Consider the following 1,119,998-nt stretch of genomic DNA (forward strand, 5'->3'; position numbering starts at 1 on the left):
GGTGGCGCTGTGGTCTAAACCACTGAGCCTCGGGCTTGCCAGTCAGAAGGTCGGCGGTTCGAATCCCCGCGATGGAGTGAGCTCCCGTTGCTCGGTCTCTGCTCCTGCCAACCTTGCAGTTCAGAAGCACGTCAAAGTGCAAGTAGATAAATAGGTACCGTTCTGGTGGGAAGGTAAACGGCGTTTCCGTGCGCTGTTCCGGTTTCACCAGAAGCAGTTTAGTCATGCTGGCCACATGACCCGGAAAAACTGTCTGCGGAAAAACGTCAGCTCCCTCGGCCAGTAAAGCGAGATGAGCGCCACAACCCCAGAGTCGTTTGTGACTGGACTTAACTATCAGGGGTCCTTTACCTTTTTAAAATTAAAACAGATGAATAAAAATATAGAGCATTCGAATAAAGCCAGAGAAAAATGCAGATATAAGGATGTACTTATTACACTTTCAGATGCCACACACAAATGATACAAAGTGGTGAAAATTTGGGGGTCTCGGCCATCTGCTGCAAAATGCCCTTTAGAGAGACACTGACTATTATCTCCACTAACCCTGACCTGCCACTATAGATAAACACAGGGCTTCCAAGGATCAGACAACAGATTACTGAACAGCTGTAAAGTGGTGGGCAGTTTACAGACACTCTAACCTTTGAATAGATGACCCAACTGGATCAAAGTGTATCTTCCACTATGCTACTCAAAAGTACTTTTCTGTGTGGTGCGCTTTTCCAAATCTCATTAATCAAATCCAGATTTAAAGAAGAACAGCTATTTTCTAGTGTTTGTCATATTCCTTAAATGTCATTCCAGTTATTGCACCATTTCCAGATGAGAAGACCTTGGGCAACACTTTCACATATATTCGGTTTAAGGGCTTGTCTACATGAAAAGGCAAAGAGATACCCTTTTCTCTCCTTATAGACAAGCCTTGCAACAGAATACATGTGTCGCAAGGACTTCTTAATTTTAACCATTAATATCATAATGAGAGAGCTTAACATTTTTAAATAGAGGCTCAGGAGTCGTCTTGGCTGTGCATATACAAGTCACCCTTTTGTAGAGAATGTGAAAATGACACCTATGGGAGTTGTTTTGTTAGGGTACCATTTTCATTTTTTGTGTGTTAACTTATAATTAACTTTTATGGACAATCAGGTTTTGGGGACGGTTTGGATTTGCTTCACTTCTTAAGCTAGAATATAACTTTGATTTCTCCCTCCCCCCCTTACTATCTGTAGCACTTTGCTCAACCTTCCTATGCATGTTTTTTCAAGTTCCAGCTTCTGATTTTTATTAGGTAAACAGTATATTCTCAACTTGGTCAACAGGCTAGACTAGTTCAGAAAAACGTATTAAATGGAGGGGCAAGAAAGGGAGAAAAAGGCAGGGAAAGTGATACCTCTCTTACACATTTGTTGTCAATGTATTTTGACCATGGAAAGCATTCCTTAGAAACTCTCTATGGTGTCCTTCCTCTGCAATTTCAGTAGATTCACCTGTGGGTTAAACTGGCCGTTCAGTTTTGCTGTGAAACAGTCCTTGGTTTTAAATTTACCTTTTCTGTTACTGCAGAAAATCTTACAATATGCAGCCCAATATGCAGCATATGAGAGAACACAGCAAATACAGGAATTATTTTCTTAGGTAATAACTATGATGACATAACTTTGTTCTGTTTCTGCTGGGTGAAAATAATAGTGCACTTACACAGACTTATGGAAAGTCAGCATCACTTTAAACTGGAATGAAGTTATGTCAGCTATGCTATAACAGTGCCAGAGTCTGATTCCTCTGCCTGAGGGCCAAACTAGACATGATATTTGCCTTAACCCTCCTCCCCAGTTTGACCAGTGCTTTGAATAAACTAGTTTGGTTTAATGACGTTCACCGAATTAGTTCAAAAAGCTATGAAGGAACTCAAGAGTTCACATCCTTAACTCTGTAGTTCCTAGAAGTGCGGAAAGAAGGGGAATTTTCCTTTCTGTTGCCACAGTGTGACTGAAGTCATCTGTCTGCAGCTGCTTGCAAGGAAAGGGACAGTTAAACACTAATCTCACATCCACTGAGCAAAGCGCTCACTGTCCTGGTTCTCACTGGTGGAAACTGTACTGGACCCTTGTCTCTGTTTTTGTCAAAGGCTTGGAAGCATAGATAACTTCAGTACATAAGTCAGGGTACAAGGTTCATTAATCAACAGGTGCAGCAGAGGTTAAGGTACATGGCCAAACACAAGCTAAGATGATGTCTCAACATTTGACATGGCCCACATCTCTCCTTTCAAAGAGCAGAAGGCCACAGTCATTTACCTGTTTGTTGTCCAGAGCCACAGGACTAGACAAGCACATATACAATAGTAGGAAGAACTGCAGCAGAAATATGTGTATTATAAGATATTCTCACCAAAAAAATCCAGAGGAATTTTTATTTAATTGCAAACTGATATGGAAATATTGAGAACTCAAGAATGGAAAAATGAATTAATTAAGCTTTTTGGAAATAAGTACTGTTCTATACATTCATTGTGTCTGTAATATTGCCATATTATTACTCTCGATGTTGTAATCTACCTTGAAAACTTGATGTTCTGTAATAATAAAGTTTCCTTAAAAATTAAAAAAGATTGGAAAAACGATAAACTCAGAGACACCAAAATGGGCATATTCTACCATTCCTACTCTCCAACCATTTTCTGTCTCTGTCTACTAAGAGTCTTGTAATTATCAAACCATCAGAAAAACTGACTAGCCCTGAGGGGGGCAGGGTGGGGCGAGTCGGTACTTCTTAGTTTGTTGTTTCTGTTTTAACTACAAAAGCCATTTGTCTCATCTTTCCATGTTCTTTGGTTTGAAGAGCGCTTGTTATCTGCGTAAACATGTTGAAACATACAACAAGTTCAGCTCTGTGAGGTGGATTACTGTGTTTCCAATTCCTGGACCTTGCAATTTCCTAAGGCAAGCACAAGAAGAGGACGCTCAAGGTGGGCATCAATAAAACACAGAGTGAGTTTGGCTTTACTAGGCTTGCTCAAAATTACATGCATTGTGGGTGGGTGTGAGCTCAAACCAAGGAGCTGTAAACAAAATGCTTTGAAATCTGTGCACGTAACCTCACACATAAAAAGGTTACAGAAATGCAAACAAAGACCACAAAAGGGCTTGCTCCCATTTGAAGAAACCCCATGCCAACTCTGTGGCCAAATGCCACTAACTTGATCCCATAACATTTTAGGGATTTAAAGGTCACCATGAGAGCATTATATTGGATCTGAAAACAAATTAGCAACTGATCATAAGAAACATGGTTTTGCTGTGGAAAAAACTAAGTTGGAAACGGAGTTGTTGGACTCTAAAGTTAAGAATCTGTCTAAAATGTATAATTTATTGTTGGAATGGCATACAAAGGATGAACAAGTTAAATCTGTGATGATAGATTGGAGATGTGGGACACAACATAATGCTTGAAGACTGGGAAAGGTTGTGGAGTGTCAAGTTCACTACATGTATGGTGTTAAAGGAAAATATTATGAAAATGATGTATAGATGGTACTTAACCCCTGTAAAATTAGCAAAGATATATCATAATAGTGATAATCTATGCTGGAAATGTAAAGAAAAAGAGGGTACCTTTTATCATATGTGGTGGACCTGCCCCAAGCTGAAATACTTCTGGGAGAAGATTTATAATGAATTGGGAAAAATGTTGAAATATACATTTATTAAGAAACCAGAGGCATTTCTTCTGGGAATAACAGGTTTGGAATTGCCCAAGAAAGATGTTAGATTGTTTTTGTATGCCACAACTGCAGCTAGAATTTTGTTAGCTAAGAATTGGAAAACACAAGAAGTCCCAACAGTGGAGGAATGGCAGATGAAGATGATGGGACTTTTCGGAGCTAGCCGACCTGACTGGAAGAGTCCGCGACCAGAAGGAGGAGGAGTACCAGGATGATTGGATGAAATTCAAAGACTATTTAGTTAAATATGCTAAGATAACTTAATTGGAAAAACTTGCAAATACCAGATAGGCTTAGGATTTAAATATGTGACATTAGAGAATAAAATGTTTAAAGTTAAAATGAAAAGGAAGAAAGATGTTAAGTGACTAAGTTAATTTTATGAGAAAATTGGTTTTGGAATACTGTTACAATAATATCCAATGAAACTCAGCCAGGGGGATTTGAGGAAGTCATTTAACAATGTTACTAAGATTGGATTAAGTACAGTTAATATCTTTGTTTGTTTGTTTGTTTAAAATTTTGGGAAATCAATATTTTTTTTTTGAAAAAACAACAACAAATTGGCAACTGATCTCCCTGCAACCTCTGCAAACCCTTAAAATCTGCTCCAGTAAGCCCCCCCCCCCGCAACCATCCAGTAAGCCCCCCAACAACCATCTGGAGCAAATGGGGCAGAAGGCATGGTAAGAATACACCAAATGTTGGTGCTGTATGGCTTTTGTTTACTAACTTGCACTAAATAGAAACTGTGATTTACTGAAATGAACGAAGGCTGCCAAGAATAGTGGTGTGATACACTGCATCCGTTATTTCCTTTTCTTCCTATATACATAAAAAAAGGAAGGCTGCCCTTATGCATCCCACATTGGAAGATTTGTACTGCCTCACCACAATCCTGGGTTTGCAGAGAGGAGCAAAAGAGAAGGCAGGCTGCACAACTGCCATGACCATGGCATGGGAGTGAGAAGGGGAAAGTACACAAAGGGGGGGGGTGATAGTTGGTTTTAAACAACAGCAGTTTGTGTAAAGCAGGGATGGGGTGGGGGCCACAGAGTAAAAACATTTTTTTAAACAGCAGCAGTTTTACCACCCTCGCAGACACATTTGGTAAAGACACAAGAGAGGGCTTTCTAGGTAGCTGCTCCCAGACTGTGGAGCTCCTCTCTGCAGGAGGCTAGACTCCCTCTCTGCTTTCCTTGTTGCCCCCTTGTTTCCTTGTTGCATAGGGGGGTTTTTGTTTTGCAGCAGGGTCTTTTAATAGTGGGTGTTGTTGTATATTTTCTTGTGCTTTTAAGTGGTTTTAAATTGCATGGATTCAGTGCTGTTTTTAATATAGCAATTTACTTGTTTCTTTAAAAATACAACTGATTGGTGTGTTTTTAACCTGCACCTGTTGTTAATGCATGTTGTGACCTGGGGTACTGTGCTGGGAGAAAGCTAGGACATTAAATAAACAAACTTCCTTTGCAATAGGTGCGTGCCTGGTAGCTGCCAAGTAACCTTTGGTACTCCGAATGCTCCGGGTGGTGACAGCGGCGGCTCCACTTTTGTTTTGATACAGCGCACCAATAACACACCAACATTAGGGACGCGTTGCAGAACCACTAATAAATCGGAATGATGTGCGGATGGTCCAGCACAGATCTGCCAGTAATTCGCCGGTCTTGAGGGACTATCAGGTGGGGCCAGAGCAGCCAACTCCTAGGGGCTGAGGTCCCTTCGGCCAGCCCCCTAAAATATTCGTGGGGGCTCGTTCCCCCCCAAAAAGCTGATGAGCATTGCCATTCAAATGATGTGCGCGTGCTGCGTCTTGTGATCGATTTTGAGGGGCGGGGCTTACCTGCCCCCCCCAATATTTTATTCAAGTTGGCACTCCTGGGTGGGGCCATTCGTAGCCTTTTCTGGAGGCGAAGGAGACTGAACCTGGGCGCTACACCCCTTCGCACACTCTCCTTTTCAATCTAAAGAGCGGGAGCCGTGCAAATTTCTCCCGAGGCGGTGCGGTGCCTTCTCTCCTTCCCGCGGGGAAGCAGCCTTCCACCCCCAGCGCGCAACTCTTGCAGCCGCCCAGGCTGCCCTCCTGCTGCTGCTGCTGCCACCCCCGCGTTTTCGCCTCGCTTTGCCGAAGGCCGGAAGTGACGTCAGGGCCTGGCGAATGAGCACACCTTGAGTCACCTGGGGAAAGGAGACGGCGCCGCCAGATGGGAGGGCGCTCAGTCGGCGAAGGGAGGCCGTGCAGTTCAGGTGTGTCTCGCGCGGGGGGGCGAGTCGTCCGGCTGTCACACTGGGGGAAGAATCCGGGGGCCGCATGGAGAAGGAGGGCCGCTCGGCGTGGCCCATGGGGCTGCTGAAAACCTTCGACGCCAGCGAGTTCGGCAGTTGGGAGAAGATCGGCTCGGGAGGCTTCGGGCAGGTTTACAAAGTCCGCCACGTCCACTGGAAAACCTGGCTCGCCATCAAGTGCTCGCCCAGCCTGCATGTGGATGAGAAGTAAGGGCCCGTCGGAGCGCCGGGCTGGGCGTCGGGGAGGAGGAGGGAGCGCCGGGCGCCTGGTTGGACTTCCCCGACCGAGGCTCGCTTGGCAGCGGAGCAGCCGGAACCCCTGAGCTGGGCTCCGGCTGCTCGCGGGTGGGGGTGTCTTGTCAACTAGAAGTGGCGCGATTTTATTTTTGGGCGTTGTTTTGCAAGTGCAGTCCAGAATACGCGCGACGGGCGCCGCGGCGAAGCCTTCGAAGGGCTGCCCGGGCTGCGTTGTGACCTTTGGAGCGGTTCCCTTGGTTTCCAGAGCTGGACGGTCCCGTTGCCCTCGAGACTGCCGCGCGGAGTCGTGCAGGTGTCGAGCCGCCAGGGACCGAGAGAGCCCGATCTGCTGGGCTTACTTCGGAGGAGGCACGCTCAGGGTGGCGCTGCGAGTTGCAGACGGCAAACCTGCTTGCACAGGCACCCCGCCCCTTGGTAACTTCCCACGCTGAGCCCAGCTGCAGTTCTGGGCTGCTGCTAGCTAGGAAGGGATTCCCCGTTTGGTCAAAAGCACGTTTTAGACAGGGCTGCTGCTGGGTTTGAAAACCTAATATACAGTGGTGTTTTGTTTTGAAAATCCGCTTTGGTTGAGATGTTCGCATTTTCATTTCCTGTTGCATAGTTCGGGGTCGGGGGCAGCGCGGTGCGGTGCGCGCGCTTAAGAATATGCTTGTAATTTGCAGTTTCAAAGACGGCGCTGCTTTCCTACGCGAGGCTTATGCAAGGAATTTGTCCTGATTGTGTCATCGACTTCTTAAGGAAGTCTGGTAGTTAAACGCCTATCTCTTGTGCTGCTTGGATGGCATAGAGAGGAAGCTAGGACGAAAAAAACCGCCCGTTTTATTTCCATCCTTCGGCTGGTTTGCTTTGCACAGCCTAGGAAAGGTGCAGAGTTGATTTCAGTTTGCTGAGCCGCCTGGAGGAAGGAAAGGGATAGAAAAGAGAGATTAAGGAAAAGATTGGTTTCACTAAAAATCCCATGTGTGCTTTCCAACTAAGTCCTACTCCGAGTAGACCCATTGAAGTCAGTGGTTCTACTCGGAGGGCGATTTGCAGGCTGCCACGCCATCGTTCCACTTGAAGGGCCTTTTGGCGAAACACTTCGGCTCCATGAAAGCGAAGCAGAAACACTTTGAAAGGGGCACCGTCCGCTTCCCACGGTCCTGTCCCGACCCAACATCTGCAGCTCCGGTTCGCTCGCTGCCTCCGGTTGTTTGCTCCTCGCTTGTGAAACGATTATTTTCATTATACGCCGCCGCGCATGCAATACGTTTGCTTACAAAGGGCGCTTTTGCACCGCGAGGCCAATTTGCCTGCAGATTTGCGGTAATGGACCCTTTGTAATGCACTCGCTTAATGAAAGGGAGGCTGCATTTATAAGCAAAACGCGTTGGCAACAGTACGGGACGCTGGGAGCGATCGGCTTGTCGCTGCCTGCAAAGGTGTGTTTCGTTCGGTGGAAGGGACTGGCTGTTCCGCAAGGAGGGTGGCGTGCAACGGAAGCGGTGGAGGAGAAGGGAGAGGTTTTCTGGGCCTTGGTTGTGGCTTGGCATTGTGTCGGTGGGCTTGAGAAAGGCTGATCTTGAAGGAATGGTTAGCAACTGGTTGGACCCAGACTAAAAACTTTTGTTGCACTTGGACCCCACAGAAATGAGTGTGAAAGTTACTCATGGTGACTAGTAACTTCCCATTAATTTCAGTGGAACTAATTTACGGTGTTGCAAGGTCAGTGCTCCTCATGCGTGCAAGTTTTTTGACATTGTTGGCAGAAAAATTGCCTTTTTAAAAAATAGAGAGATTTACCATTTCTGGGTGAAATTGGATACTTATTTATTAAATTTATTTCTCACCCTTCTTCAAAAAGGATTAAAAAAAATCTTGTTGCCAGTTGACTGCTTGCAAGATCTAAACAACCCATTTGCAAATTAAGTCTTAATCCAGCCTAAATTTCTTGCTGAAGGGGTCACTTGCTGCTTCACACATGAGACTAGGTTGCAAAATGCAGCATGCTTTGGTCCTAAATGTCTTCAAAAGCAAATCCTATTGGGGTTTGTTCTGCTTCCATGTAATGTTGGGCTGCCAGACAGCCTTCTGCTGCTTTATCCCAGAAATCACCAGCAAAAGTCCTGAGCTGCCATTTAGAAATTGTCAATTCTGGAAATTAAAAGTATAGCTTTATTCATATCTCCTCAGAAGCAAGTTGTCATTGTGCTTGGTGGACTTCCTCAGTGGTAACCATAGTTCTGTGGGACAGCACACTTGTTTTGCATAGAGAAGGTCCCAGGTTGTTTCAGTCCCTGGCACCTTAGGATCAGGTAGCAAGGTGATGGGAAGATGTGGGAAGAACCCTGGAGACCTGATGATAGTTAGAGCCAGGTGGACAAATAATCTGACCTGGTATAAGGCTGCAGTGTAATACCCTGAGCTGCTTTTAGTAACAGATCACAAATATTTGGCTTCTGATCTGAGAACCTATGAAGTTTTCTTTTTAATTTTGGGATTCTACCCCCCAAGCATAGCTCATTCTCTTGGGGCAACTTTGTAGGCATCAAAAATATGAAACTGATCGCTATCTTCACATTTATTTGCAGTACTAAAGTCTGCAGAACAAAGCTTTAACAAACCTGTAAAAGCCATCCCTCATTTGATGTATAGTTGATGGATGTATATATTGCTTTTGCTCTGCATAAACTCTAAATCACACTGCAGGTTCCCCGCAGTTTGCAACATCTCATAGGTGGATGAATGATCAGAGTGATATGTATAGAGTGCTCTAAATGTGTTATACAGTAGTCATATTTTTATATTTATCCTAATTTTCAGAGCTTGTGTAGTTCATGGAAAAACAAACATCAGAGAGAAATAGTAAACACTCTAGAGTGCATACAGCATTGAAATTGTATTGCAGGACCAACTTGTCTGCAAACGCTGGTTTCAAAAATCTCTCACCGCTTTTGAAAACTTGGGCTTATATATGTGAATATGTCAATTTAGCTACATCACTCAGACATCACTTTAAACTGCTACAATGGAATTTGATTGCTAAGTTGTCAGTGCTTATTGCAAAATGTTCCACGCACTTGGTACTCACTATTCAGTCATGATTTTTGAGCAATATCTAAACTAAAGTATTTGACCCACTGCTACTGGAGGTCAGGGAAAAGCACTTTTGGTATAAGACCTAGCCAGTGTACATTTAAATACTTTTCATAGGTTAAAAATATTGATTCTGACACAACACTGCTAACAGCAAAGTATTGAAAAAGGAACCACTGGGGCGATCTAGCCCAATTCTCTGTCTGCCCATCTACTCACCTGTCCCCACAGGTCAAGCTGTAGAACCCATAACATAGCGTACAACAAGATGAAAGACCATAGCTTCAAATGCCAAGCCCTTTATTTTAGGGAAGGGCACATTCTCCCATCCTGATTTAGAGAAAAATGCATTTGATCTCAAGTGCAATGATCTCTGTTGGCAGAAACCATATCCTGGCCTAAGACAGGTAGCTCCACAGAATCATGGGGTTCCTTGAGGGTATCCATAAGACATATTGCCCCAAATCCAGTTGCCCACTATTATTGATAATTCATTGCAATGTATTGCCAGGCTGTAAATAACAGATCTTGCTGTTGCTCGGCTTTTCCTTGGAGTGTTCCTTTTTTTAAAAAAAATAATTTTTATTATTTTATTAAGATTTTCCAAATTAAAACAAATTAAATCCAATTTAAATTCCAATGACCAGGACTTCCCCCTCCCCCCTCTTGTGTTCCAAATCTTCTAAATAAACAATTAGATTCAACAAGTTCTTATCCCCAAATTACACTCATCGTCAATAACCCAATTTTTTCAAATTCCCATCCCCTAAGATCTATCTATTCCCTTCCACGAGTTCCCCCCTTTCAGATATAGTGCAGATGAAAAGAAGATACAAAAAGAAAGAAAAAATAATTTTACAGCCTTTGGATTCCAAATTTCCCTCCCCTCTTTCCCTGTTGCGTTCCTTATATCCCTCCAATTCTAATATCTTCCTGGTGTTCCCACATTTCACTAAACCCATATCTCTCTGATTCTTTACCAGTCATTTTTAATCACAAGTGTCCAATCTTAGAAGGAGTCTATCTCAAAAAGGGGCCCATTTCTTCTATCCAGATTTTTGTATCCAGGAGTAAAAACTCCAATTTTATTTCCATAAGCTTGTCAAATCTGGATATCCCAAATGTCCCCACTTCCAGTTCTGTCCAGTTCTTGTTGTTTCCTTATTCTTGTCGGTCGCTCTCCTCCTTTTTGTTTCCCTGTTCTCCCGCAGAAAGGTTCTTTTTCCAAAAGCTTCTAATTCCTCTGCAGAGGCTTGTTATTCAGGAGCAAAACATTACGTCATGTCCCTTTCATTTTCCAACAGATAAATCCATTGTTTCTTGTAGTATGTAGACCTCTGTAGACAAAATAATGTTCCATTTCTGCAGTTTCCCAGGAGGTTGAAAGTTCTGTTCAACTGTTCAAGTTTCCTAGCAAAAACACATGCAATATCCCTCAGCTCCTCTAGATGGATTACAGTAACTGAGTTCCCTTCCAGATCACATCCACCAGTCCAAATAGCTTGTTAATCCTTATTTGAAACAATTTGTATCCAATTTATATCCAAATGTAACTGGCAAAGTCCTCAATACAGCGTCTCTATTTTGTTCTTCCGTTTTGACAGCTCTTTGACAGCTGTCAAAACCTCCATTACTCTTCTCCAGGTATTCTCGCAGATCACTCCAGGGATTCCGGGGGGGGGGGGGTTGCTTTTTAATGCAAATTCTCCTTTTCTCCTCCAGCTCAAACTTATAATTTTCCCTCGCGAAGTTGTTAGTTCCTCAAGATAGGGTTACACTCGATCTTAGTTGTCAAGTCCTTTGTTTTGTCTTTTCTACAATAAAGGGGGGGCTGACTTCCTTTTTCCACCTCCCCCGTTCGCACCAAATTTTAAAAATTTATCCCTCTTTTTAGTCCATAGTCCAATTACTCACGGGTTTTTCTTTTGGATCCAAATTTTCAATAGAAGAAGCTAGCGCTCTCCACCGAATGGCATGCGGCTTCGCTCGGCAGGGGAAGCGGCGGACTCAAAGCACCACCCCCCCCAGGCGCCCGTTCCTTAGCCTTTAAAAAGGCTCTTTCGCGGGCCGGGGAGGGGCGCAAAGGTGCCAGCCGAGTCACCATGTCCATGGGGCTCCGTGCCCATGGCTTTTGAGGGTCCCCGCGTCGCCGGCGCGGTAGAACCCAACCCCTGCCGAGCCGGCTCCCTCCGGAGCACGGAGGGAGCCCGCCATTCGGCGATGGCGCCAACCCGGAAGTCGTCCTTGGAGTGTTCCTAAAAGCACATCCCTGATTCTCTGCCGTTTCGCAAGAGGCCCACAGCAGGTAGATGAATGTGGAAAGTTTGAACACTGCTGTGTAAGTCACTCACACTGGGTATACGAGTTCACAGGAAAAGGAAGGCCATGACAAAAAATAATTTGAGAGCTCTGTGTGTGTAGACAGACAGGGAAGCTTTCTTGATCCTTCTGTGCCCCAACTGGTGATCTGGAATACAAAGCCGTTTGTCAACTCATTCATCACTACTCGGAATCGAGTAGATTCCAACAACTCTTCCATGAGACTACTGCAAAAAGTCATGCTTTTAAAAGGAGAAATGTCTGTAAGCAAAAACCATCTCGTGGAATCCGACCCATAAGCGTGAGCACTTTCTAGCCATTGAAGAGCTGTGCTATTCACTGGTGTATGTAATAAGCGTCTGTTAATAATGGGGGCTGTACGAGTGGAATAGTCTCCCTCAGTAGATGGTTGACTCTCCTTCCTTGGAGGCTTTTAAGCAGAGGGTGCGTGGCCATCTGTCATGGATGCTTTAGTTAAGATTCCTGCATTGCAGGGGGTTGGATTAGATGACCCTTGTGGACCCTTCCAACTCTATGATTCACTTCTAGTGGGAGGTAAAACCAGGAGTGTTCTACCAGTGTTAGTTTTGTTGAAGACTTAGCTTGGCTGCTTCTATTTTGATGGAGGCAAGAATGTTTAAAAATACCATTCCTGAAATATATCTGGGAAAAGTGCAAGCCCTAAGTGGCCATAGAGATATAAAATGGGCTCCTTTTTGTGACGCAAGAAATGTGCATGCTCTCAAATAGCACGTAGCTCTCCACCATCATTTTTAATTTTTTCCTCTTCCTGAATCTCTTCTGAATATTTCTGTACATATTTCTGGACTTGCAATGTTCTTCTCTGAGGAAGAAATCATCTGGCCCTTAACTTTGTGTGTGTGTGTGTGTGCGCGCCAGTGGCGGAGATTGCTAGCTGAAGGATTTGAGAGTCCTGTTCCTAGTTATTTGGAGATGGTCCATATTGGGAACCTCTGGCCAAGGGACCAAATGTCAAGCCCTAGGCCACACCCTCTTGTCAGGACCAACCCTTCACTGACCTTGTTCTGCACCCTTCTTGTGTGTTTCTGTCTGTTCAAGGAATGTGTTCTTGAACTGTGATAATGTTTCTTGCTTGCCTGGATGAAGAAATTGTGATGGTGTGTGTATGTGTATATATACTGTTGGCAGCCTGGAATGTAGCCTACTATACAAAGGTGAGTGCCACATCCTTTAGCTTGGCCACTTCTGCCCCAGCCACACCAAGTACTGGCATGTGGCCCCTAGAAAATTCATCAGAAAGGACTGTGGTCCTCAAGCTAAGAAGGTTTCCCCTTCCTGTCTATAGTGAAAAATCACATTATGTTTTCTCATTATGTAAAAAAAAAAAGCATTAGACAGTAATGTGAAGGAAAGTTCTGGCTAACTTGTCCTTTTGAATCATGACTCCTGTTGCAATAGTGCCTGTACCTGTTTGCTCGTACAGCTTAGAGGGACAATGAATATTTTTGTTTCTAAAAAATGCCTCGCTGCAGGAAGTAAGCTGATCTCAGATTTGGAAAGAACAGTGTGTGATTCAGTAATGAATAAACCATGATGCTAAAAACTTTATCTAGGTAAGTGAAGGATTAGAGGATTCTTCCCCACCCCCCTGCCTAGCTGGGCAGGACTGCAATACTTTGCAAAAAGAATTAGAAGCTGGTTACCTTACTGCCTCAAGAGCTGCTTGTTAAAGGCTACTTTGAAGTGGGGTCTTGGATGGCTCTGGCCAGGATCACCTTGCGCCTTCATAACTGTATGCAGTGATGGTGACTAAATATAGTTGCTAAACCTGTTGTGTATAACTAATGACCTTTGCCATACTTCAAGCAGAAAGAAGCGAAGGACACCTCCAACCGGGTGTCTGCGGTGCTTCTTGCCTACAGTGTACTGGGTGGGCCTACTGTAGTGTTGATGATGGTAATGATGGGGTTTAACCACTTTGGGCAGGCTACTGGTAAGAACTTCATGCTCACCGAGTTAAACGCCATGCACTCTTGGCTGGGAGCAGTTCCCAGCACATTATAGGCCCTACCTCAATCAGGGCATGTGTTGGCTTGTGCTGCTAAGCTTTGCCCGTTGCAGCTCCAGAGGTCAAAGTAGGCAGCAGGCACCAAAGCAGGAAGTGCTTTGGGTGCTTTCTTTTGAAGTGCAAACAGATGAAATGGCATGCAAGCAGGATCTTCTCTTTAGGCCCATTGTGATATTAGAAAAACACAAAGGCCTATGCCTGGGGAGGGGAGCGGAGAAAGGCTGGGTTATAATGGAGGGATAGTTTCCTGATGGCCTATCTGTGTCATGGTATCAAACCCTTTGTATTGAGGTATAACCATGTTGCAACTAGATTAATTTGTATGGTTGATAATTCTTCTCTAAGTGAGTCTTTGGATACTGTTCTGTTCTTTTCTTTTCTTTGTGCAACTTGTCATAGATTTACAACTGGGGGTTCCACTTAATGTGATTTGATTTCCATGGATGTTGTTTGTGTGCCAGTGTCTACAGGTTCTCATCCTTTCTTTGTGTGGGTCTTCTTTTCATCTCTCCGAAGGTCACTGCCTAAGAATGGAGGAGAGAGACATAATTGTTGACTTTTGTTTGTGTGTGTGTGTTATGAACTAGAGATTGATTCTCTCTAGTAGAGAGAGTTTTTCATACAGTAAACGCCACACAGCATGACTAATGATGAATGGCATCTCAGACAGATGAGTGTTGAGGCGGACAGGGTGTAGAGCCGAGCTGTATCTGAAATCCTCTTTGAGCCCAGAAGGCAGCTTGCTAGTTCAGAACAAAACAAGATCAGACCAAAGCCTCATCTAGTCCACCATCTTGTTCTCATGGTGACCAACCAAGTGAGCTTCCTTGGAGGGAGGAGATGTAGCCCAGTAGTGGGTAAGATCACAGTATGTGCATGTTGTGGCTACCGTTCTAACTTCCTAAGTGTTCAGAAGTATCTCTGTATTTGTGTTTGACCTATGCTGAAATTTACCATGACTTTCTCACCAAGGTCACTATTGGAATATTGTTGCCATCCCCAAACTATTTAGGCTGTGAGAGTTGTAGGCTGGAACTGGGAGCAAGACTACTTTTGGGGCAGTCTGTTTGGGGGGCGGGTCAGAAAGAAAGCTAAAGCTATTATGCTTGAAATAAGGGCTTCGATTTTAATTCTCCCTGGGTGCAATTATTTTTAAATAAGGAATTTCCCCTCTTAAAAATAGATTCCTCAGAATTCTTAACATTAGAGGATGACTCCCATCCACAGAGTCCAAGACAATAAGATCACAGCATATAAACATCTGTGTGCTGTGTTTTTTTATATCATATGAGCCAGGTTGCCATGGGCAACTAAGGCACAACTTTATTGCTTTTTAAAGCTAGATAATATCTAGGCAATTACAGTTCTGCATGGGACCTTTGAGAATTGGACACTGCACAGCAAAGTTGCTGCCTGCTCCTTTCCACCAGCTGCTGTGCGTTATTATGTCACACCAGCTAGGTCCACTCAGAGCACTGCACTGGGGAGGGTGGTAAAATAGCAGCAGCAGCAGCAGCATTGGGAAAGGGAGAGCTAAGATTTATCAAGGATTTCCCCTTGACATCATGTTGTAAAATTTAACTTTGTTAGTATCAGGAATGTGGCTTGTTGCAGATTTGGGTAGGAGCTGGGGATCTTTGGAAACAGCTCTTCTTTGGGAACAGACTGATGATGATGGTCAATCAGCTGCAAAGCATTTAGCCCTGCAAGCCTTCACAATGTAACAGGAAGCCACTTGGCTCCTTGAAAAAAGAAAAGCAAAAGCAAAATTAAGCCCTAAAAGCTTTTACGGTGGGTTTTCTTTTTTAATGGCAGTAAATAGATTGACACCTTTTCATTATGTGGCAAAATGCCTCAGTTAAATGCAAGTTGGCAGAGATGTTATTTTTTAAAATTTCTCATTTCTCCTTGTGCTTCTTTGTTCAATAAGTTAATCTCTATTCTCTGTCTTCGGTAAGATTGCTTCTCTGGAGCCCTTTTACCAATCCCCTTGCTGTCAGGTATAGGAAGCCTGTGGCCTTGCAGATATTGTGAACTCCCATCAGCCCCAGCCAGCATGGCCAGGCGTCAGGGATGATGGGAGCTGCTGTCCCACAATATCTGATGGCTGCCCAGCTCCTCATCCCATGTATGCATGTATATATGGTAGTATTTTTCTCCCTTTCCCCTTTGATCCAATTGCCTTTTGAGTCATAGTCACGGCAGAGTACAATCCACAAACTCAAATCTATTTTTGCTTTTATGCTTAATCATGACTTAGATATCACTATGACGGTCATGCAGTATGTAAATAAAGTCTTTCACTTTCCATTTGCTGTGATGACTGAGTCTCAAATATTGAATGGGGTACTTTGTTTTTCTTCTTTTGAATTAAAAAAGAAACCAGGTTGTATCACTATTTGTTGCAAGTCATCTTCTGTAACTTGAAGAAACAGATCCAAATAGATTTTCATATAAATATCCAGATCTTATAAGATTGTGCCTTGTCACCTATGGCCTTGCTGCTGGAACTGATACTGAACCAATACACAAGTATTTTTTATTGAAATGCTATCCTTAAGTAGAGGAATATCCATAATCACGGTTGTACACCTTGGTAGGATAAGACTGAAGGCTGAATCAGTACTCATATCTGGCATTGCAGTTGCAAAGCCAAGAGGAGCTCAGCTTGGAGCCCACTTGAAGAAGAGGCGGAGAGTTATCTTTATGCCACAGTTCTCTTCTCCAAAGAGACACACTAATGTTAGAAAGATAATGCAAACAGAAAAAAGTATTATAAGCAGGAAACTGAAATGTGTTTCATGTGCCTAAAAGTGAATGAGACACGAAGAGGAACAAACACCAAAGTATTTTACTTGAGAGGCAAATAAGGAAGGGAATACATCTGAACGACAGACACTTTTCATTCAGTTATACCTAATAGAGAAAAGCATATTGTCTCCTCCTGTTCAAAATGTGTTTTCAAAACAATGAAATTAGGGAAGCCTTTGGGCAGTTTTTAGTACTTTAGAACTTGTGCCTCTCAGCACTTCAGGATATGCACAGGAGTTGTGTAAAAACCCCTCAAAACTAGTAGCAATTGCTAGGAGACAAGCAGAGTTGCTTGTACCAAATGCAGATAGCATATTCTTGCAGGTTGGGCTTGGGTCCTGTATTGGAATGTGCACAGGTATATAGATAAAGTTAATCTTTCTTTTTTGCTGGAAAATTAAATAAGAGGAATAATTATTATTGATAGAGATCTCCAGGTTGAGTATTTTAATGTCCTGATCATTTCCATATATATGCAGTATATATTTTACTGACTACTGTGGGATCATTATCTCCTCTCTTTGGAGTAATAATGAAGCATTTAACTGGCTTCTCTCAGGAAGTACATGCTAGAAACGTGTACTTTTAAAGCAGTGTTGCTTGCCTAGCAAGTTTTTATAATTGCAATTTTTAGAGTACAATCCTTTGGGTGTTATAATAAAGGAGATACATATTTGAACAATGCAAAGGGAACAATAAAACTTTCTAAGAGGGAATGGGAGGGATGCAGAAGAAGTGAGTGGCGTACCTTAGGGGTTCCTTTAAAAGCTCTTCTGATTGATTATTACACATATTTGATGGATCACCTGATCTGCTGCCATGGATTTTGTCCAACAGGTAGGCTGTGCATGTACTGAACCTTTAAAGCACGTTCAAAATACATCCTTTCCCACAAATAATTCTGGGGTAGTTTACCCCTCACAGAGTTAGTTCCCAACAACCCTTAACAATCTACAGTGCCGAATTCTTTGAGGGAGAGAATGTGTTTTGAACATGCTTTAAAGCTGAAGTGTGTGCACAGCTGTAGTCTTGCTGCTGTTTGGGGGAAATCAAGTGAAAAAAATATTCTCTCTCCACCATACAAAGTATGCGCAGGCTGATTTGGAGTGTGACTGTTTACAGATACTTATGCATTAGAAAATTAGATCCATATGGAAGACTTCTTTCTTTTTCAATGGTAAGAGTTTTAAATTTGGAAAATAAATAACATTATGTGTGAATATTGGCCCTCATGGAATTTGCTAGTCATTCAGCATTCTGGATAGTGAGAAAAATGTTAATTCAGGAGAAATACTTTTAGCCGCATCTGCTGCTCCGTTAACTGCTTAATGTTAGTCTGAAAGACTAAGGGGAAATTAGAATTATGGAATTGGAAAGAAGCCATTTCACATTTTCAAAACTACCTTCACTCAATGTGCAGAGAGTGGGATTGTGCATGCTGACCTCCTCAGATTCAGTGGGACATCTGAAAATGGTTTTATCACATTGACAGCTATATGCACATGGATCTTCCATGTGCTCAGTATCTTGCAGATATAGTTGGATGAGTGCAAAGGTCCCTTCCAGATGTTTTGCTGAATGTGCAGAGGTGGCAGGGGGACATTATAAGGGCATCTGAAGAGAGCTGGATGTCTGTGATTCTCTAAACATTATGTCCTTGGGTGATAGGTTAAAGGAAAAGGGACCTCTGACCATTAGGTCTAGTTGCAGACGACTCTGGGGTTGCAGCGCTCATCTCGCTTTATTGGCTGAGGGAGCTGGCGTACAGCTTCCGGGTCATGTGGCCAGCATGACTAAACCGCTTCTGGCGAACCAGAGCAGCGCACGGAAACGCCGCTTACCTTCCCTCTGGAGCAGTACCTATTTATCTACTTGCACTTTGATGTGCTTTTGAACTGCTAGGTTGGCAGGAGCAGGGACCGAGCAACGGGAGCTCACCCCGTCGTGGGGATTTGAACCACGGACCTTCTGATTGGCAAGCCCTAGGCTCTGTGGTTTAACCAACGGCGCCACCCGCGTCCATTTTGGGTGATAGGTTAGGATTAGATATATTTCAGAATTTTAAACCCATTAATTTTTAGTGTGCCTAGTCCTACACTTCGTTAGATACCTCCATTGTGTTAAGACTGCGATGAAAAGGTACAAAAGTGAGATGAACATGTTTGTCCTTTATTATATTTAATCAAGGAGAATAGATACATATCGCTGGGGATAATGGAACAGGACCTTGCCAATAAAAGCTTTTGACAAGCTGTGTCCTGTGCTTAGAACTTGAGCAATGTCAACCAAGTGAGTGCAGGTATCTTTCATCGTTGTTCAATTATGCACATGTGGTGTCCTCTGACAGTTTAGTAGTCCTCAGTGAGATGAAAAAATTGAGAATATTTGATAGCTAATATTCTGAAGCCCTCTTCATGCATTCGGTGTGAATATGTGTGGTATAAAATTTGGAATGGAGGAAAAGTGTGCACACAGGTCCTGTCACCAAGATCCCTGTGCATGCTGGTTCCTCTTTCAGACTTTCCTGCATTGAGATTGAACATCTAAAGTGGAGCAGAAGTGTGTTCTCATGAATCCCCATAGATTCCTCTTTGTGACCGGGACCCCTGTTAAGCAGGATTCCTGATCACAAGGATAATTCTAAGCAAGTTCAGCTTAATGTGCTTAGGACCTCCCTTCAGACCTTTCCCTCTCAATGCAATAAAATACAAAATGAGGATATTTCAGGAGGGGCTTGGGTGAATTGCCTCCCCCCTTTTATTTGCCCACACACATTCAGGTGAACTCTTGAATAGGGCTACTGTACCTATCCAATTTAGAATGCTAGTTCATTCCCCATTCTGTTTACTTGGCAAACAAGGCATAAAGCAGGGAAGAAACTTTCTGAAACAAACCTCTGTTCATACAGAAGTTGGAGGCCACTGGCTTTCTCTTGTCCACAGCAAAAATCTCCCTTTTCAAGTTCCTCTCCCACACAGAGCTTCCAAGATTTTTAGCAATGCAGTCCTCAAGGTGAATGTCATTTTATATGGAAATTATTGGTAAACTTTCCCTTTCTTAGTTTCTAACAAGTTCCTTCTCGCTTCTTTCCCCACCACTGGACTCAGAACTTCAGTTCCTGGGCTTTCCCCACCCAAAAAAGCATCAGTGGCTGGAGATGAGCATGTAGTATTCACCACATGTCCTTTCCATGCTCACAGTTGAATCCCAGGGTCAGTCCATGGGATCTTCTGCCCCTGCTGCCATTCCCCTTTGCTGTAGCTACCTGCTTACTCCCTCATTTGGAGATGGCAAGTAAAGAAGCAGCTTGAGAACCAAGGATCAGGAATGTCCATATGCCTTCTGTCTCTCAGAGGTGGTCCAGATTGGGCTCAGAGGGGGAGTGTCAAGTAGATGGGCAACAGTAAGTAGCAGGAGAACTGCGGGTGGGGGCTTGAGAGCCTCTTTCCCAAGGGCTCCCTAAAATCAGGAACCAGCTTTCATTTAACATTGTGTGTAAATTTGCCTTTGACTTGGTGGTGGCTTTTATTTTGCCTGTTTGGTCTACAACCGCCCACCCACTTTCACAAATTCCACCTCAGTATTCGGAGATCTGCTGCTGTTTGTATCCCACGCTAGCTGGAGCTTGAGTTATGTATGCTTAGGGGCAAGAGTTGGCTGTGCTGCTCACTCCTGACACTCCCTTCCTCCCTGTCATGTCAAAGCACCCTAGTGTTTCTCTTCAAAAGTAATTATCTTAAAAGATAGGTGCCTCAGGGCAGTAATAGCAGCCACACCAGATGCTGGAAAGAGACCCCACCATCTGTTCCCACACCCAGTCTGTAGTATTGAGGTGGGGAGGAGAACTTAAGAAGGGCCTCCAAGTCTCCTCTCCAAGGAGACTCCAACGCAACTCTCTAGTTTGAACCTTCTTGATGTGACTCATTGGTCCTGAAAGGCAACATTACTGCACCAGATTCTTACTTCTAGATATGGACTTGCTAGCTAATGACTGTATATTTAATTTGACTGGCTACCTAGCACTAATTTCACTTATTTTTCACCATTCTCAAATGAAACTCTTTTCTAGGGCATCAGTATAAGTATCCCCTTCTGTCCCTATTTTAGTTAGGACTAGCACTTTCCTCTTGTTATTATATGTATTGATGCCTTCACCAATTGGGTGCCTTCCGGCTGATGGGAGTTGTAGCCAAAAGCAGCTGGAGGGCACCCATTTGTTGAAGTCTGATGTACTGAATTCTTGAACAATACTGGATTGTTTCTGCCACATACAGTCATTTTGGCTGACACAATGGCATCTGATGAATTAGGAGGACTTGGCCTCATGACATCTTTGGGGGCATTTAGCAAATAATATAGAAAACTTGAAAATACTAGGAGTCTTATGGACGCTTTTGTATTTAGGTCACACATGAGTCTATTTTTATGTTGCTTTCAAGTAAGGTAAATGCAGTGACTTGAACAGACTTCTCATCTTGCTATGTGTAGCCATGTTCAAATTACATCAGCTTCATTGTGTTTTCCATCAACAAAGACCATGATTGGATTCTGTTTATCATAGTGTTCTTAATCCTGGGCTGGATTCAATTTAGCTGCTGTTTGGGTGGGAAGCAACATCTCATACAACTGAGCTCTTCCCTCCCTCCCTCCTCTGCATGCCCCACCTCTTGAGGGTTGGGGAAAGCCCTAGAACATGTCTGAGAGCACATGGTGGGAGGAGAAAGTCCTGTTGTGTGAGTGGACCTCATTTCTTGCATACACACATCCTGTACTTTGTGCTACATTGAATTCTACTCTCTCCCTTAGTAGAAAGCCTGGTCCTAAACTGTGGAATAAAATGTCTTAAAATGGGAGCACTAGCAGGCAATAGAAAGAGCTTGTCTCTAACAGGGCCTGCAAACACCACCATTTTTTTGTTGCAGTCCTTTACAAACTGTAAATTACAGCTTTGCTTGAGTTTTTTCCCCTGTTGCTCCTTCCTATGCAGTCATGAGGTCTCTAAATAATTTCAAAACTATGGAATAGGGAGATTTGTATTGCTAGTCTAAAGTTTTGGGGCTGTTAGCTAGGCATCTGAATCTGAGAGTTTGCTCAGCGTAACTCTGTTTAGCCATGAAAACTACTAGATGACTTTGGGACAATTTATGCATACTGTCTTCTGCTAACCTACCCCATAGTTTACAGTGAGAATAAAATAGAATAACCTCCGTGTATGCCATCCTGTGCTTCTTGGAAAAGGTTGGAATGAAAATGTGGATAATACGTCTTAGATACTTGAGAGACCAAGAAGAATCTTTCTAGAGCAGACCAAAGAGACATCCTGTTCTCACAGTGCTTCATCACATGCCAATCTAAAATCTAGGGAGTAGAAGCCTAGGAGAGTTCACTTCAGATCTGTGTTCTACCTTTTTCATCATAGTGCAGATAAAATTCAATACCATGATGAATATTTTAAGTGCTTCACAAAGGTTGTAATAAGAGAAGTTTTATGATACTCTTATCTATATAACCTTTTTGTGCTGCCTGGACAAAAGGATGATTATTTATGAGCCAAAATTATGTGCATATTCTAGTTCTCCGTAACTACCTAAATGAGATTAGTAACTGTAAGACCATCCTGCAGCTTTCATGTGAAACCCATTTACAAATGATTTTGACTTGATAAAATGTACACAAATTAGAAATTCCAGGGAAGTTAAATTTCAGCTCTGTAAAACACAGCAGCTGAGTTGCATATCATGGTTAGCTATGCATAATGGTGTGCCGTGAACAGGAGAATCACTCCTCCTTTGCTCTACGCCACTAGTCAGTGGGAGGAACAAACCACAATTCTTGGCTTAACATTATAACCAAACCCATACATCACAACTGGTAAGCAAGAACAAACCTTGGCTTCAGATCATGATTTGTTTGGACAACAACAAACCATGATCTCCAATTCAGACATAATGCTATGCCAAATATTGTGAATACATTAATGGATACATAAAAATGTATGCACTAAATATCAGTAAAATGGAAGAATTTCCCATACAAAATTTGAAGCTAATAAATGGTTGAAATGCTATTGATAAATATAAACTAAAGTCCTGTACTTTACCCTTTTTACATAGGGAGCGTATGGAACTGTTGGAAGAAGCCAAGAAGATGGAAATGGCAAAATTTCGCTACATCCTTCCAGTGTATGGCATCTGTAAAGAGCCTGTGGGCTTGGTCATGGAGTACATGGAGACAGGATCACTGGAGAAGCTCCTGGCTGCAGAACCGCTGCCTTGGGACCTGCGCTTCCGAATCATCCATGAAACAGCTGTGGGCATGAACTTCCTTCATTGCATGTCCCCACCTCTGCTTCACCTGGATCTTAAACCAGCAAACATACTGCTTGATGGCCATTATCATGTCAAGGTATGTCCTAGGCCATTGCTATTTGACCCACATTTTTTTTTGCCATCATCATCACAATGAGACTGAAGGAGAGGTTTGTCTCTGGGCCTTTCAATGCAAATTCTTCTTTGATGTGCATGATGTGAAACTTGGTTGTGAGTTCAGTGTCACATGTTATCCTTGCTTTATAGCAGGAGTGGGGAACCTGTGGCTTTCTAGATGTTGTTGGACTATAACTCCCATCCGTACAAGCCAGCGTGGCTGGAGGTGATGCAAATTGTTGTTCACCAATATCTGAAGGGCCAAAGGTTACCCACCCCTGCTTTAAAAGTTTGTCACTGTTTGCTAAACACAGTTACAGCTTTTCCGTTGTTTTTTTTAAAAAAGAGTACCAGGGAAGGAAAAAAGCAAGACATTGCAAAGGTGTTTATTTATTTTTTAATCAACTTTCAGAAAATGCTATTGTGGTAGTGAGTAAATAGTGATCGTACAGACCAATCTTACAACTGTAAGCAATCTTATGTTTATAATTGAAAGCTCTTTGTGTAAGAGGTTGTATGATAGTGAGGGGAAATAAACAGGAAAACATGTTGGGTTGATACCCATGTTTTTCTCTGCATAGATGGATAGTTGCAGTGTGGTATTACAAACCAACATCTTTCCCATATATAAAATACTTTATGGAATATTTTAATGCAGGCGTGCAGAATTAATCTTGAATTGTGGCGTATAACAAACATCCTGTAGCTTATAACCAAGAGAGGTTAATTTGCCAAATGAGCTGCCCTGTTTAACTAACCATCGCTGTAAACAAGGAGTCTTGGTTCACATGTAAAACTAAGCCAATGTTCTTAGAAATAGAAAGGAAATTCTGCAGAAACCCTTCTCCTTGCTATAAGAGCCTGATTACTTGCTCAGACTTGCTGAGGCACATCTGCAGTCCACTAAAACAAGAATTACTATTAGAGCTGAAAATGGATATCACTGTTTCTTTTTCAACTAATTAATTGTGAAAATTCTGTTCCTGTGTAATGTGCTTAGTATCTTGCTACTTGTGGTGTGAATGAGAACAGACAGATCTTTGTAAAAATAGCCTATGTTTGGTTTTGGAACATATGGATAGGGTTCAGGAGGGAGTTGGTGTGTTCAGTGCTTGAAACAGCTCATTCATGTAGTGGGGAGCCATGGTTTCCCATTAATATCTGAACTGCACCCTAGATTTTTAGATAGTTGCACAGCATTAAAGTTATAGTGGTGCCTGGATTTCTTGGGGGCTGAGGAGTTTAGAGCTTGTTTCTGTTCCCAGTTCAAAACTCCTTAATTTTCTAAAAACTCATCTTCTCAACCTTTCATGCTCCCCCCAAAACATAATGGTATGCTACACTGCCAGAATACAGGAAATTGCTTTGGTTACAGATATTATATATAAACATTATATTCAGTTATATTTATATATAAATATTCAATTATAACTGCATACTTATAATTGCTGGTCTCATGCAATAGATGTTTTAAGTCCTATGCATTTTTATGAAAGTAGCAGAATACTTTTCTTTACTTAGATGTAAAAACAACAGAGTATCTTTTGGCACCTTAAGGACTAATAAATTAAGGTGCCACAAGGCTCTGTTGCACAAAGCAAAACAAAAACCCACCAGACTACCCCCCTGGAAATGGACTTAAATGTGTTTCTGATTTTATCAGGTTTGTGTTTAGAAGTTCTCATCCCAAAAACTGATTCCGGAGGGTTGGAGGAAACTCCATAGCATTTGGGGAATTTTTTTTAGAAGGGAACATAAATAATGCCCTTCTCCAAAAGAAAGTGCTCACAAGCAGAAGTGCCTTTGGAATCCAAGTTCAAAGCTCTCTAGTCGCATACTTATATCTGACAACTAAACACACAGAAGTTGTAGCAGCAGGGCTTACTTTTTAATCCAGCTTTATTACTCGATAGGCTATCCTTGGCTTAGAGTGCGGTGCAATAAAACTCCTTACCAATGACTTTTCTGTTCATTCCCCACTTGGCATCTTCCATAGTTGTTCTCTATAACCTTTGAAGCTGCTCTAGTTCCAGCCTTATGGTTAGATTGCAATCCAAGTTGTTGGAGTACTTTTAGTTGTGTGTTTGTTTGTTTAGCTTCTTTTTATAGTGCCTTTTATGTGCATGGCACTATATAAAGAACAGGTGTCATCAGTCCCTGCTCCAAAATGGGCCTTTCAGTCTAATGTAGAATCAGGCAAGCAGCTGAGGAAGGGGGGAAATGGAGGCACGGGAAGAATAGTTTATTATTCCAGTGGTGCATCCTTTAATTTAGTTACATTGAGGTATAGTGACCATGGGGACGAGGGAGTGGCAAGTACAGAGGCAGGAGGTGAAAGGAAGCAGGAGGCAGTGAGTAGGACTGAGATTCGGAGACATGGAGGGGGCAGGTGCCATAATGTTCAAGGGTGTCTCTAGGGGTCTAAATACTCAGGGCACACACAGGACTCTTCAGAGCTTCTGGTAGTTGCTGGAGTGTTGGGGGTGGAAGGAGCCATAGAGCAACCACCTAGGTCCACCCTAGCAATCCTGATTCGCTTTTCTGAAAACAGTTATTGTAAGGGGTTATAACAAAATAGAGCTCCAGCCAAGACTATTTAACAGGCAAGAGCAGCTGAACGAGGAGTTCAGGTTAGCTGAAAATAGGTGTCCAAGCTGTGTTTTGCATGGAAATATGAGTGAGGAGACATAGCTTGCTGTAACCAAAGTTGCTTTTGTCTCTCTTCCATGGGGTTCAAAGAATGTGTGTTGCAAGTTAATCACTCCCTGTAGCTGTTCACACATATCTCTGCAATAATTTTAATAGCCTGAGATCACATTATTTGTAAAAGGGATTTGATACTTGGTTTCATTTCTCCCTTTGCCAAATGTTATTACCAGGTTGTGTGGGAGGCTATTGCAGAATTCCCATAGAACTTTGATGTTTGCACCCAAAGTTGTACAAAGGGCGAAAGCAAGGCCCTCAAAATTCGGCTAATCTGTGCATGCCTATCCAAACTGGTATCCAGATTACTGGATGGAATACAAAATTCTAAGTACTACATTGCTACATTGGCTGTACTGTCTGCCACCCATAGGCATGTCAGAAGGTGTCTTGAATCTAATTAAAAGCCCTTCTTTTATGACTGTATTTTTGTGTGTGCTGCATGGTTCCCACTGATGTTAATAGGAGTTGTATGACTAAACCTCATGCTCAGTGTTAGAAACTTACTTCAAAGCATCTAATTTTAAACCCACAAGACTCCTTCCAGAACGCAGCTCTCTTGCCAAGGCTTTGAGAGTCCTTGAAGGCACAACTCAGTTTGATTTAGTTGTCAGAACATTCTGATATGCTCAAAGCTGCAGCTCTACTTCTGGTTGTGTTCTGATTATAATGATAACAATTTGCTTAAAACAGAGACTTGTAAGATGGGTTTGCGTGATTCATAATGCCAAAATTAGTCACTTTTGCACCTGGGTCCTCCAAAAATTTGTGTGCCATTGCATTTTTTTTTTTCCAAAATTTTTATTAGGTTTTTTTAATAAAAGAGATACAAAATTAAAAAACAGCATTGTTTGTGTCTTTACAAAATTTCATAACATCTTTGGACTTCCTCACGTCATCCGCTCGCACTTACATTGTTCATAAAATTTTTCAAGCAAATTACCATCTTATTTGTAATCTTATAACCAATCATTACAATATAGTCTAATAATGCTCATCTAATTTAGTGATGGCCAATTGTTTATAATCAAGCATCCTTCTTAGCATTCCATCAAATTACAATAATTTTGTAAATAAATCTTAAATTTCTTCCAGTCTTCTTCAATCCTTTCTTCTCCCAGGTCTCGAATTCTGCCAGTCATTTCCGCCAGCTGCATATAGTCCATCAGCTGCATCTGCCATTCTTCCAGCGTGGGTAGATCTTGAGTTTTCCAGTTCTTTGCGATGAGTATCCTTGCTGCCGTTGTTGCATACATAAAGAAAGTTCTGTCCTTCTTTGACACCTTCTGGCCGACAATACCCAGAAGGAAGGCCTCTGGTTTCTTAGTGAAAGTATACTTAAATACCTTTTTCAGTTCATTATATATCATTTCCCAGAAGGCCTTCACTTTAGGGCAAGTCCACCAGAGGTGAAAGAATGTTCCTTCATTTTCTTTACATTTCCAACATTTATTGTCAGACGAGTGGTATATTTTGGCAAGCTTAACTGGGGTCATGTACCATCTGTATATCATTTTCATTATATTTTCTTTCAAAGCATTACATGCAGTAAAGTTTAGCCCAGTGGTCCACAACCTTTCCCATTCCTCAAACATAATGTTATGCCCAATGTCCTGTGCCCACTTTATCATAGCCGATTTAACCATTTCGTCTTGTGTGTTCCATTTCAACAGCAAGTTATACATTCTTGAAAGTACCTTAGTCTTAGGTTCTAACAGTTCAGTTTCCAGCTTCGATTTCTCCACCTGGAACCCTAGCTTTTTGTCATTTTTAAAAACTTCTTTAATCTGAGCGTAATGTAACCAGTCTCGCACTTTATCCTTCATTTTTTCCATACTCTGCAATTTCCAGTTATTTCCATCTTTTTCTAATATTTCCCAATATTTTGGCCAATTGGCTTCCATATTGGGTCTTTTTCGGGCCTTAGCTTCCAGAGGTGAAAGCCACCTTGGGGTTTTATTTTCCAATAAGTCTTTATATTTTGTCCAGACATTAAACACTGCTTTTCTGACAATATGGTTCTTAAAGGCCTTATTGATCTTAACTTTGTCATACCATAAGTATGCATGCCAACCAAAATTATTATTAAACCCTTCCAGATCCAACACATCAGTGTCTTCGAGAAGTAGCCAGTCTTTTAGCCAGCAGAAAGCTGCGGCTTCGTAATACAACCTTAAGTCTGGCAGGGCAAAGCCCCCTCTTTCCTTTGCGTCAGTCAATATCTTAAACTTAATTCTGGGCTTTTTGCCCTGCCAGACAAAAATTTGTGTGCCATTGCATCTGGACAGAAGATTTTTCCTCTGTAGCAGAAATCAAGTTATACAAAAGTTTAGACAATAAGCTCTTTTGTCACTCAGTGCGGGAGACATTGGCGGGGAGTGGGGAAAATCTAAAACATGAGCCTTTGGTAGTTTACCTTGCCCCGCTCCCCTTGGCTTGGCTGAAGTTTGAGCTGGGACTTCAGGAATCACTATAAAATCTCTTGCTTCAAAAATATGTGAACTCAGGGTGTGTCTGAATATTTACATTCAGAGACAAATACATTGAATCTTTCCCCACTTCCTTCTCCACCCTGTGCATCTAACTGCTTTGGAAACGTCTTTGCTGTTGTTTCCCATTAGATTATCTCCCCCCCCCCCCAACCCATACTGTCATTTCTCCTATCAGGCCAACTAACTTAACAACAACAATAATGTAAGTGCTTTGCAGTGGTGTGTACTTATTAAACATTACTTGCCCTGAGCTTCAGGGTTAGCAAATTACAAATGAAAATAAAGTAATCTTTAACCAGAAGCAGTTGGTAACCTTCAATTCCTTTCTCTTTCTTTCGTCTCCTGTTCTTCCCTCTGTTGCACATCATTTTGTTCCAAGTACATAACTACAAAGATAAATCTCTCTTAAAGTGATCCTCATTGGTGCAACAGTCACCTAACTTATAAAGTCACTCCTTCTAAGTATTTCCCTAGGTTTGCAATGTCTTGCACTACATTCCTAAATATCTAGAAAAAAAACCAAGTGTCTCAGGAGGTAGAATAATAAGGCCTCTGCTTAGCCTTGTGCAGAAAGGCTGCAAATGTGTGGAACATTAACAGTTCTGTTTATGAGGCTGTTGAGTTTTGTGTCTCCTGCCAGCTCCCTCCCTTTGAATGTCCTAAGCAAAATCCTGGAAGAAAATCTATGGATTTATTTTGTTTTGACACTTAAACATAATCGGGTGTGTGTAAACTCTTAAGAAGTGCTTGCTGTTACTTTCTTATTCTTTCCATAGCCATCTGCCTGATGCTCACCAGTTGTCTGGGTATGCAGAGTTGCTGCAATTTCTACAGGCAAACTGTATCTCTTTCATAAAATTATTTCCTCGCATAACATTTAGCAGACATCAGCAAGTTTTCCTGCTTGGGAGGGACAAACAGTACTGATTTGTGAAGCTCAGAGTAAGCACTTAAGCCCAACTGTCTCCAATGCTCTAAGCCACTGTGTTTGTGCAACCACACATGCAGAAATGATTTTGCAGACTACTCTAACTGGAACTCTTTTTTTTTTTTAACTTTATCAGATTTCAGACTTTGGATTAGCCAAGTGCAATGGCCTTTCACATTCACACGATCTCAGCATGGATGGGCTTTGTGGCACTATAGCATACCTGCCCCCAGAACGCATTAAAGAGAAGACCCGGTACTTTGATACTAAACATGATGTCTACAGGTTTGTACTTTTCTTCCTCAGTGCATCTGTTTCTCTCCAGTATTTGCTACTTAACTCTGGTAGAATTAAACTCTCAGGAAATCCTTAGAATTGATATTTTGTTTAACCATTTTGTTACAATGGAATATCAACAAAACAGGACACAAAGGCCAAGTCTTCAAAACTCGGGAGATACCTAAGGGAGTCATTGTAGCTTTAATGCAATGCACTTGTCTCATGCCAACCAAAATTTTGATAAATCAACCTGTGTTTGAATTCCTTCTTGAATTGGCAAAACCAAGGTCACATCTGCAGATATTTCTTGATTCTTTAGGAAGCAGGTGTTGGAACCCAGTTGATCATTTTCCAGACCTCCTAATTTTCTTTGGTGCCATCTAGGTCAATCTGATCTGGGTTATACCTCAACATGCCAAGACACTTGAGAAGCATTAAAAGCAAGGTTCATACACTGTGTAACGAGTGCTGTTTCAGTGATCATGTTTCATTAATGCCCAGCCCAAAGGTGACATTGTCAACAGGCTGTGGAGACGCAGTGTGCAAGCACAATGTGTGTGTAACATCTCTTTCTGTGCTCCAAAAGTGAAGTTGATCAGCTGTAGATTCAGGACAAGGAATAGAAAGTAATTTTTGTACACAAGGCATAATTAGAACAGGGTTTTCCAGAAGTTGTTGGACTACAACTCCTATCATCCATGACTACTGACCAAGCAGGCTAGGACTAATAGGACTTATAGTCCAATAAATATCTGGATGGCACCAGGATAGACCTTGGTCTGGTCTACAAAGACAATTCTTACGTTCTTTTGAGACCCATTCTCAATTCTAGCATACCTCATTTGTATTTGATGGCCTGAGATGATTAGCACTAGAAAGCCTAACAGTAATCAAGAAAGAGAGAGAGCATCCTATGATTTTTATAAAGTTAACATTAACTGATGTTTCTATTTGCAGCTTTTCCATTGTTATCTGGGGAGTTCTCACACAGAAAAAGCCCTTTTCAGGTAAGAAAATAAATATTTGTTTAATGGATCCTATTTTAGATGAGCACATCAAACAAAAGTCCTCTTCAAGTGTGTGTATGCCCACCCTGATGAGACTAGCCTCAGAATGCCCAAGCTTCATTACTGCCAATTATATATCTGTTCTAGCTGCTTAACAACCACACCTTTCATGCATAGCTTTGAGGAAACCTCAGCTATTATTTCTGCACTGAAAGCCAGACTGGAGACCATAGTGTGTCAGGCTTGATAAGGAACAAAAGGATAATTGCATCTACCCTCATATGAATAGATGGGGACATGATGCATCCACCAGTGTCCTCTTAACAGTTAGCCATGCTGTTCAGACCTCAACGTCATGTAAGTAAAGAGCAGGCAGTCTTTACTTTAACCTGAAACAATGTATGTAGGGAGCTAGGCAACATACCTTCTGCCATTACTAGCTGATCCAGAGACCCTAACCTATGAGACCTTTGAGTCAGTTGAAATGCGTACCTCTCTCTTCTAGAAAGAGAACCCTAACAGGAAAGAGGACTCTGATTAAGGTGATCTGTGCTATTGGTCAGAGGCTGCTTCAGTTCTCAGAATAATCTTGATTTGTGCCTTTTCCTTTGCAGAAGAGAATAATATTCTACATATTATGGTGAAAGTAGTGAATGGCCACCGCCCAGAGTTGCCAGCTGTCTCCAGATCCAGACCTCATGCGTGTAACAGCTTGATCAAACTGATGCAAAAGTGCTGGCAAGATGATCCTAGCAAAAGGCCAACATTTCAAGGTAAACTTTTTACCGACTAGTTGGCAAACCCAGTGAGTCATTTCAGTGTTCGGGACTATACTAATCCCTGGTAGAGCTCCACCAAAATCTTGTAAAAATGATGAATGCAAAGTATACCCAACCCACTTTTTTGCGCAGGCAGCAGTATGGGGCACTTCCTCACTACAGGGAAGGGATTATACAAGAACTTGTCTGATCATGAAAGTGTTGATTTAGATGTCAAATGATCTGGCTAGCTCCCCAAGTTGCTGCCTAGGTTTAACTCTTTGATCCTTAAAATCCCAGGTAAAATGTTAGATGTCTGTTTTTTCTTACTGTGTATTCCGTAGCATGAAAGAGGTGTCATGAAGAGTAAGTTAAGGTCATGTTTGATTAGCCTTAAAAAGCAGGTTGAAGTATCAGCATAGTCTGAAATGCTACAGCAGATGATTGAATGTGGTTTTACTGCCATATTGCAGTTTGTGCAGCTTCCTTATGTTACAGTTAACTTTGCGGATAAGAGCCTTCTGCAATTTCTGTTATAGGAAGAGCCTTGCTGGATCTGGTTCAGCATTCTGTTTTCTTGAAGCTGTGTGTGTGTTTGCACAAAAGCATGCTGGGGTGGGGGTGCAAATCCTTCACTTGGCACAACAACTAATCTTCTCTCCTGGTGACGGATTTGAACATGGCTCCATAACCTGCTATGTTGTGCAACTGGCATACTCTATTCCATCTCAGTAGGTTTTGTGGTGACATAATACAGTCTTTACAGGGCAGAAATTCTCCGCAGAGTTAATTGCTTACACAGAGGAAGTAAGGCACATTTGGGAAATATGTTGCTGTAGCAGTGGGAGTTTGGATCAACAACACCTTGATTCAAAAATTATGATAATGTTATATAGAGTGGTTGACCAAACTTCCAAGTAGGAAGCGGTATCCTCTAGCAGCTGGATAGTTTAGTTTCGCTTATCTAAATTGGCCAGTTGTTGAGAAAGAGATTGTGGCATATGGGAAATATACACAGTTGCTGTAAATGATGCACATATTATTTGACCCATCTTCTGCTAGTATAAATCTAATCGTTGGCTTTTGTTTTTGTTTTTAAGAAATTACTTCTGAAACAGAAGACCTTTGTGAAAAGCCAGAGACTGAAAACAAGGAATTGATAGTTCAGGAGGACAACAAGGATACTCGGACTTACCCCAAGGTATGTACTGTATGTGAAAAATAGAGATAACTTGATATTGGTGCCTTCTTCCCCTACTGGGTAACATTTGACAAGCACTTTCAACTTATAATTTCCTCCCTCTTCCACCCACCCCCCTTTGTTCCAGGAGCTGCCCGGACTATCCCAGCTAAAGCAAGGGTCTGAACCCTCCTCATCTAAGGATTACAGCCTTTCAGAGTTGTTGTCCCAACTTGACTCGGGAATTTCACAAACAGAAGAGCCTGAAGAACTCAGCCGTAGCGCTTCTGAATCTAGGCTTGCTTCCAGCGACAAGAGGCTTTCAGGAGTGTCCTCAGTAGACTCTGCCTTTTCTTCACGTGGTTCCCTATCACTGTCATTTGAGAGAGAGAATTCTGAAAGTGGTAAGGGTTTTATAGTTTTAGCAAACAATAACTTGGAAAAACGAATTTGGGGTGTGTGTTGGGACTGGGTGGCTGTGGGAGTTAGTGGTTTCTCGTGTCCTATATTGAAGGCAGCTTTGCCATGAGATGATAATTTGTGGGAGGATGTGGTACAGCCAGCACAAAGTCCGCTCCCTCATTTTTCCATGGCAATCAGCTGGCTATGTGTTTTAAGATGTTGCATATCAATCATTGCTCCCCCTCATTTTCATAGGCTTCCAAAGAAGTTGTGAGCAATGATCATGATGTCTCTTGGGGTGATACCCAACTAAGTCATATTCAGAGTAAGCCCTAGACTTAGGCTTTCTGATGTGAAGTTAGCCTCCACCTCAAAAGGGTTGCTTGATCTTTATCTTGTTTGTTTGATAGCAAACCAATTGCACACCACAATTCTGCCAAGACCTTAAAACTGGGCTGGGGAACCTTTAGCCCTTCAGGCGTTGTTGGACTCCATCAGTACCAGCCAACATGGCCATTGCTTAGGGATGATGGAAGTTATAGTCCAGCAACATCTGGAGGGTCAGAGTTTCTCCAGTTCTGCCTTCTCCAGTTCGGCATTTGAGGGGCAAAGGCTTCTTTCCATGAAAAGTGTCCTGAGTGTTCCTAGGAAGGTGATAGTATGAAGAATGCATTGTGCAACCTGAGCTAATGAATCTGCATAGGGAACACAGACAGCCGTCAGGCTAGTGGTCCATCTAGCCCAGTATTATCTACTCTGGCACTGGCTCTCCAGGGTCTTTAGCAGGGCCATTCCTATTACCTGGTCCTCCTTTAATTGGAGATGCCAGCAATTGAGCATATTTATCTCCCACTGAACTTTGGTGATAATTTTCATAATCGTGGCAGGAATATTTTCAGCTACAGGAATATTGTCTGGATAGCTGAGTTTATATTTGTGGCACATCAAATCATATTGCAGTCAGATAGTTGAGGCACAACACAAAGATGAATGCTTGACCATGAGCTGGCCTTAAATGTTTCATTGTTCTGAGGATTAGGAGCCTTATCTGCATACGAGGATTGGAGAGTGTGTTTTGTAAAGTCTATTTCATGACGCTGGACTTCACTAAATTGCCAGAAGCATAATAGTCCTAGCTGCGTGTGCGCATGTGCAGCAGACACCAAGTGCATGGGATCTTAGCAAGCTGCATGAGTAATATGCCCCAAAAGCTGATAACCCTCCTACCCACAGCATGCGTAGTACAATCCAGGTGGAAGATGGACATGTTGGCACCTGCCCATTGTGCAAAAATATGGGAGCGGGGGAAGAGGAGGTGCTTCCTACGCTTTGGCTTCATTGGTAGCATGAAGAGTGGAGCTGCCATTTATTTATTTCTCTTGTGCCTTGAATGTATGGTTGTCATGGAAGTCTAATGTTGCTCTTTGCTTCTCCAGATCTTGGTTCCACGGACATCCAGAAGAGAAAGCTGGCCGAGGCGATTGCATCTGGAGACACCGGCAAACTGATGAAGATTCTCCAGCCGCAGGATGTTGACCTGGTTTTGGATGGGAACTATAGCCTCCTGCATTTGGCTGTTGAGTCGGGCCAAGAAGAGTGTGTCAAGTGGCTCCTCCTTTACAATGCCAACCCCAACCTGACCAACAAGAGAGGCTCCACACCCCTCCACATGGCCATAGAGAAGAAGAATAAAAGCATTGTGGAGCTGCTCCTGGCGAGGAAAATCAACGTGAACGCTAAGGATGAGGACCAGTGGACAGCACTTCACTTTGCTGCGCTGAACGGGGATGAGCTGAGCACCAGGCTTCTTCTGGAGAAGAACGCCTCGCTGAACGAAGTAGACTTTGAAGGAAGAGCTCCCATCCATGTGGCCTGCCAGTATGGCCAAGAGAACATTGTGCGCATCTTCCTGAGAAGAGGGGTTAATGCAGATATCAAAGGGAAGGAAGGCTGGGTGCCTTTGCATTATGCAGCCTGGCAAGGTCACCTGTCCATCGTGAAGCTTCTTGCCAAGCAGTCCGGGGTGAATGTGAATGCACAGACAGTGGATGGGAGAACCCCTTTGCACCTGGCAGCCCAGAGAGGGCATTACAGAGTAGCTCGTACACTTGTGGACCTGAAGTCGGATGTCAACATCAGAAACGCCTCGCTCCACACCGCTCTCCATGTTGCTGCTGAAACCGGACACACGGGCACTTCGAGGATGCTCCTCAACCGGGGCGCAGACGTAGAAGCGACGACGGCCGAAGGCTGCACTGCACTCCACCTGGCAGCCTGCAGGGGCCACTTATCGACCACCAAGTTGCTGGTTGAAGAAGGTGCCAATGTCCTGGCCAAGGGGCCCTCCAAGAGGACGGCACTGCACTTTGCCGCTGGAAATGGACATTGGGAAGTAGTAGAGGAGCTTGTCAGCCCAGAGAATGTAAACGACCCCGATGAGGAAGGCTTCACGGCTCTACATCTGGCAGCGAAAGGCGGACATCCACGCACCCTCGAGGTTCTGTTAAAGCATGGCGCCCTCACATTTCAGACCCCTCTGCAGACGACTAAACAAAATGGATTCAGTGCTGTTACTATGCTACTCGGTGAGAGCTAAGTGAACAGACTGCTTGTTTATGTCTTTTGACTTTCCATGGAGACTCTGGGAGCCTGACGATCAGGGTTTTCCCTCTGACTGCTCCTGTGTCATGTGTATGAGTCTGCTTAAATTTGCAGGTGAGTCTGGGTTCTATCCTGGCAGAAGCAGCATTGTTGATGTAGCAATGCGTTCTAATGAACCAAGGGAGCGTGGGAGCAGGAGCCATGAAATCCTGAGCACGGAGCCTGACACTTTCCTGTGATGTGCTGTTGAGCAAGCCATATGTAAAGACTCTATGTTCTTTCCCTGGGGCTTCAGCAGTGCGGGGAGTTGATCTGCCCTGAAGATGGTATGAGGAGTAATTTGCATTGCATTGCTTTAAGCAGACACTTGTTGCGTTCCGGACAGAGTCAGTATCTTAATATTTCAATCTTTCTCTTGTTTTTACATTCAGACAAATGATGGGGAAGGTGTCTTCGAACATCATGCTAGAATGTTTTTGAAATTGATTTTCCCACCCCCACCCCGTTGCGTACAAAAAGTACTCTAGCAATCAAAATCTGTTTCACAGTGCGCAAGAGTTTGTTGAAAAAGAATGTAAGAAGTGCCTATTTCAAAGCCACACATTTCTGTGTCCTCAAATTGTTGAGCTTTCCTTTTACCCTAGTCAGCAAGTCTTTGCAATTAGAACTGTTAGCATTCAGAAGTTAACTGAAGGCAGTATTGCATAGAAATTGGTGATGTAGAATACACTGGTACGTGCGTGTGTGTGTGTGTGCGCGCACACACACACACACACACACAGAGTGGGCCCACAACTTAGTGATTGCAAACTTAAAATGGGCTGGAAGTGGAGGGGCAAATAAATAAATGAAGAGTGGGGGAAGTGCACTATTCCCCACTCTCCAGTTATTTATTTCCACCCCCACTTGTGCACCCAGTGGGTTTTCCTGCCAGAAAAAAAAGCTCCCAGGGCCCTCCTGAAACCTTCCAAGAACCCAGTTAGCAGCCATGTGCCCCACAGGGCAGGAGGGGCATTCATGGGGTTCCTGACTTTACACGATGCTGCCTTTGCATGTGGACCCCCGGAACCAAACCCTTGCGTAGGTGGCGGGCCCACTGTATAGGCACACACAAGGTGTGTTTAAATTTCTTAAAATGATTTTGAATGGTTGTAGTTTTTAAATGGTGTAGATTATGAACCACGTGTACAGTACTGCTGGCCTTCTGAATTTTGCTGTGTTCGGTAGCCTAATTTAAAGATATACTGTGTATATATAGTATTTCAGTTCGTTGTGCCTCTTTTTCTACTGCAGAAAGTTGTGTCTCTTCAGACATGGGTATGTTTTAATACGCCTTTTGTAATGTTCATAATTTTTTCAAGTGTTCAAATAAAGTCTGGTTCATCCGTTTAAAAAAAGCTGTGGTTTGCCTTTAAAATGGTGTTTGAGATAAACTGAATTGTGGATGTACTGTGTTCAAAGGGCAAAAGCATTTCACAATCTTGATCTTGTTTCTCCTCTCTCCCTCTCTCTGTGACACACACACCCCACTGCCACTACCTATATTGCACCCAATATGCATTTTAGCAGGAAGCACAGCTGTGGGCCAGGGCTTTTCAATGAACCTTGGTCCTCAATGGAACACAATCTCTCAGCTTTGTTTTTAAAAACAGTTCATTGCTTGCTTTAGGTTTTCTTTAATAGCGGCTTAGAAATACTATAAATGCCACCTCTGCTAAAACACATTTTATTTCCCATCAATAAGGCAGTTGGCAGGCAATAAATTTGTTTCCATTTCTTACTGACTAATCAAGAACCCGGGCTGAAGATGGCAGCTGACTACGCTGAGCCTGCTCATTGTGAATTTTGACTTTCAAACGCTCTCTCAAATGAAAAGGGTATTTGGTAATTCCAAAAATAAAATTACAGGTTGCCTTTATCTTTTCCCTGCTGTAGCTTTCTGTTCGTTTAAAATGTAAATCAGAGTTTAAGCAGTGGTGCCACACTGGTAATAGTGGAGTATTTAATTTCCTATTAATATATATATCTAGGCAGTCTTTCACAATATCAGGCACATGCTCCACATAGCTAAGCATTTCCATACAAAAATCGTGTAACATCAGCAAGCATTTTCTAATTTCCCAGCTCTCCCTTGAGTGCTGCTGCCGACTGCGTCTCTTCTTTAATTCCCAAGACAGGTGAAATTCCTCAGTGCTCTGCCTTGTCCATCTGGTTGGTGCGATGTCACCAGCTGCCTAAACAGGTTTTATGAGGGTGTTGCTAGTTAAATTTGTGCCAGCGTGTCTTCATGTGAAATAAACTGGCAAACATTGATATTAAAAGTCCAATGACTAACTGGGAGAGAAAGATCCAGTGTGGAACCATCTTGTGGAGCGTTCTTCCTTATCAGTTGGATGGTGGGAATGGCTTGTGCTCAGATTGATATCAAATGCAGATATAATACAAAAGAATAAGAGCAGGTGCAGGCAGAAGGTTGATCAGGGTCTACAGGGCCATTTGGAGTAGCAGTGGCTAGGTTTTTGGATTCCTAGTCCTTTAACAAAAACAATGAAAAGCTCCTCTCCACACTTATCAGGCTACTGATATGAAGAAGGCCTAGGATTAAACCAGGAATTGGTTTTCACATGAAAATTCCGGTTCTGAAAACAAGCTCCTGGGCTATGCATGCACTTAGAGATGCCTTGTTCCCCATGCCCCTGTTTTGCTCCTGGCTCTAGGTGATGGACCTTGGGCATTCTAGGAAACAAAAATACAATTGTACAAGCTTTGATGCCTGCCCACTTCTGGTTTAGACCGATTATATATTAGTACGCCAAAGATAAATAGAAAAGTGTTGCCCATAGCAAAAGCACTTGTGATTGTTGCAAGTTTGCTGTGTGCCAAGGAAGGAATAATTAGGGGAGGATGGATGGATATATGCTTCATAAAGTACTTTGGAAGAGAACGCTGAATTTTGTTAGGGAGTTGGGTGTTCACGGAAGTCATGGGCCAGTTTAAAGAGAACAGCTTTCCGTCTGGCCTTCCCTGGATGGGAGAAGACAGTCTTAGAAACACCCAGGTCCCCAGCAAGCAGCCCCCATTCAGCGCAGGTTGTCTCTTTGCTCTCCCCTGTTGTGGGGGGAAACCTGGAGCTTACACCGGCTTGACTCCACAGACCACACAATAAGGGTATCCTGGTTTTTAAAACAAGCCTGCGTGTATCTTGTTTTTCCGGTAAGCCTGTCCTGCGAAGAAGTCAGGATTGTGTAACTGAGGAGTTATGAATGAAAGGGCTGAGACTTGCCTGCAGGGTTGTTAGCAATAAAACAGCATTCTTTCCTGTTGCCACAGAGAATCCTGAGCATGTTCAAATGGCAGGTCTGTTCATGCATTGTGGGGCCTGTAGGGACAAAGCTTAAGATCTGTCCATTAGCACGGCATTTTAATAAAGCTGTCAGTTGAGAAGAGTGTTGTGAAGGCTAATAATATACCAAGGACCCACTTTTTACCTTAGGGCAAATGTCCTCTTGCAGAAGGTGCAGGGTCGTGGGAACGCACCTTTTCCTGGGAGCTGGTGATCAGCTTGGGACCCCTTTTCCCTTACTTTGTGCTTGGCCAGGCAGTTAACGCTTCCTGCTACAGATCTGAGTCTACACTGGGTTACTCAGAATGTTCATATGTCCTAGGTACTCACATGATTACCATCATGTGAGAAGGAGGCAGGCTCGTGCTTGCTGTCCCTGCCCCATCATGTTCCTCCTTGGCTCCATTATCCCTGGGTGGCCTTGAGATGATGTTGGACTCCCAGCTCTTATCAGCCAATGTTCAGGGATGATGGGAGCTGTAGCCTAACAACACTGAGGATGGGGCTGCTGGTTCCCCCATCCCTGAATAAAATATATCCCAAAAGGGGTGTAGGAGAGCTCTGTTTTATTCATCTCAAAAGCCAGACAATTTAAATTTGGCTGTGCCTGCCCTCCAGAGTCATCCATTAAGACCCCTAATATTATAGAGGGGAAGGAGCCTTCCTGAACTTAGGACAATGCATTTTTACAAAGTTTAGTCTTAAGCTGAGATATATGAGAGTCCATACCCAAGCCACACCCAGTTGGATCCTAGTTTCAAACAGGAATCAGAAAAACTTGTGGATATGTTTCTTGTTCATGGCTCACCACCAGAACATGTTTCTTGGTCCAAATTCGTCTCTTAAAATATCAACCTGCTAAGCTAGAATGTTTCATTCTGGTAAACCTAAATAAAAACTTAATGAGATCCCTGGATTTTACATTCCAAAAATGTTTTTAGCTTAAAAAATGAAGCTTTCTTTAAAAAACAAGAATCGGCAAGCTGTTAATTATTTTTTAAAAACTGTTCTCTAGGACAAACGTATAGCTAGTATGCCAAGCCTGAGCTTATTAATGGAGTTGGAGAACCAACAAAGACTCCTATAAACAGAACAAATATAGTATGGAATAAATTTCTATGGACTAGAGTTCAAGCCTATGTCTCAATAAATGTGCTAGCATTTAAGGTGCTACAGCATTAATTGCTTTTGTTGTGATATACTAGAAGTGATGCAAGCTTAGGATCTCCCATGTTTTTATTTGGAGGAAGAAAAGTTACAGAAGATGAGAGGGAAATTGGATCAGGATTGCAGCATGGATGGGGGGGGGGGTAACCTTCTTACAATTTTCATGAAGTTTGCTCCATGGAGAAAACCTACAAGTAGTCATGGGGCAAAAATAGTTTTGGGAGATTACTTTTAATGGGTGAAATGGGGGTGGGGAGGTTAACATCTCCCCAGTTCTATAGTCCCACTGTTGCACTAAAGTATAAAATAGTACAAGAAGTTTGGCCATAAGTCACTTTTAAAGCACAAAAATACTGCTCCTCTGTTTCACTGGACTCTTATACAAACCTATACACTCTTGCCTATTGATTATAACCAATCTTCGGTTTGACATTTCCAACAATTTTTGGAGGGGATTTTGGGTACTTAAAGGATCTAACTTTCATTATTGGACTGCTGTCCAGTGGGTTGCATGAGAATAAAAAGCTGTGATTAGAAAAGAGCTCATAGTTAAATTACTGCTAAGAGTTTAGTTAATAGTCACTAATGGAAGATGTAATGATGGCTGCCAACACTGCCCAGCTGAACGTAAAGCAGTTAAAAATTCTGAAATAAAATGCCCTAACAACATAAAACTTGGACAGCTTTAAAAGCGGATTATATAAATTCATGGAGGACAAATCTAATGGCGTCTAATCCCCCCCCCCCCCCGAGAAATAGATGCTGGTACTCATCATGAAGTTGTTACAGTAATTGCCACACTTTTTAACAAGAAAGACATGCCAGCACCACATACCCTCAAGTACCCTTTGAGAAACAAAACACTGCTGCTAATCACAATGGTTTTATGCCTGTGAGTATCAGTTTCTGGCTATCAGAGTTGGGAAGGTGCTGTTGTACTCATGCCCTGCTTGTACTTCACTGTGGGAAAGTAGGACAGTGGTACCTCGGGTTAAGAACTTAATTTGTTCTGGAGATCCGTTCTTAACCTGAAACTGTTCTTAACCTGAGGTACCACTTTAGCCAATGGGGCCTCCTGCTGCCGCTGCCGCGCGATTTCGTTCTCATCCTGAAGCAAAGTTCTTAACCCGAGGTACTATTTCTGGGTTAGCGGAGTCTGTAACCTGAAGCGTCTGTAACCGGAGGTACCACTGTACTCCAGACTAGATAGGCATCCAGCAGAGTTCTTTTTACATTCTCACAAGCAGGAACTATGTATGTAGCCTTGAGCGCTTTGAAGAAAAAGGTGGGACGTTCTTTTTGTTTTTCAAAAAATTATTTAGTTTTTCAGTTTGAAGTTTTACAATCAATTATCCAACAACCAACATCAAAACAAGATTCCAAAGAATCTCCCTCCTCCCTTTTGTGGGTCCTTTTGTAAACCATTTCCTCCTGCATCTTTTACAATAATCCAAATCTTTTATATCTCCATTATATCCAAAACCACAAGTGTGAAAAAGGTGGGACTTTCAATGTAATAAATAAATAATATGTACAGCTCATTGTTTTAGATTTCCAATTAGTTAACTTCAGGCTGACCCAGAAAACAATGAAAAGAGATCTTATGAAGCAGATACTGCAATCCTGTTCGTGTTTTGATATTAGGATCTCCGCATACATGGAGGGCAGTGATCTGTGTAGCCCCATTTTTCAGAGGACAAAGCAACCAGTAGTAACTACCACATTGCTCTGGGTATATGAAGTGTCCTCATTCGTCTATCAACTGTCCTAGCTTTGTGGACTTAAGCTTTAATGTAACTATGCAGAACTGAGGGAAAGACACACACCACTAATATAATAATAAGCCTATAATAACATAGAAAGCTGCTTGGGCAGATAATGGAACACAGAACAGTTCCAGACTTGCTGTTTCATGGCAGCAATTCAACTATGTGGCATAATTTGTTGCCTCTGACTAAGTGAAGCTAAAGCTTGAAATAACAGGCATGTTGCTGGGCAGAATTGGGGAAGGCAGAGGAAAAATGGGGCACTGCTATTCCGTGCTTGCATTGCAGAAGCAGAAGAGTTGGGTTGTACACCATTTGTTGTCCTGGCAACTTCTAGGGAGGTTTTTTTTGGGAGGACAGTGTAATACTCACAAAGTTTAGTGTGGAGTTTTCCAAAGTAGTTGATACTGACGCCACTAGGGTGGGTGGGACTGTGTAGCAGGTGAATATAGACCCAGGAGTCGGAAAGAGCCTAGGCATGGAAAAGAAGGAAACAAGGTATAGCACACAAAAAATAATTGGGAACGATGAGCCTGATAAATAAAGTGGAAGAGTACCTTGCCAATGAGGAAGATCTGGATTTAATAAGATGATTCTGCAATGCAGCATTTTTTATTGACTTTATTTCATGTACATTCCTAAGAATGGCCAATGATAACTTTATAAGATTGTCAAAGGGTCAATGAACTCAAAAGTTTGGGAAACCTTGGTTTAACACATACACTAAAAGTGTCAAATGTGACAAATTAGTGGACTTATCTGAGTGACTGAGACACACATTCAAAGGAAACTCTGCTTCCAGAAATCTCCTTCTACTGCAGTTTTTTTAAAAAAAACATCATCATTTCAATCTTATCTGCAAAGTCATTGCACACAATCGCAGGAAAATAAAAATCTAAAAGTAAAAAGAAGTTTCCTGGATGATATAACCTGGCCATCAACTTCCCTAAACAGTTGGGAAAGTCTTTTGTTATGGAGAAGTATATTTCCACTTGGTTCTGATTAGTGCCATGTTCCCCTCCCTTACGCTTCAGCTATAAAGGCTTGATGGATATGGTACTTTGACACCCCTTGAGTCTGAGCAGATCCCATCCCATCCAAAGTGCCTGACATCTAGATTGTCACATTCATATAGCTTTTTACATGATGCGCAGAGAGAGGTGCATGCACCAGCTGCCTATTAGCTACAGAGCCACATTCCTGGTCTAGTTGCTGACATACAAGGCCTTGTACAACTTGGGATCTGGTTATCTACCATTTTCAGACTGTTATTTTTTTAATATTTTATAGTCTGAGTATTCATTTTGTTTTGTTCAATTTGCTAGCTTTGTATATTGTTTGCATAGGTAATGTAGTGAGGATCCCTAGGCCCTAAGACCAACCGCAGTTCTTCCTCTCTAGTTGGCTACTGGGACTCTCCCTGGCCAAACCATTTCTCAGCAGGGCACACCTCTCGCAGCATTGCTCACCCTTGAGTGTTTTTGTCTGGCTGGAATGTGTCCTTGAGCTCTGATAATGACTCCTGTTTGCCTTGATGGAGGAGAGAGAGGTACATGGGTGTATCTAGAAACTAGCCTACTGTACAAAGTTCACCTGCTTTGCCCCTTTCTGTCTCTGGCCCTGCCCTCTGCTGGCATATGGCCCCCAGAAGGTTGCATAGAAGGCCATGTGCTCCCCAGTCCAGAATATGGGTATCAAGCTGTATGTTATAGAGTGCTTGACACTTTGTTTAGTTTCTGGAGTCTTTGGGGGTGTTCACATTTGCATCTGCAAATGCAACCAGATCATTCTCCCTCTCCAAGCGGTGCTTCAAGTCATGTGATACAGGAAGCGCCACCTTTCCCTGTCCTGCTGCCACTAACTGCAGCTGCTACTTTTCTGCCCACCCTGCTGCTTCTGGGATTTCGGGTGAGATTTCACTGAAATCACAAGAGATCTTGCATGATTTTGGACATGGTTTCGGCCTAAATCAGCCCCAATACAAGCACTGTTTCTGTGCCAGTGGTGGAGGCAGTGAAGCACTGAGGGTCGTCTGAGGAGATGCTACCTTGGGAGCTTCTGGTGCCTGAGGCTGCAGCCTCAGCTTGCCTAATAGTGGAGCCAGCTCTGGGGGGGGGGGGGTAATGCTTTCACGCAAGACTCATGGTTTTTTTGGTTTTTCCCACTGCAAAACCATACACACACACCAGAACTCCTACTAATAAAGCTGTCATATGCGTATGCGCAACAGCCTCCTCAAATGTGCACATTACTATTACTCCACATCCAGTTTCAAGTCAGATTGAAGCTGGTTTGAGAGAAAAAACACATCAAACAGAAATATTTGTCCAGAAACTACAGGATTGATATGGAGTGTGGCTAATGTCGTATGAATGCAGCTTCTAAACAAGCAGTGGGAGAGCACAGGATGCAGAGTTAAATGCTAATGTGAACATACCCCTTAACTCCATACTAAAAACTTCTCTGAGATGTTTTAAGGATAAGCAGTCTATAAATTGACTGCTCTATGCTCAAAGCCCAAGGATGGCTTTGAAATGGGGTTTCCTACATTGATGACAAACATCCTGACCATTACATAACACTGGTTTGTGTAAGGATGTTTGTGTAAGAATGTGTCCTGACTCTAAAAGCTCTCCCTCTCCTGCTTATTGCCCATTAGTTCTCCACCCATACTTGTGCTCTCTGTCATGCTATTCCTTATGTTTGGGGAAAGCTCCTCTGTTTTCACTAAAGGTAAAGGTACCCCTGACCGTTAGGTCCAGTCATGGACGACTCTGGATTGGAAGCTCATCTCGCTCTATAGGCCGAGGGAGCCAGCATTTGTCCGCAGACAGCTTCCGGGTCATGTGGTCAGCATGACTAAGCCGTTTCTGGCGAACCACAGCAGCGCATGGAAACACTGTTTACCTTCCCGCCAGAGCGGTACCTATTTATCCACTTGCACTTGATGTGCTTTTGAACTGCTAGGTGGGCAGGAGCAGGGACCGAACAAAGGGAGCTCACCCCGGTTGCAGGGATTCAAACCTTCCAATCGGCAAGCCCTAGGCTCTGTGGGTTACAACACAGCGCCACTCGCATCCTACTGCTTTCAGTAGGCTGACCCAATACATTTTGCTACCTGAGGTAAAGGACAAGATGGCGCCCAACATTCCATGCTCAGAAGTTGACTGGAGAGACAACTGAATCTTACTTCAGCAATGGTGATGAGACATTTTTCTCTGTGAGGCCAATGGACTAGCTTAGAGGGTGAAGAGCAATCCATGCAGCACACATGTTGCAAACTTGTGAGTTGAGGCTCGGGAGGGTGCTGCTGTCTGAGGTAGGGCCAGCTCTGTTTACTCTTTTTATCAAGCTGCCCTCCTCCTCCTTCTCCCTCCTCCAGATCACTTCTCCACGCTCCATTCCTTTAACAGAGAAGCCTGTGCCCAAGTCCTGTATCTACACTTCCTATCTACACCTAGTCAGATGGGTGAGGTACAAATGATAAAATTATCATTACTACTTCTACTACTATCTTTAACACTTCCACCCACACTCTTCCACATCCACATCATGCATTTAAAGCATATTTATACCACTTTAATAGTAATAGCTTTCCCCAAAGAATCATGGGGTCCCCAACACTTCACAAACTACAGTTTTTCCATGGGGGAAACTGCATGCTTTAAATGCACTTTTCGGTAGATGCGGTTTTGTCCATTTAACAAAGACTGCCATTTCTTTGTTCTATGAAGACCTTGCAAAACCACTGGCCTAAACAGTAGTTTAGGTAGGCTGGGCTGGGCATTGCTTTTTAAGTTTTCCTTTCTTCTTCTTTTGGCTGTGGGTAACACACTGCCTGAACAGATGCCCTGCTTACAGTCGGGTAGCAGTTTTAAAAACAGGCAGATGGGCAGCAGAAACTCTACAAACCAACTCCTGTACATATTTGCACTGGGCTGTACTGCACTCGAGTCATACCCAAATTATAGTGTGCAAGATGCACAATGCAGGAGCACCCAAAGTGCGCCAACCCAGGAGCCTTCTTCAGTGGCAGGGAGTTAATTTGGTGTTCTTCCCAGAAGGCCTCACCAAAGGAGCCACACCTTGGAAGACAAACGTCGAAGCATTGTTTAGAAGGCAGGGACACGTTGACATTTCATTGCTGGACTGGGGTGGTGTTCATGTCAATTAGAGGCACGGTTCTGCCAGGTCCTACTTATCCCTTTAATGCTTCCACTTGCTCTTAAGTGTTGCTGGATCACATGAGACACTGTTTGCTTTTCTAGTATGCTGTGTCCTTTGCCTTAAATAAATCCCTCTTAAAAAGTCCCATGCATGCGCCATTTCAATCCCAAAACAACAACAAACCACTGGTTGTGTGAAAAATATTCAATAAATACACGACGTAACTGGCTGTACGTTTGAAAAAATAAGGTATATTATTCATTGTATTAAATTGTAGATTTTAACGGAAGTAGTTCATAAAGTTCAGCGAAATCCCAGCCACGAGCCAAAGCCTCCAATTAATGCAGGCATCCTTTTATTATGGGTTGTGTATACATCATATATTTAAAGCACATTACTTCCCCCAAAGAAGCCTGGGAAATTTAAATTACCCCTCAGAGCTATCATTCCCAGAACCCTTAGCGAACTACAGTTCCCAGAATTTTTTTAGGGAAGTCTTGTGCTTTATATTACACAGTCATGGTCTTAACACTGCATTATAATTCTTTTCCTTCAATTTAGAAATGTATATATGCTTTTCTTCCCAGCATGGTGTATACAGTGGTACCTCCATTTATAAACTTAATTCATTCTGGAAGTCCGTTCTTACACCAAAAGCGTTCTTAAACCGAGGCGCGCTTTCCCTAATGAGGCTTCCCACCTCTGGTGCCCTTCCATGTTCGTCTTCCGGGGCAAAGTTCGCTAGCTGGAGCACCTACTTCTGATTTTGCGGAGTGTGTTGCCCGATTCGTTCATTAACAGGACTGTTCTGAGACTGAGGTGCCACTGTATATCTATCAGGACACAAGAGAAGAGTCTAGAAAACTCACTTTGGGCAGGTCTATGTATCTACTTCTTTGTGATAAATAAAAAGGGCCCCAAAGTCAAGAAATGTAGCACTCCCTAGTTTTTTGTTTTTAAAAAGATGTGGCAAAGCCTGTGTACACACTCTCATTGACTCTGCAACCAGTGTGCTCCCACTGCTAGTTTGTGGAGCAGCGTGTTCAACTGGTGTTTGCCACAGTCCATATCCGTCCTGTCTTTACTTATGAAATGCTGCATTCTGATGTGTTTGCCTCTGAACCAGCTTCCATCTGAATTGTGAAACAGAATGACCTAGCTGTGTTTTTAAGCCGGTAATGTGTACACAGCCAAAGCTGGCCGTAAGCTATTGTTAATGTTGCCAGAGGAAAGAAAGGGCAATTTTGTAGTTGAAACAAACAATGGTGGAAAATGCTAGTGTTCTCCATGTATATTGTTTACCTTGTGGCGTAGCCAGCAGCACTGCTGGAGCACACTTGATCCCTGAGAGTACAATATAACATTCTCTGCCCTTTTCCTCTGGAAAACAAGCAAGCAAGCAGTGAAGCTTTGCAAGGTAGCATAAACCTCGGTTATGTTACTCTGAATATTTCCTATTAGGCTGCTGGAGTATTTTAATATTTCAGGTGGGACCCACAACAAAACATTGCAGTATGTAGTGCTTCTGTCCAGGACTCCAGTCACTCCATTCCATGCTCCTTCTTCCCGGTTTCCTGTCCTCCTCACAACAGTCTGTCCACTTCTGCTTCTAGCTTACAGGTGAAGTACCTGCATCCAGCTGTGCACCTGCATTGCAATGAGCATTCAGAATAATGGATTCTACTCATTTGTCTCTTACTGAAAGTCAAACAGAACCTCTGCAGCAAAGCAGGGAGGTGACAAGCTAAGGTTGTGGAGATTTAGCCATGATTAACACAAAGGGGATTGCGTTCTCTATTGCACTTGCAGGCTTCCCAAAGGAATTTGGCTAATGATACTTATGTTGCTTGCTGGTTCCCCAGTCCTTATTCATTGCTACATATTGGCATGGGGACGCCATCTTTGACATTGTCCCGCACCCCAAGGAAGCTTTGAGCCAGATGCAATTCAAAGCCATCTCCTAGAGGACACTTTTCTGAACATTTTGATGTACGATTTGGAATGGCCTAAAGCATACAGACTTCATATTTTGTTATTGACACCTGAGGCCATCATGTATTTGCAACACAACTATTTTGATTGGCAAAAATTATTGCAGAACTTGAAAGTGGTTGGTTCACCAGTCATGGTAATATATGATAGTGGGGTAGCCCAAAACTTACCTTGAGGTTCAGGGGCATATTCATTTTAATTATTTAAGTTTTCCAGTGGAGCTGTGTTTCAAACTTATTTGCAAATGGTGTGTGTGTGTGTGTGTGTGTGTGTGTGTGTGTGTGTGTACAAACAAGCAACAAACTTCAGCACTGTATCTGGCAGAACCCAACAAGAGAACACTTTTTTGACCCATCTGTCTTCAGAATGAGAAAGTGATTTAAAAGCAACAACAACCCAAAGGCACACACATTCTCTTTCAGGCTTCTGAGCCACAACAGAATAAAGCTGTGGCTGTACTGGATGCAACATGCCCAAGACAGATCACAGGCAACAAGCTGCTGTAGCCAAGGCAAGTTCAGAGTCATATGGATCCTGAGCGTTCACCACAAAGCCATTCTTCCTTTCATGAATGAAGCGCAGTGACTCACTTCGCATCTCTCTTTTTGCAAACCCTTTGACTTTGGGTGGCAAGCTAATGCTGGTAATTCACCCAGCCTGTCCTGACATGATTCTGAGTAAGAGGCAACAATCCTCCCTTTTCAAAAGAGTAGGGTCAGCATTTTAGATTTTCTTCCGTTCTTGTGGCATTTCAAATTGACATTGGGAGGTTGATTTTGCCGCTGCTGCTGCCTGTGTCTCCACTGTCATCTGCCATTAGCTTTTTTCCCTCCCCTAGCTAAGAAGAGATGTCAGGCTTAATCAGATAACCTGCGTACTGTTCAGTCATCTGCTGACCCTTTAATGAGATGGTTTTATCAGTAAAGGAGTGGGAAAGATAAGGAGGCATGCCTCCTTGAAAAGCCAGAACAAGTCACTCTCCACCCATCCTTTTGGGTAGGAGAACAGCATGCAATGTTGGGGTGATTCCAAAAGCTATGCCCATGATGGAGAACAAAACATGAGAAGCACATGCAAGCCCATCTGCAAACCAATCAGGCACCCACTCAGAATCCTATCTGTGCCTAGAGATACATTTGCCTTCCAATGCAAGAGATTTGCCCGTGCTCAGGTGAGGACACCAGAATGTGGGCCTTGTGTGAAAGCAGAGGCAGCCACTCTAGCTCTATTTGTTCTAATAACACAATCCTAGGCATGTTTACTTGGAAGTAAGCCCCATGGTCTTCGATGGAACTTAATCCTAGGCAAGTGTGCATGGAATAGCACAGATGGTACGATGAGTGTCATCTCTTTTGGTGATGTCATTTTAGGGTATAATGTAAGATGGTATGATTAGCATCATTCTTTTATTATTTTCCTTACTTCAGAGAAGCATCTAAGTGTATTACAAGAGTCAAAAAGGCACAACATGAAAGCAAAATAGTGTATTCTACTAAAACCACTTCAATATCTCCCAAATAAACCCACCAAAGAACAACTGGGAGGAAAGAGATAAGTTTTAGTCTCTCAGCGGAAAGATGTCCATGAGGAGGCCAGGAGGCCCTCACTTGGGGGAACATTTCACAGACAGGGAGTCACAACAGAAAAGGCCCTTGCCAACCTCTGAACCTCACTTAGAGGTTGCAACAGGAGAAGGGCCTATGATGGAAGGTCAAAGTACCCAGGTAGGGCGAAACTCTGAAAGATACTGGGATCCTGAACTGTAAAGGGCTTTATTGGTTAAAAGCAGTTGGACTTTTATTTTTTTCTTACAGTTCTTTTGGCTGTTGTATTTTTGTGTTGTTGTTGTTAGCCTCCTTGGATATATTTTATGGGGTGCAAATATTTTAATTCTTAACAACAACAACAACAAAAAAACATGTTTGGGAATAAGCCAGTTATTTGCTTAGCTACCATTTATCCTTCCTGTGACTGTTTTGTGACCTTCAACCTAAGCATGGGTAAGCATCATCTCTTGGGCAGACACACACTACTGGCCTGGAACCCTTTCCTTGAACTGGTTGCGAAAGCAACCTTGCTTCACCCTCTTTGTTCAGTAGAACTGCCTGTTGGAGTGTGTGCGTGCCATTGCTTACTTCCACGTGAGCTTCTTTCAAATTATCTCACAGCATCCTCTGAGGAAGAACCCTGGTCTTCTACTAGTTATTTACCAGCTTTCTCTCTCCAGTTTTGATATATAACACAATGCCAGAACTTTTTCAGATGTAAAATAATAATAATACAGTAATAATAATAATAATAATAATAATAATAATAATAATAATAAAAAAAAAATTAAAAAAAATGGAACTATTTAATTCATACACATAGTTTTTCAAATGTTCCTTGTAGGAGTCAGTTGTAATAGTTAGCCTTGCCCACCTATGCTCATTTGCTTTGAGAGTAAGTAATGTGAACCGGCTGCGACTTATTCGTGAGTAAAGATGTGTAGGATTTTGAATATTGATTTGTTTTCTTATTTCTTGAATATCTTGTTTGGGCTTTCCCTTAACTTGTTTATCCAGGGTGGGTGAGTGGGTGAGTAATTATTGATGTCTCTAGACTCTTGTGGCTAACTACAGGTTCCTGTATGGAAATCTTGCATTTTTAATTAATATATTCTCGGGAATGCCCTCTGATTAATTGGTTATTATCTACTTTTGTGTAACCACACGTGCACCAATCCACAGATCCGTAGGTGCAACAATGGGCTGCATGTGCAAAAATAGGATAATCGCTTAGCTACAATGATCCCAGGCCACCTGCTATAACCTGGTGACATAATTCATGCCAGGGATGTGTGTTGGTTTAACATTTCTTTAGGATGCATAGCCAACACTACCCCAAAGGTTCAGAGAATGGAACCATGGCCCTGTTCCAGGTATAATCATGTGCATCACAGCTTTCTCAGCCCAGGAGTGTTGCTGTAGATGTACATCTCCATCTCTGTTGAAATTTGGATGACCATGCTTGTTGGGTAATGCAAATACAGCTGCACTGGCTGCTTTATGTTCAAATGCATGTTCCCATGCACACTATGGGGGCACGCAACAACTAGCAAGGGAATCCATGTGTGGAAATGGTTTCCGTGTATGTATCTTCATTGCTGGAGTCATATCATATATTTGTTTTACAGAATCACAGGGTTTTAGGGGGTCTTGTAGGCTATCTAGTCCAATCCTCTGCTTGATGCAGGAAATCTAGAGCTAAAATATCCTCAACAGTCTGCCTGAAGACCTCTGAGAGGGAGAGCCTACTATTTGCCTATGGTTCCACAGCCAACTCCTAGCGACTGAGGTCCCTCAGCCCTCCCAATAAAATATTTGATGGGTCTGGGGGCCACCAAAGTTAATGGGCATTGCCATTCAAATGGTGTGAGTGAACTTCATCTTGTGATCAATTATGTGGGGAGGGGCTTACCTGCCCCCCCCAATATTTTATACAAGTTGGCCCCCTTGCCCCTTGTCAAACTGCTCTTACCATTAAGAAATTTCTAAACTCTAAGCCCTGTGGATAGCTCAGTTGGTAGAATATGAGACTGGTAATCTTAGGGTTGTGGGTTTGAGCTCCACATTGGGCAAAAGATTCCTGCATTGCAGGGGGTTGGACTAGATGACCATCGTGGTCCCTTCCAACTCTACAATTCTATGATTTTACCATCTTTACTGAAGCCCATTAGATCCAGTCCTGCCTCAGAGATAGCAAAAAACAAGTCTTTTGCCGCCTTCTTTGTGAAAGCCTTCCAGGGTATTTGAAGAGTGCCTCTGGTTCTCTCCTGACTAAAAATACCAAATTATTTCCTCAGAGGATGGGTCTTCCATGCCTTAGACCATTTTTGCTGCCTTTCTCTGCACCTGGTCTAATTTGTCTAAGGCCACATCCACACTATGCATTTAAAGCACTATGAGACCACTTTAACCATCACAGCTTTCCCCAAAGAATCCTGGCCACTGTAGTTTGTTGAGGATGCTGAGAGCTGTTAGGAGATTCCCTGTTCCCATCACAGAAATAAAATTCCCTGAGTTTTGTAGGAAAAGGGATTGATTATTAAACTACCCTGGGATTAAATATATAGCGCAGATTTGCCCAGTGTGTGGTAGAGTGGGCAGAGTGCTCAGCTAGGACCTGGGATTAAAATCCCCACTCAGTCATGAAACTCACTAGATGAGTTTGGAACAGTCATTGCCTCTCAGCCTAACCCACCTGGGGAGAGCCACTTATGCGACCTTGAGCTTATTTAAGGAAAGGTGGGATCTAAATGTAATGCTAAATAATACAACAAATATTTCTTAAAGTATAGCACCTAGACATGGGTACAGTCAATGGTGCGCCTACATTTTTGGTGTCATGAACTGGCAGGACAACAGAGAGGAGGAAGAGGGTCCTGGCAAGGGGTGTAGCCAGGACTAGGATATACTAGGGCAAGCAGGGGGTGGGGGAATGAAGTACTCACAGGGTGCAGGAGGATGGCAAGGGGGTGGAGGTCAGTGCACAGGAGCCAAAGGAGCAGGGCCCATCAGCAGAGCCAGAGGGGCCCCAGTCCCCGCGAACACACTGGGCTCTGAGGCATGAGGTGCACTCTAGGAAGCTGAGGCAGGCAAGGACCCACAGCTCCCTAGCTGACCAGGTGGGGCTCGTTAGCTCTGGGAGGAGGGGTGTGATTCCTCAGCTGGGGTAGACTCAGAACAGGTGAGGGTCACATGCCTCATCAAGCCCAGATGCGGCAATCAAGACTCAAGGGATGAAAGAGAAGCAAAGCTGAGGTGCTGTGTCTGCTCAACTGCTTATGTTGATGGACCTTGATTTAGATTCTCCTGGACCTCTACAGGACTGTGCTTTGGGTTTGACTCTGGACTGTTTCCTGACTATGGGACTTCAGACTTGGCTACCTGAATTGATTCTGGACTGCGTTTCCTGGCCTTTGGACTTGGTATACTGACTTTTGCTGCCAGGTAGGCCAGGGGTTCAGGACATTGGGGGCCCTGAAGCTTGAACTGTGATAGGGCCCCCCTCACAACCAGCAATGAGTTCTGGTTAACTACTGTCATCTTCTTCAGTGGGGTTTTTCCACGACAGATCAGCACAATTTGTCCATGAATTTGCATTTTTGGTATCCACTTAAGTATATTTTTGAACTCATTGTTAGTCCTCTAGGGTCTTGACTTCTGATAAAAGGGCTGGATGTGTGTGTTGCATTAGCGACAGCCGAACAGCCAACTTACTACAACACTCTCCTTCACAATATCTGTGCTCTCAAACTTCAGGTTTCTCAAAATATATTCCAAAGAAAAAAATCAATTTGAGTTGTGCAACTCAATTTGGGTCTACTAGACTCACATTTTTTAAGCAATGTGGCTGCTTAAAACTTTGTTCAACCTGAGTCTTGACTTCCCCCCCTCCCACTCCCTGGCTTTCATAAATATTCACTTACAACTTAGCATTTCTGTATCAACCTATTTAAGTTCTTTCTTTACTTATAAAATTTATCTTAATGTTTGTAAAGTAGTTCCAAGAATTAACATTACAAAATATTTTAACTCAAACCTGCAAACATTTTCAAATGTTTACAATGTTCTCCCATATATTGTATAAATTTACTCTTGTCCTTTTCAAACAGCTTGTTGTGCTGGTTTCGGATCTTCTCCGTCAGCTTTGCCAGTTCTGCATATTCCATCGTTTTAGTTTGCCATTCTTCCAATGTTGGAAGTTCCTGCTGCTTCCATTTCTGAGCTAAAAGCATCTTCATGGCTGTGGTCGCATACATAAATATATTTGTGTCTACCAAAAGCCAATCTAAATGATCATATCATATTAAAATATATCCCAACATTACTGGAAGGCATTCCAGCTCAGCATGCTTTGGAGCATCTCAAGAAGAAGGAAACTCCTCAGCTTAAGCTGTCGCCACTGAGACTGCTTCCCTATTGTCCTACGGTGGTGCAATGCTGGCAGACTTGGACGAATGCTCTGTCCAGAGACTTTGGGTTGAAGAAAAATTCTGACCAACAGTCATTGACCTCAGTGGAGCAATTTTGTGTATAATTCTGAAAGCTGCTTCTAGGAAACCTCTGAACATTCTCTAAGTTCCTTTGAACTGCAGAGCTATCAATCTTTCCAGATGATCCTGTATCTACCACCACCCTATCTCTAATGTCGTCTGTTGGGGGAAGACAGATGATCAGTGGGGTATGAACAGCACCATGCATGGTCTGCTGGAGGTACTGGTGTCCAAAGTGCATGGAATGCATACCTTATTCCTTGTCAGTCTCAAGACACGTGAACTCTTTTATCATAATAAATGAGCAGCCTAACCTTCTAATATTCATTCACACCCAACGCCTGGATAATGTACTTATCACCTAACTGGATCCATGGCACAAGATCACCTGCCAGTCCCTAAAGACCAGCTGCAGGCAGTGCTGGGTGCAGCTCTGTGTTCATGCCACGTGCTGGGTGTTTGAGGCAAGCCTTGGCATAGGGAGTGCCCGACCAGCCATCTCCGCTCCCAGTCCAGCACACAGGGCAAGCCTTGGCTTGTGCCTGTGCATGTGCCAGGGAACAATGGCTTCCTAGGCTGTCTCTTCAGTAGTAACCCTTTCATACAACCCAGTCTGTGTGATGCAGGCACACAGCTAGAAACAGCAAGTGGTGGTAGGCTTAAAGTATATCTAAGCTTTTATCACAAAATTGGTTTCCTGACTCTTCATGAGTGTGCTGTGCTCTTTGATGTATTTGAGCATCGTACAGCAAAGTTACTCGGCTTGTTTTGTGAGGCAAGTCAGGGCATGCTGCACAGCCGATGAGCGCTGATGTCTTGCAAAAAGTTGTTGCCCTTTTCTTCCACCTCTCCATATCGCCCTGTTGTGTTCCTTAAGGGAGGAACTAATGTTTTCTTCTCTGCAATGGGGAACAATGCTAACCGCAAGGCAGGTGCTGCCACAAGGTATCTTCATAATAGAGCTGCCCTCAACACTTGCTTTCTAGAGATGTCCCTTTTTGACTGATGGTAGGTTCTTAAACACATTTGACCCAGTTTAGCAAGACACATCTGCATACAATGTAACGTTCCATACATGCACAAACTGAATGCAAATGCAGAAACACATTGATAATGCATCCACATGTACACGCCTCTGGATGAGATTTGGATGCACAACACCATTAAATCCCCTTGTACATATGTGCTGTGCAGTTGGTAGAGTATCCCTGGAAATGAACTGGGAATGGGGTTCAAATTCCCACTCATTGGCAAAGCTAGCTAGGTGCCCTTGGGTCTGTTGCTATTTCTCCGTCTAAGCTACCTCACAGGGTGGTTGTGTGGGGATAAAATGCGAAAAGAGAGAATCATCTGTGCCAACTTGAGTTCCTTGGAGGAAAAGCATTATAAAAATCCAGCAAATAAATAATTGTTGGAGGAACCTGTACCTATACACACCCTCATTGCTACCAGTCACGTGCCACTCCTCCTTATGTGTGACTAAAGCTGGGTTGAGGACATGGAGCGAAAGTTGCTCTTGCTGAAAACAACATGATTTATGTCCACAAAAGCTGTGAAGACAGGCATATAATTGGTGGTTCTTACTTTTTGTAAAAGAGGCCATGTTGAAGACTGCCCAGATAGGTCTTGCATCAAGAATTTAAACAACAACTTTACTGTAAAGCTTAGAACTGAACCATTCATTGCTCAAGCAATCCCTACAGAAAACAGGCTGCCACCCAACAGCTGATAGGCAGGGACCTCAAGCCTGCTCATTAGTGACTCTTCAAAGCCCTGCTTGGTACTTTGAAGTCCCAATGATTGTCACTTGATGCCATTGTGATGTTGGGTGATTGACAGGTGGACAGCCCTGCCCACCTGTCAAATTTGCCCCACAAGAGGTAGGATCTGACCTGCCAGCAAGATCAGGTTTCTCACCCCTACTCCCAGCGGCTGCTTCTCCAGTGCTTGCAGCTCTAAACAAGAAATGCAGTGCGTTTCTAAAAGTACCTCTAGCAAGAGGCTCCATCTAGTGCAAGGGAGTTTGGTGCTGTCAGTGCTTGTGTAATCACTTTGGTTCATCTACACTGATCCTGCTCTTTGGCCTGGCATCAGCAATGCGCCAATTGTCACAGTCTCCTTGTGGATTAAGGATGAGAGGCACACTGAATTGAGCATGTGTTACTCTAACCAGCTGAGCTATCTGGGTTTTGCAAACCCTTTCTGTTTGGAAACACTCCAAGAGGAAAGGCAGAAGAAAACAAATGTCATCAAATTGGCTTGATCTGAGAAATAAGAAGATGCTCTGGTGCTTAGCAGTGCTCTGAAGTTAAAGAATTTAACATTGCTTTGGACACTAGCTTCAGCTTAAACCTGGTCAGAATGATGCTGTGGGAACCGACTTTCCTTCCTCCTTTGTCAACATATTTTTCTTATATTGGTTGAGAGAGTGGGGGCCTGTACAGTGGTACCTCTGGTTACACACTTAATTTGTTCCGGAGGTCAGTTCTTAACCTGAAACTGTTCTTAACCTGAAGCATCACTTTAGCTAATGGGGCCTCCTGCTGCTGCCGTGCTGCCGCTGCACAATTTCTGTCCTCATCCTGAAGCAAAATTCTTAACCCGAGGTACTATTTCTGGGTTAGCAGAGTCTGTAACCTGAAGTGTATGTAACCTGAAGTGTATGTAACCCGAGGTACCACTGTATAATCAAGTGTGCTTTGCAGTGTGGATGAGTATGTTTTTTATTTGTGTTATTTATTTAGAGAAATGGAGACAGAGGAGAATGTGTCCCTGGCAGGAATGGCTTTATGTGTTGATGTCCATATGCCAGAGGTCCGAGGTGGGCTAAACCCCAGTTATTGGTAGCACCCCTGCATGCTGATTTGGAGGGTGTGATAACAGTGACTTCATAATGAATATCCTGTGTCTAAGGCCCAAAGCAATTTAATACTGTACCAGCCTTGATAAATGAGCACATTTGATAGAATGTGTGCTGTTCCAGTTACTGCTACCAACCACTTGGGATCTCCATTCCCTTGGACAAGCACAAGCGAGGTCTGTTCAATGGAATGCAACATTCCTGTGTGAAATGCTGTTTCTTTTAATAATTGAATGTTACAATCATCATGTGCATTGTTGCCATCTGTTGGGGATTCTTTAGCTGTGATTCCTGCATTACAGGGGGTTGGACTAGATGACCGTTGGCGTCCCCTCCAACTCTACAGTTCTATGAAATACATAACAATTGCACTGGGCAGTTATAATTGGTTGCCGGTGTGCAGCTAGTGCCCATGTAATAAACAAAAACCCATATGGGCAGTCCTCTCACTCTGTACAAGGATTGTTTCAATGTGAGTTTCTACATGGAAGGGCATGAAACACAACTGTTGGGTTTGAGTCATGCATACACCCAGTTTGTATGTGAACTCACAGCTTAAACAGTACTGGGTATTGTTGGGGCTTAGGCCTTCTGTATTTTGCACTGGGTATTAGATTTCCTTCCTCTCCCCTTTAAAATAAATTGTTACTTACAAGGTGGCTGGGTTCACTGCTGGTGAGACTCCTGCCACCCACCATCTTCACTTCCCAAGGGGCGTCTATGCATATAAATGAGCGTGTCATGATTTTATGCAAATTGGTTCCACGGACCTGTGGTTCAGGTCCTTTAAGTATCTACCAACACCCCTGTCACACTGTGGCATGCCAACTGCAGTAACTAACTAGCAGTTTAAACTATATTGTCAGTCTCTGTGTGAACTTTATGCATAGATGGTGGTTCCCTATCCTCATAAATTCATGAAAAGTGTCCTGTGCTGGAACCTCCATCAACTTCTTGGTACCTGCGAAGGCCTCTTGCCCATCCCAGTTGGGTTTTGTAGTTTTTGGCTTTAGTTGATTTTTAGGTGGAAGTGCCTGTTTTGTCTGGGTTTTATTTGTTTTGGGGTGTTTGTGTAGCTGTTTTGCCTGAATTGTTTTTCCTGTCAAATGGGATTATTATTATTATTATTTCAGTGAAACCTTGGTTGTTGAACACTTCGGAAGTGGAACGTTTTGGCTTTCAAATGCTGACAACCTGGAAGTGAATGCTTGAGTTTTTGAACACTCCTCAGAAGTTGAATGGCTTCTGAGGCACCTTTCTCCATTTTTTCAATGGATTTTGCCAACCAGCAATTGTGCCTCGGTTGTCAAACATTTCAGAAGTCGAACAGTATTCTGGAATGGATTACATTCAACAACCGAGGTTCCACTGTATTATTATCCCATTTGACAGAAAAACAATTACACCAATTTAAAAATACAATATTAAAACCAGTTAAAACAAATTACAGTGGTGGCCACAGCAGTTTTTTTATATTGCCAAATATTCCCTCAGCCCTGATATGGTGACTCTCTATGCAGCCTATTTTTGCAGAGACAAAACCAAGAGCTACCTTCCCAGCACTGGGCATTTTTCCTGATGCCCTCCTGCTTGCCTGAGCAAAAGACATCAGATGATGAGAGCTGGGTGTAAGTCAGATGGGCAAGAGCTCCACCCACTGACCTGATTCTGGGGGGCAGGAGTCTGCACAGAGATTCCCTCCCACACACCATACCACATATCTTAATGGTTTAGTAGATATGCTGGTTTATGATATGAATCACATTGTTTCGAGTCACTTTCCCTTAGGTATCAGGTGCTGCTGTTTTAAACTGGTTCTGCATTGGCTAGAAATAATTTGAACTATTTTTTTTTTTTTTTTTTAGTTATTGTGCTGGTTTTTCTTCTTATTGATCATTGCACTGTAGCTTGACTCTACTGTTCTATGGTGTTTTGGACGTCTTATGGTATTTAAACTGGTTCTTATTTTAACAATGTTTTGTGTTTTAGATATTGGAAGCTGCTTTGCAAAGACTTGGCCCCAAAAGACAGTGTGGAAATCTCTTCAATATATCCTTTGTCCATTTCACATATGCCAGCCTCCACCATCTTGGTGCCCTTCAGATATGTTGGACTACAAATCCCTGTGCTAGCTGGGGCTGGTGGGAGATGTAGCCCAACATATATAGAGGCTACCAGATTGAGGAAGGCTAGCATATATGCACACACAGTGAGCTTTTTTGAAATTGCTTTGAGTGGACTCATTAACTAATTTCTCCCAACTTGACTTGGACAGGTAGGGTTCCATGCAATGTTATTCTGCAATGGTTCAGGTGAAATCTTTAGCACTAAGGGTCTGACAGATGACCTACCATAAGCTATAGGGTCAACTTGCATTAACCCAGCATGAACTCTGTTAATCTAATGCACACACAAATACAATGGTGCAAAGCCACACATGATGGATGTATTTGTATGTGATGACATTCTTCTTTTGGAAATCTTAATCCTGAATATTAAAACAGACTCTGACCACTCAACAAGTGATGAAATAGGCATTGCCTCAACCCAGCTACTGTAACTGAGGGCCTGAAGCCTAGACCTATTTAGGTTGCTCAAAAGCAAGTCCCATTGAATTGATTGGTGTCAAACTTCAGAGGGCAAAAATGCAAGTCTTGTTGAAAGTAATGGGACAATGTTAGCCACAACTAACTTGGCTGCAGTGGTTTCAGCTGGGGAGGCAGCCTAATACTAAGGGTGTTTACTCAGAAAGGAGTCCCATCGTAGTTAATGAGGGTTACTCCTAAGTAAATCACAGCTAGTTTTAGCTGGGTTGGGGCCTTTGATCTTATTACTACTGCTTTCTGGGCCTTCAGTGTGTAAAGAAAGGCTAGCGTAAAATTTAAAATCTTGCTCTATTAAGTTTAGAAACCACAGACAGCTCCTGCAGACAGGTTCAGGTAAAAGCAAGCACAATGGATTATGTAGTCGAATGGATGTTGGATAGAATACCAAAGCAGTGGCTGGAGATGCGATAGGCACTGACCTGAACCCTTTTCAGCCTCAAAGTATATTACCCCAACACACCCCACTACTATCACTTTGCAGATTGAACAAAATTAAAAGCCACGCTTGGGGTCACATGTAGCATTACTACACTCTACAGGCTCAGCCATTTCCCAGCCTACAGATTCTTTTCCCATGTCTTCTCTTGCTGTAAATTTTAATGAATTACTTGCACAGTTTAATGGAAAGCCCGGTGAGGAGTACAAAGGCATTAGAAGGTCCAAGCTGGCTTCCTGGAGACCAAAGGGTAAATGTATGAGAACGAGAGGAGGTGCAACCAGTGCTTACACAACTAACAGGTTTATTGATCTCTGCTTCCAGTCCCAGCCAACACATATGACCTTGTCTCATAAGAACAGAATAACGCAGAACAGAACTATTCCTTACACAACAAATCATAAGTCGACAAGTAGCCTTCTTCAGGCATTAGTTCAGAGGGCCTAGCAGAGGTGAAACCTGTTGCTACTGCTCTTCTTCCTTGCCTGCATGGGAAACTGCTGCCGCTGGCTACTTTGGCTCAGCCAGCTTAGGTTTATAGCAGCTCCCTCATTATCCCCCCACCCCTTGCTAGCCTATGATGGGGATGGCACAGAATGAGAGAACTTGGATGGCAAAAGCGCTGCTGCAGAGAAGATATGGGTGGGCTGGAGGAGCTGTAGCAGCATTCTCCAGGCAGCGGTCGCCTGGGTTCCTTGCCTCTCTGTGACACGCCTGGCAGGTGCCCAAGTATGCTGACCACTGATGCTCAGAGGGAGTTCAGTGGTGAGCTGGTGCCTGTAGAAGAAGAAGAGTTTGGATTTGATATCCCGCTTTATCACTACCCGAAGGAGTCTCAAAGCAGCTAACATTCTCCTTTCCATTCCCCCCCCCCCCACAACAAACACTCTGTGAGGTGAGTGGGGCTGAGAGACTTCAGAGAAGTGTGACTAGCCCAAGATCACCCAGCAGCTGCATGTGGAGGAGCGGAGATGCGAACCCGGTTCACCAGATTATGAGTCTACTGCTCTTAACCACTACACCACACTGGCTCTCACATGTGTGGCAGCAGAGGCCTTCTCTGGAGCTTGCAGGATCCCTTCCCCTGCTGTAATCAGGCTTGAAAAAAGCATTCTCTTGTAGCCAGTAGAAGAGTTTGTGGCCTATGCTGTGTGAGCCAATGGGTCTCCAAAGGTTGGATATACCACTCAACCAGAATGTAGGATAGGCTTCTCCAACCAGTGCCCTCCAGATTTTCTGGGCTACAAGTCCTATCAGGCCCAGCCAGCATGGCTTGATGGAATTTGTAGTTCAAAGCATCTAGAGCAGAGCTTTCCCAACTGTGTGTCATGACACATTAGTGTGTTGGCTGCAGTGTGTGGGTGTGTCACACAAATGCTCCCCATGCTCCTTCCTGGGGCTGGAAAGGGGTTGGTTTAATCCAAACTCCTCTTCTGCTAGTAAAACTGAATTACTGTGTCATGAAATGATGCATGTCTAAAAAGTTTGTCATCAACATGAAAAGTTTGGAAGGCTGTGATCTAGAGGGCCCCTGAAGGCTGGTGTAGGACTTACACTCTCCAGAAGCTGAGGCACATTTTCACACTGGTCCTTTCTTTTACCTGGGCTTGTCATGTGAATGTGAAGCCTGCTTTTGCCAGCCAGTTCTCAAAGTTGTCTTCTCCACTTTCTCTTTCACAGGAGCAACAGTCTAGGCACTAGTATAAATAGTGGAAGGTAAGATTTGGCGTTTTAAGCCATCTGTGTGGGTGTATATTTGCCTCTGTTCAGTTCAAAGTCTACCTTGCTCAGGGTCACTAAGCCTCACACTTCAATACACTCTTTGTAAAACAGAAGCAATCTAACCTCACCTTGTTCTCAGGATGAGTGAAAGAAAGATGGTTTAAAGGTGCTCTAGAAAATGTTTAATACTAAAATAAATACATCTTTTATATTCTATATAGAATATATTTCTATATTCTATACTCCCCTCATAGCTGAGCAAGTAGCCCCCTTTACTTACTTGAAATGGAGATTGCTTAACAGGGACATAATTTTAAATTAGCATTTGTTTCAAGTGCAGTTGAAAGGAAAAGCAGCTCTTTTAAAATGAAAGTAACTTTAACTTGTTTTTAAAGGACACTTTATACAATATGTTGAAATCTGCAGTGGCAAGTTGTTGTTTTTTTTAAAAAAAAATCTTGCTAGTGAAAAATGACTGTATATTTCAACATATTACATTAAGCATTTTTAAATATTAAATTAAGCAAACCCTTTTGGAAGACAGTCTGTCTCCTCCACTCCCTATCTTATCATAACCTTAGAATATCCTAATTCAGCTCCTCAGTATCTCAGCTCATCTCTTGCCTTGTTAAAGGATTTAAAATAAAATAAAAATCAGTAACCATTTGAAAGAAAGGAATGTCTCTTGTGATGCAAAGGTATTTAATTGCCTTCTTTGCGATTAAGAAAACCTGCATAGCTGGATGTGGGCTGGTTGCCATAGACAAATGTTATAATTCCAATTGGCATGTACAAGGGATATAATGCAACTGAGAGTTCAGCAAAAAAGGAAAGAGCCGGGGGGGGATGTTGCTAGGTATTATAAGGGAAAAAACCTGCTCCTTTTCCCTTATGGGGTATTCAAGAGCACATATAGAGTCCTTAAGTGGGTTCACTATTGGTAGGAGAAAATAACAGAAGCCAACCAGAGTATATTGAGAAGCAAAGCAGCTAGTAAGCATGATCTTTATTAAACTGTTGCAACAGGGTCCTCACTCACCACACACATTGAGGGAGGAAAGAACCCTGAACAATGGTGCGCAAGCCCTTATATAGACTTTTGAAATTGCCTACCCTGTAGCCCAAGACCCCCCCAAAAAACTTCATGCATACATCACAGAAGGAGGTGGTCTACAGCAGAAATCCTACCTGAAACAGAATCCTGTCTGCCAAGATACCTAATAATGGTCACTGATTGCATTACCTGGGCAGTCTGGACATTCTTTTGTGATGGTTAATACTTTAGTTCCTGAATCCAGGTCACTGGCTCACCCTATTCATACACAAATGCACCCTTAAAGACAGGATTTGCAAGCAAAAAGACAATGGGAAGGCTTTCCCCATTTTCTTCCCTTACAGCAGAGGAATATTTGAGGTCATTGGGAGAGTCAAAATGGCTTCAAGATTGCTCTACTGTACTATTTCAGACATGTGGTTTATATACTTATGTTTGTGTTTGCCTTGTACATTTATGAACATTTAAATTACATTTGAGACCTTAGAATTCTTATAACACTAGGGAAATAAAATAGGTGCAAGAGCAGGAACTGTTTGATGTGTTACATATTTATCTTTGTTTCCCAAAGCAGGAACCACCAACACCTGGTGACACAGGGCTGCTGGACTCCAACACCCATAAGTCCAAGCCAGTACAGCCAATGGTCAAGGATGATGGGAGTTGTAATACAACAATACCTGGAAGGCTCCAGCTTTCCCATCCCTCTGGTAATAGTCATAGTGTCCCATTGCACCAGAAGCTGTTTAGTCATGCTGACCACATGACCCGGAAAACTGTCTGTGGACGAAATGCTGGCTCTCTTGGCCTGAAAGTGAGATGAGTGCTGCGCCCCATAGTTGCTTTTGACTGGACTTAACTGTCCAGGGGTCCTCTACCTTCTTACCTAGAACATGGTCAACCTAGACTTGACACTAAATGCATTGTTGAAAGTTATATCGGGGTATTTTTAAAAAATGTAATATGTACAAGTTGTCAGTAGGCAATTGTCGTCATCACCACTCAGAGGAATGGTGGGAAAGGAGAGATTGTTACAGGGATTGTGGCTGGAGAAATAAGTGTTACAGCCTTCCCGCCCACATGCTGTGGTAATTTAAAAAATAAAGGAAACGAAAACCTGATGTTGGCGGTGAAGGCACAATATTTGTGATATGTGATATGTTCCTGGTTTTTCATTTCTGTGGGCTGATATTTTGAAATCTCTTCTTGTGACTTGGAACAGAAGTTGGGTACTGGCAGATGTTTATGGATGATGTTTTGCTGTTGCAAGGTGCTGTAAGTGAATGTTACACATGTTATGGGTGCAATACAGAGAGTTATACTAATCCAAGACACACAAAACACCTTATGCATGTGCCAGCCAAAGATGTTATTGATACAGGAGATCCGCATTTGCAATTCAGAATAAATTAATCCCCCCTCCTTTTTTTAAACCCGGATGAGCTATAGTGTCTGCTGTTCAGACACTAGTCCTTGCTTAGAGGGCTTAAACCTGAACACATTTATGAAAGTTACATTGAACTGAGTGGAATTAGCTTCTGCATAAACATACTTAAAGGTGGGAAGAGAGAACAAAACTGTATAAAAAACAGTGATAATGCCTAATAATGAACCTATGGAGTTAGCTCCCACAAGATGTCGTGATGGCCAACAACCTGGATTAAAAGAAGTTTAGACACTATCATGAAGGATAAGGCTATAAATGACTACTGGCCATGATGGTAATATTTTGAGGGCTTGTCCACATCTAAGCATTATTTAGCTATTAATCCAGGTTTTACCCATTTGAATTAAGCCACAGTAGTCCACATCCACAAATGTTTGCATTTTATAAGTGCAGCGACTTTGGTCTTCCCCATTCATACAAGTAGGTCTTCCCATTTGCGTTTGCCCTGCCTTCTAATTTGCTGGTTCTGTTTATGCTGATTAACTAGTGACAGGGCATGCATGCAGAGGGCTGCATGTGCACTTTTAAAATGTACATACATACCTACATACCATCGAGGAAGTGTGCAAAAGCGCCAAGTCAGGCAGTTGTAAATTTTTGGCACACAATGTTTTAATGCTGGTAGCTTGTGCAGTTTTCTGGTTTTGTGCAAATCTGAGGGATCAAAAGGAAAATATGTATATAATGCTAAGCTCTTCCATTGCAGAGCACAGCAAATAAATGAAAACAATTGTAAATTTCAAATGCACACTTTTCAGATTAAGGTTGCTACGCAGCATCTGGTGTGGATATTTTTTATGTGGTTTGCTTATGCATTTTTCTGGTTTTGTGCAAATCTGAGGGGGTGTGTCTGTCTGTCTGTCTATCAATCAACATACATACTGTTCAGGTGCACACCTAGTAAGTATAAAAGGGGAAGTAGCTGACAGTGAGAGTTGATCCATCCACTCAAAAACACTCAAAGAAATAGCCTGTGACTTCAAGTGGAATGTTTCAGAGCCCACCCCATCCCAATTTATCTGACTATCCCTATATCGGGTAAATCAGAATTTACAAGGGGAAAGTGTGTTTACGAGGGGAGAGTGCTGTTTCACTCAGGTTCTGCATATGTGGGTTCCCCATAGGCATCTAGTTGACCACAGGGAGAACAAAATGCTGAGCTAGAAGGACCTTGGGCCTGATCCAGCGGTGCTCTTAAGTTCTTAATGCTATGTGAGCTTGGTTTGGTAGGTGTAGACACAGAAAAGGTGAAACATTGGAAACTTTCCCCTCTATGGCAGAGATCTGAGACTTCTTATAAAAAAATGTCCATTAAGCACTTGTTGCATTATAAGGCTAGTGAACTATGTTTCAACTAAACTAAGATAAATTGCAGCTAATTAGATCACAACCTGGTAGGTTTTTAATCCTGGTGTATCCCATAACACTTACTGTATTGCTCCATCTCGACAACAGACAGTGAGATGGCAGTCAGTTTACCTTTGCTCTCCTGTAGTCCTTTGATCAAGTAGGCTCATGTGCTTGATATAGTGAATTTTGAATGAGTGTGGGGTGATGTAATTGTGGTTTTGTAATGTTTGGTATTATATTAATGTTCATCATGCCGTGATGCATTCTTAAGAACGATATCAGATGCCAGTTGGGTGGAGTGACGAGACACTGAACTTCTTCCACATATACCTTTTTAATAACTGCATTTCAACTAATAGGCAGCTTTTCCGAGACTGAAATTTCCCAATAAGAGCCTGACATAAATATGCAAATATTACTGGAGACTTATTGTTATTCCAAAAGGCAGGCAAATAACTAGCTGGTTTATGCGCTGTAAGTCTATAATCCTGGGAACATACAGCAACAACACTGGTGTTCAAAGGGAAGCTTAGCAAAGCTCTTTGGTCTCTAACACCTGATGAAAATCAACAGAACAGGGCTTCCCGGGTCCAGGGACCATGTGTGGCCCTTCAGAGCTCCCTGTCAGGCCCTCAGAAACCTCCCCACGTTATGCCCCTAGTAAGCCTACTTCAAACCCTCCTTGAGTACTTTTGCTGACTGGAAGGTGTCCTTGTATTTTAATCTTATTTTTAAGTTGTATTTAAATCAATTGTTTTTATACTTGGTGTTAGCTGCCCTGAGCCCGGTCTTGGCTGGGGAGGGCGGGGTATAAATAAAATTTATTATTATTATTATTATTGAACAGTGTTCATGTCTCATGCTTGTGTAGGTGGAGGATGGAGATGTGTGGGTTGGTGTAAAATCTTCCAAAGCATCCATTGTCCTGCCCACTTCTGGGATATGTCCCCAAAGGAATGTGGCCCTCAGGCAGAAAAATGTTCCCCACCCTATTTCTAAGCTGCTTCCACACTAGAAGTTTAGTGTAGAATTGCCATGCTTCATTCACTCACTTTTCACAAGGCATCCACATGGCACAGTCATTGCCACGTTGTATTTTCCTTCTTGTTCTTTCCTTTCCTTCTTTCCAGGAAGACTGGCTTCCACCATAAACACCCAGAAGAATGTAGGAGTAGCACTAGTCCTCTGGGTTTCTAAAAGGGCAGGATTTTGATGTGGGCAGTGATGTCTTAGGCAGGTGAACCTATTCAATTTAAACCTAGGCTTAAATTTATGAGCCCATTTCTTCTTCTTCTTTTTAAACCCAGTCTTAGCACTAAAACACTTTTCTAGCCATCATTTATTTAATATTAAAATATTAGCTGCATACCACAACGCTATAGTGTTATAGTGCTATTAAAAATATGTATTAAGGAACCTTGCCAGTCATTGTCATTGACCACCTCGCTTACATGGCAGTGACCAGAAATGCTGATATATATCTACACACACACACACACACACAGAGAGAGAGAGAGAGAGAGAGAGAGAGAGAAATAAGAAATTTCCCTTCCCGCAGCAGCTATGTCGTGCCCACTGCTATGAACAGAAAATTGTGGGCTATATAATTGCAATTCCATTAGTAGCTCAACAGCGGATAGGAGCCACCAGTCTGAAAGTCACCTGTCTGGAAGCACCTTTTATTTAAATGTGTGGTGTTCTGCTCTACAGTGATGCAAAATTATTTTGACCAGTGTATTTTGATTTCTGATTTGGATCAGGGCAGCGGTGTTGGAGGAACAGAAAGTCTAACCTTCTCGAATTGATATTTCCATTCCTGTGCAGCATGCTGAGCCCACATGAATCCATAGACTCTGTGCTCACAAAAATGGCAGCATGTGCTGATTGAATGTGTTGTGTGTGTGATGCCATGCACACACTGGGCCCCCTTCAAACAAATATCAAGAGAACTGGTGTGCCTGCAATTCTATGAGGTAGGTTAGTGTCTAGCCAAAGTCACTTAATAAGCTTTGTGACTGAGCGGAGATTTCAAACTTCACCCACCTTGTCTCAGTCCAGCAGTTACACCTGTATTACAGGTAGGGATGGTGGCTGACTTTGATTCAATTTGTATTTAAAGCTAAATCCGTCAAATCCACACTTTCTGAAACAGTATGAGAACTAAAACACAGCCATTCTTCAAAATTCAAAATTCACAGTTGGCTGAATTGTGTGATACAGTTCTCCAAACCAAACATTGTTTACAAACCATGGCTTAGCCAACCTGGATAGTGCAGAGGAAGATCACTACAGCCACCACCTTCTCTCTGGGAACCAGGCATTTTCTCATTCAGGCTAAGCCATGGTTTGATTTAGCATTGCGTGTGAACAAGGCGAGCCCCAACATCCCTCTGCTGTGTACTGATATATAATTGCCATGTGCTAACTGATAGCTTCACTGCTGACCCCTTGTTTTGCCAATGAAGGTAGAGACTTGCCCCCGAGGCTTCCAGAGAATCCACAACTTTCTTGAATCTGAGGTTGTAATAAAAACAGTCTGACTTCAGCACCCCAGCTGTTAATATTTCAGGGAATTTATTTAAAATATATTCCATTAGATGTAATTACACTGGAGCTCTGTGAGGAAGGTTCACATATGACATTATCGTTACTCAGCAAAGTACTGGCCCCGACTCACATTTACAGTCACAAACAATTATCCGACACAAAGCCTGATAAAACAATATTATTGCATCACACCTCGGAAAGCTTTAGTCAAGGTTTTACACAAGAAAGAGCTTCCATGAACGTTAAAGGGAATTCTGTCTGAATAAGAGCTGAGTAATGACTTTAAAAATCTGCCTCCGTCTGTATTATACATTAGGCTATGTGTGTGTTTTTAAGGAGTTGTCTCGCTGTTTAATTTGCATTGGCCCCTGCCACATATTGATGAAACAGGTAACAAGGGTATTATCTTTCTCTTTTGCATCATTTTACTTCTATTATAATTTAACTACTTTTAAGCTCATTTATATGTTTTTAGCTATCTGTGTTTTATCTGTGTTTAAGTCTTGTGAGCCGCCTTGAGTCCCAGTTCTGTGGAAAAGGTGGGATATAAATAAATAAATCATAATGTTAACACTCTATTTATTATTCCCATTTCTTTTACTGTTGCCTTAACAGTTTGCTTGGAGGGCTGAGTAGGAGGAAATTACAGCTGTAAATTATGAGTTTCTTTTAAAACCATAGTTTTTAATTTTTTTACTTTTTTTTTGATATCCCGCTTTATCACTCCCCTTCAGGAGTCTCAAAGCGGCTAACATTCTCCTTTCCCTTCCTCCCCCACAACAAACACCCTGTGAGGTGAGTGAGGCTGAGAGACTTCAGAGAAGTGTGACTAGCCCAAGGTCACCCAGCAGCTGCATGTGGAGGAGCGGAGACGCGAACCCGGTTCACCAGATTATGAGTCTACCGCTCTTAACCACCACACCACACTGGCTCTTGTAGTTGCCTTGTTTCATACAAACCATGGTTAGCATTAATGATAGTGGCCTGGTTTGGATGGCACACTAAGCCAAACCTTGGCTTAGAACGGCAGGTAGCTTTTTGCTTAGCATTCCATGCAAACAGACCAGTTCATCTGTTCAAGTAAAACAACAAGCTGTTGCTAAGGAAAAATGGATAGTTCTCCTTGCAGATAACAGAGGAGTCTGAGGACCCCTTCATATGTCATTTTTATTGTGCATTTATGATCATTTGTGCTCATGATTCTATTGGGACAGTTACATTCCTTAAATACTGTTTGCCTCTGCAACAGTTTTGGAGGCAGTCATTCTGCTTCCTTTCCACTCAGCGCATATCCTGCTGAAATCCAATAACTCTTTATACCACCAATATTATGTTTTATTTCTGACACACTTTTGCTGTGCTGTATCCCCTTCCAGACAATGGGGAAGATTCACAGAATAAACTAAAGCAGAATAAATGCACCACTAATGCATCATTTTTGCATTGGGAACATGTTGCAAAATACCACTGCAATAAAACAGCAGTCTGGAACAGCGCTGAGGTTGATTGTTGCTCATTATTGTCTCACTAAAAATGGGTCACTACAGTAAATGTGAATCCATAAATAATGGATGGTGATATTTATCAAATTACTTTACAATGAAGGCCTTAAACAATAAATAAACAATTCATTCATGATAATCATACAGTAGTCACTTGGGTGTATACATCTGCTCCGTGGGTGTTTCAAGCTGAGGCCATGCTATTTTAGACACAATATATATGTATCTTGTAGTTCAGGCATAGGCAAACTTGGCCTCCAGATGTTTTGGGACTACAACTCCCATCATCCCTAGCTAACAGGACCAGTGGTCAGGGATGATGGGAGTTGTAGTCCCAAAACATCTGGAGGGCTGAGTTTGCCTATGCCTGTTGTAGTTTCTTGAGAAATACCACTGATTGATGCACTTTCCCTCAAACCAGCTTTCAGTCAATTAAAAAATGTAAGCCACAGTTAAGCTGAGGTGTGTACATTTGGACATTCATTGCACATGTGCAGATGACTGCATGTGCAGGTGATGACTTTATTGAATAGGAGTGGACAGGGTCACAGACACTGGGAAATCAATCAGGTAATGGTGAACAAGGATCAAGGCAGGCATTGTTTTCTAGGGAGTTGGAAGGTGCACAGCTAGATGGCAGATTTATGCATAGGCATAACTAAAGCTCTCAAATCCAAGGTCTAGACAGGGAGATATTTAGTTCTCTCAGGGACGCTAAACAGGCTCTGAGTGGACTTGTCAGGAATGGAGTCTTTCACAGATAGCTGTAATGACTATCAAGCAATGGCTGCTTTCACTCAGTTCATATTGGCAAAAATAAGCTGATCATAGTTGATGCCCCATTATACAGTGCCCCAAAGGCTATTTCCACATATTTAAGAAGCAATGCAGGAGTCTACTGTGGCAAAGAAAGCACTCACATCTCTAAAATGGTAATGGTAATGATAGGTAAATGGCCTGTAAAAGAATTATGCATGCGATAAAAGGTAATTTTAGCATGCCTAGGTTGACATGCATGAAACAGGTAGGGCTGGAAGGGACTAAAACCTTGAGGAGCCACCGTCAGGCACTGTAGACAGTGCTCCTACGTTCCACTGCACACAGTAACATCTTGATCAAACCAGTTTCTTGGGTAAAAGGTCAACATGAAATCACACACTACCTGTAGATAATTTTACCAGCCTTCAAACATGAATATTCAGTATTTTAAATCAGTAGGTGGCTACTCCCTAGAGCAGTGGTTCCTAATAGATGGCCCCAATTAGGGGATCCATGTAATCCACCTAGGGGGTCTGTGGCACCATTCTCATAGCAAAAAGTACCATAGAGATACCAATATATTCAAATGTAGGGGACCATGGGTTGGCTTTCAAAAAAACAGGGGGTCCGCAGTACTTAGCTAACTGGAGGAACAGGAATGCAATGGGAAGGGCAGAAAAACCAGCTTTCTCAGGAGTGGTCATGTGCAGGTTTGATTATTTGTATGGTTCGTTTGTGACAATTGGGCAAAGGGTTCCTGTCTTCAGCTCATGCCCACTGTGCAGGGAATCATGGATAAAATTGCTTTTCTATCCCATTTAAGTTTGTGGAAGCCCAAGACATGGATGGTGGCATAAAGCCACCATTGCACCCATGGCATGGCCCTCCAGGCTCTGTCAAGAGGAAAGGCAGGACTGAAGGTTTTGATGTCAATCACAAGCGGGGAACCTTTTTGACTCCACAGGGCAGACCCATATCAGGATCCAACCTCACAGGCCAAAGTTGACTGACAGATGGGTCCACCCATCTGTCACATGATATTACACCTGACCTGTCACATGGTTGACAGGTGTGTTGTCCCACCCACCTGTCAAAATCACTTTCTTCACAAATCCTATCTATTTCTTCATTGAAGGCATGAGTTTCCATTTCCACACCGGGTTTCCATTTCTTCTCTTCCTACAACTGAAACTTGTCCTGGACCTTTTATTTCCTTGGGCTGGGCTCTTCTCCAACCTGGTGGTTTCTTGCAAACATGTCATTGACACAATAATAGTGCATTAGTGGTGCATTTATACTGGACAGTTGACATAGATTTCTGCTTTATACTCCACAATGTACACAACCCCAACATTAGTCTGCTAGTGTGTTGGGGGGCATTCTTGCATTATAGCATAACAAAAGTAGGGCGCTACCTCCCTCCAAAAAAACAACAACATTTGTAGTATGAAAAGTTTCAGGAACTACAGGTAATGGACTGACTGGAAATGAAGCAGTATATCTCTGCTGAAAGTTTTTGAAGCGCAAGGAGTATTGAAAGAGGGACAGCATATAAACAGCCTGATGCCATCATGAGCACAAATCATCATGGATGCAGAGAGGGCTGCTGTGTTCTTAACAGGAGCAAATAAAGGAAGACTAACTAGGATGGGCTATCTCAGCAAGTGTGGTTTGCATATTGCACATCCAATGGCTGCAGACCTCTCCAGTGGTTATGCAAAGCAAGGGAGAAGTTTAGAGGACCTCTTCCTGGAGGTCAAAAGGAAAGGGGTCCAACTCTCCCTCTGGCAAAACCTTGTGCCTCACACAACACTCCACAGACACGATTGCAGCATGTTTAGGATAACAAAAACAGCCCCCCTTTCATCACCAATATCTTTATTGATTTTCCGAGCAGATTTGCGATAAACAGCAATAAAGGGCTCTCATAACTGCATAGAAAGACAGAAAACATGTAGATTGCTCTCCTAGTAAAAGATCTCAAAGGGAATCTGCAGAACTGCAGAAGGTCAAGTCTTCATTGACTTACATAGCTCACAGTACAATCCTGATGTATCTAATCAGAAGTGAGTTTTTAGACTGTAAACCACCCTGGGCCCTTGGGTAAAAAGCAGTATAGATTTAATAAAATAAAATAGACTGTAACATTGTCATTCTGTTCCTGTGACTCCTGTTCTCTAGGTCTTGTCACTATGTGTTCCTAGTCCCTGTTCATTTTTTGTTCCTGTTGGCAGGTTGGCAGGTTATCCAAAATTAGAAAATATATGCAGATTTTCTAAATGTACATCCTTTATTCTGGTAAGAAGACTTTATTTATTTATTGCCTGGAGTTGCTTTACATTTGAGGTTGTCCCTGATGCAGTGACCTCTGATCTTGTCTTTGGTTCTGCAGTCTTGTTGGGCCTATTCTGTACATTAACCTTGATCACATGGAGGAAGCGAGAAGTTCTTCCTGCATAATTCTTCTTGCCTGTGAAAGGAAAGACGGCAGTAGCAAAAATGTCAGAATGAGGAAAAAGAGAAAGAGGCAAGCCTCAGTATATTCCTGAAAAAAATGTGTGGAACTTTAACAAAATAGTTACATACTCTACTGGAATGATCCAACAAGTTGACTTTCTGTGCCTCTGATAAAGGTTTTCCCCAAAATGTGGTGGGCAATTCACTGAGTTCCCTACATTTTTCAGGACAGTTTTGGGGCTTGACTCTTTTTTCTTTCCATTTTTTTGCTGTTCATGTGGTCAATATGACGTACTGCGGCACGTTCTTCTCCATTTCTGGTGGCAACTGGTGTTGGTATCTAAATGTCACCCCAACTTCTTAGTCAGCCCATTGTTTCATCCAGTTCAATACTGAGTGGCAGTGGCTCTCTAGGGATTCAAGCAGCAGACCCTCTCAGTCATACCAGGAGATGGCAGGGATTGGAACTGGGCCAATCTCTATCACATATCCATGGCCACTTCCCCATAATAAGCAACCCTGATGAATGAACTTACCTGACTGGGTGTAGGCCTGGTGGAGATGCAGAGGGAACAAGGAACAGAAGTGCTTCACATTCCTTGTCTCTATAGTGTCCAAGGCAGAGATTCTACTTCTTTCTCACACTCAGATGTATAACCTCTCGGTGTGGGATGGGCTTGCAGATCTCACCATCCAGAGTTGGGTGGGGGATATGCAAAAGCTTGAATTCACTATGATACTATCATTATGAATTGACACCACAACAAATAGAAGAAATGAACCCCTTTAGCTAAAACAAGTGCCAACCTGAGCAGTATTTCTCCCCAAACTAGAAAGAAAGCTGCATAGAGATTTTTCCCCCTAAGGTCTGTTTTGCTAACTTGGGGATTTTGTTGTTCTTTCAGTTGCCTGTATCTCTAAAGGGTGGAGGAATGGAAGATATTAATCCGCACCAGAAGCAGGATTCACCACATGTATCTTGATAAGAAGCCGACCTTACAAGGATTCCAGCTGTGATCTGCAGATCATGGGGATCTGTATCATTTGGAAAATATGTGGATAAACGACTGAAGGCTTGGTTGCTTCCAAAAGTGAACCAGCTAGTACTCTAACTAGTACAGCAAACCTAACATCAGAAGTAAATTGCAGCTAAGTGGGGGTCAAAATGGCTGCCTAAACCACAAATATCCTTCCAAAAATCCAGATTGATTTGTCTTTATATAAAATGAATATAAACATAATCTTGAACAGGGATAGACTTTTATAGAATAAAAGCAAAACTTCTGAGTTTGTAGCAAACATTTCCTCCCCTTTTTTTACTGAACTTATTATAGGTGGAATCTACACACATATAAAAAAAGTTCTGAAAAATGTATTTTATAAAAAATACATTGAATTTTCCATAAGGCTTACCATCGCCATCTAATGTCACATTGTATATTTCACTTAAAACATTTTATTTGCAACTGCATGGCTGAGTCATAGTTCCAATGAAATGTCACTAGAGTTCAAGGGAAATTTCTAGCCCATTTTCCTCACTGTGTAAAACCTGGAGCAACTTCAATGCAAACATTCAGGTTGATGTCCTTCAGAACTCTTTCCGTATCCCACTTTTGTTGAATACAGTGGTACCTCGGGTTAAGAACTTAATTCGTTCTGGAGGTCCGTTCTTAACCTGAAACTGTTCTTAATCTGAGGTACCACTTTAGCTAATGGGGCCTCCCGCTGCTGCCGCACAATTTCTGTTCTCATCATGAAGCAAAGTTCTTAACCCAAAGTACTATTTCTAGGTTAGCGGAGTCTGTAACCTCATGTGTCTGTAACCTGAAGCGTCTGTAACTCGAGGTACCATTGTATGTGAAAACGTTGTTAATTAAGAGACCATACTTCATGCTATGATTCTATAGAATTGTGGGTTTGCAGAAAAATATGAGGCAGAGGTCGCTGAGTTTCTGTCCCAGAGAGGCTGTAAAATCCTATGAAGAAGGAATTGACAAATCTGTCAATTTCATTTTCACTCAGTTTGTATTTTTTCCGAAATGAAGTTCAGTTTGCCATATTTCTGCATAAGGTTGTGAATGGCTGTGTGTGTGAGAGAGTGTGTGTGTGATAACAAAGAATCCTCACCCAAAAAATTGTCAGTATTTTAATGTGTGTATTTGCATGTGATTTTACCAAATTTGCATATTTTTACAAGCCATTTAACATCGTAGAATAATATGACACATTTGTGTATTTTCATGAATATATGCTATTTTATGCACATTTCTCCCCAACATTAACAAATTTAGAGGTTTTTGTTGCAGAATTGCACTACAAAATTCCAAGAAGTGTGAATTTTGAAGAATAGCTGCACTTTGGTTTGAAGTCGCTGTGAAGTCAATAAGTTGGGCCATCTAAGGTTTGGGAAAATGGCATCTGAGTCAGGGCCTGCCCACAAATGAGGCAAGGTGAGGCAACAGCCTTGGGTTGCAAGATCCACAGGAGCAGCAGATCCAACCTCCAAGGAATGTGTTGCCCACTGCTGCTGCTGGCGCAGTGGCAGCGATAGCTGTGCCACACTCATTGAAGACTGGATCTGTTGCCTCTTTGGTAGTCCTACCCCATGCTGCCTCTATAGCAGCCTCTCTGTGAATAGGAGGTGCTGCTAGCTTCCTCTCACCCCCTAGGGAGAAAATGATGGCAGCTGCCCTTTGGGGTCTCCTGGGCTCTGTTCCCACCTGGCATGATTCAGAGTGGGTCCCTTTCTACCCATGGCCTTTGATTGCCACTTCAACTGTTGGGTAAGGTTGATTTGACCCCACCCCACCCCATTCCCAATGTAGATCTTTATTCCACCCTTGTTCCTGATGTAGATCTTCAATCACCCCTTCTTCCTTGGCAGGGAGCAACGGCGCCATTTTGTGGTTTGCCTCAGGTTCCAAATGTCTTGGGCCAGTCCTGATCTGAATAAATAACTAGTTTAAATCACAACAAATTTCTTCAGCTGCAACTGATTTGGATAGTGTGTTTTCCCCCCCTTTCCCGAAAGAAAGTAGGTGACCTGGGGCTTGAGAAGCCCTAGTAAAGGTGCTTCCTGAAGGAAGGATCCGGAATGTAAAGGTAAATTGCCATTAAAAGGAAGAGGTGGAATTCAAGACAGGGTGAGTGCCTCCCTGCTCTTGTCCATTGCATTTAACTCATATGTGAGGTGTTTGTTATCAGATGAGGTAGATTTACAAGTTGGATATGGTTGTTATATTATACAATATTTTTGGAGGTATCAGACATTAAGAGATCTGCATTGGTCAGGCTCATCATTCCCTTTGTACAGTATCCTAGAGGCTTGCATTTCACACTAGCAAAATATGATGGTATAGTTTGTTGTTGGCTGCCATGATTGACTTTAACTGTAATCCTGCCTTAACCCCAAACCAGTCAGTCCCGAGCAACACCCTGTCAGAAACCAGACCAACAGCAGCATCACATTCGCTATGACAAGACAACTCTGCAGGACAAGAATGGTTAACAGAGGACACCTAGTGGTGTTACAGATAGGTAGCCGTGTTGGTCTGCCATAGTCAAAACAAATTTTTTTTTTCTTCCAGTAGCATCTTAAAGACCAACTAGTTAGTTCTTGGTATGAGCTTTCATGTGCATGCACACTTCTGTGTATCTGAAGAAGTGTGCATGCACACGAAAGCTCATACCAAGAACTAACTAGTTGGTCTTTAAGGTGCTACTGGAAGAAAAAAAAAATTGTTTTGACCTAGTGGTGTGTTAGTCCCATGGAGTAAAGTTCCACAATTGAACCATAATCACATTTCATGCAGTTTTCTATTCATTTTGACCATTGTTGATCTCCTGATTTTTTTAAGGGTAGCTTGTCTGCAATTGTGCAATTATAATTCAACAAATAGGTTTGCTTTGCCAGGGGAAGACAACGAGGGGTCCTCTGGGTGCTGTTGAACTACAGTTCCCATCATCCCTGGCCATTTGCTACACTGGCTTTTCCAACATTGGCTGCCTTTGCTCTTTATCCTTAGAGACAATCTGTTGTTGTTTTTTGCTTCCAGTTTTTAGAGTTACTGTTAATAAACTGGTTTTCTCTTTAATAATATTTTTTAAGTCTTAACACTGACCCACAATACTACCACCACCGATATGACCATGACTATACTAGCTGGGTATAAGAGAAGACGATGCGCTGCATGTCACTTGCATGAATATATTGATGCAAACTCATTTTGTTGAATGTAAAATGGATGGGTGTGTGTGTTTCCAGATGAGCATAGACCATGGGATTGGGCTCTTCTCTGGCATGCAAGCTTTTTGCAATATCCACGTGCTGTAACTTGTGTTAAAATACCTGCATGTATTTCCTGCCCCCCATTTAATCTAGAATGACCCTTACCACAGATAATCTATTGGTCAGGCACCCCCAAACTCGGCCCTCCAAATGTTTTGGGACTACAATTCCCATCATCCCTGACCACTGGTCCTGTTAGTAGGGATGATGGGAGTTGTAGTCCCAAAACATCTGGAGGGCCGAGTTTGAGGATGCCTGTAATAGATAAACAACAACAACAAAAATAGACTCTGAAGACCACTGGCAAATTTTACTCCATGCATGGGTAGGGACAGAAGGAGTGGAGGTGAAAGAGGAGCATCCACTCATTGTGCCATAAGGAAAGTGTTTGTTCTTTTTCCCATTCAGGAGCCCAAAAAAGGATTGGCTCAAAAGGGGAACAAATTTCAATTCGGGTTTTTTTGCTTGTTCTGCTACAGCAGCAAAAAGCAGTTTTTCATGTTTCTGCATTGTGATATAAATGGAAAGCTTTCAGACCAGTGCTACTGATCTGATGCAAAATCTAAGAAAATGTGGGACAAACAGAAGTGAAAAGCCCTCAGTCTGAAAACCTCAAGTTTGTTTTCCCATCAGTAACACATCATTTTCAGAATGTAGGTGGTGGTGGTTAATGATATAAGCACTAATCTCAAATAATTTGAAGGTGTTCCACATATCTAAACTGTGTGTCTGTTGTGAATAGCAATTACATTTTTATTTTTATTTTTTATAAATATTTATTAAGAATTTTTATAAGAAAAAAGCATAAATAACAAACAACATTGCTTATGTCATACACAAAATTTCATAACTCGTTTGGACTTCCTCACGTCTCCTGCTCCCACTTACATTGTTAAAAAAATTTTTCAAGCAAATTATCATCTTGTTTACAATCTTATATCCACTCGTTTAAATATAATCTGATAGTTCTCCCAAAGGGTTTGTCTTTTCCTTTATCTCGCTTATTGTCTAATTTCAATCTAGTTTAGTGGTGGCCAATTATTTATGATCAAGCATCCTTCTTAACATTCAATCATAGCAATTACATTTTTAATCCAGTTGATATCTGATTCTGTGGCTATAAGATGCCTCGTACATCTTCATATATACATCTAGGAATGAATGAATGAATGAATGAATGAATGAATGAATGAATGAATAATGTGAATCGCAGCTTTGCTCATATGTTTCACAGTCTGTGAAAAATGGGAAAACCCACAGCCAAGACCAGAGCAGATATCATTTAAAAGTATATACAGTATCTTAAACTTAGTGGGAAGTATGATTTCATAAGGAAAAGTGATGCACTGCCAAGATAGACCTGACAGGGAACATAGGTTGAGAGAAAAAGGATGCTCAGTTAAGCTGCTAAGAACTAGCACCCACCTCCTGACCTACTGCCTAGCACTACTCCCCTGTTCTTTGTTCCTGATGCTTCCATTTAATTTCATTCCCAAAACCCTCTTTTGCTGTTTGCAATACTGTATGAGAGTGCATGATAGCAAGTAGAGATTCAGTGACAAATGACACATTCTGGATTAAGACATCCATGAGTAGCATGCCATTACCTCAAGCCTCTGCTCAGGGACCCAGATAATAAGTAGCATTGTGTGTGGCAGGCACCAGGAATAAATTTCTGTGGCTCTTATTTGATGCAGGAGTAAGATGGGCGCCCAGATTGCCTCTGACTCACCCAGGCCTTGCGCCGCCAGACTGCACCCTTCCCTCCTATGTGCCTAACACTGCCTTATCCATGTTGTTATGTAAATATACATCTTGTAAGAGTGGGGTGAGGTGTGTCTGACACCTACGTCATACGGCTTTCATCATATGCTGGAGATGCACCTGTTTACCCTTGGCACATGAAAGATATGTTCTTAGGACCCATACTCTTAATTTCACTGAAAATTGTCTGAACTGATTTTAATCTTCTGTTTTTATATTGTAACCTGCTCAGGGACATTATGGAGAAAGGCAACTCTCATCAGTACTTTGTACTCTTACTAGATTATGCATCTTGTCTGAATGGTTTCTTTTGTCTAGCTGTTTCCCTACCATAACCCTTCCAGATTATGGATTCTCACTTGCCCTCCAGAGTCTGTTATACTGATCTTTTAATACAAAACTTTCATTTGTATAAATATTGTGTACACTAATAGCAAATTCAGGTGCTGAGTTTGTGATGGGCTATGTAGCCAAAACAAGGCCATTGATCCATAAGACAGCAGCCTCCTTGGCATGCTCAGGGGACACCTGGAGAGACAGGGGGAAGGGCTCAGGGTCAAAGCATCTGCTCTGCATGCAGAACATCCCAGGTTCAATCCCTGCCATCTACAGGAAGGGCTGGGAATGTCACCTGTCTATAGCCCTGAGGAGATACTGCCAGCCAGTGTAGACAGCAGGGAGCTAGATGAATCAATGGGCTGACTCAGAATAAGGCAGCTTCCCACATTCTGGGTTCTTAGTTCCAAGGTTTACAAAAGTAGGGGAGGGGAAGATGGGGAGAGGAAACCAAAACAGCCCAGTTAGGACTGAACTTGTTCAGTGGCTGAGGGTCTGTCTGGGAGAAAGGCATGGGAAAATGAAGAGGGGAGAGAATGGAGCACCCTGGAAGAAGAAGATGTGGCTGGATGGCTGGGTTGAACACTGAACAGGAGCTCTCCCCACTTAAAAATACTGTTGCAGGTTCCACTTATCTATTTTAACTTGGCAACACAGCACTCCTAAGTAATGGAGATCCCCATGTTTTCAACAAGGTTCTTCATGAATTAAAAACAAAATCCAATTAGATAAATGATTTGAACACTATTTTCTAGTGTGGGTAATAAAGTCTCCATGTTAAGTCTTTGGCTGTGTACATACTCCTGTTTAGGGAAGCTTTTAATGTTTGATGGAGTACTGTATTTTAATATTTTGTTGGAAGCTGCCCAGAGTGGCTGGGGAAGCCCAGCCAGATGGGTGGGGTATAAATAAATTATTATTATTATTATTATTATTATTATTATTATTATTGATCCAGGGCACTCCCAGTGCTGCAGTCCATATCTATCCTGTATCTATCCTGACTTGTGCACAGCCTTGAATTCATTACATGCAATCAAAACAAGCCTTTGGAGCCAGCAGGATCCTTTAAAGATTAAGGCGCACTCTGGATTCTCGTCTGAATATCATACTTTAGCCTGACACCTGCTTTATGATACATTTATTGTTTTGTGCATTTGTGAAGCGACAGTATTAAGATGAGGATCGCAGCTGAAAACAAACAAAAGGGGGAACAAATTCTGAATTAAAAAACATTAATACGATAATTCTATTGACCAAAGCAGAGTCTGGCAACATTAGATTGTTTAGCTTCAGGTGCCCTCCAGTGTGCATGTGAAAAATGCTAATATGGGTGTTAGGAAGTGCTTTTTTTCTGGGGGGGACACAGGGGTATGCATACCCCTAAACATTTTGTGAATCGAAGTTTGGCTTTGTTGAGGGGCAGTATTTCAATATGAGTAGGAAAATGAGAGTACCCCTAAACATTTTTTTAAGAAAAAAAAGCACTGGTGTTAGAAATTAGGGAACCTAGTAAGGTTCCCATGAAATTGTAGGATTCTGAATGGAAATGTCGCTATTAAGGTGGATGATAGCTGAGTAGACTGGTAATCCTTAGCTTGTAGTATACTAATGTTTTTAGTACTGAAAAGCATCGGAATAGGTTGTCATTCTGTATTCAGCCCTGGAAGCTTCAAAATACAGCCATGTGAGCATCTGCTTACCAAATGGTTGTTGAACAGCATTAGAATGGATCAAAATTCTGCAGACCACAAATATCAAAATAAGAAACGTTTGTTTATTGAATAGCATCCATAAGCTGCTCAGTGACGCCTTTTCCAAATAGCTGTAGGAATGCACTGAGATTGTTTGCATTCCGCGAAATACCCAGCCCAGTCACTCAATTTGTTTTGGGACCCTTGGCTTGCCTGTCTCTCCACTAGGCTTGTACAATATCAGAGCTCACTGCCTTCAGCAAGTCATTCTCTAGGCACCACGCATAGCTGTCAACTTACAGATTTGAAAATAAGGGACCAGCAGCCAAAATAAGGGATTTTAGTCAACCAGCTGAAATACAGAGTTAAAAGGGACCAGATAATTTGGGAGAGCAGCGCCGGATTTTGGCCCTTTGTTTCCAGAGGTTGCTGCTCAAGACACCAGCCGATGAAACACTGCAATTAAATAACTACAAGCAGCAACCACTTTTCGCGCAAAACGAAGTCCAAGCTACGAAGATGCTGCTGCAGTTCTGTATCTTTTCTCTCGTGCTCCATCTGCAGCTCTCAATCCTATCAGGTGGGGTGGGAGGAGGGGGGGGGAATAGCGCACGACGTAAACCCGCAGATCAGACCATCTATGCTGGTCTACCACTACAAATCTATGGGAGAAGTGCTTGCGGTCCTTCCCTTGTAGCCCTTATAACACCTGCCTGCGCCTCCGCCTCCGCCGCCTCCTCTTCCTCCTCCTCTCTCCGAACTGCTTTCTCTGTGGTTGCCCTCTCAAGGCTCCTCAGCAATTCATAGGCTATGCCAGGCTGCCAGGCACAGCCGCAGTATGACCTAGCGGGAGGGGCGGTGATGGGCAGAGGGGAGGCCCCAGGCAGAGACGCTCAGTTTGGCGGCTGCAAGGAGGATGGAGACGGAAGGGCCCGAGGCTCCCACCAGTCCCGGTGGGGAGGGGCTCCCAGGGGCTGAGGCTGGTGAGAGGAGGCGGAGGGGGGAGGGCCGGGCAGCCAAGCAATACAGTTGGAGCCTCCCTCCTCCCTGGCCGGCAAGGAGGGAGGGAGAGGAGCTGCTTCCTTTGAAACCCAGGAAATTTAAGGGACAACCATCAATAAGGGACAGCAGCGGGACATGGCACTGGGATAAGGGACTGTCCCTCCAAATAAGGGACGCTTGACAGCTATGGCACCACGCCTCAGCTATATTGCCATCTCCACATCTGCCAATCATTATCCAGTAATCTGCAAAAGGGGAATGCCTCTTCCTGTTTCTGTAAGGAAGTGTCACTTCCTGTGTAAGTCACCTTCAGACTTTTAAGTATAAGATGAGGCATATATAAAGTAGTAGTAGTAGTAGTAGTAGTAGTAGTAGTAGTAGTCATAGACTGGACTTGATCTATCAGTACTGATGGACATGCAATAGTTAATGCATTTGAATTTGCAATTCTAATATTATTTACTTGGGAGTAAGTCCCCTTAGGGACACAGGTGGCGCTGTGGGTAAAACCTCAGCGCCTAGGGCTTGCCGATTGCATGGTCGGCGGTTCGAATCCCTGCAGTGGGGTGAGCTCCGGTCGTTCGGTCCCAGCTCCTGCCCACCTAGCAGTAAGTGAGATGGGCGCACAACCCTAGAGTCAGACACGACTGGCCCGTACGGGCAGGGGTACCTTTACCTTAAGTCCCTTAGAACATCATGTGCAGGCATAGGCAAACTCTGGCCCTCCAGATGTTTTGGAACTACAATCCCATCATCCCTAACTAACAGGACTAGCGGTCAGGGATGCTGGGAATTGTAGTCTCAAAACATCTGGAGGGCCAGAGTTTGCCTATGCCTGATCATGTGGATTCACTTCCTAATGGACACAGAGGGTTATGCTGCAGTTATTGTTGTTGTTGTTGTTGTTGTTGTTGTTGTTGTTGTTATCATCATCATCATCATCATCCCTGATGGGACACAAGGCAGTTTACAGATTATTAGCAAGTATAATCTCTGCAAATTTATTTATTCCTAGGCCACCATTCATCCAATGGATTCTAGGACTGCATACAATAAAGACAAGAATTTATAAACAGTCAAGCTATGCACACACCATCCATTTAAAGCACATGATTTCCTCTAAAGAATCCTAGGAACTGTAGTTTGTTATGGGTGCTGGGAACTGTAGTTTTATGGGAGATAAACTACAGTTCCCAGGATTCTTTGAGGGAGGCCATGTGCTTTAAATGGATGGTGAGTACACAGTCATTGTAAGTATATAATAGTGGAAAATGATACTGAGAACCTCAGATAGCTTCTCTCATATTGATTATCCTTACTCACCCTCACTGTGGACTCAGCTAGATTGGTAAAGAAAAAAAGACTTACATGTGTTGCATATGCAGTATAACATTGTGCCACCAGATGGCACTGTGGACTCTCTACCTGTTTTCCCTGTTTCAGTTTATCATGCATTTCTTTGCTGTGTTTAGATCCAGCCTGTGTGTTTCTAATAGATGCCCCAGATCTTTCCAAGGTCATAATAGCCACACAACTCGCCAAGTATGGAAGATAACCTAAGGGCATAATAGTTAACTTGCTGCTACTAAGTGACACAATGATAGAACGTCAATACTTTTCCTATTGCTCTGCTGTCAGTCAACGGACACAGTGATTTCATTTTGTGGTTAATTGTCTTTTGTTCCTTTTGAAAGGCTGTGAGCCTCAAGTTACACAACACTTTAACATAACACCTTTCAGTGTTAAAGTCAGTTTGCATTGGTTCATCCCGTGGCCTGCTGCTATGGACAGCAAGATAGGCCACAATCCACAAATTGGAATTGCCCTATCAGGAACAAGTTGGGGGGGTGGAGCTTGGGCAAAGGCCAGACCAAAGTGGGGAAGTTTTCACTCTGGTCCACCACCTGGAAATAAAAGGCTTCACCTGAGCACAGTACCACAGTCTGCTGAAGAGCAGCCCACCCACCTTTCCTCTGTGCTGTTGTTTAACTTGATTGCTAACCTTGTTTGCTTCCTTGATCCCAGTGTAAATTGTGCTATAGTTTAACAATAGCTGCCGTATTTGGATCCTGGAAGGAATATGCCTGCAGACACATTTAGAGGTTTTGCCTTCCTCATAGCAAAAGTCACAACTTTTGGTGGATAAGGCATTAGGGTAGAATCCTTAGTTCAATCACCCACCCCCCAGCACCAAGTAGTGCATCACCCACCCCCCAGCATCAAGCAGAAGGGATCTCATTGGAAGGGTCTCAGTGGAAATCTCTGTCCAGAAGCCAAACTTGGGGCAGAGAGGCTGTAGAGCTTCTAATAGCAGCCACCTCAGTAGATCCGGTCTGGAGGAGGCCTCAGTCCCAGGTACGACCCTGCTTAAGCTTCAGCCCTTGGCTGATCATGGGCAGTGGCGGAGAAAGCCTCTCTGGCACCTGGGGCGGGGCACCGAGGGGTGGGGCGAACTGCCCAGCGGCACCCGTATGGACTGCACATGCGTGGCACCCATACGGATGGCGATCGAGCGGCAGTCCGTACCCTCGGCTGCTCTACAGCTGGGGGGAGGAGGCAGCAGGCTATCTTGTCACCCCTCCAGGGTGGCACCCAGGGCAGACCACCCCCTGTCCCCTCCTTCGTATGCCCCTGATCATGGGTATACATGCAGTGCCTGAGCCAAAGCCTCCCCATTTTAAATCCCATAACACCTTGTCTTGTTTATTTACACCTATTGTGCCTTTGCCTTTGCCCACTAAGATGAGAGGCGCTGTGAGTGGATCCGCAACAACATTTGGAACAACATTTTTAGTCTGGGGAAAAAGACAAGGAAGGAGTCTGTTTTCCTAATTACTCCAGACTTTGCCGTCCTGGGATATTTTGGACCCCATCAGCTCCAGCCAGTGGGGCCAATATGGATGTAATACTGTGTTTATTTTATCACACAATGACTGTGCAATCTTACTTCTTCCGTAAAGGTTAACATGTTGCTTAACATAAGCATGTGACCTGTCGCTTACTGTTAAGGTTTACTTGTTAGGTGAGTAGTCACTGCAGAATATTAAAAGTTAAAATATGCAGCAGGCTAGCAGTCGTATGACCAAAAGGAAATAGTATTACTCAGAGTTTGGCTTCCTTTCTCCTTTCAGGTTCAATCAAGAAGGTCAACCTTCCATTTTCACATAAGATAAAAAATCTAGTCTCTGTAAACTTTAATCAAATTTGCTTTTCACCATTCCTTGAAGTAACCAAGAAAGCTTCCTTGTTTACATGCCACTGTGAAACTAAATCCCTTTAAATCAGCTATAAATCAGAATAGAATGAAGTCTGCTTGCAGAAGATCTGTGTGTGGCACAAATTTTCTATTCCCCTGTGCAACGCATTTCTCAAGGTGGAACAGCGTGTGATCTTTGCCCTTGGTTCTCTGCCAAAATAGCAGGCAGGTGAGTTGGGGAAAGGTGGTACAAGGAAGTGAGAAGTGCTTACTTAATTCGTTCTGTGCCTGCCAATTCTCCCCTTCCTAGCTCTTCCACACACACACTGCAGCCAGCCTTTTATAGCTGTGTAAACTTTTGGTAGAGAAATAGGGAGTCTTTTAGGCCACATCTGCACTGTGCAGTTACAAGTTACCCCATGAGTGGTGCAAGATTCCAGGGGTTTCAGGCAAGTGGTTGTGTTTCCATTGGCAGTATTGAGGCACAGCAGAGGTTTAAGAAATATGGGGGGGGGGTTGTTGTTTAGCCATTTAGTCATGTTGGACTCTTCGTGACCCCATGGACCAGAGCACGCCAGGCACTCCTGTCTCCCACTGCTTCCTGCAGCTTGGTCAAACATATGTTCTTAGCTTCGAGAACACTGTCCAACCATCTCGTCCTCTGTCGTCCCCTTCTCCCTGTGCCCTCAATCTTTCTTCAGCAAGCTTGGGGCCAAAGTAGCAGTCAGTCATGGCTCCTGGTCTAAACCACTGAGCCTCTTGGGCTTGCCAATTGGAAGGTCAGCGGTTCAAATCCCCACAACGGGGTGAGCTCTGGTTACTCTGTCCCAGCTCCTGCCAACCTAGCAGTTTGAAAGCACGTCAGTGCAAGTAGATAAATAAGTACCATTGCAGCGAGAAGGTAAACAGCATTTCTGTGCGCTCTGGTTTCTGTCACGATGTTCCATTGTGCCAGAAGCGGTTTAGTCATGCTGGCCACATGACCCGGAAAGCTGACTATGGACAAATGTGGGCTCTTGGCCTGAAAGTGAGATGAGCATCATGCCCCATAGCCACCTTTGACTGAACGTAATCGTCCAGGGCTCCTTTACCTTTTTTTAACCTGTAGCCTCCTCCAGCCAGGGCCACATGGAGTTCTGTCCCACTCAGCAACTCATGGAGGTGTGGCCTTTGCTCTCCTTCTTCCTCCCAGCATACCCTTAGATTTTTAAAAAGGACAAAAGTCCCTCAGACACCACATTCCCACCATCGCCTTGGCTACCTGTCAATTCTTCTGTCTCTGTCCACTGGGTGTGTGTGTGTGGAGAGGACAGTTCCTTTGCATTGCCAGTGGCCCTTAATGGTACTCCATTGTTTCATAATGGCTCTGCGCTTAGCTAGCCATCTGGTTAGCATAGGCTAATGGAGGAATTCCTCTGCAACTTGTATTTTCTCTTCAAGATCCCAATATTATCTAGATTCTGTCAGTCATTAATTTCATGGGTTGGGGGGGTATCTTCCCTCCTCACATTCAAAGCTGTGCATTTAAAAGTACATTATGATACCACTTTAACAGACATGGCTTTCCCCCCCCAAATAATCTGGGAAACTGTAGTCTGTTGAGGGTGGTGGCAGTTGTGAGAATCCCCTAATTGTTAAACAAATCCTCAAATTGTAGCTCTCTTAAAGTGGCATCACAGTATAGAAGTGGCCTCAGCTGGGGGGGCCACTAGGGGGGCATCAGAAGATGGCTGACAATAACATCTCTCCGACTCACACAAGGTAATTTGGAGGCTGTGATGGGAGTAAATAGCCTCCCTACCCCCCCAGGATTGGGGGGGGCTGCTCTTGCCTGCTGTGCCCTATACCACCCCCAAATTTGTGGGGATGGGGGCACTAGGCAGAATGCCCTCCTGTGGGATCTCGGCGCTCCTGGACGCTGTCTATGATCCGCGCCACTAGGTGCAAGAACTTCAAAAGAAACAATTAGGAGGAAGCGAATGCACATGTTTCAAGGAAGGAGGGGGAGTAAAGACTGCTAACAGAAGAGATCTCTGATAAATAAGACGAGTCGGAGCAACAAGAATTAACCAGATGAAGATACACCAAGACTCGGTATGGCAAAAGGACTGGATGGGGGAGGGGGGAAAAACTTTCCTTTCTTTCCTCTATGTGATTAAACAAGAATCCCCCCCCTCACAAGTCAGAAATGTCATTTGAAGGACTTAAGCTGTGGATTTATGTCTGTGTGGAGATAAACTTTCTAACCAAAGCATGCTTTAAAAAGAACGTGGAATGTATAAGGGCTTTGGAATGACGCAGTTAAAAATACTGTCGCCATATTGGGAAGTTCTGTCGGAGGACTTAAGTCTGGGAGGAGAAATAGAGAAATAGAGCTGTTTTTATATTGTGGGTGAAACTTCTCAGAGGGACTTAAGAACGACAGTTCTGTGATTAATGATGGAAAGAGCAATGTTATCTATGAATGCGATGATATATGGAAACCATCTCGATTTGAGGATTGGACGAACGGAAAAATTCACACAGGATTATTATTGGTGTTTATCGGCTTAAGGAGATTATCAGAAGAGATCATAAAGAAAAAAGAGAAAATATACGAACAAGATGAGATGTGGAAACAGCAGGATAAGACTGGATATAATTATGAACTTTGTTTGGACTGATTTGGACATTAACGCAGTAGCAAGAAGATGATCAGAATCCCCCTTCGGATCTTGAAATATGGGTCCCCTCAACAAAATCTAAAATTCAGCTTTGTAATTCGGAATTTATGTGATGTGATTTGATTTGATTGGTCGGTTAATAAAAATTATTAAAAAAAGAAGAAGAAGTGGCCTCAGCTTTCTGGAGTGAATAGACTGTTAGAATGGAGCACATTTCAGTAGCATGGGTTCATGTTGATTTAAGGAACATGTAATGCATCTTTAAAACTGAATCCTAATACAGTGGTACCTCTGATTAAGTACTTAATTTGTTCTGGAGGTCTGTACTTAACCTGAAACTGTTCTTAACCTGAAGCACCACTTTAGCTAATGGGGCCTCCTGCTGCTGCCGTGCCGCCGGAGCACAATTTCTGTTCTCATCCTGAAGCAAAGTTCTTAACCTGAAGCACTATTTCTGGGTTAGCAGAGTCTGTAACCTGAAGCGTATGTAACCTGAAGCGTACGTAACCCGAGGTACCACTGTACCGTGACCTGCCTGGTACTTGATAACTCCTCTGCCCCCAGGTTTGGCAGTCACAGGCAGACAGCACAATTACGTAGGATCACACCCTTCTATATGGGCAGCCATAGATGGTTGGTATGATGCATTCAACTCAGTGGGTCACAAGTTGTGCAGGATGACTTTCAAATCTCTACTGAATCCAGAGATGAGGCAGCTGCAGTTTCTCCTGCCTGCTGTGTCCCTCCTCCCTCTGCTATAGTGAGCAGGACACCAGGTGTGCCACACTGAAGGTGGGGGAGAAATACAGGCAAGAAAACTCATCTCCTCACTCAATTCAGTGTGGAATTTAAAGGTTTGCAGGTAGCAATCCTAAACAAACCCTGGTTTGATGATGTATAAATTACTCAGTTTTGTGGAGAGCACTGCAAAATGCAGCAAAATAACTGCTAAACCTTGGCCCCAGTTTGGAAAGGACCCCAAATTTCAGGGTTTTGTAGTTCAGCAGGATGGAGACAGTGTTGTGCAATTGTACTCTCCTTTCCACGCATTATGTGAAAAAACCTCAAGGTAGCCAGAGAAGGAGAGTGAATGGCTTGACCTCTCCAGAAGAGTCACCCGCCAGCAAGTCTGTCCATGCTGTGCAGCTTTGAAACCGTATACTGGGCAACTGGGTTGAGAGCAAACCTCTAGCAGGCCATAAATTAAGACAGGAAGTGCCACAGCTTGCCCGTGGCTCATACAGGCATGAAACGTGAATCCCTTGTGGTGATCCATGGCAACCTCGTGAATCAGGTTCTCCGTAAGACGCCTGGGTATGCAGCATTCCCTGCCACTCTACTTCCCTTTCAGCTCTGGTCTTGCTCAATTGTTTTTTAGCATAACTGCCTCTTTTTTCTCACATGAATCCTTTGATTTATCTCTGCAGGGCCTGGAGTGAAGGGAATGCTATCTTGTTAGCTCTGTTGGCACTGTAAACAACACGAGTAAGAGCGTGTTACCAGTTTCTAGCAGCTCTAGCTTGAAAGGTATGCCTTGAAATACAAACAAAGCAATTGTGACATTGTTGCAGGCTTAGATGCGGTTACATCCTCCCTGCTTCCTCAAGTGGTGTGAAGTTGGGGAGGCAATGCTCACCTGGGCTGGCTTCCTCTAAGTCACTAGAGACTTGTGGTGTTCTTTGTGATATTTGGGTTTAAGCATAGGTAGAGACGGACGGCTAGGCACATTCACAAGCAGCAAATTCCACACCAGATCTCTAGAGAGGGGCATCTCTTCTCATACCCCATACCTTCAGCCTTTTAGTTCAAAGCTCTCTTTGATTCTCTTCCAGCCTGTTGCACTGCAGTTTTTCAGTCTCATTCTGAAACCCGCTTCTTCTGTCCCATTGGCTTACAGATTTCAAGGCTTATCCTAAGATATTTGTTGGGGAGGAGAGAATCATAGAATTGTAGATGGGATGGACCACGAGGGTCATCTAGTCCCTGAGATTAAGAGTCTCATGTTCAACCAACTGGAAGGGTGTGTCACTTCCCCCAAAATGACACTCATGTTTCAGGCATACCTGGTAGATATTAGTGCCTAACGTGTCGATCAGTATGCTTGAGCCATAAAGGAACATCAACCATTCATTGTGTGTCCCCCCCAAAAACTTATTTTTCTTCTAACTACACCCACAGCCAAAGTTACACACACATATGCACACAGTGTGTAGCATAATGACAATGAAGCACTGCTTCACTGAGCCACATTAAAGCAGTCACACATAAAAAAATATAAGCTCTCAACATGCCAAAGATTATTATTTTTTCATCTCCAAGATAGCACTGCCTGGACCTCTGTGTTTAGCACTGCAGATGTTACAGAAGTGTACCGACGAATCTGTGCTAAGTACAGGAAAACACTCTTTGTGGAACATATGCCTACTGTGAAGCACTGTTAAACTGAAAGATTTAGATTCATCTGTAGGCAGTATAGGGGAAAGGCATGTTTCACATATTTTCTCCTCATCCACAAAAATGATGCTGATATATGTGTGTGTGTGACTGGGTTTTCTGTTTTGTTTTTAAATTGGTTTTATACATACAATTTTATATTGCACTGTACAAGTTTATATTGTTTTTGTAAATAGTTTTGACAGTAATGATCAGGGATGATAGGAGTTGTAGTTTGACAACAAGTGGCAGGCCACTGGTACCCTACTCTAAAATTGAAATCAGTGGAGAAGTCCAGTATGCAGATTGAAATTAAAGGACAGAGGACTCAGCTAGACTGGTAGAGAAAAAGCTATTTACCGTATTTTTCACTCTATAAGACACACTTTTTCCCTCCTAAAAAGTAAGGGAAAATGTGTGTGCGTCTTATGGAGCAGATGCAGGCTGCGCGGCTAAGCCAGAAGCCAGAACAGGGAGAGGAAGCACTGCACAGCGCTCCGTCTCGCTGTTCTAGCTTTTGGACTTGTCTCTGCAGGGCTGCAGAGGCTTCACAGGCTGCCCCAGAAGCCAGAACAGTGAGACGGAGTGCTGAAATTGATGTGTGCCTAGTTCTTTGCTCTCCGCATGTAGCTATGCTTGTCGCTTGACATTTCCTAGTGCAAGCACTGCTTTGGTCTATTTTTCCTGGCCTAGATCAACAAATACTCTGCAAATGCACTTTCCTCTTGGGTGCTCTCCAACCTTTTGGCTGACTCCAGGATTCTGACCTATCTACTGGGTGTGGGGGAAGAAAAGGAATTGTAGGCAAGTACTGGGTAAAGCATATACTGTACATCTCCTAGGATACTGTAACTGAGCCATACAAAGTTGCTGTTGACATAATGAGCCTGGAGAGAAAAGAATGATTGTGGGTAATAGACAACCAAACACGTAAGCCAAGATGACCGTAGCAGTCAAACAGGAAAATAATTGTCAACAATATATGTTGGCAAAATAGGAAGCAGCAGTCCTGGAAGTTGCATGGGTGAAAATCAAGCTCATAGCCAGATGGTCCCAGTGGGTGCTCTGCCCCACCTGAAGCATTGATTTGCAAATGATTCCCCCCCCCCTTTTTTTTTTTAAGAACAGGTTTTTTTTTTCCTAGGCAGGGCCGGACATCAATGAGAGCTTTTACCCCTATAGAAGAAGTTGTACTATTGCCTTAAGGTGGATTGTATAAGATTACTATCATGATAATGAAATGTAAGTGATCTTGGAAAACAAAACCCTTCTATGTTGGTGACTGGGGACTAGGAGTGACTGAAGGAAGTTGTTATTTATCTGAGAAAGTATTAGTTATGACAGGAACAAGATATTGCATTTTATTTTTTTTAAAGTAAAAAATGAACAAGCCTAAAGCACAATCAATAAAATGCAGTGCTGTGTCTTCAGGGCAGGACCTGGGGGCAGACATCCAGGGTTCCACTTAGCTGTATGACCAGGAGGGCCCGCAAAGCACCAGGTCTGGCTTACCACATTTTGGAGTGAGTGACGTAATAGATTTTTCCACCTAAAGAGGACAAACACCCCTAAGGACATGAAGTCCAGAGTCTAATATTACCCAACTACAGGACTGAATAAACAAGCAGAGGTAATGGGAGAAAAACAAAGAGACCACACTAGACCAACATTTTCTTTTGAATTGTTTCAGCTGCAGTGCAAATCCAAACACATCTACTAAGGAGGAAACACAACCACAACTGAGTTCAATGGTACTTATTCCCATCCAAGGATCTATTGGGTTTCACTTTTGTTCACTCTCTTTCCCCCCTCTTTTTTTTAAATATACAAACAGGTAAACACAAATATTTCACATACGCTACTGTTATGAGAAAAAACTGCTCCTTTTCCCTTATGGGGTACCCAAGAGCCCATATAGAGTCCTTTTGTAGGTTCTCTATTGGTAGGAGAAAATAACAGAGACCAACCAGGGAATATTGAGAAGCAAAGCAGCTAGTAAGCATGATCTTTATTAAACAGTTGCAACAGGGTGCTCCCCCACCTACATAGGAAGAAAGAGGAACCCAGAACAAAGGTGTGCCCACCCTTATATAGACTTTTAAAATTGCCCACCACCTTCAAACTCCAGACCACCCCCAGAAACATCATACATACATCATAGAAGGGAGCGGGCTACAACAGAAATCTGAGTGCATTGTTTTTTCCTCTTGTCTGCTAGGTTGCTTGATTGGATTACCTGGGCATCCTGGCCACTCTTTTGTTACTCAATTCCTGAATCCAGGTCACAGGTCACCCAATTCATATCTTAAATGTGCTCTTAAGACAGGATTTGTGAAAGAGACAATGGAGAGATTTCCCATTTCTTTCCACCTTGCAGAGAAATATTTGACGTCATTTTGGGAGAGAGAAAATGGTTTCAGGACTTTTCTGTGGGTTTCAGACATGTGGTTTACATATTTGTATGTGTTTGCTTGATACATTTATGAACATCTATTTTATATATATAAGACCTTAAAATTCTTATAACACTACTAACACCAATTACATACATTAAAACACCCTTGTGACTTCCCTCCACCAACATTTGCCTTCTTTTGTACAGTATTATTGTATTTCACATTGCAATTTATATCTTTATTTCTTAACTTTCTTAACTTACTATTATTTATTCTTACTCGGCTTTACAAGCATTAATCCAAACATATAAGCATATTATTTTTTGAGCAGAGTGTGGACATATAATCTTCAAACCATTTCCACTGTAGTCTTAATTTCTGATTTGATTGGTACCTTATTACTGCAGTTAGTTTTACCAATTCTATAAACTTAGCTAATTTGTGTATCCATACCTCCTTTGTGGGTACCGGTAAATACTTTCCTTTCCAATTTTTCGCGAGAAGTAACCTTGTTGCGGCGGTCACATATAAAAATAATGGGTTCCTATCTTGAGGTATTTCTTTACCTATTATACTCAGTAGATATACCTCTGGTTTTTTCTCTAAAGTAAATCTGAGCATCTTTTTTTATTTCCTCATGTATTATACCCCCCCCCCTTTTCTTTTACTTTTCCACAGCCCCACCATAGATGTATCAATGTGCCCTCTGCCTCCTCAGATTTCCAGCATAAATTGGAGTTTGATTTGTATATTTTGGCAAGTTTTACTGGGGTCATATACCATCTGTAAAACATTTTCATTATGTTTCCTTTTGTAGTATAGCATGCAGTAAATTTATATCATTCTTTAACAGCCTTTCCCACTGCTCCAGTTGTACTACATACCCAGTAGTGTCCTGTGCCCATTTAATCTGTACTTCTTTTACTTGTTCATCCTTTAAACTCCATTCCAGTAATAAATCATAAACTTTTGGTGATTTTTATTACTTCCTAATAAAACTTTTCTGTAATAACAAATCTTCTTTCCCAAATCCTCGTTTTTTATCTGAGTAAAAGATGTTACTTAATTGATGATATTGGATCCAGTCTGTGATATAATACTTTATTTCCACAAATGGTTTTCAACTTTGGTTGTCTCTTGTCCTCCCTTAATAATTGACTATATGTTCCCCAATTTCCTGTCATATTTAGTTTTTTAACTGAAAAGGCCTCTAGTGGTGATAGCCATTGTGGTGTGTACTCTCAATACTCTCTCTTTTCATTTATCTTTATTTGGGGAAAGGAACATTTTCCAAACCTTTTGGGCAACCTTCAAGGGACCACTTATCTACAGAGGGTGGGAGCAGAGGCAAAAGTGGGTGGAGCCAAAAATTCAAATAGCAGCCTCTGGGGAGGGAGCTGATAATTGTCAGGGTTGCAGTGGGGGGGGGAGTGTTAACCCTCTCTTTTTCTCTTGTGGTCCCCAGAATATTGCTCCTCTGAAACTGGCTTTTGAATTGGGGGATCTAAACTGGAGGAAGATGCAAAAAATGTGGTATAGGAGCAGCCTAGACTTTTCTGGACCTTTTTGAATATGGGGGCATATACAAATTTTGTGTTGATATTATTGCCTGATGATTTTCATAGTGGTTTGTTCCAGCAACTGTAGGAGAAGCAATATACAGAGTTGCCTTCAGGGAATGGCAAGCTGAGGCATTTGTTGGATACCCAAGGACCCGCTGCACCCAAAGTACAATCATTATTTGTTTTCATTGAGCAACCAAAAAAACCCCTTATAGACTACATGAGCACATTTTGGGTTTGCAGAGCTTGTTTCTTCCCTGTTAACAGGGTCAGCTGAGGCTATCTTATCTAAGAGTCCCCAAATCCACAATAGCATAGCATAGGCTACAGTGCTACGCATGCTTAAAGGTAAAGGTAAAGGGACCCCTGACCATTAGGTCCAGTTGTGGACAACTCTGGGGTTGCACCGCTCATCTCGCTTTATTGGCCGAGGGAGCCGGCGTACAGCTTCCGGGTCATGTGGCCAGCATGACTTAGCCGCTTCTGGTGAACCAGAGCAGCACACGGAGTGCATGCTTACTTCGGAGTAAAGCCCTTTGAACACAATGGGACTTACTTCTAAGTAAACATGGATAGGTTAGAGTTGCAGGTCATTATTATCCCCATTTAAAGGTGTGTGTGTTTTTAATCATGAGCAACAGTATGATGCCATGGGGTGAGCTGTAATAATAATCTAGTTCTCCTAATTCACAGTCGGCACACTCACTTGATTACATCAATCTCTCAAACTTGATGATTTTTTGAGGGGGAAAGCGGGTCATGTTGTTTCCCCTGCCACTGTAACATCCCTACTATCGGTGAACTTGTCCCTAGAAAAAGATGTTATATTAACTCAACTTTGTTCAAGTAATGCATAACTTGCCTGGGGTGGGTCCCACTGAAAGGAGGTAACTGGATGCACACAGTCTTTTATTATATTTGCGTTTATTTACAAATATACAAGCTGAACATAGGTGCAGGTTTACAGCTTTGAACACTTCAAGAGATAACCAGAGGCCAGTGCTTGTATATCCGATCTCCAGAGAAGCAGCTGCTCCAACCCCAATTCTCATAGTTGTCAACGTTTCCCTTTTTTTAAGGGAAATTCCCATATTCCGAATATGATTCCTCGCAAGAAAAGGGAAAAGTTGACAGCTATGCCAATTCTGTAACTTACAAACTCTGTCCTCTCTGTGTCTTGATGTAAAAATTGGGGTTTGGCTTTTGCTGCCCAGCTCCCCATGGGGCTCTGAGTCCCCAAAGTCCATGATTGGTCAGAGAAAAAATAGATGGAGACTGGATCCAGTGGAAAGCAAGGCAGATATTCATTTTTCTGTTGCAACAGAGTTCCCAGAGGGAGAGACCTTGAACAAAATAGTGCAGGAACTTTTAAAGACTTTTGACATTGTCCAACCCCCTTAGCCAAAGTACACCACAAAATCATTATACATCTACAGCAGAAATCCTGTCTCCTAGGATACATGATAATGGTCACTGATTGCATTACCTGGGCAGCCTGGCTAGTCTTTTGTGATGGTTAATACTCCAAGCTGGAATTAAGATTGCCGGAAGAAATATCAACAACCTCAGATATGCAGATGACACAACCTTGATGGCAGAAAGTGAGGCTCCATGATCACTGCAGATGGTGACAGCAGTCACAAAATTAAAAGACATCTGCTTCTTGGAAGAAAAGCAATGACAAACCTAGACAGCATCTTAAAAAACAGAGACATCACCTTGCCAACAAAGGTCCAGATAGTTAAAGCTATGGTTTTCCCAGTAGTGATGTATGGAAGTGAGAGCTGGACCATTAAAAAGCTGATCTTCGAAGAATGGATGCTTTTAATTATGGTGCTGGAGGAGACTCTTGAGAGTTCCATGGACTGCAAGAAGATCAGACCTATCGATTCTTAAGGAAATCAGCCCTGAGTGCTCACTGGAAGGACAGATCCTGAAGCTGAGGCTCCAATACTTTGGCCACCTCATGAGAAGAGAAGACTCCCTGGAAAAGACTCTGATGTTGGGAAAGATGGAGGGCACAAGGAGAAGGGGAGGACAGAGGACGAGATGGTTGGACAGTGTTCTCGAAGCTACCAGCATGAGTTTGACCAAACTGCAGGAGGCAGTGGAAGGCAGGAGTGCCCGGCCTGATCTGGTCCATGGGGTCACGAAGAGTCGGACACGACTAAACAACTAAACAACAATACTTTAGTTCCTGAATCCAGGTCACAGGCTCACCCTATTCATACACAAATGTGGCCTTAAGACAGGATTTGGAAGTGAAAAGAAAAAGAAGGCTTTCCCTTGCAGAGGAATATTGTGGGCCATTTGCCTACAATTTCTCTAACAAAAGAGCTACTTGACACCTTTGCCAGGATACTTGAGGCAGTCTGCAACAGGACTTCAGTCTCCATTAACCCTCTTCTAGGATGCCCACTTATGCATGGGGTGGGGAGAGTAAATGCATCCTTCCCCAAAAGAGGGCAAAAGTTGCATTTCCTAATTTATATGTATAGATGCATATTTAGAAATAATTACCAGAATTTAAATATAATGCATCTCACCATAATGGGGAAGGCTATGACCATATAAGGGACGCAGGTGGCGCTGTGGGTAAAAGCCTCAGCGCCTAGGACTTGCCGATCGAAAGGTTGGCGGTTCGAATCCCTGCGGCGGGGTGCGCTCCCGTCGTTCGGTCCCAGCGCCTGCCAACCTAGCAGTTCGAAAGCACCCCCGGGTGCAAGTAGATAAATAGGGACCGCTTACTAGCGGGAAGGTAAACGGCGTTTCCGTGTGCGGCTCTGGCTCTGGCTCTGGCCAGAGCAGCGATGTCACGCTGGCCACGTGACCCGGAAGTGTCTCCGGACAGCGCTGGCCCCTGGCCTCTTGAGTGAGATGGGCGCACAACCCCAGAGTCTGGCAAGACTGGCCCGTACGGGCAGGGGTACCTTTACCTTTACCTTTATGACCATATAATCAGGTACTAACTGCTGATGGGCGGCTTTAATGCCTTTGCGCTCCCTTGTTTATCTTTTTACTGGAAATGGACTGGGCAACCCTTCAAGTAGACAGCTTCAACCAGAGAACTGCATGCAAAGCAGATTTTGTGCCACTGAGCTAACCTAAAGCCTTTCCTTTCCAGTAACTCAAGCTGTAGACAAATTTAAATGTTTGTATAAGGTGAATTGCCAACAGCAAACATTCTATTATTTATCAAAAGCTGCTGCTGTGGGTACAAATGCCATTAAATGACCAGTTGAACTGGATTTACAGCTCATTGTACTCAATGTGAAGCAAACCTGGTAGACCATATCAAAGAAAATTCCAATGAAACAGGGTTAGGTGAGAATTTATATGCTCTTGGGCTACCTTTGTCCAACACTGCTTTTGTCTTACCATCAGTAGTTGGTACTGTTTGTTTTGTTTTGTTGGTGAGATCATTAATCAGAAATAGACTTGCTTTTGAGTGAAAGGGATTTACTTGAGATGGATAAGTTTCTAAAGCAAGACTGTGTAACTGATGCACTGTAACTAAGCAAAGCATTGTTAATCATTTGAATATGAAAGGCACAAGGAAAGGAACTATAAATATCACAGTGATGCTTCCTGTAACAGAGCTTTCATTAATCGCAAAATGGGATGATTTCATTCTGCAGTCCAAAACTTGAGAGGCCTCCTGTAACTTTGAATGTTGCACAGGATATCTTCAATGAAGTGAAAGTGCTGGGGTGGGGGTGGGGAAGAGAGGCCACAGTTGATAAATAAAGAATTATTTTCTCTGAAACTCATCATAATATTGTTTGAGATAGCAGTAAAACATCCAACAGGAAACGTTATTAAGGCAGCAGAATAGGAGAGCTTGAGCAAAAGGTTACTAATTAAAAAAGCAATGCAGGACTTCAACAATGCTGTAATTGAAATTGTGAACATGACGGGAATGAGCCCTGCTAGATCCCAGGAGAAGCAGCATCCTGGAAACTCTGCAGAGATTTTCATGCCTGTTAAAACAAGTCCCTTATTGGCTATTTAATTAGAGCCAAACAGCAGGTGACATTAATTGTGCGACTGCTACCTTATTAGCATATGTATATGCTATATAATGTAAATAGAAACCATGTCTCAACTGATTAAAACATAAATATCCAATTTTCATTTAATTAAAATTATATTGCATACTAAGCATTTTCTAGCACTGCCTATAATCTCTGTGGTGCTTTTGATCACAAGGGTGCTCTTTATTTCCTTCATCTTCACACAAATACAGTGAAACTTTTAAAGGGCAAGAGCTCTCTCAGACTGGGTGATCCTAGAAGCCATGAACAAGCCATGAAAAATGCCACAGCATGTGTAATATTCACCTTTCTATGAAACTCTTAAGTAAAGAAGCCATATACTTGGCACTCCCAGTGGCCTTGATTCTCTGTCTGTAAAATGGTAAGAATATTGTGGTTTATCATGTGACATACCATTTTGCTGGTCAAAAGTGCTATATGAATAACTTACAATGGGTAGTAGGTAGTGGTTGGTGGTGGCGGTGATTTTAAAAAAGAAAAGAAATGAGATGCTCAAGTTTTAAAAACCAGACTGAATGTACACCTAAAACTAGGTGCTACTAGCTTTCCATTCCTGTATGTGTATTACATGTATTTTACCCACTGCCATAGTGACCTGTCTTTTACAGTCAATATATGATCATCCAGATAAACTACTGTGTTTAAGGATGACTACTGTGCAGACTCATATTTCCAGGACATTCCTATATTTGTCAACTCAGAGGTAAGCCTCATGGAGTTCAATAAGATAAGTGAATATGCTAGAAGAAAGCCCAAACAATGACAGCAAAAGCTCTTAAGGGTGTGGGGAAAAAGTAACCTGAGGGAAAAGAATATTAAAACATTCATTAGAACGTTAATTGCTTTTTACCTCTAGGATTAATCCTGTGTTTTTAAACAGGTGTTTATATGTCTTTAAACACATATAAAGTCTTTTGAATAAAAGCGGGTTTAAGACTGCAGTCCTGAGTGGGAATACGTATCTTTACTTCTAGCTGTATTTGATGGTATTCACTTCCTATTTAATGTTGCAGTTCTAACCTTACTTACCTGGGAGTAAGCCCCACTGAATTCATTAGGATTTATTTGTGGATTGCACCATTGTGTGTTTAGGGGGATTGCAGCCTAACTGAAACATAGAAGAAATATTTAGAGCAGCTAGCAGCTATTCCATTTTAAAGCCTTACATTATTCAAGGATCAAAATTGATATGATATATTGACCAATTTCAATGTAGGTTGCTGGCTCAGGTTAAGCTCAAATATTTATGATCATTTTAATATATACCAATAATTGTTGGTATTAATCAAGGCTGGCTTCCAACTTGTTACTTCCCTGAGAAAAAAAATCTAAAACATTTGAGAGTTTTTAGTTCAGTACAGTGAACAAGGCAGGACTCGCTTCTAATCAAGGCAGGAAAAAAGCATTTTGCTATCTTAGTAGATGGTATCCCCTCCCCACACCCCAAGTCAAAATGCCCATTATCTAAGTCTCGCCAACTTATGATGGCATCTGTAACAGAAAACCTTCCAAGTGCACCTCCTTCTCCCAGACAATACAAATACAGCAATATTTACTAACCATGGGCTGCCTTGTTATGGCATTTGACATTAGCTGGCTGATGTAGCCAAAGCACTTTGCCCAACAGTAGGGCTAGCCCTATTTTTGAATCAACAAGTTTAGGAGTCACTGTAGGTCAGTGGTGGGCATCTGGAATCTCCCTCTCACCCAGTGGTCCAAATGTGACAGGTGGGCCATGATGTAAGTTCACATCAGTTCTGGTACTGAAAACAAATCCCTAGGCTCAGGGGCAACCTGTACTTTAATTCTAACGAAATGAATGAATGAATGAATGAATGAATGAATGAATGAATGTTCTGTGGCACCTTAGAGACCAACTAAGTTTGTTCTGGATATAAGCTTTCGTGTGCATGCACACTTCTTCAGAACCTTAAGGGTCTGGGGACTTCTGTTTCAGTGTATTTGTAGAAGTGGGCATGCACACGAAAGCTTATACCCAGAACAAACTGCACACTTCTACAGATACACTGAAACAGAAGTCACCAGACCCTTTAAGCTTTCGTGTGCATGCACATGAAAGCTTATACCCAGAACAAATTTGGTTGGTCTCTAAGGTGCTACTGGACAATTTTTTAATTTTTATTTATTTATTTCGACTGCGTCAGACCAACACGGCTACCTACCTGAATCTTTAATTCTAACGAATGCCTTTTGCGCCCTGTCCTAGTTGGTAGGTTTTGAGGTTCTAGTAAAAATCAAGAGTGGTCCAAAAGGTCTAAAAACTGCTCTCCTCTGGCATAACCTCCCCCACCCCCACCCAAAACGAAGTTCCACTGAAACGAATGGGCACCCTATGGATAAAAGATGAATAGATCTGGGGTGTTAGTTTCTATGTTTACTTCATTGCACCTACATAGTCATGGGTGTTTTGTGAATGACACCAAAGGCAAGTTTCCTCTCTGCACGTTTTTGCTTGTCTTACTTGTATTTTTTAAGGTGATCTCATTATTTCCTCCCATTCCTGTTTGGAAATAAGAACATGAGGCTATCATACCCTTACATACCACACCCAGCCATGTGAGAGGAAATATAAGTTTGCTCCTAGTTTAAACTATGTCACTTTGATGTCCCCAATGTGATTTACATCTTTCCAGCCACTGCCAACGCATAGCTGTTGAACAACACAAGAGGAGGCCTGCGGAAAGTAAAAAAGGGATTTGCGGATGTTGCTATCTTCTTACTCTTTAATGGACTAGAAATAATCCTTATTATTCATTGTGCCTATAACTCCCAACCTATTTATTCTAGGCATGAAGCAGCCCAGTCCTACTGAGTCAAATGGGACAAACTTTGCAAGCTCAACAATATTTACTCAAAAGTAAGTCTTGTTGAATTCAGTGGAGCTTGCTGCTTCCAGGTACTGGTAAGTGAGGTTTGGATTGCAGCTTTACTCCCCAAGGAAACATTCATAGGATCCATGAAGCACAGTGTGAGCCCTTTGTGAAAAGTGTCTATGACAAATAATACCCATATATACATCTACCAGTTTTTTAAAAAATATTTTTAAAAAGTATTGTAATTATGCATGCATATATATGTATGTCATCCAGATGTTGCTAGACTCCACCTTAGATCATCCCTGACCATTGACCATGTTGGGTGGGGCCAATGTGAGATGGAGCACAACATTTGGAAACCCACAGGCTCCATCTCTGATGTAAGCACTAATATAATTCGGAAAATATGATGATGTTGCCAATTATATTAGACTACAGGGCCAACCCAAGACATTTTGCTGCCTGTGGCAAAGGACACAGTGGCACTCCCACCCCCATTACGTGCACACAAGCCGGCTGAACAGTTGGATCTTACTTAAATAATGGCAGCAGGATAGGGTTACCAGACATCCCCGGTTCCCGGGGACAGTCCCCAGATTTGCAAATCTATCCCTGGACAAATTCTGTCCCCAGATTTGCAAATCTGTCCCTGGGAAATGTTGCAGTGGCAGCCTCAGCAGCCCGGAGCCAGCCTGGTAGCACAGTTGGCTCTGGTTGACTTCAGGAGTTGCTCGCTGCTGTGGCACCTGCCATTTTTTGTCACCGGAAGTCCCCATATGATGTGTCTTGTGCAATCTCCTGCCCCCTTCCCCCTTTGTTTTGACTGATCAGGGGTGACTCGGGAGTCGCCCAGTTTTTAAAAAACTCTGTGCATTTATGTTTCACAGGGTGTGAAAGAAGAGCTTTGCACCTTTATACAATATGCATGTGTCCTTGGGCCCAGGGTGTTTTGCCTCACCATCTGCACTACTGACTCCTTGTTGCTACTCAGCTTTTTTTTTTAAAGTGTCCCTGGATTCACTGAAAAAAATATGGCAACCATACAATAGGATAGGGTCCTTCAGTGCACCTGAGGCCAACAGGCTAGTTTAGGGAGTATTGGGTCAGGATTGCCCGCTTGGCCCGATGACTGTGGGTGCCGGGGCCATCGGTGCCATGCAGCATGCATGGCCCTGGCGCTGAAATATGTGGGTTTCTGGCCCCTTCATGGAGACTTTTGTGGGTGCTCAGGCGCCCAGGGCATTGGCACCTCTGTACCTGGCAGAACTGTGGCACACATAGGTGTAATGGCCAAGAGAGAGAAATGGCAGGGCAGCTTGTGAAGAATGGGGAGGGCTGCTGCTGCTGCTGCTGCCCTCCACCATCTGCCACCCAAGGACATTGCCTCACCTGCCTATTGGTAGGGCTAGCCCTGCAAGACTATCAACATTGGTTCATTAATTCACTGCCAACTCGAGAACTAAAAACTAATAATTCTTTCTTTTCTTTGCAAACATCTTCTTTGAAAGGAGCCAGTATGCTTTAACCTGTTGATTGTCTGCCTCCTGTCACGCAGCTGGCAAAGCCGCTGGAATTCTCCCTCCCCGGAGACGCCTCGCGCAACCCCGCTTACTCGGAAGTAAGCCTCCCGGAGTTCAGTGGGGCTCGCTTCTTGGCGTGTGGATCGAGACTTCGCGGCTGACGAGCCTCCCAGGTATGCGGAGGGAGCCGACGTCTTCGGGGGTTTCCTCTCCGGCGACGGGGCAGAGGGTTGCCGCCTAAGCCCCACCCCCCTCCGGCAAGGCAGGCATGGCCACAGAGAGTGACACCTCCGGCGGCGGCGGCGCTCGTCGCCCCACTGCCCGCCCCGCTCCCTCCCTCCGCGCCTGCAGGTGGATAATAGCCCGTCAAGCCCGCCTCTGAGGATGAGGTGATAAAGCGAGAGAGCAGCGAGCCCACAGGAAACGCCAGGCCGCTCTCCCGTAGCGGCGGAACGAAGGTCTCCCTCGCCAAGTCCGCGCAGCTCTCCCTCTCTCCCTCTCGGCGCGCGGGGACTTTTGCTGTTCTTTTACCTCCGGGGAGAAGAGCGCGCGGCGGGAGTGGCGCGGAGAAAGGGAGGAAGGCGAGAAAAGCGTGTCCCTGGGCGAAGGAAAAAGCCGCCCTGCTGCGCCTGGGCTGAAGCTGAGCATCCAGAAGCCCGGAGAAGGCGCAGCCAGTCGCCTCAGGTGAGCGCGAGAGTTTTAATTCTCTGGGCGAGGGAGACGCGGGCTGGAGGCGGAGGGATCGATTCGCGAGGACGGCGTCCTCGCATTTGCGGCCGAGCCCGCCTCTTTTTTGTTTTGAGTACGCGGAAGTGCCCCCCTCTTTTATAGAAGCATATGCTTATTAAACTATAAGCTGTTAATTGGAAGAGTGTTTCGTTGGCTTCCATTCGTTGCAGTTTCTGTGGCGAGAAAACGAACAGAAACCCCGCTGGGAGAGGCGGTCGTGCCCTTTACGGACAAATCCGGATTCTTTTCGAACCAAAATCGTGGTAGGGGGGCTTTAAAAAAGGTGGAGGGGGAAGCGGGGTAGTAGGAGACATAGGCGGGGAAGCTTGGGCATAGCACCAGTTTATTTTAAAAGTCAGGACGTGTTGGTGGTGTTTCCTGTATGTTTGATCTGAATGACCTTGGGACCATACCTCTGCCGAAACACCTGCTGTTTCCTTCTTGTTAATACGTCGGTTTGGACTACAGAGATTTCGGTCGTGTGGATGATATTCTATATTCTAAAAATGACTTGCGCTGTATCCAGCCTCACCGGGATGTTTCCCATCATAGAATGGATAAAAGTGATCTGCAGAGGCTGTTAAAGATGTGCATCGATAGGATCTCTTTCTAAGCAGGCTTGGGTGGCCTCAATACTTGCAGGATCCGTCTGGGACCCACTACCTAGAATCAGGTACAAAAGTGTACAAGTTAAAGAATTCCGAGGCCCAGGAATAGATCTGAGTTCATTTATTCCACACACAGATGTTACTTCCATCCCTGCTTACCCCCCCCCCCCATACTTCATTTCAGCAGAAGAATTGTGGGGGGTAACTTTGCTGGCACCTTTGTTAAACAAGAAGTATGAAATCTTCACCAAATCCTCCAAGCTCCCTGGAGCAGATCCTGCTCCATCTTCTGTCCAGCACTTTTCCATAGGATCTGACAACTTATTATACAACAGAATTTCATATATTTTTGTTGTTGATAATTCCCTTTTTATTAGATCCTTTCCTCAAGGAGCCGAGGCCACCATATTTGGTTAGCACTCTATCCATTTTACCCTCACAACATCCACCTAAGTTAGGTTAGGCTGAGATATGGGGACTGCCCAAGGTCACCCAGAGAGCTTAAAGGCTAAGTGGGAGTTTGGGGCTCCCTGGCCCCAGTCTCACATTCTTGATTACAACACTGCATTTTTAGCTCAATCATCCACTGAAAAGATCAGAACTGCTTATACATGTGGTTCCTATATGGCTTTTAAGTGGAATGTAGCTGCAGATTTGGGACGCGGGTGGCGCTGTGGGTAAAAGCCTCAGCGCCTAGGGCTTGCCAATCGAAAGGTCGGCGGTTCGAATCCCTGCGGCGGGGTGCGCTCCCGTTGCTCGGTCCCAGCGCCTGCCAACCTAGCAGTTCGAAAGCACCCTCGGGTGCAAGTAGATAAATAGGGACTGCTTTCTAGCGGGAAGGTAAACGGCGTTTCCGTGTGCGGCTCTGGCTCGCCAGAGCAGCGATGTCACACTGGCCACGTGACCCGGAAGTGTCTTCGGACAGCGCTGGCCCCTGGCCTCTTGAGTGAGATGGGCGCACAACCCCAGAGTCTGGCAAGACTGGCCCGTACGGGCAGGGGTACCTTTACCTTTTAGCTGCAGATTTGAGCTTGATTAATGGGCCCATGACACTTCTTTTTTTGTGTGCAGTAGCACCTTGCTCACATTAGGCACTAAATATGGAGTAACCCAGCAGCTGTAGTGTCTTCATAGTGGTGGTAAATATGAGAGAAGTTCGCTTGCTCTGTGGAAGCAGTGATTTTGAAAAGCAACATTATGCAACCATATCTACATATGAGACTTTGTGCTGATTTGAGGAGAAAAGCTTACAAACTGAAGGTGTGTGTCATTACTTCAGGGTAGCTGGGTATGTGAAATGAAATGCCCATTAATCTGAGTTCTCTTAACTGCTGCTTTTTAAAGTATCTGTTTGGTAGTTACTGGCTACGCAAAACTATCACATGGTCCAAATCTATAATTTGTGTGCTCCTTCCTTGTAGATTAGAGATCACATTTGGGCAGTTTTTATGGGCCTCATTTCCAGTAAGGGATTCAGGTTACATTTCTGCAAACTACCCAAACCAGCACATATTTGCATCTAAATGGGTTGAGTTACACTGACCTTAGTGGAACAAAGGTTACTGTCCTCAGCTTAAAATGCTTTCTTTAAACTGTTCTGCTGGCAGTGAAGGAAATAAAATGAAAATTATGTTCTTGACTTATACTGCACTCTCACAGGCAGATTGAGAAACTAAGCTGCAGTAATTACACTTGAGTTCAGGGTTCTGCATGTCTAAAGTGGTTTGAAGCATCATCCTAAATTGTTTGAGGATTGGGCTGTTCATTCTATTGTGGGATGTGGTGGTGGTCAGGAGCTTCAGTTTTTAAAGGCCATTTTCGCTGAGGCTTTGAATGATGTACTTCAGCTATTTGAGCAGGAACAGAAATTCACGTGCAGAATTGTCTTATTGGTCCTTTTTTCGTTTTCTCATATTGTGCTGTTTCTAAGGGCTATGGGATTGTTCCTTTGTTTTAGGTACTAAGGAAAAAAGGACATGTGATAAAGGGAAGGGATGTACTGTAGTTTAGGTTTCCCTGGAAGCAAATTTCTTGGGTGAGATGGGGTTTTCCTCTGCCTTCAAAGGCTGAAAGCACTTTATGCATAAGCAGTTCCTTCTGCCTGATAGGGTTACCAGCTTTGTCTGGCAGGGTTGTTTTCCTACCAGCAACTATGTGATAAGCAAAATTGCTTCAGGTGGAACTTTTTTCCTATCTGAATTTTCAGCCTGGGAAGAATTTCAGCCTTTAAACATCTGCTCACCATGGCAGCACTTAAAGACACAGAAGCCTTAATAATAACTTTGTATTCTATGGTCCTGTTCCAGGAACTTCATTATTGAAACGGTTTCTCTTTTTCTGTAGAATACATTCCATTTCTAAGCTCATTTTAATCTCTCTTGTTTCTGCAGTTGAACCACTATAGTGCTATAGGCTAAGGATGGAGAGGTGGGGAATTGCCATTCACAAATGCACGAAGGCTTACCTGCAGAGTAAGCCCCATTGAATTCATTCAGACTTACTTTTGAGTAGACATGGTTAGGATTGCTCTAGGTCAGTGTTTCCCAACCTTGTGCCTCCAGATGTTTTTGGCCTACAACTCCCATCATCCCTAGCTAGCAAGACCAGTGGTCAGGGATGATGGGAGTTGTAGGCCAAAAACATCTGGAGGCACAAGGTTGGGAAACACTGCTCTAGGTTACCTTATTAAAACTCTGTGCAGACTCCAGCTCAGCTCCTCATCCACAGTATTAGGATGAGACTGTGACCTACCAGGGAGGCAGGTTTACAGCAAATGCCTATTGACCATAAGGCATATGAAGCACATTGAATACTTATAATCCTTGTATGTTAATAGCACTCCTTCACTACAGTTGCCTGTACAGGGTTTTTTAAAAACAGTATTTGGAACAACCATATGCTGAACTGGTGTTAACTGAGTGATCTTCAGCTGCTGATACAATGCAAGTTCAAAAATATTTTGCTATGTACTTTGAAGATGACAGTTGAGTGGGGTGTCAGCATTGTTGACCCAAAGTGACATCAGAAAAGTTTAAAAGTGTCCCCCGGGTATCTTTAACTGTTTCCTCTGTATAATAACAAGGGCAGGAAAACCAAGTTATATACGCAGTTAATGTACACATAACACAGATATGCTGTCCTCATGGTTTTGTATCTTTCTGAAGTGTGATATGTGTAAGAGAACCTAAATCTCAAGTTTTCCAGTACTAAGAAGCAGATGGAAACTATGGAGCAGACTTTATGACATCCTATCTACCAGTAGCACATGTAACAAAATATTTTATTTTATTGTCTTTCTGCTACTGTGTGACACCTGGTGCTTTATAAATTATGCTTCAAGGGAAACGGGTGCCCCACATATTATTAATTAAGGTACAGTTACAAATGAGAATGCAGTGCCATGCATGCTTACCTGGGAGTAAGTTCCATTGGACTTGGAGAAACGTGGTTAGACTGCATAGTGGAAATTCTATAGAGGGGAATTGACTTCTCTCTCAAGCCAAAAAAGAGAGGTTGAAAAAAGCTGTTTCTTTGCTTGGTTAAAATAAACCTAAGTAGCTTCATGTATGTATACATATACATGTATCATCTCTATTTGTAGCATAATGTGTCAACAGCAAAAAATAAAATAAAGGATTCTAATTATAATTATTTGTCCAATGCAGGAACATGTCATTCATTCAATGCTTAAGAGTTTTTAAAATTACTAAGTGGTTTATAAACACTTTAAAATAAAATATTCATATAATAATGAAAGGTTCCTCAGATTCTAATATTAGCTATTTTTTTCAACCCCAGACATTTATTAACTACTGATATTCCAAATGTTAGACTAGTTTTTCCTTAATGTTCCAATTATACATTCAAAATAAGTTTGACATTCTGTTAATTATCATATGTAGTGTAACACAGTAAATTAAATGTAACATTGCATCTACTGTATTGTGTTATGAATTTTCCAAGCATTCAGGTGCAACTGGTTTGATGTTAAAACTTCTCATGCAAACAAACATAAAATTGCAGGTCTTTGGGTTTCAAAGGTACAAATGAATTTCCATATTACATCAGTCCATGTAAATTTCACCATAGAACTTTAAACAAATGGATTCAAGATAATGTATAATTTTGAAAACTTTCCCTTTCTGCAGCAACCTAATAAAGTTGCTAATTTTCATATATGAATTGGAGATCTAGTTGTGTTAAATATTTGTCCTGACTTTTTAGTAATGACGCTCAGTGTTGAACTTTCTCAGTGCAAAATAAGCAAGCAGCACATTCTTCATATGCATACCTTGCATACTGTGATGTATATCTATGAAGAACAAATCAGGTGATAGATGCTGTTTCTATTCTGCATGAAAGCTTTCCTGTTATACCAATTCTTCCATGATGAGTTCCCTTTAATTTAATTCCCGAGCTTTCTACTGACCACCAGAAAACTGCCTTAAAAGTCCTTTTATAAGTTAGCACTATTTGGAACACTTCCACATACCTGTTCTGGTACTTGATGTTAAAAGCCCTGCCCCTGCCTGAATGGCATGTTATAGCCACACAGCCTCATATCTAAATAGAATATTGCTTCAAAAAGCACTTTTGGAAAGCATGAAGGCGAGTGTGCTAAACAATACCTTAAATGAAAAAAAGAGATATCTGTGCTATTAACTACAGCAGGTTAATGGCTATCTGATTCAATTAGCTCCCCCCCCCCTTGAAAATGATGTACAAACTGTTGGGATACATGCTCTGTCTAAGCTGTAAGTACTTGATGGGAACAATCTAGTTCTTCTGAGAAGGGTGCTAAAGAAAGTGGTTTTCTTCTGGTTGAAATAAGTTCAGGCCTTATGACCTGCCACACCATGTTATCTGCTACTAAAAATGGTTGGTGCACCAACTGGGGAGGCATGATAAGCTAAGTGACCACTGAGTTCATAACATTTCTGGTCCAGGGTAACCTAGCCTTGAACTGAGACATCTTTTGGGTGTTTGATTTCAACGTAATTGATACCACTTGGTCAGATGAGCCAGAAATGTACAATTGCCAGCAAATAGAATTGTGTTTTTTGTTAAATAAATACAGAATATTTTACCTTTGTCTTGCTACCTAGTAATGGGAGTACATGGTGGTATGGCGTGGAATTCTTGATATTGTAGTCAGTGTGTTGAGAATACTTAGGTGCTTCATCAGAGTTTCAGGAAATCCAGCTGTGTGATGTTTGAGAACCAGCTTGGGATGTGATATTTTTAAAAAGTTATTGGAAGTTACCAGCATCAGCTTTGCATATATTCCTTATTTCTGTGAATTAATTGTTTTAACTGTTTTTAATATTGAGGTTTAAATTATCGTAACTCATTTTGGGACCTGATGGTGAAGGACGTGTAATAAATTGAAATATATAACAATAAATACTATAATAATTCTAGTGATGGACACCCACCTGCTGTTTCAGTTGCTTCAACAAACTCTCCTTTCAATGCTTTTCCTGCTCCTTTTAACTTCCACAGGGACAGGTACCGTACTTTATTTAACTCTAGACTAACAAAGCTATTGCCTGCCAAGAGTGCCTGCTCCGTTGCTCAATGTATGCCTTCTTCCTCATAGAAGCCATAAGAAGCCATTTGGTAGCAGCTCTCCAAGGTTTCAGGCAGGATAGAAGCCTTTCCAGACTTACATGGGTTTACCAGGGATTATATCTGCAACCCTTTTTTTAATGCATAGTATGTGGTTTACCACTGAGTTGTGGAATATTTTCAGTTAAAACAATAGAGAAACAATTTTTTTATAGTCACTACTTTTAGCGCTAGAGGAATTTGCACAAGTGGGTTTTTTTAACTTTGTAAAGTTTATTAGGATAGGTTTTGGGTAGCATGTGACACTTCATTAAAGGCTGTTCCAATAAAACAAATTACGGTACATGAAACATTTTGGTTCTCCTCTGTGAACCTGGAACAATCTTTCTACAGCTTGAAAATGCTCTGTGGTGGCTTTGAGAGTTGTATGTAGTCCAAGTCTTTGGTGGAATAGTTGTAGTACAGTATTGGAATTTCCCTGGTGTGTTCACTATATGAATTTAAAAGCTGCATGACTGGAAAAGGATCATTACTGAGTAATTTAAAGGTGGTACTAGTGTTATTTTGATTTTTACTTCCAGGCATGTAATCTTGTGCCACGTAATCATTTCACTGGTTTGGCTTTAATTTATACTTCCTTGTATGTTCTTTTGTAAATTGAAGCTATATAGTTAGAACTATAAATTACTGACCTGAATACATGTTGCTGACTCAAAAGGGAAGTATCTAGAAAGATCTCAACAAACAAACTTGGTGATGAATGTATCCGTGATAAATAATAAGCTTGTGTACACTGTAAGTTGAGAAGTTTTCCCAGCTTGTTTATTGGTTTTTGTAGGAAACAGAAAGTTTGCATCACATTACTTTTTCTCTCCTTTAGTGCAACATAGTTGACATGAGAAGAATACATGGAGTTAAATTCAAACTAGCAATGCAGAAGTAGGTAGGATTTAAGCCTAAAATCAGTGGGACTAAAATTTTGATTGATATGCTGTGATTCTATACACTAATGGTGGGGAATCTTTTTTCTATATATGGGGGGGGGAGGAAATCAGCTGGAGGCTAGGGCTGATGGTAGGCTGGCTGCAGTGGAAGGAAAAGAAATTGAAAACTGCTGGGGAAAAGATGGGATGGAGGATCCTGGAAAATGGCATGATTGGTTAGGGAACCTGAACAGAAGAACTTCACAGCACAGCATTTTGTGACAGATCCTCCTTGCAATTTAATAAAAATAATTAAGGCTGGAAACACTGATATCTTTGAATTGTAGGCTCCGCCACACAAAACGGTATGTGTGCTTCTCGGTAGCATGCACATGGGTCTGTTAAAAGGGATCAGTCCAGTAGCATACTTAAACCAGTAATGCACTTGGAGGGGAGATGTTTGGTTCCTTTGGGCTAAAGTCTGTCCTGTCATAGTATATCATGCATGCTCAAGGTACGAGTAAATTTGTTGTTACATTTGAATGGCTGTCAGAAAAAAGCACAAGCATAGAGAAAGAGCAGGAACACATACATAGATGACTAACCAACTGGTGTTCCGGTCAAATAAATTATGGCTATGTTCTTAAACAATTTATGAAAAGATTTGTTCAAGGCGTTGGAATTTCACCCATTTAACAAAAGGAATGGTGTGAGTTTTGCCTTTTAGGCTGTATAATTTATAATTCCTGAATCAGCAAGGATTCAGTTGTTGAACTAGCCAGACCACCTTCTTCGTAATGGCCCCCTAAATATGAGTTGCTAAGGTAACAGAGGAAGTGGCTCTGTGCCAAAGAGCAGATGGGTAGGGGCCGGCTATAAATGCCTGTTAGAAGGACAAAAGCCAGAGCTGAGGTGTGTAAGAGCTGGAAGCTAGAAGCAGGTTGCTGGCAGAAATAATAATAATGATCACAACAACAACAACAAATATAATTAATAATTCATACCCCACTCAACCACTTTAGTGGCTTCCAGCAAATATAAAAACATAATGATGGACAATTAATGGACATTTGAAAGAGGCTGTCTCAATACTTTATTATTACAGTATAACAAAGTTGGATTGATGGGTAAAGTGTGAGTGTCCTCTGCAGGAGTGAATTGTAAGGCATTGCAGTGCAATCCTGTAATGTCTACTCAGATGTAAGCCTTATTGAGTTCAGTAGGACTTACTCCCAGGCAGAGTGTCTGTGTCTGTTGATTGTAACCACAGTTACTTGCTTCAAAACTTTAGTGCATCTTATAATTGAGAAAGTAATTTTCTCTGTTTATAGGTTTGTCTGAAACTTGTAAAAGACGAACTGCTGAGAATCAAGATGGAGTCTGATTCAGTAAGTGAATATCTTTCAAATATAGCATGCCATTTGTTGTGATTTGTAAAAGTGTTTTCAGAAAAAAGAGATGGCAAATCTTATTATAAATGAACCTTAATTTATGTTTATTGAAAATAACGTCTCCACATCACACCTTTGTCTTAAATCTAGGATCTGATCTTTTTTTTAAAACGATATTATAGCAATTGGAAAACCAACAGGAAAGTATCTGCCAAAAAGCATTTTGAACTTTTATGGTGCAAACAGTTGCTGGTGCTTGCTCATCTAAAGTTCATCTCAATTCTTCTAGCAAGTGGGGACGGGTCCATAATTTTGGCCTGGTTTTGCTAGCCAAATAAAAATCTGTTTTTGATGGGGCCTTGTTTAGCTCAGCACAGCAGTGACCCATGAGCCTGCCTGTGAAAAGCCTGTCAGAACCCTTGTTGGGACATTGTGGACCTCCACCCTTCCTCCCCCAACTAGGACCTGGGAATATGGTGGGTAACACTGTGCAGCTGTTGACATGATAGCTCCACCCTGCTCCACCCTGTCCCACCCCTGCCATAGCTGTGCTTTCACGCTTGCCAGACAGCAACAGCACACAACCCATGGTGAATCTAGTGAGTAAATTGTGGAAGCCTAAGAAGCGGGCTGGATTTGTAACAGAGTGGCGCTGTGGGTAAAACCTCAGCGCCTAGGACTTGCCGATCACATGGTCGGCGGTTCGAATCCCCACGGCGGGGTGCGCTCCCGTTGCTCGGTCCCAGCGCCTGCCAACCTAGCAGTTCGAAAGCACCCCCGGGTGCAAGTAGATAAATAGGGACCGCTTATTAGTGGGAAGGTAAACGGCGTTTCCATGTGCGGCTCTGGCTCGCCAGAGCAGCTTCGTCACGCTGGCCACGTGACCCGGAAGTGTCTGCGGACAGCGCTGGCTCCTGGCCTATAGAGTGAGATGAGCGCACAACCCCAGAGTCTGGCAAGACTGGCCCATACGGGCAGGGGTACCTTTACCTTTGTTCTACTATAGTGCCAAAATGCATATAGAATTCTATAAGCATTGGGACCTTATCAATGCAGCACAATAGAAAACATCATCTGTGGGTAGCCACTACATTAGGCAGCCCTTAGAAAAAAAATTGCTTCTGAAATCATTAACATTGGGTTTGTCAATTGACAGTGAATATAGTAGCCAGGGCAGACTCGGCACTTCTTATGGCAGTCATGGGGGCCATCACATGTTTTCTCTGCTGCTAGCACTCATTTAGCAGCAGGCAGCACCCCTCAGCATATTCCACCAGGCCTTCAGACATGCTCCATGGGTGAACAGTGGGAGCAGCCAAGCTCAGCTTTCATACATAGTGGCTGTTTGCCATTTTAAGTTATCTATAATGCAAGGTCTTGGTTTATAGATATATGAAATTTACTGATGATTCGTGATTGTTTTACTGATGCTTTGTTAATTATTCTGTATGGTTTATGTTTTATTTGTGATGTTCTATTATATTGTTGTTTTTCATTGTTTGTGAGCCACTTTGTGTTTAATGTGAGTGAAAAGCAGCATAGAAATATAATAAATGATAAGAAATTAAGTTGTTTTAAACTGGCTTTTCAAAATAATTAAAGACTTTCTTGAGTTTTAAGAACTGTTTTTAATGTTTTGTTTAAAATTGGTGCAACCTGCCCTGTGATGTTAGGGAGAAGGACCAGCGATAAAGTAATTTGATGACAAATGACAACAACTATTGAAACAAATAAATAGACACTTGAGTGAACTATTGCAAAGTGAGAGTTGTTGGTATTCCAGTGCTTTCTAAACCATATTTGTTCACTCATGTGCTGATTTTGTTTCACCTGATTATTTCTGATTTTTAGAGGCCACCTCCGTATTATGAAAATTTTGCCTATCAGCCAGAAAATGCAGCTTCTCATAGGTACTTCAGTGGCTATAACATGTATCCACAATACCCACCTCCGTATTATCCTCCATCAGTGCCACATTACGTCCCCAGAATTTCTACTCATGAGTCAACTCCAGTGCCAACAATAGCACAACCAAAGTCTACAAAAATCTGCACGCCAAGTAAGCTTTTTTCTTTTCTTTTTTTTTAAAAGCAAGATTTTCTGTAATTAGACCTGTTGTATAGGTTTCCAAAAAAGCCTCTTTGTATTTGTTCATATGTTTAAACATTGTTCACATGGTTGTATAGTGGTACCTTGGGTTAAGTACTTAATTCGTTCCAGAGGTCCATTCTTAACCTGAAACTGTTCTTAACCTGAAGCAACACTTTAGCTAATGGGGCCTCCTGCTGCCACTGTGCCGCTGCTGCTCGATTTCTGTTCTTGTCCTGAAGCAAAGTTCTCAACCCGAGGTACTATTTCTGGGTTAGTGGAGTCTGTAACATGAAGCGTCTGTAACCTGAAGCATATGTAACTCGAGGTACCACTGTACTTCCATTGTTGTACCTTGTGGGGGGCAAGGGTAGCAGGGAGAATAGAATGGTGGGCAGTTCATTGAATTAATGATGTTACGGATTTTTTTGGGGGGTGGGTGGGCTGCTTTTCTTTAAACTGGTATGTACCTGTAGGTTAGGAATAGACTGTCTAGTCTTACAACTTATGAAAGTTATTTCTCTATATATTTTCAGGACTCAGGAAAATATTGTTACTCATTCTAGCCATTGCAATACTGCTAATAGGGGCTGCAATTGCATGTGTTCTCATCTGGTTTTTCGGTAAGGATCTGTTTGTGTTTATAGAAGATTAAAATGTCTTGCAACACGTTTGCCTGTGAAGTAGGTTAGATAGGCTGAGAGACAGTGACTGGCCCAAGGTCACACAGTGAGCATCATGACTGAGTGGGGATTTGAGCTCAGGTTTCCCAGATCCTACATTCTTAACCACTACCCCACACTGGCTCTCTTAACAACCACATAATGATTAAATTATGGACCATACATGTATGGTCATGGCCACAAACATCTGATAGCATTAGTCTATCCTGCTTCCTTTTCTCCCCACCCATATTTGAAATGGTTTTGCTTATGAAGCATGGCACTCTTTTTGTTGCCAGTGAAGTAGATTCCTAAATCTGATTTGTTTCTTTACAGTGACAGACAGTTGTTATGGCTCCAAGATACGGTGTGGCACTCAGGGAGTTTGTGTGTCACCATCTCAGTGGTGCAATGGAGTAAACGATTGTCCTGATGGTGAAGATGAAAATCGTTGTGGTAAGTGCATTCAGTGAATTATTATTCTTTTTTAAAAAATTGAAAGCCCCTCCTCTATAGTCAGCCTATAGTCAATGGTAGCTAATATTATCTACGGCTAGATTCTGTGTAGCAGTTGTTGGAGACAGGCAATATTTCTCGCACAGGACACTGGCAGTCATTGCTTCAATTACGGTGACCTGCAGTCATTGCTTCAATTATGGTGAGGTTTCCCCTGTGCTGAAATTCTCCTGACACAGTAAGCACAGAAGTACAGTAAGGGAAATATTAGGGCCATGGCTGGCCTGCTGCTTGTGATCTTAGAACAACAAACTTATTTTGTCGTCTCCCAAGTAAAGTAATCACCCACAAGTTGGAAATAACCTCTGCCTTGGGGATGGGGAGCCTGTGGCTGTCCACTGTTCTTGGATTCCCATTTCCCACTGTCCCTGACCATTGACCATAGTGGCTGATACTGAAAGAACTTGGGAATTCAATAACATTTGAAGGACCACAGCTTCCCCATCCCCGTTCTTTAAAAATATATATTAAAGATTTTCTTTGATTAAAACCCTCCCTCTTCTACAAGTTTGGATAATTACTACAGACATCCACACAGAGGCCCCTCCCAGTGTTTGTAATCTTATCAGCAATGCCCACCTACCCTTTAGCAACACCTGGCTTCTTTTTGCAGAAAGGGAATATCAAAGTTGCAGCAACTGCTATAAATGTGTCAGCCAGGTAATCTCCTTATTGAAATTTGATGGTTCTGAGACTTTTATATCATCAGAAAAATTATTTTTGTTTTAGTTAGGCTTTATGGACCAGATTTTCTCCTGGAAGTTTATTCATCTAAAAGCAAAAAATGGTACGGTGTTTGCTATGATGATTGGAATAATGAACATGGAAAGACTGCCTGTGAGGATTTGGGATATAACTCGTAAGTATAGTGATATTTTAATTATAGCAAATATAGACTGAAATAATTTGACTGCAATAATTTCCATATAATGAGGGGAAGGACTAGACCATGTGAAAAATGAACATAATATTTTAGCTGCAGTTCATCCCTTTTCAGCTTTTTTTTGTTATTAAAAAGTGTGCCTAAACATTCTGGTGTTTTGCCTATAACTTAGGTTTAAGGTGCCATTTAGCTCCTAGCTTTCACTTCTCTGTTTCTAACACTGCTGCATGTATCTTGATTACTGATATTTGCAGTAATACTTTTATTATAGCAGTGAGTGTAGTAATGGTGATAGGAGGAACAAAATTTGAATTCCGCATTGTGCCAGATCTTTCAACAAGCTTTACAGTGTTTCATGTAAGTGCTGGGAAAATAGATATGGCTCCCAAAATCATTATAATGCAGAACTCTCTAATGCAGCAGATACTATTGGGTAGTGCTCAAAGCTGGTGAAGAGGGAGTTCATATCTAGTGGCATTTTAAAAAATATTATTAATGCTTAAGCTGATTGTGTTGTGTGTATGCATGCTGAAATAGTTAAGCGCACATGTTTGAATGTTCACTCCTATCTTTGACAGGAACACATATCTCAGGAGCAATCCATTACCACTCAACACTTACTCTAGGAGCTTTATGAGGTTGAATAAAAGTGCTGTGGACACAGACTTGCATAAAAAACTTTATAACAGGTGATACGTCTATAATTTTTGACTACTTTTAAGGGTTTGACTCCCAGAACCATTATAATGCACAACTGTTGTCATAGGGGAGAACTTAATGATTGTTGGCATAAACAATTCTTAATAGAAATTGAAGACATTAAGCATATTTAATAGAATTTGAACTCATCAAACATATTTTACCAAGTTCTGTTCTGTGCATATAGAAGACAAATGTTTGCAGTTCAGGAATACTGCCCCTGAGTTGTCCAGATTAACAGTTGAAATGTGGAGGCTGCTTTAAATTGTGGGACATGTAACGAAGCAGATCTTTAATATGCCAACCTGGAAATTTTCTCCCCTCCACTGCAAACTTTTTAAAGCTGTGCTCAGTACCCAGTAGCTTGCAGCAATAGTTGTGCCAGTCTCTCTCCTTCAGTGTGAGAATATGCCTTGGAATTCCACCATTAAGAGCTGGGCAATACTTTAAGCACTGGTTATTCTGCTGTGAATGGTGGTGGTGGTGGGGTAATGGGGGGGGGAGCTGTTAGGAGCACCCTACAATGCCCGAGTAGGAGGACCATACATTTGTGTAAATTAATGATTGATACCCTCTTTTACCCTTGTGGAGTCTATTAGTGTAGAAGCCACTTCAATATGTTTTGAACTTGTGGTGTACGTGTGGAGCTGATTGTCTAGATTCTCCCTGCCCAGTTGGTACCCTGCCAGAAGGGAGGCTCCTGATTTACATGAGAAAATGTGTGCAGATCTGGTGGCATGATTACCCCCACACTGTTGTATAGGATTGTGTCATCTTGAAGTGGCTCTCACCCTGCTAAGCAGGTTCATGTGAAGTTGAAGCCGCCTCCTTCATACATAGTACAAATACATATATACTATTTGTGTTACAGCGATCAGTGTCCATCGCTACAGATGGTATCTCTGAGATGTATAGGTAAGTGTTGCAATGCTGCTTAGTTTTTAGTTACCTTTATCTGTTCTTATTTGAATTAACCTTTTCTGTCTTGTGCCTGACTTGTAAGAATCCTAGTAAGTAAGGAAGGAAGTAAGGAAGTAAATGAATGAATTTATGTTGATATGGCTGGGGTATGATTAAATTGGCCATATACATTTACCTTATTTCATTTGGAGATTGTGGGTTCTATTGTTATAAAGCCACCGTTATCATGAATAAGAATTAATATAAAATAGAGATCCTGATTTCTAAGGAACTGATATTAAGTGACTGTAAATCTGACTGTAGGCGACATGGCTATGGTAACTCCTAAAAGGAAGGGCAGGATACTGTACATATATTGTTGTCATGAGAGAGTCATAAATGGAGGCAGGAAACATCCTGTGACTTAGGTTATGAATAGTTTACTTATGAATGTTTTACTTATGTTTCCTCTATTTTTTACAAAGCGTGTGGCAATTCCAGTAAAGTTTGGAATCCTCGAAGCAGAATTGTGGGCGGAACTGCTGCCTCCCCTGGTGAGTGGCCATGGCAAGTCAGCCTTCATATACAGAAGATTCATCTATGTGGAGGGTCCATTATCACTCCTGAATGGATAGTAACTGCAGCTCACTGTGTAGATGGGTAAGTCTCAAACAATTTATCCCAAATTATGTGTCCCATGAGATTTTGTCTTTTGTATGTATAATGGCTCTGGTTTCTAAAACTTGTGAAAAATTATTAGGAACCATTTTTGTCTTTCAGTTTTTAAACAGAAGAGATGTAGGATCTGGCACTTATTTTTAGCCATGTTGAAATAATTTTCAAGGAATGCCTAGACAGCATTGTGTCTGTTTGGTGTGCTACGGAGAACTCGTCTCCTTTTGGTCAAATGTTCTCGAGGCTTTTTGAGGGGGGTTTTGCTCCTTTCTCCTCCTCTTTGCTAGGTCCTAACAAATGCAGACGCACTGACAGAAAAGATCCCTATGGTGTCTACACATGGCTTTTTGCTATCAATATAGGGTTGTAACCAGGAATGTTACTTTCTTGACAGTAGACCTTAGCATTAGGTGTTGATGCTGCAGCAACATGAATCATGCTTGAGAATAAATCATAATTGTTAGCCTTCATTTTGTTTCCTAGGGCATATTCTCATCCATTTGACTGGACAGTTTATCCTGGGATCATGACACAGCAAGAAATGCGTCCTCATAGGGGCTACAGAGTCGCCAAAATAATTTCTCATCCAAACTATGATTCAACTACTAAAAATAATGATGTTGCCCTTATGAAGTTACAGCATCCTCTACCTTTAGATGGTACCTATCTATTTACCTGTGTATATACATGTATATTTTATCTTTCTATTACCTGCTCAGTGCAGCTAACAAAATCAACATTGCATCAAGCTAATTGCACCAGATCAGTACAAAACAACAGAGGCTGATTTAGGGGAGCACGACCAGTTCAGTTGCACTGGGTGCAGTGCCTCAGGAGTTCTGCAACTATTATGTAGAATGGAAGACAGAGGAGGCAGGGAGTGCTAAATTTCAGTGTTTGCACAAGGCACTGCTGAAATTTGAGACCCCAAGACCTGCCACTGAAAATGATTAAAATGAAAGATGTGATTCTATGATGATAACCTAATAGAAAATTGGAGAACCTGTTTATCTTTCTACAGGTAAAGTTTAACTGTACAGTTCTACAGTTAAAGTTTAACTTCTACACTTAAAGCAGTACAGTGGTACCTCTGGTTACGTACTTAATTCGTTCTGGAGGTCCATTCTTAACCTGAAACTGTTCTTAACCTGAAGACCACTTTAGCTAATGGGGCCTCCTGCTGCCGCAGCGGCGCAGTTTCTGTTCTCATCCTGAAGCAAAGTTCTTAACCCGAAGTACTATTTCTGGGTTAGCGGAGTCTGTAACCTGAAGTGTATGTAACCTGAAGCATATGTAACCCGAGGTACCACTGTAATAGCAAAAAGTTTATATTTCAAAATGTAGCAACAAGCCAGTCTAATCCACTATACCGAAGCACCAAATGTAAGTTTGCAAGATCTTTGCCTCTTCAGAAGCAAGTATTGCATCATGCACGCAGCTCTGCCTTCATCCACCACTGCTGTGGTGACTGGGCCAGGGCCTCCGCCTTTGCCGCAAGGCCTCTGTGGTCATGGCATCAGCAGGGTGGGAGAGGCGGAGCGTGTGCAGCTGGGCGTCCACCCACTACCACTCTCCACCACCGCTGGCTCTCTGGTGCTGCAACAGCCTCCATTGAGGCCTGCTGCAGACACACCCCATAAGCAAGCCTGTGGCCACAGTGAGCTGCAACAGAGGCCCCATGGTGAAGGGTCTCTGGAGGCCACCAGAGAGCCAGCGAGGTAAAGCTGTGGTGGGTGGAGACTGAGCAGCGCACATGTGTGCAACATGACTGCCAGGCACCCACAATAGAAATTTTGTGGGTGCCCATACACCCAGCTCTGCCCCCCCGATGGCCCCATTGTCCTCCACATGTCAGGGTGCAAATCTTTACACCACGGAGCTTCCTGTGCTTGTGTTGACTCCCCCTGCATTCTATGCCAAATACTGTAGAAAATGCACAGTGCCCCAAATAATGTAAACACCTGCAGTGTCAGTTTTTATTTCCTTTCTCTTCCATCCCCAAACCTCCATGTTTGTGGGATGGTGGGGAAAATATAGTTTTTTTATTTTATTTCATTTTTAAAATTATTTTCAATTTTTTACATTTCAGTAATTTTGCAGTCATGTTAACATTTTGAAACTCAACTCCCCCCCTTTCTGCGGTTCCTTACATTTATTTTCAGCATATTCCAATTAACTAAACTTAATCATTTATTCATCTATTGAAAAATGTAGTATTAAGTAAGGCGAGTTGCTGCTTTTATTACTCTTAACTTGTCTCCAACCTTAGTCACATCTAGGCTTCTGCCAAAAGTGTGTTTCTGGTGGGCAAAGGTTTCTTGCCTTGGTAGCTCCCATACAGTGAACAAAAATGCTCATTTCCTCAAGGAAATTAGAGTGCTAGTAGAAATCGGGTACTATGAAAGCCCCCAACCTTCCATGTTAGAAGGGCTGAGAGTGCTGTTCTGGCAACTCTCTATCAAATTCTTATTCCTGCACAGTTACTGATTAGCAATATGTTCTTGCCTCATAGAGTTTATAAGTCCAGTTTGTTTGCCCAACCCTGGAATGATGTTTCAGCCTGAGCAACAATGTTGGATATCTGGATGGGGCGCGAAATTCCAGCGAGGTAAAATCGCTTTCTATCAAAGTCTGGCCTTTCCTTTAATTATATGTTGTGGCACTTTGGAATTGCTGCTATAAAAATATGAAAATAACTGGCTTGGTTGCAACAAATTAAAGTGACCCAGTTAAAAGTCACTCTTTATGTTGGAACTAGATTGTTAGTGCAATATCACCTTATATATGTCCTATACATGTTTGTTGTTGCTATGAATCTTTTTGTCACCCTGAGCCATTACTGATTTGTTTATGTTTTGTTCTAAATGGAAAAAGCCACCAGATATTTTGAGGAAAGTGACACACAGTTGTTGCTTTACTACATAGCGTGTTCTCCTTCATAGAGAGCACGTGTTGCGGTGGGGTCTGCTGAGCCACCCCTCTGTTACCAGGCAGGGTCTCTAAAGATGGCCTGGGGCAGTGATTGGTTCACTGGGTTGCTGGGGTAAAGTTATGTTGCAATTTCAGTGGGAGGGGTAAAATGTTTAAATACTCTGCACGCAGCCTGGAGCTTTCTCTTTGCTGCGTGCAACGGATCACCCGCCCACCCGCCCTTGAGTAAGGGGTTGTTGCATTGACCTTGCTATGCCTGTCATGGGGTCGTCTCCCGTTGGGGCAGGGGCCTGGTAGGAATTTTGTCCATCTGGCTGATTGGTTGGGCCATTTGGTTTGTGCCTACTGCGTAGCAAATCGTCACAACTTGTAAGGTTGCGGTTAGGCATTGGTTATAAATTGGTGGAGGAGGGGTTAGGATAGGCTGGGCCTGCCCCTCCATGGTTGCTGCAGAAAGGGAATTCCGTTAAAGGAATCCTGGGGCTTGCCATCTTTTCATCCAATCCCTGGAATGGGACTAGGACCGGCAAGCCTTCAGGGAGCATGCGGATGAGAATTGAGGGTCTGTGGCCCAGCTCCATTTCTCCCCGACTTGCTTTCCCCCGAACTGTCTTTTGGTGGTGCCCGCAAATCAGTTCTGTCCCCAGGCGGGGGGACAGATAGTCTTAACCAATGCCTAAACAACAACTCATGGTTTTGTATTTAAATAAAGTTGTGGCCAAAATTATGCCAAAAACCTTAAACAAAAATTAAGTGTGCGTTGTGAGTTATTTGGGGGGTGGCTTGGGGACCTCGACATGCAAATAGCCTACATCCTCACTGACTCTTAGCTATTCTGGCTGGAGAAGGTGAAAGTTACACTTCAGCAACATCTCAGGTGCCAAATTTTGGGGAAAGCAACAAAGGTTGCAGTCTGAGACTCGGAAGGAGAGTCAGAGTTAGCTGAAAACTTGAAGGCATCGCAAGATCCTGAAGAGTTTGTATCAGGATCTGTTTTCAGCAGTGCTGCTGCTACAGTCATACCTTGGAAGCTGGATGCCTTGTGAGTCGAAGCTGCAAACCCAGAAGTTAGTGTGCAGGAAGCTCCTGCAGTCAATCGGAAGCCGCGCCTTGGTTACCGAACGTTTTGGAAGTCAAATGGACTTCCAGAACGGATTCTGTTCAGCTTCCAAGGTACGACTGTATTTGTAAATCTAAATATTATAATGCTGCATAAGTCTCCAATGAGTACTCCCTCCAAAGGAAGTAAAATGCAGTTATGCACTTCCCCTAGGGTTTCTCACTGCTCAGGAATGTGGGGAACAGATAATTGTTTTATGTATATGAAATGTCTTGTTTAATGCAGCTTTGAAAAAGACATTTGGAGACAAGTTGCAGTGCTTTGTCAATCCATTGAACTGCATTTTTACTGCAGAGTCCATTGCCTATATGTCAACATTCTGCAGCTGAAAGTTTTAGTAGCTTGTATTTGAGTGGCTCCTAATATGTTGTTTTTGCACCTATTTTTCAACCTTAGGTAACACTTCAAAAGAACTGAATGCAGCAATGGTACCTCTGATAGACTCAGCCATATGTAATGATAGGTATATCTATAATGGACTCATTTTGCCTACCATGTTCTGTGCTGGATATATAGAAGGAAAGGTGGATTCTTGTCAGGTAATGTCTCTCTATTTTAAGTGATAAAGCAGCGCTTAGATTCTAGCATGAGCTCTTGTGGTCAATTAAGACACAGTGCTAGTTTAGCCATATGAAGCCCTAAATGGCTTAGGAGCAGGTTACCTGAGAGATTGCCTTTTCCCACATATGCCTCACCACACCTTTAGAGCACCTTCACAGGTTCTGCTTTGGCTGCCTTCAACAAGTGAAGTGAGGTGGGTGTCTACCAGGGCCTTTTGGTTGTTTCATCTTGGCAGAGAGAGACTCACCATGGAACTTTTCATTAGTGTCTTCCCAGTGCTTTACCCAGGCTTTTAAAGTGTTTTACATCTGGCCCGTAAGACCACCCTGAGACCTGTGGGTATAGGGCGATTTACACATTTTAATAATACTAATAATAATGGCTGAGTTTATGGAAAGGAGGTAGTTTTTCTGTCTTCCATTGTGTTTATTGATGTGACCATAGAAATGTTAATACAAATAAATAATGGTGATTAGTTCATTGGAAAAACATGTTTGACTGATTTAAAAGCATCTCTCATTTCCTTGGTGAACTTCTTTTACAGACGGAGGGTGACCCCTCTCAACCCCCTCCAGTTTTCCTATTCCTACATGTTTTCCCCATCTAAAAGCTAAACAGAACTTCTGAAAACCATTCAATAACTATTAAAGGGCTGCTTACTTTCAGAAAAGTTAGTATTAGCCAGACGTTGTAGGCGTAGGGCTCCCTGCCAGACGACATTGGTGCCACCACTGAGGAGACTATTATAGCAGATGATGATTCTAGGTAGCATACAGTGGTTAAGTAAATTGCACAGGTCCTGCCCTTAGGCTTACAAGCTCAAAAACAAAATATGAAATGGAAGAGGGATAGGAAGGAGAAAGCGATAAGTAGAAGTAAATTCAGGTACCAAAATTTCTTAGCTACGTAATGGGCAATTGAGAAAGTTGTGGGAGAAGAGAAGCCAGAAAGGAGTTGGTCCCAGTGACTTCCTCAAGTGGAGTTATGTAAAATGAATGGAATTTTAAGCAGGGCTCCTCACCTGGCTTCTAGTGTTTGAGCAAACACAAGGAGATAAATTAGGTATACAGGGTCTAGACAGTCAGAGCCTTTTCAGGTCAAAACAAGTAGCTCATATATGGCACATTGCCAATGCAAATGCTATAAAACCCATCTAATATAGTCACAATGGATCTCTTCATTAGTAGGCAAGAAATTTCATTCTGCAGTAGTTGAACAAAGGGTTTAAAAGCAGCAGTAACTTTACCGTGGGTTGCAATAAAAATGATTACAATTTTCCTATAGAAAACTCTGCATGTGACTTATAGGGTATAACTGTAGAATGTGTTTCCTCTCTTGTTTTAGGGTGACAGTGGTGGTCCATTGGTAACTCAGAAGAATGCTTTGTGGTGGTTAGTGGGTGACACAAGTTGGGGAACGGGCTGTGCTAGTAGATACAGACCTGGAGTTTATGGTAACATGACAGTGTTTGCAGACTGGATTTACAGAAATATGCAGGTAACCTTCTCTGAAATATTTTGATAGCACTTTCCGAGGTGGGTTTTAGTGGTTGTCAGATACATTGCAGTAATGATGAAATGGCCACGGGGCTGAATGACAAGAGGCGGGGTGGGGAGTGGTAGCCTTCCCTGACCTTTTCTGCCAGCCAAGCTGCTGCTTGGTAACAAGAGGAGCAAAGCAGGGATTGCAGGTCCAGGTTGCCACAAGTGGACAGGGGCCTGGCTCATTTGTAAGGGCAGAGAATTCTGTCTGTGTTGACAAAGGTGTTCAGTGTGTGTGTATCAAATTTGCTTCAATCATGCTGCAGCACGGCCAAGAGATGGAAGTCAGGGAACTGGCTCTATATAGACAAATTTGTTTAAACATTTTCTTAAAAGGGAAATGAAAACTTGGTCTTCCTCTACATCATGTGGGGCTGGAATGACATAACTTTTGCTCCAATCAATTATCTCTAGCCTGCTCCACCCAATATGATTGGGGAAAGCTAGGTGACTCCATGTGCTCTGCAGAGTTGCCTGGTTTTTACCCAGTAGCTCCAACCTTGCCCTGCTATCTATCTTAAGTATTTATACATTAGGCCGGGTTTCCAAGTCTACAGCTGTTTTTAGACTACAGCTCCCATCATCCCTAGCTAGCAGGACCCAATGGTCATGGATGATGGGAATTGTACTCCAAAACCAGCTAGTTACCCAAGTTTGGGAAACCCTACATTAGAGAAAGTGTCTTTGATGTGTCTAGATCCAGCCTAGAACAGGGGTTGAAAACCTGTCGCTCTGCTGACTATTAACTTCCACCAGGTACAGTAAACATGGCTTTTAGTCTGGGATGGTGGGAGCTGCCCATTCCTTAGACCCTCTGTTATTAAGAGAGCTCCTCCCTACCAAAGTTCAGGTGATAGCAGTCCCAAAGAGGGCATTTTGTGACAGCCCCTAAGCTGTGGAATTTACTCCCTCTAGAGGTGTATATGGCACCTTCATTACAGTTTCCCATATGCTGAAGATGTAGCTCACTCCTGGCCTTTCATACTGGAAAGCTATTTTAGGAGCCCCCCTATTCTTCTGCATGCAAATTGTTTTAACTGATATAATTTTTAATTGTTGCAATCTTTCCCAGGACCTCATGTAAGAAATTGCATAAGAGGCTAAAATGTACCTCTCCTTAGTTTTTGTGAGAGAAATAATTGATAGTGGTGACAGCAGTGGCACAGGGACCAAAGGGGAAGGCGGGAGAGAGCAGATCTGTAGTGTGTGCACAGGCATGTCCACTCTGGAATGCCATTTGGCCACTTCTGTTGCACTTGGCTCTCAAGGCACAATATGGTTCCAAATGTGTTATCTCCCATCAAGGAAACTTTTTTTTTTGGGGGGGGGTGTTTAGTCAGTCAAGACACAGATACAGTTCTCCTGCAACTGTCTTTTGTCTCTGTGGTAGGAATTACAAGGTGTGTACAGGCACACCCTTTGGCTGCCACCTTCAGTCATTTGCAGGTTGCCACGACCTGAAAATTTATAGTTCCATAGAAAGACTTGCCAGCCCTGCTATGGTTTACTCATGATCCTGCATGCAGGGATGAAGAGAATGTGAGTCAAGATCCCTGATCTTGTGGGAGCAGGGGGCAGTCAAGAATTCAGTGGCACCACTTGCTTCTTACCTTGAACAACTGATTGTGTTAAAAGTTCACGTAAACATTAATAAATTCAATACTTTGGTTTGAGGTTGCTGAAACTTGTGTTTTTCCTAACAGGCAAACAGATGATGATATTCAGCCACACACCCCTGCCCTCCATGGAATGAATGGTGCCCCTGATGTATCTGATTGCTTCCAATGGCTTTCTTGGTCTTCATCATTCCTGTACTAAGCGACTCTTAGGACCTAAACACTTGATAATTCTGAATGCTTGCAAAGTATTCGGGGCCATTTGCACTGGGAATGTCTTAATATCAAGCGGTGTAGGTTGAACAAGATTCTCTTTACTTCAGTGTAGGTGCCCCTGGTCAGTATCACTTCCTTATCAAGTTGCTAAACTTTTCTTCATTTTGGAGGATTCCCAGCCAGTTTTTTTTTTAAGTTTCATTATAAATCCTATTTATAAATTGCTGTTACTGCTGTCTTTGGAATAGCACAGCATCTTGTTTATTTTCTTGGTTTTATTTTAACTTTTAATATATTATTATCTGTGAATATCTGGGCTGCTGGCTAGCCCCGTTTTTCAAAATTGAGGGTAAATGTCTTACTGTAACATATGAAGAGACCTTCTCCAATACTCCAGTACTACTGAGAGATGAATAATACTTTTCCATTATCTCTTGGGTCAGGTACCTTTACTTCCTTGTGCTCTGTCTAGGTATTATATTGATTCTGAAATCAAGTCTATGTTCAGGTTTATACTGAATTCCTCCCCTCCTTCCAATATCAAAATTAGAGTTTGGTTCAGAAAATGGGAAAACCTTGAATTTTATTTTGTTAGAATATTCCCAGGTCATATCTGATGCAGAAAGGATAAAACTACTACTGAGCCTCAGTAAACAACCAACTGAATGTTATTTACTTATGTGCTTACTCATGTTTAGAGCCTGCAGAAAGTAGCTAGGGAACAATTGAACAGTTTTCCCCAATCTCTTTCCTGAGCAAAGACTAAATATGCTCTTGTGAATATTTATTACATGCGGTTGGCTGGTGTTAACCCACATGTTACTGGAAAAGTAACCACTTAATCTTACAGCTACCTCATTTTGTAAGAGAGCGGCAACATTTATCTATTAAGCAGGGATTTTTTACAATTAAAATTTACAATTTTAATAATGAATTCAGAAAAAAACTTAAATATGGAATGTGTAACAGCAATAAAATCTGGCAAACTGTGGATTTCTTGTGATTCCCACGGACTGAAATTACTAAACTGCTGCTATTGAATTGCACTTTTTTTTAAAAAAAAAAAAATGTGCCGGTTACTGCAGCAACTTTCATTTCAGGGTTTGCCGATAAAGTTGGGTAGTAATGAGCCACTCAAATCATTATTTAAAGGAGACATACTGATAAATACTATGAATATAAATCTTGCTGAATTGTTAAATAGTTGTGCCACTATTTTAAGTAGCAAATATTTCTTTACTTCAAAATTGAAATACACCATGTATCTTATGTACAAATAAATAATTTTTTTACTCTCTTAACCCTTTGGCTAATTAATATTTCTTGTGTTTCTTGTGATAGTAGGACCATTAGCAAAAATGGGCACCTACAACTGGAGAATATTTGGGCTTCAAACATTCTTTTCACACTGTCCTTGCTGGATGAGGATAATGGGAATGATACAGCATGTGTATGGCCACTTTCCCTGAAAATGTAAATTAAGGAAGATTAACTGCAGAACAGACTTTCCCCCACAACATTAACAATGTTTTCCATTACTCAAAAATGTTGTCTATTGAAGATACTACAGTCGTACCTTGGAAATCGAACGGAATCCGTTCTGGAGCTCCATTTGATTTTCAAAACGTTTGGAAACCAAAGCACAGCTTCAGATTGGCTGCAGGAGCTTCCCAGAAGCCAATCGGAAGCCCCATTGAACATTCAGCTTTTGAAAACTGAAACACTCACTTTTGGGAGCCAATTTGTTTGGGATCCAAGGGTATGACTGTATTCATATTTGGAAACTTGTTTTAGATCTTTACCATGACATGAATTAGGATGGTACATTCTGGCCAAGCAATCTGTGACCCCCTTAACATATTTCCCATCAGCCACAGAGCATGGCTAATGGTGATTATAGGAGCAGTAGTCGTAAACATCTGGAGGGGCAGAGGCTGCCTAACAGGGTAGAATGGTAAAAACCTTTCCTGCATAATTATTTTTAAAACACAAGCTTAAAACAGGAACCTCCATCATCAGCGCAAGCTGGGTGGAAATACAGCAGAAGATACCTTAGGAGGTTGAACAGCGACCACCACTATAAAGGAGCCTGTAGCAGAAGGAAAGATTAAAATGCTTTTTTTTTTTTAAAGCATTTTAAACATGGCACTTATTTTGAAGCCCGTGTGAAAAAAATCGAAGATGGTGGTGCTTGAGAATTATGACAGAACCAGACAAGAAGCATAAAATATAGTTTCTCCCCCTTTTATTGTACAATAAAAAATACAACAGAACCAACGGGAGACACTACTGCCCTACACATGAACACCAAATTCCGCTACCATTTAAGAAGCACTGGTAAAATAAAAGTTTGTGCCTGCTGCCAGAAAGGCAAGAGTGGTTCACAAAGGATCATTACTGATGATCTGACTTAGGACCTGAACAACTGGTGTGTGCAAGAGTTCGATGTCACCCAAATTCCTACGTGGCTTCATACAGACATTGCACGGAGAACAAACTCCAACCCACAAGCATCACCCACTTCCAGTACTTTCTATGCAGAAGCCCCAGAAACCTAGTGCATCTGAAGTAATCTTCCCTGCCCCATATTTTTTGGCCCCCAAGGCACATTTAGAAATAAACAAGATGCAGTCCCCATAAAATACTCATGAGAAGGACAAAAACACCTACACCTAAACAGTAAAAAAGCAGAAAAGGACACATAATTAGCAGATGAACAAGCAGCTTCAAGGCTGCATCCCATTCCAAGTACTTTGGCCACAACAGATTTCAATAAAACTGCATGATATCCCCTATTCAGAAATTAATGCACCCATCTCCAACACACAAGAGTAGATATGTGATTTTGCATGAAGAGCATGGCAATCTTGTAAAAATAATAGGTTAAAATGTGACTTGCCCGCCCCCCCTTCCCAAAGGCTTCTGGGAAGGAGGCAGGAGGACTCCACAACCCTGCCAGCCTCACGCTGCCTCCCCAGCTCTTACTGGCTTTGGGAAGGCACCCCCTTGGTCTTTGCACGGGGAACTGGTTGAGCTAATCTAAATCTGCCTCTGATGGAGCTTAACAGCATAAACACCTTTTGGGTGACAGTACTCAGCCACACAGCACTGTTTTTTGCTGCCCATTACAACCATTTTGTGCTGCCACTTTTATCAATTTATGAGTACCCACACTCCTTTAAAAAAAACAAAAAAACACTGCGTATATTGCTCCCTCCTTCCATTATCCTGAACAATTCAAACTGATGGAATCTAAGTCAAAGTGGCTGTGAGGCAGTTTGTCCTTGAGAAGTTTAATGCATAAGACACAGCAGGGCACTAAGGGTTGTTTGCGAGTAAGCAAAGTTCTTCCAGATTCACGAACTGCAAGTAACAGAGATATAATCTACCAAAAAGCTGTCTAGCGCACTAGCCTTCCGGAAGCAGCAGCAGAAGCACACGTTTTTAGCCAAGTAATCTTGCTAAGTGGTCCCGAGCTTGAACCAGACGATCAATGCGGTCAGACAAGAACTGCCTCTGTTCAGCAGCATCTGTGCGCTCCTGGATCAGAAGGCTCAAATTCTCCCTTTGACTCAGGAGCAGCATCATTTCATTCTTCAGCCTGTATTCATATTTATTGAGGATGAAGTATTGGATAATGAGGGGAATTTGGGAGGAGAGACGTTTGATTACAGTCTGAAATGAAAAAAGATGCATGCACTGCAATTAGTAACTTCCACATATTGGTAATTCTGTTTCTGAATGAGCAGTGGTAAAGAATGATAGACTTGGGTAGTGACCCAGCACTGTCTTGCTTGAGGGGGAAAATAATTGTGGAATAATGGCAGCGGAGAAAAATTGTGACTGAGCAAAATATACCCACTGCTGGAGATAAAACATTGGGTGGCCACAATGGCATCTGAGCCTCATGGGGGCCAGGCAAGGAAGGCTAGCATTATAACCTCACAGCACTGAAGATGCCATGTGTTCCCCACGCCTTGTGGGAGCCTTTGACTTAATAGCATATTTATAAATGAGGCTCATGATAAACCAGGAGTATCTTGGAATGAATGTGATCATGAACTCTCAGTTCAATCTAATTTGCTATGCAATATTGTTAGCAATTATAATCAGAGTCAAATGGGTACAAATGATATTGGTGACTTGAGGCTGCAATTCTGGGAGTAAGCCCCATCAAATTCAACAGGACTTACTTCTGAGTAAAGTTCAGGAATGCCATGTAACTCACCTTGAAGTATGCCTCCAAATGAAAAGCTGTTTCAGCGATTGCAGTGCCTTCCTCAGCTATCGCTGTGGTTTCCCCCCCTCTTGCAGCTTCCTTTACAGCTCTTAAGCATGACTGGTAGTGATTGTCCTGACAGAATAAGGTCTTCTCCATTGCAAACTGGATATTGACTATAGCTTCAGCTTCCTTTGCTTGTTTCTCTAGAATACTTTCAATTCTATTCTGTGAAAGGCAAAAATAACAGACATTCCCAGTGATGTAGCATAGAAGAAATCACATCTGACTATTCCATATAGAGACACTGGATATAACACTCCCACACGTACTCCCCATGAGCTTTAATCTCAAACTGCCTTCCTTTACCACATATTGCACACAAGCTCCCTAAATCCACTTATTCTGCAAGCTCTCCTCCAGTGTAAAAGACTACAGTGGTACCTCAAGTTACAGACGCTTCAGGTTACAGACACTTCAGGGTACAGACTCCGCTAACCCAGAAATAGTACCTCGGGTTAAGAACTTTACTTCAGGATGAGAACAGAAGCGCGGCAGCGGGAGGCCCCATTAGCTAAAGTGGTACCTCAGGTTAAGAACAGTCCTCCAGAACGAATTATGTTCTTAACCTGAGGTACCACTGTACAACAAAGTGTCTATGTGCCTAACATTTGAACATTTCAGGGGGAGTAGGGCACCAAGAGAAACCCGGTTCTGTGAACTGAATTTATTTCATACTCTGAAATACTCTGCTTCACTGCATACAAGTTCTGTTGCTTTTGATAGCTGCTTGCGAAAAACTAAACTTCAACCCCTCCTCCAGCTTGTGAATTTTTTTTCAGCACTGCCCATCCAGTTTCTACAAACAGCAGAGCTAGATTAAAAGGAAAATGATGCAGAAGAAGAAATGCAAACATGTGGTATATGCACAATTTTGACACACACCAAGGACCAAAGGAGCAACACAGACTAGACCAGTGTGTGGATAATAATTAGGGCACAACTTTTTTCATTACAGCAGCAAGCAATTCATGATCAGGAGAGAGAGGGGGGAACCTAGTCCCATCCCAACCTGGTCAGTTGAATAGCACAGGCCCAGAGGCCCAGAAGATGGCACATGTTAGATGGCACAATCCAAGATAGAGTGAGATAAATGAGATGAAATAAACAAGTCAGAAAATAGCAGACTTATTCTAACCTCTGAACAATGGTTAAACAGATCACAAGAAGCAGCAAGCTGATATCAAGTTACACAGAAATTAGGGCCCATATCCAACAAAGCATTACTGGGCACTAGCTGGTATCAATAATGGGTAAAGCAAGTTATTAGCACAGGGAAAGAAGGGATGGCTGAAAAATGAAATACTATGAACTCATCCTCCCAGCTGCTCAAAAGGAGCAGAGGGAAAGAGGGGGAGCCCACCAGCCGAGGAGGTAGTGAGGATCATTCATGTCTCACTGAACTGCAGTTTAGCATGATGCTGGAATACAATAGGTGTGATCCGGGGAAAAAAGGGGGAAAAAGAAACTAACTGCAACAAATAACAGAAAGAAAACAAATGGGGATTGTCCCACTATGACAGTACCTGGGGCCAACTGAATGTTACATTATCATAACTTTTTAAAATCTGCCCATGTTTATTTTGAAGAAAAATAAGCAATCATGGGTGAGCAACCCAGAACTGCTCTTCCACTGGGTGAGGGATGCACTCTATCCTCTATACTGTTTACTGCTAAGGAGGGGACTAATTTTCAGCAGGAAACTGGTGATAAGTCCCAGTGAGCATCTTTCAGGTGTGGGCCCCACAGCTGCTTTTTCTTTAGAAAAGGGACAAATCCCAAGAATTTTTCCCAAAATAAAACCATAGTTTAGCCCATCATTACATGTAATCACGGCTGGCTAACAGCAGATAGTAGGATGGTTTCAGGCAGGGACACTCCTTTCTGATGATCATGTTTAGATTATGAATGGGGGAGCTCAGGAAGCATTGTCTCCCTGCCAGCAGCTCCACACATCCAAGAGAGTTTGAATCTGCACCATGTTGTTCTTACCTTGGCTTCCGAATGAAGATTATGAAATCCTTCAAAATGGCTTTTAGCAATCGCCATAAAACCTTGACGCACTATTTCTGAAAGGGGGGGGGAGAGAATACACCAAATGATCAGAATCTGTGTAGAAAAATAATTTATTGTTTTCTCACACGTATTTTGGTAAAAATGTTGCATACACCCAAACCATTAACAATTCCATTCATTTTTTCCTACAGCCCTTTTACGAAAATATAAATGTTGGAGGTTTCACAGCTCAAGCAAAATCACTTACTTTTATTATATATAGATAGTATTTGAAAACCCCTTTCATATTTTTATGTTATGTATAATCAATCCCCTTTATTACCCACCTTTCACCCTAAAGTCCTATGGCGGGTACAACTGCAACATTTAAAATGATTTAAAACAACTTACACTGTCCCAGTAGCCAGAAAACTGAATTTAATAAATGGACTTACCTGTAACTCTAGTTAGAATATCAACAGCTGGAATTTCTAGATTGGTGATATATTTCCCTATAATCATCTCAAACGTCTTGTAATTGAGAAATCCAGGAAGCTCTCTGCCACGATACTGATTTTCAAATTTCCACTTCTCAGGGAGTAGGGATTCTTGAACTGCAGGAAGAACATTTTTTTAAAACCCCTAAAACCTGTCACGGATTTACGAAAGCTCAGTAAATCACCCTGGGAAGCAGTTATTTGAAATCAGGATAGGTTTAGGTTTGTTTAATTTACACCATCATTTTTCATTACAGAAGTCCCCAAATTAGCACAGGGGTCCCAGCTCCTGCCAACCTAGCAGTTCAAAAGCATGTCAAAGTGCAAGTAGATAAATAGGTACCTCTCCAGCGGGAAGGTAAACGGCATTTCCATGCGCTGCTCTGGTTTTGCCAGAAGTGGCTTAGTCATGATGGCCACATGACCCAGAAAAACTGTCTGCGGACAAATGTCAGCTCCCTCGGCCAGTAAAGCAAGATGAGTGCCGCAACCCCAGAGTTGTTTGTGACTGGACTTAACTGTCAGGGGTCCCTACTAACACAGTGCTCTCCACTGTTAATTTTCAGCTAGCATGGTCAATAGTCAGAGGTGAAGGGATTTGTGATCCAGCAACAAAATTCAGCATCAGTAGCGTATTTTATTAAGGTGTTCCAAATAGAGGTTGAAATGTTTCTTCCTATTCTATGTGTTTCTAATAGAACTAGGAGCCTTGCAGTTGGTTTAAAAGCAACCAAAGATCCTCCACTGCTTTTCCCAGGTGCCTGATAACACAAAATCTTAGGATGCATCCTGCTTAAAACTAATCATGTCTGTTACTCCATCGTCCCTTCTATTTAAGGTTGATAAAATCTCCAGACAAGGATAAGCTGGACTTAACATCTTACCTCAAAACAAAGTTCTTTGTACAGCATTTATTTTAAATGCACACACCTTTTTATTTTAAGGTAGCCATTTCTAATCCTGGAGACTCAGTTTAGAAGGGACATGTGATGCTATTAAAACAGGAGCTGCTCTAGACACAGAGTAGTCCGTACTTACTTTTGAAGCCACTACTAGCAACTCCTTCGCCCCATTTCTGAAATTCTTTACGAACTTTGGTAAACAGTCTGGCTTCATTTTCAGGCACACTTTCTTCTCCTTGTACTGTGCTTCCAACATCTGCAATAAAGTGCTCGATTTTCTGTGAAAGCAAACAATTTAAAGAGATGCAGTGAGGTTTGTTGATTATAAAGACAATTTGATTTGTGCATGTTTCAAATCTGAACAAAGTGTTTTTTCAGCAATGATAATGAGTGGTTATTTTTGTTGCAATGTTAGCAATATTTAGAAAGTCCTGCTCTGATGAGTTTTAATTTATTTTAGTCTATTCTATTGTGGCTTTAATTTGTTGTATGTTTTTAATTATGGTGTACTTTTTTAAAGAGATTTGTTTTTATCTTTTTGTAAACCAATTTGAGTTTCCCCCCTACAATCAAGCAGTATATAAATTTTCTGAAATACATAAATAATTATGTTGCAAACATCAATTCAACTCAGACAGCAAGTCCATAATGTTAAAATGATCAAGCAAATTGACAGGCAATGTGTCCAAGCAGACAAACACACATTCATCCATTTTTTTAAAAAAAAGCATCCAAAATTTGTTCCAGAACTTGCCTCCATAAAGCTATGTGCAATGTAATCATTTTGGAACTGAATGGCTCACATTAGAAAGAATGCATATGTCATAGTTGACTCCAGATTGTCAGTATTTTGTGGGAGAGAGTAAACAGAATACTGGAAATTTAGGTTTGTGCAATGAAAGTGAATTAAAGCACTCTGGCACAATCCACTTTGGATAGTGATGGGAAAATGCCCCAAAAGTGCGGGATAAACAACCAATAAATCTGAATGACCGCTCAGCGAAGACTAGACAATATCTAACCACCATGTAAGCTTTGTGCAAGCAAATCAGGATGACTATTTAATAAACAGGAGGCCTAAGATTAGTTGAACATAATCACTGGAAGTATTCATCCCAGAAAATAATTGAGAATATGTAAGAGACAAAGTATGTAAGAATTCAAATGGGTATCCATTATGAAGGAAGTACCACTGAGTTCAATCAGGCTTCTTCCCAGGTAAGTGGGAATAGAGTTACAAACTAACTTCAGTTTTTGTTGGTGTATAACTATACTAAGTTTTCTCCGCCTTATGAACTCAATACATAGCTTTCCAGTAGGCAGAACAGAAAAGTAGCTGAATGGGTTGTACACAGAGTGAGGTAGGCCAGAAACTCAAATGACAAAAAGCATCTTCGATTTACAGCAAAGACAGATTCATGACTTATCTTACGTTGGCTGCTGGTCCTGGATGCCTCCAAGGCTCACATACTCTTACACTGACATATGTTGTCTGCATAACACTATTAAGACTAGAAAAGTTTAGCACGAGTCCTCATCAGTGTACTTACCTCTGCTAAAAAATATTGTTTCTCGCCATCGGTTTTTGGCACGGCTTTGCCGTATCTCTGCATTTCAGTATATGTCTTTTGGAGTTGAAATCTTATTTGCTCTTCTAAAGTGGGCAAAGATTTCTAAAAAGAAAAAAGAAAAGAAAAGATGTATATGGTGCTGGGGGGAAAACTTGTAATGAGTAAAGAAACAAACGTTGGGGTTGATGTTTCATTGTTGTTGTTTTTAAAGTGTCATTTTGCTAACTTACGGAAATGTGTTCCACAAGCTCGCTTGTCAGTTTCTCGGCTAGTAAGGGGACTGTGGCTTTTTTTTCCTGTAGAAGGATACTGTATGGGAACAAAGAAAATGTTTACTAGAAAATCTGATGCTAACAATTGCAGTTAAATTCACTGATGTTTTTAGTGTTGCATTACGTTTTACACAATATTACTTTGCTTCCTGTGAAAAGTGTGGTTTATAAATATTTAAAAATAATAATAACAATAATAATAATAAAAATGATAATAATTTATACCCTGCTCATCTGGCTGAGTTTCTCCAGCCACTCTGGGTGGCTCCCAATCAAGTATTAAAAACAATACAGCATTAAATATTAAAAGCTTCCCTAAACAGGGCTGCCTTCAGATGTCTTTTAAAAATAGGATAGTTGCTTATTTCCTTGACATCTGATGGGAGGGCATTCCACAGAGCAGTCGCCACTACTGAGATGGCCCTTTGTCTGGTTCCCTGTAACCTCACTACTCGCAATAAGGGAACCGCCAGAAGGCCCTCAGCACTGGACCTCAGTGTCCAGGCTGAACGATGGAGGTGGAGATGCTCCTTCAGGTATATAGGACCGAGGCCATTTAAGTAACTGTAATTATACTATTATCTTAAAAATCACTCTCTAGTCTATGAGTACCTAAAGCATTTATGTTTCTCGAAAAATGCTCTCTCTTCCTGGAGTGCAGAGGCCAAGGTCACGTTGGACTGGATATCTTGCTGCCCACGACATTTCACAATCATATATCCCTTTTTCAAGGGAATGACTTGGTTTCTCACTATGTTCACAACTGTCCCCTCAGTTCCTCTGTCCATCAGGTCAGGCTTTGTCACGATCCCTTGGGATGAAATACGGAAAGACATTAGGAAAAAAACCAACATAATACAAAATGGCAAAGGTGACGCACAATTGAAGGACTGTTCACACTTGTATAGAAATCATCTTGTCTGCATTGGCAAAATCAGGGGCTCAAAAACCATCATGCAGGCCAAAGAGTTCTACTTTCTTGCAGTAGAATTAAGCAAAATATTATGTCTTTGAACCAGGGCCAACTGAAACATTATGGAGAAACCACCACTTCCCCTGAATTCCCTAAGCTAACTTTCAGGTACGATGAAGTATGTTGTCCCATTGCCAGTGCTGAATAAAGTCCACTCCAGCAAAACTCCCTATATAGAACTGGGGACCTTTGGCTTGTCTTCATGATGAGGAAAAAAGGAAAGACATGTTTTCATGTGGGTTAGTGAGATAAATAAAGAATACCTAAGGAACTAAACAAATAGTGACCATGAACCATTTAAAGCAACAACAACCTACAAATACTGACATTCCGGGATCTGAAAAGCACGTTCTCATTTCAACAGTGCAAGATTATCAAAGTTAAGGAGAATTATTTTGCCTCCTTACCAAGCGTTCTCTCTCCATTTGGATCCACCTCCTGGGCCATTTTCAGTGCCTCTGTTGTGGCAATATCAACATTACTTGGAACCACCACTAAATTTATTGTCTCTTGTTTATCAATAAATGTTTTAATCAGCTTTTTGATCTGCAATGAAGACAAACAGAACTGCTGTTAGAGCTACTGTATAGTTGTTTCACTGTTTGATAGAAAGTTGCCTAGGCCAAGTTGAAGCTAGTACAGGAATCAAGGCAGGATCATATACTGGGCAAGATGCAAGGCTGAAAGAGGACTGGGGTTGCCAGTTTAGGGGGCAGGCAGAAAGCACCAGGACTGGGAGCTTGCAAGAGGCAGCAGGAAAGGAGCAGAAACCTAGTAAGGAATGCAGTACACTTATGGAGAAAGCTCTCTTGGGCAAGATATTTAGTGTTTTACCTGATCTCCAATATTTACCGGCTGATTACCCACAGCCACTCTTGCAATCCCTGGCAGATCAATCAGAGTCAAGTCTGGAACTTCAGGAGATCTAATTTCAAGGGTAATTAGTTTATCACTAATGCCCACTCCATCACCAGCTATTATGTTCTGAGCTGGAATAAAGAAAGCAAGAAAAACTTTAAGATCAACATTTCAGATACTCATGTCATAGGACTGGCAGCCTCTTCTGGCTACCATTTGTTATACAACACAGGTGCCAAACTTGGCAGGAAGGAAAACTCTTTAGAAAATCAGTACAGTGGTACCTCAGGATGCGAACGGGATCCGTTCCGGAGCCCCGTTTGCATCCTGAAGCGAATGCAACCCGCGGCTGTGCGTGCCGCGATTCGCCCCTTCTGCGCATGCGTGTGTCATCATTTTGACTGTCTGCGCACTCGCGAGCGGCGAAACCCAGAAGTAACGCGTTATGTTACTTCCGGGTTGCCATGAAACGCAACCCGAAAGTGCTCAACCTCAAGCAATTTCAACCCGAGGTATGACTGTATCTTCTTATAATTCTGAGACTGGAAAGGTTAATATGGCTATGTTTATCAAACAGTGTTAACGGAACTGTTATAAATTTTCATGTAAAAGTTAATTCTGGTTTCCAATGGTGCAGTTTTATTTTTAAGGGCTGTTGTTTTTTGCATACAGAAAGACCCATGGTTCAATCTCTGAACCATCTCCAGGGAGAGAAGAGCTGGGGGGAACATCTCTGCCTGAATCTTCTAAACAGCAGCTGCCAATCATTGCAGACCTGGGACCCCTTCATGGGGCATCTGTGACACCACAATGCCCACAAGACTCTCCCCCCCCCACCTAAGAAAAAAACCTGCTGAAGGACAGCAATTGGGAAAGCTGGGGAAGGTTAAAAGAATACTATAGAAGCCATGTAAGAGCCATCATTTGATTTCAGCAATGCATTTGCTTCCACATCTCCCAAACTTTAGCCATTGAAGATATTTGGCCAGCAATGTGGAATGGAAAAAAATCCAGTGCGCTTTCTATAAGTTCGTAAGTTCATTTGTGACAATCAATGTCAAATACAATGTGAGAAGCTTCATTGTTCTCAAGTGTTAAGCTTTGTTTGCTAAATACAAGTACAGTGGTGCCCCGCAAGACGAATGCCTCGCTAAACGATAAACCCGCAAGACGAAAGGGTTTTCCGATTTTTTAGCGGCTTCGCAAGACGAATTTCCCTATGGGCTTGCTTCGCAAGACGAAAGCCCATAGGGAAATCTCCGGGGACAGTGGGAAAGCGCAGCGCGCCTTCTCCTCTGTTCCCGGACCTGTCCTAAGGCTTGCGGTGGGAGGTCCGGGAACAGAGGGGAAGGCGCGAAGGGCTTCTCCTCTGTTCCCGGGGCTTGCGGTGGGAGGAGGGTTTTTCCTCCCCACCGCCAACATTCAGAACAGCATTCTGAATGTTGGCGGTGGGGAGGAAAGCCCTCCTCCCACCGCAAGCCTTCAGGACAGGTCCGGGAACAGAGGGGAAGGTGCGCAGCCTGCTGCCCCGCGTGAGGGGCGCTCTTAAGCAGAGCGCCCCTCGCCGCTTGGAGAGCCCTGCGGGGAAGTCCTGCAGGGTTCCCCAAGCTGCGAATGTCTGCGCCGCGCGAGGGGCGCTCTGCTTAAGAGCGCCCCTCGCGCGGGGCAGCAGTTTGCTATCCGCAGCTTGGAGAGCCCTCTGGACCTCTTCTGAAGGCGGGTGGGGGGCAAACGTCTTTGTCCCCCCTGCCTGCCTTCCGGGGGGATTTTAAAATGCTGGCGGGTGGCAGCGCTGCCGCCCGCCAGCATTTTAAGATCGCCCCGGACAGCGGAGAAGTCCTCCGCTGTCCCGGGGTTTTTTAAATACTGGCGTGCTGCCCGCCAGCATTTTAAAATCGCCCCAGGACAGCGGAGAAGTCTCCGCTGTCCCGGGAAGGGGGGGGGAAGCAAAGACTTTCGCCCCCCCCGTCGGCCTTCAGAAGAGGTCGGGGGACAGACTGTCCCCAAACCTGGTCTGAAGGCGGTTTCCATAGGAACGCATTGATTGATTTTCAATGCATTCCTATGGGAAACCGTGCTTCGCAAGACGAAAAACTCGCAAGACGAAAAGACTTGCGGAACGAATTAATTTCGTCTTGCGAGGCACCACTGTAAAATAAATACACTAAATTGGGTAAGATTTTCTAAGAAACCTTATTTTAATTTTAAAAAAAATCCAGTGCAAAATTACCCTAAATTTTCTGGTCTGGTAAACCTCATCACTGGTTTTGGGACTATACATAGAATATAGTTGAAGAAGTATTCTCATTTATACCATAAGGAAATTAAGAAAGAAAATAATGATCTGTTATTGAATACAATGGAAACCACAACACTCACCTTTTCTTATTTCTATTTCTACCATTAAAGGATTTGCAAGTTCCATATATTTTCCCAGGTAGCTGATTTTCCCATTCCATTTTTCACCAGGCTGCAGCTTTTTTAGCCTGAGTTCTAAGGGACATCTGGTGACAATGCCTGTTCATGAAGAGAATCCAATTCATTAAAAGTATAGGTTATTCAGATTCACAGAAACTTCCTAAAGATTGCTAAAAACAGGCAGAATCCCATGGATTATGATGAAACGACACCTAGTTCTAGGGCAAAATCAGCTCCTAAAATGGACCTCCATAAATAATCTGAGCTATACTGCAGATGTAGACAGCTATCTTAAAATCTTTGCACTTAACCTTATAGGTGAACAGTGCCATTCCCCACCCCCCGATAATATTACACCAAGCTTTCTAAAAATCAATTTAGTTTCTCAGAAATGAGAGACTTCTAACTGGGAACATTGCTTTCTTTGAAGTGTATCCAACCCTCCGAGATGTTAAAATAATGCAGGCAGACACCAAAGAGAAGGTAACTTTAGAAAATAAAGATGCCTTCTATAAAGTAGGAACACTGAAGTTAAAAAATCTCTGAACTTGCACATCCTCAAAGCTTCCCAGAAGGAAAAGCCGGCGGGAATTCTCACCACTGCCCCGTGGAAGAGCGACTCCAGAAAGAGCTTCCAGAACTGAGCTTTTCCCTGAGCTCTGATCGCCAATCACTGCAATTGCTGGCAATGCCAAGTCCTTCTCCACTCCGAGGGCTCTCAGAGTATCAATGAGGTCAATACAAGGGCGGATCTTCTCTTCGTATTGGTTGAATAAGGAGTTTTCTGGTTTCTGGTTAAAAACACACACATACACAGTTCACTTCCATTTTAGTATGTGGCTCTATTCATACATCATCTGAGCCGTGATTAATGGTTTGCTTTGAATAGGGAAATTCCCTCCCTTAGTGCAAATGGGACCACAAAACACAATCTCTGAAGTTATGTCTAAAGTGGGGGCTTGTTTCATTCGAACAAATTACAATGAAGAAACAAAAGAACCGCCCTTGGGTCAGATGTAAAGCTAAGCCAGAATTGTATTTCAAACACTGAGTGACACTCATAGGAGCAGCTTGGATCAAAAAGATCACTGAACACCCACAAAAAGTAGCATTGGTTCTAGACCAGGCTAGGCACTTCATTTTAGTGCATGAGCATCTTACTCTTGGGTTTTCATTTCTTTCTGCAGAAGAGTTCCTTTTTACAGAAAGGTTTTTCTGCATCTTTTACTTCTTTATAGCATCAGAAGCATTCCAGTTATCTCTTAGTGAAATTCCCACTACAGGAATAAACATAATCTGGTCCTGTTTCTCAGAGTACTGTATTTTTCCCTCTATAACACACAGATTTTTTCTCCTAAAAAGTAAGGGGAAATGTCTGTGCGTGTTATAGAGCGAATGTGTGGTCCCTGGAGCCGTTTGTCCTAAGTGCATGGCAAAAATCAGGCAAAAATCATATTGCGCCGTCACGGGGGAGAGGAGGCTGCTGCTTTCCTGCATTCTGCCTCAGGGTCTTACTGCCCACCCTGTTCTGTTTCGGTTGCTGTTTGCTCAGACGGAACAAAGAGGCAACCCCTCCCCTCCAGGCAAGTAGAGAGGAAAGCAGAGCGTCCGTGCTCCGGTGCTGCTGCTGCTGCGTCTGGGGACTCGGCAGGCAGCAGAAAACATGCAGATGAGAGAGAGAGAGAGAGAGAGAGAGAGGGAGGGAGGGAGGGCTGGCTTGAGTGGGTGGGTGGACTTTTGCCTTCCTTCCCCCCCCCCCTTTAAACCCCTCTCCTGCATTCTTAGCCAGCTGCTTCTCCGCACACCCCTCTCGTGCTCCTTGTCCCTTCTATATTTTTCCTTCCCTCCCCACTTAAAACGTGGTTACAAAGCACGGATCCACATGGATCCTCAGGATCTTTGCATTGGGTCACCTCAAATTCACCATCAGAGCACATAGCATGTCCATGGCTACAGCCTGCCCCCCAAAACTCACGCACCCACTGTTGCCTGGGGCTGCAATGGTGCAAAAACGTGGTTACAAAGCATGGATCCACATGGATCCTCAGGATCTTTGCATTGGGTCAGCCCAAATTCACCATCAGAGCACATAGCATGTCCATGGCTACAGCCTGCCCCCCCAAAATCACGCACCCACTGTTGCCTGGGACTGCAATGGTGCAAAAACGTGGTTACAAAGCATGGATCCACATGGATCCTCAGGATCTTTGCATTGGGTCAGCCCAAATTCACCATTAGAGCACATAGCATGTCCATGGCTACAGCCTGCCCCCCAAAAATCACACACCCACTGTTGCCTGGGGCTGCAATGGTGCAAAAACGTGGTTACAAAGCATGGATCCACAGGGATTCTCAGGATTTTTGCATTGGGTCACCCCAAATTCACCATCAGATCACATGTCTGTGGCCACAGCATGAAGCACAAAAATGATACATCCACTGTTTCATTCAGAATGTTTTTTCCCTTGTTTTCCTCCTCTAAAAACGATGTGCGTGTTATGGTCAGGTGTGTGTTATAGAGCGAAAAATACAGTATATGTTATTTACAAAACTTTACACTGGTCATTAATGAACAAAGCAAATAAAGCAACATCATATTTTTCTCTTTTTAGCCATCTGGCCAGAAACCTAATGCTGACTCATTCACATACAATTGCACATTGGTTTTTGAACCACTTAGTTCTTGGATGTTTTGGCTCCCGAACGCCACAAACTTGGAAGTGAGTGTTCCGGTTTGCGAACTATTTTTGGAAGTTGAACATCCGACAGGGTTTCCGCAGCTTCTGATTGGCTGCAGGAGTTTCCTGTAGCCAATTAGAAGCCACACTTTGGTTTCAGAACATTTTGGAAGTCAAACAGACTTCCAGAACGGATTCCTTTCGACTTCTGAGGTATGACTGTAGTCATTTACACTGACCCAGACTTCCTTGATCACATGCCCTGATAAGGACACCTGTTGCTGGAGAAATTTTCCATTGCCTAGCAACTAGAATATCCCAACAGGACCATGAGCAGAATTTGTGTTCACTATCATTCTCAAATGTCACTAATGTAGTTGATTCATAGCCAGTCTCCTTCCAGAAAGAGACAACACACCAGGCAGGTTAGTTCCCATGCAAAAGACTCCCTCTCACTCAAGACAACTGGCTCTCTAGAGAGGCAGACAGTGGCCTCCCTTGTGGTTTCCCCTCTCCATCCATCCTTCCTTCCCCTACTAGTCTTGTAATGGGTCCTGTTCCAACACCTGCTCCCTGAACCCTCACACAGGCTCTTATGGCTAGGAGCCTATACTCTTGAGAGTGTGGGGGCAACACCTGTTAAACTCTCCAAAGCCAGAGGGGTGGCTGAGTAAGATATCCAGTACATTCGTACCTCGGAAGTCGAACAGGATCCGTTCCGGAAGTCCATTCGACTTCCAAAACATTCGGAAACCAAGGGAGCTCCTGCAGCTAATTGGAGGCCGCACAGGATGATTGGGTTCCAAAGAACGTTCGCAAACCGGAACACTCACCGGGTTTGCAGCGTTCGGGAGCCAAAATGCTCGACTTGCAAGGCGTTCTGCTTCCAAGGTATGGCAAGGGCTCAAGGGAGAAGCAGCAGGATAAATTTCAGAAAATAAGAGTAATTATGCAGACCCACATAATTTACATATTTCAGATTTTCTTGGCCAGTAATCTGGATTTCTGAGGCATACAATCCTAGATTTGTTTAGTGTCAAGAATGCACAACCTTGAGTAAAAGGTTGGCTCTAAATTGCAGGATTTCATTGCTAACAAGGTGCATATTAACTCAAAAGACTTACTTTATTAGGTTGGTTTTGTTTTCCCAGTTGATCCACATCCTCTTTTTTTATGGGACTGAACACAAAGCCTGGAACACATACATTTGGTGTAGCAAAGTATGGTATAGGTTTAGCTTCTTCTCGTAACAGTGATGAGATGGTGTCTATAGTCCCATTTCGTTGCAGATTCCATAGGTTATCCATCTCCTTATCTGAAGAGTGTCTGTTCAGAATTTTCCGAGTGCGCCGGTCAGATGGAGACTCACGCCACGAAGAGGACTTGAACATTTAGTTATCTGGGACTTTCCTTTATTGATTCCTGAAATGATATTAGACATTTTGCCAACAATAAGAAAAGCTCAAAGCTTTTCTTAAGCTTAAGTGATGGGGGCTGGATTGGAACTGTGGATGTGGGTAGGTGAAAATGGGGCAGGCACATATTTATGGAGATCTGGAAGCAGGAGATACATTAGAATGTTTGTCTCCACTATTCTCAACTATTTAAATAAGCAGAAGGAAAGGATAACATCTGCATAGCATTTTACATTCCATCTTAATGCAAGATAGCTGTCAATCTGCATAATATCTTTATCCAACAATGGTTCAATATTTAATACACTTCCAGTGCAATCCTATGTGGTTTACTTGGAAGCAAGTCCCACTGTAAACCATAGGGTTTACTTCCAGGTAAGGTCAGAATGCTATACAAGCTGAATTAAAAAACTCTAAGGCTAGAACTATAAAACTCTGCTCTCTCAGATCCAGACAAAAGGGAAAGCTCAAAAGGAAGAGTCCTGTGCAAACAAGTTCTGCTTTTGCAAGCTTGCATATCCTTTCATTTAAATAAATTGGATTTTTAAAAAATGTCACTGTGTGTATTTTCCCCCCTCACCATGTGCCTGTCTGCAATAATGTATTTTCCCTTTTCTTGAGGGCTAGGCATGTTAAGTCTTTTGCAGCAAAAACAAGAGTTCCTGTTGCACCATAAATACAAATGAATAAGTGTATTATGGCATAAGCTTCACAGACTGCAGTCAACAGCAGGTGCGTGAAGTGCTATCCGTCCTCCTAGTCAAGACAGCACTTTGTGTAACTGATACAGAGGACTGCAGTCCTTGAAAGCTTATGCCACAATAAATGCATTAAGTCTTTAAGGCATCAGAAGAAGAAGAAGAAAGGAGTAGAGATGCAAATGAAGGATTTCCAGGTTTCGGCTCTTAACCCACAAGCATAAAGTATAAATATAAACGGAAATTCAAAGTCAGCTGTGTTCACTACCACCACTACCACTATTCTGAAGTAGCAGAAGATAGCAAAGAACTCCTGTCTTCACTCACTGCTACTCTTGTCAGCTGGCCAGTGCCCATAGGATTTCAGATTGTGACGAAGCACCTGCTCCAAGGCTGAGGGTATCAACCAGGTTGTCACTGTCGCATTAGCACTGGAGGAAAAAACTTAAACACGTACAGCAGAGTTTCCAAAAAACAGACCAGAGGCAATTGTACTTCATCCACCAGAGCTTTACTGGTACTGAAGGCAAATGAGCACAAATGGTCACAAATCCAAAACAATTGGGATTGGCACAGTCCATAAAAATCCAGTTGCAGCACTTAAAATAAAACTTACAAACTTAGTAAGACTAAACCTTAACACTACAGCATACAGAAACAGAACACTAGAACAAAGACAGAAGTGAAAGTGAGTGAGACCCAGGCTCCTCCTGGCCTTACTATATTAGTCAGTATGACCTTGACAGAATGAACAACAAAACCTGTTGAAACCAGCTGTACTCAGCTTCCCAGAGAAATAACCCAAACATCCAAAACCTTCTTCCTGTTTCTTTCACATAGAAATAAACCTTCGATCACAACAAGAAGAAACCTTCTAGAACCCTCTTTGTACAAACCACACACATTGTGTGCCCTGCAGAAAAGGCAGGGAACCCACTTGTGTATAGAGCTCCTGGCATTTGAAAAAGCAAAAGTAAACATGTTGGCCCATAAGAAAAAAAATCCTAAATCCACTTTAGGGGAATATCCAATACCTGGTAGGCTTAGTAAAGGTACAGTGGTATCATGGTTCTTGAATTCAATCCATTTTGGAAGTCCGCTCAACTTGCAAAATGTTCGAAAACCAAGACGCAGCTTCTGATTGGCTGATTGGCCCAAGAAGCAATGCCGACAGCTGAAATGGATGTTCAGCTTCCAAAAAACATTCGCAAACCGGAACACTTAGTTCCAGGTTTGTGGCGTTCGGGAGCCGATTTGTTCGCCCACTATGCCGTTCGAGAACTAAGGTACCACTGTATTGTCCTACTGTAGATTTTGTGTACGATTTTAAAAGCAATGTCAATAATTCCGTATTTGTCCACTAGGTGGCAGGTTCCTACCTTCTTCCCTGTTGTCGTTTCTCAATACATAATTTTCACTGTTTCCTAGTTCCTAGTTTGCCAGTTCTCTCAAGAATTTGCTAATTGCTAAGTGATGATGTCCTCCCACACTTTAAAAAAATGTTAACGAAATCAATGAGGCCTAGACTTCTAGATAATTGACAGCTGACTGTGTGTGAAATAAAGGACGGAAGTGTTTGATTCATATTCTGCTCTAACCACAAGAACAGAGTTGTGCAAAAATGCTCTAATATGTGTAATGGCAGACTTCCATGTAATGCAAAGAAAGCTGCTAGACAAGCTGATATTTAAAAGGCAACCCTATTTTAGTAACTTGCCAAAATCCTCTTCCAACTTTTGTCATTTTCCAGTGTGTTTGAGGAATAAACTCGTGCGCCTGGGTTTTTTTTGTCAGCTACTGTATAAATATTTTGCTCTTTGTATCATGTTCATAATGTCTATGACACAAAGGTGCAAGCTGACTCTCCTGACATACGTATCAGAAAAATGAAAGATGTCCTGGCATGTGTTTCAAATGATTATCTTATGGTCTGATTACTGCAACATTTAATTCAAAGTTGAAAAACAAAACAAAAACACAGCATGATTATCCATAACACATATGACGTAACTGTAGTAACATAAGATAAGCAGCTGAATAGTATAATATATTTTGCTGTTCCTGGTGATTGTATAAAATTCGATTTGTATCCCATTTATCTGTTGTCTGCGATGCATCCTTCCATTTACAGTAAGCGAAATCTGATAAAATGGCAATGTCCCCAGGTTTTCTTGTGCCATTCTTACACTAAGGAAGTTCTCCCATGTTTTAGAAAACAAATGTTTAGACAGAAAACCAGTCGTGTGTGTAGGAGGGAGAGGGGAATCAGATCAAGATCATGACACAGGTGGAGGGGCTTTAATTCCCCTTTCCCCTGCCCCTTTCTCCAACTTTACATACACGGCTGCTGTCTGCCCTACAGGGGTAAACACGGCAGCTTTGCTGGAAGGGGGATTTTAACTGAGAGAACTGTGGGGAAGTATACCTTACCCCCTTCCCAAAGCTGCAGTTTTTAATCTGATTGTTTTCATTACAGCAGCTGATGGAGCAAACAAACATGGGAGGTCCTGAATGCAAATCTCCTGCTTTATATTTAGTTTGTGGTCCTATACACAACTATGAGCAGGATTGCTCAGATTATTACTTTCTCTTAAAACATGGTTAGAGAACCTTTAAAAGCCTGGGGGCCACCTGAAAGTGAACCCCCCTGAGATCTTTTGATGAAGGGTGGTATATAAACCTAACAATAGAAATGAATAACAACAGCAGCAATGATAATAATAATAATAATATATTCTGGAGCGTTCACCCACACCTGACACTTCCATCCTCAGCTCTTCCCCACACCAAGGGGGTATCAAGCTCTGCATCTGCCTGGAACAGGAACCTTTCAGCGCGGCTCCAAACAAGAACCAGCCAACGCCCAAAACTACAAGGAGCGTTCCTATCAGGTGCCAAAAGGGGCTTCAGCGCTATTCGCGTCTGCCACAAGGGGCGCCATCAGTCTTCCCTCACAAAACACCGCCTCTCTGAACCGGACAGCCTGACTAGCCCGGAGCGGAGCATCACTTCTGGGCTGGGCTACAGGACCGGGAAAGAACGACAACCCGACTGCGTCCCCCAGGCTGTTTTGTGGAGCTCCGCGTGCCTGCCTGAGGGAACTGAGCCCCCTTCCCTGGCGTAGCCAAGGGGGCAGTTCCCCCCCATCAATAAAAAGCAATACGAATCTGAGGGTCTGCGCCCCCTAACCAAAATCCCACGCCCCCTTTCTTAATCCCAATTTCGGTTCCCCGAGAGTAACCCTCCCACCCCCGTATCCAACAGGACTTCGGGCGGTACGCTGCCCACCTGCTGCGTCCTGGGGCGCGAAGGTAGAGCGCAATGGGGCCAATTAACGCCGCCCTTCCTCCCCAAGCCAGGGGCCCGAGAACATGGCCCCTCTCTCCCTCCCTCCCCACGAAGCCTTTATTCGCCCCATTAAATGGAAAGGCTGAAGCGCCTCCAAGGACCGAGCGAAGCCTTTCGGCTCTTCCAGGAGGGAAGGCGGAGCCGCAGCCAGCGTCGCTCGCCCTCTTGCGGCATAAAATGAAATCTCTCCTGTAAGGTTGTTTGCCTATCACTCGGTTAACAGCAAGGCGTGGGAAGGGTCGAGGGGAAACGTCACCTTTACGGAGCGGAGATCTTGGGTGGCGATCTGTCCCGCTGCCGGATCTCTGGCTGTTGCGTCCACCGAAGCGACTCCGAGCCAGTCTCCTCTGGATCTCCGGGCCGGCAATTTAGCATCATGCCTCGCCCCGCCTCTTCCCCGGGACAAAATCTGGGGAAACGAAACTTTAAAGTAAAATCTGGGCAGAAAGGAAAGCGGGGAGGGGAGAGGATGGTGCCCGGCGTAGCAACTAAGTTCCCTGGATCGCCAGCGGGGAGAGCGCAGCTGTGGTCGGATCCTGCTGGCGAGCTTCCCAGAAGGCACCTTGGGGCCGGATGCCGGACGAAGCGGGCCTTACGCCTGATCCCTGCATCTTTACCTTCTTATTCCCCCCCCCCCCCGCCTTCTTTGTAGGTTTGGGGTGCAGGAAAGCTGGCCCCGCCCAACGTAAGTGCAGTAGGCTCTGGATCAGGAAATATCTTGCGCGCTTGAGCTGGAAGAGCCTCAGATGGAAGAAAAACCCACAAACACTGCAGAGATGCTTCCTCACCCCACCCGAGTGGGGCCGACTATAAGAGCAGGGGCAGCCTCGGATAGCCTGCTAAATAGTGATACAGTTCAATCCAAGCATCATATAGTTCATATTTAACAAATCCATATTTTTAAAATAAATCAGTTACAGAGATGCAATGGGGGTTCGATGCACGGAGGTGGCTGCAGGCCCAACTTCACTGCACTTCATTCCCACAGAAATCCGTGGGATTTAAGACATGACAATATTTCCCATTGATTCCAATGGTACCTAAATTCAGTTTCCTTAAAACTGCAATCCTAACACCACACAGCTGAGAAGAAGCCCCACTGAATTCAATAGGACTTGCTTGAGTAGGTATGGTTGGGGTTGTGCTGGCTGACTGGGCCGAACCCACCTGCTTGTATGGTATGTTTGTCTCTGTCATTATTAACTTTCAGGAGGAAGTTGAAAACATTCCTGTTCAGCCAGGCATTTGGTGGCTGGAGAATACTACTGTGCCTGCCAACCCCATCATTGGATGGAAGACCATTTTTATAACTCTTTAATTGTAATTATTCTTAGACTGTTCAGTTTTAAAACTTTTTTACTGTGTTTTTGCTTTTAAATGTTGTATCTGTGTGCTGCCCTGGATCTTATGGCTTCTTCAGATCTTAAAACATTTACAGACATTCCAATTAAAGAGTTTCAATGGTAAGTCACTATAAAAAAGTCACTAAGCTAACATCAAGCTTGCGAAATCAGATCTCCACTGATTTAGGGAAGTCGATTTCACACACCCCTACGTCATTGTTCACTCTCTTGCAACATCCCTTAATAGTCTGTTTCTCTGCCTCGCACTCTTACACACACTTCATATACCACTTTCTCATCCCCACACAGGGCTGTCCTTTTGACTGTTCCATTCGGTCTTTGCTCCACTTCCTACTGTTAACCACCACATTGTCCTTGAATGTTGTTTTTTGGATTATTATTATACTTTTTAAAAGGTTCTGAGGAGTCTTAATGTACATAAATCATTCCATTTCAGCCAAGGAGCCAAGCAAGGGCTAAATTAAACCAACTGAAACTATTAACTCTCATATCTAATAGCCAGCAACATTTAAAACAATGCAGCCTGCAGTTATCTCAAGGTAGGGTGAGGGGTATTTTGGGCCATTTTTTGGGGGTGGGAAGGCAAATTGGCAGACCACAAGCTATCTGTTTTCTGTGTGAATCCTGTTGTCGCTGGTTGACCACAGCCACTCCCTAGCAGAACAGACAAAGCTGGTTTTTGACTTAGCCAGAGACAAGCTCAGAAAACAGGTAGCAAGTAGCCTGTGCTGGTTCAGTTGAGAGATGAAAACTCAGTACAAAACTAAGTTGTATAATAGCTTTATTAGAACCAGCTAATAAATTCTCTGGGGAACTCCATAGCTCCAAACCAATCACTGATTGGTTTTGCAGGAGAGTAAATAGAAGTTTGGGACGCGGGTGGCGCTGTGGGTAAAAGCCTCAGCGCCTAGGGCTTGCCGATCGAAAGGTCAGCGGTTCGAATCCCCGCGGCGGGGTGCGCTCCCGTTACTCGGTCCCAGCGCCTGCCAACCTAGCAGTTTGAAAGCACCCTCGGGTGCAAGTAGATAAATAGGGACCGCTTTCTAGCGGGAAGGTAAACGGCGTTTCCGTGTGCAGCTCTGGCTTGCCAGAGCAGCGATGTCACACTGGCCATGTGACCCGGAAGTGTCTTCGGACAGCGCTGGCCCCTTGAGTGAGATGGGCGCACAACCCCAGAGTCTGGCAAGACTTGCCCGTACGGGCAGGGGTACCTTTACCTTTACCTTTAAATAGAAGTTTGGATTTGATATCCTGCCTTTCACTCCCTTTAAGGAGTCTCAAAGCGGCTAACATTCTCCTTTCCCTTCCTCCCCCACAACACACACTCTGTGGGGTGAGTGGGGCTGAGAGACTTCAAAGAAGTGTGACTGGCCCAAGGTCACCCTGCAGCTGAGACAGCTGTGGGCTATGTATTTCGAACTAGCCAATCTAGCAACAAGCCAATGAATAAGATATCATGTTCTTCAGAACTCTTCTAGTGCAATGTCTACACCAGGGGTCAGCAAACTTTTTCAGGAGGGGGCTGGTCCACTGTCCCTCAGACCTTGGGGGCCGGACCCACCCTCTGCCAAAAGCACCCCCTCTCCCGAAAGGAGCCCCCCCCCAGTCACGCCACAGCCACTGACGCCGCATTTTCTGCAGTGGTAACGCCCTCTGCCTCGACCAGGGGTCCACGGGGCGCAGAGCCCATTCCAACAGCCTGGGCTGTGGACGCAGCCTCCCCGCCACCACCATTTCCTCCTGCTTGGCTTTTGACCATACGCGGCTGCCTCAGCGGGAAGGGGTGTTGCCCAGAGGTGTCCGCGGCTTCGGATTGGCTGCAGGAGCTTCCTGCAGCCAATCTGAAGCCTCATCAGTGTTGCGGAAGTTAGTCCCCACGTGGTGAGCCTCTGTGCCGCGTTGGTTTAGCATGGGGTGGCAGGGTCAGCAAGGTTCGCAGGCCGCATTAATGAGCCCGGTGGGCTGTACCTGGCCCCCAGGCCTTAGTTTGCTGACCCCTGATCTACGCAGAAATAAGTCCCATTGACTTAATTGGGTTTACTCCTAAGTTGGTGTGTATAAGATTACAGCCTTTATCAGTTATCAAGAAAAATAGAGTGTGAGAGAAAATGTTGGCATAGTGTTGAAGCCGCAAAGTCAGAAATTCCATTGCAAGTTCCCATTGTCCATGATACATCTAGACCCGTGGTTCCCAATGTGGGGCACACGAGCCACAGGGGGGCAATTTGAGAATGAATTATTAACAGTTAATGGCCTTTTAGGCTTCCTCCACGTGAAAAGAAGTTCACTTTTTGAATGATAAGAATTGTATGTCATGGGGGGGGGGGGACCAGGATTTTAGAGATGCTTAGGTGGGGCATGGCCAAAAAACAGGTTGGGATCCACTGATCTAGACAATGCATGCTTCTGATCTGATTGCACATTCCTAGGTTTAGGTGGACTCTCATTTTCAAGGTGGAAAGTATTCATCCATGTTTTAATTGCAAGGATTGTGTAGACCATGAAATCACTCCAAATAACCAGTAATAATTCACCTGGAGAAAAAAACAGCATTAAAATCTCAAACAAAGAATACGAGGGAAAGCAATAATTTGAGACCAGTTCAGCAACAAATACTTTATTTTAAAAGGAGAACAAGGTTTTCCACCATAAGTCTAGAATTTAGCATTTTTAAAATCAGTTATTATTAGGATGGTGGTGGTGGTATGAAAGCTTAAGTTGTTTATACAGTGGTACCTTGATTTTCAAACTTAATCTGTTCCGGAAGTCCGTTCCAAAACTAAAGCGTTCCAAAAGCAAGGTGTGCTTTCCCATAGAAAATAATGCAAAATGGATTAATCTGTTTTAGACTTTTAAAAACAACCCCTAAAACAGCAATTTAACATGAATTTTACTATTTAATGAGACCATTGATCCCCAAAATGAAAGCAATAAACAATATACTGCAGTCAATCAATCAATCAATCAATCAGTCAGTAGCGGAACTGGGTTCCACACAGTCACACACAAAAAAGAGCCACAAAAATGCAAAATCAATAGCAAAAACAGACAGACCTCAGCGTAACACTTAAAACGGAAGTGTGGCACTCAATTCATCAGCGTAACTCAAAACAGCAGTGTGGTTGTGGCGTTCATACAGAGCTCCCGGTCTTTTCACGGACTACAGTGGTACCTTGGGGTTACATACGCTTCAGGTTACAAATGCTTCAGGTTACAGACTCTGCTAATCCAAAAATAGTAAGAACTTTGCGGCGGCAGCGGGAGGCCCCATTAGCTAAAGTGGTGCTTCAGGTTAAGAACAGTTTCAGGTTAAGAACGGACCTGCAGGATGAATTAAGTTCTTAACCTGAGATACCCCTGTATTGACCTGTACACCAGTGCTTTATTCTTCCGCTGCCACTAAGCAGGTTTCTTCTGGTGAAATACTGAGTCTCAGTCAGGTTGTAAAGTCAACAACGAAGATTAAAGTTTATTGAAGAACAAGTTTTAAATATATTCAGAACGGTTTCTGAAATGCGCACCCTTAACTAGATGTGGCACTATCTCACACTGTCACACTCTTCTCAGTTCTATCCCTGTCTCTCACTCTAGCTGTCACAACCTCTGTGTTCGTCTTTTACTGGCTCTGTCTGACTCCTCTATCTCCCAATGGTAAAACCCCTGGGCTGAGCCTCAAAGCCAGGAAGGCTCCACCTCTGAGCTTTCTCACTGGTCTATCTACATTAACCATTTCCATCCCCCTGTACAAACAAAATCACAAGGAATGAGCAAAGGCCACATCGGCACTCAAATCGGAAGTGTAACACTCATGTCGGAAGTGTAACACTCAAAACGGAAGTGTAGCACTCAAATAGTCTGCCTAACACTCAAAATGGAGCATGTTTGGCTTCCGAAGAAAGTTCGCAAACCGGAACACTTACTTCCGGGTTTGCAGTATTTGGGTTCCAAGTTGTTTGAGTACCAAAGCGTTTGAGAACCAAGGTACCACTGTATACACAAGCAATGAATAGGATCCCTTCCTTCTGCAACTGGAAGAGGGAATTAACACAGAGACACCTCTTGATTACATGGGGAATTTTGCTAAATGCTGTCGTGCTTTGGTGAGACGCTTGATCTTCTCCTTCAGAGTGTTCCTCACATTGGAAGTATCATACCTCTCCTGAAGGAGAATGTCAAACTGATCTTTGTTTTGCAAGAGTTGCAGCATTGCATTTTGTAATTTGTCAGCATAATCTTGGAGAACATATGTCCGAATAATCATGGGAATTTGGGTTCCAAGACGGGTTCCTGCGCTCTGCAAACAGAATAAGAGTTTGGGTTTTTAGACTGATTAACGGACAGACAAAACCAGGAAGGTAGCATTATCAAAAGACTATCATTACAACAGGTCATCCACTTAAACATAGGTCACTGGAAGAAGGCTTAAATCACTCCCACTAACAATCCAAAGAGGAGGGATAATGGGGGCCTTATTTATTTCACAAATTGGTTTGGTTCTCTTGCTTCTGGGCCCAGACAATAGAGCAAATAATTTCTCTCATCATATCCATGCCCCACCCCCCTTTTTTTTTACAATGAGAGCTCTAAGAAATAACCTGATGTATGTGCATGTGAAAGTACTTCTTTATTTAGGTTATTATGTGACATTTATGTTAAGAGCAAGCTCCTCCAAAGCAACAGCTTAAAAACTTAAAAACAGAGTTCAGCTATCCTAAGAGAGGAGCAGGAAGGTGGTGGAAGGGTATATCAGCCAAGGAGAAAAACTATTAAGATCAAAGTTTTGGATACTCTGTTTCTTTATTTTACTACTAGAATTGTTCCATGTTGTAATGGGAGATTGAGGTGTTAAAAAAAGAGGTTGAAACTCACTTTGAAGTAAGCGTTCAAGTGGTAAGTCATTTCCTCAATGGAGCATAGCTTTGCTGGAACTAGAACTGATTTTGTAAATGCATTTCCAACAGCTTTCGTTCTAATACCACTTAAATCTTCACTATAAATACTGTCCTGGGAGTACACTATTTGTTCCATTTTAAACTGAGTATTGATCATGGATACCGCAGCCGCTTCTTGCTTCAGTTTTATATCTTCAATATTGATCTGCATGACAAAAGATATTATCTTTTGTTGTTGTTGTTGTTCCACAGTAATTCATTATGAGAACCCCTACACTCAGTGTTCCCAAGTATAATCAGTAAGGCTCAGAAATTAACACTTAAAACTGCTTTACCAATATAGGTCATTAGTCCATTTCACCCACCACCCTGAATGACAGTTCCAGTGTCTCAGGCAAAGGTGTTATCAGAGAATTTTAAAAACTGGACCCTTCCGCAAGCCTTGATGGGTAGTGTTGTGTAGATAAATAAGGTAAGGTGTTACAAAGAACTTCCATGGGAGCTGGGAAAGGTACAAATATTTGAAATGCATGAACTCCACAATTGATGGTAGAAGAACAGTTACATTTTGAGAGAACCACAGAATAACATCTTGCACAGAAATATCAGTGGATAATATTTCCACTTAAAAAATATAAAGCTACCATTGTGTCAAGAGCGAGCTAGCAGTAAATCACACTGTGCAAGTTAGAGTTAAGTCTTTAGCAGCAAACACACTATCTGCAAAGAAGCGTCGGGCCTAAGGAGCGCAACTCATCTCTGGTAGGTCTTGCCCCCATAAAGCAGTTGCTGAGACTGAAGGACCCCACCTCCCCACAGCTAAGTCCCCCCCTTCTCCAGGGTTTTTTTTTTCCAAGCAAGAGACTGCATCTGCACCTCACGAATCTCTCCTTGGCTCTTTTCATACTTCTTCTGGTTCTGGGAGACAAGTAGGGAAGGGAGTTTGTCACAGCAGGAAGGAGAGACAACTTCTCCAGCCAGACTCATCTCTGCCTCTTGGCCTCCTCCCCTGCTTCAGCGTCTGCCTCTGATTCTGGACTTCCCTCTGCCACAGACTCTCCCAGCTCACTATGCCCTGTTCCCTCTTCAGTTTCTGACACCTCAGTCTTCTCCCTCTGACGGCTCATCCTTGTCCCACCACCCTGGCCTCTGAGCAAGCAGTCCATGACGCATGGGCTCTCTTCAGCAGAGTAGCCCCTTCCCTGCATCATATCATCTCCTTCATATATATTAGGTGGGACAAGGAAGTAGTTAAAATTAAGTCAAACTATTTATTTTTAAAATCTAGGATCATACTTGGGGGCAGAGCTCACATAAAACACTCATCAGGGGGAGACCTTTTCAGACTGATGGGCCAGGTCTAAATTTTCCCACCCCTAGCTGCCCACCTGTCAATCACCTGAATTCATAGTGATATCAGGTGAAGCTGTGCTTTAAAGCCCTGATTGTCAGCAAGCACACTAGAGCCATCCTGGTTTTATGGATTCATTACAGGGTTCCACGTCTGCCTTTTGTCTAACACATCACTAAATACATCACTTCTTACCTGAGCAGCTCTCAGAAGATTGTAGAAAGCACCAAAGTGTCGGTAGGCAGTTTGAATAAAATTTTCCCGCACAAGTTCTAGAAAACAGGGAGAACCATTTAAAGGCACAAAACCTTAAGAGAAAAATTGTGGCTAAAATTCCTAAGCAACTGGCCAAAGTAAATAATATACTGTCCTGTGTATTGTTGGAAAAAACGGGGGCCCTGGGCTTGTGTCTTTACACACCTTCACCTCTATCAACACACACACACTGGGGTGCCAACACTATTTCTGGGCAGGAGGCTGAGCCCCCCCAATAGTGAGGGGGCTGCCATCCCCCACCACTGCTGGGCAAGACTGGCCTGCTGCCCCCCACCCCGCATGTGGGGAGCAAGTCGGCGCCCCTGAACACATATGTGTTCACATCAGTTAAATTGTGCAACATGTCAGAAAAGAATGACCACTCTTGCTATTGTGTCTACCATTAACCCAACCTTCTACTCAGAGGCATGCATGCAGATTAGAGTGTTTGTGTGTGTACAATATGCTGCGAAAGACAGAGAGACTGGGAAAATCAAGTAAACAATATTAATGGGAATTGCTTCCTAGGAAGTATTTTGTTAGGATTAGGATCAGAATGATCAACTGACAGAAGACATGTAAGATTGTGGCATAATACAGTGGTGCCCCGCAAGACGAACGCCTCGCAACACGAAAAACCCGCTAGACGAAAGGGTTTTCCGTTTTTGGAGGCGCTTCACTAAACGAATTTCTCTATGGGGTTGCTTCGCAAGACGAAAAAATCTTGCGAGTTCCCGCGTTTTTTTCTGCTTTTTTCCGCCCTTTCCCTAAGCGCTAAGCCGCTTCTCAGCTGTTCCGCTGATAAGCCGCTTCTCAGCTGATCGCTAAAAGCCGCTAGACCGCTAATAGCGCTAATCCGCTAAGCTGTCAATGGGCTTGCTTCGCAAGACGAAAAAACCGCTAGACGAAGAAAATCACGGAACGGATTAATTTCGTCTTGCGAGGCACCACTGTAATCATATATATATATATATATATATATATATATATATATATATATGTTCTTTCCTTTCAAGGCCAATATATGCTAAGCACTATGCAGATATAAAAAAGGACACAAGTCATGAAGATCATTGGGTTAAATTGTGTATGCAAATAAATTATGAGCTGTTACTGACTTTCACAAAGCCAATAAAACATTTAGGCTGCAATTCTATACCTAATTGCCTGGTATAAAATTTAGTGACATTTACTTTTGAGTGGACATGTATAAGATTGCACTATAGAAGGTAGTGCTCTTAACAGAGAATAATTTGTTTTTCTGCAAGTGACATTTAAAGTGTTTTGATTACCCTGCATTTGTCAATCAAAATATTCACAATACTTATGTGTATTAAAATTAAAAAAACTATTCTGTTTTAAAACTGCTATTTCTATATTAACAGTACATCAACAACATTCAGAAATGATATATTCCAGACTAAATTATATTCCTAAAATCACACATGAAATCCTTTACATAAACCAGATATTAGAACCAGAAACCATGTTGCTACTGTAAAACGTACCCGCTACATCCGTCAACATTTCAACAGCTGGCGATTTCAGCATCATAATTTGTCGTCTGACAATGGTCTCAAAGGTCTTGTAATTAATAAACCCTGGGAGTTCTTTACCACGATATTTATTTTCATAGCTGTGAACTTCATCTTTCATAGTATCTCTTACTGCAACATTGAAAAAATTGCATTAAGTAACCACCCTCAGCTTTCGAGGCTCCAGTACTGATGAAGTTAATAATCATGGCTACTCCATGAATTATAGAACGCACATTTTTTAAACCTGCTCTTTTCTGCAAGTTTGATATTGGAAGACGTCTATCTCAAAAGCAAAAAAAAATAAATAAAAATGGGCTGCGTGCACAGGTAAACAAATATCTGTGACAATGCCCAAAATGAACCACAGGTTTCTGGAATTTAGAGATGATAGGGACAACAGCACATAATGTGCATATATCCCATCAAGTACCACACCCACCCACAAGTGTGGCTAGGAAATACTGAGATCAGAGTTCAACTGAAAATGCTCATGTGTGAACAAACATGCACAAAAGTGCATCTGGGAAAAATGGGTCTGTGCAAACTACATGCACGCTATCACGCTGATGTGTACACAGCCTGCATGAGAATTCAGGTTAAAACTGGGTGTTCACTTGCAGGGAAAAAAATAAGAAATTTGAAACAGTTTACCATTTAGTGCATTGCTGTTGATCTCCTCTTGCCATTGATTAAAGATATTTCGCACTTTTGTGAACAATCTTGTTTCTTTCAAATCCGTTAAATCCTCTCCTTGTACTTTATTTAAGATGTCTTGATTAAAAAGCTTGATTTTCTGTAAAAAGAATATATATATTATTTATATATAAATTCAGTCTGTCCAGCTACAATGTACATCTTTTGAAAAAGAATTGATTATCCAGAAAGCATCAAGACTCGCCACCAAACATTACGTGCAAATGAAGTTTTACATAGGATAGGAGATGAGGTGAGGATAATTTCTCTCTGAAATGAGAATAGATAGTGGAAAGAATGAAGAAACCAAAATGCTGGAGGCATGTCAAGCCATTCAAAGGATCGGGGTGGGGGATGAAGGGACAGCAGATGACACAGACAGCCAACCCGTTAGGCTTTGAACTCGATGGCTTAAGCTTTATGGCTTATACGAATGAGCAGAGTACAATAATAAAAGAGAAGTGCATCATGTTCAGGATAAACACCACCATTCATATTCCATAGTACCATTCCTAAACCAGCACAAAGAGAATGCTCCCCAAATCACATACAAATAAGATTTACAGTCTTAAAGTGGTTCCCTGATGTTACTTTTCAACAAGTAGCCAATCCTCATCTTAAGTAAAGTATATCCTTCAAATAGATGATATAGGGTGAAGGAGACATAATATTTAAAGAGAAGCCACAGCTGAGTCATTACATGCTGTGCAAGCGTGACTTTCTACCTGTTTTGCAATGTACATAACTTTCAACTCTCCTAACTAGTGTCTGCCTAGACTTAGATTCACTAAGGTAATAAAAGAGATAATTGATGGGAAAGGATATCTGATGACGATAGGACCTTCGGGTATAGGGCGGTATAGAAAATTAATTAATTAATTATACAGTGGTACCTCGGGTTACGAACTTAATTCGTTCCAGAGGTCTGTTCTTAACCTGAAGTACCACTTTAGCTAATGGGGCCTCCCACTGCCGCTGCGCTGCCAGCACATGATTTCCGTTCTCATCCTCGGGCAAAGTTCGCAACCCGAGGTACTACCTCCGGGTTAGCAGAGTAACCTGAAGTGTTTGCAACCCAAAGCATTTGTAACCCGAGGTACCACTGTGACGATGATAATGATGATGATGATGATGATGATGATAATCATCATCATCATCATCATCATCATCATCATCATCATCCTTGGAACTTAGTATTGTACCAATGCTTTTGGTCCAATTGAAGCATATGGTTGTCCAATCTTTTAATGCAAAACCACCTCCCATCACCCTTGACCATTAGTCAGGAGTCCAGCAACATCTGGAGAGGGACATGTTCCCCACCCTCTGTTTTTCACCGGACGGTTGTTGTTTATTTGGTCTTTCATTATCAACATTATTTTTAAATGTACAGTATTGCATTGAAGCTCGGAAATGTCTGCCAGAGTTCAAGGCCTAAACCTCTTCTACCAAAATTACATACTGATATTTAGGTACTTAGTTTTCAGTTTCCTGAGAAACACACATATTAAAAATTTCAGGCATTCCAGAAATAAAATTGGAAACCCCACATTTATTTACCTGTATGAGGAAAGGCATTTTCTCTTCCGTGCTTCCAGGCACATCTTGACCACATTTTTGCAGCTCTGCATTTGTTACCTCTAGCTTTTCCTTAATTTGTTTTTGCAAAGTTGGCAATGTTTTCTGAAAGACAGACATGCACCAAGAAGAAAAGTATTCAGTCTCAGAATGTTTCAACACCTCTTCAGAGTGAATTCACAGAATCATTCACAGAATCTGACACTTGACTGAGATAAATACCATTGCAGCTGCTTAACACAGGAAGAGAAGACTCCCTGGAAAAGACCCTGATGTTGGGAAAGAGGGAGGGCACAAGGAGAAGGGGACGACAGAGGACGAGATGGTTGGACAGTGTTCTAGAAGCTAAGAACATGAGTCTGACCAAACTGCGGGAGGTAGTGGAAGACAGGAGTGCCTGGCGTGCTCTGGTCCATGGGGTCACGAAGAGTTGGACACGACTAAACGACTAAACAACAACAAAAAACACTGGTAGTGAAACATAGAAGCCACCAACTTCTTTTTATTTGGAACATACCAAAGCATGCCAGAAAGTCTTATTCACAACCCTATGATCAGAATGTATTTAGACAACCAAGATGTGTGTGTGTGTGTGTGTGTGTGTGTGTGTGTGTGTGTGTGTAATACACATATAGTGGTACCTCGGGTTAAGTACTTAATTCGCTCCGGAGGTCCATACTTAACCTGAAACTGTTCTTAACCTGAAGCACCACTTTAGCTAATGGGGCCTCCCGCTGCTGCTGCGCCGCCGGAGCACAATTTCTGTTCTCATCCTGAAGCAAAGTTCTTAACCCGAGGTACTATTTCTGGGTTAGTGGCGTCTGTAACCTGAAGCATATGTAACCTGAGGTACCACTGTATAGTTTTTCTTTAGAGAAATGAAGATCATTGGACTGCTGATAAATGCATTTGCATACAACATACAGTTATGCCCCGGGACTAAAAATGACATGTCACATGTCCAATGACATGTAGTTTTCCTCTGCTGGTATTTTTTTTACAGTATAAATCTTGAATAGAAAACTTTCCACTCCAGCCATTTCCCCACTCTTTTTTTAAAGCAAAAAATTGTCAATAGAAGTCAAAGATTGAAAACAATTTTTCTTTTTCTAAAAATTGAAGTATAAATAAAATCAATCATTAAAAATATACATTATGTACTAAAATTACAGATTAAAATACATATTAACTTACATGTTTAGATAGGCTTTCCTAAACATGTAAGTTTTTTGTGAACATTAAAAAAGGATACAGAGCAAATGCTTCCCAGCAAAGACAAGGTCAATACTATTATTTCAAAGCACTAACAAATTTAGTTATTCAAATGAATCAGTATTCTCTTACGCTAATGTGCTCTATCAGCTCCTGGGTAAGCCTTTCTGCCAAAAGTGGGATGGTAGCTCTGCCTTCCTCCAAAAGAGATCTAGCAGGAAACAAGAGTGAGTAATTAAATTTAAAAGTATGACACAAGTATAACCCAGATAAACAGGCAGGCAGGCAGTTCCCAATATTCATTCAAATGGGGCTCGTTTAAACAATCTTTGGAGTGATCAGACCCAGTGTGTGGAGTACTGCAGGCTGAAGTGTCAAACAGATGCTTGCATTGATTGCATACTTTCACTTAATTTGGCATTATATTTCAACCAACAAAGACCACAATGAACGGATTTCTTTCTTTCTTTTTAAAAATAAGGCTACCTGAAAAAATCGTGTTCTTCGAAAAATTCTCTCTCTTTCTCAATTGCATCTCCCAAAGTCACTTTGTCGTTGATGTCACTTTGCCCACGACACTTAACGATCATATATCCTTTTCTCAGGGGGACTCTTTGATTCCGGATTATGTCCACCACTTCTGCCTCTGTTCCCTTGTCGACCAAGTCAGGCTTGGTCAGGATGCCTGTGAAATAATAGATGCATAGGAAGAAAAGTATTTTATTTTAGGTGGTTTATTTTGAGAAAAGGTAGTACATATTCTGAATCAAGTCACCTTTGAACCCATGGGACCTGTATGGGAAGTGTCTCTGAACTTCCTCACCACTGTGAAATTATGGTGACTGTCCACATTTTTGGGATTAGGAAACAGAGGACTTCAAAGTGAAAGCATGTGTGTTTGAGGCCTGCCTACCAAAGATGACTTAAGAGGACAGACCATTTTCTTCTCCCATATCTCAAGTATTTATTGCGGGGGGGGGGGGGGGCGGCGAGTTTCTTTCTTACAAAACAGTTTTAGAATGTTCACATGGAACACTCAAACAAGAAGATTGCAGAACAGCTTCACTAGCCTGTTGCCATTCAGATGTTTTAGACTTCCAAGTCCTACCATCTCTGACTATTGGGCAACCTTGACTGGAGGGCAATGAATGTTGTAGTCCAGTACATCTGGAAGACACCAGGTTGGCAAAAGCTGTTTCAGAGAATATATCTATGATGGGAAATATGAGATGTTCTTATGAACAGAAAAGCCTGCTGGATCAGGCCAATGGTCTACCTAGTCTAGCATCCAGTCCTCATGGTAGCCCAACCACATGACTATGGGAAACATGCAGATCTAACACCATACATGTAAAGCACAAGGGTTCCCCGAAATAATCTGGGAAACTGCAGTTTTCCCTTCACAGAGCTACAATTCCCAGCACTCTTAAACTACAGTTTCCAGGATTTAAATGTACAGTGAGGATCTGTTCTCCATTTGGAAGTAAAGTATTGCATAAGGGTGCGGTGGGGAGGGAAAAAGACAGCCAGGACTCAGCCTGGGGAATCCAGCAGCAGCAGGACCTGGAAGCAGTGGCAGATCTTCATGGCCCGGTGTGTCCTGGGGGCAGGGGTGTGGCACCCAGCACGGGTGTGGGGACAGCCGCAATGGCACCCTATTGGGATTGTGCTGCCAGGGGTGGTGCGCTCCCCCTGCACTCCTCTTCCTCCGCCAGTGCCTGGAAGTATTTTCTTTTGTGCCACTGGAACAGCTTGCAGTTGGAAGAAATGGCTGGCTATCTGATAGCAGCTGAAAGAGACTGCAGCTTGCCAGACAAGCTGTATCAGATGAGCTGTGGAACCAATAGGAAGCCAGCTGGCCCAATACAAGTACTATATTGGGTTTGGCTCCCCAGTGTGAGCAATCTGTCACTGTCTGATATGCAGATTTCTGTTGCCTTACCATGCCTGATGTCTGTAGTCTGACCTATGGTCTTGGACCACGTTACCAGCCTCTGCTCCTTTGGACCCACTATTGCTGCCCTTGACCCACACAGATTCTGGACCACACTGCTTGCTGCTGAGTCCATCCTTCCCCCAATATTCTTCTATTTCTTTGTACAGATGTGCAATTCACAACAGCAAAGAGCCGCAACAGAATCAGCCAGAAGAATTCAGCCTGCTATGTGAAGTGTGCAGGTCTAGAATATTCACAGAATATACAGCTGATAAGTCACCATTTCAGTAAATACAGCAGAAAGAGGGTTGATTTGAGGGCTAACACAAAATCATGGTAAAAACTGATTAGATGCTTGGCAAAATGATGTTTGGCAAAATGTTAAGAAGTGAATAGGCTATGGTAAGACCTCTAAATAAAATTCTGAATGACACAAATGAAACAGGGTGGTAGGATTCCTGCCTTGTCCTCCCTGTAGTTAAAAACAGCACCATCACTTTTTAAAGTGTTTATTTAACTTACCAAGTGTTCTCTCCCCTGTGGGATCTACTTCTTGAGCCATTTTCAGTGCCTCCGTTGTTGCAATGTCTACATTACTTGGCACCACTACCAAATTGATGGTTTCTTGTTTGTTAATATACTTCTTAATTAACTTTATTATCTGTAACAAAATTCAGACAATAAGAGCTGTGTTATATGGCACCTTATAAAATGAGTAAATACAGCCAACTAAAATTTTGTACAAAATTGGAACAATACAAGAATCTGTTGTGCCAAAGCAGTGGATTTATTAACATAACTGCTGTATTGAACTAATCAAGGAATTGGAGGTGATCAGCATTGTTGTACTTTAACACCCATCAGCCCCAACCAGCATGGGATGATGGGAGTCTGAGTCCAACAACATCAGGTTTCCTACTGCTGTGTTACAATGTTATTTATATTCTAATGTCTACCAAGGATTTCAATGCAATTTACAAACAATTACAAAAATTAAAACAACAGATAAAGCAAACAAAGCAAGCAGCAAATAAAAAACTGCTAATTTTTTTTAATGTGGTAGAAAATGTTTAAAAATATATCAATGGTGGTACGAGGCATACCTTCCAGCCAGTGTTCACCCAACCTCCTGACAACTGTGTCACTGATGCTTACCTGGATGGAGAGGTGTGGTGCAAGTGCACCAGCAGAAGTGCCAGATTGGTTTTGCTAGTGTGTTTCAACCTTCCTGACCTCCCCACCACCTCACCTCTCTCTTTCCTGTAAGCAGCTCTCAGGAGGTCAGAGGACCACCAGTGCTCCACCATGCCACCCACTTCTGCCCCTAGGATTCCATAACTGGAGCACCACCAATAAAATCCCTTCTGCCTTGTAGATGCAAGCCTTACCTCCAATGGGTGGCACTTAGTGAAAGGCATCATACCTTTAGTATGTGGGCACTCCCATACCTTGCTGTATCCATCCAATTCATTTTCAGGATCCTACCAGTTCTGAAAACAATCTTCTTTTTACCTGCTGTCCAATGTCTTTTGGCTGATCACCCACAGCCACTCTTGCAATTCCTGGCAGGTCAATCAGAGTCAGGTCCGGAACATCCGAGGAACTGATTTCCAGGCTAATTAATTCTGAGCTAATGCCTGATCCTGAGCCAGCCATTGCATTCTGGGCTGTATTATAGGAGGAAAAACAAAGTACAGTGGTACCTCAGGTTACAGATGCTTCAGGTTACAGAAGCTTCAGGTTACAGACTCCGCTAACCCGGAAGCAGTACCTCGGGTTAAGAACTTTGCTTCAGGATGAGAACAGAAATCGTGCGGCGGCAGCACAGCAGCAATGGGAAGCCCCATAAGCTAAAGTGGTATCTCAGGTTAAGAACAGTTTCAGGTTAAGAACGGACCTCCAGAACGAATTAAATTCTTAACCCAAGGTACCACTGTAACAGTACAGGAATATTGTGGGAAAATCTCTTCCTACAGACCAAAAAGTGAACACTTCAGCAGAAATGTGTTCTTCTATAATAGACTAGGCAGAAAAGGAAACTAATTACAAAGATAAGCATTTGGAATTTCTGCTTGGTGCAAAGGAAGACACTAAAAACCATCACAGAAAAACTCTTTATGTATATCCCAACCCTAGTAACAATTTAATATCGGTTTGGCTGCCCACTAGAGGATATACAAAAAAGTAATTCAGATAGCAATTCTATGTGCATCAGTGTGCAAACTAGCTCTCCTGAACATTGAGACGTGCTTCTGTGTTAACATCTATAGGATTGCACTGTCAGCGACAGTTACCTCTAATGATTTGTTCTTCCACTTGTCTCGAGCTATTCATTTCTTTCACTGTGTTCAGATATGAAATTTTCCCTTTCCATTCCTTCGTGTTGTGTGTTTTCTTCAGCTTGAGCTCTAAGGGGCATCTTGTAACAATACCTGTAAAGTGAAAAAGCAAGCATGAAGGAATGGAAGATGACAGGAAAGGGCAAAGGGAGCCAAAACATGGGAACCAAAACAAAGGGAACCAAAACATGGGTGGGCCAAGGAAAGCCTGGTCATATCAGCAGGTAGAACACTAAGAATGCAAGAGCCCTGTTGGATGAGGCCAAAGGCCCATCTAATCCAGTATACACTGCTCACAGTGGCCTACCAGAAGCCCATGGGAAGACTGTAAGCAGAACCTGCGTGTAACAGCCCTCTCCCACTTGTGATTCTCAGTAACCGCTATTCAGAGGCATACTGCCTCCGACAGCAGACATAGCCCATAACATTACAACACTACTGAAGTCTTTAGACACAAAGAAAGTGCCATGATCAGTATAGTTGGGTCTTTGCATCCTTCAAATGGCAGGCAGGCAGGCAGGCAGGCAGGCAGAAAGAAAGAAAGAAAGAAAGAAAGAAAGAAAGAAAGAAAGAAAGAAAGTAAGAAAGTAAGAAAGAGAAAGAAAGCTGTTTAGTCATAGGGAGAGTAATATCCCATGCATTACAAAATATTTCCCAAGACACCTATAACAGATAGCAACCCAAAGGGGAGGATAGATACCAAGCAATCTAAAACTATTAACTGATGAAAAAGACTAATAAAAAGTATTAAACCAATTTCATGGGGAATGAAAGTTACTTAAAGGGCTCAGAAAAAATAAAAAGTCCTCCCAAAGTAGCAAAAGAGTTGCCAGGCGAATCTCCCCAAGGAAAAGCATGTCATAAACTGGGTGCCACCACCAAGAAAGCCCTCTCTTTAAAAAAATAAATATTTTTTTAAAAAATATTTCTTAAGTTTACAAAAATACATGCATTGTCTCTTTTTTCAGGTTGCGTTTAGAACCACCTCTCTTTACACCAGATGGTGGGATAGACTCTGAAGACAGTCTTAATATAGAGGTTGATGATTGCATCACATTGACTCATGGAGAAAAAAGAAGAAAAGCGGGGGGTGGGGGATTCTCACCACTGCCCCTTGGAAGAGCGACTCCAGAAAGAGCTTCCAGAACTGAGCTTTTCCCTGAGCTTTGATCGCCAATCACTGCAATTGCTGGCAATGCCAAGTCCTTCTCCACTCCGAGGGCTCTCAGAGAATCAATAAGGTCAATACAAGGGCGGACTTTCTCTTCATACTGGGTGCTCAGGACACTTGTGCTCTGAAGGAAAAACAAAACAAAAGGGCACCTGTGACCAGAACTAGAATTAGTTATCAAGTCCAATAAACCATTTCCACCAATAAATATTAGTGATGTGGAGCAGCAACTGTTTTCTTAAGTGTAAGCTTCCCAGGTCCCTTCCACCTGCTCATATTTGCACAGACCTGCAATAATATATGGGTACTTCCTACACATCCTTATCATGGGCATCACTATAAGAAGAGGCAAGGTGGAGCAAGCCAAAGGCTCAGCTAGTTCAGCATCTTGTTCTCATAGTGGCCAACCAGTTGCCTATAGGAAACTCGCAAGCATAACTTGAGGGCAACTGTGCTCTCTCTGCTTGCAATTCCCAGAATCTGGAATACAGAGACATACTGCGTCTGACAGTGGAGATGGAACTTAGCCATCAAGATAGCCTGTTCCTCCAAAATTATGTCTAATCCTCTTTCAAATCCATTCAAGTTGGTGACCTATCACCACATCTTGTGGGAGTGAACTCCAAAGTTTAACTAAGTGTTGTTTGAAGAAATACTACCTTTGGTCTGCCCTGAATCTTCCAAAATTCAGCTTTATTGGATAACCTTCCCACCCCATGCCCCAGGCTCTAGCATTATAAGAGGAATGATTCAAACCTTAAATATGAATGGTTTCCTTGCACCCAGAACCCTTACTGGGGTATCTAGGTCTGCATCATGGTATTTAAGAGGTATCCCACGAAATTAAAAAATAATTTGCCCTTGCAGATTTTGATTCATAGCTGTGCATTTCTGATAGTACCTCTATAAGTTTAGTCTTCAGTGGAGAGGAGTCATTTATTGTTTTCCTCTTCAGTGGACTGGAGTCTTTTTCCTTTTCACATTTGACCGACATGTTGCTCCCTCGGAATTAAAATATTTTCGTAGACTGGAAAATCAGTTTGCCTGGTCTTAGTAAGAAAAAATATTTTGATTTTATTCTGATGTGCAGGCTGCTTCTGAGAGAAATTCTAAGGCCAGTATCTTTGGTGGAAGTAAATTTCTCTTGAACTATTAAAGCCTGAGCCACCTCTTCTCCCACAGCAGAGTCAGTGGTTTGTATTTTCCGTTGGAAAACGATCCATGACAGCAAAGTTAAAACAGAATACAGTGGTACCTCGGGTTAAGTACTTAATTCGTTCTGGAGGTCTGTACTTAATCTGAAACTGTTCTTAACCTGAAGCACCACTTTAGCTAATGGGGCCTCCTGCTGCTGCCACGCCACCGGAGCACGATTTCTGTTCTCATCCTAAAGCAAAGTTCTTAACCTGAAGCACTATTTCTGGGTTAACGGAGTCTGTAACCTGAAGCGTATGTAACCTGAAGCGTATGTAACCCGAGGTACCACTGTATATATAAGCTTGTTACATATCTCTTGGGGTTTTGGGGGGATATATTTTAAAGTACCATGAAGACTGGTAGTAAGTTTACTGGCCTCCCATTCAAAATAATGAGTCAGACACTTTACAGTGAGTTCAGCGATCCATACAGAAAAGTTAAAGGGTGCCACTGAACTGCATGATGCCCTAGGTATTTGCAAAGCAAATCCCTAGCCATTGACTCTACATTGGTGTCAATCCCTATCCCCCTCCCCATCCAAGGCTCCTAGCATTAGCCATACCTCTCTGATCTACGCAGTCAGAATTGGGCTACACCATTCCGGAAAACCAAAATACCGTACTATTGCATGCACCCCAATACCTGAGCAGCAAGAGAGTCTGCATGTACCTGCAGTATCCCAGGGTTTGGCTTCCTTAGAATGAAGTTCTGTAGAGCCTGTGCTGTCATTAGTCTATATGGTTTTCTTTACAACCTAAGATGCTTTTCTACACACAACCTAAGAAGGGACTGGAGCAGCATTAGCCCTCAACAAGTTCTTGCTTCCCCATTAGGTTTCCAGGGAAGCCTCAAGCTACAACGCAGAGATCAGCATAGAGCAAGACAGCATCTCCAGCTTCCAGGTCACTCACACACAGCCCCCCTGCACCCTCTGGCTGACTGTTCCTCTTCCTAGGATGAGGTGGGGAAAAGCTCACCCATTCATCTCTATGGCAACAGTGCTCACTCTTTAAGATGCAGATGATGGGTATTGGGCTAGGCCATTACCTTGACAAAGGAAGTAGTTTGACTGGTTCAGCAAGTTTCCTCTTATAGATGTTAAAGGTAAAGGGACCTCTGACCATTAGGTCCAGCCATGGCCGACTCTGGGGTTGCGGCGCTCATCTCGCTTTACTGGCCGAGGGAGCCGGTGTACTGCTTCTGGGTCATGTGTCCAGCATGACTAAGCCGCTTCTGGTGAACCAGAACAGTGCACGGAAATGCCGTTTACCTTCCTGCCAGAGCAGTACCTATTTATCTACTTGCACTTTGACATGCTTTCGAACTGCTGGGTTTGCAGGAGCAGGGACTGAGCAACGGGAGCTCACCCTGTCGCGGGATTCAAACCACCAAACTTCTGATTGGCAAGTCCTAGGCTCTGTGGTTTAACCCACAGCACCACCCACATCCCCTTATAGATGTTACCTTCTGATAAACTGGACTGCAGCTTTCGAAGAGATCCCTGGGTATCATCCATACTGACCCCCCAAATATTTAGCAATATATAATTCAATGCCACATAAGAATCTCTTATTTGTAAATTAAGAATGCATTTAGCTTTGACATGCCAAAACAAGTTTCCCAAACCACTGAATTCAATTTGGCATGGAAATTGTAACCCAACAACTTTTGGAGGACACCACGCTAGCTACCCTTGAATGGGGCAGTGAACAACATTCCCTGTTCCCCCTAAAACCCAGTGAGACTCCTCTGCTTGCAGACATTTAATCCACCCTGTGAGGTCATTACTTTCCAGGCTCTCTCTTCCCGTTCCCCAAATGGAAATCCTGCCTGCAGGCTGATTATTCTATGCAAGGATTCTTACCTCTTGCTCTGGGAGAAAATGCTGCTTTCCTGATGCTCTTGTTTCTATTGTGTCAGCATCAGCTCCGCCTTTCCTGTTCAGGGAAATCGAAACTTAAAAAGGCATTATCCAATGGCATTATCCCACACCAAAAGCATTATCCCAAGGGTCCCAACAGTGTGTCAGTTTTCCTCGCTGCAGAACACAGAAAGGAAACCGAAAATGATGCTGTCTCATCATGAGGAAATGAAACTTAATTCAGTTCCTTGAACTGGTTGCATCTGAAACCGATCAGCATCACACCAGAATGAGCAGCCATCTGCTCCTTTTGCATTTTATAAGGCACTAGCGCTGTAATTATTACACATTTGTTTAACTCTTTGTTCTGATTTCCCAATAGTCCGCTCCCATTAAAAACAAAACAAAATTAACACGAACAGCTGAAATCTAGGAAACAAGTTGCAGTATAAATAAAATGCTAACAACAGGATTCTGACTTTATTGAGAGTTTTCATAGTGCATTACTTAAGTGATCCTTTCAACAATGTTGCAGATTCCAAAGTAACAGGAGTCCAGCACACTGGTGACATAAAATTAGTGGTAGGGGCGAGTGGGTAACAGGGGAAGCCATGGGCAGAATAAGAGTTTGTCCTTTATAATGCAAATCATGCCTCTCTGAGGGACTTTATGAAGGGACGGGGCTTTGTTACACTTGTGACATGAAGTATTTTGCCAGCAGACGTCCATCAATAATGGCACAGCCAAGATTGAACCAAGAACTGCCTTGGAAACAACTCAGTTACTGTGCTACTCTGGCTATCAGTAAGAAGTATACTTAAAAGCTCACTAGAACCAGAAAAGCTGTTCACTGACATCTAATAGCCTGCAAGCTCAGGATATGTGGAACCTTGAGCAGACAGCATGTTCTATATTTGGAGCAAACACGGAAAAAGCCCTGTATGTACTGCAACAGGTCCAAATCCGTTGTCAAGCCATCTCTTGATAATTATAAAGGATAATTGGATTCATATGTATAGACGCAGTCCCTAAAATATGCTTAATTCCAACCCGTTCAGGGTTTTGATGCAGCATTTTGAATTGGGTCCAGAAGCGAATTGGAGTTAGTAGAGTCTGCAGATAATAAGATGACTATGCTCTTATCTTTCCACTCCTGACAGGAGATGGAATAGTAGAGTTGCAAGGGACCACAAGAGTCATCTAGTCCAATTCCCTGCAATGTACAAATCTTTTGCCCGATGTGGGGATCAAACCCATGACCTGGTGTGTGTGTATGTGTGGCATGTCCACTCAGCCAGTGATCAGATAATAGCCCACACTGCAATCAGCATGAACACTCTATTCTCATACCAGCAGGCGGATACCTCACAAGACAATGTGATGCAGGCAAAAAACATCTGTACAGACACAAACACACTTGCTGGCTGGGAGAGCAGACCAGGTATCAGCCAGGATGCTACAAATCAGCTCTTCCCTGTTTAGTGCTTTCTGTAGGTCTTCTGCAAGAATAGCCAGCACGGTGACTTCCAGTTGTTGCTGGACTACAACTCCCATCAATCCCACTCCTAACCAGCATGGACAATGGTTATGGATGATTGAAACTGTAACCCAACAACTTCTGGAGGACACCACGCTAGCTACCCTTGAATGGGGCAGTGAACAACATTCCCTGTTCCCCCTAAAACCCAGTGAGACTCCTCTGCTTGCAGACATTTAATCCAGTCATTACTTTCCAGGCTCTCCCTTCCCGCTCCCCAAATGGAAATCCACCCTGCAGGCTGATTATACTGTGGACGCTCAGGTTGCGAACATGATCCATACGGGATGCACGTTGGCAACCCGCAGCGGCACGTCTGTGCACGCACGGGTAGTGATTCTGTGCATGTGTGAACCCCCAAACCCGGAAGTAACCCATTTCAGTACTTCCGGATTTCGGCAGGTCCGTAACCTGAAAAAACGCAACCTGAAGCGTCCTGTGGAAGGATTCTGATCTCTTGCTCTGGGAGAAAATGCTACTTTCCTGATGCTCTTGTTTCTATTGTGTCAGCATCAGCTCCGCCTTTCCTGTTCAGGGAAATCGAAACTTTAAAAGGCATCTAACCAATGGCATTATCCCACACCAAAAGCAATATCGCAAGGGTCCCAAACACTGTATCAGTTTCCCTCGCTGCAGAACACAGAAAGGAAACCGAAAATGATGCTGTCTCATCATGAGGAAACGAAACTTAATTCAGTTCCTTGAACTGGTTGCATCTGAAACCGATCAGCATCACACCAGAATGAGCAGCCATCTGCTCCTTTTGCATTTTATAAGGCACTAGTGCTGTAATGATTACACATTTGTTACCTCTTTGTTCTGATTTCCCAATAGTCCGCTCCCATTAAAAACAAAACAAAATTAACACCAACAGCTGAAATCTAGGAAACAAGTTGCAGTATAAATAAAATGCTAACAACAGGATTCTGACTTTATTGAGAGTTTTCATAGTGCATTACTTAAGTGATCCTTTCAACAATGTTGCAGATTCCAAAGTAACAGGAGTCCAGCACACTGGTGACATAAAATTAGTGGTAGGGGCGAGTGGGTAACAGGGGAAGCCATGGGCAGAATAAGAGTTTGTCCTTTATAATGCAAATCATGCCTCTGTGAGGGACTTTATGAAGGGACGGGGCTTTGTTACACTTGTGACATGAAGTATTTTGCCAGCAGACGTCCATAGACCACAAGAGTCATCTAGTCCAATCCCCTGCAATGTGGGGATCAAACCCACAACCCTGAAATTAAGCATCTCATGCTCTACCGACTGAGCTATATTCACTGGCAAAGGAAAAGACACAGATAATTTAAATCCACATAGTTCCTCTTCACAGAAGTTACAAGAGTGGGGCCAAAAAAGACAGAAGTGGTCATCTAGTGGCAGCCCATTTAGATCAGAAAAGGTTACTTCTAGGGTGGGTGAGGAGAGGGAACAAAGGAGTCGCAGTAGGTAGGTGGATCTTAAATCTTTTCCTAGACACCATTTGCCCACTCCAAATCCCACAGCAGTTTTCCTCACTTCCCAATCTTCAGGTTATTAAATGTACATATAATCATCTAAGTGTTGCTATAGAATGAGACCTCTTCTGTCACACACATTGACCCCATTTTGGGATTCTAAGATATAAATGGACACAAGCATTCCATTTTGCTGACAGAGGAAGTGATTTTATTTGGGCAAGTAAAGCTAGTTTTGATCATATTTAACTTCAGACTTCATTACTGCCTCTTATAATTCAACAAGCTCTCTGAGATATGATTTCACCATTCCTGTCTCTGTTAAGGGTGGTCTACAAAACATGAAACAGACTATAAATTCCATCTCAAGCAATTTACTGAATTCATGATGTTTCTGTCACATTATATATATAAAATACTGCACTGCTAATTTTGAAAATTAAATCCTTTTATTTATTCCAGAGTAATAGATGCATATACAGTGGTGCCCCGCAAGACGAACGCCTCGCAAGACGGAAAACCCGCTAGACGAAAGGGTTTTCCGTTTTGGAGGCGCTTCGCAAAACGAATTTCCCTATGGGCTTGCTTCACAAGACGAAATGTCTTGCGAGTTCCTGCGGGTTCCCCCCCCTTTTCCTAAGCCGCTAAGCCGCTTATCAGCTGATCCGATGATAAGCCGCTTAACAGCTGATCCGCTAAAAGCCGCTAAACCGCTAATAGCGCTAATCCGCTAAGCTGTCAATGGGCTTGCTTCACAAGATGAAAAAACCGCTATACGAAGAGCCTCACGGAACAGATTAATTTCGTCTTGTGAGGCACCACTGTACATTCAAGTATAAAACCGTGAAGCCATGAAACTACCAGCGTCATGATGACTAGATTTGGCTTTAAGATGTTTCAATGAAAGTAATGTGGTGATAATGTGAACAATTGAGACAATCACCGCACATGCAAAGATGACAGCTTAATGAATAGGCGATTGGTGCAGAGGTGGCAGTTCCAGCAGTAGAGAAACATAAAAGATCAAGTGTGTCTGGTGAAGAATCAAAAGGAGGCAGCATGGCGCATGGCGCCGCGCTGCTCCTGAGGGCGGCCAGTGTTGCTTGTGCTGCCTGGCCGGCTTCCAAGTCGCTGGGACCGCTGCCACCACCACCGCTGTCGTGTGGGTGCCGGGGGCACCCGCATCTGGACCTCCTGGGCTGGAGGGGCCCAGGAGTGAGCACGGAGGGGGAAAGGAGAAGCCCTCACTCTGCTGGCCCGCCATTGCGCTGCCGCCGCCAAGGGAAAGGAGGAGAGGTAAGAGGGCAGACGGAGGCCGTGAGGAAACATGCGGCTGAACCCAGGCCCAGCCTGAGCCCACTTCCCCAACAGCTAGCGCGCTGCATTTTAAGCCACTAATGTGAACATACCCAAAGTGTGAATGTGTGAGCTGAGCTCCCAGAGAGAAGATTGTGCTCCTGCTCTGCTGCAGTGGTTTGCAAAGTCAGTGTGTTGCCCACACCCGGCCTCACGGTTTGTCCTGCTCCAGACAAACCACGTTATATCCAAGGTTTTTCTTGGGTTTATATCTCTGACAAACCATGAGCCCGGGTGTGTGTGATGCGCTTAACTCACAGCAGCAGATGAACAGGAGAACTGGGGAATGAACTAAGCAGCCACAATCCCCTTTGTACTCAGCTCATAGTATTGTGGAAAAGTATGGGCAATTTCATGGCCAAAGACATTCCTAAGTATGGCAAACAAATCATTCTGAGATCATGTGGTAAAAATGCAGTGCACTCCTTTGTTGATACATCTTAACTGGAGAATCCAGACTGTTAGTTTTTTGGAATACAGCCTTCTATCTGGACTTCAGCTGGCCAGCCATTATATCGATTCTTTTTCGCATCAGAGTGGTTGATCTGTTTAAAAGAGACGTATAAATAGCAATTCAGTTACTGGCTTCAAAATAATTTAATTGTGAAAATCTATCTATTATTGCCTTAACAAGAGAAAATAGTGTGGCTTCCAATCAGCCACAAGTGGGGGGGGGCACTTTGGAATGGGGAAGAGCTGCAGCTCATGTTCCTTGCATTCCGAAGGTCCCAGATTCAATTCCTGGCATCTCCAGGTAAGGCTGGGAATAACTTTTGTCTGGAACTGTAAATAGCAACTACCAGTCAGTGTGGACAATACTGAGCTAGATGGACCAATGATCTCAGTCAGCATAGGGCAGCTTCCTACATTCCAAAGTACACAATGGAAACAACCCACTCCTTTTATCACTAAGCTTATGGAGAAGAGAAAACGCTAAAGCTGATTTATCTAGATCAGTTCATGTGAACGACATAGTTTTTGGCTCCATCAAAAGGGCTTGGGAGTGTGCTGCAAAGTGGGGTAGCTTTGGCAAACTGGGGACCCACAATTGAGATCATGTTTGACAACAACCACTTTCCACTTCTGACCGAGAATATTCAGGCAAAAAACTAGGTATTATATGTTTGGGTATCGTCAGAAAGGACAGCCCCATGTCCAGTTCATAGCATTCCTCTATAATGTCTACTACAATGTATCTGTATTTTGACATTACAGTCGTATTGTACCTTGGAAGTCGAACGGAATCCGTTCCGGAAGTCCGTTCAACTTCCGAAATGTTCGGAAACCAAGGCACGGTTTCCGATTGGTTTCTGATTGCACAGGTGTGCTGGAAACAATAGCGGAAGCCATGCTGGACATTCAGCATCCAAAAAAAGACCAGAACGCTCACTTCCAGTTTTCGATCAGGAGCCAGAACGTTCGACCCCCAAGGTGTTCAGGAGCCAAGGTACGACTGTACATTCAAAAAATGGAGAGAGACCAGGAAGGAAAGAAAAGTCAATGGGCAGCCTGGATCCCCCTAGCTACCTTATATTATCCTGGGGCAAATATCTAAACAGGAGCACTCCTGCTGAGGGGTATGCCATATATTGTGGCATCTTTAATATAAGCATCTGATTGACAGGAGCCAGGATTGAAAACACTTCCAGCTTCCTCTCCCTTTAAAATTAAGGAGCCTCTGGAGTAGAGCAGAGAGTAGCTGACACGAGAGTAAACTTTTTTGAGCATGTGATACATTTGGGGGGTGTATAGGCCATGATACCTAGCCAGTTTTTTAAGGACATGCAGGATGGAGATAGTGAAGCAACTGAAATGAATTTAGAAAGTGAATCGATAAACTTTCTCAGGATGTTTTTTTTTAATAAAAAAACTAAAGCAAATATTGACTGTAATTGCCTATTAATTCAAAGAACCACCTCCTAATAAGGGAATAATTAATCTTGGACTTTAAGAGTTAATGCTTTGGTAGGTTTCTTTTCTTTTTTTTTTTTGCAACATCTTAATTCTATTTTGTTTCTGCAGCTAGACATACTAAGTAGCAGAAAGAAATTACGACAATTAAGTGGTATATGGTAAAGATGCGAAACTAATAAGGTCCTGTTCTGATTTTAAAGCAAACTGTTACAAAAGTGGATGATAATATATTGTATGAAAGAGGCTGGATGTCCATTTAGCTGAATTAATTTAACTCCAATTTAATGAGAATAGGCTTCAGCAATAGCACAAATGGTTCTTTGCTCCAATGATCTGGTTCACTTTCATCAGCACCCCAGGGTCAGGGTGCCACAGAGTAGGGGGAGGAACATGCACAAATATATTCACAGAACAGTTTCTAATTTTTACAACAAAAGTACTTGATTTAAAAAGAACAAAAGAAAAAATGGAAGTGCTTTCAATTTAAGACATACAGTGGAACTTCTACCCATGACCACAATCTGTTCTAGAGGCCCGTCCTTATGGCGAAACGGGTTGCTGGTAGAAGCGCCCTTGTGCGCAGGCGCATTTGGCGGCAGCCGCTTCTGAGCATACGCGAATCACAGCAAACCTGGCATTTACTTCCAGGTTTGCTGCAGTCGCGACTTGGAACGGGCCTAAGAAGAGTGGGACATAAGTAGAGGTTCTACTGTAAAGGACAAGAAAGTATGAAGACATGGTATATCCAAGTATCAGGAATATTGAAGCAATGCAGTCTTATTCAAAGTATTTAAAGTGTCCAAAATAATATAACGATCGAGAGTAATATCTTGAAATATATTACATGAATACACAGTGAAGTGGGTTTTCTGGGGGGGAAAAACCTGAACTGGTAATTTTCAGTTTGCCCTGGAAAAGTTTCTGATGCACTAGAGAGTACAGTGGTACCTTGCAAGACGAATGCCTCGTAAGACGAAAAACGCGCAAGACGAACGGGTTTTTTGTTTTTTGAGTTGCTTCGCAAGACGATTTTCCCTATGGGCTTGCTTCGCCCATACGTCTTGCGTATGTTTGTTTCCTTTTTCTTACAACCGTTAATACCCAGGGAATCTGCGCTCCGCAAGACGAAAAAATCGCAAGACAAAACAACTCGTGGAACGAATTAATTTTGTCTTGCGAGGCACCACTGTAATCCAATTTTGCACTCTTATTTTATTTATATTTGATGAATAAAGCAAAAAGCTTTGTTACTGCCAAGCTTGCCTAATTATTATTTGCACTCATTCTTAGTAAAGAACTTATGAGGCAGAAAGATTTCCACAGGAAAATAAAGCACTGGAAGTATTTTCAACTCACATCACTGCAAAACCAAGAACAAATAAACTAAAAGATTAGTGATAAACAAATCATTCTGTTGCCTTCCTTCACTTACTCTCATAATATTAGTTAAGTTACTGTGTGCAGAGGAGGGTGACCCTATGATAAAGTGTCTGGAAACTAAGCCTTATGCGGAACGGTTGAGGGAGTTGGGCCTGTTTAGCCTGATAAAAAGAAGAGACTGAGAGGGGATATGGTAAGCTATTTTCAAATACCTTAAGGGCTGTCACATGGAAGATGAAGCAAGGTTGTTTTCTCCTGCTCCAGAGAGGACGACTCGACCAATGTATTTGAGTTACAAGAAAGGAGATACCAGCTAAACACCAGGAAGAACTTTCTGACAGTAAAAGCTGTTTGACAGGAGAACAGAATCTCTCAAAAGCTGGTGGACTCTCCTTCATTGGAGATTTTTAAGCAGAGGTTGGAGGGGCCATCTTTCAGGGATGCTTTGGTTGAGATTACCGCATTGGAGGGGGTTGTACTAGATCAACTCTATATTTCTATGGTTCCATTACTGTAAGTTAGTCAATGTGGATAGCTTTTATTTCATTTGTTTGGATGTCCATCATAGAACATAGCTAGACTACATGAAACACATCAGTATTTAAAGTTCTGCGGTTCCAGGAAGTGTTATCTACATCCATATACATTTTTGAGTCTTACCATTTCCCTTTGTGTGTTGGCTGGCAGTTCAAAACCTTTTGCTGCTATAAAGGCCCAGCTTGACCTGAATTTCAAATTCCTTATTTCTTTACTTCCTAGATCTGCTATTGCCTTTTTCGCATCCTCCATTAACCTATGTGAGAGAGAAAGGATTAATCTGAATTTTGTACCTTTGACAACTCATGTTTGCTAAATGCTAAAGTCTGAATAGGATAGGATAGATTTCTTCTGATATTCTTATTCAGATTTCATTTCTTCCTCAAATGCTTTCCTTTAGCACATAGAAATAAAGAGCACAATCCTAAGCATGTCTACTCAGAAAAAGATCCCACTGAATCCAATAGATTCATTTCCAAGTATATATGCATCACCTTATCACTTGCTTGCAACACTACCAGTCTTATTTATTCTCTTAAAGCCACCCTTAAAATACATAATAACATGAACAAGTTGTTAGCAATCCCTTAGGAACAAAGGATCCAAAAAAGCCAGCATCAGGTATCAAGTTTCTGCATCAGAGAAATATTGTGTTCCTGTTGTAAAATTAACGGATAAAGCTAATGATTGCACAAATATATTTAGTGCTTTTTTCCTGGGGGAAAAGGAGGGTACTCAACACGAAGTAAGTTTGTTTGTTAATTTAGGGCCCAGTTGCACTGCCACACTCACACACACACCAGGCAGTGGCTAAATGTAAGATGTGATTAATAAACTCAAGCAGACAATGATCTAGATTACAAATGGCCACAACTTTAGTGATTAGAGATATAGGTGGATTTTTGGCTCAGGCATTGAGTCTATATCATTCCAGCCCCAACCCCTGGACAAAAATAATAATTATTTAATTCAAAAAAGATAAAGGAACTCAGTTCCCCTTTGTTGCTGCCCCACCTCACCCCACCCCGAATATATATCAGTCATATCAGTCATGATGCTACCAGGTGACACTCTAGAAGTCTAAGTGAAGTTTAAAAGTTAATTACAGTCGTATCTTGGCTCCCAAATGCCGTGGGAATCGGATGTACCAGCTCCCGAACGATCGAAAACCAGAAGTGATTGTTCTGGTTTTCTAATGTTCTTTTGGAAGCCAAATGTCTGACAGGGCTTCCACACTTCCCAGTTGGCTGCAGGAGCTTCCTGCAGCCAATCAGAAGCCATGCATTTGAAGTTGAACGTTTCGGAAGTTGAACGGACTTCCGGAATGGATTCTGTTTGACTTCTGAGGTAAGACTGTATCTGGATCATATAGAAATCTCAGAGTTCTTATGTTACAATGCCCCAAGATACCCTCTGTCTCAGTGTATTTTATAACCTGTTGTTTGTTGTGGTGCTATATAATTAAAAATAAAAGAAAAAGAAATATTAAAAAATAAATTTAGAATTTTAAACCACTGTTTGAGGAAATGAGTTTTGAAGCCAATATTTAATACATTCCTCAAAATATGACAAGAACACCAGACTGTGGCCTCCAAGGGGTCCATGTATGTATACTGGATAGGAAAATTCAAGTGTATTTAGTAAGATGGGAGGTAAAATTTATCATACCACCACATATTTTGCTACCTTATTTCTCAAAGTCTGAAAAGTGAAACTACTAGTTATGTTAAAAACAAGGCCATAAATCTGTTTGCTTACCTTGAGCTTCCATCATCATAGGTCACCATCAGGAGCAGAGATTTCTGGGGTGCTTTTTGGACAAAATCAGCCAGTGGTCTGGAGAATGCTGTTAATGGCAGTGGGGAGAGAAACCTACATAAATGTGCTATTTCCCCCTCAAACATTCTATTCTTGCTCTTTTCGGGAAAGGCAGGACCCAAGAAAACTTTGAGTAAAGTTTCACTCGTGGCTAGAACAGGGTGGTCTCAGTTCCAGCAAACTTCTCCCTTCCCCTGACATCCTTTTCCCCCAAAACTCTTGCCTTCCAACTCAATGTCTCTCTTCCACTGAAGGAAAAGGAGCAATATAGAGAAAGTGCTTGGGATGGGAGCCTCAGTAAAGGCTGAGTCGTATGTCCATGATCCAAACAATCTGCTGTAGACATGCTGTACTCTCTGATATTGCATAAGTGTCATAACTGCTATTTACATGCATGAGGGTTTTTGGCAGACGCTTTTATAACAATATTGAACATAGACATGCCTCTTACCTCCTTGCCACATGTCAAAAGATTTTGCATCAACAAGCTTCCCAGTGTTATCTGTGAGAAAGGGAATGCATTACAAAAAATGAAAGAAAAGAAGACAGAAAAAAATGTTTCCAAAATCTCCCAAACAAAAGTATTTAGTTTAAAATGAAGAGGGCAATAAGCACACATCATGCACCATGTATGCAGGTCTGTGCATCTATGTGTAGGCAGTGTGGGCACCTCTGGCCTTTGAGTCAATCCAGGCTCACCAGTGGGTCCAATTTGGCCCATGAGGCCTTTCTCCCCAAACCAATCAGATGGCGCCACTGATGATGTTCAGCTGATGTGTGGGACCTTCTTGGAAAGCCCACCCTGCGTTGATCCCTCCAACCTCCCCAAAGGATCAGCATGAGGAAGGCTTTACAAAACAAACGGTCTGTTTACTTTTATTGGAGCTTTGTTCTCTTCACTGCTGCAAGACAGCACTGTCCTCGACGCTTGAGCTTATGTCTACTTTAGACATCAGCTCTGACAAAAACTGCTCTGTCACACAGCACTGAGGAAACAGGCACTTGTGTTGTTGCTCAGCTCCATTCTCCAGTGCACAGGTGTGATATAGCGGGGACTGACTTAAAGCACACACCCTTTGCAGCAGTCGTCCATCCCCGTTCCTCCCACATAAAATGTTTTTATTGAAAGATTTCCATAGATAAGAAAGGTACACACAGCGTCTTTGTTTTCAGTTTATAGAGTCTTTTCTACAGGTCAGTTACATTTTGTGTGAGGCACTGCTATCATACACATTGTGATCTTGGGAGAGAGAGAGAGATTGTTCCAGCTGTGATCTTTAAAAGGGTGGAAGAAAGTGCTGCAAAGAGTGCTCAGTCCCTGCTCTCCCATGCTGAAACGGGATCATGGAGAATACAAGGGATTTCTACAGGTATGGGGGGGGGAGGGGGAGACAATCCACCTGACAATCATGTGACATCTAAGTGACATGAGACTGACAAATGGATTGTCCCACCCACCTGCTAAGGTTGGTTGTTGGGGTGAGACCAGATAAAGATCCCAAAGCCAAAAATAAATAAATCCCTGCTCCTGGTATAGGTAAAGGTACCCTGACCATTAGGTCCAGTCGTGACCGGCTCTGGGGTTGCGGCACTGATCTTGATTTATTGGCTGAGGGAGCCGGCGTACAGCTTCTGGGTCATGTGGCCAGCATGACTAAGCCGCTTCTGGTGAACCATAGCAGCACATGGAAATGCCATTTACCTTCCCACCAGAGCAGTACCTATTTATCTCCTTGCACTTTGACGTGCTTTTGAACTGCTAGGTTGGCAGGAGCAGGGACTGAGCAACAGGAGCTCACCCCGTCGCAGGGATTCGAATCGCCGGCCTTCTGATCGGCAAGTTCTAGGTTCTGTGGTTTAACCCACAGTGCCATCTGCATCCCGCTCCTGGTATAGACCACTGCAAAAGTTGGCGGGGAAGATACCAAAAATAAACAAATTTCAGTTACACTGCTAAGTTTCTATCTAAGGAAACACCTAATCTATAATGATATAAATCCTAAGATCCAAACAAAAAGTTAAAGTCCAGTTGGTAAAGCATGAGACTCTTTATCTCAGGGTAGTGGGTTTGAGGCCGATGTTGGAGAAAAGATTCCTGCATCACAGGGGGTTGGACACAAGATGATCTCTGTGGTCCACTCCAACTCTACAATTCTATGATTCTGTGAATCCATGGCTCCTTATAAAACTCACTGAATTACAAGTTGTGTTGTGTGCAAAAGGAAGAGCACAGAGGAAAATCTATGATAACCATTCTAAATGAGACAAAGCAGGTGAGCTATCACTGTTGTAAATTATACATTTTATAATGGCCACTTTTAATGAGTGCTCAAACACTTTCAAGACAGTAGCTCAGCAATCCATATGGCAATCATGGCAGACAGGTCAAGGCAAGGCCACCAGAGTGAGTTAATGGCAGAGACGAGATTCCCAGTGTTGCTTTCTTGGTTCACAGTCTCATAGCCACTTTGACATAGCATTTTTATTTCTTTAAAAAAGCACATACAGGATTGTGTCTTTTTACTCACAGTCCACAATGGCAACATTTATTCCTCTTCCAACATTTTTACTTTCTTTGCTCATAAGTCTGAAATGGAAACACAAAGTGTTTATCTGGGAAATATGGCAGACAGGAGGTGCTTTCCTGTGGTATTTAATAATGAGATAACAGTAGAGGGTGATGTTAAACTCTGTCCCCACTCTGTCAGGACTTTGAAGCACAGTGTGGGGCTTTTTGAAAGCCCTTTTGCAAACAGCCCCACACTGCTCTTTAAATCAGCCCACTCACTGTCCTTTGTTTGCAATAAGGGTTTCTAACAGTTCCATGCTGCTTTTTGAAACTTCTGTTGAAACACTGCTAAAATGGATACCCTACCCCGCCTCATTTTAACAGTGGTTTCAATGGAAACTGCTTTCTTCTGCTGAAACAAGGTGTACAGTACTTGCAATACCCATGATGGACATTGGGCGTGCACTTAGCTTCAGCAAAGGAGCCATTAAAAGCTCACTTTAAGCTCCCAGTGGTTTCCTTGAAATTACTGCCCTCACCTTCTGCCACGTTTCACATCAGGTGTAGGGTGGGTAGTCTATTTAGAAGCAAATCTCACCTTTTTCAATAGAACTTACTCCTACCTTAAGCGTTTTTAGGATTGTAGCATCAATGCACTAATGGAAAACAACAACCCACTTTTGTGACAAAACAACACCATTAGTCATTTAATCAGTGGAACACTTGAATAAGTTGAGTAAGCCAACTTTAAACCAATTTCACTCTCATTGCATCCTTTTCTATGGGAACTGTAGCTTTATTCCTAGCTGGATAAATGGGTACAGTATTTGCAAGCGTCCATTTGCTAGAATTTTAGTCTGTTTCTCAAAAGTTTTTTTTTAACTGTTTATAAATATCTTGTGTGTAAATTGCCTTGAGATGTTGGTTTTGAAGACAATTAAAAAAATGTAATAAAAATAGTGCGACGGTTCCGAAAATTATGTCCACAGGAAGCTGCCTTGTACAGAATGAGACCACTGCCCCATGTAGTCCATGACTGTCTATATATTAATTCCCCAAAGGCCCAAGTCAAGGTGGTTGGGGAGTTTGGTACAGTTTCCCCAAAAGGGCCCTCTTTCCCCCCAAAAGGAATGCCTTGAAATGAAATTTAAGTAAGCAATGCCTTGAATTAAAAATACACTGTGTCTATACTTGTACACTGAAGCACCTACAGATGGAGAGGAAAGGCATGCAGCAGTTGGAGTGATTGTCTATGGCCCCTCCCTAGTTTTAATAGTGTTCAAACTTCCTACCTTCTCATACCACTACAACTACCACTGGAGGTCCAATGGACTCTGTTATAAATAAATGGCAAAGCTGGCCTTAAGTGTTGTTCAGTACTCACAGCTGATCTTCAAAACAGATCTTGGCGATGGACTTCTGACCACCACCACTGAGTATGCGATAAGCATAGCTCCCAGGCGAACATGGAGACCAGTGGTCACATTTCAGTCTTTTCGGGAGTGGTGCTGAAAAGTACATTAGATAGGAAGGCCTTTGAACACTGGGCAACCATCATTCATAGTTGAAGCCCAACACACAACTAAGCATTCTAATGTCCACTAAAATTACCGGTAATTGGTCTGACCATGTTTAACTCCACTTTGGATTGCGGCCAACATTTATTTTGTCATGTTGTAAATTATAACTGTTAAGTATAGCAGGTTTTTCTTCTTCATGTGACAAGTCATCTTAACCAGTGCTGATGTCAAACAATATAGTTTCCTCAAACCTGTGGCTGCTGCCAACCCAGATATTTTATCTGATCACCCTCAATGTTTTGCAGTCAGTGAACTGGAACATAGGTGAGGAAAGACTGAGGTAAATGTTAAGGTCAGGTGATTTCTTTAATAATCAAGGAGATGTAGAGAGCAGATGTGGTGAAACAATGATTGCATATTTCAGGTAGAGGCGAAGAACTATTCTTACAGTCTGAAGGGGTGGGATTTACTCTACTAAATAATCAGACCATTTTTACTTGGGTAGCACATGTGACAGAAGTCATGATTTTTTTTAACAAAACTTCTAATTAAATAACCATGTGCCTTAGAATATTAAAATACATCCAGGAGAATGTGATCACATACCTTTAAGTTTTGGTTTCTCAGCAATGTTCTGAAGATCATCAAAAGCTGATGCTAAGGAGTCTTCAGGTATAATAGATGCCAATAGGGATCCAAAGTACCAGGCACAGACGGTTGCAAAGATAAACCCTCCTAACTTCATAAAATCTGAAAAAATTAACAAACATTATCATGACAGTCAAGACAATCTATGTACATTCAGAAGGAAAAGTGGCAACTGCCAAGCTCACTGAGCCACAAAATATTGTTGCACGCCATCCCAATCGCCAGGCAGTGCGAGATTCCATGAGTTCCATGCACTTCACCAGAGTTTGTGTTTCCTTTGGAAATGAGGCACAGCGGAGGCTGTGACATATGGTTTATTCACACAAATATAAAACCTGAGTTCACATCATTAACGCCCCCAAAAGGTACTGTTTCTCCCATAGCCCCAGCTATGTTGATGATGGTTGCTGCAAGTGATTCCCAAACAGAGAAGATGCAAGTGTCTGAAACATGTCTAGCAAAACTGTCGCATTGGGATAATCCTCTGGCCTCCCTGCTCCTTTATAGCAAACCTTCTGCTACCCAAAACAGTTCTTCTGTTTACATTTCTTAGTGCAGAAAGTATTGATCTGATGTGTAGAGAACTTTCCTATTCCACTTAATTCAAGAGGGTTCTGGAAGCTTCTCTGCGTGAAAGAAGCAAGTAGAAGGTTCATGATGTTTGTGTTATTCCTTCAGAGAAGCTGAGTACAGTTGGCTTAAACTGGTTCTCTTATCTCTTTCTGTCAAGGTCATGCTGACTATAAAAGTAAGGCCAGAAGGAGCCTGGGTTTCACTTTCTCTTTCGATCTCTTTTCCTTCTGGTGTGGTGTTCTGTACATAATATGCTTAGTGTTAAGGTTTAGACTTATTATAAGTTATTGCAAGTTTAAATTAGATCTGTTGCAACTGGATTTCTTATGTACAGTGCCAATCCTGAATGTATTGAATTTGTGACCATTATGCTCATTTGCCTTCAGTAGCAGTAAAGCTCTACTGGATGAAATACAATTGCCTCTGCTCTAATCCCATAAACCCATAAACAGTCATGATTTTACCCTGAAATGTAAGAGACAAAACTTTTCACCCAGTGAACCAGGAAGTCCTATATACTGCATAGAATAAAAAACCTGAAGTGTTGGAAGGGACCCGAAGGATCATCTAGTCCAACACCCTGCAATCCCAAAATATGCACCTATATGGGGATCAAACCCATGGCATTGGTATTATCAGCACTGTGCTCTTACCAGCTGAGCTAAAATACCGTGTGGTGTCCACCTAAAGACAGTTATGTTGGTTGAATAATGTCTGTTTGGAATTTGTTGTTGTTTAGTCGCTTAGACTGCCTCCAGCAGTTTGGTCAAACTCATGCTGGTAGCTTCGAGAACACTATCCAACCATCTCGTCCTCTGTCGTCCCCTTCTCCTTGTGCCCTCCATCTTTCCCAACATCAGGATCTTTTCCAGGGAGTCTTCTCTTCTCATGAGGTGGCCAAAGTATCGGAGCCTCAGCTTCAGGATCGGTCCTTCCAGTGAGCACTCAGGGCTGATTTCCTTCAGAATGGATAGGTTTGATCTTCTTGCAGTCCATGGGACTCTCAAGAGTCTCCTCCAGCACCATAATTCAAAAGCATCAATTCTTCGGCGATCAGCCTTCTTATGGTCTAGCTGTTTGAATACTTGCTGTTTTTTCTTCTTCATTACCTTGATTTCCCAGGATAGGGATGGGAACCTCAGATGCCAATCTAGGCCTCTTTTGTCTGGCCCTCCTCCCCAGGTCACACACCCTTTCCACAGTCATGCTGTGCACTCTGCTGAAGTGTACTTGCCTTTCTCAAATGGGTCTTTGAATTCTAATCATGTGCCTAGCTTGCCTAAATAGAGGATAGAGGGAGTTGTGGGGGCATATGTAGAAACCAGCCTATTATACAAAGGTAAAATGTACCATATATTCACTGCCCTGACCAGTTTTGCTCTGGCCCTACCCACCACTGGCATGTGGATTCCTCCTGGAAGAGGGCCCAGAAAGTAATGTGGCCCTCGGGCTAAAAAAAGTCCTCCACCCTTCCTATAGGACATAGTACATAGTCATTATGAATTTAGGCATTATGAATTTATATAGATATCAAACTCCAGCCACAAATCATTATGGAAATATTTATTGCATATCTACAGCCTTCAAGCATTCCACACATTTTCTTAAATCGATTGTACAACACGCTACTCACGAAGTTACACAAGGAATTTCAGCCTTGCCAGCAAATGTATTTGCCAGCCTAACTTTTCTTCATATTCACTTCTTTGGAGCACACACGCTATCGCTATCACTGTCAGCTTAACACTCCAGCTTCTACAGAGTAAATGTTAGCTCTCCACAAACCTAATTACAGTGGTACCTCAGGTTAAGAACTTAATTCGTTCTGGAGGTCTGTTCTTAACCTGAGGTACCACTTTAGCTAATGGGCCCTGTCGCTGCCTCAGTGCCCCTGGAGCACGATTTCTGTTCTCATCCTGAAGCAAAGTTCTTAACCTGAGGTACCATTTCTGGGTTAGTGGAGTCTGTAACCTGAAGCGTATGTAACCCGAGGTACCACTGTACATGCTAGGCATTTACTCATTATGGAGGGTTAAAAAGAGCTCACTCATCACTTTCTTCTGCCTTGTAATATACACAACTATGAGACCCTCAAGGCACTACCAAAAAGCTAGCCAGCCAGATTCTGCCCCCCACTTGCAGCAATACACCTTTGCAATGTAACTTACAAATATAAACAAGTCAATCGAAGAGTATTGTAAACATACATTTTCAGAAGTGCAAGTTGTCAAAACTTGAAACTGTAGAAATTTTCCAAGTCACTTACATCAAATAAAACCTTCTTGGCAGTCAATACGGTTTTGGGTTTTAAAAAAGTAGCCCATAACTTTCTCACTGCTAGAGCACATAAAGCTACCTTATGGTGGCCAACTTTTCTACAATGGCCAGAAACCATCTAGTTCTGAAAACATATCATTGCCCTTCTAGGGAGTTCTGAAATGAAGAGAGGAATCTATCCCTAGATGAATTATAGAAATGCCAATGCAGGATATAGCGCACAATATCGTTCATCCATCCTGATTCATATATACAAAGAAAGTGATTTGTTTGCTACATAGGGGATAAACATCCACCTACCACTAGTGGGGCTTTATGGAGCAGTACGGCCACATACACAGAACAGATGCTCCCAGAAAAGGCAGTGGGAGTGGGTGGGCTGGACGATCCAATGTCAAAGCACAACAGGTTAGACTGGCTCATAATCCAGCAGATTTCAGGCCAGCTCAGCCTCTAAAAACAACAACCCAGAACTCTTCAGACAAGGTTCTTGATCAGGTGTCTTAAACCTTTTCAGACCCAATACCCCTTTAGAAACCCAAATATGCATTTGGGGACCATTTTTTAATATAAGAAAGAACTAGAGTCAAACCCCTGCTCCTGCCCTCATAAGGGATTATTAATAAAGCGAATTCCTTTAATATCCCCACAAAAGCTCTTGGGCCTATTTGTCTGCGATATTGCAAGCTTAATAGCTTCCGGGGAAGCTCCTGTGCCTTCAAATTCTATCCACTTTGAAGGCAGGGGAACACAAAGCTTTGTTATACAGTCGTACCTCTGGTTATGTACTTAATTCATTCCGGAGGTCTGTTCTTAACCTGAAACTGTTCTTAACCTGAAGTATCACTTTAGCTAATGGGGCCTCCCGCTGCCGTCACACAATTTCTGTTCTCATCCTGAAGCAAAGTTCTTAACCCGAGGTACTTTTTCTGGGTTAGTGGAGTCTGTAACCTGAAGCATATGTAATCTGAAGTGTATGTAACCCAAGGTACCACTGTATATAGAAAGGTTCAGGAGACAGACTGAAGCAGAGAGCACACAATTACTCAGAAACAAACAAAAAAAATTATTTAAAAGTGCTCAGAAACAATATTGCAGCTTGGGCACACCCCATGAAGGAAATAATAAATATTATTGCTTACAGGATGTTTTGTTCTGTAGTGCATGGATAGCTGAAGGATTTAGGAGAGCTGACAACTCCCAAGTTGCACACAAAATGTTGCCAAGAATAATTCAGGAAATAGAGCAATATAATGCACCCATACAATCTTTGTTCTGCAACATAGAAGGGAATTGCTACGGAATCATTAGCTAGACATTTGGCTCGCAAATTGCAACACAGGCCACCCCTCCAAGTTGATGGGCATTGCCATTCAAATAGTGTCTGCCACATCTTGCGATTGATTATCTGGGGTGAGGCTTAACTGGGCCCCACAATATCTTATTCAAGTTGGCACCCCTGATGCACAATGTCCCTTAGGTTAAAACAGAGGTTCTCAACCTTTTAGCACATTAAGCCTCTGCTTGAATAAACCTCTATTTTAACCTAAGGGATATCATGCTAGTTCAAATAGAGCCCATGAGGGTATGTATAGGGAGTAGGTGGGGCCTCCCACATAACTGTCAAGTTCCTGACACCCACTTGCAGACTGGGTGGGAAATCCTTCTGTGTTATGGAAGTTAAACGTGACGGGGACAGGGCTTCTTCCCCCTCATATCCCGCCCTGATGAGCCGCGACCGCTCAGCAGCGAGGAGAAAGCACTCTGTGCGTGCTCAGAGGCGCGCTTTTTAAACACCCTAGCGCTGCAAAAAAGTTTGGGCTCCCGGGAGCAGATGGGTCGAGTCTCGTCATCAAGAAAGCGCTGCAGCAACCGCGGAAGTTTGCGCAGCCTCTGACAAGCAAACAGCTCGATTAGAAATAACGAAAAGGCCAGAAAAGGTCGGGGTGGGGGTGGGGGTGGGGGGAGAAACTTTTGAGCTACTCACTGTTGCAGGCCGCCCGCACCATCATCTCCCCTTCTTGCTGTCCCAGGTGGCGGACGAGGAAACCGCGGCGCTCCTCGCCCTCTTGCCCTCAGCGCCGGGCGCTTCCCGGTTCACGCCCCAGCCAGCCCGCTCGGCTGCAGCCGCCGCCGCCGCCCTCCTCCGCCCGGGAGGCTTCTCTCGCGGGGAAGGAGCCGTCGGAAACCGGTGCCACCAGCCGAGTGCGGGCTCGTCAAGCGGCTGACGGTTGCGCCGCCGCCACCTCTACCCTCGCCTGCAAAGCGGGCTTTTGGAATAAACTTCGCGAGCGCGTTACGAGGAAGGGAGTTCCGCTGTGCTCGGCGGGCTCCCATTGCCCAGCCAGGCTCGTCTACTCGGGCGAGCTGGGTTGGAACTTGCTGCCTCCGCCGCGAAGGGTGTTTGGAGGAGCTTGACGCAGAAGGCTTCGCCCAGCGGCTTGCAAAATGCAGAGAGCATACGCGAGCCAAACAAATTAAAGGGGGGGGGGACTGAATGTACATTTCCAAAATATAAGATAAAAAACAAATAAAGTAAAACCTACATACAGCAACAGTGTTTTGTGTTGTGTAGGCTCCTATTTGTTATGTGCAAATGGCTTTCGACACCTATTAGGTCCATAAATCACCACATAACACATTCAGCACAAGAAAGAAGCGACTATTTGTTGTTGACAAAGGACAGCTGGACATAAAAAAGGCTCCATTACCTTCAGTAGCTTAGGGCTTCATCAAACTTAAATCCGGTCCTGTACGTGGCATAAGCAAAGTTAGTAAAAGTACAAAATATTAAAACGGAAATCCACATGATGACATATATTAAGCAGCAGCGAGGATATAGCATACCACCAACAGGCAGCAAAATTGCCTCCACCCATCAAATGGCGGGGAGAGGAAATAACATCCTTCAGGTGCCTCACAGGGCAGCGGGGGCCACGGCTGAAAAGGCCCTCTAGCTTATCCCCACCCTCCATAGCTCCCTCTCAGGGGCAGCAGGAAGAGGTGAAGGTCTAAGGATATCAAGAGAGATGCTATAAAATATATTAACCCCCACCCCTAAACAAACAAAAGTTATGAATTGTGGGGGGTGCACACTTCCCATAATACACTTCTGTATGCGATGGAGCAGGCTCAGGTCCGCAAAAGGGCACACTTAGCCACAGTAAGCCATGCTCTGGTTGTGTCCAGACAAGTCTTCAGTGATGTACCCCACATGCCTCTACAGACAGCATGAAAACGTTCAAAATGCAGCTGCCAGAGTCCTGATGAGTGGTCAGCTTCTAAAACAGAGTTTTCCAAACTGTGTGTCACTACACATTAGTGTGTCAGCTGCTGTGTGTCCTCACACTCCTCCTGGGGCTGGAAAGGGGTTTGTTTCATCTCCGGATTGCTAGTAAAACTGAATCACCGTGTCGAGAAATGCGTGTCTAAATGTGTCCAATTTATTCTTTTAGTTGCACCAGACATGTATGGCAGTGTGTCATTTTAGGCAGTTTAAACTTGCAACGGGGACTTCCAATTCATTTGGAAGATTGTATAAGAGTGCCACCTTGTGAATGATACAGTGCATTTTACTTTTAGATCAACTGAACTAATACAGACATTTTTAAATTTAACAACTAGTGTGCTACCCAACTTGCAGCTGTTATGTGTGTGGGTGTTCCATATATTTCATGAATTAAATGGTTTTGTATGAATATCTTATTAGATTGTATGTTTTTAAATATGCTGTAAGTCACTGCAGTACTTCTGTATAACATAAATAAGAAACATTCAAAGATATTTTTTTTAAAAAAATATGCTGCTTAAGACCAGAATTAAGGCTCTCTTGAATTTGTTCACGCACCACAAAGCTTTTGTAAATTATACTTTCTTATAGCTTTTTTATATTCCTATGGTTTTCCTTGGTCTTTCAGGCACATATCTAGATGGATCTCACATCATATTGGTCCTATATTGCCTTATGAGCATCTGAGTCTTACTGCATGACTAGAGTAAATTTTCCAGCAGGTTGATCAGTATCTGTTGCTTACATCAGTAGCTGGCAGAATGGGTTTAAACAGCAGAAATGAGTTTATTCCCCTTTTGATTTTTAATTGTACAAAAGAAAGGAAATAGCTTCCATGTTTATGATGCATAACATCTCCCCATTCTTTTCTTCCCCTGTATGTGAAATCAAATTATAGCTAGTATTTCTTGCTGCATTTTTCAGTCCAGCTTGCTGTATTCTTGAGCTATATAAATATTTATATTTTGCCCTTGGGTCAAATTTGCCTTCATTTATACTTAACAAAGTGCTGTAGAAAGGAATTAAATTAAGTGTCATAGACTTCAGCAAGGCTAGGGTTTCACCCAGTGACCTATTCTATGCTTACTTTATAACTACAATTTGTTTTCAAACTGGTACCAGTTCCAGAAGCTTCAGAATTCTTTCACTCATTATTCTCTTTGCATCACTGCCTGTGACCTGTGCTCCTCCAACGCCTATCACCCTGTGTGAAGGAAGAGCTTCTCATTCCAAAGACACTGCCTATTTCCATGTTCTTCCCTCCGTTTCCTCACTATGCTGTTACCTGCCTATGCTGCCTATGTAATGGCATTATGAACACTGATGACATGGCATAAACATAAAGAGCATTAAGCGTACAAACACACACACACACAAGAGGTTAAATTAGTTTATTAATTTAAATCAGCATGGAATATTTCCACATACGGTACATCTGTGAACAGAAAAGCTTGGAAGTACAAAAATTATGAACAGGTAAAAAAATCTAGTAGTGACTGACAAGTTTTCTAGCATCTCATATTAAAAAAGTGTTAGTAATGCAAGATTTTGGCCCGCTGTAGTTTATTATCAAGCTACAGTGCCTAAAAGTGTTTTAAGCACTGTTTTAAGAGATGGAAGGATGAGACAACTCCTGCCTTCAGGCTCACAATCTAATAGACATGATACAAAAGGAACGGAGGAGGGAATGGGGAAGCCAGCAAGTTTCAAGCAGCAGTTCTTAAAATGACATCATCTCAGCAGGACCATCTGATCTGGACAGGTGGGGTTCCCTGTATTTGGCATGCATGCACAACCCGGTAGCCCTTAGCTAGTCTCCTGGTGGACAGCAGAGGCCAGATTGTGCTTTCCTTCAACTATGTATCCTCAGAGCAACAGATTTTGATTGGTCTGAAAGTTAGAGGTGTATCAGGATTTTTTTAAAAAAAGATACAGTGATACCTCAGTTTAAGAACAGTCCTGTTTACAAATGATTCAGTTTGCAAAGTCCACAAAACCAGAAGTAGTGTTCCAGTTTACAAACTTTACCTCGGTCTACAAACGGAAACCGAACAGTGGAAGGGCACCAGCGGTGGGAGGCCTCATTAGGGAAAGCGCACCTCGGTTTAAGAACGGATTCAGTTTAAGAACGGACTTCAGGAACGGATTAAGTTTGTAAACCAAGGTACCACTGTATTCAGTAAGCCAAGCAACTGTACCAACTTACAGAGTTTTAGAAGCTCAGCTTGTATTACCAAAATATACAGTTCACACATTGTTGGCTAATCCTCTTTCCTAACATCTTAATGATTTGCTTGGTGCCTTTCAGTGGGGTCGCCTTCCTTTGCAATACTTTAGGAAGATTATTACTACAAATCCATTGGTTTAACCCTCCATTAACAACAACAAAAAAGGCAAAACATACAGTGCAGTTCTCACCAGCAAAACAACACATTGCAGGATTATTGTGGTTTCAACAATTACTACTTGGGGGTTATCAGATTATGAACAAGATGGCTCCTTTCCCTGATCTCATATCTTTAGGTGTTTCAGTTTAACGCAATCCTGCATTTTCCCCCATTAACCCAAACTGAGCAAAAGTTTAGTGGAATAATTTGTGGCTCAGCAGGAAGCCTGTATAGACGTAGGCCATCAGGCTGACATGACACACCTATTTCGGTTGAGCTCTCTCTTTTCTAGCTAATCTGATGGCCACTTTGCCAAAAATGAGGAAATGCACCTCCCAAAATAAAAAGGCAAGAGATCTGAATAAAATTTGCACATGCTAACATATGTACAGATGCATATTTAGAAATAATTAATGTAATAGAAATAAAACACATTTCACCACTGTGGGGAAGACTCTGTCCAAAGTGTTCTGTGTTCCTGCCTGCTCAGTCTGATACTGTCCAGGTGCAGTCAACTAAACAGCCCTTCACATAGAGGACAGTCCTCTATAAAGAAGGACACCCTGGTATCAAAACAAATCAGACACCACCTTACCGTTTCAAAACTCTCAAGCCGTGGCAGACTATGTTAGGACTCCTGTCCTGACATGCTACATTTTTATGCTCAGGGGGCTGCACAAACACACAAAGTCCAGCATGTCAGGATTAGTTTTCTTTTTAATTTCAATCATTCAACACTCCCACCCTGAATTGTTAGCAAAAGATTGATATTAATGCAAAGTACTCAGCTTGCAAGGAAGATTTGCCCATGGATAGAAGTCCATGGAAGACAGAAATAGTAACCAATTGCTTAAAGCATTTCCCCTATAACACACTACTCAGGGCCAACATTTTCTTATTGGCAAAAGATATTAAGGCTGCTTACTAGGTTATGAACACCTGTAGTGTGCCTATCTGAGGGTCTAACGCAGTGAGTGAGGCTTGCTTCTCTGAAACGTACTTCAAATTGTACGTAATCATAAGAACGCAATAACAGTACAATATTTAGACAAGTTTAAATCAGTTAATAGAATTGCAAATTCTATGGTTCCAATTTCATTCTTCTATAGGGAAGATGTACTTCAATACAACAATCCATTAATAACATATTTTACTAAAGATGAATGCAATAAGCACTTAAAAGAATATTTGAAAGCTGTGATGATTCTCCATTTTGAAGATACTATTTTTTCATTGGAAAGCTTTAGTACAACAGCATGGCTCCTGAATGGCTCCATGAGACTCAAATACAATGTGGCATAATAGAAACTGAGATAATAATCCTTAACAAGAATAAGTATATAAACATTTAAAGTTGCTAGTAACAAGAAGTTAATATTTTGTCTTGTGTGTGTGTGTGTGTGTGTGTACGTACACACACACAATATATATATCTATATATAGATATATATACAATTAAAAATAAACAAATCAAGCCATTTAGAGCAGCTTTCCCCAAACACCAAATGTTTTGGACTACAACCCCAAATGTCTCTGACCCACTGGCCATGCTGGTTGGAGTGGATGAGAGCTGCAGTCAAAAACATACAGAGTGCTCCAGATTAGGGAAGGCTGATTTCAATTTTAGAATCATTATGCACATATTCTATATTCCACCCCAATTTTAGTAGGCAGATTACCTCCTGTAATCTTACATGGGTGGAATCCAGTGTTGAGTGAGTGGACTTCTGCATAGCCAAATTTATTAATTAGTATTTGTATATTTATATTAAACCACTGTGTCAATGAGGTTGGTTGAATTTCCCAGACTTCAGTTTAATTTAAGTCTGACAATGTTGATGCACATTCACAATAATACCTCGCCACAGAAAACAGCACACTTCACTTTTATTTTCAAATCTGGAGAATTCTCATAGAATATGGCTGAAAATAAATGCAAATGCTTTACACATCCCCTGACAATGTGCTAACACTGTGATTTCGAGGAAAAATATAGTCAGACTCATTAAAATTCACTTTTCAAAGTAACCAAGAGCTTTTTATGTTGTAGTTGTGTACAATGGTTTCTGTGAAATGTAAAACATCCCCTTCAGAAGATGAAATTAATCCACCCATTCCTAAATATGAAGAAGGAGGGAAAGCCTATCCGGAAAAAAGGTTGTGGAACAGAACCAGCCCAAGTTGAATTTCAAGTAGGTCCCAGAGAGGTAGGAGACTCTAGATAACATTATAAGCAGTCTTGACAGTTCCTTGACAGACATCAAGGAACAAACTTTTTAAAAATAAATAACTATGTAAAAATGATTAAGCCTCTGGGTATAGCTCAACACAGCAGAATATCATAGATGCTTTACATTATCTAAAATTACCAACATCGCAACCTCTTTCTAGAGTACAGTTACCACATTAAATAGGGAGGTTAAACCTCTTGGCTGTCAGGAACTGCTGGAATCTCAGGTGGTAAATCACTGAACTGCAGCTAGCAGCCTTCTCAGTGAAGAAACTTCTGGACTGACTCCACTCACCAAGGCTGGTCAGTGGATCCAGAGTATAAAAGGTGGGCCCTTCCTTGAACTACAAGGCATTTCTAAGCCATGGTGCAGGCCTGTCCTCTGGCCCCAGCTTGTTCATCAGTTGCTACGCCTAGCTTGTTCCTCAATACTGCCTTGCTTATCAGTTCTGACAACTGGTCCGTCTCATGGGTCTTGATTCTTGGCTCCCAAATAATCTCAAGAGTGCTGTCAGTTGCCCAGCACCAACTTTGACATATATTACATATATTTTACTTCCACCTCTTCTACTTGGGCACAAGCTTCCCATTCTAATACTACCAGAATGCAACATGCAAAATTCTAACATTATGGAAGTGATCTTTCAAGATAATGCCTTGTCAAACCTTTAATATGTGAACAATCCAAACAATGTACATGGGCAATTAATAGAGCAGCAGAAAAATGATCTAGCTTACAATACATGCAGGTTCCAATATGCCTTCATTCTAGTAAGAAACATCATCTTGAGATGCAACAGGATTACTTCAACCAAGACAGATAAACTGCTGTCCAAGTTAGCATTTTATTATTTATTTTTTTGTAAAGGAGAAAGAGACAGGAATTGGAATATTTTTGTGGTGATCAATCAGAAGGCCAAATGGCAAGAATGTTATTTTTCTTTTCTTTTCTTTTTAAAAAGCAATCCCTATTAACTGCTATTAACACATATTGCAGAAGTATAGTAACAAAATGTTTTGCACTGAGGTTCAGTTCACTGAGCACTGTATATTATAGAAAACACATGCTTATTTTTACTGCATTCTATCTATTCTCTTTGCCAGTAAAGCCATTAAGGTGATCCAAGAAGTCAAACAGAGAGTTTCTTCCAACAGCATTCTCAGCAGTCTCACAAGATACAGCTGTTGCTGAACAAAAACATTGCAGAATGGAGGTGGCAGAAAACGGATATTTGAACACAGCAAACCACTTGCATTTTTTTTTTTTACAATGCACTTGCCCAGAAGTAGGTTCTAATCTTGCCTAATATGCTAATGCTGAAACTGTAATAAGTGTTTTTTTAAGCAACCAAACCAAACCAAACCAAACCAAACCAAACCAAAGCAAACCAAAGCAAAGCAAAGCAAAGCAAAGCAAAGCAAAGCAAAGCAAAGCAAAGCAAAGCAAAGCAAAGCAAAGCAAAGCAAAGCAAACCAAACCAAACCAAACCACATGAGCACATATTTTTGCTGCCCCTTAGAGATACTGGCCAGCTGCAGATATTTCACGTGAGTATGCTGATCATGCACACTGTCTCAGAGAACAGATACAACCTTGTGCTTCAGTCTGAATCCTGTATTTCTACTAATAAATCTTTATTTTAAAAGTCAGGGAACAAAATTAAATTTCACAGCAAATTGGGAGTAATGTTTACAGCAGGATGTAGCAGCTGAAGGTCAAGAACAGCAGTTTCTGGTGGAAAGCATATTTCCCATTTTTAAAACAATTTATATTATTGGGCAATCCCCCCCATCCTAATCACTCCTCTTATTTTAAAAGTTTTCAATTTAGTTACAAGTTTCTTTAAAGAATTTTGACAACAGAAAAATGTAAGGGGGGGGGGCGCATGCAAAGCTGAGAGGTGCAACGTATTTCACAGTGCATTTTCTTAATGTGTTTCAGGTTAAAAATTCAACCTTGTCAGTGCTGCCATGGTTGCCTGAGCAACAGAACAATAAACTACTATAATATCTGCCACTGGACATCTCAGTTTAGAAAGATGGATGAAAGTTGTGCTATAAGCAAATGTCAGACAGCACCATCTTCATTAGCCATATTTGTGTGGCAAGGGATCCCACTATATATCACGGGTTTGTTTCTTATATTTTATTATTGCTTATGGGTTTTTTTCAAGTATTTATATTTACAGTGTCCTAACCACCAATTCAAAATGAAATCATGAGTATTTAATAGGCACTGAAGTGAAATACTGCTGAGTGAAAATCTCCAGAAAATTTTTTCATTAAAAAGAAAACTTATAATGATGCTCAGATAATCTGCCAGCATGTTCCCCTGCTTCAGTATCAGCAAAGGGCTTATATATATGCTTCAAGGATTTTAGGTATTCTTCACATAGACAATAGCTGACAACTTACCATGTGATGAAGAGATGCTATACACATGTGCGCACACACAACTAGTGTGTGTGTGAGTGTGACTTTAAAGAAAAAAGGGCTTGCTTTTGAATGTTACTTATAAACCAGAAAAATCAAATCGGAAGCAGGGGAGCAGAATAACAAGTTTTCTCTGACACGTGCCTTTCTGGTTTAAGAATAAAAGGCAAAACTGTACGATGGATTGGGTTTCAGAATGGCTTAACAGCTGTGTGTGATCAACATTTTGAGCCATAATTTCCCCCACTTTGTAGAAAACTCCCACCGCACATGATATCCAGATCCATCATAGGAAAAACTATGGAAGGTAAAGAGTCTCATCCAAATGTATTTAGGGAACAGTATGGACATGAAATGGAAACCTTTGCAAAGCAAAGTTTCTGATTTGGCATCACTGGTGGGACAGCTTTAGTACCTGTGCACTAAAGCACTGTAAGCTTGTATGTAAAGCATCCTTGAGGGGATTGAAATGTGATGTGCAATGGAACCAGAAGAGGAAAATGTGAAGAGGAAAGCATACAGGCCACCAGTCTATAGGACAAAAGCTGCTATTTCCACATCCTTGCTTGGACATCAAAAATCCCATGTGAGTGATCAACCAAGCACATTGAAGATTTTAATAAGAGTGTGGTAATCACTGGGATGAGGGGGAAGAGATTGTGCTGTCTTTATCAGAATTAAAGCGTTTCCTAGCTTCTGTAGTACTGGATCATTAAGTACAGAGGAAATTGAAAATCAAATAGTAGAAACACTTTACTAATTTAATAAATCTCAAGTTTGACTCTCAACTAGAAACCTATGCAAAACCTATGAGTTTTGTTTTCAGTGCTTTTGGACAGATTCCTCCCTCTCTCTACAAGTCAAAAGACTTGAGAATGGACACAGCCTATTAATACAAGTATTTCAGCCTGCAGAAACCTTTGGGAAGGGGAAAGACTGTCCTAAATGGGTTGTAGGAATGCTGCTGCCACATACTGATTTCAACGCAGGCTGTCCTTAAGCTTGCCAGTACAAAGATACATGGGCATAAGTTGGCATGGCCGTAGATCTTTCTGCACAGGTCCTAGAGCCTTACTCTTGCCACAGAGATATTAAAATGTTCATATTCATCACCTGGCCCACTTCCTAGCTCACTGTCCATTCATGAAAAAAACACCCCTTTGCCTTTCACAGCTGTGGCCACAGCCAAATGGACCACTTATCAACTGAAGATTCACCTTACATTGCATTGTTTTCATTTCAATTGCTAGGCATTAGAGACATACCCAAAAGGTGTAAAGAGAGGCACTTGCCCCTACAGCCCATCTGCTTTGCAGGATGCAAGTACAAAGGCTTGAAGAACCCATTCAAAAATTAGCTATGCATGGATTCAGAACACAGGATGCTAATATGGGTGGCAAAGTCAAATATTTTCAAATGCCATTAAGTGGAAAAAATCTCGAAAGGACAGCTGAAAGGAAACTGAATAGTGCTGTATTCCCATGGAATGAATCTTTTTCTATTTCAAGAACTTCTATATTCGGAGGTAGTCTTGTTTTATACTAAGGCTGCACAATAGGTTTTGGTTTCAATGTTTTTCCCTACTTCATTTCTCCTGAGAGTTACAAAGAGAGATCCATTGAAAGTGCAAGATACTCTCCTTGGTCTGAAGGGGTGAGGGGATTATATTTAGTCTGTATTGCTAACCTCCTTTTCCACTGCCCACTGATGAAGGTTCACAATCAACCTACTGATTTGTAAAAAAAAAATTTAGAATGGGGATAATAAGAAAAACAAACATAAATAAAGCTTTTGGTTCATCATTATGATTTGGCATACAAAGTTTGAATAACGGCTTACCAAACACATGCAAACATTTTTTGTTTTGTTTTTCATAGAGTGGGGTGGGATAGGAATAGAGAAGCCAATCTTTTTGGAACTATGGAATAAGTATTTAGTATTTTTAAAAAATGTACTTATTGGCTGAGCTGCATGATTGTCAACTAGAAAAGCAGAGTAGCACTTGGAGTGATTATACAGTATATGTATTTGGTTCAAAAAATTGTTAGAAAAAAAGCTTAGAAATTATGAGGCAGCAGAATTGGAGAACATCTTCTGGTGAAACATGTGCTTAAGTTTGCAAGGAGTGAAGCCTGGACTTCTACCTTTGGTTGGAACAGTCTGTCCATAGTACTGCTAAGCAAAGTGCAAGTATTCCTTGAGCTTGGACTGAATTCTTCATTTCCATCGATGCCGTACTAAGGACGATTCATCATTTACAATGTCATTGTCAGAATAATGACGACGACAGCGAGCAGGCAGGAGCAGTAAGACAATGAGCACCAGAAGGACAAGTCCGCAGAAGCTCATCAGTGCATAGGACACAATCCACAACAACGGTTCATGGAAGGATATTGTGGACACACAGGTGCTTGCTACATCCGTAGTTTCAAAAGGACCTTCAATCCCAGATACTGGAGAACCTCCAATTTCTAAAAGAGCACAAAGGAATGAGAGAGAGACAAATATTTAAAAGGTTTACAGCATTTAACTGTTATATGCATATAAATATTTAGGGCTGGGTAACAAAACCATAGTTTGGAACTGCAAGAGTGAGTCCAGACAATTCTCAGGCTTGCAAATTCTGAAGCATTCACTTCCATTTTTAGATTAAACACAGCTTGCTGCATTTTCTGTTCACTGAAATAAGTGAACTTCAAACCATGGCTATGATTGGATGGTCATCTGTCTGCTTAATGAGCAAAGATGTGAAAAAGCTGTGTTACTCTACAAGCAGCCACTCACCCCTTCCTTTGTGAGGTGCAGCCATGAAGCCTCAGTTTGCTATTGTTTTTCTGTTAGTTTCTTGGTTCATATGTATCAATATTAAGCCAATTTAAAACCATTTAAGATCCTGGATGGTTTGGGATAAACCAAAAACCATCAGTTCAGGAAACCACAATTCAGACTTCATGGGTTGTTTTCTGGATCATGGGATGTAGCTGAGTATAGGTGCATGAAGCTCGTTCACATCTCATTTTATTATGCCAAGCTATTGCTGTTTTGAGACAATCACAGTTTCCAGTTTGGCTTGTTTCAACAAACCATAGTTAAGATTAAACACAGTTTAATGTTCAAATGCACTGCTAGAATTTAGTTAATCTAAAGTGGAATTTGAAGCTTCTGATCTCCTTGTGGTTGTGCCAGAGGCAGTTGGAGGCAGGACTGCATAACCCCAACACTATCTGCAGCTAATCTTCGTAACACTAAACCATGGTTTAATATGGAGAGAGCAATCCAAACCTGCCCTTGTACTGGGCTGCAGGCTTGTTTTTAATTGACCAGAGGTGTTCCTCCACTTAGCTCGCCCAGTTGAGCCAGCCTCCCAGCAACCACTCACAAGTGGGAGGCCTGTTGATGGTACTCCTGTCAGCAGAAAGCCCCATGATTGGACATTCCAAGGATGGGCAAGGTGTGGGAAAAAGCCAACCTGGGATCCGCTGGACCCAATCGCTGTGCCATTCTGAACTGAGCCAGATCAATGTGCCAGCCTCGAGCTGATGAAGGGAACAGACCCACCCAATTACGTCCCCCGCCCCCGATCTTCCACAGCTGCTGTTATGAGCAGGCAATCTGTGGACTCTTCTGTTGCCCCACAAAGCCCCGTGAGTGGGTAGGTTTAGGACTACATATGGTGATAACACTTAAAGTTCTCCATTAAATCCAAGCTGAAGGAAGTGTGCATATTGAAGAACAACCAGATAAATATATAAACAAAATCCAGCTACACATTAAATTAAGCCTTTTACTGTACTTTATTTCCCATTTGGTCATACTACTCCCACATGAAAGTCACACGGAATACAAAATTTCATCTTAAAATAAAGTCAAAGTTAACATTCTGTTCTCCTTCTAGCAAAATGAATGATTTCAGGTCCCTGTTACCTCTCCTGTTCTTGTACATCAAAAGGTTTATATTCTTTCTATTGGTTTCCTACTCACCCAACCTCTCCCCTGTCTAGTAATTTATCTGAAATGGGAAGACATTACAGACAGTTTAAGACTATCAAGTAATCTTATTAGAGCTGCAATAAGAGTATTAATAAAACTCTATATTCAAGTACTTCCAAAATACATTTGGGCTTTTCATTCCCAAAAAGCATCTTATTTCAAAAGGGCAATCACATTGATTCATATTTGCTTTACTGAGAAATGTAACAGCATATTTGCTTTATTCAGAAATGTAAAAATTGCTTTTCATTCTATATGTCAAAAATTAATATTCCTTTCCAGAACAAGCCTGTACTAATCTGAGACCATCATGCACATGTGTGTGATCCAGGTTCAGGTATAACCAAGAGGCCTAAGCTGGAATTCAAATAATTATTTTGGGGCTGAAGCCCAACAGGATTCCCACCCCCTTCTGAACAAGAAAGCTCCCTGCACAATGCTAATTTGCATTTGACAATTCCCTCAGTTTCCAAAGTAATTTGTAACAGGGAATAGGAATTGAAGAAAGGCGAGTCCATAGTTCCCTTGGGCACATGGAACTAGTTGCGTGGTTCTTCGGATACCAGCCCAGCTCACTTCTGAAGCTCCTCGGTGGCTTTTGGCAAATAATCTGAATGCCTACCCTACTTTACAAGATTGTCGTGAAGATTAAAACTGCAACCCACACAACAGCGCTAAAAAATAATTTGCAGATTTGCAAACAATGTTCAAAGCATTCGGACAAGGTTTTTTATGCAATTTTTTAAAAGCAGATTGTTAAGCTTATATTGTGAACCACCTGAGATCTTTTGAGGAAGGGTGGTACATAAATCCAATAAATGAAAAAATAAAAATAAAAGATTTCAGGTGCTACCTTAAATTGTTAAGTATATGCTATTCAGAAGTGGTCTCTTACCCGCACAAGTACTTAATGCAAAGCCCACTCTCTTCTGAGCTCTATCAAAGATGACATAGAATCCTTCCATCACTGTCGCGCCAATGACCAGGGCATTGGGAGAAGAGGAGATGCCAAAACGATAACAGCGTAAATTCTGACTAGTCTCAAAAGCAGGCTGAATATAAAGCTGTTTATTTGGAAAGAAAAAAGGACAATTAAGGAGCAGCAATATACCTAAATTTAGAAGATTAGCAGATAAGATCTGAACACACAACAGCAGCCAAATTACAAAGGATGGGATAATGACTCCATTAAACTATAGAAATGCTGGGTTTTAAGTTGCAGCTTGTCCAGAGCTCAAAGTGAATAAACCCTATTTACTTTTCACACAGAAATCTGTATACTTCTTTCCACCATTCCTCACCATCCACAATTGACTTCAGCTGGGGGGTGTGTGTGTGTGTGTGCTCATGACAGCCTCTTGTGCCCTCCTTCCTTCTGCAACTGCTACACAACAGCCCTGAAGTATTGCCAGTTAGGTATTACTATTCAGTGGCTGCCACTGCCACCACCACTACCACCATCTTTTGGTAATCTACAGCCCCACAAACAGGAGTGAAAACTGGAAATATCAAATTAATGTTTAAATCCTGGACCAGCACATCTCACTTCTCCAGCCAATTCCTTGCAAATTTGCTCAGAGTGTAAAGCCAGCTCCCCCCAGTCCTCTGCTTCTCCCTCAGAGTAGGGCAAGTTCCTGGCTTTACCAACTCTGGTCTTAAGACTTCCAATAGTGTGAATTCCAAAGTGATCTAGGCAAGTGGAGATTCCCAAATTCTGAGGGTGGCCATCACACACTTGACTCCACTAGTCCAAATTGTGAAACTTTGTTAAAAATATATAAGGAAGAGGGCAATAAGGTTCAACAGAAATATTAAAAGCAAAAAAGAGCCCATTAACTCCAAAAGCGGACTATGTCAGTCCTAATTACTAACAGCACAATTATCTCAGTCTACCTACAAGTGGACAGGAAGGGTGGTCAACCTCCTGGTGGTGTGGAAGATCTGGCCTGGATCCCTGATGGTTAGAGGGATCAAAATGCCAAGAGCAGCTCAACTTTTAAAAGATCTGTCCCCTCACCTTGGAGGGAGTGACCTTCTGATCAATAAGAGCCAGAGTCAATTTTTCTGAAGTATGTCATATGTCCCAGGTAGGCGTTTTAAGCACCCTTTTGCATTTGGGATATACATGACACCTGGCTTAGAGAAATGGTGGAACCAGGAGAACAGGGTCCTGTGTGACAAGCTTGCATCACACAAATCAACGGCAACAAAGTTGCTGAAATAAGAAAAACAACTGCAATTTTGTGTAGAATATACTCCAAATTAAAAATGATCCGGACTCTACCTATCAATGTGCATGTGCTTTCCTAAAATAGTGTTAACAATATAGGGAAATAAGTTAGACTTCAGAATGCACAATGCCATCAAGGCAAAACCAGGTCCCTATGTTACTTGGCTGCTCATTAAAAGTTTAAGCCTGGAATTACAACTGAAGGCCATTTCAAAGTCACATTTGCTTCATTAAAGCTGCTTGAAAGTACGGGCAAGGAAACACTTAAGCTTACAGAAATATTTCAAGATAATCAGATTTACATGAATAATTTCTGGACTCTCGTCAATCGGCTTCACAATCTTTGCATACTCAGATGATAAAGATCATAATAGCTTCATAAAATATCACTTCATTAATGATCTTGTGGGGGGGAAAGGAATTTTAGTGCTACCTCCCCCCGTGCAAAGAATTAACTAGTTAGTCTAAAAGCAGATTTTCTTATAAATTGGCTAAGACTAGTTGGACTGCATTGTGTTATTCCCACAAACCAAGGTGCTAGTTCAAACATCATGACCCCACCCCACCCCCATGTAGACACTCCAGTAGTGTAAATGTCTGCTGTCAGGATCCTAGCCAGATTGAATTTATTCAGGGGTGCTCCACCTGAGCAATGACTGAAAAGACTTCTACAATGTCTCCATTGTACTGTGGAGAGTGTATTAATTTATGGTCTGTGTGTGTGCTTTGGGAGCTGCACGGCCAGGGAAAAACAATGCTGTCCAGGGTTGTAAAGACTGCAGAGAGAATAATTGGGTGCACTCTTCCCACCTTAGATCAAATCTATGCTGTCAGGTGCCATAAGAAAGCTGCAGAGATAGCGCAGGATAGTACGCACCCTGGAAATGATCTCTTTCAGCTTCTGCCTTCTGGAAGAAGGTATAGGGTTATAAAGACCAGGACTAGCCGCCTGAGAAACAGTTTCTACGCAAATGCAATTCTGGTTCTAAATGCAGCATAAGGAGTCTCTATAGTATATTGTATTTTAAAATGGGGTTTCAAAGTTTTTAGAGGATTTTATGTAGATTTCCAATTTCATTGTTCTGTATGGGACAATGACAATAAAGATATCGTATATATAATGGTCTGTAACACCAGCATGGTGCAAAAAGACTGTCCATGAAAGTCTACTGGCAGTGAGTCTGGCAAGAGACTTGCACATTTCTAAAGAATTATCATGCGTGAACCAGCCACCATTTTTCTGAAAATGTAGAATCACAAAATTCCTTGTGTCATTGTCCCATACAGACCTATTGATTACAATCCAGATTAACAAAAGGTCCCCATTCTTGGATTTTAAACATTTTGATATGTAATGGATGTGCATGGTTCACTATATTGTCATAGCTGATTAAAGGACTCACATGCTCCTTTCGTCTTCTATGTTCTGGACTCCATGGCAGAGTCAGCAAATGTACAGAATGGGAGGGGGTTGTGAATATTCAGTACAATATCTGTATGGAATTTATGCTTCCTTGTACTGTACCCTTGTAGGACCATATCTGGGCAATTGCAAACTCTGGTTTTCCATGTCGACGGTGAACTGACTGCATATGGATTGGGGGCGTGGCATACTGACATAATCCTGTCCTCCCATTCCAACTGGCTGGATATGCTAGCTTACTATTTTAGTGAGTAATAACTATGTCATGTGAACAGAGTTATTGTGTTGCCGCTGAAAAGATCTCTACAAAACGATAAGCAAGCACTGAACTATTAGTGATGAGGAGACCAGCAAGATTCCACCAAAGGGCAGCCAAACTTCTGAGTTAGTGTGGGAAAGAACAGCAGCACTATAAATCCTGTTTTTAAAAAGGCAGTATATACAAATGCCAAAATCTTCAATGAAGTACTCATTAAGTGCTGTACGATCAATGAAATTATTGCTTCTCTTGACGAACACTACAATAAAGGGCTTGTTCAGACCTGTGGAAAGACAGTGATCCTGAATGATCTGCTGGAATTTTCATCTCTCAGATAGATAGATATCTCTGGAAAGAAGGTCCAAGGCTGTTCAGTTTTAGCCCAGCAAGCAAGCTGTACACCATTCCAAAATCCAGGTGAGAATTCTTGAATCTATACAGAAAATGGAGGGGGTGGGGACGTTAGGCTTAATTAATGAGATCCTGTTTTTTTGTCACCTATGAACAGGCACAGTCTTGAGTAGAAGCATTAGCAAAATTCCTGAAAAAGAAGCAGCTGGGAGCATGTGATCCTGGTTTCAAAGGGCAGTGGCAAATCACACTGGAAGTGGGAAAAGTATGCAAGTGATACAAGAACTAGGAAGAGTCCATCGTATCATGACCCCTGAACAATAACTAGCCTTGATTCTGTTCGCTACCTTGCTGATTAAAATCTCAAGCTTTTGAAGATCAAAATGTCTTATTTTATTGGACTGATAATTAACCCTGTCAGCCCTTTCTTTCATTTCACCTCTACTGAATTAGCATCAGATTGAACTTTGGAGTTCCTTACACACTTACTTGGGAGAAAGCTTTCAAAAGAACTGAGTAGACATGTGTTAGCATGAACCATTTATTTCATGTGCAATAAGAACATATTCAAGAAAATAAATATGCAAGAACATAAATCTATATAACAACCCATGCAAGTCAGGCTAACTTTCTTTCCCACATTTACAGTTTTTGAGAGGCACATAATACACCAATGCAAATATACAAATGCAGGATAGGGCAAATACACTTCCTTAAGCAGAGTCTTTGTGCTCAGTGTTTGCTTTCTGAGGCAGCTGAAGCTCTTATCACCTTGTCATTAGCAAACATTCCCACCAAAACAAATATGGTTTGAGTGAAGAAGAAAAGGTCAACTCCACAGTCCTATTGTTGAGCGTGTACATTGATACTGAGCACTTTATTAACAAGCTGTCAGACATTTCAGACAAAAAAAGGATATGCTTGCACAAAACCACCACCCTATTCTCATACAAGGGATGTCTTCAGCTGCTCCCTTCCCAAAACACATTTGCTAAGCTGCTACCATCAGCTGCTTCAACTCTATTCATTGACTCTGCAACAGACTGTAATGCACAATCTCCAAAGACACTGTCCTCTCTGGTGTGTGTGTGTGTGTGTGTGTGTGTGTGCATGCATGCGCGTGGATGTGTTAAAGATATGCAAAAACAAGAGAGAGCCTGTCCTTGTTTACATTTTGTAAACAATAAAGTGAGCCTCACCAGCACATGGCATGTCAGGATGTGTCCTATATGACAGCTTAGTGTTCATGAATTTATATGCCAACAGGACAACTCCCAAATATTTAAATTCTAGAGACCCTGGGGAATGCAAGACATAGCACAGGAGAATGACAACTCCAGCAACTGACGCTGAAAAGGCAGCAGCAGGGACAGTGATTGACAAGAGAAACATATCTGAAAATGAGGACTCTCTCTGGTAAACAGGGACAGAAGAACATTACTATTTCAAAAAGAAAAAACAGGAGAGAGAAGCTACTGCCCCTGAAATGAAGTCTCCCTAAATAACCTGGAGCCAATATTAATGTCATTTCAGGAATAGATGAACTTTCCTTTTCTCCTAGGCTTTTAGAAGGACTTTTTTTTTTTTAAAAAAAGTAGTGTAATAGCCAACGTTAGTCATATTTACAGTAATGATTACAGTAGATCCACTGAAATCAACAAGCTTAGGTATGACTAACACTCAATATCACACAAAAAAGGTTTAAAAAAATCCTGCGCCCTGTAAAGTGATGCTTGGTTCTTATGTTTATTTTGTTTTATTATTACATTGGATGTTTTCATATCATATTATTTAACACCTAGAAGTGACAGGATATGATGATTAACAAATTGAAATAGCAGTCCTAAGTCATTGTATAATGTTACCCCTAGTTTCTACTACATTTCCCCCAAATTGCATTAGAGCCCCCCCCCCTCCGATAATATATCAGTAGTGGAGCAATTTTGCAAATATTATTATCCATATCCATCATTGGATCCAGATCTAGCCATCCTTACTGCAGATGCACAAAAATCATGTAAAAATCTGCCAGTTTCCTACTTTCGTTATTTGTTAAGTGAGAAAAAGCCAAATTGGTGAATAGGTTTACCTGGAGTCATACGGCTAGTTTCACACTGAGCAATTCAACCTACAAGTGGTGCTGAAATGTTCTGTCAGAGATTAGAAGAATTTAGATAGGCTCTTCTGACATAAGATCAAAGCACAGCCTCCATTCATTATTTCTGGGCTCAGTTCCTTCCTTCTCTTTCTTTTCATTTAAGAAAACAGCCAGTGGGGGAGTCTAGTCTCAAGGGAGGCAGACAGCTTTTCACTTCCTAGTGCACGTGCTACTGCTCCTTTTCCGTGTAGGACTAAAAGATATTGCCCCATGCATTCAGTGCCAAGATGGCATTCAAGTGCAGAGGGCAGCCCTTCCCAGTGACAATGTCTCCTCCCTCCCATCACTCATCTCTCTGCCTTCACAGCTACTGGACATTTCCCTGCTTTATGCTTTTACGAAGAAAAGAAGCTCTGATCCATAGAATATGAAACCTGTAGTTTATCCGTCCTGATTCTGGTTTACTTTCTTGCTATTGATCAGAGAGGAGAAGGAGAAAATATGTTTCCACCTTCCTCCCCTCTATTTATTTAATGTGCAGTTTAATTCCTTCCTAATATATAACAGGGAATGAGAAACCTATGGCTCTTTAGATGTGGTTGGAATACAACTCCCATAATTCCCAACTGTTGGCCATGTTGGCTGTGGCTGATGCAAGATGGAGTCTAACAACATGTGGATGACCTCAGCTTCCACACCTCTGAAATACAGAATACACACTATATTTTGACAAACTACTTAGCTTCTGCCGTAGCACAATGTGCACCGTGTGTATCAATTGGGGGGGGGGGGAGAGGGGCTCACATGTGAGTGGACTTTCCTTGTGGCAGAGGTTTAGAGCCAGAGCCTGGGTCATAATTTTGGATTCTGACAAATACACCAATATAACAAACACACACACTTTTTTGGGTAGATACAATCCACACACTGGGCCTTAAGCCACACATAGATAAAAACCCATTAGAGCAAACAAGATTGTTCACTGTCACAGTGTCTCTTTTTAAGAGAACAATAGCCTGTGTTGCAAGGCAAAAGAGCACTTATTTTGGGAATGGCTGCCAACAAAGCCATTAGGTTTTAGCCCAAACACCACAAAGTTTGGAGAAGGACAGAATGCTTCTACTCTGTAAATACATTAGAGTCAAACAAAATCATGCCATTTTTAAAATGGTGATTAAAAATTAGTTACACTTCCTCCGCTAAGAAGTCTCCTCCACCTGTGATGGAAAAAGGTGGCTTAGTGGCATCCCCCATTGAGAAATACTGTCCTAAGACAGCTATTTAAAACAGTTCCTTTAAGGAACAATGTGTCTCATGAGCTGGAACTTACCAAGGATTTCTGTATAATTGCTCCCACAACAGCACTGAAGACTTTTTCTGGCAGGCGCAGGAGTGTGGTGCCGCTGTCTACAATGGCTTTATCCGAGTTGTACTAAACAGGGGAAAGGGGAACGAAGACATCAACATGCTGTAGCAGCAAACTGCAATGGAAAGTCAATAAAAGCCGCTCCTTCTGGTGGTGCGATGGCAGAGCATAGGGCCCTCTGTGATGTCAGCTCCTCTCTGCACGCCTCCTCCAAATCCCCATTACAGAGGCAGTGACATTTCTCAGCTGCCTTGAGCCCACGCAGGATTCCCCCAGCATAGCCTAAGCAGAAGTTTAATGGGAAAGCCAGCTCTGACCCCAGGCTCAATTGGTCCTGTGAGATGTATTGTCTGTTGGACAGGATTACACACACCATACGTCACAGAAGAGTCTCAGCTGACAACCTGAATTTGAACAAGAGGGAACTATTTCCATGTCTAAACTGGATAACTTTGTAGCAGGTTTGGACAGATTTCAAAGTTGCAGGAGCTTACCTGCCTTGGAACCCCAAGTTCCAACTCTGGAACTGGGCAAAAAAATAGCTCTGGTGTGTGGGCGTGGGTGTGTAGCCTGTTGGATGATTTCCATACATATCTGAATTATGATACATTAGGGGTTGTAGCACTAAATTCTAAAAATTGGAGAAGAACTGCACAAGGTCAGAGGGACGCAGAGGCAGAAAGACGAGCAGTTAGCACAAGGAGCCAGCCACTTAATCCATGGAAGATAAATATACACATATATAATAAAACATGTCACCAGGGCCATCTTAAGCATATCCGGCGCCGTGGTGCAAAGATTCCTCCGGCACCCCATCCCACCCCATTCCCCAACGCTGTCAACCTTTTCCCAAGCCTCTACAGGGAATCGTTTTCCTCCGCCCTGCTGCAACGCGTCAGTAAACCCAATGGGAAAGATGGCTCTGCATGTCACATTTGTAAGACAGTAAGACTAACAGCCCAGTCTCATGCCGGTTTACTCAGAAACAAGTCTTAATCAACTTCAGTGGGGCTCCCCCCCCCCAGTATCTATGTATATATGATTAATTATATTTCTAATCCATGTTGCTATTGTTGCTATGATTGCTTTTAGTACCCACTCTTCAGTTGGGCAGGTTACAGCAATGTAAAACATGATAGAAACATGATAGAAAATGATTTCAACCTTAGACGTTAAAAAACAACCACAGTTACTAAGAAGCTGAGTCTCACCATCTAGGAGCACAAAGATTATTTTGCAAAAAAAAATAGGGTTCTTTACAATATGAGGGAAAGGGGGTAAATCTTTACTTTTCTATCTTTAGTTAGCAATAAAAATTGGCCAGACTGGTCAGTTTGAGGGAGAACTGCATGTAGCAGATAAACCTGCACACCCTCCAACATTTCACAGGCAAGACTAGGGATGCCAGAGTACATGACAACTCATGAAAGGATCATGGGAAAAGTCCAGTAGAAAAGAGATCTGGGGAAGAGAAACTGAGGCTAGCAGATGCTTGCAAATGAAAAAAAAGGCTGGCATCTGCAACAGTGTTTTTCCTCCCATCTACACACTCTAACTTAAATTTGTATGCTCTGAAATAAATTCCTTTTCAACACAACTGAAGTATATTTAGGATTCAACACTAATCCAATTGTTCTCCACATTTGCTGATTAGCATCTTACACTAGATTTTTGGAATGCGGAGGGTGGTTACCCTCTATACATTAATGGACCACAACTCCCACCCTCCCTAACTATTGGCCATGATGGTTGCGATTGGTGGGAGCTGGAGTCTAAGAACATTTCAAGGGCTCTTGCACTCACCAACCCAGAGCTTCTCTCTCCCTTGCTGACACTCTGCTCCCAGTTTCAGCAAGGGGAAGCCATCACAGCTATGAGGGTAGGGAAGTGGCAGCACCGCCACGACATGCAGTCTGACTAACACCATATTGGCCACCCCTGAATGAAGAAAGATTAAATTGTGCTTCCTTGCTATAAATACCTCTTTACAGTCCAAGTTAAGGTTCTCGCCTCCAACTTCCAATTTGAGTATTTCAACCTGATAATACCACTCTTTCTCAACAGGTGTGTACCAGATTTCCCCCTTGTATAGGCTTGGTTCAATTCCACCCAGGACCTGAAAAGGAAACGGTGGTTGCCGCACAATCAAACACACGACAGTAAAGATATAGAGCATGCATGTCCCCCTGTCAGATGGTGCTCAGGGGACTTATGTTGTATTTACACGCATTTTAAACCCACTTGTTTAACATATGCATCTAACATATGCATTGCAGACCCAGTCAGGTTTTTTTTTAGTAAAACTAAATTAAAGCAGTTAAAAAAAATATTTTAATCAGAACATGGCTAGTCTTCTGCTCAGACGTAAGACTGTGTCTTAAGATACATGGGAGAATAGAATTATAGAAGGCATAATTTCAGGTATTACCGGTTATGAGTAATAAACCCAGGGAGGTCAGACATTCTCTATGTCACAAATGCTATTAAAATGACTGAGATGCTTTATGTTTGTTTACCTCTCTCTCTCTTTCTAAAGAGCAAGTCACAGACAGTTTTTAAATAACAGGGAAACGTTGAAATAAAAAAATTGCCTAGTAGCACCTTAGTGACAAACTAAGTATAAGCTTTCGTGTGCACGCACACTTCTTCAGAAAAGTTCTCATCTTTGTACATTGACTAAGCTTTTAACAATATTTCATTGTTAAGCTATTTGGAATAAAGGCTGGCAACAGGAAATAAAAAAAAAAAAGACAGGAGGAGAAACACAATGCAAGAATTAGGGCAACTATGATGCAGTTTTATCACATCTCCCCCTTGTTAAGGTCAGGTAGCAATTATGGGGGAGGAGGCTGGGCATGGGCATAGAGCAAGTGCAGATTAGCATGTGTACATTTGTGACCTCCCCTCTCAAATGGTTTTGCCCCATGGTTTAAAATATTGACCCAAACAGTATATCCATACACTAGGCATTTTCATTTAGGAAAACTAGTGGCCCAAGTAACTCTGAGCAGAGCAGAGACTGCTTGTTAAACTTGAACTTTATGGGAAGAAAAACCATGAACAGCTGAGATATCACAAAATATATGGGGGGGGGGGAGAAGGCCTCACTGATTTTAATGGCTGGGTCACGTTTTCTTACAGAGCTATCCAATGTACACTTACTTGGGGGTGGGCCCCACTGAATGCACCAGGACCCATCTGGGTAAGCATGTATAGAATGGCACTTTTTGTGCTTCTCTTACAAAACAAATTCTATATAGAATGCTGAATGTCAACTGTGAGGGGCAGGAATGGACAAAAATAAAGCATGCAAAGACAAACAAGCACTTCTTAATCCACTTTAGCTAGAAGAAAAAGAGGGGCAACACAGTTTCTTTTAGGATACACAGAATGAATGTGTGTGTGTGTGTGTGTGTGTGTGTGTGTGTGTGTGTATATATATATATATGACACCAGAAATGTATACCCGTTGATATGGACGTTACAATGAAACCAACAGAACTTTGCTTACATGTTGCTTGGATCATAAAATCTATGTTCACACATAATACAAAAATAGGAAACTCCCAACATGAGTGAAGGGTGTAAAGGTGCACAGTCTTTTCTGTGGGGCTCTGATCATTCTGGGTTGAATGGGAAAGTCTATTACTACACATTCAGGTGAATGTTCTTAGAAGGTTTATGTGGGGGATTCCAAGCACTGCTTGGAATCCCCCACACTTAGAAGCACCCTTCAGACATTCCCACTCAGTGTGAGAAGGTAAGGGCTGGGGCTAGAGTGCATGGTCAGGGTGCATAGCCTTTCTTCTCCCTATAACACCTGAATAAGGCTGCACCATCCAAAGTTCTGGATGCTGATTTTACTTATCATACTGTTAGGACAATAGAGCAGATCTTCAAATCCCCACAGGCAGATTTTTTTATTCACTATTGGAAAAATCAGTAAAATAAACTTAATGTGGATAAGTATGAGAAATTTATGCATGCTTCTCTAATTTTAATAGTCTAAATGGAAAATTGAGTAAGCCACTCTAAATCTGTTTTGCCTTCTAATGGATATGGTAATTAAAAGCATAATGCAATGAAAAGGGCTGAATTCCAAGTAAACAGGTTTAAATTCACCGCATTACAAAAGTGGTAAAAAGTCACCAATATTTTCTGTTTCAGGTTGGCAGATACCCACAAGACTACCTCCATTGGTACCAGTTCCAGTAACTGGCAATCCAGCTCCACACATCTGTAAGGAAAATATATTGGGGATCTTTGCTTGATTCACAAGGGAATCAAAAAATGTCTCCACAGAACTTGAGGGCTGCAGCAAAAACAAAACAAAGTGTTAACTATGTATAAATCAGGTGTCTGTTCACACGTATACCCCCCCTCAGAAAGCATTTTTCTCTCCAATGCCTTCCATATGGAACCCATGTGAATCATTTTGCTGGTTAAAATGGTTAAATCGTTTACATGTAAATTAATCATGCTGACAGAGATGTTATAATAAACCAATCTTTAATCTAATGATCCATCTGTAGATGTCTGTCAGATGTTACACCAGATCTAAATCTCTCTACATGTGATGGGATTAAGAGTGTGCCTTACACCTCCTCACTTAACATGCCTGCCTCACCTCCAACACCACCAGGACAGTGTTTCTCTCATATATATATTCCAATGCATGCATGCTTATTTTACATGTTAAATTTCCTAGCTAATATCTAGAAATTGCCCATGAATTCTGAACCAGTATTACTATTTTGCAAGTAAGAGCATATGGTTGGGTATAGGAATGAGACTGGCTTCAGTGTCCTTCACATAGTCTTGGACAGAATTATTGCAGTATACAGCCGTACCTTGGACTCCAAACGCCTTGCGAGTCAAACGTTTTGGCTCCTGAATGCCGCAAACTCGGAAGGGAGTGTTCCGGTTTGCAAACGTTCTTTGGAACCCAAATGTCCGACTTGACTTCTGTGGCTTCCGATTGGCTGCAGGAGCTTCCTGCAGCCAATCGGAAGCTGTGCCTTGGTTTCTGAATGTTTCGGAAGTCATATGGACTTCCAGAATGGATTCCATTCAATTTCCTGATGGTTATGTACTCCCTCCAGTGTCCAGAGGCAGTTGCTGGGATTCACAGGTGGGCAGTGCTGCTGCTGCAACCATGCCCTGCTTACAGGCTTCCCCCAGGTACCTGGCCGGCCATTGTGAGAACGGGATGGTAGCCTAGCAGGATCACCATATGCTCTTAATGTACGAGTCGGTAGGTAAGCACTCAAATTACCTTAGCCAAGGCATCATAGGCAAGTCCAAGGATCCCATGCCATTGAACACCTTTCAAAAAGAAATTCTCTGACTCAGAGATGGTTACAATGTTGATGGTAAAAGTGCCGTTGATTCCTTTAGGGATGGTAACAACATCTGTGCCGAGAGTCCCTATCCAGCTTCCTTGGGTATATTTAACAGAGACCACAGTGCCCAGTAACTTATATGTGCTTGATCTAAGAAAGGAAGAAAGGGGCACTGAAAACTTACAAAGCAATGCTGTATTGTGCTACATGCTATAAATTATCATCTTACGTGAAATATTTATATGATTTGAAGAGAAACCATGGGCTTCATCCAAATTCTGCAACAGGGAAAAGTGAATGATGTATAAATCATGAAAACTCAAAAAAATTGCACCTTTCCCTCCACATATTCCAAAATGTCACATCAACCAGAGCAATTCCTCCCCATTTCAACTTTCCACTTAAATGTAGTGTACGTTTTTGTGTTTACAGTATAAAACCACCCTGTGATCTTCAGATGAAGGGCAGTTTATAAATTGAATGAATGAATGAATGAATGAATAATATTTTGATCTACTAAAAAGACAAAAGAGACTAATGGTTGATTTCAATTATGAGCTTATGACAAAATGTAAACTATATTCATTTTCTTCTAAAATATCTCTTTGCAGAAAATGTCATATATGGCCTCCATTTCCTACATATAATTATGGAATCAAATGTCTATTAGATATACCATAACAATATAAGGATGACCAATTGCTAGATGGTCTGAGAAGTCTATTAGACACTAGTCTAAAAACAGAAGAAGGCAGCCGACACTCCATCTATGGGATAATTTTTTTCTCAATACTATTTGCGTTAGTGCAGAACATGGCAGCACCACAATTTTAACTGGTTTTGCTGTATTTTTGCTCTAATGTATTTCAGGATTTCCTTTGACAAAAATTAGATCTTTATCTAATTATTTACTATAATTTCAATTATACCACCAATAGCTCCCTTGAGCTTCGATAATCAATGCAAAAATAACAGTTGCTCTGGGACTTTTCAACCAGCTATAATCCATTGAAATATTCATTCATTGTTGTAATAGCAATTTCATACTGCAATTTTACAACTTGTCTGTATCTTTCTTTAAGTTTATTAAATACATACATGTGTCTAGTAAATAGCATGTATAAACTACAGAACAACTATTGGCACACTATTATTTTATATCTGTGTGTGTGTGTGTGAAAAATAAAGATACAGTACATGGCTGTATTCAACAAAATCATTGCACTAGCAGAAGCCTGTGTAATTATTCACCCCAAGTAATTATTCACCCCCATCTTCCCCTTCACATCCACTCCAAATGGGCTCTTGAGGGGCAGGAGAACCTCCAGAACAGTGCATGCGGGAAAGTGGGAGATTGTTCCATTGGACGAGCAGAAAAGTTTGCACTGACAGAGCAGTCTCCTTAGTGCTATGTTGAATAAAACTCCAGGTCTTTAATTCTGCCACATCAACAGACCCTGCTTAATGGAAACCCGACTGGCTCAATGCAGCAACAGTTATGGCACTAAGCAGCTCAGTGATAAAACTGACATGAACTCCATTGCACTCTTATCATCTGATTTCAAAAGGCTGATCAATACATTATTGTGATATTCCAATAACATTTGGCAGCACGGACACACTTGTTGCTCAGTCAGTGACATAGTTCCTTTAGATGCAAATATCTTTTTGCCAAAAGGGAAGGGCAATGTTGGACATGTGAGCCACTTATGAGGTTCTGACACACATAATACATCATTAGGGCGTGTGTGTGTGAAACCGCACAAGGATACAGCTCTGCAAATATGGAGATGCAGCCCTCCACATTAACTATGGTAAAACAAGGAAAACATTTTATCTGTGTTCCTACCTGAGAACTAATCACGTAATTCAAAACTATGTTTTTTTCCAGTGTTATTTTTGGAGTACTTTTTTGTCAATAGAAATATTGTCAAGACGGAGAGCAATACACTTACACTTTTGTGTTGAAGTAGGAGGTCAGATCTGCATTTGGTACTCCTGCAACAGCAAAATTGCTACTTCCAGTGTCAACCAAAATATTTAGCTGCATAAAAGAAAAATAATTATTCATGTCAATTACAATATATAGAAAAACTTGGACATAATTTTAGCCTGCTTTCCTACTCAAGCTCTAACTATGTAAATCAAAACCATGATTATTATTTTTTCAACATTATGTTTTGATAACTTTTTTTGTGTGGTGAAAGTATTCTCAGATCTTTAAAAACTGATAGTGTTAAGACTTTTAAAGCATGATTCTGTAATGTCAGTCCCCTCAGATCTATAAACAGATGCCTAGGATCCCACCATGACACATCTTTTCTCATGTATCTATTTTAGTTTTATACATATATCCATTTGCAGTTTATTTATAAAAACAGGAATGAAGTGGCCATGAGCTGGTATTGAGAAAACTAATCTTTTCTGAAGTAGCAACATGAGAGATTTGAGGCTGAAGTACAGGTTAGAGAAAGGAAGTGTAGGGAAATAAGCAGGAAGTTGAAGGAAGCAGGAGAAGTGGAGCAATGATTTTCATTTAATCTGAAAATTAGAAATATTTTTTAAGAGGATCGTAATCTTTGCCAATAGCTTGCTGCTGTTTTCAAGACATTTGCTGGCAACTTTTAAAAGAGTCATCATGCTAGCTTTTCAATGAGTAGGTACCTGAAAAAGACATGTACAGTGTATCACCTTTCCTTTCCTTGTTAGAATGATACCTGCAGGACCATTTTTGGACCAAAGAAGATGATGCAGCTCAGGAGTGAAGAACCTGAAACCCTGCAGATGTTGTTGGATTCCAGTTTCCATTACCCACGGGACACACCTCCAGGCATAATGTAAGTGATTATGCTTTCTAACTTTGATCATTGTTCTTCATATTTCCCTGTAGAAGCCAGTTTTAATTTTAATTCATCCCCTTTAGTTCATGGATGGTGAATCTGTGGCCCTCCAGATGTTGCAGCTCCCATCATCCCTGACCACTAGGCCAGGTTGCTGGGGCTGAAAGGACCTGGAATACAACAACATCAGGAGGACCAGTTTCCCCCATTCCAGCTTGAACTGTCAGTAATCAAAACATGTTATGGGTATAGGAATGGAACTAAGAACTCAATGAGATTAGGAAGAATGTATTTTACTAGTGTTAAGGCTAAAAAAACGCAATCACAGAGAAAATACTTGGCTATTATGGAGTACCCCAACCTTTGAGAGAGACAGAGGCATTTTAAGAAACAAAATGAAAGCTACAGGGATTCTCACTTCCTAACTACAAATAGTTCTACAAAAACCAGGGTTAGTAAATTACCAGAACTGTAAAGAATGTTTTTGAACTACCACCCTACAGAATTCAAAGATACTTCTTTTAAAGAGAATTTGACAGCCCATCTTAGTGTGCAGTACAGTATTAATCGTGTCTACTTCTTCAAAGAAAGTTCTCCACATAACACAAACATCATACTGTAGAATATTAAAGATGCAGCCCACTCTAGTATGACTAAAATTCACATGACTAATTGCCATTCATTCTAACATTCCATATCTTTAAGAATCTGGGATAACTAGTTATAGGCAGCTGAGGCAAACACTGACCTATTGTAGTCCATACAATGACGCTAGTTAAGCTCATGGCCTATGGCAATTCTTCCTGGTTTGCAGAGAAAGGTTTGTCGCTTTTTCTTTTTTCTTTTAAAGAGGATATATTACTAACATTGCCTACCAGCCTTGATTACGTAGGATCTGGGGAAATAATTGCAGTAGGTGTATGTGTGTGCATCTAAGTGTGAGACTGAATTCATAACCTTTCAAGAAGCCAGACACTGCATGAATGTTATATAAAAATACAGAGATCAACACTCTAGATATTGTATACATTTTGAAGAGGCCGCAAAGAAAAGAAAAATATTCACATGGCGTTGGGAGGCACAATTCTGGCCTGCTTTGGATAAGTGATGCTACAAGTTCTTCAAGATGTCAACCATGTCGTAGCAACATCATGGGAGGGGTTTTTCTAGGACAAAGATCAAATTGTGACGCTCCCTTTTTATTTTTCTTATTTCGCATGTTGTTTAAGTAATACTGTTATATTTATAGTATTGGAATGTGGGTTTTTGTATGTTGTTATATTTGCTATTGTTTTGCTGTGTTACTATGAAATTGTTTCTGTATTGTTTGTTTGAAATGCATCCCTGCTTCTTTGTTGTAAGCCACTTTGAGCATGGTGTGTGTGTGTGTGTGTGTGTGTGTGTGTGTGTAAAAGCAGCATAGAAATAAAATGAATAAATGAACAGTCCAGAGTCCAAATTCACTGTTGCTAGCACATCAGAACCCTATTTAGGCAGTCAAAACTTCACAACAATAATTGCCGGGGCATGAGATGGGCGACAGTGCAGGGCAAACACACACATTCCTGCTCCCACCATCCCACCAGTTCATGGGAACATTGTATGTGCATTCAAGCAGGCTTCCTTGATGTTGAAATGATTCAGTTTGTAGACAGCTTTGGATAGGGATTGGCACAAAGCACAATAACAGGCTAAATAAGCATGATCACACTCCCCTCTCTTGTTTTTGAATGCCCAAATAGCACTTACACTGAGAAAAGATAAGAACTATATTCTTAAATCTTGCTGTTAAAGTTTTATAAATATAAAATCTAACAAGCAGTAATGACGTTTCAATACAACTCAGAAGAATCCAGCTGTACTTTAATAGTAGAAACTGATAATTCAACATATTAAAATAAATGCAATGGTTTTAACATATACTTCTTAAAATTTCAAACTAGGTGAGGTAGATTAATATCTGATTTTTCCATGCACCCGTCTTAGTCAAATACAGTAAGTTATTGCTGTGCTAACACACACACCTACACAGTTACCTTCCTTAAAAAGGGAAAGCCGAGTGTTGGACTAAGGCTGGCTGGGTTATCTTTGCATAATGATGTTTTCTTAAAGAGTGGGTAGATATCTACCCAAACAAAAACTTGTTATCAAGAAGCATTGTCAATTAGTCAATGCCTCATTTAACCAAGGATAATAACCATCCTTACCACGTGAAACCATCAGCCAGCTTCCTCCAGCAATGCCTCACTAAATTGTACTTTTCCATAGTCACCTCAAGTAGCCAGATAACATGTTCAACTTGATTTAAATAAAATAAAATAAATTTGGAATATCTATCCCTTATCATTAGGGTTTGTATTAGTCTTATTAAAGACAGAAACAAGAAAATAACACATGACCATACACGCTTTCACCCAGAGAGAAAAAGCATTTTTAAAATTGTGCATTAAAAGAAAATCACTTAAAATGCACGCTTTTACCATAAAACAAAATTCATAAAATACAGCCATACAAATTCCTTCGCTATCTATGACAAGAAAAACACAACAAAAAGCAAATCCCGTTGTTACAGATTTATAGAAGAACTATCTCTTCTGCAAGGTCAGTTTTTACAGTCCCATTGTTAGCCTTGCCACGAAGGGAGACATGGTGAGAGCAACTGAAGGACTGTCTTACAACAGAGTCCAGGTGCATTTTCAGCAGTAAAAGGGCAACCCCCTCAGCCTGGAAACAGCAGTTGTGTGACTAAGGCTACATACATATTAGCGGTTTAAAATGCAGCAAAGTTGATTCCCTCACTTTATTTCAAGTCACATTTCCTCAGTGTTGTACACACCAGAGACAGGGCAGGGATGTCCTCACCTGATACACACGACCCTTTTGATCCCCCCCCACAATTGTGCCTCCCCCCAACACATTTCTACTCATGTGTTGTCTCCACATGCCAGGTGACAGTTTATAAAGTGAATGTGGCTAAGTTTTTCCTTTTGGAATGAGAGTTTGGTTTGAGAGGAAGCACATTAAACAGCAGTACAGTGGTACCACTGGTTGTGAATGGGATCCGTTCCGGAGGCCCATTCGCAACATGAAAAGCCCGCAACCTGAAGCGCCGTACCTGCGCAGATGCATGAAGCATGATTTAGCGTTACTGCGCATGCGTGAGCAGTGAAATCCGGAAGTAACCCTTTCCGGTACTTCCGACTCGCTGCGGGATGTAACCTGAAAAAAACGTAACATGAAGCAAACGTAACATGCGGTATGACTATTTCTGAAGAAACTATAGGGCAGCTCTGTCTAATGTCCACAAAACTTCATACACCACTGGAAACAGAGCAAATAGTAATGTTTGCACAGCCCAAGGCCATAGTCCTAGAAATAAAGAGCTAGAGGTGGCCTTGTAGGCAATCCCATCAAACCCCCCCCATGTGATACAGGAAACCCAAGCTGGAAATCCAGTCCTGCCTCCACTTGAAGTCCTACAATTAAATGGTTTCATCCAAAAGCTGCTCACTTACCTGTAAGTTAGGTCTCACTAAGCATAGTAGGATTAATTTTGAGTAAACATACATGGGATTGCACTGAAAGTTGGGGCAATCAAAAATTATTTACTGGTGCACCAAGAATTCCAGAAAACAGGTTACTCATCCTGTATTGCAGGGATTTGCACTAGATGACCCTTGAGGTCCCTTTCAACTCTACAGTTCTATGATTGTATGGTAAATGTTCGATCTACAATATGAAAGTGTTAATTTTTGTTTAACGTAGAAGGTAATGAATCATACTGTTTCTGCTTACGTTCCCAGGAGTTCCTGGTACATCTAATCACTACTGCACCCTTAGTCAACCCAAGATGTCATCAACCCAAGATGACTCAAGGCTGAAATCCTAACCATGTCTACTCAGATATAAATCCTACTGAATTCAATGAGATATGCTCCCAAGTACATGGGGTTAGGGCTGCAGTCTTACCCAAGTTCTAGAAACATCATTCTATTTTCCATTCCAACTTTTTACAATCCTTTCTCTGTCCAAACCTTGTGTGTCAGGATAACACTTCATGCATCTGATAAGACCTTGGCTTATGAAAGCTCATTCCATAATAAGCTGTAGGCTAATGCATACAGCAGACTTCAACACAAGAGGTCTTAGCCAATGGATGTCATATAAGTAATAGCTGTCGTTTAGGCCTTTCTTCCTCAACCTCCTCCTAAAGATCTAAGCCAGTGGTCATCACCCATTTTCTGGCGAAGAATTCCATAAATTAACTAAGCAGTAAAAGGTACTTTTGTCTCTCTAACATAAGGAAATGTCAGCCAGACTGACACACAGTATGTCTTCCTGAATGCTTATTTTCTGGTGATAGAACAGAGGGTTCTTAAGATTCTGTAGTTAATGAGCAGCCACCAGAAGTCATTCTAATGCAGTGATTTCTGCAAAGGGAAAAAAGCTGGTTAATAGGTGGGAAAATTAGCAGCCAATTTAAAAACACTGGCTCATTTAACACAACATTCTCTAATTACATTATCAACCCATCTGGAAGAACTGCTTGCAACCATAACAGAGGACTGCTAAAGCACTCTAACTGCTATAATGTGTCTCGTTTCCCCAAAGTTACTGCATGTTATTACTGGCATAGAGTTCATAGATGCGAGTCTTTCACTTCATAGTAATCATATTGGCTTTCGGGGAAACACAGAATTAGTGAGCATAATTTTGTTTATTATGTGAGATCAGAGTATAAGAAGCACTGGCAGCCTCATTTTAATGAAATCAGAATATAGCTTTTGATCTTCCAGTTTCTTTCAAGTTAACTAAAGTGTGGGAAGAACCTGTTCTTGAAAGTCCAGTGTGGGCTAAATGAAAAATTGCACACAAGGAGAGTATTTGTTGGTATGATTAATATTCCACCAACCCTTTACAAGGAAGCCCACAAAATAAAATATTAAACTTGGTCCAATTATTATGCTATCTGCATGGTGCAGTTGTAATTTTTGCAAAAGCTCTTTCTCTGGTCACCCCTTTATCTCTGATGGTGGTGGGAAGAATGCCCTCAGTAAAAGATATCAAGATCTGAGTAGACTGATTACATAAAAATGAATTTTTAAAAATATATTCAGAGTAATGTCAGAGCCAAAGTCCATTTTCTTCTTTTAAATGTATCCACTGAGGCAGGGCTGCTAACTTGAGCAGAGAAGTGGTGTGGGGGTTAGGCACATTTAACTCTTTACTCCCACATCACTTTCCTGACTGAAACATCGCCGGATTTGTTGTTTGCTCTATGTTTGGGGATATATATCAGTAAAATAGCATGGGGAAAGGTGCCACATCCTATATTGCTTCCCAGTCAAATTAGCTCCCCCCCCCCCAGCACAATGGAATTCCTGGTGCATTCTGGCTCTCAGGCTCCAGCAGGCTTCTTTAAACAAAGCAGGCCACAATTAAGCCACTATTCTTAAACTGGTCATTTCCACTCATAAAGGAAATCCGTATCAGGAATGTATCCATCACATTTCAATAAGTGGAGTATTTCAGGGGAGAAATGTGTATCCTGGGGTATACTGCACACAGGTGGAACAGGTAATTCACCAGCACCTTCTACTGTCCCTTAAAATGTACCAGCAGCTACTGGAGCTTACCATGCTGCTCTACACCTGTTCGTTCTGGTGACTTTTATTCTGAACACATTGTCTTTTTGTACTCAAAATGGCAGGTAGTAAATTAACTTGCACCTTTCCTGCCAGCTACATGGGAGTGGGTGGCAGAAAGTCAGAACATTTCTGGTAGACTGCCCTGTGCTTTATTTTAAAGAATTTTAGAGTACAAGCCTAGACATGTACTCTCAGAAGCAAGTCCCATCAACTGAAATGGGACATAGTTCCAGCCTCAGCTTTATCTGCAAAGTTGTTTCACTGCACTTCAGATATCCCATTAAGCAGCAAAACACATTTATGCACCCTGATTCGAGAAGAAGCAAAAGCAAAATCCAGGTACCAAGAAATCTCTACTAATGCTGTCTTGATTGGGCACATTATGGCTTTACCTGCTAGCTGCTTCCCTCTCCCTCTAATGCACCCAGAGATATTTCCAAGTACAAGAATTTGTTCAGTTAACCTTTACGAAACCATCATGGGCACTTCAATCCATTAGAGGTTCTTCTCAGAGCCGCAATGGATCAGTAGGCATTGAAGGAACATAACAACATGATTGTTTTTCCACTTAAAGGACCAGATGAGAGTCTGACTGTGGAGTAAGACTGGCTCATCTCACAATGATTTCTTGTGCTCGGAAATTTCTACCCACATTTACTTGCAAGGAATACTTACATTACTTTTAAGAGCTGCATTTAACAAACTGCATTACTCATCTGAATTTGAAAGAGACAGGAGTTAATAATAGGTTATTTCCTAATTGGACTGACATTTATCTAACAATGTTTACCTCTAAGTAATCATCACTAGTTTTCAATGGATTTATTTCCAGGAAAGTAAGTTTAGGACTGGAGTCCCAAGGCCTAACCAATAAGATGCAGGCAATCTGTGACTGAATCTCCTGATGAGTTCACTTTAACCAAAAAGCAGCTGAGGGCCACTGTGAAACTAATCAGAGCTGCAAGGCTGGAAGAGGGCGTTCAATCACCTCATGCTACTTCCCACCTCTAAATTGCAACCCCAAAGCTATTAGCCCTCCAGAAGTGTGCCCATATTGTTTTCTGCTACAGGGTTAATGGCACAGGGTGGGGGGATTTAGAACAATGAACCATTAGGGCAGAAGGCTAAGACCCCCACCCTCTCCTAGTGCTACTGATCTGATCTAATGTGGATCAGCTGCTTTTAAGTAAAAGGGAGAATACTGGGAGCAGAGGTCCACAGCGGGTCTTGGTAGTAAAAAAACAACCTACAATCACCAGAACCCTGCCCTTTTCTTTGTCTCTAACCTTGTGCTGTGTGTCTCCATGGAAATTCAAAACAGTGCCTTGGCTCCCTTCTCCAGCTCTGAACTGGAGAGGGTGGCAGGGGCTTATAAGTTTGGTTCCATGCTGTTGAGGCAGTGCATATAGCTGGGGTTGGCAACCTAAGGCCCATGGGCCAGAAGCAGCCTATGGAGGCTGTTTAATCAGTCCACGAACCGCCTGCTCGGCGAGTCCCCATGTGCTGTTCTAAACCGGTGCAGCACGGTGCGGGGACTCTCTTCCGTTGCTCTGGAAATCGCTTCTGGGCATGCACAGAAGTGATTTCTGGCACCGCGGAATGTGCAGATGTGATTTCCGGCATTGTGCTGTACCGGTCCGGCCCACGGAGGATCTCCATGGGAGTGATCCGGCCCATGCCCGGTAAGCCTTGTCGACCCCTGGTATATAGCATGGTTGGCAATGTAGTGGCCAAACCAGTCCCCAGCTGGAACTGGGGAAGTGGTGGGGATTGCCACACAACTTCAGGCACGATCCCTGCCTCATCTCCAGTTCAAGAGTTACAGTCTGGGATGATCCACGTTCACCAGAGGGTTGTGGCATTTTCACCAAAGTGAGCATAAATTATGGAAACTTGGTTGGGAGGTTTAATTGCAAATCATATTCATATGTTTCTTCAGTGCCTACTGCACCACTGTGGCTCAGGAAAGCAAATCCAATAGCGTAAAATACCCATGATGGATTCATAAAAGTAGACTTTCCAAACCAATTTCCTGCTTCTATTCATTAGCAGAAACTGCTAATTAATCTAACGGCAGTTTTTTTGTTTTTTGTTTGACAAAAGCAAACCAGAAGAAAGGGATCCCATGAGAGGCAACCCAACCTGTATTTGGAACATTTTACAAAGACACACTCCAAATATTTATTGAAAAAGCTACATGTATCAACAACGTGCTAAAAGACAGGAAACCTGATACAGCTTTTTAAGTGTCAACATTAAAGGGGCAAGAACTGGAAATCCTCCTGGGTCTGAACTGACCAACTGCTGCTTTTTAAAGCACACATTAACTAATGACTAGGAAAGTGGAGTCATGCATGCAGAATGTTTATTTAATATCACACAAATTGTTCAAAACAGTGCTGAAACTGCAAGCAAAATTTGATAAGACAGGCACAGAGTAATCCATGGTGGGGGTGGGGGCAGATTGTACCAGTTACACTTGTACAATGTTAGGTTACACAAATATCCACCATCCATTGCTCACCTTATTGCCCTTTCCACACCTGAATCTTATAATTAACATGCCCCTGTGGCTACCAACTTTGACATATGCAAGTAGATGCTTTTCCTGTTATATTTGCAATGTAAACATTTTATTTAAGGAAGGAAAACATAAATGGGATCTGAAACAAAACTTTACACTTCACCGCCACAGATGACAAGTAGGAAGGGGACGGGATTTCATTCAGTTCTCATTTAAAGAGAAACCTACCAAATTCATACATTCCTAATCAATTTACGTGAACCAAAACATAGCCATCCTTTGACATTCACACTTTTCTGTGTTGTGCAATGCAGTTCACCAGCCAAGCACCACACACAAAAATGCATATATTAGATACACATATTGGTGGAAAACTCAGCTTCTTTCAAGATGAATGAAGTCCATGCTATGAATCAAGCCACTTTCAATCCACTTTCTTCTGTGCCAACAGACTCCAGCAGTATTACAGACTGTTAAAAAGTTGGCCTTTCAAGCACATTAGATCCTGATGGATTCAAATTACCTTGTAGAACAGGTTTAACAATATCCGCCCTCCCTTCCCCACAGGTGGGCGGGGTTTGCGGCACCAAGCGAGGCTCACCTGGGCGGGTGCCACCCATCTGCCTGAGCTGGCCTTTGACCCGCCCCCGCCAGGAAGGACAATGGACAGCCGGCCGGGGGTGGGCCTAAGGCCAAAGGAAAAGAGGCTGACTCCTGGGCTCAAGCCTCTTTTGCTGCTCTTCCTTCTGGGATCACCCACCCACCCTCCCTCAATTAATATTTCTTGCCTTTTAATTTCAGCTTAGGTCAGCGATCTTCAATTTAACAATTTCTTCTTTACAGGCTAATATTTTGCATTCCAGGTCAGCGGGCGCTGCTGTGGTCATAAGATGGTTGCTGTATTCAGAACCGGGAAGGAATTTTCCTTGCATTGGCAGGTTTCGCCTTCCCTGTAGAAATTTCGTCAAAGTTCGTCAGTCCTTTGCATTTGTTTGGCACATCAGAATCTGAAGTACAACAGACTCTTTACAGCTGGTGTTAAAGAGTCAAACTTCTATTCCTTCTATTATGTCAGAATGATGAACAGCAGCCTACCACAAATCAGAACAAAGATTTTCACCAGTAAGTGATCGTTCAAAGAGCTGAAAATGCGCTCTTGTAACCTGTCAACACTCTAAACCTTATAAAAAAGGGGCAGGAAAACAGTATCAAAGCGTATCCAACCCACATTAGTAAACAATGAGTATGTGTCAAATGTAAGTTAAATACAACCATGTGAAAAGTTTTGCATAAAAGGATGCTTGCATCATGCCATGTTTGTAATCACTTGGCAAATGCAGACACACCACTATGGCCAAAGCTAATATTTATTCCATCCCCAAACTACTACAACTAACTAATAGCACTGATTCAATACGACGGTAGAATGAAGTATACTAATGAAACCAAAATATCATAAATTCAAAACTACACATTATATTTGATGCACTTTATATGCTATGTAAGAAGTCTATGCTCAATGTAATTCTAAAAGCACACCCCCTTTTGGCAATATTCAATACTTGTTTTATATATAGCGCTTTTTTAGTTTCTGCTGCTGCTATATAATTTTGCTGTGTATCGCCAACAAGCTATTTCACTTGTCAAAGTCTTTGTGAACAAACAAAAGGCCAAGATATAATTCTTTGAAATGCTGATCTTTCTTTACTGAATTTAAATGCCACCCCTCATCCCAGGGGAAACCAAATGTTTGAAATCACAAAGATAACCCATTATTTTTAAACCATCATCTTGACAAAGCCATTTTAATACAAGGATCTTTTGATTATTTCACTCTTATTTTGTTTGACAGTAACTTAGTGAATAATTGAAATTTCATCTTTTTTAAAAAAAGAAAAAAGAAAAGAAAAGGCTAACATGTGGGAATATCTTAGTACTAAAGGTAGAATTTGTGAGTGAGGTAGAGGTTGATGGAGGATAAGAAAAAAAGGGTGTGTTGGGAACACATGGACCAGTTCTTTCTATTTTATTTTCCAACATTAAAGAGCCAAAGCCAGTGTTCAAGTTTACACTCATGAAAGTTCCTGGAATGGAAGAAAGAACAAAATCTGCTATTACTTCATGCCAACATTTGTGCTCTGAATGCATGAAGATTGATGTGGGAAGAATGTTATAGACATGATGACTGCTGGGCGGATTCTCTAACTATTTGGAAGCATTCAAAGTAGATCACCACCTCAATCTTTTAACATACCATAAGATTCAGCGCATGGCTTCAGAATACTAAACTATGGGAGCAAAAGGAAGGAGAATTCCCTGCCCGCTCTACCCCCTTAAATAAAGTCTGAAAATTGGGGCAGGGTGCTGCTCTGGAAGAAAGTTATTTGGGGGGAAATCACATGGAGGCAGCTTGCACAAAAGGTGCACAGATTGCAGACTGAAATAACAGTAGCCCTAAGCATCAATTCGAGGGATGCGGGTGGCGCTGTGGTCTAAACCACAGAGCCTAGGGCTTACCAATCAGAAGGTCAGTGGTTCGAATCCCCGCGACGGGGTGAGCTCCTGTTATTCTGCCCCTGCTCCTGCCAACCTAGCAGTTCGAAAGCATGTCAAAATGCAAGTAGATAAATAGGTACCACTCCGGCAGGAAGGTAAACAGCGTTTCTGTGCGCTGCTCTGGTTTGCCAGAAAGGGCTTAGTCATGCTGGCCACATGACCCGGAAGCTGTACGCCAGCTCCCTCGGCCAATAAAGCAAGATGAACGCCACAACCCCAGAGTCATCCCCAACTGGACCTAACGGTCAGGGGTCCCTTTACCTTTAAGCATCAATTCAGTACCACCAATGCTAAGCAAAGTTAATCCTATTTCCCATGAATGCAAATATTTTGTTGCCAATACTGGAGGACTGTGGTGCTGTAACAATAATTAGTAAGGAATGTACATTAAGGGTAAAAAAACCAAACTCTTGAGAGTCCCATGGACCACAAGAAGAACAAACCTATCCATTCTGAAGAAAATCAGCCCTGAGTGCTCACTGAAAGGACAGATCCTGAAGCTCCAATACTTTGGCCACCTCATGAGAAGAGAAGACTCCCTGGAAAAGACCCTGATGTTGGGGAAGATTGAGGGCACAAGGAGAAGGGGATGACAGAGGACGAGATGGTTGGACAGTGTTCTCGAAGCCACAAACATGAGTCTGACCAAACTGCGGGAGGCAGTGGAAGACAAGAGTGCCTGGCGTGCTCTGGTCTATGGGGTCACGAAGAGTAGGATATGACTAAACAACAGACAAGTTGAGCTTCTTTATCCTCCCCCTGGTCACCCCCCCCCCTGCAGTTTATATAGGTACCATCCTACAGTTAGGAACTGCATATTGCAAGGGACTATTAGAGTTCTTTGTAAAATAAAAGGCTTTCAAGAAAAAAATAAAAAGCTCCATTCCACAAAAGGCTTCTTCAGTACAAACTCCCATTTATTCCAACAGCCTTCAGAATCCTGGAGGACATTTGGGATTACACAGTTTAGCCTTATCATCTGACTAGTCATCCTGCCCAATAATGCATCCCTTAATCACATGAGATCCCATGACACTGTTGAAAACTTTTCTCAGCAATGAACTCATGTGCACTTGCAGAGAAAACTCACTGCTTTAAAGGACTGATATTTGAAGTTTGGATTGTGTTTAACATCAAGTTACATTTTTGATAAAACTTCCCTTTATGTGGAATGATGATCAAGTATTTAACCCACCAAGAAAGCTGGGTGCATTTGAGAAAGGAGGCAAGTTGCCCCGTTTCTTACCAGTCAGCAAAAACAGTATTTTTAGAGCTATGCAAGTAAAGATCAGAGCTTTATTTTATAGGTTATGGTCCAAATAGCTACTCAGAAGTTAACCACATTGGAGATTATCCCCAGTCAAGTGTGTATCTAGGAAGCTTTATTCAAGTCCTGTCTTTCAGCCTCAGCTTCACATCTGCATTATGAGCATATTGGTGCCGATCTACTTCACAGTGTTGTTGTAAGGATTACTGAAACAATGTGAAACATTTCGAACACTTAAAGGTACGGGCCAGTCGTGTCCGACTCTAGGGTTGTGCGCCCCTCTCACTTAAGAGGCTGTGGGCCAGCGCTGTCCGGAGACACTTCCGGGTCACATGGCCAGCATGACGAAGCTGCTCTGGCGAGCCGGCACCAGCGCAGCACACGGAAACACCGTTTACCTTCCCGCTAGAAAGCGGTACCTATTTATCTACTTGCACTTAGGGGTGCTTTCGAACTGCTAGGTGGGCAGGAGCTGGGACCGAAAGACGGGAGCTCACCCCGCCATGGGGATTCGAACCGCCAACCATGCGATCGGCAAGCCCTAGGCGCTGAGGTTTTACCCACGGCGCCACTCGCGTCCCCGGTTTGAACACTTAGGAAGCACTAAATAAATTATACGTCTTATGAATGTCCTCTAGGGAAAAAGAAGTGAAAGCCATATACAGTGGTACCTCGGGTTACAGACACTTCAGGTTACAGACTCCGCTAACCCAGAAATAGTACCTCAGATTAAGAACTTTGCTTCAGGATGAGAACAGAAATCGCGCAGCAGCAGCGGGAGGCCCCATTAGCTAAAGTGGTGCTTCAGGTTAAGAACAGTTTCAGGTTAAGAACAGACCTCCAGAACAAATTAAGTTCTTAACCCAAGATACCACTGTACAAGTACTTGGCAGTGTTAAGGGAAGTTACAACAAATGAATAGAGGACAATCCTGATCAGAGACTGCAAGCCTCTATATTCCAGGTTGTGGAGAACCACAGCATGCCCTGCTAGTGAGATTCTCAGAGGCATCTCTGGTTGGCCACTGCTGGAAACAACTGCAGGACTAGACAGGCCTTTGGTCTGATGCAACAGCACTCTTCATATATACTGTAATATATTACAGTTTCATACCATTCTTCTGTGCTTTTTTTCTAAGAATATTGCCTGGACCCATAAACACGGAATAATTTAAAAATAATGCATTGATCTCAGCATTCATAACAGTAAAGCAAGAGTTAATTCACGTTCTTGCTTATTTTCTTCTTTGCCTGCCTTTTGCCAGAATAGCCAAATGTGCAGGAAATGAAAGCAGTAATGTGGAAAGTGAACTTTGTTTCCTTTCTAAACTGTTTTTTTTGTTAGTCCTACATTTACACAGTATCAACACACACCCTGATACGGCAGCAATGTATTTGCAAAAAGAAATATGACTTCACACAAGGAAGTGTAAGTTAGTTCACCACAGGATGGAATTAAGTTACAGTTCTCAGGCCTGAATTTGGTTGCAGCATTTTCCCCAACCTTGAATACTTAGGTAGAACAGCTAGATCTGAATGAAAAAGGCATAGAAATTGAAACCAGCTCAAAGAATGTACACCTTTAGGCGCCAGGCAAAAGCGTTCCTTTTTAACTTTGGTTGATTTGATCGACATCCTATGCCCTTTTAAAATGTGGTGGGTTTTTTTTGGGGGGGGGGGGGGGAGGTGTTATTGGTTTTTTAAAATTTTGATTATGCATTTTGTGGAGTTATATTTTGATTTTATTCTGTGAACCGCCCTGAGACCTCTGGTATAGGGCAGGGTGTGTGTGTGTGTGTGTGTGTGTGTGTGTGTGTGTGTGTACACACAACTAAATAAATAAATAGTTCTCTAGCAACTGTAAAAAAAGAAAAAGAAAGAAAGTACAAAAGAGCTCTAAGAAACAATACTTACAATCTTCCTAGAACTCCCCAGGCTCTTTGAAAGAAAAAATATCAGAGAACAAGCAAAAATTTTACTTTCTGGTGTAGACATGAAAACTAGAATATCAGAGAGCCACAGAATATGGGACTTATGCATTTCCAAACAGCAGTTTAAAGTTGAAGCCTAAACTGCGACGTCAAACACCACCCCCATGTTATTTTTGATGTGGCACAATGAATCTGTTATTGGTTCCCCAAATTTCTTCCCTTTAAAGCCGGGGGGGCAGCGGGGGGGGGGGAGAGAAATGGGTAGTTAGGCTTTATCAGAGCAGCACACTGTAAGGGGTGATTTAACCCTTCCCCAGTTACACCCCCTCCAGCTGCTATTAGCACCAAAAAGATGGAGACTATAGGTAGTGGTATCATACATGCACTTTCCTGCTACTGGGAACAATAGCTGTTTTAGGAGGGGTCAATTTTTTCAGGAAAATGGCACACAGAAAAGGTTAAAAACCTCACCCATTAATGTTGCTGCCCCAATCCAATATAAGGGCTCCCGAGGCTATTTTAAAATATTAGGAGATCTTTTTCCACCCTTAATAGCGCAATGGATTAGGCTGAGATCCATCAGATTTTGTTGGTGGGAAACCATGGTGGTGTTCCCCAAGGAATCTGACAATTCTGCCAAATTTCCTGCAATTGTGGCATTTTAAGTGCTGAAGGCACAATGTTTGTTCATGTTCAAACTGTGTATGCCTCTTCCCCCCACCCCTTGCAGTCGTGTCAGTTCCTCATACAGTGATATGAGTGGCACCAGAAGGCACAGAGAAAAGCAACATATGGCATGCTCAGAGGAGTCCTTCCTGTCTGGGCAAGATTCTCACAAGCCCATACTCATATTTGGATGAATTATAACTTAACTGTTGTTGTCAAACACACATTTCGGCTCAAAGCTGTCAGTTCCTTACTATTTCTGATCTGTTTTCATAGGTAGGCAGCAAACCAGGTTTCTTCTGACTGTGGCCACACAACCATTTCCAAGTCTCGCCACCTTTCACACCATTAACCCTTTGGCATATAGATGCTTGCAACAAAACAATGCTTCAGTGATCAGGGAAACCATTTTAAAATGGCATCGTGTTCCAACAGCTACTTTGAGAATCTGCTTCGACTGATGCTTCCACATTATATATTAATCCTATATAGTAAATAGTGAGCACATTCTCCAAATATGGATCCTTGAATTACATAAGGATTATGCAGTATCCACACACAATGGGGAGGTAAAATCAGCAGGCTTGGCAACAAACACATGCAAACAAAAATCATATAGGAAAAACCCTAAGGGGGGAAACCACAAAACAGCTCAGTGATTACAGAATGCTGACTATTGGAGCAGGATGAGAAAGAGGGAGTGCTGAAATGGAACAGAATATCCTGAAACAGGGCATGGCTGGCTGGCTGGCATCCTGAACTTTACACTGCAGTATTTTGTTGCTTCTCAGTGCTTATACACTGTCAAAGCAGAACATGCACTGAACCTAGTATATTACATTGATGTGTCACACAGGTTTGTGGGGTTTGGGGAAAGGGGTAAAGATGTTAAGAGACATTTTGCATAAAGCAGATGCCACAGATATCTTACTCCATGAGTCCTACACCAAGGAGTCCTGGACTCTAGGCATGGCAAGCTTCTCAAAGTCAAGAAAGAAAGATTTAACTGCACTTGCCAATATAGGAGAAATGCTTTGTGCCCCTTGTGTTCAGAATGAGTCTAGGTCAATAAATGGAAATAAGGTGGCAAGGAAAGCACTGCATGGAAGAAAATGCCCTGCAAAATGCAACAATACTCAGTGTTTATATGGCAGTGCACATATATTATGTCAGTAATATGGTTACCACCATCATGTAAAGTGAGGATTTTGCCCCATTGGCCTAGACTCAAGGCACAAGGATTTTGTTAGCAGCCTTCAAATCCGTGCAGAGTTCTACTCACTGAAATGGGCCTCAAAAAAACCTTCCAAGTCAGCCTACCTGCATGGGATATGACTTGGCCATATTCTGCCTACAGGCAGGATTAAGATGTGTAAAATGCTTAGGGGGTGGGGAGGAGAGAGAAAGAATGTCAGGGACAGACAAACACACACTGTCAACAGGGAGGCCCTCCTCATACTTCAAGAGTCCAAGTCGTAAAACTCTAGCTTTCCTCCCCAATGGAGGTAACTAAGACAACATAATATAACAAGAAGTCTGGCCACAGTAATGAGCTACAGAAAGATACTTTTGATCAACATTTAGGCAACAGCATACGATACAGTTTTATTGCATTAACAGCCAAGTCTCCTTTCACAACACAGCATGGCATTCAACTCAAGTCCTACTGGCTCAGCGTTGAAGTTAAAGGACATGACCGACAGGCTCACTAATTTTAATGTGTCTACTCTGAGTAGCACTTGGGTAAAATTACACAAAGGAACACTCAGTTCTTCTGCTGGGCTTATTCTGAAATACTCAAGAGTGCTTCCAAACCAAGAAGCCAACTCTCAAAGCAGACACTCATGCATGGAGGGATACAAAGTATATTGAAGGAAAAATAAAGTGTAAAACATACCCCAACATACTGACAACACAGTATGGGCAACATGGACAACACAGAACCCCGAGGCACCCTTCTTGGCACCAATCAAGACAATCTTTACCATTTCATTCTTTTAGTTGAATGTTCTTTGCACTTTGGGGGGTTGTTTTGTTGTGGGTTTGGGCTGCTTTTCTGGCCTGTGTTTGATTTGTTTGCCTGTTTTTGGAGGGAGGGCTGGGTTCTGTGCATTATCAGCTTCTGCTTCTTCTGTGAAATGGGAATTTTGTGGTACCCACAATTTCTTAGCTTTCCAAATGTTTTCCAAAGCCCAAAAGTGTTATTAACCCAGAGTGTAATTGCTTATACATATGCATCTTAAAAGGGACTCTTAAAAATAGTCCTTGAGGCAGGGGTGAGTCAGCTTAGTCCTCTTTTTAGTTACAGAACAATCTTACTCTGTCACTTATCTACATACAGGTTTTTCTTGGCTTTATGCCATTCATAAAAGTCAGGTACTTGTTAGTTATGAATGCTAATTGAAGCATGGTATTCCACAAGAGAAATTTAGACATTTCGATTCAATTTTTCTCCAAACTACAGTTAAGGTATACAGTCCAGATATTTTAACACTTCCCTGCAACCTTTATAATACAAGAAAATACATATGGCTTTCAAGGCATGCTTTGGGTGAATGGAAGGGCTTAGGCAAATGGGATACCCTGAAAACTAAGGAAAAGGTCTGCATTTATTTGCACAGTATTGAAATGCCTTTATCAAGAATAAGGAATGTGTGGTCCCCCAGACACTGTTGGACTCCAGTTCCCATCAGCCCCAACCAGCGTGGCTAATAGTCAGGGATGGTGGGAATTGCAGTCCAAGAACATCCACAGGTTCTCCTTTCATAAATCTATGGTGCTGTTGCATTTGGAGGATGGCGCTCCGTTCCAATAACCAAATCTCAAGCACAATTTCTGAGAGCAGGAAAAGTTGCAGGCGGAAAAGGAAATCAACATATTGAGGAGTACAAAGCAGTTTCTTTCCCTGCAAGCAAAGATGAAAGCATCTAAGATTTGTTTGTTGGGGAAAAGAAAAAGGACATGGGGGGGGGGGGGAGGCAGCGCTTGATAGAAGTTGTATGAAGTTATGCATAACCTGTTCAAAAATCCCTCTCTTCTTCCATAGCAGGAGAACGGGGTCAGCCAATATAAGAGAATGGTGGTGGAACAGACAGAAGTTCATTCTTCAAACCCTCCAACTCCCACCCGCCTTAGCTAGCATAGCCAATGTTCAGGTATGGGCGCTGGAGTTCAAAAATATCTGGAGGGCAGATCCCTGGACTAAGGGGGGGGGGAGAGACTTTGGTCTAATCCAAAGAGGCTCTTTTAATGTTCGTCTGCAGCTCCCAAAACTCCAACAGCCTATGGTATTGTTGCGCAATTCGTCGTAAGGTATCTAGACTCAAACGCCGCCAGCTACTTTGGGAATCGGAATCCCCGACAGAGACAAGAGGAGGGGAGAGGGAATCCCGCTCCTAGATGATGCAGCGAGCTCCTTGACAGGCATTCAATCCCTACCTGCTTCTTCCTCGAGGGGCACCCGACATACCCGCCCCCCCAACCGGGTGGCGCCCACGCGGCCTCCGCCTTCTACCCGCCCGCGCCCCCCTCCAGGCACCCGCGTCCCCCCGTACCTTCTGCGGCGGAGTGCCGAGCAGCAGCTCGAGGTAGTAGCCGCGTCCCGAGTCCCCCTGCAGGTTGTCCACCATGGCCATAAAGTTGACGGCGCCGCTGGGGTCGGAAGCCAAGGCCAAGCCCTCCGCCTCTTGCTCGCGCTCCGCGCTGCCGCCGGTCCCGTTGCCGCCCCGCGGCTTCAGCGCCACAGGCACCGGGACGAGCGAGCCGTCGGGGGCGCTCGGCGGAGACACGCGCAGCGGGAAGCTGAAGGCAGCCCGGCCTCGCCCGGCGGCCGCGGCCACCAGGAGCAGGAGACACCCGGCCGCCAGCGCCCTGCCCATCCCGGCGCCCGGCGACGACTACGGGGGAGAGAGCGGCCGGCTACCGCGAAGAGGCGAGGGGATGTCGGTGCCTCGACGCCCCAGCGTCATCTCGCCCTCCCGGGGTGGGCTTCGCTCCTTCCTCGCATGCCTCCCTCCCTCGACGAACCTCGACAACCCCCGGGCTCGTCAGGAAAGTTTCTTCTGGCCAAGGCGGCGCTTCAGAAAGTCTCCCGCCGCCGCCGCCGCCGCCAAGGCGCGCCTCCTCCTCCTCTTTTTCTTTTCTTTTTTCTATCCTGCAAACAATTGCCAAGTAACTTCCCAAACCTCGCCGAGCAGCGGATGTGACGGGATTGGAAATTGCTCGCAGGAAAAGTCCCCCGAAGGGCGGCCAGCTCCGCAAACAACCCTCCCCGCCGACGGCGCTGCTCCGTCCGCGCCTCCTCCACGCGGCCAATCAACGCGTTGCAGAGGGAAACGCGGGTCTCCCGCCGAACGGCGCTGCGGGGCGAGGGGGGGGTTGTTCAAGTGGGGTGGGGAGAAGAGGGAGAGACCAGAACATCTTTCGGGGTGGGGTGGGGGGCAGCCTGCCTTTCTTCAGCAGGGCCGGCTCGACCATTAATTCGAGTGAGTGGGTCGCCTCGGCCCGCTCACTTTGGGTGTCAGGGACCGGCAGCAGGTGAACAATTAAATAATTAACAAAGTGGTTGCAATTTTCTTGCCAGGGCAGCGAAGAGGCGCTTGTGGGAGGTTTCTGCCTCCAGGACCCAAATTAGACTGGGCTTGGCAATTTGCTGCTCCACCTCGGATGGTAAAATGCTTTGTAATTGAACAAGCGTTTGTGTAAGAGTATTTAAGGCTTCCAGTTACGCACAGGATTTCTCATAAGGTGCTGGAAACACCGCAGTTGTGGTGTTTTTCTTCAGACATTTACTACTCTTGCGTGAAGACAAGTGGCTCCAGGAACTCTCCTTAATCTTTCTCAGAGCTTAGTTTGCACCTTCGTTTACAGCCCTGGGAAGGGTGGAGGTCGCTCTGATCACAACCAGGGAGGGCGAAGATACGGATTAACCCAGGAATGGAGAGGCCCTCCAGATGTCTCTAGACTCCAACTCCCATAATTCTAGCTGTGCTAGCTGGGGCTGATGGGAGTTGGAGTCCAACTACATCTGAAGGGCCACAGGTTCCCCACTCCTGGAGTAACTACAGTGGTACCTCGGGTTAAGAACTTAACTCGTACTGGAGGTCCGTTCTTAACCTGAAACTGTTCTTAACCTGAAGCACCACTTTAGCTAATGGGGCCTGCCGCTGCACAATTTCTGTTCTCATCCTGAAGCAAAGTTCTTAACCTGAGGTAATATTTCTGGGTTAGCAGAGTCTGTAACCTGAAGCGTCTGTAACCCAAGGTACCACTGTACTGATAGTCACCACCACAAATAGGGGATTAGTGAGAATTGGGAAGGGATTATTGGTTAATTATAAAACAGTATTTCCAGATAAACTAGAACTCCAACACTTCTTTTTCTAACATTAAGAGCCAGCTTTGCCTACCCACAGTTCTCAATTCTGGAATCTACAATCACTACCATATGTATAAGTTTCATTTATACTGTGTTTTTTGCAGGAGATAAAGTATCTCCATGTGGAACACAAAATGCAGGAAACATGGAGGACTGGGATATGCTCTTTACCTCCGTAGAAGCAGTTTTGTTCATGTTTGTTCCACCTCCAGGAGAAGTCAAGCCACTTTGCCTTGTGAACTATTGGATGCATGAAAGAGAGAGGGGGAAAGAGAAAGGCTTGTTTCACAACACCAAATGATTGAGGTTGTGTGCCTGCATATAATTTACCATTTGTTTTTCATTGTACAAGAGTCAGGCATGATAATCACTTCTTCCTACTGCACATTAAAATCCATCCCTGTATACCTCCATTTCCGTAGAGTGTTCACCTCACCAAACAGGCAGTCCTGAAAACACTTCACTTAATGCAGTTTTTATGAATAGCTAAGGCCTCCCATCCTGTTAATTACAGGGGGAGATCAAATGAGTACAACCAGACACTGCCATGAAAACAGGGACTGCTTCCCTTTCTGTTTACTTAGGAAATGTAACATATTGTGAAGCCTAACTGACCAGAGGCTGTCAGCTCCAAAGCACTTATTGTAGAGAATTCCTAGTGCATTAGGATTGCCATTTCTAAATCAAAATAGCCATTATTTTATTTAGAGGTTAGGAAAGGGGTTATGTGGTAGAAATGTTTTGTCTGGTATAAACGGCAAGTTTGTTGAATGATAAAGCTGTGATCTGTACAGATATCAGGAATGGGAAACTGACCCTCCAGTTGTTATTGGACTAAAACTCTCATAATCTCTGGCCATGGTAGCTGGAGCTGGTGGGACTTGGAGTCCAACAATGCCTGAAGGGCCACAGGTTCCTCATCCCGAAGATGAACAAAATGGAGTTTGGGAATCAATCCTATGCCAGGAGGGGCAGTATCTCCTGGCATATCAGGTGGGGGGACACTACTTTTTCCTTCTGGATAGTTCATTTACCATTGGTCCACTCCTGCACTCAGCTCTCACCTGTGGCTCCTAGAAGCTGTCAACATGCAACAGCGGCCACACTCCTGGAATGGCTTCACCTGGCTGGTTAAACAGGTGAGGATCTCAAACCCTCTGTAAGTTAGGAACATGCCCTGCATGCGAAGACAGGCTCTGGTGGACTGAGTGGATGAGACCAACAGTGGGTTCAGCAGTAAAGAGGACAGTTTCTACATATGATGTAGAGCATAGGAGCCATCTCCTTTTTTGCTGCTGGACTCTATGAATAAGAGAATAAAGTATTAGCACAGTAAAACATTCTGACAAATAACATGATTTAAAAAGATATTCTCAATAGAAAAGATCTTTTTATAATTCAGCCTTTTTAAAAGACGTGAAATCTTACACCTTCGCTAGCCCCTGGGACATTTGTCTTTGCATCTCTAAGGTAGCGCAAAAGGAAATGTCAGACAGTTTTAGTGATCTGAAGAGTGAAGCTCTTGAAACACAATAGCTAGCAAGCCCAGTCGGTGCCATAGTATTATCCCTGTGCTAGACAAAATGAAAAAATGTTCCATTCCATAATATGCACATATTTCTAGAAATACCTTACTAGTGTGCACACCTAGGCAATTACCTTCTTAATTCATTTCTAACTAGGTCAGAGCTAAATGGTTTAGTAAACACAGCACTTCTCCCACAGAGAATAGAGAACAGCAGTCTTCCTTTAACAGCCACAAATGCTTTTCTGGCCTATTGTGGGGGCAGGATCCAAAAGCAGCAGTAGGGTCATAACTTTCATTAGGATCAATTCAAATGTGACAAAGTAATGAGCAAGGCTTTGACCTCTCTGGAACTCTTCTTCAGGCTTGATGTTAGAAAGAAGAAGTACTCAGCATGAAGTTGAAGCCCCAAAGTCTGCCACTTGTAGCAGTTTTTAAGGTGAATTGCAGGAGTTGCTAGGCAGACTTTATGAGATTAGTCTTTGCTAGGTGCAAAACTCAGCTGTCTCCAGCACTGATGGAAACACAGAGTACGGTGTGAAGCAAAACAACACCCAAGTAAAGCCAAAGATTAATTTTAGGTTGCAAATGAAAGCCAAATTGGGTACTATGCTTACTGAGATACCCAAAAGTTAAGTCATTCTCTTGGCTGGATCATGCAAACATTAATCAAGCCCCAAAATATTACATATTGGTTAAATATTTCCATTTCCATTTTAACAGTAAGGATGCAGAGATACTGGAATTTTTCAGGAAAGGCATATGGTTTTGAAAGCTGAGCACAAAGGATGGCTTTTCAGAAACTTGGAGACTGTACTAGAGACCTGTCATTGTTTGTGGTACACTCAATCTTCTCCCCAGACCCTCCTTCTTCATCGCCATGTAACTTCATAACCATGTGAATGCCCATTGGGAAAGAAAGCCTGTTTTACGACTCCATAATTAGTCTACAATCCTCTGCACACTTACTGGAGAGTAAGCTGCATTAAACTCAGTGGATCTCACTTCTGAATAAACTCTTAGGTTGCAATCCTAGACACACTTTTTTTTTAAAAAAGTATGGTTTAGCCAATTTTTTTAAATAACCACACAAACGAGCAAAGTCAGATGTAGAACTGGGGAAGAGGGGGAGTTAGGGAAAGGGGGTTACTCTGCACACTTAAGTGGGAATAAGTGAATTGAAGTGAGACTTTCTTCTGACAGGCATAGGAGAGAGTGTCCTTCTGTGTTAACAAAAGTGTGATGGACAACTGCCTAGAAGCATTTCTGTCTGCCCTCCTGTGTCCCCTTAGGGAAGCTCACCCTAATTTCAGAACTTGCACCAATTTTTATAAGCTCTCAGTAATTAGGGTTTCCCAAAGAGTTTCTTTGATTATCTTGATTATCCAAATGTACCATTTGCTCACCCTCATTGTTGTATATCAAATGTAGTTATTATAATTCATTAGATCTATTCAGGAGTTGTTTTCCACACAGTCAGAATCACATGGACGAAGAGAATGGGGCACCAGCCATTGACCCCAGCACGCCCCATCGCATCTCTGCCATCCACATGTTGGGGGCAAGATCTCAGAGGGGAGCTTGCATGTTCAGGGTTCTACATCATGGAGGAAGTCTACAAATACAGATCAGATCAGGCATTGTTTTTCGCACTAGGGCCTGCTCCCCAAAATGTAGCTGGTGTTGTTCAGTGGAAGCAGGGCTGCCCCACTCTCTTCCTCCGCATGATTATGATTGCATGGAGGAAAACACCTGAAAGGGAGCCATGGTGCAGCTGCTTTCATGTGGTTCCAGCCACAGAGGACAAATGCCGCATCAGTTCTGTTTCAATACCTAAAGCCTTTCAAGTGTGCTTCATCATGGTGGTCATTACCATCACCACAGCTTGGTAATGGTTTTCCTTGCATAAATTCTGTGCCACACTCTTCTTCTTAGGACCAGACTAGAGAACATGTTATATGAATGCAATTATTTAGTGCTTTTTTCTGGGGGTACTCAAGGATCTGCAGTACTGACACCTTTCTCTCCCCCCCCATCATGTGTGGCACATACTTTAACAACTTCTTGGTGAGTACCAGCACCATTCTTTCCCCTAAAAACACCCCACTGCATTTACAGTAGAACAACTTCAGTGAATGCATTGAATGTCTCTTCTTGTTGTTTTTAAACCCACAAACCTTTCAATCAATTATTCCCATGTCCACCAGATGTCAGTATAATATAATTCTAAACAGAAAGTGAGTGTCTCCTAAGAAATGCTCAGAAACTAGGACTGTATTTAAATGCTATTACTTTTCACTCTTAAAGTGAAGGAAAATTGCATGGCCACATACTTTTTACATAACTCCACTGAACCAAGTGAAGAATTTGATCTCAAAAATTAATCACGCAGTGCTTGTGTGTGTGTCTTTCTTTCTTGGCATGTGGCTTTTAAATACCTTGCTCTCTATCCATTTCTCTTGATTTCCCCTCGTACTGAGAGGGGAATGCTGACAGGAGTAGCTGATGCTGCAGAAGACACAACAAGTTCAAGATAAATCTCAGGGACAATGTATGTGTCATGTCCCCAGAAGGGATTACGCATCATCTTGTCCCTTTGCTCTTAGGGGCAGTTGTGAACTCATTTTGAATATGTCCATGGTGATTGCAGTGAAAGGCAGGATGCTAAAAATCCTAGATGCTGATAACAGCTATGGTACTACCTGGGGAAAAAAGACAGGGCCCCCTCAAAATATTGTAAGTTATGTACAGTGGTACCTTGGTTCTCGGGACGCAGGTGGCGCTGTGGGTTAAAGCCTCAGCGCCTAGGATTTGCCGATTGAAAGGTCGGCGGTTCGAATCCCTGCGGCGGGGTGCGCTCCCGCTGCTCGGTCCCAGCGCCTGCCAACCTAGCAGTTCGAAAGCACCTCCGGGTGCAAGTAGATAAATAGGGACCGCTTACCAGCGGGAAGGTAAACGGCGTTTCCGTGTGCGGCTCTGGCTCGCCAGAGCAGCGATGTCACGCTGGCCACGTGACCCGGAAGTGTCTCTGGACAGCGCTGGCCCCTGGCCTCTTGAGTGAGATGGGCGCACAACCCCAGAGTCTGTCAAGACTGGCCCGTACGGGCAGGGGTACCTTTACCTTTACCTTTTACCTTGGTTCTCAAATGCCTTGGATCCCAAACACCGAAAACCCGGAAGTAAGTGTTCCAGTTTTCAAATGTTTTTCGGAAGCTGAACGTCCAGTGTGGTTGTCGGCTATTGTTTCTGGGGCACCTGCACCAATCAGAAGCTGTGCCTTGGTTTTCAAACATTTTGGAAGTCAAATGGACTTCCGGAATGGATTAAGTTTGGTGCTTTTGTTCTTGCTATTTATTTTGTGTTTGTTTGTGCTATTTATTTTGTGTTTTGAGGCTTTTTTGGTTAATTTGTTTTTGTGACTGTGGGGAACCCAGTTCAGCTACTGATTAATTGATTGTGTGACTGTGGAAATGGATAAAAGCCCCCCATCCGAACAATGACTATCATCAGTGCAGGTAAGAAAAAAAAATAATTTTAATTTTTATCATCCACAATACTGTCTTATTTATTTTATACTACAGTACATTGATTATTGCTTTCATTTTATGGATCAATGGTCTCGTTAGATAGTAAAATTCTTGTTAAATTGCTGTTTTAGGGTTGTTTTTTTAAAAGTCTGGAATGGATTGATCCATTTTGCATTACAGTGGTACCGCTGGTTATGAACGCTTCTGGTTACGAATGCTTTCGGTTATGAACTCTGCTAATCCGGAAGCAGCTGCTCCTGGTTGCAAACTTTGCCCCAGGGTGCAAATGGAAATCGCGCACCAGAGGGAGGCCCCGTTAGCGAAAGCACGCCTCAGGATAAGAATGGTTTCAGCTTAAGAACTGACCTCTGGAATGAATTAAGTTTGTAACCAGAGGTATCACTGTACTTTCTATGGGAAAGTGCACCTTGGTTTTGGAATGCTTTGGTTTTGGAATGGACTTCTGGAATGGATTAAGTTTGAGTGCCAAGGTACCACTGTATTGAAAAATAATGAATTGGAGAAGAGCCTTAGCTCAGTGGAACAGCATCTGCTTTTCATACAGAAAGTGCTAGGTTCCGTCCCCTGCATCTCGAGGTATGGCTGGGAGAGGACCTTGCCTGAAACACTGCAGAGCTACTGCAAGCCATTGTGGGCAATACTGAGCTGAATGGATTAATGATTAATGAGGCAAATTTGCATGTTCTTATAATTTTTTACAGGGTTTTTTTTTTTAATGCAGAAACTGAATGAAACAGCCTTTAGAACGGCCATGTGAAAGTTAGACAGATAGGAAATAGGATGATCTTATAAGAATATGAGTATGCAAACAGGGCGCTCAATTTTATGACCTGTCAGTGACAAATAGGGCCACTATGAGTAGGCAGTGGGCAGGGTTCCTAGCTCTGCCAGGGGGTATCCTACAAATATTTCTCACCATTTCTATTTCTGTTATTTCACTGAATTCCCACGACAAAGGTAAGAAATACATCCTATGCTTGTGTTTCTGCTTATTTTTTGAAAGTAATACGCCACCATATCCAAATGCAATTCTTTATTCCCAGGGCACTTAATTTTTTTTTTTTAAAAAAATGAGGAAATGAACAGAAAACACTGAAGAAACAGTATGAATGACGGGGTGAAATTTCTCTCTGGTGTAATTCTTTTGACTTCATTCACGCTGAGTTTGCCCCGCTGTGCTACAGCCTTGCATCTTGAAACTGAGCCACAAATTGGCTAATGGAAGGATGCTTGTCATTCTCCAGAGAGCTATCGTGTTAGGTATATATGCCGTATATAAAAGCAAATAAATAAATATACTTGCTTCATAAGTGGGTTTTCTTCTTCTTCTTCTGTGGTGCAGCATGTTTATGTCAGAAGGAAAAGGGAAATATGGTGATCTTCTCCCCCCCTTTCTTCCCCCCTCCGCAACTCACCCCTCACGTAGGTTAGGGAGGATTGGATTTCTCCAGCCAATATTTTCTGTCAGGTTATTTATTTATTATTAAAGAAGCCAAGGTGCATTTGCTGACACAGGCAGAAAGCCTTTCATCTCCTTAAATAACCGCAGTAACAGCCAAACAAATGCTAAAGCAACAGCGATAAAACCACGGTGCTTAACACTTGGTATCTATTGATATTTCAGGCCAAACACAGATTAATTGACAGAATACTTCTCATATTTAAATACCACAGAAACAGTCATATAGTCAGCATTAGGGCAGGCTGTTTTGCTACCTGAAGCAGAACTCAGATGTCCAAATGCCTGTGACACTCCAGATGTTGTTCGTTTCCAACTCCCAGCAGCTCTAGCCACAATGGCCAATGATCAGCTAAAAAAAATTCCAAAATCTTGCAGTACCACTCAGACTCCAATTCCAGCTTTCACATATTCCCTCTTTCATGGTGACCCAGGAAGCAAGTGGCTTAACTGCTGCCCTGTTGGAGGTGAGCAAACCAGTCAATTTCTGCTTCTTTCATTTACCAGCCTCAAATTCAGTTCATCCCAATTCTGCACAAGTTTGCCATTTGAAAAGAAAACAGTTCACTCAAAAATTCATACACATGTCCATGTTCATTTTCTCTAATATATACATTTTCAGGAAAGCCATGTGCAAAAAGAGCTTTTATGCTCCCTGCCTTGTGAAATCTTGCAGGAGCCTCCCAGAACCTGTGAGAGAACATCCCAGATCCCAGTAAGGAAGGTGGGGACCTTAAAAGCCCTCTCCCTTTCTTGGGAGCGTTTGAACTCCTGAAGGTAAAGATGGTTGCACGGGGGCAGTGCCAAGGGAGTGGCTTAACTGTACACGTTTTTGCATATATGTGCTATCCCTGGAACACAACCCTGCACAAATCAATTGGATTTTATGTACAGTGCAACCTATTTGGCATGTAATATAATTAGGCTGTATATGTTTTGCCTTTCCATGTAAAATCTGGTTGGCTGGTATTGTGTGTGTGTGTGTGTGTGTGTGTGTGTTTGCAGGTGGTCATTACTTAAGATGTACACCAAAGTCAATGCCCCATATAATACATAAGAAGTCATTTTCTCTCTGCTATTTATGATTGTGTATATAGGATTCACCAGTTCGAAGTGAACATTCACAGCAGAATTACCACAAAAGTCTCTTTGGTATAGCAATGGACAGAGTTCATGCCCTAAGCACAAGCTATATTGAGAATGAGTGCCAGCAAAATATTCCTTAGACCAGAATACTGATGTTCTGAACTGGTTGACCAGGAAGTCTTATATAATACTAAGCAATATGTAATACCTAGCAACACAGGTAAAGGTAAAGGTCCAGTCGTGGCCGACTCTGGGGTTGCGGTGCTCATCTCACTTTATTGGCAGAGGGAGCTGGCGTACAGTTTCCGGGTCATGTGGCCAGCATGACTCAGCCGCTTCTGGCGAAACCAGAGCAGCGCATGTGAACGCCGTTTACCTTCCTGCTGGAGTGGTACATATTTATCTACTTGCACTTTGATGTGCTTTTGAACTGCTAGGTTGGCAGGAGCAGGGACCGAGCAACGGGAGCTCACCCCGTCGCAGGGATTCGAACCGCCGACCTTCTGATCGGCAAGTCCTAGGCTCTGTGGTTTAACCCACAGCGCCACCCGCGTCCCACCTAGCAACATAGGCTCTTGCTAAAGCTCAGAGCATGTCATAATGTCTTTCAGAAGTAGGTGCAGTAAAAAGGCAGCCTCACAGATAACTCTTATCATAACTAATATTGATCATGAAACCAGTTTTAGCCTAGATGTAAGGCTTAAGTGCATGTCTACACTTTCTAACTAAACCACTTTCAATTGGTTTAACTTAGTGATGGGAACCCTGTGGTTTTCCTGATGTCACTGGACTTGTTCAACTCCCATCATTCTCAGCCAGCATGACCAATTCCCAGGGGTAGGAATAATTCATAGAAATAATTCACAGAATTATTCCAATTCACAGAGTTGGAAGTGACCCTGAGGATCATCTAGTCCAGCTCCCTGCAATGTAGGAACGTGCAGCTGTCCTGTAGGGGGATTGAAACTGTGACCTTGTTGTTATCAGCACCATGTTCTAAGCAACTGAGCCATGATGGGAGTTGTAGTCCAACAATAGTTTCCCAACACTTTTTCATCCTATGTGTGCTTCCATATACATTTGCGCACGCACACCCACACCCCACCCACACCCATAGCTGTCAACCTTTCCCTTTTCTTGCGAGAAATCCTATTCGGTATAAGGGAATTTCTCTTAAAAAGGGGAAATGTTGACAGCTATGGTACACACACACACACACACACACACACACACACACACACACACAATTCATGCTGGAGGTGATAACATAGGCACCAGCTTCTGAAATCTTCTGTTGACAATACCTAGGTGCTAGCAAATGGAAGCACTCCTTCCATTCACAGGCAAGACCAAGATTTAGTGGAGGATTCCATCATCATAAGGGATATATTTTTTTGCCAAATTGCCCTTTACCTGTAGCCTCTTGCACTGTCTCTCATTTTAATCCAGAGGGACCCCAACTCTGCAGAGCAGATTTTCAGAGGGTAGAAGGGGCTGCAGGTGAGTATTGTCTCCCTTCTGCTGTTGTTTATTCATTACTCTTTAATTTATGTACCGGGGCTTCTATTCCTGGTTCCCTAGACTCATCCCCCCCCCGACTGCTTTTATTTTGTTAGGTTTTGGTAATTGTTTTAATGCTGTGATTATTGCTGTTATTCCTGTCTTTATTTTTATACTTTGTTAGCCACTTTGAATGATTCCTCTGGAGTGGAAAAGCTGGATTTTTATGGTCTAAAATAAATAAGTAAATAAAACCACTGTGTATATTTTCCTTTGGCACTTTGGCGTTAGAGACAGATTCTGTGTGTCCTTTACATTACTCTTTTGGTGGTGAACCCAGCATTGCAGACAGCCAAATGCACACACAAATTGCCTGACACAACAGAGTGCATCATGGGACACAAGTGTTTTGCCAAGTCTGATTACCACATTTTAATGTGTTGGTCTACTGTTCACGAAATGTTAGAAGCTTACACCATCATCCATGAAGCCACTTCTGCCACGCATTAAGTTTAAGCACGTTAAAGTTACTTTGTTCATCTGTCTTTAAGCTTAACATTTGTAGCTGAGCACATAACGAGGCAGTATTAAAAGTTCTGGAGGAAGTGGGATATAAAAGGACATGATTTAGGTAGCACTCAGCAGAATGCTGGTTTTAGTTCATTGGTAACTTGCTTTCCGTTGTTTTAATGCACATCTCTCAATAGGTCTGTATCTTGCTTTCTGTTGTATGTCATAAAATGAAGAAAATGATTTCTAGGGCTGCTTCCAGATTGTCACTGTCTTGTGGAAATGATTCAATCATATATACCAGCAAAGTGTAAGCTGTGTGATGAATGTGGATTTGGTGCTCTTGTGCAACCAATTCTCTTCCAGAAACTAAACAAAATCTGCTATTTTGTGGTAAGAAGACTGATGGGCAACTGCAGTGGTGAAGCTGGGATAACAGCAACACCACGCAATGTCATATAACCTCTATGCAAATTTTGAAACAATTCAGAATCGAGACACTATACTTTTGTTGATGCATCCTAGAAAAGCATTCACTTTTTTGCTGCTGTATCAGACTGTTTACTTATATGCATTAAGCTTGGGGTTTATTAAGACCCCCAGATCCATTTCAAATATACTACAGTACTGGCAAACCAGGTATCCCCATCTTATATTTGTGCAGCTGGTTCTTCCTGCCTAAGTGTAGAACCTGACATTTGTTCCTACTGAAATTAAAGTTGCTAGTATTTGCCTGGTACTCCAATTTGTTAAAGTCATCTTGAATCCTGATTCTGTCTAATTTGGCATTAGCTATGCCTCCCAGTTTGGATCTGTCTTGGAATAATTTAAAATATGTTTTTATTGTTTTATGGTTTGTTGTTTTCCACCCTGGGCTCCTTTGGGAAGAAAGACGGTATATAAATTTAATGATAATGATGGATGATGATAGGAATGTTGTATCCTGCCTCTTTGCCATGGCCTTCCATGCTCAACAGAAAGCTGTAGTATCCCAAAGCATCCATTGCACCAAGGTCCATTCTCTAAAACCTTTTTCATTACCATTTTGTAGTCTTCCTCCACGACGTTTTCTCAACTGACTTGTGCAGGGATAACACTTGTCAATGTCAAATGCACTGAACAATTCTTTGATTGACATCCCACCCAACTTGCTGCAATGACTACAATGCTTTCTCAAGCACTGAACTCTGTTGGCTAGAGCAACGAGGCTCTGTAGTAATCAGGTGTGTGTGTGTGTGTGGCCTGGATGGTATTTATGTTCACCCACACAGTGTCTGATAACAAAGATGTGTGTCTCATATCCTGCAGATGTGTCAGTTGCAGCATGATTAAACCACTGGCTTTCTTATCTTGTGTGTTGATGCAATTAAAAAAAAAAGCCAACCATAAAAAAAATCAGATGAATTCAAAGCAGGCTAGAGGAGCTCTGTGTTGCACAGTAGAAACATACAAAGCTTCAGAGCACCATGTACTATGTTTTGGACATTGAAGCACTGCACAAATCCCATCATGTTGTTAAGGTTTGACAGTTAAGTTGCCATTTGCTTGTTTCACAGGTTCTCTAGTTAATGCGGTTTTCCCCTACCAGTACGGCTTTAGTTTCCTTTGGAAGGATTTAAATTACTGGAGGTGGCAGATGGAAGAGTGGGAAGGAGAATTAGGCAGTATTATACTTTCATTGTCAAAGGGAGTTGAATTCATCACATACTGCTTTGCCCTCCTAAATAAGTGATATGCAGTATCTCATTCCACAAGCCCTATCCATAGTCTTCACTTGCATAAATACACATGTGTCATGGCGCCAGACCAAGAGTTTTCAGGTGGTGGGTCCTTGTACAACAGGAGCCCTCAGAAGAAGATGGACTCGGTCCCTAGTCCTTCCCATGTGAATTCAGCAGCACTGGAGCCTGCATCTCATCCCTTGAATGCTGAGGAGACACCTCTGCCACTGGATCCTGATGACAACTGAACCACAGACTCCTTGAAGAATTGGGAGAGCCTTGAGGAGCTTTCTCCATAGCATCCTACACAGCTTGAAGTCCCACTGCCTAATGAAAGCAAATGCCTGCAGAAAAAGGCCAGACACATCATTCAGGATGTGGAGCTTCCATCTTATTTCCTTCCTTATTTAAGGCATTTCTAAGATAATCTTGACTACTTAGCCCAGACAATAAAGTTCTGTAGGCGGTGCCAAGGCGCTGCTTGCATTTTCTGCTTCAGCTGCAGAACCACTAACCAGGGTCCTGAAACAGCAGCTTGGTCCTTATCCAAGGTCCTGATTTGCCTTGCCATCTGTCCCAAAACTACTGATATGAACCTTGCTTGGACCATTGCCTTCTTTTTGTGATGAGCATTGGCATGGACCAGGACATTAACCACACCCAACCCACACAAGAAATATCCAACATTACAAAGCTTTCCTCTTCAAGTTAATCCAAATCTCACAAATACACATCAACCCTCATTTGGTCAGTAGTTTTTCACAAGCTTCATCCAGCTGTCCTGAACTGCCTGGGTGTCGCCCTAGAATCATATCTGGGCTGTGAAACTGACTTAGTGCAGGTCAGACTAGAATATTGTTACAGACAGGCCATGCATTGGTTTAGGTTTTGCAGGAAGAAATGGCAAGCCCACTACATGTTGCTTTGCCAACACAGGAAGCTACTTTATACCAGGCCAAACCATTGGTGCATCTAGTCCTCTGCTATCCCAGCTCTCCAAGGCCTGAGGCAGTGTCCCTTCCTATCACCTGACTCTTTTAACAATCCTTTTAACTGGAAACACCAGAACCGAAACTCGACACTTTCTACATAGTATGAAGTATGTGCTCTACCACTGAGCTATGATCTTTTCCTGATGCCTTCTGTAATGCTGAACACCTCTTTTTGGAGGACAGTATTGCACACTCAGTCTCTTGAACATTAGCAGCTTTCTTACACCTACTTCCCTACTCATTTGTTCTGATTTATTCGTGCAAAAAACAACAACAAGGATTTTATGCACCTAAACTCTGAGAATGCAGGATTGTCATGATCCTCCATACCACCCATTTCTTTGTTACTGAGCCTCACCACTTCATCTGCTTTTGACACACTATTCCTGAGCCAAGTTGCTTCTGCTTTCCCCACATCAGACCCTCATCAGAACTTGACCACATTATAAACTTTTTAAAAAATCCTCAGCAGACAGCCACACACTCATGCACACTCAACATGTACTTGACAGAGTCACTTAGGCGGCTAACAACACACACACACACCTTGATAATAACAACAACAACCCTTCAGCACAACAGAATGGTTATTAGCAGATAAAAGGTGAGCAGTTCAGGCAGTCACAGTGAAGGATGTGAAGCTACTAGTTGAGGAATTAGCATTTAGTTAAATGCGACAAGGCCTGAAAGATGAAAACAAGACACTTCTCGTGTGTGACTCACTAATCACTGTCTAGTGTAGTCTGGAGTATAAATTCCCTTTTGTCATGAAAATGTTTGCTCCTTTGATCCTCACAACATTTGCTAAACACTTTTCCAGGAGAAGTAAATCTTTTGGCAGACCAAACTGCAAAATAATTACTTCAGCATTCAGATCCAGTGGGAGAATTTGTGATGCTGAATACATTTTCGGCAGTGCATGCTGTGCATTGCTTTGCATAAGGGCTGAGATCTCCATGCAGACACACTTTTCATTTAATGACGAATTGGCTAAAGAGGCTTTTTCAGTTCTTTATGTAGACGGGGGTGAGGCAGTCATTGCAACTGAAAAGATAATTTTCCAGCAGCTACCGCATCTAAGCCCCTGAGCTCTCTTCATTAGTCTCCTTGCATCTGCTAGATGAGACACCACTTGTGAGGACTCCGCTGGCGTAAGGTGGGGGAATCATTTTCAGCCTGATGGTTGCTTTCTCTTCTAAATCACATTGAGTCATAGAATCTTAGAGTTGGAATGGACCCCAAGGGTCATCTAGTCCAACCCCCTGCAATGCAGGAATCTCAGCTAAAGCATCCATGACAGATGGCCATCCAACCTCTGCTTAAAAACTTCCAGGGAAGGAGAGTCCACCACCTCTCGTGGGAGTCTGTTCCATTGCTGAACAGCTCTTACTGTCAGAAAGTTTTTCCAAATGTTTAGTTGGAATCTCCTTTCTTGCAACTTGAAGCCATTGGTTCGAGTCTTACCCTCCAGAGCAAGAGAAAACAAGCATGTTTCTTCCTCTATGTTATAGCCCTTAAGATATTTGAAGATGGCTATCATATCTCCTCTCAGTCTCCTCTTTTCCAGGCTAAACATACCCAGCTCCTTCAAGCACTCCTCATAAGGCTTAGTTTCCAGACCTTTGATCATCTTGGTTGCCCTCCTCTGCACACCTTCCAGCTTGTCAACATCCATCTTAAATTGTGGTGCCCAGAATTGGACACAGTATTCCAAGTGTGGTCTGACTAAGGCAGAATACAGTGGTACTATTACTTATCTTGATCTGGACACTATACTTCTGTTGATGCAGCCTAGAATAGCGTTAGCTTTTTTTTTTTGCTGCTGCATCACACTATTGACTCATGCTAAGCTTGTGGTCCATCAAGACCTCTAGATCCTTTTCACATGTATACTGCTAGTAAGCCAGATGTCTCCCATCCTATATTTGTGCATCTGGATCTTCCTGTCTAAGTGCCAAACCTTACATTTTGTTAGATTGCATCCAGTTCTCCAATCTGATAAGGTCATTTTGAATTCTGATTCTGTCTTCTGTGACATTAGCTACCCCTTCCAGTTTGGTGTCATCTGCAAATTTGATGAGCACCCCTTCAATTCCTTCATCCAAGTAATTTACAAAGAGGTTAAACAATAACGGGCCCAGGAGAGAACCCAGTGGCACTCCACTTGCCTCTTTTTTCCAGGTTAATGAGGAACCATTAATGAGTACTTGGGTTCAGTCAGTCAACCAGCTACAAATCCACCTAACAGTTACCTTGTTCAACCCACATTTTACCAGCTTTCTTGCGATAATATCTTGGGGGACTTTGTCAAAAACCTTACTGAAATCAAGATATGATATACTATGTCCACAGCATTTCCCTGATCCACCAAGTTTGTAATTCCATCAAAAAAAGAAAACAGATTGGTCTGGCATGACTTATTTTTGAGAAACCCATACTTGGTCTTAGTAATCACAACACCCTTTTCTAAATGCTCACAGACCAACTGTTGAATTATCTGTTCTAGGACCTTTCCTGGTATCGATGTCAAGCTCACCAGTGAGTAGTTACCTGAGTCTTCCTTTCCCCCCTTTCTGAAGATGGGGACAACATTTGCCCGCCTCCAGTCTGTTGGGACCTCACCTGTTCTCCAAGAATTCTAAAAGAAAATAGACAAAGGCTCTGGAATCACACCTGTAAGCTCCTTTAGTACTCTTGGATGCACCACTACTTGGTAGTGGTAAGCAAGGCCAGGGTCAAGTGTGGGAGGAGCAAATAATGTAAATGTTGCCTTTGTGCAGTAGATTACTTTCTATACATAAACACTATCCTCCATCCAAGGAAGAAAGGGACATTATCAGAATTCAGAGATACATTCTATCCAAGAAAAAACATTTAGGGCATGAAGAAGGGCCGGTGGGGGATTGTGCCCTGGAGACAGGTCCAAGGGTCAGATAGAAAGACTTGCAGGGCCATGTTCAACCCCCTAGTCCTGAGGTTGCCCACCCATATCATAGTCCCTGAATATAGTCTTGGAGGCTGTGAAGAAGCTGGAAAGAGAGGGAAGGAGAAGAGGGAAAGTGAAGGAACAGAAGTCCAAAACATAGCAGGCAATGTTCTGGTGTGGAGACAGACAGAATGCCAGGCTCCTAGATTGGATATCATGCCTGGCCTACCTACCATCCTGCCTGCCTCTCTTGGCACTGACATGGCACACTCTAGCTGGCCAACTTCTATGTATAGCAGGATTCTGCTGCTGCTCATATGTGATCTGTCCTGTGTTGATTTCTTTCATGTTTGCCCTTATAGGAAGCACAGAAGGACAGGAGGCCACTGCCTTATACTGAATCTAGCTCAGTAATTCTTCAATGACTGGCAGTGGCTCTCCAGAGTTCAGGCAGCAAGGAGTCTTCCCCAGCCCTTCCTGGAGATGGCAGGTACTGAACCTGGGGCCTTCTGTATGCAAAGCAGATGTTCTACTACTGAACTACAGCCTTTCCCTGCTAAGCAATATCATGCTTAACCCTTTGTTTGAGTACTCTAACATGTGAGGCTTTGTATATCTGAGGCAAGATCCTGGACCAGGGAGGGGCATTTTTTTGAGGTGGGGGGAGGGAGAGGAGGAATTATCGCAGTAGTATTGTCTGAACTCCTGGCTCACATATCACTCTGCTCATATAAGCAGGCCTTTTCCATGCAAGGAAAATGGAAGAGATTAGTAGTATAGAATAGAATCATAGAATCATAGAGTTCACAAGGGCCGTCGAGTCCAACCCCCTGCCAAGCAGGAAACACCATCAGAGCACTCCTGACATATGGTTGTCAAGCCTCTGCTTAAAGACCTCCAAAGGAGACTCCACCACACTCCTTGGCAGCAAATTCCACTGTCGAACAGCTCTTACTGTTAGGAAGTTCTTCCTAATGTTTAGGTGGAATCTTCTTTCTTGTAGTTTGGATCCATTGCTCCGTGTCCGCTTCTCTGGAGCAGCGGAAAACAACCTTTCTCCCTCCACTATATGACATCCTTTTATATATTTGAACATGGCTATCATATCACCCCTTAACCTCCTCTTCTCCAGGCTAAACATGCCCAGCTCCCTTAGCCGTTCCTCATAAGGCATAGTTTCCAGGCCTTTGAGCATTTTGGTTGCCCTCCTCTGGACACATTCCAGTTTGTCAGTGTCCTTCTTGAACTGTGGTGCCCAGAACTGGACACAGTACTCCAGGTGAGGTCTGACCAGAGCAGAATACAGTGGCACTATTACTTCCCTTGATCTAGATGCTATACTCCTATTGATGCAGCCCAGAATTGCATTGGCTTTTTTAGCTGCCGCGTCACACTGTTGGCTCATGTCAAGTTTGTGGTCAACCAAGACTCCTAGATCCTTTTCACATGTACTGCTCTCAAGCCAGGTGTCACCCATCTTGTATTTGTGCCTCTCATTTTTTTTGCCCAAGTGCAATACTTTACATTTCTCCCTGTTAAAATTCATCTTGTTTTGGCCCAGTTCTCTAATCTGTCAAGGTCGTTTTGAAGTGTGATCCTGTCCTCTGGGGTGTTAGCCACCCCTCCCAGTTTGGTGTCATCTGCAAATTTGATCAGGATGCCCTTGAGTCCATCATCCAAGTCGTTGATAAAGATGTTGAATAAGACCGGGCCCAAGACAGAACCCTGTGGCACCCCACTAGTCACTCTTCTCCAGGATGAAGAAGAACCATTAATAATAATAATAATAAATTTTATTTATATCCCGCCCTCCCCAGCCGAAGCTGGGCTCAGGGCGGCTAACAACAGTCAAAATAGTTCAACATTCTAAAAACATTCATTATAAAATTAATTAAAATCAAATTAATGGCAGCCATTAAGCAAAATTCTGTGTAGGTTGCCAGAGGAGGGGGTCAGGCTGCGCCCTGACCAAAGGCCTGGTGGAACAGTTCTGTCTTGCAGGCCCTGCGGAAAGATGACAGGTCCCGCAGAGCCCTAGTCTCTTGTGACAGAGCGTTCCACCAGATTGGAGCCGCGGCCGAGAAAGCCCTGACTCTAGTTGAGGCCAGCCTAACCTCTCTGTGGCCTGGGATCTTTAGGATGTTTTTATTTGCAGACCATAAATTTCTCTGTGGGGCATACCAGGAGAGGCGGTCCCGTAGGTACGAGGGTCCTAGGCCGTATAGGGCTTTAAAGGTTAAAACCAGCACCTTGAACCTGATCCTGTACTCCACCAGGAGCCAGTGCAGCTTGTATAGTACTGGATGAATATGATCTCGCAGCGAAGACCCCATAAGGAGTCTCGCCGCGGCATTTTGCACCCGCTGGAGTTTCTGGGTCAGTCTCAAGGGCAGCCCCACGTAGAGTGAGTTACAATAATCCAGTCTGGAGGTGACCGTCGCGTGGATCACAGTGGCTAGGTCAGGGCGAGAGAGATAAGGAGCCAACTGCTTAGCTTGGCGGAGATGAAAAAATGCCGCCTTTGTTATAGCTGTAATCTGCGCCTCCATAGAGAGGGAGGTATCGAAGATTACACCCAAACTCTTAACGGACGATGCTGGCACTAATTGCACCCCCGCAAGAGATGGGAGTTGCCCCCTCAATCCCATATCGCTCCGTCCCAGCCAGAGGACCTCTGTCTTCGAAGGATTTAACTTCAACCGGCTCCCACGTAACTATCCAGCCACAGCTTCCAGACATCTGGTCAGTGTATCTGGGTCCGAGTCAGGATGGTCGTCCATCAACAGATAGAGCTGGGTGTCATCGGCATACTGATGGCAACCCAGCCCAAAACTCCGGACAAGCTGGGCGAGGGGGCGCATAAAGATGTTAAAAAGCATCGGGGAGAGAATCGCACCCTGAGGCACTCCACACACCAAGGAGTGGCACGATGACAATTCCCCCACAAGCGGCACCCTCTGTCCCCGACCAGAGAGAAACGAGCGCAGCCATTGAAGGACTGTGCCCTGGATCCCCACGTCAGCAAGGCGGCGGTCTAGGAGTTCGTGATCGACCATGTCGAAGGCTGCTGACAGGTCTAGAAGAATCAGCAGCCCCGACCCGCCTCGATCCAGCTGCCTGCGGAGATCATCTGTTAGGGCGACCAGAGCCGTCTCGGTCCCATGACCAGCCCGGAAGCCGGACTGGAATGGATCGAGAGCCGATGTTTCATCCAGAAACCTACCAAGCTGTTCAGCAACCGCTCTCTCAATCACCTTACCCAGGAATGGAAGATTCGAAACCGGGCGGTAATTGGATAGATCTAAAGGATCTAATGATGTTTTCTTTAAGAGCGGCCGCACCACTGCCTCCTTCAGTTCCCCTGGGAATATCCCAGTGCCAAGGGACAAATTGATGATATCACCCATTGATGAGCACCCTTTGGGTTCAGTCAGTCAGCCAGTTACAAATCCACTGAGTGGTAGCATAGTCAAGTCCGCATTTTACCAACTTCTTTACAAGAATATCATGGGGCACCTTGTCAAATGCCTTGCTGAAATCAAGGTAGGCTACATCCACTGGTAGTAGTAGTAGTAGTAGTAGTACACACACACACACACACACACACACACACACACACACACAGAAACTCAAACAAAATGTGTAAATACCGGCCCTTCTGCAACAGGGATCTTGAATCCTACCTGGGCTTGTGCTTTGGCGCTTTCTAGGCATGCTGAGTTGTGGATGATTGAGACAATGGGCTCTCCTCAGCATGTGCTTTCATGTCAGGATAATATTTGCCCAGTAACCAAACCACTCTGCTTGGCTGCAGGGGACATATAATTGCAAGGAGGAAAATTACATGCAAGCACTATCACCACAGACCCAAAGCAGGTAAAGCAACACATGACCCTGAGGAAATGCTATGATGGTGTGTGTACAATGAGAATAAGCCTATAGCGAATTGTGCATACAGGCCTACTTTAAGCCAACACTCTCCCCAAAGTAACATTGCATTTACTAACTTTTATAAAGCTTCAAGTAAATACTGTACACCAACAGCTCCATAGAAGAGGAATGCTATGAAGCAGTCCCACTTGCAGCTGTGTGGTTACTTTAAAATGTATCATCAATGCTCCCTTGCCAAACGCAGCTCTCTGCAAAGCCTTTAACATAACATCTGGCAAGAAGCAATTCTTTTCTGCTTTCACATTCGTAATGGCACAATAAAAGTTAAAAGCCCACATAGCAAAATGCTTATTTAAGAAGTTCCTTATAATATTTAATGGGAAAGTTCCCAGATACTGGAAGAGCTCTGGGTTAATGCCCCTGATATGCAAAGCCAGCTTGATGGCACCACAAGGAAACTCATGGGCACTTAACTTTCAGCTAAGATGGCTTCCTTCTGCGCCTGTTGTGACTTGTTTCTAGAATTGGATGAGCACTTCCACATACCATTTAGCAATATATCTCTAAATTTGGAATACTAGCTGCGAAGAAAAGGGAAAGGGAAAAATAAACATGGGATTGTTTTTCCAATCTTCAGTTCAGTTTTCCACATTACTTCATTATTATTATTTTTAAAAGAGTCCTCATGAAAATTATTCAGCATTTTCTCTTAATACACATATTTTTGCAAAGCAATTTTCCCTAATATAGCGCATCTTTGTATATTATTTTCATTGATATGTACATTCATATGCATATTTTACCCTATAATATATGCATTTTTGTACACACTATGTGACTGGAGAACTGCATTGTAAAATTTGTTTTTGTTTTGAATTTGTGTTTGTGTTTTGGTTCATACATTATTGTTTAAGAAAGGGCGAGTCAGGTACGTTTGGCTTCAAATGGGAATTGAATTGAATTTCTCGCCAAGCCTGACCTGGTAAACACAAGCAAGGAGAGCGCAGCTGGACTCAGGGCCTCCTTTCAATAGACATCTGCTTGGTCACTACAAGAATAGGATGCTGATCTAGATGGGCCTCTGGTCTGATCCAGCAGGCCCATCTTGTTATGCTTATATATGATATTAACTCATTAAACAGTAGGTTTAGTACCTGCCTTTCCCCAGAGCCAGTGTGGTGTAGTGGTTAGGAGCTGTAGACTCGTAATCTGGTGAAGCGGGTTCGCATCCCCGCTCCTCCACATGCAGCTGCTGGGTGACCTTGGGCTAGTCACACTTCTCTGAAGTCTCTCAGCCCCACCCACCTCACAGGGTATCTGTTGTGGGGGAGGAAGGGAAAGGAGATTGTTAGCCGCTTTGAGACTCCTTGGGGTAGTGATAAAGCAGGATATCAAATCCAAACTCTTCTTCTTCTTCTTCTTCTTCTTCTTCTTCTTCTTCTTCTTCTTCTTCTTCTTCTTTTCTTCTTCCTTCTTTCAGAGTTCAGCCTAGCCAGTTTCCAAACCATAGTTCCATGTTGGAGCACCCTCATACTCTCCCATCAACACTGTTGTCTCTCTCAAGAGTGCTTTGGCCAGCAGTGGGGAATCTATGGTCCTCCTCATGTTCTCAGACTACAACTCCCACCATCCCTGATCACTGGCCATACCAGCTGTGGCTGGGTTCCTTTAAGGTTTTCCACCACTAGGTTAGGTTCTAACTCTTCCTGAATTTCTCTCTGTGCTTTCTCCTTTGCCTGGCACAAACACACACACTTCCAGCTCTGCCAGAATGTTCTCATTTTCTCTGGGTGCAACACCTGTATAGTACCAACCTCTGCAACACATATGGGATGAGAAATCATGTTGGTTGGTCTAATAAGAATGTTTTGGAGTTTTTGATGCAGCAGAAAGAGTATTGGACCTAGTTCTCTATAACTAGGGATGACCTAGACTAATATAGATGACATTGGGTTGTTGTTGTTGGTTTTTTAAAAATGATCTGGCACTGACCCACTTTTTTAGGCTGAGCTTTATCTCTAATCTAAATATCCCTGTCTTTAAGACCAAGAGAAGGAACAGAATCATAGTGAGGAAAAGAAAATCCCTTAAGAAACAGCAATCTTCTGACCAAGCCAAGAAACATCATCTGTCGGGATAGGGCTGAGTGTTATCCATTCATTTCCCCCCCTCCTCTAATTAGCCAGGCCAAAGGGTGTGCAATGAAACATGAAAAGATGCAATTTGAAAGGGTATTTAAAAGACCACTCAGAAAGGTAAACTACTCTGAAAAGGAGGGTTTTTTTTTGAAAAAAATAAGCAGGCAAATTATCTTATTTAAGCACAGTGCAATTACCATACAGACTGTGCCATTCTCTGTTCATTAACGGTTAGCAATTAAGATTACACTCATATTCAGCTCCAGCTCACAAATGCTTTCATTTTGCCATCCAACATAAATGTAAACTTCTGCTCTCCCAATCAGTGTGTTGAATCACTGGGATATTGACTAAGTATATAATTCTTAGCTTAGACACTGAACATCTGTTGCCATTTCTGTCTGACAATCTGTAATTACAGTAGGGGGAGCTGGACAATCGGAGATTAAAGGGATGCTGCTTAATCTTCCAACACATGCTTCCACTTAAAAATAAAACAACACACCAGAGAAATCTCATTGAGACACATTGTATATCTGACCCCTTCTGTTTGTTAGTTAGAGATCAGTAAAATATCCATAAAGCTCATGTTGAAGTCTGGAAGACTACAGGCAGTTTGTAACTTTCTAAATCTCACCAGGCCAAAGGGCTCTTTCCCCCTTCATTTAAATTGTCCTTTTCCTTCCTTCTCTAATGCATGCCTTTTAGTCAGCATCTCAGAGCCTGAAATGTTCTGTTAGACACCTCCTCCTGCTGGTTAGATGTGTTTAACAGATCTGGGCAAAATATAGAGGGGATCTTCTTTATAGCCTCCCCTTGATATAACTGCATCTCCCAGTCTCTACCTTCCTTATGATTCAGGTCAGCATTTGCCCTTAAAACCGAAATAATGTCAGTTCCTACGTACTTCTTAAAATACCCATGGCATTGGTATTATCAGCACTGTGCTCTTACCAGCTGAGCTAAAATACCCTGCGGTGTCTACCTCAAGGCAGTTATGTTGGCTTAGTAACATCTGTTTGGAATACTTGCTCTTTTTTTCATCTTTGTTACCTTGATTCCATTGGACAGGGGTGCCAACTTGACTAAAATATGGGGTGGCGCTCAGGTAAGCCCCACATGACCTGGCACATGCACACCATATGAATGGCAATGTCCATCAACTTGGGGGGTCTGGCCCCTCAAATAATTTATGAGGGGACAGACAAAATGACCTCAGCCCCTAGGAGTTGGCTCCTATGGTATACACAGAAGTTTTACTTCTGTCAATGTTTCATTGCACTTTAATTATTGTTTCCCCCCTCAATGTTTTTAGCTTTATTATTTTTATCTGCAAGCTGTCTTGAGTCTGTGTCAGGGGAAAAGGTGGAATATAAATTTAAAAAAATATATTTTTTTTATTATTATTTTTATTATTATAAAAACCAATAAAAATACATAAAACAAAAAATAATTCGCACAAGTATTATGTTTAACTTACTCTTCATAGGACTTGAAGTTTGGATTGTGTTTGTGAAACAGTTCTCAGGTTGCACAGCTCCATATACAGGGAGGAGTGATTCAAAAGAACATACCATTTTGGTGCCTGTTAATGGATTTGTCCTTTGAACAGATATATGTTCCTGTTCTGATGGAAGGCTGGTTCTCCCCCACCTCCAAAATGGGTTTTCTGACATTTCTTTGACCTCTCAGAAGAAGAATTAGGTGCACCACTTACCAAGCTACAGCAAGACACATTGAAAGGGCTTTAATTGTGAAAAAACCGCATCCACATTCAAAAAAGCTTCACATCTTAGGAACTCCGGCCCCCCATACAAGAATTTATTTCCCTTTCATTACCAGTATGTTGTTAAGCTATAATAATAATGGACATTTTCATTGTAGATCCGCTTTATATACAGTAGACTCCTGCCAAATGTAGAACTTAGACATCTCATGTTTACCTGGTATACAGTATAGGCATTGACTCACTTACGCCCCATCTGCACTATACATGTGAAGCAGTATGACGCCACTTTAAACAGTTGTGCTTCCCCCAAAGAACCCTGGGAACTACAGTTTGTTAAGGGTGCTGGGAATTGTTAAGGGGCCACCATTTCCCTCACAGATTTTTATTTGTTTGTTGACTGACGGCACCTTTTTCTCTAAGGAACTCAAGGTGGGATTCACATGGCTCCCCCCTTCTCATTTAGTCCTCACAACAACCCTATGAGGTAGGTTAGGCTGCGAGAGGCAGTCATTGGCCCAAGACTGGCTGAGAGAGGCAAGCATTGGCTTACTGAGCTTCATGCCCAAGTGGGGATTTGAACTCTGCTCTCCCAGGTCCTAGTCCAACACTCTAACCACTACACCACACTGGTGGAGTTACAATGGCCAGAGTTCCAGGGGAAGAGGGGTTGACTGTTAAACCACACTGGCCATCTAGCTTAAAACTGTCTACATTGACAGGCAGTGGCTTTCCATAGATTCGGTAAGGAACACAATACTGAAAATTACACTCTCAAATAACAACAAAACCAAAGGAACCCCAATGTGTCTCCTGACCTCTTTGTTGCTAACACACTTTAACTGGGGAGGGGGGAACCCTCAGAAGGATTTGTTAAATCTACAATACAACTTCACTTTCTATTAAAATGGTGTGGGGAACAAAATTCATTGTATGATTAGCTCTGATTTATTTTTTCACAGTGGTGAACATTATAGTGCATAACAGAATGTTAACAATCTGCTGTGAATTTTCTGTAATGATATTCCAGCTTTCCACAGTCAGTAAACTCTCTGGAAACTGCTTCAGTTTAAATTGGATTCCCCCCTCCTTTCCTGGTACTATGCCACCATCAGAATACAAGAGTGATATGTTGTACTGCAAGATGAATAGAATCACCATGTGGCTTTCAATACACCACTGTGGTTGCATCCTTAATCCTTTTCAGCCTCCTTTGGGACATACCATGCAGCCAGTGCCCATCTACAAAAACAGAACCACTCCTTCTAAGAACCTCATCCTCGTGCTTAGGAAATAATAAAAGCGAGAGTACAGTCCTAAACATACTTACCTGTGAGTACCTGTTCAGTATAGGGGGAAAAATACTTGCCAAAAAGGTGGGGAAGAGAGAAAAGAACAAAATGCAAATAGGCAGTCAGGACAGGTTAGGGATTTTGCTAGTGTACCAGCCACCCCGTTGCCTAGCAGCCACTCTACCTGGGCTGTCAAAGGTGTTCTCGGATATGCTATTGAGGAGAATCCCCAGTCTAGTGGTTTGCAAGGACCTAAATAGCCATTCTGGAGCTGCCTTGTCTGAGGCAGCTCAGAACTTCATGGCTGCCATGTCATTTGCAGCCTGAAATGGAACAGTCCTGACAGAGGTGTATTATAAAGATTCCAAATGTGCAGGTTTGTTTCGAGCCGTGGTCTAAACCACTGAGCCTTGGGCTTGCCGATTGGAAGGTCGGCGATTCGAATCCCCGCGACATGGTGAGCTCCTGTTGCTCAGTCCCAGCTTCTGCCCACCTCGCAGTTCGAAAGCATGTCAAAGTGCAAGTAGATAAATAGGTACCGCTCCGGCGGGAAGGTAAACGGTGTTTCCGTGTGCTGCTCTAGTTTTGCCAGAAGCGGCTTAGTCATGCTAGCCACATGACCTGGAAAAACTGTCTGCAGACAAATGTCGGCTCCCTTGGCCAGTAAAGTGAAATGAGTGCTGCAACCTCAGAGACGTTCATGACTGGACTTAACTGTCAGGGGTCCTTTACCTTTACCTTATGTGAAATAAGGTCTTCCAAAGGTATAGCCAGGCACAATAATGCTATGTTCCTTCAGTACTTTTTGTAAAGACAAATATCTTAAAACACTACACACATGCCACTTTCTTGATGTCATATCCTTCAACATACATTTTCTGTTAGGGTAAAATAAGCTGAGCAAAATGGCTGAGCACTGGGTCTTATGTTGCCAACTGCTTAGCTTAAGAAGTACAGAACTAAAGCAGGTTTTGTTCTTTTCCATCAGGTTTCGGTGTCTGTCAGGGCTGCCCTAAGATGTTTTGTTGACAAGATAGCCTGTCCTCCAGTTCCACACAGAAATGGGAATGGGCTGGCAGTTGTCCACCATGGTGTTGGGATAGCATTCCCCACCTCACTTGAGGACAGCATAGCATAGCATAGGGGACAGGCTGCGTGGCGCGCGCACTCACAGCTCTATCATCCAAGAGAGGTGAGTGGTTGGAGGACTTGGGAAGGCTGGTTGGGGAGCTCCCCCACTCCCTGGCCCCAAGGCGTTCGTCTCACTTTGGCTAATGGCTGGGCCACCTCTAACACCACTATAACTTCAACAGAATATTATAGCCAGATGATTTCAAAAGAAAAGCCGGTAAACATCATTCCTCTAAAAATAAAATAATGTCCAATCATTTGCTCCAGTATGAGTGTTACACAAAGCAATGTCTAGTAAAATAAAATAAAAATTGTAGTGCACTTGTCATCCTTAATTTCCTTCCAGCCAGATGTGAACATAAAGTCTCCCTGAAATAAACAACTGCAGTACATAATTTCCAATTCGTCTCTTTTTAATTGGCTTTTATTGTTGCCTTCTCTAATGGAGAGAATAAATGAATAAATAGCTTTTATGTAGAACATGCTTTCATTATGCAGATATGCTCAAATCATAGCACAGCCTATTTTTAGATCTTCTATTACAATATAAATGTTTCTTTTATTCCAAGAAATGCAGGCAGCAAAACTTTTCCAGCTACCAATTAATATTTCAAGGATGCTTCCTCGTGGAAACTTTCTTTAATTTAGTGACGTAAAAGGTTGAACATGAGGAAGAATCAATAACTTGTTCCTAGGGCTGTTCACATATGAAACATTATTGTATTCAGGATAAATTCTGAGAGATGATAAGATGGGTTTGTGTCACAAATGGTTGGTGTGTGTGGAATCAGTATCACATTTTTCTAGCAGTATGATATTGTGGGTGCTGGGAAACTCTGAGGGTCCCTCAAGCATTCCTCAGCCGTGAGGTTCACATGATCTTCTCCCCATATTAAAAGGAGGCGTTGATGGGCCCTGCTCTCTGCCACCATTCTCCAGACACCTATGCACTCAAACTATGTCAGAAGGAGATCTACCCACATGCAGTAGACACACAAAGAACTGCTCCATGTATAAAAGCATCATGGCTCAATCAGTGATGCATCTTTGAGTGTTTACAAACATCTTCAACAATTTAGGATCACAGTTCATGCATCTGATGAAGTAGAATCTAGCCCACAAAAACCTATGGTATAATAATAAATTTGCAAGCCTTTGAGGTACCACAAAACTTTAAAAAATTGTTTTCTGTTGCAACAGCTACCCCTCTTGGAATTGCAGATTTACTACTGAAGAAAAGAATATTCTAGAAGTAACCTGTCACTGATATTGTATTATTCATTATAGTCATCTTTGATGTTGCTTGGTTTCATAAGCTTCCTATCCATCCCTGCCCCTAAGACTACTTACTTATCTCAGGCTCTATCTGCACTATAGATTGAAAGCAGAACCATTCCACTTACATTGAAAGCAGAATCACTTCCTACGCCTCAAAGCCCACTATGTTCTTGGGGACAGGAGCCCCTCTGGCTCTGGTAATGGGTCCTGCTCCTCTGGTTCCTGTGTGCTGACCCCCATTCCCTCTTCATCCTCTGTCACCCTGTGAGTACTTCCTACACCAACCTCCCCTTCCCCACCCTCAGCTTGCCTTGGTGTGTCCTAGTCTCAGCTACATCCCAACTACATCCTTCTTCCTCCTTTTCCACCTGCCTGTTGTCCTGCCAGTTCCTGGCACATACGTTTGGGAGCATTCATTCCTTCCCATGTCCATCCTCAGTAGTACAGGGAAAGCAGTGCTCTGTGACCCTGATTCACAAAAATTGAGAATGGTGAGGATAACGATTTGCACCTTCTTGGTGGTGGCACCTTCATTTTGTAATGTGCTCCCACTGAAAGCATATTTGGCGACCTTGCTGACAGTGTGCAGCTGACTGGCAAAAAAGAAATGCATTTGTAGCTGGCTGAGGGTAATTGTTCCTAAAATTATCTTTCTACTCATATTCAGAATGCTTATTACAGCTGAAGCTTTAATGGGTTTCTAGAAATAGAATTGGTGCTTTCAATTTATTTAATTGGTGTGAGAGAGTTGGGACACTATGCTGTATCATCTATGGCTACTGCATATGTGGCAAAGAATGGAGTATAAAAATGCTAATAATATACAGGTAAAATATTAACATTGGTAATTTAATAACCACTTGTCCTATCCAAATGCTCTAATCTGACAGTATCCATCATGTTGCGGGTGGTGAAGCCAATACAAATTATAATTTTTGAAGCAAATTATTAAACCCTTATTAAACCCTGCTAACAATCTAGGCAAAACATGAAGCATTATTCCAATCTTAAAACTTCCTTAGGATATTCTAGTTCTTCAGTGAAACTCAAAAAGCCAGCAAAAGACTGAACTATTTTATTCAGAAATATTGTGACCACCCATAATCCTAAAACAGTTCCTGCCATTTCACTCTGCACTTTGTACAAAGAAATATTCTTTTACTTATGGGGAAGCATCTTTTGGCCTAGAAAAAAAGGAGGCCTGCTTTTAAATGTGTTAGCAGGGGGTGCATTAGCATGAAAATAATGCATATTTGAAGGTGATTGAGGGAGATTCATGGACTAAACTCTGTAGGTAGACCTATTGCTCAGCCCAAACCCGAGTCTGACTTGGAAATCTTTATTGCCTTTCTAGCCTAGGGGGAACCAACGAGCTCCCATGGTGGGCAGTCTCATTCTGGAACTTTTTACAACCCTGCTGGAACGACACAGGGCCTTCAGTATACAAATTCAAGAGCTTCTCATTCTAAAGCCACAGGTGCCGAAAACTTATGCTCTGTGTGCATCTCTAGGGATTGTCAAGGGAGAGGCAGTGAAAAAAATCACTTTAGTTGTAGCATGAGTCTGTAGTTCTCCCAGATCTAGCCTTTAGGCTTAACATCCTTCTCATCCTGTGAGGTATGAAAGGTTGTCATTGTAGGTGTGATTGATGATGCATGTCCTATCAGCCATCTTGGGCCCAATGGTTTATTGGAGGGGGTGGGTGTATCTTGGTGACAGTCAGTGCTCCCCCCCCCCGAAAAAAACCAGTGTTTAGGGATACTCTCATTTTGACTCAAGGAAATCACCATTTTATAGTTCAAATCATATAAATAAAATAAATACAGTAAATGGACAAAAGTACAAAGATTCACAAAATGTTTAGGGGTCTGCATACCCCTGCGTACCCCCAGAAAAAAAGCACTGGTGACAAGTCATTTGTGGAATGTCCTCTCTGGCATAGGAGACAACTCCTAGGGGCCGAATAAAATATTTGATGGGGCAGGCCCCTCCAAAGTTATTGCTATTCAAATGGTGTGCATGTGCCACATCATGTGATTGATTATGTGGGATGGGGCTTATCTGGGAACCCCTGCTCCCTAGTGACCTTATTGGTCACCGTCTTTATTAATGTTCAAGGGAATTTAAAAGTATTACTGTTTACCAAGGCAACTGGTGACTGAAAGACAATGCTCATGGAAACCTTGCCATTATTAGCTGTGAGAGCATGTGATTTTTTAAAATATGTATTTATTTTTAATTGTATTGTTTGTGTGTGTTTGCTGCCTGCCCCGAGCATCTCTAGGAGGAAGGATAGGACGTAAATTATAATTACAAATAAATAGAACTTGCCTTCATGGCCCTGAATCTGCAGTGGGGGTGGGGAGAAGAAAATCTGCACAACCCGGGAAGGTATTGACATGGTAGAGTTTCCAATAGGGAAAAGAAAGAAAGAAATGGTGCAGTTTCTAGATATCAGGCAGGTCTAAATCGACACCTTTATGTTTGGATAGATCTCAGGGAAAAATACTTTCTGATCATCACTAATCTCAGAGATTAGTGGGAGAGTCAGAGCAATGGCAAAGTCAATTCATAAGCCTTAACAGGCCATTTCTGCTATAATCAAAAATGGGTTTGAGGGAAGATATTGATTTTTCCTAGGTTTTCATTCTCATCCCCCACACCCACTGCATATCTAAATTAAGCAGCAACTGAAAATGAAAATGAATAGGTAGCTAGAGCCCTGAAAACTACAGCCACCATTATGAAATGCAATTTGACTGAAAAGAAAATGTTGCAGAATTTAAAGTGTTAGGATTTGAATGAATAATAAATGATAGAGATTTATAAAAATCCCCCTTATCTCCACAATTGCACTAAACCTGAGCACAGCTGAATTATTTAGCAGACTGCAAGGAATGAAATGACTTAAAGATGATCAAAGGTTTTCCATAATTTAATGGTTTATGGGGGGTGGGAATGGTGATTTCTTACCTAGTGATTAGAAGAAAACTAGTTGTTTCATAAACATTTTCTCAGTAAGGACATCATGGCATCCCCCCCCTTCAACACTCACATTAGATGTTACGAACTACTCTGATTCCAAACAACACATTCTAGTATAGACAATATTCTGAGATGTAAGGCTTTGATGAAAATTGATGCAATACATTGTTCATACAGTACTGCATCTGCATCAGCCACAGAATCCACTGCTACAGGTGAAAATCGGAAAATTAGAATATCGTGGAAAAGTTCATTTATTTCAGTAATTCAACTTAAAAGGTGAAACTAATATATGAGATAGACTCATGACATGCAAAGCGAAATATGTCAAGCCTTTATTTGTTATAATTGTGATGATCATGGCGTACAGCTGATGAAAACCCCAAATTAACAATCTCAGAAAATTACAATATTAAATGAAATAAGCAAAACAAGGACTGCAAATAGAGCAATACTGGACCTCTGAGAAGTAGAAGCATGCATATGTACTCAGTACTTGGTTTGGGCCCCTTTTGCATCAATTACTGCCTCAATGCAGCGTGGCATGGATGCCTGTGGCACTGCTGAGGTATCATGGAAGACCAGGAAGCTTCAATAGCAGCCTTCAGCTCTTCTGCATTGCTCGGTCTCATGTCTCTCATCGTTCTCTTGGCAATACCCCATAGATTCTCTATGGGGTTCAGGTCAACCGAGTTTGCTGGCCAATCAAGCACAGTAATCCCATGGGCACTGAACCAGGTTTTGGTACTTTTGGCAGTGTGGGCAGGTGCCAAAGTCCTGCTGGAAAATGAAGTCAGCATCCCCATAAAGCTCGTCTGCGGAACGAAGCATGAAGTGCTCCAAAATCTCCTGTTAGATGGCTGAATTGACCCTGGACTTGATGAAGCACAGTGGAACAACACCAGCTGATAATATGGCTCCCCAAATCAACACAGACTGTGGAAACTTCACACTGGACTTCAAGCATCTGGCTTTGTGTGCCTCCCCATTCTTCCTCCAGTCTCTGGGTCCTTGGTTTCCAAATGAGATGCAAAAGCTGCTTTCATCAGAAAAGAGATTTGGAGAGCCATGTCATCAGCTGATTTATATTGTTTTATAAGTGGACAGACATGAACCAGAATTAGTTTCTTTCTGGACATGCTGAACTATGCTACTGTATGTGCGAAAGTTGTTCTGCTTACACAGTGACGTAATTGGACACAACCATATATTCACATGCTTAATGTCATATAAATGAATTTGGAGAGCAAACACTATAACCCATTCTAAAGGAGGCACTATGAACCCAATAAATCTCTGCTTACAAAGCCTAAATTCTCCCATACTTAAATTCTGTGTCTCCGTACTTGCTCTTGTGCCTTTGCATTAGTGCTTGAGATAACAAATTCATATTGATCCATGTCAGATCACATATTTCACATACTACAGATCCCAGTAAGCAAATCCCTTATGATTCAGCATTGTTTGCTGTGCCAGGACTTTTTATAGACATCCTCCAGTATTTGCAGATTATCTTTCTTTCTTTCTAATCCTATTATACATAAATATGCAGGATGGATATACAAATGCAGAATCTGCAATCAAAAAATAAAATAAAAAATCTCAGTCTTTCACTCAGTCTTTCACTCTTTCCCAAGAGGGGAGAGTGCTGTTATGCTCAGGCCCTGCTTGCAACTTTGTATGGGCATCTTGTTGGCCAGTGTGAGAACAGGGTGCTGGACTAGGTGGGCCCTTGGCCTGATCCATAAGTGGCTTCTGGAGTTTCTTGGAGATGAGAGTCAAGAAGAACTGTGGAAGAAAGGGGGTGTGTCAAAATCCCTTTTGTGCTCCTGCTCAAGCTGCTTCAATTCCCACCAACCTTTATTTGTGCCAACCAACATTTAATTAATTAATTAACCACCACAAGCTTCTTTGTGAAATATTGGATAGGGGAAGAGAAGAAATCAGTTTGATGATTATTTATCATAGAGACCTGATCTTGTCATCACGAAAAGGCACTCTGTGACTCAAAAATCGGGGGGGGGGGGGGCGGAGGGTGTGTGTGTATGTACAGTCTGCCAAAATTTACAGTTCAAATTCCTCCCTCCCTCATCTCCCCAATGAAGAAGGTGGAGAACGTCAGGATGGGAAGAGCAGAAATCCACCTTCATTTTCATTGCACACACATTTTCAACTTTAAACCCTTTCTGCTTAAATCTTTATAAGATGGTGTAGTATTTTTATTTCTAATAATGAAACAGCTGCATATGAAAAAAAGAAGAAAGCCAGCACTAGACAGAATACCTATGAGCAAAAACTGTCACGAGCGTTTGATCATTTACTGTGGAAAAACATTGGGATGCAGCCTGCCTCCCTTGTAATAATCACAGGCCCATCTCTCATTCTGTCAGCCTAAAGATTCACATGGAAGGCATGCTTTCTTACAGCCTGACACACAGTGCTGCTGCAGAGGAGGCTGAACTGCAGTTGCAGATACCCCTTTCTGTACCCTGCAATGCCTTATATCATGCCGAAAGAGCACATCATATTTAATTGGAAAACAGCATAATGATATTTCAGAGACAGAAAGATGGCAGCACTGAGCCATCTAATCTGTTTCACTATCATTTTCACAGCGTTTATTGGGGGAAAGTGTGACAGGTAGGGTATATATTCTGAGAGGAAAATGTACTGGGACCAACATTCGGTCCTATTATTTACTCCCCAGAAGCAAAGCAGCAAAATGTGAGTATTTAATTTTCTAAAACAACAATATATCATTATAGGTGCCACAACACACTGGACCACAATAAACACCTCCAATGTAAAGACTGACCAGTTGCCCTCTATCGCTCACCAATGTTTTGAGGCATTGTTTTCATATAACATCTGCCCCTCACTTCCATCTGCAGCATGCACAGAAACTGCTTTTTTGACTGTTGGACCCGCTGTTGGTTTTGTCCACTCAATTCTCCAGAGCCTGTCTTTGCATGCAGGGAAAATCCCTACCTAACCAAGGGTTTGAGACCCATTGGCTACCTTCACCTTGTTTAGCTGGCCAGTCAAAGCCATTCCTGGGGTCTGGCTACTGTTGCATTCTGACAGCCTCTAGGAGCCACAGGTGAGAACTGTGTGCAGGGTGGGGACTTCCCCAGAAGGAACACAACATGTCCCCCACCAGAGGTACTAAGGTAAAGGTAAAGGTACCCCTGCCCGTACGGGCCAGTCTTGACAGACTCTGGGGTTGTGCGCCCATCTCACTTAAGAGGCCAGGGGCCAGCGCTGTCCAGAGACACTTCCAGGTCACGTGGCCAGCGTGACAAAGCTGCATCTGGCGAGCCAGCGCAGCACACGGAACGCCGTTTACCTTCCCGCTGGTAAGCGGTCCCTATTTATCTACTTGCACCCGAGGGTGCTTTCGAACTGCTAGGTTGGCAGGCGCTGGGACCGAACGACGGGAGCGCACCCCACCGCGGGGATTCAAACCGCCGACCTTTCGATCGGCAAGTCCTAGGCGCTGAGGCTTTAACCCACAGCACCACCCGTGTCCCACCCCAGAGGTACTACCCATCACCTAAAACCCCATACACCCCATTCAGTACAGTAGGGCTTTTAAATGAACAGAGGCTATGCTGAATGGAACTGAATAGAGCCTGGGAAAGGTGCCTGCACTGAAGCAATGCATGTGACCTCATAGAATTTACATTAACAAGGTAAGTAGCCTAGATTGCAATGAAGACCATGTTTATGGTCTTCTTTTCTTTTTCACTCCTAGCTGCTTACCTGGCAAACCTAGGGCATTCCCCCCCCCCCCAGGGAAAACAGAAAAGGGCACTCTAAAAGCTGTGACTTGGCATAAAGGAAAATAAAAACCATGTTCATATTGTTTTATAATATAAGCACTGAGATAATGTCAACTGTAATAAATGGGTTACAAATATAGCCAAAGGGTTTGCAGAATCACAATGTGTTGCTTGTGGCTGCTTAGTACCAAAGGCAATTGTATAAACAGTGTGGGCTTTTCAGCTTATGCTGAAGTTGCTCTTTCTTCCGTAAAGCTTTTGGCTCAACCTACTCTCCAGCCATGATGAAGGCTTAGTATCTGCATCTGTCCACATCTGCCTCTTGTTATTGTACCTTCTCTCGCATCTTTTCCACCAGGAGTGCCAACTTGAATAAAATATTATGGGGGTGGGAGGGGGGAGTTAAGCCCTGCCCACATAATCAATCACGGTGCAGGCACACCATTTGAATGTCAATGCAGATCAACTTTGGGGAAGCTGCCCCCTCAAATATTTTACTGGGCAAGGGTGAAGGGACCTCGACCCCTAGGAGCTGGCTCCTATGCTTCCCACCCATTCCTTTATTGTCTCCTTTGCATGGCTGTCGCTCCTTGGCAGAGTTCCTGCTTTGCATCCCATGTGCTAACTTCATCTAGAAAAACCCCTGCCTGCAACCCTGGCCATGGAGCTGCCTGGTTTTGCTGCCTGTCTGCCTCTGCAGGAAGATTTTCCTCTTGAGGGTCTGCCATGTCTCCACATTTCATGCAGCTATGTAAAAAACTGAAAAGGTTAAGGCCATGTTGGATTCTCAGTGCAAGTGAATGGGAGTGCTGAAGAATCAGATCAGATCAAGTCAGATCCAGAGTCTGAACTGGCCTGGAATGGGTTCAAATCGATTACAACTGACCTCGCTCCTATGGATTTCCACCCTACTGCAGATCATAGCAGCAGCAGCAATAACAGCACCTATTCACCACACAAAAAAGCCACTCCTGAAGGTCAGGTGACCCCAGGAACAGTCATGTGGTGGGCGTTGGCCAGTGCTGTGCAGGTGCCATCCTAACAACTGTGTTGCAGGTCAGGGTGGCAATGAGGTTGGGTTGTGCAGGCAGGTGCACCAGCAGAAGCCCCAGTTTGGCTCTGTTGGTGCATGTGGCAGCTTTCCTGTGTGTCCAAGTAAGTGGCAATGATGCAACTGTTGAAGAGTGGCTCTGTGGATCTGCCTCACCACACTGGCCACTCCCATGTCACCCTATTGAGCAACATTTGAAATAGCACATGAAGCTGAGATTGGATGGGAAACAGTCCCTCTCCCTGCACATAAACACATGAGGGTTTTCCTTTGGCCTGGGTGTGGGTGGGAAGAGCAATGTTATTTGCAACTGTTTATTTATCATGATGACATTTACATAATGATATTTAAATGTCATCTTTTGGTATACACCCTTAATATTAATCAATATTCCGCTTTCACATTAGTGAGACACTTGATGTTCAGGAAGGGAAAGGACATTTAAAAGATCCTTCCTCTTGTCACTTCACTATTCATCTAGCCATATTTTCTAGAGTTTAGAAGCTTTTAATGTATGCACGCTAATGTTAATCCTGATACAGAGCAATCCTGTACTCAATTTATATTGGCGGCCAAGGGGCCAACAATATTTTAGTGCAAATTTCTCCTAATAAACACATTTAAATGCAGTTTTGACGAATACAGTAGCAAATGTCCTTAGTGTAATGCATCTATGGATGTTTTCACTAATACAGGCATTTTCTGCAGACTTTCCCCTAGTATATACCTTTTTTTGTACTAGTCCTAAGGTGATTCATAAATGCACACTTTGTTGTCTACAAAGACACTGAGCCAGTGTGAAAATGCACTGATAATGTTTCTGAACATCTAAATATTGAAGCAATTCCAATCTAATTATGGAGCGTGTGGTTTAGGAATAGCCGAGCTAAAGTTTCTTCCATTCACAAAATCAATGCTACCAAACAACTAGGGGAAAGCACATAATAATATGCTAAAAATTCATTAGCACATCTTCCAAAACCTAGCAGGTTGATTCCATTTTAGCTACTATATATTATCAGGTGAAGTCATCCTGACTGTTTGATTTATGAACCAGAAGCAAAACAATATAAAGTAGAATGAATGGGGAACATTTGCAAATATACATCCACATTCTTTCAAATGAAAAGCACTTATAACACATCCAAAACACTTTGAGCTGTATCCAGTGTCTGGCTTTGCAATGTGGAGGAGTTGCAGGAGTTATAATCTGCACATTTTATGAATTGAAAAAGGTATTTAAATATACCTTCCTGAAGAAACCAGAGGCCTTTCTCCTGGGCATGGTCGGCCAATTGGTGCTAAAAAAGGATAGAACTTTCTTTATGTACGCTACAACAGCAGCAAAAATACTCATCGCAAAGTATTGGAAGACACAAGATTTGCCCACCTTGGAAGAATGGCAGATGAAAGTGATGGACTCTATGGAACTGGCAGAAATGACTGGCAGAATCCGAGACCAGGGAGAAGAGTTGGTGGAAGAAGATTGGAAGAAATTTAAAAACTATTTGCAGAAATATTGTAAAATTAATGAATGTTAAAATGATGTTGGATTGAAATGAAATGGCTTTAGTACAAAGCTAAAAAGAATATGTAAAAATGGATTGATAATCAGATGAAGATACGAAGTTTTAACATGTTAAGACATAGAATTAAGATAAAAACAAAGAGGGAAAGGATTTGCTGAATTAACTATGTGAACTGGAATACAAAAAAGGGAGGTGTGAGGAGGTCAGGAAACAAGTAAATGAAATATAAGACACGAAAAGATTGATTTGTTTTAAACTGTTTTTTATTTTTCATGTATTTTGTATCTTTCTTTGTATTTTTTTCTTTTTCTTTTTCTTTTTCTTATTCTGTAACTTTCTTTTGTCTGTAAAACCTTAATAAATATCAATTAAAAATATATATATAATCTGCACATTTTGCCTTGTATTTCTCAAGATCAACAAGGGACAGCAACTTACTTTGTATTCAACAAAAGCTGGGAATCCAGACCAGCTAATGGGCCAATGGGCACTAGGTGGCATGATTAGAATTTGGGGAAACCCAGATTACTAGGTCATATAGCAACCTTAGCACAGATCTAGAATTCATAAAGCTCAGATCAGGAGCTTTATAATGGGGGAGGGCCAGAAAGAAAGCTTCATATATCTCAATGCACTGGGAATACCATCCAACATTTTCAGATAAAAAACTGGGCCAGTTATGTGACCTGTGCTGCAATCTCACCCCGAAAAAGTGCTTACTTTAGGGTGTGATCTTGTGCAGCACCCAAAAATGCACTTGTTGGGGCACCACACAAGATCACGGCCCTGATAAAGTGCTTTTTTCAATATGAGAGTGTGCAAGATCATGGCACCCAAAATGGCTGCCGCGATCTCATGGGAAAAAACAGGATGTCCCTCTTTTTCCCAGGACACTTGGCAGGTATGCACTGGGACAACCACAAACAATATAAATCAAGGCTTGGAGTTTTAAACCAGGGGTGGGGAACCTATATTTGTCAATACGTTTCTGGAGCCCAACAGTCCCAGCTAGCATGGCCAATGGTGGAGTTTAAACAGAGATCAGCAATTTTATTGAATGTGGATGCATATGGAAATGTAGCTAAAATGAAACATCCTGCAGCTAGGATATTCTGGAATCTTTCCTAGGATCAAGGATTGGATCTACCATAAACATTACATGTGATGTGTTTCATTAAATTTAGGATACTTGAAAAATTATATTATGATGTCACCCAAAGACTTGTTGTTTTACAATATGAGTACACATGAGCTACTATTTCTTCCTGTGTTGAATGAAACCAAGCAGCAGTGTTCACAGAGAAAATAAAGTGAATAAAAATTTGGTCAGAAATAGGGCTTAGCAAACTGAAAGCAAAGCATTGCTGCCTGGTACTCTCACAAATTACATTTTTAAAAAAGAAAGAAAATTGCAGAACAATACTTTCCCAAGGAACCAGGAGTACAATTATCTGAGCTAAAACAGCCTAGGCCCCACAGCCCCCTTCCGAAGTCCACCAACACCATGTGCTTTATCTATGAAGAAATAATCTAAATAAGCCTTTGGCAGGCCTATCTAGTGAGTGCATTTGGCATGAGGAATATTGAGTTAGCTTTCCTGATTATAACGCTAGCATGTCAGTCTCGTTTTCTAATGTTCCTTTCTCACTGCAGTACCTTTTGTGGAATGGAAAGACCAATATACTGGTCTTTCATGTTAAATTTCATCCACACGAGTGGCTGTGGTGTACCACAACACTGAGCGTCATTGGACAATGCTCTCCACCTTTCCTGCACATGTGTGCTTTTGTTCCCCAATGACTCACCCATGAAAATGGCAGGAAAGAGCTGTCTGCTGCTATACCACCCCAAATCTCACCACTTTATTCCTGCCATTTTCTGGGTTAACAAGGTTGCAAATGGATTATTTCTGGAACCAATTAACATGGAAATGAGTGCTAAACTTCCACTATGTTCTGCTAGATGTCCAGAAATGACTTTTAGGTTGCATGAAAGCCGAAACACAACACAGGAATTAACAGTAAGAGAAATGAAGTAAACTGACACATGAATGCAGACCTAGTAAGGACATTTACCAAGACTGGGACCTGGAGGAATGCCTACAAGGGTAAGTGCTATGCACATGGCTCGTGTTACAAAATGGGACCCCAATGTTCTGAGTATTACACAGAATAAGGCAGCTTGGCATGTTTCTATGAACTAATTACCTTTAAGATTTCACAGGCAGCATGAGGTATATGTAATAGATTTTATAGCCATAGTATTCATTTCAATACATAATTATGTAACTAGACCAAAACAGGTGGCTATGGGATTTTATTCATCACCATCAATTAAACATACTGTCTCAAAAAATAAGCACGGTGCATGTTCTGTTTGCATGCCTGCTTTCTTTAAAGTCCTGTTTTGCTATTATGACCCATAAAGTAGACAAATTCTCATCTTTAAATAAGAGGGGGTGGAATTAAGGAGAGAGCTTCTTGATTCATGCAAAATTATGCTTCCACCTAAAATTTAAATTGTCCTGCTTGATTATCAGTCCTCACCAAGAGGATTACAGAGCAATCATTAAATCTTATTACAAAGCAACGTGCAGAAAGTAATTGCACATATTTGTAAGTAGCTTAGGACTGATTAAAAATACATAAAGAAAAACTGCAAAAAATTTCCTTCAGGCTCAAGACTCCAAGTCCCTTTAGGTAAACATTACATCAGTTCATTCCTCCAGCAACTTTTGCTGTTTTCTACTGACGTGGGGGAAAACAAGCCTTTTCCCTCTCTTAAGGACAATGAGACTAGTGTGTCTGATCCATGTGAATTGCTATCAGCTGCTCAAGATATGGAAAGCTTGGAATGATATTGAAGTTAGGAAGCTTTAGGAGATGCTCACCAAGTGTAATTTAAGCTGTTCCTCAGGCTAAGCCTTTTCTACCTCCCCCCTTTCCATTCCACAGAAAGCTGTATTTTTCAGAGTGGTGTATGTAGAATTAAAATGTTCCAGTTCTGTTGTCAATCAGATTTTTTCAAGTCCTCCCCCCCTGCAGAAACACACACACACACACACTCGTTTCTATGTGAGATGCAAAGAATGAAGGAGAAGGATAGCAATGATGGTGGATAAGCCTACCCATGGCTACCAGCCACAACAGAAGCTCTGCTTCTGTGGTTAGGGACAGCATGCTTCAGAATGCCAGTTCCTTGAAACCATAAGAGGAGAGAGTGCTCTTGTGCTCAGATCCTGCTTGTGAGTTTCCCACATGCATCTGATTGTTCCTTGTGAGAACAGGATGCTTGGGTAGAACGGACATTGACCTGATCCAATGTGCTTATGCAAAGCATTGGGGGGGGGGGTGCTATGCTACATTTCACAATTTGTCCACCTCAAACTTGAGGAGGGACAGATTCAATTGAAGAATATAGTTGATAGTCAATAGTTCACAGTATCATAGACTTGGAAGCCTAGCCCCTGCCAGTGCAGAAACCTAGTAGCACAATACCTTTGACAGGTGGCCATGGTGCTGCTTAAAGATTTCCATTGAAGGAGAATCAAGTTCATCACCTTCTGAGGCAATCTCTTCTGCTTTTGAGGAGATTGTACCATCCGGAAGCTCTTCCTAAAGTTTAGTCTAAATATTTTTTCCTTGTAATTTAAACTTATTGGTTTGGGTCTTGCCCTCTGGAGCACAGAAAGGCACATTTGTGCCATCATCTATGCCAGGAGAGGAGGAACACCTCAGGCCCGCAGGCCAACTTTGGCCTACCACAAGTCCCAGTTTGCCCTGCCAGTGGCCTACTCATGACAAACCACACCCGCCGGCCCCATACTTGGCACCATATGTGATGTCATGTATGGGGCAGGTACCAATATGGCTTCAAAGGAACTATTGGGAGCTCTCTCCTGGATGGGAGATGGGAGATGATGCAACAACCTTGGCTGGCGAAAGGTGCTTCATGTCACAGGTGTCAAGATCTAATAGCACCTCCAGATGGTGAACTTGATCCTTTCAGGCGACTGGGCAAATTGAAACAGAGTTGGCTACCCATACAAATAATAAATAAAAGGCATGGGTCAATGAGAAATAAAATGTTTATGAGTTAAGCCCAGTATTGAGGGATGATCCTTCTTATAGGGATCCAGATAATAGATTAATGGTGTTTGATTCTTTTTTTTTGTAAACACCAAAGCATAATTGTGTCCAGATGCTGTATCTAGCATCAACCTTATGCAATTTTATTGGGATTATACTAAAAATGGATTTCACCCGCTGCTTTGTTTTTCAGGTGAAATCTGTGAATGGCTGCTGCTGAATCATTTTTTCAGAGCTATCAGGCTTCTTGGCTGCACGGTAATAACCTTGCTTTAGGCACCAGAAAGTAATGTCTGTAACCTTTTCCAGCCCAGGGATGAGCGGGAGTAGTCCAGAACTAGTCAATATTAATGTAAGTGGAGAAGTAATAAGAGCTTCAGCAGAAGACAAAGGTTTCCCTAGCAACTGGAATTCTGCGAAAGGCCACAGAATAGCATTCAGTTCAAATGTGTCATGTGCAGCTTGCATGGTGTATAAACTGGTGATGTTTCCACCCAGTTCCAAAGAACCCTCAGGAATGTAGTCTATGTGTATTCATATTAATAAAAATCAAATCGAGGTTTAAAGGATCTGGGTTAGATGTCAAGCTATTCATAGATTCTCCCCCCACTTTGAAGTTCTGTAGATTGGGATGTTTTAGAATGACAGTACATGATACATGTTCACCAATCATCCCCCCCCCAGGTAGCTTTGCAAATCTATTAATGATGAGAGTTTGTATCATTTCCAGCATATTGTTCTTCACACAACCCATGCTTAATGGATTTTGTAGGTAAGGTAGCCAGTGTGCCTTAAAATGCCCTTAATATGGCCACAAAAACCTGAACGCCCCAGTTGGAAACGAAGAAGCCTGTGACTATCAAAGCCTCTTAGTCATGGTAGGTATCTGTTTGCGGAAGAAATCCTCCAGACAACATTCTGAAATAAATTCATGAAATAATCTAGGCTAGGCCAGCGCCCTGGGAGTAGTATCATATATTAGAGGGAGGTATATTAGAGGTAGCTAATACCAAAGGACAATTTAAACAAGCTTCAAGTTTTGCCATTAGACTATTGCTTGGCTTATACATGAATGAGGTTGTTAGAGTACTGAGGTGGTAGAAGAATGAGTTATTTCAGGCTACAGGTTTGAAAATTTCCCCTTTTAAAATAAAAAAATGAAGAAAAAGAAAAACAGCAGGTAGGGAGAGGGCTTGGCTAAAACCCTTTCCTGTGGTGTACTTGTTTCCTTGTGGTAGGGAGGGTTTTTCCCTCCCTCTTAAATTGAGCAACATTCAACAATGTGATTTTTCATCCACAGTTTCATTTACTACAGCCCATTCTATTGCCTCAAGACTCAGATCGCCGTATTCTGCCCGAGGTGTAGACCAGGCCTTAGTAATGCGTATGTGTATAATCTCATACCGCTCTTCCTCCTCAGCTCCCAGAAGAGAGCTGCAGCGGTATGTGTAGACTCCATACAGATAGCAGGAAAATAATAATACCAGCATAGGTGCTAACAATGGCTGACTGTGCCAGCTTTTAAAGGGTTGCTGTGAACTGTTCTATTTTCTGCAAGCACCACGCTGTCTTGTGGTCAGTTTGCTGCAATTTGGCTTCAAGCTGGTGGTGAACCAGGCTGATTACATTTAGCATAAAAGGAAGCCATTTTTAAAAATCTGTTTCTGTTCTTTTCCATTCTGAAATCCTAGTCTAAAATAATCTCCTGGGTCTTTCCCCCCGTCTGCTTGCTCCATCCTCATCTTGGCTAAAACATGTCATAATGATGGAATACCAGACAACAGCTACCCTGAGGGGGAAAGGGGGGATTTGCTGAGTGGGCATAAGATGCACTCCTTAGAGAATTCTGATACCTGATGACAAATCCATGAAACTGGACAGCAGGCTTTCCTTGCAATGAAATGAGCCATTGATGGAAATAGCATTTGTCACAGAGAAGCGAGGCTGGGGGAAGCTAAGAAGCAGAAGCTTCTCCGGGCCATTATATTTTTGTCTCTGTTTTGGCAGAAAGTGTATAAGACACTGTGAATTGGTGGCTTCACCCATATATGATGCAGGTGTTCATATAATGGGAATCACAGTCCAGTGATTTCCTAACTGGAAGCCTGTGGTGTTCAGTAGAATTTGCCTCAAAGGCTAAATTGTTCTTTTACCAGTGGAGATGGGGCTTCAGATCTTGACGACAATATTCCCCCGCCTCAAATCAGCACCAAAAGGCTTCATCTCACACCATGCTCTGTTATTATTAAGATGCAGGAACAGAACTTTGTAACACAGTGTGGTGTGTATTCCATGACACACCGGAACATAAGTTTAGCTGAATTTCAATGACAGCAGTAAAACTGGCTCCTTCCACAGAAGCCTGATAATTCCAGCATTTTTGTACACATTACTCGGCTGGAGAACTGCATTGCAAAATTCAGAGAAGTAATTTTGAAGGACAGCTGGGTTTTGGTCCGCATATTGTTCTGGAATTGTGAAACAGGTGGGCTTACCTTTAAATACAGATTGGCTGGACTTCTACCCATTCTATCTCCAGGCCATCATCTCATGGGTCTGGGTCTCCGTTAGTGGCAGAGGTTTGCAGTCAGGTGACAGAAGTGACTACATGCAGGTCCCACTTACAAACACAATGTGTTCCCTGGAAATCATTCTGTTAGATGAGTGTTCACATAACGAGTCCACAATTTCCATTGTTTCCTATGGGAAAATTTCTAACATGGCATTTGACCACTCTCTCCCTCCTCCATGGTTTCTTCCTGAAATGGCTGCTGCCAAACGAAAAAAGCTGATTACCTCTAGCTTACCTGCTCTCAGATTTGTCTGCTCTCTGATTCGTCCAGTCATATTCCCCCCCCCCTGTGATTTCAGCTCAAAAATGGCTGCTGCTGACCAGCAAAGCACAAACCAAACAAGGAAAATGGCTGTTCAGATAAGTGAATCTGCAGAGCTATAGTGAAGTTTGGGAATAATTCTTTAAGTGTGGATAAGTGAATTTTTGAATAGTGAGCATGCAGATAGCAGGACCTGCATGTATATGAACAGAAATGCCCACATGGATGCTGTAAGACACATGACTTTGATTTCTGCCATGGTGATAGTACATTAAAGTTCCCCTTCCATGCACAGCCTCATCTTCCCATTCACACAGGACAGGCCTTTCAGAGCATGTATATGTAAGGAGTAATAAGGCTCCAAGTGGCTTAAGCCTCCCTATCCTGCTGTACACTAGCTGTTTGCTAAGTCCTTCCTGCCATATAATACTGACCACGCTCTTAAGTCTCTTTCCTCCCCCTGCTTCTGCCCAAGCAGGGTTGCTATAGTAACTTGTTGTCTTGACCATGCAGTCTTTCACAGTTCGTGGTTGCTTCTGTCAGCATGCTTTCAGGCTTAACTGAGCTGTGGTGTCAGAAAGCTTTTCTTTTAATGTTCTTTTCTCTAAGAAATAATAATCTTCTTTTTCCGTGTGTATATATAAAACCAGCTTGAGGTTGTGTCATGCAGGAGAGAGAACTCTGCCCAATGAATCTGCACTACCTCAATAGTCATTTTCTTCCCCCCAGAGAACCCTGGGAATTGTAGTTTTGCCAAGGATTTCTAACAGTGAGCTGTTGGTACCCCTCACCAAATGACAATTCTCAGGATCTTTTTGGGGTGAGCTATGATAGTCAAAACTCTCGTGGTGTATATCAGATGAATTTGCTTAGTGAGACTGAAAGGATGTCCTGTTCTGGTTGGGATTGCATTCCCTCTACAGGGCCAGGTTTGCGGTTTGGGGATGCTCCTGGAGCCAGCATTGCTGCTGTGTGTCCAGGAAATGGCTGTGGCTAAAAGGGCCTTTGCTATCAAAGTACAAGCCAGCAGTAAATCACACCATTCACAGTTGGAAAATCACAGCCTTCACAGCCTTGGCTCAGTGTTAGGCCTAATGAGTACAGCAGCACCCCACCCCCACTCGGTCTTACCCCATGGATAGCTTGCCAAGGCTGAAAGGCCACAACCTTCTAAGTCCCCTCCTCTCCAAGCAATTTGAGACTGTGGCTGCGTGCAGCCTGCCACTGCTCCACCCCTTTTAGCCCTCTCCTAGTTCTGGGAGACAAATGGGGAGGGGAGCTGACCACGGCAGGAGGAGGAGACACCTGTGACTCTTTATCAGGCTGTCTCATCTCTTGGCCTCCCTTCTTCTACTCACATGCTTCAACTTCTGTCTTTGATTCTGGACTTCTCTCTGCCACCAACTCTCCCAGCTCACTAAGTCCCAGTCTTCTCCTTGTCATTATCCCACCACCACACCCTGGGCTCTGAGCCTTCTTCCCTTGGTGGTTCTCCAGCTGCTCTCATCATTCCTCTGTGTCCAATTAGACCATGACATCTGCCTAGTTTTGGCTGATCATAGAATTGTAGAGTTGGAAGGGACCATGAGGGTCATCTAGTCCAACCCCTGCAAGGCAGGAATCTTTTGGCCGGTATGGGGCTTAAACCAACAACCCAAAGATTAAGAGTCTCATGCTCTACCAATCTTAAAATCCAATCCGAGGAAAATTTACTCGGAAGTAATCTGCACTGAGTTCAGTTAGACTTATTCATATGTGAGTGCACATGCTGAACCACCCTCTTGGCCCCTGTTTTTACCTAGTGCTACAAATCTTAAAAGCTCTTCTTGAAAACAAAATGGAAAGACACTTTCTAAGGTATTGGTTTCACACGTTGTCTCATGTCCCTATGACACTGCAGAATGCAGATCTTTTATGGATGTTCTTTTGTTACTCTGTGAGGAGGCTGCCTGGAGCTAGGAACTGACCTTTATAAGAGCAGGTTTGAACAACTTTGGTGAGAAGGATCAGCAATTGCCTCAGAGGGATAGGAAATGAGAGAGCACTGTAGAGACTGTGTGCTGAAGTCCACTGAAAATGGATTTTGACAAGGCCAGAGCCCAAATCAGAAGAGGTGAAATTTCCAGGAAAGGCATTCACAGGCATTCACACAGTTCTAAGCAAGCTGTGTCTAAAATGCATATTTAATATCCTTCTGGAGAAACTTCTCCCATGCGCAAAGGAGTAAAATCGGCTTAATCCGTTTAATCTTTTTAACACATAAATGAACTTAGCATTTCAGCAACTCTTCGTTTTAAATGACAGTCATTTTTCATGTTCTGTCACTTTAATTTTCAGGAGGCAAGTGGCTATTTGTACAGATTAAAATGTGAAAAGAAAGACTGGTTTTCTGGGGGAGGGGAGGAGGGAAAAATCAGCCTTTTTGGGTCACTTTTCTGAAATGTTAATCCAGAGCGGACTCTGGGTCCAACTCATGGAAAATATCACAGTCAAATGCCCAAAGTTTTCATGATGAGAACTCTGCTTATGGGAGAGAAAGGAAGAGAATGGCATTTTTGTCAGATCCTCAGGGCCTTCGTTTGCTCGGCAAGTTTGCTGAGGACTGGTAGGTGTGGTTTTGGAGATACCTGTTTCATGCGACTTCCCTCTGACCAGTGCAAGCTCTGCGTTTGGAGGAGTGATATGGCAGAGAGAGATGAGGGTCAAAGTACTTCCTAGGGCAACAATCATTAGCTGCATGAAAAATGTTATCACAATAACCAGGTTCACCAGCGCTCAGGCAGACACGTTTCCTCTTTTAATTTCCTATACTCCCGCAAGATTGTTGTTGTTGTTTAGTCGTTTAGTCGTGTCCGACTCTTCGGTCCCCATGGACCAGAGCACGCCAGGCACTCCTGTCTTCTACTGCCTCCCGCAGTTTCGTCAGGCTCATGTTTGTAACTTCGAGAACACTGTCCAACCATCCGCAAGATTAGAATTCCGGAATACTGGACATTGAGCACATACACAAAAAGCTGCAAAGGGTCTACCCCCCCCCCCCGCTCCATGTTCACAACATCAATGTTTATTCGCTGGAAGATTGCATTGATAGGTAAGGGGAGCGAGTACAGCCATTGGATACAACCGAACATTAGTCTGGAGAGGAAAACCCCACACTCGCTCTCCAATAACAGCTGCATGTGACCAAAGGTGCATACAACTGGTGGCATATTCACTCTAAAGAATATTGGATCAACAGCAACTATACCACTATAAATGGTAAGTGTGAAAGGGCCCTTAAAAAAGGATAGCCTTGGTGATTATGCACAGCTTTTAGGCAGAGCTCAGTCTCACATTCGTCTAAGAGCTCATTATGCACCAGATGGTAGAATAAAGTAGTTGCTTAAATAGAATGTAACTTGCTGTAACCCGGTATAGCACATTATTATAATATGTTGCGTGTATTCTTGCACATTTTAGAACTAAAAATATAACACTTTATACTGTATTTGTTGATCTCAAGAGATCTATAGAAGTTGCAGCTACAATCAAAGCAGAGAAAATGGATTGGATTTATTATTTACATTAAAGGTAATAAAGACCAAAAAATAATAGATGTAGAACCAACAATTTGTTTATAGTTTTGTTCTAAATATATGGAGTTTTACTGAACAGATGGAAGGAGCAGCAAGAGCACAAAAAAATTAAATTAGAGAAGGAACACACACCAAAAGGATGTATAGTATATTATTCTGTTGACTTAGATTTGATACAGTGCATTTGAGAGCACGGTGGTGCTGCCAGTTAAATGGAGGAGTACATCAAGGTGGGCCAGTCCATCAACTGCACTGAGGGCCGTCATCACTCAGAAGGCCCTGACTACCCATTCAAAGCATTCATTTATTCATTCATGCCATCCTACATACATATATCAATACAGAACTTCATTTAGTTGGTTGTTTGTTTGCTTATTAAAACTTGCATTCCTTCATTCACTCACACCTGCATTCATTCATACCTTCATTTAGTGGTTTGTTTATTCATACCTCCATTCATACATATTGCAGAATGGTCAATAGTGGATGTGTACTGGCAACATTTGGTCTGAGCAGTCCTTCTCATATTCAGGGGAAGAGATTGACTTGGAGGAAGCAGCATTCCTCCTAGGGGACAGTCCTAATGACCATCTCCTCCAGTTCCATGAAGACCAAAGTATATGGCAGGATTATTGTAATTATCATCTTCCTACTGTCCTTATCACCTCAAGCCGCTCCTTTATTTCTTCATTCAGTTTCCTATTTTCTTCTCTTTGCTTCTAATTTTCATCGCATCACACTCTTCTGTCATCCCTTCGTTGTTTACCCTGTCATGTTCAACGGAAGGTTTTTGTGTGTGTCCCCTTATCATATTTGCCTTCTTTATATAGAATGAATGGTTCTTTACATTCTTTGGGACCTTTTCAGTTTCCAAATGAACAAATGAAACTCCCTAGAACACCATTCCCCAACCTTCACCCTCCAGATATTGTTGGACTACAATGCCCATCAACCTCAACCCACATGGCAATGGTCATATATGATGGGAGCTGTAGTCCAATACATTTCAAGGGCATGAGGTTGGGGAAGGTTACAGGAGCTCATCATGGTCTCAGGCACAGGTCTTTAGCAACTCCTGATATCCTTAAAACACATACACAACTGAGAGGCAATGGATGGAATCTTGAACCTTCTACCCAGAAAGCATGCCCATCACCTCTGAGCTATGTTCTCTTTGATTCAACTCCACCACGATCTCTTGCACTTACCTGTGATCCTTCTTCATCTTTGATTTATCACAGATTTGTTAAATTTATTTATTAAAAAAATATGATTTGCCCAGAGAAGAGGTAAGTAAACTTCAAAATCAAACTTAAACCATAAAAATCGAAAGAGAATAAACAACCAAAATCCAAAATAACAATTAAAAGGCTAGCAGCAAAGCACAAACATCCCAATGCATCTCATCTGTCTCAAAGGCCTGCAGAAAGAGGTCCACCTGCACCTGTTCTTATAGCATCAACTTACCATGACTTGGGAAGTTGTGCACTTTCCATCTATGTACCCCATCCTACCTGTTTCCCCCATGCAGTGGCCCAAAGGATGATTTTTATTTTTATTTTTTTGCTATAATTGATATTCAGCTCCTTTGCCAATGATTTGAGCGCCTTTTCCCAAAGAGAATGTCCTTCCCTGGAAAAAGAAAAAGATTTCATCAAAATAAGACTGAAGAAAACACCTATTCTTTCCAGGAAGGGGGGGTGGACCAACAATCCCTACCTAAAGTTCTTACCACAATGTTTCGTTTCATTTTTAAGCAACAGTTCAAAATACGAGACTTTCATTTCCATGAAACCTTTTTGAAGGGGCTTAATTTCTGAAACATTATGATAATTTAATGTCAAAATATTGATTTAAAACCGTGCCTTTTGTTTGATCTCAGCAGAAATAAATATTGCATGCTTCAACATTCCTGAAACGAAGTTGAAATATATTGAGTTCGCTAGGCTTTACTTTGTTTCATATTAAAACACTCACATACGCACAACGGAAGGCAACATCTTTGATGCTGGTTCGTGCTTGGCTACAGCATGTAGATTTCATACGCAGTGGATTATGGGAATAACTCTCAAATTTGCATCTGTCCACCTTATTGGAAGAAGATAGCTTATGTCCACAGATCAATGCCTATAGCTTTGGTCTGCTTGATTTTGTCCATAAAGCAGGGGGAGGGAACTGTAAACCCAGGGGACAAATGTGGCCCACCAGCCCTCTCTATCTGGCTCTTGGGACTCTTCCTTAGACATGCTGTCTTTCTCCCTAGCAACATCCACTTTCCGTAAGTGTCACAGCCACCTCTAGTGTTTGTACCTGGCTGGAATGTGCCCTTGAACTCTGATGGTGACAGTCGCTTGTCTGGATGAATGGTAGAGATGGGTGTGTGAGCATGTGTAGGAGCCAGCCCACCATACAAAAGTGGAGTTTGCATTCATTGCTTTGCCCACTTTTGCCTCTAGCTCCTTCCACCATGTGGCATGTGACCCCCCCCCCAAAAAAATCCCCTTTGGGCTGAAAATGGTTCCCCACCCACTTTCTTACAGTCTGCTCTAGCAGAACTCTAGCTGTCCCCACTCATCACAGGGCTATACCACCAGTTGCCCTGGGGGAAAGGATCCTGATGACCTTGTATATGTGACTTTTAAAATGTATTTTGATGTTTGATTTTGAGTACTTATAACAGGCATAGGCAAACTCGGCCCTCCAGATTGTTTGAGACTACAATTCCCATCATCCCTGACCACTGGTCCTGTTAGCTAGGGATGATGGGCGTTGTAGTCCCAAAACATATGGAAGGCCAAGTTTGCCTATGCCTGACTTATAAGCTGCCTTGGAAGAATTTGTATCCATTGATGATGATGATGCAACTAGCTAAAAATAATATTGTGCCACATTCCAAACCAAGATTAAAAAGTTGATTATGGCTGCAATCTTATGCACACTTACATGGAAGTAGTTCTCATTAAAATCAACGGTGCTTCTGTGCAGATCTGTATAGGGCTGTACTGTAGTGTGCATGCACATTAGAACTCAGGATAGCTTAATAGGTAGAGCATGAGACTCTTCATCTCACGGTCGTAGGTTCAAGCCCCAAGTTGGGCAAAAGATTCCTGCATTGCAGGGGATTGGACTAGATGACCCTTGTTGGCCTTTCCAATTCTACGATTCTATCGTCACATGGATAGAAAAGTTACTTTCCTCTAAGGAGTCAATAATACACTAGATTTGCATTGTGCTTACTTATGCAGCACTAAGTCTTGAGGTACTTTAACTAACAAATGTAGTGTATATTTCACTGGTGTCTGCTCTCTGATGCATTGATGACAATATATAACTCCCAACACTTTTACTATTTAATACAGTACCTATAATCTGCAGAAAGGCCTAAGAGGATCAATATGCTCTAATTGCTACTACTGAGCTCTATGTGGTAATGGAGGCCAAAGCCCACAGACAATGAATTTGTATCATGCCCAGGCTTAAAGTGAAACTGATTTGAGTCCTGGAAGTTGATTGTGTCTAAATATGCTTCACATTCCAGTAGATGATGTACTATCAAGGTGTATTTAGAGATTAAACTATCATGCTTCAAAGTGATGTGCCAGGATTGATTTTCAAAAGTGTTTCTTTTATTTAGAACAGCCTCCTCCAACCTGATGACTTCCAGATGTTTTGGACCAACTCACATCAGCCCCAGCCAGCATGGCAAATGGTCTGGGATGGTGGGAGTTGGAGCCCCAAACATCTTGAGAGGGCACCTGGTTTAGAAAGGCCATGCAAAGGGCACAGAGGACCCATAAAGGGATGAAAGATGCCCACAGAAACCTGGCCTCATTAACCTTTGGAGTTTTTGGTTTGGCCGGTTTCTCACTTTTGCTTATGACTATGTGTTTCTTATTAAATCAGTGCATATAATTAGTATCTAACTTTAAAGTCTACCAAGTGATGGCTTGGTACTTACTCTTTATGCAATTTGCCTAAATCCTCTTTGAACTAGTTTAATACTTTCTCTTTTTTCTCCTGGTGCTTTAGTTGGCAGATCTAGTCACTGTGTGTGACAGACATTCTGCCTCAAATCTTGGATGGATTAGTCTCTTTCCCTAGCTACAGTCTGAGACCTCTTGTTCTTGACCTAGTTATCTCTCAGATAACTAGTTGGCAGTCATTCACTGTTTTCTTAAAAACTGGCTGCACAATCCTAACCTCATCTACTAAGAAGTAAGTCCTACTAAATTCAATGGGGCTTACTCCCAAGCAAGGTGTGTGGGGTATGTGTATTAATATTATAGCTTTAATCACTTGAAGACCCAATGAAGCCCAGTACCTACCAGTCTCCACCTTATTGCCAAAATGAATGTGACCACGTTAGAAGCCATCTGGCTTCTTGAGGCTCAGACAGATGGGAATAGCAAAAGTTTTTGGAATAAGAAACATGTTATGGTGGTACATCACATGATCCTATTTTAAAACTCAGTTGCTGGACCATGAGCGCTAATGGTCAGCTGCTGTTTCTAGAGCTCACTGAAAATGAAATTAATGAACTTCCTAGAGCAATAGCATCATTATGAAAGCATTAGAAGAATACAGTGTGGTGGATTAAATGCAGAAATAACTAATCATTTTGCAAACCTTTCAAATGATCGAACTAGAAACAGATCAGTAACACATTGAAAGAATAGTGCATGATATTGAATGAATAATGAATGATATTGGTTTAGATAATCAAATACTTTTGAAGATTGAACTCAAAAGGTCATCTAGACATCCCACATCACTAATCACTATTAATTAGACACAGTATATCCCAGAATGGTGTGTCCCTCATTTTTAACTATACTTTAAAAAAAAATCAATAAGAATATGTATATGCTTAAGCATCACAAAGGAAAATAACAATGCCCAGTGACTGCATGTGTGCTAAAATGAAAGAACGTACAACTGAGAAAACAAAGAATCATGTTTGCAATTTCATTACTGAATAAATAATGGTTGGTTTTCAAGAAATCCAATCTGCCTGCTGTTGTCATTCTTGCTCTAATTTCCCTCCATGCATATTAAAGATTTTGAAAAATCTGAACCATTCTCTTTCTCTTTCTTTCATAACCCTTATGTTTAAGCAAAATTTTCAAGGGGCTACTGTACTAATCAAGAAATAAACAGACAGCACTAAGGTATCCTCAGCTGTGTGACAAAAGCTGAAATCTGTAACCTGTACTAATGTTGCAGATTAGGCACATTGGCATAGACTTGCTTATTTTGCATAATGTACTGTACGTCTGATAGCTGGGAGCAAGGCAAAAAGCTATACAAGCACTGATGCTTTGTCTGCAACTAGCAGGAAACCTCACTTGAAAACTCTGATAATTCAGCAGCATTGCTCACACACTTTCACAGCCTTGAGATCTAGAAATTTGTATTTTTTTTTAAAAAGAAAGAAAGTGTATTTATTTTGAGAAAACATAATATACAAAAGATAGCCTAGCAAGTGCTGTCCCCAGCAACAGGAAAAGGTGGGATACAGATTAATAGTAAGAAACTGATATTGGCAAGATGAAGACCTCTCAACATCACATTGTTTATTTAATTTCTATACCTCTTTCTATTTTTAATAAAAACCTCAAAGCGGTGTACAGCATATTAAATCCATAAAACAATAGCCAGGCAATGTTCCTCTGGCCTCATGAGGAGCCTCTTCAGTGGGGCTGGTGAGTGTGGGGCCCGCCCCCTAGGTCTGGTGGGATATAACCTGTTTTCAGAAACCTAAGAGTGTGGAGCACGATCACACAAATGACTGTGCTTCACAGTCTATGCATGTTCAGCTGAAAGTCAGAGGCTTTGCTGTTGTATGTTCATAGGAACTCCCTCCTTGCAAACCCTAAAATTCAAGCAGAGGAAACACAGAGCTCCAAAAATGTGATATATATAAAAGAAATACAAATACTGTATGCTTTATAATAAGGGGAGGGAGGAAAAGAAGATGATTTGAACTCAAACCAGGAAAAGAAGTTGTAACTGGCTCCACCAGCAGCTCATGCATCCAGAATGCTGCTTTAGTAGATTTCACTTGTTTTAGCTTCTTGCCAGCATTATGTGAAATAAGGCTCCATCAGAAATAATTTAATTTTAGTAAGAAGATATCAACTTTAAAGAGGCTTGTCAGTACTAGCGCAGAAAAAGATAAACAGCCTCCAGACAAACCAACCCCACCAAGTCTTCAGCTTGCAGAAGGTTAGAAGAATAAAGGAATAGATTTAAAGCAAAATGATAGCTCCATTACAAAGCCCTGGCTCGATTCCACTGGGAACCAGGAGCCTAATGTTTGCAAGAGCATTGCATCTCAAGAGGATGCCTAAGAAACAGGCATGAGCACCAGTCTTGGAGAGGAGGAAATGGTGAGCCTCCCCCCTGCTCCCTTCCCCCAAAGGCAGCACAGGTTCAGAGAGAAAAGAGGCATAAGCCAGCCTTTAATGCAAACTATTATGGTATAACAAATGCAAACTCATTTGCTGGTTCAGCTTTTGCATTTCCATCCATGGGCAGTCTCTAGCGCTGTCCATGGTACTTTCCCAAGACTTTACCCTGCAGGAGGGGGTCAATTTTCAGCAGAGAACTTCCCTATCTGTACTCCTCCTTCCACAGCTATAACTTGGTAGTGCAGATGTAATGTATGTAAATAGTACCAAATTCAGACATACAGTAACCAATATTAGCAACAACAAAAACCAAAATAAAATGCGCCACCAGCTTTCACTGGGACTGGTGGGCTGTTTCCCAGGTTTGCTTTCTGAGTCCTGTATGTAGAATGTTGTGGACAGTTCAGCAAGTCCAGGGATGGGGAAATGGTAGCTCTCCAGATGTTGCCAGACTACATCTCCCATCATTCCTGATCACTGGCTAAGCTGGCTGGCACTGATGGGAATTGTAGTCAAACAACATATGGCTGACTACAGGTTCCTCATCTCTAATCTAGTCTGATCCCTTAGTTCTCCTCCTGCCATCTCATCAGGATCTATTTCTAATCCTTCCTCCCATTGCTTAGATACAAATTTATATCAATTTAACAATCCTTTTCCAAATGGAAATAAAGTCACTAATAATTTTATAGAAATCAATGGTCAGTTGAAACATTTGAAATGGATTTTGGAAGATGGGTAGCATTATTAAATATGAATGATTATAGAAAGCAAATGTCCAAAACAGGGAAAATAACTTTGACTTTTTTCCCCTTAAGAGCACCAGGAATAAAAAGAAAAACAGGTTGGTTTTTAGTCTGTGCTCTTGTTTGCCTGGTCCTGGTAGGTTTCTTCTATTCGGTTCGCAGACAACATATCTCATTGTTCACAAACACCGCACTTTGATTCAGTGATAACTAAACTAGTTCCAAATGAGACAGTGTTTTGGCATGTCTTGCTGGATAGAATTTTTGAGAAGTGCTAAGTTTGCATATTCCAAGAAGGAAAGAAAGAGGTGAGGCCTCCAAATGGTCCTGATTTTTAAAAATCAAACTTTATTTTAATTTAAATATTTGTTACTTATTATTTGCAAAAGCAATTACAGAGAAGGCTGCCGTTAAAATTCAAACTTAACAACGGATATTACAACCATAATAAGCAGAAGAAATACACAGGTAATGCCATAAAGAAATAAGTTCATGTGGAAATAGTCATCAAAAGCCTGAGTGAACAGGCCTTTCTTCAGCCTTCACTTAAAATGCACCAAGGTTGCTGCTGCCAGATCTAAGAGGGAAGGGAATCCCTTAGCCAGGCCACCATCATTGAGAAACCCCTTCTCAAATGATACAGTCCATAACAAATTCTGAAAAGTCCAATGTGTTTTGAAGACCCCCTTTTTCCAGAGGATGAGAGATACTGCCATGACTGCAATACCTTAGCAGCGGAACCTAATTGCTCCCAGAGAAGGCCACCATCAACCAAAATGTGTTCAGCCCTTCAGTGTTTGATAAGAACTGTATCATTTGATAAAATACAGCTTTTAAAGCACCATTTTGAGGCCTCACCTCTTTCTTTACTTCTCTTGCCTGTTCCCATTTAGGTTTGCATACCCAGTGTTGTAGGATTGTAAAATAAGAAGTGGAACTGAAACACCCCCCCCCCAGCCCTAATGGGGAACTTTCAAGCGTTTTAGTGGTCCCTGCTGCATTTTGGTTCTAATGCAAAATGGCAGCTAGCAATGAACACAGTTAAGTCCCTTAAATAATACATATTTTACATGAAAGCAAAACAATTTGTAATAGCTCTCTGGCCTCTCCAGTAGCTACAGCTATCATGGGGTAATCACTCCCTTAGGGAATTCAAAGTACTCATCTGTTCTTCATTTTCTGCTTTACCCCAAGGAAGTGATTATCCTGTGCCGATGGTCATATTCTTTGTCATGCCTTATTGGTTAATTGCAGCATGCTTTTTTTAAAAAAGGAAATCAGGTGAGGTTGTTGAAATCCCTTTAAGATAGTTTAATGCCTTCTGAGCTGGTAGCGACATGGACTAATTAACCATCCTTGAAGAAAATCCAGAGAGCCTCTTCCAAGAGGCAACATTTTCTCTCTTTCCCTGTACACAGACTGTGGTGAAGTCACGCTCCTGGTATCTCATGCACACCCCCAGGCTCTTCATGTCAAAATACACCAGCTGAGCATGTAGGATAAGAACAGCCACAGGCTTTCCTCTGCTCCTAGAGACATTTCAAATCTATACGTTCCCCTGATTAGTATAATGTGCTGCATCTTTCAAAGGCGTCATCTGCCCCCCTCTACTTCCCACTGTCAAGAATGGGCCGCTTTTTGAGAGGGCAGCACCCAAAAAATCACCACGCAACAGAAGAGAAAACACACACACAGGAATGCACAAACACAGGAAAAGGCTATATGTGTATATTTAATGTTTACATCCAGAAAAAGCATCAAAACAATTCCTTAGCATTTCTAACTGAACATCTATTTGAAATAATTGAAACTGAAACGTTAACAGAAATTAAATTTCGCTAATCCATTTACAATGGTATAAATTGCTCCGCATAGCCAACTGCCAGGCTGACTGCTCTAGTTAATAACTTTAATGCTAAAGTCCCTTCAGGCAAGGAGGCAGACACACCGCTGACTGCGGATGGTTTTGCTGCGGCCCTTTGGCTATTGTCCAGCCTCTATAGGAAAGCTAAGCTCACAGGTTTAGTTGCTTTCCTTATCTCTTACTAACGTTGCAGCTGTTTAGCATAACAATGCAAGCTAATCCAGGAGGCAACAGAGAGGATCTAAAACTAGGATGAGGAACCTCGGGTCCAAGGGTTGAGGATGGCCCTCAAGGTATTCCCATCCTGCTTTTGAGACTCTCTCCCAGGCTGCACCCCTCACTGACCCTGCTCCATATCCTCAAGAGCTTCTGCCTGGCTGGAATTACTGTCCTTGAACAGTAATAATAACTTGCTTGCCTGGGTGGAAAGATGGGTGTGAGTGTGCTGAAACTTCCAACTTTTGCATGGTTGGAAGGTAGCCTGTTGTACAATGGTAGGCATCACACCCATTGCTCTACCCACTTTTGCCTCTGACCACACCCATTTCCATCCAGCCACACCCACAATTGACATTTGCCCCCTGGGAGCTTTCCCTTGACTGAGAGAATGTGGCCTTCAGGCTGATAAAAGTCCCCTACTCCTGATTTTTTTATTTTTTAAAAAAATATCTACTTGGAATGCCCTCCCATCAGATGTCAAGGAAATAAACAACTATCTGACTTTTGGAAGACATTTGAAGGTAGCCCTGTTTAGGAAAGTTCTTAATGTTTGATGTTGTATTCTGTTTTTAATGTTCTGTTGAAAGCTACCCAGAGTGGCTGGGGAAGCCCAGCAAGATGGGCGGGGCACAAATTATTTACTTACTTACTTACTTACTTACCATGAATCTTTTTTATTTAATTTTTCAGTAACAGCTGTGACTTTTTATTTTATTTTAAGATGCCTTTGACCTTATCCACCAGTTATTTTTATTTAGAAAAACCATACACTATACGTAATAGCAGTGACAATAAAGTGAACTATGTAACAAGTGTGCAAATGAGGTGCACCTCTATGTTCCTTGAAACTTTAGGATAAGGTAGGCTTAAATCTAAATGAATAACAACAATCCGTTAAATATCTTTTTCGACAAGCGACCTTATAGTAATATGCTTTAAAAAAATTCTGCTGTGGTTGCTGAATTGATGATTTGATTTACTGGTGTTTTAATATAATTTGTAAACTGCCCTGGAATTTGATAATGAAGGTAGGTGTATAAATATTTCAAATAACCAACAATAGTAACAATAGCATTTTTTAATTTAGCTAGTCAAATCCTATGAAAAAGGCTTCACTTGTATTAAGAATTGTGTCATCAAAAACCAAGAAGGGTGCTCGCCGTTATTGCTGTTAGGTTATGTATACCATCTGAAGCAGATATTTCCAGGCAACACAAAGCAAATCATCAACTATATATAATTGCATTGTCAGCTATAACAATGAAATAGTGGAAGCCATAAAATAATGCCAAGGTTTGTCACCAATAACACATGTATCACACTATGCCTTATCTGACTTGAAGGGACTGATGAGTGGATAGCGAAAGGTCATTATCTTCCAGCCATTATGAAATTAATTTCAGCTGCAGTAAAGAAGAAACAGTGGGAAAAGTATGAAAATAAATTGGGAGTTAATCAACGGATGTTCCACAGATAAACCCGAACTGGATCTTCAAGCACCCTTTGTGCTCAGTGAAGGCTAGATGAACAGATTGGAGCATAAATCCACTTGATGAGAATGGAAAGCTCCTCTGTTATTAAACATAATTACTAAATGCCATAAAATAAAATGCTTTGGCCAGTTCAACAATGTGACTAGATGTCAGTTTTCTGAACACGTTCCATTAATCTATTATATTTATTATTTGTACCCATGCAGAAGGTCAATAAAATGAGGTTCATTGAAGTTCATGTAGCTGTCTGTACTAAGAGGGATAGAGATGTTTCCATTTCTCCCATTTTTCTTTTACATCTTTGTGCCTCACCTCCAACTCTGAGTTAGTCACATGCAGTGTCGCTATCCATGATTCTGACCTGAGATAAAGAACTGAAGCTTTTATACAGTGAAAAGTGGGTGGGGGCACAATGTGGATATTCATGTGGATATTAACACCTTCCCGACACATTTGGGGTGGAGGAAAGCGGCTATATAATTCTTTTAGATACCAGCGCTCTGGAAGCAGAATTGCTGTTCCATTTGAAGCTTAAAGCAGAATAGCTAAATACAGTGGTACCTCAGGCTAAGTACTTAATTCGTTCCAGAGGTCCATTCTTAACCTGAAACTGTTCTTAACCTGAAGCACCACTTTAACTAATAGGGCCTCCTGCTGCTGCCGCACTGCCGGAGCCCAATTTCTGTTCTTATCCTGAAGCAAAGTTATTAACCTGAAGCACTATATCTGGTTACAGATAGGTAGCCGTGTTGGTCTGCCATAGTCAAAACAAAAAAAAATCCTTCCACTGGAAGGAATTTTTTTTGTTTTCACTATATCTGGGTTAGCAGAGTCTGTAACCTGAAGTGTATGTAACCTGAAGCATATGTAACCTGAGGTACCACTGTAATCTATGTTTGGAAGCACCCCTGTCTGATATTGAAATGGGGAGTCAGATTGAAGTATTTTTCTTTTTTTCTTTTAGATCATAAAATGCTTTTTCTTAGAGTTAAGGAATTCAAGTGAACCTATGGGATCTATGATTTTTAAAGGTCTTTAGTTTTTCTGCTAAATCACTTATACCCAGTCCCCAGATCTTGAGGGGCAATTAGTTCTACAAGCTCCTTTGAAATGAATGAGAGAGACCTGTTGTTCCACTATGGCTCATCTCTGTAGAGCAGGGGTCAGCAAACTTTTTCAGCAGGGAGCTAGTCCACTGTCCCTCAGACCTTGTGGGGGGATGGACTATATTTTGGTGGGTGGGGTGGAAAATGAATGAATTCCTATGCCCCACAAATAACCCAGAGATGCATTTTAAATAAAAGGACACATTCTACTCATGTAAAAACATGCTGATTCCTGCACTTTCCGTGGGCCGGATTGAGAAGGAGATTGGGCTGGATCCGGGCCTTAGTTTGCCTATCCATGTTGTAGAGCATCGTCTGGCACACTTCCCCCATGTTTGTGCCCAAAGCCCAGCTTTCTCCTCCTGAAGACTCATCTTTATCTTACAGCTGATTAGTTAGTTAACAGTTTGCAGAGCATTTGCTAGTCAAAAATAAATACAGCTCAAGCTGTAAATGTTTTAATTAATAAGGTACAAAAACAGTACAGCCTTTTCATGATTCATTGCTATGGAGAGTTTTAGAGTACAAGATGGTTTGGGAGAGCTCTAAAGATGTAACATATGATAACATTTGACAGATGGGGATTCTCAAAAATGGAATGTACTGAGTTGTTATAATAATATCAGGCACATGATGTTCACATGTGCTTCCCCTTGCCCTGAAATAGCTAGAATACAAGCAATATTATCACTTCAGTAGTCTTGGGCTGCCATCCAAAGCAAATTTACTTGGAAGATGTATGTCCCATTAAAATCAAATAAATGTATTTAGGATTGAGGTGGACAGTTCAACTGTAGCCTTACAGAGGCAACATAAATTTCACTGTCCTGCAACTATATGACATTCCTAAAAACATTAATTTCATGCACACATTACACAACAGAGGATGTAATCTAAAGCACTTAGCACTGATTTATTAATTTTTCCCCAGTTTGCAGATGTTGTTGCTGCCATGTAAATCACAGTTGCTTAATAGCTTTGTCTGGGATAAGGCACATTGACTGGCAGTGTGAGCTATTAATTTTATGACTTTTTATTTTTAAAAAAGGTCTATTTTCTTCTGCATGTCTAGTTACTTTCAGATGCTGATGTGCTCTGATAGATCCGACATATAGGAATCCTACTAGTTGCACTTTATAGTAAAAACCATTAAGAAATCAATGGCTACCACAAATTTCTAATCCAATGTTGAACTGCACACAGAGACTATGTAAGTCACTCATTGGAAGTCAATGGAGCTCTAAAAAGGGGACATTTGGTTTATGAAAAGGTCACTGAACTAATTGATGTTCCTAATTGCAGGGATGGGGGGATGCTTTGTTGCCTGACAGTGTGGTCTACTTATTATTGTACATGGCAACAGAGTAATCATTGCTACCTCCTAAACTCACAAAATTATTCTGTAAACCAAGCAGATCCATTAACCTCCAGGGACAACACTATCCATACTAGTCTCCCACTTTGGCAGGGAGGTACAGTATGGTTCACATATGTCTAAATGACCTGATCATGACAATGGCTTAGTATTCAAACCAGATCATCAGAATCCTACCCTTGATTACGATGAAGGCCATCTGAACTGGTATAGATAGTGAAGTCTCTAAGCAACACAGAGCACAGTAGACTCCAGCACCAGGCTCAAGACCAGCTCTGACAGTTCACTTAGGGTACCCACTGGGCAATTAGGGGGATAGTATACCAGGACAATTCCTAGCCTGTCCCTGGAACCCAACACCTAGAATGCAGCCAGTGTCTGTCCAGGAAACCTGTGTAAGGAGAATGACTTATGGAGAACTCTAGCTACCTCAGGGCAACCAACAATGGTTGTGATGTTTGGGCTTGTTCACCCACATTCGTCCTGAACAGAATGGATCTGGCATTTCCCACTCCCAGATAAGGGGGAAGAAAGCAGAAATTTCATAACATTTGAAAGACCAGGTGGTCCATTGGCTGTCCCTCAACTTGCAAAAGCCATTCCATCAGGCTGCAGCAAGGGAGAATCGGGAAGCAGGGCAATCCATAAGCTCTGCTGAAATGTCAACTCCACCAGGCTTCTTCCTCCATCAAATGTTACCTTGCAGTGGCAGTTATTCCATCAAAGTGCAGCAAAGAGAGTGAAGGGAAGCAGGGTCACTCAGTTGGCTCTGCTTTAAGACCTTCTTCGTAACTAAGAATTAGTACCTGGTTTTTGCTTTTCCCCTCCTCCCTCCCGATAGCTTTTCCTTCTCTGTCATAGCGTATAAATCAGTGGACAGGAAAAATGGTGCTACTCGATCTTAATTTGTCTTATGAATTGTAAAAGGGTTTTACAAAATAAAAGCTGAAATTGTTTATTAAACAGGTTGAAGAAGGAGTCATCTAGAAGTAACCCCGGCTTATTCAAAAGTGAAATAATTGCACTGAAGAAGAAAAAACTTGAAGTACAAGAAGGCCGTAACCCTGTACCCACTTATCTGGAGGTAAATTCCACTGAATTCCTGCTGAGTAGACATGTATAGGATTGCACCGTAAAAGACAAATTCAAATCTGTAGTAAAGAGATAGAATGATCTGTGCTGTTATATGATATGCAATCTTTTTTGCTTTTTGAAGCTAATTTTTAAAAATATTAAAACCAGGCACTTTAAAAAAGACATTAGATTACCTTAATCTATCTATGTGGAAGCTTACACCAGCAGTTAATGACTGGTTTTCCTTAATGACCCATTAAGACTCCAGCAGAATAGCCACTAACTCTGCTATTTTGCAGAATCTGTTTCAAAGGGACTATTAATAATAAAGCCTGACCTTGATTTATAAACCAATACATTTTTAAGGCTCCCATCTTCTACACACTTACCTGTCAGTCAGTTCATTTGAACTACGGTAAATGAGACTTACTCCTAAGTAGACATGTGGAGGCTTGTGTAATATCTTCTTACTTGGAGTAAGGCCTCAACTGGAAATATTATGAAATCGATAATGACTTGAGAGTTAATCCTCAGGTTTTTTAAGCTAGTCAGGAGACTTGGGGAAACTCTTGAAATGATAAATAATTTAAATTCTCAATTCTGTTGCTGAAGCAAATTTTACTGAGCAATTATGAGTGCGGAGAGAACCTGGGGAGCAGAACCTTGCAGATGCAGCATATCTGAGACCAAAATGTGTAACTTACATGTGTAACCTGACCAGTTTTCTTTTTTTAAGACCTTGCCTTTGCTGTTTGCAGAACAAGGTAGGGAGGCAAACTGAACAAAAGAATATAAACAAAGGAGACACTTTGCCTGCTGCCACGAATCCCCAGCAGCAGAGGTTATTAAGCAGCATTCTGCATGCCAGTCAAACACGAACATTTCCTTTATATTTTGAACAGTCATGAAAATTCTCAAGGTCAGTCCCCGACATTCTGCTGCCTGAAGCAGAGAAGCAAATTACACCCCTCTCTGCATAGCCCTACCCAAGTTGCACAACAATGTGTTTTCCCTTGCACAACAATGTTCTGCCAGCGTAACAAGAATCACACTTAAGTGACTTATCATAATAAATTAAATAGCTAACAATTTCCTGCCCTTTCATGACCCCCAGCATCAACTGCCTGAGGCAACCATCTCCCTCTGCTCAACAGTAGGGTCTTCCCCGAACATTATTGATGTTTGTACCGACCAACTCCCTGAAATTCTAGCAAGCTGGACAACAGGGATGATCCACCATATGTGGATCATCTCCACCTTCCATCAGCCCCTCTGACCATTGGAGGTGGAGTTCCACATCCTCTGCAGGGCCACAGGCTTCCTGCTCCTCAGCCTCATGAACACCCAGCTTCACCGAACAATTCCTTTTCCCCATCAATATTCAACAGAACTTCCTTACTACATGTTTAGGCTAGCCAGTAACAAAAAGTTACCTGGGAGACTTTCAATAAAAACTTGAAACCATTACATATACAAAAAACAAACAAACCCCAAAAACAAACAACAACATCTAACACATCCTAAAACTATCAACATAGAGTAAAATCAATACGGTTAACTCATGGCAGTGCTGGAAACTGAAGAGGAAAAATGTAAAATCTTGGGTAAATTAAAAAGGTCTTTAGTAGGTGCTGAAGAGACTGCAGTGTAGATATCAGGTGAGCCCCTCAGAGAAGGACATCCCATAATGGGGGTACCACCACTGAACAGGCCTGCTCTCCTGTCATCATTCACCTGGAGAAGAGCCTCACATAACTATATATATAACACTATGTAGATATAGGAGAGAGGAGATGATCATGTAGTCTTCCTCCAAGACATGCAGATCTAAAGCAAGGAAGAATTTCCCAGCTACAAATGGCATAACACATTTCAGCAGCTTAGAAATTTCCCATGATTTTATACATCTGCAGGGTAGCAGAGTACCTGTCACCGTCCTCCACACAGAATGAAATATAGTTAGAAATCTTCTGCAACACCCTTGATAACCCGACTCTCTGAAAATATCAGCATAACAATGAACACTCAGAGAGCAGAAAAGTGTAATGACTGACATTTTCAATTACCTAGACATTTTTTGGAGCAAGAAAGTGGCATGAGGTTGATAAAGGGGTTTCAGAGCAAGTGAATTTATAAATTACTAACATCTAAGATTTTTCAAGTGGAATTCACATCTGAAATAAAATATGCTGCTTCGTTCATGTATGCAGGCACGGCCTAGTCATTCTAGTAACCAGATGTATCCACTGTCCACACATAAAGATGATGGTTCTCAGAAGCGGCATTTCCATGGAATTGCTGTGGTGGCAAATCCACCTGAACACTCCCAAGATGCTGATGGTGAGCTGCTAGTGTGAACCTGCCTACTGGTTCACACTAGGCACGTTGACTGAACTGTTCTTTAATGGCATCCAGCTGAACTAGGGCAAAAAAGGTGATACTAGCCACATCCTTAGTTTTCCCATGATAATCTGTCTTTAATATTTTGGAATATTTTGCTCCTCTTGTTTCTTCGAGGTGGAGAATGCAGAGGAGGAGGAGGAGGAGGAGGAGGAGGAGGAGGAGGAGGAGGAGTTTGGATTTGATATCCCACTTTATCACTACCTGAAGGAGTCTCAAAGCGGATAACATTCTCCTTTCCCTTTCTCCCCCACAACAAACACTCTGTGAGGTAAGTGGGGCTGAGAGACTTCAAAGAAGTGTGACTAGCCCAAGGTCACCCAGCAGCTGCATGTGGAGGAGCGGAGACGCGAACTCGGTTCACCAGATTACGAGTCCACTGCTCTTAACCACTATACCACACTGGCTCTATGTATGCAAGGTGGGGAGAACTGCATGGGCGTAGACAGGATTTTTGTTAGGGGGGCAGAACCAGCAGTGGATTATATGCCTGTGCTGCCCAGGGTGGGTGCGCTCCCGAGGGGGGGGCATAGGGTGCCCTCCCAGTCGCAGGATAGCCACTCAAATGCATGGAGCGGCATGCGCACCCTGCAGCTGGGGGTGGAGCGAGCCGCCGATGGCGGACATTAGGCACACTGCCCATCCACAACTCCCAGGCCTCCCCCGAGCTGTCAAAATGATGGAGGAAGGGGGGAATGCTGCCGACAAAGTGGCGCAGCTCCCCCCTTCCCCCGACGGCTTGGGGTAGGCTTGGGAGTCATGGGCAGTGCACCAAATGTCACCCTCTCAGTGAAGACACCTGGGGTGGTCCGCACCCACCGCATCCCCCTTCCTTTGCCCCTGATTGTCACTGTGAGAATTATATGCGAGACTAGATGGGCCACTGGCCTGATCCAGCAGGTCTGTCATGTTCTGCTGGAGTGCCATTGCCTACCAGAGCAAATGATGATGGTCAAACTATCTGTCATGATTTAAAACAGCTATCCTGTAAGCCAGGGATGGGGAAACTATGGTCCTCCACATATAGCTGGAACATAACTCCCATCATCTCTGACTATTGGCCATCCCGGCTGGGACCGATGGGAGTGGGGAGTCCAACAACATCTGGAAGGACACAGGTCCATAACCTCTGCTGTCAACCTGCTGTCCCCCTGGCTTGGCTGAGTATGTTCTGGGCCCTATCTAGATAGTCATGGCTTGAAGAAAATCGAGCAAAGCCCCTTTGGGGAGGGTACTTACAGGGTGAAACCTACTCAGGTGTAATCTCCAGATAAATGTGCAGAGAACTGCAACTTAAATTACCGTATTTTTCGCTCTATAACACGCACCAGACCATAACACGCACGTAGTTTTTAGAGGAGGAAAACAAGAAAAAAAATATGCTAAACGAAATAGTGGATATATGATTTTTGTGGTTCATGCTGAGGCCACAGACATGTGATCTGACAGTGAGTTTGGAGTAGCCCAATGCAAAAATCCTGAGGATTCATGTGGATCCATGCTTTGTAACCACGGAGGAGGGAAGGAAGGCGAACCATGGATCCTCTGCTCACGACTGCAGCAGATCCCCCCCCCCGCCACCCGTAGGCATTCCCTCCATAACACGCACAGACATTTCCCCTTACTTTCTAGGAGGAAAAAAGTGAGTGTTGTGGTGCAAAAAATACGGTGCATACATCCTCTGACAGTTGGTTCATGTTCTTAATGAAAAATACATCAAGGCTGTTTGATTGTTTGGTGGTAGATGGCCATCTAATCTTGAATAAGCAAGAACGAAAATAATTTGATCTTTTTTTGTTGTTTTTTGTTTTAAACTTGTTAATTTTTATGTCCAAACCTGAAATGACTTGCCAAGATCTGGAAATTTTTGTTTTGGCTGAGTGAAAACAATTCACACTCAGGGTTGCATCCTATTAGGATTGGAAGTCTCATAGCCCAGGCATGTCCAACAGGTAGATCGTGATCTACTGGTAGATCATGGGTTGTTTCTGGTAGATCCTGGTGGATCTTTGGCCCCTCAGTGATCACCTCTCCCCCCCCTAAAAAAAATAAAAGAAAGCTCAACAACTTTGTCTTCCTAAAAAAAAAGCTCAGCAACTCTGGCTCCCCCCAAAAAAGCTCCACAACTTTGGCTTTCCCAAAAAAGCTCAACAACTGTGTTCCATCCAATGACAATGGGTAGATCACTGCCAGTTTTTTATACTGTGAGTAGATCGCAGTCTATTGGGAGTTGGATGTCCCTGCCATAGCCTATGAAGATTTTGCCCCTTCCCTTCCTACCCAACCTTTGCACTGTGATGAGGCAACCATTTCCCAGTCTATTTAACTCTTAAAGGAACAGGCACTCTCTTGTAGTCTGGACCTGGCCATGTGCTCATATTAAAAGGGTGTTGCGACAAAATATTTCATTCACACATTTCTGTTCAGTGCTATTTCTTGTGAAGCATCCAAACTCTTTATATTCCTCATATACGAAATATCTGAGATAAGAAGACTCCAAATCCTGGGTATGCCACATTTCCCCATGGGTGTAGGGGGGGTGCAGAGGTGCAGCTGCGCCCCCCCGCAAAGAAGTATATAAATAAAAATACTTAACTAACTGGCCAATTGCGTCACAGATAACTGGGTTCTGCCTCCCCGCCCCGTAATATAAAGCCTGCCCCACCCCCCATAAAAGTCCAGGTTATACTGATGCATTTCCCTATCATTTAAATTTCTATCCTTGTTCTATCACGACACACATGGGACCACATTATAGTTCCTTTTCCCGATCCGCTCGTCATATCTTCTCTTACGCGCACCTCCAAGAGCTGCTATTTCTACTTTAAATCCCGCTACTTTCCCAAACGCCAGGAAACCCAGGTTTCCAAAGTAGGGACGCGATCCGTGGCTCTCTCGCCGTTCCTGCCCCCCCTCCTTGGCTGCGTCTCGGCTGCCCTGGGGCCGCCGCTTTAAGAGCAGCCCAGCGAGGGCTGCGGCGGAGGGAGGCGGCCGGCTGGCTGGCTGGCTGGCGAGAGGCTTAACCCTTTCGTGCGCTCCGCTCGGAGGCAGCCAAGGTTAGGCGAGGGATCAGTGCGATTGCAGCGGGAGGAGAGCGAAGATGCGCCTGCCTGCCTGCTCGCTGCCTGGCTGTGGCAGCGGTGGCTGAAGCGGGGCGCGCGTCGGGAGCCTGCCTGCCTTCGTCCTGCGGAGCCCGGGCCGGATATGACCGGGCAGGGTGGGCTGCTGCTGTCCTTGCGCTGCTGCTGCTGCTGCTGCCGGGCTGCGTCGTGCTCCTTCTTCCACCTGTGGACCTGCTGGGGCGAAGCTGCTGCTGCGGCGGCGGGCGCGTGGCAGGGCTGCGCCGGGCGCACCTGAGCTGGCGGCCGGTGGGAGCCGCGGGGCGAGGCGCTGAAGGAGAGCAGCGGGCAGCGGCGGCGGCGCCTCTTGGCCGCCCTCGCCCTCCTTCCTCCTGGGAGCGGCCCCCGGAGCTGGACGGAGCTGCTGCTTGGCCCGCTGGCCGCGGGAGAGGCGGCCGAGAGAGAGGCGAGCGAGCCCGTCGCGGCCAGGCTGGCGAGGAGCAGGGGCATGTGGATGCTGGCCGCCGTCTTGCTCCAGAGCGTCCTGAATGGTGAGCGGCGGGCAGGCGGGCGAGAAGGGCGGCGGGGGGAGCCCGGAGGAAGGCAGGGCTGGGGGGCTGCAGCAGCCGCCGGGGGTGCCTCGCCCCAGCATCCTGCAGCAGGTGGGGCGCGGCGGGCAGCACATCGCCCCCGAATGGCTGCCAAGCAGCTCACCTAGGCAAGAGAAAGCCCTCGACTTGCAAGCGGGGAGCGGCTGCAGTTTCTCCGAAGGCGAGGGAACTGCTCGGAATACACAGCTGACGTTGATTTCTGTGCAGCGTTTCTCCCGAAGAGAAGACAATGCACGTTGGGATTTTATTTCTGTTGGGTCACGGTCACAAGTTTGCACGTGTCCTGTGGAGTTATAATGCCATTTACTGCAGCAACAAGAGATGACTGCTAAAATAGTAAAATGTAGATCTAGAAGTGGGGTGGGGCTTGGTTTGATTTTTTTTTTCTTCTCTAAAGAGAGAAATATACCTCAAGTCTAAAGCATTCCTATTGGGTCACATTTTCAAAAACGTTCATATAGGCTTGCCGAGAAGTTAATGTTAAGTGATCTGTCAATATTCAGGCTTTAATTTCATTTTCATTTTATGTAGGCAATTTGTACACTGTTTAACCTTTTAAGAGAAAAAACTCTTAAACAGTTTACAAGTATTACTTGATGCAAAAAAATGGGATGGATGAGTTACTTTTAAAAAGCCATTTACTCACATTCTGTATATTTTAGTTCCATTGCATAAAATGGGTGAATATAGCACAAGCTAATTCAAAGAAATAGCACGACTTCAGGTGGCTGTAGACAATTCTGACATATTTAATCTTATTTCCCCACAAAACTGTTCTATTACACTTCAGTCTTGTGCTAGAAAAGCTGTAGATAGTGGCCTGAACCAGTACTGAATAAATGGTCCTGTTTGTGTGTCAGGGCTAATTCAAATGTTGAAGATAGTATGTACCTCACACGTGACTGCCCTCTTCTGAATGCCACAACCTGCATCAAAGCTCACCTCCTCAGAGAGTATGTCAGATTCTATACGTTGACTACTTGGTCATGTGGGAGCTCTTTCAATTATCATTTCTTTACATCGAAACTGAATAAGGTACTCTTATGTTTGAGGACTGTGCCACCTTGGCACATAATCATTTGAGTTCCTTCTTAGCATTGACATTGTTCTCTTGGGGCTGAGAAAAAACCCTGAGTGATTTTGAGTGTACCAAACCATAAACTAAAGGTCAGTCCTGCAAGCACCTGATTTTTGTGGAAATACATAAAGTACCATATCCATCAGTATCTAAACATTAATTTTTTTACCAATAATATAAAATACAATATCAACAATTATATCGAACAAATACAAAACATAATGATTTTTAAGTGCTACACATAAGACTAAAACTAGCCTCTGATCAGGATTCTGATTTTAAATTTAATTATTATTTAGAGAGGTAGGGAGGAGAGAATGGTCAAAGTTATGGATGGGAAGAGAAAAAGCAGGATATATACATATATATGTTAAGAAATTCTAAAATAAGGAAAAGAGAAAGAGACCAACATTATGGGGGATTATTTGATTTTAATTTTGAAATGTGTAAGTTTATCTTTCAGTCCAATGGAAGCCTCATCAGCCTCTCTATACGTATGTGCAAGTAAATCCAATTGAGGACTACTGAGTAGACATGAACAGGATTGTGCTGCAAGGCTCATCAAACATTTGAGCCTGCATCTACAGTGCTTTTTGTGCTTCATAGGTTCTAATGGAAAACAAACTATAGTCCTTGTTATGGGAATGCTATCTTCCTAGTGGTGGCCTACCTGTGTGTGACACTGCTGTTGGTGGAAGAAAAATCCCTGTTTGTGCTGTTCATTGGCTCATTAGACTTTCTCGCCTTCTGAATATAATGGTGGTATTTATTATTTCTGTGTTGCTATAGACTGGGGGGAAGTGGTTTAGATGCCAGCTGTGGGTTTCATTTGAATCCTGTGATTTTATATCTGTGGGATTTTATATCTGTGGGATATGTGTCTGAAAAAAAAAAGACTACTTCAGCATTCAGTCCAGTCTCCTTGTTTGAAAGTAATCACTCTAGTCATGTCTGTTAAGTATCTCTTTTGTTATTTTAAGCTTGGATCAAAGCGTTCCATAGAAACTACTAGGTGAAGAATACGACCTGATTGCAGTGGCAGGTTGGGTCAAGGCAGTAGTGGTGGAGTTAGCTGCATAGGCGCCCAGAGCGGCGGCTATGCCTGTTAGGAGCATCCTACTCTGGTGTAGGACCCTGGCAGATACACATGCTCGGCTGACATGTTCTCTCCTTCCTGGTCAATCGTTTGGGAGCTTCAAAAGCATTCTTCTGCCTGAACATCGCAGCGACTGATGCCAAAAGGCATTAGCACACTTAGGGATCTGCAGAGTATTCGCAGTTTGCGTAATAGAACCAAAAACACAGCATTTTGGCTAATCTACTTTATTTACATATAATATACTTGGAGCATTCTGACTTGGCTCCTCCCTCTTTCTCATCAGACAGCAAAAAGAGAGAAAAAAACAAAGGACAATAGTCCCACTTCACGGAACACAGTAACATAAAACATCCTGTGGTATGAAAACATACACCGTCATGTGATAGACAATCCCATGACTGCAATCACAGAGCAGGAATCCTTAACAATGCCATTCACCTGGGGGGGGGGGTGATCCGCCATGCGGAGGGCAGAGCAATTCTCTGCGCATGACTGCAGCGGTGGTAGGGTGATTCTGTGCATGTGGCTGCCACAGCAGTGGCAGCACGATCCTGTGCGGTGGTGCAGCAATCCTCTCATGCGGTGGTGGCTTGCGCTGCTGAGCTCAGGGGTGGCGGGGTGAGCCCCCTGCATTGTGCCTTTTTGTCACTCCCCTCAGAGACCACCCCCTCTTCCCACGCCCCTGCAAGGCAGGCCTTCCCTCCTTTCCTTGCTGGAGCTGATATCCTCAAGGTGTGGGTCTGTGTATGGGTCTGTTCCAAGACAGTTATTGTCATGGAAAGTGTAAGGCTCATGTCTTGCAAAGACACCAGAGGCCACCAGTGACCTTCATTCCCAGGAAACCATTCTCAACATATCCACTGAGATCCGCAAGAGCTCTTACTGCTTGAAGATTGAGGTGTGTGCCACATTATTTATACTGGCTGCCTGCTAATAATTCTCTGGGTCCTCACAAAGTTAAACTGCAATATGAAAAATATGATGCAAGCAATTGTAGCATTAAAAATGTCCATGTCATCAGTGGAATGAATAAATAAAATCAGATTTTAACATTTTAAATAAGATTTTAAATGCCTAGGAAAATTGAAAGCTCTTCACCTGGCACCAAACATACTATAAGAAAAGTGCCAGGCAAGCCTCTCTGGGGACAGGAGTAGCAGTTGGAAGCTCACTCCCCGAAACCACCCCCTCTATGCTGATCTACATTAAATATATTTTCTTTATCTGCTATTGAGGTTGAAACTCAGTGTGACAATGGGCAGTTTCCAACTAAATCAGTGGTTCCCAATTAGCTAATTACTGAGGACCCCCTATTTTTCAAAAGCCAAGCTACAGACCCCCTACTTTTGAAAATTTTGATAACTCTATCATAGTTGAAATATATATAAAAATAAAATAGAATTTTTAATTTTGTAAATTTTTTAAAATATATTTCTACTGCGCCAGACCAACACTGCTACCTACCTGAATCTATCATAGTTATCTCTGCAAAGCAATTTTTGGAATAAAATGTGGTGTAGCCCTTAATAAACAAAGGATTTTAGATCTACCAAAGAAAACAAACAACAGACTAGGGCTGAGCAATATCTGGTTTTCAACATTGTGATGTTTCAGTAGCTAAACATGATATTAGAAATGCAAAAATGACACGCAAAAATGACAAAATATACATTTGGGAGGAGGCATTGGATAGGACAGTGGACTCCCTGTATTCCGCGGATCCCCAGGGGTCCTCAGGCGCCTAACTGGGAAGAACTGAACTCAATAATTGCACAAGTGGAACAACTTCTGCTTGTGCAATGGAACTCTCTCCCACCTCCACATGCTCATACCACCCCCAAATGTGCTCCAGAGAGTTGGTGGAACCCCCACAACAGATTTAGGGGTGCATGGAGGATGAGAGGGGGTTCCAATGTGTAAGTGGGCATCATCCCACTTACCGCCCTGTGGAACACCCTCCCATCAGATGTCAAGGAAATAAGCAACCATCTGACTTTTAGAAGACATCTGAAGGCAGCCCTGTACAGGGAAGTTTTTAATGTTTGATGTTTTATTGTATTTTTAATATTTTGTTGGAAACCGCCCAGAGTGGCTGAGGAAGCCATATGGGTGGAGTAATAAATATATTATTATTATCCTGCTCGCTTGAAGAGTTGCTTAGTGTTACTTTCGATAGCAACTCCCTGCATTGTTGTTTTCCTTAAAAAAAATAAAGGGACCAATGGCATGGTGGGTAACTCATGACTAAAATCTCTGCTCTCTCGTAACCAGGCATCATACCACCGGTGTGCATGGCTCTGTATGTAGGCCAAATAATGAGTTGAATCAGGTTGATCTGCAGCTTCCCCCTCCTGAGTTGAAGTGTGATGTAGAGAACACTTCCAGGTTGGATCAGGTCCTCCACATAGCATCATTTTGCTTTGTTTTGGTGCTTTTCTGTGCCATATACACCTCTATATTTTTCTGTATAGGATCTGTTTTTCTAGATTTTTGGGCTTTCCAAGAAATGAGACTGTCTAAAATCTTGCCTGTGGAGTGCTGAAGAGCTCTGGATGTTCTTTTGTCAAAGCACAGTTGTGGTTGAGTTTTTAAAAATATTAGAATCTTCATTTAAAAACAAACCCAGAGCTCTTCAGAACTCTGCAAGTAGTATTCTAGAAAGACTTACATTGTAAGGTTCTTTGGAAGTCTGTAAAGGACTGTTGGATGGCACAAACAATCACTTGAAAGAGGCTGGCACAAAGCTGCTATTATTATTATTATTATTATTATTATTATTATTATATTATTATTATTATTATTATTATTATTATTATTATTATTATTATTATTATTATTATTAAAAATGTGCAATCACGAATATACACCACTCAACAAAGTCACAGAGGAACTCAGAAACAGCTTTGATAGGTTTTTTTCCAGAATGCCTGGATACAAGGCCCATTTTAGGGCTTGTATACATCCCTTGTACATGCTGTACATGTTGTCCCCATGGGGAAAATTATGGTCTTCGGATGGGTTTCAGTCATGAAGGCAACATAGAGGGAAAGGTTAACAATCCCCTCCTCCAGCGCTGCATCTAAAATAAGTTGTCTACATGGCAGGTGCTTTTATTTTTCAAGCCACAACGAAATATGGCAAATTCTGTTCACAAATCTGTTGTGTTGCATCAAATCTAACATTTTAAAACATAATTTGCTTCGGATGTTTTAAACACTGATGTTAAAGTGTAAATGCAACTAATCATACACAGGAAGAAACCGTGGTTGTTTGCAACCCCCGTGGAATGTGCATTCCCTGGCAAACTTGGGTTTACCTCTGTATAATGTGTGAAAATGTCCGCAGCCTCATCCACTCCCCTCTATCCCACCCATATAATTTTGTTGTACTTAATGAAGTCCTGGTTGTTGAGATTCCCACCCTTTTTGCCTGACCTTATAAGGAGTTGAGGCTTGAATATTCCAGGAAATTATATAATAAGAGTGTTTCTCTTTCAAGATATGCAAGATTACAAACTTTCTTTGTTGGCCACAAATCCACTTAGAGAAATTTGCAAGTAGGGAACCATAGTAGTCAACCATGTTCTACAGTAAGGTAGGCTGGGGAATTAAGGGGAAGCAAGGCTGTGCCATTGCCCCTCTGTCCCCCAATCCACCAACATCCACACTCAATGTCTCTATTTAACCTCTTGTCTCCTGTCAGGGCTGTCTTAAGCATATGCGGTGCCAGGGTGCAAAGATCCGCCTGGAGCCCCCTCCCCCAGGTTGCCCAGTCCCAGGCGCACAGGAGGGCGGAGCTGGCCCCCTCATTATCTTGCTGGCTCGCTCGCCCCCAAAATTGCAGCACACAGCAAAAGAGTCTGCCATGGCGTTCCAACCCACGGGCGGGCTCTTCCCCAGACTCAGCTCTCTGGCCCCAGACTCTCCTCGCGCCCTTGAGAGCCTGTCGCCTGGGTGCCCCACACCCCTAGCACCTATGGGTAAGACGGCCCTGTTTTTTGTTTTGTTTTTTGCCATAATGGTAGACATGTTTTTGTGTATGTGTCAGTAGGTATCATATCCCTTTCTTCACTGTTGAATGGCGGATGCTGCTGACAGCTGGTCCCTTCCCTTGATATTTTTACTTTGTGCATCTGGAATGGGGAATTCATCTGAAAAAATCTCTCTCCTGCAATTAGTCTGTCAGATGGGACCACAGATAGCTTATGCAGAATGGATTTGAGGAGTCCTTGTGAAGGAATGTAGCGTTGAGATGTTCAGGTTTATTAGGGCCATTCACGTGAAAATAAGCCATCTGTTAATCAAATTCCCTCTCTCCCCACACCTATAAACAAAGCACGACCAATGGTTGTTGTGCCCACTGAGTTATGTACAGGTTGTGCATCTAGACAAAGATGCTTGATTCTCTTTTCTCACTGGCGGGGATGTAAAATATTTGCTAACTCCACATCATGAGCTTTGCTTCTGAGGGAAAGGGTCTTTTATCCCCGACAACCCAACCAAATCCATATAGTCTTCAGTCTGTGTCATGTGCAGCATGCATTAGTATGGAACAGGACTACTTGGCTGATCTTGCTTCCAGCATTGCACCCATGAGCCAATTCTACCAGGGCACCTCCAAAGGACCCCCCCTCCCCCTTTTGAGCAGCTTTGCATGTAGTGAATCTGCACAGTTGGGATGGCTGGCCAACTGGCTATTCCAGTTTCACAGAGTCCCTACACACAAGCTGTGGCCCATGCATAGGAACTCCATTGAAAATGTCTGCACTCAGCACATGGATGTTGGAGTGTGAAGCTAACTCTTAGGGGCTCCATGTTGGGAGCAGGTCTAGAGATGCTCCTGCATTTCCTCGCAAATGCTCTTCCTGCAAGTAATCTGTAATCGTGACTTGAGTACTGCGTAATGGCTAAGACATGTGTTTGTGGGCAGGTTTGTACTATCTGTGTATGGGTGCTCTGAAATTTAAATCCACATAATAGGGTCCTGTCTGTGATGTCCTCCCACGGACAACATTTCTGTGCCTCTGCTGTTTTGAAAACATGCTGCATGTGAATACCTATTTGAAGTTGACAAAATGGCAGCCATATAGAAACCAAGATGGCTTTTCATAGTAGTGGTGCCACCTGATGGTTTACACATAGTGGTGTTGCATTCTGGAAGATTCCTACAGCAATGCGAGAGACAAAGCATCTGAAGGCCTACAGTTATAGGGCTTTTTTGTTGAGCTAATTGGATCAAGAATGATACAAAATGGTATACCAGAGAGAAAAGCGGGGATAAATTCTGCAAAGGTAGCCCTATCAGGTGAGAAGGAGAGAAGGCAATTTGGGGGAAGGCTTGGGCAACCAGGCTACAAGAGTACAACAATCTTGAAACACTGTCAGTGTGGAAATCTTTGTATTAAAAACTCAAAATTTGTTGTTGTTGGGATGTGTGTGTGTGTGTGTGTGTGTGTGAGAGAGAGAGAGAGAGAGAGAGAGAGAGAGAGAGAGAGAGGACCCTCACTTCAGCCTTGGCTTTCTCCTGCATTGTTACCTCCTTTTCCCACAGTAGTAGGTTAAGTACGCTGGAATAAGTTCTGTGAGACTTTTTTTTTTTAATGGACATGTATAGAATTGCACTGATAGCTACAAAAAATTGCCTGACAGTCTGCTGCTGCTACAAAGGAGGAGCTATGTGACAGAAGACCTCCTTGCATAGAAAACCCAGTCTTCAAGGCAACACAGTGCGATAAAGCTGAGGGAAAGGGAAAACCTCTCTAAAAAGCCATCCAGACTACTTCATTCCCTCGTACCTTGCTTGAGAAGTCACTGCCCACTTTAGGTGCTAGGGCTTATGATTTCAAAACCACCTGGCGGTTGATGTACTTAGGGTTGTCATATTTTAAAAAGTGAAAATCCGAACACAAAAGTTGTTGAGCTACTTTTAAGGAAGGTCGCCAATTTAAGCACTGCTTTCAACTATCAAATCCTGACAATGTCTGTGAAATTCTATATGTGTGGCCACCCTAGTATACTGAATGTATGTTTATGTGGCCTGTAATGGATCAGTCCCGTTTCCCCCTGTGGTACTTAACTGGAGTGGTTTAGTCTGGTTTGTTCCATCTATCTTAGTATATGTTAGAGCAAGTAGTATATTGCATGGGCTGCTCTGCTTTTCTAAGAGAGAGCTTGTGTTTTTGTGTTGTTCGTAATAAAAGGAAAATGTTTATCAGCCTATTTGTAACCCATGGAGGCATGCTGTCCTAAGTACTCTATCCATGGGACCCTGGGACAAAGATGCAATGCTATATGGCCAGGGGAGGGCTGGAAGAATTCAAGTGGCTAGGGGGCTGGAGCCTGATGTGCCTTCTTGTTTCTTAGGCTGGGGGTGGAACTTGGTGAGTCAAGGAGAAGATGTACAAGTGCCCCTGGTAGCTCAGGCTTTGGAGTCAAAAGGAAAATGTTTAAAAACCACTAGTTAAAAATATTTGGCTTATTAAACAAAATACTTGAGGCTGAAACCCAGCCCAACACTACTACCTAGGTGGGTAAGATGACCTGACTGCTACAACCTGCTACTGTGCTGCCCAGCACTAAGCCACTTATGGATTTTTGCCTGTTTGCACTTGGGAGCTCTGTAATTTTCTAAAAAAGATGCAATGGTTCAGGAAGTAAGGTTCCAATAGAGCTCCTGGTTTCAAAGTCAGTTCTGTGGCTGACTCTGATAACAGCTGTATACTCCAGAGCTAAATGTGCCAGAACAGAGCAATGGAGAGTAGATAGTCCATCTGAAGTGTGTGTTGAAGGAGGGAAAAGACTGGTTGACTTAGTGGGATGGCTGGCTGCCATTTCAGTTGCAAAATCAGGAGGGAACTGGGCTCACTGTGTAGCTGAAGAGAGTCACTTCTGTACAAAGAGATTGCAAAGATTCACTTCTGTACAAAGCAATACCAAAAGAGCTGTCTCCATAATGGTGTTGTGTCACATGCATTCAGATTAATAGAACGTGCCCATTCTGAGCTGGCAGTGACTAGCTAGGAAAGGATCTTCAGCCTGTGATACACTCAAGTCTGCCTGGGAAAAGGCTCTACATGTGCCTTTTCTTCATTCACATAGGGATCCATATGAGGAGTGATCCTGAATGAGCCAGGATCTCTCCCTCACATAGTGTACATTGATTCTCCCCAATCCTTGGGGGGAATTTGCAAGGATAATTACCCTCAATCATCCTTGTTTTTCCTTCACCAACGATCTCCTGCTGTCATGGGAGCTGGCTCCATTAAGGCAGAGTGGAACCAGAAGCTTGAATGCCAGTTGTATGTGTGTGTGAGGGGGTCGTGGCCATTAGCTGTGGGGGCACCAGGAGTGGGGCTAGCTTAAGCAATCCTGTAAGTCCTCCCTCCTGTGTTCCTTGAACAGTTGGGAGTTCATCTGACCCCCCCCCCCATGATCCACGGGAAGGTGGAGTTAGAAAAGGGCTGTCAGTTGTAATCAGTTGGTTTATTAAACAAAGCTATAGTTGAGTAACTGTGGTGAAAGTTACAGATAAGGCTTTGAAATCTTTTTAAAGGGTTTTTGGTTCCAGTATGTCAGATGTTGTTGGACTACAACTCCCATCATACTCGAGCTTTGGGATCTGCTGGGAGTTAGAGTCCAGCAGTATCTGCAGGGGCACAAGCCCCCCCCCCATCCCTGTAATATGGTTTATTGTTATTATTTTAATAAGACTGTAGTCCCCAAGCACACCTACTAGTCAGCAAACCCCAGTGAAAACAGTGGATCTTCCAAGTTGGTATCCATAGGATTGAACTGCATAGATGGCTTTTTCCCCATCCTATCAGTGAGTGGTAACTTTCATCTTAATAAAGAAGAGCTATCTCTCTGAAGTGAATTCAAACAGGCAGTTATACATAGACTTTAGTAATATTAAAATTTATTCATTGTGATTAATTAGTTAAAAAGGCAAATGAATAACCAGCTAAAATCCTTAATTGCTTAGCACACTATTCATGCGCTATTGTTGTGCATGAGATATATATATCAAAGGTTTGCTTTCCTTGAATAAGTTTCTAATTGTATATCTTATTCTGCATGTCTGCACCGTGATCCACCAGTTTTTTTCAGAGGCTCTGGTCACAGCCACACCATACATTTAAAGCAAATGTGTAAAGCACCCCAAATATTTCTCGGAACTGTAGTTTAAGTGTGCTGAGAATCGTAGCTCTTTAAAGGATAAACTGTGGTTCCCAGTACTCTTTGGTGGAAGCCATGACTGTTAAAATTGCTACAAATGTGCTTTACATGTATGCTGCAGGTGTGACTATGGAACAGAAGCTATAGTGATCACACAGATCATCCATGCCCTGTTCCCTGTGGGAATGTTCAGGGATGCAGGAGAGGATATATTGTGAGATTATATCCTTATCCAACTTGTGCTAACAAGTTCCCAAAATATCAGCAGAGTAAGACATTCCCCTTTTAAGTTCGCAATGGTAACGTGTGCTCAGGTTCGCTAGAACCTCTATAATAATTACTCTGGTAATTTCCCCTTTATTCCCTCTTAAAATACAAGACACGACACAGTCTTTCATAAAAGTATAAAAGAGTTTACTCAGGTTCTGTTCACAATAGGATCCCAGAAGGCAGACAGGCTTGAAAGGTAAAATACATTTAGAATCTATCTTATAGGAAGATAGTTCCTTTCTCCTCTCTTGGCTGGGAGCCAAGAGGGCATCTTCAGCAGATGTTGCTTCTTCGTAGGAAGATGGCAGAGAGAGAGAGAGATGGCTGCCCCTGCCATGTGCTTTTATCATTACCTGCACAGGTGAAGCCACACCCACCTCTGGTCACATGCAGAGGAAGTCTGTCCCAGGAATTTTACCTGCTGGCTGCACAGACATCCCTCCCCATGTCTAAACATGTACACTCTAGGAATGTTGTAATTGACTGCTCCTGTGTTTTACACCCCACATTCCCTTCATTAGAGAAGCTCTATATAAATCATTTCTTCGCTAGAGTTGCCAAGTTTCCCTGCACTTTAGGAGGTGGCTAATCTACCAAAATGTAGGGGTGGGTGGGTGGGCACCAGTACAGTTTCTTGCCGAGGGCGCAAGGTAGCTTAGGTATGCCTCTGCACTGAAGTGATATTGAGGAGGGCTGAATGCTTCTGCTGATATGCTAGTCAATGTGTCCAAAGGTGTCTTCTCCACCTATTATGAAATACATTTATGCAAACTTTGTCTGCACTGATTTCAACAGAACTTATAGATGCAAACTGTTCTGGACAGCAGCCTAAAGTAGCTGGATGATTCAGCTTAATATTCAGCTTAATAAAGGGACAATCTAACTGAAGCTGTTAATCAAATAGTTCTGGCACCACTTCCAGTACTATTAAGCATTTTAGCAAAACTGTCATACTTTTAGTGTGGGGCCTCCCAGGTAGGAATGGATTTGTCCATGCATTGCATATGATCAATCTTTACCACTTGGCCTTTCAAAAGCCGCAGATAATACATGTATGTAGCTTGCAGTACCTTGAGGGATAATATGGTAAATGAATGAATGAATGAATGAATGAATGAATAAATAAATAAATAAATAAATAAATAAATAAATAAATGCCACTGTTTGGCGAGGCCTTGTGGAAAATAACAAGTGAAGGGAAACCGGTAGACCCTTTCCAGTGAGAAATTCTTATGGAGATCTCAGGAATGGGTATAAACTTCATTCCTTCCACAAGACACTTGTGTTCCAGGAAATAAAAACCCGTTCCTCTCCCCACGTGGGATAATAATTGGAACTGTCTGATATCTGATACTGTTGATTAAGAAATCACTCTAGATTCATAGGGTTGGAACCTATTGGCTTTATTGAGAGCAGACCCATTAAAATTAATGAAACTAAATTAGCCATGTCTATTAATTTCAATGGTTCTACTCTGAGTAGAGCTAACACTGAATATAATCCGCAGAGTTGGAAATTGTCTTCATGGTCAATCTAATCCAACTTGGAAAGTTGGTCAATCTAATCCAACTGCAGGAAAATCACTATTACACCATGCCTGATATGTGGACATCTAGGGTCTAATAACAAATGTCTACTCAGGGAGAGTCTTCCACCTTCTGAGGGCAGTCTGTGCCCCTGCCAAACAGCTTGTTACCAACAGGAAATCCTTCCTAATGTTCAGTCAGAATCATTTCCCTTGTACTGTCTGGGTGCTATTCTCTGGACCAACAGAAAACAAAGCTCTTTCAACTCTGTGAAGCAGCCTGCCAAATGTTTGAAGATGGCTTTCACCTTGACTTGGTTTGCATGTCACAGGAAGCCGAACTATGGCTTATTGGGCTGTGTGAACATAATGGCTCCTGGAGAGGAGCTTGTACCTGCTTTGTTCCTCTGCACTCCTCCTAGCACAGCATGGCAGCTAAGCCAGCGTTTGGCTTAGCATGTCATCCAAACCTTGGACTGGAAGGTCACTCTACCTCAACCACAATCTGTAGCTGAATACTGTCCTATGGTTACAGGTTGTGGTTAAGGAGGAGACATCTTAACCATTATCCTGGGTTTGTACAGCACACTATGCCAAAGTTTGGCTTAGTTGCTACACTGAGTTAAAAGGACTAGGTAAAGGTAAAGGTACCCCTGCCCGTACAGGCCAGTCTTGACAGACTCTGGGGTTGTGCGCCCATCTCACTCAAGAGGCCAGGGGCCAGCGCTGTCCGGAGACACTTCCGGGTCACATGGCCAGCGTGACATCGCTGCTCTGGCGAGCCAGAGCCGCACACAGAAACGCCGTTTACCTTCCCGCTGGTAAGCGGTCCCTATTTATCTACTTGCACCCGGAGGTGCTTTCGAACTGCTAGGTTGGCAGGCGCTGGGACCGAGCAGCGGGAGCGCACCCTGCCGCAGGGATTCGAACCGCCGACCTTTCAATCGGCAAGTCCTAGGCGCTGAGGCTTTAACCCACAGCGCCACCTGCGTCCCTAAGAGTTAAAAGGACTGCAGAGGAGCAAAGTAAGGGTGAGCATTTGCACTGTCCCAGTAAGCCCTGGTTTAGTTAAACATGTTACTTCCCATATAAGAGAAAACACACTCTATGCATGGTCTGAGTCACTGTGGCATTAGGTGACTGTAGTACAATTCACAAAGCCCTACACAACTTGGGACTAAAGCACCTTAAGGACTGTCTGATTTCTTATGCACCATCTCAATCATTGAGTTGCTGCTGGGGCACTTCTGGTGGTTCTCCATGTCCCCAGTGTTCAGTTGGCCTTTATTAGAGACCTAGCCTATAGCGTGGCAGATCCTGCCCTGTGGAACCCGCTGCCAGTAGGTTTGGCAGGAATCATCCCTGCCTGAAAAGTTGTTCAGACAGGGCTTTGAAACATGAATTTCTTTTTACCAACCGATATGTCCTGATGCTTTTTTAAAACTGTAATGTTGTCTTTACATTGTATACTGCCTTGCTGTGTTTTTAGGTGCACACAGTCTGTAAATATTTAAAATAAATAAATAAACAGCAGCCATTTTCCTTCATAAAGGAGAAGAGCAGGGTGATAGATTTCCGAAAACTAAACTAACACTTTTGCTAGCCTGTCAGCACATGCAAACATATGAAGTTTTCAAACCTTTAGCAAATTGACAGTGGAGAAACTAGTTGGTTTTGGTTAATGTGTACTCAATATAAAATGTGCTTTTGTTCTGGTCAGTTGAAATTAACCCAAAACAAGTTGCAAAGAGGGGGCTCAGTTTTTAGTCTTGGTTGTCTGCTGGCCAGATTAATTGTCCGAAGATCTGCATATGATATGAAGGCCTGAGCATTTGTTCCCAAAGATTGGATTGAAATGCTGACTTCAACCACTCTTTAATTCTCGGTCCTGAGCTGCTACCTTTGTTGAGGCATTCCAGTCTCTACCTAAGCACTGCAGAAGCCTATGTGCGACGTTTTCCTTTAATATTTCAAAGAACCGCAGTAGAGGTCAGAGGAGAGGCCTGTAAAATCCCCTTGCCTTCAGTTTTCACTTTAATAGGCCAGTCTGGATGTTGTCATGGTAGCCATCTTGAAAATGAAGCCGAGAGTCTGTACTTGTGCGTTTGTGTCACTCTGGGCACGTGTGTGGTTTTCTCCCTTCTTCTTCATTTTTTTTTTTTTTTTTGCAGCCCTGTAGAATCTCATTCATGCAGACGCCATTGGGAGGATAAAAAAAAACAACTACGCAGAAATATAAAACTAATGTTTCAATCTAAATTCAGAGTGGGCCTGCCCTTTGCATCAGAAAACAGGAGTCTTCATTCCCCCTCCCATGCTTATTAATAGAGAACAGGGCCAAAAAACCTCTGCAGCTCCCATAGTTGGAAGTAAATTGCCTTTCTTTTCTTTTCTTTTCTTTTCTTTCACTGAGATGCAAGGGTTAGAAACACAACTCGATCTGCCTTGTGAAAAACGTCGTATGGGCTTGCGGAGCCGCCACCCCCTTGTCAATCCGTTAGTTGCGCTTAAGAAAGCAGGTACTGCTGGGGGAGGCATGGGCAAAGTCGAGAGCGGCCATCGACGGTTCTAGCACCTTCTCCCTCCCTGGCTGCGTCTCGGCTGCCCTGGGGCCGCCGCTTTAAGAGCAGCCCAGCGAGGGCTGCGGCGGAGGGAGGCGGCCGGCTGGCTGGCTGGCTGGCGAGAGGCTTAACCCTTTCGTGCGCTCCGCTCGGAGGCAGCCAAGGTTAGGCGAGGGATCAGTGCGATTGCAGCGGGAGGAGAGCGAAGATGCGCCTGCCTGCCTGCTCGCTGCCTGGCTGTGGCAGCGGTGGCTGAAGCGGGGCGCGCGTCGGGAGCCTGCCTGCCTTCGTCCTGCGGTGCCCGGGCCGGATATGACCGGGCAGGGTGGGCTGCTGCTGTCCTTGCGCTGCTGCTGCTGCTGCTGCCGGGCTGCGTCGTGCTCCTTCTTCCACCTGTGGACCTGCTGGGGCGAAGCTGCAGCGGCGGCGGCGGGCGCGTGGCAGGGCTGCGCCGGGCGCACCTGAGCTGGCGGCCGGTGGGAGCCGCGGGGCGAGGCGCTGAAGGAGAGCAGCGGGCAGCGGCGGCGGCGCCTCTTGGCCGCCCTCGCCCTCCTTCCTCCTGGGAGCGGCCCCCGGAGCTGGACGGAGCTGCTGCTTGGCCCGCTGGCCGCGGGAGAGGCGGCCGAGAGAGAGGCGAGCGAGCCCGTCGCGGCCAGGCTGGCGAGGAGCAGGGGCATGTGGATGCTGGCCGCCGTCTTGCTCCAGAGCGTCCTGAATGGTGAGCGGCGGGCAGGCGGGCGAGAAGGGCGGCGGGGGGAGCCCGGAGGAAGGCAGGGCTGGGGGGCTGCAGCAGCCGCCGGGGGTGCCTCGCCCCAGCATCCTGCAGCAGGTGGGGCGCGGCGGGCAGCACATCGCCCCCGAATGGCTGCCAAGCAGCTCACCTAGGCAAGTGATCCTGAGCGCTATATATCTGCCTCGTTCAGTATCGAGCCATGGCTGATGAAACGAAGAAAACTGCGCCCTTTCCGCCGTGTTAACGGATGCAGGATTGTACCCTACAGGGCATTTATCCGTAGGAAGAGCATGCACCGCAAGCTTCTGGAAGGCTCAGTGTGGGGAAAGCTTTCCCCTTCTTTTCTGTTAATTCTGAGAAGCCGCATCACTTTCTGTGCTTCCATTATACCTTTTGAACTAGTATTTCAACGTTCCGCTGCCTCATCAGACGTTGGGAATGGGGTTTGCTGTGAACTCATCACCCTCATTTATGTAAAAATATGCACTGATAAGCATTACGTCACCTAAAAAAAAAGGCTAGGGAGTCTTTCAATCAATTTCAAAGTTATAGAAGTGAAGTAACAGTGGAAAGGCAAAAGAATGAGCTTTATGTTTCTGCAAAGCTGCTGTTTCTTCATAATGTTTTTCCTGTGCATTTGATCAGAAGTCATGCATTTTTTTTAGAGCCTAGACAAAGTGCTTCTGTGGATGCACAGGTTTCCTTATCCTACTATCGCATTACTTTTAAAGAAAAAACAAACAAACACAGTCAATACCAAAAACCTTAAGTGACGTTAAGGCTTCGAAGGAGGTGAAATAGAAATAATGCCATGCAGAGTGCTGCTGCTGCTGGATGCTCCTGTTCTATGGCATGCCCATTTTTCAAGTTTGAGAACGCAGCTCTTCTTAAAACACATTAATATGCTGACAGTTAAAATGGAAAGATTAAGCACACGATTTCCAAAATAGGCAAAGCAGACAGAATAGAAAAATGTTGCGAGTGAGAATGAATGAGGGAGAGAATTGTAAAGGGGGAAAGTGAGAGATTTTCCTGGAAGATACAAATAATTGAAGCTCCAAGCAGAGGCTGAGGACTGAATGTTGGATGAGGGTGCCTTCAGGTCTTTTCAGCTATAGCATGGATGGAAAAATACACTGGCAGGCAAGGTGTCCTTTAGAATGTGGACAGGCAGACTGAACTTGAAATTAAGCCATGAAGGAATGCAACATAAAATATGAGTAATGAGATGACTGGACTGGTCCTAAATATTTTGACATTTTGGCAGCCTTTGCAATATAAAATGATTAGGACAAAACTCTGGAAATTGTCTTAGCATTAATGGTGATTGCAACAAGTTCTGTCATTAAGATTTCTCTCCTACCCTTGTTTAGAAATATAAAATAGTCTTAGCTTTAGTGACTTTTATAGGAGGAGACCTTTCAGAATACTCATTTAGAGAGGAAATAACAATGAAAGTCTATTTTTAACCAAGATTCTGTGAGCCTACGATAACATTGTAAGAGAACTCACATCAATGGGGTTTAAATTGCATTGTATGACCAAGTTTATTTGGGGGGGCTAGATATGTTAATGTCTTAATGCATTGCACCCATAGCCACATAATAAATATGTTTTTGTAGATAATGTAATAGCAACCCACAAAGGTTAGAGGGTAAAAGTGGATGAGTGTCCTTTTCAATCCATACACCTGTATAATTATTAGAGATTGTATCATAATTTTGTTCTGCAATTAAAAAAGAAAACAGATTGGAGATTTACCTTTTAAAATTCCTTAATTTATGAGGTGCATGAATTGTACCAAAGTATTAGTATACCAAAGTACGTGTGCACATACAAATATAAATAAGTGGAACAAGAACTGTGCATAAAATACAAATTACATCCCTTATGCACAATTCTATATCTTAAAGTAGTAGAAATGTCTAAGACATTTAAGTTAATTTTCTTTAAACATTGATTGAAATTCATGGCTTTTTTCATCTGAATATGCAGGAATGAATACATAAACCAGTAATCAGAATACTTATATTTCTATAAAGCTTCTTTAAAGGTAATATGTTGCAGTACATGAAATAAACTTGTATTATGAGGGAGCTGTTAGGAATGTGTCTAAAAAGAGTGCAATATTATTGAGACCTCACACTTCCCTGATAATAAATGTTGGATCATTCACTCTGATTGAAGTTTTAAATTAATCGAGTAGTTTATTCTTGCTATGATCATACACATCACTGAAAGAAGAATTTAATTTTTTAAACCAATTTGCATGGGCTTGTCTCAGAATTGATTATTTTGTGGCAGTGTTCTTGGCTGTGTGATGGAAAGTCACTCATTTGACTTTTAACACATTGTTAATAATTTTCTTCATTTAGAACTTCTCCAGAAACAATAATGCTATGAACCTTAAAGCAGCTGCAGGCATTGAAGGTTATAGAATTTGTGTCCATGTTTCAGTTCACACTAGAGTAAAATAAGTGTGACATGGAAGGCTAGTGACAGTATTAGTTATGATTTATATTTTACCTAAAATTGTACATTTTTAAAAAAATTGCTGGTCCCAAATCTGCATTTTGCTACCCTAAAATATATGTGTAGGCTTAGGCCTACCATGTTACAATACCAAAATTGCTGTCCATTGTACTAAATAGTAGGTGGATTGGCTACATTCAAAAGGAAGCTCCATAATTAACATTGCTATATTGCAATGGAGAAATGAATAGTTCTTCTTGAGCAAAGTCTTGCTCATTTATTATTTCTAGTTCAGCTCTTAATTTGATTTCTTAAAACACAGACAAAATGTGCTGTTAATCTTGGATGCACATTTTCAGAGCAGTTGTGTCAATCCCCATGACGCTAATAAGAGTCATGCATCTACAGCCTTCTCAAAGCAGCCTTTACAACTTCAACTGCTATGCCAAGGTGTTCTAGAAATGACTATTTATCAAGTGAAGAAAATGTGGGTTTTTTTTTGCAGTTAACGTTGGGCCTTTGTAGATGAAAAATGCTTATTTTAAAATTGACCTTGAAGTACTTGCATGTTTTAAATTTGGAAATTTACCGTAATTTTAGAAACTCTGGAGCTTTTTATGATTGGTAAAACCTGCTAATATTTCTCTGTACAATGCATGCTAATCTAACCTGCTGCCTTTTTTTGCCACATGCATGTGACTAAGGTCCATTGATGCTTGGTTTTTTTAAATAAAAAATCAATGGAAAAAAACTAGGATGTAACCGATAAAGTAGAGGTACTGCTAAAAATAGATTTCCGTTAAAAGAAAATAGACCACTAGGTATCTATAATGCATGAGTCTGTATCTGCACCTGTCTATCTTTTACTGACTGGTTGTGTTCAAAAAAATGTTGCCATATTAGAATATTGCAATCATGGGGGAGGAGCCAAAGTAGAGGAGGAAAAGATGGCACAATAAATTAAATGAGGGCACCAGTGACACAATCCAGAGGAGCATCCATGGAGCTGCAGGGACTGAATGGAGCTTATTCAAAAAATATTAAGATTTCTGCTGATCAGCTGTTTGATGGACAAGCAGGAGGGTGGGGAGAAGAGCCTGAATTCAGCCAGCCCTTGCTCCTCTTCCCAAACAACTGGTGGACGTCACTTGGATATTTGTGCCAAGCTTTTTTGTGCAAAGGCTGCACGCAGGCTGTTGAATATCGAGGGGAGCACCACACCCAAGCCTTGTACGTGCTCATAGTTCCCCTGCAGTGAGAGCTGTTCTGTGGGAAAGGTTGTTTCTAGGCATGCAGTAGCAAATAGAAAAGGGGCATTTTGAGATACCCAAGCCTCTCCAAATATCATTGAAATAATTGGCACACAAATACAGATACTGATACGAGTAGCTGCTTCATAAGGCGTAGATAGTAGGAGGATTATGTGGTCAGTGCTATCAGTGTGGGGAAACCAGTTCCTCTGATCCACACTGACCTGCCATAATAAAAACACATTCCTTCCTAGCAGTGGCTGACCACAGCTGACAGGCATGACATTTCCATTAATTAGGAAGCCAGATGCATTTCAAAGAAGCTATTCTTCTACGTATTGAGTGGTGGTCCAATCACAAGGCACTTTAATGTGCCCCCAGACCTTTTTTGATGGGTTTCGCCAGAGACATAATGAGGCAGTGTGCCATTACGCTGCCTGTGAGGCTGTGCTGTAGGACACTAGTGGGCAGCAAACCACACAAGACTGGGAACACGTCGCCCGAGCAGCAGGCAGAATGGAGAGCAGCTCCTCCGTGGAGGGGAATACACAATCACCTTTTCAGATCCCATCTCTACTTTGCCATTTGGTGTGTCGCTTAATAGAGCGTATGGTTCTGCTTTCTTTGCACTTCCCTTCACCCAGTCAGTGCTTGAATGCTGCTTTTAATGAGGAAGGGAAAGGCAAGAGAGAAGACTTTTGTGTCAAACATGTAAATGTGCATTGCTCTAAGTCGCAGTGAAGGCCAATCAAAAGGAAGGACAGAGGAACTGGTGAGAGGGAAGGCTTGGGAAGCATAGATCCCCCCCCCCCTGCCTTCATGGCTTGTCCTTCAGGCTCTCGGAAGCAGGGCGTTCCACTAATGATATCTGTGTTAGAGAGGAGGATAAGGATGGAATCCAGAGGTTTCAACCCATGAAATGCTATATACGGTAGATAACCAGCCTGAAACAGCAACTGGCAAAGCAGCGTTAAGGAAAGGGGGGTGGCAAGCAATGCAACTCTATTCGAGGTACATTACGTATATTATTTTTGGCAGTGTGGTTTAATTTTGGGCAATATGGTGAAACATTCATCACACTGGATATAAATCTAAACTGGAAGCAATGTATGTTATAGGAACCGTGTTTCTTTTCCTGAAGTACCCAGTATTTTATTTTTTTACATTTACACACCCTGCGTTTCCTTAGTCTAGGTGCTACGCATGGTTCTTTTTGTCTTATCCGCACAACTACTCTGCAAGGCTGACTTGAAATAATAAGTCATCAAGTTCGGGAATGTGAACACTGGTCTCTGGCACGCCAGTCATAACAGCACACTGTTTCTCTTATAAAGGAACGGAGTTATACGAAGCAGTGCTGCATCCTTCATGGTGGTTATTGGTGTAGCAGTTTCAGTGGCATTGACAGTCTTCTGTGCAGTGGCGTAGCGTGGGGGGTGTGGGGGGGGGCGGCTGCACCGGGCGCAACATCTGGGGGTTAGGGTTAGGGGGCGCAAATCCACGGGTTAGGGGGCGCAAATCCACGGGTTAGGAGGCGCAAATCCACGGGTTAGGGGGCGCAAATTACTTGCCTTGCCCCGGGTGCTGACAACCCACGCTACGCCACTGCTTCTGTGTGTTCTGTGTTAGGGCCCACAGGAAGCCTGCCTGTATTTGTATGTATCAATCATTTATTGTATTTGACTAAAATCCATTACAAATCCCTCACTGTATTTACAATATTTGGGTTGCCCACCTGCAAAGTTAGTGAATGAAGGCAAGGATTCTTGCATTGGTATCCTTTATAAGGCTTTGTGTGCATTAGTGTTTCCTCTGCTGCGTTTCAAGTTGGATTTGCATTTTGCTGTACACCAGAGATGGGGCAGAATGTATTCACTTGATGCACGTGACTTGTTTGGTTTCTCCGTGCTTTCAACCCCACACTCCACTCCTAATCTGCACATGCACGATGGCTGTCTCAAATGTACACACCTCAGTTTAACTGTGAAATGAAAGTGGCTTACGTTTTCAAGTCTGATGTAAGCCAGTTTGGGGGAAAACACATCAAGCAGCAGGATCTCTCAAGAACCTACTGGATAGATCTGGATTGTGGCTATTGTCATGTATGCATGGCTTCAGACACCTGTAGTGGGAGAACACTGGAGCCAGAATTAAACAGTAATGTGTACACAGTCTTAAGTGTAACATGTTTCATTGGATTAAATTTGAGTTCTATGTAAATTTTATTTATTTATTTCATTTATATCCCACCTTCACTCTAAAGATCTCATGGTGGCATACATAGTCCCTCTCCCTTTTTTCCTTGCAACAACCCTGTGAGGTAGGTTGGGCTGAGAGACTGTGATTGGCTCAAGGTGACCCAGTGAGCTTCATGGCCAAGTGGGACTAGAACCCTAGTCTCCCAGGTCCTAATCTCTGATTTGAACCACTACACCACACTGGCTCTCACATCCTTAATGCATTTAGGATTCAGATGAAGGAAGTTAATTAAAAAACTGCAGCTAAATATTTTGGAAGGGCATCAAATTATTGATCATCTTTTCTTATTAGTGTAGTGTTAAGAGCATGAGCTACTTAGACATTTCCACTTTCGTCTTTCAGCTCAGTCATGGCCATACTGCATATAATACTGATTCGGATTAGAAATATTGTAGGAATTAGTCCCGTAAGTATGTAAAGCACTTGGGAAAGGTTCTATATACAGTGGTACCTCGGGTTACATACGCTTCGGGTTACATATGCTTCGGGTTACAGACTCTGCTAACCCAGAAATAGTACCTCGGGTTAAGAACTTTGCTTCAGGATGAGAACAGAAATTGTGCTCCGGTGGCACAGCAGCAGTGGGAGGCCCCATTAGCTAAAGTGGTGCTTCAGGTTAAGAACAGTTTCAGCTTAAGAACGGACCTCTGGAACGAATGAAGTACGTAACCAGAGATACCACTGTAATGCTAGTTATCTGTTCAGGTCTGCATCTGTGTTTTAAGACTAAATGATAAATAATGTGAATCATGGTCAAAAGGTGTGCCAAAGGAGGAAAAGCAAGAACAAAAAGGAACACCAACTCTGGCAAGAGAAATGCAAGTAGGCAAGAAGTGTGGCCAAAGCCCTGTCTTCTGCTGGGAATCAAAGTACCGGTAGTATTCAGACCCTGAGTTACCAGCGTTGCCAGAGTTTGTAAGTGTGTTGTGTGCTCACTGGTGTGGCAGTGATGGCAGGAAGCAAGGGCTGGATAGGTTTCTGTGTGGCCCTTGCATGCCCCCACTTCCCACTTTTAGCCAACCTTTGACAACCTGTGTTACTATCTGCCCACTAGGCTTTTTGGCCTGACAGTTCCCCTCCACTGGTTATTGACCTAGGAGTGAGTCACAAAGACGTATGCTGGCAAGACATTGCCTTGAGAAGCTGTTGGAAGGACAGGGTAGAAATTCCCATAATAAATAAATACCAGACATTAATAAATACCAGACATTTATTAGTTTGAAGAAGTCTATAGGAATTGTGTTTCTGCCATTTCCTCTGTTTATCCAGCTGGGGTACCTGGAGTGTAGAATTGCACCCAAAGGAGATAAACGCACCCTAAGAGTCTGTGTGAATATCCTGATAACATGTAGTTAAGCATGTCACAGATGAGCCATAGCAAACCCTGGGTTAACATGATGTCCCCCACCCGCCTTCATTCCTCCAATGGGACGACTTCTGTTGTCTGAACTGACAAACTGGTTCATGTCACATGATTCGCTTGAAATAAGACAACTTGAGGTTGTGCTCAGACAGAATGACCAAAGACTTGGGTCTATAGATCCTATACTGCATGCAGAGGCACATTACAGCTTTTGAAATAGTCACCATCTTTTTCTGAGTAGCATATGTAGGAGTAAATTAAATTCTAGCTAAAGAGGGTGTTCTGTAACTGAACACAGTTTCATGCAAGCTAATTGTGCACATAACTTGTGTAAGGACTGTGTATTCAGGCACCGAATTGCACTAGTGTGTCCCCCTTATGCTTTTGGCTCTTTGGATCGTGGCCAAAGAGATTAATGAGTCTTGCCTGTCTCTCTATTTAAGCTATTTTTACTCAGAAGGCAGTGAGGAAGACTGAGCCAGCAGTCCTATTTATAGAAAGTCCTTTTTAAATACGCTGGCTTTGAGGAGAGTCACCTCCATACTAAATGCCTGCTGTCCTAGGGCTTGTCTATAATTTGAGAAGAAGAGATTAAATTAGGAATTGGATTAGCAGCAGAATATTTTGGGCCTGAATGCTAATGATGCCCACAATGCATTGTTTTAAGATTTCAGAAACAAAGCCAGATGAAAACAAATGGGCATCAGGCTAGGTTGATGAAATACCACTCCAGGCATCTGAACCATGTACTGCATCATTCTAAAATGAAGACTGAGCACATGGTTGTTAATCTAATGATGTTGACAGTAGAAGCAGCAACAGAATTACCTTCACTGCATGTGATCTTTTCAAGGCTACTTATTGCACAGGGAAGATGCTCCTGTCTGGCGCCAGTGTCCAAATTCTAAGTTCTACCGAACTGTAATATTATTTACTACACTGCTTTGGGGTGTAGGCTGCTGCTTGCATGTCTACAGTGTTCATGGTTCATGTGGTATGGTTTCTTATTGATGTTCCATCAAGCAAATATTTTAAAATTAACAGAATATTGCCATGATCTTGGAAATGGGCTACTGAAGCCATTGTGGGAGTAAGTTTTAATACAATAGCAAATCTCTCTTCCTGGAAAATGTGAATGCTATGTAAAATAGGAACAATATTATTTGTTAGCAATTTATTCTGTAGTAGCTTCATTACAGTCTGAAATTACTATGAGTTCAGTGAACTTTTTTGGTATTTGTGAGTTCTGATTTAGTGTTTGATCAAGAATGGAAACTGGGGATAAATCTTGTCTTGCACACCTGACTACAAATTTGTTGGAAAATTAACCCAGTTTGTGGAAGATCTGTGTACTCTGTGACTATACTAAAGATATATGCTTCATTAATGTAATTGCCATTTTCTGAAAAAAATTCATGCTGAGCTGGAAGAAACAGTGCAAACTGTTTTCAGTGCTGTTCATAATCAATATATAACAGATTTTAATCCAGTAATTTAATATAGCTCTTAATCTTGTGTGTGTGTGTGTTTTAAAAAAGATTTTAAGTGTCAAGATTTGGGGGAAAAACAAAATTCAAAATGTTTGTGTTGAAGACAAGTTTTTTTTTAAAAAAATAATCTACAGATTTAATTGATTGTCTTCATACTAATTTTAATTGTTTTGTTTTTGTGAATCACTCTCAAAGCTGTTTGGTTGAAGGGCAACATATAAACGTATAAAGTAGATCAAAATAAATAAACAATATTCAGCCATTTGTCTCCTGAATAGGGATGGGGAGAAATTCAATTCAGTTCACATTTAAAGGCTAACCTAGCTAATACACACTTTCCAAAACAATGTGTGCATTGAAACACAGGCATTCTTTGAAATCCATACTGCTCACAATTTTGCAGTGCAGTTCTCCGACCAAGTAATGTGTACAAAAAAGCACATAAAAAGGATGCATAAAAATGCATATATTAGTGCAAATAGTGTACAAATGAATTATATTAGGGGGCATTGCTCGCGGAAATGTGTGTATTAGTCAAAACTGCATATACAAATGTCTGTAATATGAAAAGTTTACACTAAAATGCTGATTTTTTAAATTAAAAAAATGCAAATTGCTACAGAACTGAATTTAAGACTGGAGAACCCAAATTGGCAGATTTGTCCATCTTTACTCCTGAGTAATGCAAGTTAAGTTATGGTGTGGGTGTAGGTCGGTTATTCACTTAATGACTTCATTGGTACTGGGAAAACAAATATGGCACTTTGTGTATTGTTTCAAAGGGTTTGCCACACAAGTGACAGCTCTCATTTGTCAAAACGCCCACCAGGGAATTGAGAAGTGAATGCTGGATCTTGTCAAGGAAGACTTCTCTGATTGCACAATCCTCAGCCTGCTTACTTTGAAGTAAGTCTCAAGTTCAGTAAGACTTGCTCTCTAATGAGCTTGTTTAGGATCACAGCTTTAAGTTGTTAGAATTGTACCTGTTTACCTGGAATTAAGTCACAGTTTACCTCTGAGTAAAGATGCATAACATCAGACTGCAAGAGCATCTATGTGCTTGCGAGCAAATAGAGCACATTTTTGTATGTGTAGGCATCCTGCTTGACCTTGCAGGAAAAGGACTCAGATAATAATTTTTAGATATTTCCCCACAGCTTTATGCATGCTCCCCATGCCTCCCCATGCCTCCCGGCTGTATAGCTATAGAAATATATCACTAATATAAAATGTGACATGCATATTTGTTTAGTATTTTTTAAAGGAAACCCTTTCTTCAAGAATGGAAAAATACAAGCAAAACCAGGCAGCATATACGTGAAGGCTTTCCCTTTTTGGGCCACGCCAACCAGAACCCTGTTTTTCTTTTAATGCTGGATAGTAATTTTGGCTGCCAAAATTCGTCCCACTTGTTCCAGATAATGCTGGCAACTTTTACAAATCTCTAGAAAGCACATACTGTATACTTCTTTTTTTATGGCAGTGGCTTGTTGGTTTTTAAATCAATGTGACTGTTCTCTTGCTGCTGTACACATCCAAAGGTGAAATTATTTGCAGGAATTATGTGTTCAAAATGCCATTTGTTCAGAGTTTAGTGCTAAACCTTGCATTTTTCAATGGTGGTGTATAAGTTGTATTTTGTTGGAAGTGTTATTTGTTTTAATTCTCAGTGAATTTGGTTCGTGGCTGCCTATAAATGGTATACAATAAATAAATTATAAAGCTAGTTTAGCTTTCAGCCAAGTGCTGTGGGTTTTTTCTCAGGAGCAGATCTCCACAGTTCAGTGATACTTACTTGTGAGTAAGAGTGCATATGTTTTGATACGTTGCCTGCTTTTTATTTCAAATGTAATGTTTATTTTGAAACTTCAGTCAGATTATTGCATGACATTCTTAGCTAATTTAAATAGACATTATCCCTACTGACCGTCTTATCCCTGATGATCAGGAAATGCTAAATGTGTGTAGTATCTAATTATAGCCAAAGCACTGGCATTGAGGTTTGGCATCCTTGGGCACCTGCCAGGGCCCACAGCCTTTAGTTAAACATTTTTCAGGGTGGTTTACAATTTTCCATAAAATACAATAAATAAGCAATAATCTGGGAATAGACCAATCTGTCTGTTTTGGTTTCCTCTCAGTTTTTGATTTTTTCCAACAGAGTAATTTTTATTTACACACACACACACACACACACACACACACACACACCACATGAAAATTCATGAGCATTTTAGTGCAAATTTCTCCACATGAACACATTTTTGAATGTTGTTTTGGCTAACAAACACATTTTTGCATGGACTTTCCTTAATAGAATGCATTTTGCATATGATTGAATTGAATTATTTTCACTAATAAGTTCATTTCTGTGCACACTTCCCTCTAATAAATGCACCTTTGTACACATTGATTGGCTGAAGAACTCTACTGCAAGATCTGGGGAAGTGTAAATTTCAAAGGGTAGGTGACTTTCAGTACATATGTTGGTTTGAGAAGTGGGAGTTGGATGGTCTGTCATTGAAATGCAAAACAAAATTGAAGTTCTCTCCCTGCTAAAGATAGTGGTTTAAAAGGTTGCAAGTGGATGCCTGATGCCTAAAAGACATTGACATTCAGAATGCCTCTCTTCCACATGTATTAGTGGCAGAAAGTTGCATGCAGAAAGTTGTAGGCTCCATCGCCAGTATCTCCAGATAGAGCTGGGGAAGACTTCAGTTTGAGGAGTCTGGAGGAAAACCACTGCTGGTCACTGTAGACCAGGCATGGCCAAACTTGGCCCTCCAGCTGTTTTGGGACTACAATTCCCACCATCCCTGACCACTGGTCCTGTTAGCTAGGGATGATGGGAGTTGTAGTCCCAAAACAGCTGGAGGGCCAAGTTTGGCCATGCCAGCTGTAGACAATACAGTGTTGAGGTAGATGTGCCGATGTCTGTCTGTCTGTCTATCTATATATCATCTATCTATATCTATCATCTATCTATCTATCATCTATCTATCTATCTATCTATCTATCTATCTATCATCTATCTATCATCTATCTATCTATCTATCTATCTATCTATCTATCTATATCTATCTATCTATCTATCTATCTATCTATCTATCATCTATCTATCTATCATCTATCTATCTATCTGTCTGTCTATCTATCTATCTATCTATCTATCATCTATCATCTATCTATCTGTCTATCTATCTGTCTATCTATCTATCTATCTATCTATCTATCTATCTCTATCATCTATCTATCTATCTATCTATCTATCTATCATCTATCATCTATCTATCTATCTATCTATCTATCTATCTATCTATCTATATCTATCTATCTATCTAATCTATCTATCTATATCTATCTATCTATCTATCTATCTATCTATCTATCATCTATCTATCTCTATCTATCTATCATCTATCTATCTATCTATCTATCTATCTATCATCTATCATCTATCTATCTATCATCTATCTATCATCTATCATCTATCTATCATCTTCTATCATCTATCATCTATCATCTATCATCTATCTGTCTCAGGCAGCCTCATTTGTTGCTGTGCATTAAGGACAATTGTAGGTACACATAAATGGCAGAAGAGAGGCTTCTTATAAGCAATCAAGTTTAAATTTGCCAATACTATTGCTGAGGATAGTTGCATATTGCAGGGAATAGCAAAGCTCGAACTTGTGCATTCTGCTCCTTAAATCTTCCTTAATGGAAAGCAGATTGTTAATGTTCTCTTAATTATAAAAATAGCGATAGCTAATCAGGCAACATCACTACTGTTAAAGAACAGTTTGCGGTGCTGATGACAGACTTCTGTTGATGCCAGTCTCCACTACGGAACTCTGCTCCCTCCTTTCTTTTGAACAGGGAGCGAAGTGTGTGTGTGTGTGTGTGTGTGGATATGGTTAGAGAGAGAAAAGAGGGAAATAAAGCAGTAACTGTGGATTATCATGTGGCACTAACATTCTGGGTACCCCAAGGTGTTCCTTCGTCTTTTCTCTAGCAGCTTTCCCCCTCAAGTCATTATGCTAATTAGTGTTTGATCAGATGATTAAATTATAATTCGATTAATCCTATGCGCTAAATGCTCTGAATGAATGCATTTTCCATCGCTTGAATGCCTTGCGTTTAAGAGCTCCTGTTGCAGCCTGATGCAGAAGTCTCTCCCCCTCCCCCTCTCCCTTCCTCCCATCATTTCCTCTAGTTATTGCTTTTTATGTTAAAGGCACTGTAGCTTCTCTCATGACATGTTTGTAGGCCTTTTGTTTCTGCCATGATTGTTCTTTTCTTCTTCTCTCCAGCTCCTAGCTGAAAGGGGTCCTGGATACTTCGTACCTTTACAGAGTTCTCTGCTCATTCTATCCTGAAGAACTAAACTAGCTATATTTCCTTGCTACATTTCTCAGCCTGAATTTTTCTTAAATCACTAGGAAATGTTCTGTTTTATGAATGGGTACATTTTCTTAATAGTGAAATAGCTATCTTTGGTTGGAGCCACCAAATGTGTCTGTTTGTTTTATGGGTATCTTCTCAATCTGGGTTTTACTGTTTGCCTAGGACAGCCATTCTTCAAACCGCAGCAACACATTTGCAGCTGTGCTGGTGGATCAGGCCAATGGCCCTCCTAGCTCAGCACTCTGTCCTCACAGAGGCCAATCCAATGCCTATGGGAAGTCCGCAAGCAGGAACCTGAGAGCAGCAGAATTCTCCTCTCCTGCGACTACCAGCAATTGGTATTCAAAAGCATACTGCCTCCAACAGTGGAGCTAGTCTTACACAGAAATGTCAGATTGTGTGGAATGTAATTTACTCCCATGTAAGTGCCCATAATGGGACGTGGGTGGCGCTGTGGTGTAAACCACAGAGCCTAGGGCTTGCCGATCAGAAGGTTGGTGGTTCGAATCCCCGCGACGGGGTGAGCTTCCGTTGCTCGGTCCCTGCTCCTGCCAACCTAGCAGTTCAAAAGCACGTCAAAGTGCAAGTAGATAAATAGGTACCACTCCGGCGGGAAGGTAAACGGAGTTTCTGTGCACTGCTCTGGTTGGCCAGAAGTGGCTTAGTCATGCTGGCTACATGACCTGGAAGCTGTCTGCGGACAAACACCAGACCCCTTGACCTATAGAGTGAGATGAGCACGCAACTCCAGAATCGTCCGTGACTGGACCTCAGGGGTACCTTTAAGTGCCCATAGGAGTGCAGCCTAGGGGTTGGATGCAACTGAGTTCAAATCGGAACAAACCCATTGGAACTTCAGTGAGTCTACTCTGAGTATGTCTAGCATTCGATACAACCCTAAAGCTTTTACAGCCTTATGTGTGTATACAACATTAGTCAATAAATTACTTTATCTGGGTCTGTTATATGTAAAAGAATTATAATCCTGTGTACAGTTATGCAGAGTGGAGTTTACTTCTAAGTAGACCTGCACGGTTTAGGGAATTCTCATCTGAGCTGACCATGATGAACATTTAAACGGTGTAGTCTTTGTTCTGGTACTACACTGGTAGTTATGGCTCTGCCATGCGAGCCACAACTCTTCTTTTTTAGGGGGAGGCAATCTATCAGTTGGTAGTGGGCAGATCCATAAAGAAAGAAAACAAAATTGTCAACCCCTGGTTAGAGGATTAAGCCAATGATGTACTTGGAATTCAGGATTTACATTAACACTACCATTTCTTGTTTTAAATATCCAAGACTAAAGACTGACTGTTCCGGTGCTTAACTTTTTAAGTTAGTGCTGTACTACAGGAATGTTTCACAATGATCATTGGGCCCCTTGGTATGATATGATATCGGACAGTTGGAGGCTGCTTGAAGTGTTAGTTGGTTATTAAGGATGATGATGTTTCTGCTGTACTTTACAGTTTAAATAGATGTGTTGCTTTTTGCACTTTTTCCTTGCAAACTTCTGTAAGTTTTGAGCCTCTGAAGGAAAAAACAAGTAGCAGATTGAATAAAGAGATGGCCAAGGTTGCTTTTGATTCCCTGCACCCGAACGTCAGCAAGATGAGCAAGGCAAAATGGACACTAATGTTTCCCTTCCTCTCTTCCCCCACCAAATGTCATTTGTTGGGAATGTTTCTAGGTTTCACCCTCTAGTTCTGTTTTTTTAAAGGAAACTTTTCTGAATGATAGCATATGCTTTACCATGTATCACAGTACATACATGGAAAAAAGATGGCGTGAGGTTGTGGGGGGAGAGTATATACACTGTGCTTGTGCTCCTAAACAGCATTTTTATGTTTTCTGAGGGTGCTTTCAGTCTGTTGCTATTTCCGCGTAGGATTCATTCGCATCCCAGAAAATACAGGCCACACAATTGTAGTTTCCCCAAAAGATCACACTTTTTTTAGTCATCAGGATGGGGAAATGCAGTTGAAAATGTGGGATCACATGTCCTTTGATGCAACATCTTCTAAGCTTTCCACGAACAAATCAAAACAAATGCTCATTAAATAGCCTTTGGGGCTGGAAAGATAGCCCTGCCCTGCTTTAGATAGGATGAAATGTGCTAGAAAATGTTGGTTGTACTGGAGGTTGTAGTGGAAGTTGAAACCTATTGCTTTTGTTGCTTTACTATCACACCTTTAAACCCCATCTTCATTAAACATAAGAGAGCAGAACTGTTCTGTTTGTAGAATGTTGGCAGGTGTGTGGTCATTTCATACTGAAGAGCCCAGACCACAGTTTATCACCCTTTTTTGCAAACTGTCAATATTGTGCCCACTTTGCTCTGCCCTTTCATTTCCCCTTTGAGGATGACACTCCAAACTGCAACACTGGGGTAGGGAAGTGTGAGAGGTATGTGGCAACTGATAATTCTAATTATATAACATAGTTTAGTTCTGAACCTACTGATTTGCTGTTGGAAGACTTTCTCTATCTTTATCTCAGAATTTGGGTTAAGGGAATGACTGAAAATGTAGCTTCCTTCCTTTCTTCACTTCCTCATTTTCAGGGGTGAGTGGGGAACTAAAGCTTTTCCAAATATGTCTTTGTTTCTCTGCACAGTAACTGTGTAACATATTAGGAATACATTGCCTGGAAAATGATGGCAACCTATTTGAGGCACAGACCTATTCTGTTTTGAGTAGAGATGGGGGAGAAAATGAATTTAGTTTGTATTTAAAAGTGAACTTGCACTTTGTGAAACAATACAGGAACCGAAATATAGTCATCCTCCAAGAACCGTATTTGTCCAAATTTCTCAGTGCCGTTCTCCAGCCAAGTAATGTGTACAAAAATGCATATAACTGTGGTAAAGTGTGCACAAAAATGTATTTATTCAGGAAAATAACGTGCAGAATTGCATTATATTAGGGGAAATTGCTTTGCCAAAATGTGTACATTAGGCAGAAAGGTGGCTGCTGGGAGAAATTTGCACTAAAATGCTCAATAACTTTCATGAGAATTTTTAAAAAAAGAAATAATTGCTGCAGAAATGTGGAAAAAGGAATATAAGATTGGAAGAATAAGGTACTGAGGGAATCAAAATCAGCAGATTTTCCATTCCTAAGCTTAAGTCTTTCCATGAGGTAGCAGAGATGGATTTTTGAATCCTGTTTTGTTTGCAGAGGGCATGACTTACTTAAGGCATTATCCTCTGAATTCTGGGTTTCCTTCTCTTTCTCTTTCTCTTGTAGGTCTCTGCACATAAATAACATGGCAAATGTTTGGCCTTCTGAGGTGAATGCTAAAGCAATGCCATCAAAGACATTTGCAAATTAGCCATGTTGGAATTGATGGCTGTAATTTTTGAAAGGAGTTCTGGATCAGAGCCAGAATCCTTTTGTCACTTCTGTGGTGTTCTGAAATCACAACAAACAGCTGGTAGATCTGGCAGATCCCTCCAAGTGGATGTTTTGTTTTGCTATTCTCACTTTTCTCTTTGGGGAAAAATTATTGTGTCATCATTTACATAACACTTTTAAATGTGCAAAGCCCATTGCAGTTTTCGTTGTCCTCGCAAGAAGTTCAACCCAGTGAGGTGGTCCGTTGAATTTCTCATTTTTGGAGAAAGGTGCTTTCAGCTTGTATAAGAATAGGGAATTGCATCTCCTGTAGGCAATTCAATTTAAATAGTCGCTGTTCTGTGGGTTCTCCGTCAAAGTACATACGGCAGGTTCCAGTGTTACATGGTGTTTTAACCATTTTTACAAGTCTTATAAAAGAAGAACGGAAGCAGCATACAAAAGGGGATTCATTCGCTTCTGTCCCACGTGATGCACTGCTGTTTTAGTACACAAGAACTCGGGATGCAGTTTCTCAAGGAGGAGAGCCTTGCTAACATGACAGTAATTATTTATTGATCACACTTTCTTCCTGAACAGCCTCCAAGAAATTCCAAACAGTACTTAAAGGGTTATTTCATTTTATCCTCACTACTCTGCAAATGTCTTCCTGAAGCTTACTTGGCAAACTTCATGGCTGAATAGAGATTTGAACTGGTGTCTTCCCCATCTCTGCCCAGCACTCTGTTTAATCATAGAGTTGGGAAGATAAAATGTAGTTGGATTACAGACGCTGCCGGACTACAGCTCCCATCATCCCTGAATATGGGCCATGCTAGCTGGGGCTGATGGGAGATGGAGCCTAGCACCATCTCAATGGATGGGGAATTTGTGGCTCTGCAGATGAAAATGTGGAATTCAATGTTGGGAAGAGAGGCAAGATAGTTTGAGTAGTACAAGTACACACACGCGCACACACACACACGCACACGCTCTTTCTGGCTGTAGCTCATTGATTTTTTAAAAATAAGGTTATCACTTGTGTGAACTGTGGCTGATTCACATGTGAACAGCCATCATTTGATGATGCGTTGGTCCAATGTGTCTTTACTCAGCTTGCAGCTGAATGGGTGAACTGTTTCCATGGAAACATACCGTGGTTGAGGTGATGATGTGAAAGCTTTAGGGGTGCTACTTGACAAGTGGTGGCTGTTGCACATGTATTTATTTATAAAAATGCTTGTATCCTGCAATTTCATAAAAAACAAAAATCAAAGTGGTGTTCGACAAGTATATTTGCCGCAGACCTCAAGTGTTAATATATGTATGCATGAACTATCACCCGAGAGTTCCCTGGCTTGCCTTCTACTCATCATCCTTAAGCTTTTGTTTCTTGAAAACCTGGAGAATTTTCCTCCTATCATTGTACTATGAATCTTAATTTGGTTGGAATTTGACTCATCTGTATTGCCTACGTGAGACTGCTGATAAAGCAGTTTCTAAGATTTTTTTCCTTGAAATGGGGAGAAGAGTTCAAATTGCTGTATATTTCCCACCACGTTTAAGAAATGCAGAATGTTCGTCCAAACATGTAATTTTTAGTAGTACTTTTTAAAGCTTCTTTTCTATCTGGATAGTCTCTGGTAGATGCTATCCAAAAGTCACTTAAGATGTTGCAATTTGTGTATCTGTGAATATGTATCTTATGTATCTCAAGAGGAAACAATATTTGGAAGAGCTGGGAAGATTACTTACCTAGCCACAATGTTGCCACTGTCATATTTTACTGAATAAGAGCGTTCCCTGATAGTTCCAGTCTCCCCTTCCCTGTGCCAGTCATGGGAAGTGACTCCCCACAACTGAAGGTGCACCATCATTAACTCCACCCATAGACCACATGGTTCTACAGCTGCCCCAACTCCCACTGACCATGCATTGAGCATGGGCAATTGAGAAGGGGGAGCCGGTGCACATGGACCTCTGTGCTAGAGCAATATCTCCATTATGTATTTATTGCATTTGTTTCCCACCATTCCTCCAAGGAACTCAAGGTGACATTTATGGTTCTCCTTCCCCCGTTTTTCCCTCACAACATCCCTGTGAGGTAGGTTAGCCTGAGAGACAGTCACTAGCCCAAAGTCACCCAGTGAACTTTTTGCCTGGGGGAGAAGTAGAACCCCAGTCTCCCAGCTCTCAGCCCAGTCACTCTTACCATTGCACCACACTGGTAGACTCTGCATGATGTGGGAGTTGTGGGTGAGGACACAGTGGCCAATGGAGCCTACAGATGTAGAGCTCTACTTCATGTCAGTGAGTGGGGCTGGGAGCTGCATGGCCTGCATGGCAAAGTTAGTGGTGGTGGGGCTCTCCTGCCCCTGCAACTACACAGACCTGTTCAAGTGGCTAATGTGTGCAGAGATCTCCTTATGTTGCTCTTTCCTTTAAACAGTTCATCTCATGCTTGCCATAACGTGAAAACATATTTGTATGAGCCAAGAGCTGAATTTAACAATCCTGGCTGCATGAGTAGTAGCAGCCGCAAAAGAGCTCTTGTGCAGCCATGAGCGATACGGTCTTGCTTTAGCAGCCAATTATTTGTGCAGTATTTCCATAGAAACCCAACTGACTGTGGCAGTGACTCAACACATTTGGAGCTAAAGAGCACCAGGCAGCTTTGTCAGGAACCCGCTGTTTGATAGCGTAAACCACAATGCACTTGCGGCATAATATTAACCACGTTTACTCAGAAGTAAGTCCTATTGAATTAACTGTGGCTTTCCCCCAGGTAAGTGGGATTACAGTTGTTGCCTTAGCGTAACAGAATCATAAAGCTGGACAGGACCTCCAGTTCACCAGTGCTTGAGACAATTTATTAAAAATCATAGTTGGAAGGTACCTCAAAAGTCATCTAGTCCTCCCCCTACCGATGCAGGGGGCCTCAAGGCATCCTTGATGGCTGGCCATCCAGCATCTGCTTAAAGACCTCCAGTGAAGCAGAGTCTGATCCACCATCTTCGAAGGCAGTCTGTGCCACTGTTATTCTGCTGTTGTATTATCAGGAAGTTCTTCCTAATGTATAGCTGAAATCTCATTTCTTGGCACTGAAGCCCAGGATTGGTCATCACTGCTCCCCGCCGGTTTCCCCCTAAAGACATGGTACAGTCGTACCTTGGAAGTTAAACGGAATCCTTTCTCGAAGTCTGTTCGACTTCCAAAACATTCGAAAACCAAAGTGCGGCTTTTGATTGGCTTCAGGAAGCTCCTGCAGCTAATTGGAAGCCGTGGAAGCCCTGTCGGACATTTGGCTTCCAAATTTTCAAACTTGAACAGTCACTTCCGGGTTTGCAACGTTCAGGAGCCAAAACTTGAGGAGCTAAGCTGTTTGACCTTCCAAGGTACGACTGTACTTGTAAAAAACTGGGGGGATCCTCCAAGTCTGTTGATAATTTCCACATGTAAGGATCCACATTTGGAAAATGGGATCTGTTTGTAGTTTGTAGATAAAGGATACTGTTTTTTTAAATTATAATTTGGGGAAATGAAATGATTCCCAAAGGGGAATTGTGTTGATTAATATTCCAAAGGCAAAGAACCCTGACTGGTATCCACAGTTCAGAATGCCTGTTATTGTACTGTTTTTATGGACTTGGTCCCACCTGAAATGGCAGGTTAATAACTTTTCTGACTGCCAGACATAGGTTATTTTAGTCAAAAGGCGATTCATGAAATGCATTGTGTGGTCTTTTGTTCTTCCTTGTTTTTAAACCTCCTTACTGTTAATATAAATGCTGACAAATTGCATGGCTGTAGCTTTGAAACTCCCTAAATGGTGTGTTTGTCAAAGCCTTTACAATGAAATGCTTACTGGGAGAAACTCTGCAGTGGAGCTGGGGGAAGGGTTCTAATTATTATGCATCATGACACAATATATTAATGCATCATGGTTGCTTTTCAGCTTTTTAAACACTTGTTATGGATGATGAGGCTAATAGAAATGGGCAGACAATGAAAGCTGCTGCAAAGCATTCTTTTATGATGTCATATACTGTTCCTAAGGAATTTCTCTGCAGCCATTCTTAGCAACAGAATAGTGTCCCTTCCTTGAAAAGGGCACATTAACCTGATTTTAGGTGATGTCAAAGGCAAAAGTACTTGAATATGTAACAAGCCACTAGTTTGGGAATAGGAGCATTTTCATTGTGCTTGTTATTTTTCCACACATCTAAGGTGACAGCAAAATAATGACTTAATTTTACAAGTTTTGATTTTATACAATTAAGATAAAGCTGAAAAACCTGTCCTCCTTTTTCCTTGCCAGTAGCCTGGGGAGGAAAGCTTATCATTGATGACAGCAGGCCTGCTAACTGATGACAGTGGATCTGATAAAAGCAGACCAGAGGGAGCAGTGGGAGAGATTTTCACTGGGGCTCTCCTGGAAGAAGAAAGGGTTAAATATCTCCTCCCTATACACAGTGATCCTGATGAAAATTGGGGCCCTCATCATCTGCTGTTCACTGTTTTTTCAAGTGATGTGTTATCACTGGTGATGTATAAATGGTCACACCTAGTTTGGTCCTGAACAAATTCTAAAATCTCAGTCTCTTCTCCTCCACCCCCAGCCTGCAATATTGGGAATAATAATGACTAACCTTACAGAGCTGCTGCAGGGATTACAAGACAATGTATGGAAAGTGCTGGGGACACTTTCAAGGGCTTACATAAATGTATGTGCATTTTCAGTGGAATATGTGATAAACTCATGTTGAGTGAGAGCTGCATACTAATATTTTCTCTTAACAAATTTTGATAATATCACAACTTGAAAAGAAAAGGGTTTTGTATTTCTTTTCCCACACAAGGCCCTTGCTGTTATTTCATAAGGCAGGCTTAATACTAATAAAAAAACACGGGAGGGAGAATATTCTTTTTGAGCCCTAATGGTTTGGGATTCAGAGGTCCCTGGATCAATTTCTTGCTGGAATGGAGTTCTTGCAAATAAGGATAATCCTTCATTTGTTGTTTACTCACTTGGAAATGTTTCCGTATTTTGCATTGTCTGCCTTTGCCTTTGCAGCTTCCCCCGCTGTTACTAACAAAAAGAATTTCTCTCTTTTTACTTCTTTTTTTTTTACTTGTGGTTGAGAGGGTGATTTTTCTTCTTAGACGAGTTTGTTAGTGGCATACAAAAATTTGATTATACTTGTACATATTTGTTTTTGCCAGAAAACATTTTCATTTTCTAAAATGGTTAAAGGGGTGAGGATTGTTGGGTCCATCGGTCAAATGTGACCCTCCATCCAGGCCTCTGTCAGGTTCTGGGACAGGCATAGGCAAACTTGGCCCTCCAGATGTTTTGGGACAACAACTCCCATTGTCCCTAGCTAACAGGACCAGTGGTCAGGGATGATGAGAGTTGTAGTCCCAAAACATCTGGTGGGCTGAGTTTGCCTATGCCTGGTCTGGGAACTCATCCAAGGCCACACCCCTTCCTAAGCCTCACCAGCTCTGCCCTACTCCCTCCAAGAGAATTTTTGCCTGGCTGCAATGTGTCCTTGAGGTGAGAGGCGATATCTCTTTCTTGTCTATACGGAGAGAGCTGTGTGTGCATGGCTTGAATATAGGCCCTTGTACAAACATAGGCATCACACCTATTGCCCTACCTACTCTTCCCCATTGGCTATGCTCACCCCTGGTATGCGGGCTCCAGAAGATTGCTGACCAGGAAATGTGGCCCTTGGGCTGAAAAAAGTTTCCCCGCTGTTGCTTTAATGTTTTGAAGGGGCTTTCTAAAAACTAAATTAATTTCCAGCCCTTGAAGGTGGTGCACAGGGAAAAATAAATAAAACATCAATGAAATAAACTCAAAACCAAAAAGAACTTCCATTGAGAACAAACACAACTTGCCAATTCCTGTTCTCACTAGTATTGCAGAGTATTAATCTTAAAAAACAACAGGCTTTGGCTAGCTGATTTTGCACATACCAAGGTTGCCCTTTCTTTTTGTTGTGCCTTATTATAGACTTCTACTGTTCATTTAATCACCAACTGCTAGAGAGCTATGACACTGTCTCAAGCTAAAAAGATCCTTGGCAGTAACCTAGCAACACTACACTTTAGAGACTGCATTATTGGTTTGCAGATAAATATTTGTGTGGTGTCTTTTTTATGGAAGGCATTCTGTGTTCTTTCAGGGTTATATGACATTTATAAGGTGGTGCCTTAAGCTAAGTGTTCATTCTGTTTGACCTAGACAGTACCCAGAAAACAAAGGGCGGAATTCACCTTCTGCTTGCACAATTTTCTCCCTCTTTCTCCTTTGCCTCCCAGAGTTGGTACTGTGTGGGTTGGGAGAAGCCCCCAAAACAGCATGCAGCAGAGGCAAGTTGATAATTTGGCAAGAGAATATTCAACATAGTGCTGCATTGAATTCTATCCACTCTTTTATGCTAAAGTTTGTTGGTCATGATTGAGCTGCCCCAGTGCATGCAGGGAAATCCTGGTTGGTGCATTTCTCTTCCTAATCAAGAGCAGGAAAATCTCTATGTAAAGGACTTTAGGTCACATCTGTTATGCATTTTCAGGAAATATGGTCATTCTTATCTAGAAAATAACTTCTTGAGAAATTTTAAATCAGCTGTGAAATTGTATATCATTTCCATACTTTATATATAATGTTTTTAAATTTGCAGGCATGTATGTTGCTCAAACCATGATGTAATTCAATCGAACTTTTGTTTTGTTCTATCTTGAGAAGCTGAGATACTAGGCTATGCTACTTCAAAATGGAAGTGTGTGAATATTAGGAAATACAAAGCTGCATCATACCAAGTCAGTTCATTGATACGTCTAGATCAGTATTGTCTATGCTACACCAATTGGCTGTGTGGTTCTCCAGTATTTGAGACAGGGCTCCTTCCCAACCTACAAGATGATGCTGTGGTTTGAAACTGGGACCATCTGCATGTAAAACATGTGTTTCCCTACTGAGCTGCAGCCTTTCCCCAGTTGATTCAAACCAAACTCTATAGAATGTGTAGGGAATTTCAAAAGGAGCACTCATGATAGCAAGTTGACTCTTTTCAGAATTGGGTGAGTTTGCAGATATGTATTATTTACAGCATTGGAGAATATATTGCACTGAAAACAGAAGGTGAAGTTTTAGAGGCTGCACTAAAAGGGATTGGTTTGCTTTATAACTCTTCTTATTTTGCGTTGACTTCTTTGATTGTTAAAATGCTTTATGTTTTGCTTTTCATCCATAGAAGTCTTGTACAGTGGTACATCGGGTTACATACACTTCAGGTTACAGACTCCGCTAACCCAGAAATAGTACCTCGGGTTAAGAACTTTGCTTCAGGATGAGAACAGAAATCGTGCTCCGGTGGCATGGCAGCAGCAGGAGGCCCCATTAGCTAAAGTGGTGCTTCAGGTTAAGAACAGTTTCAGGTTAAGAACGGACCTCCAGAATGAATTAAGTATGTAACCAGAGGTACCACTGTATCTGGTTCACCATTTTCCAAGTGTGCTGTTCTTGAAACCATTGAGTTACCCAACACTCTAGGTTTTTTCCTCCTTTAAAAATAAACTGGAGTAGGTGAAGTGATCAAACCCATTTTGGATTGCCCCTTTCCCTGCTCCCTAATATGGACCATTTTCCTATTATTTAACATTTTTGTAGTATCAGTCTTAGAGTTAATTGAGACCAACCACACCCCAAGCTGTGTGTTCAAGAATGGCTATCCTTCTAGCAACTTTTTTATTTTTTCTTTCTGTTGGGATGGAGAGTGACTAAAGCTTCTCCACTGGCCATGTGTCAGGGTAGGATATCCACATTTTCTGAAGATAAGTGTGAGGTTGGTTTAGTTTTTTCAAATTTTGGGACTCCCATTTCTTAATTCGTGCCTTAATTCAAAGGAATGCCTTACATTTAGCTGTGATTTGATCTGGGATTCTCAGAGTCTCCAGAGAAAAGTAAAACAAAAGTGACAAGGGAAAAGCCATCATCCATTGTTGCCTGATGATAGAGGTTTTAAAAATCAAGCACTCTGGTATAGCCTGGCTGTGTACAGAGTAAAATCTAATTAATTTTAAATGAGCTGAATAAATAATTTAACTGCATCGCTTACATCGCCTCTTATAGTTTAACTCCATGAAAAATCATTTCAATTAGAAACTGCTACTCAGCCTGATATGCAAAGAGGCTTCAGGATGGATGCAAAGTCTTTAGATTACTTTTAAGTGCGAAAAGTCTTTTTACAGCAGGGATGATATTAAAAATATAATGATGACTACTAAAGGAGAAGAGGAGAGAACATCCACTTATCTTTCCTCTGATAGGGTAAGTGAGTTACTTCAAAATGTATGAATTAATAAGTGTCTGACAGAGGGAGCCCAATTTGTCAGAAATGCTTTGGCTTCATGTGTCTTCATGTTATATACAGGACATCGGTACAGCTTCCACATTAATCATACAATTGCAAGGGACCTCATGGACCATCTAGTCTAGACTCCTGTTCAATGCAGGAAGTTCAGAGCAAGGACATGCCAATGGAGGACTGTCTAACCCTGTTTGAAGACCTCCAGTGAAGGAGATTTCCCCCTATCCCCCATAGTAATTGCAAGGCTGCATTCAGATGTGGGGTTTAATTACACTAGTTTTACTAGTTATAATGCTAGAGCTTCTGTTCTAATTTCTAACATTTATTTTATACTGAAGTACCTGTTGAGTTTATGGAACTGTGGCTCTGTGATTGCATGGTGTTCCATTCTGGATCCCCACACGTGTTGTTGGAGCACGTGTAAGGCCACTCTGCCCTGCCCCTTTTATCACATCTTTATGAAGTTTTGGGGCTACAGTTTGGTGCCATGCACAAGTGTGCAATTGTGCATCATTCGGATGTTCCTAAATTGGGAGTTGCCTTTGCCACCATGTTGCACTAAATTCCAGCGGTACCTGTGTGCCCATAACAATAGATGTCATCGGACCCTTCACCCCTCCTCCTTCCTTTTCTGGGCTTGTGTGTGTCTGTTCCCGCATGATTCACTCCACAGTATGCCATCTAGAATTTTGTTCTGTGAGCAAAACTCCCATGATATTATGGGTTTCCAGTATTGCAAATGGATTCTCTCTCCCCCCCCCCCCCCCGAAAACAACTAACATGGACCTGAGCACTATGGTTCTGCTAGATTTCCAGAAGTGGATTTAAAAAATGAGCCACAAGGACTGGATTAGAAGAAACAAACTTTACTTAGCTGTGTGCTACTGCAAAACTATATACAAAAACTGAAACTAGTCAGATACCCCTTATCTTCCTTTCCCAGGGCAACTGGCAGGTGGATTGGAGCCTGGCAGGGATGGTAGAAGCAAACTCCTTGGAACTATTCATTTTCTTGAGCAGTGATTGGGGCCAGGCTGGTGTTTGCCTTGCCATGATGTTATTTCTGGGAGGCAGTCTCCAAGGGCCCATCATCTGCTGACCACTAGTGGAGGCCTGAATATGCTTCCTTCTGTTCGGCAGTCCCAGGACAAGAAGCTGTGTTTGGAGATGAAATATTCTGCTTAGAGAAGGTCTTTTCCTCTCTACTTTAGTTTCAAGTAGAGGGGACTTTGTCAAGTTTCTCTTATGCTGCGACATGAGGATTTCATTGTGCTGTGGACCTCGTAGCCTATCTATCTTTAATGATGGGATAAGTGGCTTCCCGCCTTATGCGCTCCCTGCTGGAAAAGATGAAGCTACATTTCTCATGAAACATGTGGTGAGCAAGTGCTGTGAAAATGCTGTCTTGCACAAAGTACATTTTTGTGTAGTTCTTAAGAAGTGCATTTCTGAAGTTATCCATAGGAGACATTAGAGTTTGACTGATAAAGCTGAAGGGCGTAACCTGTGGGACGAGTCTTTGCATGATCAAAGAATGGCCTGATTAGCACATAATGCTAAACCATAGTTACATGTTACAAGAATGAGCCACAGTGAACCCTGTCTTGCATCCTTCTCTCCTGCTCTGTTTGTCCAGTGTATGTCCACAAGGAGATTGGAAGCTTCCACAGATTCTAGATTACCCACAGTTTGGGTGTTGTTTCAGTCTTAAAATGTGGTTAATCTTAACTGAATAGTTAAAACACATCAGCTTTATAAGCCTCTGAACTTCTCACAGTCACACCATCCCATGGCTCACCTAGGGCTGCCATTAGTCCAAGGTATTCCTATGTCCTTAAGAGAACGAATATCATGTACAGTGGTACAGTCGTTCTGGTGATCCATTCTTAATCTGAAACTGTTCTTAATCTGAGGTACCACTTTAGCTAATGGGGCCTCCCACTGCTGCTGTGCCGCCGCACGATTTCTGGTCTCATCCTGAAGCAAGGTTTTTAACCTGAGGTACTATTTCTGGGTTAGTGGAGTCTGTAACCTGAAGTGTCTGTAACACGAAGCGTCTGTAACCCGAGGTACCACTGTAGTGGATAGAGTGCTGCTGGATTTTGATCGAGACCTGCTTTCAAATCCATGCTTTCCTTGGAATCTCCCAGGCTTGTCTTCAGTTAGTCTCAATCAAATCTTAACATGCAGGGCTGTTGTAGGGATAAAAAGGAGGAATGAACACTGCCCTGCAGGGAAGGTGGATTACTGTATACATGTATTAATTTTTATTTAGAAAACATTATAAACCACTTAAAAAACTCTCTGAGTGATTCACAAATAAAGTAGAAGATTAAAAACACTGCCAGCACCCACAAAACAGTTAATTAAAAAAACCAAATACACGTAAAGTAGTTACTGCGAAAATGCAACTAAAATCAGTAAAAAATGTAAAACAAAATTAAATGACTATATATAGAAGATATAATCACACCTTTGAACGCAAGGGCTTATGTTCTTCCTTTGTAAATCTGCGATTTTAATGCTTAGGAAAGTGTATAATATATTTTCATCAATAGGCATTTAGAGCTAATGAATCTCAGCAGCAACATCCATTCGACTCACATTCAGTTTTTAATGTCACCAAGGCCGCTTTGGACTCTCCTGTACTCCTCAGTCCAAAAATCAGCCAAGCATGCTTTACCTCCGTAGTTGATTGCAACTTGGTCAGCATTAGCACAAAGAGACTTTGTTTCTTGAAGTGCTAAAATGCCAGCAGCACCTGACAACATTAATACTCCCTCAGACTCCTGACATTATATGCCAACTAGCTGAATTGAGGGTGTCAACAGGCCTTAAAAAAAATATAAACTCAACAAGAAGTCATATTTTTTAAAAATGGATTTGAGAATGGGAGCAAAGTCACATGCAGATGCATATATCACAAACCCAAAGGCACATGAAGAAATGAGAAATCATTTCCAGAAAAAGGAGCAAGGCCAGAGAAGAAGCTGGGGGAGAGAGTGCTTAACCCTGTCCCCACTTGCTGTTGCCTTCACAAGGTTGGAATTTGAATTTATATATCTTTCAAGCAGTTCACATTTGGTAGTATCCCCTACCCCAATGGATATCTGAGGATACATGGTATTTTCTCTTTAGTTGCTGTTTATAATAGAAGGGATTTTTCACCCCAAATTTTCAAGGCAGCTTCCTAGAAACATTCGTAAACAATCCTTAAAGCCAATCCCAGGAATATTTTCATTTTCCTCTTACTATTTGTTGCAAAAATGCACAAACTTTTCATGATTTGTGCTTTCCCCCCAACAAAATCCAGAATTTCAGAAAATTATGGCGACTTCTCTTTGGGGAGTGGTTTCCTCAGGCTATAATTTCAACTCTTACTTTCATAGGTGAACTTTATGACCCATAGTATGTTAGGATTTTCCTTTAGCCTATACATTGAAAGAGATTGCATATTGCTCACACAATATAATTTGAAATGATTATAATTAGTGTCTTTTATTAATTCCCAGTTGATTTGCTAAGGAGAAATGCTGGTGGAAACATTTGGCAAAACTACTTGTTCTTCCTGTGCACCCATTGTACTCTGCATTTCAGTACGGAAAATCATTTTCCCTTTGCATTTCTAATACTAATTCCTCTCAAGGATTAAATAGTACAGAAGTGAATCCATTTTATGCATATATGTATGGCTCGTCTAAAAGATTCCTGTCCATGCCATTATAGCCGTTTCAACATTATTTGGTTCCAGGCCTCACCTTTTTTTACTTTAAGAATGAATGTCTAACCTTAGGAAATAGAGCAGAAAATCAATCTACATCACGGTATCTTGTATGACATTTTGATTACATAAATAGTTCATCAGTGCATAATGATTCAGGGTGCTGAATTTTACCCTAAACATTCACCCAGCTTAAGCAGCTGCTTGAATAGCTGCTGATAGCTGCAGATCCCAACACTGTGTATATGCACAGCCTCTGACATCGCCGCTTGCAGATACTTTCATGCCTTTGAGGCTTTCCAAGTACTGATTTCTTACAAACTTGGAGCCATGTGTTGATGGCTTTAAATGCATCTGTGTGTCTAGTGACTCACTACCTACCACCTTCTTGCAAGGTGCTTTGTGGTGGCATGGTGAATTGAAAGTCAGAGAAGCAAATAGCTGCCCTCGGAAGTGCTTGCCATAATTATGTGGGTTTATTTGGGGAGGGGGGCCGGGTTGCTATAGTTGCTACACTTGGGGAAGGCTCAAACAGTTACTGGTTTTGTGATATAGGAAGGCTCCAAGGTAGCTGCTCTCCTATAATACAGTTTTCAACCCTTTATCATCATAAGGCCTATGGCTGATCAAGCCTCCCTTTGTGATCACCATTTAGCAACCATTTTGGCCATTGTGCGACTGATGCTTAGCACATCTTTTGAGCTTATTGCTTTAAGCAAATGCTTAAATGTGCAAAGTGGAGCCTATGAAAACACAATACTGTTAAAAGGTTCTATATTTGCATGACATTTTTTACCTAATGAGACTACTATTTGACAGATCTGTTTGCTTGTGAGACTGAAACACCTTCCTGTTTTCTGTAGCATTTCATCTTTCTATTACTAATTAACGATTATTTCCCCTGCCCTACAACAGACCAGAAGCAAAACCTCCATTGTGTTGTCTGAACAGCAGTTTTATCAAGGGTTGGTATAAGAAGTGCTGCAAGGGGTGGGGTTTTTTGGAGGGCGGCGGGTTTCCTTTTAGCTGCTTTTTTGAAGCCACATTCACAGCAACTCACCCCTAGCAAATGGGACCAGCCTAGGAGGCTAGGCATCATACCTTGCAAGGCTATTAGAAAGAGCCACATTGAACATTCTTTAACAATCCTCCAGTTTCAGAAACGTCTGCATAGATTTGGCATTCTGCTCTACAGGTCTGCCCAGCAGAGTGGGTACATAAGTCCCATTTTAATTTTATGCTGACTATAGATTCAAAACCCCCAAATTCTATAAGTGCCTCTGGGTAGCATCTTGAAGGACCAGACTGTAAGGGAATGCCTACCTGATAGCAGAAGTACACTGTATGTCTCTTTAATGCATATATTCTTACTTACACTGTTATTAGAACTGGATGGTTCTGATTATGTAATACTGTGGTTTTTTTAATCCTCTGTATGTGTACTACTGGATATAATAAACTATAGGATTAAATGATCATGTTTTAGGGGATTAGCAAAAAACTAATACAGGTGATTTTTTGTGTGACCTTGTCCAATGACGGAGTTGTTCAAGTCCCTGTTTGAGTTGACTTTGAATACTGCAATTCTCTAGTGAGAATTACTCAAGAAACTGGTAGAGAGTGATAGTGGCATTCAGAAATGAAGGTATAAGTAGCCAATTAAGCAAGTGGCAAAGGAAGCATTTCGAGGCTTTACAAAATCTTTATAGCATTTGGGAGCACGTGATAGTTGTTTAACCCACCAGTAATATTTTGACATTGGTGTTGTATGAAAGCGCGCACCTGAAAGCTGACTCTAGTTCAGTCAGCCCTGGACAAGGAAGTTGGAAGAGTCCTTGCTGAGCTGTTCCTTTTATTCCCTCTTATCTCTCACCCAATCATTTTTCTGAACTTCTGAGTGCAGCTGAGCAGTTTGCTCAGGTGGGGCTGGCTGGTTTCTCCACTTGGAGAACTTTTATATAGCTAAAAGAGATGAAAGGAACTGGTGGCAAGGTTTTCTAGCCGGGCATGGGAGGCGGTTGTGCTCCCCATCTCTGCCTTTCAAAGAGATCCACTTGTACAGTAAATTGATTTTAAGGACCCCCTGCAGAGCTGAAAAATGCAAGGTTTTTGTACCCTTGGCACAATTTGAAATCACGGATTTCTCTCAGCCTATCTGAGAAGTCCGGCTTGTCGTAGGGGAGAATTGGATCATGTGACTACTTGAGCTTGGGAATACATCTTCTGGATGTCCCCTCTTGACATTGCAGGCTCGAGGCTTGTTTCATGATAGTGGATGCTGCAGGCCAAAAGATCAGCTTTGCTTCCTTTAGGTGCGCAAGTTAATTAAAAGATGGGGAAAGTCGGGCCATAAGTAGGTCATTGTCATTTGTCACTGCTATTTGGCAGAAGCAGCACTGAGGCTGATAATACTATGCGGTTCATCCAAACATTTCCCCCTTCCTTAATCATCTGTTTCTTAATCGTAAATCAAACACACGAGGGCATCAATTTCTACACATTCCTGTATCCTTAAAAAAAAATAATGTATCCCTATTAGAAAAGTATAGCTATTGTTACTGAATGCTGGTGGAATTATGGAATTATTTATTCCAGAACTTGTTTTTGATGCCAGGGCTCAACCTTGGGAAAACTGAAGAAGAAAGCCAGTGGAGGGTTTGTGAGTCTGAGTCTGTGTACACCATTACCCTTTTATGTTATAACTAGTAGCTACACATATGCACACACACACACACACACACACCTCAATACTTGGTTTTAATGTGGCATTACTCCTTTGTGGGTTAATTTCATAATGACACTTTCATAGATAATACCCACAGTTTCGACTCCATTGCCAACACATGTTCTTGTCATCCTGGCTATACAACTACCTTTTTAAAATCTGGAAAGTTGCTTTCTTTTGCTTTCTGGCTGGTTTAATAAAAATAAATATGCCTGATCAGTTATTTTGCATCCTTGACTCTATGTTAGGGTGGATAGGGCTCTTGCATCTCCAATAACTGTATAGGAAAGGGGATTTCAACAGGCATATAACGCATGAGAAAGCTATACCTGTTGAGATTCCCTACATAATAAACCGCACCTCTTTTTCACCTGCCCCTCCCCCTCAATTCTTGTTGATCAGCAGAGTCTCTGCAAGATACCTGTCTGTTGGATATGATGGGAATCTCAGTAAGTAAATACTATAAAGGGCAGTCTATAAATATATAAAACAAAGCAAACAAATAAATGACATTTGAACTCCTCTACCCTGTGCACAGCCCAGTCAGATGCAACATTAATGCATCACATGCATGGTTAATACATCAGCTTCCCCCTGGGATGTGATGGTGGCAGTTAGTTAATGCTGCACAGGACTGGACTTTCACACAGCAGAGAGGAGTTCAAACCCTGCCTTTGGATCTCCATTGTACAGGCAGTGGCCTTCAAGCTGCTGTTCTGCGCTTGCAGAACTCAGTGGAGATTACTTCTGACTACACATGCATATGATTGCAGGTCAGGACATTTGAGCCAATCCTGAGATTGTACTAGACATTACTATAAACACGGCTGGTGTCATTTTGTGATGGTGCCATATCATGTACAACTTGATGAAGTCAGGGCACAGGTGGGTTTGACAACACATTGCAGAAGGAGAAGAGTGAACGTGATATATGGCTGCTATTTTTAACAGTGGCTCAGTGTCCACTGCAAACTTTTATTTATTAGCTGGATTTATATTCTGCCTTTCTACATACTGCCTAAGTCAGAGAATGATAAAAGCAAAAATAAGAGAAGAATTGCATTTTAAAAACATCAGAGTACAAACAAAATAAGAGCAAATAAGCCTTGGGAAGAAAAGAAAAAAAACCCAGTCATTTTGGAGAAAGAGCAGCCATACAAAATTATATTAAATCACAGGCTGAAGTCCTAGTTGTTACCTGTTGGTGGAAGACCATCAGGAAGTGGTGAGCCAGGCCTTCTTTGGAGTCAGGAGAGGGGTTCCATAGCTTGGTACCACCCACGAAAAGTTCCAGAACCAGAGCATCTGATATTGGTGAGACAGAGAGCAGAGGGTCTCCCTAAGATCTTTGGCTGTTATGTGAATAAGCAGTCTTGGAAACAAACCAGTAGCAAACCCCAGGGCTGGATTAACCATTAAGCAAAATAAGCATGTGCTTGGGGCATCAAGGAAAAGGGGGCATTTCCATTGCTGGATGTTTAACATTAATGGTCACAAATTGCTCAGCTGAGTTCTCATTTTTTCAGTTGAAGTATATTAACAAAACAACTATGAAACAAGGCAGGATTAATGCCTTATCTCTACCAAGTATAGAAGCTGATGTGTTACTTAATATTAGTTCTAAGGATCTGATCAAAGACTTTGCAGTTAGAAAAAGTAGGAGAATTTTTTTCAAATATAAAATGGAAGTATACAAAAATGAAGAATATTTTCCATTTTACTGTAGGTTTTGTTTCATTTTGAAAAAATGAAACTGTAGGTTTTGTTTCATTTTGAAAAAATAAAATTTTATTTTATGGTTTATATTTCGAATTAGATATATATGGTGGCACCAAAATGTTTTCAAGTGCTTAGGGCCTCTGAAGATGTTAATCTCATCCTAGCATGCCACCCCTCAATATCATACGCGGCAGTTATCCAAGCAAGATCAAATTCTGCCATGAACTGTAAAAATGATATTGTGCACATGACAGTACATATTATACTAGAGGAATTTTGAATCTGTCTATTCAGACCCTTGAAATTAAGGATCAATATAAAGTGTGGTGTATTTCAGCTTCCATTAAAGTTTTTAAGAACATAAACACGATGGGATAGAAGAATCTGTTTTGGTTTTTTCACTCCTGTTTTGTTTGTTTGGTGGGAGAGGACAGCTCCCAACTTCCTTTGGAGTTGCAACATCATTGCTACTTATTAAAAATAATGAACTATCTTACCAGTCATACACTATGTGTCTCCCCTTCCCCCTCTGTAGATTTAATTAGCGTTTTTTTACCCCTTTTGCTAGGCTGGCAGAGCTGAGAGGAGGAAAACTGCATCAATTTGAAACCTTGTTAGAAATTTATGAAGTGCTAAAATGTTTTATTCCCAGAGGCTGGTTTGCCAGCTGTCACTGGTAAGCCATTCGCTGCCTGCCTGTGAGTTTGTCTGCGGTAGCAAAGGGAGGCAGTGGGCCACAGTCAACAAGAGCCTGTACATCATTTGGCAGATTATACACTCAATAATTAGCAGGAAGTGGAGTGCAACTAATTACTTTTTCCACAATTGGCCAATGACATTTTAGAGGAGGCCAATATGGTGTTTGACAAGGAAAGTGCAGAATGGAGAAGATGTTTTGGTCTTTATAGATTTAGAGCGATGGAACAGACTCCTCCCCATGTCATTGAAACCAACGCCTTGGCTCTGAGGCAGGGCGTGTTACAGTCAAAGCATTCCTGATCAATTTTATTTATTTAATATACTTGCTTTTTAAGTGGCACAACAGTGGCTTCCAGGTACAAATGAAAAACTATGTGGTAACTACATGGGCTATAAAAATAAAACAACGAACTCCAGAAATAATCAACAGTACAAAGCTAACATAAGACATTCATCGGGGGGGGGGAAACCCTATATAAACATGTGATAAATTAATTGGGGAAGGCTTGGAATGAATGAGAGGTCCTGAGAAAAATCTCTAGGAGGGAGTTCCATATATGTTGGGTGCCAACCTGATCTTTCCTGGGGGATAAGAGACCAGAGAGTCTGACACCAACCCTAAAGCTCAGGCACATTAAAAGGGTGTTGGCGGTCCTTCAAATAATTGTTATGGGCTGCAAAGGAGAATGCAATCACTTTAAATTGTGCCTGGAAGCAATTTGATAGCCAGAGTGAGTGATGGGAGAATCCTCCTGAGCAGTAATTGATGTGGTACATTGGCAGGGGGTAGAGGGGGTGATGGTAACAATTCCATGCCCTACTTTGCTTGAACAAAAGTGCATTCTGTTCCTGCAAAGCCGCCATTCATCCCCCCCCCCAAAAAAATCTGGTCAAGAATACAGTGGTACCTTGGGTTACAGACGCTTCAGGTTACAGACTCCGCTAACCCAGAAATAGTACCTTGGGTTAAGAACTTTGCTTCAGGATGAGAACAGAAATCGTGCTCTGGCGGCGTGGCAGCAGCTGGAGGCCCCATTAGCTAAAGTGGTGCTTCAGGTTAAGAACAGACCTCCAGAACAAATTAAGTTCTTAATCCGAGGTACCACTGTACACACCTCCTTATGTGGATAAAATTGCATTGTGGTGTAGTGGTTAAGAGCGATAGACTCGTAATCTGGGGAACCGGGTTCGCATCTCTGCTCCTCCACCTGCAGCTGCTGGGTCACCTTGGGCTAGTCACACTTCTTTGAAGTCTCTCAGCCCCACTCACCTCACAGAGTGTTTGCTGTGGGGGAGGAAGGGAAAGGAGAATGTTAGCTGCTTTGACACTCCTTTGGCAAAAAGCGGGATATCAAATCCAAACTCCTCTTCTTCATTTTGGAACGAATTCACCTGAACTTAACCTTCTAATTGATGGTTTCCAAACATTGGTTGCTTTCTTCTCTGAGCACGTGTCACCATTTTTGTTCAGACACATTCTTCTTTATCTCTGTAGCTCTGTAATACCATTTAACAATGGAAAGAGATATTCAGATTAAGAGGATATGAATCCAGCTGAGGTTCCTGGATGAAAATGAACTCCCCCCCCTACAATTGTTATGAAAGAAAATGCTTTGAGTTCTTACATACCAAGTAATACTGTTTTAAAAGCTTTTAAACTGACATCAGAGTTCAAGGATGGTAAGATTCTGTATGGTCAATAAGTAATTTCCTGTTATGCATTGCTGATTTAGAACCAGATTCTGGTATGAACTTGATAAAAGCAGTGATGTAATAGGCGGCAAGAAATCTAAATTGATAAAGGTAGGTACTAGGTAAGCACTGGTGTCTATGTTCAGATAAACAAAAGTTTCACTGCACTGTTGGGGGATTGGTGCCACCATATGAGCATCTCACTATTAAACAAAAAAATTGTTTAACGGATTTCACATTTATGTTGCATATCAATTATTTCTACAGTTCAATGTGAGAGTTAAAATAACCACCTTAAATTCTTTAAGCAGAAGAGAAATGCATTTTTGACAGTCAAACAGGATGGTAAAATCATGCAAAGCCAGGGAGCAGGGCCACTAATTGTGCGAGGAACGCATAAAATGCTTTGCTGTGTGCTAAATTATGCTTCAGGCCTTCTCCATTCTGCAGAGCTGAAGGTGTTCAAAACTGAAATGCTTCCATGATCTGCTAATTGACTTTGCGAGCTACATGATCAACCACTATACCCCAAAGCAGATGTACTGCAAGTTGCTTTTGACTGACAAAATGAGGGTGCAGAAATTCTGCTTGCAAACAGAAGCACGCTTGGGTAACCTTATCTTAGAATAGAAACTAGTCCCAGTCCTGGTGCTTTGGTGTGTGTAATGGAGCAAAATGTGTTAAGATGAGCACTGGTGCTTTGTTTTTATTTGAGGCTGCTTGTGAAAAAACACAGCCTACCTTTTGTTTTAGAATAAGCTCAATCTCATTTGCACATGTGCTAATATTATATATATATATGTACACACAACAGAATTGCACCTTGCCTACATATGAATGAAGATAGCTTCTTGGAAGCCAACTTTCTCCTCTATGAGTTTGACCTTTAAAGTTCATTTCTCAGTGTACATTTCTGAAGAGTTAAAAAGAAAACCCCACAAGGTCACTTCAAAGAACTTATTAGCAAAGTGGAAACACTTAAATATTTCACATAGAAGTGGAGGAACCATTAGGAAATAGTTAATAGGGAATATAGAAAAACTAAACTAAACCTTTGTCTCTCTCATCTTTCAATTAAAGGAGTTATATTATCTTTTGGTCCTAGAAGATAAAATTAGAAATGTGTTCCTGAGTTGTCTACTCTACACCTTGCAAGACACATTTTCTCTATACTATTTTGTTTGTTTGTTTGTTTTTGTTTACAATGTTTTAACTCCCCTTCATCAAAAAAAGATCTCTCCAGTTAAAACACATCTCTCCAGTTTACACATCTCTCCAGTTAAAACAACAAGCTACACAATAAAATAGTAAAATTTAAACTAAAAATTAAAAAGTAACAAGTCGTGCTTTTAAAAAATCAAAATCCTAAAACAAAACAAACAGAAATCCTAACAAAAAAACAACAACCAAGCAGCATCACTCTGGCTTAAAAAGGTGTGTTTTCAGGCCATGTCTGCAATTGCGTGAGGAAGGAGCCAACTGTGCCCCTAGGGACTGACAGTTCCATAGGTCCTCCCTGCATTACTATCCCATGAGCTGCAATCATCAGTGAGCTCAGGACAAGGGTCCCCTCTGCAGATCTTAAAGCACAGACCAGCAGATAATGGAAGAAGAATTGCTGCAAGTATGGTATGTGAGACTTGCTAGAATGTTTCTCTGACTCATTGAGAGCAAAGTTCAACAACTGGGTTTGTTATTTGTTGCGATGGGAATGAGAGTAAAAGCATTGCATGCTCCTTGGGGGGCTTTGTATGTAAGGGGAGGAAGTTTTGTATGGCTTATAACAGGTCACAGTTTCCTGCTTCTTCTGAATATGAGAAACTGTAGTTTCTGCAGTTTAACGTGTGTGTTTGATCATTCTCTTAATGGCTTTAATGTATGTGCTCCTTTCCCAGGCAGATAACTTCTTTGCCGTTTGTGTGTGTGTGTGTGTGTGTGTAAGAGAGAGAGAGAGAGAGATAGAAATGTGTGTGGTACAGTATTGCTGGTGTTGTGTATCTTGGTATTGTTGGTGTGTGTGTGTGTTCTCATTTTTGCTAAGGCACTTTTATTATGCCAACTCAAACACAGAACTTGGATGTCCCACCTGAGTTGGCCTATGTGAGTTGCGCTTGCAGTCACAAGACCTTGCACACTTGGAGGTTAGAGCACTGAATCTCTCAAAGTAAAGATTATGGGGTTACACATTTGGATACAAATCATTCCCTTATTCATTTTTAAATGCAAAATGTTTACTGAATAGTTGTAATTGTGATTAATGCTCATCATTTGAATGATGCCTTTACTGAATTTCAATTCTTACAAAGACCCTGAGAGGATTGTTAGCATCTGCTTCTTCAGTATTCATCTTGTCAGTATTTAGCCACACGACAACATCTTCAGTAGTGTGTATATGCAAACTCTCTCAGATATGCACATCATGCCTTCCACACCACAACATCCCAGTTAGGAATGGTATTGGTGAACATTATTATGTTGTTTGCATATATCTCATAAGCAGCAACGATGAGCGTACTATAGCAAGAAAGCATTTTGTATATATGGGGGAGTGCTTTGCATTGGGGCAGGAACCACCACTCCCATGAAATAGTCTGCTGCCTTGGAGCTTTTATGAAAAAGCAACCAGTGTAGTGCCCTCTGGGTACTGTGGATGACAACTCCTGTGAATCCCAGCCACCATGGCCAGTGACCAAAGATGAATTATGGTCTGCAACATCTGGAGGGACCACATCAACACCTGTTGTCTCTGTGCTAGTGATACCACCATAGGCTAGGGGTGAGGTAGAAATTCAGTTCAGTTTTTAATGTGAACCTACCTAATTTGCACTTTCCAAAACATCCCTATCTTTAGAAATGTTCACTTCTTCAAATTTTGTTGTGCAGTTCTCCAACTAAAAAACGAGCATGAAAATTAATTTAGTAGGAGAAGATGTACACAAAAATACACGTGTTAATGAAATGACATATAAAATGCATTATGTTAGGTGAAAACTCCTATGTGTACATAGGAGAAATTTGCACTAAAGTGCTGATGAATTTTCATGCGTAATTTTTTGTTTTTTAATTGCAAACTGATGCAGAAATGTGGAGAACTCAACTTAAAGCTGGAAAAAAATAGAAAACCAGAGAAACAGCAACTTACAGATTCATGAGGTCCATGGAGTGCCTTCGGTCTAGGACAAGGGTAGCTAATGTGGTGCCCTTCAGAAATTCTTAAAACTAAAAATCCCTTCCTCCCTGACTATTGGCCATGTTGGCAGGGGCTGATGGGAGTTGTAGTCCAAGAGCTTTTCAAGGGCTCCACATCAGGTAACCCTCTTGTTTAGGAGGTTTCCTGTGGATGCTGCTGTGAAGGTTTTAATCTCACAGTGAAACTGTACCTGTCATGAATTCAGGCAGCATTAGGTTGCTGTGACACCCGGCCTCTGAATCCCACTGGAATAATGCTATGCTGTTTGTCCCCATCTCATATTATGTAAATCTGTTGCAAGGTCACACGTTAATGTTTGACAGTTGGGCAAGTATTGGTTGTGTTCTTGTTTAGGTGAAAGGAAACTTCTTAAATGGATGTATTAGTTGTAACATGGCTACTTCTTTGTGTTACCAGACTTAAATGTTCTAGGTTATCCATTTACTTAGCTTGTACCTGTGAAAGATACAAGCAGCATTTTAGCAAATGACAAAATAGAAAGAGGATATTAGATACCGTCATTCTACCTCATAGCCCTGTTCTGCAACATAATGCCATTAAATTGTGATAATGATTACACATAATGATTGCTTCTTTGATTTCATTCAAAAGATCTCTTTTATCTCATCATTATTTATATGTTAAATCAGGCTTCATAACCTACATGACTGCTGATTATATGACACAGGTATTTAATTAGCACCTGCTGCAAGTAGAAGATTAAATTATTTTGCCAAATAGACTGCTCTTTATTTATATTTAACTGCTACTTGCAGTGTAATCCTATTCATTTTTACTCAGAAATGAGACTCATTGTTTTCAATGGAGCTTGCTCCCTAGTGTGTTTAGAGTTGGGAATTCAAGCTGACAAGTCTTGAGCACCCTTGTTATGGAGCAAACCCAAGTGTACACAATGGGTCTGACATCTGGATAAGCATGTATAGCAATGCACTGTCAAGGCATCTTTTGGTCCAGGAAAGGACTAAAGGTTGATGCAAATGGTGAAATCCAATTGGGACTCTACTGTTCCCGAAAGGCATTTGATCCAGTGGGCAGCTCTGCTAATGGAAGGAGGGGATTTTTTGTTGACCCCTTCCTCAATCCATAGTGCTCCCCAAAAATCTCCTCCAAAGAGTTGAGCTTTTCACCCCTGAGCAAGGATGAATATGGAGGGGAGTCACACTTACAGGGAGAAGGGGAAATATGTATACACCCATTAAGGGGTAACATGAGCAGAAAGGGGCTGTGCCTTTAACCCCATCCCTACTGGCTTGTTTCTCATGCTGGCTTTCCTGTATCTCACGAAGGCTCCCCTTGAAATTTAAGAACTCTGGAAGCACAGAGTTTGTCATTTGCATGCTTAGTATGAAAAGTATTCTAAGGCACTTGACTGCCTTAATTTTAGACGTTGCTTTATTGTCTAAACTGACCAAAATATATTATGTGTTCCTTTAATTATGGCACAGGTTAGGTCATTGTCCTGTATTTTGGGAGCTGTGATTTGTGTTTTGCTTTATATTTAGGGCACTACTGTGCTTCAGCTGACCTAGCCTCCTGTGATGGGCAAACTGTCAAATGTAATGAAATCAATGTGGAATCCTTATTCCTAGTGGGAAAAATCAAGTACAGTTGAGAATTAACATTAGTAAATATCCTGGGGGGACATTTCAGTCTATGGCAGATTAAGGGGTGGGGGATACATCATAATTTTAAATCCAGTGTATAATGTCGTACTGTAGATCATCACCATATTTCCCAGCTTTAAAAAGGTGGTCCTACAACATAAAGGAATGAGTGATTATATTTATATCTCACCTTTCCTCCAAGTTGTTAATGGTAGCATATATGATTCACACCCTGGTTTATCCTCACAACAACCCTGTGAGGTAGGTTAGGCTGAGAGACTGTGGCTGGCCAAAGGTCACTCAGTGAGCTTTGTAGCTGAGCAGGGATTTTAACTTTGGTCTCCTGGTCCATCACTCTAGCACTACACCACACTGGTTCTCCCTTCCCTGTCTGGGGATAAAAAGTATGCATTATCTGGCCCTTACCATGCTGCTTTCCATCTTCAGATGGGAACTAAATTTCTACTCTCATCAGTTGTTTCTTCCAGAGCCCTCATGCTCCTCCCTTCATAGTGGGAGCAAACCAAATAGGAAGTTATCTGTTAAGTATAGTTTCCCATTCCTCTGAACCAGGAAATGAAAGTTAACAGTTTTAGAACCAGGATATTAAACCATGGTTTGAAAGTGGCTTGTTCCAGGATTCCCTGTTGACCCTTTTCCTGCTTAGGACAAAATGGGAAGTTAATGAAAGATTCCCTGATCTCCCATTGCGAAGGATGGAGCAGAATGACCAACAGGCTCAGTAATATCTCTGCTTGTTAAATAACTTCAAAAGTCTCAATCCTATAAGCCAATCCTATTTTGGAAATGAAACTGGAAATGAAACCAGAGGTTATTACCCTTTCTTTGCATGCAATGCCTTAGGACATCCTATATGTTTAGTTTTTGCCTCTCCCCCTGTTTTAAACACCAAACCGTTGCCTTTATGTTGTTTGCCAATATTTTCCATCTCCCTAAGCAAATATTCTAAAGGCATATGTTTTATAACTTATTTCTTAAACAACTCCCCCACTCAATCACAAAACACTCAAGTGCTGATTTACAGCCCACATCCACCCTGCTTCCCCCCCTTTTCCTTTCATTGTAATCATTATCTGCTACAACATTAGAGAAGGCGTGCAGATCAGAAATAAATGGTATCTTTCTAGCTGATTAGAGACTTGCATCTAGGATTCTTGCCATTCATTATCTGCAAGTGCGTGCTCCCCGTGTGACTGAAAAGACAAGGCAAAAATGCTTATTATGCTTTCAGCAATTCCACTCATTCTGCTTCCTTTTATGGTTTGACCTAGGGACATTTGACTTTTTTAAAAAAAAAATGGAGGCAGCTTCCTTTGATTTAATAGTAAGTTCTGACCTGCAAAACTGAATGGGAATGTAAAATCTTCCATTTTGCAAAGAGTCACCCCCCCCTTTTTGCTGGCCTTTTTTGTAGTTGAAAACAATTACATGCTTAATTATGCTTATTAGAGGATTTGATTATGAGATTGCTTTAGAGGAATGTGTTGGTGGAATGAAAAGTTGAATGTCTTGTTGAATTATGAATAGTAATTTGAGAAAGGTGCAATTTTGTTTTTGTTCATTTTCGACATGCTATAATTTTGTATTGTTTAGCCCTAAAATACTAATAACTTGGCATCCATTAAATGTGCATGACATGGATAGTAATTCTATAGTTTTAAAAGAATATATCAGTGGGAGCTCTTTTTCACTTTCAACAGGATTTACGCACATCTTTACCCAATATGTGGTAATGTGACATCAGATTCCACATCCTGCCTGATTTCCACCCGCTATTTCACAGAATAAACCTTGAAGGTGGTGGTGGTGGTGGGGAAGCTTTTGCATGTCTTTGCATGCTGAATTGTACTTTTATCTTATTATACACTGTGTTTTTGTAATGGGTATTTACAGCACAGTTTCTGCAGAGCTGAATAACTAGATTTTGTGTGTGTAATAAATATACATGAAAACAGGTATGGTACATTAACTTGACATAATGCCAGTTCTCTGCCAGAGCTTTAAAACAGTAACTTCAAATTTTTGTACTGAAGTTGACATAAAACAAGTTTAATATCTTTCCTACAGTTGCTGTGCATGGGAATATGTGGTAACTGAGGATAGGAGTGGGCCGACATCACTCGATAGGCTGTTAGAAATCTTGTCTTGTCTGTAGCTGTTGTTGCTTGTTTATGATTAAAAAAAACAACCTCTGACTTCCCGCTTATTGATATTGTAGGTCTTTGTGGTAGGAATGTCTTTATTTAGTGCAATGATTGAAAACCAGAAAGTAAATATATATATATAAATATGCAGCTTGCTGTGGAGGACACATTTTTGTGTGTATGTGGCCAGTTGCACACCATGTCAGATACTTGGGGTGTGCATTGGCTATGTGTGTGCCCTGAATGGCAACACAAATCAGGGTGATTTGCGATAGTTTTCACATCACTGAGTTCAATTGTGGTGTTAACAAGTTGTGTTAAAGTGGGTCAGGGAGTGCCCAGCCTTCTAAATATCATTGTTGCTTTAGTTTTTCCATAGGACTGTGCCCAGCCTTCTAAATATCATTGTTGTTTTAGTTTTTCCATAGGACTAAGCATACAGCCAGCCCCACAGTGAAAAAGAGCCTAGGGAAACACCCAGAGCATGGAAGAGGGGAAAGAAGGCACAGAGGAGGAGGTTGTGGGTAGATAGGTGGGGGATGTTTTGTATTGGTGAACAGATCTAACTTTTAATGATTATAGTGAATTCTGCCCTCCCCTGCAGTGTACTCCATTCACAGTGTTATGGGGGAGGAATAAACAGAGTTGCTTTTCACATGGGTTGTCATTTTACTCTGTTTTTCCTAACAATTAAAAAACGCAGTTCACTCTCTCTCCTTTTCTTCACAAAGGGTACTTCCAGGAAGCAGAGCGAGACAGTGAGAAACTTTCCAAATGACTAACACTTAGTGTGGATTTATCACCTTCTTATTTATTTCCATTATTCAGGGAGCCCACCCCCTTTTGAAATATGTACTGCCATGCACTGTCATTCTGTGTGCAAAAGGGATGGGGGTGGCGGAGGCTCCGGAAGAGCAGAAAGAGATGAACCTGGAGATTCCGTTATCCAGTGGCAGAAACGGGAAAAAGAGGGGGCATAGAAGGGGTAAATATATTTCTAGGTAGACGAGTTGGGTCCCACATGTTAAGATCTCTGAAAAACAACCACAGTATATGCTATTTATAGAGTGCAGCAATTGTGGAAGGGAGGGAGGAGAGCTACTGCTTTGGGGGTGTTTGCTCTCTGTCCCCCTCCCTGGTACCACTCATGCTGTTTTTGCCTCCCAGTGATCAAAGCGTTTGCTTGAAGTAATGGAAGGAAGGTGTAAAAGGATTTTACAGCCCCATTCAATGCACTGGGGTCTATGTGTTGTTTCAACACACTTTGACTAGTGCTGCAGTCTACTGACTAGTGCTGTAGCTCAGGGGCAGAGCATCGCCAGATAGAGCAGGCAACTGTTGGTTTCTGCTTCCTTCACTGAGCAGCGAAATGCTTGTAACAAGACAATGTTTACATTCCACAGTCAAATGCTGTTGGGTTTTCTCACGGGAAAGGAGACTGGATGTGACGTACACTGGTTTCCTGTTTTTCACTGTTCTTTGCAGTTCAGTGGTGTGTTTCTCTCCGTGCTTTAGAGGAGAGAGGATGCCTTTCTCTGCTCCGGCAGAGGGAAAATGTTTTTCTGTAAATTACCAGCTTTGAAGTGTAAATAAAGTAATATAGAGCATGTTGGCACGTACTTTTCATCATTCCGCTGTGCACTGGACACTGCTTATCTCCAATATTTGGTTCCGGGCCCAGAAAAACGCAGTGTTTTGAGAATGGACTCCAGAAGTCGGGCTCCTGGCAAAGGAACAAAGGAGCAAAGAATTGGAGTGCCGGCAAAGGATCGGAATGCAGAGGGCCGGATCGGACGATATCTCTGCGCGTCAAGATGATTTGATGAGGTATGTGCTACAGCTCCGGGCAGCCTGCCAGCTTCTAATTAATGGCTTTATGGCTGGACTTTGAACTTTTATAGCCGGTTTTGCCGTGGCACAGGCAAAAGGCTAGAAGGATAAATTTTTCCTATGCTGGGGGAAATCGAAAGTAAAGCAGCTGCAGCAGTGTCGCAGCATGAATTTAAGACAGCAGAGAGAACTTTCACTTTTGAACTTGCCTTTGGAATGAGGTTTTGCAGCAGCTGCAGATAAGCAGAGTGGCACAGGCTCACAGGCAGAGGCTGGAAATCGAAAGTACTTTTGAATTTGCTTTTGGATTGAAGCAGCTGTACACAGACGCAGCTTGTATAAAGCAGCTTGATTTAAAGCAGCAGAGATGACGCAGAAGGCTAATGCCATAGTCATGATGGCTAGCTGCAGAAGGCTGGATGAGGCAAGTGGGGAATTTGATGCCAATCAGCCAAATGCTCAACTCAGAGTAGCCTGTGATACTGCCATGATTCAGAATGAAGCAGACCGCCAGGGTGATAGCTGCATGGGCAAGGGGGAGTCTTCACAGACGTCATCCCATAGTGCAGTGGAACCACCAGATGGCGCCAAAGCTTTGAAGGCAGTGAAATGCTACTCGTGTGGACGTCTAGGCCATATGAAGAGGGAATGCAGATATCCCAGGGCCAAGACAGAGCAGCGCAGCGAAAGCTCATCGCGTGGAAAAGGCCGAGGCAAAGGCAAAGGTCCGGTGTCCAGGACAACGCAGCACAAGGCAATGGTCTCACGCTTCACTCCAAAGGTTGCAGAGGTCCAGAAGACATCTAGATCTTTCTTCGTTGTTGATTCGGCTGCAACGCATCACATGTGCAACGATAAGCGACTGTTCGTGTCTTTTACACCGCAGGAAGGTGCGATTCACCAGGCGGATGACCACACAATTCCCAGTAAAGGCTACGGAACTGTTGTTCTTCACAGTTTGGACTTATCAATACAGGATGTGCTTTATGTGCCAGATGCCAAGCATAATCTGCTCAGCGTTGGACAGCTGAATGAGCGGAAAATTGACGTTTCCTTTAAGAACAAAAGGTGCATCATCACAAAGAAAAATGATTATGTATTGCATGCTGAATATGTTGATCGTTTGTATGTTTTGTATTTTGATGATGTTGTGCAGGATGACACTTGTTGCATTGCAGGTTCTAACAAAAGTTTGCATGCAGAATGTATTCACGATTTTCATCAAAAATTTGGTCATTTGCATTTTGAGGCAGTATCTAAAATGCCTGCCTTGGTTGAAGGTATGACTATTAAACCCTGCAGGTACCACATGAAGTGCAAGGCATGCGCAGCAAACAAGGTAAAAATGGCTGCGAAAGGTAAGGTGTCTAGTAGGCAAGCTACAGAACCATACCAGGTTGTTCATGCTGATTTGGTTGGACCACTAGCGCCCTCTTTGGGTGGAAACAGGTACTTCATGGTTCTCATTGATGCATTTTCCAGGTATATTTATGTGTACAATCTCAAGCAGAAATCAGAGGCTTTTCCTAGGTTTAAGGAATTCTGTGCTTGGTTGAAAAATGTGCATGGTAAGAAGATAAAAATTCTTTTCACTGATCGCGGGGGAGAATTCACTTCTCAGCAGTTTGAAGCTTTTCTGACTGAGAAAGGAATTCAACACGATTTGTCTAGTCCTCGCTCGCCATGGCAGAATGGACTTGCGGAACGAGCAAATCAGACATTGCTTCAAGGGTTAAAAACCTTGCTGCATGATGCCAATCTTCCAGAGAGTTATTGGGCCGAAGCTCTCTCATGTTTCACTTACAGTTATAATCGCAGGTTATCTTCAGCGATTGGTTGTACCCCCTATGAGAAGATGTTTGGCAAGAAGCCATACATCAAACACATGAAAATTTTTGGTTCTGACATGTGGGTTCACTCACCACAAAACTCCAAGTTAGACAAGCGTGGATTGCATGGTATCTTTCTAGGTTATCAGAAAGGGTCTTACAGAATAATGATGACTGACTCTAAGACAATTAAGCTCACAAGAAGTGTTGAGTACAATGCCAAGTGGGGGGAGAATGTGGGAATTTTCCAATGTTATCCTGATGACAGTGATGAGACTGAGGATAGTCAAAAGCAACCGCAACAACCCACACCCACTGATGAAGGTTCTGATTCTGAGTCTGAAACTGAATCGGGTGATTCAGAGGATTTTAAGAGTGCGAAAACCTCTATGCGACCCTCTGAAAGCTCTGATCAAGAATTGGAGGAACCATTGTTCACAATAGGTCACTTTTCTCCTAAGAAGGAAGAGGAGAGTGTTGAAGACTTAAGGCTAATTCGCAGGTCACAGAGAGCAACAAAAGGCAGACCTCCAAAGAGATTTGCTGATGAGTTTGCTAAGATAGCAGTAACAGCTGTTAAAAGCTCCAAGAAGGTGTTTGAACCTTCAAGTTTCCAAGAAATCCAGGATTTGGATTCAAAGGAAGCTGAGCCATGGTTAAATGCCATGAAGGCTGAGCTTGATTCCTTGGAAAGGAACAAAACATGGGACCTTGTTCCAGTAGTTCCAGGAATGAAACTGCTTGGAAGCAAATGGGTCTTCAAAGCGAAGACAGATCAAAATGGCAAGATAGTCAGACACAAAGCCAGATTGGTAGCCAGAGGTTTTGCACAGGTACCAGGTGAAGACTATCACGAGACCTACTCACCCACCGTGAGGTATGAGAGCATTAGGCTTATGCTCAAGCTAGCTGCAGAAGAGAATCTACACATTAGTCACCATGATGTGAATACAGCTTTTCTGTACGGATCTCTAGATGAATCACTTTATATGCTTCCACCTGATGGCGTACAGGTAAAACAGGGATTTGTTTGTGCTCTGAAGAAGTCCCTTTATGGTCTCAAACAAAGTGCACGGTGTTGGCACACAAAACTCACTGAAGTATTGTTTTCTCTAGGTTTTAAGCAAGGGAAAGCTGATCCATGTGTATTTGTCAAAGAGGAGGGGCAAAAGAAACTGTATTGTTTGTTTTATGTTGATGATCTTTTATTCTTTTGGAAGGATGTCACAGTGTACAATAATGCCCTAGCTCAATTGAAAGAGCACTTTGACATGAAAGATCTTGGTGAGATAAACAACTACCTATCTCTGGAAATAGAGAGAGATCAAGATGGTAACATTCTAGTACACCAGTCACGTAAAATTGCTGATGTGTTAAGCAAACTAAACCTGATGGATGCTAACCCTGTAGACACACCGATGACAACAGGTTATCAGGTAGATGACACTGGAGAAGCATTTTCTGATACTACACTGTACAGAAGTGTGCTAGGCAAGCTAAACTTCATTGCCAGATGTTCAAGACCTGACATTGCTGTTAGCTGTAATTTGCTAAGCAGACAAGTCAACAATCCTACTGTTAAGGATTGGAAAGCTCTGAAACGCATAGCGCGGTATTTGAAAGGCACTATGCATTACAGACTGAGATTTAACAATCAGAAGTCTGGTGGTCTTGAGATATTTGCAGATGCAAGTTTTGGAAGTGACACTACAGACAGGAAAAGTACGTCTGGAGTTTGCTATAAGTACAATCAGGGTCTATTTGATTGGTCATGCAAGAAGCAAACAACAGTTAGCTTAAGTACTTGTGAAGCTGAACTGAATGCACTGTCTTATTCACTTAAGGATTGTGAATGGTTGTTACAATTGTGCAAAGACATGAAAATTCCTGTCAAATGTCCAATCCAGGTTTACCAGGACAACAAAGCATGTTTGGCTTTGCTGAATTCTGAAGGTTGTAAGCAAAGCACGAAGCACTTGCAATTAAAGTTGCAACATGCTAGGGAACGTATTCAAAAGGGACTCGTAACGGTGTCCTATATGCCAGGTAATGAAATTCCTGCTGATGTATTGTCCAAGATTGTATCAAGGGATCAACACTGTACCTATGTGCAGAAGTTGGGTTTGTACTGATATTGTACGAACACGCTGCCCAGTGATGTTCACAGAAAGGGGGAGGATGTTGGTTTCTGCTTCCTTCACTGAGCAGCGAAATGCTTGTAACAAGACAATGTTTACATTCCACAGTCAAATGCTGTTGGGTTTTCTCACGGGAAAGGAGACTGGATGTGACGTACACTGGTTTCCTGTTTTTCACTGTTCTTTGCAGTTCAGTGGTGTGTTTCTCTCCGTGCTTTAGAGGAGAGAGGATGCCTTTCTCTGCTCCGGCAGAGGGAAAATGTTTTTCTGTAAATTACCAGCTTTGAAGTGTAAATAAAGTAATATAGAGCATGTTGGCACGTACTTTTCATCATTCCGCTGTGCACTGGACACTGCTTATCTCCAACAGCAACATGTCCCAGCATCAATCCCCAGCATCTCCAGGTAGAGCTTGGAGAAATTCCTGTCCTGAAATCCTGGAGAGCTGATGTCAGTCCATGTAGACAGTTCCAGGCAAGATGGACCCATGACTCTGATTCAGTATTAGGCAGTTTCCTATGTTCCTAACACCACAATCTTATAGTTGATATACATTTATTTATTTGCACTTTTGTCAGGTTTGAGAGTTTTGGAACTAGATGAGATACATTTATTTTTGCCTAAAAGTCCCTTCTGTTGCATTATTGTTCCCCTCCAAATGCAGCCTTGAAATGCTAACCCTTGAACTTCCAGCATGTTCAGATCCCTAATAAATTCTTCTAAGATGAGAAGCTTGAGCAATTCATTTAATGGAAGCGAGTCTATTCTCCAGGTAGATTTGGTCATAACCAAGCCATTGTCCCTTCCATACTTGTTACACAGAGGGCCAAAACTGTTAAAGGGACGGTTGAAATAGAAGCTAGCATGCCCTTCCTTTTTACAGAAGCCGTGACGCAGATGTCCTTGTATAGCAACACTGCTCAAGTAATCATAGCAGATTTGCAATTACTTTCAGCCCTGCCATTTCCCCCCTCTCTCGTTTATGTCTTCTGCCATCTGTTCCATGGTGTTTCCTCTTTAAAATTATGCAACTCTCATTCATAGTTACATGTTAGCTCCCATTTTGAACTGTGTTATGGTTATGCTCAATACTGCAGCAGATAAATGAACTGATTTATTATGACCAGCTTTGACCTCAGATGAGAACATTTCACTCCCATTAAATCCATGGCTCGGTGCTTTTAACGTCCCAATGACTGAGACTGTTTTTGGCAATGAATAATTTGAGTTTTAGTTGGATGTTGCAGGAAAAGATTGGAGAGACACATGTTATAGTTTACCCATGTCTTTCATAAATGTATCCTCCATTATTATAAACAACAACAACAAATTAGTTACAGCTGTTCCTACTGAGAATAATGATTGCAACCATGAGGATGGGCTATGGGTGCTTTGCATGCAGAAGATTCCAGGTTCTGTCCCTGTTCAGCTCAAGCTGGGGATGACTCCTATCTGAATCCCCAGAAACCTGCTGCAAGTCCCTGTATGCAGTATTGAGTTAGATGGATCAGTGGTCTGACTCTGACACAACATGCTCTTATGCACTTAGAAATACTACAGCCCTTTTTATGTAGGGTTGTGCAGAATTGTCATTGAGTTTATTTTTCACAGCAAAAGGTGGCATTTTGCAGGGGGGACAGAACTTTCCCAGGGGAAGATAATAATCACCTTTTGCTCTGAAACTGCAATCCCTTCCCATTTCTTGGAAATCCCCCCCCCCCCCGGGGAATAAATCACAATAGCATTGCATTGTAGAATGTCTTCTTTTAAAGGGGCTGCAACAGCTACTTTTGAAATAAGGGATCTGTTTCCCCTTTTCTTGCTGAGAGAGGGACAGCACCTAGCTACACTATCAACTTTCTTAAAATAAAGAAGCGACCATTGGTGCACAACTGTGCACAAGTCCATCAACATGGAACGAAAATGGAACGAAAATGGGGCAGAGTGGGGGGTAATGGGTTGAGGTGGACTTTGCACAGTTCACTGACCTGTGTGGGGGCCAGGAATGGAACCCCTGCACAAATGGGAGTTGCCTGTAGTTAAAGTTTCGGGTCCTGTTCATGCGCTACTTGAAAAATTGCTGAGACAGGGAACGAAATCATGTACGGAGGAAAAAGTCCTATTGAACTTACAGGTTCATAATGTATGGTGTAACATTAACCTTAAGGGAGCCAGTGTAGTGGTTCATGACACGTCTGTACATATCTTATGACAAATCAATAAAAAATAGTTAAAAGAAGTAAGACTAGGACAGGAGAGATCCAAGTTTGAATATTCACTCAGCCATGAAGCTGTCTGGGGAGTCCTGGGCTAATCACTAGGTCTCAGCTTAACCTACATCACACTGTTGGTATAAAATGGGGTGGGGATCATGAAACTAGGGGTGTGGGAGACACTGATTCACACCCCCTTAAATATTTCAAACCAATGTGGACAGGAAGAGAAGTGAACTTAAGACTGGCGAAATGAGAGGAACGAGTCCTTGGAGGAAATGTAGGTTTTAAATGCAAGTAACAAACCTACTTACCGACTTCTTCTGTTCAATGATAGTTAACAATAGTGGGTAACAAGAAAGTGCCAGAATCCTAGCTTGCCTGGTAGAAGCAGGTTTTCTGCTGCTTTGCATTTAAAATTCTTGCTAGTGTTGTTTATGGGGAATACTGAATCGTCCCGGTTGCCTATATTTGAATTTGGCTGAGCCAAATGTCTCAGAAACTATTAGCCTTTAGTGTTTTATAATGTTCTAATAATGTTTTTCCTTTCTCCTGTGGAAACCTGTGAGTCTCTTTGGCTGCCCTTAATGAGTCTGATAAGCTTTTAAAATCTGCTTTGCCCGCTGTATGCTGCAATCACACTGATGTATTTTGGCCTCCAAAATTGTTCATAGTGATGAATGTCACCTGAAAATGAGTGCTTATTAATGTTCATTATGTGGTTAATTCTCTCTTCCTGACATGCATGTGAATACTATTAACATTAATGAGAGCTACACAGTGGCACCAGTGAGAAATAGGCACATTGATACCAACACCGTGAAGTGCCTACAGTTTCTCTAAAAGGAAACAGCACATTTTATTGTTGTAGTTTCTGTTTGAATCCTCAGTCTAATATCTTCTGTTTAGAAATTTCCACATGCAAGTTTGAGGAAACGATGAAGAGTCCATATTGTCAACTGTAGCAGCCTCCTCTTTTTATCAGCTGTGGGGAACCTTTGGCACTCCTGATATTGCTGAACCATTGGCCAAGCTTGTTGAGACAGATGGGAATTGGAGTTCGGCAGCAACTGGAGGGCTCATGGTTCCCCATACCTGTTCTTTGTCCCCCACCCCATTATATGTGGGCAGCCTTCTTCCATGCAAACCTCCATACCAGGCTCTTCTGGTTCCCTCAAGCTTTGGTGTGGGAAGGAGTGTTCCCTGGCAAAAGGCTTCTTCAGTAACTGCATCTAAGCTGTGGAAATCCTCCATCTCCTTAATATGGACTCCTGGCACCTTCTTTATTTTTCTGTTGACTCCTGGCAAAACAGACCACCCTGTCCACTCATGCTTTTAATGTCTATATATATTCAATTCACATCTTTTAAGACTGTAAAATACATTCTCCCCAGGGTGTAGGTTCCACTGAACTTTGTGAGGCTTACTTGTGAGTAGGCTTGTGTAGAATTGCACTGTTAGTTGCCTTTTAATTGTTTGTATGGACTGGTTGTAGAGTTTCTTACTGCTGTTCTGTTTGAGATTATGTCGTTTAATTTCTACTACATGTTTTTGAAGGAATATTTATTGTTCAATAATGATGATAATCTTAATCATGTACTCTGTCTTTTCTCTCATGAGAGTCTAAGGAGGTTAACAATAAAGTGTACACAGATATACGCACCACACAAATTACACATTGCCAGTGGGACTCATAAACAATATAAGAAATATTGCTGTTATAGATGGAAATAGCAATGTTCTAAATAGTGACAATAATGTATCAAAACATGTGGTGAAATGAATTACAACAATGACCCATAAAAATAGATGCAATAGAGAATTGTATAGAAGCTGAGAAACCGCTGGGTGAACTGAGAATACAAAATTCCTCTTTGTGGAATGTTTCTGTATTCTCGCTCATTAAAAAGAAGGGTGAAACGGGAGTCCTTTGCACACCTATCTAGGAGAATGATACAGACTTATTTCTGAGTTTACTTGTGCAGAATTGCACTTTGAGTTGCTTAATTCAATCATTCATTTTTTATATATAATTAATTTTTATTCAATTTCCAATATGCATTCCATCCATGTTTAACATCCACTTCTAACATATACATCTTTTAGACTTCCCTCAGCCTGTCTGACAATTTTCCATATTATCACAATTACTCCCATTTCTTAAATTTATATTGCGCTTTAACAATCTTAATCTCATAATATCTTTTAAGCAACATTTCTATCAATCATTTTCACAGAGCTTCTTGAAAGCCAACAAGCGTTAATTGCTCCTCACATACATTTTTGATATACTCTGTAAATTTATTCCAGTCCTCGGTGAATCTCTGATCGCGTTGGTTCCGAATTTCCCCCGTTAATTTATCCATTTCTGCGTATTCCATCAATTTCATTCTCCATTCTTCCCTCGTCTGCATTTCTTCCTGTTTCCATTTCTGGGCAATAAAAATTCTAGCTGCTGTCACTGGATACCTAAATAACCTCATTTTAATTTCATTCCCTAATATTCCTAATAAGAATGCTTCTGGTTTCTTAACAAAAAGTATATTTCAACATTTTCTTCATCTCATTATAAATCATTTCCCAGAAACCTTTTACTTTTTTACACTCCCACCACATGTGATAAAATGTTCCTTCTTTTTCCTGACATTTCCAACATTTATTACTGACTTTATACATCTTACTAAGTTTCACTGGTGTTACATACCATCTATACATCATTTTCATAACATTTTCTTTTATTGTAGTGCATGCAGTGAATTTCATTCCTTCTTTCCACAATTTTATCCACTCATCAAATTGTATATTATAACCAAAATCTTTGGCCAACTGAATCATAACTGATTTTACTTCTTTGTCCTTTGTATGCCACTCAAGTAATAATTTATACATTTTTGATAAAATTTTAACATCACTATTCAAAATTTCTTGATGAAACCTAGATTTCTTTTCCTGAAAACCACTTTCTGACATCTTTATTTTGAACATTGCATTCAACTGAAAATAGTGCAACCAATCATTTACATTTTCTTTAATTTCTTCATATGGTTTCAATTTCCATTTATTAACTTCTTTGATTATCAAATTCTCATATGTAATCCATCTTCCTGTCATATTGATCTTTTTCACACTCATTATCTCCAATGGTGATAGCCAATATGGAGTTTTAAACTCTAATAAATTTTTATACCTATTCCAGACTTCGATCAACGATCCTCTAAAGATGTGGTTTTCAAAACCTTTATGCACTCTATTCTTTTCACACCATAAATATGTGTGCCAACCAAATCTATTATCATAACCTTCTAAATCCAACAATTCTGTGTTTTCTAACTTTATCCATTCTTTCACCCAGCAAAGACACAAAGCTTCATAATATAACTTTAAATCTGGCAGGGCAAAGCCTCCTCTATCTTTTGCATCTGTTAATATCTTAAATTTTATTCTTGGCTTCTTGCCCTGCCAGATATATCTTGACGTTATTCTTTGCCATTCTTTAAATATTGTCACACCTTTAATTATTGCAATTGTTTGAAACAGAAACAACATTTTCAGTAGCACGCTCATCTTTATCATTGCAATTCTTCCCCATAATGATAGTTTCATTCTTCCCCACACCTCTAGGTCACGTTTAATTTTATTCCATATTGGTACATAATTGTTTTGAAACAGGTCAATACTCCTGGGAGTTAACGTAATCCCTAAATACTTAACTTTCTTAACCACATTCATCTCTGTTTGTTGCTGTATTCTTTCTATTGTCTCTTGATCCATATTCTTAGCAATTATTTTATTTTCCCCCCTGTTTAACTTAAACCCGGACACCTGACCAAAATGTTCTATCTCTTCTAACACCTCTTTGACACTCTGCATAGGATCTTCTATAGTTATAACCAAGTCATCGGCAAAGGCTTTAACCTTGTATTCATTACAACCAACTGTCACACCTTTTATTTTTTCATTATTTCAGAAGACTTCTAGGACCGAAATGAATAATAACGGAGATAAAGGACACCCTTGTCTTGTACCCTTAGTTATGGCAATATTTTCTCTTATAACATTGTTAACAATTAATTTTGCTCTCTGCTCCGAATATATTGCCTTTATACCACTCAGAAAAGATTGACCCATATCCATATATTCCAAATTCAATCATTCATGTTCTCTACTTCAATTTTATTCATACTATTTTTTTTAAAAAAAGCTTTTATGCCCTGCTTACACTGAACGTGTCTTTGATTTTTGTCTCTTTATGTCTAAATAAATATTTGAAGGCAGTTTGGATTCATCAAAGGCAAAAATGCTAAGATATTTTTCTTTGCTCTTTGGTTGCTACAATTCTGGATTAGATTCTATCCTCTGATAAGTGTGTGCCCAGATGATATTTTGCCTCTAATATGTAACAGATAAAGGCAATTTTAAATTAGAATGTTGATTTATTATGAATAGGTAATGGGGATTCTTTTATATTTACTTATTCAATGAGTCTAAGATGGAAATCAATAGCCTTGAACACGGGATGCAAAGATTGCAGATTATATTTTGTCTTTTTGCATGTAGTTGCATTAAAATATATCCAGCTGAACACCCTAGGAGTGGTTTCACAAGTGATATGATGAGTTTTTAAAAATCTAATATTTTTAGAAACTTGTTGATGTGTACATGCCACAATGACATTTTTATGATATCCCACAGAAATGCACTTCATTTGCCATGAAAAGGCACTAATGTTAGCTGTCAGTCGCTCCTTTTTTCCCTCCACAGAGAAATGCAACCACACCTATTTATCTCTGAAGAGTGTGGTTGCTTGTTAGGGTTGCCACTTTTTCCTCTGGCTTTGCTCCTGTGCTTTTTAACAGTGGCCTCTCAGAGAAATGTAAAAGCAGAAGCTTTTCTAATCATTTATCTCCACTTGTTTAATTTCTGTGTGTCAGGCTGCTGTTAAATGCACAAAAGCAGGGCCAGAGGGGAGGGGTGGAATGCCACCAGCGGCTGGCGTAAGTGGCATTATTTTGTTGCCAGCATCCAATTAACTATTAATTTAATTCCTTGCATTTTGAGGTAACCCACTTACAAAACATATTTCTTTGACTCTTAGCAAGCAACCCTGCTTAGTCCTTGGTTCATATTTTTGACAAAATTGTTTTATGCCAAGCCAGGAAACGTCCTATTAATATCTGCACTGCTGTTGGTATTCAGCACAGCACATGGCCCCGCATTAGTTTGTATTCAAATCTTCTGCCTCTTGTGTATTCAAGTCACATCTGTTTTCTTTGACTAACAAAGTGAAGTTTCTATTGCAGCTGATGCAACCCTGCAGGGTTACTTTGAATCAGCATGTGCTGCTTTTTGCAGCCATTAGCTATGAGAACCTGGACTGCCAGTTATCACTTTGTATCAGTGTCTCACAGTTTTGCCCAGGGGTACTTTGAGAGTCTTCTTTCTCCAGCTTTTAAAAAATAAAAATCATGTCAATTACCAATCTCTCTGTTCTTGCAGTTTGGGTCATAATGTCGAATGGTTAGACCTGGGTTGGGGCCAAGAAAGGTGAACATCTTGATGCTGGAAGGGTAGCGGATGTGGCGGCATGAATGTGGCGAAGGAAGAGGGCAAGGAGGGACTAAGCAGAAACATAGATGGACTTTTTGGGACTGGTTCTCCCTCCTGAGATAGGCATGAGAGAGAAGCTGTTTGTTTTCCCATAAGAGAACCTGAGAGGAAAAGCTGCTAGGTTGTTATTACAGTTGCATAGGAAACCTGCTGTCCAGGGTGCTGAACCTTCTCCTTCAAGAACAAGTTCTCTTTTTTCCTGAGAGATTAGTTTAATCATCAGAATATTGACTGTTACAAAAGCATAAAATGTAAAGAGAACTAAAATGAAGAATAAGAAAGGTATCATTTACAAAAATCAATGTAAAAAGTTTTTTGTGAAAGAGGACAATGCTACTGGCATCTTAATGAAAGTATGATGATCACGCTTCCTATTTTATTTAAAATAAAAAATGCTGACAAAGTTTGAAAGTAATTTCATTTGCTTTATCCAAAACAGTAACACCATTCCTGCTTGTTATCATATTCTTTGCCCTCTGATCTGAAGTCCATGACTTCTTAGTTAATTAAATTGGTTACAGTTTTCTGCCATGACACCTGAGCAAGGAAATTGCCATCTTCCACGTGAATCCAGTTTCTCTAGCAACCTTTGTTTCATTGCAGTTTGCAAACCAAAAGATAATGCCCTATAATATGGAACAATGTCCAGCTACTGCAAAATCCCAATTAACAGTACCATGTCATCCTTAATGAACAGATAAGAGGAAAACTGACTTTAATACCCCTACCCCTTGCTAACTATGTACATTTCTGTTTCTGTTTTGCAGTTTTCGGTGAAGATCTACATACCAGCTTATATTTTGTCAATGCATCTTTGCAAGAGGTAGTGTTTGCTAGCACCACAGGGACTCTGGTGCCCTGTCCTGCAGCAGGGATCCCTCCTGTGACGCTCAGATGGTACCTAGCAACGGGCGAGGAGATCTACGATGTTCCAGGGATCCGCCACGTCCACCCTAATGGCACTCTCCAAATTTTCCCTTTCCCTCCTTCAAGCTTTAATAACTTAATCCATGATAACACTTACTATTGCACAGCTGAAAATCCTTCAGGGAAAATCAGAAGTCAGGATGTTCACATTAAGGCCGGTGAGTACAGTCAAATATTGCTCTGCTTAGTGTGCTGGATGGTGGTTTAGCATAGAAAAGTGGCTTGGTTCATGTCCAGTGCCTTACTGGCCAGGCAGAAACATGAGAAATGTAATGTTTACAGGAATCAAAATAGGAGAACATCTACACAAGATGTTGCAACTAGGGTGGCAAGATGCAAAAGAGAACAAGGTCTTGCACCATTAGTAGTTGTGTGACAAGCTGCACAGCATTTTGCAACACAAGGTGCAGGAACCCTGTTTTATTTTGCATCTGACCCATCCCTAGTTGCAACCTTCCAGATACTGTGATATTTCAGAATACTGGTAGGGGATTGCTTTCAGGAAAAACTATCCTAATCAGACTATGTAGATGGAAAATTAATAGGCTAGGCTGGACCCTTGACACAATAGTTTCTTTCTTTGTTTGTTTGTTTAAAAAAGCAAATGGCCTGTTGTGTGTTAAAAGACGGAAAGTAATTTCTTGCTTTATTTTCAGATATATCGTCATCAATGAAAACAAATGCAACTGAATCCACTTGATGTTAAATTCTGCATGTTACCAAATTGCTACTATAGAAAATTTGATTTAATATAGAGTATGAAATTAAATATAAAGCAAGTTGGTTTTATGTGTTGTGAAAGAATTCACAAAGTCCCATTGTGCCAGTAATATGCTTACGCTAGAGCCAAGGATGATTTCCCACAAAAATAATAATCACATTTTCATCTTTGTTAACAGCTTTCTCTTTCGCTTCATCTGTTTCCACTCACTAAAACAAATCTTTGGGGACATCTGTGTTACAGACTCATATGCATTTAACTGCCATAGCTTTCCTTTATAAACGCAGGGTGGGCCATTTTTCAAAGGGTTCTTCTCTGTTGTTTCGTTTACCAACACTCTCTATTATGGGGAACTTGAACCTCATTGCATAGCCTGTGACAGGACCTAATCAACAGGCAAAATCTAGTGAGTCTTTCCAGGTCTCCTTAGTCAGGGTCCCATATAGCACCAGAACCCTAATGTTATTCAAGACTGAGTAGAATATCTTAACCCTCCTTGGTTCTTCCAATAAAGTTGTTGATATACTTTTGGTCTCTAGGCATTGTTCTACTTATAAATACCTGATATGTGGGTGGTGCTGTGGTCTAAACCACTGAGCCTCTTGGGCTTGCCGATCAGAAGGTTGGCGGTTTGAATCTGCACAACTGGGTGAGCTCCTGTTGCTCTGTCCTAGCTTCTGTCAATCTAGCAGCTCAAAAGCATACCGGTGCAATTAGATAAATAGGTACCACTGTGTCAGAAAGGTAAAAGGCATTTCTGTGTGCTCTGGCTTCTGTCAGGGTGTTCTGTTGCACCAGAAGTGGTTTGGTCATGCTGGCCACATGTCCCAGAAAGCTGTCTGTGGACAAATGCTGACTCCCTCAGCCTGAAGCGAGATGAGCGCCACACCCCATAGTCACCTTTGACTGGGCTTAACTCTCCAGGGGTCCTTTACCTTTTACCTTTACTATAAAAGGATTCAAAAGAACACATGGAAGGCATTTTCTTCCTGGTATCAGAAGCAGTCAAAGCTGCCTATATGGGCTGCTCAGAAGTCTCAGACTTCATACAAGTAGATCTTTTGCTAGCCAATACACTTTGACATCAGTTATCATCCCTCTTCAGCATAAGTCAGGCAGCAGTTCTTTGGGGTCACATCCTCGCATCAAAAGAGTCCATCAAGCAGTCGCTCTATCCTTTTCTGAATCTCAGCAGAGTCTCAATATAAGGGCTTTAATGAAACATCCTCCTTCCTTCTGGGACATCTTTGGGAGATGAAAAGACTAAGGAGTACGCTTTACACAAATCTGAAGTGGAGTCCCAAAGATGGTTGAATGGCATCTTGTACGTCTCCTTCCAGCAACTCCTGCAGCCAAGCTGGTGCCAAATGTACTGCTCTGCTTTCCTTTGGACCACATCAGCAAGGCGGGGGGTTGGGGGTTGGGTCTTGTTGTCTGGGTAGCCCAGAACCTCCATACACAAAGCCCAGGCTTGTACCTTGGAGAGGACACTTTAGTGCTGCTAACACAGCAGAAACAACACGGGGGGCAGCAGTTACAAGTTACCAGTCTCTGCAGCCACTGTGATTCTCCAGTGGTTTGACTTTGGCCCTGGAGGCACACACCATTGTTTCTCTCGACAGATGGATGCCAAGAATAACAAATAATATATGGTGTCCTCTGCTTTCCCCTGTTCAGTCCCCAAATAGCTTCATCTATAAAACAGTTATCAGACTATTAGAACTGTTGTTCACAAGTTTCATGAGGCTGGAGTAAACGACTGATATATTAATATACAATGCTACAACATTAGTAGAAAGAACTAACATGTCATTGGATGGTGGGGCCCAACATTTTTCAAGCTTCTGGACAAAACTGCCAGATAGTAAGAAATGAGTAAACAATGGAAGAAAAACAGCACTGTTCCCATTTCCCTAGAATGCATTTTAACTCATCTGTCAAATGTTCTTCATCCTGAGTGAATACAATTTTTCAAGGTCCATTTCAAGACAACTATAGCAGAATTTGATTCTGTTGTAGGTTTTTGATTTGGGCAAATTTGGCCAGAGGGCTCCTGAAAGCTAAAGGACTCATAGGCCTCAATATATTTTGCCTGCGTTTCTGCAGGAGAATGCATTTTTCTGCATTCTTTCACTACCTGATGTCTCCTTATTTTGCTGTGTTTTAGTTTTACGGGAACCATATACAGTCCGTGTGGAGGACCAGAAAGCCATGAGAGGCAATGTAGCGGTCTTCAAGTGCATTATCCCCTCCTCTGTGGAGGCATACATCACTGTTGTCTCATGGGAGAAAGACACAGTCTCACTCGTCTCAGGTAGGCCTTGACTTCATGGTCCCATACCACCTCCAGCATCTACTTTTTCTGCTATGTTTGATGTTTCCTTTGAGTTGAAGGTAGCTGGCACCAGTATTCTGGAATGCCTTCCCTACTGAAATAGGAAAGGCCCCTTAATAATGGCATACTTCTGGCTCCTGAAAACATGCCTATTTAGGCAAGTGTTCCCCTAAACTGAACTTCTGTTCTTACTGTGTTAATTGTTTTTAGCTGTTTTAATTGCCATGCTTTTTAACTGTTTTTTAAATCATATATTAAATGAAGGTTGTTTTAGTGTCCCAATGGAATGGTCATGGTGGTTTTTTTTAGTTATCTACGATTTTTATAATTGATTTTATAGTTGTAAACTGCTTAGAAACCACTTTAGCATGTAAGTGGTAAACAACTTAATTATAGATGTGCATGTGTGTGACAGCAGATATATATAATCTTGTCAATGGATGAGGATGAATTTATCAACACATCAGATGGTGTTGCATGGTATAGGGTGAGATGAAACAGTCCTCTTCCCCTGGGCTTAATTTTAAATAGGCTTGGTATATCGCTATCATAATATTTGCTGGGTTGCAATTGCTGAAGTTTGGTTACTTATACTTAATTTAGCCCCAATAAAGCCTGCAACTAGTTTCCATACTTGGTATTGCATACTGACTATAATAAGTAATATTTACAGTTTTTCACAAGCATGCTATTCAAATGTTATTTAATAAATTACATGTTTCAAATAATGTCTGCTATGTAAGATATATGTATTTATTTGTATTATTGGCATATTGTAAAAGGAGTTTCATTGCTTTGTCAGGTGAAAAATGTAGACTGATAGCTGAAAAGTATGCCATATTCATAATAAAACTTACTTTCATTAGCTTTTATTTAAATGTGTTGACTTCAGTACAGTATACAAAAAGTCTAAATTAAGAAAATATAGTTTCCTACAAATGGTTAAAAAAACCCCTAAGTGATTTATGTCCATGCTATTAATAGAGATCTTTGGAATACGTTTAAATCCAAATGCTTGGATTTAGACTTTTCTTGCACCAGTGGGATCATCCTTTAAGCAGAATTCTATTCAGAAACACACCCACTGGTAGAAAAAGGGGGCCAAAACTTTTGCTGATTTCCCATTTCCCTTGCAGTTCTTTGTGCCCTACAGAGAACCCTCTGGCACAGGATGGGAAGTGGTACTGGGGGCAGAATGGGGAATTGGCAGAAGTTACATTATGTGTAAGTTATTAACAACACATTTTTATACACACAAGAGGTGTAGCTGCTGTTTTTATGTACAGTATATGGACAGACAGATACTGACTACTGAAGTATGAAAACAGTAAAAAAAAGTTGACTGCTGTAGTAGGACGTATAGTCCCTTGTAAGCGAACCTCCCTATGTGCAAGGGTAGAAATTAAATTGAATATGTGCGCTAGTTAATGAAGCTTGCATTTGAGAAGCATAGATGTATGTTGAACCCTGATGTTCTATCTGTCTCATAATAGCTTTGCTTGCTCTGTGCTGTAGAATGCCATCTTCAGAGGTAAACTCCATGCCCTGCTCTTTACAAAGAGATTCCATTTTCAGACTTACTTAGTTCTCAGTGGCCCTTGAATTTTGTGCCAAATTTCAACTTTTTGTTTTGGGTGGTTTGGAACTACTATGATCATTTTGAGAAAAAGCAGAACACATGTCATGTTTTCAGCTTTGTTTGTTTTTTGTATTTGGGGTGTCCTGGACTATGTGGCTACCAAACTACATAGCTGTAGCCCTAACAATTACAATGTCCCAGTGCCTTCCTACTTGGCTGTTTTGGTGCATGGCTTGGCTTGGCATGGAAGGTTATCCATGGCTTGGTTGCATCTCAAATTTCTACTGGTTGGGCTTTCTCCAAAGAGCTAGCCATAAGATATAGCCCAGATTTGGCCCATGGTTTATAAGCTCATAGTTTGTCCAGGAGAGCTGAAAGCCTGGGTTTGGATGACATATTAAGCACAACTATTTTGGAAGGCTGTGAACCAAATTACGAGACACAAAAGTAGAATTCTGCAATGAAAATAGAAGCAGATTACTGAAATGAAAGAACAATACGAACGGGTTGCAGTAATATGATATTCTCGGTGTTTTGTGGGAAGTGAAAGTACAAAGTAGTGTTGAGATTTTCTTGGCAGATGCTTGATACTCCTTTAGTTGACTGCAGTACAAACAGAAGTGAACTTTACCCCGCTGATTTATATTGAGTGCTCTGTTCAGACAAATAAAGCTTTGAGAACCCCCAACACAACCAATGCCCTTATGTCACAAAGACAGAGCCTATGACTTTGGTCTAGGGTTGCAAGAAATATGGACTCACATGCAGTTAATTAAAAAGAACAACACTATAGGCAGTAGTAATTCACTAGTCATCACCTTCAGAGACATAAGGCTTTTCATGGTCTGGGTCCATGTTGAGCTCATATGTTTGGTTTCTTTCGTTCTTTTCTTCTCAGCAATTTGGCACAAATTAAAATATAGCAGTAAAGCACAGCATGCAAATTATGGTTTAACTCTACATTTCAAATGGTAATACTAGCTCAGTTTACTTATCTGCTTCTGAGGGGGACAGGAAAGACAGGATTCATTTATTGCAATGAGTATTTCAGAGAGATGATGAAAATTTAAATACTGGGGGGGGGGGTGAGGAGAAGAACGAAGTTTGTTACTCTGCAGGGAAACCTCTTGGAACAATGTGATTTATAATTATGGTATATATGAGCTACTCCTGCTGACTAAGGGGCTTGATGGCTTACTGCTTCGCACTAGTTTCCTCTGCCCTCAGCCACTAATCACTGATAGCTGGTTCTGTATTTCACTCTTATTTGTCTTAACAAGGCTGCTTGCAATACACAGATGGGGGTGGTCTTTAAAAAAAAAAAAGAGAAACAAAAAAAGTGTTCATTGATTCCTCGCTCATTACAGAATGAATAATTAACAAACAACTCATGTTCCTTTAAGTGGCTATCACTCCTTAGGGTGAGATGGGGAGGGGGCAGAGAAATGACTGCAAAGGACAAACAGAGGAAATAAGTGGGGAAATGCTGAGTGTATGGAAATGAATGGAGAAAATATGAAGAGGTCAAGTGAGGAAAAGAATAGGAAAGAAGCAAAGAAAGGGCTTCTTTGTGTATCAGGAGATGGGGGTTCCAGGTAAGCACTTTAGATTTTTCCCAAATGGTGTCACCAGACTTCCCAAAGCTGCACTACCATTTTATTTTCCCTCCCCTCACACCACCATTCTCTTTGCTATGTATGGGGTCATCAGGAATTTTTGGGCACTTGGACACCCAGTGTCAACTAATAACAACAGAGGTTTTCAACCTTTCTGGGTTCTTTACCAACTACATTCTTTCTGTGGCACCCCTGTGGGGCTCAGGAGCCCAGTTATGCCACTCCTTGCCTGCAGAACCAGCACCCTCTCAAACTTTTTCGAACACCCTCCCTTGTGGGGTGTTCCCTCAGCCTCCTCTCTTCTCCCCTCTTCTTGGGAGTCCTCTGGGCAGTTGCAGCCACAGCCCTGGTTTCTGAGCTGCCCCCCTGCCCCAAAGAGAGTTGCCTTGTCACACTGCCCCACAGGGACCTGGAAAGCACCCCCTGACTGGCCCCAGAGGCACCATTTGCCTGTGGAGCTTGTAGCCAGGGTTGCTGCAACAAAACAGCTATGCAAGCCTTTGGGAGGCAGATACACGAGAGCGCATTAAAGGAGAGAGGGAAGGAAAGAGGGACAGAGGCCAGTGTTGCCCGTGGCACCCCTGACCATCCTTCAAGGCACCCCAGGGTGCCACAGCACACTGGTTGAAAACCACTGAATAACACAAACCATCCAATTCTCTTTATAGTTCAGTGGCCTAAAGCCAACACAGAAGTCTCATTTAGGGACTTGTTGAAGTTGTTGTGGCAGGAAGTGGTACTTAGGGACTTTCCCACATAATCAGTTGAAAGATTCATCATGATGCCCACCAAGGTCCATGGAGAGGGAGGGGAAGCTGAGTACACTTGCCCCAGGCCTCAGAGGACTAAGCTGGCCAGGGGGCCCTCCAAGGATCGGCTGCTTTTTTTGTTTGAGTTTATAACTTTATTCTAATAAGACTCTCACCCTATGCCTCAGACTTGGGGCCGCACCCACCTCCCCAAATGTCAGTAGTAATGCTGTTGTCAATAAGTATTCAAACTGGTGTCCTCCTGTTACACAACTCTGCTAATAGTTGACCTCTGTGAGAACAGGATGCTGAACTAGATGGGCCATTAGCCTGATTCAGGCCAGACTCTTTTGGCTTCCCTTTGGTCTTCCTGGGTTGATGAGCTGCAGTACTTTTCTCTGTGCATTATCCGCCTGACACTGCAGCACACCAAAGCCAATAGCTCTCTCAACCTTGGAACTCTCCCAGTGGTATAAGGAGCAAGGTGCTTGTGCTTTGTTGACAGAATTCCCACTTTGACACCATACAGAACAGGGGTGGAGAGGCAGCCAGATTCTGTCAGGCATCTGTCTCTTCCAGACCTCAAACCTGATGTCTCCTCAGAGGAGGGTCAGGGGTCTAGAACCCCACAATGGCTGTGATCCTGAAGAATGTGCCCTAGAACTGGAGGCTCCCATGCCAGCTGCCTGGGTTTTTGGCCAGTTCTCAGATTCCCCACCTCTCCCTTGTCTTCCCCAGGGCCACAGAAAGAGAGGAGATGGTGAACCAGACAGGAGTTTCAGAACCATCACTGAAGGGTCCAGCAAGCTGCAGATGAGGCTTCTTAGGAGACAATATAGCAGTGTCCCTTGAGAGGAAAACAGTATTGATGCTTCCCCAGTGCTCTCAGAGAGATCAGTAAGGCCATATTTCTATCCCTACAAATGTCTCTTGAAGCAATGGAGAATTATCAAGTTCTGCCTCTCCCAGGGAGCACTGCCACATTCCGTTGGCATCAGGAGCTCTACATGCTAGCTAGCATCTCATCCAGGCATCTGGAATTACAAATTAAAACAAACCAGGATGCAGAGAGGCAGCCCCTGGACTGCTTATAATGCAAATATTGAAATTCGGTAATGTGTAGATTCCAAAGCAGGCCCCTGAACTGATCTTCACATTTGGATCAGAGTGAGTTTGCTTTGCAAACCCACCCCTTCCTTCCCTGGCCCAGATCTATTTCATGTGGCTCACTGGTAGAATTTGGTTTGTCACCATTGAGTGAGGGCAATTGGATGCAGCAGGATTCTAGCCACCTTTGCTTTCCATATTTCTGCACTTCTTTCAGGACTATTTATTATGGTCTTGACCAACTCAAGGCAATGAGTGGCTTGATCATGGCAGTGTAGCTGGAGAGTACCAAAAGCAGTATTCCCTGTTCTTAATTTTCCTCAGAGGCTGCATCTGACCAAGGAAGCTCCCTGTAAAGTGCTGACAGACTTGATGTGAAGAATAAAACTGATGTAGGAGCTCATTCATTTTAATGAAAGTATGCTTTACTGCTCAAAAGCCATTATGTGATAAAGCTTTTGTCTATGCATGTGGTTTAGCTGAGGATTTTCAAGTGGCTCAGAGTAGAAAACCTCTACTGTGAATGATGACTAACCTGTGTTTTATTTTGATACGAAGAGAAGTTGACATTTTGGATTAAGCTGGAAATGGTGTTGCCCTATGAAGCTGATTGAAAAGTTTAATGAGTTAAAACAAGAACCACATTATTAGAGACACTGACACACCATTGACGTGGGCGCAATATTGCAGAGACTGGATAATCTTCCCAAAGTCAACTAATTGCTAATATTATACCCATTCATATAAAATACAGCATGGGACCAAAATTTGTTTTGAAATGATATTTCATTGAGGTTCTTTTGTTTTTACTTAAACATGAGTGTTTACAGAAAAGACAAAACAAAAAGCAAAACCCTGAACAGTTTCTCTCAGTGATTTTGCTCTTGTTTGCTACTATACAGAAAACCACAAACTAGCAGTTCTTGTTGACATGGTGAAAAGTGGTCCTTTGAAATTATATTTGACAAAGGCATTTTATATGCTTATATGTGACAGGGTATTCTGGAAGCTAGAAGGCACCTGTAATTTTATATATGTAACCAGAATCCAACAGCAGCTTTCCATTTTGCCAGTAATAATTTACCTGATTTTTCACTTTCTAAATGTGCTCAGCATTTGAATCAAGCTGTAACTTTATTCATAATTTACATGGAAAATAATCTAGAATTTAACAATATTTTAGATCAAGATTATAGCTAAAAATATAGCTAAAAAACCTGAGGTCATGTAAAATAATAATTCACAAAGGGCTATGTTTTTGTTTTAAACCCCTGAAACATGGTTGTAAAAAATAATTATATTTGCTAGAGTAATATTTAATCTGTTATATATCTAGGTGCTTAAAATTTAATTTGGAGCTTTCTTGTGAAGCCATTGACGGGGCCCTTTTACAGCGGCCAGTCATTTACCAGTATGGCGCCCCTAGTATATAACTGACCCCCCCCCCCAGCAGACTACTTGGTTATTTGAGTATAACAAGCATGTGTGTGTAAATAATATCCCAATTGCTCATCATTCAATAATTCCACTAATACAGGTTTTTAGGATATCCGTTATTTTTGAAGCAGAAGTGTATGTTTTTATCAGGCACTCAAATGCTATTAATGTTGAACCAGTAGAAATGTTTACCGCAGGCCACAGAGACCAACATGATGCCAGGATTTCAGCTGACAGAGGAGTGTGATCCATACAGACCTGTCAACAAAAGCAGGTCAGCAGGATTGAGCAAGGGGGAAAAATCAATAATTCTTTGAATTAATCATGTGGCTGCCAGGGAGAATTATGGGTGCATGAAATGAAGTACGTAGGTATACATACAGCTATAGCACCTATTGCTTATTCTTTTTCTTTGGGGGGGGGGAACCCCTGTTAGGTTTCTCTGATTCTTTTTGATCTTGTTTCATTCTCCCATATTTTAGTGGGGTCAAGCTTGTCCTGTTTATCTGCCTAAAATTCAGAGTCTTGACATCAGGCAAGTCGCTGAATGCTTGCCAGAGAGCAGGGGAGAACATATTGTCATCCTTGAGGCTGATTTCCCCCCTTGTATCTGAATTTTTTGCATTAACAGCTATGAATTAATAGAAGAGGGCTGGGTTCATTGTGCCTGAGCCTCGATAGATAATGGTGCATCCTGTGCAGTGAATTGGACTCTAAACCAATTAATGCTTCATTGCACAAGAGTTAAAAAAAATCATTGCTCTGCTGTTGATGTCTCAGGTGAGCTACTGTCCTGGCATCTAACTGAGCACTTCTGCTGTATGAGCTTTGACCTTTCTGAATAATAATAACAAATCTACACTTCTGTATTTGTGTTGACCTAGCTTCTCTGTCTGACTCTCTTTCTCTCAGCTGTACCTCACAGGTAGCCATGCTCCATTCTCTTCTTACTGAATATGAAGAACTGGAATGTCAGCCCTATAGATGCTCTTTAGATCTCTGCTTTTTTAATGCTTCCTTATTGTTATTTATTTTATTAGAATTGTGACCTAAAAAAAATATTTTGGTTTTTTTTTAATGTAGCTTAGGGAGAACTGCTTTTGTTGGGTTGCTAATAAGCTGAATAAATAAATGAATATAAATAAAAGTGTATGGCAATCAGAAACAGCAAGCATATAAAAACCTACGAGGGAGCCAGGAAAAATGATGCTACAAGTTAACTTTACAAATGGTAAGAACCAGTGCTTTTTTTCTCATTGGACATTCGGCTTCCGAAAAACACTTACTTCCGGGTTTTAAGACGTTTGAGAACCAAAGCATATGAGAACTAAGGTACCCCTGTACTTGCCAGTGTTGTATGCGGTTTCCTAAGTGCTTCTATTGATATACTTTCTCTGGAGCGATGGGAGCAGCACGTCCCTGCCCCTGCCCCCAGTACTACACTAGACCCAGTCCTGCACCTGTAACTTATAAAATGTGCATATATAATGAAAGGTGAAGGAGGAGCTTGCCTTGCTGCTGTTGGGGTGGAGTGGACCACGAAGGAGAATATGTGTGCATTTGCTCCTTTAGAGGAAGAAAAAAGCCAAGAGAATTTGTTGTTGACGTGGTAAGTCATTGCTGCAAGGAAGTATGCAGGCTTGCACAATCCCCCACGTTTTTGACACCCCACCTTGAAACAGCTGCATGAGAACTCATGCAGCATAGTGAATAAGCACCTGCTCTCTGCTGCACCAAATCACACTTGAAGGCTACTGAACGTTACATGGAAAACACTCATGAGAAGCTGCTATGTGGCTGTACCCTAAACAGTAGCTTCTATGCCCTTTTCTTTAATGCGTGAAGGATTTATCTTCTGTAAAACAGCAATAGCTGGGGGGGGGGGAGAGAAGATACATACGTACATAAAATGGTGGCAAAAACCTAGAGCTTTGCCTCTGCTTTGTTGTGAATTTGGTTACAGACAGCCAAGAAGATTAATGTTCCTGTGTCTGATCTTACAGGCCACCTACTGTAAGAGAGAGTGAGAGCTGCATTCTCCCCTCCCCCTAAACAAATGCACATTCTATATTTTTCAGATGTCAAAAATTGTCATGTACAACTAGAAGAAGGTCACTTTTAGCTCTTCACCTAGGGATAAAATCTGACTGAATTCCATTTGGGGAATGGCCTAGTACTTGATGTCTGCTTTCACTGTGAATTCCAATTTATTTTCCCCTTTTATCTATGGGCTTTTAGAAACAAATGGATTGTGATGTGCTACTTCTGGAAGGTCAGGGCTACCCAGTTCAGGGATTCTGTGATTCAGCAGAGAAAACAGAGTAGACCTGCATCATTTTTCTTTCAGATAATGCTGCAAATGACTTGCATGTTTGCTTCTCTAATCTGTTTTCCAAAATGTGGCCCCAGAATTGCTGAGAAGGTTTGGAAAAGGCATTTGGATTCAGGGAACATGTTTGAATGTTGGTTTCGGAATTACAAAGCTGTGGGCTTTGATCTCCTCAGAGCAGCCACCTCCCTGTAGCCTTCCAAATGTATACCATGGGCAAAGGTAAAAGTAAAAAGGTAAAGGGACCGCTGACCATTAGGTCCAGTCGCGGAAAACTCTGGGGTTGCGACGCTCATCTCACTTTATTGGCCAAGAGAGCTGCTGGAAAGCTTCCAGGTCATGTGGCCAGCATGACTAAGCCGCTTCTGGCGAACCAGAGCAGCGCATGGAAATGCCGTTTACCTTCCCGCCTCTACTTGCACTTTGACGTGCTTTCAAACTGCTAGGTTGGCAGGTAAAAGTAGCTGTGTTAATTAAGCCAAACTCACAAAGAAAAAGTCAGTTTTACAGATCAAGTGTAATGATTCCCCCCAAAAGAGTTTCTGGGCAGGCTTCTGACAAAAAGAGAAGGAAGATAATTGAGCCCTGCTCTGCTACTCACATGCTGGTCATTGGCTTGCAGAATCAATTTCTAGGGCTCCATGTGATTCTTTGGAGACATTTTGGATATGTAATGACATTAAACATCTTTTGCTCACACGCTAATGATAATTTTCGATGTGCATTTGATTACAATTTAATGAAGGTCATTAAAACTGGAAGAAGAAGGACCCAAATTAACTCGTTTTATCTGCATTGGTGCAGCTTCTCAGAATAATAACTGGACCAATTTGGAACGAGCTATTGTCCTTCTACTAATAAAAAAAAACTCTTTGCCCTCAAAGTCATGTTGTTTAAAAGAACACCATGTCTGAAGGGCCAGCTAAGGGACAATAAGAGTGTGGAACATTCCACAAGGTCACAACCCCTTAGAATGTTCTCAGCCCTCTCTTATATCAGAGAGCAGGGCTTGAGGACACCCCCAAGTCTCTGCTTGTGGACCCATCATATGGGGTGGGCTACGCTCTTGCAGGCCAACTGCCATTCTTGGAGTTTTCCTTCTTTTCTGGAGGAATGGCTGTTGAATATCCTCCCTTACAATCTGTCTCTGTCCTGTAACTTTCTCTGCTGAGGCATCTTATGCACTTGCCCCCTCAAGGTGACCAATTCTTATGTATTTAACTAAAATGGGAACTTTCCTGATTTAACTAAAAAGGGAACTTTCCTGATGAAACAAAATAAGTCAGTAGGTGAGATGTAATGCTAGTCATATGCAGACTAGACCCATGGAGATCAATGGACTTAATTCTAGTTTTTGTATAACTTGGTTTGATATAATGAAGTATGTTTTGAAAGAGCAAAATATTCAGGGGAATCTATCCCGACTTTGATGGCACCAATCTTAAATGCAAGCCAAACCAAAGGCATTGCCCAGCAGACTTTGCAGCCTGGCTGTATGCTTCAGAATTCCTCATTAAAGCATTGGCCTGAGGCAAGTACCCATCCACTCATCAGAAACTGGGGTATCTTATGCTCCTGCCTGCTCAAGGTGAAAAATGCCTGTGTATTTAATTAAATAGGCTCCCATTAAGGATGCAAAAATAGCATTGATTTTATTTAAGAGGAACAGCCTGAATAAATGGTGCAGTTAAACTGCTACATACAAATCATCTAAGCTTCAACAGTTTTAATTCAGAGGAAATAAGATATTCTGCAGTAATGTTCTGTAGGAGGAAGTTAACAGATACAAAACACATGAGATGCTCACTTAATTGAACCTATAGAGGCCTTCCTTTCCCCCCTCAAACAAACACACTGACAAGAAATGCAATATCATCTGCAATAGATTCTAGTTTAAGCCACTTAACATGCGCTGATGCTTCAGATGAGGCATAAACTAGAAGATTAAGATGCAGCTTGAAATCAGCCACAACATATGCCATTTCTAAAAAGACATAACTCCAAAATATCAATAGAGAAAACCATGTAAAAGAAGAGGGCCAGGACCTTTGCAATTCCAAAGGCTTTAATTGAATTTGCATGCGCTGATGAATACCTTCATTACCTTTTAAATGTTCAGTCTTGCTGCTTCCTTGCAGTAAATGCTTAAATAATAGCATAGTTAACAAGAAGATGATGCCATATAAGCCAGGGTGACTTTGGATAGTGAACAGATGGGGAAGCACCGCTTTTTGTATTTCCAGTAGAAATATTGACAAGGGAGCTTTCACAGCTGCAGGATGAGATGTGTGATGTTACATCCACATATTGTGCATACAAGTGCTGGAGAAATGTTTGCTGGAAAGAAACACACTCACATATACCACACTGGGCCACCTGGAAAAGATGAGGCAAGTTCAAAACCCTGCACCCAAAGCAATTCAAATGTGTCCTGAGAATGAGGCAGCAAAGAAGAAGGTCTTCTGGGGGAAACTTTAGAGAAACTGGAGGACAGATTTTGTCACAGGAAAAGTGCACATGAAAGGTAGATGCGGACTGCTTATTTGCCCACAAGACAAAGTATTCTTGAGTGGTGGGCTTTATGTTTTTGTCAGCAGTCTACGAAGGCTGTGCACTCATGCGGACTAGTTTTAGGGGTAGATGGAGTATTTAGCTGAAATTTACCTTTCGCCTTTCCTTAGGTCAGGTTTCCTCAAACTTGGACCTCCAGATGTTTTTGGCCTACAACTCCCATGATCCCTAGCTAGCAGGACCAGTGGTCAGGGATGGTGGGAATTGTACTCAAACATCTGGAGGGCTGAGTTTGAGGAAGCCTGCCTTAGGTGGTGCTGGTCCTCTGCATCTTGATGCAGAATGCTGCAGGGAAGAACATTGATCCTTGGTCTTTTATTTGTGATTTGGAACAGCCCATGTTGCAGATTGAGGGAGTTCATATTGGACTAGCCAAGAGCTAGACAATATGGCACCGTCCAGATGCTGTTAAAGTACAGCTCCCATCACCCCCAGTCTTTGGCCATGTTGGCTGGTGCTGGAGCCCAGCCATATCTGGAGGGCACTGCATGGGCTACCCTACTACCTGAATTTACAAGAAGACAAAATGCTTAGTGTAGAGATGGGCAAGTAGCCATGTTTTGGCCCCCCAGATGAATGGAGCTCTTTTAGCATTTCATTCAAACTCTTGAAAAACCTTCAGGGAGACTTTTCAAGTGCTTAAAAGAATGCACAAAAGTGATTTAGTTTCCTCTCTTGTCTTCCACACCTCACTCTCGAAGGTGAGGAGACACAGTTTTGGAATCAAGAGGGCACAACGGATGACAGAGGTGGTTCCTTCTCTGCATACTGTCAGGAGGAGTTGGTGGTGGTGGTATTTGAAGATACTCAGCTGCTGTTTGAAGAAACTCAAAACAGTATTTTTGGATGTGTTTTTGAGAGCAGTTTTTCAGAGAGAAAAAGTCATTGCATTGGAAAGCGAAAGTAGGAGTATGAAGCAAGTTTGATAATTGAAGAAAGAAATTGGGAAACAACATAGCTGCAACTGGTAGTGGCATTTTGTTTTTCCGTAAAACTTTCATGCTCCCAAAGGATTTTAAAGTGCCTGGCAAGTAAATAGTCAGCCTTTTTAGGAAAACCTGAAGACTGACCTTTGTATGGGTAGGTGCAAGGAACAAATACTTTGAAACTGTTTCACAATCCCATTTTGTTTCCTACTGAGATTTTGACTACTCATGGCTGCTTTTTCATTTTTTAATGGTTATATATTTCACTGAATGAGTGATCCTAAGGGAGTACTCAATTCACTTATTTTCAGATCAATTCCCAAATGTGTGCTTCCTCCTTCCTAAGTAAACATTTTTACAAAACACTTTGGGCCACCCTCTGTACCTGCCATGGAGATTCTAAACTGGAGAGAGGATTTAACTAAATTGCAGCAGATATTACACACACACACACGACCAAATATGTATCTGTTCTGAAAGTAGTGCATTATGATGCAGGGAAAAAATATTGGGGAAAAATACTCATGTAACAAATACCCACAGTGTTGTGATGCTCTGCCTTCTGTGCTCTTTGTTCACTGGCACACTCATTGAGTCATTCTAGGGCTTCCACAGGTGTAGGGCAGCCCTGACCTTATCCAATCCCCACACTATCTAGGTAAGTGATAGCAGTGCCGCTGTCAGGAGGATGGCACCAGGCCAGCCACTCCTGCTCAGACTGCTGACTTCCCTTCTTTGCTGTCTCTCAGCTCTTGACCTCATTTGTCCACTTTGCTGTTGAATCTGTTTGGCTGTGATTTTAGCTGCCTTTGACACATTTCCCACTTGATACGTTGAGGAAAGGGAGCCAGGATACTGACCCGGTGTTGGGCACACTACTGGTCCTGCTCACTAGTTATCCGCATATTGGTGCAAAGTCTGCAGGGAGGAAGCCTGTATGTGAGCAGCTTGCCATGCATAGCCTTGCACATGATTGGGGGCCTCAAATGTTGTGTTTTGAGTTGCCCAAAGTTCCCTCCCACTTACAAAGAGAAAGGTGTGTGAGTTGTTTGGTGAGGTTGATTAGTACAGCAGGAAAAGCAAAGGAAAACAGGAGACTTGTTTTTAAGGCATGTTGACAGCATTGCCTTGGCCATAGCCTGTGGCTCCAAGGAACTCTAATGCCAAATGACAATAGTGCTTCATGTCATGTAATTTTCAGCTTCTGGTTATCCATGGTGGGGATATCCTAGGTTCAAGGATGAATGAGGTGATGCACTGAGCCAGAAACCCATGTTTCTACTACATCTCAGGCTATAGCTGTATTCCTGTGCAAAAAGAGGAACTTTCATCCCAAAATCCCTAGAACCAAGGCCTGCATATTTCCCTGCCCCTATATGCATATATCCCATAGCTAGCATTAACAGGGTATGGAATTGTAAGAAGAACTAATGAACTCCACGAACAACACAGTGCACTATCTATGCTTGATTAGTTTCTTAAAAGGAGAATTTTACAAGGCACTCAGGGCACATTCCCATTGTCTGTTGCTGGCACTAAAATGCATGCCTCATATTTCTGGTGCCATGCAATGCTGCTGTTTTACAAGTCTTTCTTCCTATAATATTGCCAACCAAATATTCCCTACAGGCCTGGTTCACCCCACCCCGTTTCCCCAAGGAGAACCCACCATGCTTCTCCTCCCCAAATTGACTTTCTTTCTACAACTGCTATCCTCCCTTATTAGGATAAACGTGGCATCTGTGGATTTGGGACCTCTCCCCCGCTCTGCTTTTGTGCCTCTCTACACATCCTTGCAGAGCATCTCCTGGGAGCCATATTCTCTTTGTTCATGTTTTAGTCTTGAAATCAGTGCTTGAATGTAGCTGTACTTTACAGATTGGCAATTTCAGTATAATTAAGCTTCATGAATATGAAGGTTCCTTTAGAATTCCCACAATGCCCTGTGGTTAGATTTAGCAGTAAGATTCTGTCTCTTCTCATTTGTGACCTATTAGGGTGTCACTTTTGCTCAGCAGCTACATGATGTTGATTCTCAAGAACTACAAACTGCATATTTGTTAATTTTTAATCCTTGGCAGATTGACTCTGAAAGGTGCTTAACCAGAATAAGAACAGTTGCGTCAACAGATACCGTAATAGCCTTGTTTCTGATAGGAAAACACTGGAGCCCTGAATGGCGACACTAAACACCTGAGGGGCCAGTGTAGCTGAGTGTGCTAGCTCTTCTCCCTCCCTCCCTCTCTGGTTTTTCTCATCCTTCAAAATGCTCCCTTAACATTTTAGAACCTTAATTATGCAGAGTTCTAAAATGTGCAGGGAGACTTCATAGAAGCAAAAGAGCTCCTTGGTTGAGATTATTGCCTTCCATGAGTTGGAAGGCAATAGAAATGGCAGTGTGCGTGCAGCTAGCCTATTGATTCCCACTGCCTCCCCCACCAGAACATAGGGAGCTACCTTGGTTCATCAAGCTCAGTATTATCTGTAGCAGCTCTCCAGGATTTCAAGTAGGGGACGCTCTGAGCCCTAACTGAGCTTGGAACCTTATGCATGCATGGCAGATGTTCTACTTCAACTGCTTGGAGAACCCACACAAGATATTGAGCCAGAAACAGAAATTGCCCCCTGCCCCCAGTATAATGATTATTTGGTTTACTTTTTACAACATTTGTGACGAGTTGAAATAATGTGATGCTGGGGTTTTTTACACTGCTTTTTATAAATGCATAGAACAAATAAGACTTTGATAACTTAATTGAGAATATGAAAAACCAACACAAAGACTGCCTGACAAGGTGACAAAGATGTGACCTTTCATTTTAGATAAACCTTTGGGAGAATTTGATGAATCCTACTGGGAAGGATTGTTTGAATAATATTGATTGATTTGAATAATAAAGAACTGGGAGGACCTTTCTTTGTTGTTGCAGTAGATGAATAGTTTGAAGAAAAGTCAGGCAGGAAGAAGGTGCTATGGAGTTGGCTAATATTGAAATGCATTGATAGAACAGCTCATGAAGAACACAATTTAAATAACTGATTAAAAGAGTTGTAATTTGAAATGGATTAGGATACTATGGGATTGATCAATGAATTACATATTAACTGTTAATGAAATTGGGAATGAATGCTTTGATATGCTTCTCCATGAAAAAATGAACAGGTAAAAATGGCTTGATTAACTGACATCAATGCTATTGTGAGAAAAGGATGTGAAAACTTTGGACAGGTGGTTGAAGACCAACGTCTATGAGGAAAGGTCTGCAGATAGTCATGTTTTTGATGGAGACCTAACACATTTTAACTTCCAGTATTGACCATTGCAATGTCCTCAAGAGAAGGTTGCCCCTTAAGGAGACTTGGAAGCTGCAGCTGATGCCATCTAGTGTGCTCTTTCTACTGACTACCGTGGTGGAGGTGTGAACATGTTTAACCAGTGTCATGGCAACTGCGCTGGCTACCTGTTGGCATCCAGGAATAATTCAGTGTGTGGATACCATTGATGGCTCAAGGCATTTTGCTGCCTGAAAAGCAGCACGTGTCCCCTCTCACTAAGGCAGACACTTTAAAAAGCCTTGCTACATCAGTCAGGCAACAATTCTTGCCTTTATCTTTCTCTCCACATCCTGTTTCACTCTGCTGTGTGGCAAGACTCACCCTGACTGATGTTGACCTGCTGGCTCAGGGACCAATACCCACTGGGGAACTGTTTCAGAGGTATTTCAGGAAGCACATTTTGCAGTACTGTGTGTGTGTGATATTATATATCATTTATAGATAATATAAATATATAAAGTTCCCTTTGTTCTTAAAATAGCTTAACATCCGCATAAGGCATGGGCTCTGCTTCAGTATTTTGGTGTCTTCTTTGGCTTGGGGCAATGCTGTCGTTATGAGGTAGAATGCTTGGGAACAAAGTATTGTGACACCTGATCTAATTCACACTTGATTTTGTTTTGCCTTTTAAACCATCCCATCCCTTCTCAGCCTAGGATGTTCATAATAATATCCAAGAGTCTAGCGAAGGTCATGCTGTGTGCATGTGTCATCCCTAATTGTAATTGAACACGTCATTCCTGAATTTCCTTACCCGCCCCAGGACAGGGAGTCAGAAAGACTGTATTTAACATCCCAATTAGCTTCCCTGAGGCTCAGAATGACATGGTTAGTGATAGTGCAAGAAAAAATAAAATAAAATAAAAAAGAAGGCCCTGTTCTCCAAGAAAAAGAAAATAGGGAATTGTATCAAGAGGGAGAGATGGGTCATCTTTTCACTCTTAAGCGCAGAATAAATGCAATTTAGTTCAATCATGTCCACTTGAGAAAGTATTAAAATAATGCACATGTAACCTGCTTGACAGCTTGGCCACTAATGGAGTTAAGTGATAAAATGCCTTTTGCCCAGTGCACACTAGATAAGCCCCTGAAACTTTGTAGATACAGGTAAGAATCTGGAGGCATTAAGATTCCCAGAGGAGCGGAAGCACCAGTGGCATGTCAGTAATACAGAAATGTCTAGGGAAGATACAGATGAATAAGGAAATGGAAGGAGATGGAAATGAGTGGTAACGATCCAAAACACTTGAGTTCTATTTTAAGTCTCGGAGTTGATGTTATCATTTAAAAAATATAATAAAAACAAGACAACATTCCCAGTTAGAATTTAGTTGCACACAAAGAGAGCTAAAGTAATTAAAACAGCTGATAATTTATTAGTGCAACTCAAAATCTCATTTAGAATATGTGTCTGCCTTGACCTTAGGTTTAGTAATGAATGCTGGTTAAATGTTTTGCTGACACTTCACAATATTTTCCCTTGTAATATTTACCTTCCTGTTGTTAATTTTTTATACCATTTCAGTGAATGCATTTTGTTTAAAGGGATAGGAACCCTGAGACCAAATCACATGTATATGATATTATAATATGGTTTAGGATAAGGCTTCAATTAGATTAGGTGGTTTAATATAACAATAATTGTTTAGTTCACTTGAGCTACTAATAATTCAGACACCCAGATTTGCCATTATGATATACCCTTTTGTACATGTGTTAGGAGGTTTTATTATTGAAAAAATGTTGATCACAAACTGGAAGAAAAATAGATATTATGGTAAATGTCTTCTTGTGTGATTGAGTTTTGATGGATTGCAGTTTGAATTTGGCCTACAGGGCATGTGGCTTAGCTTTCATTGTTTTAGCTTTGCCAGATATACCGAATTCTATATGCAAATGTGAAAAGCATGTATTGAATTCCCTTATGAGATTTGATGTGTGTCCATGACAGAGTTGTCACTGCAGGTAGCTAAATTATGTCGTTCTCTTTCTTTCTTGGAAAAGAAGGGGCAAAGTTGGTTCTCATAGACCCAAATACATCCATCAAGCAGAACAAAAGAGGCATAGGGAATGAACAGGCTTGGTACAGAGCACGAACAACCTGTCTGTTCTTAAAATAAGGTCTTGGCTTTCTTACTTTCTCTAGTACCAAACGGAACGTATGCACACCCTGAATTTTTTAAATGTATGCATTAATTGTACATGTGTGCTATAATCAAAGAAGTGGTGTTTTTAATGTGTGCCACAATCGAAATGACCCCTTTATATGGGGAACATCTGACCCTTCAGATGCCATTGGACTATAACTCCAATCATCCCTGACTATTATTGTTGTTGTTGCTTATTGAATTTATATACTGTCCTATACCCGGAGGTCTCAGGGCAGTTTACAGAATAAAATCAAAATATAAAACCACAAAATACATAATCAAAATAACAACAGAAACCACTTATGGCATCTGCTTTTAGAGCACCAAGAGGCACGTTCCTTGGTTTGTTTTTTCAAGGTCTTCCCATAAGATTATTTTCAAATTTTCTGCTTTGGGGAGGTGAACTTGGCTGCTGAGGAATCCCTGAGCCTTGTTAAGGATTCTGAGGTATATTTTCATGGATGCAATAGTTTACAATACAAAGAGAGAGAGGGTGGCAGGAGTTTAGAGGAGGCACAGCTGCTCAGATGACAGAATGCTTCAGATGGAAGCGCCAGGTGGGTAGCAGCCAGACTCGTTTTAGCCACACTAGTGTCCTTAGCATGAGTTGGATGGCTGCAGAGCTTCCCTTCCCTGAAGGCACTTATCTATATAAAGCCCAGCAGGGTGAGTGATAGACTTAAAATGGATGGCAAGGTCATGCAGTAGGAAGCCCAGGGATGAGGTAAGTTCTCTTCCCACCTTACAGAATGATAGCATCCCTGTGACACAGACAGCGTCTGGCCATTGGACTGTAAATAAATTCTTGGAGACAGAACATCCCAATGGGTTTATACTTTCCAAGGCCACAATTGTGAAGATCTCTTGATAAACTTAAAAGGACGTTTTCTGGAACACAGTCTGAAAATCTTGCACTGGATAACGTTGCTACTTGCTATATTAGATTACCATGCTAGAGGTGACTTGAGTGTTTGGGTCAGTTTCTCAGACAATGCAGGGGGGGGAGCTACTCTACAAATTAATGTACCTACTAGGGAGCACCACACTGTATGCAGAGCTTGCTGCATGGTCTTCCAGAGTGGGGTAATTATGTCTGATATTACATTGCAAGTTTTTTCCCCATTAGTAAATTGAAAATGGAAAAGATTATGTGTTCTCTGCCAAGCTTTTAGTATACGCCGCTGGGTTTCTGCTTATAGCAGGATCAAGTCTTTAAACAGTGTAACTTACTTGCTATTAGGGATGCTGAATCATTAATTGAAAGTGTGAGTACTTGGTGCCAACAGAGAGTTACCCTTAAGCAAAGAAGAACTTTTTGTTTTATTTATGCAAGATGTGCTCTCTGAGTAGATTACCAAGCCTTTCCTCATAATTTTCAACCATGAGAGAATCATTTAAAATTGGGGTGGGCTGTTTAAATGTTTTGTCTGGGAGCCTCTTGAAAATAAACAGCCAAACTCTGTCATTTTCTTGGTGTACTCACCACCCTAATCACAAATACATGGATGTAAGTTACTTTGAGTTTAATTGATCTTATTTCAGAGTAGGCATGCTTATATTTGTAGCAACAACAACAACAAAAAATCCTTCCAGTAGCACCTTAAAGACCAACTAAGTCAGTTCTTGGTATGAGCTTTCGTGTGCATGCACACGAAACTCATACCAAGAACTGACTTAGTTGGTCTTTAAGGTGCTACTGGAAGGATTATTTTTTTTTGTTTTGACTATGGCAGACCAACACAGCTACCTATCTATATTTGTAGCATTCAGAGAACTTTGGAAGGACTTGATTAAGTCAATTTGGCCTTTTTCTAATACCAAAATCTGTGCTTTGGGCATGCTTGCACCACACTTGAATCAACGTTCTTACATTTGATTAGGTTAGAGTACAATTTTTAATGGTAAATTAGTGCAACAGAGCATGGGTAAGGCAAATCCCCCCCCCTAGTCTGAGGGCCATAGCCAGAACTGACCCATGGCCCATACACCAGTTTTGAGAGGTGGCTGGTGTCACCTGCACACCAGTTACTTGATGTTGTATGCTGTCAGGTCATTCAAAATTCAACCCCCAAATCCCTGGTTTGTTTCCTACAGGAATCAGGTTGCAGAGGCTTTTCTGGTGATGAAAGAACAAGCACTTGCTCTATTCTTCCATGGTGTGTATTCTATAAAATCTAATGCAAGGGCTTTACACACATGACCACAATTTCCCCGAAAATAATTATCTAAGCTTTAAAAGAAAAAAACCCAACCCAAGCTTTTCTTGAACTGTTGTAGAATTTCAATCCTCCCCTGGAAAAATATTTGGCCTCCCCAATTTTGCCATCCACGGATTTTGGGTGCGACTGCGGCTCCAGTTTTAATATTGCTTAATATTATTGGTTTTATATTGTTGAAAGCGGTGAACTTGGCTGCTACTCCTTCTAGCTCTCCTTTCCCTTGGCCAATTGCTTCCTTGATCCACCAACAGGAACCTACAACAGAATTTCATTCCACATTAGGCAAGTTGAAATTTCTCATAAAAATCTTGACCCAACCGCCTCCCCCTCCCCCACTCCAATTTCACTGCCCACAAATAATGTGGAAAATTTTAGGATACCCATTTTAGCTTAGACCTCATTGTATAACACTGCTCGCTGGGTGGAGTGGAGCTGCTGTCGCTTCCTGGAGGGAGAGGCAAGGTTAGCCCAGTGGAAGTGCATTAGTGAAGCCCATCTGGTGCTGCTGCCAGTGTGTTTGCACCTTGCCCTTCCCACTTCCAGAAGGAACAGTGACCCACCTGCTAGGAAGCTAGCTTAATGTCACTGCTTTGTGTGCAAGCACCTTCATTGCATTCTATGGAAGATGACTAGGGGACAGAAAGGTTGTGAATCCACCTCTTGCAGGAAGGGATTTAGCAGCATGGAATAGTAAAGTGGGCTTCTGTCTAGTGGTTTCTGCGTAACAATATTTTTTAAAATGTAGAGTATGAGATAAACCTTCAAAATATTCTTATTTGGACTGAAAGGCATCTTCTCTGAGGAGATGTCAAATTAGCACTTTGAAACAAAAGGAATCTTATTCCCTTGCAACTCCTTCCTTGCAAGAAAATGCCTTGTCTGTCACTCAGGTTTTGCTATCGACCTCTATTGACTTAAAAAAAAAGTTTTGGGGGAAATGGGTATAATATAAGTGAATTATGGAACACCAATTATCTCCCCCAAAGGCAGAGGCTAGAATTCAGTGAATGATTCAGTGCATTGTTGGTGTGTGTGAGTGTCAAGCTGAAATCTGATGGACACTTGCACCCACAGTTTTGTAATGAGTAGGGGCTGACTTATGAGGATTGTACTTTCTGTGAATGGTTGAAGAGGAGTAGTGTGTGTGTGTGTGTGTGTGTGCGTGCGTGCGTGCGCACACACACGTGAGATAAAGATGTGCACAATCATCAAGTAAAACAGTTCTTTTGCTTCATACCGAATTGCTGGTGTTATCTAACTGATGGAAAACCTGTTGTCTGAGAACCCCATGGTGCTGAAGGAGAATGAATATGAAAGACTAAGGCATGGGACCATTTGGCTCTGTGGCTTGGCTCCTTAACAGTGGTGCCATTGGGGGATTTTAGACTGGGGTGAATGGTTTTATCCACTTCAACTTTTAGATGGTATGTGTTTTAACTCAGTGATGTCAAAATGTGCCAAGTCAACCCTGCCATGCTTGGGGGTCCCTTCTGCTTATTCTGCTGCATGTCTCCCCTAAAGTCCCACTCTGTCAGCACAACTGTTCCTTTTAATTTCTCCCCTTCACATTTCCACAAATGGGCACTCCAGTGCCTTTTCCGCTGAGGTTCTCCACTGCGCTTTCTCTTCTGCGGCTCTCAAGAGCCCTTCCAAGTGATCCACATGACAGATTTATTTATAGCAACATACTCATTATAGTTCTTTTGTAATAACCCACCCCTTTCCTGTAGGGGACAAACTGTGCCCACTACTCTCTGTCTGTCTCTTAAATTGGGCAGGGCACACATACTGTGCTGGCTTTGCGCAGTGGGGAAGTGCACAGCCAGAAAAGAAATTCAAAATATAGTGAAGGTTCCTGAAATGGCTAGGCAGTGGGTGGGTGAGGGAGGCGCTGGGTAGCCTTGTTGTTTTTGACCTTCTAGAAATAAACGATTTTATTAACACTCTTGAGCTACAGTAGCACAGTGGGGATCAAGCAGCCACTAAGGACATAAACAAAATGTCCCTAAATCCTCTTTTTTTAAAAAAAAAGTTCACAAAGTGATGTAGGCAAGAGATGGAGAAAATTGTTTTCCTCAACATTTTTGATGCAAAAATTCCTGTGGTCTGCCATGACACCATAATCAATGCTTAGAAATGCAATGCATGCTCTGACTGGGCCAATAATTGCATTTTTCCTGTGAGGATGAGCGACAAAGGGGAGGTTTGGTTTTATAGGTGTGTGGGTTTAGTCTGGATCATAAAATTGTAGAGTTGGAAGGGGCTGAAATGGTCATCTGGTCCAACCCATTGCCATGCAGGAATCACAATATCATCCTTAGGATATCTTCCAAGCATCTTGTTTTAATCTGTAAAATGGGGTTCTGTAGGGGGAAAGGAAACTACTCTCAAGTATTCCAAAAGGTCTCTTGGTTAAATTAATGCAGGCAACCCCAAACTCTGTCCTCCAGCTGTTTTGGGACTACAATTCCCATCATCCCTGACCACTGGTCCTGTTAGCTAGGGATAATGGGAGTTGTAGTCCCAAAACAGCTGGAGGGCCGAGTTTGGGGATGCCTGAGTTAATGGCTCTATTCAAATCTGTTAAGTATTTCTTTGCATGAGTAAAGAGTACAGGTGGCTGGTTACTGCTGCAACTACTAGATGCAAATGCTTCCAGAAAGAGGACAGGCCTTTCCCCACTTCCCTGACCGGAGGTGATGTCATTGGTGAGTTTAAGAGGGCAAGCGACCTGTGGCCAGTCTAATCTTGAACTGCACTGGAGTGGGGCACACGGCTTGACTCCAAAGCTATGGCTTTGAGGGTCCCCTGGAAATCTAATTTGGGAACAAGAGGGTTAATGCTGTGAGCCCTTCCATCTTATCCTCAGCCTGTAAAAGAAAACATCTATCACAAAGGCACCACAGTCGCCAATAACCTTCCTTCTGAGGAAACCAGACCTGAGGTCTGTGTTGACACTCCTGAAGTCTCCCCCCCCCCTCAGAGATTGGGGTGTGTGTAGTAATAATAATAGGTATGCAACATACACACTTCCTTAAGAGGAGATGTCTGGATTCTGTGCAGCAATTAAGTACCAATTGCAGTCTCCACCCATCTCTTTTTTTCCTTTTTGCATACAATAGTGATAGCCTGGAAAAGACTAAAGCTCAATAGGCTGCAGCTGCTTATCTGTTTGTGCCTTAGTCCTTGCCATGACTTTCCTGGGTCCTACTGCGACCCTAGCCCTGGAGACATGGATAAATTCACTGAAATTCTAGTGCTAGTTTGTTTCAACTCCTTAGCTACAAAAGACCAGTTGCAATGCACAGATTCCAACTGAGTCTTGTTCTCTAGTGTGGTGACACTTGTGGCCTGAATAACCTCTCCAAATGTGAAAAGCCAACACAAAATTATTAAAGTACTCATGATTCTACTTTCATCTGAGGCAGATGAGAAGATGATGTGCACTCTTCCATTTAAGAGTCCTTCCTTCCTTCCTTCCTTCCTTCCTTCCTTCCTTCCTTCCTTCCTTCCTTCCTTCCCTCCCTCCCTCCTTTCTTCCTTCCTTCCTTCCTGCCTTCCTTTTAAAAAAGTCCATTATTTCCTACAGAATTTTCATAACCTGCATTTATTCTTAATCAAACTACAACAAATACGGAACACTAAAATGAAATAAATACAGTGACAGGTTTGAGAAGAATAAGCAGAAAATGTTCTGTTTAGGGGGAGTGAAATGTATGCAGTTAATGTTATCCCCACCCCTTCTAATTACTGAGTTATGGCACAATCCTAACCATTTTGACTCAGGAGTAAGTCCTATTGAGCACAATGGGGCATCCCACAATTTGAGCATCCCATAAATGTGGGAGAAGACACCACCAAGAAAGCCTGTTCTCATTGTCATCTCCCTCAGAGGAGACCACAATCATAGGGTCTAGGTAGCTTCCTATGGGAAGAGACTGTCTTTGAGTTTTTGGGGTCCCAAGGCTTGATAGGTCTAAACCAGCCCTTGGAATTGGGTCCAGAAACCACCAGGCTTCTTCTGGTGCAGATAGGTCAGAATTGATGTTGCTTGGATTTCTTGGTCCCAGTTAATAATCTGGCTGCTGAAGTCTGTGCTAGCTGCAGTTTCTGAACCAAAATTAGATGCAGCCCCATGTATAATTGCCCATGATAGCACAAGGCAAAGGTTAGGTTAAGCATTTGGTTGATTAATATCCTTAAATGTGTTTGTGGGAGTGGGTGCAGGGAGGATGGCTTATTGGTTTGTGGGGGGTTTTCTTGTTTTTATTATGTATTTTGTGTTTGTATCTTGTATTTTTATGTCGAGAAATGCCCTGAGATCTATGGATGAAGGGTGGTATACAAATTTAATAAATAAAAATAATAATTACTGCATCATGCTCTGTGTTAGGCTGCATTTGAAAGCTCACCATAAGCTTTATTTGTGAAAAATGCTTTGCTTTTGACAGGAGCTTGTTCCTGTGATTATACAATTCTTTGACAGGAGCTTGTTCCTGTGATTATACAACGTCTAAATTGTGCCAACTCTGTTGGCTCCCAATACATGTCTGGGGCCAATAGAAAGTGCTGGTTTTAGTCTTCTAATGCAATTTTGGGACTTGGATGCTGCCTCTGCCTGTAAATTTTCTTCTTAGAGGAGGCCTTGCTGCATGTCCTGCCTCCAGATGCAATTGGCTAGTATGAGGAACAGAGCCTCCTTTGTAGTGGTTCTCAAGTTACAGAACACATTTCCTTTGGAAAGTTGTGTTGGCCTGTTAGTTTTAGGGCTTCTTTATTCAGGCACACTTTCTACCATTAACCCTTTTAAATCTTATTTTTGCTGTTAATACCAGCTGGCGGCCATAATGATCTTGTTTCATGGTGCTGATTTTCTGTTTTTATGTCACTGATCACCCTGGAAGCTCCATTGAGAACATAAAGAAATGAAGAATACAGTGCTACCTCGGGTTACAAACACTTTGGGTTACAGATTCTGCTAACTTGGAAGTAGTACCTCAGGTTAAGAACTTTACCTCAGGATGAGAAAAAGAAATTGCACTCCTGCAGTTTCAGGTTAAGAACGGACCTCCGGAACAAATTAAATTCGTAACCAGAGGTACCACTGTACTGTGCAAGTGTATCGTGGACATTCATACACAACGTGCAATACCCCTCCTGACCTTTAGGTGGCAGTAAGGCACAGGAAGTACCAAGGGTGTCGCCATCTTCTACAGAGGTAGTTGAAAATATCAGGACAATGTTTTGAAACATCTCTCAGAAAAGAACTGTGATGCTGAATTGGATTAAGATCTCAAATATGTATTAATGGAATGGCTGCTGTACCTTTCCATGTACACTTTATTACATTTGCAATAGAATAACTAGAATATTATTCAGCATTATTTCATCATATATTGGGTTGTTGGTATTCTTCATGAATGCTTTTCACATACAAAAGAGTGTGCCAGTGGGAGCTTAAAATGAGGAATGTTTTGTTTGTTTCTTAAACACAGAATTGGTCTGGAGAAGGGATGCTGAAATTTGGAAACTATAATTTTTCTTATTTAAGGCTGATGAAGCAGGGGTGGGTATTTTGAATTTCAGTAGCACTATACCCTGGAAAGGTTTCTCTCATGGACATTCAGTTGGAAACTGCCCATGAGCACTAAGATCCAAGAACATGCCAAAAATCAGTTTTACAGTGCAGTCTTATGTATATCTACTTAAAAGTGAGTTCCAGTGACTTTAGTGAGGCATACTCACAAGCGAGTGTGTCTAGGATTATAGCCTTAAACACTTTTACTGTAACCAATGCATGCTAATTTGTTTTGATGTGCCTCTTCTGTAACTACCAGTTATACAAGAGACAGTTGTGTGCATCGACAGGAGCCATGAGAGAGTCTGTAGCTTAGCCTACATTTTGATGTGGGGGGAGGGGTAGGAAGAGGAGCAGAAGGTATTTTTAATTTTTCATATGTATTTTTAATTGGCTTTTTTGTGACACTTAACCTCTTCATGAAGATAGGAGGAAAGGAATGATGAAAATTTATTTAAGAATCTCTGCTCTATCCCTGGAGGACTATAGCATTTCTTCTTTTCAGCTCTGAATAAATGTATTTGCTTCATGGGCTCACATGCATATTATGCATAATCCTTTAGATACAGTTGCCAGCTGTCTGGTAGAGATAGTGGAAGGATGGGGCTCGGAGCTTTAAAAATGGTGTGAATCCTTCACCAAAAAGTAGTGGAAGAGAAATAATTATTTGCATAATCTTTCTAGAGTTACCTAGATTTCTTGAAAGCGGCTTAACATATTTGGAATAATCTATTTGGGACATAGTAGGGGGAGCAGGCTTCTTTTTTCCTGTGCTCTTGATCATATGCAAATGAATTGCGGTTTTCTCTTTAGTTTGACCAATTCCTGCAGGGTTTATTCATTCTAATAATATTTATTGTTGGACAAAGAGCTTTCTATTTTTTAAAAAACTTATTCTGCTCTCTGTTCACACCAGCAGACCTGTGAAGCTCAAAGCTTGCATTTTAGCGTGGATCATTTCCTGTCTTTAATTGTACACATTCAAGATGCAAAGCTAAACCAAAAGCAATTCTTCAGACTGCACATAAGCCCTGGGTCCCCCACCTAAATGCTGTGTGTGTGTGTGTGTGTGTGTGTGTGTGCGCGCGCGCGCACGCATGTGCGTATGTGTGTGTAAAGTGAGCCTGATCAGAGTGGAAGCATAGTGGGTGGCTCACAAGTAGTGATACAACCAAGGAAAGCACCTCAGAAGTGGTGTACTTTCATTATAAAAGTCACATAACCAGTATAGATCTTTTGCTCTCTATCCGGCCACATCAAATTGTCTGTTGTGAAGCGTGGAAAGTGAAGGGTGTCAGTGGGGAAAGGAAGCATGGTTTGTGTGAATCTGCTTTTAATTTTTAAGCCGGTTCTAAAACAGAGGCGTATGCAGAGGTTGGAATTCCCTCAATTAGTTCTGGTTTCAATTGGATCCATTGTTTTAAGGTATTGTCTAAAATAAAAAATAATGACATATTTTATTTGGTTAGCAATAAAAGATAGCTCCAGGTTTGGGGTGTCCACATCTCCCATCCATAATGGGGAAGTACAGGAGTTTGACATTATCCTGGGTCTTTTGCAGGAAAATAATTAATGAATGCCACCTTCGTAATTTTGATAGGATCATTATTTTTACCATTGCCATCAGTCTGGAAGGGGAAAATAGGGTTTGCCCCATTTTTTCCAAGTTTTGAAGGATTATCCACCATACAGGGGGATAGTTTAGTGAATAGAGTCTGTTAAGATTTTGGTTTTTTGGTTTTGTTATAATTATTCCTAAATAAGCTTTGTGTGGCAGAGTCTAATGCCTGTGACTTTGGTGAATGCTTTTGGGGTCTTCGGTGGTATGTTGAAGCATAAAGCTTCACATTTTGAGACGTTAACCCACAGGCCTGATAGTGTTGCAGAATTGTTATGAATGAAAAGTATTGCTGCTCCCGGGTTTAGCGGTCTTTGCTGTAGCTCAGCTGGTAGAGCATGAGACTCTTAATCTCACTCAGGGTTGTAGGTTTGAGCCCCACATTGAGCAAAAGATTCCTGCCTTGCAGGGGGGTGGACTAGATGGCCCCTAGGATCCCTTCCAACTCTACAAATCTGTGATTTTATGAAACACAGCCATACTTCAAAATTTGCACTTTTCCAAATTTTGCAGTGCAGTTCTGCAGCCAAATCTTCACAGAACTCCGTATATTTGGGTAACATGTGCATGCAATGCATATATTAGTGGAAATAATATATAAAGATGCATTCTTTATATGTTATGGCAGCTGAGACCCTACCTGCCTGTGCATTGTTTCATCAGAGCGGTACATGCTCTGGTTATCTACCTTTTTGATTATTGCAATGCGCTCTACGTGGGGCAACCTTTGAAGGTTTCCCTCATTGCAAGAAGTGAAGTTACAGGGAACCAGGCACAGGGCCTTCTCGGTAGTGGCGCCTACCCTGTGGAACACCCTCACATCAGATGTCAAGGAGATAAATAACTATACAACTCTTAGATGACATGTATAGGGAGCCCTGTATAGGGAAGTTTTGAATGTTTGGTGTTTTATTATGTTTTTATATCTGTTGGAAGCTGCCCAGGCTGTCAGGGGCTACCCAGTCAGATAGGCGGGGTACAAATGATAAACATATTATTATTATTATTATTATTATTATTATTATTATTATTATTATTATATTAAGGAAATTTGATTTCCAAACATGTGTATAAAATGTCCACATATAAGGAGAAATTAGCACTGAAATGGTTATAAATTTTCATGAAGACTTTTTTTTAAAAAAAAGTTATAAAAATGTTGAGTACTGAATTTCAGATTGTATAAATGAGAAACTAAGAGAAACCAAAACTGATACCCCTAGTACGGACGTGCTTGTAACATGCTATAATACCCTCCGTCAAGGACTAAGCACTAAGGGACTGTTTCAGATGTGGAATTTTTGTTTTTAAAAAGTTATACAAGATTAATCTTTTCTTCATCCAGTGCGAGACCCATTAAGGCGCCCCAGTTTCAGATTTTGCAGCTGCGACAGGGATATAAACACGATATGCAGAACACCATTTGTGAAGTGCAGTAAGAAAGGGAAGGGGGGTTCGCCGGGGGTGACCATGGGTTGTTATCCGTTTCTGTAAGTAGTGTCCATGCTTGCTCAGTTCAGAAGAATTGGGGAAAACCCATAAGGATATAACCATTATTTCTCAGGTTATAAAATGGCATTGCAAACTGTACAGAATTTAAAAGAGCAATAAAGGCTATAAACTGTGGCTTTGTGCCCTCATAAAACTTTACAATAAATAAATAAGTTTGCAGAACGGGTGGCAGCCTTTGCAATAAAATGTGTTATCACTTCTGTTGATTTTAAATATAACATATGTGAGGACTTTTGTGAAATTCCCTAGTTGCCAGGCACTTGTAAGTCTTAAATAGCCTCTGGGTATCAAATACATAGCCTTAGGCTCTTGTTTGTAATTTAATAAGAATAATTTATTGCGAAGAGAGAAGAAATGTGAATTGCCCAGTGGCTATGAAGGCACATTTGCATTATAATGGCTGGGTCTTTAGCAAGCAGAAACAAATAAAATGAACACTTACTTGGGTAGCAACTGAAAGAGGGTGGTCTGGTGAGACCTAATTGAAAATGACAGTAAAAGGAATATTATAGGAAATAATTTGGTCTTGCTTGGGAGTCTTGATTGGTTGAATGGTTTTTGTTTGCTCTTTCAGGTGTACAAAGAACAACCAGTTCACACATTACTTTCTTCTCCGCATGGATTGTCAGTGTAGCACAATGTAATATAGGAAATGGAAGAGCATGAATTTGCCAGCCAAAGCAGTTCTCAAGATCTGCTTCCAAATGTATATCATGTGCTGTAAGATCTTTCTATTCATACATTGTTCACATGAACTTGAGGGAGAAGCAGGTTGTGCTTGAGGTTGTGAACCAGGACACCTCTTAGAGTCTGCTTCGCCTTCTATGTGGACAGCCTCATAGTTAGCCAAGTTGGGAAAGAACTTCACTTCTGTCTTCACAAAAATGGATAGCAGGCAGAAATATGAATCCTGCCACTTACCTTCAGAGGCCAAGACTTGCTTTTTTTTGTTTGTTTGTTAAGGAAAGATGTTCCAGTCCATCCATCCCTCAAAGTCCTCATAATAAAGCTTGAAAATCAGGAGATTTAAAAGAACTCACCATTTTCAAATTCCCCAGGAACTGCCAGATTCTGGATGAAATGTTGTGCCTCAAGGTGAAGAACCTTTTGGCCCTGCAGATGTTGCTGAACTGCAATTCCCTTCATCCCTGGCCATTGGCTGTGCTTGCTGTAGTTCATCAACATCTGGAAGGGTGAAAGATGCCCCACACCTCCCTTACATCATGCATGTGACCATTCCTGGTGCTTTTTTCTTTTACTTGGTTTCTGAGTCTGTATTTTTTTTGTAAGTTGCCCTGGGAGTGTCATTGGTATTGAAGGGCAAGATGTTGCAATAAGGCAACAGCTTTGACTCAGCTGGGAGCCAAATGATATGAGCACTGCAGATACACAGTGTTCTATCACTAAACAGAATACTGTGTGGGAAGGTTGTTTTTTTTAATCTACCTAATAACAGAACACATTATTTTATTGTTTGGAGTGGGATACTGTTTACATGTGACCTGTTGTGAAAACTGGCTGTTTGATTTGGAAATTCTCAATAGCTAATGTGGTGTTTTTTTCTCAACCCTGAACATAAAAGGATACTGTTTGCTTCTTAGCATTGTATAAAATGAAATACTTCTCTCTTGTTCTTCTCATGAATTTGTTGCCATGCATCGATGACCCAGAAAAAAGAACCTTCAGTAAGGCTGTGAAATTGGTCCTTGCCACATGGCTGTGGATGATATCATTCCAAATGACCTGACATGGCAGTGAAGATTGCACATACAATTAGCCTAATGTAGCTAAAAGGACAAGGAATAGGGTTGAATGATATGTGATTGTCCCCCCCCCCACTGGGAATAACATTGGATGCTAGTAAAATGTTTTTTTCTTTTTTGCCATGTCAAACTGTGCAAATAATTTGCAAACAGTAAAACAGCTGCTGATATTAGAATTATTGTTAGATGTATATAAAACACGGACACGAGTGGCACTGTGGTCTAAACCACTGAGCCCCTTGGTCTTGCCAGTCGGAAAGTTGGCGGTTCGAATCCATGCAATGGGGTAAGCTCCCGTTGCTCTTTCCCAGCTTCTGTCAACCTAGCAGTTTGAAAGCATGCCAATGCAAGTAGATAAATAGGTACCACTGTGGTGGGAAGGCCATGAACTTTCCACCATTCCAGATGGGGGGGGGGACAAAGAGGAGAAAAGGGAACAGGGGTAGATCCCACAGTAACTGTTGGAGAGAAACATGAGGGGGAAAGAACAAGAGCTCTGATTTCACCATGCCTGGACCAATAGCTGCCAAGGGAATTCATGGGCTCACACAGAGCAGAGCTATGAGTAAATGGCCTTTGTTGGGTTGGGTTGGGTTGGGTGGGGTTGGGGGGCGGGGTGGATGGGTTGTTATATGACTATAAATGTTTTGGAATATTTGTGGAGATTTAATAAAAATGATTTTAAAAAATGAGTAACTGGCATCTACAATGTGATGGTAGCACTGGGATGTAAAGGTTTAAGTCACCTAGGCCTCCACTGTTCTCTACTTTTGCTGTAATTGCCAGTCCCAGCCTGAGAGAGCTTGTTCGTGTCCAAGCTGCACAAATATCTTATAGCAACACCGTGTTTAAAGAAGATAGGTGTATAAACAGTCTCCCTAAATTGAAGGTAAATCAACAAAATGGTTCCAATAGGGATTCTTGGACCTGGGTGACAAAGCTGCCTTGTATAATCAGCTTTTGAGGCAGCTAAGGAAACTAATATATCTGTTCCAAGATGACAGTGTTGTTTCCCTCCCTCTGTATATCAGTTGCCTTGCTACAATGCTGCAGACTAAATGCAGAACGCTTTCCAATTCCACAATATTTCCAGATGTAGCGTTATATAGACAGCAGAATATTAAATAAATTATTGAGTTTGATAAGTCATTGTAGCAAAGGTGGAAGATTGTGTGCTCACCACTTTCTTGGACAGACTGTTGGTTCGTTTATATCATGTTTTATCTCTTTACTGCTGCTGAGATCCCAATTAAATACATTCAGTTATATTGGTCTGGTTTGTCAGAGCTAACCATTCCTGCAGGCATTCATATATCATTCTTAGGAGCTGTCATCCCGGTGCAATTAATGGTATGAATCCCTTAGAGTTACAGCCTTGTCTGTTTTGTGCGCCAGGGGCAACCAGCTGTACTCAGCACTCCAACTGACTATCAGGAAAATGGCAATTTCTGCCCCCGCCCCATCATTTCATCTACAACTGTCATGCCATGAAATATTTAGACACGATATACTATCCTTCCACCACCATCCCTACAGTGCTGATTTCAAAACAAAAGTTTCAAGTGGTTTTATTTAATTTTAAAATGATGTGTTTTTTCTGAAAACCCAGCACTGGAGATCTAAAATGGGCGAAAAGCTAGCAGGTTGTGCAACATTGTGTAAAAATCTTTGTTGAGATTGTTGAAGAATATAGTGGCTTAAGTGTACCCTCAAGTAATTTATTGGGAGGTTTGTGATTATCCTAGCCTGTTGGTGATCTGTATCCCAGAGATGATACAGAATCCATTTACCGATTACATGGAAGAAATAGCCATGCTAGTCTGTTGCAGTAAAACAGTACAGCATCTTGTGGCACATCCTGTTACTCATTTGCATGAATGTAGAAATGGACCGTGTGTGTGTGTGTGTGTGTGTGTGTGTGCAATTGGCGCTTGTTGCAGACATGTTTATATTGTGTTTGCTCCCTCTTTTTTCTACTTTGCTGTCTATTCCTGTTAGCTATGTTTGATGTACCTAATTTTGTTACGGATGTATTGGACCTGGAAACAAAATCACATGGGTTGCCATAGCCAGTTGGATTCAATACCAGTATTGACAAAAGAAGACCAGGACTAGGACTGCAAAGGAGAAGGGAAATGACCCTGGAAAGCAGCAGCAGCAAGGAGAATAAACTCTATCAGCATTGAAGCAATAAAAATGTTCAGTAAATGTTTTGGGGTGGGTTTTTTTTGGCCTTTTTGAATCTGCCCCCTGTCCCTGCTGTTCCAGATAAAGGTTTGGGGAATGATTCACCCCAATATTAGGCTTTCTAAGCACCAAACTACATGATATGTTAAATGTACCATCACATTTTGCATCTTTGAGGATTTCATTTTGTATTATGTAGGAAATCTAGTGGAGCCTGATCAAAGTCAGGGCTGCAGCAGACAGGGAAAGGGGATATAACCATTATCTCTCTACTATGATCTTGATGGGAACTGCAGAAACACAAGCCACACCCCAAAGCTGCTCTTTGCTGTGGGAGGAAAATGGCTTTTTGGTGCCAAACCAAGCACACACCAGCTTCAACAGGTGTTGCCAACTTTTCTGGGCAGTTTTGCAATTTGGAGAAATTGTCATGGGTACAACCCTCCCCCCCATACACCACAACCTATTTCATTGGTTAGGATAGGATTGGTCTTTGACACCTTGTTTTAACAGGAGGTGAGGACCCTGTGAGCACCAGGGAAGACCTCTGGAGGCAGATGTGCCTCTGCGGGAATTATGTTGGTGGTCCCCAAAACAAGGTTTTGTGCAAATAGCTGATTAAATGGAGCAACAGTGAACCAACCAACTCACCACATAGTAAGGCATGGATGTGCTCGGCATTGAATAAATGGAATAAATTGGGATTAGATTTCGCCCGCCTCCCCCTGGCCCCAGATTATAATGTGGAGAGAATGAGGGTCTTATCTTCACTCAGTAGTGGACCTTGGAGTCTCAAATTACAGTGGTGCCTGGTGTGTCACCAAAATATGGCACCCCACCTCTAAATCATAGTAGCGGCATCCCCTGAAGCACCCCCTGAGGCTCTGTGCCCAGGCCTCCTTACATTAACCACGTGGTGACTTGGCCATGAGACAGATTCTAGAGTATGGAGACTTCAGCTCAAGCGCACATCTGCAGGAGTCTGCAAGAAAGTCTGATGTTCGGGGTACACCTTTATGCATGCATGTTCCATATGTTCATATGGATGAACATATGACAGGGTGTGCAAATCTACACAAAACAGAGAATACCATTTTCCTTCCCGGCCTCCTTTGCTTAGAATAAATGTTGTATATGCCGAGTGCTTTGGGTAAGGAGAGAGGGCACACGTCAACAGAAATGCTTTATTAAAAATACATTAAAAACAAAACAGAAATGCCACCTGTTTAAGTCATTGTAGGAACCTGTTCAGAATGGTAGTATGGTGATGGTCACTTCTGCTTTTAAGTTAATGAGCAGCTGATCAGTGAGAGAAGAGCAAATACCCTTAACATCTGCAATGATGGAAGCCTTTGTGTTCTGTTTACTTTGCAATTAGTGGGTTTTGTCAGTGACAAATGGACCCAGTAAGATGAGACCTAGATAAATAAATAGGGCTTGGAGAAAAAGGTTAATTTACACTGCATATCCACCTTGTAACACCTGATGAAGAACGGCATCAAAAGATTAGAGTTGAACAAATTGTTCTAAGTGACTAAGAGTTATTTTGCATGTGATTTAAACTGGAATTAACTTGGTGTAGGGGTTGTACTCACAGAGTGACCATCATTATAGACAATTAAATGTGCTGATGCACTGGGAGTGCAAGCCAAAGGGACAAATTCCTTTGCTTAGAAAGAAAGGTGGTTGTGTGTCTTGTGTGGATAATATTGCAGAAATCATGGAGGAGTATGAAAAAGTCAGCATGGTGGTGGCTATTATTAAAATCCTTTGATAGTTTTCTTAATTTAAATAAATATTGTGCCCTTATTTTAAAATTTTAAATTATATTTTAAAAATTATTGCTTGATGATCTGATAGACATTTAATAAACTATATCTATGAATACCCAATCAAACCATCACAATGTGCCAATTAAGCTAAAATCATAGTACACATTTCCCAGGTATCTTAATTGCCTTGAGCATGCTTTACCTACATATTTCAACTAGATTAAATAAATTAAATATAAAAAACGGGGCCCCATATCTTATTCCCAAGAATGGACCTGTGAATCTTGCTCTCATTTCCATTGCATTTGCTCACATCCAATTCTATTGTACATTTATTTATGACATCTGTATGTACAGTAATTGCAAAAGTATAATCCTTGCATTTCTTCCGTTCCCTTTTTTACCAGACCTTAGAATCTAAAGTTTAATCTGTAAGCTCCTTGGGATGTGGACCTCTCTCTTTTGCTTATGCTGTAAAGGCCTGCATTTTAAAATATTAATTTTATGCAAAATTAGCCCCATCTTTCAACCCCAATAAGGCTCCTAAGGTGGCTCACACCACTGAAATAACTAAAACTAAAACAAAAAACACAACCCACCAATTTACAATTTATTTTAAAATCATTAATAGAACTGTAAAGGATCTTATCAAATACTTGGCCGAATAAAATGTTTTTACTGTGTATCCAAACAAAGCTGTAGTGGGAAGAGCCACATGGGCCCCTCCTGTGATTTTAAAATAATTTCCAAAGAGCATTAAGAACATTTTAAAAACTGAATCAATTGTGCAACAAGGATAACATTTTCCTTTACCCCACTATTACCTCAAATGTCTAAAATAGATGGATTATTTTAAAATAGTTCTAAATAGTCGGAAGATATAAGTGCTGGTGCTTTCATTCTTTTAATATGAAAATACAGTTAACTTTTTGATTTTTGCATTTTATTGGCGTATACTTCACTAAGCAATTGGCTGGCATTGGTCTACACTAGATACTATATCTGCAAAGTATGGCTCATTTGCTAGTATTTGGTATTAATTTTTTTAAAGTATGCCAGGCCTCTTGATATTTTGAAAATCTCTATGTATGTTATACTGGAGTGAATAGATCCAGGTGACTTGTCTGCAATATGGAGCAAATCATCAATTAGAATTTTAAGTTGTTTTGTTTTAATGTTATTGTGTTTTTCACTATTAATGATTTTTAAAAAATTGTATCCCACCCTGTGACCTTAGGGTGAAGGGCAGTATTAAGTACTAATACTAATAATTATATAACTTAGGCATTAATAACTCCGGAATGTTAGGTGATGCCTGATCCACAGTGCTCAGCAAAACTATAAAATGAATAGCTTATAGATGATTAATCCTAAATATGTTACTAATCAAAATAATCAACTAGTAATAAGCATTTCTTTGATGTGGCTATATAAAGCATAAATTGGGTGGCTGGTCTGTTTGCGGCATATGCTGTAGTTTCAAAGCATGTTTAATTGCCTATTCAATTCCATTAATTTTTTTGGCCTTCAGATATTTGAAGTGATAACAGATGGGATAATCCAGTGGTTACCAGAGAGGACCCACCTGTTTTGTAGTAAATGCTGTATTAAACTACAAGCCTGCCCCTGTCAGTGTCAGTGAGAATATCAGCAGAATCCTCCACATGTCTAACCCAAAAGTAAGTTCCACTGAGATTAGTGAAGTTTACTCCTAGGGAAGTGTGTATAAGATTGCAATCTCAGAAGCTTAGATCAGGGGTCAGCAAACTTTTTCAGCAGGGGGCCGGTCCACTGTCCCTCAGACCTTGTGGGGGGCTGGACTATTTTTTTTTGGGGGGGGGGGAAATGAACGGATTCCTATGCCCCACAAATAACCCAGAGATGCATTTTAAATAAAAGTACACATTCTACTCCTGTAAAAACACCAGGAAGGCCCCACAAATAACCCAGAGATGCATTTTAAATAAAGGGACTCATGTAAAAACACGTTGATTCCCGGACCGTCCGCGGGCCGGGTTTAGAAGGCTATTGGGCCGGATCCAGCCCCTGGACCTTAGTTTGCCTAGCCATGGGTTAGATGCTATAATTGACGCCACCTAGATTTTGCTAAATGGTGTTGCGAGTGCCTGAATGGATCCTGTGAGGGCTCACTGCTCACTGGGTCCTCCAAACACCCATCTCCCAGTAAGGGACAACATCTTTTGCTAAAAAGTAACAGGTGCTATTCTAAGTGTACTCACAGACCACTCTCTCAGCTCCCAACTTGAAGGAACAGACATCCTATCCAAGGCCACTTCGTCTTAAATTCAACAAAAGCTGTCTTTGTGAGCAAAGAGCGACAGAGCTCAAAATGACTAATTAATAATCCAAAGGCTAACTACTTAAACATACCTCTTGCCGTTTTTTAATGACGTCAAAATGAAAGATGGTGGGTTGTGAAAATGTCGTTCTTGCTCTCTTGGGGGGAAATGGTAAGGGTCCGAATGTTTTTGGCTCACCTCCCAGCTCCTGGGCTGATGTGCAGGCTGGCTCTGACTATCTTAGCACCCTACAGATAAACAGCCCTTGATCTAATGTCTAAATGTGAGAAATTCACCTCCAGCCAGGGAAAGTGCTCTGCCAACAGGACTAGATAAGAATCCTTCAAGGCCTGCATTCTAAAGCCCTTCCTTTGAAGTTGCCAGTTTGCTATTCCCTAGCTGTTCTATTGCAATTGAAGCCAGGATGTCTGTGTTTCGTGCCATGCAACATTCAATTGAGACAAGGGGTTCAGGGGAGACAAAGGAGAATATTTCTCAGGGTCCACAAGGCTTATGCCAGGCCCCAGTCTTCTGAGATGAACCAAGGTTCCGATTCCATGGCCCAGCCTGACAATGGGCATGTACACAGTAGAACACACACATGGCTATGTATAGATCACAACATGTATATGTATATGTGGCCTTCCCTTTCCATAAGAGGTAATGCTGATGGCTTGTTTGGTCCTGTGCATACAGTGAATCACACAACCATTAAGCATTTATAAAGTTGTTCAACTGCTTTTTTTTGCCTACAGAAAATGTTATATTGATTCCTTTTGAGGGGAACTCTGTTATTCCCCTGACCTTGTAAGTCTCTCTGTCTTATCGCCTCCCCCTCCCACCTGTTAGATCAGTTCTGCCAAATGAAATCAGCAGATGGATGCTCAGGTGTTTCACGGAACTGTATCTGAATTATTTCTCCCTTTCTTCAACACCATAATCTATGAACATGTAGTTCCCTAAGGTGAACAGTTGATAAGATTCTAGATAGTTGTGTTCACAACTTATAACATCAGCACCCTGCAAGCACATTTTGATGAACTATAGCTAATTTTTGCCCCAAGTGCAGATCAGTATCTTTTTTCCTATCACCAGTGCTTCCATACTTAAAATACTCTTTGAACATAAAAGGAAAAGGAATTAGAAAGGCTAGGAATGTTACAGGCCCAACACAGATGTAATGCTGTTTGTCTACCTCTCCATCGTTAGGAAATGGTACCCCACCATCACTGCCAATACTGGACAAAGAGTTGCACATATTCAATCTGGGCATTGCTTTTTATGTGGCATTTACTTCTTATTGTGTGTCTGTTTTCAATTATCCTCCCTAAAACATGAAATTTGAATTGTAGAGCTAGAAGGGACCTTGGAGGTCAGCTAGTCCAACCCGCTGCTCAATATAATTGTAAGAATTCAGTGCCACACACACACACACACATGAATGAGTCTGCATATGGTAAAACACAAATTTTGCAATAGAAAAGTGCCATTAGCAGAATGATGAAATATGTACTCTTTGCGATATGATGACGATATGTGCCAAGATAGTCCATCTTAAACAGATCATTCATTTCCCTTTGCCTAAATGACTTGTCAGTAGTGACATTTGTGTCCCAGCAGTTCCTTTGCACTTTGTACTCGTGACTTAAGCCTTCTTTCTACCACATTCGTATCAAGAAACTGGAACTGGAGCCTCTTGTAAATTAGGGCTGGATCTTTCTGCCGCTCTCCTCATGATGAATGTTCATTCTTTTAATCTCTCTAGCAGACAATGTAATGAATTAAACATTAGTAGAATTGATGAGTAAAATACTTAAATCTCCTTCTTTTCCTTGAGAAATGAGATATTTCACCTAGCAGATCCCCAAACGGCAACTCAGGATTAAACCTGAATGCTAGGCCTGCAGTGTTTAATCAGCAACGTGTAGATTGTCCTTTGCAGATTTTATTTGCAGATGGCAAGCATTTCCTCAGGTTTTTCCTTGGGTGCTTGAGAGAAGGGGAATGTTTCCTTTAGGACCTCTTCTCTTTTACAAGTTTTACCCCTTTAAAGCCCTATTTTCATTACTCTGAGTAGTTGCTTGGACCATGACTCCAACCCAGCTGAAGAGAGCCGGGCAGCAGCCCAGGCAGTAGAGACTGGCTACTACTGATCATGGCTGAAGTGTAGGCTCTTTATAGATGCTCCTGCAGTATTAACATTCCCGGCAGCCTCTATGAGGGAGACTGGAAGTAAAGAAAGCCAGAAATTAGAGAGCAAGGCATGAGATTAAGATGAGAAGAAATATTATAGGAACAAAGAGGTTGAAACAACTCCCTGGCTAAAGAGATTTCATTGTTACATAAACTTTACAGGGACACAATGAAGGTTTCTATTCATGATGGCTATATACTGTGTTCCTTGCGTTATTTTATAAGCTCATAAGGAAGGACAATTGATAGACTTAGGAGATATTGAAGGTTGTCTAGTACATCCTACTGTTCAAAGGCAAAACCATCAAAGATGCACTGTGGTTTTCCGCCAGCCATGCGTTTCTGAGCTTCATTGCATTGCAGCGTTTTGTTGGAGTCAATCTAAAATATTGTATGTAATAATTGTATTGGGAACCATATGCATTCCATTTTGTGTTCCTTGGTGGAAGAAAGGTGGGATCCCAATGAAATAGCATAAATATAGGTAGATTTGATACATTTGCTTTTTTTGTTTGTATTTCCTTCTATTTACTGCAAGAAATGCTGCTTGTTACTGTTAGTTTCCATACAGTGCTGTTTTGTCTTGCTGTGGAATCCTGACTCCTGGTCCATGTTGCTGGAGAGTGCTAGGATAAAGCAGTAGTGACCTGGCTTGGCTGTTCTCCACTGGGGAAGGGGACTCCACTGCTGTAGAGACCACTGCTGTCCCCAGTGGAGCAGGAAGCTGTCCCTGGCAAGTCTCCTGCCAGCGATCGCCTGTGGATAAGTTATAAAACCTGTCCCAGTTCAGAGATTTTGGGGAGAGGCCCTTCTCTCGGTCCTGCCACCCTCATAGGCACACTTGGTAGGGATGCAGGAGAGGGCCTCCTTGGTGGCTCTTCCCAGGCTTTGGAACTTCCTCCCTAGTGAGGTCAGACTGGCTCCCTCCTTGTTGTCCTTCTGCCGGCAGGTGAAGACTTTATTGTTCCAACAGACTTTGGGAAACAGACTGCTTTTAATGAAAAGGCTGGTGCTGTGCTGTTTTTGTTGCAATTATCTGTATAATTTTAAAAGATTACACACACACACAGAGAGAGAGAGAGAGAGAGAGAGAGAGAGAGAGAGAGAGAGAGGAGTTTTAATCCTATCAATGCTTGTTTTTTAATGAGCCCATCTATGTTTTTAGGTACAGATAGGTAGCCGTGTTGGTCTGCCATAGTCAAAACAAAAAAATTCCTTCCAGTAGCACCTTAAAGACCAACTAAGTCAGTTCTTGGTATGAGCTTTCGTGTGCATGCACACGAAAGCTCATACCAAGAACTGACTTAGTTGGTCTTTAAGGTCTACTGGAAGGAATTTTTTTGTTTTGACTATGTTTTTAGGCTGTTCTTTTTCTCTGTAAGCCGCCTTGAGTCCTTCAGCTATGCATAAAACCGTTTACACATTAAAAATAAATAAATCAAAACCTGACCTCAGGACGCAATATGAGTTCTCCACAAGGGTCAACAACAATTTGATCATGTGCATTTGCAAAGGGAAGGCAGGTTCATTTGTTGTTAAAACACCTCAGTTGCTTCCTCAAATTCTTTTCTGGCAGATGGCATTTGTTTGTTTGTGCTCTTTCCTGCCCTTCAACACAAAGTCCTGGGGTGGATTACCACAATAAAATATGCTGTAATAAGACCACATAAAACCATTGCAATTGTTAAACTGTTTCAAATGGAACAGAAGTAAATTTTCTGTGACAGTAACAGGATATTGAATTATCTAAAGCGCTTGCACAAATATAACAGTTGATCAGATTGAAAATAAGGGGTTGGGAGAATGTATTTAAGCCTTTTGGGTAAAGGACATGGAGTATAAATTCAAATGAGGTGACCACTCTTATATAGGGCTTCATGCATGTAAAAAAAAGCCCCAGAGCCTGTCGTGGACATAAAAAAGCCTTACATCTGTAGTGAGACTGATGCTGGGTCACAGAGAGGCATCAATTGCAAACCTGGAGGGCATTTTCTGTCTCCCAACTGCAGTAAGCCAAGCATTCACTGTAGGGATGCTTTTGATGACCAGGATGTGGGGGAAGAATGGCAATAAGTTTCTCTGTTTTGTAATATGTCTGTGTTTGTGTATCTAAAGAGGGAAGCAAAATAGAGCTAAATTTTTGATAATTTAGCCTTTTCATACTTTTCTTATTGAAAAGGATGAAATAAGATACATGCTGGCAAAGCTTTAGTTCTGTGTTAGCTTAAATTTCCTCCTCACAGTATTTTTTTTATTTTAAAAAACACGTTTTATTTTATCATCTGCAGAGATTAATTTGTCTCTGCAATATAAAAGGCTGATGACATTCTGCCTTTCCCCCCTCTTAGCCCCAGTGTCTTGCATCTCAAAAAGATGGTAGCACTGGGAACCAAAAAATGTTTGTTTTGCTGCAGCTCTGCTATTGATGAATGTTCTGTCTTTTCATCTGGCTTCAAGAAGAAAACATGAATTAAACATTAATTGAACTGTATTGAGTGCCAAGTGTAGAAATCTTATTGTAGATGCTGGAGAGTGCACACAGCTGCAGGGTAGAGTGCTGTTTTTTCATTGATTATTTCGGTCATAAAAGTCACTTGTTGACAGAGTGCTGTCCTGATGTGAATAATATTTACTCATTTAAAATGGCAAGAATGTGTTGAGTGCCACACTGCCCTATGTGGGGTTATCTTTTGTCAAGGGAGATGGCAAACACACCCATTCCTGTTCTGACATGCAGATAGAATTTTACTGCTGCCTAAATTCACCCCACCCCCCGTGCTCTTAAGAACTACAGTTCATTTAACTATTTGTAGATGAGACATACAGTCCTGCAGGATGGCAGCAAAGGTCTGTCTACTTCAGCACTGTCCATCCACCCACCCCAAATTATGATCATCTTGTTTCCCCTAGGAAGCTTACAAGCAAGGGTGTGAAGGTATGTTGTCTTGTTCCCTTGAACCTCCTGCTCTGAGATAGCCTGTTTCCATTTGTTTCATTTTATTTAAGGAAATTATGCCCTGCTGTTTGTAAGTGGTGTAAAATAAGGTTACAAAAGAGATACAATAAATATAAAAATCAGTTAAAATTAACCAGCAGGGTGGGGCCTTGTCTGGTCTCAGTTTTGCAGAACTGGACCTAAAACACTGAATGCATGGGGCCTGATAAACACAAGCCATGCATCAGAGGTATGGGGGACCACTGACTCTGTGGAAGACCTCAATGATCAGGCAGGTATGTAAATAATCAGGTGGTAAGGACCTGGACCGAATAACCTTGAACTTGTCTTCATAGCATATGAGCAGCTAGTGCAATTACCAGCAATATGTGCTAGCAATAGTAGTCTGTTCCCGCCAGCTGGAGCTTCCGAAGTGGACCATGTAAAACCCCACATAGAGTACATTGCAGTACATTAATTACAATGTAGTATGCATTGTTGTGCACTCTTGTGGCTACCAGCCATTGATGGAAATTCTGTCATTCATTATTCTATCCCATTCTTCTGTTTTAAAGCCTCCTTGGCTAGTGTTCATTGCCATATCTCCTTAACTTAGAAATGATAGTGTCCCCGCTACCCCCAAACTTGGAGAGCTTGGATAATTTTCCAAGCCAATGCAAAGACTCTCACTCTCCCCATCAGCTCCACTTTCCCAGACGCCTCTTCCCTTACTTTCTAATGAGGTAGCAGCCGCAGGAGCAGCAGTGGTGGCACATGGAGAGAAGGAAGGCTTTCTTCTTCCTCCCTCTCTCACCATGGGAAAGAGTTCCCCTGCATACTACTGCCTCATCCCTGTCTCTTGAGTGATGTGAACATTTTCCAGTTTCATGGGGTAAGCTGAGTGGTGTTGAAACAGGGAGATAAATTTATCTCAGTTCATTTTAGAGCATAGTCTATTGCTATAAATTAGAGGCAGATGATTTTTTGTTTTGTTTTAAAAAATCAGCTCTGGGGCATTTGGGAAAATGTGATACTGAAGAAACTCCTAGCATTCTAAGTTGATGCATTGTGATTTACAACAACCTTCCCCTGCTGGGGCTGATGACAACTGTAGTTGAAAACATATGGTGGGCACCAGGTTGGCAAAGGCTGATTTACTGCATTGTAAGGGAAAGAGACCTTGCCATAGGCAAAGCCCCTCCAAACTCTGTTTCTGCCTATATCTTCTCTTCTCCGGTGCCCCAACCAACCTTTTTCTTCCTGTGGTTTTCCTTTGTGTGCAGTAATGAGGCCTTTCAATGTGTGTAAGATTCATATTGAATGTGGTTGACAAAGAACTGCAAAGCTAATGTTCTTGACCTAGATGACTGTACTAGTATTTAAAGCAAACCTACAGAGAGCCACCATAGAGCACTTAATTGGAATAGAAGGCCTTTTTAAAAACATGCAAAATCTCTTAGGTTGTTACATCGACTGAAATGATTGGTAATTGTTTTGGCTTATAGAACTGAACTTGGTGCAGCCACCTCCTACAAACAGCTTGGAGACAAACAGTACTCGGAAACCCATTGAGCAGCAACTGAAGATGAGCTGGGGGGGATACTCTGTCATGTCTGCTCTGTACCTGCTTTGTATTCCATTTGCACAAAAAGGTCTACCTGGTAGATAAACTGGCTTTTCTTACCTTGTGGTTAGTGCTTGAATCAAGGACACAAAAAACAATAGAGGCTGCACAGAATTGTCACTGCTTTCAAGTAGATTTTTGTAGCAATATGCTTCATGTTATAAGGATCTAATTTATATATGCTGTGGTCTGTACATCTTCATGAAGGAAGAGAGTTCATGAAGTCCCTGGGATTTCAAGTGAAAGATTTCAAGTGGTAGGGCTCATCGGAGCCGACCATTAAAGGCTAGATAGGCAAGTCTTCTGAGTCTCTAGTATACAATAGCTTTTTATAACCTTAAAGGTTTGAATAGAAAAACACAGTGTGGAAGAAACGTTGCTTCAGTTATCGCCTTGCAATCTAGAAACATAGGATAGAATTCAGCATTGTGCTGTGATGAACAATTCATCTGTGTGAGTGTTTCACATCACTAGGCAGAATGATGCCCCTTCTCCTCTTGCGTGCTGTTCTGCAGTTTCTGCCACCCACCCTCAGCCAGCCAATTTTGGCAGGCACATGGCAGCAGGAGAGCAAGTAAAGCCCGCTTTCATAGGGCTTCTACTGCAGGGAATCATTGGTTGAATCCCACCCATAACTAGGAATGTGTTCCAGATTTTGCATGGCGCTAAACCTGGTGGAAGAGAGAAAGGGAGGAGAAGCCACCTCTGTGCTTTGTCCCCGCTCCACCCTCTGCTGTTGTTGCTATGTTCTCTTTGCAGCAGAGCTGCTTATTGTTCTCTCTGACAGCAGCTGCTCTCAAGATGGCTGCTGGAGCATGTGATAAATAACTTCTTTTCCAAGGGCATAGGAAAGGGCGTAGTGATGGCTTCTTTGTCTTCCTTGTGCAGAGTGCAAGGCAGGTGGTGGTGGTGGGGTTTTCACCATTCTGGGCACAGCTACACAAAAGTGGTTGAATTAAGTGGAATTAACTTCTGAGTAAACAAAGGTATTACTGGCTTGGGCCCAACAGGCAGGAGGCACAGCAGGAAAGATTTGGGAAGAGAAAAACATGAGTTCCACACAAACTGCGTACAGTGGTACCTTGCAAGACGAAATTAATTCGTTCTGCGAGGTTCTTCGTCTTGCGGATTTTTCATCTTGCGAAGCACGGATGCACCCTGGTATTAATGGTTTTAAGAAAAAGGAAACAAACTCGCAAGACTTTTCATCTTGCGAAGCAAGCCCATAGGGAAAATCGTCTTGCGAAGCAACTCAAAAAACATAAAACTCTTTCGTCTTGCAAGTTTTTCATCTTCCGAGGCATTCGTCTTGCGAGGTACCACTGTACTTTGGACATTGTGTAATCTCTGGGTCTGTGTTTCATAAAATTAATTAAAATAGAAGTTTGTGCCAAAAATTCACAGAACATGGCAGATAACGCATGCCATCTACATCTTGGATTCTGTCCTACTGGAGTAGAAGGATAATAAGGATTTACAGGTGCATGAAGGGAAGAATAGACAAGCCATCTCCAAATTAGCTGGACAAGAGATAGGGGTGACATTAGGACATCAAACAGCGCATATTCTTCAGATGTATTCTTGCAGACATTCTGTCTTCATTCTCAGCACTCTTACATCATGCTTTTACGAAGGTTACCTCATTAACCTGGATTAATTTCAGGGCTACTTTTCTGCTCAAAGTTTGAGAGATCAAATTACAATTCCATTGGGTGGAATTGAATGCCATGCTCTTCCAATCAGTGAGTCTGTGCAAACATTTCAGCATGCCAGATGAAAAGTTCCTCTCTCTCTTCCCTGCGTGTGCTGTTCCAGGGGCTTTCCTGATGCTCCCCCCCCCCACAACAAGCCTATCTAGTGGGAACATAGGAGGAGAAGAGGTAAAGACCCATTCCACAAGTGGAAGTCCTTGTGCAGGGCCTCCCCTCAAGTCTAACTTTCATTTTCATTTTCTTCATGAGTGAAGTGACAGCTCAGCCATCATTTTTAAACTTTATTTTATAAAGCATTAAGAGCTATTTCTAATAACAATTTTATTTAATTCATATGGATAATCTCAACCTGATAATTTTCTCAACACTCTTCTGTTTCTTCCATTTCATTTCTTCTTATCTCTCTCTCCCCCCGCCCTGCCCCCTTTAGATGTCTTTTAGATTGGGAGATAATCTTCCTTTTGTTCCATGCCACAAACCACCCATTTTTCAACAGTAGCTAAAAAACCCTGAATGTAGCTCAGATAGAAAATATGGGTAGCAAGTGAAACATAAGTAAACCACTTAGTAGGGGGACCGTGTGTGTAATATGAATTCATCTTTCCCAGTGTGGAATTTGTGTTGTGCAGCTGACCTAGAAATTTTGTTCACAGCTATCTTTAAAAAAACACACCCAGGAACTTAGTACTCATTCAAATACACTGAGGTATAGCCTTCTGTGTTTGTGTGTGTGTTTGTACAGTTGCCATTGATAGAGGGAACAGCAAATCCTTTCATGCAAACACAGCTGGAGTTCAGAACACTGTTGACAGCATTTCACTGAAGTGCTAATATATAATACAAGCTTGTAACAAATTACAGCTTATCATTTGGGTTGAGAGAGAAATAAGCTACAGTGGTAATAATAATATTTTGGTGAAATGAAAAATGTTCTATATTTTGATGGGCGGAACCCGCCCCCCCATCTGATTCAAAATGGGGTCATTGAATTTAGAATAATTTGCAAGACATCCACAGGATGCCCTAAATTAATCAGATTTAAAACTGGCCCATTTGGACTTGGCAAATTCTGTGAAGCCAGTAACCCTTCAGGTGATGGCGCCATTGGGGGCATGACAGGGCCTAGAGCTGGGGGGTCTAATCTACTACGCTATTCTGATGTTGCTAGTCTACAACTCCCATCATTCTAACCACTGACCATGCTGATTGGGGCTGATGGAAGTTGGGAGACCAGCAGCCTTTGGAGGGCCACAGGTTAGCCACTCCTATATTAGAGCTTTCCTCCATTGTCAGTCTTCACCATCAACTCCTTCCCAAATGTACCAAAGGGAACAGCTTGTAGAGACTATTGGCCCCAGGTTGAGTTCTAGATGATTTTTAATCATGTACAGGGGCATCCAAGTGAGCCAGGAAGCATGGGGGCTACATTTCCAATGCTCTCTGACACACTTGGATGCTGCTATGGACTCTCACATCTGGCTTACAGCAGCAACCTGAGACCCATTGTTTTCTGCTAGCTCTTCCTATAGGCCCCTTGCCTTGCCTTCTTTAAAGTTGGACTAGAATGGAACAGCCCAAACTATATTTAATATCAGTACAACCTCTAGAGAGGAAGGTCTGGATTTGAATGAATGGGAGACTCCTTCCCATCACGATTCAGGGGTGGGGCAGGGTCTTATCTGGAGCTATCTTGCAACCCTTTATGAAGATTTTCCCTCCAGATTCATCAATCTGCTATTCCAGATGTTTTAGAAAGTTTTGCATAAGTATCTTCTTTTAGAAAACAGAGACCTGGGTAGGCAGTAAGCAAGTAAAATAGACCAATTTAAGGTGTTACATATGGAAAGGAAGTATAAGAGACGCAGCAGCATAATTTGGAATTTAGGGTAGGTAACATAATGTATGTGATTCAGCTATGTGGCAATGTTGTACAAAACCCTAATGCAACTTTGGTTGTGTTAACAGCAGTGTAGTTCCCAAATTTCAGGAATATATGATACTGCATGGCTCAGGAGTAGTAAGACATAAATTTGGAGCATTTTGGCAGTGGTGCTACATCTTACAAAGGATGCATACATATTGGAAAAGAAAATTTTTAAGATAATACATTATCTAGGAGGTAATTGTCTTGAGAAAAGGCCAAAGGATGTGTATATGTTTAGCTGCCCTAGAGATAACAGGTTCAGGATGGTAGGAAATATATTGACAGTTTTTGGATACTTAATAGGATGTCCCCAAGGGGGTAATTGTTCACCCCATTCTCTGAGAACTGGTAGTGGGGGCATTGAGGGGAGGGCATAAAATAGGAATGTAGGCTCAGCAGTATAAGAGCAATTTGGCAATACAATAAACTACTTTAGGGATTTTGTGAGAGCTGTTACCTTGATTTAGGAATGATGGGACAGCTATCGGACAATTTTGATTTAGGCCAAAAGTTCTGCATGGGGTTAAACCTTTTTCATAACTACCAAGGAACCTTGTGGTTTGAAACAATAGGTCAGCATTCAGTTTTGATAAACCACTTAAAGTGGCTAGCATCCTCACAATGGGATCATATGTTAGAAATTATTCTTTATTACAGCAATTAAACTCCATAACAATATTTAGTTTATTACACTAATCACAGTTTTGGATCTTATTCTGTTTAAGCAGTGAAAAATAAAAGCGTAGGGAACTGTTTTGTCATTCTAATATTTAAAGAAGCACTTTCAAAATAAAATTGTCAGCACTCTGGATTATCACCTTCTTGATTGTTTCAGCATTTTACTATGTACCACATATACAGTGGTACCTCGGGTTACATATGCTTCAGGTTACAGACTCCGCTAACCCAGAAATAGTACCTCGGGTTAAGAACTTTGCTTCAGGATGAGAACAGAAATCATGCGGCGGTGGTGCAACAGCAGCGGGAGGCCCCATTAGCTAAAGTGGTGCTTCAGGTTAAGAACAGACCTCCAGAACAAAGTAAGTACAGTACGTAACCAGAGGTACCACTGTATATTCTTCAAGGCAAACCTATACGATCCAACAGTTTCTGTTAGTGCCTTCATCTATCTTCAGCTAACAAAGGTGATCTAAAACCTGTAAATTTCTTAACCAGCTCAGTGGGTTCCATTGTTCCATGGAATCAAGAGAATTAGAAGTAGAGTTCTGTTTTACATTTTTTGCATTTCAGCCCTCACATGTGAGTAAGGGTCTCTCTTTATGCTTCACCAACAGCATGCCATAGACTCTGGTTCCAAAAATTTTGAACACAGGAAGTTTCTTTCTACCAGGTCAGATTATTTTCCCCATCAAAGTCAGTATAATCTACTGGATTGACCAGTAGAATCTCGGGGAGAGATCTTTCACATCAACCACTGCCTGATCCTTTTTTCCTTTTTCTTGGAGATGCCTGTTAATTGATGCCAGGAATGGGACCTTTTGATTGATTGAGTTTGCTTATATGGCACTTTCCCACAGTGAGCTGTGCCCAAAAGTGACTTACAGCAAACTCTCAGAATATCAAAATACTGAGCATGGAGGTGGGGATGGGGGAGAGAAGTCAACTTTACAAAACATTTCAGTAAATTAAAAAATGGCAAAACTAAATAATTTAGCAAGCACAGAATAAATTCAGTATTAGAAAGGAAACTATCTGGTTGGCATCTCTCTGTCTCAGGAAGCAAGGGAGAAGTGCAACTATGGGGGTGAGGTCAAGCTGTTGGAAGGTTGCATCACCTGCTGTGGCTGTTGAGACCGATGCAGGAGAGACAGGTTTTGTTGCAGCTGGGGCAGATGAAGGCGTCCAGTTGTGTTGCTGCAGATGCACCAATCTAAGCTTAAATATATAAATACAAAGCAAAACAGACAATAAAGTTTCTTGAGCTGGTCTTGCACTTCAGCAGCCTAACTTAAATACAGGGGAAGGGCCCTTTCAGCAGGATGGCTCCCACATCTCTCATCCAGAGGAGGATGAGAGCAGCAAAAGGCAAATGTTGAGGAGGACAATATGGTAAATCTCTTACCCAGCCTCCTGGAAGTGCCAACTGCTGGTGCAAATCCTATTGCACTTACTGCAGCCTTGAACCTTCTGTATGCAGGACATGTGCTCTGCAGGTGAGCTATGACCCTTTCCCTATCCATCTTTTAAAACTGATTTTTTTATATATATACATGTTTAACATTCATCAACATTTGCATCTGGTGTCCCCCCATCCCCCCGGGAAGCATGCCACAGTTTAGGAAAGCCGTTTCTCGTTGTCCTTTGGCACTTTCCCATTTTCATTGGCAAATAACATTCAAACTGTGGCATGCTCCCCGGGGGGATGGGGGGACACCAGATGCAAATGTTGATGAATGTTAAACAGGATAGGAATGTTAGAGCTGTAAAAGAGATATGGATATGACCGGATATGACCAGAAACTCAATCCCTCCATTCACAACCCTGGGGATTTTCTGGTGGTCCTCTAATGCTTTTTCAGGCTTTTCTCCTCAATCTGCATTGTTGAGTACTGGCACAGAACGAAATGCAGATCGGACGACATGTTTGTCTACGTGCTACCTTAGCCTCCCTGGGAGGTTGCTTCCCAGCGGTGACTCTCCAGGCCTTGATTGTAAGATCTAGCACAGCTTGCCATCTCAGTCTTCCAATTGCATGGAGAGCTTCCCCAGCAGATGTTCATGGAGACATCTGTTGCAGAAACTCGCCATATGGTTGGGAGAGGGGGGAATCTGCATGGCCAGCTGCATCACACATTGCAGCTAAAGTATGGAGACTTACTGACAACAGAAAGCCTCCTACAGGAATTAGGTAGCATGTAGGCAATTAGGTAGCCTTGGAACAGGATGTGGAGAAACCATTGTGGTATATTGGCTACCAGTTTTGTGCAGAGTAAGCTAGCTCTTTCCCTCTCTGATTTCAGACCACTCTTTCTGCTTATCCTGCCATACCCTCCAACATTTATCCGCTGAAAATAGGGGCGTCCCATTCCATAATGATACTTTTACTATTTATACCCCACACATCTTACTGGGTTGCCCCAGCCATTCTTGGCAGCTATCAGCATATATAATAACATAATAAAACATTAAACGTTAAAAAAAAACACCTCATCTATACAGGATTGCTTTCAGATGGCCCAGGGTCAGATAACTCCATAGCCATTTCTCCACTGAAAATAGGGACATTCTAAGGAAAAGTGGGGCATTCCAGGATCAAATCAGAAACTGGGATGGCTTCTCTAAATCAGGGAATTCCCTGGAAAATAGGGACACAGAAGGTCTGCCCTTCTCCCTCTGCAGATTTACCCATTGAGTCTGCTGCTCTCCTGAATTCCTGCTCCTTGCACCTGTGCACAATAATGTCTTCCTGTAGTACGCACAGCTTGGTGCCTTATTTTATTTATTCAGACTCCCATATTTCAGGCTCATACAGGGCCCTGCAAGCAGCTTATTGATACCCCAATCTCTTTTCTAACAACATTAAGATGAATGTGGACCTCCTCTCTCCATATTAACCTACCCAGACCCTGAGATCACCATCTGAGGCCCTTTGTCATGTGCCTCCTCCATGAGAGGTCTGGAGGGTAGCAACACAAGAATGACCCTTTTCTGCAGTGGCTCCCCACTTGTGGAATGCTCTTCCTAGGCAAGATGGACTGGCACATTCATTATATACCTTTAGGCGCCAGGCAAAAATGTTCCTCTTCAACCAGGTCTTTAGCTAATTACTTCTGATACCCTTTTAAATGTCTTATGGGAGGGGGTTGGGGGGAGAGGGGGTATTGGTTTGTTTTTATTATGTATTTTTCACCTTGTATTTTATGCTGTGAACTTCAATGTGATCTATGGATGAAGGTTGGTATATAAATGCTAATACTGTTGATGTAAGGGCTTCTTCACACATTACTTTCCCTCCTTGCAGACACAATTCCCTTCACATAGGTAATCATCTGCATTGTTTCATATAACCCTTGGGCAGCTTACAGGCTGGGTTTCTAAATTGTGAGAGACTTTTCTTAATGGCCTAAGCCAGACAACCTGGGAACCAATTTGGTATGGATGGTTTGCCACACAAAACATACATCAAAAAGTATAATATCAACCAAATATTTACTTCAGTTCATTGAGCAAACAATGTTGGAATCATCCCATATTCCCAATATGTTTAGGTTTGGGGATGGGTGGCGGCAGCGGGCGGGGGGGGCAGTGTAAGCTGGGGCATTGTATTTCTTCTGTTCACCCACTGTTGCTGAGCATCATGTTCCCTTTTTTACCCACATTATGGTAGAGTGAAAGTAGAAGAAACGTTTCCCTCAATCCAATTCTAATCTGTGTTTTAAATTTTGCATACTGAATGGGTGAAGTTCAACTAATTCAGGCCATCAGTGCAAGGACTTTTGGCTGCACAATGAAACTTTCCTCCCCCTCTCATGTCCCCTAAATCTGTTCTGGGGGCTCCCCCAACCCCCTGGAGCAGATTCAGAGAGATTCAGAGAGGCTGCACATGGGGATGCAGGGGGAAGTTCCAATGTGAGAGTGGCAATTTTTAGACAAATGGAATGAGTGCTTTTGAGTATTATCCTATATTTAAATTTTGTAAGCTGCTTTGAGACCCAGATATGGTAAAAAAAATGGGTTTAGTTATTTTAAATAAATAGTAGGCTTCAGAGTCATCACTAAACAAAACCATAATTTTATTTGTATGCCTCCGTTCTATAGTTAAAACCATGCTTGAGATGGCTTTAAAACATGACAAGGTTTATGTAATTACAAACATATCAAAAGTCATAAACAATAAATAAAAAAGTACACAAAGGAATTCAATCATTTTCCACATAAATCATAGTAAGATTTAAAGATAAGGATACAAAAATTAATATCAATAGGTAAAAAAAGGTAAAGGACCCCTGGATGGTTAAGTCCAGTCAAAGGCGACTAAGGGGTTGCGGGGCTCATCTCGCTTACAGGCCGAGGGAGCCAGCATTTGTCCACAGACGGTTTTCCAGGTCATGTGGCCAGCGTGACTAAACCGCTTCTGGTGCACGGAGGACCATGATGAGTACCAGAGGGCACGGAAACACCGTTTTCCTTCCCGCTGCAGTGATACCTATTTATCTACTTGCACCGGCATGCTTTCAAACTGCTAGGTTGGCAGGAGCTGGGACAGAGCAACAGGAACTCACCCCGCCATGGGGATTTGAACCACCAACCTTCTGATCAGCAAGCCCAGGAGGCTCAGTGGAATAGACTCCAACAAAACACTCTAAACAATACCACAAGCCAATAGTCTGTTCAGCAGCTTTTGTAGCTGGAGTAAGAGAGTCCGTCTGTCTGCCTCACTTTCTGGGTCCTGCACCCCCAGGCCAGATGGCAAAAGGCCAGCAAATCAGGGAGCAGGTCTTCCAGGACTCACAGCCAAGATGGTCTGTGGCCTCTTCAGCAGCCTCGGCTTTTGTAGCTGGAGTCAGTAAGGGCCCTTCCCCTCCCCTTTAGGGCAAGTGGGAAAAAGTCAGCAAGGCAGGGAAGAAGGTCTTCAGGGCTCACATTGGCTGTAGTGTGTCACCATGAAGACAAATCTGAGTGAGTTCAGTATTTCCAGCATTCACTCTGGCTTCTTGTGATTTTATATATATATATATATATATATGGTGGTGGGGACAGCTCCCAGTAGTCTTAAGTACCAAATTGCCATCACTACTAAAAGTAAGAGAACTCTTTCCCTGAGGCAGGACAGAGATTTCCTGAAACCTTTCACCTTCCTTGAAGCCAAAAAGTTTGCTAGCAGACTTTTGCCTCATCCCCAGATGTCAAGCAAGCAGCATTCTTCCAGATATTTCCTTTTAACATCAGGCTTTGGTTTGATACTGAATCAGAAAGAAACCGACTGCTTTGCTGAATCAACAATATCCATAGTAGCACTTTAGTTCACATCATTTTGATCCTCTATCGAAAGCAGCTGAAAAGCAAATTCCTACAAATTAGATAACCTTGCCTAGTATGCTTGAGGTAATTTGGAAAATAAAGCTTTACTTTAATCCCAACACCATTTTATGTACATATTAAAAATGATTTCTGTCCACTGGACAGATTTGTTCATTGGTTCATCAATTCTTCTCCACATGTTGGAGCTCTGATCAAGGATGTGCTAATATATAAAGTCAAGTTCAACCAGCAGTTAGGTGATTTACATTATGGATTAATAAACAGACAAATATATGTGTGGGGCGGGGGGGGGGGAGAGAATGGAAGTCCAGTTTGCATGCCACTGTGGTAAGAAAAGAGGGAGAGGAAAGCTAACTTGAAAAATTGACCTCCTTCCATAAACATTGCCTTACTAATTAAACTGGAAATGTAATGCTTATGAAGTTTTATTATTATCACCATTGCAATCAAATAAAATTGTTTCAGCAATTTTGTTTGCCTGTCATCCATTACTAAGTGGAAAAAGAGAGCCATGGGATGGTATCTGATGATAATCCTTTTGCAGTCAATGATAAACCAAGTTTATGGCAGCAGGAAACAATTTTTGAGGAGCACTTTCTTAAGACCAGCTTTTAATTACTATTCTGCATAGTATATGGGCCCAGATTTTATAACCTTGCATGGCTATGCCTTAGAGAACACTGTATTTCTAGGAATGTTGTGATGACACTTTGTTTTAGTTTTGTGTTCTTCTGCTTGATTTGTGGCCCAGTTGTGCCTCATAACAGGTTTCATATCTTATTGCTCCTCAAAGCAGCACCATAGTTTCTCAGTATTCTCTGGGTGGCTTCTCTTTTAGGGTGGTTTTATATATATACATTGAACATAGGACTCACTATACTACTCAAAGCTCACCTCTGGCACATTATTGGGTGAACCTTTCATGACTAACTCTAGAATTTGGGAACCATCCAATGAAGTTTGGCAGTAAGTTCAGACAAAGAAAAGAATACCTGGTAGGGCTGGGGGGAGAGAGACTTTCATCAGGCAATGGCTTCTCCGCCTGCCTTGCCCCACCCTCCAGCCCAGGGAGCCTTTCGCAGACCATGATGACTTTGAGAACAGGAGAAGCAGCTGGGAAGAGAGGAGTTCAGGGTTAGTTTTTAAAAATAATTTTATAAGTTGTGTGTCCTTGATTCTCAATTTGATTCTTTTACATGGTTTTGTAAGTTTTGTGGTATTTTATGCATTGTGATTTGCTGTTATTTTATTGATTAGAGATTAGTAATTCTTTATTGTAATTGATAAGTGTAAACAGATAAATTATTATTTGCTGATGTTTAATTTTACTGTTTACTATTGGATTCTAATGGATTATTGAATATTGCTTTATTTGATATAAGTTGTTTATATTTAAGTTATTGTGACTTTTTATATAGGATTTGATTGTCACTATTAACATTTGATGTTTTATTGTTATTTTTATGTGTTTTGGAAGCTACCCAGAGTGGCCGGAGCAACCCAGTCAGATGGGCAGGGTATAAATAAAAAAATATTATTTTTATTATTATCCAACAGATGAGAAACTTTTATGGGACAGGAATGACAAGGGGTGTGCCGGCATATCACCATTATTGTGACATTATGCTGTTGTCCTGAGCTGCAGCTGGCTTCTGCAGCTGTGCTGATAGCATGTATCTGCTCCGTCACTACCACCAAGTGTATTCCCCCTTTCTGACTTTTGCAGGCATGCGGAATGTCAGTCCATTAAGGCCCATGGCTGCTAGCCAGGCTTGCCCCTTTATTCATGCTCAGAGTAGGACCATTTAAGTCTATGAGACTTGGGTTATCCGTGAGTAACTTAGTCCCACTGATTGCAGGGGTCAGCTGCAAGCATGGCATAGTCGGGATCCAACCAATAGATTTGTTATTTTCTGAGACGGTATTTTAATTGTTATTTTGGGGAAGGGATGTGGCTTAGTGGTAGGTACATGGTTTGCATTCAGAAGGTCCCAATTTTACTCCCTAGCATCTCCAAGTGTGATGAAGAGAGATACGTGCCTGAAAACATGGAGGGCCAATGCCAGTCAGTGTAGATGATGATGACAATGATAATTTATTGAATTTATATACCACCTTATACCCGGAGGTCTTAGGGCGGTTTACAGAAAATATCACAGTAAAATCAGTCCTAATGTAAAATTTTAAGTGTAGATTCTTTAGACAACAAACCTCTCTATTTCTCACATGTAAGAAGAACTCCTCTCACAGATCCTAAGCCAACTTCCCTTCTTTTGACCTAGTTTCTTCTGTGAGAGAGTGAGCAGACTGCTTGGGGTTAGCAGTTAGTCTCTTTGACCTGCGGGGATTTTAAGGGCAAAGGCTAGGTAGTTCATAGTCTGCAAGACGGTATCCCCATCAGATCTTAAAAGAGAATGCTCATTCTCACAACAAATTATGAAGATGTCTTACATTTATTTTCCCTGTGTTAAGAAAATCAACTGGGCAGAGGACAGATTGAAAAAAGGAGTTCCTAAAGGAGCACCATGTTTTCTGGCTTCTTTAAATTTCACTAATATAACATGTTCATAAGAGGCTTTGTACTATAATCCACCCTGATTGTTAGACAATTTGTTGTCTTACAATTAAGTGCAGATGGCTTGGAGCTGTAATGCAGATAAGCAAGAATGTTGACGACTGTTTCAATTTCCGGGTTGGATTTCAACCATAATCCAGGACTAAAACATAAGAAATCTGTTTTTATCTTATCTTTAATGCTCTTTTGCTGTAATCACTGAAATATGTTGACTTTTTATATAAAATAATACCCATTATAATATTTAGGGAATAACTAAATCTTATAAGAATATAGGCAGCTAGAACATCCCAATTTATTATGACATAAAGCATGGAGTGGTAGGCAGTTCAAGCATCTGAAGTAAGTCTTAAATTAAATCAATGAAATAAAAGCAGGCAGGATTTACTGTTAACAAAGAGATGTTTCATGGCAGTACATTCAATTTAAGTGTATATTAAAACTATTTTTTCCATGTTTGAGAGTTCAGAAACCTTGTCTTTTGTTCTACACTAAAACAAGTAATTTCTGATACCATAGAATTATTTCAAAGTATCTTTAAAAAAACAAAATAAGTGAATAGGTATTTGTAATTATTTTCTGCTTATTGGGTAGTAGACTTTTGGTCCAGTTCTATAAACTGGCAAAAGATGTAAACTGACAGTTCTATAAATTGGGAAAGCTGTGGGATAATTAGCTTCATTTAACCAGCATACTTAACTCTAATAAATGCATGAAGAGGATATTACTGTAGAGTAAGCTGTCCTTCCAGGATCAGCCTAGGTCACTTCTCCTCACCTTGGGAGGAAATAGGTAATCAAGCCTATTTCACAGTCTATCTGAGAAGCTCAGCATGTCAAGAGGTTTGAGCTGGTTGCTCCAGGTCAACCACATGGCTCTCACCAGACATATTTATACTGGAAAATTAATTGGGTCACTCCCATTCCCCATGGGATCCTGGGTACTGTAGATATGTGACGGTAGGCTAGGATCTCTAACAAAAGTTTTCCCCATCCCAACAGCCATGTACAGTGGTACCTTGGTTTTAGAACAGCTTAGTTTATGAACAACTTGGAAATAGAACGCTGCAAACCCAGAAGTAGGCGTTTTGGTTTATGAACTTTGCCTTGGAAGCAGAACTTGTTCCACTTCCTGTTGAGTGTGTTCCATTTGTAAATTGCGTCCTCCACTGCTAATCAGAAGCTTCCTGTTGAGTCCGTTGGCTGTTGAGTCCCAAGCACCGATGCAACACAGAGGTGATATTTGGAGCTTTTGTTTTTGTAAAAAATAATAATTGTGTTTTTGCTTGTGCGGCTTTTTCAATTTTTTGACTTTGACTTGTTCTTCGTTTTATGGGACTGACTTGTAACTGTGGCTTGTGACTTCATTTTTGTAACTTGTTTTTGTGACACTGTGGAACCCCTGTGGAACCCAGCTACTGATTGATTGACTGATTGATTGATTGATTGATTGTGTGACTGCAGAAATGGATAAAAGCCCCCCATACAAACAATGACTATCATCAGTGCATGTAAGAACTTTTTTTTAAAAAAAGTATTGTCTACAATACTGTCTTATTGATTTTATAGTACAGTACATTGGTTATTGCTTTCATTTTATGGATTAGTGGTCTTGTTAGATAGTATAATTCATGTTAAATTGCTGTTTTAGGGGTTTGTTTTTAAAAGTCTGGAACGGATTAATCCATTTTGCATTACTGTCTTCTTATTTTTCAGTTTGGCAGTTCTTTTTTTAAAAAAAAAATTAACAATTTCAAAATTACAAATTATCAAAACAAATCATCTTCATTATTTCCCCTCCCCCTCCCCAAAGAACCCTCCCTCCCCCCCCAACTTCCCTCAGCTCCTCTCTCTGATTTCTCAACTCATGTTGTTCTCTGCTTACTGTAAAATTGTATATATACTTTTATTATCTATCTACTATATTAACCCTCAGTAAATTTGTGTATGTTTGTTCAAAACCTGCCAAGGAGTTCAGTTCATTTTGTTGTCTTTTTAAGTAATTTGTAAAAAGTTCCCATTCTTCTTTGAAGTCACAGTTGTCCTTATCTCACGACTTGTATGTCAGTTTCGCCAGTTCTGCATAGTTCATCAACTTCTCTTGCCACTGTTCTTTTGTCGGGGTTTCCTCCTTCTTCCATCCTTGTGCTTCCTCTTGCTGTTCTCTTCAGTCTTGTCCCTTTTCCAGACAGTGGTGGCAAATAAAAATTAGTCCAACTTTATATATAATCTACATTATGCGTCCAAACTAAATAACTATTTCCAAGTCCAAATCCCTGTAAGATATTCTGTAGTATTTTATAATCCAAGTTTTCCAACTTTCTGGCTTAATGCATGAGTCCCAAATGTGCTGGAGTATTTCTTGGCAGGTAATTGCCTAGATCCCCTGGTCTTCAGTAGACACTAATATTAATTCCAAAGCTATTCCAGGCTCTCCTTCCTTCTTTAGGAATTTCTTCCTCAATATGGTAGAGAGTTCTCCTGCTTAGCCCGACTTTTGTGCCTCCAAGTTCCAGGGTCTGGGGTTAATGCTTATATTTCCAAAGCCTCTCCCCCCCCCTTTTTTTTTTTTGCTTTTTACTCTGCCAAAATTATCAGTCTGTCAGATTCTCTCCAGCTGTCAATTTGTATCCTTTTTTTTAATTCCAAAAGGCAACTTGACACAATTGTTTCTAATATATATCCAAAAGAAGGAAACAGTTTCAAAAGTCCAGATCAAATTGTTTCTAAATCTCCATGGCTATAAGTGCCTCTTTATCTCCCATTCACAAAAACGTCCCTGGCAGAACCTGTCCACAGAAATCGGAAGCTGACTTCCTTTTTGGCTTCCATTTCAGTCAACTTAAGCCTAATTTCTCTCTTTAAAAACTTTATTTGGCCTTTACCTCTAATTGGAAGATCCACTGCTTCTGGTGACTGTGTGTGGCTTTGGCAATAGAGGGTTCTGGAGCCAGGAGCGGACTCAAGCCCCTTCCCTCCCCCCCCGCGTGCACATTTTGCATTATTTTCTTTGGGAAAGCATGCCTTGGTTTTAGAACGCTTTGGTTTTGGAACAGACTTCTGGAATGGATTAAGCTTAGGAACCATGGTACCACTATGTCTGCAAACGTGGGATTCTAATCCATGGAAGTTTGTGCGTAATAAATTTGTTAGTCTTTAAAGGCACCACACGACTCCCCCCCCCACTGCGAGTCATAGAATTGTAGCGTTGACCTGGGGATCACCAAGTCCAGCCTCCTGCAATGCAGGAATCTCAACTAAAGCACCCATGACAGATGGCAACCAACCTCTGCTTACAAGTCTCCAAGGAAGGAGAGTCCACCACTTCCTGAGGGAGACAGTTCCACTGCTGTGAACAGAAAGTTCTTCTGGATGTTTAGTTGGAATCTCCTTTCTTGAAACTTGAATCCAATTTCTTTAACACTTTAAAACAGTTACTCCTCTGGAGAGAATTATTAGTGTCTCATCAGCTGTAGGCTTTGGATTTTTTGAGGGAAAGCAGTGGTGAAATCACTGCAGTGTGTGCAGTATAGGTAGACCACCCTCTGTTTCATCCCCAGTGCCCACTCCCATGTGGAATATGGAGGCAATCAGACCCTGGCCTACTTTACAAGGTTGATCCAAGGGTGGAGCAACAGATGTGAAATGCCTGAACGCTCTATAAAATGCAATAGAAATGCTGGCGTTGTGCCATTCTGTGGACAAGTCTCCCTGCATGGATCAAATTCAGTTGTTAGAACCCTCCATGCCTTACTTTTGTAGTAATGAGATGGATAGGCACCATACCAGGGTGTTTCACACAACATTCTGTTGTTGCTGTGTCAGGTCAAGTTGTTGTGGGTGCCACAGAGGCAATTCCTATTGATAGGATCAGGGCTAGATCCTATAAACCTGAAATTGAGCCATCTTGCATCATATATGAATTATTTCTTATTTCTCCATTATAACTGTCCATGGAAAAGACATCATTTCAGATATGCATATTATTCTATGCAATAGAAACCATTTCCTTTGGAGGGCTAAGAAATGTGTTCCTGCAACTGACACAATATGCACCATCTTGGCAGGGAGAAAGAGGACATGCTACCAGTAGCAGACAAACTTTACCTTTTGCATGTGTTTTGATGACTGGATGTGGCACAGCCAATTTGCTTGATACAGGAAGCAAATACAAATTCATCTGAATACGTCTGAAGGATGTGACTTGGAAGGGGAAGCTTGTTCAATGAGCATAAACCTGTCAGAAGAGGCCTAGATGTGGCAGAACGTATTGCTTTCAGGATCCCCATGTTAGCAGAGAAATAAATTGGTATGAAAGACAAAACCACATCTAAGCTATGCATATAGAAAGCACATATTCTGGTCCTAAGAGCAGAATGCTTGATCTGCAGTGCAGGTTCTGTATTGAGCAGGGGGGTTTCTTGATTCTGTGGTTGTGTACTGAACTTCAGAAATATCTAGATTTGTGCACCACAATGGTCTTCCAACTCCATGCTCTTAATTTCTGCATCCTCATATGCGTGTTGGGTAAATCAGATGGAACTCATGGGGCTCAATGTTCCTCACAGGGCTTTCATTCTGCATTTCTAATTATGAATGCCACTAGGCTTAAGAAGAATGGGGGTGTGGGGTCGAGGTGCAAATATATTGAATTTTGTAATGCCTACCTACTGTATGTTTAAATGTGTATACAGTGGTACCTTGGGTTACATACGCTTCTGGTTACAGACTCCACTAACCCAGAAATAGTGCTTCAGGTTAAGAACTTTGCTTCAGGATGAACACAGAAATCGTGCTCCTGCGGCGCAGCAGCAGCAGGAGGCCCCATTAGCTAAAGTGGTGCTTCAGGTTAAGAACAGTTTCAGGTTAAGAAAGGACCTCCGGAATGAATTAAATACTTAACCCGAGGTACCACTGTAGCTGGTTCTTCCCTATTCCATGCTGGTAGTTCTTCTTCTTATATTTATTGTGAGAGAGTAATTAGTTCAAGAATGTTACCGTTCTGCTATTGATCTTTTCCAGTAGCAAGAACAAGATGCTACCCAAGATCCTTCTGCTAATTCCGGTAACTATAATTAGAACTGAGTAGAACGCTTTTGAAACAAGAAAGTATTGCTGTTCCACATAGCTTAAACCAGAGATGGGAAACATGTGAGCATCTAGACTTTTGTTGGAATCCCATCAGCCCTCAATAGTGGATGGGGGTAGTGGATGGGAGTTGCAGGCTGGGAACATCTGGAGGGCAGCAGTTCAAATGGATTCCCTATAACTAATGGCATATGGAAATTGAGCTTAGGAAACAGTAAAGGAAAGGGATTTGCTTTTTCATTCCTTCACATATAATTCAAAGCAGTGTGTTGCAAATACGAGATCTGTAATGGGGAGTACTAAATTCAACATGGCGTGCTGCCAGTTCAGAGGCAGTATGTGGCCAAGCTTCCAGAGGCTTCAAAGCCTGACAGAAAACATGATACTGCATCTTTAAGAAGTGCTTATTTGGCATTTACTTATTTATTTAAAGATCATCACCAAGCAGAACTCCCTCAGGAAGCGTAGATAGCTTATTGGGCCCCATGGGGAGGGCGGTAATTAAACTCTGAAGGCAAGCACTGATGTTAAGCTAAAAGCTTGTCTTTAAATAGTAATACACTTGCAAAGTAAAGTGGTAGGCCCTCGGGTGCCTGTTGACACAGCGTTAGGAGCTGGCAATTCACATATATATACATATTCTGAATTGAAGAAACTGTTATAAGCTCATCTACATAAAGCAATATGATTCTGCCTGAGGGCGTGGACAACAGGGAGTGATTAGCAAAACGTCTTTTTCCTTGCTATGCATTGCTTTGCTAACATGCCACTTGTCACTGAGAAATTTGAGACACCATATGCCAACCTGCATCTACAGAGACCCCCTTGCTGATTGCTCATTGAAGATTTCATCTCTGGCGCATGAGGTGCTGTCAAGAGGAATTTTTGAGGGCAAAGGAAATACGCCGGAAAGAAAAGGCTCATCTTGCCTTGCCTTTTTGTAACCGCTGCATCTGTTTGTTTCCAAGTGATATTTTTGTACAGCAGTGCATACTACACGAACAGCCAAACTATATGAGACACCATTGGTGCAACTAGCAATTGTATGAATGGCATTTTTTGCAGATAGCAGGTGCAGGGAAGCTGATCCAAGCTGGGACTGTGGTATATGTGGGGTAGGGGACTTGAATGTTTTGCCCTTCTTGCTGAAGTCTCAGTTTGTATTGGGACCACTGTACCTGCTGTTTGCATTAGAAGAAAGGCTCCCATTGGTGTGAAAGGGAGCTCTCCCCCCCCCCCAATGCAAATGGCAGATGCATGGAGGGAGAGGAATGCTGATCTGGATATGCACTACAGCAGGAGAAAAGGGTTAAACCCCTACCTACCAACCTACTGGCCAACCTACCTGACAAGGTTCCAATCTGGCTTGGAGGCCCCATACCTGCTGTTTACAAGCGAAAGTGCTAGTTATGTCTTTTCAAGTCCTAGAAAGTTTGGATACATAAAAGAATTGCTTTCTGCAAAATGAACCCAGATTCCCCTTGAGATTGTCACCAGAGGCTCTGCTCTCTGCCTCACGCCACCATCAGAGACAGTATTGGTGGTTCCAGAGAGAGGCCCTTCCTCATATAAATGCATAGTCTTTGGAACAACCTCCCCAACAAGGTCCAACACCACCTTCACTTCACAGGCATCGTGATGCTTCATTGAAAAGAGTGTTTTGTTTTGTCAGGTCTTTGAACTGGATGAATTCTTCTGATTTTTTTAGTTTAAAAAATGCTACATCTTCTTCTGCTAGTGTTGTCGTTTCATTACTGCATTTTATTTATAGCCTACATTAACTTTTATTGTTGATGAATTATTTTATGTTCAAGGTTTTATTTTCAATGCTGCTTCAAAGGACTTTTTGGTGGGAAAGTGGCCTAAATTGTTGTTTTACTAAATGACCCATAATTAATTAGAAAGTTAATTATGGCAATGGGGAGCTGACGGCAGGTGAAAAGCCCTGTATGTTCTATTTTCTAATTTTCACGGCTCCCCCTATTCCCTATAAGGTGATAGCATGGTGAAATTGATTGAAGTGGATGGAAAGCAGCTGCCAGTCTAGTCAATTTCACTTCAAAAGAAGGACACATGGCACAGTTGAATTCTGGAGCATTCCTGGGAGGGTACAGGAACCTTCCATTTGTTTTCTTCTTTTTGAAAGACATGGCTTCCTTTCACATAATTAAAACAGCAACCATTTGAAAACCACTTTTAAAACCAGATCCAGATATGGACTGGGGAAGAGAGCACTAGCTGCTCCTAACAATCACACTGAAACATGTACCTGTACTTATGTCCTATAGCAGTGTTGGTCGTGCTTAGTAAAGACTGTTTTTGAAGTGCTAAGAAATTCTGCATAACCAAGGTATCTTCAAAATACACAAAAAGGAACATGTCAACACTTGGCAGTAGTGACTATTTTCAAGTTTCATATAGCCTAAGAGAGGGTACATTTTGAGCTGGATATCATATAGCTATAGCTGCATTCAAGGCCTGAACTAGAGATCTAGTATTATGTAGTGGTAAAGGTGTCAGACTGGAACCCGGGTGACCAGGGTTCAAATCTTCACTCAGCTCTGAAGTTCACTGGGTGTCCTTGGACCAGCCACTGCCTCTCAGCCCTACCTACATTACAGTACCTGAAGAAGTATGTATGCACACGCAAGCTTATACCCAGAACAAACTTAGTTGTTCTCTTAAGGTGCTACTGGACTACCTTACAGGGTTGTTGTGGGGATTAAATGCATAAGGAGTAAGAACCATGTATGGCATTTTGAGCTCTTTGAAATAGGTTGGATAGAAGTGCAATAGATACATAAATGAAATAAATTGCTTGGGATTGCAACCTCAGTAGCATAACTGTTTCATAATACTTCCCATGCATTTAGCTCCCATGCATTAGAAATAATCCACACTAATTTCCTACATACATACCTGCCTAGCCTACAAATGCAGCAAGAAAAGGAGTATATGTGTCTCTCTGTGCGTGTTATAGAAAGAGTGACACACACAGAGAGAGTCTTCTATTTTTCCATTTATCCCCCTCTCCTCGTTCATGCACTCTGCTCTTGTCATTGATGTCATACTGCTCTAATTTTCTCTGGTTGTCAAAGTAACTGTATCATTTTGGCCCATCCAGTCATATTAAATAAGGATGTCAAACTGTAGGCAAACTAGACAGAGAAGTTGGGTGGTGGAGAAAGCTGTGGCGGGGGGAGGAGGGGTCAGAGAGAAAGCTGGGGAAGGGAATAAGTCAAATTATTCATAACTGGAATTGAGCAACATAAACTCTGACAATTAATTTTCTCATTGTTGGGCTTTGCACTTGGATGCTCTGAGTCTCATTTTTAGAGATTGTCAAATGGGTTTTCTCTGGTATTTAATTTACCTTGCTTCCATTCTCAGTATTTTAACAAGCAGTAAATCAATCTCCATGGCCAGGAAGATTTGACCCCCACCCCAAGCTTTTTCTGATGTAATTTTAGCACCACTGCTAGGGCATTGTGTTTAGTGGGAAACAAAATACAACTAGGATTTCAGGAAATAAAAACTTACACCCATAATTCTCCCAAATGGGTCTGATAGATGTTATGCCACAGATTAGATATGTGTTAAGATCTGTAAAATAAATAAATAAATCAAAACTAAAATGGGTAATGATTTAAAAGGATGAATATATTTTAGCCTTAAAAAACGAAACAAAACTGAGCAAAGCTGAATGCAGAGAAAGATGGATTAACATTCAATACATTTCCCTGTATAATTCTCTTCTGGTCACTGTGATTAACAAATGTTAGGTTTGATACATTTCTTGATTATTTCCCACCAATATAATGCTGTGACAGAAAAGGCCAATAGCATTTTAGCTGTCTTAACAAGGATCATATCCAAGATGGTGGCAATACAGACGTGTGTGTGTGTGTGCGCGCCCGTGTGTGCGTGCGCGCGTGCCGCAAGCCATGGTATATACTTTTCTAAGGAACTGATATTCATATAGAAAAGTTGGACTTGCTGATCAAAAGGTCAGCGGTTTGAAGCCCTGCGACAGGGTGAGCTCCCGTTGCTCAGTCCCTGCTCCTGCCAACCTAGACGTTCGAAAGCACGCCAGAAAGTGCAAGTAGATAAATAAGTACCACTCTGGCAGGAAGGCAAACGGCATTTCCGTTTGCTGCTCTGGTTTTGGTGTTCCATTGCACCAGAAGTGTCTTAGTCATGCTGGCCACATGACCCAGAAAAACTGTCTGCGAAGTGGACACATGCTGGCTCCCTCAGCCTGTAAAGCAAGATGAATGCTGCAACCCCAGAGTCGTTTGTGACTGGACTTAACTGTCAGGGGTCCCTTTTACCTTTACCTTTACCTGAATATCCTGTTGATGGAGCAGCTAGTAGCCAGCATGACTATATTTCAACATCTCTGGAGGGCATCAGGTTGAGGAAGATGGAACTAGATTATAGAAACTAAAATCCTAGTGGTTCAGGGCCAGAGGACAGATTCTTGGTTGTAATAGTGCTGATAATTCATTAATCTGATTTCTATGGAAAAGTAAACCTGTAAGGCATACACTGGGTGGTTGGGGGTGACAGAAAATTTGGGGGAAAACACACACAAGGAGTCTTCAGTGGAAAATGAAAAGAGTTCAAGTTGTGAAGAAACCTATACATGGGTACCAACTGTGTTTGCTACCACTACCTACAACTGATGATGATGATGATGATGATGATGATGATCTTTTATAATTGTTGTCTGTTGTTCTAAGTCTTCCAAACTGAACTCTACTGTGACAATGGTAAAATAGTGTGATCCTCCAATATCTAAAAAGCACTCAGCATTATGCACTTCCAAGTGATCAATTATTCAGCAATTCACTCTCTACCAAATGTTGGGGCTCAGCAGTTCTCACAATTTTATTTGCTTAAAGTGTTCTGTTCGCAGAATATCTGTCAGCAATAAAGATCGGGGAAAGCTTCCAACATATTCTGAAGGTTTACAGAAATTTTAAAAGGTCAATTTTTTTTTTTTAGTTTCCACAATTTTTGCCATCTTGAACGATTCTATGCAGAATTAAAGCTGTCTGGGGCAAATAGAACTATCCCTGGTTCTTTTATTTCAATCCGTTGTTTATTGAATCTAAAAAGCCGATGAAATCAAAGTTTGTGGGTTTGTGGGTCTTACGTTGGGCAAAATTCCAAACACTGTTTTCTCCAAGATTCTAAGGGCATATTCAAGCAGTTCTCCACATTCTCTGTTGCATTTATTACATGATTATTATTATATTTAATTTCTGTACTGACCTTCATCCAAGGATTGTTTCCAACATAAAAACACAAAAATGCATAACATAGCAACAAATAAAACACACACATCCCCAATTTTTTTAAAGGCCATAGATTGTTTAATTAGCCAAATACCTGGGAGAAGAATGTTTCCACCTGGCACCTAAAAATATTAACCAAAGTGACAGGTGAGCCTCTCTGGGAAGAGCATTCCCCAAGCTGGGAGCCACCACAGAAAAGGCCTATTCTTATGTTGCTGCCCTCCGTATCGCTCACAAAGGAGGCACATGAAGAAGGCCTCAGATGATCGCAGGGTTCAGGTCCAGGTTAGTTCATATGGGGAGAGGCTTGGTAGTCCGCTGAAAGTAGGAATAGCCAATGTAGAGCCCTTCAGGGTTGAGGAGTACAATTCTCATCAGCCCTAACTAGCACAGAAAATGTTCAAGAATGATAGGACTCACAGTTCAAAACATCTGGAGCGCACCAGGTTGGCAATCCCTTCCCTAAAGGAGCAGATTTATAGTCTGTGAGTGGTCTTGCATCCAGCATTGTTGCTGGTGATGTATACGGCTTAAAGCACCCTTTAACAATTTCAGTTGATATAACTACAATTCTGCCTGGACAGAGATATCCATGCTCCCATGGTAACATCTTCTTTAGATGGTTCCACTGTGTTATACGTCGGGTTGCCTTTGAGCATGGTTCAGAATTATCATTTGGTCCACTATTGTCCATGCTGGCCAGATGGGGAGGCTGGAGGTAGAGGATTTCAGCCCAGATGGACCTTATATTGAGTACAGTTTAAAGCATTTGCAAATGCTTACTTTAAATGCAGGGACGGGGGTGGCGCTGTGGGTTAAACCACAGGGCCTAGGACCTGCCAATCAGAAGGTCAGTGGTTCGAAACCCCGCGATGGGGTGAACTCCCGTTGCTCGGTCCCTGCTCCTGCCAACCTAGCAGTTCGAAAGCACGTCAAAGTGCAAGTAGATAAATAGGTACCTGTCCGGCAGGAAGGTAAATGGCGTTTCTGTGTGCTGCTCTGGTTTGCCAGAAGTGGCTTAGTCATGCTGGCCACATGACCTGGAAGCTGTACGCCGGCTCCCTCAGCCAGTAAAGTGAGATGAGCACCGCAACCCCAGAGTCAGCCACGACTGGGCATAATGGTCAGGGGTCCCTTTACCTTTTACTTTAAATGCTATGATTTAGATACCACTTTTTACCTATACGAAAACACCAAAGTGGGTTGCAAAATATTGAAACAATATAAAATCTTTTTTTCAACATAAGTGGAGATTCTTTTATCAGTTTTGTATATGAAGTGGTTTTAACTGTTTTTAAATATGAAATTGTTTTATATAAGCTTTTGTTGATGATGTTTTTATGTTAAATTGCTCTGAGGTATCTTATAGGAAACAATTCATAAGTAGAATAAATAAAATAAATTATAAGGGATGAATAAAGCAGCCAAAACAGCAACAACAAAGCAGCCATGATGTCAGGGAATTGCCTGGGTGAACAGCTACGTTTTGACTTGCTTTCAGAAAACCCCCACTAATGGAGCTTGCCTAATCTCAGCAGTGAGATTCTTCCAAGTGGTGGGTGCCAAAAAAGGGGAGCCCCGGTGTCAGTGCACCACTTTGTTTCTCTCATCTCTTCAGTCTCTGTAACCTGCTCTTGAGTCTTCTCTTGAGGGAGTGCAAAGTTCACACCAAGCAAAGATTTTTCATATCGGAAAGCCAAGCAACTATACTGTTATACCTCATTGTAAATCTAAAATGTACAATAATCTACAGTGAAGAATGAGCTCAATCTGCCACATTGCCTTTAGTTCAGGTGCTTATCTACAGCCCAAGTCTTTAGTTAAAGCAGCAAGTAAACAGAGAGTGCTTCTGGGTTTGTTGTTAAATTATTAAAGTCAATATTGCTACATGACAAAAGTGAAGCAGATGTGAAGATACTGATATATTTCAACGAAACATAATGTGAAGAAAGCCTGAAGAACAAGATACAGGAAATGCTACAAGTCGATTGAATGAACGGTCAATATGCAATGCATACTACCTGGTTGCATCAAGGAGAGAGGTGAATCCATGAGCACCCCCCCCCCCCCGGAAGTTGAATGGACCAACTGCCATTTGATTCATCATCTCCTACTGCCATTGCTTTCTGAGGAAAAAATGGCAGACGGCAGCCCTTTCTTTTTCTCTGAGAGAGTATGTGTGCACTATCTGCTGTTGCTGTCACAAGCTAGGAAGAAATAGAAGCCTGCATTTCCCCCCCTCAGAAGATGATAGCAGTGGCTCTTCAATTTAGGGGGGAAGGAGACAAGGAAAGAAGCATTGGACACCAATGTTATCAATTCCCCATATACTTGAAAAATAGCCAAAATAGCCCAAAGACCAATGTTTACTATATCTACAAACTACATTGAATGCAATGAAAGAGAGGTGATATATTTTGGGGGGCATCTGTCTGTCCTGAGAGGGCAAGTCTGAGGGTAAAGGCAAACCATTGTGTTAGCAACACTGAAGTGACCTCCCCAACATACCAATAAATACTTCTTTTCATCTTACACGTGTGGTGTTATTTCCTTGTACTGTCAAGGAGTTTCAGAGACAGACTAAAGTAGAAAGCTCTAGCCACATTGTTTTAGTTGGAAGAACCCACTAAAAGGTGATATTCCCTGCTCCTTTTGTGATGCTTGAACTCTTAAGCCATCTTCAGAAGAATCCCTCAGACGTTTTAAAAACACAAGGGGAACATGGGGCTGAACCAAAAGAACCATAGAGTGAATGTTTGAGGGAAGGGAGCCTTAGCCTTTGCATGTGCAGCTGTATGCGTGAAGTCTTCTACTTGATCTGGAACCCCGATCGTACAGGGCTCCAGATCATGTGGCAGCCTTTGCTGGTGCAGCTGTATGCGTGAAAGCTCCCTCCCTGCAGACATTCACACTGTATGCCTAGATGCCAGGGGACAGAACTAATTGGTGGAGTCCTTCTCCCCCCTCCTCATGTACTGAAAAAACACATTAGGCATTCTTCTGAATAGGGCTTCTGTTGAATACTGAAAGTAGATTTAATTAACCATGTTGATAGCAGTTTCTTGTTTTAAGATCCTTCCTTCGAGAATATAATTTGTGACACTTTTAGTGACTTCATACTTAATTGATTGTAAGAGGGTCAAGGTTAACACACACTCTGATAAAATGATGATAGGTTTATTGCCGTGTGAGAATATACATCTGACTTTTCAGAAGGGGAAAAACACACACAGAGAGAGATGATGGAATAGTGAAACGGCTTGGATCTGTTTAATTTTTAATCTCATGCCAGTTACCCACTTTAAGACTGCAGCTTGTGTCAAGTTGGAGTACCCACCGAAATATCTTTGCTTGCTCTGAGGTCCCCATTACAATGTCAGTGCTTGCTATTCCAGACTTCTTTTTCGTCTGTAAGTGCTTTTTTCAGGTGGCTTGTGCCATTATGCCACACTACCACCTCTTTTCCCACCACCATCATCTTGCTTTTGTGTAAAAAGGCTGCACGCCCCTTTTATGATCACCAGGCAGCTTCCTGGAAGGTGCTCTGTCAATCATAAGGGTCGTGCCAAAGCACTTCTGGGAGGCCATGCCTGCAGCCATAGGAAGTCATGGCGGCGGCGGCAGAGGAAGTGGCAAAGGTGTGGGTCAGTGGTGGGGGCATGGTGTGTACCTGCACCTATTTTTCTGGGGGGAAAGCCCATTGTGTGTGTGTGTGTGTGTGTGTATATATATATATATATATATATGTATGTATTTGCACACACAATTTTTGAACAAACCAAGAATGAAAGCTAGTTTAATCTTCCTGACATGGGAATGATTTTATGAAGGCCTTTCATGGTTAATACAAAGAAACAAATGGAAATCTATCCCTGCCTAGTAGTAGTACTCCCTAGGGTGTCCAGATGCAAAAGCGAAGAAGGTTCTTACATCCTTAATAGTTGTGCGGAAAAGAGAATTCAGCAGCATTCGCTTGCTTAGGGATTAGTCGTGTATACCAGGGGATGCGGGCATTTCACATAGTATATGTTTGCAGTTTATTGATCAATTCAGAACACATAGGAAGCCCAAGCAACGTGTGAGATGCTCCTCTTTCTGTTTATTCCTCTCTGTTCTCCCACCCCCCGCAGCTACTGGTGCGTGCGTGCGTTTTTTCCCCTCTGAAGTGACCCCAGCACAAGATCAGTTCCAGTAATTCTATGACAGAACAAAAAAGAATTATTCCATCTCCATGGCAACGTCAAATTCACATTCTGCAGGTACAGCAGCTGCCAGTTAGGCCACTGACTAAATGAAGGCTCCTGAAGGCGCTTTGTGCTGCAGTGCTTGGCCAAAAATAACTTGGCCTGCCACAGTTTCCCACAAACCCACAGAGAGAGGAGGATTAAACTGACTGGCAAGCAGACTGTCAACTCGTTTAGCATCTTCAAGCTGAGATGAAGGAAACAGTCACTGTAAACATGTGAGGTGGGGGGAGTGTGTGGAAATGGTTCCGGTTAGCACATTATTTTCATGGCCTAAACAGTAAAATATTTATGCCCTTGAAAATAATCTTGAAATGTTCCATCAACTTTACCCCAAGGACATAAAACTTAATTTGTTTTCCTGCAGAACTATTATGATTGCATGCATACAGAGTTGGAATTAATTACCATGTTTTGCAAGTGACAAAAGATAAAAAGTAATCTGTTACTTAAAATTAATTTTGATGGAAGTAAATGAGATTTTTTATTTTAAAAAACCTGCTTTGAGGTTTAGTGATTTTTAAAAATAAAAAGAGGTCATAATAGCTTCCATTATGGAATAGAAGATCGGTCTGTAAATATAAGATTTTTATGCCAGTGTTTTCCTCCCTCAGATAGCAGATAATATCTAGTATAATGCTGTGTTTTGTATGAACTCAGTCACAGGGTGTATAATTACATAGACATTGTGAATGCTTGAGGAAATGATTTTTTCTGGGGGAAACTAAGATTTTTGGGAAACATATTTTCAGTAGATACAAAACTGAAATTTTATTTTTCTTTAAGAATAGTACTTATTTAATAGGATTTCTCACCTGTCCTTCACTGTAAGCTTTCACATCTGGTTACATTATAAAAGTACAATATAAAAAATTGGTTTAAAACAATTTACATAATAAGAATAATGTGGTCCCTGAAATCTCTGTCTAACATAATGGATATGTTAATCATAATTTACAAAAACATAACAGCCAATACCCCTTACACCAGGCTGTGAGAGTTTGGATGGAGTGGAGCTGTCACCAGCCACCACTGACAGAATGACGCAAATTTCGCTCTGTTGGCATCTGACCACCTGCTTTTCTGCCTGCGGAATAGGCAGGTGGGTGGGAGGCCAGCTGGCAATGTCCCTGCCAATAGAAAGCCCTGAAATTCTGGCATCCCCCACCCCCCGCAGTTCATCACTTAGGAGCAAAAGGGTACTTTCATTCAAATTGCCAGTCCCTTTTGCCTAGCAAAGGTTCTGTCAACCCCCACCTGGCCTCAAGTTCCTCTCTGCTTTGTACAGTTCCCAGCTCTGGGCTTCCAATACCTAAAGCAATTGCATTTCTGATTTTAATTGTGCAGAGAGCCATGTGCATTGATGGCACTACAGAAATAAATGTCTAGAATTATAGATTTGTTAGAGTTGGAAGGGACCGTGAGGGTCATCTAGTCCAACTCCCCGCAGTATTGGAATCTTTTTGCCCAATGTGGGGCTTGGATCCATGACTCTGAGATAGTTTATTCTCTACCGACTGAGCTGCCTCTCAGTATTGGTATTCCACTTCCACCATATAAACACTAATATCTCTGACTGACTTTGTCACAGCTTTAATATCTTGGCCAAATATGTGTTGTAGTTTAAACGAACAAATCTTTATTATTATAGTAACAGCAGAATATGGCAAGTTCTGATGCGGTTTGTTTTCAGTAGCAATGCTTGCATACTTTGGGTTTCATAACTCTATTCTTAGTGCAAATCCTAATCTGATTCTATTCCCCACAGCTCAGCACCCACACCAGCCACCCTTCTCCTTCTGCCTCAGGTATGCCTGTTCTAACTCTCTCCCTCCATCTTCGGCCAATGAGCACATGGCACAAACAAACATTACATCCCTCTCTCACTCCCCTTCCCTCGCACTCACACTTAACCTTGCAAATATCTCACTACATAACATTTTACCACATATTTACAAGCCTGCGCAAGGCAGGCACAGTTACAAACAGCAAAGGGCATTCCAAAGGTGGGGAGGGGTCAGGGCTAAGCCAGCCAGGATCTGCTGGATCCCCAGCTGATTTCACCCCCATCACCTGATAGCATTGGGCCCAATAGGGACTTCATTGCTGGAACAGTCACAGGGACCAGACCCAGTTGTCCTCTGCATCCCCATACTTTCTGCTCCACACAGCCCTGCCAATGTGGGTGGGACTTGCGATGGTGCCCTAAGGATGCAATCCCATTGAATCTAATATTGAATCTTCTGAGTGGACATGGTTAGCAATGCACTGCTGGCCATCTTGCAAGATGATGAGTATGTATTTCATTATTCAAATTATATTGAAATGGCGAACCTACCTGTCCCTAAGAATCTTGGAAAGAGATGGCAGTAATTTCTGTCTGGAGAAAGTATGCTGGGTAGAGGTATCCTTCATTCTCTTGAAAGCACTGGCAGAGCTTGGGCTCCATCATTCCTCACCGTTTTGTGTTGGTTCTTCAGATTAATTTTCGAGGAAGTAAACCAGATTTTTCTAGTCTTCATTTCCACTGTTGAAAAACAACACAATTGCACACAATATTTAGCAACAATTAAAAACACCTGGGAAACATTAAACATAAGGAAAACTGTCACATAGCCTCACATCTAAGATTTTAAGGTTACCAGGAACAGTACCTTTCAGCCTTCAAATGCCTGGGTGGACCTGGGATGTTTTTTAAGTTCTTCTGAAAGCTGATAATGAGGGAGACAGACACACCCTCATTTGGTGCTGTGTGAACCTATCCTTGACTGCTATTGCTCACACAAGGTCAATGCTCCCAGCTCTTCCATTAACATTACATTATTAGAGCTCACACAGTGTGTTTGTGGTTATAGCAACAAATTAGCATGCATTTTTATTTAGGAAGTGCAGTAAGCCCACAACTTATATGGGGGTTACATTCTGGATGTATCAAGGCTTTTTTTCAGCTGGAACTCACCAGAACTCAGTTCCGGCACCTCTCAGGTGGGCTCCATTGCCATTATAAGAGAACAAGGGAGGTGTTCAGGGGGAGTTCCAACACCTCTTTGTATAGAAAAATAGCACTGGATATAGTAAAATCACATTGGGTTCAATGACGGGCAAGACTGCCAAAGCCCTTTTCTCCCTGGATGCCCACCCCCTATTTTTATTTATTTTTGCCAAGCATATAAAGCTGAATACACACAAGTTAAATGTGTTTAAGTTGTGGGCTTACTGTGTCTTAATAATGGAGGATGATATCCAACTGAATCGTACTCTGAGAAGACACACTGAACTCAAATGGACTGGATTTATTTAAGTCTATATTTCAGTGGGTCTTTGCAGAATATGGTCTCACACTGGATATCACCAAGAAATATTTAATTTTTACAGTAGCCTTTTTTCCCTTCATGAAAGATAACAAATCTCTTTATATGAAAACTATTATTTGCTGTTTGTGGAATTAATAGCCATGGCAAATGCTTGTTTGAAATTTCTGATAGACTATGTTTTAAATATATATATTTTTGTGGAGGAAAAAACCTCAGGTTTTTTTAAAAAATTGGGCAAAGATATTTAAGATCCATGCAAGTATTTGCAAATTACACCTAAATAACAACTGATTTCTAGTTACAAAGCATATTTAAGAATTAGGTTGGTTACAAATATTTGAATTTTTTGAAGTATTAGAAGTTTATAAGAATATCTATCTAGCTTAGTATGCTTTATTTTTCCAGAGTTATGTTCCTATATTATTAGAGTGCCAAACTATATCTTAAACAAAGGCCTTCTCGTATGACACCTAGTGGGCAGTCTGAAGACACTGTTTTTTCTTTTTGAAGTCTCATCCACATTAGGAAAGGTGATTAGATTTGTGTGATCAGCCTTGCAGATGCAATACAAGCTTTCCCTGAGGAGTGATCCGGCTATGTTGACATATTAATTTGGTCTGCTGATTTGTGATGTATTTTGTAGTTGTGTTATGAACACAGTTTAATTGTTGATCATATGCTGTTCATCACCATGATATTTTTTTCTTAATGGTGGCAGTATAGAAATGTTGGCAAATAACAATAATACAGTGGTACCTCGGGTTACATACACTTCAGGTTACAGATGCTTCAGGTTACAGGCTCTGCTAACCCAGAAATAGTACCTCGGGTTAAGAACTTTGCTTCAGGATGAGAACAGAAATTGTGCTCCGGCGGCACAGAGGCAGCGACAGGCCCCATTAGCTAAAGTGGTGCTTCAGGTTAAGAACAGTTTCAGCTTAAGAACGGACCTCCGGAACGAATTAAGTACTTAACCCGAGGTAGCACCGTACATGCAAAGCAGTGCATGACAAATACAGAAAGGAAACTCCTCTGAGAGATTTCTATTGATAGTTTTATGCTTTATCTCCTTGGTTTGTAATGCGAAATCACTGTGCCATTTAAGGTAGCATCAAATATTTTTCATCTTCTGCACACTTTGATATTATTGTAAGACACTGAAATATTCATTGGTACAACCTGGCTGGGTTTGGGGATAAATGCAAACACAATAGTTGTATCGGGGCTCATCTGCTCTTAACTTTTGCCCTGTACTTTCTAGACACCAGTCTGTGCTTTAAAGCGCAGTATCCAAGCACTTCTGTTTTTGTCGTGGTGGTTTCTTTGCAAAACCCCTCTTTAATGCTGAATTGGAACAAATGGCAATTTGGGTTTTCCATGGATTGTCATTTGCTCTGATTCAGCATTAAAGAGTGAGTTTTTGTAGGGAAAGTGCCAGGGCAAAAAAGAAAGAAAGAAAAAAGTGCTGGGACACAGTGCTTTAAAGAGCAGAACTGTGCCTAGAAATGTGGCACAAAAGAAAATCTGGGTGAGCCCTTAGTTTGATACATGGAGAAGAAACAGTGATAGAAAAGCATGCACCTGTTCCTTCCTTGCAGTTGATGGAGAAATGGTACGTAAGGCTTCAGAGCTGCAGTTTGTAAGCACACTTGATTGTATTCCTTGATAACAGCAAAGCCCAGATGGGTGGGAATATTTTACCAGGCCCTGAATCTCCAGGTGGTCAAGCCCAGTCTGCAGCCACTTTACCATGATGGGTGGAGAAACCCTGACGCCAAGCTGTATGCCATGCTTGAGGATATTATGGAAACTTATTTCTCTGAATCTATTTCCCTATTGTTCAGATAGTTGCTGGGGCCAATCAGAAGCAGTGTCTGAGCAGAGCAAGCAACTTTCTGAATATTGAATTGCTGGCCCAGGCCTTTCTTTTTTTAAAAAAATGAAAGTATGTCTAGGTGGTTGTTAAATTAGACTCAGAGAGTGCTTCCCTATGCAGTATGCTTGTGTGCAGGCAGGAGAAGAGAACAAAACACCATAATCGGAGAGGTTGATCCCAGGGAGAATGGGAGCCAGTACTGGTAGATGGATAGAAAACCCAGGATGATGAGGGGTCCTAGGCATTCTGTCAAGAGTATTCCAATTTTAGCAACCTCTGCAAAGGCACTGCATACTTTTGAGACCAGAATAAAAGAATGGGGTGCCTACAGCAAATTCGGAGCCAATATTATTAGTAATACAATGGTAGGGGCTCTGCAGCTCTGCCAGGGGTCATGACACTGTTGTGCTGACAAGTAATAAGAAGACAGACTTTGCCCCCAGGATACTTGGAAATGTCAATCAAATTGCACCAGGTGGAAAAAATAAATAGGGACTTGGGAGTGTGAATTAAATTAAATGATCAAGAAAAGAAATGGGACTGCCAACACACCCTGCTGCCCACCAGGCCCTGCATCTTTTTGCCGTTGTTTTACCATAAGTTTTAAGAAAACCCGAAAAGATGCCAGTCATGAAACCAGTAAGTTTGATCAGCCCTTCTCCATATTGAAAAATGCCTAAGGGTCAAAACCAATATGACATGCTTGCTGGATCATGTCTTTTTTATTTGAGTAACGTTGCAGCCCTATGGTGGTGGTGGGGAGTTGCTTTGAAGTAGCTGTAGTATTCTGGAAGAGAATAGTTACTCTTTCATTCTCTGATCTTGTCTATGGGCAAGGCCACTGAGAAATGAATGGGAATGGATCATGAGGAGGAAATGGCAGAGAACCAGATTTGGGAGTCACAGGGTAAAGGCAATAGCGTGAATCAAGACAATGTATGAAATTTCCCAGGGCAGAAATGAGAAACTTAATATATCAAGGGTTGATCTCTCATTTCTCCTTTCCTCTGCCTGTCCAGTTAAATCATATTAAGTGAATAAGTTTCCAACAGATTTCCCCCCATCATATATTCATTAATTCTCACCACCTCTCCATAGTATTGTCTCATGTGTTTAGTACCTATATTCAGCATCAGTTTCAAAGAAATTGAAATCCCCTATAATTATGGTCTGCCCATTTATGTTTATCTTTATTAATGAGATCCTTGTCCAATTAAAATAGTCTGCCTTACAAACTTTATGTTCTCAAAGCCACTGGGTAAGAGGACCCCACCACAGAGTCTAATTAATTCCGTTTTCTGTTTTGGGAGACAAACGTCTATTTATATTTGAGCAGGTCTAAAGAACACAGAAGTTTGCAAATATTTTAAATATTTTAAAGCATGTTTTAAATAATATATGACAATTTATTTATGTATTTAAATTATAAAATAAAGCCTGATTCCATGAATGAACTTAATGGGATGAGCTTAGTCAATAGCTGTCTTGTGAGACTCATAGCCAAAGTGTGGTCCTTATTATTGTTTACCTCTTCTTTTTTGAAGAAAGGGGGAAAATTGATTCCATTTATGAACCAGTTCATATAAAACTTCTCAAAGTGATTACACAGTAAAAACACCAACAATTAAAACAATTATGCACACACAATTGAAAATAATTTTATAAACAACTATTTCAAACAGGATGCGAACACAGAATAGGATAAAGATTCTCACCCAGAAAACCTATGGGTTTTGTGCAACACCAGCACATTGTGGAATCATTTGCAGATATATAGAAATGTTATCATAGTGCTTTGAATATATGATGTATGTGGCCTATTACACTATCCCAAAGGTAGGGAGCTCTGATACATATTGTTTCCAGGACAGTTGACACACATGCTGCAAACCCAGATACTCTGGAAAACTGTAATTCCCAGGTTCCCTGACATTTTAGTGGTCAAAGAACAGATGGAAATGGTTAGGAATATCCAAATTTGAGAAGACTTTTAAGGGGAAATCAAACTTGCTTTTTTAAGGTGGGGCATTCTGATCTGAACACTCATTTCCTGGACCAAATAGTTACATACTTCAGCGACATTAACTAAATGTGAGATATTGAATTGTAATTATTATCATTGTTAAGAATTTATTTGTTGACCTTAAGACACCACAGTTTGTATTTTGTGTTTTCTTTCCAGTTCTGCATTAAAACATGTTCTGGAAAGCAAGTTGTAGAAATGTCATGTCCCCTCCAAAACAATCAAGAATGCAATTCAATGTTGACATAATAACAAATCCAGGTGGAAATATAGCAATGAAAATGGCTATGCAACTTTTCATCTCATAAGATATTGCTTCTGGTTGTGTTAAAACAGGAACTGTCTGGGCTCAGATTGTATTGATTTAATGCTACTTCTTCATTTAATATTTTCTCCAGGCCTGGTATTTTTCTTACATTGTGAAATAAGCTGACCCCGTTTGTTACTTTTCATACTGCAGTATAAAGTGCCACAAATATTTATGGCTGAGATAAATATGGATATACCCAAATAAGAAATATGATAGTATTAATAGATCTAAATGGCAAAATTTTGCTAAAGATGAAACTTGCTTGGAAACCCATACTTTCTGACCAGGGAATCTACATCTGAATCCTAAATTTGTGGGACTTATTGCTTAATGCTGGAGTACATCTGCCTTTATTTCATATGTTCCAGAACTAAGATCTGATGATGAACAAAAGTTCCAGGATAGCCCTTGGTATATGGATATATAGTTTAATGTCTATATAGTTTGAGACACTAGGAGATGATACAGAATTTAGATCTGTGTGGGTGGAGTCAGAAGTTTCCTTCTGTTGTTCTCTTTTTTGGGAAGAGAAAATAAAGTTCTTGTTTAACTTCTGGACTGGTGTGTTCTCTATGGTTTCCATGGTACCTGTTTAGCACTAGCCCAATCTGGATTTTGCTTTGTTTACTCGATTTCACATCATGTGCTGTGACCAGATTCAAAATTGCATTCTGTAGTTGATATATACCTCTATGTGAACATAATCCATTCCTGAAAAACAGTTCATAAGATGAGTGTTTGCATAGCGAGGCGAAGCTTTCCATTATTTCCTATGGATACAATCCTAATGTGTTCCTGACCAAGAAAAGTTAATCCCAAAATGTTTTTTAAAAATGAACATTATTAGAATGATTAACATCACAAACACCACTACCATTGAACTATGTACCTGTACTAACCCAACAAACAAGCAATGAAACACAAGGCAAACACGGTTTTGCAACACAAAGAGTTGACTGGGAAGAGGAGGGGAGGGCAAGTTTGTGGTGAATACAATTGTCTTTCTGTCTGTAAATCTGACTCTGTATATCTGAATTGTCCACTATCATTCGGCTATCTGAGTCAGGCTTTGTTTAGTGACATTAAGGTACAAAACCTTCATGTGCAGATAACTGAAGGTTCATATAATGAGTATTTACATAGAGGGACCTGCAAATGCTTGCAGTCTCTCATAGGGAGGGCTCAGTTCCCAAACAGCTGAAAGTACAGTTCAAGCTTCAGTTATCAGTGTTAATGGTGATGACTAGAGGATGAGTAACTCAGCCAATCTAGGAAGTACAAATAGCATAGGTGACATATAATTAAACCCTGAGCATTCCAGTTAGGCATAGCAGGGTGGGATGCACTATATAACTTTTAATAAATGGACACTTAAGAATAGAGAAAGAAGCGAAAGCAATGCATACTCACCTACTCACAAGCATTTTAGTGAGCCTTGTTAATCTGCAAACAGGATAATCATTGCACAGTTAATTAGAAATTGACTGTGTGCTCCTCTGGGTTCCAGCTGCTGTTATTTTTCATGAAGTTTAATCTAGGTTATTCAGTACCAAATGTGTGTCAAATCAAGCATGCTTCAGCAATGATGATTCAGGTCCCATCTGCACTATACATTTATATAGTATCATACCACTTTCAAGAATCATGTCTTCCTCCAAAGAATCATAGGAACTGTAGTTTCCTAAGGGTGCTGAGAGTTGTTAGGAGACCTGTATTCCATTCTGCATGCAGCTGCAGTTCCCAGAATGGGTTAACAATCCCTCTTCCCAAGGAACTCTGCAAATTGTAGCTCTGTGAGGGGGATAGAGGTTTCCTAACAACTCGCATCACAGGGACGCAGGTGGCGCTGTGGGTTAAAGCCTCAGCGCCTAGGACTTGCCGATTGAAAGGTCGGCGGTTCGAATCCCTGCGGCGGGGTGCGCTCCCGCTGCTCGGTCCCAGCGCCTGCCAACCTAGCAGTTCGAAAGCACCTCCGGGTGCAAGTAGATAAATAGGGACCGCTTACCAGCGGGAAGGTAAACGGCGTTTCCGTGTGCGGCTCTCGCTCGCCAGAGCAGCGATGTCACGCTGGCCACGTGACCCGGAAGTGTCTCCAGACAGCGCTGGCCCCTGGCCTCTTGAGTGAGATGGGCGCACAACCCCAGAGTCTGTCAAGACTGGCCCGTACGGGCAGGGGTACCTTTACCTTTACCTTTAACAACTCGCATCTCCCTTAAGAAACTGAAGTTCAGATGATTCTTTTGAAGAAGCCATAACAGTCTACAGTGGCTTGATAATGCTTTAAATGTGCAGATGGGGCCTCTATTATCAATAGATTGTCTTGTGAAAACTAGAGATATCATTTTAGCCTTCAGTTTTAGAATGAATTTGGGCTTTAATTAGACAGCTTGGGGTCATATGCAGTTTGCAAAGCAAGCTATAACCCAAATAATACTTTTAACACTTAAGAGCTGTGATGTTATATATTTGTTCCTACTGTTTTAAGGATACAGAGGGTTGTAGGCAATGCTCATCCTACTCAGAGTAGACTCATGAAATAGATGAACATGACTAATTTAGATTCATTGATTTACTCTGAGTAGAACCTACTCAGAACCCATAGATTTCAAGAAAGTTGGTTTTTGTAGAAAACATAAAAAGTGCTCATTGGATCTCTTAGAATTTATTAAATTATGCCACACATTTAAATCTGCCCATACCACAGTAATGTATGAGTTAGCAGACCAAGTGTGATTACGGTAGATGCATAACTTTAAGCAAAACCTATTCACAATCCTCCTTTTGTGAGGTTATATCGATTGAGGCTTGAATTATTTCTGGAATCACCACTATAAGGCTAGAAGGGCCTTTAAGTTTTCTGCTCTAAAATAGGATTCCTCCCATCTGGCATCTGACAACTGATTAGCTATTTCATTCTGATTATAGTAGCTGCAAGCTGTAATCGGTAGATTAATCTACTAAAGGTTTAGTTGGTTAATCAGTGGAGGCCAATTTTAATCAGTAAGGCTGAGGGCAAATTTTAATTGCTGTGTGGGCTGAGAGTGCAGGGCACACTTGGTTGTGTTTTTTAAGGCTATGTTGGCTTTCTTGGGTTGGCTGTCCTAGGAAATGAATAAAGAAAGCGTTAAAGATGACCTTCCCTTCTGGCAATGAATGGTGGTAGCTTTTGCCTACAAAAATTGCGTGCTATCATACAATTGCTTTAATAATTCATAAGATTTTGAGCAAAATACAAATGTATTTCAATAAAAAACAACCCATTTTATCCAACTTTTAAAGTGAAGACAGTTGGATATAATAGGTAAAGGTAAAGGTACCCCTGCCCGTACGGGCCAGTCTTGACAGACTCTGGGGTTGTGCGCCCATCTCACTTAAGAGGCCAGGGGCCAGCGCTGTCCGGAGACACTTCCGGGTCACCTGGCCAGCGTGACATCACTGCTCTGGCGAGCCAGAGCCGCACACGGAAACGCCGTTTACCTTCCCGCTGGTAAGCGGTCCCTATTTATCTACTTGCACCCGGAGGTGCTTTCGAACTGCTAGGTTGGCAGGCGCTGGGACCGAGCAGCGGGAGCGCACCCCGCCGCAGGGATTCGAACAGCCGACCTTTCGATCGGCAAGTCCTAGGCGCTGAGGCTTTAACCCACAGCGCCACCTGCGTCCCGTTGGATATAATAGGAAATCACAACTGGAGAAACAAAAAAATAATAACAGAACAATGCATATATGGACACTGTACCCTGGAATATTATGGAAAACTAATAGTGCCTTGCTAATGATGTTTCATAGTAAATTCATCCATTGTGGTCACAGGTGGGGAACCTCCAGCCCAGAGGCCAACTGTGACCCTCCAGGCCAGGCCTTTTTGGCCCTTGCAGCTACACCCCTTGCCAGTACTGCTGTGCATCCCCTTCAAATGTTTTTGCTTGGCTGGAATGTGTCCTTGAACTCTATTAATACCTCCTGCTTGTCTGAATGGAGAAGAGAAGAGTGTGTAAAATCCAATTGCACAAAGGTAGTATTTGCATTCATCACTCCACCCACTTTTACCTCTTGCCCCAACTATGAATGGCATGTGGTGCTCAGAAGGTTGTGCCGAAGAGAATGTCCCCTCACACTGAAAAACTTAATCTACCCATGGGCTAGAGTAATGTCTTATATATTCATCCATGTATTTTCTAGGCGAACATCAAGATAATATTCCCTGGATTTTTTGACCCATAAATGGATCAGATCCCAGCAAATCAGACAAGTCCTCTGCATTGAATATTTCAGTTTGTTGGAATATTCATTTTTTGACTTGTCTCAGATGCAGTGTGTATTACTGTTGTCCCAGTGCATCAGTCCTGGTGGTGGAGATAAGTCTGTAACAAAGCTCTGACAGTAGTCATTAGTCTTCATGATTAAGCAAGCAGTTTTATACATTGGTTGCGTATTAATGGAACAGGAGTGTGGCGCATTGCAATAATTTTTTCCAGTAGGCAGTAAAGATGCTTAATAGCAGTACCAGTCACCTTAGCAACACTGCTCCAATTTATAATGGGCACAGCATTCAACACTCCTTTCTGGAAGGGATATCTTATGCAATCGCAAACGTTTTCTGCAATGACAGAAGCAGCCAACTATGTGTGAGGGTCTGCACATTTTTAACAGAACAGCATTTTAAACTGTTGTTTGGCAAAATGTTAAATGTCACGAAGTACGCCTTTTATCATGATCCACAGAGGGGCTGCAAACAGGAAATAGTTCTGGGATTTTTAATTAGGACCATTGTATTTCACTCTCATTGAATAGGTCCCAAGTGACCTTTATGTTATGAGTTTAAATCACAGGAGAAGAGTTTAATTGGAGGACTAGAAGCTGGAGGGTTGTCTCTGATTGCCACCCACACCTTAGCAACCACTTGATCCCTTACCAATATGTGGAACCATCAATGTAAACACATACGAGAAATCAGAAAAACAAGTCTGTGCAACAAGTGAAAGGGTTTTGGATGCCTCTTCTACCAAACCCTAACAGGAGGGGGTGTTTTTTCTTCTTCTTCTTCATAGATTTGACAAGCCCTGGGTTCCCATAAAGACTCCCTGTGCCTTTGATGCTAACAGAAAAGCATAGATAGTAGCACTGTGTTTTGACAAGAGAAGCTAAATTTGCCAAATGGTTTCACGCCATAGACCAACCAAAGGGCATAATGGCACATCAACTCACAGCCAGGTATTGGCAACCTTCCTTGCATGTTAGGTTTTCTGTCTTTCAGAAGTATTTGCAAAGGGTAGGTCCTATTACAATAAATGGAAGTTGTCCATATGTAACTGTAATAGTGGAATGTTAGGCTCAAAATGTGGTACATGTAGGATAATGTAAGACTAGCATTTTGGAAATCATTTTATCTCTTGAATAAGAATCTTCTAAAAGGAGTAAAAGGAGTAAAGGAATACTGTTCAGGCTTAATTACGATGAATGTAATACAGGTGGCTTACGAAGGTATTACAAAAGCCTGTAGCCTACTTTAACATTTAGGTATCTAGCAAAATGGCTTCTGAGAACAACTTTTGGTCTTCTTGCTATTAGTTCCAAGTGCCACATTTGAGTTTTATGTTTGATAGCTTTGGATCTGTGTGCCTTAAGGACTGCTTGCTCCTGCCTAAGCCTTCTTCAACCCTGGGATCACCAGAAGACATTTTTAGGGGGGTTTCCACCACTATATGAGTTAAGGGGCATGGTGACCCAAATAGAGTGCCTCTTACATGGTAGTACAGTGGTAACTCGGGTTAAGAACTTAATTCGTCTGGAGGTCCATTGTTAACCTGAAACTGTTCTTAACCTGAGATACCACTTTAGCTAATGGGGCTTCCCGCTGCCGCCACACCACCGCCGCGTGATTTCTGTTCTCATCCTGAAGCAAAGTTCTTAACCTGAGGTACTATTTCTGGGTTAGCAGAGTCTGTAACCTGAAGCATCTGTAACCTGAGTACCACTGTATCCCATTTCCTGTACTCCTTCTCCAGAGAGGTTTTCCTGGCTCTAGTTATCTTTCCAGTACCAGATGAAGACCTTTTTATTTGCTTAGGCCTTTTAGATGAGTTGATATATGCGCTGTCTTAGTGGTATATGGATTTAATTGGCTTTAATATATGTTAACTGTGGCTAAAGTTCTGCTGTGTCCTTTTTCTAATGTGATTAGCTATTTTTCATTTTTTTAAACTTTAAAATGTTAGTCATTCTGAACCCCTTTTTTAGAAATTGAAAAATGAGCTATAAATACCTGTATGGGTGCAGTATATAGTATGGATTGTGCTGTTCCTCCCACAACCTAATAACACAACTTCAGAATGAATAAATACCATGCCACACACTGCATAGCAATAGTAGCTGATAGCAGGAACCAACATTGTTTATGAACAATGATGTGAAGAAAAGCAGTTCTGGTGAGCTTCAATAAAATAACAGAAACCTAGAGCAGCAGCCATTTTAGAGGAGAGCTGTTCAACTTAGGGAGAAGGTTTTGTGCTGCCTGCTTCATTTGCAAAGTCTCTAGCAGCAGATATTACATCCTGGAGTTGGAACATACAGTGGGCAGAGGCAGTCAGGAAAGGGGTCTCTAAGAACTGCTTTGGATTCTTCAAGGAACTTCACCTTCGTCTGCAAGAACCATGGTGTGTGTCTGTGTGTGTGTGTCTGTGTAAGTGTTTAAACATATTGAAGATATTTTGCATATCCATACTTGCTAAGATGGTTTTGCAAATATGTTCTCACAGCAAAAATATATTTGTCGGCTTTTATTGAGCAAATATAGGGGATCATGTCAAAAACGGTTACGTTGCCACTTACGTATATTCATACCAAGATAGTAAGTATGTTTTAATGCATATGGATGAAAAGAATAAAAGCAGGTATTACTTATAAGAAAGAAATGGTTTGCTACCAAGGGATCTGTATTCTCACTTTGTTTGTTAAAAGGTTTACCTTATTCTAAAAAGAAGGATCTTGGATTGATGATAGCACCCAGGCGATACCATCTCCTTTCTATTTATCTTAACTGACAACATATTACTTCTGAAATCATCCTGGGTTATAGATCTGACCCCATATTTTTCTTCTTCTTTTCCTTTTTACTGTCATGTCAAAATGAAGTTTGTTTGCTGCTACACCAAAACTCTCTTGTAGGGTTTACTTGATGTTCTGCATTTTCTGCATGAAAACAACATAAAGCAATAGATAGGGAGGAGACCTTCAGTTTCCAGTATACTCACATGAATCCCAATCTCTCTTTTGGTGTACCTTGGACTAATGTCAGAGATAAGATTGTTAACTGTACTTTACATTTTGGATTGCATGGGATTGAAAAACCCCAGAATTTACACCATGCCATGTCAATACTGTGTGTGCTGATGGACAGAAAAGTGTCATTATCTTTACAAAACTCTTACTCCCTCTATCTCAAACATATCAACAAAATTAAGTGTTCCAAAAAGATTCACAACCATTAATTAGCCAAATAATCTCACATTACTACAATGCTTGAAGCCCTTTATGGGAGCGAGTCAGGTGGGGTTTTTTTTAAGGGAGGAAAAGGAAAAGTGCTGCACTTTTTATAGGCAAACACAGGCAGGCACAGAGCTGAATTCTCAATCGGTGCTGAAGTGATGAGAGCAATCCCTAAAGAACGTTTCCTCCAGACCAGGTCTTGAATATTTAATACTGGTGAATTACCAGAGCCCTTCAACCATAATGAAGGAATAAGCAGGCAATTAGAGCAAACTCCAAATCCCTAGTTCCCCCAAAGCCTTCAGCTTTCTAAGTGCAAATTTCTTTCTCTTATGGTTCTTTCTTTCACCACATATTCCCATTCCATGGGCGAGTTTTCTTTTCCAAGTTTTTTTTTTAAAAAAGGAGAGAGAGAGAGTTATTATCATTTATATAAATTGCAATTGTATCTTTAAGATCATAACTGTGTTATTACAGCCAGTTCTTGAGTTGCTGTGCCACAAGCACAGGCAGTTGAATCTAACCAACTCATTGTGCTTGTGGAACAACTGATGCTCATGGTAGAAAACCTCCCCTCCCAAAAACACGCACAATACTGCCTTGGTTTGCCTTTTAAAAATCCCTATAATGACTAGAGATGTTTGTGAAGTTGTTCTGATTCTAGCTTGGAAATGCACTTTTGGCTCTCAGGTGCCGATAATGCCAAGGTTGCAGGGACAGCTGCATATTCCTGCATCGCAGGGGGTTGGACTAGATTATCCTCCCTTCTAACTCAACAGTTCTGTGATTTTGTGAGAAAACATTCACAGACGAGATGCAAGCTTTTAAAGCCCCAAAATTATTTTGTCTTGGATCAAAATCTGAGCTGAAGAAGAATACTCAGCTTCCCCCACCTATCTATGCTGCCCATGACTGGCCATCAGAGAGGGGTGTTCATGCTCACTTGGCCTCCCAGGAGCAGCATTGGACGGAGAGGGGTGCAGTGGCATCAGCACTTTGCAGGTGTACTGGAGGGAGCACAAAATTGACTCCACCCACTCACTGGCAACGTCTCTGTTGCCTCCCCCTCCTGGTAAGTTGCAGTGATGCCAGTGGCGTAGCGTGGGGGGTGCAGGGGGGGCCGGCCGCACCGGGCGCAACATCTGGGAGTTAGGGTTAGGGGCGCAAATCCACGGGTTAGGGGGCGCAAATCCACGGGTTAGGGGGTGCAAATTACTTGCCTTGCCCCTGGTGCTGACAACCCATGCTATGCCACTGAGTGATGCCACTACTAGGAAGCCGGGTGCTCAGTGACACCCCACCTCACTTACCCACTGCTGCTGTTCCCACCAGTCCTCAACCTCCAAAACACACTTCCCCTTTCTTTTCTTTAATTGGCATGGTGGTTGGAGCAGAGCAAAGGCACAAGAGTGGAAAGAAGTTTCCATTCTCCCTTACTTCTCTGCACAGTTGAAAATATGTGAGGTAAGAGCAAGCCTGGGCAGAGGAGACCATGAGAGACATAGGAGCCAACTCCTATGCTGAGAGCCAGTATGGTGTAGTGGTTAAGAGCGGTAGACTCGTAATCTGGGGAACCGGGTTCACGTCTCCGCTCCTCCACATGCAGCTGCTGGGTGACCTTGGGCCAGTCACACTTCTTTGAAGTCTCTCAGCCCCACTCACCTCACAGAGTGTTTGTTGTGGGGGAGGAAGGGAAAGGAGATTGTTAGCCGCTTTGAGACTCCTGAAGGGGAGTGAAAGGCAGGATATCAAATCCAAACTCTTCTTCTTCTTCTTCTAGGGGCTGTGGGGTTTTCAGCCCCCACAATAAAATATTTGAGGGGTGCGCCCCCCACAAAGTTGATGGGCATTCCTATTCAAATGGTGTGCACGCACTGCATCATGTGATTGATTATGTGAGGCAGGGCTTACCTGCCCCCCCCAATATTTTATTCAAGTTGGCACCCCTGATGGGAGATGTAGTTTTCCTCAGCTTTCTTCTCTTGTGTTGCTCTGCACAGGAGCCATCACACACACATGTTTGCTTAAGAAACAGACAAAATAATTCCTTGCCTATCTGGTTGTGCCTGACATGCAAGAGGAACAGATCCTGAGCTCATTGCTGTGACTGCATTTTCTTCAACAGGTTTAGGAGCTCTGATGAGGATGGACACAAAATTTCTCCCCAGACACAGGCATCATTTTTAGATGCCCATATCTGCTGCCTCTGATGAAATGACTGATTCAGCCCCTGCATGCCAGATACATGTGTGCGCACCACTGGGACACTTAGGGTGAACTGAAGCAGGCTTTCATTTGCTGAATTGCTCAATTCTGGAAGCATAGCATTTTAGTGAACTAGGAATGGGTGCTTAAACAGGAAGGTCTGTAACCCAGCAAACATTACTGATAGTTTTTGATCTTGTGCTCCACTCTGGCTGATGAAGTTTATACAGTAGTACCTCTGGATGTAAACAGGATCCATTCCGGAGCCCCGTTCGCATCCTGAGTAGAACATAACATGCTTCTGCGCGTGCACGGGTCGCGTTTCACCGCTTCCGCACATGCGCGTGACGTCATTTTGAGCGTCTGCACATGCATGAGCAGCAAAACCCATTACTTCCGGGTCACCGTGGAGCATAACCTGAAAACGCTCAACCTGAATCATATTTAATTTGAGGTATGACTGTACTAGAATCCACTTGAGTTCAGGCAAAGCATAACCTATGTTATCCTATGTGCAGAAACTAGGCTCCCGTTGACCTTACTTGACCTTAATAGCTTTCTTGGGCCCTTTATGCCAGCCCAGATGCCAGAAGCACGCTGGATAGTTTCACATAAATGTTAACAGCTGCTCTGTCCTACATAATAATAAATGTTTAAACTTCCTATTCCCCATATGAATCTTTTTGTCTGCCTACTAACTAATTTCAATACAGTAATTGTTCTCTATAGTAGTTGCATTCATGGTGGCTTTGTGTTTGTGTAAAGATGGTGACGCTGCAGTTCTCCGGGTGTGGTTGGACTCCAATCCCCATCAGCCCCAGCTAGCATGCCCAATGGCCGGGGGTGATGGGAGTTGTCGTCCCATAACATCTGGAGGGCCACAGGTTCTCCATCTTTGCACTAACAGCGAAATCCTTTATCTTCTCATAAGTAAGTCCCATTGAACTCAACTGGATTTATTGCCAGGTGTAGGATTGCTTCCCTACTGTATTGCGTATTTTTTTTAATCTTATGTTGTTGCACAGATTGGCAGCTCTTGGAAGAGCAAACGGTTGCCTTTAGTGGACATTATCATTTTCTTTTCCCAAACGGAAGAAAACCAAAATGGTTCCAAAGTAATTATTTCAGCTGGGCTTTCTATTTTATATCACATTATTGTGTGTTCACCCAACCTGATTTTGCAGCAACTTTTTGCCAGAAAATGATGATTGATCTCCAACAGGTTTGTTCAGAGCTTCAATCTCTGCAATAATGGAATGGCACTTTGGCTCTGTAACACAATCCACTAAACCCAAAGACTCATTTCACTTGTAAATGGTGTCAGCTCCCTTGCAGCAGGCTAACATGTTTTGCATGTTTTATTCTCCTTACCCTTTGCTGCTAGAGATTAACATTCTGCCAACATTTCTTCTTTCTTCTTTCCCTTTTCATTCCTTTGAAGTGGAGGGCAGAAACAAAACAGAACCGGGCAGAAATCTTGGTGACAGCGCTTGGCTTTTGTTGACATTAATTCTGGTATCAAATGCAAAATTTATAAAAGAACAAATCTTGTAAATGTGTAGAATGAGCAGAGAAAAACCCTCAATTTGTGTATCATTACTCCATATATTACTGTTTCTGTTAGAGACCCATGGGAACCATGAATTATATGTGGGTGGCAGACTTCTAGGAGGGTGGTGAGCTTTCACAGAAATAAGTAATGCTACAGGCGCGTTTTCCTTCTTGCAAAGCAGCTGAAGGGTGTGTTGTCTTTTGGAGAATGTGCTCTGTGGAGGCTTAAAAGGACCTTGCCTCCCTAACATTTACTTGCGGGATCACCTTACCTCATATATGCCCACTCTCAGCCATTTCAGTCAGTGGAACTGGCACGGCTATAGGTGCCACACAGCACCCATTCCTCACTTGTGCCAAACCCATCTTTTAGTCTGGTAGGATCTACAGTTCGGAACTCCCTGCCTATTTGCATCAACCTGGTGCCTTCACTGTACTTTCTGGTGATTTATCCCTTCTTAACTATTGTTGATTTTTATCCACTTTTTTAATTCCTTTACTTACTTGCTCTTAACGCTCTTTTTTAAACCAAGAATCTTAAAGTTTTATATTAGATTTTTGTTAGTAAAAAGGTGAAAGATTTATACGATCTGCCCAGATGACAAGACTTGCTGATGTAACAGCAACAGCAGCAACAACAACAATCTATTATTTGTACCCCACCCACCTGACTGGGTTGCCCCAGCCACTCTGTAGTCCAAAGGAAAGCAGAGCTTGGCAGCAGCTCAGCTACAGGAAGGAGTACAAGGCACCATCCAACTGTTTCCAGGACTCCACTATGGATTTAGGGTTTATTCCTTAGCCTTTTCTTCTCCCAAAGATATTCTGCAAGACAGAGGAAGTTTGAATTCAGAGTTTTCCTTCCTCTAGATGGCTACCTTCCCAGGTTGACGAGCCCCACCTGCCCCTCACTTCCTTCTACCAATAAGTAAACGGTATTGTATTACACTGAATTAAAACACTGTCCTTCATTGAGGGGCAGCCCACATGGTTCCTTCCAGATGTTGTTGGACTGCAACTCCCTTCATTCCTGGACTGTTGGTCATGCTGGGACGGATTGAAGTTGTCGTCCAACATTTTGGCTGCCCCTAACCCCATTGCTGAATATGTTGACTTTCAGCTGCTATGCATGATGTTAAACAGATTCCATTTCTGTTCATGCCACCTAATGCCAGGTATTGAGTGTGTTGTCTTCTGTGTGCAAGGTACTGCTGAGCTATTGAAATAACTGCTTGCCCTATTTTCCCTCTCACCTTTGGCCCATATCATGAACAGCAAAGCATTAATTCCTTTTGGCTAAGCTGCCTGTCAACTCTTTAGATTCCGGTCTGGCTACATCCTCAGCAAATTGTTTTGTCTGGTGATAAGTAGCTATTTATAGAAGGGCACATGTATGGAAGGACAAACGATGCACTGTACTTTAAGAACAGGAAGCTCTATTAAAAATATTATAAACAAATAGCACTGCAAATCACTTTAGCTGCAGCTTAATCAATATTTCACATGCCGTGGAGGGAATTCCCTGAAGTAATACTTGACATTTCCAAGATTAGTTTCCCCATACCCCACCCTGTGCCTTTATATTACTGTAGTAGGTACAACACTCCAGAGCCTGATTGCTTGCATGATAACTCTAGTCAATGCAGAGGCCCAAGATTTTTTGCTTATTAGCTTCAAAATTGTTGGTACTGTTAGTATGCTTTCAGTGTTTGTGATGCTCTGCAGTGTAAAATAAGTGAATCAGATCCTGCCCAGAGTTGCTTGTGCACTCTAAATTTTGACTACAGGAATGGTGCTGGCTGGGGAAGCAAAGGAACAGGTAAGAGTAATAAAGAATGGAAGGAAGTAAATTCAGTTATGTTTTCTCAAGACTCCTCCCTCCCATGCTCCCCCATTTAGGAATGAGATGTGGACTCAGGGAGTTATTTTTTGGGGGGTGGTAGTCATTGAGGATGTATTGAGACATAACTCAGTGGGAGAGCACCTGCTTTGCATGCAGAAGGCCCTATATTGACAGAGCTGGAGTCAGGCATAGGTCAGCAACAAAAGCAATACATCGCCCAAGGTCAGTGCAGTTAAATTTTTATTCAAGAAAACAAGCCACAGCTCTGGTCCAGTGGCCTCAGCAACTCTTTCTAGGAGGTCTTGCTCTGATAAAGCAGTTGCAAGGACTTCAGGTCCCTGCCTTTCCAGTGCCCACTTGGACGACTCTTCTCCAGGTTTTTTCCCATGCAGCCTCAGGCTGCATCTGCGCACAACTACCCTAGTCTCTGCTTGTTTCATTTCTCTGCAAATTATAGGAGACAAGGGGGGAGGGGAGCCAGTCACAGCAGGAGGGGAGATGCCCTGGATTCTTTAGCAGCCTGTCTCCACTCTGCTTCTTGGCTGCCCTCCCCTCCAGCCTCCACTTCAGCCTCAGAGTCTGAACTGCTCTCTGCCATCGCTTCTTCCTGCTCACTAAACCCTATCACCTCTCCTGTTGCTGACACCTCCTCCTCCCACTCTGCTCCTTCTCCCTTTGACCACTCATCATCACCATCCCACCACCAGTTCCCTGTCTTGGAGCCTTTCCCTTCTGGGGGTTCCCTGGCTGGTGCCTCCACCAGTCCTCTGCATCCAACCAGTCCATGACACAGATTATTTCCCAGGCATCTCCAGGTAGGGCTAGGAGAGAGCCCTGCCTGAAACCCTGGAGAGCTACTGTCAGTAAATATGGAGAATAATGGCATAGATGCAGACAGTACTGAGTTGGATGGACTAGTCTGACTCAGTATTCCCATGTTTTTTGGTGGGAAGATGTAGCTCAGTGGTTGAGCATCTGCTTTGCATGCAGAAGGTCCTTGGTTCAATCCTTGGCATCTCCAGGTAGGAAATGTCCCCTGACTGAAGACTCAGAGAGCTGCTTCCTGGGAGTGTCAATAATTCTGAGCTAGATGGACCTTTGGTCTGATCTGGCATAAGACAGCTTTCTGTGTTCTCATAAAAGAAGGCTAAACAGGCATAAGGAGCAGAAAGAAAAAATGGCTGTTGTTTATCAGAGCCCAGTACTCTTAGGGTGACTGAGGACTGTACAGTAGGAAGAGTGATGGTTTGCAGTTAGATCATTAATGGGAAATAAGGAGAAGAAGATAGGGTAGGTCAAAGCTATAGAAATCTTTAAATGGTCACATATGGAATGAGCCAAGCTTCTGATAGGAGCTTGAAGATAGTAGTCATGTCTCATTGAATCTCCAGTCCTACACCACCTGTATCCATCCAAATTGCAACCTCCCTAGTTCCCACAGTGAAGTACTCCCCCATCAGAGCAACCATCTTTGGTTCCCTGAATGCCTCCCAGCTCAAAAGGCAGAAATCCACCTCAACCATAACACAGAACGTTAGAGTGGGGGAAATGGCAGATGGGTCTTCTGATAGTGAAGAACTGTTGAGTGCCTTTCTTTGATCTGAGCCGTAGCAGCAGCTAAGAAAAACTCAGACAATGCAAGACAAGACAAATGAATAAAAATCATAGCAGTGTGATCTGAAATAACAGGAATTAAGGCCTCAATTGCAAACCTAACCATGGGAGTTACCACTGTGAAACAATGGATGCTGGATGCCAAGGATGCAGAGATTGCTTTGGGTAATAAGCTGCAAGGTCTTAAGGCAGAACTTCAGAAAAGGACTAGGATGCACATCTGGAAATCAACTCACATAGAAATAACCTCAGCATGGAAGTAGGAAAGGGCTGTGAAGGAAGGATATCCACTGACTTTGTCCAACAATTGAAAGTTTTACCAGAAATCCCAGGGCATATTCCTGCTAAAGTAGAGCAGGCACACTACTGTGTAGCGGCAAGGGCACACCCTAGTGCCTGCCCAAGGCATCTTGTTAAAGTTTCTCAGCTATACAGCCAAAGATGAGGCCATTAAGCTGTCAAATCCATAAAGGGTCTGCTGCAATGGTCAGATATACATTTTGAACCAAAATAGCCTGAAGGCTTGCACTAGGAAAAACACCTAGATGTCTTTGTATGATACTTTGCAGCGTTCTACATTTGCTAGGACAATTGTATGAAATCCTTTATAGATCCACAGAAGTGGAGCATTATATTAACCAGTGCTTGGGATGAACTAGTTCATTTTAATGAAGTTCACTGAATTAGTTCAAAAATATCTGAACTATAATTACCAGGCGAACTGAGTATGAGTTAAGTTCATTTTTAGATAGAACTTTTAAATGATTTTTGTTCACATTAATGTTCAAGCTTAAAGATCACAAGGGCTGGGAATGTAAATTAAAGAATTCACATTCAGCTGTGTTTGTGTGTGTTTCGATGTCTTCTTAGTCTCCAGTATAGTTTATCCATCAGCCGATTGTATCATTCTGAATGCTGGGTTGTTGTTTTTCCTGAAGATCATCTGGATGATCTTGAATTGATCTGTGAACTGAACAGTTTCTTTTATAAAGGGACAAATCTGAACTCGAATTAGTTCCTTTTTAACATAAGTAGAGCCTCATGGATCAGGTCAATGGCCCATCTAGTGCATCATCCTGTTCTCACAGCGGCCAACCATAGCTCTTGCCTATCTCTGCAGTTCCAAGATTGGGAGGAAGTCTGAGCCTCAGCACACCCACCAGCGGGTATACTCAACATGTTACTATAGAGTTATATGTCTTCATCCTTATTTAACCTGCCTAACCTCTGAATTGTAACAAATCTTGGTTGGGCAGCCAGCAAGGCCAATGCTGTGGTTAACACAGTGCCCCACATTCTCAAATATGACATTTGGTGCCTGTCATGGGCCAGGAGTCAGCTTCACCTGCTGAACAGTAGCCTGAAGGGAAAGAAGGCAGAGTGACTCCATGTGCAGCTGATCAGCTTTCAAGGACACAGAGGAGAAGGCACTGGTGAGAACCAGTTGGCTTCAGCCTTCTTAAGCAGAGCTCTCAGCTGCGGTCAGATGCTGGTAACAACACTTGTACTTCCTGGCCCTACTTTGCTGCTTCCTGCTTGCCTTGACCCTTAACCCCATGGTCATCAGATTCCCTGACCCCTGGACCATCTGACCACACAGATTGCTGTTCTCCTGGCCCTAACTTGGAATGCTGGCTCTACCTCCAGGCAAGTTCACCTCAGATATATTCCACTGAGCTCTGCATGTTGTTGCTCAGCAGTGAGACTACGATATGAGTGGCTATACTTCATTAGTAAGGGTTGAGAAGCTACAGTTCTTGGGGTAATGTCTGCTTCCCTGGTTACAGGGTGGGTAGCTGTTGTGGCCCATTGCCATGGGCTCCTATCCCCAGGGAGCAATGCTGGGACCCTTGGAGAATTCCCAGGCCAGATGCTTGGGATTGGCGGGCTTTCCCACCATCTACTTATTTGAATTCTGGCCAGTCCTACCGGGCGGAATGGGTGGGGCTATACTCCATTAGTAAATGGCAAGAACCTACATTTGTTGGGGTAACAGCTCTGAAGGGGGATGTGTAGCAACTGAGTACACTGCTGAAGTGCTTTGATACTGAATAATATGATTTAATATTCAGTTTTAAGCACCTGTATGGCTTGGTGTGTGATAGCTGTTAAACCACCCTGATACGTATTTTTTAAAAGAAATAAGAGTATATAAATATTTCCATAAACAAGTAAACAAAGATAGAAAACTGCCTCACACCCGGTTGGATCAATGGTTTTGTTCACTCTGCAGTGGCTGTCTAGGTTTTCAGGCATGAATCCTTGCCAGCTCTACCTGAAGATGCCTGGGAGCAGGGATTGAACCTGGCGCACTCTGTAGGCCAACAAAGGCTATGCTCTTATTACCAAGCTACCACCCTTTCCCAAAGTCATAATCCCCCAAACACAGTTATTGTCTTTGAATGTCTCACTTTATCTTCTGTATCTTAGTACACATATGGGATAATATATACTTAAAAAATTACAGTCGGATTCTAACAATAAAATAACACTGATGCAAGTGGTTGTAATTCTGTGCACAGAGGCTGGTATAGATAGAAGGTGTGTGTGTGTGTGTGTGTGTGTGTGTGTGTGTGTGTGTGTGTGTGTTGTGAGAAGCTTCACTTACAATGTGCTATTTTTCTACGTGATGCCAGCTGCACTTTGAAAGCTCTGTCAGTATTCCAATTGCACACACACACAAACATGTTCTTTGTCCACATTAGATGCACTCACTGTTCAGCAAATGTAGCTCCCCATATATCCAAGCTTAATCTGCCATTTATCTGCAAACAAACTAGGTGAAAAATCTGTGCTTAGTAATGGCTCATGACTATTCATAATGTTGCACCACAGGCTTGGAGTGGAAGAAAAAGCAAAGCATTTGTGGTTCCGGGGAGAGAGAAAAAGCCCACTGCTTTGCAGAGAGCATTGGTTTAATGAGTTGAATCTAACATGGCCCAATTAAGCCATATATAGCATTTGCCAAGGTTTGGGGAATCCATCAGTTTAATAGGAAATTAAGGCTGAATTTTTGCCATTGGTTAGCCACATGGCAAAGATCCCAAGTGACTTTGAGCCCTGAAGAGGTAATTGAGAGCTGTGAGTAAATGCAGGGATTTCTTCCCTCCATTGAATTTTATGCGCACACACTAACCACTCTGCTTATACAAGATCCCTCTGGGAGTATCTCAGTGAAGCAAAGTGCTTTGCCAAGTTGGATGGTGCATGATGGAGACCTAGCAGCAAGACTTCTGGGTAGATGAGAAGATGTATATTGGATATATTGCACAAATATGTTGGACACATGCACACCACCAAAAATTGAAGCAAGTGCATCATCAAAAAGAAGGCACAGATTGCACACAGTCTGCACAAGTTGATCTATATGCATAAGTACAATTTTAAATAATACAATACATCTCACCACAGTGGGAAAGACTCTGACCAAATATTCAATGTAGCTGTTCAGTTTGTTGTCTAGGTGGTAACTTCCGATGAGCAGCTTCAAGGCCCCTGTTCTCAATATAGGAATGAAGATGCCTTGTCACAAGTCACCATTGATCTACCTAGTTCAGTATTCTCCGTATTGACTGGCAGCAGCTTCCTGGGATTTCAGGCAAGAAACATTCCTAGCACTACTTCGAAATGCTGAGGGTTGAATCTAGGTGTTTCTGTATGTAAAGCAGATGCTGTACCAGTGAGCCATGTTCCTTTCCCAATGTGTCAATAATATGTCCCTTCTTATGGTTCTCTTAACTTTAAAATGGCTAAGTTAAAACTCTCTTTTGTGAATATGGTGTACAAGTGTCCTACTTCACAAAGGTTAAAGGTTTCAAAGGTTTAAACAGAGGACTTTGTGAAGTAGGACACTTGTACACCATATTCACAAAAGAGAGTTTTAACTTAGCCTGTTTCTTCCATCACCACCTTCAAACTGAAATAAAACTGTAGAGTAGGCTTAGTATCTCATCCTCTTCCAGAAATGCCCATTTTGCCCTTTTGTTTTGTTTTGTTTTGTTTTGTTTATTTTATTTTATTTATTTTATTTTATTAGATACAGCCTAAGGGAGAATTCTGTGTGCAACTCAAAAGCCCATATCCTACATTGTGAACCTTTGTTGATCCGAATAAAGGATTTTATTTACTTTTGTCATCTGGCCTGTTGTTATGCTCAACTCTGCTATAAAGCCTATGAGCTCATCTTTTTAGAACATTGGGCAAGAATATAAAAATATTCCACTGTGTGATCTACAGCAAGTCGTTTTCCAGCCTGTGTTTCTGAGTTCTGTGAAGAAAGATGAGTTTTCTTCAGATATATTTTCTAAAAAACTGCAGAGACTAAAACATATGCCGTATTTTTTGCACCATAACACTCACTTTTTTCCTCCTAGAAAGTAAGGGGAAATGTCTGTGCGTGTTATGGAGGGAATGCCTACGGGTGGCAGGGGGGATCTGCTGCAGTCGTGAGCAGAGGATCCATGGTTCCCCTTCCTTCCCTCCTCCGTGGCTCGCTTTGAAACAGCAAAGTGGGAGAAGAGCCGCTGAGTGGGGAGGCGAGAGGGACAGAGAGCCTGCTTCTTTAAAGGAGCAAAGTGGGAGAGGAGAGGAGCCGCTTACATGAGTGTAAGCAGCTCCTGTCCAGTTGGTTCCTTTAAAGCAAGCAGGCTCTCTGTCCCTCTCTCCTCCCCACTCAGCTCGCTAAATAGCAAAGTTTTTCAGCTCGCTAAGCCAGGGATGAGCGGGGAGGAGGGAGAAAAGCAGAGCCTGCTTGCTTTAAAGGAGCAAAGTGGGAGAGGAGAGGAGCCTTCTCCCGTTATACCCCTCTTCTTCATTATTAGCAGTATCCTTCTCCACCCACCCCACGCATGCTGCTTGTCCCTTGAGTGCTTTTCCTTCCCTCCCCACTTAAAACGTGGTTACAAAGCACGGATCCACATGGATCCTAAGGATTTTTGCATTGGGCTACTCCAAACTCACTGTCAGATCACATGTCTGTGGCCACAGCATGAACCACAAAAATCATACATCCACTGTTTCATTTAGAATTTTTTCTTCTTCTTTTCCTCCTCTAAAAACTACGTGCGTGTTATGGTCGGGTGCGTGTTATAGAGCGAAAAATACGGGTATATGAAGTTAACTGGCCTACTCTTCTAATGCCGAAAACAACAGAGCCAGGTATATATTTTAAATAATCATGCCCAGCACAGCAGCTATAATTAAATCTTCATTATTATTACGGAGGCATGTTACTGAGTGTCATTAATTTCCTTCATACTGCTTTACCCATTACCACCTTTTATTCAAGCACATAAGTCAAAGGAAAGCCACTTCTCCCTCCCTTCACGTATTACTGACTTGCTCATAAAAGCCTCCAGGCAGTTAGGTTAACAATTATGATTTGCCTTGGCAAAATTTCCAGGAATGAGGAAAAATACATCGTGTGTTAGATTTAATAAATAAATGCGTCTAGAAATGCATTCACAGCTAGAAATGCATTCAAGGGATGTGGGCAGAAGCATATAAGAATAAACCCATAGCAACAGGCCAGTGGACTAACCAGAAGTCTATGGGAAGCCCACAGCCAGGACCTAAGTGCAACAGTGGTCTCATCCTCCTGTGGTTTCCAGAAGCTGATATTCAGAAGCTGATATACCCCGCAACTGTCCTGTTTTAAGCGAGAAATCCCAGAACCACAGATGCCAATCCCTGCTTCTGTTTGCATCCCAGAATGTCCCCATTTTTTTGGTACGGCACTCCAGACCCAAAGATGCTCACTCTGGCTTGAGTCAGCAGGGTCACACCAGAGCTCTGGCACACCCTGCTGATGAGTGCCAGAGCATCTTCCGTTCCAGCACTCTGGCGGTCATCATCTGGGTCATGCCGAAGCACCAGAGCTCTGGACTGGAAGGTGTGCCCCTCCTCACATCCCAATTTTGGGGATGAAAATGTTGAAGGTTATGCTCCTACCATTGAAGTAGAATATAACCATCAGGGTTAGTAGTCCCTGGTGGCCTCATCCTCTATGAAGTTGTCCAATCTTTTAAAATCATCTGCAGTGGTACCTCTGGTTAAGAAATTAATTCGTTCTGGAGGTCCGTTCTTAACCTGAAACTATTCTTAACCTGTGCTACCACTTTAGCTAATGGGGCCTCCCCATGCTGCTGCGCCGCCAAAGCACGATTTCTGTTCTCATCCTGAAGCAAAGTTCTTAACCCCAGGTACTACTTCTGGGTTAGCGGAGTCTGTAACCTGAAGCGTCTGTAACCCGAGGTACCCCTGTAATATGGTGGCCAACACTACCTCTTATGGGAGAAAATTCCATAGTAAACTATATGCTGTGAGAAGAGGGAACACATTTTTACCACCACTACCAACCCCTCTGCCCAATCTATATTTTATTGTGTTTCAGGACAGAGCTCACATGTAACATCAAACTATGGTTTTGCCATTCATGCCTGAGCAATCTCTCCCTTGCAGTCATTCTCTCTCTTTCTTTTTTTTAATAATTACCTCGTGTGGGGCGGAGAGATGTTATTGTCGGCCATCTTCCAATGCGCCCCCTGGTGGGCCCCCCTTTGCAGTCATTCTCATCTGCCATGGTGTGCTCCTGATCCCCTCCCCTGTTCACTTGTTTGTGCAAACCCAAATGAGAAAACACATATAAACCTTGTATGCAGCCTTTATATGCATGTCCACTCAGCAAGGATTCAGATAAATTCATGGAAGTTGGGGCTAGGACAGGCTGGTACAACCCCACTCCCCCTCTACTTCAAATATCCTGATGTCGTTGGCTGAGCAGGGTTTGGAATTTCAAGCTGTGCATTAGGTTGTTGTGGTTGTCTTTCTTGTATTCATTTAACACTTTTAGAAAGCCTTTTGTACTAGGGGCCATCAAAACATCCTATGACAGTGAGATTCATAGGTTGGTGATGAGTATGAAGCATTATATGAAATGTCTTAAACATTAAACCAATCAGTCTGATCTCAGGTTTTGACTATTTTGTCTTTCTGTTTTCTCTACTTTCTAACACTCCAGGCACACAAATTTCATATTCTTTCAAATTTGAGAATTTATTGGACTGGCACCTGAAATATGTTTACTTGGTTGAATCTTTTTAGTTTTATTTTAGTTAGGGCTGTTGTTGTTTAACTGCAATGAGAAAATTCAATAATTTTGCTTCTTTTTCTTAAACACACACATGTACGTGCATGCACCCACACACACCCACACACACCCACACACACCCACACCCCAGGGCCTTTACAATAGAACACACCAACTCCGCAAAACAGCCCATGTTCATCATGTGAATTGCAATAAAAAACAACCGATTGTAGAGCTTTGAGAACAATAGCTTGCATTGAAATAAACTGACATACATTTATTCTACTGACCCTACCAGGTGCCACTATAATAATTGCAAGGCAGCCAAAGTGCGAGCATGAACAAATTGCAAGGCAAACAAAGTGCAAGCAGAATCTTTTAAAATGTGTCACAATATCACTTAGCAACAGGAACATGAAAGGGAAAATGTCCCAGTAAAGCAAACTGAAGGCTGAGCCTGGTTTTGTTAGTTCCAAGCACAGCGTTTGTTATGTAGCTAGCCATGCTGTAGCCCCAAAGAGCTGCAAGTCATCCATTCTCTCCCTCCTTCTCTCTTTTGTTTAAAATGCCAATGTTTTGAAATATTAAGATGGCATCCCAGTGGCAGTAGGATGTTGGTGTTGACGCACGTCAGGGGTTTCATTAGTGGAAGCAAACCGGAGCTTCCAAGTTAATATGCAGAAATGGCAGCAATGTGAAAGGGAAAATTTGGAGCAACTTTGTTGTTTGGTGTTCTGTTTTTTTTACTGATGCCTCATAACCCCATTTTAATTGGTCTCTTAATGATCTGATCTACACACACATACATGTATATTTACTTCTGGTGCCTTATTTTAGTTTTTATAACTGATTTTTTTCGTTATCATTTTCATTCTGCTTTTAATTCGTATGCCACCTGCCTCTCTCTCCCCCCCCCCACCTCAAATTGTTGGAACTGAAAGAACGCAGTCAAACACAGAAATAAATGAACAACATTTTCATGTACTTCCATGCTCCCCCTCCCCCCCCCATTCTCATACTAAAAGAAATTTGTATGTTTCACTCTTTTTAAAATAGGTAGGAGTGAATTAGAGTCCTCTGGTAAATAAAAATAAAATAAAGATGAGAAAATACCAGACAATAGGCAGAGGATTTGGAAGCGGATACACTGGAAAAGTGGGTTGTTATTTAAAATGCACTGAAGGAAATTCATTTCTATTCATTTCCTGCTGGTGGTGAAAAATACGCTGGCATTGCAGTAGTCAGATTGTCAGTGTGACCTTTTTTAATGCCACACGTCACAGGATTTCATGTAACACTAAGACAACATGACAGGACAGAGCCATGCTTTCCTAATGCTCCCCTCCCTTCACATTTTCAATCGTGTTTGCATTCTAAAGGAGAAGGATACCATTTCTTCAACGTCACTGAAAATGTCACGATGCAAAACTTGCCTGATTTTAATTAGAAGTATTTGTCAATAATATCCTATGAAAATTTGTTGTACAGTTTAAAGATGGGCTGTCATATGGTTAGGTGCCAAGACAAAATTTGAAATGGCATGACTGGTTTAAAATGTCAGGCAAATTATTTATGCTTTGTATCGAACATAATGAGAGATAAACGGAAACTTGCTGCCATCAAATGCACCAGGAGTTGGATGTTGGTGTGGACACAGACACAAAGGCAAAGCCCACATTAAAAACATCATACAAATCACCTACAATTCAATTTATATCTATAATTGCTTCAATTATCTGCTTGATACATTGAAGTTTATATTGTACATCCCTTTTCTGGATGAACAGCAGGTAAAAACTGAGTTTTGATCAAGAAATGGCTAGCTTCAGATAAAAGATAAATCATAATGGAAGTTATCATGATTGGCCAGAAACAAATCTGAATTGTATCTGAATACACTGATGTCAATAATTTCATATCTCCATCATTTCTTGACTTTTGCTATTCTGCTCCTGCCCCCTTTAAGCTTCCTGTTTCCTTAGGAGGTGTCCTGCAGTCATTATAATCACAACACAGTTTTCTTTCTGCTGAAAAGCGACACATTGTGCTTCACAAAGGAAATCAAATTGCAGCTTTCAACCTGGCAAGTGAAGTAAAATAATGCACGTTTATAAGTCAGTATTGATCGTTAATTACTGCAGACCTCTAATAGGCAAATATGAAAAGTGAAACAATTTGGGTTTGGTCCAAACAATTTCTGCCGTTCCACAAATGTTTGTGCAAGAGATTGCGCAGTGGTGTAATCAGTTGGCTAATTAGCCATTCTTATGCTTCCAATTCTGCAAGGATTTGCACAAACTCTTCTGCAAGCAGAAATGCAGCTTTGGATTTAGCTGCATTTATTCTCATGCTGTGCACATTTAAACATTTTTAGATTTATTTTGGATGCTCTTTATGCTGTTAAAAGCTTTTACTTTTTTGTTTTTAATTGTGCTGTTTTACTGCTTTGTTGTTTGCTGCTTGGGATGTTAGGGGTGAGGTAGTACCTCTGGTGGGGGACATGCCATGCTCCTTCTGAGGTAGTTGGTCCACCTTTGGTCTCCACCCTGCACTCAGCCCTCACCTGTGGCTCCTAGAAGCTGCACGTGACAGTGACCACACCCCAGGAATGGCTTCGACTGGCTGGTTAAACCACTTGAGGGTAGCAGATGGGTTTCAAACCTTCAGTGAGTTAGGGACATACCCTGCATACGAAGAAAGGCTCCATCAGATTGAGCGAATGAGACCAATAGTGGGTCCAACAGTCAAGAAGGCTGTTTCTGCACATCTTGTAGAGGGAAGTGAGGGGCAGATGGGGCTCATCAACCTGGGAAGGTAGCCCATCTAGGAGAAGGAAAACTCTGACTCTAAACCTCCACTGCCTTGTGGGATGTCATTGGGAAAAGAAAAAAGCTAAGGAGTAAAGCCTACACAAATTCAAAGTGGAGTCCCTAAGATGGTTGGATGGTGCCTTGTACATCTCCTTCCAGCAACTCCTGCAGCCAAGCTGGTGCCAAATGTATTTCTCTGCTTTCTTTTGGACCACATCAGTGAAGCTGAGAAGGGGAGTCTTGTCATCAGGAAAGCTCAGGACCTCCATACACACTGCCCAGGCTTGTGTCCCAAGTGCTGCTAAAGCAGTGGTTTGACTACACCCCCAGAGACGCTCTACATTGTCTCTTGAGGCAGATGGATGCCAGCAACAATGTTTGCTCCCTTGAGTTTTTTGGGGAGGAAGGGTGGGATATAAAGGTGATAAGAGAGCTGTTGATAATAAAGGTAATAAGAGAGCCAGTATGGTGTAGTGGCTAGAATGTTGGACCAGGACCTGGGAGAACAGAGTCCAAATCCCTGCTCAGCCATGGAGCTCACAGGGGGGACTTTGAGTCTCTCAGCCTAACCATCTACAGGATTGCTGTGAGAATAAAATGAGGAGAAAGAAGCAGGATATAGAAATGCAACACATAAGTAAGTAAGTGGGTGTAAAACAGCCCCTTTGTGGGTGGGAAACATCTTCCACATAGAGCAGTCTGTGTTCTTAACATAGAGATCATGAAGAAGGACTATAGCTCAGCAGATGAAACTCCCAGCATCTCCAGGTAGGGCTGGGAATGTCCCCTGGATGAAACTTCAGAAGATGGAAGCTCCCTGGTTCAATTCCTGGCATCTCCGCGTGTGTGTGTGTGTGTGTGTGTGTGTGTGTGTGTAAAAAGGATGAAGATGCAAGTAATGTGAAGACCCCCATCTGAAATCTCTGCAAATCAGTGTAGACAAAAAATGTGCTAGGTAGATGGATAACCCTCTTAATCAGTATAAGGCAGATCCATGCGGTTCTCCTCCCTTTTTCTGCCTTTATATTATTAGCAAAGCAATGTTATTCCACAAAAATCTAGTGGTTGCTGCTGCTGTTGTTTTAAACAGGGGTGTGGGTGGGTGGGTTGTCTGTGTAAGGGAAGCTATCCCTTGCCACAAATCTCGTTTTGCCAGCTGCATCCAAGGAGCTGATGTGATCCTGGAGCCTTTCTTGGCCAGGCCCTCTTTAAAGGGCCAAGGAAATGGCTCAAAGGACCTCCTGCTGTTCCACTAAGCTGTGCTTCATTAGCATTCAGCTCAACTGCTAATGCACAAAGGAGAAGGAAGCTGGCAGAGAAACATGAGAAGACATGATAAAAGGAGCACGCTGAGAGGAAAAGACAGTTGTTTGCTAATTGAGCTGGAGAGGAAGATGACATAGCCTGGGCATGCTTCCTGTGATTTATACCAGCGTCACATGGAAGTGGGATGCTGCACCTGATAAACTGTCAGCAGCACGACTGCAGGGATCAGCAGTCACAGCATGTAGACAATTAAACAGTACCGCTCTCCTTTAGATCTCTTCAACAGGGGTTTTGAGCATGTGATACTATTTTGTGAACTTTTCTCCCCAAGGGGAAGCTTAGCGTTTCTTCATTAGTTTTCATCATTCTCCATTGATACCATTCTGGTTTCCAGCCTGGGTTTGGAATGGTGACAGCTCAAATTGCCCCACTATTCATTGGGGGGGGGGGGTTGATTGGCCTCAATACTGTGCCTGCTCTGACTGGTAGCAGCTCTCCAAGGTCTGATATCTTAAATCTGGTTCTTCTACCTGGCATGATTGAATAGGGATCAGTTCCAGGACTTTCTAAGCAGAAAGACTGCTGTGCCACTTCACTGTGGTTTCTTCCCTAAATGTTCTTTGAAGGTGCACTGCCCTTCATCATTCCTCAGCATCATTCCTCAGTCCAGCCTTCAAGCAAGCCTCTCTAACCTTTTCCTTTACTACACCCATCTTTTCCCATTTCATGACCTGGTCCATGTCAGTGAGCCAGTTACAATTAATGATGAATCAAAGCACCTCTTAGTTGTGTGTGATGCTGAAAAAGGGAATCAGTGTAAGTCCTCTCTTAGGTGTTCTGATAGCAGGTTAACTTGAACACCCAGAGGGAGCTTTGAGGACAAAGCACATGAGCTCCAGCCCTTGTCACCATCCTCCACGTGCTGGGGAATGAGCTTCTGAAGCAGGAAGCCTCCTGTACGTAGAATTGTAGAACCGTAGTGTTGAAGGGGACCCAGTGGCTTCCTGCTTCACATTTTCAGCCTCCAACTTGTGATGGCTGATGAGAGCAGTGGCAGGGGGTGGAGTTAGTGTCCTTGTTGCCATGCCTCCCACTACATGCTAAGTTATCCCCTAGTTATTACATCTGAAGATGGCCTTTGTTTCTCTTAAAATATATACTGCATCTTGACCCTGTAGACAGCAGATATCAGAACAGTCCTTTCCTCACCTTATTCCAGCGGTTCTCAACCTATGGGTCCCCAGATGTTGTTAGACTACAACTCCCATCATCCCTGAGCTCTGGCCTTGCTAGCTAGGGGTGATGGGAGTTATAGTTCAACAACATCTGGGGACCCTCAGGTTGAGAAAGGCTGCCTTATTCCAATGTCTTCCTAAACCTAGGGTGCACCCACATTGAAACACCCTTTACTTGTGCTTTTTCCGAGAGCAGGGAGTCAGTGGGAAGACAAGTCCATCATCCAGGCACCAAAGTGCAATGCTCTGCTTCAGTTACTGAGCAGGCAGAGAAGTTTGCCTTTGTAATTAAAGCAATTTCTCTGTTGGCTCCCCTACTCCTCATTTCCTGGAAGTGTGCTGGTACATTAGCGTTGGGGGAGGGCCATTCTAACCCAGTAAATATGTGGGGCCTCTGAAGACTTCTCAGCCACTACCCCCTGCCCAGTGTAAAATAAGTCCTCAATGGCTCCAGGCTGAACAGAGGAGCAAATTCAGCCACAAACATCTATGTGATTGGAGCCCACTACTTGAGTTGGCATGAGCAGAGGGTTTATTGCAGATCTCCTCAGGCTTTGGTCCATTGAGCTGGCTTTGAGGGCCGCCACCACCACCACTGCTGTCGCCTTTCTGTGTGAGCTTGGCACTAGGAGTGAAACTGCAGTAGCTTGCCCTCAGAGATGAAAACAAGCATCCAAGAGCAGGAAGATTTGTTGTAGCCCCTCTGTTCACATAGAGCACAGGAGCAGCTGCATTAGTGGTTGTTCCTAGCGCTGATTCTTTTGAGCTGACCTTGAGAAGAACTGCAACCTCTTTGCTTGTACGCATTCCACTGGTTGTAATGGAATGAAAACTTGGATGTGCAGCCTAGTGCACAACCCTGTGCATATTGGGACTTTGTACTTTGACAATAGTACAGTGTGGGCAGAGAGTTTCATCACTCAAGTGCACTTTTGGTTTTGTCTCCACTTTCCAGTTGTGGGTCCGGATATAGCAGCTGATGCACATGCATAAGCCTTGGACCCGCTCTTGGATCTCTGTAGAGCAAGGAGAGAAATGCTGAGTTGTGGGAACATTTTGTTTCCCCTTGTAATCAATCTGTTTGCTTGTAAGTGTTCAACCTGAGCAGGCATTACAATGATTTCAGAAGCAACCATACAGACAATCACAGATTCGCACCAATGTCAGCATCTAGAATGCTCCCAACTAACTTCTCCCCATAAACTACCTTAGCTAGTCGGCGATCTATATACACACTCTGCTGTGCTATTTATTTGATGCGTCCTTAATGAACAGAAACTTTTGGGCTTGCAATTAAAGAGTTTTTCCAGCAGTTTTTCTGTCACTTGGAGTGCAAAACACTTAAAACTGTGAATAACCCGTACAACAAACCTGCTTGTGTCATTAGCAGCTTCCAAACAGTGGAATATGGTGATAATGTATCCTTTGCTGCTTGTAAAGCTAATGGACTATGTGTTGTCTGATTTACCTTGCATGTAAATGTGTCAGTGAATGTTTGCCAAATGGAACACAGAGTGCTGTCAGCTTCTCTCTCTCTCTCTCTCTCTCTCTCTCTCTCTCTCTCTCTCTGTGTGTGTGTGTGTGTGTGTGTTTGTGTTTGTGTGTCTGTGTTGTTTTTTACGTGAACTTAAGAGCTCTGTTGGACCAAAGGTCCATCAAGTCCAGCATCCTCTTTCTTTAGCAGCCCACCAGATGCACCTAGGAAACCCAGAAGCTGGACATGAGCACAATGGCCCTAACTGCTGCCATTCTTTGGCATTTGGCATTTTATTGCCTCTGATTCTGGAAGTTGCAAATAGCCTTTGGCAAATAGCACACCCAAGAAAATGTGAATTCTGTGACATGTGCCAGGTTCTTCTCATATGCTTCCTATGGGCATCTGGTTGACAACTGTGGAGAAAGAGTGCTGGATTAGAAGGGCATATGTCCTGATCCAGAGGGGCTTTTCATTTTGTCCTTAAAGTGAGTTCCTAGCTGGCCATGGAAGTTCCAGTGATTGTAGGTGGCTCATCAATTCTATTTTGTGTATGCCCCCAGTTGTTCTTCCTTGTCATGCCAGCAGAGACAGGAATGAGTATTTTGTTTCATTTGTGGGTAACAACTCCTGAACTGAGTAACAGTGTTGTATCTGTAGGTTTAGTCACAAAGAAACATTTTGTATGAGCCAATGGCTTTGAAGCCAATCAGCCTATACAAAGCCAAACTTGGATGTCTTTAAGAAGGATTAGACAAATTCATGGAGCATAAAGCTATCAGTGGCTACTAGCCATGATGGCTATGCTCTGCCTTCATAGTCGGAGGAATTATGCTTGTGAATACTAGAAACCACAGGATGGGATAGTGCCCTCTGCTTGGGTCCTGCTTTTGGGCTTGCCACTGGCATCTGGTTGGCCACTGTAAGAAGAGGGTGCTGGACTAGATGGGGCATTGGCTTGACCCTCTCCCCCAAGCAGGCTCTTCTTATGTCCTTCTATTTCTTTTTCACTTGGCTCCTGTATCCCAGATCACATCCATGCATGCGTAGTATGTACCCTGGTAATGTGAGTTAAAAAGGAAAATATTTGCTTTTTTCAGCCTGGCCACAAAGCTCCAGTGTAAATCCCTCAGCCCAGGTCAGATGGTAAATTTAAGACAGCATAATTTATGCTAGTGTAGATCCCCCCCAAAGGTGTGTGTCAGGGGCGTGGAGAGGGGAGCGCAGGGCAGGATAAGGAGAGACATCTATTCCAAACCCATTTCAGTTTGGTCATGTGACCTAGTTGTCCCCCTCCCCCGTAAGCCAGCTGAAAGGACAATGTCTGTTCAAATAGAGTTTGGAATTGGGGCAATTTATTACACTGGTGGGGACGTGAGTGGCGCTGTGGGTTAAACCACCAAGCCTAGGACATGCCGATCAGAAGGTCAGCGGTTCGAATCCCCACGATGGGGTGAGCTCCCATTGCTCGGTCCGTGCTCCTGCCAACCCAGCAGTTCGAAAGCACGTTAAAGTGCAAGTAGATAAATAGGGAAGGTAAACGGTGTTTCCGTGCGCTGCTCTGGTTCACCAGAAGCGGCTTAGTCATGCTGGCCACATGACCGGGAAGCTGTACGCCGGCTCCCTCAGCCAATAAAGCGAGATGAGCGCCGCAACCCCGGAGTCGGCCACGACTGGACCCCTAGTCAGGGGTCCCTTTACCTTTTTATTACACTGGTGTAACTAATGACAGTGCAAATTACCCTGGATATCTATAGCTAGGATTACTGTCACTGTGCCTCAGTTCCTTAATCCAGGCTGCTTCTCAGTCAAGCCTCTCTGACAACCCAGCAGTTCTTGTTTGTTTTGTCCGAGTTCCTAGAAACAGCACATAACTGCTCCTGTCCATTTGCCAAGTGTGAGGTCTTTTTCACTGTTCCCTTTTGCAAACATCCAGTTATTTTCGCCATATATCCTTTTATATATTAAAAAGTTATTTATATGACGTTGTATTACATTATATTAAGAGGGAAAGAAAAACACATGAAAAAATTGATACATTTGGTTAAACAAACAAGAATGGACTAATACTACTGTATCCTTAGCCCAGATTAAATAAATACAAAAATATTTTATTATACTAAATATTCAGTTATTAACATCTCCATTCCATCAGATAAAATATTTGTGAACATTCCCTGACATCACAGCAGAGGAGTAGGAGAGAGAAATTCAAAGGGAGATTACATTTTTTCTTTCTTTAGCAAGATAAAGCTGCCTCACTGGTCTCCATGTTACCTTACATTACAACAAAAATTGCTTCATGATGATAATAGAGGTGTAAATGGCAACCAGTGGCCTTGACAGTTTTATTATTCAAATTGATATTTTGGGAGATTGTGTTTTAATGAATTAAAACAATATTTTAGACACCAGTGCGCTGGCTTTATCCTTCGAAGACTAATTATAACATAGCTAGACATGGTTGCTTATGTGGTCTTGCAAATGCTCCATAACTCCAGTTCCCCTGTAATCTATTTGTTCTACTTTCTTCAGTTTTCAGAGCACAGGAATCATTCCGTGCTCTGCTGGTGACTCTCTGCAGTAAGAACCAGAACATTTGTATTCAACAGAGGAAAAAAAGTGTTAAATGCCAGCATGAAATACTTCTTTTTATCAGATTTTCACAGTCAATAAAGTTAGCCAAAGTACAACCCATAAATAACCATCAGTGGGTGGAAACATCTCTGAAGTCAAATTACCTGCAGCAACTGTTTATTCTTTCCTGAATGTTAAGCATGCAACCTGGCAAACTGCCACAGTCTCTTCAGTAGTAGAATTTTCATAAGGAAAACATTTCCTCAGTTGCCCACACTTTAGGGTTTGCTTCATCAAATAAAATACTGTTATCACCAATGGATCTACTGTATACATGTTACTTTGAACCCTTCTATCATTCCCACCCAGTAATTGTATTTCCCCTCTGTGTTTTGCACAGGCTTTCAACCACTTGGTTGCCTAGTTATGAAGATACAACACTCTCAAAAACACAATACATGTGGTCCCCACTATCCGAACACAATGTGTACTCCAGAAATTCTTTGTTAGGTGAGCGTTTGCATAATGAGTCAATGATTTCCATTGATTCCTATGGGTGACTTTATGATGTGTCCCTGACCACGAAATTGTGACCCTCCAAACAATGAAAAAAACATGGAAAACCCTCTGAAACTTGGAAAAGGGCTCATAAGGAATGAAAAAATGCTTTCTTATTTGTCTGACTCTCCCCCCCTCCACATAGTTTCTGGTAAAATGGTTGCCCCAGACCAGCACACAAAAAGTAAGGCTTGTTTTGGACTGTTTATTTGTTTACAATACAGTGGTACCTCAGGTTAAGTACTTAATTTGTTCCGGAGGTCCGTTCTTAACCTGAAACTGTTCTTAACTTGAAGCACCACTTTAGCTAATGGGGCCTCCTGCTGCTGCCACGCCGCCAGAGCACGATTTCTGTTCTCAACCTGAAGCAAAGTTCTTAACCTGAGGTACTATTTCTGGGTTAGCAGAGTCTGTAACCTGAAGCGTATGTAACCTGAAGCGTACTACATGTAGGTCTGGCTGTTTGGATATCTGAATTTGTGGTATGTATAGCAAGGTTTGGGTACTAATTCCTCATGTTTGGAGTATTTGGACAGAGGAACCTGCATGTATTTTGTGACTGGAAAGTTGAGATGTTTGATGTCATGGTTGGCCAGGGGAGCAGAAAGCTTCATGGCTTCTTTGGATGCATATGGCTTAGGTACCCCGATGTAGTAGGGAATGGGTGGTTTAGAACTAAGGCAACTGTGTGTTACAGGAAACTTTATAATTCGAAATCCAAAGTAAGTGAGTAACCTACGTAAACTTTAACCATTAAACTATTGACTATAGACTGTGGCTTTTGTAGTGACTCGATGATGCTAAAAATTAACTAAGTGGCTTCTGAACCTTCTGGATGATACTGCTTGTGAATGCAATAAATAAAAGGTGACAGCATTTAATGAGTAGGCACATCTTTTAAAAGCCTAGGTTTCCTTTTAAGAAAAGGGCAGAGAAGTTTGAAAGAAATTGGCTTCTCCTGGAAAGTGCTCACCAAGATGATGCCTGTCCAGGATCCTTTTGGATGTGAGCTCATTTGCAGCCACAAAGGCCATTTAATTACACACACACACAATACATTTTCATTTTCTTGCATCTCTTCTTTGTATAAACCAGACAACACATTATGATTTTTATCCTACCATGTTTGTGTTGGAATTAGTGTGAATGTTAATAATACAGCAACATGGAGACCTGCTTTTCTTGAGAAAGAGTGCATTTTTAAAATGAGATTAGTCAGAATTTAATTCAGAGGCCACTGGAAGTCTTTCGATATTTGCAAATTTTAGAGATCTGTGATGTGACTCTGGTGGCATTAGGTGGCCTTAAATGACCCAACTTCGAAAAAGAGTGTAATTAAGTTACCTTGACGATATCTTCTTTAGCTTCTAGACTGTTATGACTTGTGATAGTTTAAACCCACACAAAGAGATGCCAAACTGCAAGGGTTGCTATGGCAACAGCAGGGGCCTGTCAACACCTCTCTCTCTAATAGTGACAAATGGTACTTATTACATCAGCACTAATTTCATCCGATCCCTTTCAGATGAAGATACTTAGTCCTCACTGATCAGATTGTGTCACTGTAATTACTGAGAACAGACCTTATTAGATGACAGCACTCCTTACCCGTTGCCTCAGCTCAAATCTAACCTACTTTTTGCTATTTTTGAGGGTATTCTGCAATGTCTTCCAGCCCAACCCATCTCTCGCCATCTTTTTGTTTAAATAATGCAACATTATCTTCAGAAAGTTTTTTTTTTCCAGAGTAAAAGTTGTCTAATACACAAAGAGTTGAATCCTGTGCGTTCACTGCAAGGTTGTCAAAATTTGTTGCAAGAAGACTCTTTAATTTGGGGCGAGAAGCATATTTCTGCTAACATGCCCTAACTGGTCAAGGAGCCACTTCTTCACTTAATCCCCATTCCCACCCAGTCCATGGACACCAGGCATCATTATAGGGGCATATTTTGTTAGTTGGTGATATTAATATATGGGCGGGGGGGGGGGGAGAGAGACAATACTCCTCTTCAATAATGGTCTCACACAGTGAATATCAGTATGTGAGCCAGGCCACCTCTGTCTCTGGTGTTGACAAGCCAGGCCACCTCTGTCTCTGGTGTTGACAAGCCAAGGTCCTGCAACATCCCTGAATTAAGGCAGATGGCGAGTCTTCATATATGCTCAGGTAGGCCTTCCCTGTGCAGATATCCAAGTCAATGCACAGATGTCAGTGGGCAGATTAAGCATGAATCAGTCTGTTTCTGATACATATCAGCCTCACATGTGTTCATTCATAAGCATGTTCCATTGTGTTTCTGCATTACTTTCTGGGTTTATTTTTAGCGGCATGTAAAGCTGCATTAATTTTGAATATATTTTGTCACAAAGCATGCATTTTTATATGCTTTAAACCCTAAACATGTGTTTTGGCATGCGTTTTAGTTTAAAATGCCCATTTAATATATTATGAGCTGAGAACTTTATCACAAAATTTGGAGAAATGGGAAATTTGACAGATACCTGTGTTCCAATGTGTGTGTTAATTTTGGGAAGCTTGAATGGCAGCAGTGCTCCTGCCCAAATCACGCTGCTGCCTTTTGTCCTGGTCCAGGTAAGCAGTAGCAATGCAGGTGTCAGGAGGGTGACTCCACCGCACCTCACACACCACTCATGTCCCTATTCCTAGATCAGGCATGTGATGTCACCAGTGCTGCTTGCCAGCTCTGCTCTCATGCTGGTTTTGGATTTTTGAGACTCTGACTAAAGTGGACTAATAGGTTTCTTATTCTTCTGCATAATGAATCATCTCTCATACATCATATAGCACATTATGGGCCCAAATAGTCCTGTGGCCCTTCTTTCCAAGAATACACCTGAAGATCAGTGTTTGTGAAGCCACCAGCCTGAAGTTGGATTTGAACCTATATCCCATATTCAAATCCCTTTGCAGTAAATTAGCTGTTAAGAAACGTTGTGAATGTCCCCTGGAGTTGGTACCACCACTAGCTTAATGCAATAGTTCCATGAGAGCTTGTGGAGCATTAACACTGTAAATGCTATTTACATGCTAATCAGTTGCCACATAACTTGGAAGCGGTGGTAACGTGGTAGATTTACGTGTGCTTGGGAACAAAGACACAGCTTTTCGATCAGACTAATGGCTTGGAAGTGGCATCAGAAAAAGTGCTGGTAATCACGTTTGACGGCTAGGATTGATGGCTGATGGTTTGTAAAGGGCAATGCACTGGAGTGATATCAGGGAGCTTTTAATAATGCTTGGCAAATGATCAGGCTGCTCAGTCAATCATTGTGCAGATGCCAATATCCTCCCCTCCCCTCTTTCACCTAGGGATGCAGCAGAGCATGTTACAAAAATAAAAGTGGGGTGCAGAATTTCAGTTCAAGATACAGAACTGTGAGTTTGAAGCTGATCAAAAATAATATCAGGATAAATTATAATACCTGTATCATTACTTCCTGTTTTCTAAAAATATATATGATGGTTTTCATTAATTGTATCTGCATTCCACTTTGTTTTTTGCCTTTGATGGAGGTGGCAGCTGGTTTAGAAGAAACAGCCCAAACTGGTAGTTTTCTCATGGAGCTTGATGGACAAATTGCTTGTTCAGTCTGAATTGGTTGCCTGGTTAGTGATTACTAATGGGGCTCCCCTTCCTTCCCAGTGTTAGACTTGGTGCTTGCTGAATATTTTCTCCTTTCTGACCCCTTCCAGTTCTGCTTCAATCTACTGAGGAAGCCAAGCCTCAGACTTGATTTCAGGACATTGTGCCCACCACTTGTCTGATTCAGTGAGCTGTTTTGCATGTGATGCTTAGCTAAACTGTGGTTTAGCATGAACGAGCCATAAATCTTTACAAATCTCTCTATTCCTTGTATTTTTAAAATATTGAAATTGTTTAATACAAGGTCCACATATTACCGTAGGCTCAGATCCTGGCTCCTCAGAGTACCTGGGCAGTAGTAACTCTGAGGAGGAGAGGGACTATGATCTATTATCCCTGACTGCATTGTGTTTATGCTGCCAGCTTTGGATTCTGCACCCAGTCTGCACCCCTTTGCCTACTCATACCGAGGAAGGGACTCCTTTGAGGATCAAAAAAGGCTATGCAGTGCTTCCACTGACCAAGGCCCCACAGCCCCAAACCTCACTACCAGGAAGGTGTCAGTGGCTTCACCAAGGGACCCTTTAAGTGGCACATTTCACTACTCAGGTTGGGAGTCTTCAAGCTTATTACTCAAAGCCAGATTATAAAGCTCTGACAATCACAGAAAGCCAATGCTGAGACAGTTGGTCCTCCCTGTTCTCAGCTGAAGGATTGCTACCTGTGGTCTGAACTTCTTGCTCTTGCAGTCCATTCAGCAACCTTGTTGCTGTCCAGGGTCCTGATGAAACTGACCCTGCCTCCCTCTTTTTAGGATGGAAATTACTATGGATCGGGACAAGTTTAAACTTTTGTCTATATTGTTGCAATCTTTATTTTGTAGGCTTTTCCTCCCATTCTGCGCCCCCACTCTAATCATTCCCTATCAGTCCTTACTTTATTTATGCTTCACAAATACCCAAACTGGCCAGCTGTCTGTGCTATGAATTCTTAATTCACAGACCAGTAAATCACGCTGGGTATTCTTCCATGGTCCCTCTTTTGATCGCAATGTTTCAGATAGCTGAACTTTACTTCCACAACTGCCTGTGTGTTAACAGTTTTGCCCGTACTTAAAGCTCAATTCATATATAATATATCACATACATATTTTATCACACACGGGGACTTTGCATTATTTATCACATGCATGGAAACATTAAGGATGCAGACATGCATACAGAGGATGCTTTCTTACATAAATACCCTTCTTAGGCGTGTAAAATGTTGACACTGGTAACATCACGGTCTCTTTCTTCACGTACAAGTCTAATTTCCCCCTTACATGAACTTCCTTTAAACACTGCATCTGCCGCTGAATATTAATCGCACCCCCAAAGTTAGAAGGTAGAACTTCTTTTGAAAAAAGAATCTGAAAGGTGCTAGAGTACCCATCATGTAGGATTCTTCAACCATTTTCAGAGAGCACATCTGTATTGATTGGGCAGAATAGGCTTGCAGTATCAAGCCCCACCCCCAACCCATTAGTCTACATTAGCTTTGCCAAGTGTCTAGCTAACTATGGCTCTTCCTCTCCCTGTCTTGCATAGCAACAACCACTTACATCAGGCTACAGAAGAAGGAGAGCTGGGCTCCATTGGCTCTGCTGAGAGAACAACTTCTTATGGCTTCCTCTCTCCCAGTACTATTTCCATCCCAGTTCATCACTGCATCTTGAACCTGTGCACAAGGTTGCTTTTTTCCTTCTACCTTCCCATCACTTTTTTTTTGTTTTGTGTCATGTCTTTTTATGTGGTGAGCCAGAGGGAAGATACTGTCTTGCCTCAACTGCTCTTTGAGACTTTTCAGCTGGGGAAGGGTTGTAGCTCAGTGGTAGAACATATGCTTTACATGTAGAAGGTCCCCATTTCAATCCCTGGCATCTCTAGGCAGGGATAGAAGAGACCCCCGCCTGAAACCCTGGAGAGCTGCTGCCAGTCACTGGACAATACTGAGCTAAATGGACCAATGGTCTGAAACAGTAAAAAGCAGATTCCCATGTTCAGCTGAAGAGCAATATAAAAGTGCTTTAGATAAACAAATAAATGACCATATGTTCATGCCAACACCAGTTCCAGGATTTGGAGTGTCCTACAAACAAACTGTAAACAGATTAAGACATTGACAGAATGTAAAAACCCGCAGTTTCAAAATATATATGGGATATATACAGGAATAGATATATAAAAGAATATGTTGAGATAATTTGGAGTATGCTGGAAGATGAGAAGAAATGTAAAGAACCACAGAAAGAAGGAGAAGGGAGTCGGAGTTTGAAATGTCAAAATTATGGTTGAATAATTGTTGAAATATATATGTAAATGAAAATTATAAATAATTTAAAAAAATATTTGGAGTGTCCTTGAGCAAGATGCTATGACTGCATCCCTGAGTGCAGCTACCTCCTCCATTGTTGCCACTGCCCATTGCTTTGTTCTCCTTGGGCCCAATTGGCACCATCTACCAGGGAGAGAGGGCAAAGTGTATAGACGTTATTGTTCCTTCTTTTCACTCCACTCATTGTTTGCTCACTAGGAGCGGGAGTCAGGAGGAAGAGCAAGGCCAGGTCGCAGTAATGGTTTGTGGTGGCCCCCAGACTGGGGTATGGACCTCAACCAATGCCCCTGGTGCATAAAAAGTGATGACAGGTAGGGTTGTCCATGGGTGTTGGGCATTTTTAATGGTAAACTATGGTCCACTGAGGGGACGCAGGTGGCGCTGTGGGTTAAAGCCTTAGCACCTAGGACTTGCCGATCGAAAGGTCGGCGGTTCGAATCCCTGCGGCGGGGTGCGCTCCCGCTGCTCGGTCCCAGCGCCTGCCAACCTAGCAGTTCGAAAGCACCCCCGGGTGCAAGTAGATAAATAGGGACCGCTTACCAGCGGGAAGGTAAACGGCGTTTCCGTGTGCGGCTCTGGCTCGCCAGAGCAGCGATGTCACGCTGGCCACGTGACCCGGAAGTGTCTCCGGACAGCGCTGGCCCCTGGCCTCTTAAGTGAGATGGGCGCACAACCCCAGAGTCTGGCAAGACTGGCCCGTACGGGCAGGGGGACCTTTACCTTTACCTTTATGGTCCACTGACTGTCATCTTGTGCAGAAGAGCAGAAGGTAAATCACATGTGGAGGTGATTGTTGTGGGAGAGTTAAAACAGAGCCCCATGAAACCTGCTGTGTACTCTTTTCTCTATGAGTGCAAGGTGCATGCTTATATCCTGATACACTGCATTTCATGGATTGTTTATTATCTGCCAAGCAATTTTCTGATGGGATGTGTGCTAAGTAAGAAGCTTTTTTACAAGTGAGGAAAAATAGGCACTGAACCTTTTTTATTCCAAATCAGACTCTCTGTCCAACATAAGTTGCTTCATTATCTCAGTGGTTACCCATGAAGTGATCCAAACAACTAAGAAGCAAGTATATTTAAGACACATGGGGCTATGAATTTGTGGCAGCTCTAATTACTGTAATATGGTATTGATTATATGTGGTGACTTACAATGAAGTTACAGCTATTGGCTGCATTAGGCTAAGATTTATCCTAATCATATCTATATTAGCATCTAGAGTACCAGCATATGAAGTGTTCTTGATTCTTTGATCCATGGAGGCTAATGCTTGATGGTGTTATAATCTTAACTTTAGGAATTCATTAGCCTTGCTGGTCCCAAGGAAGCTTGGGGTGACATTCAACTGAATAACTGTGAGCACAATAGGACTTTCTCCTCTCTCCCACCCATATACCTCACACCATCCCCAAACCTTCTCTGGAGGGTTTGGAGAAAACCCAGAACAGATCTAGGGGGCATGTGGGCAGAGAAGAGGGAGAAAACAAGTGCTGAAGGAACATTCACCTTAGTGCTACATTGAATGCAACCCCTAATATTAATGCTATTACATGTTTGGGCAGGAAAGAGATGAATGAGTTTCCCTAAAATCAATCAATGTGAAGAGGGATGGGGGTAAGCCATCCCATGGGTTGATCTGCACTGTCTACTGGTCACCACTAGACCATTATTTATAAAGGAAATCATTGGCAAAAACCTTGAAAGAGCTGACTTTAATCCTTCAAGTGGCTTCCACAGTGAACCTTCTTTTTAAAGCTGGTGATATAAAACTCAGCAGCTTTTTTTGGCGTGGAAATAAGAAAAGCATCTGCTAGATTGATGTGCTCTGAATAATCTACCTTTACAGTATGAAGTTGATGGCAGTTGTAGTAAATAGGCTGCCAAACTGGCACCTTGAAGCAGGCAGGTAGGGGTTGAAGAACACAAACACGCAGGCTGAAGAAAGCCTATTCATCAATGGTACCGAGGAAACTCAGGCAGCCTGAGGTGCATCTGTTATATTTTGGTTAGTAGAGCCTTCAAACATCATAATATTTTCAGGACTGTTCAGTAGATGTCTGCTGTTACCTATGAGTTTCCAAGAGGCATAAATAATATACATTATTAAGAAATAATGTTCTTGTTAGATATCCTTCATCTGTTCATTTGTCAGACTTCTTCCCTGCTGACAAGAAAGAAAGAAAGAAAGAAAGAAAGAAAGAAAGAAAGAAAGAAAGAAAGAAAGAAGAGAAATCAGTGGTATTTTGCTCAGTTTTTGAACACAAGTTGACGATATTTATGATTTAACTTTGCTATATCATCATCATCATCATCATTCACCTCATGATTCTGCATTAACAAGATGGGAATTCTTCCAAGCAGATGCACCACTAGGGGCCAAGGGTGGTCTTGAACCCTTCTCCAGCATGATACTTCTCTAGGATTATGGAGCACCCAGATAGAGAACTTTTGACAGCATCAGAAGGCTGGACCACCTACCGCCACCTGTGCCAAGGGATACCAAGGGTGGAATTCAATATTGCCCTGTTAGAACTGGGGAAAGCATTTCAACTCACCCAAAGAAAAAATCTCTCCTCTCCCTTCATGCTGCTTTGAGAGTTCTCCTAGCCCACAGATCTGACATGAAGGAGAGTGGGAGCATGAGAGTGAGGAAAACCCTGTTGTGCTAGTGGGACTTACAGCACATGCTCCCGCTATCCCAACTATTTAGCTGAATCCATCCCTGTGTGCCTAAATTAAATTCCACATTGTAATTTTGAAGTGCAGATGGTATTGATCCAAGTAACCTTTTTCTCTTTTGTTTGATCCTTTTTGTAATTCAACAAGTAGGACATTTATGAACTTTATGCAGCTGATCCAAGGAATACCACCAAGGGGACATGCACAATATTAGCAGCTTAAAACTGTCATTGCTCCCAAGTCATTTTCTATCTTTCTCCCTAGATAGTCAGACTTTGGTGCTGGTGTGCCTTCTGGAGTCCTATCATCCTGGTATTTTGTTCAGGCAGGTCTGTTTCAAAGCTTTTGGGTGTTCTGTGCATCCAGGTGAAGAAAATGTCAGCAATTTTGCTAGGAAATACCATCCTGAAAGTTAAAAGTGACAGGGACAGCTGATAAGAGTTTGAGCATGCAAGCGTTAACAGTTTGGCACCTGGCTAAAGGAACCATCTGTTCTTTTAATTTCTATCAACCTAATTTAGTTTGCTATAACATAAAACCATGAACTTTATTTCCTGCTAAGTGAAAATCAAATATGCTACTTTAAGCCTTCTGGAGGATAACCTCACCCATATTAAAAGAGGAACAGCATGACTGTCAAGGGGGGGGAAAGCTCAGAGTTGGATAAGGAATACTTAACATCATAGTCTAAAGATATTCTCAGTTTTAATAAGTTTGATGTAATGTTCAAATGCTGTTTTAATAATAATCCGTGTGAACAATTGGACAGGACGGTACTGAACCAGAAATGCCCCCCCAAAAAACTTTATAACTTAGGCCTGTAAGATTTTATTTTAATTTTTGGTATTGGATTGCATTAAAAACCTTGTATATGATTGTGTTGATTATTGATAATGTACTTGACTGCTGGGTAGCCATGTTAAGGCAGGACTTGCCAGTGCTATAGCTAAACTTGAATTTAAAAAGTTCACATGCGAGGTGAACTGTATCTAGAAAGATATAATGAAAGTTAGTTGGACTCCAGATAATCCTGCTTTATTAGGGCCAGCCCTATCATTAGACAGTGTGAGGTGGCTGCCTTGGGTTGTAGGTGCTGGGGATGGAGAATAGCTGCAAGGCACTGGAGGGCAGAGCTGCATGTCCACCATGTGGCCTGTTCAGTGTCTGCTGCCCTTGGAGTGTGGGTGGGGATGGTGGTGGTCAAATTTGGATTGTTTTGGACATAGGCTACCTATCTCCTGGTTTTTTTTAGGGAAGCTTTTTTTCTGCGCAAATCCAATGTGGCTCACTCATTGGAAATGAAATGGCAGGCTGCTGTTAAAGATTCACAGGCCCAAGGCCCATCCGGGCATGCATAGCTAGCAGCAGAGTTCTTTGCATCTCAGGCGTTTCTACTGCACACAGCTAACATGATTCAGGGAATCCCTGGTGTTGGGAAGGCTCATAAAGTTCATCTGTTGTGCAACTCTTTCTCATCCTCCTTTACGTGTTTTCCAAGATGTAGCTCCCGCTGCTGTGAGCTCCTCCACTTTCATTCTATGTGTGTAACTTCATACATCAAACATGCTGCAAAGCTGGCAAATAAATCAACAAGGATCTTGTAGTTATCTGGAGCAATGATGGGCAGTTTTCACCCACTCCATCACCAAGTCTTTTGCCTCATATTTGTGCCATAGGATAACTGGAAGCAAATATATTGATGCCCCAAAGTGAGCAAAGATTGGCATGCGGCAGGGAATTTCCCATTTAAGAGCATTCAAGGCACATTCGAATGTGCATGCACACATTGCTGAGAACCCAGAAGTGGCATGGAATGGGGCAAAAATGGCCCTAAAAGAGCGCAAAAGGTGTAAAAATAGCACCTAGCAATTCCAGGAGCCTTTGCATTGGAGTTTGAGCAGGGAGGTTTGGAGGGATTGATTGTAGTGGAGTTTGGTGTATTTTTTGGTTTTTTATTTTTTTATTTTTTTAATAATTTTTATTAATTTTTCCAACACAAAAAAGGACAAAACAGTACACACACATAAACAAATCAAAAACACACAAACATGTATAATTTCAAGAAGACATATTTTCATAACCTTGCTTCTCGGACTTCCCCTTACCTCCCCTTTTCTGCATCTCTGTTTTAAAAAATTTTCAGCAACTCTTCACACCAATTAGTTAATTACTTATTTTCTCTTTAAGTTTCTTCTAACACTTAATCAATTACAGCTGTAATTCTATATTTTCCTTTCCCTTGACATTTCAGCATTCATCAATTTTACAACAATTTCTCAAATATACTTTAAATTTCGTCCAGTCTTCTTCCACCATCTCTTTTTCTTGGTCACGGATTCTGCCGGTCATCTCCGCTAGTCCCATATAGTTGATCACCTTTGTCTGCCATTCTTCCAGTGTGGGTAGTTCTTGTGTCTTCCAATACTTTGCTAAAAGGATCCTTGCCGCTGTGGTAGCATACATAAAAAATGTCCTATCCTTCTTTGGCACCAATTGGCCGACCATGCCCAAGAGAAATGCCTCCGGTTTCTTATGAAAAGTACATTTAAGTACCTTCTTAATTTCATTATAAATCATTTCCCAAAAGGCTTTAATCTTCGGGCAGGTCCACCAAAGGTGATAAAAGGTTCCTTCCATCTCATTACATTTCCAGCATTTATTATTGGGCAAATGATAAATTTTTACGAGCTTGGTTGGGGTCATGTACCACCTGTAAATCATTTTCATAATATTTTCTCTTAAGGCATTACATGCCGTAAATTTTATACCGGTGGTCCATAACTGTTCCCAATCCGCAAACATAATGTCATGACCAAAGTCTTGTGCCCATTTAATCATAGCTGATTTAACTGTCTCATCCAATGTATTCCATTTCAACAGCAAGTCATACATTCTTGATAAGTTCTTAGTATTGGGTTCTAACAACTCTGTTTCTTATTTGGATCTCTCCAACTGGAAGCCAATTTTCCTGTCTTGTTTAAACACCTCCATTATTTGATGATAATGAAGCCAATCTCATACTTTGGGCTTTAGTTTCTCAAAACTCTGTAATTTAATTTTTCCACTCTCTTGCTCTAGAATTTCACATATTTTGGCCATTTAGATTCCATATTAGATCTTTTCACTTCCTTAGCTTCGATTGGTGACAACCACCTAGGAGTTTTATTTTCCAACAAATCCTTATATCGAATCCAAACATTATACAATGCTTTCCTAACAATATGGTTTTTAAATCCTTTATGAATTTTTACCTTGTCATACCAAATATATGCATGCCAACCGAATCTATTATCAAATCCTTCCAAATCCAAAATGTCTGTATTCTCAAGAAGTAGCCAATCCTTCAACCAGCAGAAAGCTGCCGATTCATAATACAGTCTTAAGTCCGGCAGGGCAAACCCTCCTCTGTCTTTTGCATCAGTTAATATCTTAAATTTTATTCTGGGCTTTTTGCCCTGCCAGACAAATTTAGATATATCTTTCTGCCACTTCTTGAAACAGTTCACTTTATCCACAATCTGTAATGTCTGAAACAGAAATAGCATTCTAGGCAGTACATTCATCTTAATTATAGCAATTCGGCCTAACAAGGAAAGTCTCAAATTTGACCATATTTCTAGATCTTTCTTTACCTCCATCCAACATTTGTCATAATTGTCTTTAAATAAATTCACATTCTTAGATGTCATATTAATCCCCAAATATTTCACTTTTTTTGCCACCATTAACCCAGTTTCACTTTGAAACCTCTCTTTCTCATCATTTGTTAAATTTTTCTCCAAGACTTTAGTTTTTTGCTTGTTCAACTTGAATCCTGCTACCTGACCAAAAGCTTGAATTAGTTCTAAAACTCTTTTCGTACTAGTATCTGGCTGTTGTAAAGTCAATACTAGATCATCAGCAAAGGCCCTCAGTTTATATTGTTTGGCTCTGACCTGAATTCCTTCAACCAGCTGGTCCCCCCTAATCATATTTAACAATACCTCCAAGATGGATATAAAAAGTAATGGGGATATTGGGCACCCCTGTCGTGTCCCTTTTTCTATAGGAAGTTCTTCAGTAACCACATTATTTACAATTAGCTTAGCTTTTTGTTCAGAGTATATTGCACCTATACCATTTTCAAACCTTTGGCCTACCCCCATCCCATGGAGATTCTTCTTCATAAAACTCCAAGAAATATTATCAAAGGCTTTCTCCGCGTCCACAAATATTAATACCGCCTTCGTATTAATATTAACTTCTAACAATTCTATAATGTCAATTATGTTTCTTACGTTATCTGACATATGTCTCCCTGGGAGAAAGCCAGCCTGGTCCTTGTGAATCTCCTCCACCAACACCTTCTTTAGTCTTTTTGCCAAAATGTCAGCAAATATTTTGTAATCCACATTGAGTAATGATATAGGGCGGTAGTTCTTAATCTGGTTCTTTTCAATCTCAGTTTTTGGTATAAGTGTGATAAATGCTTCTTTCCACGATTCAGGCGCCTTTTTCCCCTCTAAAATTTCATTGCAGACCTCCTTCAGTGGTTGTACTAACCATTCCTTCAAAGCTTTGTAATATCTGGAGGTCAGTCCATCTGGTCCTGGAGATTTCCCTAATTGCATATTTTGAATGGCACCCTCTATTTCTTGTTCAGTTATTTTCTCATTTAGAATCATTGTACTTTGTTGCGAGATTTTTTGTAATCCATATTTCTTAAGAAAGTCATCTATTTCTCCTTCATTCTCCGGCCCTCTTGCATATAGTCTTCTGAAATAACTCTGAAAACAATTACTGATCTCATTTGGTTTACAAATGTTCCTTCCTTCCACCTCCAAACTTGTAACTGTATTCAATTTCTGTCTCTTCTTCAATTGCCATGCTAGGAGTTTCCCACATTTGTCTGCTGATTCAAATGTCCTTTGTCTCATTTGCTTAATTTTCCATTCTATCTCTTGATTCATCAGTTCCATATATTGCATCTGATAAAACTTAATTTCTCTCAATATCTCATGAGACTTTGGTTTTGACCTCAATTTCTTTTCTCCTTCTTTCATCTTTTCCAATATCTTATCTTTCTTTTCATTTTGTTTCTTTCTCTTTAATGAGTTCTGTTGTATTAGGAAACCTCGTATCATGGCTTTACTTGCATCCCAAATTATTCTTTTCTCCACGTCTGTCTTCAGGTTTATCTCAAAATAGTTTTTTAAAGTTTTTTTGGCCTTTTATAAATCTCCTCATCTTTAAATAGGGTGTCATTCATTCTCCATCTAAAGGAACCAGCTGTTGTTAGTTTCATCTCCATCTTTACAGCATTATGGTCGGAGCAAGTCTTTGGGCAGATTTCTATTTTTTTTATCTTTGGAGCCATCCCACTAGTAATCCAAATTTGGTCAATTCTTGTCCATGTCATTTTTGCTTCAGAGAAAAAGGTTCCCTCTCTCTCAAGAGGGTTCCTTGTTCTCCAGATGTCAATCAAGTCCATATTTTCAGTCATTTCAAAGAAAGTCTTTGGTAATCTCCCATCCTTAGAGATCACCTGTCTTTGTGCTTTATCCATGTTTGTAGAGACCACGCCATTCATATCTCCCATTAAAATTACATTACGATCCAGATAGTCCATTAAAATCTCATGCAACTTCTTAAAAAATTCTGCCTTCCCTTCATTTGGTGCATAAATTCCAACTATCAAGAATTTTTCTCCTTGGACTTGTATTTCAATTGCCAAGAATCTTCCTTGTTCATCTTTGAAAATTAACTTTGGGGCCAACTTTTCCTTTGCATAGATTACCACTCCTCTTTTCTTAACTTTATCTGACGAGATAAATTCCTGTCCTAATCTTTTGTTTATAAGTAATTTTCTATGTGCCCTGGTCACGTGGGTTTCTTGTAAACAAATTAAGTCCAAATGTTCTTTTTTTAAGATATGAAATACCTCACGCCTTTTTCTGGGAAGGTTCAGTCCATTACAGTTCCAGCTTAGAAATTGCAGAGCCATCTTGTTATTTAATTAATTACCTCCAGCTGCTCCCTGCGACTGTTCTTCCTCAGTCGGTGGTTTAAGTCCAAATGTTAAGTTCTTCCCTTTGTAGTTAAAAGACAAACCTTGTGGAAACTCCCACCTGAAAGGTAAATTGTTCTTTTTCAGCAGGTGAACCAGGTCCTTATAATGTGTTCTTGCCTCCAAGATGGATTTAGCGATATCCTTGTAGATCTGAACAAAGGCATCTTCAATCTCAAGAGTTCTTTGATAATGTAGATTTAATATTTTATCTCTTTCCTCTTTGGATCTTAAGGTTATCAAACAATCCCTTGGAATCTTTCTATTTAGCCTCCTACCCAATCTGAAGGCAGCTGTTATCTTAAATTCTTCATCCTCCAAGTTTACCTGCCAAAATTCTGAAAATTCTTTTGTGAGAAAGTCCACCAAGTTGTCCTTTTCGCTCTCTGGGACCAATCTTAATCTCAGATTTTTTTCTTTCCTCTGCATCTCCCACAAAGACAAGGCCGCCTCACGTTGATCCAACTTTTTACAGACTGGTACCAATTTTTCCTGTGTTGTTTCTGCAGTAGCTTTAGCTTCCTCAGCAATCTTTCGAGTTGTGGCATTTTCTTCAATCAATTTATTTATAGTTTCTGTATTTGATGTAATACTTTTAGTATTCAAGTCTAATTTTGTTGACAATTCTGCCAACTGTCTGGTATTTTCCAAGCTCTGCTTTGTTAAGACTTCTAGAGATTCATTTATTTTAAGTAATGCTTGTGTCACTGGATCCATCGGTAAATTTGTCACTTTTTCTTGCCCAGCTGCTCCTGCTGGCAGTGTACTAGATATTGAGCCCCTTTTCTTTTGTGTAGCTTTAACTTTAGATCTTGTTATTATTTCTTCTGCTGGGCCACTCATGTCCCAAGGTCGTTCCCACAGGAGCAGCTTTAAATGGAAAAATCCACTGACTTGTTTTTCTACAGTCTGTTTTGCAACTGTTACCCCTCAGCCCTCTAGAGGGGGTAATTCAATGTATCCCATAAGCAGAAAGAAGAAAGAGAAACCAAAAATTCCAAATAGGAAAAGTTTTTAGCAACAATCTTTCACAATGTCCAAACTTTCAATTTGTAGCTTCAGTAAAGTCCCAAACTTGTAACAAATAATGTCCCAACTTTGTAGCAAGTCTTAAATGACAGTTCACTAGCTCAGTGCTTTATTCAGGCAGCCCGCTCCAAGAGTCTAAGACGGCAGAAAACTATTGTTCTTTACTTTTTTCCAAGCAGGTTAAGCCAAGTCCTATTCCCTCCCCCCCCCCCTTGCTCCTGCTTGCCAGGGGGGAAATTCAAGTTTAATGTCAAGGTTGTATAATTCCGAATTAATCTCTCCTCCAATTGCAGCTTTGTATTTTCGTTGCTTTAGCTGTCAAACAGTCCAGGGAAGGCAGACTTCCTTAATTTTAACCTTTCCCGTTTCGGCCAAATTTCAGACAAAGTTTTGAAAAGTCCCAGTAAGCCTTTCAATCCTACTTACGGGTATTCAATTTCAGTTCCAAATTTCAGGAAGGAATCGGCGCTCTCCGCTCATGGCGATGCGGCTTCACTTCACGGGCTGGGTAGCGACTCTCAGCACCGCCGCACACCCGATGCCGCTCTGGAGCCTTTAAAAAGGCTCTTTTGCAGTAAAGGGGGGCGCAAATGGTGCCCGCCGAGTCTCCTTGTTCACAGGCTTCCGCGCCTGTGATTTTTGAGGGTCCCCGCTTCGCCGAACTCATGAAGCAGTCCTCCTCCAGAGCTTGAAGGGAGGACCGCCATTAAGCGCTGGTGCCGACCGGAAGTCTCTAATTTTTTTTGTTTTTTAAAAGGGTTTTTAAGAGGGTGTTTGCAGGTTTTTTCAATGGTGTACCCAATATACATGATTACGCTTCAGCATACGGTGCCTCGGAACGTATCCCCGCCTAAATGGAGAATTGCCTGTAGACGTCATAAGCATGCTGCACTTTAAAATAAAAATAAAAAATCCTGTGCATTGAGTCAGTTGTATGTGAGCCCGCTTTCTATATTGTTCACCTCTATAAAAGTTTTGGAGAGAACATACTGCTTTGTTTCCAATTTGTGCATATCCTTTAGCTTCCTGCTGAAATCCTCCAACTTTTCATACCACAGATATTCTGTGTGGTTCCCAACGCCATGCTTTTGTTGCACTAGCATGTCATCACACCCCTCCAGATGGCAATAATGTGCTAACACTGGGGAAAGCATTGCAGAGCAACTAATAAAGTGGAGTGATGTGTGGATGATCCAGTGTACATTCACCACTAATGCACTATTTTTGCGTCAATGACATTTTGCAGAACGCCCATACCCACACCCAAAGATCAGTCTGGTGGGGGCCTTATGTATGCATGCCTAAATGTGTTGGAATCCTTCCAAAATCAGATTTTTATAATAATAGTAATAATAATAAAGATAACATTTGTGTGGACCCAAGTGGCAGAAGGCATGGAGGGATGGAAGAGCATTGGTTGATCAGTGGTAAGCAACTGGCAAGGGTTTGGTGTCTCTCAAAAGAGAAAGGAAGTTATGCAGGCTATGGAAACACCCTCTCCTATACCCAGTAGTGACTGGTGTGGTGGAACAGAGTCACCCACCCTGCCTAAAATCCTGGAGAGCCACTTCCACTCAGTGCAGACAGTACTGAGTTAGCTGAAGCAATAGTCTGACTCAATTTGCTATGTTTCTCCATTCATTACAAAAATGTATGCTGGGAAAGGGAGGTCTTGCTGCCTCTCCCCCTTTTCAGACTCAACCCCTTCCCTTCTAATATTGGGGATGAAAGGAGGAGTGAGAAAGAGAAACATGAAGACTTCCCTCCTTTGACTTAGCTGCAGAAGCAGTAGGAAAGTGTATGGGGTGGCCTGGGTATGGTTGGGAATGCAGGGAAGGAAGAGTTTCCCCCCCTGAAGATCAGATTATATCCAAGCCAGGGAAGAACCTATGGCCATAATTCCTACCCTTTTAATGTCTGGGTGACTGCATACTCAATAATTCTTGTAAAATCAAGGTAAATCTAAACTGTGACATTTGGCGTGGTTTTTTTGCACAGCTGGTTGTTGGATAAGTTTGCCACATTCTCTTAATTGTTGCAAACAGCAAAAGAGGCAAATGAGCTTAGATTTCTCTAGGGACAAAAAAACCACAGCTTTGATTTTAAAGAGTTCTCATTTCGTATGTGATGCGGACAAGTTTAATAATAGATTTTGTTATAGCAAATCAAGAGTGATTAGATTAAATATGCTTAGAGAATAAAGCACTTTCCAAGATCAACAGGATAATAAATATTGTTTCTATCCATGCGGCTTTCCTAAATACTTTTTGAAGTACAGCACCCAAAATGTTCTGCACTTGGGTTTTGTCATACTTGACAAGCTGTCAGCTTTAATGAAAATGTTTTCTATCAGAAATTACATAGGTTTTCCCTTTCTATGTTTTCTGTCATCTTTTATGTCTAGCATTTTATGTTTTAGCAGAGCTGGTTGTTCAAGCCTTATGTAAGTATGTAAAATCTGTTAAGAAAAATAAGGGAAGATGTGTGCAGTTCTAAACAGTGCCTATTGGTAAGAATTGGATACTGTCAGATTTAACTGTGACATGTGGCAATAGCTATTAATGTCTGGCTGACATCATTTTAATGAGGATAAGACAAAAAGGTTGATGTTGCATACAGAATGTAAAGGTTTTGTGCACCTTGTTGGATGCTGAGATTCCTTGCAGAAATACTTCTCCAGGGTTCCCTAGGAAGAAGGATTGACTATTGGCAGACCTATCCAAAAAGGGTTGGGGATGAAGGACATGTGGCAATAATTGCAGGGACAGCTTATGTATGCTTCCCCTCTGTGGGCAGGGGTCCAGTGGGTGGGCTGTGTGGAAGATGGCTGGCAGGGGCTGGAACTAGACAGGGAGCAGAAGCAGTGCTGAAAGACAAATAGCCAAACAGGGCTTCTGTGGTGCAGATATACCATATAGGGTTGTAGTGGATGTTCGCCAGCTTCAGTTTGGGGGCCAAAATGAGTGGTTTCAGGGAATGGATATGAAATATTCCTGGAAAAACAACAACCCTTAATTACAAGAACCTTTTTAAAATTCTGTTTCCAGCCATTGTTTCCTGTATCTGTGGCTAGTACTTTGCAGAAAGGGTGAAATTGTTCTTTGTCTACTTCTTGGATTAGTCAAATGGGCCATTTCAGACAATCAAAACGATCAGGAATCCTTGCATTAACCTATACACAGAGCCATGCCTGCATGGGGCTATTTTCTACAATTGGTGAATTCATTTGCAAAACTCTAGTTGTCATCCTGCCGTGGCTTTCTTCTTGAATTTTTCTACAGCTGTTTAATGGATGGGATGTGGGACTTGGATCTAGGAAAACCCAAGTTTAAACCTCCATTCAGTCACAAAACTCACTGGGTCACTTTGGGCCAGTCACTATATTTCCATAGTACTTAGGCTCATAGAGTGGTGGTTAGAATAATATTGGATAAATTCTATGTACGTTGCCCAAAGCACATTGGAGAAAAGGCAGGATACAAATGTTACATAAAAGTTTAGTATCATTGGCTTCCCCCCCCTCCTCGCATTCTAATTCCAAACTTTCTTTCTTTTTTTCATATAATGAGTCTGATGTGGTCTGATACAGCTTTATTATTCATATCATCATATGTAATTATGTATATCAGCCCATTTAATTATGATATATCTCATACTCAGGTTTAGTGCTAACATAAAATAATATGCTTTTATATTTTTCACTGGCTGACTCACATCTAATAAGTAATTTCATTCCTCTCTTCCATTTTATTTAAAATATCTTTATACTCTCTGCGCTGCAGCAGTGATGAATACTGAATTAATTATATCTTTCTCGAGCGATTCCACAATATACTGTGTGTGTTGTTGTTGTTTTAAAGTGATATTTCTTTAGGAAGTGCCATTGAGTTAAAGATAGGTAGTGACACACCGACTGATCATTTATGAGTCTAATCATTGAGAACAATGTGCATTTTGGGCGTTTGACAGGAAAATTTGCAGTTCTTCAGGGTAGGAGAGTCACAAAGCTTTTCTGATTTGTAAAACTCCACATATTCTTATGTCTTTCAGGATCTAGATTTCTCATCACATCCACGGGAGCCTTGTATATTATAGATGTACAGAATGAAGATGGATTGTATAACTACCGATGTATCACACGGCACAGATACACTGGAGAAACACGACAGAGCAACAGTGCTAGACTTTTTGTATCAGGTACGACATGACACTTGCTGAATGGGAAGTACTTCATTGTTTTGTGTCTGCCCGGGATCTAGCCTTTTGGGGAAATTTTTGCTTTTGTCTTTTAGACTGAGAAGTTGCTTGTCTAGCAGCTTGAAGGTAGACATCCTTGGGGGATCCAGATCAGTTTAAGGTAGTGGTGGGAAACTATAGATCTCCTATCATCTCTAGCCATTGGCCATGCAGGCTTAAGGGTTTGCAAGTCCATCAACACCTGAAAGGCCACAAGTTTTCCACCCCTCATTTAACAGTTGCTGCTGTGCACTTCATTTGCCAAGGAACCCCCAAATGCCGGAGAAATGAAAGGGGTAGCAAAACAGTGGCAAATGAGAAATGGCAGCCTTGCTTAAAACAGGAACTGTGCGGCAAGTGGAGAGGCGAATTTTTGGAAAGAGTGATATACTGCATAGGTGATCTCTACCATGCTGAGTTGAGTCCATTCTTAACAAACCAGAAAAGCTGTCAAAGTCAATGAAAGAAGGAAAAGTGCCTGTTCGTCTTAAAATAGCTGTTTATGATGTTATACACACAAACAATCTTCTGAAAAAGGAAGATCACACTCCTGCAATGAGGAGTAACTTAATGAGCTTTTGCAGTCTACCATGCCCCAAAGCAAGGTTTATCTTTGGACCGCATGTTTGACAGACTAGATCACAATCCCTTCCAATGAATTTGAGACTCTGGAATGAATTGATCCATTGTGTTTCCAAGTATGAATAGATAAATACAAGCTTCATTCTTAAGCAGGCATAGGCAAACTCGGCCCTCCAGGTGTTTCGAGACTGCAATTCCCATCATCCCTGGTCCTGTTAGCTAGGGATGATGGGAATTGGAGGCCTGGGTATGCTTATGCCTGTTCTTAAGGCAAATGAAAGAAATGTGACACTATTTGGAGGAAGATCTATGGTCGGTGGATGAGGACTGTAACACTTTGTGCTAGTGGAAACCTTTTGCCTACAACATTTTGCTAACAACATTAATTTTGCTAACAACATTTCCTCCAGACTTTTGTTACCTAGTCTGGGGGGGGGGGGAGAGACTGAACAATAAGATTTTATAGTTGTTCCCACCTCTACATCACTAGCTAGAAGGTCCACCATCCACAGTTAGTAGTCAGGTATCGTGGGCTCTCTCTGAACTCAGGTCAGGGGGTGGGCCAAAGGATGTGAAAATAAACCTGCTCCTTATTGTGAAGGCAGCCAGTTTCACGTGGCTCTACTGGGCTCCTAATCTCATGGAAATAACCCTTGTTATGCTGTTAAGCCAATGATTCCTAGCTTTTAATAGCACAGCAATGGGAGAGGAGACAAAGCAGGTGGCTGATTCCTCTAGAACAGAGGTCTTTAACCAGTCAAGTTCCAAGACCCACCTTTGAATCCAAGGGTGCAACATAAGACCCACTTTAACTTTTTCATTTTTGATTTATACTTAACAGTGCTAGTATACATACTGCTCATCATTACTTCTAAATAAAAAGTAGGTTGGCAGTGTGGCAGGAGAAAGGCATGAGCATGTGGTTGGCCAGAAATGTGTACCTTGGGGGGGGGAAATAGCTTGTGCCTTTCTCCTGTGACATTGCAGCACTCATGGAAACTGATAAAATGAGCATCTCATCAGTAGAATGTGTCCTAGTTGGGAGATATATGCCTGGTCAGCCTAAGCTTGAATCCAACATGGCGGCATCAACTTTGCTGTGACCCACCTGGTGGAGCCTTGCGACCCACCTGTGGGTCCTCTACCCATTGGTTGTAAACCTATGCTCTAGAAGAAGAGGAATTTAGATGGTTCCTCATCTAAAATATTTTGGCCCTAAGAAACCACTTTCTTTCTTTTCTTTTCTTTAGACCCAGCAAACTCGGCTCCATCTATTTTGGATGGATTTGACCACCGTAAAGCCATGGCGGGACAGCGAGTGGAGCTGCCTTGCAAAGCATCTGGGCACCCAGCACCAAAGTACCGCTGGCTGAAGGACAATGTACCCTGGGAGCCTGACAGCCGGTTCCGGCCAACGGTGACAGGCCTGCTGATAGAAAACACGCGCTCCTCGGACTCAGGCAACTACGTGTGCGAGGTGTGGAACAATTACGGCACAGCTGAGGTGATAGGTCGCTTGCACGTAAAACGTAAGTGCGTCATAGAGCGCTGGAGTTTATCACCTGGGAGTGCAGGAGGGGTGCTGTCGTGGCAAACACATGTGGCATGTTAGTTTTTGCTTAATAGGGAAAAATTAAACTATTGGGGAGCGGAGGCTTCTAACAGCATAATCCTATGATGAGTTAGTCAACTTCATTCCAGATAAGTGTGTATTGGAATGCAACCTTAATTCATAATTTACAAATGCAAACTATGTGGTTCTCTTTATAGTGAGGTCAGTGGGGAATTGCCATTTTATCTTTGGGTTATTTTGCTGGTCCACGGCAGCTATTATACCAGAAATGACAGTGGGAGGGGGCGAAGAAGGGGCAGAGAGAAGACAAATATGAGAGCATTTCACTTTTCCTTGTTTGTCTTTTGCAAACTAGGTTTTCCTGGGTTTTTTCATCATTTTGTGGTCAAAATTTCATGGTTTAGAATGCATTAGAAATCTCCCCATAGGAATCAGTGGAAATCACTCATTGTGTTAAGCACTCACCTAACAAATGAATTCCTGAGAACACATTGTGTTCAGATAGTGGGACCTGCTATCCAAGCCTCTTTGATGTCCATGCATAGACACAAGAATTGGTAGTGGAAGAACTCCTTGGCCCTAATGTTACCCCCTGCAATCCCCGGGACATCTGTCTATTGAGTGTGATAAACGCAAAAGGGAATCTTAGCTGAGAACATAAGCAAGATTTCACACAATTGCGAACCCTGCATGCAAGTAGACTCCGCCTTTGCACAAGTTGTGCTTGTGTGAAGGTGCCCATGGGGTGTGAGCAAGGAGTGCAGTGTCAGAGTTTGAAGCAGAAGACACAGTCTTGCTTTCTCCACATATTTAGCACTCTTCATTAATGGCAACATTGAAAGAGGAGTTACACTGTAATGGACTATGCATGCTTTCCATTGCTTGTTGCTAGGGGTAGTATACTGATAACAGCTGAGAGTGAGAATTGCTTCATGCTTTACAAGGTAATCCTGTTTGTGGCAACTACTCTAGTGTTATACCCTGGCTTGTGCATTAAAGACCCAAACAGCAAAAATATTTAATTAACTGCTTGGAGATATGCACCAGGAGACTGTAGTGTGGAAGAAACACATTTTGTCTAACTCCTCCAACCAAACTTAAAATGGCTGCCACCATAATGTCTCTCCTGGTATCCTCCAGAACTGCTCTGCTCAATGCACCTATTTACAGGATTCTTTAATTCCTGCTGTCATTAGGATTTCTCCTCAACATAATTATCGGTGATTTCGGGTGCTGTCTCAGGTGCTTCCTCAAACTAATATCCTTTGTCCTGCGAGCATCTTCTTCTAATAGATGCTTTGAAGTTAAGGTTCTGGAGTGGTAAAGGAAAGCATTCTGTACGTTTATGGGGGCATTCTTTACTACCCGCTGCCAAGGATGAGCCAAATGGGAAGGGATCCCATTTCAAAATACTTTTTTCTTTTTCTTTTTGAGCCCATGGGGCTCACAAAACCCTAGAGCTAGCTTCACGGAATACACCACTGACTACAGCTCACTGGATCACCTACCAATCTGTTTTCCACGCCATCTTTCTAATATGAACTCGTCTGTTTTTCCTAATTGCCTCTTTCCTTTCCTCTTGAATCTGTAGAGCCTCTAAAAGCCACTATCAGTCCGCGGAAAGTGAAGAGCAGTGTTGGTAGCCAAGTGTCCTTGTCCTGCAGTGTGTCTGGAACAGAGGACCATGAACTCTTCTGGTACCGAAATGGTGAAATCATCAACACTGGGAATAACGTCAGGATCATTGGAATCAATCATGAAACACTTATTATGGATGGCATGGCCAAAAGCGATGGTGGGGCATACCAGTGCTTTGTACGCAAGGACAAGATGTCCGCACAAGACTACGTTCAGGTGGTGCTAGAAGGTCAGTCATCTTCTGTTTTAGGGTGCCCTCTGTATTTTCAAAAACTCTATATAAAAATGTGCATTGTAGTGACAACCCAACTGATCACGTCTTGGAAGTAAATAGTTGCAGAAGTAGGTGGGGCTGATAGGTGCATCTGCTGCGGCAAAGCCTGGACAAATCGGTGTCCAGAATTCAAGTGGTTTAGGGTGTATTCAAAAGTGGGGAAGAGTGTGTTATTTTTCCTAATTGTAATTCTAGAGTTTCTGTTGGGTTTTTAATATTCCTTTCACACTGCAGTACACATTGTGTTATGGAACGGTGGCTTTTTGACCAATGTACCAGCATGTTGTGCTCGATATCATTCATACCGCTGGGCATGGCATGAGACAGCAACAAACGCGACTGGGCAACGTTGCTACTCCCCTACCTTTTCTATTCCTCCATGAAAACAGCAGGGGGGAAACTATGCTGGTATACCACCCCAGATTCTGTCACTTTACTCCCACAATTTTCCAGGTTAAGGGTCTGCAGATGGATTTTTTTTCTGGAATCCAATAACAGAAATGAATGCTAAACACGCACCATATTTCATTAGTTTTCTGAAAGTGGCTTTTATGTCATGTGAAAGCTCGGATATAATGCAGAATTTAACAAAGAAATGGCAGGGAAATGGAATGAACTGCCAAGTGAATGCAGCCATAGTAACCATTGTTAAAATCATTCTTAAACTGTGCCATGCTTTCTGTCTAATTTTGAATACTTAGGCTTGCTTTCAAGGCTGTAGATGAAAAGCCGGAATAGTTTTCTGGGCAGAGGTGCAGAATGAGCATGTTTACATATTTATTTCTTGCATCTCAGTTTTGCGTTTAAGTGGCTTATAGGGCAGCAGGGTAGGCAGAGAAGCACCTTCCTTACTGACTCGGTGCTTGAAACCAAATGGAAAGTCACATTCAACAAATGAGTGTCATTGAGAATGGAAGGGGGAGGATGAGAACTGAGAACTGTGACACTGGATGGTGACTACAGTGTGTGGGATTGTGTGGGAGCCAGCAGGTGTGGGATTGTGTGTGTCTATTGCATCACAGCTGGGCTAACAGCCAAATCCTATGTAAATACTCAGAAGCAAGTCTCATTGTGTTCGAAAAGACTTACTCCCAGATAAGTGTGCATAGGACTGTTAGCTATATAGGGCAATGTGATACTTGGGATTTCAGTAGCATTGCGCTATAAGGTGCAGCTGCATTATTGACTTGCACCAATCAATCCCGTTGGGGGTGAGTCCAACCGCACTTCTTATTTTACCTTTTTAACTTCCCCATTTATGGGAAATATGTGATACCAGGGCCTGGCAGCGAGAGAATGAATAATATCCAGATGGCATAGATGAACTGTGATAGAAGCACATTCTGCTGTTTACATCATCTAGCCTGTACATTTGGTTCTGATGGGTACCAAAATAACAATATAGTGCCAATAGGATAGGCCAATAATGACTTCAGTACGTACCATATCTCTCTCCAAATGTGGTTGCCTTTGTCTTTTCCCTACTAAGTCCAGTACTGAGAAGGGAAGAGTCTCTCTGATCACACCCCTTTTCAAAAGCACTGTTGCCTTAAAGTCCAAGTAGGTTGCTTAGTAGTAAGAGCAACCCTGATAACAGTGATATTATGTGTTTATCATGTGGGCTTTGCTTACAAAGGTGGCAAATAAATAAAGTTTCTTTTATTCTTTTTTTTAAAAAAGATACATATTTTTAAATGCATACGATACACTAGAGCAGGACAATGGATGTAAGAATAAAATATGAGAATTAGCTAATATCTGTCTTAGAAAATAAAGCCTTCAGTAGTGTTAAACAGAAGCACCAACAAAACCACAATAGCCTTGTGGTTACAAACAAACCTTATGAGTGCTAGAAATTCCCATGTTTTGTTATTTACATTTCACCCCCAACTTTTTTTCTTTGGTAGAACAAATGTCTATTGAAACAGTGGCAATCATAATATGTAACTGACACCTTGTTCCACATAATAATCAAGTGAAGATAGTAATCAATTTGTCTAGAAAGTATGAGGCTACAGTGCAGCCCATGGCATGCCCACTATTTTTAGAGTAGTCAGAGAAAAAGAAAGGAAGAGATTACCTGCCTAGGCCTAGTTACCTCAGCAACCATCTCCTGTGACTAAGAGAGCCTAAGGAGCATATTGATCATCTATAATGATGTCGAGAGAGTGCTGGTTATCAGAGAACGACAGCAGGAATGATTTCAAAGACACTCAGGTCTCACTGGGAAAATAATGTCTACTTTAATCTGAAAAAAGCCTGTCACTGTTGTTTTTTTTAACCTTGCACTGGGGAGGGGTGCAGAGGTGCAGACTGAGCATGTTCCCTGATTTATTTGTTGTGTGTCAGTTCCCATTCAGTATAAAGAGCCTGTTGGGGGTTTTTTTGTCTTCTGAGAGATGACAGCGCTAATGCACAGAGAGAGGGTGGGAGGTGGTGGGTCTGTGTGTGTGTGTGTGTGTGTGTGTGCGCGCGCGCACGCATGTGTGTGTGTTTGTGTGTGCGCACCCACACACCAAGGAGTCGGGCATAAACACTTTTTGCTCTACTGCCTCACTTCTTCAAATAGGATTAGAATCAAGCAAGAGAGAGAAAGAAAGCAGGTGAATGGCTGTTGGAATATTTTCCTGTTTTAGTCTGCAGAAAATATCCAAGTGCTGAAGTCACTTGTGGATCATGGTGCAGAGCAGATGAAGATGATAACGATTTTCATTTCCATACTGCTTTATATCTTTAAGGAAAAAAAATCTCAAAGCAATTTACAACACAATAAAACATCACATGAAACAATTGAGAATAAAATATTACTGAAGAAAATACAATCAAAGCAACATAGTTAACAGGAAGCGAAAAGATTATCTTAAATATTTCAAGATAAAACATTACGATAAAGGTCAACTGCAGAATGCACATTTAATGCAACAGAGTTAACGAAAAAGAAAGCCAAATATAAAATGCACATTTAAAATAGCATAATTAACAAGAGAATAAAATATTACCATAAGCATAGAACATATCTGCTGCTGTTGCTGCCAGTCCTGCCCATAGTAGTTCATGGTGGGGGGGGGGCTGTGGAAGCTCAGGCTCAATGACCTACCTCTGCACTAAGAGGCAGCACTGCTACTCCACTCCACCCACCATTGTCCTGCTGTTGATATGTGACGCTTGCAGCTCACATGCTCCTTTTTACCTGGCAGGAGCTGTGGGTCTCTGCTCTTCAGCTTAGACAAAACGAAACAAGGGCTCAGAGCAATTAAAGCAGTCCATCAGTTAGCTGTAGGCCTGTGCATTCACAGAATGAGCGGAGAGTGCTTATGTATTCAAAGAGCACCTTGTGCTTGTCACATTCCATGAAGGCTATGAGTATTATTGATTAAGATTGACAACTTGTCTGGTTGTGTCAGTATGGAACATTTTGGCCTAGCACTTTTGGTACCTTTGACGACGGTCATATCCATACATATATTTAAAGAACTATGATACTACTTTAAACAATCATGGCTTTCCCCTAAAGAAACCCGGAAACTGTAGTTTGTTGAGAGTGCTATTTAAGAACCACATTCTCCTCACAGAGCTATAATTCTGGAGTTCCTCGGGAATAAGGATTGATTGCTAAACTATCTAGGAATAGCACTCCACCATTTTGCTCCTGTTGCTATGCTGCAGTAAACTTTGGTTTGGTATTATGTGTCATCTGAACTTGAGCTTGATTGGTAGCATTGTCAGGTAACTGGAATGTGTGAAAGTGTGAAATTGTGGTGTTAGGGGAAATGTGGAGAGGCTTGGGAGAGAGAAGAAGGAGCAGAGCTATGCCTCTTTTTAGTAGTGATTAAAAAACCTCCGAAATGCTTAGCACATGCATTTCCTTTATAGGCATCCCAGTTGACTTAGATTCTTTTTTTCCACCCTGTAGATGGAACTCCCAAAATAATTTCTGCCTTCAGTGAGAAGGTGGTAAGTCCAGGAGAGGGTGTCTCCTTAATGTGCAATGTGAAGGGAACACCTCTTCCTACAATCACATGGACATTAGATGAAGATCCCATAATTAAAGATGGCAACCACCGGATCAGCCAGATCATCACCTCTGAGGGAAATGTGGTCAGCTACCTGAATATCTCCAGCACTCAGGTCCGAGATGGCGGGGTCTATCGTTGTACTGCCAACAACTCTGCTGGAGTCGTCCTGTACCAGGCTCGAATAAACGTAAGAGGTGCTTGTCAAATCAGCTCCTCCAAAAACAACAAACAAATTCAACTCATTGTAGTAAAGAAGAAGATGACTGCATGCTATGAGCTTTGCCATGGAATGCTTAAAAATGACTTCTTTAATGCTGTTTCCATTTTTCTCTGCAATCTCATGTAGAAACTAATATATTACTAATATATCACTCTGACTGTAATCCTAAGCACTCTCCTTCCTCAGAATAAGTACCACAGAGGAGGCTTATTTCTGAATACAAATGCGTAGGATTGCACTATCAATATAATATAAAACTGTCTCCCTGTACTAATCAATTCAGCTAATATTTTTCAATGTGATTTCAATTTTTTCTTTGTTTTTGTTTTGCTTGCATGTCTCTCTCTTCCTTTGGTGATCCCACATTTGCTGTCGCTATCTATGTATATAAGACATTTTGGTTTATATCTATGTGGCATAATGCCGATTACTCTGCATAAATCAAAATGAGCATTAAGTTGTTTGATGATCTCAAAAATACTAGACTACTGGTTCAGCTTTGTTTTTTCTTCCCCTCCTATATCTGACATTAATTAAATCTTCACCAGCCTTTAATTTGTAATTGAGCTCAGATTTTTATCATGTGTGTATTCCAGGGATGCAGGCACGTAGCAGAAGAGTTAATTAGTGTGCCTGCTGTAGGGCTAGAAAAACTAAAAAGCACCAAACGATTAGGAAGACCCCTTAAGTGGCTCTTTGAAGTAAAAACTGTCACAGGCTGTGATTTCCAGTATCTAAAAGAATTGTATATTTAGAAGAAATTAATATTTCCTCTGCTTAAATACAGCCTTAAATTATTTTCAAGAGTTTCCTTTTACCTTTACAGGGCCAGCAAGCATCCGACCAATGAAAAACATTACAGCAATAGCCGGGCGGGATACCTTCATTCACTGCCGTGTCATTGGTTATCCATACTACTCAATCAAATGGTATAAGAATTCTAACCTGCTCCCTTTTAACCATCGCCAAGTAGCATTTGAAAACAACGGAACGTTGAAGCTCTCCGATGTGCAGAAGGAAGTGGATGAGGGCGAATACACATGCAATGTTCTCGTTCAGCCCCAGCTGTCCACCAGCCAGAGTGTGCATGTGACTGTAAAAGGTAAAGGAAAGTCATACTTGCAGAATTGGGAGCCAAGAATTGCGTTTGGTCAGGCTTAACACATTTCAGTGAGTGTGAAGCACCCCACTCTTGTCGACAAAAACACCAATGCATAAGAGCTCATATTGGTTGGTGTCTCCTCAGATATTATTCTAGTTTCCAACCAACCATTTCCATTCCTTTAAAAGCACCAGCTGCAGAAGCTTTGCTCAAATGCTGCTGTGTCTGGGAACCCGTTGTGTTACATATCACATCGTGGAAGTAGATGACTGAGGATAAGCCAAGCCATGTTGCATGTAGGTTCCTCGGGCCTTGTTAGCTAGCCCTTCAGATTCTGAGCTCAGTCATGACTGCGAAAGCTTCACATTCCAATACAGAAACAGTGAAGTTTGAAGAGTCATTCCTTGCATTCCTATGCATGTCTAATTGAGTTCAATAGGACTTGCTCACAGATGGGTGTGTATAGGGTTGCAGCAGTTTTAACAATTCCACCATTGCCTTAAACCCAAATCTATTTAAAACTGAGCGTTTTCTGGAGAACTTCAGGGAGAAACAAAAGGTATGAAATCACTGATTTGGAAAACATCAGCATTTTATGGCTAATCACCTGAATATTAGGCATTTGGGAATTAATTATTTTATAAAAAATGGTATACTAAAACCTTCTTACTGTTATGTATTACACTACATGCCAGCTGTGTAGTTTATGATCACTTTACTTCACAACATTTTCAAAAATGTCAACACACTCGCAGTTCTTTAATGAATAGCATTTTCTTCTTCTTTTTGTTTCAGTACCACCTTTCATCCAGCCCTTTGAGTTCCCAAGGTTCTCCATTGGACAGCGAGTCTTCATTCCATGTGTTGTGGTCTCAGGGGATTTGCCAATCACAATCACCTGGCAGAAGGATGGCAGACCAATCCCAGCCAGTCTTGGGGTGACCATTGACAACATTGACTTCACCAGCTCCTTAAGGATTTCTAATCTTTCCCTCATGCACAATGGGAATTATACCTGTATAGCTCGAAATGATGCAGCAGCTGTGGAGCACCAAAGCCAATTAATTGTGAGAGGTAAGGTGATGTAATTAATCTGAGTGGTGACAATTAGATAGAAGTCAACAGTATTTTCCAATAACAGTTGTCTGATGGTACATACAAGCTTAAAAAGATATGAGAAGGCCTGCTAGGTCAGCTCAAAGGCCCATTTACTTCAGCATCCTGCTTTCACAGTGGCCAACCAGATGCCAATGGGAAGCCTGCAAGCAGGAACTTAGTGCAATAGTACTCATCCTGCTTGTGGCTTCCAGAAACATAGAATATATTAGAATCTCTCCTCTCTTGTTAGAGAAAAAACACCACAATAAGGTGGGGGGTTTTTTGGGGGGGGGTTTAAAAGAAACCTCAGAAGGCTTTTTATTCTGTGTGAAAATGTTTCATGGGAACCTAACCAACAATCTAGAAATGTTTTCAGGTACAGCTGGAAACCACATAATTTAATATATGAATTTTTTTGAAGTGCTGCTTCTTGGGTTCAATACATTATTGTGGTTAGATCATTTCCCACTGTGCCAATTATTCACTTTTAATTTGGAAGACGATCTGAATTATGTTCTGCTATTGGGGGAATATTTTCATTTTGCTTGGTGTTTTAAGAATACCACCACAATTGTTCAAATACTGAGCTTGTGTCTGCATGATTATTGTTTGATGTGTTAGTTTTTTGGTGTTCATCAACTGGCAGTCTATGAGCCAAAACAAGTTCACTAACCAAGACCATTGGTTCCTGAGTAGAGCTATTTAATTGGGGGGGGGGGGTATTGCTTTGCTTTTGTTCTTGTTTTTATTATGTATTTTGTGTGTCTCTTTTGTATTTTTATGTTGTGAACTTCCCTGAGATTTTTGGGTGAAGGGCAGTATGCAAGTTTAATATAAATAAATAAAAAGAAACAGTTTTTTAAAAATCCCCTTAGGTCTCAGGTTAATTTTCTTTAAAACACAGTGCAAAGTGCCAGCTGTCTTAAATGAGAGAATCTAGCATCACACCCAGTCAACTTCCTCTCTGTGCCATTGGGGCATTTTGCCTGATGAAGTTGTTGGCTTCTTCTCTGTGGCACTTAGGTGACACCCGTCCAGCTGGTCACAGATCAGCACTGCCTCTTGTAGTCTCATAGCCCAGGATCTTGATCCCTCTCAGGCAAAGGAGAGTGCCAAAGACAGAGAAAGCAACTCCCTAGAAAACAGTTTCCATAGTGGTGACCCCACTTAGAAGCTTCCATGGTGAAAGAACCCCAGGAGATCGATACCTTAATTCTAGCTCTGGAGGAGATAGCTTTGCTCTCCTCCTTGGACACAAACGTCTCCTTCCCTGAACTACCTCCAGTCCCAGATAGCTCTTCCACCATGCCCAGGGACTGCAAGTAACATTTCAACCCTGGTGGAGTTAACACCTGTGTACTAGAATGCAGAGTGTTCTAGTTTTAATATTGCAGCAAGTACACATTGTACTGCAGATTTAAGGCTAGACCAAATAGCCTTCTTCATATAGGCAAGGAGAGGGTTGAATCAACCCTTTATGCTGCTCGCTACAGAGTTAAGCAGTCATGTGGTCACTCCATTGCTTGCTCAGCTCACCTGTCAGCACATGATGAAGTGCATTTAATTTGCAAAACTGTTAGTATGCTGACAATCGAGCTGAGCTGGTGATGGAGTAATCAAACAACTGGTTTGCCATGCAGTCAGCTTGGCTCGACCCACAGATTCCTGGACATGGACATTTATATGAATCATCCTGCACTTTAGCCCCTAGCAGACATTATGAGGAAGGGTGCGGGGAGAGGCAAAAATGAATAAATTTCAGAATGATCAAGTTGCATAATCTAGGGTATGCTGAAGGAAACCATTCTGGAAATCTATATGAACTCATCAACAGGGTAAAATCCTTCTCTGGCTGCTTTCGCTATTGTTGACCACAGTAGTCTATTGGAGTGATTCTGTGGTTTGTGGGTGGGCAATCAGGGGCATTATCAGGAAATAGCATTGAAAGCTTCTCTTTCAGTCCCATGTTATTAGCGCTGTGGGGTCCCACAGGGTTTTGTCTTGGCTTCCTTGTTGTATAATATGTATTCGAAACTGCTGGGGAGGTGGAATGTGGTGTCACTGATATGCAGGTGCTACCCAGCTCCATTCCATCTGAATTAGGATGGGTAGCCTACGTAAGCTGTAACAAGCACCCATTTTGCCTTTCCCAAAAGTTACTCAGCGAGCTTTAAAGTCATCTGCATCTCTTGCATGCACCTTAAGTTCTTGAAAAATACTTTATCATTAGTAGAACATTCTTTCTGGCTTTGCAAATCACTTCTTTCTTTTCTTTTTGTTCCCCTCCAGTTCCTCCCAGATTTGTGGTTCAGCCAAGTGATCAAGATGGGATTTATGGAAAAGCTGTGATCCTCAACTGCTCTGCAGAAGGCTACCCTGTCCCCACAATTGTCTGGAAGTACTCCAAAGGTATTTCCCCACACTGATAATATACCATTTTTTTCCCGTGTATAACACGCCCCTTTGTATAAGACGACCCCTATTTTGGGGGGAATCCAAATTAAGGAAATGGGGGGGGGGTTTGCCCCAATCACTTCTGAAAGTCTCCTACCTGTGGCTGCCACCAATCGCCTGTCCCCCTCACTGATACCCATACATAAGACAACCCCCAATTTTTAATATTGTATTATACTAAAAAAAAAACACCCCGATTTTATACACAGAAAATTACGGTACAATAATTGAAAAATCTGAAGTGCTTTATTTCAGTTGACATGTATAGTTTACAGAAGGGATTAATACCTCTGTGTGCCCGGTATAATTACCACATTTAAATGAATACATCTCTTCAGAAAGACGTTGGTGATGCTGGTGGCCAAAAATCAGCAATTTCCTTGCTTGCATACTGAAAGGGAACAGCCAGTCCTCATTACTGTATCACAAACAGCTTTTGAAACTACCCTCCATTTCAGAATTTGTCATGTAATGGGCAGGTATGGTTGCTGTTTGAAGGAGGGGACATTACAAGTCCAAACACCTCTTGGCCTTATTATACTTTTTAATAGTTCTTTGCATGCTGATTATTATCCCTTAAAGGTAAAGGTAAAGGTCCCCCTGCCCGTACGGGCCAGTCTTGCCAGACTCTGGGGTTGTGCGCCCATCTCACTCAAGAGGCCAGGGGCCAGCGCTGTCCGAAGACACTTCCGGGTCACGTGGCCAGCGTGACATCGCTGCTCTGGCGAGCCAGAGCTGCACACGGAAACGCCGTTTACCTTCCCGCTAGAAAGCGGTCCCTATTTATCTACTTGCACCCGAGGGTGCTTTCGAACTGCTAGGTTGGCAGGCGCTGGGACTGAGCAACGGGAGCGCACCCCGCCGCGGGGATTCGAACCGCCGACCTTTCGATCGGCAAGCCCTAGGCACTGAGGCATTTACCCACAGCGCCACCCGCGTCCCCAGATTATTATCCCTTACTAATTTTTTAATAGGGCGCCACTTTTGAGTTCACCTTGATAAATATTTTAGCCATACTTGGTAGTCCCCAGTAATGCATATATTATGTTATCTGTTTCTGATTTCCCTCTCTCCATTTCCCATTATTGGTTGACCAGATACAGTGTTCTTAGATCCTTGATGTGAAGACTAAACAAAAGTCCAGTATTGTTGTTCTGATTTCCAGTATTCATCCTTGGTAACAACTGATTATTATTTTTTAATGGAAGAAATCCATGGGTAGTACAGCCAATCATATCCTTTCAGCCCTTTGAAAGGTCAGGCAGCATTAGCATACCTAGTAATTTAGTTCATGAGTTACCTAATGCATTAATGTTTTCTGTTCATATAACAAGAGTATTATTTCTGGCCCCACTTGACTCTAGCCAAATATATGCAATTGGCAGATTGTATTTATTTTTTATTAAAAGGCATTACATGGTGGATGGTGTCCTACCTAATTTTCTTTGTGACATATTTTGGTATCAAAGCTGATTTTAAAACAAAAACACCAGCTCCAACCTTTCAGAACCTACGGGTTCTTTTGAACTATTAAAGTTAAGACCTCAGTGCCTTTTAGCCTTTGATTTCTTTTTTCAAAAGGCACTCAGAAATCTTATGGTTTTGGAAACTGTTCATGAGAAGAATGAGAACTATGAAGTAGGTTAATGATCTTTCTCAATGGGTCAGCTAGCTTGTTAGCCTTTTAAAGCTTACTGTTCAATATCATTGGTGTTGTAACCATATTTGACTGTCACTTGGATATCACTGTTCTAATACAATCAGGTAGCCAATACTTGCCTTTGTTATTCCAAGTGCTATGTGCTGCAGGCGCCCTGAAAATGATGTGGCCAATGCAGTTGCAGTGGGCCCTACCCCATCGTCTTCCATCATCTCAAGGACGATTTACATGGGGACTTTGCAAGACATTCCCAAGGAGTTGTGCCCAGGTCCTACATTGTTACAGTTATGGAACCATCTGCAGGCTATGAATAGCCTGCAGATTAGTCCTGAAGAACATCTGTCTGCTGGTACATGAGGGCAGGGGAACTGCTTCCAATGGTTTCTTCCACACCCCTTTGGAAATATCAAGATGGAAGGAACCACATGGGCAGCATAAATATCCTAGTTTCCTTCCACAGAGGCATTCCACTGCTTCGTTTCTTGTTTGCTCTGTGTTCTATTCCCAATGTTAATTTTATTTTATTTTTATTTTTTTGGTGTCATGAGGATTGCATACATTTCTGGATATTCAAGCATAAATTGAGCATACCGGTAATTTAGCTATCAGGGAACTAAATAATCATAATAAAAATAAGTTTTATTATTTATACCCCGCCCACCTGGCTGGGTTTCCCCAGCCACTCTGGGCAGCTCACTGCAATAAACCACAATAAATATGGTTGTCAACCTAAGTGCTTTATTTTCAATCTGGCTCACAGCGATTATTACAAGCATCATAAGAACGCCTTTTTCTATGTGATTTGATTTATAACATTTTGTCATAAAGCAGTCTCTCCTTCCTCCCCCCCCCCCCAATTTAGTGGTGGGGGTCTGAAAATCCTAGGTCACTTTAGTTTGGTTCTGTCCATGATAACACTCTTCTCCCCTCTTGTGTCTTATTTCCACCTTCCGATTCACCTTTTATTCTTGCAATAGGTGCTGGAGTCCCCCAGTTCCAGCCAATTGCATTGAATGGGCGCATCCAGCTTCTCACAAATGGCTCCCTGTTGATCAAGCATGTGCTGGAAGAAGATAGTGGATACTACCTCTGCAAGGTCAGCAATGATGTGGGGGCTGACGTCAGCAAGTCCATGTACCTCACTGTTAAAAGTAAGAATTTATTCCTGATCCAAGTAATAACTATTAAGTTGCAAAGGCATATCTGTAATCTCCTGTATTTAAATATATAGACAGAAAATGCTGGGTACAACTAGAGGAAGATTAAGTGTGCAAGGGAGGGGAAGAGTTGACACTGCATATCAAACATTTCAGTCAACTTCTGGGACCATATTTGGAGCCCCTTGGAGTAGCCTTACCTGGGGCTCCTACCTGGTGCTTCCCATATGTTTTATTGTAATGTATTTATTGCATTTATATTTTCCTCCTTTTCCTCCAAGGAGTTTGAGGTGGCATACAAGGTTCTCCCCCTCCTCCTTTGCTCCCCGCAACAACCCTGTGAGGTGGGTTAGGCTGAGAGGCAGTGACTGACCCAAGGCCACCCAGGAAACTTCATGGCTGGGTGCGGGATTTGAACCCTGGTCTCCCAGGTCCTAGTCTGACACTCTAACCACCACACCACACTGACTTGGGGGGAGATATAACTCCCATCAGCTCCACCCAGCAGAGCTGCGGCTGATGGGAGTTATAGACAAAAAATATCTGGAGGGCACCAGGTTGGGAAAGGTTGTCTTAGGGTATGGGACACCTTTTGTATTACATTGATATATTAAACCAAGACAGAGTTGATTCAAATCACTGCATAGTGCTTGAGAATGCTTTCACCAGGGGATGCTTATTCATTAGTTTTAGTTTTTTCATAATGACAGCATCTCAGCTCAAGGTCCCCTGTTTCTGTCACTATGAGAACTGATGATTTCTCAACAATAGCATCCATCCTTTGTTCTGCAGTCACTGGGCCAGATGTTCCCAAACTCCCCCCCCCCCCCCGTGGACCACTTGAAACTTTCTGATGCTCTTGGTGGACCACTTAATGATTTTTCTGTTGTAGCAATTGTAGTGTGCTGTACTAGATGCTGTTTGATTTCTAATTTTATTCTTAATTGCTTCTTTTATTTCTAATATTGAACTCAACAGGACTTACTTCTGAGTAGCATGGTTAGGAATGTGCAGTTAGTTATTTTCCATTAACTTCAATGGGTCTGCTCTGAGTCAGACTAGCTTTGAATACAACCTAATGTTAGAAACACCTAATAGCAATGCAATTAAGATTCATATTCATATTTAGAAGAGTTTGGATTTCTATATCCCACTTTATCACTACCCTAAGGAGTCTCAAAGCAGCTAACAATCTCCATTCCTTTCCTCCCCCACAACAAACACTCTGTGAGGTGAGTGAGACTGAGAGACTTCAAGAAGTGTGACTAGCCCAAGGTCACCCAGCAGCTGCATATGGAGGAGCGGAGACACAAACCCGGTTCACCAGATTATGAGATTACTGCTCTTAACCACTACACCACACTGGCTGACTTGCCATGGAGCGCCTGAATGAAGCTCATGGACCACTGGTAGTCAGTCCATGGACCACCATTTGGGGACTCCTGCACTAGGCCATTCATAGTAAATAGCCACATTTCTCAAAAAAGAGGTGGTGGTATGGCTGGCTCCCACATTATGAGCCATTTTGACAAGTTCAACAAATATGTGCGCATAGAGGTTTCCCTTATATATGGGGAAGAGCTTTGTGTCTTCATGTACACTGTTGTCTTGCAGAATCTAGGATTGGACCATGCCATAATGTAGTGGGCTTTTTTCTACCCTAGTGAAATGGTGGAGAATCATGCTCATGTCTTTAGGCTACATTCTACTTCCTTATTTCTATCTCTGTTTTAGATAATAATTTGAACTCTGGCCTTTTGGATTAACACTGAGTTTCTGGAATACAAGGACAGTTAGGAATATTTTTTGTTTTGTCCTTCAAATTTGTCATCAGTTGGTTGCAGAAGCTGTTATATAAACGACGGGTCTCCTTTCTTGAGAGATGGAATAAAATAGTGTGAATATGCCTGATTGACTCTTGGAGGTCTCAAACCAAGCACACTACTCTTGTCTTTTATTGGATGGGTCAATAGTGGGTTCCTGTGTGTTACCTTGTGGAAGTGCTCCATAAGGAATATTTCCATGGACTCCTCATGTCATGAGAGCTGGGCCTAGCATCAGCAACACAACACTTCAGTCTGTCAGTCAGGTGATGACCTACCACTGTGTTACTGAAGTCCTTTGAAACACATTACCACAAGTAAGGAGAGTTTTATGGCCCTCTAGACTAGTGAATAGAGGGATATAGGCTATGGAAGATTTTGCTGAGGGTGGCACTTTTATCTGATTCACTGAGCACATGAAGGTTATGAACCATTCCTATGACGGCGCTTTCGCTTTGCTTAATAGGATTGTGTTCACTAAATAAATAGCTGTGCTAGGGTTGTGGTTTCAAGGCCTGTGGTGCAGCAACCTCACAGAATCGTATATAATTTCATTTACCCAGAATGCAATGTCTTGGCCCATAGATCTAGGAAACCTGTGGGGCCAGCACTTTACACTGGGGACAAATTTAAGTGGCAGGTGGCTACTGTGGATGGAAACCAAAACGTTGCCTGGGGGCCAGGTGAGGAGGATAGTGGCAAGTTTTTTTAAAAAAGGCATGTCTGTATGTGGGTTGTGTTTTGGAGTGAGGTAGAGGTCAATTGACAGCACTACGCTGAGGGCTCCCTGAAGTTTGATGAAAGATTCTGAATACTAAGTACTGCTGAACATTGAAGGCTTTGAAAAGATTTAGCACAGGTCTTTTCAGGGCATACTAGTGGCATTAATCCCTGGTTGAAAATGTGTGTTTCTTCTCTAGCTTAGTTGGTTAGAGCATGGTGCTGATAATGCCAAGGTCACAGGTTCGATCCCTGTATGGGACAGCTGCATATTCCTGCATTGCAGGGGGTTGGTCTAAATGATCCTCAGGGTCCCTTCCAACTTTACAATTCTATGATTTATTGATATACTGTCTCAGTGATGAGAGGACTTTTTGTCCTAATTAATCTGGAATGGTCCAGTATAACGAGACAAGATATGAGGAATTGCTCACATTTTGCAGTGTTGGGCTTTGTTTGTTTTTAAGAAATCAGGCAGAACAGCAGTTTTCCAAGGCAACTGTTAACAGGCCAGTTGTAGATTAGTAGTAACGCAGTGCCTTTTAGTAATCAGGTACAAAAAACCCCACCCTAGCTTCTCCTTGGTTGACAGCTATACACAGTCTTTGTCTGATCATGCCATGCAGTTTCATGTGTGATAAAAGAGCATCCCTTATCAAATAAGAGCAGGGACCTCTCTGGAGAGTCAGTTACTGTTTGAATCTAATGAAAGCTCCTCTGGCTCTAAGATAACAAACATAGACATGCAATGCCATGCACTCCCCCCTCCCTCTCCCCCCTCCCCTCCTCTCTCTGCACACTCACACGTCCAGTCTTGCATTTGAAAAGCAGTTGCCACATGCACTGTTTGTTAGGCGAGACTGCCTTGAGCCAAGCATACATTAAAGGCACTTGGGAGATCAATAGGAAGAATTATATGATTGGTGTTTCATAGGCAATAGCAATAAGAACCTCTGTGGTGTTCTGCAGATCTTTTATCCGCGTTCATGCTTTCATTCGTTGCTTTATTGTTCCTTTGTTGTATTTTCCTCCACCATTTTCCTTGCTTCTTACACACACGCACATGCACCCCCCCCCCTCGCTGCCTTCAATATTGGCTTTTCTGCTCCAGTCCTGAGGGATATCTGTACTACTGCAAGCCTCAAGCTCCCTCGCAGTGTGACTCACTGCTAGCCATTAATTGATCCCACATAATGTGTTTGCCCAGCTCTGCAAGGTCACACTCTAACTGCCTCTCCTTGTACTCAGAATGAGAGGAGGGAGGGAAAAGTGCTACAGGCAGCGTTTTCTGGGTGACAAGGTTAGAAAGAAATGTAGTTCTCAAAAATGCAAAAATGACTGACAGCTCTTTTCCGGCTAACCCTCTTCATCCACCCTCTCCCAGTGCATTCCTTAGTAATTAGAGGCTTTTTGGGCAAACTTTACTATGATAGAGCTACTGAGAAACTAATGCCGATTAAGAAGCATCATTTAGGTCACGGGAGTCCAGGAAGTAATTTGCTGCTCTGAGAAAGATGTATGTAAAGATCAACACCTCTCATCTCACAAACCACCAGTAATATGTGTTCACAACTTGCTAGCAGTTGAATAACTCCAATATTTTAAAATGAGATAATTATACACAAATGACATATTTTTCACTATTTGATTGAAGGGCTCATCTGGGGTGGGGGAGGGGGCCCTTACCCACTTTATAAATAGGATTTCCACACACACACCATGACCCCAATGAATCACAATCATAAAAATCTAGCCTTTGCAACTTTTCAATATGTTTTCTTGGTTTTTCGACTTGGGCAAATGGAAATGTTGGGATGCCTGCTCGTTATTGTTTGGGAAAACTTAAGTCTTTCCCTTTCTGTCATACTTGAAAGGCTGTGAAAAAGGGCAGTAAAACCGTTCCTTATTTCCATACTGAGACTTCATGATGGTAAAATTTACCTTTTTATATAAAAATGATCTAGTCTGCCTACTTGGGACTGTGTTGCAACAACTGCTGTAGCAAGCCAAGCAATACAACAAAGCATCTGCTGTTCTTCTCAACAACAGATGCATTATCGACTCAATCAACTTTCCAGAGGAGCCATTGGTTTCCAGAGACTTGGAGATCTCCAGATGACTTGATTATTGATTATCGATTTGCTTGCACAAAGCTTATGTCTTGGTCAGACTCTGTCCAGTCTTTATCAAGCATTCATTCTGATTTCTTTACAGGCTGATTTCAGGACAATGCACATTCATCCTGATTTGCTTGGAAGGTGCTAAAAACTTTCCCATTAATCATCCACCCGTCCCACACTTTTCTGTGCTCCCCCCCCATCACTTTCCTAACTACAAATAGTCTGTTGTTTTTAAATAGTGGATTTGTTGTGCTAGGGTGGCAGGATGCATTTCAATCATTTTAGCCCACTTTAATTGTGCAAATCTAAATTTCTGGTATGTGCTTTCTTCCCACAAAATAATGAGAGTTTGGAGGCACCCTAGCCATATGCAGAATTAATATCTGATGTTTCTCAGGTATTCGTGATGCCAGATATGGATATTTGGAACATTTACGTGGAACAATATTTTAAAATATATATGAATGAGATTATGGCCCATTTTTGATTCCAGGCTTTGTGTGTATGTATATGTATATGTCTCATTTGCCTTGCAAAATGACACAGAAGTGCCTAAGTAAATAGGTGAAGCACCTAAAGGCATAAACATCACAATCTACTGCTTCCCAATGAGCATGTGCCCTTAAGTCTGTGTAAAGGTAGGGTGAATCTGCCTGATTTTTATTTTAAAAAATACTATCTGTGGTTTGTGATGAAGAAATATGGCCAGGAATTACCAAATGTAAAAGTGATTGTGAGTGGAAGAGGAAGATTAAAACAAAACAAGAAAACAAAGTACCGGTAGTATTTTATTTTTTTATTTGTGGCACCCAGATAATAGAATAGCCTCCTAGGGATATAGTAAAATCAGGGATCCTAAGTGATTTTGGTTTTTCACAACTCATTGTAAATTACACTGCAAGGAGGTGATCCTTTTGTTTTCAGTTCTCTGCCTTGTGAGTAACTGAATGCAGAATTATAGCCTTCATGCCTTCCCTGCCTCCCTTCCCCTTAGGCTTTCTCATATAAGTCTCCGGACGCTTTATTTATTGCCACTATACCATTCTGGCAAATACCTAATTGTTCATTGCTTTATACGTTTTATATGTAATTGTCATTTAAGAATATCAAATGGAAAAGCTGAGTTTCTGCCTGATGGAAGCCAAAAGCTGTGGAATGTATAAAAATAAATGGAAGCACTAGAATCACCTGAATTTGCAGTTGTTATCCTCAGATGCATGCTGGCGCATGATAACAAATCAGTATTTTTTATATTACTATGTTTGATCACACAGCCAGACTCAGAGAGGAGCTGCAGGAAAATTTATGCTAAACCTTGAAAACATGAAAAAAGTTTCCCTAGACACAAGAATTTGCTCTTGTTAGTATAACAGGCATTTTTTCTTTTTACTTTGGTCCTAATGAGGTCCTCCCACCATGCGAGATGAACAAGCTCCAAGTGCTGTTTGCTGCCTCTTCAGACCATCAGCACAGCTTTGATTTAAGGACTTGCACTTTAATCACCCATCATGTGTCATTACCCCGACAGGCGGCAGCAGCCGCAAGATACAAGCTCCAATAAATTGCATCGAAAGTCACTGAAGCGATCCTTTGTTGATTTTCTTTTACAGCTATTCAATGGCAGATCAGCTGTCATAACAACACAGTGCCCGTGGCAATAGGGTGAAATTAAACGTGAAGTATGTTCAAGGTAGCGGGTAGAAAAACTGGAATATCCTTTTTCCCCCTGTTGATTCTAATGCTTTTTTACTCCTCTCAGTAATGCCGAGCCCGTGGCAATTGCCTGAAATGAATACTGTATCTTTGTAGGATAATTGCCACATATGCCCTCATACAAATATGAAATAGTGCTTTTGTATACAAATGAGTACCTTACTATCAGATCCCCCACCACCACCACTGCCCCCCCCCCCCAATGAGGATGCTGGCTTTAAAAGAAACACACACACACAAAGGACATCTTATAACGAGACTTTTTAACAAAGAGTGACAGCATGCCCCCGATCTTTCCTTCTTCCTTTTACTCTTATATTAGAGACTAGAGTAGAAATGTTTGTGGCAGGGATATAACTCACTTCAGATTATTGAAAATGTATGCATGGATAAAAACACAAAATGCTACAATATTTTTTTCATTGCTGTGTATGGATAATGTCATTATTTAGTTTAGTCACTAGGTGGCACTGGACTTGCTTGTAAGTCCAGTGCCACCTAGTGGCTAAACTAAATGGTGAAGTCAGGAGTTTCCTGCATCTGTACTGTTCTCGGCTGGATCTAGACACATCAAAGAAACAATTCAGTTAAACGTGTTGTAAACTTCATTTACGGAAGCTCCGTTGGCGAAAAACGGGACTCCACACCAGTGGCGTAGCGTGGGGGCTGCAGGGGGGGCCGGCCGCACCGGGCGCAACATCTGGGGGTTAGGGGGCGCAAATCCACAGGTTAGGGGGCGCAAATTACTTGCCTTGCCCTGGGCGGCACACCCCTACAGATAGAGAGGAGGTGGGGACGCGTGCCAGCCCCACCCCCACCTGCTCTCTGCCCCCCCGGTGCCGGAGCATGAAGCTCTGCCACTGCGTCTGGGGGGCTGCTTCCTGGGGGGGTGGGGAGAGGATTTCCAGTGGGTGATCTCTTTCTCTGCCAGCTTCCTGCCACTTGATATGGCACCTTTCCTCAGCCTAATGCCCTCCAGACAGTAGTGCTCTGAGGAGTGACCCAGGTGGAGTGGCGTTACTCAGCTGCCTTCCAAATGTTAAGCTTGCTGCCAGTTCCTCAGAGGGAGAGGGGTGGGGGTCGGAAGCAAGGCAGGTGCAACACATGGCAGCAGGAGCATAGGATGGGCTCCACCGCCACCCGACACCTCACTCCTTCTTGCCCCTCTCCCTCTCGGAAACAGCACTGGTGCTGGGCATTCAGAAGGCAGCCCTAGTGCCTGCTGCTTCCTCCAGATGCCTTGTACTACAAACCCCATCAGCTCTAGCCAGCGCGGTCGATGCTCAGGGATGAAGGGCGCTGTCATCCAACAACAGCTAAAGGGCCACAGACTCCCCACTCCTCTTGTAGATGTCCTGCTGAAATTTATCAGCATATTTAGCCTTCCCCCCCCAGCATTGCAGGACTTCTGCTTAACCCTATCACGCCATCAGCTGGTGGATGCTCAGTATAGGATTGGGCCTCACTGAAATCTCTAGGACTTACTCTCAAACAACCATTGTACTGAGGAGCTTTTGGATTTGATGTCTCAGGTTTTTAACTTTCTAAGCTGCATTTTGAAGAGCGATATTGATTCTCTGACACTTTTGGACTATTTCCCCCTATATCTTAGCTCATGCACTTCATGAGGCAAATAAGCCTCTTGCAACAATGTGAGCAAAATCACATTAAAAATGTAGGCTACTGTACAGCAGTAAAGCAATTTTTGTGACCATGGGGATTTTGTAAATTTCTTAAGTGTAAAGTGGGTGATGTCTTGACATGCAGAGCTTTCACTCACTCTTTTTCTCTCTGTCTTTTCATCCTCTTGTTCTGATTCATTTGCCACCCATTGCACCATCCACAGGACTATAATGGAATGTAAAACAAGCTGGTTAAGACGTGTGCTTTAATCTTGGAAACCTTCCGTTCCAAAAGAAATATATTTGAAACCATCCTTGCATTTTTAAAGAAGTAGTTTAGCCGTGAAATGTTCAGCCCTATAGGAAGGCTGACTGCAGATTTTAGGAGCATTATATTAGGCTTTTAAGTAAATATATGCCAAGTATTTGACAGCAGCATTTCATTCTGCTTATGGCATTATTTGGAAAGCTAGCCGAAGAGAGCTCTAATTTTTTGCCTGTCTTGAACTTCTCCAATGACCCAGATCTCATTTTCTGTACATTATACCAGACTGAAATATACCAGTATGTGAAAATCATCAGCAATATCAGTTTGGATTTTACCTTTAGAAACAATATTTTTCTGTTTCTGTTGATTCTTCCCACCTTTTGAATTTTATTATGGTATAACCAAATGTATAGTAGCTCTTGAGGCCTTTTACAGGAATTTTTTGCTGGGTGATTGCCCTCTTGGCAGTAAGGTAAAGGTAAAGGGACCCCTGACCATTAGGTCCAGTCGTGACCGACTCTGGGGTTGTGGCGCTCATCTCACCTTATTGGCCTAGGGAGCCGGCATACAGCTTCAGGGTTATTTTTACATTCTTAAGTTCAGTTATCCAAATTTTCACATTAGTTTGTCATTTTTTTTAAATACCACATCCTTGTGAAAATTCAGCATTTCACTACAAATTTAGCCTGAAATATGCAACTTGCTATGCTGTTTTGCCCAAGGGGCACATTTTTGCAAAGCATTTTCCCCTTATATAATGCATATTGTATGCTATCTTTGCAAATACCTGCATTCTTTTGCACACTTTACCCTCCCATGCACAAATTATGTACACATTGCTTGCTTGGAGAATTGCAATGCAGAATTCAAAGAAGTACAAATTTAAAAGAATGCTTCTTTTTCACTTCATATGTTTTTTCAGAAATGGTGATTAGGCAGGTTTGCCTATAAATGACAACTCAATTGAATTTCTGCTCCATCTCTACTCCCACGTAAAGGTGTATAGAGTTGCAACCTCAGAGATGGTTGGTGGGAGTTTTGAGTGGGTGGGATTATGTGCTAATGCTGACACCATTTAACTTTGCACCATTTTGAAAAGGGGAGGGACTACAAATCGTTCCTTGCTTCAGTGGCATGATGAAGCATAAATTCATGAATAAATCTGGATTAATAAACAGACGGATGCCATGCAATGTCTGGGACAAAAGTGTTTTAGCGTTTTAAAAGGTGAGGAGAAAGAGAGAGACAGCGTAGATGCTTGAAAACAGGAGGCACAGCCAGGAGAAATGGCAGAATAAAAGATGAAACAGATGGAAGAAATGAGAAAGCAAAAGTAGGGGGAGAGGAATATTTAGTATTGTGCAGACTTCATATTGTTTCGTTTGTGTGAATGTGTGTGAGAGGGAGGGAAGGAGAAACTGAATTTTGATCTCTTAAATAAGTAGTCTCTTTTCTATGCAAGATGTATTTTCTCCATTTTTCTCTTCATATGCCTGCTTGTTCTTCTTTTTTTCAAAGTTCTGGTTTGCAGGCCACATTAAACCAGTTTAATACAAATGAGCACCATGCTAGTTCACGCTAGTCAATTGCTGCGGTAGTGCTCCTCCTCTGTTTCTTCTGTACTGTGGATAAAACAAACATGAGTCTGGCTTCTCACATCCTCCTGGGCTTGTGGCTTGTTTACTTTACTCCAAAGAAACCAAAGTGACCAAGGTGACGTTGATGGTCTAGATGAGAGCCAATAAACTGAAGCTCAATCCTGAGAAGACTGAAGCGCTGTTAGTGGGTGGTTCCCTTGACCAGGTGGATGGGAAACTGCCTGCTCTTGAAAGGGTTATACTCCCTCTAAAGGAACATGTACATAGCCTGGGGATGCTCCTGGATCCATTGCTATTGCTTGAGGCCCAGGTGGTCTCAGTGGCATGGGGTGCCTTCTGTCAGCTTCGTTTGGTGGCCCAGCTCTGTCCCTACCTGGACAGGGATAGCCGAACTTCTTTGGCCTATGCTATGGTAACCTCTAGGTTAGATTACTACAATGTGTTATATGTAGGGCTGCCTCTGAAGACAGTTCAGAAACTTCAGCTGGTGCAAAATTTGACGTCCAGGTTGCTCACCAGAGCAAGAGGAGTTGAGCATACGACATCTATCCTGGCCTGACTGCACAGGCTGCCAGTTGGTTAACAGTCCCAATTCAAGTGCTGGTGCTCTATAAAGGCTCAGGACCTCAATACTTTAAAGACAGCCTCTCCCCATCTGCTCCCCGGTAGGCTCAGAGGGCGACAACAAGAGAACAAGCCTTTTATGTGATGGCTCCTCGTCTGTGGAATGCTCTCCTCAGAGGGACTCACCTTGTGCCATCATTACGTGTCTTTAGGCACCAGGCAAAAATAGTCTCTTTACCCAGGCCTTCAGTCATTAAACTATCTATGGCCTTTGAAATGTGAGGGGACTGTTACCATGATATTTTCTGTGGTTTTTGTTACTGCTTTTTATTACTATTACTATTATATTATATTATATTATATTATATTATATTATATTATATTATAATGTTTTAATGTTGTACACCACCCTGGGATATTTGGATAAAGGGCAGTATATAAATTGAAGAAATAAAATAAAATTTACAGTTGGTTGGAGAAAACAAACCCCAAACCAGGGTTCAGACAACGCAAGCCAGACTCTAGCTTTCCCCATCTACATGAGACAGAAGCAGCAGAAGAGAAGGAGTAGGCGTCGTGGAATCCTTTCGTACATCATGCATCAGCATGCTGATACTTTACATTAAACTCAGGTTTAATGAGACGTGGGAACTGGGCCAAAATCTACTCTCACTACTCTCATTTTTCCTTACTATTGTTGTCCTTAAGTGGCCTTTCATTGATTTGATCCTCGCCTCCCTTTCCTCAGCTAAACTTCAAACTTGAATGACCTCAGTGATTAAACTGCCATATGTAGATACCGATGACTCACAAATCCACCTCTCCATTCCTGATTTTCTAAACGGCAGGCTGATGCAGTTTGCTTTCCACTCAGCCCTGTTGTTTATCTCCAATAATTTAGTGTTGAATGCTACTCTTCCCTGCGAAGTTCAGTAAAGCAAGTCATGTTGCCAACTATATACAAGCCTCATTGACCTGACATAGCCTATTGGACTCAGTTTTGGTAAATCCTCACAACAGAATGTTGGTTCTGGTGTGATTAGAAGCTGGAGTGGTGAATGCACAGGGTCCTTCATGCTTCCGCCTCGGTCCAGTGCTTGGAAAGGAGGGTTGCTGTGGTTCTTTGGGACTCCAGCCAGGTGTGGTCTGTCCTTCCTTCCTTGTTGTGCTCAGCAACCCAGAAGCTGCATGCTTTGAAAATCTAGTTGCAAATTGGTCCTGGTGCGGGGGCAGAATTGCTTCCTTTTTTAATAAAATTCCGTTTATCAGGATGTAATTGTACTGCAAAAATGTAAGTAAAAAAAAAGCCAGACAGACAGAATTATAATGAAAACCAGACACCCTTTTATTCACAAAGACTTACCAGATGAAGTCACCTGTTTACAGTGACATAAACACCTGGAATTTGCTCCCCGGGAAGGGCCATCAAGTGACCTAGCCTTCAGGCTACAAGAGGATGAAACAAGATGTTTGATCCAAACAGACCTTTGCATGATTGACAGTGGCACTTTGGGTGAGATCTCCGTGTTTAGCATTTTTGTATTGAATTTATTATTATTATTTAACTCTTCTTAATGGTGTTCACATTGTATTTGATTTTTTTTATTAGCTGTTTTGGGGCACCTATGTGGAAAAGGCAGTTTGTCACTTTATTTTATTTGTTTAAGTACATGGGGTGGTACTCAACTAGGTGTTACTCAAAGTAGACCCACTGAAATGTATGAACATGACTAAATTAGGTTCATTAGTATCAGTGAGTGTATACCCTGAGTAGAACTTAGCTCAGGGGTCAGCAAACTTTTTCAGCAGGGGGCTGGTCCACTGTCCCTCAGACCTTGGGGGGGGTGCGGACTATATTTTTTAGGGGGGGGATGAACGATTTCCTATGCCCCACAAATAACCCAGAGATGCATTTTAAATAAAAGGACACATTCTACTCATGTAAAAACATGCTGATTCCCGGACTGCCCACGGGCCGGATTTAGAAGGTGATTAGCTTGCCCATCCATGGACACAACTCTGCACATCCAGTGGGAATGTGTATGCCCATTGAAGAAGATAATTGTTTTATCTTTTTTTTTTTGTGGAGTGAGAAGTAGACTCCAGCAAAAACAATGCCCCCAGTGTCTTTGTATTGTTTGGTGTGGCTCCATCATATATGTATATTCAGCAGTAACAGCCCTTAAGTTTGGTTGGGATTACTGCCAAAAAAGTGTGCAAAGCCTTAATCAGGCACACTGCTAAAATCTACATTTCTGTGCAACTGTTGGTAAGAGAAAGTTGGCATTCATTTCTCTTGCCGATCTCTGTGAGAATAATAATTACTTTAATTAACCTATCCCAAGATCTTGCAGTATAACTAGGGGAAACAACATTTCTCAGCTAATGGGTCTCAAAACAATGGGTCGTGCACCTGAGCCGAGACAGATTATTCCAATCTTCCCTTTAGAATTTGAGCCTGTGTTTATATTAGGCTGCCCAGTCAGTTTAAGATAAAAACAGATCCATATGCTGTATCCAGATGAATTGCTCTTGCAGTCTTTAATTACAGTATGCTCATGTTAATGGTGCCATTACCAGGAGATAACAGTCTCCCCAGAGCCATGCACTGAAGTTGTTTCCTGCGAAAACAATTGTATGTGATAAAGCAGCTTGTCTTAAAATGTCAAAAGAAACCACAAGGTGCCTTTAAGACAATCACTGTGGTTTAAGGGGAATTTACTATGAGTCAAAGACATGCGTAGTCATAGACAATGCCCAATAAGTTATTCTAAAGCCAACAACATGCAGAGGTAATGATAGCATGTTCAGCCAATATGAATTGATTTTTCAATTGCATGCTGTAGGTTAGCACTGCTTTAAAATTCTATTTCCCCCTACTGTCAGTGATGGCTGCGGTTCAGGCGGCGAGACATTTATTTATTGCAATTGCTATCACTTCTCATCTGATGCCAGATTGGGCGCTCTAGACTGACGATTCTGAAGGAACTGAAGTTTGGAATCTCCAGTCAAAATTTGCTTTGATTGGCTCACAAACAAACAAAAGCAGGTGTGCAAACCCAAGCCCGGAAACAGCATGAAAATAGTGTGGATTTTGCTTCCTCAATTGATTCCAAAATGAATTAAACAGAAATACCACCTTTGACATTTTGGTAGGAATTCAGCGTTGCACTCTTCCAATTATTCTGTCAGTGCAAGCATTTCAGTTTGTCCTGTGCAACAATATCCCCTCTTTACTCCCATTTACACTGTTATGGGGTTTTGCCTGCCCCCCCCCCCCGAGTTGATTGTGGGGAGGTGAAGGGGGAAAGTCCAGTTGCGCTAGCAAGACTCGTTGTGCTGGCTTCCACTAGCATACTTACTTAGTTGAATCCAGTTCTGTGTCTAGTACTGACACAGGAGCAAATTTTGTTGAAACTAGAATTTAAATAGGGGGAAAAGGGCCTTTGTTCAATCACAAAAAGCCAGAAAAGAAATTGTCATAGCAGTGTGTTGACAATCTACCCAGAGGGCTTTACTAAGCTGTTCTGGTGGGACATAGTAGATAAGTAAACCTGATGTATAACTAAGCCATTTATTATTACTGCAGCATTTTTCAACACCTATCCTAGAAGCAACTGAAGGTTAGAAAGTTTTTGGCTCAAGTACTGTAGAGTAATCAGATTCAGCTAATGATCCAGCCTTTTCATTACTTCACTTGAACTGTGGCTCCAAATATGCTATTGACCAAAGAATTATTATTTGGGCTTTGTTAGTTATAAATGATTAGCTGCATTTTACCTTACGCTTGCAGGTATTGCCCAGCAATGAAGCCAGTGGCCTTGTAGCTTTCCTTGTTTCTAAGAAGAAACAAAGCAAAACAAAAGTCGTCTCCATTTAAAAAACCCCCAAAACAAAGCAGGATATTTCTATAAAGCTATTTGTTCTGGAGAAATGTAAGACTGGAACTGTGAGCTCTCAATTAATAAATGCTTTTATTCTAAGGTCGTGAGCCAACAGCATACGGCAAACAGCTATAGCTCAGCATCCTTTTATATTTCCCAAAACCGTTTGTGGCAGGGCCCTATCAGAATGGCCCCACATTTCCCGATGTAGTGTGCATGTACAACACAACCATCCTATACATCAGTTGCGGCTGGTGGGGCAGAGCAGCAATGTTCACCTGACATTCCAACATGGAGGTCTCTGCCAATAAGAGGGAGGGGTGAGGTGCGTCTCCCCAGTGCTGATCTCCCCACTGCTTCTACTTCTCAGTTATAGACAGTGACCTGCATGTTGGAAAGCCAGGTTTGCAACACCACCTTGCTCTGCCTTGCCAATTGTTACCGTCTTACGTGTCAACGTAGAAGCAAGGCCCATCAACTTCAGTGGGGCTTATATGGGATTGCAGCCCCAGTGTGGTGTTACTTTCTCTTTGCTCTCTTGAGTGACCACAGCCTAGCACGGTGAATGTCTAAAGACAGTACAAAATTACAGATTGCTTCCAAGGTGTGTCATCCTTCATCAAGTCTAGCTGTCTACACGAGCCATTTCCAGAAGTCATTCTTGCTGATTTGGAAATTTTAATGGGTCACTTGTATTAAGAAAGGGAACAAATGAACGAGTCATTATGTTTTCAGTGTATAGACACAGAGCAGATATCGAGCACAGGTCTGAAACTCAGGTCTGTAGCTTGATTTCAGCTATTTTGATGTAGTTGCTGGTGCTTCCCCCCAACTAAACATGTGAAAAGACTTTCATGGCCATACAAGAAGTGTCCCCACCCCACCCCCCACCATATTGGAGTTGAAATCTTTGAGCAAACATTTGCCCACACACATTAGAGATGTATCTGCAATGTTATTGAACATAATTATCTACTTAAAAGCTGTTGCCACATATGGATTGAGTGGGAAGAAGCCATCCCATCCCATCTGTTAGTTGAACAACTTGTACTTGGTGAATAATTAGAGCCCTTCTTCCCTTTCATTTCTCTCGACCTGCTCCCCTCCCCATCTCATGTTGAAGCTATCAGAAGAAGAGCATCATTGGCAAGCATCAGTAAAGTTCTGTTGCCTTCTACCCTTGCAACAGAAAACAAATAATACCACAGCAGAACACAGACTATATGGAGAGCCAATGTGTGTGCATCAGTTAAAGCTCTACGGCTGGGGGAACCTGCGTCCAAATCCCCCTTCCAGGCCACAAAGCTGATACTGAGTCAGTCACAAAGCCTCTGTCCAACCTGCCTCACAGGGCTAGGGGACGATGACCGTGTGTGCTGTCTTGAGTACCTTGGAGGAAATTTATGGGGTATAAATGTATTTAGATATCTTTTTGAAATGGCTGAAAAAACAAAATACTGTACACCCCATAATAGATATGTAAAGGTAAAGGGACCCCTAACCATTAGGTCCAGTCGCAGATGACTCCGGGGTTGCGGTGTTCATCTCACTTTATTGGCCGAGGGAGCTGGCGTACAGCTTCTGGGTCATGTGGCCAGCGTGACAAAGCAGCTTCTGGCGAACCAGAGCAGCGCACGGAAATGCCATTTACCTTCCCGCTGGAGCGGTACCTATTTATCTACTTGCACTTTGATGTGCTTTCAAACTGCTAGGTTGGCAGGAGCAGGGACCGAGCAATGGGAGCTCCAGCCTTCTGATCGGGTTTAACCCACAGCACCAAGTTTTAAAGTTTTGCCACTATGATGTCTGTCGTCAGGTCAGGTCAGGATCAGTTGAGAAAAGCAGGGTACTTTTACATACATTGCCTGCAACTGCTGCGGGAGAGCCACATATATCAATACTGCTCTGGGTTGACATTTTAGAGCACCCACCAACAAGAGTAGACAGTCTGATTTCATGTTGGCAGCAGACTTGGGATAGCTGCTCTCCACCCATCCCTTTATTTATACAGCATTCAGATCAGATAGTCTACTAGGCAGGGGTCAAGCTGACGTATTTGGTATATCTTTCCAAGACTGCAATCCTCTACTGGGAATAACCCCCTGACATGTACAGGATTGCAGTATTTGCTAACTTGTACTCTGCATTTGTTACACACACTGGTCTGGGTGCTTGGGTACATTATAGATAGAGAACCTTCAGACCGCTCTCTCTCTCTGGCCCTTGGGACTGTCCCCAGGCCACACAAATACTGGCCTTCTGTGCGTTCTCCATGAGCATTTTTGCCTAGCTGAAGTGTGTGCTTGAACTCTGCTGATGCTTCTTTGTTTCCTGGATGGATGATAAGAGAATGGGCTGTGAGTTTATGTCGAAACTAGCCCACCACTGGCCCCTGGAAAGTTGCCCAGAGGGTAATGTGGTCCTTTGGTTGAAAAAACCTTCCTCACCTCTGGGGTACAGTATCTAAGAATGGGAGATGTCGTGCCACAGAACAGAGGCTTCAAGAGGCTTATGCTTGTTTTATATGTTCTCTCTCTTGTTTGGAGGCACAATCCACTGCTTCTGCCCAAACTTGGGGAATATTTGGAAACGTACCAAGGAAAGTGGTGACTGCCATCCACAAAACAAGGACCATTTCAACAGTGCGGAAACAGCTTGTTGTCCAGTGAATGGGACCCAAGTTGTTTGTTCCTGCAACCCTTCCCATTTTCCCTCTAAGTGCTGTCTTTATGTTGTAACTCTGCCCATGGCCTGTTATTAAAATCTCAACAATGCCAGTGATGTGCTAATGGCCAAAGCTTTGAGGGCACAAGGGGAACTTAAAACAAATTATCATCTTCTCTCCTCTTACGAAACAACCCTTTTTTTGGATAGGCAGCTTTTTCTAGATAATAACTGCCCTATATAAGAGAGCTTCTGTAATTATAAATAGGTGTAATTTAATAGGCCAAGTCAGTAACCATGTGTCAGAATATTGAATAGACTACCAAAGGGGTGTTTTTAACTGGCATAATGGAGTATAGAGCATCTTAACATTGATTCACTGGTTTGGACCAGTCTGATGGCACCATCTGGCAGCAGCTTGATGCTTTCTCTCTGTGACTGTTTACTGCAACTGCGTTACAAATGCCTTTTTTTAAAAAAAAAAAAAGTTCTGCTGTTCTCCACTTGCCAGCCATAGGGATACATTGTTAGTTGACACCAGAGCTTGGAAAAATATTTTTAGAAGAAGCTAGTTCTAGATCAACATGTCCATAAAGGAATTAATCCCAGTTCATATCAGTCCCTTTGCGAAATGCACTGGTTTGGTTCATGTTCAGTTCAAGGTTAAATCCAAACATTCCCCCAAAAGATGCTCAGCAATTTTATTCCAGCATTCAGAATGTTACAAGCTGCTATGCTGAAGTGTAAAATACACTTAAGACTGAGAAAACATCAAAACACACAGTGGAGTGTGAATTGTTTAATTCACTGTTTCCCAACAATTATGATCTTTAAGCTGAAAAGCCCAGAGAGTCCAGAGAGTTAAAAATAATGTAAGAGAAATTAAATATGAACTGGAAATCATTCAAAGTTCTACCCCAGAATGAACTCAATTCACCTTCAGTTTACCCAGAAATTATGGGAACTACTTCCAGGTGTAGTTCATGGATTTTTGAACTAATTCATTGAACTTCATTAAACCAAACAAGTTCATTCTAACCACTGGCAGCAGCACAGTGCAGGCTGCTGTGCTGTGGAAGGGACTGAAGTCATATGGAACTGGGTTGCCCGCAGATTTAAGGAAATCTATAACTTGTGCTCAGTAAAGATGTGGTTGTGTGATCTCTTTCTATGGCACAGCTCTGTTACTTCCAGAGAGACTAAACTGGTACAAGCAAACGATATGGCCAATTATGTATTAAGCATTATTGGATGTGATGACTCATTTCAAGCTTCGCATGTATCACACTTCTATTTTTACTTACTGCTCCCTGACTTTGTTTTATAAAGATTGTATCCCATTAATGTAAAACATCTTTTTTAAACAAACAAACAGAGGGCTTCATAGATTTTAGATAATGTGCAAGTTAGCGCTGGAGAAAATGAGCCTCCAGACTTGTTCAATGCGTTGTGTCCATTAGATGGATAGCTATAATTTTCTCAAGCCCAAAAACATTGCTATATTTGATTCTTTTCCTTAGCCACCACCCAGTGGAGAAGCGCAATCACTTGAAAACTGGACTACTGTTAAACAATAATGTAAATAAAATTACCTGTTGCGGGTGTAAAAATAACATGTCCTCCTGTAAATATATTTCACATCCCAGTGCCATTTCAGAAAATGTATAGTCTATCCCATCACAGATGCTAAAGTGGGGGGTGGGACTGGACCTAATCTTAAATAATCATCAAGGCTAAAAGCAGCTGGGAGGGAGAGGTGTTTTGGGATGCAATCCCACCTCCCAATTTGAACTGCTCAGGGGAGTTAGAGTTTTGAGTATGATGTCATTGGAGCTGCCCAGCCATTGCTGGTGAGGCGTGGTTCTCCACTGCTGCCACAGAGACCAACCCCTGCTGGAACCTCAGAAAGCCCAGCAGACTATTGATAGCCGTGTTCACACTGGGGGTAGTCAGCACAAGGCCCTAAAATAGCGCATGGCGAGGATGGAGCAGAGCCAGTCGGGGTTCATTCCCTGGAGAGATGCAGTTCAAATCCACTTGCTGTATCATGTTAGATCTAGTGCAGCCAAAAAAGCCCACCACTACCTTCCACCCTGACTGACGGGAGCTGGCAGGACTGGGAATGCTGTGGGTCTGGGGCTGTATGCCTGTCCAAGATTGCTGTGACTATACACCACCTCAGCCCATCTGGCTTCCACCACTTCTCAAAAATCATTCAATTTCTAGTCGAGACTGCAAGATATTGTGCTGCTTTTCTTCATGAACTGACCACCCAAAACTGAACAAGTTGTTGAGAAAAGCAACCAGCACGTTCTATTTTAGTATTTGGGGGGGGCTGTTTGGCGGGAGAGGGGGATATTGGCAGGCATTTGTTCTGAGGGCAGAGGAAAATATGTGAGAGACCCAGACACATTATTTTCAGTCATATTTGTTGTTTGGGAAGGGGGTGTGATTTTACATTGTGTCAAATTGTATATGGTATGCCCACATTTGTAGAGATTTTTTTGCCTGTGTGGCTCTCTATCCATTTGCTTTCTATCCCCATCCAGCCATGCAAAGGGCCATCTTTTGCAATTGTAAGAGAATAGGGAGCCAGCACAGGTTTTTGGACCATGAGAGAGTAAAACGATTCATTAAAATTCTCTGCTAATGGCCGTATCCTCAAGATCTCCTAATATGACTGTAAGGTATACCCTTTACAGAAAGGATGGTGACAAGACAACTTTATTTAGCGCAAACGCTAACACATGTTAGGGATGAAAAAAGCCCACCCATTTCAATTGCCTCAGGGCCTAGTCTTGAGATCTCCTGGGCTTTTATGCAAAACATCATACCCTGCAACATTCCTTAGCTGAACATAGGGAAATTTCTCACTCCTCTCCCCCCAACTGACTCTCCTTGATCCCCCATTGGCCCTGTGGTGGAACATTTCCCATGAGAAGGGCGCGTGCTGCTGCCACCACCACACCAATGGGACACAGCAGAAACACGCTCCACTGTCCTAAGAAAATCCCTTAATCCCAATTTTATTTTATTTTTTAGGTTTACCTAAAACAAAAAACAACCCCCCACACCACACATCAATAAATACATTTTAGAAAGGGGCAAAAATTAGACACGGACACACAAAGCATGAAAAAAAACCTATACTCCTTGCACTATGCTACACTCCCCCTTTCTTTCCTCCCAGGGTGGCCTTGCCTTCTGCCTGCCCCTCAGACCCAGAGCATCATGCACAGCGGGGCCTCACTGGTGGCAGCTTCTCCTCCTCCTTCTCACTCGCTCTCCAGCCGCTGCTCTGAGCTGCCCAATAGAGGACATTGGCAGCAGCAGCCATGGAGAGGCAACGGGATGCTCTCTCGCTGCCTCTGCCACTCGGGACAAATGCTGGCTTATCCTCTTCCCCAAGCTGGGCGGCACTGGCAGGGGAAATAGAGACATTCCAGGATCAAATTAGAAGCCAGGGTGGTTTTCATAATTCTGGGACTGTCCTTGGAAAATCGGGACACTTGGAGGATATGAAACCTAGACTGCAAGTTCTGCAGACCCTGGTAAACCGAGGCACACAAAACCTGCATTAGGTTCCTGTCAGGGAACTGCCATCGGAGCTAGAGGCAGAGGCAAGGCTCCAAAGCGATGCTGGAGAAGGGCCCAGCAGGGAGAGAGGCAGCTCATCGGCTGGGGAAGGAAATCAGCGTAACACCAGGGATAAAGGGGGGCAGATGGGGGAATCGGCGAGGGGGCTCCAGGACTCCTCGCCGGAGACCAGCGGGGAGAGCACGGGTCCTCCGCTGCCCACACCCACCCTGCGCAGAAGACTTCCGCGCAGGGAGAGTAGACGGAGACTTGGCGTCAAAGAACTTCTTTGCTGGAAGAGGTTCAAGAAACGCCCACTGACGGATTCTGCTAGCGACTGAAACAGCCACGAAGTGAAGGGCTGTCCAGACAGAAAAGGTTTAACCAGGCAACCTAGCCAGGAGTGGCGGCAACTGACGCACGAGCAACCCCTATAACCATTACAGTTCCCATAACATTTCTCACATTACATTAACATTAATGCTCACTGTTTGCTTCTCATTCCCGCCCACCATTTGCATGGGGTCTTCAGAAAGGTACCGATAAAGGAATGCAGCCCTCGGATGGACAATAGGTCCTCCAGAACCTTAATTAAACCCCTCTCTCTGAGCAGATATGGCTGATTTTTACAAAATTATTCCTGTCCTCTTGGGTTAAATTGTGCAGGGTCCTTTCAAAAGCACTCCACTCTTTTCCAGCGAAAGGGTGAGCATTTTCTCTCCTATCTTAAGTTTCTTCATAAAGTGCGTACTACTAATAAATGAATTGTGAATGACTTTCCTGAGAAAAGGCCTTATTGGCTATTAGTCTAGCCTGTTACTGAGCTTGCTGAGCAGTTTTCTGAACTGATGCCATTCCTCATGAATCTCCTCAAGCGTTTACGAGAAAGTCGCTGCAGGGAGCAGAGCTGTCAGCCTCCTCCATTCCCCCGTTTTTCTTTCCTTTTTTCCTATCGGTTATTAGGAGGCTCAGTTAGGCAAAGTGGAAAATTGTGCACACATGACGATGCGGAATCAAGTCACATTCATTTCACAGCCCTGTCAAAGACTAGAGAGAGAATGAGAAATCTAAGCTGCTGTGGGTCTCTGGTGTGTTATTTGAAGAGAGCAGCTTGTAATGTACAAACATGAAAAGGGCTCTTGCATGAAAAAAGGAAGAGAAAAAACTCGAGAAAGGGGAAATACTTGCCTATAGTGAATTCAGGCAAAATTGGGGGGGGGGGGGTCTAGACTTTATTTTGAATATGTCTTTTGATTAAAATTCATAGTTGTCACATAAAATAAATCACCTCCTTTTCCTATAATGTGACCTGAAACTGCTTCTAAGTGAATAAGATATGAACTCTAAATGTTCACAGTCTTTACCCTGACACATTCAATCATATCACAAGGCGCCGGCAGAGCTGCCAAGCTTTTTGAGTCGTCGTCATTCTTGTTACAGCTTAGCAGCACATAAGACCAATCCTAGCTTGGAAACACATGTTGGGGTAATACTTATAATCAAAGAAAATTTATTATATAACTCTTAAGAAGCCAGAAGAAATGGTGGCTTAGAACACGCCGGCTCCATCTCGTTCCAGGCTGCTTTGTAAGGATTAAGATTGCCCCGTGTCCAGGCTTTGGACTTCCGCTGAACATATTTGTCAGGTCTAGACATTGCACCACACACTCCCCTCCCTGCCTGCTGGCCTCCTCTCCGCTTCTTGGAACAAAGGTGAGCTGCAACAGAGCAATCAAAACTTGTTAGAGTGGTACCTCAGGTTACAAACGCTTCAGGTTACAAACTCTGCTAACCTGGAAGTAGTACCTTGGGTTAAGAACAGAAATCTTGCTCTGGTGGCACGGCAGCAATGGGATGCCCCATTAGCGAAAGCGCGCCTCAGGTTAAGAACTGTTTCAGGTTAAGAACTGACCTCTGGAACGAATTAAGTTCGTAACCTGAGGTACCACTGTACTAGTATTGCCAAGGCTTTGCACAGGGGCGGAGCTAGCGCCACAGCCACAGCCTGGCTGCTCACAGCAGCAGCAGCAGCAAAAGCTGGATGGAAATGGACAGATTGGTCCAAAGCCAGCTGGCGCCCGCTGTGAAAACAATTCCACATCCAGCAGCTCCCAGAGAATCTCAGACTCGCCCCACTCTTGAAACACCTTGTTTGAGGGCTTCCCATCAGCTTCTCCTGGCAGGAATATTGCCGGTGGGTTTTCTGCCCGCGCATGAGGCAGGCAGGCAGGACGGTGCCTTCCCCAGTATCCCTCCATTTGCAGTGGACTCTGGGAGATCTACTGAGCTGGCAGAAATGGGCAGAAGGATGCCTCCCCTCAATCCAAAGCCCCTGCAGCCTGAATGTAATAAATAATAATAATAATAAACTGCTCTGCAGTTTTCGTTGCTCCTGTTGTTTTAATCAGTATTTTTAATGACCCATTGTTTTATGTGATTTTACATATTTGATCCTACCCTGCGATCCATTGAGAGGTAGTCTGGCCTACAAGCATTCTTAATAAACAAGAAACCTTCCTAAATGTATTCCTGATGTTGCAAGGAAATGATGAGCTCTCTGCCCTCAAGCTAGGAAACGATGAATGGAAAATGAAAGTTTTTTCTGAAGCTAGTGTTCCTGTGACGAAAGCTTAATAAGGACAAATTTTGATTCTATGAATATTATGGGTGTTTCTTCTATATCACAAAGCGACACAGTAAGTTCCCACTCCTTTCCCTGTGCCGTTTTGTGGAGCTTTTTAAAGACTCCACCCCTTTCTCTGGCTTCTTTTTCCTTAACAGCTGAGCTCTCTCTCCCGCTGTACCACTTGCAGGGGGCTCTGCACCAGTCCTTTGCATGCAGACTTCATTGCTCAAAGTCAAAGGCCACTATCATCCAAAAATAAATCAAACACAGCATCCAGTATTCAAATAAGCATAAATAATCAAGTACTGGCAAAGCTCTTTCCAGGCTCTACAAAAATGATTCTGCCCTTTCACAGAATTTTTTTTCCCTTTTCTTTTCTTTTCTTTTCTTTTCTTTTCTTTTCTTTTCTTTCTTGCTGAAGGGGGCATTGAAATAAATTTGCATAGTTATTTTGAGGTGTAAAAGGTGAGTCTTATTATCTCACTTCCCTGCTTTTGATAGATAGGGTCTGCTTTTGATAGCAGGGAAGTGAAATTGGCAAAGCTCTGAGTAAGGCATCTCCCTCAATCTATATCCTACCCACAGGGACAGGACTCAGTGTTGAGAGGGATTTGTTTGGGTGGGGGTTGGGGAAGAATTGCACAAGGGGGAAAATTGTGTTCTGGATATCCTTTGTAGGATCATCTGGATAAGCCCTTTAGCTTCATCAGCCATTGCTATGGCGATGGGAAGCAATTTCTGATAGCTGGGTTAGTTATAGAACTGCCTCTGAAAGGGGGTGGTATGTGTGTGTGACATTTTAAAAACTTATATAGCCTATAATTGCCATATTTTGAAGAGCAAAAAAGAGGAGACATTTGCCAAATTCTACTTTTAACTATGGATCGCTATGACGACTCTCATTTTACATACCCATGAAAAAGAGGACGTGTCCTGGAAAAAGAGGACATATGGCAGCCCTAGCTTTTGTAACTTGGCATTTACCCCATTATTTTAAATGAGGGAATACACTGCTAATTCAGCCCTGAAGGTTTATCATTACTGTGATTTCATTTGTTGTTGTTTTTTAATAACTGTATATTACGTTATATCATGGGACCTTATGGTGACTGGTGGCTAAGAAATCTTATAAACAAATAAGATAAATAAATAACTAAATCTGTAGCTAGGGAGACTTCTTTCCAACAAATATCAAATGAACATTCTTCGGTGGGTGTCACAGCAGTGAATTGTATTGCCAATGGGTGGGGCTAGTCCACAGGACCCCACAGTTCCTTCCATGAATTTATTCTACAGTGGGGTCATGTACTATCAGCCTGCAGGCTCTATTTGTGCATGTGAATAATAGGGGCCGGATTGTACCCAGTGAGTCTTATTTGTTGTGAGGTTAACATATTTCAGAAAGTAAAATTCCGCGGACACAAGAGTTGTTTGAGCTATTTTTTTTAGGAAATTCACCCAAAACCCAACACTTCTGACACGGGTTGCCATGCCATACACCTGGGTTTTCCTGGACATTTTTACAGATTTTTGAAAATTATGTCCAGACGCTATATATATCAAGTTTTAGATGATATCGTTTATTGTATTTTTAATGTAATCTGGAAATGGTATTTAATTTTATTATATCTCTTTTAATGTTGATGTTTAATAATCAAACAGTAACTTGACAGCAAGCAAATAAAAACAACTCTGATGTTGCGGAATGTAATCATCTGACAAAGTCTTAGATATTTTATGTATAAGCCTTATGGGAGAAAGGTAGATGGTTGAAAATGGTTCCTAACAATGCTTGGTTGGTGCGTATCATTTCTCCTCAAAAGTTTTCCCCAAGGTTTCTCTGTATTGTTATCAATGTGAGAGCCACTTCTTAAAGCAGAAGCCATAGCTTTCAATCTTGCGAGCTAGTAGATCAGTTTGTTATCCATAGGGTTGACATGCAGAAAGGTCATGCCATGGAACGTTAGCATTTCAAAACAGAAATTAAAGTTATTCATTTAAAAGAGGCTATCCATTCTCTCCATAAATTCCTGCTTTCCTTGCAGGAGGAGGGAGGAAGTTCAGTGCTGTATGCTACACCAGGCGTTTTTTGTTTTTCTTCAGCTGATATAAGCACAAAAGTACAAAATGAAATGGATTAGGTGGAAAATGAGTCGATACAAGTGAGGCTACCTAGTGGGCCCTCCTGTACAGCAATGTTGCATTTCCTCCTCCACACATTTTGCAGCAAGCTACTAACTTGTGTTCGTTATTTTTATTTTTAGTTCCTGCTATGATAACTTCCTATCCAAACACCACCTTGGCAACGCAGGGCCAAAAGAAAGAAATGAGTTGCACAGCACATGGAGAAAAACCCATCATCGTTCGCTGGGAGAAAGAAGACAGAATCATTAATCCTGAAATGTCCCGCTATCTTGTTTCCACAAAGGAAGTGGGTGATGAAGTGATCTCTACATTACAGGTAACATGAGCAACCTGGTATTTTGCCAGTGCTGTTTGGTCACATGTTCTTTACATATAAGAGTACATTGTACACTCCACTCCTGCCCCCGGCCCCCAGGATGATTGTGTTCACTGAAGTCCCTTGAAGATATCCCAAAGTGAACATTTCTTATTTTGGGGGGCAGCGGTGGGGGGAATATCGCACTTTCCATTTTGCATAGAGATGGGCCAGAATTAAGCTCTGGCAATGGTTTACATGAACGAATAGAACACATTATCCCCTTTAAACAGTCTGGGCCATGGGTGATGGATTTATTTTGGTCTGAGGGCCACTTTCGATCTTAGTCAACCTTCCAGTTGGACATTGTGGCAAGCAGTGGACTTGGCCAACGGGGGTGTAGCAACCCCACACTCTATAATACATGTGCACACATATCTAGGGGGATAGCCAACTATTAAATTAATGAACCAAACTTAATCATGTTCATTAATTTCAGTGTGAGCAAAACTTAGCTGATTACCACCCATAGCACACCCATGAATATATACTCATAAAAAACTCAAGTGTTACTATAATTATTTTTCTTGTGTTTATATACTGCTACACCATTCTCTTGAATGAACCCTGCATGTCGTGCCACATGGGAAACATTGTTGGAACACTGGTAGCCCACTCTCTTGCATCTAGTCTTTCCCAGTCTGCATTTTTGGGATCTTCACCTACAGGAGACCATATGCCCTCATGCCTGAGGAACATTTCCATCTTGAAGGACAAGGAACTGTAGTCAGCCTCATTTAGTCACTGCAGGGGCAAGCCAGGAGAAAATTGCTGAGCCATCTCGCACTACCCAGAATTACACTTCAGGCTGTTCAATACTCAATTCCTCCAAGGCTTATCCTGTTACAGAAATTTTGTAACTTTGGTAGTGGTGTGGAAGTTTCCTTCAACAGAGGAACACAATTTTTTTTAATGAAACATATCTGCTGAAGTATGCAGATGATATTGTTGTGGCAGTAACTGATATTGGTAGGTCTTTAGGAAAGACCTTGCCAGCGACAAGGATCATTCTACAGGATGATCTCAGTTTATTGAGGGGAGAGGGTGAATATTGAACCAGCTTTATATGCTCAGATCCCAGCTTCTTGTAAAGCAAACAGCTGAGTGCAGGTGTACTTGCAAAGAGGAAAGGTGTGTGTGTGTGTGTGTGTGTGTGTGTGTGTAATTTTTCATCTCCCTGTCTCTCCTTCTCAGAGGAATAATTTGTTATCTGCTCCCCATCTTCCCTCCTCCTATGTTTTGGGCAGGCTGCCTGCTGCAACCTAGGGATGGGAGAGAAGATCAATTCAGTTGGCATTCAAAGGCAAATTTACCAAGTTCACAGTTTCCTAAACAATATGAGAACCGAAACTCAGCGATCCTTCAAAATTCTCACTTCTCCAAATTTGGAAATGCAGTTACCCAACCGAGGAGAAACAAAAATACTGATGAATTTTCAGGATCATTAAAAAAAGAAAGAAAAGCAAAATGGAAATGTGGAGATCATAATTTAAGATGGGGAAAACGAGAAACAGAGACAAAGAAATTGACAGATATGTTCCTGCCCATTTCCCTCTATATGTTTTAAAAACACCATTTTTGTTGTTAAAAACTGTTCCAGGTTTTTACTCTGAAAAGCCTCTGGCAGGTTTTCTCTAAAATGTTGGGAGAGCCTACAAGAGTAGAGCAGACTTCCAGGGGCGGATGTTCACCCTCAAAGTCATCAGGCATCCTCACCCCCCTTTCCCCATCCATATGACATCACACCAAGGGATAAATGCCTGAATAAAGCTAGTGTGACATATAAAGTCACAGAAGCAGATCAGTGGGTGGGGCAGAGCCACTGCACCAGCTTCCTGGGTCCCTGTTGTGTACTGGCAAGGAGAGGGGCAAGGCAGTAGGGATGTTGGTGCAGTGCCAGCACCCCCCTCCCTGAGCACTTCCACTGGCGCCCCCTCTTCTTCCCAGTAAGCAACAGCAACCCACCCACCTTCGAAGAAGCCAGTGTGGCAAGTCTGCCCTGCCCAGCAAGCCGCTTCTGTACTTTTAGAGTTTGTATACATCAAGTATTATTGGGGAAGTATTGTCAATCTGTCATGCTACATCACCATGAAAGCACATTATATCATTCCAAGAAGGAATTGAAATGGCAGTCGAATTCATCACTGCTCTGCAAGAGCAGAATTGGCTTTAATGCAACTTGTGCATTTACTTATTCATGTCTGTGTGGTGTGTGTCTTCCTGCCTATATGAGCAGGAATAAACAGAAGGCAAAATGAAAATAAAGAGGAATTTAGGGGAAATAAAAACTTATTTAAAACTGCTTCTGTTCAAAACTGTTCATGGGCCAAGCATCTAAGCCCCAAAAGTCTGACTCAGATAAGAGAGAGAGAGAGAGAGAGAGAGAGAGAGAGAGAGAGAGAGAATGTGAATGAATGTGTGTGTTTGTGTTGTGCACATGTGTGTGGTGTATGTCTCTGTATGAGAGAGTGGTGCAGCCCCACTCTTGCCTGCCCATTTTTGTTTTGGACCACCACCCACTGGAAAGATGGCCCTGAGGGGATGTGAGATTCTCCCATCCCTACCATGTGGAATTACATTCAGAGTCTGTTTTGTAAAATGGCCTTGCATGCAACATTCCCTATTAAATACATTTTCTTCTTTTCCACTGCCAATGCAGATTCTGCCAACGGTGAGAGAAGACTCTGGTTTCTTCTCCTGCCATGCCATCAATTCATATGGGGAGGACCGTGGAATAATTCAGCTCACTGTGCAAGGTAGGAAGAGGACAACGTAAGGAAAAAAACACAGCTATTGTAGTACAGTAAGTGTATGTCATGCTCAGAAATCTGTTGGGGGGTTCTAGTCCCTAATAAAACGTAGTCATGACTGTCAAAAACTTAGAAACTCTATGAAAGCTTCAAACTCCATCTGTCCAGTTTGCACTGGAACTATTAAAACATGGGATTTTAGACACAAGTTTGTCTTAAGTCTGCATTGCAACTACAAGACAATGTAGAATCTAAAACCCGTACAACAGTTTGGGGCCCATTTAAACACCAAGGGGCCAACACGGAAGCCAACAGTCAACATTTCCTTATGTTGGGGTTTGAATCCATGTGCCATCCCTTATTGCACACAATACTGACCAACACAACATCCATTCTGAATATTCGTCACTGTCATGCAGTCACTTCACCTGTCAGTCAACGTTTGAGTCAAAGGTGCTTAATATGTGAAATCCCTAAGCGGTGCTGTTGACAGAAAATAAAATCCAGATACAAGATTAAAACCAAAATAAATACGTCAGCTGAAACACAGAATCCTTCAATAAACCATGGAGCAAAAATATAAATAAATCATAAAACAGGTGTTTAAATCAGCTCTTCTTCTTCATACATAAAACCGCAGTCTGGAATACTGATTTGTGACTAAACATGGCTGGTGTCAGGCTGTGATTCTGACACTTTCTTGGGAGTAAATTCCACTGAACTCAGTGGGACTTGGCACCAAATAATTCAGTAGCAGTAGCCTTGCAGCAGCCTAAATAGGGTGAAGCAATAGGGTGAAGATTTCCTTTCTGAAAAAAAGAAACAGTGTACCTGCTTTATATTTAGAAACAAAATGTTTCAAGTCTAATCAGCCAAAAGCTCCCAGCAACTGCCGTGTATTATTATTATTATTTCCATTCTGAAATCTGAGTCGCCAGTATGTCCTCAGGCCAGGTGTCCCCTACCATATTTCATGGTGGGGAGGTGGGGAAGCAGATTCAGGCAGGGATCGGCAGGTTCTGGAGTGGCTGAGGTGATGCCCTGTCAAATGTCTAGCCGAGGCAGAAATTAGCTATGAGGTTCTGCCGGGTCTGCCGTACTACACTTGCTCAGTGCGCTTGTGTGCCTTGGAGCTTACAGATAAGATGCCAAATCCACTCAGGACTCACAAGCAACCTTTCTCCCAACCCCCAACCCCACAGTTTTCTGTGACTGCAGGTTGCATCAGTTCCTGGTTAATCCTGGTACAGACTGTGTACTCACTAAGCCAGTCCCCTCAATAAACCAAGATTCTGATTCTCATTTGCAGTGAAGCTGCAGATAATACAAAGGTTCTCTGAGAAAAATGAGAAAATATATAACTTTTATCACAGAAACATGGAATAAATGTTAGCACAAATGTTAGTACAGGCACATGTGAAAGAGCATAGCATTTTTATTCTGGTTATCTAATCAGACTAAAGGCTTAGTGGCATTTCTGTTTGCCCTGCCACTTTCCCCCAGGAAAACCCACAGTTTGGTGCTGAATTGCAGCAAACAGCAATTGGGTTTTCCGCACATTGCTGTTTGTTCCAATTTATCACTAAAGAACAGTTTTTCCAGAAGAAAGCAGTGGGGCAAAGGCATTCAGAAAACATGGGACAAGTGGAAAACTGCTTGGACCCATGCTTTTTGGCACAGGACAAGCAGAAGTGTGGACAAGCCCTAACTGTTGAGTTCATCTTCACATTTCTAGTGTAGATTACAACCTATAAGAGGTATTCAACCAAAGTGTCTTGTCAGTGCAAGGATTGCAGCTTGTGCAATTGGCCTTTACCCACCCTTTCTTCCCTGTGCCTCCCCCCAAACTGCTCTATAGAGTCGGGGGAAGCCCTAGAACAGATTTAAGAAGATCCAGGGAAGGAGAGGAGGAGCGTAATGTATTGCATTGCACAATCAGAAATCATTGCACTGGCGGAAACTTCACGTAGCTCTACTTTGGAGACAACCCATTATATACACACACTTGCTTCTGCCCTTTAAACCACAAAGATTATGCATGTATTAAATTCTATGGCATATAGGGTTTAGGCCATTTTGTTCCATTTAAAGCAGGGGTGGCCAACCTGTGATTCTTCTGATGTAGTTGCTGATGAGAGTTAGAGTCCAAGAACATCTGGAGGACTACAAGTACCCCATTCCTGTTGTAAAGGGAATAATACCACCAATCCCACTCCCACTATACACACACACCTGGGGGAGCAGGTGTAAGAGGGAGAGAGAGTCAGTTGTAGTAGCATTACTTTCTCAATTCACTTACATGGAAGATATAGAAATCCCAATATAAAAAGGATATTATACCCACAACCTGTCCTGGGAGCAATGTGTTGTTTTTTAAAAATAGCATAGAACAATTCTACAATGGGGCTCTAAAATAAGATGATATCAAGACATTAACCCTTTTCAGGCATCCATGGAGGCAATGCAGAGTGTTGCCTGGTGGCCTCACCTCTTCCCTCTAACTTTCCTATATCATCGGGAAACCCTAGAGAGGGCTTGCAAGCACGTTCAGCTGAATATGTTTTCAGTCTTCCCCATGATCCGGAGCCTTGATCTTCCAGGGTTCCCAGTCTTGAGGAACCATTTAGCTATATTCAGCCAAACTTGCTTACAATTTGCCTTCACGTTCTTCCTGGTCAATGAAGAAAATGGGGTGCTTGCCTGGCACATAAGGCCTTGCTGCCTGCACTCCCTGACTACAATTTTTGAATGTTTGAACAGGGCCGTCACAAGTTTCTTAACTTAAATATTAACTATCCCTCCTTATGGGATGGGTGTGGGGTAAAACAAGTGAGCGAAGGAAATAGCAAGCTATCTTATTCTTCACAAGGCATATTTTTTCCATACTATACTCATTGCTGTCGCTGACGCACAGGTCTCTTGACTAAAACAGAGTTTGTCTATTTGACCAGAACCCCCAGATCCTCCAGAAATAGAAATCCGAGAGGTGAGAGCACGCAGCATTGCCCTCAGATGGACCATGGGATTTGACGGAAATAGTCCAATCACGGGCTATGATATAGAATGCAAGAACAAGTCTGGTAAGTGTATGTTGGTATGCCCGGCTTACAACTTTTCATTGTTTCCTAGTTTTCTGGTATTATGATTTTTTTTTATTAAAAAAATCAGAGTTCTCAGTTTTACTGTTACTTGAGTGTGGCCAAGAGTTTTGCTGACATCTTGTGTCCAGAATACTTTGTATATTTGAATGGATGGTTTTCAACAGCCCCTATTAAACAAAAGCATCTTCAGCAGATGTAGTAAAGGTAAAGGACGTCTGGACGGTTAAGTTCAGTCAAAGGCGACGATGGGGTTGCGGCACTCATCTCACTTTGCAGGCTGAGGGAGCTGGTGTTTGTCCACAGACAGCTTTTCGAGTAATGTGGCCAGCATGACTAAACCACTTCTGGTGCAACAGAACACCGTGATTGATGCCAGAGTGCACGGAAATGGTGGTTACCTTCCCGCCACAGTGATACCTATTTATCTACTTGCACTGGTGTGCTTTTGAACTGCTAGGTTGGCAGGAGCTGGGACAAAGCAATGGGAGCTCACTCTGTCATGGAGATTTGAACCGCCAACCTTCCAATTGGCAAGCCCAAGAGGCTCAGTGGTTTAGACCACAGCGCCACCCACATCCCCAAATGTAGATAACTGCAGATGTAGACAACTTACCTGGTGAGACTACTTGTCCATCCAATTCAATATTGCCTACTCTGATTGGCAGCCACTCTCCAGGAATATCAGTGATTGAACTGTGGACCTTCTACATCCAACATATGTACCCTGCCACTGAATTATGGTCTCTTCCCAAGACACAGTGCTCCTCTCTCTGCAAGGTCTTGTCTGAGATTCAAACTCAGATCTACTCACACCTAAAGCAAGCTGGAGTCAGGCAAAATCTTAAGATGGGCTGAACAGCTGTTTTCTGACATATTCCTTCCTAAGTCTTCCCCTACCTTCAACCCTGTGACATTATGGCTCTGGAGCAGAATCCTATTTTGATAAACCTCATCTGAATAGGCATGATCAGAAGAACCAACTAGTCATGAAAATGTGTTGGTAGACACTTGTATGACAGCTCTGCTACTATCAATATACCATGTACTTTCTACTCCTTTGCACAAAAGCCCCAGACATGGACCTCCACCCCGCCTATTGCACAAACAGTTTGACCAATTGGAGTTGTTGTCTAGAACATATGGAGCACCAGGTGAAGGTCTGTTCTAATCTGTGAGAGATGACTACGTCATTGGAAGTGCAGTGGTCCTAGAGGCGTCGCTGAATCAAAAGGGCCCTGCCCTGTTTTAAAACAAGATTAATTTCAGATATCTATCAGCAGTCCAAATCAAATTCATCCAATTTAATCCGCCCATTTCCAGATCAGAAGTGGGACAAGAGGTAGGGGCAGCTGGCCTGTTTCTAATCTGCACCTGACAATTCCTTATTGTTAAAAAGATGAGTGGGATGTTGAGCTAGCAGGGCCATTTGCAGTGTGGAGCACTGTCTGCCCTGTGTGTGTGCAAGTCACAAATACCTATTGGACAGTGCCAGTGACCTCCCTGATGACGAGCAACACAAGATTCCTCTCAGGCCCACGTCAGCTGGAAGTCCAATGGTCAGCTTGCAAAGACTCGCTTTGACTCAACACTAGCTAGTTTCAAAGCTAGTTGTTTTGAATATGCTGAACTATGCATTATATATAGCCGTCTTCATAAAGCGGAGGACCACTGTAGCCTGTAGTTTAGCCTCACATCTGTCTGTACCTTTATATGCCTTATCCATTCATGTTGCTTATTAAACAATGTATTGCAGAAAGAGCAGATTCACGATTTTTCTTTTTTTGAAAGCTGATGTAGTGTAGGGTCAAAAAGTGTGAGCTGTGGGGCAGAAAACTCCCTGTTCAGATCTCACTTTAATGTACTCAGTGGCCTCACACAAGCTTTCTTTTAGTCTCAGCCTCCCGTTTGCTAAAAATATAAACCCCAGATAATAATGTTTTACCATAAACGTTACTAAAAATTGTATGAAAATCACTTTACACACTCTAAAGCTGTAAACATATTCTGTGGTAGTGGGGGTAATAGTAGTACTTACAGTTGCAACATCAGCAGTATTTAACAGTGTAAAAAAAAATAACCATACGTTTGGTGGGGGGAGAGGGAGAGTAGATATTCTCAAAATTGCCATTCTGAATAGGGCCGCTAGATGGCACAACATACAAAGTAAACATGTGAGTGGAATCCATTAGTATTAATATACTGTATAGCTAGGTTGGTATATGCAGGCATTCCCTATAGGAAAATCAATTAAAAGAAAAAAAAGTTATGTTTATTTGTGTTATATGAATTTTGCCTATTCTGTCGTTAGTGAATCATGTTTGTGAGGATCAGAGTAAATGAAAATAGCATGCCCAAAAACAACAAAAAATTGTGTAAGGGGATTTTTTATGCAAGCTGATAAAATGGAAAAGGCATAATTAATGGAAGGGATTGTCTCAAAGCTGTTTCACCTCTTATTCACAATTTGCACAGAGACCCAAAGTCAATTCAAATATTTGGAGAAGGCACATAGAACAGTCTTGGTAGGACTCTACCACTTTAGACTACATGTGTGAGATTAAATGTTGGGAAATATCCAAAAGCCCTGCATGTGAAACCAAGCCTAACAGGGCGAGAATGAGTCTCGAAACCGCCACACACTTGCATCCTGGGTTTTCAGAAGCAGGGAGTTTTTTGCATGGGGGAACCTGAACTGATAAAATGTCACCAGGCAGGGCTATAAGAATGTGCCCTTTTCTGAATATTTGAAGGTACTCACATGCAGGTGCTGTTACGTTGCCTGAGAATACTCATCACTAGTCTCTCTTTTTTCTTCTTCAGCGGAAGTATCTTTGTTTGATCATCCTGGATCACACATTTTTTTTGCCTCTCAGATCACACTGCTTCTCAGTGCCAGATTTTCCTTTTTATATATATAGTTCAGGTGTGTTCTGTTTTTCTTTTCTTTTTTCCTTTTCTTTTTCAATGGATGCTGTGCCCCAGGGGTGCCTGCATAAGCCGAGAGTTCCAAAGATAATTCCGATGGAACATGATGAAGTTGTTCTGATGAAGCAAAACAAGTCTGGCCCTATACTCTGGCCCTGCTTGGCACAGGGAGGGAATTGCACAAATTCTTTATGACACTCTAGGCAGGTTGGAGCAAAACTAGGGTGCAGACAGGGAGAATAATCAGATATTTATTTGTGAAATAAGCACACATGTTGTTAGCCCTGCATGCTGGAGGAGAGTCCACAGATTCATGTAGAAGCAGAACAGAATGGATTTATGAATGAACAGATGCAACACACACTGATGCACCTCTGTCCTAACTGATATGAAATTTCTAGTTGATTAGAAGGCATTAACCTCATAAATCTAGGGTTGCCATATGTCCAGATTTTACTAGACATTACTGGGATTTCTTTTTGAAATATGGCAACACTAACAAATCCAATGAGTTAAGACACACACACACACACACACACACACTGCTAAAAGCTTTCCCTCTGCTTTCTTAATCTGAGACTCTAGAACCCAGTTCAAGCAAGAGAACCTTATCCTAAAGGTAAAGGGACCCCTGATCATTAGGTCCAGTTGTGGCCGACTCTGGGGTTGCGGTGCTCATCTCGCTTTATTGGCCGAGGGAGCCGGCATACAGCTTCCGGATCATGTGGCCAGCATGACTAAGCCGTTTCTGGCGAACCAGAGCAGCACACGGAAACGCCATTTACCTTCCCACTGGAGTGGTACCTATTTATCTACTTGCACTTTGTGCTTTCAAACTGCTAGGTTGGCAGGAGCAGGGACCGAGCAACGGGAGCTCACCCCGTAGCGGGGATTCGAACCGATTTGAACCAGCCTTCTGATCGGCAAGTCCTAGGTTCTGTGGTAGGCTTAATTTCAGTCAAGCCTTTGGGAGGGATGTGTTTGATTGCTGTGCATCTGCACATCTTTTCTGTAGGTATAGACTTCCACCCATTTGATTCTGCTTTCATCTGCAGGCTGCTTTCCCTGTCTTAAATAATACACAAGTTACAGGTGTTTTTGTACATGGCATACATAATAGCAGTTGCACAGCAAGATGCTTTTTGTAGTTGATGTAGTTGATGAAATTGTGCATGTATTTAAAGTTCTGAGGCATGCATTGATAGTATAATCGCTATATCAAGAAACCTGTATATACCAGAACAATATTAGGGTGCTCCGTTCTAATCCTAAAATCTGTCTGTAAGAATGAAAGAGTTGAAACAATCCCTTATTTCCCCATTTCTCCCTCCATACCATATTACAGAAATTAGAGAAGATTCACACAGCCACATCTGCCTTTTTCCCTGACACCAATTATTTGGTTTCAGTCAGCGTGCTTGAGAGATTGTTCTCATATGTTCAGGGTCATGTTTGGCAATGGTTTAGTGGAAGATTTTGACACTCAGGGGCTCATATTTAAAGCCCCTATAGCTATGCCCCCAAGGATAGTCTAAAAAAGCACACACACATAAAAACACACACATATCCCAGGTAGTGCACATTTTGGGAAAGCTCGCTTTGAATTGCAGTACAGTTGTTACTTTCTAACACAAATTTAATATACAAGTCTTTAAAAATAGTGCAGGAAAGACTCCATGTAAATTAATGATTACAGATTCTCTTCCCAAGCTTACAACACTGGCAAATATTGCTCCTGCAGATGACATCATAGCTACTGTTGTGGGGAAAAACCTGGAGCTGCATTTCTCTGCTTTCCTGTTCAGCAAATCACTGATCCTCAGAAATCATCAAATACTAAGATTTCCAAGTCTCTCAAGCCTTGGAGATAGGTTTATTGACCACTGGGCTTTTTTGTGTTCACCATCAAGCCCATGCAGAAGCAGAGGGTATCTGGGTACACTTGCCCCAGGCCTCAGAGGGCTACGTCAGCCAGAGGCTGTCATGCTGAGAACAAGTCTCCCATCCTGGGCCTCAGACAAGCTCCGCACAGACCTGCTTACCAGTATAGGGCACTGGCACCTATCTTTTTTGCTGCCCATGGCAGCCATTTCGTGCCAGTTGCTATTGCACTTTTATCAGTGTATGAGTACCCGTACCTCACTTTTGACCACCCAAAGCACTGCCTGTACATATGACATACCTGAGGATATCAATGCAGGGACAGAGAAAGCAAAATCACCCCTGACCTCTGCTTCTTTCTCTAAAGATCTGAATAGAAACTTTGTGGCTCCATAGGTGCTGACTGCTAGCATCCAAGGCAGTTTTGCCCTCCCCCCGATGTACTTTTTGAGGGGGCCGGGCACCTACAATTTTCAGAGGGCTTTTGACTCCGTCCCTGGCTCCTTGTGACATCATGTGTGTGATGTCAGGATACTGCACAATGTCACATCAGGCCCCCTCAATCAGCTGGAGAAGTTGGTGCCTCTATGTGGCTCACCTTCCATTTGTTAGAAACCAGTGGCTTTGGGCATATGAAATAAAACAGATATTTTAAAATGACTGGTGAAAGGCCTACTTACCGTTATGTGAGATAACCATGAAATATTACTGGCCTCACCCCAGTTTTCTGTGGGCTCCTGGAAGCAGAGGCCAGTCTAGGCTGAGAAAATAGCTGCACATCTTCCCATGACTCGCCAAAGGGTTGTTGCCACAATAGGACTGGCAAGCAACTGACTGATGCAAAAGAAACGCTCCTGAACACAAGTGAGAGTGTCATGTTGGAGCTATATCTTCAGAAATGACTGCCAGCCCCTTTCTGCGTTTCAATTTTTTATAGTAGCTTTTGAAGTTTGCTGTTTTGAAGGTTGGTGCTTTCCTCCTCTTCCCCTCCCCTGTGCTTGCCCCCTTTGCTCTCCTTTCCATTTCCCTCCCTTCTCTCTGAATCTGATGGGCAGATGACCAAGAACCACTTGGTTTACAAACACACAACTGCACAGACATGTAAAGCCACACACATGCACACACAAATAAGTGCTGTGGAGGAAATGAACCAAAGGCAATAATTATCACAAACCTAGGGAATATGTTGTTGCCCACTGTAAACCTCTCTGGTATAAATTACTTTGAAAATGAAGTGGATGAAGTCATGCATTACATGTCTGTCAGTGGCTGCAATTCATGGCATTCCAAACTGGTTGAAGCCTCAGCTGTCTAGCATGAAACAGAGATTGACAATAGAAAACAGCTGTGACCATCAAGCCCTGCTTGCAGTCCTCCATGAGGCATCTGAGGGGTCCCTGCCATGATACAAATTGCTGTCCTTGGGTTTCATGTCCCTGCAGAATAAATGTAAGTTTCTCTTTGAACCTGTTGTTCATGTTACCTGTGTTTCTCAAACATGGGCCTGCGGGTGTGCTGAGGAGCCCCATCCTCTAGCAAACAGTGGCAATCTGTACTGAGGTAATATTTATACAGTTCTTTGCATGAAGGTTCCCACTGTTGCACTTTCACACAAAGGCTAGGTGATGGGGCTACTTTGCATACCCCAGCTCCCATATTAAGTTAAATCAAAGCATTAATGCCTGAAAAGGGCTGGGTTATTTCCTCATTTAATGTTCATTTCACCAGTGTTCTTTTACCTTTGAAATGCAGTGCTGCTTGCTAACTTATTAGTTCAATGTTTGAACGGAGGAAGGAAGGAAAATGAATTAACTTTCCCCTAAATTCTTCAAACAGACTCCTGGGATTCTGTGCAAAGAACCAAAGATGTTTCCCCACAGCTGAACCAGGCCACGATCATTGACCTCCATGCTTCCTCCACCTACAACATCCGCATGTATGCAAAAAATCGCATTGGCAAGAGCGAGGCCAGCAATGAACTCACGATTACCACAGATGAAGCAGGTATGTTCTACATTGATCCTAATTGAATCTAACCTCAACTTGTATTCATTGTTTGATGTATGTGTTTTTGGCATTTTGAAGAGCTAGGGAACTCTGTATGTGACACATTGGTCTATAGAATACAAAGATAATTCCTTAGTAGCCTAAGATATTGCAGAAATTTTTTTTTTTAGTTAGCAGTCTAACATTAGGCATTTAAACCCACATGCAAATCCCCTTAAATAAGCAATGGTTCTTAATTAATAGTGCTTTTATTTAAGACAGTTTAATCTTTTTGTTTGAGTACCGTATTTTTTGCTCCATAAGACCCACTTTTTTCCTCTTAAAAACTAAGGGGAAATGTCTGTGCGTCTTATGGAGCGAATGTGTGGTCCCTGTGGCTGAGGGGGGGACCCAGGCTTCCCACTCCAGCCCTGGGAGCAGCGGGCAGGCTGCGTGCAGATGCCCCGTGCTCCTGAGCAGCTCTGGGATAGCCTGCGAAGCCTCCGCAGGGCAGTGGGATGAAGGCTCCCTGCTGCCCTGCGGAGGCTTCACACGGCTATCCCTGGCTTTTGCAGGAGGTGGGGAAAGAGAAAGGGCGCGGCTCTGTCCCTTCCCCCAGCTCCAAGAGCTGAGCTCCCTTTAAAGAGCCGCACAAAGTGTGTGTGTGTGGCTCTTGGGGGCTTTTCCCCGAGGAAGGAGAAGCCTGCAGGCGCCGCACACACGCTCCATGCGGCTCGTGAAAGGTAGCGCTGAGCAGAGCCTGGGATGCATACAGGCTCTGCTCAGCGCTCCCTTTAAATATTTTTTTTCTTGCATTCCCCCTCTAAAAACTAGGTGTGCCTTATGGTCAGTTGTGTCTTATGGGGTGAAAAATACGGTACTTTGCCTTAATGTCTTGGCTAAGGAGGAGTTTCTAAACACAAGGCCACATAACTGAAATACCTAAAGCTGTGTTCCTGAGCGCATTAACGCCAAAGTAAATGGCATTAATTTCATTAATTAATTATTACATTTTTATCCCACCCTTCATCTGAAGATCACAGGGCAGTCTGCAATATAAAAACACAAAAATACATACTATAATAACAAACAAAAGCAATAACCTTCTGGCATTTTAGTGCCTATGCTAATCTAGAGCCTAAGTAGGAGATGCGACTGAGTGTGAAAACAGTTTGATTCTTTTGGTCATATTTGTAATGTTAACTTTATTCCCCACATTCCTTAATGGAGTCAATGTTCTGGAGACACAGGGTGCAGGGACAGAGGTATGATGGAGTCGCTCTTTATTTGCCTTATCCCACCTTTCTTCTAAGTTGCAATTTCAGGAGGCTTGCAACATTTTAAAATGTCAGTTATAAAATACAGAATAATAAAAACAAACTAGTTAAAAACAATAATTAAAATACATTACAACATATTTAAACCAACAATTAAAATATAAATTGTTCTGACAGCAGCCCAGTTTACAAAGGCCTGTCTGAATAGGAAAGTCGGCAGAAAGATTACAAAGATTTAGACAGGAGAGGGGTCCATTCAGGTGCAGGAGTGACTGCGAGGAATACCAGTCTGAGGAAGACATCTGGATATGAGAATGGAGAACATCTGTAGAACATCTGGATATGAGAATGTGAAGCACTGTCTGTTTTAGAAAGGGCTACTATATAGGAAGTATTTTAGGTACAGTGATACCTCGGGTTAGGAACTTAATTTGTTCTGGAGGTCCGTTCTTAACCTGAAACTGTTCTTAACCTGAAGCACCACTTTAGCTAATGGGGCCTCCCACTGCTGCCGCGCGATTTCTGTTCTCATCCTGAGGTAAAGTTCTTAACCCGAGGTACTATTTCTGGCTTAGCGGAGTCTGTAACCTGAAGCATCTGTAACCTGAAGTGTCTGTAACCTGAGGTACCACTGTATTGGGCAAATGTCCAGGAAAATCTGAACATACGGCAGCTCGTGTTGGCAGTGCCGTTTTTGCCTACTTTTGGCAATCTCAACAACTTTGCCAAAAAAAAAGCTCAACAACTTTTCTGATTGAAATATGGCAACCCTAGTATTTCTTATCTGAGGGTTTTCATTTAACTGAAAATTAATATGCCAGGTTAATCAACTGACCTTAATTTGCAGATTAGCTTCCCCAGCAACGCGCAACCTGAATGTCATCTTCTATTCCCTGCTGTGTGGCCTAGTTTTGAGACGACTGACCCTTTCTTTTGCTCTCATTATGAAGCTGTCCGTTCAGAGCGGGAGGTCAATTGTAGGGAGCTGCCATCAAAAGCATCTGATTTACTCAGGGTGAAACTGGAGGAGGGTAGACCAAAGCTTCAGAGGCATCGTAACATTTGTTCTCTTGGTATCCATGAGGAAAATATGCACAATAAAGGGAAGTGCCACCATTTGTCATTGTTTCCTTTAGCTATTTTAGTTTATTTAGTTTATTTCAGTTTACTTTTACCTCAGGTGTATTAAATGAGTATGGATCCCCAAACATCTAAGAGATGCCTGAGGGCAGGGAATGTAATGAAGGCTTAAAAAAAAAAACATCATTCAATATTAAACAGAAAGGTGGGGGGGGAGTAAAACCGCACTGGCAAAGGTGTGCATTGCATATTGTATGCTATTGTGGCTTCAGGCTGCCAGAATCTTTTGTTCAAAGGTAGCATCTAAAAAAGGCTGTTGCAGCAAAAGGAGAATCATGGAGTACGCACAACCTTTTCATTAATTTGCTGCTAACTCCTTGGCTCTCGGATGTCCCTTCCACTTAAAACAGCAACAGCTCTTTGCAGAAAGACACAGAGATGCCAGCAGGGCTTTCTGCGCCCATTACACTGTATGTGGATTGGGCCTTCCACCTACATTCAGTGTTCCATCACTAGGTGCATATGGGCCTTTTCCCATTAATTGCCACTGAACCCTTCATAAATATGCTTCAATGGAAATGAAACAGATCATAATTTTTTGTTCTGGTACAGGAGCAACATTTACCCTAAGTGAGCCAAAATTGCCTACTTAATTTCATTTCTGTTGTCATATCCAGCTCATTACCTCTCATCCGAATTCTCTTTTCTCCTGGCTTGTTTCACACTTCTAGACGCTTCAGCCTCTCATCAGATGACAACTGAGTTTGTCAGCAAGGCAAGAATTTGTGTGCTTATGCTTGACTCTGAAATGTTAGTCTTCAGTAAATAGCATAATTTCTCTGTTCAGTTACTCTCTTCATTGTTTGGTATAAGAACTCAAGAAGACCCCTGATGGTTCAGGCCAGTGGCCCACCTAGTCTAGCATCCTGTTCTTGATTGCTGTTGTTTTGCCAAAATTTGCATTCATCTTTCTTCTGCTCCTTTGGACAACATTTCTATTTTCTGAAAGAAGACTCCTTACCTCTGCTAGCTTCCTTGACTGCCTGTTAACCTTGCTGGCATACTCTTGGCCTTGGTGGCACTTTTCCCGATCTGCAGTATACATTCTAGCTGAGCTTCTGTTACTGAGGTCTTGAGCTTCATGTTGACAAAAATGCTTTGCTATACCAGCATTTCTGAGGTTATGAATATTGTGTGATACTTTATGTTCTGTAGCAAAAGTGACGAGCTTAGAATGTTGACCCACCTATTTCTTTTTTTACCAGCTCCTGATGGACCACCTCAAGATGTTCAACTTGAGCCCATATCTTCACAAAGCATCAGGGTAACCTGGAAGGTAAGTAAGTAGCATACAATGGGAAAAGGAAAATAGGCTGTGCTGGGATGTATGTCATGATATTACTGAGGTATGAGCCCGCAAAAATGAGATGCATAGCTTGGTGAATTTATACACACAATGCTTGTGGCTAAATTTTCAAAAATTACTTTGCAGCTGAATGTAATTGTGTGCCAAATTAAATTTGCATGCAATTATATGTTCCTGTGATTGTGCCTTTTTGAACATCATATTATCAGAAATACAGCTGCAGTGCAGGGGGAAAGTTTGTAATTGAATTTTTTAGGATACTTCTTGCGTTGAGTTTTTCTGCAAACTATAGTGAAAATCAATTTGTCCCATGAGGCAACATTTTTAGAGACATGGCACTGAATCTCTGCACTATAATGCTCTTTATGAGCCAGATTTTCAGTTCTTGTTTGAGGCGGGTGGGCTATAAGTACAGCAAGCCTCTACTGCTTGTGGCTGTTATACCCTAGGCAATGGGTTTATTAATGATCCTTGAACTAGATACATGCCCATCATTGTGTTGCTTGGCATGCCAATGAAACCGGGGAAGGTGGGTGTAATGACACAGATATTTTTTTTTTAAAAAAAAAACCTGTTTCCCAAGGCTTCATAAAAAAAGCCTACGCTTCATTCATTGTCATTGCAAGGGCAAACTAGGTTTATTGTATTGCAGCTGCAAAGATATAGCACTGTTTAGGATTGCGATGCTCTTTGTCGTTGTGCTCTCCCTGCTCACCTTCCACAGAGAATTTGATTAACTTGTTCAAGGTAAAACCTACAGTCCCTGGTCCTAAAAACGCCTCTGTGACGGGTGTATTTCAGAGGCATGTGGGGCTCAGTAATGGGGAAACAGCCCCAAATTGTTGCAACTGGGGGCTGAGATAGCATAATACCTTTTTTTTTTTTGCCCAAAGAAAGATGGATGGCCCCGCCCCCTTTTATATGACAAACTGGTACCCACACTTTTGGATTGGGAAACTTGAAATCTGCTCTGTCAGGTCAAGGACAATGAGACTGTCATTTAACATGGGTCATACACGATCCTAAAACAAACATTAACATAAAATTATATGCAGACATATAAAATTTATATTAAAAGGCAAGACTTGTAGTGAAGAGGGGTGGATCCACCTGTCACTTTTCAGATGACAAAACTAGGTTTTCTGTTCTACTTGCATGCCTGAAGTTAAGTTTTATATCCACTGCTACTAGCATCAGTTGCAGAACCCTAGCGTCACATCCTTCATTTAATCATCATCATTGTAAACCTAGAGCGAACCAAGCATTTGGCCTTGATTTTTAGCTGCATGGTCTTTGGGAGTGGAGATTTCTCTCAGCTTCTAACTTAACATGATGATGTTCAGCATTATGTTCAAAGTGCGTGCTACTCATACCTTCTTTAGGCTCCAAAGAAACACCTGCAAAATGGAATTATTCGTGGATACCAGATTGGTTATCGAGAATACAGTGCAGGGGGGAATTTCCAGTTCAACATCATCAGTATTGATACCACCGGAGACAGTGAAGTTTATACTTTAGATAACCTGAAAAAATTCACTCAATATGGCATGGTCGTACAGGCATGCAATCGAGCAGGAATCGGACCATCTTCTCAGGAAATTATCACAACCACTCTTGAGGATGGTAAGTAGTAAGCAAGCATGCAAAAGTCACATATTCCTCTTCTCCCAGGTCTTTGGCTAATTAAACAATCTATGGCCTTTTAAACTGAACAGGGTATTGTTTTTGTTTGTTATTATGGTCTGTATTTTTGTACTTTTATATTGTAAACTGCCCTGTGAGGAAGAGTGTTATACAAATTTAATAAGTAATAAAATAATATATTAATGTGGTTGATCCTGCATGGTATTATCAGTTGATGCTTTATATTTTTAGAAAATGTATTCGCTTTAATGCCGGTTTATGTGTTGTAACCTGACATGAGCTATAAAGAAAGGTTAATATTAAAATGGAGGCCTCGTTGCCTTGGGAGTTGGCAAATTTCTTTAAGGCAGCCTTCTCTAACCCAATGTCCTCCAGATGTTTTGAACTACAGCTCTTATGAACCCTGACCATTGGCTATGCTGGCTGCAGCACACACAACTTTCTGGCATACAGCCTCATATAGTGTTGTTCAGAGCACAGCTATAAAATCTGAAATTAGCTGACTTCCCTAATACATGACACTTTCTAAGAATGATGTGTGGTGTATTTCAAAGTAAAGCAACAACAGAGTGCCCTCTTGTGGGGAAAGGAGATTATTCAGTCAGCTAAGTAAATAGTTTAAAACCATGCACTCATATGACTGGGTTCTCAGTTGTTTTAAATAGTCAGAAGACTTTTAAAATAATTACCAAGTAATAACATGTGAGATGAGGTTCCTGGGTATGGTAATTAAATAATAAGAAGGTTTTAAATTTATGAATGCTTCCTTCAATAAAGCTTTATGGAATTATGATGCCCTTCATGGATGAATATTTGTTTTTCAGCATACTGCTGAGAGATTCTCGGCAATATTTTTAGTGATGCTCTGCCAAGTCTTTGTGTCTTGCCTGAATGAGAAATTACTCTATGTAGTGAAAGATTTACAGATATGAGCGATGTTCCAGCTGAGACAATCTACATACAGCTGAGATTGTCTATTGCTGACTTAAAAGACCCCAAGCTCTCATGGATTGTATTATCCCACTGTTAGTGATGGGAGGCCCATACATGCAATATCTTTGCTATGGGCATTGCATAGAAAATCATTCTTAGCTCTCTTTTCTTGTTAATTAGATATCTCTTAATTTCTTTTTTTAAAGAAAGTTCAGACATTATTGATACTCTCCATCTATTTATAAATTTATTTATAAATTGGCCACCATTTTGTTTAAATACTAAGCATGGCCACAATCTGGCACTATTGTTATGTGTGCAAAAAGGCTGAGCACAAATGGCCTCCCCAAACCCTCCACCCTGTTTGCAAGTGGTGGAAAGGTGGGGGGGAGGGGAGAGTCTGAATATTTTCTACGTGATGGTATGAGTGTGGGGGCTTTATCAGAAAATGTCTTGGCTAACTCTCTTTGGATAAATGTTGGTTCAGTTAATACTGAATGAAACTATGTTGTTAGTTCAGACTAGTAGATTAAGGAAACAGTTTGCTCTTTTAGAGTATACATGTGTTCTGCCATCTTGGTAAGAGTGACTTGATAGAGGTAGCAGTGGCTGAGCAGTGATAATGATCTGTGACCCATGCTGACAGCAGTTCTTTGCAGTTCCTTTATGGAAAATGCACAGAGTACCTTCATGGTAAGAACTGGAGGTTCTTCGGTCAAATTTCCACCATAATCCATACTTCCAACTCATCTGCATTAAGAATATAAGAGGAGAACCCTGCTGGATCACACCAGATGCCTCTGGAAAAAACACCAACTGGACATGAGCGCAACAGCACTCTCCCCATTTGTGATTCCTAGCAACTTAATTTCAGAGGCACACCATCTACAACTCTGGAGGTAGAACATAGCCATCATAGTTAGGAATCAGTCAAAGCCTTATCCACCAGGAATATGTCTAGTCTCCTGTTAAAGCCATACAAGTTTTGCATTGTTTTACAAAGCTATTCTTGTAAATATTCTTCCCAGTGTTCTTTTCTGCTTAAAACACATCAAAGGAACACAATATTGTGCATATTGGGGTTGTTTTTAAAAGTAATCATTCCCCCAAAATCTGTCATAATTAAAAGTTAAACTGTCTAATTTCAGTTCCCAGTTCCCCACCAGAAAACGTCCAAGCAATTGCTACATCACCAGAAACCATCTCTATTACCTGGTCTACACTAGCCAAAGATGCTCTCAATGGAATTCTACAGGGATTTAGGGTGATATACTGGGCTAATCTTTTGGATGGAGGTAAGTACTCTTGCTTGTCAAGCTTAGATCTTTCCCAGCAGCATATAATACTTTTTCAGAATGAGGTTATTCCACAACCGCAATTTAGATTTTTAGTATGCCATGAATCCACTCTGTCCTGTGTTCTACTCCTCTTTGATTCAGAGTTACCTAAGATAATTTCTAAACAGAATTCTGGAACAGAGGACCACACCGTTTGCTGCAGTTTTGAGCTGCTGATGTGGACATACTTATTGATAAAACACTGCAGCAGCAACAAAAAATAGTAGTCTTGATGTGGTGGTATAAACGATTGCAGTCATATTCTTTTTGTGCAGTGTTTTGTTGATGCATACATGTGTTCCTGTGGATTGGTAAACACTGTAGTGAAAGAATCTTAATACAGCCATACATACAATCACATCAATGGAGAATCAGTGAATTAATACATCATTTCTACTCCAGAAACAAGATCAGGTAATAAAGAACTCTGAAATCTGGGGAAGATTTTGAAAGTTTCACTAATATTCTCTGATACAACCCAGGTGCTAAACTACCAATGAAATCAGCTGACTGTGCATTAAACAGATATTAGTGTCCTCTCTTAGCACACTGTTATGGTTTCCACTTCCTTCGTAATCTGCCACATGCTCACAGTATCGGTATTTTGTTGGTTACTAAAACTCACCTGTTTATGCAGCCTTCCTGGGAATATGATATTTCAATATCAGTTTCTGTTGAACCTAGAAATGACAAGGGTTTTTTAAATGTATATTTTAGTGGATTGTTTTAAGTCATTCTGAAATACACTGCCTTTGCCATCTCTAGTTTAAGGGTAGTAAAAAAAAATTCAGTAACATAAATAAATGTAATGTAATACTTGTCTAGATAACTTATTGATCTCACTCAATAAATCTATCTATAATCCTTTTCATATGATGCCCATGTTTCATTTACTTAGCTTCCTACACTGCCATTATTGAGTTTTGAAAAATCAGTAAAATATAATGCAATTTCATAATATTATCTAATCCTGATTATTATTATTATTATTATTATTATTATTATTATTATTACTAGAAAACATGCCTATGGTAAAAAATAGCACTTTATTAATTTCAAAGTGTATTTGCAGGTCTGTTTTTCTCTGTAAGACATTTCCATATTTGCTATTAAATGCACAGTATGGGCATTTAGCATGTTTATTTAATAATCACAGCCAACTTTATTCCTGCCATAGTTACATATTTTAATCCAACAATTTCTTTCATAGGCTCACCACAGTATAATGACCGCTCGATGTGAATAGAACACTGCTGTCACTAACTCAATTTAATTTTCTGCTCCATAGAGCTGGGAGAAATTAAAAATGTTACCACTACGCAGCCCTCATTAGAGCTTGATGGTTTGGAAAAGTACACCAACTATAGCATCCAGGTGCTGGCATTCACACGAGCTGGAGACGGGGTCAGGAGTGAGCAAATTTTTACACGCACAAAAGAAGATGGTAAGAAGCGAAACATTCTTGGTAGCCATTGGAAAATGGAACAGTTAATGGAAATTGCCCAGGTTTTCATAGCACTTCATACATGCATAGGAAACTATAACTGAAGTGGCACCTATTGATGGACAAGTAGGCATTCCTTTTGAGTAGATCCTCTACAACATCCTGGGGTCTTTCTTAGGGGAGATTGGCCCTTAGAGGCAAGATCAGGATAGAGTAGAGTGAAGTCACTGGATCCAAGAACAATGCACATGGTAGATTTTGTTGTACAAAGAGTGTCATCAGAATGTAGAAACCCTACAGGAGCAGAGGTGTGTTGCCACAGTCCTCAAAAGCACTACATCTCCCATTATCCCCTGGGATGTTAACATCCCTTTCATGATGTTAGCCAGGCTGCGCACATGTTAATACAGTGAGGTGCCCCCCCCCCGCAGTTTATTTTTTAGGGGGGGATCAGATAATTTGCCTATTAATCTGAATATAGCTTTGGTAAGCTCACCCAGATGGACGCGGGTAGCGCTGTGGGTTAAACCTAAACCTAAAGTCCAAGAGCCTAGGACTTGCCAATCAGAAGGTCGGTGGTTCTAATCCCTGCAATGGGGTGATCTCCCATTGCTCGGTCCCTGCTCCTGCCAACCTAGCAGTTCGAAAGCACATCAAAGCGCAAGTAGATAAATAGGTACTGCTCCGGCGGGAAGGTAAACGGCGTTTCCATGTGCTGCTCTGGTTTCTCCAGAAGTGGCTTAGTCATGCTGGCCACATGACCCGGAAGCTGTATGCCGGCTCCCTCGGCCAGTAAAACGAGATGAGCGCCGCAACCCCAGAGTCAGACACGACTGGACCTAATGGTTAGGGTTCCCTTTACCTTTTAAGCTCACCCAGATCTATTTTTACAGACTTAAAATAGCTTGGTAAGATAGCTCATTGTGGAAGCAGAAGAAAGTTGGCCACACATTATACTGTACAGCATCCCCAGATCCTGTTTTTAAAATGTTGGTCACTGTATTTTTCTCCTTACTGACAATCTGGCACAGCTTGGCTGCTTGGCCCATCTGCATTGGTTTCATTAAATCTATCCTGTGCTCTGCAGGCACCTTCTGGCACATTTCAGCCTGCTCATTGGCATTCTCTGCCTGCAGCACATTCTGATCTCATGGATATGGGCTAAATTGTCATGGTGGTTTGGAAATGGAAGATATTCTCTCTCTCTCTCTCTCTCTCTCTCTCTCTCTCTCTCTCTCTCCATGTGTGTGGAATTGACAAACTCTGGGTGTATTCCATTTCTGCATTATATGTGCATTGCCTGTGAACATCCGTCTTGGATTAACTTCACAGTTAATTTTTGGCATCAGTGGAATATTTTCCTTAGAAAATGCAGGGCAGACTACATCCTATCAGGGGACTTTACTCACTTTCCTTCTGAGCAACTTATCACAGAGCATTTCAGCATGTGCTTTTTATTCAAATGAGGCTTATATAGAGAAGGCATAAATGTGCAGGGGAGGGGTGCAGGCGATGGAGGGGGCACAACATTGGCTAAAAATATGTCCATAAATATAAATATCAATTATTGCCTTGTAAGAAATGGTTTTTAATAGAGGGTGAATTGAATGGGTAGAAGGGGGGGGGGTTGGAGGAGAGCCGGAAAGAAGAGCTAATTTGTTCATGGCTAGGGGGTGCAATCTGGACGGTTCTGCCAGGGGTGCAAGATCACCTAGCTATGGCTCTGAGGGGGGGAGGGGACCTATAATGCCCCCCTAATACAAAAAAGGGTAAGCCCAATAAGTAAGGGAAAGAGTCCAAAAGCTATGCATGGTTGCATTTGCATTTCTTATCTTGCTCTGTACTTGATTTTAGACACCAGGAGTCAAGCATGAATCCACTTGAATTTATGTAAAAGAAACAGTTCTGAGTATGAATACAAAATGAGGGTTCTTTTTAAAGTTTGCATTATTTAGTTCTTTCTCTGCAGAAGCCTGCAAGGGGAAAAAATATTGTTTCTGTCCAAGATGTTCATGGCACATTAAAAATTGCAGCTGTGTTTTTTATATTTTAAAAAAATGGGATTCATTTATCCCCCTTTGGTTGGAGTTCCTTCTAAACTATAAATGGAGTTACTTATTAACCAAGTGCCTTTCCACCTGAGGATTTATTTCACTGATCATTAAAATTTAAATAGACACACTCATTTTCTCTCCACACTCTAGGCTTAAATTGCATTTTCACAGGCTGTTGTATTTGATGGCATGGGGGTTGAATGATTGCATTCATTAGAAATGATGCATTATAAAATCTTAATTAAAACAATGAATCTGTGTTCCTTAATAGACAGACTCATGGAGCCAGATCCATACGCAATCTAGTAAATGGCACCAATTTACACCTGTTTGAATCTTAGTTCCTTTGAATTAGTTCCTTCAGGCTTTTCTTCCTATGTAATGGTGCTCAGGTCACCATAGCCTGTGTATGTGCTGCATCTGGCTGCTCTTTGCATCTACCATAAGTGTGTATCCCATAGGAAAGTCCCACCAGAACTCCATTGCATAGATAGAGTCCCAGCTTTCTATTTGCTTCCTTGAACTTCTTGGATGCACTGCGGACGATGAGTGTGCAGAGCTGCACCCAGCACAGGAGACAACCATAGTTTGCTATGTAAACTAGGGTTACCAGATGTCCCCGGTTCCTGGGGACAGTTCCCAGATTTGCAAATCTGTCCCCGGGAAATGTGGCAGCAGCAGCCTCAGCAGCCTGGAGCCAGCCTGGTAGCGCAGTTGGCTCTGGCTAGCTTCAGGAGCTACTTGCTGCCGTCGCCACTGCCGAGAGGGAAGTACAGATCTCCTGCCCCCTTCCCCCTTTGTTTTGACAGATCGGGGGAGGCTCAGGAGTCGCGGGTGGGTGGCCGTTGCCTAGGAGGGGCAAGGTGCAAAGCCCTTCTTTCGCACCCTGTGAAACATAAATGCGCAGAGTTTTTAAAAAACTGGGCAACGGCCGCCTGCCATCAACTCCCAAGCCTCCCCCGATCAGTCAAAACAAAGGGAGAAGGGGGCAGGAGATCAGGGGAGGCTCAGGAGTCATGGGCGGGCGGGCAGCCAGTTTTTGCCCAGTTTTTTAAAAACTCAGAGCTTCGCAGGGTGCAAAAGAAGGGCTTTACACCTTTATATAATATGCATGTGTGCTTGGGCCCAGGGTCTTTTGCCTCACCCTCTCCACTACTGACTCCCTATTGCTGCTCAGCTTCAAAAAAAAAAAAAAAAAAAAAGGGTCCCCGCATTCATTGAAAAAAATATGGTAATCATAATGTAAACTAGTACAAAATATAGCCTGTCAACTGGGACTAGGCAAAGGAAGCACAGATTGATGGTGCTAAAACAACAACACTGGCTCCTTCCAGACTTGAAAGTGCTTAATAGAAACCTACATGGCTAGCAGCGTGGGTACCTGAAGTGTCACTTATTCCAATAGGAGCCTGCTTAGACATTCAGGTAGTCTTCTCCTGGGTGCCCACACCATCTGAGGTGAGATGGCTAGCAACTGGAGAGAAGGGCTTCTCGGTTGTGGAGTCCCGCTTAAGTAAGGAATGCTCTCTCCTAGGAAGTTTGCATGGATGTTGACTTTGACGTCTTTCTGGTGGTAGGCAAAGACCTGATATTTATTTCCCAGGCTCTTAAGTCTTAGCCTGTGATCGGCTGTTTTAATTGCTTTTATCCTGCAGCTGATTTATTAGTGTTCATAGATATCGATATCGATATCGATATCGATATCGATATCGATATCGATATAGATATAGATATAGATATAGATATAGATATAGATAGTGTATGTTTAAAAAATAAACTTGAACTCATTAGTTGTGCATGCATGTGGGGATGTGAGAGAGGTGGGGAAAAACTTTCCAAACACACAACTACAGCTAGTTTAGAGCTACTCTTTGCAGCTTGAATGCCCAAGGAAGATTCGGTTTTCTTCGTGTCGTGCCATTTTTTCCATGCCAGACACCTGCATCTTATTATCTTGCTTTAGGATTGTCTCCACTTAAGTCCTGCCTTATTTGTGAGTCTTGTGTCTGCCTGCATGTGCAATGTGCATCTCTCATATCTGCTCCTTTGTCACACCATGCTCCCCCACATTCTTCACACTGTCACTCCGTCTTTCTCAAATTCCCCATGAGAAAACATCATTATTCAGAGGCAGTACATTCTTTTTAAAATAAATTTATCTGTGACAGACATATTTTCTACATCGTTTCCCCCCCCCATTCACATCTTTCCTGCTCCCCCCCCCACTTTTCTGCCCAGACAGTACAACATTGGTTTTACAACTTCTCTTCAGAGTGTACCCACACATTCATGCATTTTTTGCATGTTCGTCAAAGGCATTTTTTGCATGTTCGTCAAATGGCATTAATGGTATTAATGGCATACAGCCAGAATAGTTAATGTTCATTTGCTTGTTTTCAGTATGCCACTGGTAATAATTGCATGCCCCAGGAAAGTCAGAATGTATGATTATATTATTTCAGTACACATTGGCAGTTTATTAGGTTTTTTCAATAACAAAAAAATAGTGGTTGAGTTGTGGGAATTGTTCAGGTACCTCAGCATTTTTTCCTAGGCCATGACAAATATTTCAGCTGGGATGTTATACCACAGATTGCTGCACTTTGTGTGAAAGAGGCTTAAAGCCCAAACTTGCCACCGTGGTAAGGTATGAAGATTTAAGGATTATCAGAAATACAGGAACAGCTGCTGATTATGATTATGAGAGTAGGGATGGGGGACAAATTTGGTTTTGTTTGCACTGTAATGTGAAATTACCTAATCCATATTAGCTCAAACCCATGTGCAAACTGAAACACAATTATCTTTTGGGGAAAAAATCACATTTCTCTGAATTTTGAAATGCAGTTCTCCAACCAAATAATGTGCACAGAGTGCACATATATGGGAAAAGTGTGCATCAAAGTGCATACATTATGGAAATGAATACATTTTATAGAGTATTCAAAGGCAAAGGATAAGCTACATTTCTTTGTGCCTATCTTGGTTCCAGAACTCTAGATTGATTGGACTAATTCAAAAGGATTTGAGGCCCACAAGCTGCATCCATCAGAACTGCTCCCTGTGGCTTCAGGCTTAATTTGATAATCAATTACTTTTAAGCCCACATGTCCTGTGCAGATCATAAACCACCACCCTTTTTCAGGCAACTAATTACCAAGAAGAAACGGGTTTCTGCCTTCTTTAGGAGTGGCAAAAGGCCATTTGTAATGAGCTGCCTATTTTTTTAAAAAGAAACCAGAAAATTATCAAGTAGTGTGTTTCTTGTGAATCTGTATACTCATTACCAAAAGGAATTAGATTCTTCCCTATAAGGTTTTAGCAGACAGGTATGGCTAGATATGGTCATTTATTCTCACATTAGGTTTTAAGCAGAGCCAAGAGAATTAATTGCAGATTTAAAATGTGGATACTTAATCAAAGCTTGGCCTTCGGAACTGGTGTTCAGAGTTTCTTCAAGCAATGGGTTTAAGGTGATTTGCTGAAGTATGATTATGTACATAATTCAAGCGGAGAGAAAAAGTTCTTTGTAGCATTTAAATAAACTAAGAAAACAACAACCCAGCTGTATGGCGATTCTGTAACATTATACATATTGACATTGACTGATTAACTAGACCATTCCTATACATGTCTGCTTAAGAAACAAATCCCATTATGTTCTGTGGAGCTTTATTCCAAGGTTGCAGCCAAGCAGAGCAATCTAAACCTGCTTGGGACACCAGTGTGGCCCTGTGGGACTACTGCTGCTTTTGTAGCCTGGACAGTCTAATGGCAGAAGGTGGGGAGCAGGTAGATTCAACCTGGACCTTGTGCTGGCTCCAAGATTGCACAGTGATTGGGCCTGAATCGGGCTCTACATCGGCCAGTGCCAGGTCACCCATGCACCCTCACCCCGGTAGGCCTCATTCTTACAAACTCTCTCATTGCAGAATCATGAGAGATGCTAGATATGCTGAGAAGTTGAAACAGTTGTCCTTCGCCAAGTGGCCCTTATCAAAATAGGTTGAGTGTGTGTAGGTGTGATGCAGCTGATGGGGGGGATGGCAATGTTTTCTTCCCCCAAATTAAATCCATGGTTGTCGCGCTAAGTTTGCCCCACTGTGCAGTTTAGTGTACACCAACGGGTTTGGCCTGCTATCCCAACTAACTGTGTTTCTCTTCCAGTTCCAGGTCCTCCCGCCGGAGTTAAAGCAGCCGCAGCCTCTGCTTCCACGGTGTTCGTATCATGGCTCCCTCCCATAAAACTGAATGGCATCATCCATAAGTACACCGTATTCTGCTCTCATCCCTACCCCACAGTAAGTGGACTTTGGACCTTCTACAGCAAGAGGGTAGGGGGACTTTTTCAGTTCAAGGGCCACAATCCTTTATGGGTAACCTCCTGGGGGCCACACGCCAGTGGAGGGCCGAGGATGTACATTTTACCTGTGCACAGTAGGCTGGTTTCTACACACATACCCCTAACCCTCTGCACCCTCCACTCTGGCAAGCAAGAAGCACAATCAAAGTTGAAGGGCATTTCAGCCAGAGGGCACAAATAAGGACAAGTGTGGAGGAAAGGGAGGGAGGCATGGGGAGAGGACAAAAAAGGCAGTGATTCCTTCAGCTCATGGACAGTTCATGTGGTTAAATGGAATCATTGGGGACTAGCATACTCGTTGTGGAAACCCTGGTGAAGTGAATTACACAGGGCAGAACATAACTATTGGAATTACCTGTGCTTGCAGATAGCCATATTTGCATATGAAATAGTTGTCAGAGGAACGCAGCAAGATTGAGCATCGAGACACTGCCTTTGTTTTTATTAATAATGAGCCATGGTGGATGGCAGATTTTTAGATGATTGCCTTCTCCTAGACAATGCATCTTTTAATTTGCATTTTTGCACAACGTTAAAATATTTTGAAGTGTATTTTCATTATAGTTGTCCGTGCATGTTTGCACCAATTTTTATCAATAGTATTTTGATGAACAGCGAATAAAAAAACAAAATAACCTTCATTCTGTGTACCATAGAAGGCAGAAGGGATTAAGGTCTGAGTAGAGATACATGAGAATTTCATCTTTCCCAATTCTGATATAAAGTGACCTGATCTAAACAGACCAGTACGATTAAAAAAAATTATGAATCATTGAAATGATAGTTGGTGGTGGTGTTTTCTCTTAGGATCAATAATTTTTCAAAATGTAGTACATGATCTCTTAAGTCTGGGATTCTCAAACTGTGGTATGCAGACCACCAGTGGTCCGTGAGCTTCGTTCAGGTTGTCCACAGTGTATCTGTGGATTTGTGGTTGACGCTGGGAGACAGCATATCCATTGCACTAAATAGTCATATTGATGTTTAATTGTTTTTAATTGCTTCTTTCATTTCCTGCACAGTATTTCATTGCATTGCAATTTGAATTCTATGGAATAGAGTACAATATATAAGAAATAAAAGAAGCAATAAAAATAACAGTTAAAAACCACAGCACAGTGCATTATGATTGCTACAAGAAGCAGAAACACATTAAGTTGTCTGCCAATGCCCTCAACAGTTTTCAAGTGTTCTTTCTTAGGTTTCCATGCGTTCTGGTTTCTGTCATGGTGTCCCATTGCACCAGAAGTGGTTTAGTCATGCTGGCCACATGACCCGGAAAGCTCTCTGTGGACAAACGGCAGCTCCCTCGGCCTGAAAGCGAGATGAGTGCCGCAACCCCAGTCGCCTTTGACTGGACTTAACCGTCCAGGGGTTTACCATATCTTAGGTTATATAGAACTCTTCCTCAGCATGGTGTAGTGGTTAAGAGCAGTAGACTCGTAATCTGGTGAACTGGGTTTGCGTCCCCACTCCTCCACGTGCAGCCGCTGGGTGACCTTGGGCCAGTCACATTTCTCTGAAGTCTCCCAGCCCCACTCACCTCACAGAGTGTTTGTTTTGGGAGAGGAAGGGAAAGGAGAATGTTAGCCGCTTTGAGACTCCTTCGGGATATCAAATCCAAACTCCTCCATACTCGATCAGAAAGGAAAGGAAATGATGTTCTGAGTTCAGCTGCCCAATGCAAAAGATAACCTGCACATCTGATTTCTATGTCTTAGTTTAAGACACCTGTGAAGTGCCATAACCATAGCTGTATGGTTGTTTTCTTAGGAGTCCGTATTCTTCTTGGAATGAATGAAATGGGAAAAATTGAACCAAATTTCATGCATTCCAAAACAAATGATCAGAGTTTCAAACAAATAGCAGGCTTCTCGTTTGTAACTTCTTCATCATTCATTCAGAGCTCAGTGGGATTGAAGAGTGGATAAACACAGTGCACCTTGTAAAATGGCTATTGGGTGCTTGAGGCTGCAGTCTACTTGGATGCCTTTAAAAGAGGATTAGACAAATTCAGGGACGATAAAGTTATCAGTGACTACTATCCATGGTGAGAGGCAATAAATGCTTCTGAATGCCTGTTGCTGGAAATCACTATTATGCTATTATGCTCAGGCCCTGCTTGTGGCTTTCACACAGGCATCTGGTTGGCCCTTGTGAGAACAGAATGCTGTCCTGGATATAGGCCACTGACCTGATCCTACACGCTCTATCTATGCTTACATGGGAGTAAGTCTTATTGAATTCAGTTTAGACTTATGAATAAGGCTGCACTGTAAATTACCCACAGACACTAAAGGAGTGAAGCCATGCCAATAGAATCTGTGGGTTTTAAATAACTTGCAACTGGGATATGGCTGCACTGGGAAGCAAAATCCCTTCCTTTTGTAGTACGGTGGTATCACAGGTTACAAACACCTCGGGTTACAAACACTTTGGGTTACAGACACTGCTAACCCAGAAATAGTACCTCGGGTTAAGAACTTTACCTCAGGATGAGAACAGAAATAACACGGCGGCAGCAGGGGGGCCCATTAGATAAAATGGTATCTCAGGTTAAGAACAGTTTCAGGTTAAGAACGGACCTCCAGTACAAATTAAGTTCATAACCAGAGGTACCACTGTAGTTATTTCCTGGGTTGCAGGGTCTAATGAAAAACCTTTGCTCTGTCCGTGGACAATTTAAACACCCTGCACAGCTGCTGGAGAGCAAAATGAAGGGACGGACCCACTTAACTCTGGCAGCCTTGTCTCCCATTGAAAGCAAAGGTTAACAGAAACAAATGAAGAATTGAATCAACTTTTAAATATGGAAAATAAATGGACACCCCCACTTTTTTGTTCTCCATCTATGCTAGTGATGAGCAATTTGGTGGTGCTTTTGAATACCCTAAGGTACCTGGCTAGATTAGATGGACTGGTCCGGCAAGATAATTCATAGGTACTTGCAATCAATGGGCTAATTCCAAGTGTTGGTTGGGGGCTGGTTGTGTGTATTAATGGGTAAGGGAAAGGCACTCTACGTATACTGCAGACTGTGCAGTGAAAGCAGCACAATAAGTTAGAATCGTAAAATGTTATTGCTCTCTAGGTATTGTATATTTAACTTTCTATTACCTGAACTATGCTGAGTTCACATGTGCAGGGACACTTAGAACCTTCCAGGCCCAAGATTTCTCAGTGAGTCTGTGGGCAAAGGGACATGCAAGAGGATTTCTTATATCCACTTGGAATGGGAATATAGCATTTGGTAATCTGCAGTTTACCGGCAAACATCACTGCTCAGTTTTGGAACAGGTGGGGGAGAAAAACATAACAAAATTCCAGAAAATTAAAATGTGTCAAAAGCATTTAAACACTTTTTAAAATGCCTTCTGCTGGCCTGTTGAGATTAAAATGTTATTAAGCTGTTTTTCTCACCTCATCCATCCGGTAATATTATTTATTGCTGTGAGACCTCTGAGTGCAGCAAGAGATCCTGTTCTTGAATGAGGTTGATAAACTCAATCTACCAGCAGTTGCTATGCTAACCCAGATGACACAAGGCCTTTAAAACAAAATGTAACTGTCCGTTCTACAATATAGACTGTTAGCAAATTTGCTATTGCTCATAGAGTGTTTAGATTTATTGAACACATTTTTCCCTCTCCATTGTGATTTTGAGGTTCTAAATGCTTAGCAAGAGCTTCATTTGTTGTGCCTTATAATAGCCACCAGGTGGCACTGCAGGTTCTAGCTTTATCAGGCATGTTCCTGAAATATTTTCTTGCCTTGTTTCTTTATTGAAACAGGGGTTGGAATATATTAGAGGGAGATTAACCACTAGAGAGTACATTCAGTAACTGGGTTTTGTTTCCAAGGTATTATTCTCAATACATTACACACACACCCTCGGCCACCGCCCACTTCATCACGTTAAGCTTATTTGCACAGCTTGCACATTTTAGCCACTTTTGAGCTACTTTCAAATTATATTTGTTTATGCCTCCAACATTTCTGCAGTGAAAATAGGGACGTCCCATTCCATAATGATAATTTTACTATTTATACCCCACACATCTTACTGGATTGCCCCAACCACTCTGGGCAGCTTCTAACATATTAAAAATAATAATAATAATTAAAGATTTTTTTAAAAATGACTTCCCTATACAGGGTTGCCTTCAGGTGGCTCGGAGGTCAGCTAACTCCATACCCTCCAACATTTCTCCAATGAAAAGAGGGACATCCTAAGCCAAAGTGGGACATTCCGGGATCAAATCAGAAACCGGACAGCTTCTCTAAATCAGGGACATCCCTGGGAAATGGGAACACTTGGAGGGTCTGTTTGTTTTGTTGATGCTGCAACAACTGGAACTTTGTCTAACGCTTTCAGAAAAACTGCCTACGAACTTCTAGCACTTCCAACACCTTTCCCTGCTATAGTAGCATTTGCATCATTGCTTCAACCAAGGGAAGTGTGATGTTTCTAGCAGGCCACTAGGGACCGCTGTGACACTTAATTCAATTTGTTTCTTGGCTCTTCCATTATCTGCTGCTGCTGCTTGCGTTTCTGATGCTCTTCGGAACTTCGTAAATGGGTCATCCAGCCTGATCCCCTTCATACAAGAAATGTATTTATTAACTCTGTACTTTTCTACAGTTTATGGAGGATTTGCAAAATGATGCTGAAGCAACAACTCTCATCATAGCTGCATCTCTACTGACAACAGACCATGATAAAACACATCTCATCACTGAAAACAGCATGTTAGCAACCAAAAGAGCCAGAAATTACAAATTATAGTCCAAGGAGCAATTAGATCAGAGGCTTGCGGGTTGGGAGGTCTTAAAACTGTGCTACAGTACCTAATCATTAATCTGATGCCAAAGGAACTTATTTGACAGAGTAGTTCATGCCTGCTTTGTGCTGGGCTGAATAGGGACGACTGGGTTGGGCTGAGGGGTCTCAGCCCTGCCAGTTTCTTCCTGTGAGGTGATGCTAGGGTCACTCTGCTGCCATAGAGCTGCTTCTGCCTGCCTGCCAAACTTGTGGGGCAAATGAAGCGCCACCCACAAGATCTCCACCTGCAGAGGCCAGCAAACTGCGAAGGGCCTTGAGTCCTGAGCCTGCCTGGCTACCATTATGTGGCAGCATCAGCTACAGGCTGGGGGTAGCAGGACTGCAGATGCCATGGTGGCCCTGCTGTTTTGCAGAGCCCCACCAGGCAGGAGAGGGGTAAGTTAGCGTCTGAATCAACCCACATATCCACCATTGGAAAGAAATCTGGTTTAATCAAGTTGCATTCCCAAAGTAGGTCACTTAACTGCAATAAAACCACTGTTCCTCCTCTGTGTGTGGGTTAAAGTCTGGAAGGATTGAGCAATTTAAGTGGAACAGTGCAGTAAAAGGATAGTGTGTCTAGAGTTTGCTGTGGGTTAATTTATTCCGCTGGTTCTCATCTTCCATTCTGCATTAAGATGTGGCATAAGATGATCTCACATCAACATTATGTTTTCCTGATAAGAGAGGGAGGGGAGGAAGGGAGGAACTGAACTGGGTTTATATTGCTTCAGAAGAACTAAAATAGTGCATGTGCCACCTGTGCCAGCCATCTCAAAAGGCTGAAATATTAAAGTTATGTCTTTCCCCCCTTGCTAAATAAGAAATTGCCTTTGCTGCTTCAGTTCTGTTTTCCTATGCCTTACTTTACACATCCACTTTAAAATATTTTACATTAAAGACAATAAAGTACAAAACTGTTATCAAGAGTTGATGAAAGAACCTATGCTAATTGGGGGCCATATCAGTAGCACAGGGCAGAGGTGGTTACCTGAACTCACAGCAAGTGAGTTGCTGCTGTTTACTGGCAGGGGGCAGGGATGGAAAGATCTCTCTCTCTTGCTCCAGTGTTAAATTTAGTTTTCCACATTTTGCAGCAATAATAATAATATCAAAAATCCTTTTGAAAATTCATCAGCATTTTAGCAGAAATGTATTCCAACAAACACATTTTTATATCGTTTTGACTAATGTGTGCATTTTTGCAAGTATTTCTCTCTAATATAATGCATTTTTGTATGTTATCGTCGTTAACACCTTCGTTTTTATGCACACTTTCCACTAACATATGCATACTTGTAAACATTGTTTGGACGAAAGAATGCACCACAAAATTAATAAAAGTCCTGCTTTTGAAAGCTAACTGTGTTTCAGTTCATGCACTGTTTCAGAGAGTGAGGATTTTGAAGATGCTTTAAATGCATGCTAAATTCAATTACTCTTCCATCCCTTGCAGGAAGAAGGGCAAGGTGGTGTTCTGGTCAGTGCAGTGGCAACAGACCAGCTCAGCCAATTTGGTGTTCCTGCTGCTGCGTTTGCACCATGCTGACCTCCCTCCCCACTACCCCCACCCCCCACTAAACAGCAATGACTCACTCTCAGAAAGGTCTGGTGATTACCTCCACCCTACTACTTTGTCCATTGCTATACAATATGTAGAGTAGTCTTTGTCAGCTGAGTTTATATTTAGCATTCATCGAGGCTATTTTATTTTTATGTTTTTGTCTGGTTGAAAAGGATACTTTATTAAAATAGACAGATCCTTTATTCCTTTTGTAAACCATTCAGAGGTCTTTTCTTCAAGTAAGCAGTACACCAATTTTGTAAAATGGAAGGAGCTCATTTTGCAACCATAATTAATACAATTTGAAATTATGGAAGTATTAGCAATAATTCTTTGCACAAAGCAGCCTGGGAACCTGAGGACACGGCTAACGCTTCTCTTCCTAGAACTCTTAACAGGTCCTTGGGGACTTCAAACACCAGCTGCACCTGGAACAACTCAAATACCGGCAGAGAGCGCCCCACATAGGTAAGCAAGGGAAGGGGGAATGCAGACTGCACCCTTTTTCCTACTCTGAGTCTTGTCTGAACTGCATTGTTCTAACACATTGTTCCTTCCCAACAGTGGGGAGCAGTGTGTTCCATGCCCAGGGAAGACACACATCCTTGCATACAGGTAAGCTGTCTGTTGGCAAATGCCAGATCATTGTCAATCCTGGCCAAAGATTCATGAGCACTCCTGCATTACAGGATCACAGCCTGGGTTCATGGAGCAGAACAAACAGCATGGTTCCATGCAATTGGACACATGGTTTCCCTGCAACCCTCAAAGACTAATGGGTATGTATAATCACTGTCTCTGGAGCCTCCGGGGTGGGGCATCGGCACTGGCTGACACTGGTGGCTCCACCCACCCTCCTCTCTCATTTCTTCACAAACACCTACATGGTGGTTTGGGGACTTTGTGCCTCAAATGCTGACTGTTGCTCTGCCTATCTCCCCTTGCTCTTCACAGACCAGGATATACCCCATTCCACGCAGACCACAAGGGAGACCTGCCCTGCAACTTGCAGCAGCAACCAGGATGCTTCTATCCATTCTATCACAAGATTAACGTTGCTCAGGCAAGCTCCTGTATCCTTGCAAGCTCCTCGGCAGATCATTGTACAACAAGCGAAGGGTGGGCTGATGCCATAAAGAACACTCTCAAACCAATGCCCATCACACAGAAGTCCTGCTGGGTCATCCGTTTAGCAAACTTTCCTTTTCAGGATCTCTTCCAAGCCACATGCTCTTCAATAAAGATCATAGTTTTGTCGCTTGTGTTGTGTCTTTGTTGCTAGGGATAGATAGGGATCCCGTTTTTCCCCACCACAGTATGACCTGGTCTCAGGATGGGACTGTGAGAGGGTGGGTGGGAAGCTATATGGGCCAAGAAGCAGTAACCCCTCCAGAATCTGCTCACTCGGGTTCCCCGAACTGAGTGTCTAGACTGTTAGGGTGCACAAGAGGATGGGCATTGGTGCTGATGCCGCGATGTGTCCTGGTTCTCTATTCTGAGGGACGTTAGTGCCTTTGGTGAGCTGCTAGTATTTGTGCTTTTCTGTCTATCTGTTGCCTCTGATTTATCAAGATAACTAGAAGTGATATAAACAGGCAAAAACTGTGACCCCCCCAAAATGATGGCGTAAAACAAAGCGAAGATACAAAGTTTAGGGGATGCTGGATTTGAAGTGCATAAATTTAAAAAGTAGCATGCCACCAAAAAATCATAACAAAAAGCCAGTCACAACAGCTCAAGCAACCTATCACAAGAGCAAACCCAGGCATGTACCTGCCCTCAATCACCTGCCACACTAATCCATGCATATAGATGCTCATGAAGATAACTTGAAAGCCACAGCCAGTGCAAAATGCAGAAACCAGGTTGTTAAGCCGATCAGCCAGACTGAACCCTATCACACTGGTTCTGAAAGAATGGCCCTGACTGTCGATACACTTCTGGTCTGAATTCAAAGTGTTGGCGATGATGATATATATAAAGCCCTGAATGACTGAGGACCAATTTCTGAAGGAGCATCTTTTCCTATAATGTCTTGCTTGGAGGTTACGATCTGTCAGAGAGACCCTTCTCAGTATGCTGCTTCCAAGAGTTATATACAATGTGGGGTTGCAAGAGAGGGTGCTCTCTGGGGTGGACACCCTGTTTTTGGAATGGCTTTGTCTCTGAGCTACAGTTGCTGCAAACTACTTTTTTTGTTTCTATGCCTGCTTGAGACACGGTTATTTGCTTCTGGAAATGCTTCAACTTCAATTTTTTCTTAAATAGTTGCTGCTCTATAATTTTATGGCTGATGTTAAATTGTAATTTTTACTGTTTAATGGATCTTTGGTTTTCAAATTAGTTTTATTGCCTCCCACCCTGAGCTCTTCTGAAGAAGAAGGACCAAGTTTCAATATTATAAATACGTTACTTTTCCCAATCTGTAGTGGTTAAGAGGTAAAGACTCTTGTGTACATCATTTACCTTAGTTTGGGAATGTTTGTCTCTCCTGTCACAGGTAATCAGCGAATTCGAAGCTACTCCTGACTCATTTTCCTACAGAATCCCAAATCTGAGTCGGAATCGGCAATACAGTGTCTGGGTGGTGGCTGTGACAGCTGCAGGGCGAGGCAATAGCAGTGAAATTATCACCGTGGAACCATTTGCTAAAGGTGAGGAGTCTGCTTGACATAAATGGATAGCATACAACATAGCAGATTTTTGGTGCTGGAAGTGATGAAAAAGCCATTTGGGCTGTAATCCTAATCAAATAAGGGGTAAGCCCTAGTGAACTGAAATGGGACTTACTCCCAGGTAAGTGAGATTCAAACTGTAGCCTAAATTACTTGTTGCAGGGCAGAACTGCTTATTTGTAGATCACAGTGGTTTGCAGTCCAAGGGACTGGACTTAAAATGCAGTATTAACAATGCAATGGGAAGCGGTGAGGTGGCCATGCCTCCTGTTCAGATCTTGCCTCCCGCCCCACCACCTCACACCAAACAGGACTTTTAATCTTGTCTCAAAGGATCGGGTGGGTGGAAAAGTCTGGAGAGCAGGGGGCAGGCACAGTATCTGCACAATCTCCCACTGAAACATTACAGTGTTAAAGGTGAAAGTGGATTATGGCATTGTCTGGCAAGCAGACCTGTTGGGTGTGGAGGAACTTTTTGTTTGCATTTTAAAGCAAACCAGCTTTATTCACATTTCCTAGGCTAGTTACACAGATGTATAATATAAAGATACTTTTCCAAACTTTGCGATACATTTCTTAGCTCAAAAATGTACCACGGTGCCTTGAAAGTTATTATCTTACAAGAAAAGGCATTTAGAAGTAAGTGCAATGAGATACATATTTAATCACAAAATGTGTATCTAAATATGGATTTATTCATTTTTTAAAATCAATTCAAAACCAGGATGGAATGAATTCATCAATGATCCCACGTGAAATAGGCATGGCCAGAAAGAGACTGATCATCTCTCTGAACAGCTAAAAGACCCTTACAGAGCATACCATACATACCATAGAGAATGGCAACTATTATAAATACCAGGGTTCTGGGTCCTGAGAATCATCGTTTTAAGGGGAAATGAAGCTTCTAGCCTTCATGGTTGCTGAGATACATCTGGATATACGTTGACAATGTTTGCTGGTGCAGAGTGATGCAAAACTGAGCAGGCCATTTTGCCCTTGAGACAGAAACAAGCAGGTTTCTTTTGATGGCACTTAAGAACTATCAGGAGCCTTGTGCTCCTGGATCCTCACTAGTATCTGCTAGCAATATAATGTAATTTCATTAGCTAGGCTTCATTTACTTCTCTTCCTTTTGATCAACAGAACTCATTTTTTGTGTGTGACTTTAATTAAATTTTTTACTAGAACAATCCTCTTGAGAATCCGAGGCTTCTCTTGAAGATGCCATGAGCACCACGACGTCAGGATGATCATATAGCTCATAGAATAATGTTCTTCCTTTCCTCCCCTTTATGGATCCCAGTGGTCCACTAAGAGCTTCCTGAAGCCATTTTCCTTTGCTCTCTCCAAGGATTGCTATGTAAGATTTTCCTTTTAAATATTATTTGGACAGGATAAAAACCCACCGAGATTAAGCATTCCGGTTACATTTGATAATAATGCCTGTTCTCACATTTGCCTAATTGGTGTAAAATGGATTCCTGGCCTGTAGTCTCTCCTTCCATATTAACTGCTATTTCTAATCAGCATTCTTAATTTTGCACATTGCTTGTTAATGCATTGTGGTTCTTAATATTGTGCTTTAGGAAGAAATAGGAAGGATAAAAATGGGTTCTTCTTGAAATAAGAATTGTCCAGACCAAAAATATGGTTCCAAAGCTTTACTAACAGAAAACAGACACTCAGAACAATGATGTTACATTCAAATAGTTGCATAATATCATAAGCTTATCCAGGCATAGGTATAGCATCTTAGGAATATTAAATTACTCAAAACAGAACTGAAACATAGCTCTGTCTCTACCACAGCCTGCCTTCCATCCTTTCTTCTAGCGTGCTTGAGAACAAAAACTGAAGTCCAACTCATACAAAATGGAGATTTGCAATTGAACCTTCCCCATGTGATCTAAAGTTAAACACCTCATGGCAGAGGAGCAGAGATACGTTCTAAGTTAATTTCCTTTTTTCTTTTTATATGCTTTTTATTAGTTTTCTTACTTCACACACACACACACACACACACAAAATTAACAAAAATAATAAAATAAAAACAAAAGGAAAAACATACATACTTCCATAAATCCATAAGTTCTTAAAAGAAAACCTATGCCACCATGTTCTTAATTCCCAATTACTGATCTTTCCCAACAGACTTCTGTCTTCCTCAAAGCGGGTCTGTTACGTTCCATTTCAGTGTACAATTAAACAGTTATACCTAATGTATATAAAGCATCATAATTACATTAATGGATGGAATAAAGGAAGGTTTTTTAAAGGACAGCCCATCCTCTCCTATGCACACAGAGCTGCATGTGAACAGATGTGTAGATATTTGGGCGTTCTTCCTTCACCCTGGCACTTGATCAATGTGCTGGATTCACTGCAGCACACCTTGGCAATGTCAATAACAAGAGGCCCTTCTGCACTTCGTGGGTTTCCAGGTGTAGGTTCCACCCAGGAGGCATTGACAGTGGCAGACTATCAAATGCCCATATGTGAGCCCCAGATGGCACTTTATGTTGGGTCTAGCAGAGTGCCAGCAGGCTCAGCTCAGGGCTGGTTGGGGGAAAGGAGGACAGGCTTCCATAGAATTCCTATGGGACATCCCCTCCAATGCATATTAAACAGCTTGTGTTGCTCAACAGACACAAGAGGGAGTGCAAACATGCCTTGAGTGTAGTAACACTGAAATCTGAATACAACAGGTCCAGGCTATTCAAATATTCACATGATCTATAGGAAAAGTTGCAGATGTTCACCAAGCATCTGAAGACTTAGCTTTGAATTTAGATCTTTTGTTGCTTCTGCTGCTGCTGTTCAGGTGGATTCTTTCTTCAGTTACGGACAGTGTTTGGATAAAGGAAGGAAGGAGGCATTCAGATGTCCAAGGCAGGGAGAAATGGTTGGAACAGAGTTCTTCCTTAGGGTACTTCCTGTTGAATAATTGAATAAGCAACTCCAGCTGTTGCCTGCACACTAGTGAGCTCAGTTTTTGTTTTAAACAAGTCTTAGACACCTGGGAAGCTGCTTTGCTCCTTCTGGATCTCTTTTTGTTGCTGCACCAAGCTAAGCAAAGGTCTGGCTTAGCCTATGCATGGGGAACCTCTGGCTCTTCAGAAGTTGCTGAACTACAACTCCCATCAGCCCCCAACAAGCATGGCCAATGGCCAGGGATGATGGGAATTGCAATTCAGCAACATCTGGAGGTCTTGGCTTTGTGTCTCACCTGAACTGGGGCTCATTATTAAGCTCTCTCCTGCCTAACCCATATATATGTGCTAACTACCAGAATCAGAAGCAACTTGGTGTAATGCTTGGCAACTTGTAAGTTATGTATGGTGGCAGTACTAGTTTTCACCCTCAGCTAAGATTTTAATTCCCCAAGAGCTTATGTAGGGATGTACCAATATGTCCTTGTTTGTGAGAAACTCAAGTTTCCTGATTTAGGCATTGCTTTTGCTAAGCCCCTTGGGAGCGGCTGTATCAAATGTCCAGTGTCAGCTGCTTAATGAGCTGTGGATTGGTCCCTTCCAGTCAACTAGCAGAAATTTTCTCTCACATGCTTTAATACTTGTTGTGCCTTCAGGTCGGAAGAGAAGCATAAAGTGTCCTGGCTTTTCTCACAGCTGCCTCAGTTTCACTACTGGTGTGCCACAACATCACTGCTTATTTTGTCAGATGTCATTCTCACGTGTAAATTTCTTGGCAGTTCACAATTCATTTATTTTCATTTAGTGCTCATGTATTATTACAGGAGCTTAAATGCAGGCTGAGTGAACTGTCAAAATCTGCCTTGTCTTAGCAACATTTCCCGTCACTGCAGAAAAGGAAATACTGACATTTTTCAGTAGCTACCCATCCTCTGTCAGAGTATCAAAGATACAGATCTAAAAACCAAAACATGTTGCAAAGGATGAACTTGGTTGGTATTGCCACCTGTTAGAAGTTAACTAAAAATGTGTTGTTTGTACTGATTTGTTACGGAGCAAAGAAGGGAAAACTTCACAAGTGGAGCAGATATCCCAAACAGGAAATGTTGTTGCAGCCATTAGTTTTACACAGTTTTGCACAGATGTGCATACTTCATGAACAAAAATCTGTTTATTTTGGGGGAAATATACCACTTTTCAGCCAAGAAGACTCCCCAAACAACATATATAATAATAAAACCAATAACAAGACAATCTCTGCTCCAAAACACTGCAAATATTTGCAAATGGCTAGCAAAATAGTATCACAAGAGTGGAAATCCTGAGCAGGTCTTGCAAGAATAAATATATATGCTAGAACTGAGAATCAAAGAGAAGTTTTTATTTGGCAGGCACAAAGCCTTGGACATAGGTGACCTAATCTGGAAGAAATTCCTGGAACTCTTTGTATAAACTGTAGATGTGATTATGACCTGCACATGGGACTGTGGTTGTGATGCTGCCAACTGCTCCCTCCCCCCATCCCTCTGAGCTTTCTAAGAACATAAGATGAGACTGCTGGATCAGGCCAATGGCCCATCTAGTCCAGCATCCTGTTCTCACAAAGGCCCAGATGCCTGTGGGAAGCCTGCAAGCTGGGCATGAGCACAACAGCACTCTGCCCACTTGCGAGTCACTTTTTTTTACTTTTATGCCTCTGGAGAGGGAAGATAGCAATTATGGCTGCTATCCCTTCCCTCTCCACCCTTTCCTTCCTTTCTATTTATCATAGCTGTCAACTTTTCCCTTTTTAAAAGAGAAATTCCCTTATTCCGTATAGGATTCCTCGCAAGAAAAGGGAAAAGTTGACAGCTATGCTATTTATGGATTTGGTAAGGACAGTGGATAGGGTGGTCTGGAATCCAAAGTTAATGCTGTATTATTGTGCTATAAGGGACAACAACAACAACAAAAACCCCAGTAGATTTGGAAACAGGAAAAATGAGGAGGAAGGGAGCAGGGACACATGACATGGGGTGGTATTCGACTGAGTTTTACTCAGAGTAAACCTATTGCAATTGATGGACCTAACTTAGGGCTTATCCAGCACTTCCTCTTGTCCCTCTTCTTTCGCCCAGGGAAAACTGCTCGTTTGTGAAAGGAGCAGGGCAAGCGGAAAACCCATGAGAGCCATGCTTTCTAGGCACGGGACAAGAGGAAGTGTGGATGAGACATTAGTCACTTCCATTGATTTCAGTGAGCTTGTTCTGACTAAAACTAATTTCAGTGCCACCCATGGGTTACTTTTCATCTCTGTTCATCCTTCTTGCTATGCTGTTTCAAAGCACATGGAAGGACAGAGAGATAAATGCATTGCAAGGGGCTGGACTAGATGGTCATTGAGGGTCCTAGAATTCTATGATTCTATGAAATGTTGGCAAATGGGAGCAGGGAATGAACAAGGATGCTGCTAGTTGAGTACTTTTGATGTCACCTGAAATGCACCATACTTGAAGGCCACTTACCATAAGCACATGTGCAATCTTCACAGATTCCTTCCAGTGCAGAACAAGGGGATCAGGAATTAAATAGGATTTTTATTCCCAGCTACCTTCAGGGTCCCTTCCCTCCCCTGCCATCTCAACATTGATCGTATTTTCTGTGTGTTCCTTTAAGCCGCGTGATAATGTTGGTTGAAGTTAATTTGCCTCATATAATTGTAGCCAGAAGCATTTTAACTTTTGCTTTAAATATTAAATTTATCTTGGTGCGTGTGCGCGCACACACACACACACACACACACCTGGCCACACCTCTGAAGAATATAGTGCCACACCACTGCATTTTAATCCTTTTTTTCTTATTCACTCCTCAGCTCCAGCCAGAATTCTGACCTTCAGCGGCACAGTAACAACCCCATGGATGAAAGACATTATCCTGCCTTGTAAGGCTGTTGGAGACCCTGCTCCTACAGTCAAATGGATGAAAGAAAGGTAACCAGCAACTTTGTGTGAGGAGGGTGGTGGTGGAAGGGGGGGGAGTGATTGCAAATGGGACCTGCAACAGATGCAGAATGCAGTGAGTTCCTACTCTGTAAAAGAATAGGCTTCTCGGGGGGGGGGGATGAAATTTCAGCAACAGGAAAGGGATAAAGGACACCTCTTCCCCACCCTGTTCCTTTACTGTGCTAGCAATAGAGAGCTGTTAGCATGAAACCTGAGCATTTTATCTGTATAGGGTTTTTTTTGCGGGGGGGGGGGAAGGTTAGCAGTTTGCGTGCAGTTCTGGGAATTGTAAAATGAAAAGAGTGTCATTTTTTCTTTCCTTGCTCCTGAAACTATGGTGTGTGGGGTTCCTAACCTCACAACACGCAGCCCCTAGCCCTAACTCTGACTCTTCCCCTCAAGTGGCTTGAGAAGGTCAGAACTTTCTCTCCCCGACTCATTTCCCCAAAGAGGTGGGTGGGAAGAAGTTAGAACATAAGAACAGCCCACCAGATCAGGCCAATCTAGTCTAGCATCCTGTTCTCACAGTGGCCAACTAGAGGCCTGTGGGAAACCAGGGAGCAGAACAAGAGCGCAAGAGCACTCTCTCCCTTCCATGGTTTCCAGTATTTGGAAGCATGGCTGCCTCTGGCTGGAGAGGCAGAGCACAGCTATCGTAGCTAGTAGCCATTGATAGCTCTCTCATCCAATCCTCTTTCAAAGCCATCCAGGTTGATTGCCATCACTGCCTCCTGTAGGAGCGAGCCATTGTTTGTTACCAGCGTATTTTGCAAAATATTCTTCATTATACATGTCCTGCCATGGAAAACACTCAAATGCCCTTTATGAATTTTATCAGCCTCTAAAACAAGTAGCCAACGAGACGCTTCCCAGTTGTTGGGGGGCTACATTTTCTGTCATCCTTGACCTTTGGCACACAGGCTGGAGATGATGGGAGTGGCACCCCATTGGCTAACCCTGTTATAGAACTAGGAGACGTTCTTGCTTGGCAATTGCTTTTTCCTGTGCTTTTACAAATTGCCACTCCTGAGTAATGTTGGTTGTAACCTCTTTAATGTATGAATTTTGTTTCCTGTGAGGTAGTAACGGGACACCCAGTCTAGTGATGATTGATGGGCGAAGAAGCATCTTTAGTAATGGCAGCTTTGTCATCCGTACTGTGAAAGCAGAGGATTCGGGATATTACAGCTGTGTAGCCACGAACAACTGGGGATCAGATGAAATCATTTTGAATTTGCAGGTGCAAGGTAAGAAAACTGTTTGTTTTTAATTGTGACTATTTGTGAGATTACAGCACTTTGATTATTGTTCCAGTAATTCCTCTTACATCACTGAGGATACTCCAGAGAATGAAATTTAGCACCCTGACTAATCTCAGTTTATGAATTTGGTGCTTATTGCAAGTGGGACCTGCAACAAATGTAGCAATGTGGCATGGTTTCCTACTCTGCAAGAGAACAGGCCTCTCGGGGTAGGGGGACAAAGTTTCAGTGATTTCTTTTAGCTGCTACTTGACATTAGCACCGATGGTCAGTTTTCCGGCGATTTCACTGACATCACCAGAAATGTTGCTGCGTTGCTGTGCCCCAATAGTGATTTGTGACAGTGGTGTACAGTGTTTCCTCAAGTAATAAATTAGGGGTGGGGGTGGAAATATGTTTCCCATGCATCTTGGAAGGAGATTGTTCAGGAATTGTAGTGATAGGAAAGTCAAAGTCAAAATTAAGGTTAAGAAATGACAGATAAAATTATATAGTATTTACATATCTAAGAAAAAGAGAACTTGTCTTTTAGTCTTAGCTGGAGATGTCAAACTAACAGACACACTGACAGATATGATTTGCTTTTTTTATCCCCAGCCCCAAACAATTCTTCAATAGATGTCTTTATGAATAGTTTGAAGTCATGCACTAATTGTTAACTACTTCTGTCTAGTTCCACCAGACCAGCCGAGACTTACTGTGTCCAAAACCACATCTTCCTCAATCACTCTTTCCTGGATCCCTGGAGATAATGGTGGTAGTTCTATTCGAGGTAACAGTGTCCAGGTTCATTTTTCAGTGCTAATGTTTTATTGCAAAGAAGTGATTCACACATTCTAGCTTGATACCTAGCAGTGGGACACCATGGTAGATTTGTGTAAGAGAAAGCAGTGGTCGGTTATCCAGGCCTCCTGCCTAGCAGTGACTATTGGAGAGGAGGCTGTTTTGTACAAGTGATTGTCGTTAAATTTATTGCACTAGATGTTGGCCTCAACAACTTTAAAATATACTCCAAAAATATCTGATATATCAACAGTCAAATAAAAATAGACAACACAATAATGAAAAATGAAAAATAAAATAGGATTATTTAAATTTATGGCACAATCGAGTAAAGCCCAGTTTAAACTAAAATTGAACTGAACACATGCTTACAATTCTCAGACAAAACCTGCCATTCTGCACTAATTCTTGTGGTGTTGTATATGGGTAAGCATCTTCTAAGAGAAAACGGATAATGTCTTGGTCAGAGAAGGTTGTTAAATGAGACAGAATTTTTCTCAGCAGTCCTTTGGGAAATTTCATTACATAGTGAATTACATTCTCCACCTGTTTTAAATTACAGGTGCAAATCTGTTGGGAAGTTATGTTATCAGTCTGTATCTGCCTTCCTACATTGCAGAGGGCAGAATCTGTAGGCATAGATCCAGCGCCGAGGGCCTTCTGGCGGTTCCCTCACTGCAAGAAGCAAAGTTACAGGGAACCAGGCAGAGGGCCTTGTCAGTAGTGGCGCCCGCCCTGTGGAACGCCCTACCATGAGATGTCATAGAAATAAGCAACTATCGGACTTTTAGAAGACATCTGAAGGCAGCCCTGTTTAGGGAAGCTTTTAATATTTGATGAATCATTGTATTTTAATATTATGCTGGAAGCCGCCCAGAGTGGCTGGGGAAATCCAGCCAGATGGGTGGGGTATTATTAATAATAATAATAATAATAATAATAATAATAATAATTTATTTATTATATAGTTCTTTAAAAATGTTCTCCATAGAGGAAATACTGTTAGTTCCTCTAGATAGATAGATATTTGATGGTTGTTTGGGGGGAAGGAAATGCTACTATTAGGAAAGTTTTGATTGTTGTAACAACCTCAAGTCTCCTCCAGCTCAGTCTTGATATAGCCTGCCCATTAGTTCTTTTTTTTTATCTAAGTGGGCCTAAAATGATTCTAGCATACTATATCTCTGTAATGGGCTTTGTATGTCAGTATGACTTCCCCTTTTGCTTAAAATTATACACTTAATTTAGCAGCTGTTCTTCTGATAAGAGGTGCATACATTTATGAAATTGCAATAGCATTACCTGTATCCTTACTTCAGCGCAGAGCAACCTGCTTTTGCCCAAAGGACAGAAACAGGGGTCCCCGGGGGCCACCTAGTAGTCTCTGTAAAAATGTACTCTGTTCTATTCCCAGTAGTTTAATATAGAGTTAATTCATCCACCCCTGCAATGTCTCTGAGCAATACAATCACTTGGAAAATCAGTGAGGCAGTTATTTTGGATGTGTGGCACCCTGCACATTGAGTTATGTGCAGTAGGCCACATGCCCAAATTACTGGCATGCCTACTTCCTATGGGGACACCACTGTCACAATGCTCACCACGTGGGCCCCCGTGTACCTTCAGGCTGTTTGTCCCATTACCTGACGTTCAGAAGACATCTTAAGGCAGCCCTGTTCAGGGAAGTTTTTAATATGTAATGCTGTACGGTTTTTAACACTGATTGGGAGCCGCCCAGAGTGGCTGGGCAAAACTCAGCCAGATGGGCGGGGTATAAATAATAAATTATTATTATTATTATATTATTATTTATTTCAGTGAGACTGAAGTATGCCTAGCATAGTCTGGATCTGATCCATTAAAGACAAGACAAGCATCAATCTATCCAACCTAGAATAAAATTATCATCTTGGCCTCACTGTACCTTTCCTGGTCTTCAGAAAGATAACCACCCTTTGCTCCAGAGATCAGGAGCATTCTTGGTTGCAAAGGAGATTGTCTCAGTCCAGAAACATTACCATGTGGGCAAGTCAAGAATAGATTTGAAGACCCCTAATACTCTTAACGTAGAAACTTCCTGTGATTCATTTATTTCCTCACACCTTTTGACCACCTACTCTAATTCTGATATCTTTGCATCTTTGGCAGGTTATATACTGCAGTACTCGGAGGATAACAGCGAGCAGTGGGGCAGTTTCCCTATTAGCCCCAGTGAACGTTCCTACCGCTTGGAGACGCTGAAGTGTGGAACGTGGTACAAGTTCACACTGACTGCTCAGAATGGAGTGGGACCAGGACGCATCAGTGAAATCATAGAAGCCAAAACACTTGGGAAAGGTACTTGAAATCATAGTGTGTCTTTATTCTAAAACAAGTGATGGTTGCATGATTTAGATTCTAAAATAGGTCAATAGCCACTTATCTGTGTCATACATTATGTAGTACTGCAAGGGAATTGGCTTTGTAGTGTCTTATGGTCTGGCACTTTCAGTTTGCTTGTTCAGTCTTGACATCCTTTTAACGGTTGGATATTTTGCCACGTTGGGGGTCCCGCTCCCAAAGTTCATATTAGAAAAAAATGAAAATGAAGAGAGTTTCCAGGGCTCTCAAAGTTACCAAACATTTTTGAATCAGTGCTCTTTATACAACTTCTTCACTTTTGTATAATAGTCTAAATGCTTTCTTAATTCTGATTGTGAATATGAAAAGAATGCTGAGTATGGAAGAAGTGGACAAAGAAGCTAAGTTTTGGAAACAAAACCAACAACCCTAATATCAGCAGTCCTACAGTGGCCCCTAGGTTCTGTTCAAAACTTTTGATTTTTTGTTGTTGCTGGCCAAAACTAAAATGTTAAGGTCAATTCATATAGATAGAAATTCAGGCAGAATACTGAAGATCCTAACTGGAATCCTTGCTTAACTGCATCCTCCTGGTTCCCTTTCAAAAGCAGCACTCTTGGATATATGGAGCCATCAGAGATGTAAACTCTGAAACTGACTGCTTCATCCTGGAGAAACCACAGCGCATGCTAGATTTAGAGTAAATGGCTGAGCCAGCATGTCACCTGTAGCTCAACAAGTGATTGGTAGATGCTTTCAGACAGCAGAGGGTTTGGCTGAGCAGCAGTTGAATTGGGGCCAATTCTGAGCTTCCACCTCAGGCCTCTTTTCATGCATAAATCCAGTGAAAAGATTGACTTCATGGGGGGGGTGGAAATCAAGAGTGCAGGTATCAGTCATTGGCTCGAACAACTTGCTGTAGTCTGCTGCAGACTTGATGTATGTGTGCCACATAAACTAGGCCTTGTCCATACACCTCAGCTACTCCTGCTTAGAAATGGCAGCACATACCTCTGCGTGGCCTCTTTCTGCTGACTTTGGCAAACCTGGATGTCCTAGTGCATTCATGGATTAGAGTCACTATAAGGTCAATCTTTAAGAAACAGAAACAGAATAAGCAAAAGCTCTTGGCTACAGATAACTGTAGTTATCTCCTCTGGTCTAACAGGATTCCCTTGTTTACCTAAGCAAGGCACACGAAACACTTCCGTGTTTTCAAAGACACAAATCAACCACACTAGCAACTTTGTAGCTTCTGGTGCAAGAATCAGAATGGTCCTGTTAGACCAGAATATATAGCCTTGCTAAAAGCCCACATACAGATTGAAACGAATATACAACAGCCATTATTTATTCTCATAGACCCAATTATCACTTACATTATTATTCAAGTGTTGGATTACAACCCACAGTGGATTAGCATTGCAGCCAAAGAACCATTGCGTAAGCAGAGACGTTACCATTTTCTTAATTTTTTAAGTGAAGCATTTGCATTCAGTGAACAGTTGTAGAATTTTGCACTCCGGCAACTTCTGCAATATTTCAAGGGATGCTGAGACACATCTCTGGAGTTGCACACTGAAGCCAATGCTGGAAGACACAAGGCAAACAGTGCCTCTTGGATGTTATCAATGACCTCATCATTCCCATCCCAGCACATCTCTGCACCATAAAATCCGTGGTGACCTGTAAAAGGAGAAATATTGACAGAAAAGGAAGAAGTACAGATAGCTGACTTTTTAATTGCTATATAAGGATAAAAAAAAGAAATTAATGTTTGCATCTTGCAAGTTAAATGTTCGTCTCCCATCTGAAAAATGTGAAAATCTCTGTTTTGCTATCCATTTATTATAACTCTTTCTATTTGCATGTGTATTTTCTTGCAGAGCCACAGTTTTCAAAGGAGCAAGAACTCTTTGCCAGTATTAACACTACTCGAGTAAGGTTGAACCTTATTGGCTGGAATGATGGTGGTTGCCCAATCACTTCCTTTACTCTGGAATACAGGCCCTTTGGCACCACAGTGTGGACTACAGCCCAGAGAACCTCTCTTACCAAATCATACATTGTGTACGATCTTCAGGAGGCAACCTGGTATGAGCTACAGATGAGGGTCTGTAACAGTGCCGGCTGTGCAGAGAAGCAGGCCAAATTTGCAACACTCAACTATGATGGGAGTAAGTGCATTCATTTAATTGCTGCCTAATGAAGAATGATCATAAATATTTTAATTTCACATAATCTAAGAGCCATTTAATTTTGTGTGCTGCAATATGGCATCTGTAGCAGCTAGAGGATAAAACAGTAAAGGTGTTTACAGTCTGAAATTCCATCTGCCTCTTGTCACGTGGAGGGGAGGGGGGATCACAAGGAGCTGTACAAATTCATGGCAGGCTTCTCTGATAGCTGTGCTTTCCAGTGAAATTACAGCTTGATTTGGCACAATGTTCCAGTGTAGAAGGAGAAGGCTTCCCATTCAATCCATGTCTCCCACTGTGCCAGCAAAACAAATCTGAGCAATTCACATTAACAAATGCCCTGACTGGGGTTACTCCTCACCCTTAAACCACCATAAATATTCGTTCTGGCACCAAGGATTGTCAGTCTTAGGAACTGGATCCAGCACTTCTTTTGATACCCCAAAATCCAAGTCAAAGTGTTTCCTCTAGATACCCTAAGATGTAAGAGAAATTATTTGTATTGTATAGAATGTTTTATTTTTTTAATACACCCTTCATATGAGGATCACAGAGCCATTTACTATATAAACACAAAAATACATACTATAGTAACTAATGAAAACAATAACACACACACACACACACACACACACACACACACACCAGTTTAAAATGCCATCGATTACTTAATTAGCCAAAGGCCTGAGAGAGGAGGAATGCTATGTGGCCCCTGTCAACTTTATCACAATTTATTCCACAATATAGTGAAATGTTTGCCCGTAATTTCACTCATAAGAAAAAGGAAGGTGTGTTGAGTTGTATGAGAGAGTGAACACTTTAATGTTACATCTCTTCTTGCAAACAGTTCAGGGGGAGCTCTCCCCCCCCCCTGAAAATTATTAGATGTCTAATTTTTTGTTTATTGTGTGTGTGTGTGTGTGTGAGAGAGAGAGAGAGAGAGAGAGAGTGAGTTGTGTATGTTATATGCCCAACAAATAACTGAGATCTCTTAGTATGATATTCAGTCACCAGAGTTTTAGGGCTGATGTTCTTTTTTAAAGAGCACAGTTTTCAAACTATGTACTCTGGAATTGTGTCGCAGATATCATTAGCCATTTTGTAGGAGTGGAGATGTGCTTGTGTCCCCTGAAATGATCCAGTGCTTGCTGTCCTCCTAGGAACCCAGGAGCAGGAATAACCTGATAACTGGAGCCCTCAGGAGGAGAGGTAGGGCTGGATCCAGTAAGGGAATGGGCACACGTGACAACTTCCTCTCCTACATAAATGCTGGTATGCAGCAATAATCTCTCTCTCAATCTCTCTCTCTCTGGGACAGGGAGAGAGAGAGAAGGAATGGAGGAGAGATTATTCCGTCAACATTACCAGCAGTAGTCACAGAAGAAAGGGTTCTGCCCCAAAATTAGTCTTATTATAATGTTCTAAACACCTCATTATATATTGCTACTACAGACTTTATATAATAAGATAGGAATAAACCATATTATTACATTCAATTTACAATTTCTGATCTTGACAACACTTGTTTAGTTCAAATGTGTTGAACGATCTGCTTGCAAGACTAAATATGAAACAGTGGACAGTTCAAATTTAGATTATCTACCTTGAAAAGAATAAGATGGTGTGCAAAGAGATTCAGGTTTTCCAAGGCTCTTTTGTTATTAACCAGCAGAGGAGCCATTTTGCAAGGTGTTTTGACACAAGCTGATAGACTTCGTTCTCTTAACTAGTGGTGGCAATGAATTTTGAGAAAGCAGGGGGTCTTCAGAACTGGAAATTTGTCAAGCCATTTCAAACAGTCCAACATTACAATCACCTTTTGATGTTTGACTCAGCTGATAGTGGCCTGGTGTCAGCCCTATACTCCTTTCCTGCACTTTTTGTCATTGGGGATGGGATGGAAATGGTGGCTGGAAGTGCTTGAAAAGCCATGCTTTGTCAGAATCTGCATTCCCAGTGGGAACTCTGTTCAATGAAGCAGGAGGAACTAATACAAAAACAACCACCTACACTTCCCAGAGTTCTCATTGGTAATGCAGGTTCTAAGCATATCCAGAAGCCTTCATAACAGAGTGTCAGGTTCTTGGTCAACTTCTCAATTGCCATTTTTCATCCCTTTTTATTCTCGCCTTGGTAACTCCAGGGAAGGGTGGAACTTAGTAATATCACTGAAACTCACATTTCCTGGCACAGGAATATAAATCTCAGGAGCTTGCCATGCTCTCATCAGATAGAAGAGCTGAGCATTACAAGCCAAGAATTGTCCTCTGGCATGAAATTTAATTGGTTTGATTGAAGGGTGCACATTTTTCACTTTACATCTGTTGGAAGAGAACTTATAAAGAAGAGCAACATTATTTCAAGGCAATTAACATTTCTTAGTTTGCCTCTTCACTAAAAGTAGTAGAGTTGACAGGTGTGCCTTAAAATAGCCCATAAAAAGTTAGTGTGATGAAGCTTTCCTAATTAATCAAACCTCTTACAGGTGAGCTTCTGTACACCGTAGTCACTTAAAAACCAACCTTTTCTCTTCATTGATAGGCATCTAATGTCATGACACTGTTTCCAGGTACAATCCCTCCACTCATTAAATCAGTTGTCCAAAGTGAGGAAGGTCTGGCAACCAATGAAGGGCTAAAGATGCTGGTGACCATTTCCTGTATCTTGGTTGGGGTCTTGCTGCTTTTTGTGCTTCTGCTGGTTGTGAGAAGGAGGAGGAGGGAACAGAGACTGAAGAGACTCAGAGGTAAGAATGGACACCTATTACTCGCTTACATGTATTTTGGTCACCTCACCGAGAATGTCTAGCTGAGATTGTATATATAGATTAAGGAGATGTCAGAAGCTTGTAACAAGTAGGGTCCATTTTGTATGTTACAGCAGCAGTATCACTGCTGCTTCTATGCAGCTCCATCTAACTGCACTATGGTAACATTATTGAGAAGAAGGTTGCATTTCAGTGAAGTGTATACAATGTGAATATTTGCCATATGCTGTGGGCCCCCAGTTTTGTCAGGGGACCAGGACAGAACAGGGATGGCTAGCCTGTGGTCCTCCAGTTGTTCTAGGACTCCAGATCCCAACATCACTGATTCTCGGTCATGCTAGCTGGGGCTGGTGAGAAATGGAGTCCAGCAACTTCTGAATGGCCGCAGGTTGGCCACCACTTGAGTAGTCATGCAGAGCAATGTTCAGACCATTTCTGTAATGTAAGAAGCGCCCTGTAGTACCCAGTTTACCTGGTTAAAATAAGCATCAACACATTGATTTGCTGCCCTGCGGTACATACTTGTTTCAATGGAGATTGAACTCTCCTTGTCCTGTAACCCCAAATCCCTTTTCAGTTAACGCGCTCACACTTTTCTGAATGTGTGACTGGGACTGTGCTGTGTACCCATGCCCTTTAAGTTGTGTGCCCTGCAGGCCAACTCTGCCCTAAACATCTGCATGTTTCAGCACACTGATCCGCAAAAGACAGCCTAGAGCACACAGCAGTATGTCCTTTATGTTTACAAAGAGAAAAATAATGGGCAGGTATTTTTTGAAGTTTAGAGATTGGTGGATTTTGTTTTCTTTGCAATATCAGATATTTTACTATTGGAGATCTTGTTTGTTTGTTTTCGTCATCAGAATGAGGTACTGCCTATCAATAATGCAGTTGTACATAATTCCCACTCTGTCTCCAACTGTTGTTTCTTAAGTTTCAAAGACAACAAAAGCAGTGATGTTGAAAGAACCACCTTTATGCTGCTGTTATATTAATTTGGACAATGGTTTTTGTTTTTTGGGGGACATCTGACATCTCTCATTTGCTAACTTGTTAAGGATATCAGAAGTGTTTGATATGGATTCATAAAGCAGGAAGTAATCCCAGGAGGAAATGGTTAAGGAACAGAAAATTTTCAAATACGGGGGTGGGGGGATTCAGATAAATTGCATGCTGCATGCTTCAGAAAGTATCTAATTTTTACAAACATGATAAATTAGTAGAAAGATGAAGCAAATTTAGCAACTGATGTGTGACAGTAGCCATTTTCAGGATATATATTGTTTGTTTTCATATCAAATTTTTTTTTGTCACAAGCATGCTACTATGTTGCTATAAGATTGATTGCAAATTCTGAATAAGTTGCATTATATATTTTCTAATATGCACTCATTATTTATTTGTTCCAAATTATTTCCTGTTTCTCTTTATTAAAAATATTCCTTGGCAAGTAGTAGTGGTGTTGGTAGTAGTAACAACAATACTTAAGAATAATAATATAAGCTCCAGAACTGAAAAGACCCCACTCAATGTATTCATCCACCAAGCTTCAGTCAGGAGAAAGGAATTTGGAGAGGGACCTAAGAAGTTGATCAGAGTTCATGGGAGAAGTTGGTTCATAAAGTACTCAGCCCCCAAATTGTTGAGGACTTTTAGGCAGAGGTGGGGGGCTTGTGGTCCTCCTGATGTCTTTGACTACAACCATTGGTCATGCTGGCTAGAGAAGATGGGAGTTGGAGTCCAAGTGCAACTGGAGGACTGCAGGTTTCTCACCCCTGCTTTAAGGTAAGAACCAGTACCTTCAATTGAGTCTGGAAATTAATAGATAACCATCATAAACCATACAGAACTAGAATAATACACTTTGTCTGTTTGGCCCCAGACTAAAACGCTGATGATTTTTTTACTATTTGAAGGCTCCATATGGTTTTCCAGGCCAGCTCCACATAAAGCATATTACAATAGAATCTAGAGGTTGTACAGCATTGAGTGGGCATGGCCAAGTCAGTCTTTGCCAGTAAAGGGCATGACATCCAGCTGAAGCTGGTAATCATGTGACCACGTGGTCATCCAGAAGAAATGAAAGAGTGAGGTGCAGACCCAAACTGAAAACCTTTGACTTCAGGGGAAGTGCAACCCCATCCAATCAAGGCTGTATATTGAAACTCTTGATCAACCAACAGTATTACCATTTAAACTGGATTAAGTTTCAGTTTCTTCTTCCACATCCAGTCCCCCATCACCAGGAAAAATATTAAATTAGACAACAATGCTTAAAAATGGGTTAATTGAACAGACATGCAGTACTAATGAGCTATTTATGCAGTGTTAATAGTTTTCCCGTTTTTCCCTAGATGCAAAGAGTCTGGCTGAAATGCTTATGAGGTAAGAATAATGTGTACAGTTTGTCAGTTTGGTTGTGATACTGGAGTATCAACCTGAGATCAGGACTGGGACCTTTCCAAAATGCATAGCATGTGTTAAGGAAACATCCTATTTAAATATTCCAAGTAATTTTCAACATAGTTTTCCAAGTTATAGTCTGTGTGGTGCTGGAGGAGATATGTGGTTAGTTTAGTTCTGCTGAAGAGCATGGATTCAAAGTACCATGTATGGTGTTTCTTTGTTTGTTTGGTATATGTATTTATAGTCTGCTCTTCTCCAAGCAATTCCATGGTGGATTTCATGCAGTTTAATCCAATAAATAAAGCAACATAATAGTTACCATCACTAATCCAATCATAGAAAACAAATAAAAATCAAGGTCAGTGAAAGTGCATCTCAGATGAGAGGGCTTTCCACAACATAGGATAGGAAGGAATAGCTCTGCCTATTTGCACTAGGAGCCAGCTATATTAGGAACAGTGTTGATTGCCTAAAGCCTGTGACATCTTACCTGTACCCCTCTTCCCCTGAAATCCATCTAACAGGTTTGCAAATCTTTTTAAATATTTCTCTTTGTTGTTGTTTTTAATAAGACATCAGTGGGGAGCCTCCGGGCTAATTAGGCCAGACAAGGTTCCTGTAAAGCCTTTCCCCCCAAAGCATGCCCACTAGGCTCACACCTGACATCATATGGAGCCTTGCATATGGGACAGATAAAGACACAGCTGCAAAGGAACAAGCAGGAGCTTAAAGAGCACTCCTGATCCTTCCTTGGCAAGCAGGGTTCACTGAGAGCTGCACCTCTTTGAATGCATGCTGTCAGCACCAATCAGCTGATTGGCTCTGACAATCCATTTTACCAAGGAGCTCACTATCGGTGCCAATCAACTGACTGTTGCTGATGGTGAGACCCTTTGAAGTTGTCCATTTGCAGACATGGCTTGGACTCAAACTGTGCCTGCAAATGAACATTTTTTCCTTTGCAGTGGTTTGGATCTAGACTGCACCTGAAAACGGACTTCAAAAGGTCTGTCAGCACCAGTCAGCTAATTGATACTGACAGCAAACCTCTTTGAAGTTCTCACCTGTTGTCAGGTGATTGAAAAATTGGCAGTCTCTCCCACCTATCAAAAATGGCCCATGGGAGGGTGAGCCAGTTCTTGATTCTGCTCTTGGGCTGAGAAGGGTTTCCTTACCCCTGTAGTAAGACAAAGAATGGACAAATAGATAAACTGTTGTGTGGTGCTCTATTCGAGGAAAAAGGCATGCAGCACACAAGGCATAGGGGAGAGTCAAGATTGATAGATGAACTCACATCAATAGAAAAAGACAATAGTTTCAAACAGCACTTGGATGTTGAAGCAAATTAACATTGTTGCTTTTCTTTATTATGTGGGTTGTCATTCTTAGAGTTCTGGCTGTGAGAGCAGCATATAAGCAGCAGAGCTAGACTATTGGGGTGGCCTACTTTTTCCAGTTCTTTTTTCTCAACAAATAATTAAAAATAACAGTACCCTCTCTTTTTTTGTTCATTGAGGGTACAGATCAGACTGCTTCCAAGTGCTACAGATCTAAAGCAATTCTGTCGGTTACTTTGCACCTCTGATATAGAGGGGTGTGTGTGTAAAATTCTTAGCTTCATAACTCATTCTAAGGCTAATTTTCTAGTGCACACATTTTAAAATGAGAATATAATAGCTTTGGTGATAATATACTAATTGTTTCTTTTCTCTGTCCCCCAATGCTGGGAATTAGTAGAGGAACAGTGGTTGGATTACTTTCTTAAAATTTTATTGTTGCAGTGTCAACAGAACAAAAAGCAAAGTGTGCTGAAGGGAAATAGTGAACCAAAAGCAATTACTGAAATCCATATAAAAGTGTAAATAAATAACCACTTCTTAAATGTCCACTTTCTCTGTTGGTTAATATTTGTCAATGCCAATTTATGGTAAGAATACAATGCCATAAAACCCACCTTTCCTCTGATTGAACAAAGGGGTTTTTAGGCTTGTCTTTAAGAAATGGAAGGAAGGGAGAAATAAGAGTTTATGATTGTATTTTTCAAAAGAATCTCAAGGGGAAAGGCTTATTTTCTCCCGTTGCTCCTGTTTTCCTAAGCTTCAGCATTAGACTAATATATTGTATGTACACATGGGAGAACTAATGAAAAGCATTTATTTGAACACCCCACTGATAGCGATAGGAGACTAAAGTATTTATTTTGCTTTTAAACTAATAAAAGAATTTAGGTAATTTCTTCATTCGACTTTAATGCCTGTCCCCCCCCCTTTTTTTGTTTGGTTTGTTGTTGTTCTGATTTCTAGTAAAAACACAAGGACATCGGATACACTTAATAAGCAACAGCAGACCCTCAGAATGCACATAGATATTCCCAGAGCTCAGCTTCTGATTGAAGAGAGGGATACAATGGAAACCATTGGTAAGCCAGCAATAAGCTCATGAGGTGCCTTTGTACAACAAGAGGATCTCACTAGCTCTGTGTTGTTTCTCTTAAGGTATTACAAAAAGCAACGTTTAAGGAATAGAAAACAGCCTCTCCAAATACTTTTTCTTACAGTCTTGCTTTTGTTTTGATGATAAAAGTCCTGACTCAGTACTGCATGTGAAAGGAAAAAGTTTTCAGTGAGACCAAGCTCAAGAAGAAAATTGCAAAGAAGGTGGCTGGGATGGTTTTGATACACATGCAGGGAGGGATTCAACATAGCACCAAGCAGCTCATTCTGTCAGTAGAAGCATTTCGGCTTGTCAGATGAATGATCTCCCTTCTCCTCAGCCCACAGCCTGTTCTGGGGTTTCCCCCAAAGTCCACCCTGAGCCAATCTGGGGGACAATGAGGGGAGGCGAGGAGACAAAGAGCCCTATTGTGCAGCATAAGAGACCTGACTTCCCCTAGAAAATCACTGAATCCAGCCCATAGAAAGGAAAAGGTTGGGTCAGTTTACATGTGCCCCCCCCCCCCCGCCACTGCTACAGTTTGAATACTTCTGGGGAAACATCTGTACCAGTGGAGCTTTCCACCCCATGGAAGTTGGTCCATTAGGGCAAATGGGGCACTGCCCCATCAGCGACAGTCAGCCCCCACCTGATTGCCTTCCAACTTACAATCAGTTTAGAGGGGTGGCACTGACTGTCAGCTTCCTCCTCAGTCTATCAGTGTTACCTTTGTGTAGATTTCTGTAGGATGGAGGAAGAGGGAAAAACTAGAATTAGTTGACTCCACCTGTCATTAGTTCTGGCTCCACCTACTATCAGCCTGCCTGCTTTCCGCCCTATTATTCCCAATGGGCACCAGCCACCACTGTTTCCACCTGCATTCTGGGGGACCTCTAGGTACATAAGTCTTAACCCACTAGTGGACATCTGTGTGTGTGTGTGTGTGTGTGTGTGTGCTGGTCAAGCGTCTCTTCCTGTGGTCTTCAGCAGGCCTCTGGGTAAGCATAGACTCGTCCCTTAATACATTTTATGCACTTGACCTTGCTGTCAGAAAATCCCTAGACAAATCATTCCTTGGATCAGGATTTATAAAGTTGAACACTGGTGGCTCACCTTGTGAACCCAGATTTTCAGAATTGCTAAGCCGGGGCATCCAGTGGGAACACAGAACTCCTAATGATCCAGCTCTTGGAAAAGTGCAGTGATGGCAGGGCTCGCTTTAAAAGCGGCTAATCCTGCATTTGGGTCCTACTTTGTTTATTTTCCTAATTTTGCTTCTCTGCTGTTTCTCTGCTGCCAAGCTTTATCACACTGGGGGGGGGGGGATTTACCCTTGTGTTGCAATCCATGGGCAGCAGAGTTTGTAGTGCAGATGCAGGTTGCATATACTCCTTTTATCTCTCCCAGAGCTACAGTTCCCAGCATCCTTAGCAAACTACAGTTCCCATGATACTTTGGCGGGGGCATGTTTTAAATGTGTGGCTGCTGCAGATGCAACCTGATCATTGCTTCTGTAATAGGTTGTGTCTAACACAAAGTGGCGAGCCATGATTCAGACCTATGGTGAGCTTCCATATGGCTCATTGCCCAGAGATTTTATTGCCAACTTGAAAAGAGGCAGCTCTTTTTGCCAAGGGTAGAGAATTGTGTTCATCCTACTTAAGACCTTTTTTGGGCAAAATGTATATTTAGTATTATTATGCATGGTTCTTCATGTTAATGGTTTCTTATCCAGGGGGTGGGGGGAGGAAATGTTTAGGAAATACTTGATTGTCCCACCGTTGGCAGCCTGTCTGGAAAATATATTTAAAAGTCATATGGTACTTCAGTGTTTGCATTCCCTGTAGTTCTTACTGCTATTAAGACTATCCAGTAGTGACTGCAGCAATGTAGGTGGAAGTTAAATGTGTCAATCCTGATAGTACGATGCATAGAAATAGATTGTTTTTACAAGCTTCAGTGGGAGTGGGTGGTTCACCATTAACTCCTGTAGGGTTGGAACAGACCCATTGTTATATTTTTATGTTTTCTGCCGCCTACTTAAACCGCTTATTTTTCTTAACTCATAACACCCCGTATCTAATTATAGCTTAAAAGGAAAAGGAAAGCTATCAACTCGAGTCAGAAGGAAATGGTATTTGTTGAAAGAGATAATATACTTGAGGGGGGAGGGAGTAAGTTGATATTGATACTATTAAAATAGGGTACTGCAGGACTGTGTGGAAAAAGGAAAAGTTTACAGAGCCATTTTGGGCAATAATTTCTCTTCCATGCACATGCCATTATGTACTGTGGTGCTACTAGTGCATGAAGAAAATTATGGCATGCAGAAGTAGTGCACTTTTCTGCGATTTCTATAATCACAGCAGCATCACTTTTACATCTTGCCTTTTTTGCCATTATTCATATATCTGGGGGTGGAAGAGTCATACTGGAAGTAAACAGTACTTTCCATGTTAGTCCTTGCTATGGTGGAAAAGAAGTTTCTCACCTGAAAAATGGATCTCTTCCCTTGTTAATTAGCTCTGGGCAAAAGCAAGGTGAGACAAAATTCATTTGCCAGGTTATTTCATTCTAAGATGTAATGAAGACTATAGAAGTGATATTCATTCATTCATTCTTAGAAAATCAGCCAAAAGTGGGACACCATTAAGATATTCTGCTCTGTCATTGCCTTTCTCGTAGATGATCGATCTACTGTCTTGTTAACTGATGCTGATTTTGGGGAGACATCGAAACAGAAGTCGTTGACTGTTACACACACAGTGCATTACCAGTCTGTCTCACAAGCCACTGGACCACTGGTAGATGTTTCTGACGCCCGGCCAGGAACAAGTAAGTATTTAGGACACTTTGTTTTGTGGTTGTAATATAAAAAATAAACAAATATGCTGCAAAGTCTGTTGCTTACCAGGAGGATACAGGGCGAGGCAGCAGAGAGGGTGGCGCTATGCAAAGGCACCAACAAGGCACCACTAGTTCATTTACTCTGCCCTGTCCTTTCTGTTGGTCTTCCCTCTCTCCTTCCTGGTAAGTGACAGTGACTCATCTGCCAGGAAGCTCCACTCCACCTGGCAAGCTGCTTCTGCTTCTCCCTTCCCTTTCTTTGGAGGCTGTGTGCTCCTCTTTTCCATGTCTTGGCATATACCTTAAAATATGGAAATATGATGTTTGACAGCAGGGTTATTTCTCCTTGACCTGCTTCTCCACACCCTGCCCCCCACCCCAGTACATAATGTGGGGTGGAATGCAGCCACACTGGTGCTGGATCAGAGCTAGCACTTTTTCCTTGCTTTGAATAATGAGTATATTTTAGACCCATCTGCAGAGGTCCTTGCATTCTAGAGAAAATATAACACCTGAGTTATGTGTTGCTGCTAATTCCCTTCCCTACCAATAGAAATTGATCCGCCGTCTTCCGCACTGGTTCTTGTAAGTTTTCTTATACTGTGAGGTTGCAGTGTAAAATACTGATCAGCAAGGAAGTATGACAGTCAAAGCCTTTTAAATTTAGAAAAAATCCAATAAGTTTTCCAACGTTTGGAATATTTCCCAACAGTCTGGCTTTGATTGTGTATGATTTACAAAACCCATTGCACAGAAGAGATACTGAGTAAGCAGATTCATCATTGTGAAGTTTTTCATCTTGACAAGAATCCAGTATAGTTTGCTAATGCGTGGAATGTTTCCTAACATTTTGGCACTGATTATATGAAGTTTACAAAATGCATTGCATAATCAATATATAAAGCTGTGGCATACCATTAAATTGAGCTGGTTTTGTTTTGCTGAGCTTTTCATCTAGCTATTTTCTCTGCTCCACAGAAAAGATGGGACACCATTTTTATTGCTGATTGTCCCTTTTTTATGCGTGTGTGTGCTGGTTATTAGCCTAATCTCAGACAGTGAACAACATATGGACAGTTTGCATTTTTAAATGGCTTTGTAAGTAAGAAACCTGCCAATCTGTCAATGAGAAGGGATGAATCATGAATAATCCTTCTATGGCTACTTATCCTTAACTCACTCCTTTTTAAATAGTTTCAAAGCAATGTAAAAGGAGCAGCTTTTCTATTTTAATAATAATAAAAAGAGCCCAATCAAATAACCTATTTAATAAGTTTGAATTTATATTTTTAATACTGTTATATCCCAGTCTTAGTAACACCAACTCTATGATTCTATGAAAACCCTCTCAGATGCTTCAGAAGAAAAATCTTTTCCCTCTGCTTTAATGTCCTAATACTATTTCCACAAAATCCATACCCACCCATTCTATAAATAAATAAATAAATAAATAAATAAATAAATAAAAGAGTAAATGGGTATTAGACATTGGACACAATTCTTTAATTATTGATTTCTAGATAATGCTTTTTAAAAAATCCTCAAACAAAATTTAGTCCACATAATACAAAAAATGATCACTTGCCTGGAAATCAAGCTTTGTCAAAGAAAAATGAACCAATAATGCAGGTGCAGGAAACTTTTGACCCTCCATATATTGCTAAACTACAATTTCCTTCACCCCTGAGCATCAGCCATGATTGCTGGGGCTGATGGGAGTTGTAGTTCAGCACAATCTGAAGGATCAAAGGTTTGCCATACTTGCAATAATAAAAGTTTAGAATAGCTTTGAAACTTATATATCACAGATGCTGATAGAAATTGATAATAAATGCATATGCCTACAGATAGGCCCCACTGATACTCATTTCCACCCTGAGGCTCCATCACTCAGCAGTAATTCTATTCAGCCAGTTGCTCAGCTTCTTTTCTTGACTAATCAAGTATTCAGTGCCAACACTGAATACTCTGTGTTTTCACTGCAGATCCTACAACAAGGAGGAATGCAAAAGCTGGGCCCACAGCTCGCAACAGATATGCTAGCCAATGGACTCTCAACAGACCTCATCCCACAATATCAGCCCACACCTTAACAACAGACTGGAGGCTACCAACACCCAGGGCAGCAGGGTCAGTGGATAAAGAAAGTGACAGCTACAGTGTCAGCCCATCACAAGATACAGGTATAATCTTTGTTCCTAGACTTCAGATTCAAGACAACATTATAATCAGAACAGGACATTTGCTGTATTTGATTTAGCATATTTGATTTTAGCTGAGCACCCAACCAGATACGACAATAAATGCATCTTTACATTTAACCCTTAGAGCTGTTTCCACATGTTAATAGCAGCAGGCAGAAGTTGGAGAGGGCTTGTATTTAGTGGGATAGCAGAAGATGGGGGGGATTTAAATTTTCTCCTGTGCTGAGGACCTGAGGAAATGTTATCTTCTGAAGTTGCTGTTGGCTTTGGGAAGAAATTCCCGTTAGTACCAGTGGGAGGCTTTCCCCTAAAGCAGTGATGGCCCTCCAGCTGTTTTAGGACTACAACTCCCATCAGCCCTAGCTAACAGGACCAGTGTTTGGGGATGATGGGAATTGTAGTCCCAAAACAGCTGGAGAGCCAAGTTTGGCAATCGCTGCCCTAAAGCAAACAGAGGAGGAATTTTCCTCAGGACTGCAGTAGGACAGCATTGTGGAGACTCAAAGTATACAGCATGATTGAACCTTATGTTCTTCTTGTGGTCTGAGAGACATGGAAGTGCATGAGCCCTGAGACTTGCTCTCACTGTTACCAGGTTGAATTTTTGTAACTAAAAAATCTGACCACACCCTCATCCAAAAGTGCATATACTAATACTGTACAGTGGTACCTTGGGTTACATACGCTTCAGGTTACAGACTCCGCTAACCCAGAAATAGTACCTCAGGTTAAGAACTTTGCTTCAGGATGAGAACAGAAATTGTGCTTCAGCGGCGCAGCAGCAGCGGGAGGCCCCATTAGCTAAAGTGGTGCTTCAGGTTAAGAACAGTTTCAGGTTAAGAACGGAGTTAAGCTCTTAACCTGAGGTACCACTCTATTGTTGAATTCTCCCCTTTGAATGAAGGGACACTGGGGACTTGCGTTGTCATTTGTAATATTTGTTGTTCATGAAAATACAGAATGGAGCACAAACAGAAGTTCTTTCAATAGTCAGCAGGGCCAAAGGAACTGCTTTTGAGCCCTACTCCCCCAGCTGTAATTAACTCCAGCTAGAAACTCATAAAAATGGAAATTGCTGAAGGGGGTTCTCTCTCTTTCTGCCCTCTTCTTTAAGTTGGAAGGGGTATCACCTTCTCCAAGATGTGATGGGTATCTCTTCAAATACTCAAGAAAGTTTTCTAGCCAGAAGGCTATATTCTGTAAGGATGGGGAAGAAATTCAAGGCAAATAACATTTCAAGGTGGACCTACCTAGTTCACATTTACTGAAATAATACACAAAGTGTAGTCCAGCCATGATTTGAAATGTGCACTTCTCTGAATTTCCAGCCAAGCAATTTGTACAAAATTGCATATATTAAAGTGTGCATTACAGTGCATATATTATGAAAATAACATGCAAAAATTTCTCTGCAGAACTGAATATATTGAGCACAATTCAGTATGATACGTGTCTATTAGGAGAAGTTCACACTAAAATCCTAGCAAATTTTCATGAAGAACTAATGGCAGCAATATACTTTGGAACCAATTTTGTGGGGATGGGGGAAACCATCCTTCTGGGAGGATGTAGAACTAAAATGATTTGTGAAAGTTGTTCAATATGAATGAAAAAATGAGCTAGTCAGCTCTACAGTAACTCTTAGACTTGCCTTCCTGGGCCACCTGGCAGTCAGAGAACCAGGGAGTTAAGCAATAATGAAGCCTTGCTTGAAGTGACAGTACCAAATGTCAATCAAAACAGCCATCCGAAGCCAATTAAGAAGCTCTGTCCAGACATCAATAGCTGGGAGTTATGAAAGGTCCACTCCAGTAGGTATCCAGCTATGCTTTCAAAACATTTCACTAACAAGCCTTATTATTTTATGGGCTAGATAGTGGGTATGGACAAGCCAGACAATCTCACCTGGGGCCAAAGAGGGAGGCAATCTAAAAGTTCTATTAAGGCATTTCATCATTACAGATTATGATAATAGGCTTCAGAATGTGAGCTTTTAAATACATTTCTTCAGTACTAATCTTGGTTCTATTAGGAAAGCCACATTCTATAGAAATTTTGCTCCTTCCTACCAGATGAAATGGGGCGCGGGTGGCACTGTGGGTTAAACCACAGAGCCTAGGACTTGCCGATCAGAAGGTCGGCAGTTTGAATCCCGGCGATGGGGTGAGCTCCCGTTGCTCGGCCCAGCTCCTGCCAACCTAGTAGTTTGAAAGCACATCAAAGTGCAAGTAGATAAATAGGTACCGCTCCAGCGGGAAGGCAAACAGTGTTTCTGTGTGCTGCTCTGGTTTGCCAGAAGCGGCTTAGTAATGTTAGCTGTACGCCGGCTCCCTTGGCCAATAAAGCGAGATGAGCGCCGCAACCCCAGAGTCAGCCACGACTGGACCTAATGGTCAGGGGTCCCTTTACCTTACCAGATGAAATAATGCTGTTGAAATGAATGTTAGTGTGATTACTATACTAGAAAAATACTAGATCATTATGATATTCACCATTCCCTTGTTACATGAGGACACACCAAGGATGGACCACCAAGGCCTTTCCTTTCCTACAACAGGGTTGCCTGCATTTATTGCCACGATGTGATAAGTCCGGCTCCATCTGCACTATGCATTTAAGCAGTATTTTAATACCTGAAACAGCCATGGCTTCCCCCCAAAGAATCCTGGAAACTGTAGTATGTTAGGGCTGCTGATAGCTGTTAGGAGACTCCTATCCCCCACCCAAACAGTTTCCTCCCATCTAAAATTCCTGAACCATCTACTAAGTATAAGAGGTTAAGCTCTCATCTCAGTATGCTTTGTATGAGAAAGTACCTGAAATGAGATAATTTCAGAAGTACTGTGGGAGGTGAGATGAGGATACATTTTGTGCATATAAGTTCATTTGCGTCAACTAAATTTATGTTTTGAATAATGTACTGATAACAGGAGGAAACAGCTGCACAACTCCCATTAATGTTAATGATAGTGGTGCCTGAATCCCAAAACCCTTTTTTACACATTCACATTTGTAGTTATGCTGCTATTGACTTGGTAGGCTCAGATCAACAGCAGGTTCCAGGCATATGGTGACCAATATACCTATTTATGGGATACGTTGTGTGGAATGGGCAGGCTGACTTGGAAGGGCCATAGCTTAATGGGTTAAGGCATCTGCTTTGCATGCAGATGGCCCTGCGTTCATTCCCTGGCATCTCCAGGTAGCGCAGGAAGAGATCTCAGTCTGGATAGCTACTGTCAGTGTAGACAATATAGTGGACGCTTGGGTTGCGAGCATGATCTGTGCGGGATGCATGTTTGCAACCCACAGTGTTCGCAACCCGCATCTGCACGTCTGCGCATGCGCAAAGCACAATTTAGCGCTTCTGTGCATGCACGACTGCCGAAGCCCAGAAGTAACCCATTCTGGTACTTGCAGGTTTTGGCAGTCCGCAACCCAAAAAACACAACCTGAAGCGGCTGTAACCTGAAGTATGACTGTACTGAGCTTAATAGACTGACCTGGTGTAAAGCAACTCACAACAAGATAAGAGAACAGAAGCAGGAAACCTGCTTTTGTGTCTGTGTCTGTTGTCTCACTATAAAAATGTTATGAAGGTTTTTTTTTTGGGGGGGGAGCAGGGAGGCTGTATGCAAGATCCTTCTAACCCCTGGATCCAGCAAGTGTTAAATTATAAGCCAGGCTAGCTTTCTGTGTTGAGGTGATAGCCTGGGTGATGGGCCATTAAGGGAAACAAAGGAAAGGGGCTCTGTGAGAAGTGGCAAATGGGTGGGGGCCCAACCCAGCATGCTGTTAGTTAGAAGGAAGAAGCCTGAGTTTAGAGAGTCGGAGAGGCAGAGAGCAATGTTTGACAGCAGTGTTTCATGTCTGTTTGAATCCAAGGCTGTTTGAGAAACAAGGCCCTTTTGTTTGGGTGTTAATGCTATGAACCCCTCCATTGTAGGCTCAGGTTGTATATCTGTGTAAATAAGCTATATATTATAAAGAGGCAACATTCTCCACTGGCCTCATTTCTAAAAGGAAACACAAACCCTGGGTATGTGCATGGAAACCCTGGAATCTTGCACCTCTCTGAGACTGGGGCGATGTGCAACAATAACAATTCACCACAGGAGCTTCATTACATGAAACATGTGTTGAAGTGTGAGAAAATGAGCACAACAAGTACTGTTCCCTGTGGGCTGCAATTATCCCTTCTGTCTCATATTTGCAAACACTAAATCTGGAATCATAAAGGGAAAAAGGTGCTAATGGAAACAAAAATATTTACAGCTCTTTCACTGCTGAATACCCTCTTTTTCCCCCTCCACAAATAAAACATGATTTTTGTGTTGCAAGTCCAGAAAACTGCCAGGAAAACATAGCCTTTTTACCTTCCTATACCAGAATGCTCTTATTGCCCAAGCTGACTAGCGTGCAAGAGCTAAATGGTGAACTATAGAATCATCCCTGTAGTGGACTTTGGTAGATTAAAAACCCATGCTGAAGTGATTGCCTTTTTTTTTTTCTTTCGCCTTCTGGTGTTTAGACCGAGCAAGGAGCAGCATGGTCTCCACAGAAAGTGCCTCCTCCACCTATGAAGAGCTGGCAAGAGCATATGAACACGCCAAGATGGAAGAGCAGCTGCGACATGCCAAGTTTACCATCACGGAATGCTTCATATCAGACACATCATCAGAGCAGCTTACGGCAGGGACTAATGAATATACAGACAGCCTGACCTCAAGCACCCCATCCGAATCGGGGATTTGCAGGTTTACTGCATCACCTCCCAAACCTCAGGATGCAGGACGCGTGACGAACATGGCTGTTCCAAAGGCACATCGGCCAGGTAAGTGCCTTAGGACACTCTGCTAATTCCTTCCGCTCTCAATTGCATCCTGTGGATGTTGCGTTTTGAAAATTTCTTAATGGAAACGAACGTACTTAACAGTTCTATCAAATATTCACAAAGCGCATGCATATTGTTGCTTTCGCATTTTGTTAAGCAGAGGTGTAAGCTCAGAATGAGCAAAAGGCAGTCAACCTGACACCAGAGCCTCAATATCTCACCATGTTCTGATACCATGAATATCATTTTTTTAAAGCACACACAAGTAATCCAAAGGCTTTTTAAAAGACCTGAATAGACACTTGCTTTCCCCCCACCCACCATTTTTGTCAGGGGGACAAAGATTTTCAGCAATCTGAAAAAATATTCCCTCCTTTTGGGTAATTTTTCAGCACTATTTCAAGAAATGTTTGTTTATTCATTTACATTGTCCTCAGTAATACCTTCAAGTAGCCCATCAGATTGGTTATATAGTGTTGTGTTGTCATACAGTTCCCTGTCTGATCTTGTTTGAATTGGGTCATACATGTGAAGGTACCGAATACTAGTCAAAGAAACAAAGAGGGTGTCACAATTTAAGTGTATTTCACCGGGGCGGGGGGACAGGTACACTAAAAATGCTAGTCTCTACCAAAATAAATTGTAAAGTGTAGCTCTAGGCCTTTTCTAACGTGACCTGATATTGGTCAACTGCTACTTTCCTCATGGCTGGACCAGGCACAAACACCACAGAAGCCTCCTCTGAGTAAGGAGGACAAGGAACAGTGGTTTCCCACTGATGGCCCCACTTCACAGGGCAAGACTGGAGTAACTGTGCTCCCCAAATAGAGGAGAGCCAATATGTCAGTATTGATCTTGCCATCAGTATTGTCAAGCATACAATCAAGGGCAGACAGCAACATATTTAGGAGGGGGCAATTCTATCTGTCTAGTTTTTGGAGGGGGGGTGTCTCCTTTGCCCATGCTCCATTTATTACATTTTTGGTACTTAACTGCAGGATCTGCTCTCTTCATAAATAAAAGACAATGTGACATAGCAGTTCCTTTTCACTGCCCTCAAGAGAATGTTGGAAAAGTTCACTGACGTTTACTGCAAATAGAAGCAATACATTTTCCTGTCACTGTTGTTTCTTTCTTTTGCATCTATCAACACCAAATTATTATAGGTAACTGGTGTATAGGAAGTAAAAAATGAAAATGCGAAAAATCCAGAGACTAGAATGTCTTGAGGGATAGATAAGGAAACAGCATATGAATCCCTTCAGATCATTTGTGGCCCAAGTTATTATTCACTTTATGGCAGAATTAGGTGGCTGTTTCAGCTTGTTCCAGTCCAATTCCTAATAGAACAAAATTGCTACTGATACTTTCTCCTTTCATTATGTATTTATAAAATGTCAGAGGGGTGTATACAATGCTGGTCCTCTGTTCAGTAGATACTGAACGGTATGTCAATTTAGGAAGAAAGGGATATAAGGGGTTGAGATTATTCTGCTCTCTTGTTTCAGACACACCATAGTTTTAGTAAATTTCCTCATGCAATTGGGTTTCTGCAAGATTTTTTTAATGTCTGTAGAATGCTTTATATAATCTTTCATATAGTGCTGTTCCATGTGTGGGACTAAACTAGATGTCCTCTGTCTAGTTCCTCTTCCCCTTTCCAGAGTAATAAAATACACCATGTTATGCCTTTATTTGACCCTGGTCCACATCACTGGCTACCATAGTGGGCAGAGAAATTGCACAATGTGATTGTGTCATGTCACACTATCATTACTACCCGCGGGGAAGAGGAAAGGAAAGTAGACATGGGATTGCATCAATAGGCCCTTTTTTTGGGTAACCTAGATCCACTTCCAGAAGTTCTAAGCTACCGTACTCCACTGCAAATGTATTACCTAGGATTTATGGACACCCTTAGAAGGAGAAAAAGAGACCACTTTCCAAAGTACTTTTCTTGAGGGTATAAATACTTGGTAATAACAATTGCAAATTAAAAAGAGAAATCCCTAGAGAAAATGTGAAATACATACCAAGAATCTTGTATAATAATATCTTCATTCACTTGGGATGATTATTAAAATCATGATCCAGCCATCTCATCTGTAATAAAAAATAAAATAAAAATAAAGTGACTCTCTTCCATGGGTATATTGCCTTTTATTATGAATTATTGTCTCCATCATGCTCACTTTTGAACTGCACGGTTTTCAGGGCTGTATACTTATAGCTGTGCAACATTTTCCATAGGAAGAGATTTTCCTCTGCCTTGTCTCAAATTATCTACTTCTCTTCTATAATTTATCCAAACAACAATTTGCTTCTTAGCAAGTGAATTATTGTGCATTTCTTCTAATATACATTTCTGAATGAAAATTTGCCTTATACACATTTTTGTGGAAGCAATTCACCCTAATATAGTACATTTTTACATTATTTTCACTAACGGATGCACCTTCCCCAAATTTGCACATTTTTGTACACATTTTGGGCTGGACAACTATATTGCAATATTCAGAGAAGAGTGAAATTCAAAGGATAGCTGCATTTATTTGTTTGCTTGTTTTTTGTTTCTGAAGGAATCCTTTCTCTCTGTCTCTCACACACAAAAGCACATTTTTGAACAGGTTCTTTAGACATGTGTAAGAAACTCCTATGAGAAAAGAGGACAGGGTATGTACAGTGGCCTGGTTTCACAACCCCTTAAACCATAATTAAAATGGACTCTTCAGTGTGGAAACATAGTATGTGGTATGTATTGTTGAAGAGTTCTCACTGCACTCATCCTCTGCTCTTATTCCCCCTGCACTGCCAGAAAACAAGCCACAGTGTGTCTTGTCATGACATCCCAACCTGAGGTTATGGCTTGTTTCTCTGTAGACAAACCACGAGCAGCAAGAAAGGAGCAAATTGGTTGCTGCTCAAGGTTTGTTTGGTTAGCTCTGGTTAGTTTCCCAGCAGTGCGGGAGCAGTAGGTGAAGAACCAAGCACGAACATTTGAGCAGTATAAACCAGTGTGCTGGGTTTTCACGTTAAAGCAAAGTTTGGTTCTAACTATGGCTCAGTTCATACATCACATTAACCCTGGTCCTGTGGTAATTTAGGGCATATGGTAGCCCATGTAGGCGATTTTCCTTAAAAATAGCTCAGAAACTTCATTTTTTGAGATTTTGCAAAAAAAACCACAACTCAACAAAAATAATATAGCAACCCTAGGTTTTTAAAGTCCTGGTATTAGATAATTTCTAATAATGTAAGTTCTTACAATTCACCAATTCTTTGTCCTGCTTCTTATTCTGGACCACAGTGGTGTGTATAGTCCTAATATCTGGGCTTTCTTTTGGCACCTTTAGATAGTGGTCACTTTTCCCCCTCCACTGAGTCCAACGTCCTTCGAAAGGAATCAATAAATTCTGTGTCGGTTTACCTTTGGGGGTAATACCTTTGTATTTTCATGATGTTTACTGTGCATTGTTGCTGGTAGTTGACACACATTTGCTATATAGTACATATGACTTAGTGAAGTCTAACAAGCAGGAAAAATTAAGCATGCATGTGTGTATCTCTTTTAGTTTGGCATTCTTAAACTAATAAAAAGTGAATAATGTTCCCTTCTAGTCAGCAAACAGATAATCTCTAACACAAAAGACAAATTGCTAGTTTGGTTCCTGTTGTGTGTTAAATAAACAATTCAAAAGCATTTGATATTTCTAAATGTTTTCATCGCTTCTAAATCAGGCACATGCCCACTAAAAAAATATCTAGCACTAAAAATTCTCTTTTGTTCATGTTCAAATCTCCACAATCTGGAATATCACAAAAATCCCTTGTGGAATTTACAGATTTGTAGTCAGCCTTTTAGGGGGGAGGGGAACAATTTGCATTCAGTTCTGCTTCTTTGGTAACTTTTAAGACTATTTTGCACTAGGAGAAATAAATTTATTGCACACTGATACCAATTAGAAACACTGCAGTAAATTCAAGCAATAGTACAAACATTAGAAGGTTGATTCATGGTAAATTGTAAATAACGTCTATAACATTTTTACTGTGGAGCAGCTTAAAATAGAGGCACAGCTCTAAATCTGAACTAGGGGGATCTAGGTGCAAATCTCTAGTCAGCCACAAAGCTCAGGAAATAGTGTGTGTCTCTGCCTGTTTTACAGGAATGTGAGGATGAAATGAGATGATCGTGTGTACTCGCTTCTGCCAAGGGTAGGAAGCAAATGAAAGAGATAAGCATTATTTCCATTATTGATGGAATTCCCTAACCCATTTAATTTTGTTACGTCTTTTTACTTTGTTATGTCCAATGCAGCTTTGTAGCATCATCTATACATCAATGACCATACAGACCCACTGGGTGAAGTAAAGTGTGAGAGGATTTTAGTCAATTTTCTTATTGATACTTTTATTCAGCAATTCAAATATATAGTTGGTCTTTGTTTACCACACTTGCCGCCCCTCCAAACTGAGAGCATAAGACTGTCTGACTGCTCATTCTTCCTCCTCCACATGCACACGTGCCCCCCCAAACCCCACACACATTATGTGTGACTGCAACATAATCACACCTGGTTAGCATTTCTCAGTTGATTTAATTTTAACAACTTGAAATGCAGGGAGTTATTTAAAATGTGCATTTATAGCACTATATCTCTGAAGCCTGACTGCAATTTCCACATCTTAAAAGCAATCCTAATTGCCTAATTAGTAATGTATTGTACATGTCATCCAATCCATTCTGAGCCATTTTCTCCTCAGAGGTCAAATCAAGAGAGCAGAACCTTATTTTCTCTCCCGGACAATTTCGTTCCAGTTGCATTATTTTTCAATACCTGTGCTTTGTTGCAGATAGTATTTAAGACACTGCATCTAACTTGCCTAGACTCCACTGCAGTGCCTTGCCTGTGCAGACTACTTATGATCTGATGTTTGCTTTTATACATGCAAGAAAATCAGTTAAATGAAACCGCTTAGGACACTTGAAACCACAAGACCATGAAATTAGCATTTACTTTTTTAAACTGCAGTGAAGCACCATAAAAATGAAATATTTAATTATTCAGTACATTTCAACCGCAATTACATTTGCCTACGAGAAACCAATAAAACCAGCAGGAAATGGTTTCCAAATCTTATAAAAAAACATACCCTGGAACCACTGCTATTCTCCTACGTAAACAAATCAGATTCCTCTCTTGCCAACATTTTTAGATTATTTGCATTAGGAAATACCTACTCTGTTCCCTACAAGTGAAGATGTATGGGCTGATTCAATAGACTGGGTTGTGGTGACTTCCTACTCCTGTCCTCAGTCTGATTAAGCTTCCTTATGATGCTATGACACCACACCAGCAGCAGGAACTGGCATTTCAGCTCAGCACCACATAGCATGGTCAGAAGATCTCTTACTTCATCCCTGGACAGCTGCTTATCCAGTTGGATAAACAATGCTGGTCTAGAACAGGGATGAGGGATGCCCTCCATTTGTTTTTGGGCTCTACTTTCCATCAGCATTAACCAGCATAGCCAATGATCAGCAACTGGCACAAATAGTACCACAAATTTAGGAGCACCACAGGTTCCCCATTTGTGAACCAGAGGAACCAGTGGCCTGATGCAGTAGGCAGTTCCAATTTTGGTGGGAAGCAAGGGGTGTTGAATTCTGAACCTTACTGAAACAATTACAGATAGGTAGCCGTGTTGGTCTGCCATAGTCAAAACAAAAAAATTCCTTCCAGTAGCACCTTAAAGACCAACTAAGTCAGTTCTTGGTATGAGCTTTCGTGTGCATGCACACGAAAGCTCATACCAAGAACTGACTTAGTTGGTCTTTAAGGTGCTACTGGAAGGAATTTTTTTGTTTTTACTGAAACAATGTAGGCTTTCCTCAACTGCTCTAGGGGAGAAGTTACAAATTCAGAGGTGACATTAATCCTAAACTTGGCAAACGAAGTGCAGTGTGGTGGTTCAATGTTAGTTGCCAAGAAACCTTATACTCCTAAATTTACCAGAATTTATGCTCAGCACAGATTTATTATTGCTCCTGTGGGTGATAAAATCCCCTTGGACAGAATGGGTAGAGTGGTACCTGCCCCCGTGAAGAGCTAGGTAAGTATCTTTACATGGCAAGATATCACAGTGGGCAGTTGTTGCCGTAGGAATAGTAGATTGGTCATTGCTTGAATCTGCTAGGGTCTTGATAGTTACTGTCTATAGGGCTACGGTAGGCTGACTACCTTGTACTGACACACAACAAAGATTATTCTGCTTCTGGGGAAAGAGGCTCATAGCAGTCTTTATCACTGATCTACATTCTGCTTGCTCAAACTAAATCAAACAGTTTCAAGAGTGAAAAGCCCAAGGAGGCAGAATTTGAGTAACATGCATTTGGACCAAAAAACAAAATCCCAACTTTGATTAAATTAGTCTAGCACCGCAGTTTTTGCATCCTGCTTCCTTTCCACACTGATCAAAGTATTCTATGGCAGAGGTTCCCCAAACTGTGGTTTGTAGGCCACCAGTGGTCCATGAGTTTCATGCAGATGCTCCGTGGCATGCCTTTGGACTTGTGGTTGAATCCATCCCTTTAAATATTTATACTGATTTTTAATTGCATTTTTGTTGCTGCCTTTATTATTTTACAATTTGAGTTCAATAGAATTCAAATTGTAATTCAATCTGGAAGAAATAAAAGAAGCACTGAAAAGCATACAGCACCTAGAACACTGCCTCACAGTTGCTACAACAGGCAGAAAAAGCATCAGGTCATTTGCCAACACCCTCAGCAATTTTCAAGTTGTCTATGGAGAGTTTAAGAACCACTGTTCCAGGGAGCTTCCACAATGGTGAAAGGTTTTTACAACAAAACTACAAGATGCTGTAATCAAATAATTGTCCTCTGTTTCCCATGGTTCAACTTTTCTCAGATTGCATATATGATAGACTAACATGATATCTAGGGGCGCGGATGGCGCTGTGGGTTAAACCACAGAGCCTAGGACTTGCCGATCAGAAGGTCGGCGGTTCGAATCCCCGTGACGGGGTGAGCTCCAGTTGCTCAGTCCCTGCTCCTGCCAACCTAGCAGTTCGAAAGCATGTCAAAGTGAAAGTAGATAAATAGGTACCGCTCCAGTGGGAAGGTAAACAGTGTTTCCGTGCGCTGCTCTGGTTCGCCAGAAGCGTCTTAGTCATGCTGGCCACATGACCCGGAAGCTGACGCCGGCTCCCTCGGCCAATAAAGCGAGATGAGTGCCGCAACCCCAGAGTCGGTCACGACTGGACCTAATGGTCAGGGGTCCCTTTACCTTTTTAACATGATACCTGCAGGTGTGGATGGCTGTAATGCTACTATTCTTTCTTTTCCAAGCTGTGTGCCAAATTTGGCATGCACAGTGGTGTGTCAGCAAACCTATCACTACTTAGCATGCCTTCACCATTAAATTTCTGATCAGTGCCATTTTATCAATCTTTGTATTTACTTTTTTTTAACAGTGCAACCCTAACCAAGTCTACTCAGAAGTAAATCCTACTGAATTCAATGGGACTTACTCCCAGGCAAGTGAAGTTAGGATTGCAGCCTCAGAGTGTCGTCCAGACCTCCCACTACCAGCAGCAGGGCTTCGTAGTCTTTTTAAAAATGTCTGCCTATGTGACTTGCCCTTCCTTGCTCAGGAATTGCCTTCCACCCTCTATTGTGTGGGCAGGTAATCCCTCCCCCTACCTGGCCTGGTTTCCCTGGCAACGCTTCCCCCAGGTGGGATTGGACAACTCACTGGGGTAGGCGGGGACCTCCAGGTATCCCACCTGAGGGAAGGCAAAGCCTATGCTGATGGGGCCACTCCAGATCCAGGGCTGCACGCGTCCCCGCAAAGGGCGCCCCCCGTTTTAAGTGGGGAGCGGTCATTGCCTTCCTCACTATGTATTCTGGTAGATACATTTTCTCAATAACTTTTTTTAAAATACCAAGTCTAAGATATGGAGCACACAATTAATTCTTGCTATAAAAATCCAACAGCATTTTTAGGGGACCTAATCTTTCAAAATGCATCCATGAGCCTAGAAATAATTGTAAAAGCTTGCACTTTTTGTTCTTGCATCATCATTAACATCATTTTATTTTCCTTTTGCAAGAATTATTAGCTGCATTAGAACATTTGTCAGAACGAAGTTGCTGTGCACTGCTTACCTGTCTTTAGGACTGGAAAGTGCAGAGATATCTCTTATTCACTCGTCCTACCTTTGGCTAAGACTGAGGTTAATAGGATTGTCTCATAATTAATCATTGCACCAGGTCACCTTCAGAGTTTGCAGAATTGCATGCACATCGTGCCACAAATCCTACAGTCCTTAATGACTCAAGATGCACCCCTTACTTGCTCCTCTGACACTAAAGCTGAAATTAATTTAAAAATAAATTCTCATGAAATTTCTCCTAACCTCAATTTACTTAGAAAAACTCAGTTATATTATCTTAATTTGAACTGGGATGCCGACTTGGGCCCCAGTTTATGGGTGCCCAGCAGCACACGTGACATAACATAATATCATGACATCACATTGTGCACGCCACAGCATCACCTGGAAGTCACGTCCAAGACCCTGTGAGGTCTCAGATGTGACTTCTGGTTTCTCCCGGAAGTTGTGTCAGAGGCCTCATGAGGCCTTGGACACAACTTCCAAGTCCCTGCAAGGCCTCTGGTGTGACTTTTGGGGCCTCGCAAAGCACCAGAAGTTGCATCAGAGGCCTCACAGTGTGGGTGCCAAGCACCCCCCCACACACAAAAAGTGTAGTTGCCCTAGCACCCAGTGCCCCCTATAGTTGGCACCAGTGATTTGAACACCTCAGTCCAATTTTGTTTAATCTGCACTGGCTTCTTTTTGAGAACAATTCAAAATGCCATTTCTTTATAAACCCCCAGGTCAGGGTGAGCAACCTATTTTTTGCTCCAGAAGGTCACATGCAGCAGTGGGTGGATGGTTGGGAGCTGCACACCAGTAGGCAAGGCCATTCACATACACACACACTCGCAGGAAAGATGTGCCTGAAGAGTGTTAACCCATCCCTGAGGAGTGGAAACCTTACTCTGCCTTCCACCTTCTTTGGAGGTGCTGTTGGCTGAGATATGAGACAGGAACTTCTCTATAAGGCACTCAGGTTGTGGACCCTCTTCTCTATAAAGGTTTTGATGGTTCCCTCCTTTTTAATCTTAAGCCCTTTATTAGATCTGTGAACCACATGCAGTTCCAGAGTATTGTTACATGCCACCCCAGTCTCTGAGCCATGTGAAATTATGATTAGTCTGGCACTGATTAACTATTCACATGAACAGAGATTATTAGTTCACATTTTCACGACTGAGCCATGCATTGCAGATATGTTCTGCTGTGCTCTAACATGCCCTGGCTCAGAGGAAACAAGCAATTTTTTGTCTGTTGGTTGGCATACTTTGTTCTTTTAATTTAGAGAACAAGCATTTTGAATAATGAATGGTTAAACTGATTTTGGGGAAGAGGAAAACTTTATGCAGCTGGAAGCAAGTTTTCCTCGCATTTGAAAAGCTTTTTTGTTAGGTTTTTTTTTTTTAGCAATGGATGTGTTGATGTAAGCAATACATGACCTTCAGAAACTTTTTGTCATGTGGTATGAATAACCCCCCTTTTTTAAAAAATGAATTAAATCTTATCTGGAAATCATACTAAGACCCTCTTACAGGGAAACTCTTTCCCTGTCCCTAGTGTGGAGAGAATAATTTTCATCCATTTTTGTTTTTGTTTGAGAATAATTTTTTGTTTTGTTTTTAGAGAGAAAGGGACAATGGGCACCTGTGTAATAAGATATGGCACACTTTCCTAAATGAGATCTCTGCAAGTCCTATTGCAATGAAAATAGCAAGCTGAAAAATTGCAGTCCTACCAAGTCAAAATGTTACTAGCCGCCCACCGAAGCACACCAAAAAGTAAACATATGGGAGGATCTCAATGTAGCACTAAGGAGATCACTCTGTCAGCTTGCTTGATGGAATGAACTCTCCTCTCTGTCACCCCACCCCACTCACATGTGCTGTTCTGGGGGTTCTCCTGACCCCTCATGCCAGTGATGGACATGCAAGGGGGCAAGAGTCAGGGGAATCTCAATTGCCCTAGCTGAAGTGCTTGCGCAGGCTTCCACTAGCAGGACCACAGAGCCTAGGGCTTGCTGATCGGAAGGTCAGCAGTTCGAATCCCCGCGAAGGGGTGAGCTCCCGTTGTTCAGTCCCAGCTCCTGCCCACCTAGCAGTTCAAAAGCACGTCAAGTGCAAGTAGCTAAATAGGTACCGCTCCAGCGGGAAGGTAAACGGTGTTTCCGTGCGCTGCTCTGGTTTGCCAGAAGCGGCTTTGTCATGACCTGGAAGCTGTCTGCAGACAAACGCTGGCTCCCTCGGCCTATAGAGCGAGATGAGCGTGCAACCCAAGAGTTGTCCGCTACTGGACCTAACGGTCAGAAGTACCTTTACCTTTACCTTAGTGTTGTAGAAGCAGAAAGCAGAACAGTCCTTCTCACAGCCTGATTTTGTTGTTTACTCAGAAGAAAGTTCACTATATTCAGTGGAACTTACTCCTACCTAAGTGTGACTAGGGTTATGGCCTTAGACTGATCATCCTTGAGATTTGTATTACCATGCCCCCCCCCCGTCATAAACAGCCTTAAAACTTGTAACTGTTCCCTTACCTTCAGCAGTAATTTTTTAAATATATGACCTAACATAATGTTTTGCTCCAGTACTTCCCTTCTGAAGAGACAATAAAGCAGGCTCTTATTATTGCTTGCTGCTCTCTGATCCCAAGCTTGAAATGAACAGGAGGGGCCAAGGAGAGTAGAAACCTTATTTTGCAGGACTCATTGTGACTATAAAGAAACTACTCAGCACACGGGATGGAAATACAACGGTCACGTTAATAGAAAAATGATTTGTTTCCAAAAATTAATTCTGCAAGTCAGGCAAAAGAGATGAGAGACTGCTATGTTTTCAGTTCCAGCTTTCTTTGTTTTAGTAGAATCATTTCTTATGTGTGGATACTAATGTTATATATTTGGGAGTCAGAAATCCTTGGTCATCTTCTGCAGATCACCCAGAGATCCACCAGTAGATCAATATCTACCTCCCCTGCTGCCCCACTTCAGCCACTTCTACACCACCACTGGCTTGCAAAAACAAAAACAAAAAAACCTTTGAAATTGCCACATTGGGCAAAACTTATATTCATAATTAACTTGTTTAACAGGGTGGGGGTGTTTCTTTTTAAATACACAGTTACACTTTGCTTGAACAAAAAGAATTCTAGCCATCCAAATTAGGCTGAAGATCTGACATAATTGCTAAGGGAGTGTTGAGTCTTCTCAAGTTTTCATTAGTTAGTACCATCTGTCATCCATCACTGTGTGCTGCCTGAACCGTAGTGTTATGCTCTCCACCGTTGCAGGCTGCATGATTTGTCATCTCGATCCATTTTCCACCTAAGTACCAGCCTTGCTTTTGTATTGCCTCAGATACTCCTGCGATCTGAGAATCATGGATAATATGTTACTCTGTTGTACGTTGCCTGGCAGTGAAAAACCATCCCCAGGACATTTGTGTTGTGAAAGGCATATTGATTCTCTCTCTCCCCCCCCCCCCCAAATTACTATCACCATTTAGGGAGAATATGAGGTGTGCTAGGGAGGAGCAAGTTGTTCATTGTAGTTCTGTACATACATATCCGTCTAGGGTGTTTATTTCATTCCCTTCCACCCACTCAGCATTACAGCAGAACATTCAGAAGCTGTCCCAAGATTCTAATAACCGAAAACCTGTGAAATGGATAAATTCGGTTCTTTAGCTGTGCATTTCCACTGTGTGGTTTATAAGGCAGTAGCTTTTTCTTTCTTTCTTTTAATCAAGTCTTGATTTGCTTGGAGCAATTTGGAGATTGATTCAGCTTGTCAACCTTGTTTCATAAAGGAACTGCGAAGCAGGCAAGTGCAACAGCATTACAAGAGATGGCAGAGAAGGGAACCAGGTCGGAAGGATTGTTTTAAAAGCAGCAACTGGGAATCTCAAAATATTTCGCTTCGATGGAATGCAAGCTCCAACATGGTTTCTGGCTCTGTTTCTTTTCACGAGTTAATTCTAAAACGTTTAGCACATTAGACTCTTAATCTCAGAGTTGTGGGTTTGAGCCCCACGTTGGGCAAAATATTTCTATATCGGACTAGATGACTCTCTTGGACACTTTCAGCTCTACAATTCTATACATCACATATATATTATAAAAATGTATTGCTGATAACCTGGGCAAGTCAGTGACACTGAGGCCTCTAACAGCCATATTACACCAGAACTGCTACATCATACACTAATTAGGTGAATTGATGTGGTAATACATTCTCAGTCAAGGCTGAATTAACCATTACACTGAGCACTCCATAGTATAAAGACCCCACAACACAGAAGCAACTAATATGGCTTACTTTTTTATGAATTTCAAGTGCACAGTTTGCCTACCCTTGTTCACTACACCAGGCCCATTATGAATTCTCCTTAGCTCAGAAAATGAGGGCAGCATACACATCATCTGACAAAATGACCCTTCAGAATTTGCACTGCAGTTCTCCAGCCAAGTAGGATATACAAAAAATGCATATACTATAGTAACATGTGTGCAAGAACACATGTATTAGTGAAAATAACATACAAAATTGCATTAGGGGAAATTGCTTTGCAAAAGAAACAACAACAACAACCCACTGTGTATATTAAGCCAAATAGACTATTAGAATAAATTTTCACTAAAATGTTGATAATGGGGTGGGGGCAGGTGTTGGGAATCCCCAAACTGGTGTGTAGAAAGTGGAGAACTGTGCTTATGACTAGAAAAAAAGAGAAAAGGAGAGACACTGAAACTGATAAATTCACTCATCTCTAGTCATGATCCAGCAGTTGGAGACCAATGCTGTACTGAAACAGAGTTAGTGCATTAATACTGTGCAGTTGGGAGAACCAAGTGAGAGGACACAAAGGTATGCGAGAGTGCCTGCCATAGTCTATGCATGTCTGATGGTTGGGGTGTGCATCTTAAGGAGCATACTCTGAAACCCTTGGGTTACAATTCTGTATCGTTCTCCATGCCTATGACCTAATGATAGAGGTTTTCCATTTTTCTCTGATTTATATAAACACAGAAGATATTTTAGTTTGTAGAACCTTGCTGCTTCATAAATACTGCCAGCTACTGCGAACAAAAATTGTGCTGTTGGCATAACAGTATCAGCATAGAAAATTTATTCAGGAGTTTTGATGGTTTCGCATTGCAGCTGTTTGGATACATTATCTAATTGTGTGGCTTGTATATAAACATCTAATCAGTGCCATGAGATATCTGCAGATTCTGTTCAAGTAAGAAGATTGCAAACATTATTTATGAATGATGAGTTAATTTGGTGGATTTTAACTATCATTTTGGTGGAAGACTGACACTCATACACAAAAACCCACTAAAATTGCTTTATCAGAAATAATTGTCCTCCTAGTCTTCCTAGGCCAGTTTTATCCCACCTATAATCACAGGACTGATGGTCCTGCCTCTGGCTTACTGCTCAGGCTGCAGCTTCTATTTCTCCTCTGCCTCTAGCCTCCAGAAGCCTTGTCACTCACTGCCATCTGACCCTTCCAGAACACAGTATTGAGTGCCTCATAAACTGACACTTCATGTTTTCTTATTCCCTTGTATTTCCCCCCTATTCCTGCTATCTTTGTACTTCAGCCTCCATGACAGACAGTGATCAGTTTCATATCTGCATAGCAGGTTATGTATTTCCCCTCTCTGGGTAACAATGGACCCGGAGATCATTAGTAAAGCCAGTTGTAAAAGATGGCTATTTTTCAGCTTTGACAGTGACAGAACAAACAGAGAAATCCATTTAAACCTGTTTTTTGTACTATACGTAGTCATTCAGTGTATCCAAAGAAGGAACCAAAAGTACAAGTTGGAACACTTTAATTTCGGTTGAAATGAAAGCCCACATACATTCTAAACACAATGTTTCTGTCAAACTTTTATAGTCTCCTGAATTTGGACCTCAGCTTGACCTGACAAGTATTTTGGTTCACCTATTGTAGCAAATGAAGCACGTGATCTTGCTTTAATGAGATATGGCTTGTGAATTACTTTAGAAAGTTGTTACAGGATATGTAACCAGAAACAATTGTTTCCCTAGGAACAGTAACTGATGCAGCCTCTTCATAAGGTTCTCAGGTCAGTTACAGGTCTTGCTGCTAGCCTTCAACTAGGCTACTTTTCATTATGCTGTTCACTTTTTCTTAAGTGGTTGGCTTCAGAGCAACATAAGGCTCCCTAACGATGAGAAGCATTAATTGGTACTTGCCTGAAGGAATGTGACATGATGACTATGGATGATACAATATACCAGCTAACAAGCATAATTCTACAAAACCCTAAGGATGAAGATCAAAACTCTCTCCATAGGGCAAATGGGATTTCCCCTATGTACTGGTTCAGTAGGGTGACAGGCAAAAGCCAACTAATGGATGGGTTTTCTTACTATCTTTGGATAACTATTGGTGTCCAGAAACCATACATTTCATTGTTTGCTTCCTCAAAAAACAGCAAAATACGGAAACTACGAGATTGGATGGCAGGGTGTGTAAAAGGGGTTGTCATGAGAGCCAGTGTGGTGTAGTGGTTAAGAGCGGTAGTCACGTAATCTGGGGAACCGGGTTCGTGTCTCCGCTCCTCCACTTGCAGCTGCTGGGTGACCTTGGGCCAGTCACACTTCTTTGAAGTCTCTCAGCCCCACTCACCTCACAGAGTGTTTGTTGTGGGGGAGGAAGGGAAAGGAGATTGTTAGCCACTTTGAGACTCCTGAAGGGGAGTGAAAGGCGGGATATCAAATCCAAACTCCTCCTCTTCTTCATCACCAGGGAGCACACTCGATTGGACTAGATTGGTGACATACTTTTTAGACATGCATCATTTCACAACACAGTAATTCAGTTTTACTAGCAAACCAGAAATTAAACGAACCCATTTCCAGCCCCGGGACAAACATGGGGAGCATTAACTTGACATACCTACACACTGCAGCCAACACACTAACATGTTGCGAGACACAGTTTGGAAAGCTCTGCCATACACCTTCACCTTATTTTTTTAGTCCATGGTCCTTGTAGCTAGAAATCTGTTAGCATAAAGAAGAAATTCTTGACTTTTGGCCTCAGTAGATTAATTAGCAAAACTAATACAACACATACTGTCAACACCATTCAAATCTGATCACTGCTGAACTTAAGGAGACTCTGTTACTATAACTACTTTGTACATACAGTCAGTCAAGAAAGTTATGCCAAGCCATGCTAAGCCTTGGATTCTGAATGTCTTCAAATTCAGATCATTCTGACAATGGTTGACCAGTTAGGGCCCATTTACTTGATAGCTGAAGCAGCATAATAGATCCTATTCCACTCCAGGTAGTGTTTAGAAGGTATTTTTCTATGTAGATTGGCAGGTGGCACCTGACAATTCCTATTCCATTAAAGGGTGTTGGCAGTGTGTGGTGTGTGTGTGTGTGTGTGTGTGTGTGTGTGTCAAGAAAGGCCACTCTAACTATGCCTAGATACAGACAACCCTTGTACCACACGTCTGTAGATGTATTACCTAATTCTTATTCAACAAGATAGGACAGATGAGCACAACATTTCAGGTGGTGATGTGAACACCATGGTAAATTACCTCCATGTGTCCACAAGCTATGTTTGCATGAGTGTATGCTCAAGCCTTGCAGGATGATTCAGGTATGAATGACCAATGACTAAAGAGGTGACATTGTAGCATAACTGATAGGGGATGCAAAATCAGTCTGGCTGTATATACTAGCTTTAGTTAAAACAGTGCAAAGAACAATATGTAACTGTGGCTGAAAAGTGATCTAGATCCCAGAATATTGGGTAGTACTTGCCAATAAAATGCTTACCAGACTTTGTCCCCAGTGGGATTTCTGCCAAGTTGTAATCGCTCTAATGGATCAGTCGGTAGAGCACGAGACTCTTAATCTCAGGATCATGTTAGGCAAGAGATTCCTCCATTGCAGGGAGTTGGACTAAATGACACTCATAGTCCCTTCCAGCTCTACAATTCTGTGATTTTATGTGTTAGGCAGGTAAAGGTACAGCTCCAAAAGAACAATTAGAAACTTAAAGTGAGCTCCTAACTGTTCCTTTGCAAGCAGGGCAGGCTGACTGCTGATTGGCATTGACAGCCAACCCTGTTGGGATCTGTTGCATTGCATGTTCTCCATTAAGAACTCCCCAGTACAAGTGAGGGGACACTGTCTGCAAAGCAGGGGGGAGGTTCAGTTGCAGGTGTGGTTTGAATCTAAACCATGCTTGCAAACAGACTTCAAAGGGGCCCCTTAGAAGTTGTCACCTGACATAATAATGAGGCCAGGCGGGCAGCCCTAATCACCTGTCCAAGTTGGCCCACAAGGATGGAGCATAATGGCAATGTAAAGAATCTGGACCAACCCCAACATAGCTGGTAAGAGTCCCTAAAAGGTTGCATATGGTATCTAGGAGGAACCCTGGACTCAGCTAGATTGGTAAAGAAAAGGTGATTTATATGCGTTGTATTGTGGCACCAGATGGTGATGTGGAGCCCATTTTTTCTCTACCCGATTTCCCTGTTTAAATTTACAAAGCTTTAAACTGAAACGCTTCTTTGATGCATCTAAATTCAGCCCCGTTTTTGCCAGAGTGGGACACTGTTCTACAGCTTGGTGACTGTGATGTGGCAGGAGTGCTAAGGATTATTTCAGAGCTGACTGGTGGGCTAGGAAGGTGAATTGAGGTGAAGTTGCAGTGCCCAATATATGAAGTATTAGTGCAGTGTCTTTCCCTTATTGAATTTTTAACCCAAACTTATTCCAGGAACACACTACATGGTTTCCTCTGTTCTCAAATGAACTCTAGTGGTAAATGAGCTTCCTTTGACGTTTTGCATTATTAAAGAATTTCCATTCAGTGTATGCAGTCATCAGCAAGCTGGTAAAATGTAGGGTACATGAGTGATAAGTTTAATATGTTTTCTATCCTTTATCAAGTGACTGGAAGATCAGTTTCGGCATGTCCTCTTAAAAATATATGAACCAGCTTGTGTGACGAGCCAAGAAGGGGAACAGAGCTTGTAGTATATGGTGCCTCTTCTATCATTCTTTCATGATTTATTTAGAATGTTTCCAAGATTCAAATGCAGAGTTTGTATTGATTTTACACAGCGAGATTCAGCTCACAAGTTCCCGCAACTTTGCTGCTGCATTAATGTAGAACTTTTAAAAGTCCTGTGATCTGTGGTGATGTGGAAACTGGCAGAATTGGACACCTACCGACTGCTTCTTGGGTTTGGACTATTTTTGTAGAGAAAGAACAATTGTTTCAGCTGCAGCCACAATTTTGACATCCCTTGAAGAGTGTTGCCTAAGAGGAAGTGAAGGAGGATCTGTAATGTTTACTTGTACTTTCTTATGGAGGGAAAAGTAAACTTGTTCAGCTGAAGATTTTGAAGCAAAATCTTCTTATGTCAGAAGATTCACCTTATTCATAGAAATAATCCATGTAGAGGTTATGGGGTCATAGTGTGTAGCCCTGCCCCATTGCTGCCAACAAAAGTGTTGGCCACACCCACTGCTGGACATTCTTTCCATGGCTATATGAAGAAATCGTATAATGCACCCAGATGCACATGTATAGAGCAGCTCCACATGAGGCGGCATCTTCATCCATCTGGGATTCCACCTTGAATGTTCTTTGTATGGTGTGCATGCTATGTGATATGGGGCCCAATCACATCAATGCTGAATGTGTAACTGCACGGCTGGCAGGCACATTGGTGAGGGAGGCAGAGAGAATTTGGGAATAGAAACTGCTGGGAACAATAGGTCTTGCTGAGAAACCAGCCAGAAACAGAGTCATTTTCAACCCCCACGATAAACAGGTGAGGACCAATGCAAGGGAAGATGTAACATCATTGGGTAGTCTGAGCACAAAGTGGGATGCCAGGTATGTTGGCCAGTGTTGATGTGGACCAGTCCATATGTGGGACCACACACACCCTATTACCCTCCTTTAACAAACTAACAAGCGACCCTGTGTCAGAGAGAGGTCTGCTATTTTTATCTCCTATGGGCAAGACTAAATGTTATGAGGCATGGAAACATGGAATTTGAAAGGTCCACAAAGGTCAGCTAAGTCCAACCCCCTGCAACACAGGAATCTTTTGCCCAGTGTGGGGCTCAAACCCATGACCCTGAGATTAAGAGTCTCATGCTCTACTGACTGACCGAGCTATCACTCATGATGCTAATACTTCCCGAAGATAAACACCCCCTTCTGCCTGGCCAGTTCTTCCCTACAAATCCTCCTCTCCACACATTTGTGTTGGCATGGCAAACACAGGCTTATGGAAATGCATTTGCTAAGCAGCACACAGTTTCACCCCCAAGGAGATTGGTACATTATTTGGTATGCAGTTAATTAAATTGTAGTAGGAAATTATTAGTTTTCAAACGCCTATTGCTTAATCGCCTACTCCGGGAATGACAATACTTCCAATTACATGGTCCCAGTGCAAATGTTGATGCATGCAGGAATGTGTGTGCAGTCCCACCAAACACTGGGCAAGTACCTTCACTAGCTGTTCATCGCCAAACAGGTGTGCAAGTGGCATCCATTGTGCACACGGCGCTTAGCTGGATTCATGCCATGTAAATGTAATGGAACATTTCCATTTTTCATGGCACTTTCCAGACAAGGAAGCAATTCATTGACTGCTCACAAGCTTAGTCCCAGTGGAATCAGTCCTTAACTTAAGGTGATGTTATTGCCTATGTATACCACAAAATGTGTATTGGACGGACAGATGCTTATTGCTGCATATGCTTTTCTTATCCAAATGGAAAGCTCAAATATTTTAAGTTATATTAGAAAAACTGTCATTTCTGAATAGCTTTTGTAGTAATTAAGCCTCAGTTCATGAATTATTAAGCACACTCATTTTCAGTGCTCTTGAGTTGAAAGGTTTGCTTTCATTCCTAATAAAGCACACACACCACTGAAAAGAGGTAATTAGAGTATCAAAGCCAGTGAAGCATCTTATTACTTAAAGCTTTGCCTGGAAATGTTATCATTTGGCTGCATTGTCCTTTAGCAAGATCTAACAAATCTTACTTGTGCAGAAACTGGTAATAGTTTAGATTATGAAAATTGAATATTTTCCATATTTCTGGCTGTGAAATCTCCACTTTATAAAAAATTGATTGTCATAAGTTTTGATCTGTTCTATTGATCAGACTTAATCTTAAAACTCCAGATGTAGCCCTATAATATTTATTTCCCTTCAAAAACACTTTTTGTTCCAACTCTGATCCTAACAAAAGGAAAAATGTAATGCAAGATGAACAGCCCTCTTTCAGTATTGTTTTTTATTCAGTCTGTCTATAAGGTCCATGAGGCTTGGTGCAATGACAGGTACATCAGCACATCAACTGAACTAGTTGTTTTCTGGCCTACAAACTGACTCTCATAGTGGCACAGAGGAGGAATCCAAGAGGCTTCCTCCTATTAAATCAGACAAATAGTCCATCTCTCCACATTGTCTATGCCGAATGGCAAAAGGTCTGGAGGATTTCAGGCAGGGAACCCTCCCAGCCCTGGCTGGAGATGGCAGAGATGGAACCTCGGGTCTACTGCATAGAAAACACATGAATCTTCTACCATTGGGCTGCATCCCCTCTTCAGAGGGGTCAGCTGGAGCTAACAAGCCAGCAACAGTCACTTTTTCTAGAAACAGCATCATGCAAAACTACACATACCAGCAATAAAGAGAAAGCCGGTGCAGCAAAAGGACCTCAGGTAAGCACCAGGGCAAAGCTACCCTGTGCATAAACCGAAAGAAATGTAAAGTGCCACATGAGTGCAGCCCTACCAGCCTGAGTATAGCAGGCACCTCTTATAATGGAATTGTGCCTGGGGGAGACTGTACTAAGCCATGATGGGTCCACACAGTATTCTGCTGCAGCACCATCAGCACAAACCAGTTGCCACATCATTACAGCCATGCATGAGACTGCATGCATGGCTACTGTTTGAGCAAATGTCATATTGCTTGCAAGCAATTACCAGGAAACAGATGTGAAAACAAATCTAAACACTGTTTGAAAAACGTTTGCTGCGCATAAAGTAATTAGGATTTAAAATGGTAAATTGAAAAAGCACACAAAGCACAATTTATACCCTCATGTTTGTCATAATCAATAGAATCCCACAGCATCATCACCCACAATTCATACTGCAAGTGTCTGCAGTAGAATTACAATGCATTGTTATAAATGAGAATCCGTCTTAGTAATGAAGCTGTTGTGGCGATGGTCTCTTGTTCAATGCAGTTTTGAATCTAGAGGACTTGGGGATTATCAGCCTACATCAGGGGGGATCAGAGATGGCAAGAGGATTTCCTGGGCCTTGTACACTGTGCGTGGATTGGGGGCCCTGCCTCCCACTCCCCTGCAATTTATTGACAAAAACATCTGCTTAAAAAGGTAAAGGGACCCCTGACTGTTAGGTCCAGTCATGGATGACTCTGGGATTGCGGCACTCATCTCGCTTTATTGGCCGAGGGAACCAGCGTACAGCTTCCGGGTCATGTGGCCAGCATGACTAAGCCGCTTCTGGCGAACCAGAGCAGCACATGGAAACGCTGTTTACCTTCCCGCTGGAGTGGTACCTAGTTATCTACTTGCACTTTGATGTGCTTTAGAACTGCTAGGTTGGCAGGAGCAGGGACCAAACAACGGGAGCTCACCCTGTCACAGGGATTTGAACCACCAACCTTCCAATCAGTAAGTCCTAGGCTCTGTGGTTTAGACCACAGTGCCACCCATGTTCCTGCCTCCCACTCCCCTGCCATTTATTGACAAGAACCTCTGCTTATATACATGTATTAACTTGGCCTGCCCTACCTTGCAGGGCTGTTGCAATTAGAAAAGGAGGGAAGGAGACAATAATGTGCTCAGCCTTGAGCTCCGGTAGAAAAGCATGTCACACAGCACCTACTTCAGCAGGAGCCACCAACATGGATAGCTTTAAAAGAGGAATACACAAATTTATGAAGAATAAAGCTGTCAATGGTTACTGCCATGATAGCTATGCTCTGCCTCCTCAGTTGGAGGCAGCGTGGTTTTGAATAGCAGTTCCTAGAAACCATAGGAGGAGAGAGTGCCATTGCAATCAGGTGGTATGCTGGGGCTTCTCATAGTCATCTGGTTGGTCACTGTGAGAACAGCATGTGGGACAACGCAGACCATTGGCCTGATCCAGCAGGCAGCTCTTATGTTCTTAATTAACATTATTTATAGATCATGTAAAGAAGAAGCCGCCAGAAAACAGCCTCCTTGCTTAAATTGCATCATTCTGTAGTCCTGATATTTACAGCAAAAATACTAAAACAAACCAAAAGTTCGCCAACCCTGAGAAATCAGAACAAGCAAAAAATATTCAAAGTGCAGTATGTGCGGTGTCTGAACTACCAACTGTAAGCCTTGCCTACCTCACAGGACTGTTATGAAGATATAAAGGGGAAAAGGGGAAAATGTTCATGGCCTTGAGCGCCTGGGAAGGAAAATTAAGATACAAATATACAACAACTATGTGCAGATTCAATATATCTCTAAGCACAAAACATTTTGCCAGCTGGGATTATAAAAAAGAACTGATGTTAAAGTACATGCTAGAGGAATTTTAACTTGCTGCAGCTGTAAGTAAGTAAATGTTTTATTATTGTATTTGATTCGTTTTGTATTTTATAGTTTTGTTTTATGGTTACTACATATTCATAAATAACAGCCCAGTGATTACAAGTAGACCAGTGCCGGCTCTGTGGGAAACATGGAAAACTGTGGGATGGGGGTCTGCAATATCACCATTTGCCCCAGCAGAAAGGAAAACATTATTTCAAGGGAAATACTTCCAAGTAAAACGTACCAAAGCCAACTAATTGTGGTTTATTCTGTAGGGCAGCACACTTGGGGAGTGAATGAAATAATGTGGACATGAGGAAAGCATTTAAGCAAAAATACCAAACATACCTCCTTCATCTGGCTTCTCTTGCTTTCTCTGCTGACCTGGGAAGGGCTCCTCCTGAGTCCCAGGTGGGGGTGATCATCCTTCCTGCCTCTGATTACTTAGCAAGAGTGATTAAGCCAGGCTTCCTCAACCTTGGCACTCCAGATATTTTTGAGACTACAATTCCCATCATCCCTGACCACTGGTCCTGCTAGCTAGGGATCGTGGGAGTTGTAGGCCAAAAACACCTGGAGGGTCAAGGTTGAGGAAGCCCAGATTAAGCAATAGTAATCCTTAGCAATGGAGCTGCCTACCACTGAAGCATTAGAGCTGCCTCTGTGATTTGTGCTCTGCCTTCAGAAATGTCCAGATGACTTTTTTTTGCTAAGGGCCCTGCTAGCATGAAGCCCGATACATGCATATCCTCTGTACGCACACACTCAGTTCAGTGGCCCTGGCTGAAATAATGTCGGAGTGTGTTTTCATATCTAGAATGAGTTTAAAATGAATGCATCCCCATTTGTTTCTGTGAGAAACGACTGAAAATATTGAAACAATTAGGGAAAACAAATCAAAATGGTTTATTTTCATTTTCTCTATTTGTCTCTCATCAGAAGGATTCCTGAAACTGCTGAGAAGTATTGCATTGCTTAGCAAATGGATACAACCAGATAATATTCTGTAGGGAGGGGAAAGTTTCAAGTGCTCTGAAAGTGACAAAGCCTGAGCCCTGTTCATGGGCCAAACGCATGAGTGTGCAGACTGTGTGGAGGGACATGGGGCTGTGTACGCCAACCCAACATCACCAGACACATGGTTCTTTCCACTCCCAACCTTTTGTGCATTCAGCTGAATATCTAAATTGAATCTGCTGAGAATATGACTTCAGACCTTTGCACTAAATATGCAAAGGTCAAGAGCAAAGATGGTGGCAGGATGCATAAGAATGGTTGGTTGGTTGGTTGGTGTTGGGGTGTGTGTGTGTGTGTGTGTGTGTGTGTGTGTGTGTGTGTGTAGCTCTGTGCCACCTAGAGAGTTTGTGCTCTCATGCATTTGGCTGAGAACAGCTATGAAAGCTGGTCAGTCTAAAGCATAAAGCAATGGGAAGCTTGTTAAAGGATATCATCCTCTTTTGGGGTACTCATAAAATCCCAAGACTTTGTCCAATCTGTCTGAAATTTGGTAGATCTAATATTGCATGAAGTGTAGTTACACTACCAGCACACTGCGTGCCACTTGGATGGAAAACCTGAAAGCTACAGGCTTCAGAACAGGCTTAGTCTCTGTTGCGATTAGTGTAGAAATGAAATGAATGAGAGAAAATGAACGAGATAGTAACAAATGAGAAACAAAATGAATGAAGCTGCCATAAATGGACAAAAAAGGCATGTGTTCATCCCTAGGTGTCACAGTCTGAAACAGCTACTGTACCATAAAACCCTCTAGCTAAGACCACTTCCTCGGATGTTGCTATAGCTATGCCATAAAATCAGCTGTAGAAGAAGATGCCCTCTAGGCAAATTCTAAAAGCAAATTACACATATTAGATTTATAACAGTTTCATAATATGAATATTAAGAATTTACTTTAATACTTTTTTAAGAAGATTCCCTAGCTCTTCTCACAGGACTATAGCACATAGAGTTCCCTGGAGGCAGCATGTTGACTTTCCCCAACCTGGTCTCTCCACATGTTTGGGACTAGAAATCCCAACATCCCTGACCATCTGCTATGGTAGCTGTTGCTCATGGGAGTCATAGGTTGGAGAAGGCTGGATAGGATATTAAACCACTTTAAGTCTTATATTGATAGGCCCTAAGTCTTTTTGTTCCCTAGTTTGCTAAAGGAAAAGAGGGCTCTGGAAAAGCTTATTCTACCCTCAGCATGTTGGTCTCACCTCTGGCTCTTCTTCCTGAGTCCCATTGTTCTGTGCTGCTTCCTGTGTTTTTGTTTTAGCTCAAATGAATTTTTATGCATCCAAAGTAGTTTAGGGTGAAATGAATTAGAGAAATATAAATTGGCAATTGTAAGACCCTCAGGCCCTTAGTATTCTATTTCCAATGGGTAGCCTTATGTAAATGCTAAAGTATGCTAATCTATTCCCAAGACAAGAAGCGCACACTATTCTAAAAATAGTGCACCATACATCTGTGTTGGAAACTTAGCTGCAAAAAAGCATATGGCACCAAGCAAAGCCTGCAGGAATAAACAGAGATTCTGTCCAAACTTCTGAATGATTTTCTCTTTCTGTGACAGTAAATCAGGAAGAGAACAGGAACTATTTGTCTTTTTGGTAACAATAGCATAGTTGTTGCTTATATGAAGCCAACTAAGGAATCTGCTTTATCTTTAATTACTGGGCAGCTTTTTGTATTATTAAGTTTAGACCGGAGGGGGAAACTTTGTGTCATGTGTTTAGCTCAACACAGTTTCTAACTGAACTCTGTTTATGGCACAGACCAGCCTCCAAGTCTCTCCTTTGCAAGTAGCTCATGGAACTAACTGTGCTATTATTAGGAATATGCTGTACAGGAAAAACCTCTGGCTTATTTCTATTATACATGGATGCAGTTTGGGCAGCCAACTCTTGAGACACAAGCATATTGGATCCACATTGATACGTTAGTGAACTGCTAGGATTAATTTGTTTTAAAACTGTTTTCAGTATAGATAAACTCTATAGCTGGAAGAAACTTATCTATATTCAGATCAAGCTTGTAGTGTATATTATCACCTGACCAAACAAGCCCATGATGAGCCATATATTGCACCCTCCCCTCATTTTTGCAGTCTTTAGCAAAACCAGGAAGTGTCATGAGCACCGGTGAACTGTTTGCTATGAAGGTGATGTTTGGCATGTCAGTTCAGGAGTCAAACAAGCCAGGTTTTGATGCTGCAGTATTTGTGGGAGCGAGCCAGAGAAGAAAATGAGCTTATATGCCCCCCGACCAGGTAGGAATGGAGGTGTTATTGCAACAGCTTGGAGTGGTACTAATGATCTTTCCTGTCATATCTCCTGCTTTTACCATGCAGAAAGCTAGCAGGTAAGGTTTCCACAAAACAGCACCCGATCAGGACCTCCCTGCACCATAGTTCTGACCAGGAAATTCTGATAAGCCCTGCTCATCAACAATGGCAGAAGTTGCCTGAAAGTTGCCTGCTTTCCACCCAGTGCATATTAGTTTTGTACTGAAATAAGCTTCAAGTTGTCCTCATATTTCATGGATCAATAGTTCTTTAAATTGATGTTAATCTCTTGAAAAACTGATGCTGTGAACAAGGTAGGCTATGTTTTACAGTGGGTGACTAGATAGGGGAATAATACTTATTTCTGCATTGGATATAAGCTTTCTGTATACAGGAGAGTAACTAAGAAACTCTCTTTTTCTTTCCCCCTCCCCTCCTTCCCTGAACAGGTGACCTCATGCATTTGCCGCCGTATCTTAGAATGGACTTCTTGTTAAACCGAGGTGCTCCAGGCACTAGCAGAGACCTGGGTTTAGGACAGACCTGCCTGGAACCTCAGAAAAGCCGGACCTTGAAGCGCCCAACAGTCTTGGAGCCAATACCTATGGAGACTTCATCCACAAGAGAAGTACAGTCATGGCAACCTGGTGCCGTAGCAACATTACCTCAGCGAGAAGGAGCTGAGCTAGGACAGGCAGCTAAAATGAGCAGCTCCCAAGAATCCCTTCTGGACTCCCGGAGCCACTTGAAAGGAAACAATCCCTACGCAAAATCTTACACCCTGGTATAACAAAGAGAGAACATGGCTGGACAGTGGCTGTAAATACTTAACGGTTATTTAAAAAGAAATCCAATCAAAGCTACCTTTTTTATTGAATTCCAATATTTATAATTAAAGAAGAAGATTGCCAAAATATTTGGGACACAAATGCAACCTACAGACAGTGCAAAGACTCTCCTGCTTTTTTTCTGTCTGAGTGTGAGCTTCATCTGACTGGACCTCCTGAATTTTTTGAGAAAAGGTTGTCCAGTTTTTCTGATATTCACAAGCTTTTGTGTTTTTACTGATTTTCTACAAAGTGCATGGGGACTAAATAAAATATTTTAAACTGGGAGTTCCATCACACACAAGTAACGAAAACAATTTTTTAAAAAACCACCCTGTTTGTGAATTTAGAAGGAATATTTATTTGAGAAAGACAAAAACAAAACCCTTTTGTCATGTTTTGCACAATTTTTTTTAAAACTAGAAAATGGGTCCTTGATCAGTTATTTTTCCTTTTCTTTTATTGTTAATTAGGATGAGTGCTGTCAGTCAGTGAAGTGGGGAAGGGAGGGGGAAGCAATTTGGTTTTGGCAGTTATTTTCTTTTTATATTAATTTAATGAGACACTCTTTGCATTTTGTCTATGCGAAATAAAAGGGTCTTCTGCCTTTATCTGTGTGTTTGCATTGCCTTGCCTTGTTTCCACTTAGGCTGTATTTATTTAGCACTGGATCTTGTAGACTTTGTAGAATTATAACGCACACTGACTTGACTGGAAGAAGCTTTTTTTAACCATTGGAGAGGCAAAAAAAATATCTCTCAGGGACTTTCTGTGAGGGGGAAAAAGCTGTTTAAAGTCAAATTTTAAATGGATGCAATTATGAGAACTGATGAATATTCATAGTATGATGTCTTTGAAATGGATGCTATTGATGTCAACATTTGCTTCTCAAGTTTGTAGACATTTTCCCTTTCCCCTGAAACAACAGAAATGGTCACAGAACTAGATCACTGGGTGCTGATATACTATGAAGTACTGTTGCCTGTGGGTTTTTTGGTAGTTGTTTATTTTGCTCAAATCCCAATGGATTTGATGGATTATGGGACGCAGGAAGGCACTTTTCCCTAGGCTAGTGTGCCAGCCCTAGAGAAAACAAGGGGGAAATGTATGTTTCATTTTCTGTTCCACATTGTGACATAGTTTACATGGTTTTTGTTATCTTGCTTAGTGCACAAGCACTACAATGCAGGTTACAATGCAAACCTTGTGCCACAGCAGCTAAAGTTGATTTGTAGGACCACACATTGCACACTCTAGCATTAGCAAATTTTACTCCACACTCCTAGCACTTTGCTTAACATGCTTGGATATTTGTCCAAGTGATCTTCTAAGGACAACTCTAACTAAAATGAATAAAGGATCCTAGTTTTGACAATCTGACATGTGTTTGAATTCATCTTCTGGCTTTCACATCTTTCGGACTGTATTGACGTTTTCAATAGGTATCAAAGTTACTAGGCAGCCCTCCAAGCCAACTGTGATTCTAGAATCTATCTAGCAGCCGGGGCTGGCCCAAGACATTTTCCTGCCTGAGGCAAAAGGCAAAATAGTACACCATTCATTTCATATAGAGAATCTGATCGGACTGCAGTTGAATCATTTCAATCTGCCACTACGCTTAATAGCAGCAGGGGGAACTGGGCAGGGCAGGGCCATGCATGGCACAAACAGCTCTCTCCTTCAACATGTTCCCACCAATCTCTTCCCTTCAGCATCTTCCACCTGAGTTAACTGATCTCACTCTGCCTAAAGATAGGGCCAGCCCTGCCAGCAGCCACAATGAAGGTGTACCCATTTTTCTAAGAGCTCATAAACTCAGGCACAGCAAACCCTGAATGTTGATTGGCCTCTGTATTGAATTTTGGGTTGTTTCCTAGCTCCTTGATCATATATTAAGCAGCCATGTGGTTTCATCAGATATGATTTCTCCCTCACCATTATTTTCCTCCCATATTTTTGTATCCTGAAAACCCTGATCAGTTGTGATCACATCAGAATGCAGAACTTGCATTTCTGATCTGTTAAGCCTGCTTTTAAATGTGTGAGAAACTTTTTGATAAATGGATCCATTCCACCCATTTCCTTGTCCTTGACACTGTGGCATCCAGTATTTGCCAGATTTTTTTTTAAAAAAAGGAAGCCCACAACACCCTGTTTTACTTTTCAAGGTCAAATAGCATATCCAGCTGTCTTGAGATAATGTGTGTATTCCTCATTCCACAAGAAGAAGCTAGCTCTAACATAATGACTTTATTTAATAGCCTAAAATTTTCACTTGTTGAATTGTAAAGCACAAAAATGCCCCCTTGTCCTGGTTCACATGCAACACTAAACTATGGTTTAGTATTACATGCATAAACCTCACATTATGTGCACTCTCTCCTCCACTGTAGTTATAGGGAGAACATAATAACTACCATTTTCAAGTAACTGAAGTTACCTGGTTAGCATCAAATATGGCTTTGGAATAGCAGCCAACTTCAAACCATAGTTTCCATCCTGGCTTGTTTTCCTAAACTGTAGTTAGCACTCATCACAGTTCAGATGAAACTGGCAACTTGGTTAGTGGAAATCAATTCATGGCTATATCATGGGGTAGAATGTGGGACTTGCCCAGGTTTGTTTCTGTAGCGGTAAGAGATATTTTATCATTATGGCTAAAAACAATCATCATGTATAATTCAGTGAGGAAAGGAGAACTCTTAGAAATCAATTTAATTGAGGGGGGAATTCTAGTGAAGTGGGAGGGAGCAGAACAAAGAAACTTAACTTTTGCATCTTTGAACCTGCAAGCACATTTTTATATGCTGTGCTCTTTTTTCCATATTAAACATGTAACATCTGGCAGAGCGCATATAAAAGACCATAAAGGTTGTGATCTTTATTCTTTTACATTTTCTTTATTCTGTCCTTTAAAAGAAAAGGAGAACGAAACCTTTAGAAAATTAATAAAGCATATTACAAAATGCAATATTAAATTCCCTTAATCATTAACAAAGCAATAATTTGAAGGTACATTTTGTCCATATCTGATATTCCAAAAATTAAAAAATAAAGTCAATTTCTCTTGAAAGCTGTTTCTTTTAATTTTTATATTACTTTACTATATCTAGTTATACAAGTTGATTTTGTTCACAACAATGTAATCTGTATTTCTTAATCAAATTTTTGATTTCCATTTAACTCCATTTAACTGGTCAGTGAGAGGGAGAATAATTATCTGTTGCTGATCTTGTTAGGCATCAAATGCAGTCAGAGGGTCCAGTGATAAATCATACCCAGAGTTGGTTTTAATAATCTTTATTATTCATTTCCTAAGCTCCATAAGTATATGAAACTCCAGCAGACATGAAAATCCTTTGCATGTCCAAAAATTATCATTATACATCAAATGCATTTTCTAAAGCCTTGAAGCATATAGATTATTAGTGTGGTCTTCTTTCTAACCTGTGGAAATTATGTACTAATTCATGTGCATATGTTCCCAGGTTTTTTCCAGGATTCTATAGCCCAAATCCCTTTGCCATTTCAGCCTGGTAAATTTTCATATCCATAAAAAGGGTTTCATAACAGTATGTTTCTTTTAAATGTCTCATGTGTTGTTGACACAGGAATCTTCTGAAAGGCTGATCACACCTTTTTTATTTAATTGCCTAACATCCTAGAAGGAAAAATGCATTATTGGAAAATTTGAAATATGGGAGGTCTCAGATTACCAATTTTGAGGATTCAAGAGTGAGGAGCCACTGGCCACTGGCTATACTGGGTAGGCATGATGGCAGCTGGAGTTCAGCAACATCGGGAGAGCCATGAATTCCCAATCCCTGATTTCCATCACAATAAATAAAAGAACCTATTTTCTATTAAACATGCAAAATTAAAAGTTCCATTATCTTTACAAATGAAACTGTTTCCAAAGATAATTCTTTTTCTGATGGAGTCATTTGCAAAAATGCATTCTAATGGGAGAGCTTTCAAAGTAAAAACCCTCCCCTATCCAAATAAGTAGTTAATTGCGTTTTAAGTGTGGGGGTGGCTTTTAAATCCAAGGAGTGAAGTCAAAGAATCTTCTACATTTCTGTATTATAAGCACCACCACCAAAACATAAGCAGAATCTTCAAGCCAATTTGATATAACCACTGACAGAGCACTGTTTCAATACAAACTATACTGTATTTGGAACATTCATGCTCCCTTCATGCATCATAATTGTAAAATTTTCTTGGATGTTTTAGATGACTTTCCACTGTATATACAATCATCATCATGGGATCTCATTTTCTTAAGAATTGTTCCAGGAATATATCTTGAGAACATAAGAAACAAAAATATATCTTTGATTACTAGTCATCCTTCCGGCAGCCACTCAGCCCAGTGGAGATATTTGTCCCCTTCAGTTTCTCTGCATTTCCTGAGTTCTTCAATCACGGCAAAATAATTTAGTCAGGAAAGCTCATCCAAATGAGCAGAATACTTAATCCAAATGTCTCTGAATACATAAATCTGACCTGGTATAAGTAGTTCTGTATGTTGGTTAGGTATTTTAGGATTGTTATGGGGAAATTGGGGTTTGGCTTTTACAGCTCCCCCCCCCACCTCAATCAAGAGAAAAGATATCCCTTGTGTCTCTGGTCAGAGATAATGCAATGGGACAACAAAGAAAGCAAGGCAAGCTGTTGACCTTTATTGATGTGTTTGCAAGCCACGTCTCCCCAGCCCCATACAAGGAGGTGAAGAGCCCAGAGAAAAATCAGCTTACAGTCTTTAAACGCTCAGAAGTGCCTGCCCACCTTCACAGAGAGACCACCATGAAACATCATAACCTTGCAATAGATGCATCACAAGAGGTGGTGGTCTACTACAGAAATTGAGAGTATGGCTTGTCACCTGTGAATCAGGATGCCTCCAATATCTGCTAACTGCCTTTTCCTGGCCAGTCTGAGCCATTCTTTTGAAATGGCAAATAAAATTGGCACCAGATTGACAAGGACCTGTCTCCAGTCACACAGAATATACACTTTTTACAGGTCTGTTTGGCAGTTTTAATGGTTACTTGTCAAACCAGTTCATGAAGGGGAGATTCAGCAAGCATTTCCTCCTGGGTAGCTCAGGGCTGGCTAGGGGTTAAATATGGCTGCTGTATTGTTCTCTGTACTATTTCAGCTCAGGTTTTAATAGGATCCAGTATGGATGGGCTATATCAGTCTTTATCAATCTGCTGTTCTCCAGATGTTTTGGACCAAAATTAATATGAGTGTGCTGACTGGGACTGATGGAACAAAACAGCTGGAGGGCAGCAGGAGGGTGAAGACTGGACTAGATGAGCAGTCCACTATGCTCTTTTCTGTTTGTATCTTACCAGCTACTGTTTATTCTAACTAGAAATGCCTCTCCAGCAAGAATATTGTCCCCTGATGCCAAGAATTGTACCTGGGTGCCCATATGCATGATCTTCCACTGAACTACAGTCAATGTTTTCTCCCATAATATATTTTCACATAGCCATTCAAATTTTGATCCACTCCACAGATATCCGGGATCCTCACTATAGGTTTGTGGCACAAAGGTGGGGAATTGAATCTGACCAACTTGCCATGAACAACTGTTGACAGGTGAGTGGAGCTGCTCACCTGTCAGTCGCCTGATGACATATGCCAAAGGCATATGCCTGGCGTCAAACCTCAAAATAAGAGTTGGGAGTGCCCTGTAAGTGCATCATCAATTCTTCCTTTCCAGCCCAGGCTTTCAGGAAGAATCTCGGCAGCCATGACTTGGATCTAAGTCAGGGCTGCAAAAATTCCTGCCCAGAGCGGGGCTTGCATTCAATGCTGAATTGAAATTCAGTGCTGATGGCAAGCTCTGCTTTCAGCAGGAATCACCTCTGCTTGGGAGAACCAATCAGGAGCTCCTGTGTGGAAATGGTTTCAGAGGAGCTTGCACTTGGTGACAAATTTGAAAGGTGCCACATACAAGAGCCTTAAGGTTTCCAATTGCTTCATTAGAGATTTGGCTTATCTGCCCCACACCTGACATCAGATGTGAGTTGGCTGTGGCTTGGGAGAAACCAGCCTCATCGGCTAAATCAGGACCTTTGGCAAGCGCCATATGATTTAAGGACCGGTGGTTTTCTATTACCCTCTTATAGTATTAATACAGCATTGATTTGCATTCTTTAAATGTCTATTTATACATATTATACTTAAGTAAATAAATGGCCCAGTTCTAAATCTGATTGCTTCTGGGAGAGTTGCATAATCAGTGGCAGTTCACTAATGAGCGGATGTGTTTGGGATCATGGCAAAAATCCCACTGCATTGCTGATGCTGATTTACCACCAAAAACAAATTTAATTGGATTTATTTGTTTGCTTGCTTTTTGTACAGGTCTCCTTATCATTGATTTTTGTGTGGGATTTGTGTGTTTTATTCAGAATGCTTGGTTTCTTTTAAGAGGCTAGCAGAAAGCGAATTTTGATGTAGACTTACATGACTGTATTGAAACAATGATGCCAAATTATTTAATTGACCCTCAACTATTCATTAGTGCAGTTTAACCATGTTCTAGCCTTGGCTAGATTAGGACAATCTGAATCTCAGTTGTTCCCTTAGGAAATGAGTTTTGATCATTCATCCTTGTTATTTTGCCAGCTGCTGTGCTCCTGCCAAGCTCCAAAGACAAACATCAATTTGTTTGTCAAAGTTCTTGATCACCTGGTGAGTTCAGCTGCCGGAAAGGATTGCAGGCTTTGTGATAACATCTTTTTGGAGAAAGTTTCAGATGTAGATTTTGCTTCTCACTTTACCTAAGTGAGGGCTGCCTTTGGGTCTTGCAGACTTTGCAGCCCAGCTGACATGGCATGAGATTTAGGCTGCACAGACAACATACATTTAAAGCATATTACTTCCCCCAAAGAATTCTAGGAACTGTAGTTTGTGGAAGGTGCTGGGAATTGTAGTTTTGTGGTGGGTAAATTACAGTTCCCAGGATTCCATGGGTGGAAGCAGTGTGCTTCTCCTGTCGGCAGGTGAGATCCCTGGTTCCTCCTCCCCTGGTGGGTCACTTTTGACAGGAAGATCCAAGTTGACCCCTGCAGACTTGTTGTCACTGCCCATCAACTCATCAGTGGCAAGAGCAAGCCCACTTAGGGCAGGGCAGGGCAGGGCAGGGCAGGACTGGACTGTGCTATGGTGTTCTTCATTAGAAACTTTAAAATGCAGCCCATCCAAATGGGCTTGCTGTCACCAACCATCAGCTAATTGGTTGTGCCAGCAAGCCCATCCCCCTTGCTAAGGAACAATCAAGAGCATATGCTAGGGCTCCTAACTGTTTGTTGGTACCTACGTCTCTACCTGCCCCACATCTGATATCACTTACAGCATCAAATGTGAGGCAGGTGGGGTAGGTTAGGAAAAGCCTCCTCACAAGCCGATTTGGGTCCTGTGCCAGGCCTAGTTAGGGTGTGTTGGTGGTTCCCCACCCCTGATTTATTCCTGCCCTCTCTCCATTTTCATCAACACAAACCCAAATCAAATCAAGCCAAAGTCCTCTTTAAGTCCAGTTGAAAATGGGTCAGTGTTTCCTCAACCAGCTACATTTGTGAGGGACAGTCTATTAAGTTCAACTTCAGGCACTGCAAATGTGGGCTCCCAAGACCAAATGAGGCATGGTTTTTCTCGTGCAGTTTTGCATGGCATAATTTAAAAAGAGAAGGAAAGCTGGCATAGATTATCTCTACACTATATTGGTACCAAGGCAGAGAACTTTATCCCTTTACCTTTGCCATGATTTCAGCTGGAATCCCACACAAGAGCCACACATCTTCTATTAGCAATGGAAGATGAACTCCTATTGACACCAACCCAGTAGAGCTTAAGGCCTCCCACCCCAGCTATTGTTTTAGGTACAACAACTAGGTAGTGCCAAGCTAAATGATTTTTAAAAATCAGATTTACTTTGATCCTCTCTGTGTCCAAAAGAAGTTCCCTCATGTCACCCTTGAGGCCTTCATGGAAAATGAGAGTTTAATGAGGCTGAGAGGTAGAAGACACTTGCTAAGCATTGTAATAAACACAGAGAAGCTGCTGTACTTTGTTTCTGCTGCTGCTGAAGAAGAACAACCTGATGCTAATAAAACAAAGAAGCCAGCTGTACATTCATCCCTCGTCTAAAGAATAAACAGCAGGTGTTTTTATGGACTATTCCAAAGTGGCTGGAGTGGTCTGTTCATTAAGCGCTCATTTGCTGGTAAACAACTCAAAGTAAATCACTCCTGAAGGCAAAATCTTTCTGGTATTGATAGGAAGAGCAATGCAGAAAGCCTGGAAGCCAAGGCAATGCTTGTGGAAGGCTGATGTTATCCCATGAAACGTGACAAGACTCTTGCTGCTTAGAAACCATTTAACATCCTGCTGTATTGTTCTCAAGGCTCTTTGGGAGGGGGGGCAAAGTGGCCTTTGAAGTAGTAAAGGTTTCATGCTTTCCTTGTCCCCACAGAACTGATCCCTAAATTCATGTAGCATTGAGACTGAGAGAAAGAAATGAAGCATATTTAAATGGCTTTTAAATTAAATGCTTTTCATGGCCATATTAGAAATAAAGAATTTCAAAAGACACTTATTATTTGCATGTAAAGCCCACCTTTCCTCCAAGGGGCTCAAAGCATCATAAATGGTTCTCTCCACCACCACCACACACACATTTCATCCTCACCACAGCCGTGTGAGGTAGGTTGGACTGAGAGGTAGTGACTGGGCCAACATCAACTCAGTGAACCTCACGGCTGAGGGGGAAGTTCAACCTGAGTCCCACTGGCTCCAGTATAACACCAATGTCACAGCTCAGAGGCCCCACCTTGAAGAAAATATTGGGTGGGGACCAGACAAGGATGGTGATATGGGAGGGAGGGAGGGAGGGAGGGAGGCAGAAAAGAAACTTTAAGATAAATGGCCAAGCTCTGGACAATGTCCCTCCTCCCTCTCCCTACTCCCCTGGCTTTTATTGCAAGTTTGGGAGGGATTTAATGCAGAGGACCCTGCAACTGGGACTGTCAATGGGAGCTTCTCCTGCTGTTGGAAGTATGTGTGTTTTAGTTCCAATCACAAGTAATAATAATTTATTATTTATACCCCGCCCATCTGGCTGAGTTTCCCCAGCCACTCTGGGCGGCTCCCAATTGAGTGTTAAAAACAATACAGCATTAAATATTAAAAACTTCCCTAAACAGGGCTGCCTTCAGATGTCTTTTAAAGATAGGATAGCTGTTTATTTCCTTCACATCTGAAGGGAGGGTGTTCCACAGGGTGGGTGCCACTACTGAGAAGGCCCTCTGTTCCCTGTAACTTCACTTCTCGCAATGAGGGAACCGCCAGAAGGCCCTCGGCACTAGATCTCAGTGTCCGGGCTGAACGATGGGGGTGGAGACGCTCCTTCAGGTATACAGGACGGAGGCCGTTTAGGGCTTTAAAGGTCAGCACCAACACTTTGAATTGTGCTCGGAAACATACTGGGAGCCAATGCAGATCTCTCAGGACTGGTGTTATGTGGTCCCAGCGGCCACTCCCAGGCACCAGTCTAGATGCCACATTCTGGATTAATTGCAGTTTCCGGGTCACCTTCAAAGGTAGCCCCACGTAGAGCGTATTGCAGTAGTCCAAGCGGGAGATAACTAGAGCATGCCGCAAGAAACAACATCAGGAGGAAGGGGTGTTACCCAATCCCAGCTCTCTTGCCATCCAGCAACCTTTTACAAGTTCACTTACAGGGCTTGTTGAGAACCGAAGTCCAAAAGTAGAAAAGAAAGAAAGGCAGCAGTGCCCATCAACTTTGGGGGGGGGGGCAGTCCACTCAAATATTTTATTGGGATGGTCAAAGGGACCTGGTCCTCTAGGAGTTGGCGCCTATGCCACAACGACTCTCTTAGATGTTTGCCAGTGAATTGACAGGCAATATGCAATAATGGTTCATATTCGGGTCAGATTTCAACTTCCATTTCTGGATTTCAGCATTTCCTTTTAGGTCACTCAGTATCTATGGGTATTACTTTCAGTGCCATAAAGCTAGCAACTGAGAAGCACCCTCTCTCTGCTGTGGCCTTCAAGTCTCCTATATTACCAATATACTATTTGTTTCAATGGGGCAAATGCGACAAGGCCTTTTATCCAAGCCTGGACAATTTGTAATCCACCAAGATGAGAAAATTCTGCCAACCTTGTATGCCAGACATTTGAGAAAACCAATGAGCCTGCCTTGGGCTGCACACACAGAACAAGGGATTATCAGTTATATGGCAAATCAAAATCCAAGTAGGCTGTGTTCTAAAATATGTAGCCCATTCTGTGAAGCTTTGTTTCCTTTGAATCCAACTGTTCAAGGACAAATCATATGAAAGAGCTAGACAGCTTTCAGATAACCCTCCCTAAAATATCTATAATATGAAAGGAGATTTTAAAAAGATGCACACATTTCAAAGTTTTCATGCAAACTTTGCAGTAATTTGCATTTTTATTTTTATTTTTAGTTTATGCCAGGTGTTATGGAACACAACTCCCACCTGGACCCATGCTGACTGAGGCTGATGAGAGTCATAGTCCAACACACCCAGAGGGCACCAGGTTGGGGAATGCTGGGTGAAGTTTATAAATCTGAGGCAAAGCACAATCCAATTAGCTGTTCACTTCATGTCCCTTGCTTTATCTTTGCTACGGTGCCTTGGAGACCTTTATGGAATTCATGTGCCTGCTCAAAATTGCTGCTGAAAGCTGAATTTGACCCCAATCAACCTCCTCTGTGTTTGTCTTGTGGCTGACACACACTGCTTCTCTCCTCCTTGATAAATAGAACAAATCACCCACATAGGGAGCGGGGAGGAAAGACCCAAAGATTCCCTACTATATATCACAAGATAGTTTCTTCAAAGGGAGTACAAAGCATGGCTGGTGTAGAAGGAGAAAGTGTAGCCTGGGGAGGGTCCTGGGGACCAGGGGGAGACCTGGGGGAATATAAACAAACCCTGGACTGAGGCTCCCTATCCCTGGTTTTTACTCATTGCGCCCGGCTCACCAACATTAGTTTCAAGGCCTGACCAGCACCACCTTTTCCTGTGAGAGGCATTTGATGAAATCTCCTCTTGTGCTTTTGCCTTCCTTACATGACAGATGGAGTTACGAGTCTGTTTGCCTCAAGCAGCGGGACTTCTGAATACGAGTCCAGAGAGGCGTTGGTTAGCCCTGAAAAGCAAAGCCCCTGGGTGTGTGGTTTTTTCCCTGCTTTATAAGGGCAGAGGAAAGTGAACCAGGTTTTCCTGCCATGAATTTTCGAAAAGAGGCTGTTCAGCATCAGATGGGCCTGACATTTCACGTTCCCAAGCTCCAAAGGACCTTGTCACATTTTATTGACTGCTGTAAGGTTCAGTTTAAGGACAAAAAGTATGCTAGCTTTAATAGCCAATATTAAACCTTTTTGAAGTGCTGAAAGTAACGTTGTTGCCATGGCAGCAAACCTCTGGGATGTCCTGCATGTTCTGGATGTACTTTTGGATTGGATGAAAAGCGAGAGCCATTTGTGCAGGTGTGGGGAATATTTGGCCAGCCAGATGTTGCTGAACTACAACTCCCATCAGCCCCAGCAAGCATGGCCAATGTCCAGGGAAAAGGAGACTTGTAGTTCAGCAACATCTGGAGGTCAAAGGTTCCCCACACCTGCTTTTTAGTGTATCAGAAATGACAATTAAGAAACCAATGACATTGCCTTGCTATCCCCCTTCACACATTACATAAATGAAGGGGCTTCACATGATTGATAGAAAGCAGGGCTGCCATGCTGGGCCTGATGCCTTGAAATCTACACACAGAGTAGGCATCTGTAAGGGGGCTGAAGGGTGGGTGGATGATCTCTGAGGCTGGTTACTCTCTAGGTATAGGACTGCAGGCTGACAAGTTGTCCTGTGTGTTAAGAGGAAAAAACAGTTCTGAATTGCAAAACTACTTCTGCAGGGCAAATTAAAGTAAATGGAATTGTTTTAATTAATTTAATTTTAATCAGAGAAGAGGATAATGAATTGTTTTGTTTAATCATGCTGAGGTTTTTTTGACAGGGGCCTTTTTTTAATTAATCTAGTAATTGCAAATTGATTTGCTTCAAATAATGTGTTTGTTGTCCCCCTTTTTTTTTGCCTACATTTCTTCTCAAAAACCAGGGAGTCTCTAGTAAAAGTTGCTGCTGCATCAATCTGCTCCCAAACTCTAAAGTATCCAACATCACACTATTATCTTGGAAGCTCAAGGCCTGATGCAGGAGGGATGGCATCCATTTATTAGTCAGAGCTGCCAAACTATCCAATGGTTTCAAGGTTCATTATAGCTAGTAAAGGGCAATCCCCGCCCTCCCTGCTTGAATTGTTACTGAATCACCAATTCCACGTGCCACTGGCAAACACTTGGGACTGGTTTTGAACTGATTTGTGTTTGCACACATGCCTTCTTGCTTTACTGCTTGGGAATTGTAGCCCAAAGCCAGGAAAGGCAGCATCTCGCTTAGGCAACTATGTGGCACCCGCATTTCTTCTGCGTATGTTGCAAAGGCTTCATGAACCTTCACCAGCTCACTGTGTTTTGTGGTCTTCCATGATAGGTGTTGCTCAGTACGGTATGCCAGGTTTTAAAATTGCATTGTTTTCTTAATTAACTTTCTAAATCATTATTTAGTTTATTAGTCACCTGCCATTTAAAGAATCTCCAAGAAATATACCCCAAAAAGGAGAATAACGTAAAATCATAATAAAATACACAAAAAGAAAACCCATTCAATGCAATAGGCAGCAAATGCATCATAATGTCATCAAAATCCTAGGAGGAAAGAGAAGCTTTCTACCTGGCAATAGGGTTGCCACCTTTGTTCTGGCAAAATGCAGGGGGGCGATTTTTTTCTGTCTGGTGCTAAAGTGACTTCAAAGCAATCCTTTACAATCTACTGCAGCCTAACAGGATGGCCACTCTGGAATTTGGCACGCATACACACAAATTTGTAAATTTGTCTGTTCTTGGCTACCCTGATCTTAAATACATGACCTTTCTCACACCCTTTCAAATACATGCATTTGGAGAGGATCCCTAACTTGAAAAAGAGAGAGAGAGAGAGAGACCCCTGAAACACAGGACAAACGTATATCAATACAGGACATAGAATTTTACACTGAAATACGGGACAATCCTGTATTATACAGGACAGGCAGCAACCCTACCTGGCAGTGAAAGGATGTTAATGATGGCAGTAGGCAGACCTCTTTTGGCTGGCTGGTGTAGCTCAATCAGTAGAGTACAAGGCTCTTAATCTCAGGGTCATGGGTTTGAGCCCCATATTGAGCAAAAGATTCCTTCATTGCAGGAGTTTGGACTAGATGTCCACAGGGTCCCTTCCAACTCTACAGTTCTATGATTCTATGGTTGTTCTGTAGGATAACCATACAATATAACCAACATGCTTAAGTGTAATTAATGCATGAAAGGTTAGTGCCATAGAGTATGCTGTCCTGTCAGGCTTAGCTAGGTCACTTCCCCTCACCTGGGGAGGAGGCTAATCAAGCCTATTGTTGTGCATCTGTCTACCTGAGAAGCTCAGCTTGTGAAGAGGCTAAGCTGGTTGCTGCAGCTTAGCCGCATGACTCTTAGAAGCCATTCTTGTGTTCCTACACCAACAATTTAGGAACTTTCATCACAGTAACTAAGCCATTTTATTGCCTGTGCAATGTTTTCTGAATGCTGTGTGGCAAAGCGTATGAATCTGACATTTGGAAAGTTTTTAACTAAACCATTAACTTATCAAACGTGTGGTCTTTTGCTATGCTGAAGTAAGAGGAGACTATCTTGGATCTCACGAGGGCGTATTTTAAAGGTCTATCAGCCTATATTTCCATACTTTGCTGCATGTTTTGTGATTTTAAATCTCTGCTAGGGTTCTCTCACCAAAGGGTACTTGCCCCAAACCATTCATATGCCTGTCTTTTCCTTGCTACCGACGTGTTCAAGAGAAATGCTTCTCCCCAACCTTTCCTTTCCAGCAGCTAGATTTGATTGAGTTACATTATGCCTAACCCAGTTTGGGCCTGTATGCAAGAAGCCAGTCAAGCTCAAGTCCATTTCAGCATTAAATAGCAGACTGCACCAATCAGTACCATCCCAACAACAGACCATACAGACACAAAATAGGCACATAAACCCCTAAGGGTGTCGATATAAGAGAGCTTCCAGACTGCCACTATTTGGGGATGGGATTAAATCCCATCCTGACAAATTCAGGCTGCACAGTTCAAGGCAATTTGGAGCTCTTGTGAAACAAATCCACTCCTCCCAAAAGATGTGCCTTTTTGTGATAGAAAAATGCATTGACACACGTAGGATAATTTTAATGCAGCATCTCCCCACAAACAAATCAGGCTAAATGCTCATTAAACAGACTGTCTGGAAATGGCCAAAATTGTGGGTAGAAGGGCATTTTCAAGGTTAGAGCAGTTTATCTTGAAATCCCTTGCAAGCCGTGAGCTGGGTAAATACATATTGCAACCTATCAGACTTGGATAGCATCAATATTTGCAAATGTTGGAGGTGCCAACTTAAATGTCTCACTAGGCCAGGTGTGGAGACCTTCAGGCTGAGGGTCAAATGCAGCCTCCCAGTCCTCTCTCTGACCCTCTCGATTCTCCTCAGACCGTAGCTCCTCCCCAGTCCACACCCCTTTCTGTCCCTGCTCCATGCTTTCCTCAATGCTTTTGCCTGGCTGAAATTTGCCCTTCCACTGTGCTTGTCTGGTTGGAGAACGAAGAGGATTGTGCCAAGTTACATGGCTGAAGTGCAGCACACTGTACCAAAGTAAGGGTCACATGTGTCGCCCAGCCTACTTTTTGCTTCTGGCCCCACCTACTACTGGAATGTGCCCCATGAGGAAATGTGATCCTCAGCCTGGGGAGGGGATCTTACCCTTGGCACAGTTCACTAGCAGTGAAGACCCCTCCTAAACTCTTCCACTGCCACAATCAGCCACTCAAGCATTGTGGGAACTGATGGAACTGTTTTGTTAACACCAAAATGTGTTCTGGTCAATATATATAATTCAATCCGCTACAGGGAGGATTCAGTCCTGCATGGTGCTGCTTTGCAAGTCGCTTTCCTTACAAAGCAGCACCCACACCCCACAAGATAGATGCTTCTACTCAACGGCTGCTGAGCAGAGGCCTTGGACGGAGGAAGGACAGCAAGCCAGGGCCTACCTTCTCTTGGGAAGATGCAGTTTCTGGTTAGTATACAGTCCCAGGCCCAAATGCTAGTGGGTAGTCTGGCAGTCCAACAGGTCAGGAAACATGCTCCAGGTTCAATACAGGAAGCCAAAGTCCAACAGGCAGGCAGGTTCCCACCTCTGCAGCCAATCCATGGTCAGGGAACTTGAAGTTCAGTCCCAAAATACACAGTCCTGTGGAACTCCTAGGACCCCCCCCCCCCAAGCTGGGAAGTTAAACAAACACAGCACCTCAGCTTTGCTTCTCTTTCATCCCTTGAGTCTTGATTGCCGCATCTGGGCTTGATGAGGCATGTGACCCTCACCTGTTCTGAGTCTACTCCAGCCGAGGAATCACACCCCTCCTCCTAGGGCTAACGAGCCCCACCTGGTCAGCTAGGGAGCTGGGGTGTGGGCCCTTGCCTGCCTCAGCCTCCTAGAACACACTTTCTATTTAGTGGGTGGACATAGCAGACAACACAGAGATTTCTCCAAGTCATTCTTTATAAGTAAGCTAGAAGTGAACTGAACAGCAAACAGCTCAGCTGGCCTGCTTTCATAGGCAGCCAGCTGTCAACATTGTAACAACAACAGCCCAGGGTTTCCTGCCTAAATTAACTTAAGTGGGCCTGTGTGAAAACTATATACACAATACCACCTGGTGGCCAGGGTGAGAACTTCAATACATAACACCTCCTGCTGCTCCTTATGCCTCAGAGCCGCTGTGTTCGCTGGGAAAGGGGCCCCTCTGGCTCTGGTGATGGGTCCTGCTCCTCTGGTTCCTGTGAACTTGAGCCCCATCCCTTTGCCGTCTTCTCTCTCCCCATGAGTACTTTCTATGCCCAACCTCTCCTTCTCCATCCCCAGTTTGCCCAGGTGTGTCTCAGTCACAGCTACACCTCTTGCCAGGATCCTCTTCCTTCTCCCCATTGCTCTACCTGTTCATGACAAATGGAAAGCAAAACAAACAAACAAACAAACAAAAACATACACACTACCACTGAAATGATAAGTTAAGTTCTGCACTCACTGGAAGCATACAGAAATTCTAAAGCACCCTATGAAAAAAAGCAGAAGAAAAGAAGACTCTCTTTCAGGTGAAGAAAATGTTTAAGAAATTGGCAGACTGATTTTGGCACAGCAACTTGGGGTACATGTGCAGAAGCTGATTCACACATCTTTGCAGTCGCAACTTGGATTGTGGTGGGAGTAGTTCATGTTGCGTGCAATGTCCAGACTCTCTCTTTACTGCCATACACATATGACTGAGTAGAATATATTTGCAATCTCATGCTTATTCACATTGTTCCTTATGGAGAGCTCCTGCAGATATTTCTCCCTATTATCATTTAGGGATCTTCCTCTGTCTGTTTCACTTCAGACAGATCACACTGATACACACTGTCCCCAGCAGTATCCAAAAAAGCCCCACTCAGCAGCCATTCTCCCTCACACAGAGAGAGAAGCGGAAAGCAGTTTAAAATGACAATTACTTGAATAACAGTCACAACAGAATGGAATGCCTCGCTCATGTGACTCACAGTCACCCAATCACATGAGAGAGCTACTGCCAAGAAACCCCATGCTAAAAATACACAGCAATTCAACATAAGCAAGCATTCCCATTTCAGGAAATTAAACCATTATCCTTAACTGTTTATTCCTGGATCTTTCAGTACTCTCTTAGGAAGAGATCACTGCATAGAAAATGCAACAAAGCATGTTGGAGAGATTGCTTTTCTTCTCCAGATTATTAATTATATTCTTGCTGCTAGAAGCTTATTCCTTGACAATTCCTTCTTGACAGTCCTCTCCCCATCTTTAGGCAGGACAACTTGTTCCAAAGACAGCAGTGCATGGAGAGAAATAAAAGCATACAGTGTGCTGGTTAATTTAAAGGAATATGAAAGGTAATTGGGCTTTCACTAATCGCAAACAAAAACATTTTTTTGTTCCGTGAACATACATAAATTCCAACTATGATATGGGGAAAGGTTTACAATAAGGCGAGGATATGCTTTGATCATGCAGAATTTTAAAGGCAGTTAATCCAAAGGAAGCCTCTGATGAATAATTCACCAATTGATCTGGACAACGAAATGGGACATCGCATGTGAAGTACGAAATAATAATGTGAGGGTGGTGGTGATGGTAGGGAGATATCAAATTTCATAGGCAGTACTATTGTCTGTTGTTTTAGTTGAATTTTCTGTTTCCAGGCCTCCTAGGAAAGTGGCAGACCTTGGTGTCTCAAATTTCAGTGGTGCCCTGTGTGATGCCAAAATCTGGTGCTGTTGTATGTCAAAGTTGCACACACACACACCCCTCAGCACCCCAGAAGTGACCACACCAGTTCTACTCCCCTAGACCCGCCTTTGCCTAGGAAAGCGGGTCACCAACCTTTGGGGGCCAGTGAGCATAACTGACTTTTGAGAAAATGCTTTGGGTACCAGTCACAAAATGGTTGTCATGGGGGATGACATGCCACAAAATGGTTGCCACATCTGAGAGATCAGGATAAGAGACAGGACCACAAAATAGTGCAAGCTCGCTTTCCCATCAATGAGGACTAGAGTTGCCACTAGACTTGCTCACAGAGACAAGCTCTTTGTTTGGACCAGATTTGGGGTGGGGACTGCCATCCAGTGCAAATAGGAACTGAGCAGGAAAAGCAAACATTCTCTTGGGTTTTTTAAAGGGGGATATTTACCAAGACTTTTGCAGGCACCATGGGGGGTACTAGTGGACACACTGGTGCCCACAAGCACCGTGTTGGTGACCCCAAGTCCTAGGATCCTGCTTTATTACAAACTACTGAAGCCTTTGGGCAGTCCATGCTGGAGAGTTTTGACACAATAGCTCCATCTGTACAAGCAATGACAGGATACTAACTACACAGTATCTGTGCCATATGGGCTTGCTAAAGCCAAGCAGTCTGGCACTGAGGATAAAATGGCAGCTGGGGAGTGGGAGGGAAGCACCATGGATTCTGCCTTGAGTTCTTTCTAGGAAAGGTGGGATAAGAAGTGCAAAAAGGAAAGCAAGGTTGCTGAAAGGGTTTTGGAGCAGGTTTAGATTTAAGTGTGTGGAAGCCCTCATTCTGATCTCAGAACCATGTCTTATCTATTTTCCATTCCAACTTGTTTAGATATGGAGGAGGAAAGGGAGCCCTAAACACAACCCAAGGAAGCCAAACTATGATCTGAACAGGACCAGTATCTGTTCACAGGGTGAACACTAGCATTACTGAATAATATAATACACCATGGTCGCTGGACTGGGTTTTCCCAGTAGTCCCCCTGACGATTCGCACCTCTTAGACTTTCCCGTAATAGCTTTATTTTGTTATGTATTTATTGTACGGGTTTCTACTCCACATTTTGATGTAAAAGCATTTCCATGGTGGTTCACCACTACTCCACTAAAATAATAAAAAATATATAATAACATTAATGGTACAAATCAACCATCCTTTTTTTTAACCCTACAAGATACAAAGAACAAAAACAATCTATGCACATCACAGCATCAGCTACCTCTGTACAAATATTCAATATTCCCATAAACTTTTTTGGTGTATAGCAAGTGAAGAGCTGAAAAACATTTGTGAAAGAAAATGCCCTTGAAATGAGGAGGGATGATCCAGAAAAAGGCAGTGCCTGTCCGATGATGTTTGAGGAAAGCGGAAAGGCAGTTGTTGCTGATTTCACTTGCTCGCCGCAGTCACCTGTGTCTCACTTCAAACTGCTCCAGTGGGTTGGAGCATCCTTTGGACTATGGGGGAGGTGGAAATGGGGTCTCAGAGTTCCCCACTTGATCAAAGAGCCTCCTGTCAGCAGAGGGGCACTATTGGAATGCATAGTTAAATACAGCTGCAGTGCATACATAACATATGGAACTAAAGAGGCAGTGATATCCATCAATTTAGATAGCTTAGAAAGAGGATTGGACAAATTCATGGAGCAGAAGGTCTCCATTGGCTACCAGCCATGATGACTATGCTCTGCTGCCACCGTTGGAGGCATCAGCCTTCTGAGTACCAGTTTCTGTTAGCCACAGGAGGACACAGTGCTCTCATGCCCAGGTCCTGCTTGTGGGTTTCCCACCAACACCTAGGTGGCCACTGAGAGAACAGGATGCTGGACTAGATGGGCCATTAGCCTGATCCAGCAGGCTCTTCTTTTGTTCTCATGAATACAATTAAATGCCATCCACTCTTTTTTGCTCACGTAAGAGGGCTAATTTGAAATACACATGCTTTTTCTTGTTAAAACAGCAATTCCCATCCAGCTCTTAAAGCATGAATGTTTTGGAAAGTAGATATTGCATTATGTGAATTCAACTGGTGTATGGTATGCAGATGTCTCTCCACGGGAAACATTTCTGTTGATGACTATTACATTCTCCTAATTTAGATGCCTTGGAATAAAGAACAAACTTAAAAAAATAAGAAGCAGACAACAGAAGACATTTCAGTTTGTCTGGCACTTTATGTTTGCCAAATGGTGTGAGCAAAAGCTTGCTGAAGTCATTTAAAGTAGTAGTAAAATTAGCATTTCATGGGGCCTTAGCTATCAAGATTAATAGGCATTGCTGAAGATCCATTCAGACACAATTTTCTGGATATGTAGAGAGCAGAGTGACAGAACACTGTGTGGCTAGTGGGCTGCTCTATGTTGGAAGCTAGCTAACGGAGTACCGCAAATTTGGATCTCGTTCATAAACAGAGTAATGTGTTGTAATAATAATAATAATAATAATAATAATAATATAATTTATTATTTATACCCCGCCCATCTGGCTGGGCCTCCCCAGCCACTCTGGGCGGCTTCCATAAAAACCAAAAGGTTTTAAAAGACCCTTATTTATTTTAAAAAATCATCTGAAGATGAACAATGAATAGGACATTGTTCTCCAGACATTGCATCACTGTACAGTTAAGCTCTTTATATTATAATTATAATTCCATGTGTGTGAATTACAAAAACTGTATCTAAGAGTAGTGTAGGGGTCATATATGTGGTGGGGAAAAATTCAACCTTACTAAGGTTGTTTTCCAGGTGGGTAATTTACCAAAATAAAAGGGCATAGACCATTTCAAAGGAAAAGACATCTGTGGGCACATGGGCCCCCACAGAACACATTTAGGTAGTGTGCATGGAAAGTGGGTGGGGGGTCCCGTTGTGCTAGCAGTAATCCATGTGCTGATAGGACCTTCAATTAGCACTACATTGAATACAACCTATGGTGTTCTTATAGGCTTTAGCTAATTGTTCATTATTTATTTCACTGCAACATTTAAATCATTATTGCTATTCAACATTTAAATCTTTATCATTTTTGGACCTTAAAAATGCAACGGCAATATATTGATCATTATAGACAACTGCTTTCCTTTAGAACACAACAAAACATTGAACATATCATTTATTTTGGCTCATCTCATGTCTAAAGGATATCCCCCAGAGGCAGCAAGATATGATAATGATTCCCAAGGAAAGTATGTGAGGTAAGCAAGCAAAGGCAAACTTTTGAAGCTAATATTCAAAAGACCCAACCTATCTAAAAATAAATACATTGGAACCCAGAACAGACAGCATTAATTACACCTTAGAGGATCCACAGAGTCTTTGGTTTTGAAGATGTGTTAGTCAGGAGAGCCAGGAAATAACAACCAAAAGGAAATGAGCCAAGCTTGGGTTGTTAGGGAAAATTGTGCAAGTCCAAATTACTCAGCTAAGGGACTTCCTGGAAATATTTCCAAGGAGCCTTCACGCTGCCATTAAACTAAGTCCCTTAACAGTTCAGCTTGTTTTCTCCCCATTCTACAAGTAATAACTTTGCTGTAATGAGAATTTGCAAGTGATGAAACCATAGCTGAAGCTCTCTGCTGGGAGAAACCAGAACCAACTCACTAAGATTACTTAATTTATTTGTTCGTCACTTCCCACAGCCAAGGATCTCTCAAACTGAAGATTCACACATACATGTTGCTTGATGTCTCAAAGCACGGACATGTAAACTGACTTCAGTGGCATGCATAGTGTATGAGGTGATGTTGTGAGACCCCAAGATCTATCTATCAATATTATTATATATTTACTTATGCCCCCACTTTTTCCCTAATAAGATTCAATGTGGCTTTCAGATTAAAAACAAGAATTATTAAAAACATAAAAGAGCAATTAAACACGGATAGAATTAACACTATAATAAAACCTGTTTAAAACATACAAATAATTACCATAAAAACAGCACAGCACCAACCCTTTCATTAAAAGCATCCAGTTCTAAAAACCTGTTGAAACAAGGTCTTCATCTGCCTATCTATGCTGTGTGATCCAAATTGGCAAGTTCACACATGCAGACAATTATCTGAAACTTCAGTCATCAGGTGAGGAATATGGATGTCTAAATATGTAGAACTCAGTTGACTTGGAATGTGCCTGTATGTGGAAGAGAAGATGGATAAGGATCTATGCCATACACACCTTGATAATAAAATTTAAGCAACAGTTCCATAGACTACAAGCAGAATTTGAAACTATAATAGTGAAGTGTTGCTGCCATATATACATTTATAGAGAAAGGGAGAGAGTTAAAATCTGGTTTACTTACAAAATATTCAAAGGTCTGGTTAATGTGCTTTTCCATACATCTGCACAGGCAATAAAACTTACCTTAGTTACAACATGGTAAAAGTTCCTAAATAATTGGTATAAGCACGCAGGGCTGGTTGGTGAAAGCCATGCGGTTGAGCTGGGGCAACCAGCTCAAATCTCTTCAAATGCTGAGCTTCTCAGGTGGACTGGGGCTGAACAGTAGGCTTAACTACCTAGTTCCTCCCAAGGTGAGGGGAAGTGTTCTAGGCTAGGCCTGGCAGGACAACTTGCTCATTGGCAGTAACCCTTTCGTGTGTTAATTAGAATTAACATGTTGGTTATATGAGGCTAGTTATCTCACACAAACAGGATAAGGAGATGAGAATCCTTGATCTCAGTTCAAGTTTACATACTTACTTTCCACAACAGTCTACATATATTCAGAAATAGAATTTGGATACTAGAAATGTCTTTAGTACAGAAATCAGGTCTGAAATGTGAATTTCTGAAACTTCTACATCTTCCAACCTTAAGCATTATCACAAAATTAACTTTTTAATTATATGTTACTTTCCATATGGATGCTTTAGTTGAGATTCCTACATTGCAGGGAGTTGGGCTAAATGACCCATGACAATTCTATGATTCTATAATTCTACCACCCAGTGGCGTAGCGTGGGGGGTGCAGGGGGCCGGCCGCACCGGGCGCAACATCTGGGGGTTAGGGTTAGGGGGCACAAATCCACGGGTTAGGGGGCGCAAATCCATGGGTTAGGGGGCACAAATTACTTGCCTTGCCCCGGGTGCTGACAACCCACGCTACGCCACTGCTACCACCTGCAAACTATATCATCATATACACTCTAAAAAGTGCTGAGGAAATTGCGGCAGAGTGAGTTCTAATTTGGATGGGGCCCTCCAGATGTTGTTGAACTACAGCCCCCATCATCCCTGACTGCCACCAAGAAGTTCAACTGCAACTCTACACCTGCCCCAAGACTATGAGTTCATGTTGGCTTTGTTCTGAGCAGTGATTGCGCACCATTGCAAGAAACCTGAGGGAGCTATAGAAGCTCAGGCTAAGTACCGGTATACTTCCAGCAGTGAGTGGCTCGTGCAAAGTATCAGGAGAAACCATCGTGGTTCCTGCCAAATGCCTTCCCCATAGCAGATCCTGGCCAGGAGAATTTCAAAGATGCATAATGGATTATGTCATCTAATTAGTGCCCACAACTTCTACCATATCTAATGCAAGTAGATGCCCTGCTTTAGCATTAATTAACTCTAGACAATAATGCAAGCAGCCACCAGCAAGCACCTTCTTTCAGTAATTGGATTAAGTCTAAAATTACAATGTCTCCACCTTTCCCTGTGAGCTGCTGCAGTGATGACAGCAGCAGCGATGTGGTGAGCTCATATGTGGTCTCTTCTCTCCTTCCCTCTTCACCCCCTTCTCTCTCTTTCTCCCTCCCTTCCTCCTTTCTCCTTCCGCAATTCATTCCTGCTACATGCAACACAGAGGAGCAGTAGTTTGTCCAGCATTTACCAGGGGATAAGAGGGAAAGACTGAGAGTGCTTCCAGGCCAACCCTGTTTTGTTGGAGGGGTTCAAGGAACTATAGGGATTTGCAATTAAAGCAGATTAAAGGGCTTTAAAAGAGAATTGGACTATTTTGCGGTTTAGAAAGTGATGGGGAAATGGATTGAAAAGTGTGGGGTGAATGAATGGGTGGGAAAGTGTATGAACACCCTGCAAGCTTATCAAGAGAAATGCTCAATGCTCAGCAAACAAATCAGATGGAATACTCAATACAGACCAGACATTATCTAAAATCCACATAAGCATTGTGCATGCAAATTGGGACGACGAGTGCTCTATGAACCGGTCATCTGGAAGCGCCATGTGATTGACACAGAAAAAGAGGGCGAGGAAGAACCAGGAGAAAGATAGCTGCCCCTCTGCTGCCACCGGGACAGCCACCAGGATTAACAATTACAAGCAAATTTAGAACTGGTTTTTCCTGGTTGTTCTTTTACTCGTAATTGCCAGTCCCAATCCAGTTTGAGCCTGGTGGAGCTCACCTACTTTTTAAGGCAGTCAACTATGTATTTTGGATAGCCCTAAAATATAGGAAATGGGTATTTAATATGTAACTGTTGGGGGGGGTGAACGAACATAGCTTAGATTTTTCCATCTCAGGTGCCCAAATGACTTGGCACTGATCTCTTGTTTCTTCCTCCTACCTGGCAAGGTTACATCAGCTTAGATGCTGCACGGCATGCAGAAGCATGGAGAGCCAAGGATATGCCAGACATGCCCCACCACTGCATTGTAAATGGCAACATTGTGGAGTCCTCTCCTGTCCACCTGCCCCTGCAGAACATCCACTGCATCTGCGGTGGAGGAGGAACTCTCCCTGATTGCATATTGACATTATGGGAACAGTGTGTCAGTGATTTTTCAACATGTATTGCTTGTTTCATCGTGGAAATGTTCCAGCTGTCTATCTTAGTAATGGAATGTCCCCAGGAGAAATACCACATTGCCCAGTAACTGGAGACTTACCAAATCTTTTTGTTCTTTTCCTCACTTCCCTCCTTCTTCCGTCCCCCCCCCCCCGCCGCCAACACCCCCGCCGCTGGCAGTGCAAGTAGTGATACACTCTTTTCACTTGTTTAAGCCATCTTTATTTGCTTAGAATTACTGTCTCAGTGCAGTGGTCAAAGGCAGGGGCATTGGCTTTTAATTCAGATGATGGGCCTTGGCTCATTTATATATGCATGAACTGAGCCCTTTTAGAAAGATTGTGGATGCTAAGGAAAATATACAGTAATGGAGACTTGTGTTTCCTTGAGTACAGAAAAGGCCACTTACCTCGTCTCCTTCATGGGAGGGCAATGAATGGGATGCATAATGTATGCCTTTGTCGTACTCTCATCAGCACAGAGATACTGGAAATGAGCAGAAATAGCCAGACAGAACATCAATCTTTTGCGTGCTACAAAAAGTACTAACTAGCACTTTTCCATTTTATTAGATGTCTAATGTGCTGGGGCTACATCTCCTCTCCACTCATTTCTCTTCCAATCACCCAGGGAGAAATAGACTAATGCTGAGGAATTACTCTAATGTTTCATTGCACCCAAAGCATGGGACTGTGTGCTTTGAATACCATTGTTCTGATCCCATCACGGGACAGTGATGGCCCCAAGTAAGGTAGAAGTCAGTAGGTGCGAGATTCTGGAGAAGATGGCAAGTAAGGCCAGGCCAAATCAGGACCTTGAATAAAGACCAAGGCACTGGTTCAGGACAATGGTTAGTCGTCTTCCAGCTGAGGCAAAAAATAAAAGTTGCCTCAACAATGTCTTGGGGCAACTGGCAGAGTTTTATAGACCTGGCTATGTCATCAAGATGGAAGCTCCACCCGGTGAGCTCTGCATCTTGCTTTGTGACCTTTTCTACAGCTATTGGCTTTTACTAGGCAGTGGGATTTTAAGCTGTGAAGACTGCTTTGCAGAAAGCTGCTCAGAGCTCTCCTGAGCCTCCAAGGAGCCTATGATCCAGTAATTGAACGGCAGAGACATCTTTTCACATGGATGGATTTAGGGCTGTGCAAGTAGTATACACTCACTGGACTGGGTACTGATCCGAGGGGGCACTATCTTGGGCTTTTGGAAGGACGTTTGAGGCTCTCACAAGGTTTTAGAATCCTCCTTCCTCCTTCTCAAAGCTTAGTTAGTGTTTCCCCAGCTTTGGGAAGAAGGTTGGAGGGCTGCACAGTGACAGTTTTCAGGGAGATCTGATCTAGGGAGCCATCGCCTGCGGCATGACTCTTGAGTTGTGTACAGCTCTCCACACTTTCAGAGTGGCTCCCTCATCACGTCACTTGTGGTCACATTGCAGGGAATCTGCAAGGGCTGGCTTAAAGTGGCAAAATGTCTTAGGCCAGTTATTCACAGTTGATGATGATGCCCCATGATCTCCACTGGAAACTAAAAGAAAGTAAGGATCAGCAAAGGCACAACACCAGTTAGCACAGAGGCAGGCTGAATGGAACGCCGTGCATCTGGCATTCACATTAGCTGTGCTGTTACTCAGAGCAGCCCACAGCCTCTGCTCCCAGACTAAAATAGCAGCTGAACCTATAGGGGCTGCCTAGAAAAGGGCCATAGGGGATGGTTGAGCTGTTATCTGAAAGTACCATTTGAGACCTCTCGGAGAAGAATAAACAAAGACTGTTTAAAAAAAGATCCACACCAGCCCATTCCATAGGCTAATTTAAACTGAAAACAACCTGTGTGTGTGTGTTTGAAGACTTTGTTCCACACACTTCAGCCATAGCAATAATAATGACGCTATTAAAAGCCATAGAAAAACAAACAGGTCACACCAGGTAGTAAAAAGTACAAAATATCAATATAATCTGTAGTCCCCAAATCCCATCAAATTGCCCTTGCTTCTCCACAAATAGGAAGAAACACTTTGATGCCATTGCGTCTGATCTTCTGCCTTGTTTTGGGAACAGCAGACTTCCATGGATCATGATGGAGCCCACCAGATCTGATCTGGGGAGCCAGATGAAGGCTGATTTACCTTCATCAATCCCTCTACCAGCGGATGTCACTGTCTCATGCCTGCCAGTGTAGAATCTTCTGTTTCTTCCTTGCTAATAACCACACAGAGACAGTTTCCTAATGCCTGTGACAAGCCATTCTTTTGAAACCACTGGCTATGGCCACTTTTTCAGACACCTCAATGCCAGTAGACATGTGAATTTGGAATTTCATTGATGCTTGAAATCCATTGATTTCAGTGGCGCTTACCTCCCTCCCCCCCAAAATAAAAGTGTGCTTAGAATCACAGCTTCAACCACTATTTCCTCATTTTGTCTTATTTTGGGGCCGGAGGCGTATCCGATTTGAATTTCTTTTCAACCCCTCTTTCTATGTGATTATAGTGCTGTCTCGTCTTATGTAATGAGTTGGTATATATTTAGTCCTACTGTTTAATGACTTAACTATAGAAAATCCATAGCATTTTGAATGTGTGAAAGGTGCATTTTGATTGCTTTCACTTTGGTTTGAGTACAGGCCTTTCAAACAAAGCAGCCACTAGTAACGATTTTCTTCTTTCTCTCCCTCCACACAGTAGGTTTTGTTTATAAGCTCCTCAGCTAGTTTAGCAGAATTATGGCTATCTATGGAGCACTGCTAAGGTTTTGTTTTGTTTTTTTAATTATAGTGGTGTTAAAATATGCAAATGTTTCTAGAATAATTGGGATCTCCCTAACACCTCCTTGTTGTATCCATTAGTGAGTAAGTTTCACTTAGTGGAAAAGCCACGTCATCGTTAAGAATTCTTGGTTGAGTTTGAGCTCAAATCCTGGATCTGCAGTAGCATCAAACTCCATATTAGAAGCTCAGGTTGCATTCTTGGCTGTGATCCATACTGACTGACCTACTACTGAACTGGGAAGAGCCCTCTGGCTGCTTGGGTGCCACCTGCATTGCTGCAGCTGCTCCCTGACAAGGAAAAGAACATACGGCACTCTGCCTGGCACATCTTGTGGCTCTTTACCCCAGATTCTGTATTTGCTTTTATACATTGTTTCTTTCATGCTCCCTTATAGCTGTCTTTTACTTCAGGTGTGGGGAACCAGGTGTCATTGGCCAATGGATGAGGTTCATGGAGTTGTAGTCCAGCAAATGAACAGTTTCAGGTTTCCCACCCCTTTATTACTTACAGATGACATTGTGCAGTCCTGGCAACTGGCCGGTAATTACCTTACTTAGATTTTCTGGATCCATGGAGCGCTTCTCAAGGATTGGTCTTATCACTACCTCCTTCAAGGAGGCAAAGACAACCCCTCTTGCACGGAGATATTAATCACCTCCCTGACCCAGCCAGATGTCCCCTCCCTGCTAATTTTTTAAGACAAGGGAGGCCAGAGTGCAAGCAGTCGCCCTGACCAATCCAAGCTCCTTGTCCATATCCTTGAGTTTTACTAACTGAAACTCATCAAACGCAACAAGACTAAACAGTGCTCTGGACGCCCCTTGAGATTCATCTGCTGTAACATTGGAGTCAAGATCCTAGTGGGTGCAAGTGATTTTATCCTCAAAGTGCTTTACAAACCAGTCACAGTGAACTACTACCGAATCTGTCACATCCTTTGAGCCAGAAAAAAGGCCTTGTGCTACCCAGAAAAGCTCTTCTAGCTGGCACAATGAGAATGCAATGGAGGCAGCAAAGTATGCTTTCTTTGTTGCCTTCACTGCCGCTAGGTAGGCTCAATGATGAGCCCTCACCAGTGTTCGATTGCATTTGACCAGAGTTTTCCTCTACTCGTGTTCAGGCTATCTCCCTGCTTGTATCCCCGCCCTAAGCTCTGGAGTATTTTGTATGTATAAATGCAAATTTAGAAATACCGGCAATTACTAAAATTATAATTCCAAGCTGTATGCTTCCAAGCTCAATTTGAAGTGCTGGTTTTGACCTTTAAAGCGCTTTACGGCTCAATATCTACAGCAGTGGTTCTCAAACTTTCTCCTCTGGGCCACACTTTCAGAATAAAAATTTGCACACGCCACACCATTATTTTTTTATTGATAAGAAATACATTGGAAAACAAAAAGAGGCAACTCTTAGCAGTGCTTGATTTATAACACAGAACACAACAGCTTTATAATATCCTCATGGGATATCCAGAAAATGTAAAACATGAATCATTCCCAAAATATAATTATCAATGAGCCTCTTACATATGTATCTTAAGTATTTATATAAACTCAATGAGAGGTGTGAGCTTGCAGTATCAGTTGGTGCTCTTGGTCTCATTTTGCAATGATATCTATCCGTATTCTACAAATAAAAAAATATTTTTATACTATACTATACTATACTGAAATATTTAAATGCTTCTTTGCTTCTTCTTGAATTTTCCCACCACACTTGCCATCCTCTCCTGCCACACCAGTGTGATGCACCATATGCTTTGAGAACCACTGGTCTACAGGAATGCCTCTCCCAGTATGGACCTATCCAGCCCCTTAAATCTTCACATGAAGCCTTTCTCCAGATCCCTCCTTTGAGGGAGGCCTGGAGGGTGGTGACAAGGGAGAGGGCCATTTCAGCTGTGGATTCCCATCTGTGAAATGCTCTTCCCAGTGAGGTTTGCCTGGCACTTTCAGCACCTGGTAAAAACATTCCCAGGTCTTTGCAGAACTGAGTTAATTGTGCTTTATTGTTATTGTGCTGTTGCTGGGGGAAGTCATTATTTGAATTATTAAAATGTTAATGTTTTATCTGAATTCTTCTTTTTTTTCTTAGATAACAAGCAATTAATCAGTCATCAATTAATCAGTCGTCGTCATCACACAATTATACCATAGTAGGGAAGCTTGGGGTGAGAGGTTTGTGACACAATTATAATAGGATGAGTTTTGGGGAACACAGCATGAGAGAGAAGTATTAGAACTCAACACCTTCTTGTGCATGACATTTCATGGGCCTTTAGCTTTTAATGTCTGAATCACATGAAGGGATCCCCATGGGGCTGACCCTACACTCCAGTGTCATGCAGCAGTCTTTCCCACAGTTTCCATGTGTTGGAATGTGGATATCTGGAGAGGGATAACCATGTTCCTTGGCTGGAGTCCTTCACCACAGGAATTCCAGCTCAAGTGGAAACCCATGGGCATAGAGCCCCACCATGGATGCATCTGGTGATACTGTGTGAACAGGTTGTGCCTTGGCAACTACAAAATCTTTGCTCTATGTATGGACCTTTGATGGTCATGCTTTGGGGAACTCAATGACCCAGCTGGAACCAAGGCCATTGGGTATATATGGGTACTATGAAAAGACTGAGTAATTGCACGGATTGGAAATGCACAGAATATATAGGGCTTCTTGCACAGCAGGCTTTTTATCAGATCTGTTTGCTGAAATGGATTTCCAAATAGCTACTGTATAATCTGCTTCAGGAGGCAATACATCAGTTTGCTGACTGCTTTGAATTTGTTCCAAAATATCTTGGCTGCCTGGATTCAGCAGTGTAAATATGTCAGTGAAGATATTAGCAGGAGTTATGAATTGGGGAGAGGATGGAGAGGGAATAGTTTGAGTGAAAATAAAATAGATTTAGTACTTGTTCGCTCATTACATTTGAGGTGGAGATGATCATGTTAATCTCTAGAGAGGTCCCGAGAGAGATCGTTTATTGCCAGCCATGTTCACTTGCTATGCTTGTGGCAGTTAATAGCAAAGTTAATGGTTCAAATGTTGTAACAGACCCAGGGGGTTCAAGCAAAGTGTCGTAGGGAAACCATCAACTCTTGTTATATTTGAAAACCAAGAGTAAAGTCCACCTCAGATGAGCATTTGTTCTGCATTGTTCTGGATTGTACTCCCAACATTCAGCAAGTTTATGTATCAAATGTATCTTGTGGTGCTGGAGGAATGTGATTCATTTCTCATTTAAATATGAATCTACCTAATTTGCTCTTTCTAAATCAATATGAGAACCAAAATACAGCAGTCTTTCAAAATTTGCCCTTCTCTGATTTTTGCAAGGCAGTTCTGCAGCCAAGCAATGTTTTTTTTAAAAAAAATGTCTATACTAGAGTTATGTGTGCATAAAATTGCATGTATTAGTGAAAGCAACTTGCAACAATGCATTATATTAGGGGAAATTGTGTTGCAAAAATCTGCATATTAGGGGAAATTGAATGCAAACGTGTATATTAAGAGAAATGCATACCAAAGTGCTTTCATTTTTAAAAAGAGGCAAACTGGAAATGTAGAGAATTTAACTTAAGATTGGAAAAATGCAGAACCTAAACTGACAGATTCACCCATCCCTAGATCTAGCAACAAACTCAAGCCCAATATGAATTACACCAATGGTTGCATTTAAAATTAATTAAAATAACTGAACATTTCAATTCACAAGTAGCCAACTTTATCTGGCAATTTGAATTCAAAATTCTTTTGGTAAATTCTTAGGGTAAATGTGCAAAACCCAGCAATGTTCCCATGAGATTCCCATGAAATTTCATTGGAAGCAATAGAAATTATTTCCATCCTCTTGGCTCAATCCAAACTTGAGGTATCAATCAATACGGACAGGGGAGCATTATTGCCCCTTTACTGGGCAACAGCAGGTCACCTGGCAAGGTAAGACCTGTGAGGGCACACGATGCTCAGTGCTGGCAGAAACACACTACAGGTACATTATACTCAATATCCTTAGAACTGAACTGGCACATGCGGCTACACTTTCAGCTTTCGTTCATTAATTGCAGGTGCTGGGTGTGATGGACAGAACCTGTAACCAATCATGGAAGGGTGAAGAAACAATCTATCAGCAGGGAGCGAAGAGTAAGAATCAAAATGACAGTTTGATTGCCAGATAGGCCTGGCTAGGGAAGTAGCTTGGGTGGGTAGAGGTTTGTTAGGCATGCCAAGCCAGTTTAAGCTCCTTAAGGAAAAGAAAATATCCTAGGAAGGGGCTAGAGGCATTTCAGAGGCGAACAAATAGCTATTCTAGGAGGAATTGGATTTATAGAAACAGTCTTACAGATGAAGGTTAGAAGTTCTTAATTACATCTGTAAAATATGTTTTGATTGAAACTAAATACTGTGCCTTTACTCAATAAACCACTAAGCTTTATCGCTCATGAAGCACTTGTTAATAAAATTCCAGTTTCTCCCCCATTGTGCCTCATCTTTAAGTTATTCCCAATTCAAGAAAGAGGATAGCTTAGTCAGTAGAGCAGGTTCATGGGTTCGAGCCCCTCATTGGGTGAAAGATTCCTGCGTTGCAGAATAAAAGTTCTTGTTATAGTAAATGCTACCACATGCAAAGAGTTTCTGAATTAATTGTGTCTAAGTCTAAATGACCCCAATCCAGTCATGTTGCCTCACTCCCATCTTTAATGAGGGAGTCTGCCACACAAGGAAGGTCAATGGGGACATTTTCCCTTAAGTCTTAGCCACACATGAAGATATTTGGTGTGGCACAGCTAGGAAGGGGAGGGGTAAACTGTCCCTCCCTTCATGCTGGGATCCTGATAACAATCAGGGAGAGGGAGCGCCTGTAATCAATGAAAGAAAAACAAGATGTCACAGTTCTTCCCTCTGGTGAGATTTTCATACGCGTTTGCATCTTTGGCCCTAATGCACCAGCCTCCACTGACTGTAATGTGTAGCTTAGTCCTCAGGTTGCAAACCTATATGCACTTAAATGGGACTAAGACCCACCGAACTCAACAGGGGCTTCCTCCTCTGAATAGATGTATATAGACTTGCACTGTAATAAGTGTGAGAGAAAGGCACACATTTTTGCACAAATATTTTGGGAATCTACTGCAACCCATCTTTGCCCCGTGATATGCTACTTTCTGCCTGCAGTCTAGGACTGTCAAAGGATGCAATAATGATTAACTAGTCAGTTCTTCAGGGATACGCCCACACTCGGCTGAATAATTTTGCATAAAAATGTGTGACTGCATTTGGAGGTGTGAGGAAATGAAGCAGTCAAATGTTATTTACAGATCTCCAAAGCCTCATCTCAAAGACATGGAGCACATCTGCTTGTGTAGGGATTCAAGGTACAGTTGCCAATATTTATTGACTTTTTATAAAGAAATTGGCTAAATAAACAAGGCATCTGGGGAGTACAGATGCCAGAAGGTTTTTGCCTAAGCTTGGGATTTTGAAATGGCTGTATCATGTATTTTACAAATGCAAAGGGATAATTCTTACAAATTCTTCAGAAGTCAGCAGAAAAAGGAAAACCCTAACACTTCCAGAGTTGTTGGTTTCCTCCCAAGTCAAGCTTTAGCTGATTATCTGTTACACTGAAGCAAAGTAGGAAGGATTTTCATTCACATTTAACAGATGGCCAGAGCGATGTTGGAAATGCAGTTTTGGGGTAAACTAAACTATGCCAGGGGATCATTTTCATTGTTGAGACTGAGCTCCAGACACTCATGCTCTTCAAACAGTGCTTAAGTTCACAAATGTATCCTGCTCTTGTCAAAAATAAAACTTAACTGGCTGTAAGGGAATTTCTATACACTCCAGTGGAGCTGCTATCTGTTAGTATTGAGTTGATCTCGAAATCCTTTCAGTGTCAATGGATCTCTAATAGAAAATTGTGTCTGATGAAGTGGACTCTGGTGCACTTAAAAATAGAAGTGGGTGCTGTAAGACTGTTGTTTGGGGAAAGAAAAGTTTCAGGGCCCCTCAGATGAACTTGTTGGAAGGGAAGGTGATGATTCCATACAATTTGTGGGTCATCTCACCTTTCACCTGTGTTTTAAGGTAGTGGATTTGATTTGGTAAAACTTAAGGCTGGTTTGGAAAGCACAGAATCTCTTTGATGCTGTAATCAACTCCACAGTCTTGAAATGTGGTGGTGACCACAGGATGGATTACAGCATCAAAGAGACTTGGTGCTTTCCAAACCAGCCTTTTATTTGTGTGGAGGTTTTAGAGAGCTTCTGCAACCTGTGGACTCTATTCTCCTCCATTCTCAGGCCAAAGGAAGTGGGTGTTGTTGTTAACTGGGTGTTCTGAATGCTATCAGACAGACTCTTGTGGATCTTTATTTAATCACAGCCCCTGCCCCTTATGTACAATTTTCCTCATGCCTGCATACACTCTGCTGTTGACTCTCCTGCTAAGAATTGGCCAGATTCAATACAACACTTGGCTCCTGTGTCTTCACTACTTGTGTAGAAGGGAAACTGTACAGAACACTTACGGTATATTCTCTTTCCCACATTTAAAACAGCAACACATTATCCACAGCTTGTATTGAGTTTGCTGGATCGTTCAGCCCGCCTCAGAATAACAAGATGGTGTCCTGAATATTTCATGTATAAAAGCTGACTGGATTGGCAGCTGGATGATGTGATGTTATGGCATCCTCAATTTCTCCTCCTGAAGGGAGAAGACTAGTTAGGGGACAACGGTCAGTGGCACATGGGATACACAGCTCTATCCTCCAGCAGAGAAAAACGACTAGAAATGGCTCAGGAGGAACAGCTGGGGAGCTGCCACCACTCCCCAGCATCTGCCACCTAAGGCCATTGCCTCACCTAGCCTAATGGTAGGGCCAGCTTTATTAGCATACCATGGCCCTTACGTTGCTTACATATCTGCCCGCCTCATCCTCTATGCCAGGTATCTGCAACCTTTTCAGACCGAGGAACCATTTTCAATCTAAACATGCATTTTGGGACCCATTTCTTAATCTTCCACCATACATTTGCATAGTGGCAGTGCACCTGCTTTGACTCACCTAGGATCAGGCCAAGACCCACTAGTGTGTCACAACCCACCAGCTGAACACATGCTGTGAGGGGTATAGTTTGGCCCAGATACCATTCTGAGAGACTAAATGCTGTGGCTCTTTTCATTCTGTACTTTGAGTGTAGATAGTGCATAATACAGCTGAGAATGGCTGTGTACTGTGACAGTTCCCAGCAAAGATTATGGAGATGGGAAGCCCCCCTTCCATGAAGTTTTCAGAGAAACATGGTGATGTAAAATGTGTACATTCTCAGCATAGGAGCCAACGTCAAGGGACTATGGTCCCTTTGCCCCTCCCCCCCATAAAATACTTGAGGGGGCCACCCCCAAGTTGAGGAGCATTGCCATGCAAATGGGGTGTGTGCTATGTCATGTGATCAGTTATGTGGGGTGGGTTTTCCTTGCCCCCCAAATGTTTTATTCAAGATGGCCCCCCTGGTTTTCAGTCAAAACATGTGAAAAAGAGGGCTGGATCAGAACAACCAACTAGGCTGAGTTTCTCCGTTTTCAAAGTTGCTGGCCTACTTCTCCTGCTTCAAATGGCACACACCTTTGTGTTGTAAAAGAAAGAAAAGATGGAACCCACTGCCAGTCACAACACCAGCTGTAGCCATTACTGCCTCCCCACATTCAAAAGTCATTTGATATTAATCCCCACTGTCACAAGTCCCCACGTTCTCCCCTACTCACCTTTGTGGTGGAAGGAGGTTCAGACAGGCACTCCCAGCTGAATCATTATCATTTGCTTCAGAAAAGTAATGTGTTGACTATAAAAATAATTCACCTATATTTGTTTGAAATATGTGTACCACCGCATGTTCAAGTATATGAAAATGGACTGGATAGCTATCTTTAAAGAGAGAAAGTGAGATTACCAGTGTCTTTGTTTACTTAATACTTAGCTTTAATGCTGGCCTCAGTGCAATTTGTAGGACCATTGAAATCACCAGGTAAACATATTTAGACGGCCCTTCCTTTAATTTTAGTGACCTAAACCGTGCACCAAAGCATTCATCCTATTTTTATATGGAGGGAAGCCGCTCTAGGTTACACTTCGCAGAAAGAAACACAGAGTAGTCATTTTATTGTCACGTCAGAGGTGCTGTTACAATTTCCAGTCAGAAATGCATAGGACATAAGGCATGGGTAGGCAAGCTAAGGCCTGGGGGCCAGATCTGGCCCAATCACCTTCTAAATCTGGCCTGAGGATGGTCCGGGAATCAGCGTGTTTTTACATGAGTAGTCCTTTTATTCCTTTTATTTAAAATGCATCTCTGGGTTATTTGTAGGGCATAGGAATTTGTTCATTATTTTTTTCAAAATATAGTCTGCGCCCCCGCAAGGTCTTGAGGGACAGTGGACCGGCCCCCTGCTGAAAAAGTTTGCTGACTCCTGACATAAGGCAACACAGTGGCTTGTGTCAATGCAGCCACACCAGCATCTTGTGACTGACAGACGCTGGGAATGCATGACACCATCCCTTTTCTGCTGCCTTTCATCATGTGATCCCACCCCAAAAGAAAAGGTTACTCCTAAATATCAAGCATATAAGGTTGTGCTGATATATATTTTTTTTATTGGCTCACCTTTGATATCTGCCAAGTAATCTGTGAGTCTGCATTTAAATGCAGGAGAAATTCAGTAAATGGCAAGCATTATAGGACAGCTTTCTATTAACTTGATATGCCCCACTTTTCACATTGAATGGCTTCTGACGGCTGTTATGGCAATATAACTGTCAAAGTCAATAATTCTAGAAATAAACCATCTCCATAGCTCTATTTTCATACTAGAAGTTCCCATTTCTCTATATTGATCTGTTGTACATGTAGAATATTGGAATAATTTTATTGTATTATATTGAATGTAGCAGTATCTTGTCTAAATATTGTGACATTGTGACATTGCAATCCAGTTGTTGCAAGCCACCTTGACTGGTGTGTCTATCAAATAAATAAATAAAATTTTTCCCTTGCATCTATTTGTAATTATGAAGTAATAATCAGGATATTGATCTGATTTAGATAAATATTTATGCCTTTGGAAAGAGATCCAGACATTGTTTTAAAATGTTAAAGCAGTTGTATTTTTAAGTATCACAACATCATTGCATTTCTGTAACTATTTAGACTGGAAGTTGACTTCTTTTTACTGGAAGTTGACTTCTTTTTGGAGCAGAGAACAATGGTTTGTCATTAGGTGGAATAGGTGGTGATCATTTGGCTGGAGGCACATTGCTGTCAAACTAGTGAATGTTCTAAGGTGAAGAACTCCAAAAGCATCAGGAGGGCTATGGATCAGCTGTAGAGCACATGTTCTATATGCACAAGGTCCTAGGCTCAACCCCTGGCATCTCCAGGTAGAGCTGGGAGAGTCCTGTCTGAAACCTTGGAGAGCCACTGACCATTTAAACAGTCTAATACAGCTCCTACATCTGTTTGGGTGTATCTATTATACCACCAAACTTATACCAGTTAACAGCAAAGACCTTTCCCAAAGAATCTTGCAAATTTTAGTTTAGTGAAGGTACTGAGAGTTCTTGAGCATCTCTGTGTCACCCCAAACTATGTTTTCCAGGAAGAGGGTATGACTGCTCCAACCGGTTTAAGTCCACAGTGCTGATAACCTTAAAGTGTTATGGCCTTGGATATATAGAGCTTATGTAACAAGTATATGAGGGGGAAAGCTTATCTAGGCTTGCAGATGTCAACAGGGTATTGAGAGGAAATCTCTAGTGGTTAGTGTGTTGTCACAGTGCAGATTGGAATGGGAAAAGATGAAGCGGAACCCAGATTGATTCCAGTTGTCCTGCACTATACTCCACCAGCATACTGAAGCTATTGGTGTGGCCTCTGGAGGGCACCTGTGCTGATATTATGTTGTTTCTTAGGAACACATTGATCCTTGGATTCTCTGAGAATAAATTAAATACTTTTGGTGTATCCATCTTCTTCTCGAAGACAGTGACACATCCCTCAAATCTACACAGAGCCCCCTCCCGCTACATTCCCTTCCTCACCACCCAGCTCACTATGGCATTCTGCACATTCACCTCATTAAGGGAAAATATTGTCCATTGTCACATATGGCTGGCATCTGGATACACCAAACGAGGTAAGGTGAACTGAGAGTTTATGCTCTCATTCCTCAGCAAAAATAAGTTGATAACATAAGGTGCTGTGTTTATGTCTCCGAGCTTTAAGTGAAGAGGAAAATAGGCATCTGGGCTGTTTTTAATTTGTAGCACTGGGCTTGCTGGATTAATATAAGAAGACAGATCAAGGCTGACAAGTTAAAGCAACTTCATCCTAACGTTTTATTTGAACATCAAGGGAAATGGTGAGTTGCAGAAGAATTGAGATTGGAGATAAACATACAGATGAAGTCACGCAACAAGCATACTTGTTTCAATACCCGCCGATGGATTTTTAAATAGTGGGAATTTCTGTACATGCATCTAGATTTATTCATTTTTTCATTTCCTGACAGACCAGGAAGTGGTGATGGTGGGAACTGTGAGGTATAGACTAAGATTTGGACCCGTCCTTTTTCTTCTGGAATTTCCTGAACTGAGACTGTATCGCCACTGCAGCTTTCTCTGTCTCTGGTGCATCCATGTCTATATCAAAGTCCTCTGGAACTTTCTTTTGCTCATCTGTGCCAAAACAAAAAACAAATAAAGGTCACCACAACTTGACACACATTTCAGACAGAAGAAACAGGAGGTGTAGAAGAAGAACCAGAAGAGCATGGTTTATTTAGTTAGTGAGATTTGTTTTTAAATGAGGTGTTCTTAGGAAAATCTCAAATTTTCATTGTATAATCTTCATTGTATAATCTTCCTGCACAATTCAATCTAATGGCAAATTAACTGATAAGGCATTCAGGTATTCCTCCTTAGGCACATTTTCAACTTCTTTGACACCTTAATAAAGCACTTCAACCAAAATTTATCACCACATCAACCAAAACCCTCTACTAGTATATACTATATATTTCTGGTGTACATTCTCAGTATATGTTCCAACATCCTTAACGTGACTCTGCTTATAAGTAATACGTGCAGTATAATCCTATGCATGTTTACTTAGAAGTAGTCCCAATGAGTTCAACTGAGTTTACTCTTATGTAAAAGTGCATAGGATTGGATTACAATTGTAATCCCTGACAATAGTTACGTACATGTGTATATGGTGATGGTAGTGGGAAGAGTTACACAATTCAGATTTGCACACCACACTCCCAGGTATTCTTTTGGAAGGAATTCCACAAGCAAACATTTAGGGCAATAAAGCAACACTCTGGACATGTTACTAAAATTGCAGCATGTGTTTAATGGATGGGTGCTGCTGTTGTGAAAAATGCCCCTTGACCAGCATGAACACAGCAGCAAAGCTCATTTTTCCTCCAAACCTGTCTAAAGTAGACATTTCAAGGAGACACATTTAATTAGCTCTGGGGTTGACAATACAACCTTTCACAGCTTGTTGAACCTTTTTCTCCTCATTCTTATGTACAGTGCCAAGTAGTGCCAGTCTATTTGCTCAAAATGCTTCTGGGCAGCCATTAAGGGTAAAGGGATGCTTCTCAATGTAGTTTTCTAATAATATAAAATTTAATAAAATATTTAATAAAAGCCAGCCATAAAAACAACAAACATCCCCCCCCCACACACACAACTACTAAAATGCATTACACAACTACAGCAAAGCCCATTCGCAGGAGAACAAAACAACTCCAGAGAAAACAGGCAGAACCTAAGTAGGTATTTAGAGCTTTCCTAAACACCCAAAATTCTGAATTGACAATGGTGTTTTCTATCTTTTGGGGCTGACAGCGTGGGTGGCAGGGAGACCAACAATAGGTGGAGCCAGAGCCAGTGACAGACACATTCTTTTTTTGTCTATATCTCCTCCCTCCTGCCTTCTTCAATGGCAACACTAAACTGGCAGGCAGTGCCACTCCATGGAATGGCTGTTAGGAGAAATCAGACATGTGGATGTTGACTGAGGGCAAACTAAGGTGGATGGGCCACCCTAATGGACCAGCCTCCACTGTGTGTGTTTGTGTGTGTGTGTGTGTGTGTGTGTGAGAGAGAGAGAGAGAGAGAGAGAGTATTTTCAGTTAGCATCTTCACTGCCTATTGATCTACTCATTAAACCTTTAATTCTAGCTTGTGCTGTAATCCAAACTGTAACTTTCTCCCTACTCAGCCTCCAGACCAATCTAGCCATTTTACTGCCACAATTATTTCTCAAATGTTTTGCTTGCCCAAATTTGACACACAAAAAACATTCTCTGAGAAGGCTGTCTGAGAAGGCTGTACCATAAAAAATGTATCTTCTTTAGGAAACAAACCTCTTATTTATTCATGCAATAATAACAACATATTTAGAGCTGCTGAAGCAAACTAAAATGTAGATCATAGCCAAATCAGTTGGCATCATTTCATCACCCCAGCACCCTATTTCAAATGATATAACTGTAGAAGTAAATGAGCTATTCGGTCTAGCTGCAGACCAAATATATTTGCTTTATAATGTGTTTCTGTACAGCACAATCAATAAAAAGGGGATGGATGGATGGCGAGCAAACTCCTGAGATATGCAGTGTGAGTGTAATTACTCATGACCAAGCCTTCAGCTAATTTCTTGATTTACTCTTTAAGCTGGAGCTCAAATGAATGATGGCAATATTGGTAAATGAAAAGCATTCAGCATTCCTCTCTAGAGTCATGAATACAAAATAATCTGTGCTTTTATGTGTGCCTGTGTTTAAGCGAGCTTTCCAAAGGTTTGTTTTAGAGAAACAAACATTGGAGGGATGAAATCACACTACTAGATCATTTGTCCTACTCAAATTTCAACTTACTATAACTGAAGGATAGAATTACAGTAACTGGTCTGGATTGGTTCAAAAACTTGTGTAAGACAATACAGTCCTATGAGCAATAAAGATTATTTGCCATCTTTTGTCCCATACATTGTTTCACATGGCCCTGACCATGTACACAAGGTGGAGCTCCTTTGGCTAGACAGATGTAAAATGCCTGAGATTCATCATACATTGTGACTGATACCTTAGACCTGTGCTTCAGCCATGATATTTTTGTCTTCCTCATGTTCTTCACCAAAGTTCCAGTGCCAGTTTTCATAGGCTGCTGCACATAGAATCCCTCTCCTCCATATATAAATAAGCCTCTACAGGTGAATTTGGGATGTGATCTAGCCAGTCAAGCACTTGTCTTATGTCCCATTGATTTCAATGAGAGAAACTTGAGAACTTGACCTGTTGACTAGGACATATGCAAGAAGTGCTCAAGACTGGTTGACTTTAGGCTTTTAATTTGACTGAGCAGCAATCCCACTGAAATCAGCAGGACAGTGTAGCCTGTGCTTGGGTCTGAGCCTGTAATTCTTTTTAAGAGACCTTTTCAACCTCATAGATAGATAGTCACATCTCCCAGTAGAGGAAAACACGTGTAGTATTTGCATGAGTTCTTTGGAAACATAATAGGAAAAGGCATGTATACCTTACATTTCGAAAGCAAACGGCTTACTTTTCTCATGATATTAATCACCAGGACATTTAGGAACCACATAGAAATCTTCAAGGAAATGCTCCAGTCAAGGAAATTGGATTTAGCATTCATTTATTTCTGTGGGCTCCATGCTTTCAAAACATTTGTACCTATGGCTGCAATTCTACATACACTTATGCATGAGTAAGTCCCACCAAACACAGCAGACTTACTTCTGAGTAGGCATGTGCAGGATTGCACATTTAGTGATGTAGCATCCATGTTACCCAGAGGGCTACAAAGACTGCTAAGGTCCAATGTGACAATGTCCCTAGAAACTTGATCTACTCTCTAGGACTTGGGCAAGAAGACTCAGTAAATGTACCAGTTGGACTTTGCTCAAAGCTTTTAATGCGACCAAGCAATTTCCCTAGGTGAAAGGATTTGGTGACCAGAGCATATTCATATTATCCATTAGCATCAAGTAGAATGATTCGATATAACTACCAAAACAGGGAAAGAATAGAACTTCCTTCTATTAAGCTGCAAATTACACTTTGATCAAGGAGACGACTGCTGTTAGTCAATCTAAATCCCCTTTTGCTTGGCCTTACTTGGGCAGTGCTGTATTCTTATCTCATGTGCAGAATTAAATTTTGATAAATGTACAGTAGGATGGTTGCTCTGTTCTGAGATTTAGAATGTTATTTCAGTTCAACCCTTTGAAGTATCTGGCTAATCTTTTCTTCCCAGTTGTAACAATGAGAGAGCAGGGATTATATATACACACACATACCAGTGAAGAATATAAGCATAAAAATGAGAAATAAAAGTAGTCATGAAATCAATGTATAATATTACATTTTAAAACAGTCTACAGCCCAATAGAGGCATAATGATCCCCGTCCCAAAACAATTGACATGGTGAAAAATGTTTAGCTTTTTAAATGCTAATTCAGAGCTGCTCAACCGAGAATTTATTGCTTCTCTGCAAGGACATTAGAAATTTTAACATGGCCAGAATAATAGGCCTGCATCTTACAATTGCTGTATGTCATTATCACAGAGTCAGCATGAGTGTGAGAGAAAGAAAGAAAAACACTAACAGTCCAATTCCAATGTCTCTCCACTAAAATACAACTGCATGGGTTGAATTGAAAAGATCCTAGGATCTACACAAGGACATATTACATAAGGAACCAACACAGACTGGCATTTCGTTAAGATAGATGCCCTACGTTCAAGGAATTGAAAGCAAACACATCACTCAAGAAACTTAGAGGACTGGAGCACAGTATTTGCCTAAAGGAAAGTGTAAGCTGAAAGTCTCATTTGTACACAATTTGCAGGACAGAGGAGAGTTGCATGATGCTCTGACTCCATCTTCAACAGATGATGACAATTTGAAAGGATTATTGTGTACCCAGGTAATTCAATTAGCTGCTAATGAAACACTTTGTATCTTCATATCTTATTTGACTGTAATCCCCTGTGGATGGCACCAGCCACAAGTGATATAATTTAACCCTCAATGAGATCTTTAAACAGGGGTAATTAAACATGTAATTATATATTATCTAGACAATTACCAGCAGAGAATGGCAGATATGCCATTTCTTTGGTTTTTCATTATACAGGGCTTTAACATTGAAGCCTGGCTTGATAACATAAGATCTGATCCTGCTAAAGACCTTTTGAAATGAATGGTCATAGTATAGAAGTATAAGACTGGACTCCACAAAGCATTTACATGGGAGCCAGCAAACAAACAAACAAAACAAAACACAATATTATATTGATGTTTTGTTTTGTCAAGGTAATGGACGATCCCTTGTGGACTCAGTTCAGTTAGCCATATTTCCACAAAATGGTAGGTAGAGACAGCACAAAGTCACTATGTCACAGCACCAGCCTAGAATAATCAATAGCTGAGAAACAATTTCTCTGAAGTATAGTTGGTAGAAGACGGGCACTTTTCCAATACAGTTAGCATTTGTGCCAGCAGAACTGGCAAATGGTATGCTGAAGTGAACTGAAGCAACCCAATGATAAAACTTCAAGCAAATATAAGGAGCACAATTCACACACACAAAGTTACAGCTAGCAAAATGCAAGCCCATTTTACCAATCTGTCAGGGAGCTAAGAAGTGGGGTAAAAATGTTTCCTCTTCCAATGGATTGACCTAACTTTGATGTGGCTTTGTGCTGCCATCTGAGTGATCGGATGGCACTGTTAAATAATCAAATCTGGTTGGATGTGTGATGCCAAGATAGTGTATTGCCAATGTGACCTATGACTGACTTACGAAAAAGGTGTTTTAAAAAAATCTGTCAAAGCTGAAGAACAGGAAAAGATGGAAGCTAAGAACACTACACAAAAAGGGGTAAAGAAAGGGTGGGGGTTGTGGCATTTTTCACCTCTCTCAAATCCTCTTTCATTTAGAAAATGCTTGTTGTTCAATATTCAGAACAGTTAACTTAAACAGTCATGTGTCATCACGGTCCATGTATTCAGAGTGCCAAAGGATACTGGAGCTAGTCAGGTATGATTGGTTCATAATCTAAGTGAAAGTACTTCAGCCTAATTAGAAATATATGTGCTCCTTTGACATGAATCTATAAATATTGCCTTTTTGTTCTATCGAGAAGGAGAGGCAATCAGTAGATTAACAATGCTGAACAATTATGTCTTTATTTCCCTAGGAAATTGTTATTCTATGGACTCCTAGGAAAATGTATCTATGAAAAAGAAGAAGAAGAACCCTACTGGATAGTGTTGAATCCTGTTTCCAGAAGTGCATTTGAAGTTAGAGGTTCTATTTAACGGCAATGACTAATTGCTGGTATCCAGCATCCTTTTAAACCCACCTAACTAGTACCCATCCGCACATCTTGTGGCAGCAAATTCTGTAATTACATTATGTGCTGCATGAATAGTGTTTCTGTCAATTCTGAATTTATTGCCAATCAGTTCCATTGCTCTACCAATGATATAAATTTTATGGAGGAGAGTGTTATGATCTGTCTGTAGCTCAGTGATGAGTGTAAGATAGAATAGGATCTCTGGGTGTTTGGAAGGAGATAAGCAAGGACTTACGATTCCCATTTGTTAAACAATGGTAACATCATCCTCCACCCCTAATTCATACTGCCAAAGTAAGAAAGTTGGGAGGGGGTAACCAGGAGGGGGGTATTGCATGGAAAGACTGTGAGCTCTGCTTATTTCTAGTGCTCAAAACAAATCCCTAGACTCAGAATTCTTTTGTTCTAATCATATTTATTTTGCAGCAGACTACACTTGATGGATCTAAGGGTTGTGGGGCAAGGTTAGACCCTGGAGGCCTCAAGTCCAACGATCCCTGCTGTAGTGTATACTGTACAAGACATGGAAGCAAAGCTACTAAGACAGTAAGGGAAACTTGTGCTTGTAGTACTATGGACAGCTCCTAGTGAGCAACTTGTTCCAATCAAGATGAACTGAAGCCTTAGGAGCTTCTGCCTCCAGTCCACCCCTTCCAAGATCTGCCCTCTCGCTTGAAGATTGGCCTAAAACCAAGTGCTTCTCCTCCCTGTGGCCACCTGCTTAGCACATCCCCAACAATGCTGGGCAAGAGCAATAGGGTGGGGTGCCCAGGCCAGGAGCCTAGTCCTGTTCCCCACCCAGCAGTGTGAAATATGCCATGGCCAGGCCACTCTCTGTTTACTTTATCCACCCCATAACTAATTTCAAAACCTCTTTCATGTTCCTTGTTAGTCATCTTTTTTTCTAAACTAAAAAGCTCCAAATGCTTCAGCCTTTCCTTTTATGGAAGGTACTGGAAACCCTCAATCATTTTGGTTGCCCTTTCCTGATCATGCTCTGCCACATCATTTTTCCCTTTAGGTGGGACAGGCAGAACGTCACAAATTTTAGTCTTTCGCCAGCTTCAGTTGCTATCTATTTGACGCTAACATGCTGCCTTGGCTCTTTAAAATTACAAATGGCCTGAGACAGAATAGCACAAGAATTGCCTCCTCTCCACTACAACCACCATGAGAACCCCAGTCCAACTCAGAGGTTTCCTTCCCTGCCATCAGTGTCATGGAGGGGACTTCCGGGTCGGCGCCATCACCGAATGGCGGGCTCCCTCCGAGCTCCGGAGGGAGCCGGCTTGGCAGGGGCTGGGTCCTACCGCACCGGCGATGCGGGGACCCTCAAAAACCACGGCCAGATTGAGGCCGTGGACATGGAGACTCGGCTGGCACCGTTAGCGCCCTCCCGACTCGTGAAGGAGCCTTTTTAAAGGCTACGGATCGGGTGCCGGGGAGAAGCGTGGTGCTTTGAGTTCTCTGCTATCCCTGCCGAGCGCAGCCGCATGCCATCCGGCGGAGAGCGCTGACTTCTTCCATTGAAAATTCGGCTCTAAAGAAGAACCCGTGAGTAATTGGAATATGGACTAAAAAAAAAAAAGGGGATAAATTTTTAAAATTCGGAGCGAACGGGGGAGGTGGAAAAAAGGAAGTCAGCCTACCCCTAAATTGTAGAAGAGCCAAAACAAAGGACTGGACAACTAAGATCGAGTGTAACCTTATCTTGCCGAATCAGCAACTTCGCGAGGGAAAATTATAAGATTGAGCTGGAGGAGAAAAGTGGAATTGTTTTTTTAAAAAAAAGTAACCCCCCCGGAATCCCTGGAGCGATTCGTGAAACTGCCTGGAGAAAAGTGATGGAGGTTTTGACAGCTGTCAAAGAGCTGTCAAAAAGGAAGATTAAAATAGAGACTTTGTTATAAGGACTTTGCCGGTTATATTTGTTACAAATTGAATACAAACTGTTTTAAATATTGGTCAACAAGCTACTTGGTCTGGTGGATGTGATTCTGGAAGGGAACTTTGTTATTGCAATCCACCTAGAGGAGCCGAGGGACATTGCATGTGTTTTTCACAGGAAATGTGAACAGTTGAATGGAACTTTCAATCTCCTGGGAAACTGCAGGAATGGAACACTATTTTGTCTACAGAGGTCTACACACTACAGGAAACAATGGAACTATTTGTTGGAAAATGAAAGGAACATGATGTAATGCTTTGCTTCAAGAATAACAAACCTCTGCAGAGACACTAGAAACTTTTGGAAAAAGAACATTTCTGTGGAGAACAGAGAAATAAAAAGGAGGAGAATGATTGATAAGAACAAGGAAACAACAAGAACTGGACAGAACTGGGGGAACATTTGGGACATTCAGGTTTGACAAGCTTATGGATACAAAATTGGAGTTTTTACTCCTGGATATAAAAACCTGGATAGAAGAAATGGGCCCTTATTTGATAGACTCCTTCTACGATTGGACATCCGTAATTAAAGACTGGCAAAGAACCTGAGGGACATAGTGTAATGTGGGAACTCCAGGAAGATATTAGAAGTGGAGGGATAGGTGAAACGCAAAGGGGAAAGAGGGGAGGGAAAATTGGAATCCAAAGGCTGTAAAATTATTATTTATATTTATCTTATTTCCATCTGTACTATGTTTGAAAGGGGGAAACTCGTTGAAGGGTATAGATCGATCTTAGGGGATGGGAATTTGGATAAATTGGGTTATTGATGAAGAGTGTAATTTGGGGATAAGAATTTGTTGAATTTAATTGCTAATTTGGAAGATTTGGAACACAAGAGGGGGTAGGGAGGGGAAGTCCTAGTTATTAGCAATAGATTGGATTTAATTTGTTTTGATTTGTTCTAATTTGGAAAACCTTAATAAAAACTATTATAAAAAAAAAAAAAAAAAAACATCAGTGTCATGGAGGGTGGGTACCTGGAAGCTGCAAAACCCAGGATTTGATGTGGCTTCCACAAAGAGGTTCACTACACCCCATTCCAGACACTTTTGGGTGGGCTGTGAATACATTTTTTATTCTGGTGGGCTTTTCCAGAACTGTACCAATAATTCTTTATAAGATGTTGCTACTGGTGTGATCTGTTATTTTAGTCTGGTCTAGTTTTTCTCATTGGTTATGGGGAAAGTCTATTTTCAGTACTACATTGTCCATTTGTCTTATGTAGTTTTCAACTTCTGCAGTAAGCCATGAAGAAGTAGAAGGGCAGTATAGAAATGAATAAAGAACAGTAAAAAAGAACTGTGCACATTATTCCAACTGTGGCTGTGCCATCTAGACTGATATAAATGCATTGCTTCTCCAAAAAATCAGTTGCTTCGTTGAGCAATGGTAAGAATGTTAGATGAGCCTGCAGGATTAGGCCAATGGCCATTTAGTCCAGCAACAACACTCTGCCCACCTGTGATTCCCAATTTATGCCAAACGCATCTCAAATAATTTGTTGTCAGCTGCCAACTTGGGCACCTGACAGCCCCCGATTATACTGTCAGATATAATTTCCTCCTTCTCCAGTTTTGGCTATATTTAAACAGGTCCTTAACACTTTTCTTGGCCTGTTTTGGTTGTGCTGAATACCCAAGCCCTACGTTACTTTCACCTCATTCTCTAGAATTTTGTAAAGCCAAATAAAGGGAGAAATTAAATTAACATTGGCATCAAATTTACAAAGTGTGGTATGAATAGTCTTGCCTGGCCATGTTGCTGAAAGAAGGGGGGGGAAGGGTGTTTTAAATAGGAGCACACTTTAAATGCATTCCATGGAGATTAATGTACACAGAGCTGTGTGGTGAAAACATTTTATTTAATCTAAAAAAGCTTTTTAGTTAGCCATAAATCAACGTTGGCCAACATTTTAAAAGGTGCTTCTTATTATGGATCAAATCCAAAGCCCATTAAAAGAAACAGAACATCCCCTGTAAACTATGCTATTTAAGGAGCAATGCTGTAAAAGCTAGAGAACATATTAACAAGGATCATGTGGGAAGCTGCCTCCATGTGACAATTAACTTTCACTGTGGCCACAATGTTCAGAGCTGGTCATTGTGTCATTCTGGCACCAAGCACAGGCCCCATCTGCACTATGCGTTCAAAGCCAAATCATCTCACTTTATACAGCGCAAAGGCTTGCCCTCAGAGAATCATGGGAAGTGGTGTTTGTTAAGGGCACTGAGAGTTGTTAGGAGGCCCCTATTCCCCTCACAGAACTACAGTTCCAGAGCACTCTGATAATTGTAGCTCTGAGGGGAATAGGGGCCTCCTAAAAGCAGCCTCAACAAACTTCAGTTCCCAGGATTCCCTGGGCCTAAGCCATGGCTGTGTAAAGTGGTATGATATGGCATTAAATGTATAGTGGAGATGGGGCCACAAACAGTTGACACAACACCCTCAGCCTCCTCCTGGGGCTGTCTGCTCTCTTTGCCAGGCATGGTGCAGTCTACACATTGTGACTGTGGCTGGAATGAGGCATCACATGGAAACCCTGGGCAACCTGTGGGCAAATGGGCACATGTGGCCCTTGACCTCACTTCATGTAGGTGGCAAGGAGAGCAAAGGGGCGCAAGGGAAAGAGAGAAATAGAAAAGGAGAGAGAAGGGGTGGTACACCTATTTTTTTGTGACTATGTCCCCAATGCATCCCAGGCATGTGTCCCCTGTGGGAATGCAGCACCTGACAGAAAAAAATGTTCCCCCAGGATTGCTTTTGAGTGTGCCATCACTGTGTGAAGACTGAAATGTGTGCTCTGAGCATATGCAATAGAGGTGTGATGGCTCAGACCTTAGCTTGCTGGGCTTATTTCTGCCCTTGTTTCTTGATACAATCGCCTCTGCAGCAGACTTGCAAATAGCCTCTTGCCTGGGGTGAGAAGACATTGCTTTCATTTCAGCAAGCACTCTCCCCCTGGCTTGCAACTTTTCCAAAATGAGAACATGGTCTGTTAAAAATTGCAAAAGGAAATTGCGCATGCTTAAGAGGGATCTTAAGAGGTACATTTTCCTTGCAAGGCAAAGTCTACAGTTTAAAAAAAATTCCCAAATACAAGTTGTGCCTCATATTTGCTATAATTATGATAATGATAATAATGGAACCTATCTCACATCAGTGCTTTTCATGCCATGGTTACAGCTTTCAAATGAATGGGACAAATTATTGTTTCGTCCTTAAAAAGAAAAGATAGGCAGGATGTATTTTTTAAAAAAAATAAATGTTTTTTTAATGGTTTGTTGGGGTTTGCCATCAAGTGGCAGGCAAAGACTTCTGCTTCCCTGTTCTATTTTTGTGGGGGAGGCATCACTTTACCATAATGTCTACTCCAGGGTAAATACCCAGTTGTTTTCCCCAACTAGCCTGTATCCTGATATATGAAAAATTATTAAGATCTGCCCTCCAAGGCATGTTGTTAATGTTACTGTTACTGAGATCCTTTCCCCTCCCACACACACCAGTTTTATGAGTAGGGGGTGGTGCTAAATTTGAAAATACTTGAGACTCTTCTCACTACCACCATTATTGACTAAAAAGTTACATTTAAAGCATTGCTCACATGTTGTGATGATAAGCAATTGTTATTGTGAAATGTAATAGAGTGGTACCTCAGGTTACATATGCTTCAGGTTACATACGCTTCAGGTTACAGACTCCGCTAACCCAGAAATAGTGCTTCAGGTTAAGAACTTTGCTTCAGGATAAGAACAGAAATCGTGCTCCGGCGGCGCGGCAGCAGCAGGAGGCCCAATTAGCTAAAGTGGTGCTTCAGGTTAAGAACACTTTCAGGTTAAGTACGGACCTCCGGAACAAATGAAGTACTTAACCCGAGGTACCACTGTATGTGGAACCATTGTTCTGAAAGCAGTGGATTGGCTACACAACATTGACATGCTTCTCTTTTATTCTCTTCTATATTTCTTACATTTCCACTTGGGGGTTGCCATGATAATCAAAATAAGGATTCCAATAAAGGGGAAAGTAAATTTAATTTACTTTTCCCCACATGGCAGCAGACAGCCCTCCCATAACTGCACACACAAATATTTATTGTGAAGCACAAGGGGGGGAACAATGACAATTAATAAGCTCTCCGCAAGACCAGCACATGAATCAAAAAGGGCACCGTGTCCTTCTGAGCTGCTTGCTCATTAGTTAGAGAGAGTTGTTACACTGCTGGGCCAAAGCTAGAAGTCAATACTTGAGCTCTGTGGGATTTCTCTTGCCTGCCCTTTTTATCCGTATTTATTGAGTGAGCACTGATGGTATTGGATAATGTAATTTTCCAAGCCTTTTTAAGCAGCTGAGATTCATGAGCAAGGTCAGGCACCATACCAAAGGCTCCATGCAGCATTTTCTTCACATGAAATTTACAATATGTTCAGGCTGAATGAAACATTTTCCAGATTCAGTTTTCCTTTGGCTTGAAAATAGTGATTTAGAGGGTGGGCAACCCCAAATCCTCCATATTCTGTGTTCTTCACAGTGATTGCTACTATCGACCGCCATGTTTTCACCTTTTGCTGGCGCTTAATTGCCTCTCCCTCACTCTTCACTCTTTTCCCTTTTCTGTTGTCGTTGCTTTACTCAATTCCTCTCCACCTAATCAGGACCATGTATTGGACATGAAAGTGTAATAATCCTATGTAGCCAATCAGATTTAGGTATTTGCTGAGTTCAGCAGGAGGAAATTAAGCCTATTCAGAGTGAGGACAATGCTTGCTATGCAAATGACATCAGTGACCCTCACTAATCAGGAATCATAAAGTAGCAAGGCAACTCTATTGACTCAGTTGCATAGTATCCAACTGCCCCGAAAATGCCGTGACCGTCACAAAAGCCTTTAAACCATCACAGCTTCTCACTTTGTCATGCAGAGTCCTGAGTTCCCTTATTGTTGAGGTATGCTAACTGGAAATGGTTTCACGGTTGGGGGAAGCAAGGGAAAGGGAGAGTTGCTGACTGAGGCTGCCTGCTTTTCTTACCCCTCCCGCTTCTCCACCACCTCCTTTGCTGCCGCTCTTGGGAGTCAGAGAAGGCAGGGTGTGGGGAAGAGGGAAGAGTCTTGAGCTAGGTCCGAGTGGGGGGGGGCAGGCCAGCAAGGGGGAGCAAGACAATGGGGATACCGCCAATGCCACCATCCCTGCCATGGGAGGCTGCAACTCTCCAGGCTGGTGGACCCCTAGCCACCCGGCTAGTCGACCATGCCAAACACAAACAAGAAGGAGAAGAGCCATGTCAGGCCTGAAGAGAATGTGGTGGCTGGAGGAGGCCCTGGGGGTGGTGGGGATTGTTGCAACTGGGTGTAACTGGTGGGGTGCAGGCAGGCCTGTGGGGAGCTTAAGCCTGAGAGGTGGGTTGTGAAATAAACAGGCCTCTGGTGCAGGGAAGAGCAGGGGGGTTGGTCTTTCATCCCTCCGTAGGAGACAGGGATCTACTATGGCCCCTGTCCTATACTAGACCCCCTTGAATCCCAGTCCACAGTGTTTTATCAATCCCTTTCTCCATCAGAGATCTTCAGTGCAGTGACTCATGGAGGCCACTCTGGCTTCTATGTTCACTTGTGGAGTTTTGGCAAATTGACTTCACTCTCTGCCAAAGCTCTGCAAAGTGGAACGAGACAATTCCACCCATAGATTCCCCTAGTTCTTTGCAGATTTCAACTTGGTACATCCTTCAAGCTCTTTTTAAAAACCAAGTTATCAGGAATGTGAAGGGATGGCTTTAACAAAAGTTTTGACAATTGCAATTAAAATGCAGTAAGCCTGGTGTCAACTTGATATGGAAATCTAATGGAGTTCAGGGAGTGAGGATTTCCCTCTTGGTTGAACAATAGCTACTCAATAAATTAACATCTCAGTTTCAAAAAATATGAAGAGAAATAAAATGGTACAGAGAGGGAAATTAGGCAAATTTTCTCTAATGGGTAAGCCCTAAGGGCTCCTTTACATATTACATTTTAAAGTGTATTTATAAAATTCTTTGCATATTCCTGTAAACATAATGTATGAACCTGATGCATATGTATTATCAAGATACAATCCCCAGGCACTGGATTCAGCCACAATTCCCAAAGAAGTGTTCACTGAGTGGCAGACGTGATTTTCCCTTGTCTCTGTGTGTGGAGGGGCATTGTACTGCGTATGAAATAGCTCTGCTCTGGCACAAAGCACACATAGACACACTGCAACCTTAGGAGTCCTGGCAGTATACAAATTCTTTCCCCACAAAAAAACACAAATACACCATCCATCATAATGATGGGCAAACAATAAATTGAGGAAACAAAATTAAATAAATAAATAAATAAATAAATTCATTCCTTCCAGTAGCACCTTAGAGACCAACTAAGTTAGTTATTTGTATGAGCTTTCGTGTACATGCACACTTCTTCAGATACATAAATTGAGGGTTACTTCTTAAGCAATCTGGTTTCCAGAATATCTTGTTATTGTGCATTTTTTAGGCTTCATGCCTAAAAACCTTTTCTGAAACATTTCCCCCTCATGTGGGTTTAAGTTCTGACAGACATTTCAAATTCAGCCTGGATTTATGAGCTTGCCAAATTTGTCACTAAAATTGATCGGCCAAGCTTTCTCAGCTGACAGCCTGACGGTGAACCCATTTCTTAGAGCCAACCATGTTTATCTAATCCAGTTGATTTCAGATTTCCTACCCTCAGAGAGAGAAAAAAAATCCACAGCTGTATGCCTGCCAGTGACCCCCTAAGTGTGTGCTGCAAACTCCCTGCACTTTTCTGGTGGTTCTGAAGCAGATTCTATTTTTTTAAAAAAAACATTTTTTATTGCTTTTTAAAGATACAAAAATACAGAAAAAAGAATAAAAAGTGGTTATAAGAATAAAAAGATATAAATAGCAAATTTCCATATTCTTTTTCCATCTAACCTATAGGACTTCCCCACATCCTCCGAACCCTGCGTTCTCTGTCTTGTAATGCATCAGCAATTTGTTAACTTATTTCAAAACTTATTGTAGCTTCCATTTTATCATGTTCCCTATTTTCAATTTTACTATCGCTCAATTCTTATATGTTTTATATTAAACACAATAAAGTTATTTCATTATTTTACCTCTGAATTTCTTGTGTCTTAATTTTCATTTCATTAACTTACATTTGCTGAAGCTAGAGTTTCCTGAAAGGTGCATTTTTTTTTTAACATTCATACAGCTTATAATGTTTTTTCAAATAGTCCTTAAACTTTTCCCAGTCCTCCTCAGTTGTTTCTTCTCCCACGTCTCGGATTCTGCCAGTCATTTCAGCCAGTTCCATATAGTCCATCAACTGCAATTGCCATTCCTCCAGCGTGGGTAAATCTTGTGTCTTCCAGTATTTTGCAATCAGGATCCTTGCTGCTGTGGTAGCATACATGAAAAAGGTTCTGTCCTTCTTAAGCACTCTCTGGTCCACCATGCCCAGAAGGAAGGCCTCTGGTTTTTTAGGTAAGGTAAATCTCAATACCTTTTTTAGTTCATTATGGATCATTTCCCAGAAGGCCTTCACTTTCGGGCAGGTCCACCAGAGATGAAAGAATGTCCCTTCCGCCTCTCCACATTTCCAATATTTGTTGTCAGACAGATGATATATCTTGGCTAACTTGACTGGGGTCATGTACCACCGGTATATCATTTTCATAATATTTTCCTTCAAGGCAGTGCATGCCGTAAATTTCAAACCGGTGTTCCATAACCTTTCCCAGTCTGCAAACATAATGTTATGCCCCACATCCTGAGCCCATTTTATCATTGCGGATTTAACTGTCTCATCCTGTGTATTCCACTTGAGCAGCAAGTTATACATTCTCGAAAGTAATTTACTTTTTGGCTCTAACAATTCAGTCTCTAGTTTCGATTTTTCCACCTGGAATCCAACTTTTTTATCTATTTTAAATACCTCTTGAATTTGCGCATAGTGCAGCCAATCTCGTACCTTAGTTTTCAATTTCTCCAAGCTTAGCAACCTCCAATTGTCTCCAGTTTTTTCAATTATTTCCCAATATTTAGGCCAATGGGCCTCCATGTTGGGTCTCTTACGTGCCTTGGCCTCCACCGGTGAGAGCCACCTCGGAGTTTTACTCTCCAATAAGTCTTTGTATTTTATCCAGACCCTCCAGATTGCTCTTCTGACAATATGGTTTTTAAACAATTTGTGCACTTTAGCCTTGTCATACCACAAATATGCATGCCACCCAAACGCATTGTCAAACCCTTCCAGATCCAGGACGTCAGTGTTCTCCAATAAAATCCAATCTTTCAGCCAGCAGAAGGCTGCAGATTCATAATATAGCCTCAAGTCTGGCAGGGCAAATCCCCCTCTTTCTTTCGCATCAGTTAGTATTTTAAACTTTATTCAGGGCTTTTTGCCCTGCCAAACAAACTTAGAAATATCCTTCTGCCACTTTCCAAAACATTCCACCTTGTCCACGATCTGTAGGGCCTGAAACAAAAATAACATTTTCGGCAATACATTCATCTTTACCGCGGCTATTCGGCCTAACAAGGAGAGTTTCAATCTTGACCATATTTCCAAATCTCTTTTGATTTCTGACCAGCATTTCTCATAATTATCTTTAAACAAATTCAAATTTTTGGAGGTCAAGTACACCCCTAGGTATTTTACTTTTTTAACCACATTCAGCTCCGTTTCTTTGGAGAACTCATCTGTTTCTGTAACTGTCAAATTTTTTACTAAAACCTTGGTTTTTTGCTTATTTAACTTAAACCCCGCCACCCGACCAAAATCAAAAATTAATTCTAACACTCTTTTAGTGCTGGAGACTGGTTCCTGAAGTGTTAATACCAAGTCATCTGCAAATGCTTTCAGTTTATATTGTTTCACTCCGACCTCAATTCCCTGGACCAACCGGTCCTTTCTAATCATATTTAGCAACACCTCCAGAACTGAAATAAACAATAGGGGGGATAGAGGGCACCCCTGGCGTGTCCCTTTTTCAATTTTAAACTCCTCTGTCACCACATTGTTTACTATCAATTTAGCTTTTTGTTCTGTATAGATTGCTTCTATACCATTTTCGAACCCCCGCCCCACTCCCATCCCTTCCAAATTTTTCTTCATAAACATCCAAGAAATATTATCAAAGGCCTTCTCTGCATCAACAAAGATCAAAACCGCTCTCGTGTTCAGATTTGTTTGTAGAAGTTCCAAAATGTCAATGATGTTTCTTGTGTTATCAAACAAATGCCTACCAGGGAGAAAGCCAGCCTGGTCCTTGTGAATCACTTCATTTAGTACTTTTTTAAGTCTATTTGCCAAGATTTCAGCAAAAATTTTGTAATCCACATTTAGGAGTGAAATGGGGCGGTAGTTCTTAAGTTGGGTCTTTTCAGTCTCTGATTTAGGTATCAATGTGATGAAAGCTTCTTTCCACGTTTCCGGTGCCCTCCTTCCCTCCATTATCTGGTTGCAAACCTCCATCAAAGGTTGTATCAAATAGTCCTTTAAAACTTTATAATATTTGGAGGTTAGACCGTCCGGGCCTGGGGACTTGCCAAGTTGAAGATTTTGAATGGCACTTTCAATTTCTTGCTGTGTAATATTACAGTTCAGGTTTGTTCTCATTTCCGGGGGTATTTTTTGTAATCCATTAGTTTTAAGAAATTGATCCACCTCTGAGGCTTTTTGCGGCCCTTGTGTATAAAGTTCTTTGAAGTACCTCTGGAAGCACTTTCTAATTTCCTCGGGTTTCTGAACCATTCTCCCTTCAATCTCTAGATTTGTAACCGTATTAAGCTTTTGTCTCTTTTTCAACTGCCAAGCTAGCAGTTTCCCACATTTATTAGCCGATTCGAAGGATCTTTGTTTCATTTGTTTAATTTTCCATTCCACCTCTTGGTTTATCAGTTTTGAATATTGCGCCTGGAAGAATTTCACTTCTCTTAACACGTCCTTCGACTTAGGCCTAGATCTTAGTTTTTTCTCTCCTTCTCTTATTTTCTCCAATATCTTCTCCTTCTTTTCATTCCAGAGCCTTTTCTTAATCGTGTTTTGTTGTATTAGAAACCCTCTCATGACTGCTTTACTTGCGTCCCAGATTGTTCTTTTTTCCACAGTAGTATTCAAATTTATCTCAAAATAGTCCTTTAAAGTTTTTTGGGCCTTCTTCACAATCTCCTGATCTCTTAATAAAGTGTCATTCATTTTCCATCTAAAAGAGCCGGTTGTGTTTAGTCTCAATTCCACTTTCAAAGCACTATGGTCGGAGCAGGTTTTTGGGCAGATTTCCACTTTTCTAGTCTTAGGTGCCAGTCCTCTAGTTGTCCAGATTTGGTCGATTCGTGTCCATGTCAGATGAGCTTCAGAAAAGAAAGTCCCTTCTTTCCCTAGAGGGTTCTTAACCCTCCAAATGTCTACTAAGTCCATATTGTCTGTCATTTCAAAAAAAGTTTTGGGTAGTCTGCCGTCTTTCGATATGTTGGCACTTTGTGACTTATCCATATTTACAGACACAACCCCATTCATATCACCCAGCATAATGATGTTACTATAGTCCAAATAATCCAGCATAGTCTCATGCAGCTTCCTAAAGAATTCCGACTTTCCCTCATTTGGAGCATATATTCCTAATATCAAAATTTTTTCTCCTTGCGTCTGTATTTCAATCGCCAAAATTCGGCCATATTCATCTTTGAATAAAAATTTCGGTGACAGGCTCTCCTTTGCGTAAATCACCACTCCTCTCTTCTTAACTTTGTCCGAAGAAATAAATTCTTGGCCTAGTCTTTTGTTAATTAACACTTTTCTATGGAGCCTTGTCACATGTGTTTCCTGTAGGCAGATAACGTCCAGTTGTTCCTTTTTCAAGATGTGAAAGACTTTCCTTCTTTTTTCCGGGGAATTTCCGCCATTTATATTCCAACTAAGAAGCTGTAGAGACATCCTGAATCAATTAACGGGTTCTACAATGGGGTATCTAAGCTTCCTCCCGATCCCGGGGGAGGTAATGCTGGTCCTGATCCTGGTGGTATAACTCTTGGAGATGGTCCCGGTGGTGGTGGAGGCCAAGAAGCTGCAGCTCCTTTTTGCAGGTCCTCCTCGTGGTCGTGTAGGAACTTCTGCTGGTCTTCAGGTGATTTAATCTTTATTTTCCTTCCTTTGTAAGTAAATGAAAGTCCTTGTGGAAACTCCCACCTGTAAGGAATTCCGTTATGTCTCAACAATTTGGTCAAATCTATATAGGTAGTCCTAAGTTCCAAGAGATATTTGGGTATATCTCTGTAAATTTCGGCCCTTTTGCCTTCTACCTCCAAAGATTTCTTAAAATGTAGGCCTAATATCTTATCCCTTTCTTCTCTTGATCTCAGAGCAACCAAACAGTCGCTTGTCTTTCTTTACTGATTTTCCCAGTCTAAAGGCTGTCACAATTTTAAAGTCCTTTTCTTCCTCAATTCCCCAGAATTTGGAGAACAAAAGTGTCAAAAATCCCTCTAAATTATTTTGTTCCAATTCCGGGATAGCCCTTATCCTGAGATTACTATCTTTACTTTTCAATTCAACCAATGCCAGGTAGGCTTGTTGTTCCCCTACCTGCCTTCTCAGAGGTCTTACCTCTCCTTTAATTTCATCCACCTTTAAGTTCGCCTGTTCTGCTTTTTGGTTGGCTTCCACAGCTAATTTATAGTTTTCTGCCGTAGCTCCTTGCAATTTCTCAATTGCCTGAGTGTGCTGCGAAACCTGTTCAGTTAATTTGCCAATAGAGGATGTAGCTTGGTCAATCTTCGATGTTTGATTGTCCACTTTTTGGTTTAAAACTGCCAATTGTTCCAAAATTTGTTTTAAAACTGTTTCAGATCCTCCAGTTGCCATGTCTTCTGCAGCAGGCTGCACTAGTTCCACCTCCTGTGCTGTCAGCACAGTTGGGACAGATGATCTGCGGTGATGAGTTAAAGTTGTTTGCAAAAGTTGCCCAGATTTTTTCTCTTTTTCTTTATCTTTAGCTTTAGCTGCTCTTGTTCTCCCTGTGCCGCTCATTCCACACCTGCCTCTGTTCAAGGTCAAATGGTCTTTTGTCCCATGGAAAAAACAAGTCCCAGATATAAATAAAAAGAACCACAAAAAGTTTCAATAAAGCTCAGTTCCCATGCAACTATATTTCCACAGTCCTATAGGGGGAGTATTTCAAAGTTTCAAAAAAGAAAGGAACTATTTTCCGCCATTGAAGTTCCTCAATTCGCCATATTGAGTTTTATAATTCCCAAACACAAAAGGAAGGTTTCCAGAACTTCTAATCTCTTAAAATCCAGCCATAAAGTATCGATACAGGTCCATGCAACAATGTTTAATGTTAGTATCTCAGTCTATGCGACAATTTCGGTCTCTGCAACAATGTCGTCAGTTTGACAGCAGTTTGACAGTTCTTTTTCTATACACTGGCAGCCCGATGACGGGGTTATCTCTTTCAGCCCCGTTTAGCCCAGAAATTGGAGGATGGTTCTAAAGAAAAAAAAAGTCTATACAACACACAGTTCTTTCCTTTTTATCTTCAAAATGCAGAGTCTCTCAATGCACCCTTTTTTCCACTTTTATAATCCCTTTTTAAATACTTCAGCTCGTTTCCGAGCCCTTGCTTTGATCTAATTAGCAGAGTCGAGGCGGACTTCCTGTTACTCGCCTCCCGCTTTCAGCCGAATTTCTTCAATTTAAGTTAAAAAATTTAGGTCCCTTACTCACGGGTATGTTGCTCCAAATCCGATAATTTCAAGAAGAAAGGTCAGCGCTCATCAGCAGCAGCAGCGCGGCTTTGCTTCCACGAAAAGAGCGATGAACTCACAGCGCCGCTCCCCCTTTCACGTTCCGGAGCCTCTTACGAGGCTCCTTCCCCGCTTCTGGGGGGGCTCCAGGCGCCCGCCGAGTCCCACGGCCGCAGGCTCGCTCTGCCTGCGGTTTTTCTTAATGGGTCTCCGCTTTGCCGCAGCGGACGACCCTTTTTCGCGGAGCCCCTCTTCACAACGCAAAGAGGACCGCCATTGCTGTTTCGCGCCGCCTCCGGAAGTCGCCTTCTGAAGCAGATTCTAGAGCACACTCAGTTAGTGTTGGCTTGGCCTAACTATTAACCTGCACACAAAGAGAATGTTCTAGACATTGCCAAAATAACCCTGTCAGTGGCTGCAGATACCAGGGGAATAACAGTAATTGTGGAAAGCCCTCTTTTAAGCAGACTGTCCATCATTACCACATGTTAAGGTTCCTGCATTGCAGGGGGTTGGACTAGATGAACCTTGTGATCTCTTCCAGTTCTACAGTTCCATGACTCTATTATTACTCTTCTTACTGAGGCTGCTTTGAAAGGCTACCAAGGAAACCTGTGGTTCCTAGAAATATAAAGTTGATTCAGATACTTACGAGAGTAAGGGATCTCTTTGTTTGGTGAATCAAACACATTCCCTTCCCCTCTGCAATGTAACATGAGGTGGGTGCAAAGGCACATATATGAAATCAGTCATCCATGCATACAGGTAATAGCATGACACATCTGTCTCATACGTTGCATGCACTAGGTGCATGATGGAGATTCCCAGCCCAGTAATTGAATTAACTAGGCTATATTCTTCATATCACAGCTGCAAAGTCTTTTGTATTATTTTCTCCACTTTATTTCAAAGCTTAATATGTCACATGGCTTTAGAAAAGCTAGATCAGAGCTTTCCAAACTTTTCAAGTTGGTGACAGACTTTTTGAACATGCACCATTTTGTGACAAAGCAATTCAGTTTTGCATCATTTTGCGACACAGCAATTCAGTTTTACTAGCAAACCAGAGGTTAACCAGGGGTCAGCAAACTTTTTCAGCAGGGGGCCAGTCCACTGTCCCTCAGACCTTGTGGAGGGCCAGACTATATTTTGAAGGGAAAAAAATGAACGAATTCCTATGCCCCACAAATAACCCAGAGATGCATTTTAAATAAAAGAACACATTCTACTCATGTAAAAACATGCTGATTCCCGGACCATCCACGAGCTGGATTTAGGAGGAGATTGGGCCAGATCTGGCCCCCGGGCCTTAGTTTGCCTACCCATGGGTTAAACTAACCCTTTCCAGCTCCAGGAGGAGCGTAGGCAATGCGACACACCTACACACTGCAGCTGACACACTAACGTGTCACAACACACAGTTTGGAAAGCTCTGCACTAGATAGACTAGTTACTGGGCAAGAACCTTCACAGCAGAAAATACAATCTGGGCCACTGTAAAAGCAGTTGGTGGTGGGAATCTTCTGCTGACAGCAAAAGTTCAAGAAATATGCAGTGCACTGACTGTAAATCCCAGAGCTAAGCTAGAATTGTGCTTTGTGGATTCCAGCCTGAAACAAGAGATACTTCATTGATTTAGAACGGAACACTGAATGAACAAGCATTGCAATTTGTTTTGGTTTCTGTATCTTCTTTTTTTTAAAGCCACTTTTCTTTCTTTTCTGTATATGTGAAATGAATGGAAGTCATCTTCTCAAGACCCCAGTACTGCTCTCTAGGATATTGTAAACTGATAGAGACTCTTGCAAGTCAATTCCCTTCCCCGCTCTAAATCCCGCCACACAAACACTTCAACAGACACCTACTATGTTCCATGGCTCAATGTCCCCCAACCTTCCACAGATCCTGGAAGCCAGCCCTCATCAGGCCATTCGGGATTTCCTCCCTTTGAAATACAGTTTACAGATTAATATTCTTCTGTGTACCTAGAGAGGGGGCTTTTAGTATACAACAACCATGATACTCAGTGACCCCTTTCCGGTATTTTCTCTGTAAAGAGCATCTCTTTTGAAGGGACATCTCTGGTCCCTTTGCACTTCTGTTACTTTCTCAGGGCTGATTACCAGACCTGGAATCCAGTTCTTGGGGGCTGTTTCCCAGGTGTCTCTTCACTGACATTTGTATATAGAAAGCTGCCTTCAGAGGCAGATTTAGGGCAGCACAGCTAGTTTCGCCGCACTGGGCACCACAGTAGGGGTCACCAAAGGGTGCCACAACTATGACACGGTGAAGTGAGCAGAACAGAAGGCAAGAGCTGAGGGGCACTGAATTTTGGACTCACATAGGGTGCTGCTGGAATTTGAAAGGCCAAAGTCTACCCCTGCTGCCTTATACCAAGTCAGACCATAGACACATACAACTCCGTATTGACTGCCTTGACTGGCAGTGGTTCTCCTGGCTTTCAGGCATGGACGTAGACCAGACCCACTTGGAGATGAAGGGGGATCAAACCTGGAACCTTTTGCATGCAAAACATGTGCTGTACCACTAAGCCATGGCCCTTCCTAAAGGAAGTGATTGGAAAGGTTGGGTAACTGGTCATACCTTCTCTACAGCCCAGTGATGTTAACAAGAAGTAGAACAATGTGAGACAACTACCTCATGTGATTCTCACAATCCTGGTTAGACAAGGGAAAATCATATTTCTTATTTATTGTATTATACACTGATCTTCAATGTAAAACATTTACAGGATGTGGGTATAGAAATTTGGTTTTTAAGAAAGCAACAAGCAAGGGGAATGGTGTTGCTTGCAATTTCTCCCCACCCCTTCCTAATAGTATGAATAGCAGAAAATTATCCAATGTCTACTGGAAAATCAGTGGGTCCTCAGATTTCTCTTTGTTGGATATAGTCTAGATAACTGTCAGGGAACTGCCATCGGAGGGACAGGTGGTGGACAGGCTCCAGGAGAATAGGAGAGAATCTGCAGCAGAGGAAGGAACCAGCAGGGGGAGTGCAGGAGTCACAGCGGAGGGGAGGCTCTGGGATACTTCTAGTGAGAATAGCGAAGAGGTAACCAGAGCCCCGTTAGGAACTCCCACCCTTCGCCGGAAACTGTCACGCAGAGAGTCACGAAGGCGCATGTCCGTCAAACAGCTTTTATGTTGGCGTAAATTCCGTAGACGCCCACTGTCAGATTCTACCAGCGACTGACGGAGTCATGCTTTGGGGGCTCCGTTAGTGCCTCGGTTTGGATGACCAGCCAAACCCCAGAGGGATCAAGTTTTTACGCACAAGCAGCTCACTATCCCATCACAGCAATCTGACAGTCTTTGAAAGCAGCTTGTGCAAGCAGAGGGCATCATGAGCGAACCAGCCGGAACCGGAGGAGCAGGAGCCGGAGCTGGAGCAGGTCCAAGCCTGGAAGAAAGGTACAGGGCGTTGGAGGTCCAGCTGGCGCTGCAAACGGCGAGGCTCGAGGAGAGGAGGGCTCAAGATGCGGATAAAGGGAAAACCACCCCACTTGCCAGACGGGTGCCTGGATTGGTGCAGAAATTTGGGGGGGATCCCAGGAACTATCAAGCCTTTAGGACAGAGATGCAATATGCTCTCAATCTACTGTTTGATGACTTCCCCGATGAGAACTCTAGAGTGGCATACGTGATTGGCCATCTAGAGGGAGGGGCGAAGGACTGGGTTCGGCCCCTGATGGCAGCCAATAATGAAATCTTAAAGGACACTATGAAGTTTTTTCGCGCCATGGACTTGATGTTTTCCAGCGAGATCGAGCAGGGGGTGGTGCGCAGACAGTTAATGGCGTGTAAACAGGGGAGCCGATCTGTACGTGAGTACTGGACTGAGTTCACCATGCTGATTCATAGACTAGGGTGGGACCTTGCTAGTGAACCTATTCAAATGCTGTTTGAAGAAGGTCTCTCTCCGGCAGTGAAAGATGAACTTTCCCGGGCGCCTAGGGCGGAGTCTATGGATCAGCTGACTAAATCAGCGCTGTCCATAGGAGCACGCCAGGAGGCTAGAGCTATGGAAAAGCGGGAAGGAAAGGGGGAACGTTGGAAGGACTTCCGCATTCCAGAGATTCCGGAGCAGCCTTTCCCGCCAGCAGAGCCGATGGAACTTGGAACAGCGCGCGCGCGCGCAGTTTCAAACACCAGTGAAGGGCGGAAGAAGGAGGGAAAGAGCGGCAAGAGATGCTATCTCTGCCAACAGCCAGGTCACTTTGCCAGAGTCTGTCCGCAAAGGAAGGAATGGCAAGGGATGGCGGGAACTGTTGGGGGGAAGGAGGAAGAAGAAATCACGGAGCAAGTAAAAGCCAACGCCTGGTTGCCAACATCAGGGCACAGCAGCCAGGCCAGGGAGTAGTGAATGTGCCCACGCCGGAACCTCCAAGACCAGCGCTTGTGATAGAGGTGTTGCTGGAACTGGCAAACGGACACCCACTGAAGATAAAAGCGCTATTGGATTCAGGTAGCTCATGTAATTTCATGAGTAAGGAGTTTGCAGCTGAACACCAGATACAGACTATCCCATTAAGTAAGCCTTTGCAGGTTACCACGATTGATGGGAGGGAGCTGTTGGGAGGAGAAGTGAACCAACAAACTGTACCAATGATAATGAGGGTGGCAAGACACACAGAACTGATAGCGTTTAACGTAGCCACCTTGGGAGGAGCTCCTATTATCTTGGGAATGAGCTGGCTGGCACTACACGATCCGCTAGTAGGCTGGCATCAGAGAGTGGTTTCCTTTGGATCAGCACATTGCCTAGAACACTGCAAGGAGGGAGAGGCTCAGGCAGGGGCCAGGGCCACTCTAGCAGGGATGGAAGTGATGGACAAGGGGAGGGTGCCACCACAATACGCTGACTTGATTGACGTATTCAGCGAAAAAGAAGCAGATAAACTGCCCCCGCACAGACCCTTTGACTGTCAAATTAACTTACTCCCAGGAGCACAATTGCCAGTGGGCAAGCTGTATGCAATGTCAGACAGTGAGATGCAGGAGTTAAGGGAGTTCATTGACAAGAACCTCAAGCGAGGTTTCATCAGAGAGTCACGAGCGGTGGGGGGCAGCCCAGTGTTCTTTGTGGACAAAAAAAACACGGGCAAGCCCAGGCTTGTATGTGATTTCAGGGCCCTAAATGCAGTGTCAGAACCAGTGACTTTCCCTATGCCTAGAATTGATGACATTCTAACACGGGTGAGAAAAGGGAAAATTTTTACCAAGCTGGACCTTAGGGGGGCATATAACTTGATACGTGTGAGAAAGGGGGATGAGTGGAAGACCACTATGTTCACCCCCTTGGGGGCTTTTGAGTACCGGGTTATGCCTTTCGGATTACAAGCGGGCTCCGCCTGCTTTCAATCATTCATGAATCACGTCCTGGGGCCACTGCTCTACAAGAACTGCGTAGCGTTCTTAGATGACGTCCTGGTGTACTCAGAGAATGAGGAGCAGCATGTGCGAGATGTAAGAGAGGTACTGAGCAAGCTGCGAGAAAACCGGCTGTGGGTGAAACTGGAGAAGTGTCAGTTTCATACCAGGGAGGTGGAATTCCTGGGGTACCGGTTGTCTGACAAGGGATTGGCCATGGATCCCAGCAAGGTTCAAGCGGTACTGGAATGGAAAACACCAAAGACCAAGAAGGACGTGCAAAGGTTCCTGGGCTTCGGAAACTTCTATAGGAAGTTCATCAAAAACTTTGCCCATTTAACAGCGCCCATCACGGATTGTCTTAGTAGCAAAAAGAAATTTGTTTGGACGGAAGAAGCGCAGCGGGCGTTCGAACGTTTAAAGCAGGCGTTTGCGTCGGAAGAGCAACTTTTGCACGTGGATCTACAACAACCAATGAGAGTGGAGACTGACGCGTCAGACCGAGCGGTGGGGGCCGTTCTTCTCCAGCCGGGAAAAGATACGTCTGAATGGAGACCGTGTGCATTCTTCTCGCGGAAGTTGAACAAATCCGAGAGGAACTACACAGTATACGACCGAGAACTGCTCGCCATTCATGAAGCATTCCGGAAATGGCGGCACTTGCTGATTGGGGCGCAGCACAAGGTTCAAGTCCGAACTGACCACAAAAATCTGGAATACTGGAGAACAGCCCGAGTGCTGAACCAGAGACAAGTGCGATGGGCCCAGGAGTTCTCCAAATTCCACTTTGAGATTCGTTACGTGCCCGGCTCCGAGAACGTGAGGGCGGACGCTCTTTCCAGGAAACCTGAGTACTTAGAGGGGGAGGGAGCGCCTGAGGCAAGGCATGTAATCCCTGAAGACCGCTGGGTGTGTGGGGCGGCATTGGTGGGGCAGAGGGAACTGATAGAGGGTACTGAGAACGATGAATACGCCCAAGAGAAACTCAGAGAGCTCAGGAGGACAGAGGAGAACCCAGGGGGGTTTGAAGAAAAGAACGGGGCATTGTATTACAAAGGGGCACTGTACATACCCGATGGGGAACTGAGGGGCAGAGTACTCAAGCAGTTGCATGACAGCCCCACAGCGGGACATTTTGGACAGCACAAAACCATGTGGTTGGTTACCAGGGAGTTTTGGTGGCCCAAGGTGAGGGAGGACGTACGGGAATATGTCAGGGGTTGCGACAGGTGCCAGCGAGCGAAAGGAGAGAGGGTGGCGCCAGCGGGGCTATTACAACCCTTACCCACGCCAGAAAGGCCATGGGAGGCAGTATCCATAGATTTTATGACGGACCTGCCAAAATCCAAAGGCAAAACAGCTGTCATGGTGGTGGTAGATCTATTAACCAAGATGTGTCATTTTATAGCTTGTTCACATGCGGTCACAGCGGAGGAAACCGCCAAGTTGTTTGTAGAACATATTTTTAGGTTGCATGGCGCCCCCTTGAGGGTTTTGAGCGACAGAGGGAAACAATTTACTTCCAGGTTCTGGAGGAAACTTATGAGCTTACTGCACGTAGAACTCAATTTCTCAACTGCCCGGCACCCAGAAACAAATGGGCAAGCGGAAAGGGCAAACGGGATTTTACAACAATACCTGAGGTGTTATGTAAAGGACAGAGAAAATGATTGGGTGGATAAGTTACCTCTAGCAGAATTTGCCTACAACAACGCGGAGAACGTGTCCACAGGGATGAGTCCCTTTCTGGCAAATTATGGGTGTCACCCCCGGGCATTCCCAGGAGAGGGAGGGGGGAGGGGGAGCGTGCCGGCGGCGGAATATTTTTTTGAAGAGATGGAAGCGATCCACCGTCAGCTTCAACTTAACTTAGAGAAAGCCAAGGAAGAATATAAGAAGCAAGCAGACAGAAATAGGAGGGAAGGTGAAACTATAAGGGTGGGAGACCGGGTGTGGTTATCCACCCAAGGACTACCGTTCAAGGGCGGGAGTAAGAAATTGAGACCCAAAAGATTGGGACCCTTTGAGGTCATACAGCAGGTCAACCCAGTAGCATTCAAACTCAGGCTGCCCAGTCACATGAAATTACACCCAGTATTTCATAGGTCATTACTGTCGCCGTACCGAGAGGGACGTGAGTGGGGGGAGCGTGAGAGAGAGGCCACCCAAACGCCCGTGATAGAAGAGAGAGAGCGCGACATGAACGTGGCAGGAATCATTGATTCCAGGTGGAAGGGGAATCAGGTGGAATATCTGGTAGAATGGGAGGGGGAAGTAGAGTCGGAAAACACTTGGGTACCAGCAGAGGTAGTCAATGACGAGGTCTTAATAGAAACATTTCATCAGCGTTTCCCAAGAAAACCGCAACCCGTGGCACGATTTAGAAGGGAACACTTTGGGACCACCGATGAGGAAGGAGAGTTTGAAGGGTTCCCAGAGTCAGGGGTGGGTGAGGAAGCCGACTCCGACGAAGAAGAGGAAGACGGGGAGAGAGACGGTACGCCGTGGCTAGAAGTGTTTGAATCCTCGGACGACGAGGAGAGTTCCTTCAGGGGCTTTCCGCCCTCACCGCCAGTGGGAGAGGAGGCGGGAGGGGGTGAAGGGGGCCCTGGGGGGGAGGTGGATGTCAGGGAACTGCCATCGGAGGGACAGGTGGTGGACAGGCTCCAGGAGAATAGGAGAGAATCTGCAGCAGAGGAAGGAACCAGCAGGGGGAGTGCAGGAGTCACAGCGGAGGGGAGGCTCTGGGATACTTCTAGTGAGAATAGCGAAGAGGTAACCAGAGCCCCGTTAGGAACTCCCACCCTTCGCCGGAAACTGTCACGCAGAGAGTCACGAAGGCGCATGTCCGTCAAACAGCTTTTATGTTGGCGTAAATTCCGTAGACGCCCACTGTCAGATTCTACCAGCGACTGACGGAGTCATGCTTTGGGGGCTCCGTTAGTGCCTCGGTTTGGATGACCAGCCAAACCCCAGAGGGATCAAGTTTTTACGCACAAGCAGCTCACTATCCCATCACAATAACCCACATAGTGAGAGGGGTACATAAGACATTAGACCAGCTGACCCACAGCCCATATATTGATAAAGAGGAGGGGAGCAACGGTCTATGGGATCACCTCAGTGTGAGAAACAGAGATGTATTTCAACATGGCGGCTTAATGTTGCACATGTCTGTCCTTTGTGGTCCACTAGCGTATTATGGCCCACAGTTTCGGAATCCCAACATTAGATAACATAGTGTGCATGTATATGACTGGGGTTCAGCTAGCACATTTTCACCCTCCCCTCCCCCTGCCAACCAACAAGAATTTGCTTAGTAGAATTTAAATGCATGAGGCACAAAGTGGCTTAACTCTGAAAAGTCCCACTAATACATGTTAAAGAGAGCATTCACAAAGTGTATTCATTTGCATTCATCAGTCTATATTAAACTCACCGCTCTAGTTGATGTGATTTGCTTCCCCATGTAGAAATGCCCCTGGGCATCAGAATGCCATTAGTGCTCTTGAAAATCCCTTTATTAGTCTGAGCTGTCCTCTGGTGAATTTGAATTCATTCACAGGCAGCAGCTGGGAAATTTGGTTTGATGGGAGAAGGAAAAGTAGGAAACCTGGGCCCTGTCAGCAGGTTTGCAAAGAAAGAAACTGGGGCAGGGGGAAGATATATAATACCTTTGGGAGGCTGAGACCTCACAGGGCACTGGTGGGCCAATGTTTTTCAAAGGGGAAATGGTGACATTTTGCCAGAGTGGAACAGAAGTGGAACAGGAAGAGCTCCACTAAAAAGAGGAAATCCAAGGTAGGAGGACAAGGAAAACCTGATCTATAATGAAAATTTGTTAGAAAAGGGGTGACTTAATTCAAGCTGAAATACCTCTGTGGCATGAAGATCACACAGCTGAAGCGCATTGGAGGTGTAACCAAGCTCTGTCATGATTTCAGCTTAGAATTTTATGTTATGCATCCTCTAGGCAGTCTTTGGGGTGAACACAGCAGAACCAAAGGCCCAGATTGGGCTGAAGGATTTGCTTGCCTCTTCAGGAATTCCAATTCCAAAGAGGAATTCAAACAAATAGCCAGCACGTGTAGACACAAAGTCAGAAAAGCTAAAGCACAGAATGAACTCAGGCTTGCTAGAGAGGTGAAAAGCAACAAAAAAGGCTTTTATGGGTATGTTCGTAGCAAAAGGAAGAACAAAGAAACAGTGGGGTCACTCAAAGGAGAAGATGGTGAAATGTAAACAGGGGACACAGAAAGGGCTGAACTCCTCAATGCCTTCTTTGCCTCAGTCTTCTCCGATAAATAAAACAATGTCCAACCTGAAGAATTTGGAGCAAATGATTCAGCAGAGGAAACACAGCCCAGAATAACTAAGGAGATAGTACAAGAATACTTGGCTAGTTTAGATGTATTCAAGTCTCCAGGGCCAGATGAACTGCATCCAAGAGTATTAAAAGAACTGGCAGATGTGATCTCAGAACCACTGGCAGTCATCTTTGAGAATTCCTGGAGAACAGGCGAAGTCCCGGCAGACTGGAGGAGGGCAAATGTTGTCCCTATTTTCAAAAAGGGGAAAAGAGAAGACCCAAATAATTACCGCCCAGTCAGTCTGACATCAATACCAGGGAAGATTCTGGAGCAGATCATTAAACAAACAGTCTGTGAGCACCTAGAAAGGAATGCTGTGATCACCAATAGTCAGAATGGATTTCTGAAAAATAAGTCATGTCAGACTAACCTGATCTCGTTTTTTGACAGAATTACAAGCCTGGTAGATGAAGGGAACGCAGTGGATGTAGCCTACCTTGATTTTAGCAAGGCATTTGACAAGGTGCCCCATGATATTCTTGTAAAGAAGCTGGTAAAATGTGGTCTTGACTATGCTACCACTCAGTGGATTTGTAACTGGCTGACTGACCGAACCCAAAGGGTGTTCATCAATGGTTCCTCTTAATCCTGGAGAAGAGTGACTAGTGGGGTGCCACAGGGTTCTGTCTTGGGCCCGGTCTTATTCAACATCTTTATCAATGACTTGGATGATGGACTCAAGGGCATCCTGATCAAATTTGCAGATGACACGAAACTGGGAGGGGTGGCTAACACCCCAGAGGACAGGATCACACTTCAAAATGACCTTGACAGATTAGAGAACTGGGCCAAAACAAACAAGATGAATTTTAACAGGGAGAAATGTAAAGTATTGCACTTGGGCAAAAAAAATGAGAGGCACAACTACAAGATGGGTGACACCTGGCTTGAGAGCAGTACATGTGAAAAGGATCTAGGAGTCTTGGTTGACCACAAACTTGACATGAGCCAACAGTGTGACGCGGCAGCTAAAAAAGCCAATGCAATTCTGGGCTGCATCAATAGGAGTATAGCATCTAGATCAAGGGAAGTAATAGTGTCACTGTATTCTGCTCTGGTCAGACCTCACCTGGAGTACTGTGTCCAGTTCTGGGCACCACAGTTCAAGAAGGACACTGACAAACTGGAACGTGTCCAGAGGAGAGCAACCAAAATGGTCAAAGGCCTGGAAACGATGCCTTATGAGGAACGGCTAAGGGAGCTGGGCATGTTTAGCCTGGAGAAGAGGAGGTTAAGGGGTGATATGATGGCCATGTTCAAATATATAAAAGGATGTCACATAGAGGAGGGAGAAAGGTTGTTTTCTGCTGCTCCAGAGAAGCGGACACGGAGCAATGGATCCAAACTACAAGAAAGAAGATTCCACCTAAACATTAGGAAGAACTTCCTGACAGTAAGAGTTGTTCGACAGTGGAATTTGCTGCCAAGGAGTGTGGTGGAGTCTCCTTCTTTGGAGGTCTTTAAGCAGAGGCTTGGCAACCATATGTCAGGAGTGCTCTGATGGTGTTTCCTGCTTGGCAGGGGGTTGGACTCGATGGCCCTTGTGGTCTCTTCCAACTCTATGATTCTATGATTCTATGATTCTATGATTCTAGGATACCCAGTTGGGACACAGCCCAGCGGTAGAGCATCTCCAGGGTTTTTATTTTAAAGGATCAGGTAACCTGAAAGACCTCTAGCAGAGAGCTGTTGCCTCCTGTCATAAACAGTCTGATCTGGTATAATAGGGATGGAGAACCTACGGCCCTCCAGATGTAGCTGCTGTTCTACAGCTCCCCATGATTCCCGGCCATTAGCCATGGTGACACGGGGTAATGGGAGCTGGAGTCCAACAACATCTGGAAGGCCACATCTGGAAGGTTTCCCATCACTGTGGAATAAGGTAGTTCCCCTGGAGTGTGATAGGGTGGAGAGCCTCAGCACTTTGCAATCTACTTGGTAGCAAACTTAACTGTGTCTGGTCATAAATAAATACACTGAATTCGAAAGGACATTTCCCACCTTATGCAAAAAAGGCAAATCTGGGTGCCAGCAAACATTCAGCATGGAGGTGGTGCCAATCACAGGTTGACTACTACCCTGTTCAGCATTTAAAAATGTAACCATTAACTCTATTTTCCAAAAGGGGTGGTAGAGAAATCAGATCTTGTCACTCATACTTTAAGAAACAAAGTTTCCTCTCTTTGTCTGCATAGAACCACTTAAAGTGAAGTTCTGCTTTCGACAAAGCTGGCCAATTGTAAATCATCTCATGATTGTGAGACAGGATTGCTTAGGATAACAAAAACACTAGAAAAGGAGTTTGTCAGTACTGAAGTATCATTGCATTAATTCTGCTCTTGCAGCAAAATGTTAATACTTAATGGAAACATTCCATGGAACAAAAGCAGTAATGTAATGTTCTCTCAACTAGGCAATGCTGTTTCTGTAATCCTACAGAGCAATGGATGAATGGATCTATTTCTTTGACACCTGCAATATCACACATAAATTTCTGCTATTTTATCTACACCTGCTGAATCAAAATCCATCCATTACCACACTCCATCAAGGTTTTAGTGTCAAGTGCAGAACAGCATTCTTATATAAGGTTGCCTTCCCCATCCTGGTGCTCTCCAAATGTTCTGGACAACAACTCCCATCACCCCCAACCACTGGCCATGCTAGGTGGAGCTAGCAGGAGTCCAACAACATCTGAAGGCAATCACAGTGGCTACCTCTGAATTCTGTCATTAGGTTTTAAAAAGTATCCCTTGAGGATACTTGCGGAATTTCAAAGTTAAAATTGACATTATTGAAAAATGCAGCATTATGAGTTCAAATTGCCAAAGTTTCCCCAAATTTCAAATTCATAAGAACTTTTGTTTCAGACACAAGCAATCGAAGAATGAATTCTACCACCATACCATAGACATGTAAGATCTCCTGCTTATGTAGGTCTAATTCAAATATTAACTTTAAGGAATGTGAGCTATTGCCATGTATTCTGGTCCCAACATCCTCTACCAAAGGACCAAATATAGATACACTCAATGTACAAGGGGTTCATGACTGGCCACAGTTCTGTGTCGCCTCACTCAGGCAGTCTCACTCATGCAACTACAATTGTCTTTTGGGGAAGGGCTGAAATTGCTGTCCCCACCCTTCTATCACACCTCCATCACTGCCTTCTATGCATGTGGGCTCCAGTGAATTAGAACCCTGACCATGGAGGGTTCTTAACAACATGAGGAACCCACAAGAGTAGAGCAGGCTATTTGCTTCAGTGCTACCATCTCCAACAGCTGGGAGGTGAAGACAGGGATGTGACAGAGGGGGCAGGGTCCCACTCCCCTGTGCACACCATTGTAATTGTGGGAGGGAAGATGTCTGAAAAGCATTTAAGAAGTGCCTTGAATGCTGCTGTGAGCAGGCTGAAAGAAAGCGGAAATGTGAAGGTGGCAAATAAACAAACAATATGAAAGGCTGCCTTCTTACTTGTATCTAGGACAAGAGAAAAGGACTGGACTCCACTGGAGGCCAGACTAAATGTCTTCTCTCCACTGATATCAAAGTGGATTGTTCCAATAGGGCCCTTTTCAGGATCTCTCTTCCAGACAATGCAAGTAACAATAGACACATCTTTAGCCCAAATTTATGACTCTCCCACTATTCTAAATTCTGCCACTCTTTCAAGCAGTCTTCCAATTATGGCAAATTACATAGCAATTTTGGAGCATCAAGCTAAATGTATTATGCTAGCTGCACACATTAGAAACACACACAAAAAGACTTCCAAAGATTATGATGATTAACATCTTATCATATTATCAGCAGGTAAAATGACATCAGTTTCAAAGGCTTTTAGCATTGCTCAAACCAAATCATCTTGGGGAGGAAAAACATACTGTAAATTAAAGGAAATGGGGGATGTAGTTATAATAAAAATGGTGTTGCTATTTTTAAAGTGATGAGGATGAGCAGTGTGTGCCTGTTTCTTTCCCCTCTAATTTTGCCATCATTGGAAGTTGACTATTTGGGGTTTATGGGGCTGATTAGAGTTGCATAAAGGGCTGGATAACCTAGTGGTGCATTATAAGAAGACATTATTGGCTTTCAGAGACTAAAGCAATGGCCTGTCACATCCTGCATGTTGTGTCCATTAGCAATCAGTTACAGATGCTTGGGGATGGCCAACTAACAGAGGCAGCCTTAAAACCATTCCCAACATGAGTCTGGGCTGTTTGTCTATTTATTTGTTACAGTATTTCTGTGCTGCTTCACTACCAAAGTTCTTAGGGGCGGCACACAAGAAAATTATTAAAACAGAATATGCATATATGCACAATCAAAATGCAATTACAATACAAAACACATCACTACAGACATAGGCCAATAAAATCAAGTGGTAACAGGCCAAAAAACACCAATAAGCCAGCCTATCTGAAGTAGAGTGTCATGCACAGTATAAAAGCTGCTTCCCTCACCCCACAATAATCAAGAGATCTAGTTCTCACTAGTCAGGCTTCAGTACTTGGAAAATAATCTTTGGTCTTTGAAATTGCAGCCTCACCAAATGTGGGTTGCAAGAGCAGCAGCAGCAGCCAAATATACAGGAGAAAACCTAAGAAGTGGATTCCCAAATACATGATTGGGCTAAAGGTAGGTCACATCTCTGAAATGCAAAAGGGTACTGTTGTGCAGTCATTGATAGGCTTGGAAATGCTACCCTGATCCCTCTAACCTCTAAGCAAAGGACAACCTGCCACCAACATGCCTGAGAAACTTCTGGGACCTGGTGATATCAACAACAGTACAAGTCACTTCCATAGAGACAGTTTGTGAATGGAATTGGAGGAGGCGTATGGGACATGAGAAGATGGGCAAAATGTGGAAACTGACAGCTATCTTCCTCTACCCACCACTAATTCTTATGAGTCTTCCCTTTTTTCCCTCCTGGCATTTAAAAATAAATAAATCCATCCATCAATTAACCATTTGTTCTGTTGAGTCGCCTCGTATTTTATCCACTTGTGGATCAGACCTTGACCCTGGGGCATAACTCAGAAGGGAAACTTTATACAAGGAACATAGCAAAACGGCCTTATACTGAGAAAGAATACTGGTCCATCTAGCTCCATATTGTCTACTCTCATTGGCAGCAGCTCTTTGGGCTTTCAGGCAGGAGCATTTCCCAGCTCTACCAGAGGTTGAACCTGAGACCTTCTGCCTGCAACACATTGCCACTGAGCTACAGTCTCTCCTTCCTCTTGCAAACCTAGCTTGTGCACATAGAAGCACTTTGAAACACAACATAAATCTCACACAGACAATAAAGTGGGTGGGTGCAGTTGTGTATACAGATAAATAATGTTTCTTCAATCAGTTAGAAATAAAATAATATTTAATTGGCCCTGGTTTTCTATACAGATTCCTTGCATTTGATTAAAATTATCCTTCCATTACAGGCAACTCATCTTGAAAAGTACCAGTTTTAGGCTACGTCAAGTAACAGGTGCTTAGTGTCATATTCTTTGTTTAGAGCAGGAGATGGGCTTTGATGGAATCAATGCAGAACATCTTAAATGATACATGAAACAAAAACTTCCTGCCAAGCTCACCGAGAAATCATGCAACCATTGCCACGCAGATGTCTTTGCAGACTTCTTTTTAATGAGGTGCTGGTAAAGGAAGCCCATGGGAGTGAAAATATACAGCTATTTGATGAAATATTCAGCTGCAGGTCAGCCAGATGAGTAAGCTTTGGTACAGATCACAGAAGAAAAATCCAAGGGGAAAAAATCAGTTCATCCCGATTCTATTTTAGGAACACTGGGATCTGCCTTATACAAAGCCAGCCCATTAGTGCATAGGATGTCTCTTTATAAATTGCCCCAAATGAGGAAATGTATGACAAAAAAGAGGACAAATGAGGACACCAATTTCCATAAAACGCTTATATGCCAATTCGCAAATATAAATACGAATTTAGAAATGATGGGTTGAATCCAACTACGTTATACTCAGTAAACCCACTGAAATTAATGAACCAAAATGAGTCATGTCTATTAACTTCAGTGGGCCTTCTCTGAGAAGGCGTACCATTGAGTACAATCTGATTACTGTAGTGTAAATAGACATAAAATACATCACTAGAGCAAGGAAGGCTATAACCAGGTGACCTGTGTGCCTATTCAGTCTGCTCTCCAGGTGTTAAATGTTGGTGGGCAACTTCAAGGTCGTTGTTGCTCTCCCCTCTTATGGTTCTGTATCTTTAAACCTGAACTGGACCTGATGATCTTTCAAACAGAGGACAGTCACCTCTACAGTAGGACACATAGCTGCTCAGTATTGTCTCTATTGACTGGCAATAGGCAGAAGGAGGGGTTTGTCTCACTGCAAGCCAATGAAAGGGGAAGGGGAAGCCTTGTCCTTAGCAGAAATCGTAAGGAGGAGGCAGGGAAGATACTTGTTAGCACCACACAAGTGTTGAGGAAAGTGAAAAAATTGGTTAATTATACATGAGTAGTAGTAGTAACAATAATTTTAGCATTATTTTATTTATTTATGATGTTGTTGTTGTTGTTGTTTTATTATTTCCCCAGCCACTCTGGGCAGCTTAACTGTTAAACGTTAAAAACGTCCCGATGCAGGGCTGCCTTCAGATGTCTTCTAAAAGTTGTATCGTTCTTTATCTCCTTGACAACTGATGGGAGGACGTTCCACAGGGAGGGTGTTACTGCCAATAAGGCCTTCTGCCTGGTTACCTGTAACTTCACTTCTTGCAGTGAGGGAACCACCAAAAGACCCTCAGAGGTGGACCTCAGAGTCAGTAGAAATGGGGATTTCCCCCACAGTGCAGCTGGAGGCATCTTTTGACCATCTTATCTGTGTTGCTGGGCAAACTAGCATGTAGTGCTGGGTAGATAAGGGCCCAAATTACAGTATTCATTGCTGGGGAGTACAAGGGAATCTTTTAGAGATGTGGAGGTTGTTGGAATGAGTCTGTGAAAACATGGAAACCTTTGTGAAGGACTCGCTTAAAGAAAGTTGGACTCAGAGAATTCTGACGGGTGCAGGACTTTGTTAGCAACTGGTCTTTTTCCAGTTTTTTTCTTTCATATGCCTACTAATAAATTGTGGGTAACTTTGGTAGATATTGGACTGTGATTTCTTCTCAGTATTTTGTTTGCATGCAATCTTACTAACACAGCAGTTTGTCTCTCTTTTCTTCTGCACAAGGTAGACAAAGTTGTATCAGAATGGAAAGTTGTCCGCAATGGAACATATATCCCACCTGCGATCACTGTCAGCTGGAGAGTTCTAATGAATATTTCATGGTCTATCAATATACAGTCAGTTCTGAGAATTGCAAAATAATTACAGTTACTAAAAAAAAAAAAATGGACACACAAAGCAGGCATCCGGACCAGACTTTCATTCCACAGCAAAAAGGTCTGCCAGTGAGATACAAAACAAAATACTATATGATGAAATAGGATGACAATACTATCAAATAGTGAACCCAGGTGCTAAGTGTCAACAGAAAAGGACCCAAAATTAGACTCTCAAAGAAACAGAGAGTGAGGGGTCAGCATAACCGGGAAACTCCGGCTTTTGCAGAAGAGCAAACTTTTTTCCCTTCTTCTTTTTTGGAGAGGGGCCAGAACTTAGGAGGGCCTACCTTCTCTCCAAAATAAAAACAGCCCAATGAGTACTCAGCATGCTCAGTAATCATTAAATATTGCATGTCAATTAAAAAAAGAAAACAGGGAGTGGCTTGCCCTGCTTGTGCCTTTACAATGGTACCTCGGGTTACAGACGCTTCAGGTTACAGACTCCGCTAACCCAGAAATAGTACCTCTGGTTAAGAACTTTGCTTCAGGATGAGAACAGAAATCGTGTAGCAGCAGTGGGAGGCCCCATTAGCTAAAGTGGTACCTCAGGTTAAGAACAGATAGCAGAAGATGGAAATAAAATGTGCCATTTTTCTTTCAAAAGACTTCCACTACCACCTTAGGAATGCCAGACAAATTTGCTTTTCTTAGGCAACTGATGCAATTCTATCTTATTTTCTTCTTAGTCTACTCCTTTGAAAGCAGGGAAAATGATGATCCACCATGAATCCTTCTTACTGTTATATCCTCATAGTCACGCTTATCCAAAGGGGGCTTTGATGCTCAGAGGAAACAACACACCAGTACTTTACATTTAAAAATAATAATAATTAGTTAACATAACCAGGGAAGAGATTCAGTTTGGTTTGCGTTTTAAAGAGAATATACATTTTGAGCCACCACAATATCAATTTCTTTTCAACTGACCTACTGATACTTTTAATTGCATTTTATGGATATTTATATACTGTTTTGATTTGATTTTGTATGTTGTAAGCAACCTTGATATACTTTACAGAAGTGCAGATTATATTTATTTAACTAAATCAATATATAAATTTGCATCCCCCGAAATGTTACATAGCTATCCTTCCAAATTTGCATGTCACCGAATTTTGTGCTGCCACTCTCCAACGAAAATGTGCATATCCAGCAAAACAGCATAGAGAGATGTGTATATATTTGGGAAAATGCACACTAAAATGCTGATGAATTTTCATAAGGACTTTTAAAAAAATTAAAAATGAAAATTCCCAAAACTGCTCCAGAAATGTGCTGAACTGAATTTTCAATTGGGGGGGGTCAGAAAGTGAGGGAAACCACACCAGACAGATTAGTCCATCCCTACCAACAACTCAGAACTGTAATTTTGTTTGCTGGGGAGGGAAGACTTGCAGAGGATAAGAGTATTTGGAAGCTGGTATGCATTGGCACAGCTGCAATTTCCCACTTGCAAAATATGCTAGACTGTTTGTATGGCAACAGCTTATAAATTATGGAAGAGGCATGTAGACTGGTGGGAAGGGATGTGAGTGGCAGCGAGTGCTGAGCTATGGAAAATGTAATGTTTGTGACATCACTGTGGGAGTGAGAAGAAGAGGGGTATGCGGGAGACGTGCTCTACTTCTTTGGTAAGTGTCGTTATTTTCTAGGAAAGGAGGGACCCTGAAAAACATGTTTGGCCAGGCTTGCCAAAGATGGTAATGAAACTGATCAAAATATCTTAGCTAGCCTGGGGATGTGAAAGTCTTCCCTGCAGGTGCAAAATCTGCTGCTTTCAGTGAGCTTTTTTCTTTTCTTTTCTTTTGTAAGAAGCTTCACAAAACCTGCATTGCTCTGTCTTCTTTCATTTTGGGTTAACTGCATCGTTTCATTTTATTAAGAACATCATGTTTCATGATCGTGTTATATAAACAGCATTGCGAAGAAAGTCATCCAGCCTTATTATGGAAGTAAAACCAGGAGATAACTCTTGTGCATCTTGTACTGAGTCAGTCAGAAAATGCAGAGCAACTCAGTTTGATGTTTTGTATTTTAAAAAGCACACTCGAAAGCTTCAGGTCTGCTGTAGCTACTGCGGTGTGTAACAACAGCCATGAACGGCATCTGAGATGCATGAAACCCATTGCTCCAGCCTTGCCAGCTCTACTGCCCTGAGTCAGCAAAAGTCTTCAGGATTGTCACGCAGAACTCCTGAGGAAAAGCACACCATGTATCCCCCTCACTAAACCCATTATACTGACAGTGAATTCTTTCTCTGATTGTAGAGCCTTATATAACCAAAATAGCACCATCCATACACAAGAGGGCAGCTCTGCGGGGTGGGGTCCAAAGTTTGCATAAGTTCAAAAAACAATTTAGCAAAAAAATCTCTTATGAGAGGAAGGCATTCCCCATAGCAGCTCTGTTATGTACTAAGCTTGGATCCTAGAAAAATAGGCAAGTAGGATCCTAGAATGCAACAACTCATTGGCTTGCAGGAAAAGACCAATCAGGCTCCAGGAGGAAGCTAATCAGCCTATTAGGCTGGTAGGATCGTAGAATGCAACAACTGATTGGCCTGCAGGAAAAGACCAATCAAGCTCCAGAAGGGAAGCAGGATCAGCCAATCAGACGGCACTCATTGTGTAAATAATGTATATAAAAGCCTGAGATTTAGGGGGCAATTCAATCACTGTTTTACAAGCTGCAATAAAGTGTATGAAATCACTACAGGACTCCGAGTATATTTCAAGCTCAATAAGGATTAAGCATATTCATGGCATGAGAACCAACTGTTACGGGGCAGGAGTGAGATGGAAAGTTGGGTGGGGTGAAGGAAATGCAATGAAGCACCCTGGAAAATGCTGGTTGGAACCCCGAACAAGAGCGCTCTACAGTGAAATGTTTCGTTGCAGGTCACATTTGTTCATCCTAAAGGCCTTTAGAGAAACCTGGTCCTCCTGGCACCCGATGCAACTTTCCACATAAAAATGCTGGTGAAGGACATGAGGCACGGATCCTTATCCACCTGGACATCACAACTAACTAGCTGTTAATTTTATCCCAAAGGCAAGAGTCTACCACAATGATATATATCATCCAATCAGGTCTTACCATTCTCACCAGATGTCTTGTCTTTTCCATTTGTTGCTCCAGCACCTTGTCTCTGTGTAAAATGAAATGAAATGCAAACAACATTTGAACACCACAAGATATACAAAAAAACCAGTATAAAAAAAAAAAAATTGCAAACCTGCATAAAAACAATTTGCAGAGGATTTAAAAGCTCAAGGGAGGGGAAAGGTATTTATCTGGAGCCAGAATGACATCAAGGTTGATGTCTGGTGAGCCCTCCTGAGGAGAGGATTTGCCCTGGGGGAAACTGGTGGTGATAGGCAAAAGTCCACCCTCTGGGGAAGACCTCTTGGGATAAATTGGTCCTTTGCAGGGGGTGAGCAAAGCTTTGGATTATTCAGGCATCCCAAGCAAATCTGTCATGAACCAGAGAACACTCACTTTCTCTTCTATCTCTTTCATCAATGCTATACTGATGTGAGCTATTTTGAAGGAAATGTTTGGCTGAAAAGCTGGACAAAAATGTAATGTAATATAGTATAATATAATAAATGCTACAGGGTATGCTAGAGTGGCACTATTTTCTCATTCTGCGCATCTGACCGGTGGAATTCTTGCCAAAATGGTTGAATGTCAATAGTCCCAAGTGTATCATCCCCCAAAGTTTCTCAGCAAACACTACCAGTATCCATCAGAGGACGAAGGTATAATTGTGTTCCAGTACTGCCAGCAGATGCGATATAAGAGCTGAAATGAGCATGAGTGGAGAACCATAATGATTATACATTAAAGTGGATAAACAATTTTGTCGCTATGGAGCGTAGGAGGAAACACAGTTTATGACTGCTTGGGGCTATATAAATGTTTAAGTCAGTGGTTTTGCAGAACATCAAAGGCACATCATTAAAAGTGGCAGGGAAAACCAAACTCACTTCGAATTTGTCTTTATAGGGAAGGGAAAGAGGAATGAAAGCTAGATGGCTGGTCAGACTGTACACTAATAAAGCATATGTCTTCTTTGTGCAACCCATACTTTTTGACACTGAGATGATGCAATCTTGAGGGCAGAAATCAAAATCAAAGGGGAATTCCTAGCCATATAGAATCCCCCTTTGCACCCTCATTTTCACCTTCATTCCTTTTCTCCCCATCCTCATTTTTCTCAAATCTCCCTTGCACACAGATCAAACCCATTTCCATACTGCCTCCTGTCTCCTATTCTGCAGTCCTCTTTGCACACGAACACCATTATCAGCTTCCTCCTTTTTCAACTCTCCCTTGCACACAGGCCACCCCCATTTCCATGCCTTTTCCTCTCTCTTATTCTGCAGCCTCCTTTGTGCGCCCACCCCATGATGATAGATGTTACTGTATCCTATTTATGAATAGACTCTTAAGAGCAAGCCTGTTAGCTTGGCTGAGTTGCAGAAGGTTAAGTTCAGTTGATGGCTATATAGTACATACAGTGGTACCTCGGGTTAAGTACTTAATTTGTTCCGGCGGTCTGTTCTTAACCGGAAACTGTTCTTAACCTGAAGCACCACTTTAGCTAATGGGACCTCCTGCTGCTGCCACGCCACCAAAGCACGATTTCTGTTCTCATCCTGAAGCAAAGTTCTTAACCCGAGGTACTATTTCTGGGTTAGCGGAGTCTGCAACCTGAACCATATGTAACCTGAAGCATATGTAACCTGAGGTACCACTGTATATGGTATGTGAGTTTCCTTGTTAATAAAAAAAAATCTGTTCAAAATTACTACATTGAATCTGGAGCTTGATGTTGAAAATGGTGCATGATACCGCATCCTTTATTTCTCTTACATGAGGCAGCTGATGAAAAGAAGAGGGGAAAGTTTAGGTACAGCAAGACAGCAAGAAGGGAAGGACACGGGGGGGTGTGGCAGTTTTAAACAACAGCAGACATTCAAAGAAAGCAGAGCTAGGAAGACACTGAATGGTTGCTTTAAAAAACAAAAAAACCAGTTTTAACAAGGAAAAATAACAGAGATGGGTACAACACAAAACACCCGAAAGCTAACAACAGAGCCTTTCCAAATTCCTTCTCACTGTACTCAAGCCTTGTTTTAAACTGCCTCTCCTCCCCATTGTCACTTCCTGCTTGCTCTACTCAAACATCTGCCATTCTTTAAAATCACCTCTTTTTCCTATCTGTATCTCCCCCTGCTTCTGCCATTGTTTCTTTTTTTAGTGTCTCCCCCTTCTCACTGTACTCAGACTTCTCCCTCCGCCATTCCTCAGCTATTTCATGTGTGAGAGATAACAGATGTGGTGCCCTCAAATATTTCATAGTACTTTACTCAAAGCTCTGTTGTTGTTTAAGACGCCCGTTTCCTCTCAGTTTCCTCCCTCCCTGCTTTTGCTCAAAATTCTGTTGTTATTTTAAACCATCACTTTTCGCTTCTCAACATCTCTCCCTTCTCACACCCATGTCATGACCACTGCTGTTGCACAACCCGCCTTCACTTTTGCTCCCCTTCCCCTCTATGACTTCATGCAAATCCCACACTGTAAAGTGGCACTACACATGCCAGTGGGAGCTATGCAATGACATTCTTACATTTTTATTCTATAGAGAGAAATAGCCATTCCAAGCAGTGGCGGAGCAAGCCGATCGGGAGCCTGGGGTGGCGTGCATGCCAGCCGCCCGTGGGGGCAGGGCCAGCTGACCGCAAGGCAGGGCCAGCTGGGGCAGGACATTCCACAGGGCCTCCGAGGAGTCTGCCTGCCTCCTCCCACTCTGCCGCCCTACAGCTGTGGGGGAGGCAGTGGGCGGATCATTTGGAGCACCGCAGAGCCTGCTGGCACCGAAACCACCACATCACTCCCAGGAGAGACACGTGGCTTGGGCATGCTGCAGGCCCCACAATGAGGGCCGCCTGGCATTTTGTCACACACACCCCTCAGTGGTGACACCCACCGCATCCCCCTTCCTCCACCCCTGATTCCAAGTAGGGATCACTATGACAAACTCCTATTCTGTTATCATTTCTAACATTTCTTATTCTGTGCCATTGAAGCATGTATTTAATTCATAATAAAATCCCAGCTGAGTTCAAGTGATTATTGGAGTTGTAGATCTGAAGGTCACCAGGCTGAGGAAGGGTCTATAATGACACTGGCTTGCCAAGGTTTCAGAAAAGAATCCTTACCAGACCTACTTGGAAATGCAAGGGACTGAATCTAGGATTTTGTACATGCAAAGCATGTGCTCTAACACTGAGCTACAGCTCCTGTTCATTTAATGGATGTCAATAATGACAATTATTAGTCAGATCAAACTGATATAGAAGCATTAGGAGCACTTGCAAATATCAAAGGAAATGGATTCAATATGTAATCATCTCTCTGTAAACTTAATTCTTTAAGGTGGTATTCTTCTGATTATAGTAAATCTCTTGTAAGTTTAGAAAATGATTCTCTGTGTGTGTGAGAGAGAGAGAGGAATGGACTGATCCAGACTGCATTATTTAAAAGGGAACCAGTCTTGTTTGGTATTGATTTTTATTCTGTTCTAAAACTGCTAGTTGTTGTCCATACATTATGAGAATCTAGATACAGATTAAACAATTTTCAGCCAATAGAGAGAGTAGGCATTGGACAGCATGCAAATGTGCCTTTTAGAATGAGTTGGGGTTGTTCTCCATTGTCCCCCACTCTTTTACACTACTACCAAGTTTTCTGGAGAAAAAAATAGGAAACTCAATTTTAGGGAACAATCCTGTACTGAGGATATACCCACTAAGGGGTCTAGGGCTTAGTGGAAGCCCCATAAGAGCAAAATAACCACTGCCTCAAACAGTGGAGAAAGAACATAGCCATCATGGCTAGGAGTCACTGACAGCCTTATCCTGAAACAGCAGAAAAGCCCTGCTATGGTGTAATTTGATTCTGTTCACATTTTAATGCAAAGTTTCCTAATTTCCACTTCCTGAAACAAACATGCAACCTGAGACACAGCTATCTTTCAAAATATGTGCTTCTCCAACTATGTGATAGAGTTCTCCAGCCAAAAAAATTGTAGAAAAATGCATATATTAGAAGTATGCATAAAAATGCATACATCAGTGAAAACAGCAAGGGAAATACATTCTATTTAGGGGGCTTGCAAAATTCTGCATATTAGACAAAATTGCATTAAAAATATGTTTACTAGGGGGAAAGCATACTAAAATGCTGGTGTGTTTTTCATGCAATTGCAACCAGCTACAGAAATGAGAAGAGAAACTGAAATTGACAGATTCATCCATCCCTATGCACACTTCCATTGCTGCATCTGGTACAAGCTGTGCTTCTTTCAGCCTAAACCATAGAGATTGTTTTAAAAATTATCCACTTAGTTTGAAGTGGCCATATTGGGTAATACAAGTATGTCATGCTTAATTTATTTTTACATTTAATTCAATTACAATTAACTATTTTTGGAGCCCTCTGATAAACCAGGACAAATGAGTTACATTTGCAAGGCTTTGAGATCAACTTCTATAAATGGTAACCTTTAAAATAGTTAGGGGTAAATGGATAATTTCCCCTTTTCTGTGGGCATTTGCTGAGGGTAGTTTATTCCTGCACAACCTTGCAAAACAAAAAACAGAAAAATCCTCTAGTTAGCTTCAAAATCAAGATATATTTCTCCCCAAAGGTGGATTTTTATACCAAAATCAAATGTGAGCTGCATGAGTCACACCAACTCTACATGCTTTAATATACGTTGTATTAGCATATCTTGAACTAGACATATTCTTTGGCAGATATTTCTTCAAGGATATTGTAATCAGAAATATTTCTGGTGTGGGAATTAACACGATGTTTGAAATTCATTTTGAAAGCAGCTGCAAAGAATGTAAAATTCTGTTACTGTGAAGCCTTTAAAACAGTAATCCTTTGATTCTCTTCCTCTCTGATGGAGTGTGGTTTTGATTTTTAAACATTTATCTACACGTGTAACCTTTACCAAACATGAGTAATTCCATGTGCTTCAATGGGATACCAGTATTAGTAATGCTTGCATTATCAGAGTCTTGGTTTTATGTACATTTCTGTAAATAGCATATTCATCTGTATCAAAGTGTGGCTAGCTTCTCCTTTCCTTCTTCACAAAGCTGATGACTGATTAAGCTTACCCATTTTTAATAAGGTGAGGTGTAGTAAAGGTAAAGGTACCCCTGCCCATACGGGCCAGTCATGTCTGACTCTGGGGTTGCGTGCCCATCTCACTTAAGAGGCCGGGGGCCAGCGCTGTCCGAAGACACTTCCGGGTCACGTGGCCAGCGTGGCGAAGCTGCAACTGGCGAGCCAGCACCAGCGCAGCACACGGAAACGCCGTTTACCTTCCCACTATAAAACGGTACCTATTTATCTACTTGCACCCAGGGATGCTTTCAAACTGCTAGGTTGGCAGGCGCTGGGACCGAGCAACGGGAGCGCACCCCGCCGTGGGGATTTGAACTGCCGACCTGACGATCAGCAACTCCTAGGCGCTGAGGTTTTACCCACAGCACCACCTGCGTCCCGTGAGGTGTAGTATCTATCCTAAATGAAGTGGGAAAGAGCAACAAGACAAATGCTCTAAAGGGACTCATAACATTGTTTGATCTAAACGGGGAATGGCCAGATTCCCAGTCCTCTTCCTTTATTCTGTTTACTTGATCCCTGTTCATGTGGCTTTTGAACATAGGGAACTCACACAAAGCCACTGGCCCTGCCCTCAGTGCCACATGGCCATGCTGCTGGCTCCACACCCAGTGTCATGTGATCAATCTAGCCTTGGCTTCCCATGTCCATACTGCAAGTGCAGATGTCCCTGTGCATGAGCAGCAGGAGTTTCACATAATTAGGAACCAGCCATACCGCAACCATCCCGATCATGTAGCGGTTCTTCAGATGTCCATGACATACGTCAGGTACATGGTTGTGTGGAGGTTGGGGACAGGAGCAGTGCCTTAAACCATGATATACACCTCCCCTCCATAAGGTAAGTGAGTTGAAGGCAACAGGAGTACTTATACTGGATCAGGAAAAGCCAAGTATGGATCATTATATGCTACTTATAACTGGCAAGGTTCTTTGAAGTTTCTCTTGTTTGGCATTGGTAGGTAGGTCCACTTTGTTCACAAGATACAGGCAGGCAGCTGATAAGAAATGCTTATGCAAAACCATGCTGGAGCTATCAAAGGAAGGCAGCTGGCATGCCTCAGGAGTTTGGGGGGGTGGGGAAGGGATGGTACTTGGAAGGAAAGAAAGTTTTCAACAACAGGGGAGATTTGAACTTGCCTGAAAACAGAGAGGAAAGAGAGAGAGATTACAAGAAAATTTAATTTTACAGGAAGCACATCCAGCTGTAATTTTGTTAAAGGCTGCCTTCAAGGGACAGCACAATTATTAATGGCCAAAGCTTGCCCCAACAAATCGCTTCATATTTGACCATATTGATCCCACCATTATTAAAACAGACTTTATCTGCTCTGAAGACTGAAATATGATTACCTGACACAGCAGCCTTCCCCGGCTTAGTGATCTCCAAACGCTGTTGGGCTCCAGCAACCATCAGCCCCAGCCGCTGTGATGGGAATTGTAGTCTAACAATATATGCAGGGAACCAGGTTGTGGAGCTCCTTCTATAAGGAATACTTTTGTTGCTTTGCATTTGCGCCACGATCTAAAACAGTTTTGTCTCATGATTTTCCCTGAGTACTAGGAGTTTCCAAAGAAATTGCTTTCGGAAGATTACATTTGAAAGCAGCAATGTGACTCGTTCAGCCACATCGATGGGCATTAGCTTTGAAAAGTCATAACTTTACACCATTTCGTTTCTTCATAAGCCCTCAGGATCTGCCATCCAAGACACACAGACATTCTAAGTGGAAGAAGCTGAAAAGCTGGCCACATGCCACGTCTGTTACTGCCTGACTGCCAGTGCAGCCAAAGGAACATCTTATTTGCCTCAGGACCTCAGCAAGCTACACTGAGCTCTGATGGATTATTGCCATCCATCAGATACTTCAGGAAAGCAAGCGCATGTCAGCCATGTTCCCTTTCCCTCTGGCAATGCTTCATGCGCAAAAGGCTGCTGAAGGAGATGGTGTACAAGAAGCACGGCTGGCCCTCATGGCACCAGAAAAATCCTTATGTAAGGGAACTCCACAGAGAAGGGTTGCAGCTGGCTTTCAACCTGCCTTGTGCTAATGTGTAGAGATAAAAGGGGCTGTAATTTCCCAGAGAATTTGGCTTGTTTTGTCCAGTCTTGGGAGTACTGAGAACCTTTATATACAGCTGTGCCAGAATGAGATACTATTGTTTGGCTTGGTAAAGGTAAAGGTAAAGGTACCCCTGCCCGTACGGGCCAGTCTTGCCAGACTCTGGGGTTGTGCACCCATCTCACTCAAGAGGCCAGGGGCCAGCGCTGTCCGAAGACACTTCCGGGTCACGTGGCCAGCGTGACATCGCTGCTCTGGCGAGCCAGAGCTGCACACGGAAACGCCGTTTACCTTCCCGCTAGAAAGCGGTCCCTATTTATCTACTTGCACCCGAGGGTGCTTTCGAACTGCTAGGTTGGCAGGCGCTGGGACCGAGCAACGGGAGCGCACCCCGCTGCGGGGATTCGAACCGCCGACCTTTCGATCGGCAAGCCCTAGGCGCTGAGGCTTTTACCCACATAGGAAAGGAAGGAAACATGGCAAGGGGATTGTGATCATCAAGGCCTGGCACGGACTATTATTTTGTGTTGTCCATCTTTCCTCATCCATCAGGATCCTGATCTGCATATATTATGAATTCAATTATCCTGTTTCTTACCCCTTGGTTACCATTTACCCAGGTGCAAAACAAACAGCACATAGATGCTCTTGCTTCTGCCAATTGTCAAAGCTTTGAGCATGAGAAATGGTGGCTCTTGGGAGTTGCTGAAAAGGGGAACCAATGGATCAGCCTAGCCTCAGCCTTTTGCTATCAAATGGATTCATTATCATATTTCATTAATAAATGACTTGCATATTTAAGGATTCTGAAGATTCTGTGAAGCAGATGAATATCTACACTGCTCAAAGCAGTTTGCTCCATGGCAGGTAAAGTTACACCCCCACATGGGGCAAATGGGGCATGGAAAAATATCTTGTAGTAGGGTCATATAATTTGTCCATCTAGACCCGTCCTTCCTAGCACTTGCACTCCCGGGTCTAAAAGCAAGAGGTCTTCCAAATCCCCTGCTATCTGTTAACTGGAGATACCAGGGATTAAACTTGTGACCTTCTGCACAGAGACCATATGCTCTGTCACTAATCTATGTTCCTTCACTGCTGTCAAATACGTATTCCTCTATCACACATTTATTAGATTCCCTTCTACAGGAGAACATGATGACAGGCTGTACCAGTGTTCATAGCTTCTTGGACCATTGGACGTGGGGTCAACACCAACCACTTGACCCTAAGTTTTCTTGCCTCTCTCCTTTTCAAAGTCCTTGCTCTGGCATAGTTGTACTGGTGCTTGGCGTGGCTCTCAGCAATGATGCAAAAGGACAAATGACACCTTTTACAATCATGGAGATCTGTATCCCTGATCTTATCCATACAGTGGTTCATGGAACCAGACCATAGATGATTAATATTATTATTTACTGCTTCAATTAATAGGTTTTGGGACATATATTCATTTTGTCCTTGCTGGCTGTTCTTTTTCCTTTTGTTCACCTCATTTCCTCTTCTGTTCACTCTTTATTTTATAATGGCTTTTCTTCTCCAGCCATAGATTCCAGTTTCTCTTTCTCTGCATTTTCCTCAGATTGGCTGGTGCATCTCAAATGGCATAGGTGAGAGCCTGGTGGGCAAGTCATGTGGCTGCCAATATCTCCTCCTCTTGGGTCCTTGAATGCAATCCAATTCCATTAGGTTCAATTGATTTTTCTAAAAAATCATTTGTTCATTGACCACAATGGGATGTGTGCTTCACCCTTTCTGTGAAAGGGGCTGATGAGCTATGACTTATAGGCCCGAGGAAGCCAAATAACAAATTATGTTGATTGGTTGTACTACTAAAGAGTAGGACTGAAATCTTGCAAAATATAACATTCACCCCTTATATCCCTTGCCTTCTAGTACAATTTTTGTTTGCAAGTTCCTTAGGGCAGGAACCTTTCTTTTACTCAAGTTAATCTACACTTTGTGCTATATAAATCATCGCCACTGCAGTGTGAGCACCTCCATACTCAGGCAGCTGGTGCTGGAGATGCAGGCAACCAAGAGCAAATGCCCTCTGGCACTGCAAAATTATAGCACCTTTCTGGTATGGGCTCAGTTTATCTGCATTTATATTCTAGACATATTTACAACATTTATTGGCCTGGGACTAAGCCAGTGTGTATTTTTATAGGGGGGAAAGCACTGCTCCTATCCCGCCAACAAGTTCTGCCCTGGTTTCACTGGTCTTGATACACACTGATATAGGAAATTTAAGGCTGCCAAGCTTTAATCATAAGAGAAAAGGAGTTCAGGGAGGGCGGAGAATTCATTTGTGTAATGTTCTATACCTACACAAAGCAGAATTTTGCTATTAGTCTCCAGAGGCCTATTGCACTGTACAAAATGAGTTAAATCCACAACACACCAATACTAGATTTTAGGAAGCATGTAACAATGTCTTTCTTAGTGCGATCTACCTCAGTAACAAGGGCTGAATTCCATTCATCTATTTTGCCCACTCCCCTGGCCCCACTTTAATAGCTAAGGTTATAAGAAATGAATACATAAAAACAAGAGCTGTGTTTTTTATTTTAAAAGATTGTGGTCAATACTCCACATTACATTCCCGGGTAGGTTTCCAGGAACAAGAAATAGATGTCAAAAATACAGTATATTCCTGAGCCGTGGTGGTTTAAAATAGGGAACATTCATTATGTTCTGTGGAGCTGTGAGGTTCTGGTCCTTGCAGTGTAAGCGAGGTGCGCGTCCCAGGGGGTGTGGCGTGCCGCCCGTGGGGGCATGGTGCACATGGGGGGTGCACGGCAAGTGGCGTGCATCCCAGGGCATGCATGACAAGCGATAAGCATCCTGAGGGGTGGGGGCAGGGGCAGCTGTGATGTCACCCCCCCATGCCATGGCACCCGGGGCAGACTTCCCCCACACCCCCACCTTCATCCGCCAGTGACCATGGCAATAAGAACACATCAAAGGCAGTGGCGTAGCGTGGGTTGTCAGCACCCAGGGCAAGGCAAGTAATTTGTGCCCCCTAACCCATGGATTTGCGCCCCCTAACCCTAACCCCCAGATGTTGCGCCTGGTGCGGCCGGCCCCCCCTGCACCCCCCACGCTACGCCACTGATCAAAGGCCAAACTTTAGCAACCGAGTGGCGGTCAATGCACTGTTAAATTGTGCTTTTTGCATGCCATCACAAACAATCACAATGGCTCAGCACCAGCCTTTGGTGCCCGATTCCTTCCTTCTCATCCGCAAGCTTGTGAGGAGGGAAAATAGCACCCAAAGGAAGCTAGGACCATTTTCTAAACTAAAGGTACTTTTCACTATCCAGAACAAGGTCTTCTGAGCATGCTCCATGTTTGAATTCCCCATTTGAACTCTTGAGAATTCCAGTGACCTTTGTGCAAATGTCCCCTTGAAATTCTCCACCCTATTTGTGAGCAGAGAAACTGAGAGGAAGGGACTTTAATGAATTTCTTGGGTGGGAGGTGGGGGGACTTCTAAAAAAAATGGGAGGACAGCAACTCACTGTTGTCAGTGGCAATAGCACAACTGCATTCCCCCCTCGACCCACAAGGTAGTGCTTTGTTTTTGCTGCTGCTCCAGAGACAATGATAGAGAATTTAGGAGAAAATCCTGCAAAGCGCCTTCTTTGCAGGGGTGGGGGGAGCTGCGATGAGAAAGTAAAAAATGTGAGCAATTTTCTCAGAATTTACCATGTGGCATCGAATCTAATGCACACCTCAGTTTTCAGAACCTTGAAACCAAAAAAAGTATTTGCTGGTGAATGTAAATGTGCCATTGAATCTAATGCAAACATCAATTTTCACAATGCAATTTGGCATTAAAGGTAAAGGGGCCCCTGACCATAGGTACAGTCGCAGATGACTCTGGGTTGCGGCGCTCATATTGCTTTATTGGCCGAGAGAGCCACCGTACAGCTTCCAGGTCATGTGGCCAGCATGACTAAGCCGCTTCTGGCAAACCAGAGCAGCACACGGAAACACTGTTTACCTTCCTGCCGGAGCGGTACCTATTTATCTACTTGCACTTTGATGTGCTTTCAAACTGCTAGGTTGGTAGGAGCAGGGACCGAACAATGGGAGCTCACCCTGTTGCGGGGATTCGAACTGCCAACCTTCTGATCGGCAAGTCCTAGGCTCTGTGGTTTAACCCACAGCGCCACCCACATCCCAGAATTTGGCATTAGATTCAAGTAAATATGGTATTTTCTGGCTTAGTTGTACCAGAGACAAAACTGGTGTTCATACAACACTCCTCACACATTCAATGAACATGTGAGGTGGGAAGGGAAATCCTGTGTGCTGGCCAGGCCTTCCCCACCTTGATGCAACTTTTGATGTGCCCAAACATTCAGCATTAGTAAGAAAGAGGCCCTATGTACAGTTAATTCTTCTGCATGTGTATAGCATTCCTCTACCTGACTGGGAATTAAAGCTAATCACAGTTGTTCAGATATACAAGCTAGGTAAAGAGGTACAGAGTTGCAATAATGCCAAATGTGTAGCTGCTGAGGAGAGCACGATCAGAGGTCACAGCAGTACAAGAAGGGCATGCCCAGGAAATGTGTTCTCACTGCCCTCTCACATATTCAGTGAACACGAAAAGGGGTGCTATGGGTGCTCCTGAGGAATATTCAGATGTGGTTTGAAACATAGGAAGCCAATACACTTCATTAAATGGTTCTGGATATTTGAGTGGCATTATTCTCCGTTCTAACACTTAAAAACTTTGTGGTGGTGTTGCGCATGAAAATGATCTCATTTTCTAAGCTTGGTAAGAATATTATTTTGATAGTCAATCTTTTGCCATGAGTCATTTATTAACAGTTATAATGACCAGGCAATGAAAGAATCTGAATGTTTTATTTCAAACTTGCGGCGTATAACTAGCTGAGCAAGCGAGAATAAGCTCACCTGCTTTACATTCCACTTATAGGCTTGCTTGTTTGTGAGGAAATAACTGGATTGAGTAATCAAATATCTCATTGAAATTTGGTAAACACATTCAGGACACGATTCTACATTTTAGGTTCAAGTGCAAATTCACCTGCCCTCACAATACCTATTTTCAGAGAAAAGGAAATTACAAATTGTATCACACTGAAAATGTATTTGCATGGATCTACCTCAATTAAGGTTAGTGTACAGAATACTATCTTTCAGGTTTAAACCTGTGCTTAACATCCACTCTTGTTTTCAAGGAGAGGGGGAAAGCCGCAAAGCACCCTGCAAGGTGAGATCTCCTGTGCACACTGAGCTATCTGAATATAAATTCCTGTGTATGCCCACCGTAATTTTCCATTTAAAATTGGAATGCCAGCTTGACGCCTGCACCTCTTTTTAAAGGGAGTATGAAAGATGCAAAATACATTGTTGTGGGATTACCTGGGACATCTCCAAGCTTTGTGTTTTTACTAGTAAAGATCTTCAGTAAATAATATGGAATGTGCTTTAGTCACTCATGCAATTAGGGGATGAAAATGTGTATATAGTTATCTTTAAAAGCACATTCCATCAGTCTCACCAGCCCAGAGCTGAAGAGCAACGAATCCTTACTCTGTCCTGAAGGGGAGCGTGGGCAAAGTGACACATTTAAGACATCATTTGCCCTCTCTCTTTCAAATGACAGGGCACCACCCATCTAATAAAGGGATGTCAGTTCAAATTATTAAGTGATCTGTATTTGCCTTCCTTCCCCCCCACACCCACCTTTTGCCAGCTGAGGAATTCATTCCTCATCAAGTTGCATAAATATCTTGCTGTCTCCTCAATCTAGCTGTATATCCCTTGTTGTAAAGAGCTGGGCAGTTTGGGGGTGAAAGGGGGACCCTCTCCTGGAGTGATTTCCTCCGGTGTTTCAGTCCCCATAATCCCTTCTGGGACTGGTGCATCATACAATTGAATGGGCAGCTTATTTAATTTTAAGACACATGGGTTACTTTTGCTTTGTATTTCAGGGGTGGTGGTTGCTATATGTTGTCACTAGATCCCAGACATCCATCTCCATCTATCTGTCTGTGTCTGTCTGTCTGTCTGTCTGTCCGTCCGTCCGTCCATCCATCCATCCATCCTAGGCAACTGGGGCTGCTCACATTATTTATTGTTTATTAAATTGATTGGACTTGCCACAGGCAACTCACAGTATGTTTACAAAAATGTGGACACCAAAGGGGAAGGGGCAGCGTGTGTGAAGGTGTGTGATGTTGGGGTCAACAGTGCCTTCCCACTCCATTGTGCCCATGGTTTCCCTATACATTAGCACGGTATGAAAAAGACTTGCATCTCATTGGTTACCACAAGAAGATGCCCCACATTTTAACTGCATTATACTGACATATACTTATATTAATACAAAGCCGGAAATTAATACTTCTGCCCTAACTTTTCCCAAATAAAACTCAGGGCAATGTGCATTGCCTCCCACAATTTATGCACATAGCACTGTGAGGTAGGAACTTAGGCACATCAGAAGAGCCCTACTGGATTTGGCCAAGGACCCAACTAGTCGAGGACCCAGTTCCCACAGTGGCCAATCACATGCCTCTGGCAAACCTGCAAGCTAGGTTAATGCAAGATTTAAGCTGTGTCCAGAGGTTGCTTCCACACAAAAATTAAATATATGGAGAGGAAGCAGGACTGACCCCACCATCACACTCAAGACTGAAAGGGATGCCTACCTGCCTACAGGTCTATACACAAAGCTGAGCTACGTGATTTGGAACCCTGAATGATGAAGATTCCAGATCATGACTTTCAAGACTTCAAATGGAAGTCTGGGGGTGGGCCAGTGGGGGGAGGAGGGGGAGGCAACATCAAGAGAGACAGCAGACACAGTCTGTTCCTTCTCCTTTAACATGCAACTTCTGAAGGCTATCATGTCTGGCTCAAGGTCACCCACTGAGTTTCACTGCGGAGCAGGGAGCTGAATCCGGGACTTCCCAGTCTGTGTCCAATATTACCACTCTTATACCCTACTGACTCTCACAATGTGTCAAGAAGGAGATAAAAGGAAGCATGATTTATCTTTCATTCCTCAGAAGAGAATACATGGGATTTAAGTTTTCAGAGATGATGATAGATGATAGATAGATGATAGATAGATAGATAGATAGATAGATAGATAGATAGATAGATAGATGATAGATATAGATATTCAAGTTTCTCACAAGTATTATTCAGAAGAACAAAGTCTCTGCAGCTTCCTGGTCACTCAACATTTCACTCAGGTCCTAGAAAGCCCTGGTGCTTCTTGTGTTTAATCGTATGCTATCAGAACATGAAGTTTCAAGAGAAAAAGAAGAAAGCTCCACCAATTAACTGAAATGGGCAAAAGAGATGGATGATAAGATCAAACTAATGAATACGCTATGCTGTTTGTTTTTCCACAGCCATAAAAGGGTAACAAATCTGATGCCCATCTGGAAGCAGGAAAATGAGGAAAATCAAACGGAATTAAGTAAATCGAGTTGGAGGCTCAGCGTTTCTGAATGGTTGAGAGCATCCGAAATCCAAATGTTTAGCTTACTTGGGAGTCTAACTGTTCTTAGTACAAAAACAACCACATCCTCTGGGCCATTCTCTGCTAGCTGCATACCCAAGGCTATTTTGGGACATTGTTTTCATTGCCATATTTGACCCGCTCTTTTCCATTACATTATGTCAGGTTTCAGCCAGATAATAAGATGAAGAGGGGGTGGGGAACCAAATCAGAGGACAGTTCACTGAATGATCAGATTATTATATCAGGAACTCTGGCCAAAATCTGTAGATGTAAAATGCTAGATAAAGTGATTGCCTTTCTGCTAGCATTTAGCACAACTTCATTTAAAATAATAATAATTAATAATAATAATAATAATAATAATAATAATAATAATAATAATAATGCAACTTCCCTTGTTTCGGGATTGTTTTTCATCTTGAAAGCAGGGCAAAACTGTCCAGAGATTTGTTTTTATACTTTAAGGCAGTTGAAAAAAGTTTACAGGCTTTCCTCATTTTCTGCATCACAGGAACAATGTAAGCATGCATAATAGAATGCAAATTGTTGAAGGACTGTAAATTAATGATCCAATAATGTTAGACAGCTCTGGCAGAGTTTGGAGCACTTTAAATTAGCCTCCAATGTGGCTTTCTCTGGGAGTCCAACTTTCAATAATAGCTACTCGACACTGATTTGGGAACGTATGATTAATAATGTGAGTTTCTTATTTTTGGTACAGGCTTATTCCTATTTTTGGTACATGGTAAGCACTGAATTGGAGAGAAGGGAGATTTCCTCTGAGAGGAACTGAATGTGAACTGTAGCAGTATGAATGACGATTGTATGAATAGGTAGTGACAAAGGAATGGAGCTAAATCTGATCCAAGAAAATAAAGCTATGCACAACGGCAATTAGGTTTAATCTTTTCTTTAAAAAAAAATCAGGAAAACCTTTGGAAAAGTTCTGCATAAGAATGGGGCCACATCAGATAAGCTGGTTCATTTAAGGTATGTGACAAAGGGACACTTAATGCAATTTGCATGTTAAAACTTTGACCTTTTCCAGTCTATTTATTCAGCTGTGAGCATCAAGTGGGAAAGTGAATAAGCTCTGGAAGAATGAGTGTGTTAGCCATGTATTCAATACACATGGTCAAAACATCATAGGAGGAGGAATCCTCCTGGTTCTTGGGCAATGCATTTCTCCTGAAATGCAAGACTTGCTGCTATCTTTGTAAAAGCTCTTAAAAGGAAAACACACCGCTTTGGATGGATGGAGAGGTAATCCACATTGAAAGAACAAGAGCTTCCTTATTCTCCCCACAAACACACATACACACACACACCCTTCTGGTTGACTCCATCCCATTGATTTTATCCTTTATCCTAGGCATTATTAATAAACTTAACAAATACAGAATATTACACAATAGCCTTCCTAAAAGAGATTCTTAACTTTGTGCAAGTGTCAACTCTACCCTACTTGAATTGGGTAGAATTCTGACTCTTCTGCCAGAAATAGAATTCTCCTTTATAATGAGAAAGTGCATCCAAAAATACTATTGCTCTATTAGCAGAGCTGTCACGTCATTTGGAAACATGCATTATACATCCAGAAACTGGAAACAATTTCACTGCAACAGATACATGCATACTGACTTAATTTACCTTTTTGTTACATTCTCTCTCTCTCTCTCTCTCTCTCTCTCTCTCTCACACACACACACACACACACAAACACACACACACACACAAAGTTCCTTTTTATGCACCATACCACCTGCATTTTTACTTATGTATACAAAAATATGTTCAGCTAAAGCAGCATACATCAGCGTGCTTTTGAAGGATGCAAAACATATACGGAAATCAATCTCTTTGCTTCAAAAAGACACCATGCCCGCCTACATTCATTCCTAATGAAAATGAGAAACAAGGCTACCTATTTGGGATTTTGGCAAACTGTGCAAAGCCGATGCTTCAAATGCCAGCAAACTCTTTTGAGAGTAACGAAAGGCTGTTGCATTTCTTTTAAGTCTGTCTCAGTGCAACCCTCATGACTTAGGCAGAAGTAAGTCCCACTGAGTTCAATGGGGCTTACTGCCAGGTAACTGGATATAGGATTGCAGCCTCTGTGAGGATTACCTGCTCATTCTAAAACAGGTCAGTTCACTATTTGCTAATGATGTCTTACATCTCCCTAGGAAACCTTAATCTAGCCGTTGTTAAACTCTCTGATGGATGCCAGCCTTTTTGAAACTTAAAACATTCCACAGTTTGAATCCTCTTTTTTCTATTTAGCCTTCTGCCTGATTCAAAAGAATCTGCATCGTTCTCTTCTATTCATCCTCCTGTTCTCTTCTACCTGCTACCCTCCGTATTAAAAGCATTTTGTCCACTCACCTCACTCATGATTGTTTGGAAATGACAGTTCACAGATTTTCCACTTCCTCAGAACAAGGCTACTGTTCCAAGCTCTTCACACACTGTTTCTAGCTTTTCTCTTAAAAGGGGCTGCCCAGTGGCATCATGGCTCTACTAAACCAATAAGAAGCATTCACCTGCTCAACCAGCTTTCAGCAGGCATTTGAGGACACGAGGAGCCACCTAATGGTGAGAACGGGTAAAGGCAGAGAAGTTCTACATGGAAAAGCCATGTTTATAAAGAGAAAAAGAAAAAAGGCAAAGGTACCCCTGACCGTTAGGTCCAGTCGCAGATGACTCTGGGGTTGCGGCGCCAAGGGAGCCGGCGTTTGTCCGCAGACAGCTTCTGGTTCATGTGGCCAGCATGACTAAGCTGCTTCTGGTGAACCAGAGCAGCACATGAAAACACCATTTACCTTCCCACAGGAGTGGTACCTATTTATCTACTTGCACTTTGACATGCTTTTGAACTGCTAGGTGGGCAGGACTGGGACCAAACAACGGGAGCTCACCCCATCGCGGGGATTTGAACTGCCAACCTTCTGCTCGGCAAGGCCCAAGCTCAGTGGTTTAGACCACAGCACCACCCGTGTCAAAGTTCTACTTGGAAAAGCCATATTTATAAAGAGAAAAAGAAAAGGTTGCCACAAAAGGCAAGGGAAAAGAGAGGGGTAGGTGAATGCGCTGCATGACGGAGCTCTTCTTCCTGATGGTGACACAAATAAAAATAATAACAAGCCTAAAGGTCATGGCAGCCAATGAGCATCCAGGTCACCAACCAAAAATCGCTCCCCTTTTCTTGGTAGAACCTTCAATGCCTTTAACCCCTGCAGAAATCCTTCAGGTGATACTCTCCTCTCACCCCTGCACTTCACACTGAGAAGACTTCCACTGTGGCTTGTCTGCAGCTACATTAAAGGGAAAGGCAGCCTTGCTGCACTGTTCCTTTTTTAAAAGAGGAGAAGTCTGGTAAGAGTGCCCACTCCAGAGCAGTAAAAAGGGGACCAGACACCTTTCAAAGCACAAAATCAACTAAAAAGATGAGATTGGTTAACATGTAAAGAACTTGCAGCCAAACACAGGAATGTGATATCTTCAGACAGCTTTCAGGGCCTACCGCTGCACTGCCTGCCCTAGCCTAAAACCCCAGGCATGTTTTTTATTTTTAAATTTATGTCTAGATTTATATATATTGCCACTCATCATCAAAAGATCTCAGGGCAGCTCGCAAGATAAAAAGACAAGATAAAAGCACAAATAAATAGTTAAACCAGAAGCAACAAAACAATAGGCCCCCACAAACACCTTTAAAAGGCTGCAGAATATTAATCAGCCAAAGGTCTGGTTGAAGAGGAATGTTTTTGCCTGGCACCTAAAGATATGTAACGAAGGCGCCAGACAAACCTCCCTGGAGAGAACATTCCACAAACGGGGAGCCCCTGAAAAAAAGGCCCTGTTCTCATGTTGCCACCCTCCAGACCTCTCATGGAGGAAGGTCTCAGATGATAAATGGAGAGTCCGAGTTGTTTCGTGTGGGGAGAGGAGGACCTGAGAGTCTCTGGTCCTAAAATACAGAGGCATAGTGCATAAAGCCCAAATTGCACGTGTTGCCTTTGTGCATTTACCTGCTCATGCCCCTTGGCAGGCATCAATGTTCCATGAATGGTTGGGGCTAGAGAAGTGATGCCAGGGTGGGCCCAAGAAGCTGGGCTTTCACAAAGAACTCACGGAGTCTTGGTCTTGCCTTTCCTCACCATGATTCAGGTGGGCTGTCTGCCTTGGGTTTCTTCCAAGTGCTGCTTGTATTGTTACTAGTTTATAATGTTACTTACCTGGCCTTCACCTAAGGTCCCAGGGCGGCTTACGGCTGCAGAATCTACAATGATAAAAAGAAAAGAAAATCAATACAACTGCAGCACACAGAAAACGGCTCCAATGCACATCCATGCATTTAAATCTCTATTAGACGATGTGGAGAGTCGTGGAGAATCCCGCACACTGTACCCAGCTAAGGGTGCTGACCTCACAGAGCTACAATTCCCATCACCCTTAGCAAACTACAGTTCCCAGGTCTCTCCCTGGCTGTTAAAGTGGTCAAATGTATGGTGTGGATGTGACCCATGTGGAATAGAGGAGTATAAAGAGGTGGGTCCCAGAAAACAAATAGCACAGTGACCCACCTCCAGCCCTCACAAGGGATGTGGGCAACTGCAGGAGTGAGAAGGAGTGGGCTGGGAAAACCTTCATCCCATGAACTTCCTTCCATTCCCCTAAATCTCAGGTGTTGTGTCTGTCCTGAGCCCATTTCCATACTCTTCCGCTCTTCACCACTTTGCCCTCTGGTTCGCCACCCTATCCAAAATCGCTCTATAGAACTGCTACCAGAACAAGGACATTTTGCACTCCAGAGCTTCACTATCTTCCTGGCAAGGTCCTATAATGAGAAACAGATGTTTTGCTGAGAGAGCAGTTTAGAGATTCAGCATCATGGAGGTAATTGGACATGGCCACTATTGACTTGGGTCAAAGTGAAAATGATTTAATAGCTGGAGCGGATATCTCCCCACCCCACCCCGGTCATTCTGAACGCTCTTTAAATTAAAACCAACCTAATTTGTGAATCCTAGCATGATGTATCGAGAGCTAAATGTGTATTCAATTATGTAATTATGAACTTTTTTTAGAATGTTATCTCATCATTGTGTATGAACAAAATTGACAAGGCTCCTCGCTCTATCAGGAGGAGTGCTTACTTTTACACACACACACATGCCATGCTCATTCTTGGCCCTCTAACTGCCCAGTTTGTGCCTGGTTAGTTGCGCTTCTTAGTTGCGCACTGCACTGAATGAATGCCAGTTGCTAGGAATCAGAAATGGGAGGAGCCCTGTTGCACTCAGGTCAGCCTGCTCATGAGCTTCCCATCAGCTCCTGACTGGCCCCTGTGAGAACAAGGCTCTTAGGATGTGGGTAGATATGAGAATCCCACCCAAATTTTGAGTCATGTTTGGAGCTAGGGACTGAGTAGAAACTAGTTCCCTAATGCCCATTCCATCAATTGCAACAGGATAGTACTATGTTGTCCTCATCAGAGCTACTAGTTGTTAAAAAGAGGGGCAGATGTTTCATTGATCCAAACAAGCAAATGCCATTTGAAATCAGAGCTTACCAGCTGAGGCCCTAGCTGGGCTCATGTGTTTGAGACTGCTGTGTATTTGTTGGCCAGGTTCAAGGGAGCATGCAATACTTCTCCAACCCCCTTTCACTGATGTTTTGCAGAAAGTGGGGGAACGTTTTCTAGGAATTGTTAAAAAATTCAGAGGTAATGCTTTGTGTTCTTCCACCTGTACAGCCAGTTGCCCTAGTTACCAGAAAGAGCCAAGGAAAGTACTGAAATGAGCCCATAATAGCTTTGCGGGGCATTAGCTTATTATTGATAGGAAGGAAAATATCTTAGGGCCTGCCAGGGCTTGAAGGGAGTGCTAGTCTTTTTTAATCCAGACTGTTTTCAATAGCACGTTGAGGTCAGTTGGGTCCCTAGTTCCTACAGAGGAAAAAATAATGAGATTTGCAGGTTGACATTCTCTTGGCACACATGTAACCTTGTAACCACAGATTATCACTCTCCATAGCTATGATACCATATGCAATCAGGATAAAATACGCAACACATTTGCTAGAGCAAGGATAGCCAATCGAGTTCCTCCAGATATTGGACTCCAGCTCCCATGAGCCCTAGCAAGCACAGTGAATGGTCAGGGGTGATGGGAATTGTAGTCCAACAATAGGAGCAGTCACTCTTATGCAATAGTAGATGTGGGGAACCTTTGGGCCTCCAGATATTACTAAACCACAACTTCCATCAGCCCCATAAAGCATTGTCAATGACAACATCTGGAAGGCCAAAAGTTCCCTATGCCTGTACTAGAGGATGTTGCTGGTCTCTGTCTATCTCAAGAGAAAATGGAGTGTGCCTCTGGGGGTGAAGTCAAACCACCGGATTAGCAACACCGAAGTGACCTCCCCGGGGCACAAGCCTGAGCAATGTGTGTGTGGAGGTCCTGGGCTGCCCAGATGGCAAGACCCTACTCTCAGCCTCGCTGATGTTGTCCAAATGAAAACACTTGGCACCAGCTTGGCTGCAGTGGTTGCTAGGAGGAGGCATACCATATTGGGGACTCCAGTCCAGATTTGTGTAGGGTTTACTCCTTATCCTTTTCTTCTCCCAAAGATATTCTGCAAGGCAGTGGAGGTTTAGGGTCAGAGTTTTCCTTCTCCTGGATGGACTACCTTCCCAGGTTGACAAGCCCCATCTGCCCGTCACTTCCCTCTACAGCATATGCAGAAACAGCCTTCTTGACCCTCGGACCCACTATTAGTCTCATCCACTCAATTCTCCAGCTCCTGTCTTTGAATGCAGGGGGATGCCAGGATAAGCCTTCTTAAATATTCTAGGGACTTACTTCCAAGTAAACAGACATAGGTTTGCACTGTTAGGGAAGAATTGTGCTTTTGCTATTGTTCCATCCATGTAAGCATTTCTACCTTCCGGACAAGAACTATCTCCCTTCTCCTCCTCCACAGGCTGTTCTGAGGGTTCTCCAGACCCACAGAAGCCAAATTGGGGGACATGAGGGAGGGAGCTTCATTGCACTAATGGGACTCAAAACAGAGGCTTTGTTTTGCTGCAGAAATCTAACAAGTTTTGCTTTCTCCATCACTGCATCTCCACTATAAAAGAGAAGGGCACAATATTAAACCAACTGGACCAGATAATGTCTCAGTACCCTAGACTGTCCATGTTTTGTAACTCCAGTGAGGCTTATTTCCATTAAGTATTGTTACACATGCCTCAGTTTGCTGAGTTGTGAGAACTTAGAGCCACAGTGTGCACCCAAGTTCTGTTTCCTTGGAATGAGGTCTGTTGGCACTTGTGGTGTTTTTGTCATATATAGTTTTATTTACATTGCTAAACTCCAAGAAATGTCCCATATTCACATATGGTTAGAATTGTGCTGTTGTTAATTATTCAATCTTTTCTCCCTTGCTGTCCCTTATCCCTGGAAGGGACTCATTTCATTTTCCGTTTTTATAGTGCCTTTTTGTATTACTGTACTACTCATTGTGGTTTATCATCCAGAGAAATGTCAAAATACACAACTAAAATCACATTTGTTTCCCTACAGCAATTCAAAATCTAATTAAAAGCAAAGTAAGAAATTCAAAAGTGCGTTTCACATACTACAAGATAATTACACCCCCCTCAATTACAAGAAATTAAGAATTAGAAACAACCAAAACATCAACATCTATTTAAAAAGACACAATACACAAATTACCAGATGCAAAAAGAACAACTGAGAGGTAGATCACAGCAGAATAGCCATGCCACTGAGAACCATTCACATTCTGAGAACATGGCACCATTCATTCCATGGATAGTAGGCCAAGACAATGTTGAGTTAGCATTGTAGATCTTCGGGCCAAAGCATCTGTTTCCCCAGGCTCTTTCCCCAGGCACTCCACCAGAGAGGTAAAAGGAAAAGTAAAGGGCCCCTGGACAGTTAAGTCCAGTCAAAGGTGGCTATGGGGTGTGGTGCTCATCTCACTTCAGGCTGAGGGAGCCAGCGTTTGTCCACAGACAGCTTTCTGGGTCATGTGGCCAGCATGACTAAACTGCTTTTGGCCGTGACGGAAACCAGAGTGCACAGAAACGCCATTTACCTTCCTGCCTCAGCAGTACCTATTTTATCTATTTGCACTGGTATGCTTTCGAACTGCTAGATTGGCAGTAGATGGAACAAAGCAATGGGAGCACATCCCGTTAGGCAGATTCAAACCACTGACCTTCCGATTGGCAAGCCTAAGAGGCTCAGTGGTTAGATCACAACGCCACCTGCCACATAGAACACCTGCAAGATACCCCATATTTCTCTTCCTCCAAATCTGCCTTCATAAACCACCTCATTGTGAAGCCTTTGGCATAAACCTTTAGTTAGTCATCCACTGTGCTTCCTCTCTCTTTGTCAAATTCTAGACTGTAATATTTTTCTTTTACTCTTCAAAGTCTCATGCATGTTGACAGTGCTACATAGTGATGTATATATAGAGAGAGAGATGATATAGATGATATAGATATAGATATAGATATAGATATATTTCTACAAATTAGTTGAGGAAAAATATTAGTTTTAGAAGAATAACACTACTGTTAAGCAGGTTTACAAATTGCCCACAAATTTTATGTAAGACTGTAATAAAAGCATATACTTCTGGATTGTTAAAGATGTTGTGCAGACTGATTAACTCTCCTGAATGATAATGTTAAATTAGACAGTCATTTAAATGTTAATTCCAACTCTCCCGTAGATATAAAGGCAATTAAATTGTACACAAGTCAGTAAGTAGTCTATAATTGGAAGGTGACAGAGTATAAATTAAAGTATTATTGGAAATGGAAAAGCACATTAATTGAATTGATGATATGAAAACTGAGTCAAATAGTATCCTGTTTGGTTCAGGGCCAGATTCCTTGACCATTTAAGAGAGGTGTCATGTGAACAACAAGAACTGGACAGAACTGGGGGAACATTTGGGATATTCAGGTTTGACAAGCTTATGGATACAAAATTGGAGTTTTTACTCCTGGATATAAAAACCTGGATAGAAGAAATGGGCCCTTATTTGATAGACTCCTTCTACGATTGGACATCCGTAATTAAAGACTGGCAAAGAACCGGAGGGATATAGTGTAATGTGGGAACTCCAGGAAGATATTAGAAGTGGAGGGATAGGTGAAACGCAAAGGGGAAAGAGGGGAGGGAAAATTGGAATCCAAAGGCTGTAAAATTATTATTTACATTTATCTTATTTTCATCTGTACTATGTTCGAAAGGGGGAAACCCGTGGAAGGGTATAGATCGATCTTAGGGGACGAGAATTTGGATAAATTGGGTTATTGACGAAGAGTGTAATTTGGGGATAAGAATTTGTTGAATTTAATTGCTTATTTGGAAGATTTGGAACACAAGAGGGGGTAGGGAGGGGAAGTCCTAGTTATTGGCAATAGATTGGATTTAATTTGCTTTGATTTGTTCTAATTTGGAAAACCTTAATAAAAATTATTATAAAAAAAAAAGAGAGGTGTCATGTGGTGCAGTTCTTGCTGGGCTATACCACTTCAAACGGAACTGTAAATATTAAAAATTCCTGCTTATACAAAATCAGTAATACGTTAGGAAATGTCTGGAACACACCCATCCCCCATCACGGCACATGATTGGTAGTTTAGTTCGTTATTGGCAAAGCACTTGATTACATCAAGAATCACATGCAACACTCCTGCTAAATAGGTAGCTAGGCATTTCCTAAACACACACACACACACACACACACAGAGAGAGAGAGAGAGAGAGAGAGAGAGAGAGAGAGAGAGAAGAAGCCTTAGGAAATACCCTCCATGACTGTAATTCTTTTAAGCAAAACTAGATACAAAGATGCTTGCTGTATTTATTAAGAGAACAAGCAACATGCACAAATTGCTTCTGCAAATTTAGGTTTTCCCAGGTACAATGGTTTTTTCATGATGCATGAAATCTGGACAGAAAATAAGCTAATCAAAGTGACTGCATTTTGTATCAGATTATATGTGCAGAGAGGAAATAATTGAATGGTCTGCTATTGCATTTTCCTGCCCAGTCATAAAAACTAGCTCAGTCTTAAACATAATTCTAAATTGAGGGGAGGGGAGAAAAAAATGAAAACTTCAGAGAGAGTGAGAGGGATTTGAGAAAATTAGACTCCAGGAAAAGGAGGAGGATGGGATGGGATTGGGGTTAGCATAGATATATTTTTCAAAAACAGCCTTAATTATACTGTGTATGTTGTAATTACAGGCTTTAATTTGTTCCTTGAAAGTAAGGGATTTAGCAAAGTAATTGGGCAGCCACATTTATCTGTTAATTTGCTTGAGTAAAATTTAATGATTCAGAAATAAAAATACAGTTTCAGGAGCCGATAGGGCTTAAATGCAAACTCCACTTGGCCCCTCTGCCTCTTACTTGCAAATAAGAGCCACTAAATTCAATTGGGCTTACACACAGACAAACATGCATAGGAATACAGTCTCAGAAATATTTCCTATGTAAGTCTGACAATGGAATCATTTACACCACAATCCAACCACAATCCCACCACAATCCAAGTTACAAATGCCTCAGTTTACAAACGCTTCAGGCTACAAACTCCGCTAACCTGGAAGAGTTACCTCGAGTTGAGAACTTTGCCCCAGGATGAGAATGGAAATCATGTGCTGGCAGTGCAGCGGCAGCAAGAGGCCCCATTAGCAAAAGCACACCTCTAGTTAAGAACAGTTTCAGGTTAAGAACGGACCTCCGGAAGGAATTAAGTTTGTAACTAGATGTACACTGTATATATCTACTCAGAAGTTCCTCTGAATTTCATGGGGCTTAGTACTAGGTATGTGTATAGTAGCAGTGGGGAACCCCAAAAAGCAATAGGCTACATGCACGTGATACATTTAAAGCACATGACTTCCCCCCAAGAATCCTGGGAACTGTGGTTTGTTAAGGGTGCTGAGAATTGTAGCTCTGAGAGGGGTCAACTACAGTTCCCAGAATCTTTGGGGAAGTGTACTTTAAATGTATGGTCTGTACACAGCCACATTTCCTCGCAGGAAGCCTTCTGATGGGCACATGGCAGAGTGGTGGGCAAGGCCAGAGGCAAGAGTGGATGGAACTACAGGTATACCTCTTACCTTTCTACCTAGGCTATATTCCAGCTATACAAAAGTGAGAGCTATCTATGCATACATGCCTTTTTCCAGTCTGCATCCAGGCAAGCCAGAGTCTGTATCACACTTCAAGGGCACATTTGAGCCAGGGAAATACACTCAAGAAGAGCATGGGCAGGACTGGAAAGAGAGGTGTGTGACCTGAGGAGATTCCTAAGGGCCAGATAGAAACTGGTATTTTTGGAGAGTCCCGTGATTAAAAAAAGAAAAGAACTATCATATAGAATTGGGGGAAGGGGAGACTCACTCTGAAACTGAAGTCTCCAGTTTGACATAGTGATTTGCCTCTCCTGCATGCACACACACCTTCAACCCTGACTTGGCATGAACAACAGGGCTGCAGATTCAGTATGGATCATGTTGTGCATCCCTTGGGTTGATGCAACATGTTTGAGGCTCTTTGGATTGTGGCCACAGATCAGGGTTTGCTGCTTTGCAACGTCCTTTTGGTGTAGTAGTGCTTCCTGCAGAAAACTGCTTGTCAGGAAAAGATTCTGTGGCACTTACCCATGGCAGCTAACTTTTTAATTAAAAGGTAATGAGACATATTAATTATCAGTTAACCATTTTCAATCTCCATGCCGACAAGGGAATTAACAGCTTCAGGGAAATCCTCCGCCATTATTTCTTTAAACTCTGAAAGGCTGAAGCTTAAAAGTACACCCTTTCCCCCAGCTCTCCCTGACTGACACTAGGAAAAGTCAAGGCAGAGAATAAACTCTTTGCTCTCATATATATGGTGTTATTCTGGATTTATAAAGCAAATTATCCTGTAAACAAGTATAAATATGCATGCATATAAAAAAGCATGCATATTTTAAGGCCTTAGGAAATCTAATGAGCCCTCATTAGATTATATTTAAGGAGGACTAGAACCTTGTGGGAAGTGAGAGCTGGACCGTAAAGAAGGCTGATCACCGAAGAACTGATGCTTTTGAATTATGGTGCTGGAGGAGACTCTTGAGAGTCCCATGGACTGCAAGAAGATCAAACGTATCCATTCTGAAGGAAATTAGCCCTGAGTGCTCACTGGAAGGACAGATCGTGAAGCTGAGGCTCCAGTACTTTGGCCACCTCATGAGAAGAGAAGACTCCCTGGAAAAGACCCTGATGTTGGGAAAGATGGAGGGCACAAGGAGAAGGGGACGGCAGAGGACGAGAAGGTTGGACAGTGTTCTCGAAGCTACCAGCATGAGTTTGACCAAACTGTGGGAGGCCGTGGAAGACAGGAGTGCCTGGCATGCTCTGGTCTATGGGGTCACGAAAAGTCGGACACGACTAAATGACTAAACAACAACAAGAACCTTGTGATTGCCCCCTATGGAGCACATAGTAATAGGAAAGCTGCCTTTTATTGAGTCAGACTCTTGGTCCATCTAGCTCACTATTGTCTACATTGACTGGCAGTGGCTTCTCTGGGGTTTCAGGCAAGACTCTCTTTCCCAACCCAACCTGGAAATGCCATGGGTTGAACCTAGGACCTTCTGCATACAAGGCATATACCTTTCCACAGTGCTATGGAGCTTCCCTGTGTCAGCAAGTATGGAACTAAGGAGAAGGGGCTTGAACTGGAAGATGAGAATATATTGGAAGCAAAGGATACTACGGTTATCCAATTAAAATCTAAAGAACTACTGTCAGGGGGTCCCTCCCATTTAGTCTGGATTTACCATTTTCATGGAAAATCCAATATGTCAAAAAAAGAAAAAACTCTGGAAATGTTAAATCTGGATGAAATTTAGGGGGGTGAGAGTGGTGTTTTGATGGAGGTGATGCTGCGCAGATGCTGCAAAAATTGGCATGCATGAGCTGCTCAAGCTCCACAATAAACTGCCGTGTGGAAGCACCCCAGGACTGGCAATAGATCCCTGCTGCTTTAATATTATGTGCCATCCCTGGCAAAAAGATGAGGCCAGCTCCACATTCTTCTCCACTTCCATCCCACACAACATCTGTTGCCCTCAGTACATCACAGCAAGACTTCCTCTGATATAGTACCCAGGCTATGGTTCCCAGAATTACTGGTGCAGTACATGTTATATTCAGTAATGTTATATACTAACATTTATTTCAAAGTCCGTATTAGACCTTAAGAACCAAGCAAGCAAACAAAAAAACCCCACAGAACTGGGGGTGGGAGGCTGTAACAAACAAGTAAAGGCTCTCAGCTGAGAGACACCCCTTTAATAATCAACCATCTCTGTGTTCTTCCTAACTTGAAACCAGATATTTAAGAGTAGCTGGTTCTCCTGTTTTATATAGTATGAATAGGAATGCACATTATATGACCCAAGCTTCCCCAACCTGGTGCCTCCTAGATGTTTAGAGTACAGTTTCCATCAGATCTAACTAGCATGCCATGCTGCCTGGGGCTGATGGGAGTTGTGGTCCAAAATATCTGGAGGGCACCGGGTTGGGGAACACTGGTGTGACTAATAACTAGGGCTATATTATTATATTTGGATTTGGATCACGAATTATAATGTTTACTCTGTGTATGTATATGTATCTGTTTATTTCAATGGACATCTTCCAAGCATCCAAAAGGTCAGCGAAATTTAATCTCAGGCTCTCTTGAATATTTACTGTCTTGCCCCTTTATATTTAAAGTTTCAAGAGTTCAATCTTTAATGATGTTATGTAATAGTGTGTAGATGACATCACCTGATAATCAATATGAGTGTTGAGTAACATACTGTTAACTCACAGAAGACTAGCAACTTGTTTACTTCTTTGCTGCCGGAGCATCCTGCTGTGAAAAATGGGAACCACCTGTATTATTTTACTCTTTCTCGGTGTGCTTCAGAGATATAGCATAACATAGTTATGCAGAATACCACCACAGGAGTAATGTGATTCTGGGCAGTACACACATGATTTTCAACAATCCACCTGATGCTTTTGGCAATGACTCCTTGTGCAATGGCATCTCCATTGACTTCAAAGGAGGCCACCGCTCTGGGCACATATTCCGTTTTTCATGTCAATTTGTTTTCCCCCTCCTTTATATAATAGGGTGGGGATCCCGCCACCTCCAGGAGCTTTGATTCCCAAACACTGCCTATGGGAAGAGAAATGTTTCATTGCCTATTGGTGTTTTTCTTCTCCTTTACCTGGATCACTGCTGGATCCATTTCTTGGGTTTAAGTTTAAGCAGCCTGTTCAGAAGAAACATGACTCAGAGAAAAGCATGAAATTTGGACTCTTCAGTGAAATGCTTTGTCTGGGGGCCTGAAAACAGCATTTTTCATCAGAAACTATCACAAGGAAACCCAACAACATAATTAAATGACATTGTCTATAAAACAATAAAAGAGATTAAATGTCAAAATCCACAGAATAGATTTCCATGATCAAATATTCTCTATTTGGGAGGGTGTCCTTCTCTATCTTTGTAAAATGCTGTTCTGCTAGGCTGGAAATGCCAGTTGTAACTTGGGGGGGAGGCCTTGGTGGTTAAGGTCATGAAACTGAAAGAATGATAACCAATTTTATGACTTTAAATTATAGATTATACCAACTGACCTTTCAGTCAGCTCTTGGAACCCACATAAAATTTAACAGCTAGCAGGGGGTGGGGAATATTAGAAAACAAAGAAACTCTCGCAGCTTCCAGCCATTTGGGAAGCATCCTTCTGAGGCAACAGGCAACATCACAAAAACAAACTGAAGTGAAAGAGCAGTTGTTCTGGGCCCAGGAAACTGTACGTTTCTTTCCATCACAGAAGAAGACAAGTCTGCATATAATTTGCATATCCTTCATGTGATATGAAAATTTCTGTGCTTTTTTACATGTAGGGCAGAGAGCACAAAAGGAAACCAGTGGCCAACACACATAAAATGTCTGACAGGCAGCATGGGAACAGGTGAGGGTTTTCCCGCAATTGTCTTTCTATACTAGAAAAGGTTTAACCTGTTGAACTGCTTTGAGATTTCCCCCCTTAAAAGCACTATAGAAATTAATAATAATAATATTAATAATAGCCGCCACATAGCTGTTTAGGTACAAGCACCCCATTTTCCACCAATGCCAGCCCTAGACCATGCAAAGAATTCAGGTTTTGTATATTGTAAAGCCATTTTGTAACAGTAAGCCTTTGACCTTTCAGTTTATCTTAGACTGGGAATTCTACATTCAGTGCAAGACCAGATATGGTGTTTCAGGTATTTCAGATGGGATGTGTGTGTGAGAGAGAGAGGGGAGGGAAGAGAGATCTGACCAGACCCACATATACATATACTAATGAAAGAAGAGTGGCAGATGAAAATTATGGACTTTGTGGAACTGGCAAAGCTGACAGGAAAAATCCGGAACCAGCATGATCAAGTATTCCAAAAAGACTGGACTAAATTTTATTATTGCTTGTAAGCTGCTCTGAGCCCGGCCTTGGCTGGGGAGGGCAGGGTATAAATAAAAATTTATTATTATTATTATAAAATTATATGATATTTGAAGGAGCATTGTAAGCAATTAACATCACTAGTAGGGTTGTCTAAAGACTTGTAATGAGAAACTTTCTTCCTTTTTATATTTATTTAACTTTTGAGGAACTTTGTAATGAGTTTAATTAGAATTGGAAAATGTATAAAATACTATGATATAAAGGTTAATTTTGAAAGCCATGAGGCAGGAGGGATATATATATAAGTGTTTCTACCAACAAGAACATATATATATATATATATATATATGCTTCTTGACACTCTAAAAGATTCATGAGACAGGACTTACCCTTGGCAACGCCTTGCTGCTTCTGTTGCTTGTCTTTGTCCATTTCAGTGAGATACTAATGGTCACTTTGCCCAAACCCTGTAAGGCTAACATCAGTGAGAAAAAGAATGGCCACACACAACTGCTTCTGCTCCCTCTATGTGGGAGAAGTCATGTTGCCCCCTGCTGCTGCTGCCACCTTCTTCAACAAGAGACTGATCCACTGTGTTGCCATACTGATGCTGCCCTCCTGAAGTAGAGAGTAGGCCATTGTGACCTCGTGTTGATGCTGCCCATTGAAAGGAAAGCTGGCCATCTCCCACAGCTGTTATCAAGCTACTACAGGTCTTTCCTCATTCAACTTATTTGGCAAGACCAAATTCTGCGCAGGTGTGGTATTTCAGATGGCAGGGATAGGGTGGAAGATTTAAGATTAACAGCAGCCAAGGTTCAGTTGGCCATGCTTGGATAAATTCAAAAGAGCAAACATAGCATTCTAAGAGCATATGTTGTGGTGGTTATTGATTTGTACCTCATAATATCTACAGTAGTGCTATCAGCTCAGGTCAAACAGCCACCCTTTTCTCTTTTGCGGGTAGAGGGTTGGCAAAATAAACTTGAGCCTTTAATATGACTATTCGCATATCAAGTGTTTCTACCAACAAGAACACCCGCATCCCTCAAATCCCCTCTAGGTGGGAAAGCTGTTAATCAAACACATCAGCAGCACTGGGCTGTGTCACAAGTCTTGTCATTCTGATTCAAAAGTGCCTATATCTATATAGGCCCACACACAGCCCTCAAAATCTGAAAACTGCACCTCTGCTTAAGAAGCCTAAGATTTGTTGATGTGATAACAGCTTGTGAACATCTTCATCAGAAATATGTTTTCGATCCTTTCATATAAATAAATATTGTTAGCATCCATCTGTCTTGAGAGACAATGGAGTGTACCTCTGGGGTGAAGTCAAACTGCTGTGCTAGCAGCACTAAAGTGACCTCCCCAGGATGCAAGGCTAGGCAGTGTGCATGGAGGTCCTGGGCAGCTGTGCTGTTAATTCCCTTTATTTTTGCCAGGGCTCCTAAAGATCATAGGCAGGTTTTCTTTGTTTGTTTGTTTTTTTCATTTATAGCCCACCCTTTCTCCAAGGAACTCAAGGTTGCATACATGATACTCCCCCTTCCCATTTTATCCTCACCACCCTGCTTGTGAAGGAGGGTAGGAGACTGTGAGTGGTCCAAGGTCACGCAATGAGCTTCAGTGCTGTGTGGGGATTTGAACCCTGGTCTCCCAACACTCTAGCTGCACTTATGAGAAAGCCGCTAAGAGCAGGAAAAGGTTAAGTGGGCAAGTCATGAGCTGTCCTACTCTTTCAGCTGCTGTTATTCTAGCTACACTATAATAAAAGAACTGGTGTCAAGCAAGAGGTGAAAGTATGTATGGTTTGTTAAGCAATCCTATTAAGCTGTTGAGTTAGCTAATAACAAACAGATGGACATCACTGTAATGCAACACTGATAACTGTAGCCCATTGGGTTTTCGGTTTCTGTTGCAGAATGTCTCTTTAATATCAGAAGCAAAATGAGATCCTTAATCCACCCTTCTCTGGTAAAGGAACCACTCTAGCTAGACTCTTAAGGGACATCAAACCTATTAACTATAAATTTGCTGACCACATAATATGGCAAGATTGGTGTTGGCCCTATCAGGGTTCTTTGAAAGGTCTTCATTAATTATTTCTGATTCAGTTAATTGTGGTGGGTAATTGAAGAGCATGTGTTACACAGGGCAAAAGTTGTTGGCAGGTTGACAAAGAAGGGCAAGTGGCATAGATTTCATTACAGATATCTATTATTTCTACATCGTCCTGCAATTCCACATAGCACATTTTTGAAACTAGTGTACTTTGCCAAAAAAAACCAACAACCTAGAAAGAATCATATCAGCATAATCCTATGCATGTCTACTCAAGCTTCATTTCGTTCAATTGGTCTTACTCCTAGAAAAAATGCAATTACCATTGTAACCTAATTCCTATGTATAGCTGTAGTTATTTGGCTTGATGCTTGATGCCTTATGGCCACAAAGTCCGCCTAGGAATTTCCCTGAGTCCTTTCTATCCAGTGTTGAGATATGGAAATGAGATGATCACTAGAGGGTTTGCAGCCTAGAACTGCAACTATATAGTAGGGTGCTCTGGAGAGTGGGAAACCTAAACCATGGACAAATCTGTCAATTTTGGTTTCTCTCAGTTACTCATTTTCCCAGTCTTAAGCTCAATTCTCCACATTTCCACTCCAGCTTGCAATTTTTTAAAAAGTCCTCATGAAAATACATCAGCATTTCCACGCAAATGTCTACTAATATATACATATCTGTATGTAATTTTGCCTAACTTTTTTGGGTTATTTTTGCTTATATTTAACTTTTGATGCACACTTTCCCATTGTATATGCAGTTTTGTAAACATTACCTTACTGGCAAACCACCTTGCAAAAAACTGGAGAAGTGCAGAATTTGAAAGTTGGCAGTGTTTTGGTTTGCAAATAAGGTAGGTTTGCCCTTAAAAGAGAATTTAATCAAATTTCTCACCCATCCCAATATAGCTCTCTGATCACACTTCGTTGTCCCACCACCACTCCCTGGGCTCTGAGCCTTGTTCCCTTGGTGGTTCCCCAGCTGGTTCCTCTCACCATTCCTCTGCTCCCAACCAGTCCGTGACATGGACCTCTTCAATCCTTTTTCCTTTTCTGCTGATTTAAAAGATAACTGATGTGTGGTCATGCAGTGGTCCTTACTGCAGAATGGGCCTAGCACAACAAGCGATCACGTTCTCCATCTGAACTGGAGAATTACCTGAAGGTACCTTAAGGACAAACACTCTTGGCTAGTGGAGCTGCAGATCAATCTCTGGAGCTCAAAGCTAATTTAAAATTTCCTGGAGTCATAGAAATTCTTTTGGATATGAGCAACCGTGGCAGAAACAAAGAGAGATGCAACTGGATAATTATTTTATTTTTATTTTTTAAAAATGTTGCTGAAAGCCTAATAGTTGAAAAATGTCCTGAGAAGAGATTTTGTTAAAAAATTAATTTCCTCATGCCTGAAAGAATCTGTTTGGCAATTCATCACAATCCGCTGTGTTGAGTGCAGACTTTATTGTGATTACTAATAAAAACCCTGGCCCAAAGCCCACTGAAGTAAACAGAAAGAACTCCAGATATTTTGAAAGGCTTTGAAGGCCAAGGGTTTTCTTTGATTCCATTCCTTCAAAGTTCTTAATCAAATCAGAACATTGTGTTGCATTTTGCAATTCTGCATGGGGCTGAACCAAAACTGCTGCGTGTGTGTGTGTGCACCTTGGGCCTCCCCCCTCCATTCAGTTTTAGTAAAATGTTATCTCTGTTAGGGGTCTGCATTCTCTTTGAATGAACCCAAATCTAGGGTCACCATGTGCCCTGTTTTATGGCTATCAGCCCTCTTATTTGAAGGACTCTTGTACAGTAACAGAAATTGATGAAAACACAAATCAGGATAAGATTTGCTATAGCAAATAGAGGTCTGTGGTTTTGACACAAATTTAGGCTGCCTGTTCACCACGGATTTAAAGTGTGTGTGTGCGTGCATGCGTACACACACACACACACACACACACACACACTGGAACTTTACTTTTCCCCTGACAGAGCAATAATTCACAGCGCCCTTAACTTATTCTTCTTTTTTGACACCCTTAACAAACTACAGTTCCAAGGGCTCTTGGCAAGGGGAATGAAATTGCCCATTTCCTTTTTTCACAGCTCTAACTTTGTATGTGAGGTTTTTTCCCATTAATGCCAATCTCTGGACTTTTCTGCACCAATTGTCCAGCAAGGTGGTACCCAACACCTTCCAGTTTTTAGCAAATTACAAGCCTGGCAGATGCAATTTTTTTAAAAAGTCACCACTTCCATATGCGGTGCAGTGTTAGTCATTCTTTCAAATATCATTGACAGTGGGCACATCTGGGAATCTGATAAATGTACTGCAGATCTGGAAATAGTCATATTACTTTGAAAAGCTGCCCCCTGGAATGTTGTAAACCTTTTGAATGACCCATGTGTTATACCACACTCCCCCCTGTCAAGGGAAATTCCATGGGCTGCGGAAATTCTTTTAGTCATTCTAGTAAAGATGTGGGGAGGAAGGTTTCAGTAGAAACCTTCAGACAACTTTTGAAGCCCCCTTATCCACCCACCCCACCCCTGAAATTACAGACCAAAGCAATACCACTAATCCCAACTGCTCTGTGACCAAACTTTCATGGATTTGACACTTAAATTTTATCTTTTCTGAAGCTATGTGCCCAACACCATGAAGCCAGCAGGTTCTTCCAAAGATAATTGTGCTTTCATCCACACTTCCTGATAGTGGCCAGTTTTTAAAATTTGAATAATAATCAAGCAGAAGTTCATTGTGATATTGATTTATCTGGATACTAGGGTCCCAACATCTACTATTGGAAGATAATTTGCAGGACAAAATTCCTTTTTGGGAAGTATTGCCTACTGATGGGTATTTAAGTTTCTTTTGCTGTCTGAAGATGCGACTATCCTTTTGCTCCAACAGCATCCATAACAATTACTAATAGAAATAATGTATAGCCCCTGGCTGTGTCCTAGTAGGAAGGAACACTCTGTTCTTAAAATAAGTGAATGTAAAATATATACGAAGCATAGTGTTACAAATTCCCCTGGTTCTTATGGAAAAGTGGAATCAATAAACACAATGTTGTGCTTAAATTGCTGAGGTGCTCGATACAATATGTGTTATTTTCCCTCATGGCCTTCACTCCAACATTATGAATTTTCTGCCTTGGCAGCTAACTCACTCCAGAGCAAGCAATGAGATTAACCTTTTAACTTCAAGGAATCAATTCAGCTGTAGCTGCAGTACCCTAAACCCTATCATATAGGGAACCAGATAGTATAACTAATATCAAGACAAGATGAATGCGTTCTACAAAACTTGCTATAAGAATTTTGCTGTCAACTTTATCACTGGCAGTCCAGGGAGGTTTTTGCCCCATCACTCCATAAATATTGGAAATGAGGTATAGCTTGAGGCCTTGTCCTATAAAATGAGCAATTAAATATTTACTGTCAATATTGTGATTAGCAATCACCAGCAATGTTGAAATTGTACATCCATTAAGTTTAGCAGCCCACTCAAATTCCATGCTTCTTTCGGCTGTCAAGGTGGGGGGGAACACCTCTGTGCAAAGCCATTGCTATTTTTAAACAGGTATGAGTCAGAGGATTCAGGAAAGGTATCTTATTCTATGTGAAATAAAAAAATTGAAGAGAGAAAATTGAGGTAAGCTTATGCAGGACTGAAATCTTGTTATGGTTATGGGACATTTGTGTCTATGTGCTCTAGCTCATGAGTTAAAGCTTGTGGTTTAACAGTATTTCCCAGCAATCCTGTTTTTTTTTCAGCAAAGGAGAGGGAAAAACAGTACAAAGCAACCACACCATAAAGTACATAAATACTCTTGCAAAAATTGTGATCAACGAAGCTGATAGGAGCCTTCCATATTGCATAGTAGCCCTGGGGACATCAATGGAGCACCCATACACCTGACAAGACTTTCACAGGTGCCTGCAGTGTCTCCTCCTCCTCCATCTTGTTTTCCTGTTGTAATTAGGCTTGAAAGAAGTCTTCCACTGTAACCAACAGAAGGCTTTTTTCCAAGTCTAATTAGGTTGGGAGATGTTTGAGGGGTTCACAGGCTATGAAACACTTGAAGCAATTAGGCTTGAAGCAAACCTTCTTGAAGAATTCTTTCAAGCCTAATTGCATTGGGGGAGGATCACTGCTGGGTGATCCCCAAACGCACAGTCTGGGAACAAAAAACTATGCACTACACTAAGGCTTGAAAGACGTCTTCTACTGTCTATAATAGAAAGCTTCTTTGAAGCCTATGTGTAATGGTGTGGTTGGGGGGGGCATCACAATTGAGGATGGATAAATTGTTCCCGCCCCAGCTCTGACAACCCTTGCTGAAAATCCCCTCCATTAGACTTGGAAATTGGTCCTATAGAAGCCTATTGTGCGCCGGGGGGAGGGTGAGCTTCTGCAAAAGTGCAGCTTTAAATGCCCCCCCCCCCAGCCTAATTGCTTGGGGGAGAGTGAGTGTGCATGTGTACACACATGGCTCTGGTGTGTGCATTTTTGAGCGGCATATGCATATGTTCCCAAATGTGCCCATTGACCCCCAAAGATTGGTGTCCTTGTAGCCCACCAGGAGCTCCTTTGAGATTGCAAAAATGCAGACCATAGTACAAGAATGGGAGATTACCAAGGCCCATAGTATAAATGCTTCATTAAAAAAACCTAACAGCAAATACATCACTGTACATACAATGCAACAAGCAATCAGAGTTCCTGGAGTGTGTAACCAACTTATGCATGCGGTAACACTTGTACACACATACCATTTTAGAATTAGCAATAACTTCAGGCTAATTTAATACATTAAAGTGATGATTATCAGTAAGAGGCTACTGTACTCCATCCACCAGCAGTGGGTTGGTTTTGCTGGGATAGATAATACAGCTGGGAAGAAATCTGGCTTCTTCTGCAAGTCTCCTGTGCAATGTCCGGTGACCATTTCAGGTGTCCCTCCAAAGTGCATCGGATCAAAAGGCTACATTTTGTCTAGGAAGTTGGCCAGTAGGGACCTGGGAAACTAACAAGATACACCTGAACATTTCTCACTAACACCCTTTGTTGGCAAGGACAAGGAAGTGTCAAACCTAGCTCTAGGGCACTAGTGTAGGCCCTTCTGAAATAATCAAAAAGCATGCCCAACTTTCCTTTGGTTTCTAATCTAATCAAAGCAGTACTGTATCATCCATCAATTGGCTATGGAGAGCTCTGAGATTTTGAGGTCCCTCAAGACAAGAAATGCTTTAAACTGCAAACAAAGTCTAGAGCTTCTTTCATTAAGCAGGAACAGGACAACAAAGCTACAGAAATTGCCATTCCTGGATCACCCTATTCTTTTGTAAATCTTGGTAACTAAAGGATATAACTGCCTCAGAACTCCTGAGCTCAACAAGTCTCCCTAAGTCTTCCATAAGCTTGTTGATTTCTGTGAAGAAATGTAGATTAAAAGGTGGAGGGAAACTTGCTGCCCAGTTCTTTACTGAATTAGGCATAGGATTTCAATAAATCAGACAGCTTCCATGAATTAATCTTCCCCAGAACAATAGAAATTTACAAAATATAAAATAGCAGATTACTCCAGTGTGTTTCCCTCTCTTGAAAACATGCAGAAAGATACACACATGCAGCAGAAATTATGTACCATATGTTTTATTTGCGTAATATGGCACCAACAGAGAATTGATTGGGTGGTGAAAAACCTCTTACATTCTATGCAAAGTCTTCAGAAGTCATTGAACAAGAGGGGGGGGGGAATTGTTTGTCACAAAAAAAAAAGTCTTCTGCACTTGGACATAAATTCAGCTTCTTGGAAACAAAAGCAATTAATTTCAATGAGTTTCACTCCCAAATAAATGCACTTAGGATCATGTTTGTTTGTTTGTTTGTGTGGGTGAGAGAGAGAGAGACATTTCAAATGTGTTTTATTGATTTTTAAATGTTTCAATATATGTTTTTAATGAGCACTGAAGCAAGACAGCCACGCTTTATAAGTTAAATTTAAAAAGTGGAATCAAATACACATTTTCCCTTGGAGCAGTAGTTTGTAATATCTTGGGACTGCTGAGCTCCTGACACTTCATTAGAAATATAATTAGAAATATTAATAGCAAGCATTTAAGCTGACAAGCATCACAGCTCTGTATGAGGCAGATTCAAAACTGACTAACTATTGAGACATACGAATCTTCATGAACTGACTTCAGCTTTAGCTTAGGTGGTAATTTCATGCCCCCATCACTTGTTCAGTCCTGTGATCTGGTAGATATCGCTGGATGTGCCTGATTTTATCTTGTTGCTACATCAGTTCTATCCACTTTGTGTGAGGAATAAAAGCTTCTGTGCTGAGATTAAAAAATGTCATTTTCCCGGTGTGGTAAATGCTTTTATTTTCAAAAAGTATCAAAAGGATGAAATCTTCTATTGGATCAACCAATAGTTTGAAGGTGCTTTCACGTTTGCTAGAGTTATTCATCACACAAAAGGAGTATTTAAAGGTGGAGGGAGTGTCACTCTTTTTATTCTAAGTGGCAGGTGTAGAAAAAGACAACAGGCAATGCCTCCTTAATTAAATTTCCTCTGTGAGTGGTACTTGATGGTTTTCAGATAAAACAAAGGAGAATGCAGATCTTGCAAAGTTGTCGAATCTTTGTGTTGATGCATCAAAATTCACCAAGAATAGGAAAGAAAGTGCTTTGGAAGATGTGGGACTCGAACAAAGACCAGAGATAACGATTTCCTATACGTGTGTCACATTTCTGATTTTTCTTGGATTGATTGGGACAGCAGTAGTTCTTGAGGGCTGCACTCCATCATGACGTCTGTTATAAGAAACCTATAAATGGCACAAATAAAAGTATTTTAGTAAAACATTTCGAAATTATATCCATCTCAAGTAGCCTGACCCGGTTATAGTTCGCCGTAGCTAAAGCTGCTATCCCAAAACACACTAGACAAGACCTATATTGTACCAGAATATTGTGATATGATTTGGTCAAATTTATAACAAAATAAAGTGGTTGGGTAAATGAAACCAAACCAACAGTTTCCCAGATAATCTTAAACTTGTTCTGACTCAAGACTCAAAATCCAAAGGAAGGAATCAACTTTCAATTCTCTTTCTTCCCCTTTCTTACCATTTTTCTTCTTAACCATAAAAACGTAAACTATAAATGAAAATAAAATGCATGTTGGCCAAATAATAGATCAGGGACGCGACTAAGCTGAGGATCCCAACATGTAAACTGAAAACATTTTTTTCTAGCCATCTGCAGCCTTTGTAATAAGCAAAGAACAGAAGCCAGGTAGATGATGAGAGAGCAAAGTATAATATTGGGCTGCTCATATCATAGCCTCAGGCACTACAGACTATAAAAGTGAAAACATATTAGTCATGAGTGAAATCCCTGTGAACAGAAAGGACCACAGACTGCCTTCAGCACATATGCAGCTTCAAAGTTACCCCAGATTTTGCTTTCATTAAAGAGTGGCATTTTCAGGTAACTATCTCCAAAATGCAAGAGCCATGGTAAACAACAGTTTGCCTTACCTTGTTCATATGATAAAGTGCTTTTATGTTAAAAAGTAGGACCTGAAACCATAGAAGCATTACTTACTACATAAGAAGAAGCATGTGATTGCTCCATGTCCCTGACAGAGGCAGGGTGGTCCCTGTTGCCCAGCAGCAGGCTGTTAAAATTATCCAGCTATACCATGGTTTTGAAAGATGGCCCAATACCCCCTACCATTTCAGAACCAGCAGCTTCATTCATCCATTTGTCTTGAAGGATATAGCAAGAAATGAGTTGACTAAATACCAGCCAATATGTAAGGTTGGGTTGAGTGATTGACTGGACAAAGTAATGTGTCTCTTCATGTCTAGCATCACAACAGAAAGTTGCAAAGATGTAGAAGCAGCCCAGATGAAACTAAGCATGTGCAGCTAGGGCCACTCATCTCAAAACTTGGATGTGTGCAGCTGATCTTCAGACACTTAGACAAGGATTTCAGCTACTGCAAGCATTCCATAATTCCTGTTATGACACCTATGAGATGCATGATGTGGGCACACCTGTTATTAGGCACAGAGTTGTGAACTTTTAATTTGCCAGATGGCGGCTCTTCAGACACAGATGCTACAGCAGTGAGACAAACCAGAGATCCTATCAGTTGTTATGCACTTCAAATAGAAAAATAAGCTGGGGAAATTTCAGGGTAAGAAATTGTGTGTTTACGCATTTGTTATCTTTACTAACAGCCAGAGGTGCTGCTGATCAGTGATACGAGAGTTGCTTCTGCTTCACAACGTCTTGAAGTGAGAGTTTGTACAACACCAAACATTTAATCTGGCTTTGTCATAGAAGATGGGACTCTTATACCATTAATACTTATGAAGTATTGGGGCACAGGTTCATACACTGATATGCATATGCAAATTTGTGTGTATAGATACTTATTGGAAATTAAGGTGGTGATTTAGCCAGTTGTTCACAAGCAAGATGAACTTGCTGTGAGCCCCACGTCCCTCTTCTCTACTCACTGGGCCAGATGGAAGACTTTGACTGCTGCTTCTCTGAATCTCACCTGGCTGAGTTGTCCCAACAGTGGTTTCTGAAGCTGGTTTGTTAAGCCAAACCAGGTTTGTTAGGAACCACAATCTCTGATCCAGATGACACAAAAAGCTGACTTTAAAGTAAAGTAAAACCAAATGTTCTCCACCTTGCTGCATCAGAGAAGGAGAAGGCAGCGGCAGAGCAAACCGATTGGGCGCCAGGGGCACCGCGTGCGCCCTGGGCCCATGGGTGGGGCCGGCCAGGGCAGGATGCTCCACGGGGCCTCCAGAGTCTGCCTGCCTCCTCCCCCTCAGTTGCCCTAGAGCTGAGGGGGAGGTGGTGGGCAGACCATTTGGGGCAGCACAGAGCCTGCTACCGCCCAAGCCACAGCATCTCTCCCAGGAGAGACGTGTGGCTCGGGTGCACTGCAGGCCCCGCGATGAGTGTCGCTCAGCATTTTGTCACCCCCCTCAGTGGTGACATCCGGGGTGGTCCGCACCCCCTTCCTCCGCCCCTGGGAGAAGGTAAAACACAAATTTAAGGCTCACAGCAGTTCCCTTCTACCTGAGTATATGTTGCTAAACCATGGTTTAGTGTGGCATACAAACGGGGCCTATATGATATAGGAGTGCAACCAGCAGACAGTCATATGGACTGGCATGCTACAGTAGCATAAGCAAATACTTTGCAATGCTGCAGATTAAGTATGATTCTGTTAGCATGTGAGGCAAAAGTGGTCATTTTATTCACTGTGACTTTTTATGCAAGTCTCCACTTCTCTTTTGTGGCTAGAAAGGATGCTGCAGGAGAGTGTGGAAGAGAATTGCTAAATCACACTCAGCAAATAGAGTTGCATCAGCTTTCTACTCCCTGCCTCATCCCTGATGCACAATGCAGCTGATAACAAAAGCTGCTTCAGCACTGCAGCTGGGCTTTGCTCCCAGTCAGGAAAAGGATGGGCAAGTTCCCCTTACACAGTGATGCAACAACAGGTCAATCTCCTAAGACCACTACTCTTTTCAGGAGGCTGTGTGAGCCAGTGAGCAGCTTTTAGAACAGCTCCAACAGGTTTCATGACTATGTTCCTCTAAATAAAGTGGTTTCAGCAGATGCTGCACCCTCAGAAGATAATTCACTATTTCTTGAAAACATGAACTCTTTTACTTTCTCTCCCCCCCAAAATGTGCCCCCCCGCCTTTGTATTCCACCATCGTGGCTAGTGGCCAAATCTGAGAAAGATTGTAATGAACTGAAGAACATATTAAATTTGGCAGTAATGTTATTGGAAGATTGTTATCGTGAGCCTTTCTGTAAACCATGAGATTATATTTCTGAGTCTTTGTTAGCTCCTCTGCCTACTCTTCCATTCCTTTGTTTCTCTCTAAGAATGGCTGTGTGACTTTGTTCAGAGTCCTCTGAATACATCCTGGTGTGTGCCTGTATTTATTTATTTTTTAAGTGTGCAGGAACAGCAAATATAAATTTGAGCTGCATGTCAGGTGGTGACTGGACCAAAGGGAGATTTCTGTATTTCTCAGCCTAGGAACTGGGTCACAGACGTCACATTGCTCTCTGAACACTAAACTAAAGGTTAAGATTCACAAGAATTTCAAGAACCATATTGTAAGGAAAGCAGTGTTTAATGTCTGGACAAAATATAAAGACTTATTAGAAAATAAGACCCCAAGGTGGTTATCACCTATGGAAGCTAAAGCTGTGAAAAGACCCAATATGGAGGTCAAATGGCCGAAATATTGGGAAATATTAGAGAGAGATGGAGACAATTGGAGATTGCAGAGTTTGGAGAAACTAAAAGACAAAGTGCGAGATTGGCTACATTACGCTCAGATTAAAGAGGTTTTTAAATTGGATAAAAAGTTAGGATTCCAGGTGGAAAAATCGAAACTGGAAACAGAATTGTTAGAACCTAAGACCAAGGTACTTTCAAGAATGTATAACTTGTTGCTGAGGTGGAATACACAGGATGAAACGGTTAAATCAGCTATGATAAAGTGGGCACAAGACATTGGTTATAATATTATGTTTGCTGACTGGGAAAAGTTATGGACCACCGGTATGAAGTTTACGGCATGTAATGCCTTAAAAGAAAATATTATGAAAATGATATATAGGTGGTACATGACCCCAGTCAAGCTAGCAAAAATATACCACCTGTCAGACAATAAGTGTTGGAAATGCAAGGAAACTGAAGGAACGTTCTTTCACCTCTGGTGGACTTGCCCCAGGGTTAAGGCCTTCTGGGAAATGATATATAATGAGCTGAAAAAGGTATTTAAGTATACCTTCCCTAAGAAACCAGAGGCCTTCCTTTTGGGGATTGTTGGCCAGAGGGTGTTAAAGAATGATAGAACATTTTTTATGTATGCAACAACAGCAGCAAGGATACTCGTCGCTAAACATTGGAAAACTCAAGATTTGCCCACACTGGAAGAATGGCAGATGCAACTGATGGACTACATGGAGTTAGCAGAAATGACTGGCAGAATTCGAGACCTGGGAGAGGAAGCAGTGGAAGAGGACTGGAAGAAATTCAAGGACTATTTACAAAAGCACTGTAAACTGTACGAGAGTTGAGAAGGATGAGAGATTTGAAAACAACTGGGCACCATAAAATTTGGTGAAAAGATTGTGAGAATGAGTGAATTTTATGAGAAAAATAGATTTTGAATAAATACTGTGGTAAGATTAGAGATTTAAGATTTAGATAAAACTATTCAAAGTTAGGGACAAAATATTGGAAAAGTGTACAATAAGAATGGAAACAAGGTGATAATTTGCTGGGTAAGGTTTTATAAATTTGGAAAGTAGGAGTGTGAGACGCGAGGGAGTCCAATAATGAACAGAAGGAATACTGTTTGTACTCTGTTATGTTATTTTTTCTTTCTTTTTTTATCTTCTTTTTCTTTCTTTCTATTGTAACAAAAAATCCCTAATAAAATTTAAAAAAAAACTAAAATAAAATAAAATACATATGAGCAGCCCTTTGCCCTTTAATATTGCACTCAAAACTTGTTTATCATCATTGGTAGCCTTTATGTTAAACTCATGTTTACTGTGTTTATTTTAAAATATATCAGACTTCATACAGAACACTCATCCAGATGTTCCATTTATACTTATATGTATTTAGATATTTTTTTACAGACTAGTTTTCCACCAAATGCTCCTCAAAGCAGGTTATAAAGCATCATATAATAATTTAAAACTAATATTTATTTATCTTTTAAAAAAGAAACATATTTTCCTTCTAGAGCCATTAAGAACTGCATCACAACATCCACCCAGTTGATACTGTATGGTGCAGAACAGTCTCCTCGCAAACCATGACATTTCACCACCATTGTGTCCTTATCTAAGACAAACATTTAACTTTTTGTTCCTGGGACAGGGTGGGCAGATATCTTCTCATTGCAACTGCTTTTAGTATAACTGTACCCTCTCCAGTTTTAATTACCAGTGTCCTTCATTTATCAATACACTATTCTGCCTTGATTCATCCTTATTGTAAAGTCAATTGCTGGCAACGTTTTCACAAGACTTTTCATTAAATGGTAAAGCCACTTCCGGCCTGCCCAGGAGGTGGGGTTGCGGGCTTCACGCCCACCCCCACATGAGCGGGGGCTGGTTTCAGCCCCCGCGAGAACAGGGGAATCCCAGCCAGATCTACCCTATTTAGGGCCGGCTCAGAGGGGGCTCGCCCTCTTTCGCCGGCTAGCCCTCACGTTTTCCCACCCTCCCTCCCTTTAGGTATGCTTTAGGTAGGTCTTTGACTTTGCTATGGACTTCGGTCTGTCGCCGCAAGGGGCATGGTAGGAATTTTTCCCAATTGGCAATTTGTAGCCTTTTGGTTTTTCGCCTACCTCGTAGCAACTCGTCACAACTTTTCTGCATTGGCGGTAGGCATTGGTAAGAAGGGGTTAAGAGGATGTGGGGGGGGGAGGAACGCCATCACCTCCCCCCAGTGAGCGAAGGGTGGTCCGTTAAAGGACTCCGGGGGGCGTGGCCCTGTCCGAAGCCTATGGAGGTGTGGGCCAAAGGCACGCCCCAGAGCGGTGACCCAGGGGAGCTCCTAGTCGACGTGCCTTGGCAGGAGACTCCCCCGATAAAGTGTTAACCCTTCCCCGTGTCTCCAGCAAATGGGCTGGAGCCGGATAGTCGATAGGACCAATGCCTAAGCCAATGCCTCTCATTCCTGAATTCAATAAAGTTGTGGCCTAATTCGCCCAATTAACCTTAATTATGGTGTCTTGTGTCTTTATTTATCCTGGTGGGGGGCGGGAACTCGCCACGCAACTCAATATTTTTGTTCCTTTTCAAACATTCCCTCTCTCTTCCTCACCCATAATTTGTTGAGACAATAGCAGTGATCGTTACCAGGACCAGCCAAAGATATTTGCTGCCTGCAGTAAAGATGCCCCATTTTACCATCACCATGTGTAGACGCTGACCAGCACAGACAATGGGATAGCATCCTCCAACTGGTGGAGCTTACAAGATTTCAGTAGCTTAGGGGGTGCAGGACAGGTTGGGTGGCAGACACACCCCTGCTCTTTGCCAGAGGGAAATGGGCAAGGAGTTCAAGAAGAATGGTGGGCAGAAGGCATCTGCTGCTTGGGGTGATTGCAGCATTCTGCCTAATGGCATGGCTGGTCCTGACCCTTACATAGCCAAAATTCTGAGGGCTGATCTTTCAAATGCAAGCAGCATAAACCTATGTTGGAAAGCTACATTACCTGCACTGTCCATAGGCACCTGCTTAGCATAAATAATCACTCCCTTCTCGCCTTCTTGTTCCACTCGCTCTTTCTGCCCTCTGCATTCACCTCTCCTTGCATGTTGATTTCTCCTCTTTTCCCTTGGCCACAGGGTGACCCATCTTTTCTGGGTTTGGTGCAGTTCGAAAGCATGCCAGTGCAAGTGGATAAATAGGTATTGCTGCAGCAGGAGGGTAAATGCCGTTTCCATGCGCTCTGGCTTCTGTCACAGTGTCCCGTTGTGCCAGAAGCGGTTTAGTCATGCTGGCCACATGACCAGGAAAGCTGTCTGTGGACAAAAGCCGGCTCCCGCGGCCTGAAAGCGAGATGAGTGCCGCAACTCTGTAGTCGCCTTTGACTGGACTTAACCATCCAGGGGTCCTTTACATTTATGTTTGTCTAGTGGACCATCCGGCTTTAACCAGTAGTTGGGAACTAATTAATGCACAATAAGCAAGACACTCCCATCACTCTACTAAATTAACAAAATATGTCCCTCAACAGAATTATGTCACCTTCATCTTCCTCTTGCCTGCTACATTCATATTGGATCCCTTCTGGTCCTTGCACAAAGAGATTTTGGATCCTTCCCCCACCCTGCTCATTTTGCTTGTCAGCTATTTTCCCCTACATTCAATAAATCCTAATAGGTCCATTTACAAAAGTGACTGAGCCTCATGATTCCATTTTCTCTTTTACTGCATTAATTTCTCCTTTAATTACTTGTCTAATTTGTTTTATGTTATAAATTCATTAGGACAACGGAGTGGATGTATTTCTAATTCTATCTGGCAAACATTTTGAATGCTTTTTAATTTGGGATTTGGTTATCTAATGGCTCTCTTATTTATAGTTTGTAGAGAGAGAAAATAACCCCAGTTATTACATGATCACCACCTTTAGGCTCATGATGGAAAAGCAGGATATAAATGTAATAAATAATATCATGTATTAATATAAATAAAGGACAGAAATGCATGTATAAACATTAATTTTGATTCCAGAAATTACCATGGCATTATGTTTATTTCATTTAGCAAATTTATATTTCAATTTTAAATTTAATGTCATCAAATTTTCAGGATTAGCTCCAGTCCTAAAAGCATGACCTAAATTCTGTGGAATTCAACAGGAATTTTCCCTACTCATTTCACTTCATAGACATCTCAGAAAAAGAAGCATATTTTCATTTATAGGACTAGTTTGTTAATCAAAGATGGCAAAAATAAAAAAAATTCAATCTCATTTGTTCCCGGCAAAAAGAACAGAAGTGCAATCAGAAATAAGTCCCATTGAGTCTTATTGAGGTAAGTGGGAATAGAATTACAAAGTATGTAGTTCACATTTCCACAATTGTGAAGATATTCAAAAGTTGCAAAATAACAGTAACTCTGCTTAATAATAATAATAAAAAGTAAAAGCACAACCCTATCCCTAAACGCTGATCAGTGGAGCTTCCACAGCCCTGTCACATATGTTGGATGGAGCAGAAGACAGGGGTGCCAACTTGAATAAAATGTTGGGTGGCCCAGGGAAGCTCCACCTCGCATAATCAATCACATGACGTGGTCACACACCCTATTTGAATAGCAATGCCCATCAACTTGGGTGGAGCCTGGCTCCCTCAAATATTTTATTGGGGGGGGGGAGCAAAGACCTCTTGGCTCCTAGGAGTTGGCTCCAATGGTGGAAGATAAGGCAGGAAAGCTGCTGTGTCAGCTTGGAGGTGGTGGAGCAATCAGGTCTGGATTGGGCCTGATGCTGTCATTTGATGGCAGTGGGGCAACCACAACCTAGGATCCTGTTGAACCCAGGCAGTTCAAACCATCCATGGGACACCCTGTCCGAGGGCTTTCTGCTGGCTTCCACCGCAGACACTAACAGGAAATCCACAAGTCCACTTCTGCCCGTCCACCTGTTTGGGAAGTTTGGATTGCACCCTAAACTACTTTTATGGACATTGGGGGATTCTTGGTCCAAATATTATGCAGAGACCTCAGATGTGCTGGGCTTGGATTTCTGGTTCCCCATCATCATCAGTAATAATAATAGTAATTCCTTTATCGGGGAGGCTGAACTCTGAGCACCTTTGTCCTGGTGCCAGGATAGAATTGTTTTTTCTGGAATTCTTGCAGCCTCTGTTTGGAGTGAGGCTCACTTTGTCGAGGTGGACTCTCCTTCTGTTGTCCTCTGTGAGGCAAATGCTGCTTTCTGGAATGGTGGGTTTGAGTATCTTGGGCCTTTGATTGTTCAGGATGGTGTGCTGGCCTCCTCGTGTATCTATGCTGGCCACCAGCTTGCCACCTTTGTGGGTACACCTTCCTGGTGTAACGACGTTTGCCATGAGATCGGTAAATATGGGGGTGCAGTTTTGAACCACGTAGCTGGGGAGCCCTGGATTTGTGGGACTTTGAAGAGACACTCCTGAATCGCACTGTAGGAATAGTCCGGGATTGCTGTGCTGCGCCTTTTTGTGAACGTCGATTAACGTTGTGAAAAGATGGGGCAGGGGAGATACGTTGAAGAGACTGTGATGAGCTAGAAAACTGTGGTGAGATCTGTGCAAGAAAAGGAAGCAGAACACAATAAACATACAGGCTGCATTATCAGGAGTGGACACCCATTGCTTCTTGGCTACATCAAAGCCCTTGCATTCCAAAGGACCGAGCTCATAGCCTGGGGGTTCACCTGGAGTTCATGCTCACCAGGGATGTGCAAGTGGCAGCAGTAGCTAGGTAACCTTTTATCAGCTAAGGTTGGTATGCCAGCCATGACCCTATCTAAAAATGGCTGGCCTTGCCCCAATCACTCATGCCCTAGAGACATCTAGTTTGTGACTTCCCCTTGTGCAAATGGAACCTCCCTCTGCCCCCTCATGCTACAGAAAGTTGGGCTACTCTAGAGGAAGGGAATCCCCTCCCAACACCTCGCCAGGGTGGATGTGATGGAACTTGCCTATTGTACTAAGGACTCTGAGACTTTTTAGGTTAACACTGTAGTGCAATATTCCACTGATGCCTTCAGCATATGAATTCTCAAGACTTTGCATTGGTTATATAATTCTCTTTTGGGCAGTAATTACTCAGCACATGCACACACAAAGAAGGCAGTAGTTTTTTTTCAGAGAGAAAGCACTTTGATTAGTATCTTAAGTTAAAATAAGTAATCCACTTGTCCAAATAAGTAATTCATGTCTATATGAAAAATGTTCAAATGTCCCCAGGGCAGGGAGATCCTCAGACCATTGCATAGTAGATGTTGGGTATTAATCCTTCGAGGTTTGAAGTATAAGTCTCTTAGCAACCACAAGGGCTCACAAAATCCACTTTTGTTGTATAAAAAAGCAATGAAGAGTTGGATTCTAGGACTTATGTGATACTGAGCCCTTATTGTTGATATGTTGTCATAAAAGTCCTAGGATTTGACACTCCATTGCTCATTTGCAAGTTTTCTTGAATGTGTTCCAGTTGTCAAAAGCAAGTGGGACCTGCAACAGAATATTGCATTTTGGAAGGCTCCTGTGCAGTCATCCCCTCTTCCAGGATATTCCTTAGCTTTCCGTTTTTCTTCTTCTTGAGCAGTCAGTATCACATGCCCAGTAAGCATACTCAGTCCACATTGGGCTCTTTTTGTTGTAATCCATGCAGCACCTATTTTCTCCTAATGACTTTTCTAGACTTCTGCAAATCTCGTGTTCCTTGAGATATATCCCTCGTGTTCCTTGAGATATATCCCTACTGCTGTTTTCGGGCTAACTCTTGGAGAACTGAGGTTGTGCTTAGTATATACTGCTTGTGCCCCTTTTCAGTAGGGATGGACAAATCTCCTATTTCAACTTCATAATAAATCAGGCAGTCATGAATCTTGGAAGATGATCACTTAACACTCGACTTCCTCTGAGGAATCCACTTCAGATTATGGGGGAGGGGCATTTGACCTGGTGTGATCTCATGAGCTTAAGCAGCTTCAGAAGTATTCCACCTTGATCTTGTAGGCCAAGCTATGCATGCACTTATGCCTCTTCCATTGACATCATCACTGTATCACAATAGCACTGACAGAAGCCTTCTGTTCCCCACAACAGAAAAATCCAGATTCCTGTCGGTCTGATTTGACGTCGTGAGCAGAAATGCAAAAATGCTGCCAAATTTCCAGAAAGCAGCCTAGCAATCTGCATCTATTGTCAACCATGAGATCTTCAATAAAAGGTGCTGCCATTTAATCTACTTTCATGTTGATTTGCCGGCAGTGACAAACACTGTGACAGAAAGACTCGCCTACTAATGCTTCTTTTAAAGTCATACAACAGTGCTTCGTGCACCAGACAGTGCATGCTACAAATGTGCCCAATTAAAGGCTCAAGTTAAAGAAAGTAACCTTCACTTGTTGTTTTTTTCTGATTCAGGGGAAACAATTGTAGGTTCATAAAATGAAATGAGTTTTTGTCAAGAGCAGATGGCAGCTGGGTTATCACCACTCACCTGACATTGGTCGGTCATCTCGCTGTTGCTTACTGGGAAGTAGAGTAAAAAAAAAAAAAGACTGGAGAGTTTTCAGCAGGTGGGCTTGAAGATGCAGGTGCCTGTAGCCTTGCTGATCTTGAGGTGCCCCTCCCCTGGAATGTCTTAGCAAAGAGATGGCTCAGGGCACCTGATTGGCATATGCCAAGAGTCACGGCGAGCTGCGTACTCTGAGGCTCCCCATAACTCAGCACAAAGGCACTATCAGAACTGGTGAAGCTAGATCATGGGTAGGCAAACTAAGGCCCGGGAGCTGGATCCGGCCCAATCGCCTTCTAAATCCAGCCCGCAGATGGTCCGGGAATCAGCATGTTTTTACATGAATAGAATGTGTCCTTTTATTTAAAATGCATCTCTGGGTTATTTGTGGGGCACAGGAATCCGTTCATTTTAAAAATATATATATAGTCCGGCCCCCCACAAGGTCTGAGGGACAGTGGACTGACCCCCTGCTGAAAAAGTTTGCTGACTCCTGAGCTAGATTATTTTTATTTTAAGGTCACTTTCATTGAAACTGCAGAAAAAAACTCATTCCTAAAAAAAAATGAAATTTTATACTCACTAGATGTATCCAAAAACTAAGAAAGAAGCCACTGGTAAATTTTGATAGAGCAAAACACAGTTATCAAATGATTGCCTTGTTCGTAATGCAATGCAACAACTGTTTGTCATGTTCTCAAATGGGAAATGCCATCCTACAACATTCAGTGATGAGCCCAGAAATTGGTGTCAGGTTAAGTCTAAGGTCATGAAGACACCTACAGGGAAATACTAATTTTTTAAAGCGTGTTGATTGGGCATGGTGTTGTTAAAATAGAACATCTTTGTAACCTACACCATCCTCCTGCAAAGCCACCTGATCTTACAGACTAGGTCATTATGAAATTGATCTACTTCACTCTTCATGATGCTTTATTGTTCCTGCAATTGCCTGACTCTCTGAATCAAGAGATAGCCCCACAGTTAAGGTGACTTTGATCTGTTCTTTCAACACCAACTGTTCTCCGGGCTCTAAATGAAACAGATTGAAAAAGGCATACATTCTAAGAACAAACATTCTAAAGGAAACTGACCTCTGTGTTACCCTGAGAGGGAGAGTAATATCAGAAAATTGGCCTGCTCAGACACCAATCAAAGGGAGAGAAAAAATAGGGTTCAGACGTCTGAGACCTGGTGGTTCAAAGGATGCATTTCCAAGTCTATCACGAGTCATCATGAGAAAATATTCACAAGTTATGGAATCTTCCTGAGACAGCTAATAAAGTAAGCAAAAGGACTGAAATGTGAGGTTCCCAGGAAACCGGATCTGAGTGATGGGTACGTTGTTTATGTGCCATCATACATGCAATAAATGCTATTTAAGATCAGCACTATCATTTGTTGGCATTGAATGTGACAGAACCTGGAAGGTCCTGGCAAGCTGGCGCAAACAGAAAATGCAAGCAGACTACAATATATGGCAAAAACTCTGCAAATTGCAGGCTCAAGGCATGTTTTCAGTATGATCCAACACACAACTCTTTGAAATACAGCATTCCCGATCTTAATAGCCAACAAAGTAGCCTCAGCTTTGCACAATGACCTACTGCCAGACCAATAAATCATTCAATAGCCAGATACCACATCGAAATTCACAAATAATTGAACAAAGAGCATAATTCAAAATGCTCCTGTCTTGTATTGTGCTTGTAGCAATGAAGCCTTGCCATGAAAAGGATATGAAATAAGAAAAGGAGGAGAGTGATGGGGGAAAGCAAGCAGTGCAACTAGGGCTGGACCGGGGGGGGGGGGGGATGAAGTCCTGGGCCCCACGTGCCCACCTAGAGAGCAGCAGATAATGGAGAGAGCAGCAGTCAGGTACCACGTCAGAGCCTAGGCCCACTAGAGGTGATGCTGGTCACTGCAGCGTCATTCCTGTCTTCCTACTGAAAATATTTTACACTCAGAAGGCAACTGGCTAGGCATGTACAAGGGTACCGATTTTATTTTATTTTTACTATTTTCACCTTGAAACATGTAATTCTTTTCTGCAATAAACCTATATGCCAACCTTACCACTAAAGTATCACTCAGTTGGGAAGGATCTTGTGATCATCCAGCCCAACCTTCAACCCTATTACAGTATAAACTAGGGCAGGAAAGAAAAAAGGGGGGGTAATAGAGGCAGCATGTGTCAGGGAATGAGAAGAGAGTGGGGGCTCTCCTATCGTCTGTTGGTTAGAGTGGGAGCAATTTTGTCCGTTTGGAATTTACCAGCCCAAATGTTGGCCACATGGGCCTTGCGTTTGTTCCTACACAAAGAATTAACTCTATGGATTCCACTCAAGTGTGTATATCTTACTTTCACATCTTCAAATTTCTCATGATTCTCAGGCAGGTGTCCTGCATGATTGTGTTCACTGCTTGTACTATAAAGCACATGGGTGATTTAAAGTACTGTTTGCTGTTACACAGCAAAGACGTAAAAGTCTCCCAAGGTGTGTGTGTTTGTGTGTGTGTGTGTGCGTGCGTGTTTGTGTACGCTGCAGGAGGCTACATATTTAATGGAAGCAACAACAAGAAGAAGGGGGCTTAACCCTTTCCCCACAGCCCAATTTCCAACTCAGAACCACCCTCTCCAAGCTGAAGTCCCAGGGTGCATGAAATCTTAGACCAAGCATTCAAGATGATGCTGTTTTATTCTTTTGTAAATATTAATCTTTGTATCCAAATTTCTGATGTGAATTGCATGTTTTGAAAATGCTGTTCTGCTATGCTAAGGATATTTTTGAAAGAACATTCAATAGACTAATAGAGCATTAAGGACAGAAACTAGAATGCACCCCCCCCCAAAAAAAAAAATCCAGTCTTTTTAGAAACCATCACTTAAGTCCATTACATGTTTATGGAATATGTCACAGTCTGTAAAAGACTTGTTCCAATTACCTGTGATGCAGGATTCACGTCTAAATCCCCGTCTGGAGCGTACAGGCTAGAGTTATCTGGGGAGAAAGAGGGAACTCCTGCAAGACAATATACAAAGGATAACTGTTATTGATTCTTCAGAATGGCAGGAACTATAAATCATTTCAGAATACAAACAAATGTAGGTATTTTTAGATGTCCTTTTTGTGTAAAGAGAACAGACCGCTCTTCAGGAAACAGAATACTTCGCTGTAAATTGGGTGGGTGCTTTGTTAAAACCCTGCTAAGAAATTTGTAGAGACTTATCTATTCAAGCACTCCAATGTACCCCTTGGCAAATCCACTGCAGGTTGCACCATTTATAAATGGTTGGCTTACAGTAGGACGATCTTCAGTGCAGCTTGTTCTGCACTGAAGGAAGACCAATGTAATCATGACCCAACAAGCTGCACACAGATTATCTATTTGAGCATAAAATCCAAATGCATTTGTCAAGTTTGTTAACATGTAACTCACACTAAGGTTCACATACATTCCCTGCGTATACGGTATGTGTAGGGTAAGACACAGAAGTGAACAATGAGTGCACATACTGCACATATAGCATAGCATGACACTACATAAGGCTTGTGTGTCTGTTTTTCTATCTATCCATCTTCAGGACCTAATCATGGCATCTGTGCACATCTTTTTCAGGGTAAAGGGAGTGTTGCATAGTGGTTAGAATTTTGGATAAGAACCTGGGAGACCAGGGTTCAAATCCACACTCAGCCCTGAAGCTTACTGCGGTGACCTTGGGCAGCCACTCCCTCACAACCTCAGAGAGTTGTTGTGAGGATAAAAATGGGTGGGGAAGAACGATGTAGGCCACCTTGAGCTCCTGGGAGGAAGTAAATATTCATTATTCTAGGCAGTATGTTCAGCAAGATGCTTTAGGAAGGGGAGTCTGTATGCCTGCTTCTCTTGCCACAGGGCCCTGCTTCAGCAGTGCTGCTATCTCACTTTTGCTGCTCAACATGAAGCTGGGAATCGAATAAGGATATTCAGATGACACTATACTACCTTATTATTCATGCATGGCACATGGGTTTATACAGTGTACCACTGGGTTAAAAAAGAAATCCAATAAACCTCACATTAAAATTTTATCATTCATTTTGTTAAAAAATAATCAAATTAAGCTGCAACTGATTTAGAAATACATCTTGCTTCCCACTTTGTATGCTTAGGATTGCTGTACATAATTTAACCAATATTCATGGCTACCATCCTCAAACCACTTAAAATAGAGAAGGATTGAGTTGAGGATTTAAGATATGCATATATAACACTAATATTTATCACTCACATGGTACCTTTAGACACGTTGACCAGAAATGACTGGAAGCACATGCCTAGGAAATGCATTGTCCTGCATAGAGGGCCATTTGCACAGATGACTATTATGTTTGGGAAACGGGCACTGAAAGTTGCCCTTAAATGACTTATAGAGGAAACAGTTCATTGATTTCAGCTTGATGCCATACACTGGCCAAACCAGGCTTCGGGTCCTCGGTCAATTCATCCTAGCTTTTCAAGTCACACAGTGGTAGCCAAATATCCCACTGTTCTGAGAACAAAACAAATGTTCAGACTATTCTCTGCCCATCAGAGTGCTCCAGAGAAGCATTTCAAATGCATTTTTGTGACCTATAGAAATTTTCCCAAACACAGTTTTTGCTCACCTGTCATTTGCCCAGCACGCCTTGTATCCTCTGGACTGTATGCATAATTTTCTTGTCCACTGTGTCTGTCTGTCTCCAAATTTCTATCAGCAGTTTTCTTTTCTGATGACTTTCTAGAAAATAGAAAATGCTTAACTTTGAACCCCTGTCATTTGAGATCTTTCAGTGCAACCACAGAACACTTTCCTCATTTTTTCAGCTTTATGGCAGATAGACAATTTAAGTGGTCATGTTAAGTCAGCCAGTACCACTGCTTACTATCCATTATTAACCTATCTCCTATATTGAATTTATGGGACTTTTTGTATACTTAGTGGGCGATACTATGAGAGTGAGTTTGTTCTGGGGACAGAAGTGAAGCATGGTCTCTGGGTTCACTTCATATCTAATTTACAAAAAACTCTGAATTCAGCAGTTTTTACTCCAGGTACAACTTGCAAAAGTAATACATTAGTAGCTTTTTGGCATGCTCTCAAAGCTTTCAGTACATAGTTACTAACTAGCTAAGGAACAGCCTGATCCAGGGCTGTTTTTAAGCCGAAGTATTAAATTTAATCTGCTTTCCAGGCTTATTCTATAGATCAGCTGTTACAGAAACGCAGTGTCAGATGCCAGGCAAAAGGAGTCAAGCCAACTACTGTAGCTCTATTGTGCAAGTCCCATTCCTGGGTATTGACTAGGAAATGCATGATGGGGAGTCTGCTGCCTTTGCTTTAGCTGTAATAAAAGAGGGAAAGGGGAGCAGTCTGGGACCAGAGTCCTCTTCTCAGTACAGAAACCCAAGCACTGACCTATCACAAGTCCTGAACCAACTAAATCCCCTTCAACAACTTGCAATAACTGCAAGTACCCTTGGATGTGTTAAGAGTTTGTGGGTGCTCAACTCCACTAAATTCTTGGATCCAGTGAAGTGTTAGAATTTAATCAAGGTTTGGGGTGTTAAACTGGACAACAGACACGTAATCCCTGGAGGCAGCAAGGGTTAAAAGCTAAATAAGCCAGGCTATTAATGGGCCATCAAGAAAGCCAGGCTATTAATGGGCCATTAAGAAAGTAAGTGAGAGGGGGCTCTGGGCCAGACAGCAAATGAGTGGGGCCCCTCCTCTAACTCTTAGTGAGAATGGCAAAAGGCCAGCATTTAGTGTGTGTAATGTGACCCAGAAGTGAAGCTGCAGGCAGGAAAGCCTGAGAGGCACAGCACAATGTTTGATTTCTGCTTGAATCCAAAGTTCAAACAAGAAACAAGACCCTTAATGCCGTGAACCATTGTAGGATCAGGTTGTATTTATGTGTAAATAAACAATATATCATAAAGACACCACGGTCTCCACTGTGCCTCATTCCCAAAGGAAATACAAGCCCTGGAATCTCACACCGCTTGGAGATCAGGGTAGTGTAGCACAGACCAATCCGGCATGATTAATCTCCACCACTTTCTTGAACAGCAAGTAATTCATTTTAATGACAGTTAGCATTTTGCCATAAAATATCAATTCTGAAATGTGAGGGGGGTTTGTATAGATTGTGAACCCAGGCCAGATCCTTTTTTCTAGAACTCAGAGTGAATGATTTAACTGCCAAGCTAAGGCGAAACAAAATATGGCATACCTAGATAAGCAATTGCACTGATTAGCCCAAATCAGAATTAAGTTTCCTTCTTCCCTCTGACGGCAAAGGATAGCTTTCAGTCTTGAAGACAAATGCAAACAAAAACCCTGGCAAACCTTTCCCACAATGACGTCATTTTAAAGTTTCCATTCAGTATTGATTAACAGCTTCTCAATACAGATGAAAGCTCTCTTACATTTTAAAGCTTAACAACCTAATGCATTCTAGCATAGAGACATTTAGCTTACTTCATTTTAAGTGGTCAAAACTAATTTTGCTAAGCTAGAAGCAATTTGTTACCAAACATCTTTTTTCTCTCTCCAAAGGTTGCTTTCAAATAAGTCTTAGAAAAGCAGAGAATGCCATTTAATTTGCCTACCAGTTGGTTACAATTAACATGTGCCAACCTGTCTCGGTTTCAGTTCTGTTTCTGTACAACAGAAATTCTATACTCCAAGAGCCTGTAGAATTGGCATATCCACTGTAAGCATTACTTGAGCTAGGAGGAGTGAGCTATTCTGGTGCACAGTGACCTCCTGTGGTTGTTGCTGTAATTGCAGCATTTATTAGCTTTAGGGTTATTATAGGTTTATTAGCTTTAGGATTATTATAGGTTTATTAGCTTTAGGGTTAAACCACAGAGCCTAGGACATGCCGATCAGAAGGTTGGTGATTCGAATCCCTGCGACGGAGTGAGCTCCCGTTGCTCCGTCCCTGCTCCTGTCAACCTAGCAGTTCGAAAGCACGTCAAAGTGCAAGTAGATAAATAGGTACTGCTCCGGCGGGAAGGTAAACAGCATTTCCGTGCGCTGCTCTGGTTCACCAGAAGCAGCTTAGTCATGCTGGCCACATGACCCGGAGGCTGTACGCCGGCTCCCTTGGCTGATAAAGCGAGATGAGCGCCGCAACCCCAGAGTCGGTCACGACTGGACCTAATGGTCCGGGGTCCCTTTACCTTTACCTTTAGTGCCCTGTTTCCACTGAGTATTTATGTGTTGCAAACTGCCTTGGAATTTTTAAATGAAGGGTGGTATAAAAATGTTTTAACTCAAATATATGAAATGAAATTTGTTGCACATATTAAGGCTACTATAAGAATGTTCCAATGCAAAACAGTTCTTTGATGGATCAAAGTTTCAGTTTGGAGTCATGTTGCTATTAAAGGTAAAGGGTAAAGGTAAAGGGTATTAAAGGTAAATCATGTACTATTCATGCAGTCAAATGTCATGTGATGGTGACAGATAATTCAGCAATTTTAAATCACTTAAATTTATAATGAAATAGAATCTCTTTTTCCCTTTTATTTTCATCTGGACATTTTAAAAGAAAATATATATATTATCCATGGCAAACAATTTGTATGTTCCTGGCTTTGTATGTTTCAAATCTAATAATACAGGGGTGGATAACCCGTGACTCTCCAGATGTTATTGAATTACATCTTTCATCATCCCTTACCACAGGCCAAGCTGGGCAAAATATTAAATAGAAATTTTACCAAATGAGTGAAACAAAAACAATAATCAGCTTACCTCATCTCCTCTTGATACTTGGAGTCTGGGGGGAAAGGTCAGATTTTAGAATATACTCTAAAGAAACATAGCAATTTATTTGAAAAGAACACTCTTAAGTCTTCTTAAATATATTAATTTAATACAGAAAGGTGCTCCAGCACTCAAACTGAGATTGTCCATGCACAGACACCCTCAGTCATTCAAGTAAAAAGGAGGCACTCTGCTTGTGTGGACCTGGACTCCTCATTCAAACAAGAGAGAGAATTATTGTAGGAAGGAAGAACTTCCCTTCATAACTCATATGTAGGATCACTATGCTATACATTTGTTCTATGCAGTAGTACCTTGGAAGTCGAATGGAATCCATTCCGAAAGTCCATTCAACTTCCAAAACGTTCGGAAACCCAAGCACCACTCCTGATTGGCTGCAGGAAGCTCCTGCAGCCAATTGGAAGCTGCGGAATCCCCCATCAGACGTTCGGCTTCCAAAAACAGATTGCAAACCGGAACAGTCACTTGCAGCGTTTGGGAGCCAAAACGTTTGAGAACTAAGCTGTTTGAAAACCAAGGTACGACTGTATATCTCAAAAATAAGTAATTTCTCTGCAGCAAATTCCTCTGAAACTTGGGCTGCAATCTTGCTCCCTTTCAACATGGAAAGCAGGGTGTGGTGTGGCTCAGTGGGACACCGTCCACCACCCACCACCCATCACCCTCCACCCTATTATCCTTTCCCTGCACACATGCACCTATGTGCCACTATTTCTATAACAGGCTGCAAGCGGACTATTCAAGTCAAGGCACTCCAAGACTGCGTCCAGCTCCCACCCCTTCCTTCCCCCACAACAGAATGGGGCTCTGCGGAAAAGGAGCTTGCTGGAAACTCCAGTGTTATCCATGTAGGAAGACCTGCGTTTGAAGAGAATGGCCTGGCCACATTGCCAGGGAACAAACACAACAAAGGGAGTGTGTGCCCTGGTGTTGGCTGGAATTGTTTACTTTTCACGCATAATGCTGCACTTGCAGAAATGAATGGTAAAGCAACTTCTCAAATTAGCTGTGCCAATAACTGAGGGCTTGATGTGTAAACAGTTAAGAGTGCGTTTCAAACAGTCTTGTCATTTCCAATTGCTTTTTATTTACAATTTGCTCACCGCTGGATTGTATGCCGTTAAGAAATTTAACAACAGATAATGAGGAACAGTTTCCCCTCTGGTCCGGGCTGTTTCTCTATATTTGATTGAGGTTGATTTAGAAGGGAATTTATGCCACATTGAATTCCATTCCTCACCATCAGTGTTTAAGTCCCAGTCTTTCTCCCGGTTATTTTTAGTGTTTGTATCTACATTTATCAAGAATACAAGTAGAAATCTGCCACTGTCACAAAAGTCAGTTCTTTGGACCTAATTTCCCTCCCTAAATAATTCCATGTTTTAAAATGGTTCAGAGAGCCCACGTACCTTTCCTTCTTTTGCAGCAGCAGATAATAAGCAGAATAATAAGGATCAGGAGGAGGAAACCAACAATTGACAATACAACTGCTAAAATTATAGTTCGAGTTCGTCCGTCATCGCCTGCTACTAGATAAAAATTAATAAATGTTAAGAAGCACAGTAAAATATGCACGTCTCCCTATGAATTTAATGAGTTACTCATAGACTGCTGTGCTTTCTTAAGTAATCTTACCCTGTTGCGGCTTCTAGAAGTCCAGGAGTCTTTGCCAGATACATTATAATTTTATTTTTATTATTTCAACAGATTCTGATTTCATGCATCGGTTTCTCCTCAATAGACATAGTTGCCAATTTGGCTGTAGTGGGAAAGTGTGGCATGGAAGAGGCAGGAGAAGGGAATATGTGGGCAAAAATTAGTTCCTAGTCTAATAAACTATGCATCCAATTAAAAAGTTAATGTAACAGATGTGTTTCAGCTGAACAGTCCTCTTCAGTGGCTTTATATTTCACCTATCTTAAAAGAATTATCATAGCTATAGACCACATCAGAGGAGAGAAGGCTTTTGAGTATAATTGGCATTGTTGTACAAAATACACCATAGCTGTTTACACATTAAACCCTCAAGTTTCCAAAGTTTTCCCTTTAAATCTTTGGGTTAAATGTATGAAAGATCTGATTAAACTTCCCCTACAGCATTGCCACTTTATATAGTGTTGCAGGATTGCCGGGGGGGGGGGGGTGTTGGTTGGTTGGTTGACCATTTGGGGCTCCTTCTAAGCCGTTGGTTTTTCTGTTCGTAAGATGGGATTTTGTTGTAAAAGGAACTGCCGCAGTGGTCAAATCAAAACAAAAAAAAATCCTTCCAGTAGCAGTTCCAGTCAGTTCTTGGTATGAGCTTTCGTGTGCATGCACACTTCTTCAGATACACTGAAACAGAAGTTTCCAGACCCTTCTATATAGTGAGAAGGTGGGGAGGGGTATTACTCAGAAGGGTGAGGAATTTCAGAAATAGATTGGAAAGAGAAGCTGCTGAATTGCAACTTATCACCAAACTTAAAACCATGGAGAGACCTGGTCTGAACAAAGACCTTGGATTCTTATCTCATTATACATGACAAAGCCATTTTTCACCTTCTCACCCCTTGCTTTTTCCTGTAAGACCTATTACAGTCGTTAAGAGTCGTCAACAGGCTCATCACAGCTATCTGCCAATCACCCATTCCCACCACCCTTCTGAGTAATACCCCTCCCCACCTTCTCACTATATAGAAGGGTCTGGAAACTTCTGTTTCAGTGTATCTGAAGAAGTGTGCATGCACACGAAAGCTCATACCAAGAACTAACTTAGTTGGTCTTTAAGGTGCTACTGGAAGGAATTTTTTTTGTTTTGACTATGGCAGACCAACACGGCTACTTATCTGTAAGTGGTCAAATCAGTCTCTTTGTCAAGTTAATGGCCCTAGTCATACCTGTTAAGCATCCTTTTTACATGACTAAAGATCTGGCTATGTTGCCATAGAGACAACTAGACACTTTATCCTAGGTGTAGGAGAACAATTGGCAAGGTGTGAGCTAGAGTGGAGATGGGATGACATGGAGATGGTCATGTACACATTACCTACTTAAAATTCAGCTAAGTGGTTCTTTTTCTCAATTCGGATAAAGCTAGTTTTGGTGGGGGGGTGTACATCAAAACTCATATTATATATGTATATGGATTTTGACTAATGTCATGTGTACACCACTTCCCAAACCTGTGGTGGGAGCATACTGCTCACAAAATAAATGGGGGTGCCTACGTGGCCTTGCACTCTGTGCTGAACCCAAAGCCCTAACTCAGAGGGAGACCTGAACCCAAATGGGCAAGTTAGATCAGTTAGGCTGAGTGTTAATGCTGTGAGTCTCTTCATCTTCTGTTTAGCTTGTTTATATGTGTAAATAAAAAAACATATCACCAAAACATCACAGTCTCCAGTCACCTTCATTCCAAGGATACCAAACCCATAATACGGCACCCCTGACGTCTCTCATACTCAGAGACTAGTATGTTGTCCTGAGCACACCCAGCACAAGGAGAACAAATGAGTGTTAGTTCTTTATTGGTAAGGCACTCAATTACAGCATCTCCTCAGGTGCACAGGATATACACACCATTCCTGCTATGTAGCTAGCTAGGCATCTATGTCGCAGGTTTGAGCCCTGAACTGGACCACTGAAGCAACAGCATAGCCATGCCTCTTCCTAAACTTAAATCTCCTTGCCTGACAGCAACCTGTGGCTTCTCCTGCTGCTGTGCTGGCACTTTAAGCCCCTCCTTGTCCTTGTAGATGGCAGAGGAAGGGACCAAGGACATCCTAATGTCCCACCACTCCATTGATTTATTCCCCCACCTGCATAAAGTTGCAATAGCAGAAGTAAGGTGAGTGTAAGTGGCAGGCCCACTGTACTTTAAAAGGTATACTCTATGGGGCACCTCTGAGTCCTAAAATATCAAAAATCTTCCATTGCCCTTCTGGCAAGAGCCAACACCTCCACCACCTGCTTTCACAACCTCACCAGTTTAAGTGTTCTTCACACTTCCTCCAAGGAGAACAGGCCTGATTCTGGTGACTGAAGTGCATGCTTCTAAATTAATCTTCTCTTTTACATTGTAATAGATGGCTCCCCCTCCCATTGAAACTTCCTTCAGCCCAGTGAATGGTGACCACACAAAACACTAAAGAAAGCTGTCAGGAAACTATGAAATGGCATATAAAGTAATGTGTGTAAGAGAGAGGAGAGGTCGTTTTCTTCATTACTGCTGACATATCACAATTTCAGCCTAATCATTAAAAGATTTTTATGTACTCCAACCCTGACAACTCACATGTTTCTCCTCCTGCAGAAACAGCTTTTCGGGGAATAAAATGAAGAATGTTCCTAGATAAATCAGTAAGTACACCATAATTGCACTTTGTGACATCTGCTTTTCTTCCATTCTGACTTACATCATGTCACTATGGCAACTGAATATGGCTGCTTCTTCAGAGTGACAGCTAGACAAGAGGCTTTATTAATTCCCCCATCACCCACAAAACAGAATCTTCCTGATGGATTCTGTTTCGCTTAGTCAGTAATTAGAAACATCTACTCTGGTCATTTCTAGAACAGAAACACACAAGGAAATGGGTCCCCAAGGTACTGGCACAAATGGAGTACAAAGTGGAAGCCTATGACCAGGAAACTATGATCATAAAACCTTGCCTAACAACTGAGGTAAATAAAGCAATCACTTCTGCCTCTTATCAGCCGTCTTTGCCTCATTTAACATACTAAGGGTTGCCAATAATAAAAATCAATGTGTAACTTTGGGAGGAATCATTTCTCTGTAGCAGAACGCCTCCTTTGTATGCAGAAGATCCCAACTCTACAGTTGGTACTGTACATTAATAATTGGACATGGAAGCACCTGGAGTAGGGATGGTGAACCTGTGGCCTTCCAGGTGTTTGTGCACTGTAACCCATCAGCCCCAGCAAGCATGATCAATGGTCAAGGATGATGGGAGTTGTAGGCTGTCAAAAGCCAGAGGGCCAAAGCTAGGGCCATTCCAGAGCCATCTTCATAAAACTCACCAAATTTCATATAGTCTGTGAATGGATGTCCCACCAATATTTTAGCCATGATCGAAAGCCAAGTACACTACCTTTCAGCCATGTATAGTAGATTGCATAACAAGAAATTAAAGATTTTGAACATGACAGTGATGTGGGATTGAGGACTGGAGTAATCATTTTGTGATATTATGGCAGTGGACAAAGCTGTATTGTAACTTTTGAATAAATGTTAGAAAGAAAGAAAGAAAGAAAGAAAGAAAGAAAGAAAGAAAGAAAGAAAGAAGTGTACCCGCAAGATAGTCACTTACTTGAAGGAGGTTGATACACAGTAAGTGTCACAGTTGTATTCTGTGGTTCAGGGAGTGCATCTATAGCGACAAAGCAAGTCACAGTGCTATTGGTCACTGGTGTCAGGGTTAAGATGCTCTCTTCATTGTACAAGCCATTTGATCCTTGACTCTGGTTGGTAATGTACATGGAATTATCTAATGTAATATTATTTACCATCCAGGAAATCTGTGGAGCAGGGGCCCATCCAATAGCTTCACAAATTATCTCAGTTGTTTGGTTCTCTCTTACTGTCAAGTTGCCAGGTTTGATAGTCAAAGATCCATTAACTGTTTGGGGAAAAGAAGATGTTTTTCTTCCTTCAGAATAGTTTACACTACACATTTTTATAGGGCCAGGTTGAATTTATTTTCTTAATTTGGTTTCATGTTGCCACCAAGAGAATTACATTCCCCCCCCCAAAAAAATAAATAAATTGAAACCCAGATTTCCATGTTGAAAAAGTAACCTTTAAAGCATTTCTAACAGCCCATTAGTGGCTTTAGAAACAGAAGCAGGTTTCCCAGATTATTGTTGGAAGATAATTATTGAAGCTTTGTAGCCATGCTGATAGATGCACCTTTCTGAGCTACAGAATTATGCACCAATGATTATTTTTTCCATTTGCAGTTTTAAAAAATAAATTGGTTTAGATTTATCAAGAATTTTGAAAATGCCACACTGCAGATTGACCCTTCATTTGGCAAATTTTTAGAGCCGAGAGATGATTTATCATTTCTATATGCATTCCCTAAACCAGGCATGTCCAAAGTCCAATTAGGGGGCCTAATCTGGCCTGCTGGTTGATTTAATCTGGCCCCTGTGGCAGTATATGTCCTGAAGTAAAATCCTTTAAAAAGCTCAACAACTTCAATTCTAAAAAAAGCTAAACACCTGTGGTCAGCCCTCACACATGTTCACTTCATCAAATCTGGCCCTCTTTGAAAAAGGTTTGGGCTCTAAACAATGCTGATTGGCAGTATTGTCAAAAGGAGCATCTGATATCTTGATGAGGGTCTATTGTAATGATTCCCAAATGCTGGCTTAGTATCCACTAACCACTAGTTTTATGGTAGCATTGCTGTGGCATTAGAAGGAGGGGGTGCTACAGCCATCTGTATGTGCTCTCTCTCTCTTGCTCTCTCGCTCTCTCTGATATATAAAAACACATGTCAAGTACATACCCACCAACAGTTCTGATTTGACCAGGGCATCCCAGAATTGCAGATTGCAGATTACATCGTGGCTTCTGATTGGATGTCTCATTTTTGGTGCCAAGCTCTCGCACAAGTCAGCTATTTCCCATGAGAGCTCGGCACCAAAAGAGGCATGTTTTTCACGCAAATGAAGGCAGCCGAGCTGGAGCCCATGGAGGAGGTACTGGTGGTGTAAGCCAGGATGCCCCAGTCAGACCCAAAGGCCACGCCTGCTCTGCCTGATGCTGTCCCTGCCAGAGGCACAGAAGAAGCCGACAAAGATGAAGACGATGACAGGGAGGAGGAGGTGAAGGTGCTGGTCTGCCTCTTCCTGAGGGAGCTGCTGCCAGCAACAGAGACATGGGACTGGGAAGCCTCAGCTGGCTTGCATGGGAGCACGGCACCAAAGGACCTGCAACCCAATTTTAATTGTCAGAATGTTGGAGGGTTTACAACTGAAAATTTTGCTATTCATCTACCACAAAGGCTTGTGCTGCAGCACATCTATTAGTGTTTAAATGCCACAATTCTGTTTAAAGTGCTGAGAGAAGGAAGTATAGAAGGAATAGGAAAGAGCAATCTCAGTATGAATTACTCTTGCAATTGGCCTAAATGTTTTTTCCTTAAAACTGAAGGATGACAAAAAGGCATACACACCTTGAACAGAAAGGAATGCGTATTTATCTTCCTGAAAGTTCTGGAGGCTGCATTTTATTTCTCCAGAATCATGTAGCTGGACATCAAAAATCTTGAGTCCGGAGGTGAACTCAATACCATTTTGAAAACCATCCTGATTGTATTTCGGATTTGTTATAACAGGTGTTCCGTTACCCAGTACAGTCAATATAGGGGTTCCATTGAAAAGCCATATCAAAATCTTATACCCTTCTGACACTGTACAGTTAAAATGAGCCACTGAACCAGCAAGAATTGTTAAATTTCTGGGACCTTCTATGATGGAGTAGCCAAACCCAGTATCTGCAAAACAGGAGGGGGGAAAAAATCACTCAGGAACTGAAACTAGACCAACACCAAAGTCAATAAGGGTGTTTCTAGCTTATCTTACACAATCATCATGATAACAGTTTAAAAAATCAATGTATATAGGTCTGACATCACCCTTCTGCATAAATACATGAGGAGCATTAAACGTCCGTGTGAACAAAAAAATGAAGGAGGCATTTAAGTTGGTTAATGTACTGGTAACACAGATTAATGCCAGATAGTGTGTATAACGTCTGAAGAACCTTTGCTGTGAACATTAGAAACAAAAGCTATCAGTCGTCTTGTATTGTAACTTTGCCCTGTGCTTGAAAACAGAGGGAAGGTCTTGCCTCAGTTTAAGTTGACAGTAGTTGCTTAATGAATCCCAGAGTTCTGGTTCGAAGCATTCCCATTTTGGACCTAAACTGGTTTTAAACAACCAGGTGCCTAGAAGCAGATTCATCCTATCCTGAGAATACAGCAGTACCTCGGGTTAAGAACTTAATTCGTTCTGGAGCTCTGTTCTTAATCTGAAACTGTTCTTAACCTGAAGCACCACTTTAGCTAATGGAGCTGACTGCTGCTACCACGCCGCCGGAGCACAATTTCTGTTCTCATCCTGAAGCAAAGTTCTTAACCCAAGGTACTATTTCTGGCTTAGCGAAGTCTGTAACCTGAAGCATCTGTAACCTGAAGCGTCTGTAACCCGAGGTACCACTGTAGTTGTGGCTTATTTGGTAGCGCTGCCCTTGCCTGTTCCATTATAGAGCTTTCGGGATAAACATTTTGAATTTTCTTAATCCATCCTGTACAGCTTTGACAGACTGATCTGCAAGAGTTAATTTTTCAAAGTTTTGTGTTCAGTTCTGTGGATTGATTGAAAACGACTTTAATAAATCCTCATGTTGGCAAAACTGGGCTTAATCTTTTCTTTTTTTTTACTTTCTTTAAAGAAATAATTACCAGAAAGGGCATGTGATTTTCCAAGAGCCAAGAATTACACAACAGCCAAGAGTCATTTGAATAGGTGGCATAGTAGCGTAATTCCCATCATTGTGAACCAATTCCAGAACACTTCTCATTTTTTTATTATCCTTTGCTAATGACCATACTCCAAGCATGTTGGCATTATAAGCCAAGATAATTACATTCTTTCCATCTTATTGTATAAACTACCCAAGGGACTTAAAGGGATCATCGTCTTCGTACTAAATTGCATTTTAATGCTCAAGGATCATAAGAAGTTTCAAAACTCACAAACCTGTATCAAAAAAATCACATGGGACACGAGCTAAACAAGCTACTGCAATGCAAAAAAAAAAATGCAGAATGAGAAATTGAAGAAATGAATCGCAAAGACACACCTGCAGAGGTATAATAACCAGCTGAGGTTCAAAATGTACACGTGACCTTTTGTTCTGAAGACTTCAAGGGAGGCTATATCTTTTACATCTTTACTGACTTGAGCTAGGATTTCAGCTTGAAATGCACACTGCTGTACTGAAAGTACAGTGGTACCTCGGGTTACATACGCTTCAGGTTACTTACTCTTCAGGTTACAGACTCTGCTAACCCAGAAATAGTGCTTCATGTTAAGAACTTTGCTTCAGGATGAGAATAGAAATTGTGCTCCGGCGGCGCAGCAGCAGCAGGAGGCCCCATTAGCTAAAGTGGTGCTTCAGGTTAAGAACAGTTTCAGGTTAAGTACGGACCTCCGAAACAAATTAAGTACTTAACCTGAGGTACCACTCTACACTTCAGCTTTCAGTCAGTAGCTTGCTTTTCAAGGGATACCCTGTATTGTGTTCAATTTCCCTCCTTTTCCTTGTGTCCTGAACATACACATCTCTTATTCCAACTTGTCGGTCTTCAAGGGAGCTATTGCACTGAATTCTGCTTTGCATCTTTCCTGGCCTCCATGAAAACAGAGTGGAAGTCAAGTTAGAATTTATAATAGAAATTCAGAATGTTGACCTTGAATGTGCACACAAAGGGCTCGTCCATAGGGTAATTTAATGTAGATAGTAAGCTTTCTGTACTTCCCCCAATTCTCCATTGTCCTTTGATGTTTTCCTCCAAATCTCTACTTTCCCATACTTTCCCCAGTCCAGATTTTCTCATAACAGGGATACTCTGAAAAGGAGGAGGTATGAGAAAATCCAGACTTACTGAGGGGGAAGTGTGGGAAGGCAGTGATTTGGAGGAAAAAGTCATGTGGACAACAATTAATGGAGGTATAGGAAGCTTACTATCCATATTAAATGATTTCCATACGACATTTCAGTCTTGCATCGAGTAATATTTTGCATTTTCCTTCTCCCACTGAGAATTGGTGGGGAGGAAGGCGCTGGGTTGTTATTAAAATGTGACACCCCGAATGTGTGTGCCAAATTTAGTTTTAGTATTTCAGCATTCTATAGAGTTGCTATATAACAGGCGGCCTAAGAAGTGCTAAGCAAACAAGTTACACTTTGGTTGGCAAATGAGAAAAGGGTAATAATACCTGTTAGCAAGACTAAAAGACTGAAAGCCAGCCAAATCCATTCCCGATATCTATCCATTTAGCAAGCTCTTCCAATGAACCTAAAAGAAAAGGACACCAGCACATTGCTGTAAAACACATATTTTTTTATCAAGTATTTCAAAGTTACAAATCCAAAGACAAAAACAATCATGCTTCAAATGGACTGAACAACAACAAAGCAGTATATTTCCTAGATTATAAACAGAGAACCATACATATATGTGGTCACTAAATGACGTGTTTCGCTATTAAGAAGAGATCACATCCTTCTGGAATGTGGTGAGCAGTTGTGAAAAAAACTCCTGGGCTGGATTCATGTAAGCATCCAATCTCTAAGAAGTGTGAGATTCCAGGCGTCTTGGCACTGGCATGCTTTCCACAGGGTCTGTGTTCCCTTTTGGAAATTAGGCACAGTGGAGGTGGCAGTGTCTTTATGATATATGGTTTATTTACACATATATACAACCTGAATAATAGAATCATAGAACTGTAGAGTGGGAAGGAACCCTGTGAATCATCTAGTCCAACCCCCTGCAATGCAGAAATAAGCAGCTGTCCCATACGGGGATTGAACCTGCAACCTTAGTATTATCAACACCACGCTCTAACCAACTGAGCTATCCAGGCTGGTCATCTACTGTGCAGGGAGGGTTCAGAGCATTCACATCTTAAAATGATTATTTGTTCCTCTCTCAGGAGCAGCAGGCTTAGGTCTACAAACAAGGGAACCTGCCTGCCCCATTTGCTCTAGCCAGTCCACTGGGAGTTCTGTTGGCCCCCTTTCTCTCCCACTTTTTCAGACCTCTTGCAAAACACCACAATTTTCCATCAGCCTACATAATCCAGCACTGAAATCTTAAATCTTTTCCTTCCCTGCAGACTAACACACATAGCTGGAGGAGGAAGCCCTCCTGGTCCTGCAGTCTTGCCCTTTGATGGCTTCCTTGATGGGTCATCACTAGCCTTTGTGCCCTGCTAATGACCCCTCTTAGCAGCTATCCCAGATTGGCCTAGGTTGTTAAAGGGCCCCCTGACCATTAGGTCCAGTCGCAGACGACTCTGGGGTTGCGGCGCTCATCTTGCTTTATTGACTGGGGGAGCCAACGTACAGCTTCCGGGTCATGTGGCCGGCATGACTAAGCCACTTCTGGTGAACCAGAGCAGCGCACGGAAACGGTCTTTACCTTTACCTTACAGTTTAATCAACCTTATTTACTTCTAACTCTTACTAAATCCACAAACTCATAACAATATGAATGACAACAAACCCTCAGCAAAGGGATCATTCACCTCCCACCATAAGCAACAAAAAATTTCTGCTGAAGTGTGTCCCGAAGTGCTAAGAGATATCTATCCTAGCCGCTGATGTGATCAAGTCTTTTTAAGAATAGCAATCCTCATTCAAAGAAATGCCCAGAAGGGCTAAGCATAAATCAGATCTCAGCTCACGACAACTATTATTGCTGGTGTTGCTGTGCAATTGTTAAAAACCTACATTGCATAAAATAGCAAAAAGATGAGATTTATCAGCACAGAGGATGGGCAATACAATCCTATGGATCTATAAAAGGTAAAGGGACCCCTGACCATTAGGTCCACTCGTGACCGACTCTGGGGTTGCGTCACTCATCTCGCTCTATGGGCCGAGAGGGCCAGCGTTCGTCCACAGACAGCTTCCGGGTCATGTGGCCAGCATGACTAAGCTGATTCTGGCAAACCAGAGCAGCGCACGGAAACGCCGTTTACCTTCCCGCCGGAACGGTACCTATTTATCTACTTGCACTTTGACGTGCTTTCGAACTGTTAGGTTGGCAGGAGCTGGGATCGAGCAACAGGAGCTCACCCCTTCGCGGGGATTCGAACCGCCGACCTTCTGATCAGCAAGTCCTAGGCTCTGTGGTTTAACCCACAGCGCCACCCGCGTCCCTATGGATCTATACTTGAATGTAAATGCTAACAGCTCTGATTAAAAGAGACTCACTCCCTAGTAAGTATGTATAAGACTGTTGCCTGGAAATGTATTTCAGTGATGTAGGTGTCAAAAAGGCTGTCTGTGGGAAGGAGAGCCCCAGGAACTTCCAGCAAAACTAGGCCATAGTGACCCAATTTCTTTTAGAACTGAAAAAATGTTTTTCACAACAGAATGCTACAATTATTTGGAGATAGCTTTACTTATTTGAGGCAGGAGTTGCCATTGTGCTAAGCATCTCCTCTTGTATGATAACAGATCAATGTGCCAGATAGGGGTGGACTACCCAAGCTCATTTCCTGGGTTTGCTTTAACCAAGAGGGGTCATTTGCAGGCCATTTCAGAGCTGTGGGGTCAATAGAAAAATACACTTCTATATAGTAGTTGCTCTCCACATGTGTGTGATTAGACATATAAATTAAAGCTGCAACTGTCAGCACTTTCACTAAGTTTTAAGCCCGATCATACACAGTAAACATACCTAAGACTGTGCCAGATTGAACAAGTAACATTCAAAAGTAGAGGCCTCTACAGTATCATACTTCCTACTTTCTGTTTACATTTGGATTTTGCTAACTTAACTTTGGAGAGCAAACATCCTTTTCTAAATATCATTACATAATCGCAGATTCTTTATCAGTAAACCCATTTTGCAGTCATTCACCCATATTAAATTGACTATCATAGACTTGAGAGTTCCTTACCTTCTTACCAGTAGGTTGTCACATGAAAAACCTTAGTCTCGTCTGAGAAAGAAAACCTGCTTGTTGCTGTCTCTTCCATCCAAGTAACTCCTCATATAGCCACACACTCAAATATTCCGATTAACTCTCAACCGGTTTCTATATTATTCCTCTGGAAGGCCCCACACAAAGCATTTCCTGCAACTTCTGGTTTCTGATGCGGCTTTTGTGCGACTCTGTTTGCAGTGACCTTTTATCTCATAAAAAGATATGACCCAGGTGTGCAACCAATGAACATATTCCATGGTTTTTAATAATTAACAGATGCCATCAAAACATAAAGTAAAAGGCAGGTACAGGACCAACCGAGTAGGTGTGGAAACAACGACACCTATTGCCGTAATGAAGCAATGTGCAGCTCAGCAGGCACCAGGAGATTCTTTTTAAAAGGGAGTAAGCAAAATGATCAAGCCTTGCTCTAGCACTTTCATGACTAGTATGGCATGTGAAAAATTCAGCTGTTGCCACTTTCCCCCTTACTCCATCTCTGTGTGGGAAGAGAACATACTCTGTCTGCTATATTGCTGCCTAACACTCTATACTGTATTAAAGTCACAATAACCCTATCAGGGGAGGTGGGAGGGACATAGCAACCTTCACGTATTCCCCCATACTTTGCAGAACTGCCTCAGTTGTTACTGAGGAAAATAATGAATCCCTCAGTTTGCCCCAACACTCTCTTCGCCATGGTCCTCTGCAGTCCAGTAGGAAAATGTAGAGTAAAGTAGTAGTACAAGCCAAAGACTTGGTGGTACCTTGGTTTTCGAACATAATCCATTCTGGAAGTCTGTTCGATTTCTGAAACATTCAAAAACCGAAAGCGGAAGCCTCAAAACACAAGCCTCAACACAGAAAACTCAAAACAAAAGCCACGCTTCCTGTTTGAGTTCTGAGGCGCATTCGAAAACCAAGGCACTTACTTCCAGGTTTTTGGCGTTCGAGTTCCGAAATGTTTGAGTACAGAGGCGTTCAAAAACCGAGGTACCACTGTACAACCCTTAGCTGCATCTCAGATCCTGGAGGGCTTCCATCCTTTTCAAAGCTGCTAAGGGCGAGGGCCTAATGGCCAAATAGTGGGCTTCACACAATTCATGCAACTTTCAGGCCACTAGTGAAGTGAAACAATAAAGTGCAAGCAGAGGGGTTAAATCCAGGCTCCCCAAACTCCAGAGGAGCCAAATCACAAACTACTGAGCATCTCAAAAGCACATTATTACACATGCGTGAGATGCATGTTAATTCTTTTTATTTTATTTCATTTTTATTTTGTTAGATTTCTTACCTGCTCTTCACCGCAACGTCCCAGGATGAGTTGCAACAGTAAAATATACAATCAAAAAACAACTACAACCATAAAACTAGTGCAAAACACAATTAAAGCGGGCTCCCTCAGGAGGTTGTGGACTCTCCTTTGTTGGAGGTTTTTAAGCAGAGGTTGGATAGCCATCTCTCACAGATGCTTTAGTTAAGTTTCCTGCATTGTTGGGGGTTGAGGTAGAGGCCCCACCCCCGGATTCTTTCCAACTCTACAATTCTATGATTCTAGAAGCAGGTTGATATTAAAAACAATTCCATAAAATAATACAAACATTTTAAAAACATTTCACCTATAAAAAGTATTTTAATACTTCCAGTACTGATGCAGTACTGAAGGTTTCCACATAAAAGGTTTGTTGAAAGAGGAAGGTCCTCAGTAGGTTTCAAAGACAACAGAAATGATACCTGTGTGATATTCAATGGCAGGGGGTGAGATTCCAAAGGGAAGGGGCTACCATATTAAAGGTCCCATTCCTTTATTGCGCATGATGGACCTCTTAATAAGGTGGAATCTGCAGGAGGCCCCAATCTGCAGAGCTCAGTGATCGATTAGGTATGTAAGGGGTGAGATGACCTAGGGCTTTGTACCCCAGATCCAGCACCTTGAACTTAGCTCATACCTCTAATTGGCAGCCAGTGCAATTATTTCAGCAGTGCCATAATATCCTGATGATTGCTGAATTAATGAATTAAGCATAAGAACATAACCTACGTACATCAAAAGAGAAAAATGTGCAGGCAATATTCCACCCAATCATTCTTGAAGACTCAAGCCGGTTCCCGCATTCCATTTTGGCAGGCAATGAGGTGAGTCACAGCCCAAGACACAATTCTATTGTTCAGAAATGGAGCTTGCTGGTTCGTTTTGAAAGTGACTTTTTTAATTCTATGATTCTATGAATTCTCTTCCACATGATGGAACTGAAAGCAGCTCAAAGAAAACAGTGGAAGAATCCAGGATATTAACCTGCATGCCACCTCACCAGACAAAAAATAGCAGCAAAGACAGGACTTGGTCCTCTAATGCAGGTCTTAGTCGGACGGTATGGATTTCTTATCGTTTTACTTTTGAAACATTGAAAAATTGACTTGCCTGTGTCAATACAATATATTACTCCATACTGTGTGGGAGGCTGTGACTGTGGCTGAGTGGGAGATGCTTTCCATTCGGGGTAGTCCTCTGTCAGCAGGGAAGGAGACTGTTGGATTCCCAGCCAGAAACACCCCATACAGAATACACCCACCCACTCTATCCGGTCCCTGAAATAGTCCTATACAAATTACGCACTTCGAAAGAGCACACTGGCCCCCCCTCCATGTATCCTTTTGATTGTGCATTCATGAAGAGTCGTGCTCATGATGCTATTAAGCAATCTCTAGTTTTCTTCTTATCTTTCAAGGATAAGGGTCATGGGTTCGAGCCCAATGTTGGGCGAAAGATTCCTGCACTGCAGAATGTTGGAATAATGACTTTCATGGTCCCTTGAAACTTGACTATACAGTGATTCTACATGTGATGCCACTCTCCAGACTGTTTGCACCTATAAAAGTTTCAGGGTGGCATACTGATTTGTCTCATAGCTTCCTATTAAAACCCTGTAATTTTTTCTATCAAATGTTCCAGGATGTGCGAGGCAGGGGGTTCTTCCGCTTTTGGTACTGTGCCAGAGTGCCCTTTCCAAAGGCAGTCATGTGGTAACACTGGGGACTCATCACAGAACAATTTATAAAGTGGAAGATGTGGAGACATTCCAGTATAAATCCACCAGTAAATACGTTATTATTCTGTTAATCAAAGAGCTGGTTGGTTGCTTTTGCAAGTGCTCGACTATAGTTCTGGTAAATGCTCCAGGATGAATCATGGAATCATTGAATTGTAGAGTTGGAAGCAACCCTGAGGGCCATCTAGTCCAACCCCCTGCAAGGCAGGAATCTCATTTGAAGCATCTGTGACACTTCCGGAGGTGGCGCAAAACGGCAATGGCGGTCCTCTTTACTCTGTGAAGAGGGGCTCCGCGAAAAAGGGTCGTCCGCTGCGGCAAAGCGGAGACCCATTAAGAAAAACCACAGGCAGAGCGAGCCTGTGGCCGTGGGACTCGGCGGGCGCCAAAAGCCCCCCCAGAAACGAAGAAGGAACCCCGTAAGGGGCTCCGGAACGTGAAAGGGGGAGCGGCGCTGTGAGTTCATCGCTCTTTTCGTGGATGCAAAGCCGCGCTGCTGCTGCTGATGAGCGCCGACCTTTCTTCTTGAAAACATCGAAATTGGCTGCAACATACCCGTGAGTAAGGGGAACTAAACATCGGACTAAAATTTTGGAATTTGGCTGAAATTTGGCTGAAAACGGGAGGCGAGTAACAGGAAGTCCGTCTCCCGATCTTGCTAACCAGATCAAAGCAACGGTTCAGAAGAGCGCTGAAGCACTCAAAAGGGACTGTAAAAGTAAAACGAGGGTGTATTTAATAGACTTTGTAGTGAAAAGACAAGCAGGAAATCTTTGTAAAATTTGTGGACTTTATTTTTGGAACTTTCTTCCTAATTTTGAGCTATGCGGAGTTAAAAGGGACAACCCAGCTGTCGGGCTGTCAGTGCGCAAAAGAGAACTGTCAAACTGCTGATACTGTTATTGGAGTTTAAACTGATACATAGACTGAGACATTAACGTTTAAACACTGTTGCTGGGACCTTTCTTGACACCTTGTGGCCTTTTTTCAAGAAATAGAAAGCCCGGGGAACCTTCCTTTTGTACTCTGGAACTACTAAGATTTAACATAGGGAACATAAGAACTTCAATGGCGGATAAGAGTTCTCTCCTTCCTTGAAACTTTGAAATACCCCCACCTAGAGGATTGTGGAGACATAGAGGCCTGGGAACTGTACTTTATTGTGATTCTCTGTGGTTAAATTGTTTACACTCTGGACTTGTTTGACTTATGGAACAAAAGAAAATTTGACCTTGAACAGAGGCAGGTGTGGAATGAGTGGCTCAGGAGAACAAGAGCAGCTAAAGAAAAAGAAAAAGAAAAGAAACCAGTTCAACTTGTTCAAACAACCCTATCTCATCAACAAAGATCATCCGTCCCAACTGTGCTGACAGCACAGGAGGTGGAAGCTGAAGAGCCTGCTGCAGAAGATATGGCAACTGGAGGATCTGAAATAGTCCTGAAACAAATTTTGGAACAACTGGCAATTTTAAATCAAAAAGTGGACAATCAATCATCAAAAATTGACCAAGCTACATCCTCTATTAGTAAATTATCTGAGCAGGTTTCCCAGCACACTCAGGCAATTGAGAAATTGCAAGGAGCCACGACTGAAAACTATAAACTAGCTGTGGAAGCCAGTCAAAAAGCAGAACAGGCGAACAAAAAGGTTGATGAGATCAAGGGGGAAGTAAGGCCTCTGAAAAGACAGGTAGGGGAACAACAGGCCTGCCTGTCATTGGTTGAATTGAAAAGTAAGGAAAATAATCTCAGGTTAAGGGCCATCCCAGAACTGGAGGAAGGAAATTTACAGGGATTTTTAACACTTTTGTTCTCCAAATTCTGGGGGATTGAGGAAGACAAGGATTTTAAAATTGTGACGGCTTTTAGACTGGGAAAATTGATAAAGAAGGATAAGTCCAGAGACTGTTTGGTTATTTTGAGATCAAGAGAGGAAAGAGACAAGATACTAGGCCTACATTTTAAAAAATCTTTGGAGATAGAAGGTAAAAAGGCTGAAGTTTACAGAGACATACCCAAACATCTTTTGGATCTTAGGACCACTTATACAGATTTGACCAAACTGTTGAGATACAACACAATCCCTTATAGGTGGGAGTTTCCGCAAGGACTATCATTTACCTACAAAGGAAGGAAAGTAAGAATTAAAACACCTGAGGACCAACAGAAGTTCTTACACGACCACGAGGAGGACCTCCAGAAAGGAGCCGCAGCTTCTTGGCCACCACCACCACCGGGACCATCTCCAAAGCCTACACCGTCTGGATCTGGACCAGCATTACCACCTCCGGGATCGGAGGGAAACCTAGACACCCCACTGTAGACCCACCAATTAGACCAGGATGTCGCTGCAGCTTCTCAGTTGGAATATAAATGGCGGAAATTCTCTGGAAAAAAGAAGAAAAGTATTTCATATTTTGAAAAAAGAACAATTGGACATTATTTGCCTGCAAGAAACGCATGTGACAAGGCTCCACAGAAAAGTGCTAATTAATAAAAGACTAGGCCAAGAATTTATTTCTTCGGATAAAGTTAAGAAAAGAGGAGTGGTGATATATGCAAAGGAGAGCCTGTCACCGAAATTTTTATTTAAAGACGAACACGGCAGAATTTTGGCGATTGAGATTCAGACACAAGGAGAAAAATTTTTGATATTAGGAATATATGCTCCAAATGAAGGAAAATCGGAATTTTTCAGGAAGCTGCATGAGATTATGCTGGACTACTTAGACTACAACAACATTATTATGATGGGTGATATGAATGGGGTTGTGTCTGTAAATATGGATAAGTCGCAAAGTGCTAACATAACGAAAGATGGCAGACTACCTAAAACTTTTTTTGAAATGACTGACAATGTGGACTTAATTGACATATGGAGGGTTAAGAACTTTCTTTTCTGAAGCTCATCTGACATGGACACGAATCGACCAAATATGGATAACTAGAGGACTGGCACCCAAGACTAGAAAGGTGGAAATCTGCCCAAAAACCTGCTCCGACCATAACGCTTTGAAAATGGAACTGAGACTAAATACAACCGGATCCTTTAGATGGAAAATGAATGACACCTTACTAAGGGACGAGAAGATTGTTAAGAAGGCCCAAAAAACTTTAAAGGACTATTTTGAGATAAATTTAAATACCACTGTGGAAAAAAGAACAATCTGGGACGCAAGTAAAGCAGTCATGAGAGGGTTTCTAATACAACAAAATACGATCAAGAAAAAGCTCTGGAATGAAAAGGAGAAGATACTGGAAAAAATAAGAGATGGAGAAAAAAAACTAAGATCCAGGCCCAAGTCGAAGGAAGTGCTGAGAGAAGTGAAATTTTTCCAAGCACAATATTTGAAATTGATAAATCAAGAGGTGGAATGGAAAATTAAACAAATGAAACAAAGATCTTTTGAATCAGCAAATAAGTGTGGGAAACTGCTAGCATGGCAGTTGAAAAAGAGACAAAAACTTAATACAGTTACAAATCTAGAGATTGAAGGGAGAATGGTTCAGAAACCCGAGGAAATTAGAAAGTGCTTCCAGAGATATTTCAAAGAACTTTATTCACAAGGGCCACAGAAAGATTCGGAGGTGGACCAATTTCTCAAAACCAATGGATTACAGAAAATACCTCAGGAAATGAGAACAATCCTGAATAGTAATATCACACAGCAAGAAATTGAAAGCGCCATTCAGAACCTCCAGTTAGGCAAATCTCCAGGCCCTGATGGACTTACCTCCAAATACTATAAGGTTCTGAAAGACTATTTGATACAACCTTTGTTGGAGGTCTGTAACCAGATTATGGAGGGGAGGAAGGCACCGGAAACGTGGAAAGAAGCCTTCATCACATTGATACCCAAACTAGAAACTGAGAAGACCCAGCTTAAGAACTACCGCCCCATCTCACTCCTAAATGTGGATTACAAAATTTTTGCAGACATTTTGGCAAGTAGGTTTAAAAAAGTGCTTAATGAAGTGATCCATAAGGACCAGGCAGGCTTTCTCCCTGGTAGGCATTTGTTTGACAACACAAGAAACATCATCGACATTTTGGAACTTTTACAAACAAAGCTTAACACTAGAGCGGTGTTAATCTTTATCGATGCGGAGAAAGCCTTTGACAACATTTCTTGGATGTTTATGAAGAAAAATTTGGAAGGGATGGGAGTGGGGCGGGGGTTTGAAAATGGATTAGAAGCAATATATTCAGAACAAAAAGCTAAATTGATAGTAAACAATGTGGTGACAGAGGAGTTTAAAATTGAAAAAGGGACACGACAGGGGTGCCCTCTATCCCCTCTATTGTTTATTTCAGTTCTGGAGGTGCTATTGAACATGATTAGAAAGGACCGGTTGGTACAGGGAATTGAGGTCGGAGTGAAACAATACAAATTGAAAGCATTTGCAGATGACCTGGTATTAACATTACAGGAGCCAGTCTCTAGTACTAAAAGAGTGCTAGAATTAATTTCTGACTTTGGTCGGGTGGCGGGATTCAAGTTGAACAAGCAAAAAACTAAGGTTTTAGCAAAAAATTTGACAACTGCAGAAACAGATGAGTTCCTGAAAGAAACAGAATTAAATGTGGTTAAAAAAGTAAAATACCTAGGGGTGTATCTGACCTCCAAAAATTTGAATTTGTTTAAAGACAACTACGAGAAATGTTGGTCAGAAATCAAAAGAGATTTGAAAACGTGGTCAAGATTGAAACTTTCCTTGTTGGGCCGAATAGCAGCTATAAAGATGAATGTATTGCCAAAAATGTTATTTTTGTTTCAGACCCTACAGATCGTGGACAAGGTGGAATGTTTTGGAAAGTGGCAGAAGGATATTTCTAAGTTTGTTTGGCAGGGCAGAAAGCCCCGAATAAAGTTTAAAATATTAACTGATGCGAAAGAAAGAGGGGGATTTGCCCTGCCAGACTTGAGGTTATATTATGAATCTGCAGCCTTCTGCTGGTTGAAAGATTGGATTTTACTGGAAAACACTGATGTCCTAGATCTGGAAGGGTTTGACAATGCTTTTGGGTGGCATGCATATTTGTGGTATGACAAGGTTAAAGTGCACAAATTGTTTAAAAACCACATTGTTAGGAGAGCAATTTTAACGGTCTGGACAAAATATAAAGACTTATTGGAGAGTAAGACTCCGAGGTGGCTCTCACCGGTGGAGGCCAAGGCACGTAAGAGACCTAACATGGAGGCCAATTGGCCTAAATATGGGAAAATAATTGAAAAGATTGGAGACAATTGGAGGTTGCAGAGCTTGGAAAAATTAAAAAACAAGGTGCGAGATTGGTTGCATTATGCACAAATTCAAGAAGTTTTTAAAGTAGACAAGAAGGTTGGATTCCAGGTGGAAAAATCGAAACTAGAGACAGAACTGTTAGAACCAAAAAGTAAACTACTTTCGAGAATGTATAACCTGCTGCTTAAATGGAATACTCAGGATGAGACAGTCAAATCCGCCATGATAAAGTGGGCGCAGGATTTGGGGCATAACATTATGTTTGAAGACTGGGAAAGGTTATGGAACACCGGAATGAAATTTACGGCATGTAGTGCCTTGAAGGAAAACATTATGAAAATGATATACCGGTGGTACATGACCCCAGTCAAGCTTGCTAAGATATATCACCTGTCTGATAATAAATGTTGGAAATGTAAAGAGGCGGAAGGGACATTCTTTCACCTCTGGTGGACCTGCCCAAAAGTGAAGGCCTTTTGGGAGATGATTCATAATGAACTAAAAAAGGTACTTAGATTTACCTTACCTAAGAAACCAGAGGCCTTCCTCCTGGGCATGGTGGACCAGAGAGTGCTTAAGAAGGACAGAACTTTTTTTATGTACGCTACTACAGCAGCAAGGATCCTGATTGCAAAGCATTGGAAGACACAAGATTTACCCACACTGGAGGAATGGCACACGCAGTTGATGGACTACATGGAACTGGCCGAAATGACTGGCAGAATCCGAGACCTGGGAGAAGAAACAATCGAGGAGGACTGGAAAAAAATTAAGGACTATCTGGAAAAACACTATAAGCTGTATGAATGTTAAAAAATGCATCTTTTAGGAAACTCTAGCTTCAGTAAGGTTAAACTAAAGAAATGAAAATTAAGGCACAAGAAGTCTGAGATAGAATAATGAAATAACTTTATTGTGTTTAAATGAAAATGTACATGATTTGGGTTATAACACATTTGAAATTGGGTAACATGATAAAACGAAGGATACAACAAGTAATGAAATAAGTCAACAAATTGCTGATGTTATGTATCACAGAGAATGCAGGGTTGGGAGGATGTGGGGAAGTCCAGTAGATTTGGAAAAAAAAACAAGAAAACTTGTAACCTTTCTACTTTACTCTTATAATATGTTCTTTATTCTTTTTTCTGTATTTTACAAACTCAATAAAAAATATTATAAAAAAAAAATGAAGCACCTGTGACAGATGGCCATCCAATCTCTGCTTAAAACCCTCCAAGGAAGGAGAGTCTACCACCTTCCAAGCGAGTCTGTTCCAATGTCAAAGAGGAAGTTCTTCCTGATGTTTAGTCAAAATCTTCTTTCTTGTAACTTGAATCCATTGGTTCGGAACCTACGCTCTAGAGCAGGAGAAAACAAGCTTGCACCATCTTCCGTAAGACAGCCCTTTAGATATTTGAAGATGGCTATCATATCATATGATCTGTTAACCTTTGTAGTAAAGTTCCTACAGGAGCTCCTATACTGCAATTCCTATTGGCTAAAATCATGGTAGGTGGCTCTATCCTTCCTGGCTGAAATCATTATTTGGATGGAGGTTTGAGTCACTGTAGCAGCTAGGAGTTTGCTCGAACCTGTGATTGGCTGGCACTATAGAGACTAAAGGGAGCTACAGGACCAAAAGCTGGATCAAGACTTAAAGGTGATTTGAGACCAATCTTTGTTGCCACCTGCTGGTTGGAATACAAATTTGCTGTTGGCACGGGTTAGCTGAAGCATCTGCAATGCACCAAAATGCGCTACTGACACTTGCTTGAAAATTTACGTTGCAGGGTTCTCATGTTTTGCATCTTTATGGAACATGTAAAGTCATCACACTGACTGCATCCTTGAATTAACTTTGAATAGGGCCCAAAGGACATGGACTTCTGTTGGTACATCTAGACCTGGTGGACAGTTTCAAGCAGAGCAGACCAAGACATTTGGCGCCTGAAGCAGATCCCAAAATGACACCCCGATCCCCACTAGGGAAGGTGTGAGGGAAGATCTAGATCAGGAACAAGGGGGCAGGCAGGGAAGAAAGATCAACATTGGGATCTTCTGCCCTGGGTGGACCCTCCACCTTGCCTCATAGGTTGGCTGGCCCTGGTTTTGAGCATGGGGCTGACTTTATGATTTTGTCTATATCTCTTGCTAATGCTGCTATTGTTTATTATCCTCTGTTTAATCAGATATCAGGTGTGTGGGGTGGGGGGAGATTGCTACTCAGTCATCCAAACTGCGGGCTCCGGTTTTCCTGTGTGTGTATGTTTGAGCCAGATCCAAATATCAAAAGAAAATTCTAGACACTGATCTAAGGGTTAAACTGAAAATGGAGCACATCAAAAGTTTCCTATCTTGAACTGACTCTACTTGCTGAAAGTAAAACTAACTTGTGGCAGGACTGGCGGTGATACACCAGAATGATAGAAATAAGCTCCAACAAGTTTGCATGGACTACAGAGTGAATCCACTGGGACTTAACAGCTACTAGAAGTATTATGTGCTAATCCTTCAAATATTGGAAAGGAGCATAGCAGGCATTATTTCAAAAGCGACACCTGAAGCAAATCCATATGTTGAGGAAGAAAATACATAATGCAGTGTTTCTTCAAAGGGATGAGTCCTCCAAGACAGATTCTCTATCAAGCTTCTCAGTAAATGATTGGTGGGTTATATTTAGCCATCTCACAAATAATAAGGGAACAGAGGTTATGTTAGTCACAGCACTTTGATTCCATGTGGGAGGAAGCAGAAGCCATTCAAATGACTTCACGATTACCATTGTGTGAACCAGGAGAGCAGGACTTCACTTGCTTGCTCCACTTATACTGTCAAAAACCATGGCAGCCTCTCCCCAATGGCATTTGTGCATTTGGAAGGATGTCTGCAGCCTGCCCTTTGAGAGAACGCTGGTCCCATGAGCTGGATTTCTCAGATGTGATGGTGGGCAAAGAGTAAGCAAGTGCTCCTGACTTAGAGGATCGTAGGTGAATGCTCAAATAGGGCTTAGGTTACAGGACTACTGGGAAGAAACCTACAATGGTTGATCACACCTTTAAAAATATATGTAAAATTCAGCTATTACCCAGATCTGTCTCCATCATTAGGTCGAACACACTGGTGCTGTGAAGGGTTGTTCCAGCATAGACATGGCCAAACTTGGCCCCCCAGCTGTTTTGGGACTACGATTCCCATCATCCCTGACCACAGGTCCTCTTAGCTAGGGATGATGGGAGTTGTAGTCCCAAAACAGCTGGAGGACCAAGTTTGGCCTTGCCTGTTCTAGCAGCACACAGTGATTGCTCTTTGCATGCATGCATGTGTGCAGGCTTGTAGGCGATTGACCATCAGAAACAGACTGAAAATGGACTCTAGAGATGGAATGAATGATAGATGGAGGAGGAGGCAAAGAGAGTATGGCTGTTGGTTGAGAGGGTAGCAGGTGATATTAGTGATAAATAGTAGGCATTAGTCAATACTTTGATTTCAACAGGTGCACTCCCATTAAAATCAGTAAGTGCTTAATTCAGAAGAGTTGCACTCAGACTTTGTGAATAAACTGTAAGTGGCAGAAGGCAGTTGCCTTTGGATAAGTACATGAAACGGAAAGCTTGTATAACATGGTAGATTAATCTGGGCTTTTCAATACTTTCCCTCCCTTTATTTTCTTTTTGCTCTCGTAATGACAGCCTACCTAACGTACCTTCCCTACCAACAGCAATTTTCTATGTACAACACCTGCTTTGCGTTGGAATTCCATACACACACACACACACACACACACACACACACACACAGTGCAGTTTATTGAACTGCATCAGATGCCACTTTCACAAGTCCCCTGAGTGGCTTATAGTGTCTCAGGGGGAGCTGCTTTCAGAGAGGAGTCTTTGAAACTCCTTTGTTTTTTTACTAGGTATGTCAGAAGGCATCGTTCTCCATTCCACTCCGATTTGGTTGCATGCAGTGCTGTTTTTGTTTCACTACAGTTCATCTTCTGCCAAAAAATATATTATGAGTCTTCTTGTCTGTTGTCTCAAAATTTACAGAATTAGTTAATTATCTAAATTAATAAAATAATACATAAAATAATATACAAGAGGTCTGGAATGTGGCAACACAAGAACAGGCCTTTTCTGCAGTTGCTACTTCATTACATATTCTTAGGTGCCAGGTGAAAATATTTCTCTATAGCTAGGTCTTTGGCTGCTTAAATAATCTATGACCTTTTAAATATGTTTGTGAGATGGGGTTATTGGTTTGTTATTGCTGTTTTGTTATGTATTTTGTGTTCTCATTTTGTGTTTTTATGTTGCAAACCACCCTGTGATCTTCAGATGAAGGGCAGTATACAAATTTAATAAATAATAATAAGATAAGTCACATTTTTGTAACTAGTTGCATAATTACAGTGTTATGAAGTTATGCCACACCACAGAAATACAAAGAAAATGCAAGGCAAATGGGAGAAAACTCACTATGTATCATTTTGGGGCTGAAAACGATAGCAAATACTACATATATTCTGTGGATTCATTTATGTTGCAGAAGTGGGACAAATAAGCAAATATCAGCAAATTCTGCTTCCGTCAAAATTCTCTGACATCATGACTTACAACACACACACCCCCCCCTTTGGATCCTACTCTTCGATCAGAAAGAAAGGAATGAAGTGTCTCAATACTGACACAAGTGAATTGATCACAATAGCAGTATGAGCCACCAGGAGAATGTGTGCACAAACCTTGTGAAACATAGTTGTTTCACTCATTAACTTTATTAAAACTCAGGGGCTGAACAGTGCCTGTTTAAAGAGCTAGTCAACAACCTTGAAGATGAGTATGACGACTCATTATATTGCTATGAAGTGTGCCCACTACCAAAGCAACTCTCCTGCTGCACAGCCTACTATGGAACTAGAGTGGCCAGATACAAAGGAGGGCAAGGTCCTGCACCATTAATAATTGTGGAGAAGATGGAACTTCAGCACGTAAGGCTCATGAAGCTTCTTCAGAAAGGTACACCTGCTGAAATTCCTTGTTCTTCAAAACTATCCATCAGTTCAAGAGCCCTATCCTCTTTGGCACACTACTGCAGTGGGTTTTTCAAGCTGTTTACCTGGGAGTAAGCATTAAGGAACACAATGACACTTACTCGTAAGCAAACAAGCATAGGCTTGGGTTTTAAAAAGCAATGTCAGCATCTTCTTATCTAAAATAGGTTTGATGTCAGTATCTAAGCAAAAATTTCAGGATTTATGTTCTGTGCCTCTGATGAAACCTATCAGCCACCTGGATAGGTCCCTGGATGACAATTTTCATCCAAGGACCTCTCCAGTGCATCCCAGTAGATAAGATTCTCATGAGGTCTGACAAAGTGGCTTGTCACAATTTTCCTAAAACGACAAGCAGAAAATACAAGCCCCTCTGGGAAGAATGTTTGTTCTGAATGAAGTTCTTCCAGTTTGATGTCGAGTTTAGCGAGGCACATGCCTACAAAAACATCCTCTAGTTTAAAATAAGGAACTTCTTTGGCCATTTTATACACACTACTAGCAACATCTGCAGACAAAACATAACCAGTCCCTGAACAAAATGGAGGGTACAAGTTTCCTGAATATTCTTCTTCACTCACATACCACTTACTTAACAGTTTTCGTATTGGATGCTCATTCTCTTTTAAAAAGCCAGTGAAGAAGCTAACCTTCTTATTTTTCTTTAGAAGAAGTTCAGTGAGATAGAAGGTATTCACAAACATATCTGAGTCTGTTTTCATCACAAAGCTGGTTTGTGGGCAGAATTTGTGAATCCATTCAAGGCCCATAATAGTCTTTAATGTTAAATTGTAGTAGGAATCTAGAAAATCCTTCTGGATAATGTCTCTGTGTTTTTTGTTCTCATCATCAATAGCACGCTGGTCAACATCAGTGAGAGTACTTCCCAGGAGAAAATAGGTCACAATACGTTTGTTGTCTATTTTTCTTTCTCTGCCCCATGTCTCACGGATAGCCATCCGGGCTTTGGATTGTTTGTGAGATGATGTCACAAGAATGACCAGGAATGGTGGATTCCGTCTGCAATTCATATGAGGCCTCCTTAAAAAACGTCCATCTCTCTTAAAGGGAAAGAACTCATGCTTCGTCTCACAGAATATACAGATTTCGAAAGTGCCCAGTTTGGCATATAAACAGAGAAAACAAACCAAAGCCATAGTGAAAACAAGCATCCTTGCAAGTCTCTTGGAAGCCATCTGAAAGAAAGAAAAGGAAATGCTATGTGGATATTTCTAGCAAATCAGTGTAGTGGGGAGATTACATTCCTACAGGCACGGTAAATAGGCATTGTGTATGTCAAAGAGCTGGCCTTAGATGTGACTAGCAGTTGGAACCAACCTGTAAGAATTTTAATAAAAACCTGAACTTGAGATTTTTCTTTGGGAATAGTCTTGAAGACAGAACATTGTGCTGTGCATATGCAGACTTGCATGTTTCCAATCAGTAGATGGCAGGGTTGAGAGTAACAGATTACAGGATAAAATATACTTTGTGGTTTCCCACCTAAGCTGCGCCCCTTCCTCCTGCACATTCACTCTCTTCTCCCTCTTTCTTGCACAAGGATACCACAAAGGTAGCTCCAATCATATAGTGTACAATTTGTAGTCATCCTTGTGAATATGTAGAAGCTGTTAGCAAACAGCCTGCTTTGCCTTCTTTCTGTGTTTTATTTTTTCCCCTTAAAGCAATGCTAGTGATGTATAAATGAGACAGAATGGGTAGTGAAGCTGAGGAACTCCAGGCAGCTCCAGCTTCCAAGCTTTATAAACTGAGATCCCAACCCATTTTGTTTTTTAAAACCTATCATGTTGGGCTCAGCTAACTCCCTGGGCTTACACCACCACAGGTGCACCTTGCCTCCTGAGCTCTGAGGAGAGAATCACACTATCCAGGGTGCTCTTTTCTCTCTGGGCTCTGAATTCCACGCACATCCCCTGCCTGTGTCGGCTCAAGCGCCTTTCAGAGCCATTGATAATGCAGGGATGTCTTCTCCTGCTTGGACAAGAAAATTGTAGCCACGGTGTCCACAGTCCATTTTAAACTTTCTCAAAAACTGTTCTCTCTTTTAAAATCATTTCTCTTTCCACCCTACGTCCCCCTGAAGAGGGATAGAAATAGGAAAACTGAATAGTCTGGTGGGTGCAATCCCCTCGCCCAGCTGCTAATATAAAATATGACAGCTCCTTTGAAGTGCCCCCTGTCAGAGCTAGGTAGGAAAGAACAGAAAGGGAAGGACTGTTATCTTAGTCTTGTGAACACTTGTTCAAATCTGATTGGTCAAATCTAGTGGAGTGAGCAGAAGATCCATGGATCTCCTCCTCCACTTCAGGAAAAAGGAAATCTGCCTCCCTGTTCTCCTGGTGTTAAAGGCTCTTTGCATCCCAATGCAATTTCCCCTTATTTTTGCATAGGAAGTTGAAAATGCCAGAGAAGCCCCACTTGGGGGGAGGGGGCAGATGAAAAGCTCCTGCTTCCTGTTTCATATGATAAATTTACATAGGGAATATTTCATGCAAATAGCTTCTCACCTGAAAATAAGCAACTTGTGGCTTTATTGCCTCAAACAGTTGGAGGCAATAAAACCCAGCAATGTTTCTGAATGCTATGGGGAGAGTGAAATTAGCTTGATCCAGCAAGTTCTTCTTATGTTTTTATATTGATGGCACTGTTTTTTTCTTTTTTCTTTAAACACAGCTGTCACTATCTGGTTCTAAATATTCTCTTAGTCATCTACTGAACAAAGTACTAGTTTATTTTATTCATATACTGCCTGGTTGTAAACAGAGCCTCTAAGCAATTCACAAAAACTAAAAACTGGAGTCCAGATAATCCTCCCCTGCGTGTGTTTGCAGATTTACCTTACCTTTAATGGATGCTTGAATTTCCTGAGAAGAAAGAAAGTTTTGGCTCCAAGACAGCAACTGATAAAATCTAGAACAAGAAAAGTGTTGGTGAACTCCAAATGCAATTCTATTCCCATAAGCAAAATGAACACGTATCTCCTTAAATGTGTTGATAAACATTTCCAACAAGCAAACTTGAAAATGGGCACACATTCCCTTTACATTCTTCTTGGTCTTAACATTCCCTGCCCCCCAAAGGCAAGGCTACTTTATTTTTATTTTTTTATTTGTCATTTATTTCTTCTTCTAATAATTATAGTTTCTAACGTCAGCTTCTTTCATTATCACTATTATTATTGTTAATAATAATTACTATTACTACTATTATTATTTCCAGGGTGGCAAACACATTAACAATAATATCAATAATTATATTCTAAAAGCATTTTAAAAAACACGTCTAACAACAATTTAAAAGAAAACATTCTACCAGCCGATAATTTCAGGGTTGCCAGGATCAGGACTGCTCAACATTCCTATGCCTGGGTAAACAGAAATGTTTCCAAATTCCCTCAGAAAGTCAGTTATGCGGGATGAAGTGATTGACAGCACTAAATATTTCCACATTTATCCTGTTCCTCTAAATTGTAAAATAAACCTGTTTTTGAGAAAAGTCCAGGGCCTGTCACAATCTTCTTAAGGCAAAACTCATTTTGGCAGGGGCTGAACATCTCCCCTTCCCAACTGGAAAATACTCCTTACATGTCCCATCAGCAGGGCGGCCATATTGCCAAGCAGGCTGGGCTTCCCTGGATTCAGTCCTCCCCACCCAACCAGGGCCCATTTCTACCATTAGCAAGATCAAATGCCCACCTGGGGTAGTGTGTGTATTTATGTATGTATGTATGTATGTATGTATGCATGCATTTTTTAAAAAATATCAGAAGCTGATCAGTGAGATATAAGTGCCTGGTCCTTCTGTGAGAAACTCCTGGTAGCACTTTTCAAGGCTTTGCCGCAGCTGTGTTTGGCATTGGGAGGGGGGAAGTGTACAAGTCATAGAGATTACAAATAATAAAAGTGATGCATTTGTTTTCTCCAGAAGGGGCTTGCTGGTTCATTTCTATTTTATTTTTATTTATTTTTGGGGACTTCCCTTGTGAGAGAAAGATTGCTACCCCTAGGAAACAACATAGAAATGCATAATTTTTAGCATAGCTGCAATTGGGCAGTAGAATTGCCCCCCCCACCCCACCCCAGGTAACAGTAAGGGAAACAGTAAGGAAGTTTGTGCTTTCCCTCCCCCAGGTCTTATTTTTCATGCAAAGAATATTGGTCTTATTATTTTAATATATTTGTTGCCCGAGGCCCCGGGCAAATGTACCCAGCTGCCCCCTGCCCAGGCCTGCTTTTGCAATCAACTATACAGGCCTCACCACCACCACTTTCTGCATTTCCCTTTTTCAAAAAAACGTTAGCAAGCATATGTACGTAAAGACTCAGGATTGTTAAGGAGCTCTCGATGCTGCGATAGTGGTTGTTATTAAAACTACTACACTCCATTTTGTCATGTTTTGCCAATGGCTGGTTTGCCTTCCAGTTAAAAAAAAAATAGCCCACATGGCCTAAATAAAGCTTCTTTATTTATTAATTAAATTTCTATCCAGCTCTTCCTCTCAAAGGAGCCCGATGCAGCCTCCTGCTCCGCAGAGCTGTGTGCAACCCCAGACGTAATGTGCTTTTGCTCCACCACAGCACCCCTGGCACAACCGTACTAAGCCAACCCTGAAACTGAGCAGGGTCTCACCTGTACCCTTTCCCGTCATCTCCGCCATTTCCTGTCTCTAGGGTGAGAATCAGCTTTATTTCTCTCACAGCAACAGGCTTAATGGCAGAATATGACCTGAAGTCTTTGCCTGTACAACCCCCAACCTGCTTGCCTTAGAAAAGACAGGAAATACTTTAGAGGAAACCACAGCCTTTGCAACTGAGTGGAAAGCGACATTACTTCACAGTGCAGTCCTATACATGTTTTCTCAGAAGCAAGGCCCATTGTGTTCTGTGGGCTTACTCTCAGGAAAGAAATGCAGCCGTAAACTGCTTACAATATATAAAATTGCCTTGAATTTTTAATTAGCCTTTTGAGAGTCCAACTATATGTTACGTGCAAAAGTACCCAAAAGCCACTCTGACGGGCTGGGCTTGGAGTGAGAAGTCAGCAGGAAGCAGTTGCTTAGTTCTTTCACAACCTACCTTTTGCCTTTGTAGATGTGTTTGTAAGATGGCTTCCTTTCATGGGGAAAAAATTGCACAACTTCTTAAGTTTAATGTTTGCAATGGGCCGTGTTTGTGCATGAGGTGTGCATGTGTTTCCAGCCCTGTGGAATGTTTCCTATGCTTACAGGCACATTGGTGTTGGAGAGGTAAGGGTGCAAAGTGCACCTTTGAGCATATATACGGAGGGATTGTTGTCTGGTTAGGCATTTCTGGGGATTTAGCAAGGTATTAAGGAGATTAGGAGTTCTGAGTTACATTTAAATCTAGTAACAATGGTTTGGGGCTATGCAAACTGCATGGTTAGGAAGGGCTGTCTTGTGTGGTCTCTTCACATGCTGCTAACAGCAGAGGTATTGATAGGGAAGATGTGGAAAAATAAAATAATGGATATAATATTAGTGAACAAAATTATGAGATATAAGCAATTAAGGGAAGGAAGGAAACAATCAGCATAGATCTTTAGACTACAACGAACACCATTCATTTTTACACAAGGATTGTACATTGTGTATTTCTGACATCCTAAGAAAATTGAGGGTCAGTTTAAAATAGGAGGAAAACTGGTGCACTTGGATGCTCATGTGGCGCAATGGTTCAGTGTGTCTAGGAGTTAACCAGAAGATTGGTGGTTTGAGCCCACCCAGGGATGGCTGTGGGAAGGATTCCTGCATTGCAGGGTGTTGGACTAGATGACCCTTGGGACCCCTTCCATCTCTGCAATTCTATGATTCTAAGATGCACAGAGGATCAAAATTATAACTCTTTTATTAGATCCATGGCACAGAAAATACTAAGATACCTTGCCTGGCAAAGAGGAACAATTAGAGTGTATGCAAATATAAACTTTACTTTTCTTGCTCTCACTGGTAGCATGCAGAAAGAAGACAGGATTCCCTATAAACATAAGAAACCCTCCACATGGCAGAGAGGGAGAGGAGGGGTAAATGTAACAACTGACTGACTTACCCAGGGGATCATGTAGAAAAGCTACCACTAAGCCTGCAGGAGTCTTGCAGGTTCTGGGTCTGAAATGAGAGACTTGATGGCAGGGTCGTCCTAGTGGTTTTCAAAGGGGGAGGAGAAATCTAGAAATACAACAAAGCAAAATTACTTTTATAACCTTAGCAACTGAATTTTCTAGAGAACCATTTTTAAAAGCCAATGCAGAATAGTAGTTATACGAAGCATCTACTTATTCTGTTCAGTTAAAACAACTAACTGAACAATCTCTAAATTTGATAATCTCAGATAATTTCATTGTTAGCTATATCCCAAATCTTTACCAACCAGACATAAATAGGCAGAATATCTGCTTCTAGGACTTGGCAGCAGTCAGTAAACAAACAAACAAACAAAAATTCTTTACCTTCATCCTTCTTAACCCGTATCCAGTACAAATGTGCACCAGCCACAAATTTAGTTCAGACCCCGACTTGGCACTCTTCCTTTCACAGCTGCAACTACTGTAAAAGACTGGCTTCTTTTACCAAGTTTACCAGCAGTTTGGTCTATGGCAATACAGGTTTCTGCAAAGCCCTAGTAAAAATTTAATTCCCCAACCCCCAATCTCAAAACCACACTTTTTCTGTCGTCTACACAATTGTAACTTATTTCATTTTAGAGAGACCCCTGGAGACATTTCTGTCAATCTTTCATTTCCTGGCTGATAAGCTCTCTGTACTGTTAGACAATCCAAATCCTATGCTATGGATATCCCTCTCATCCATCTCTAGGCAGAGGACTCAAGTAAAAAAATAGCATTTTACAAGTGATAGCTTGACAGTTTCACAGGATCCCTACTCCCTCCTGTTATCATGAAGACAGCCACGATACGGTAGATAGCATATAGCCATAGTACAACATTAGTAGCTATGCCTCAGGTAGACCTCCTGGCCTGGTAGACCTATCTGAATCAGATATGTGCTCTGGGCATACTCAGAACTGTTTCCTTGAAGTCCACACTTCACAGCTTGTAGCATATTCTGGTAACCTGGAAGGAAGCAAGGGCGTATTTGCTACTTTGAGAAACTTCGCTCTTCCTGTTTAGCACTTGTGACCTTGCGTGTGAGAGAACCACGATGGTGGATACTATTAGAATTCCTGCTTCATGATTGCAGTCATGGGATTTTTGTCTTTCACATGACAGTGAAAGTTTTGACTCCACACAGTGGGAAGTGACGAAGACAGGATGTTTGTGTTACTGTGCTCCATGAAGTGGGACTATTGTCCTTTGTTCTTTTTCTCTTTGCTGTCTGATGCTAGAGAGAGAGGGAGCCATGTTGCAGTGCTCCGTGTGTGTTTATATGTCAATAAAGTAGATTAGCCAAAATGCTGAGTTGCTGAGGTCTGTTACGCAACTACGCCTACTCTGCAGATCCCTAAGTGTGCCGGTGTCAGTTGGCATCGGTCGCTGTGATGTTCGGGCTGAAGAAAGCTATTGAAGCTCCTGAACAATTGACCAGGAGGAAGAGAACATGCCAGTCGTGCATGTGTCTCTACCAGGGTCCTACTCAAGTGTAGGCTGAACTCCTGACAGATACATCTGGTTCACAGGCACTATAAAAGCAGGATGCTGGACTTGATGGTCAACTGGCCTGATCCAGCCAGCTCTTCTGGTTTCCTTATGATACTTAACTATATGTTAGACAATATGTTAGCTCCATATCAGAACTCTGAAGTGCAGGTTTCGTTTTTAAACAAATGGACAGTGTAGTGGGGGAGAGGTGGTCCAGACTGGGACCTAACATGGAGGATAGACAGCTTTAAACTTTGCCTTTCCTGTGGTCCCAGTTCAGATAGGGGTGGGGGCTGCACCAGCTATTTATATAAGAAAAAATATCCTATGTGCTTCAATTGGAACTTTTATTCTTATTCAAATTGCTGACATGATGAGAAGCCCATTCTGAGTCTTAACCATAGCCAGATGCAATGAGTTAAAGACCCCTACCTCTAATGCCAGGGTCCCAATTGCGATCAGGAGCTCCATGCTGGCAATTTGTGCAATAAAACCCAAACCCTGTACTTAAGGGCACAGATATGGAGCTAACATGTTGTTTGATAGGAAGACTGAACAGGTTCACAGGTCACTTGGGCACCGTCATCCCTACTATGGTCTTGTATAACTGTTTAAATTATAGTAATTCATAGAATCTTGTATTGTCTGGTTTGGTCTGGAGAGAGAGAATTTGCATTGCCTTTCCTGACAATCTTTTGTAACATAAAACTGCAGGGATTTTCCATAAGGTTCTTCCCTCTGTCTATAAGAACTTGGAAGAGATGTTTGATTTCAGCATAATCAAGCCACTTTGTACATCCCTGTGGAACTAATCTCTACATATCTGGAAATAAATTGGAAGTGTCCACACATGGACAAAGTCTGCTTTGCTATGGAGAGCCTTTTTTTTTTAACCATGCCAAGCACTCCCCTAGATTGGTCATACAAAGGAATTCTGGCACACTAAACAGCATGTTTCACTCATGATTAGATTTGCTACTTGGCATGTATGTGAGCACATGTCAAAGATGTATGTTATAGATATTATTAAGGAAAATAAACACATTTTCAAATTGGGGCTCACTTGGATCAGGGTGAATGTAGATGTGTATGAAAAGGGTTGTTTAAGAGGTCTGCAGATTTAGATCCTGATGGGAAGGCAAGACCCTTGTGCTTTGTATAGGAAAACAGAATTGCCTGCAGGTGCCCCTTTTCTTCTCTCTACAATACTGTTCAACAAACTGCATTACTGGCCCAAATTCTCTCTTCCACACCTCTGCTAGAGGTACAGGTGCTCTGTCCTCCAAGGCACAGAGCTGAACCCTAGTCTCAGACAATATGGAATATTTCATTTGAAAGAGCCAAATTATGCCATTCATCTTCTCTAGCCGGCAGAAAGAAGTCTGCGTGGTAGTCTGATTCTGCTTTCCTGATTATGGAAATCTGTTTGGAGAGCTCTCAGGAGTGAAATGATTTAGCTGAAAACCATGCACCGAAAAGAAAGAAAGACAAGGTTTTTTTTTTAGTTTCCTTACCTCCTTCTGCAATACATCTCTCCATTTCTCTAGCCATGTTGCCTGAAAGCTCCAGTGAGTTGTTAGATCTTCCTGGGAAACGGTTTGTGTCTCCCTCCCGTTCCTATTTGATCAATGACAATCTCCATGTGTTTACTGGACTGGGAGGGGCAAACACAGCATTTGTGCAGTAAAGGGAATCCAAGCAGTAGATTTCTCTTTCTTTCTTTCTTTCTCTCCCTCCAGGTAGCAGGCAGGACAGCCACCGCAGTCTGATCGTCAGCAAAAGCCAAGTTAGGAACTGTCTGCAAATGCTCTCTCTTTGTACTCAAGGAAAAAGAAAAAAACAAAGACAAGCAATTCCAGGCACACTCAGCTGTTGCTAGAGAACACAGAAATTTTAATTATTTGAGAGACCAAATCCTTATGCCTTTCCACAGGAAAAGCAACCACCACTAGCAGAGTAAAAGAGAACTTTGCAAAAATAGCCTCTGGGGTGTGAAAATGTCCCAGGCTTCTGGCAAGGCCAGGCAGACTTCAGTTTGTGGTACCTATATTGCTTATTTCAAGAATGCCTGGCTCCACCAACAAGAGCTAGGTGGGAAAAAGCAGCTCAGATTGGCAGGCACACTCACAGAAGTAAGGGAAAGTGTCTACCTATGAGAGCGAGCTGTGTCCAAGAATTGATTTCAAAGCCACTACTGAGTTTATTATTAAACCCTTTCATACAAAATTCCACTCCCACTTTCCCCGAAGCATCCATTGTTTCAGCAGCCTAGTTTTCGTTTGGGACATGTTTATTCTTACTAGTCTTGAACAATTGTGGGTCACACCAACTGCAAATCACCTAGTGATCGACCAGTAGATCCCAGTCTACCTTTGACACCCCCCTTCCTGAGCTAGCGTATTCTCAGACATAAAAGACATAAGGCTATGCACACATACCACACATTTAAAACATCCCCACAAAGAATCTGGGAACTGTAGTTTACCCTGCCCCCTGCTGCCATTCCTGGTACCTTTAACAATCTACAGTTCCCAGGATTTGTGTTTGTGTGCTTTAAATGTGTCTTAGATGTATGCTGGGTAAGCTCATTTAGTGCTTCTTCCCCCGTCTATAATTGGAATGCACAACACTGACCAGAATAGGAATTAGTTTACAATTGCATCTCTTCCTTTTCTAGGTTGCACTGCCCATATTCACACAGGTGTGCACACAGACAAGGCTCACAGCGAGCCTGGTGAGGGGAGAACCTGAACTTCCCCTGGCTGAATGTGGAACCGAAATTTGTGTGTGACAAGCGGGCAGTGGAACTTTTTCCCACATGGTCTCTAAGTGCAGTTGGACAGCTGTGGAGATCGATGGGCAGGGCCTCTACTGCCGAGGAGCTAATCGGAGCAGGTGCTCTGGCTACCATTTCTCCAGTGAAAATAGGGGTGTCCTAAAGAAAAGCGGGACATTCCGGGATCAAATCAGAAACCAGGATGGCTTCTGTAAATCCCTGTCCCTGGAAAACAGGGTAATTCTCTGCAAAGCCAGGTGATAACAGATGGAAGATCCACAAAGATTGGTGGAAAAATAAACATTTACTAGCAGGCTTAAACTAGACTGAGGGCTCTCCTCCCAGGCATTAAATGTCCAGGGATTATGTGTAGGGGTCAGATGGGATTACCATGAGGAATTATAAAAGATACATCAAGCCATCGTGTCCACAATGAAAAGAATTGTGTTGACTGGGTTTGATATATTGATGATAATTTCTGATTAAATCCCATAAGATTCTACATTTGTGCCCTTTTCATGCCTCTTTGACTCTACTGCCCATTTCTCTCTCCTCACGTCACGTACACAGCAGTACACAGCAGTTGCTTCGCCAGGCAGGCATCCTGTGCCATAAAGATAGTGGGCAAGTTACTTTGATGTAGTTTCTTATATATAATCTTAAAATGTTAATCTTGGAGCCAGGAAACAGATCTCACATGAAGGGGATAGTGATCTGGTCTTTCTGGCCATCCTTCTTATCATGTTTATTTCTCAGCTCTGGGGTTGCCAGATGCACCCCTTTGTAGTTCTCAACTTATTTACCCCAAAATATATGCATGCTAATTAGTGTTGTAGTGTAACTTTTTCCCCACGTGGGGTTTGATGAAATGCTCAGAGGAAATATGCTTGGTTCTTACGAGCACTGTGTAAAAGATTCTTTTGCTAATAAAATGGCCTGGTGAGGGGTATGGTTTATGCACTTTCTCCGAGAGCCTTGCTGGTCAAAGCCTCGTGTCTTGTTTTTAATCAGGGTCCAGTCCTTATGTACATGTTTTACAGTGCATCAGAAATTTAGATCACAGAAATGACAATGGAAATAAGAGCAAAAGATAATCACTTTTTTTCTTCTGTGATTCCATAGAATTAGGGTTCAGCATCTCAATGGAATACAAGGGGAAAGCCTGTAATTCTCTTGAAATTAGTTTGAAGACTGGACATTTATTATGAGGTTGATGTGAAGCTGACAAGGGAAGGATCAGAGATCAGCTTTGCCTGAATGAAGTCTCAACTTCAGTCTCTAGCATCTCAAGTTAGGGCTGAGGGAGGCACCTGTTGAAACCCTGGCATGCTGCAGTCAGTCAGTGCAGTGCTGTCTGCACTAGGGATGAGGAACCTGTCTGTGGTCTTCCAAAATATGGCTGACTTCTTGCCAGTCCAGCCTGTATGGCCAACTGTCAGGGATGACTGGCATTTGAGTCAAGCAATGTTGGGAGGGCCCCATACCTGTTGAAGCAGCTCCCCATGCTTTCAGCTAGATAGGATAATGGTAGGTTTGATATAAGGCACTTTCTTACGTTCCTGTGGTATTGTTCACTTTGCACATTTTTTAATTTTTTTTTTAATTCTTAGTTTACAGTGGTACCTCGGGTTAAGTACTGAATTCGTTCCGGAGGTCCATACTTAACCTGAAACTGTTCTTAACCTGAAGCAGTACTTTAGCTAGTGGGACCTCCTGCTGCTGCTGCGCCGCCGGAGCACAATTTCTGTTCTCATCCTGAAGCAAAGTTCTTAACCTGAAGCACTATTTCTGGGTTAGCGGAGTCTGTAACCTGAAGCGTATGTAACCTGAAGCGTATGTAACCCGAGGTACCACTGTACAAAAATATGTGCATTATCTCCTTTAAAGTTGTGTTTTCTACAGATCAGTTTCATTTGTTGTGAGACATTAGTGTTGCATACAGTGTTAGATTAGGAAGAAAAGAGGGGAGGGGAATGGTGAGTGGGCTGGAGTCGGGTGGCCCTGCTTCCATTCTTCTACTTAGTGTATCTATGGGGTTTTGTGTCAGCATCACGTGTGGGTTCTCTTGTTATTCACTTGTTGTACAGTCATACCTCGGGTTACAGCTGCTTCAGGTTGCGTTTTTACAGGTTACGGACCGTTGAAACCCAGAAGTACCGAAACGGGTAACTTCTGGGTTTCGGCGGTCGCGCATGCGCAGAAGCACTAAACCACACTTTGTGCATGCACAGAAGTGCCAAATCGCAACCCGCTCATGCACAGACGCGCGTACATGGGTTGTGAATGCTCCAGGTTGCGAACGTGCATCCCACACGGATCACGTTTGCAACCCGAGTGTCCACTGTATTTCCTTGATGGTGAAAGAGGTTGGGGGTGGCCTAGGGTATGGTTGTTTATTTTTAATACAACAGTCACCAGGGTGTCAGACTAAGGCCTTTGCCTGAGGCAAAGGATAAAATGGTGTGTCATCCTAATTCATCAGTCTTGGAACTAACTGGTGTGACAGTTGCACTAATCACTTGAGTGAAAATATTAACAAACAATCTGTATCTGGCTAAATGAAGAAAATATACCGTAACTATTATATTGTGGCAGATTGGCACAGATTTATTTTTTATGCAAGCAAAGATGAAATGCAGAACATAGACATCTACCAGAAGCATGAAAAACCTTTTGGGTGCTATAACCATTGTGGACTTGAATTTTGGTATTTCCTGATGAGTTCTACCAACAGATTCATGATTTTGGTTCGTTCACTGGATTGGGGGGGGGCAGTCAATTGATTCCATATTAAATCTAAATAAGAAATGCCTGAAACAGCCCCATCCTGGAAGGTTGGAAACCAGAAACTAATAATCTGGTCAACTTTTGATGAGAGTATCAGGGAAACTGCAGAACTGTTTTGATAAGTTAATCGCTCAGACACGTTCTATTTAATTTGAACAGTATTTTATTGTTCTTTCGCAAGAGTTCTGAGAAAATAAGAAATAAGGTTAGGTAAGCATTCAGTTCATTTACCTTAGGCACAGGTACCCATTTGCAAATGCCAAACCAGCAGAGATAGAAGGAAAAAGAATCCATCTACTTTTAAAATGTCTGCTTTTATTTTTTATTTTATTTTTTAATAATATTTATTGAACATTTTCAAATATAACAGAAAAAAGAAAAGAAATAAAACATCCATTTTATAACCTTGTTTTCATTAGCATCTTTCCAGGACTTCCCCGCCCCACCCCCTCTTGTATTCCAATTTCTTCAAATAGATTCAGCAAGTTCTTACCCCAAATTTTAAACTTATTATAATTAACCCAATGTTAAAAATGTTTCTCCATCCCCTAAAATCGACCCCGCTCCCTTCCACGAGTTCCCCTCTTTAATATGCAGAACAGATTAAAATAAAAGAAAATAGAAAAATGAATAAAGTATAATTTAACACCCTTTGGATTCCAAATTTCCCTCCCCCCTTTCCCGGTTATGTTCCCCAATGTCCATCAATGCCTGTTGTCATCCTGGAGATCCCACATCTAGGCTGAAATCCTTCAGAAGTCCACTTTGCCGTCTTTTTAATAGTCTTTGCCGTCTTTTTGATCATCTTTGGTTTTGAGCGTCCAATCTTAGAAAAACTCTATCTCAAAAAGGTCCATATTTTCCATCCAGATCTCTGTATTTAAGAGTAAAAACTCCAATTTTATTTCTTTAGACCTTTCAAATCTGGATGTCCCATATGTTCCCACTTCCAACTTTGTCCAATTCTTGTTGTTCATGTTGTTTTTATTGTCTCTCTCCTCACTTTCCTCTAGTTTCTTTTCCTGCTCTCCTGCAAAAATGTTCCAATTCCAAAAGCTTCTAAGTCCCCTACAGAGGCTTTGTTATTCAGGAACAAAACTTTACGTCAAGTCCCTTCCATTCTTCAATAGATAAGTCTATTGTCTCCTTTAGTGTAAAGACCTCTGTAGACAAAATAGTGTTCCATTTCTGCAGTTTCTCAGGAGATAAAAAGTCCAATTCAAATTCCATGCCAGCAATACTTGTAGTGTCCCACAGCCCCTCTAGAGGGATTATAGTAACTCAGTTTCCTTCCAGATCACACCCAACAGTCAAAGTAACTTGTTGTTCCTTGTTTTAAACAATTTATATTTAATTTGTAACAAATGTAACCGGCAAAGTCCTCATAACAAAGTTCTCTTTTTATTCTTCAGCTTTCACAGCTCCTTTGACAGCTGTCAAAGCCTCTGTTTCTCCTCTCCCGGCGCTCTCGCGGATCACTCCCAGTTCCCGGGGGGGGGGGTTGCATTTTAGCTCACATTCTACTTTTCTCCTCCAGCCCAGTCTTATAATTTTCCATCGTGAAATTAATAACTTTATCAAACTTAGGTAGCACTCGATCTTAGCTGTTAAATCCTTTGCTTTAAATCCTCTACGACAGGGGGGAGGCTGACTTCCTTTTTGCACCTCCCCCGCTCGCTCCAAATTTAAAATTTAAACTTTTTCCCCTTTTTAAGTCCAGTTTCCAATTACTCACGGGTTGTTCTTTTACTCCGAATTTTCAATGGAAGAAGTTAGCGCTCTCCGCCAAATGGCATGCGGCTTCGCTCGGCAGGGGAAGCGGAGGACTCACAGCACCACACCCCCCTCCCCCGGCACCCGCTCCGCAGCCTTTAAAAAGGCTCCTTCACAGGTCGGGGGGCACAAACGGTGCCCGCCGAGTCACCATGCCCATGGGTTTCAGCGCCCATGGTTTTTGAGGGTCCCCGAGACGCCGACGCGGTAGAACCCAGCCCCTGCCGAGCAGGCTCCCTCCGGAGCTCGGAGGGAGTCCGCCATTCGGCGATGGCGCCAACCCGGAAGTCCTAAAATGTCTGCTTTTAAAGCATCTAGCTAGAGATGAAGAACAGAAGAATATAAACAGCTGGGGTAGAATGGTCAGACAAATGTGTGTTTTTTGCCACAATGGAATCAAATGTATTTGAATACATTCAATTTAATTTTTTCCATGTCCATGTTAGTTTTTATTAAGTTGTTTGAAACAAAAATATGCATGGCTGCTTATTATAATTTTTCCATGCCAAAGATGAATGTTTCCTGGTGGTTCTTAGGCTACAGAAGTGGACTTTCAGCAAGCTTTTAACCTAAGATTCCTGGGTAAGCTTAACAGTCATGGAATAAGAGGAGAGGTCTTCTTGTAGATCAGGAATTTATTAAATAGCAGGAAGTAGGAATAAGTGGACAGTTCTCCAAATGGAGCGATGTCAAAAGTTGAGACCCCCGCTGCCAAAGGATCAGTATGGGACCTGTAGTTTTTAACTTGTTCATAAACAATCTAGAGTTAGGGGTGAGCAGTGAGGTGGTCAGGTTTGCTGGTGATTATAAACTGTTCAGGGCGTTAAAACAAGAGATTGCAAAGAGTTCCAATAAACTCTCTGCAAACCTAAGTGATGGGTGGTAAACCAGTGAATGCAGTTCAATGGAAACAAGTGTAAAGTGATGCTTGTCAGTGCAAAAGATGTCAGTTTCATGTATGTGCTCATGGATTCTGAACTGGCAGTGACTGTCTCCCCCAACCTGCTAGCCTCAGATGTTTTGAGCTTTAAATCCCATCAACCATCCAGCATGACCAGGGTGGCTGGGACTGATGAGAGCCATAGTCCATAGCAGCTGGATGGACCTTCAGTGATATACACCTTCAGTGTCCTTGTTTTGGTTTTGAACAGGGAGTTGTTTCTAAAACACATTTGAAAGTGAAGTTCCGCAGTTTACCTTCTGTTTTGGACACATGGAAATTGCCTCTGAGAATCTCAGGCAGTCTGTTCAGCTCTTGTTCCATGTAAATAACAGTTTGATTGTGCCCGTTTAAATCATTCTTGATCCTAAAATAATACCAGGTAGAGACAGTTGCCACTTTCAGATGCTCAGAAGGGAGAGGTCTGAAAGTGTCTTGGAGAGGAACAGCAGGTTCTGCTTCTGTCCTTTGCATTCCATCACATGTCTATAACGTATATGCAAGTGGAGGCACAGAGCTGGTGTATGGTGGAGCAAAAGAGTGGTGGAACCTATGATCATGATTCTGCCCTGCCATATTTATTGAACACCCAGAGCCCAACCCAAAAAGGACTGCTGTGGTGGAGTAGTTAGACTGGGCAAAGAGGATAATCCCTTGGATGCCACTCTGCATGTCCGGTGTGCCCTGCAAGGCATATAGCTTTACATGGAACAGTTCTAGGATCAACCTGTATTCCACCCTGGGGTTCCTTGAGGACATGGTGGTATGCAAACTTAATAAAGGCACACATTTTTAATGAAAGCTCCATTTGTCTAGCTAATGCCTAGCTAGACAGAATTTTCTCGCTAACACCCTGTGAGAGTAATTAAGCGTGTCAAGGCACACAATTTCCTTGAGTCGTCAGGCTCAAGATATGCCAGTGCTAATATTGCACAGAAAAGCCTTTGTTGCACAGATTAAAGCTCCTGGGATGGAAGCCTCTTGGATAGTGGGAACTGCTTTCCTTGCGACAAAGTAGTTTTCATAGTAACCAAGCTCATCAAGCATGCTTGCTTCATAATAAAGGCATAAAGGAGAACCGTGAGGAAGCAAGCCAAGTTGCTGAAAGCAAAACTAAATACTAGATAAATGTCCCACCAAGAGGAAGTGATTGCAAGAACAAGCAATTATAAGTGGGTGTGAATAGTGACTTATTTTTTTAAATGAATATTGACTTATTTTTTAAATGATGAAAAGCTGTTCTGCTCATTTTTGCATTGTATTGCATTGTCCATTAATTGCTACGGCCACACATGGTCACTGATAGTCTCAGAACTATCACCTAGAGTATATTTTAAGTACCCCCAGCTCTCCAGCAGTTAACTGTGCCTGGCAATATATAATTAGCCATGTTGAACAAAGATCACAGTATTTGCGGATGGAACCTCTCCAAGCATATCAACCTCAGTCTCAACTGGAAATAACTGGAAATTAAATAGCAGTAGTGATAAGACTGTTTCCTGGACACATCTTGTACTGTTTCCAAGGGGTAATCTAAATGTACCCTCCATACATTTAAAGCACATGGCTTTCCCAAAGAATCATGGAAGCTATAGTTTACTCCTCAGTGAGCTACAGTTCCCACCACCCTTAACAAAAAAAACAGTCCCCAGATTTCTTTGGGTGAAGGTATAAGCTTTAAATGTGCCTTGAAAACAAGGCCCGCTGAGAACAGAGAAGATACTTAAATTTTGCCAGGGATTTCTTTATTTCATACCATTTCCTGGAAAGAAGCTTTGCAATTAGCAGAAAGATACATTATAACAGAAAAGGTTAGTTTGACTTCAAAGCTGGTGGTTCTGTCACTGCCCAGAGAATGGGAATGGCAATTTCTGTGCATTTGTAAGTAGTACTGTAACTTGAAATAACTTTGACATGTGAATGAGGTAGTAAATCAAAGGGTAAGCGCCAGGCATGCTAATGAGATTATAAAAATTGCAAAGCAAGAGTGATGGCAAAGGAGTGTGTGGGGTCTTGTGTAATGAACAAAACTTTTTTCCCCAAGAGGCCATAGGCCACTAGAAAAAGGAGCTCTGAAAATGAATGTCGTAGTAACATTTCCCTCCTCACGACTTTATCTTTGCATTACTTGCAAAGTATGACTAACACTGTCTACAATCCACGATGACCCAAAGAAGCAGAAAACCTTGGCACTTTCAAAGATGATAGAGCCATCAGACAAAGGTCTTGGGACAGGAATGCAGAATTTGTTTGAAGCATTACTAAAGACCATCTGTGTGATATTTCTGTTGGTATATGTCAGTACGAGGCTGCATGGCTGGCAAATATTCAGACAAGTAGGTGTTTGCATGACTTATGAATGATGTTTCTGCTGTTCTGGACGATGATGCAGTGCTGTTTTATGATTTCTGGCACCCTAAGCCATTTTCATAAGGGGGAAAGAATAGCAAGAACGGTCCCACAGCCCCCAATTCCACCGTGGCCAAGATCCAAATAACAATAGCATTTGTTCTGTGTGCCTAAGACGGTCTTGGGCTTGTACTCATTGAATAGTAGCCATTCATGCCACATGCAAAGGCACTTTTGACCCTAGAAGGACTTTCTAAGACAGTTTCATATGCATTCCAAATGCAGGATGGAGGGGGTCTGCCCTTCAAAGAAAAACTTCACAAATCAAGCTTGCCCAAAGTAATTTTTAGCTATTCCAGGCCAGGTGTATAACTTTATTGAAAACATTTGGGGTCTACATATTCTTCCTGTCTTCTTGTGTTAGCGTGCATATCTAATAATAAAAGGTAAAATAAAATAAAGGTAAAATATCTAATAATATTGGGGGGGTTGTTTTTTGACGTAATAATCATAAATAAATAAATAAATAAGAATAAAAATGTGCACCCCACCACTGAGACCATTCCATTGTAACTATCCAACCTCCCAAAATTTTGACACCTCTTGCAATGGTTTGACTCCTTACCTGGAGGTCTCCGCCTACCTCAGTCAGTTGTCCAATCCCACCTGGGGGAAGCGTTGCCAAGGAGACCAGGCCAGGTAGGGATTACCTGCCCACACAAAGGAGGGAGGATCTTACCTGGGAATCCTCACTTGGCTCCAGAGCTTCTCCCACCCTACCCACCCTCAGTTAATGTCTTCTTTTGCAGGTTAACTTTTCTTCATAGGTTTTGCAGGTTAACTTTTCTTCATAGGTTTTGCAGGTTAACTTTTCTTCACAGGTATGCGGGCGCTGCTACGTTAAGGTCGCTGTTAAGGGGCCGGAAAGGAATTTCCCTGCATTGGCAGGTTTCGCCTTTCCCATAGCAAAACGTCACAACTTTGGCGGTATCAGGCCTTGGGTGAAATCCTTTAGTCCATCTTCCTCTTTGCGGCGGCGATACCAGGGGTCCCCCGTTAAAGGGGTTTCTGAAGGGAGGCTTTGACCGCACACCGAAAGGTCGTCATTGCTCTCCCCTGCGGCGGCGGCGTAACGGGGGTGGCTATCTCTGCTTGAACATATGTTCTCCAGAGCCAGCCCATCCCCCCCCCACGCTGGATAACCCTGAAGCTCCCTAGGTCCCCGGCTGGGGAGTGGGGAGGGAGAACGCCCAATGCCTGAGCCAAGGTCTACCCACATTTGAAATTTAATAAAGTTGTGGCCAATTTAATCCCAATTTAATCCCATAGCACGTTGTCTTGAGTCGTTATTCCACATGACGGGGGGGACCGCTCGGGATCTTCCTAGCTATCATAATTTGTGTTGCTGTCAATAAGTTTGTGAGCAAGTCCTTCATAGCCTGCGAACCTTCCACCCCATCGTAGCCTGCGAACCTTCCACCCCATCGTAAATTGATAATAATGTTACCTCTGGACTTCTGGTCAGCTTTAACCCAGAGATTTTTGTTATCTTCTTGAACACCCTTTGCCACATGTGAACATAATTCCCGGTTTCCTGGCATCTCCTCCAACATAACACCAAATACTCATTTATTTGATTTAATCTGACTGGTGTTAAATACCATCTCCAAACTGATTTATAATAATTTTTAGTCTTTTATATTGTTCTAAAGCTGATCATGACAGCAGTTATAGACCACACAGCAAGGCTCTCTTTCCTCCATACTGTCAGGGTATGTTTCTTATCATGGGTGTAGAACATAAAAGTTTTTGAGTTGTCAGGTTTTTATCTTTATGGCATCTGTGCCCTGTTGTTTATGAACTGATTCTGTTGAGTCTGTAAAGAGCCAAGGTCACAGATCTGAGATATCGCTGGGCTTCTAGTCAGTTTTTCATTCATCTTTCTTCATTCGTCTTTCGTTGTTCTTCAGTTATGCCTCTACGTTTTGAAGCTTTCGACTGTCACTGGGGACCCATTAATGCTGTAACTATGTTCTTAAGCAGTTGAACCTCAGTAAACAACTACTGATGAACTTTGCTGCTTCTTTTGTGTGTTTGATTGGACACAGCACTGGATTTTCTTCGCCTACTGTCCATGTCTGGGTACTCTGTTGTTTTTTCATGCCCGGAGATATTTACCCAGGCATGGAGCCAGGGTGGTAACTGGATTTTGCACCAGCCCAGACCCATGTCCTATCTGAGCAGATATTTCACTGCTATTATTGAAAAGTGGATAGGTGCAAGAAAAGTGAGGTTTCAAGGGTGGGGGGGGGGAAATGGACCTGTGCTTTTTAACTTGTTCATAAATGACCTAGAGTTAGGGGTAAGCTGTGAGGTGGCCAGGTTTCCTGTTCATACTAAATTGTTCAGGGTCTAAAAGAGACTGTGAAGAGTTCCAAAAGGAACTCTCCAAACTGAGTGAATGGGCAGTAAAATGGCAAATACTGATCGATGTAAACAAGTGTAAACTGATGCATCTTAGCTCCATTTTCAGTCATTGACATCTCCAGGTAGGTCTGGGACTATCCTGTTTGAAACCCTGGAGAGTTGCAGGGCTGTCAGTGTTGGCAGAAGTCAGCAAGATTGACCAATGGTCTGGTCTGCCTGTAAGGCAGCTTCTTGTCTTCTTCAACTTTCTCAAAGCAAACATAATGTAATTCTCTTCAACAGAGAAAGAATTCCCTTGAGATTTTCCCATAGTAATTTCAATTACGGGTGAATGTTTCTTTCTTTGACACGTGAAAAGAAATGAAAACACAGACAGGAGGATAGAAAAAGGTTTTGTTTTTTTAAGTACACTGAAGTCTCCATCAGCTCTTACACTAACACAAAGGCACTGTGGGAGGAATAAACAAAATAACACAGAGTGCAGTCATTACAGACAATGTGGTTGCCAATGTGGTTTGGCACCTGTGTGCTGCTAGTAGCTCAAGTCAAAGGCAGGCAAATGTGTGTAACAAAAAAGGGAAAAGGCTAGAACACCGCCACACTTAGTCTACCAAATCTTTAAGTCCTGGGCCTTACAGTGTATAGCCAAGATTATTTTTTTTTTTAAAAAAATGTTGCCCCCACATTTTACAATTCAAGCTGATTATAGACAGTGTACAGCCCATGGTAAACTTGTGCCAACCCAACCCATGCTACTGGCAGTGACAATTGCTTTTGTTTTCGCCAAAATAATACTCTCCGGCACTGGAAGTTAACACATAGCGACTATATACGAGGGCTATAATGACTCCCAATGACCAGGACAGATAGAACTATCCATCGGAAAGCAGGAACTTGCAATATCACCAACTGATGCAAAACAAAAATAAAATGTTTATTCGGAGGAGTTAAGCAGAGCTAATGTAAGCCAAAGCTATCCTAGCACCTCTAGGATAAATTATGCAATGCTTTTGCCATAGGTTGTTCAATGAAAGTGCTTAATGCTTCACCATTAGAGAAAGAATTAAAACTTTCCTTTGGCCACAATCCACTTACTGTAAAGGAATCTCATCTGATTCCAGTGAGACTATCCTAGAGTAAATGGGCGGTTGAGCTATTAGCCAGGTTTGTATTGTGGTCTTTATTAAAAGCATAAGTGTTCCTAAACAAGGCTTCGGCACTTCAATAAGTTGCAGTTCTTGTCCAAATATACGTCACAGGGAGAGCTGAAAATAGCTTTTCAGTGGCACAAGGGGGGGGGGGGGAGATAAGTGAGCAAATATCCTCAGAGTCTGTTGAAAAGCTCTCTACATCCATGAACAATGAAATAATGAAAATATAATCTAATACTGTACAGGGCTATCACAATAATACAGACTCAGGAAGGCAATCGGTCACAGAGAACTTTTTCTTAAGTGAAGGCACCATGCAGGCTACAAGCATAACTTTGAATTTTCTTATTTACTATGATAAATTAATGCCTGTAGGGAATAAGCAGATAGTCAACATGAAATGTGCTTTATTTCAGTTGCTGTACATTAAAAAGAATACCGACTTCAAAGGCTAGTTTAGAAACAAGCAGGTCATTATGGTACATACAGGTGGAGCTTCCTTGCAGGTTCCAGTTCCGTTCCGCCTTGCCATCACCTCTGAGCGTTGTCAGTGTGTGCCTGGCAGGGCACAAACATGGAGAGAGAAACAATCCCTGTCCACAGAAACCTACACCCTAAAGTCAGACCCACAGTGTCTGTTGGCCATCAAGTTCTGAAGATCTGAAGACCCATTTGACACAACATATAAAGATTTTCCTGCGGGGCTGCTTGATGTCTCAGGTGACATCTATGCCAATATCTGGAGTTGGAGAGTAAAGCCAATGGTGTTTTCATGGAGGGGAAGTGATTGCTTTTATCTTCACACTGCAGTGATGCCATGGGCTTCTGTTTCCTGTGGGGGCAAAAAAACCCCAAAATTTAATATGTTGCCAAGGGTTCTCCCTAGCGAAAGGAATGCACACGGCAGATAGCTAGCTCTTTATTGTCAAAGCTGACACATACAGTAGTTTCCATGGCTAGGAATACTGCTCCCTCCACCCCAACCTAGTGTCTATGCAGCTATTCCCAAGTCTGCACTCTATAGAGCGGTTGCAGCAACAAGGGTGCGTGCCCCTTCCACCAGCTTATGTATCTTCCTCCTATGGGCTGTGCACATGCAGCCAGAGACTACGCCTGCTTGGAAGCTGCCTCTGCTCTTCCCATTTCAATTCTCTCCTGGTTCCGGAAGACAGTGGTGCAGGAGAGGGCAGGGAAGCACCTGGCCCTTTCACTTGCCTGACCTGCCTCTTCCTCCAGTGCCCTACCCTCCAGCTCTGAAGCTTTATGTACAAAAGGACCAACGCAGCTCCAAACAATCAAGTCCAGGAGCTGGGAAGATGGCTTGTTCTAGATGGGGCTGTGGTCCCCTGGAAGAAGAAGGTTCCTAGCTTGGTGGTACTCCTAGATCCAACAGTGGGGAACTGGAAGCTCAAGTGGCCTCAGGGGCTAGGAGTGCCTTTTCCCCAGCTATGGCTGGTTTGCCAGCTACAAACCCTGTTCGTCATGGGTCAAGTGACGATCTAACATAAGGTTGCCAGATTTTTTTCAATGAATCCGGGGACATTTCATTGAAATGAGTCGGAATGATAGGATTTTGATCTGTAAATCTGGGAACTGTCCCCGGGAAACGGGGACGTCTGGTAACCTTAATCTAACAGCACTGCTGGAAGTTAATTTTTAAATGGTATCTGGTCATAAAAAGAAGTCAACAGGCAGCACAGACCGTATTATGTATACACAACAGGAATGACTTTTCTGTCATTGACCAAGTTCTTTTTTGAGAGCTGACTTAATATTTCTGTAAAATATTAACCTGATGTTCCAGGCGTGTGTGCCAGGCAGTGTCAAAAATGTGCTTCGCTGGACCACCTGCTTGCTTTTACAACCTCATTTTAAAACACTAGATGGCATCAGTCTGCCAAATGACTGTTTGGATTGGCAACACAATAAAGAAAATGCGCACGCCCAAACACCCCATCACAGCATATATTGTGCTTAAGTGCACAAAACTAACTGCAAGGAGGAAGTATACCTTCTGTTTATTTATATTAAGTCTTTGGGTGACTTGACATTAATTCGGTCACATCAGGGCTTCAGTGTAAATTAAGATAACAAAGATGCTGCAATTCTGGGTGGCAACCATGTGAGATTCAACCATGACATTCATGTACAAAATTAAGACTGATATGACACATACATGAAGTCTTATTGATTGCAAAGAACTAGGACTGGAGAGACCCAGGTTCAAATCTCCACTCCATCATGAACCTCAGTGAGTTACCTCAGGCCCATCTCTATCTCTCAGCCTTAACTACCTCACAGGGTTGTTGTGAGAAAAGGGAATATATATATGTAATCAAGAAATAAATAGAAAATTATATGAAAATGCAGTTCTTCCTGTATATCCATGAACTGGGTGCAGGTTGAAGGAGTATATTGATTAATGTTGAGTGTCCAGTCACAAGCAGGACAGAAAGTCATTGGGATCCATGGATTACTTCAGTGTAAACGGTTGCAGAATGCTCTCATCAGAGTAGGAATATGGAGCTTCTTTGCTGATTTAAAAAAGTACATTCTGTCTCAAAACGCCCCTCGATACAATTCCACAAAAACTCTCTTGTTTAAAACTATGGAAACAAAATGCTGTAAAAAAAAAAAAGCCAGGGAAGCAAGTAAAAAAAGAAATTTTGGATGCGATAGCGAAGAAAGAAAATGAATTAGGAAAAAACCCAAATAAACAATTGATAAAACAGGCAATAAAATTATTACAATCACAGTATTCAATGATAATCAATGAAGAAATAACATGGAAAGTTAAAAAAATGAAACAGAAATTATTTGAGCATGCAAACAAACCTGGAAAATTGTTAGCATGGCAATTAAGGAGAAATCAACAGATGAATCATATAGGTAAAATTAATTCCAACTGGAAAGTTTTAGATACAACTAAAGAAATAAGGGGTCTTTTAAAAATATTTTCAGAATTTATACAAAAGAAGAAATGAAAAGGCAATCAACATACAGGAATATATAAAAAAGAGTCATCTGCCAAAGATAAAACAAGAAGAGATAATATTTTTAAATACACAAATAACAGATCAAGAAATCCCCGAGGCAATAAATCAAATAAAGGTGGACAAATCACCAGGACCAGATGGATTATCAGCAAAGTATTATAAAAAAATTAAAGAACAGCTTGTAAATCCAATGAAAGTCATAATGAATGAAGTATTAACAGACGGGGAAATTCCAGAAACATGGAAGGAAGCTTATATTACTTTGATTCCAAAACAAGATACAGATTTGACCTTGGTCAAAAACTATAGACCCATTTCATTATTGAACAATGATTATAAGATATTTGCTAATATTTTAGCTAATAGATTGAAAAAGGTCTTAAATGTTTATATACATCCAGACCAAGTGGGATTCCTTCCAGGTAGGCAGATGAAAGATAATATAAGAAATATCTTAAATGTAATAGAGTATTTAGAAGTAAGAAATTAGAAAAAAGCAGCAATGATGTTTATAGATGCAGAAAAAGCATTTGATAATATATCTTGGGATTTTATAAAGAAAGTGATGGAAGAAATGGAATATGGAGAAAAAAATTATAAAAGGGATACAAGCTGTATATACAGAACAGAGTGCAAAACTAATTATTAACCAATTGATAACGAACCAATTCAAAATAGAAAAAGGAACGAGACAAGGATGTCCGTTATCACCTTTATTATTTATTCTGGTCCTGGAGGTTTTGAACAGAAACATAAGAGCAGACAAGCAGATTGTGGGAATAAAAACGAGGAGAAATGAATTTAAGTTGAAAGAATTTGCAGATGACTTGGTAATCACAGCTGAGGATTTTTTCTAAGGCTTTAGAAAAAATATAAGAGTTTGGGCGAGTGGCAGGATTTAAATTAAATAAAGGAAAGACAAAAAATACTAACAAAAAATATGATGGAACTGGAGAAAAGGGAATTGCAGGAGATTATAAAAGTAGAAATTCAGAAAAAAGTCAAATATTTAGGAATCTGGCTTACTAATAAAAACTTAAATTTATATAAAGACAACTATGAGAAAGTTTGGAATGAGATTAAGAAAGATTTGGAAATTTGGAATAGAATGAATCTCTCCTTGATGGGAAGGATAGCAGAAATAAAGATGAATGCACTACCAGCGGCAATAATTATATTGGCACAAATTTGGAAGACAGAAGAAATACCAACGAAAGAACAATGGCAAGGGAAACTAATGTAATATGCAGAACTGGCAAAACTAACAGAAAAAGTACATGAAAAGGACAACAAAGGCTGTTAAAGAGAATGGGAACCATTTACAACATACGGTATATGAAGAGACAACATAAAGAAATGGACTCATTGGCAGGGTTTGAGTAAACAATCACAACTGTATACAACAAAAAAATAAGACTATATGTATTGGGAAAATTTTGGGGAAACAATACGCAGGGTGAACAATATGGAAATAAAACAAAATGGGAGTATGAGGGAAGTCCAGGGGAGAAGGGTGGAAATATGAAAAATTGTTAAAGATATATTGTTAGTAGAAGTATACATGGAAAAATCAATAAAAAATAATTATAAAAAACCCTATGGAAACAATCCAGATAAATAACCCAGTTGTTTACACTTTTAGCCCCATCAGTTTCAACAAGAGAGGAATATACGTGTTTCTCTGCCACTAGGAATGATGGAACAAAAGTGGATTAAATTAATTGGCTCATGCTCTAGTTATCACCCATTAATGCTATATAAATCCCACTCAATGTTGGAAAAATAAATGAAGGCATGTAAGCAGATTGTACCTACTGTTGTCTGCTTAAAACAAGCAGGGAAAATATTCTTTATTCCCCCTTTTGAGACAAATTAAAGTTTTGGTGGCAGGGATTGAAACTATCAGGATTTTCAGGTAAAGGCTGAAATGAGACAGCTGTCAGCAAAATTACCTGAACAGTCTTCTGAAGGAAAAAGTCATAATAGAATTGTACTAAGATTCTTCTTCTTCTTCCTCCTCCTCTTCCTCCGCTTCTTCTTCCTCTTCTTCTTCTGCCTCTTCCTCCTCCTGTGCTGCCTCTGTTTCCTTATTTATAGGAAGGAGAGAACATTCAAATATGGGAAGGGAAAGAAGCAACTACTGAAACAGTGGATTAAATGTGACATGCATATTGCTCCCTCAAAAAATGGGAGAAAGCACCTTATACTGCAATGCAAAGTCTGCTACAATTTTAAAGGTGCGTGGGCAGAACGTAGTCTCCTGCTCACAGATCCTTCTATAAAAGGTGGGCTATTTTTCTGACATAAATCATGTGTAATTCTCCGAGAAGGAAAAGCTCAATTTGGAGGTGGGGTGCATACTCCATTTGCAGCCATACTGTGTTGCTAGCACATTTCATTTTTCTAAATAGAAATACAAGCTTTTATAAAAGCTTAATGCAGCTGAATGTTGAATTCTTTACTACATTAACGCATGCAGACAAGCCACATTAAATTTAATGATTAATGATCAAAGAGCAGAAGCATAATTCAGCCAAACTAATAAACTCAACAGTAGTCTCTATGCCTTCTGACTTTCTCTAGTGTTTGAGGGGGGTGTGTGTGAGAGAAAAAGTGTATACATATTAGTGTGTGTATAATATTGTTCAAGTTAGATTCTGATCTACTGTTTATTTTTCTTATCTGTTAGAAGGAAACAATAGCAAAAGCTATTCTAGAGTAAGGTTACCAGATATTTTTCAATGAATCCGAGGACACTTTTCAACTTCCTACTAAACAGATGGATTTTGTTGGGGAACTGATTTGTAAATCCAGGGACTGTCCCCGGGAAACGGGGATGCATGGTAACCTTATTCTAGAGCATCCTTTCCCTATTCATAAGGCAGTATTTGACTTTTATCTACATACCACACATAATCTAGCCTACATGTCTTTGTTCTTCCATCACCTAGCAAATTAATGAAAAGGGCAAGTTGTGCTATTGTGTTGCTCCTATTCATTTCCACAGCATTTGCATAGATTAATGCGTGGGCATTTGCGGTAGATTCTGCCCCATAGTGCACTGGTAGTCCTAGCATGAAATATCACTGAGGCATTGTCTACATCAGAGTGTCTTGCATACTCAATGTTGTGTTGTGTTGCTGAAGCACACAACTGAAAGGGAACCAGTTTACCCAGTTTACCCTGCCTCCATTTTCTTCCCTTTCCTCTGTTGTTTCATTACACAGTTTTTTCTAGCTTGTAAACCATTTTGGACAGGGACGCATTCTCTCATTCTTTGTAAAGCTTTGTGTGCATGGATGGTGTTATATAAATAAGAATGGCCATAATGAGGAAAGAGCAGAGTATTAAATTGTGTGGCACCTTCTGCATTTTTTCACCAAGAGAATTCCATCACCCCCACAGTGATATAAGAGTAGGATGCACCAAAACATTGTTATTCAAGTTATATGTCCAAACTCACAAGTAGTTTTTGTGGCTCAATCTAAGGTTATGTCCCATGAAGAGTACATCCAATATCAACATATAACAATATTCCATATGGGAAGGCTGGGCATATATGCCCTCATCTCCCTCCCCAATTTAAGCCCTTCTTCTTGTCACACCATTTCTCTGCTCTAAATTCCTTCCTCCTGAAGCAATTTTGGTTTGAAAAGAAGAGAAGATGAAGAAGTAGGTCATTGTTGCTTGCATTATAGCACAAAACTTGCAGTGTGCCCCTAACAATGTCGTTAGCAGTCCTCTTGCACCAACCCTAGAATGCCAATTTTATCTTAACAGCAGCATTAAGTCTGCAGTGGACTTGTACTAGGAGGAAAAAATGAATCCAGAAAGTAAAAAAGGCAGAAGATGCATACAGGTGCACTGCCTAGGTATAAAACAATATTTGATTTTCACACAAAAATTATGGTTAAGATTAGTAACGAAAACCCCAGGAAATAACCTCAATTGGTTTTAATAGTAAACACATACAACACACAAGGCAGGAGTTGGCTGAGAAGCTCCAAGCCAGAGGTCTGTTCCTTTAAGGAAAGTCTGGTGCAAGAGGGACAAAAGGTCTCCACTGAGCTTCAGGCCCAGCAGGTTGTCTGTTTGGAGCTATCCAAGGTCCTTCAATTTAGCCTAAAGTTACCTGCTACCTGACTGATTGACAAAGCTACACCTATGTCTCTGATGTGCCCTGTGGACTCTGTGCAGGTGTGTGCAAGCAGGCATGAATGTCCACGTAGTTATATAGGTGCACCAGGTGCTGCCTGGGTACATCAGTTCAAGCGCATGCCATTTTGCTCTGAGAAAATGGTTAGAATGAATTCCTTGGTCCCAAAAGTTAAACAGGCCCAGACATAAATATTCTTTGCTAGATGCCAGTCATAACTTGGTTTTGTGATTCAGCTTGGGGGAAGAGGGTTGTCAAGCAACGCTTTACATTACTCATCAAGCAGACAAATCAAAGTGCAGACTACAAGAAGTTTTTGAGCGTACTTCTGTCACTGGCTGTTCTTCGCCTTCTTCCTGCAAATGAGAAAAACCATCCCTTAAAACAGACTAATAAAAAAGATCAGACAGCAACCAATGACAAAAAAACAACAACTGAGAAAGTCTAGAATCTATTAAACAGGAGGGTCTATACACGTTTGTTCAGAAGAAAGTCATACTACAGTGTTTATTCTCAGATAAATATGCATTGGGTTACACCCTTAAGAATGCTGCAAGGCATAATGTTCTTCCCCCCCCCCCTTTATCTTAAGCACACAAAGCAGGGCTGAATCAAAAATTAACTGAAGATAACCTTCTGGCACTTTTTTTTCAGCTGCTCCTGATCTGTTGGGGAATTCCAGTCCTCCCCTGGAAAACGCTTGGCAAATATTTGACCATTTCACTCTCCATGGATTTGGGGTGCAACTATAAATCAAGCTAATATATTGTTCAGCGCCATTTTAACACTATTACGAAGGAAGGAACTGGCTTTGTCCTTATTCCTTCCCATTCTCCTTACTTCACCCAACAATATAAACAAACAACAGAATTTTATTCAACATTGAGTGAGCCAAAAATCTCCCAGAAGACAATTATTTGAGGGGGGGCAATGTGTTGGAGAATTTCAGCCCCCCCCCCACTGGACATTTGGCAAAACTCCACTACCTGCCCAATTTTGCCTCCCCAAAATAGCCCATTTTGGTTCAGCCCCAAAATAAAAGTTAGAAGAGGAATGGCAGGGGAATGACAGCAAAGCAGAATTTTTTCACCTCTCTCGATGGCCCTCACAAAACAGTGAAGTGCCCAGCTCTTGCAGCATTCTTTTTCCACCAATGAGAAGAAGGTCTGGGCAGCATGAAAACACCACATAATAAATGCCTAATGTCTTAATGAAAACACTTATATTCAGTGGTGTCTGTATCAATAATCACCAATGGCTGTGAAAAGGATAGATGTTTAAGAAACCTTTAAGATCTGACCTGCCCAGTGAATAACTTTACATCCAGAAAATAGCATCTGTCTGGGACTTTGGGATTTTGTTGCTGGCAAAACATACAGAACATCTGCGACAGCCATTCAAAGACGACAGGTGCAATTGAGAATACTGACCCCCCCCCCAAGATCCCTCCTTCTGCATACATGTGCATCATTTTGACTCTGCATTTATCCATTCCATGGCCCCTGCAGGGTCAAACCATCAAAAAGAGTTCTTTTACAAGTCTGTTAATATGCAGAATCATCCTTTTCACTCGCAGAAATTACATGTTTGCTGCATTTCTATTGCAGTGGAGTTCAGAGTCATCTCCATGTTGTCTTATTTCTCTAATGAGGTAGCAGCTGCTGCTCATGGTTTTCATTCCTCTCCAAACATGCAGGCAGATACACTGAAAGCGACACTTCGGAATCAGCTGCTGGTGCCTGACTATAAATGTTTCTGTGAGGGGAAGCCGATTGTTACTCAGCAGACAGGCAGCTGTGGATGGTTAAGCAGCAGGAGAATGCCGCCGGTGCCCTGCTGGGGAACCTGTCGCCCTCCAGCTGTTGGTCCTCACAGCCACCTGAATGAATGCAATCCTTATGCAAAATTTAGAAGTGTACAAGTGCAACCTGCGACAAAATGTTGTAGTGTGAAGTGTTTCCTCTTCAGGATTCCAACCATTCCGTTCCATTACTCCCTCACCACTAAGGTTTTCTCTTCTGCCCTCACCCCCAGGAGTGAGTCAATAGTCCCTGGCTACTGAACATTGGGCTGTTCTCCCCCTCATGATTTTAGGAAAGCTTTTGCAAATCTCAGAGCTCACCCCATAAGCTTGCCAATACCTCCCTCTCACATGTTGGTAGTGCTGCTTTGGCTGCAAAAGCAACGGATGGCACTTAGAGCCTGGATATCAGAGATGTGAAGGGTGCTTTGAACAAAAATGGCAAGCAGGGAAAAAAAGAAAAGGAAATGACCTGTTCTTCTGTTGGCACTTCAGCAGAATCAGCTTCTGCATCCTCTTCTGTGTTTGCCTCATTCTCCTCAGTTCCCTCTGTCTTTTCAATCTCCTGGCAACGGAGCAAAAAAGAAAAACACAAGTAACATCACAGAAGAGAAAATCAATTTAAACCAAAGAAATCTAGGATGGTATTCAACCAACATGTCCTGCCAGTGCAAGGATTTCTGGTCCTGCAGTTAGATTTCCCCCACTGCTCCCTTCATGTACACCCTCCCCAAATCTGCTCCAGAAGTTTGGGAGAAGCCCCAGAACAGTTTTAAGGGGTGTGCAGGGGCAGGAGGGGGAATATTCTGTTGCACATGCAGAAATCCTTGCTGATGGAAAATTCACATACTGCTGCTCCGGATTCATTCTTCACCTCTGAAATGCATTTGGCAAATCTCATGTAATTGTGCTCACTGGATGGTTGTTAGCTTTCTCTTGTAAAAGTCAAGCTATTTTCCTGCATTTTGAAGCAGAAATGTTGCAGCAAGTTCAAAACGTTTAGCTCTCATAGGTCATGCTGTTCCTTCCGTATTAGGGATGGGGATGCTGCAGCCATCCAGATGTTGTTGGATTCCAAGATGGCCAAGAGTCGGGGATGATGGGAGCTGTAGTCCAACAACATCTGCAGGGCACTGAGTTGGCAAAGGCTGATGCGGTGGCCAGCCAGGCAATCTGAGTCATGCTGGGGAACTGTTGACACTCACATAGAGTTTCTGGGAGATGGCAACATGGCTTCCAAAAAAACACTTAAGTGATTGTTGTTATACAGAGATTTTTTTAAAAAAAAAAATTCGCATTACTTCTTCAGTTTTCTGCTCTTCTCCGGAAACTTCACCATTTGGCACAGTCGGTATCTCCTCGGTAATCCTTCCCTCCTGTGATAAAAAATTCAAACAATATTCAGAAGTGGAGAGGGCAAGTACTGGGTTTGAATGTTTCACTTAGGGCTTATGTATTGTAGCTTACTTTGAAGGTCAGTATCTGTCTAGGTTTGTCTGGGTCTTGTGGCATAGACATGTGAGTTGTCGATTGAGGAACTGAGACTGCCCTAGAAGAGGCTGCAGAGTGGTTTATTGGTTTATCGAGCTTGCATATTTGATTTTTGTGTGTTCACTAGGTAACAGTGTGTTTGAGTAGACCTGAGTGGAAAGTACTTTAGCTGCCGATAGATGGCTAATGGTGTTGATGATTACATAGTGGGCTGAGAATATAACTATATTTGTTTCTTTTTCATCGTATGAGTGACTGGGAATGTTGTAGGGTGGGGAAAGTGAATCCCCCCCCCTCTTTTCCTTAGTTGCCAATTGCGTGTTTAAAAACTGAGGAATTGATATTTGGATTTTGTTTTGCACTTTTATTCTACTTGCTTATATTATATTTTGTTAATTATGTTTTGAATGTGTGATTTTCATTTTAATTCTGTAGTTGATTGTCATGTGTAATATTTTATTCTGATACTTAAAAGGATTTCCTGTACTGTTGTCAGTTGTGGTGTTTTATACTGTGATATTTCGCCCCTAGTATTTTCTGTATTTGATCGTTATTGATGAAGCTGTTTTAAACTGTTTAGAGATTCTGCCCCACTCCAAATACATGGTATATAAATTGTCTAAATATAAGTAAACAAACAAACCATGTAACATGCATTTATACACACACTTGCATGTTTAAATTCTGTTTCTTTTTGTTTCTTGAAAAGTCTTATAAAAACATAATAGGATGCTTTCAATTCCATCAACACTGAAAAGCATCAAAGGTAGGCAGCAGTGGTTAAGAGCAAAGATCTATGCCTAAATTATTTTAATAAAGCATATTTATTGAGTAGATTGCTTTCACTAAAGTGAAATGATTGCTCATTTCTTTCAGTTTCATATTAGAAGAACAGAGTATGATCATTAACCGGCAAGGTACTCTGTTTTCTAATTCATTCAATATAATCAAATCAAAGGGTTGTATCCAAAGCGAGTCATACCCAGGGTAGACTCAGTGAAATTAAGCAACATAACTAACTTAGCTACATTCATTTCATTGGGTTTACCCTGAGTAGAAATTGGTGTATGGATACAACCCAAAGCAAAGATTTCTGCATTGGCACGCAAGTATTTTTCAGTACTGTATCATTTTCTGAGCAGAAAAGTATAAGCAAACAAAACAAGTAAGTTGTTTGGGGGGGTTAGTGTAGGCATGATCTTTAGGGTCCCCTCCCAGCCCATGATTTCATACCTCTCAAGTGGGATTCTGCAGAAAAAGCAGGCTTCTAAAGTGGTTCAATAATTTAATGACTTTGGCCAACTCTGTTAACTATTGGTTGTAAACAAAGACACCACGAGCCTCTAGCAACAGCGGCACATGACAGGGAGCAACAACAGCACCATCATGTCCACCAGCAGGGGGGCAAGGCAAGAGGAGCTCTAGGTTGGTGGCTTCACACACCTGCAGGTGACAAGAAACCCACCTGACCTCATCAGCACCTCACCATATCCCTGTCCTGGTAAGTGGCAGAGCCAGTCTGCTTCTCCCCTCATGTACCCCTGCTGGCCTCTACTCACCTTTGCTCCAAGGAAGTCATATCCAAAGTATACACTGAGATCTCTTGCTGCTTGGAGATTGGTGTGTGTGTGTAACAATATACAAAAATATGCTTCCATATGCTGTTATTTTCTACCATAATGAATATTTCTTTCTTAAAAATAATAATCATAAAGCTGATTATAAGCAAGTACAGTGATACCTCGGGTTAAGTACTTAATTTGTTCCGGAGGTCCGTTCTTAACCTAAAACTGGTCTTAACCTGAAGCACCACTTTAGCTAATGGGGCCTCACGCTGACACTGTGCCGCCACACAATTTCTGTTCTCATCCTGAAGCAAAATTCTTAACCCGAGGTATTATTTCTGGGTTAGCGGAGTCTATGACCTGAAGCATATGTAACCTGAAGCATCTGTAACCCAAGGTACCACTGTAATAATAACAATCCGTAAGATACAGTGGTACCTTGGTTCTTTAACATAATCCATTCCGGGAGTTCATTCGACTTCCGAAATGTTTGAAAACCAAGGCGTGGCTTCCAATTGGCTGCAGGAGCTTTCTGCACTTAAGCAGAAGCTGCGTCAGACATTCAGCTTCTGAAAAATGTTAGAAAACTGGAACACTTCTGGGTTTGTGGTATTCGGGAGCCAATTTGTTCATCAGCTAAGCTATTTGAGAACCAAGCTTCCACTGTACTTTAATGTTATAGCATTTTGAGTGGCTGCCTCTTCTGTGGCTACTGCTCTTATCACTTTAAATACGTCTCCAAAACTTTCATAGTATTTTTTTAAAAAACAACTTATCTCATTGTGTATTACGACGTGGACAAATTGAAGGTGCATTGCTGTGCATTAATAGACCAAAATCAAGAATCTTGACAACAGAGATGTCACTCCATCCTTTCAGCACAGCCAGCTGTCCCACAAGGCCATTCTAGTTTCAAATTACATATTTGGATTTAAAAGGGGGGGGGGTGGAAATCCTCCTCTAACTTACTACAACAGCTTGGTGACATGTCAGATTACTTCTCAGGCACTTACCAGGAGCTCTTACAACTTCTTTTTCTAGTCTCCTTTCCCTCTGTACATCCTACAACATGTTTTGTCGTTCTCCCTTTAAAGTATGCCATGCTTTGAGAAACTACGGGGAGTCACAGTTTGGCTTTGGAAAGATTTGTTTACATAGTAATTTTTTCAAGGTCTTTGCTCCATTCACACACATCATAAGGTACCTTACATACAGGTTTCAATTCCACAAAGGGCATTGATCGGGGAAAAGATTTGGAGTCCTTGTACATCTCCTTAAAACATATAAGCATTTTTGTGGGGATTTCTCCCAAATATACACATTTCTGTGCAGTTTTCAGTGTGATTTCCCCTAAAAAAGTGCATTGGTGTGTGTTATTTTCATTAATATATGCATTTTTATGGCTACTTTACCCCAGGTTATATTTTTGTAAACATTACTTGGAGAATGGCATTGCAAAATTCGGGAAAGTGTGAATGTTGAAGGCTAGCTGTGTTGCAGTTCTCATATTGTTTCAAAAAGTGTGAATTAGGTAGGTTTGCCTTTAGATGTGAAATGAATTCAAATTATCCCCCGTCCCGACCTTCGACATCTTACTTTCAACATTCTGCTGCCTGCTTGTCCTTGGCTTCTGCTTCAGCTGGAAGTAGCCCATGTGCTAGAGATTCTGAGATGCAAGTATTTTGTTGCTGTAGCTCAGTGACAGAGTTCAACACCCCACATATGCACACTGGACTGGGGAAAAGCTCCTGTCTGAAATCCTAGAAAGGCACTGCCAATCGGAATGAGCAGCAGTGTGTTCAGAAAAGCACTGGAGTTCCTCATGCAGAAGCAGTTTTGATGTTGACTAACGTTGTAGAGTAATGCTGCCTTTGGGACAGAACAGATCACATGCCCAGTGCTGAGAGTCTAAGCAATGGAGAGTCATGGGCTGTGCATGCCTATGTGAACCAAGGATTTGGTTGTTTTCCACAATGAACTTTCTTTTGCAGAAAGATACATTGACAGGGGGTTCCACAGAACTTGCACCATGAACTGTGATGATATGAAGATCTGGTTAATCAAGTTTAAGTGACCGAGATCCTAACAATTTGGGTGGTAATAGAAAATCATGCCACATGGAGACAACCTAGTAGTGAGAATCTCACTTAAAAGCAAAGTCAAGGATTAGATGGACCAGGTCATATAGCTTCTCTTAAATGGAAATTCCTGGTATTTCTGTATTATTGTTATGTGTGGAGTAAAAACCCAGAGCCTCTAATGAAATTTCCTATTAAAGCCATTATTGTTTTAAACTAGCAACATTCAGGGGCGCCGACTTATAAAAAATATTGGGGGGGCGGGGGCCCATACCGACTTATAAAAAATATGGGGGAGGCCCAAGACCTCCAAACCGCTGCTGCTGGGAGAACAAAAGGGGCGAGCCCCGGGCTGCCCCGACCTTAAGTGAACCTGTGAAGGCCTGCCCTTTGCGGCAGCCGATTGGCTGCCGCCGTGGGCGGTGAATATTAATGAGCTAGGGGGAATCCCCGCTTCTCGCGGGGCTGACGCCAGCCCCGCGAGATTGTTGATGGGTCGAGAGCCCGCAACCCCACCCCCTCTCTAGATCGGGAGTGGCTTTGTTTTAACTCATTACTGAATGTATTTTAAAAGGTAACTATCGTCAAACAAGGAAAATAAAAAATACCAACATAATTTTGTGATTTTACAAAGCATAATATAACTAATAATTTTCTTAAATTATTGGGGGGGCAGAGCCCCCCAAACGAATTTTTGAGGGGGCTCGGGCCCCCTCAGGCCCCATGGAGTCGGCGCCTATGGCAACATTTCAGAATCTTAAGAAGTTCTAAGCACAGTTATTCAGAACCTGCTCTGCTAAAATGAAAGGGGCATCCATTCAACTGTAATTGTTCGCTGCCATATTCAGTTGGGTGCAATCCATATCCCACTGAACGCAATGTTAAAAAGCAGGGTGTACTCATTATAAATTAGTGCAAATGGGTGGCTTTTGACAAATTCATAGCAAATTTTTATTGCAAGATCTGCATCAATTAGTCCTTAAAAGCTTTTTAGTCTCATGCAAAGACAATTTTTAAAAATTGCATAGCAGCCTACATTGTTTTACATGCTGCATCAGTGTCTAATTCATCACTAAATTAAGATGAGTAAGTCTTGGCAAAGGTTATAAACATACCGATGAGCCTGGTGGAGGTGCAAGACCTAGGAATGAATAAATAATATTTTCTTCTTTTGCACAGAAAAATGAGTCAAAATCCTAAAAATGGAATAGAAACACACAAACATAAAAAATTAATAAGAAACATAAGATTCTGCAAACCTATTTAAAACACTGAAAAAAGGAAGTAAAATTAGTGCTATACAGTACATAAGGCCACAGTCCTTCTGTAAATGCTAAGTATTGCTGCTTTGACAGTCAGCTAAGCATTAGAGAAAGATACTCTGCTAATGCTCAAAAAGGTTATTTCTATGACTGAGTTATGGAATTCAAATGAGGCCACAGTTCAAATTAAACCATTTTCTTAGCATGGATAAAAACAATGAAAGACACAGTCTTTTTAATGACTGCTGTTTTTTCCCCTTCCAAGCAGACTCACCTGGCTGGAAGTGAACCATTTTGAAATTAATGGGTATTACTTTTGAGTAGACATGCAAGCAATGTACATGCATGTGTGAACCATGATAAAAAGCTACAACTGTTTGTCAAAATGAAATATCACAAACACCGCTCCACCCCTTTCCCTCTTCTCTAACGCTTCTCCCCCCCGCCCCTTAAGTCCTGGGTATTTCCCCAGGCAACTTGGTTACTTGGAAAGTTACTTGGAAAGTTGGGTGCTCCCTGATCTGCCTCAACATGCCTTGTTAACAGCGTGATGCAAGTCGGTAACGTGAAAGACTATCGCAAATCACCCTGATTTGCCTTGTTATTTGGGATATGCATCGAGGCAGTGCACACTCCTGTTGAATGCCACTTGCTGGGAAATGACGATGGAAAAGGGCTACTGTCCTCCTATGTGGCTTGGTGGCTTCAAAAGATGCATCAGGTTGGTCACTGTGGGAAATGCAATGCTGAACTAAAAAGGCCTTTAGTCTGACTCAGCAAGGTTCTTCCTATGAGGAAAGGGATCTGTTTAATTCTAAAGCTCACATTGCACATTGTGAACTTTTGTCCAGGAGAATGCTTTCATATTTTCCTAGCCACATACTTAAAAGCAAAACAAAAATGTTCTTCAAACATCCTTACATGTTCAGTTTTGGTATTAGCCAAGCAGCTGTAGGAGGAGAAGGACTGTGAGTAACATCATGGGAGAGATGTTTCCTGCTACCTCACCTCCTGCTTTTGGATGCCTTATAAGAAGCTGCTTCAGGAGAGAGACTGTGAGTAACCTTATGGGATAAGCTGCTGTCTGAATGATGATGGCATGGGGCAATGATTCTTTGAGGAAGCCAAGGCCCAGACATTTGAGCAGACTCACTTGTTGTGGGCATAGCAGCAGTGGTTAGAACATCTAGAACCAAGGTGAAATTTTCCCCATTCCCTGGTTACATTTATGCATTTGTAATCCTGATACAGGATACAGCGCAGGATACAGCGCAGGTGGCGCTGTGGGTTAAAGCCTCAGCGCCTAGGACTTGCCAATCGAAGGTCGGCGGTTCGAATCCCTGCGGCGGGGTGCGCTCCCGCTGCTCGGTCCCAGCGCCTGCCAACCTAGCAGTTCGAAAGCACCCCCGGGTGCAAGTAGATAAATAGGGACCGCTTACCAGCGGGAAGGTAAACGGCGTTCCGTGTGCGGCTCTGGCTCGCCAGAGCAGCGATGTCACGCTGGCCACGTGACCCGGAAGTGTCTCCGGACAGCGCTGGCCCCCGGCCTCTTGAGTGAGATGGGCGCACAACCCCAGAGTCTGTCAAGACTGGCCCATACGGGCAGGGGTACCTTTACCTTTACCTTTAATCCTGATAGGTTGTTGTTTTTAACTTGCTGTAGCATTTGTTACATGTTGCTGCTTTTATTGTTTATTACAAAATTATTCTTGCAGTTGTTCGTATTGTTTACATATTGTTGTTCTGGTAAGCCGCTTTGAGCAAAATTTCTGTTTGTTTTTGGAAAGGTGGCATGCAAATGAAGTGATGAGGATGACTTGCCATGTAACCACCTGTTTTCAGTTTAAGATTAAGAAAGAAGGGGACCATTCTATTCATCCAGAGCAGCAGGACAGAGATACTGCTTGTCTTTAGGTAGGTAGGTAGGTAGGTAGGGAGGTAGATAAAGGCCATTTTATTTTTAATTTTTAAAAATTGTTTAGAGGCTGAGCTCTCCCTCTGCTGGACTCTTCAAGAATTGAAGCAACCGTTTAGCAATAGGGAACATGTGGACTTCCAGATGTTGTTGGACTACAACTCTCATCAGCTCCAGCCAATAGTCAGAGACGATGGGAACTGTAGTCCATCAACATACGGAGAGCTGCACTTTGCTCGCCCTTACAGTGGTGCCCCGCAAGACGAATGCCTCGCAAGACGGAAAACTCGCTAGACGAAAGAGTTTTCCGTTTTGGAGGTGCTTCGCAAAATGAATTTCCTTTGGGCTTGCTTCGTAAGACGAAAATGTCTTGCGAGTTCCTGCGTTTTTTTCCCCCTCCCTCCCATTTTCTAAGCCGCTAAGCCGCTTATCCGCTAAGCCGATAAGCCGCTAATAGCGCTAATCCGTCAATGGGCTTGCTTCGCAAGACAAAAAAACTGCTAGACGAAGAGACTCGCAGAACGGATTTTTTTGTCTTGCGAGGCACCACTGTATATTACTTTTTTTAAAAAAAGCTTATGTTGCAAATAGCAAAAAAGGTCCCCTCTCCACCCGCAATAGTTCCTTGCAAGTTCATAATCCATTTTTGTCCATTTTGGCCCTCTTCTTTAGCACACATCTCCACCACTTCTTTTTAAGAGCAGCCAGCCTGAAAGAAGCCATTGCCCACCGTAAAGAGATCCTCTCTGTGCCTTTTGGCTACCTTCTCCCCATCGTAAGGGGACGGGGTGCCATTATGTTGGTGCTGCATTGGAGCTAGTGCAAATATTGTACTAAGAATATAAAGTGGTCTTTCTAATCATCTGGAAAGGCCCTCAGACGCGTACCTTGGTATGTCAACTGCTTGGTGCCTAAAATAGCCTTGTGCAGAGTCAGAGATATTGTATATTACTAATTTAGAGTCTATGCAGACGTTCGATAGCAGCTGCTCTTTGGCAACATATATTCTACTATGTAGTTCTCTATGGAACTCTTCTTCCACAGGAATGCGGAAAAGTGAATGTTTCAAAGTGGTTATTTTTTCAGTGGCTCATATTAGTTTTTAAAATATGTTCATTCCTTGATGGTTGTTTTTTCTAAGGCCAAATTTCTGAGAAGATGCCTGTGTGGAAGAACCCTTAAGCAGGTGGCTAAACAACACATCTTGTGGAAGTGAATTCCATGAATTTTTTCCAGGGCAAGGCAGGGTGAGATGGCCACTACAGGTGGCCAATGAGGAGGGGTAGGGAGAGGTCAAAGATTTGAGCACCACACAGTTTGCTTTGCACCTCCTAACTGAGCCTGCTCACTTTGCAGTAGAGCAAAGGTGGGAAACCTTTGGCCCTCCAGATGTTGCTGAACTACTACTCCCATCAACCCCACTGAGCATAGCCAATGGCGGCACATGCTGTACATGTTGAAGTAGGATTGTGTGGTTGGTTTCTGTGCATGGAATAGGGACCAGGTTTTATACTGATTTTTGCCTCGGGTTGAAAAATGTCTTTGGCCAGCTCTGATATCCTTATAGCTCTGTGTGTGAAAGAGCTAAAGTATGTTGTACATGTTATAAAACACAGTAAAACTGTACTTTCAGATTCAGGACCTGGACTATTCCTGAAAGGATCAGTTGCACCCCACTCCCTTTGACATTTATCATAGCTCTGACCCTAATTCTAAGAACTCAATCATACATCAGAACATCTCTTACATTTATGATTACATTTTTTATACTTGGCTTCTAAATCAGCTGTTTGTATCCCATCCATTTGAATACTTGTTTTTGCTACAGGATGTGCACAAAGAGGAGATTAGTCGAGAAAGCTGTTGCTATTTTGAAATGTTCTCCTACCCAATGTGAAGCTCCCTCAGAGGCAAGCCACACAAACAGCTACTATGGAGGCAGCTTTAAACTGTCATTTCTGGTTGCTACAACCATGGTGCAAGACATTTCTGAAGGAGTGGATGCATAAAATAATCAGATCCATGTGTTGAACTACTGCACATATTTATTTATTTCCTCTGAAAGTTTGAGGGATACAAATTGGAGTAATGCCAAACAAGGGGGGGAGCATCAGCATTGTTTTTACTTTCCTATAGCCTGGAAGTATTTGATGGAAGGTAAAAATACTTATGGACTCCATCAGCTGTCATGGCCTATGCTCTTACTTACAAAATGAATTTATTTATGGAAACTCTAAAATTTAGTTGGTTTATTTTAGGCTGGCACACAGGTACTGCTTCCAAACCCTTATGCATGGATTTGCTATTGAGATCTGATGGCACATTCCCTACTGCAATCCATCCTAACTTCAGTATGAATTCATCCCTCTACTCCCCTGGAATTAGATGAAAAGGAGTGTGTTTAGCATATCAATGCCACCCTTCCTCACCCCCCCACAACAACCTCTCTCAGCACAGGGATCATAATGATGGTAAAAGGACCGAGAACATTAGGCGTGCTCCCATTCTGTGTGTGCATAGAAGGTTCATTCTCTTAGTGTTTAATAGCCAGAAAATGCAGAAACCAGTTCTTTCCAGTGTTTCTCCCGGAACAGTTCCTTTGCACAGCAATAATAAGTGGGGTGAATGGCAGGGGTGAGGGAACAACTTGGAGCAGCTATCTATTTTTAACACACACACCCTTTGGAAGCAATGTGGGGGCAGGGGAGATCTGCCCCTCTCAGGGGAATGGGACATCTTTGGATCCAATGGATCCTTAACTAGCACCAACCCAATCTGATCCCACCTTATTTCAGGACCCTGAACTTAGAGCCAAGGGTAGTTTTCTGTCCACCAAGCTCTTCCGGGACACAGCAAGGACCTCTGTGATGCCTATGCTATAACTTAAACCCGAACCCAGAACCATCTTGTGCAAGCAGTTCACAAAAGTGGGCATAACATTAACGCAAACAGAGGACCAAGAAAATGTTTTGCAAACTTCATGAAGCAAATCTGTACATTTTCTTTAAATCCCTAAACGTATTACACCTTTACACTTCTTACCCCACAATACTGTTCCTCATTGAATATTTGTGGAGGGAGGGGGATTCCATTTTGTGGCTTCTTTTCACCCGGAACATTCTCTCTCATCCATTTCCGGTTGTCTTCATCACAGGCTATGTCCAGTTCCTTAAAGTCAATCTTGTTGGCCTCTAAAAAGCCCACCACCTCTTGCTGTTTCTTCTTAATCTGGTTAGAAAAGAGAGAGAAAATTAATTTGATATTTCATAACTAAACTTAGTGGATATATCCAATATATTAACCCAGTGCCTCTTTTTCCTAAAAAAAAATGTTTAGGGGTACTTTCATTTTGACTCAAGAAAATCACTGGGAAAGGAAATGAAGTCGCTATTGAAAGTGCTAACAACGAAACTGACCAATCACTGTGCTAGATTCCAACTCCTACTTCACACATTAAATACTCGCTTCCGTCTGAGACTCAGGAAACACCGTGAAAGGAAATGAGGCCGCCATCAGGGGTAGCAACAGAACTGACGATTCACTGTGCTAGAGAAGAAACTAAACAATTTTTAAAATGTAGTTTCTTCTCCCGTTAGATTCACAAAATGTTTAGGGGTATGCATACGCCCCTGCATACTGTATTAACCTGTATTACAGGGTCACCAACTTTGGAGAACCAATGGGCACATTTTGAGGAAGTGCTGTGATGGCAGTCACAAAATGGCTGGTGTTGGAGCGTAGAATTAACATAAAATGGCACCCACATATAAAAGACCAGAAAAAATAACTACAAAATGGTGCAGACATGACCTTGCATCAGTTCCCCTATCAATGCCAGGTGGAAAGGCACCCACACCAGCCACCATCATGCTCACTCACAGATAAGCTCTTTGCACCCCTCTGCTGTTCAGAATGGAAGTTACGGTTCATCTCTGAACTTTTTAAATATTTTTAAAACTGTAATATTTTTGTTTTTGTTTTAGCTACTGTAAATACCAAATTTGCTTTCAAAAATCCCTATAGTTTAAGCGTGTTCACCTGAAGCATGTTCCCATTCTTCTGCACTGTGGGCAGAATCCAGCACCTTCCCAGTGCTAAAGGCCAAGCAAGATGCTCCCTGTGCATATTTCTTAGCATGTACTTGTGCTGTTGAGGTCCCATCAGGCATAAGGAATGTACTGTTAAAAAGCAGGTGCATCTGTGCATCTGTGCGGCCAGGCTCCTAATTACAGCAATATGAACATGTCTTGAAAAAGGATTGTAATGATGGCAGATTCCTCAGCCAAATTCAGGGCAGGCAGCCACTGCGCAAATTCTGCTAATAACCCTAGACGCCAACTAAGTACATGCAATTTATTCTGAAACAGCACCAATCTCCTTGCCAACTTTATAGCAACTTAATTCCATGCTCAAATGTCATTTTGAATGAGGTCACAAAGATAATTTTTGCTTGTGACTCCATCATGCAATTTAAAATCCAATCTCCCCTCAGCAACACGTGTGAATGACAAAACTGATGAGGTCACGTAAGTAGCGTAACAGATTACATGGCTACATCCAAACATTTAATCCCCACCCGCCCGCCCGCCCCCGTCTTTCAGGGAATCTTGTCCATCACTACAAACGTCTGGTAAACTTCAAAGAAGCCCCAGCATCCTTCAGAATACAGTTTGAAAGCCACTGTTCTTTCAGAAGGAATAGCACCTCCCCCTCAAGAGCAGAGTGACCTAAATGTATGGAAGGTGGTCAGGATATGCAGCTGATCCTAAAGTTCCAGGTGAATGAGGAGCCATGAGGGGAGAAAAAAGACCATTGATACACGCAGAGACCATTGGTACACTCACAAAAAGAGAACACAGATTTGCCTAAAATTTATGTATGTATAAATGATAATTCAGAAATAATTACTAATCTAAATAGAAACACAATAAATGTCACCATAGCGGGCAAAGCTGTGACCAGGTAATTTGTGTATATGCCCCGTCTGCCTGGTCAGGTGCTAATTGTTAATCTTCAGAATCTCTGCTCTCCCTTCTTACGGTTCTTTATGTTTAAACTAGGTATGGACTGGACAGCCCTTCAAATAGAGGACTCCTTACAATAGAAAACTATTTACTGTAAAGTAGGACACACATCTACCCTAGGTGTCTGCGTTGCTATTCTTAAGGGAGGCAGGGCCATAGGGTCTTGGAATTGAGATTTTTGCAGCAGCAGGGAGGGAATTTAACATTGGCCTGCAAAGCTGGTGTGTTTCTTTGCTTTGGTACAGTGGAAAAAACCAATGTATGTTTGACTATGGGCTGACACAGAATTACCTGTGTTTACGGTTTCTGTTGTAGCTTCGCACGGGATAATTTATCGGTTTTCTTTTATTGAATTATGAGTTCAAACCTTAGACGTGACCAAACTCATTGTTTTGTTTATCCCTTGGAAACCAGTGGTCTACTAAAATTAAAACAAAAACTCAGCACACTGCTATTTCATCAAACTCCTGCTGTATAATAAAGTCAGAGTTTCAGTACATTAGATTCTATAGAACCAGAGTTGTAAGGTAATCAAGACAATCGACTGTCATCTAGTTCAATCCTTTCCCAACCACATAGATCACAAGTTGCCAACATGGCACCCATAGACAACGGTGTGCTTGCCAGTACCCTCTGTACTTTGGAGGGTATCCCCTCAAAAACCACAATGCACAACAGATTGTTTGCTCTTCCTGCTCATTTCCTGTTTACACTGGATCAACCTCTCCATTGAATACATCCCCCTAAACATGCCCATGTTTCACTGGATGCCAGGACAGGAAGTACATGACTGATATAGGTGCTTATTCCCCCACTGATGAGGCAGCTGGTGAGGAGAGCATGCCCACACTATTCTGTGCTCCTATCTCCATTTCTTCTCTTTCATATGTGGCATCCATTATGCCATGAAATGATGTCACAGCAGGCATTTTTTGTCACACATCACCCAAACATTTTGTGTTATGTGCCACACCTATCACCACAACCATTTAATGTTATGCAACAACCCCCACAGCATCCATCTTGTGAGTGGTGCCCACAGCACTTCCTCAAAATCCCAAATGTGCCCCCTGGTCCTGGAGGACTGGCAACCCCTGGCATAGATTAAACTACAGAAATCAAACCATATTGTGCTCCAAGGCAGAAAGGGGGTTCTTTGCGGAAAGATGCTTGCAGAGCACATGGTGTTTTTGCTCCTCTCTTAAGAGTTGTGAAACAACACCGTTCTTTTTTTAAAAAAAATAAAAAATAAAGATTTATTATGTGCTGAGAGTGACAGTGTTTAGGGACATGATGGGGGGGGAGGGTTTCTTTTGAAAGAATTTGGTGCTTCAAACCTTAAAGTACTTTTAAAAGGTTATTTGTAGTTACTTGTTATTGTTTTATATTGTGCCATCTATTTGTATGGCAATTTCCAGAGTAACATAAAAACAAGCAGTTCCTGTGTCAAGTAGCTTACAGTCTAAGTTTCAAACAGTGGAGGATCACAAAGGAGGAAGAGAAAATGCAAGGAATGTTAACAAGCAACACAAAAAGAGGTAGATGTGACTGAATGCAGATTTAGACTTCATTTTGATGGAGAGTGAGGACTAAGCCTTAAGCTAAACACTTTATTGAATCATAGAGCTGGAAGGAACCCAATGGTCATCTAGTCCAACTCCCTGCAATGTAGGAATGAGGTTATGGTGAAGTTGTGATATTATTCGCCCCCTCATGTGCGCAATTGTTATTTTCCAGCCTCTCAGGACATGACAACAGAAATTATGGAAAACTAACCAACCCTACTAACTTCATTCCTGGAGACACTCCACTGTGATACTAATTATTCCCTTACAGAGGCAGAAGCAAATAAGAAGGGTCTTTTGTTATACTATCCACAAATTGGCATAAATCTTTGTGGCTGTTCTTTTCATGTTCCAGTGCATTTCTGAAAATAAGAAGGTTCCATCGTTCTCCTTGTGTTTTGAGCAGAAATTAGCCGGCAGGAATTTTATATCACTAACTTTCTCGTTCAAGGAAGTTCTGAATGGCTAGATTCTACTAGTCACTAGAATAATTTAAAAAGTCATTAAAATAGCTGCTTCCAAAAAGCTAAAAGGCAAACCTCAGTTCTGGTATCTGAAGAAGAAATTTGACTTTGGAATAGAAGCAGGTGCTCTGCAAGAAATGCAATCCATCCACACATGTACTGTATATTTTAACTCTATCCCTTCCTTGTTTAGACTTCTAGCCATTTTCTTACATTCTAAGCCATTGTTTATAATTCTCAGTTTGTATTTTTAACTCAACATTGTGCCTCACAAAACAGGGGTAGGAGTGTTTCATCCAAAGATTGAAACTTGAAGTTGCCTTTTATCACTGTAAAACATACTATTAGTAGGCTGACAAGCTTCTTTTTCAAGGGATTTTAAAGTTGTGTTAGAATGATTCTGAAGTGGTCTTGCTGAGAAGTAAGGAACATTGAATTTATACTTCATCCTTGGCCCATAAGAAAATAAAAAGAGAAACACCCATTTCCCAAACAGTGAACTGCATGAAATCAAGATTGTCAACAACATAATTCACCATCTATTTGAGTGGAAAGACTTGGATTTCTCAGTTCGCCCTTTAAGCGCAAATAAATTGTCTTAAATCCCAACTATAAAGTGGACTCAAGTAAAATGAAGAAGAAGAAGAAGAAAAAGCCATATGGTGCTTCTGTCACAACTCAGTATTCAATATCTAGAGTAACTCTCAGATGACAGTTAAACTTTGGAGCAGAATGTTATGCACTGGTTTTAAGTGCTGCTATGCAAAACACCATAGATAACAAGGCAACTTGTGTATAGCAAGTGGGACAGGATGATCCTAGTCTGCCATACTTGCCATAGATGCATGTACATTAGTATAGTACTGGAACAAGATTTGGGAACAAGATTTACAGCTCCATGCAGTAAATGAAATATCCTCAACATACTTGTTTAAAAGTAAATCATACTGATTGCAATGGAACTTCCTATAAAGTAAATGTGCATACAACAGGGATGATGAATTCAATTTCACTGACCTTTTGTGGATTCCACTACAAATATATTAGATAGGTATACAAATTGTTGATGCAAAATGCTAGTAGTTGTTCAGTGCATAGTTAGCATTGCTTGCATGTATGTGTGTTTAAGCTGCTTTTGAGGTTGTGGTCATACTGTTTAAAATGTTATCTGTATTGTAAAAAAGAGAGAGAGAGATGTGAAATGCAGGTGGTAGTGGGAGTCACATGAATTTGTATAAAGTGAAGAACCTTTAAAATGCAAACCACTCTGAGCCTTTGGGGGAAGTAATAGTATACATGAAGGGACACGGGTGGCACTGTGGTCTAAACCACAGAGCCTAGGGCAGGGGTCAGCAAACTTTTTCAGCAGGGGGCCAGTCCACTGTCCCTCAGACCTTGTTGGGGGCCGGACTATATTTTGAAAAAAAGAAAAGAATGAATTCCTATGCCCCACAAATAACCCAAAGATGCATTTTAAATAAAAGCACGCATTCTACTCATGTAAAAACACGTTGATTCCTGGACTGTCCACAGGCTGGATTTAGAAGGCGACTGGGCCGGATCCAGCCCCCAGGCCTTAGTTTGCCTATCCATGGCCTAGGGCTTGCCAATCGGAAGGTCGGCAGTTCGAATCCCCGCGACGGGGTGAGCTCCCGTTGTTCGGTCCCTGCTCCTGCCCACCTAGCAGTTCGAAAGCACCTCAAGTGCAAGTAGATAAATAGGTACCGCTCCGGCGGGAAGGTAAACAGCGTTTCCATGCGCTGCTGTGGTTCGCCAGAAGCTGCTTAGTCATAATGGCCACATGACCCGGAAGATGTCTGCAGACACACACCGGCTCCCTCAGCCTATAGAGCGAGCAACCACAGAGTCGTCCACGACTGGACCTAACGATCAGGCGTACCTTTACCTATACCTTATAAAAAGGTAAAGGGACCCCTGACCATTAGGTCCAGTCGCAGACGACTCTGGGGTTGCGGCGCTCATCTCGCTGAAAATAATGGAAGGATGGTTTATAACAGGACCCAGATGCCTATGATAAATAAACAGGAGTGTAACAGGAAGCATTTAGGGTGCAATCTTAACATCAATTACCTGGCAGGAATCCCCACTGAAGTCAATAGAACTTACCCCTGAGTAGACATGGTTAGGATGGTGGTGTTAGAAGAATACTATTCCTATTTAAAACAAAAGTGCTAGGGAAGCCAGTGAATTAAAAATGCCTTCTTAGACTCTTATACACACCCCAATTCACACTAGTAAGAATATGCTAAGCCAGTAAGAGGAGTCTGAGGTTCTTTGTCTCCATATCCAATCCTTTTCTGACTGTACTCATAACATGGATCATATATACTACTGGAGGTATTAAGTTCTGCCACATGACAATCCACTACAGTGGAACAACTAGGGTTGCAACCTGCTTAAAGAAATTTAATTAATGAATCCTATTTGTTTTAGTTGATCAATCTAGCAATTTCAGTTTTGTTTTTTTCAAAAGTACATTTCTAAACCAAGAAGCTTTATCCCACAATCCTGTGCATATCCATTCTGAGGAAAGTCCCACTGAATTCAATGAGTCTTAGTAAATATAGGACTGCAGCCTCATGCTTCGGATTACACTATAAGCACTGCATCCTAATTACAGGTGTGGGACAATGTTATATTTGCAGGTGGTGAGCAAATGGCATCATCCATTATACACAATCAAATGCAAATACGATTCTCTTTGAAGTATACTGGGCCAAATGGAAGCTCTGCTACCCAGGTGCTAAAGAGAGCAGCCTGCAGTTGCGGAGAAGACAAGCTTTTCCATTTAGTCCTTTTCAGTCCTTCTGCTCTGGAAACTTCTTGAGGTTGTGTTAGTGCAAGCCAGTTTGCAATGCAGCCTCGGAGCTATGTGCAAGCAGCAGTCAGTTTGTTTAGAAGTGTCACTGTGACTGATTGCTCAGCCAGGGCTGCAATTTGAGCTCATGTGGGAACTGGATATAAAAGGAAACAGTTCATGCCCAGGTCCCACCTTCCAAACTTCTCAGTGCATGCCGTTTGCTAGCTTCAGCCAGCATAGCTGTTCTGATCACTTAACAGTAGGCATGCTCAAAACTCACGGTAAGAAAGATTTAAAATGTTAAGATAGCAATGCTAAGATAGCACGTGCTTAATTTTTGTGCATATGAGCAGTACCCCTTATATAGCAATATTTCTCAAAAGAAAAAGTCTACACACCACAACCAAGACTGATGATTATTATTGTTTCAATAGCAAAAGTAGAATGCTTTAAAAAGAAAAAGAAAGATCTGCAAAACTTGCTAAAAGGAATATATTGTGCAAAGGTTGTTTTTTTCACTGATGTACAGGCAGGCACAAAGATGTGACATTACTCCACAGGGCAATCCTACTCAGAAGAATGTCCCCGTGAGTTCAAGTAGGCTTACTCCTGAGGAAGTAGAGTATTTCAGCCTCCGTGTTTCTCTGCATCTTGAACCAGTCGGGAAGATTGCGGTGCGCCTCCGTTTAAATAATAACGGACACGTGTCGGTCTGTTTCGGTGGACTCAAACCCGCTTCCTGAGATGCATTAAGCTGTTAACTTTAACTGCAGCTGCAGACCAATCCCATGGCCCTCCTGGAATTGCAAAAAACCCAGAAGACACCCAAGACGTGCCATTCGGTACGTATGTGCACCACGCCCCTTTCCTCGTCAACAAAGTCCTTCCCAAAGCTTCTGGAAGCTCTTACCCGTGGGAACGTACATCGCCCGGCTATACCTACCATGGTAGACCCCGAGGACGTCGCTACGAACACTTTGATCACCATTCCGACGACACCCAGAGGGAACCCGCAGCAAGGGGAAGCAGCAGCAGCAGCAGCGCGCCTTCCGTGTCAGCTCAGGCGCGAGAAGCGCAGCCCTCTTTGACCGAAGCAGAGCGAGAATCCCCGAAGAATCCCCGCGACTCCTGGGCTCCGCTGGTTCCCTGCCGTTCCCACCCCACCCCCCACCCCGCTCCGCATCAGCTCATTGGCTCCAAGGCATTTGGGGAGCAGACGGGCCAGGGCACGATTGGCTGGTAAAAGTATCCATTGCAGGAGGACTTGCACCTGCCCCCCGCGCTCGTCGCTTTAGATTGACCGGGGGACAGCCCTTAAAAGGCCAGGGACGGCGGTGCACCAATCCAGGCAGGGGAGGGCAAGGCGGGCAGGGAGGGGAGAGGAGAGAGACAGCTATGTGGGGCAGCTTTTTTCTCAATCGGCTTCTTCTGCGTCCAAGGGCCTGCATATACCCTCTTGTCAAAGCAAGGCACGTCAGGTTCTGTACAGGCAACCGGGAAAAACTTTCGGGTTTTTTCCTTTTCCCAAAAGGAGGGAAGTAGAAACTATGAAAGAGCTGCCGCGGAAACAAGAGTTCAGGTCCCAAGCTTGCTCATTTTTAAGGCGGGTTGCAAACCAGGATCCAAAAGTGAGAACAACACTAAAAGGAATGAGGTAGAAAGGCCATTGAAATGCGCTGGCTTCTCCTCCATGGCCATTGGTCCAGTGATTGGTTGTTTATCACACACAGTGGATTTTAGGACTGCTCCCATAAATGGTCAGGCAAAAAAAAAACAAAGAAAGAATTGGCATGCATTGAGATAAGGTGGATCCTGCACCCTGACCTGCAAAACTCTGGATGAAAAGCATCAGAATGTAAAACTAATGTGGACCCTGCTTCCTCCAAAATCTCAAGTTTTAGTACCTTGTATAACTCTTACTAAACATGCCCTTTTGAATGGTGTGTTCTCTAATGCTCCGTTCTCTCTCTCTGTGTGTATGAGAGTGATGGAAAATGTTTTATGGTTTTATTTTTACCAAAAAATTAGACATTTGACAGTTTCAATAGACTCTCGATGCTGCCAGCAACGTAATTACTTATTCCAAAACAAAGACCAGTGACATTTCTCCAAACCACGTATTTGAAAAAAAGAAACCTATCCAGATTTCCACTCATTTCAGACACCAGAGATGTCAAAGGCATAGCTGTCAACTTTCCCCATTTTTTAAGGGAAATTCCCTTATTCCGAATAGGATTCCGCGCAAGAAAAGGGAAAAGTTGACAACTATGGTCAAAGGGAAAGAAATGTAATCGTCAGCCACTCTCGCTGGGCCTGGCGGGGGGGGGGGGGCAGCAAAGAAACCTATCGGCAACTTGCTGCCGCCGCCGAGTCTGAACCAAACGGAACTGCAGCTCCCTCTTCTGCCCATCTCACCCCACCTGGGAAGGGAGGGCGACCCCACCTAATTACTGTTGTTATAAGGAGAGCAGAACTTTGGTTCCCTTGCCACGCCAGGGTCCAGCGGCGCATGAAGTCAAGAGAGAAACTTCCCCTGCTAAAAACACACAACGCATTGTATTGGGTGCCACTCTCTGGAGTCTGCCCCTTCATTCGACAGGATCCTTTGCCCTAGTTGGACAGATGCCACGTTGGCTACCCTACACCTGAAGAGTCCCTGAGAGATGCGTGATACTCATCACACTGCCCATTAGGAAAGTGCGCGCTTGTTTTTGGGTGAGATCGCCGAGGGAGTCGATCTCTCGAGTCGATCTTCTTTTCTCACGGTCCGCGGGGGTGGAGGGGTGGGACGGACGGATAACTTGGGGCCTCTGCTGCCGGGATAAAACAAGGAAACCTTTGCGCCTCGGTGGAGAAGGGGAGGCGGGCTGCGAGCGACGAGGCCCTTTTGTCCAGTCCTACAAGTCCCATGACGCTCGGCGAAGTTCTGCGGTTGCCACAGTAACGGAGACCTGAAAACAACTCCTTCCGCCCATGTAGCCCAAGGAACCAGGTAGCGTGGACAGAGGAGCGGCGGGGTGGAAGCTTCTGTCTGCGCGCGGGAGAAGGGAAGAAGCCTAAGCCCTGAGCTGCACAGGGAGTAAGAGTTGCTCTTGGTCCTGGCTCTGGGTAAGAGAAGTCCAAGAAGGTGAAGGCGGAGCACGTGGGGGATCATAAAGGGACTGTAGGAGGCGCGCTCCTTCGGGGGGCAGCAGATCTTCCCTTCTCTTTCCTCTTGAACTTGCCGGAATTGCTTCTGTCGTTCATCCCCGCGACTCCTCCAGCCCGACCAACCAGGAAAGGGGGAAGCCGCCCGCAGTGAGATTGCAGCCCTATACCTAGCTGGCTCCAGGGCTCACTGATCCCGTGGGGCAGTGATACTTTCCCCCAACATTTCCTCTTTTATTTAATTTTTGAAACTTTTCAGAAGTTTTTTTTTCTCCTCCCACCACTGTTATCCCATGTCGTTTCTCAATACTTCCTCCCATCGCTTGCTTTGTCCTTGCCTTTCTCTGAATCTCTGAATTCAGCTTCATTTATATAAAAGTTGCATAGTAGAGGGCTCAGCAAGTTAAACATGTTTTTAAACGTGTAAGTGAAAGGTAATTCATACGGTTAGGCCAGGGGCCTTTGGTTCTTTGCGGGCTTCTGCAGTAGCAAAGGGTGACTTGCCTCTTTCTCAGTTTAATTGCCAAGACTAATGCTGTGGCTGGATACATTTGTCTGGAGGCAGTTTGGGCCGATGCAAAATTTTCCCATGCAAGTTTAAATCCTTTGCATTGCAATATATAAAAATGTCAATACTGTTCCTTTTATTTTAGCCTTTTTAGTTCCTTGAGTGAACACAGAACTCAAGGAATGTTCATGAGGAATTGCAGTTCGTGGATGACAGTGCTACAAATATAGTCTATAGTGCAAGCACATCACATCTTTGGAAAGTAAATTATATAATAAAGGTGACAGAAACTGTGAAGATTTATTGTGCAGAATTAGAGCAAACTACTTCCAAAGAACAAAGGATGAGGCCCTGAGTAAGCAGTGACAAAACAGCATAATTTCAAATTCTGACTTAAGCACCATGTTCTTTTTGTGGTTTTCAATATAATTAGTGGATGTCTAACAATGGAATGATGGCTTCAGATGACTACATTCTCCATTTTGTAGTCCAAGAAGACAATAAATGTGAACAAGTTACAAAAAGTAGAAGTCCAAGTGATTCTCCTAGTAGGGTCTGCAAGAGCACCCAAAGCAAATGCAGCACTAAAGTTAGCCACTGTAGTAAGTGTTCCAGTCAGTGTGGAACTTTTCAGCTTGACTATTCCAATGACTTCAACCAGGATGTTTCAAGAAGGGCTAGCAGCAGTAGCAGCAGTTATTCCGAGCAGAACAGCTGCAGAAATTCTCAGGTCTACTATTATGAAGATTTTCACACATACTCTTCAGAAACCCCTTGCAGCAATGGCAGTGGATACAGCAGTATTTTAGAACAGCCAGAAACCAAAGAGGAGGAATTATCAATGAAAACAAAGGAAAATGATCACCAAGCCAAAGGTAAGAAGATGGTGGACCACACTGATCACTGCTAATGTTAGCTTACTGTTGACAGATTATGACAGAACTCATGAAGACCATGGCTTTGCTGGAGAACTGACAGTTGTGCTTCTCCATTTTTATTGCTGAAGTGCCCCTTGTTCAAATGCTATATTTTTTTGGAAACCACTTGTCTGTAGAAAGAAGCATTAAAAAGAGGGAGAGTAGGGAGCAGAGGAAAGAAACACAGGGCAAAACCAGATGGAAAGGAGAGCTGAAGTCAGTTTGTGCCTACTTGTATGTTATGCTTCGCTAGACGTTCCCATAGCTTTGTGGGCAGCCCTCCGGGGTCTGTATGACAGCTCTCCATCCCAGCACTAGTATTTGGGTATGGCAGTCTGTGGGTGAAGTTCTGAGGCAAAGTTAACCTTCAGCATTACATTCAAGCTTTGTAGTTTTCATGTGTGCAAAAGAGACAGAAAAGAATTGAAAGCATTATGAATGAAAACAAATGATGGCAATGGCATAGTAAAATCTATAATCCACCACATTATTTTAGAACTACCTGTTATCTTGAAAAACGTGTGTGTAAAATTAAGAGATATGCCCTAAATATATTTTGCAACACTCCCTCTTCCAGCATCTGCTCCAAAGAACGTTAAATCCCAAATGAAACTAATTGAATTACTTGAGGGAAATTGCTATGTTTTGTTTCTTCTCCCTTGAAAGCAAAGCTCTGAACTGTTGGAAAGCAATAAATGAGCATAGTCCCAGTAACTTTATTGATTTCACACCTGCTTCTTTCGATCATGCAATGTTTTCAAGCAAAAGAGAGAAGCAATATGTTTTTTATTTGCTATGAAGGCATACTAATTCATATCTAGCCCACCTTCCTTCCTTCCCCATCACCCTGCAATGTAATGATAATCATGCCCTTCTCCTTCTACCTTTGTCTAGGCAAACTTCCCCTGTATTCACCCATTCTATTTTCCACCCCAACATGTCACTGCCCTTGCTCATTGTTTCCCTACCACAATCACAGTGTGCTTTGCATGCTATGTCCAGAGTTCTCCCCAGACCCAGCATCAACACATGGCATCCTCAGGCACCTTTCAGAACAGGGTGCACCACTGAAACCTGGTCTGGGCCTCCTGTTGACTACTGGGGATCTGGGACCTGCTATTTGAATTTGCCACAATGCCCCCAACATAGTATGGCTCTGGGGCACCGTGGGAAATTAAAATGGCAACCCTAATTAGGGGTACGGAAGCCACCATTTTAATTTCCCACAGTGCTCTGGAGTGATGCTAAATTGTGGTGATGTATTGTGAAATATTAAAATTCCCCTACCCAGACCCACCCCCTGGGAATTTGACATCAATGGTGACTGCAACACTCTGATGAATGCCAGGTAATCATATCAGGAGAACCTAGATACAAGCCATCAAACCTGGAACCAACAATGACTTTCTGTTCTTGTACATGTGGGTATATATAGAAATATAGATTGCATAGACCTAAATAAAGCTTCATTTATGGACATGCACATTGCTTTAACTTTTCTGAATCTGTGCTTTACTCTAAAGGAGCTGAATTCCATGCAGCTTACACTATCTACTGTTGAATGAGCATGATGCCCATTAATTAAGAAACGCTGTTTTGAAAATCTGTAGAACCTGTAACTCTTTGAAAGAAGGAGTTACACAAAAACAGTGTTTGAACATCATAGGGAGCTAAGGCATAGAACGTGGGTAGGCAAACTAAGGTCTATGAACAGAACGTGTTGAAATGGTCTGCAGACTAGAAAAAAGAGAAAAATAACAATTTCCGAATAGAAGTAAAATATATTTACAATTCCAAATTAAAAAAAGCAAAAACCTAAAACTGAATTTTGTATTGAATCTTCACTAAGACAACTAAAAATTGAAAAGAAAAGGTTTAAAAATGAAATTAAAATAGAGGGGATACTTGTATGGATGTATTCCCTCAGAATTCAGAACCCAAATCTCTTTTTTTCTGAGTTTAGAGACCTTTACCTCCAACGAGGTTAACTTACTGATTAGTTCCTTGGAATGGAAAGTTTGTTTTGTTTTTCTTTTGCTTTCCAGGACTTCATATTCCTTAGTAAGGGCTCTAGACTGTAGTGTTTGGCAGGGCAGAGTGGGATGGAGTGGCTTCCCAGCGCCAGTTTCACTTCTGGGTACCAAAAGTGGGAGGTGGGAAGGTGGTTCAGTGCAGCAGCGCAGGTGGAGCCAGTCTGATGCTCCCTCGCCTCTCCTCTGCCCCTCTCAATAACCAGCAGCGTGGCTGCCGTTGGGAAGCCAGGTGAGCAGTGCAGCTCCCCCCCCCACACACCGCCTGCCCCACTGCTACTCACTTTTTCGTTTTATCTGATTTAAGAATGTGGAGAAATGCTCTGTGTATCCATTTGCGTTTTGCGTGCTTTTGAAAACATTTCTGTGACCTCTCACATCGGAGTGTAACTGCCAACTTCGAGGCCTTGTTCAGTTACTGTGTTTTGCAAGCCTGTTTAGCAGTAGCTGCTTACTTAGAGACAGCTGCTGTTCTTTTTAATATAGCATTTTAAGATTGCTATTATTCCCGCAGGTATTTTAGACGAAGTATGCTTCTGTAGTTTTAATTGGTTTCCATTTTTTTTAACTTTCTGTATCTTTAGAAAACACTTCAAGTTAAGTTGTGGTTAAGCGGTATATAATTTTTTAAAATAAATACATATTTTTTTTATAAATAAATAAATAAAAACAAGATGCCATCCAGGAATATATGGAGGCAAACCCTCCAGGACTGCTGCTGCTCCACAGATGCATAATTTGTCTTGGACTAGTATTCCCAGATTTTTTCTCCTGTTGAACATTGATGTCACCTGTATGAAATGGAGTCAGGTAAAAGCTTTCCAGTATTCTGTGGGGAATTTACAGGTATTATGCATTTTAATGCTGACATATTGCACATGCTAACAAATGCGCAATACCCTTTCTTCAAATACCTGCTTGTAGAACACACTGCCCATTGAAGTTAGGCAGCTCCCTTATTGTACATGTTTCGTTGGAAGCACTTATTTATTTTTACAGGCTGTCACAGAATGATGACTTATAGGCAATATCAGATCACTTTTTTTGAGAACTGTTATATTTGTTATTAATTTTTGTATTTTAATGGATTGTTGTATTTTAGCTATGGTCTTTTGTAATGTTTAGAAGTTTATAACCATCCCAGATAAATACTTTTTTTTAAAATGTGCGTAATATGAATGGGTCCCTGCAAGCCTCAGACGTGTGATCCTTCCTTCCCCACTTCCTGCACAGCTGCACAGTAGAGTTCAGAATCTTTCATGTCTACTTTTGTGTCTGGAAACTGTAGTTAACCACAGTTACGTGTATTGTTAACATTAACTATGGTTAGTTTAAAACAGGGGTCAGCAACCCGCGGCTCCGGAGCCGCATGTGGCTCTTTTACACCTTTGCTGCGGCTCCGGGGCGGATACTAGTGAGGGAGGAGACGCATTGTGTGCCCCGACACTCCCCACTGTGGTGGGCGCTGTACTGGCTGTGACGTCGCATGCGGGCGGTTAGTCACGCACCGTCCTGACGTCACCTTCCCACCCGCTGTCAGATCGCGGCTCCGGAGATATATTTGTTTTAAATGTCGCAATGGTTTTGCGGCTCCCAGTTTCTTTTTCTTCGGAAACGGGTCCAAGTGGCTCTTTTTGTCTTAAAGGTTGCAGACCCCTGGTTTAAAACAAGCCAACCATGGTTTCTGAGCTAGTTTGTTTGAATTCACCATAGTTAATGCTGACCACAGTTCTGGCTCTGAGCAACATAACAATTTTTTGGTTAACTAAAAGCAGAACTGAGAGCTACTGAACTCCTCACAATGTATGGGAGGAGGAGGGTATGCAAGAATGAGGCAACACTATGCCTCATTCAAAGTATGCTGATCCATCTTTAGTATGATGTTTGAACATGGCCACACACATGCCTAATCTTTTAGTTATTTAAGGAGACATAAAGTGTAATCACCCGTATGGGTTGACACTCTGATTGTATCAGTTATACAATATTTGGGGGAATTGCAGTGAATTTTATGATGCAATGAATACATAAGCTCAACATGTTTGAACAATAAAGTCTTATGCACATTCTATCACTTCTTGAGGATGCATTTAAATTCTAGTAAGCAACTTATATAGAAATGACAGAAAACCTCTCAATGTTCTTGGACTCAAGCCCCATCAGCTGCAGTCATCATGGCCAATGGTCAGGGATGATGCAAGTTGTGATCCAGTAATATTTGGAGGATCACAGGTCCCCCATCTCTGTTATATGGATTTACATTCTCTTACTCTCTCTAGTCTTATACCATTTTAGCTTGTTTTGTTCTTAATGTAGGGGGTAAAACACTTCCTAAGAAGAAACAGCAGCAAAAGAGCTTTTTCAATACTAGCACTATAATCACTTCCCAGAAGAACAATGTAGCTTGCCGCTTATTGTCAGCCAGGCTTCACAAAGTTAAAGAGCTGAAAAATGAAGTGTCTGTTCTGAAGAAAAAACTGGAGGCATCTAACATGGAAAATCAGATCTTGAAGCGGCTTCAATATCGACATTTGAAAGCAATAAGTAAATACGAAAATGCAGAGACAAATCTGCCTGATCTTCTAGCAAAACAGTGTGGTGAAGTGAGGACTCTCAGGGTACTTCTTAGGAAATCTCAAGAGCAGGAGCGCAGTGCGTCCAAGAAACTTAGAGAAGTTGAGGCACAACTACTAAAGACAAAAGATACCTTACTGGCGTTGCAGAAACTTTCAGAAGACAAGAATCTCGCAGAAAGAGGAGAACTTAGACGCAGGTTAAACACCCTCACACAAAGAATGGAAATTGGTGATAAGAGAATTCAGGTACTAATGTGCAGTTTATTAATGTGCAGTGTAACTAGAATTAGAGCAAGAAATATCAGAGTGCTGCTAGATTTCTAATTAACAGTCCTGGCCAAACTATTGTTCAGATGTGCAGGAGTTCCTGAGTGTGCTGAGGCTTTCCTATTTACCCTAGGGATGGGGACAGCTCTGTACACAGATCACCATAATGCACAGAGGACACCTGCTCAGGCAGGAACTCCATGTGCATAACTACACACTTGGAGCTTAGGAACCAGAACAGCTTATTTCAAAGCTATTATTATCGTATTTACTCGTATGCAATATACACCTTTTTTGGCCAAACTACATTGTGAAAATTAGGGTGTGCATTAGATTTGATGGTGCATTAGATTCGCATAAATACAGTAGTATTAAACCATAGTACTTTCAGATTTTGTTTCATTTTAAATTGCAGTCTAGAGTTGTAGTGTTTGTTTTTGGTTTAGAGCCTTGTGCATGGGAATCTATAGTTTTTTTACATGGGATTGGTCACTAGTACCCCAATTACAGACAAGGAATTGAGATTAACAGGATGATTCTATACATTCTGGTATAGGATAGTAGCCTCACAAGGCCTGGGTATAGTTATTTAGAAATAAGGCCCATTGAAATTAATGCTCCATCTGAGTAAATGTGTTTAGATTAATAGTGATTTGCCTAAAGCCACTAAGGCAGCCCTGCCCTGCATCTTTGAGATGGGAAAAGAAACAGAGCAGGACCCATCAAGTCATCCCACACCTTAGAGTAGTCCATCATTAAAATGGACTACTAAAAGCAACTTCACAGCTCCTTATCTGCCAAACTGAAGTTTCAGGTATATGGGTCAGTCCACACTTTATGTATGTTTGAGCCCTCCCTATTTTCTGCTTTGGAGTATGGAAGAAGAAACTCACTAAAGGAGTAGGAATGGCTAAAGAGGCTGGTAGAACTGACTTAGCCTCACCATGTATTTTTCACTGACCCACTGTACTTATGTGGCTCTAATGCACCATCAAATCTAATGTGCACCTCAATTTTCAGAACCTCCAAACCAAAAGGGTACTTGCTGGTGCCATCAAATCTAATGTGTGCCCTAATTTTTGCAGCATAATTTGGCCAAAAAAGGTGTGCATTACATTCAAGTAAATACAGTATTTTCACTAACTAATTGCTATGGGAATGGATGATTCTCCTTCTAGATTTCAAAAGAGAGGGAGGGAGAGAATACATGATACAATATTTCTGATTATGGATACAATTTCCTACCACACTTGTTTACCATAAGCATACTTGTTCTCATTATTTAAAAAATCAAATTATTTTTTAATAGTAGTGTAAACCCCTGATATCATTAATAAGAATCGGGATTTTCATCTTTCCAAAGAAGTTTATTAAAATTTGCAATGTCTGTTGTAGTACTTCGGTCCTGTTACATTTAATATTGTATGATTCTCAGTAGGCAGGAGAGAAAGTACATGGTCATGCGTTTGTAATATCTTTAGGTCTTAGAAAAGCAGCTGCTGTTGAATAATACCTCCTTTAGTCATCAGTTAGCAGTTGAGAAGAAAAAGACTCTTGAAGCTCAGTTGATTACCACGAATTTGCAAATGGAAATCAAGTCGCTTAACCAAAAAATCAAGGTATTTAAGCCTCAAGTTTATTTTACTATAAGAGAATTAGCAATTTATAGAGAGCATTTGCACATCTTACAATGTCTAGTACAGGCGAGAGGAGATGCTACTTTAAAAATTTGTATCCTAGTGCAAAAATAAAAGTATTCCTAAGTGTGGCTATTAAACACTGAATGTGAGAACAGATTGGTTATCTGGTTTCTTGTGTTTCAAGTATCAGACATTATAAGCTGTGAACAATAAAATATAGTGAAATTTTGTTTGTTTATAATTAGATTCATGGCCGCTTTTGGGTCACATGTCCTCAAAAAGTAGCTTAAAATACTATAATCATTATAAAAGGCAATACAATTAAGAAAATCAGTTCACAAATTGAAGCTAAGATAGCAGCTAGACAAGATAAGACATTGGCAGGGATTTTAAAATCCTTGTCAAATTGGTGAGTTTTAACCATCTGCCTGAAACTTTGTTTGGAGCAGGTTTGTCAAATCTCCCTTGGGAGGGTGTTCCACTGAATGGATGCGACTACATAAAGTTGCAGTGGTCCATTTGTTTAAAAAAGCTACCGCACATTTACAAGTAAATAGTTAATATTGTTACACAAATGTCAGATATGAAGCAAAGGTTGAGCTAAATACTCACCAGCTTTGATTTTTGCTTTAGAAGTTACCCTTTTAGTGAAGGCTGAACTTGTAGTTCAACTTGTAGTGCAAAGAATTAGTGCTTTCAATACCACATTGTCAGGAACAGCTGTGGTGCCATGGAGTCCCATAGCAAATTCATAACAGGGATAGGGAACCTTTCTGGTCCTCAGGAGTCTCCCCGGGTCACACATGCTCCCCACTCACCAGCTAGCTCTGCTTTGTACCCTTCCTGTGTGTTTTTGCCTGGCTGGAATGTGTCCTGTGAGTGTGAAGAAACTAGCCTCCTGCACAAATGTCAAATTCCTATTTGTTGCTCTATCCACTTTTGCCTCTGATCCCGCCCACCATTGGTATGTGGCCCCCAGAAGGTTGTCCAAAAGAGAATATGGCCTTCGGATGAAAAAGATTCCCCCCACCCAATCTAAAAGGACATTCCGGATAGAATTCTCAGGGGCAATCTCAACCAAACAAGCTCCATCCTTCTTTCAAGTAACAAGTGATAGAATATTTGGCCTGTTGGAATTATGACTAAGCAAAGATGCTTTTTTACGGAGAAAAAAATAAGATGGTGCTTTATGGAAGATGCATAGTGAATTCAGCTAATTAGGCCACATAGATAATTGAGGTCCATAGAATAAACCATATTGCATTTTTTTAGCTTACTGCTGTGTTTTTATAGGAAAAAGAACGAGAACTTGGTGTGAGAAATATTTATGCAAATCGGATGCTTAAAGGTCAACAGGACAAAGGTGGTTCAGAGTCTCCCCCCAAAGGTAGCACAATGTTTTTCTGCTCATTTTTAATGCGGGATGTTGCTTTCATGTGCCAAAACTGTGTTAGAAAACTCTGCAGTATTTATTATTATTTTTAATGACTGCAATGTCTCCCTCCCTCTGACCAGCCTAAAAGAGATCCACTGATGCCACTGCCTCAGCACTTTGCTGTACTGCTCACTGAGTGGGTGGTATCACTGGTGAAATTCAAACAGAAAGCCCCAAAGGGTGGTGGAAGGGGCTGAGCTGCCTGGGATCCACCAGATTCTGAGTCATCTCCACTGCCAGCACATGATGGCACCCACTCACTATGCCAGTCCCAGGCTGGTGTAGTGTGGTGGAGGTTTTTCTCTCCCCTGCTCCCCAGTTTCTATCCTGGCTGGCATGAGCAGTAGTCCCTATGCTGCACAGACTGCTGTTGTCCAGCCAGGGTTAGGGATTGCTCTGCCATCAACTTACTAAACTGAGGTTTCAGCAACAAATTCTAAATATCAGCAACAATTTTGTATTTTAAAAAAATCAACATTATTTTACAGTTTTTTCATAACTTTATGGTTTTGAGAATGATTGGGCTGGGGGTAATCAGAAGTAAATTAGCTAGATTACTGTGCAAGATTTAAAACTTTGTATCATTGTCATTCCATAAGAAAAGCCAATCCACTTTAATACACATTTAGGTACATAGCTCCCCCTAGTCCTCAGTCTGCAATTTCTACTGTCCCGATTAAGTGTCTTGGGTAAGCTTGCATTTGATATCACACCAGCAAAATAGGAGTGCCTGTAATATCATTTCAATTTTTGTTCAGTTGCAGGTATTAATAATAGTACATATTTGCAAGATATGTCATTACATTTTCCTGAGCTCTGTAATTTTTGTAGGGCTGATGAAATACCTAAATGCAGCATCAAATGTTTAATTATAACACAACAAGCTATATCCAACAGCTTGGTTTACAGTTAGAAATAGGGAGATGGTACAGTAAAGCAGGGACGTGGGTGGCGCTGTGGGTTAAACCACAGAGCCTATGGCTTGCCGATCAGAAGGTCGGCGGTTCCTCATGGAACTGTCCCCTCACATTGGGTAGGGTTAACATTATAGCCCCTCCTGTTGACCAGTTAAAGCTCCATGAATACTACTGTACAATATGTATCTAGGGGTGTCTATGTGTATATATTTTTATCTGTAGCTGTGTGTGTGTATGTGTGTATACATTTGCGTGTACACATACATTTCTTTGTTTATGTATAGTTGTAATGCTATACATATTTACCTGAGAGTAACACTCATTGAAGATAATAGACATGTTTGTCAGCAGACATGTCTATCATTGTAAAGAAAGACAGCAATCTCCTGCACATTTTGGGGGGAGTATGTCCAGTTAGGGTGCCCACTTATGCATTGCTCCACCACAAGAGTATATGCAACAAACACAAAAGAGAAAAAAGGTGCACATTTGTATGTGCTAATTTATATTCATAGGTGCAAATTTAATAATAATAGTAATCATCATCATCATCATTTATTATTTATACCCCACCCATCTGGCTGGGTTTCCCCAGCAACTCTGGGCTGCTTCCAACAAAATAATAAAATACAGTAGTCAGTCAAACATTAAAAGCTTCCCTAAAACAGGGCTGCCTTCAGATGTCTTCTGAAAACTATTATATGTAAACTATTATAGTATGCAAACTATTATAGTTTACATTTTACAGAAGGCAAACCGAATGATTTCCCATTCAAATCACTTTGAATAAACTCTTATGCTAACTCTTATCCTGATCAACCACACCATTTCTTCAATTAATTCAACTTGTCAATTGCCACATAATTAATTAGCCTGTTTGTTCAACTAAATAAAAAATAAATTGGTGCGATTCCCTGTGAGATAAAATGGCAAGTGGGTGGTCTTTCATTCTTCCTTTTTGTACTTAATTAAGCCAAAGGCCGCTGTTCCACCATATGAACTTAAATCCCAACCGTGGGGGAACAATGTCATTTCTGTTTCCTTTCAATGGACATCCGAAAAAGAAATGGCTACCTCTATGTAGCAGAAGCTATTTCCCAGCCAGGGAAATGGCATTTGAGGTTTCAGTTTGTGGGGCAGCAGCAAGGTGGCAGAACAACTCTTGTTGCTTAATTAAGTAAAGAAAAGAAAGGGGGGTCAGATAGTGAAGACCACCCACTGGCGAATTCATCTCATCTTGTATGTCCAGTACTGGACTAAGGCGGAGGACCTTGAAGTACCAACCTCTCTGAGGACATCTGAGATGAAACTAGTTTTGCTTGTGCGCGCAGCTCAAAGGTAGGTTTCTCAGTAAGCCACGAAACAAAAAGTAACACCTTACTCTAGCTTTTTCAAACAACTTGGACTGCTTAATGTATGCCACACCAAATGAGTCTTTAAAAAGTGGGGAGGAGGGACTCCAGCTTTATGGAAGAGGAACTACTTTGCATGCAGAATCTCCAACATCCCCAAGTTGTACTGAGAATGCATTGTCTAAAATCCTGAAAAGCCACTGCCAGTTGGTGGAGACAGTCCAAGCAATTCCAATTCCTGAAGCATCATTGCAATGACCCAAACATCCAGTTAGGTGGTTGGCTAGGTTGGTAGGCTAGTGGCAGCATTTAGCATTGTAGCTTCCAGGCAGTCATATCTATAACATGTTATATAGTACCTGATCCTGGATGTTACCAGAACACAGATTACCATGCCCAGGCTCTCGCTACACAGTCGGCACATCAACCTCAACTGACGAAAGGTGCTTCATTCCATAGAGGCTGTGTAGGCATCCACTAACCCGACTTTTAAGGGAAAGGTAATCCATTAAGAAAAGGCTGAATGCCATCTCCCTGAATTGATGAAGCATCTGCCCATAGAACTTTTGTCTCAGGATTGAATTTCAGTTTATTGTCCCGTATTTAGCCCACCACCAATTCCAGACATAAGCATTTCATATTCATTTTTCAGGAGTGCAGAGGGGATACGTCTCAATATTTACTTCCTCTTGTCTTTTCATAGCTGTCAATGTCTCCAAGTCGGTACAAGTAGATGTGAATCTAGGAGCAACAGCTCTTCAAAAGCACGAGGCAGAGAAAAGTTCAGTTGTTTTTTTAAAAGAGGTAAGGCAGATCTGAATTAATCCTTTTACAACTCTAAACCACTCTTGTTCATGCCGTGTTGTAACTTATAGCTTCATTTCTTCCTGCAAATTGCAGATTCCTTAACATACATTCAGTTTCCTGAATCATATTACAGCAACATTGTGAAAATAACATTGTCCTCATTGAAATAGGTTTACTTCATCATTGAGGTGACTCCAGCTTGCATGAAACATTGAGCCAAATACTGGCAAGCGCAAACAAGCAAATATGCTGGTTCCTAAAGTAAGGACCATGGTGGCGGCTAAACTCTTCCTAAGCCCTGTGTGGCTGTCATGACCTGTGGCTAAGCCATGGTTTGTCTTTGTCTTTATGATGGAACCTTGGTTCATGGTTTCTCTTGCTCAAAATAAGCCATGAGCTATAGGCTTCTTATTGGCTTGCCAGTCATGGGCTAATGCATTACTTGAGTTAGTGTTATGTGCAAAGCAAGCCTATGGTTGTGAACCGCCCTGAGACCTCTGGGTATAGGGTGGTATATAAATTTATTAAATAATAAAATAATAATAATAGGAAGAGGGACTTACTTTTCAGTAAATACGCTGAGGGTTGTTGTGTTAGCTTGGGTAAACAAGTCCAACTGTTATAAATAAGGACTAGATAAGAAATAAGATATTCACAAGGAACCTAATGTTGTATGATTTGCTCTTGGCACAGCTGTATGAACGCCCAGTGAAAAAATATGTGCAAGTGCCTCCACCATATATTAGAGCATGACTGCACCATCCTCTGCTTTGAAGAGGATATTGAAATAGTAATTACATTTTAGCAACAGGATAGTGAAGGGAAAAGGGGCTGTGAACTTAAATTGCCTTGCAGTTTCTCTTCACCACTCCTATGTTTGAAAAGGACATGAAAGAGAAACTGTGGGCTTCTCATTGCATATCATAGTTTTTGTTCAGTTCCTGGATAAGAGCAGGAAATGACAGACATGTTTGCATTGCACACTTTTCATGGGTTGTACCGCTACGTTGGGAGATTCAGGACAGGGGAAAGTACTTCTTCACATGGTGCATAGCAGTGATGGACAACAGCTAAGATGACTTTAAAAGGGTTTTAGGCAGATTCATGGAGGACAAGACCATCAATGGCCTAGTCTTGATGGCTCTGTTTCCTTCAGTATCGAAGGCCTATATCCCTGGGTACCAGTCGCTGAGGATCTTGAGCAGGGGAGTGCTATTGTGATCATGTTCTACTTGTGAACCATTGCCATCTGTGTAAGCAGAATACTGACATAAACCTTTGGTCTGATCCAGGTGGCATCTTAAGTTCATACAACAGGACTTGTGAGGAAAGCAAAAAATCCTCCTTGCCACTTTGTTTCTGTGATTTATGGTCAGAAAATCACAGGGGACAAGTCCTTGTTTTATTTAACAGACATTTTTCTACTCTGACTGAGCCTCTTGGGCTTGCTAATTGGAAGGTTGGCGGTTCGAATCCCTGTGACGGGGTAAGCTCCCATTGCTGTCCCAGCTCCTACCAACCTAGCAGTTTGAAAGCATGCCAATGCGAGTAAATAGGTACCGCTGTAGCAGGAAGGAAAATGATGTTTCCATGCGTTCTGGCACTCATCAGGGTCCTCCATGCCCGAGTAGCGGTTTAGTTATGCTGGCCACATGATCCAGAAAGCTGTCTGTGAACAAACGCCAGCTCCCTCGGCCTGAAAGCGAGATGAGTGCTGCAACCCCAGTCACTTTTGACTGGACTTAACCGTCCAGGGGTCCTTTACCTTTATCTTCCTGTGTTGTGGGCTTTAGTGTGTTGGGACTCATGTGATCCCATTCATTTTAGACCATCTCCAAACAAAGTATGAGGCTGAAGCCAGCGTACTCTTAATTTGCTGGGAGTTCAGATAGATTCTATCTACTTTATGGAGACAAATTAGGTCACGGATTGAGAACTGAAATCTATCCATCACTTGCTGCTATTCAAAGACATTTGAAAGCTACAAAGTGCAAATCAAACTGACATATATGTGTTTTTCTTTCTATTATTTCTTTAGGAGTTGACAACCAAAGATATTAATTGCAAAGACAAACTATGTGATATGGATAAAGAGATGGAATCAAAAACAGAAGTTCATCAAAATCAAAAATTAACAATGCAACAGATTTCGAATATAGCATGCACAGGTATCTTAACAGTATTTCGAATCTGATGTGTCTACAGATTTAGCAAATCTTTCAGCAGCAGTAGAGAGTCTTTTTTTCAGTCCAAAGGGCAGATTATCTTAGTGTAATACTCTTGAGCCAGGCTGGATGGGGCCAGACCCAAAAGGAACAGTACCAGACAGGTAATCACTCATTTCACATATAAACACAATCATACACACTGCTCCTTCTGCCCTCTGCTCAAACTACCTCTTCTCAGCTAACACATGGAATTCAGCTAAGCAGTGGGTGGGGAGTTCCCAGAAGCTGATTTGCTAAGGGTGCTGATTCTATGTTTGAGGTCATTTGTAGCTACTAAATCTATAGATGTGCCTGCAGTGTTTTAATATCTGTCTGAATATAAAAATTATGATATAAAAATGTTATTGACTGACTTCTAAGAATTGAAGAACTGTTGAAATAATAATATTCTTTTGTAATTAGGGGAAGAGATATGTCCAAATACAGAAAAACCTTTCAGATGTGAAAACCTAGAAAGACAGAAAAACAGGAGAGAAAGACAAAGGCTCAACTTGTTGAAAGAAGAGTTTGAGAAATTAAGGACAGACCAAGCATTGGAGTCCACACATGACATCCAACAAAAAATGAATAACCAGGAAGAAGTTGCAACTGAAAAACAAGAAAATGAGCCAAAACAAGTGAGCTGTGATAAAATGGAAACAGTAACACAAAGATACAAAACACCATCCACATTAAAGAAACAGTATGTATTTTCAGAAGCTGTTGAAAATTTGCATCAAGGATACCCTTCAACAGGTCCACTGTCCAACACAAGCACCACCTGCAGTAGTAGACAATTGAATAGACACCAGGGTGAAATAACTGAGTTAAAGGCAGAAAATTCAAGCAGTGCCTATGAACCGTCATTTGGTAAGGTTACCAAAACAAAGCAAAAGGACATCATGTCGACGCTTGGCAAAGGACACATTCCTGCAGTATCAACAGAAAAGAAAACCACTCTTATGGAAGAACTCTTTGGTCCAAGCTGCATCTTAAAGGACAGTCACTCAAAACTTAATTTAAAAGAGGCAGTTAAGGAAAAAAAAACTTTGATGAGTGAAAAGTCTTATGAGATTTCACAAGTCAATGATGGTTTGCAGTGTGGCGATTCCAAACAAGCCCATATAAAGGTTTTCCATACATTTGCCTTCCTGGAAAACTTTAAATAATTCCTGCCATAATTTAACAATATTTTTATCTTAAAACACACACAGTATGTGAAAATAATTCATTAACTGCTGCAGACTGGGTCGCCCCCCCCCCCCCGAGAAAGTTTCATTTACCGTAAGAGGTAGACATTTTATATTCTATTGCAGGAAAACATGCATGCAAGTTATCAGTTTATATTTAACAATGAAATCATCATATTGCAGTGCATTTTAAAAATTAAAATGAAGCACAATGACAGGTCTATTACAAGAGCTCTAAATAAGAATACATTGAAAAGAATTGCATTGAATAGGCATTGGTGGTAAAGCTTATTGGGGGAAAAGACAGTTAATGCGTATTTACAATAGAAAAATGAGGCACTGCATAACTTTTCTCACTTATTCCATTCCACAAAGCCTCTTAAATCAACGCAGTGATTCAAATTATCTACATGGTCCCAGTTAGGAAAATGAATACTTAGATGAAGGGGCCTTCAAATAGGGTGCTTTTGACCCATCCATGTTGATTTGTGTAATCTGATATAGACATAATGGGTGCAAGTTATGGGGCTGTTGCCAGAAAGAAGAATGACAGTATGGCCTATTTTATTAACTCTCAAATTTGGCCATCTTCAGACTACACAGACTAATTCATCTGTCTATACAAATTTCTCAGTGCAGGAAGATATGTTGGTTACAGTAATTTCTATGGTTATAATTGGATATCCATATTGTTTTTTACTATTGTAACTGAACCCCAAATATGGAAAACAGGTAACATTCGAAACAGCCATTAAAAGCTCTTCTTCTAATCAAACATTCTTGGTAATTTAAATATTAAATATTGTGCTACCCACAACTTTGTTCTCTTTTATTTTCCTTCTTGGAACACAAAATATTGAACACAATTAGTACAAAGAGGTGTCAATATACGCAACAGGATCCAGTATGATTAAACACAAAACTGCAACAATGTATCATTTCATCTGTTCCTAACAAATAGGAGATTGATCTTACTGCCATGATGTACCCAGAGCACTTAGGATCAGGGAAGCTGCACACCAGCACCACTTCAGTGGTACAGTATTCTGTTAAAGCAGCAGACACAGGCCCAATACAAGTGGGAGAGGAACATGTGCTGCAGACAGAGCCAGCAGATCACCTGGGCAGTAGAGGGAGCCATAGCATTGTGTTAAGAACTATATTATTCCCTACATGGAAATCTAAAAAGCTTTCAGTCATCAAAATGGGTACAGATTTAGCACAAACCTATCCAGCAAGTTTATTTGTGTCAATGGTTGTTTGGAAATTTTATCTAACATGTAAGTTCTCACATCTCCTCCTCCTATTTCTTACACACAAGTGGCTAGAATAAAAAATGCATCATGCTGAATTCTTTAAGCAAAAACACAGCATGTGGCCAAGAGGGGGAGAAAGAGCCACTGTTGCATAAGGCAAAGACCTTTCCAGTAATATTTTGATACTAATAAAAATCTTCTTAAAAAAGAATCAGAGAAGGAATTGATATCAGGCAGATACAGTTAAAAACAGAATATGGGCTAGATTAGCTGGAAAGTTCCTGGCCATAAAAAATGTTGGACCTGTGTGCTTCCCCTCTCTTCATACCATGCCTTTAGGGGACCTGTGATTTCATAATAACTTACTAACCGGAATCTGAAACCATAAACTGATCCTCATTTTAGATCTTAGCCTGATGTAATGGGGAACTGTAGTTCCCATGATTGAAGTGCTGAAGCTTCAATCCTGTAGTTCCCAGGATTGAATTGCTAAGTCGGTAGAATGTGGACTTGACACTTGTTCCTAGTTTAGTGAACTATGGTATATTATGTCTGTACTGTGGTAGTGAACAGTCAATCATAACATATTTGACAACACTGAAATTACAATAGAGAAACAAATGTGGACAAAGTTAAAGGAACCACGTTATTTAAAAAAACTATTTTCCTTTCACTTTTAAAATGTCTACATGGCTTTAAAACCATTACATGCACATAGGCTGCAATCCTAACCTCACTAACCTAGAATTAAGACCCACTGAATTCAATGGGACTTACTCTGAGTAGCCATGGTTAGGATTGATCAACTACAATTTAAATAGAATTTATGCCCAGCACTTCAGGTTACAAACTGAAAAGGAACTTTACACAATACAATACATTAAAATTTTAACAGAATGTTGTATTAAGATTTATTGATGCTTTATTACTCAGTCCCAAACCCTGCCTGCTTTTCATAGGCATGTACATTCCAGATGGTACAATGTGTGGATGCTGTATTTCACAAGAAACTGAGAAGTCTGCTGAAACTAGGAATCCTTCTCAGCTGAAAGGGTGAAGCATAATGGCCACAACTTTGTTACAAACCACCAACCAACAAGTAATGCCAACACCACCTAAAAATAAGAAATACATGCTGTAAGACACTAGTATTCTCAGTAACTAAAACATACATATTTAAACATGTAGGGACAACACCAGGAGTTGCAGAAAACACTTGCATAAGGATATATCTATGAGATAACTATTGATTCAGAAGAATTATATAAAGCCCAGTACCACTAGTATGTGTAATGTGGAATCTCTATGCAAATGAAAGATGTGTGACTATGGGCATAATCCACTAAGTTCTTCCTTCTCCAATGCAAATTATCTCTTATTCATTTCAACATGAGCCAAGCATTATTAGCTTCTGCAACTACTCAGGAATCTGGGAAGGCAGAGGTGTGGCAACGCATTCAAAATCAACTCATGTATAATATTAAGATAGGAAAGATACCGTATTTTTCGCCCTATAAGACGCACTTTTCCCCCTCCAAAAATGAAGGGGGAATGTGTGTGCGTCCTATGGGGCGAATGCAGGCTTTTGCTGAAGCCTGGAGAGCGAGAGGCGTCCGCTAGCCTTGCGCACCCGGGGGATCTCCCCCGGGAGCCGAAGGCTTGCGGGCGGCAGCACGGAGCACGGGGCGCCCTTTGGAGGACGCCCCGTGCTCTGCGCTGGTGTTGGCCAGCCTTGCGCACCCGGGGGATCTCCCCCCGAGAGCGCAAGGCTTGCGGGCGGAAGCCGGCAGCACGGAGCACGGGGCGCCCTTTGGAGGCCGCCCCGTGCTCCGCGCTGGTGTTGGCCAGCCTTGCGCACCCGGGGGATCTCCCCCCGGGAGCGCAAGGCTTGCGGGCGGCAGCCGGCAGCACGGATCACGGGGTGCCCTTTGGAGGCCACCCCGTGCTCCGCGCTGGTGTTGGCCAGCCTTGCGCACCCGGGGGATCTCCCCCCGGGAGCGCAAGGCTTGCGGGTGGAAGCCGGCAGCACGGAGCACGGGGCGCCCTTCGGAGGCGGCCCCGTGCTCCGCGCTGGTGTTGGCCAGCCTTGCGCACCCGGGGGATCTCCCCCCGAGAGCGCAAGGCTTGCGGGCGGCAGCTGGCAGCGCGGAGCACGGGGCGCCCTCCAGAGGACGCCCCGTGCTCCACGCAGGTGTCCGCAAGCCTTGCGCACCCGGGGGATCTTCCCCCGGGAGCGCAAGGCTTGCGGGCAGCAGCTGGCAGCGCGGAGCACGGGGCACCCTCCAGAGGACGCCCCGTGCTCCACGCAGGTGTCCGCAAGCCTTGCACACCCGGGAGATCTTCCCCCAGGAGCGCAAGGCTTGCGGGCAGCAGCTGGCAGCGCGGAGCACGGGGCACCCTTCGGAGGACGCCCCGTGCTCCGCGCTGGTGTTGGCCAGCCTTGCGCACCCGGGGGATCTCCCCCCGAGAGCGCAAGGCTTGCAGGCGGCAGCGCGGAGCACGGGGCGCCCTTCGGAGGACGCCCCGTGCTCCGCGCTGGTGTTGGCAAGCCTTGCGCACCCGGGGGGCCCGTGGGGCGCCCCGAAACAGAGGGTTCCCCATGCTGCGGACTGTAGCCTGCTGCCCGACGCGCGGGGCGCCCTGAAGCAGGGCGCCCCTCGCGCCAGGCAGACATGGGCCAGCCCCACAAGCTCGGGGGACAGCGGGGAGGCGCAGCACCGCCATCCCACTGTTCCCCGACCTGGTTTGGGGGGAGAAAATAAAGGAAAAAATTTTTTTCCTTTATTTCCCCCCCCAAAAAAGTAGGTGCGTCCTATGGGACGGAGCGTCCTATGGGACGAAAAATACGGTATATGAAATTCCTGGAAAAGCTTGAGAAGCATTAAAATAATACAGGCTTACCTGCCACTCCTGTTGGAAAAGCTACTAGACGTTCTAGTGGAGCTAGCCATTTGCTTGGAAGCACAGTAACTGGTTCAGAGTAATACTTCCAGATTAGTGAGATCATTAAGGCAGCCTGGAAGTAAAACAATTGTTACATGATTATGCATGAAAACCTCAAAATAAAAGAGTTCTTGTTTACATCTAGCTGTGCAATCAGCATTTCTGATGCCTAGCAAGTGCTAGATGCCCATGTTATCCTTAAAAATAACCCACTGTTTAAAAAATCAATACAACTACAGTCGTACCTTGGTTCTGGAACACCTTGTGACTTGAACGTTTTGGCTTCCTAACGCTGCAAACCTAGAAGTGAGTGTTCTGGTTTGTGAACGTTTTTTGGAAGCTGAATGTCCGACATGGCTTCCGCAGCTTCTGACTGAGTGCAGGCAGCTCCTGCAGCCAATCGGAATCTGTGCCTTGGTTTTCGTACATTTTTGGAAGTTGAATAGACTTCTGGAACAGATTTCGTTTGAGAACCAAGGTACGAGTGTACTGTGACCTCAAAGTCACTGCCACACAAAGTGAGAACCCTGGCCCTCGCCCCATATGACGAACATAGCCTCTTCTTGATTAGTCATCAGTTCTTGGCTTGCACTGTAACAGCTGGGAAGTCTGCATTTTCTATGCTGGACTATTCAGAGTGCATGGCACTGGACACATCTTCACGTGATTGGTTGCCAGATGAAAAGTCAGAGCAAAGGAAAGCCTATGGCCTAATTTTCACTCGGATGGTAAATCTGTGCTTGGGCTATACATCTCTGGTGTATGAGTGTATCACATAACTGAATGCACCTTCATATAAAACAATACACACCTGAAAGTGTGTGTGTGCATGCGTATCACATAACTGAATGCTTCTTCATGCGAAACAATACCTGATTTGATATGTGCAGGGAATTTGTTTCCGAATATAAACATTGGATATTATGGCACATGGCTAAGGAATCTTAATCAATTTTTAGTATTTATTAAATTTGTATACCACCCGTCATCCAAAGATCCCAGGGCAATCCACAACAGAAAAGTATAAAATGCAAATACAAAATCAAACCAAAACAGACCGATAACCCCCCTCCCATAAACACATTTTAAAAGTCATGCAAAGTTAATCAGCTTAACTCTTGGTTGAAGAGAAACGTTTTTGACTGGCACCTAAAGATATGTAATAAAGTCACCTAGGGAGAGCATTCCACAAAGAGCCACTGCAAAAAAGGCCCATTCACATGTTTAGCTTTGAAAGGCTTCCATATATAAACCAATTTTACTTACCTGCAAAATGTAGAATACAATATTTATTACCCACTTTATTTTGGCTAGTTGAGCTGTTCGTGTTTTCACTGTTAAAAGAAACAAGTATGATTTGCATTATTTACATTAATAGGAGACATGATTTTACTTTAAACTGATAAAAATAACTTTTGTTTCCACTTTAAGGATGATTGATTTCTTTAAAATTCAAATTCTAGAGGCTATGGGTCTATAACTAGAAATGAAAAATAAAAAGTAGTCTCCGGCACCTGTTTCCTTCCTTTTTTTCAAAAACATTTTGTAGTTCACAAAACACGGATATAGAAATATTAATAACACAACACTATCATTGCCTTGAAACTGACATATCAGCAGATCCCTAAGCTTGCTGTATTTACGGTAATATGTTGTTGTTGTTTAGTCGCTTAGTTGTGTCCAACTCTTCGTGACCCCATGGACCAGAGTATGCCAGACACTCCTGACTTCCACTGCCTCCCGCAGTTTGGTCAAACTCACGTTGGTAGCTTTGAGAACACTGTCCAACCATCTCGTCCTCTGTCGTCCCCTTCTCCTTGTGCCCTCAATCTTCCCCAACATCAGGGTCTTTTCCAGGGAGTCTTCTCTTCTCATGAGGTGGCCAAAGTATTGGAGCCTCAGCTTCAGGATCTGTCCTTCCAGTGAGCACTCAGGGCTGATTTCCTTCAGAATGGATAGGTTTGATTTTCTTGCAGTCCATTGGACTCTCAAAGAGTCTCCTCCAGCACCATAATTCAAAAGCATCAATTCTTTGGCGATCAGCCTTCTTTATGATCCAGCTTTCACTTCCATACATCACTACTAGGAAAACCATAGCTTTAACTATACGGATCTTTGTTGGCAAGGTGATGTCTCTGCTTTTTAAGATGCTGTCTAGGTTTGTCATCACTTTTCTCCCAAGAAGCAGGCGCCTTTTGATTTTGTGACTGCTGTCACCATCTGCAGTGATTATGGAGCCCAAAAAGTACCGTATTTTTCGCTCTATAGGACGCACTTTTCCCCCTCCAAAAATTGAGGGGAAATGTGTGTGCGTCCTATAGAGCGAATGCAGACTGCCCGGCTAAGCCCAAAGCCAGAACAGGGAGATGGAGTGCTGCGGAGCGCTCCATCTCGCTGTTCTAGCTTGGGGTTAGCTGCTCAAAGCCTCTACAGGGGCTAGAAAGGCTGTCCTCCAAGCCAGAAGTGCTCCCCGACCTGGTCTTTGAGGCTGGCGGTGGGCAGCAGGCAGGTGGCTCGCCGCCTTCGCACTGCTCCCCGACCTGGTCTTTGAGGCTGGCGGTGGGGAAAAGCAGCGCTTCCCCCCACCGCCAGCCCCAAAGAGCAGGTCAAAAAGAACCTGAAGCCTCCGGAGCCCAGAGGGAACTCCCGCCACGCTCCAGAGGCTTCAGGTTGCTTCACTGAAGCTAGGAGAGCGAGAGGGGTTAGTGCGCACCGACCCCTCTCGCTCTCCAGACTTCCAAGGTAGCCGCCTGAAGCCTCCAGAGCGCAGCTGCGCTCCAGAGGCTTTGGGTGAATGCACCTTGAACGCACCTTGTTTTAGAGGGGGAGAACAAGAAAAAAAAAATTTCCTGTTCTCCCCCTCCTATGGTCCGGTGCGTCCTATAGAGCCAAAAAATACAGTAAAATCTCTCACTGTCTCCATTTATTCCCCTTCTATTTGCCAGGAGGTGATAGAACCAGTGGCTATGATCTTAAGGGGTTTTTTTTATGTTGAGCTTCAGACCATATTTTGCGCGCTCCTCTTTCACCCTCATTAAGAGGTTCTTTAATTCCTCCTCACTTTCTGCCATCAAAGTTGTGTCATCTGCATATCTGAGGTTGTTGATATTTCTTCTGGCAATCTTAATTCTGGTTTGGGATTCATCCAGTCCAGCCTTTCGCATGATGAGTTCTGCATATAAGTTAATTAAGCAGGAAAACAATATACAGCCTTGTTGTACTCCTTTCCCAATTTTGAACCAATCAGTTGTTCCATATCCAGTTCTAACTGTAGCTTCTTGTCCCACATTGAGATTTCTCAGGAGACAGATGAAGTGATCAGGCACTCCCATTTATTTAAGAACTTGCCATAGTTTGCTGTGGTTGACACAGTTTGTGATGAGCAGCTTTTTATCTTGACAGAATTCTGTTAGCCTTTGCCCTGCTTCATTTTGAACTCCAAGGCCAAACTTGCCAGTTGTTCCTTTTATCTGACTCCCTACTTTAGCATTCCAATCCCCTATAATGAGAAGAACATCCTTCTTTGGTGTCATTTCTAGAAGGTGTTGTAAGTCTTCATAGAAATGGTCAATTTCAGTTTCTTCAGCACCGGTAGCTGGTGCATAAACTTGGGATTACTGTGATGTTAAAAGGTCTGCCTTGGATTCATATCGAGATCATTCTATCATTTTTGAGACTGCACCCCAGTACAGCTTTTGACACTCTTTTGTTGACTATGAGGGCCACTCCATTTCTTCTATGGGAGTCTTGCCCACAGTACTAGATATGATCATCCGAACTGAATTCGCCCATTCCCATCCATTTTAGTTCACTGATGCCCAGGATGTCAATATTTATTCTTGCCATCTCATTTTTGACCACTAGCTTACCTTTGTACATGAATCTTACATTCCAGGTTCCCATGCAATATCTTTCTTTACAGCATTGGACTTTCCTTTTACTTCCAGGCACATCCACAACTGAGAGACCTTTTGGCTTTGGCCCAGCCGCTTCATCAGCTCTGAATCTACTTGTACTTGTCCTCCACTCTTCCTCAGTAGCATGTTGGACGCCTTCCGACCTGAGGGGCTCATTTTATATGCCTGTTGTTTTTGTCCATGAAGTTTTCTTGGCAGGGATACTGGAGTGGCTTACCGGTTCCTGCTTCAGGTGGATCACGTTTAGTCAAAACTCTCCACCATGACCTGTCCGTCTTGGGTGGCCCTGCACAGCACGGTTCATAGCTTCTCTGAGTTATTCAAGCCCCTTTGCCATGACAAGGCAGTGATCCATGAAGGAGGTATTTAATATAGTCATGTTTTATATTATGCATGCTTTTTTTAAAAAATATATATATTTAAAAATACTGAGAACAGTACAAACAATCTAAAAAAATTAAACAGAAGTGAAAGGTAGGCTAATGATGCAAATATAAGTAGCAAGTATTTACCATGAGTCTTAAGTTTATCAGTCATTTTGTTAATCTTCCTTTCCAGTCGGGCATATCTAGCAAATTCATCCATCATACTAATGGTAGAAAGTTCTTGCTTCATGTTCTGAATTTCAGATCTCATTTGTGATTCCTGCTCAGCATCCTTTTGTAGCAATCTGGATATCTGACAAAGAGAAAGATGTCCAAACACCTGTTGATTCATCACTTTCCTCTTTTTTTAAAAGGAAATGAATTTATTTGTTCTAAAACATGGTTACTGCTTACTTCTCTTTAAGCAGTCTTTTAGTCCCTCTCCGCAATATCTTGACCCAAGTACACTTTGAAACGTGCCCCAGGTTATTTAAGTGTAATGTTTTGTAAGCAGAGGCATCCTAGGCTCCCTTGCACCCTTGACTAGGAGTTACATTGGCACCCCATTCCCCCCACCCTGCCCTCATGGAACAGAAACTCAAAAAGGTTTTCGTTCATGCTCCGCCAGTGAACACAGTGTGCGGACAAACGGACTCCTAGCCAGTGTAAGGCAGAAAGGAGAGGGGTGATTTTTTGTGCCCTTCCTGCAGGGTTTGTGCCCTTGATGGGGGCCAACCTAACCAACTACTAGGTATGTCCCTATTTGTAAGTTTCTTGGAATTTTGAATGAAAAACAATGAATAATTTCCTAGACAGACCTTTGCTAGCAGTCTACCTCCTTCCCAACTCTTCAATATATCATGCTTGGACCAGAGTGTCCAAACGCACAAAAACTAAAGGCTGTGTTCTCAAACTCTGAACCTAAAGATGAATGAAGCTACCTTTAAAAAATAAAATAGACCCCTACCAAGGGATGGGTGCATCTATTTCTGGTCTGCCACTTTTGATTGTTTCCACTCATAATTCTGTTCCATTTTTTACATTGATACTCTTTTAAATCCTCTTTAAAATAAGTGTTTTAATACTATGTTTTAAATGATGGGAATTTTCTCTCAAAGCATGCATACATTTAAACTGCTGAGAATTGTGTTGCAATTTGGCAGGGGCAGTGTGTCCTGTTTCACTGCTTGAGGCCAAATGGGAAGTGCCGCCCTGCTGCTACCATACCTGCTGCTGCCACAGACACTGCCTGCTCTGCTGCTGCAAGGCGCCTATTTCAGGCAAGATTGCATAAATTCTGGGTGAGATTCATCCCAAATGGATGAAATCTTGCCCAAAATTGGTGGTGTACGGGGGGGGGTGGTCAGTTGCTTGAGGCAGTGGCTTCACCCTGCCTAGTGGCTCTGCTGGCTCCACAATTTGGAAAAAAAGCAAAATTCACCAAATAGCTAAGAAGTGTGCTTTCACACGAAAGCTCATACCAATAACAAACTTAGTTGGTCTCTAAGGTGCTACTGGAAGGATTTTTTTTATTTTGCTTCAGCTAGGAAGGTGGTAAAAGATTTCTATTTGAAAGACATGCCTGCTGCATACTTTTTCCGCTGACTCCAAACATGAACCTCACAGCCAAAGAATGTTCTGTTGTTGTTATTATATTTATTTATATCCCACCTTTTCCCCAGACTAGGAATCAAGCAAAGTGGCTTGAAATACATCCATAAGGCCGTTTTATTCCATACACTCTCTGCCCTGAATGCCTCCACGTGCAATCAATGTAAATGGCTCCGACAGATTTTTCAAATAAAACAACAGAACGGCCGCATCCATCACCTGGATAGCCTGCTAATCCAGTGACCTCGCTGCTTCCGTACTTGCGAGAACGAAAATGACTTAGGGTGGCATTGACGTTTCCTCAAAATAACCTATAGAAATTAATTGGCCTAGCTTAAGACATGTTCATTAATTTCAATGGGTCTACTCAGAGTAAAGCTCAGTGTGCACTAGGCCCACAGGGAGACTCCCGAGCAAAGTTGGGCCCTCACTAGCGATCTCGGCGGCTGGGCTGGGAGACGCTCCGCTCCGCTCGACCCGCCCCGGCCGCCCCTTCTGCCCTCCCCTGAACTCGGGCCCCAGCTGGAAGGCGGCTGCCCTCCCCTCCCAGGGCAGAGCGAGGGAGGCGGATCGGGGCGCCGTCGCTATGGGAACCCGGCGGGCTGACGTCACTTACAATGGAGGAGCAAGAGGGCAGGAGGATTTTGAGGAGGTTACACAAGAACACGGAGCTCAACACGAGGAACCAGGCGCCGTCACCCGTCACGTCTCCCGTCTCCACTAGAACCTCCTCGTCCATGTCTCAGGCCGGACTAGACGGGGGGGGGGCGGGTAGAGGGAAGGGGAAGGAGTAGAGACACGCGAGGAAGACCGAGAAAAGCGGCTGCCAGTCTCCCGCCTCCGCCAGAGAAGAACAACGGGGTGGGGGAGGGGGAGAAGGAACACTACAGAAAAGGTTCGGGCTCGCGGCCGCTTCTCAAACTGCGCAAGCGCACATCCTCCCTCTTCACCACCCCCGCCCCGTGGTTTGTGCCTCGCTGGATTTTTTTTCTTTTTCGTAATAACAACCGCGGTCGCTGAGCTCACGCGCTCCTGTTATGTGTGCGCACGCGCGCACATGTCACAGTTACTGTCACCCTCTTGCCGAGACAGCCTATCAAACCCGCCCAGGTGGAGGGGAGCAGCCCGCCTCCGCCTCTTCGACTTAGGAACGCATTGAAGTCGACGGGCCTCTCCTTATGGGTGGGACGGACTGTTGTGATTTAAAAAGAGGGCGCGCGAAGTGGGCTCGTCCAATAGGGACGCGCGCGCCTCGGAGAGGGGAGGGGGGCGGTGCCGAGGAGAGCGCGCGTGCGCGCGCGCGCGTCTCCCCCCTCCCTTCCCATCCGGCTGGATCCTGTTGCGGTGCCGCTGGCGCTGCTGGGATGGTCGCGGGAGGAGAAGGGGGGTCAGACGGGCGGGCGGGCACACTCTTGGTCTGTGCGCAGGAGTGAGAGTCGGACTTCCCAGTGGGGCTGGAGTAAGAAGTGCCAGCCGCCGCCGCCACCGCTCCCGCCGCCCGACGATAGGGAACAAATAAAAGCACAAGGGAAAGCCGAGCGCCGTCGTTCGGCATCGCCGCTTACTCCGCCATGCCGAAGAGAAAGGTTGGCGACGGGCGCGCGCACACTTTAATGTGCGCCGAGAGCGCGTACTCCCTTCTCCCTCCCCGAGCTCCTTTACCCTTCTCCTTCCCCTTGTAAATGTAATATATTTAGATATAAAAATATAGGCAAGCGGGCTGTTCTTTCATACTGGGGGGGGGTGTCTTTTTTTCTGCGACGACTTCGTCGTGAGGGCCCAGTTTTCGCGCTCCTATTCTAGAGGGGGGAGGGGGCGTGACGGTTGTAAATGGCCGCGAGGTTCGCCGAACTGCGGCCTGTAACGTCTCGCGTGCCCGTTCAGTTCGGGCAGCCGAGGAACGACCGTCGCGCAGGTTCAGGAACGTCTAGAACTTTTACGCGGACGTTGGTTAAGGATACGGCCTCAGGTTCGAATTCTCGACACAGCGGCGGGAAGGGGGGGGCGTGTGCGCGGTGACGTCAGGGCCCCTGGACGGTGTAAAGCAGGCGTTAATACGCATGCGATGTTTCGCTCTACCGCCCCCGTTCCTTTCTAATACTTTATGTTCCATTGCAGGTGAACGCCGCTGAAGAAGAGGTAAGTAGGAAACATTTGTATGGTATTTTAAAGGATCTAGGAGGATTGTTAGTATTAAGCAGACCATTAATACTGTTTTCTTTTGCTTTGGTTTGCTGTAGCCAAAAAGGCGATCTGCACGCCTGTCTGCTGTAAGTATAGAATTGCATTTACTTTTTATTTACCCATTGTGTTTATTGTGAATATTAGAATCAAAACGTAATAATTGTGTGGTGTTTCTCTTTCAGAAGCCTGTCACTGCCAAAATTGAAACCAAACCAAAAAAGCCAGCTTCAAAGGTAAGAGGTTTGGGGGAGGGAGACAAACAAGGTGTCTGAAATCCTTTTTGGAAGCTGGCTGAAGATATTATTTCATTGTAAAATGGAGCAATGTTACTACATCTCGGCAGTAGAAGCAGGACTCAAGTCACGATCGAAGTGTGGTCACCCTATGGGCCACATTCCACTAATGGTGAGGCCAAGGGTGGAAACTGGCATGGCAAAATTCATGCCCATCTGTCCCCCGATACAATTCAAGGTTCGGTACTGGAAATATAAAAGCTGGGGCTCCCGATTGTCCATATGCAGCTGCAGCTTGAATTTGGCATGTTTTCCTGCCATGCTACTTTTGGGGGTTTGGATCCATTCAGGAATGATTAGGAGCTCCTGAACTTACCTGATGTCTGCCAAAAGTAGCATAGGAGGAAAAGGTGCCAAATTTAAGCTGTACTAAATTCAAGTCACAGCTTCAAAGGGATTTTCATTTGTTGTATTTGTACACCGTTTTCCCACAAACTGAATTATGCTCAAAGTGTCTTACAACACAGAAACGGATGCATTTAAAGCAAGCAGTACAAAAACAATTTCTTAATAACAAAGCAAAACAAAAACATAGTAACGTAAATTTATGTGATAGCTACCTAGTGTAGGATAGTGGTGAAGAGTTTTCTGATGAATTGTGCCTTGGTCATGAACTCAATAGCTGGGCTTGGCCAAACCAATACAGTATATTCTCATTCTTTCCCTCACCTTGGGAGCATGGGGATAATATTGTACAGAGTTGTTATAAACATTGCTAGTATATTGTATGTTCAAAATGTTTCATATACCAAAGTGCTCACTTTTCACTGTAGGCTCTGAGGCTACTTCTCTTGGTGGTTTCCCAGCTGTTTCCTCCCACCATTCCTCTCTAACCAGTCCATGCATCACCTGAAGCAACCATTTTGCTTCAGCTTCACTGAAAAGGGCAAGAACATTAGATTAATTCTATTTGGGTCTAAACTAACTGTGTTATGAACTCAGTTGCTGGTTTATTTGAACAAATAAATAATAAATCTACAGTTTAAGAAAATAAAATGATTTTTTTTTTGGGGGGGGGGGAGAATCCTTATCCAAAATATCTAATATTAGTTTACACAGGGAAATGGAGGGTGGTATCCAATGCTGGGCAAGACCTATTTTAGTATTCCATATAGACCAGTGATGGCCAAACTTGGCCCTCCAGCTGTTTTTGGACTAAAACTCCCATCATCCCTAGCTAACAGGACCAGTGGTCAGAGATGGTGAGAATTGTAGTCCCAAAACAGCCGGCGGGCCAGGTTTTCCCACCACTGATATAGACTGATTGTAGTACAAACCTTGGAATAACTAAGAACAGCCTGATACGCTCTCACCATGCTAACAGCTTCATTTTTTCCAATGAATGATGCTTTGCACCATGCATAGAAATATATGCAGTGAGTCCTGGTAATGTGCTAAGACAACATGGCACTAAAAGAGCACTCTTTAGGGCAGGGGTCTGCAACCTTTAAGACAAAAAGAGCCACTTGGACCCATTTCCGAAGAAAAAAAAATCTGGGAGCCGCAAAACCATTGCGACATTTAAAACAAATATATCTCTGGAGCCACGGTCCGACAGCAGGAGGGAAGGTGACATCGGGACGGTGCGTGACTAACGCACCCACCGCCCCCATGCGACGTCACAGCCAGTACAGCGCCCGCCACAGTGGGGAGTGTCGGGGCACACAGTGCTCCTCCCCTTGCTAGTATCTGCCCTGGAGCCGCGGCAAAGGTGTAAAAGAGCCACATGCGGCTCCGGAGCCGCGGGTTGCTGACCCCTGCTTTAGGGCTAGATGCAAATATGTGAGCCAGCATAGCAGTCCTGGCACCTTAGATCTTTCCAAACATGTTTTAATATGATTAAGACCAGTGCTTTTTCTGGGACTACTCAAGGGTGCACAGTACTGGCACCTTATTTGTCCTGGAAGAAAAGCTCTGATTAAGACCACAAATCTTCACATTCTGATGAATGCGTTATTTTAAAAGACTAAATGCTGATTGTCTTATTTCATTGCAGGATAAGCCTGAGGAAAAGAAAGCCCCAGCAAAAGGGAAAAAGGGACCAAAAGGTAAACAGGCTGAAGAGATTAACAATGAGGAAGTAAAGGATAACTTGCCTGCGGAAAATGGAGAAGCAAAAAGTGATGAGGTAAATTTTATGGCTTTGTTGTGTATTCTGTAGTTTTCTGGTTTAAATTCAAAATGGCTGTTTTGACTTAACTGGCAGAGAGAACGTCCCAGCATTGCCTTGTATGGATGTTGCATGAGGACACTTAAAACAAATTTAATATCCCTTTCCACTATCCCAGAGAAAATATATTGGTAAAGGAGGCTAATGAGGTAGGAAGAAGTGGAGGAGGAGTTTGTATTGTCCAGTAATTTTATGAGTAAATGTATTCTTTGTTAACCACAAAATAATCTTTTAGCAGGATATGAGTGCAGAATGAGTATCTTTGATGTGACTATATCATAAGAAAGCTTGATGGATTTTTAGTGAAATTAGTATGGAAAGCAGTACTGAGCATTCCTGAAAATCCACAGAAACAGAATAAGATAACTCAAACTATGGCTGTAAACTGAAATACTATGATGGAATATGAGGTTCATCAATGAGGGGCTATGTGTTCAATATTTTACTGTAGATAGACCATTAAAAGCAATGTTTTTCTACTTGTGGATTGTATATATTAATCCTTTGTGGCCAGTCACTCTCAAACTGGTTGATAAAAATATTTTGGCTCTGTAATAGCATACAAAAATTATGTTGATCCTAGCTTTCATGTTTAGAATACCAAATAGCTTTTAAAACAATGTTTTAATAGTCCTTGGGTTTGAACTTTGAAACATATGTATATAACCATTGTTACGTTAAACTTTTTTCTTTTTTCAGGCCCCAGTATCTGATGCAGCAGGAGAAAAAGAAGCAAAATCTGAGTAACATCTTGTACAAAGTCTCTTAATCAGTGGTTTGTTTGCCACCATCTTGTACAATTCAGAGGAATATTTTTATCAACTATTTTGTAAATGCAAGTTTTTTAGTGGTTTTAGAAAAGACATTTTTTAAGCATGAGGGGATCCCTCCCTCAATATCCCATTTAACGTAGTTTTGAGTGTAAATGCTTTGTTTTTAAAAGGTAAAAATCATGTACTGGTTGTCTCTCTATATAACCAGCAATTAATGGAATGTTAGATTAAGGAGAAATTTCAAAATATTGATTACTTACAGTGCTATCCTATACATGTTTACTTAGAACTAAATCCCACTGGTTTCAGTGGTACTTACTCTTTAATAAGTGTGCATAGGATTGCAGCCTTAACATTCCAGAGGCCAGGGTGGGCAACTTGCAATTTACATGTGGCCCTTTAAAGCTATTTTTATGCAGGACTTCAGTTACTTTAAATTTAGCTTTGTTTCCTTAAATTTTTAGCCTTTACAAATAAATTTGAATATATGATGGAAATATATGCCCAGCATATGCCAGTATCGTCCCCAGAGGCAAACAAGTTGCTCACACCTGCTGTATACTGTGGGATGGTTTTTGTAATTGTTAAAAGAAGCATAGCACAGATAAAACGTTGACATGGTGACAAGTAGGAAAATGTCTTTACACTTAACACGTATCCCCCTCGATTTGTCATCAGTAGAATGCTTCCTCAGAAAACCCAACTTGTTCCCTGGTGTTGGATCTCCCAAATTTGTTTTATCTGTGACAAGAGTTATTTTTGGTAGTGGTAGTTTATTTTTTCAACAGCTTTGTAATGTGTTGTGAACGGTTGGAAATCTGGGTGTGTAGTGTGTGTGGTGTTCAATTACTGAGTAGATAAAATTTCTGGTTAAGCAGACATGACTTTCACATGACAGTATTTGAGACACTGGTACTTTTCTACTTTGAATTAATGGTCTATCAAAGAAGTCATAATTGTCAGATGACTGGTTTACATTCAAATTATTGGAAGAAGAATCAGTACAAATAGTTAATGTCTGTGGTTCATCAAACAAGATCCAATAAAATATTGGTCATAAACATTTTGTGAGTGTTTCTCTTCGGCTTGACTGAAAATTAACTGGGATGTAGATTTTTAAAAACAAGCAAACGTGCAGTTGTATTCCTATAACATAAGCTTTCACTTTAGTGAATGAAATTTCAGTAGTCTATGGTTTTATAGCCATCCCCAGTATCTGTTGTATGGCAGCTTAGGTATTATATGCAATGTTTCTAGCCTTTTTTTTGCATGGAAGGAGAGTTGGAAAGATAAAGTAATGAAGAAACTCCATTGATCAAGCACACAAAAGTAAATGTGGTCCTTAACCTTTGCTTATCTTTGTTTGACTCATGAGCACAGCATTGCTGAAAATTTGTTAGCAGCAGGCTCTTCTAAGAAGTGAAATTCACGTGACAACAAACTTGAGAACTTTCTCAATGGTAGAAACTTGCCTATATTCCCCTTTATTTATATCTCCTCTCTTTATAGTCCATATAAGACTTGGAACAACTACCGAGATCAATAATAAGACAGTCTATACCCTCAGGTTTACAATCTAAATCAACAGAAATGAAAAAGGGGGGGGGGAGCAAACATCACAATTTTAAGAATTTCTAAAAGTAAGTCCTATTCAGTATATCAAAGGGACTTATTCCCAGATAAGTGGTGTTAGGATTGCAACCTAAGGTACTAGTTCTTATATCAACAGCAAAAATGAAAATCGGTCCCTCCCCTGAGCTGATGTGTTTTCTTGGTTTCCTAATCTCTTCTGTCTGATGAAATGGCTGCTGCCTGACAGGTGGCATTTAATAGAGTGGTAAGCCTGATGGAGCTAGATTCTCAGAGCTTTAGTAAGCACTGTACAGTTTTGCCATTATGTGAAGTTCTCGGAATCTAAACAAATAGCACAAACTTTGGAACACTTAATACTCTACTGAAAACTCCTTTTTCAGTAAGACAGGATCAGTGGCACAGAAAGCATAGCTGCTATTGAAATAATATGTGAAGGAGATTGTTTGCCCTGTAAAACATGTAGGTAAGGAGAACAGATGAATACAAGCTTGTTTTTAATATCCTGACATAGAAGCACTGTGAGTCTTCTGTCCACCATAGAGATAGTTTTTTGCTAGTTGGATAGGGGGATGGACTTGTAAAGAGATCCAACACATCTTAACAATCATAGATAGTGACACATTGAAGAACAAGATTTGCCAAAATATCTCTATTTTAAATGTGGGTTTGGCAAGGTTTCTAGTATAGAGCAGTCTCACACCCTGATAATTCATGAGAAATTGGTGCAAGCAGTTAAATATTTCCACAGAAACTTATTGAGGCACAGGAAGAACAACACATCCAAGTTGAGTGACACCAACTTCCATCAAGACCTATTGCAAGATACGAGTTCACTTGCAATCAGTGAGCCAACTGGAGGCTTCTACTACAATAGGCTATTAGAATATGAGTAGTCAGGGACTGTCCCTCTGGAAGCTTTAGCAGCACATGCAGAAACGACCAAGCAGCTTGGCTAGAAGCCAAGTCTTACAGAATCTTGTCTTTTAGAATCACATTTGAAACCATCGTGCCTTGGAAAAAATGGGGAACACCATGGGAAAGCCTATGTGAACATGGAACATGGAAAGTCAACCAGTCCAAGGAGATTGAAGATCCATCAGGTGAAATACACTTTTGCTCTAGATGGAGTACTTGGGGGGGGGGGTGTTGATTGTCAAGCAATGGAGGTGACAATAGCCTCCACTGGTGTGGTTCTTCCTCCTGCAAGGCTTTCCTGAAGGTTTCAGGTGCTCCCCCCCCCCAAACCATTCTTTTCTTTCCTGTCAATTTATAGTCTGCCCTGAGTACTTTGCATAGTTCAAAAGGAAGGCAGAAGTGACCCTGATTATGGCCAATAAGGGTCAAAGACTTTCCTCAGCATACTGTGAAACTACTGAAGTCAGTACCAGAGGCTTTCTTCCTCTGGACCTCTTCTATACTCAGTCTGCTTGTCACTTTGAAATTCTTAACCCTGAAATTCTTAAACCTTTATTGACATACACAATTCCAATAGGGTTCGGTACAATAAAATCACTCCTCAAAACTTGCATCTTACACTTAAGTTAATGTACAACATTCACGAATCCTCATTGCGTGTTGCAGAAACCTGGCTACTATCTCCATGTTATCCCCATCCTGATTAAATGTAAGGAAGGCTACTGTACATTTGTCTGAATGCCACTCCCTAGGGCCTAGAACAACCAACTGATAAACCTAGGGTAGATCAAATAGATACCAAGGGCAGTGCAAAAGAACTTGTGACTGATTCGATTTGTCTTATGCCCACAGGTGCATTGTCTCAGAGTATTTTCAGGAATCTAGTAGTGTGGGATTTGTGAGGACCTCGGCAGCTACAGGGGCGTTGTGGTTAAGGAGATGCTGGTGATGTTCTTTCCAGCACAATGCAATAGCTTGTTTATCTTTTAGAACCATACTATATATCACAAAATGTCAAAATAAGCAACAATAATGCTAGAAACATAACATACAGCTTAACTGTGAATGGCAGTAGCTACAAACTACACACAAGCTTACTGAAATTAGAGTCCTCATACAAAACCAAGTCTTGATCGTGTATTCTAGAGCTGCAGTACTGAATAATGTTTCTCCATATAGGCTACAACCTTCTCTGTCAATGGACAGTTATTAATTTAGGCCTGCCTTGCAAAATAAATTTTCATAAGTTACTAGCCCACAAAAGTTGTTATTAGTCATCCTGCCTGTACAGGCCTATTCATGGTGTGTTACCTTATTTAATTTATGAATCTCCTAAATTATTGAAGCAATTTCACAAGAAAGAATAAGGCAATATGAACATCCACAATAAAAGATATAAAACAATTTTGTTTATCAAAATGTTTTCCAATTCAATATAGATACCAACTGGGATGAAAATCACTTAGGTGACTTCTTGAAAGATGGAGGTTTTCAACAGGCACTGAAAAGTATATGCCTGGTATGTAATGGGTGTTCCAAGGGGTAGGTGCCACTATGCTAAATGCCCAATTCCTACAGAACCAACCTTCTGATAAGGTATCTACAGGAGGCCCTCTAGTGTGGTTGGGAATATAAGATGTGATCTTTTAGGTATCCTGGTGCCAAGCTGTGTAGGGCTTTTGTACACCAATGCAAAACTAGAATATTAACAGGTCCCACCCATGCAACCTTTTTACACATTCATTTGCAACAAAACAGGAAGTATTATCAAGTTTTCCATTTTGCCTGAACCAGGAAACCATGGTAAGCAGCTTCAGAACAAGCCAGGATATGAACCCAACTTCAAATCATAGATTTAATGATAATAATTAAGTGTCCTGTTTCTATTTTCTGATTAGTTTAAATCAAATTAGTAAGTTAAAATACCTCCCCAAAGCGTCCCTGGATGGCAAGGAAATCTTTCAAATGACTTGCCAGCTGCACTGCGTGCGGAACCTTTGTAAACTACCTCAGTTAATTATCTTAATTGGTCCACAAGTTGTATTTAGGTTAATTACCATTCTCATCTTCACACCTTAATCACTGATAATAATAGATTTTTTTAGCCTGGATTCTTTTATATACATATTGTGATAAATTTTTGGTTTGGAACAAGTCGTTGAATGCCTTTTCATTGTTTATATTTTGGTATCAGGTATACAGGCATCTTTTTGCGCCAGCCTGGGTGGTGGATGAGAACTGAATATCCTTCCCATTGTAGTTGTAAGCGTTGTTGAGGTTTCTCTTGATTCTGTTTAATTTATAGTTTAGCAATGTTTATGTATTCCATGATTTGAACTGGGAAGGGTGAAAATAAAATACTTTGTGACATAGTAAGCTTCCTGCTTAGAAGGCTTTCCCTGTCTGATTTCACTTCTTACCACTGGGCAGGGAGTAGATATTTAAGATACTCTTTTAGGCAGCAACTTATGACATCTTAACTAAATAATCCTCTATGGTGTTAGATATAGGCTTAAACGGTCCCCACTTGTTTGTGTGACATGATGGGCAATACTAATTCCATAACCAGCTTTATCATTTCTTCTTGTGAATGTAACTTCTAATGCCAGCCTTGGTTTGGTTTTTATGTGTTTGTCTTATGAAGCTCAATTATATTTTTTGGGCTATATGGATAACATTCAAGAAAGTTTCTAAAAGAAACCAAACAAAGGGTGGGAAACCACATGCTCCAACTAGGCAAAACACTTACAATGCCCCTACCAAATAACACAGGAAAGTAAAAAAATCAGGCAACAACCCCCCTCCAAAACCTGAATTACGGGAACTTTTTTTTTAAAGGCAGGCAGGGGTGCTGGTATCTGAGGCAGCCACAGTACCAACAGACATGATGCTGGGAACTCTGAGTCCAGAACAAGAGCACAACCATGTCCTTCCACAAGAGATAGGACCTGTCAGCGGTATAACACAAGTTGCCATTGGCCCTTATTTAAGGTTGTAATGCTACGCATGCTTGCTATTACTAGGAAGTCTTATTGAATAGTGTGTGACTTTGGGGAAAATATATAGGATCAGACTGCGCTGAGTTAAAAAACGATACTAGTAGTAGGGAGAAATCCAGAGAACCATTCAAAAAGCCCTATCAAGAAGTATACTTGTGTTGTTTTTATGTAGTACAGGCTTTTGAAGAGTAAGTAATCTTTTCCCTGAACTGCCCTGAGACCTCCAGGTAGAGGGCGGTATATAAATTCAATTAATAATGATGGATTGTACCTAAAGAACTAGGGCCAATGGATCTTTTAAATTCCAGAACATCAATCCCATACCTTTCCCCCTCTTCTTCACACATTTCCAATGAATAATGTGTTCTTTGTTTTTGTTTTAATGTGTTACGGTTATTGTGGGTTTTTGTTTTAATGATCTGCTTTGACAAGGCAGCACACAAAGGATTCAAATAAGGCTGCAATCCCATGCGTGTTTACGTGAGAAAGTCTAAAATAATGGGACTTCACACTAAACCGAGGCACTCCCCAAACACTCCTTTTATTTAGGGAAGCGCCAACATTTTCCCCTTGGAAAAGAACAGCCAGTCCACCATTAGCGTTTGTTTTGCAACCGATCCGCACTCTTCCTCGCTTAATTGCAGACCTAGAAACATTTGCCTGGGAATTAATGAACAAAACTCTCCTTAACAAAGGGCGACTTATCTCCATACGTTAACCTGCCTACTGATTTTCGCCCGCACATTGTGAAAGACCCTGACCAGAAAAGACATAGGGCGAACCAGGGGAGAAAACCTTGACAGATTCGCATCAGCCTCTTCGGGGGATTATCTGTATGAAAATGGCGCATTGTTTTTCCGGAAGAAGGTGCCTCTGTCAGCGCCGTCCTACATGTCTCTGGAAGTCAGCCCCACGGCACGTACGGACTTACTTCCAAGTAAGCATGAATAGGCTGGCGCTGCAGGAGGCAGCCAAGCGAGCGCTCTCACTTCCCTACAACGAGGGGCGGGAGGAGCCCTTCGCCGCTCGCTCCCATCCCTCCCCGCTTTAATTCTCCACGAAGCCTCATCTCCAACTGCCAAGTCGAAAATGGCCGCATCTCCTTCCGCGCTCCGCCATCACAGCCTTTCACCACCACCCTGTCCTCACGTAAAGCAGCCTCTTTACTACACGACGATACATGAGTGGCGTTTCATCAGATTGCGGTCTCTGTGTGTTTTTTAAACTTTTAAATGCAACCATTTCGTTCGCTTCAAAGGGGACTATTTCACCCCGCCGCCTTTTCCTTCCCTATACTATCCACTCCGCCCCGCCTTTCCTCGGAGCTACGTCAGAGGCGCGCGGGGCGCCTCAGCAGTAATGGCAGCGGGGCTGGGCAGAGATTAATGTAGAGCGCGGCAGTGGCGGCGTCGAAGGGTGGTGCGCAGACGACGGACGTGCGCGCTCTCGCCCGCCGGACCTCTCCCTCATACATACAAATAGAGCGAAGGCGCATGGGGGAGGGGAAGCGCTGATAGGATTATGTCGAGCCAGGCCTGGGCCGCCGCCGCGCCAGACAGAGCCCTCAGCCCTAATCTCCTCCTGGCAACAGCGGCCGCTGCGGATATGGCCGAGCCCTTGCCGGCCTCCAATTCTCCTTTGGGCGCCGGCAGCGGCCCTCTGCCGCTCATTGAATCAGGTAATGCGAAGAGTGAGCGCCGGCTTGGTGAGGAGAGCGAGAGGATGGAAGAGCCGGGCGAGGCGAGCGCTCGCCGTCTCCGCCGCCATCTTACTGAGCCTGGTTATGAGTTACAGTCACCTAAGGGGGATCCCCCAACCCGCCCCCCCCGCCGCCCTCCCCATCCCCCAACGAAGCCCGGCTTCGACTTCATCTCTCCTCTTTTTTCCTTCTCGCAGAACTGTACTTCCTCATAGCTCGGTTCTTGAGCACTGGGCCTTGCAGGAGGACGGCGGAGGTGAGTTGTTCTTCGCCTGCACCCTCTGCACTGCCCCCACCCCACCCCCGCGAAGGGCGGCTTCATAGCGCCCCCCTTCACTTTGGTCAGAAGCGGCGCTTCAAAAAGCAAACGCGAACAGAAAACCTCCACCAGTGCCAAATACCAGCTTCTTTTTCCCCCCTACAGGTGCTAGTACAAGAACTGGAACAGTACCAGGTCTGTGAGACTACTCATTTTTTAAAAAATCAATTTCCTTTTATGCCACTCGCTTTTACCCCGCTTTTTTATAATCCCAATGTCTTTTAGAGATGGAAACTATGCCATCTGTGCAAGTATTTGTAACAGCTTTCTTTTGTGCCCCGTTCGCTCCAATTCATCTGGCTTTTCTCTCCTTCCCCCTTTCAATTTTAGTTGCTCCCTAAAAGATTGGATTGGGAAGGAAGAGAACATTGCAGAAGTTATGAAGACTTGGTGAGACTTTTGTTGTTTTAAAAAAAGGAAAAACCGCAAACAAGATTTGGATTGTTGGGGGGGGGGTAAACAGTATTTGCTTTTTCAAACTAATCGTGCTATTTTTCATGCTTTTAAAAGCCTGTATTGTTTTATGGAAGGTATTTATTATTGTGCTAGTCAACAGAAGCCATAAATGGGGACTCTGGGAACAGAGGATGTTGTCATCTTACAGAGGAGGCGGGGTGTGTGTCATCAGGGCTTGTTAGGATAAAGCAGTCTGAAAAAGAACCTTTATTTCTTGGTTTCTACAGAAGATTTGCTAAATAACCTTAACCTGACAATATTTTATTGTTGGTTACCCCAAAATAAGCTTTCCTCGGAAGATAAGAGCTGGCTTCCACTAGAGGGTTGAGTTGTTTAATGGCTTCAAATTTACATTGAACCGCTTGGATTAGGATTTAAATAAGTGTTCTGAAGATTCAGTATATTTTTAATGGATGCTTATTATTCTCTTCACAACAAATAACAAGCTCTTCAATGTGGACTTGGAAGCTAGTGGGGAAATGAGCAGGACTTGAAATGCTGCACTGTAGGGCCAGACTTTTGCATCTGCTTTGTTCTTCAGCAGCTCACCCTCCTCCCTCCAAATGTTAGATTGTTAAAAGCTTGAATTGCTTAAAAAAGTATTATACGCCACAACCCTAAATGTGTTTTTTAAGTACCATGGATTGTAATGGACTTTCCTTCGTTTAGTATTCTTAGGTTTGCACTGAGTTTCATATGTGATTCTTTATTTTTGGAAGCTTAGATGTGAAATATAAGAGGAAACATTCCTCTTTTAGTTGAGAAAAATGCCACCGGAATTTTTAATGTGATGGTAATATGACATTTTCAGTTTTGTAGGATTTCTAAGTAGAGGTTCATAAGATGAGCTCCCTGGTTCTCCAGAGGTGGTGAACATATGGCATAGAGGGTTACACTGGGACAAAACTGTTATGTTACATTGATACAGGAAACAGTTTTTGCTGCATGAGCAGCCAAGCCTGAGTGAGGACTGCAACATATTATTGTGAAACATTGTGTGTCCCCCTTTTTTAAAAAAGTCTACTTTGCTTGCATTAAAAATTGACATTACTCTTTGTTTATCTTAAAATGTTTTTAAACAATTCTGTTTTCATGTCTGTGAGTTTGGGTCTGAAAAGGAAATGATAGATATAATTCAATCAGTTGAGAGAAATGGAAAAAGTTTTCATAGATTTTAAATTCTAAAAGTATATTGCTGCTGTACTACATTAAATGCTTACAGAAATATTAAATGGATACCTGCAAGAAAATTTTAGTTGAGTAAATGGAATATCTAGAGCAGGGCTGCCAGCTTGAATAAAATATTGGGGAAGGGGCACAGGTAAGCCCTGCCCATCATAATCATTTACAAGGCACAGTGCACACACATCATTTGAATGGCAGTGCCCGTCAGTTAGAGGACGGGAGAGAAGAGACCTCTGCCCCTAGGAGTTAGCACCTATGGTCTAGAGCAGTGTTTCCCATATGTCCCCCTGGGAGGCCCCAGGATATTCCAAGGGGCCCCCAGATGAAAATCGTGTAAATGGGAGTTAGCAGCATGAGGATAGCCATAGAGGGTAGTGAGAAGTGGCAGGCAATCAGGATTTTTTATTTATCTGCTTGGCCAAACACAAGCAGGTAAGGGGGTGGCCCACCAGGGGTTGAAATCCACCTCAGCCCCTAGCTAAGCGGGGTGGTCTTGTGCTGCTGACTTGCATCTAGTAAATAACTCTCTACTCAGAAGAAAGCTGCACTGAGTTCATTGGGCCTGGTAAGCTTGTGTGGGGCTATAGGCAGCCAGGGGTCCTCTGAACGATAAGATCTTTTTCGGTCAGGTCAGTGAGGACCACTTACTTTTTAAAATTCTCCCATATATACAGAATTCCCTGTGCACCTTTTGGACAATATCTGTAGGATTTCCCCTCTGTGTCAAATAACTGGGGTAAAATAAGTGTTGTTTACTTTTTACAATACATGGAAGATAGATCTCCCTCGGGAGGTTCTGGATTTTACTTTCTTGGAGGTTTATAAGCAGAGGTAGGATGGCCATCTGTCATGGAGGCATTAGCATCCATGTTTTTCTGCTTCAACAGTATTTTATTATGTTCCTATCATTCTATGTAATTGTATTTTGTATAAATCATAAAAATTATAAATAAAACATGTTCTGTTTACAAACAAAACATTTAAATAACTGCTTTTCTACCGGTAGGATGGGGCGGGCGGGACATGGGCATAGCCAGGATTTTATTTAGGGTGCAGGCTTTGGTTGGGGGAGGCAGAACTTCAGATTTGTATTGATTTTTACTTAATTGAGGGGCAGCTGCCCCCTGTCCCGTCCCCCCTGGCTCTGCCCATGGGGCACCACAGGAAGGAAACAAGATGGGAAGGTGGCCATGGTAGGAAAAAGGTTGGGAAACACTGGTCTGGAGAATTGCACCTTGGAACAGGATTCAAGATATAACATCAGGATTATTTTTTTTGGGGGGGGGCATTTAAATAGTTTGAGAGAATAATGCATTGCTCTAGTTTAAAAGTAACGTGCATATAATATGTATTGTTTATATAATTGTGTGGTTTTAGTTTATCTTGTTCTTGTACTTACAACTTCATCAGGTTCATGCTAGATGAAAAATGGGAGAGGTTATAGTCAAATTAAAATTGATGTAATGAAGGTGGAAAGAGAAAGCATGGCTTAGTTACTGCAGGCCTGGTTGGTACCTCATTTAAGCCACAGTTAAAATAAACTATGGATCATAAAACAAAATTCCTGTTCATTGCAGCAGGTACCAGTACTGAGGACTGGGGAATAAAAAGTTGTACGTAGTTTGATCTTCTAGACATTTAAGTGAATGAGAAAGCTCATAGATTTAATAGTCCAAAGTTAAGTTGGACTTAGAGTTGCAGTATAATACAAAACGGACGCAGGTGGCGCTGTGGGTTAAAGCCTCAGCGCCTAGGACTTGCCGATCGAAAGGTCGGCGGTTCGAATCCCTGCGGCGGGGTGCGCTCCCGTCGTTCGGTCCCAGCGCCTGCCAACCTAGCAGTTCGAAAGCACCCCCGGGTGCAAGTAGATAAATAGGGACCGCTTACCAGCGGGAAGGTAAACGGCGTTTCCGTGTGCGGCTCTGGCTCGCCAGAGCAGCGATGTCACGCTGGCCACGTGACCCGGAAGTGTCTCCGGACAGCGCTGGCCCCTGGCCTCTTAAGTGAGATGGGCGCACAACCCCAGAGTCTGTCAAGAGTAGCCCGTACGGGCAGGGGTACCTTTACCTTTACCTTATAATACAAAACACTAGTTCATCTACTTGTTTGCCATTCAATTTTTAAAGTTTCTAAAGTAACTTATAACTACAGTAAATAGTAGCCGAAAAACTAGAATCGAAATAAAATGCAAAACATTGGAATAAAAGCAACATTTAAATAATTTAGTTAGCAATTAAAAGCGTAGGTCTTTTCCAGAACAACATTAAAGTAAGCACTGGGAGAACATCCTGTGTACAGTCCCTTCTCCCTAGTTTGTGAGTACTATATACCTGGAGGGGGCCTCTAAGGATTACTTTACTTATTAGGAGTTTGTCAAGTGATTTTAAGCAACAGTGAAGTGAGGTCAAGTTTGTTTCTTGCTTTTTCTCACATAATTAACAAACTAATAATTCTAAAATGTTTAGCTTATGTAAATAATTGTTATTTTTGTATTACGTTATATTAACTTGTTTTAATCCTATTTGTGTGTTAGGTCTTGTCTAACAAACATGTGGCTCCTGATCACTTGCTGCAAATTTGCAGGCGGATTGGCCCTATACTGGATAAAGAGATTCCACCCAGCATTCCGAGAGTGAACTCTTTATTGGGTGCAGGCAAGCAGTCCTTACTGAGAACTGCAAAAGGTATATTTCGACTTTTTAATGTGGCTTGGTGTGTTCAATTCTAGTGACTATGTATGAACCTTGCATTGGTACAAGTATGTACTGAAACTTCCAAGACTAGGATGCATGAACTTGTCACCCATTTAATACATGCTGTCAGCACAGATCCAGCTTTGAGCTCCTCCTTTCACAGACATAGTGGTTATTGATATTTTGGTTTAGAGGTTTATTCTAGGAGATCAAAAGAAAACCTTATGTAGAATACAATTATCTGCTTCAAACACAGAAATCTGAGATCTTCAAATAAAGGGTGGTATACATTTTTTTCATGGGGGTGGGATTACAAGTCTAGTTATGTAATACCATCTCCACAAAAAACATTATTTTGAGTTTTTAGTGTCATTTCAAGCAGATTCTTAAGACATTAATAGTTAATATAGGTTCTCCAGAGACAAGTGGAGGGAGAGAATTGTTACCTTCCCTTACGTATGAAAAGAAAGGGGACCAGATTTCAACAAAAGTGTCTCTTTGTAACCACCTTTCTAAGTGTCTCTTTGTAAGCTACCTTTCTAAGCCTTTAGTCATTCTGAGATAGGTACATCCCAAATGTTGTTGAACCATACTTAGAGGTGTAGCTCAGCCTGAGATTTCTGAAATTATGTTATCACCAAATGCATGACCATCAGTAGAAAGAAAACTTAAAGCTGCTTCACCCTAAGTGAAAGTACAGCACCATAAGTTGCTGTAGTTGTAACAGTTTTTTTTTGGGGGGGGGATATGAGAAAGAAACCTATAAATACTTGGCTGAGAACCTGTGAAGTGAAACTGCTTTGTACTTTGCTTATGTTTCTCCTTGTATTACACAACTGCTCTTTCCTCATTTTTCTTCTCACTTAAGAACACAGAGTAGCTAACAATGCAAAACATCTTCGTATGGCAGCTCATTTGTGTATATGTTAGTTGCATCTCTAGGGACAGCTAATGGCCAAGAGCTTCCAAGTATACTCGGCACAACTGTTTCTTTTCATAAAGTGAAAGGCAATATCAAGAATAAATATTCATAATTGGAGAAATGAGTAGAGAAATAGTTAAGGAACATAAAAACAGAAAAATGCAAAATTAACCAAGCGGGCACAGTGAATGTTCATTTTAGTGAATGATCAGGATACCGTATGCTGCAGTCAGGGGCTGGCGCTTGGGATTTGTAAAACAGAAAACTCTTGAAACTATTGTGCTGTAACTAATGCTTGATATAGAGTGTCCCCAAAAGTAAAGGAGTCCTTAGTTCAGTATGTTATTGATAGAGCCATTGATTGAAGTTTTAAAATACTAAAGGTGGGTGTAACATGCTTCTAGTTAAACCATGCCATTTTTAAAAAGTGAACTTTTAAAGCATTAAAGACTCTTAAATTTTGAAATGGTGTTTGAATAAATTTTCTGAGTAACTGCATTCAGCTGAAATTCAATTTGCAGATTCCAGAAATCCCATTTGGAAAGGCTCAGTCATTGCTACCCTTCATAGAGGAAGACCCCCAGAAATTCCTGTTAACTGTGATAAAGCACCAAGTTTTGGTAAGTTTATCTTTCGCTTATTAAGCTACTATGTTCTCCATTTTTTCAGTTCTGGTTTCTTCTGGTTTCTTTCTTTTGTATTGGTTTTTTGTTTTTTGTGCCCTGCCACAGTAGGGGTAAGGAACTGAAACTGTAAAATAAGGAAATAACTCATAGCATGAAAGATGGGAACAACCTATTACTATATGTTCACACTAATGCTTATATATTAAAATAGCTGGTGTTAGTTATGCTGAACTTTACTTAAAAGTAAAATAATGGGAGAAGCAACTCCTACAGGGTACAACTCCTACAGCAAGCATTTTGTCCTTTTCCCAGCTGTTTATATCATATTATAATATACTTCTGCAATACCACATAGCCATTTAAGGTGGACAAGCCATTTAAGGTGGACATTCCCCAGAGGCTCATGGAGGACAGCTTTAACACTGGGATGGCTCCTCTCCTCTGACTGGGCAGGCAGGGTCAGATGTAGATGTTTGCTGGAGGATTTCACATTCTCCTGTCTTTTGAGCTTGGCACTGACATAAATCAGTGCCTAATTTCAGCGACTTTCCCCTTATTTTACTTGTTTTTCTTTCTCTTTCAATTTCCCCTTATTTTGAAGCTTCATTCCATTTTTGTTCTGGTGGATTCCCCCCCCCCCCAATTTCAACAGGGGAGGAGGACAAAGGCAGGCTCAGCTGAACCTGGGAGAAAGAGCCACACAGCTCTTTGAGGAAAAGTTCCCCCGAGCCCCAGGCTCTCTAGGGAGCAGGAAAAGCTGCACATCTAGTTGCCGTGGTTCCAGCAGGCTCCTTCTTCCCAGCTGATGTGCATGGCAGTGCAGTAGCAGCAAAGGGCTTCCCGCCTCCCATATCATAGGGGAATACATGCCTCCACAAAGTTTATGCCTTTGCAAGTGAAAGTGAAACATGAGTAGGGATTCCTGAGAAAAGTGGGTAAGGCCTATTGCCTATTTTTAATCATGCCACAGCACACATAAAAAAATAGGTGCATCATGCATGCAGGTGGCCTTTACCACCTAGAAAGAAGGAAAGATGATGGATAAACATTCAGGAATTTTTATTAGTTGAAAAGCTATGAAAGGAGGATATTTGTGATAGCTCAGAGTATATTCCAAATCCTAACCCTAGCATCTCCAGTTCAAAGGATCAAGTGACAGGTGGTTCTGCCATAAGATCACAGATAGTTGCTGTGTCAGTAGACTGGGCTAGATAGACAAATAGTTTGACCTGGTGTAGGGCAGTTTCTTATGTTATTGTTTTGAAGTTTTTTTAGAGTACTCCGACCAGCATAATTACCTTAAATTCAGGTTTACATCGGCATGATGACTTTTGGAAAAATCCTTAATGAATGTTTGACTTATTTCTCTTCTAGTTGAAGTAAATTATGCAAAACAGTTGACCGGATGTACAAGATCCAGTTCTATATTCCAAGGCAACATGTATCAGCATATGAAGATGCACAGAAGAATTCTTGGTCACCTCTCAGCAGTTTACTGTGTGGTATTTGATAGGACTGGACACAGGATATTCACTGTGAGTTTCTGTGCATTCTGAAATTTTGTCCCCTGTAGGAAAAAGTGAACTGTAGCAGAACCGCCCATCTTTGTTAACGTATTTTACATGCATTGAGAGGTAAACAACTACTTCTGTGCCAGTTGTTCGCTTACTCTTTTGGTTACTGCTTTTTGATGTTTGTCCCTTGAAATTATTTATATTTTATTTCTCTAAAATAGATGTGTATTTTTGCTGAATTTATATTCTGTTCTGTTTAGAGTGGTTTTGTGTAGAATGGTCTATAGATGTAATGTTTTTATCTGTTTTTATAATTTTCAGTTTTACCCTGACCCTGGGACCTTACGGTGAAGGCTGGATTTAAAAAACTTACAAAATTAAAAATATTATAATTATTTATACATGTGTAAAGAGAAATTTCTGCTTTTTTGGTGGATAACACTTCTGCTTTTTAAAAGTGGTTTTGCTCTTGAGTTACTGAGCACTCACAAACAGTAATCAGAAATGTAATACATACTTTAGTGTGTTCTGTCACACAGCAATATTTTGGTCTACTTTCCAGTAAAGCAGCATGGTAAACTTCATGAATGATAAATGAATAGAAAAGAAGCACTACAACAAACATTGTCTCTCTTGCTCACTTGTTCTTTGTTTTAGCTAGACTGATTCATAGATGATAATAATCAGCAGTATTGCTACTAATTTTTCTCAACTGAATTTTGGAATTCTTGATGCTTTTGTATGTGGGTCTTTATGGTTGTTTGTTTTGCATATTTGTTTTTAAGTACGTATATTTCAGACTTCTCTAATGTGCCTTTCAGCTTAAAATGTATTTTTTCCCTCTCTTTAGGGGTCAGATGACTGTTTGGTTAAAATTTGGTCCACACACAATGGCCGGTTACTTGCTACACTGAGAGGCCATTCAGCAGAAATCTCTGATATGGCGGTAAACTATGAAAACACAATGATTGCTGCTGGCAGTTGTGATAAAATTATCAGAGTATGGTGCCTCAGAACATGTGCTCCAATTGCTGTTCTGCAAGGACACACAGGATCGATTACATCTTTGCAAGTAAGTTTTTAGTTAGCTGGATGTTGCTTGTTTTTGTGTGAAACGTGCGCTAATGTATGCTCCAATGTTTTTAAAAGTTGAGCCTTTTTCTACTGTACTTTGGACATTAATTTATAAGTTTTATGTAAAATGAGGCAAAAGCTGTTTATCCCACTGTGAATTATTGGAGATTCGGTAAACAACCTGTATTTTGTTTTGCTTGTATCTTCAAATAAAATTATACAGTGGTACCTTGGTTTACGAACTTAATCCATTCCAGAAGTCCATTCTTAAACCAAAGCCGTACTTAAACCGAGGCTCGCTTTCCCTAATGAGGCCTCCCGCCACCGGTGCCCTTCCACCGTTCGTTCAGCTTCCATTTGTAGACCGAGGTAAAGTTCACTAAACGGAACACTACTTCTGGTTTTGTGGAGTTTGTATACTGAATAGTTCGTAAACAGGGCTTTTCTTAAACCAAAGTACCACTGTACTTTTAAACATCGATGAATATAAGTTTGGGAAATCTGAGTGAAATTGTTTGCATATGAGCAGACTGTCAGTTTTTGCAGCGTTCAGTAGTAGATTAGTTTCCTCATAGAAGATTAAATGACAGGAAACTAATGCATATGTTATGCATCAGTTATGCAGCTTCCAGCTCAAAAGCTGTTGGCACAGTGGCAGTGCATGTGTTTTTCCAGGTGTTATAGCACATGTACCTGGTTTTTCCACAACTCCCAGCTGTGTGTATACAGTAGCAGTGACACATGTACTACCGATTGATGTGTAAAGAAGTCCTTTATAGTGGCTGATAATACAAAAGCGTCCATTATGAGACTTAAATAGTCAGTTCTAAGGTACAGTATTCATTGTCTCCTCTTGTACTAGTATTGTATTATCATGGTTTCATTTTTGTTTAGTTTTGCTTTCTGATATTTTGCTCAGTTTTATTCATGCTCAGCTTTATTCAGTCACATTGTACATCATTATACTATGTCTTCTTCTCATAGTATAACATTAGCATTGTATAAATTATGCATGGTGTATGTGTATTAATGCCAAGTAAATATATGTAATAGAAAAGTCTGACAGGTTATCAGTTTATATCATGTTTGCTTTAAGTGAAATTTAACATTTGATGTTCAATAAAAATACTTTTGAATATTTTGTAGAAGATGCATGGAAAGGAAATTTGGCTTAAAAACTGAAAATAAATTTTAGACAGTGAATGTCACTGCATATTGTTATCTTGTTTCCTTTAAGATGCACAGTAACTTTCAATTGGTTTTAACTTACAGTTTAGTCCATTGGCCAAAGACTCAGTGCGCTACATGGCTTCCACAGGTGTTGATGGAACAATTTGCTTCTGGCAATGGGATACCATTTCTATGAAATTCAAGTATGTAACCATCTTTAAGCTCTCATGATGCAAAGCATTTTAGTTCTGTCAGATCAAATTTTATATTGTGACATAGAAAATAAAGTGTGAGCTTCAAAACAGGTAGTAGTCTATTGAGATCCTTTTCTTGAAAATATAAAGCAGTATAGAAATGAAATAAATAATACTGTTGAAGTAAGCAAAATAAAAATGATACTGCAACTGTTCTGCAACATATAGATGCATGAAGAAATTTGAAGCAGGCTTTATTGTTGTATTTTCTAAAATGAATATCTTTGTGGAATTCATTGTACTTTTTAAAAAATGTATTTTTTAAACCTGTTTTTGTTTCTAAAGTAACCGGCCACTGAAATTCACAGAAAAACCTAGACCTGGAGTTCAAATGCTTTGCTCTTCATTTAGTGTTGGTAAGTATACATGCTAACGAAGCAGGTTGTTCTGTCTTCAGTTGAGAAACCATAAATATTTTTATTTTACTTTTGCTAAAGCATGTAAATTAAAAGTATTACTTCTTATAGTGATGGTAACGTAGCTTCTTCATATATTATACAGAATTCAGACTGTATGGTACTTTACAAATTAAAAAGGTTTTAATTGAAATAGAATACCTTTTTAGTTGTTAAGCATTGATGGCTATGCATTCATCATCATCTAGAGATAGACTTTCAGTGTTATAATAAGTAGTTATATTAGTTCTAGAAACAATGGGTTGGGTCCAGATTAAGCTGGTTGAACTTCAGTCCTTTTGCAATCAGTGGGACTTAAGTGCAACTAACCCATTTGAATCCAATCCATATTTTTATAGCTTGCTGCCTGTTAGCATTCTAAACTACTGTTTAATTTTTCAGGTGGGATGTTCTTAGCAACTGGAAGTACTGACCATGTTATCAGAATGTATTACTTTGGTTCTGAAACACCTGAAAAAGTTGCAGAGCTAGAGAGCCATGCTGTAAGTAATTCAGTGTTAAATTTCAATGAACTTCTCTTTTAATTCTATATATATTTACATTGAAAGAAGCTGTTCTAAAATCTGACTGATGCAGACTTAAGACCTGATCTTAAAATCCAGGTTATTGCGGTTGACATAATTAGGAGGTGGAACAAATTGTACTGTTAACAGATTGGTTCTGTTAAAGGTTTTGTGTGAACGTAAAACCCTGATCATAGCACAGTGGCCAGCTTTTATACATTCAGAATCTCAGCTTCATAAGTCAGGAAACGCAAGCTTCATGCACCCATGCATGCAATGGCAGAAAAGCCAGAAAACCAAAGTTTAACTATAGCTTTCCATTGTGTCTGAACCAGGAAACAATGGTTAATTGCTTTTAAACAAGGCAGGATCGGGAAGCCATAATTTAAATTTGGAATATTATGTGTACCACTAAAAGCACCATTTCAAAAAGGATTATTTATTATTTAGTTTTTTAAATGTTTTATAAATATGTATACATTATAATGTTAAAATATTCATAAAGTATTCCACTCTTAAGAGAGGGTACATATTTCATTGTAAAACACATGCAACCATAAGTAACCAGCACTAATCTTAAAACAATAAGCAGAGCACAATATTAGACAGCAAACTTAACAGCATGCAAATACCTGAATGAAGTCTTGACCTGATACTGGAAAAAAATCTAGAGTTGGTGCCACATGAGTCTCAGACAGGAAAGATGCTTTATAGCTTGAGGGCTACCATAGAGAAGGCCTCCTCACATAATGTACAACTTCTAAAGGTGACATGCAAAGGAGAGCCTCCCTGGAAGGTGTTAATACAGGCTGAACAGTGTACTGAGACGCAGTCCAAATTCATTAGTTCCACACCATTTAGGGCTTTATAAATCATCAGCAACACTTTGAAATTAGACCAGAAAAGTATTTGTAGCCAGTGCATTTATTTTAAAATGTGTGTTGTAAGGCCTCTGTATGTCTTCCCACTTAGCAGCCTGGCCCCCATATACTGCAGCAACTGCAGCTTTTGTGTTGTTTTCAAAGGCCGTCCCATGTAGAAAGCATTACAGTAATCCAGTTAATGCAAGGTTACCATTGTGTGGTTCACTGGGGCACAAGAGCAGAAAGTGGTAATTACTCTTGTGCCCAGATTGCAGTTTCCAGACAAATCTGGCTGACCACTTTGGAAAACAGGATGCTGGGGTCAAGTAATGGATATTTGGACTAATGTAACAGGGCTCTTAAATTCTTGGCCCTACTCATAATTCAACTGGAGAATAACCAATTCTTTCGCATACATGGACAGTCCCAATTGTTGGCATCCGTCTGTCCCGGGAGACAGTGGAGTGTGCCTTCGGGGGTGAATTCAAAACACTGGAGAGTTACAGTCCTTCATCTTTAGAATTAATATTCCTTTAATCACAAAACAGTGGAGTGACCTAAGCATTTAATGGGCATTGTTTGCATTCTATTGTAACACAACTTTCTCTCTTGTAGGACAAAGTTGACAGCATTCAGTTTTCTAATAATGATGACAGGTATGTTACACTGAGAGATGCTGAGTGGAAAAACCAGTAAACTGGAGAGTCCTAGCAATACTGTAAAACAGAAAAACAGTTTAGACCAGTATGGAACAGAATTCAAATTGGAGTTGAACTCTCACCAGCCCATCTAGCATGGCCAGGGGTCATGTATAATAAATTTTTGAGCCCAACATCAGGAGTGTACAGGTTTCCCATCTTACAATGCAGACTTACATATAGACTAATGTAGAATTTTTAGTCCATTTCTTTCTCTGCACCAGTTCATAAGAAATTGTCTTATGCTTAACTGGATGTTGCTAAATTCCTGGTTTCTTCACACTGAAGGTTCATTTTTTTCCTTCACAGCATGGTCTGATTTTTACATTATAAATCTTGAGGAATGTTATATTTCAAGACTTTTGGTAGCTTCAAGACAGCATAATTGACCTAATAATGTTCTGGTTAATTGCTATAAATGCCTGATAAATTCCATGAAATGTTTCCCCCCTTTTTGTTCATTTTCCTACAAGTCAAACATAGCAATTTTGGAAGGAAGTAGAGGAGCATGACTTCAATGTCATTCACACAAAGTTACTTTTAGTGTAAGACAGGGTTAGGGAGCCTGTGACCCTCCAGATGTAGAGCTCTAGTTCCCATCTTCCCAGACCATTGTGCTGTGAGGATGGTGCTGATGGGAGATGTAGTGGCACCCACCCTGTGGAACGCCCTCCCACCAGATGTCAAAGAGAAAAACAACTACCAGACTTTTAGAAGACATCTGAAGGCAGCCCTGTTTAGGGAAGGTTTTAATCTTTAACAGGTTATTGTATTTTGGTGTTCTATTGGAAACCACCCAGAGTGGCTGGGGAAACCCAGCCAGATGGGCGGGGTAATAATAATAATAATAATAATAATAATAATAATTAATAATAATAATAAAATTTATAGCCCAGCAAGATCTGGAAGGCCACAGTTTTCCTGCCCTGGTTCAGGAAATAGTATGTGCATTAAGTCTTTTGATCACATATACTAGATTGGTGTAGGAAAGCACTGGATGTGCAGTTCTAAAAAGTCTAGAGATGCACTGTTTGACCTTTATTTAGTGCAGGGGTGAAGAGCCTTGGACATGGGAAGTGAATGCATCCCTCCAGGCCTCTCATCCTTGCAACTCCTTTCAGGCCATACTGTTACCCCAGCAACACTCCATTACCAAACTGTTTTGCACCCTCCTTTAGTGTTTTTGCCAGCAATCGCCATCACTTCCCTCAGTGCAGTAACGTATGAACTTGGTGCTCTTCTCTGACACCCATGCTTAGGTCCCACTCAGGAATTTTCTTTTGCTTGAGAGAAAGAGAAATCACACAAGTGAGATCTTTTGAGTGATTTCGTGGAGCAAGTGGCTTGTTCATCTCTTAATGGGGCGTGGGGTTACCCTTCTCCTGAGAGTTGCCACTGCCAACCTATGAATGAGGATGGAAATAATTTATAAAGTAGTGGATGAGGAAACATCATGGATTAGAAAGACCAGTGGGATTTTTGTGATTATGCCCTCTGGTACAGAAGACTTTCACTTTTTTTTACTGCTTATGGCAGCTGTTTTGGGCTGGTACCCACAACACTCTTATCTATGGGCACCTCAGATTTTTTTACCAAAACCACAGAAAAAGATAATTCATTGATTAGGGTGTTAGGAGGGTGTTGTATACATTTTGTTGTAATACAGCACTCCTTTACTCTGGAATGTGGTGGGGAGTTAGATTCACTTCCAAATTTTCTGATTGCAAAGCTGACACTCTCCTATGTCCTTGAGAAATGTGTTTGAACTGGTTGGAGGCAGCCTTTGGAGAATAGTGTTCTCCAGTCATACCATTTTTGTATATGCAGCATGCATATTTAAAACTTCTGAAAGGTGCCTCTTAAATCTGAACACTATGCTTATCTTTTATATGTCACATAGTATCTTTTAAACTTATGCCAAGGTTCATAAGTGGCAGCAGAGATGGAACAGCCCGAATATGGCGCTTCCAACAAGCTGAGTGGAAGAGTGTTTTGTTGGACATGGCTGACAGGCTATCTGGGTATGTGTAGCGCATTTCATTTATATGGGGTATTAGCATTAAGTGACTATGAAATTTACTATATTATTGTAAAATATAGTTACCTTGTTTAGTCGAATGAAAGCTTCTAAGTAGGGTGGGAGTGTAAAGCTTGTTTTTCTTGAAAAACAGTCATGAGTATGCTTAGCTGCTGTAGTGGTAAAGTGGTATATGTTGCAAGGAAGTTTTAGTCTTTAAACTGCTAGTGTGAAGTAGGAACACCCATCAAAGAAAAGGGAAGAACCACCCGTCTTCTGCTTGCTTACTTTCCTCATTTTCTGGCATCCTTTATGCTAATCTGACACAAGCTTGAAAGTGCTGTTACTGCTTCATTCACTTTCCAGAGCAAGGAGTGCCCATCATTTTCTAGCACACCAGGGTAATTGATGCTGCTGCTCCTGCTCTAAAATGTTTGTTTCAGTCTGACACTTGCGTTTCAAGAAGCTTAAACTTAACTTTTCACTTGAATAGTTTGTTAGATCTCTAGATCAATACTTTGTTTAATTTTTATTTGGCAAACAGATTAAACTTCTACCTTGATTTTGTTAACTTTAAAAAAAAATGTTAAAAATTCTAATGTATTGAAATGGTTTAATTTATTTGAAATAGTGATTTGTGTTCTGAAGAGGACAGATATATGAAGCCTAAAGTGACCATGATAGCTTGGAGTAAAAATGATAAGTTGGTGGTTACTGCTGTGAACAATCATCTGCTGAAAGTGTGGAATTCTTATACTGGGCAGCTTCTTCATGATCTCACAGTAAGCACTGATTCAGAATGTGGCATTTTATATAAACATAGATCAAATATTGTATTCTACGTTCAGTCTTTTAAAATAAGAATTCCAGCTAACTTCAAAAGTAACATCTCTTTCTACTCCTATTCAAAAGGGACATATGGATGAAGTGTTTGTTTTGGAACCCCACCCATTTGATTCCAGGATTATGTTGTCTGCAGGCCATGACGGGAACATTTTTATCTGGGATATAACAAAAGGCATTCAGATAAAACATTATTTTAACTTAGTAAGTATTATTTCTCTTCAAGCAATTACTGTTCTTTTTTCCATTATGTTCAGTATTTATCCACTTGTTTGAACAACTGTGATAAAGAGCTACATAACTTATTGTCTCCTCTACTTATGAATGTGATCCATTTAGTCTGTAAGTAGAGCACTGCTACTGCGTGCATGCAAAACGCAATAGAGTGCTTCTGTGCATGCGTGAACCGCGCGTGGCGAACCCGGAAGTAAACACTTTGCCGCATTCATAACCTGAAAAGCCGCAGTGTGAAGCAAATGTAACACAAGGTATGACCGTAGAATTAAACAGGCCTTGTACAACATTTATTTAAACACTGGCCTTTTGTTATTTGCTATCAGAAGTCTCTTGAATATTGCAGTTGCTTCTAGTTCTAAAATTGGTGTTCTGTTTCCTATTGGTATTTTTTTGCTGTGTGCCAAATTGTAAAATTAAGATATTCATATAGACCAACATAGTGCACTGTAGTAAGTGGCAAGTGCTGCTTGTTGTTCAGGAAGGAGACACTTTCTCTAATGAAACATTTGTCAATTGACTGCTTTAAAAATAGCAAAATACAAAATAAGTTCTGTGTTGTTATTCAGATTGAAGGACAAGGACATGGTGCTGTCTTTGACTGCAAGTTTTCATCAGATGGACAACACTTTGCCTGTACAGATTCTCATGGGCATCTATTGATATTTGGCTTTGGTTGTAGCAAACCTTATGAAAAGGTATTTTTTCAGTCTTTCTCAATTATCATTCCTAGAAAAATTAGTAGTGTTAATAAATGTATCTCATATTCAGCCTTTATTTTTTCTGAGCTTGTTGATTTCTGCTTCATGTGTACTGTATAGTATAGACAATCAGTCTTTAGGCCCAGTTCCAGTGTAACCTTTATTGTTGGGACAGTGGATAAACTTGAGTGCTTCCTTCTCTTCTTGCAAACCTTGCTTGAGAGGTGTCTCTCTGATTTGTTAAATCAATTTCCTGTTCTGTCCAAAACAGGAAGTGGCATTTGAGTGCTGCCTACAAGCCTAGTTTCCAATCCTGCTTTACAGCCATTGATTAATTGATTAAATCACATGTCACTGGTTTGGTTATCTTTAGAAACTGTGGTTTCTAATTGAAATCTGCTTTTAAACTGAGCATATGAACCAGAGTGAAGGGGATGAGGAATTGCTCAAGCTCATTACTTATTTATGCTTCAACAAACCGCAGTGTGTTAAAGCTGCCGAGTTACGTTTGAACCAAGCCTCAGTCAACTAAAGCTTCATTTGATAAATGTGTTAAGATAAAATTTAATCAGAGGGGTTAAGACAAGGGCATGCTAAAAAATAAAGATCATTTTGATTTTTGAATAAAGTACCGAACTGTTGAGGTTTTAGCTAGTCAGTCTGGTATTGTCCCAAACTTAACGAATCCAGTATGTTTCCTCATGCAGAACCTATATTCAGCAGTTCTATACAAAATTGTCACCCTAATTGTTAAAAATACACTGTCTCGTGGGATATTCAGAAAATAATATTCAACTGGGAATTTTGTTAATGGATAACATTGTATTTCATGGAGTTAAAACTTGAAAAAAGGTGCTACGAAAAACAGAATGGAGGAGGAGGTGAACTCCTACTAGGTGTTAGAAACATTGGTTTGGGAAACAACATTGAGTAAACTGTTTTAGCTCAATGAAAATAAGACCTATGAAGACCCTCTGCTTCTGAGGAAGTCCAGTGTGTTTGAAACATGTTGGCTGTTCCTTATAAAACTAATTACAGCATTCTGGCACCAACTGGAGGCCTGCCTCACCCTTCATCCTTCTGGTGTACTCAGTCAGTTTACTATTGTATTTAATGTCGTTTTTCTCCCTGCAAAGTTGATTATATTTAAGCTTTATTTCTTTCTAGATTCCTGATCAGATGTTCTTCCACACTGACTACCGACCACTGATTCGAGATTCTAACAATTATGTCCTAGATGAGCAGACTCAACAGGCTCCTCACCTCATGCCCCCACCATTCTTGGTAGATGTGGATGGAAACCCTCACCCAACAAAATACCAGCGGTTGGTACCAGGAAGAGAGAATTGTGCAGATGAGCATCTGATTCCTCAGCTGGGATATGTAGCAACAAGTATGAATGGCAGTCTTCCACCTCTAACTTTGATCTCATGAAAACACAATACAATCCATACTGTAGTCTTAAGTAGTTATGGTGTTATGTTTAGGGTATGCTATCTTAGTTATGTCTTCAACAAACACTTTTTGGATTTTTTTGTTTTGTATTGTGTAACTTGATCGGTTAACAATATTGTTTCTTAATACTCAGTGCTTGTAGAAATTATATTGAAAAGGAATCAGGTTTTAAAAACAGGCAACTTTATTTGTTGATATCTAAGACAGTATTTCTTAATCATTTACTTGAGATCTAGGGTAGAAAATCAACCAAGATACAAAATTTTCTAGTGCATTATTTTGCTGCAGAAATTTTTCCATTTCCTAAATTCATTAGTAGCAATGAATGGATGCCAATTGAAAATAAATATTAGACAGTGGACAGTTTAACTTCATTGACTAAATACAAGTAAAATCAATATAATAATTGGATCACTCTCTAGGGCAGGTTTCCTCAAACTCAGCTCTCCAGATGTTTTGAGACTACAGTTCCCATCATCCCTGACCACTGGTCCTGCTAGCTAGGGATCATGGGAGTTGTAGGCCAAAAACATCTGGAGGGCTGAATTTGAGGAAGCCCTGCTCTAGGGCGTTGAAGCTTTTCTGATGCAAACTCAAGAAATTCCAGTTCAAAACTCTCTGGAAAACCCATATCACTGCTTGAGATAGTTTTTCAAGTTCTGAAGTAGACACCAATTTAGATTGCTCTCCAAAATTATAAGAAAAAGGGTTAGGTATGGCCAAGGATACTTTCTCCTGGCTTTTTTTTTTAAACTAGTGCATATAAGTTTAAAACTGTGTTTTTGAACTCTGGAATGTAAAAAGCAGCTTGGAGATTCTGGAAGGCACCTTCTGAGCAAGAGTCTTAAGGAGGAAATTGAGAGCTTTTAGCATCTCTAGATCCTAGCCATGGCTGCTAAAGACCTCCATTTCTTATTTATTCATCAGAGTGTTTCAGGATGACTGTGAGAGCAGGCAAAAAATTAACAACATAAAATGTAGAGGATTTTGTATTTTAAGAGATTGGTGAGAATGGGTTCAATATTCTGACAGTTGTTCTTAATTCTGAAATTGCTAAATGTGTGTGCTTTTCATTTAAATTTTGTAAGGTGATGGAGAGGTCGTGGAGCAAGTAATAGGTCAACAAACTGCTGACCAGGAGGAACCGGCTTTGGAACCTAGCATACTTGATGGCATGATTAGACATTTACAGCAACAGCAAGACCAAAGAATTGGTTCAGATCAAGACATGCTTCCACCTGGGCCACAAAATGGAGATGAAGCAGCTAGAAGAGGTCGGTGCTTGCTTTGAAGATTAGAGGGAAATTATAAACTTTTGCTTCTTACTAGTATCTCTGACATAAAACATACTGATGTATCATGAAATCACATTACAGGTCAAAAAGCCAATTTGGGACACCCATCTTGTCTCTCATAAAATGAGAAATATGGCTGTCTCCATAGTGTCATCTCTTTGATATAACTTCCTCCCCTTTGAAACATGACTTGATGCGTATCATTACTGTTTGCTCCACCTTTGGAAGTTACTAATGTCCAGCTAGAATGTGTAGATATTTTGTAGTAAATACATAAATCTCTTGGGTCATCCAGAAGAGTACTTGGTCTGAAACCTACCATTATTCAGTAGAAGACACAACATGCCAAAGCTATTTGCTGCTGGAATGTTTTTACTGCATGTATTTTATGAATATCTCTTTCCTTTAGATTTCCGGAGGCCAAGCTCTGATATCCAGTCCCCTCCTAATATTGGCCTGAGACGTAGTGGTCAAGTTGAAGGTGTGCGCCAGATGCACCAGAATGCTCCAAGGAGTCAGATCGCTACAGAAAGAGACCTCCAGGCTTGGAGACGGAGAGTAGTTGTTCCAGAAGTGACACCCAGTATATTTAGGTGTGCAGGCTTGCTGAACTAAAGATTATTATGGAAGCAAGTTATAAGTATTCATACCTTTAATTGAAGATTTAGGCATTTGAGAAATATTTTTTCACTTGGTTTTACATGCTACTTAGTTTTATTTCTGTTCTGCTTCTCATCCAGTCACTGCTGCCAAAGGCCAGTATTAATTGAAACGCTAGCCTGTCATTTTTACATAGCATAAAACTGGTGTATACATGCATCAGCTTTCCTTCAAACCAGAGTTAGCAACAGAACTGTATACTGTAAGTACTTTACCTTTCACTGATGTGATTCTGCTTTGTCTGACAACCGTTTAAAATGCATTTTTCAGAAATCAAATGGAGTATAGGGTTGCAAAAGGAGAAGAAGAGAAACGCATATATACAATGGAACAAAAAAGGAAGTTATATCATTCATCAGAAAAGGTAGGAAATGTAAAATATAGAATGTCTTATGAGTAACATGAGGGTTCACAGGTTGTTACTCAGAGAAGATATTTGAATGCAATAGAACTGTGTGCAAAGCTTGCTGAGTGACAGAGTTGCAGCAGTGAATGTACAGTGGTACCTTGGGTTACATACGCTTCAGGTTACATACGCTCCAGGTTACAGACTCCACTAACCCAGAAATAGTACCTCGGGTGAAGAACTTTGCTTCAGGATGAGAACAGAAATCGCACGGCAGCAGTGGGAGGCCCCATTAGCTAAAGTGGTGCTTCAGGTTAAGAACAGTTTCAGCTTAGAATCCGTATACATTATTTCCTCAAATCTCTTCTATGCTCTTAAACGACTTCTTCACATTTCAACCAGGAATAAATGTGAGAGTCCCTGTCATCTCCAGTTAGGACTGGGAAGGACCCATATCTAGAACCCTGGAGAGCTGCTGCCAGTCAGAGTAGGCAGTGCTGAGCTAGATGGACCATGGGTCTGATTCTGTCCAAGGCAGCTCCATCTGTTCTAATGTAGATACAATAAAAGCGAAAAGAGATGATAGCACTCAAACACCTGAAGGACTGTTGCATAGGTTGCTTGTTGTTTGCTACCTTAGAGGGCAGGAGTAGATCAAATTGACCTAAGTTACAGGGTAAATTTCAGTTGAATATTGGTAGAAGCCTTTTGACACTGGTTCAGTGGAACCAGATGCCTAGAAGGCTTGTAGGTTCTCCCATGTTAGAGGCCTTCAAGCAAAGGCTGCACAGCCTTCTGTTGGGGGGTGCCCTGACTGGATTTCCTACATGAGCAACTGGCTAGACTAGATAACTACAAAGCCTCCTCTATGATACTGTGAATACTTGAATGTTTTTCAGTTAGAATTTGACAGATTAGGTTCCTTGTATCTCCTTTCCAGTGATTTGTAATGCATACTTCCACCTCTAACTTGGCTCTTCTTTAATGGTCCTAATTCAGAGTGACTCAGAAGATTCACTGATACAATCCAAGAGAAGGCTTTATAGACGCAAATATGCTTCGTATCAAGCACGGAATAAGATTGAACAATCTGATTCTTCTAGTGAAGATGGAGATGGAGGTTCAGGATTCATTGAACAGGTAACTGCTCCGATTTCATGTTAGTAATTAAAACTATCAGAAATTCTGATTTTCATTTGTTTGTTTTCAAAGCCCTAGCTTTTACCAACAAAGGCAGGGTAGATACAATTAGTATCAATTAGATACAATTAGCAGAGCCCCCTTCAGCGCAGATAATAAGTAGGAAGCTGACATTTTAGTGATGCATTTTACTGTGTTGTACTATGTAATCAGTTCTTTCTTAAATATTGTTTTCTTTTGTTGTAGTTTTGTAAATCTTCAACCTCATGGTGATATAAGAGAAAGAATGAACAACTCTAAACATTTTCCCATTTTTAATCTAGGAGGCAGAAGAAAGTGATGGGATGAATTTGTCTTCCCATGAGGAAGAATGGAAGAGTGACAGCAGAACCAACAGTGATAGTTCCAGGTAAAATCGGTTTCAAGTATCAGTTTGTGATGTTTGTGAGCCTTGGCAAAACTACATTTTTCCTTCTGAAAGTAACTTTTATTTGGGGGTGGGAAGATTATTTGTAATACAACTAGATGATGTGCTGGAAATAATGCTGTTTGGTGTTTAGCAGCAAATTAAGGGATGTTGAAAAGTCAAACTTACCAGATTGTTAGATTTTAATTAGTACCTTGCAGTACAGTGGTACCTCTGGTTGCAAACGGGATCCATTCCGGAGCCCCATTCGCAACATGAGCAGAACGCAACCCGCGGGTCGCGATTTGCCACTTCTGCGCATGCGCGTGACATAATTTTGAGCGTCTGCGCATGCGCAAGTGGCAAAACCCAGAAGTAACCCTTTCCAGTACTTCAGGGTCGCTGCGGGACGCAACCTGAAAAGATTTACCCTGAAGCATCTTTAACCCGAGGTATGACAATGACACACCCTCTATACTGGGATGTTTCAGTGTACTCTGGTGGAAAAAGGGAGAGAGAGGCAATCTCTTCTGCAGACTGTGTTCAGAGCTACCAAGAAGAGGGGAGAAATTGCCCCGTCTTTTAGAACTCTGTAGTTCCTCATTGTAGTTTGAATGTTTGAAATTCTACGTACGTGACTTTATAGCGTGCCAGTTACAGAACTACTGTTGAAATTAACATTAACAGTCAGCTCTGAATAATATCCAACAAACTTTAAAACTAATTGAAGTGCAGTCAGTTCTGAGCTAGTAGAGATCTTTAACTTGGCTGTGTGTGTTTCCCCTCCCCCTCTTCCCCCCGCTCAGTGACTCTTCAAGTGAATATTCTGATTGGATTGCTGATGCAGGGATTAACCTGCAGCCTCCTGTAAGAAGCTCTCGGTGCCAAACTATTAAATACTGTAGTTCTTCTGAAGATGAAGTACCACTAGGAAAAATGTCTACACGAAAGAGAAAGAAAAAAAGACGGAAAAAATACAAACCAAAACAGCACGAGGAGGTAGTGATTCTGGTTTTTGTCAGTTAATGTGATTTAGATTTTTTCCCATGCTTTGAAGACATTCTAAAAATTATTAGTGTATTTTTATGAACAGAAGAGCACAGGAGCATTGCAATCCATGACATGAACATTGTAATGTCCTTGTTGGTTCATAATGCTATTCCAAACCATGGCTTAGCTTGAACAAGGAAACATGCTTAAAGGTAATTGCAGCCCTATTTAAAGTGGACCTAGCCACAGTGATACAAACTTTGGTTACAGCCAGGTAACACTGCTGCAGGGATGAGGATCCTGCGGCTCTCCAGATGTCATTGGAGTCTTCCCATCAGCCTTAGCCAGATTGGCAAATAGTGAGGGTTGTTGGGGTTAAGTCCAGCAACAAGTTGGTTTGGAAAATTTACCTAGTGCAGAATGATGCAGCCAGAGCACTTGTGGGAGCTGGACCTTGATATCTTATAAGACCTATTCTGTATCAGTTGGCTGTCTGTTCATTTCTGGGACCAATTCAAGAAGCAGCTTTTCATCTTCTAAGTTCTAAATGATTTAAGACAACATTATCTGAAGTGTCACCTACATCTGTAAGAGCCTGCCTAAGCATTAAAATCAGGAGACCGTGCTTTCTGGTCTGCCTTTGAGACCTGTTGGATGGATGGAATAGAAAGGTTAGGGCTTGCCCTGCACCTTTGGCACTCCCTCTTCAGGGATTTGCAAATGACCTCATCTCTGTAAAAGCTCTGAAGTCTCCTTTATTCAAGGCTGTTTTTGGCTGAATTGTGCCGTACTTGGGGGAGGGGGGAATAATTAGCTGCTTAAGGGGGTTTGTGTTTTGTTTTATTTTCATGTGACTTAGAAATGTAAGCTGCCTTGATAGACAGATTAAAAACCTTTTAAATAAATTAGCAGTCATAACGCTGTGTTATAATTTGGGTAATCCTTTATAATGATACACAGGTGAATGCACCCCAGCAGTCCTGGGAAGTTCAGCCTCCTGACTGGATAACAGATGTCAGACTCCGAAGGTCTCCTTTTGTTCCACAAATGGGTGATGAGGTAAGGAAATTTACAGTGAATCTAAGCTTGATCTGGTAAAAGTAGCATAGCTAGCCTCAGTCCTGTGATTTGCTATGTCTTGGAAAAGTAGCCATCATCTGCAAGTAGCAAGCTATGTTGTGCTGGTGCTCTCTTGTAAGGATTCTTTAGCTTTTAAAACTACAAGGAGGAGGAGCCGCCTAAAAACAAAAGCAGAAAACAAGCTTGGATTGGGTACTAGCATGTCAGGCCACATGCCCAGCTTTCCCCATTCTGTCTTAAAAGGTTTCTGGACCTTGAGGCAGAAGTGATGTGACTTGTTTGCATGTACAGTGGTACCTCGGATTAAGTACTTAATTCGTTCCAGAGGTCCGTACTTAACCTGAAATTGTTCTTAACCTGAAGCACCACTTTAGCTAATGGGGCCTCCTGCTGCTGCTGCGGCGCCGGAGCATGTTTTCTGTTCTCATCCTGAAGCAAAGTTCTTAACCCGAGGTACTATTTCTGGGTTAGCGGAGTCTGTAACCTGAAGCGTATGTAACCCGAGGTACCACTGTACAGCTGATGTGAATAGCAGCATATCATAATTGGTTCTTGTGCTCAGCTTTATGCTGTGAATAGAAGGATAGTGTAGGAGTGGCTGGTTTCCTTTTCCCTCTTTCCATTCGACTTGGATGACTGTGCAGTTTTGGCATGGGGGAATTGGTGAGTGAAACAGCCAGTGGGTAGCCAACCCCCTGTTAATGTAGCTAGCCTTGCAAGTAAATAAATAGAGAAAATGTTTCTCAGTTAAATTAATTTTGAATTTCATTCACTGATTTAAAAAAATCATTTTTGTTAGGCGATATATTTTCGACAAGGCCATGAAGCCTACCTTGAAGCAGTGAGGAAAAGCAATATTTGTCAACTGAATCCTCAGAAGGAACCATGGAGAAAAATGGTTCTTAGGGTAAGACTGGTTCAGCATGGGGATTTGCATGCTACAAAGTACTTTACAATTCTTCTCATTGGTCCCTTAAAGGAACCAGTAAAGTAGGCAAGGATGAGGCAGAGGTGAGCCTAGTGAACTTCATACATGAGTTGTAGAGCACATTGAATATTGTTTACAGTTCTGGTCACCTCACTTTAAAAAAGACAATGTAGAGCGAGAAAAGGCCCAGAAAAGGGCAACCAGATGGATCAAGGGAGATGATAATGTATATTTTAAAATCAATATAGGGAAAGTTTGATTAGGATCCAAAGAACCACAAGCAGAAAGGAAATGGCGTGCAAGGTGTAAAATAGTCCTTCCATAAGTGGAAAACACCCTGCTGCACCTTTGGATTTAATATAATCTCTGCCTTCAATTTTCCCCTGAAGTACATTTATCTTAATCTGTTCATTTATAGAAACAGAATTATGCCTGTGCTTTTGAATTGGCCAGTGTAGCAAAAGATTGACCCTTAGAAAGCTTAAGCACTTGGAAATGACTACAGGTTACATAGTGTTTTGCTTCTAGGATTGGGGCTTTTCATGCAGAAGGTCGGTTTCAGTCCCTGAGATCTTCACGTAGGGCTGGGAGAGAATTCTAGAGAGCCACTGCCAGTCCTTGTAGATAGTAGTGAGCTAGAGGGTATGACTCTGTTCCTATGATTTGAGTTTTGAATAAGTTGCCCATTGGGAAATCTAGTAACATATACCTATCAAAAATCTAAACTTTGGGTTGTTTTTTTGTAAGGTTATGATCTGTCTTAAGTTTGTGTTATGCCCATTGCTGCTGGACTTTGTTTCTATTCACACTTCATATACTGTGAATAATTGCACTATTATTAATGGGATTCTTTATTATATGTCCATCTGCTAGGAACAAGAATTGGTAAAAATTGTTGGGATACATTATGAAGTTGGGCCTCCTACACTATGCTGCCTTAAGCTTACCCTTATGGATCATATTACAGGACAGCTTCTAGACAAATCATTTTCCCTCAAGTATGTATTTTTTTCCCTTTTTAAAAAAATGCATAATGCAGATAGTCTGTATACATTTGAAGACTAAGTTTTATTTTTTTCTCCTAGATACCATGATATGCCAGATGTTATTGACTTCCTTGTGTTAAGTCAGTTCCATGATGAAGCACGGCAAAGGAACTGGCAACCTAGTAAGTAATACTGACGTACCCATGTGCCACCAAGCACTGCAACTAGGAAAAAATGAAAGACAATTTAGAACGATTCGCTAGCTGAATCATGGGGTGGTTTGTTGTTATAATTCTAAGTTATTTCTTTATAACTGATAGGAATCAAATTTTAATGTTACAGGATCAATGATTTTTCAAACCTTGCAGTAGTGTTTGAATTCAAGAACTGTTATAGATAATGTTGATAGTCTACAGATTAAACCTGTGTTGGATCATGTGACTGTCTTATTGTGTTGTGACCATTTGTATAGTGAATGAAACACAGTATTTTAATAGTCACATGTTGCATGTGCAATCCTAGACTAGTTTTTTAAAAAGTTAATGCGGAAGAACTGTATAGCATCTCATGTCTTTCCTACAGATGATCGCTTTCGTTCAATTATTGATGATGCCTGGTGGTTTGGAACAGTCTTGAGCCAAGAGCCATATCAGCCGCAATACCCAGACAGCCCTTTTCAGTGTTACAGTGTTAAGTATGTGTTTTTAGCATGGTTACTTGAGTTTGATATCGAAGGTTGCCTTAAAAACAAAAGAGCATTCGTACCTTAACTACTGTTAGTAATCTTTCGAAGGCATGCCAGTGTTTATAATGAACCTAAAGAGGAGGAGGAAAATGGACTCTTCCTTTTCTTCTTTGGCTTTTGCGTTGAGCAAGAATGTAGATGCAGAGGCAGGCCACAACGCCAGCTTCCCAGCAGCAGTGTCACTGTCACTTATTAAGAGGTCTTGGAGGTTGGGGCTGTGCACGTATATCAGCAGAGCTCACCCAGTGCTCCCACCAGTGCATCTGCACTGATGTTTGTATGGAGCATGTAAGAGAAAAGGATTGTGACTCTCTGAAGTTAAGAGTGGGAGGGTGCGGAGCAACATAAACAGAGAATTTTAAATATATTTTGTTGTTCCCTTTCTGTAATTCTTTCACCATGAGCAAGTTTCCTAAAATATTTTACCTTAAAATATAACATCAAGTCTGATCATTACTGGGGATTCTTTCTGTTTGAAAATACCTTTACATATCTTTAAAATTTATTTTATTTTTGCTTATTTTTTTAAATAGATGGGACAATGGTGAAACTGAAAGACTTAGCCCATGGGACATGGAGCCTATTCCAGACAATGGTATACAAAAATCAGATGATGTCATTTTTTCTTGTTGAACAGACAGACAATAAATGGGTTAGGAGGTCAATAAACAATTGTGGGCTTGTGGGCTTTTGTTCTTCTCCTACTACCCTTCAGGGAACTAGATGTGAGGGTTGGGCATTGCTAGTTTTTCAGAAACCAGTGATTGAGATTCATGGGTGCACCAGACACTTGTGGGCCTTTTCGTCCCTGGGAGAGGGTAATCTACAAAGTTATGCAGTGATGAGCCTGAAAACAAATGACTGCATGAGTTTGCTGTGCTTGCAGGTATATTGTCACTAGATCTGGCTAGTAGATTTTGTGAAGGATCACTACTTGTCAGCATGTGTGCTTATTCCCCGATCTACAGGCAGGAAGATTTCCTGTCTAAACTAAAGATTGGCATATTTGCTCAAGATGGAGCTCCACCAGTAGTTATGCTTTGCAATTATTTAGCAGTTAAGCAGGTTTTAATAGCCAGATTTATTATACATAGGCTAGAGCAGGATTAGGATTTTACCCCAGGACATATAATGCCACGGGGGTCGAATTAATTCGATCAGTGGGCCAAATTAGGCCCCCGAAACAGACTTTGGACATGCCTGGGCTAGAGTTTTGGAGCAACCAAGCCCTGGTTTTACCTTATTTTACTTAACTAAGTAACAAATAATTGGACACTGATGTGTTGCCTTGCCCTTTAAGCAAGTGGGCAGCTTACATTTTAGCTGTTGCCTCTATACTGTACCTAGTCTTAAAACAAAGGACCCGTTGGAAATATTTCCAGAACTCCAGATCTAGTTTGGACACCTCTCTTAAGGGGATTGATGTTGATAGATCTGAACCTGAATATTCAGTGAACAAAAATCAAACTTACATTATTGTCACGTGCCTGGCTACCTCTGACTTTAAATGTTTATATCATAAGAAGTGTAATTTAATGAACTTACTGCATTTTGTTTTGTTCACCTAATGTCTCCTGTATTGCTTGAAAATAACTAGTTGATCAGCCTGTGGAACTGGGAGCTAGTGTTTCTGTGACTGCTGAAGAGATGGCAAAATTATTATACAAACCTCAAAAGGGAGAATGGCAGGGGAAATCCCAGAGTGAAGAATGTGAACGGATTATCCGTGGAATTGATCAGCTTTTGACACTAGGTATGTATCTAGAAATCTGGTACCTTTCCCCCAATCATGTTTGTGTAGTGGATTACTACTACTGTTTACTAGTACTGCAAATACTCAGACTGTGTTCCTGTCTGACAAGTTTTCTAAAAGGTTGCTTAATCTGTTTTTAATTTCTGAAGGACTGTATGTAAATCTGTGATGTATGTAAATTGAATACATTACTTCAGATGCTTCAACTGTTGTTGTTATTTATTTATTACAGATATTTCAGCAGCATTTGCTGGCCCAGTTGATCTGAATAGGTATCCAAAGTACAGTACAGTGATAGCTTATCCAACAGACCTTTGGACTATCAGAATGAGACTTGTCAACAGGTTTTACAGGTTGGTCTGAGACTGCACTAGAAGGATGATAGCATATCCGTCTTATAAAATTGCTGAAAAGTTAAGCCAGATGTAATATTGCATATTTTGGAAATCCTTGGTACGCTCCTTTGCTGAGGTACAGTTCAGATGAGGTAACATTATAACTTCAATAGGAATTGGATGTTTACTACCCTTAAAATATGGCAGACTTTTGGTTTAGCTGCAATACCACAGTTTCCAATATTTCTAAATAGCTTTTAGTTACCTACGCATTTAGAATTTAGCATAATATACGTAGTTCACCTCTTACGCAAGGGTTGGGTTCTGGAGGTCCAAGTGCATGCGTGAAAACAGGTAAAGCCAGGAAGCCCTGGTAAAGGGCTCTCTGCAAGGTGGATGGCTTCCCTGGCCTTGGGAAAGTGATGCAAGTGCTCTAGGACTCTGCAAGAACCCTTGCTCCTCCTTCCTAAAGCCAGGTAAGCCTGCAGTCACAGAATTGTGTGGGATAGATGGGGGAAGGGGAAACACGGAGAGTGGGTTTCCCCTTCATTCATTCATTCCCTACCCACCCATGCAAAGCTGTGATTGCGTAAGATGCAGGTTACCTAAATACAGATGCCTGACTGGATCTTTCCTTTCTAACACAGTGAGAAATAAGCTGTACATGGGAGGGATTTTCTGGTGGCTTGAGTAAAGATAGGGTCACAGTTGTACTATCAAGAAATAGTGGATACAGAATATGTAACTGTGATAAAAGTAAGCGCAGGGTAGGTGGTGATGGAAATGGGAAATAATACCTTCAGGAGGTTTAAAAGTGTGAAGTGTGAATTACACTGATGCACTTTTGCATGAAATGATCATTGTTAAAGAAATTACTATTCTACTGACATGAACATAGAGTATGTCTCGATTCAGCAAGAATAGGAGCTTGTTAAAACTCCATGATAAATGAAAAGCAATATTTTTTCCACTTAAACATTTCCAGTTTTAGTGACTGAACATTTCCAGATCTAGTTGTTATATGATATTTTTCTCCTGATTAAAACTAATCTGTTTACTATTAAACACAGGAGGCTTTCTGCATTGATTTGGGAAGTAAGATGTCTTGAGAGCAATGCTCGGACCTTCAATGTGCCCAACAGCACTATTGCTAAATCTGCTCAGAAAATCACAGATCAACTCTTAGAATTCATTAGGTAAGCAATATTTCAGGATGAAATATTTTTGGTTTTTTGTTGCTTAAAAGGAAATCAGAATTGTCTTACTTCTGGTCATTGTTTATGACCGTGGTTTACATGTCAGTGTTCAGATTTTTATTTTTTTTTGAAAATAATATTTATTAAAGTTTTACAAGTTACAAAAAGAAAAAGTAAAATCACCATATTAAACAAAAACAAAACAGAATAGATACAGTATTCACAGAAGGCTCTTGTCTTCTGTAAACAAGAAGAGGAAGGGAAACAATTTTTATTTTATTTTTTGCTTTTGCTTTTTTCAAATTTTTCCTGGTGAATTAGCCACACAGCCATTTTTGGATTCAAGTTGCTTTAGCTGCCCAATCAGGAAACCTCTGATTATTTTGAATGTTCCTCTTTTCTCTCTTGCCATCTTCTCAGCTTCATTTTCCTGCCAGCTGGGCCCACTCCTTCTCTGTCTATTGTGTGTGTTAATTGCTTCATTCTTCTTTTGTCATTCTCTTTCCATTGCCTTTTCTCTTTATGGCATCTTTCTTCCTTTTCACTTTCTATCCTCTGGTAGGTCCCAGCTGTGGCTGTGTGGCTAGTTTGCCATGAAAATGGAACGTTGGTCACCATGAAGGGGGCTTTTCTGACAGACAACATCACACAGCCATGCTGCAGCCTGTAGTCATTTGCTCACTGGGGCTACACAGGTCTGAAACACAAATATAAGACAAATAACAGTACCTATTTTTCTGGTGCTGTGGTCCAATTCTAGAGGTATATTAACTGAGAAGATATTTGGGGCTTGGCCAGAACAGAAACTGAGAAGACTGTGAGAGGGAAGGAGTAGTCATCTTTAAAATAAATCAGAGGTTTTCTGTGAGGACTCCTAGAACAACATGAACCCAGCAGTGGTTGCTGTGTTATGTACAAGAAAAGGCCCATTCCATTCTTTTGTAGATCCTTTGCCACCTCCTATACTATTTCAAAGAGTCCCTGAACCCTCTGAAGTAGATTCATGGGTGTGTACAGGGGACTGCACACAGAAAGGGAAATCTGCTAAAATCACCCTGTTTTTCATTCAAGAAGCCTCTAAGGGCATTAAAGAAATTTCCACAAGTGAAGGCAACAGAACATGGTACAACCTATTGTAACATTACATTTTTATTTTCCAGGAATCCAGATTGTACAGATATTTTTGAGTTGTGCATTGCAACTAACAATGGGGACAGCATTGATCCTGATTATCTGGTAATAAAACCTTATTTTTACCGTGCCTATATAACTGCTAGCTCTTCCCACTTCAGTGCTATTTTATTAAGCCCTGTCTTTTCCCTTCACCCTATTAATAATAGGAGAGTAGGCTCAAAGTTGTAAGTTCATTGAACAGCGGGGTGGTGTCTGGCGCATTTTCTCTAAATGACAACTTAAGACCCCAAACCATTGAGTAGAGCTTTCTAACAAAATGTTGCTGTGTAGAGTTCTATTCCAGTTACTTCTATTCAACTGCTTCCCTACAATAGTTGGATAGCATTTTTGTGGGATGGGAAGGAATGAGTATGTGGATCTGCTGGTGTCCAATCCAGCTACATTAAAATATTGTATGAGCAGTTCTCACTTCTGTATCTGGGGACATAAATTCTCAGTATGAACCTGAAAGTGTCCTATCTAAACAATGTGGTTCTCTATCTTTTTTTTATCTCTGCTGTGTCATGCCCCCCACCCCATCAGTTAACATTCTGTGGTCATGGGGTCGTCATTGGGGTTTCTGCCTCCCTTGCCTTGCCTTGCCTTAGGTTTTCCCAACAAAGACTTTATACCTTGAGGGAGTTCCCTCTTAGGTGGTGGTGGTGGTGGTGTTTTGTAAAGATTTGTTTATATTCTGGCAACCTCCAGAGTCTGATGGTGAGTAGTTTGGGATAGAAAAGCACAGGAGCAAATACATCTGAATCAGTATTGGAAGGAACGCTCTTGATCAGGGATAGGCAACCTAAGGCCCATGGACTGGATCTAGCCCAATCGCTTTCTCAATCCGACCTGTGGATGGTCCAGGAATCAGCTTGTTTTTACATGAGTAGAATGTGTCCTTTTATTTAAAATGCATCTCTGGGTAATTTGTGGGGCATAGGAATTCGTTCATTTCCACCCCCACCCCCCCAAAAAAATATAGTCTGGCCCACCACATGGTCTGAGGGACGGTGGACCGGCCACGGCTGAAAATTCTTGCTGACCCCTGCTCTTGATGAACATTTCTGGTCTGTTTTGTAGGATGATGAAGAGACCGATGTTCCCAGAGCACCTTTGAGAAGAGTAAGTCTGTTTACCTTGACAACAACCTTTGCCCAATCTGTGAGATAGTAGCAGGATTTTTCCATAATACTCCTACATTGTACAGATGAATTCTAAATCCTGTGTCCCAGTCTATCCTAAAGGTTTGGCAGTCAATTCTTCCATTCTACATTTAGAAATACTGTATTTCTGTTTTAAAGAGTCGGGGCTTGAAGAGGAGACTCAGCTATGATGAAAACACTTGGAAGAAGCAATGTATGGAACTTGTTAATCTAATTTTCCAGTGTGAAGATTCTGAGCCATTTAGACAACCTGTCGACCTGGATCAATACCCTGTAAGTTCATATCATTATCATCGTCAGTATCATTCACATTCATTTCATATTGCATTTCCAGCATCCAGTGTTATTTCATATTACTATGAAAAGAAATGGGCAAGAGTTTTCTTGAGTAGCTTAGGACTCCAATGTCAAATAGTTGCAGAACTATTTCCAGGGTTCTAACTGTTAAAGTGGCAGGTGGTCCTACCTAGCCAATTCCAAATCAGTCAGGTGGAATAGTGACTACCTGTGGCTTTATGTTAACAGTGACAATAAAGTAAAATAGAATTTGTGTTCAACATATAAGCAGGCTTTGAAATCCCAATCTTATTTATTCTGAGTACTGGAAGGCCTTGAGTATTTCATGGACAATGATTAATGTCAGTTTTGGATGATTATTGATTTAAAATATATCCTGCTTGCTTCAATATATCAATAAAATTAAAACAATTATAACACAAAGCAAAACCACACTAAACCAGCAAAATTAATTGAGAGAGAATAAAGACAGCATTAAAACAATTCATTTAAAACAATCATACCTCAAAAGTCTTACTGAAAATGAAGATTTTAGTACTTTAGTGGAAGGCCATTAGAATGAGCTCAAGAGGGACGGAACTTAATAGCTTGGGTGCAGCCATTAGGAAGGCCCTCTGTGTGATTCAAACAAGATGTGTGTTGAGACATATGAGAGGATCTCTGTTGAAGGTCATGTTAGGCAGGCAGGTTTATACAGGAAAAAGCATAATTACTCTGATTTAACCTTATCATAATCAAAAGTAGACACACTAAAATCTATGGGGTCAACACTGAATGTGATTCAACCCATTGGGAATATTAATTTCCAGGCCTGTCTAGGCCCGCTAATGTTTTTAAATGTTTACAGTGTTCCTTCAGATATTCTACAAAATTAGTCCATTCTTTTTGTCCTAGGCCTAGAATAGCACTGGTGATATAGTTAGGATAAAATTTGTAATAAGGGAGATGAATAAATTAGATAAAGATATAAAGACACAGAAAAGATAATAGGTAATGATGGGAAACCGGGGATGGGGGGAGGTCTGAGGATTGAGAACCTCCAAAAGATAATGTTTTGTTGTGTTGATATGAATGTAAAATGTAAGCAAAAAAAATCCTTAAAATAGTTTAAAAGGGAATATTGCTTTCCAAGTCTATGTTCAAGATGCTTGGCCAAAGTTGACAAATATAGTTGCTTCTTTTCAGTCCCTAGGAAAATGTATGTTAAAGTCACTGGGATCATTTAGCACAAAGTGTGCTCCTTTTTTGTTTTGTTTTGTTTTAAATGGATTTCAGGTTTACATATCTGTATAAGAAACTTCACCCCATTCCCCACATCTTAAATAATGGAGTTATTTGGATGTCTTTATTTAGGACTACCGGGAAATTATAGACACACCGATGGACTTTGGGACTGTGAAGGAGACATTAGAAGCTGGGAACTATGACACTCCAATGGAACTTTGCAAAGATATTAGATTAGTATTTAGCAATGCTAAAGCATACACTCCAAACAAAAGATCCAAGGTAATGTTTCTGTGCCATTTACCTAACTTGTCAAATCAAGAGGGAGAAAGGAAGAAAGCAAGTGTCCAAAAAGAAGCTGATCACCCTATCATATGTTATATAATTGCAAATCTGTCTCTGTATTAAAGGCTGCACTCTTACTCCTAAGTAAATTTGCATAGGATTTCTGCCTTAATGAACATATTTCATTAAACTAGATTTTTTTTAAAGTGTATGGTCCTGTGTTGTGTGTAGTAGAAAGTACAGTTAGTACATAAATCTCTCATAATTTTTGTTCACTGTTTAAATATTTTGTATCAAGCAGTTTATAAACTCTTAAAATAATAGTAATAAATTTTTACAATTGGATCACCAAATGCAAGTGTATTAAACTTTTTTAAAATTAAAAATTAACATTTCTTTTGCAACCTAGATATATAGTATGACATTGAGATTATCTGCACTGCTTGAGGAAAAAATGAGGAGAATTATCTCTGACTTTAGAACTGGACAAAAATACAATGAAAGATTGCGAAGAAGTCAGAGGCACAATAGGAGGCTGCAAAGTCGAAGTAAATTACAGCAATCTACCAAAACACTCAGGTAAATCTTCTTCAATCTGAGGGTGTTCTTCTTTGGCAAAAGCTATTTGAGGATGTGATTGAGATGTGAAGATTGCAGTCCTGTAATGCACCCTTACCTTAGAGGAGAAGTAAAAAGGCATAGGTTTGTGCTGCTAGATAAACCATGTAAATCAGTTCATCTGATTAACTTGAGGTTTTTGACTAATGGAAGGAGCATAGTTTCAGTGTAATTTTGGATACTTTCAAAGGTTGTGCAATGGGAGTTGACCTCCTGCTCCCCCCTCTCCCCTGAATACTCTCAAAATCTGCTCTGGATTCTGGTGTATAGTGCTTCTCACATGTTTGATATGTTGAGGGACATACTACTACTATGTCGAGGTACATTTCTACTAAAATGAGCTTTCAAGGTAATTTCATATTAAAATAATATAAAATGCCAACAGAATTTAAAGGATTTAAAACTTTAAAAATATGACAAAAGTGCAATGCTGCTATTATACTGGTTAAGAGGTTTAAATATGATAAAATGAACATGTACATTGCTATGTTATAGGTGAGGCTTTCAGTTTGAGTACTTTGCATTGATTGTGTTTCATATTCAAATTAACTTAATACAATCTTAGAAGCATCTTAACGAGTGGGAAAGTACCACTGAAATAAAAATTAATTTTATAAAATTCAACCATATTCATGGACTGCATATTGTTTTCCTCCTGTTTGTCAAGAAATGCAAAGCAGAAGCAGTGTAAATCTCAGGGTAAAATTCAGTCTGAGCCAGAAGATTCTTCTAACCAAAATACCTCAAGCAGAAAGTCGTGTGTTACAAACCATAAAATGTATGCTGGCACCTCCAGCCGCAGTGTTGCCGGCATATCTTCTGATTCCGCCTCATCATTTGGGAAAAATGCACGAACAAGGAGCACAGCTGTAGCACACAGTTCTGCATTGTCATCAGGTGAGTGATCAGTTTGTGGGGAAATGGTTAAAAGAAACTTTTCTCTCTAATTGTAAATACACCCTTTGTCTTGCGGTTTAAAATTGCTCTCAACTCAAGCAGACATAACCTTAATGATAGTAAGGTAATCAGACCATACAAAATTCTGCCATTTTCCAGGTATTCTTACCTTTGGCATATTGAACTTTAATTTGTTATGCTGTACATCTTTTTGTGAACTGTAAAGTGGAAGTGCAGCTTTACATTTCTTAAATGTATACTACTTCTGTATTTCTTAATGTACTTTGTCTTTTGACTCAAGCTTTTGGCCATGTTTGCTGAGCAGATGGGAGATGCTTTAGAATGTTGAGAATGGGAAAATAGAATTTGATTGACTTAAGAATACCAAGAGTAATATGGAACAGTTTGAACGCATTGACATATCTCAAGTTCCTAGACATTAGAACTGAACCCTGTGATCATCATCTGAGGCCTTTCTTCATGTGCCCCCTCCATGAGAGGTCTGGAGGGTGGCAACATGAGAACGGATCTTTTCTGCGGTGGCTCCCCATTTGTGGAATGCTCTACCCAGCGGGGCTCATCTACTGCCTTTATTACATATCTTTAGATGCTAGGCAAAAGCTTTTCTCTATAGCCAGGCACTTTGACTGATTAAACAATCTATGGCATTTAAAATGTCTTTGTGTATGTGGGGTTATTGGTTTGTTATTTCTTTGTGTTCTTATTTCCTATTTTTGTGTTGTAAACTGCCCTGTGATCTTTGAATGAAGGACTGTATACGACTACTACTACTACTACTAATAATAATAATATAAAATATCTTTGAAGAAAAGGGGAAATCTGTTTTGAAGTCTTACTAGCATACAATTATTTACCTTTCCAGAAAGTGAGCTGGACCACTCAACAACAGCTTCATCTTCAAGTAGTTCAGAGGAAAGCAAAGAAAGTTCTGCAGAAATCTCATCCCCTATAGTACATAATGGAATATCCAGGAAAAGAAGTGATTTCAGAGTTACTAGAAACAGAGTCTATCAGCAAAAGCAAATGGGTAAGAGTAATTCAGCTAATGTTCATTGCAGAAGTTTGGGTCACTGCTTCCATTATTCCCAAGTGTATAGTTGTGAATTTACTTTGAAATCTACTTTACATTGGCACAATGGAGATCCTCAAGGTATCTTAATGGCAACAAAAATAAAGAAATATAAAACCAGCACATAAACAATGTCTGTAAACTATCAAAAACAATAATATTAAAAGCAATAATCATGGTAGATAATGGAGATGCCATAGTGCACAGTAGTATACAGTTGCTACTCAAATGGTTATCCAGAATATTGAGCTTTAACTAGCTTTCTAAAAATGCAAGTAACTCTGGCAGGTCTGCCTGAGGAAAATGCTCACCTAATGAACAGTTTCCAGGGAACACATTTCATTCAGTAAGCGGGACCTGTGTGTATTGTTCCAGAGCTTTGCATGGTTCTGAGCTTAGTGACAGGCAAATTGTACACATTTTAAAATGTTCAACATAAGTAAACCTCCTCATTTTTGTGTCTAGCTTATCAAGAGAATGGAAATAGCCAAAGAACTACCAGAAAAAGAATATCTGAAAGAGAAATGGATAATTCAAAAGAGCTGTATGAGACTTTTTGTAACAGATCTGGAAGGCACAGAAAAGTTCCACGTAGAAGTGCTACTGTAGCAGCTAATAAATTAAGACTGATGAGTGATGTAGAAGAGGAGCTATCCAGTTCAGAAAGTGTTGGTATTGGAAGCAAAAACAGAAAACTGCCTCATCGCAATGCTTCTGCTGCAGCCAGAAAAGTATTGCTAAATGACTCTGAGGAAAGTTCCATACAGTCTGAAAGTGACAAGGAAGTAGAAGAATCTAACCGAAGGAAAACCTTCAAAGCTGGTTCAGGTGCTGTGGCTGTTCGAAAAAAGCATGCTAGTGAATCTGATAGTGGGAGCTCAGATTCTGAAAATAGTGTGCAAAAAACACTAAAGGGTTGTCACGTTAATGGCCAGAGGCAGTCACAAAGAGCTACCCACTGTGCATCTCCAAAAATAAAATCCCCTGTTGAATTTTCAGAAGATGACTCAGAGGATGGGAGCATTCAGAAAGCTTCTTACCAGTTACCTTCTGCATCCAGAAGTAATAACAGAAATATCTCTGAGGCAGATTCTGAGCCAGAGAAATGCAATGGTTTAGAAAAACAAACCTGTAAAAGAGTATCAACTCATTTCAGGAAAGCTAAGGTATTAAGTGACTCGGATGAAGGACTGGAGTCAGGGAAAGAGGGTGAGCGTGTCACTTTTTCAGAGAGCAGAGGGTCTTCTAGGAAGTCAAGACTACCCAAAGATAGGTCCAAGTGCTCATCTGATTTAGAGTCTGGAACTGATAGCAGCAACTCAACAAAAAGAAGGAAAAACACCAGGAAAGGTGATGTATTTTAAATGTATAAAATGTAATTTAATGCACACTCCAGATTTAAAAATCTTTCCCCTTGTAGCTGCTCTAAGTGAAACTATCCAATATTCAGCAGAGTTTGAATTTTGATGAATAAATTATATCTAGATCATAATCTGGGATTTAAGCAGCACAACAGTTCTCAAGATAGCAATCCTGGTCGCTCCTAGTCACTAACTATTGCAGGCACGGTTGATTTAAAAGACCTTGCTTAACTGAATTTTGTTTTGAAGTAGTACATGCTATGTAATATTAAACTGAGGATATAGAACTTGTTTCTTAAAAGTCAGTATCTGGGGTGCTGTCCAGTTGCAGTATCCTACTGATACAAACAGAACTTCTATTTTCCCCTGAAAATTTCTCTCCTAAATCTGTTCTTTAGAAGCCTCTGAGAACACTTTGTTAGCTCAAGCACTAAAGTTTGTGGAACACTGAGTGTAACATGGAGTTGATTTGTTCGTGTGGATGTGGATTAATGACAGGTGGATTATATCTTACCATCAGATGCATGCATGAACTAGCTGCTTAGCTTTAATAAGTAGTCTGTAAATGTACAATTTTTTTCAATGAAACTAGCTTTTGTTAATGTTTAATATTGTGCTATACATGCCAGGTCTGCTTTTATATAATAATTTTTGCATGTCTTTATAGAATGTGTCATCCAAGAGAATGGGTGCAGGCGGTCTCCCAGGAAAAGGAGGCATGAAAGTGATTCTCAAGAAGAGGGAGTTTATAAAATACAAAATAGCAACCATCACGGTTACCGAAGATTGCCTCGTAAAAGTGCTACTGTGGCAGCTTATAAACTGAGGAACATAAATGATGTGGAAACCAGAGGCTTTGAAAATGATGAAAAGCTGAACCACCACAATGCAGTTTCTACAACTAGGAAGTCAAACAGTTCAGGGGATGGAGACCAACAGTCTGAAGGAAAAAATAGGAGATACAGCAGAAGAAAGTGTCGTCAGACTGAGTCAGCTGTTTCTGCTAAGAGATATGATAGTGAGTCTGAAAATAGTTCAGATTCTGATAGTGCTTTAAGAAGAAACAGGCATGTTAAAGCCCATGGGCGCAAGCATAGAACGGTTTGTGATGAATCCCCTAATATAAAACCCAGGGTGGAAGTTTCAGAAAATAACTCCAAAAGCCATATGCCAAAGAGCAGAAGTCTTGATAAACCTATATCTTTGCATAGTACTGTAGCCAGTTATGAATCTGAACTAGATTCTGAGTTAGACCAGTACAGTGAGGAAGTTAAGAAGAAGCATGATTCTTGGAAGACTGTAGATTCTTTTAGTAAATCGAAAGACAAAAATCGCAGCAAAGCCACTGCAAAATCTGATGTAGAACATAGAGAGGATGGAACAGACTCTCTGCCAGAAACCAAGGAACTTTCAAAAAAGCCCAAATATAAATCCGCAGTGGACTCCAGTTGTACTTCTGATTTGGAAATTGAATCCTGCTCCAATAGTAGTGATGCCACAACAGAGCAACACAAGAAAAAGAAACGAAAGAGAGAAGCTGTTAGAAAAGGTAATGTCTCATACTAATATATTTTAAATAAGTGCCTGAGGGAACTGGTAAGGCTAACACATCTATCTGCTGTTGGGAGCCAATGGACCTCTTAAAGCACTAGCTGGAAATAAAGGGCAATGGCTTGTGTTTAAAAATATATAAAGTATGTTTAAAATAGTATCAGCATTACAGAAACAGTGCCTAACACAAAAACTATTGGGGTATGTACAACCCAAAACAAACCAAGAAAATGCCTAGGTAAAATACTAGGCTTTATAGAAAATAATGGCAATGATCTGGTGTACTGAAATAGATTAAGAGAGTCTCCTTATTGGTCAAAATAAGTGTTGCAAGTTCATCCTGAATGATCAAGAATTAGAATTAGAAAGTTAAAGAAATGCCTGCCATGCTAATAGTGTAGTCTTATGCATGTCTACTCAGAAGTAAGTTCCATTGAGTTCCATGCTGCTTGCTCCTAGGGAAGCGTGTATGGGATTATTGGTGGGTACTTGCTGCCCTAGGCAGTGTGAAGTGTTTATAACATTAAAAGTCTGCTTAGAACTTTCATTATTAAAAATATTTTAATGGTGCTTAAGTTTCACAGTTGTACTGTTATCCTATATAATAGAGTTTGGTTTTGAATTATTTCTTCAGTATATCATTTGTCTAAATGCACTCATTTCTGTTGGGAATAAAGTATTTTGAAATTTAAAATTTTTCTCTTGTAGAATCAACCCGAGTGATAAGGCAAAGTCCAGTATTACTCCGGAACAGGAAGAATTGCAGAAATTCTGCAGAATTGAATAGTGAAACGAACAATATCAAAACCCCTAATGGAAAGAAAATCCCACGCCGTAGTGCTACTGTAGCTGCAAGCAAAATCAAGCTAATTAGTGATGCCAAGGAAGAGTTCTCAAGTTCAGAAGTTAGATACCCTAAAAGCAGGTACCGAAAATTGCCTCATCGCAATGCCTCTGCTGCAGCCAGAAAGATGATATTGGATGTTGCACCTTCACCCTCTGAAAGTGAAGCAGAACTAAAGGAAAGTGAGCTCAGACAGAAACAGTTTCAGACCTCCTCTTACAGAGCTAAAAAATCTAGCAGAGAACCAGAGCAGAAGCATTTGGACTCTGAAGTAGAAAGTGTGGTGGAACAAAAGAGCAGACAGAGCAGAGCCCCAAGGAGACGATCTCTCACACCTGTGCGTAAAACAGTTCCTAAAGGGAAAAAACGTGCAGTAGAATTTTCTGAAGACGAATCCTCCAGTAGCATGTCTGCAGAGCACATAGATTCAAGCCAGCCACTACTTTCTGATAACCATAATGTTTCCAAATTGGAAAAAGAAGATAGTGATAGAAATATGAGGAGTACGACAGAGACTGGAAAAGGAGAGAGAAAACAAAGAAGTTCTTTGTCAAAAAACCCTGGAACTTCAAGGAACTCAAAACCGGAACCTGATGGCAGTTCCAATTATTCTTCTGCTTCAGAATCTCAAACAGACTCAAAAAATATTGACAGTAGGAGAACTAGAAAGACAAAAAAGAGGAAAAGGAAAGCTATTTCAATAGATGACACTTTAAATGATGGCTTTTCTGAACCTTCCAAAATACCGCAGAGAAGGAAACGGCCAAAAGTGAATGAAGAGAATGATTCTGAGGAATTGGACTATACCAAGTATAAAAGAGGGAATCGACGTTCCAAAATTAGAACTAGAAATGGGGGCAGGAGAACTGTAAGATATGCAGATGATGAAGATGACTGTGAAATGTAACCTTGACAGGAAAATCTAGCCCACTTTCCTTTTGCTAGTGATACTAGCAAGACGTTGAATCTTCTCTTCCTCTAATTCAGGGAATATATTTATATTTTTCTATGAAAAAGTTAAATGTGGAGGCTCTCCTTTTCATAATATGACTTGCACATGCCTGCCTATGTAGCAGCATTTAGCACATATGCCAAAATGTGCCTCATTGTAAGGGGCAAACTTTTGTCTTCAATGGTATTTTGCTAAATATAGTAAGTGGTGGGAGGGGGCTGAATAAAACATTAGGCAAAACACAGCTTAAAAGCTGTTTGTTTAGACAGTATTATGGTGCTGCAGAGACACTACCTATGTCTTACCATATTAGCGTGTTTAAAGAACAGATGAATGAACAGCCTGGTGTTTTAAGAACCTGTATATCAGTGACAAACTAGCCTCGCATACTGTATATTGTAAACAACTTAAAAGTGGTTACTGATTTAAAAACACACACCAGATATATGAGAAATAGGCACCCAAAGTAACAACCTGTTAAAATGAGCGGTGCTATGGATTTCTGAAAAACACAGCTTGAACTAATCGGTAATTAAGGGGGATAAAACACTTCCTGATTTTATAAATATGTCAATAAAAAGCTTCGCTGTCAGATATGTGGCTTCCATACTGTAAATTTGAGACCATTAGAATACAGGTGACCACTTGAGCCTAAAATTTTTCTTTGTGTGAATTTTTGTTACAAAAAAAGCAAAAACTTAAGTTTGTGCTTTTTTTTATTCAAAATGGATTAAAACTTTTAATGCTCAGAGTGCTAGTATTTAAGGTGTTTTTGCTAAAGTTTGATGCCTAATTCCTTAAGATATAATTATTTATAACAGATAATTGGTGCACTTAAGCCACCCCAGCTCCTGATTTATTTTTTTTCAAAGTAAAGCACCTTCATGTTGGTGGTGTTTAGGTTGGCACTGTTGGAAACAAAAGTAATTTCACTTCATTATTGTATATCAAGAATGGAAGTAAATAGTAATACCACCCATTTGGATTACCTTCTCTAGGATGTTATTTAAACTTCTTCCCCTTCCTGGGGAGTGATCTCTTTGCTTTGTATGACCCCCATTTGTTCTAATTCTGTGAAAATTCTGTATAAGTATACCAGGTATTTAATTTATCTCTGTGGGTTTCTTGAAGTTTTATTTTGATAACTATTAATTCAGGGTTGTATGCGGGGTTTTTTTTTTTTATGAAACAAAACCCTGAACTACTGTCCTAGAAAGCTGGTTTTTTGTCTTCCACTTCTTGATTTCTCAAGGTAAAACTCCGGATAACATGGTTTGTCTATTAATAAAAGACTCCTAGTGATCAAAGTTCTTTATTTTTGTATGTTTAGTTAGAAACTGTACTTGATATGGATAAACTTGCACATTCTGTGTTTAAATGAAGCTTCTTTGGAGTAGATTTGTTTGTTTAGAATCCTTTCCTCTTGGCCATAAGAAATCCTAATTTCTTCATTACAAAGTTCTGCATAATGGTACGTCTGTGACCAATCTTCCATATTAGTTCAAGTAAATGACACCTGCCAACCATTCACTGTGGCTGCCAGAGGGGCCGGATGCCCCAAGGGTTCGGATGTCACTAAAGTAAAGCATACATCAAGAGTTGCAAGCTTATGGATTATTCATAGAATCATAATTGTAGAGTTGGAAGGGACCCTAAGGGTCGTGTAGTCCAACCCCTTGCAATGCATGAATCTCAGCTAAAGTATCCATGGCAGATGGCCATCCAACCTCTGCTTAAAAACCTCAAATGAAGGAAGATACTTGTCACTGTCCTTAAATTCTGATGGTCAGAACTGGACACTGTGTTCCAAGGGTGGCCTGACCAAGGCAGCATAGCGTGGTACTGTTGCTTCCTTTGATCTGGATACTATGCTTATGTTGATGTAGCCTAGAATAGCATTAGCTTTTTTTGCTGCTACATCACAATGTTGACTCATGTTAAGCTTGTAGTTTACTAAGACCCTAGATTCTTCTCATATGTTCTACAGGCAATTCAAGCGTCCCCCGTCTTACATTTGTGCAGCATTTTCTTGCTGTCTTAAGTGTAGGGCTGACATTTGTCTCTATTTAATTTCATTCTGTTAGTTGGGGCCCAGTTCTCCAATCTGTTAAATATCTCGAATCCAGAGTCTCCTGCAGCATTAGCTACCCCTCTGTTTGGTGTCATCTGAAAATCTGATGAGCACCCCCTCAATTCCTTCAAGTTGTTTATAAAGATGTTGGAAGAACAGCAGACCCAGGACAGAATCCTGCAGCACCCCACTTGTCACTTTTTTCCAGGGTGACAAAGAACCATGAATGAGCACTCTCTGGGTTTGGTCAGTCAACCAGCTACAAATCCACCTAATACTTCCTTATCCTGCCTGCATTTTACCAGCTTCTCTGCAAGAATATCATGGGGAAATTTGTCGAAGGCATTACTGTAATCACAATACACTCCATCCATAGCATTTATAAGTAGCTTGTCACTGATACACCAACCTGACCCAGACTGTTTGGCTCAGGCTGACTCCACATATTTGTATGTGATGTAAGCAGTCCACTAGTAGTTTTTGGTAAAATGGTTTGTGTAGTGTACATATTTCTATAGTTCATCACCAGTGTTTGTTAGGCATTTAACCATTCTTTGCATAATTCATTGGTTAGTTTAAATATTGGCTGTAGCCACTGTTTAATATATGATGGTCTTGTGCTAGGAACAGCAAAATGCTGATCTCCTATACATACGTGGAAGAGTGCCCCACTGAGCTCTGTTTGAGTAGACATACATAGGACTGAAATGTAGGGAACCATGAGTCTGATGCAGAGGTTTGATGGTATGGCTCGATTCCCACATGTGGATTGCATGATCAGCCTATTAGCAGTTAGGGCATTTTCACGCTAACACGAGACTATAATGAGATCATAGCTGTAATGCAGGTGAGAAGCTATCAAAATGTGTAACTACCAAAGAGGTAAATTTAATAATAGCAATGCCGGGGGGGGGGGGGACGGGATGGTAGTTAACTCATAATCTATTGTATCATGAGGGGAAACGGTACAAAACACAGATGCAACATATGTTAAAGGCTTCCCCACTCTCCAGAATCACACTGATCAAATTTGGTTGCTCCTAAGCATGTTTAAAGCTTGCTCTAAAATGTCAAAAGATCTGAAAATGGATCTCCCATATCACATGTGGTTGCCAGCACTATCTCAAGGGAGATAGGGTTATTGGCAGCAGGTAGCTTGTAAATTACGGAATTCAATCCACAATTTTAACACAAGGGTAGTGAACACAGTGCCTTCTAGATGTCGACTCTCAGGGGTTCCAACTTCAAAAAAATAATGGGGTAAGTTTCGCCCTGCATAATTGATCACATGATGCGTGCACACCATTTGAATGGCAATGCCCATCAACTTGGGAGGGGCAGGCCCCTTTAATATTTTATTGGGGGGCCCAAATCCCAAGGAGTTGGCTCCTATGTTGACTCCCAAGTCCTATCAGTCTTAGCCGATATGGTCCATTATGGGCTGTAGCCTGCAGCCTCTGCAGAGGCACTGTATGGGCTCCACTCTTCAATGACTGTTTCTGCCTCTAGGCAGAGCAAAGTCTCAGCTTCCATTCCCACATCTAGTAAAAGTAATGCATATTCATGGTTTATATTCAGAATGTGTTCAAAAGCTGATACTGGAAAGAAGAAAACAATTGGATGATGTGAAAATGAGAGAGGAAAATAAGGTGGCATTGAGAACATCATAAGAGCTTCACTGCATTGGACTGAAGGTTCTGTTGTATCTCTTGACCTTAGGGAGAAGGTGAATTATAATTAATATAAATACCATTAAACATACATGCCAGTGGCTTTCTGGAAATCACCTGCTCATAATCTGATATTGAAAGGGATGTTCTCAGCTGAACTTGAAAAGAAGTCTTTCATGTTTGAAAGTGAAGAAAGTTGACCTCATTCTTTCATCCACATGTGGCCACCAGACTCTTGTGTTGTGGCCAGCCACAATCGCTTAACATGGAATTTGTGTTACAGAAATGTTGTTTGCTGAGTTTGAAACATTTTTAAATAATTTTGTCACCTGAATGGTATCTTGATGGTCTTAAAATAACCAACTTAAGTTCTTCTTTGTATTTATTTGGAGCAGATGTTAAAAAATCTTTAGCATGTCCGACACATTTACGTACCAGTTAACTCTTATTAAATGTGACCCTTGCCAAGTGACTTGGGAGTTTATTTCAAAGGATTGCAGTTCTATGTAACTAGAAGCAGATAACTGAAGATGCATCCATAGCCAGATTTTTTTATATGTATAGAATGTACATGTACACGTACCCGATTACTTTAGCATCTAATACATAGATTTTTTTAAAAAATCTGGGTTGTTCGTGCTAATTTATTATTTGTTTGCTGTATATTTTTCAGAATGCCAAATAAGAGTTGATCTTGAAAGGGGTGTATACTTCATTCAAATCAAGCTAGGGGCTGTACGCATATTTGTGCCACATCTAAATTCATCCACTATGTTGCTCAGCAAACTCTTCATTTTTTACTTTCATGACTGGTCAGCCAGCCAGCTGCAGCCCAGCTGAGATATTCAAAGATAAAAAGAAAGTTATCCTATCATGTAGTTTAGTTCCATAGTCCATTCCAAAACAAACTATTCAAAAATGTTTGTCACGGAATAATATTTTTGGGGTGGCAGGGAGTGGAGAAATAGGAATTGGTCCTAGACCCTGATCTTGAGAGTCTTCCTGTTTGGCAATAAGCTGCAGGAGCACTACTGTACATGTGGATATCCACTTATTGCACAGTGGGGAGAAGGAATCTGCATGCCATCTCCTTAAATAAGTGCTCGCAACTTCCTAAGGAACAGGGACCACAGTGCTTTCAAATGCAGCATACATGAAAACGATGTCCAGAAAGTTCAACCCAGTCATATTCAATTTCTAAAGAGGAAATATCTAAAAACAATACTGTAGTTGAAAGGAAGTTGAAAGGGAGAGCCAAGAGCGTCAAATATCTTCAAGCTTCTTAGCAGTCATTCAATAGCACTATAATAGAAAGCGATACAATTCCTCCCCCAGATTTGGAAAGGTGCAAACAAGTTCAAGAGGATGCTAAAATGGTTAACAAGTAATGTAGAGTGAAGGAACTCGGAACTTGTAAAAAGCAAAGAGACTTTCTTGAAAAAGAGGAAGTCTTTCCCAAATGAAGAAAACAAGAAGAATGCAGCAGAACAAGCTGATGAAAAAATAAGGCAAGTAAATAAAATAATAAAGGGTGGTCATGTTGCTTCTTAAAAAGAAAAGAAAAACTGCAGGTTTATTGAAATGCATCTGAAGTAGAAACTGGACAGAGACATAGTTGGATAGGAAAGGGGTGAATGACTGAAGGAAGATAGGGAGGTTGCAAAGATGTTGCAAGAGTTCACTGTAGAAGATTTTGGGCAGATAAGCATCTGAGTCACTTTTGTGAGGCGTTTACCTTAATAACTGAAGTGATTATATAGAAGCGACAAGAGATAATAGTTCTAAGGCTAACAGACAAAGTAAAAATAAGCAAGTTGCCAGGTCTGGTTGTGTGAACTTGGCTATCTAACAAAAATGTGCAACTTCTCAGGTAAATTGTAGAAAGCTTTACTAAAATGAACATGATTTGTTGCATGCAGAGCCAGCCCACCAAGGAGGTGGTGTGAAGCATGCACCTCTGGCAGCATAAGCGCAAGAGGCGTCACCCCACCCCCTCTACCGCTTCCCCGCTTCTGCCAGAACGCCCCCCTCTCGCCCCCCTCTCTTCGGGAATCAGGCAGATAGTCAAGATAGCAAACTTTTTAAGCAGGGAGATGGTCCACTGTTCTTCAGACTTTGTGGGGGGGCGGACTATATTTCGGGGGGGGGGATGATTTCCTATGCCCCACAAATAACCCAGAGATGCACTTTAAATAAAAGAACACATTCTACTCATGTAAAAACATGCTGATTCCCGGACCATCTATGGGCCGGATTGAGAAGGCAATTGGGCTGGAACTGGCCCCTGGGCCTTAGTTTGCCTACCCATGGTGAAGAGCCCTGAAAGCATATCATCAAAGTGGATGAACAGGGAACAAAATGACAAATAATGATTCATTATAACAAAGTGTCAAGTGATGGGTATTGGGGTGAACCAATCCCCCACCCCAATACACTGGTGGAATATGAGTTAACTGCAATTACCAAGGACAAATATAGTGAAGAGCTTAATTCTAAAAGTCAGTTTGATGTGTGGCAGCAGTAACAAAGACCAATACCACATTTAGAATGATTAAGGATACTGAAACAACCCTCCTGCACCAATAATAGGCAATAGAATAAAAGAACAATACCCCCATCTCCCCCCCTCTTTTTCCCTTACCATAGCTGTCAACTTACAGATTTGAAAATAGGGCACCAGCAGCCTTGAAAATAAGGAACCAGCAGCCAAAATAAATGATTTTAGTCAACCAGCAGCGTCGGTTCTTAGCCCTTCGTTTCCAGAGGTTGCTGCTCAAGACACCAGCCGATGAAACACTGCAATTAAATAACTAAAAGCAGCAACCACTTTTCGCACAAAACAAAGTCCAAGCTACGAAGATGCTGCTGCAGTTCTGTATCTTTTCTCTCGTGCTCCATCTGCAGCTCTCAATCCTATCAGGTGGGGTGGGAGGAGGGGGGGGAATAGCGCCCGACGTAAACCCGCAGATCAGACCATCTATGCTGGTCTACCACTACAAATCTATGGGAGAAGCGCTTGCGGTCCTTCCCTTGTAGCCGTTGGAACACCTGCCTGCGCCTCCGCCTTCGCCTCCTCCTCTTCCTCTTCCTCCTCTCTGAACTGCTTTCTCTATGGTTGCCCTCGCTCTCCTCTCAAGGCCCCTCAGCAATTCATAGGCCATGCCAGGCTGCCCATCTCATCTGGGTCCTTCGGCAGCACAGCCGCAGTGCGACCTAGCGGGAGTGGCAGCAGCGGGCAGAGGGGAGACCCCAGGCAGAGACGCTCAGTTTGGCAGCCGCGAGGAGGATAGCAGTGGAAGGGACCGAGGCTCCTGCCTGTCCAGGCGGGAAGGGGCTCCCAGGGGCTGAGGCTGGTGAGAGGAGGCTGGAGGGGGGAGGGCCGGGCAGCCAAGCAACACAGTTGGTGCTCCCTCCTCCCTGGCCGGCAAGGAGGGAGGGAGAGGAGCTGCTTCCTTTGAAACCCAGGAAATTTAAGGGACAACCATCAATAAAGGACATCAGTGGGACATGGCGCTGGGATAAGGGACTGTCCCTCCAAATAAGGGACGCTTGACAGCTATGTCCCCTACCACAAAATGTCTATGTCTATGACAAAAGTGTCTCTCACCAAACATAAACAAACTGTGAAAAAGACTATGAACTGAAAGTGGAGACAATAGATGTGCCTTTCCCTACTTAGCTGTTTGCTTTTTAACATGAAAAAAACCTTAATAAAAACTATTTTTAAAAAATTAAGGATTATTAGAAAGGTGATCATTGCATCCTAAATTGTTTTGGTGCTATGGCCCCTGGAAACTGATCCTGGGCCTATGTCGCTATAAGGCCAAAAGAGATCTTGGTATTCAGGGTTGTTCAGGGGAGGACTCACCCCCACACAAACAGAGGTGAAATTTAAACCAGTCAGGAGTTAAAAGAACAGATGTGCAAGAGCACCACTGTAACCTCACTTATGCTCTGCTAGCAAGATCTCAGCAGGGTTTGGGACTGAGTGGGGAACTGCTTTCACACACCCTGCCCAAGTGATCAGCTTTACGATTGCAGAGTTAATGAACTGATATAATCTGTGCAGTTGTGGTCTCCATATCAGGAAGGATATGTAGGAGAATGAAAATGTGCAGGAAAGGGCAATCAAAATGATCAGAGGATTAGAACTAATTTCTTACACAAAAAGATAACTTGGGACAGGGGGATTGTGATAAAAACTATTAACGGTGTCAAGGAACTGGATGGCAAGAATTTTTTCTAATGAAGGCTTAGAGGGGATTATGACAATTTTTAGTTTGTGTTTAAGCACAAGAGGGCAGTATTGTTTAAAGTAAGCATTTTATTTTTCACACTGTGGCTGCTCAGAAACACTTGTAAAATGTGCGAAATACTGTTGTCCTTTCTTTTTTGCCTGTGTCATAATTCCATACAAGCAGTAAAATTGTCTATGTATTTGCAAATAATTTGTAAATTATATGACCCACAAGAACATAAATAATAATGTGAATCCTTCGTTTTGTTTGGGGAAAGCATGCTAGAAGTTAATTTTATCAGAACATTCAAATATACTAATTGAATCCTCTGCTGTTTTTGTTTTCTTGTATGTTTTGAGGTCTTTCTGTCACCATTTAAGTATGTGAAAGCTTTTGCCAGAGAGGCACATGGATTTTGAAGTTTCATATATACTTCACTTCAACTGTAAATGTTCATTCTGAATATTGATTGCAAAAATTATCCAAATTCAATATGTGGGCCCCTTTGTAATATCCTACCAATTTAAACAGCAACTCCTTTTTTTCTAAAATGCTGGCATCCTGAGTAGCTCTAAATAATAGAATCATAGAATTGGAAGGGACCCCAAGGGTCATTTAGTCCAACTCCCTGCAGTGCAGGAATCTCAACTAATATGAATGCAATGGATATAGACCCACTCTCTAACCAACTGAGCTATCTCTCTGGCACAAGGCACAAGATCTGCAGACATGCCAGGGAGTAGCCACCCCAGTCTCTGATAACTACATGTAGATTCCTTGTGTCTTTAAGATGGATCCTTCACATGCCTCTTCAAACATTTGCATACTTCGTCATATTTGGATTATCTTGAACTGAACAGAGGTTCTGCTAGAACACTTTCATTTTAAGGCTCCCATATATTTACCCCAATGTGCTCCAATTTACTGCCCTGTGTGTCATTCTTTAGAGCAGTGCATTTCAGTGTATGGAGCAGGGCTTTCTTTGCTGCGACATCAATTGCAAGGAATAGTGTTTCTAAAGAAACTCATCATTCGCCTTGATTATATATATACGTATGTGTGTGTGTATATAGTTTTACCAGAGAGTGAGACCCAAAATCTCCCCAGTTTAGGTGTCCACTGATTTCAACATCTCCAACTTTTAATTGCCAATAATGCATTTTTTAAAATGTTTTTTAAAATGTTGTTTGCCACTTACTGTTTTTTGTTTTCTGTGGCACCTTCAGCCCTATTTTTTTATTTATATAAAAAAAGATTATGCTGCAAAAGAGAGATTCATTTCTGCTGTAATGTGTAACACTTGGGGTGCCGTCCCATGACAACATTTTATGCTGTTATTTAGTGCTTGAATAGCAAAATTCAGGAAGGTAGCCTTGCAAAAAGTAGGAAATGCGAAGATTTCTTACATAACATGTAGTTACATCTTTCCTTTTTCCCATTAAATTAATCATAGTCAGCAAGAGAGATGGCTATTGGGATTGCAGCACAAAGGGAGGAGAGGTTTATCCCTCCCTTCTCCAGCCATAACGCCTCCCCGTAGCTTCAAGGCTTAGGAAAAAAATCCTGTTGTCACTGGGGGTGGGGAGGAGACTCTGGAGGAACTGCGCCTCAGGAGGGAAGAGAGAAATCCACCCCCTCATGCTGGGATCCAGATTACAGCCGGGCCCCAGCAGCTCTAATTACTTTTAAAAAACCAGAGACATAACTGCATCCCACTTATTAAACATAAAGTGCAGTTTGATTGCTACTGTTAGTTTTTACTGAGATCAAATATACACCCAATGCACCTTTGGACCTGTTTGAATGGATAAGCTTTCAGATGTCCCAGCCCAGTAAAGGAAGTTTGCATACACAGATCTTCTTAACACATGCATAACCAGCAAATATACACCTGGGCATGTGCATGAAACTGCATTGTAATAGTCATCACTGAACTTGTTGGGTGCATAATTTTGTAGTCTGGGAAAGAATGTGTCTCTCCATCCCTGGCCACTCGCTGTTCCACACAATTCGTTGCATGTGCCTAGAACTCGCTTGGGACCAATGAATGCGCCTTCAATGAATGAGCTTCTTTGAAGGGGTGTTTTGCCAGTCTCCGACACTACCTTGTTACCTATTCAATAGTTCCCTTCAGTGTACCGCTTATATCATGTTTTACTAGACACCTGTTTGTAGGTGAACTGTTTCCATTCTTCATCAGGACCGTTCATCAGGTGTGATGCTCTTGACCGACTCCAGTTTTACAAGGCTGTGATGTCTGCTTTCATGGTACATGCATCAACTCTGCCATTTTTCAAGATACTAGCTGAGCTCCCCATATGGTTTCCAGATGGAAACATATTGCTTTTGCTAGCCACCTTCGAAGCAGTCTGTCAGCCAGGTCCCCTCTCAGAAACAAATAAATGGTCTAGTGTCTACTGTATTTCCTTTCAGGCTGCACTCTCCACTTTAAACTTGGCTCCGTTTCAGAGCAATCAAAATCCAATCAGCCGTTGTGCTAACTCCATATGTTTTATTTCTAGACGATGCTATGCAGAGGAAGCTGAAGGAATTTTCAATCTGCTGCTGCGTTCAAGGGTGACGTGCTGTGGATCCCTTTCCATGTTTTTCATTTGAATGGAAGCCATTGAGCAGATCTTGGCTTACCAAATATTGCAAATAGAGATATCTTTTGTGAGAAATAAGGCATCTCTAATAGGAAGTGGTACAAATGCAGACTTCAACTGTGCTGCGTCTGATAGGCAGAGACAGGGTCATGGTGTGTGTGTGTGTGTGTGTGTGTGTGTGTGTGTGTGTGTGTGTGTGAAAGAGAGAGTGAGAGCGCTTTAACAGTTAAGCTAGCTTGACACATGAAAGCTTGCAAGAGTCAAAAGCTTCCACCAGCAAATGGTGACTAAGCTGACCACTCCCACAGTCCTTGCTGGGTTGTGAGGTTCTGGTGAGGTGAAAGATTTTTCCGACTCCTACAAGGACCCCCCCACCTTCATTTAACTGTCCCTTGAGAAATGAGAAATGAAATTGACCACAACCACTTATGCTTCAACCACACTCACTCTGACATGCAGCTCCTGTAGGTGGACCATGAATCAATGTGACCCACTGCCTGGAAAAGTTTAGCATCCCCCCACCATATATGCTTATTTAGTTACCGTAGATTTTCTAAATATTGCTATGTATATGGACCAGATGTAAGGGGGGGGGGGCAACTGATTTACTTCTATGAAGAACAAATAAGATCTTTACTCGCTTCAGACTTGAATCCCTTCTCCATCCAAAACTCTTTTACCTGAAACACACTGAATTTGGAAAATTGCCCTAAATAGTTTTGTTTGCCTATTTATGATTGACTAGGACAGGCATAGGCAAACGTAGCCCTCCAAATGTTTTGGGACTACAACTCCCATGATCCCTAGCCAACAGGACCATTGGTCAGGGATGATGGGAATTGTAGTCCCAAAACATCTGGAGGGTGAGTTTGCCTATGCCTGGACTAGGATCACCAATACAACCAACCCAGGAAGTGCTGCCCTCACTCTAAAGCAGCTTTCTTTCTCCCCAGTGGCATATCATTGCCAAATCTGATGGGCAGATCATGACACATCATGACACAATCATCTTCACAACATGATCTCTGATAGTTTGGGATCACTCCATGAAGGACAGGGGGGAACTGCAAATGGGTGGTGGGGGATTAGTGCTGAAGCAGTTTGGGGAAACTATGGCAGCAAGTAGGCATGTTTGCTCAGTGGCAGAGGTTGCAAGGAAAGTATTCCCCTCCCCCACGCTAGGTTTGCTCCAAAAACTGAAATGGGCAAACATTCAGAGCATTAATCACTATTCACTAGTGATTACTCCAGCTGAGATTATCAGTGTATCCTTTATTTGCCCTAACCATAGAATGAGGAAATGGAAATTCTGTAATCGCCTGGTTTTGCTATCGCTAACGAAAACTTCTTTGATACACTCTGAAGAACTACTCACTAAGGTAGGTCCTCTTTGAAGTGTGAATTTAAACCATTTAATTGCAACCCAATTAAAATATACATTTCAGCACCTAAGTTTAAATGTTGTGTGAAAGGTAGACATAGGATATAGGGAAGGATAAGAGGATAAGCAGCCGTGGAACAGTGTTGCCGGCAAACTACTAGGATATCATTGGCATAGCTTTCAATGGAAAGAAACATTAAGGCTCATTGAAAGTGACTGTAGCCATTTAAGTATGATATGTGTTTAATACTATCAGCTACTGTATATCTTAGAAGTTAGAGACATTACATCATGGTACATTGGTCTGGCCTGTAGCTGTAAATCCAGCAAAGAACCCCAGAGAGATGGCATCAGGCTGACAGGAGCCTGGCAGCTTCTATGTTGGTAGTAAATAGACTTGGCAAAGGATGCCACAGTGCCTTTGCCAATGTGTCCTGGCTACATGTTGCCTGACTAAAGCCAAATCCTTCAGTGTGGTGACCAAGGAATGGCTCGGCGGGGCTTCATTCTGCTGTGTGCCGAGGAAAATGCTGATGTGGTGTCTATAAAATACAAAGCGCCAGTTTGTTCCTTAATAAAACCCCACTGTCCATTCATACACCCAAACTAATCAGCATGACATGAGACCTCTGTACTAGAACAATATTTGCAAGCCCATCCTGAGGGTGCTGTGTCCTGATCTGACCAAGGCCTATGCATCTCTCAAGTTCTAGAGCACAGTAGAACCGTTGCTGCTGGTAGCACCACTACCAGCAGTGGAACTGAAGAACATAGAGAACCATGTCTGACCCTTGATCTATCTAGTTCAGTATTGTCTGCTCTGACTGTCAGAGGTTCTGCAGGGTTTCAGACAGGGAGTCTTTTGCTGACCTACCCAAGAGACACCACAGGTTGGGTCCAGAACTTTTTGCATATGGAGCAAGTTCTCTATGGACCTTCCCTTTCAGACTAATCAGCATGGCATTAGACCTCTAGTCTGTTTGTGGAAAACAGGGAGGACAGAGGACAGGCAACCATAATAATACTGTGCTGGGGAAAAAGATGATAAGGGTACCAGAACAATAAATTATGATCTATTGTGAATTGTGATCTATCAATTATGATCTATCAAAAAACACTGGGGGAAACTCTACCTAGATGTGAGCTATTTTATACTCAGGTATAGTAGAGTGGGATGCAGGTGGTGCTGTGGGTTAAACCACAGAGCCTAGGACTTGCCGATCAGAAGGTCGGCAGTTCAAATCCCTGGGACGGGGTGAGCTCCCATTGCTCGGTCTCAGCTCCTGCCAACCTAGCAGTTTGAAAGCACATCAAAGTGCAAGTAGATAAATAGGTACTGCTCTAGCGGGAAGGTAAACGGCATTTCCGTGTGCTGCTCTGGTTCACCAGAAGTGGCTTAGTCATGCTGGCCACATGACCCGGAAGCTGTACGCCGGCTCCCTCGGCCAATATAGCGAGATCAGCGCCGCAACTCCAGAGTCGGTCACGACTGGACCTAATGGTCAGGGGTCCCTTTACCTTTACCTATAGTAGAGTAGGCTAGGCTAGGCTAGGCTAGGATATGATAGGTAAATCCTAGGTAATATTATAATTCCACCAGAATCAGGGGGTGTCACATGGCAGTTTTGATCATTACAAGTGTCTCTAAAATAATTGTTCCATACAAGTGAATGACTAAAGGGCACAGCAGCATCAGCAGAGGCTATACAGATGTCATGGCTAAAAAGTGAGCTCAGCAGTGGATATTCCCCTTTGCACTGTGCCCGGCTGGGATGGGGGATGGGTTATGTTCCCTTCTCCCTGAACTGTGGTTCCATTTGAAATCTTCCACATCACTGCTTTAGGGGGAAATGTAATCTTGCCTTATTTAGCCCTAAGTTTAGTATGCTCTACAATTGTCTTCACCTGACCTGGTGGCCTCCATATGTTATCAGGTACTGATGGGAGCTGGAGGGAACCAGGTTGGAGAAGACAGTTTTGCATAATCAGCCAGATCCAGTTCGTACATTCAGAAATTGCATGCCTGTGCAGGTCTTTATGTCTGAATGTTCCCTCATGTCAAAAACTCCATGTGGAAACCCAAAATGTCAGAGAAAGGTGAGCTACTTAGGACATTTTTCTTTGACCTGTGTAGGCCTGATTCACCCAAAATGCAAAGTCATGGTTTGTTTAGCAAACTACAAGTTAACCATGAAGCAACCAAACAAACCAAAGCTTATTTGCGTTACTTATTTTTTTGCAGCTGCTCTTGCTTCCCACTTTCATAGTGTGGTGAATATCTAGGATGAAATGCTCAAACAAACCATAGTTAAGGAAGGCTGTCTTAATACATAATGCCAAGCCATAGTTAAAACAAACCAAGGTTCATAAGCCAACAAAAAACTTCAGATCATGGTATGTAGGCAGTAAACAACCCACAGTTAAGCTGCTGAGCAGGGTCCATACATAATGGTAAGCCATAGAATAATGAACCATAGCTTCGGGTTATATGCGGTCCAGGTTTTAATTTCCAAATGCAGGGAATATATTGTGCCGGACAAACCACCACCTACAGTATGAAGTGATACCATCATCCAGTTGCTTTTTCTGAACATTTGAATTGGCTCTCAAACATGAGTCTTGCCAGCAGTTCCAAATACAGTGCTCTTTCTCTAGCTCTCTCCTGAAAGAGCAGTAATAAAAATTTTGGCTTGGTATTCTTCATTCAAGGATCACTAAGGGCCTATAAAACATGCAATTAACTGTTGAAATAAACTGTGCAGTGTATTGAAATGTTAATACACCCAGAGTAATAGTAGCAACGACATTACTGACAAAATTCAGAAGTTCAAACTGGCAAAACACCAACATGCTTCTACATAGCACACCTACTTGGGGAATTGCCACTGACAGCACAGGATTTGAGGGAGAAGACTATTGTTATTCCTATTCAACTGTTATGTCTTCTCATTTTAATGGTGAAAAAACGCTTTACATTCCTTATCTTATAGGGGTTCCCCTTCAACTTGTCTTCCTGTATCTCTATGTAAAGCTGGGAGTATGAGCCTTTCAGGAGAAACACAAATCCTGGGGTTCCGTGGAGTAAGCATGGGTAAATTTTGAGAGGGTTGATATCCCCATCCCCAGGCTCTTTGAGATCTCATTTTAACAATGCTGGGATATACGGAAGGGTGGACTTCTGTAATCCAGAAGCAATCAAGAAAGGGCCCTCTCTAAGTTGAGAAGGCATCTATTTTATGGCTTTTACAGTGTGTGAGCCGAGGTCCAAGTGGGTGTCCAGCACAAATCGACAATGGGAAACCTCCCCTTGATCACGGCTGAAGCTGCTGCCCCTCTGCTGTTATGGTGCTTTGATGCACCAGAACAATGCTCTCCTTGATCCAGCTGGAGGTGGTAGACATAGATGTTCAATTACCTACGTCCAGATGTTGCTGAACTACAACTCTCACCAGCCTTAGTTTACATGGCCAATAGTTGGGGATGTGGGAGTTGTGGTCCAAGAGCATCTTGAGGGCACCCCATTGTCTAGCCCTGAACTAAATGTACTTCATCTGATGGGATGTCACATGCAAACCATGTCCCCTTATTCTGTCTGCACTCTCTGTCACCATGCCTACACTGACACAGGAGAAAGAGGTTAAAGGAGATAAACAAAGGTGCAATTCACGGAGTAATGTTAGCTCAGGGAATTGGGGCACTTTGTGCCAGTCCTTTAGATTAAACACAATTTCTGACCATCCACAGCGAACTCTCAAAAATCAAGGCAGCCAATGCTTACAGATAAATGCAGTTGCACTGCATGTTGTGGCCCTTGATGGGGGCAATTTGGTTTGCCAAGGGCATCTACTCCCATGCTAAGATTACCGCTGGTATGGCCTGATCCTTCCTAATGATGAAGCGCATAAACACTTAGGAGAAAAGAGGCCCTTGAACGTAGGCAGCTCGATTATTTGTCATATGCAATTTGTGTTTACAGAAGAGAGTTAAAATTATAGCTCTAGTGCCTTTTGGAATAGTTTCCATCAAGAGGAGTGAAAAATAACACTCGGCTGAGACAGGCAACTGGAAACAATCAGCAGACTTGCAACCCACATGGGCGGTAGCAGTAAAGAATACCCTTCACTCATGTCAGTTTTAGCTCGGCTACGTAGCATTCTAAAGTTGGCCAAGAAAATGCAATGTTTCCCCAGACACGCTTAATATACTCCACTGTTGTCGGTTGAGTTATCCTTGTGTTCTTTTAGGGAGCCTTTAAACATAGTGTAGTGGACCCATTAAATTCACGCCAGGGCTAATGTTTCTGAAAATAGCAAACCCTTTGGGAGGAGAACCAGCAGTGCTAATCTCCAAGCCCAGGCTGTATTTCCTCAGACATGTTTTTGTACTCCAGAATGGGAGCAATATCTCCCAAGAATGAAAAAAAGAATAAGAGTAAGGGAAGGGCAGAGGGGTGTGGGTGTGTGGGTGTGATTGTGACAGGCCAAAGTGTAGAAAACGTTGACAGTCACAGACAAATCTTGTGAATATCCGCAAACTCAAAGTGTCAAACTAGATGAGACACCATTTGCACAACCAGCAACCGAGTGAGCGGCTTTTAAGAAGTAAATCTCGGGGACATGGTCCAGTCCAGAGTGAGACTCTGGTGTGGGAATTGGGGGCTTGAATAATAATAATAATAATAATAATAATAATAATAATTTATACCCTGCCCATCTGACTGGGTTTCCCTAGCCAGTCTGGGCAGCTTCCAACAAAAGATTTAAAATACACTAAAACACCAGTCATTAAAAACTTCCCTAAAGAGGGCTGCCTTCAGATGTTCTTCTAAATGTCAGATAGTTGCTTATTTCTTTGACATCTGATGGGAGGGCATTCCACAGGGCAGGCACCACTACTGAGAACTCTTTGCCCTCCCATCCAAATTGAGAGGTGCATGTCTGCTATTTGCATTCAGGGCAAAGTTGCTATTGGAGATATTGGGAGTACACACCCTGCAAATAGTAAAGGCTTGATTCCGGTAAAGGTTGTGGAAGTATATACCATCTGTACCAGGGTCCAGATACAGATTGTGTGCGTGCCTGAAATTTAGTTTTTAAAAGACATTTGCACAATTGGTAGTAGAACAAATGGTATCTTGTCTAATTTGATTCTCAGAGGTGCATCAGATTGTCAGCATTTGCAATATACAGTATCTTGAGAGCCAGCATTCACAAAATAAAACAAATATGAATGCTGACGTTAATCAGATTTTGGGCATTTCACTGTCATCTAAATAATATCATCTGTAAGGACATATGATTCATATTATGTCAATGCACAATTAATTCTGGAGAAGGGAAAGAGGTTTCCTTCGAAACACTTTGCAATACCAAATGCCTTTTGGATTTCAATGGGAGGGGAAATAGCTGAAAAGCTTAAATCAAATATATTCTGGTGGGAGGCTGGGGGAGAATTAAGAAACCTCTTGGCTAAATCTTTTGCAGATGGTAGACAGTTTAATTGCTGTGGTAAACTGTCTGACATTTTTGGAAAACTTTGGGTGCGATCCTACTAATCCACCGAAACTGGCAAAAATAGGTTGCAAGCCCTATAACGTCACATGTACATTTAAAAGTTGCAAGTTGGTAGCTCAAATTTCAAAAAGGGTTTTGTTTGGTTCTCTTCCCTCTCTCCTGTTTTTCCCCTTAATTGACCTGCCTGAATGCATGTACTCTTTGGACTAGGACGCAACAGAAAGAAGCATGAAATGAAGCTAAAGCTTGAAATTAAACTTGGAAGAATATGGCCCGTCAGAGAACTCTTTTATAAAGTACCTCTTTAATAGCAAGAACTGAGTGGGGTTGTTGTGGACAGAGCCAAGCATTCCTTTATACTTTCAACTCATTGCTGAACAGCTGGATGTCCTACACATTTAAAACACCTAACTTTCCTATTTAAATCCGAAACCTAGGAAAGCAGCTGATTTAATGTAAAGGATAACTGTGAATAGGTTTCTCCACATATATGTTTAATAGCAGTTTTGGGGAGGATTGCTGGTCCAGACAGGGACTGTAGCAGGGAGGAATATTTTCCCTCCAGTGGGACATTTGGGAGGAATTAATCTCTTCCATTTGCTAGCCCTAAGTCCTTTTTGCATTTCTGTATTTAATTGTAGATGGGCCATCCAAATTGTGCTCGTGAGGTGGCTCTTAACTTATATTTGGAAATGTTTGGATACCCAGTACTCTTCTTCAAACACTGCAGTCCATGCAGAAGCTTCACACATCCAACATCATATTTCAAAGGACCTTCTTCCCTCACATGCCGGCTCATGGGCATGCAGTGTCTGCTTGCCAGGTCCCAGGCAGATGCCGCTCACAAGTCCTGGATAACTCAGTTGGTTAGAGCATGGTGCTGATAATGCCAAGGTTGCAGGTTCAATCCCTGTATGGGACAGCTGCATATTCCTGCATTGCAGAGGGTTGGTCAAGATGTTCATGAGGCTCCTTCCCAATTCTATGAAGTGGGATAAGGACCTTTCTCAAAATGATGCCTACCAGAGTTGGCTCAACACATTTCAGCTTCTGAGGTGAACCACAAAATGGCGTCTCCCTTCCCCACCTGGGAAGAAAGGGTAAGTGAAGATCTAAACCAGGAACAAGGTGAGAAATAAAGGTCTATGTCAGGATCTGCTGCTCCTGTGGATCCTGCTGCCTGAGGCGTTCGCCTTACCTTGCCTCATTGGGCTGGCCCTGATGCATGGTGCTCCTGGGCAAGTTAAATTTTCCACACACAGCCAGCATTTCATCTGAATTCTTCTTATGGGTCTCTTACTTGGCAGAAGTATCATTCTGTCGCTTGAGGGCTATGCCCTGTAATTTGTCAGTAGCAGCATCCTGTGGCTTAAGAGCCATGCTGGATGCTGCATTCATGGATGGCGTAAAGATTGTGCCATTGAGGCTCTGCATTTAGCTTCAGCACAGCAGATGTTTTTCAGCGCCGCTAGATGGTAGCTGCATACTGTGTATTACTGAGCTGACTTGCCCTATACATACATCTGGAGAAAGCTGCTTCAGCTTTTCAGTCTTCAGCAAGCATTTCAGCACCAATGTACAGAGGGCGCCAAAGCAATGTTTAGTAGTAAAGCAGGAGTAATGATACATATGGCTGCAGGGTTTGCTTTGCACTTGTAAGCCTCTATAACTAATGGTTCTAATGACAATTGCTTGCTTGTGAATGGGAAAAGTGGACAAGAGCTACAGGACTGATTCAAAGGAATCTTGGTTGCAGGTTTTCTGTCCAATTGACAAAGCACTTCCAAACTACAACCACAGATTGTAGAGTTGAGCCATGAGGGTCATCTAGTCCAACCCCTGCCATGCAGGAATTTTTCATCCAACGTGGGGCTTGAACCCATGACCCTGGAATTAAGAGTCTCATGCTCTACTGACTGAGCTATCCAGCCAATATACCCACTGACACACTCCTTCGTTAAAGGTAAAGGTACCCCTGACCGTTAGAGCCAGTCGTGGACAACTCTGGGATTGCGCGCTCATCTCGCTCTATAGGCTGAGGGAGCTGGCGTTTGTCCACAGACAGCTTCCGGGCTGGGTCATGTGGCCAGCATGACTAAGCCGCTTCTGGTGAACCAGAGCACCGCACAGAAATGCTGTTTACCTTCCCGCTGGAGCAGTATCTATTTATCTACTTGCACTTGATGTGCTTTTGAACTGCTAGGTGAGCAGGAAGTGGGACCGAACAATGGGCACTCACCCTGTTGCGGGGATTTGAACTGCTGACCTTCTGATTGGCAAGCCCTTGCCTCTGTGGTTTAGACCACAGCACCACCCACATCATGCTCCTTTGTTATTCCTTCTTTATGATTAAACATCAGGAAGAACATTATGATGGTAACAGCTGTTTGACAGTGGAATGGACTCCTCAGAAGGTGGCAGACTCTCCCTCATGGGAAATTTTTAAGCAGAGGTCGGATGGCCATCTCTCATGGATGCTTTAGTTGAGATTTTGGCATTGCAGGGGGTTGGAATAGGTGATCCTTAGAACCTCTTCCAACTCTACCATTCTATGAATCACAACACCAAGCATCTGTTCCATCCCATAATAAAAGGAAAAAGAAAAGTATTAAAATAACCATATTCTACCTTTTCCTTCAAAACAGCCATATGGCAAAGAGAGGGATTCTGTGCATCTTTTGCATAAGTGATGTCTGAAGCATCTTTCTATCTCAAATGGGGGAGAATGGAAATGCAAGCTGCTAACACAGAGGCAGGGAATCCATTCCAATGGCCAGGGCTGATGGGAGTCTGAGTGCAGCAACATCTGGAGAGCCCCAGGTCTTTTGTGCCTCCACTAATGGGAATGCCTGAGCATCTAGGGCAAGAATGGTCAAGATGGTTAATTTCTGCATTCTCAGAGGCCACTCTCTTCTCCAGACAGTGATTTGGGGGCTGAATGTGGGTGGGTTTGGTTCGTGCCATAATAAAATAGGTTCCACCTAATACTAATGATTTCAGTTATGCAGCACAAGTAGCCAGACACAGCATCACTTGCAGATATGCCCATTTATATATATTACCTGCTAAGGAAGGTGTAATATTTAAAACGTGGAATTTCTACTGGTTGAAACACTTTGTATGGCATCATCAAGAGCCAAATAAAATAGCTTTGGGGTCTGAGTGCAGCCCCTAGACCACAACCAGCTGCTCATCCTAGTTCCAATGTACACAGTTACCGTACATGAACTACCCAGTCTTTGAATGGTACAATCCTTGCCCTCAAATCCTACTATTCACATTCTTGGGTTTAAAATTGTCTATAGGTATGAGCTGTCTCTTCATCAGCACTGACGATTTTTCTTTGGTCCTGTAATGTGATTCTTCCAGGTACAAGCACAAACCATATTTGCATTTCACGGGGATAATGGCATACGACTACAATCTTTGTTACAGAGACATTACGCACATGAACCCTGTCCTCTGTAAACACTGGAAACTCCCCCAGCATCTGATGCATTTCTTGTCATTGGAAACATTTCTTCACAAAGGCATCATCGCTGCACTTTTGGGCATGTAATCAGCATTTATTGAACGCAGCTGGTGACTTCTCATTCTTCCAGTAAAGCTGTGTTGGGAAATTGACCTAAGGCAGGAGAAAGACATCTATGGCCCTCCTCCAGATGTTGTTGGACTCCGCCTCTCATCAGCCCTGACCATTGGCCATTCTGGCTAGGGCTGAGGGAAGTTGGAGTCCGACAACATCTAGAGGGCGACAGGTTCCTCATCCCTAATATGGGGCCTTTCCAGGTGATTTTGTTGTAGTGCACAATGTGGCGTTACTTCATGGGATCCATAAATGATTTCTCAAAGTAGAGCTTCTGTTGCAAGGGAAAGGCCCATTTTCAACTCTTCAACTGCAAAATGTTGCCAGGGAGAGTTTCAATCTCTTCTGCACTCCAGTACTTCCCTTGATAAAGTACATAAGAACCACCTGCTGGATCAGGCCAATGGCCTATCTGGTCCAGCATCCTGCTCTCATAGTGGCCAACCAGATGCCTGGCAGAAAACATTAAGCCTGTGGGAAGCCCAAAATGTGTGTGGACTTTGGTTGCATAAGTGTCACTATTACCTTGTGGACAGTGTCCATGATGTAACCAATGATGAGTAGCACAACTCTCTTTTAGGGCATCTGTGTTTCTGTTCCTTTTAAAACTTCTTTCTCTTCTCTTCTCTTCTCTCTCTCTCTCTCTCTCTCTCTCTCTCTCTCTCTCTCTGCATATGCGTGCTAATCAGTTGATTAACTATCCGCTTAGCACTCTTTTGAAGTCCTACTCAAGTGGGAAGAGAGCTCAGCTAGCTCTTTCAGCAACAGAAGTGGCAACAAGGCCACATCCTCTACCCTGCTAATGCCCCGTCTTTTCCTTTCCTTTTAATAGATCATGTGAAGGCTGTGGTTCCCTGCTATGGTGCTGAAATGCCTATCTCCTCTGGATGGTTTTTGTTAAAAACAAAAGCCCACCCTTTTCTTAATATGACTTCCCTACTGTGATAGGATGTATGAGAAGTTACAAACCTCTTTGATAGTCATCTCTCTGATCTGTATGGACTTGTGGGAGGATTACACCACACCAAGGGGAACGCTGTGGTTGGGTCTTGCTTCCACGGATCAGCTGGATGATGCCATATGGAACTCAGCTGAATGCTTTTCAGTGAACAAGTGACTGGGTTTGCAATAGGGATCAGTGAGTCACTCTCAGAGATTTAAAGTCGCTTACCCTTGACTGGAGGCCTTGGGGAAGACTTGTCCATCTCTATCCAAAACCAGTCAGGTAGAAAGAGGCTGCTCCCATCTGATAGCAGTGTGATCTGGGTGGGTATTTAAACCAATGTATCGTTTTTAAAAAAGCAGAGACATCACCTTGCCAACAAAGATCCGTATAGTTAAAGCCATGGTTTTCCCGGTAGTGATGTACTGTATGGAAGTGAGAGCTGGACCATAAAGAAGGCTGATCGCCGAAGAATTGATGCTTTTGAATTATGGTGCTGGAGGAGACTCTTGAGAGTCCCATGGACTGCAAGAAGATCAAACGCATCCATTCTTAAGGAAATTAGCTCTGAGTGCTCACTGGAAGGACAGATCGTGAAGCTGAGGCTCCAATACTTTGGCCACCTCATGAGAAGAGAAGACTCGCTGGAAAAGACCCTGATGTTGAGAAAGACTGAGGGCACAAGGAGAAGGGGACGACAGAGGACGAGATGGTTGGACAGTGTTCTCAAAGCTACAAACATGAGTCTGACCAAACTGCAGGAGGCAGTGGAAGACAGGAGTGCCTGGCGTGCTCTGGTCCATGGGGTCACAAAGAGTCGGACACGACTAAATGACTAAACAACAACAACAAAATCGTTTTTACCAAGCTGTGAAGGATTAGCCTGTCTTTTTATGTAGGCTCCAGGCTTGATGTAATAGATGGGAACAAAATTTTAATTGCTAGCTGAAGTGAAACTGCACTTTCCTTCTTGGAATCTTACTGAACTTGGCTGCTAGTATCGCTAGTGGTGCAACATCAAGGCAGTTAAGTTGTAATGAATAGATTTAGGACTAAGATACAAAGCTCAATTATGAAATACATTTATTGGAATGAAATGTGACTGAATGGAATGGGGCAAGTAAGTGAGCAGAAGGCTCAGAGGTGGAGCATGCCTTGCAAGCAAAAGGTCCTAGGTTTAAACTTGGGCATCTCCTGGAAGCACTGGGATAGATTTCCCAGAGAGCTGCTGCCTGTCATTGTCAACAATTGGGACTAACAGTCTGACTCAGTGTGAGGCAGTTTCTTATGTTCCTATTGAAACCTATTACTGATGATCAGCCAGTGAATAGCCAGATCTATGCCCTCATCTGTTCCTATTAATTCCATATACCGGTGTATGCACACAGCCATAGATCCTTCTGCTGATTACTTTGCTGTTTTGCCTCTGATCTTGCAGATACGTTGTGTGGGAAGCACTGCAACTATTAGGTTCTGCTTGTGGGCTTTTCATAGCCTGATCTAGCAGGACATTTGCTTTAGCAGGACATTTGCTTAAATTCTTAAGTACAATACTAGAGAGGGACGCGGGTGGTGCTGTGGGTTAAACCACAAAGCCTAGGACTTGCCGATCAGAAGGTTGGCAGTTTGAATTCCTGTGACAGGGTGAGCTCCCGTTGCTCAGTCCCTGCTCCTGCCAACCTAGCAGTTCGGAAGCACGTCAAAGTGCAAGTAGATAAATAGGTACCGCTCCGGAGGGAAGGTAAACAGCGCTTCCGTGCGCTGCTCTGGTTCGCCAGAAGCGGCTTTGTCATGCTGGCCACATGACCTGGAAGCTGTATGCTGGCTCCCTCGGCCAATAAAGCAAGATGAGCGCCACAACCCCAGAGTTGGTCATGACTGGACCTAATGGTCAGGGGTCCCTTTACCTTTCCAATACTAGAGCAGAGCTGAAATGACATTTGAATTCTTCATTGTTATTGGGTAGTTCCCCCCCAAAAATCTTTCAAACATTTTCAGTTTTCCTTTTGAAATTATTTTCTAGGCTAACAAGGGGACAATGTGATTAGAGTGCCCATGATGTCATTAATGAAAAGTGACACGAGTCCCTCTGTACCATTTTTTTTACTAAAGGGAGAAAAGGGTGCCGGATGCATGCTCCTTCCCCTGCTCTGCCATTGCAACTCTGCACCGCCAGTGGGTTTTCTTTATTATTTTAAAGAGTAGCAGGCTTACCCCTTTCTTCTAGAGCTGCCTTGCTACTGGACAAATCTGGATTAATCTAGAAAGGAAAGGGAATAGAAAATGCCAGGAGGGAAATATTTCCCCTCCCAATTTGTTGAATTGTTCTTGAGGTTCCCTCTTACCCTGTGATTTTGCAGCCGTAAGATTCCATTTTTGCAGGAAAAGAAACTGCTAAAGAGGTCAGACCAATTTTACAAGCATAGTTCCTGTCTTACCTTAGACTAGCGTCCTGGGCCGGGATAATACAAGCTGTAAAACTCTTAGAGCACTTTTAGTTCTTTTGTGGCTCTTAACCATTTCTTCTTCTTATTCTTCTTGCTCTGCACAATGTTAGGGTGATTCGCTCATTAATTTTCTGGCATGATTTTAATTAACTGACTTTTAAATATTTTTTGCACCCAGTATGGTCTTGCCTAATTAAGCCTGCATAACACCTCCTCCACACCGTCTTACAAAGAGCAGATTAGTGGGGCTTTTTCACATGCCCAGAAACAGCTGCTCCTCCCTCTGCCCTTTTTGTGCTCGGCAACACTCAGCTTGAAGAAGAGCAGACTCAAAAGTTTGCTCCCTACTTTGTGATATTTTAGCTGGCCTTAATAAAGGTATTACCCTACTGAATTTTTTAAATTTTAATTACTTTAATATTTAAACATTTATTTATTTATTTAGAGATTATGAAGTTGCATTGAGCAATTCAAATTCCCATGTCAGATGCTATGAACCTTAATGCAGACATTGGTTTAAAAAGCATCTTCAAGAAAGCCAGATTTCTGGAGGTACAAAAACAAACAAACTCCAGGATAAATAAAAACCTAAATTACAAAGCGTGTGGTAAGGGCAAAACTAGCTAAAGTTTGAACTTCCACCGTGATTATTGTTTTCAGGATGCTCATAATTTTTGTCGCTGTCATTCTTTAGAGGCTGAGCTTTCCACGCTCCGTTCAGGCCAAAGGTTTAATGGTCGTCCTCAAAAGCCTGAGCAAAATCAGTTCAGCTGTTTCTGGAGTCATGTGGGTGGCCCCAGGAAAATGCTTGATTTAAAGAGTGCTTTTCACATGAACTCTGAAATTGCATCCTTTTAGATGGTTGCCCAAAGGCCACTGAAGTCTAGAGGACATCTCAAGTCATGAACCTGAAACATGGCTTCTAGCAACCTCTCTGCAAATTAAAAAGAAGACGTTTGTCTAAACTGCAGTTTATGTTTAGTTGGGGTTTCCTATGTCTTTTGCTAGTATTAATTCAGTGCCAGTAGTAGGAAACCTCACCTTGTCAGCATATGGAAGTGGTGTAGATTGGGGGTTGGGGGTTTGGACCTGCAACTTTCACAAATACTTAAGCAGGGCTGGAGTAATGCTCTTGACTTTCATAACAGGAGCCAGCAAGAAGATATTATATAGTAACTTCTACTGGAAATAACTTAGCTGTTGAATGGGGACTTAGAACTGTTAAACATTTGCAACAGAATAAAATATGGGGGTGGTTTTTGTTTTAAGGCAATATAAACACAGAAGATAAAAGCAGTCTGAAAAAAAAATCCCTGAGCAGCTCAAGTTAGTTATGCAGAACTAGGTGTCCGCTACATGTGGGACCACAATGAGATGTGCATCCCTATTTACACTAAGAGGCCGAGATGAATGTTGGTCTATGAGCCTGAGGAATATAGGAAGGTGCCTTGCATAGACAGTCCATCTAATTCAGAATTGTATTGTCTACAATGACTGGGAGAGGCTCTCCAGGGTTTTAGAGAGGGAACTTTTCCCAGCTCTACATTGGGATGGAGCCTAGGACCTTCTGCACATAAAGCAGATGTGCTACTCCTGGGCCACAGCCTTTCCCAGCTGACAAAGGTTCTCATCTCCAGTGACAAAGCATCAAAGCAAACAGTTGCACAGACTGGGAAGTTTAGCACCCATGTGAGAAGAAGGGAGGTACTATCTGTTTGTTTAACGTGGATGTAGGCACACCACTTTCTCACTTGTATATTGTGCCTTCAGACTTAGCTCAATGGGGCACAGGAGTCAAAAAGGCCCAGGAATGAGCCAAGCAACCGTGAGCCTCCATGGTCCTGGTAACAGAGGCGGGTTTACGGTGGCACAACTGGAGCAGGGGCATCAAAACAATGGTGTAGAATGTGAGAGGCAGAGGGCACCAAATTTAAGTACTGCACGGGGTGCCATTTGAGAGTCTGAAGTCCGCTACTGCTGGTAAACAAAAAATGTAGCTTCCTGTGATATGCAAACCAGGCCCATGTGCTTGAATGAGGTGCTATCAGAACGTGGAGATTGTGATTGTGTGTGCATGTGCGCGCACGGTGTTATGTACTGAAGTTCTCACCCTGGGCCAACAGGGGGATACTGTAGATAGTTATGCAAATGAAGGATCGAAAAGTGACGTTCAGTGATTGGATAGTTTGTATGCAAATGAAGGATCGAAAAGTGACGTTCAGTGATTGGATAGTTTGTATGCAAATGAAGGATCGAAAAGTGACGTTCAGTGATTGGACAGTTTTAGAAAATAGCAACAGTTACATTGTTCTGGAGCTCTATATAAGCAGGCTGACTGAGCCCCTCAGCTTAGTTCTCTTCTGACATCTGAATAAAGAAGAGCTGTTTGAAGAATCACTGTGTCGTCTGCTATGTTTGCCCACAACTTAACGCACACCACTAAGGGGAGATGGCAGAGATGTGGAGGTGCATACAGTGTGCATGTCACATTAAACCATAGCTTAAAGCAAACTATGAATTAGTGGGAACAAGCAGCATGCTGATTCATGCTGCTGAAAAATTCCTGTAGCACTCACCATTGCTCCTGCTGCTGCCTTATTGCCCTGTCATACTTATACTACTCCATAAAAGCGGTGCAATATATTGCTGCTATTATCCCTTTTTCTTGTTCCTGGGGGATTGTGTAAGTAGGAAAGGTGCAGGATGGCAAAGTTGAGAACAGAGGTCAAAACATGGCAACATAAATTTCTGCCTAAGGGGTTAAATCACTTTAGAGTGCACACATCCCCCGAATAGCTTATAAAATTTCCGGTAAGTTATGGCTCATTACTATTTGCACAAACCATAGAACCTGCAATTGAACTTTCATCTGCCATGGCTATTTATTAGGACAGTTTGGCAGAAGCAAGATTTTTTTTTAAAAAAATCTTCTCAGAAGTTATATAGAGCTTTGCTATCTTTTATTTAGAGAATTGCCTTGCGAGAGCAGATACAAAAACACAAAGAGGCACTTCACCTTCGAATAGGTTTGGGTAGAAGGAAAACACTTTGGAATAAGACTTCCTACTGCCACAGGGTTTCAGAGCCCCCAATTTAAGCCCTATTTGGTTGCCCCGAAAAGGGCAGGGGTCAGGCAACTGTTGTAGGCAGAGCAGAGGGCCACAAAAGTAGGCAGAGCAACAGATGTGACTTACATTCTAGCCACACACCTCTCTCCAGTCTCAGGCAAGCAAGAGATATCATCACAATTCAGGGACATAGTCCAGCAAGGCAAAATATTTCAAGCTGGGCCAGAGCAGGGTCAGTGAGGAATGTGCCCTGGGAAGAGTTCCAGGGACCCACTAGAGCAGGCATAGGCAAACTTGGCCCTCCTGATGTTTTGAGCCTACAATTCCCATCATCCCTGACCATTGGTCCTGTTAGCTAGGGGTGATGGGAGTTGTAGTCCCAAAACATCTGCAGGGCTGAGTTTGCCTATGCCTGCACTAGAAGGCTGCATTTGTTAGTTGGGCCCGTGGTTTCTCACCTCTAGCATAGGGCTTTAATCTTAAATATATAACAAGTACTGGGCATTTATGCTGTCTAGAGGTTTGGCTCATCCTCCCCACTCATTCACTGAAACATGAAATATTGTCCCTACCTCCGATCTGGCAACTTGGGGCCATCTAACTGGATAATTTCATACTGAGCATCATAGTGCTTCATATCTCAACTAAGAGACATGCATGTTTGTTGAAGGTTCTGAGACCACTGTCAAAAAGTCAAAGGCTTTTTGAAGTTGTGCACACTGCTGTGGCAATTAGATTCACCTGCATATTATAATCCATTCATTTCAATATAGCTGCCAACTCTTTTAATATATTTTGGTTAATCTATCAGTCTTGGAAGTTATTAATCTATTTACGTTGAAGCATGTAGAATTGTTCCTTGTGGAAAACTATTCCTCTTAAACCTCCAGCTTTGGTCTTCTCCTTATATCTGACCAATTCTTAAGCAATCCAGGAATGCCCTTCCACAGAAATTTGGCCTAGTCATTTTCACTATGCTATGCAAAACAAACAAACAAACAAACAAACAAACAAAAAACCCTCACAGAAGTTCCATGTCTGATAAATTATTGGTTTTCAATTAATATGTGACTCTCATATAATCACATTTTCCACAGACAAAACAGAAGGATGTCTATGCCTGTGACGTAAATCAGAGAGATTCCTAAACATTGTATGTTTTATAAAAAGTCAATTAGATAATTGAATAGCAGAAGCAAAGTACTAGAAAAGGACATATTGGGTAACAGGACTATTTTTCTTATTCAATAGAATATGACTGATACCTGAATGTTTATTCTTTTTCTAAATGCCCTCTTTGAAAACAAAGTTGTGCATGCTGTATATATATTTAAAACCTAATATGTTATTACTGGCTTTTTGTACAGATGGCTGCCACTGGATAAAGCACTATTGTGCTTTATTATAACTGGGCAGCCCTGCTTTGTAATCTGAACTTAATAGATTCACACAAGTGGCTTGAACAAGGCATTTCTTCATTGCTTGAACCTGTAATGGTTTTCTCAAACGAAACCATGAAGTTGGTTTTGTTGTGTTTTGTCTGCCGAGTTATTTGACTGTGCATTTTGTTCTATAAAAGGCTTATTCAAAGCTCTCCTTCAGTCTTAATTAATTGCAGACCCTTCAGAAGGCCTGCCCTGTGGGTCTGGAGAGGGTCCAGGCTGGTTTCCATTTAGCCTGCGGGCTGAAGCTAAGCGTGTTGTGAAGCCCTGCCGGCACACGCACTGAGGCTATGAGCAGAAGACAATTTTATGCAGCAATGCCCTTAGAACTCTTAATGCTCAAGCCCTTATCTTGGTGTGGTAGTGCGATAGCTGGGCAAACAAAATAGATGGAAATAGGACTTTAGTGGTATATCAGTGCCATGAACTGGCAGGACAACGGGGAGGAGGAAGAAGATCCTGGCAAGGGGTGTAGCTGGGACTGGGGCACGCTTGGGGTAGGGAAGGAGAGGTTGGTGTAGAAAATACTCACAGGGTGATGGAGGATGGCGAAGGGATAGAGGTCAGGGCACAGGAACCGGAGCAGCAGGACCCATCACCAGAGCCAGAGGGGTCCCAGTCCTCATGAACACAGTGGGCTCTGAGGCGTAAGGAGCAGCAGGAGGTGCACTCTAGGAAGCTGAGGCAGGCAACTCCCTAGCTGACCAGGTGGGGCTCGTTAGCTCTGGGAGGAGGGGAGTGATTCCTTAGCTGGAGTAGACTCAGAACAGGTGAAGGTCACATGACTTATCAAGCCCAGGTGCTGTAATCAGCATGCAAAGTGCAAAAGCAAAGCAGAGTTGAGGGGCTGTGTCTGCTCAACTCCCCAGGTTGATGGCCCTTGGCTTGGATGCTCCAGGGCCTCTACAGGACTATGCCTCACTTGGGACTTGGGATACGGTGTGACCCCAGACTGGAGATTTGACATACTGACTTGCCACCAGGTAGGCTGGGGCTTCAGGACAATCAGTACAAAACAGTTTCCTATATTCCTGTGTTTCTGTGTGTGTACAGTGAACGTGCATGGGGGAGCTGGGACTGCATTGGATAGCAGGTACTGCCCTTGATTTCTGTGTACCCACCAAGCATTTGTATGGTCCCGATGCAAAATCAAACTGTTCTGCTCTATCCTGTTTCCTTCTTTCCTGTTTGCTGTATTTGTGAGAAGTTCAGATTGCTGGGAAGAATTTGGCATCTAATAACTAGAATATTTGAGAAGGTGTTACTTCCTAAGCTTAGGCCCAGGTCTCTACTCCAAGGCAAATGTTTGTTCATTTGGCCAGTTCAAAGTAACAAAGGACAACAAAACCCTTGATAGCACAAGGAGGAGTTTCCTGAGAGCACTCTTCAGTAGTAGTGTAGTTGTTTTCCAACCCAGATGCCATCTGGCTGGCAGGCTCTCTAAAGAGACATGGTTAAGGGGTACTGTTTGCTCTTGCAATATAGTCGGATGTCTTAGAAATGCTTTTAGACCTTGAAACCTGATTCAGAACATCTGGAATATGGAAGTCTTTATCAGAATTTTGATATTTCATTGCTGCTGCAGTTTATCAGTATGTGTGTGGCCCATGCATGGTTGTGGTTTTAACAATTATGAGGGTCTACAGGGTAATCCCAGTATTATGGGATATATTCATCCATCCTCAACCCCACCAAACAGCAGTTCGAGATAGCATAGGATCACTTTTGAGCAAGGTCTCATTATTATTTTTAAAAAAGACAGATGAAATGGATATTGCTCCACCTCCCCAAAGCACAAACCTCCATTCTTGCCGATAACTACATGTTTGTAAAGTTTACTCATCCACTCATAGGCACTCATTGTGCTTTTTAAAAACGTGTTTCTGAGCACTGATACAGAAATGCCTACATTCCTGCCCAGAGTGGGAAATGGGACTTGAAGATGGAAAAGGGGTAACTGAGGTGACAGATGAAGAAACGGCCCAGATGCATCCATTCAGCCTCCACCCACTGGTGTGGAGGGGAAGTGGTGGAACAACAAATATCCATGATGCAAAACAGAGAAGGTTGGAAGCTAATGTGCTGATTGCTCACCCAGAAAAATCCGATCTGAATGACCTCTTAATGCCCTCTGAGTTTGTTAGTTTTCAACAGGAGAGACTAAGCTACGCACCTCTGTTCAGTAGCTGGAGGGGGAGAAGCAAGAAGAGGCCAGGGAAGCAACTGTCAGTAGAGGGCTGTCCTACAAGCCATCCTTTCTGTACCTGGAACTGAGTGTGGAAAATGCAGCTGAGTGGGACATGGCTGTGTGCAGCCTGAGAAAATACCATCCACCTTGGTCCTGCCCATCAAAAGCAAGTCTAGAGTGAGGAATTAGGGGATGTCTGCTCTTTCCTGGAACTCTTCCCGTTGTGAGACTTTTGTATTATTATTATTATTAATAATAATAATAATAATATTAACTCAGCTTACACACCGCCCAGTACAGAAATGGTACAGAAATGGTCTAAATAAAACAAATATTAAAAAGTGTAATAAAACAAATAAATGATTATTAGATTGCCTAGGGCAAAAGTCTGACTCTCCCCCCAGCTTACCCTATATTGCAAGATGGTTGTGAGAATAACAGAGAGGATTTGTGCAAACCCATTTTTTCCATACAGTCTTCCAGCTGCTGTTAAATGGGAAGTGCTGAGTCATCCAAATCGGCTTTACAAAACACCCCCAATAGTCTTCTAACAGTGGATAGTGAATGCATACAGAGAAAGGGGGAGAATCATGCATACAAAATGTGTACAAAATGTACACCTGAGAGCTCTAATCACACAGGCAAAGACAACATGTCAAGAATAGGTAAGGAGAATAAACAGGTGTCACCCCCTCCCCCTCTGTCTTTTTATATTATGTACAATTGAAGGGCTGAGTGAAATGGGCTAAAGAGAAAAAATTGTCATTCAGTGGAAAATGCTGGGTCATCCAAACTGACTTGACAAGACTGGTCTCTGGTGAAAGACCCATTGTCAGGGTCAGAGCAGGATCTGTTCAACATAGAACTTAAATGGGAAAGCAGAATGGAATATGGTAGTTTATTATAATAAAATAATTATCATCTATACAAACACTCCAATAACAAATCTTTAGCAGGCCAAGTCCTATACAGTATATTTCAACATAAGCCAAATGTATTTGGACACACAGGTCTACATTAGTTGCCTGATGCACCATAAAAAACTAAACCCAGTGATTTTTTTTTTAAATAAATGCAGTGTGAATGTCAGCACTTATTGAATACAAGAATGACCATGCATCCTGCTCTAGGGTGTTAAATCCTGCTCAGTTTGGCTGTGCTTTGAAATCCTGAAGTATTGTCCTGATAAAGATCTGGCCCATGGAGCAAAAGGGTTTCCAACTCCCTTTTTTACACTTAGGAATTCCTGCCAACAAATGCCTCTTTCAGTATCACTTGTTTAATCTGCCTCTTACATTCATCAGATGTGAGCGGCTGCAAAGGTTTTTGTTGCTGCTGTGCATGATAATTTATGCCATGGCTATTTCAACAGGCAAATTCACATGGCGGACTCTTCATGCGCACAAGTTTTTCATAGAATCCACTATGTCAAAATGCCATCTCATATAACCCTCCCCTCGGACATTATCTTCTGTGAGGTTTTTTACATATTGGAATCCCCCTCCCCCCGGGCACTGCCAAATGGCAAATCCAGATTAAATGGGGGAAGTGATATTTGGTGAGGTCATATGGATGCTGTGCAAAACAGGGATACAGGCACACTGTTGCATCTGCCATAAAGTGGCCTGTGGAACTGACTGGCATGGAGCTAAAGCCTTTGTGAAAATTTGTGTTGTCCCCCCCCCCCCGCTTCCCTCTGTGTGGGTTTTTGTCTCCCATGGTGGCTTCAAGACTAGCTTATTATACGCACGTGCAAGGCAAAGCTGGAGCAAAGTGAAAATCCTCATTAGTCAAAGAAAAGTCTGGCTGTCTTTGGGAAAGGAATTTTCTTCAAAGCTAATGAGTCATTGAAGATGAGCTGCAGCTGCACGTCAGAGCCACTTTCATAAAATCAACCTCGCATCACATGCAAAGTTTCTCTGTATTAGTTTTCCAGGCACTGCTGATTTATTAGTAAGCTATCTGTAAACACTGGCTCTGTGCTTTATGAACAGCCCCGCTTCGTCTCCTGCCCGATTTAGGCAGTGTCACAGCTGCCTTTGTGGCAATAAGCGCTGTCACATAAACAAGAGGCTGTGTACAACATTAGCGAATTAAGGAGGCTGAAAGAGAGAGGCTGTTTAAGCAAGCAGAGGGAAACCCACCTTCTCTTTAGATCTTGGTTTTCTTTATTAGCGGTACTTGATGAGCTTGCAGGAAAGGACGGTAGCTTTTTAAGGAAGATTTATTTGTCCCCTTAAATTTTGCCAGGTCCTGGCAGTGCACCTTTCATAATTGCAGACAGAATTCATGGAGGGTAAGCAGTGGAGATTCATCCACACGGGCAAATGGGACGCTGCCCCACCACCCACCTCAGCCAGCCCTGCCTGCCTGCTTCCTTGCTTACGTCCAATTCAAGAAGGCAGCACTGGCTGCCATCCTCTGTAAATGGTCAGTGTTCCCCGTGTAGAACTCAGCAGGGTGGTGGTGTGTATGTGTGTGTGTGTGTGTGTGTGTGTGGGTAAAACTAGAATTAGTTGGCTTTGTTAAACATTGGCTCTGATTCCACCTACTGCTGGTTTCCAGTGCATTGTTAAACTGTGGCATGGGCTCGCTCAGGAGGTAGTGGTGGGTACCAACCTAGGTTGCTTTAAAAGAGGATTAGACAAATTATTGGAGGAGCTATGGTCTGCCTCTGCAGCTGGAAGCAACAATGTTTCTGAATACCCATTTCTGGAAACCACAGGATGGGAGAGTCCTCTTGTGCTCAAATCCTGCTTGTGGGTTTTCCAGAGGCATCTGGTTGGCCGCGTGAAGAGCAGGGTGCTTGACTAAATAGGCCCAGAACCTTGGGACTAGGCCATCTGAGGTGGATGGGGCAAGTCCAGACTTCTCATTTTCCTGATTTCAGTTCTTCACTCAGTTTGAGTGGGAAAGGAAAAGGGGACTGCAGTTGGTTAAACAAGAAACTATGGATCAGGGGCAGGCAGTGTTAGGTTTGCCTGGGGTACAAAAAAAGACTGAGCCAACCCTAACCAGATGCCAAATTTCTCAATATTGCTTATTTATATTGCCAATATTACAGCAGAACGTTTGAACCATTAACCACCACTTTAGAAAGTCCCTTTCCAAAATTATAACTGTAGCCATCGTGCGTCACTAACTGTAATGTGCTGAACCAACTTGTTTCCCAAAATAAAGCTTTGCACTGTACTTGGACAGAACTGTTTTTTAATTGCAAAATTCCCTCTCGCTAGCACATACATGTCGCCACATGCCTGGGATTTTCCTTTGACGGTGGCGGGGGAGGCTTCAGATTTTCTGTTTGTTTAGTAGGGGGTAAAAAGGGTGCTTGGTTTTTACTTGTTCGGTTTAAGACAGGGAAAACCAAACAGCTTTTGAATTTGAATTCCAGATTAGTTGTTTCAATTGAAAGATGAGTTTGGCAGCTTATGTAATGCCCACGTGTCAAAGCTCCCATAAAGATGAAAGGCAGGGGCCCAGTCAAACCTTCCCTGCTCATACTCCCTGAATGATTGCTGGCCTGTGATCCACTTAGGGAACCAGACAGTATTTGCCTTTGTACTGCATGGCCTATCTGTACTGAAAGGCATATCTGACATGCCTTTGTGTTACGTGGGGGCAAGATTGCACAATCTTAACTTTCTTATATGCTAACTGGAAATGGAAACTTGGTCTTGTGTCAGCTTGATTGAGGGATGCTTAGAGAAAGAGAGAGAGAGCATTTCCTCATTCCAGCTCCCTCTTGTGCAACCACACAGTGCACACAAACCAGTCCTTATTTAGCCATCTGAGAAATATTTGAAAGCCTGATGGTAATTCGGAATTTATTTTTGTCCAAAGTACTGGAGCTGGCAAGAGGAATGCAAAACAGGGCAGTATGATTTTTTGCGTGCAGAAACCTTATCAGAATTAAATGTCCAAGAGCCAGGTTCAAATTGCCAACAGACTGGCTTTGAATCCCACAGAGTTGCCTTTGCTAAGCAGCTCTTGTTTTGCATAGAGACAGAGAAGTGTCCCATAGCCTGAACAGCTGCTATTTAACCAAAAGCCTCTATTGGCTATTATATATTGCAAAAAGAGCACTATGTACAGCCAAACCGAAGCACTTTCTAATTCCTAATAATTTCAGAGAGAGATTTATGTGCCTGCTTAATGCTAACTCCCCCCATTGAAATAAATGAGGCGTGAACAAGGTGTACATTCAACTGGATCATTTTTCTATTGAACTACCGCTGACATGGAACATGTAGTGTGGCAGTCATGGTAAAACTCTACTGCGAAGGCAAGCTTGAGAAATGCTATTTTGTGCTTGCCCATTCAGGTGAACTGAATATAAATGATGGCCAATATCAAGGCATGAGCTCTGGAGTATATCTGTGAGGCTCGGAAGACCCTAGTCCTTTTACTAAAGAATTACAAAAAGAAGAACGAAATAGAATGCGATTATATTATTTGGTCTGCACACCTGTATGGCCACCACCTTTACTCCCTGAACACACCCTGCCCATCCTGCCTCAACCCTGGCTGGATGAACACAACACTGCTGGAGCCAGGAGGACCAAGGGCGTAGCTAGCTGCTCCGGCACCCAGAGCGGCAGGGACGGGGAGAGCCCCCCATGGGGGCTGGGCAATCTGCGCATGGGGGCGCCACCACAATCTGCCCACAGAGTCTGCCATGAGGATGCAAGCCCTATGCTGCTGATTCGGGCAGCGCAGGGCCCTGAGCCACCGTGTCACTCCCAGGAGAGACGCATGGCTCGGACACACTGCAGGCCAGGCCCCATGGTAAGTGTCACCCCCTGTGGTGTGCCATTTTGTCACCCCCTCAGAGATGACACCCGGGGCAGACCAAATCCCCCGCATCCCCTTCCTACACCCCTGAGGAGGACACCATTGCCTCATCCTGCTGCCACCATGAAGTCACTATTGGTCACATGCTCCCCATTCTTGGTCTGTTGGGTTTCAGAAAAGGAGTTTTTCCTAGGAGTCTACTATTGAATTAAGTCATGTCTCATATTATGAAGTATTGGGAAGATGCTTGTGCTCAGGCTTTTCTCTCAAGGAAGGGAGTCTCATATGACAGTAAAACGACCACTAAAAATCCCCATGAATATGGCATTTTATTTTATTTTATTTTTTAAAAAAATTATTGATACAGCAAGAAAAAAGAAAAAACACAACTACCAAATTACACACAGGAATAACCATAGACACATAATTTTCTTAACAAACAATAAAACATATATTAAAGACCCAACCTCCTGTCTATTCCATATTTTGATTTCATATTACTTATTGCCAGTACACACTTTTATCATAATTAAACCTTTTCTTAATATATCTAATTTCTTATATCTACCTTGCAACTATTACTGAAGTTCCTTGAATGCTGCAACAGAATTTAAACTACTATATTTATTTTTCAAATATTCTTTGAAAACCTCCCATTTTGAAACAAATTCCTGTTTTGATTTATTCTTTATTTTTTCTGATAGACTGTCTAATTCGGCATGTTCTGTTAGCTTTTGGATCCAATCTTGTATAGATATTCATTACTCTTGAATAAAAATGCCCATGAATATGGCATTTTGCTTAGGCCTGCTTGCCAATAAGATGGCCTCGGTAGATCTTGGACATTGTAATTTGTAATTCCCATTGCATCCAGAGACAGTGTTAGGAACTGGCCATGGTTTTCTCCTGCCTTTTCCCACCAGAAACTTTCTTTGGGCACCAGAAAGGATTAAAACTCAGTGCAAAGGTGATATCATGGGTTGCCTTGGGGCATAACTCAGTATCTTTGTCTACAGAAGTACTGTAGTTCTCCCATAGCATTCAAGGTTCAAATGTTGTTGCGTCGACTACTGTAATGTGCAGTGTGGACTGTGTTGCACATGTATCTTAGGTTCTGTGGTCTTCAAGATAAAAATGGTAGACGTTTTGTAAAGAAAAAGACCCAGGCGCTTCCAGATAATTGCTAGTTTGGGATGGGATTCAAGCTTATAGCATCAAATCCAGGTTTCACAATGGCAATTGATAGTGAGGTCTTGTGCAATAATCCTGCTCCCCTGGAAGATCAGCCTCTTTGTGGTAAGGACTAAGACAGGGAAATGCTTGCCTAACATCCTCACAGCCAAATCAGGATGAATGCTCACTAAACAGGTCATCTGAAAATACCTACAGTTTCCAGACTATCTGAAACTCCTGGCTTTCTGAATTCGCCTATATGTGTCAGCAGTATAACACTGTAGAAATGGCATCCCAGTGATCTGACCTTCCTATTTTCACATACCAAGGATGCCTCTTCAGATCATATTTTGTAGTTCTGCATTTCTAAATGAAATACAAAGCAGAAAAGTGGAATGCTTTTAGTAATCCTAAAAATGCATTTTGTGAGCAAAAGTTCTGGAATCCCAGCTGGATCTTTGCATATTACACAGGGCATTATTTTTTCCCTGACAGTTACATTTCAAAAGAGATAAAAGATGTTCAAGCTTACTTCCTGAGCTTTTCTTCAGATGAGCCCAACTTCCTTCATGATGCATTTTGGGATTTAAGGATGGTTGAAAAGTGTTGACACATATGAGAAATTGAGGCCTGTGGGGTGCTTTTTGTTTGCACAGTCTTTGATGTACTGTGTTCATCTTTGCTACAACACACTGATATAAAGCAGTAAAGCAAAAGATAATGATGTACTTCCAAACCCACAGAGCAGTTTAAGGCAGGGGCTCCACTGGGGAATAAACTGTATTATTCTGTAGGTTGGCTGCACCCCTGATGAGTTACCAACTTATGGTGGCCTGATAGCATGGTCTCTGTTTGTTATGTGTTGGATCATCACAACTGTCATTGGTATTGCAGGAGGAATTCATGTGCATGGCAGCAAATTTAGTTTTAAAGTAGAATAAAGCTCTCTGCTGCTCTTGTTCAATGCCAACCCCGCCCCTCAGTTTGTTTGCAGTAAGGAAAGTGATAGGAAAATGCACTAGAAAAGTGTTTCCCAACCTTTTTTGGGCAAAGGCACACTTGTTTCATGAAAAAAATCTCGAGGCACACCACCATTAGAAAATTAACTCTGTGCCTATATTGACTATATATAAAGTAAATCTCTTTAATAGGCATCAAATAAACACAAAGAAAGTACCGTATTTTTCGCCCCATAGGACGCACTTTTTCCCCTCCAAAAATAAAGGGGAAATGTGTGTGCGTCCTATGGGGCGAATGCAGGCTTTCGCTGAAGCCTGGAGAGCAAGAGGCATCGGTGCGCACCGACCCCTCTCGCTCTCCAGGCTTCAGGAAGCTGTCCGCAAGCCTTGCGCGCCCGGTAGGAGCTCCCGCCCAGGGCGCAAGGCTTGGGGCGGAAGCCTGTTGCCCGAAGCACAGGGAGCCCTCCGGAGGGCTCCCCGTGCTTCGGGCGAGTGTCTGCAAGCCTTGCACGCCCGGCAGGAGCTCCCGCCAGGCGCGCAAGGCTTGGGGCGGCAGCCTGTTGCCCGAAGCACAGGGAGCCCTCCGGAGGGCTCCCCGTGCTTCGGGCGAGTGTCTGCAAGCCTTGCGCGCCCGGCAGGAGCTCCCGCCAGGCGCGCAAGGCTTGGGGCGGCAGCCTGTTGCCCGAAGCACAGGGAGCCCTCCGGAGGGCTCCCCGTGCTTCGGGCGAGTGTCTGCAAGCCTTGCACGCCTGGCAGGAGCTCCCGCCAGGCGCGCAAGGCTTGGGGCGGCAGCCTGTTGCCCAAAGCACAGGGAGCCCTCCGGAGGGCTCCCCGTGCTTCGGGCGAGTGTTTGCAAGCCTTGCGCGCCCGGCAGGAGCTCCCGCCAGGCGCGCAAGGCTTGGGGCGGCAGCCTGTTGCCCGAAGCACAGGGAGCCCTCCGGAGGGCTCCCCGTGCTTCGGGCGAGTGTCTGCAAGCCTTGCGCGCCCGGCAGGAGCTCCCGCCAGGCGCGCAAGGCTTGGGGCGGCAGCCTGTTGCCCGAAGCACAGGGAGCCCTCCGGAGGGCTCCCCGTGCTTCGGGCGAGTGTCTGCAAGCCTTGCGCGCCCGGCAGGAGCTCCCGCCAGGCGCGCAAGGCTTGGGGCGGCAGCCTGTTGCCCGAAGCACAGGGAGCCCTCCGGAGGGCTCCCCGTGCTTCGGGCGAGTGTCTGCAAGCCTTGCACGCCTGGCAGGAGCTCCCGCCAGGCGCGCAAGGCTTGGGGCGGCAGCCTGTTGCCCAAAGCACAGGGAGCCCTCCGGAGGGCTCCCCGTGCTTCGGGCGAGTGTTTGCAAGCCTTGCGCGCCCGGCAGGAGCTCCCGCCAGGCGCGCGAGGCTTGGGGCGGCAGCCTGTTGCCCGAAGCACGCGGAGCCCTCCGGAGGGTGCCCCGTGCTTCGGCGAGTGTCTGCAAGCCTTGCGCGCCCGGCAGGAGCTCCCGCCAGGCGCGCAAGGCTTGGGGCGGCAGCCTGTTGCCCGAAGCACAGGGAGCCCTCCGGAGGGCTCCCCGTGCTTCGGGCGAGTGTCTGCAAGCCTTGCGTGCCCGGCAGGAGCTCCTGCCAGGCGCGCAAGGCTTGGGGCGGCAGCCTGTTGCCCGAAGCACAGGGAGCCCTCCGGAGGGCTCCCCGTGCTTCGGGCGAGTGTCTGCAAGCCTTGCACGCCTGGCAGGAGCTCCCGCCAGGCGCGCAAGGCTTGCGGCGGCAGCCTGTTGCCCAAAGCACAGGGAGCCCTCCGGAGGGCTCCCCATGCTTCGGGCGAGTGTTTGCAAGCCTTGCGCGCCCGGCAGGAGCTCCCGCCAGGCGCGCGAGGCTTGGGGCGGCAGCCTGTTGCCCGAAGCACGCGGAGCGCTCCGGAGGGTGCCACGTGCTTAGGCGAGTGTCTGCAAGCCTTGCGCGCCCGGCAGGAGCTCCCGCCAGGCGCGCGAGGCTTGGGGTGGCATCTGTTGCCCGAAGCACATGGAGCCCTCCGGAGGGTGCCCCGTGCTTCGGGCGAGTGTCTGCAACCCTGCGCGCCCGGCAGGAGCTCCTGCCAGGCGCGCAAGGCTTGGGGCAGCAGCCTGTTGCCCGAAGCACAGGGAGCCCTCCAGAGGGCTCCCCGTGCTTCGGGCGAGTGTCTGCAAGCCTTGCGCGCCCGGCAGGAGCTCCCGCCAGGCGCGCAAGGCTTGGGGCAGCAGCCTGTTGCCCGAAGCACGCGGAGCCCTCCGAAGGGCGCCCCGTGCTCCGCGCTGCCAGCTGCTGCTCGCAAGCCTTGCGCTCTCGGGGGGAGATCCCCCGGGTGCGCAAGGCTTGCCGACGCCAGCGTGGAGCACGGGGCGGCCGGCCGAAGCGAGCGGCGATGGGATTTTGGAGGGAGCTCGCTCGCCGCCCCGCGTGTGCTCGCCGCCGCCGCCCCGCCTCTCGCCGCCGGACTCGCCCGCCTCCCTCCCACGGCACACCAGGCAACGTCTCGCGGCACACTAGTGTGCCGCGGAACACTGGTTGGGAAACACTGCACTAGAAAGTCTGAGATAACAAACAAATCAGGATAAATGCTCAATAAATAGGGAACATATAATAACTTGTGCACTACCTTTGTTTAAACAAATCAGGATGAATAATTAATGGACAGGTAATCAGGAAGCAACCAGGAACAATGGTGTCATTGTTCATACTGCAGCACATTGATTTTCTTTAAACTGTACCATGAAGCAATTTATCTTGCAATACTGCATATACAGCCAGAGGTGCCCACTCATCTGGAATCTCAGTTGGGCTTTGGTGGGTGTAGTTGTTCTGAAGATGTGGACTGACTCTTGTTCAAATCAAGTACAGCCTCTGCGGTTGTACAGGAAAACACACCTTGGGAACTATTCTGCTTAGGAAAGTTGAAAAAAAAAGTTGAGGCAGTGAAAGAAAATCCTTTGATAAGGAGACTTTCTTGAAACATAGAATCCTCGAATTATTGTAGAGTTGGACGAGACCTCAAAGGTTATCCAGTCCAAGTGCTTGCAATGCAGGAATCTCATCTAAAGCATCTGTGAGAGATGGCCATTCAACCTCTGCTTGAAAACTTCCAATGAAAGAGACTCCACAAGCTCCTGCGGGAGTCTGTTCCACTGTCAAACAACCTTTACTGTTCTTCCTGATGTTTAGTCTGAATCTCCTTTCTTGTAACTTGAAGCCATTGGTTTGAGTCCTACCCTCCAGAGCAGGAGAAAACAAGCATGCTCCATCTTCCATGTGGCAGCCTTTTAGATATTTGAAGATGGCAATCAGACACACAACTGAACAGCTCTTTTTCTACATTTTTTTTTTTTGCTTTATTTCTATTTCTGATCCACTCCTGTCTGTCCCAGAGTTGCTCCCTACTTTCACATAACCATTTGGTCTTATAGAGGCAGAACATGGAAGGAAATTAAAAGATGCATTGTGTCATATGAATTTGTCAAACATGCAGCAATATATGTTAGGGATAGATGTCTAAGATTTGCTGCAAATATACACTGAGCTGAAATAAGCTCTGGATCAGCACAATGCAGGTTTGTGTTTGTCTGCATATGTGCATTTGAATATTCCTTCCATCTTTTTAACATTTCGTCTTTAAATGTCAGTCCAACCACTGATGTAAATTCTCTGGCATGATGACTGTGTGAGCTCCAAAGCCATATAGCTGAATCAGTGTGTTCTTGTCACATGAATTCTAATGGTATCTTTCTTACGGAGTCTCACTCCGTATCCTATTCCAAGGAAGAACTTGGTCACTGCAAGTCCACATTTCTGCCAGATGCTCAGGCAAGAGAAGTTGTTCTCATTTCAAGATAACAGATCCTTGTGCAGGAAGCACCAGATTGTGTTTTAAAAGCGTGGGAAGGTATCCCAGGACCATTGAGCCAGATGGTTGAGCTTCTATTTATTATGGAGGAAAGGAAGAAGATATCAGGAAGTAGCTCAAGTCCCACATGAGAGCCATAGCAGTGAAAATGCTGTGGGTGCACCATACCATGAAGATTCCTCACGGTCAGGCTCATAATAACAGCGACCCTTACTTGTAAGTAAGACATCTTTATTCAGTCTAACAGCAGTGCAGGCTCAGCATCAAGCACAAAGTCCCAAAGATTCCAAAATACATGAGTGACAGAACAGGTTCATCATTGAATGGAAGCTATGAAGATGTCCCAATAGTTGGCACACCCTCCTGCCAAGCTTTTAAAGATGAGGTGGGGCGAGTTCACAAATGGGACTCTCTTGGCCTATGAGTCTACTGTACGTTCCATCTCACCAGATGTGTCTGAAACCACCTGCATGTTTTTATGGTACCTGGTTTTTGGTGACAAGATTGTCCTGCCTTCTTTCCTACAACCAGCCCAGAGCCTGGGCCTGGCTGTTTACTTCCTCCTCTTTAATCTCAGTGTTGCCATTATAGAACACAACAGGGAGGAGAATGGGGGACAAAATTGGGCTCTGTTTGTCACTGGCTCTGGCTCCACCCACTGATGGCCTTTCTGCCTTCTATCACAAAAGGGACCAGCCACTGATGGTGAACTGGAAGAGCCTTTGGTTTTTTGAAGTACTTTCTGTGGCACAGCAGAAGGAAATGGGGTGAAATGAATGTGTCCTAAATTTCCAGAAGCCCCTCTGATTAGAAACATATTCTTTTTACCTCAGAAAAAGAAACCAAACCAGTTTGTTTGACAAGCAGGAGGAAAAGTAAATGTGTGTATTTTATTTTATTTTATTTGCTAAGCAAATGGTGAAAGCAAACTCCACACTGAGCTGCACTCAGTGTGATTTTCAATCGCCGGCAAGCAGGTCTGCGAAATAATGTAGAGGATTATGCAATATGTGTGCGTAGAAAGTGCTCAGAAGACCAACAGCGGAGAGTTTGTTCCTGATGCTTCATTTGCATGAAGGACAAAAGGAGGGGGCCTGCACTTTTAAGCTGCCTTTTACTGACTGTCTCAGCTGATTCATCAGCCCTGCTCTCAATATGTCTCATATAAGACATGTTGACACTGCAATCGGAACATCTTCAGGCAATGTCCAAGCATTGTTTGGATTAGGATCATCACAAACGTTTCCCTGGGAGAAGAAAATGTTCACCATCTTACAGCCGCAGAATGTCACATTAACATGGATGTGCTGTGCCGAATAACTTAACACATTTGTTGATTTAGGTTTATACCCTACCCTTCCAATGATACATAGTAGGGAGGGGGGGCTGATAATAAAATATTTAAAAACGCTGTCGTACATCAAACATATTAAAATGAGCTTAAAAGCAGCAGCTACAGAGAAGCAGCTTCCAAATAAAACAGATCCCCCAAAGTTAACAAGCTAAAGAGTCCGCAAAAAAAAGTACCTCTGGCAAAGTTCCTTGTTGCAGGGAATGGTGGTTTCCAATGGGGAGCTCAGCCACACAGCCAATCCAGCAGGCTTGAACTCTGTTGGTGGGTGGCAGTTTCAAGCCTGCTTTTTGCAGGAAGCAGCTGCATGACAGGGTTCCCCATGGAGAACTTGGCTGTGCAGCCAATGCAGATGCTTCTCTACCTGCCTCACACCTGACATCACGTACATTTGGGGGGGGGCAGGTGGGGGCAGCTTGAGGGAACATGATTGGATCCCTAGATGCTTTAAGCCGAAGTTACATGTCAGTTGGGAAGGAATTATTTCAGTTACAAAAAGCTGGTCACCCACACAGCAGTCAAAGCACTAAGCAGCCTTCATTTATTTTTCTTATACAGTGGTACCTCTGGTTACGTACTTAATTTGATCCGGAGGTCCGTTCTTAAACTGAAGCACCACTTTAGCTAATGGGGCCTCCTGCTATTGCTGCGCGGCCGCTGCACGATTTCTGTTCTCATCCTAAAGCAAAATTCTTAATCCGAGGTTAAGAATTTCTGGGTTAGTGGAGTCTGTAACCTGAAGCGTATGTAACCTGAAGCATATGTAATCCGAGGTACCACTGTATTATTATTACAGATCTCTCTCTCTCTCTCTCTCTCTCTCTCTCTCTCTCTCTCTCTGTGTGTGTGTGTGTGTGAGAGAGAGAGAGAGAGAGAGAGAGAGAGCGCGAGAGCGCCTGTAAGCTAGGGTTGCCATATTTCAAAAAGTAAAAGCCACCCCAAAAGTTGTTGAGCTGTTAAACCCCAAATTTTTAAAAGACCACCCCCTTAAAAGTATTTTTTGATTGACTTGCCTAAGATCCAGGACAAAGCACCACCTTTTGGAAATCCCCCCTCCCCCCAGATGCCAATTCTGCCATTGAAATCCTAGTAATGTCTGGGAAAATCCAGATGTAGGGCAGCCCTACTGTAAGCTAATTTGGGGAGGAGGGAGAAGGAGCGATTGAGGGGATGGACAGAAAAAACAACAACCCATACATTGGGACAAGCATGGGGGCAAGCAGAGGAGTAACAACAACTGACAAAACGAAAGTGTGCAGACCTTCCCATGCCAATTGCACACAGAAACACCAGGTCTGAATGACCCATTTGTGAAATAACACCCCTGCCAGCACTCAGGACAGCCTGCATAATGGAGTGATCTTTTCCCCCCACTTCAAAAAGGGAGGTATTTCCCACTTATGGAATTATCCAGAAGGGGTGGACCCACATATAATGTAGCACACAGGATTGCTGTGGGTACATTTGTGTTACGTAGTTGTTGCATTGCTGCAAACACATAAATAGTGATCAACAGACACCACACCTTCAGGAACAAGTTCCCTGGGTGCTTTACAAACATGTCTATCCGTACACCTCCAGACATATAAGTGACCTATTTTAAGTGACCTCTGCCATGAACTCAGCCTTTAGCCAAAGCATCATTGACAAATGGGAAACTTTTAAAGCACTACTTCAATCTACATAGGAATATAAGAAGCTGACATATATACCATGTTAGTCCATCAGCATTGCCTGATGTGACTGGCAGCAGATCTCTGGGGTCTTGGGAATAAATATTACCCATTACCTTCTACCTGATCCCTGCTTTAAAGAGGTCAGGAATAGCTCCTGAGACTCCTGAGACAGCTCTGCCACTGAGCCTGTCGTCCCACTTCTCTAACAGAGTTCCCAGATGGCATAGGTTGGACTGTTTGTTTGCTTTAACAGTGCTTTAAAGATGCTTGCATCAAAGTGTATTTAAGAAAACAAATTCTTTTTTTTTTTTTAGAAAAACCCAGTTGTTACAAAGGCCAATTAAAGGCAATCTAAAACATGCACAGTTAAGCCACAAACAGCAACCAGAGTTGGAAAATTTATAATAACAAAGCCTCAGCAGGGGGGGGGGGGGGAATTAGCCTTATGTAACAACAACAACAACAACAACAACAACAAAAGTCTCCCTCTCTGCTCTTCTAAAAAATGGATTCATTTTCTTTTAAAAAATATCAGTCTTCCTCATAAATCTGCAAGTTTCTGAAAATATTTCTCAAGATGCTAATTTCTGTGTCTTGAGCTCAGGATACAACATCCTAAGGGAAATGTATGGCTCTGGTCCTCAAGCATTTTCTCCTTCCACGTTTAGATCCTTGCCATGCTTACCATTTATAGTGGTATAGTTGCTGTCTGTTCTTATGTTTTTATGAATGAATTTGGAGCTGGTTGTCTGCACCTTTGGGCACATGTTGCAATTATTAAAGAGTGAGGGGGTTTCCTTTCCATATGAATGGGGCGGGGAGAGAGTTCCAGTTGAATTGAGTAATAATAATAATAATAATAATAATAATAATTTATACCCCACCCATTGGGCCACTCTGGGCGGCTTCCAAGAGAATATTAAAAACAATGCAGCATCAAAGATTAAAAACTTCCCAAAACAGGGCCACCTTCAGTTGTCTTTTAAAAGTAAAATAGTTGCTTATTGCCTTGACATCTGCTGGGAGGGCGTTCCACAGGGCAGACGCCACTAGTGCCTGGTTCCCTGTAACCTCACTTCTCACAGGGAGGGAACCGCCAGAAGGTCCTCGGCGCTGGACCTCAGAAAAGTTCTCTGGCACATGTCGCATCCTTTGAGTAACCTCCAGCAGCCTATGAGTATGAGCACAGGCATAGCCTGTTGTTGTTGCACCTGGAATTCTAATCTTGTTGGGAGTGAAATAGATTAATAGATGAACTACGGGTCTCTCTCTGAGATGTGGTGAACCTGGTTATTGTGATGCAATTCTGTACGCAGGGAATGATTGTTGTCCTGGGAGGTACTTTGACCATTATCTACCTGCCTTCTCTCTCCTCCAAACTGAGCTCGCAAACCAATAACAGTGTAGAGGGAAGTGGCATGGAACAGACGTCTCCAAAACCACACCCATCAACCCCTGCACACAGAAAGTGGGATGATGCTTACAAAGAGGCCACACAAATGAAAATACTGAGGAACCATTCTGGATTGTTCTAAAAATTCAGACTTTTTGCCATAGAATAAACACACACACACAAACACACCTCAAAATACCCCCCCAACAAGTCTGCACCACTATAAATGCTAAGCATGGTAAAGTCCTTATGCAAGTGGAACCAAGAACAACTTGTGTAAGATATTGAGGATCACTGTGTGTTGTTCCAGAAAATCCACTTATTACCCGATTCTCTGCCAAGCTTTGCTCCCCCCCCCCCCCCGGGTGTATAAGGAAAAACTCCCAAATGACTATTCTAAGCTGTCTCCTTCCAGAGCATTTGTGCTGTTTATTGTAGGGTCAGATTGTGGGAATATATTTGTGTGGGAGGTCTGCTTATTTGGTATCGGCACAACCATCTAAAACCTACAGAGCCCTTTGGGTTATGTTTGTGTTGGCCCACAGGCTAAGATGGTCACCTTAACCTTCCAGTGTAGCATTCATTGGCTGATATACTCTGCTGAGTTTTCCTTCCAAATGTAAATAAAATCTTCTAGAAAAATGAACATCTGGAGGACAAGAGGAGGGAAGAGTCAATAAAACATCCACTTAGTACAAAATATAACTCAAAATAGGAGTTTGCAGATGAGAGCCAACTGAGCTTTTTGCAGTGCATACTTGATTTGATAAATTTAACCCACTCTTTTACTTAACAGCAAAAAACAATTCTTGAGAACCAACAAGGGCTATTTTTGCACACCTCACATTTCCAGGAGAAGCCTGTCCAGATGGCTCCAATTGCAAAAATCCATTGTGCTTTCATAACAAATGTTGATCCTTGCAAGGCAGGAGTGCTGGGTGGCTGGGTTCATTCTGGTGCTTCCTGTTGAGGCTGGTGACAAGGTGAGATAGGCAAGCACAAGGCTGGTCACAACCAAATAGGGGAATGAAATGAAGCAGGCAAGCAGCTTAGCTTGGGGCTTATCCACACTTGCAAATGGTGGAAAACCTGAATTGCCACTTGTTGTGCTTCAACATTAATGAGTGGGGGTTGGGGTGGTGGGGTGGAAGCTCCAAAGCAAAAAGGAAAGGTGCTCAGACATGGAGCTTTAAATAATTGACCTGTGCATGGAAAGTGCAGGGCAAAAAGGTAAGTTGGTCTCTCTCTATGCATACAAGGTCTGAGGAGCAAGAGCAGAGCTTCATGAATAACAAGCAGTTGGGCCAGATGAAAACCTCATTGGCTGCTTTCGTCACGTGACACTAGAAATGGGGAGGAATTTGATTCAGTTTCCATTTAAAAGTGAGCCTACTGAATCCACACTTTTTGAAGAACCAGAACCATCCTTCAACATTTGCTGTTCTCCACATTTTGCAATGTGGTTCTCCCATCAAGTAATATGCACAAAAATGAATATGCTGGAGTGTCATGTCCATAAGAATGTGAAAATAACATACCCAAATGCATCATTTTAGAGGAAATTGCTTTGCAAAACATGTTTGTTATGCAAAATTGCACATTAGGAGAAATTCACATTGAAATGCTGGTGAATTGTCATGAAGTTCTTTTTTTATTGCAAACTGAGGTGGAAATGTGGAGAACTGAGTATAAGATTGGAAAAATTAGAAAGTGGAATCAACATAGTTGCCCATTCCTAGTGGACACCCAGCTAGTTTCTTGTGATCATGGCCACTGCTTTCCTCAGGGTTTACACCAGGCTTCCAAGACAAATAAATGGATGTGATTCTTTCTGTTCTGACAGTGGTTCCTTACAGTGCTCAAGGGCTATCAAAATGTACCATCTGCACATCTCCTAAACTGCACTTTCTTATGCCTCTTGGAACTTAATGGGACTTCTTTCTGAGGAGCCATAGATTGCCAACAACACAGTGCTGTCTAACATGGATTTCTTTCAGTACCTGATGAATAGCTCATCATTGTCACTACATAGGCATAGCTATTTTTAAGGCCTGATTCAAATGCTACTCTGTCTGCTGGTGTGGCAACTGGAAGAGGGCAAACCAAGTAGGTGCCACTCCAAAGGATTAGTCACTTGGCTGAAGCAGTGATTATGTGGCTTAGACTCATAATAACTAAGCCGAAAAGAAAAGAAAAACCCTCGTAAGTGTGGGTTTTCTTTGGAGTGATTAAAATCAGAGCAAATCACAAAGGTGCTCATTCACACAAGTGGCTAACCACATGGAACAGTAATCATGTCATCCAGGAGGATAGATATGTATTTGGCCATCTTCTGGATAAACTAGGGCAATGAAGCACAGCACAATTATAGTTCATTTATAGATAGCAATTAAGAATACACACCCATAAAAACATGCAGAGTTTTAATGGTGAGCTTTCAAATTTTTGGAAAATGATATTCCTCAAGCACTTTTCACTGAACTTCACTTTAGGGTTGTTGTTTGTTTTAAAATCATTGAATACCAATTTGGAGGAAGATAACAGATCTTCTATAAACAGGAAAGATATGGTCCCTCCCAAATTTGGGAAATTATTATTTCTTTCAGAAAAAAGGCTGTATTTGGGGTGGAAGCCATCAAAGCCACTGACAGTGGTTTTCAAAAGAGTTCACCTCAAAAATCTCTTTTTTTACCCTTTTTGTTTAGAGCACACCTTTCCTTCCAAAGGAAAGAAATGATACTATTAGTACTTTAATTGTAAGCAACACTGAAGCTAGATTGACGTGCCCTACATTAATATTTTCAGCAGTGGATGTTACGTGTGGATATTTTCCTTTCTGCAAGTATCTATGAGCACATGAATATGCTTGCATAAATTTTGTGAGAAGTGGGTCACAGATAATATGGCAGTAATTGCATGGTTGGTTGTTTGTCTGATTTTCAATATGTCTGCAGCAGCAATTTAACTCTGTAGGGGACCTACTGCCCCAGAGGGCGGGGAAGGAGGCAGAAAGCTTACATAACTGGGTGGAACACACTAAACTTGTACACCATGTGCATTTGAAACTGTGAATTAGTTGCCTTGCATATTCCATCACTTGAGGCCAAATGATCGCCCAGCTTTTCACTGTGTCTCCTTTTTCAGTGCTCACAACTTATGAGTACAAATAATTGCAGGTGAAATTGATGGCACTGAATGTCCTCAATGAAGTACTAGGCCATAGCCTTGTTTTCCCTAGCCAAGAAAAACTGTGTCCACAAATAATTGTGGGTGGAGTATCTAGGCCATGATTGTTTATGTGACAGGCAAATCAAAGGGCCAAGAAACAACTCTGGCAAATGGCAGCTAAGGAAAAAGGTGGCCATTTTGAAGTTAGTGGAAGGGGGCAGGGAATCACTGAAAGAGAAAACCTCATGTGAGGAACCTAACTCCTGCTTTTGGATTTCAGCACCTAATAGGAATTTGGAATAAGCTGCCATTATTATTTTTTAGAGAACTCCATCCGGTTTGCAGATGGTATAAAACTGTGGGGGAAGGGACTGTAAACACTTTAAGGAGAGAGTATAAAAATAAAAGAAAAAACTTTGGAGAACTGGGGTGGTAACAATCAATTTGTGAATGCTGTGTTGTTTGGCATTCTCCCCGACTCCCAGCCCTGTGGCATTCCTGCCACCACCAACTGGAAGTGAAGGCATGTGACCGAGTCCCATGCACCACTGAAGAAGACCCCAGGAAGTACTTCACGTCATAGTGGGGGGGGGGGCAAGGATGCAAGGGACCCTAGGTATGCCTCTATTTGTAGTGTGTTTTCTATTATATTATTTATTAAATTGATGCATTGTCCTTCATCCAGCAGTCACAGGGTAGTTTACAGAAAAAGGGGGAGACCCAGAAAAATAATGACAAACCAAAGGTTTTTCTAAATTACTTTTTTTCTTTTAAAGGGTGGGAAAGGTGCAGGAGCTCTGTGATTAAGCATTGCTTTAATCACAGAAATAATGGTTTGTAGCCACTTTTCTTCGCAAGATCCTTGGTGCCCCAGTGCATAAGCTATCTAACCTTATGTGCAGAAACCAGCCAGCGCCTGGTGGAAACCAAGGCGTGGCTCATTCCAATCAAGGCCTGGCTGAAAATACACTACAGAACAACATTAAACTCCCTTTCAACTTCTATGCTTGAAGACCGTACTTCGACTGGATGGCATAGAACAATTCAGGACAAAATACGCTGTTTGGGTATTACTCTGAAGAACCTTGAAGTATGTGATGAGGACTACATACTCCAAACAATAGAGCAGTGGCATTATGACCATGAAAATCAGTGTCTGTCTCCTCATACTCCGAGACCCTGTTCTCCAGAGGCCCTAGGCATAACCACTCCTTACGGATTTTGTGCCAACTACCTGAAAGATCCACTTCTTCCTTCCCAATGAAGAGCTTTTATGCTCACAAGACTAAATGCTTTCTCATCCGCAGTGATCCCAGGTAAGGTAAAGGGACCCCTGACCGACTCTGGGGTTGTGGTGCTCATCTCGTTTTATTGGCCAAGGGAGCCGGCGTACAGCTTCTGGGTCATGTTGCCAGCATGAAATCAGGGAGTACTGGACCATATTCTTTTGGACTGCCCTTTGCACAGCAACTCTGCAAACAGATGCTGAGCAAGAGGCTGGACCTGCGACCCACGGCTCCGAGAGAAAGCCAAATGAGGTTCCTCCTAGCAGACAGGGACAAGGGCATTACTGCCTCAGTGGCTTCCTTTTTAGTCTCCATCTTACCCGAAAGGGGTCTTAATGAATCATCCCTCTAGGGACTAGACAGGGTGAAGTAGAACAATCGAGTGCCTTGTGACCCTCGACAGCTTCACTCCTGTCCCTTTTAAATTTATCCCATTTGAAATGTCTTAACTTGTAATGTCAATAAAGGTATTCGTATTGTAAATTGTAATGGTGTGTATAAGGGTCACAACATGGTTGGCTTCAGTGGGACCTGAGTGTGCATAACTTTCTCTGCTTTCTACCATTTTGCTCTGCTCCTGAAATTTACTTTGAAGCTGGAGGCTCTGTACATTCACAAAGCTCTTCCCAGCCACTTTTGCACATACAGGAGCTTTGTGTGTGCCTCAAAGAGCACATGGGGCCACTGGTTTGGGTTGTATGGCTGTGATCCATTTCACAGAGTTGTATGCTAAGCATCCCATTTAAATCAATGTGACTCAAGATTGTGTAACTGGATGCTCAATGGTGACTCACGTGTCTTGCTTCTCTCTAGGTCCTTAAGGTAAGAGTGCCAAAATAGTCAGCTTTCTTAAGATTCTCATAACAGCACACAACTACTGCAGTTGCTAAATTATTCTCTTTGGGGAAATGTCATCTCAAACCGCAACCCCTTGTCATCACTGGCCGTTCTTCAGTTTCAAAGGTTTCAGTTTTCATCACAACTCTGGAAGATTTAAGATAATTTGATTTTCCTATGCCTGCATGCATTGTCACGAGGCTTGGGATAATCCTGGGCAAGCTGACAGTATTTTTGTTTATTGTAGAAGAAGCTTTCGTGGTGTAGAGTTCCAGCGTGTGTGGCAATAAATCTGTTCTTCTTTGCCACAGGACTATGTTGTTCATACTGCAATCTCTGAGTAGTGAGCGGTTTCAGGGGTCCCTGCACATTTCTAGGGCATGGCTTCCTTGGAACAAAGATCACTGAGAACCTTTATATGATCATATATAAGGTTACCAGATTTTTTCCAATGAATCTGGAGGCACTTTTCAACTTCAGTGGATTTTGTATGGGGACTGATTTGTAAATCCGGGGATTGTCCCCAGGAAACAGGGATGTCTGGTAACCTTATCATATAAAGGTTCACAGCATCAATACAGTGGTACCTTGGTTTACGAACTTAATCTGTTCTGGATTAAACCAAAGCATTCTTAAACCAAGGCATGCTTTCCCATAGCAGCGGGGGACTCAATTTACAAATGGAACACACTCAACAGGAAGCGGAACATGTTCTGATTCCAAGGCAAGGTTCACAAACCAAAACACCTACTTCTGGGTTTGCAGCATTCTTAACCCAAGTTGTTAATGAACTAAGCTGTTCTTAAACCAAGGTACCACTGTACTCCAATAGAACCTGCTCCCCCATTATTTTTCCAGGGGCTCCACCAACACCTTAGCATTTAGCCATCCATCTTCCAATGGGATTGGTGGCATCATCTGCCAATGGTGCCCTTCTTCATTCTGCACATGGCAGACAAGGCAGTCTCTACATAAAACAGCTTTAATGTGCACACTGCTTTGAAACATAATGTAATAGGTGGTTTGTGAATATTTGCATAAAATAAATGAATAAAATATAAAATGGACACAAATCTGACATCAGAAATTATATTATCTAGAAACCAGTGGAAGAACATTTCAACCTCCCAAGGTGCTCTGTAATTGACGTTAAGGTGGATGTTCTGGAACAAAGGAATTTCAGAGGAAGAGTACAACATGAAACGGATGAATTACCATTCATTAAGAATAATCCATAAACTTGTGGATTATGCTGAGGCAAATTATTATTATTATTATTTTAAAAAATAACATCACAGTACATGTGTACTGGTAGATGCCAGGATACCTGCAGTATCTATGACTCTCTTTTGGACATAGTTCCCTGCACCACTATAGGTGTTAATGTAATCATCTCAACAATCTCCTCAGCAATTATCACCTATCTGCTACTATAAAAAAGGTTAAAGGTGTGCCTATTTAATGTATATTTAAGCTTTGAAAATCACTGGCTGTATTTTTTGCATCACATTGCCATTCAGCTACTGCCAAGGAAGATTTCACTTCATGCATTTGCCAAAGTGGGACTGAATTGCTGAAAGCTTGTTTTACAGTGAATTTGTTGGCTTTCAAGGTACCACAAGACCGTTTGATTGCTTTTGCCATTACAGTGGGTTTTCAGAGAGAGCAGGTCAAGCCTGCCTCTTTCTCTTTCCCATCTCCGGTCTCTCTTGTGTTCTCCCTCTCTCCCTCACCCACCTTGGGGATGTCATCTCCAGGGGGGAGGGAGGAGGAAGACATGCCCCCCTCAGCTTACCTTTCAAAAGGCTCTGCCCCTTTTTCCTCCTACACTACAGCAACATTCACTAGTAGCCTGCCAGCTCTTTAGTTATGCAAATCCTCACTCTCCCAACAAAAGGGAATGTTCCAGGCTATCCTTCTCTGCTGCAGGCTCAGATAATACCACCATAAAAACCACAGGACTGAAAAGGGGTCCGGTGAGGACATCTAGCCCTGCCCAACCCCAATTCTATAACAACTGTTTGTTTCAACAGACTAGCATGGCTGTCCTAAGTGTATTGGTTTAGACTTTGGCCGCTGGTTGGCCTTTTAAACTTGTTTTCCGTATAGGGAGGGGGATGAGGAGTTGAGTTTGGGGAAGAACATTTTGTAGGCAAGAACGTGATGGGATGCGCTGTGTGTGTGTACACACATGGCAGAGAGTTTGTCCTAGCCTCAACAGTCTCCTTATCTCCCTTCCACTTCTGGCTTCCTGCAGTGACTACACCTTTTTTGGACACCGTTGAAACCATGTAAATGTTTAAAGACGTCAAGTGGAGCTCTCCACGTCACTGCATTTGACAGGCTGGCTAAAAATAAGTTTGCTGTGCCTCCCCAGCTCCCCTTGTTTTCCTAAAGAAAAACCTGTGTAAGGAGATAAGTGCTGGGGAGGAAGGAGAAATAAAAAAAATCAAGTAGGAAATACTCTTTAAAGAAACACTTCCACAACATGCATACGTGAAAAAACTGAATGGTCTTTAAAGAGTTTGCATGAGAAAATTATACTTTTGTAAGATGCACATCATAAACTGAATTTAACTGAGCATGACCAGAAAGAAGGAAGGGTCCCCACCTATTTTCTATGTACATATCTTCCTTAGTTTTTATTTATGTTTATTATTTCAGGAATTTATATCCTGCCTTGCAGCAGGTTCTCTGGACAGCTATCATTAGGCGTTATTAATCATAGCATTTGCTTTATGAGATTGGAAGTAACTTTGGATATTCAGTAAACGGGAGAATGGCACCCCCCGTTCATGTTTACCTGCAAAGTCTGAAGTGAGTGCTCCTGCATGTTTCCTTTGAGAAGTATGTGTTTTTCCTGCTTCTAGAGACCACCCTTTGCCCTACAGGAGATACATAGCAAGTCCCTGTTTCAAGAAACATTAGTTCATTTATACTTCTCTCTTCCCCCACCTGCAGTGCTCCAATAGCCTAAGTCACATTCAGTTTCTGAGAGTGGTAATACAGTGAAGGAAATGTCACTGGGCCAGCAAGCAGGAAGGGTTGCTTGGGCCATCAGCTGACAGCCAAGTGGGAGAATGTCTGTGCCTGCACCATCTGGTGGGGAGGAGGAGATGTTCAGAAAGAGAAAAAAGACTCAACTCGTGAATGGTGGCAATGTGCATTAATGGAAGCAGGAGAAGACTCCCAAATTCATCACAGAATCATTGGGTGGGAAGGGACATCAACTCAACATTATTGCTGCCTCCTAAGCATCCTTACTTGGGAGTAGGATCCATTGACATCAATGGGAGTTAACTTACAAGTAGGGTGGCGCTGTGGTCTAAACCACTGAGCCACTTGGGCTTGCCAATCAGAAGGTCGGTGGTTCGAATCCCCGCAAACAGGGCGAGCTCCTGTTGCTTGGCCCCAGCTCCTGCCAACCTAGCATTTCAAAAGTATGTCCCCCCCAAAGTGCAAGTAGATAAATAGGTACCGCTCCGGTGGGAAAGTAAACAGTGTTTTTGTGTGCTGCTTTGGATTCTGTGTTCCATTGCGCTAGAAGCAGCTTGGTCATGCTGGCCACATGACCCGGAAAAACTGTCTGCGGACAAACGCCAGCTCCCTTGGCCTGTAAAGTGAGATGAGCGCCGCAACCCCAGAGTCGTCTGCAACTGGACATAACTGTCAGGTGTCCTTTACCTTTAGCCTGGAATCCAATTCCTGGGTCCAATAAACATTAAGAGTTAATAAAGGTTTGGGGAGTTAAGCCAAGCAATGAACCCCTGGATTCAGCTTACACTAAAAATACAAGCCAGGTCAGCCTGGTGATCACTCAATGAGTGTGGGTCTTTAGGGAAACAAAGCCTGATTAATGGCCAAAGGGCCACCTGGAGATTTAGTGCCAGACAGCCAAATGGATGAAACCCCTTCCTTGGTTTTTAGTTAGACAAAAGACCAGAAGGGTTGAGTTTTGCAGGATTGCGGTTTTCCTGGTTGGAAGAAAATCCTTTCAGTCTGTTAGCAGTGAGAGGCATGGGGTGGGGTCACAGTGCAAGGCATGCTGACTGCTTTGATGCTGCAGAAAGGAGTCTGAGAGCATGGCTGATTTTTGTTTTGGATCCAAGGTTGCTGTACTTATGGGAGAATCAAGATCCCCTCCATTCAGGCTCAGGTTGTATCTATGCGTAAATAAACTATATATCCTAAAGACACCAGTCTCTGCTGTCCCTCATTTCCAAAGGAAGCACAAACCATGGCTAGGAATCTGGAACCTCTGGCATCTCGCACTGCTGTGGAGATTGGGGTGGTGTGTAACAATATTTGCAGGTTGCTCATTCTGTGTCTTGCTCTACCATAAGGTTACCAGATTTTTTTCAATGAATCAGGGGACACTTTTCAACATCAATTGATTTTGTATGGGGACTGATCTGTAAATCCAGGGACTGTCCCTGGGAAACAGGGAAGTCTGGTAACCTTACTCTACCATGTATAATTAAATTCCTCCTCTGGCTGTTTAAATCTTACCTATCAAAACATTCTTTCCCCATTAACCACACAATAATCTGGGCCTTCAATTACAGCCTTTCTCAGATCAGGATTCACCTCATTTTAATTTTTGTTTGCCTTCTGAGGTGATCATTTTTTAACGTGGGTGTTGGACAATCCACCACTGGGATGCTGAACACAACAACACTAGACCAGCATTTTGCTCTGAGCATTGCTTGAAGTGAAGCTGTTTTCTGAGCAGTGCACAATGCCTCAGGATGTTTTGATGAAATGGGAGATGAGCCTGCCTAGCTGAGGCCTGACCTGTTGTTTTGCCTTTCTGCATGTCTCTAACACCTTGTGAACCGGCCGGGCCTCTCCTTTTGTCTGCCATGTTTCACAAACTGCAATCACACCCAATTGCTGGGAATAAAAGAGTGCTGTGAACCTAGATTGCTGCTGTTGTTTGAGAGCAGGGCACTGACCTCTTAGTGTTATGTCAGAAAGCCAGTGTTATGTCAGAAAGCCAAGAGTGTGAGATGTGGGTGTCCATTTGCTTTGACATGTTAAATGAGATGCTGATCAATCACAGCTACCTGTGGTGTCAACTGCTTGCTGGGAAAGTTGTCCAATCCTTGAAGCTACACTGCCAAAGAATCTGTAATGCTTATCTTTGGCTAGATTGTGCTCTAAATAAAATTATTTAGTCCAAGAGTGGTGTCTTTAGATGTTTTAATAGTCTGCTGGGATGGTACTGGTTATGACTTATTATTGATTCCTCTCTTAAAATCTAAAAGGATGTTCAGTAGTTTCTGCTTCCTGAAACCCTGAGGGGAGGGTTAGACTAGATGACTCTTTCGTTCCCTTCCAATTCCAGCATTCTATGAGGAGCTGCTGGTTCACATGGAATTTTAAGCACAGTTTTCCATTCCAGAAGGTGCTGGAATACTCAATTCGCTTACAAAGAATCTCCATCTGGTCTAGTGCCCTCCTTAAGTTCTGGAAAACATTCTACTTGTTCCTTGCCAGTGAGGATTTAAAAATAAATCCCAAGAAATGAATTGTATTTTAATGACTTTCACATCACTAGAAATGCTGTGTGTTCTTCACATACTGTGCCATCCTTGGCACGTGTCTGAGGCCAATGAGATGTGCCTGTTGTGTCCAGCATAAAATGGGTAGGTGTTTCTCATAAACAAGTACAATAGCCCTTTGAGTCATAATAATACCCCCCCTTCTTTGTAAAGTGCTTATTAATCTGGAATGTTAAACCAGAAGAGCAGGCTGACTGAATACCAGATTTATGCCTGGGGTAATAAAGTTAATTGACAGTGTGTGTCAATGTGACAGATCAGTCAGTGGGGCACTTCTGCCAGGAACTGGCTATAGGGGACACTGTATCAGGACACCCTGCAACATCTCCCCGTCAGACAGTTTGCTAATTCCATGGAAACTGTCACTGACCAGATTCAAGCCATTTTGCTAAGCATTTGTAGTTTTCTCTAAACATGTCTTCCGAATAACACGGACAAAATTGGATGCTTCCCTAGACCCTTTAAACCAGGCATGGGGAACCTCTGGCTCATGACCCTAAATAGGTCCAGAAAAGGTCAATTTGGCCTAGGAGACCATTTCCACATAACCTCCCTTCATCTATCTCACACCTGATGTCATATGTAAGATCAGATGTGGGGCAGTAGTTGCCAATGCACAATTGGTAATCTTAATATGCACTTACCATTGCTTGCTGGCATGGGAGGCTTACTGTCGCTGCCAATCAGCTGCTTGGTGGCAAGAACAAGCCTGCTGGGATTGGCTGGCCGAACTACTGAGTTCTACGTGGAGATCTCCATAGTACAGCCAGTTCCTGAAGAAAGCAGAGCTTAAAGGCAATGCCCATTGGGAATTTGGCAGTGCAGACAATCCTGGAGAAGGAGGTGGAGATCAAAGTCAGCACCTAAGATGTTAGGTGGTGTCTTCATGAATGCTGGGATCAGATGTGCTGTGAAGTCCCCCATGGGGAACTCACAGCACAGCTAACTCCTGCCCAAAGAAGGGCCTGAAGTCAGTACTGATCAGCTGGTTGGCATATTTGCCTGGACTTGGATTTTCCATTGTAGTTTGCCACGCTGCAAAGGAAAAAATGGTGATCTCTAGGGATTGACAGGTGCACAAAGTCCTGCCCACCTGCTAAAGTTGCCAGCCAGAGAAGCTCATGATGCAGCCACCTGGATCCAGTTCCCATTACCTGCCTTAAACCAATAAAATAAGCAGACAGGTGATGAATTGAGAGAAATGACTGGCCTCTTAAGATCTTGAAGATTGAGGACTGAAATTGTGATGGAGCTGCTGATGGGTGCTGGTGAATCCAACTGGTGGATCAATGTTTACTGCTTTAGTAAGAAATGTCATTCAAATGCCCAAGAAGAGCCTTCTCGGTGGTGGCTCCCCAATTATAGAACTCCCTTCTTAGATATGTCTAGTGCTGCCTCCTATGGGTTTTTGGTGTTAGTTCAGTCCAGGCTTTTGCTGGTTACCAGTGCCTGGGCCTGGTATTGTTATTGCTGAGTTTTTCCTGGTCATCAGCTGCACGGTTTATTTTCTGCTGCCTGATGTGTTTTATCATGTTCTTGTTGTTTACTGTGCCCTGCCTCAAGAATGGCTTTGTGATGAAGGGTGAGTTAATAGCAATTTAAATACATACCAACTTTTAACTGAAAGTATTTTGCACATGTTTGCAAAACCTCACAAATAAAATCTTCATTATATAAAGTTATCCAATATTGCTAAATACTGAACAATTTTTTTTAAAAAAAATTAAAAATAAAACAGGGCCAGCATGCAGGCTCAAAATCTAAAGCCATTCCTGAAGGTCAGGTGGAGGCGCTGGTTTGGGCACTGGGTACAGTTTGGTGGGGAGGATCACTTGAAATTGCTGACCCTCCTTGCACTCATGCAGTGGGCTTTTTGGATCTGAGCCAGAAGATTTATTTGCTCCCCCCAACTAATAACAAAAAATACAAAATAAATAAAAATGTGCACCCCACTTACAAGACCATTGTAACTATCCAGCCTCTCAAAATTTCAACACCTCTTGCGATGGTTTGACCCATTTCTGTTTTAACAGTTCTAATTCTTCAAATACCTTCCATATCTGCTCAAAATCATTTCTCCTGCGTATTCCCCGTCTTACCTTAACAGCACATGTTAATTTATCATTAATAGCTATATCTTTAGAAGATTTATTTGAAAGAGAGAAGAAGAAAAATACACCCCAGCTCAGCATTAGATATGCTTAAGAACAATTGATTTCAGTGAGACTTAAGTGCACACCACACATTTCAGATGATGTATAATATAAATTATCCCTTTCAAGGATAAGATCTGGATATAATAAGGTTGTTCTCAACCAGTATGATAAAAGGGATGCATTTTCTTGCTGTCATGTGAAACATCTGTTGAGCGTGTGATGGACATTAGGTGCATCACAGAGATAAACAGCTGGTTACAGTAAGTGGCTGCATAGTGCTACGTGCCGCTCTGAACATAAGAAGAGAGGTTTTTAAATTGGCTAGGCAGGAGAGTGTAACATTTCTTCTGTTTCCATAGGGATACAGTTTCTTTAGCCGTGCGCATTTCATCTTTTCTGAATCATTCCTGACACACCTACCCAGGCCTGTGGACTTCTCGGCAACCGTTGGTGCCACAATTAGAAAAAAGAAGGAAAAGGTCTGGCAATGAGTATAAAACTCCAGAAGTTAGGTCAGGGAACCATACAGTGAAAGAAAATGAAAGTCAACTTAAAGTTCAAGGTTTATAAAATGATGTCAGATATTAAATGGGCAAGGTTAAATATGCACTATGGGATATGCCTAGGATGAGCACCTCCTTCCCTCTCTCCCTCCTACACACAGCTGGTCCACACTCTCCTCTAGCTGCAGACTTTACTGGGTAACAGTGACTTTCTGAAAAGCATACCACCATTGCTATTTCCCCACCATGCTCTGGTGCAATGCTACATTGGCATTCTGGGTAAAAAACAGTGGTGGGTGACTTTCCAGTTCCACTGGAAAGCCTCTGCTACCCTAAATCCACAGGCTGTAGTGTAGACACTTATCTTCTCTAAATCCTGAGAAGACATGATAATTTAGTTGTGCCTACAGTGCTATTACCTCACAATTGGCGGTGTGTAAAGGGCTGTCACATGGAGGATGGAGCAAGCTTGTTTTCTCCAGCTCCGGAGGGTAGGATCCAAACCAAATGGATTCATGTTACAAGAAAGGAGATTCTGACTAAACACCAGGAAGAACATTATGACAGTAAGAACTCTTTAACAGTGGAGCAGACTCCCACAGGAGGTGGTGGACTCTCCTTCGTTGGAGGTTTTTAAGCAGAGTTTACAGGTAAATGTATAACTTCTGCTGATAGGAATCGCAGTGTGTGGAAATAACAACACTAGTATAATGCCAGTGGTGTTATAACTACTGCCAACAAATGAAGGTGTATCTGGTACCTCTCAATGGCTCTCTCAGCCACCCTATCACAAAGGAACAGACACCGATGAGTAGTAAATGATTTGGCTCAGATCCAGTTGCCAGATTATATTGCATTGCTCTGTTTTGCAGTAGCTTAACCAACATCTGGGTAGCCTTCTCTGGCTACATTCAGAGAAGGCTTGGCACGTCTCCACCCTTTTACTAATCCATTTATGGCCAAAACATCCTGTCTGGAGTTAATTCAGCTCAGATCTATTAAGGCTGAGGAACCACACCCATAATATGACTGCTCCCACGCTTTGCTTCTCATTATATTACATTCTGGGCAGCCAGATATAGGAAAAGCCGAGGGAGATTTACTCTGTTTTTCTAGGTGTGTAATTTGGCACTGCCATAACATGATATAATCTTTTAAATCTAACATTCCTATCCAGCTGAAAACTGGTTCCTTGTGGCCCTCTGCAATAAATGAATGTTCAGGAATATACTTATGTCTTGGGAATGTAAGCAAGGGTACACCTTGGGGTGAAAATGGCTAATTCACATATACACCTTTGGGCTGGCAGAGACTGACCAGGAAAGAGACTTTGGGGTCATAGCAGATAGCTTGATACAGTTGTTGGCCCAGTATGTGGCTGCTGTGCAAAAGATGAATTCCAAGTTAGAAATAATTGGGAATGGGATTGAAGATAAAACTGCCAATATCATAACACTGTTATACAAATCTGTGGAGCAACTGCACTTGGAATACTCTACATTATTCTGGTCACTACATCTCAAAAATATACTTTAGAGCTGGAAAAGGTTCATAAAAGGGAACCAAAGTGTTTATGGGGCTGAAGAAACTCCTCTATGAGAAAAGATTACCATGTTTATTTTCTTCTTTGAGCTTGTTAGCATTAAAACAATGGGTTGAGATGTTGCTTGAAATGTGTTTTACATGCAATAGTTGTTGTGACCAACATAACACAGTGTGCAACTTACATAGTATAAATGTGTCATCATGTGTGTCATTTAAACCCCTTTTTAGGACTGTCATAATTAGTTTCCTGAAATTTTAATAATTATTAGGCCAATTAATTGTACCATACCACCAATGTAGGGCACCTTACACAATTTTACAAAAGGAAATATGTCTCTGTCTTCAGGAAGCTCACCATCAGAAAGGCAAGTCAGACAAGGGAAGGTTGACATGTTAATGCTTTTAGAAGAGATGTAATATAAATCTATGTTAATATAAATAACTTTTTAGATGACTAGATAACTTTTAAAGCTTAATTACCAGAAGCTTCAAATAGGGTGTTGTTTAGAAAAGTATAGAATTGATATTTCACTACTAGAACTCTAGCCGCTTTCTTTTTTTATTGGGTTTTATAAACAAGAATGATGTTATACATGTAGAAACATATAGTAGCTTCTGCTCAGATGTATCAAGGAGGCATGACCACCATGACTGGCTCGCCCTAGTAGGCTGAATAGGTGGGCTTATCTAGAGATACAAAAAATCACCTCAGTAACCAAAGTACAAACCTGTAAAAAGCTTGAAGGCAGTCTTGAACATAAGTGCAAATGAATTTTTCACATATTTTAAAATAAAGTAACACAGGTGCAAATAATGATAAATGTTGGGTTGAAAAGAAAGAAATCCTTAGTTTCAGAGTTACTCTTGTATAACTTGGTATGGGGGAGAATAGGGACAAAACTAGAAATAGTTGGCTCAGCCTAACATTCGCTCTGGCTGTACCTGCTGTTGGCCCCAGCGGCAGAGCATATGCCCACGCTGCCCAGGGCGGGCACACTCCGGAGGGGGGCGTGGCACAGAGGGTGCCCTCCCAGGCACAGGATAGCCGCTCGGGTGTCCAGAGCAGTGCATGCGCCCTGCAGCCAGGGGCGAAGCGAGCCACCCACAGGGGCGGAGTGAGCCCCCATGGCAGACATTCGGCGCGCTGCCAGTCTGTGACTCCCAAGCCTCCCCCAAGCTGTCAAAACGAAGGAGGAAGGGGGAGAATGCCATTGGCAAAGTGGCGCAGCTCCTCCCCCTTACCCCAATGGCTCGGGATAGGCTTGGAAGTTGTGGGCGCACAGCATGCCAAATGTCATCCCCCTCAATGAGGGCACCCAAGGTGATCCGCGCCCACCGCCCCCCTTCCTACACCCCTGGTTGGTCCCTCTGCTTTCCACTCTCCCAATCCCAATGGGCACTAGTCACCATCAGGGACACAGAGTTAAATTTGCTACCACAAGAGGTAGTGCTGACCACCAAACTGGGTGGCTTTAAAAGGTGACGAGACAAATTCATGGAGGACAAGACTATCAATAACTATTAACCATGATGAAGTTACCAGTGTCAGAGGTGCAATGCCTCTGAATACTAGTTTGTGGGGAGCACAAGTTGGGAGAGTGCTGTTGTGCTCATGTCCTGCTTACGGACTTCCCACAGCCATCTGGTTGGCCACTTTGAGAACAAAAGGTTGAACTGGATGGGAGGAACGCTTACGTTCTTATGGACAAACCATCACAGAATGCTTACAGCCTGAGTAACCACAATGAGGGGAGTGAGAGGCAGGCAGGCCAGGCCGAGGAAGAAATCTCGCAAAGGTTCTGTTATTAATTATATTCTTATTTTGCCTCTTGTCCGCTGAGCCCAGACCTGCGTACATGATTTGGTCTCCCCATTTTATCCTCACAACTGCCCTATTAATTCCTGATATAGGATTGGGAAGTTAGTCTGGATGCCATCTTTGGGTCCCCTCCAGGCCTGTGGCTTTACTTCTGTATGGTGGGATTCTGTAGAAGAAGGAACTGTTGAAGTGCTCAAGCTAATCTCTTAATTGAGTTAATGGCTCTAACGAGGTCTAAGTATCTCTTTGCATGACTAAAAACAGCTGATTGAAAAGTCAAGGCGTGTTGCTCTAGAACCCCCCCCCCTCGCTCTCTGCCTGCCCCCAGACTTCCAGAAGAAGGGATAGACCTTTCTCTTCCTCTAGCTGGTGGTAGAGTCATCCTGACTGGAAAGTGAACAATGGGTCAGAGTTGGGCTACTTCTGCCTGGAGCTGGAGTTGAGAGAACGAGGCTTGACTTCTTCTCTGTGCTGAACCCAGAGTGATGCTTTTGGAGGGGCCCTAGAGACCTAATGTAGGAACAAGTGGTTGTGTGGTCCCACTGTCAGGGATTCTTTAGCTATGATTCCTGCATTGCAGGGGGTTGAACGAGATGACCCTTCAGTCCCTTCCAACTCTATAAGAACTGTTTGGTGTTAATACTATGAGCTCCTCGACCTTATGCTCAGCCTGAATGTGTGTGTAAATAAAGCCATAACTGCTGTGGTTTGCAGGCATGCTTTAATTTTTATACTGAAATCTGAGTCTAACCAGTCAGAAAAAAAGCCCAGCACCACAGTGTTTTTTATATTTTGAGGCATGGACACAACACTACAATGACACCCTAGGGGAGGTGCCCTGCTGCGGCAATCAACCCTCAGTTGGCAAGTCCTGATTGTGTCCTTCAAAAGGTTTCCATAGTTCAGTTCAATTAATAATCTTGGCCTCTTGGTGATGTGTTCCCTTGCTCTACTATTAATATGTCACCTCCCAGTGATCCCAGTGAACAAATATTTACCTGTAATGTTTAATTGGTTTTGGCCATAGTCACGTACAGCAGTCACTCCTTTTGTTATTTGCAGCAGAGTGATCTCTCCAGATGTGTTTTTAAGAGCTAAGCTAAGCTGGAGGCCAAGGAAGAGAGCTCTGTGCTGTCAGTTGCTTAGCCCCACCAGCTTTCCTGGGTGTTGCCATAGAATGGCCCATTGTGAGCTCCCTGGCTCAGCAACTGTGCTTCCACAGATCAGGAACCAAGAGACTGGTTCAACCCACCTAACTTGCTGGGGCATAAGCCACAGCCTACCCTGCTCTGCCGCCTCTTGCGAGGAAAACAAATCCTGTTTCTTCATTCCCATTCAATGTGATGGCATATTGTAATTTCAGTATCTGCTTACAAACTTCTGTCTTGCAGTAATCCTTGAAGTCTGCAGTCTGGAGTTCTTTTTGCTTGGAAAAGTTCTCCAGTATATTTTAACACAATATCGGCTTGATTGCTAGGCATGCACATGAGTGGTGAATCAGGTCTCGAGGCAGCAGTGAATGGAGAAAACTGAGTCAAATAGAGAGAAGGTGAATATTATATGCATCCATCAAGACCAGGGCAGTATTTTTAAATGTATGACATGACCTAGTGCATATGTTTAGCTGTCACATTTCAGTTCTTTTAAGGCTCTCTGGGATGTTTTCCTAGCAAATTTTAAGGCAGGGAGGGAAGCCTCCATTCTTGAGTGGAATGTGGCCCTAGGAGATTTCCTGTGTGGCCCCCAGGTCCTCTCCAGAGAGAGAGGGAGAATTAATGAATGGTGGGTGAATGGGGTCTACCTGCATGCCAGTGTGGATGGATGGGGTGGAAGGTATGTGTGTATAAGGGTACGGGCAGCCACACCACTTTGGGGTCCAACTTTACCTGCCCCCATCATGTGGCTCCTGACACATTTCCCCAAGGATATGCAGCCTTTCAGTGGGGGAAAAGGATCTACATCCCTTCATTAAGGGGCATTTTGTCCCACCACCCTCACTTAAATCTATTTATTTGCATCACGTCAAAATAGTCATAGCTGTACTTAGATTGTAATTTAGTATTCCAAACATAGCCTTGTTTAAATATTTGGTGTGGTGGCAGGTTAGCGGCATCAGGGCTCATGCTGGAGCACTGGGAAAAACCAGTTCACTGGCCAACATTGAATCACAAACAGGAGAATCACACCAATAGGAAAAATATTTTTAAAAAATGGTTCTGTAAATCAGCTCTTAATTGCTATGTTTTCATAAGCCTGTAAATTCCTCATAAGCTTTGTTTAGTGTAAGAAACCCCAAGTACACAATGAATCATGACATTTGCATTTGTGACACTTAGAACAGAGGATTTTTTTAATAAAAAAAATTAAGAATGCCTTCCTCAGCCTAATGTCCTACTGAGGTTCAGCCTCAGCTAGCATGCCCTATTGTAGCCCAAAATATCTGGTGGGAACTGGGGTAGGGGAAGGCAGCCAGAACAGGCGACTTTTTTTTCTTGTGAAAAACAGTGGTACCTTGGTTCTCAAACTTAATCCATTCCAGGAGTCCATTTGACTCCTGAAACTGTTCAAAAACCAAGGCACAGCTTCTGATTGGCTGCAGGAGCTTCCTGCACATAAACGGAAGCTTACCTACCACATTGGTCCCTTTTCACGTGGCAATATATAAGCCATAGCAATTCAACTTCAACCCATTTTCTCCTATGACTCAGATGGATCTTTTCCAAGAAGTATTCTTCACTGCCTCGTTTAATTGTCTAAGATGCCTTCACACTGGCTTACGAGGCAGGCTTACGAGGCAGGTGTTGGCAAAGGGAACACTTCTTGTACAAACATCTGCCCTGGGCTTGCCAGTCATGAGACTTGCTTCACTTGCACAATTGTGTGGCAAACCGTTTGGGCATCTAGTTGGCCGAACACACATTACTGCCAGCTATGTAAAGATCAAACGTATCCATTCTTAAGGAAATCAGCCTTGAGTGCTCACTGGTAAGACAGATCGTGAAGCTGAGGCTCCAATACTTTGGCCACCTCATGAGAAGAGAAGACTCCCTGGAAAAGACCCTGATGTTGGGGAAGATTGAGGGCACAAGGAGAAGGGGATGACAGAGGACGAGATGGTTGGACAGTGTTCTCAAAGCTACAAACATGAGTCTGACCAAACTGCGGGAGGTAGTGGAAGACAGGAGTGCCTGGCGTGCTCTGGTCCATGGGGTCACAAAGAGTCGGTCACGACTAAACGACTAAACAACAACAACAAAATGTAAAGGAGGAAGAAAGTTCAACTTCTGTACAGTTCCTTAATACTTCTATCTCCTGGATTGTTTTTGCCTTTAGGGAAAAAATCAGTAGCAGTCCACACTGATTAACATAGTTGCATAAAGCCTAGTATTTTATGCTTAATATGGGGTCTCCAACATGGCACCCTCGGACACTCTGCTCCTCCCAATTTTTTTTTTTTTAAGAGGACTGTGCATGTATGTTTTAGTTGTTGTTTGGGGGTACTTTCTGCTCTTTTGGTCTTATGTTTTAATTATTTTGGAGTGTGCGTAGGTGTTTTGCCTGCTGATGGTGGAGTGTTACTGACCATAGCCTGCTTTCCCTTCTGTGAAACAGGTATTTTGTAGTGCCCATGACAGTTTCATGAATTTCTGAGTGCACCCCTCGATCCAAAACTATGCAAATTTACTCAGAAGTATGTTCCATAGTCCTCAATGGGACTTACTCCCAGGTAAGTGTGTACAGAAACTGCCACCATAAACAATCTGGTCACATTCCCACCACATATTTAAAAGTACTCTGACACCACTTTCAGAGTCATGACTTCCCCAAAAGAATCCTGGGAACAGTACTTTGTTGAAGGCCTTCTAATAATTCCCAGCACCCTTAAAAACTACAGTTCCCAGAATTATTTGGGGGGAAGCCATGGCCTTTAATGAGCTGTAAGAGTGCATTCCATCTACGGTGTGGATATGAGCTCTTTCTCTGTCTCTAAATACACTCTGGATTCTAGGTACTGGCATGACGCTCTGAAGAGCATTCACCACTCATTTCATTTAGCTGCACCTTGTTGCGTAGCACAGAATTACTATAAGGGAAGTATCTTGAGTAGCAAACTCAGTGACCTGCCTTGGCTGCGCTCCAAGTTTAAATTTCCACCCTGTTAGTCAGCAGTAGGTGCAACCAGTTAATGACGTCAGCGCTGTAGCCGGAGGCCCTTTTTTTTCTTAACACGTAATAATTTGCAGATGTTGGCAGCTCATCGCGGTGCCTGAGCTGAAGCTCTGTCTAAGTGCCAAACCACAAAGCACATATCATTTTTACAATCTACAATTCCTGGAACTGAGCGATGCCGTACAACAGTCAATGTAGAAAGATGAATGTGTACTCTTCCCTTTTCGGCAACTTGCCCACCGCCATTGCCGCTGCCACTGGCTGGCCCATTGAAGCAGAGGTTTCTTGCTTCACACAAGAGGGACTTTTTAAAAAATAACACAGAGCAAAATCCCTCTTGTTATTTCATCGTACTTATGGGTGTGCAATTTGTATAACCTGAATGGCAATAGTATTACTACAGGCCGATGAACAGTTGACGCAAATATGCTTTTGACTGAAGTTAGATGAAATGGTTATATCTGAGTTTTTTCTTCCTTGAACAAGCAACCCCTCCCTCCCCATATTTTTCTTTTGGCTCGAAAATTCTATATTGCAACCACTTAACACCAGTGTGGTGCCTGTGGGTGCCATGGTGCTCTTGAGGTCTTCCCTTGGCTGCCGTAAAGCCTCTTAGCCACCCAACTCGCGACCACCTTAGTTATGAGGTGGTGAAGGTGACTATCGTTTTCCTTCCTTGAAATGTATGTAGACTTGAAGGGAAAAGCTGGAAGAGTGGTGCTTGTTCCCACTTCGTCTTTCAGTTTTATGTGTTTTCAAGACTTAGATTCATTCTACTAGATCTGCTTTTAACCCAGAAGGTTTGAAAAAGTATTTGTGTGAACCTTTATGTCTCTTGGGTGGTGATGAGAGATGGGGGAGAGAACTGGCACTTGCTCAGAATCCAAATGTACCCAAAGACTTAAACAGGTTTTGTCCATTGACTTAGAAGAGGACTTTCCCTCAGGACCTATTTGGGCACCATCCAGTCAGTGTTAAGCACTATTAAGTCCCATAGATGTCACTGGGAGAGCTATGCATTAATACCCCTGGGACTTTAAAATGCACAACTTCCTTATATATCTTTAGGCACCAGGTGAAAATATTCCTCTTCAACCAGGCCTTTGGCTGAATAATATTCTATAGCCTTTTAAAATGTATTTGTGGATGCAGGGGTTATTGTTTTGTTGTTTTCTTTTTGTGCTTTCACCTTGTATTGTGAACCACCCTGAGATCTTGTGATGAAAGACAATATATATAAATCTAAATAAATAAATAACTTGGGCAGAATTGTGAGTGGAGAATACTTGCCACATCATTCCACCACCAACCTTCTTGCTTCTTTACTCATCCACGATCACTCAAGGCTGTCAATGTTGGTTTTCTGAGCCAGTCAAGAAATCCACTGCAGGCTGATGACAATGGAGGTTGAAAAGGATTTTTATAATATATTTAAATTTTGTTTTTGTTTTTTTAAGTCAATGCTGCAACCTGTTCTATCATTTGATTAGTGACTATTTGAAGAGCCAAGGGGAAGCTTACATCAGCTTGAGACTAGGGATGGAGAAGAAATTAAATTCAGTGCACCAAATCTATCAAAATTGCACGTCCCCCAAAATATGCAAATTCTGTGCAACAGTAGTGGAGATCTAACTGGTTTCCAGTGGAGGCTGGTCTATTAGAATGAATGAAGCACTGCCCCACAAGCTCCAGTCTGCCCTCAGACAGCCCTCATCTGCCTGCCTACCTGCTTACAACCAGTCCAGGGGGTGGCACATGCCTGTCTGCTTCCCCCTCCTCCATCTCAGTGTGACCCTTATAGAACTCTGTTGGAGAATGGGGAGTAAGCTAGAATTAGTTGGCTTCACCTCTCATTGGCTCTGCTCCACCTACTGTTGGCCTCCCAGCCTTCTATCCTGCTAGTCCCAGAGGGCACCTGTCACCATTGCTTATGTCTCTCCTTCCTTTCCAAATTTTCATTTACCACATTTATCATGATTCTGAATGCTGGGCAAGACCACAGTGCAGTCAAACCAGATTTCTTTGTATGACTGTAAAAGTGACCTTTCTAACAACTAAAGAAAGCTGCCACTGTTTCTCTGCAGTCATGTGCATGCTTACTCAGAAGTAAGACCCAGTGGACGCAGTGGGACTCACCTCTGAGTAAACACACCTAAAATTGCCCTAATGTGTGAATCAGGAAACATCATCCACTTCCCCTGTACTAAAAATGGCAGGTTTTATTGACTGACCCCATGAGATCCATATGGCTGTCCCTATTAATGTGAGCCAAATACTTTGCATGTTTGACTTTTTTAAAAGACCATAAAAGAAAGTGTCTAGTTAAATAGTTTGTAATTTATTTTAGCGTTTCAGTGGGAGCAGCGCTTAACGTAATGTGGAGAAGAATACTAAAGATGCAGGAGAGCTGTTGCAAATAATCTACTGTCTCCTCCTGCCCTGTTCTCAGCAAACTCATTGTGGACTGGCAATGGGGCAGGGGTGGGGCACCTCAGGTTTGGGACAGAACACAGGACTCCAGCCCTCTCTGGCCAACCTTTGGGACTCTTCCCAGGCAACAAGCTTCTGCTATTGCTTAACCAGTATGTGTCCTTGAGCTGTGGCAATGCCTTGTGTTGCCCTGGATGGAGGTGTGTGTGTCTGTAGAAAGTGGAATGTAGTTCACTGTGCAAAGGTAATAATGATACCCACCACCACCACCCCCTACCTGCATTTGCCTCTGGTACTGTCTATCTTTGTCATGTGCCCTCTGGAAAGTTGCTCAAGAAAACTTTCCCACTGCTTGCAGGGACATGCAAGAAGAGGTGTTGTGATTGTGCTTATCTTCTGAACAGGTTTCCTGTCAACCACTTCACTGGCAGACTGTCAAGCTACTATGTAAATTCCTGAATTCACAACTGACTCTACTACTCTCCATTTTATCCCCTCCCTGAGGTGAATTCTCAGCCCTTGTCTTTCCCAAATATCTGCATGTACTCTTGCCCAAGCAGCTGGCATCAGCAGCAATGCAGGGACATGACTGAATCGACCAACCAATGCTGCACATTTAACAATTTTCAAACCTGTTCAGCTGCCATTGCTTCCAACAAAGGAATTCTGGAAACTGTAGCTGCATTTCAGTTGACGTAGTTCAGATAAAACAAGTCTGATCAACCATAGCAAAAATACCATAGCAGTTAAAATGCCATAGCAGTTAAACCTGGGATGGACCAGGGAAGAGGCGTTTTGGTGGGTGGATCCAAGGCAAGGTGTGGCACAGTTGCTTAGAGTAGTCTCACTTCTGGAGGCAGCACCAGCAAGCACCAAACAGGGGACTCAATGTGTACTTCAGGCCTAACTCATAGATACAAACATTTGTCCCTTGGAATCAGTTGCCTTTAGAAATCAGCTGTGCTGTCCAAAGAAAGATGGGCATGATCATTTAAGTGCATGTAAGCGTGAGTTTGGATGCTTGAGTTCCATGTTCAATGAGATGTCATACATTTCAACTGTCCGTGTGTATCAGGGTCAGTCCCTGTCTTTTGTTCCTCATTCTGCTAAATCACAGTCCCTATTTTATTCCTATTTTTGCCTCTTGAGAACCCTATGTTGCTACTGAGGAGTTTTTATGGATGGTATTATTTCTAATTTTCTAATATATACATATTGAATTATTACTTGTCCAACTGATATGTTGTGAGGCATTGAGCACAAATAAAAGATGGTGATGATGTTAAAATATGTTTCCGTTGGAAAAGGCTTCCCCCAAAGTGTGACCTGGTTATTTTTTGGAATGGTAAGTGTTCAATTATACAAATAGTTTTATTGCCTTTTGAATTGCCAGCACATAACACTGGCCTTCACTGGCTTCTCATGCACTTCCAAACCAGGTGCAAAGTTCTTGTATTAATTTACAAGACCTTAACAGCTTGAGTCCAGGATACCTCAGGGACTGCCTGATCCCTTATATCGCTGCCCAATCATGGAGGATTTGGAGTCGGGCACTGTTAGTGGTTCTCCATGGCTCAGATGCATGACTTGTATCCACAAGAAGCTGTGGGTTCAGTGTTGTGGGTTCAGTTTTGTGAAACTCCTTCCAGTTATGCTCAGACAGGCCACCTCTCCACTGAACCTATTGTGCGTATTGACGGCTTTTTTTATTCCAGTAGGTTTTTTAATTGAACTCTGATTTTATAGTTTTTAACTCATTCTTGGTATGGTATGGTATTGGGTCTCTTGTACACCAGAGAGATCTGTGATAAACTGGTCCACAAATTGTTGAAATAGATGAAGCAAATAGTATACTAACTTTGTAATCTTTTGCATTGTTTATTTTATTGTGCGACGCTTTGGTAACTTTTTGTTTTGAAACGGTTTATGCAACTACAAATAGATAAATGACTAATGCTAGTGTCATCATGCTTGAGGGTTCAGCTCTCTTCCCAGAGCCTCCTGAAGTTTAGTCTCTAGGGAATGGATGTGCACTTCAGAACTCTAGCACTGTCATATCCTCGGGGTGAATGGGGGGAGGAGGAAGGGACACATCAAACCCCTGTTGGCCATCATCTCAAGAAGACATCACCAGTCAGTTGGGTAATTGTCGAAGATAAATGTATGTGCATTGAGCCAAAGTTACATCACTGAGTTCTGTTTCAGCTTAACTTGAGTCCATACAAGCAATCCTTTTAAGGCAAGAGTGGGGACCCAAATGTTGACGGGCTTCGCCTCCTATCATGATTACTTCAATCCAAGCTGGGTGAGGCTGATGGCAGTTGGAGTCCAGCAGCATCAGCAAGGCTATAGGTAATGAAAGTTTTCTAAAGATGAGTCTTCTCATCTTCACCAAGAAATGCTGTAACACCAATAATGGCATTATACGTAGCATCAACAAGCTTTCCACGTAGTTGACAGTGATACTTTCCATGTGCTGAATAGTCCTTCAATTGAAATGCCAGTGCTTGCTAAGTACCATTGGAATATTTCCTTGAGTGTGACTGTCTCATATGCAAAATAATTCCAGATGTATTAAGGTTAAGATCAGTGCCAAGCCAAGAGCACCCGTTGAATTGCTTTTGCCCCTGTGCCAGCAAGGACTCTGTTGGGCTTTAGGAAGAGATTTAGGTCTGTATTTATTCCATGTGCCCTAAACCAATGTGATTTGTGACTTCTGCTGCTTTCTTGGGGGCAGAGGAGAAGTTTCTCTGAAACTTCTTTTGGGGAGAGAGTTTCTGTTTACTGTACTGGCTATTGCCAGGAATGTGCAGCTTGCAGGCAGCTGCAGGGGGAGTCCTGTGCTACCGCGGACACTCCAGGATTCTTGTTGCTCTTAAGCTGCAAAAAGAAAGGGAATAAAAGAAAACTCTTGGCCACCTTGTAAGGTTAAATAAGGTAAATAACATCCCCCACCCCAAAAATGCTGGAACACTTTATCTTCCCCACCTGTGATTTTTCAGGAGGATTTCATTTTGCCTTCATCCAACCAGGAAATGATCACAAAATAATTTTTCAGTTTTCAGCACAGCTCTAATTAATAATTAGGGGGGAAACCTTCCACTGGCACTAATGGGAGCACTTTTCTAATACTAATTACTGCCGGAGGCTGGGGGCATTTTCAGCAAGATCATGCCTGGGGAAGGGAGAATAATACCTCCCCTTCCCACGCTTTGCCCCAATCCCAATCACTCCTCATCTTAGTATCATTTTTTTAAAAACAAACAAACCAAAAACACTAGGTGTGGTTATTAACCACACAATTAAAGTGAAGTCTTTGGTCCTGGGCAATGTGATTTGAAGCTGATTTATTTGCATGTACATAACTGTGTCTGCGAAGAGTGGGACAAGGGGATGCTTTGCCCCTGGAAACCCAAATAATGTATTTTTTTATTTTGATGTACACACACACACACACACCCAGTTAGCCAACAAAATGTTTAGCATGATCTCTGAGACCACTCCTATTGCGAGTGGTTGTCAGACTTGAACTCTCTGCCATTTCCTGGAGAAAAGACTTTTTGAGCTGGCAGGCAACTCAAATAAAGGCTGCTTGTTCTAATCAAATGATGCTGCTTCTACGAATGTCACAAGATTTTGAAACCCTAGAAAAGCAATGATAATGTAAACAAAGGAGTTATGGAGCCTGGCCTTGCCTTTCAAGGTACAGGTGGAGGTGGGGGCCCAGGACAGAAACAAGACATGCTGACAAGATTCCTAGGACATGGGTGATGGAAATCCTGTTCTTGGGAAGCAGGAACTTAGTGCTACTGTTTTGATTGGTAAAAGGCACAAGCGTTTTCTGGTTACTAGAGAAAAAGCAAAGAAGCAGAGCTGTTTCTGTTTGTTTTAGCTGTGAATATCTGCAACAACTTCAAAAAACAGAAGACAACTAGCGAGCCCGAGACTGAAAGTACTTCATCACTGGCTGAGTCAGTGGGCAGGAGTAATGTTGTTTGAGGCTTCTATCATGACTTGAAAAGACTAAGAACACTGAAAAAATTTCAAAGACTAGGCTAGACATTGAAGGAACTACATCAACAGAGGGGCTCTCCCAACATCCATGTACATCCTACCTGAAATGTTTAGAATTAGCACCCACACCTTAGGCTGGGGAAACTCAAAACCTTTTTTTTTAAAAAAAATAATGTTTTCATTAGTTTTCCAAATACCCCCAATAATAGCCAAATTATAAAAATAACAATTAATTCCCAAATTATACAATTATCCAAGTGCCAATCAACTTCCAATTAATACATTTTGGTTAAAGAGGCTCCCTGCATGATGGTTTGGGTGCATTTCCGATCTTATATCATTGCATTCCATAATCTTAATTAATGTCATTTACATTTCAGTTATAATAATAATCTCTTAGTTAACAGGTACATAATTAATGATTTCCATTTGTGATGTTATAATATATAAATTCATAAAGCTTCAAGTGAGGAACTCAAACTATTATTTTTATTCTGTCCTGCATGTGAAAACTGTTATATCAATGGAGATTTCACTTCTCAGCTGTTTTCTCCCATCCTGGCTTGGGGTGCAAATGAATCTCAAAGTTTTTCAGAGGTCTTATCTCTCTGTCCCTTCCTTCAATGTCTCACAACAGGCGACAGTCTGCTAGGAACCATTCTCTCTCACTAGTAAAACATGTTGCTGATCTTCGCCATTTTTCCCTCACCCTAGGTGGACAGTTTTTGAACGTGCTGAAGATTTAATACTCTTTTCCAACTCTCAGAATCTCTGCAGCGTTCAGTCAGTAGCACAAACTAATCTCTGTCTCTTTTTCGTTGTCTGTTGTTCTTAAATGAGGTGAGGGGAATTATTCTGTCTTTCCAACACAGTCATACTTGAGCTTCCCTTCCCCCTCCTTTATTCATTTCAGATCACACGCAGTTTCCATTTTTGCTTGTTGCTATCAATATTACTCCAACGTTCCTTCCCCACTTGTAAATTCTGGAGAGGATTGTGAATCATAAATATATATAAACAAACCATGGGCTTCTCTCTCCCCAACTGACTCTCACTCTGAAGAAAATCTTATCTCAATTCAAAACTTTGATTTATGTAGCTGGTATATTTGGCAGCATGTTGCTGTAGCCCTTTTCCATCACACATCGGTACTTTAAAGCCAATTAAAGAGCCAATTAAACGGAGAACCTCTGCTTCTTAATGGCGGTGCAGGAGGGTTTGGGGAAACTCAAAACCTATACCATCAGATTTTCAGCAAGTAGTCAGTCATGTACATAATGCTCTGAAACATTTTGTATAATAATAGTAATTGTAATAATAATAATTTAAAAATATTACTTTTATATCAAGCCGTGTAAAATTTATATTAGTTGGTAGGACTTCTGGGAAAAGGAGGAAAAATTCTGGCACCTGCCACTTTTTTTATTACATGCAGTACCTATTCCATTTTCCTGAAATCAATGGTTAAAAGTATACATTATAAGCTGAGATTCCTGCATTGCAGGGGATTGGACAAGATGACCGTTGGGGTTCCCTCCAACTCTACAATTCTATGATTCCATATTAAAACACACACCAGCTTTACATGCCTAGGTAGACTTGCCTAAACAGAAACATTTTAGCAAGTGCTGGAAAGAAGGTGGTGAATGCTTGTTGACATTTTCCCGACCCCAAATGAGTCTGTTGGAGGCTCTGAACTGACTACACCATTCTTCAGTCTTGATTGTAGCCAAATGAATCACCCAGCATGCCATCCCTAGTCAGATGGGATCCACCCTGTTGGGGCTGGACTCAGTTCATTTCCCTTAATAGGTTCATGAAGAGGTGCCACCTAGAATAGTTGACCAGTAATAACAGTTAATAAGATGACTTCATCTTGGGTGCTCTCAGATTCCAGGAAATGGGCAATCAACCAATTTTTTTTAGGGGTGAAAAATCTGTGCCATGTTTACTGCTGAGTTAGTGATTGCTTTTTCTCTTGGCGATTGTGCTATAGAAAGAGGTCTGGTGTAAGAGGCTTTATATCTCAAGTGTTGGCAGGATTATGCCCCTGAAGAAGCAATTTGGTTCAATACCGGAAGCTACTGACGTTGGACAGAATGCTTTAAAAACCTGGAGAGAACATCAAAGATGCTGCAAGGAGACACACTGTTCTAGGCTGGCAGGCTTTAAACTGAGCTGGATGACAGATGGCCTGGGTTAAAGGGCTATGGCAGTTGCTAGCAAAATATGACTGTTTTTGTGTCATTCGTGGGGATGGGTGACTGTCAATTTCAGTTTCTCATTTTTCTAGTCTTAAGTTCTGATCTCCACATTTTCCCATCAGTTTTTAAAAAGAAATCCTTAGGAAAATCTGCAGATTTCTAATATACACATTTTTGTACACAATTCCCCCTAATTCGCACCCTTTTGCTAGCAACTTCCTTTAATATTTATACTTCCCCTAATATAATACATTTTAATGTTATTTCCACTAATGTATGCATTTTTATGTACACGTTATCCTTTGTTGGCATACGTCTGTCTTGAGAGACAATGGAGTGCGCCTCCGGGGCTGAAGACAAACTGCTGGAGAATCACAGCGCCTGTTGCGGTTGCAGAGATCGGTAACTTGGAACTGATTCCTCCCAGCTTGTTTATGCTGCATTAGCAGCACCGAAGTTGACCTCTCTGGGGTGTAAGCCTTGGCAGTGTGCATGGAGGTCCTGGGCTGCCCAGATGACCAGACCCCCCTCTCAGCCCTGCTGCTGTGGTCCAAAGGATAGCAGAGCAATGTGTTTGGCACCAGCTTGGCTGCAGGAGTTGCTGGAAAGAAGCATTCGACCCAACCTCTCTTAGAGACACCACTGTGGATTTGTGTAGGATTTACTCCTTAGCCTCCTTTTCTTCTCCTGAAGATGTCCTGCAAGGCAATGAACATGCATTTTTAGTACATATTACTGGGCTAGAGACTGCACAGTAGATTTTAGAGAAATTCAAATTTTGAAGTATGGCTTTGTTTGGGTTCACATAATGTTCCAGGAAGTGCAAAGTAGGTAAGTTTCCCTTTAAGTGTGAACTGAACCAGATTCCTCCCCCATCCCCAGTCATTCCTCAGTTGGCCCTGATACAATGTCAGCCAGGCAAAGCTCTTCGTCTGGGTTCCTGATCACTCAGAGACCCAGTTCACACTAAAAGCGTTGTGTGATGAATGGGAGGTTGTATGTTGTGCACAGAGCCTTTCTGCATGTAAGGTATACATGTATAGGTTCTGTAGGCATGATCTGCTTCCAGGTGACTTGTTCATCCTGATGTATTTACAGGGAGATTATATTATATTGGCTGTTTAATAAGCATTCATTCTGATTTGGCTGTGAGGAGGTTACCGTAGATAGCCTTCACATCTACACCATATATTTAAAACATTCTTCTCCCAAATAATCATAGAAGCTCTAGTTTGTCAAGGGTGCTCAGTGTCATCTGAGATCTGAGGGCAGGTAGATTCCAGCAGACATAACAAGCTTAGTCCATGGGATGCTACAGCTATTGCTCACGAGGGCTTTCCATTTCAGGAACTGCATTCAAAACACAGAAAGAGAGGGTAGCTCAAGGAAAGCAAACGAAAACTGTCCGGGTGACACCATCCATCAGTGTAGTGTGGCATTTGTGACTCAGTAGGCAGGAACTGTCCTCAGCTTCAGTCACGCTTGGGCTACAGTTAGTAAGAGAGTGGTCAGACTCCGTAGAGGACAAGGCTTCTGTACTCTCTTTCCCTACCAACAACTTTTCTTTCTATACTACAAAGGAACAAAATTAATAAGATGGGGAAACTAAGGAGCCAGAGCTGTCCACCCTAGTCCAACAGCCCACCATACAAAAACACACACTATGTAAATAAACCCCTAGTGGTGGGGCAATGTTCAGAAGGGAGTGCTAGCTCTTAGAATCAATAAAGTGGGTAGATAACAAGTGATACCACTCGTACAGCATCCGACATGAAACTCTGCTGTTTCAGAATGCAGTGCTAGGTTGCATGACAGACTCTCCTCCGACATCATGGATGAGAAAGGTGTGGGCCTCCAGAAGTTGCTAAACTATGACTTCCATCGCCCATGACCATTGGCCATGCTTGTGGGGGCTGATGGGAGTTGGAGTCCAACAACATATGGAGGTCCCTCACCTACAAAGCTAGTATGTTGAGGAGGAGGGTTCTTTCTAGCCTAGCCTTTTCCCTAGTCTGCTAGTTTTCTGTTTGCAAGGAGCATTCAAGCATATCACCCTCACCTGCATTTCAAATACAAAGCCAGTATCAGGGTTTTTAACATAAGCTCCTGCTAGGGCTTGTACCCCACTGAGGAGCCCTTTGCCCTTCCTCTTCCCCATTGCTGCTCCTTGCTCACCTGCCGACTCCTTCTGGCCCAGGGGGAATGAATACCTGAACAATTGTGGTGGTTAGGAGGAGCCCTAGCCACTTCCTTTCTGGTTCTCACCTGGATGATTGAGTGGGTGTCAGCAATTGTGAGGGGGAAGACAGAAGCTGGTGGCAGCCATAGTGAGGAGGAGCATCCTGAGAAGTGGGCCAATGAGGGTCTCTTGCCTGAGGGCCTCCAAGTTTGGAGTATGTCCCAGGAAATCTGTTTCCTCTTGATATTTCTGAGCATGGAGTTTGACTCTTACCTGTAGTGAAGTTACTTGTTAACCAAAATACATCCCAGCCATCTCAGTTCCCCATGGATGTTAGCTCTGTGATGTCATGTGTAGTTGACTCACAAGCACTGGGGTGTTTCTGAAAGTCTCCCATCTGCAGGTCAGGCCCATTCCTGCTTGGCAGTGACTCAGGGTCCCAGGTATCTATTTTAGTTTATTTAAAACCCTTTCTTGTGAGTAACAGGGTATGAAACTACAGACCTGGGCTTATCAGGTAAATCAAACAAAGCACCGCCAGGCCTCAAGAAGTTGTTTACTGGGAAATGTACTTTCTCTGTTTGTACTTAAAACAAAGAAGAGGAGGAAGAACTTGAAATGTGATATTTGGTGCGTGACTAATACTGTTTAAGGAATACACTGTGAAACTGAATTATTCCAATAAAGCTTTTACTTTCCAAGGTGAATGATAATATTGTCTGCATGTATTTTGAAAATTAACCTAGAACGTAGTTTCTGGAGCAGAGTTGTTGTCATTGGTTTGGGGCCCTAGCTTGGAAAGCCGTGCAAGTGATGATTGTGGTAAACATTAGGAGACACTTCCTAATGGTACTTAGGGACCTAGGAAGCTGCCTTATACTGAGCCAGGCTATTAGTACACCTAGCCCAGTATTGTCTCCACTGACTGGCAGAGGCTCTACAGGGGACATTCCCAGCCCTACCTGGAGATGTCGGAGAGTGAAAATGGGGCCTTCTGTGTGAAAAGGAGATGCTTCACCACCAGGCTGTGATCCCGTTTCTGGTAGCTGGTGATGGAGAGCTGAGCAGCCTATCTCGAGAAGTGGGAGGTTCTCCTTCGCTGGAGGTGCTTTAAGTAGTAGCTGAATGTCAATTTGTCAGGGATTCTGCAGTTAGCGAGATTCCAGTATGAAGCTAGAGAAACTGGGACTAGATTATATCTGAGGCATCTTCCAACTCTAAAACTCTGTAATTCCACGATTCTGTGTTGGATTCAGACAAGTGGTGACTATGAAATCTCACCCCCCTGCCTGGAATTAATTTGAAATATGCGGCGATTCAGGAAGTGCTGTGGTCTCTATACTTGATAGGAAATACACAGGAACAATCACCACCATATCCCTCAACTTCATGCTGGCATGACCACTTTCCATGAAAAGAAAAAGAGAAAAATGGAATGAGCTGGAGCATAGTGTAAGACTGAGAGTTGGCTGCGCTGATCAATAGCAGTGGGCTCAGTAGGAGTGTGCATGAGCAGTTGTTTAGATATCTGAGATAAAATGGATCCACTACCAGTGAGGTAGTGAAACGTGAGATGAGTTCATGAAATAGACAGATTTCGCTCCTGCTGAAAGAAGGGAGCAGAGAGAAATGGTGTCCAGGTCAGCCTTGCACAATCTAGTGCTCTCAATATGTTTTGGACCTCAAAGGCCATCTTCCCCAGTCAGCTGTGGGGATAATGGGAGATTGGGAAAGATGGGAATTGCAATACAAGACATAATGGTCTAGATTATGGGTACTAACAGGTACAAATGCACCATAAATGGACACTCCAATAGCAAAAGGCTTACTCATGGCTAGGATGAAAGACTGAACAATATGCGTTTCCAGATCAGATTTTTGCAAGGAGAGAAAAGAGACATATTCATGCTCCTGATCGATTCAGTGGAAAGTGCAATAGGTTTTAATGATGCTGGGCTGCTCCTAGCAACATGAGTGTAAATGGAGGCAGATCTTGGATGCCATGTGGAGACTGTGCTCTTGAGAAATTGCCACTCTGTATCTAAAAGAAACCCAGCTCTTCAATATTGTTACTATATTTCAGCAAGGGTTAGTATATTACCAATTGAGCCATTAATAAAAACAGAGTCCCTGCCTCAGGTATTTTCTTTACATTTTGGAATTTGCATCTAATTAAAACCTTCCAGTTAGCTGTGTAGACATGACTGGACAAGTTATTTCTAGGAAACACAGAGGCGTAATTGTGGTCTCTCACAGATGATTTGACTGTGTACATTATAGCAGTCCTTGTTTCTCATTATAGCTTCTCTTACTAGAGTCACAATAATTTAGCAGTTCTTGTTATTAGCACATGAAGCTTCATTGTAAGTCAACCATTTCTGCCGCAAAACTGGAGTACTCTTGAAATTTGTTGGTGACCGTATGCTATTATCTCTCTGAGAATCTGCAAAGAGATTCTTGAAAGGGATTGGGTTGATTTTATATTATCTTAATGTTGGTTTCATCACTGTCTCTGCCTGTGCTCTAGATACCTATTTATAGATTCCATTTGATTTATTGAAGAGCTTGCCATATCTCAGCATGCATACATACTCACTGACTACAGGATAACTTGTGATATTACAAAATTAAATCCCAAGCTAAACACTAAAAAAATGGCAGCCAAACCATCAAAGGAGAAATAAATAGATGAAAGGGAGAAAAAATAATAAATACACCATCATCATACTATATGTCTAATTTCACTAAGTAAAAGAGAACATCCTTTGTCAACTGCATTGGATTTGAATCAATTGAAGAGATAGACAAGATTTTATTCATATATTACAGACCAATATGGAAGCTACCCAACACTACTTCTGTCTGCCCACACCTGTTACTGAAGATGTAATGTTGGTGAACATGTGGTGTGCATCCTGTCTGAAACAGCCAATTTCTGCAGTTCCTGCACATGAGACATTGTGTGGGATTATGGGGAAACTAAGAAATATTCCATTTTTCAACCAGCTGAGATCAAGTAACACATATGATGTCATGGCAAGCAGCCAGGACATCATAGCTGTGCTCAATACGCCTCCACATAGGTTTACAAAGATCCCCCATTTTATAGATAATTTTAAATGATGTACATCTAACCAATATCTAAAGTAAGTTAAACTTTCTGATCTGTTGATTTTATTGCTTTATCTCTTTTCCCTGTAATCTTTCTGTGACATGGTTAGACCCTTCTAAACAGAACTTTTAAGTCTGTCAATAGCTACTCTCTTCCTATTAATATCTATCTGATTATCACACCAATATGAAAACACAAAAAAATCCAACTACAGTGGTACCTCGGGTTAAGAACTTAACCTGAAACTGTTCTTAACCTGAGGTACCACTTTAGCAAATGGAGCCTCTCTCTGCTGCCGTGCGATTTTTGATCTCATCCTGAAGCAAAGTTCTTAACCCAAGGTACTATTTCTGGGTTAGTGGAGTCTGTAACCTGAAGTGTCTGTAACCCGAGGTACCACTGCATAGGATCAGCTAGGTCTTCTGCACCAACCACATTTGTTTCAAATGAGTTACTTCTGACTGAAAAAGATCAAAGATGGTCAATTGTGTTTTATAATGTAAAGGCGGCACACCTGTGGAGTGAATGAAATAATGTGAACACAAGGAAAGTGCTTTAACATATACAGTATCCCCCTATATCCTTCTCCATTTAGCGTATCTGGCTTTTTCTGAAGCTCTGTGAGGGTCCCTCCTGAGCACCAGCTGGGGGTGGTTGGCATCCCTTCCACAGATTGCTTAGCAACAGTGATTAAGCATCCTTAGCATTAGTGTTCCCTCCATCGTTTGTGCTCTAACGTTCTTCCAAAATGTCTGATTCATTTACTTTCTTTAAAAAATGAAAGCTAAGAGTCTGGGCCCCCTGATGCCATGGGACAGGGTACGTGTGGACTCCCTGTACCCCACTCCACCCCTGACGATGACCCTGCCTACTAGTCACAAATAAGCCCCCCTTCTGATCCTGCCATGTTTCTTAAAATAGAGCTGAAATTTCCAATTTTTCAAAGCTGCTGTGTCCCGTTCCCCTTCCTGAACCTTGGCGTTAATGGTTAAGCTTACAGACACAGTTTCACTTTTCATGGACAGTTTTCTGGTCTGATTTTCTGATGCCACAGAGCACTCAGGTTTTGCCTCATGTCTGCCTGGAATAGATCTAACCTCACTTTGTAGAAATCCCAAATCCTTCTGAGGCACCTCACCTTGGCTCATTATTTGGGTTCCATATGAATCTTTGGACACTTCTAAAATAATTTAATACTTTGTTCCTTCACTATATTTTAAATATGTTAGCAAAACTAACAAACTTACACTTTTGTTTTAAATTAATCTTCCTTAGTGGGCAATTAAAAAAAATTAACATTTTTGGGACTATTTTTATTTTTTTATATGCAGCATTAATAACTTTCATTTTGCTACTATACACATTCAATTCAAGGTTTTGTACAAACTTTATTTAAAAATGAAATGAAAATGGGAAAACCTCTGACACTATTTTTCTAAGAAATGAACCAGCATCCTTGGACATGCTTTAAAGGAAATTTCACCGATGTCTTTGAAAAGGTCTTAGCAATAATATATTGCAACTGAGCAGCCATTCTGACTGTGGAAACACACTACTTTACTAAGCTGTGTCAAAACGACTACTTTGAGGATAAATACATTCTAGAATTTTCATATGTTTCTTCAGTAAATGATAAAAGCTGCAGTCAAACGCTTAATAGGATATGTTTACAAAAGCATTTTAAACTAATGCCAAAACATACAATATGGAGCCTGTATTTTTATATACCCTAAGGTGGAGCCCATGTTATTTTTATGGTAAACATATGGGACCTTGTTTTCCTTACCTCCCCCCCACCACCCAAAATAAACTTTTTTTCATTATACTATGCCTTTTTTGTTAATCTGTTCCTGCTGCTACAAGAGAGAGAAAAAGATGAACGGTATAATGACTAAATTTCTCCTTCCTTTGATGCAAATATTCAGGAACTGGAATACTTTTATGCCTCTCTTCTGCTTATGCAGAACTAAGGCTTACAGAGGAAATAAATCTGGACATTTGGCCAATGATGTTGTTTGGATTCTTTTAATTGAGACTGCAGAGAAATGTCTGAAGCTTTATTTTTGTAAACATGCCATCTCAAACTGTTGGATAAATGCCATTAAAATCAAGGAGCTCTTCTGGCTTGAGTGGGCTAAGAGTTGAAAAATCAAGTGAGGGCCTCCTCCTTTGCCTTGACACAGAAACCTTTTGAGGGAAGGTCTGCTTTTAAGACCAGGGTGTGAAATTGTGATACTATCTTTTCCATGCCAAAGTACACGTTGGGGAAAATATATGTCTATATATTGGCACTAACTATCAAGCCAGGTTTAAGCTTCTGCAACAAAGCCCTAAATAACTTTGGATCAGCTTACCTGTAAAACTGCCATCCCTTCCAATGCCCAGTAAGGGTATTATGATCAGCCAATGGAACCTGATTAATTTTGCCCCAGCCTGATGAGTATTGGCTTGTGGTAACACAGAAGTGGGCGTTTTTTCACTGGTGGTGCCAATGTTGTAAAATGCCCTCTCTGGTGAAATATGAGAAGCTCCATCAGTACTGGCATAATGCCAGCTTCTAAAGACACACCAGTTTAGGCAAGCATTCCCCAGACACAGTTAAACAACAGTTAAACCCATACAATCAGAGGTTCAGGTTCTGGGGAATGCTTGTCTACGCCTGAAGCCTTCAATGGAGGGGTTGCAGAACATTACACTGCAAGAGTAACTCTTCTTGCCCTTCTCATAGCTTCAGCAAGCTTAACTCGAAAGCAGCAACCAGTTATGCTCCTGGTCTCTTGGTGCAGGCTCTCCTAGTCAGCACACATGGCTCATTTTCACATCTCTCTTTAAAACGCCACAATTTTTCATTCAGCCTACGTCACCAGCCCCTGCCCACCTGGAACTTCCCTTCCAGCTTACATCATCAAACACTGAAATCCTAAACCTGGCCTTTGTCTCTGCTCACCATCCCCTCCTGAGAAGAGCGGCTCACATGCCTCTGCTGCCCAGCACATACCCTCCAAGTGTCTCATTTTAAGTGGGACATACTGGATTGACAGAAGCTGCCCCAGCTTCTGATCCCAATCTGGAAAGTCCTATTTTGACTCCTGTGTTCTGCCCCCACCAGAGCATGGGAACAAAAGAGGGGCATTTTTTTGGTTCCGAGTTGTGGTGTGAGCCAACTGACTCCCACCAGAGTGCAGGACCAAACAATGACTTCCGGAATTATGTCTGCAGCACCAGCAAAGGGGGAGCAAGAGAAGGCTGCACTCTCTCTTAAGCTGTTAAATAGATAAATGCCTAACAGCAAAATATCACTACACAATGTCTCACAATAATATATAAGTCAACCCAATTTATAATGACAATAAACACCATAATTTAAGGTCACTTCCATGGCTTCCCCCCAAAGAACCCTGTGAATTCATTAAGGGTGCTGGGAATTGTACACCTGTGAGGGATAAACTACAGTTCCCAGGATTCGCTGGTGGCGGGGAGAATGTGCTTTAAATGTATAGTGTGGGTGTGACCAATGTAGAATGGCAGTAAAATGAATAAGCAGCATGAATGATTCTGCCTCTCTCTGTAATTATAGAGTCTCCTACTCCAATAAGTCATCCACGTCTTGGGAGGTGTGTTTTCGGAAGGAAATGATACCAATTCATCACATGAGGGATGGACCCACCCCTTCTACTTTACTCCTCACTTCCTCAGAATGATGGAATAACTTTCCACATGACCAGGGTCTCATTCCCTGCAACAGCACCATCTAATTTCCAAGTTACCAGTTGGGCAGAAAACCAGCACATTGGGCAGTCTGAGGGTTCTGTTGGTGCATTGACTATCCTGCTAGTGAACTCCCTCTCTTTACCTCAGCTGACATGGGTGGTTTCAGACATAGTGGTCTCTGGTGTTGGGGGTCCCATTGCCAGGCTGATGGTAGTGGGGGACTGCCATGCCAAGGCTACTGTCTCAAAAATGGTTTAGGACTTCATGGCCACCGTGACAACCAAGTGACTGCCCCATGCTGTTATTGGTTGAAGTTGGGGGGATGAGTGTTTGAAGCAGGTTGGGGTTGGAGCAAGTATCCAACAATGGAAATGTTCTGCCTCAAATTAGTGGCATAATCTGAATTTGAAGTGGGCACAGTCGCCTGAGCTTGCCGCTCCTTGGAGTGGGACTCTCACCATGCTGCCATCTGATTCAGCTGGGGATAGGGTGGCTTCCAAGCTCCTGTGAGCTCCAGGTGTAAATGATGCCTAGCTTTATGCCACCCAGGAGATGAGGGTGGTTGGAAAGCTCATAGTCATAGTGCAGCGATGTGGGAAAGCTGCATCTGTTGAATTTCTGCTTGCCACACACCCATTAAAGAAGGTGGCTGCCACAGTTCCAGTGTTTGTTTATATCTTTGCTGCATATGCTAGGAGCTGCCACTGGCTTGTATTGTTGTAAAGAATACTTATGGGAGTTGCCAACTGAGTACAATTAAGTCTATGAATAATCCCGGTTAAGCACGTGAAGAATTAATGCAAAGTGGATGACATCATAATAAAGAACTACCACCCCTGACGATGATGACAACACTGGAATGAGATGGTTTACAACACTCCCATTGATTACTAAGATGCAACATTATTGAAAACATTGTGGTTATAGCAGGACCTGGCCTTTCTACCCCAATCCTAAACATTTTCCTAATGAGTGGACTTCCAGAACTGCAATCTGAAACAGGAATGGAAGGAAGGTATTGCAATTTGGGAGATGCAGGCATAGACCAGCAATGAGAAGGGCTCCAGTTGTTCCCACATGTGCTTCAGAAGCACATGTGGGAACTGGATATTGTTTAATAGTATGTCTTTATTGAACTGGTTCCTAAAGTTGGTACTGATTTGTCAACTTTGCATATTAATTTTGACTGACAATGCTACTTGGAGACTGGCATTCATAGCCTTAGTCAAACAAATGTGTGCTGCTCTGCATGTACCAATTCTTGAAATTTTGATAAAGTAGCTGTAGAGAGAGGTGTGTGGCATCAGTCAAGTTAAAGAGATGAATGAAAAGACAACCATTGGTTGCTTCAGAACTAAGATATATAAAACCCTCCATTGAAGGATGTGCCACCAAACCTCATTCCTGTGACCTGCTGACTATCACAGTTGGAGTTCTTTGTTGACTTCACATTCAACAAATGTTTTTTCTCTATATATACTACCTTTCACCTCACTAGGATTCCAAACACTTTGAGCATAGAAATGTGTTTAGTATAGAGATGCATACTGCACTGATCAGCCAATAAAGTAACAACTTTTGTATTACCACCACTGTTATCAGTGATGTTGCATAGATCAGCTCTGAGATTAAGCTCTTTTCTTGCAAGACCGTTTCCTTATGTTTTACACAGAAAGGTCAAGAGTTACCACCATTTCCTGAGAAACTCTGTGCCTTGTTTTTTACAGTGGGGCTGGCAGTCTCTCAAACTAATGTTCACTACATTGCCAGTCTGGGGAAAGCTGAGAGGGATTGATTCTGCCTCAAATGACTCTTACCAAGAAGAGCTAGCCTGAATTCCTTCAAAATACAGTTTTGAGGCAGAAAATGTTCAAAGATAAACTTGAACGCTCTCCATCTTTCTCACAGCTTTCCTCTGTGAGAAGAAATGAGGACTAGTTCCTACTACACGAAAATGCACAGTGATTAAATGCTGAGCCACACCGTTCATTAGCATACGTTTCACAAGCAAGGCCATTTCCATGAAGGTGACGTTACCAATGGCAGGCAGGCTGCACCTGCTTGGTGACTGAGGCAACCCTGGGCTCACCTTCATTAAGCAAAAGGACTTGTTTAACAGGGAAGGTTTGTGAGGACCAAACCTAGGAAGTTAGAAATATGCCGTCCTTTTCCTCTCACAACTTAAGGCTGCCTCCCCTACTTTTTTTCTCTCTAGCTGAGCTCCGATTCTGGTAATAGTTGCATGACAGAAATAAATTCAATGGACACATATAACTTCTGCACCAGGGCAGAAAACATCACATGTTGAATTTCTGCATGGTATACTACAGTCTTTAGAATGAAAGCTTCTGAAATGCTTCTTCAGAATGAAAGTGCTCTCAAAATGAAGGTGCTTCTGAAAGCTGTCAAACCCATGGAGCTCTATGAGGGTTGCCAAACTTTTTCTCGGAGAAATATGCTCTGCATGCATTCAGGGCCAGTGCTATCATTAGTCCAGTGAGGCAGCCACATTAGGCTCAGGGGGTCACAAACTTTGAGGGACACAGTCTTATACAGATTAGTTTTTGCTATACCTTAAGAATTTTATCATTTTTGAAGTAATCCATACATTAAAATGGTATGTAGGCTCTTTAAAAATGGGACACAGTCTAACTTCCATGTAAGCTTTGTGCAAGCAAATCAGCATGAATGTTCCATAAATAGCTCACCTGGAGGAACTTTTCTTGGGATTATCAAACTTCTGTTTGTGCTGTGATTTGTAGGTCCAGGTCCGTGATTTGTAGGCTCAGGTCTGTGATATCCAGACCCAGGTCAGAGTGGGGTGTGTTTGGGTTTTTTTGGTCCCTCCAGTTTCCCCAGTAAAACCCAGAGTTTCTGCTGAATTGGAACAAATGGCAATCTGGTTTTTCACAGATGTCGTTTGTTCTGATTCAGCGGTATACAGCAGATTTTCCCATGCAAAGTGGTGGGACAAAACAACAAAACACTATTCAGACCCATGTCTGCAAATCATGACACAAATGGAAGTCTGGATGAGTTCCTTATCTCCATGCAACAGTTACACATGGTCACATTCTACCCCTTCCATGTGTTCCTTACTGTCTTGATTGACTGAACTGGGCAACACCTAAGAACCCCGTTGGTCCAGCCCATTCATAGGAGCAGTCTTCATTGTGCAAGGGTGAGGCAGAAGTGCACTGCCAAGCTCACCTCCTCCTTACTAACCTTCTTATTTTTCGAAGTCTCCCTTTGAGGGCTAAAGGTCAGCAGCAGGGAGCCTCCTGTATGTGTTTCAGAGCTCTGATTATGCACTTGCCTTCCTGATGACTCCACAGCAGGTTGAAGTACAGTACTTTTGAAATGGAGATAACAGACATGAATGGGAGATTAGAAAGGAGGAAACTCTTGCAGTCCAGCTATGTGGTGATTGCTATGCCATTTCCAGCATAGCTGGTATCAGTGTAAATTTCAAGATAGTTCTGTTCAGGCACCTCAAAGGAGGAGGATATGAAAGAGAGAACCAGCCATTATCTGTGTGTAAAATCTTCCTAACTGCAAACACAAATGATGAAATCCCTTTAACAGATTAGCTGTAATAGATTATTAACTTTCAAAAACTTTCCATCGTTTCTGTTCCTGTGGCTCTCTAAAGTAGCTCAGGTTTATATTTGGCCTTTGCCAACTAACAAAAAGTGCGTTGTTTTGAGAGTGTGGTAGCAGAAGGGTTCAATCTCACCCACCTTCTAGCCTTACTTTCCCATTTTATGTTTGCAAGGCTTTTGAATGACTATTATAAAGATGACTTTATTTTCAGGGGCTACTTTGGAGGGTATACTTTGCTCCTGCCCCTACAGAGAAAGGAAGCCAGGTTCTTTCTCAATGTGAATTCACAACTTATCAAGTTTAGCCTCATCTGCACCATACACTTAAAGCACTATTATGCCTTTTGAATGAGTTATGGCTAACAAAAACAAAAACAATTATGTATGTATGTACAGTATGTATGTATGTATGTATGTATGTATGTATGTATGTATGTATTTATACCCCACCCATTTGACCGGGTTGCTCTGGCCACTCTGGTTGTCTTCCACCAAAATGTAAAAATTCATTGCAGCCTGGGTACCTCAGTGGGTTAGAGCGTGGTGCTGATGATGCCAAGGTTGCAAGTTTGATCCCTGTATGGGATAGTTGCATATTCCTGCACTGCACTAGAGGATCCTCAGGCTCCCTTCCAACTCTCCAATCCTTTGATTCTATGATTCTCCCCCAAAGAATCCTGGGAGCTATAGTCCTCTGTTCCCCTCACAGAGCTACAACTACAGATAGGTAGCCATGTTGGTCTGCCATAGTCAAAACAAAAAATTTTTTTTCCTTCCAGTAGCACCTTAAAGACCAACTAAGTTAGTTCTTGGTATGAGCTTTCGTGTGCATGCACACTTCTTCAGATACACTGAAACAGAAGTTTCCAGACCCTTCTATATAGTGAGAAGGTGGGGAGGGGTATTACTCAGAAGGGTGGTGGGAATGGGTGATTGGCAGATAGCTGTGATGAGCCTGTTGACGACTCTTAACGACTGCAATAGGTCTTACAGGAAAAAGCAAGGGGTGAGAAGCAAGGGGTTGTCTGTGAGCCTCCTGAATGTAGTCAGTTTTGTTCATGATGACGACAGCTCCACCTTTGTCCGCTCATCACAGCTATCTGCCACCCCTTGCTTTTTCCTGTAAGACCTATTGCAGTCATTAAGAGTCGTCAACAGGCTCATCACAGCTATCTGCCAATCACCCATTCCCACCACCCTTCTGAGTAATACCCCTCCCCACCTTCTCACTATATAGAAGGGTCTGGAAACTTCTGTTTCAGTGTATCTGAAGAAGTGTGCTTGCACACGAAAGCTCATACCAAGAACTAACTTAGTTGGTCTTTAAGGTGCTACTGGAAGGAATTTTTTTTTTTTGTTTTGACTATGGCAGACCAACACGGCTACCTATCTGTAACTGGAACTATGGAAGGCACCACATTGAGCCGCATGAAATGGAAGTCCATCAACCTCACCAAGAAACTTGCACAGGTACAGACTGATATCTTCTTTCTTACTAAATGCAAGAACCTGGACATTATACCCAAGGGTCTTAGAATTAAGAACCCTCTACAATCCACGTATCCCACTGAATATGCAAGAAAACTATGCAACACTTTCTCTAAGAAGCTGCTCAAACATCTGATCAGCGTTCTCTACTCTAAACAGAAGCTAATAAAGGAGGAACTCCTTGTATTGGAGAACTCTATCAGGAACCATCAAGCTTGGCAAGAGTTCCAAAAGGAAAAACAAAACATTTACCACTCTCAACTGGAGCTACTGAAAAAACAGAAAAACAAGAAACTCTCTAACCTTTCCAACCTACAGGCTACTAATCAAAACAAGATCAACAATATTGTCAATCTCTCACAGCAAGCACTCAGCCCAGCTGAGGAATCAGTCCTTTCACGTGGACTGTCATTCTGCCCTGCCAAATCCCCACACATTATCCAGTTCTGCGGGGACTTGGAAGCATTTTTCCGCCGTTTACGCCTTAAGGAGTATTTTCAACACACACAACAACAAGACAAAGCAGAACAAGCAAAAACTTCACAACACAACACCTCTCAACCCACTGGAGAACAACAACCACCCTCCCAACAGAACACTGACCACCAACTACCACCGAAAAAGTGTTACACAAAAAGGGACTTCACATGGACCCCTCCTGATGGACGCAATACCACACTGGACTTGTACATTGACTGCTTCCGCAACAGAATCCAAACAGATGTGACCAGAAAACACCATCGCTTACAACAAAATCTAAACCATGCTGAAAGGAGAGCCATAGATAATCTCAGAAACAACCCAGACATTATAATTAAAGAAGCGGACAAAGGTGGAGCTGTCGTCATCATGAACAAAACTGACTACATTCAGGAGGCTCACAGACAACTTTCCAATACCGCCTTTTACATAAAATTGGACTCAGACCCCACACAAGAATACAAAAAAGAACTGAACAAGATTGTTAAGGAGCTACCCCCACACATCCAAGAACAGATGCTCACTAACACACCAACAGAACCTCGACCAGGAACTTTCTATCTTCTACCTAAAATACACAAACCAGGAAATCCAGGACGGCCCATCATTTCAGGTATTGGCACTATTACAGTGGGTGTCTCCGGTTATATGGACTCTCTTCTGAAACCATATGCCATCAGTGCTCCCAGCTATGTACGTGACACCACAGATTTTCTGAGGAAAATACAATCTTTAAATAATCTTCCCAACAATACTATACTAGCTACTATGGATGTGGAATCTCTGTATACCAACATCCCACACAACAATGGTTTACAAGCTATAAGGAACACCATTTCAGATAAAACCACAGCGGACTTTGCCACCAAACTCTGCCAATTTGTCCTTACCCACAACAACTTCAAATTCGGTGATGACCTGTTCCTTCAGATCAGCGGCACAGCAATGGGCACCCGCATGGCCCCACAGTATGCCAACATCTTCATGGCAGATTTAGAACAACGTTTCCTAAACTCCTACCCACTCAAACCTCTCTTGTACCTGCGATACATTGACGATATTTTTATCATCTGGACACATGGTCAACAGACCCTGGACACCTTCCACCAGAAATTCAATGATTTTCACCCCACAATCAACCTAACAATGAATCAATCTATGCAAGAAATACATTTTTTGGACACTACTATAAAAATACAGGATGGGCGCATAGACACCACCTTATACCGTAAACCAACTGACCGACTTCTATACAAGATCTCAGAGTAGCTGTTTTACTACAAAGGAATTTCAGAAATAGACTGGAAAGAGAAGCTGCTGAATTGCAACTTATCACCAAACTTAAAACCATGGAGACACCTGGTCTGAACAAAGACCTTGGATTCTTATCTCATTATACATGACAAAGCCATTTTTCACCTTCTCACCCCTTGCTTTTTCCTGTAAGACCTATTGCAGTCGTTAAGAGTCGTTAACAGGCTCATCACAGCTATCTGCCAATCACCCATTCCCACCACCCTTCTGAGTAATACCCCTCCCCACCTTCTCACTATATAGAAGGGTCTGGAAACTTCTGTTTCAGTGTATCTGAAGAAGTGTGCATGCACACGAAAGCTCATACCAAGAACTAACTTAGTTGGTCTTTAAGGTGCTACTGGAAGGAAAAAAATTTTTTTGTTTAGAGCTACAACTGTCAGAGTGGTTTAACACTCAATCCATATTCTTGGGGAACTTAGGGAATTGTAGCTCCATAGCTCTCCCTCTGTTTCCCAGGAAGTAGAAATGGCATGACCAGATGGATATCAGATGGATGATGGCATCCATCCCTCCACAGCATCTCCCACTGCCTCCTTCATTATTTTCTGCTGTTGGAACACCAGAAAATAGGAAGCACAGAAGGATTGCGCTTCCATACAGAGTGGAAATCTTGCCCTTCTCGAGACAAGTCCAAGACATTTGGCTGTCTAAAGCAAAGGTCTCTCCACTTCAAGTACAGACTCTGGTTGGCAAGGGGATCTTACTTGGATGCTGGTGATGGGAGAGCATCCTTCACCCCAACTGTGGCCAGGAATCATGTTAGTTCAGGGGGCTCAAGGCAGGTCACATGGCATATACAGCACTGTCCCCTAACAAAAGGAAATGACACTGGGACTCAGAAATAATGTGACTGTCACTGCTGACTTTCCATCCACCCCAGCACCTGCCACCTCACTCTACCTAATGATAGGGCTGCCCTGATTCTGCCTCATTCCCGCCCAAGACCAAAAAAAAGAAAAGAAAAGAAAAGAAAAAAGATGCTTGCTGTAGACAAATCACTGGCAACAGTTATTACTATACCAATGGGATATAACTTTTCCCTGTGCCTATGAAACTCCAGAGGACGTATGAATCTCCACTATCCTTGCTAATGTATTGACTCATGGCTTAAGCAGAGTGAGATAAACTCCAAACACGTGCAGGAGTTTCAGGATAAGGAAAGAGAAGCATTTCTAAGGGACAGTGCAATTTGCTACCATGAATTATAGTGACAGCTTCTCTCTTGAGTGTCTAAGAAGTGCATGAGCAAACTTCTCCTGGTAATGAATGAAAAGAAAAATCCACCCCACCCCACAGAGGCATGGGGTGATTTACTATAAAGGGGATGAGAGCAACTTGGCTTAGAATATCTAAAATATTATTTAAATCCATCCAAACTGGGAGTTAAGCATTTCACCACCTGCCTGGCCTGAGCACTGAGAAGCCTCAGGGCTATACTCCAAGGTTTACAGTGTTATCCTGTACATGTTTACGCAGAAGTGAGTTCCATGGTGTTCAGTAGGGCTTACTCGCTGGTAAATTACCTTTCAGGTTGCTGCCTTCATTTCCTGTGGACAAGATAGCATTGTAGTTTTGTGATGTCTCTGGATACTTACATACTATACATTTAAAGCAACACCTTCCCCCAAAGAATCCTGGGAACTGTAGTTTACACCTCACAGAACCACAAGTGTGGTGTAATGGTTAGAGTTTTGGACCAGAACTCAAGGAGACCAGGGTTCAAATCCCTGCTGAGCCACGAAGCTCACTGGGGGACCCTTGGACCAGACACTGCCTCTCAGCCCGACTTACCTCACAGAGGAGCTGTGAGGAAAAAATGAAGAGGGGGAGGACTATGTACACCACCTTGAACTGCTTGGAGGAAAAAGGTGGGGTGTAAATGCAACCAATAAACAAACTTATTGCCTTGCTGTTTTGCTAGTGTCTTTCCCTGCCCTCCTCTCCAGCGATCTCCAGCTCTTTGCGGAATCTCCCCACCCACCCCGCTCCAGTAATTAGCTTCAATGCTTTTTTCAAACCTAATTGCTGTGAGGATGAGAACGAGAATCTGGATAGATCTGGATAGATGTCTGACTGACTGATTGGGTAATGGGTGTGTGTGTTATGCCTGAAAACAGATTTGTGAGAGGGTTGTGTGTATGAATATGTGTATTGATATATGAAGGTGTGTGTGTGTGTGAGAGAGAGAGAGTGCGTGTGTGCATGTCCACTGACAGCATTCATCCCCAGAAGATAAAACACCACAACAAAATGTGGCCCTCAAGATAACCCCCCACCACTGTTATAAAAGGCCAGGCACCACCTTTGGCTGAGGGCTCGGCAACTCCATTGGGTTTCCTTGGACAAACCAGTCTTTCAGACCCAGTTTTCTTCTATAAAATGGGAATAGAAATGCTGGCTTTTCACTCCTGAGTTGCCGTAAGCATTGCTGAAATAGTAGTGAATATGAAGTATTTAGGAAATTTGTTGTGTAATATGCCCATTTATGGGATTTACTGGGCATGCTACTGTCAGTTCACTAGGGCGTTCACTGGGTGGAAATTGAGCTGAAAGAACATATGAATTGTGGGTCAGGGTTTGGCCAAGAGTCAGGCTGATTAGGCCTGCAAACAGGCCTTCATCAATGTGGTGTTAGCAGCAGCAGCCTGGAGAGGAATGTAGCACCTGCTGTGGTCGCATCAGAGAATGCACTTTCAGCTTCTGTGTCTTCCCACTAGCGGTGAGCCTGTTTCATTGAAACTCAGCCTACATTGATGTTATTGATTACTTTACAGCTATGCAGGCTGAAGTCCAACCATCTGGTTCACTTTAATTTGAAACTATAATGGGAAGGGAGGCCCAGATGCTGTCAACACATGCCTAGGATGTTATATTTTACTGAAGGTATGCCCTTGCATTCACTTTTCAGTATATATAATGCGTCTCCATCTCCACTTGATCTGCAGCAACATTACCTGCATTCCAATTGGATTTGCCCTTAGTAATGTGCAAACTGCCTTTGGCTCAGTTCTTTCAGTTTAATTGGCTTGGGCACTGGAAACTTTATCTGCTACAGTTACTGGCTAGAGAAGGTTTGCCTGCAGGGCCAGTCCTACTTTAAAGCAGAGGCAGGTGCCTCAGGCGGCAGATGCTGAAAGTCAGGGATAGGCTCACACTGTGCCATCCAGACTGCTGTGTGTCCACTAATCTAGCCGGCTGCCCACATGTGCTGTCTCTGTCGAAGAACAATTCAACTATCAATCTGGTCAACTTTTGTACATTGAAAAGAGGGAGAAACCATATTGTCCTTCTCCTTAGACAGCAAATAACTTGGGCCAGGCCTGTTTGCCTGTGATGCCAAATAAGTTTCAATCAATGTAGTTTATGGGTAGGCCTGCTGAGTACGCCTATCTTTTGTGTTCTTTCAGAGGTGTTTCTTGTGCATTCATCCTGATTTGCTTGCAAAAAACTTACACAGAGGTTAGGGCCATGCCTCATCTTTATTGAGTATTTGTTCTGTTTGCAAGGAGGTTATATGACAACCACAAAAAGGCAGAATTCCCCAGCTTTGGTGGATGGGGCTGATGGGAGTTGGAGTCCAACAAGACAGCAGAATTGAAGCCCTTTTGCAAAAGAAGAAACCAGATGTTGACTTTTCACCAGTCTACTGTGTATTGCTTTAAAACTGGCTTAAAACGAGTTACTTGATTTCAAACTGGTGTTTTAAACTGGTATAAACCAGCCAGCAACCTGGCTTGTCTAGGGCTTATGTGCTACTTCAAGGAGTAAATGGCCCAGATGGCTGATTGTTCTGCCTTTAAGGCATCAAAGAAACTGCTTAAGACTGAAGCCAATTTTATTAGGAATGATGAATTTTGTGGATTACCACATGCTAGCTTTAAAGGATAAATAAGTTAACAACTGCATCAGCCTTAGAGAGATCAAAAGCAAGAATGCACAAATGCCTTCAGTCATGAAAATTACAGTAAATGTGTAGTTGAAACAAACTATTCATAATAATAAAATGAAATATCACAGATTTACATGTAATAATCCAAAGCCATGTTTTGCTCATCTAAAAATTTAAAAATAAAAGGTTGAAACCTCTTCATCCGTCGCACTGCCTGGGGGCTTTATCAGTGAGGTTTATTTTTAGACGTCTCCATACCAGATTCTTCTGTTCAAGCACTTTCCAAATTGCATGAATTATTGTGAACATATAGGAATGGTGTTCAGTGATCAGGCCTTTTTAATTCAGATTTGGGTAACTCTTTACATTCTCTGCAAACTGATTTTCTCTGGGACTTGGAACAAAAAATATATGTAGTGTGCTTTCAGGTTGTACACACCATACATTTAAAACACATTCCCCTCCCAAAAAATTCTGGGAACTGTAGTTTATTCAGGGTGCTGGAAATTGTAGCTCTGTGAGGGGAAAACTATAGTCCCCGTGATTCTTTTTACACAGCTTGTGTGTTTAGCTAAATCTGGTTCAGTGACAGCAACCCTTTACCTCTGGCTATGTACAAGCAATTAGCTCTGGATCAGCAGACACTTCTACCCATTCAGCACTACGGCGAAATTGGTGCCAGTCTTCCTTCAGTATCTTGATAACCAAGCAAAGTATAATGAAGGGAGAATGAGGGCCTTGCTTTAAGAGAGAACAAAACTCCCTTAAAACTACAGTCCAGAAAAGACATTCACAGCCAGCACTTAACTCAAGGGGTAGCTAGATGACCTATCACTGGTCAGGCCACACACTAAGCCCTAAACAAAAAGTCACTTTTCATAATCAAAGAAGGGCATGTTTACAATGGTATAGTAGGTAGTACACTATTATGCAAATTCACATACCAGACAGCCACTAAAGGGCAATGGTTAAGGTAAAGAGTCACTAAGGATTAACTGTTGGATGTGCAGGCATAAAAAGTGTCAGTTTTGCCTCTAGCCAGTCAGAAGCATATTAAAAGGTTTATTAAGTAAGAATGACTTATTAACAGCTTCAGCTAACTCAAAGCACTCCTTACTCGGCTAAAAGAAAGTGGCATTTATGGTTTTGTGTTTGTATTTTTTAAAAACTCCAATTCGTTTTTGGGATTTCAAAAAACTTGGCAATAATGTGCTGATCTAGGATGTATCAGTTTACAAATGATGAAACCTTTGGCCAGCTGAGTGATTTGACTTATTATGTTTAAGAATTTTCCATTGCAGTTAGATTCTGTGGGTGAAACGTTATCTGAAGATATTTCCTACAAAAACTCACAGATAATTTCTGAACTCCAGAAAAAGCTGAGTTCCTCAGATTAGGGGTCAGCTAGGGTTGAAATGATCTGTCAATTTCTGTTCTCTCAGTTTCTCATTTTTCTAGTCTTAAATTCAGTTATCCACATTTCTGCAGAAATTTGCAATTAAAAAAAAAACTTCATGGAAATTTCTCCGAAAAAACACATTTTTGTATGCAATGTAAACATTTTTGCAAGCAACTTCTCCTTTATTATTTTCAACAATATACTCATTTTATGCACATGTCCCCCATTGTATCCATTTTTGTAAACACTGATTGGAGAGCTGCATTGCAAAATTCTGATAAGCATGAATTTCAAAGGATTTATGTGTTTCAATTCTCATATTGTTTCAGAAAGTGTGGATTTGATAGATTCATTTTCAAACTGAATTGAATTTCTCCTCCAACCCTACATCCAGCTTACTTGCTTACCTCCAGTGTTGGTTGTCCAAGCCCAACTGCAAGTTTAACCAGGAGACTTGTGGGTGTGAAGAAGGGTGTGTGGGGAGGGAGAGGACTTTGGTAGTCACTGCAGGTTGGGGATAGGATTAACTTTCCTATTAAAAAATGTTTCCGGGTGTCAGAAGTAAGCCAGCAATAAATAACATCGAGTAAATGAAAACTCTTTATTAGAAAAAGAAACAGTATCTGCACAGGAGTGCCAAGCCTAATGAGCACAGCAACTCTTCTTTGGTACGTTTTGCCCCTATGAGCAGTTGCAGAATCTGAAGGTCCCCACCTACCCACAGCTGCCTAAGTAGCCTCCTCTCCAGGGCTTTCCCCAATCAATCTGAGACTATATTAGCATGCCTGCCTTTGCTCCTACCACTTCATGCCTCTCCTGGTCCTGGAAGACCGGGAGGAGGAAAGCTGGTTGCAGCAGCAGGAGGAGACCCTTGTGCTTCTTCACCAGCCTGAGTCACCTCTGCCATCCTCTCCTGCTTCAGCTTCAGCTTCTGGGCTTCTCTCTGCTACAGACTCTCCCAGCTCACTAAACCCTGTTACTACTTCAGCTTCCAGCAAATCCTCTTCCTACTCTTCTCCCTCTGACCATTCATTGTTGTTCTACACCAGTCCCCGGGCTCTGAGCCTTCTTCCTTTGTGAGCTCCCCAGCTGGTGCCTCTCACCATTCCTCTGCATCCAAACAGTCCATGTAACTGGGTAACCCTACTCCTTGTAAAAGCAATAAAAACACTATTCCTGTACTTATGCTAATATCGGGTATTCTGCACACCATCAAGGTTATGAACATTGTGAGTCATTTGCCCTCTGCTAAGGACAGCCATGTTGAAATTTTATTCAGCAGCCCCAGCATGAGAATCATTCCCTCCCCCAGCTTAAAATATGGGGGTTGTGCCACTTTTATGTTCTGCAAAGGGGCTAGCTCCTTGTTGGCACCCAAACTGGTAGGTTTTTGGTTTCCCCAAACAGCACACACTGTGGTTTGATCACAGTCATGCAGATTTCCAGGCCCAGCAGGAAACTGAAGTCCTGTGAAAAGCTTTTTATGTTCCATGGTGTTGTGTTGTCAGCCTTGAACACAGTAAGCATCACCCACTTTGAAGATAAAACAGAACAGATGCCTGTATTTTGTGGGCTCCATTTTATTTTTTTATTTTATTTATTTTTTAAAGCAGTTGCTAGATATTTTTTTTAAAAAAAGGAAAATTAAAACTCTCTTAAAATGATTTTGTAGGCCTTTGAGGTAAAAATAAATGCAGTGTGTTGCTACACGCACCACAGTTGCCCACCGGTCAGAGTTAGTGCCAGCACATAAGTTTTGTGATATAAGGTTTGTTTACACATATATTCAGGTTGTGCATAAGGTGGAAGCACTCACAGCACTAATACTCCAACAGATCGTGCCCTGCTATTGTCCTTTGGAGTTCCGCACAGGAAAGATTCTCACAGGGAGCAAGTCAGGTCTCTTCGTGTGCCTGCCCTTCAAGAGGAGATTGAATATTCTTCTTTCACCCTCACCCACATCCGTGTGTGTGTGTGTGTGTGTGTGTGTAAAAGCTGAGCCCTGATTCCCAGTCAGTTCTCTCCTTCCAGTGTAGACCATCCATTCAGAAACATCCCATTCACAAAAGCTGCTCTGGCAGAGTCATCAGATAAGTCACCAGCATTCCAGCTTGTTCCCTTAACCCTCTCCTGTCCAATGCTCAGTTTTACAACCAAGAATCACGGGACTGGGAGGGACCCCTCAGATGGCACCTCCCAAATGGGAAACTTCATTTATATGTGTGCGTGTAAACCCCCCCCCCCCATATATATATATCATAATGCCAGGCTAATGGAGAACATTTCTGCCTGTTATATTGAAGCAATTCCATGTGGGCTTAAAGGACAAAGTTCTCTCTGAAGGTGATACGGGCTCATACAGCAGCTCTGAACTTTCGGTTAGAGAACAACACCTACGCTGCTGGGCTGGCTGCCAAGGCAGCTGCACCCACAGAAGGACTGAGCCCTGCCAAGATGAAAGAAATTAGCCTTCCAACAGCGTGGCGGATCCCCCGCTCCTTTCTGCCTTTTCTTATTTTAAAAGGAACAATTTAGCGTTTATTGCCTACCAAGCTTTATTGCTATTTTCTTCTTAACCTTCAGAATGTGTCTGCTTCCTGACCACCAGCACCTCCAGAGAAAGTTTTGAGGACCTCTCACACATATCTGAAATGACAAAACCGGCTGTGTTTGCAGCTGCTCATCAGTTATTGACTAAGAAGGGCAGATGAGTTATGAAAACAGTCAGTCCACCCTTCTCCCCAGCCACCTCTGTCTGGCCCTTCTGTGTGCAGCACTGGCCTTATATGTGCTGGCTTCATAACTTGTCACCTGGCTTCTAAAAAGATCTTAGAGACAAGAGGAGCCCTTGCTCAATGGTCAAGAGGCAGCTTTGCACAGAGAGCTCAATGTACCCAGCAGCCTGCCATATTAAGGAGGACTTTTATTCATACAAATATGTGCTGCGCCAGGGAATTGAATTCAGATTCACAGGCTATTGTTCAAAGGATGAAGACAAGACATTGTGTTCTATGTTTCATGCCGTCCAGACCTGACTTTTCTTTTTTTGAATGACAAGATTTATTAATAAATAACAACAACACGAATATAGGAGGTTGACTTGTAAAAAGCTGGCACAGCCTGATTTAGACTGCCTGCATGCTAGCCGTCACTGTTCTGATAATTGCTACCTTCTGGGATGTATTAATTCCTGATGCTATCTTGTCTGTTCCTTGCCTTCACCCCTTCAGCTGCCCTCCTGGCAAGTTCTCAGCCTACTTTGCTTACCATATTATCTTTTCTAATGAGTGAGCTTCCAGTAATAACTGCACAGGGGAGGCTTGGCCTCATTCTTGTTAATGTGCCTCCCATACTCCATGTAGGGCAACCTGGGAGGAGTCCACACAAGGTGTGGCTGCAGTGACTCTACTAGAATTGAGTACAAGGCGAGGTTGGAGTTGATGAAGCCGTGTTAAGAGATCAGCACAAATCAGCTGATCCTACACTGGTCAGATGATATGCCACTCTTGTCTCATGAAGGGTTCTCTTTCTTTTCACTGGGCTGGGGAAAAACAACCACCCACAATGGTTTGTTCAGTCCCACTAAAATACCTTACCTAATAATTCTCTTTGTCAAGCTAACATACAGGGCTGGCTAGTGACAATTTAAGCATCCTTTTGCAAATTTGAGCCTTATCTCTGTCTCCTCCAGCAAACTGAGTGATATTTATCTGTGGTTGTGCTTCAGTGGAATATTAATCACTAGCCCTGGCTCTTCCTTTTGAAGGATATTTTCCTCTCTGGAGGCCAGAGCCGGCACTACTATTAGACAGATGGAGACTGCCACCAAATGTGTTTTTCCTCATTATTCCTCTCTGTTGAAGGGCAGTGCTCTGAGCATGTTACATGGCCTGTCATACCCACCCACCCCTTAAGCTAGCAACCTGTCCTCGGGTGCAGTGGAGGACACTGTCCTGTCACCAGCATGGAAGTAAGATTTAAGGGCTGCTCCTGTTTGTCTTCTGTAGGTGGAACTGTGGGGGCAGGAGGTGCCAATCTTGTTCTTTGCTTCAGGCAGCAAAGTGTCTTGCGCTACATCTGCTAAAGGCCTAGCTAAATGTGATCCTACAGTGACAAAATGTGATGGTTTTTGTTTATTTTTACTTACAGACTCACTACTTTTGGAGGAGGCGATTTGGCACAGACACAGAGGGAACGTGCTTAACCTTTCACGTGTCCCTTGCTTTCCCAATGCTCCTTCCTCAGCCCCAAGATTCCAGATGCCCCCCTCTTTTTGGCAAGTACAAACACATGTCTGGAACTCTGGGGTGGGGAGCCAGTGAAGCAATAATAATAATAATTTTATTACTTGTACCCCACCCCAGCCACTCTGGGCTGCTGTGGAGGGGATGAAATGCAGCTGAGCAGTGGCAGACAGAGGAAGGGTGAAGCACACACACACACACACACCAGCTGTTTACACTGTGCAGGCCATGATCACAACTCCCTCATAGCAAATACTGGCAACAGGAGGTCAGGGAAATGTCGCCGCCCCACTGACAGCCACCGACACACATTCTTCCCTGCCCTAGGCAAGCAACTCCCAAGTGCCTTTTCTGTAACAAAAGTGGCCAATAGAGTTTTATTTGGGTGCAGTGTGTGTACTCAGTGCATTCCTGAGTGCAGCGCACAGCTAGATCATCATAACAGGAGCACCAGGGAGTGCTACATTGCAGTTCTATACTGGAAACCAGTGAAAGCATTGTGTGGCAGGGAATATAATCCTTTTCTCCACACCAGCCAACCAGATAGAGAGATGCATACCTGCTAGGAAAAAGAGATTTGACCCTCAAATCTAAGCAGAGCAGGGCAGCTGGTGAGGGCTGTGCAGAGCCCTGCCAATAAATATTAGGAGTGGGGGCAATTTATAGTGCATGGTGCTTTAAGATGATTCAAGAAAGCCACTTTCATAAAAGGACTGTTTTTAAAATGAGCAGGGAAAGCAAGCTCAGTCTTGCCTGAACACTGATATCTCCTTGAACATTCAACCTGTTCTTAACTTGCTAGAAATTGCAGGGGCACAGAGAGAAGCAGCAAGCCTTTACAAGCAAAATCCATTTTGAAGGAGACATGACTCCCTCCCCTGCTCCCCTGTCCTCCTCCAATAATGAAACTAGCACAGTCTGATGAAATGTATCCTGGAGAAAAAAGCCTCACCAAAGAGGAGTGTTAAACTGCCATTGTAGAAAGCTCTGCCACTCCCCACCCCCCGTTTCCTCCCTCCGCCCTGTACAACAGTTCAGCTAAGGTTCTGCAGGTCCTCAAACTCAGATGAAACTTGTAAAAAGTGGCTTAAAGTATTCATATGCATTCTCCTGGGTCTGCTGGAGAGATTAAGGCATGAGTAGACAAACTAAGGCCCGTGGGCCGGATGTGGCCCAATCGCCTTCTAAATCTGGCTCACGGACGGTCCAGGAATCAGCATGTTTTTACATGAGTAGAATGTGTCCTTTTATTTAAAATGCATCTCTGGGTTATTTGTGGGGGCATAGGACTTATTTCATTATTTCCCCCCGAAATATAGTCTGGCCCCCCACAAAGTCAGAGGGACAGTGGAGTTTGCTGACCCCTGGATTAAGGAAAGGCAGGACATTAAATAACCTTTCACTCATTCCTGGGGGGTGGGTTGGTACCAATGGTTAATGACATCTGAGTCCAAGTTTAGAGGATGAAAGCACAGGCCTGCTAGGAACTGTTTCTTGCAAAAAAATAAAATAAAATTGTTTTATTTTTACCTTTATATCCCACCCATTTCCCCCAAGGAGCTCAAGGTGACATACATAGTACTCCCTCTCCCAATGTTATCCTCACAACAACCCTGTGAGGTAGGTTAGGGTTAAGAGTGAGTGACTAGCCAAAGGTCACCCAATGAACTCTATGACTGAGTGGGGATTTGAGCCCTGGTATCTCAGATCCCAGTCTGACACTCTAGCCACTATGAAACAGTGGATCTCTGTGAACCTTAGGATGGGTTGCTTCAGTTTGAGACCAAACATTTAGCCTTCCATGTTTGTGTTGTCTTCTGGAGAACCCCTTCATGAGTCTGCCGCAGAACCTCTGTTTATTGCAGATGATTCTAGGGAATCATCATTCAGGCAGGGTTAAAACTGGAGGGAATCATGTGCTGTTTTTTTGGGGGGGGAGTGGTCAGAGTTCTGGATTTCACCAAGCTCTCCTCACCATTTCACTCATAACTCCATCAGAATGCACTCCTTCCTTGCACACAATTATTATTTCAATTCATGAGTCACTTGCCACCTAAGGAGTCTCCCCGGAGTGTTAAGAGCATAAAGCATAATATAACATCAGAAAAAAGAGAGGAGTACATAGAATAAAAGCCGTACAATAACCTATAAAACCAATCCAATTTGAGCCTGTTGGTTACTGGGCAACAATATCAGATTTGTGTGAGTAACTGCCTGTCTAGATACGCCGTTATTTTGTTTTGTCTCCATTGCTACTCTTTCATGTAATGTCTTCTGACCTTGCATCAGCCTGATTGCAGAGGTCTGTGGTTTTGTTATGAGTCTCGCAGTGCACTCACTGACTCTTTGTAGGGAGGAAGCTTGTAGGATAGATCTGGTGTTATTTTCTACTATGCTGGACACATCCCCTGCTCTGAGCCAATTCCCCCCAATAGCTCATCACCCTTTAAAAAACCCTTTGTCCCAATTTGTAAATTTAAGTGAGTGAGGACTGAGAACCTGAGTCACTGGTCCATCACACGCGAGCTGGTGTGATGTCAACACAACAGAACAGTGAATCAGGTTGTATAGTCTTTACTAGCGAAATACCAGCTGGATCCAGCAAGCAGCTGACCTCATCCTCAGTTAGTGGAGCTGGCTGTATTTCTCGGGGACTCTGCACTGCTAAACCTGATCAGAGTTTTACCTAATAATGTGAGTAAAGGCACAGAATGACTCAGCAGGGAGGAAAAAACCCATGGCCCCAGGCAGCAGGATGGCTCCTTCCGTGGGCAGAATGAAGATTGCAAGGAGGTTAAATCATACAAATAGGTCGTTGTGCCCTGTGATTTGATCCAGCAGGGCTGGCAACCACATTTTCTGAGCCCACTCCAAAAACTGCACTTAGGTGCTCAACAGAAGCCTGACCCTGAGTGTATTGCTCTGTGCTCTTGGAGGGAGAATGGGATAAAAATGTTGCCACCTTCATAAGGGATGGGGGAAGAGAAGAGCCGGAGCAGGTGCATCGCTCCATGAACAAACAAGGCGGAGCTGCAGCCACTTTCAAGCCCCCATCTTTCTCCTCTGATTTGTATCTGGTTAGAGATGAGCAGCCTCAGGCACAGAGTTCATGTGCAGCCCTGTGGGCCTCTCTTAGTAGCCCCCATTACTCTCCCCAGACCACACTCCCTTCTCAGCCTCACCCAACACCAACGCTGCTTTGCACCCTCCTTGCGTTCTTGATGCTGGATGTGAATAGTTATTGCCAGGCGTGGAGAATCCTCTCCCCCTCTGGTAGCATCAAAGGCAAGAATAACAAACAGTTGGTAATTTATAGTCCTTTTTATTTGGTCATCTGGTTGCAAGACATGAATCCATGGCTCCACACAAAGAGAGTTGGCTACTCTGAGCCAGGCCTCTTCCATCCCCAACCACATTCTGAGGGCCAACGGGAAGTCTCAGGATCCCACCCCTCTGCCTTCTTTGTTCTAGGGTGTGGAGGGACTGACATACCCGTGGAGATGGAGGGTCCCCCATACTCTCCAGGGAGGTCCCTGCCAGCTGCTCTCTCACCTCCCCTTCCTCCTCCACTATCTCGTAGCTCGGTAATTCTTCCTTGAACGGTATAGCATCTCCCTCTCTCTCCCCTCCTGAAACTGCTGTAGACAAAGGCTACTTCTGGGTTGGAGAAGCACCAGAAACAGCTTGTGCACATGTGCACAGGCCTCCTCTGACCCAGATGTGCACCAGAAATAATGCTTGTGCATGTGCAAATAACGCTTGCACATGCGCACAAGCTATTTCCGGTGCTCCTCCAACCTGGAAGTGGGCAGCCGCACAGTGCTGGTAAGAGCGGGCGGCGGGGGTCACCGCAGGCCAGATAAACGAGTCCCTCGGGCCTTATCTGGCCTGCGGGCCTTAGTTTGGGGACCCCTGGTCCAAGCTGCTACTTCTTATACTGCAAAGTTGTAAGGACCCAGAGACAGAGCACTACTTCAGAACACAGGGTGCAATTGTTTACTGAAAGATGTAGTTGGGAAGAGGTGAAGTTGCCATCCTTCTCTTACAAAACCCCAAGAACCAGGAGAACATGGGCATAGCCAGGATTTATGTTTGGGGAGGGCGGCTCTGGCTCTGGCTCTGGCTCTGGCCAGAGCAGCGATGTCACGCTGGCCACGTGACCCGGAAGTGTCTCCGGACAGCGCTGGCCCCCGGCCTCTTGAGTGAGATGGGCGCACAACCCCAGAGTCTGGCAAGACTGCCCATACGGGCAGGGGTACCTTTACCTTTCTTTACTTATATTAGGAGGGGCAGAACCTCAGATAGTTAAATATTTTTGATTGATTTACTACTTGAGGTGGGGAAATACACCCATGCAAGAGACGTGGGAATGCAGAAGCTTGCAGGAAATACTAGAAAGCAAACAGGGTTTTGTTCCATACAGACCTCCTAAATGGTGTTCTGGAAATTTCCATCCCAGCTGATGCTTGAGAATTACATATGGTCCTGTTAGTGAAGAGTTCTGGTTCTTGAAGAGCAGAGGTGGTGCAAACTCTATTTAGTCAGAGTCTTCAGGTAACTGATACGACTTTGTGTGTGTGTGTGTGTGTGTGTGTTGTCTTCACCAAACTGTCTGGGCAACAGAGGTTCCTTTATAAACAGTCTGCTTCTCTATCTAAACACACCATTAAGAGACTGGTGGCTAGCACACAAGGAAACATCCAATTATTATTACCTTAGGTCTAAATATTTGCCTTGCAAGTGAACAAACAGAAATAGAACCTCAATAAATACTTAAACTGTTACTTAATAGGGAATTTAGAAGGTCATGTATTGCCTTAAGGCTGATGCACACACACACACACACACACACACACACACACTTGTATAATGTGTGTGTGCAGTATAAATTGGACATTGTTTTTAATTCTGAACTCACAGAAACACTTTCGTATTGTCACTGCCTCATCATATATATTTTTTGCAGGCGGAGTTGGTGTCTGCATAATGAAAAGTTGAAAATAAATGGGGAGAAATATGAGACATTTCATTAGATGTGATTATACTCATAATTATCTTACCTGATTCATTAGAAACTATGTTAATATCAGCAAATAATAAACATGGAAAATTATTAGAAAAAACTGCATGGAAATAAAACTAATAGTAGTAGTAGTAGTAGTAGTAGTAGTAGTAGAGATGGAGTTTATAAGATAGAGGATGCCTTTGCATATGATAAATGATTTCCAGATCAAACAATGTGCTGCATAAGTTTGAATACATTTTTGTTGTTGCTTGTAAGTTCGTTTCAAGTCCTTTCTTGGTGATACTGCCAATGTTCTTCTGAGTCAGGTTCAGAAAGAAATTTTCAGGGGTCATAAAATATATGAATTTTATAAACCCTGAATTTCCTCTTTAGCTCATATCAAAATCTAAGTGAGAGAATTCTTGGCTATCTTTCTCCATGGCACCACCAGTCCTCCATATAAGCCTCAGGGGTAGAAGAAGGAGGGAGGCAGAAAATGAAGAGACGAGAAAGCCTGTTCTGCAATATGTTATTCTAAGATGGAAAAAGAAAGAGTCTTGTAGCACCTTAAGGGTGCCATATTTATTGTAGGGTGAGCTTTTATGTTCTAGAATCCATTCCCCATCAAATGCATGAAATGGTATCCTCATTTGGCAGACACACAAACATTCATTTTCCCATTCCCTCCAAGAACTATTTGTCTGCAAAAACTCACTTTCTGTTAAATTCCTAACCGGTGTCTTAGGTTAGCTGAACTTTGAATGAGCTAGTTGCAAACTGCACATTCTAAAGTTAAAGTACAGTCCTAACCTCAGGCAGAAATTCAGAATGCCTCCTCCTGATTTGTCCTATGATTAATGAGACATCATTGCCAACTCCTTTAGGCTTCATTCTTCACCTCAGCAGAAGTACAGCTATCATCTCAAAGAAATGAAAAACTTCAAAAACTCACTGCAGCAAGGGGGCAGAATGTGGGATTTTCCACGCTCTGCTTTGAGATGATCCAAGTCCCCCTTTTGCAAGCTATGTGTTACAATCGTGCAAAGACATGAGCCATCATGTGCCTGTTGCAGAATGGCATCTCAGACAGCACGCACATTGCAATGGCCCCAGCGGGCAGATAAAAAGTTGTACTTTATCTGGCTCAAAATGGGAAATGTGCTAGATCCTGCGCAGCCAAAGAACAGCTGACTCTCTAGAAAATGCCTCCAGCGTGAATTAGTGTAGAGTTGTAAATTTGCACGCAAAATTACCCACCTTTTTTTCTTTCAAAAAACAAACAAACACACAAATTGTCTGAAGTGCTCAGATAATGAAGACTAAATCTGACCGCTTATGGATGCAGGAAACTTTAAAAATCCCATTTTGTAAAACAAAGCAACACCTTTCCCCCTTTCCCCTTGTAATGCAGGCATAAGAAACCTCAGGCCCTGGAAAAAATATGAATATTGCACTACAGGCTTCTTCATCTAGCTCTCAGAACTGGGCCACAAATCCTCTCACCAGGACACAGCCATCAACCAACCATTTTTTGCATCCCGAGTCTTTCATTTTGGCTGCAATGTGACCTTGTACTCTAATAATACCTCTTGCTCGCATGGTTGGAGGATGGAGAGGGATGTGCAAGTGTCTGTTGAGGTTAGCTTATACGAAGGTAAAATTTACATTTGTTGCATCTCCCACTTTTGCCACTGGCAAAATACAGTGGAACCTTGGGTTACGTACCACCCTCCTTACGAACGCTTCGGGTAATGAGCTCCACTAGCCCGGAAGTAGGTGCTCCTGGTAATGAACTTTGCCCCAGGATGTGGGCGGAAGTTGCGTGGTGGCAGCGCGGCGGCAGCGGGAGGCCCCATTAGCGAAAGCGCGCCTCGGGTTAAGAACGGTTTCAGGTTAAGAACGGATCTCCGGAATGAATTAAGTTTGTAACCAGAGGTACCACTGTACCTTCAGAAAGCTGCCCAGTAGAGAATATGACCCTCAGGCTCACAAAGTTTCACCATCTCTGCTGTTTTTGCTGTTGGCATCTGGCTGTAATGGCATATCATCATGTCTCTGTGCTTTGAAGGTCCTGAACCGGAAGGGTGCAACAAAGACTGATTTCACTTGTGCATGCTGCTAGACAGGTCTTACTGTCAACATTATGTGTGCCGGGGGCACAAGATGGCTCAATACAGGCCAAAGTCATCAGTGCACATGGATTGCCAGGAATGAACGTGACTGTTTTGGAAAAACAAACTACGCAGTGCTGTATTTCTGGAGGTGGAAGGGCTTAAGTCTGCTTTGAATTCACACTACCTGATCTGGAAATCCTTTCTTCTTCAATCAAGGCAGGTGAGGGCTGGCTCCTGTTATCCAGTTGTGAGGGGATGGTTCTCTGCGCATACTCATGTGGGCTCCCCTATTCTTGTGTACTGAACACTGCTATGAAAACCACTCCCAAAGCTGAGCCCAAAGTAATCTCTGATTTTGAGTCATCCCCAAGATTATGTGAGCCTAAGAGATTACCTGAAATCTTTTGCTCTCCAGAGCATCTGTGAATAGTTTAGGTGGGCAAATTAAAGGCTGCAGCTCAACCACATGAGACTTTGATTAGTTAACAAATGGTTAAACAAAACACCCAGCTCATCACTCTTTAGAAGACTAATACAGTAGTCAGGACTTTTTTTTTTGGTGCTATGATGTAACATCTCTTTTCTGCTTTCCTGTAAATTACGGGGCTTTGCGATCATTGCCTTGTCTGTCCTTCAATAGAAATACAGCAATGTTTTGGACACCAAATTTACCACAAGGTTAGCACATTTGCCACGTAATTCAGAACATGTTTCATAACTTTGTGGGCATACATGTTCACACAGTAATCACCCATGACTTGGCTGGCGGTTTGATTTCCAGTTCCTAGATTTATTTTTAGTCAGCTTGGCAAAGTGGAAAGTTTTGTTTCCTCTGTGTTGGAGAATGGCAGCTGCCCCACTTCTGCCATTGCAATAGATGGGTGCATGTTTGCTGTCATGAGAACCTAGTGGACACTGCCTGTGATGTCACTGGCGATGATGAGTAACTGTCAGGAAAGGGTATATGTCCATAATCACATGCAGCCTTCGGGGGGGGGGGGAAGGAAACACAGGGCCACCTGCTTCACACCACGGTCCGTCACCAGTTCAAAGTAATCCAAGCAGTTCTGTACTCTACCTCTCAGGACATTTCCAGCTTTCCTCGGAGAGAAACTGACTTCAGTAGAAGCTGCTGAGATCTCAGCTAGTTGGCTTCACTATTTTTGTGACAGGTTTGGGGAAGTGAATTAAGAGAAAAGCTTTCCCCTTCTGCAGCAAGTTCCCCTTCTGTTACATTTGAAATTTGTCAGTATGACTTTGTTGGATCAGGGACAATTGCAGAGTTGTGATAAGGTTTTAGATGCTCCCCTTCTCTCCATAATCAGCCGCCTTGGTGAGGATATGGACTCGGACGTGGAACAACTTGCTCATCAACAAGGTCCTTTCCTCCCAACACGCCATCTTGCATAAGATTATTAGTACCAAGAATCCAAAGCGGGTGAGAAGGAATCTTTTTGGCAAAACGATTATGATGGAAGACTCTCTTGCATAAAGTTGACAGTGAAGCCGACCCCCTCTATTCTTCAGTTTGTTTTAAATTGTTTCATTGGATTGTAACATTGTAGGATTCTATGGTTTTAAGCACCCACACCCACACACCTGGCCATAATAAAATGGGAACGATTCACAGAAGAAAAGGTCTAAGCTGGGACTGAAGCTGTGAATTAAGGCATATCTTTAAGACCACCATCCCACATAACAGAAAGCCTCTTTAAGATCTCTGCACTTAAAGAAGCTGAATTTGCAAGAGGCAAATTGTTTAGGCTTTGAGGTTGCGTACTCTGCATCACATTTCACATGCTTAGTTACCAATGAAAGACAAGACTCCTTCATAAAAGTAACACATGCACTGAATTACAATCTGAATTCTTTCAATTTATGAGGATATGGATCTCCCCCTCCAGTATTATGCCAGTCACATGCCCAGCATGTGAGTTGGGGCAATGGGGAGAGAACTGGCTACTAAGCAGTAGGCCTGTATATCCATGGAAAGATGAAAGCATCAAGCCAGACATAAAGATGCGACCTCCAGGGCATCTGATTGGGGCGGGTTTGGGGGGGGATGCATGTTTTCTGTAGCCGCCTGTTGTAAACACTAACAAAATTAGCACCGTATTAAGTTATCCCTTAAAGTCACCCTTGAAGAGGGAGTGTTGGAAAGCTCTTCTTGTGGGAAGTAGAGATATTGGATGCATCTGTAAACAGGATTGTATTTGCACACACAGAAAAGATCCCAAATATTTTCCAGCTGTGTTTGCATGTACATTTATAGCAAATGCCTCCATTTGGGCCTGTTTTACATGACTCACAGCAGAATTTCACAGTATTTTAAAAACCCCATACTAATTAGAAAACCACTCCAGGGTGTGTGTGGTTTTTGGAGTCCAAATCAAGAAGTTGAAATGTTCCACCATTGAAGGCAAGCACTATAGAGTATATGCAGTTTTATCAGCTATTGTGTTCTTTGGGAGCATGTCTTGTTGGCACGTACACAATTCACGCCATTCAATTTGATAGAGACATGAGATCTAGCTAAGTAATGTATGCATGTGGGTATTTATTGCTTCTGCTGAAAGACTGTCAACCTTGCAGGAGATGGAGCTGCTTCTCTGCAATACATTTGCATTCAAATCTTGATGGACACTGATATGATGGAGAGACTATTGCCCCCCGTGTCAACCCCCAGGACTTATTAGACACTTAGATATGTACTTATTGAATTGCTGGTAAGTTTCAAAATTACTGTTAAGAATTCATAAGCGTATAAACACAACTGTTAATATTCGTTCAAGAGGTTTTAATAACATTTTAAACATCAGACTGTACATTTAAATTTACATCAATCTCAAGATAAAAAATACTTTTCTTTTACAATATTTTTCATTTACAAACCATTTTTTCCAGTGAAGTGTTTTTGTTTTTGGCAGTAAAAATAGCTGCTACATATATCTTTCTCCTAACTGCTGAAAAGGAGTCAGAATTATTTCCAAAAATAGAATTCATATTTTAATCAGGATAGTTCATGAAGGGTGAGGGCAAAGGTTGGGGAATGGCCAACTGAATAAAAGAAATAAGGACTATACATATAAATTGTTTCCAAAAGGACATGCATAAAAGAGATATGCCATTAATAAATATATTTGAAAACAATATTAACATTTTCAATTTCAGTCAGAATAAAAGGCAAATTGGGCTTATGCCCCAGGCTATATTTATTAGTCTCTTTCAAAAAAAAATGCTCAAAGTGTTTTTCTGCCAGCCATGAATTATTCTCCTTGAGCAAAAAAGGCACTCAGCATGTGCCTATGTGATTTATCAACTCCTTCAGTAGATTAAATACTTGTTCCAGGATGCTTAAGTGCTGCTGTTCTGAAATGAAACCTTTACTTTCCTCCTCTTTCAGATGCTTATATGAGCTTAAATTACAATATACAATATGTTAAATAGGAGCATTAAATTGCCAGAAAATCATTATGAACGTGCTTATATACACAAACACAAATAACAGACTTTGAAATGGTACATATTTCCTCCCTCTTTGTGAGGACTCTCTGCCACTGCTCCACCTGGCTCTGAGACTACAGTTTATTTGCGGAGGGCACATGCGCTGCTTTGGCAAGAACACCCAATGCAAATTCAACTCAGTACCCAAACTTAAATAAAGGATGCCTAACCTTCCCTCTCTTAAATCACACGTCATGACATAAAACATCTGCAAGGTTGTTATTTTAGGGTTTGTTCAAGCTAGAAATTCTGGTGGCTATCAGCCTTTGGTATGGGTAACACCCTTAATTATATGGTGGTATAAATAACCAGAACTCTAAACCCTGGAGTACTTTCGTATCTTCCAAGTTACAGCTGGGAACTGTGTTGACCTCACTCGTTGTTGCTCAAAAGGTTGGACACATCAAGATCTGAAGCCATGGTGCCCCCAAATACAGCCATTTCTCTTTCCTTTGACTTCACCTGGTTCACAAAATCACTTCTTTTAAGGTCTTTTACAGTGTCCCACTCCAAACAGCCAGAAGGTAAAACTAATGACTGATGCAGGAGGTCCCAGTTCACAGTTCATGCGTTGTTGCATCCTTCCATCAATGCTACAGAAAATTGCAACGCTCAGTCTTCTGTGTCTGGCTGCACTCCTAGCATTGCATGCAGCTCCTCTGCTGTATAGCCCAACAGGTTATGTAGGTCACATACAAAACGGTATACATAGCGCTTCCCTGAAGTCTTGTGTATGATGTTCTTGTCATAGTAATAGCGGAGGCCACGGCTCAGCTTCTCATAATTCATTTTGGGCTTGTTTTTCCTTCTGCCCCATCGCCGTGCGACCTTAAAGGAGAAAAATGTGGTAAGAGTTATTAACATTCAAGGCAACCGCTGAAAATCTGGATTTTAGGAATGGAGTCATTTATTCCAAATGCCATGTTCTTTAATCACTAGCACTTCCACAAGGCCAAGTTAACTGGAGCATACTAGGAACAACAAGTTCAAAAGGGAAAGGTGGAATGAAATGCCTAATCCTTAAAAGCTTAATGAATAGCTAAAGACATCCAGGGCATCTAGAGAGTTGCAAAAAAAAAAGGAGGTTTTAAATAATGAAATACTTCCAAGTCACGCTTGAATTATGAGAATTATGAGTATATCTGAAGTGAAAAGCTTCAACAAATTAACTTCCTGCAGTATTTTTCTAACTGAAAGAATTTAAATCATGAAGCAACCACTTGATACCTAATAGAATTCATTCATTCTCAATATATATATATATATATATATATATTCTCCTATCCTGGTTCAGAATTACCGTATGTCTTTAAAAAACAAAAAAAGCTGGCCAACAAACTATACATGGGAAACAAGTTTTATACATCTAGTTAATACTGCTTATATTATATTAAGGTGCAGAGTACAGGCTGTCCTTCCTCATAGCTCCACCTAAGAGTAGGCGCCAAACAATTTCTATTCATGACAACTGAACTACTAACCTCATCTGGATCTGTTAATTTAAACTCCCATCCATCTCCAGTCCAGCTAATGAATGACTGACACGATTTGTCAGTTAGAAGCTCTAAAAGGAACTGCCACAATTGTATTGGTCCACTACCTGTTAATACCAAGATAAGAGAAAATTATTGTATACTGTCATACATAAATTAATGTGTTAAAGAGACTAGTACTCAGGATTTTAGTATAATTGTTTAATATAATTAAAGTCTTCCTGGGTAAAGGTAAACCTGACACCAGAAGTTGAATCAGAAAAAATGAAATATACACCTGTAATTAACAGGATTTTCTTACAGTAAATCTGGATTCACAATCTTAAAAAAAAATCAAGGCAACAAATTGAAGGAATCTTCCTGCCCTCCAAACTGTTGGCTACACTTTGCAGTACCCCTTATGTTTCACTCTGAAATCCACCCCAACAATTGAATTTCATCTGAAACATGGAATTCAGAAAAGAACTTGCACTGGGCACAAAAGAATTGTTGAATTCTGCTTTCATTTAGCTTTCATACACACAGAAAAGTGTACAAATAGTGGCTTTAATTAATCTTTGACAGTAGTCCGAAATTGCTCCAGTTACATTTGAATGGCTACCTCTGTTGTCATTTCACCTAAATAAAAACGCACCCTCACGGGGCATTATGCAATCGGTGAAGGGGCAGAAAAGCCCCAGAGGCAAAAAACAAAAAAGGTCAAGGAAAATATTGTAGTACTTGCCTGTAAATCCAGCTAGAATTGCAGCTGGTATAACTGGTTTCCCTTGCTCCACAGGGTCACTCCTTTCTTGAATGTAGTCTTTAAAGGACATTGTGGGTTTGTTCAGACACAAGGACTGGCTGCAGTCATCATCAAAACTCTCATAAGATGGCACACGCTGGACATCCACCAACGAGGACTGGCTGTTCCAAGACTGCAGCAATGAATCTGAGCCTTCATAACTTTCTGTGCCACTGTCACTTGAGTCATGCTCTTTAGGTTTACCTGAAAGTGTGGAAAAGTCACAAGTTTGGGTTCACTCAAGTTTTTCTTTGTATTAGTATTGCAGCTGAAAAAATGGAAATGATAGAAACACCCGGGTTTGAATGGATGAGGCTGAGAATACAGGCTCAAAACTGCAATCTTAGATGTGGAAACAGCAAGATAAGACTGGATAGAATTATGAACTTTATTTGGACTGATTTGGACATTAACGCAGTGGCAAGAAGATGATCAGAATCCCACTTCGGATCTTGAAATATGGGTTCCCTCAATAAAATTTAAAATTCGGCTTTGTAATTCGGAATTTATGTGATGTGATTTGATTTGGTTGGCCGGTTAATAAAAATTATTTTTTTAAAAAAAAAACCCTGCAATCTTAGGCTGGATCGAGACACATCAAAGAAGCGTTTCAGTTAAATGCGTTGTAAATTTAAACAGGGAAAACAGGTGGCACAATGTTACATCACATATCAATCGCATTTTCCTTTGCCAGTCTAGCAGAGTCCTTAATTCAGTGCAGCAAGCCAATGAGAATGCAGCTTAGTTTCATCTCTCTTCTTTTTAACAGTTAGTCTGCCCCCACTCCACCAGTTAAGAACTCAAATTACAGAGGTTGCAATCCATCGTAATTCAGATTATGTTTAAGTCCTTCAATTTTGCTCAGTTGTGGTCAGTAAGAATACTACTTTGAATCCAAGGGTTTTACTTAATAGATCAGAAGATCACTTGAAAGTGACTGCAATACCTCAAGGCCCGCTTCTCCTCATATGAAACAACCTGGCCCCTGCAATCATCATATGAGGCCCCTTTTCTTTGTTACTATGGCATGCATTTTTGTTTATATATTGTAAATCGCCCTGTGGTCTTCAGGTGAAGGGCAGCACAGAAATAATTAATTAAGGAAGCTTATGAAATTTATAGCTTAGTTGCCAACAGCTTAACAAGACAGTTTTTTTTCTTTTTTCTTTGACAAATTGTACTGTACTCCGTTGACCTATCAAAAGGCACTACGAGTTCTCAGCATCTCAAAATAATGATTTGTGGCTGAGTAATAAAGAGGTAAGTTGGGCTGCTAACTCAGAAACAATAAGCTTGGTTTTTTTAAATACATAATTGCTAGAGCACATGTTAGGAACTGTATTATATTAATGTTTATTCTAGGAATCTTCTACACTGTAAGCATTATAAACAACAAGGGATCATACGCATAGGGAAGTGCAATCTTACCAGAGTTATCCAACATCAAGTTCAAGTTGTTTCTTGCAAAGTCCTGGTTCATGGAGCAGTAGTTCACATTGACAGTTTCTAACTGTGCTTTAGGAAACATCTGATATTCTTGTTTTAGGTTAACTACATTTGGTCCAACAGATGTCTGACATAAGTCATCCAAAAGGCTGGATTTTGGATAGCCGAGGGCTTTTGGATAGCTGGGTACTTGAGCACAATACTGTGCTTGTTCTATGTTAATACCTGGAGGGGAAATGCACATTTGTTTTTATAATACTCATTGCAGACTCCCCTAGAACAGTATCAGATGTCAAGTAGAGCAATACATGTATGGCCCTAACACTTGTTAGCACAATGTCAAATGCCAAACATGACAATTAGTCAACTCAATCTCCCCTTGCACCTATAACCTTCTCACCTCTCCCCAGGCAAATATATTGGGGGTTTTCCTTTAAGTTTCTAGTCCTAACAGATCAGCATTTTGAAGCATATCCATTCCATTTATCACCAGTTCCTGGCAAAAAAACATACCCCCCCCCAATAACCTGACTACCTCCCTCACCCTTCTGAAAGTAAAAGGTATATAAAGCAACTTTCTGTAGATTGCTGAATATGCATATGCAATTTCATCCAGGGTGTATACTCTGCACAGCGCAGGTATGAAATTGGATATCTACTGACATGAAAGGAAATTCAGTCTTTCCAGCTTTCCTTAACTGCTGTAATTAGCCTAATTAAAGATACTTACCTAATGTGTTGTTGTTGACCCAGTGCATGGATGAAGTGAGATGGGCATTTTCCATATACTGATCTTGTGGCTTTTCTTCACTGTCTGGAAATAGAAAAAGTATTTGTTTATACATTTTGGACAGGGGAATTTGCTTTCATCTGTTAAAAGGCAGCATGTGACATTTGTATAACACTTAACAAAAGGATTAGCATTTACTTTTGCAAGTTTACCATCCACTGCCCCCAAACAAAACTTGTCATATGTTTCCTGGCTCATGCCACTATTCTGGTTAGACTTATTTACCTTTTATCATTTGATCCAGATGTTCCCAGAGAATATCACCCACATAATCAGGTGCCAATTCCAAGAAGCGCTCCTTTCCCAGTCTGCACAACTCTTGCCCATCCATGGCAAACCTCTCAAAGTTCACATTTACCAAACTAAATTCATTGGTGGCCCAGATAAGCCACTGGCACACCTGATGATGTGACCATAACCACGGATCTGCAAGGAGCAAGACAAACAAATTAACATTAAAGAAACTCTCTGCAGGACACACACTTATGCCTACTGGCTGCTGCCTCTTTTACTAACACTGCTCCACATATTCTTTTGAGAAACATCCAGTAAACTAAACCTACACCAAGCTCAGGCTACAATCCTCAAAAGATCATTTGCAAGCACTCAGAAACTCTCATTTTGTTTACTGGTATTATAATAAAACTACCTTTCTAAGGCTAATCAGTGTAGTCTTTTGCATTAGAAATAAAGCACTTACTGTTTGGAATACCCAGTCTGCGCTGTTCCTTTGTGAAACCACTGAAAGTTGCTTTTAAGGCCTGACTCATCACAGCCTTACTGCATGGGGTTAAAAGAGGCAATTCACAGCTGTTTGATTCTGAAAGGCAGAAGAGTTGCAATACTTTAGAAAAGGGAAAGGGGGAAAATGTTTAAGTTTCTTCTTTCTCAACTGCAGCAATGCTTTGTTATTAATATAGATTTTGGACCCAGCTGTATTCTTTACAGAAGTTGCCAGTGACATAACATTAGAAGAGACTAGCAACATTTCAACACTAGAAAAGAACATAAAGCAACCATGTTTAGAATTGTTTGCATAAACATAGTAATTATTCCGAACTTGTTATTTAGCTCTGCATTCCTTCAGGACAGGATCACCAGCATTGCTATCAATGATTTTAACTCGCTTTTTGTAAGAAAGAGTTTGCCCTTGGTATACGGAGTTATAATCATTTCAAAACCACAATACTTCGCTTATCTGTGTTCTATTGACTATTTCGTCAGGTGTACAGCACTATTATGGCAAGAACAGTGCTGCTGCAACTGGGGCTCTGACGAACTATCTGAATTCATTTACTGATAGGCTACCTGCCAGTGTGACTTTCAGAGTAAAATACTACTTTCATTACCAGAAGAACTAAATGAACTTTGCATCCTGATCAGTTTCAAGCCTAGGACCAAGAAAGCAGTCACAGTGCTCCTTTACTTGTAACAGCTTCACCATTAATTCCAAAAACTATGCACATCTTCGTACTTTGCTACTCAAGCTAATGGAGCCACATAGACAATCTGGACTGAGAATTTTAAATTTATATTACGAGGGGTATACCTCTGCCCAACTCTACCAAGACATTTCCTGCATAAGCACTACAGTGGAACCTCTACTTACAGACATAATCCGTTCTGGAGGTCTGTCCGCTGGTCGAAACAGTGTGCTAGAAGAGGCGCCGTGTGTGCGCATTTGGCGGTAGCGCGCTTCTGCGCATGTGCAAATCGCGGCAAACCTGGTGTTTACTTCTGGGTTTGCCGTGGATGCAATTTGGATAGTCAGTGAGACGAGGCGTATGTAAGTCGAGGTTCCACTATATTCAAATTAATAGGAGCTACACATGAGCAATGACTTTGCTTCAACGCTATTCTATTATGAATAAGAGGAGATGCCCACAGATTGTGCCTTCTCTAATTCTACATACAGGTGACTTCGGACCACATCCTGTTTAGAGTATTCCATTCTATTAACTAGCATGACAGAGGTGTTACATTTATTAAACTGGTATTTACCATAAGAAATAGAATCAAGGCCTGTTGGCACTTCCTGGACTGTCTGATCTTCATTTAATGAGGGAAAGTATCCAGTAAACAAAGAATTTGCACCTTCAAAGCTATCAAATGCAGGCTGCCGCTGAAAAAGAAAATACAAGAAGTTCAGTTTAGATATTTTAGTACACGCACAAGTTTATAGAGCAAATGTAATATGGTTATGTAACTCATTGTTCCAGGAATCTTAACAGCTCCATTCTATGTTAAGCAGCCATTTCTTAGTCAGTATCATTTCCCTTGAAACTGACTAAGTATATACGAAGGATTGACGCTGGATTTCCTGATTTACTAAAAGCTGTAGCAGTAGTTCAAATAGGAAGCTACAAAAGCATCTTCAGATTCATAATGTCATGGAGCATATCCTTGCAACATTTTAAAAGCACAATCTGAAATTTGAATTAACAAAGATTTAGGTATTATTTTAAAGGATTTGCTTTATTTTATGAAGCACTGTTCGCGTTTGAATGACTACATAGCACTATAAATTCTATTAAGGGGGGAATAGGTATTATCTAGACTCTAGAAAACAATGGGAGACACACATGAAATCTGAACAGTAATCTGAGGTTTGAGGTTTTATAATTATTTGCTTTCCTAAGTAACTTCCTTTTTATGAAGCTATTCACCAGAATAGTTTTATGAAATGCACACTAACTGCATACTGATATACAGAAACTGCACACTAACCTTTCTTGTATAATTGTGTATAATATGTATAAGCACCTATTTGATAAAACAAAAATCACACACACACGAGACTACAACACTACCATCTTTGTAGCAGCCATTGTAAAGCAAGTCTGAAATAAAAGATTTGATACATTCCACTATTTTTTTTCACCCATTAACTCACAAACATAGCCATTCACTGAAATGTTTTCACATCATTAAAATGGTTAGCTTGTTGAGGTGTTAAGATAGACTTCCAAGAACAATGTGTTTGGCTTTCTACTGCTTTTATTAATATATTTGTATTCAAATGGTCAGGGAAGCAGCATATCTATGAAGTTTGGGTGCCAGTTTTGGGTAACGTCTCTAATACATTGCTACAGATTTCACCTTTTAAATTCAAAAAAGCATATCACAGGGTGGAAAAGCCAGCACAAAGTACATCTCTCAGATGTGTGCCTCTATTGGCTGGTTTTAGCCCAACACTTATTTAGTCAATGTGATTCAGTCTAGCACAAAGAAACTGTTCATATAGACATTACTCCAATAAGAAAATTCAGCTTTAAGAACTTAACTTGAGCAAGTTGCTGTACAAATGAAATGATTAATAATAAGCCAGCTGTCTAGCCTTCTAACAACATAAATTCTTTCAATGTTAACTGATAAAAGATCTGAGTCAACACTTTCAACATAATCTGGAAACTCCTGTGTTTTGTGTAAACAAGTGACCCTTGTACTGAGTCACTGGAAAAAATGCAGCAGAATTAAGAGTGAGTAAAAGGCATGCTGTACTGAAAAAAAAATGTTTTGAATATGAAACTAAACAGCACAACGAGCACGTTAAAGCATAGACACATAAAAATCCTGAACAAATGAGGAACAGTTGTACAATGTTGGAACTGTGCCCAGAAGGCCAACGTAAGTCAACCAATATGCCTTCAATATTGTTTGTGACTGGCCTATCAGCCAAGAAAAGGTTAGCAAGCATCTTCCATAAGGCCTACATTTATATTCTTTTGTCTTAACTAAGTAAAAATACAACTTTGAACAGTTTATTGCTAAATTAAGACATAGCTTCATTTTGCTAAATTATTCTGTCTCCGATTCCCTCAAAGGATTGAATGTCAGGCAGTATTGAAAGAAATCAATAGTGGAATTTTTAAAGAGACATAAGTTGTTGATGTCACAGTAAGCCAAAACAGCAGACAAAGCACTTCTCATAGGGGACTTTGAATTTTTAAACTACAGGACAATTAGGGTGTAAATACAATCAACTGTACATAAAAATGCTACTTGACACCAGCACATTAAGCTTTTGGCTATCTCAACAGTGCATTTATTTTATACACCTGTCTTGGTGAGATCACGTGGCAGGATTTGGCTTTCAAATTGCATAGCAAATAAGAAAACAGTTTCTGTTATTCTCTTTTCAAATATAGAAAGCCTATATGCAAATGACACAACATCGAATTAAACTAATAGTCTTCACTGGACTGTTACTGAAAATGTTAGTTTTTAGCTGGAATAGAAGTATATTGTTTATAGCATGTAAAAATAGTTTCATGCATGCAAAATTAAAGTGTTACTGAAAATGTTTGTTTTTCACAACTCACCTTGAGCAGTCCTCTATATGCATTGCACACAGGTGCTACCTGATCCATGTTCTTGATTCCAAAGTCACTCATCTAAAATGAGAAAATAAAATATATATGAGAGCTATTTGTTGGCAGGAGGGAAAATGCTTTTGGCTCATGCATGAACATTCTATCTGCTGCAGTTTACAAATGTCACCAATTAACTTCATACACGAATGTCACCAATTAACTTCATTCAGAAGGGAGAACATAGGAGAAGCAAATCAAGAGTTATCATTTAAAAACGTTCTAGCCGCGCTAGATTAAACTTTAATGTCCCAACTCCAAAGAGTTACACAACTAGCTTTCAAACATCACCCCACCTCACAGAAATATTTTGAAAGAGGATAATTTGCCAAGCTGTATGTGATATGGCTTGGTGGGTGGAGGGTGTGCCACTGACCAATCCAAAACTCCAACAATCAGTATGTCAGACTTGGCTATTTTAACTTACAAGTTACAACATAATGTTCTACCAACACAGAACTTTTATTTTTATTTTTAAAGATCATTATACACAATTGGGTGCAACCATCAAAGTACTCACTATGGGAGAAGACTAGGCATCAAACACTCAAATACCAATCACTACAACAGCATCTTGACATGTACACTATAAAGGTTATGTTGATGCTACCTAGTATTTAACTTATAATAAGGATTGTGAAATAGGGAGGCATTTTGGCTCAGTGGCTGGACTTTGGTATGGCACTGTGAAATACAAGTTCAAATCACCAGACAGTCATGAACACAATGGGTGGTCTTGGTTAAGTCAACAGCATCTCAGCCAAACCTATGTCACAAGATTGTTGTGAACACAGTATTTCATTTTTGCTCTACTTCATTTCTATTGATGAAATCTCTCTGTATGCAGAATGACTCGCTTCAGCTTCTGGCAAAAGTATAGACTGTCTGAATTATAAATTATTACTGAAACACTATAAAATGCTATTGATATCTAAAGATGGTATTATTCATCATCCACTCATCATGAACAGCTGAATACTTAAGTATGCATGGCCTTAAGTGAGCTTTCCCAAAAATCCATAAAAGTAAGCGTACACATAAATCAAACAAGAAAAAAGGTTTTAATACTTTTTTCAATTCTTTCTAAAATCTCCGCTCCTTTTTTTGTTCACAGTATGAGATCATATAAAAAGAATATTGTTGGAACTTAATACTGATAGTCATTTGAAAACTAAAGAATTGTTAGAGAGTAGACAGCAAGCAACACCTCATCCTAATCACATCCATTTGGTTAGAGAATCTCCCAGGTATTAGTGGAATTTACTTCCATATAAGTGTCCTTAGGGTCATCACTCTTCATTAAAACAATTACTTTAGAACAGATATATTTTATCAGACCTAGTTCCATATTTTTGTTAGTCTTAGAAAAGGTACACTCTAGTTTCCTACCAACTCAAACACCAATTTTGTACTCACTTGCTCCAATTATCCAATCAGGCCTATACAACCTACAGGCCTGAAGTGAAATAAAACCAGAGCCAATTCTTATTAGCCTCCATTAATTCTTAGTCCTACTAAATGTAAGTAGGCTGCCCTGACTAACTACCCATGTTTCAAGCTCAGCCTTGGGCAGTGGTGTTGTCTGTGCAACAGACAACACCACTTTTGGCTCTAGACTCTAGAGAAAATGTGAGCCTTGCCCTTGGGCTGCTCTTCCCCAGCACTACCTAATGATCAACTTTTCACACCATAAATATATGTTACTAGGGGTTTCCACAGGCAAACTGTACACACCACTGTAGATATTTCCTCTATTTCCCCATTCACTATAATGGAGAACCTAAAAATATCTTTAAACTTTTCTCATTTTAGCCAAAGTGGATGAGATTTACAGGTACAGAAGCTCCTCCAGAGTGGATTAAGCTTGCCAAATTGCAGACAAATAGATCCGGGGGCTTTTTGTGAGGAAAGTAAAAGGCATTCATTTTCTTCCATAATCTCTTATGAAAGCAGAGCAGGGGTTTCTCTCTTGCTCTTTCTTATCTTAAAACAGTTAAGAAGTGGTCGAGTCATGTGTATTCTTGATTCTAAAGTTTTAAAAACTTTGCAGTTTCACATAGGGCCTAGTTTCTGGTGCCCTTCAATAGATCTTACAGACCTTGCCTGTGTCCTCTGATAGGCCACTCCAATACAGGCTTTAAATCATGATGCTTTTGTAGAACACTCCTGTGGAGTTCTGAAGAGCTCTGGGTTTGTTTGTGTTAAAGCAGAACGATGAAGGTGTTTTTTTTTTTAACACCTTAACTTTCATTATTTTTTTAAAAAATACCTCTATTGCTGGGCTTAACAAAGAACAACCCAGAGTCTTCCGTGCTCTGCAGGCAACATGCTGGACAGCACCGCTTATTGCAAAGCCCACAGACCTAGGATAACTAGATATACAATGACATAGTAATTCTGTGTTTAAAAACCTAGAAAATAAAGTGACACTCTGTGCAAGCCCTGTGCTAAACTGGGGGGTGGGGCGGCAATTGCCTACATCATGTTTTAACAAGACTTCACTCCAATTCACTTCTTTATTCAGCTCCCACACATAACTGATGCACACGCTATTTGATTATTGTTGGGATAAAGGATTTAAGGAGACCAAGAGCAAACTGCACTACAGTGAAGGGAAATGATAACGTACTTTATATTTAATAGTGCCAGGAACAGTATAATGTGAGGTCTCTGACTAAAACTCTTAAAACTACTGTTGATGGAACTGTGATAAGACCTGAGTACATTAACTCAACAAGAGAGGATCAAAGAGAAGGCTATAAAAGCAAGCTTATGGGGCGTTGTTCAGTTCGTCACAATTGAACACAAATGTTTTATAGTAATGCTTTGGCACAGAGTTGGTTTAACCCTTATCTTTCAGACTGGTTATCAGTTTCCAAGAATGCATCTGTGTATCCACCTCATGTACTTTGCGTAAGGAGGTTATCAGCCAAAAGATCAAAATGCTGTTAATTTTAATCCCCTTAAGAATTCCACACCTGGCATGAAAAAGTAAGAACATGGCCCAGCTTCTTCTCCCTTATGTCAAGTCTTTAAAATCCCTGACCATTAAAGTGGAAATTTTAATTTAGTGTCACTGGTAGTAGTCTGCTCATATAGAAATCTGTATTGATACAGAATTTTAAAACCTCAGGTTTATATAACGAGCTATTTAAACTTGAAAGAATTTATGTGGTAAGTATGAAATACTTTATATATTAATTATACTGGGTGAACTCCTGGTCTCTGTGTGTTTTCAAACATACATGGGCGCTCTCTTCTCCTAGTCGAAATTATATCTTTTTCTGATAGCTCCACTGACACAGTTCTTTCAAAAATCAAATTCCAACAAGCAATGCTTTCTTAGCTTCAAGAGAAGCTTTCTTTTCAAACAGCTTTGTTTATGGAGGCAGAGGCTAGTTTCCTGAGGTTCAGCACTGGCTACAGCTGCATTTTATATTAAAACTGGGTATTATTGACCAAAATCTCCTGAGCTAAATGGGTTCCTGTAAATAAGCATCTTCTACATAAACGACGAATATAAAGAGCCCTTGCCCAACTAATTGGCTGATATTTCTTCCAGTAAAATATAAATGTTACTGATGTTTAAGCAAGATTTTCCTGCATTCATTCATTTTCTGGAGAAGTTTCAGTTACATACATACTGCCATGACTGTAGCATGTTTAAGAAAAGCCATATGTAACACGTGGTGCTCAATTGTACAAGTATGCATAGGTATATCTTCTGGGTACATTATTTATAAAGGGGGAAGGGGAATAGGTGAAGAGATAAACAGCCTGTTGCTTGTTGTTACTCTCTAGCAAATCATAGTATACCAAAAAACAAGTCTTGAGGCATATGCTTTTTATGGATAAAACTAGGCCTTACTTTTCCATTTGCCTTATAAACACATGGTCAAGCTAGCAGGTAACTAAAAACTTACTTATGTGTAGGTGATTGCCAGAAGCAGTTAATGCATTCATGATCAACATTTAGTAACCAAAACGTTAAAATACTAAAAATACTAACTATAAAAGATCACTAATGATTTTATCCCCTTGTCCTTTTCAATGCAACATTATAAACAAGTTAATTTATTACAAGAAAGTTTAAAAGCCTAATCAACAGTGAACCATTATTAATGTGAATATGCCACACAAATAACCTATTCACGCTCACAAAAGGTACACAAAAATGAAGCGAAACATTTAGCTGTTTGGGGTGGGGGGACGACACATACAGACATAATTTTTAAGGGCAACAATTCCCTTCTCTGATCCTGCTCATATCCAAAGAAACATCCATTAAGTGCCATTAGCACGTGGATCAATACCATTACAAGATTCATTTATACTGTATCGGAAATGAAGACTTAATGCGGTAAAAGCCTTCTGCATGCAACACTTTATGAAAAAAAGGAATAGTGATCAAACTACAAATACTTGATCTTAACAGCCCAAATATTTACCAGACTTAATATTTACCAGAGTGAGCAACAAGAACACACTAAAAGTGGTTTTTTTTTAAAGTTTGTTTTTCAAACTCCTATCATTCATCTTATATACGCCTCTCCTCTTTCTTCTAATCACATGGAGATCAACTGACTTGCAAAGTTAGATCTGAATTATTCTAGTTCACGGACCCCATTCACAAATCCAAACAAAAATAAATTACACCAACGCATTTTTAGAAGAGCTGCTCCAGTAAAACCGAGATAAGGCCAAAACAACTGCTTTGCCGGGCCGGGGAGAATTTCGCCTTTGATTCCGAAGCAGTTATTTCCCACCAGCACAAGCCTTTTCAAGGCAGAACTGATGGCCGAAATCCCAAGAGCCCAGTTCAGAAAGAACTCCAAAGCAGCTTCCGGGAAAGCGGAAAGACCTGTTACTCGCTAAGCAAAGCAACGCCTGCTCCCTCGCTCCGCCGGGATGTGTCGCCGGGATACGACGAGAGCCCGCGCTGCAAGCCACACAAAAAGGAAAACGACCACCGAGAGAGAGAGAGAGAGAAACACACGGAGCAGAAGAAGACCCGTATCCGGCTTGGCGAGATGCTCTTCCACCACAAACGCCGATTAGCGCCTCTGGCCCGTAGAGCACGACAAATCCCTGGCCAGAAAGGCTGGGGGAAATGGCACGGCGCTCTCCGTCTTCTCTCTGCACCCCCACCGCCAATTCTCTCTCGCCCACCTGCGCCCCGTCGCCAGTTACCTGAGCCCGCCTGCTCGAAGGCGCCTCCCTCCAGCCCAGAGAAGCGCGCGCGCGCGCCAGCCTCCCCGAGCCCAGGTTCCCTCGCTCTCCCTCCCTCCGTCTCCCGGCTTGTGTTTCCCGCGCCGCGCCCGGCGGCCTCGCTCGAGGTCCCTCACCTGGCCGAAGAAGATCCGCTCCGTCCAAGAGGCGCCTCCGCTTGCGGACACCCCCAAAAAAATATCCTTGCGCGGCAGCCGAAGGCGCGCGCACAAAGCACACGGCGACGTTATCCCAACACGGCTCCGGAGGTGGAGGAGGAGGAGACGACCCTCCCGGCAAAGCACCAGCAGCCGCGGCCGAGTGAAAGGGGAGAAGAGGCTCCCGAGCAAACTCCCAGGCCGCCGAAGGACGTGTGTGCGTGTGTGTGAGGGAGCTCGAGGTGGCTTCCCGCCGGCGCTGCTGGTGGCCCTGGAGTGACTGCGTTGCGCTGGCGCGGGTTGGGCACGCCTGGCTTCTTGACGGGGCGAGGGAGGCGCCGAGGGAGGGAGGCGGAGCGCGAGCAGGAAGAGCCGCCCCTCCGCTCTGCTGCTGCTGTGCTGCCCCGCCGCAAGCAGGAGAGCAACCCAGGCTGCCTCCGTCCCCTCGACGGAGACGCCGGGAAGCCTCGAGGGGGAAGGGATGGAGAGGCTCAGAAGAAACCTACTTCGCAGAAGAAGGCGAAGGAAGACCAAAGCCCTTTATCTCTCTGAAACTGAAGCTTTCAGAGCACGTCGAGAGCGCAATGACGAGAGCCTTTTTGGATCAGACCAATGGCCTATCTTAGTCCAGCATCCCGTTTCTCGCAATGGCTAACTCGATGCCCGCGGAAGCCCCCAAATAGGAAATGAGCTTGCCCTGAGCTTATTGTCGTCATGCTCAGGAAGAAAACCCATAATTCTTAAGTTTATCTGTAAACTGTCAGAGGCAAAAAGCAGGGTATAAATAACTAATATAATAATTCTTATTATTAATAATGATTTTATTATTTATACCCCGCCCATCTGGCTGGGTTTCCCCAGCCACTCTGGGCAGCTTTCATCTGAATATAAAAACATAATAAAATGTCAAGTGTTCAAAACTTCCCTATACAGGGCTGCTTTCAGATGTCTTCTAAAAACTGTGTAGTTCTTTGACTCCCTGAGTCTGATGGGAGCACCCTACTGCCAAGAAGGCCTTTTGCCTGGTTCCCTGTAACTTCACTTCTCACAGTGAGGGAACCACCAGAAGGCCCTGGGAGGTGAGCCACAGAAAAAATATATATAAATTGTTCCACACAAAATGTATGAATGAATACACCTCTATCACCTCTTCCACCCCCTTTTTTTAAACAAAAGCCCCAAATGTTGTGGCCACTCCTCATAGGGAAGTTGCTAAAGCCCCATGATGATTTTGGCTACCCTTTTCTGAACATTGCCCAACTCTACAAGATCCGAGTGATGTGCTGACCAGAAGTGTATGCAATACTGCTAGTGTGGTTGCGCCATAAATATGTATATAGGCATTCAATATTGGCAGTTATAATTTCAAACTTGTTCCTAATGATCCCTAGCATGGGATCCACCTTTTTCATAGGAAGGGCAGAGTACAAGGTTGATGGTAAGTGAACAGACATTTCTGAGAGAGAGTGAGGAAAGGCTACTTCAGGGGTCAGCAACCTTTTTCAGCCGTGGGCCGGTCCACCGTCCCTCAGACCATGTGGTGGGCCGGACTATATTGTGGGGGGATGAACGAATTCCTATGCCCCACAAATAATGCATAGATGCATTTTAAATAAAAGCACACATTCTACTCATGTAAAAACACCAGGCAGGCCCCACAAATAACCCAGAGATGCATTTTAAATAAAAGCACACATTCTACTCATGTAAAAACACACTGATTCCTGGACCATTCACGGGTCGAATTGAGAAGGCGATTGGGCCGCATCCGGCCCGTGGGCCTTAGGTTGCCTACCCCTGGACTACTTTTTACCATTCATGATCTAACTGATAATACAAACAAAAGACGAGTTAATGCGCATTAAAGGATAGCTCGTTTTTTACTTAGCTTGAGGGTATGCCACAAAGAGAGGAGTCTAACCCAAACACTGGAGTCAACTCCAGTATATTTGTGGGGCTGGGCCCCTACAAAGTCAATGGGCAAAGTTGCGGGCACCCACAGTCTTCAGCATGAGATGGCGCCTATGAACCCAAATATGCAATATATTTAGTTACACAAATAAATGTTCACATAGATTCTATAGACATTGTATTGGTATTGATCATACCAATTTCTAGGGCCTGTTCGTGTTATTACTGCTTACATGCCACAACGGCTTCCATAGACAATGAAGTGGCCGTTACATGGTTCAAAACTGTTCATTTCCATGGTAAGTGATAACTGGTGATTTCTCCAACTTTCCTGGTACCATGGATTATGTTTATTTGTGGTCATAAATTGTATTCCAGGCACCAGAATAGCATTTATATTTAATTGATGTGATCTGAAGTAAATGGGCTGTGAGACCCACTTTTTATCTCCTTACAGAACACACTGCATGTGAGATGTGCTAGTCCAGGAGTATATAGACAAAAGCACATCAGGCCTATTTTATTATTATTAATTCTTAATGCAGGAAGCTCTTGGGCTGAATTGCAGACTACATCCCATATCCCGTAGGTATGTTTAATTATGTATATCATTATTATGTTGTTCAATACAAATGCTTAGGACTTTTCAACAGTTTTGGAAACTCACATTTATTTGCTTTCCAGTCCACTCTTGTACATGTTACGTCTCAGTGTGCCTGATGGGGCTTAGTCCCAGGTATGTATGCATGGACTATCCCTCCTAGTTCTAATTATTTTGCTTGTTTTCTTGGAAATAAATCCCACTGTATTATTCAGTGGGGGTTACCCCTAAGTAAGCAAGAATAGGATTGCAGGCTCAGCTTCAATATCTGTAAGAACAGTATCTCTTGAAGAAGTATTTATGATATGATAATGCTTTGCTCTCTTTAAGGTTGCATTCTCTGGAAGCTATCATATGATGAATGGTGGCAGGAATGAATAAACATTTCCTTTAACCCTTTGGTGTTCTTTGTTTCATTAATCAGATTATTGTACTGTTTACTGTTATGCTTTAATGGCTGATGGTTTTTGTTTTTATTTGGTCTTCCTTCAAGTGCTGATTTTATTATTGTCTTTACTCTGTTAGATTTGAATAAACTAGGGCTCAACAATTTGGGGATGTTATCCTATACATGTCTAATAAGACGTAAGTCTTGGAGCTTTCTTTGATGCTTGCTCCAAGTAACAGGATTGCTGCCCAAAATAGACATTTCATTAGGGCCTTTTGTACTGTTTAAATTTATAGTTTTGCTGCTGTTTGGTATGTTTCTAGCATTTTATTCTGTATTTTAATGTAATGTGAAATTATTTCTGGCTGTCATTTTCCACATTCACTACCTTGAATGCCTATGGGCAGTGAGATGACTCCTAAACATCTTTTTAAATAAATTAATATCCCTTTCCTAAAGTGTGCCTTATTTGGTTTTATGCTCTTCTGAAGGATGCAGAATAAGCTAAAATTAAATGTGTACTTAAGCAGTCATTCATATTGTGATACAGCTAATATGGTAAGAGTATTGCAGCCATCCTGTTGCAATAAAACGCCACTAGTTCTTTCTCAAGGGCCAAAGGGTTTATTTCTACTCAACTTCCTCCTTAATATACCAAACAGTCCCCAGGAGGACACCAGCTCTCATTATTCTATTTCAGGCCTTATTTTAATAGGTGTTATGTTAATGCCACACAGCTGCTGGAAACATAAAACATTCCATGGTCATTTTAAAAACTTAAGCTTTACCCTTTATGACAGTAGAGGAGGTGATAAACCGAATGTAGGGTATCCCCCACGGCCAGTAGTGCAGAAAGTAACTTTAAACATTCCCATGATTTTCAGTTAAATATTTCAGGACTGCAGCATTTGGGGTAGACCTAATTGGCTATTATTGAAGGATGTGAGGCAGAACTGCGCTTTCCTGATAAATGATGTAAAATAAAACGACCAATATCACAACGCCATTATGCCAATCTATTCGCAGTTGATAAGCTGCGTATGGTTCTGGTTGCCTCACCTCAAAAAGGAGATTGTAGAGCAGGAAAGGGCAACCAAAATAATCAAGGAGCCCTGTTCTATGACGGATGTTCAGAACCATTGGAGCTTTTTAATTCAGAATGAAATGGTGGGGGACATAGCAGAGGAGTATAAGAAGGCGTATGGTGTGGAGAAAGAAAATAGGAGGACACACACACACACCAATCTCAAATTTGGGGCTGTGTTGGAAGATTCAGGACAGTGCATAGTTAAACATAGCTTAACAAAGCACTTATATTTTAAATCAAGTGTAAATGTGCAATCATTGTACTTTGGATGAGATATACCATTGCAAGCTCATGCTTCTTTTTTTTTTAAAAAAACTTGAATATTGAACATTATTAGTATTATTTATTGAATCTATATACAGCCCTATGCCCAGAGGTCTCAGGGCGGTCCCTCCCTTTTACTTTGGGCCCAACTATTGTGACATCAATGTGCAGTTGTAGTTGTGCTTTTTTGTTGTGTGGAAATAAGTTCTTTCAAACTAGGAAGCACTTGGGTTTCACGGATATTGCAGCTTCTCAGCACATGGATTGCAGTGTACTGTTGCAAGCGTAGTAAAGTAATGATCTCCCACCAGCAGGTGAAGTTTGGGAGTACAGTGGCACCTCGCAAGACAAAATTAATTCATTCTGCGAATTTTTTCGTCTTGTGAATTTTTCGTCTTGCGAAGCACGGATTCCCATAGGAATGCATTGAAAATCAAACTTGCAAGACGTTTTCGTCTTGTGAAGCAAGCCCATAGGGAAATTCGTCTTGCGAAGCAACTCAAAAAACGAAAAACTATTTTGTCTTGCGAGTTTTTCGTCTTACGATGCATTCGTCTTGCGAGGTACCACTGTAGTGTCTTGGGAGTGGTTGTGTGAGTGATACAAGGACCTATTGGACTTGTGTTTGAGACATCACTAATGATGATGAGTGAGAGCACACCCACATAAACCCCAAACTGGCCGCCCCCATATTATGAGCCTAACCCCAGTACTCAACCCACAAAGAGAGAAATTGCCCATGCTCGACTGAAACGAACAGACCAAAGTTGGAAGACCCTTTGTTGTTTATATTCCTGGCAGTATTCAGTACAGTGGTACCTTGGGTTACATATGCTTCAGGTTACATACGCTTCAGGTTACACACTCCACTAACCCAGAAATAGTGCTTCAGGTTAAGAACTTTGCTTCAGGATGAGAACAGAAATCAGGCTCCGGCGGCACGGCAGCAGCAGGAGGCTCCATTAGCTAAAGTGGTGCTTCAGGTTAAGAACAGTTTCAGGTTAAGAATAGACCTCCAGAATGAATTAAGTACTTAACCCGAGGTACCACTGTATTTAGATGTTTCATTTAAATTTCAACAGTGAAACTGAAAATGGACTTCTCCAGATTTTCTGTTGAACCTGGTCAGTTTTCACTCCTATGCAAGCCCCACCCTGCCTGTGCTCCCTTTCTTAGGTGCTGCAGTTTGTGTTACCCAGCTTTAAAAACAGATAGGGAGAATCTTTTTTCCTTTCTGGAACCTTCTCCACATTCCTTTGAACATGATCTGTCAGAGCCAACATGCTGGTGATAGGAAGAGTTGAAGATGGTAGTGGGTGGAGCAGAAAGTGGGCCTAACACCCCTTTTCTCAACCTCTCTTTGCCACCACCTCCCCCCTCCCTTACAGGTTGCCCTTCCCTGTTTTAAACATAGTGGGTTAGGAAGGGACAAAAGTGGGTTTCCCCACATCTGCAAAGCTGTTCCCCCTGCATTGGTATTACTCCATCCCTTTGGCAGGTGGAGGCCCTGGATGGAGCTGGTGCCTGCGGGTTGAATAATACGGGACAGCTTTTGAATAAAAGCTTGCAAGGCCACCTCACAAAGGATAAACAAAGATGGGAGAGACACTTTAAACTGTGGATAACCCCCTTGAGACCTGATATCTGATTTCTGTTCTCAAATGTGTACAATCAAGAAGATTATGACAACAAACATTAAGGGAGGCGCACAAAAGCACTGATTATGATGATAGCACTTCTTAATGCAGCAGAGGCATGATCTAATAAGGCAACATCTGTTAAACTCATAAGGGAAGCCTCTGCAAATTGTATGTCAGCTGGATAGTGATTTTAATTATAAGACTGATGAGAACAATTATACTGCCCTTTATATTGAGGAAGCAGCTGTCAAAAAGGATAAGATGGCAGAATGGGGGTTCTTTGTTCTTTGTCAATTATTTCTCTCTCTCTCTCGTATGCAATGCCGTGAAAAAAATGTTTAAACATTTTCCTCCCCCTTCTGAAATAACTGTCTGATAAATGAGAGGCTTGCTTCAGTTCTGGAGCTTTTCACGAAATGTATATATTATATATGTGTGTGTAATTTTAAGATGGGCCAATGAAATCTATGCCAAGGTTTCAATTTTCAAACTTAAAGCTGCAATCCTCAGTGTGTCCTCCGTTACAGATCCAAGGACCAAAACAGTGAAAAGCTGGAGTTTCAAGAAGGCTTCATACATTTAAAGCTGACCCATTTCACCAAATAATCCTGGGAACTGAAGTTTGTTAAGGGTATTGGAAATCATAGCTCTGTTAGGGGAAAACTACAGTTCCCACAATTCCTTTTTGGGGGAGTGGGGAGGAAGAATGTGCTTTAAATGTGCTTTAGATGTGTTATAGTTTTTTTGCCATGGCCTGGGCATGACTTACTGTTCTTCAGACAGAAAAAGAACCTTGTGTGTGTATGTGTAGTGCTGCACGTGTCACTGAACAATGGCAACACCATCAATACTGTTGTGAAACCCATTGCGAGCTGTACTATTGTGAAATCTCTGTGGCTGGGATTTTTTTATTTTATTTTTAAAGTAAGCTCTTTTTCATGATAGTTTTCACATTATTGCCAAATGCTTAAATCTGTGAACACCAATTGAGAGGAAGCTATGAAAGTGTTGCTGCATTATAGTTTACTATAAACGGCAGTGGAATGGAATTCTCCACTCATTCTTGGCATGAAGTTTGACATGCCTGAGCCTGTAATTTTCTGTAAGCATTTTGGAGTCCCCTATTCTATGGGTTCCCTCTGCAGTGTGGTTTATGTGGTATGTTTATATATATATATATATATATATATATATATATATATATATAAAATTGTTAGATGTCACTGGAAGTGGGCACCACGTACTTCCATGGATATCAGTATCCTTGACTCCGTCTGTTTTAATGTTTGTGTAAAAATGCCCTGGGCACTCCAGGCTTCAATCATGAGCTGATCTTGGGAAACCTGTTTGGATTTTAAGAAATATATGCATAAAGTAAAGTGGGGTTCACAAATTTATTGCTTATCAAGGGATTGTTGCTTTTGTACAAGCCAATTTTGAAATGAAATTGCATAAGCTGAAAATCTTCCAATTATCTCTTTGTGCTGATTTGTAGCACTGCTTCCTATCATTTTTTAACTGTAAACAAAGCAACATTTTACTGGGACATAGGCTACTAAGGGAACATGGATATAAACCATTGGCATCTCAGAGATTTATAGAAGGATACTTTTAACTAATAAGTGGTACAATATGCTTGCTTGAGATATACAGTATTGATGATGGTTTCCCTACAGAGCTACACTAAATTTGTACTGAATACTTTAAGTATCAAACCTGGCAGGCAAAACTGCTTCCTGATAAGTTAAATGATATGGTGGGGGTTTGTAGTGAACTTAAAAAAACAAAACAAAACAAAACAAAAAAACTGACAACAAGCCTCAATTACAGGGATGAGAAAGAAGGGAGCTTGTTTTAAACTCTACAAGTTTAGTAGTGGATCTCTGGATTGGAGTGTATATTGTACACGCAGTTCCAGTGAGTAGATGCAGGAAATTATTTAGGGAAGTTTGAAAGAAGATCATGATGTACCCTGTGCTCTGTGTTGCATAATACAGATGATCGTAAATAGCAACGTGGATTTTTTTTAAAAAAATGCTGTGAATTTTGAATGGGTTATGACTTTGCAATTGACCCATATTTGCCTTGCATAGTATCTGCATGGGAAAAGAAGTGGGAAACTGAATTTTGTTATTACATGACATGCAATCTGCACAGTTTTGCTTCTTGTAAGTCAGTGCTTAGTCATGTTACCACTGCAGCTGTTACTTATGGTTGCTCGATCAGTGTAGAGTATATTCCTTTGGTCAAAAGTGCAAAATGCATAGCACATGTGGATTTAAAAAAAAAATTATTCAATTCATGAAAGAAGATAGAATACAAAAATGAAAAACTAATAATTAATGTCATTTGTATACATTTGGACAATAATTTACACATAACAAAACAAATATTCATAAATTAACACATTAATTGTGAGCCTGGGTCATTCAGATTGCCATTGTGCAATAAGATGGGTTCTGCATGGACAGAAGCAAGCAGTAGACATAGAGTTCAAGAGCAAACATCCCAGCCCTGTGAAAACATCAGTGGCAGGTGTGAAGCAGGGCCAGTGAGGAGAATCACCTGAGAAGAGGAGGTGAGGCTAGGCAGAAGGTACAGCTTAGAGAGGGTTCCAAGGGCCAAGTAGACAGGCCTGGAAAGCTGCAGCCCACCACGGCCTGAGGTTCACCAACCTCTGTGTTAAGACATTCAGCCAAAATAACTGTGCGCTGGGAGATATTTCATGGTATAGGAGAAAAGTCTGCAGTTTGTAATATTGTCGTCATGGAGAATATGAGGAGTTGGCTGTCACTTATAGATTAATTTTAGGGTGTGTAATGTCCTAGGTGAAGTAGCACACTCCAGAACTGCACACCTGGCAATTGTTTACAGAAAAACATGGGTAGGTAAACTCAGTAATCTGGACCAAGCTCATTGCACTTAATAGCAGTATAACTATAGGACAAAACAGCTGCAGCTCATTGCCATAGGGAATTCACAGTAGATCTCACCCTACATCATTGTTTTTCAAATGGGTCACGTCAACATTTCCCCACAGTGTATAACTGAATGATTTGTATTATTTATAAAAGGCATCACCATAAGAAGTACTCAGTGTAAGGGGAACAGTGCACATAGATAAAGCTGACTTACTAGTTGCCGTTACAGATAGGTAGCCATGTTGGTCTGCCATAGTATAGTCTGCCACTATATAGAAGGGTCTGGAAACTTCTGTTTCAGTGTATCTGAAGAAGTGTGCATGCACACGAAAGCTCATACCAAGAACTAACTTAGTTGGTCTTTAAGGTGCTACTGGAAGGAATTTTTTTTTTTGTTTTTACTAGTTGCCGTCCATTTTGCATATGTGCATTTGATGTTTCTTTTCAATATCTTTTGATAGCGCCCATGGTAAATTTTCAGCCAAATCCTAAATATGTTTCCATCTTAATATTACTGGAGAATATAGTTAGGATTGCAGCACTTAACTTTCCAATTTAGCAACATCATTTGGAAGAGAAAAAACAAAACTTGCCATAATTAATCACACCAGCAATACTAACCATAATGTTTACAGTACAGCGGTACCTTGGTACTCGAATGGCTTGGCTCCTGAACAGATCGGCTTCCGAAAACCACAAACCTGGAAGTAAGTGTTCCTGTTTGCGAACGTCCAACGCAGCTTTCGCTTGAGTGCAGGAAGCTCCTGCAGCCAATTGGAAGCCGCGTCTTGGTTTTTGAACAATTTCAGGAGTCCAATGGACTCCCAGAATGGATTAAGTTTGAGAATCAAGATACCACTGTATATAGCCATGGGAAATGGTTAAGAGTTCTGAGGGCCTCTCAGCTGCATTATTGTGTGACAAATAGTTTTAGCAGAGGGGAACTCATAGAGTTGGAAGGGACCCTGAGGATAATCTAGACCAATTCTCTGCAATGTAAGAATATGCAGCTGTCTCATACGGGGGTCGAACCTGCAACTTTGGAATTATCAGCACCATGCTCTATGAAGGATCAGTTGTTAGATTACATTCGGTGCACCTATGGACAGAGAAGAGACCTGCAGTCCTAGAAGAAAAGAAGTAGGAATGTGCAGACAGGTAACTGAGCATCAAAGTGCCCATGTTCATCAGGCACTTGTCTTCTCCCTCATTGGCTTTCAGCCAGGGGTAACTAATCCCATGTCAGGGATTGTGTGAGTTAAGATCTGCAAACCTTGGTCGCAGCAATTTGAAAAATTGCTACACAGAAGGCCTTTGAGGTTGCAGAACTCGCCACAGCCAAGAACTCTGGATTTCCTTGCTGCATCAGGTATAATTAAATCACCTGCATGAGCCCACTCTCAGGGTTGGTTGGTAAGACTTATGCAGTTGGGTGAACTGCTGAAAATATATGAGACAACCCACTAAAAACCAAGAAGCTCGTTTGTAGGGTTTCTGGTGGCCAGCAAATAATTTAAAGTAGCCACTAGTAGAGAAATGCAATGGGGAATGTTCCGAATATATGTGCATAGACAGATTAGAGAACCACCCTTGATCTTGGTTTGATTTATTCCATTTCTGTCACAAGTTACATTTCACAATGCATGCCAACCTTCCCCAACCAGGTCCCTTCCAGATGTTTTGGACTATGACTCCCATAGCCCCAGCCAAGCATAGCTATGTTGGCTGAGACTAATGACAGTCATTGTCCAAAACACCTGCAGGGTATCAGCTTGGAGATGAGTAGTGTATGTTGATGCCTGAACACTCACAAAGCTGAGTATCCAGTCGATCAAGTCCAGTCACCTTTAATTTCCCAAAGGAATTCCGATGATATCGCTTCCATTTTGCCATTGGCTTTCTGTAATAATACTGCTGTCAGAAATGTCTCCTTTAAAAACTGTTACTCAAAAAGTAAATCAAGGACACAACCCACTAAAACATTTTTTTTTCTTGTGCACACCTACCAATGCTCCTTATTTATTTATTTTTTGCAGAAGATTTATATACCACTTGATTGTAATAAAACCCTCATAGCTGTTTACAGAAAGAATAAAAGAACAAAATTATCAGTAAAAATTAAAAACCACTATTTAAAACATTAAAAATAATAATTAAAACCAGTGATAATTCAGATTGTGCACCAGTCCTTTTGCAATGTGAGACTAAAGCAACTTGCTCAATGTCGATCGAAGTGTCTTCCAATGCTCCTTCCATTGGTACTGGAGAGAAAATCATCCTCAAAGATTGTGTTTGGCAATGTAGACCAAGTGACTTGATGAATAGGTCATGCAAGATGTCAATACCAACAGCTAGTCTACATAGTAAACAATGTCAGTCACCCCTAATTACTGGGATATAACTACCAGTCATTAACTCCTCTTCACACAGTGCTAGTATTTATAGAAATGATTGCTATGCTCTACTTAAAATTGAGATGCACACTTCATTTAATTGAGAATTAAATCTGAATTTGTCTGAAGTGCTCTAAATTCCTCTTGTTACTCACCTGGCTATCATTCACAAAGATTATATACCTTTGAATGTGACGTGTGCCTCATTAACATCCATTAAAGCCACCTACAGCATGCTGAAAGGCTGGCAGTTACAAAGGAGCTGAATAATTAAGCCAATTATCCAGAATTAGATATTGCAATAACTTCTTGAAAAACATTGATGTAAGAAATATAAAAGCGATTGATGGACAGACAACAGTTGTTTTTGTTTGGATTTTGTAGAACTGAACAAGCTGGGATGTTGAAAGAACCAAAAGGCATCAATTGTCAGTAATATCCAGATTGTGTTGTGAACCTACCTACCTTGTGATATGTCAGGGTGATCTTGAGAAGTTGTCTACTGCCAGGATGGGCTTGTGGGGTCTATGATGCGTGATGTCCATCAAATGGAGCCAAGTGCAAAATAGCGACAGGGCAGGGGCAACTCTTAGACAGTGGCGTAGCGTGGGGGGTGCAGGGGGGGCCGGCCGCACCGGGCGCAACATCTCAGGGTTAGGGTGCGCAAATCCACGGGTTAGGGGGCGCAAATCCACGGGTTAGGGGGCACAAATTACTTGCCTTGCCCCGGGTGCTGACAACCCACACTACGCCACTGCTCTTAGAACACTACCATATGACCTGTTTGTAGAGTATTCATCCTGATCTGTTTGCAGGGAGGTTAGATAACATTTGCTATTTAATGAGCATTCATTCCAATTTGCTTTCAGGGAGATTAGAGTAGGATTACCAGATGTCCCTGTTTCCCGGGGACAGTCCTGGATTTGTGAATAAGTCCCCGGACAAATTCCATCCCCAGAATGTCTGCAGATTTCATCTAATGTCCCTGGGAAACACAGCAGCAGCAGTCTCAGCAGCCCAGAGCGGTTGGCTCTGGCTGGCTTCAGAAGCTGCTCGGAATTCCCCATATGATGGTGGTGCAGGGGCTCTAAGATGCAGCTTCCGGGCTGCCTCCACCTTCCCTGACCCCAGCAACTAAGCTGTGAAGGGAGGCTTCACGCTGTATCAGAGCTTGCGTGCAAGCAGGAGGGGGCAGGGATCTCTCAGATAGGCAACAGGAAGCCTCCCTTCCCAGCTGAGGGATCCCTGCCCCCTCCAGCTTACACGCAAGTAGGAGTTGGGATGGGGCTGCTCCGAAAGGCAGTGTGAAACCTCCCTTCCCTCTGCCACCGCCATCACTGCAGCATCAACATCCCAACGTGTAGTATGTATGTATGTAGTCCCCGGATTCATTGAAAAAAATCTGGTAACCTTAGGTTAGAGGACATTGTGTCAAAGCAAGCAAAGTGCCGCTCTGGGCTCTTTCGGAATGAAGGGCAGATTAAAATGAATGAACGAATGTGTTAGCCCACACTCCCCTGTGCATTTCCCTGTCCCTTTCTTGATCACCCACCCAAAGTTCAGTCTGTTGCAGGAGTGTGTTTGTTGCGCAAGACCTCCAAATTAACTGTAAGAGTGGACCCTCAATTTGCCAACATGTGATTGAATCCCACCCAAAAGTAGTAGCAGGCTGGAAGTGTCCTTAGGATGAATAGTATTGTTTTCAGTACCAGCACTGAATTCACAGACCACACACAAACACACACTCTGACACACTGACACTGATTTTGCCCCTGAGCTTTCTTCAACTCAGTTGCCTAAATTATAGGTGTGTGTACATGTCCTTTTTGTTGTTGATAAACAAGTGAGAATCAGAATCCTGGCTGGTCTATTACATATCAAAGATCTACCAGTAGCTCTCAATTCACTTTCTGTCTTGCCTACCTGACCCTGACCCCTGTCCGTCTACCATGGCAGATTAAGCTCAGAGTATGCAGGAATTTATATGCCTGTTTGGTGCTTGGCTGGTCTGCAGACTCTCCCTCTCTTCAACTCCTATCTTGTCAAAGTCCTGCTTAGCTGCATCTGACCCCCCCAACCCCTTAGGGGTGTGTGTGTGTGTGTGTGTGACTGAGTAGGGATCTGCCCTGCAGCAACAGAATTGTCTCCACCACCGCCACCTCCGCCACCTGGGGATTCCTGCTTGTAAACATGGAACGCAGGATGCCAGCAGTTTATCTTGGGGGAAGAGATCATGAAGTTCAACATATGCGAAAGGAAAAGTGGCATTGCCTAAACTGTGTGCAATGCTCTACTCCCAAACACCCATTTTCAGATGGGAATGTGAGAATGCACATACTGGAAAAATGAGATTAGTTTTAAGCCAGACACTTAAAAAATGGGTTTTTAAAAGGTGTTTCTAGGAGACGCTCTCAATTAGCATTCCAGTTGTGATGTGAAGCTGGAGGGGATGGGGGTGAGGAAAGTTCGACCATCTTTGATCTAGATCCTGCGTCTTTAAAAACTCAATCAATCCAGTGCGCCAATAAAAAATATTCACAGAAGCGAAGCCGTTGCAATTTTCGCTCGTAAGGGGAAATGCTCGTTATGAAAGAGCACTTAATGTCTCAGTGGGAATGATTTCCCAAATTTAGCAGAATACTCCATGTACTTCACCTCATTTAAAATAATGATAATAATCTCCTAATCTTGCTCCTTGAAAACCGAGGACGTAACTGTTCTTCACCATCGTGTTGTCTGTAAGCTGTTGGCCTTAGATCATCAGTTTATGAACATGATACAACGTGGCAAGACAACTCACGTTTTTTATTCTTCCCTGTAGGCTTTACTCACTCCCTATTTATTACGGATAATAAAACTTGCAAGTGAGATGTGAGGGAATTTGACACCTACTCGCTGGAAACTCACCAGTCTGTCATCCTAAGCATAGAAACCACACTGACAGCAATTAGATGGAGTTGTAATCGGGAGCAGGAATGTGGTCTGAGCAATTTACTGTACCAGGATATTCAGCATATAATCTTTGACAGTAACATCAATTGTTACTAGAGTTTGAGATCTTCTTTTTTTTTCCATATAATTTTTATTAATCAACATCAGCAAACAAAACAAAACAAAACAAAACAAAACAAAACAAAACAAAACAAAACAAAACAAAGTACATTAATTTCACATCGTTTTCATAGCTTATTTCTCTTTTGGACTTCCCTCAGCTGTTCCGTAAATCATCCATAGTCATAATTTTCATTACACATTTCTCAAATTTGTATTGACATTATTTATCTCTTTTTTTCTATTCCCTTTAGACAATACTTCTTACTTTTTTACAGTGCTTCTTTAAATCCCTTAAGCGTCATCTGTCCTTTACTTAAACATTCCAGATATTCCACAAATTTCCCCCAGTCCTCGATGAACTTTTGGTCTCTTAAGTATCTAATCTTCCCTGTCAATTTATCTAGCTCTGCGTAATCTAACAATTTTATTCTCCACTCTTCCACAGTCGGTATTTCTTGCTGTTTCCATCTCTGGGCCAGTAACACTCTTGCGGCTGTGATCTTATCCTTTTGATTCCCCACTCACCTGAAAGCTTTAAACACTCAGGTTCAGGGAACAGTTAAGAATTTCAGTTTCTATATAAAGAAAGAGAGGTAGGTAGGTGGGTGGGTAGGTGTTTATTTTATTGTTCTGGGGAGAAAATCCTAAAATCCTAGCAGCTATGGGTGCTTCGCCCCCCCCCCCAACATTAAAATATTTGAGAGGACTGCCCCCTCCAGTTAATGGGCATTCATATTCAAATGGTGTGTGCGCACTGCGCCGTATGGGGGCAGGGCTTACCTGGGTCCCCACAATATTTTATTCAAGTTGGTACCCCTGCCAGATGGTCACTGTTTTAAATTTGCCACATACTGGCAAATTTAAGTTGCAAGGTTACACTTGATTGGAAAGTCTTGAATTTTAAAGGTGCGGCTTATTTGCGGGTGCGTCTTATATTCAGGCCAATACGGTATCATCATCATCATCATCATAGGATAAAATAATAATAAACACCCATAAAGCATCAATCCCCAACAGTTCTTTACAAGAATTTGTAAAGATGTGTTTGGTAAGTAAAGGCTCACAATTTTTTTTATCTTTTGCCAATAGGCCATGAGTTGTGAAGATATCTAGCTAGTGCATCTTCAGACCCATGGATGAATTGTTTCTCAATATTTTCTAGAGGGGAGGCCAGAAGTCCAGGCTGTCAGCTATTCATGGGAGAAATTCAGGCACATTTTGGGAATTTAGGTGTTTGCAATTAAAGTGGATTAAAGCACCCTGTTGCCCAAGTTCAACAAATCCATTTTAAAATACACACAGAGAGACTTTTTGTGGTTCGCAAAGTGATGGACTGAAAAGTGTGGGATTAATTAACAATTAACGGGAAGATGTATGAACACCCTCAAGCGGATCAAGATAAATGCTCATTGTCTTTGAATGGAAACAAATGCTCAATAAAAACTGGACATAGTCTAACTATTGCGTACTACATTCATTGGCCACTGTTTTTAACCAACTGAGAAATAATTTTGCAGTTTAAACAAAAATTACATGACAGAGCCCAAGGTGAGCTGCTTCAAAAAGAGGAAACAAAACCTTAAGGAAAGGAAGACAAAGTACCGTATATTCCCTTTTGATGTTGCCAACTTGTACCTTCAGAAGAACAAATTGTCTAACTTCCTTCCTATGTGGCCATTTTATTGCTCGCAAAGATGGCAATTACTGGCAAGCTTCCTATTTAAGGTCCTGATTGTGACACTTGGAACATAAACCTGAAGTACTAATTGTGCTGAGCAGCATAACCCTGCCATGACCCTGGGGTTTTTTCTGTCTTGGTTGAAGGAAGAAGACTTCTCCAAAGTGGTTTTGAGGCATCTAGTCATAAGCCTGCATTTTTTATCAGAGCTTCTATATTTTATCAAGGCTTGTATTTAAAAATGAGCTTAAAAAGATTTTCAAATGTTTCATGCCAGGCAGAAAGAACCTTGGCAAGAGGTTTTTCTCCTAAGACAAGGGGGCCCCATTGATTTATAGTAGAAAAACAATTCTCAAAGTCATAAAAAAGGGAGAATTACATATGCTGCCCTTGCAGACTGAGAAAACACAATTAAAGGCAAGGGTAAATAGTAAAATAATACCAATGTGCCTCTCAGTAAAATGAGCCAGATCTTCTTTCCAAGGTTAAAAAGGCCAAGAGCAATGGAGAGGCATCTAGCTGGCAGAAAAAGAGAGCATTTTAAAGAAATCTTTAAAAGCTGTTTCTTTTTCTTAAACTGAGAGAGTTAAAAAGGTTAAATGTTGGGAAAGGCAACTGGCTTGGCTGGAGAAGAAGCATCTAGCTGGCTGGGAAAGGAGGGGGAAAGGGGGGAGGTGTAAACTGAAGAGGCTTCTTTTTAAAAGCTGTTTTTTACTGAGTTCCTTTTTACTTTACAAAGGCTTTATTCTTTTAAAAGGCTACCTATGATAAGTGAATGAAATATATTAGCTTAAATATATTGGCTTAAATGTAATTATGCAAAGGATTTAAGGAATGCTAGATTCTTATTTCATATGGTTGTAAGAGTTGTATTTATCCTGAAATTAAGTCAGCCACCAGCCTAGCCCCCCTGCTAGACAGAAGACGCCATCCAAGCACTCTCGATATATATGGTTGTCAGGCATTTGTTTAGAAACTTTCAAATGAAGGAAATCTTTCAATATTGATGTGAAACTCGAGATCCTTGACATCTGTTGAACATAAAAATGTAAGATTAAACATTTGTTTTAGAAGGCAATAGGGCAAGGAGGGCAAAGAGGTGAGCTGGTAATTAAGATTCCATGTAAGATATATTATTACTTATTTGTCATTTATATATAGCTCTTTGTCTCCCTTATAAGGGCAAGGAAGTGGGTGTATCTTTTGTGGGTGTATCTTTTGTGATTGGTTCTACCAAACAGCCAATAGGAATTTCAACCAGGCTGATTGGACAGAGGCAGCCACAGGAGGAGCAAAGGGGGCTGGATTAAGGGAATATAAGTGCTGGCCAGGATGGCAAGAGGCCAGGCCAGAGCTTGGTAACCATATACCACTGAGCCTCTCATTTATTTGTCTGACAAATAAATTATTATTTTAATTTCTCTATTGCTGCGTTGAATATTTCATTCCAGCTAAGCGTTAACCACAAGCAGGGTGCTACAGTTTGTCTCCTTGCTAAAGTGGCCTGAAAATGCAGGCCCATCAGAAGAAAAAATCCAAACAGAAGTATCACTATCTTTTTAAGGACCAGAGGTTTTTGTTTTGTTTTTCAACCAGAATTTGGTTCAAGCACCTCTCAGGTTGGTGCCATTGCCATTATAAGAGAACAAGGCTCATTGTGAATTCTGGCAGCTCTTTCCCTAGAAAACCAGCACTGATAAGGACCCACCAAAACACTACAAACCAGTGAGCTTGCTTCTATGTTGGAATGATTTTCAGGCTCAGTATTAACTAAAAAAGAAAATGGGGTAAGGGAAGCACAGAAAAAGATGTTATTGCTTGAGGATGGGCTCCTTCAGGTGACCTGATTTGTTACATCAGGTTTACACAGTGGTTAGACTATTTCCAGCCTTTAATGAGCATGTGTTCTGATTTGTTTATGGAGTAGGTGTATGACCACTAGCTTTCATGCTGCATCCATCCTGATTCACTTGTGGAGTGTTTACATATCTTCCCACAAACCAATTTCTGACCCTGCACTTTTCAGTGTAATTCCCCCATCACTTTCCACACCTTTAGAAGTCCAACTGCTTTAAGTGGGTTTGCGGTGCTAGGGCAGCAGAGTGCCTTAATCCACTTTTGAAGAAACTTAAATTTCCAACATGAGCTTGAATCCCTCCTATGAAATACTGACAGTCTGGTAGAAGTCCCATGTCCCACAATATGGTAGAAGTCCCATGTGCATTGCACTGTGGTCTTTAGATGATTCAGGAAGCACTTGCAATAGTTTAACTAGTGCCCAGTGCAAAACAATACAGGTTTTACCACATCAACCTTTGTCCATGAATGCTTTAGTGCAATCTGTGGTCTTTAGCATCAGGCACAAGCTTCTTTAATTAGTCTGTAAATTACAATATTAAGATGTGGTGTTGTCACCAAGCTGCTGTTGGGAACGGTCACTGTGCTTATTTTGCATTTATGCTTTAATTGAATCAGCACACAATTGGTACTTTTTGGATTTCACTGCTGTTCCCCCCCCCCACAGTTTCCCCTTTACACAGTGTGTGTGTGAACTAAGAACACTTCAAGCATCTCATGAAATGGATTATAAACCACTCAAGCTTACTCCATAATCAATATATTCATCTTTAAGGTACCACCATTTTTTTTTTCCATAGTAAAATAATATATTGCACAATGCTCTCTTCTCTTCTCCCTCCTTGCTTAACCCATGGGGCCTGTATGGAGAAAGACAGCCAAGAATTCTCTCTCTTAGATTTTGATCTGAGCTGAAGAGAAAGTTCAGGATTTAGAAAATTAATATCTGCTTTTTGAGCCCCCAAAGTTTCTTTCTGAGCCTGACTCAGGAGAATATTGGCAGCATCAGTAAGAAAGGACTTAAAGAATTTTACAAGCAGCAATAAAATTGTATTCAAACCTATGCAGCACAGCACTGAATTTGGAAATCGTTGTGTATATTCCACCTGTATGGCTGTTGAACCTAAATTCAACATCGCATTTTAGAGTGCAACATATCAATTGTTTTTCACATTGTATCAAGGAAGCCCCCCTCTTACCCAGAGTGGAGAACATTATGGTAGCCATCTATCAGGACATCTGTGTACCACCAGTTAACCTGGTAATGCCTTTAAGGCTATCCAAGCAGGATCCAAGACTAGCCAAACCATTAGTTAAGGACTGAAACAAATAGTGTTTCCTCTTTGCATCCTGCCTTGAATGTTTGATTCTGAATGAGGACTTGAATAATTTTTTTAACTCGCAAAGGCTGAAAAGGTGGGTGTGGAGCACATTCTCTGATCATCTGGGTAACTCCCCAGTCATGTCCGATCATGCATTAACACTAAAAGATTGGGTTAATGCATGGGATTGTGGGAGCTCAATGCACAGTGGACCCCTTAGTGCATTCTGACTTCTGAAGTGCAGGCAACATCTGCAGTGGGAACTCGTGCATAGGTATGGGGAGAAATTTGGTTTGGTTCTCATTTTAATGGAAAGCTACATGGCTTGCCCTTTCCAAAATGCAGCAATGCACTTTGCAGTCATCTAAAGTCCTCCAGTTAAACTGCAGATTATGACTGCTGCTGCTGCTGCTGCTGCTGAGGCCAGTAACTAATTGCCCCAATTTGATCCTGACCTGCTTTGCTGTAGGATGCTTTCTCTTATACTGTACTCAGCCACTTCTGTGTCGGAACCATAACTTTTATTACTCATGACCTGTTGCCTTTTATGGCTTAACGCTTTGCCGTGTTTATTGATAAGGCGCTAACAGTAAAGTTGCATTGCATATAAAAGTCTGGAGACGGTTGGTGAGAATACAGAACGTTCTGTTTGGGTCAATATCTTTTACAAGGAGGGGATTAGTAGGTTTCATCAAACGGCGGCTTTGACAGATTAATATTTTACCACCACAGCAGGAGTGGCGCTGCACAGATGCACAAAGGTTAAACTGCCAGGTTACTGGGCCCTGAATCAGAAGTGAAGGAAGCCCAACCTATAGCTTTCAAATAAAGACACCCCACCTTTTTTCATTAATACGGCAAGTTGGGTGACCTGTGCTGTTCCTATGTTTGCTGCAGCTTGCAAGATTTTCTGGGCCCAATAACCATATATGGATTGGGCCCTCCACACATACCTTCCAACATTTTCTGATGCAAGACCAGGATGTGCAGCTTCCAGAATGTGCTCCAGGGCAAGTCACATGACCCGTGTCTTGCTCTCACCCCCCCCCCAAAAGCACTTTTTTTCAGGGCCAGAGGTGGTTCTGGTTTGGTGGGATGCTAAGAATTCTCAATACACAGAGGGCACGTTTTATCACATGTGGTGGAATTGTAAACCCATCAAAAATTATTGGGAAATGATTTATAACAAAATGGAAAGAATGTTTAAGATAACCTTTGTTAAAAGACCAGAAGCTTTCTTGCTAGGTATTATGGGACAAGATTTGGCAAAAGTGTGGAAAAAAAACTATTCATGTACGCTACAACAGCAGCTAGGATGTTACTAGCCCAAAGATGGAAAAATGACAAGATACCAATGAAAGCAGAATGGCAAGAAAAACTGACAGAGTATGCCAAAATGGCAAAACTAACTGGAAAGCTAAGAGACAAAGACAACAGGGACTTTAAAAAAGACTGGGAACCATTTATGTTGTATTTACAGAAATATTGTAAAGAAGTGGACTCACTAGCTGGGTTTGAGTAAACACTTACAATTAAGAAAACAAGTAAAAAAGTTAAGAGGTAATAATGGAGAAATAATAAAGGGTAAGATGTAATGTGAAAGAATATGGTATTAAATGATACGACTATAATAATATTTAACTTAAAGATTATAAAATTAAAGAAGAATAAAACAGGCAGGAGAAGTAAATATTTAGAGAACCAGAAGAGGAAGTTGAGAGGAGTGGGGTGGGGTGAATAGGGATTTATATATTCTTTTTGTGATAATAAGGATTGTGTTGAATATAAAATTGTAAAATTCATAAAAACTATTTTTTTAAAAGAATGCATTAAAAATTCTCTATACACAATCATGAGCCTCACTTCCTTCAGAGAACTAAAATTCCCAGGGTTTCCTGGAAAAAGAATTTATTCTCAAACCAGGTTGTTATATGGAGGTTAATATTGTTTTATAGCTTATAAATGTATTGATTTGCCAATTGAATAATATGGCTTTTGCTTTAATTGTGATGTTTTCTTATTTTTAAATTGTTGTTTCGCTAACAGATTGTAATCATCACACTGGTGGTTTGTTAATTGTTCCATCTTACTTATGCTGTATCTGTGATGTTCTGTCATGTTATTGCTATTTATTGCTTGTGAGCTGCTTTGGGATTCAATTGAAGGAAAAGTGGCTCAGAAATATAATAAATCAAATCAAATCAAATACAGACCCACAGAACGGAGATGACTGCGAGTGCTGAATGTACCTCAAGGCAGAATAATCCAATTGTATCTGAATCATCTGAGGAAAGCACATTTTCTCCTGACTACTCTCTTCCTGGAATCCCACGCCCCCCGGGCATGGCTGTATTCTTGCTTGATCCTTGTACAGGGAGATCCTATGCAAAAGATCTCTCTCCTGTTCCCAGGGCACATCCCTGAATAATGTGGTCCTAATCGTGCACATATCGAGCAGTAACTAATTGAGATCCCCCATCCCCATCTATAATTCTAGACAGAAAATATTAGAACAGAGACTACAACACTGCAAGCTACCATTTTTAAAAATAGTACACTAATCAACAGCAGCAATAAACTAATCCAATAACATGAACAGCACAGATTAGGCAATTCCTACTAAAATACTATGAAACCATGAAGTCACTTAGAGGAGGCATACACATTCCAATTCATGAGCCATTAGAATATTAGACTTTTAATGTCAGTCAAGGTTGTGGGTTTGAGCCAAACTTTGATTCCTGCATTGCTAGAGGTTGGACTAGACGACCCTTCCAATTCTGTGAGTCTACGAATCTATGTTACAATGTAGACAATAATCAATGCACATGTGTTTTTCATACGCTAGTCATTCCACAATCCCTCTTGCTCCAGCAAAGCTTAATAAAACATTGTGTTCTCTAGAGAGGCAGTGAAATGCACTCATGTGCCTATGATTGGATTCCATGTACCTGTTTGTGCTGGACAGCAACCAGGCGGAAGGCACTGACCACATTTTAATCTTTGCAAGATAGTCCTGCAGGTGCTGATTGACACAGCAAGACGTACAGTGGAGGAACAATGAATGAGATGGATGGGGCCCTTGCTGCTGCAGCTGCTACAGGACAATTGCCACGGTGTGCAGGAATACCATGGGTGGGGAACCTGTGGCCCTCCAGATGTTGCTGGACTACAGCTCCCATCATTCCTGACCTTTGCTCATCCTGGCTGGGGGTTACGGGAGTTGAAGTCCAATTGCTTCTGGAGGGCCACACAGGAGGTGAGCTGCCTTGTTGTTCCCCATGATGCTCTTTTTAAAGCTTAATGAGGTGCCTCTTAGAACATAAAATGGACAGCGCTTAGCTAGCAATTAGGGGCCCGGCTCAGGAGCGGAAACTCAGTAGCCTCCAGGCAAAGTCTGAGGTTTCCCTGTTGCTAATTTTGAAGAGAGTTCTTCAGACTACAGGGACTTTCCCATAGTTTGAGGGCAGCCCATTGCAGCTCTCGTGATTTTGCCCTCATTGAAAGCTGAGCCATGGAGGCAGTGTCATGACTAGGGCAATTTGGGATCTGAATTCTGATGTGAACTGATCTGATCTGGAACTTTGTGGACTAGTGCTGGTTTGTTACTGAACGAAATTCAGAGTGTTGCTGTTAGTATATAAAACCCTTAAAAGCTTGGAGCCAGTGTACTTGAGGAATTGGCTTACCCATATGTGCCACCTGACCACTTCAGTCTGTCAAACTGTTACAGGTGAACATAATATGCATTCTGCACTTGTAAGGAACCAATCTTTGAGCATAGCAGCACCAACACTCCCTGCCCATTGACACCAGGCAGGTGCATTCGCTGTGCTCTCTTCAGTGCTTGTTAAAAACATTTTTGTTCAGGCAGACATGCAGAAGGTGACCTGGGCTTTAATCTGTTTTCAACTGTTGGTTTTAATTATATTTTGCGTTTTTAAAAAATATTTGCTTTTAATTTTGTCTTTTATTGCCAATTTTAATATTTGCTTTATTTTGTAAACAACTCAGAAGTTCCATTTACAATAAAGTGGAACAATGTAATTATCTTTTGGATTTCAAAGTTCTCAGAATTTTTCAATACAATTCTTGGCTCAAAAAATGTACCAAAATGTATTAAAAATGTGTATTTTAGGATAGTACTGTATGTGCTTCCCAATTTTCCTTTGAAAACATCTATCAAGAGTACAAACATTTCTGCTTTCCTCCCATCTTTGACAAATCTATCAACAATCATTCTGCTGATATTTGTTTGAGGTGGTGTGGGAATTGGAAATTTCTGCTTGATAAACCAAAGTTGCCCCCTTATCTGGGAGAACGTCTCACGGAACACAATAGGACTTGTTTCTGAGTAGACACGCCTTAGATTGTAACTGGACTGCAGTCGTTATCATAAATTCACACAAATCCTGGTTTTATTACAATCTTTTTAAGTAAAGATCAATGTTTGCTTCAGGGAAAGACAAACTTCAGGTGTGCTTTACCTTCCAGGGTTATTTCCACACTCCATTAACAGGCTGAGGCAGGCTTTTAAAATAAGCAGCCTGATGTTTCCATGTACCTTTGATTAAGAACAGAGAGTCCTTAGCAAAAAAAAAAAAAAAAAAGTAATGCACACGTATGGAGTGAGACCTTGCCTAAATAATTCATATCATTATCCAGTACTTCTTAACGAAACCTCTGGCACAAGTTACACAATGCATACAACCTTCTCCCCCCCCCCCCCATGTACGCAAATGAGCTACATCATCAATTTCAGTAAAACATTAAACCAGCAGAATACAAAGCCCTTGGGCTCCATCGACTTGGCTTTGTGGCTCACCGTATTGTGAACGAGTGGAAATGCATTGTATATTATTATCTTCAGTGCCTGCAGTGTGTGTGTGTGTGTGTGTGTGTGTGTGTGTGTGTGTGTGTGTGTGGTCTTCTAGTCTTCCTAATGCTTTGTCTATGTTCTGGGACTCATTTCTGATTTATAGGAATGTGGACTATATCCCTTCAATAACCTGTGCAGCAGAGCTGCAGGCCACTACCCTTTCCCACTAACCAGGAGTGGCCGATCCAGTGTTGTCCCCTCATCCATGATTGAACGTTTGGTCTCTCGGTTGATTGGGCTGGCCCCACATTGGGTCCTTATTGCTGGTCAACTTCTATGCGTATTCCTCAACAAGTGTTCTGGGATGCATTCTTTGTTTTTTAAAATAATATTTATTACTTTTCCAACAATTTAAACATTACAGACATTACAAAACAAAATAGACAATACAATACAATACAAAAACACCACACAACACTAACATATTAAACTAACACAACAAAATAAAAACAATTTACAACACATCATACAATTTCATCATCCTATCCTTCATTCGCTTATTTCAACGACCTCCTCACACCTCCCTTTTTGTATTCCACTTCTGTTAATTGTTTCAGCAATTCCTTTTCATCTTCCTCTGTTTTCTATCCTATAATTATCTTAACATATTCTAACCTTATTTTTTCTTTTAATATTCTAATAATCTATTTATACTTAATTCCTTATAACATTTATACTAAAGCCATATAACTTCATTCCCACATTTTTCTAACATTCATTAATTTTACAATATTTATGTAAATAGTCTTTAAACTTTTTCCAATCTTCTTCCACCGACTCTTCTCCCTGGTCTCGGATTCTGCCAGTCATTTCCGCCAGTTCCATATAGTCCATCAACTTCATCTGCCATTCTTCCCGGGTGGGTAAATCTTGTGTCTTCCAATACTTCACTATAAGTATTCTTGCTGCTGTTGTTGCATACATAAAAAAAAGTTCTATTCTTCTTTGGCACCAATTGGCCGACCATGCCCAGGAGAAAGGCCTCTGGTTTCTTCAGGAAGGTATATTTAAATACCTTTTTCATTTCGTTATAAATCATCTCCCAGAATGTCTTAATCCTTGGGCATGTCCACCAAAGGTGAAATAATGTACCTTCAGTCTCATTACATTTCCAACATTTATTTTCCGGCAAATGGTAAATTTTTGCCAGCTTGACTGGTGTCATGTACCACCTATAAATCATTTTCATTAAATTTTCTCTTAGGGCATTACATGCCGTGAATTTCATACCTGTGGTCCATAACTGTTCCCAGTCAGCCATCATTATGTTATGTCCAACATCTTGTGCCCCTGGGGTGCATTCTTTGGAAGGGAAAGCAGATCCTTATCACAAGGCCATGTCAACCCCGTTTCCCAACAAATGCACAGGTAGAACATCAACGGCATTCAGACCTCCTGGCTTTTTTTGCTGGTGAATGTGCACGATCAGGAATGTTGGATCATTGAGGTTTTGATTTAACCCTCCCTCTTTAGCACAACGTGAGTGATCATTTCCTAATCTTGGAGATCATGATGTCCTCCTGTGACTTCGTCTTGTTTTTGAACCTGCCTCCAGCAATCATTTCTTGTTTTCTCGCTGCAAAAGAGAACTGTGAAATCAAATGTGCATGTTATCTAGTCATGAGGGTGGTGGAGGAAATTATTGCACTTGCACCTTTTACCGGGGGTGTATATCCTCTGAGTAGCCCCAAAACTATGTGGAACTAATTATTGTGTTGCAAATTGATACTGAGCATCAACACATGAAGTTGCCCTATGCTGAGTCAGACCATTGGCCCATCTCACTTGGTATTGTCTACTCTGAAGGACAATGGCTCCTTGGGCTCTCAGTGGAGTTACCTCTTCAGCTACCATGTCCCCAGACCAGAGGTTTTCCCCAGGATTTCCTTATTGCTCTTGCCTTTTAGGTAGTCAGGGAGTTAACCTGGTGCCTTACACTTGCAGCACCTTGTACCAGGGACAGGAAACCTGGTGTCCTCCATATGTTGATGGACTCCAACTCCCATCAGCCCCAGCTAGCACAGGCAAGGGACGAGGACGATAGTTGTGGTACAGAACATCTGTAGGATACCAAGTTCCCTCACCCCTGCTTTATATTCTCTATCACTTACACACAGCTGCTTCCTTTACATTTTTTTTCATTCAGTTTTGTAGCATTAAAGGAGGAAGTGTTAGAGATATGAGGTCAGGGCCACACACAGCGGCCACACTACCTGTCTGTGCCTATCTGTGACATGGGAGCTACTAGCCACATAAACCACCCCATGAGGTGGAAAGATGTAAAAGCACTCCTTCCTAGCAGTGAGAATAGCAATGGAATGCTAATATTTTGGGGACCAAGATGGTTGCTTTGTTTTACAAATGCAAAAAGGATTGCCACTTTATTCTTCCATAGAAAATGCAAGCGTATAATGTTAATGCAAAGCAGTCCCTGTTCCTCCAAATTCCTCTTCTAGAATTTGAATTGCTATCTAAAACCATAACCTCAGAGCATTATAAAATGTTTAAATAACATCGTGATTTCCTTTCAGCTTCTGATGATATTCTGCTCGGAACATTTTGAGGTGCAAATTTTTCTCCAGGGTATGAATGAGTTCAGTTTTCTAATTTGATTTTATTAAGGAAATGAAGTTTTCTCCTTATACGGACACACAAGTTTTAATGCACTCAAGAGATGTTTCGATATTTGTGTAGGTGTTTTTAATATGTTATTTCCCTTAATTGTATTTCCTGCTCACTAAATTAGCAAAGCCCTGATTTAGAGGGATTAATCTTTTGTGCCTCCTCACCCCTGGTTTTAATTGTGCTAGTCTTCACAAGCATATAATTTAATTATACACTTGTAGCATTCATTTAGTGGGGGTCTGCACCCATTAGGGTAGGGTTGCTTGTAAATGGAGTTACAATCCATTTATTCAGACTTCCTGTAAGTGGATTGATTCTTTTCTCTGTACAGAGAAAAAACTAGGTCCCTAATACAGGATTCTCATAATCTTTACACCCATTTTTTAACGTAGGCTTTCACATTGCCATATGTAATTCAAATAATAATTTGAGAAGCTTCTGCCTTAGCTAAGCAGTCCAACTTTTCATACCAAGGGGGCTGTTATGTAGTGAAGTTTCACCCTGGGCCAGCAGGGGGATACTGTATATAGTTTTCACTCAGGTCTGTAGATAGTTTTCACTCAGGTCCACGTCAGTTATTTTAGGCGGGAACTCTGGGCTGTTGTTGCTACAATGTTGACAGCCGGCTGCCTATAAAAGCAGGCCGGCTGAGCTGTTTGCAGTCAGTTCTATTCCAGCTTACAAAATAAAGAGCTACTTGGAGAAGTCGCTGTGTCGTCTACTATGTCCACCCACAACTTAACACTGGCGACGAGGATGGGATCGATGGACATCAGAGCACAGCCAGATGCGGCCAGCCTCTGAACTGAGCTGAATCACTCAGCTGAATCACAGAGCGAAATCACTGAGCGAAATCACTGGACTGAACCAATTCAGAGCTGACTGTTCTGGCTAGAGCACGGTGTTCCATCCATCGCCCTTCACGCCGGCATCGGAATCATGGCTTCACTTGTGCCTCTACCGCCGTTTGCGCCAGCCTCTGAATCATGGGACTCCTACCTCGCTCGGTTCGACTGCTATCTCCAAGCCAACGAGCTGACAGCAGTATCAAAGGATCGGAAGCGGGGAACCTGCAGGCTGCACACTGCCTTGTCACATGGGGAAGGGGGCATTATGTAGTCGTGCTTTTGGCAGCCCTGTTGCCATGAATCCTACTGTGTGACCTCATAGGATTGGGGACCAACCAATTGGATTGTTACAGGCTATAGACTTCAACAACAAATCCCATATGGCAAACCATAGTGTGTCAGGGGTTGGACTGAGAAGGACTGGTGGGGACGCTTCCCCCTTCTCCCGAACCTTCCCGAGGACAGGTGGACGGTATAGATTTAGAACAGTGGTTTGCAGAAGGCCAGAGTTCAGAGGCTGCAGAGGGGAAAAGCTGGGAAATATTGGGAGAAGAACAGCAGGAAGAAAAAGCATTGCAGGAGAGACAGCTGACATATGCAGTGTCTTTGGAAAGTACTTCTGAGCGCACACACCCCTCCCAGGACTAGGCAGGCATTGAGAGTAGTAGAACAGAAAGCTCAGATCAGCCGGCACAGGGATGATGTAGAATAGGAGCGAAGGAAGGGATGGGACTTTACTCGGAGCAACGTCATTATCTTAGGGAGACTGCATTCCTTCGTCTCTCTCTGTGCACAGTGAATAAATTACTTGGTAAGAATTCTTCTTGTTTATCTGTTTCTTGGCTGCCACCATGGGAGGGATTGGGTTCTCTGGAGCCTGACATTGGGTGGGTTCCGAACATAGCAGAATAAACACCCACAAATGCATGCCTAAACAGACTGCCATTCCTGACTTTCGGAGTGCAGTGCCTACATTTTAGGACCTGCACCTGAACACATTAAGGACTGGATTTCATAACAAACCGAGTTAGTTTACAGCTGCGGAAAAGAGTTACCCTGTAGCTCAGTTTGCACACTTTCCAAACCAGCAGTCCCCTTTGCATGGTGTGGGAGCAGGTCATAATCGCTGGATTTGCTTAAGTAAAATTTGTGCAATCACTCCCATCCACTCCAAAGGGAAGAATCACACAAATCACATGGGAATCTGTATTCCATCTGGAGCACCTGCTTCACACATGATATGATGCGTATGGCGGAGGGGGAGAGCCCATGTCCCTCTCCACCATATGAGTCACTGACCTACTCGCCCAATGGTGTCATGTATGTGAAACCTGCCACAAACACATACACAGGTTCCTGCATTTGCTGGAGGTGAAAAGCTATATGGCCAGCCTTGCAAACAGCTGTGACATCCCTAAGCTCTAGGTTCAAGGAATGTATGTATAACTGTGAGAACTCTTAATTCAAGAGTGGTGAGAAGATAAAACTAAGTTGATGACAAATGAGAATGCAAATCAGTCAAGAACAGCTGCTATGAGAGGAGTTGAATTATTATGGCATGGCACCACTGAAACTTTATCTTTCATCTCTGTTAAAACTCTGAAATTATTTTCTGGGGGCCCCTTTTAAAATTAAATAAATACATACATGAAAACTGTCCTTCTGCCTCCATTAGACTGAATCAGGTCAATGAACAAAATATTACTGGCAATGCCCAGCCCAGCCAGAATTTATTATCTCAACTGCAATGTTAAATATTAACATGATAGTAGCACAGAACACACAGTGAACTGTATCCACCCACATGGATAAACAATGGTCCCTGTGATTAAAACAAAATAAAAATGAGCAAACCCTTTGGTGGCACAGCATGAAAAAAAATTGATCTAGATATCACACATTTGTTTTTTATTGTGTTGTATAAAAAAAATTATAGTATGCTGTCTGAGGACAGGGAAGGACAAAGGGAAGCTTAGCAGAACATATTATCTTATGGCTTGAGTTCCAAGAACTTGGGCCTGTGCAATTCAGAGAGGAGGGAGCACACAGAGTAGAAGTCCCCCTATCTAATAGGTAGAGGTAGATCCAGTTCTGGATCTCAGTGTGGCTTTCTGCAAATACTGATGTCAAATACTTAGGTCAGGAATGGGGTGACTTACAGCCTTCCATATCTTGTTGGACCACAACTCCTATCACCAGGGCCGGATTTAGGTCTGATAAGGCCCTAAGCTACTGAAAGTAATGGGGCCCTTTATATGTCCAGCTGTCCTTTGTCAACAACAAATTGTCACTGTTTTTTGTGTTGAATATATGCTGCATGGTATTTTTTTATGGACCTAATAGGTATCTAAAGCCATTTGCATGTAACAAAATATGTATTTTATCGAAGTAATTGTTGAACTGAAATACAATTAAGAAGTATATTAACAGTGAAATAATTATTAAGCTCTACCTGTATGTAGGTTTTATTTTATTTGCTTTTTATCTTATATTTTGGAAATGTGCATCCAGTTTTTTTCCTTTAAATTTTTGGGGGGCTCCCAAGAGATTGGGGCCCTAAGCTATAGCTTGTTTAGCTTATATGTAAATCTGGCACTGCCCATCACCCCTAACCTTTGAGTGTGCTGGAGCTCAGTCTTCCTAAACTTTGCCACCACTCACCAACTGTTTTACTGGCTGTAAATAAAGCAGCAGCAGCAACAGCATGTCCCATGTGAGCTGAGCAGTGCATGAGTCTAAATGAGCAGCTAAGCCAGCCAACCAGCTCAGGCCAGAAAGAAGCAGACATTAACCATGCAGGAGAATAGGAATGGATGGAGGAAGGAAAAGTTGGGTATGTGTGTGGTAGCAGCCAATTGAGATGGCCTCTTCAGTCTGCTCAATGGGAAAGGCAGCTCCATTGTCAGCTCTGGAGGTCTCATCTTATCATCTCTGAGAGGAATGATGGGCCTGGCCAAAACTCAGGTCTGACAACCTAGTGCCCAGCTAGTAGCCAGAGGATTCCCATCCACTGGGCAAACTTGTGAGGACACAAGACCATTGCATGTTCTAGATCCTGGCCCTGAACAGCTCTGAGAAGAGGCAAGGCTCTCTCTGGCAGAATCATCAGTCCCTGGCTGCTCAGTGCAGCAGCTCCATCACTTCAGCCTCAGCTCCTTGCTTGGCTGGAAGGAGATGCTGTTTTCTACTGCCCATCTTCCAGAAATCAGGCTGCAGCAACTCCAAGCAACTGTGTTGTGAGTTTCCATCATGGTGCTGCCACTAGCTTAGGTCTCATTGAAGGATCAGGCTTAGTTTATACATTCAAAGTGATAAAATGGTACACTTCATTCCTTCAGTCATTTGATAGCTCTATCATGTTTTTCCGTCCTTGAAGGCAGCTTCCAGGTTAAAATGTAAAATACAGCAAAACCCAGTAAGACAATCAATACAAGAACAAAAGCGAAGAGCATTATATTGCTTAAAACAACAGCAGCAGTAGTAGTAGTAACAAGAGAGGGTATAAAATGGGCCCGTGTGACAAAATACAGAACTATAACAGGAGGCTGACAGCAGGGTAGATTTAAAGCAAGATGAAACAAACAAAAAGTGATCACTATCCTTCTAAAACTGTAGTGAGAGGGAACCAATTGAAACTCACATACTTCTGTCTCCTTGCTTTCCTCATATTGTTCCAGAGAGTCGTTTTCTTTTAAAGCTTTATGGCAAATTTCCTCTCGCATAGGAGGTGCATTACAGATGGGGATAATTACCAAGTGATAATAATAGTACATGATCAGCTGAATTTTCTGTTACTGAAATGTCTGGGTGGGGGCAGGGGGGAATGAGCTGCGAGCATGTGGAAGCTGATACTTCTTGTGGGTCTCACACATGAATGAAAGGAGCCACAATTGGCATTTTATAGGAGCGGCTGAAGAAATTATAGAAGGAGTGGGTATTGTTCTGAACATTTTAAAAAATGAAACTGGGTTCTATTTATTTAAATAGCTAAAACTTCTTAGAATGGCAGAATTCAATAACTGTTCTGAGAGGATTTCTTGTTCGGTTATTCTTCAGAGCAGATGTTATTTCATTTTCTTATCTTTTCTTGTGGCTTTGTTATCTCTGAGTTTATTTCTTCACGAAACCGCAGGAAACACCATAATTTTAGTAGGCTTTCTGTCACCCCCAAGGGGAGATTAGCATGTTTTCTGGTTAAACCACTGGCCACAGTTTTCTATAGCCAGGATCCATGGATGTGTTAGTGGAGTTTTTGCTGGCTGGGGCTGATGAGCGTTGTCGTTCAAAACATCTGGAGGGCACCGGTTGGCAAAGGCTGTGTTCATGCATTCCCTTCCCCTCCTGCAGCTGAGAAGACAAATTGATTTCTAAACTGCTCATACCACCATATTTTCTCCTGCTTCTCACACTGAGATATAGGTGCATTCAATGTGGCATCTGATTGAAAAGGCACGCTATTTTGCATGTGTGCCTTTGTACTCTGTTTTGGCGATTCTAACCAGGCTGACAAGTAAGGAACATACTGCAGTGAAAATGGAGCCCATATGTGTAGGTTAAATGCATGAACTGGTCCTGGGATGCAAGACATGTGCTTTCCAGGAAAGCTCCTAAAACAGCTCAGAGTTTCATGCAAGGCAGAACAGATTGTTAAGAGCTTCCTTCTGATATTTATGTTTAGATGTCTTCTGTATTGAATCACAGAATCATCTAAAGGTGATCTCCTCTGAATCCAGACTGCTGAGCACCTGGTCCCCATTTTAATGACTAGGGTCATATGAAGTAACACATTACTCATGTTACATTGCTATAGAGCCCAAAACTTTGTCTATGTGATTTTACATAGAGTTTTTTTTTTGCTTTTGCTACAACAATTTAATTTCTGACTTATTTATAGTGTTTTTCCCCTGTGTGTAGATCCAGCCTAGATGAGTCAACCTGGATAGCCCAGTTGGTTAGAGCATTATGCAGATAATGACAAGGTTGCAGATTCGATCCACATATGGGACAGCTGCATATTCCTGCATTGCTCCTGTGCGCCGTGCTAAACTGGCATGGAGCAGAGCGGGGACCGCCTTCCACAATGCTGGCCGGCTTCCCATTGGCTGCAGGAAGCTTCTGTAGCCAGTGGGAAGCTGTGCACACCTTCATGCTGGAAGGAGCGCTGGAAATAGCATTTGAGCATGCATGCGTGCGTGCGTGCGTGCGTGCGCACACACACACTCCAGCGTCTGTGGGTCCATGAACTGGTCCAAGCCACAAAAACTCTTCCGGCCCCTAGACTAGATGATCCCTTCCAACTCCACAATTTTATGATTCTATGAATGTGTTAGGGATTAGGCTGAGAGGGGAACCCATGGTCCCCCAGTGGGTTGCTGAACTATAACTCCCACCATCCCTGACCACTGGCCATGCTGGCTGTGCAAGATGGGAGTTGAGGTCCACTAGCATAGTGAAGGCCACAGGTTCCCTACCCTTGGATTAGGCGAAAGGGATTTCATATTATCTTGGGGTGTTTCCAGATAGACAAGCCATGGGATTTCTTTTCCCCACTAGAAAGTGAGAATTATCCCTCTCAGATCATTTCATTGACAGGGCTCTTGAGCCTTCAATAGCTGCCTAAGTGAAGAGGTTTTGGCAGGCACAGCTTAAACAGCATGATGCGGGTAGAACTGATGCAAAACAACATGCTCCACATAGCAGCGTCACCGGAGGCCATAGAACCTTGTCCCATATTGGTACCATGTAGAGATCAAGAGAGATCATGGAACTCTAGCCAAAAGCTCACCTGGGACAAGGAACACATCAAAGAAATAAAACACTGTTGCTGATTATCACTCACCTCATTCTACTGTGTGTTTCTTGAGAAGCCTAAGATTACAGACACACAAATGAATTTGCTAATTGCTATGACTCATAAACTGAGTTGGCTTTGCTAGCAGAGCTGTTTGCTTTCCACAGCCCATTGAAATCCTCTTCCTTGTTGCTCTACTGCAAATAGTAATGCTTCCCCTGGTTGCTTTTCTGGGAGGCTGCTGTGGGCTGCTTTGTTGTTATCTTAGATAATGTCTGTCAATAAGATGCGTACTCTTACCATTTTCTCTCTCTAAAATCTATTACACTTTACAGTTGTACAAAATGCACCTCTACTTTTCCGCTATTGCAAAATGGAAATAAACCATTTCACATATCATTTCTCAATATTCGAAACACATTTGAATTGACGTTGATCAAAATCTTATTTTGTCTGAATGGAGGAAAGACTTCTTTTGTGGTACTGTGGGAAAATCTTCCTGATTTACACAAAATACATTGTAAGTAGGAAAGTGGGTGCTTCACCATTTATTTATTTAAAAACTGCCATTATCTTTACATTTGGATCCTTCTCTGTCCCCGCCCCCCCCCCCGCCCAGAAAGCAATTTGAGAAAGAAGGCATAACAGAATTGTACCTGTACTGACTTTATAGAGATTGGTGCTATTTGATCGCGGCTGGTTATAGGGATCATATCACTAACTAACTTGTTACAATAATAATAATAATAATAAATTTTATTTATATCCCGCCCTCCCCAGCCGAAGCCGGGCTCAGGGCGGCTAACAACAATCAAATAATCAAACAGTCAAATAATCACACATTCTAAAAATATTTCATTATAAAATTAATTAAAATCAAATTGATGGCAACCGATTAAGCAAAATTCTGTGCAGGTTGCCAGAGGAGGGAGTCAGGCTGCGCCCTGACCAAAGGCCTGGTGGAACAACTCTGTCTTGCAGGCCCTGCGGAAAGATGTCAGGTCCTGCAGGGCCCTAGTCTCTTGTGACAGAGCGTTCCACCAGATTGGAGCCACAGCCGAGAAGGCCCTGGCTCTAGTTGAGGCCAGCCTAACCTCTCTGAGGCCCGGGACCTTGAGGATGTTATTATTTGCAGACCGTAGGTTTCTCTGTGGGGCATACCAGGAGAGGCGGTCCCGTAGGTACAAGGGTCCTAGGCCGTATAGGGCTTTAAAAGTTAAAACCAGTACCTTAAACCTGATCCTGTACTCCACCGGGAGCCAGTGCAGCTGGTATAGTACCGGATGAATGTGATCTCGCAGCGAAGACCCCATAAGGAGTCTCGCCGCGGCATTCTGCACCCGCTGGAGTTTCTGGGTCATTCTCAAGGGCAGCCCCACGTAGAGCGAGTTACAATAATCCAGTCTGGAGGTGACCGTCACGTGGATCACAGTGGCTAGGTCAGGGCGAGAGAGATAAGGGGCCAACTGCTTAGCTTGGCGGAGATGAAAAAATGCCGCCTCACTGGCTATGGGTCAGTTTTGGAACACAAATCAAAGTGCTGGTTATGAGCTATAAAGTAGTTCAATAGGTCACTATGTCTGACTGTTAACCAGAAGGTTGGTGGTTCGAGCCCACCCAGGGATGGCTGTGGGTAAAATTCCTGCATTGCATGGGGTTGGACTAGATGACTCGGGATCCCTCCCAACTCTACAATTCTATGAAAGCCCTATGCAGCTTAAAGGTAAAGGTAAAGGTAAAAGTACCCCTGACCATTAGGTCCAGTCGTTGACGACTCTGGGGTTGCGTGCTCATCTTGCTCTATAGGCTGAGGAAGCGTTTGTCCACAGACAGCTTCCCGGTCACGTGGCCAGCATGACTAAGCTGCTTCTGGCGAACCAGAGCAGCACACGGAAATGCTGTTTATCTTCCCGCCGGAGTGGTACCTATTTATCTACTTGCACTTGCCATGCTTTCAAACTGCTAGGTTGGCAGGAACAGGGACTGAGCAATGGGAGCTCACCCCATCGTGGGGATTTGAACTGCCGACCTTCTGATCAGCAGGCCCCAGGCTCTGTGGTTTAGACCACAGCGCCACCTGTGTCCCACAGGCACCCACATATCACAGCTATGCAACTTAGGTCCAGGCTATTCCCTTCCTAGAGAAATTAGACTGGCTCCCTCCTTGTTGTCATTCCACCGGTAGATGAAGACTCTGTTTATACCGACAGGCCATTGGGAACTGACTGTTTTTTATTATCTGTTCTGAAGTTGGGGTAAGAACTGAAGTAGCAAATTTATATAAGAGCAATTGTAACAACACAACACAACACTCCATTTCCAGGCTTCAACTGCACACTGCAGTGACTACCCTTGACTTACTGGTAATTCACACACGTAGAGGCACAGCAATGTGCCATTTTAAGTGGAGATTCCTCTTGAACAAGTTTATCGCCCATGGAAGAGGGATATGCTATCATTCCACTTGAAACCTGAAGTAATTTGATTGGTGTCTTTTGCCCTTCCCCTTCAGTGGTGTCTGTTGCTCAAGAGGAGGTGCAGCAATGCACTGCTTAGTATGACACCCCAATTTGGTTTCTCCTCCGCTGGTCCTGGGCTGTGCTTTGCACACATAGCCTGCAGCTGCACAAAGAGCAACTCAGGAACAATGAGAATCAATAAGAGATATGAGCTAGTTTCCAGTCTCAGGGCTGGGCTGGCTGAAGGAAAAACAGAAAAACTGCTGGGGTGAGTGGTGGATTATAGTGTAGAACGGAAGGTGGATCATCTGCTGCCTGCCAATGTTTTTCTGTAAGCGTCTATCACCTCAATCTGTTTTATGATGCAAACACAGCGTTGGGAAACACAGGGTTGTGTTTCTACCCTACAGTGCAGTATTAGGCTGTGCACACATTCCCATTACTGTAAATGGTCACCATTTACATTCCCATTTACTTTGGCTCCCACTGCTGGGATTTGAAGGCAAGTACGCATGATATTATGCCTGATTTGAAAACATATGCCATGCTTAAGCTGAGGTGTGTACATTTGAGACAGCCATTGCCCATGTGCAGAAGACAGCAGGGAAACCGAACAGGTAATGCACAACGGGTAAATACATTCCTGCCCCACTTTGGTGCATACAGTAGTGTGCAATAGTGATTTGAAATGCAGTGAGGAGGGAAGGACATTTTAAGCTGCTAGTGTGTTCTTCTTCTTCTTCTTTGGCGATCACTCGTAGCCGTGGAAGATTGTCTTCCATAAACACGGTTTTAACAATGAGTCCATAAGTGACTGTGGAGGCCAATTCTGGATCCACACGTCCTTCCACAGTGGGGACTTTGTTTTCTGGGCGGGAGTTGATTATGGTGTGGATTTGCCAAGCGTGCCTTCCTCTTAGTACGTTTCTCCCTTGTGTCCTGAGTTTGAGTGTCTTCAAAGCCCATGACACCTTTGGTAAAGGCTATTCTCCAACTGGAGCACATGCAGGCCAGTGTTTCCCAGTTGTCAGTGTTTATATACTACATTTTTACAGATTTGCCTTGAGACAGTCTGGGTCTGTAATACAAATACACGAAATTACAAGTGCTAATGTGTGATGAAAAAATAGCGCCTTGAAACACACAGAGATAGAATATGGTTTAGCAGCCAGTGCAGTTTATTTACATTTGAATTACAGATGTGGGACATGTTAACACCCACACACTCACACCACTATCACAAAAAACCCTGCACTAATATATATAAATCACACTGAAATATACTCAGAGTCGCAAAGTGATTTCATGCTCTTTATTCAGCTCATAGTGGTGAGGAGGAATGAATGAAAGTCCCCTCAAAGTATCTGCTTTATATACATTATTTACACAATGGGCTGCACATGATTGGCTAATTCTGGAATTCTACTGTAAGCCAATCAGGTTGTGGATTCACTTCTATCTGGAGCATGATTGGGTGGTTCCTGCCAACCAATCATATTGCTGCATTGTTCTAGGACCAATCAGACTGCTGCATTCTGAATCCTATTGTTCTAGGACCAATCAGACTGCTGCCTTTTGGATCCTATTGTTCTAGGACCAATCAGACTGTTGCAGTTTGGATCCTATTCAATTCAGTACATAACACAAACAAAAACATCCTGACAATCCCTGACCTTCGGTGTATGAAACCAGTCTCTCGTTTGCATGACTGGTTTTTTTGTTTCAAAAGGAGCTATTTCTGTCTGCTTTGACATATGCTAATATGGAAATGCTTTCTTATCATAGCAGCCTAGTCAGTTTTGGCAACATACCAAAAGTTCTGCATCAGCTTTAAAATAATGGCAAATCCCTCTGAATTTGTACCTAATGAATCTGGCTAACTAGGCTTTTATACCCTTTTATAAAAAACATTCATCCTTTCATCTGATCCTACCGACAGCACCGGATTATGGACATTAAACGATCTAGGAAGCAGTATCACAAACAAGGACAAGATGGGTGATTGTAAAATTATACTGCAGTCAACACAAGCGGCTTTTCGGAATTCAGCAAGCAAGTATTTGGTTTTAGTGCCACCACCTGGCTGAAAACTGAACTGCTACAATTTGCTTTGGCACAAGTATGTCTTCCTTTAAGTTAGCACATAGGAACATTATACCTTGGTTATACACTTTTTTCTTTACTTTTTATGAATGCTGAAAGTGTAGAAAGGCCAGCTCTTAAAGAGTCTGGATAGTTATGGCAGTGCCTGAGCATGAGGTTTTTCCTTGTGACCAGTTATCCTGATCTGTTCACATGTGCATGTTCAGTCCATGGGCAGAGAGGGAGGATTCTTAGCCTCTTCAGAACTGAATAGTATTTTGCGTGTTGCAACATGAACTACACTGACTGCCATTCACCTTCTCTTAAACATTTATTTACTGTACTTGCTTCATTTGTATCCCGCATTTCCTCCAAGGAGGTCAAGGCAGCATGCGTGGTTTTTCCTGCCTCCATTTTATCCTCACAACAACCTTGCGAGGTAGGTTAGACTAAGAAGTTGACCCTAGTTCATCTACTGAGCTTCACGACTGATTGGGTCTCTCTGATTCTCATGCAACGCTCTAACTACTACACCGCACTGCCACCACATATAACACAGGCAAAAAGTGTCTTACAGCCTGTGCCTGTCTATTCAAAAGTTAAGACCCATTGACTTCAATGGGCCTTCCTCCCAGGTAAATGCACATAGGACGAGTGTTTAAAACTCCCATTGTTCTAGGCATATTTTGCAACAGGGAATTTCTTTAGCACGATCAGTTTCTGAGCTCTGGGTGCAGGACTGCACCTAAGATTTCAGATTAAAACTGCAGAGTGGAAGGAAAGGAGGACCTTTTTCTACCTCCCCACCACTTCCAGCTACTCTCCAAAGACTGGAGAAGAGACCTTCTTAAGAATATTAGGGGGCGGGCAGGGGGAGGACTAGACCGTGTGAAAAATGAACACAATATTTTAGCTGCAGTTCATTCATTTTCAGCTTTGTATTCTGGCTATTAAAAAAGTGTGCCTAGACATTCTGTTGTCGCAACCATAACCTAGCCTTAAGGTGCCATTTAGCTCCTAGATTTCACATCTCAGTTTCTAACACTGCATAGGACTGCAGCCTGAAATTCACACTAAATCAGCGCTAAGGATGAAAGACCCCAGAGCACAGCAGGGCACTGAGCACAGCAAGCAAGTGGTTTTTGAAATGAGCTGCTATACATGTGAAAACTCTGTTTTATTTGATTATAAATTAAAATAGGATGGTCTGGAGATGCCTGACTTCACTGTATTATGCTTTTCAGTCAGGATCTTCTTCTTCTTTGGATGCCCGACAGTGGGACTGCATTGAGATCCTGGATTATTGCCCTGCTGCCTAACCTTGGGGAAGCTAATACAGTGGTACCTCAGGTTAAGTATTTAATTTGTTCCGGAGGTCCGTTCTTAACCTGAAACTGTTCTTAACCTGAAGCACCACTTTAGCTAATGGGGCCTCCCGCTGCTGCCGCACCGCCACCACATGATTTCTGTTCTCATCCTGAAGCAAAGTTCTTAACCTGAAGCATTATTTCTGGGTTAGCAGAGTCTGTAACCTGAAGCGTCTGTAACCTGAGGTACCACTGTAATGAGTAATGGAGTGGTAAAAGATAGGTACATAATGAAGAGGAATGGATACTGGGAGGATGGTGAAGTACAAGAACCTGGGGCCATGTGTCTACCCTGCCTTGATGTGAGAAAGACTATAACATTATTGTATCTCACCACCTGAACACAGTTGGGTGAACTGGCTTTTGTTTTCCTGTTGTGTTGAAGGATGCTTGTTCTTCTGGTGCAACTACCATTGGCAGCTGGTAGGGAGAGTTGTTGTCAAAACTACCAGCCCTCCATGCTATGAGTCATTCATGGGCGCCAGCTGGTCATGTGGATTGATCACCATCACAACATGTGGTTGTTGTTTTTTCTCCGTGGAAAGAATTCTTGGTGGAGGCCTGCAATACTTTGTAAACAAACAACATGGCGGAAATTACTTCCGAATGGGTAACTAACTGTATGTTTCATGTGGATGGTACTCAGAGACCATTAGCTGCTGATTTGCCACCAAAACAGGACATTCAATCTGACCATTTTGATTTGGAGAAATCCTGCCTGTTCCCATTTCAGCCGCGCATTGAAGGCGCCCGTTGAGCTCACTGTTATATGAGGTTTTATGGAAACAGAAAGCACACTGCTATCATTGTATTCTCTCATTCAAAGCTGAATTACCTCATGACAGAATATTTAACTCGGCTGGCCTCCCTTTGTACTCATATTTCAACGCAGCACATGAAAGAAATGAAGAATAGGTTTAAACTTCATTTCAACTGTTGGAGAGTTATGGGCCATTTTGCCTTTCATTCAGTCAGTCATTTTGGTAACCTCTTGTTCTGGGAAAGCAATATAGGCTGAGAGGAGAAGCCGTTTAAGGGAAGGCATCTCCCTCGTGAGGTCAGGCGGTTGACATATTTGCCTCACATAAAAGACAATGTTTTGCTTTGACTTGCTGCAAATAAAGTGGGAATTTCTTCTCCAGTGCCTTACTTGTCTGGGCAAACATTAATTTGTATAAATATGGCCTATGCCATTTTCCTTGAGAAGGAAATGCACAGTGACCTTCTGCTAGTTTTACAAAAGGCTTTGCATTGTTAAATGTCAGTCAGGTATGTGTGTGTGTTTTAAAAAAGTGGAATTAATATTTTTCCAAGGCTAGAAAGGTGCCCTCTGATGCCTGGGCAAGACAAATGCTTCTTGTCTAAGTAGTATGATGTGGGCTATCTAAATTATGTCCAGGAATGAAGAAACCATATGGGAAAGGAGGGTTAGTGCAGCAAATGAGGAACATCACTCACATTCAAAGAAAAAAAGAAAAACAAAACAAACCTTGTCCCAGTCAGTACTTTCTAAAAATGGCAGTAACTCAGGGATAAGCTTCTCAGGATCTCTCAAAACTCTGTAACAAAGTTCTAGAACAAATGTTTGTCCAGATATGTGCTTCCAGGAGTTGAATCTTTGGGTTGTATACAACTAAGTTACAAAGTTGACTCACTAAAATCAGAGGATATGACTAATATAGCCATTGATTTCCGTGGGTCTCCTTTGAGTATGACTTGGGATATGTTCACATTAGTGGCTTGAAACACTGAAAGGTCGTTTCCCTTGCTGTTCACACCATTTTCTCTGTTCACACCAGAGCTGTGTGGGGATGTTTTCAGCTGATGATTTCCTTCCCCATGCCAAACACCAGTCTCATGAAGCTTTCATTTGCACGCACACCATTATCTGTGCATGCACAAATGTTGCCTGAACTTACTATCATTATTTTATGTTGTTGTTATTTTTTTTTGCCATTGCTAATGTTTACCCTTCTCTTTTTAGAAAACACTTCTTTTATGAACATCAAGTGGGATAGCCCAGCTTTTTTCTCTGAAGCACCTCAAGTATGCATTTTACTTTTTAAAAAATCCCAAAACAATGTACTTTCTACCAGAAAATTGGTGTATTATCCAATGAAACCAGGACAAAGTTTATTCATGGCTATTTCCTTCCAGTCTTGTTTTAGGCCTCCCAGCGCCATCAGGTTGGGCACTCTGGAAAGCGGGATACAGAGGGGGTTGGTCTTTGGTTGGGCTGGGTTCCTCCTTGGCCTGCATAAGATGTAGTACAATTCACTCCTTATCCTGAATCCATTACAATGGCCTGGGTGCTCATGTGGCTGAAGAGGCATTTCTGAGTGTCTACAGGGTCCTCCCCCGTGCTTGAGAGAAACACTCTGTTGCAGCCGATAGAATTAACTGCAATGTGTGTTTGGTTGCCATGCGTGTGTGTGGTGTTCATGAGTTTCTCTGATTTGTAGACATGCCCACAGGCCCCCAAAAGTCAGCGATCCCTGCACTGGCGACAGCCAATGAAAGGTGTAGGGAAATGTGTCGTTTGGTGGCATCAGGACACACAGGGCTGACATTTTTTGCACAGCCCCACATTTCCTATACTGTAATGTGTTGAACTGCCTGTGATTCAAGCTAAAGAGTGTGGTGCTTATTTCTAGGTTTGGAGGAGGGCTTGCACACACCAATCTGTCCCCATAGTTTACATGCCCTGGGACATTTCAAAACAATAAGTAGAGTGGAAGGCCCTGGTGGGCTTACCTGGTGGTGCTGTGGGGGCAACAGTGGTGCGCCAAGCAGTTTCTGGTTGTTGAGTCTAGCTGCCATTTTAATTTCCCTCAATGTCCTCAATGTAGTGTCACTCTAGAGCGTTGTGAGGAATTAAAATGGCAGCTAGACCAAGTTGCCTAGACCCAGTTGCCTAGTGGTGCTTGGAACAGCAGGATGGGAAAATAAATTAAAGGGGCCTGAGAGTGGGTGTCAAGGGGGACAGTTGCCCAAGGATGCCAGGTGCTGATGCCAGTCCTGAGGAACAGCAAAGATGAGCAGTGTGAGACTTCAGGACTTGACTGTCAACTTCCTGCCAGGATGTAAGCTTCAGCAATTGCCTACCTGTGACAACAGCCCATTTCCTATCATCACTCCCAAAATCCTTTATTCTGGAGATGCCAGGGATTGAACCTAAGTCCTTGTGCTATCAAAGTATGCACTCTCCCACTGAACTTCAGGCCCTGCTCAGTGGCACCAGAGTTATGGGCCTGGCTTGATGAAAATGACAAATATTGTCATTTATTATCAGAATCGAACTTGTTGAAAACAATGTCAGGGTTATGGGTTTGAGGCCCACACTGGGCCAAAAGATTACTGTGTTACAGGGACAAGATGGCCGTCGTGGTCTCTTCCAACTCTACAATTCAGCTGCTTTTCTTTTGGAGCACATAGTGACAAATCCTTCTCTGGAAGAGGATTTTGTTCTTTTGCTCATGCTGTTTGCCACGTTTGGGTTAAGGTGAAAGAGTCAGCTAACAAAACATCGATGCCCTTTGAGGTTTGGCTTTGCGACTCGTTTTGCCTTTGAGCTGAGGGAACATTGTACGGATTTTCCCTGCATATTCATTTTCGTCACTAAATAGATTCATTTTGGCTATGCTCGTGTCGCTTTTCATGTTCCCTTTCTTTGAACATTTTGCGTTATTGAGTTTCACTGGCACAAATTCATGGAAAGTGAATTTCAAAGCCGAACCCATGAGCTTGATTATTATTGTTTCCAGTAGCACCCACTCGGCCCTTGCTGCTCAGCGCTCACAAACATAAGGGTTTTCAACTGCGGCTGTGAGAGGACACAATATGCACAGGGGCAGAATTAATTCGCTTGCTCAGAACTGATACAATTAAGAGTAGTTTCACCCAACAGTGTGTTGCACCACATTTTGGACTGGCAACTCAAATCCAGAACAATTCTGTGAAGTTCATCAGCTCCATTCCTATCCCACAGCTGGGAAACTGCAGCTGAGCAATGGTGACCATTTAAGATCACACAGAAAGAAGAGGTGTTATTCTCCTATCCAAATCCATTATTGTGCAAGCCATTGTTAATATTTTTGACCAAAATCCTTTGCGTTAGGTACCCCAATCCAGCATCAGGGGTCAGTATGCTACCTTTCAGTGTACCTTGTGTTACCATTTTTATTTCCATTAACTTGTTTACTGACCCAGCAGTTGTACAGAGTAAACAGGCATGACTACATGCGTGTTCATAAGGGTCTTGATAGTGCTCCAGCGCACGACTTTTGTGCAGCATCCACACAATGCCATACCATAGTACAATTGTCCTGTTTAATCTGGATTTACTACTTCCATGGAAAATCTGGAAAGTTTATCCCCCTGCTTGGAAAAACAGCAAATCCAATTAAAACGAGCCAGCATGTCGATGAGGGCAACATCACTTGGATGCTGCACAAATCCCTCAGCATCCACAATAAATGACGATATGAAAACGCCCTAAGCTGCATAGGAAATGGTGCCAATCAAAATCATCTGGAGAGCTTTGTGGCAATGTGGTGATAAAAATGTTGAGTCTCCCATGGCCAAGGCCAACACACTGGTTGGAGACAGACACTTTTTTTTTTAAAGGAGTTGTTGGTGATTTGAAATAGGAGTCATCCATCTTTTACCTCTGGTGAACATAGGTATCTTAAAAAAAAGATTCAGAAACCTGCTGAGGTAAAATATGTGGGTGGGTGGGTGGGTGGGTGTGGGTGTGGGTGGGTGTGCGCACACACACACACACGCACGCACTACAATAAGGAAAGTGATATTTCTCTCAAATCTCTTTCAGCTTAGAAAACATTGTCTATCATCAGCTATATTTGTGGTAGCAATTTCTACTTTTTTAGGTAAAGCAGATTGTACTGTTGTTGTTACTTTTGTCTTGGAGCATAATCATGAAATATTAGTCCACTCCTGGAGCAAAATAAAAGGCAGGCCTCAACGAGAGATGGGTAAATCTGTCAATTTCAGTTTCTCTCCATTTCTCTCTCTCACGCAGTCACACACACCAGTCTTGTGTTCAGCTTGCCACATTTCCATACTGGAGTACAATTCTGTAAGTACTACTCCTGAACACTCATCAACACTTTAGTGTGCATTTCTCCTAATACTCAACATTTTTGAATGCAAGTTTACCATATATTTATATATGTGTGTGTGTGTATACAGTGGTATCTCTAGATACGAATGGGATCCATTCCAGAGCCCCGTTCGTATCTAGAAGTAAACATAACTAGCAACGGCGCATCTGCGCACGAGCGCGTTGCTTTTTGCCGCTTCTGCGCATGCGCATGATGTCATTCTGAGCGTCTGCGCATGCGCAAGCAGCGAAACCCGGAAGTAATGCGCTCCGTTACTTCCGGGTTGCCGAGGAGTGCAACTCGAACGTGCTCAACTCGAAGCGTCTTCAACATGATGTATGGCTGTATATGGAAGCAATTTCCCTTAATAGAATGCATTTATGTGTTTTCCTTAATGTATGAATTTATGCACACTATCCCATAATATACGCCTTTCTTGGTTGGAGAACTGCAATGCTTAATTTGGGAAAGGGTACATTTTGAGGGGCAGCTGTGCTTCAGTTCGCATACTGTTTCAGAAAGGGAGAATGAGGGAAGTTTGCATCAAAACAAGAACTAAATTTCTCCCTTACCACTGGCCTTGATGCAAAGCTCTTATCTTTTCTCATCTCCTCTGGGCCTGCCCCTTCCCCTGCCCCGAGAAAGCAGATACAGAAAGGGAAAGAGAGAACATTGAAATGGGAGCACTCCAGAGGAATTACATCAGTGTAACCTCTGTGGTACGTTCCGTGTGTTGTTTTTATTCTCAAAATCAATAAACACTTTAGGGAAGAGAAGAAGAAGAAAGGAACCATACAGTAGTACACACAGTGTGTGGTGCTGGCACATTAAGCCAAGAGAGAGGGAACCTGCAAAAAGCACGATGAACAAGTGAGTTATTTGTGCGGCCACGTGATCCAAAATGGAAGACATGTGTCACGCTACAGATCTGTGTGACTTGGCAGGCAGGCACCAGACAGGAGCTGCGGGGCCTCCTGGGTTTTCCACCACCCTTCATATTCTTGGCTGTCATCTTAATCCTCTTTAAAAACCCACCCTTTCCAGTGATTTGATTCCCTACATCTTTTTTTCATCTCTCAGAGCAGCCAGAAAGAGAAGCATCCTGTGCATCTGAAAGCTGTTCGGATCCAGAACAGCAGAACAAGATGCACTCCGGAGGAGAAGCGTTGGCCGCTCTTGGCTCATGCCACTGGCCAAGAATGTGTCCAATGTGCATCGCCCTCACTAGCCCACACAGCAAGGGTCCATGATGGATCACCCCTTGAACTTGGATGTTAACACGCTCCTCCTTGCTAGCATTTAATTACAATGAGAAAATGTCATACTCTCTGTGTGCCGATCTGAACATTGGCTCACAGCTAGATCTTATAGTAAGTGTCCCTATAGAATATTAACTGTGTGCAGGCATGAGTGCACGCACTGTGGCTTTCTTTAAGAAAACACCACATCTTGACTAAATCTTATTTTACTTCTTTGGCAGAATATCTTGTTCCAACTGCCTTTCTCTGGTGTTTGTTGGATTTGCTATTAGCAGAGACTTGGTTTCCCCCTCTTTCATGAAGTAAGAAAACCTCACTAATCTCGTAGTCTTCATGCTGTGTTCTGAGAAACACCAGAAGAGGTCCTTCTGTTAGAGGTACCTCAAAGAAAGGCCTAGTAATGCCAGGCAATATTCTGTGAAGCAGAGGCAGATTTAGGGCAGAGCAACCGGTTCCGCTGCACTGGGTGCCATAGTTATGATGTAGTGAATTGAGCAGAATGGAAGGCAAGAGGTGGGGTGTGCAGAATTCTGGCCTCGCATAGAGTGCTGCTGAAATTGGAAAGATCAAAGTCTGCCCCTGTGTGAAGGATACCTAACCTATAGTTGCCAATTGCCCTGGCTCCCACTCACGGACACTGTACTTGAGCTCTCAGCTCGGTTTTTGCCAAATGCTTTGTTCCAAAATTCACCACACTGCCCAAACGTAGATCAGGCTACAGGTTACGGAGTTCAGAAATTCATAGCAGAGTTCTAAGGTATGTGGCTAGGAAGGGGTGCCAACTTGAATAAAATAGGGGGGCAGGTAAGCCCCGCCCCACATGACATCGCACACACACATGATATGAATGGCAATGCCCAACTTTTTGGGGGGCAGCCTACTCAAATATTTTATTGGGGGGGCCGAAGGGACCCCGACACCTTGGAGTTGGCTCCTGTGTGGCTAAGTAATGGAGCCAGTGTGGTGTAGTGGTTAAGAGTGGTGGACTCGTAATCTGGTGAACCGGGTTCGCTTCCCCACTCCTCCACATGCAGCTGCTGGGTGACCTTGGGCTAGTCACACTTCTCTGAAGTCTCTCAGCCTCACTCACCTTACAGAGTGTTTGTTGTGGGGGAGGAAGGGAAAGGAGAATGTTAGCCGCTTTGGGACTCCTTAGGGTAGTGATAAAGCGGGATATCAAATCCAAACTCTTCTTCTTCTTCTAAGTGTAAGTGAAGACCATGTCCCAACACTTGACATGTCCCCTTAAGCTCACCTTTTGAAGAGAGGGGTGGGTATGCAGAGAGAAGCTGTGAAATCCCTGTTTCTTCACCTTGTCAGTTGATTTCAGTCAGAAAGAGGCAACCTGGAGTAGGGTTACTTCTGAGGGTTTCAGAGCCAAACCAGATGAGATGCCCATTCCTGCCTCTTTCGAAAGACCCTTTACAAAGTGTAAGTAGTCATGTATGGCCTCATATGGATCAGGACCCTGGGACCCTGGTGTAGGGGGTTGGTGAGGTCTAATCTTCCCCCTTCACTCAGGTCCTCAATCCAGATCAGACTGCATGCACCTGGCACTTGCATCAAATGGGAGCTTCTTAGAAACCAGTTTTAAAAAGCAGGGTCAGGGCCCCCAATTCAGATCAGGACTTCAGTGAGGGGCAAAGGGTTAAAACCCACCCACGCCTTCCCACCAGCATCTTGATCTGAATCAGGGGGCCCATACTTACTTTTAAAAAGCTGTTCACAAAATGGCTAATTGAATGAATGGTGTTGTGTCTAATTTGCCCTCAGTGCACAAGGAGGCTGGTAATGGAAAAGGCATTTCCTCTGGTAAGTTGGACCCAGACTGTTTAGGGCTTAAAGCTTAAACACAACACTGCTTGGATCTGGAAACAAGCTGGGAGCTAACTTTGCTGTTTTAGTACAGGAGTTAACGAGCTCTTTTCATCTCACTTCCAAAGCTGTAGAGCAAGAGGCCACGTATTGTGGTAACTGAAATTCCCTGATAGTCTTCAGAAGGTAGTCCCACAAAGAGTGAGTTGCTGTGGTCTGCTATGGAGGCTATCAAGGCACAAAGCACAGTGGCCAGGTTGTCATTCTCTAGGAGAATGGGAGCAGCTGGTGCTGTGGTCTAAACCACTGAGCTTCTTGGGCTCGCTGATTGGAAGGTCGGCGGTTCGAATCCGCAAGATGGGGTGAGCTCCCGTTGCTCTGTCCCAGCTTCTGCCAACCTAGCAGTTCGAAAGCAGTGTAAGTAGATAAATAGGTACTGCTGTGGTGGGAAGGTAAATGGCATTTCCGTGTGCTCCAGCTTCTGTCACAGTGTCCCGTTGTGCCAGAAGCAGTTTAGTCATGCTGGCCACATGACAAGGAAAGCTGTCTGTGGACATACGCCAGCTCCCTCAGCCTGAAAGTGAGATGAGTGCTGCAACCCCATAGTCACCTTTGACTGGACTTAACTGTCCAGGGGCCCTTTGCCTTGCCTTTGCCCTTTACCATTCTCTAGGAGTGGCTGTAGGTGGCAAACTGGCCTAAGCTGATGAAAACAAACCCTGCTTGTCACAGCACTCTCAGAATAATGCTGGGTCAAGCCCCAACCCTAAGTTATGCACCTAATTCTTTGGGGGAAGGGTGACCCCATCCTACAGAGGGGAATCACCACCTCCCAGATCAATTGGGCCCATCACATCTTTGTTTCATTTTGTCTGGGTGGAATTCCTCACCACCACCTTTGTGGGACAGCAGGATGGACAGCGAAGTTAGGTGGTAACACACCTGTAGCATCATGGAAACCTCTTGGATTCATCAGCCTTAGAAGACAGGGCATCATTACTGGCCCACCATCCTGCAGGAGCTAACCATCACAATAATGTATGTGGAGCATTATAAAAACACCATCTAAAGGTAAAGGGACCCCTGACCATTAGGTCCAGTCATGACTGACTCTGGGGTTGCAGTGCTCATTTCGCTTTATTGGCTGAGGGAGCCGGCGTACAGCTTCCGGGTCATGTGGCCAGCATGACTAAGCTGCTTCTGGCGAACCAGAGCAGCGCACGGAAACACCATCTATTTGCTGAATATTAGTATTATTTTGGGAAATGGTTCCTTTCATCTTGATCCTGAACACATTTCCATGGCAAGAAGCATCCCTGAGTTACAGTTATAAAATACACATAGTAGTGAATAAAATACATAAAAGCTGTATCAAATGTAACTAAGAATCTCCATTTCAATTCATATCAGATCCGCCAAAAGCTTACAAAAATTTCTCTGCCATAACTCTTCACAAAAGCTCAGACAGTGTCTGTCAGAAAAGAAAGGTCTTTTTTGGAGTTTAATTGCTTAGATTGAAACATCACAAAGCACACTTCCTTGGGAAGGACATTCCATAGTCTTGATAGGACCCTTATGCTGTTCTTTCATCACATTTGATTGGGTCATAGGTTTCTCATATTTAAGTTGAAATGTCCTCTTAGGGACTTACATGAGAATTAACAGAATAATTCCTATGAAGCCCTTTGCACAATTTGGGCTACACACATTACCAGCTTACAAAGCAGCTAAGTCTCTCCCCCCACCCCCACCCCACTGTGTTTAAGTTGAATTTGCCCATTGCTCTGCACATCAGCAAGGGCTAAGGTGTACTGAAGTCACTTGCTACATGTCCACACCAGGGAGCAGAGATTGCATGGAAATGTCTTCTCCTGGTGGAATTGCCCCATCAATTTCCTTGTCCCATCTCTGCCCCTGGAAATCCAGAAGGGAAGGAAGGTTTCTCAGATGTAGGCACACTTGGGATTCCATGCAACTTGAATAAGGACACTGTGCTCAAGATGGATTGATGCTGGCTTGGGGAAAGCCACATAAAAATGCAGTATCTCACTAGAAACTACAGGATAGGTCTGGATCCTGGATAACATTATGTGTAAAGGTAAAGGTACCCCTGCCCGTACGGGCCAGTCTTGACAGACTCTGGGGTTGTGCGCCCATCTCACTTAAGAGGCCAGGGGCCAGCGCTGTCCGGAGACACTTCCGGGTCACGTGGCCAGCGTGACATCGCTGCTCTGGCGAGCCAGAGTCGCACACGGAAACGCCGTTTACCTTCCCGCTGGTAAGCGGTCCCTATTTATCTACTTGCACCCGGAGGTGCTTTCGAACTGCTAGGTTGGCAGGTGCTGGGACCGAGCAGCGGGAGCGCACCCCGCCGCAGGGATTCGAACCGCCAACCTTTCGATCGGCAAGTCCTAGGCGCTGAGGCTTTAACCCACAGCGCCACCTGCGTCCCATTACATTATGTGTACATGGATTCAAAAATGAGCAGTGGGAGCACACTGGAGACAGAGGAAATGGTAATGTGTATGAAGTCTAAGACTGCAAGCCTAATTATCCTTGCCAGGAAGAAAATTCCACTGAATCAGTGGCGTAGTGTGGGTTGTCAGCACCCGGGGCAAGGCAAGTAATTTGCGCCCCCTAACCCGTGGATTTGCATCCCCTAACCCTAACCCCCAGATGTTGCACCGAGTGTGGCCGGCCCCCCCTGCACCCCCACGCACCGCCACTGCACTGAATGCAGCAGGACATACTCCTGACCAAGCTGATGGTCTGTTACCAAAAAAATATAGTAATGTTTGGACACTAAGGCTGTGGTCCTATCCACACTTACTTGGAAGTAAGCCCCTTGACAAGTAAGCAGGGCACTGCAAGTAACCAGAGCATACATTTGAGTAAATATGCATTGAATTAAATGACACAGCTGCAATACTAGATGACCGTATACAAGCACGGGAGAAGCACATACATACCTAAGGTGACCACTTCTGCAGTGTCAAGAAAGAGGAAATGAAAAATAGTGTACAGAAAAGATTCCTAATTTGCATAAAATGTGCATATGTTAATCCATATGGATTTATCATCATCTTTATTATTTACTGAATTTATATACCGATCTATACCCGCACATCTCAGGGTGGTTCACAGGATAAAGATGCAAGCGGCAGACTTAGAAATCATAGGTAATGTCCAGTCATTCATGGAATAGATCTATTGAAATCAATGGGCAAGTCATTTAAGTTCATTGTTTTCAGATGTTCAGATGTTTAACAGAGCCCTGTGGCACCCCACTTGTTACTCAGACGATGAGGAGCCATTAGTAAGTACTTGTTGGGTTCAGTCAGTCCAGGGGCAGAGGAAGGGGGTTGCAATGGGTGCAGGCCGCCCCGGGTGTCATCACTGAGGGGGGTGACAAAATGCCGGGCGGCACTCACTCTTGGGAGAGACGTGGTGGCTTGGGCGTGCACAGGCTCTGCGCTGTCCAAAAGCTCCATCCACTGCCTCTCCCCCAGCTGTAGGGCGGCTGAGTGGGAGGAGGCAGCCAGACTCCAGAGGCTCTGCGGTGCGCCCTGCCCCAGGCGCCAGAGCGGCTTCCTCCGCCACTGAGTCAGCCAACCAGCTACAAATCTACCTAACAGTCACCCCCTCCAGCCCACATTTTACTAGCATCAGGGACTTTGTCAAAAGCCTTACTTATGATACACTACATCCACAGCATTCTCTTGATCCACCAAGCTTCTAAGTCTATCGAGAGAGAGAGAGAGAGAGAGAGATTCATCTGGCATGACTTGTTTTTGAGAAACCCATGCTGCGTCTTAGTAATCACAGCATCCTTTCCTAAGTGCTCACAGGCCAATCATTTAATTGTCTGTTCTAGGACTTTTCCTGGGACCTGCATCAAGCTGACCAGTTGGTAGTTACCTGGGTCCTTGTTTTGAGAGCTTTTCCTGCAGCTGATTACCAAGCTGAATGGGCAACTCACACCCTCATTTAAAACCTGCATGCCTTTTTTAACCAAGTGATCAACTGCAATGAAAACTTTCAAGACACCTCCTGCTTACATTCCTCGTGCCCGCACATATGGCTGGTCTTGGATTGCAGCCTCAGTGTCTAAATATTATTCTGATTTCTTGTCTTGAATCTGAGGCCGATCCTAAATATGTCAACTTCAAGGGAATTTATAAGCAGCCTAATTGTGTGCAAGATTTCAGCCAAGAGCAGAAAAGACTTTTCGGTTCTGTCCACAACATTTGAAGTCTTGCTTTTCATTTAGAAATGCTTGAATTCAAATATGCTTCATGCTCATCTATTAAAAGTTGAGTTTAAAAGACTCTGAATGTTTGTTGGATCTTTGGCTCTTCCTAGGAGTGGATTCCAAATAACAAAAAAGAAGAAAATTTAAACAATGTTTACGCCTCAATGCCTTTTTTTTTTTTAAATGCAAACATAGAGCAGGAAAGCCCCATTACAATTCTCCCCTCTGAGACAAATAACCCAAACCCAACTCCACAAGATTTGTAACACTATGATCTGCCAGATTTGTAGTGTAGTTTAGAAGCACATTTTATAAAAGTGTGAACTGGTGTTTCATGAAACCCCAGGGATGTTTCATTTTTATATATGTGTGGAGTAATACTGGACGAGCCTTTTGAGCTGGCAGTCTGCTGTTGAAAGGCCTTTTCTAACTCTCATAATAGTGCCTTTATATGAGTGTATTTGCAAAAATATGTTTAAAAACTACACTGTGTAAAAAAGAAAAATCAAACAGCTATAGTTTTAATCTCTTTTTTAAAAAAATCTAATAATGAAATGTGAAATCCTTCTTTTTAAAAAATGATTTCTGAACATGAGAGGTAGCATATGTTTTTTTAATGACAATGGGGTAGATTTAGCTGTAGCTACAATCTTCCAACAGAGGAACCTAGCCTGTCCCCATCAGCAGAAGCCCTTTGCAAGGACTTCCACTTGCTCCGCCTGTGCGCCACCTGTGCCCTCTGAAATTGACTGGGGGGGGGGTCAGGAGAACCCCTGGAACGGCATACAGTGGTACCTCGGGTTAAGAACTTAATTTCGTTCTGGAGGTCCGTTCTTAACCTGAAACTGTTCTTAACCTGAAGCACCACTTTAAGTTAATGGGGCCTCCCGCTGCTGCCGCACCACCACTCCCCAATTTCTGTTCTCATCCTGAAGCAAAGTTCTTAACCCAAGGTACTATTTCTGGGTTAGCGGAGTCTGTAACCTGAAGCATCCGTAACCTGAAGTGTCTGTAACCCGAGGTACCACCGTACTGGGCAAGGAGAGGGAATAATCACTCTGCTTGGCAAGCTGCAATGCTTACACAGATGGAACATTCAGAAGAGAAAGACACTGAATTCCAGCGAAGATCTGAATTTTTTCAATAGTTCAGGAGCAGCTAAAAAAAAGAAAAGAATAAATAAAATAAATTGTGTGAATTAATATATATTTTGGCAACAAACTGGACTCTTAACCTATAAAATGGTTGTGAAAATCCTGTAATGGGGGTGGTAGCTTATTAGAGAAAGTAATTAACCAGTAGGAAGTCTGGGCGAATGGATCATTTGTCTGCTCCACCCAGCTCTGTAGTGTCAACACTGGCTGGCAGCAGCTCTCCAGAGCTTCAGAGAATGGAAACTCCCAGCCCTACCAGGACATGCCAGGGATTGAACTGGGAACCTTCTGCATGCAAAGCAGATGCTCTAGCCCTGAGCTATGGCCCTTCCCCTTCTTTCCCAACAAAGATGGCCACAAGAAGGAGTTCCAGAGCACCTTTCTGTAGGAGAGCTAAGTCCACGTCCAGAAAAAAGACACTTCAAAACGCTTCTTTTTTCTTTTGGTTTGCCTTATTTGTTACTAGCTCTGTCCCGCATATGCCCAGAAGATAAGATAGAATTAATAAGATTTGTTAAAAATGACTTAGCCATGGGCAGCGATATTATTACAGGAAGTGGTATGTTTCCTGTGGTGGCTCCATCTCCCATGCCCCTGCCTTTTGAAGAGGAAATGACTGAAAATAATTTAAGGTATATCATAAGGAACTCATTAATAGATTCATCTACATTGCTATGATAATATTTCCCTCATCATATGGCTCACATTCACATCCCATCACCAACACCACCTTTCACTAATAGGGTATGTAGGTTTTAGGCTCATATGTTTATGTATTTTATAAACCAACCAATCAGCCTTTATTTTTTAAGGGGGGCCCCTGCCTTTTATCACCTACTGGTTAAGTTTTCTCCTCTTTTCCAGAGGGAAGAAGGGGATGGAAATTGGTCTAGAGCAAAGGGGAAGGTGATCAGGAACTAGGTCTGTGAAAAGTTGGGGGAAAGATCCAACCAGTGATACAGGGACCAGTTCAGAGGAGGATTCTTCAAATTCTTGGGTAGTGACCATGACACCAACACAGAAGATGTCAGACAATCCCACCCCAATCCAACTGAAATAACGCATGTGTGAGATGGCAGATCTTACAGGCAAAACCAGGCATAGGCAAACTCAGCCCTCCAGATGTTTGGGGACTACAACGCCCATCATCCCTAGTGGTCAGGGATGATGGGAGTTGTAGTCCCGAAACATCTGGAGGGCCGAGTTTGCCTATGCCTGGGCTAAACTCATGGTCCCTGAGGGACAAGCCGTACCTTTTGCATGTTCAGCACAGATGAGAAGGGATGCATATACATACTGATGTAAACATGCATAGTTCCTCCATGCAAGTGGGATCCCACATAGGCTTCCCTCTCATGTCAAGGAGCACTAAATGTGCATGTTCTGGAGGAAGGGAGAGTAAGAAGGGCTTCATTACATGAACTAGACCAAGTACTGAGATAAGTACTCCAGTGGCCCTTCTCCGGGTACCCTGGTGTTATGTACTGAGTTGAATATGATCCAAAATGCAGCACTCTGATTGGTCCTAGAACAATGCAGCAGTATGATTGGTCTGCAGGAGCCACCCAATCCAGCTCTAGGTGGAAGTGAACCCGCAACCTGATTGGCCTACAAGAGAATCCCGGAATTAGCCAATCACGTGTGGCCCATTGTGTAAATAGTGTATATAAAGCAGATATTTTGGGGAAACTTTCATTCCTCACTACTATGAGCTGAATAAAGAGCATGAAATCCACACTCGACTCAGTATATTTCACCTGCCATCTGAGGTAAGGACCAGAGAGAGGACCTCTGTTGCTCTATTAGCTCTGGGCAAATCCTTTTTTTTATTTTCTCAGGACTCATTTTCATTTTTTACAACTTTTGCAATAGTTGGTGCTGGCAACATACATACACACATGTTTAGAAAGCTGGTTTTGTTCCTTTAAATTTGTCTGCTCTATCTTTTGCATTAGTCGGCTTTTGCATTAGTCGGTGCTGACAACATACATGCACACGTGTTTAGAAAGTTGGTTTTGTTCCTTTATTTTAATTTGTCTGCTCTATCTTTCATTGCAAGCCACCCTGAGAGTGCTAAATGAATAGAAAGGAGGGTGTTAAAATGTATACATGTACAGTATGTAGTGTATGTATGAGTGAATAGAACAGTGATCCTCAGATCCACTGGCTCAGAGGTGGGAAACCTCAGGCCTGGGGGCCAAATGCCACTCTCTACGGCTCTCTGTCTGCCCCCCAGGACACTCCCTAGTCACACCTGCTCCCTAAGCTATGCCTCTCACCAATGCATTTCCATGACTTTCAAGAGTGTTTTAGCCTGGCCAGACTATATCCTTGATAGGGATGGGTGCATCTGTCACTTTCAGTTCCTTCCAGTTCCTCATTTCTGCAGTCTTAAGTTCACCTCCCTGCATTTCCACCAATGTGCTGTATTATTGCTGTCAGGAGGGGCGTTCTTGAACTATAGCAGTATGAAAAATGTTCATGGAAATGAAGCTGTATGAGAGCAAAACTTGGAAGGCGTAAACAGTTTTGAAATTAGGATTCCACATCACTGCCCTGATGCCATCACAAATAGTCACAAATGCACAATAAAAATAATGTCCAGAGGGGCCTTCAATCAACCCCAAGCCCCCCTCCCAGTCTCTTCAATTTGGGAATTTTATAACTAGTAACCTTAATTTTGTATGTTTTACTGCAGGGCAAATTGAAAGGGAGGGTTGTTTTACATCAGGGAAAGAGTTAAATATTGCCAGCACTTCTTCCCAATCTGATCCCAACCACTACACAGCTAATTACAAAATTATGATCATCACCACTACCACCACTGAGAGCAACAGCAAACCAAAATCCAAGGGAGAC

General features: G+C 42.1%; 16 protein-coding genes and 2 long non-coding RNA genes across 50 annotated transcripts; 7 read left to right on the forward strand and 11 right to left on the reverse strand.

The window, feature by feature from the left end:
* Window positions 1-5,551: 5,551 nt before the first annotated feature.
* Window positions 5,552-36,701, forward strand: RIPK4 (receptor interacting serine/threonine kinase 4). 2 transcript variants are annotated; one of them, XM_083734756.1, is made up of 8 exons: window positions 5,552-6,223; window positions 22,643-22,934; window positions 29,214-29,362; window positions 30,314-30,363; window positions 30,978-31,136; window positions 32,222-32,322; window positions 32,450-32,705; window positions 34,140-36,701. In XM_083734756.1, exons 1-8 carry the CDS (start codon window positions 6,042-6,044, stop codon window positions 35,297-35,299), a joined length of 2,349 nt encoding a protein of 782 aa, XP_083590882.1. In that variant the 5' UTR covers window positions 5,552-6,041; the 3' UTR covers window positions 35,300-36,701. The 2 variants fall into 2 exon arrangements, with proteins under 2 accessions (XP_083590882.1, XP_083590883.1); XM_083734757.1 differs by having other exon boundaries at window positions 5,588-5,977.
* A 65,832-nt stretch (window positions 36,702-102,533) lies between these two features.
* Window positions 102,534-127,190, forward strand: TMPRSS2 (transmembrane serine protease 2). 3 transcript variants are annotated; one of them, XM_083734781.1, is made up of 14 exons: window positions 102,534-102,946; window positions 111,422-111,478; window positions 113,333-113,540; window positions 114,106-114,192; window positions 114,568-114,687; window positions 115,477-115,606; window positions 116,209-116,319; window positions 117,201-117,244; window positions 117,715-117,889; window positions 118,388-118,563; window positions 120,417-120,512; window positions 122,352-122,494; window positions 123,861-124,013; window positions 125,761-127,190. In XM_083734781.1, the coding sequence occupies exons 2-14, from the start codon at window positions 111,464-111,466 to the stop codon at window positions 125,770-125,772; spliced, it is 1,470 nt and encodes a 489-aa protein (XP_083590907.1). In that variant the 5' UTR covers window positions 102,534-102,946; window positions 111,422-111,463; the 3' UTR covers window positions 125,773-127,190. The 3 variants fall into 3 exon arrangements, with proteins under 3 accessions (XP_083590907.1, XP_083590905.1, XP_083590906.1); XM_083734779.1 differs by lacking the exon at window positions 125,761-127,190 and having other exon boundaries at window positions 102,555-102,946; window positions 123,861-125,751; XM_083734780.1 differs by lacking the exon at window positions 125,761-127,190 and having other exon boundaries at window positions 102,693-102,936; window positions 123,861-125,751.
* A 929-nt stretch (window positions 127,191-128,119) lies between these two features.
* Window positions 128,120-148,416, reverse strand: LOC310842655 (interferon-induced GTP-binding protein Mx2-like). 2 transcript variants are annotated; one of them, XM_083734770.1, is made up of 14 exons: window positions 148,050-148,416; window positions 143,457-143,754; window positions 140,253-140,445; window positions 139,616-139,753; window positions 137,213-137,367; window positions 136,786-136,924; window positions 136,018-136,216; window positions 135,364-135,442; window positions 135,113-135,235; window positions 133,699-133,840; window positions 132,619-132,777; window positions 132,161-132,237; window positions 130,118-130,336; window positions 128,120-129,564 (listed from the first exon to the last, which is right to left on the reverse strand). In XM_083734770.1, the coding sequence occupies exons 2-14, from the start codon at window positions 143,721-143,723 to the stop codon at window positions 129,334-129,336; spliced, it is 2,121 nt and encodes a 706-aa protein (XP_083590896.1). In that variant the 5' UTR covers window positions 143,724-143,754; window positions 148,050-148,416; the 3' UTR covers window positions 128,120-129,333. The 2 variants fall into 2 exon arrangements, with proteins under 2 accessions (XP_083590896.1, XP_083590897.1); XM_083734771.1 differs by lacking the exon at window positions 148,050-148,416 and adding an exon at window positions 147,199-147,322.
* Window positions 148,417-151,747: 3,331 nt separating this feature from the next.
* Window positions 151,748-167,160, reverse strand: LOC310842657 (interferon-induced GTP-binding protein Mx1-like). 2 transcript variants are annotated; one of them, XR_014563289.1, is made up of 14 exons: window positions 167,024-167,160; window positions 166,057-166,246; window positions 164,907-165,044; window positions 164,125-164,279; window positions 163,135-163,273; window positions 161,163-161,361; window positions 160,809-160,887; window positions 159,447-159,569; window positions 157,845-157,986; window positions 157,164-157,322; window positions 155,596-155,672; window positions 154,027-154,254; window positions 152,155-153,451; window positions 151,748-152,022 (listed from the first exon to the last, which is right to left on the reverse strand). XR_014563289.1 is itself a non-coding variant. In XM_083734773.1 (13 exons), exons 1-13 carry the CDS (start codon window positions 167,114-167,116, stop codon window positions 153,221-153,223), a joined length of 1,953 nt encoding a protein of 650 aa, XP_083590899.1. In that variant the 5' UTR covers window positions 167,117-167,160; the 3' UTR covers window positions 151,748-153,220. The 2 variants fall into 2 exon arrangements, 1 of the variants encoding a protein (XP_083590899.1); XM_083734773.1 differs by having other exon boundaries at window positions 151,748-153,451.
* LOC310842672 lies at window positions 151,748-613,515 on the reverse strand. 2 transcript variants are annotated; one of them, XR_014563291.1, is made up of 2 exons: window positions 613,400-613,515; window positions 151,748-152,329 (listed from the first exon to the last, which is right to left on the reverse strand). It is a non-coding gene; the product is annotated as an uncharacterized lncRNA (long non-coding RNA). The 2 variants fall into 2 exon arrangements; XR_014563292.1 differs by lacking the exon at window positions 613,400-613,515 and adding an exon at window positions 439,782-439,800.
* FAM3B (FAM3 metabolism regulating signaling molecule B) lies at window positions 173,006-188,812 on the reverse strand. 2 transcript variants are annotated; one of them, XM_083734814.1, is made up of 8 exons: window positions 188,695-188,812; window positions 183,816-183,959; window positions 183,074-183,197; window positions 181,709-181,767; window positions 179,632-179,682; window positions 179,121-179,208; window positions 177,486-177,618; window positions 173,006-174,076 (listed from the first exon to the last, which is right to left on the reverse strand). In XM_083734814.1, the coding sequence occupies exons 1-8, from the start codon at window positions 188,717-188,719 to the stop codon at window positions 173,993-173,995; spliced, it is 708 nt and encodes a 235-aa protein (XP_083590940.1). In that variant the 5' UTR covers window positions 188,720-188,812; the 3' UTR covers window positions 173,006-173,992. The 2 variants fall into 2 exon arrangements, with proteins under 2 accessions (XP_083590940.1, XP_083590941.1); XM_083734815.1 differs by lacking the exon at window positions 188,695-188,812 and adding an exon at window positions 185,084-185,102.
* BACE2 (beta-secretase 2) lies at window positions 196,232-235,429 on the reverse strand. Its single transcript, XM_083734890.1, has 9 exons — window positions 235,091-235,429; window positions 216,061-216,149; window positions 214,039-214,255; window positions 212,947-213,075; window positions 210,745-210,879; window positions 208,728-208,829; window positions 205,232-205,381; window positions 201,932-202,100; window positions 196,232-199,517 (listed from the first exon to the last, which is right to left on the reverse strand). Exons 1-9 carry the CDS (start codon window positions 235,412-235,414, stop codon window positions 199,264-199,266), a joined length of 1,569 nt encoding a protein of 522 aa, XP_083591016.1. The 5' UTR covers window positions 235,415-235,429; the 3' UTR covers window positions 196,232-199,263.
* On the forward strand, window positions 318,427-645,629 carry DSCAM (DS cell adhesion molecule). The gene is made up of 33 exons (XM_083734745.1): window positions 318,427-319,262; window positions 376,152-376,469; window positions 379,200-379,346; window positions 508,733-508,879; window positions 510,751-511,029; window positions 512,665-512,940; window positions 516,899-517,195; window positions 518,048-518,323; window positions 519,119-519,397; window positions 521,711-521,830; window positions 524,513-524,686; window positions 550,135-550,331; window positions 553,030-553,126; window positions 556,072-556,200; window positions 562,864-563,031; window positions 566,636-566,706; window positions 568,119-568,359; window positions 570,462-570,608; window positions 571,939-572,094; window positions 578,316-578,449; window positions 587,398-587,551; window positions 593,360-593,477; window positions 594,573-594,736; window positions 595,425-595,523; window positions 597,683-597,871; window positions 599,761-600,051; window positions 602,642-602,818; window positions 605,194-605,224; window positions 607,549-607,664; window positions 610,364-610,513; window positions 612,511-612,708; window positions 617,261-617,563; window positions 643,131-645,629. The coding sequence occupies exons 1-33, from the start codon at window positions 319,220-319,222 to the stop codon at window positions 643,469-643,471; spliced, it is 6,027 nt and encodes a 2,008-aa protein (XP_083590871.1). The 5' UTR covers window positions 318,427-319,219; the 3' UTR covers window positions 643,472-645,629.
* Window positions 645,630-680,988: 35,359 nt separating this feature from the next.
* On the reverse strand, window positions 680,989-752,891 carry PCP4 (Purkinje cell protein 4). 2 transcript variants are annotated; one of them, XM_083734830.1, is made up of 4 exons: window positions 752,679-752,891; window positions 740,967-741,010; window positions 722,035-722,086; window positions 680,989-681,351 (listed from the first exon to the last, which is right to left on the reverse strand). In XM_083734830.1, the coding sequence occupies exons 1-4, from the start codon at window positions 752,719-752,721 to the stop codon at window positions 681,224-681,226; spliced, it is 267 nt and encodes an 88-aa protein (XP_083590956.1). In that variant the 5' UTR covers window positions 752,722-752,891; the 3' UTR covers window positions 680,989-681,223. The 2 variants fall into 2 exon arrangements, with proteins under 2 accessions (XP_083590956.1, XP_083590957.1); XM_083734831.1 differs by lacking the exons at window positions 740,967-741,010; window positions 752,679-752,891 and adding an exon at window positions 739,114-739,266.
* A 7,381-nt stretch (window positions 752,892-760,272) lies between these two features.
* IGSF5 (immunoglobulin superfamily member 5) lies at window positions 760,273-806,801 on the reverse strand. Of its 5 annotated transcripts, none has more exons than XM_083734777.1 (9): window positions 792,716-792,930; window positions 790,022-790,101; window positions 787,192-787,512; window positions 785,320-785,628; window positions 781,423-781,539; window positions 779,981-780,005; window positions 776,841-776,953; window positions 775,138-775,214; window positions 760,273-761,200 (listed from the first exon to the last, which is right to left on the reverse strand). In XM_083734777.1, exons 2-9 carry the CDS (start codon window positions 790,077-790,079, stop codon window positions 761,105-761,107), a joined length of 1,116 nt encoding a protein of 371 aa, XP_083590903.1. In that variant the 5' UTR covers window positions 790,080-790,101; window positions 792,716-792,930; the 3' UTR covers window positions 760,273-761,104. The 5 variants fall into 5 exon arrangements, with proteins under 5 accessions (XP_083590903.1, XP_083590902.1, XP_083590904.1 ...); XM_083734776.1 differs by having other exon boundaries at window positions 781,423-781,542; XM_083734775.1 differs by lacking the exons at window positions 760,273-761,200; window positions 792,716-792,930 and adding exons at window positions 768,700-770,250; window positions 806,688-806,801 and having other exon boundaries at window positions 781,423-781,542.
* On the forward strand, window positions 802,412-817,493 carry LOC310842673. Its single transcript, XR_014563293.1, has 2 exons — window positions 802,412-804,029; window positions 815,470-817,493. It is a non-coding gene; the product is annotated as an uncharacterized lncRNA (long non-coding RNA).
* B3GALT5 (beta-1,3-galactosyltransferase 5) lies at window positions 805,340-815,459 on the reverse strand. 8 transcript variants are annotated; one of them, XM_083734808.1, is made up of 4 exons: window positions 815,245-815,459; window positions 812,182-812,300; window positions 808,959-809,026; window positions 805,340-807,291 (listed from the first exon to the last, which is right to left on the reverse strand). In XM_083734808.1, the coding sequence occupies exon 4, from the start codon at window positions 807,289-807,291 to the stop codon at window positions 806,326-806,328; it is 966 nt and encodes a 321-aa protein (XP_083590934.1). In that variant the 5' UTR covers window positions 808,959-809,026; window positions 812,182-812,300; window positions 815,245-815,459; the 3' UTR covers window positions 805,340-806,325. The 8 variants fall into 8 exon arrangements, with proteins under 8 accessions (XP_083590934.1, XP_083590935.1, XP_083590933.1 ...); XM_083734809.1 differs by lacking the exon at window positions 815,245-815,459 and adding an exon at window positions 812,582-813,951; XM_083734807.1 differs by lacking the exons at window positions 812,182-812,300; window positions 815,245-815,459 and adding an exon at window positions 810,746-812,158.
* Window positions 817,494-828,320: 10,827 nt separating the features above from the next.
* On the reverse strand, window positions 828,321-857,765 carry SH3BGR (SH3 domain binding glutamate rich protein). 4 transcript variants are annotated; one of them, XM_083734826.1, is made up of 9 exons: window positions 856,796-857,765; window positions 856,015-856,757; window positions 848,240-848,425; window positions 843,136-843,216; window positions 838,188-838,262; window positions 837,359-837,451; window positions 835,412-835,441; window positions 832,882-833,015; window positions 828,321-828,765 (listed from the first exon to the last, which is right to left on the reverse strand). In XM_083734826.1, the coding sequence occupies exons 2-8, from the start codon at window positions 856,057-856,059 to the stop codon at window positions 832,923-832,925; spliced, it is 603 nt and encodes a 200-aa protein (XP_083590952.1). In that variant the 5' UTR covers window positions 856,060-856,757; window positions 856,796-857,765; the 3' UTR covers window positions 828,321-828,765; window positions 832,882-832,922. The 4 variants fall into 4 exon arrangements, with proteins under 4 accessions (XP_083590952.1, XP_083590953.1, XP_083590951.1 ...); XM_083734827.1 differs by lacking the exon at window positions 856,796-857,765 and having other exon boundaries at window positions 828,321-828,758; window positions 856,015-856,332; XM_083734825.1 differs by lacking the exon at window positions 856,796-857,765 and having other exon boundaries at window positions 828,321-828,758; window positions 855,982-856,229.
* Window positions 857,766-857,819: 54 nt separating this feature from the next.
* On the forward strand, window positions 857,820-874,881 carry LCA5L (lebercilin LCA5 like). 7 transcript variants are annotated; one of them, XM_083734768.1, is made up of 8 exons: window positions 857,820-858,063; window positions 858,872-859,601; window positions 863,990-864,495; window positions 865,998-866,135; window positions 867,450-867,543; window positions 870,564-870,664; window positions 872,706-872,835; window positions 873,298-874,881. In XM_083734768.1, the coding sequence occupies exons 2-8, from the start codon at window positions 859,163-859,165 to the stop codon at window positions 874,041-874,043; spliced, it is 2,154 nt and encodes a 717-aa protein (XP_083590894.1). In that variant the 5' UTR covers window positions 857,820-858,063; window positions 858,872-859,162; the 3' UTR covers window positions 874,044-874,881. The 7 variants fall into 7 exon arrangements, with proteins under 7 accessions (XP_083590894.1, XP_083590889.1, XP_083590893.1 ...); XM_083734763.1 differs by having other exon boundaries at window positions 857,891-858,179; window positions 863,969-864,495; XM_083734767.1 differs by having other exon boundaries at window positions 857,891-858,179.
* GET1 (guided entry of tail-anchored proteins factor 1) lies at window positions 873,563-884,913 on the reverse strand. Its single transcript, XM_083734828.1, has 5 exons — window positions 884,773-884,913; window positions 882,693-882,858; window positions 879,530-879,597; window positions 878,222-878,336; window positions 873,563-876,435 (listed from the first exon to the last, which is right to left on the reverse strand). Exons 1-5 carry the CDS (start codon window positions 884,893-884,895, stop codon window positions 876,362-876,364), a joined length of 546 nt encoding a protein of 181 aa, XP_083590954.1. The 5' UTR covers window positions 884,896-884,913; the 3' UTR covers window positions 873,563-876,361.
* Window positions 884,914-885,599: 686 nt separating this feature from the next.
* Window positions 885,600-890,637, forward strand: HMGN1 (high mobility group nucleosome binding domain 1). Its single transcript, XM_083734829.1, has 6 exons — window positions 885,600-885,742; window positions 886,275-886,295; window positions 886,397-886,426; window positions 886,523-886,573; window positions 888,630-888,761; window positions 889,503-890,637. Exons 1-6 carry the CDS (start codon window positions 885,728-885,730, stop codon window positions 889,548-889,550), a joined length of 297 nt encoding a protein of 98 aa, XP_083590955.1. The 5' UTR covers window positions 885,600-885,727; the 3' UTR covers window positions 889,551-890,637.
* A 5,772-nt stretch (window positions 890,638-896,409) lies between these two features.
* Window positions 896,410-939,347, forward strand: BRWD1 (bromodomain and WD repeat domain containing 1). Of its 3 annotated transcripts, none has more exons than XM_083734741.1 (42): window positions 896,410-896,761; window positions 896,980-897,038; window positions 897,207-897,236; window positions 897,432-897,491; window positions 901,276-901,426; window positions 902,879-902,977; window positions 904,358-904,518; window positions 905,348-905,569; window positions 906,844-906,944; window positions 907,281-907,351; window positions 907,793-907,893; window positions 909,393-909,433; window positions 911,398-911,496; window positions 912,124-912,274; window positions 912,405-912,539; window positions 913,139-913,267; window positions 914,438-914,663; window positions 915,814-915,999; window positions 916,430-916,613; window positions 916,951-917,044; window positions 918,026-918,166; window positions 918,490-918,575; window positions 919,379-919,571; window positions 920,523-920,621; window positions 921,442-921,549; window positions 922,444-922,568; window positions 922,656-922,738; window positions 923,139-923,250; window positions 923,835-923,896; window positions 924,899-925,054; window positions 925,287-925,407; window positions 926,460-926,585; window positions 927,746-927,821; window positions 928,839-928,880; window positions 929,060-929,194; window positions 930,572-930,724; window positions 931,137-931,306; window positions 932,013-932,242; window positions 933,126-933,290; window positions 933,798-934,682; window positions 935,361-936,242; window positions 936,953-939,347. In XM_083734741.1, the coding sequence occupies exons 1-42, from the start codon at window positions 896,605-896,607 to the stop codon at window positions 937,993-937,995; spliced, it is 7,650 nt and encodes a 2,549-aa protein (XP_083590867.1). In that variant the 5' UTR covers window positions 896,410-896,604; the 3' UTR covers window positions 937,996-939,347. The 3 variants fall into 3 exon arrangements, 2 of the variants coding, with proteins under 2 accessions (XP_083590867.1, XP_083590868.1); XM_083734742.1 differs by having other exon boundaries at window positions 933,807-934,682; XR_014563288.1 differs by lacking the exons at window positions 920,523-920,621; window positions 921,442-921,549; window positions 922,444-922,568; ... (14 more) ...; window positions 935,361-936,242; window positions 936,953-939,347 and having other exon boundaries at window positions 914,438-914,595; window positions 919,379-919,509.
* A 110,051-nt stretch (window positions 939,348-1,049,398) lies between these two features.
* Window positions 1,049,399-1,064,703, reverse strand: ETS2 (ETS proto-oncogene 2, transcription factor). Of its 3 annotated transcripts, none has more exons than XM_083734853.1 (10): window positions 1,064,349-1,064,703; window positions 1,058,956-1,059,027; window positions 1,056,635-1,056,755; window positions 1,055,334-1,055,453; window positions 1,054,859-1,055,059; window positions 1,054,574-1,054,657; window positions 1,053,826-1,054,068; window positions 1,052,338-1,052,601; window positions 1,051,602-1,051,720; window positions 1,049,399-1,050,948 (listed from the first exon to the last, which is right to left on the reverse strand). In XM_083734853.1, the coding sequence occupies exons 2-10, from the start codon at window positions 1,059,025-1,059,027 to the stop codon at window positions 1,050,733-1,050,735; spliced, it is 1,440 nt and encodes a 479-aa protein (XP_083590979.1). In that variant the 5' UTR covers window positions 1,064,349-1,064,703; the 3' UTR covers window positions 1,049,399-1,050,732. The 3 variants fall into 3 exon arrangements, with proteins under 3 accessions (XP_083590979.1, XP_083590978.1, XP_083590980.1); XM_083734852.1 differs by having other exon boundaries at window positions 1,051,602-1,051,716; window positions 1,052,334-1,052,601; XM_083734854.1 differs by lacking the exon at window positions 1,064,349-1,064,703 and adding an exon at window positions 1,062,927-1,064,073 and having other exon boundaries at window positions 1,058,956-1,059,058.
* Window positions 1,064,704-1,119,998: the final 55,295 nt, after the last annotated feature.

Source organism: Podarcis gaigeae (genome assembly GCF_964106915.1).
Source record: "Podarcis gaigeae genome assembly, chromosome: 4".
In the NCBI taxonomy this organism is placed as follows: Eukaryota; Metazoa; Chordata; class Lepidosauria; order Squamata; family Lacertidae; genus Podarcis; species Podarcis gaigeae.

Coding starts and splice junctions, on each gene's coding strand:
- IGSF5 (XM_083734775.1), bottom strand. CDS start 790,079: ATGGATAGATATCGGGAATGGATTTGGCTGGCTTTCAGTCTTTTAGTC. Junction 785,629..787,191: donor CGCATTCCTTTCTGTTCAAG/GTGTGTATGCCT, acceptor TTCCCCAAACAG/TTAATGGATCTTTGACTATC. Junction 780,006..781,422: donor CTGCTGCAAAAGAAGGAAAG/GTACGTGGGCTC, acceptor CTTTCCCCCCAG/ACTCCAAGTATCAAGAGGAG.
- RIPK4 (XM_083734756.1), top strand. CDS start 6,042: ATGGAGAAGGAGGGCCGCTCGGCGTGGCCCATGGGGCTGCTGAAAACC. Junction 32,323..32,449: donor ATACTCGGACTTACCCCAAG/GTATGTACTGTA, acceptor CCTTTGTTCCAG/GAGCTGCCCGGACTATCCCA. Junction 32,706..34,139: donor GAGAGAGAATTCTGAAAGTG/GTAAGGGTTTTA, acceptor TTGCTTCTCCAG/ATCTTGGTTCCACGGACATC.
- B3GALT5 (XM_083734805.1), bottom strand. CDS start 809,791: ATGGTAGAAATGGGCCCTGGTTGGGTGGGGAGGACTGAATCCAGGGAA. Junction 809,027..809,700: donor CCGCCCTGCTGATGGGACAT/GTAAGGAGTATT, acceptor TTCTTGTTCTAG/ATTTTATCAGTTGCTGTCTT. Junction 807,292..808,958: donor AATTCAAGCATCCATTAAAG/GTAAGGTAAATC, acceptor TCTTTCTTTCAG/ATGGCTTCCAAGAGACTTGC.
- BRWD1 (XM_083734741.1), top strand. CDS start 896,605: ATGTCGAGCCAGGCCTGGGCCGCCGCCGCGCCAGACAGAGCCCTCAGC. Junction 922,569..922,655: donor GACAAATCATTTTCCCTCAA/GTATGTATTTTT, acceptor TTTTTCTCCTAG/ATACCATGATATGCCAGATG. Junction 928,881..929,059: donor CCAGAGCACCTTTGAGAAGA/GTAAGTCTGTTT, acceptor TCTGTTTTAAAG/AGTCGGGGCTTGAAGAGGAG.
- ETS2 (XM_083734853.1), bottom strand. CDS start 1,059,027: ATGAGTGACTTTGGAATCAAGAACATGGATCAGGTAGCACCTGTGTGC. Junction 1,055,454..1,056,634: donor CCTTGATTCTATTTCTTATG/GTAAATACCAGT, acceptor TCTGCCTTTCAG/AATCAAACAGCTGTGAATTG. Junction 1,054,069..1,054,573: donor GGTCAACAACAACACATTAG/GTAAGTATCTTT, acceptor TTTCCCCTCCAG/GTATTAACATAGAACAAGCA.
- LOC310842655 (XM_083734770.1), bottom strand. CDS start 143,723: ATGTTCAAGTCCTCTTCGTGGCGTGAGTCTCCATCTGACCGGCGCACT. Junction 139,754..140,252: donor CGCTCTTCCACGGGGCAGTG/GTGAGAATTCCC, acceptor CTTCATGAACAG/GCATTGTCACCAGATGTCCC. Junction 130,337..132,160: donor ATCTTCATTCGGAAGCCAAG/GTAAGAACAACA, acceptor TGCCTTTCACAG/AATAGAATTGAAAGTATTCT.
- LCA5L (XM_083734763.1), top strand. CDS start 859,163: ATGTCTAACAATGGAATGATGGCTTCAGATGACTACATTCTCCATTTT. Junction 859,602..863,968: donor AAATGATCACCAAGCCAAAG/GTAAGAAGATGG, acceptor ATACCATTTTAG/CTTGTTTTGTTCTTAATGTA. Junction 867,544..870,563: donor TTCAGAGTCTCCCCCCAAAG/GTAGCACAATGT, acceptor GTCTTTTCATAG/CTGTCAATGTCTCCAAGTCG.
- TMPRSS2 (XM_083734779.1), top strand. Junction 113,541..114,105: donor TACAAAAATCTGCACGCCAA/GTAAGCTTTTTT, acceptor ATATATTTTCAG/GACTCAGGAAAATATTGTTA. Junction 118,564..120,416: donor GCATCCTCTACCTTTAGATG/GTACCTATCTAT, acceptor CTTGCCTCATAG/AGTTTATAAGTCCAGTTTGT.
- LOC310842657 (XM_083734773.1), bottom strand. CDS start 167,116: ATGTCGGTCAAATGTGAAAAGGAAAAAGACTCCAGTCCACTGAAGAGG. Junction 163,274..164,124: donor CAAAAGACATTGGACAGCAG/GTAAAAAGAAGA, acceptor ATTTTGTTACAG/ATAATAAAGTTAATTAAGAA. Junction 161,362..163,134: donor CACAGGGGAGAGAACACTTG/GTAAGTTAAATA, acceptor ATTATTTCACAG/GCATCCTGACCAAGCCTGAC.
- GET1 (XM_083734828.1), bottom strand. CDS start 884,895: ATGGACGAGGAGGTTCTAGTGGAGACGGGAGACGTGACGGGTGACGGC. Junction 879,598..882,692: donor TGATAAACTTAAGACTCATG/GTAAATACTTGC, acceptor TTCTTTTAACAG/TGAAAACACGAACAGCTCAA. Junction 878,337..879,529: donor TTGTATTCTACATTTTGCAG/GTAAGTAAAATT, acceptor TTTTACTTCCAG/GCTGCCTTAATGATCTCACT.
- HMGN1 (XM_083734829.1), top strand. Junction 886,296..886,396: donor TGAACGCCGCTGAAGAAGAG/GTAAGTAGGAAA, acceptor GGTTTGCTGTAG/CCAAAAAGGCGATCTGCACG. Junction 886,427..886,522: donor GATCTGCACGCCTGTCTGCT/GTAAGTATAGAA, acceptor TTTCTCTTTCAG/AAGCCTGTCACTGCCAAAAT.
- BACE2 (XM_083734890.1), bottom strand. CDS start 235,414: ATGGGCAGGGCGCTGGCGGCCGGGTGTCTCCTGCTCCTGGTGGCCGCG. Junction 210,880..212,946: donor GTACCAATGGAGGTAGTCTT/GTGGGTATCTGC, acceptor TTTCCTTTTCAG/GTCCTGGGTGGAATTGAACC. Junction 202,101..205,231: donor GGATCACTGTCTTTCCACAG/GTCTGAACAAGC, acceptor CCAAATAAACAG/CTTTATATTCAGCCTGCTTT.
- FAM3B (XM_083734814.1), bottom strand. CDS start 188,719: ATGATGGTGCGGGCGGCCTGCAACA. Junction 183,198..183,815: donor TGAGAAACCAAAACTTAAAG/GTATGTGATCAC, acceptor TGTACTTTTCAG/CACCACTCCCGAAAAGACTG. Junction 179,683..181,708: donor AAATGTTGCCATTGTGGACT/GTGAGTAAAAAG, acceptor CCTTTCTCACAG/ATAACACTGGGAAGCTTGTT.
- PCP4 (XM_083734830.1), bottom strand. CDS start 752,721: ATGGACAAAGACAAGCAACAGAAGCAGCAAGGCGTTGCCAAGG. Junction 741,011..752,678: donor GCAGCAAGGCGTTGCCAAGG/GTAAGTCCTGTC, acceptor TTATCATTGTAG/ATTCTGCAGCCGTAAGCCGC. Junction 681,352..722,034: donor CAAGACATCTGGTGAGAATG/GTAAGACCTGAT, acceptor GTTTTGGCACAG/ATGAGCAAAAGAAAGTTCCA.
- SH3BGR (XM_083734825.1), bottom strand. CDS start 856,059: ATGGTGATCAAAGTGTTCGTAGCGACGTCCTCGGGGTCTACCATGGTA. Junction 843,217..848,239: donor ATGAGGAACAGTATTGTGGG/GTAAGAAGTGTA, acceptor TTCCATTTTTAG/GATTTTGACTCATTTTTCTG. Junction 833,016..835,411: donor AAGAACAGCCAGTGACAGAA/GTACGCTCAAAA, acceptor CCTATAAATAAG/GAAACAGAGGCAGCACAGGA.
- DSCAM (XM_083734745.1), top strand. CDS start 319,220: ATGTGGATGCTGGCCGCCGTCTTGCTCCAGAGCGTCCTGAATG. Junction 508,880..510,750: donor TGCTAGACTTTTTGTATCAG/GTACGACATGAC, acceptor TCTTTTCTTTAG/ACCCAGCAAACTCGGCTCCA. Junction 568,360..570,461: donor CACAACCACTCTTGAGGATG/GTAAGTAGTAAG, acceptor GTCTAATTTCAG/TTCCCAGTTCCCCACCAGAA.